This window comes from Schistocerca cancellata, chromosome 5 (genome assembly GCF_023864275.1).
Source record: "Schistocerca cancellata isolate TAMUIC-IGC-003103 chromosome 5, iqSchCanc2.1, whole genome shotgun sequence".
Lineage (NCBI taxonomy): Eukaryota > Metazoa > Arthropoda > Insecta > Orthoptera > Acrididae > Schistocerca > Schistocerca cancellata.
Window position 1 is genome coordinate 41,677,927 of NC_064630.1, and position 1,153,433 is coordinate 42,831,359.

General features: G+C 43.9%; 4 protein-coding genes and 1 pseudogene across 4 annotated transcripts in view; 4 read left to right on the forward strand and 1 right to left on the reverse strand.

The window, feature by feature from the left end:
* The first annotated feature begins 68,100 nt into the window (after positions 1-68,100).
* Positions 68,101-152,973, forward strand: LOC126188284 (leucine-rich repeat and WD repeat-containing protein 1-like). Its single transcript, XM_049929868.1, has 6 exons — positions 68,101-68,505; positions 85,016-85,158; positions 93,239-93,453; positions 120,681-120,882; positions 120,958-121,217; positions 152,559-152,973. Exons 1-6 carry the CDS (start codon positions 68,344-68,346, stop codon positions 152,837-152,839), a joined length of 1,263 nt encoding a protein of 420 aa, XP_049785825.1. The 5' UTR covers positions 68,101-68,343; the 3' UTR covers positions 152,840-152,973.
* Positions 152,974-207,134: 54,161 nt separating this feature from the next.
* On the forward strand, positions 207,135-756,243 carry LOC126188090 (leishmanolysin-like peptidase). The gene is made up of 14 exons (XM_049929549.1): positions 207,135-207,267; positions 437,978-438,078; positions 700,160-700,190; positions 710,534-710,616; positions 713,326-713,443; positions 713,620-713,810; positions 714,119-714,319; positions 715,152-715,377; positions 718,015-718,202; positions 725,142-725,274; positions 737,135-737,294; positions 740,504-740,670; positions 742,050-742,169; positions 753,934-756,243. Exons 1-14 carry the CDS (start codon positions 207,148-207,150, stop codon positions 754,099-754,101), a joined length of 2,007 nt encoding a protein of 668 aa, XP_049785506.1. The 5' UTR covers positions 207,135-207,147; the 3' UTR covers positions 754,102-756,243.
* Positions 756,244-810,485: 54,242 nt separating this feature from the next.
* The window catches only part of LOC126188357 (uncharacterized), a 526,233-nt gene continuing 183,285 nt past the window's right edge, over positions 810,486-1,153,433 (forward strand). The window contains exons 1-3 of the mRNA XM_049929956.1: positions 810,486-810,600; positions 962,953-963,127; positions 1,132,870-1,132,985. The gene's annotated coding sequence lies outside the window, so the exon portion shown is untranslated. The remainder of the gene's footprint in view (positions 810,601-962,952; positions 963,128-1,132,869; positions 1,132,986-1,153,433) is intronic.
* On the forward strand, positions 1,020,141-1,022,728 carry LOC126188356 (uncharacterized). Its single transcript, XM_049929955.1, has 2 exons — positions 1,020,141-1,020,318; positions 1,021,827-1,022,728. Exons 1-2 carry the CDS (start codon positions 1,020,141-1,020,143, stop codon positions 1,022,726-1,022,728), a joined length of 1,080 nt encoding a protein of 359 aa, XP_049785912.1.
* LOC126189962 (5S ribosomal RNA) lies at positions 1,045,079-1,045,196 on the reverse strand (annotated as a pseudogene).

Consider the following 1,153,433-nt stretch of genomic DNA (forward strand, 5'->3'; position numbering starts at 1 on the left):
ATCATTGTAACATTCCAGGTTCTTTATTTTCAAATTATGTTTCTACATAACACTATACCCAGAATATCTTTTGAGATACTAAAGATTCATTTCAGTCATATTATAACATGATCTGTAGCATTTTGTAGCTTCTATGATATTACTTCTACTGCACTTGTTATTTTAAGTCTAGTTCCATGTATAAGAAAATCAAATATTACCCTGTTTGCCTGTAATGTAATGAAGTGTTGGGTGACCCTTCTGTATCATTTGGAGTTGTTCCAACCATGCAGTCGCTCATACCTAGGTATTTGAATATTTACTTTACATCACAAATATGATGAATCTGACCAACCTGTGCACATTCACATCTTCTTTGATAAATTCATAGGCCCAAGTTCAATGACACTAATTATTAAGTGATTTTATTGAGCAAAGTGGTGCAGTGATTAAGGCATTTCTCCCTTCCTTCCTGCTCCTTCTTCTTCTTTTAAAGTGATTTTGAAGTCTCTCATAAGCACCTGAAGCTAAACTCACTAAATTATGTTCTCCAAATGACCATAAAGAAAAGTAGTGCCCACACGTACCTGAGTAAGTTTCATATTTACATTTGGTACAAAAAAATTATTTACTTTTATTTTACATTCTTGAAATGTAGCTGCACATACCACCCTATTAAAAGCCTTGTCATAAGCATAACATTTTATTTAAAAAAGGAAACCTTAATTAACTTGCTAGTTTAGAATTTATCAGATGAATCATCAACAATGATTTCTATATTGTAAACCTTTTTGCAGAGAATGATTCTTCTTCCTGGAGATAAATCTAAAAAAATCTCATTGTCTTGCAATGTTGTTATTTCCAATCCATTGCTCCTTCTGTCCTTATGTGTGTCTGAATTCCTAAGGGACCAAACTGCTGAGGTCATCAGTCTCTAGACTTACACACTACTTAAACTAGCTTATGCTAAGAACAACGCACGCACCCATGCCCGAGGGAGGATTCGAACCTCCAGTGGGAGGGGCTGTGCAATCCATAACATGGCACCTCAAACTACACGGCCACTCTGCATGTCCTTCCTTCCTTCCTTCCTTCATTCATTCATTCAGTTATTTATTGTGTTCTGTAGATATGATCAAGAAGTAGAAACTTCAAGGACATGGAATGAGTCACATATTTTGGATAGTTTCGTTTTGTATGCTAAATACTTTTCCTTGTACACTATAGCTGAAATCGCCTGATAATGCAAATAAAGAAGCAATATAATTCTGCATTCACACAGTGCTGTGTAGGAAAAATTGATGTCATAGAACACTAACTGTTTCAAAATACAAATGATCGTAATTTATGAGTAGCAAAAAAGCATGTAAACAGAGGCAGGAACTACTGAAAGTATTTTGATATGATTTTCTTTAATACATAGATTGAAGGTTAGTGTATGTGATTTATTACTGCAATGTCAGACAAGTCATCTGGCTGCAGATACTTTGTGCTACCCGTGCAAGACCAGGGCGGGTTTCTAATTAAATAATAGGTACAAGGATCATACCAAAAATGCTTCACCCTGTCTAAAAGAAAACCCAACAGAAGTAGCGTTATTAGAATTTGAAGTGTTGATGGAAAGTACAGATTTCACACTGATAATGACTTGCCAACCACACAAATCCTGGGCCTTACTCTTGTTGGATTGCATGTATGTTGCAGCGATAAAAGTAACTATACTCTAAGTGCAACCACTTCGAAGGAGTATCTGTGGAGGGGAGCAGCAGCCTTGTCGGTAGTTGCAGGGGTAAGTCTGGATGACTGACTGTTTTGACCTTGTAACATTAGCCAAAACTACAACGGTTACGTTTCCACATTTACTGTATGATTTAATAATGATGGCCTCCTCATGAACCAAAGATTCTTTAAGTAAAATAGTCACCCATTTGGATCTCCAGTTGGGGATTACTCATCAGAAAAAATAACAAATAGGGCATATATATGTCAAAGGATGGAACATTACGTGCAGGTGCAGAAGGCAACCTGGCCAGGATAGTCAAGGATGTGGGCATTTGAAGGAAGTTTTTTTTGTAATGAAAGAGTTAGTTAAAAATTAACTCATATATTCAGTAGACAGTGTGTGTGTGTGTGTGTGTGTGTGTGTGTGTGTGTGTGTGTGTGTGTGTGTGTATTTTACACCCAAGTCAACCTGTAAGACCATTAGCAAGTCATAGAGATCATGAGAAGATGTGATTTCTGTGTCAGAACAAAGTCTGAGGAAACGGGGGGAGCATGTGAGTGATAATGTCGCCACTAGCTGAAAGCCAGTGCCAGAGCGAGCTCATGCTTGAAGCCATTGTAATTCAGCAGTGGCTAACAGTCAACATATGGTTGCTCTCTCATCATTCCTATTGGCTACTGAAAGCAGGAGGTGAACATGAGCATGTTGCATGGGAACACACAACCTTTGCTGAAGTGGTGATCCTACTCAGCTCATAGGCTACGACAAATTGTTCTTGAACATTGCAGGAGAATATTAAGAAATAAAATAACAATTTTAAATACCAAGCAGACTTGCACACTTCCTGCCCTACTGAAAGACCCATGTACACTTGGGAGATGGGAGCAGAAGTGGGTGGTGCATTTGGGGGTCTATAGTTAAGGGTAACAAAAGCCTGGTCGGCTAAGCTCACCATACAAATTTGACTAGCCTGAAGGATGGCTAGATGGTGCTGTAGTTGTAGCTGGATGTGAGAGGCGATGTTACTGGCCATCCACCCTCCACAGCAGTTGAGTAATATGAGCAGTAGGTATTGTTAGCCATTTACAACACTCACATGATTAATATTAAAATTAATATGGCATTTAGATACTGTCTACATCTGCATCTACATGACTACTCTGCAATTCACATGTAAGTGCTTGGCAGAGGGTTCATCGAACCACAATCATACTATCTCTCTACCATTCCACTCCCGAACAGCGCGCGGGAAAAATGAACACCTAAACCTTTCTGTTCGAACTCTGATTTCTCTTATTTTATTTTGATGATCATTCCTACCTATGAGGGTTGGGCTCAACAAAATATTTTCGCATTCGGAAGAGAAAGTTGGTGATTGAAATTTCGTAAATAGATCTCGCTGCAACTTCCATCCCAACTCACATATCATATCTGCCACACTCTCTCCCCTATTACGTGATAATACAAAACGAGCTGCCCTTTTTTGCACCCTCTCGATGTCCTCCGTCAATCCACCTGGTAAGGATCCCACACTGCGCAGCAATATTCTAACAGAGGATGAACGAGTGTAGTGTAAGCGTCTCTTTAGTGGACTTGTTGCATCTTCTAAGTGTCCTGCCAATGAAACACAACCTTTGGCTCGCCTTCCCCACAATATTATCTATGTGGTCTTTCCAATTGAATTTGTTCGTAATTTTAACACCCAGGTACTTAGTTGAATTGACAGCCTTGAGAATTGTACTATTTATCGAGTAATCGAATTCCAATGGATTTCTTTTGGAACTCATGTGGATCACCTGACACTTTTCATTATTTAGCGTCAACTGCCACCTGCCACACCACACAGCAGTCTTTTCTAAATCGCTTTGCAACTGATACTGGTCTTCCGATGACCTTACTAGACGGTAAATTACAGCATCATCTGCGAACTACCTAAGAGAACTGCTCAGATTGTCACCCAGGTCATTTATATAGATCAGGAACAGCAGAGGTCCCAGGACGCTTCCCTGGGGAACACCTGATATCACTTCAGTTTTACTCGATGATTTGCCGTCTATTACTACGAACTGCGAACTTCCTGACAGGAAATCACGAATCCAGTCTCACAACTGAGACGATACCCCATAGGCCCGCAGCTTGATTAGAAGTTGCTTGTGAGGAACGGTGTCAAAAGCTTTCCGGAAATCTAGAAACACGGAATCAACTTGAGATCCCCTGTCGATAGCGGCCATTACTTCGTGCGAATAAAGAGCTAGCTGCGTTGCACAAGAACGATGTTTTCTGAAACCATGCTGATTATGTATCAATAGGTCGTTCCCTTCGAGGTGATTCATAATGTTTGAATACAGTATATGCTCCAAAACCCTACTGCAAACCAATGTCAATGATATAAGTCTGTAGTTCGATGGATTACTCCTAATACCCTTCTTAAACACTGGTGCAACCTGCGCAATTTTCCAATCTCTAGGTACAGATCTATCGGTGAGCGAGCAGTTGTATATGTTTGCTAAGTAGGGAGCTATTGTATCAGCGTAATCTGAAAGGAACCTAATCGGTATACAATCTGGACCTGAAGACTTAACTGTATCAAGCGATTTGAGTTGTTTCGCAACCCCTAAGGTATCTACTTCTAAGAAACTCATGCCAGCAGCTATTCGTGTTTCAAATTCTGGAATATTCCATTCGTCTTCCCTGGTGAAGGAATTTCGGAAAACTGCATTCAATAACTCCGCTTTAGCGGCACGGTCGTCGGTAACAGTACCATCGGCACTGCGCAGCGAAGGTATTGACTGCGTCTTGCCGCTTGTGTACTTTACATACGACCAGAATTTCTTCGGATTTTCTACCAAATTTCGAGACAATGTTTCGTTGTGGAACCTATTAAAGGCATCTCGCATTGAAGTCCGTGCCAAATTTCGCGCGTCTGTAAATTTTAGCCAATCTTCGGGATTTCGTGTTCTTCTGAACTTAGCATGCTTTTTCCATTGCCTCTGCAACAGCGTTCGGACCTGTTTTGTGTACCGCGGGGGATCAGTTCCATCTCTTACCAATTTATGAGGTATGAATCTTTCAATTGCTGTTGCTACTATATCTTTGAATTTGAGCCATATCTCGTCTACATTTGCATAGTCAGTCAGGAAGGAATGGAGATTGTCTCTTAGGAAGGCTTCTACTGACACTTTATCCGCTTTTTTAAATAAAATTATTTTGCGTTTGTTTCTGGTGGATTTGGAAGAAATGGTATTGAGCCTAGCTACGACGACCTTGTGATCACTAATCCCTGTATCAGTCATGCTGCTCTCTATCAGCTCTGGATTGTTTGTGGCTAAGAACATTATAAGTAATATTATGTTTAATTTTATTAGTTAGTGTTAATCAAAATTCTAGTTATAAATAGTCACAAAAAAACACTATAAAAATGGGTGTCCATGCATTCAGCATTAACAGATCCAAAATTATATTGTTAGATATAGAAGGAATTTTAAGATTAGTTTGCTGGTTTCAAATCCATAGAACTGTTGCATATAGAACCATGTTCCTGAAACAGTTCACAGAAGATGAACTGAGGAAAACTACTAAATCTGAAGTCCAAGAAATCTATGGGTAATATTATACAGTCCTTAGATAAAAAACAAGTTATATATGTAATGTTTCTTTGTCTCTTTAAAATCATTGGACACTATTGACCATGAAACACTGATAAGAAAATTGGAAAACTATGGTATTTGAGGGCAAGCAGGCAAGTGGATAGAACCATACTTACGCAACAGGAAACAATATCTATCAATAGGGAATGCATATCAGTCAGAAACCAAAGCCATCAAATATGGAGTGCCACAGGGATCCGCAATGGGGCCATTGCTGTTTAACCTGTTTGTTAATGACACAGGTGTTAAAGAGAAGAACAAGAAAGTAATGTATGCAGATGACATGACAATACTGAAGAATGACCAAAATGTGGTACAGCTTGAGAGAAGAGCTTACTTACATATCTGTGAACACCGCAGCTCAGTGGCTCCTGGAAAATGAACTTGTTACAAACCGAAAAAAAGACTGTGTGTGCTGTGCACATGGTTTTAGAGGTGGATGAAACAAGACTGGGAGACGTAGAATCCCCCTAGATTCTTAGGTATCACTGTGATTAAGAAGCTGAAATGGAAACGACAGAAATGGAAATGACATATTAATTCTGTTTGTAAGAAACTCAGCTCCATCATATTCATACTGAGGCAAGTATCACTGTGTGCAGACAAACAGTCCATGTGCACAGTATACAATGGACTCTTCAAACCACATCTGCAGTATGGAGTGATAATGTGGGGAAACAAACATTCACGAATAAAAAGGATGTTCACATTAAAAATAAAAATAAACAGTCAGGGCTATATTAACAAGAAAGACTTCTGAAAAACACGGAAAAATGATTCAAAAGACTAGGTGTCTTAACTTTTACATCCTTGTACATATATAAAACAATAACATATGTCACAAAAGATAGTGCATACTAGACTACAAATGCTAGTGTACACATCCACAACACACAGAGGAAGAATGACATAAGAAGCATAGCTCACTGACTGACAATGCTTCTAAAAGGACCCCATTATTCAGGTATCAAATTACTTAGAAGTCTGCCTAAAAACTGCATGACAATGTACTTGACATTAAGTTTTCAAAGAACCTCAAAGACTATCTGACAGAAAAGGAATTTTAAAGTGTTGAAGAGAGCTTATCACATTAAATTTGTATGTGTTGTTACTTATAATCAATGATGTTAGAATGTAAGAAAAGTGGATGGGAAGTATGTGATACAGAATGTTTTCTATATTTGACATGTCCTATATTACATGTACATTCACTATATACCATGTAATCCTACAGGATCAAATTCAATTCGTCTGCGGTTCGTCGTCCAGCCTCTGGATCACAGGATCCTGGGTTGGATTCCCGGCCGGGTCGGGGATTTTCTCCACGCGGGGACTGGGTGTTTGTGTTGTCCTCATCATTTCATCATCATGCAGGAAAATGGCAAGAATGGACAGAGTAAAGATTGAGAATTTGTACAGGTGCTAATAACTGCGTCGTTGAGCACCGTACAAGCCTAACATCATCACCATCAAATTCAATTCAATTCAATTTGTCTACATCATTAATATTCCAGCTTGCAATGCCCCATCCTGTTCTATCCTTATATGGATCAATTTTCGCCTGCAAATGACCGTGGTTGGCGATCGGACTTGTAATTATAATGGGTGGACACTCGCATGCAGTAAGACCTCAGTGTTGATTTCATTAATTGCTCTAAGCACTGTAGAGCTAAGCCCTTACCACACAATTTTTAATTTTTGAATAATTCGAACTGATATATTAACTTGACAAGCAAACAAGGGGGAGGAGAGCATACAAAATAAGTCATAACGACTTTGAAATAGCGACATACACTGCATATGGACGATATGCATCCTACATATGTATTACTTTCATTGCCACAGAAAAAGACACTTTCATCAGTACAGAATAAATCTATTTTTGAACTTGAGACACTTTTATGTAAAATAACACTTGAATGTTGAGTGAAAATATCCTGCGTAGTAAAGATGCATGGCTGTGGTGGTGGTGTTATTTGTAATTTTTGTACCTGATAAATATCTTTCTTTAACAATATCTTTACACAGAATTGACCACTGACTGAAAATGAGTTTTTAACTGATATTACTTGATAATTTTCAATGTGAAGAATTTTTGAACAGATAACTTCAATGCAATGTAACAAAAACAATTTTCTACACTTTTGTCGAAACATCTGTTTATTTTGTCACATGCCATGAATCGGTAAAACCATGTGTTCTGAACACCATAGTAATATTCTTTCTTGCAGTAATGAAAATTTGCACAATACCTTTTGTTGTTTTCTTCTGCAACAGTCTGTATTATGCTTGTCAGTTTAATACAATAGCTGGTACTTTGGACACTATCTATGCTTTGCTTAATATGGCAATAATAACTTGACGCACTTTGTATAGGCTTATGTATATTCATCTTATGATCTGAAAATGTTGCTGATTAAATATCACAGAATGTGATCTACTGAAATACCAATGCTGTGATAAAGCTTGTTGCTTTTAAACTCTTATCTCGTATTAACTTGTATGAGAGGACAACGAATCACGACTTTTACAATATGTCTGTTACTATGGGAAACAGAATATACTAAACTTCACTATAGAAATAAATACTTCAGTCTTTTTTGGTATTGAGCAACATGTTGCAGAACTCTGACAAGATTTTGCTACCGATGGCTGGTTTAGCAGCTTTTACGCAGTGACTTCCAAGTCATAATGCCCATCACAGCAAATGACTTCACACTGGTCCTCATAATAACATTGCTACTTCTGATTGGTTGACTAATGCCTGCTGAATACTGTAGAATTGTGTGTAGTAATAATTCCCCGTCCATTCAAGGCTGTTTAATAGTGATTGTGCTCACTTTAATCACCACACAGTACAATATGTGGGCATTGCACCACACACTACTTTACAACCTTTCCGACTCACAAAGAGAACTGTTCTGGAACTACTGTTCTGGAACTACTCTTCTTCTTCTTCTTCTTCTTCTTCTTCTTCTTCTTTTTTTGGGCAATGTTTCACCCGCCTTATCCTTCCGCAGGGGAGTCCCTTTAGATTTTAACTTAAGTCTAAAGCCATGACTCATTACAGCTTTAATTACAAAGATTCATATTACTTTTAAAACTAAGACCTACTTAACAATATATAGAGATTAATGTGCTGGTGTAAGCTGTCGTCAGCACAGTGGTCGGCAAAGAGGTTGCAAGAAGACTGATAATAGGCACTAAATCAAGCGCACCTATTGCGAGAGAGGCCACAGACAGACTTGCAAGCAACGCACCACTAACACCCTCTCAACTGCAAGTATTTAGATCACTGCTGCGGACTGACCAATAAATATGTAAAATGAATACCATGAATTGCAGCAGAAATCAAGCATTTGTTTACCTTGCAGAAATGACCAAAAGGTTGAGCTCCCACTATTTCTTATTCCAAACAACAGTCAGTGAAAGCTAAACCATACAAAAAATATTCAGAAATAGCAATATAACATTATATAGAGGAAAGTGAAAACTTATCCTGTTTACAGGCAGTTTACAAAATATTAGAGTGCTACAATCAAAAGATGACATGCTACATTGCAGAAATTACAAATTACATGTGAAACTTCACAGTGTCTATGACTCCGTGCTAATTAATAATGATTGGAAATAAAACATCAAAATCTGGAAACAAGTTGTTATGCTTCAGCTGTGTCAGTTGCACAACCCAGGACCTAATGAGTTGGCTTAAAACTACTATGCTGACACTATTTGCAAGTTAAGTAAATAATTAATAATATGTGTGAAGGTACCTCTCTTGAACTTCGTGTACATACATTGCATATGAAGTGGTTTACATTTGGAAAGACTGCTGTTTAAAATTAATATTGCCACATTGAAATTTAAGGGAGGATCTTTACGAAACAAAAAAAAAAAAAAAAAAAAAAAAAAAAAAAAAAAAAAAAAAAAAAAAAAAAAAAAAAAAAAAAAATTACTATCCAAGCTTTTGAAACTGTTATATACTCGCACAGGGAGTAAAGAGGGACAGGTTGGGGAAAGTTAGAAAGGAAGGTCAAATTACCCAGAGGTAGTGGGTGTTAGTGTTTAACGTCCCGTCGAGAACGAGGTCATTAGAGACGTAGCGCAAGCTCGGGTTAGGGAAGGATTGGCAAGGAAATCAGCCGTGCCCTTTCAAAGGAACCATCCCGGCATTTGCCTGAAACGATTTAGGGAAATCACGGAAAACCTAAATCAGGATGGCCGGAGACGGGATTGAACCATCGTCCTCCCGAATGCGAGTCCAGTGTGCTAACCACTGCGCCACCTCGCTCGGTTCAAATTACCCAGACCCCAGATTGAGAGGTACCCTTGTCCACCTGTTGTGAGGACAAGAGGTGGCAAAAATCAAAAGAGGAACATCAGGAAGAGTAGAAGGTCTAATGTAGTAGATTGATAAGCAGTGCAGAAATGATGGACTGGGATGTAAAAATGGAGTAAAACAGAAGTGAACTTATCTGAAGAAAAACTTCAATAAGAAATCTAGCAGATATAGAGAAAATGGCAGATGAAGAGACATCTGCCATCATGACCTCATACTTAGAAAACTGTCCAATCACCAGGAAGTTCACAAACAAGAATGTTCCTTGGCAGAAAAATAATCTAGAATTGGAAAGAAACCAGGTAAGAGGACTGTCTAACTCTGAGAACAATAGGACAATGGCCAAAATATCAAAAGGCCCTTGCCAGATACAATCTTGCTGTTAACCAAGCAGAACAGTCATCCTGGAAATTATTCTGAGAGGAGTTAGAAGGTATAACTGCCAGAGCCAGACTTCACAAAACCCTCACAAGAATAATCTAGGACGTATACCAAGGAGAGAGGTTGATGAATATAGCAGGTCAGCACAGACACTCGAAGTACACCAGAACACTCATTTGTCCCAATGCACCCTGGCAGATGATTCAGTCCCTGTGAGGCACTGACTTAGAGATAACTAATAGGAGAACTGTGAATCGCTCAAGAAATGTTGGAGTGCAAGAAAATCCACTGGGTGTTAGAAATATTGGAACCATTCAGGTCAGTGGGTCCAGATGGTACCTCTCCAGCTCTGCTGCAACAAGCAGGACAGGGATTAATCAGACTCCTAGGTGGACTGTTTAGAGTCAGTTTAGCTACAGCAGTTATCCCTAACACTTGGACGATCATGAAGGCTGTTTTCATTCTGAAGCCAGGGAGAACTGATCATACCAAGGCTAAGGACATGAGACCAATCAGCCTGTCCTCCTTTCTACTGAAGATATTAGAAAAATTGATTGCCATGCCCATTAGAGAAAGAGAGTTAACTCAGGTTCCTCTACACAAAAACCAAAATCCATAACAAGTAGGAAAATCATGTGAAACAACCCTTCAACTTGTTTGCAAGGTAGGAAAACAAATACACTTTCAGAAAATGGCACTGTGTATCTTCCTGGATATTGAGACGGCTTTCAGCAACATGACCTTCAAAGCCATAGTTAAAGCTGCAGATGTGCAAGACATATGTAGGCAGATTAAGACCAAGCTAAATAAATGAAAGTTAGAAGCTAGCAAGATGGATAAGGAAATGATTATCAACACCATCAGAGGGGGTCCCACAAGGTACGGGTTTGTCCCTGCTGTAGTGTAATGAACTCATTAAAGAGTTAAATGCTAGAGGTAACTTTTGCCAAGGATACACAGATGATTTAGTCATAATAATACTTGGCAAAGTTGTGGGGACTGTTAGAACAATGGTGCAATGTGCTGTGAATATTCTGCAAAACTGGTGTAAGAACAGTACATAAGGTTAATTACCAAGAAAATTGTTGCAGTAATGTTCACAAGGAAGCATATTGAGGACAAGAACTGGAAGCTTAAGCTCTTTGATTAAATTCTACCAGCAGAGGTGGTAATGAACTATCTAGGCATAACCCTAGATGCAAAATTAATGTGGACCCTTCGATAAGTTCCGAGGCAAAAGGTGAAGGCAAAAGGTGTTCTCATTTGCACTGGAAGGGACTGAGGTAAAAACTGGGGTCTAAGTGTCAGGAGCATGGTCTGGATATACACCTATATAATAAAACCTCTAACATCTTACTGGGCTACATTATGATGGAATAAAGTAAAACAGAAGGTGACAGCTAAGGAGCTCAAGAAGGTGCAGAGATTGGCCTGTCTAGCCATAACAGGCAGAATTAGCAGCACACCCACACATACCACACTGAACATGTCCCCATCACATCTTTGGGTTACAATGGAGGCAGTGGCATACAGGTTCAAAACTGGAAATATTTAGAATATCCAGAATCCCACAAGAAATAACATATGTAGTAAATACAGGAATGATCAGGTAAGTACTAGCTGACTGTACAATAGTTTTCAGCTGCTTCAACAAACCTTCAAGTGTAACAAATGGAAGAAGGAAGTAGTGGAAGAATGAACCACAATACCATTCACATGACAGTATGGTTTACTGATTGGTCAAATACAGGCAAAGGCTGCTGGTGTCAGGGTATACGGGGTACAGTCTAGACTAGAGAGCACAATCTCTCTAGGGAAGCTGGCAATAATATTCCAGACTGAGACATTTTCAATCAGAGTATGTGCAGAAGAGAGTCTCCATAGGTGCTACAAGGATCATCTACATTAATTCAGTCAGCCAAACAGTTCTGAAATCTCTGTCAACTCCTGCAATGAAGTCCAAGATTATTGCAGAATGCCAGAAGTTACTTTTGAGTTAGAGGAAAGAAAGAGGATAAAGCATCTGAGGGTTGCTGGTTTCTCAGGTATTACTGATAATGAACAAGCTGGCTAACCAGGACAGGGGCAGTGGGCCAAAACCTATCCCATATATCACTGGGATGATGATAAACTCAGCCGGCCAGTGTGGTCGAGCAGTTCTAGGCGCTTCAGTCTGGAACCGCTATGGTTGCAGGTTCGAATCCTGCCTCGGGCATGGATGTGTGTGATGTCCTTAGGTTGGTTAGGTTTAAGTAGTTCTAGGTTCTAGGGGACTGATGACCTCAGATGTTAAGTCCCATAGTGCTCAGAGCCATTTGATGATAAACTCAAAACTACATAGCTTTATCATAAGCAGCACATAGATCTTCAGACTAAGACATAAAAACAGAAACATGGTAAGCTAATGATGCCAAAACAGTGGTTATAAAGAAGTTCTGCAGTCCTGGGCTTGAACAAAAGGCAAATAAATCTCAAGGTAAGTTTAATGACTGACTTTATTGTAAGTTAGTTGGCGCATTTTTTTTTGTAGCTTACAATAAAAAAGTGCAACTTCTTCAAGAAACCCATCAGTGGAGCTGAAAAACTCACAGTGAAGCTAATTTTCTTCCCTAATTGACAAATTTTTGCCTAAAATTTTTCTTTTTGTCACAGTTATAATGGTTTAACAACTCATAATATTTTTACACATCATGGAACATTAAGTAATTCCTCATTTCTTATTAAGAGCAAAATTTTTCAGATGGTAATTGAACTCCTTCCTGTTACATACTGTCCTATTTCTCCTTTAAGATGAAGACAGTGAAATGTTTGGGAGACAGCTGTTTATTGACTCTATTGCCTTTGGGTAATAACTTATCTGACTCACTGTGATAAAAGTCATTTACTCACCCATTATTGAAAGATTTACAGCAACAGAGAGAAAGAGAGAGAGAGTACTTGATAAAATAGTATTCATTAAAATGGCCAGCTACTGCTAAGGAACTTACTAAATTAGTAAAAAATTAAACAACACTTTAATTTTACATTAAAAGGAAAAATTATCAATGCTCGTAAGATCACTGGGCTCAAAAAATATCAGTCTGCTCTGACATACACAAACTTCTCATTTTTGAGTTGTATATCCTTCACTTCATTCCTAAATTACAATTGCTTTTTTGAATCAACTAAAATAGTGGGGTGGAGGCTTCTCATAGCCATACCCATGCTCAGTAGAAATAAATTTACATATTTTTTTCTTCAAAGCAGGAGAGCCATCTTTTCATCAACACTCACCTTCTTCCTTTTTCATAAATCAGTGTGACTGAGATCAGGGCCTTTATTTATATGCACGGGAGTTGTATGTTCATCTCAGTCATTTGATGGAACTTGCACCTCTGGATCATCGTAGCCTCTTCCAGGTTAAGTGATATGGATTCAACTTCTGTATTGTCTCTGGAATCAGTCACAATGTCTGAAACAATACTGTTGGTGTAATCATATGACAGAAACAGTCATATTTTGGAGACAATCTGCAATAAAATATTTATTTTTGTAGTTCACCAAATGTATATATATATATATATATATATATATATATATAGTGCTCACAGAAATTTTAAGGACACATCTAAATTTTGTTGAATCCCCATGTAGACCTTTAAGTATGAATATTTCAGTCAATGTTATTAGAGGTCTGAATTATGAGTCTGTAGTTAAAAATCACTGCTCTGTCTCAAATACTTTTGGAGATTTAATGTTTTTCTCTTCTGTGGGACCAAATTAAGGAGAAGTCTCCATGGTCATGGAACGAGTCAATACATGAAATTATTACGCGATATTAGAAACAGATAAAATGAAATATAAAAAAAACATATTCAGGTGACAAGTCGTAAGTTTAAATGAAGAAAATCAACAATGTAACACTGGAATTTGCTTAATTTTTTAGCTCTTCCAGGAGCTCCTCGACAGAATAGAAGGAGTGAGCCATGAGGAAACTCTTCAGTTTAGACTTAAAAGAGTTTAGGCTACTGCTAAGATTTTTGAGTTCTTGTGGTAGCTTATTGAAAATGGATGCAGCAGAATACTCCACTCCTTTCTGCACAAGAGTCAAGGAAGTGCATTCTACATGCAGATTTGATTTCTGCCTAGTATTAACTGAGTGAAAGCTGCTAACTCTTGGGAATAGGCTAATATTGCTAACAACAAATGACATTAAAGAAAATATATACTGTGAGGGCAATGTCAGAATTCCCAGATTTTTGAATAGGGGTCGACAAGAGGTTCTCGAACTTACACCACATATAGCTCGAACAGCCCGTTTTTGAGCCAAAAATACCCTTTTTGAATCAGAAGAATTACCCCAAAAAATAATACCATACGACATAAGCGTATGAAAATATGCGAAGTAGACTACTTTTCGTGTTGAAGTGTCACTTATTTCAGATACTGTTCTAATGGTAAATAAAGCAGCATTTAGCTTCTGAACAAGATCCTGGACATGGGCTTTCCACAACAGCTTACTATCTATCCGAACGCCTAGGAATTTGAACTGTTCCGTCTCGCTTATAATATGCCTATTCTGTCTGATCAAAATATCGGTTCTTGTTGAATTGTGAGTTAGAAACTGTAAAAACTGAGTCTTACTGTGATTTAGCATCAAATTATTTTCCACAAGCCACGAACTTATTTCATGAACTACATTATTTGTTACTGTTTCAATATTACACACAAGATCCTTCACTATCAAGCTGGTGTCATCAGCAAACAGAAATATTTTTGAATCACCTGTAATACTAGAAGGCATATCATTTATATAAATAAGAAACAGCAGTGGCCCCAGCACCGACCCTTGGGGAACGCCCCACTTAACAGTGCCCCATTGGGACTGAACATCACTACCACTCTCAATATTGCGGAGAATTACCCTCTGCTTTCTGTTCTTAAAGTAAGAGGCGAACCAATTGTAAGCTACTCCCCTTACTCCATAATGGTCCAACTTCTGCAGTAATATTTTGTGGTCAACACAGTCAAAAGCCTTCGTTAAATCAAAGAAAACACCTAGCGTTCTGAACCTTCTTTTTAATCCGTCCAAAACCTCACAGAGAAAAGAGAATATAGCATTTTCAGTTGTTAAACCATTTCTAAAACCAAACTGAACATTTGACAGCAAATTATGTGAATTTAAATGCTCCAGTAACCTTGTATATACAACCTTCTCCATAACTTTAGCAAACACCGATGGCATGGAAATAGGTCTAAAATTGTCAACATTATCAATGTCTCCCTTTTAATAAAGTGGCTTCACTACCGAGTACTTTAATCGGTCAGGAAACCGACCACTCCTAAAGGAAAAGTTACAGATATGGCTGAGAACTGGGCTAACATACATAGAACAATACTTCAGTATTCTGCTAGATACCCCGTCATATCCATGAGAGTTCTTGGTCTTTAGTGATTTAATTATTAACTCAATCTCCCTCTTGTCAGTATCATGGAGGAGCATTTCAGGTAACAGTCTCGGAAAACTTTTTTCTAAGAGCGCTATATGATTCCCTGTTGGGACTAGGTTTCTGTTCAGTTCACCTGCTATATTCAGAAAGTGATTATTAAATACTGTACATATATGCGACTTATCAGTAACACGGACATTCCCACTACGCACTGATTCTATATCCTCGACCTGTCTCTGCAGACCAGCAACTTCCTTTACGACTGACCATATGGTTTTAATTTTATCCTGAGACTTAGCTATTCTATCTGCATACCACATACTTTTTTCCTTCCTAATAACATTTTTAAGCACCTTACAATACTGTTTGTAATGGGCTGCTGCATTTAGAGTTTGACTGTTTCTAACGTTTTGATATAATTGCCATTTTGTTCTACAAGATATTCTTATCCCTCTAGTCAGCCACCCAGGCTGCCTGTTTGTGCTAGTACCCTGTTTTAAACGTTCTAACGGAAAGCAACTTTCAAAGAGCATGAGAAAAGTCTTGAGAAAAGCATTATATTTATCGTCTACTGTATCAGCGCTATAAACATCTTGCCACTCTTGTTCCTTTATAAGGTTTACAAAGATCTCTACACCAACTGGATCAGCTTTCCTGAACAGATGATGACTATATTGAACACGTGTTGCAGCACAAAAATCTTTTAAAGTTAAAATTTGTACATCATGATCTGAAAGGCCATTCACCTTTTTGCTAACAGAATGCCCTTCTAGTAATGAGGAATGAACAAAAATGTTGTCTATGGTTGTTCTACTGTTCCCTTGCACTCTCGTTGGAAAGAATACGGTTTGCATAAGATTATATGAATTAAAGAGGTCTACCAGCATCCGCTTCCTTGCACAATCACTTATACAATTAATATTGAAGTCACCACATACAACTAACTTTTTGTATTTCCTATAAAGTGAACCAAGAACCTCCTCTAGCTTTAGCAAAAATGTTGTGAAATCGGAGTCTGGGGATCTATAAATAACAACAGTTAGAAGTTTAGCTCCGTTAAATTTAACCACACCTGCACAACATTCAAACACCTTTTCAGTGCAGTACTTTGAAACATCAATTGACTCAAATGGGATGCCGTTTTTCACATACATGGCTACTCCCCCACACCGCAAAGAGCTCCTCGAAAAGCTGCCAGCCAACCTGTATCCTGGTAAAGGAAGCCTCTGAATTATCTCCTTATTTAAGAAGTGTTCAGATATACCAATAATTTCAGAGTCTACATCTATAAGCAGTTCACTAACTTTATCTCTAATACCTTGTATATTTTGATGAAATATACTAATTCCCTCATTACTCGGATACCTAAGCTTTGTCAAAAGTGATTCCCTTGTTAGAGAGACTTCCCTTAAGCAGGAATACCTATCAGCTGACTTCAATCTAAAAAAGGTGCAGCTCTAACACCCACTACTGCAGGAATTTTCCCATGAGTGATCCCACCAACCCCACCTATGCTGTCACCTATAAGCTTTGCCAACCTCCCCTTCCCATACCTGTTGAGGTGTAGGCCATGTCTAGTGAAACCCGTCCTGCTGATAGACTCCACCGACACCACTGAAATGTGACCCATACTTTCTGTCATCAGCGCACCCCCAAGTCTCATGTTATTACGCCTGACGGCTGTATTAAGATGAGGCCGATCGTGACGCTGAAACAATTCCACGAAATGCACATTCGTGTTGCCAGTCTGAGTGGCTATCTTTTCCAGGTCACCATCTATGTTATACTCCCCATCCCTATCAATACTATTACCAGCCCCACCCACAATCACTACCTGATCCTCTTTAGTAAAATCCCTACATAACCCCCCTATGTTAACAGTCACCTGAGCCAACCCTGCATTAGGCTTCACAATGCTGGTGACCTGGTACTCACTCCCCAGCACTTCCTGCAACTGCTGGCCTACACCTCTGCCATGAGAATTACCTAACAGCAGAACCTTCTTCTTCCTCTTCGACTTTGCAACTGTTCTAGGCACAGTAACTACTGAGGTCTGCTGCATACTTCCTACATCTACAGCTACTAGAGATTCCTCTCCACTATACTCTGACAGTTGGTCATATCTATTGTAAACACCAATGGTAAAACTATCTGAAAATCTTCTCCTCCTAGCAGATCTCTTGCCAACAGCCAGCTCCCATTCCCCAACCCCCTTCTCCCTCCTCATCCTATCTAGCTCCTCCTGTGCGTTTTTCAACTGCACCTGAAGGGCACAGATCTTACTCTCCTGCTCCTCTATCAACTTACTCTTGCTACATAACCTGCAGTTCCAGGAGAGGATCTCACCAGAATGCCACTGGCTTCCCCACCGCATTCCCCCCAGTGAAAATACTTCGAACAAGTCTCACACCGCAATCCACTACTCACGAACCTACGGCAAAGCCCACACTTCTCACTCATGGTAAAATTTTACTTTTTCTAAGTTCCGCTACTACAATAAGAAGATGTTAAAAACCTGACTACAATAATCACAAACTTACTCTACAAGGGAAGTAACTACTATTATTAACAGTATTAATAAACAACAAACGTGAATATAACAAAAGACTAATACAGAAAGAGAATCAAACGTCTAATGACACAGTAACGAAGCTGAAAATAGTTCCCAAAAGGTTCTTCTGAAATTATTTCACCAGAAAACACCAAGAACACCGGTTGAAGACTACTTAAGTTCCTAAATAAACCACTATACACAAACAATTAATTAGTACTTCGCTTTCGATGCGCCGCTACAGCTGCAACTGGTCAGCGCGGAATGTAAACACAAAACTTTTATAAACAGGGCCAGAGAATCCTGTATTTGTGACTAAAATGTTTTCTTTCTCTAAAACTGTAAGTTCTACAGCTATGAAGTTTTTAATGACATAGCAATCACTAAAAATTACTACTAATTTGGTCATCTCTCAAACAAACTTATTTATCTCTTGTAAATTCAGTTGTAAAATTCGTTAGTTTTGTTCCATGATAACTACTGATTGGTAACAATTGCTCAAATTCCAACTGCGTGGTTGTTTTCTCCATGTCTTGTTTGTGATGGATCCTCAGTCAAAAAAGGTCTAAATGTTGCTAGTCAGGATTTATGATGAAATGAAACTGACCAACTCTACTACTGAATTTACTGCGGTAAATTTTTGTCTGAGACATGACTAAATGAGTAGGAACTTATTCCCCCACATTGTATTAGAATTTGTGTGATTCGTAGCAGCAAAAATTTTATAGCTGTAGGAGTATCAGTTTTTGAGAACGGAAACATTGTAGTCAGAAAAAAAGGACTTTTTAGCTCCGTTTACAAAACGGAAAAAGTTCCATCTCTCAAAATATTGGAGCTACAGCAAATTTTAACTGAATATCCATAATTAAGATTTGTAATAACATCATGTACTGACTGAAATGCTGTTACCTGGGGACACATGCGGATTCAATGAAATCTAGACCTGTCCTTAAACTTTCTGCAAGCACTGTAACAGGCCAAATTTATTATTCCAAAAGGCAAAGAAGCAGAAACTATAGCTAGCTGAAAAGCCTTATGCTTAAAATCAACAAATTTACTTATTGTATTTCATGATGAACTGTGTCCAGGAAAACATAGTGATCATACAGAACCCATTTCTTTGGTTTTGCTGAGACACTGTATCCTGTTCAAGCATTCTTTCTCTTGTATTTCCCCATCTTGAGTCCCTAATATTTCTCCATATATTCTAGAAAACATCACTTAAAATTCCATGAAATACAGGTTTATTTTTTTTAAAAAAAGTGTACTAGCTTAACTGTCTTTTTTTCAGGTTTTTGTCAGCAGGAGAATCTTACTGATCTCTAGTATTTTCCTTCCAGATCTCTATAGAATACATAACCAAAATTGTGGAAAAAGTACTGTCTGCATTTATCTACAAACAGTCTCCAGTTTATTCCCCAGTTCCTCGAACAGAATATTCGCCAGTCATTCTGTCTCCCTGCAACTTTATAGTTTTCTTAAGTAAATTGTACATCTGTTACAAATACATTGCATCAGTCATATGCCATGGATCCTGTGGAGAGAGGCCTCTGACAAGGGAACCTCCCCATCGCACCCCCCTCAGATTTAGTTATAAGTTGGCACAGTGGATAGGCGTTGAAAAACTGAACACAGATCAATTGAGAAAACAGGAAGAAGTTGTGTGGGACTATGAAAAAAATTAGTAAAGTATACAAACAGAGTAGTCCATGCAAAGATAGGCAACATCAAGGACAATGGGAGTCAAGGAGCGCCATGGTCCCGTGGTTAGCGTGAGCAGCTGCGGAATGAGAGGTCCTAGGTTCAAGTCTTCCCTCGAGTGAAAAGTTTAATTTTCTATTTTCAGTTTATGTGACAAACTCTTATGTTTTCATCACTTTTTTGGGAGTGATTATCACATCCACAAGAAAACCTAAATCTGGTCATGATACGAACATGCCGTCACCAGTGTCATATAGAATATATCATATATGTTTTCCTGTGGAGGAATCGGTTGACCTATGACCTTGCGATCAAATGTTTTCGGTTCCCATTGGAGAGGCACGTCCTTTCGTCTACTAATCGCGCAGTTTTGTGGTGCGGTCGCAAAACACAGACACTAAACTTATTACAGTGAACAGAGACGTCAATGAACGAACGGACAGATCATAACTTTGCGAAAATAAAGAAAGTAAAATTTTCAGTCGAGGGAAGACTTGAACCAAGGACCTCTCGTTCCGCAGCTACTCTCGCTAACCACGGGACCAGGGAGCTCATGAGTTCACAGTTTACTTGATGTTGCCTATCTTGCGCATGGACTACTCAGTTTGTATATTTTACTAATTTTTTTCATAGTTCCACACAACTTCTTCCTGTTTTCTTGATTGATCTGTGTTCAGTTTATCAAGGCCTATCCACTGTGCCAACTTATAACTAAATCTGAGGGGAGTGCGATGGGGAGGTTCCCTTGTGAGACATGAACAGGAGTCAAAGGTGTACGTTTTATTTAAGTGCAACACACTTTTGTGTCATTTGAATGATAACAATCTGTTGCACTGCCTGTTGTTGGCTGGATTAAAATATTCTTTCACTGTGTGATCTCTGCTATGTGCAGTCTCCTTTGTTGTTGTATGTGTGTGCCAATTAATCAAGCAAGTTATTTCTTAGGTGAGAAAGCTCTTTTTCAGTTCTTTAAATGAATTTGTCACTGTAAGGTATTTGACAGAGCAAACATTCCATCAGAGCTACAGATAGCCTTTGGAGAGCCAGCCATGACAAAACTCTTCCATCTGGTGAGAAAGATGTATGAGACAGGCAAAGACCCTCAGACTTCAAGAAGAATAAAATAATCCCAATTATAAAGAAAGCAGGTGCTGACAGGTGTGAAAATTACCGAACTATCAGTTTAATACATCACAGCTGCAAAATACTAGCACATATCCATTACAGAAGAATTGAGACACTGGCAGAGGCCAACCTCGGGGAGGATCAGTTTGGATTCTGGAGAAATGTAGGAACACGAGACAATACTGACACTACGGAATCTCATAAAAGATAGGTTAAGAAGAGACAAACCTACATTTAGAGCATTTGTAGAGTTAGAGAAAGCTTTTGACAACACTGATTGGAATACTCTCTTCCAAATTCTAAATGTGGGAGGGGTAAAATACAGGGAGCAAAAGACTATTTACAAATTGTACAGAAGCCACATGGTAGTTACAAGAGTCGAGGGGCATGAAAGGGAAGCAGTGGTTGGGAAGCGAGCGAGGCAGGGTTGTAGCAAATCCCCAATATTATTCAATATGTACAGAGACAGGGTTGTAGCAAATCCCCAATGTTATTCAATATGTACACTGAACAAGCAGTTAAAGAAACTAAGAAAAATTTGGAGTAGGAATTAAAGTCCAGGAAGAAGAAATAAAAACTTTGAGGTTTGCTGATGACATTGTAATTCTGTCACAGACAGCAAAGGGCTTGGACGAGCAGTTGAACGGAATGGACAGTATCTTGAAAGAAGGACATAAGATCAACATCAACAAAAGCAAAATGAGGCATACCGACAATCCTTCTTTCCACGAACAATACGAGACTGGAATAGAAGGGAGAACCGATAGAGGTGCTCAAGGTACCCTCCGCCACACACCGTCAGGTGGCTTGCGGAGTATGGATGTAGATGTAGATTGAATGTAGTCAATTTTAACCAGACACTTAAAGTAGTAAATGGGGTTTGCTATTTGGGAAGCAAAATAACTGATAATGGTCGAAGTAGGGAGGATATAAAATGTAGATGCAATAGCAAGAAAAGCACTTCTGAAGAAGAGACATTTGGTAACATCAAGTATAGATCTAAGTGTCAGGAAGTCCTTTCTGAAAGTATTTGTATGGAGTGTAGTAATGTATGGAAGTGAAACATGGATGGTAACAGTTTAGACAAGAAGTGAATAGAAGCTTTTGAAATGTCATGTTGTAAAGTATGCTCTGCAACAGGATATTGCGAGTTGCCAGTATATACGTTCTGCATATGTCCATTCATCCTCATTGATAATTTGGTGGTAGTCATGCTGATGTAGAAGGCTGAACAGTGTTTATCTAATAGCTGGTATATGATACACTATGTAACTATGTAATCAAAAGTATCCAGACACCTGGCTGAAAATGACTAACAAGTTTGTGATACCCTCCATCGGTAATGCTGGAATTCAATATGGTGTTGGCCCACCCTTAGCCTTGATGACAGCTTCCACTCTCGCAGGCATACGTTCAGTCAGGTGCTAGAAGGTTTCTTGGGGAATGGCAGCCCATTCTTCATGGAGTGCTGCACTGAGGAGAGGTATCAATGTCGGTCAGTGAGGCCTGATGCAGTTCGGAATTCCTGTGTGATGGTCTGGATAGATGTCTGTGTATTACACATTATGACCCTCTTCAACTGTCGGTGGTCTCTGTCAGTCAACAGACAAAGTCGGCCTGTACGCTTCTGTGATCTAAGTGTTCCTTCACATTTCCACTTCACTATCACATTGGAAAACGTGGACCTAGAGATGTTTAGAAGTGTGGAAATCTCACATACAGACATATGACACAGGTCACAGCCAATCACGTGACCATGTTCAAAGTCCATGAGTTCTGTGGTGCACCCCATTCTGCTCTCTCACGATGTCTAATGACCACTGAGGTCACTGATATGGAGTACCTGGCAGTAGGTGGCAGCACAATGCACCTCATATGAAAAAGTATGTTTCTGGGAGTGTCCAGATACTTTTATCACATAGTGTATGTGTCGTTTTGCAGGTGGCTCTCCCTTTGATATTATATGTTTCGCCATTTACAGGGCTGGAATAGGTGGTGGCAGGAGGGTGCATAGGGCAAGTCTTGCAGGGGGATGGTCACAGGGATAGGAGCCATATGATAGGGGGCATAGGTCTGACAAGAATATTGCAGAGATTGAGAGGGCGACTGAAAGCTGTTCTAGCTGTGGTGGGCAAAATTTTAGACAGAATGGATCTCATTTCAGGGTACAATTTTAGGAAGTCATGGCCGTGTCGAAGTAGCTGATTAACACATTCCAGACCAGGATAATACTGAGTCACTAATGGTGCTCCGAAGCTGTTTTGTGGAGGGATCAGCAGTACCAGCAGTGGATGTGATGGCCCGGGAAATCTGCTTTTTAATTAGGCTGGTGAGGTAATTAGGTGCAGTGAAAGCTGAGCTGAGAATGGTGCATACTGCACCTGAACAAATACATTTACCTCAGATGCCAAGGTTGTATGGAAGGGAATTATTTGACATGGAAAGGATGGTAACTGTCAAAATGTAAGTACTGTTTTTTGTTGGTAGGTTTAATGTGGACAGGATGGTGTAGCTGGCCTTCGGTGAGGACGAGATCAACATCAAGGAAAGTGGCATGGGATTCGGAATAGGACCATACGAATTTTAATTGGGAAAACGTATTCAGAGTGTCCAGGAATTTTAGCAGGTCAACCTCACCATGAGTCCATATGGTAAAAATATCTTCAATGTATCTAAACCAAACCAGGGGCTGAAGACTTATGGATCACAGGAAAACCCCTTCCAAGCGACCCATGAAAAGGTTGGCACAGGAAGGAGCCATCATGGTTACAATGGCCATACCCCTGATCTGCTTGTATGTCTGCCCCTCAATGGTGAAGTAGTTGTTAGTAAGTATAAAGTTGATTAAAGGTGAATAGGAAAAATGTGATAGGTTTGGAATCAGGTGGGCACTGACTGAGGAGATGTTCAGCAGCAGACAGACCATGTACATGGGGGATGTTGGTATAGAGGGAGGTGGCCTTGATGATGACAAGCAAGGTGTGTGGTGGGACTGGGATCGGCATGGATTTCAGATGATCTAGGAAATGGTTGGTATCTTTGATGTAGGAGAGGAGTTTTTGTATTATGAGTTGCAGGTGCTGATCTCATCCGATGCAGTCCCCAACAATCAGTCTTTCCTTCTCATCCCATATGGTAAGTCTCCCCTGGCCCGCAGTTCTGGGTGACTTTCCCAAAATCTACCCCTATTCCTAGACCTCTCCACTCCTTTTCCTCTACCCTTCTCCCTTCCCCTTCAACACTTCTGCCTGAAGAAGGAGCCACTGGCTCCGAAAGCTTGCCAATCACAACAGTCTTTTATGTGTGTGTTCTGCCACCACTTGGTGAGTAGATTTTTTATCCGCCCAAATAAATATTTGTAAAATATTATGTCCTTATGTTCTCTAATCACTGAGAGTCTTAGCACCACATCTTCCATTAACTACAAGAGTTGTTACAGCTAATGTAGTGTTTTAGTTGTGCAGAACTTTTGGAATTAACTTTGAAAAACATGTCAGTTGTAAATTAGTTAAAATAAATTCAACAACTGATACAGATGATTCTGTTTTGGAGGATATAAATGAGCTAATGGCAAACATACAAATATGCCAGAAATGCAATGCCGATGATATGAAAGAGTGGCTTACCTGTGACAGTAATGATCAAGGTTTTCAGATCATGTCGGATGTCAATATTGTTGAAGTCATATTGCAGGCAAATGAACAATACGAAATGGAAGAAGATGAAGCAGGAGATGATACTGAAAAGTCTCATGCAGAAGCATTTCAAGCCCTGGAAAGGGCTTTCAAATAGTTTGAAAAACAAACACAGTGTAATACCATGAATGTATTACAGTTAAAACAAATTTGTGATGTAGCAGCAATGAAGAGAAAAAAATTGTTTACATCATGACAATTACCAAATATTTCAAACAAAATTAAACTACAGTGCCTGTTCTATGTGACTTTTTTTAGGTATTTCATGATTAAGGTTGCATGATTTTAGTCATTTTAAGAAAATATGTACGTGCAAATGAAAATGTGTCTCTAATCTCTTAATAAACATTGATTTTTGTTGATGTTAATAATTTTAACTTGTTTTTGTTGTTTTGAAGAAATACCTAACTATGTATTAATTTCAGAAAGATAGCCATATGACAACGTACCTAAAAGACAACTAAACAGAAGCAACATTGCTTATCTTTCTAGAGTTAATAATACAAAAATCTCTTTTCTTCATAGATTCAATTGCCTGGATTTTTAATTATCTGAATGACTCATAACAAGAATTAGTCTTGTTATTTGAGTTTCCACTGTATTTGTAAAATGGTATTGCATACTAGGGGTAAACCAAATGATAGCACAGTTGTAAACAGAGTGGCCTTGTATTCAGGAGAGTGAAAGCTCCAGTCTTCATCCACCTTTCCTGATTGCAGTTTTCCATCATATACCTAAATTACTGCAGGCAAATGACAGGATGATTCCTACTATAAGGCTGTGGCCAACTACCTATCCCATCCTTGTCATACTAGACCTCTAAGTCTATAAGTGTCTGCATAAGTGAATTACTTTATTTTTATTGCCAGGAATGCAATGCCGATGATATGAAAGAGTGGCTTACCTGTGACAGTAATGATCAAGGTTTTCAGATCATGTCGGATGTCAATATTGTTGAAGTCATATTGCAGGCAAATGAACAATATGAAATGGAAGAAGATGAAGCAGAAGATGATACCGAACTGTCTCATGCAGAAGCATTTCAAGCCCTGGAAAGGGCTTTCAAATAGTTTGAAAAACAAACACAGTGTAATACCATGAATGTATTACAGTTAAAACAAATTTGTGATGTAGCAGTAATGAAGAGAAAAAAATTGTTTACATCATGACAATTACCAAATATTTCAAACAAAATTAAACTACAGTGCCTGTTCTATGTGACTTTTTTTAGGTATTACATGATTAAGGTTGCATGATTTTAGTCATTTTAAGAAAATATGTATGTGCAAATGAAAATGTGTCTCTAATCTCTTAATAAACATTGATTTTTGTTGATGTTAATAATTTTAACTTGTTTTTGTTGTTTTGAAGAAATACCTAACTATGTATTAATTTCAGAAAGATAGCCATATGACAACATACCTAAAAGACAACTAAATGGAAGCAACATTGCTTATCTTTCTAGAGTTAATAATACAAAAATCTCTTTTCTTCATAGATTCAATTGCCTGGATTTTTAACTATCTGAATGACTTACAACAAGAATTAGTCTTGTTATTTGAGTTTCCACTGTATTTGTAAAATGGTATTGCATACTAGGGGTAAACCAAATGATAGCACAGTTGTAAACAGAGTGGCCTTGTATTCAGGAGAGTGAAGGCTCCAGTCTTCATCCACCTTTCCTGATTGCAGTTTTCCATCATATACCTAAATTATTGCAGGCAAATGACAGGATGATTCCTACTATAAGGCTGTGGCCAACTACCTATCCCATCCTTGTCATACTAGACCTCTAAGTCTATAAGTGTCTGCATAAGTGAATTACTTTATTTTTATTGTTCTTAAATTATTATACTATCAAGACATGTTCAGGATAAAAAAAATGATTCAAATGGCTTTGAGCACTATCGGACTTAACTTCTGAGGTCATCAGTCCCCTAGAACTTGGAACTACTTAAACCTAACTAACCTAAGGACATCACACACACCCATGCCCGAGGCAGGATTCGAACCTGTGACCATAGTAGTCACGCGGTTCCAGACTGTAGCGCCTAGAACCGCTCGGCCACCCCGGCCAGCTGTCCAGGATCCTTGTAAAGATATCTGCAGATGAATAAAATTACTACTACCACTGCTGCTGCTGCTGCTGCTGCTGCTGCTACTACAACTACTACTACTTCTTCTTCTTCTTCTTCTTCTAAAGATACTCTTCAATGGTACAGGAGTTTCCAAACACAAAAACTTCACCATATTACCCTTAACATTTAGTACACTGTCACCGCACACCTGGCTGAAAATGACTTACAAGTTCGTGGTGCCTTCCATCGGTAATGCTGGAATTTAATAACGTGTTGGCCCACCCATAGCCTTGATGATGGCTTCCACTCTCATAGGCATACATTCAATCAGGCACTAGAAGGTTTCTTGGAGAATGGCAGCCCATTCTTCAGGGAGTGTTGCGCTGAGGAGAGGTATCGATGTCTCTTGGTAAGGCCTGGCATGAAGTCGACATTCCAAAACATCCCAAAGGTGTTCTATAGGTTTCTGATCAGGCCTCTGTGCAAGCAAGTCAATTACATGGATGTTATTGTCGTGTAACCACTCTTCCACAGGCTGTGCATTATGAACAGGTTCTCGATCTTGTTGAAAGATGCAGTCACTGTCCTCGAATTGCTCTTCAACAGCGGGAAGCAAGAAGGTGCTTAAAACATCAATGTAAGCTTGTGCTGTGATAGTTCCATGCAAAACAATAAGGGGTGCAAGTCCCTCCATGAAAAACACGACCACACCGTAACATCACTGCCTCCGAATTGTACTGTTGGCACTACACATGATGGCAGATGACGTTCACCAGGAGGGCATTCGCCATTCCCACACACTGCCATCAGATCGCCACATTGTGTACTACACACAACGTTTTTCCACTGTTCCATTGTCCAATGTTTACACTCCTTACACCAAGCGAGGCGTCGTTTGGCATTTACTGACGTGATTTGTGGGCTATGAGCAGCTGCTCAACCAAGAAATCCAAGTTTTCTCACCTCCTGCCTAACTGTCATAGTACTTGCAGTGGATCCTGATGCAATTTGGAATGCCTGTGTGATGGTCTGGATAGATGTCCGCCTATTACACAATACGACCCTCTTCAACTGTCAGCGGTCTCTGTCAGTCAACAGACAAGGTTGGCCTGTGCGCTTTTGTGTTGTACATGTTTCTTCACATTCCCACTTCACTGTCTCATCAGAAACAGTGGACCTAGGGATGTTTAGGAGTGTGGAAATCTCCCGTACAGATGTAAATCTCCCTTACAGATGTATGACACAAGTGACACCCTATCACCTGACCATGTTTAAAGTCCATGAGATCCACGGAGCACCCCATTCTGCTCTCTCATGATGTCTAATGACTACTGAGGTCGCTGATCTACATCTACATCTACATACATACTTTGCAAGCCACCTGACGGTGTGTGGCGGAAGGTACCTTGAATACCTCTATTGGTTCTCCCTTCTATTCCAGTCTCATATTGTTCGTAGAAAGAAAGATTGTCGGTATGCCTCTGTGTGGGCTCTAATCTCCCTGATTTTATCCTCATGGTCTCTTCACGAGATATACTTAGGAGGGAGCAATATACTACTAGACTCCTCAGTGAAGGTATGTTCTCGAAACTTCAACAAAAGCCCGTACCGAGCTACTGAGTGTCTCTCTTGCAGAGTCTTCCACTGGAGTTTTTCTATCATCTCTGTAATGCTTTCGCGATTACTAAATGATCCTGTAATGCAGCGCACTGTTCTCTGTTGGATCTTCTCTATCTCTTCTATCAGCCCTTTCTGGTACGGATCCCACATTGGTGAGCAGTATTCAAGCAGTGGACGAACAAGTGCACTGTAACTTACTTCCTTTGTTTTCGGACTGCATTTCTTTAGGATTCATCCAATGAATCTCAGTCTGGCATCTGCCTTACTGACGATTAATTTTATATGGTCATTCCATTTTAAATAACTCCTAATGCATACTCCCAGATAATTCGTGGAATTAACTGCTTCCAGTTGCTGACCTGCTAATATTGTAGCAAAATGATAAAGGATCTTTCTTTCTATGTATTCGCAGCACATTACACTTGTCTACATTGAGATTCAATAGCCATTCCCTGCACCATGTGCCAATTCATTGCAGATCTTCCTGCATTTCAGTACAATTTTCCATTGTTACAACCTCTCGGTATACTACAGCATCATCCGCAAAAAGCCTCAGTGGACTTCTGATGTTATCCACAAGGTCATTTATATATTGTGAATAGCAACAGTCCTACAACACCCGCCTGTGGCACACCTGAAGTCACTCTTACTTAGGAAGACTTCTCTCCATTGAGAATGTCATGGAAATCTTCAATCCAATCACACAATTGGTCTGATAGTCCATATGCTCTTACTTTGTTCATTAAATGACTGTGGGGAACTGTATCAAATGCCTTTTGGAAGTCAAGAAACACTGCATCTACCTAGGAACCCATGTCAATGGCCCTCTGAGTCTCGTGGACGAATAGCGCAAGCTGGGTTTCACATGATCATCTTTTTTGAAACCCATGCTGATTCCTACAGAGTAGATTTCTAGTCTCCAGAAAAGTCATTATACTCTAAGATAATACGCGTTCCAAAATTCTACAACTGATCAATGTTAGAGATATAGGTCTATAGTTCTGCAGATCTGTTTGACATCCCTTCTTGAAAACGGGGATGACCTTTTCCAATCTTTCGGAACACTACGCTCTTCTAGAGACCTACGCTACACTGCTGCAAGAAGGGGGGCAAGTTCCTTCGCGTACTTTGTGTAAAATTGAAATGGTGTCCCATCAAGTCCAGTGGCCTTTCCTCTTTTGAGTGACTTTAATGGTTTTTCTATCCCTCTGTCATCTATTTCATTATCTACCATTTTGTCATCTGTGCGACAATCTAGAGAAGGAACTACACTGCAGCCACAGAATGTCTGGATATTTTGTTTTGATCCACCTACCGCTTTGACATAAGACCAAAATTTCTTAGGATTTTCTGCCGAGTCTGTACATAGAACTTTACTTTCGAATTCGTTGAACGCCTCTCGAATAGCCCTCCTCACACTACATTTTGCTTTGTGTAATTTTTGTTTGTCTGCAAGGCTTTGGCTATGTTTATGTTTGCTGTGAAGTTTCCTTTGCTTCTGTAGCAGTTTTCTAACTCAGTTGTTGTACCACGGTGGCTCTTTTCCATCTCTTACGATCTTGCTTGCACATACTCATGTAATGCATATTGTACGATGGTTTTGAACTTTGTCCACTGATCCTCAACGCTATCTGTACTTGAGATAAAACTTTTGTGTTGAGCTGTCAAGTACTCTGAAATCCGCTTTTTGTTACTTTTGCTAAACAGAAAAATCTTCCTACCTTTTTTTAATATTTCTATTTACGGCTGAAATCACCAATGCTGTAACCGCTTTATGATTGCTGATTCCCTGTTCTGCCTTAACTGTTTCAAATAGTTCGGGTCTGTTTGTCACCAGAAGGTCTAATATGTTATCGCCACAAGTCGGTTCTCTGTTTAACTGCTCAAGGTAGTTTTCAGATAATGCACTTTAAAAAATTTCACTGGATTCTTTGGCCCTGCCACCCATTTTAAACGTTTGAGTCTCCGAATCTATATCTGGCAAATTAAAATCTCCACCCAAAACTATAACATGGTCAGGAAATCTATTCGAAATATTTTCCAAATTTTCCTTCAGGTGTTCTGAAACAACAGCTGCTGAGCCGGGGGGCCTATATAGACATCCAATTATCATGTCTGAGCCTGCTTTAACCGTGACCTTCACCCAAATTATTTCACATTTAGGATCTCCATCAATTTCCTTTGATACTATTGCACTTTTTATCACTATAAACACGCCTCGCCCTTCACTGCCCAGCCTGTCTCTGCAGTATACATTCCAATCTGAGTTTAGAATTTCATTACTGTTTATATCTGAATTCAGCCAACTTTTCGTCCCTAGTACTATGGGGGCATTGTGACCGTTTATTAATGACAGCAATTCTGGGGCCTTTCTATAGACGCTCCTGCAGTTTACTATTACCATATTAATATTGTCATTCCCTGTTGTGTTTTGCCTACTGCTACCTTGTCGCGTCTCAGGAGGCATTTTGTCGGGTCTAGGAAGGGGATTCTCTAACCTAAAAACCCACATGTTCACTTCACACGTACTCCACTACACTTGTAGCCACTTCCTGCATGTAGTGCATGCCTGACCTATTTGGGGGACCCTACATTTCTCCACCCGACAGCTGAGGTCGAGAAATTTGCATCCCAGATCTCCGCAGAATCGTCTGAACTTCTGGTTTAAGGCTTCCACTTGACTCCAAACCAGAGGCCTGCTTTTGGTTCTGGGAATGATACTACAAATAGTTAGCTCAGATTCCACCCCACAAGCGAGGCTTTCTGCCTTCACCAGCTCTGCCAACCGCCTGTGTGAACAGAGGATGACCTCTGAACCCAGATGGCAGGAGTCATTGGTGCCAATATGAGAAACAATTTGCAGTCGTGTGCACCCAGTGCTCTCTATTGCTGCTGGCAGGGCCTCCTCCACATCTCGGATGAGACCCCCCCCCCCTCCTCAACAAGCATACAGAGTGAACACTGGCCCTCTTCCCCGACCTTTCTGCTATTTCCCTAAGGGGCTCCATCACCCGCCTAACATTGGAGCTCTCAATCACTAATAAACCCCTCCCATCGTGTGCCTGCTTGGACCTTGCTGAAGGAGCGACCACATGTCCACTCACAGGCAGAGCAGGCAATGCCACACGGCCAGCCTCCACGTTGACCATCCGCCTTCTGCGATGCTAACGCCGTTGTACCCACCGCTCCCCTTGGGGAGAGGGTGGCCCAACCGCGCCTGATACCTGCGAAGATGCCTCAACAGCAGGGACCTTGGGTAAAGCATGTAACATCTGGGGTGTACCATGCGATGCACCAGCCTCCCCACTGCCGTTACACTCTGAGGCAGCAGCCTGAAGACAGATGACTGCGGCCAGTGGCCAGCTCCTCCTGCGTCCATACACAGAAGTCATTCATGCTATCCATCCTAAGAAATCAACAATTTACTGTAGAGAGTTAAGTAATCAACTTTTAACTATACTCCATTCACCGAAACAAGAGACGTACTGTAAACACGGCAAGGCACATGACCACAGCGCTGCCATCGAGGGGTGTACAAGGCAGGGGCGTCAGAAATTAAAAAATGAAAGTCGTGTTTTTTATAATTTGGCACCTGAACATGATAAAGAGATCCGAGAACTACCTTCCGACAGCTTTATTTACATTACATTAAAATTTATTGTCACTCAAAAAGAGAAATATTTAAGCTTTCAGGAAAAGTTGTTTTTTCGCGTTACTCTATATTTATCACGCCATATCTCCTAAACTGTGTGTCACATAGCAAAATAATTTTATAATTGCCTTCAGTACTATATGCTGATGACGTCTGCAAATTTTCTGCTCAATAGAGTCAGTAATAGTGAATCAATTAATTAAAATCTCACGTCTGATATAGAACTGTTACCAAATCATCGTCCGAAATATAGTAAGCGACAAACTTTTTCCCTTTACATTCTTTTGTGGGGATGTAAGCGAGAAAAGTTTCAGAAAGGTTTGAATTTAATTTTGTAGTTTGTTCGAATGCGATGGGTGCAACCATTTGTCCTTTATGAGTGATGCATTGTGCGGTTCGCAGGCGCGGCGCTCAGTCAGTGTGGCCGTCTCAGTTGCAGGTGTGAGCTCGTTCGTTAGTGGGTGTTGTACAGCGGCGATTCCAGGATATCTTAAGTTCATCTGTAAAGACGCTTGAAAGACTCGTTGTTGATTATTAGAGTAAGTATATATGTTTGTAGTCACGCTGAGCATTCACTATTTATGTGCACATCCAATAGCATCGCATGGTTTCTTATTTTATATATTCACTTATTTCATTAGCGTCACATACGGCTGTCCTCATTATGTCATCCACGGATTCAGCGAGCGAGGTCGATGTGTCAGTTCTAAGTCTACCAAAGAAGCGAGCAAAGAAGAAATCATTAAGCTCTTCTGAGAAGCACGTGGTACTTAATGTGTATAAAACGGAACTTTTACATCCAGAGCAGTCGATGAGTGACATTGTTTCGAAAACAGCTGCAGCTACAGGTGTTGGACATTCTTCAGTGCATCGTGTGATAAGTGAGTACAAGGTCACACACTCTTTGAAGTCTCCCAAAAACGGAAAATTACGACAAACTTTCTGAAAATGTTGATGACTTCGATAGAAATGCGATACGAAGGAAAGTACACGAATTTCTTTTTTCGTAACGAATTGCCATCAATTGACAAAGTGCTTAGAGTCGTGAACGAAGATGCAGATCTGGGCAATTTTTGGAGAACTACATTTTATAAGTTATTGAGAGAAATGAATTTCAAATATGTCCGGCGTGGGCGCGATAGCATGCTAATAGACAGGGATCACATCTTTTTATGGAGGCGGCGTTATCTTCGAACCATTAAGTGGTTGAGAGATGAAGGCAGACCCATTTACTATTTGGACGAGACGTGGATGAACGCAGGACATACCCGAAGTTACGTCTGGGTAGATGACACTATAAATTCCTCAAAACAAGTGTTTCTGTCCGGGTTATACACCGGAAGCAAGAGCCCATCAGGTAAAGGGAAACGTCTGATTATCGCACACATTGGCAGCAAAGCAGGGTTCGTTGAAGGATGTTTGTGGACTTTCGAATCCAAGAAAAGTGGAGATTATCATGAGGAGACGTGCGCCGAAACCTTCGAGAAGTGGTTTCAAGATGTTCTTCCTCGGCTTCAGGAAAATGCAGTTATTGTTCTTGATAACGTGCCGTACCATTCTCGGAGAAAAGAGAAAGTTCCCAATGCGAATTCCAATAAGCATGAAATATCAGAGTGGCTAAAATCTAAAAACATCGATTTTGAAGACGGTATGTTGAAGAAAGAACTTTTAGTTATAGTTAAAAATCACAGAACAGCGCACAACGAATACGCAATAGATGAAATGGCGAAGAATGCAGGGAAAACTGTTCTCAGAATTTCTCCATACCACTGTGAATTAAACGCCATCGAGTTAGTTACAAAATGCCGGAAGTTAAAGGACTGCTAGAAGAAGCAGTAAGAACAGTGACTGCAGAGGATTGGAACAAGTGCGTCCTCCATGTCGTAGAAAAAGTGGAAACTCAAATGTGGAAATTAGATTGCATTATAGAGGAGAGAGAGGAGCGGTTTATTATAAACTTCAATGAGAACAGCTCAAGTTCGACAGAGTGAACCTTGTTTCGTCATTTCTCATTATTATTACTGGTATTGTTATTAAAATTAACAATTAATTGTGTTTTAATGGAGCGTTTTGTTAGAAACCTGAATGAAAATAAATCTGCTTCGACAGAATGAACTCAGTTTAACATTATTTTAACATTGTTGTTAAATTTATTTCGTACATAGTTGCCCAGGTTTCTCACAGTCCGCTGTGACAGCTCGGCAGCCAGCCGAACGCCGCCAGCTGCAAAGCGTGCGCCAAGGATTTTCCACACCCCTACGTATCACGTGAACACCGAATGCTTTCTCTGGAAACGAGCGTAGTCGCTCACGTGACACTGTTTATGTTTCGTCCCAGCTCTCGGTGAATAGACTTTAGACTGCTAATTCACTAAAGGCGGCTGATAGCTGATAAAACTGTGGTTACTAGACACTTCTTGTTGGAAACAATGAAAATAAGCACTAACTGTCTTTGGACTGTATTCAAAACAAACACAAAATCTATGGAACACTATTACTAGTACTCGAAAATTAAAGCTTCATAAAAGCAAAAACACACGAAAGAAGTGACAAGTAAGAAAAACACAGTTAATACTTAAATTTATGTAGCTTGCTGCACAGGAGATGTGAAGCAGACGGCAGTTACGACGATATGGAGTACCTGGCAGTCGGTGTGAGCATAATGCACCTAATATGAAAAACATATGTTTTTGTGGGTGTCCGGATACTTTTGATCACATAGTCTATGCGCTAAGAGGTTGATGAATGTATGTGTACCCATGTATCTGAATCCTCTGTGCCCATCTTAAGACCTTGAATTCATTGTAGAGGTTGGTTTTGACCCTGACACTGTATTTATACTTAGTATGTAAAAAAGGATGAATCCTGATAACAACAACTGGCACCATTGAAGATATGTATTGGTTAAAGTTCTCAAATCAAAAAGTTTCTTGAAGAGTATGCTCGAGAAGTAAAACCAGACACAATTCTTACAATATGCTTTTGTATTGTGGAAATACTACCTCTACAAGTTTCTCAAAAAAATGATTCCAAACTTATTAGCACATGAAATATGCAGAATAAATTAGCTTCTTCATTCTTAAATCAGCTATAACAGAAACCACTTAACTGATATACAGGGTGAATATAATTAAAGTTAAACTTTCAAATTGCTGTAGAAATAACACCACTGGCCAGAATGATGTCAAATTGCAGCAGAATATTATCGAAGAAGGGGGAAAATGTATGGCAGGGGGGGGGAAAAAAAAAGGTTACAAAGTGTAGTGATAGATGGCACTGTAAGCATCATAATTTAATAGTGGTTGACTACAGATGACATATGAATCATCCAACAATGTCTGATATGTACGTTTGATGTTAAGCAAACTGTACTACTCAGTGTGCATGGATGCACTGGTGGGATACTGTTAGTTACATAAGCCCAATCACCACAGCACGGTCATGGATGGGAAAAATCTGTTTTAATCATCCTGAGGCCAAAAAGCATCAATCACATCGATTTTTAATTATCCTGGGGCCAAAAACTACATAAAAAGCATCAGTCAAAATCAATTCGGATCTGGTGCAGAAATGTTCAGTATGCTGTCCACCGTTTTCTGCAACAAGTTGAAATTGAGAAACAGTATGTTCCACAACTGATCGAAATGTTTCCGGGGTCTCGTTCAGAATGTGTTGTGCAATGTGTACCTTCAATCCAGCTACGGTAAGTTTGCAATAAAAACACTGAACACAACAACATCTTTCAGATAGCCCTACAGCCAGAAGTCTCACAGATGACTGGGACGGCCAGGCTGTAGAGAAAAGGTGGCCAATAATTCTAGCATTTCTGAAATGGTGCTTCAGCAGCTGCTTAGCTGGATTTGCAATGTTTGGAGGCATGCCATCTTGCATAAAAATGATCCCATCCACACATCCATGCTGTTGGGCAGCTGGAATGATGTGGTTGAGCAAAAGACACTCATACTGCTTACAAGTGATGGTAAAGGTAACAGGACCAAAAACCAATGTCTCTTCAAAAAAATTTGGCCCTATGATAAATGATGCTGTAAACCCGCACCACACAGTGACGTTTTCAGGATGAAGTGGTACCGGTTGATTTGCATGTGGATTTTCTGTTGCCAGTATTCAACAGTGCTGTGTATTGACGTATCCTGTCAGATGGAAGCGAGCTTCGTCTGTCCACAGAATCTTTCAAGGCCAACAATTGTCCACTTCTATGCAAGCAAGAAACCGAAAGTAAAGGTCTGTCTTGTTGGCAGGTCAACAGGAAGCAACTCGTGCCCATTGGTAATTTTGAATGGATAACAAAGAAAGATGTTTCGTAGGGTTTTATGCACCATGCTCACGGGTATGTCCAATGTTCAGGCAATTCTTCATGTACTACACATTTGCACACCACCACTCGTCTCCTCCTGTGTTGCAGTGGCCACTGCTTCCACTGACATTGAATCAATTCGTTTCCTCCCTCTACCGGCTGCACACCAAAAGAATCTGTCTTTCCGAATTTCTGAATCATTTTCTCCAGACCCATGGCTGTCATCGGACTAACACCTTTTTTCAAACCCTTCAGTGTCCAGAACTGCTGTAGATCGATGAGTACACAGTTATCATTCTAGTAATACAGCTTTACAATCAAAGAGTGAACCTGCATTGAGACAGTCATGGCGAACGTCACAGACACGAAAGGAGGAAAAGTCGTGTACCTGGTAAGTTTATACCAACTTCAATGGGCCATGCATATGACAGGTGTTTTCATTTACATGTTCTGACACATACACACAGCACCATCAATTGATCAATTTTCATACTAGTTTTTTTCTTCTGCCATACATTTTCTCCCTTCTCCGATAATATTCCATTGCAATTTGACATCATTCTGATCAGTGGTGTTACTTTTACAGCATTTTGGAAGTTTAACTTTATTTATAATCACCCTGGTTTTCCAGATTCATCGGATGGAGGAAAGTGTAGTCTGTAATCGATCATATATGTTCTATGAATAATCAACATCAGCAAAGGACATCATTAGGAAGTTTATAATTTGTCACATAATAAAAGTTGTGATCCTTATGATGTCCCAAAAATGTAATCCTATGTACTTATTGTAATTCCTCTTTTGAGTACATTACTCGTAGCTTGAAGAGCTCTATGACAAGTACTGAACTGTATGTAGTGGGCCTTGTCAAAATTTAGTGACAATCATTTTACTTCAACCATTTGTTGATGTTTCCAAATATTTCATTAGTTGTCTTTTCAGTAGAAAGTTTTTAGTATTACCTTTCATTTCTGTACTTGTATTATCTGTGAAGGGGACAAAATTTGCACCTTCTGATAATACAAGTAGAAAATCAGGTATGTATATTAAAAACAACAGAGGACACAGAAAGAATGCCTGCACAGCATGTTTGATTGCTTAAAATTCTGAGTATAATTTTCAGCATTGACCACAGAACTAACCGTGGCCCTTTGGTTCTGAGTCAAGTGGAAGGGCTGAACCAAGGACTTTCAAGGGTCTGTGACAAAATAAGCTGTGATTCCTGTTGCTGGCTGGCTGTATTGAGTTGAGAACTGTACGGTCCCCCAAAAGCACTACACATCGAGGCTGCTGCTCAGGTAGCAGATTGCCTATGGGGAGCACACAAGGGTATTTAGATTAGGTAACTCTCCATTCAATTCAGATAACATTAGCTATAGGAAACTCAGAAGTATCAGCATGAGGTCAAAAGAAATGCCTCCCACTGGTGAGAGTATTAAAAACCTAATGGTTAACTACTGAAGCATTTGCAACAAAGTACCAGAGTTTGAAGCACTCCTGGAAATCAGTGAAGCTCACAGAAATCTGGCTGAAACTTGAAATTGATAGCAGTGAGATTTTTGGGGAAAGTTTAAGTGTGTATGGAAAGAATAGGCAAATGGAAAATGGAGGTGGTGTATTTGTTAGAGTAGACAAGAAACTCAAATTCATCAAGATAGAAATTGATGCTGCATGTGAGATTGTTTGGGCAAGACTCAGTATCATGGGTGGCCATAAAATGATAATTGGAGCCTTCTACCACCCATCAGACTCATCTCCAATGTAACCAAAAATTTTAGAGGAAACCTCAGTTCACTTGTACGTAAGTTGCCCAACCATACTGTAATCATCAGTGGACACTTTAATCTTCCAAAAATCATCATCATCATCATCATCATCATTTAAGACTGATTATGCCTTTCAGCGTTCAGTCTGGAGCATAGCCCCCCTTATACAGTTCCTCCATGATCCCCTATTCAGTGCTAACATTGGTGCCTCTTCTGATGTTAAACCTATTACTTCAAAATCATTCTTAACCGAATCCAGGTACCTTCTCCTCAGTCTGCCCCGACTCCTCCTACCCTCTACTGCTGAATCCATGAGACTCTTGGGTAACCTTGCTTCTCCCATGCGTGTAACATGACCCCACCATCTAAGCCTGTTCGCCCTGACTGCTACATCTATAGAGTTCATTCCCAGTTTTTCTTTGATTTCCTCATTGTGGACACCCTCCTGCCATTGTTCCCATCTACTAGTACCTGCAATCATCCTAGCTACTTTCATATCCGTAACTTCAACCTTGTTGATAAGGTAACCTGAATCCACCCAGCTTTCGCTCCCATACAACAAAGTTGGTCGAAAGATTGAACGGTGCACAGATAACTTAGTCTTGGTACTGACTTCCTTCTTGCAGAAGAGAGCAGATTGTAGCTGAGCGCTCACTGCATTAGCTTTGCTACACCTCGCTTCCAGTTCTTTCACTATGTTGCCATCCTGTGAGAATATGCATCCTAAGTACTTGAAACCGTCCACCTGTTCTAACTTTGTTCCTCCTAATTGGCACTCAATCCGTTTATATTTCTTTCCCACTGACATTACTTTCGTTTTGGAGATGCTAATCTTCATACCATAGTCCTTACATTTCTGATCTAGCTCTGAAATATTACTTTGCAAACTTTCAATCGAATCTGCCATCACACCTAAGTCATCCGCATATGCAAGACTGCTTATTTTGTGTTCACATATCTTAATCTCACCCAGCCAGTCTATTGTTTTCAACATATGATCCATAAATAATATGAACAACAGTGGAGACATGTTGCAGCCTTGTCTTACCCCTGAAACTACTCTGAACCATGAACTCAATTTACCGTCAACTCTAACTGCTGCCTGACTATCCATGTAAAGACCTTTAATTGCTTGCAAAAGTTTGCCTCCTATTCCATAATCTTGTAGAACAGACAATAACTTCCTCCTAGGAACCCGGTCATATGCCTTTTCTAGATCTATAAAGCATAGATACAATTCCCTGTTCCACTCATAACACTTCTCCATTATCTGGTCCTGACAACCTCTAAGAGGCCTAAACCCACACTGATTTTCATCCAATTGGTCCTCAACTAATACTCGCACTTTCCTTTCAACAATACCTGAAAAGATTTTACCCACAACGCTGATTAAAGAGATACCTCTGTAGTTGTTACAATCTTTTCTGTTTCCATGTTTAAAGATTGGTGTGATTACTGCTTTTGTCCAGTCTGATGGAACCTGTCCCGACTCCCAGGCCATTTCAGTTATCCTGTATAGCCATTTAAGACCTGACATTCCACTGTATTTGATGAGTTCTGACTTAATTTCATCCACCCCAGCCGCTTTATTGCACTGCAATCTATTGACCATTTTTTCCACTTCCTCAAATGTGATCCTATTTCCATCATCATTCCTATCCCATTCTACTTCGAAATCTGAAACATTACTGATCGCATTTTCACCTACATTGAGCAACTCTTCAAAATATTCCCTCCATCTGCCCAAGGCATCCACAGGATTCACCAGCAGTTTTCCTGACCTGTCCAAAATACTTGTCATTTCCTTCTTACCTCCTTTCGAAGATTGCTAATTACACTCCAGAATGATTTTCCAGCAGCTTGACCCATAGTCTCCAACCTGTTTCCAAAGTCTTCCCACGATTTCTTCTTGGATGCTGCAATTATCTGTTTGGCTTTGTTTCTTTCTTCAACATAACTTTCTCTGTCTACCTGGGTTCTGGTATGTAGCCATTTTTTATATGCCTTCTTTTTCCTTTTACAGGCTGCCTTGACTGTATCATTCCACCAAGCTGTTTGCTTCATCCTCCTTTTACACACTACTGTTCCAAGACATTCTTTAGCCACTTCTAGTACTGTGTCCCTGTACCTTGTCCATTCCTTTTCCAATGACTGTAATTGACTACATTCAATTAACTGGTACCTTTCTGAGATCGCTGTTATGTACTTGTGCCTGATTTCCTTATCCTGAAGTTTCTCCACTCTTATCCTCCTACATATGGACCTGACCTCCTGCACTTTTGGCCTCACAATCCCAATTTCACTGCAGATTAAATAATGATCAGTGTCATCAAAGAATCCCCTGAATACACGTGTGTCCCTCACAGCCTTCCTGAATTCCTGATCTGTTATTATATAGTCAATGACAGATCTGGTTCCCCTGTCTTCCCAAGTATACCGGTGAATGTTCTTATGTTTAAAAAAGGAGTTTGTGATTACTAAGCCCATACTGGCACAGAAATCCAAGAGTTGTTTTCCGTTCCTGTTGGCCTCCATATCCTCTCCAAATTTACCCATAACCTTTTCATACCCTTCTGTTCGATTTCCAATCCTGGCGTTAAAATCACCCATGAGCAGAACACTGTCCTTGTCCTTTACTCTAACAACTACATCACTGAATGCCTCATAAAAACTATCCATCTTATCTTGATCTGTCCCTTCACAATGCGAATATACTGACACAATCCTAATTTTCTTGCTAGACACTGTCAAATCTATCCACATCAGTCGTTCGTTTACATACCTTATTGCAACTACGCTGGGTTCCATTTCTTTCCTGATGTAAAGCCCTACACCCCATTGTGCTGTTCCTGCTTTGACTCCTGACAGGTAGACCTTGTATTCTCCCACTTCCTCTTCTTTCTCACCCCTTACCCGAATGTCACTAACAGCTAAAACGTCCAGCCCCATCTTACTTGCAGCCTCTGCCAGCTCTACCTTCTTCCCAGAGTAGCCCCCATTGATATTAATAGCTCCCCATCTCATAACCATTTGTTTGCCAAGTCGTATCTTAGGAGTCCCTGGTTTGTCAGTTAGAGGTGGGAGTCCGTCACCTCCAAAGGTCCGAGGCATTTTGCTCTGATTGTTGCCAGCATCATATTTAAAGTACCAGGGAAGCAGGTTGCTAGCCTTACTTGCCCCGAGTCCCATTGGGTTTTACCCCTAACGGCTGAGGGACTAACCGGTGGATTTGGTAGTCTTTGCCGTATGAGCACAAAGGTAACCACGACTCAGAATATGCCCGAGATGCCCAGCCTTATTCCAAAGTAACTGGTATCCCGACTGTCGGGACCACTTACTTGGCCACTCATACGTTGCCTGTGGTTCATGAACTAGGACATGACTACAGGAACCCACACCATGAACCAAAATCAATTAGGGAAATTACAATTTAGTTAGTGGTGGTTGTGATAAGACATTCTGTGAAACATTACTAATTGCTTTCTCTGAAAACTACCTAGAACAGATAGTTAGGAATACTACTCACAATGGAAATATATTGGATATAGTGGCAAAAAATAGACCTGACCTCTTTGATAATGTCCACATAGCAACTGGTATCAGTGACCGTGATGTGGCTATGGCACCAATGATTACCAAAGCACAAAGGACAACTAAAACAAGCAGAAACATATACATTTTCAGTAAATTGGATAAAAAAGCAGTAGTGTCATATCTCAATGAGGAACTTGAAACCTTCAGCACAGGACAGAAGCATGTACAGGAACTATGGCTCAAGTTTAAAAGAATGCATTGGATAGAAATGTACCCAGTAGAACAGTTCATAATGGGAGGGAACCTCCATAGTACACAGTCACTGTAAAGAAACTCCTAAAGAAACAGAGATTACTGCATAACGTGTGAAAAACAAAGTGTAGATCTATAGATAGAGAGATGCTGAATAAAATACATTTGGCTGTCCAAAGAGCAATGTGTGAAGCCTTCAGTGACTACCATAGCAGAATAGATATTTCACAAAACCCAGAGAAATTCTGGTTGTATCAAAGGCTATTAGTGGCATCAAAGTTAGTGTCTCGTTCCTAGCAAATGAGACTGGAACTGAAACTGAGTGTAACAAAGCAAAAGCCAAAAGCTTAACTCCGTCTTCAAATGTTCCTTTACAAAGGAAAACCAAGGAGACTGGTCCCAATTTTGTCCTTGTATCAGTGAAAAGAATAGTGAAATATGTTTTAGTGTCAGTGGTGTTGAGAAACAGCTGAAATGGTTAAAACTGAACAAAGTTGCAGAGCCCGATGGAATCCCTATCAGATTCTATACTGAATTTACCCCTCTTCTAACTCTAATCTATCATATACCCCCTGAACAAAACACCATGCCCAGTTCTTGAAAAAAGCACAGGTCACACCCATCTACAACAAGGGTAGTAGAAGTGATCCACAAAACAACTGTCCAATATCCTTGACATCAATTTGTTGGGAATCTTAGAAAATATTCTGAGCTCAAACATCATGAAGTATCTTGAACAGAATGAATTCCTCATCTCAGCCAGCATGGATTCCAAAAACATCAATCATGTGATACCCAGCTCACATTTTTCTCATGACGTACTGAAAGATTTGGATCAAGGCAGGTAGGTAGATGCAGTATTTCTTGATTTGCAAAAAGCAGTTGACTCAGTACCTCATGTATACTTGTGGTCAAAAGTATGATCATATGGGGTACCAAGTGAATGGACTGAGAACTTTTTGCTAGGGAGGACACAGAATATTGTGTTGGATGGAGAGTCATCATCAGATGTATAAATAACTTTGAGTGTGCCCCATAAAAGTGTGTTAGGACCCTTGCTGTTCACAGTGTATATTAATGACGATGTAGACAATATTAACAGTAATCCCAGACTTTTTGCAGATGGTGGAGTTATCTATAATGAAATCCTATCTAACAATATTATGAAAAGGATGGTTGTTAGTTACCATATAGCTGAGAACCTGAATCGCAAATAGGCACAGCAAAAAGACTGCCCGGAAGTGAGCTGCCAACAAGGCCCACAGACACATGACCACAGTCTCTGGCAGCTGAAGCCAGACAGCTAGCAACAGTGCATGATGAGAGAGGCAACCAGTTGCGGAGGTAAGGAGGAGGCCAAAGGGGGAAACGTGAGGGATAGCAGGGTAGGGGTGGGGGGACAGAAAAGTGCTGCTTGTGGGAGCATACAGGGATGAGGTGGAGAGAGGGTAGGGCATCTGGGTGCAATTGGGACGTTAGACAATGGGCAGGGGGACGGGGGGAATAGCTGAAAAGGAGAAAGTAAAAAGAATGAGGGTGCGTTGGTGGAATAGAGGGCTGTGTAACACTGGGATGGGAAGATGGAAGGGGCTAGATGGGTAACAAAACTTGAAGCCAGGAGGGTTACAGGGAAACAGGATATGTTGCACAGAGAGCTCCCACCTGCACAGTTCATAGAAGCTGGTGTTGGCGGGACAGATCCAGATGGCACAGACTGTGACGGGGGCAGCATCCTCAGCCATGGAATGGTCCAGCTGTTTATTGCCCACAGTTTGTTGGTGGCCATTCATGCAGACAGACAGCTTGTTGGTTGTCATGCCCACATAGACTGCAGCACAGTGGTTGCAGCTTTGCTTGTAGATTACAGGACTGGTTTCTCAGGTAGCCCTGCCTTTGAAGGGATTGGTGACGTTTGTGACCAGACGGGAGTAGGTGGTGATGGGGGAAGCATGGGACAGGTCTTGCATTTAGGCCTATTACAGGGATATGAGCCACAAGGCAAAGTGTTGAGAGCACTGTTTGTGTAGGGATAAATGTGGATGTTGTGTAGTTTCAGTGGGCAGCAGAAGACCACTGTGGGAGGAGTGAGAAGAATAGTGGACAGGACATTTCTCATTTCAGGGCATGACTGGGGGTAGTCAAAACCATGGTGGGGAATGTGATTCAGTTGCTCCAGTTCTGGTGGCACCAAGTCACAAGGGGAATGCTCCTCTGTGGTTGGTCAGTGGGACTTTGGGAAGAGGTGTGTGGGTGGAAAGATTAGGCATGAAAGATCTGTCTTTCTACAAGGTCGGGAGGGTAATTACGGCCTGTAAAGGCCTCAGTAAGACATCCGGTACATGTTGAGAAGGACTACTCATCACTATAGATCTGACAGCCATGGGCAGTTAGGCTCTATGAAAGGGATTTCTTGGTATGGAATGGGTGGCAGCTGTTGAAGTGGAAGTATTGCTGGTGGTTGGTATGTTTGATATGGACATAGGTACTGATGTAGCCATCTTTGAGTGGAGGTTAACATCAAGGAAGGTGGCTTGTTGAATTGGATAGGACGAGGTGAAGCAAACTGGGAGAAGGTGCTGAGGTTTTGGAGGAATGTGGATAGGGTGTATTTGCTCTCAATCCAGATCACGAAGCTTCACCAGTGAATCTGTGCCAGGTTGGCATAGTATGGTGCCATGCAGGTGCCCATAGTTGTACCCCAGATTTGTTTGTAGGTAATGCCTTAAAGGAGAAGTAATTGTGGGTGAGGATACCGTTGGTCAGGGCGACTAGGAAGGAGGTTGTTGCGCATTGGAAAAGTTAGTGTTCAATATCAGTAAGGACATGGGCATTGAGCATGTTAGTGTAAAGGGAGCATCCATAGTAATGAATGGGGCACCATGTGGTAAAGGAGTAGGAACTGTGGAGAGTCAGTGGAGAAAATGGTTGGTATCTTTTGTATAAGAGGGTAGGTTGTGGGTAATGGGCTGAAGGTGTTTGTCTATGAGATTAGAGATTCTCTCAGTGGAGGCACAGAAACTGGCCACAATGGGGTGTGCTGGATGGTTGAGTTGATGGTCTTTAGGAAGCATGTGAAAGGCAGGTGAAGAGAGAAATTGGCTCCAGGGATAGGTTATGGGATGAGTCTAAGGATTTGAGGAGAGACTGGAGATGGTGCTGCATTAAGGACTGGCAGAATCTGAACAGTTGGAGGTAATTGTGGTAGGAAGGGTGGCAGCCAGAGATGGGTAATTTGATGGTAAGGCCATTTGGGGGAATTCCAAGAGCCAAGCAACAATGCAAGAACAGTATGTGGGACTAGATTCTGGCTAGAGATAAGGAAGCTTTTCTATATTGATGCAAGTGGGAGGAGCAAGGATCCATGGTGGTGGACAAAAATGCATAAAAATACATAATTAATGTAGAATTATGCCCGAAAAAATCGCTAAAACACACCCAAAAATGTGGGAAAAATCATGAAAAGGATGAAACAGATGAAATATGGGGAAATAAGACGAATCTGAGGAAGCAGGCCGACAGTGAAAGGCGAAAACCAACTGAAATTCACACGAAGACACAATGACATCAAATAAAAATAAATAAAATAATTGTAAAGTGGGTTGCTGGTCTGTTCACTTCGTGCTCCTACCTTGGACTACCAATGTCCACCACTTCTACAACAACCTCCAAACCTCCCCCACATGTCCTCATAGCTGAAAAACCCTGTTTTGCAGACCTCCCACATTTACCCCACCCTCAAAAACTCCCTCCCACTACACAGAATCCAGAACCTAAACAGACCCAAAATACAGCCACGAACCTTTTCTTCAAAAGCCGTAGCCCCACGGAGGTATCAGTCCGTTCCAAAGGCCTCACCTTTTTCCCCATTCCAAAATTCAAACATGCAGGACTTTACAGTGAAAACACTTTTCCGCCACCAACCCTACCAATCAGAGATTAATGTTGAACCCTGCCTGACACAGTTTACTCCTCCCACCCTCACTATTCCCAAACCGCTCCCCGTTAACTTTTAAAATAAGCAAAGTATAGTGGGCTTTTGACTATCTGGCTCATGACATCTGGTCTGAGGACTACCTGACCTATTTCATCAATCTCATAATAATACTTCTATATACTAAAATGATGATTAATTTATTGTATTACTGTACTTTTTTGAAGTTTCAGCAAGTAGGTGCCAGCTTTAATGCTGAGTGGCCTTTCAAACTGTTTTTTTTTAAACATCTTTTGTGCTTATAACACACCTGGAGTCACAACTATAATATTGAATAAATTACAGGAACCATTCTTCAAAAAATGATACGTATAAGTGCTCACAAGCAACAGTGAAAACATGTAAAGAGCAGCTCCCTTTGCAGCCCTGTGTTCTCCATCTCTTCAGCTGCATATCAGATGGCCAAAGTGCATTTGTTGTTAGATAGTTATTTTGTGCAGTCCTTTGTGTTTCAATTAAAGATTCCAAAATGGGTGATAAACAAGATAACTTGTAGTGATTATGGAAGTCAGAAGATGTTAATAAAATTGGGTTTTAGAATTTAAAAAAGGGAGTTTTTGATGGTGCTGCTAGGGTCGGAAGAGAAAATTTATAAAACTTCAGCCTATCCAGTTTTTTTGTTGTCCAACTTTACCTTCTGCCACATTAGGTTGGATAGTCAGGAGTCTACTGTATGTTCAGTTTCCAACACTCACACTTTTTTTTCCTTCAGTTCATGATGGCAGAGAGGATGGATGATCTATGTTAGGTGGTGCACCATAATGAAAAAGAGCTGAAGAATGAAAAAGAGCTGAAGGAAAAAGACAGAGGGATAACAAAATTTTTACAGAAAGTACCACATTGGACACATATTTTAGTGGTAAAAGTGAAAGTCAACCATGTGGCTCTGAACATTCAGATGAAGTTGCAGTTCAAAACAGGAATGAACAATGTGGCTCTGTAAGTGCAGTTGAAATTAGAGTTGTAAACAGTAAACAGAATGCAGGTGTACTAACTTTTGAAGTTGTGGATGGATGTCAAGAATCTGCACAGTCTAAAGCAGAGGATTTTCCCATTTCTAGTAATGATCCACTTTATTGGGAAAACATGACCAGACACTAGATTATTTGGTTTAAAATGATATTAATCAAAACAAAAATACTGATTTTGCTATGTCTTCGTGGCAATACACTGACAGATCTCAGTGATTTTGCATCAACAAGACACATTGGTGTTGGGCTTGTATCTATTCTGAGGCACCAGACCAGCCTTATTTAAACTCTTTTGTTAGGAGAGTTAATTTAAAGGTGAAATGGCTGCTTGGATCAGGTATGGGGTCTCACATCAGTATGGTTCCTGTTGACTCTGTCAGTAGTTGGCACTATACTAGGCATGGCCTTCACCTCAACTGGAAAAGGAAGTGAAAACTGTCTGGGCTAACAGCAAATAACTTAAAAATTTAAGGGTGGAGGGCAATATCACATGTGGTAAAGTACCAGTAGTTATAAATGACAGAACAGCAATTCTTTTGGGTAGAGAGGGCAGAAACAAGACGTTCGGAGACAGGTTGACAATGACTTTCATGTTGAAAATAAGATAATGGAAACTGATCAATAATTGCTGACTGAAAAATTAAAAAAAAAAATTGGAAAGATTAATTGAAAGAAAGTGGAAGGTACATATATCATGGGTGAATTTTAACTGGCACTGATATAAACAGACCTACAATGTCAATACATTTAAGATCAACATTCATTATTTAAATTTACATACTACTTCTTGTTATCTCCATTGTGCATAGAGCTAGTTATGACAATGCTGTTACTGGATAGCCCCTCCACTGCTCACGCAAATTTCTCTTGTCTGCTTTGATCCTCTTGATGCAGGATTCTCGGCGTGGGTGAAATGATGAACAGATGGAGTTATTTATATAAATATCTATATATACACTTGGTCTCCCTAATAACTTTTTAAATATATGGTTGGAATACACATTTTTGAACAATACTAGCATGGTGGAATTCGTTCTGCATCCACCCGCTACCACTTCTAGAGACAAACAAGTAAAGATACCAAAATTGATCAACTGAAGAGCGTGTAAAGAACGAGAGAAAAAATAATATGATCCATTACAACTGCCCCCCACTGTGCACTGACATCGTATGGAGGTGCACAGTGTATGAGCTTATTTCCCTTTTGAGGGTTGATAATCCTGGCCGGTATGCACATAGCCTTTTTTTTCAGCCATTGGAGTTATCCTATACGATTATCAATTTATGCGTGTCAGCTTACTTTAACACATACATACATAAGTTTTCTTTCATAACAACGTGCTTACTGTAACCGCATAGTCCCATTGTTGTCAGTCAGTATCTGCACAGTGTTTAGCTTGCGAAGCATGCACGCGCAGCTTGACGTCTGTTACCATCCCAGCTCACTCTCACATGTTTAATACAAGGCGCAGAGTGCCCATGTCAGGTGTTTACAGTACCTATCACTGCACACATTTGTGAAGCTCGTGTTCAGCGGCGTGATCCTTTGTGAAATCTACAATGCGGTGACAACTGGTTTCCATATCAGCGGCCCGAGGAATTTATTTCACCTTGTTGCTCTCACTTATTCAGTGGGGACACCAGCCATACATCCAACATCCACCAACAAGGTAAATTTCTTGCCGCTTTTACAACATTCTCGAGCACAGAAAATTCATGTTTTTATGACTTTGTCGAGCACAGAAACTTCATGTAACATGAAATATTGCCATCTTTAGTTTATCACACGCACACCCTCGTATATCATACTTAACACTTTGCAGCCAGGTTTTGGATGTTTTTGCACTTTGTTTTTGAGCGTCTTTCATAGTTGAATTACAAAAGCTTCTGTAGTGTCCTTTCCACACACTATACACATAACATAAAAAAATACAGATACAATTACAAAATACACTTCTCCCATTCATTTGCTGACATGCCATTATCGTGGCTTCTATACATTATGACCTTCGTGTTGTTTTGTTTTAGTACATTTTGTTAAATTACAATTTTGTTACAATGTTCAGTTCCAGTTATATGGGTACACTTTTTAATCTCGTTTGGTTTTACATCCTTTACATAACATTCATACAATAATGGATTCTGTTTTCCTTTATGGCATAAATTGACATACATTTCATTTCAATTCACACTGACTTCTTGTCAGAGCATATTTATCAATCCCAAGGAATTAAAGACGTAAACAATAGTTGCTACAATAGATACTATGCACCGCTCAGATAACTACGCATGGCCTCGCCTCTCCAGCATTCCCCAGGAATGATCTACAAACTACAGGGTTAAGAAAATTTCATGGAAAAGCATTTATGTGCTCAGTTACATCTTGTTACTGGTCTTAACTGAGTTCCCAAGAACAAAAGATTTTGTTGTTTATAAACAAAACTCAAATTTGATGATACCAATCGTATAAAATACTTATTCAGTGTTTAAAACTGCAGCTCAGTATTTACTTGTGATGTTCATTGTAAAAGATAGCCATGACATGTGCTGAGGTATACAGACTTGTATCATCAATACAATATGTTATGTACAATGAGCATAAAACAGTGTTTAAATTAGTAACAAACGTGCATAAAAATTTCAGTGTAAATCAGGTGTTTGACATTTTCGTGGATATTCAGCGCCCATACTAGTTAGGTTTTGACCCCTTGATTATTTGGTAGTGCTCAACCTTATTTCAGCATCATGATATGTCATGTACTGCAACTGTTTTTCTCTTCACATACTTTCACACTATCACATTCATACGTATCATAAACTCACAACTATATTTACTTGCGATACGGTCCTTTCTTATGTTTACATGGTACCTAACACACTACAAGCATTTATCCTTCTTCACTCTTGGACGTGTCAATACATCGTTCCCTGGAAGAAGAGAAATACTAACTTAAAACTAAATCTTCATAGATAACTGCATAGTGGCTCAATGGCTACTAATACCTTTTTCATATATTCAACCATGTATTCATTCACTTATTTAATGTCATGTGTGTGTCTCTACTTACCTTATAAATCTGAAAGATAAAATGTATTATAGACATGATCCGATCTCTTATTCAGTTTACCACTTACTGTATATTATACTGGCTTCTTTATTCGCAGCAAGATTTTTCTGGTCTCTCAAATATGATTAGTGCATGTACTTTTAATATCTAAATTTTTAAATATATAGTTATACTATATACAGTAGCGTAACTTCAGTAAATATCTTGTAGTTTAGCATCTCTTTTCTGTCTATAGGGTCAGTCCATGTCAAGTGGCCTAAATTTAGACAAGCTCCCCACTCAACCCACTCCAATTTTGATGAAACTTTTACAGGATGTACATATAGACGCTACATGAAGCACTGCCAAATTACAGCTTCAGAAGTAGTATGGTGGGACCACTAGCCACCTTTTTGTAAAGGCTCGTTTTTTGACACTGTGACTGAAATGAATAAACGATCAACTTTGTTTTACCATTTTTCAGGATCTAAGAGGCCTGTCCTGCTGAAACTTTGTGATCCTATTCAACTTTTTGGGTACAATAGCTTAGTTGTAGTACAAAAGGTCAAAATATGGTAAATTCATCATAGTGTGCTATCAAAGTGGCTCATAAATCATGTCGTACCAAATTTTGGCTATAATTTATTGCCTTGTATCTACTGAAAAGAGTAACTTTCTGGAGCGAATACTTTATTTATCTGCAGCCTGCCAGCATGTCATAAAGCTCTACAAGTAGCACCCAGATTGCTCAAATAATAACTGAGTTATTGAAGTTCAAAGTGTGCTAAAAAATTTAATCAGCCAATTTTGGCTCACTTTCAATAGGTCTTATCTCAAACGTGATCACTCAAATTTGATTTTTCTTGGCACCATTGAAAAGAGCTCACCTTGTTTGATCAGAAAAAGTTGTTTTTATTTTGGAGACTGCATTTAAGAACAAATAAACTTATATTTTCATTACATTACATTTCTCAACATTGTGATGTAAATGAATAAATGATCAACTTTGATTTACCATTACTCAGGATCTAAGAGACCAGTCATGCTGAAACTTTGATCCTTTTCAACATTTTGGGTACAATATCCTACTTGTAAAACAAAAGGTCAAACTATGGCATATTCATCATAGTGTGCTATCAAAGTGGCCCATAAATCCTTTCATACCAAATAAACTTACATTTATATTACATTAAAAATTACGTGTACCAGTCATACTCTTTATGGTTCCCAAGCCAAATATTTCAGTTCTTATTAATTCATTTGCTGAAATTTGTTACTAACAGCAATTCCAGTTTATTCTAACAACCTATAATGTCGGCCCATTCTTGTTGCTGAAGGAGCTGGAATGACAGAAATAATGTGTTGGTTTGGAATCCAACAAACATCTGCTTAGCTGGCCAATAGAATGAATGTGAAGGTCTATTGGGGTGCATGAAACTGACTAAAACATCATTTTCTTCTTCTGAAACTTCAGACATGTTACCAATCCACCATTTTCCATCATATGTACAGGCAATGTATTAGCCCAGTTGTAAGGCTGTAATATTTCTCAATGAAACTGTTGCTTGACTTTGGTCAACATTTGCCACAAAAAAATTTATATCATTGGATACTCTTCTAATACAAACTTGCTTTTCATTTAATGGCACATAATGGTGATTCTCTCTTGTTCCTGATACTGTGCAGCCATTTTTGAACCTTGCTTCCTGCTCAGTTTTTAATGTTTCAATTTCTTCTTTTGAAACAAAAATGAATTGGATTCCTCCGATATTCTTTGTACAGTATCTAAACAAATCAGTTGCTGTCAAAATCTGGTCCTCAGTTAGTCTTTGAAGGCTTGCTTGCTGTCAGGTGCTTTACAGTTCCTCCAATTCCATGACATGAAGATTTTCCATGGCTTGTAGCAAAAAAGTTCCAATCAGCTGAGATTCCAAAGTCATTTTGATGGTGGCAGAGATACAGAAAAAATTTTAAGTTTTTGTACTGCACTGCTGATCCATCACTGAAGTAGTAAATGTGTGTGATTTTTGCAAGGAGACACTTAAGATCTTCTATTAATTTCACTACAAAAGCATGTACAGCGATTGCATCATGTTTCAGGCTGTCACTTATTATACAGTAGCTGCTGCTGCTGATGTCCAAGTTATTTCTGAAGTACACAACAAATGGGTGTAAGTTGCTTGGCTGTTATTCCAGTGAAAACCCTGAGCTGCATCCTGGACAATGAAGGAATATTTTCAGCAAAGTCCATTAATATGATCAGTTCAGTTGGCTTACAGCTTTCTTTTATGCAAATTGTCATATGATGACATGATGGACACCGTGGCTGTTGTTTGAAGACAAATGTTTCCCACTGAATGGTTTTCTTCAGCATTATGGGCTGCAAATGCTGATTTGTTCAAGTTACCAGGTCTTAGAGCATCAATATGTTCTTTGTATCTAATTTCAAAACTTCTGCCTGTCTGTCCAATGTAGAATTTTGGGCATGTATCACATTTGAGTTGGTATATTCCTGACATGTGGAATAATCGGGTCTACTGCCGGATGTTTGTGTCGCTCCGGCACAATATTTCGGCCACGTAACTCGTTGCCTTCTTCAGGTGCTACCTGAGACTGCTGTGTTGGAGGATCTTGTCCAGTATTTATGCCCAGAGTTCGCTGTGTGCTCTCTTTGCCGTCGGTGCCCACCTGGCGCTGCTTGTAATGTGTTGTCTCTTCCCCGGTGTTCCCTCGGACGTCCGCGCCCGACTTGGGCACCATCTGTGGCAGCTCTCTGAGGCCTGTCCTGTGTCGGGCATTCTGTTCGCAGTCCGCGCCCGCCAGGTGCTGCTACTGCGGTGTTGGCACTTCCCTGGTGCTCCCACGGACGTCTGCGCCCGGCTCGTCCATCATCTACAGTCGTGGCGGCTGTCAGAGGCCCGTCCTGCGTCGGGAGTTGCGTTCACGGTCCGCACCCGCCTGGCGCTGCTCCTGCAGTGTTACGACTTCTTGAGGAGTTTGTTGATTCATTTCATTGAGCCCTGATAAGCTCCAGAGCTGGACTCCACGCCAAGCTGAGCTGGTAACCGCTGTCTCAGTTTATTAGGTTGTCTGTGACCTTGATCTCGATGGCCTCCTTTATGACACTGTCCCAAAATCTTGGTGTCTGTGTCACAGTTTTGGTGTTGTTATAGTCCATTGAGTGGCCGAGCTCCAGACAGTGCTCCGCTATGGCAGATTTTGTTGCCTGTCCGAGTCTGATGTGCCTCTGGTGTTCTTTGCACCTGACGTCCACTGCCCTGGTAGTCTGGCCAATGTATGACTTTCCACACTGGCACAGGATGTTGTAAATGCCTGGTTTACGTAGCCCCAGGTCGTCCTTCACACTCCCTAGCATCGTCCCAATTTTGGAGGGTGGACAGAAGATACTCTTTATATCATATTTTGAAAGAATTCTGCTGATCTTTGCAGAAATAGGTCCAGCATATGGCAGATATGCCACCTTCTTCGCCTCCTCTGGCTCCTCTTGTGTACCCTGTGGTTGACTGGTAGTACAAAGTGCCCTTTGGATGTCCATGGAGGAGTATCCATTTCTGCTAAACACCAGCTGTAGATGTGCTATCTCTGTGGCCAGACTTTCCGTATCTGACAGAGCTCGAGCCTTGTGAACTAATGTTTTCAAGACTCCATTCTTCTGTGCCGGGTGGTGGCAGCTACTGGCTTGAAGGTATAAGTCAGTGTGGGTGGGCTTACGATACACACTGTGCCCCAAAGTGCCATCTGCCTTCCTCTTGACCAGGACATCCAGGGATGGGAGTTGTCCGTCCTTCTCTAGCTCCATAGTAAATTTTGTACTTGGGTGGTGTGAATTTAGATGTTTCAAAAAGCCATCTAGCTTCTCCCTACTATGGGGCCAAATGACAAAAGTGTCATCAACATACCTAAGAAAGCACTTGGGTTGGTAAGTGGCTGATGCAAGTGCCTCCTCTGCACCTGAAGAAGGTAACGAGTTACGTGGCCGAAATATTGTGCCAGAGCGACACAAACATCCGGCAGTAGACCCGATTATTCCACATGTCAAGATCTTGCCAGAAAAGCCTGAAGAGTTGTATATTCCTGATTTACGATAGGGACTCTTGGAGGTATTTACATCATGGATTACTTTTTGTTGTAATTTATTATTTGTGGAAAAGCTGATTGTGATATTTTTCTTCTTTTTAAATAAGTTTGCTATTTGGTATGAAAGTGGACCTATGTATGGGAGAGTAGCATATTTAGGTTTGACTTCAGTGGCACACTGATTTGGCGTTAAGTGACTGCTGTGAATTGGATCTGTGGTTTTTGTCTGCATTTTGTTGTGGAGTTTTTCTATTATTGTGGGTTTATATCCATTATTATGAGCAACTGTTTTAATTATATTGATTTCATTTTGTTGGTCTGCGTCACTCATTGGTACTTTTTTAATTCGGTGTAGCATCGTTCTGAAATATGCCATTTTTTGTTGGCGGGGGTGGCAAGATGAGTTGCTGATACTGACATCTGTGGTAGTAGGTTTTCTGTAAATACTAAATTGATGTTTATTGTTACTATTGCAAATTTTCAGGTCAAGAAAGTTAATGCTTTTATTAGTTTCATGTTCAACTATGACTTTTGAATTTTTTGTGCATTTTGCTTAGATCTGCTGCTAATGTATCTATTTCATTGCTTGTACCATCAAAAAGCAGGATTGTATCATCAACATATCTTCTGTAGTATATTATTTTGTTTGAGATGTGCTGGATGGCAGAGAAGAATTTTTGTTGTATGTGGTTGATGTAAATGTCAGCCAATATCCCAGCTAAGCTACTTCCCATTGCCAAACCATCATGTTGTTGGTATAGTTTGTTGCTGAAGCTAAAGTAATTATGCTCTAGAATGAGTGAAAGTATTTCTATGAGTTCACAGATTTCTGCAACACTAATTTTCTTATATTTAAGCAGATTGTTTCTTATAATGTTAATAGTCTCATTGACAGGGATGTTCGTGTACAGGTTGACTATGTCTAGTGATGCTAATTTAGCTGTTGGTGGGATGTGGATGTCTTTAATTAAGCTTATAAGTTCATGTGTATTATGTATGGTGTAGTTATTTTCAAATATATAGTATTTGGTAATGAGGTCTTTTAATTTACGGCTTATGAAGTATGCAGGGCTGTTTCTTGAGTTAGCAATCGGGACAATTTTCTTTATGAACCTTTGGCTGTGCACGCGGATTTGGTGCCGAGGGATTCATTGTTATGCAGTTACGTATTTCATATTTGTTCAGTAAAAAGTTACAGTTTTGTAGTAGCTTTCGGTGTTTAGTTTGGAATTTTACTGTAGGATCTGCCTTTATTTCAGTAATATTGTTGCTATGGAAAAATTGCAAGGTTTTCTCTACATATTCTCTTTCATGCATTACAATGAAAGAATTTCCTATGTCAGCTTTTACTATGAGTGCTTTACTTTCAGACAGTTTGCTGTTAATATTTTTCAAATCTTTAAGTTCAGTGTTTTTGAGGGTATTATTTGTTTGAAGTTGTTTCATTATCAGTTTATTTGTCTTGTGTGCAACTGCATTTTTCTCACATGTGTCTAGTTTTGCTGTGTCACAAGCAAGTTTTGTGCAGGCTATGAGGTTTTTAACACTGTGATTATTAAGATTTGTTCCAATAGTATGTGTCAGGTCCAGCTAAACTGGTGGCTGTCCGACCTTTGCTTAACGTGATTCAGAAGAATAAAGACCAGTTCAGCAACAATAACTTTATTGCGAGCGCGTATCTGACGACGCCCGGCATGCATGGACTGATTGGAGTTACAAAATTTATTTCCAGCCTCTACAGAAGGATCCTTAATCCTCGGATAACTTCCGTAGTTATTGGAGAGAAAACAGTACTTGTCCACACAAGCCAGGAGGCACGGACTACCAATTAACTCAAAAAACAAGGAATAATAATAATAATAATAATAATAATAATAATAAACAGAATGTATATAAAAGCTAGAAAACACAGCGCCTCACACACACACACACACACACACACACACACAGGCGATCTTGTATTAGCGCGCGGCAGCATCTCTACATCAGCCCCCGGGCGGAAGCGGAGCGTCGGCGCCGAGATACCCCGTCGGATAGTGCACCCGACGTCCAGAACAGGTCGTCCTCGTCGGAGGAACAGCATCAGGAGGCGGATGTTGTGCTGCGTTGGGTGGCGGATGTTGAAGAGCCGGCGCCGGAGATGTAGCGTCAGTGTCTGGAACAGCGGTAGGTGGATGCCTACGACGAGGTGCCGCTAGTGGGGTGTCAGGGAAAACATACGTAGGTTTAACCCGATTCAACGCAACAGTCGTGGTTTAGCCGTTCAGTAGGATATCCATTGTGTGGGCACTGTGCCGTAGCGCTTCATATGGACCAGAATAAGGAGCTTGTAGAGGCGGTTTAACGCCCTCAGTGCGGAGCAATGATCGTGATGACATTGTTCCAGGTCCTGGTGCATGAAAGTTGGCGGCTTGCCATGACGTGTGGCTTTCGGAGGGAGAATCTTTGATACATGGTCCCTCAAGCATCGCAAGAAATCCGGCTGGCCAGTAGCAACTGTCTCTATGGCATCAGCATCTACAAAGTCACCAGGAAGGCGCAGTGTTTCTCCATAAACCAGTTCTGCCACTGACGACCCCAGGTCTGGTTTGGAAGTCGTCCATAAGCCTAACAAGACCACTGGTAGAGCGGTTGTCCAGGTTTCTTCATGGCACATCAGCGCGGCCTTCAAACAACGGTGCCACCGTTCGATCATTCCATTGCTTGCTGAGTGATAACTTGTGGTCTTATGGTGGGTGTAACCACAGAACTCGGCCAGCTGTGAGAACAGGTCTGATTCAAATTGCCGTCTGCGGTCAGTGGTAATATGTAGTGGGCACCCAAATCTTGCCAACCAAGTCATTGCAAAAGCGGAAGCTAATGTGTGTGCTGTGATATTATCCACCGGCATTGCCTCCGGCCAACGTGTAAAATGGTCGATCATTGTGAACAGATATCTTTGTCCATTCGAAGGTGGAAGTGGTCCGACTACATCCAAATGAACGTGGGCAGAGCGGGCGGTGGTATCAGGAAAATCGCCGATTGGTGTGTGTACATGGCGGTTAATCTTGCAGCGTTGGCACTGAAGACAAGATCGGACCCACTCATGGAAGTCTTTTTGCATGCCCGGCCACATGAAACATTGCAATACTAGGCGGAATGTCAGGCATACCCCTGGATGGCACAATCCATGTACTGTATCAAAGGCTCGTTTTCTAAAAGCCGGCGTCAGAAAGGGACGAGGTCGGCCGCGAGAAACGTCGCAGTATAGCTGTGTATCTTCCCACAGAACATCAAAGAGTTTCAGTTGCAATGCGGAAGCCTTATCTTTAACATAGGCAAGGAGTTCTTCGTCGTCTCTCTGTGCCTTTGCCAGTGCAGGAAAGTCTATGGTACTGGAAACACTACTGATCCGTGATAAGCAATCCACAACAATGTTGTTGATCCCAGAAATATGTCTAATGTCGGTAGTAAACTGGGCCATGAACTCAAGGTGATGAAATTGACGGGGGGAGCAGTTGACACTATTCCGACGGAAGGCGAACGTGAGTGGCTTGTGGTTTGCATATATTGTGAAAGTTCGCGCCTCCACTTAAGGGCGGAAATATTTCACTGCTTGGTATACAGCGAGGAGCTCACGGTCATATGTGCTCCATTTTCTCTGTGCAGGCGAAAGCTTGTGGGAATAATACGGCAGTGGCTGCCATGCGTTGTTCGACCATTGTTGTAACGCAGCTCCGATCACCGTCTGGCTCGTGTCTATGACAATTGCTAATGGCGCGTCGATCTGTGGGTGTGCGAGGGCGCCGCGTCGGTCGTGCTCTTCTTTGATGCCTCGAACGCAGTACACATCTCCTCTGTCCACTGTATCAGAGACTTGCTATATACTTTAGGGCCTGATAATGCCGCCGTCAAAGGTTCCTGCAGCTCCGCAGCGTGGGGAAGGTGTCATCGATAAAAATTGAGCATCCCCAAAAAACGATGTAATTCTTTGATCGTAGTTGGTTGGGGTAGCTGCAAGATAGCGTCCACCTTCTCAGACAGAGGAAGAGAGCCTTCAGCAGAAATCTTATGGCCAAGAAATGTCACCTCTGACTGCCCAAAAACACACTTGTCCACGTTCAAGACGACACCGTAACGCTCCAATCACTCAAAAATCTCTAGCAAATGTTGTCGGTGTTGTTCATGGTCAGCAGAGAACACTAACACATCGTCCAGGTAGGCGAAACAAAACGGCAGCCCCTGGAGAACCGAGTCTATAAACCTTTGCAGGTCTGAGCGGCATTGTGTAAACCGAAAGTCATAAATTTGCTTTCAAATAAACCAAAAGGCGTTATTATTGACGTCTTTGGAATGACGTCATTGGCCACCGGAATCTGTGTATACGCTTTAGCACAGTCCAGAACTGTGAACACCATGGCACTATGTAAAGTGTTATTAAAATCCCTCAGTAACGGAATGGGATATCTGTCCAGCACTGTTCGCGCGTTAAGCGTATGGTAGTCACCGCATGGGCGCCAAGCTTCACCCTTCTTCGGAACAAGATGTAATGCAGAGGACCACGGGCTCTTAGATGGCTGCATTATGCCCTCGCGAATCATGGCGTCAAATTCTGCCTTCACTATTGACAATCGGTCCGGAGCGAGACGCCTAGGTTGGCATGCTACTGGGGGACCATCAGTCGTTTGAATGTGATGCACCATGTCATGTGGTATGAACCTGGGTGCGCCAGGCGGCCTGGTCAAGCTTGAATAGTTAAGCAGTAATTCAGTGTACTCACCCTCTGTAGCATGGACCAACTTGGCACTGTGTGTTGCGACGGAAACCCGTGACTGCTAAGCCAATGACACTGTCTACCAAGCGTGCGTTCGCGACGTCCGGCAGCAGGTGGTAGTACGCCAGGAGGTCAGCCCAGACGATCGCCTCCGTGATGTCAGCCACTGTAAAATTCCACTCGTACCAGCGACGTAGGCCGAGATTAAGCTCCATCCTGTGTGTGCCATATGTTGCGATGGAAGAACTGTTGGCAGCCGTCAGACGGAAGGCAGTTGACGGCCGGCAACAATGTATGGCTGTTCGTGGTATGATGCTCAGGTCCGACCCAGTGTCAATTAAAAACTTTATGCTGGAACTCCTATCGGTAACGAACAGGCGCTTGGAGGATAACTGGCAGTCGGTTGCGCCTATTGTCGACCGCCAGTGGTGTTTGGGGTGCGAGCATGGCGATGTGCACTTCCTTGCCTGATCGCCAAATCGTCGGTGGTACCAGCACAACAGTACCTCGCCTTACAGAGTGGTAGTACCTCCATAAGATCTGCTTCTCAAGCGCTGCCATCTGTAATGGCTTCTTCAATTGTTGTCGTCGTCACGTGCCAGCAGCGCACTGACCTGGGCGCACAAAAGCTCAACCTTGGCCGCGAGTGAATCATGGTTGGCCCATGCTACAGATGCGTTACTGTTTGCACTGTTGTCCAATGCTGCAACTGCGCTGACCTGAGCCGGTGTTATCGCGTCCTGAATCCGGTCTGCTAGCTGCGGCATGTCCGTTTGTGAGGCGATTATGGCTTTTATTTGCGGCGGCAACCTACTACTCCATAGCATTCTGAGCAGACTGTCTGGCACAGTAACGGTGTCAACTTTGCTGCGTAGATGTCTTAGGTATTGAGAAGGCTTCCTTTCGCCAATTTCTTCCTGTGTCAGAACCTGACATATCCGGTCCTCTTGTGATGTGGCCTCCCGTCAAATCAACTCTGATTTTAGCCTGGCATAAGCTCCAGTCTGGGGCGGTGCTGTGATTATGTCCTGCACCTCAGCTGCGTGACATTGGTCGAGCTGGCTCACAAGCAGCGCAGATTTAGTTGCTTCGGCAGTTATTCCAGTGGAGACAAAACTTGCCTCTGCTTGCGAAAACCAGGTTGTTGGGCCAGAACGGGGGCAAGCGGACTGCAATCCTGCAGATGGCCTGCTGTTCAGTCATTACATGCTCGTTGCTTATGTAGCTCATGCCTGCTTCTTCATAATCACGTCAGTTTCTGCTTGGATCACGTCGGGGTCACCACTTGTCGGGTCCAACTAAACTGGTGGCTGTCCCGACTTTTGCTTAACGTGATTCAGAAGAATAAAGACCAGTTCAGCAACAATAACTTTATTGCGAGCGCGCATCTGATGACGCCCGGCATGCATTGACTGATCAGAGTTACAAAATTTGCTTCAGGCCTCTACAGAAGGATCCTTAATCCTTGGAAAACTTCCATAGTTATTGGAGAGAAAACAGTACTCATCCACACAAGCCAGGAGGCACGGAACTACCAATTAACTCATAAAACAAGGAATAATAATGATAAACAGAACGTATATAAAAGCTAGAAAACACAGCGCATCTAGAGGTTGGGCGCGGAACTACACAGACGTCGTGTACAGTAATTACGACCGCACAGCACTGCACTGACACACACACACACACACACACACACACACACACACACACACACACACTGGGGAGCTTGAATTATGTCTTGTATGCAACTGCATTTTTTATCACATGTGTCTAGTTTTGCTGTGTCACAAGCAAGTTTTGTGCAGGCTATGAGGTTTTTAACACTGTGATTATTGAGATTTGTTCCAATATTATGTTTCAGACCTTTATTTAATAAAGTGAGTTCACTGCTGCTAAATTGCATGTCAATTGTATTAATGACTCTATCAAAAAATTTGTGTTGGCTTAGCTGTTTGTTTTTATGAAACTCTGAATGTTCATAGATTTTAAGGCTTCAATTTTCTTTTTGTGTTTGGATAAGATAATCTTTTGTTCTTTATCTACTTTATTGTCTATGTGCTGTAGGATGTGTGAGAATTGTAAAGGTGAGAGGCTGTGTCCTAGCTGCAGATGCAAGCTGTACATGACATTGTTTAAGTGTTTTTTTTTCGTGTATTGCATTTTAATCTCTGTTTTTAGCCATATATTTTCACATTTTTGCTTAGCAAATCTGGCAGCTTTAGTTTTGCAGTTAATTTTGACTTTGACATATTGTCGAACTATTTTAAGTGACATACACTCTTTGTTGAATTTAATGTTAAGAGACGTTTTCATTAGGTTAATTTTATGTTTCTTGAAAGCATGTATATTTCTCATTACCTGGCGAGGTAAGTTTAATGCAATTTTGTCATATGATGACATGATGGAAACCGTGGCTATTGTTTGAAGACAAATGTTGATGGTGTTAGGACAGCAATCAGCCACAAATTTACTTTCAGTTCCTTTATTCAAAGGAAACCGTTACCGGTTTCAAACCATTGTGATCCATTCTCAGACAGTTTACACGCTTTCTTTATGACATTTGGTGTGTTTTTACAGATTAATTGTCCTAAAACATAAATAAAACATAATTATAAACATGCCACACACAGATGGTTGCGTTACAGATTTTCGTTGCATGTGACTTAGGTGAAACGTCGGTTTCGTTTGTTTGTTTTCATAACATTCGTCCAACAGATGTAAATGCATTCCCACTGCATCCTCGTTGTTGCACATGTAAATAGTTCTCACTGTACACTTTAGATAAGTCACTGATATCATTTCAACCACGCACCACATGTTTTGATACATACAAAGAGCTTACAAACGTATGAGTATCACAGATGCTATGATATATCGTAACATTTGATGATGATGTCCTATGTTTGGAAAGGATCATATATTCATTTACACAACTGTAATGCCTTTTACATTAGTACAGAGACACTGAATTTTTGAGTTGATATTGCTAAATTAATTATACAGTTTTTTATATATATTTAGAACTGTATAGGTAAAATAGTATATTATTTTATTACATTTGGCATCATGAGAATTATAGTAACATATAAATTTGCTACTTGATCTGCAGATACGTGTATTAATATTATTTGCTTTGGAGGCTGGAAAGTAATTTTTGGAAATTTTTCAGGAAAGGGGTGTTAGCTAACTCTGTTTGTTTGTTAAAGATATAGTTTGGGGTGCTGTTTGTGTGTGTGTATTTCTAATTCTTCTAATATACTCATAGTGGCTCCTTTTTCTGGTAGATGCAAAATTTTTAAGTTGTCCTCAAAGTTTCCCACTGAATGGTTTTCCTCAGCATTATGGGCTGCAAATGCTGATTTGTTCAAGTTACCAAGTCTTAGAGCATCAATATGTTCTTTGTATCTGATTTCAAAACTTCTACCTGTCTGTCCAATGTACAATTTTGGGCATGTATCACATTTGAGTTCGTATATTCCTGATTTACAATAGGGACTCTTGGAGGTATTTACATCATGGATTACTTTTTGTTGTAATTTATTATTTGTGGAAAAGCTGATTGTGATATTTTTCTTCTTTTTAAATAAGTTTGCTATTTGGTATGAAAGTGGACCTATGTATGGGAGAGTAGCATATTTAGGTTTGGCTTCAGTGGCACACTGATTTGGCTTGAAGTGACTGCTGTGAAGTGGATCTGTGGTTTTTGTCTGCATTTTGTTTGTTTGTGTGCATTTTGTTGTGGAGTTTTTCTAGTATTGTGGGCTTATATCCATTATTATGAGCAACAGGGGGGATGTACCATTTGGTAGCCTCACACGTGGAATGTTTCCCTCTGTTATATAAAGAAAGATGATGAGACTTACCAAACAAAAGCGCTGGCAGGTCGATAGACACACAAACAAACACAAACATACACACAAAATCTAGCTTTCGCAACCAACGGTTGCCTCGTCAGGAAAGAGGGAAGGAGAAGGAAAGACAAAAGGATATGGGTTTTAAGGGAGAGGGTAAGGAGTCATTCCAATCCCGGGAGTGGAAAGACTTACCTTAGGGGGAAAAAAGGACAGGTATACACTCGCGCACACACACACACACATCCATCCACACATACAAGACACAAGGTTCTTGTGTCTTGTATGTGTGGATGGATGTGTGTGTGTGCGCGAGTGTATACCTGTCCTTTTTTCCCCCTAAGGTAAGTCTTTCCACTCCCGGGATTGGAATGACTCCTTACCCTCTCCCTTAAAACCCATATCCTTTTGTCTTTCCTTCTCCTTCCCTCTTTCCTGACGAGGCAACCGTTGGTTGCGAAAGCTAGATTTTGTGTGTATGTTTGTGTTTGTTTGTGTGTCTATCGACCTGCCAGCGCTTTTGTTTGGTAAGTCTCATCATCTTTCTTTTTAAATATATTTTTCCCACGTGGAATGTTTCCCTCTATTATATATATATATATATATATATATATATATATATATATATATATATATATATATATATATAATAGAACCCAGAACCTCTCACAGAAGAACCACAAAAGTGCCCCACTTGTGACAGGATACTTTCCGGGACTGGATCAGATTCTGAATGTGGCTCTCCAGCAGGGATACGACTTCCTCAAATCCTGCCCTGAAATGAGATCCATCCTTCATGAAATCCTCCCCACTCCACCAAGAGTGTCTTTCCGCCGTCCACCTAACCTTCGTAACCTCTTAGTTCATCCCTATGAAATCCCCAAACCACCTTCCCTACCCTCTGGCTCCTACCCTTGTAACCGCCCCCGGTGTAAAACCTGTCCCATGCACCCTCCCATCACCACCTACTCCAGTCCTGTAACCCGGAAGGTGTACACAATCAAAGGCAGAGCCACGTGTGAAAGCACCCACGCAATCTACCAACTGACCTGCCTACACTGTGATGCATTCTATGTGGGAATGACCAGCAACAAACTGTCCATTCGCATGAATGGACACAGGCAGACAGTGTTTGTTGGTAATGAGGATCACCCTGTGGCTAAACATGCCTTGGTGCACGACCAGCACATCTTGGCGCAGTGTTACACCGTCCGGGTTATCTGGATACTTCCTACTAACACCAACCTATCCGAACTCCGGAGATGGGAACTTGCTCTTCAATATATCCTCTCTTCCCGTTATCCACCAGGCCTCAATCTCCGCCACTCATACCTCACCTGTCATTCATCAACATCTTTGCCTCTGCACTTCTGCCTCGACTGACATCTCTGCCCAAACTCTTTGTCTTTAAATATGTCTGCTTGTGTCTGTATATGTGTGGATGGATATGTGTGTGTGTGCGAGTGTATACCCGTCCTTTTTTCCCCCTAAGGTAAGTCTTTCCGCTCCCGGGACTGGAATGACTCCTTACCCTCTCCCTTAAAACCCACATCCTTTCGTCTTTCCCTCTTTCCTGATGAGGCAACAGTTTGTTGCAAAAGCTTGAATTTTGTGTGTATGTTTGTGTTCGTTTGTGTGTCTGTCGACCTGCCAGCACTTTCATTTGGTAAGTCACATCATCTTTATTTTTATATATATATATATATATATATATATATATATATATATATATATATATATATATATATATATATATATATTCGCTTATGAAATTTTGTAATAGCACTCCGAACAAATGCAAAAGTAATAGCAGTGTATATGGCTACAACACTAGGAGAAAGGATGATCTTCACTACTCAAGGTTAAATCTAACTTTGGCTCAGAAGGGGGTAACTTATGCTGCCACAAAAGTCTTCGGTCACTTACCTAATAGCATCAAAAGTCTGCCAGATAGCCATATAGCATTTAAAAGCAAATTAAAAGAATTTCTTAATGGCAACTCCTTCTATTCATTAGATGAATTTTTGGATATAGTAAGTGGGTAATTTCCCTAACACCCCCCCCTCCCCCCCCCCCAAAAAAAAAATTTTTGCGTAATGTAATATTTTGCGTAATGTAATATCTTGTATAGACACCTTTTATTAACCTGACACGTTCCACATCATTATGAAGTGTCGTATTCATGATCTATGGAACAATCAAATCCAATTCTTACGTGTCTGTTCCATTTCACATTGCTTTGCTTCATATGCCTAGATATTTGAACAACATAACTGTAATGCTGTATTTTGAATAAAGCACAACTGTTTTCCCTACTCATCTGCATTACATACATTTTTCTACATTAGAGCTACCTGCCACTCATCACACAAACTAGCAAGTTTCTCTAAGTCGTATTGTATCCTCCTAAGTTCACTCAACAAAGACACCTTCCCATGCAGCACAGCATCGTCAACAAACAGCTGCAGATTGCTGCTCATGTCTGCTAGATCATTTACATATACAGAGAATAATAGCAGTCCTATCACACATCCGTTGGGCACTCCTGATGATACCCTTGTGTCTGATGAATGCTCGCCATCATGGACAATGTACTGGGTTCTATTACTTAAGAAGTCCTCAGCCACTCATATCTGGGTACCTATTCTGTATGATATTCATGACCCGGTATGAGTGATGGTGCTGCAAGCTATGCTGGATAGCAACACAAATGTAGCCTATGAATGCAGAGAACGTCACCTTAGCATATGTAATCTCCATGAGGTCATCATGATGTAATTTAGCCAATCAAGTGCCATCAACTGGGCATAAAAGTACGAGCCTCACCAGTTTTAAGCCAGACTTAGTCCCTACTGATGGTGATGGGGGTTGGTGTGAAAAGCTTGGGATTTTATACAAATTTGATGTGGCAAGTTAACAGAATTTTTTATACTTGCAAGAACAATTATTGTGTAAAACTGATAATTCAGCATCTTACAGAAATCTCTTCAGGGTCCATGGAAGTCTTACACTTACATGTCAATATATTTACTCCCTAATAGTATTTGTTGTTAATAACAGGTGTAATTTTACTATGCCCAGTGGAAGGAACTTCCAAAATACTAGAAGTAAAAATAATGTCCATGTAGACTATGCATCCCTGCCTATAATTTAGAATGGGAATTTACATTCTGATATAAAAGTCTTTAACAGGTTGCTGCTAGACATGAAGTAGAAAACCGGAAATCTCAAGATATTTTTAAAAAAATACAAAGTAAAATACTATTTTATTTGTCTCTATTTCTATAATTAATTATATTTAAGCACAATGTTTCGACTCAAGGATTCATCTGCTAGCTGACACTAAGGTTTGTATTAAACAGAATTTTAATATTACTGTCATATGTAAGGCTGACAGTAGGCTACTCTCTGTAAAATTATGAAATGCACTGCATGAAATATGAGAGAAAAACAAAACTTGAATAAAAAACTATTTCTAGCTTTCAGGAACATTTTTTCCTTCCTCTGGGAAGATGGATATGATTTGGAAGATTGGGAATGAGGGAAGATCACTTACACCACCTGTACAACACCTATGTGATCCATTCATGATGGATACTCAAGTGTTTGAAATCTGCACCAAGTCCCCTGATTAAACCAACACAATGCATCAACTCAGGGGTGGGCTGCTATATAGGTTACCAGTAGGCTCAAACAATATGTGAGTATTATAAAGATGATTGGCAAACTCTTATGAGGATCCCCGGAGGGAAGATAATGCTCTTTTTGTTGAAGACTATTGTGGCAAATTAGAAGATACGTGAAATCGGGGTTTGTATGGAGGTATCTCTTCCCTCACTCTGTCTGCGAGCGGAACACAAAAGGAAATGATTTGTAAGTGGTACAAGGGTACCCTCCGCCACGCACAATTTGGTTGCTTATTAAAATACGGAAGAAAGTTATGACTGCCCACTACATTAAAAAAAATATTAGTTGAAACTAACCTAAAACTTTGCGATTTATTTCAAATGTTTTGTTGCACATTCAACTGTACCTGATACACTCTGATAATGAGTGTCTTGCATTGATAACAGTCATGCAATTTGGAGATCCCAGTATCGCTTAGATCTATTAATAATCACCCATTCGGCTCTTTTTTTATCAAGAAATCACATAAAAATAAACTGGATTTTATGAAACTACATATAGGAGGATATGATTGCCGTATAATTGTTTCTTTACAGCATATTGGTAACCCAGACTGGCAAGAACACATATCTGGGTTGGAGTACTATTTTGGATTTCGCCCCCATGGTGTCAGCTGAAATTACGAGCGGGTACGAATGTTATACGGCAGGTTATGACATTGGAGCTGTAATAAGAGTCAAAGGTATGGAAGACAAAACCCAAATATTGGATCCGAAAATGGATCCAAAAATAGATAAAATTTTGTTGAATTCGAATTCGCACAGGGGTAAATCAGGGGGCTACAAACACATTTATAGAAGAAATAACACTCGGGAACGAAAATGGCAAACGAACCAAAAGCTAACATGTAGCCTAAATATCATCTGCAGGAACATCACTCCTCCAAGATTTTATTGTTTTCGTCGATATTTTCGAATAACTAGTTTTTATAGTTTAACAGCTGCCACGTCACACTCTGGAGCTATTTCCTGCATGTAATCCACAATTTATACGATGCACAAATCACGAAGTTTATACAACTCGCTTTTTTGGTTGCATGTATTAACTTTCGTGCACAATATCGTGTGTAATTTAGGTAATGGGCACCATTCCAACAGAACACTAGGAAGTTTTCTGTATCATTCAAACGGGGAATCAACTGCTTCTACGTAACAGAACTGGACATAGGCAGTGCATCAGATTCACTCACGACTTCTATTCTCATCTGATGTTCCGTTGTCAAAATAGAAAACAATATCCATATTTCCCGTTTGGAGATTCGAGCGTTCGATATATATACCTCCAAGTGATGCCCGAACTTCAATTGGCACAGTTTCTTGGAAATTGCCGTTTACTTATGTATTCATAAAAAAAAAAAATTCTTTAGATTGTGCAAACTAATGACGTATTCCACATATTGCCTCCTTCCCACTAACTGCTGTATAAAATCAAATGTAGGTTGCTGTTCTTGTCGTTCCAGAAGCTGCGAAAGTGTACCTAACGACACCTGTTCAGTGGCGCAATGTTTTGTTGCTTGACGAAAGTTTCGTCTCTTACGTTGTGCCACTAAGAACTAAGAGCTCACATATGCTACTGCAGGCTGCCACTAGACGTTGCGACATAATTGGTGCGTATGTAAATCAACTGTTGACATAGAGCTCCCAAAACCGGATTTCGTAAACATATTTCACAGTACCGTTTCTGGTTGGTCCAAAATCGATTCTGAAAATTCATTTCTACCTGCCAGTTTTCCACTTCCATACTCGATTTTCGCTCCCAGGTATAAACGTACTTGGATTTGGTAGGTTACATCCTTGTTGCCAAAATATTTGACTAATACTGGCGAGGCGAAGGAGAACCTGAAATATTGGACTGAGCGTGAAACGGTGTATCTCTAATACTGAAATGAAGAGAAATTGCGATTGCGCAGACTAAATATGAATCTGGAACAGCTATTTTCCAGACGTCGTATTTAACTGAGCTAGCAAATTCACTTCAGACCTTAACATGTGAACACGACAGCGAAAAACGGTTTCCGAAATTTGGTTTTCGTCTTTCAGATGTGTGTCTGCATGTGACTCATGTCCGTTGAAACCTGATTGAACCTCTTTGGGTTTACCAATGTATTTCATCTTACGCAGTTTGTATTGTGATCACTGATCTTCATCGCGGGAATCATGAAGAGAGCGCAGATCAGGGGGCTGGAAAGTGAAGTGTTAGATTGCAACGGTGATGCTAGAGAGAAAGCTGATGTATTAACAGGACCTTGTTTTGAACCTAGCGTTTTCTTTAGGTGCCATTCTTGGAGAAAAGCTGGTTTGGCAGATGTACGGACACAGGTTAGTGAAAATGTAACGTTATAAGGTAAGAAATTTAATGATACAATTTTTGGAGAAAAGCTGTTTTGGCCGATTTACGGACACGGGTCGGGTCAGTGAAAATGTAACGTGTTAAGGTAAGAAATTGAGTGATTACTATTGTGCAGTACAATAGCAACGGGCACAAAGAACTCCATGTCATTATTGTCTTCGGAGAGAAAGAGTGCAGACTGCAACAAATGTTACTGACATAATTTTCAAGCTGCTCTAAAAATCTCATAGATGGGACTAATTTCTCAGTTCACTGATGCCAGGAGGCTTTGTGTCATTTCATGAGGAACAGTCGCGAACTTTGCTTTCAGCCCTTGCATGTAACGTCATCCGTGCAATCGCGTATTAAACGAAGTAACGGCAATCGTGATTTTTCTTGTGCATTTATCCGCCATATCGTCGATATTGTAAGTTCTTTCTTCTCTAACAATACGGTGAAAGGTTTGTCTACACTCTCCCCACCTCCAGCAGCCCAGGCTACTGCTGTCAATAACAGATAAACAAAAACTAGTCTCTTGGCAGTAATGGAGGTGTGCAGTCCGGTGTCTGTGTGGTTTTTTTTTATGCAAATGTGCGTACTTTTTAGTAGAAAAAGTGCAAGTGCTCAAAAGCTAGTGTGACTACTCATTTCTGTTAGAAATTTCTATCGTTCACGCATCAGTCTGCTATAGACGAGTGCTGCCTCCGTAATTTTACATATTTAACCCTTGTTTATAGCATTTGTGGAGCTAGAGAAAGATAGTGTTAATTTTCACCAGACTACAGCCTTTGAAATTCTGAAGGTAGCAGGATATATACATTTTGTATTGTAACCAAATGACAGTTAAGTTCACACATATGAAACGGAAGCAGTGGTTGAAAAGGAAGTGAGAGATTGTAGCCTATCCCCAACTTCATTCAGTCAGTACACTGAGTAAGCAGTAAAGGAAATCAAAGAAAAACTGGAGAAGAAATAAAAACTTTGATGTTTGCCAGTGACCTTGCAATATTGTCAGACAGAAAAGGTCGTTGAAGAACAATTGCAGCAACTTAGATCCTTCAGAATCTGCCTAGTTTATTCCTCTCATCTCACACTCTGATTTTTAACCCCACACTTCCCTCCATTACTAAATTGGTGATCCTTTGATGTTGCAGAGTGTGTCCTCTGAATTGATCTCAACTTCTAGTCAGGTTGTGCCACAAATATTTCTTTCCACTTCACTCTGTACCTCCTGATTAGTTACAACATCTGCCAATGTAATCTTTAGCATTCTTCTATAGCACCACATTTCAGAACCTTCTATTCTCAAGTCTAAACTGTTTATCATTCATGTTTTACTACTATACTGGGAAAACTGTCTGGGCTAATAGCAAATAACTTAAAGGGGGGGGGGGGGGGGCACTGCCACAAGTGGTAAAGTACCAGTGGTTACAAGTTACAGATCAACAGTTTTTTTTAGGGAGGCTAGAAACAAAAGATAATCAGAGACAAGCTGAAAATGACATTCATATTGATAAAACAGCCAGCCAGAAATCAAATTTTAATGTGAACAACAATTCATGCAGACAGCCTCTGATTGAAACTAAAGATACTCAATAGTTGACAGGAAAATTAAGCTCACCCAGTTGTCCTTATTGCATCAGAATATCTGAGGACTAAGGGGTAAGTTAAATGAGTTGCGTATTTGTGTTGAAGAATTAGTTGAGCAAAGCAGTTGATATAATCTACCTCACTGATCATCATATGACCACTGGAATAGATGATGCTAAATGTTACAGGATTCAGATTAGCTGTTCAAGGCACTTCAGTCCAGAATGAAGTGTGATGTCCTTAGGTTAGTTAAGGTTAAGTAGCTTCTAAGTCTATGGGACTGATGACCTCAGATGTTAAGTCCCATAGTGCTTAGAGCCATTTTTGATTCAGGTTAGCTTCTTTCTCCTGTAGGGGGGAAAAAATTGGAGAAAGGGGGAGTTGCTACGTTTGTCAGAAACTGTTTTGATTTGAAGAATATTGATATTAATAAATTTTGCTCAGAGCAGCATTTAGAAGCTTGTGCAACAGTGGTAGTATTTCATAATAAGTCCTTTATAATAGTAGGTATATTCAGAGGTACTGACAGGTTTCAGATAGATTATATAATTGTAAGACAGAGATTTAGGAACCAGGTTTTAAATTGTAAGACATTTCCAGGGGCAGATGTGGACTCTGATCACAATCTATTGGTTATGAACTGCAGATTAAAACTGCAAAAAGGCGGGAATCTGAGGACATGGGCCCTGGATAAACTGACTAAACCAGAGGTTGTACAGAGTTTGAGGGAGAGCATAAGGGAACAATTGACAAGAAGGGGGGAAAGAAATACAGTAGAAGAAGAATAGGTAGCTGTGAGGGATGAAGTAGTGAAGGCAGTAGAGGATCAAGTAGGTAAAAAGACGAGGGCTAGTAGAAATCCTTGGGTGACAGAAGAAATATTGAATTTAATTGACGTAAGGAGAAAATATAAAAATGGAGTAAATGTAATAGGCAAAAAGGAATACAAACATCTCAAAAATGAGATCGACAGGAAGTGCAAAATGGCTAAGCAGGCATGGCTAGAGGACAAATGTAAGGATGTAGAGGCTTATCTCACTAGGAGTAAGATAGATACTGCCTACAGGAAAATTAGAGACCTTTGGAGAAAAGAGAACCACTTGTATGAATATCAAGAGCTCAGATGGAAACCCAGTTCTAAGCAAAGAAGGGAAAGCAGAAAGGTGGAAGGAGTATATAGAGGGACTATACATGGGCGATGTACTTGAAGGCAATGTTATAGAAATGGAAGAGGATGTAGATGAAGATGAAATGGGAGATATCATACTACATGAAGAGTTTGATAGAGCACTGAAAGACCTATGTCGAAGCAAGGCCCCGGGAGTAGACAACATTCCATTAGAACTACTGACAGCCTTAGGAGAGCCAGTCCTGACAAAACTCTACCATCTGGTGAGCAAGGTGTATGAAATAGGTGGAATACACTCATACTTCAAGAAGAATATAATAATTCCAATCCCAAAGAAAGCAGGCATTGACAGATGTGAAAATTACCGAACTATCAGTTTAATAAGTCAGAGCTGCAAAATACTAACACAAATTCTTTACAGATGAATGGAAAAACTGGTAGAAGCCGACCTCGGGGAAGATCAGTTTGAATTCCGTAGAAATATGGGAACACGTGAGGCAATACTGACCCTAAGACTTATTTTAGAAGCTAGATTAAGAAAAGGCAAACCTAAGTTTCTAGCTTTTGTAGACTTAGAGAAAGCTTTTGACAATGTTGACTGGAATACTCTCTTTCAAATTCTAAAGGTGGCAAGTGTAAAATACAGGGAGCGAAAGGCTATTTACAATTTGTACAGAAACCAGATGGCAGTTATAAGAGTCGAGGGACATGAAAGGGAAGCAGTGGTTGGGAAGGGAGTGAGACAGGATTGTAGCCTCTCCCCGCCGTTGTTCAATCTGTATATTGAGCAAGCAGTAAAAGAAACAAAAGAAAAATTTGGAGTAGGTATTAAAATCCATGGAGAAGAAATAAAAACTTTGAGGTTCGTCGATGACATTGTAATTGTCAGAGACAGCAAAAGACTTGGAAGAGCAGTTGAACGGAATGGACAGTGTCTTGAAAGGAGGATATAAGATGAACATCAACAATAGCAAAACAAGGATAATGGAATGTAGTCGAATTAGGTCGGTTGATGCTGAGGGAATTAATTAGGAAATGAGACACTTAAAGTAGTAAAGGAGTTTTGCTATTTGGGGAGCAAAATAACTGATGATGGTCGAAGTAGAGAGAATATAAAATGTAGACTGGCAATGGCAAGGAAAGCGTTTCTGAAGAACAACAACAACATATTTAGATCACTTTCAGAAAATTTTAACCTCTTCATAAAAAATATGGAAGCTCTGTTCTCCCATCCCACGGTAAAAAAATTAAAAAAAAGGAAATAGAGATTGCTGGTGATTTTAATGTGGATTTATTGAAAAGCTCAGTCAGTGAACAATTATTGCAGTCAGTAACACTATCATTCAATTTAGTTCCTATTGTGAACTTTGCAACTAGGATATGTAAATGCTCTGAGACTGCTATTGATGATATCTTTGTAGACAAATCTAAGGAAAAAGTTATATCACAAAACCAATAGTAAATGGGCTATCTGATTATGACATGTAGCATCTTGTATTAAATGTTAGCCCGCATCTCGTGGTCGTGCGGTAGCGTTCTCGCTTCCCATGCCCGGGTTCCCGGGTTCGATTCCCGGTGGGATCAGGGATTTTCTCTGCCTTGTGATGGCTGGGTGTTGTGTGCTGTCCTTAGGTTAGTTAGGTTTAAGTAGTTCTAAGTTCTAGGGGACTGATGACCATAGCTGTTAAGTCCCATAGTGCTCAGAGCCATTTGAACCATTTGTTAAATGTTAAACTTGTCAGGATAAAAATGTATTAAATCTTAGTACAGGAAGGTAATACATAAGACAAAAATTGAGACATTCAGGAAATTGCTCAAAGACATGATCTGGATTGATGTTTACAATACTTCTGACCCAAATAGAAAATACAAAGCATTCATTAAGCAATTTCTTTTGAAAATTGCTTTTCCCTAAAGGTAACTCAAATCACACAGTGGTCAAAAAGTAATACAGTCTCCTTTAGTCCCACATGATATCTGTATTCCTTGAGTAAACAATGGATTACACAGGGAATAAAGATATCATGTGGGACAAAAAGGAGACTGTATCTACTACCTAGGAACAGATCTGATGTCAGAATTGTAATGCATAACAAAGAATACTGTAAAATATTGAAGCAAGTAATCCAGAGATTGAAGCGGCTCTCTTACGAGAAAAGAATAATTACGTTGGGCAACAAAATAAAAACTGATGGGATATAGGCCTAGTGAAGACAGAGACAGGTGGGGCCAAAAAGGAAGAGGGACAGATAGCTCTAAAAATAAATGAGACTTTGGTAACAAATGCATGTAGTGTTGCAAACCTCTTAAACAAGTACTTCATTTCTGTTACTGAAAGCCTGGGGTTATCAGGTTCCATGAACAGTGCGATGGAATTTCTGAGACCAGTCTCTAAAAATGTCAGTAAAATTGAAATGACTCATGTCTCCCAAAGAAGTAGCATCCATAATAAAATCCTTAAAATCTAACTATTCCAGTGGGTATGATAACATATCAATGGAGTTAATCAGAGTGCTCATATGAGTTTAGTTCTATCTTAATTTATTTGTGTAATCAATTTCTTATCAGTGGAACATTTCCAGACTGGCTAAAATATGCTGAAGTCGCGTCTCTTTACAAGAAGGGGGATAAAGAGGCACCATCAAACTATCGACCAATTTCATTTTTGCCGGTTTTCTCAAAAGTATTTGAAAAAGTTGTGTTCAAGTGTCTCCTTAAGCATCTGACTGATAATAATATATTGTCCAAGTCACGGTTTGGATTTCTTAGGGGTTCTGATGTAGAGAAAGCTATTTACACTTACATTGAGAATGTTCTTAATTCATTAGATAATAAATTAGAGGCTACTGGAATTTTCTGTGAGCTGTCAAAAGCCTTTGACTATGTGAACCACAACATTCTCTTAAGTAAATTAGAATATTACGGTGTTGTCGGCAATGTTGCAAAATGGTTTGAGTCTTATCAATCCTGCAGGAAACAAAGGGTGTTGCAGCATAATGGCTGTGCAGTAAGCAGTCAGTCTTCATCTGATTGGGAATTAATTACATGTGGTGTTCCTCAATGTCCCATCTTGGGTCTGTTGGGTCTGTTGCATTTTCTTATTTACATTAATGACCTCTCATCTGTCTGTAGCTCATGGTCTATTTGCTAGCATTGTTGCGTCTGGATCACGGGGTCCCGGGTTCGATTCCTGGATGGGTTGGAGATTTTCTCTGCCCGGGGACTGGGTGTTTGTGTTGTCCTCATCGTTTCATCATCATTATCATTCGTAATGTAGCTAGATTGGATTGTGTAAAAATTGCCCTGTGTCAAAATTGGGACTTTGTACAGGTGCTGAAGACCAAGCTGTTGAGTGCCCCACAAACCAAACATCACCACCACCTCTCGTCTGTTACATTGCCAGATGCTAAGTTTGTTTTGTTTGCATATGATGCAACAGTTGCAATAAGTAGCGAGTCAAGTAGAGATTTAGAAATAGCTGCTAATCAAATTTTCACTGACGTTAATAAATGGTTTAAAGCTAAACTTTGAGAAGACCCACTATATGCAGTTCAGAATCTGTAAGAGATTTCCTTCGAGCATGTGTATAACATATGAAGGCATGCAGATCGAAGAGGTTGACAGTGTTAAATTTCTGGGATTATGACTTGATAATGAAATTCAGTTGGGCGGGGCAAACTACAGAATTGCTTAATCACCTAAATAAGTCCATATTTGCAGTGAGAATAATGTCGGATGTAGGAGACATAAATGTAAAAAAAAAAAAAAACCTTGCATATCTTGGTTACTTCCATTCTGTTGTCATATGGGATCATATTCTGGGGCAACTCGTCGAACAGAGCAAAAGTTTATAGGGTGCAAAAGCATGTGATAAGAATCATTTGTGGTGTAAATTCAAGAACATCATGTAGAAACCTGTTCAAAGAACTTCGTATTCCAGCCACTGCTTCTCAGTATATTTATTCTTTAATGAAATTTGTTGCAAGTAATATATCTCTATTTCCAACCAATAGTTCAATACATAGTATAAATATTACAAAAAAGAACAATTTACATAAATACCTAAAATCACTTGCCTTGGTCCAGAAAGGTGTCCAATATTCAGGATCACATATTTTCAGTAAATTGGCGGCAACCATTAAAAACTTGGTTTCAGATAAAGCTCGGTTTAAACAGTGTGTGAAAGAGTTTTTGATAGCCAATTTCTTCTGCTCTATAGATCAGTATCTTAACAGAGACTGTTAAGCCAGCATAAGTAAAAATGCCTGTTATACTTAAGTTCTGACAATACTTGATCACACCAGTCAGGATTAGGTGTTTTGTTTATGGTAAATTTATTAACAGTGCATAACAGTGTTTCATTTTGACAGCGTGTTAATTCTGCAAATATTAGCTGTTTTAGTTTACCGCATTGTAATCGCCTATTTTGACAATCTTCTGACAAATGATCTGGTTAGTAAGTATTATATTCAAATGTTTTATGTTTTTATGTATTTTCTGACGTGTTCCTCAACCAAGAGAATCATCTCACTTTTTTGGGTCTATGGAACGAAAACTAAATCTAATCTAATGTAAACATATGTGGTTACAGAATGAGATTTTCACTCTGCAGCAGAGTGTGTGCTGATATGAAACTTCGTGGCAGATTAAAACTGTGTGTCGGACCGAGACTCGAACTGGTTACCTCAGCCTTTCGCAGGAAAGTGCTCTGCTGGCAGAATTGAAGCTGTGTGTACAGGTCGTGAGTCCTGCTTGGGTAGCTCATTTCGTAGAGCACTTGCCCGCAAAAGGCAAAGGTCCCAAGTTCGAGTCTCAGTCCAGCACACAGTTTTAGTCTGCCAGGAAGTTTCGTATGTGGTTACACTTCGTACAAATACTTTCAGGAAAGACTTCCCAGCACTGAAACGTATATTCGATGTTAACATGTTTCTCTTCTTCAGAAACGCTTTTCTTGCCATAACATGTGCTTTTGATATGTTCTACTTCACCTGCCGTCAGTTACTTTGCTACCCAAATAGCAAAATTCATCTACTACTTTTAGGGTCTTGTTTCCTAATCTAATTCTCTCAGCATGCCCTGATCTGATGTGACTGCATTCTGTTATCCTTATTTTGCTTTTGTTGATCTTTATCTTGTATCCTCCTCTCAAGACACTGTCCATTCCATTCATCTGCTCCTCCAAGTCCTTTACAGTCTGACATAATTGCCATTTCATCAGGAAACCTCAGTTTTTATTTGTTTTCCCTGAACTTCAGTTCCTACTCCAAATTTTTCTTTGGTTTTCTTTACTGCTTGCTCAGTGTACAGACTGAACATTATCTGGGATAGGCTACAACCCTGTCTCACTCCCTTCTCAGTCACTGCTTCCCTTTTTTCCCCTAACTGTCTGGTTTCTGCACATTTGCATATAACCGTTTGCTCCCTGTATTTCATCACTGCTACCTCCAGAATTTTGAAGAGTGTAGTCCAGTTGCCATTGTCAAAAGCTTTCTCCAAATCTACAAAAGCTATAAATGTAGGCATGTCTTTTATTAATCTATCTTCTAAGATAAGTCATAGGGTCAATATTGCCTCGCATGTTCCTACATTTCTCCAGAATCCAAAGTGATCTTCCATGATGTAAGTTTTTACCAGTTTCTCTGTTCTTTTGTAAAAAATTTTAGTATTTTGCAACCATGACTTACTAAACTGGTAGTTCGTAGTAGTCACACTTGTCAGCACCTGTTCTCTTTGGAATTTTGTGAAGAAGAGAAGTTTGTTGACTCAGAATATGGATCTAAGTGTTAGGAAGTTTTTTATGAATGTATTTGTATGGGGTGTAGCCATCCATGTGTGGAACTGAAACATGGATGACAAACATTTCAGACAAGAGAATAGAGGCTTTTGAAATGTGATGCTACAGATTACTGCTAAAGATTAGATGAGTAGATCACATAGCTAGTGGATTATGAGAGAAAAGAAATTGGTGGCATAACTTGATTGAAACAAAGGATCAGAATCATCATTGTGGTAATGAAGTAAAGTTTGTGTTTTTGGCTGGAGAAGCAGGGGGGGGGGGGGGGGCGCTTAAAATTGTAAAAGGGAGACCAAGAGATGAATATAGTAAACAAGTTCAGGTGTAGGTAGTTAGCATTAGTTATTCAGAGATGAGGAGTTTTGTACAGGACAGAGTTGCATGGAAAGTTGGATCAAACCAGTCTTCAGATTGAAGACCGCAGTGACAGCCTACAACCTGAGATGTCTTCACATGCCACCAGGATTATGGGGTACCCTCTGGGGGTATCAGTACACCAGTATATATCCACATTAGTTCACCCAATGAAAGTCCTGTAGGCTAGTTTCATTCAGAAGAATGAATGGACAGCTCAGTTATCTGAAACTCAGGAGAGTGGTTTCAGCTGAAAAAGAGTATGTGGTTTAACCAACATGAAAACTGCAGAATTTTTCTATGTAAAAAGAGAGAATGAATAATTGTCAATGTACAAAACTATAGATAGTTTTTATTCATTTGTTTCCACACACTGGTTTTAATAAAGAGAATGGATAAATAAACCAACAAATATGTAAAACTACAACCAAATAGGTTGATTGTTACCCAGTAACCAACTAAATGGATCGTTTTCATTTGGTTATTTCCATCGCTATCCTTGTTCTAATACTTCACTGAGGTACTTAAACTTCATTACTTTTCCAATCTTCTCATAGGCAGTTATTGTCCCTCACTGATGTTGATATTGTCTTCACAGGCACTGACTCCATGGGGCCTGAGGGGGCTTGAGCCCCTTCAGAAATTCATTTGGTGGGGGGAGGTGGAGCCCCCCCCTCCCCCCCCCCCCCCCCCCGTAATTTAAGAAAATTATCATCTAGTAATGAGTTAAAACAAATAATTATTATGGTACTAAGCAGGTTAACTGAAAAAGAGTCGTGTGAATCATGATAGTGTTACGGTGCTGTGGGCACACTTATAATTTGTCCTGTTGCGTGAATCTTCAGGTAAAGTCTGGTGCCGGTGGGCCAGCGCTGTGGCCGCAGCAACATCAAAAGGACTGGAGCAGAAGCACCTGGAACCCTCCGCCTTGCGTTGCCTTGATGATGCTTTGAGACATTAAAATGCCGCGGCTATAGAAAGCCACCCTGCTGTCACAGTCACTCAGTGTGGATAGTTTTGTTCAGTGCTTGCTGCAGACATGTTTAGTGTTCTGACTTTAGTGTCTAGTGGACTATTTTATATGACTATATTTTATTCGTTTACTTTCGTCTGTTAGTGTGTTACAAATTAAGTTGGCAGTGGATAAATTTGCTACCAAAAAGGCGTGCTTTGAAGTTGATGATACTGCAAGTTGACCTCCAACAATTATTGTGTCGTCAATTGCTTCGTCGTCTTCAGGTGAGAACCGTTCAGTTGAAGCCTGGACAATCCGGTAAGGAAGATCATTTCAGAAGGCTTGGTTGACCAAATATACATGGCTAGAATATGAAGCATCTACAAAAAAAGTTTTTTGCAAAACCTGTAAAGAGGCAGATGCTGAAAATCTATTACAATGTTCTTAAAACTTAGATGCATTATTTCCATAGGGTTTTCTAACTGGAAAAAGACTTTGGAAAAATTCCAACTTCGTGAAAACACGTTTACATGTAAAGAAGGTGTTCTGAAACTAAATTCTATCACTAACCGAAGTGTGGCCTCCCAATTGAATAAACAGTTAAATAGTGATATGAAGAAAGGCCGTTTAGCTCTTGAGACAATTTTTATGCTGACAAGGACTAGCAATTGGAGGGAATGAAGATGTAAACTCGAATTTTGTTGGAACTCGGAAAGAATGACGTACCTGGGTTTAATGATTGGTTAGGGCGTTAGGAGTATAAGTGGATGTCCCACGATATTCAAAATGAGATCATTGATCTACAAGGAAAGTCTGTTGGGAAAGTTATTGACTTCAATCAAGAAGACTGAACATTTTTCTATTATGGTTGATGAAACATGATTCTTCGATTCACAAACAGTGTCATTTTGCACTCTTACTGTTGATGATTAAGGAATCATCAACAAAGACTTTATAGGCTTCTATGAGACCCCCAACACTGAATCACAAACTCTGTTTAGTATTTTAAGACGTTTTTGCTTGTCTTGATTTGTCAGTGGATAACTTAAGAGGACAGTGCTATGATGGTGCCTCGAATATGAGAGGTAAGTTCAAAGAACTAAAAAAGTTAGTTTTGTATATACAACCAAAAGCACGATATGTGCACTGCACTGCTCACAGTTTAGACTTGGCAGTTGTAGACAGTCTCCGCCATCTTAAATCTGCGAGGGATATTATGGCTTTAGCCAAGGACTTGATAAACACTGTAAGGGAATCCAACAAAAGGATGAGACTTTCCAGAAGCATACGCTGTGAGAGTGCCAACGACCCCTTCGCCTGACTCGGTGGACTGTGCGAGTTTCTAGTATCTTGAGAATATTGAAAAACTTTAAGGAACTTTCTAGAGTTTTTTGAAACATTTTCTGCAGAGGACAAAACAGAGGCAGGTTACAAATGTGCCGGCTACCTTGAGTCAACGTTACAATTTGTCTTATTTCTTGTTACGTCTTTATTGCCATGCAATGAACCCAGTGGAGGATGTCAATGTAAAGATTAAATTCCCTCATCTAAGTGTTGCTGATCTGGAAAAAAATGTGAGAGCTTGATTTGTATATTGAATGAAGGCATGATAATTTTGAACACTTTTGGGAATTGTGTTTAAAAGAAAAACCTTCACAAGTTGATGATCCTTCGCTTCCTCGGAATCGGAGTGTACCAAAGAAGTATGAAAACAACAAAGCCAGCTCACCGCACACTTTCAAAACCCCAAAGGAATACTACAAAGCTATTTATGTTGAAGTTTGTGAAACAGTGCAATCTTGCATTACTGAGCTGTTTGCTTCAACTGGACTCGCACAGATCGTTGCAGTTGAACAAGAGTGCTTGCTTTTAGTAAACAGAGGTGAAACAAATTTGGAAAAATCAACTGAGTTTTTCAGAAATGACCTAGACATTGAGATACTGTGCATACACTGGACTGTTAGCTGATATCACTAATAAAAACAACTGTCTTAAAAACATGTGTGATGTCAGAAAGTACATTACACAAGAGCTTGCAGTTGGAGAAATATTATGTGAAATAGTGAAATGCATTAAGCTTCTCCAATTTAGCGCCCGTAGATGTCTGAAGTCGTATCTCCGATCAACAATGGGACGGAAGCAATTGAACGACTTGGCTGTTCTTCATGTCCGAGATGTTTTGGATGAATTGGATATCCTACCAGTCATCAATGACTTCGTATTCAGTAATACAGTCAGAAGGTTGACATTTGCACCTTCCTAAAGACACTCTAGTCCTAATAATGGCATTTAGAGCAATATTAAAAATCTTTATAAAACAGATAATAAAATACGTACGTAATGTTAAATTTTATGTTTCGAAAAATTGGTACTAGTTTAGTACTGTATTAGTTATTTTCAAATACTTAAATAATTTTAGGGTGTAAGACTCAATTAAAACCCACTATTTACATACAGGGCTATTACAAATGATTGAAGCGATTTCATAAATTCACTGTAGCTCCATTCATTGACATATGGTCACGACACACTACAGATACGTAGAAAAACTCATAAAGTTTTGTTCGGCTGAAGCCGCACTTCAGGTTTTTGCCGCCAGAGCGCTCAAGGGCGCAGTGAGACAAAATGGCGACAGGAGCCGAGAAAGCGTATGTCGTGCTTGAAATGCACTCACATTAGTCAGTCATAACAGTGCAACAACGCTTCAGGACGAAGTTCAACAAAGATCCACCAACTGCTAACTCCATTCGGCGATGGTATGCGCAGTTTAAAGCTTCTGGATGCCTCTGTAAGGAGAAATCAACGGGTCGGCCTGCAGTGAGCGAAGAAACGGTTGAACGCGTGCGGGCAAGTTTCACGCGTAGCCCGCGGAAGTCGACGAATAAAGCAAGCAGGGAGCTAAACGTACCACAGCCGACGGTTTGGAAAATCTTTCGGAAAAGGCTAAAGCAGAAGCCTTACCGTTTACAATCGCTACAAGCCCTGACACCCGATGACAAAGTCAAATGCTTTGAATTTTTGGCGCGGTTGCAACAGCTCATGGAAGAGGATGCGTTCAGTGCGAAACTTGTTTTCAGTGATGAAGCAACATTTTTTCTTAATGGTGAAGTGAACAGACACAATGTGCGAATCTGGGCGGTAGAGAATCCTCACGCATTCGTGCAGCAAATTCGCAATTCACCAAAAGTTAACGTGTTTTGTGCAATCTCACGGTTTAACGTTTACGGCCCCTTTTTCTTCTGCGAAAAAAACGTTACAGGGCATGTGTATCTGGACATGCTGGAGAATTGGCTCATGCCACAACTGGAGACCGACAGCGCCGACTTCATCTTTCAACAGGATGGTGCTCCACTGCACTTCCATCATGATGTTCTGCATTTCTTAAACAGGAGATTGGAAAACCGATGGATCGGTCGTGGTGGAGATCATGATCAGCAATTCATGTTGTGGCCGCCACGCTCTCCCGACTTAACCCCATGCGATTTCTTTCTGTGCGGTTATGCGAAAGATTCAGTGTTTAAACCTCCTCTACCAAGAAACGTGCCAGAACTGCGAGCTCGCACCAACGATGCTTTCGAACTCATTGATGGGGACATGCTGCGCCGAGTGTGGGAGGAACTTGATTATCGGCTTGATGTCTGCCGAATCACTAAAGGGGCACATATCGAACATTTGTGAATGCCTAAAAAAACTTTTTGAGTTTTTGTATGTGTGTGCAATGCATTGTGAAAATATCTCAAATAATAAAGTTATTGTAGAGCTGTGAAATCGCTTCAATCATTTGTAATAACCCTGTACTTTTTGACTGAAAATATTAGGCATACTGTGTTAACTTTATTAACTATATTAAAGCATTAATTTTGAGATATTGTTTTTATTTAATGAACCCTGAGCTTTGTTCAGAGTAAGCTCAAATAAGCTATTTCACATACCGAGCGAGGTGGCGCAGTGGTTAGACACTGGACTCGCATTTGGGAGGACGACGGTTCAATCCCGCGTCCGGCCATCCTGATTTAGGTTTTCCGTGATTTCCCTAAATTGCTCCAGGCAAATGCCGGGATGGTTCCTTTCAAAGGGCACGGCTGACTTCCTTCTCCATCCTTCCCTAATCCGATGAGGCCGATGACCTCGCTGTCTGGTCTCCTTCCCCAAAACCAACCAACCAACCAAGCTATTTCACTTATTGATCAAAGTGCTATTACTGTGCGACAGCAATATTTTAAGAATGAAATTTTTACTCTGCAGAGGAGTGTGCGCTGATATGAAACTTTCTGGCAGATTAAAACTCGGGTACCGAGCTAGTCTCGGTCCAGCACACAGTTTTAATCTGCCAGGAAGTTTCATATCGGCGCAACTCCCCTGCAGAGTGAAAATCTCATTCTGGAAACATCCCCCAGTCTGTGGCTAAGCCATGTCTCCGCAATATCATTTCTTCCAGGAGTGCTAGTTCTGCAAGGTTTGCAGAAGAGCTTCTGTGAAGTTTGGAAGGTAGGATACGAGGTACTGGCAGAACTGAAGCTTTTTCAAGATTTTAAACATGGCTGCAACAGTAACTGTTGAAATTCTTCACAATAAAGGATTACAGCCAAAAACAGTTGCAGGATAAAAATTTATTAAAATTCTTGACCAAGGATTTGGTACATATAAATATACCTTCATCAGAAGTAAAAAATCCTGAACAGCAAGACACTTTCATTAGAAAAGCCTTAGCATCGGAAGTGAGAAACACAAAAGCTTAAGTAATAGTGAAATTACCAGAGTAATACAGGCATAAAGTCTTTAGTTACTTACTAAAATTACATCATGCAATGGAGATTAATAAAACAATTGTGCCAAAGGCGTCGTCAATAATTAAGACATCATCTCCATTTGTACAACATGACTATAGGCACAGGGTCAAAGCGAACAGTTTAGCATCATTACTTCGCCTATGAACTATCGAGACAAGAGTGTGAAAGCACTAGGGCAGATGGTTCCGCCGAGAGAGGACACTTGTATCTGCCAGACACTCGCGCATATTAAAATCATGAATACATACATAAGCGCATAAAAAATTATTGAAAGTTGTGTTAATTCAAACTTTCTGTCTTAATAAATAAAACATATCAGACCATTTAAAAACATTTATGTAAAATATAGAAACAATTTTCCTGTGTCCTAGTGTCAAACAGATAAAGCTTGCACTATGGAACATCTAACGAGAGAGGGCACTAGTGTAATGCGCGAGAATCTCGCATAAAGTAGGCGGTGAAATACATACTAGCGAAAACAACCAAAATGTTATAATAAAACGAAACCATCTGTCGTTGTGAATAAAAACATACTTGTCAATTAACCACACATACACATTGAAAATCACAAACAACAAACATTAAAAATAGATACGTAAAATCCCAACAAGACAGGAAAAGCGCATTTCACCAGCATCAACAAGCAAGAAAACTAACTTCTAGTCAGCCAGACTATATTATATTAAGGCAAGGAGGGGTTTGAAACTGTCTAAAAAATTTTTGTTTCTAAGCTGCACCTGTTCATTAAGAACAAAACCATCTTTTAGAGACAGATGCTTGAAAATCTGTAATTCTTCGAGCAAGTCCAGTTTGTAACCTTTATTAGCTTCATGAAGCAACTCTACGTCGCCCAGTTCACGTGGTGTATGCTGTAAGAGCCATAGATGTTTGGCAAACGTGGAATTACGTACGTTTTCCCCATTTTTACCTAACATGTGTTCTTTATACCTAACCTTAATGGGTCTACCTGTCTGTCCAATGTAATAGTTTGGGCAGTCGTTACAAGTAATTTTGTATACACCGGACTTAGTGCCGAGTTCTTCCCGTGCTCCAATGGTATGAATTACTCTTTGTTTCAAGCTATTATTTACAGAAAATGCAACTCTGTAACCGTATTGTTTCTGTAAAAGTCTTCTTATCTTATATGAAACGTTTCCCAAAAATGGACTAGAAATAAAGTTATTACCCTCATTCTTTTTCGCCCTGTTCAGGATTTTTTACTTCTGATGAAGGTATATTTGTATGTACCGAAACCTTGGTCAAGTATTTTAATAAATTTTTATCCTGCAACTGTTTTTGGCTGTCATCCTTTATTGTGAAGAACTGAAGCTGTGAGGATGGGTTGAGAGTCATGCTTGGATAGCTCAGTTAGTAGAGCACTTGCCAGTGAAAGGCAAAGGTCCCGAGTTCGAGTCTCAGTCCGGCACAGTTCAAAGCCAAAAAATGTCAGGCTTGTTGAGTTTCCTGAAGTGTCGAGTTATTGTGAGTCCAGTTTTCAGCGTTATAATGTTGATCATATGACTCTAAAATGTTTAAAAAACTTGTCATCTAAAATTTAGAAAATTTCCCGGAGCAAGACCCACAGTACGGGCTCCCCAATATTTTTATAAGTCAGCACCCCTGATTGTATTTCACTTCCAATTAGAAGTTTGGTAGCTCTTTTCTGGGGTTGACCTTCTTCTTCTTCTTCTTCTTCTTCTTCTTCTCCTCCTCCTCCTCCTCCTCCTCCTCCTCCTCCTCCTATCTCTGTCTCTGTCTGATTGCTGAACTATAGTTGTTCGCAAAAAGTCCTCTGTGAATACCGAAGACACAGTTGACATAAAAAGAAGTCAGTCTCCTTGTCTGACCTGTCCTTATCTCTAAAAATTGATTATTTTCTTTGTTTTAGGTATGGCATTGTGCATTTGAATCAGATGTAAGACATCCTGAACAGACAACAGATGTGATTGCAACTTGTGGAGGAAATAGCATATGTTTTATAGATGTTAATAGCGGTTTTGTCAAAAGTAAATACTATGCTGAAGATCCAAGGTAAGCACTACTGTATACATTTTTCTAGAGGATATTGGTGGGGCACATAGCTGGAAGGTATATTAATTGATATTGTAAGCGCTTAGTGATTACTGTATTATCACGGATAATGTTAGATTTATTTTCGCTCTTACTCTTTTGATGAGTGAAATGTATTTGGAAATAACCAGCAAATTGTTTTTGTCTTTATTTAATTCTTTTTGTAATTATTTACTCTTTTCTTTATGAGAATGACTACACAGGAGACTACACAGCAATTGGATTTTTGTAATTTTTTTTTATCTTTATTATATGTGAAGTCCAGAACTCAACTATGGAGAGCAGCACTTCCCCTGCTTACTTGACTGCACAGTACTCCAAAAAGAGCAGAAAATCATGGCATACATGACCCAGCACCAGTTGACTTACCAAGAGGCTAAACGTAAAATTGAAAGATTACACCCTGTTCGGTTGACGTCCACATAAGCTGGAGCTACATTACCATCGCCATCCGGGCCTCCGGAATACATCTGCCCCCTGGGTGGTAGGGGGAAAATCTCCTTCCATTGCTCCCAAAGTACGTACTTCGGAAGCAAGGCCCCCCCAAATGCAGGGACATCGGTCCCCTTCCCCCAGCTGAAGAAGCAACAGCCTCCTCCGGCTTCTCTCGTGTGGAAGAGGTCCCTTCGGACCCTCTCTCCCAATGTCTCCACTAATGCCACAGCTGCCACTTGCCAGTGGCTAAAGGAGCCAAAAGCTGCTGGACAGAGAGCTTCATGGTCTTCCTCTGTACCTGAAGCTTCAGGTACAGGTACAGAAGTCCTCCCAGCAAGCCCCTAAAGAGAAGCGAGAGGGCAAGCAAACGAAGAAGTCTGCTAAGAAAAAGGAGCCTCCAGTGGCCCCAACACCACCACTCCGTACCAATTCTGCACCTGTAGATAAACTCCCCTCCTCCCGGGGGGCTCACCGCTCTTTGGTGAGTACGTGCTTGGTGACCACAGGGCCCCAGGCCTCACAGCACCGCTTCTCTTTCTGTTCAAAACATCTGCTCTTCTCCTGTCCTTTTCCCCTCTCTTGGGGAGATGTCCCGGGCCTCCGTGGGCTCTTGAAGCTCATTTGTGTTGGTTTGCTTGTAGCAATATTATCTCTTGTACTGCTCTTTCCCTGCCCTGTACTGCTATCTTTTTCCTCTGCTGCGGCATTTAAGGCCATTCTTTCTTTCCTCCTTTCCTTATTATCTTTTCTTCTCCTTGTGTGTGCTTGATGGCCACCCACGTGTTTGATGCGTAGCAGGAGACTGGGTAACGGGTAATTCTCAGCCTCGAGTTGGCATGTAGGGCCCGCACGTACCCCCTGGTACAGGCCAGGCACAGGGAGGGGTGATTACCTGAGCTGTTACCTTCCTCCTGTGCCGATTGGTACCTCTGTCTGTTGTTCAGGAGGTGTGACCTAAGGCGAGGACAATCACCTAAGGCGAGGGGCTCCCCTTTGGAGGGCCACTGGCTGGAAGGAGTGTGCAATCGGAGACGCTGCCAATCATGGGGGATTTCTTCCCAATGACTGACTTCACTTCTCTTTCTCCCAATGTTCCCCATACAAGAAAGTGGATTGAGGCTCCTGCCTCTTCCTGTTGCGCTTCGATATCTAGTAGTCTCACGTTTAGACAAAAACCAGACTTTTGCTACTGTTAACCCCTTTGTTATACAGAAAGGCCTGGATGGCAGCGCCTGCCCTGTGAAGTCATGCTTTCGTCTCCGAAATGGTACTCTGCTTTTGGAAGTTGATAGTGCTCTGCAGGCCCAGAAACTACTCGAGGCCCAAATCCTCCACGAATATCCTATAAAAGTGGAGGCTCACAGGACATGTAACTCATCCCACAGTGTTATCTACACTGGCTGTTGGGTGGTTTGATGGAGGATGAAATAACTAATTATCTATCGGATCAGGGAGTTACTGCTGTTCATAGTTAAGAAGGAAGCTGCCGATTTGGTGCCCACTCGCACATCGTTCCTGAATTTTGATCGGTTAATGCTTCCTCCTAAGTTACAGGCAGGCTATGAAGTCATCTCTGTGTGCCCTCACATTGCCAATCTGTTGCAGTGTTATAAATGCCACCAGTTCAATCCCAACAGCACATCGTGTAACAATGCAGCCAAATGTGTCAATTGTAGCAGGGATGCACACGAGGGTGCCCGTCCACATCCTTCCCCCCTGCTGTGTTAATTGTCGTGGAGAACATGCTGCTACTTCTCGTTCTTGTCCCGTCTATCAAGACGAGCGGGCTGTTCAGGAGATAAGGATGAAGGAGAAGGTACCTTTTCCTGGTGCCCGGAAACCGTTGGCGAGCCATAAACCGAGTGTCCCTTTGTCTGGAAGCTACATCACCGTGTTAGCCTCTCCCCGTCCCACGAAAAAGATGGCTATGCAAACTTGTGACTTACAGTTCAGTTCGATGGTGGCAAAGTCACCTTGCCTTCAAGCTGACACTCCGTCTCCCGCTTCCCTGGCTGTAGATTCTGCTACCCATTCTTCGCCCTCACCAGCGAAGACGGTTGCAACGCAGCCAGCGACTCGTCAGTTCAAAAAGGATTATTCCCGGGAAGATTTCTTGCGTACCTAGAGTTCGCAGCCATCTGGCTCTTCTGCCAATCACCAAAAGCCAAAATAATCATCCAAAGGCAAATAGTCTTCCCCCTCTCGGACTCGTCGGCCCTGTTCGACTCGTCGGTCCTTTTCAACTGACTGACAACAGGGAAGCTCCGTTGATCCTGCTGAGTTGATGGACGGAGATCCTCCACCTGTAGATTCCAGTGGCCGTCCTCCATTGACGGCCCGCCGTAAGCGGCTGTCGAGGTGAGTGTTTCTTCTTCATTCTCCAGTGTTCCTAAATTTTATGGCCCTTTTACTATGGAATATCTCCAGTTTGCTCTTTCCCATTTTACTTCACTATGGATGGACCTTCCCCTTACGGCGGGGATTCCTGCTCATGGTGGGGTCATGCTGCTTCTATGAGATGATGTTTGTCATCATCCTAGCCCCTTGCACACCCACCTACAAGCAGTTACTGTCCATGTTGTCCTTCCCGAATTTACCTTTTCCCTCTGCACCATTTATATCCCTTCGTCTTCTGTTGTCACTAGGGCGGACCTGATGCAGCTTGTTGCTCAGTTTCCTCCACCCTTTCTGCTCCTTGGTGACACCAATGCCCATCATCCTCTTTGGGGTTCACCTGTCGCCTGCCCAAGAGGTTCCCTTTTGGTTGGCGGACCTTCTTTATCATCTTAATCTTGTGTGCTTTAACACTGGCGAAGCCACGTCTCTGTGATTCTACGCACACATATTCCCACTCAGACCTCTCAGTCTGCTCTGCCGAGCTCACTCGACGTTTCGAGTGGTGTGCTCTTTTCGATACTTACTCGAGTGACCACTTCCCTTGTGTGACTCGCCCGTACAATCATACCCCGCCACAGTGGCCCACTCATTGTAAATTCTCTCTTTATGACAGGGAGGGTATATTCCTCCTCGGCAGTCTTTGACGAACGACCGTTTTCCAGCTGTGATGATCAGGTCGAGCACCTTGTGGACGTTATTTTCTTGGCTGCCGAATCCTCTATCCCTCGTACTACTACTACTACTACTACTACTACTACTACTACTTCTCCCTGTCGGGTCCTGGTCCCTTGGTGGACTGTGAAGTGCAGAAGTGCAATTCATGCCTGACGACGTGCGCTTCATGTCTTTCACCGTCATCTTACGTTAAAGAACTGCATTCGCTACATGACGTGCGCAGTGCTGTCGCACTGTTAAGGAAAGTAAGAAAGCATGCTGGCCTTCCTTCACCAGCTCATTCAACAGGTTTACACAGTCCTCTCTTGTTTGGGTGGCCAGTGCCAGCTTTCCAGGACTACCGCCCACTCCCCGATTCCTGGTCTGACTGTGGCAGGAAACGTCATAGTCGACCCTGTCAATGTTTCCAATGCTTTGGGCCGGTACTTCGCAGGGGATTCAAGCTCCACCCACTACCATCCTGCCTTCCTTCCTCGGAAACAGGCAGAGGTGGCTCGTGCAGTCTCCTTTCTCTCTTTGAATCAAGAATGCTACAATACTCCTTTTCCTATGAGGGAGCTCGAGCATGCTCTCTCCTCATCCAGGTCTTCTGCTCCTGGGCCAAATACAATCCACGTCCTCATGCTGCAGAATCTTCCTCCTGCGAAAAAAAACGCTTTCTCCTCGATACCTACAACTGCATTTGGACTGACGGTGTATTTCCCACACTTTGATGTGAAGCCACTATTGTTCCCCTACCTAAGCCTGGTAAAGATGAATCTCTTCCTTCCAGCTATCGTCCAATTTCCCTTACCAGCAGCGTTTGTAAGGTGATGGAACGCATGATCATTGGTCAATTGGTGTGGTGGCTGGAGTCATACCATCTTCTCACTAATGTTCAGTGGGGGTTCCGAAAGCACCGCTCAGCGGTTGATCATCTCGTCACCCTGTCGACATTCATCATGAATAATTTTCTGCAGAAGCAACAAACAGTGGCTGTTTTCTTTGAATTGGAGAAAGCCTATGATACTTGTTGGCGGACAGACATTCTACGTATTATGCACACATGGGGCCTTTGCGGTCGTCTTCCCATTTACATCTGGGAATTTTTAACAGAGTTTTCTGAGCACGTAAGGGTTCCTCCTTATCCCACACCTTTTCACAGGAGAACGGCGTGCCTCAGGGCTCCGTACTGAGTGTCGTCCTCTTCGCCATAGCCATCAACCCAATTATGGGCTGCCTTACAGCTGGCATTTCCGGCTCTCTTTTCATTGACGACTTTGCTATTTATTGCAGCTCCCAGTAGACGTGTCTCCTGCAACGCTGTCTTCAGCGTTGTCTGGACCGTCTCTGTTCGTGGAGTGTTACAAATGGTTTCTGCTTTTCTGCTACCAAATCCATTTGCGTCAACTTCTGGCGGTACAAGGCGTTTCTTCCGCCGTCCTTGCAACTGGGCCAAAATGCTCTCCCGTTTGTGGATGCAACGAAGTTCTTAGGGCTTATGTTCAATAGGAAACTCAGTTAGTCTCCCTACGTGTCCTACATGGCTGCACGCGGTCCCTCAGTGTCCTTCGTGTATTGGGTGGTACCTCTTGGGGAGCTGACTGGACTGTCCTCCTCCGCCACCTCTATCTCTTGTCCGCTCCAAGTTGGATTATGGATGCATTGTCTACTCCTTTGCACAGCCGTCTACCTTACACCGTCTAAATACAATACGCCATTTGGGGATCCGTCTTGCCACTGGTGCCTTCCGTACTAGCCCAGTTGAGTGTGTCTACGCAGAAGCCGGTGAACTAGTACTGTCATACCGGCGCGACATCCTACTCAGCAGGTATGTGTGTCGGCTTTCTTCCATGCCAGGCCACCCAACCTATGGCCCTTTTTTTTTTTGAAGACATTCTTGACCACCAATACGAGATGTACGTTTCTTCTCTATGGCCTCCCGGCATCCGCTTTCGTCACCTGCTTCAGCAGCTGCAGTTCACACTTCCTACCACTTTCCGAATGGGGGAGAGTCCTTCACCACCTTGGCTTCAGGCACAGGCGTGTGTTTGTTTTGACCTTGGCTCGTTCCCGAAGTATTTGTCTCCTGAGCTGACCTATCGCAGCAAATTTCTCGAACTTCGCTCACAACTTGCTGATAGCATATTTTTGTACACTGATGGTTCCAAGTCTGCCCACGGTGTTGGCTGTGCTTTTGTCATTGGAGCTGATAAGTTTCAATACTGGCTTCTCGACCAGTGCACAATTTTTACAGCAGAGCTTTTTGCCCTCTATCAGGCTGTTCACTACGTCCGGAGGCACCGGCTCACTTGCTGTGTGATCTGCTCTGACTCCCTCAGTGCCCTTCAGAGTCTGGATGATCCTGATCGAGTCCACCCCATCGTTCGACGGATCCAGGACTGCCTCCATTTGTTACCAGATGGGGGAGCCTAAGTGTTGTTCATGTGGGTTCCTGGGCATGTTGGTGTGCCTGGGAATGATGCTGCTGATGCTGCAGCCAAGGCTGCAGTCCATCTCGATCAGCCCGCCTGTTACTCTGTTTCCATGCAAGATATTTGTACTTACCTCTATCAGCGTATCACGTCACTTCGGCATGACCATTGGTGCTCCCTTCATGGGAACAAACTCAGAAGTCAAACCCCTCCCAACAGCCTGGTCGACTTCCTCCCGGCCATCTCACTGTTAGGAAGTAATGTTAGCTCGGTTGCAAATAGGGCACTGCCGCTTTAGTCATCACCACTTGTTGAGTGGCGACCCTACACTCAGCTGCCCTTTCTGTAGCCAGCCATTAACACTCAGACATTTCCTGATCCTCTGCCCGTATTTTAGTCACTTACATCTCATGCATCTGACTCCATCCGTTATTTTAAATCTTTTGACATAGGTTCTCTGTTGTGGACGATGATCTGCTTTGACAGAGATCACGCAGCCCCTCGGATAGTGATCCGTCAGTGCTTCATTTGGATGTTCTGTGTTTATTTCATGCAGATCATTGGGGTATATCGTGCAAAAAAGCACTGGTCTGTCAACACTTGTTTTGCCTGGGTTGGACAGTAATGTTACCTGCCTGGTTGCCTCCTGCTCAGTGTGGGACACACCAAGCAGCTCCCCAAGCATCGTTGCTTCTTTGGCCAAAGCTGTTGCGTGGATGGGACTGTATACATGTGAATTTCGATGACCCCTTTCTCAGTGGTTATTGGCTGTTGCTCATTGAAGCATATTCTCATTTTCCATGTCATTTGTTGTGTTTCCACATCCACAACTGCCACTATCACAGCCTTGTGCAAAATTTTTTCACTCGAAGGCTTGCCCGCAACATTAGTGTCAGATTATGTTTCACAATTTTCATTGCAAGAGTTGTGGCACTTTGCGATTCTCTTGGTATCCATCACATCTTCGCCCCACCATTCTATTGACAACCTAATGGTGAGACGGAACGCCTAGTGCAGACATTCAAAACTCAGATGAAAAACTGTGTTCCCAACTCTTAATCCAAAGTTGCCATAGACCAGTTTCTCTCCTCGTACTGTTTGATGTTGTTCAGCAAGAAGAGGCTGGCAGAGCCACCCCACAGGTACCAGCTGAGGACACTGCTACACCCCTGTGTCCTCCATCTGGATGTCAGTTCATGCAGATGCTGTGCTTCTTCCGGCCGGGTGTGGCTATCTGTTTCAGACCTTGTCCTAAATAGATAGCAACTGTCAGCACCAGATGCCAGGGGTGGTATCTCTGTGATATCCACACAGAGGACAGCCTCTGCTTGAGGCACCATGATCTAAGCTTTGCCTTCACATGGACGGCTGGGCACCCCCCAATGTCACACCATCACCGAGCCAGTCTACATCGGTATCACATTACCTGCTGCTCCTGGTTCTCCACTCCTGCGCAGGCAAAGGCATCTTTCCTCAGTGCCCGAACCAGCAGTTCCTCTATTGCTTCCGAGACCATTATCAGGGGTTCTGTCACCCATTCCTGAGCAACTCCTGATAACAGTATCATCAGCACCACGAGCACCATCACCAGTCGATGCCTGAGGTCAAACAGCCGCTGCATTGCAGGTGTTGCTCTTTGACTTGACACGGGAAAGTGGTTACAGAATGCATTTGTGTCTGAAGCATTTCAGACTGTATGCTTCCATTTTAGCATGCCACCTTAGCCAGAGTCCAGCAGTCGGGGACAGCATGGACACTCGCGCGCACACACATATATCCATCCGCACATACACAGACACAAGCAGACATTTCAATGTCTGCTTGTGTCTGTGTATGTGCGGATCGATATATGTGTGTGTGCGCGCGAGTGTATACCTGTCCTTTTTTCCCCCTAAGGTAAGTCTTTTCGCTCCTGGGATTGGAATGACTCCTTACCCTCTCCCTTAAAACCCACATCCTTTCGTCTTTCCCTCTCCTTCCCTCTTTCCTGATGAAGCAACTGTTTGTTGCGAAAGCTTGAATTTTGTGTGTATGTTTGTGTGTCTATCGACCTGCCAGCGCTTTTGTTTGGTAAGTCTCATGATTTTAATTTTAGTTTTAATAAAATGTTTCTATTACAGGGAAATTTTTTATACACTCTCATGGTCTTGGATTGCACCTGAATGCTCAGGGAGTGGGAAAATTAGCATTGTGGCTGCAGGAGGTACTAGATGTATCATTCATCTGCTACATCCACAAAATGGTGCACTTTTTTATACTCACAGGCTCAAATGCCCTTCCAGTGTTGCCATAACAAGTTTGCTTTTCCACAAAGAACATCGTGAGATCCTATTCGGTAAGGATAATGTATGTTTTACTTCTAGCCTGTTACTTAATTAATTCAGTTTTCAAAGAGTTGGATGTCTCTCATATTTCATCAGAGGCCACATAAAGTTAACCCCTTTTTGATAGAGAAAGTATCAAGTAGAGAGAGATGAGACTTTGTAATCCAGCAGTAACTTCTTTTTATAATTCTTAACTCATAACTTTGTTTACTTCAGTTTGTATATGTCTGACCATCCTTCATCCAGTTTCTTAAAATTCTGCAATGGAGGATTTGTTATGTATTAGATAAGAGATTTTTGGTGACACATTTTTAAGTTCATAATATTGGCAAGGAATAACAGCGTACCAGTGGAGAAATGCTCGTTTCAGAGCTAAAAAAAAAGGTGAATGTCCTTATTAAAAGACTCTGACTGACAAGTGGGGTACCAGCTTCCTCACTCTATCTTTCTCAAACCTTTAAAAAATTTTGCAATAACATTGACATGTGAACATATTAGGGACTGGTGATAGCACACTACTGTCAGTGCAGGAGGATAAACAGCAATGCTGAAAGAAATAACTATCCCCATGCTTAAACACTAATACTTGTCTGTTTCTTCACTGACACAAAAGCTACTAGAGTTCCTTTTGTGCGAGTGGAGGAGGCTAGTGACAGGCTCTTCTGCTGACTTTTCCTATTTTGGGAAAGCATTTTCACCCCTGAAATTTTCATTGATGCTGCTTCATCATTTTTCTGATAACTGTTCAGAGTATCTACTTCTAAATAAATATTCCGCAGTCTACCTTCTGGTGTGTTGCAGAGGGTACCCCATACCGCTGCTAGTAATTTCCTTTCCTGGTCCAGTTACAAATAGAAAAAGATAAAAAAGACTGTCTATATGGCTCTGTATGAGCCCTAAGTTCTCAAATCTTACCTTTGTGGCCCTTACACATTGTATTGGAGACTACAGACTTCTTCTGCAGTCAGCTTCAAATGCCGGTTCTCTAAATTTTGTAAATAGTGTTCCTCAAAAAGAACATTGCCTTCCCTCCAGGGATGAGGTGGTGAGGGTAGGGCAGCTAGGTTCAGTTGGGAGCTTAGACAGAGGGCTGGGGTGGGGGTGGGGGGTGGGGGGGGGCGATGTTTGCTTTGTTGATGCTGCCCTTTTTAGCAATTTTGATGTAGATAAACTCAGGTTACAATGTTGGTCTTCAGCATGCCAGTGTAAATGTTGGCACAGAAACAGATAAGTGAAAAATCTGTGCAATTCGCATGTTTTTATATATAAAATCAGACACAGAAATTTTCCTTTGAGATCACATGTACAAGATCTGTGCAGATTTGAAATTCTAGATTCGCATATTTTGTATTGTGGTATGTTGTGAAATTTTGAACATTCAAGAGTGCCGCAATAAACTCATACTGTTATTGTCAGTTGTAGGCTTAAACCTATTTGTGCTCATTTAAAATTTTTGAGAAAAGTTGGCCTATCCTCATTCAAAACAATCCTGCAATTTCATTGTATAATTACATGAGAAGTAGGTTATTTTTGAGAATTTTCGGATGCTTACAAACCTATATTTTTGTAAGTTACTGGTACAAGTGTTTTGGATATGAAGCTTATTTCGTAGCAAATGACTCCTGAATTTCATTGTATATCAACGCAAATAAATGTGCAGTTTTTAGAGGTTTTGGAAGCTATCATTGTCCTGTGCATAATCTAATTTGTAGTAAATTGGTGTTAGTGATTTAGCAACTGTAGCAGCTGTTCTAACCAACGTACTGTGTTTAATCTAGTTTTCCCTTAAAGAGGAGTAGGCCTATAGTCGCATTTATCATAAATTAACTCTGTTTTTGAGTTTGTTAACAACTGTAATAAAACTCAAGAAGTTTTAGGAATGTAGTAATTTTTACCACAGGTTTTTCTGATGCCTTAATAGAAATCTTGTTTTCTGCATCACTTCAATTCTTGTAGGGAACTAGCAACTTCTTAGCTTAACAGACTAAAAGATAATCGGTGGGCTTAATTTATGAGTTGATCACTGCCCTGTAACACATCACAAAACCTAAAATGCAGCCTCACTGTGAATGCTGTTCTCGAACATGGGGCAAATTGGTTGACATTCTTAAGCAGCTGGAAGTCATTCTGACTACTATCAAACGATTGGCAGCTGCTGCAAGTCATCATGTTCGAAGAGCTCCCAAGAGTCGTGTACCTCTGATATTGGTACCGGAGGTTCCTGGAATACTATCCATTCCTGTGGATCCTGTGTCCTGAGTAGAAAGTATGGGACTTGTCGTTACTCGTCCACCTGACTGCAAGTGACGTTTCAATGGTAGAGCTAGGCATCATATACACGGTGGACAGGGACCAAGGAGGACTTTGTGTTCTATCGGTCCCCCTAACCAACAAGTTTGAGGTTCTGTCTTCGACTGAAACTGAACCAGTGGGACTCATTTACGGCGAATGATGGTACCCTTTAGGGAAGTGGCAGCAAGGGACATGCCTCATTCACCACGCTGAAGAGGCTATTTCAGCAGTCGTTGAGGGAATAGGGTGCAACCAAATGATGACTGTGGTGCACGTTTAAACAAATGATGATTGTCATCTAGGCTCTGAGGTCACACTTGGGTCATTACAACGACTGGCAGAGAAGGTTGAGAACAGCCTTACGCGTGGAGTTTCAACAAAGCTCACAATTTGCAGCTTTGTCCCCAGAACTAATCGCAGCCCTTCGGTTCTGAATCGAGTAGAAGAACTGAACCAAAGACTTTTAAGGTTCTGTGACAAGATAGGCTGTGAATTCCAAAACTTGTGCAATACGGTTGAGAACTGTAGTGTCCCTTACATGGACCAGGTGTGTACTACACATCAGAGGCCGCTAATCAGATAGCTGACTGTGTGTAGGTTGTACACAAGGGTTGTTTTATGATCAGTGACTCTCCATCCAATATAAATAACAATAGCTGTAGGAAATCCAGAAGTATTAGTGTAAGATCAAAAGAAATGCCTCCCCCAGGTGAGAGTATTAAAATCCTAATGGTTAATTGCTGAAGACCTTGCAACAAAGTGCTAGAGTTTGAAGCGCTACTGAAAAGCAATGACGCTCATGTAATACTGGGTACAGAAAGCTGGTTGAAACCTGAAATTACCAGGGGAAAATGTGTGTGTATATCAAAAGGATAGGCAAATAGAAAATGGAGGTGGTGTATTTGTCACAGTAGACAAGAAACTCAAATCCACCGAGATAGGAATTCAAGCAGTGTAAGAGACTTTTTGGGCAGCACTCAGTATCAGGGGTGGGCATAAAATAATTGGATCCTTCTGTCACCCACCAGACTTGTCTCCTGATGTAATCGAAAACGTCAGAGAAAACCTCAATTCACTTTTACATAGTTCCCCAATCATACTATAATCATTGGTGGAGACTTCAATCATTCAACACTCAATTGGGAAAATTACAGTTTTGTTGGGGTTCGGAGTGATAAGACATCATGTGAAACATCACTAAATGCCTTCTTTGAGAACTACCTAAAACAGTTAGTTTGGAACCCCACTCATGATGGAAATACATTGGATCTGATGGCAACAAATAGACCTGACTTCTTTGAGGCTGTCCACATCGAAACTAGAATCGGTGACCATGACATGGTTGTGGCAACAATGACTAACAAAGAACAACTAAACAAGCAGAAAGATACATATGTTCAGGAAACTAAAAAATCAGTAGTGTCGTATCTCAGTGAGGAACTTGAAACTTTCAGCACAGGGCAGGAGCAGTAGAGGAACTATGGCTCAAGTTTAAAAGAATAATTGACCATGTACTGGATAGATATGTATCCAGTAGAACAGTGCATGAAGCCTTTAATGACTACCATAGCAGAATATCGTCAAATGATAGTTCACAAAACCCAAAGAAATTCTGCTTATGTGTGAAGACTGTTAGTGGCACTGAAGTCCCTAGTAAGACAGGAACTGAAATTGAGGGTAGCAGAGCAAAAGCTGAAATGCCTAACTCCGTTTTCAGGTGTTCCATTACAAAGAAAAACACAGGAGAACTGTCCCAATTTAATCGTTGTACCACTGAAAATAGGAGCAAACTAAATATTTGTGTCAGTGGTGTTGAGAAACAGGCACAATTTAGACACTTACATACACTCATTCAGACACAGCTTTGTCGGAAAAAAAGAAACTCTCACCATTAGTTCAACCAAGCAAGTACATCTCACGCACACATGACCACCAACTCTTGACGTCTTGGGCCAGAATGTAGCTATCATGTGGGATGGAAGTGGCAGTGTGGAGGGGGCAGGGAAGGGGAAGGGGATGGGATAGCAGTGTACAAGGGGGGGGGGGGGGGAAGAGAGGAGTGCTGTCTGGTAGTGTGTGCAGGAACTAGAATGCCAGTAGGCACAGTGACAGGAGGTTGTGGGGCAGGGACGTGGGGAAAACGGAACAAAAAAGGAGTGGGGAAAGATGGGCAGGTGTGCTGGCAGAGGGTGGTAAACTGAGGATTGGGGGGGGGGGGGGAGGGGGTAAGAAACTGTCAGGTTGATGGTGTGGGAACATTGTTAACATGGTTTGTGACCAGGATAATTATGGGAGTGGAGAATGTGTTGTAAGGTTAACTCCCATTTGTGCAGTTCATAATTGCTGGTTATGGAGGAGAGGATCCAGATTGCTCGGGTAGTGAAGCAACCATTGAAATAAAGTGTGTTAGCTGTACGTTGCTCTTGCCCACAGCTATGCGGTGGCCGTTCATCCTGGTGGGCAGCTGGTTAGCAGTCATACCAATATAAAAAGCTGTGCACTGATTGTAGCAAGGCTGCTTTCACAGGTGGCCCAGCCCCTGATGCAGTAGGATAAAATTATAATAGGATTGGAATAGGAATTTCTGGATGGGTGGACTGGGCAGGTCTTGCCTGGGGTCTTCCACAAGGACATGATCGTTGTGGCAAGGGGATGGGATTGGAAGTGACATATGGATGAACTGGGATGGGCGGATGGTGGACCACCACTTCAGGAGGGGAGGGAGGGATTTCGGGTAGGATGTCAGTCTTTTCGGGGCATGATAGGCAATCAAAGCCCTGGTGAAGCATGTGGTTCAGCTGTTCCAGTCTAGATTGACATTGGGTAACAAATGGGGCAGTTCTTTGTGGCTGGTTCTTGAGGGTGGTGTGAGGAATGTAGATGTGAGGGGAATTGCATGGGAGATTTGTTTGTGGACTAGGTCTGGGGGACAGTGTCTCTCCGTCAAGGTCTCAGTGAAACCCCCAGCATCCTAGGCAAGGGAGTTATTGTAATCGCAGATATGCCATCACCGGGTGGCCAGGCTGTATTGAAGGAATTTTTTGTTGTGAAAGGTATGACAGATGTCAAAATGCAGGTACTGTTAGTGGTTGGTTGGTTTAATGTGGACAGAGGGGTGAATCGAGCCATCAGAGAGAAGGGGTCAACATCTCGGAAGGTGGTATGCTGGGTTGAGGAGGACCAAGTGAAGCGGATGGGAGAAAGTGTTGAGGTTGTGAAGGAATGAAGACAGGATATCTTGACCCTCAGTCCAGATAATTGAGATATCAGTGGAGCTGAACCAGGCTGTGAGTTTGGAATTTGGGAGGCTAGGAAGATCTTCCCCAGATGGCCCATAAGCAGGTTGGGAGGGCACCATGTGGGCCTAATGGCTGTGCCACAGATTTTTTTGTATACATTCCCTTCAAAGGAGAAGTAATTATGTGTTAGGATAAAGTTAGTAAAGTGTGTGAAGAATGAGGTAGTGGTTTCGGACTAAAGACATTGGGAAAGGTAGTGTTGAATAGTGATAAGACCACAGGCATGTGGGATGTTGGTGTATAGGGAGATTGTAATGTCTCTTGCAGCAGTCTCTCCACGATATTTTCAGAAATTTTATAAATTATATAACTCAGTACATATCTCGAAATATCTCTTCTTATTATCTTCTTATTATCTGTTCTTATCTTACCGATTATCAATGCAAAGTAGTTTCAAGCCCAATTATTCCTTGGAGCGTCCATTTACTCCATGGAATAGCTTCTCTGCTATCTATGTTTTCTCTTATGAAAAGAATAGGAGACTTCTTGCCGATTAGTCGTGAAAGAAGGATGTATATGTATGTATTGTTGAGCTAGTTGCCATCTTGATGAGATTCTGTATGAGAAGGAATTTAATACATGAACTAAACTAAAGTAAGTGTGTTCGCGTATTATTTAACGGATTATTATTATTGACAGTGTCTGCTTACTACGCTGTGTTGCACGGGATCAGTGGGGAACGTCTTATTTACACTGGACGAACCTGCCGTTTTGTATGCTCAAGATATCCAGTTACTTCGAATAAATAGGCTAACACGGTCTTACCAGCAGATGTCCGGTCTTCCCCATGTGATCACCGAAAGTTAATAATTATTACAAATGTTTCCAGGAGATTGACTGACAATTTTCGTCGCACCGAGACTTCGAAATTGCTTCACTGCCTTATGGAATTTAAGTTAAGCTCAATTTAATCAGGATAGAACAGTATTGAACTGTGTGAATGTGATAAGCCTGCTTTGTCAATGAAAATTCCCTTAATATACGCATGTTTTTACTATCCTGATCAGTGAAGCTAAATAAGGCCGGTGTGAGAGGGGTTTTTAAATTTTAGATCCCACACAAAAGATATTAAAAGATGATGCCAACAGTGAAGAGTAGGGATCCAGGAGGTAAAGGAGTGAGGATGGTGGAGAGTCAGTGAAGTGGTAGGTACCTTTGACATGGGAGGCTAGATTACAGGCAGTTGGCTGGAAATGTTGGTCAATGAAGGTCGAAATTCTTTCAGTGGGGGTACAATAACCAACCACAATGGGACAACTAGGATTGTTGGGTTTGTGGATTTTGGGGAGCTTGTAGAAGGTGGGTGCATGTGGTATCATAGGGGAGAGGAGAGAAGTGGATTCAAGGGAAAGATTCTGGAAAGGGCCTAAGACATTAAGCAGGAATTGGTGACTGTGTTGGACTTCTGGGATGGGATCACTGTGGCAGAGTTTATGGGTGGAGGGGGGCAGATAACTGGCAGAGGCTTTCTGCTAGGTAATCACTGCAATTTATAACAACTGTGGGGGAACGTTTGTCTGCAGGTATGATGATTTCAGGATTAGTTTTGAGTTTCTGTATGGCTGCCTTTCTTCTGCTGAAAGGTTGGTATTCTGAGGAAGGGACGTGAGGAAGGATGGTGAGGCTGAGTTGGAGGTAAGTAATTCCTGGAAGGTGGCCAGCGGGTGGTTGGATGCGCCGTAATCTTGGGCAGCAAAGAGTGGAGCTTAGTGGAACATTGTTTCAATTTGGTGACACAGCTACCAAGGACCAAGGACGCTCTGGCACAAGATCCCTCTCCCCGGAAAGATGAATCAACTAAACTGTGAGCAATGTGCTTGAAGGTAGATTTGCGGGACAAAATGCCATCCGGAAACAGCTAAGCTACTTTTGGTGGACTTTACTGCTGCTTTACCTGCAAACACACTATATAGACAATGGAACTGCTTGAGGAAAATGATGAATTAGACACAGTATATTGTTTTGTGCACTGGAGTATAGTTCATACTGCAATGATTGATGTAGTACAGAAGATACCAGTGCATGTAGATAATTTTGGGACAGAAGGCAAAGAATTATGAAAGGAATGTTAGGAGCAAACATAAGTGCCTTAGAGGAAGATGATTTTTATTGGTCAGATGTAGAAAACAGCGACAAACCAGCCATCTACAAAACTGCATTGCACCAGAAGATATCTCGCTTAAAAGGTACAGGATATGATAGAAGCAGTGTTGAATGACTTTCAGGATATGTTTACTTCACGGCGACTGCTACCACTGCCAGTTTATAGGAGACCATACAGAGTTCCTCACCAGTTACAACTGTGACTTGATGAATTCATAGATCAGCAATTAATGGATGCTATAATAGAGTAGTCTGATTCACCATACAGTGCAAATGTCTTAATTGTGCCAAAGAAATCTGCTGGTGGTGCAAAATCTTATATATTCTGTTGTGATTATAGGCTTTTAAATAGCAAAACAATTTCAAACGAGAATCCATTGCCAAACATCGTAAATAACATTGACCATCTTGCTAACAGTAGGTTGGGAATGGGTACCATTAAATGTAAGTTGCACCAGAGTACAGACATAAAACTGCTTTCTCCACCTCTTCAGGCCATTGGCAATTCTTAGGGATGCCTTTTGGATTAAAGAATGTCGCCGCAACATTCCAAAGATTGGTAGATGGTGCGTTACATGGGTTAAAACCTCGACAATGCGTGTGCACCTCAATGACATAATCGTATTTTCAAATGACGTCAAGGAGCACGCGATTCACTTATGAGAAATTTTCAATGAGTCGGAGATGCTAAATTATCATTGAATTTGGAAAAGTGTCACTTCACACTAAATGACGTAAAATATTTAGGCCATGTTGTGAGCGAACATGGAATAAAAACTGATTCATAGCTAATAACCTCAGTTAAAGATTTTCCAACACTGCAATCTACCAGGGAAGTACACCAATTTCTAGGCCTCTCAAATTATTGTCGAAAATTTGTAAAAGACTATGCCGAAATAGCATGACCTCTCATGCAGTTATTGAAAAAAGGTACTAAATTTCCCTGTACAACCGAATGCGACATAGCATTTGAAACATTGAAATAAAAATTCACACACAGTCCTGTATTAATCCAATCAAGATTTCAACAAAGAATTCATCCTGTCCTGTGATGCATCTGGACATGCTGTCGGATCAGGTTTGGGTCCAAACACTGATGGTGCAGAACCCCAGTAGCCTACACATCCAGACAATTAAATATGGCAGAAAAGAATTACTCAACAACAGAAAAGGAGTTATTGAGTGTCATCTATGGTATCAAATATTTCAGGTGCTATCTGTGTGGAAATAAATTCAAGATAATCATGGACCATGGCACCCTAAAGAAGTTACTTGGGCTAAACAATCCATCAAACCATTTGACATGTTGGTCTGTACACCTCTCTGAAATGGACATTGAAGTCCTTTATAGACTGGGGAAGAAACATTCCAACACAGATTGTCTAGTAATTATACTATACAGTGTAATAGCAGAAAAAATATTAAAGCTGAGAAATTAATCTTTCTTTGGAAAACTACTGTTCAAAAATTGAGATTTTTTAAATTTGCAGCTGATAACTTTGAACTATTAAAAAATATTAAAGAATACATTCAGCTAAGTGATAATGATGTTACTTTGTTGCCCAGAGTGCGTTTAATTAAATGCATTTTATTTGAAAGGCTTAGGACAATCCACTACTGAAGAATTGCAAAAAGATGTAGGTACTTGGAAATACGAAAAAACACATGCGGCCTGGAGCAAAGATGGCTGCCATTTCAAAAAAATAAACAATAAATTTAAAAAAAAAATATTTTTGTGACTCCTAAACATTGGGGAATTCACCGAGCAAATGTAAAATTTTTCCGAGACGGTCCAGCAACTTTTTAAACTTGGTATAGATTGACCCATGTATAATAATTATGTGTTATTTACGGTTGTTCAAAGTATAAAAATATATAGACTTATTATAGGTTAAGTGAACATTTCAGATGCTTTGACATGTTAAGCCACAATATTCAGAAGCAATAGCAGTTGAACAAGGGAAGCTGGCATGTATATTGACATTGGTCACGTTTCTGCCCAACATGAGGAGGCCAATGACAAGCAGAGTTTGCGCAGCAGCAGTCAGCCCTTCAGCAGATCAACAACCGAGCAGACGGGCAATGCTTTCAAGGGGAACGATGACGAGCACATGTCAAACATCAGCGGTCAATGCTCCAGGAACTGCCAGCATACTGAACTAAAGTGTGTGACGTATCTGGCAATAGGGAGGAGGACAACAGGGCAATGCCCTACCATGCCATCGTAGAGGCAAAACAGTGGAAAGCCAGCACATGTGTCAACATTGGTCACGTTTCTGCCCAATGTGAGAAGCATAGATCAACAACCGAAGTGTCACTCGCCACCCTAGAAACTTCATGACATTGGCAAAACCACCGAATAAATACCTCCGAAAAACGGACATGAGGTTGTCCTTTGAGGAGGTGCGTCGAGGGGAGAAAGAAGAGATGAAGAAATGCCTCCTGAACAGACTGACTGATGGTTAGTCAGCGGACGTCTTACTTTGTTACAACAACTTAGCTACTTTGCTACTCATCAGAGGACGATGTCGGTTCTGCGCCAATATGTCAACACAGAAGATGCCATCCCAGATGTTACCAGAAAGTAGTTCATGTGGTACTTACCCAGGTGGCTGGTGAGGACGAAAGGACTGCAGCCTCACCCAGTGGGTCGCCTGGGAACCTAGAGGTTGATGAACTTTGCCAGAAGAAGCCGAACCTGAGGGTCGCTTGTTCAATTCCGGGACAGAGGACTCCACGCCATGCCGTAGTCACTTGTGAATTCACTCGTTGTATTATTAACAAGGAGAAGACCTTGCCACCACCGCAGCGGGTCACCAGGATGGAACTGAACAGAACAACATGCCGCTGCCGCACCACTGCAGGTCACGGGTATAATACTGAACAGAACAGCATGCCGCCGGCGCACTGCTGAAGGTCACGGGTACAGTACTGAATGGAAGATTATGCCACCGGAACGTTACTGCAACAAGAGCCCGCCACGTCAGCGACCACCGGAACCTGCTTGCTGTGATTCCACTGCTCTGCTTCCATGAGGAATTGATCAGATTGAAACACACTGTATTACTCTGTTTGATTAAAGGGTCGTATATCTCAATAAATAATAAATGACTGTTAGGGGAACCACCAATGTTTCACTCACACCTCACCCTCTGAGCCATCCCACAAAGTGTCGCTTTTCGTCCCATCATCCCTGACAAAATAATGACCTTTGCTCCCCTCTGTCACTGACACTGTCTTATGTCACTAAAACCCAATCTGCTACATAGTAAAGACTAATTTTTTATTAGATAAGTAGGATCTTACCTCTACCCTCATGGTTCAGTCTATCACCAAGATGGCATTTTCACACACATCTTGAATTAAAAGGCAGCCTTGTGTAAACTTTATATACCCAAGAGAACGTGAAAAGTATCTATTTCTTCACTATGTTACTATGCACGCCAGTGTCTTCCCTTATTTTTACACCTACAAAAAGCATTTGAACAAAATCTGAACTGTTTGGTGTTTTCTCTTATTTTTCGGAAATCCCGTAGATTGTACTATCAGTTTCGAGTAAACAATAATTGCCTTCCCAAACTTTCTGGCAGATTAAAACTGTGTTGGACTGAAACACGAACTCTGGACATTTGTCTTTCATGTGCAAGTGCTTTACTGACCCAAACATAGCTCACAGCTTTACTTCCACCAGTACCCCATCTCCTACCTTGCAAACTTCACAGAAATTCTCCTTAGAAACTTGAACTTGCTCGATTAGCACTCCTGGAAGAAAGAATATTGTGGAGATGTTTATTCTGGAAACACCCCCCTAGCTGTGGGTAAGTTATGTGTCTGCAATATTCTTTCCTCCAGAAATGCTAGTCCAGAAAGTTTCGTAGGAAAACTTCTGTGAAGTTTGGAAGGTAGGAGATGTACTGGTGGAAGTAAAGCTAGGAGGACGAGTCATGATTGGTTAGCGCAAGCACACGCCCACAAAAGGCAAATGTCCCAAGTCTGAGTCTCGATGCGGCACACAAGTTTCAGATGGGCGGGCACTCTGCGACAGAGTGAAAATTTCGTTGTGAATTACCTTTCCAATTTTTAGATTTTATGTAAATGTATGGACTCCCACATAAATCGTATTCTTTTCCCTCGTCTTCTTCATACAAGTCATCTACAATCTCTTCTAAGTCCATTTATTTTACTTCCTTCTTCGTTATTAATTTTCTCTTTGTAAGTTACTGAGAGTAACACCAGATCCCCCTTCACTTACACAATTCCCATTAACATGCTGACTGACTTCTACAGATTTTCCCTCATCACCTGACCTGTGGTTTGATTCGTACCACCAGTCAGGATGAAGTTTTTCACAAAACTTTTATATTTTAGCCTTAATTCCCTTGTTCTCATTAAGGTCTTTGTAATTAACCATACTGCCCACAAAGCATCAGCTAAATCATTATTTTTGCTTCTATTTCACTAGTATTTATTGACAAGATCTGACTTTAACAAGTTATACTGCCAATGTTGTTGCTGTCACAACTTGTATCATCTTCACTATCCATTTCTGCTAATTTCATAATCATCCTCATTGATAGAATCCTCATTCCGTACACTAAAATTAAACATCTAAATCGTCATTGCTGTTTGATGTCAAAACTTCTTCCTGCCTCTCTGCACAGTTATCAGTCCTGTCAGTATTTAAATTAGAATCAGCAACTTTGCCTCTCCACGATCCTCCCCATTAGCCTATGTAGTCCAAATTCATCACAATTGCTACCTGGCATGACCTCTCACCTAACATTTTTTGATTGCTTATAAAAATTTGTGTAATCTAATTGCAGCTCCACAATACATATTTGATTACTGTTTCTTGTGTTCTACCCTAACATTCTTAACACCCCCCCCCCCCCAAAAAAAAAAAAAATAAAAAAAATTAAAGAAAAATTCTTGTCAAAATGAATTCTATTTATCTGGTGTCTTACAAATATTTTGTTTCTACAACTCTGAGTATCTCCTCCCAGTGTGTCTCCTTCAATAGTTATTAACCTGATTTTCGATACCAGTTACTCAACTCACTGACTTGCCCCCAATGGGATGGCCCTCAGTTTCCCCGTCCATTTCGCTTATTATCTGATCTTCTGTTACCCTGGAGTCTGTTATTCCCTTCCTATGGCCTTCTCCTGTGTTCAGACTGTGTTCCCGCAGCAGCACCAGGGCGTGATGGGAGTGGTGACTCAGGTGGGAGTAAGGAGGAGGCTGGGACGGGAAGGGGGAGAGATGGTAGGTTAGGTGTGGGGGACAGTTAGGTGCTGGCGGGGAGCGCGCAGGGACAGGAATCCTTCCCACCAACACCAGCTTTTCTGAACTGCAGAGGTGGGAATTTTCCCTGCAATATATCCTACATTCTCATAACCATCCTGTCCTCAACCTTCGTTACTTGTGACAGTCTTTTAGTTGTGCCTATCTGTGATTCAGCACCTCTGCTGTATGGTGAGTAGCAACTTTCCTTTTCGTAACATTTTTCAATAATTAAGTTCGTGTGTTATTGGAAAATATTAGTGATAGAATATTTTAGTGTAAGTAGTAGTGGTTCAGAAAGTGACAGTGATCATCTTGTTGGTTGTTGTTGTTGTTGTTGTGGTCTTCAGTTGGTATACTGATTGAATGTGAAGACAGAATGGGAAATACGCAGTACACTGCAGTGATTGCAGCTGAAACACTACTCCATCCATTTCATGAGATGCCTGGACCAAAGCACACACCACAAATGGAATCTTCTGCAGCTGAATATTTCAATTCATTTCTCACTGCAATGTTGCTTTAACTAATTGCCACCTAAATAAATCACTCTAAGCAATTTATATCTAAACATGGTGCTACTATGTCTAGCACATATAAAAAATGGAAGAATGCACAGTAGCTGTGGTAGATTTTATTGCATGCTCTAACATTTTTAATGCCGATTTAAAGCGTGAAGTAGATGTACAAACTTCCCACTTCTTTTATACGAGGTGACTTACTTGAGATTCAAAGCCGATGTTCTTGGCTGGCTGGCAGTCAGTCAGGCCTGACTGACTGACTTCTTCTCAGTAGAATGATGCTAGGTACGGGAATATTTAAGTCTCTCTCTCTCTACTTGTGAAATCAACCAACGGTATATTTGAACTCCATACAGAATAAATTTTCACTTTCCACATACATATACGACTTCCAGTAAGTCACTTGCTGTGTCCAATGTCAGAAACAAATTTAATTACATTTATAATAGAGTTGGCTTAAAACCATGACTCTACTCCACATGAATCGTAAAAAAGGTCTTGCCTCTAACAAGGCTGGATTAAGAGTTTTCAAGATTACTTTTTTAACTGTTCTCCTTTCACACAATAGTCAGTGACACAATAGACACAGAGCTGCAGCTGGTTCTATCTATGGATTGCCCGACAAGTACTTGTCATTGCCATTAAACTGCCGTGTCTACTGATTTTAAACTTGCGCACGCACACACACGCACACGCACACACGCGCACGCGCACGCGCACGCGCACGCGCACGCACACGCACACGCACACGCGTGACACGCAGTAGGTAGGATTTTACCATCTCGGACTCGTATCCAGAATATCGTCTGTTCGAGACAGTAGAAGGCTGAGTGTTTCTAGAATTTACACAGAAATTCTTGAATCACTACATATCCTCCCCCCTCGCCGTCAGATCGAACACGCGATATTTTATACATAATCTTTATGCAAGTAATATCACTTAACAATACCATTTCATATATTAACAGCGTACATTCCGTACTTAAGTTTATATACATATCTCTTCTTTCAGTTACAATTCTTCATTCTTTCTTTTGTTTCGCTATTCATTCTTATTTTACTTTGACATTAAGACACAATCATTCGCTCGAGGTTTTAGTCAGCATTACTAATATTTAGGAATTGTGAGGACTTTTTCTCTTGTCTTTATTTTCTTTTTCAATCAAAAACTTCAGGTGTTTGACACATGAGTAATCTATTTTCTGTTTTTATCTTTCGTACTACCTTTTCCTTAGTTTTTACTATTTTCACTAGTTGTAGCTTGGAGGAACTTGGGGTGAAATAAAAGTTTTCTTTTGACACTCATTTATTTCTACAAAACATAATAGTGCTAGTCGTTCATAGAATTTACACTTTCCAGAATAATTTTTATAAAATTTGTGACTTCTGTCAAGATACTGTCACCTTCTCCCATGATCAGTACCTATACCTTGCTTGTGGGTTGACCTCATGAGAGCACTTCCTCTTTCCATTCTGGTAGGTACGTCCCTTACAAAACATCTCTATTTTTTAGGCCACAGGTCGTCCTATCTTCACATAGATACACTTGCCCTTTATACTTAGTGATTGCCAGGTACGCCCCCCTTATCCTTTCTGAGTAGGCCTCATGGTTCATTATCGTAATATACATTTTAGTGTATACCGTAATTAAGTATGTTCTGGTAAAGATATAAATCTAACTGAAAACTTCGCATTCATTCTTTAATATAGCATTCACTCCCTAGAGTCCTCCTCTGCTTATCAACTTCTATACTATAAATAGATACTATTCATGTCCCACTATCCTTCAATTCATTAGAGTATTTATTATACTGACATTTCTTATTGATCAGCATGATTAACGTTCTCTCCTGCTTTTGTTTTCTCTCTTTGCTCGTGCCTCTTTCTTAATTTATATACACCTTTTCTTATGTATATTTGATGTAGAACTGTAAGAGAGCATCTTATAGTTGTGTGCATGTTTCTAGATGCACCCACATTTTCTCCTACAACACTTGGCGGTTCTCACATCTTGACAGTCTAATAGTCTGTAATTGTATGTTTATGTCTAAGTGTATACTTGTGTATATATGTGTGTGCATTTGTGTAGTCTGATTTTTCGACCTTCTTATCTAAAGATAAGATGTAGGTTATTATAAACCATGGAAATAAGGAAGGACTTCAGCAATAGCAGTTTACGAATGTGGAAAAAGGGAAAAAATAAACATGTCCTCAAGATGAGAAGTAAGCAAGGAAAAAATAGATGTGGTTGCTAGGATCGAAGATGAGAAAGAAGGGAGCCCCAAAGACAGGAAACCCTGCCCACCCCATTCCCCAGGATCCCTACCTCTCAGGTACTTCAGTGAGACGCCGGAGGAGGTTGGTTGTTAAATCGTCTGCTACAGAACGGACTTGTCCCACCTTCACTGTCGAGGTCACCCGAAGGAAATCCTAGGAACTCTTATGGAAACGGCAAATGATGAAGAATCAGGCACACTTGTTTGTGAAGGTTGTTTGGAAGGTGTGATGTGTGTTTTGTGTTAGTCATGATTTATCTGTTCTTGTAAATCAAGCTTTTAGCTACGATGCCCACTCCTTTCAAAATTTATACAAACCCTCCCATCTATATCACATGTTATAAAAGGTATAAAATACTCTATACAAAATAGAAAAGCTATACATTTCGGTATAACAACTGTTCAGTTAGTCACACCATAGTAAATTTTCCACAAATATAATACTCTATTTTTGAAAGCAATATATGAAGACTTTCCTACTGGCTTGCTAGGCCTAACGCAAGAAAGGATTTTCTGATGGAATTGTCTCCCTTAGTCTTTGGAGTTTCCCCTCCACCGCAAGGCAGAGGTTCCCTTCTCATTTACTCCCCAGGAAGGAGGGTTGCCTCATCTGCCAGCTACGCCGTTCCGAAGTCTTCCTTCTATGCCGTCACTGCCATTAAGGTCTTCACCCATAACCCTGGGCATGGGTTCCGTGTTATACCCCACGGGTTTTGGTCCCTGCCTGAACTCAGCCATCCTAGCACTCTGGCCTACTGAAGAGTAGGATGCTCACCCCCGCGACGTGGACGCGCCAGACAGGAATTACCCAAGTGGAGGAATAGGGAAGCGGACCCTACTTGCCTGGAGCCGGGTTAATGATTGTGTATAGTGCCACAATCAAAGGACGGAAAGAAGATGGGAGTATAACAAAATGGTGATAATGGTTTTTATAGACATAGAAAAGGCATATACTCAGTTAACAGGGAAAGACTCTGGGAAGAAATGAAGAAGATAGATATAGAAGATGGATACATTAACGTAATAAAGACAATGTGCAGAGGACACAATTGTAGAATTAGAACACAATTGGGGAACTATGAATACTTCAAAATAAGACAAGGACTTAAACAAAGAAGTATTCTATCTCCTGCATTTTTTAATGTTGTGATAGAGGGAATGAATAGAGCAGTTAAAGATATAGTAAAAGAAAAAGACAAGAAAAAAGGATTTTTGCAGACGATATGGTAAAATAGGGTGATAAAGAGATCGATGTACAGTTATAACTTGATGTGTGGAAGGAAATAATGAAAAGGTATGGATTAAAAATAAATAAAGATAGGAGTGAAGTATTGGGATTTGGAAGAGAAAGGGATCAATGGAAATATTACCTTGAATGGAGAACCCCTCAAAGTGGTAAAATGTTGCACTTATTTAGGGAGTGAAATATCTAGGGATGGAAGAATAACTAATGACATTAATAGGAGGTTACAGAAGGGAGGCAATTTCTACCAAATAATAAAACACCTGATTTGGAATAAGAAAGTTTCAGGAAAAGCAAAACTCCTTATGTATAAGAGTTATTACTTCCCTATTGTCACATATGGCAGAGAAACGTGGACAGTGACAGAAAGGGACTGGAGCAGACTGCAAGCAGGGGAAATGAAATTTCTCTGAGCGGGGAAAAACAAGAATAGGCAGAGTAAGGAATGTAGATATTAGAAAGGACCTTTAACAAGAAAGTATGAGAGAAGAAATTGAAAAAAGAGATTAAGATGGTATGGGCATGTTAAGAGGATGCATGGCAGACACTCCCCAAAATTATGGAAGAACTAAAGATGGATGGAAAAAGATCTAGAGGGAACCCAAGAATACGGTGGAAAATGGGAGTGAGAATATCTGTGGAAAGGAGAGGTGTGACTTGGCAGAAAGTGGAGGAAGAAAATTGGTGGGAGGACCGAGCCAAGTGGAAAGGACTCGTCAGCACCCAGACCCGGCAGTAGCTGGAGCAGGCTTTGGATATAGATAGATAATACTACTGTCAGTTTATTTTATCTAGATATCACTTTATTTCCATGATTCTGTTTAAGTTGTTCTGTTCTCTATTTTATAGTCATGTTCGGTTTTCTAAGCAATAAGACTCCAGGATAGTTCTAGATTTTAAAGAGTAGATGACAGAATAGTTCAAGATTTTAAAGGTATTGGGCAGAGGAAACTATTTGGAAAAAACACCGAAAACAACTCTTGATCTGATGGTTGTCAGCCGGCTGGTGTGGCCGAGCGGTTCTAGGCACTTCAGTCCAGAACCGCGTGACTGTTACGGTCGCAGGTTCGAATCCTGCCTTGGGCATGGATGTGTGTGATGTCCTTAGGTTAGTGATGTTTAAGTTCTAAGTTCTAGGGGACTGATGACCTCAAATGTTAAGTCCCATAGTGCACAGAGCAACTTTTCTGACGGTCGTCACTGTGCCCGTTAACTCGGAATGTTAACGTCCCTGGGGGATAGATGACTCCACCCGGATCCCATGGATCTGATATTAACTTTTCTTGAGCCCTGGAAGATCAGTATTTATGTTTAAATTTATTTTGAAAGTCTTCCAAAGATGAAAAATTCTCAATATTTACTGTACCCCACAGCAAATTCGATTTTCTTAGAATCTTCCCAATTTTTTGGTAATGCTTGGTTAAACCTTTGTAAGAAATCAGTACATCTGTCTTGCTTAAATTTAGGTAACTGTCTAGATAACCCGGAATTAGCCCCCATTGTAAATCAGTTACAGCTTCACTAATTAATACCACATTAGGTGATGTTACCCTTTTTACTACTTTATCCGGTATAAGCTTGAATTCTCTCCACAAGTCGTCTATACCCTTCCTGGTATCACTAAGTTCAGAAGACAGAATAAGCAATACGTTAGGCAATACGTTTCCAGAGGTTATTCTCTCGGTAACTTTTCGATCTATAACTTCATCAAATTGTCCCTCCAAACTACTTACATTTATAATATCAGAGTACATTATTTTCTCTTTGAACTTTCTTTCTGCATTATCTACTTGTGTACTGACACCTGTAATTTGCGACTGAACTATCGGTATTAATTCATTATTCTTATCTACACGCTCTTTCAAAGTAGTCAATCCCTGCTTTACAGCACTAAACTTAACATTGCACACATTTTCAAAAGATCCTAATTTTTCATTAATTTTGGATTCCACATTATTACATCTCTCCTCAATGTTAAATTTTAAACTTTTTGATAAGTCTTGGAAGTTATCATTCTGTTTCTGACTAAGGTCAGTAAACATTTGATTTACATGAATGGTCAAGGAATTAGTCAATTCATTCTTTAATTCTATTTTCAAATTCTCTACTCTACTATTTAAGGCGTCAAATTCAGTCTTAAGAGCACCCATGCCTGCTTTCTCATAGATTACTAACTTCTGTGCTTTGCGAGTCGACTTTGGCATTTAGCAAACCTAGATTTGTCAGTTGATTATTCAGAGTTTCACTCTGGGCATTTAGAATGTTCCACTGAGCACTCAAAACTTCACTCTGTGCATTTAATTGTGAATCTAATGAGTTTAACTTAAGACTCTGAGCAATTAAAACTTAAATCTGGGTATTTAATTGAGAATTTACCAAACTTAGTCGCACTCTGAGCTTTGATTAAATTTACCAAGTCAGCTCAGTCAGGTGTTTCTTTGCTAACTCTCATAGCGATAGCTTGTTCTTGAGTGTCTTCAGTTTGTTGTATATTGTCCATGCTTTTATATGCCTTAGCCCTAGTAAGCAATTAAAACTAACTTTAAATACTATAATTACACAATGAAAGTTCACTCAATAGTATGTACCACTTCATACTAAAGTAATGAAGTTTTGTTTCACGCTCACCTGGCGTAGAAGTCTTGTTGCATAGGTGGGCAGATGTAGAGGCAGGACAGCGCTGGTGAAAAGCAGCTGGTGTCAGCAGCATCGGATGTAGGTTGGTTTCCATGTCTGCATCCCCATGATGTGTATGAGGGCTGTATACTCCCCGCACTGGATCTTTTTGGTCGAAGTGTACTACGCATATTTCTTCTTCGACAGATGCATTGAAATCTTCTTTGCTGTTTTATAGTTGTGAATTTTCCATGTCTTCACCATTTTTCATTCAAATTTTGCTTCATTGGATACTTGAACATATTCCTATGTCTCAGAGTAAATCCCGTGTCGTATTATGTTTGGTTGCTAGGACAACACGTAACAACTTCTTCTCTAGTTTTTGATTTAGAGTCCTTTCACACAGGTCTCCACATTCTAACATTTTTTATGCTGATTTAAAGCGGGAAGTAGACGTACAAACTTCCCACTTCTTTTATACGAGGTGACTTACTTGAGATTCATAGCCGATCTTCTTGGCTAGCTGGCTGCTGGAGAACACTCTTGACTTCTTCTCCGTAGAGTGATGCTAGGTACGGGAATATTTACGCCTCTCTCTCTACTTGTGAAATAAGTAGATAGGCGAACGTTACTTTTCGTCAACCAACAGTATATTTGAACTCCATACAACATAAATTCTTACTTTCCACTTATATGTACTAATTCCAGTAAGTCACTTGCTGTGTCCAATGTCAGAAACAAATTTAATTACATTTATAAATTGAGTTGACTTAATGACCGTGACACTACTTCACATGAATAATAGAAAAGGTCTTGCCTCTAACAAGGCTGGATTAAGAGTTTTCCAGATTACTTTTTCAATTGTTCTTTCACATAACAATAGTCAATGACACAATAGAAACAGAGCTGCATAAAAACTCCTTGGTTCTTCCTATAGAACATCTATGGATTGCCTGACAAGTACTTGTCGGTGCCGTTCGACTGCCACATCTTCTTTCTTCTCGCGCTTGATTTTAAACCTGCATACACAAACATTCTGAAGCAGAATTTTGTGGTCCACACAAAGGTTTTGGCAAGGTTGCAAAGTTGAACAGGATACTTACCATCATAAACGTTCTGCAGTGGCACGGAAAACAGCCCAGATCCATAAACAGGCCGTAACCACAAATCTGCTATCTGGTCTACACCCCTTCGTATATAGCAGTGTCAGTGGAAACCACCATTTCCATGTCATCCACTACTGCAAACTGCTGACAGTCTGAGACAGTGACCAGCTACTGCATGACAACAGCCAGACTCCAGTCATTGGCCTCTGTTCCAGATGTTTCCAAGCGACATGGAAACGCGATCTTTTCCACAAAGTCATCCCTGGGCAGCAGTATTTAAACCACCAGGCCCAGTCTGTCATTATGAGTACAGCTGGGCCAGTCATCACCGTACTTAAGACATAGCTAGGCCTAACGTTTGACTCCAAGTTGTCATGGTTGCCACACCTACGTGACTTGAAAGCCAGAACCCTGAAGGCACTGAACATCCTCAAGTGCCTCAGCCACAGGTCTTGGGGAGCGGACAGGGCGCGTCTCCTTCAGTTTTATCGGGCTTTTGTGCGTTCACGGCTGGACTATGGGTGCACAGTATATGGGTCAGCAAGGCAGTCTTATTTGCAGATCCTTGACGCTGTCCACCATGCTGGGATCCGACTGGCCACGGGTGCTTATCGGACCAGTCCCATACCCAGCCTCTGTGCTGAGGCTGGCGAACCGCCACTTACCATCCGGCGGCAGCTCCTGCTGGTGCGCCAGGCTTGTAAGTTTCTTGCAGCTCCCAGTTCGCCTGCTCACTGCCTTGTTGCCCATCCACCTCTGGACCGCCTTTTTTCCCACCGTCCCCGGGCTACGTTGCCATTTGGGATCCGTATGCAACGTGTGCTAGAGTCGCTCGGTGTGGAGTCTGTACAACCCCAAATCCAGGGTTTTAACCGCCTGCCACCCTGGTTACTGAAGAGGCCCGGAGTGATTTTAGATTTATTGCAGTACAAGAGGGATTGTACTCCTGCCACAGTTTTTAATGCAGCATTTTCTGCTATTTTATCTGGGCACCACGACTATGTAGCTGTTTTTACGGATGGGTCGAAACGAGGGGATTCCGTTGGCTGCTCAGTTGTTTTTCCGGATCGTGTCCTCAAGGTCCGACTGCCTCAGACTTTTACTGTCTTTGACGCAGAATTGTCTGCGATCTTGCGGGCGCTGGAGCAGATGAGACATTCTTCCTCTCCTAAATTTCTTGTCTGTTCCGATTCACTCAGTGCCCTTCACTCATTGCACCATTTGTATCCGGCAGATAAAGTAGTCCAGACCATCCAGGATGTCCTCCTCCGACTACAGCGACTGGGGAAGGTTGTCGCTTTCTGCTGGGTTCCGGGGCATGTCGGCATTGCTGGGAATGAAAGGGCAGATCTCGCAGCCAAGGAAGCGTGTCTCGATCCACACGTATCTCAGTGTGCTATCCCCTTGCACGCACTCACCTCACTGTTGAGCTCACGAGTGCGTCGTTGGGAGGATGAGTGGCTGGAAGTGACTGACAATAAGCTCTGTCTAGTCAAGACCACAATGCGTGTGTGGTGTACTTCCTTTCAGCCCCATCGACGGGACGAGGTTCTCCTCACTCGGCTTCGAATAGGCCACAGCCCTATGACGCATGGCTTCCTGCTACGGCGAGAAGACCCTCCAATGTGTGGTGCTTGCGGCGTCCAGGTCACTGTGCGCCACGTTTTATTGGATTGCGTTTTATTTTCTGACCAGCGGGCCGCGGCTGACTTGCCAGCGGACCTGCCAACTCTTTTAAGCAACGCTCGGACGAATGTGGTTAAAGTTTTAAAGTTCTGTGCCATGTCAAATGTTTTTACAAAGATTTTAGGGAGAGGATTTTAATTTGCTCACTGTGTGACAAGCTCACCCATATTTTATGTAAGTAACCAGCCAGTGACAATTTCAGTGGCATTCTTGTTGCTATGTTTTCCCTTTCCTTCGGTTTTACTTTCTTAAATAGCATTTTCTTTCTTTTCCTGCTTTCTTTCCATGTGTGCTTCAGTTTTCTTCGGTATGTCCACATTCGTTCCTTTTAATGTGTGTCAGGGCGCTGATGACCTCGATGTTGAGCGCCCATAAACCCCAACACACACACACACACACACACACACACACACACACACACACACACACACACACATACACACGACATAGCTATGACCGTCATCCCCTGGTAACAAACCGATGATCAGTGTCTGTCTGCCTGCACCCAGGCAGCCAGCACTGTGCCACCATTTCATGGTTGGGGCCACACAGTGATTTCCACCCTACTTCACTACTCTGTGGTCTTCAGTTTTATATTCCCACTGAATGTGCCTGCCTAACCCTAGCTACTCCCTGTCTCACTACTAGCCTGCCGTCCTGTCCCGTCCTCTCGGGATGTCTGGGCTGACTTGCTTGGGTCCGAGGAACATCACCTGCTGCCTTGTGTCTGCCTGCTGCAGATGCACTGCTGTGCATTCATGAATAATTGTTAGTAGAGAGTTTTTGCAACAGATTGGTCTAAATTGTCTGCACCTCCAGTAGGAGCCCCTCTCCCACATCCTTCCACTATAATGTATTAAGTGCTATCTGCAGAAAAGGGTGTATATTAAATATAAATCCAGAAAGTACCACTGTTCGAGACTGGAGTAGAGTAGAACTGGTAGAAAAATGAATCAGGATATGACATTTAACAACAAAATAATTAATTATTGACAATATAATGTAAGTGCACAGATAAAAAACCTACTCATCTAGTGGCAGTAGGAGAATACACACACAAAAGGGTTTAACTTTTACAAATTTTTGGAGCCAGTAGCTCCTCCTTCTGGCAGAAGAGTTGAAGGGGAAAGAAGAGGTGTGAATTAAAAGGATTGGAGAGATTTAGGGAAAGGGGTACAGTTCAGAAAAGTCACCCAGAACCTCAGATCAGGGGAGACTTATTGGAAGGATGAGAAGGAAAGACTGATTGCTGGGCACTGCACCGGACGAGACTTGAAAACCTGAAAACTTAAGGTGGGCAGCAGGGTAATATGCAACACAGAGATTACTACTAAAACACCGTGCATGAGTTAATAAGAGTGATTGTATGTAACAGAGGTGGGAGGGGTGACGAAAAATAGACAGATCAGAAAATGAAAGATGAAGATAACAAAATGGAGTGAAGAAAGTAATAGTTCTGTGAATACATGCTGAGACAGAAGGAATTAACATAAATTAAGGTCAGGTGGATGGCGGGAACCGAGACATGTTGTAGCACTAGTTCCCACCTGCGGAGTTTTGAGAATCTGGTGTCTGGGGGAAGAATCCTGATGGCACATGTGGTGAAGGTACCGAGGTCATGACTGTCATGCTGTAGAGCATGCCCTTCAACAGAATATGCCGGCCGGAGTGGCCGAGCAGTTCTAGGCGCTACAGTCTGGAACCGCGTGACTGCTACAGTCGCAGGTTCGAATCCTGCCTCTGGCATGGATGTGTGTGATGTCCTTAGGTTAGCAAGGTTTAAGTAGTTCTAAGTTCTAGGGGACTGACGACCTCAGAAGTTAAGTCCCATAGTGCTCAGAGCCATTTGAACCATTTTTGAACAGAACATTGTGTGCTGCCACTATACACCCTCTGCCTATGCCCATTCATCCTAATTAATAACTGCCCTTTCACATCAGCCTGACTACCTCCCAGACAGTGTGTACATAACAGCCGGTATATGACGTGTCATTTCACATGTGGCTCTCCCTTTGGTAGTATGTTTTTCCAGTTACAGGGCTGGAATAGATTGTGGCAGAGGGTGCATAGGGCAAGTCTTGCTGCGGGAACGGTTACAGGAGTAGGAATCATAGGGTAGAGAGATGGGCACAGAAGGAGCATAGAACCTGACAAGGATATTGCAGAGACTGGGAGGGCAATGAAAATCTATTCTGGGTGTGGGAGGCAAAATTTCAGGCAGAGTGGATCTCATTTCAGGGCATGATTTTAGGAAGTCATTGCCTTGTCGAAGTAGTTGATTAATACATTGAAGACCAGGATAATATTGGTTGACAGGAGTTTTTTTTTTTTTTTTTTTTTTTTTTTTTTTTTTTTTTTTTTTTTTTTTTTTTTTTTTTTTTTTGTAGGATTGGATGTGATGGCCTGAGAAATCTGCTTTTGAACTAGGCACGACAGTCATGACCTTGGTGCCTGTTTCACCACACATGCCATCTGGATTCTTTCCCCAGACACCAGTTTCTCGAAACTCCGCAGGTGGGAACCAGCGCTACATGTCCTTGGTTCTCACCACCCACCTGGCCTTAATTTACGTCTGTGCCTTCCACCTCAGCATCTCTTCATAGTAACTACTCCTTTCTTCACTCTTTCAGTTATCTACATCTTTCATTTTCTGACCTTTCTTTTTCACCCTCCTCCTACTTCAGTTATGTACAATGCACTTAGTGTTTCAATCTTATTAACACGTGCGTGATGCTCTGGGTGACTTTTCTTAACTGTACCCCTTTCCCTAAGCCTCACCAGTCCTTTTCCTTCACCCTCTTCCTTCCCCCTTCTATTCTTCTACCAGGAGGAGAAGCTACTGGCTCCGAAAATTTGTAAAAGTTAGACCCTCTTGTGTGTGTATTCTTCTACTGCCACTAGCTGAGTAGATTTTTTATCTTTTCATTCACAGAATATGACATTTGATTTTTATCATTTGGAACTTGAGGCAGGAGACAGGGAAATAGAAAACAGGAAAAATAAAAGGTTTGATATATTAATGCTGAGCAGTAACTTGAAAGATGGATCAAGCAGAAGATAAGAGAGTAGATAGAAAAATAGTGCTAAAAGAGCAGTCTGTAATTAAGAAAGAGAATGAACAATTGTTGGAAGTGAGTGAAGAAGGAAAAGAGCACGGAATCAATCTAAATGAAGACTGAGGAGGTACTGAGAGCAAAGTTTGTGTTTGTTAGTTTTAATCTCTGGAATTCTAAAGCATTTGTTCACACAGGGATACACATGACATGAGCAGTAAGGAAAGTGCAACACCACCTCCCAACTCAACAAAATGTGAGTAATTTTATCAGTCGCATCTGTGCTCTTAGATTGTTCTCTACTTCTGCCCAATGATGACAATGTCTACTTGATATTTAAGTTGCATAAAACAGTTTTTCCTGTAGAGTCACTCCCTTCAGCAGGAATCATGTGTAAGGACATATGTCACAGGATGTTACACAGCCTAATAAGTACAGAAGTAGGATGGACAGTAGTAGATACTCTCAAAATTGTGAGATGAATTTCAGCAAATCTTATTCGGGGGTTGAAAGCAGAAGAGTATTATAGTAGATGTGGGGTTGATTGTTTTGGAAGTGTTTCTTAAATCTGGGCATTACAAAGTCATATGCTTAACATAATGTTATTTTCTAAATATTTTGCTCAGATTGATTTTAGCCCAGTGCGACCGTGGTAGGCCAAGGTGTTCTCTTCACACAGGTCCAGTTAAATTGTTTCAGCATTCTTCGATATGCCTAGCTGTTATGTGATCATGTGCTTGCATAATGTAAACATATTTTTCCTGTAGATACATAGAGGTATATAAGTGTATTATCTCTTTGCTTACAAGTTCTTTCTGCAAATGTTTATTAGTAACATCCAGATACTGTGACAATTTTGCATGGCAACATAGGATATCAGTTCTTGATTAGTTATCAGTCATGTTGCTACAGTGTTAACTGGAATTGATCCCACATTGGTCTTCCCTCTAGACTTGAACAGCATTGCAGCACCTCTCCAACTGTATTGAAATAGAACCTCAGCATTGAACGAAACAGGAGCCTGCCTGAAATCCAGGTATAGGTGCTTTAATCAAGAGAAACTACATGGTACCAGAGACTTTTTCATATCTCGAACATCTATGATGTATATATGCAGATTGAAGTGACAAATGAAAATTTGTACCAAGGGCGGTGTTCGAACCCGGGTCTCCAGCTCACTAGGCAGATGTGCTAATCACTACACCACCCTGGCACAGTGGTTCGAGAGAGAGATTTGACACTTCAAAAGATCTCTGGTAGTTTCATTTGGGTAAAACTAATTAAATATGTTTTATAAAAAATATTTACTTTGCATCACACAGGTGGCAAAGACAGCAGATTAATTGAAAAGTCTGTAACAGTGTGAGTACTCAAGATAATTAGTAAATTTATCAAGAAGGTTAATTCATTTTAGCAGAATAACTATTAAAAGTTAAATCAAGAGATTTTGGAAGGTTATATAATTTTGCTTGTGTTGTATGTACTCCAGTTTCCACAAGAAACATCTTGTTTCTTGTGAATCTGTTCATAGTGTCAATTATTAAGATAAACAAACAGAGGAATCTCATTCATAGATGGATTTTGAAACAATTGGTGTATATTTATGTAGGATTTATAGTTTCAGTGAGTGTTCCAGTCATCTAATGATTTTTGTTTAGTGCCTAACAAATATGAGTGAGTAATAAGTTTTTCAGTTGAAATATTTCTTACATTTTAATAAATATTCTGTTATTTCATGTATTTTGAGGTAGTCTTCATTACAGGAGCAAAGAGCGATGGCACTATCCTAGTGTGGGACATTGGATACCCAGTACCTCCAAAGTATGCAGTGAAATTTACTACACTCCATCAGTTATCATCAAAGCATGAAGTATTTCAACTTGCGTACTGTTTGGAAACTAAATCTCTCCTGGTATCATGTGCAGATGGTGTTTGTGTATGGTCCGGAGATGTCAGAGATACTAGGTACTTTAGTGCTGATTAATGATGACAGATATGTAAGTGTAAAATATAAGTGATATTATATATAATCTCTCTTAGTCTCCAGGAGAAGGAACTGAAAATGCCACCAATGCCTGGCAGTATTAATGCCAATAGTCCACAGCTGGTTGACTCAATTGAAGTTCTAGGCTGTGGAAGAATTGCTGCAAAATGCGCATTGCATGGCGCCATTTATATATGGAGCTTAGCAGAAGCCTTAAAAAGTTGTAAAAGTAGACGCATTGTGAAAATACTTCCAGCGTATACATTAAAATGGAGCAACACAGATAATTACTTCATGAACATGGGATTTAGCAAAGGTAAATATTGTTTTCCTTCCACAATCACAAATTTTTGTGAATTTATTAATGCATGGTAGATCTAACTTATTGTTCATTGTATTGTTTCTTATATCATTTTCCCTACAATGCCTTTTCACTGCTTGAACTAGATCTATAAACCCCTCTGTGGGTGCAGTCAGTAGGAAGTGAATATCTCAAAATTTTAAACATGGCTGAAGCAGTAACTGTTGAAAATCTTCACAGTAAATAACAGCGAAACAGTTGCAGGATAAAGATCTATTGAAATCCTTGACCACGGTTTCAGTATATCTAAATATACCTTCATCAAAAACAAAAATACACGAAAATCACATCCTACAATGGAGATACATAAAAAAATCATGCCAAAGGCATTGTCAGTAGTTAAAATTAAAATATCACCTCCATCTGTACAGCATAATTATGAAGGTATATTTATATAATAGAGGGAAACATTCCACGTGGGAAAAATATATTTAAAAAGAAAGATGATGAGACTTACCAAACAAAAGCGCTGGCAGGTCGATAGACACACAAACAAACACAAACATACACACAAAATCTAGCTTTCGCAACCAACGGTTGCCTCGTCAGGAAAGAGGGAAGGAGAAGGAAAGACAAAAGGATATGGGTTTTAAGGGAGAGGGTAAGGAGTCATTCCAATCCCGGGAGCGGAAAGACTTACCTTAGGGGGAAAAAAGGACAGGTGTACACTCGCACACACACACACATCCATCCATACATACAAGACACAAGCAGACATTTGTAAAGGCAAAGAGTTTGAGCAGAGATGTCAGTCGGGACGGAAGTATAGAGGCAAAGATGATGTTGAAAGACAGGTGAGGTATGAGCGGCGGCAGATTGAAATTAGGAATTAGCGGAGATTGAGGCCTGGCGGATAGCGAGAAGAGAGGATATGCTGAAGGGCAAGTTCCCATCTCCGGAGTTCTGACAGGTTGGTGTTAGTGGGAAGTATCCAGATAACCCGGACGGTGTAACACTGTGCCAAGATGTGCTGGCCGTGCACCAAGGCATGTTTAGCCACAGGGTGATCCTCATTACCAACAAACACTGTCTGCCTGTGTCCATTCATGCGAATGGACAGTTTGTTGCTGGTCATTCCCACATAGAACGCTTCACAGTGTAGGCAGGTCAGTTGGTAAATCACGTGGGTGCTTTCACACGTGGCTCTGCCTTTGATCGTGTACACCTTCCGGGTTACAGGACTGGAATAGGTGGTGGTGGGAGGGTGCATGGGACAGGTTTTACACCGGGGACGGTTACAGGGGTAGGAGCCAGAGGGTAGGGAAGGTGGTTTGGGGATTTCATAGGGATGAACTAAGAGGTTACGAAGGTTGGGTGGACGGCGGAAAGACACTCTTGGTGGAGTGGGGAGGATTTCATGAAGGATGGATCTCATTTCAGGGCAGGATTTGAGGAAGTCGTATCCCTGCTGGAGAGCCACATTCAGAATCTGATCCAGTCCCGGAAAGTATCCTGTCACAAGTGGGGCACTTTTGGGGTTCTTCTGTGGAGGGTTCCGGGTTTGAGGAGATGAGGAAGTGGCTCTGGTTATTTGCTTCTGTACAAGGTCGGGAGGGTAGTTACGGGATGCAAAAGCTGTTTTCAGGTTGTTGGTGTAATGGTTCAAGGATTCCGGACTGGAGCAGATTCGTTTGCCACGAAGACCTAGGCTGTAGGGAAGGGACCGTTTGATGTGGAATGGGTGGCAGCTGTCATACCTTTACCTTTATCTCTCCCCATATATTTTTATATTTATTTTCATTTTCATTTCAGCCTCGTGTTCCACTTTCCACCTTCTAGTACCATGTCACCCTCACAACACCTCCACAACGACCCCATTAAGTTTTATTTACATTCCCTCCGCAAACATGCCTTCGCCCTAGCCAGATTACACTCCCATATTTTATTTTCTCAGGCTTGTCTGACATTTGGCATCACCCCCAAAGGCCTCACACTTAAAGTTCCCATCTCTGGCTGCAACCCTTCTTTCCATCAATCCCTATACCAGTTCCAAACCGAACAATCCATTGCCCTCACCCATCTAATCCTTCACCTACACATCCACTCAGCCAATCAACACACCCATCAACTCCTGTCCCTAATAAAAGTCCTCAATCTTTCCTCTCCCACATCCACACCGGTTGTTCAGAGCATCCTCCTACAGGCCAACCGCAAATTAGAAAAGCTTGCCACCCTCCACCTTAAAAAACTATCCAATCTCCTGGTTTCCCACCTCCGGAAAGGCAACTCACTCACCCTTCACAACCTTTCCAGCAAACCTCAACCTCCTCTCATTGCACACAAACCCAGTCTCTCCCATCTACTCAATCTCCCACTTCCAGCTCCACTCCCTCCAAAACCTCAAAATTCCAATCAACACACTCTGGAACCACAACACCCCAATTCAGTAGTTAACCTCTCCTCCAAACCTCTCTCCCAATCCGAAACCTCTGTCCTATCCAAAGGCCTCACCTTCAGCCCCACTCCCAGATTTAACCAAACAGCCCTTGTCAAAGATTTACTGTCCTACACCCGTACTCTCTGCTGGAAATATCACTTTGCCACGAAGAAAAATGATCCTAATCCTACTCCTAATGATCCAACTCCCCAAGATACTATCCAAATTGAACCATGCCTGGAACAGTTCCGTCCTCCGTCACAGCGGGACCCACCTCCTCTTCCTCAAAATCACCCTCTCCAAACCTTCCAGGAATTTCTGACTTCCAGCCTTGCCTCTCAATCCTTCTTAAAAAAACCTCAATCCTACTCCCAACATCACCACTGCTGAAGCCCAAGCTATGCGTGATCTGAAGGGTGACCAATCCGTCATTCTTCCGGCGGACAAGGGTTCCACGACTGTGGTACTTGATCGTCGGGAGTATGTGGCTGAGGGACTGCGTCAGCTTTCAGACAACACCACTTACAAAGTTTGCCATGGTAATCCCATTCCTGATGTCCAGGCGGAGCTTCAAGGAATCCTCAGAACCTTAGGCCCCCTACAAAACCTTTCACCTGACTCCATCAACCTCCTGACCCCACCAACACCCCGCACCCCTACCTTCTACCTTCTTCCCAAAATTCACAAACCCAATCATCCCGGCCGTCCCATTGTAGCTGGTTACCAAGCCCCCACAGAGCGCATCTCTGCCTACGTAGATCAACACCTTCAACCCATTACATGCAGTCTCCCATCCTTCATCAAAGACACCAACCACTTTCTCGAACGCCTGGAATCCCTACCCAGTCTGTTACCCCCGGAAACCATCCTTGTAACCATTGATGCCACTTCCTTATACACAAATATTCCGCATGTCCAGGGCCTCGCTGCGATGGAGCACTTCCTTTCACGCTGATCACCTGCCGCCCTACCTAAAACCTCTTTCCTCATTACCTTAGCCAGCTTCATCCTGACCCACAACTTCTTCACTTTTGAAGGCCAGACATACCAACAATTAAAGGGAACAGCCATGGGTACCAGGATGGCCCCCTCGTACGCCAACCTATTCATGGGTCGCTTAGAGGAAGCCTTCTTGGTTACCCAGGCCTGCCAACCCAAAGTTTGGTACAGATTTATTGATGACATTTTCATGATCTGGTCTCACAGTGAAGAAGAACTCCAGCATTTCCTCTCCAACCTCAACTCCTTTGGTTCCATCGGATTCACCTGGTCCTACTCTAAATCCCATGCCACTTTCCTTGACGTTGACCTCCACCTGTCCAATGGCCAGCTTCACACGTCCGTCCACATCAAACCCACCAACAAGCAACAGTACCTCCATTATGACAGCTGCCACCCATTCCACATCAAACGGTCCCTTCCCTACAGCCTAGGTCTTCGTGGCAAACGAATCTGCTCCAGTCCGGAATCCTTGAACCATTACACCAACAACCTGAAAACAGCTTTTGCATCCCGTAACTACCCTCCCGACCTTGTACAGAAGCAAATAACCAGAGCCACTTCCTCATCTCCTCAAACCCGGAACCCTCCACAGAAGAACCCCAAAAGTGCCCCACTTGTGACAGGATATTTTCCGGGACTGGATCAGATTCTGAATGTGGCTCTCCAGCAGGGATACGACTTCCTCAAATCCTGCCCTGAAATGAGATCCATCCTTCATGAAATCCTCCCCACTCCACCAAGAGTGTCTTTCCGCCGTCCACCCAACCTTCGTAACCTCTTAGTTCATCCCTATGAAATCCCCAAACCACCTTCCCTACCCTCTGGCTCCTACCCCTGTAACCGTCCCCGGTGTAAAACCTGTCCCATGCACCCTCCCACCACCACCTATTCCAGTCCTGTAACCCGGAAGGTGTACACGATCAAAGGCAGAGCCACGTGTGAAAGCACCCACGTGATTTACCAACTGACCTGCCTACACTGTGAAGCGTTCTATGTGGGAATGACCAGCAACAAACTGTCCATTCGCATGAATGGACACAGGCAGACAGTGTTTGTTGGTAATGAGGATCACCCTGTGGCTAAACATGCCTTGGTGCACGGCCAGCACATCTTGGCACAGTGTTACACCGTCCGGGTTATCTGGATACTTCCCACTAACACCAACCTGTCAGAACTCCGGAGATGGGAACTTGCCCTTCAGCATATCCTCTCTTCTCGCTATCCGCCAGGCCTCAATCTCCGCTAATTCCTAATTTCAATCTGCCGCCGCTCATACCTCACCTGTCTTTCAACATCATCTTTGCATCTATACTTCCGTCCCGACTGACATCTCTGCTCAAACTCTTTGCCTTTACAAATGTCTGCTTGTGTCTTGTATGTATGGATGGATATGTGTGTGTGTGTGCGAGTGTACACCTGTCCTTTTTTCCCCCTAAGGTAAGTCTTTCCGCTCCCGGGATTGGAATGACTCCTTACCCTCTCCCTTAAAACCCATATCCTTTTGTCTTTCCTTCTCCTTCCCTCTTTCCTGACGAGGCAACCGTTGGTTGCGAAAGCTAGATTTTGTGTGTATGTTTGTGTTTGTTTGTGTGTCTATCGACCTGCCAGCACTTTTGTTTGGTAAGTCTCATCATCTTTCTTTTTAAATATATGAAGGTATATTTAGATATACCAAAACCATGGACAAGGATTTCAATAAATCTTTATCCTGCAACTGTTTGGCTGTTATCATTTGCCGTCAACTGAATATCTGCTTCAGCACCCACTAATGGTTGTGACTATGGAACATTATGCATTGAAACAAGTGAGGATATTTCGTTGCTTAACTGGATTGTAAGGAAAGTATAAACTCCTGTTAAAAAGCAACAACAGTTCAGGTAAGGGCTCTAATGTAGTAGTTGAGGCAATAGTCAGGAACGGCTAATCTTTAGGGGACCTGCTGCACCTTAGTTGTGCCATTGAAAACTCGTATCTTATAACATTAAGATCTTAAGGCATGAAACCCCATACCTCAGAAGAGTGTTTCTGTTTGGAAATTTACCACACTTTCTTCACTGTTGTGCCAATGTAATAATTATTTTGTTTGTTGTCAATATTTATAACATTATTTCTGAAATTTAACAAAATTATCATTAAACTATAAAACTGGTTTTCTAGTGTAGTGATAATATAATAAGTAGTTAATTGTTAAAGTGATTAACTAATGTGTGTAGAAGATTAAATGAACTATGCAAAAATGGTGGGGTCCACAAACAATAAAGTATCCTGTTTTCAGTACGAAAATAATCGGGTGTAGACCTATATAAAAACAAAATTCACCAATACAATTAAGGCTAGCTTAGCTTTGTATTGCGATTCTTTCTCCTGTCTTATTATATGTTAATGTGACAAATCTGTGGACATAGATGGTAATATGCTTTGGTCAACTACAGCTTCTCCCCGTCTGCTGAAGAGATACAACGTAGTAGTCAAGCAATAACTTTTTTATTTACTAAAGCTCAAACACCAATCAACTGAAAAACATAAGTCAATACAAAGAATACTTATAAAAATCAAAGAGCAAAGCAGATTGTCTGTGCACTCGTCGCCACAGAATAGTGTGTGTCATTGTACATTCACAGATGTTCTTCTGGTGACTCCCACAATGCTATAGACCTATAATAATTATACAGAGTGGCACATAGTGTATAAATTTTACATCCAAGCAGCAAATTTTCTGGAGATTTCTATTAATATTGCAGGAAATGCAAATACAAGCAAATAACTGCATAACAAGAGGAAGTAAAATATTGAAGCTGCCCAACAATTATGACATTGCCTGCTCAAAAATTTAAATTGTACCGCCAGCAAAATTCTCACTCGCAAATGAACCATCAGTATCTCGTAATTTAAATGTATGTAATTCAGAAGACAGTGATTTTTGTTGATCTGAGAACAAGTTATGAACCTGTTACAGCAGAGGCATGAGAAGGCTCAGTAGTAGATGATCTGAACCCAACAAGGAAATGGGGAAAGAAAGTTGGTACCAAAATGTCAGTGTAAGAGACCAGAAAACAAGGGAAAATAGTTTAACTTCAGTTTAAAATGAAGTGGTGTCAGACAATCAGAACAGAGTAGAAGACAAGCTGAACGTGTGAACATTTTGAATAATGCTGTGAAGCTAGAACCTATGACTGAAGTTAATGTAATAACAGTACATGCAAAAAAGTGAGGTAGACCCAACTATATCACAAAGAAAGTAAGCTAAAATTTCTAGAATTAAAGTCAAAGAATACAGAAGTTCTATGAGTAAAAGACACAGACAGACAGACAGACAGAGAGAGAGAGAGAGAGAGAGAGAGAGAGAGAGAGAGAGAGAGAGAATGAAATAACAAAAAAAAAGGTCAGTGATGCTCATAGAAATTACATTGCAAAATGAAGAACAAGATAATGTATTCTTCAGTATCTGAGGAGAACTGTAGTCAAATATTTCATATATTCTTGTCAATTATGAATTGGAAACATTATAAAATACGGTGCTACCCTACCAGTTCAGAGCACCAGATTAGGTGGTAGCGCGCGCGTGTGTGTGATTTGCTTGCAAGTATAAATAGTGTGTGTTTTTCTCTTTCTCTTTTGATGATGAAGGCAGTGGCGGAAAACTTTGTGTAAGTGTCTTTTAATTGTGCCTGTTTGCAACTTAGCGTGTCTTCTTTACTGTAGTAGCAATTTATCTTTTCCTAAGTTGTTGACATTCCTACATGGAGTTTCCATTGTTTCATTATTAGCTTGTGATAAATTACAGTGATCCAGTAAACTCGGTTTTGTTACAAATTAAAATGCGTTGAGTACTGAACATTATTTTTGTTGCTAACTCCTACCTGCATTTATTTGAAGTTTGTGACTGGATTTTTGGTTTTAGTGCGTTGGTTGGCCCCTAGACTGTAGCGTAGCCAACACTTACAGATCCAGCCACTTATTCAGAGACCCTGTAGATACTGACTTTCAAATTTACAATTTATTATTCATGCAGCTGCACATGGGGGCTTAGTAGCTATAAGTTTAAAAAACAATTATTTTATGGAATCAACAAGATAGCCTCAAGTTAAGCTTCACCATTTATTATCCATTAAGTTGCAGCTATCTGCTTATTAGCTTGTTGGTCCACCTTTTGAATGCAACACTGCAGCTATTCTACGTGGGATGGATTCGACGTGTCCTTGGTAGATTTCCAGAAGTATATGGCACCAGATGTTTGTACACAGGCCACTAAGTTCCCTTGAATTAAGGGCCAGTGGTGTGTCAGTGCGGAGCTGGTACCCAGTAGCATTCCAGATTCCAACATGTTCAGATTGGCAAATATAGTGGCCAAGACATTGTGAGTTCACTATCATGCTCCTCAAACCACTGTAGCAGAATTTTGGTCTTGTGGCATGGACAGTTATTCTTCTGGAAGATGCCCATATTGTTGTTGGGGAAGACATCAAGCATGAAAGGCAGCAATTGGTCTGCAGTAATATTCATGTAGTCTGCAGCTGCGGTGGTGCTGCCTTAGATTGGTGCTACAAGTCTCACAGATGTCAATGTCCTCCATGGCACAATACTGTCATCACCAACCTGTGTCTTTCATGCGAAGCTTATTTCGAGCAGCTATTCATTTGGATGATAGCATATCTAGACATGAGCATCAACTTGGTGTAACAAAAAATGAGATTCATCCAACCATGTAACATGTCTCCATTGATCCACATTCTGATCTCGAGATGGTGTAACTGATGGTGATGTTCAGTCAACTTGGGAGCACTTACGAGTCATCTGCTGGGAGCCTTATGTTACACAGTGTACACAGAATGGAATGCTTTGAAACACTTGTTGCTGCATCTGCATTTTACTCTGTCATCACATTGCCACAGGTCGTCACCTGTCCTGCTGTGCATCCAATGAGCAGTCTAGATGCTAAATGACATCCATACTGAGGAATGTCCATTCAGTCAGCTAACTGGTGATGGCTAACTGTTTTGAAGGCGTTATGGAACTTAGTCAAAAAATATATGAACAAAGACAAAATGCTTCAACAAAAACTGCCTTTAATGCTCGTCTGAGCACAAAAGTATTTCTTTCTGTACAGACAGTAAAGTTCCACTGAAGGAAGATATGCATTTAACTACTGAATATGGTAGAGCCAAGGCAAATTCTCCAAGTTGAGGCCCCGAGCCTGACCTATAGGGAGGTCCCTCTAGGACAAATGTGAACTTGTAACGGCCCCTGTCAGGGGCCGTCTCTTCTTCCTTTATACTGTGAGGCAGGCTACATCACCCCTTCCGTGTCAGCTTTTCTGGCTATTGCCCTGCAAGACCTCCTGTGACCATATATGGTCAGCTTTCTACACTTCCAGTGTCTTGCTGCTGGCTTCACATGAGCTCCACATTGGTATCTGGATATGCCTAAGTGAACATCTTCCTGGTGGAATTTTCTTTGTGCTCTCTCCACCAAAATTATTCATTTTTGGGTTTTGCTCTTTGCCTTCCAAGCTTCGTATTATCCTAATATGTGACACCACTATACCCTACCACCACTCTATGACTAAAAAAACTTGTAACTGCTATCCTGAGCAACTACAAATTTTTAGTTGTATTCAGTTCTTGAGGGTATTTTCGTTCTGTTGTTGCAACTGCAAAAAATGTGAACAGTATGTTGGTTTTTCCTTGTGGTGATTTCCTCTTGATTTCTCGCCAACAACAGGAAATGCAGTCTACTGGCAGATCGTTTGTGTTTTCCTTCTTTAGACACTGATAGTTGTAGTCTAATTTTAATTGCTCTGCAGAACTGGACTTTTCTCGTGTTTTACACAGCATGCTGTTTCACACATCACTGTTTTCTGTTTGTTTTTATACTTCTAAATATATATTGTGATTTGTGTTTTGTAGTGTTGCCAACATGACATTACCACTAGTTTATCTTTTACGTATTCTGTTTCTAGTTTACTGTGTGTGTGTAATTCAGTTTCATTATGTTGCTGTGTATTCATATACTGTGTAAGTGCAGTGAAGGAGGGTTTTTGTGTTGGGGAGGCAGAAGCAATGATGAGTGGACAAAAGTGTGATGGAGTGTGACTTGGGTGAGAAGGTGAGGAGCAAGAAGTGAAATGAAATTGGGAGGGGTGGGGGTTGAGTGGGAGAGGGTGAAGGATGGAAAAGGATCTTTTCTTTTTCATCAGCTTGGTTTCCAATATTTATTTGGTCATTACTGTTTATTTTACATTAATGCTTTGTGTATATGGAAATGTTCTCAGAAAGGGAGGTGGTGTCTGTCTTGACTGATTCTTATGATGATGATCATAGCTTTTCAATATTGCTTCATCCACGATGATCTTGTTTTAGATGATCAGCAGATGTTGAAAGATTTCTACTGTATTTAAATGCTCTGATGTATTCTTTATATCTTGTGTCAAATGTTCTCCCAGTCATTCCAGTGTATATCTTTTCACAATCTCTGGAGCTGATAGATACCAGATTGTTGGTACCTGTCTGGTTTTGATTTCAGTTTTGGGACATGCTTTTGTATTGAGTTGCTTGTTTTGTATGCAATGTTTATGCCGTTTTTTAAATATGTTACTTATTTTATGTATGAATTTGTTGTTAGGTCAGTGTATGCCATTTTTTATAGTAGTGCATGTTTTGTGTGTTGGTGTGGTTTGGTTAGTTTCTTCATTATTTGTGTCTTTATTTTTCTTTTTAGTTTGTCTATCATTGTTTCTTTGTGTCCATGTTCAATGCCATTTGTGTTGTAATGGCTAGATCTTTCTGGTAATCAGAAGTGGAGGGGAATCGTGTTCAGTCTGATTAACATGTATGTGATTAAAGCCTTTTCATGATTCTGTGGGTGGCTTGAGGTTGCATTTAAGATAATGTTATTTGTTTTGTGGGTTTTCTGTATATGTTAAATATGTGTTTGTTATTGTCTTTTCTTATGGTTATGTCTAGAAAGTTGAGTGAGTTTCTTGTTCTTCTTCTGTTGTGAACTTTGTTTTTGTGTACAGTATTTTATGTCTTTGTGTAGTTGCTGTATTCTGTTTTTAGGTTCACTTCATGCTCCTCACCTTCTCCTCCAACTTACACTACTATACACTTTTGTCCACTTATCATGGCTCCCCCCCCCCCCCCCCCCCCCCCACACACACACACGCGCGCGCGCGCACACACACACACACACACACACACACACACACACACACACACACACACACACACACACACACACACACAAACCTCCATCACTATTTGTTTACTATCCTTACACAGTATATAAATACAGAGCAACATAATTAAATAGAATTACACACATACAATAAACCAAAAAGGAGTATAGATCAAAGGCAAACTATTGTGTTGGCAACACTACAAAATAAGCCACAATACATATGTAGAAGTAGAAACAAACAGAAACCAGTGGTGTGTGAAAAAGTGTGCTGTGTAAAACAAAACAAAAAATGCATAGTTCTGTAGAGCAACTAAAAATTAGACTAAAACTATCAGAAAAAAGCATCAGTGATGTGCTAGCAGACTATGTATCCTGATTTAGGTGAGAAATCAAGCGGAAATCAGTGTAAGTAAAATCCAACATGTTGTTACCAAACTGTTTTTTTGATCTTAAAGCAAATCAAAATGAAAATAACTTAGACAACTGATGATGTTTTACCTCAATAAAGCAAAATGCATCTGATGAAAAAACACATTTTTTGTAGCTGCAACGACAGAACGAAAATACCCTCAGGAATTGTAAAGCAATTATGGACAATATGCCCACACAAATGAAGAACGTTTGCAGTTATTTGAAAGTAGAACATATTTGCTTTACAAAAGAATTGCATTATTGGTTTGCACTTAAGTCTGCTGGAAGAAACACACGTTTACTTTACAATAAATCGACACTTTTTGTGATTATTACAACTTGTTTTCTGGAAAGGAGGGGTATGCTCTTTATGTACAGTTGACTTAACAAAGATTTCACTTCTTAATAAATAAGTAAAATTTTAATACCTGAAAAAAGACACATTTATTTCACACTTCTTATTATGCCTACAATTTGCTTTAAGCATTTGTCCAGTCTTACAACACTTAAGTATGGTATTACGCCTTCATTCCTCAAGTATCTAGTGGCAGTGTCGTCGTAACTGCCGTCTGCTTCACATCTGCTGTGCAGCGAGCTACGTTAATTTAAGTACTAACTGTATTTTTGTTACTTGTCACTTCTTTTTCCATGTGTTTTTGCCTTTAGGAAGCTTTAATTTTCGATTACTAGTAATAGTATTCCATATATTTCGTGTTTGTTTCGAATACAGTCAGAGAGAGTCCCTTTAGTCAGCTGTAGTGCCAGTAATGCTAGTTTCTGTTTTGAATACAGTCCAGAGACAGGTAGTGCTTATTTTCATTGTTTTCAACAAGAAGTGTCTAGTAACCTCAGATCAGTCAGCTATCAGACGCCTTTAGTGAATGAGCAGTCTAGTTAAAAGTTGATTAACACTCTACAGTAAATTGATTTCTTAGGATGGATAGGATGTGTGACTGCTGTGTATGGACGCAGGAGCAGCTGGCCACTGTTCGCGAACAGCTGAACGCATTGATGGCCATGGTCAGCTGTCTTCAGGCTGCTGCCTCGGAGTGCAGCAGCAGTGGGGAGTCTGGTGCGTCGCATGGTACACCCCAGGTATTACATGCTTCACCCACGGTCCCTGCTGTCGAGACATCTTTGTGGGTACCGGGCGCGGCAGGGCAGCCCTTTCCCCATGGTGAGTGGCGGGTTCAACGGCGTTCGCGTCGCACGTGGCGGAGGGTCGATGTGGAGGCTAGCCATGTGGTATCGCCTGCTCTGCTTTTGAGTGGACATGTGGCTGCTCCTTCAGCAGGTCCGAGCAGGCACACAGGGGGAGGGGCTTATTAATGATTGGCAGCTCCAACATTAGGTGAGTGATGGAGCCCACTATGTCTGCTTGCCAGGGGGTCTCATCCGAGATGTACCGAGCGAGGTGGCGCAGTGGTTAGCACACTGGACTCGCATTCGGGAGGACGACGGTTCAATCCCGTCTCCAGCCATCCTGATTTAGGTTTTCCGTGATTTCCCTAAATCGTTTCAGGCAAATGCCGGGATGGTTCCTTTGAAAGGGCACGGCCGATTTCCTTCCCCATCCTTCCCTAACCCGAGCTTGCGCTCCGTCTCTAATGACCTCGTTGTCGACGGGACGTTAAACAACACTAACCTAACCTCTCATCCGAGATGTGGAGGAGGACCTGCCGGTGGCGATAGAGAGCACTGGGTGCACCCGACTGCAAATTGTTGTTCATGTCGGCACCAATGACTCCTGCTGTCTGGGTTCAGAGGTCATCCTCAGTTCATACAGGCGGATGGAGGAGTTGGTGAAAGCGGAAAGCCTCGCTCGTGGGGTGGAAGCTGAGCTAACTATTTGTAGTATCATTCCCAGAACCGATCGCGGTCCTCTGGTTTGGAGCCGAGTGGAAGGCTTAAACCAGAGACTCAGACGATTCTGCAGAGATCTGGGGTGCAAATTTCTGTGTGAAGTGCACATGTGGGTTTTTTAGGTTAGAGAATTCCCTCCCTAGGCCCGACAGGACGCCTCCTGTGACGCGACAAGGTGGTAGTAGGCAAAACGCAACAAGGAATAACAATATTAATGTGGTAATAGTAAACTGCAGGAGCGTCTATAGAAAGGTCCCAAAACTGCTCTCATTAATAAACGGTCACAATGCTCATGTAGTACTAGTGACAGAAAGTTGGCTGAAACCAGATGTAAACAGCAATGAAATTGTAAACTCAGATTGGAATGTATACTGCAGACACAGGCTGGACAGTGAAGGGGGAGGCATGTTTATAGCGATAAGAAGTGCAACAGTATCCAAGGAAATTGACGGAGATCCAAAATGTGAAATAATTTGAGTGAAGGTCACGGTTAAAGGAGGCTCAAACATGGTAATTGGACGTCTCTATAGGCCCCCAGGCTCAGCAGCCGTTGTGGCAGGCACCTGAAGGAAAATTTGGAAAATATTTCGAGTAGATTTCCCGACCATGTTATAGTTCTGAATGGGGATTTTAATTTGCCGGATATAGACTGGGAGACTCAAACGTTTATCATGGGCGGCAGGGACAAAGAATCCCGTGAAATTTTTTTAAGATCTGAAAACTACCTTGAGCAGTTAAATAGAGAACCGACTCGTGGCGATAACATATTAGACCTTCTGGTGACAGACAGACCCGAACTATTTGAAACAGTTAACGCAGAACAGGGAATCAGCGATCATAAAATGGTTACTGCATCGATGATTTCAGCCGTAAATAGAAATATTAAAAAAAGTAGGAAGATTCTTCTGATTTGGAAAAGTGCCAAAAGCAGGTTTCAGAGTACTTGATGGCTCAACACAAAAGTTTTGTCTCGACTACAGATAGTGTTGAGGATCAGTGTCATCATCATCAGTTATCTGCTATATTAGCAGGTCCTTTGCCTCTCCATTTTCTCCGATCCATTGCTTCCTACTTAAGGCTGCTGTATGTTGTACCGTCCATCATGTCATCCAGTATCTGGAATGTCTTCCTTCCTTGCTTCCTTTTCCTTTTCCCTTCTACATAACCTTCTAAAACTGTTTTTATCAGTCCGTCATTCTTTCTTAATATATGCCCAATCCAATTTCAGGATCAGTGTACAAAGTTCAAAACCATCGTACAATATGCGTTAGATGAGTATGTGCCAAGCAGGATCATAAGAGATGGAAAAGAGCCACCGTGGTACAACAACCGAGTTAGAAAACTGCTGCGGAAGCAAAGGCAACTTCACAGCAAACACAAACATAGCGAAAGCCTTGCAGGACAAACAAAAATTACGCGAAGCGAAATGTAGCGTAAGGAGGGCTATGCGGGAGGCGTTCAATGAATTCGAAAGTAAAGTTCTACGTACTGACTTGGCAGAAAATCCTAGGAAATTTTGGTCTTATGTCAAAGCGGTAGGTGGATAAAAACAAAATGTCCAGACACTCTGTGACCAAAATGGTACTGAAACAGAGGATGACAGACTAAAGGCCAAAATACTAAATGTCTTTTTCCAAGGCTGTTTCACAGAGGAAGACTACACTGTAGTTCCTTCTCTAGATTGTCGCACAGATGACAAAATGGTAGATATCGAAATAGACGACAGAGGGATAGAGAAACAATTAAAATCGCTCCAAAGAGGAAAGGCCGCTGGACCTGATGGGATACCAGTTTGATTTTACACAGAGTACGCGAAGGAACTTGCCCCCTTCTTGCAACGGTGTACCGTAGGTCTCTAGAAGAGCGTAGCGTTCCAAAGGATTGGAAAAGGGCACAGGTCATCCCCGTTTTCAAGAAGGGACATCGAACAGATGAGCAGAACTGTAGACCTATATCTCTAACGTCGATCAGTTGTAGAATTTTGGAACGTGTTATGTTCCAGTATAATGACTTTTCTGGAGACTAGAAATCTACTTTGCAGGAATCAGCATGGGTTTTGAAAAAGACGATCGTGTGAAACCCATCTTGCACTATTCATCCAAGAGTCTCAGAGGGCCCAGGTAGATGCCATGTTTCTTGACTTCCACAAGGCATTTGATACAGTTCCCCAGTCGTGTAATGAAGAAAGTAAGAGCATATGGACTATCAGACCAATTTTGTGATTGGATTGAAGAGTTCCTAGATAACAGAATGCAGCATGTCATGCTCAGTGGAGAGAAGTCTTCCGAAGTAAGAGTGATTTCAGCTGTGCCGCAGGGGAGTGCCGTAGGACCGTTGCTATTCACAATATACATAAACAACCTTGTGGATAACATCGGAAGTTCACTGAGGGTTTTTGCGGATGATGCTGTGGTATATCGAGAGGTTGTAACAATGGAAAATTGTACTGAAATGCAGGAGGATCTGCAACGAATTGATGCATGGTGCTGGGAATGGCAATTGAATCTCAATACAGACAAGTGTAATGTGCTGCGAATACATAGAAAGAAAGATCCTTTATCATTTAGCTACAATATAGCAGGGCAGCAACTGGAAACAGTGAATTCCATAAATTATCTGGGAGAAGGCATTAGAAGTGATTTAAAATGGAATGCTCGTATAAAGTTGATCGTCGGTAAAGCAGATGCCAGACTGAGATTCGTTGGAAGAATCCTAAGGAAATGCAATCCAAAAACAAAGGAAGTAGGTTACAGTACACGTGCTCGCCCACTGCTTGAATACTGCTCACTGGTGTGGGATCCGTACCAGATAGGGTTGATAGAAGAGATAGAGAAGATCCAACGGAGAGCTGCGTGCTTCGTTACAGGATCATTCAGTAATCATGAAAGCATTACGGAGATGATAGATAAACTCCAGTGGAAGACACTGCAGGAGAGACGCTCAGTAGCTCGGTACGGGCTTTTGTTGAAGTTTCGAGAACATACCTTCACTGAGAGGAGTCGAGCAGTATATTGCTCCCTCCTACGTATATCTCGTGAAGAGACCATGAGGATAAAATCAGAGAGATTAGAGCCCACACAGAAGCATAGAATATAATAAGACATTGGACAAGAAACATTCAAGCAGGCATACCAAACACAGGTTTCTGCATCGTCATAGCTGTGCATGCGCACTAATGCTGGCTTTTTAGTGCTTGAAAGTAGCAGTCAGGCAACTGCCTAAACAAACCCATTGTTACAACTCTTCTGAGACTAGCACCATCTGCATCGTTCTGACATGCAAGAACACGATGGAGACACTTGGGCAAGCTCATAACATTTTCAGAGTGCAGTGTTTTTCAGTCATGCCTAAGAGTATAACTCGATACCAAAGTACATAAGAGTCAATTTACTCATGGGTTATGCGTGACACCAAATTACTAATGAATGCATTATGCTCTTGGTGCAATGCAATGATAAATATTTCAACAATGGGGAAAAGTGGTTTGGACAGCCATACAGCCAAAAACATAAACTTTCCTCAGGCAAATGGAAGTCTTATACAATGAATGTTTTTAAGCAACCTGACACAATGAAAATTGAGTTCCACATCACCAAACAAGGTAAGATTTTTTTTTTAACACTTGGATGTTGCCATGCTGTCGCCATCTTAGATAAACAATCAAAATGTAGGTGTGTTTGTTGAACTGTTCCTTGATACTCTGAGTCGATAAGAATTATCTTTGCACTAAAAATGATACAATCTTTTATGGCCAATTGCGTCAAATTTCTTAAATATCAGCCATTACGAAACAGCAAATTTTCCTTAGAGCCTGTGATATAATTCATTTTTATCGTCTTTGCAACAGTGCAAACTATATTTGGAGTCCTTTTTTTAAACTAAGTTAATCTGTTCTTTTTTTTATCTTTGAATTATCTGTGTTTATTTTGTAAATCATTGCATTCAGTCTGCCATGATGGTTTCTGCTGTATTTCACAGCTTTTACAGAAAATAATTGCAGGAATGCACATCAAATAGCCTTGATGTATGACTTGTTTGATGTGCAGTTCAGATTTTTAGAATAATGGAGGAATTCTTTCCAAGATTTTTGTGCCCTACATAGACTCACAGTGACCCAAAGAGCATAATTTACCAAAGAAATCCAGGAATAGTATAAGTTAGGCACTACAGTCTGGAACCGCTAGGCTCGCAGGTTCGAATCCTGCCTTGGGCATAGATATGTCTGATGTCCTTAGGTTAGTTAGGTTTAAGTAGTTCTAAATTCTAGGGGACTGATGACCTCAGATGTATAGTTCCATAGTGTGCAGAGCAAATAGTATCAGTTAAACACTACTTCAATTTTACAGGAATTTCAGCATCTAGCAATTCTGCCAAGGTAACTGGTACTACAGAAGCAGGTCTGACACCTTCAACTTCAAAAAACTGGCAATCTAAACAATTTTCAGTGCAGCCATTTTTATTATCACAAAAGTCACAAAAGCTGAAATCTTATGGTGCTTACGTGCAATTTATAATCATTTGTCAATCCAAAGTTCTGCTGCTTATGTATCATTATTTCTGGAAATGTTTCCTGCGGCAAAAATGCAATAGCAAATAACAAGAATTACTTACAGTATTGTTTAGGGTATTGCTGTGTATGTTCATGGCAAACTTATTGACATGATTAGATAATGTGACAATGTTGTTCTTAAATATGACAAGAGTTTAAACACTGTTTCTTGAAAAACACAAATGGACATTCATGTTAGATTTTGGAAGCAAAATAAGTCTCAGGTTTCAACCCAATATTTTGATTCTTTTATTCAGTGCACAAGGGCAAGTGACTTACTAAATCTTTTGAAAGGATCTTTTGGTTTACAGAATCTTCCAAAAATTTTGCCGTTGTTGATGGATGGACCAAACATGATTTTAAAATGTGGAAGGACTTGAATAATGGGCTAAAAGAAATTTCTGAGAACATGGAATTCTTCCAGCTATGTAGTTGCAGCCTACATGTAGCTCATGGAGCTTTCAAAATTGGCATGTCACAAACAAATTGGGAACGTGGACAGTTTTTAGGAGCCTTATATTATTTGTTCCATGATTCACCCACGCAAAGAAGTCAATATACAGAATATACAGTATCCTCTGATTTTGCTTTGCAGTTCTGTGGCACAAGATGGATCAAAAATCCAAATATGGCTGAACGAGCTCAAAAAATTCTTCCACATCTAAGAAATTGTGTTTCTCAGTTGGCTCAAAATAAAACTCTAATTCAGCAAGTTTTTAAACCGTAGCTGAAGCAGTTGAAGACAAATTATTAGGTCCAAAATTGGTATTTTTTGCTGCAACTACACGTGCATTCGAAGTTTTTTATGTGTATTTTGTCTTATACCAGATATCCTCTTGCAAGAGGTACTTCCATGTATTCCTTTTGTAATAATTCTGACCTGTTCTACATCCATACGAATGCCTCGCAGTATTGGATTTATGGGATATAAATAACAAAAAAGTCTTATAGTCCAGACTGTATAGCAATTAGGTTCCTTTCGGAGTATGCTGATGCATTAGCTCCATACTTAACAATCATATACATCTCTCAGGATACTTACCATCACAGGTCAGTATATATATATATATACACTCACTGATGGTATTTGTAGCCAACAACAGGGAATTGTTTCAGAAAAATTGTGACATCCACAACCATGACACAAGACAGGTGGAAAAATTTTCACCAAGGCTGTGCAACTCTCACTAAAGTACATAGGGGAGTTACTGAGTCAGGTATAAAGGTCTTCAATAAGCTCCCCATCAATATAAAAAACGATATAAATAATGTACACGTTTTCAAAAGGAAACTAAACTTATTCCTCACCAAACAAACCTTCTATAAAATGAATAAATACTTAGAGTTATAAGGTATAAGAGTGGGAGAAACTGCCTAAGAAAACCACTCCCTTACGGATAAAGTGTGATGCTGTTATTTGTAGTTTAACTGAAATTGTGGTAATAAAATGTAAATTTATCTGTTTCATTATGAGAAAATGTGAACTCAGATGTATCCCACTCTCTTGAGCATTCACTTAAACCTCTTCTTAAGGAATGCAGTTATAATTTGTATTCAATTCAAACCATGACCATGCAGAAAATTTACTTGCTTATATATGTCAGTCTCATAAAAATATGCACTGTCACTTACTCTACTATTTTAAACAGTCACTTAAACTGTTTTTGGCATAATGCAGGCTTTAATACTGCATACAAGTAATTGTTCTTGTTAAATAAACAATGTCTGTGCAATGTGATGTATAAATGTTCATGTATTACTGTAATTGCATCAATTGACTTGTCCTATATTACTTGTACACTGGCTGTATAATATGAAATCAACAGGACCAAATAAATAAATAAATAAACCACTCGCTCAACAAAAGATCCTTACCCAAAGACTGGAAGGTTGCACAGGTCACACCAATATTCAAGAAAGGTAGTAGGAGTAATCCATTAAATTACAGGCCCATATCATTAACGTCGATATGCAGCAGGATTTTGTAACAAATATTGTGTTCAAACATTATGAATTACCTCGAAGAAAACGGTCTATTGACAGTGTCAACATGGGTTTAGAAAACGTCGTTCCTGTGAAACACAACTAGCTCTTTATTCACATGAAGTGTTGAGTGCTATTGAGAAGGCATTTCAGATTGATTCAGTGTTTCTGGATTTCCGGAAGGCTTTTGACACGGTACCACTCAAGCGGCTTTAGTGATTATGGAATATCATCTCCATTTTGTGACTGGATTTGTGATTTCCTGTCAGAGAGGTCACAGTTCGTAGTAATTAACGGAAAGTCATCGAGTAAAACAGAAGTGATTTCTGGCGTTCCCCAAGGTAGTGTTATAGGCCCTTTACTGTTCCTGATCTATATAAACGATTTGGGAGACAATTTGAGTAGCTGTCTTCGGTTGTTTACAGATGACGCTGTTGTTTATCGATTAATAAAGTCATCAGAAGATCAAAACAAACTGCAAAACGATTTAGAAAAGATACCTGAATGGTGCGAAAAGTGGCAGTTGACCCTAAATAACGAAAAGTGTGAGGTCATTCACATGAGTGCTAAAAGGAGCTCCTTAAACTTCGGTTACACGATAAATCCGTATAATCTAAAAGCCGTAAATGCAACTAAATACCTTGGTATTACAATTACGAACAACTGACATTGGAAGGAACACATAGCAAATGCTGCGAGGAAGGCTAACCGAAGACTGCGTTTTATTGGCAGGACACTTAGAAAATATAACAGACCTACTAAGGAGACTGCGTATACTATACTTGTCCGTGCTCTTTTAGAATACCGCTGCATGGCGCGGGATCCTTACCAGATATGACCGACGGGGTACATCGAAAAAGTTCAAAGAAAGGCAGTACGTTTTGTATTATCGCGAAATGTGGGAGAGAGTCACAGAAATGATACAGGATTTGGGCTGGAAAGCCTTAAAAGAAAGGCATTTTTCATTGCGACGGAATCTTCTCACGAATTTCCAATCACCAACTTTCTCCTCTGAATACGAAAATATTTTGTTGACAGTGACCTACATAGGGAGGAACGATCACCATGATAAAATAAGGGAAATCAGAGCTCGTATGGAAAGATATAGGTGTTCATTCTTTCCGCGTGCTATAAGAGATTGGAATAATAAAAAATTGTGAAGGTGTTTAATGAACCCTCTACCAGGCACTTATATGTGATTTGCAGAGTATCCATGTAGGTGTAGAAAGAAATACGTATTATTGCTCTAATACAAAAGCTACTTGAAAGATCACCACTAAAACATAAACTTGCACATGCTTTCATGTTTGGACCCTTCTGGGATATGTTTTATTAGATTCACCAAACCAATAACAACAAAATAACTGGAAATTGTGCTTTACTTTAACCTTGTACAGTTTTGGATGTCTTCATGTTAGCAAAGTTGCTAAATTTCAGGCAGAATCTTTTATTAGCAGTAACTCCGTAACTAAACATTTGCAGACTTAAGTTTATATGAACGTTTTCTATAGTTTTGCTTGTAGAATAACATATTAAAATATATGCATATCTTTGTGAATCACCCTGTATATGCTAAGTGATTTCATAAAATTGATAAAAAGAAAATAATAAAAATAAAGTTAAACAAATATAGCAAACTCACAATTATGTGGTTTGCAGATCATCTGTGTATATTTCAGTGTCGTTTTAGAACTCTAAGAACAAAAAAAATGAAGCATGTTAATTAAAACAAAATAATGTTTCCATTTAAAATGCCCTACTGAGTGTGTACTAGTAACGCATGTGTTACTGCCGGGCTGTCTGTGGGACTGAATCCTACACATCCGTTGTTCCTGAATTATCCCCCCCCCCATTTCCCCTCTCTCTCTCTCTCTCTCTCTCTCTCTCTCCTCTCTCTCTCTCTCTCTCTCTCTCTCTCTCTCTCTCTCTCTCTCTCTCTCTCTGTCTGTGTCTGTGTGTGTGTGTGTGTGTGTGTGTGTGTGTGTGTGTGTGTGTGTGTGTGTGTGTGTGTGTGTGTGTCAAAAGTGCAGTGTATGCATCAGACATCACTTGATTACTGATCTTGACAGATTTGAAGGAGTGAGAATTTTTTTGCCCTAATGAATACTCAGACTGCTATATCTCACATAATAATTGATGGCTCGCCACAATGTTTCCTCAAAAATAGCTCTTGCGCTGATTTGTCACTTTATACGGTAGGCATGTAGACAAGCTGAGAAAAACAGTATGTGTAACATAAAATTTGTATTGGTTATGGAGTCATACAATGACATTTTTTTCTTTTTTGTTAAAGAAACCAGTTGCAGGTTGCTGTTGCCTCAAAAAAACTTCAAGGAGAAAGTTGTAGATGAAACTTCAGGTATTCTCTCAGAATGAAATGCAACACTCTGCAGCCATTAGTTCATGAGGAAGACTTTGTATTTTAGTGTGTCCGTTCAGTTTGTATGACACATTTTAAAAATATGTGACAATTTGGAAAAATATTATTTTAACCTGGAAAAAAAACTTGAATTTGAAAATAAAGATTTGGTTGCCACCCTTTATCGATCACAGTGCTGCCAAAACAAGTGACCCATGAAAAGGTTGATGTAGGAAACAGCCATCCTGGTTCTCATGGCTGTGCCCCTGATTGGTCTGTATGTACGGCTCTCCAAGGTGAAATCATTACACATAAGTATAATGCTGATTGAGATGAGTAGGAAGGAGGTCACAAGTTTGGAATTGAGTGGGTGCTTATTGAGGCATAGTTCTGCAGCAAACAATTATGTACATGGGGAGTGTTGGTATAGAGGGAGGAGGCATCAGTGGTGACAAGTAAGGTGTGTGGTGGGAATGGGACTGGCAGGGGCACAGATTTCAGACGATGAACTTCCTGCTCTTATTAACTCTTGTGTGAGTCTTTGTAGTAATCTCTGTGTCACATTTTATTCTGTCTTTGAACTTTAAGCTGTCAGGTTTTTAAATCTCGTCCAGTACATTCATGACAGTCAGTCTGCTTTCCTCTCATCCAGTAAGTCTCCCCTGAACCAGAGTTCCGGCTGACATTGTCCAACTCTCCTCATTTCCTAAACCACACCAATCTTTTTCCTACATCCCTCTTCCTTCCCCTTCATCCCTGCTGCCAGGAGGCGACGGCTCCAGTTTGGAAAGCTGATGCACGGGCACACACACAGATATATATCTCCATCCTTGTTGCATCATTGAAGCTTAATATCAGTGCAACTAGGTCTTACTTTGAGGGACCTGTCACACCTGATGTCTTACAATTTTTCACTTACTGTAACAATATAAGACTGTTGACATTTCACTGTAGTGTATATGTCATCTCTCTTACGGACATCATTTCAGTAATTATTCGTTTCAAAATAAAATTCAGAAATATGAAGGAAAAGGACTGGAGGGTCAGGGAAGACTTACCAGATGGGGTGAGAAGGAAACACTGATAGTTGGGCACTGCACCGGATGAAATTTGGAAACCAGATAGTTTAAATGTGGAAGGCAGGGTAAAAATGCAAGACAGAGATTACTACTAAATCTTTGTGCATGAGTTAATAAGATTGAAAAACCAAGTGCATTGTACATAACAGAGGTGGGAGAGGGGACGGCAAAAAATATACAAGTCAGGAAATGAAAGACGTAGAAACTGAAATGGAGTGAAAAAAGGAGTAGGTACTGTGAAGAAATGCTGAGACAGAAGGAATTAATGTAAATGAAGGTCAGGTGGGCGGCGAGAACCAAGAACATGTTGTAGTGCTAGTTCCCACCTATGGAGTTCTGAGAGACTGGAGCTGGGGGAAGAATCCCGATGGCACGTTTGGTGAAAGAGGCACCTAGGTTGTGACTATCACATTGTACAGCATACTGTGCAACAGGATAGTGAGTGTTGCTTGTATACACTCTCTGCCTATGCCAATGTAAAAGGCAGATAATTGTTTACCTAACAGATGGCTTAAAATTTTTAGGTATACCAAAATAATAATAAATTTGACTATTTATGTTATATAAGGTAATTGTCTTCACATAAGTTCCTAACCACATCCTTTAACCATCTTCAGAAAATTATTAAAGTTCAATCATTTAATCATTCAGTGACTTCAGAATAGTTCAATTTCGTTTGTATAAAAACCTATGCTATTTATCATAACCAGCTAGTAGAAAACTGTGCAACTCCCACCAAATTTCGTTATTAAATAAATTAAACCTAAAATTGGTAAAGAATGCTACAACTTCTCATGAGTCTGCCCATTTTAAAATCTATTAAGATTTTCTAGTAAATGTTGCCCCCCCATGGCTAGAGCACAAAAGGTTCTCAGACCACTACACATTATCTATAATTCCATATAAGTATTACTTCCATTTCATTTACTGCTAGTTCGCATTTGCATTCTTCACACTATCATTATCTAATCACCTCTTCGTGTTCCGTAAAAAAAAAAAAGAAAAAGAAAAAACCTACAGTTATTAAAAAATATAAGTATGATAATGATATGAAAGATTCTCAAAAATATTTTCTTTAATTGTTGCATTGCTAAATGTTTATTTCCCTTAATGATCAACCATAGTTTTAAGATCCTAGAGATACTTCAATATGAAAAATTCAGCCGTGAGCACATTGGCTACTTGGTCAACCTTTCTTGATAGCTGTGACACTCTATAATATGAATTCTTATTATCTCTGTGTCATATTTGGTATTGTTTCATGTCACTGCGTGTCAGCTACACACAGTACAATACTAATGGGAGTGTGCAATTTTTCTCCCTGACCACGAGGGAGTGGACCAACTTGATTCACAGACACACAATCTCAAAGTGCCTCTGGTATTATTAAATATGAAATATTATGCACATCTGCAGTATCTCTCACTTTCTGCATCCTCACTGTCTTTGTAACGCTAAACATAATCTTAAAGTAATAATGGTTCTTCTGATGTACACACTTCTTTGGACCAAAATATAAATCATGTAATTGTTCACTCATATTTAACAAATTCAAAGTACAAGTAATTACTAATATGTTGTTTATTTACAGTTGATCTGTTCTAAACTTGTACAGCAGTAACATATTATTAATAGCAGCAGGCAGTAAATTTTCAGTAGGACTTCTCAATACTAACCTAAGACTGCATTTTCCCATTATAAACTCTCGAGTGGGTGCTCCTGCGTATAAAGTGCACCACCCACAAATAACAGTCATGCACAGTTCCATTGTTGTTTTATAATAGCAAGCCCCTACCTATTCCTGCAATTCAGCTAGCACAGTGAGAAGTTGTGTTGTCATAGGTTCACTTGCCCGGTCATGTAAGTAATTTTTCCGTCACTTTTATTTCATTCCTTTTTAATCAAATCAAAAGATAACATGTAAAAAGTGGGTATATAACTGTGCAGGGTGAGATCAAAGCTGACAGACCACAAACTTGATTGGTTACTCATCGAGGATCCAGAGTTCAATTCTGTACCAGACAATGAAAACGATGATGACTCTGAAAAGAAGAGGAATTTATCACACGAAGTGACTACAATTCAGATTCTGATCAAGTCCATGATTCAGATGATGACTGTGAAGAGCCAGTCTCCATTGGTGGTATTTTTATTGGGAGGGACAAAATGTGTAAATGGAATAAAATATGTCCTATTGTGACTTCGAAAAGAAAAAGAAACAGAGGCTTTATGGACAATACTCAGCCTGGAAGTGATTGATGAAACTGTAAAATAAACGAACATACACATTCAATCTAAGAAAGAATGTGTACAATATTCCAGAGAAAGGGACGCTAAGGAAACTACAAGACATGAAATAATGGCATTGTTGGAATTGCTGTATCTCATCGGGTCTAAGAGAGCAAACCACAAAAATGTCATTGAACTGTGGACAATAGATGGTGCTGTTTGGAGATTACGTGAGCTGTGATGAGCTACAGAAGATTTCTGTACCTTTTACAATGTATCCTTTTTGGTAACAAGAGTAACTGATAAACTTGCTGCTATAAGGCAAATATCGAATGCCTTTGTGGTGAACAGCAAGAAACAAGCTTTTCGGGGTTGCTGTTCTTTTGTTAAGTACATCCCGAACAAACTAGCGAAGTACGGGATAAAGATTTTTGTTTTAGCAGATGCTAAAATATTCTTCACTAGTAATATTGAAGTATATTGTGGAAAACAACCTAGAAGACCAAACGATGTTTCTAATTTTCCCTATGATATTGTAGGAAGGCTAGTTACTCACACTGAAGGCTCAGGAAGAAACGTTACAATGAATAATTGGTACACTTGCTATTCCTTAGCCAACTCCCTTTTGAAAAAGTGACTAACATGCATCAGCACATTGAGAAAAAACAAACGTAAGATCCCAAAAGAACTTTTACCTGGAAAATGTTAGGGCTATCCACTCCTCTTTATTTGGTTTTCAGAATGATATGATGCTAGTTTTGTATGTGCTGAAACAAGACATGGCAGTTATATTACTTTCAGCTACGCATAATTTTGGAACCATTAACAAAGTTACAGGTAGACCAGAGATAGTTTTGGATTACAATATAACAAAGCAATGAGTCGACACAGTTGATCGACTGGAAGGTTCGTATACCGTCGCACAGGTGACAAGAAGATAGCCATTGGTTGTGTTCTATGCTGTGATGGATATAGCAAGAATCAATGCTCAAATAATTTTTCATGCAAATGAGGCAAATCCAGAAAAGAAGAGAAGAATTTTCTTGGAATGTTTACCTCCGCCCCTTATGAAGCCTCAACTTGTGGATGAGCTAATATTCCTTCACTTCCTGCCAACATTGCAACTTTCCTCGTGAAATACTAAGATCAACGTGTTGAAAGAACTGAGGAGCTACTAACTAGAAAGGAGGTTGCTGTGTGACATGTGGATGAGCAAGAAACGCATCTGTTACCGTAAGGTGTAACTCGTGCCATAGCGTTGTTTGCAAAGGACATGTAAAAACAGTGCATACATGTGAGAAAAGTATAGCATTTCCCGAAAATGTGCAAGACAGTTAACTGTGTAGATGGAAGGAACTTTGTGATAACTGATTTTTCTTCAGTATATAAAGCCTTTGTTCTTTTATATCTCAATGAGTTTTTTGTATTTTTGTTTAAATAAACTAAGACTGAACTGTGATATAGCTCATACATGTTTCTCTTGGTAGCACAATGACAGTTTTTGGCTACGTGTGTACAAAGTGCACAGTGTTCCTGCTCGTGTTACTGCTTGAGGATTAATAAAAGTAGTAATTTATAAGTAGTAACAGAAGATGATAAATTCTCAGTATTAATACAGCAACTTTTCTGTATAACAGAAAGTTGGAATTTCTCTTTAGTATCTGAAGTTTTAACTTATTGGTATTAAGAGAAGGAAATTTCTGTCATTATGACCAGTTTCACCATGACAAATTTCTGCATGTTTAACACAGTCAGTCTTTTCTCCCCTGTATCTAAATGATCATCGAAATCTTCTACCTTGTTTTTTCGTATATATGTTGTTTTTTCTTCACTGCCTATCTGTATTGAAGTGAGAACCAAAATCCAAAAGTTTATCTGTGAAATTAGATAATCCTTTACCTATTTGATAAAATTCTTTGTTCATTTGAGAAAACATTGCCTTTATTGGTGTACTTTTTCTGTTTTTGTTGACTGCATAATTGCTTCTTGAGTTACCTTCCCTGTGTGAAAGCCATTTTGTCAACCTCTGAACAAATATTAACGTAAATAGTTTCAAAATTGCTATGGAAATTGATCAATGTACTACTAATAATAACTCGTATATTTTTCCCTTTATCAGTATCATTTAATAATTAACTAAATTCTCCGAACAAACTTTCTATTACAATCGAATATTGTTTGAAGTGACACTTCAGCCGTATACTGACAAGTCTAAACATTATGACCACCTGCTTAATAGCTTATTTGTCTGTCTTTGGAACGTAATACACAACTGATTTTGCATATTAGGGATCCTACAGTTTGTTGGTAGGTATGTAGCATTAGATGTCTACACACAGGTCGAGTAATTCACATAAATAACGGGCTGCTGATTTGCATAGGTGGTGACGGCGCCCATTAGCGACAAAGATGAGTTCCGTAGAATTTACATCAAGTGAATTTGGTCGCCAAGACATAAACATAGTTCACTATAATGCTGTTCAGACCACTGTAGCTTTATTCTTGCTTCAAGACATGGACAATTATCCTGCTGCTGAAAAGTGATACCACATGAAGAGATGCAGATGGTTCGCTGCTGTAAGCGTATCTTCGATTACTACCACAGGTGCCATGCAAGTCCAGGAGAATGTCTCCCACAGTATAATACTGCTCACACCAGCCTACATACATGGCGCACTGCACACTTTGAGCTGCTGTTCACCTCGATGATGGCGTTTGTGGAGATGACCTTCAACCTAGTGTAGCAATAATGTTATTCACCCAAATGGCTAACGTGTTTCCATTGATCAGTAGTTAAATCCCAATAGTCCCATGCCCACTGCAACTGTAATTGACATTGTCATTGGGTCAACATGTGAACACACTTGTGCATGCATGAGTGTTGCTCTCTCTTGGCAGAGATGTCACAGATCACCCTCTATCCTGCTTTACAGAGCAATAATAATCAGCCCTTTGTCAAAGTCGCCAATCTCAAAGCATTTCCCCACCTGCAGCTTATAGCTTTGCTAGAGTGATGTGCTGTCCATGCTCCGCTTACATACTTTTGTTACTGCGTCACATACCCACAATGCCACCAGGTGGCATCCAGTGTGGTCATACTGTTTTGGCTGATTCAGTGTATATCTTGGTATTTAACTAACACATTTGCTCTGTTGACTGTCAAAACAACTGTAGGATTTGGAATTGAGAGATCACTCTACAACAAAATATATGTTAAAGAAACAGAACCTACGAGATTTTGATAGTGTACTTTGCTAAATGATCATATATCAGACATAGTGTGCATCTCACCATCTGCTGTTGTCATGCGCCCCGATTGAGGGTTGGTGACTGCCGACTTCTTTGATTTGTAGCTCGTAGATGCTCTGTGTTGCTTGCCAATTGTGCTGCCTGGCTCTGTTGTATAGGAACTGTTGATTGAACTGCAGGCTGCTAATCGCTGTTAAGTTGGTGGAGCAAGTCTGCTGCACACTCTGTTGCTGCTTTCTTGAATTAGCCTTCCAACAGACTGAGCTGACATCCAATAATGTTATAGTGCATGTGAATCTTCTATATTTGCTTGTCATATGCAACTTTTGATTAACTTTCATTTTAGAACAATTTAAATTTGCCTCTATTTACGGAAAATGCACTTGATAATAGATATTTGTTACTAAAAGTGGTATAATGTTTAATGATGTATTTCTCATCTTTGCAATTTAGCACCCCAACCTGTTGTTTATTAACGTTGTCAAGGAAAAATTCACTACTATTTCTTCTTTGCAAATGACGATAACTGTTTTAAAAAGGTTTTCAGTTCCAACATGCAGCTCTTAATAACTTCTCAATAAGTAAACATTTATGTCACTTCCAGTTCACATTGCTGCTTCTATGATGTAGATCTTATCTACATGTAAATTACACCACATAATCAGAGTTATTCAATATTAGTTTCAGATAATTTGTTAATTCACTTTCAGTGGAACATGAAGTACAATATTTAATTTTATTTTTCACCTGAAGTAATCATAAAGTCTTTAATTTCTTTTATTTTGTATAGTTGCCTTGTCTTGCACATTGTACAACAGTGCACACAAACATAATGAAATTATCCGCATTTGTAAATTCTGTGTCACTGTCCTGTTGAAAGTAGCAAACTATTCTTGGATCTTGAGTAACCAAGTCATAATTAACGTATTCTTCAGTAACTCATGTTCTTTCTTTTTTTGAATGTTGTAGGATTCTTCTTAGTAAGTTTCATCTTCTTCAATTTTCAATTAAAACTTGTTTCTTGCAGATTTGTTTTACATTCTAGGGTCATCAAATGGAGGGTTCATGGTGGCAAAATCCTAAAACAGTCTTGATTTCAGTGTATTACTTATTCTTCTATATTTTTCAATTAGTTTCAGCTGATTTATATAGCCCTGAACATTTATCACATAAGTTCGAAGTGGAGACCTCATTAACATTGAAACAAACTGAAGGCATTTTTTACCCATGCAGAGTCGGAAAGTCAGTCATATTTGCTGCCATACAAAGGTGTCTGCTGGTGACATCCAACCACTGAATGCTACCCAAGGAGCCCTCAAACAAATAATACAATTCAAAATACATATTTGCACTACCACATAATATCATATGTATAAAAATACACATCTGGGCAATATTTAAGAAAGACATAACTTTCAACATAAAATTAAATAACATATATTCATTTATAGACAATGAGAGTACTGAAAATTGTACATCTGACTCTTACGGGGGAAATCCCAGATTTAATTCCACAAAAATTCAGTATCTCCACAACAGCTGAAAAGTTTTACCATCAATGCTCAGTCCCAGGCATATTATGACCAAAGCCCATTACCCAGCTGTGTGCCACCTGTTGATGGTGTGAGCAAACAGAGCTGTAAGAGAAGTGTACAATTGGAGCAAAGACAAATGGGGAAATCTCTCTAATGACAATATGGGCTGCACATCGGAAACTCCATTGATGTAAGCACTTTGACAAAGGTACATTATGTACCAGCACCTCAGAACAAGCATCTCTGAAACTGCAAAGCTGGTTGTCTGTTCATTTGCTATTGTCATGAGATTGATGGAAAGTGGTTAAATGATGGTGACAGTGTTGAATGCCACACTGCTGGTGCAGGCATAAGTGTTTCAAAGCATACTGTTCAACACAAATTGTTGAACATAAAGAGTCCACAGCAGTTGATCCCTACATGTTCCCATGTTGACCCAAGAGCAGCATCGTCAAGATTGTGATGGACACGAGATCGTAGAGATTGGAACGTGGAACAATGGAAATGTCGCCTTATGAGATTAATCAATTTCTTTTGGTTACATCACATTGATAGTCATATCTGGATACACCTACATCAAGACAAACAGCTGCTCAAAACAAAACTGCACCACAGATGCCAGCTGGTGGGGGCAATTTTGTACTGTGATGGACATGAGATCTTAGAGACTGGAACGTGGAACAATGGAAATGTTGCCTTATGAGATTAATCAATTTCTTTTGGTTACATCACATTGATAGTCATATCTGAAAACACCTACATCAAGACAAACAGCTGCTCAAAACAAAACTGTACCACAGATGCCAGCTGGTGGGGGCAATTTTGTACTGTGGGTGACATTATCTGGGCTTCCATGGGCACCATGACAGCTGACAACTGCACAAACATTGTGGACCACTTGCTGCTCATCATGCTCAAAGTCTTCCCCAACAGCAATTGCACCTTCTAGGAAGGTGGGTGGCTGTGTTACAAGGTCAGAATCGCAGTGATTTGAGGAGCATGAAAGGGAACTCATGTCTTGGCTAACAAATTCTCTCAATCTGAACCCAATGCAGCGCAAATGGGACACTGTCGGGTGACATATCCGTGACGATAAACCGCTGGACCAGAATTCATAAAAATGGTGTGACCTGTACATATACATCTGGTGCCACATACTGCTGGTAACCTCCTGAGGCCTTGATAGATCCATGTCATTCAGAATAACTACTGTATTACACTTCAAAGGTAGACCAACACACTCTTAAGCATTGGAATTTGAAATCAAACACGGTTGGTAGAACACAATACAGCTGGTCAAACATTAAAAACAATTTATTCTCTTTCTTTTGTGTCCTAACTCCATAAAAAGTGCTAGTGTAGTAAGTTTGTGTCCTGAACATGGACTTCGTCTCTCTGCATTTAAGTTGTATTTAGTGGCTGATTCTGTAGTTCATGAACATTTGTGTTAATTTGTATTTTTCTCTTGTTTTTTCTCATAGGATCAGGTGTGCTAGCATGTGGAGATGACGAAGGGAGACTGTGGTTGTATGACACAAAAAACTTATTTGATAATAGTGAAATAACGAACCACTCAGAAGTTAATCCAGTGTGTGTTCTCCAGTGGCCTGATGTTGTAGATAACAATGTGATAAAAAGACATAAATGTAATTTGGATTCATATGACACTACTGTAATAAACAAAGTTGCCATTAATTATGCTGGAAACTGTATGGTAGGTGTAACCAGCAACAATTTGGTGTGTATTTGGAAGAGAAAATGACACTGTTATTGTGGATTTAAAATTATATCAAATAACCAACATTTTGTAAGTTTTTAATTAAGTCATGGGACAGAATGGAATTAATAAAGGAGAGCTGGACTTTCTCATTGACAAAGTAGTAGTGTGGTTTCAGAGGAATACAAACAAACAACTTACAAATTACTTTCATCCTCAAAAATATATTGTATTATGTTCTAGACATATCATTCACAAATCAACTCCTCACTATTGAAAGATAGATATGAAAACAATGCAACTGTATTGGATTTAGTGTTTTTATTTTATGTAAAAGACTGAAGGAACTGTGTAAAATATCTTGCACCTGCTGAGAATCTCAAGAACAATAATGTATGAAGAAGTAATTGAAGAGGTCAACAGAAGGAAGTGCTAACCCAGAAAGCCCTATTTTACATACTGCATGTTATTTAATCACTTAAATTAAAAAACAACAACATAAATAAAGTGAGACAAAACAGTTTATAAAGTAGATAGCATTTCTTATCAGTGTGTATGGAATTAGTTACTACCAGCATTTTGTGCACCACACAAACTTACTCCTTTTAGATCCATGAGACACAGGTTGAACAAATTACGGTTGTCTCTAGCAGGTTCAGAAAAAAGAAATAAACATTATTAAAGAGTGGATACATGTAACAGGAGTCAGACCTAATACAAAATTGCAATATGAAATGACAGTTCATACTTCACATACTCTGGCAGTAACAGGAAAATATAGCTTAGTCTAGAATGTACTAACTACCTCTTAAAATAACTAATGTTTGTAGGTGCTTAATGAAAAGACATTCACGGAATATACCACAGTTCGTATTACTTTAAAGAGATTTGGGCTTGAAGAATTGTACCCATTACAGTGTGCTGTGGTATGGATTTCTTATCTGCTTCCATTCATTATATAAAAACAATTTGACACTAATTTTTGAAAGTACTTGCCTAAGAAATCTTGATTTCCTCATTTTACTTGACAGCAGTCCTACTTCCCCAATGTAGTATATTTATAAAATAGACTATTTTAGTGAATGCTTTAAAAGTAAGCAGCCTATGTGACCAGTGCACGCACACACACATCAGTGTGTCATGCGAGATAAAATTCAAATAAAATAGTGTAACTTCATCATCCATGAATGGTGAAGCAACTTTTAGCATTACAACCTCCTACAAGTGTGGCTGCTTCACCAGCTTATAACTGCCATCTGGTTTCTGTACAAATTGTACATAGTCTTTCGCTCCCTGTATTTTACCCCTGCCACCTTTAGAATTTGAAAGAGAGTATTCCAGTCAACATTGTCAAAAGCTTTCTCTAAGTCTACAAATGCTATAAACGTAGGTTTGCCTTTCCTTATTCTTTCTTCTAAGATAAGTCGTAAGGTCAGTATTGCCTCACGCGTTCCAGTATTTCTACGGAATCCAAACTGATCTTCCCCGTGGTCGGCTTCTACTAGTTTTTCCATTCGTCTGTAAAGAATTCGTGTTAGTATTTTGCAGCTGTGGCTTATTAAACTGATTGTTTGGTAATTTTCACGTGTCAACACCTGCTTTCTTTGGGATTGGAATTATTATATTCTTCTTGAAGTCTGAGGGTATTTCGCCTGTTTCATACATCTTGCTCGCCAGATGGTAGAGTTTTGTCAGGACTGGCTCTCCCAAGGCCGTCAGTAGTTCCAATGGAATGTTGTCTACTCCGGGGGCCTTGTTTCGACTCAGGTCTTTCAGTGCTCTGTCAAACTCTTCACGCAGTATCGCATCTCCCATTTCATCTTCCTCTACATCCTCTTCCATTTCCATAATATTGTCCTCAAGTACATCGCCCTTGTATAGACCCTCTATATACTCCTTCCACCTTTCTGCTTTCCCTTCTTTGCTTAGAACTGGTTTTCCATCTGAGCTCTTGATGTTCATACAAGTGGTTCTCTTATCTCCAAAGGTCTCTTTAATTTTCCTGTAGGCAGTATCTATCTTACCCCTAGTGAGATAAGCCTCTACATCCTTACATTTGTCCTCTAGCCATCCCTGCTTAGCCATTTTGCACTTCCTATCGATCTCAGTTTTGAGACGTTTGTATTCCTTTTTGCCTGCTTCATTTACTGCATTTTTATATTTTCTCCTTTCATCAATTAAATTCAATATTTCTTCTGTTACCCCAGGATTTCTACTAGCCCTTGTCTTTTTACCTAGTTGATCCTCTGCTGCCTTCACTACTTCACAAGGTAAAGCAACATTTTTCTCCTCAGTTCTTGTGCTACAATCCATTTCCCACCCTCCTCCAACTCTTAGGTTCTGAATGTGATTGCTCAGGTTGCATTCTTTTATCATCTTTAGGCATATTCAAGATTTTTTCCCACTTTTGGGTTTGGCTCACTTTTATTTTTTCCAGATTTTTATCATAGTGTTTAGCACCTTTGGAGAATGACATTTCAGATGAGACCCCCTCCCCCATCCATGGCATACAGTGGCCACCTACACAACCTCAGTGCATGAACAATTGCTCCTGTCAACTGTGTGGTAGCCAATCTGAGGTGATGGGGTCATCATACTTCGTCAAAACTGCAGACCTTGCTTAGTTGATTGGACCTTGATGTGATGATGGCATGATGGTAGACACTTTGCAAATGAAAAGAATTAAATTTACACTAGATGATGATTGTGTAATACCATCTGTCTCTGACTGGAAGAAAGTTTAATGTGGAAATTTACAATCCGTCAACCTACCTCCTTCCATAGCCATGCCTTGGGACGAGGGACAGGCAAGAAAACAAAAAAAAAGGACAGTCAATACAAAGCCTTAATATGATCCATGACAATATCTGTGACAATGTATAATGCTCCAATTTGACAAAGACCTCAGTGTGCTCCCTGCCGCCGTTGGATAAGCAGCTGCAGCAGCAAGTCGTATACTCCTAGCTCACTCATTTGTTACATAGTTTAATTCTTAATTTCTTTGCGTGTTTTTGGTACTTGCATTGTTTAATTCATAAATTTCGGGCGTATTATAGTATTTGAGAGTTGTAGCATCGCGTTTTAGTACCTGAATAGTGTAAATTCGCGTAGTCGTCTGTCATCTGTTTTTGTTTTGAACGGCCAGTGTCGGTTGGTCACAGTCAGTGTGCTCCCTGCCGCCGTTGGATAAGCAGCTGCAGCAGCAAGTCGTATACTCCTAGCTCACTCATTTGTTACATAGTTTAATTCTTAATTTCTTTGCGTGTTTTTGGTACTTGCATTGTTTAATTCATAAATTTCGGGCGTATTATAGTATTTGAGAGTTGTAGCATCACGTTTTAGTACTCGAATAGTGTTAAATCGCGTAGTCTCCTTCCGCCGCCGAGCAGTGTGTCAGCAGTGCACAAGTGGCAGCATTACTGCATTTACTAGGCAATCTTGTATTTTAATAACCGCTTCAATTTTGTGTCGTTTTGTTTGCGCTCTCTGTAGATTAGTTCAGACGTTCTTTGCACAAGTTTTTAGCATGGATAGGGACTGCAACTGCTGTGTTCGGATGCAGGCTGAGTTGGCATCCCTTCGCTCCCAGCTTCAGGCAGTGTTGGCTTCGGTCACACAGCTTGAGGCTGTTGCCAATGGGCATCACTGTGGGGGTCCGGATGGGGGTTTGTCGGGGACGGCCAGCTCGTCCCACGCATCCCCCGATCGGACTACGACTGTGGTTGCCCGGGATACTGCCCGCATTGAGGCTGCTCCCTCACCTGTGGTAGAGTGGGAGGTCGTCTCAAGGTGTGGCAGGGGGCGAAAGACATTCCGGAGGGCTGAACGGAAGGCCTCTCCAGTTTGTCTGACGAACCGGTTTCGGGCTCTGTCTCAGGCTGATACTGATCTTCAGCCTGACATGGCTGCTTGTCCTGTTCCAGAGGTTGCCCCTCAGTCTGCAAGATCCGGGCAGTCGCAGAGGGTGGGCTTACTGGTAGTTGGGAGCTCCAACGTCAGGCGCGTAATGGGGCCCCTTAGGGATATGGCAGCAAGGGAGGGGAAGAAAACCAAAGTGCACTCCGTGTGCATACCGGGGGGAGTCATTCCAGATGTGGAAAGGGTCCTTCCGGATGCCATGAAGGGTACAGGGTGCACCCATCTGCAGGTGGTCGCTCATGTCGGCACCAATGACGTGTGTCGCTATGGATCGGAGGAAATCCTCTCTGGCTTCCGGCGGCTATCTGATTTGGTGAAGACTGCCAGTCTCGCTAGCGGGATGAAAGCAGAGCTCACCATCTGCAGCATCGTCGACAGGACTGACTGCGGACCTTTGGTACAGAGCCGAGTAGAGGGTCTGAATCAGAGGTTGAGACGGTTCTGCGACCATGTGGGCTGCAGATTCCTCGACTTGCGCCATAGGGTGGTGGGGTTTCGGGTTCCGCTGGATAGGTCAGGAGTCCACTACACGCAACAAGCGGCTACACGGGTAGCAGGGGTTGTGTGGCGTGGGCTGGGCGGTTTTTTAGGTTAGATGGCCTCGGGCAAGTGCAGAAAGGGCAACAGCCTCAACGGGTGCGGGGCAAAGTCAGGACATGCGGGGACCAAGCAGCAATCGGTATTGTAATTGTAAACTGTCGAAGCTGCGTTGGTAAAGTACCGGAACTTCAAGCGCTGATAGAAAGCACCGAAGCTGAAATCGTTATAGGTACAGAAAGCTGGCTGAAGCCAGAGATAAATTCTGCCGAAATTTTTACAAAGGCACAGACGGTGTTTAGAAAGGATAGATTGCATGCAACCGGTGGTGGAGTGTTCGTCGCTGTTAGTAGTAGTTTATCCTGTAGTGAAGTAGAAGTGGATAGTTCCTGTGAATTATTATGGGTGGAGGTTACACTCAACAACCGAGCTAGGTTAATAATTGGCTCCTTTTACCGACCCCCCGACTCAGCAGCATTAGTGGCAGAACAACTGAGAGAAAATTTGGAATACATTTCACATAAATTTTCTCAGCATGTTATGGTCTTAGGTGGAGATTTCAATTTACCAGATATAGACTGGGACACTCAGATGTTTAGGACGGGTGGTAGGGACAGAGCATCGAGTGACATTATACTGAGTGCACTATCCGAAAATTACCTCGAGCAATTAAACAGAGAACCGACTCGTGGAGATAACATCTTGGACCTACTGATAACAAACAGTCCCGAACTTTTCGACTCTGTAAGTGCAGAACAGGGAATCAGTGATCATAAGGCCGTTGCAGCATCCCTGAATATGGAAGTTAATAGGAATATAAAAAAAGGGAGGAATGTTTATCTGTTTAGCAAGAGTAATAGAAGGCAGATTTCAGACTACCTAACAGATCAAAACGAAAATTTCTGTTCCGACACTGACAATGTTGAGTGTTTATGGAAAAAGTTCAAGGCAATCGTAAAATGCGTTTTAGACAGGTACGTGCCGAGCAAAACTGTGAGGGACGGGAAAAACCCACCGTGGTACAACAACTAAGTTAGGAAACTACTGCGAAAGCAGAGAGAGCTTCACTCCAAGTTTAAACGCAGCCAAAACCTCTCAGACAAACAGAAGCTAAACGATGTCAAAGTTAGCGTAAGGAGGGCTATGCGTGAAGCGTTCAGTGAATTCGAAAGTAAAATACTAGGTACCGACTTGACAGAAAATCCTAGGAAGTTCTGGTCTTACGTTAAATCAGTAAGTGGCTCGAAACATCATGTCCAGACACTCCGGGATGATGATGGCATTGAAACAGAGGATGACAAGCGTAAAACTGAAATACTAAACACCTTTTTCCAAAGCTGTTTCACAGAGGAAGACCGCACTGCAGTTCCTTCTCTAAATCCTCGCACCAACGAAAAAATGGCTGACATTGAAATAAGTGTCCAAGGAATAGAAAAGCAACTGGAATCACTCAACAGAGGAAAGTCCACTGGACCTGACGGGATACCAATTCGATTCTACACAGAGTACGCGAAAGAACTTGCCCCCCTTCTAACAGCCGTGTACCGCAAGTCTCTAGAGGAACAGAAGGTTCCAAATGATTGGAAAAGAGCACAGGTAGTCCCAGTCTTCAAGAAGGGTCGTCGAGCAGATGCGCAAAACTATAGACCTATCTCTCTGACGTCGATCTGTTGTAGAATTTTAGAACATGTCTTTTGCTCGAGTATCATGTCGTTTTTGGAAACTCAGAATCTACTATGTAGGAATCAACATGGATTCCGGAAACAGCAATCGTGTGAAACCCAACTCGCTTTATTTGTTCATGAGACCCAGAAAATATTAGATACGGGCTCCCAGGTAGATGCCATTTTCCTTGACTTCCGGAAGGCGTTCGATACAGTTCCGCACTGTCGCCTGATAAACAAAGTAAGAGCCTACGGAATATCAGACCAGCTGTGTGGCTGGATTGAAGAGTTTTTAGCAAACAGAACACAGCATGTTGTTCTCAATGGAGAGACATCTACAGACGTTAAAGTAACCTCTGGTGTGCCACAGGGGAGTGTTATGGGACCATTGCTTTTCACAATATATATAAATGACCTAGTAGATAGTGTCGGAAGTTCCATGCGGCTTTTCGCGGATGATGCTGTAGTATACAGAGAAGTTGCAGCATTAGAAAATTGTAGCGAAATGCAGGAAGATCTGCAGCGGATAGGCACTTGGTGCAGGGAGTGGCAACTGACCCTTAACATAGACAAATGTAATGTATTGCGAATACATAGAAAGAAGGATCCTTTATTGTATGATTATATGATAGCGGAACAAACACTGGTAGCAGTTACTTCTGTAAAATATCTGGGAGTATGCGTGCGGAACGATTTGAAGTGGAATGATCATATAAAATTAATTGTTGGTAAGGCGGGTACCAGGTTGAGATTCATTGGGAGAGTCCTTAGAAAATGTAGTCCATCAACAAAGGAGGTGGCTTACAAAACACTCGTTCGACCTATACTTGAGTATTGCTCATCAGTGTGGGATCCGTACCAGATCGGGTTGACGGAGGAGATAGAGAAGATCCAAAGAAGAGCGGCGCGTTTCGTCACAGGGTTACTTGGTAACCGTGATAGCGTTACGGAGATGTTTAACAAACTCAAGTGGCAGACCCTGCAAGAGAGGCGCTCTGCATCGCGGTGTAGCTTGCTCGCCAGGTTTCGAGAGGGTGCGTTTCTGGATGAGGTATCGAATATATTGCTTCCCCCTACTTATACCTCCCGAGGAGATCACGAATGTAAAATTAGAGAGATTAGAGCGCGCACAGAGGCTTTCAGACAGTCGTTCTTCCCGCGAACCATACGCGACTGGAACAGGAAAGGGAGATAATGACAGTGGCACGTAAAGTGCCCTCCGCCACACACCGTTGGGTGGCTTGCGGAGTATAAATGTAGATGTAGATGTAGATGTAGATGTAAAACTGGAACATTATACCAAGGCAAAGGATATGAGACCAATCAGTCTGTCCTCCTCCATTCTTAAAACATTGGAAAAACTGGTGAATGTACACGTTGGGGAGAGGAGGCTAATTATGTCTCCTCTAAATTCAAACCAACATGCATATAAACCATGTAAATCATGTGAGACAGCTCCCCATCAACTCGCTGGGAGGTTGGAGGAAGCACTCCACTTTTAAGAAATAGCCCTCTGCAACTTCCTGGACATCAAGGGTGCCTTTAGTAACACAACCTTCGATTCCCTGGTTAGGGCAGCAGAGGGGCATGACCTAGGGACCGCTATATGTAGGTGGACTAGGGCCATGTTTAGTGGAAGGAAGGCAGAGGCTACCATTATGAAAGAAAATATAGTAATTAATGCCACTAAAGGTTGTCCACAAGGGGAGTTTTGCCCCTTTATTGTGGAATCTAGTGGTGAATGAACTCATTGAGCAACTAAATTCCAGACAGTGCTTTTGCCAAGGATACACAGATGACCTTGTCATAGTAATATTTGGCAAATTTACTAACGAGTTAGGAATATGGCACAAGGTGCATTGGACACTGTGCAAGATTGGTGCATTAAACAGGATCTAAGGGTTAGTCCTAAAAAGACTGTTGTGGTACCATTCATGAAGAAGCATATCCAACACTCAAGTTGGAATCTAAAGCTCTTTGATGAAATTTTACCTGTGAAGGTATAGTGAAATATCTAGGGATAACCTTAGATTAGAAACTTAACATGGACCCTCACATTAAGAGCATCTGCTCCAAGGTGAAAGGTACTCTAGTGAGTACCAGAAGGGCTTGTGGCAAAAACTGGAGCCTTAGCCCCAGAGGTATGCACTGGATATACACCACAGTGGTTAGACATAGTATCTCCTACAGGTCTGTAGTGCGGTGGAAGAAGGTAGAACAGCAGGTTGCAGCTAAGGAGCTTGCTAAGGTGCAGAGACTGGCCTGCTTAGCCATAACAGGCAGAATTAGCAGCACACCAACCCCTGGGATGGAAGCCATGCTGGACATGACTCCACTACACCTTTCGTTCAAGATGAAGGCAGCAGCTGGTGCATACAGACTCAAAACTGGTAAAAATGGGACCTCATTGGGATATCCAGAATCACACACTAAAATAGTGAGTGGACATTGTCTGGTTCACTGATAGGTCAGTCCAATGTGTGGGGGCTAGGGTGTACAGGGCTTACCCAAGACTGGAGGGCATCACCTCTCTAGGAAAACTGGCCTCGGTATTCCAAGCCGAAATCATTGTAATCAGGGCATGTGTGTGGAGGAGAATATGCATAGGTGCTACAAGGACCATAGCATCTACATCTATTCAGGCAGCCCTGAAATCATTGGCAGCTCCTGCAACAAGATCTAAGATTGTTGCAGAATGTCACAGGGCTCTGATGGAGCTAGGGTCAACCAATAGGGTAAACCTAGTGTGGGTCCCTGGCTACTCAGGGATTGGTGACAATGAACAAGTTGATAGATTGGCCAGGATGGGGGCAAAGACTCCATTCATTGGACCGGAACCTGTCCTTACAATCACCAAGGCTATGATCAAACTAGAACTATGGAACGGGCTTAGAAGACAACACATAGAATACTGGACCAAGGTCTATAAATAGAAACTTGGTAAGGTTATGATGCCAAAGCCATGTTTTAAAAGAAGCTCTGTAATGCTAGGCTTGAACAGGAAAGAGATTAAACTCATGGTTGGACTGATGACCGACCATGGGAATTTCAAAAAACACCTACATACAAAGGGTATAACAGAAGAAGACCCTAAATGTAGGATCTGTGATGAAAGTGAACAAAATGCATCACACTTAATCTTCAAATGCATGGCATTGGAGAGCAAGAGAGACAGAATTTTCAGGACAACTAGACCTGAAGAAATTGTGTCTAACAAAAAACTGGTAAAGGGACTCCTTGCACTATTTAAGGGCATTGGTTGGCTTTGCTAGATATACATGGAGTGATAACCTAGAATAAATTCAGTTTCAGTGCGGGCAGTGGTGGTTTAGACCAAAACTGTGTTAGCTTCCCTGCCAAAATCAAATCAAATCTGGAACACTGCAGCAGTCATTTCGTATAGTGCAAGTAGAGGATGCCAAAGGAAAACAGGTACCTTCATATCAGCATCTGAAGGACAAGTATTCTCAATCAAATTAAATCATGGTACATAGTTGTGTTGTTAAGCTTTACTTCCTACCGCACATAACGTCCTTTCAGTGTTTCAGTTTTGGTCGCATATTGCCTTACTGTAGTTCAGAACTGTGTGTTGAAATGGTGGCAGAACTCTTCAGGGTGACCACGAATATGAATAACCACCACTGTCTATAAACTGCTAGAGCCAACACCATCCCAAGTTTCAAGTTTGCCCCCTCACCTCTTTTTTTTTCTTTCTTTTTTTAAGCAGTAGAAAGTTTGGCCATACAAGACCTTCAATCACCTGTCATACTTCGAAGACTGAAAAAAAAAAAAAAAGAAAGAAAGAAAGAAAAAAAAAACTGGCTTCATTCAGTTGGCATGAAAACAAATTCTGTGAAAGTTACAGATAGCACCTCCTCTGTTCTAAGTTGTGGACCCCTTCCTAAATCAACAAACCATTTGAGAGGGAGAAGTGGTATCTCCTTTGAACATCACCCAAACTGCGTCAATGAATACCCCCAGCTAATGCTGCCAGATGTCCCACCATCCTCCTCAGGTCTTGCTGCGGAGAAGGTTACCTCCCCCCTTTACACGTTGCAATTCCAGAAGACTGACATCTGTATTATTATAAATCATTTGAAAACAGAGTGAATAACAGTGGTTAGCCTAAGAGACATTCATTGGGAGTTCTTTTTCCCCCAAAACTTGTCTGCTTACCGCACAGATGGAGCTGACCCTTGGTGTGTTCCTCAATCTGTAGTACAAATGGCACTGCAGTGTGACACCAAGGATTATACAGACCCTAATATTCATTGCTATAAACTCTGTTTGGTCCCCCACAATTACCAACCTTAAGTCGGATATACTAATGGCTCCTAGGATGGAGAAAGTTGGTTACCCAATTATCAATGAAAATGTTTATGGAAAATGCTCCCTTCCCATTGTATAAAGCATTACACACACACAAACACAAACTCCCCCAGAAATATTCTCATATTTAGTCATTATCTCATTAGTTCGAAGGCAATTGAAAATTACTAACCAACTCAACCTTTGGTTTCTGTCATTCACGAACTTTTATACCCTCCCTCCCCAGGAGGCTAATATTTCTTTCATTAATTCGTGCATGGCGCACACGAGGCCCTGAGCTATTGCAGCCCATTCTTCCTTCCCTGGCTGCATTTCCTTCACCAGGCCCTTCCCTCCCCCATCCATGCTCCTAACCCCACTGCTCCCTCCTTTCACTCTCACAGTGTTCTGATTCATGTTGACCTGGCTATCCACATGGTTCCCTGTAGTCCTTGCAATATTGTTCCTCTTGCCTGTTCTCTTTCACCATTTTTGGCATTTGGTCCCCCTTAGGGTTTGACCTCCACTTCTAAATTTTCTTTAGTGTGAGCCATGTGGGGAAGGACTCCCACTGTAGCATCTGCGGCTGGATTCCGCCTCCCCCCTGCCCCCCTCCCTCTTCTGTCCCCTCTTTATTCCCCGCCGCAGTCCCTCTTCACCCCCCTAGGTCACCAGCAGTTGTAGCTAGTCTGTGTGATGGGGCTGTTATGTACCCATCTGACAACCCGTTGGCAACACAGGGATCACACTACTGATAAGTGAGCTGTTGCCTTCATATGTATGCCAAGAAGTGGTTGCTTGTCAGCTCTTTCTTTGGCTGGCTAGCACCCACGAGGAGAGCCCCTGATCTGAGTGGGTGGTGTCAAGGTGGGTGCTTGCCGCATGAAGCGTGTAAAGCTGCAAAACTCTGGCCATTCTCAAATGGTCATCTCTCCGAGTAGTAATTGTTCATTGAACGCTGCTTCGTATGACCCTGTAGCCTGTCCTTCCCTGGCTGCACCATAGGAGGAATGGCAGGCTCGCCATCTTGGGATGGATGAAACACTTTCCCTGCTACTTGGTCTGTACTAGGATGGATGGGAACACATCCACTGCCACAAAGCCGTTGTTTTTTGTGGAGAATATCGAGGACAAGTTTGGTGAAATGGAGTCCCTCAGTAACATGCATTCGGGCTCCCTGCTGATCAAAGCTGCTGCTTCCGCACAGTCCATAGCCCTTCTCGTGCTTGTGATCGTCTTGGCGACATCCTGGTGTTTATTATGCCGCACCAGTCACTGAATATGGTCCATGGATTTAGTGATTTTTCATCAGAACCTCATCCTTCAAACTGATGAACTCCAGGCTAATCTGGAGTAATGCAACATTCACTTTGTTTTACGTGTGCAGGAAGGGTCATAAAGACAACTGCACCGATACCAGCACCTTTATTCGGCTTTTGAGGGTGAATCCCTCCCAGAGTAAGTAAAGGCCATGTGTTACCAATGTGACTTGAAGCTGTATGTCCCGCCACCGATGAGGTACTCTTGGTGCTTGCTTTTTGGGCACATGTCTTCCCACAGGTGGACCCTCTGTATGGTGGCTGTGGACACCCACTCCATGAGGAAAACCCCTGTGTTCCACCACCTGTGTTTATAAATTGTCATGACCGCCACTCTCCACACTCACCAGATTGCCCAGCTTATGAGAGAGAAAAGAAAACCCTGAGTACATATACCTGGATTGCCTATCTTATGCTGAGGCTCGCTAAAAATATGACCAACTCCACCCAGTGCCGATTTCTTCAACTTTTGCCTCTGTTACATCCTTTCCCCCTCCTCCCTCTACCTTACCCCAGCCCCATCACCCCCTCCCTTGTGGTTCCCACCCCCGTCCCTCCAGCTGCCACTCACCCTCCCTAACCGAAGAAGTGCCCCATCCTTCTTCAGCACCCACTAGTGATGGAGCTCCTGCCCCCCCCCCCCCCCCCCCTCCCCGATGTCTCTCTGGCTGGAAGCCTGCTACCACAACTCGGTCACAAGGCACATCTGTGCGACCCAAGGTCACTCGCTCTCTTTCTGTCCCAGACCTGGCAGAAGCCTGCTGTCCAAGAGGAGGAGGAGGAGACGAAGAAGAAATATAAGTCCAAGGAAAAGGTATCTCACATGTTTCTGTGTTAAGTGTCACACTCTTCCTCATTACCGTCAATGGGCTTGTGTACCTTTATTGGGCCCCTGGTTACCCCAGTGTTGCATGTCAACAACTTTTGCATCTGGTGCAGCTCCCACTCAGTAGCAACTGATGAACGCCAGCTCCAAGGCACCATCCAATAGGTCTCTGTGTGGGTCCTTTCCCATGGCTTCCAGTTTTCTCCCTCCAAAATGCGAGTTATGTGTTTATTGCTGTAAACCTGTACTACACCCCAATCCAAAACTTTATTTAGGCAACCAGCATCTAAATGTGTAGCACAGTCCATTACTTGGGCCTTCATCTGACGTGGCTGCCCCATGTTTGCCACCTGAAGACTGCATGCATGCTACACCCTGCCGTAATCAAAGGTTACAGATACAAAATGGAGATGTACCCCACACAAAACCTTCTGCTTTTCGTATTATCCCATTCCATGGGCCAAGAAGCAGGCTGTGAGGAAAGAGATCAATAGATTGCTAAACTTGATTTACTGATTGCGCCTCCTATGTGGTCAGAACACATAAGGCACTTAGCTGAAATCTTGTATAGGTTTTCATAATATGGAGTCGCAGCCAACTTAATGAGGTCACATTTTGGTAAGGAAAGGATTAAATTCCTTGGACACATAATATCACCTCAAGACATACTACCAGACCCTAAGAAGCTTGATGGTGTCAGACACTGCCCTGTATCTCAAAACAAGAAACAGGTGAAGGGATATCTTGGATTAGTATCTTTCTTCAGAAAATTTATACCACAGCAGCTTTTAAACAGTGATGCTCTATTGAATCCTTTACAGAAGAACCATCCCTGCATGCCAAACTGATTTTGACAATCAAGAAGCTCCTTTGAATGCCAGCATCTTACATTATCCCGACATGACCAGGATTTTTGTCTGTGTACAGACGCATCGTCCTTAGATTTGGCACTTCTTTATTCCAAATCACTGACACAAATAGGGAGTTACCACCAAGGTAATTAATTTCGATAGTACAACTCCATCTGAAGCAGAACAAGCATATTCCATGAGTGAATTGGAAGCTCTCGCATTAATATGAGTGTTCCCCACCTGTGGGGAAAGCACACCAAGATGTTTTGCAACCATCAGTCTTTTTCCTTCCTTCTAACTTGTAAACTCACACGGAAGGATTCCTAGATGTAGTTTTTATTTACAGGAATTTAATTTTGAAATTGTAACAATACTGTGAAATAGAAAGTTGTTACTCACCATATAGTGAAGATGCTGAGTTGCAGATAGGGAAAACAAAAAGACTGTCACAAATAAGCTTTCGACCAGCAAGGCCTTCGTCAAAAATAGACAGACACACACATGCACGCGCATGTGCAACTCACACACACGACTGCAGTCTCTGGCAACTGAAGCCACACTGCAAGTAGCAGCACCAGTGCATGATGGGAGGCAACTGGGTGGGGTTAAGGAGGGGGCTGGAGCAGGGAGGGGAAGGAATAGTAGAGTAGGGATGGGGGACAGTAAAGTGCTGCTGGAGGACAAGGTGGCACGAGGGTATGGTCGGTATGTGCAGTCTGGAGGTTAGACAGTGGGCAGGGGACAGGTGGGGGGTAGCGGAAAAGGAGAGAAGTGAAAAGACTGGGTGGAATGAGGGCCGTGTAGTGCTGGAATAGGAACAGAGAACGGGCTGGATGGGTGAGGACAATAACTAACGAAGGTTGAGGCCAGGAGGGTTACAAGAATGTTAAGTTCCCACCTGTGCAATGCAGAAAAGCTGGTATTGATGGGAAGGATCCATATGGCACAGGCTGTGAAGCAGTCATTAAAATGAAGGATGCCATGTTGGGCAGCATGCTCAGCAACAAGGGAGTCCTCTCGTTTCTTGACCACAGTTTGTCGGAGGAGATTCATGCAGACAGACAGCTTGTTGGTTGTCATGCCCACATAGAATACAGCAGAATGGTTGCAGCTTAGCTTGTAGATCACATGACTGGTTTCACAGGTAGCCCTCCCTTTGATGGGATAAGTGATGTTGTGACCAGACTGGAGTAGGTGGTGGGAGGATGTATGGGACAGGTCTTTAATCTATGTCTATTACAGGGATATGAGCCTTGAGGTAAGGAGTTTGGAAGCAGGGGTTGTGTTGGAATGGACAAGTATATTGTGTAGGTTTGCTGGATGGTGGAATACCACTGTGGGAGGGGTGGGAAGGATAGTGGGCAGTGCATTTCTTATTTCAGGGGGTGGCGAGAGGTAGTCGAAACCCTGGAAGAGAATGTAATTCAGTTGCTCCAGTGCTGGGTGGTACTGATTATGAGGGGAATGCTCGTCTGTGGCCAGATGGTGAGACTTTGTGATGTAGTGGGAGACTGAAAAGATAAGGCATGGGAGATTTGTTTTTGTACAAATTTGGGAGGATAATTACGGTCAGTGAAGGCCTCAGTGTGGTCCCTCTTGAAATGTACTGAAGGTCTGCAACCACTCTGCTGCACTTAATATGGGCATGACAACTAACGAGCTTTCTGTCTGGATGGATGTCCACTGACAAACTGTGGCCAAGAAATAAGTGGACCAGCCTGTTGCTGAGCACACTGCCCAATACGACTTCCTTCATTTCAATGACTGCTTTACAGCCTGTGCCATATGGATCCATCCCACCAACACCAGCTTTTTTGAATTGTACAGGTGGGAAATTTCACTGCAATATATGCTATGTTCCAGGAAACCTCTGACCTCAACCTTCATTAGTCATTGTCCTCACCCACCCAGCCTCTTCCCTGTTCCCATTCCAGCACTACACAGCCCTCATTCCACCATCACACCCAGTCATTTTACTTCCCTCCTTTTCCGCTACCCCCTCCCCCCCACACACACACCTCTCCCCCGTTTAACCTCCCGACTACACATAGCTGCTCTACAATCTCTCCACCTCGTCCCCGTGCCCTCCAGCAGCACTTCACTGTCCCCCACACACCTACCCTACTATCCCTCCCCCTCTCCACCCCAGCCTTCTTACTTGCTCACAGTTGCCACTTCCATCATGCACTGGTGCTGCTGCTTGCAGAGTGGCGCTTCAGTTGCCAGAGACTGCAAGGGAAACATTCCACGTGGGAAAAATATATCTAAAAAGAAAGATGATGAGACTTACCAAACAAAAGCGCTGGCAGGTCGATAGACACACAAACAAACACAAACATACACACAAAATTCTAGCTTTCGCAACCAACGGTTGCCTCGTCAGGAAAGAGGGAAGGAGAAGGAAAGACAAAAGGATATGGGTTTTAAGGGAGAGGGTAAGGAGTCATTCCAATCCTGGGAGCGGAAAGACTTACCTTAGGGGGAAAAAAGGACAGGTGTACACTCGCACACACACACATATCCATCCACACATACACAGACACAAGCAGACATTTGTAAAGGCAAAGAGTTTGGGCAGAGATGTCAGTCGGGATGGAAGTACAGAGGCAAAGATGATGTTGAAAGACAGGCGAGGTATGAGCGGCGGCAGATTGAAATTAGAAATTAGCGGAGATTGAGACCTGGCGGATAGCGAGAAGAGAGGATATGCTGAGGGGCAAGTTCCCATCTCCGGAGTTCTGACAGGTTGGTGTTAGTGGGAAGTATCCAGATAACCCGGACGGTGTAACACTGTGCCAAGATGTGCTGGCCGTGCACCAAGGCATGTTTAGCCACAGGGTGATCCTCATTACCAACAAACACTGTCTGTCTGTGTCCATTCATGCGAATGGACAGTTTGTTGCTGGTCATTCCCACATAGAATGCTTCACAGTGTAGGCAGGTCAGTTGGTAAATCACGTGGGTGCTTTCACACGTGGCTCTGCCTTTGATCGTGTACACCTTCCGGGTTACAGGACTGGAATAGGTGGTGGTGGGAGGGTGCATGGGACAGGTTTTACACCGGGGGCGGTTACAGGGGTAGGAGCCAGAGGGTAGGGAAGGTGGTTTGGGGATTTCATAGGAATGAACTAAGAGGTTACGAAGGTTAAGTGGACGGCGGAAAGACACTCTTGGTGGAGTGGGGAGGATTTCATGAAGGATGGATCTCATTTCAGGGCAGGATTTGAGGAAGTCGTATCCCTGCTGGAGAGCCACATTCAGAATCTGATCCAGTCCCGGAAAGTATCCTGTCACAAGTGGGGCACTTTTGGGGTTCTTCTGTGGAAGGTTCCGGGTTTGAGGAGATGAGGAAGTGGCTCTGGTTATTTGCTTCTGTACCAGGTCGGGAGGGTAGTTACGGGATGCAAAAGCTGTTTTCAGGTTGTTGGTGTAATGGTTCAAGGATTCCGGACTGGAGCAGATTCGTTTGCCACGAAGACCTAGGCTGTAGGGAAGGGACCGTTTGATGTGGAATGGGTGGCAGCTGTCATAATGGAGGTACTGTTGCTTGTTGGTGGGTTTGATGTGGACGGACGTGTGAAGCTGGCCATTGGACAGGTGGAGGTCAACGTCAAGGAAAGTGGCATGGGATTTAGAGTAGGACCAGGTGAATCTGATGGAACCAAAGGAGTTGAGGTTGGAGAGGAAATTCTGGAGTTCTTCTTCACTGTGAGTCCAGATCATGAAAATGTCATCAATAAATCTGTACCAAACTTTGGGTTGGCGGGCCTGGGTAACCAAGAAGGCTTCCTCTAAGCGACCCATGAATAGGTTGGCGTACGAGGGGGCCCATCCTGGTAACCATGGCTGTTCCCTTTAATTGTTGGTATGTCTGGCCTTCAAAAGTGAAGAAGTTGTGGGTCGGGATGAAGCTGGCTAAGGTAATGAGGAAAGAGGTTTTAGGTAGGGCGGCAGGTGATCGGTGTGAAAGGAAGTGCTACATCGCAGCGAGGCCCTGGACATGCGGAATATTTGTGTATAAGGAAGTGGCATCAATGGTTACAAGGATGGTTTCCGGGGGTAACAGACTGGGTAGGGATTCCAGGCGTTCGAGAAAGTGGTTGGTGTCTTTGATGAAGGATGGGAGACTGCATGTAATGGGTTGAAGGTGTTGATCTACGTAGGCAGATATGCGTTCTGTGGGGACTTGGTAACCAGCTACAATGGGACGGCCGAGATGATTGGGTTTGTGAATTTTGGGAAGAAGGTAGAAGGTAGGGGTGCGGGGTGTTGGTGGGGTCAGGTGAAAGGTTTTGTAGGGGGCCTAAGGTTCTGAGGATTCCTTGAAGCTCCGCCTGGACATCAGGAATGGGATTACCATGGCAAACTTTGTAAGTAGTGTTGTCTGAAAGCTGACGCAGTCCCTCAGCCACATACTCCCGACGATCAAGTACCACAGTCGTGGAACCCTTGTCCGCCGGAAGAATGACGATGGATTGCTCAGCCTTCAGATCACGGATCCCTACCCAGTCTGTTACCCCCAGAAACCATCCTTGTAACCATTGATGCCACTTCCTTATACACAAATATTCCGCATGTCCAGGGCCTCGCTGCGATGTAGCACTTCCTTTCACACCGATCACCTGCCGCCCTACCTAAAACCTCTTTCCTCATTACCTTAGCCAGCTTCATCCCGACCCACAACTTCTTCACTTTTGAAGGCCAGACATACCAACAATTAAAGGGAACAGCCATGGGTACCAGGATGGGCCCCCTCGTACGCCAACCTATTCATGGGTCGCTTAGAGGAAGCCTTCTTGGTTACCCAGGCCTGCCAACCCAAAGTTTGGTACAGATTTATTGATGACATTTTCATGATCTGGACTCACAGTGAAGAAGAACTCCAGAATTTCCTCTCCAACCTCAACTCCTTTGGTTCCATCAGATTCACCTGGTCCTACTCTAAATCCCATGCCACTTTCCTTGACGTTGACCTCCACCTGTCCAATGGCCAGCTTCACACGTCCGTCCACATCAAACCCACCAACAAGCATCAGTACCTCCATTATGACAGCTGCCACCCATTCCACATCAAACGGTCCCTTCCCTACAGCCTAGGTCTTCGTGGCAAACGAATCTGCTCCAGTCCGGAATCCTTGAACCATTACACCAACAACCTGAAAACAGCTTTTGCATCCCGTAACTACCCTCCCGACCTGGTACAGAAGCAAATAACCAGAGCCACTTCCTCATCTCCTCAAACCCGGAACCTTCCACAGAAGAACCCCAAAAGTGCCCCACTTGTGACAGGATACTTTCCGGGACTGGATCAGATTCTGAATGTGGCTCTCCAGCAGGGATACGACTTCCTCAAATCCTGCCCTGAAATGAGATCCATCCTTCATGAAATCCTCCCCACTCCACCAAGAGTGTCTTTCCGCCGTCCACCTAACCTTCGTAACCTCTTAGTTCATCCCTATGAAATCCCCAAACCACCTTCCCTACCCTCTGGCTCCTACCCCTGTAACCGCCCCCGGTGTAAAACCTGTCCCATGCACCCTCCCACCACCACCTATTCCAGTCCTGTAACCCGGAAGGTGTACACGATCAAAGGCAGAGCCACGTGTGAAAGCACCCACGTGATTTACCAACTGACCTGCCTACACTGTGAAGCATTCTATGTGGGAATGACCAGCAACAAACTGTCCATTCGCATGAATGGACACAGGCAGACAGTGTTTGTTGGTAATGAGGATCACCCTGTGGCTAAACATGCCTTGGTGCACGGCCAGCACATCTTGGCACAGTGTTACACCGTCCGGGTTATCTGGATACTTCCCACTAACACCAACCTGTCAGAACTCCGGAGATGGGAACTTGCCCTTCAGCATATCCTCTCTTCTCGCTATCCGCCAGGCCTCAATCTCCGCTAATTTCTAATTTCAATCTGCCGCCGCTCATACCTCACCTGTCTTTCAACATCATCTTTGCCTCTGTACTTCCGTCCCGACTGACATCTCTGCCCAAACTCTTTGCCTTTACAAATGTCTGCTTGTGTCTGTGTATGTGTGGATGGATATGTGTGTGTGTGCGAGTGTATACCTGTCCTTTTTTCCCCCTAAGGTAAGTCTTTCCGCGAATGACTCCTTACCCTCTCCCTTAAAACCCATATCCTTTTGTCTTTCCTTCTCCTTCCCTCTTTCCTGACGAGGCAACCGTTGGTTGCAAAAGCTAGAATTTTGTGTGTATGTTTGTGTGTCTATCGACCTGCCAGCGCTTTTGTTTGGTAAGTCTCATCATCTTTCTTTTTAAATATATTTTTCCCACGTGGAATGTTTCCCTATATATATATATATATATATATATATATATATATATATATAGAGAGAGAGAGAGAGAGAGAGAGAGAGAGAGAGAGAGAGTCACCTAACGTTACCGCTGGATATATTTCGTAAACCACATCAAATACTGACGAACCGATTCCACAGACCGAACGTGAGGAGAGGGGCTAGTGTAATTGTTTAATACAAACCATACAAAAATGCACGTAAGTATGTTTTTTAAACAAACCTACGTTTTTTTCAAATGGAACCACGTTAGTTTTTTTAGCACACCTGAACATATAAACAAATACGTAATCAGTGCCGTTTGTTGCATTGTAAATTGTAATTACATCTGGAGATATTGTAACCTATAGTTGACGCTTGAAACCTCCGACGTTCAGTTGCGTGTTGTAACAAACACGGGCCACGGTCGGCGAGCAGCATCTGCAGGGACATGGTTACGATGACAATCGTGTTTATGAGTGTGGCTGTAGTGCACTGTTGTGGTTTGGTCTAGCTGTCGCAGTGTCTGCATGTAGCGCTTGCTGCTATTTTTATTCTGCATTTTCGTCTCCGCACGCAGACCAATTATAGTACACCGTGTTACCTGACGTCTGTGATAGTGTAGTGTTGTAGGAACTGTGACCATGGTGTATTCGAACTCTGAAAAGGCGGAGATGATACTTATCTATGGCGAGTGTCGACGAAATGCAGCTGAAGCCTACAGGGTGTATGCAGAACGGTACCTGGACAGAGAGCATCCAACGGGCCGCACATTGCAGAACATCTACCGCCAACTGTATGCAACAGGTATGGTCGTAACACGCAAACGGGTCCGTAACAGGCCCGTCACAGGAGAAGCGGGTGCAGTTGGTGTGTTAGCTGCTGTTGCCATGAGTACACGGGACATTGCGAGAGCCGGTGGACTGAGTCAAAGTAGTGTCATGCGCATACTGCATCGTCACCGCTTTCACCCGTTTCATGTGTCGCTACATCAGCAATTACATGGTGATGACTTTAATCATCGAGTGCAATTCTGTCAATGGGCATTAACAGAGAATGTGTTGCAGTTCTATGTGTTTATCGATGAAGCCGGTTTCACAAACCACGGGGCAGTGAATCTATGGAACATGCATTACTGGTCCGTGGACAATCCTCGCTGGCTCAGACAGGTAGAGCGACAGCAATCGTGGACTGTAAATGTATGGTGCGGAATCATTGGCGACCACCTCATTGGTCCTCACTTCATTGCAGGGGCCCAAACAGCTGCAACATACATCGCGTTTCTACAGAATGATCTGCCAACGTTGCTCGAAAATGTCCCACTGGAAACGCGCCGACGTATGTGGTATCAGCATGATGGTGCACCTGCACATTCCGCAATTAACACTAGGCTGACCCTTGACAGGATGTTCAAATGGCGTTTCATAGGACATGGAGGACGCATAAATTGGCCAGCCCGTTCTCCTGATCTTACACCACTGGACTTCTTTCTGTGGGGTACGTTAAAGGAGAATGTGTACCGTGATGTGCCTACAACCCCAGAGGATATGAAACAACGTATTGTGGCAGCCTGCAGTGGCATTACACCAGATGTACTGCGGCGTGTACGACATTCATTACGCCAGAGATTTGCAATTGTGTGCAGCAAATGATGGCCACCACATTGAACATCTATTGGCCTGACATGTCGAGACACACTCTATTCCACTTTGTAATTGAAAACAGAAACCACGTGTGTATGTGTACCTCACCCCTTATGGTAATGTACATGTGCGTCAGTGAAAAAGACCAATAAAAAGGTGTTAGCATGTGGACGTAATGTGCTGTTCCAGTCTCTTCTGTACTAAAGGTCCATCACCGTTCCCTTTGGATCCCTACGAAATTCGGTGCTCTCCGATACACACGATCGAACAGCGGAGGAGTGGTACTCAAGCGTCAACTTTAGGTTACAATATCTCCGGATGTAATTAACATTTTGCAATGCAACAAATGGCACTGATTACATATTTATTTATATGTTCAGATGTGCTAACAAAAGTAATGGGGTTCCATTTAAAAAAATGTAGGTTTGTGTTAAAAAACATAATTAAATTGCGTGTATCAAACATAATTGCCAATGCCTTACCGAGGGTTCCACAAGGTCTAGATGAATTCTTGGAATTCTTGGAGAACAGTTCAGAAATCAGGCTTCTGTTGATGAAAGATAAAAACACAACAGCCATGCTATGTTAAGATGTGTAAAAAGCAAGGAGCAGCTACAACAGAAGGATCCCACATGACAAAAGGTGAGGCTAAAACTGTTGTAGAATATAGATGACAGATTGAACAAATTTTTTCATTATTTACTAAGGTGTATTGTTTCACCCAGAGCAGAGCCAGTGCTGTATTTGTTTACCAGAGGATCACGTTAACGACTTTGTTACAGACACACAATATTTGGGGAGCCTACAGTATCTCCAAATGCCTTAGTAAGATAAGCACTTATTGTTACTATCCAAATTTAAGATATAAGTTCTGCAGGTTATACGGAAATGTGTTGTCTGTCAAATAAGTCAAAACTACTAATTGAACTACCTCCGATATTTTGTAAAAGACCCTTGGAGATAGTTTCCTTGGACACAGCTAGACAATATCCACAAGGTAAAGGAGGTGAAAGATACGTTGTTGCTCTATATGATGTTTTCTCCAAGTATGTCAAATTGTATGCAGTGCAGTCAGTGACTGCGAGTACCATCAACAGAAGGGTTACAACGGATTATCTACCCAGAGTAGGCAAGCCGGAAATACTGATGATGGACAAAATGTCATATTTTACAGGCAAGCATTGGAAAGAGTTCCTGAACGAAGCAAGTCCCATAGAGAGGATATTTAAGGATTTTAACAGATTTATCTGACCCCTCACGAACACACAAGGTGAATGGGATATGTTACCCCATTTCAGCAAGTTATTAACAATCTCCCCCATAGCTTAACTGGCTTTACACTTACAGAACTGCTGTTTGACAAAAGACAATCGGGAAGAACCTCCACCCAGGGTCCCTTGGAAGGGAATATTGCATGAGGAGAAAATATATTGGGCACTGGTTAGCAATGAATAAAAGGCAAAATACAGAAAACAACTGCATGATAAGAAATTAAGAGGCACTGCAGAGTACCATGTAGGACAACAAGTTCTTCGGAGGACTCATCCAAAATCGACAAAGTATGGTAAGTTAAATCGCAAGTGGCAACTGCTCTACATAGGGCCATTTGTTATATCAAAAACTCTACTTAAATAGCGGTAAGGGAAAATGGCTCTACCGAACAAAGATATACGTGAATTTGTGCACTAAACAGAATTTGATACTGACGGCTTGGAGCAATGTGTATAAGAGATGACATACTGTCCACTTGAATAGAATTATTACCATTGATGTTTAGTAGTAAGGAAATATTTGATTTGGCCTATTTCATGTCTGTTGCCTTATTAGGATGTAAGTTTTATTTATGTAAGATTTTCATAGTATGTGTACAAGCCAGAAAGCTCAGGAAACATTACCCTCACTGAGTGTGAGAAATTATTTAATTTGACACTGTATTGTTTAAACACACAGTAGGCATGCAATTGAGACACAGCATGTGTAAATGGTGAAGTGGAATGTGCCAGAACTGCATCCAACACAGTGTAAGCCGCAAATTGTGCCAGACAATGATCGTAGCTTAGCAAAGAAATGTCAGACAATCTACACTTAGAGAAAACTTTGTAATATGAGCTGACTACCAGGGAAATAAAATGTCTGCACTACAGAACTAAACTAAGATTAAGAAATTAGGAAGAACAAAGCTAAGGAATATATACACAGAGGATGAAGTAAACACTATTTGCAGAAAACTAGCTACACACTATGATACTATGTACAAACTGTTCAAATTTACACGAGTGGCTATTTGCTCACTACATGGAAGGAAATATCTACATGAATAATGAAGGAATATAAACTAAGTCTTGAATATACTATGAGAGAAGGGACTGTGCCCTACCTACGACATCACCTTTCTTTCCAGGTGCGAAAAGGCAAATCAAAATGACAACCACAGTACGAACATGTTTTCTCTTACAGCTCATTAAAAATTGATAATGAATGAACTACACACTGATAGAAATTGAAAATATGAATAATGAAAGTGTGATGAATTAGTAGCCAGTGAGCAATTGCGTACTTAGTTTTAAGTTAGTTTTTAAGTGTTCTTACTGCGAATGATGCAGAGTCACGTCTTGGGTAGGTTAGGCAAGACAATAGTCAGGCATTTGGTACCAAAGCATAAGGGCCGCACCAAAAATAAATAATTATATGTACAAAAAGATGTGGGTGTGAATGTGTGTGTAAAAAGCTACAGTGCACCAAATGTATAAAAAATTTGAACTTAGGTCTCATGCTACCAAATGAAAACCTGTGTAATATTAAAGTAAGATGAGACTATGAATACAGATTGTTCACGAATGAACATTCAGAAGGGTAATACCCAAGAGCAAAATGTAATGAGAATGACAATGTTAACACTGAAAGACGTTACATGACATAAAAACACAAGAAATGTACTAATATTAACTGACTAGTATGTATAATTTCTGTGCAGAGTTTATGTAAATTTTTGTACAATATTTATGTAAGGAAATGTAAACGATACATGAAAAGGTATATGTACGGAGTAAGAAATACGCAAACCTTGTGTGTCAATACATTTTAAAATGTACACACTTAGGTGATTGTAACAATGATGAAATGTAAAAAGTATGACGCAGTGTAAAGCTGAATATGTTTTTAATTCTCTACATTTCTGTTGAAGAAAAAAAAAAGTAAAGTGTGTCAGTGCTGGGCAATAGCAAACATTTATATCCTTGATGGACTCTGTTATTGACAAGACATTCTACCACAGATAGGATATGGAAACAAATAAAGACATTGGAGGCTTACCTTGAACCCATTCAAGTGTCATTGGGATGTTGATAGCTTGAGCCTGGTTCAACCACTGAAACATGTGGATTACGACAGGAACAAATGCCTGGGCCGTAAATGATGAACCTCCTCACCACAGCATCAATGGTTCTGCAACACACAAGCCTCAGCACACCACATTGGGATGAGCACTTTTATTGACTTTGAGTAAATAAAGGAAATTGTAGCACACTCATGGACAGCTCAACTTAACTGCAATGTTAACAAAATCAAGTACACGCACAGAATACGTCATGAGGTGCACGCGCTGACAATACCGCAATAGCAGCGGTTAGATTCTGAAAAACAAACTACAGACTCTCAACTCAAATGCGTCTGTTGACACAACCTTAAAAAATTTTGTACATAGTAGGAGCAATAATTTTTAAAGTGTACATTAAACAAAATTAGATAAACATGTTATGTAATGACATGTTCGGGAGCAAACAAGGTAAACTTGACCACGAATAAACGTCTCAGTACCCTGACAGGCCAAGAGTTTAAAGTAAAAGAAAGGTGCAGATAATGTAATGCACCACCAGTGTATGTACTGATGTACAGTGATACGGATCACTGTAGTATGTGGGAGGGAGGGTCAGTTGCGTAGGTTATTTGCCGTCCCTGAGCAGCAAAGATGTTGTAGGGAGGTATAATTATATCCCAATAAGATGACAGAAGATTGAAAGTTAAACTACCAATTGTTTTATGTACCTATTTTTCTTCACAAATCTCGGTGTCTGTCAGCATTTTGAGTTGGGAGCAATAAAGATGTATGTAATTGCGTTCTCCCAGTATTGAGTTAATTAAAAGTTAAAATATGCGGAAGCCACAAGTTGTCATTATCCTACCAAGCTACATCCTAACCTCCACCTCCCAATGCAACGAGGACTTGCATTTTTAAATGGACCTTTTTGGAAAAGAAGTGAACACAAAGAGAGAGAAGCTGCTGCAGCGATGCTGGCATTGTTGTATGTAGTTTGGGAGACAAAGTAAATTTCAAGCCACACACCAGAACTCAAAGGAACTGATCTTCAATCAACGTTCCTTAACCCGCACACATCCATACCAATGTGCATTTCTGGGCATACTGTTTCTGGTGTGGCTAAACATGCATTAACATAATTATTTCAGCTCCGAACAATTCACATCATCTCTCTCCCCAACCATTATAATGACCAAAGGAAATATTTTTCCCCATTTTAAAATGGTTAACTGTCATATTTGATTATAACCTTATCCAAATTTTTTAAACAGAATCTCAAAACAGAACATATGCCAAGTGCAATTACATAAACAGGAAAAAGAAAACCTATCAAATAAGTAGGCACCAACAATAAAACATATGCTGGCTATACTCTGTTGTTATTTCAGTTTAGTGTGTTGTGTAAGAATATATGACTGTTTCCTCACTTTTATATTGGTTGTTGTTGTTGTTGTTGTTGTGGTCTTCAGTCCTGAGACTGGTTTGATGCAGCTCTCCATGCTACTCTATCCTGTGCAAGCTTCTTCATCTCCCAGTACTTACTGCAACCTACATCCTTCTGAATATGCTTAGTGTATTCATCTCTTGGTCTCCCTCTACGATTTTTACCCTCCATGCTGCCCTCCAATGCTAAATTGGTGATCCTTTGATGACTCAGAAGATGTTCTACCAACTGGTCCCTTCTTCTTGTCAAGTTGGGCGACAAACTCCTCTTCTCCCCAATTCTATTCAATACTTCCTCATTAGTTATGTGATCTACCCATCTAATCTTCAGCATTCTTCTGTAGCACCACATTTCGAAAGCTTCTATTCTCTTCTTGTCCAAACTATTTATCATCCATGTTTCACTTCCATACATGGCTACACCCCATACAAATACTTTCAGAAACGACTTCCTGACACTTAAATCTATACTCGATGTTAACAAATTTCTCTTCTTCAGAAATGCTTTCCTTGCCATTGCCAGTCTACACTTTATATCCTCTCTACTTCGACCATCATCAGTTATTTTGCTCCCCAAATAGCAAAACTCCTTTACTACTTTAAGTGTCTCATTACCTAATCCAATTCCCTCACCATCACCCGACTTAAATCGACTACATTCCATTATCCTCGTTTTGCCTTTGTTGATGTCCATCTTATATCCTCCTTTCAAGACACTGTCCATTCCATTCAACTGCTCTTCCAAGTCCTTTCCTGTCTCTGACAGAATTACAATGTGATCGGCGAACCTCCAAGTTTTTATTTCTTCTCCATGGATTATAATTCCAACTCCGAATTTTTCTTTTGTTTCCTTTACTGCTTGCTCAATGTACAGATTGAATAACATCGGGGAGAGGCTACAACCCTGTCTCACTCCCTTCCCAACCACTACTTCCCTTTCATGCCCATCGACTCTTATAACTGCCATCTGGTTTCTGTACAAATTGTAAATAGCCTTTCACTTCCTGTATTTTACCCCTGCCACCTTTAGAATTTGAAAGAGAGTAGTCCAGTCAACATTGTCAAAATCTTTCTCTAAGTCTACAAATGCTAGAAACGTAGGTTTGCCTTTCCTTATTCTTTCTTCTAAGATAAGTCGTAAGGTCAGTATTGCCTCACATGTTCCAACATTTCTACGGAATCCAAACTGATCTTTCCCGAGGTCGGCTTCTACCAGTTTTTCCATTCATCTGTAAAGAATTCGCGTTTGTATTTTGCAGCTGTGACTTATTAAACTGATAGTTTGGCCATTTTTACATTTGTCAACACCTGCTTTCTTTAGGATTGGAAGTCTGAGGGTAGTTCGCCTGTCTCATACATCTTGGGCACCAAATGGTAGAGATTTTTGAGTGGCTCTACCAAGGCCGTCAGCAGTTCTAATGGAATGTTGTCTACTCCCGGGGCCTTGTTTTGATTCAGGTCTGTCAGTGCTCTATTTAGATTTTTAGATTTAGATTTACTTTCATTCCAATTGATCCGTAGTGAGGAGGTCCTCCAGGATGTGGAACATGTCAGAAGAACAACAATACATGACAAATATTTACAACTAAAACAAATAAGCTAATGTACCATTCCACAGGTCCCAAGTGGAATGATCATCATTTTTTAATGAACGCTATATAAAAGAGTCATTTTACAAATACTAATGCACTGAATTTAAAATAAAAAAGTTTTTTATTTATTTATAAGGCAATAAACATGTAATACAACTATTATAATACTTATTTACAATGAACACATTACTGCATTGAAATGGTGCAGAAGTTATATTGTATTATATACAAATCAGTTGGTTTTACTGAGAAGTTCATCAATGGAGTAGAAGGAGTTGGCCACCAATAAATCCTTTAGGCTTCTCTTAAACTGAATTTCATTGGTTGTTAAGCTTTTTATGGCTGCTGGCAAGTTATTGAAAATGCGTGTTCCTGAATAATGCACACCTTTTTGTACAAGACTAAGTGACTTTAAATCCTTGTGAAGATTATTCTTATTTCGAGTATTGATTCCATGAATTGAGCTGTTGGTTTGAAAAAGTGATATATTTTTAATGACAAATTTCATTAAGGAATAAATAAATATATTGGGAAGCAGTAGTTAGTATCCCTAGTTCCCTAAACAGGCTTCTGCAGGATGATCTTGAGTTCACACCACATATAACTCTTACTGCACGTTTTTGTGCCCGGAAAATTTTAGCTTGGCTTGATGAATTACCCCAAAAAATAATTCCATATGACATTATGGAATGAAAGTAAGCATAGTACGCCAGCTTTTTCATTTTTATATCCCATATGTCTGACAAAATTCGCATTGCAAACAGAGATTTGTTAAGACGCTTCAGCAGTTCTGTGGTGTGCTCCTCCCAGTTGAATTTATTATCAAGCTGTAATCCCAAGAATTTAACACTGTCCACTTCTTCTATCTTCTTGTCATCGTATGTTAGACATATACTCGTGGGACACCCCTTACAAGTACTGAACTGCATGTAGTGTGTTTTTTCAAAGTTTAGTGACAAAGAATTGGCTAGGAACCAGTGGTTAATGTCCACAAATATTTTTTGGCTGATCTTTCTAAGACTACACTTGATTTGCTATTTATTGCAATGTTTGTATCATTGGCAAACAAAACGAACTTGGCATCTGGTAATGTTACTGATGAAAGGTCATTGATATACACAAGAAAAAGTAGGGGCCCTAAAATGGAACCTTGTGGGAACCCACATGTAATTAGTTACCAGTTGGATGATGCCTGATAGCTTGATACATGTCTCTTTCCTAATAACACCCTTTGTTTCCTGCCAGAGATATAAGATTTGAACCATTTTGCAGCATTTCCTGTCACACTATAATATTCTAATTTACTTAAAAGGATATTGTGATTTACAGAGTCAAATGCCTTTGACAGGTCACAAAATATACCAGTTGCCTGCAATTTTTTGTCTAATGAATTAAGCACATTTTCACTGTAAGTGTAGATAGCCTTCTCAATATCAGAACCTTTTAGAAATCCAAACTGTGACTTTGACAGTATGTTATTTGAGATAAGATGGTTATAAAGCCGACTGTACATTACTTTTTCGAAAATTTTTGAGAATGCTGGCAACAGTGAAATTGGACGGAAATTTGATGCTATTTCTTTATCTCCTTTCTTAAACAGTAGCTTAACTTCAGCATATTTCAGCCATTCAGGAAATATTCCACTGATAAATGACTGGTTACACAGATAGCTTAATATGTTACTTAGCTCAGAATCACATTCTTTAATTAACTTTGTTGATATTTCATCATACCCACTAGATGTTTTTGATTTTAAAGATTTTATGATGGACATTATTTCTGTTGGGGTAGTGAGGGTCAAATTCATATTACGGAAGTTACTTGAAATGTCTGGTCTGAGGTATTCCGTAGCAGCATCTACCGAACCTGACAACCCCATCTTTTCAGTAAAGTTATAAAATGTTTGTTAAAAAGTTCTGCAACACTATACACATCTGTCATCAATGTATCATATACTCTTAATGCCATTTGTTCCTCTTCATGTCTGGTTCTACCGGTCTCCTCCTTCACTATATCCCATATTGTCTTTATTTTGTTATCTGATATGACTATCTTTTCCTTGTAATATATTTGCTTTGACATCTGTATTACAGTCTTTAATATTCTGCAGTATTTCTTATAATGTGCTATAGCATCAACATTGGAAATGTTTCGGATTGACAGATACAGTTTTCTTTTTGTTTTACAAGATACCCCTATTCCTCGAGTAATCCATGGCTTCTTTGTAGACTTTGCTCTAACCTTGGTAAGTTTTGGGGGAAAGCAGTGTTCGAATAAGGTAAGCACTTTGATAGCAAAAGTGTTATATTTTTCATTCATGCCACGAGCACTGTAAACATCAGTTCAGTGAATGTCTCTGAGGAGTGTCCTAACATAATCAATTTTTGGCTACTCTCTTGAGCTCAGATTTTATATCCTGTTCAGTATTAACATTTAACAGAAGGAACTGCATGTCACGGTCTGAGAGGCCATAATATAATTTTGTTCATTGGACTTTTCTATAAAGATATTATCAATGGCTGTTTGTGAGCAAGTGGCTATCCTAGTGGGGAACTTTACAGTGGGAATTAAATTGAATGATGGTGTTACTAACTCAAATAAGTTCTTATTGGGAGAGTCTTTAAGGAAATCTACATTGAAATCACCTGTACAGGATGCGGGTGTGGCCAGGCGGTGGGCGTTATGGAATAATAGTGTAATTTTTAGAGAAAGGCCATTTATTGGCTAAAGCATGTTGAAAGGGGATAGGGAGGTGAGGGTGAGCCAGAGCTTATAATTTGGCAAACATTGTTCGCGAAGCTACCGAAAGTTGTTGTCTGCCAAAAGTAAGTCCACAGTGCCGCAGCACCGGGAGAAGCGGGAGATGTTCACTGCTACAGGGCGCGCATCCGACTCGCGGGTGAGCAAGAATACAAGAGAGCGGGCCCGGCGACGGGCGGCCGGGTATATTCGACGCACCACGCGGCTTCCTCCGCCCTGATTGGTCAGGGCCGAGCAAACCGTGCGGGCGGCATGGAACTTTCCAGAGCGTTGCCTGCTAAGCGACGCCTGGGACGGCGTTACCTCGTAAGCACATGAGAGAGGCGCGTGATCGAGGTGCCCTTCCTCGGTGCTGACTTCCTGTTACTTGACCATGGGATGAAAGAATTTACAGGCAGCTAATACTGCCGGCCATGGCTTGGCTGCAATAGAAAAATGTAGTTACCGGTTGGAGGCTCATATAATAAAGTAAAATCCCTTATTGTCTGGCCCATCCTTTACACTCCTCCCCCTTCCGTGGGAGCAGAGAACGTATGTGAATTCGCTCAATGCAATTAGCATTTAAATATAAACAAATTTAGCTTGCAAAACAAAGTAAACATTACTTGATTAAGAATGGCCCTCACAGAAGACGGCAGGGGTCTTAACCTATGGGAGGATATAGAGACTCTAAAGACCTTCTAGGGGTCGCAAAGGAACTTACACATGTCAACAATATTGTGTGTATACAAGAATCATCATAAAACATCATAGAATATCAAAACATCATAAAATATCAAAACAAAATTAGAACAAAAAATAGCAGTGTGAATTAGATAAACACGTCAAGTGTTCTTGTTGCTAAGTTGAAGTAAAAATGTCTTTTTTTTTTTGCTTTTGTTGAAATAAGTTGAAAATGTAAAGATATCACCACTGGTGAGTCACTGCGGGGGCGCCTGGCACGAGGCGGCGTGGTGTGTTGTCCTCAGCGAGCAGCGCGCAGGCTGCAAGCGGGAAGGGGGCGTGGCCGTGGCCAGGTCCGTGCACTGGAACTCAGCGCAGGGTAGGGGGGTATGAGGGGAGATTCACACGTTTCAAACACTTTAAAAAGGGGAGTTATCACTAAGGGAACACTTCACTACACTACACTAGTTTTTCCACATTAGGTGATATTAGAAATGCACTCTTAAAACTAAGGGAGGGCACATGCCTGATAGGTTCTTGTTTTCTATTTTTTGTTTAGTTCGTGGCTGTTTGCCATTAATTTAAGTGTGCCAACAGGCGAACGTAAGAAATTTGTCCTTTTTTCATTTTTTAGCATGTCATCAATTGGCGATAGGAGGTGATCATTTGATATGTTAGACAAGACCGGTAAGTTAGCTGACAAGGTAATCATGAATGGGCTTTCAGGTATAAAAAACATAATTAAAGGGGCGCGAATACTGAGTAAGCCATAGTGGCATGAAAGGTTATAAGTGGTGTTCCAACAGGAACTGTTTGCTAAAGATCTGCGCGGAGGCTAGGTCAGAGTGGCAGCTGACTGCAAGGCCGAATCTCGCGCTACGTCAGAAAGGCACGGGAGATAACTTCAGTGCGACGTTACGTCAGAGCAGCATGTGGTAGCTGAGAAGCGGAGCCAACGCTGCTACGACTGTCAAACGCCGCACGCAGGGAGCACGTGCGCGGTGCAGGAAGCAAGCCTCAGGTTTAAGAGCGAGAGAGAGATGAAGCATACCGACGCTGTTCACTGCGCCGTCTGTATTTTACACTCTCTCCAAAGGGAAATAGATGTGCGTAATCGATATGGTTTATTCACAGATGACCAACAAAATAGAAGTGGGGTTACGCATGACATGAAGCTAGATGATTTGTTACAGTGGGTTCTGTTTAAAATTACATTATGCCACAGTAAATTGGTTCATAAGTGACAGATACGTCACAATCCCATAACAAAGTTCCTATGAAATCCATTTTAGCTCAAACATAATTTTTACATAAACATGAAAATATAAAAATGAAGTACACAAATATCATATTAAATTTACTGCATATTCCATATCACTAAGCAAAGAAAGTTAAATGCCTGTTTGGGCTAAAACTCTATGTGTAATAACATTCACATTATGAAAAGTTTCTCATGCATCAATATATTTGCTGAACATATGAAGTGAAATTGACAAAGAAAAGTGACACCAATTTGGTGCAGGTGGGGTGTAGATTGTGTCGTTGGATGTCAACGCTGTTGTTAACGAGAGGAGAGAAACAAAATTCGACGATGTCCATAGTGGACACAGAGAGTGTAAGGAATTGGATTAGAAGAGACTAAGTTGAGCATAACTTCTGAAGGACTTTCCCTTTATGAAGGTATAGTGCATGGCGCATCATTGACACGACGTTATCGCCAACTTAACTGTGTAAATGACAATTCTGCGACTCCAAGATAGTTCCTACGTATTTCTTCCAAAAACTCGACATTTCTCACAAAAAAAACTTCGTTGTGCGACCAAATTCGACGTCTTTATCCTCTCAACATCTTGCGACTAAACTCGCCGTCTCTATAACTCCATGGTGCTGGCCTCCTCGGGCCCAGCTGGTTGCTTAAAACTCCATCTATCCTTGGTTATATCGCAGTGTCCTAGGACACATCATACAGTTAAATGCTACTACTTCAATAGTCGGTATTCCTTCGGAAAATACAATGGGAAGACAAAGAAGGCTCAAGGTTTTGAACAGAGATTTCCGCTTACTGGCGTTTAGCTGCGGGCTAGACGCGGTTCGCGTCTGACGTTGCCTGAACAGCTGTCGTCAGAGAGCGCGGAACACTGTTCTCGTGAACTCTTCTTCGAAATGGAAGATCAAAGTCTGGGCTGAATAGTTTTGTGTTAGGATACACCCAGGTAATAGACTGCAAAAGACGTTGTTCGGTTGAAAGTTGTCAGATGAAAATGGATAGGACGGACTATGTCGCGAAATGGAAAAGTGAAGAAACGACACGGACAGCTAAGGGTCCGCGCGGGTGCCAACCGGGTCACGTAAGGTACGTGCCCATGCGGGTGGAGCATGACTCTTTAAGGGTTGTTCTGTTGATAGTTGAAAGATGAAAGTGGTTAAAATGGACTATGTCGCGAAACGGAAAAGTGAAGAAACGACACAGACAGCTAAGGGTCCGCACGGGAGCCAACCGCGTCACGTAAGGTATGTGCCCTTGCGGGTGGTGCAGTGGCTGCGGCGGGCGGTGGTCGGCGGGCGGCGGCGTCCGGACCCTCAGGCGGCGGCAAATGTGTTGGCGGCAGACGGCGCTGGCTCGGCCGGTCAGCGATGGCGGCAGACCCCTGGCGCGTCGGTGGCAGCGGTTGGCGGCGCAGCGGCGGCGGCTGGCACGGCGGCGGATGACGGCGGCCCGGCCAGCCGCGCAGCGCAGGCCCTCGAACTCAGGCAGCGCGGCGGCGTCCGGCTCACGTGGCTGACTAGAGTGGGCTGCCTCGCTGCAGCGCGTGCCCTGTGCATGTTTAGTGGAACAGCCATGGCCCACGTGGAGCAAACGTGGCGCCCGGTTGGCGCATTCCATGCGCAAAGTTCACGGCGTCTCGCCAGGAACATTTTGTGTAGCGACAAAGTCACTACAGGAATGGATCCCACTTCTGACACCAATTGTACAGGATGGGGGTGTAGGCAGGCGGTGGGCGTTATGGAATAATAGTGTAATTTTTAGAGAAAGGCCATTTATTGGCTAAAGCATGTTGAAAGGGGATAGGGAGGTGAGGGTGAGCCAGAGCTTATAATTTGGCAAACATTGTTCGCGAAGCTACCGAAAGTTGTTGTCTGCCAAAACTAAGTCCACAGTGCCGCAGCACCGGGAGAAGCGGGAGATGTTCAATGCTACAGGGCGCGCATCCGACTCACGGGTGAGCAAGAATACAAGAGAGCGAGCCCGGCGACGGGCGGCCGGGTATATTCGACACACCATGCGGCTTCCTCCGCCCTGATTGGTCAGGACCGTGAAAACCGTGCGGGCGGCATGGAACTTTCCAGAGCGTTGCCTGCTAAGCGACGCCTGTGATGGCGTTACCTCGTAAGCACATGAGAGAGGCGCGTGATCAAGGTGCCCTTCCTCGGTGCTGACTTCCTGTTACTAGACCATGGGATTTCTGTCAATACTGTTACCTGCCCCACCCACTATAAGCAAGGTGTCTTCCTGAGTGAAATTTTTGCAAAGTGATCCTAAATCCTCTGTCAGCTGCTCCAGACCAGCACTAGGATTAAGAAAATTGGTGACCTGGTATTCTGATCCTAGTTCATCCTGCAAAAGTTGGCCAACACCTCTTCCATGGGAACTACCTAACAACAACACTTTCTTTCTCTTTACTGATTTCCCTACATTCTTACTTCTCAATTTGCTGCTGAAAGTTTGTTGTGCCCTGTCTACACCTGCAACTGCTTGAGGCTCACCAGCTTCTAACTGAAGCAACAGGTCAAATCTATTTTCCACATTCACCATGAAGCTGTCAGACAAAGTTCTAGGCCTGTTCCTCCTGTTGCCTGTTGCCACTTCCCACCTCTCTTTACCCTTCTCCCTCCTTAACCTGTCAAGATCTCCCCTGGCCTTGTCTAACTCAGCCTGAAGGGTGGCAATTTTCCACTCCTGTTCTAATATCTTCCCATCTCTACTACAAATCCTACAAAACCACTGATGAGTCTCATTTACTTCCCCTATTCCCACGCCACTACAGTCACCCACATGGAAAAAACTACAGCACCCATCACACCAAAGCCCCGACCTAACAATTCTACGGCAAGTTAAGCACTGTCAAACTCTTCACGCAGTATCGTATCTCACATTTCATCTTCATTTACATCCTCTTCCATTTCCATAATATTGTCCTCAAGTACATCGCCCTTGTATAGGCCCTCTATATACTCCTTCCACCCATCTGCTTTCCCTTCTTTCCTTAGAACTGGGTTTCCATCTGAGCTCTTGGTATTCATACAAGTGGCTCTCTTCTCTCCAAAGGTCTCTTTAATTTTCCTGTAGGCAGTATCTATCTTACCCCTAGTGAGGTAAGCCTCTACATCCTTACATTTGTCCTCTAGCCATCCCTGCTTAGCCATTTTGCACTTCCTGTCGATCTCATTTTTGAGACGTTTGTATTCCTTTTTGCCTGCTTCATTTACTGCATTTTTATATTTTCTCCTTTCATCAATTAAATTCAATATTTCTTCTGTTACCCAAGGATTTCTACCAGCCATCTTTTTACATACTTGATCCTCTGCTGCCTTCACTACTTCACCCCTCAGAGGTACCCATTCTTCTTCTACTGTATTTCTTTTCCCCATTCCTGTCAGTTGTTCCCTTATGCTCTCCCTGAAACTCTGTACAACCTCTGGTTTAGTCAGTTTATCCAGGTCCCATCTCCTTAAATTGCCACCTTTTAGCAGTTTCTTCAGTTTTAATCTACAGTTCATAACCAATAGATTGTGGTCAGAGTCCACATCTGCCCCTGGAAATGTCTTACAATTTAAAACCTGGTTCGTAAATCTCTGTCTTACCATTATATATTACATATTGGTACAAAACACAATTTACCAGCACACAACATGCAAATAGTGCAAAAAATGAAAAAAAAATGTGCAGATTGTGCTAAATGCCATAACATATGTACTATGGGCTATGCCCATCACTGCTTCACCATCAGAAGAAATTGCTTCACAGAATATGATAATTAGCACATCATTTTATATGGTATTTGTATTTCATAATTTTGTATTACTCTTAATATTTTATTGCAATAAACCAATAAATAAAAGAAATTGCATAATAAGTCAGACTATAATTTGAATTAACAATGTAGGAAAATATAGATGGCTACTTACAGTGAAAATGCAATGCTGGTCTGAGTTGCCAGAGTTGGCTGTCATGTGTGTGTGAGGTGTCCTTTCTTGCATGGATGAATGGTGTGTGTTTCTCTTTCTTTTTCTGAAGAAGGCTGTGGCCAAAAGCTTATGTGCAACTTAATATGTCATCTTTATGGCAAGTACCAGTCTATCTTTTCCTGCATGGTTGATATTCCAACCTGGAGTTTCCATTGTATAATATGTGTTACCTTTATAGTCCATCAAGAAAAATATTTCCCTTAAAGTTCCAAAAAACTGCACATAATTATGTATTTTTCTTGTGATTTTTATTTCTTTTACACCCAAACTAACTAAAAATAAATAGTTACATACTAATATTTACTCTCAGCAACCATCATGGAGAGCATTATTGCTTTGAGTGACGTCAGTAGTGACAGCACACAATTAGTAATTCTGCTTAGTCAGTAGGGTGAACAGGGGAAAACATGGAACCGATCAGTGATATCGTAATCCTCTCACCCATAGCCAATAAATAAGAGCCTACCATAACACCACTCCTCTGCCACCTTTTCCATGACCCGGAAGAACAATTATACCATGTTATCTGATGAATATTTCAAGGACGGGACTCTGTTGCAACTATGATGTGGGTTACACACTCGAATTTACACCTCATTCCTGACCGCACATTATGGTCATCAAGCTTCCACCACTAATTCAACTGGCCACAGTTGCCATAGTTTCCGTCATTCAACATTGCAGACAACAGTGGCAGTGGCATTGAATATCATTTACAACCGTACCAGGAGCATAACCAATGTCTTACCTACTACAAACCAAGCAAATCTCACCCAACCTCTGCAGACTGTGACGTCACTGCCATTGATGTGAGGCACTGTCGCAACAAACCCTCCACCCACACACATTCCACATCAGTGCCTGCACAGAACCGCTTTCGCTGGTACCAAAAATGATTCAGTGGTTCTGGTCACAACTGTTGTCCGCTGTGCAACTACCCAAACTTGATGCATGGTTCCCAGGATGCCCACTGAACCATGCAGGATATCTAAGCCACCTAGACTCTCAGAACAATGATGTCAGCTTTCTCCTGACTCTCTCTCAATGTGATGACAGGCTTTTCATTCTCAGCCACATCAGAAGCCAACACTTCCTTGTCGACTCTGTCACAGAAATCAGTACTTTACCATCCCCTTCTCCATCCCCAATGCCTAATACTCAGCCACCCAACTTTGTGCAGCAAACTCAGTCTGAGGACATCAGACCTGTACATTGGACATGAATTTTGAGGTCCTTTTCATTTAGACATTCATTGTTGCAGATGTTAGTGAGCCAGTACTCAGCACAGACTTCCTTCGGTACTTCCATTTGGTTCTCTATCTGCATGGCAGCGTTTTGACTCACACTGCTACTGGTCACTCTGTCACAGGTGTCAATGACCACGTCCCTTTGGCAGCCTGGCACAACAGAGTTGCCTACTTTACGCAATAGTGTCCACTGCTTACCTGATGGCTCAATGGTCACCGTTACCTACAGTACTGCCTTCTCATCATTGATCGCATTCACAAAATACAGCAGCTGTATTTTGACTCACACAGGATAAATATCCAATTGCAATACAAAGTTGAGGAGGAACTCCACATGGCACGCTCCCATCTGGACCAGCTTTGTTGACTGTATCCACCAGATTCCAACATCTGAGACTTCACTCATTATCTGGCAGATGCGTCTGTGTTATTGATTGCTAGGAAGCATACATGCGAACCCCTATGTGCCCATACAATATTCACATAATGGCTACTAGTACACCTTCTGGCTTCTTTATGCCATATGGACTCAAGAATACCACTCAAACCTAGCAACACCTTATCGAATGTGTGCTATTCAAATTCCCATTCTGTTGCACTTACATCAACAATACTGTTATATTTTCACCGATGAAGACCCTCTTAACGTGCATCTCAAACAAGTCTGCAATGAGCTCTCTGACAGTGGACTTGTGATCCACGAACAAAAGTGGCAGCTCCAAACAAGGAAGTAGTTTTCCTCAGCCACACAGTAAATGCCTATGGCATCTGCCCTATGTCACAGCGCTTAGAGATCTTCAACAACTGACGCTACTACAGGACTACCATGAACTGTGCCGGTTATAAGCATGGTTAATTTTTACCCGGGCACATTCCATAGACAACTTCTCTTCAGGCAGCACTCACTCAAGCCCTATGAAGGCAAGAACAATAATACCAGCAGACATAAATTCACATGGACTGCAATCTACTTTTGAACGTATTAAAGACTGTCTTGTTCAAACCATTACTTTGGTGCACCTCCTTCCTGACACACAGTTCATCGAAACATTGGATGAAAGTGACTCAGCTATTGGCACTATCTTGCAATGAGAGATGAAGCAGTTCAATAGCGACTCCATTTTTTCTCATGCAAGCTCCCACCTTTGCAATGCAAGAGATCAGTGTGTGATTGAGAGCTACTAGCAGCTTTCAAAGTAGCATGTTACTTCTGACAAGACATTGAGGGACGCCCCTACCAACCCCCCCCCCTCCCCCCCCCCCCCCCCCAACAGTTTCAGTACTTAGAATACATCGCACACACCACCACCACCATTTGTCATATGAAAATTGTGGAAAACATCTTGACAGGTGATCTGTCACACATCTACGCTGTGTCAATCCACTATGACCAGTTCACAGTAGTGACAGGCTTTTCTTTGCAACACCTTCACGAGTCTCTAGATCAAACTTTGGGCTATTCTTGGAGTGATCTGTTTAATCCTCTCTGATATCTTATAAAAACAGTCTTGATGCCTTGTTCCTCAAACGTTTCGCAGTGTCAGCTTTGACCACTTACACTCACACCTCCGTGTACGTGTGGATACCCACCTGGTGATGGACCACTTTGTGTGGCCTAATGTGAGGTAGGATTGTAAGCTTTTGACTTGTGTGTGCATTCTGTGCCAAAAGAGCAAGGTATCACATCATGCTCAACCACCTCTGGGTGACTCTGAAGTCCCAAAAGTATGTTTTCAACATGTTCACATAGATCTCAGGGGCCCACTACCCATGTCTGACACTCATTGATACATCCTGTTGGTGATCGACTGCTTTGCTCGATGGGTAAGAGCAGTACCGCTTAAGTATGTTATGGCTGACTCCGCTACCAAAGCCTTTATCGACGTGGATTTCACACTTCGGTTGTCTCACGTCCATAACTGCTGCCCAAGTTCGGCAGTTTGAATCGAACCTTTTCCTCGAATTGTACAACATTGTGGAGTGGTTGATAGCACATGAGGAGGAAAACATATCCAAAGCAGAATTAAACAACTCCAAAAAAAAGAGTAACTTACTGAAATATAACTGAATATAGCCCTGAAACTGAAATTTAAAGAAAACGTTCCCAATGTTTTTTGGGGCCAAAACAAAAGTGAATATCTGGATAACACAAATAAACCAAAATCTCTATTACTTCCCTTCTCAACATCCTACCTCTGTGAATCTGGGTTCTCTACATTGAAGAATATAAAATGTGACTCCAGGTCTCACCTGCTTGATGTGGATAGCAAAATGAGTGTGTATGCGTCAAGACTTCGTCCACGTATAGGATCTACTTTACAAAAATTGTAAGGAACAAATTTCTCTCTAGTTATTAAGTTTTATGTCTTCTTATATTTCAGATGTTAATGTTTAATCAAACAATGGAAAATCCAGCATGGACTGTAACAAGATTATAAAAATGAAAGTTGCCACTCACCATATAGCGAATCATCAAAAACAGATCTCTCTCTCTCTCTCTCTCTCTCTCTCTCTCTCTCTCACACACACACACACACACACACACACACACAAACACACACACACACACAAATACAACTCACACACATATGACTGCAATTTCAGGGAACCCTAGCCACACTGCAAGCCCAGGACTATGTGGAGAGAGGGTAGGGCAGCTAAGTGCACTCGGGAGGTTAGACGGTGGGCAGGGGTGGGGTAGGGGGGGGGGGGGGGGATGGAAAAGGAGAGAAGTAAAAAGACTGGGTATGATGGTGGAATGAGGGCTGTATAGTGCTGGTATGGGACCAGGAAGTCTGGATGGTTGAGGACAATGACTATCGAAGGTTGAGACCAAGAGGGTTACGGAAACGTAGGACATGTAGCAGGGAAAGTTCCCACCTGCGCAATTCAGAATAGCCTGTGTTGGTGGGAAAGAATCGTATGGCACAGGCTGTGAAGCAGTCATGTTTGGTAGTAGCGTGCTCAGCAACTGGGTAGTCCACTTGTTTCTTGACCACAGTTTCTTGGCGACCATTCATGTGTATAGACAGCTTGTTAGTTGTCATGCCCACATAGAATGCAACACAGTGATTGCAGCTTAACTTGGAGATCACAAGACTGGTTTCGTAGGTAGTCCTGCCTTTGATGGATGGGTGATGTTTGTGACCAGACTGGAGCTGGTGGTGGTGGGACAATGTATGGGACAGGTCTTGCATCTATGTCTATTACAGGGACATGAGTCACGAGGTAAGGGGTTGGGAGCAGGGGTTGTGTAGGGATGGATGAGTATATTGTATAGTAGCAGTGAACGGTGGAATACCTCTGTGGGAGGGTTTGGAAGGATAGTGGGCAGGACATTTATCATTTCAGGACACAACGAGAAGTAGTCAAAACCCTGGTGGAGAATGTAATTCAGTTTCTCAGTCCTCGGTGGTACTGAGTTACAACAGGAATGCTCCTCTGTGGCTGGACAGTGGTGGGAGACTGGAAAGATAAGGCACAGCAGCTTTAATGTTGAATTTTTAAGTTCCCGCTTAAGAGTAATAAGTTTCATTTATCGCGTGCCTTATGCTTATGTTCCTATTCAAAAATCTTACACAATAGATTTGTAATTTGTAATCATTCCATAACAAGAAATGTATGTATTATAGATATTAGCTTTTTGCATCTAGGAAAAAATCACTTGTAGGACTCTTACGAAAGTTGGAAATGTACTTTGGTGTGCCGAGAAGGAAAAAAATGTTGTAAAATGCAGGGGTAAAATACAAAGAAATGTCCCATACATGTGGGAGTTTTAAATTCCTAATGGTTAACTGCCGAAGCATTCGCAACAAAATGCCAAAATGCTCTTAAAAAGCAGTGGAGCTCACATAATAATAGGTACAGAAAGCCGGTTAAAACCCAAAATTGAAAGCACAGAGATTTCTGGGGAAATTTTAAGTATGTATTGAAAACATAGGCTAAAGGGAAATGGAGATGATATATTTGTCACAGTCGACAAGAAATTCAAATCCACCAAAATTGAAATTGAAATTGCATGCAAGATTATTTGGCAATACTCAATGACAGTGGTAGGCACAAACTTGCTGAATCCTTCTAGCAACCAACAGATGTAACTGGAAGTTTGAGAGAAAACCTCAGTTCAATAGTACATTGTGTCACTAGCAGAAACTATTTATCCAACAACCAACTGACATAATAACAATTTTACACTGAAGAGCCGAAGAAACTGGTACACCTGCCTAATATCATGTAGAGCCCTCACGAGCATGCAGAAGTGCCACAACATGACATAGCATGGACTCAACTAATGTCTGAAGTAGTTCTGGAGGAAACTGACTCCATGAATCCTGCAGGGCTGTCCATAAATCCGTAAGAGTAAGAGGTCTTGAGATCTCTTCTGAACAGCATGTAGCAAAGGCATCCCAGATATGCTCAATAATGTTCCTGCCTGGGGAATTTGGTGGCCAATGGAAGTGTTTAAACTCGTAACAGTGTTCCTGGAACCACTCTGTAGCAATTCTGAACATGTGGGGTGTTTCATTGTCCTGCTGGAATTGCCCAAGCCTGTCGGAATGTACAGTGAACATGAATGGATGCAGGTGATCAGTCTGGATGCTTATGTATGCGTCACCTGTCAGAGTCGTATCTAGACATATCAGGGGTCCCATATCACTCCAAATGCACTTACCACACACTATTACAGAGCCTCCATCACCTTGAACAGTCCACTGCTGACATGCAGAGTCCACGTATTCGTGAGGTTGTCTCCTCACCTGTACACGGCATCCATCCGCTCGATACAATTTCAGACGAGACTTGTCCAACCAGGCAACATGTTTCCAGACATCAACAGTCCTGTGTTGATGTTGGCAGATCCAGGTGAGACATAAAGCTTTCTGTCATGCAGTCATCAAGGGTACACAAGTGGGCCTTCAGCTCCGAAAGCCCATACTGATGATGTTTCGTCGAATGGTTTGCACACTGACACTTGTTGATGTCACACATTGAAATATGCTGCAATCTGCAGTAGGATTGCACTGTTATCACGTTGAAGGATGCTCTTCAGTTGTCATTGGTCCCATTCGTGCAGGATCTTTTTCCAGCTGTAGCGATGTCAGAGATTTGATGTTTCACTGGATTCCTGATATTCATGGTACATCCGTGAAATGGTCATACAGGAAAATCCCCACTTTATCACTGCCTCGGAGATGCTGTGTCCCATCACTTGTGCACAGACTATAACACTACATTCGAATTCACTTAAATATTGACAGCCTGCCATTGTTGCAACTTGACTGATCTAACAACTGCCCCAGACACTTGTTGTCTTATATAGGCTTTGCCGACTGCAATGCCTTATTCTTCCTTTATTTGAATACACATGCCAATACCAGTTTCTTTGGTGCTTCAGTCTGTAAGTGGGGGGCATGACTAGTGATCCTGCAAAAAGACGTTAAACAGCTTCTCTGAAAACTACTTAGGACAGTTAACTCAGGCTCCCAATCAATACAGGAATAAATTGTATCTAATAACAACAAATGACATAAAAAGGGTTGAAGGGGAAGGAAGAGAAATGATGGAAAAGTACAGCGGGTCAGGAACTTACAGATACAATGAGATGCAGATGCAGACTGATTTTTGGGAACTGTACAAGATGAGATTTGACAATTTGAGAGCTTAAATGTGGAAGATAGAGTAATAAGCAAGTCAGAGATTACTGACAAAATATTGTGTAGCAGAAAGCTAAATGCGTTAAATTTGGTAGAGGTGGAGGGCGGGGTAAAAACAGACAGTTCAGAAAGTAAAAGATATTAACATAAATTAAGGTCAGGTGGGCGATGAGAACTGGGGACATGTTGTAACATCAGTTCCCACCTGTGGAGTTCTGAGAAACTGATGTCTGGGGGAAAAATTCAGATGGCACGTGTGGTGAAACAGGACCCTGGTCACAACTGTTATATTGTAGAGCATGCTCTGCAACAGGATATTGTGTGTTGCCAGTATACACCCTGTGCCTATAACTATTCATCCTCACTGAGGACTTGATGATAGTCATGCCGATGTAAAAAGGCTGAATAGTGTTTACATAACAGCTGGTACACAGCCTGTGTTGTTTCACAGGTGGCTTTCCCTTTGATAGTAATATGTTTTGCCAGTTACAGGGCTGTTATAGGAGTTGGTAGGAGGGTGCATAGGGCAAGTGTTACAACAGGGACGGTCACAGAGTAGGAGACACAGGATAGGGAAATGGGTTCAGAAGGAGCATAGGGTGTACCTGATTTCAGAGCATGATTTGTGGAAGTCATAGCCATGTTGAAGTAGCTGATTAATACTTCCTGGCAGATCAAAACTGTGTGCCAGACTGAGACTCGAGCCCGGGACCTTTGCCTTTTACCATCTGAGCTACCCAAGCACGATTCATGACCTGTCCTCACTTCCTCCAGTACCTCATCTCCTGCCTTCCAAACTTCACAGAAACTCTCCTGTGGGGATGGGTTGTGAGTTGTGCTTGGCTAGCTCAGATGGTAGAGCACTTTTCCACAAAAGGCAACTTATCCACAAAAGGCAAAGGTCGCGAGTTCGAGACTCGGTCTGGCACACAGTTTTGATCTACCAGGAAGTTTCATACCAGCTCACGCTCTGAAGCAAAGTGGAAATTTTCATTCTAACTGATTAATACTCATAGCCATGTTGAAGTAGTTGATTAATATGTTTGTAAAATCATGCCAGGAAATGAGGCCCGTTATGTCCGACATTTTGCCCCCGTCCTCCCCAATCTGTGCAATATCCTCATCAGAAGACCCCATGCTCCTTCTGCTCCTGTTTCCCTACCCTGTGAACATCCCTGGGGTAAGATTTGCTCTATGCACACTCCTACAACCACATGTGTCAATTCCCCATGAAGGAATTATGGGAATCAGACAGAAATCACATCTGATGTGATGTACATGTACAGACAAAAAATGGTTACTGTTTCAGAAAAATTGGAAGAGCTGTTATTCGGGAGAAAGGACTTCACAAATTGAGCAAGTGAATAATGAGTTGGTGCACTTCTGTCCCTTATGTAAACAGTCATTTGGCTTGGTATTGATAGAGTTGTTGGGTGTCTTCCTAAGGAATACCATGCAAAATTCTGTCCAACTAGTGTGTTAGATTGTTAAATTCCCACGATGGTTGGAGGACTCTACTCACAATGCTCCAAACGTTCTCAGTTGTAGAGGGATCTGGTGCCCTTGCTGGCCTAGTTAGGGTTTGGAGGCACGTAGACAAGCAGTAGACAAGCCCAAGATGGCTTACCATGAAGAGCAATGAAACAGGGCATAGAATACTGCCGATACCCCACTTTGTTGTAAGGGCGCTGCAGATGACAGTCAAAAGAGTCCTGCTATGAAAATAAATGTTACAACAGACCATTATTCCTGGTTGTCTGGCCATATGGTGAGCGACAGTCAGGTTGGCATCCCACCGCTGCCCCTAGCATCTCCAGACACATCATCATTGGTCATCGGGGCGCAGTTCAAAGTGAGACTCATCACTGAACATAATTATACTAAAGTCTATGAGATTTGAGGCTTAATATGTGTATGGAAATGCCCCAGACAATGGTCTGACATCAGTCCGACTGTCGCTCACCATATAGCCCCACGGTTGTGGGGCTATGATGATCTCTGTTATTTTCATAGCAGGACTCTCTGATTGTCATGTGCAGTACCCTTACAGCAAAGACGTGCATCGACCACATTCTATACCCTACCAGGAAGTTCCATCGGTTATTTTTCTGGCCAAATAGCAAAACTCATCTACTACTTTAGTGTATCATTTCCCAATCTGATTCCCTCAGTGTCGCCTTATTTAATTCGAGTACATCTTTATCCTTGTTTTGCATTTTTTTATGTTCACCTTATATCCTTCTTTCAAGATGCTGTCCATTCCGTTCAGCAGCTCCTCCTAGTCCTTTACTGTCTCTGACGTAATTACAATGTCACTGACAAAATTCAGTTTTTATTTCATCTCCCTCAGCTTCAGTTCCAACTCAAATTTTTTCTTTGGTTTCCTTTACTGCTTGCTCAGTGTACAGACTGAATAACATCGGGGATAGGCTACAATCCCATCTCACTCCCTCCTCAACCACAGCTTCCCTTTCACACCCCTCAACTCTTTATAACTCTGGTTTCTGTACAAGTTGTGTATAGCCTTCTGCTGCCTGTATTTTACCCCTGCTATCTGCAGAATTTCAAAGAGTGTATTCTATTCATCATTGTCAAAAGCTTTCTCCAAATCTACAAAAGCTATAAATATAGGTGTGCCTTTTGTTAACCTATCTTCTAAGATAAGTCATAGGGTCAGTATTGTCTCAAGTGTTACTACATTTCTCTGAAATCCAAACTGATCTTTCCCGAGGTCAGCTTTACCAGTTTTTTCCATTTTTCTGTAAAGAATACGTGTTAGTATTTTGCAAGCATGGCTTATTAAACTGATAGTTCAGTAATATTCACACCTGTCAGCATCTGCTTTCTCTGGAATAGGAATTATTATATTCTTCTTGATGTCTGAGGGTATTTTGCCTGTTTCATACATCTTGCACAGCAGATGGAAGAGTTTTGACTTGGCTGGCTCTCCTGAGGATATTAGTGTGGTGAGTGAATATCATCTACTCCAAGCACCTTGTTTCGACTTCCGTCTTTCAGATTTCTGTCAAATTCTTCTCGCAGTATCACATCTCCCATCTCATCTTCATCTATGTCCTCTTCCATTTCTGTAATATTGCCCTCAGGTTCAGCTCCCTTGTACAGAGCCTCTATATATTCCTTCCACTTTTCGGATTTCCATTCTTTGTTTATGACTGATTTTCCATTTGAGCTCTAGATATTCATACAACTGCTCCTCTTTTCTCGAAAAGCCCCTTTAATTTTCCTGTAGGTGGTATCTACCTTTCCCGTAGTGATAGATGCTTCTAAACCCTTACATTTAACATGTAGCCTTTCCTGCTTAGCCATTTTGAACTTCCTGTCAATCTAATTTTTTAGGCATTTATATTCCTTTTTACTTGCTTCATTTACTGCATTTTTATGGTTTTCTCCTTTCATCAATTAAATTCAGTATCTCCTGTGTCACCCAAGGATTTCTATCAGGCCTTTGTTTTTTACCTATCTGATCCTCTGCTGCTTTCACTGTTTCATCTCTCAAAGCAACCCATTCATCTTCTACAGTATTCCTTTCTCCTGTTCTACTCAGTCATTGCCTAATGCTCCCTTCGAACACTCAGTGACCTGTGATTCTTTCAACATACTTTCGATATCGTAAGTGCATTTATTAGATATGAAACAAGAAGAATGAAGCAAGGCAGTAGACAAGTTGCATGTCGAAAGAGACATAGAACAAAGCAGTTCAAAGAGGTCAGAGTCAAAGATAGGATGCTCTGCGCCAGAGATGCCACAGAGCCCCCCCCCCCCCCCACCCCCACCCCCCAGCAGTGCGGAGCACAGCAGAGGGAAGCCTCGTCACTCAAAATCATAATCCTCAAGCGAGTGTGGTGGTTGTAGGCGGTGGCTGGTGCGGGAAGTAGGCCCATCAGAAACTGTGCTGCAAGAGTCCTGCAGGGCCAGCAGCTGTGTATGTGGAGAGGCGTCAGTCGAGGACAGGCCGGCGGCGTCAGGAGGTGGGGCTGCAGCAACGGAAGGCAGATCGAAAGCACCAGAAGGCAGGTCGGAGAGTGACCACACCAGTTTCAGGCGATTAACAGACACGGTCTGTGGTCGTCCGTGTAGTCGAATTACAAATTCACACCTTGACACAACACTCGGTGAGGCCCTGTATAAAGTGGTTGGAAGGCCACTCACACGGAGTCATCACACAGCATCACAAATTCACAAGATGCAAGGTCCTCGTGAATGAACACAACGGTTTGGAATGAGGGTGAGGCACGGAGGTGCAGAGGCGTGTGATGTGCACACAAACTCGTTCAACCAGAATAAGAAGGTCCTTAGTATCAGCCGACAGTGAGTCCTCCACGAACTCTGCTGGAAGGAGGAGGGGCTCACCGTATAGTATCTCAGCAAGTGATGCATTCAAGTCTTGTTTACGTGCTGAGTGGATGCCCAGCAGGACCCAAGGGAGGGCCTCGGACCATAAGCTGCCGAGGCACGTAAGTGCGGACTTGAGAGTGCAGTGCCACCATTTGACCAGGCCGTTTGCCTGTGGGTGGTAGGCCACGGTGTGGAATTTAGCAACACTGCAGAGTTTGCACAGCCGTGCAAAGAGGACAGACTCGAACTGTCATCCCTCGTTAGTTGCCGGGGAAAGAGGACAACCGAATCGCGTGACCCGTGCGGATACGAAGGAACGCGCAATGGTCTCGGTCGTGATGTCAACGAGAGGGACCACCTTCACCCAGCGGGTTACGTGGTCGACGATTGATAGGATGTATCTGTACTCCTGGGAAGGGGGCAGGGGGCCAACGATGTCAATGTGGATGTGCCGAAGGCATCCTCTTGGAATGTCAATCTTTCCTGATGGAGGTGTAGCGTGCCTGCCGACCTTGCTTTGCTGGCAAGGTACACACACGCAGGTCCGAGTGCAGCAGTTGTGCTTCACGCCAGGCCAGCATCGTTGTGGCCCGCGTTCCCATGCGAGCCAAACCGTGCAAAATAGTAAAGACCCCGTGTCGAAGAGCAGTAGCGACCAGGGGGCAGGGAGTGCCCGTAGAGATGTCGTGAAGGACTGGGGTCGGCAACCTGTGTAGGATGGGTTTGACAGAGAGCGATGACTCGTTGTCTGAAATTAATTGCTGTATATCACCGTCATCAGCCTGAAGTCGGGCGAGTTCTTCCAAGTTCAACAGTGTGGTTAGCACGCAGATGTGGGATAGGTAGTCTGCCACAAAATTCTCCATATCGCGGATATAGCACGTGTCAGAAGAGTACTGACAGATGCAGTCCATATGATGGAAACGCCTCGGCGGTAGGTCCTTAGCCGGATTAAGAATAGCGTCCACGAGAGACTTGTGATCTGAGTAGATTGTGAAAGGTCACCCCTTGAGGTCACTACAGAAGTGTTTACTCTCCTCCTACGCAGTGAGAAGCTCACGATTGAAAGCCGACCACTTACACTGGCTCTTAGTCAGTTTCTTGGAAAAGATGTGGAGTAGTTGAGTTGAGTCGGCGGTGTACTGTTGTAAGACAGCGTCCATATCTGAGTCATTGGAATCAGTTGTGATCGAAACACAGGCCTCAGGGTAAGGGTGGGCGAGTGTAACGGCTTTGGCGAGGGCAGTTTTAAGGTTACCAAATGTATCAAGCATGGGTTTGGTCCAGTCCAGCTTCCATTCCCTGTGGTGCTTTTGCTGGAGAGGGGACCAGTGAAGGCCAATTGGATGGAGGCAGACCGAGGAATATGGCGGCAGTAAAAGTTTGCCACATCCAGAAAACGATGGAGCTGAGCATAATCTTCAGGAAGAGGCAGATACAGTATGGTTTCAACACAAGAACTCGTCAGTTGAAGGCCGTTGACAGAGACAGTATGGCCTAGGAACGTAACAGATGTGGAACAGAGTTGAGATTTATCACGGTTGATCACCATGCAGTTTGGCAGCGAGGGCTGAGCGGACTGCATTGAGGTGAACTTAATGTTCCTCAGCAGAGGAGGAAAAGATCAGTATATCATCTAAGTAAGTGTAAGCAAATGGTAGAGATAGCAAAATGGAATCAATGAACCACTGCCACGTCTGTGCAGCATTTTGCAATCTGTAAGGTATGTCGCAGTATTCAAATAGGCCAAAGGGTGTGATGAAAGCTGTCTTCGGAATATCCGGAGGATGCATAGGAATTTGATGCTACACCTTCAAACAATGTAAAACAGAGAAAAACTTTGAACCATGTAGCAATTGCGTGAAATTCTGAATATGAGGAACGGGGTAGTTATCAATGACTGTGTGAGCATTAAGAGACCTGTAGTCTCCTCACATGCGTATGGAGCCGTCATTTTTAGGAACAAGGTGGATAGGTGAAGACCAGTTGCTATTGGAAGGGCAGAGCATGCCCGAAGTCAACAAATCTTGAATGATTTCTTTTGCGTGCAGAAGTTTAGAAGTGTTACGGCACATGGCCTTATGACATATAGGTGGGCTGTCTGTGTTGCGAATTCTATGACAAGTGCCATTACTGATGGCTGACACTCACGAAGGGAGGCCGGCAAGAGGCGTTGAGAGAGGGTACGGAAGCAACATCAGTTCACTGACCTTGCCAGATCGGGGCAAGAGTAGGTACGGTGTCGGCTGTAGTCGACGAAGGAAGGCATGGTGCAGCAGCCATGCAGTGCCAGGAATCAGAAGTAGCGCAAACAGGTGCGTCCTGGAGATTTGTCCACAGCAATGCAAAAATGGCAGCAGGTGGCGGAATGCAGAGAACATGCAGTAGAGGCTTGTAATGGGTCGCCTCGTTGCAGTTCTGCAGATAGGCAACGTATTTTACGCCATGCATGTGACAGTTCATCACAGGTAGTGGCAATGTAGGCACATAATGCACTGTCCTGGGTGCGGAGTTTGTCGATGTGTGTGTGCATGTCTGACAAATCAGAGTGCTGTGCAGTAATATGCTCAAGCAGAGATGCACACTTGGAAAGCATAGCCAAGGAGGTGGAGAGTGAAGTCATGCTGAACTCGTTTGAGCACGGAACAGTAGAACTAGACATGTGGTGGGCTGCAGGTCCAGTGAAAGTTCGTAATGGTGTAGAAAGTTCAACCTGATCACAGGTTCATCCACATCGGTGACATGGAAAGTTCAAGGGAAGGTGTGGACTGGTGATAGGCGAAGCGACATCTTGATGGAGCCAAGGACCGCAATAGGAGAATGATTTGCAGCGATCAAGGTGAGGTTAACAGGTGAAATTATGTTGCCTGCGTGCTTGGCTGGAATAACACTGACATCGGCACTGAAGACAAGTCCATGGCGTAGAGGTGTCGCACTGCTAAAGCGAGTGGAGCTGTATCAAACGGAAGGAACCATGAAGAAATGTGGTGCCTAAACGTGCCCGCTGGAATTGTTTGGGTAAGTACAAGGCGCACGACAGTTGGGTGCGACATCCCCGTAAGTAGCATGGTACCAGCACAGTGGGTAGGCTGAGTGGCGAGGTGGTGTGGAGAGGGAGGGGGCCGCATCTAGCTGCATCGTTGCTGGTAGCAGCTCGGGTTGGCAGCTGAGGTGCTGAGGTGAGCATGCTGACCTCTGCCGGCAGGGTGCGGAACCAAAGGTGCAGGCATGCCAACTGACGGTGATGGAGGCATCATCTGTGACAGACAGTGTTGGTGACAAATGATAGTGTAAGCTCAATCAGCCTTGCGTAAGCAAACCTCAAGTGGGTCGGCGATGTGAGACAGCAGGTGAAGTTGTAGATTTGAAGGCATTTTGACCATCCACAATGTCCAAAGCGCGACATCAGGTAATGCTCAATCATCAATTAATACCAGGAGGCGCTGCCATAGCTGTGAAGGTGTGCGGCTGTCGAGGTGCTCGTCATGAATGATGTGGTGGGTAGCCTCCGACGGGGGTGAGAAAGATGCTTGATGAGCAGTGATTTTGCCATTGAATACTTGTGTGAGACAGGTGGTGAGAGAAGCAGATCGCTGATGAGGTCCAGATGAGCACGGAGGTGACTAACCAGGCAGACAAAACATGCGTCATCGTCCAAAATACCGTGGATATCCAGTAGGTGATCCACTAACACAAACCAAGTCTTTGGGTTATCTTTTTGCAAAGCAGGCAGCTTAGGAAACCTGCTGGGCAACACATGTTGATGCAGTAGCAGCAGATGGAGGTCCATGTGAGCAGAGCAGAAAGCTCTCGACACCGGGAGTGCAGTGGTAGTGGATGGTGTGTCACCCGAGGCCTGCGTGGGGTTGCTACTAATTTAGAAGAAAACTGAAAACCTACTTCATTATTCATTCTTTCTACAAATTATCTGAAAGTCTTTATTCAAAGATTGAAAAGTTCTGTTAACTGTGTGGCAAGTAGCAGTGTTCATTGTTAAGCTGAATGACATATTAATATACTGTAAGCTGAACTCCGTATTTCCAGATGTGGGTAAATATCTCTGATAGATGTCAGTGTAATCAAGTAAATATTAAGTGGCCATTAGGAGATAAACGGCAGCTATAATTGAAGAGACAGCTTTTTTTCCTTTCAAAATATTGGCTTTCTTTCTAATTTACAGAATTAAATTTAGCTGGTACAAATATGAAGAGCACTAAGCAGTATTGTGATATTTTGTTGTTAGTATAAATATATAGATGAAGTTTCTATTATGCACTTGTGTTGTTAATGTATACCTTGACCATTCCACATCCATAATATTGTCCTTTGTGAAGGAATACACAGAATCTGATGACTGAATGAAAGAAGTCAGTCTTGTCATCCATCTGTCCAATATTTTGTGAGTATCTTGTCATTCTAGTCAGTATAATTTTAGTTTTTCTTTTCCTGTTTTTCAGAATAAGTCTCTGGTTTTAGAAGCATGAATCTGTTCTAAGCAACAGTATTTGTTAGTCTGATTATGATTTGTTTGCATGTGATTTATACAGATTTAATTTTTGACCATTTCCATGTCTCCTCTTGATTTTTTTCTGTGAGTTATAGCAACATTTTTAAAATGTCCTATTCTATAATTTCAAAATACTACTGTAAGTCTTTCTTGCTATATGTTTCCTTATATATTTATTTATTTATTTTACAGTCTACATCTACACCCCATACTCTGCAAACCTCTGTGAAGTGCATGATGGAGGGTTCTTAAAATTGTACCACATGTTAGGATTTATTCCTGTTCCAGTTACGTGTGGAATGTTAAAATGTCTTTGTGCATGCTGTGATTAGTCTAATCTTGTTATTACGTCTGAAGTACAGTTCTACATTCTTCACTTAATAGTAGTTCCTGAAACTTCGTAAGAAGGTTTTCGCATAATACTGATTTATTTTACTAGTTATTTCTATCTGTAACAGCACTGAGTGCTATGGACATTGGACATGTCTAATACATTGAAATTGTGCACAGCTTTTCATAGGTAATTCTTTAAATTGCTACATGAATTAAACATCTAGTACAATTCTAAATCTAATATTAGCACTTAGCATACATATTTCAATGAAATGTACTGGGTGCTTGTAATTAAAGTGCAACTACTTAGAGCTGCAGTGTGGGCTGTAACTATTGTATGGCAGTGAACCTTGGTAGATATTCTAATGCATTAATTTGGAACTGATTTACATTGGGAAAAAAATTAGTTCCAGTTTTGGCCACCATGTACAAATCAGGAACTGTGAATTCAGGAAAGGCATAGAGATCTGTTTTCATACATTATGAATTAGAGACGGGATATGTGCAGAAAAGGTAACACAAGTGAGAAAGGCATAATGTTGATTTTTATTGTTAACTGCTAATTACACTATTTGTTGAATATGAGTACTGAATATGTCAAAGATATGCTGTAAAGTGCCAAATTTGCAGCTGGTGGTTAACATTGGAACTAATTTTTTCCGGTGTAATTTGGTTCCATATGAGCATATCTACAAAGTTTCATTGCCATACCATTGGACTTCCGTGGATAGCTGCACTTTAATTATAACCCCATGATACATTGGTAGCAAATGGCCTACAATTCAGTACTTTACAAATCCATTATACTCAGTCACTGAGCAATAGCAGTGGCACTGTAAATATGACTCAGAATTTTTAAAAGACCTTAATTTCTCCAGCGTGTTTTTATATCATCAAGGAGTTTGTTAAAAAGCTTGAAACCTATGTGAACTGTACCTCCCTGGGTTTTACTAGAAGGAGTATATTAAATGCTGTGAAAGCACATTTGCATGATTCTGTTGTTTTACTTCAGTTCACTATTCTAATCACTCTCTTCTGCATTCTACGTGTACTGAGTGGTACTGGACAGCTTCCTCATAATATTATAGGCTGCCGTAATTTAACTGAGACAGAGCAGCTGTGTCATATCCAAACGTCTGCCATTTAGTGTTTTTCACCCTTTCTGTACCCTCTTTCGTGAGTCAAACAAACCAATGGCCAATCATACTGTCCTTTGAATATGTACAGCACTCCCTGTTACTCCTCTTTGGTATGGGCCCCACACATTTGAGCAATATGGGATGCACAAGTATTTTGTAAGCAGTCTCCATAGTAGACTATTTTCCCATTAACCTGCCAACTGAATGAAGTCACCTGTCTTACCTAAGACTCAGCCTACGTGAGAATTCCATTTCGTTTCCATATAAACTGTAAACAGGTATTTGTATGTGTTGACTGATTCCAGCTCGGTCTCGTTGATCTTGCAGTCAGACACACCACCTTTCTGCATTTCTTTAGGTGCACAATTTTATATTTGAAGCAAGTTGCTAATCTTTGCATAACTTTGAAATCGTCCAGATTTTTACTGGGTATTCGTGCTGCTTTTTCCACATAGTACATAATTATGGATAACCATCCCAATTACCTGCGAATCATTTACTTAATGCCGCATTATATATCATAGAGAGATGAACGAACGTACGAACAGACGGTGACGGTACACTGCACCCTGCGCGGTAACGAGTAACCAGATGTTCCACAAGTTTGTAATTCCCGCGCTGCCGCGCCGATTACGCTGCCATCTTTAGCAGAGAACGGCGCGAGAGCAGCTGCCAGCGGCCTCATGCGGTTGTTTCAGTCAGAGAGCGTCAGTCGGTTCGTGAATATGGCAGGTGGAGGATGTCTGTGTAGAGTATTCTCACTGTTCGTTTTAGTGTGGATGTTTTCTGTCAATGGAATGTTTATTCGTCGTCAGTGCAGTCACGTACACCCAAAGGAAGATGACGTGAGTACTATGTTTCACTTTCATTTCTGCTCCGTTAACGTTGTATGTGATCAAAACAATGGATCTGACAGCTCATGTACACAACTAACGCCGGGCCTGAATCCGTTATCAGTACGTATTTGCTGAAGCAACGTAAACATTGTGGAAGCTGTGTTCATCACACGTCATTTAAATGTTGTGAAAGTAATGTGGCTATCGAAAAAGCAGTTTTAACGTCCCGCGCCGGTTGCCAGTATGTAAACACTAAGAATTATTGCAGTTCTCACTTACCTGTCAATAGCTCTCGGGAATAACCCCAAGACAATCATTGTGAAAGGTACCGGAGAGAGCTATTGGAAACCACTTTTGATACAAACCGACAAGAATAATGTATTCTCTTCACCGCAATTCTCGGTCTACGTCTAAATGAAACTGTGATGAACTATAGCTCAAACTGAGACAAGACAGTGTTAAATTCACAGAAACTAGGCCTTTTATATAAATATAAAACATCTGACAGCAAAAGCGGCTTTTCAACATTCAGTAAATAACTTAATGCTGAGAAAGCTGAAGTAACATGTAAATATTACACACATATTTTGTTCATTGTCGCGTTTCTCTAGCAAAGTATCAACTTATGAAGGTCTGAATTAATTAATAAGTCCAACCAGTGCCTCGAGCAATTTGGTTCTCACAATTTGATAGCATTAGGTTATTCCGTATAGGTGATTTGGTTAGAAAATACCTTCGAAGAATTACGCTCGTTGCCAAACACCAATATGTAGCAGTTCTTTGAATATTGTGGTTAAGCTAATTTCGTTTTGCCCTGCACTATTGTATTTGGAAATCAAGATTTCCCGCTCTACTACTTTCAATTGTTCACGTCGACGGCGTTCTGATCCAGCGGTTTCCCTCCCTGCTCAGTGATTCATTTGCTGTACAGCCATAGAGTACTACTTTCTGTGCAACATGAATGATCGCGTTGCCGCTTTGCTTCGCTAACACGGAGGTAGCTAAAGATTGAGATTTTTGTGCAAAAAAAAACTCACTGTCAATATATATATATAACTTACAACCTAACAGTTTTGTTGCTGTCGAAATGGGCGCGCAGTCTATGCTGCTTTAATTTTACCATTATTGGACAATTGAATACGTTCTTAATAGGCCTTTTTTACCCTCATAGAACGAAATTGAGAACAGTCTAAAATAACCAACTAAGACTTCTGGTGAAAGCTGCATGTATAATGCTGTTTTGCACCGTCGCCTGTTGCAGCATTTTGAATACTTGAAGTAACCCAGCTGATGGGTGTTTGCGCGTGTTACTGAATATTGCGCAGACAAATTTCATAGCTGCTAGTTGCAAGAGATGGAATATTTCGCTGCCTTGACTTATGGTGATGGCTGAAATATATACTACTGCGTTCTTGCGTGTCGTAATTAATAGCAGTTGAATTTTTTCCCCTTAATATCAAGGCTCATTTTCTAACGTAACTAAGAAAAATATTGATTTATTGGGGGCAAGATCTCTACGAGCCCTAATGTACATATGCATCTGACATCTGCGTGTGATGGAGCGTATATAGTGTCCCAATATTATCGTTCCTACGTTGTTTAAGGTGGGTGGAAAATACGGCTGCTTGGACATTTCAGTATGAACTTAAATTTTTCCAGTCGTCTTCTTCAATGATAGCTGTTTCAGACCTTTATTCGTTATACTTAATACCTTTCTTATAGAGATTCCACAACGGTTTAACAACTGACTCTGTAGTGCTAACTGGAACGATAGTCTGATCGAACAGATTTTGTTTGAGCGCCATCAGGCAAAACTATTTTCTTGAACCTCACCGGAACTGATCATGTACGAAAATTTTTGAAGTTGCCTTCTTAACTTGATTTCACCTTTCCATAATTCTACCACTGAAGGCACTTTCCTGTACTAGATTTAACCCTAGAAGTGTACATCGATGTCGTCCTGACCCTGGAGTTTGTTTGTTAATACACAGTCCGCCACCGATGTAAATTCTGCATTGAGTGAGACCAAGTAAAATGACGGGCGATCGAAATTGTGAGACATTATCTAATTAGACTAACATTTTACGAAGGGTCACTGTGCGCTGGAGTACACGTCGTAATAACTATTCTGTCGCCGAGTGTAAATGAAAATGACACGTTGGACTGGCACTTCACTAACGGAAGATGTTACACGGGAAACAGTGTTAGAACAACAGAATCATGAAAGTTACTTTCGTGATGATTGTCATCCTTAAGCTGATGCTCCTGCAACAGTTATGGACAGTGTCGAAACTGATCAATCTGCCAAATTTGCCAGCAATGAAGAAAGCATGGTCATTGTTGGAACACAGCTGTCCCTAACGGAAGAGGCCTACCAGTTGCCTACATCATAATAGTTCATATTCCAAGAGTGTGGCAATAATGGATGAATAAGTGAGAACACATCAAAATATTCGTCTAATATGTGCGTTTTATTAAATGAACATTAGCAGCCTTATCTGTTTTAACCCTCAAACGAAACCGTGACATCTTTATACCATGTATAGTGTTATGAGGTCCAAAAGTATACCACTTTGTTTTAGCTATGAAAAGTAATTTATTTTACTTTCATCAGAGCTATTTATTGATAAATTTCATATCTGCATATGTTAAAATACAAAAACGCCAGTTGAACAAATAACTCAAAATAAATCACAAAAGGAAAAAAGTTTATTTAACCCTGCAAAACACTGAAGTGAAATGAAACATAAAAATTCAAACTAGTTTACTGTATTAGAAATAACGTATTTAACAAGAGGTTTGGTAAACCGAACGACTGCAGCAAGTACAGTCCTGTTTTTTTTTTTTTTAAGTTTCCTCCTTGAATCCAGAGTGGGTCTTCGTGATTTTGGGAGAGGTTTCTTCGAAAATCATTGATCAGTCTCTCGCTGAAATGGGGTTCAGCAAGTTGCGTGGCTAGTGTTGCGACGAAGTCAAATCGGAAAATAGGTGTGTACTTGAGTTAATCCCGTTTAAACCAGAATTGGAAAGAATAGCAAGAGGCTGTCCGCATGTTCATGTGCTTGTGCTTTAGCTAGCACACTTCTGCTCAAGAGGGTCTACTCAAGTTCTGTGTTAGTAAATTAATGCTGATGTTCCTTTTTCGGAACCTCTGTTATTTGAATAACGCGTACTTAAGATCGCAGTTACAAGTTTTCCTTTTTTAAGGACATAAGAAATCAATGTTCTGTGATTTGAAAAGCCACACAGTGTTGAACTTTCTTCGCCGATCTTAGATTGCTGGAATTCAGGCGAATGAGAGCATGAGGCCATAGTAACAATGAAATGAAAACATCAACTAAGCGTTACAATAAAATTTTTACTGATGTAAATTTTAACCACATGGAAAACGAAAACTTACGGTGTCGTGGCATCAATAATGACATCTCCCAAACTTTACAGCTAAGCACTGAGCAAACGAATTGACAATACTGCTAGTTTGTCTGCAGGTTAGTTATCAGCTAGTGCTTCGACCATAGATACTAGTAGACTGGCCTTGCTGTGCAGAAGCTATGGGGCTAGTGTGGCTCCAACATAAACCACGTGACTGTTGGCAAAACGTGGCGGGATTTCAAATCAGCGGTCTGCCATCCTATGTTTGTATCGGATTTTCCCCACATTTCTCAATTGACTGCCAAACGCTTCCAACAAAAACTACTTTCTTATTTGTGAAAAATTATGCCAGAACTACATTTGACCTGGATTTGTTCGAAGTACCATTTATAAAATCTAACAAATACATCGAACGCCACTCTGGTGGGCAGCGGGACGAAATTACTATAAACTATCAATTATAGTAAAATGTCGTTAAAATTCTTTTAAACAGTAAGAGTGGGCTCGTGTCAAGACTTTAAACATTGTATTTGCCACTTTTCGAGCTTTAGTCACTTATAAAATAAAATGGGCTATGGGAATGGGCTATGTCAACTATAGGTGTCAAAATTGTTTACTTTAGGAGCAGGTCTATTTTAGAGTATCAATTTTAGGTGCACTTCAAAGGTTCAGTTCCCACTATTTTTACAAAAGTTTAAACTATCAGTTTAAAAAAATGATATTTTAGATGAAAGGTGAGACTTTGCAGTTTCAGAAAATAATTTTGGAGCCTAGGTTTAAAAATGACGGGCACTGTAAATACAAATTATAGATATACATTGTAAATAATAACTAACCTATCAAAACACTTCTCCTCGAAGTGCTTCGAGCAAAGGCGCGTATGTGCAAACGGCTTAAAGTTTTTCCGTTTCAAGGCCTGTATCCAAAGCTGCCTTCGGTTTTCATCCTTACAGAACCTATGAGTAGGAACGAGAAACTATTATACTTACTTCTGTAACCGAATTATCACAGATACTTTCCAAAATGTAATATGAGTCTGACTTTACAGGCATCACTTTCAACACTTTAATTTACGTGATACTCTATTTCAAGTGTAAAAAACATATAAAAGTCACTTCAGCAGATTTCAATAAACGCATCTGCACTATCTTAGACACACTTACACGTGAAATGTAATGCCATTTCCCCGACAAAACGCTGAGTACAGCCATAAGCGCAACACGAAACAACCATGTTTTGCCAACATTCACGTGACTTCAGCCCAGAGATGATGGAGCCACGAAAATGACGTCAGGGCCAGTCTATTATATTTATGGTCGAAGAGCTGGTGTCAAGTTACAGTGTTGCCAACAGTGCATAACTTTTTCCAACTAGATTGAGAGTAAAAAAGACAAAAAATGCCTTAAAAGAGCTAGATTCTAAATTTTTATTCAGACATATAGAAATGCTGAAATAGGTCAAGAGTCCACTACACGCAGATTGCGGCTACACGGGTAGCAGGTGCTATGTGGCGTGAAATGGGCAATTTTTTTGGTTAGAGGGTCTCGGTAAAGCACAAAAAGGGTGCAGGCCGAACATAAGAACAACTTAGATACAGGAACCATCGGTGCAAAATGTCGTAGCTGTGTTGGGAAAGTACAAGAGGTCCAAGCGCTAATAGAAAGCTTTGATGCTCAAATCGTTATAGGCACTGAGAACTGGCCAAAGCCGGAGACAAGTTCAGCCGAAATTTTTGCGAAAGGGTAGGCTACATACAGTTATGTTCTCGCCCGTAATGGCGTCTTTGAAACAAAATCAGCTCAGTAAATGAAAACTGCAAATTATTCAGTAATAATTACGGGATGCCTTTCCCTACACTACTGGATGGAAAACACAAGTTTACACATTTGTAGAATTAATTATCATCATAGGAATGTTTTTACTTACAGTATTAGTAACAAACACATACCAGTCTCTCACGAATGGTCAACGGTGTCCTTCTACAATCAAGAACAAAACGAAGAGTAGTTAGTTTTTTCTCTTTCTTCCTCGTTAGAGGACTGTGTATTCATTTTTATCTTTGTCCACAGATTATCCTTGAAATACATAGTTTTCGTATTAATAGTAATTTTCATTGTTCTTTTTCTACATTTTACAATATTTCATTGTTCTTTTTCTACATTTTACAATATTTCACTGAAATAATCACAACACGTCGTCTTATGACTTTTAGCAATATTTTCGTTATTACGGTTGTTTTTATTTCGTCGCACTAGTTTCGTGAATTTTCACAATAACGTCTTGAGGATGGCACAAGCAGATGTGATTTCTGGCGTTCCCCAATGTAGTGTTATAGGCTCTTTGCTTTTCCTTTATATATAAACGATTTAAGACACAATCTGAGCAGCCGTGTTACGTTTTTTGCAGATGATGCTGTCGTTCATCGACTCATAAAGTCATCAGAAGGTCAAAACAAACTGCAAAAAGATTTCGGAAAGATATCTGTATGGTGCTAAAAGTGGCAATTGACCCTAAATAACGAAAAGTGAGGTCATCCACATGAGTGCTAAAAGGAACCCACATGGGGAAGGTTAGCCAAAGACTGCATTTTATTGGAAGGACACTTAGAAAAGGCAACAGAGCTACTAGACACTGCGCTTGTCCGTCCTCGTTTGGAGTGTTGCTACACGGTGTGAGATCCTCACCAGATAGGATTGACAGAGTACATCGAGAAAGTTCAAAGGAGGGCAGCACGTTTTGTATAATTGTGAAATAGGGAAAGAGTGTCACTGCAGTGACTCAGGATTTGGGGTGGACATCGTTAAAACAAAGGCGTTTTTCGTTACGGCAGCATCTTCTCACGAAATTTCAATCACCAGTTTTCTCCTTCGAAAGCGAAAATATTTTGTTGACACTAAGTTACATAGGGAGAAACTATCATCATAATAAAATATGGGCAATCAGAGTTCTCATGGAAAGATATGGGTGTTCCTATTTTCCGCGCGCTGTACGTGATTGGCACAATAGAGAATTATTGTGAAGGTGGTTGGGTGAACCCTCTGCTAGGCACTTAAAAGTGAATTTGAGTATCCATGTGGATGTAGATCCGGGTCACTTTTAAGATACCTCACTGAAAAGCTTCCGTTTCAGTTTTTACGTAGTCTCGAATTTTGGAGGTATTAATACTGATCGAAGCAGTACATGACAGAGGTGAAATAAAACGCGTTCAGTATATGAGAGTCCAATCATCATCATCATCATCTTGGACAGTTTCCAGCCACTGGCTGGGTCTGTCGGGAACACAAGCCTGTCCATCGTGTTCTGTCTTTCCACCATTCCCCCTCTTCCACCTTCGTCCAGTTCTCTCCTCTTCTCATAACACTTTCCTTCGCTCCCTTCACCCATCTATCCCTTGGTCTTCCTCTGGGCCTCTTCCCCTCCAGTTGCAGATCAAACATCCTCTTTGGAATTTTTCCCTCATCCATTCTCTTCATGTGTCCATACCACTGCAGTCTTGATTTTTCTATCCTGTCCTGTACTGGTTCCTCCTTTAGTCTTATCCTCACATACACATTTCGCAATCTACCTCGTCTTGTTACACCCAACCTGCTCCTCTGGAATTTCATTTCACTAGCCTGTATTCTACTTTTGTCGCTTTTGTGCATTACCCATGTCTCACTTCCGTATGCAAATATGGGGACAAAGTAGGTTCGGTATATAATTCCCTTGGATTTCTGTGGCACCTCCTTGCTCCAAATAAGCCCCCTAATACATTTGTAGAACTGCCCTGCTTTTCTGCACCTTTCATTTATTTCCATTGCGTTTCCCCCCTTACTTTCATTACAAAATGTCCTATATTCAGGCAACTTCTCCAGCAAATAATTGAGGGTTACTGCGACCCTGGAATACAGTTCATGGGACAGTTTCAGAGGTGTACACCATGAGAGTGCCGTCGCGCGGCTGTAATTTCCGATTCCCGCCCTCTCGCGCGGCCGCCTGTTTTACATCCTTCTCCGTTGTTTATTATGCAATTCGCTTTCTTTCTACAATTTTGTGTTAAGCGTTTTCGTTGGTTTGCTGACTCGTTTAAAAGCTATGTCAACGCCTATTAACAATAGTGGAACGATTTTTTAATTCCATTCTTGGCTGTCATTCTAGTTTAAAACTTTGTTCATTGTTTTGCAAAACTGCTGTGTTACACGTGTTAAGCTTGTGAATTATTTCTAAACGTTTATCCAAAACGAGCGGTTTAAGTGACAGTGACATAGATACTTCGTCTAGAAGTGGTGGAATACCTTCTAAGAAAGCCAAAAGGCTTACTAAATACAATCCGAACTAGAAATATGGTTATGCAATACATATTTCTCTTGAGCTTATGGTACGTTGCTGATGTAAAGCAACGCACATTTACTAAATCTCACGTGACTTGTTAAAGACAGAGCGTCAAGTACCTTATCCAAATATTTCTCGAAGCCTGAACCATATGCCTCGGAGTCATACAAGATTACTGCTGGACAACTCTTCGTCTTATCACACGGTAAAGCATTCTCGTAGTTACAACAGTATAGTTTGTTCACACGAATTATTACCATATATCTGCAGTGATTTAGAAATCGCTCAAAATGTTAGCTGCGCAAGAAAAAAGCGGAAGCTATTGTATGCGAAGTAATGGTCGAAGAATATTTTAAAGACCATCCAAAAAACTCTATACTTTTCTGTAGCGACAGATGCCACTAATAAAAAAATAGAAGAATGTTTCCCCAATTTGCTTATTATTGTTTGATAATGATCCTGGGGTTGTAAACCGTCTACTGGAATATGCAGAATGTATCGATGAATGTGCTTATCAAGTTTTGAAGATACATTGAAGAAGAACAGATTGTTCTGCAAAGTTTCGGCATTCGCCACCGACAACACAAATGTAAATTTCAGCCGAAACCATTCCATTTATACACTTCTTTTGGCTGAAAAAGATAGATTGTCAAAGGCCGATTGCCCCGTCCATATTCCCAACAGTGCTGCAAAATACAGTAATGATACACTGGAAGAGGATGTAGAAAGCTTGATACCAAAAATATGGCGTCTTTTCAGTAGATCTGCGAAACTTAAGAGTGGACTTGCAACTCCAGTTTGGAACGAATGAAATGCAATGGGAAGAAATAATAGAAGAAGATGCCACGAGATTTTTATCTCTTGGGCCTGCTGTCAAAATGACATTAACAATTTGGCCTGCGCGAAAATTTCATTTTTTCTGGAATACCGCGATGAATGTTCTCGTCTGTCAAGAAAGGTAATCACATGTTGTTAAGAAGAAGAAGAAGAAGAAGAAGAAGAAGAAGAAGAAGAAGAAGAAGGAGGAGGAGGAGGAGAGAAAAAACTTAGGCGTCTTTGTCGTTTCTGCCTAACGGTATGTAATAGGTACAAACGAAAAGGAAGAAGATTGGATCATATTCTCTATCAGTTGCTGAAATGCACGGGATTCGCAAAACGATTAAGCAAAGAATAAAAGTAAGACAAGAGAAATAATGGGTGAATTAAGCACTAACGCAAGGACCGAGCAACTGAAGATGGACTCCTTATACGAAGACTTTTAAATAATTAAGAGGCCTGGACGTGGCAGTCTTTTGATGACAAAAAAAGGGTACGATTGAGAAATTGAAGGAAATGATGGGTTTTCCAAGAATGGAAATGGAACCCCTAATATTTTTCACGTCTTATCGTTCATCTTTAGTATCCCTAGCTCCAACTGCTTCGTGGAAAGCGGTTTTTTTTTTTTTTTTTTTTTTTTTTTTTTTTTTTTTTTTTTTTAAGATGGGATTAAAATGGACTGATGTACGAAATAAATGTTACCCGAATTTGATAAAAAGTGAATTAACGATCATTTTCAACTACGTTTAAAACTGCATTGATTGTTTTAATATGTAAAATCAAACGAAAGCATTTTAAGCCTTACAAATTCATCATTAAAATATAGTGAAGACCAATAAATCACAGAAAAATGTACTTTTCATTTTTCGAGAGTAAAAGAATGAAACGCCTTTTTCTGTTGCCCAACTGAACATTTGTCTCTTGAAGGTTAAAAATCTGGCAACACTTGTGTTAAAGCTCCCGGGTATGTTATTTAGTCATAGAGTGAATGAATTCTGTTTGTCGCTAAATCCTCAGTCCCCCTCCCATAGCCGACCGGGTATTCCGAAAGTAACTGACCGCTGTTTCAACTTTTAACACCGATGTAAAGCCTCCAGTGATTGTTGGACGAATAAAGCAAGCTGACCTTCGGTGTTCGTGATTTGGAACTCTTGCTGTGTCCTCCAGAGGAAGTTGTTTGCTCGTAAAGAAAACTCGTCAGTTCTATGTCTAGTGAAAGCAGACGACAATTTTTTTAAAACTGGAATATGGAATGAAGTGACAGGAGAGCAGGCCTATAAAACCCGATTCCGCCTCACAACAATCGACATTAACGCCACTGCACTACAGATTGACGACAAACACAAGTTTCCTTTCCTGCTGCAAGAGAGGCGAGAATTTATTCCACTAGCAGTATTCGGCTACCGCCTTTTATGCAAAAATTACATTTTGTTGCTGCTTTGGCCATAACTCTAATGAGTCGTCACAACGGAGGACACGTTTTCCTTCATCTACGGTGTGACCCAGAAATATTGCGACAAACATGGAGGGTGTCTAGAGGAAAACACTGAGAATAGAAAGCCGTGTGCGGAAACGTCATCCAACGACGCTACAGAATTCGCAGGTCTCCTTAAAGACTGTTTTCCGTTGTAGAGAACTAAGTGAAAACTGGACAAACTTAAGAGAAATGGAGTTATCCGAAATAAACTGCAAAAAGTTTATATATTAAGCCAGTGTAAGGCGCAAAAACAGTGCTAAAATATTCGAAGGACATATTTTTTTCTGAAGAGTTCCTGTAGGTGAGAGGGAGGGATGGCGATTCATCGCATGCACAAAAATGTAGTCTGACGCAGGATAGCAAGAAATGATGGTCGTTTAGGATGATGATTGAGTGGGCAGAAAAAATAAGCAGCAAGGAATAACTGTGCAGATTTTTTCGTAGTCTAAGAACTACAAAACTACTAGTTTTTAATAAAAGAAAACATGGTTCGCAGTAGGCTGTGGTGCAAACGATGTTTATTTAAAACGTGCAATTAGCAAATTTCGACTGTAAGTTATTTTTAGGCAGATGTGTGATATTGCGTGTCACATATTGTAATATCAAATAATTTAACATTACAGATAGAAAGGCTTCATGTTCCATCATTGCATTGGTCATAGATCGACATCACAAACGTTACAACCTCTCATGCCATATATGTACCAGTCAGGGAAATCAGAGCTCATAACGAATTTTTACCGACCATCACTCCTCTCACGCACAACGCGCGAATGGAACAGAGAAGAAGGAGGAAGGGGGGGGGGGGGGGAGAGAGAGAGAGAGAGAGAGAGAGAGAGAGAGAGAGAGAGAGAGAGAGAGAGAGGTGGTGGTGTCAGAAGTACCCTGCGCCACGCACCATCAGATTGCGTGAGGAGTACAAATGTAGATCCTCAAATCTTTTGCAGTTTAAAATCCGGTTTCGAAATCTCTCTTACCATTATACGACCTGAAACCTTCCGGTACAATAGCTGTTCCTAAACGAGCGTTACAATTTAAAATCACGCCGAATGTGAAATCGAATCTGCAATACCGTTTATAGGGGTAAAAAAATCTTAAAGCTACTGACATTCGTCGCGAAATTTGTGCCGTTTACGGACCGAATGAGAGGACTGAAGGTGTCGTGCGACAGTGGCGTCACTTAAAAGCGTTTGAGACCGAACGGTCTCTGCAATGACGGAAGTGACCGCCCGTCTCTAGTCTGCGACGAGAAGATCGTGAAAGCTGGCCTTTCGTCTACCTCAGCTGTCTCACAACCTCGTCTTGCACGGGGTAAACTATACTGGCTACTAACGCTTCGACGCTGATGAGGAGCTTCAAATGTTGCACGAGCTGGTCACAATCTCAGACAGCATAATTTTATGCAGAGGGAATTTTTCAACTCATCTAAACATGTTGTTGTTGTTGCTGTTGTGGTGGTGGTGGTGGTCTTCAGTCCTGAGACTGGTTTGATGCAGCTCTCCATGCTACTCTATCCTGTGCAAGCTTCTTCATCTCCCAGTACCTACTGCAACCTACATCCTTCTGAATCTGCTTAGTGTATTCATCTCTTGGTCTCCCTCTACGATTTTTACCCTCCACGCTGCCCTCCAATGCTAAATTTGTGATCCCTCGATGCCTCAGAACATGTCCTACCAACCGATCCCTTCTTCTAGTCAAGTTGTGGCACAAACTTCTCCCCAATCCTATTCAATACCTCCTCATTAGTTACGTGATCTACCCACCTTATCTTTAGCATTCTTCTGTAGCACCACATTTCGAAAGCTTCTATTCTCTTCTTGTCCAAACTAGTTATCGTCCATGTCTCACTTCCATACATGGCTACACTCCATACAAATACTTTCAGAAACGACTTCCTGACACCTAAATCTATATTCGATGTTAACAAATTTCTCTTCTTGAGAAACGCTTTCCTTGCCATTGCCAGTCTACATTTTATATCCTCTCTACTTCGACCATCATCGGTTATTTTACTCCCTAAATAGCAAAACTCCTTTACTACTTTAAGTGTCTCATTTCCTAATATAATTCCCTCAGCATCACCCGACTTAATTTGACTACATTCCATTATCCTCGTTTTGCTTTTGTTGATGTTCATCTCATATCCTCCTTTCAAGACACTGTCCATTCCGTTCAACTGCTCTTCCAAGTCCTTTGCTGTCTCTGACAGAATTACAATGTCATCGGCGAACCTCAAAGTTTTTACTTCTTCTCCTTGAATTTTAATACCTACTCCGAATTTTTCTTTTGTTTTCTTTACTGCTTGCTCAATATACAGATTGAATAACATCGGGGAGAGGCTACAACCCTGTCTCACTCCTTTCCCAGCCACTGCTTCCCTTTCATGCCCCTCGACTCTTATAACTGCCATCTGGTTTCTGTACAAATTGTAAATAGCCTTTCGCTCCCTGTATTTTACCCCTGCCACCTTCAGAATTTGAAAGAGAGTATTCCAGTCAACATTGTCAAAAGAAACATAAGGACGAGATAAATGAAGTACAGAAAGCAATGCTAGTAGAGAAAACTACACAAAATCCAGAGATATAATTTACAGTGGTGTCCTTGCGACCTTTAGATATGTTAACTACTCGGTGGAAATGAATGACTGTGTGGGATTGTGTTGCTGATGTCTCGCAGTCATGCACAGAAGGCGTGACTATAGAGCCAAATGGGGCTGGCCTCGCAACGCGAGGCAGTTGAAGGAAAGGGAAAAGACAGTGTCTGTGGGTCGGGGTGCACTGCACAGTGGTGGCGGTCTTCGCTACAACGTGGCCCCGGAGACAAGATCTGGGTGACTTCACACGGGGAAGAATCATCTGGAAAGTGGAAGGAGGACTGAGCGTGGCGAGTGTAGCCCTGGAGTTTGGTATTGCTCGCAGCATTGTTTCACGTGCGTGATCAGCGTTCCGAATCACAGGCACTGCTGGCAGGAGAAGAGGAAGTCGTCGACCACGGTCAACTACAGCTGCAGATGACCGCTGCGTTACGCAACAGGCTAGGAGGGACCTATTTGGACAGCGGGTCCAGTTGCAACCGGAAGGCACGTTATCTTACGCTCCGCATTGCACGCGGGTGGTCTCTCTGCCCGACGACTTCAGGACGTTGTATGCCATTGACACACAGACACCGGCGGCAGCGTTTGCGATAGTGCCAGGGGCATAGCGACTGTATAACGAGGAAGTGTGGTCTCGTGCTCTTCTCGGGTGAAAGGCAGATACAGTCTGAACAGTGATTCTGGACGTACCCTGATATGGCGATAGGTGGGAGCACATAACGCACCCAGGAACATTGTTGAAGATGATCGTTTTGATGGTCCTGCTGTTATGGTGTGGGGAGGCATAATGTTACGTGGACGTACTGACCCCCAGATCTTTAAACACGTTACACTCACTGATCAGTGCTATTGTGAAACTTTACTACTTCTATATGAGCTTCTTTTCAGGGGTGCATCTCTACCCGACATCGCTTCATGGATGACAGTGCGCGACCGCATCGAACTGCGCGGGTAGAGGCGCTCTTGGACTTACGGCGAATGGACCGGCTTGCCCGTTCTCTCCGCTTTCCCTACCTATCGATCACGTGTGAGATCGTTGGAGGGACGTAATGCAGCACATCCACCAGTACCAAAGACCGCGCTGGTGGAGGAGTGGAACGCCTTACCGCAAGAACTCGATACCAGCTTTGTGGCTAGCATGGCAGGACGTTGCAGAGCATACACTGCCGTCCGTGGTCTATTAACAACCATGTCCCGCCTTTTGTAATATCCATGGGACCATCAAAAATCGCTGTGACATCAGTGTAATTACTGAAACTTCCTGGCAGATTAAAACTGTGTGCCGGGCCGAGACTCGAACTCGGGACCTTTGCCTTTCGCAAGCAAGTGCTCTACCAACTCACGCCCCGTCCTCACAGCTTTACTCCTGCCAGTACCCCGTCTCCTACCTTCCAAACTTTACAGAAGCTGTCCTGCGAAACTTGCAGAACTAGCACTTCTGAAAGAAAGGATATTGCGGGGACATGGCTTAGCCACAACCTGGGGGATGTTTCCAGAATGAGATTTTCACTCTGCAGCGGAGTGTGCGCTGATATGAAACTTCTTGGCAGATTAAAACTGTGTGCCGGGCCGAGACTCGAATTCGGGACCTTTGCCTTTCGCAGGCAAGTGCTCTACCAACTGAGCTATCCAAGCACGACTCACGCCCCGTCCTCACAGCTTTACTTACTGTTTTTAAATAAAAACGTTATTCCTGTTAGTCTCCTGTCAACGGCCTTGCCGCAGTGGCTACACCGGTTCCCGTGAGATCACCGAAGTTAAACGCTGTCGGGCGTGGTCGGCCCTTGGATGGGTGTTGCCATTTTTCGGGGTGCACTCAGCTTCGTGATGCCAATTGAGGAACTAGACCGATTAGTAGCGGCTTCGGTCAAGAATACCATCATAACGACCGGGAGAGCGGAGTGCTGGCCCCACGCCCCTCCTATCCGCATCCTCCACGAGGGTGACACGGCGATGGGATGGTCCCGGTAGGCCACTCGTGGCCTGAAGACGGAGTGCTTTTATTCCTGTTAGTCTCCTTGCGTAGCAATTTCTTTCGGTCACCTTTCTGTACTGTACTGTAGCAGTTCTATGTATGGCCCAAGTTTCATCGAGTTGTTACCAGGTAGTTACACATCATGCGAAAGTTACTTTGGTCCTTGGGTTTTGCCCACCGTTCGATTTAGTGAACGTATTGCAGCGCGGCGGTGGCGATAAGTTGGCGAGATTCACGTAAGAGCTGTGGAAGTTTGCACATTCGTAACAAAATGTTCTCATCTCCCATCGACGAGACGTTACACGTTGCGTAGTAGGTCGAAAACAGGGGCACTTACCAGCGGTGTTGACAAATCGTATGTGAATGCTGATTTAGATTTCATTATCGACGTCTAAACACTGGTGGCTGATGATAATCTACCCCAAAAAATCGATGTTAGATGATGAATATATAGAATGCCTCATACAAATACGTATATCATCACATTTATTAATCCATAAATACAGCAACACTTTATATTACGTATCCCACAACTTTTTGTCTACAGACTGAGAAAACTTTTCAGAGAGAAGTATCCTGTTAGTCTGTTTCGTAGTTGCACATGCTGCTTTTTAGGAACAATGTTTCAGCAGCTGGCTATGTGACTATACAGCTGAAATACTTTAGTTCAGCTTTTTGTAGCTTTCGATTGTACCGATGACGTGATTCCAGGCTTGTAATGGATCTTGTTTAAGGTGTAAAATGCTGTTTTTTTCAGATAGTAACTGAGCTTCGATATTGGAGCCGTTTCTGTTCGAGTTTGCAAATTACTCTTTTTTTGTTGTATTTTGTCCGCCCAGATAGCTGAGTGGTCAGCGCGGCGATCTGTCACGCAAGGAGCCCGGGTTCGATTCCCGGCTGGGTCGGAGATTTTTCTCCGTTCAGGGACTGGGTGTTGTGTTGTCATTATTATTATTATCAGTGGAAGGCTACGGAAAACCACCACTGAAATCACATCCCTAGAAGCTCATGCGGTGGACACCTCTAACGAGGGTTCCCCCATGACAAGGCCTGCCGTAAGGCAGAACACAAAGAAGTTTTATTTTATAATGATCACTCTATAAATTAAATTTTCTTTGTCTGTCTGACCCTAACATATCAACTTGTTGCCACACTGTCACTGCGAAAGCATGAACTGGATGAACAATGAAAGGCATTAGTTCACACTTTTCTACTAAAATAGAAGCTAGTGTTCCTCCTCCATCACCCCATGGTCTCATGTGACAAGTAGCAAATGGGTTGCAATGTTGTCGCTACGAGACATATTCATAATCAGATTTGTTTAAATGGCGAAAAAATTATTGGTTGTAGTAACTAAGTACGTTCCATCTCTGGCCAACATCGTAGGTCGATATTTTGTCTTTAATATCGATGGCTCTAAGGTTTCAATATCGATATTGAAATACGGATGTTTATACTTCCAACAGCATAATTGAACATCTTTCATTCTTAGTCATCAGGTGTGTGACAATTGTCGATTCGTTTAAACAGCGCGGCGGTTTTTCTGTTGGCATCGATCTTGTTATTATTTGCGAATAAGCCCATTAGGACGAGGCCTAGGCAGAGTTCTTAGAAGTAAGACTTTGCTTTCCTTTCTACCCCTATTTCATTGCCTCCCTGTGCGCTTCTGACCATGTTGTTGCAGTCTTTTTCTAAGGTTTTCCTCTTGTTCAAAATACCATTTGCTAATTTTGGACATGAAGATTTTTACGGTTTTGGACATCGGTTGATGTAGTTACGGCCAATTTCAGGTCAGTTTTGATCTCGCCAATCAATTTCATCGTGTCCGTTTTGGCTTTACTCCTTCTGTCAAACAATTCGACTATTTTTTGTGAGCATGTCTGGCTTAATTCTTTTAATGTTTATATATAATCGTAACCTGTTTTTTCTATCGCCATGGACGCATGTGTACTGTTTAATTTCTTGTTTGCCTCTGAGTCGATTATTCGTCTATAAGTTTTGGGCCTGTAATTTTTCTTAAGATTTTGCGTTCTTTTTTTTTCAGTAGGTCGTTTCTTTTTTGCGGTTAAAATAATTGTTTCTGGCGCGTAGACGCATTCCAGTTTGAAGCTCTGTTGTAATATCTCGGGTCTGCGTGCATGGAGGTACACTTCCTGTTGTGGAAGTTTTTTGTAAATCGGCATGCAGTTTCCATCTTCTGAGATTTAATTTCGTTTGCTTTTGTTGATATTCAGTTTTCCTGAATGGTTTCTCCCAGATGTTTAACCTGTGCGAAGTATTGATTGAGTCATGTATCGTCTCCATGAATTCTGATACTTGTTTGTTGCAGGTCATGTAGTCTGTCTTTTCAAAATATATTTATTTATTTGCAATTTCGTTCAAGAGTTCTGTCAGATTTGGGGTTGATGAAACGTCGCTAGTTAAGATTACAAAATGATTTATTATTATTATTTAAGAACTCTGTTGACGGCGATGAAACGGAGCGAGTGCTGGGAACGCTCCGCTGCGCCTTCACCTGTTGTGGTGGCGGTCGCGTGCCCGCCTCACGTGACCGCCGCCCACGCCTGTGACATTTGCCGGCCGACAGACCGGCTCAGCTAGCTGGTGCTGCCCGCTTCCGTTGGATCCTTCCGCGCCGCGAAATGCGCCGGCTTCTCTGTGCTGTTCTGCGCTGACGCAGCGCTGGAACCGTTCTGACCTGTGCAGCAGAGCACGGCGTTCAGCTGATAACAGCCGAGTTACCCTTGCCAAATATCCCGCGGAGCCCTTGTAGCCTGTCTGCCCAGACTCCTCCGCGCAAATGTTTACATACCAACCCGTACAGAATTCGTGCTGTCGCCCGAAGACAGTGAAACCATATACACTAATGGCCATTAAAATTGCTACACCAAGAAGAAATGCGGTTGATAAATGGGTATTCATTGGACAAATATATTATACTAAAACTGACATGTGATTATATTTTCACGCAATTTGGGTGCATAGATCCTGAGAAATCAGTACCCAGAACAACCACCTCTGGCCATAATAACGGCCTTGATACGCCTGGGCATTGAGTCAAACAGAGCTTGGATGGCGTGTACAGGTACAGCTGCCCATGCATCTTCAACACGGTACCACAGTTCATCAAAAGTAGTGACTGGCGTATTGTGACGAGCCAGTTGCTCGGCCACCATTGACCAGACGTTTTCAATTGGTGAGAGATCTGGAGAATGTGCTGGCCAGGGCAGCAGTTGAACATTTTCTGTACCCAGAAAGGCCAGTACAGGACCTGCAATATGTGGTCGTGCATTATCCTGGTGAAATTTAAGGTTTCGCAGGATCGAATGAAGGGTAGAGGCACGGGTCGTAACACATCTGAAATGTAACGTCCACTGTTCAAAGTGCCGTCAACGCTAACAAGAGGTGACCGAGACGTGTAACCAGTGACACCCCACACCATCACGCTGGGTGACACGCCAGTATGGCGATGACGAATACACGCTTCCAATGTGCGTTCACCGCGATGTCGCCAAACACGGATGAGACCATCACGGTGCTGTAAACAGAACCTGTATTCATCCGAAAAAATGACGTTTTGCCATTCGTGCACCCAGGTTCGTCGTTGAGTACACCATCGCAGGCGCTCCTGTCTGTAAAGCAGCGTCAAGGGTAACCGCAGCCATGGTCTCCGAACTGATAGTCCATGCTGCTGCAAACGTCGTCGAACTGTTCGTGCACATGGTTGTTGTCTTGCAAACGTCCCCATCTGTTGACTCAGGGATCCGTTACATCCATGCGGATAAGATGCCTCTCATCTCGACTGCTAGTGATACGAGGCCGTTGGGATCCAGCACGGCGTTTCGTATTACCCTCCTGAACCGACCGATTCCATATTCTGCTAACAGTCATTGGATCTCTACCAACGCGAGCAGCAATGTCGCGATACGATAAACCGCAATCGCGATAGGCTACAATCCGACCTTTATCAAAGTCGGAAACGTGATGGTATGCATTTCTCCTCCTTACACGATGCATCATAACAATGTTTCACCAGGCAACGCTGGTCAACTGCTGTTTGTGTATGAGAAATCGGTTGGAAACTTTCCTCATGTCAGCACGTTGTAGGTGTCGCCACCGGCGCCAACCTTGTCTGAATGCTCTGAAAAGCTAATCATTTGCATATCACAGCATCTTCTTCCTGTCGGTTAAATTTCGCGTCTGTAGCACGTGATATTCGTGGTGTAGCAATTTTAATGGCCAGTAGTGTAGCTTTCTGCCAGCATGGCTTGTCCACCGTAACGCCAGATCGGAGAAATGGTGCGACGAAGCGTGGTTCCACCTTGCTGGGTATGTGAATGCACAGAATTCTCACGTTTTGTTGGGCTACGAAAAATTCCCATCAGTGCATCCGCCTCTGCACGCAGAACTAACCGATGTTCGGTGTGCAGTATCACGTTGGCGAGTCTCCCTAGCCTTCTTTCAAGGCACAGCGAGCAGTGACTGCCTCGTACAAGCGTTTCAACTACTTGCAAACACCTATTCCTGATCATCAGTTAGAGTTGACTGAGATCCAGCAGTAGTGTGCGACGCCTCCCACAACCTGCCATGACTTTCTTACGTCAGTGTTCGCATGGAGAAATAATTCCCAAGAATTCAGTGACCCCCAGTCTCCTTTTCTTGTTGGGACGCCTTAAGTTCGCTGCTTCCAAGACTCATCCTCGCGCTTTTACCGAACTGCAGAAAGAAATTGAACGACGTGTTGCTTCAAATTTACAACCAACGTTGCAAGATATGTTTAAAAATATGCAACGCCGCATTCAGTTATGTGATTCGCATAATCGAGGCCACTTTCAACAATATTTGTAAGCCACTTTCAACAGTGTTCGTAACTTAAGTCGTTAACACACAAATTTGCCGTACTTTCTGACTCCCTGTAGGAGGAGTAGAGGTATCAAATTCGTACTTTTTCTAATTTTTGGAAGAGATTGTTCGCAGTACGACCCCACAAATTTGTCCCTGGTTTTCATGTATTCGCGCTATATTTCCCCCCCCTCCCCCCCCCCCAAGCTCATATTGCCCATGAACTCCGTCAAATGTATTTGAACTGTTCAGACGAAAACGCTACCACTGACCATGCTTTAAATGAATAAAAAACACGCATAGTAAGATAAAAACGCATTTTTAATAGATGCAAAGCCGAATATTAAGTACTTTTAATAATTGGAAAGCAGCTAAGGACACTTTGTGGGCACACAAATGAAGAACCCACAGCCAATAAATTATGGTCAAAGTCCACGTATGCTTCTGTAAATGGTTTAAAATCTGGTTTCGAAATCTATCTTACCATTACACAGTGTGTTAGGGATATAAGTGGAGATATTTTTATTGGTGACCGGTGTACTTCAGAATATTACACGAGTATTTACTTCATTTGCACACTAATAGTTATAGTTATTAGGAGCAGTATGTTTTTAGGTTAGTTAGTACTTCCAAGTAGGTGTGGGAAGAGCATAGCATTAATGCTTATTTTCCACTGGGGGTAGGGCTGCCATCCCTCCCGATACATTGGGACCGTCACCATTGTCCCTCTGCGGGTCTGGGGGTTACAATAGGCCGGAGGTATTTCTGCTTGTCATAAGAGGCGACTAAAAGGATTCTCACACGTTTCGGCCTTTGTGATGGTCCCCTGTAGTGTTTGGCCTCCATCCTTCTAAATTTTCCCAAAGAGCGAGCCAATTTGGGAATGGCGCCTTACATGGTGCATCGTGTCCATCATGCACTGAGATCTCTCGCATCCTTCGTCGATGTGGATCTGCACATCCGCTCATTCTCCAGCTGTTGGGCGAGGTCACCGTCCTGGGTGCGTTTTCCTCCATTTACTGTGCAGTATCGCCTTCTATGCTGACGACGATAATGGCCTTCTTAGCTCATTTGCACCTGATATCCAGCACGGTAGCCAGTCTGTTGTGGTGGGGCCACCATGTACCCTGTTGGTTGTAGCCCCCTGACCACACAGGGATCGCTCTGCTGATGCCTGTGCCGTTAACTGCCCACACATACCAAGGAGAAAATGCCCGTCAGCCTGGGGAATCGGGACTCCCGGTAATGGTCATCCTGGCAGGTGGCTTTTGCTCCAGATGGGTGGCGCGCATGGGGAGGGCCCCCGGTCAGAGTGGGTGGCATCAGGGCGGATGACACGCCATGAAGCGTAGTATATCATCTCTTGCTGGTGATCAAACACCAGCAGTCTCTAAGCGACTAAGGGCTAACTTCAATGCTAAGAAATACAAACCCAAATCCTCCCTCCCCTCCCCCCTGGCCACACCATGGGAGTAACGCCAGGCTAAGGATGGCAGCGAAGTTTATTCACCCCAGTACCTCGTACGTACGAGAGTTGATGGGGAATCTTTCCTGTCAGTGAAGCCTCAGTTTTTTGTGAAGCATTTAGAGGACGTTTGGGGAGGAGGAGGGCTAGTCCAAAATGTGGTCAGGGTCAGTCTTCATAAAAACAGCATCCTCTGCCCAGTCACGGACTTTACTCGCTTTTCATCAGCTGGGGGATGTTTCTGTCACCATCACTCCCCATAAGAGCTTGAATACAGTCCAGGGTATTATTTTCCACAGGGACCTTCTTTTACAGTCAAATGACAAGCTGCGTGCCAACTTAGAGCGACGAGGTGTCCATTTCGTCCAGCGCGTCCGCCGGGGTCCGAGGGATAATCAGGTTGCCACCGGTGCCTTCATCTTGGCCTTCAAGCGTGACCCGAGAAGGTCAAGGTGATGGTCTGCAACTGTGATGTCAAACCATATATCCCTCCCTCGATGCGGTGCTAGTAGTTCGGGCATATGTCTTCCCCCTGTACTTTCAGTGTCACATGTCGAGATTGTGGACGTCCATCACATCCCAATACTCCGTGTGCCCGGCTCCCATCTTTGTCAGTTGTGGAGAGCCCCATTCCCCATGCTCGCCGGACTGTAGCATTCTACAGAAGGAAAGGAAAATAATGGAATACAAGACTCTGGACCAACTAACCTACACTCAGGCTAAGAGGAAATTTGAAAGGCTCCACCCGGTGCGCATGACAACTTATGCTGCTGCTATAACTACTGTTCCAGCCCCATCCGTTGCAACAATTCCAGTCGTCTCTCAGCACAGTAAGACCACACAAGCCCCCTTGATGGTGGGTGGCACCCTGTTGCTCCCACACCACCTACTTCGGGAGCAGCACCCCAAAACCATCGGAGATATCAGTCCCCACATTTCAGCCGGAGAAGCATAAGCCTTCTCCGGTTTCTCTCGCTAGGAAGGGGTCCCTTGGGTCACATCCTTCCCAGGTTTCTGCTAGTGGGCAAGACGACACCCGCCAGTGGCCGAAGTGCCCAAAAGCAGCTGGATGTAGGGATTCACGCTCATCCTCAGTCCCGGAGACTAAATCGGTGAATGCCTTCCAGGCAGGGAAACCCAAGGAGCAACGAGACCCCCAAAACCAAGGGAATTGCGGTGGCACCCACACCACCGCTACCTACAATCTGCATCTGAGGACGAGGTGGCGATTCTGGCGTCCGCTGAGGACCTAGATCTCGCTGGATCATCAGACACAAGACAAGACTGCTCAGGCAATAAGTCGGTAGCAGGAGGTGACTAAGCCTCATGATCACATCATCCTCCAGTGGGACTGTGGCAGTTTTTTTTTTTCACCGCCTGGTGGAGCTACGTCAACTGTTCAGCTTTAGACCTGCTTTCTGCATTGCCCTCCAGGAAACCTGGTTCCCGCCAATACGAACCCCTGCCCTCCGTGCCTATAAGGGATATTACAGGAACCGTAGCGACTATAACAGTGTGTCAGCTGGAGTTTGCGTCTGTCCTGAAATCGGTATGTAGTGCCCCTTCAATTTAATCTTGAAGCTGTAGCTGTCAGGATATGGACGATGCAGGAAATAACTGTCTGCAACAGATATCTCTCTGCAGATGGTGCAGTACCCCTGAACGTATTGGCTGCACTGATTGATCAACTCCCTAAACCCTTCCTACTTTCGGGACATTTTAATGGGGTGGCACCATGCATACTGGCCGAGGCTTTACTGTCACAACTCGACCTCAGCCTCTTAAATACAGGTGCCCCCACACATTTCAGTGTGGCACATGGCACATATTCGGCGATTGACCAGTGAGCTTGAGCAAGACCAACTGGGGTGCAGATCGCTCTGTGCTGCTGCAGCTCGACAGAGCCCTTGTTCAAACCCGCCTTGACTATGGGAGTCTGGTTTATGTTTCGGCGTCGCCCTCAGCGTTGAGTTTACTCGATCCAGTGCACCACTGTGGCGTTCGACTAGCGACGGGTGCTTTTAGGACGACTCCGGTGACAAGTGTACTGGTGGAGGCTGGAGTCCCTCCATTGAAGATCAGACGTGCACAACTGCTCGCCAGCTACACTGAACACATTCGTAGCTCTCGTGAACATCCTAATTATCGTCTCCTTTCCCCAATGAAGTAAGTCACCTCCTGCATAGGCGGCCTAGGTCAGGGCTAACGATTGCAGTTCGCATGCGATCGCTTCTGTCTGAACTGGAGCCCTTCTCTTCACCACCTCTCGTCGAGGTCCATTCACATACGTCTCCATGTTGTAGCTGTAACCCAAAGCTTTGCCTGGACCTTTCGCACGGCCCTAAGGACTCCGTTAACCCTACGGCTCTCCGCTGTTACTTCCTCCTGATTCTTGAAGTTTTCCAGGGCTCTGAAGTGGTTTACACCAATGGCTCGATGACTGATGGTAATGTTGGCTTTGTCCTCAGAGGCCATATTGAACAGCATTCCTTGCCCAGTGGTTGCAGTGTATTCACTGCGGAGCTGGTGGCCTTACCTTCTGCACTTCAGTATATCCGTTCATGCCCTGAGGAATCGTTTCTTCTGTGTACTGACTCCTTGAGCAGCGTACAAGCTATCGACCAGTGCTACCCCCGCCATCCTTTGGTAGCGACCATCCAGGAGTCCACCTATGCCCTGGAATGGTCCAGTCGTTCTGTGGTGTTTGTGTGAACCCCAGGCCACGTAGGAATCCCAGGAAACTTGGCGATAGGCTGGACAAACAGGCTATACAGGAACCGCTTCTGGAGATCGGCACTTCTGTAACTGACCTGCGATCATTATTACGCCGCAAGGTTTTTCAGCTTTGGGAGACAGACTGGCATAATCTCAGTACGCGCAACAAACTGTGTGCCCTTAATGTGTGGAGGACCTCCATGCGGCCCTCTCGCAGGGACTCCGTGGTTCTCTGCTGGCTCCGCATTGGCCACGCTCGGCTGACACACGGCTCTCTCCTGCGCCACGATAACCCACCTCAGTCTTAGTGCGGCGCCCAGATGACAGTGGCATGTGTCTTGTTGAGCTGTGCTCCTTTGGCAGCCCTGTGATGGACTCTTCAGTTACCGGACTCGTTACCATTAATTTTAACTGACAATGTCTCAACCACTTAAAGTAGTAAACGAGTTTTGCTATTTGGGGAGCAAAATAACTGATGATGGTCGAAGTAGAAAGGATATAAAATGTAGACTGGCAATGGCAAGGAAAGCATTTCTGAAGAAGAGAAATTTGTTAACATCGAGTATAGATTTGTGTCAGGAAGTCATTTCTGAAAGTATTTGTATGGAGTGTAGCCATGTATGGAAGTGAAACATGGACGGTAAATAGTTTGGACAAGAAGAGAATAGAAGCTTTCGAAATGTGGTGCTACAGAAGAATGCTGAAGATTAGATGGGTAGATCACATAACTAATGAGGAGGTATTGAATAGAATTGGGGAGAAGAGGAGTTTGTGGCCCAACTTGACAAGAAGAAGGGACCGGTTGGTAGGACATGTTCTGAGGCATCAAGGGATCACCAATTTAGCATTGGAGGGCAGCATGGAGGGTAAAAATCGTAGAGGGAGAATACACTAAGCAGATTCTGAAGGATGTAGGTTGCAGTAGGTACTGGGAGATGAAGAAGCTTGCACAGGATAGAGTAGCATGGAGAGCTGCATCAAACCAGTCTCAGGACTGAAGACCACAACAACAACAATGTCTCAACGGCTAATTTAGTTTTACGTTTTATACGTGAGGGTGGGTGTTGTCATTCGATCTAACTCTTAGTGCATGTCCTTTGTCCCTTTGCGTTCTCCACCCTAGTGCTTTTAGGCTGAATGTTTTAATGTGTCGCCGGCCGCGGTGGTCTAGCGGTTCTAGACGCGCAGTCCGGAACCACGCGACTGCTACGGTCGCAGGTTCGAATCCTGCCTCGGGCATGGATGTGTGTGATGTCCTTAGGTTAGTTAGATTTAAGTAGTTTAAGTTCTAGGGGACTGATGACCACAGATGTTAAGTCCCATAGTGCTCAGAGCCATTTTTTAATGTGTCGCAGAGTGGCTGGCCTATCCTTTTTATTCTCGTGGTTGGCCAGCCACGTTTCTTTTTATCCCTTCTACCTGTTTCTTGCGTCTCTCTCTGGTTTTCTTGTCCACTTTTGTCTATTTTAGTGTTCGTTCCCATTCTGTCGTTCCTGTGGTTTTTCCATTCTTCCAGCTTTGTTTTGTGTTGTCTCGTTTGTTGTACTTCCACCCTTGTGGAATTATTTTAATCAGAACGAGGGACCGGTGACTTAGCAGTTTGGTCCCCCCCCCCCTCCCTTTAAACAAAGCAACCGTCATCGTTGTGCACCTTCTTGTCCCAACATCCTGACAAGATCCAATATTTGTTCCGATTTTGCAAAATACTGTTATGATCTTGGCTCAGGTACTGAAGTAACGCTATCTGTTAGCGCAACATGTAAATGCAGCCTCAGTTCGTTTTATTTATGTCAACAAGTTCATATTAACAAGATCACCTCACAGATGGCGTCGCATGTTGTGCATCCTGTATCGATGATGCAAACACTTTCTAGATCTAGCGCCATCATCCGAGAAAATACCAGACTCTTCCAGCAGTATGGGGCTGGAACTATTTAAGCAGCGCCCTCGCAAAAGAATCGCAGTTCCCATTTGAATAGCGATCTGAGAAGACGATTCTGTCTGAACATAATGCAAACAACGAGACCAAGTTCGTAATGTCTGAAGAGTTCATTGCAGGTATATAGAGCGTGAAGTGTACTTACATAACTATAGTGTTACTGTCGGCTGTTTACCGTCTAATAAACTTATCATATAAGAGGCGTTCAAAAAGAAACGAGCCGGAGACATAATTACAGAAACCAGTACCTGTATGTTAGAAGTATTGACCCTGGCTGTTGAGACACTTGTCCCACTGTGACATGAGGTGGTGAATGGCTGTCTCATAAAATTCCCGGGGCTGCGATGTTAACCATTTCTGCACATAAGCTGGACGTCGTCGTTCGAGGTGAATCGTTTGCCCCCTCAGAGTCTTTTTAGGGGACCAAAAATAGCGTAATCACAGGGGGAGAGAGGTCTGGACTGTATGGAGGGTGACAGAGAACTTCCCATTTGAATTTCCGAAGAAGTGCCCCAATGTGTTGGCCGTACGAGGCTTTGCATTGTCGTGGAGCAGAACGACCCCACGGGTGAGATTGCCTGGTCGTTTTGATTTGATCGCTTTGCGAAACGTGGTCATGGTTTGTGAGTAACGTTGGGCGTTCACTGTTGTCTCGTGCTGCAGGAAGTGATTCAGAAGTGGGGCCATCTTGGTCAAAGAAGTTTTTTGCTTCCACTGGAGACTGTCGTTTTGATTCTGGTTCGAAGCGATGACATGATGACTCATCTCCAGCCACCATTCGTGCCAGTAACGCATTCCCTTCCCGAGCATAGCGCTACAGATGAGCAAGACAGTGGGCCATTCGACATGCTTCCTGGTGTGGATGAAGGCTTTGGGGCACCTATTGGGCACACACTTTGCGCCTGTGCAGTCGTTCCTTCATGATGATGTTAAACACTTCCGTCGCTTAGTCCGTGGCTGGGCCTTCACTGTCATTCGGTGGTCCTCGGTAATGAGTGCAGTCACCAGGTGGGCGATGTCATCGGTAATGCAGTGTGGTGCTCCAGACCGTGCATCATCGGCTAACGACACCCGTCCTTCCCTGAAGCGCTTATGCCACGCCTTGACCCTTGCAAGGGACATGCAGTGTACGCCGTATGCTTGTGACATTCGTAGATGAATGTCCGTTCCTCACACTCCTTCCGCTGTCAGAAAACGAACACCATCTCTTTGCTCTTCTTCTGACGCCTCCGTGTCACTGTTTGCAATGCCACTGGCAGCCTTCGATAATTGCTGCTAGTTCTGAGTAGTCACGTGACGTGCACGCGTGCCCTCTAGCGAAGGTCTGTGAACTTCCACGCTCTGGTCGGAACCACAGCTCTTGTACACACGCCACGACATTACCCTCCTGTCACCGGTTTGCGCGTTCCAGATTCCGGCTCGTTTCTTTTTTAACGCTCCTTATATCTTGCGAAAATGCCTAGAGATGGAAAGAGGAAGTGTCACTTTTCGGATGATAACACAAAAGAGTGGTGTTCTGTCAAGAAAGGACGTACGGATTCTACATCTACATCGATACTCTGCAAATCACATTTAAGTGCGTGGCACAGGGTTCATCGAACCACCTTCACAATTCTCTATTCCAGTCTCGTATAGCGCGCGGAAAGAATGAACACCTATATCTTTCCGTACGAGCTCTGATTTCCCATATTTTATCGTGGTGATCGTTCCTCCCTTATGTAGGTCGGTGTCAGCTAAATATTTTCGCATTTGGAGGAGAAAGCTGGTGATCGGAATTTCGTGAGAAGATTCCGTCGCAACGAAAAACGCCTTTCTTTTAACGATTTCCAGCCCAAATCCTGTATCGTTTCAGTGACACTCTCTCCAATATTTCGCGGTAATACAAAACGTGCTGCCTTTCTTTGCACTTTTTCGATGTACTCCGTCAGTCCTATCTGGTAAGGATCGCGCACCGCGCAGCAGTATTCTAAAAGAGGACGGACAAGCGTAGTGTAGGCAGTCTCCTTAGTAGGTTGGGAAGCGTTGTGAGAGATTTGTAGCTGTTTAGTAACTCACGGCGGTAAGGCAGATGTGAGGCATCATATTTCTACGAAGAATCATACGGAATAGATTCGCGGTAGCATCGACATCTAAGTCTACTTCTACATTAATAATTAAAGACGATACCCAGGAAGAATTGGTCGTCGCTGCTGCAGAACTAACAGCAGCTTATAAAGTTTTCAGGCATTATCAGTCCTTCAGTTGTGCTGACTGTACCGTGAAACTGAATGCCGCAATGTATCCTGACCCCAAAGTCGCCACAAAGCAATGTCTAGTCAGGACCAAAGACACAGCGATTGTTAAAAATATTCTCGCACCATGTAACATGAACGAATGCCTAAAACAATTGCAAGATGTTTCATTTTACGGCATAAGCAATTCCATTCGATAAATTAATCGCTTTTTGTGGAGTCTGTACCAATACCAACTTCGGAGCTTTCATCGACGCGACTAACGCGATGCGTTTCACCAAATTAAAGAACTACGAAAAAATGCAGAGTGAATTGGATGCCCTGCTCATATTCTCCACAATACCAGATCAAGTGCTGCCGAAGTCTTAACTGTCGACATTGAAATAATCGTCATGAAAATATTTTTCGGTATACACAGTAAAAACAGAGAAGCTAAGACAGTTGTAGTTCTACGTTGATGTCAGTCATCAAGACAATTCTACCTCACTCAAAAACAAGATGGCTGTCTTTAATTCCCGCAGTTCCGAGCGTTCTTAAGCTTTGGATTTGATTAAAACAAATTTTGACGCCGAAGACAGGCCACCTAAAATAATTTCAGAGTTTCTGTACTCAGATCAGTGAAATTTGTGTCTTGTTTCTGCAGTGAAACTTGACTCTGAAAAAAATATGGAAAGCATGGAGAGGAATAAAGTCTCGATAACTGATGTCTGACTGAAAGGAAGACTGCCAGTTTTATTGGAATGCAAACAAAGATGAATTTGAGCAAATTAAAGAACGAGATCCCTAACCTGATTTCGTAATTTGAGGAAGAGAACACAAAAACACACTACCAGAGAGCACCACCGATCACATCAAAACGACACCTACAAACACACCAGTCCCACAAACTAAAATCCGCGCCGTCGGGAGGTCACATACCACAACAGTCTTACGTCACGGGTCAAACCCGACGGGTGGAATCGGACGCTTCCGTTGACCCATGGTTTTCTATACCATGGCATTTGATTATGTAGAGAAATGGGCGATTTCTTTTAATAAATATCAAGTATTTGATTGGCTGACGCTTTCTGAAACCCCAGATTGGATGATGATTGAAAACGGTATTATATACCTGACTAAAAATGGTGTGAAAGTATCATGCGACAATTGTTTTCAGGAATATATGTAACTGAAGAAACTAAGCGTCACCCGGAAGAATGGAAGTCTAAACATTCCGTAGAAGACAAGTGGATTTACTTTCTTAAGGTGAAATCTTCCGAAAAAATTATGCTTATCCGTTTAGATATTTTAGATATTTTAGAACCGTGACTGTATATTGAATGTAAATAAGTTATACAAAACTGCAACCAGTCCCTTTTTTGAATAATTGTTTTATTCCATGAACCGGTTTTCGAACCTTTTCAGGCTGATCTTCAGATGGTCTCAGGAAGTTACATCATTATTGCTAGCATAATGCATGGTGCTAGCTCTATGACAAAAAGACGGAATACATTTTAATGCATCGCCATGATAATAGCTTATCTGTCGATATGGATGTAAATTTAGTTTTTACTTACTGCGAAAGTATAGGCGGCTTTTTTCTGTTAGTGTCCATCTGTCTGCCTCCGTTTTGATGTCCAGTTGTTACATAACTACACACACTTCCACACAAACTATATTAATTTACACTCTGACAGCGAGACTTTTCCAGCATCCAGCGTGCGCTTTACAACTGCTGCTTGTAACAAAGATCTTGACAGAAAGATATGGAATAGGCCTACTTTGCACAGAGATATAATTTGTTCTTCTTTAAACGTATTAAATTCGATATAAGGGCAAACATTTTAATCAGACTGGCGATAACATGAGAGCACAAAATAAAATAAATTAATTACTACAAGAACAAACTTCAGGTGACCTGATATCTTGTTTCTATTTGTATATTACATATAATACAGGCAGTTTATAGCATTTTTAAAAAATCATGATTGGCATTAACATGAGGCGTCAGCTGACAAGCTTCTGTTGTGCCATTGAGGTACAGGTACAACTGCCATAGAAGGTTTTTTTGGTGTTCTAAGTTTTGAGCTGATGATAATGATCAGAACGTTGTAATACACGTAAATACATTAAGCCGTCTATAAGGAATTATTCTTAATAAATTGCGGGTTTTTCTTACGTGAACAGGGTGGTCGGTTAGTGCGAACGACTGTGTTTCTCTAGGTACATTTTCACTGCTAACTCGCGTAACCTCGGAATGAAGTCGTTCACAATTAGATTTGTTTCTGGAACTGGTCCGCCTTTAGTTGAGCGAAACACAATTTTATCTTTTCTTTTATTTCCCAGAAATGTGTCACTGAGGTTCCAGCATCATCAGTGGGCTTTTATCATCCTCCTGTCGAACAGGAAAAATGCTCTCACTACTTGCAGACATATAAATTTGACATTTCAAGACAGTATTTACAAATCTGAAAACATACTGGGCTCTTCCTGGATTTCTTTTTTTCTCCCCCCCCCTCTCTCTCTCTCTCTCTCTCTCTCTCTCTCTCTCTCTCTCTCTCTCTCTCTCTGTGTGTGTGTGTGTGTGTGTGTGTGTGTGTGTGTGTGTGTGTGTCTTTGAGGACAGAGAACTGTGTATTCATTTATTATTTGTTTTTTCCTTCAGCTATAGCTTTTTGTGCTTGATAGTTTTCTTCAGTTATTTGTTTTTGTGGGGGCTGTTGCTGCATTTGAGAATTTTCAAGTCAGTGTTGACGTTTGCTGGGCTGCGTTTCATGTACATAAGGTGTTCAGCAATGGCGGAATGAGGGGTGTTACTTTCTAACGCTCTTCTACGTTCTATGTATCTGGTATTAAGGTTCCTTTTCGTCTGCCCTGTATAAATTGATTAGCAGTCCTCGCATGTCAGTTGGAAACTAAACTCCACCCGAACAGGCCGTGGAAGGCCCAACGGTACCGACCGGCCGCCGTGTCATCCACAGCCCACAGGCGTCACTGGATGCGGATGTGAAGGGGCACGTGGTCAGCGCACCACTCTCCCGGCCGTATGTCAGTTTGCGAGACCGAAGCCGCTACTTCTCCTCAATGAAGTAGGTCCTCAGTTTGCCTCACAAGGGCTGAGTGCACACCCTCCGCCAACAGCGCTCGGCGGACCTGGTGGTCACCCATCCAAGTGCTAGCCCAGCACGACAGCGCTTGACTTGGGTGATCTGACGGGAACCGGTGCTACGTCTGCGGCGAGGCCGCTGGCGGTCTGTTAGTTGGCTGCCAACTGTGTTGTGTTAGTCCGTGCTTGTATTGGTTGCCTGTCCGCCGCTCGTGGTCTCGCGGTAGCGTTCTCGCTTCCCGAGCACGGGGTCCCGGGTTCGATTCCCGGCGGGGTCAGGGATTTTCACCTGCCTCGAGATGACTGGGTGTTTGTGTTGTCCTCATCATTTCATCATCATCCAGGAAAGTGGCGAAATTGGACTGAGCAAAGATTGGGTAATTGTACGGGCGCTGATAACCACGCAGTTGAGCGCCCCACAAACCAAACATCATCATCATCATCATCATATTGGTTGCCCTTATTTTTCTTTGTACTGAGTTGTCTGTCGTGTAGGCTATTTGTTTGTTGCCATTGCCTTTTTAGCATGTTGCTTTGTTGTGTGTACCATTTGCTTGTTATGGTTGTTTGTTGTTCGTGTTTATTCTGTGTGTCTGTGCTCGTTGTTACTGGTGTTTGTTGTTCATATGCGCCTGTGTGTGTGCGCTTGTGTATGTGTTTGTATTTTTTTCTTTGTGTGTGTGTGTGTGTGTGTGTGTGTGTGTGTGTGTGTGTGTGTGTTTGTATTTGTAAGTTGGTGACGAGCTGTTTGTTGTGTGTCCGCATACAAAAAGCTGCATTTGAACGAAAACAAATAATAAATGAATATACAGTTGTCTGCAACGGATCACTGTTCTCTGTCCTGTCACCAACCCGTAAACGGCCCAACCCCTTTACCTCCCTCTCCCTGCAGCTCTCCCTCTCCCTCCACAGACAGACACACACACCTTTCACATACAATTAGTTCATGTTAGCAAACCATAACATTCTCAGTCGTAAAAATTTCGAAGTAAATAACTGTTCGACATGGAATTCTATGTGGTTGCAGATGACAAACTGTGAAAGAAAACAAATGTAATAAAAGACCATTAAAATCCAGGAAAACACCAGCATTCAGTAACAAGGTATATGTAGAAAACCATCTTCAAATTCGTAAATACTGTCTTAAGATGTCAAATTTGTATGTTTACAAGTAGTAAAGAGCATTTTTTTTCTGTTTAAAAGAGAGATGATAAAAGCCCAGTGATGATGCTGAAACTGCAGCGAAACATGTCTGGGAAATAAAAGATGAAATGGTGTTTTGTTCAAGACTCACCTCCTCGAAAACAGTTCCGTTTGTAAGCAAACATGGGCACAAGGTCTTCAACCTCAAAATGATTCTTCGCAATTGATTATTGTGTATAAAGGCTTCTACTGCTTTTTTTTGCACTCAGGTTGTTGACAATAGAGAAAGGACGTAGGTGGTGACACGCAGAATCACCGTACAAAAATCTCGTGGTCGTGCGGTAGCGTTCTCGCTTCCCACGCCCGGGTTCCCGGGTTCGATTCCCGGCGGGGTCAGGGATTTTCTCTGCCTCGTGATGGCTGGGTGTTGTGTGCTGTCCTTAGGTTAGTCAGGTTTAAGTACAGGGTGGCGCAGATGGATCGGGTGGTTTTGAAGTGGACTGTACGTCTGGAGGGGGGGAGCCAGGTGTTCGGCGACTTCGTCCTGTGGTGGGGGGGGGACGGGAAGTTTCAGTTGCAGGCTGGCAGTCAGTCGCGATGGCTACGTGGTCCGTTGAGCATCGTGTTTTCGCAGTGGAAGAGTTCATACGCAATAACGAGTCAATTGTTGCTGTGACGCGTGCCTTTTGCCGGCGTTTCAACATCCCACCTCGCGGTAGTGTTCCTAAGCGAGATACGATATTGAGTTGGGTGCATAATTTCCGCACTACTGGTTCATGTGCTCCAAAATGGACGCCTAGACCGCCAACAATAACAACGCCTGAGAACGTGGAGCGTGTGAGACGCGATGTCACTGCGAGCCCACGTCGATCAACGAGACGTCGTGCTCAAGCTCTTGGAATGTCACGTCGGAGCCTTCAAAGGATTCTTAACGAAGAACTGAAATTCCACCCCTATAAAATCCTGTTGGTACAGAAGATTCTCCCAACAGACCATCTTCAAAGGCTTCAGTTTAGCCAACAGATGTTGGAGTTATTGGAAGATGTAAACCTGATTATCATGATGTCTGACGAGGCTCACTTTCACATTAACGGATACGTAAACAAGCAAAATTGCCGTTACTGGGCCGACACTAACCCAAGAGATCTACACCAACGGCCTCTCCATAGTGACAAAGTGACGGTTTGGTGTGGGGTTTCTAAGGTAGGGATAATTGGTCCTTACTTTTTTGAAAATGAAAGGGAGCAGGCGGTTACTGTTAATTCGCAGCGTTATGTGAACATGATTGAAGATTTTCTTCTCCCACAACTTGAAGAGAACAATTACGACATGGGCAATATGTGGTTCCAACAAGACGGGGCAACTGCACATACCGCTAGGATATCAATGCAAGCTGTACGCGCTCTGTTCCCTGGCCGTTTGATTTCCCGTAATGGAGATGTCCATTGGCCCCCTCGCTCACCGGACCTCACGGTATGTGACTTTTTCTTATGGGGCTATTTAAAAGCAAGGGTCTACATGAACAAACCCCGGACCATTCAGGAGTTGAAGGCAGCAATTCACACCGAAATCACATCAATTCCTGGTGATGTGCTTGAGCGGGCAATGCGGAACGTTAAGGACCGACTCCAAGAATGCGTCGCTCGAGAAGGAGGGCATTTGATGGATGTAATTTTTAAAAACTAACATTACTATTTTTTTGTTAATAAACTTCCATTGTAACTACACGTTTTGCACTTTATTTCAATCCAATACCTTTACAATTGACAGTTTGACAAGTATTTTAAAACCACCCAATCCATCTGCGCCACCCTGTAGTTCTAAGTTCTAGGGGACTGATGACCACAGATGTTAAATCCCATAGTGTTCACAGCCATTTGAACCAGCCACCGTACAAAAGCTGCCGCCGAGGGAATTCTTAGGAATGGCGAGGTGACGGCAATGCTGGCGCGTGGAAGCGTATCGGGCCGCGCCGGCGGGGCTTCCGCGCCAGTGCGGGTTGTGAGGTGACGGGCGAGCTGCGGCGCCCTGAAAATGTTCCGAGTTGGGAGCTCGCGTGGCCGGGGCTGGTCGCAACCGCGTGGTGCCGTACGTCAGCCGGAGCAAGAGGGGCAGCCCCGGCGCGTGGCCCAGGCCGACCGCGTGGCTGGAGATTCCGTGTCGACGCTGTGTCGAGGACTGTGCTTCGTGTCGATGAAGGCGATTTGTATGCCGGGAGTGCCAAAGATGGCGGACTTTGTGAAACCGTAATGTCAGACAAAGGGTTCAGATGGTTCTGAGTACTATGGGACTTAACATCTCAGGTCATCAGTCCCGTAGAACTTAGAACTACTTAAACATAACTAACCTAAGGACATCACACACACCCATGCCCGAGATAGGATTCGAACCTGCGACCGTAGCGGTCGCGCGGTGCCAGACTGATGCGCCTGGAACCGCTCGGCCACCGCGGCCGGAAATGTCATTAATTTCACAGTCATGTAGAAATTAATAACGGCCGGAGGAATCGTGATACCTCAAAAAGAAACATGTACTTTACCATTATTTGCATGACGATTCTGATGGTGTAATCAGATTTTCAATATCTCTATTACTTTAAAGTTTAGTATCTGATTGTAAATTATGCAAGTAACACCCAGCGACGAATTTCCAAAATCTAAGCAGTTCATCCGATTTTGTCGATCGACATGTCTTTAGAAAGCTATTAGTGTAAACCTCAATTGGTATGAATTACAGGCATGTGACTTGAATAGTACATGAGTTATTGGAGGTCAAAGTGGCAGAATACTATTGATCGCGTCAGGCCATAACTACTCCACAGTTACACGAAAAAGCGGTAGCAGCATGCTTATAAATGTATTTATTGCTCTATGTCTTTGTTTATATCCAATATATACTACTCATGAAGAAATTGGTGAAATACTTACTGCGTTGTAGAAAGCACAGACACATCAGGCTACTGGCCTACTTTTGTTTCTACTCCTTTGATATATGTATATTTGATTTGTTTGTGTATTTAGTAATGTGTGTTAGAGCGTGTGTATGGTCCAGCTGCAGGAATATTTATTTAATTTCAAGTTATTTTAATGTAAATCCAGTATTTCGTATATGTTTCAAAATGTTTGAGTGTGTGCGTTGGCTTGGAGACAAGGCGGGAGCGCTCTAGCCAGTCACAGCGCTCGTTACTACGGTAGGCGACTACCGAAGTCAGTGGAGGGACAGTACGGAACAAGGCGGCGCGTCGGACGGCCGCCCAGGACACTGGGGAGCGCTGGACAGGGTGGCGGCACGGACCGTCGCAGCAAATACTTGGAGAGCGTTGAGCAGTTTGCGCTTGGTCGTGGGAGAATATTACCTAGTGCCGACTTGCGCACTTGTCAGCTTTCCGTGGCTTCTGCAGTGGAAACGTAGTATGCGTTTAGAAGTGAATATCTCGCGAGCTATGTTGTTCTTCATAACTAATGACGTGAAGTAGGAATCTATTGCTTCCCTGTTATTCAACTTACATTTTATTTGAAACTCCCTGGCAGATTAAAACTGTGTGCCGGACCGAGACTCGAACTCGGGACCTTTGCCTTTCGCGGGAAAGTGCTGTACCAACTTTGGAAGGTAGGAGACTGGGTACTGGCAGAAGTAAGGCTGTGAGGACGGGGTGTGAGTCGTGCTTGGGTAGCTCAGTTGGTAGAGCACTTGCCCGCTGAAGGCAAAGGTCCAAAGTTCCAGTCTCGGTCCGGCATACGGTTTTAATCTGCCAGGAAGTTTCATATCAGCGCACACTCCGCTGCAGAGTGAAAATCTCATTCTGGTTACATTTTATTTATTTGCTGGACCATCGACACCAGTAGGTGTTTTGCAGTAATAAACGGCATTCTTAAACGTACTTCTGCTACCGTACTCATCGTTTAAAGTCGTTAAAAATAGTACCTGCAGATTTTATTTAACTGCAATCATTTATTTATAAATTTTTATGCTACATTCAAAATTCGCAGTTGCCGAGTGATAGGAACCTTCGACCATTCGATTCATGTGTATATTCATATTGTTTACTGTAGACTCAGCAGAATGTGGCTTGTAACGCGGCAACTACGTATCCCAGCCCCTAGACAACGAAACCAGCCAAAACTTTTTATATTTCAACTCAGAGTCGGAGGGTACGTAGTTGAGGATCACACATTTTTATGAAAGCCCTCAGGGTGGGGGGTTCTGGGCTAGCAGCAGATGGCAACACTTAACTTTAAGCTTTTACAGTTGAGAGTTAGCCCGTTATCACGCGCACCTTTTCATTTGTGTATATCGCAAATTTTATTCACCCCGCGATATCTGAACTGAGCACTTGCCAGCCATCCTCAGGTGAGACGTTCACGTGAGGATTTCTGGCAGATGCCCGGTTCAGATATCATCGAGTGTAGGTGACGACGACCGGCTGCAAGCCCGAAACTTCTGTGTCCTAAAGTTCCCAGAATTTGAGTTAACGTGTAGCGTTTCGAGTATTTTCCACACGGATGTAATCAGTGACCGTCAATTGTTTTGTAACTGTTGTTATCGAGTGACGTTTTTCAAAAAGGTAAGTGAATAGCTGGTCCCAAGTTTTCCGTGAAATGCGTTTCAGCCCCGCGTAACTGTCTACAGAGAATAATTCGCGACACGAATCTGACGACTGTGACATAATCTGGAGCAGAAAAGTACGCACCATTCTAAACATGTTTCCATGAATGCAACTTTGTAAGAGAAAACTGTCGCACCTCTTCAGCGCGCTGATACTTCACGGACAGCATTGGTCAAATTCTCCATTAGCGGGCGCATGGTATCTGTAACTACCGTATAAATATTTTTTTTTAAGTAGTGGTAGTGAGTAGCGTCTCTGTCCAGTAACGAGATTTTGATGGGGGGCAGTAGTTCGCGTCGTTAACACTTCCAAATTTTTTTCGTAACATTGGCGTTTTTATTAAGTTCTGATACTTTATTATTAGTTTAATATAAGCATATACTATAATATTTGATGTTATGTAAATAGAAGTTCAACTTTTTTTGAGGGGTGACTGTTCGATTGGCTTAATCTACAGGACAGCTTGCGCTACTTGTATAAAGATATTTAACTCTTTTTTTTCTTTTAAGCTTCGTAATTCACATGTTGCAAAGATTCTGCTACTGGGTAGGAACAGTGATCAAGTAAGACTGACCTTGGTGATTTACTAAAATGTGGGAATGATGAAATTCCAAATTTGTACCTCACTGCTTGTAATGGAACTTTTATAAGCCTGTGTCCTTATTGATTAGACGTGATACTTTCCTTTTCGTGGACGATGAAGGAAATGTGCGTTTTAATAGAGCTAACGTGGGAATTTTACGCGCGCCCGTTGAGTAAACAGTCTGATTTACGAACTAGAAACATCCCTCAACTGCCGCTGGAGTGCGTTGCGATCGCGTATACCACGTTGGGGCCCACGTACCGTATGCACAAGCCGCATCGTTCCTGAGCGTTCAGCAGCACGTTGAACTCGGCACGCTCACTGTTAATGTTCGACAGCACGGTCCGTGTGCCGACGTCTTAATGTAGAGCTCTGGTGGGCTTTTATAAGGCTTAACTGTCTGAGCCAAAGAGGGTCGCACCAGCCTCCACGTGGTTCCCTTGATCTGTAACTGTCTACACGGCCCAGTCACGCGACTGAGGCCACTGCCTCTGTTACGCGTCAACCACTTACAGACGGCTGGTAGTTGGCTTCGTGCCGAGGAATAACAGACCGCGCGCAGGAATGGACGTTGTTCTCGAGGATAGAAACATAGTTTTGTTTATCCATTGTGCCTTCCAGAATGACTAGATCATCAAGGAAATACCACGACAACGGTCCCCCAGATCGTAACGGTCCCTCCTCCGGTCTGGAACCTCCCCACTATTGTTGCAGAGCCACACACACAAACAGCGATCTGTCCAGTGGAGCGCAAAACGTGATTCATCTGCAAAGGCCACCTGCCGCCACCCAGAGGACGTCCAGTTGCGGTAGTCGCTTGCAGATCCCAACCTTCGTCGCCGATAAACGGCAGTCAGCGCGGTTGCGTGAACCAGGCGCTTGCCGTGGAGTCCCAAACGCAGCGACGTTTGCTGAACGTTCGTTGAGGAGACAACAGTGTGTTGGTGGCCCCGTGGTTCTATGACCTGTGGTGGACCAGAGCTGCCTCGACGCCAGTTTTCACTAGCGCCATTTTACCATGCGCGGTATGCTTCAGCGGTGCTCGGTATGCTTCAACGGTGCTCGGTATGCTTCAACGGTGCTCGGTATGCTTCAACGGTGCTCGGTATGCTTCAACGGTGCTCGGTATGCTTCAACGGTGCTCGGTATGCTTCAACGGTGCTCGGTATGCTTCAACGGTGCTCGGTATGCTTCAACGGTGCTCGGTATGCTTCAACGGTGCTCGGTATGCTTCAACGGTGCTCGGTATGCTTCAACGGTGCTCGGTATGCTTCAACGGTGCTCGGTATGCTTCAACGGTGCTCGGTATGCTTCAACGGTGCTCGGTATGCTTCAACGGTGCTCGGTATGCTTCAACGGTGCTCGGTATGCTTCAACGGTGCTCGGTATGCTTCAACGGTGCTCGGTATGCTTCAACGGTGCTCGGTATGCTTCAACGGTGCTCGGTATGCTTCAACGGTGCTCGGTATGCTTCAACGGTGCGCGGGTATGCTTCAACGGTGCGCGGGTATGCTTCAACGGTGCGCGGGTATGCTTCAACGGTGCGCGGGTATGCTTCAACGGTGCGCGGGTATGCTTCAACGGTGCGCGGGTATGCTTCAACGGTGCGCGGGTATGCTTCAACGGTGCGCGGGTATGCTTCAACGGTGCGCGGGTATGCTTCAACGGTGCGCGGGTACGCTTCAACGGTGCGCGGGTACGCTTCAACGGTGCCAGGTACGCTTCACCGGTGCCAGGTACGCTTCACCGGTGCCAGGTACGCTTCACCGGTGCCAGGTACGCTTCACCGGTGCCAGGTACGCTTCACCGGTGCCAGGTATGCTTAAACCACGGTGGTACCGGAACAGTTTACAAAGTTAACTGTTTCGGAAAGCTCCCAATGTTGGCGCGAAAGCAAATGTTCTTTGGACGTCAGACAAGTCGCTCCGTTTGCCTGTTTTCGACAACGAATGTACTAGAATGAGATTCTCACCCTGCAGCGGAGTGTGCGTTGATATGAAACTTCCTGTCAGATTAAAACTGTGTGCCGGACCGAGACTCGAACTAGGGACCTTCCTGCAGGGTGAAAATCTCGTTCTGGAAACATCCCCCAGGCTGTGGCTAAGTCATGTGTCCGCAATATTCTTTCTTTCAGGAGTGCTAGTTCTGCAAGGTTCGCAGTAGAGCTTCTGTAAAGTTTGGAAGGTAGGAGACGAGGTAAAGCTGTGAGGACGCGGCGTGAGTCGTGCTTGGGTAGCTCAGTTGGTTGAGCACTAGCCCACGAAAGGCAAAGGTCCCGAGTTCGATTCTCGGTCGGGCAAACAGTGTTAATCTGCCTCGAAGTTTCACCGAATGCACTGTTTATCCTCGTCCCTCTGACAAACTTCATATACCCTCCACTGCTAGTGCTGCCACTTCACACTGATGACGAACATAGGTGGTGTTCACATTAATTTGACTGGACAGTGTGGACTGATAACAGAGACAAGAATTCAAGAGTGTCTGCAAAATGTATTACAGTTTGATGCTTCGTTAACCGACTTTTAGTGCTCAAGACGGTTTATTGGTTCTAGCTATGGCGGCATCTGAGTGTCGTTTATTACCTACACGAGTTACTTTCAAATATCAGCGTCGTTTCGTCGGTAGAGTCTGTTGATGGATATTCAGAAATTCTTGGGAAAGGCTGTAGCAACAAAGCTGATTAGTCTGATATAAAAAAATGTGAACAGTAAATAAACCATCAATAGCACTTTTGAAATAACCTGTGTGATAGCTGCTAAAGCAACCTAGTGTTTTGGCGAACCTAAAGATAAGAGATGGTTGCAATGTTTTTCAGTGGAATATCTGTTACGGTGATTGGTGTATTACTGGCTACTGCCAGGTGCATAAAGTCCGAGATAACGGATTACAGAAATCAAAGCAGTATATCATTGGCACGGAAATATGGTAGTGACAAAGCTTCACGGTAAATGATAACAGCCAAACAGTTGCAGGATAAAGATTTATTAAAATCCTTGACCACGGTTTCGGTATATCTAAATATACCTTCATCAGAAGTAAAATACACTAAAATCACATCCTGCAGTGGAGATACGTAAAATATTCAGTGTAATAAAAAGACATGGGACAGCGTCTTACTAATAAAGAAGGGCCCATAAGTTACTTTCCACTTCTGTATCTTGTGCTGTAAGAAACCAACTCTATTCGTCATCGGGAGCTGCGCTTAGTAGGCGAACAAAGCCGTGCGCGCTAGGCAGCTAGTCAGATGACGTGAGATGAAATCAACACGAACCCGCTGTACGAGAGTCTCTGACGGACAAATGCGTGACGTCTCACTTTCGGGGGATGAACATGTAAGGACCCTGGTGGCGTAATAGTGTTCCCCATTCGAGTTGGCATAGTGATTATGCTGCACTAGATTTAGGTGCTCCCGTGGTTTTCCCTACATTGGTTCAGACAAATACCGAATTGTTCCGTTGAAGAGCACACGACCAAATTCCTTCGCTGTCCTTTCCTAAACTGTGCTTGTGATCCATCCCAAGTGACGTCGTCGTCAGCATGACGTTAAGCTGGGATCTTTTCCAAAGCGACACGGATAACCACGAGTGATTGGTGTATCTTTATAGTTCGTCGGTCGCGCAGGTATTGTTGTTCAAGTTTCTCTGTCGGCTAGTAAGGAACTGTCATAGTATTAATTTTATTGTAAGTAACTTCCGACCATGTGCCATACAACTAAATAGAAAAATGACAAAATGTGGGGACTCGATAAAATTGATATTTTTTCATATGAGATACAAACATATTGAAATTTTAAAATTAATAATAATAAAATTAATATATTATTAATTTAAAATTAATTATCATGAATGTAGGACATTCAACGCTGACCACTCAAACTTTTATCATTAACTAATTAAATAGAACCAAGCAGGTAACAAGTAAAAGATTGATTTATGGCTCCCTTCGAAATACATTTACAGACTTGATCAGTCCAAGAACTTAAAACTTATCAGAGTCAAAACTCGTCTTCAGTTTTGGTTCTTCGTGTTGTGTTTTCGCCCGTTGTTATATTTTGCACGCTCGACCAAAAAATGCACAATATCTTCTTCAATTATACACTGCCGTTTGTGATAAGTGCAACACCGAGAAGGAATTATCCGAATCGCGCCACACTTGGTGGAAGTGGCGACGGGTGTGCAAGCAATACGTGATACGCTTTGCAGAGCCCTCTCGTGTCTGTCCGACAGGGTAGGTGTAGCGCTTAGTGTAGTCGGTGCAGAGGTGTCACACACGGTGGAAACAATACAATGACTGCCAGTATGCCTCGTCGACGTCAAAGGGAGCCATATCGGCGTGTGAGCGAGTTCGAAGAGGGCAGAATGATCGGTCTCCGGGAAACGGGGTTGTCATACGTGACATTTCGGCTCGCAAAGGGCATGCTGCTACGACAGTGATGCGTGCGTGGAAGCAGTGGATAGAGGAAGGCCGTACGCACTGACGAGCGGGAACTGGACCACGGAACACATGACCACAGCACGGGGTGACCGTCATCTTGTCTGCATGGCCATTGCGGACCGTACAGCGTCATCCACGGTGTTGGCTCGTCGCTGGAACACTGCAACAGGTGTGAACTCGTCTGCATCAACGGTTCGTCGCCATCTGCTGCAGGTTGCACTCAGGCCATTACGTCGGCTTCCGTTGTCTGGAAACCACAAGCTCCTGCGACTGCAGTGGGCACGTGAACACCGTCGCTGAGGTGCTGAGTGGCAACATGTCATCTTTTCGGATGAGTCCGGCTTCAACACGTTCTACAGTGATGGCGGCATACGTGTCCGGCGGTACCGTGGTGAGCGCAACCTAGAGGGCTGCATTGTGGAGCGGCGTAGCGGACAAACAGGTGTGATGGTTTGGGGCGCCATTGGCTACAACAACCAGTCTCTCCTCGTACGTATTGCTGTCACTTTTAAAAGCAACAGGTACCTAGCGAGGGCTGTGGAGCCTGAGGTACTGCCCCTGCTTCAGGCATCGCCACAGGCCCCATTTCAACAGGACAGTGCCCGGCCACATATTGCGAGGAATGTACAGGCCTCCTTCGAAGATCGACCGGTACCATTGGTTCCCTGTCCTGCACATTCGCCAGACATGTCGCCCATTGAACATGTCTGGGATATGGTTGGTCGGCGCCTAGTGCGTCGCGGTCCTCCAGTAACTGGTGTCACGAATTTGTGGGCTCGGATACAAACAGCGTGGAGGGAAATCCCTCAGGAACGTATTCAGAACCAAATTGATTCAGTGCCACGGCGCATAGCAGCTCTAATTGCAGCGCGATGGTGGCCACGCGACATACTGAATAGTAGTGCTTAAAGGATATGTACAGTTTTGAAAAGGTAATCATTTGTTACTTGTCATGTACCTAACCTTTGGTATTAAATTAATTGATTTCAGGCGTTTCCTTCTTGGTGTTGCAGTTTCCAAAAACGGTAGTGTATAACAGAAATCGCAATTCGGAGAGGACTTGAACAGGTGGTTAGTTCCGTCGGTTGCGACGTTGGCCTGCTCTTAACAGGTTAATGGTGACACTCTCCTTCCGCTTGAGACCAGGATTAAGAATGCGTGGGTTACGAGGTACGTTCTCCTGATCCGCATCAGGTGGGACTGACGGATGACACCGAAAAAGTACAAAGAAGGGCAGCTCGTTTTGTATTATCGCGAAATAGGGGAGATAATGTCACAGACATGATACGTGAATTGGAGTGGCAATCGCTAAAACAAGGGCGTTTTTCGCCGCGACGGGATCTTCTCATTAAGTTTGAATCGCGAATTCTCTCCTCCGATTGTGAAAACATTGTGTTGGCACCCACCTACATAGAGAGCAATCCAGAATGAGATTTTCACTCTGCAGCGGAGTGTGCGCTGATATGAAACTTCCTGGCAGATTAAAACTGTGTGCCCGACCGCAGTATTCTTTCTTTCAGGGCTGCTAGTTCTGCAAGGTTCGCAGGAGAGCTTCTGTAAAGTTTGGAAGGTATGAGACGAGGTACTGGCAGAAGTAAAGCTGTGAGTACCGGGAGTGAGTCGTGCTTCGGTAGCTCAGATGGTAGAGCACTTGCCCGCGAAAGGCGAAGGTCCCGAGTTCGAGTCTCGGTCGGGCACACAGTTTTAATCTGCCAGGAAGTTTCATAGAGAGCAATGATCATAACGATAAAATGAGAGAAATCAGGGCTCGCACGGAAAAATTTATATGCTCGCTTTTCCCGCGTGCCATTTGAGAGTGGAACGGTAGAGAGACAGCTTGAAGGTGGTTCATTGAACTCTGTGCCAGGCACTTTATTGTGAATAGCAGAGTAATCACGTAGATGCAGAGCTCGAACGAAAAGATTTAGGTGTTCCTTTTTCCCACGCGCCATTCGAGAGTGAAATGGTAGAGTAGTAGTATGACAATGGTTCGATGAACCCTCTGCCAGGCACTTAAGTGTGAATTGCAGAGTAGCTGTAGGTGCGTGACGCGCTACTTGTGCCGCGAACCACCGAGCGAGGTGGCGCAGTGGTTAGCACACTGGACTCGCATTCGGGAGGACGACGGTTCAATCCCGTCTCCGGCCATCCTGATTTAGGTTTTCCGTGATTTCCCTAAATCGTTTCAGGCAAATGCCGGGATGGTTCCTTTCAAAGGGCACGGCCGATTTCCTTCCCAGTCCTTCCCTAACCCGAGCTTGCGCTCCGTCTCTAATGACCTCGTTGTCGACGGGACGTTAAACACTACCCACCACCATGTGCCGCGAACCGGAGGAATTGCCGGAGATCGATCGCCCTCCACTGTGGAACCAGCTGGGCTGCGATGTGCACCGCGGCAGCAGGCGCTCTGAAGGCGGCGACAGGTTGGGCGCGCTCGCGAACTGGTTGGAGGAGCGAGTGAAAGTGGCGGCCAGGGTCGCGCGCCGAGCCGAGCCAAGGGCAGCCCCGCTGGCGCTCTTTGTGTGTCTGCTGCTGCTGCTGCGCTCTGCCGCCAGCTGGCCGCAACCCGTCACCAGGCACTTCCCACACTGGCTGCGGCCGGAGGCTCACGTAGCAGTGATCTCGAAGCCCCAGCGTGTCCCTGCCGAGGGCCGTACACAACTGACGAGTGAATTAGTAGCTCTTCACCACAATCTGCCTTACGTCACTAGATCAGAGAAATGTCCCCCGTCATTGGATTTTGCACGTGGCACCTGAGCTTAAGGTAAAGCTATCGTCAATCCAAAAGTTTGTACACTCCACCCACTGCTTTACGGGACGAGTTGCTACTGGAGGTGTTATGCTTTGGCCTTCCTACAACCTTCGAACAGACTTGACACAGCCAGTTTCAGGGGAACTACAATTTAAAGTGGACTCAGAAGCACAGTGCAATTCGGTATTTCTCACATTCTCAAACGTTGCCAGAGGTAAAGGAATGATAAGTGAGTGATCAGAGGTCTCGGGTTAACTCAAGTATTTTTATCTGCCCCTTATTATTTCTTTCATCTACATCTACATTTATACTCTGCAAGCCACCCAATGGTGTGTGGCGGAGGGCACTTTACGTGCCACTGTCATTACCTCCCTTTCCTGTTTCAGTCGCGTATGGTTCGCGGGAAGAACGACTGTCTGAAAGCCTCTGTGCGCGCTCTAATCTCTCTAATTTTACATTCGTGATCTCCTCGGGAGGTATAAGTAGGGGGAAGCAATATATTCGATACCTCATCCAGAAACGCACCCTCTCGAAACCTGGCGAGCAAGCTACACCGCGATGCATAGCGCCTCTCTTGCAGAGTCTGCCACTTGAGTTTGCTAAACATCTCCGTAACGCTATCACAGTTACCAAATAACCCTGTGACGAAACGCGCCGCTCTTCTTTGGATCTTCTCTATCTCCTCTGTCAACCCGACCTGGTACGGATCCCACACTGATGAGCAATACTCAAGTATAGGTCGAACGAGTGTTTTGTAAGCCACCTCCTTCGTTGATGGACTACATTTTCTAAGGACTCTCCCAATGAATGTCAACCTGGCACCCACCTTACCAACAATTAATTTTATACGATCATTCCACTTCAAATCATTCCGTACTCATACTCCCAGATATTTTACAGAAGTAACTGCTACCAGTGTTGTTTCCGCTATCATATAATCCTACAATAAAGGATCCTTCTTTCTATGTATTTGCAATACATTACACTGTCTCTACGTTAAGGGTCAGTTGCCACTCCCTGCACCAAGTGCCTATCCGCTGCAGATCTTCCTGAATTAATTTTCTAATGCTGCAACTTCTCTGTATATTAACAGCATCATCCGCGAAAAGCAGCTTGGAACTTCCGACACTATCTACTTGGTCATATATATATATATATATATATATATATATATATATATATATATAGTGAAAAGCAATCGTCCCATAACATTCCCCTGCCACACCTACAGCAGTGTCAACAATGCCGAGTTGCACGGTGGTTCGGAGCCCACGTTAAGCTGTTCGTCCTTCTAGACAACTGCCTAGGCGAGTCAGTTTAAAGGCCAGAGGAAGGCAAAGGCGTTCCACCGCCGGTGAGGCCGTGCCTAGTCCTACACTGTTGTGTTCCAACCAGCCCAGTGTATGTTGACAAATTTACCTTTTTTGTAGCGGAACTTAGCTTTGTGTCTTCTCTCCTCCAATACCTCAAATAGTACAAGTCAACGAAGCGTAATCCTTAGCATACAAAGTCAACGATTCTTTAGGGATGCTCTGAAGTATTAAATACTAGTATTAAGTGACAACGTCCCGGTTCCAAGCAAATAATAGGTTCCAGAATCCTACTAATTGAGAAGTTTCACGTAGACTGTGAAACACGCCGAAGCTTGTAAAATACGAAGTGAGAATATAAGTGCTTGAGAAAGCTAAATGAGGCTCAAAGATACGTGTACGTATAAAAAATAATAAAAGTTCTGTTGTGGCAACACCTTTCACAACAGATTTTACACATGTTTTGAACCATAATGGTTGATCACTACTGTCGCATTGTGCACCTGCTAGCTTCGTCTCTTACAGAAAAAAATGGTCTCAATAAATTAGTTTTCTCTCTTATATTCATTTTTGACGACCCCCCACAGAATTATACACAAAACTGAATGTAAACTAATACACTTTGGTTTTCTTATAGTTCATGAAATTTGCATAATCTGGGGCTACAGGACTGTTGTCAAGAATGCACGTGACTTATTTATTGACAAAAAATTACGATTATTCCAAGTATTAAACAAAAAAATTGATCGGACAGAGGAGTTATTGACAGGGAGAACGCAGCATGTTAGTAATTGACAGACGTAGAAGTAAATTTAAGCGTGCTCCGGGGACGTGTGTGGACTCTTGCTCTTCCTGTTGTATGTTAATGACATGAGATGCAGTATTAATAGCGACGTCTGAATGAAGGACTCCTGATTTACCGCCAAGAGCTGCTGATAACATTTCATGAGTGAACAACCACTTCCGGTCCACAGACCGCCACCAGGTTACTAAACATTTTTTCGTGATATTAGGTAATAAAATCGACGGCGCCAAATAATAAAATGAACCTGGTGGTCTGTTGACCGAAAATAATTGTAGCATAAAGAAATTTTATCAGTAGCTCTTGGCAAAGTTTCATGACGTTGTTCAAATATTTGCGAGCTTTGTGGCACCATCTTCTTAAAATAACCTCTGACTAGTGGTGTGCTTTCGGAAGTACACCATTAATCAGTCACGCAGAGAAAAACTTGATCAGTAGCCTCTGACTTTCTTTAGATTATGCGTGTAACTATAATGGAGTACTATCTCAAGAAACTGCGTGTATATCTAGTCAGAGCATAAGGTCTCAAAGTGGTGGAAAGCTAATGTCATGCTTTAAATGTTCAGAATTCTATAATTGTAATCTTCACAAAATGAAAGAAACCAAGTAACCCGTGACTAGAAAGACTATCGATGGATCACAGTTGGACTTAGTCAACTTATACAAGTGTAACAGTTTACTAGGATATGAAATGAAAATGTCACACAGGGCCAATCGTTGGTAAAGCATGTTGCAGACTTAGGTTCATTGGTGAGAAACTGGGAAAATGCAGTCAATTTACAGAGCACAGTGGTTATCAAACTCCCTTGCGACCCAACCTAGAATATTGCTGAAGTGTGTTAGACCCATAGCAAATTAATATTAAGAGAGGGCAGCGCGAATGTACACAGGCTTGTACGACTTGAAGGGCAACGTAACGGAAATACTGGAAAATACGAATTTGCACGTGCTCGAATATAGACGCCAGTTTCATCACGAAAGCCTACTCGGTTTGGTGTATTAAGAATTAAGTGAAGAATGTGAGTTATTCTTCAGCACGTAGGTGCTGCTGCTGTATGGACAGCGAAGACGAAATTAGACAATTACAGCGTGCATGTAGGCATCCAAGCATTCTTTCTTATCGGTCTCGAAACGCTACGGAAATGGGGAGAAAGACTAACAAATGTACAGTGCTAAGTAGCCTGTGCGATGCACTTTGGTGTTCTGCGGGTTATGTAGATGTAGAGCTGTAAAGGCGTAACGGCGTCCGCTTTGGAACGTCGGCGCAGCTCGCCAGATGGCTCTGCTGTCGAAAGTCTGCCCCTGTCACGACCGCTACCGGGGGAACGGATGCCTCGCCGCCGCGAGCTGCAGCCTGCCGCGCCCTGCCCGAATGCGAATGGAGCCAACCCACCGGTGAGTGGCAGCTGCCGCAGACCGCAGTGGGGCATCCGGTGCAGGCGTGCGAGTAGCACCGTGGCCGCACAGAGCAATCTGCACCGCGACTCCGAGGCCGCCCACCACACGAATGGTGTTGACTTGTTTAAAATTACTGAAATTTTAACATCAAAAGGAAAATCGTGGTAGTAAAAATACCTCTCCTTGCTGTCCAAAATAAAGGTGAATCAGGTAAACTCGCTTACCTGTTGCTGGATCCTACCCTGCTAAAATTTTAATATCATCGAGCTTGGAATGCGTTATTTGCCTAATACATACAACTCAGAGCGTTAACTGCTACAAATTCGTCGGGCAATAGACCGCGCCGCTCGAACTGTCAATACAACTGGCCACTGCTAAGAGTATCCTACGACTTCCACATAGCTGGCAACTGATTATACGCAATGGTTGGTTGGTTGGTTTAGGGAAGGAGACCAGACAGCGTGGTCATCGGTCTCATCGGATTAGGGAAGGATTGGCAAGGAAGTCGGCCGTGCCCTTTCAGAGGAACCATCCCGGCATTTGCCTGGAGTGATTTAGGGAAATCACGGAAAACCTAAATCAGGATGGCCGGACGCGGGATTGAACCGTCGTCCTCCCGAATGCGAGTCCAGTGTCTAACCACTGCGCCACCCCGCTCGGTATATACGCAATGCTGGTGACTATTTTGAAGGTCAGTAAAACTTTGAAACTCGCATCTATTTTGTACGAACTGTAAATAAATAGTTGCCGCCATTAAAGTTCAACTCCCGTACTAGCGGAAATCCAAACGGCATTTGGATCGTACTTCCTTGACTCCTGTGCAGAAAAGTGTGCAGTATACTGCTGCATCCATTTTCAGTTAGCTACCACAAGAATTCAAAAATCTTAGCAGTAAACCACGCGCTTTGAAATCGAAATTGAAGAGTTGCCTCATGGGCCACTCTTCTATTCTTTCGAGAAGTTCTTTGGAGAAAAGTAAGCTGATTCCTATGTTACATTGTTGATTGCGTTTACTTAAACTTATGGCTTGCCTTTTTTTGGTTCATAAACATTTTGTTTTATCTGTTACTATTTTGTGTTGTAATTTCACGTTCCATGACATTCCAGATTTCCTCCTCAATTTATTCCTACGGAACTAGACGTGCAAAATAAATATAAAATAAAAAAATAAGTGCGATAAGCGGCTAAGGTGGTTGCCTGGATTGGTCTGACACAAGTGTAATATTTCAGCTGCTGCATCGGTTGGAAGGTTCTTAATATGGAAATCGCGAAACACAGCAGGTGGTGGCTCTGTCACGTTCAAAATGTCGTGTAGGATGTTGAAAAATGCGGAGCTCTTCTCTCGCAACTCCCTGTTGTTCACAGAGAAGTGCGGTTAGTCTGCCAGCCCTTTGCTCGTGATTCAGACCTGTTGAACCACAATGAAAGCGTCTGCGCCGCGTGACTGAGTCATAGGGGCCGATTTCCACATGATGGGGTCCGTGTTCTGACTGTGCTGCCACTGTGTCATGACGCAGCGGATCGCGACTGTACGCGTCCGGTTCCCTTCGCGCAGGCGTCACACACCTCGTTTTCACGTGTCCAGCGTCGCTGCTGTGTCCATGCGTTGCGCCTGTAGGGCTGTAGGCTGGCTGTCTGGCTGTCGGGCGAGCGAGTCCACGACCGCTACACAGCGCAAACGCAGTACGTTCCTGTGGAAAGTACATCAAGGCGCCGGTACGTCGCCTCTTGGCGGTAGCTCGGTGTTCGGCTCTTTCCGGCTTTGCCCGAACTGCTACGAATTTCCCTGGAACGCACGTGTCCTGTCTGACGTCACACTAGACTTTGCCTGTTTTTCGTAAACACGGACGCGGAGCTTGTAATACTTGTTCTTCAGCGTCCAGAACTCTGCGATTTGTCGCATAATTACGACAATACTCTTGTCAAAGAAAATACGTGGAGGGACATCGGTAAGAAGTTTAACAAATCCAGTAAGTATACGTTTTGTTTCCCTCTTCGTGTTACGTTTTATTGTACTTCCTGAAGGTAACAGTGACAACATTTTTCACACTCAGCTGTAACTTTGGTTACTTGTAAGTGATGAATGCTGAACCAAATGGGCTCTAGTGAGATCGTATTATATTCGAGCTTGTACTAGACGCAGAACCACTTCTGACCGGGCTGCAAAGTAGGTAAAGAAACGGAGACTGGAAGATTAAATTCGGCTTTTAATGCCGTTTCTTCAAAAATCGTGAGTCTTTTACCAACGTTCAAAGTTTTCTAGATGCTGGTGTAAATGGAGAAGAAAACGATGGTGTTGAAATTGATCCATCCTCGGTGGATCGCAGGACTTTCCTTCCTGCCAGTCGTACGACATCAAAGTATGCTGGCCAGATAAACAGAAGGAAACGGTCTTCGTCCTCGCATGGAAGCGCCGATAACAAGTTGCAAACTGCAATGACTGAGTTTGTAGGACCCAAGAGTGAGGCCCGGTTGCCGCCCCAAGTGCCAGTGGAGAAAAGAAAACTGATGACATTTTCTGGCAGGTACAGCGGATGCAGTTATGCTTTTTACTGATGTCGACACTGCGGAAACAAAGTAAGAGTCATATTAAGCATTGTTACTACAAAAGAAATTGTAATGTTGAAGAACCGGACAGAGAAAAAGGAAAATGGCGATTTGTCCGAGAGTTTTCTAATGTTTTTTATTGCAGTCTTTGATCACAATATGAATTCTTTAGACGATGACCGGTTTCAGTCCGTATGACCATCCTCAGATCTATAATATACAAATATATACACATAGTGAGCAGTGTGTCTTTCAACATAATACAGCATTACGTATCACAATATACTATCATACAACCAGGGAAACGTACAGAAAATACTGTAAAACGTACCTTTTTTCACCATGTCCTAAAGTGATAATGGCATCGTCAAAACATATAATCAGCATAGCATCGTCATATAGATCTAACATAAGGTGTAGAATAGGCCGCATCGTCCACATAGTCATTGTTGCAACTGGCTGCTGAAGTACAGTAGGTACAAAAAATCTTGGAGGAGTTGGAGATTTACAAAGCGAAAAAGCATGAGCCCACTAGGGTGCTCAATGGACAAAGCGATATTGTGCCCAACGCGTACTTTGCTTTGTTTGATAACGTACTACGATAACCAAATAATGCCTCGCATGTTTATACCTAGCCTTACTCGACGATTTATGTCGAGAACAGTAGGCATTTGCCTTACTTACTTCCATACATTAATCGCACTAATCCTGTGACTGATTATGTCCTACCTACTCATTGATTGTATAACCAGACTATATAATTTTATTTGTTGACTGTTAATATGTTGTTTAAAAGTTTTCTGTGGCAGACATATTATTGTGCATTGGCAGGAGCCAATTCACGGAGTTGGGAGGAAGCCGAAAGGCACGCGATTAAGCTCACGCAGGCTGGCGTGAGGTCTGGAACAGGTCAGAGAAATAAGACTAGCAAAACAGGAGGTAACTGGTAGAATACTTAACTTTAATCCATAATTGAATATCTCTCGTACTGTACAACTGGCTTCACAATAATAATTATCAAATGCTATGGCGCCTTGCTAGGTCGTAGCAATTGACGTAGCTGAAGGCTATGCTAACTATCGTCTCGGCAAATGAGAGCGTAGTTGTCAATGTAGCATCGCTAGCTATGTCTGCTGTACAACTGGGGCGCGTGCTAGTACGTCTCTCTAGACCTGCCGTGTGGCGGCGCTCGGTCTGCCATCACTGACAGTGGCGACACGCGGGTCCGTCGTATACTAGCGGACCGCGGCCGATTTAAAAGCTACCACCTAGCAAGTGTGGTGTCTGGCGGTGACACCACACATATCACGTTGTATGTAAAGCCATCTAGTGGTTAAGTTCTTACGATCGGTGCACGCCTAAATAACATCCTGGCGGCCGACCCAACAGAGGGCGCTGATCATTGATCTGTCCTTTTTTCAGCTGTCATGTAGACGTTTTATCTTTCATAGACAATTTATAGGTTGCTACAGGCTATGTAATACGTATATTAATTGTTGAACGTAAATTGATCATAAAAAGGATCGGTCCTATTCTATTCATGTATTTCCTTTTAATAATTTTGTGGGTAGCTGTATTCGTCTTTTAATGTATCACAATTGGTTTCTATGAGTATCAATTTTAAAAGTCTGCTATATGTATTTTACATAATGTTTTTATCAGATAATGTTTTTTGCGTAAATGATGACTACATCTAAGCCGACAGTAGCGGCATATAGGGAGGATGTAGGCAAACAGATTTCTAGTAGCTACTGTACTTCAGTAGCCAGTTGCAATAATGACTGTGTGGACGATGTGGCCTATTCTACAACTTATTTTAGATCTCTGTGACGATGCTATGATGATTATATTTATATGTTTTGACGATACCATTATCACTTTAGAACATGGTCAGAGAAAGGTACGTTTTACCGCATTTTCTGTACATTTCCCTGGTTATATGGTAGTACATTAGAAGAAATAAAAACTTTGAGGTTCGCCGATGACATTGTAATTCTGTCAGAGACAGCAAAGGACTTGGAAGAGCAGTTGAACGGAATGGACAGTGTCTTGAAAGGAGCGTATAAGATGAACATCAACAAAAGCAAAACGAGGATAATGGAATGTAGTCGAATTAAGTCGGGTGATGCTGAGGGTATTAGATTAGGAATTGAGACACTTAAAGTAGTAAAGGGGTTTTGCTATTTGGGGAGCAAAATAACTGATGATGGTCAAAGTAGAGAGGATATTAAATGTAAACTGGCAATGGCAAGGAAAGCGTTTCTGAAGAAGATAAATTTGTTAACATCGGGTGTAGATTTAAGTGTGAGGAAGTCGTTTCTGAAAGTATTTGTATGGAGTTTAGCCATGTATGGAAGTGAAACATGGACGATAAATAGTTTGGAGAAGAAGAGAATAGAAGCTTTCGAAATGTGGTGCTACAGAAGAATGCTGAAGATTAGATGGATAGATCACATAACTAATGAGGAAGTATTATAGGATTGGGGAGAAGAGAAGTTTGTGGCACAACTTGACCAGAAGAAGGGATCGGTTGGTAGGACTTGTTTTGAGGCATCAAGGGATCACCAATTTAGTATTAGAGGGCAGCGTGGAGGGTAAAAATCGTACAGGGAGACCAATAGATGAATACACCAAGCAGATTCAGAAGGATGTAGGCTGCAGTAGGTACTGGGAGATGAAGAAGCTTGCACAGGATAGAGTGGGATGGAGAGCTGCATCAAACCAGTCTCAGGACTGAAGACCACAACAACAACAACAACAACAACAACAACATGGTAGTATAGTGTAGTATAGTGTGATACGTATTGCTGTATTATGTTGAAAGACACACTGCTCGCTAGGTTGTATGTTATAGAGTGAGGATGGTCATTACGCACTGAAACCGGTCATCGTCTAAAGAATTCATATTGTGATCAAAGACTGGATTAAAAAACATTTGACAGTAATGGATCACTGTTTGTATACGCAACCATGTCGCAGTTGGTGAAACCAGAGTTTTCTGTTTCCTTTCAACTATTCATTCGAAGGTGGTCTATTGGCATGTGAACACAGCTCGCGCAGAACACCGTACTACTGTCGGCGCTATCAGTGGGCTGTCGGCGCGGCTCTCTCTCGGGTCTGATCGGCGTTCGCGTCGCGTCTGTGGCGTGCGTGAGTCAGCCAGCGTAGCGCGTGAGCCGCCGGCCGCAGAGTGGACCCACGAGGGAGGCCTGCCTGCCTGCCTAGACAGCCCGCCCGGCTCCTAGCGGCCCGCTGCTTTGTATTCGGCGCGCCGCGCCCGCCGCCACCTGCCGCTTCGCCGCGCCCCTTGCGAAACGCGGCGCGCGACACTCACTGCGGAGAGCTCCGGCAGACGGAGGCCGCGAATATGGTCCCTGTAATCATCCTGCCGCGCCTGCGAACCTCTGATGCCACTTTGCTGTATTTCCGAATTAGATTCGGGTTTTTCAAAATACCGCCTTCTGCAAAGGCGATATTTCCCGTTCTTTGTATGCCTTACACTGTGTTCTGGTGTAGTGAAAAATTGTTTTACTACGTTATCTGTGGAAAATACTTGCTGTAGTTACGTATGTATCACAACATCTCAGCATGATGTGGAGAACAGAAGTGCTTGCCACACGAAAACGTAAGTAAATACGAAAATAGCCGCGAAAACATCGCGAAAAACTGAATTACATTCTAGAAGGTAGGTTAACTCCCGGCAGAAAACTTTCTCGTCAACATCGTTTGGTTGCAGATGACAAGCTACCGGTAGTAATTAACACAAAAGTGATCCACAAAAGTCATGCACACCAAATGTAAAGGTATTTAAAAAAGAAATGATCTGTTGTTTGAACTAAAAATACACACAATTTTATAATCATTTAACAAAAATGTTCACATTGCAGAATAAGTCAAAACGAAAACCCACTGATGATGGTACAGTGGTGCCGAAACATGTTTGGGTACTGAGAAAAGCAGTGTTTTGCATAACTGACGGACCTCACATCCAAAAATTTTCAACTGCAAACACGGCCAATACAAGGAGCTGTAAATCAAAAAGATGGATCTTACGAAGTAGTTTTTAACACCTTACAACGGTTCCCCTACGACGAACTTTAGTGCTCTAATTTTATTCCTCGTAGAAATACTCTGGCGTAAAAAAAAAGAAAAAAAACGGTACATCTTTTTCGCGCCACTATGAGGATGCAAATCGGGTTTGCTTTAAATAAACACAGTAACGGTCATGAGCGTTAGTTACCTTCGAAACTGAGCGCGGTGAGTTGATGTTAGTCAAGAATGCCTTCAAGGCGACAAAGATGCCATTATCAACGCCTCAATGAGTTTAAACGAGGTCGTGTAACAGGGCTGCTAGAGGATGAATGCTCCTTCTGCGATACTGCAGAAAGACTTGGTAGAAATATAATGATTACTGGCAGCGGCGGTCACGAGAATGTACGGTCGCAAGAAGACCGGGTTTCGGATGGCCACATGCCTCTACCGAGAGAGAAGACCATCGTGTTAGGCGTATTGCTCTGGTGCAAACGTTCTCCATCTGTAGCAGCAGGTGCCTCCACAGTCATAGAACGATCTGTTACAAATAGATTACTTCAAGGACAGCTCCGAGCCAGACGCCACGTAATGCGCATTCCACTGACCCCAAAGTACGGCCATCTCAGACTCAAGTAGTGTCAGGCTAGAGCTCATCGGAGGGCAGGGTGGAGGTCTGTTGTGTCTTCTGATGAAAGCTGGTTCTGCCTCGGTGCCAGTGACGGCCGTGTGTTGGTTAGGAGCAGGCCAGTTGAGGACCAGCAACCAACCTGTCTGCGTGCTAGACACGCTGGACCTACACCTGGAGCTGAGACCTGGGGTGCAATTTCCTGTGACAGCAGGAGCACTTTCCTTGTCATCCCATGCACCCCGACCGCAAATTTGTACGTCGATCCGTTGTGAACAGCATTCAGAGGGGTGTTTCCCAACAGGATAACTCTCCCCCACATACCGCTGTTGTATTCCAATGTGCTCTACATAGCGTCTACATGCAGCCGTGGCCTACTCGATAACCGTACCTGTCTCCAGTCGGGCACATACGGGACATCATCGGGCGACAACTCCAGCGTCATCCATAAACATCATTAATTGTCCGTGTGTCGACTGACCAAGTGCAACTGGCATGGAACTCCGTCCCACAAACTGGCATCTGACACCTGTACAACGCAACACATTCACGTTCTGCATGCTTGCATTCCACAACCTAGCGGTTACGTCCATTGCCAATGTACTAGCATTTTGTACTTGCAATAACTTTTCTCGCGCTTACATTAACCAGTGATCTTGCAATTTTAATCATTACAGTTCATTTATTTTACCAACCGTTGTGCCGGCCGCAGTGGCCGTGCGGTTCTAGGCGCTACAGTCTGGAGCCGAGCGACCGCTACGGTCGCAGGTTCGAATCCTGCCTCGGGCATGGATGTGTGTGATGTCCTTAGGTTAGTTAGGTTTACGTAGTACTAAGTTCTAGGGGACTGATGACCTCAGCAGTTAAGTCGCATAGTGCTCAGAGCCATTTGAACCATTTTTGAACCAACCATTGTATAGACTTAGTTTTCCCTGCCTTCTGCTTTATTCTTAGCTCTTCGTTTGTCGTTGAATTAAGAACTGTTCAGTAGTTTTTGTCAGCGAATGTAATTGGGAAAGGGGGAGGGCGGAATGGTGTTGATAGCTTATTTAAATTGGGACACGCTGAACAGTGCCTTCCGGAGTTCCCTTAAATGTTTTTTTTATTTTTTCATATACATCTACAATCTCTCCTTTCCGTACTAGAATCATTTTTATAGATTTTCATTAATGTCATTTTTCCAGTTTTCTGACCAAGATTACCACCTATTTTTAAACTAGTATTAACGATCAGTGCGTCGCGTGGAAGACCATTACTTCATAGTGCTGTCGTCTCGAATGGCGTGGATCCTGATATTAACAATACCGTAGCTTAGGTGATAATGCAAAAATAATAAAATCCGACGTTCAAAAACAATTTGGTCTGGTAGGTTGTTTGTAGTTAAGTAATTTGTTAGGTGGTTGTGGACTATGTGTTCTACGGCCTTGGACAGTGCAGAAAGAATGCAGATAAGTTGATAATCAAAGGATGCTGTAGCAACGTTCTTTCTAGATGGTTGCTTAGCTAGCCCACGTTTCCAGGCCTCAGGGAAAACAGTTGTGGTTGAGGAGTGTTTGAAAATATCTGTTATAGTGGGCAGTAGTGAGTCAATAATAATGTTCATCATTTGGACTGTGGTGCCATGGTGTCCAATAGTTATTGATCTGATACGCATTGTGCCTTGTTTTTTTTAAGGTGTTGCAAGTAACATGTTTCAGATAGAATTTTTTGTGGCTGCTGTCATCTATCCTCATGAGGTATTCAATGCGTCTGTGGTTCGTTTGCGGTTCAACTGTGGTTGTAGCTAATGTAAAGTACCGTTTCAGTTCACCGACTGGGGCAGTGGGATCAGGCGCAACTTTTACTTTGCCTATACCTAGAACACGCAGGTTTTCCGCAGGACAGCTGGTCTATATCTGTTGTCAGTTCATGTACGGCCGCGCCTGAATTCAGAATTGCTCACAGCTTGAAAGTCACTCTTCCGCTGCTGCAAGGTGATTTTCAGTTATATGGCTTAGTTTGTGCGCCCACTTTGTACAGCCGTCTCTGAGATTCATGAGCTGTTTTAGTTCATCAGTTAGCCAAAGTGCAGGTTTCCATTTTACTTTTCCGGTCTCTAGGCGAGCATATTTGCCATATAGTTAAGTAAGTTTGTTGGTAAATCGATGAAGTTTTTTTGTTTCTGTCGGAGAAGGGAAGAGATGTCGTCCCCGAAACTAGTTCTTGCGCCTCAGCTGCAAGATCAGATAAATTAATGTATTTGAAGTGCCGGTACATAGCCAATTGTGGCTTCTTTCTGGGAAATTCTCGGTAGTGTGTCATGAAAATTGTATCATGGGCAGACATGCTGCCAGTTGCAGATATTTGGGAGGTGAAGTGAGGTCTGCTTAGTTGTCACGCTGCTCGCATACCATTGTGCTGTTGCCATGGTGCAGTGGGCAAGTTGTAGTCAAGACAGGAAAACATACTCCGTAATCTTTCGACTGCCGCTTTCTAATACAGCTCTCGTCGAGCTGCAGAAATCGACCGATCTAGCAGACTGCTGTGTGGAATACGCCACAAGGTACCCTAGACATCCCCTCATCTCTCGACATTCCAGAATTCACGTGGCAGTATTGTACGAGGCCGCTACATCTGTCCCCATTGACAACAAGAAGTAGGGACATCGATCGACAGATAACTCGCAACAGCAGTTTACATTTTATATGTAAAGGTTTTTTTTTAATTTACCGCTACCAGTCATAAATTTGTGAACTATTGTATTATTTATTTAGCCATATGTTTCGTTGGTTAAACCTAATCTTCAGGGTAAATGGCATTACAAAAACAACTTTACAATAATGTCATACTGATATTACATAGTCTTTACCACAGGATGACCACAGCATTTACGAAAGAACTATGTAATATCAGTATGACCTTATTGTAAAGTTGTTTGTGTAATGCCATTTAGCCTGAAGATGAGGTTTAACCATCGAAACATGTCGCTAAATAAATAAGTAATACAATAGTTCACAAATTTGTGACTGGTAGCGGTAAATTAAAAAAACCTTTACATATTTCTTGAGACTGTCACGGTCGAAAACTAGGCAAAATGGCTTCAAACTAGTTTACATTTTGTCCGTGGACAGACCACGCGGCTTGACCAAATTACCTTCAGTTTTACACGGCAGAGATTATAGTAGGCTGTGAAGGATGAGACAACGCTCTACTGTAGACACTTTCCTGTGTGGTCAAAAAAATCATCAGGCGAACAGAGACATCATCATTTCCTGGTCTAGCCTAGAAGAAAGCGTAAACTTTGATGCCGTAAATATGTGTTATACGTGTTGGCACCTTCCCGATCTCCTTGGTGTTGCAACACAGCGGAACCTGCTGTGATAAAAGTTCAGGCTTCCTGCGTTTCAGCTGGCATTTCTGCGCGATACGTTTTCAAATTGGGCAGACGAAGGCGGTCTCCATTTCGTCCTAGGCTGTTAGTGTAGCCATGAGACTAGCCAAACTGAGTGTAACTTTCGGACGTTTCCTACTTTCGTCTACACCTGATACAAACAACTAAAAAATGTGGCTCTCAAAACATTTGTTCAACCCTAAGTTATGCCAGTCGACATAAAAAATTGAACATGTGAAAATAATTTTAAACTGTCCATGTTGCGCGATTGTGTAACGCAATTCATAAAAACACTTTTTCAGGAAAATTTGATGAATTTGTATTTTATCCGTTTCAGTTGCATGAATACACAAGTTAACGCTGCAGCGGTTACCGGCTTCGGACTGACTCGCTCATTCTCAAACCACACACTTTCTTGTTAAACGTATCTAGTTACATAACATGGTGCCAAAAGGAACGAGCTGCTTCATACAAGATAGTCGAACTGTGAGCAACAGATACGCCCGTTGATACGACAGCCTGCGTGTCAGTTTGACCGTGTCATTCAGGCTCCCACATCAATGAGCGCATCTGGTGCTCACCGTTTTGACTATGTTGCATGAAGCAGGTCGTGCCTTTTGGCACCACATTGCGTAATTAGTTACGGTTAATAAGAAGGTGTGTGGTTTGTGAATGGCCAAGTCAGCTCGTAACACGTAACCACTGCAGCAGTATATTCATGCAACTTAGACGGACAAAATAAAGATTTATCAAATTTTCCTCATTATTGCGCAGTTGCGCACCAAGCATTCCTAAGCAGCATGCCTCGAATCAGAAACGGTTTTTCAACTTCATTCACGATCATTTCGCAATATTTACTGGCACAACGCGTTCCAGAAAAATGCACCTACGTGAGGTGGCTGTTTCTTACTCATCGGTTGTTAAATTACAGTCTCACGTGATGTGTGAAAAGATTTTTTTGAGATTACTTCTCGAATGTTGTTCCCTTGCCCCCTAATAGACTAATCTTTATGGACAGAAGCTGTGAAAGTATTAACGCTATAAATATGAAAATAATATAATGTAGCCGTTAACGTGATCAAATAAATGGAATCAGAGTTCATAAGCGTTTTTGAAGTTCATTTCCTGCTTTCGTACTTCTACTCGTTATGTTTATGGGTAAAGAATACGATTTTCTCAACCTTGCTGATTCTTCTGTATTTCAGATTTCTGATTTCCTTTGTGAACCGACACAGAAGGTGTACGAATAAAAATATCTTTTTTATTATAATATATAATTTCACACTCTAATTCAGAGAGGTGTCATCCATAACCGTATTAATGACATAGAAAGATGTAATTGGCAAATATAAATGAAATGACTCTTGCGTGTCAAGGTAATGTAGTCTACGTACCTACCTTCAAAACATATTCGGTGGAGGAAGAGCAGTTCTGAGATACAAGACCTTTTGAGTAGTTCTTCTGAAATGTAGTTGTGGGGGCACGACATGTTATCAAACTCATCAAATCAGTTATATAAAAAAATAGCAATTTCGAAGTCTTGCCGGCTCTTGTTAAAAGAATTTCGCCCACGCCTTTCCCGTCCGCGCTCTCGTGAGTAAAGATATTTACTCGATTTCCACTTTAAACCATAGAACCGCTTGGTGCACGTTGCAGAAATGAACTAGCAACGTCACTGTTGTTAATTACAGGGACGCTCCTGTGCTAAAGATTACTCTGTAATGACGAGCAGAAATAACTCTCCCCCCACCTCTCTGTTTTCCAGGCATAATGTGTACAGAATGACACACTGTGTACGTATGGAAATTACAGTATACAGGTTATTTGATGCGTAAATAAAAAAATTAAAAGTTCTAGCTCATTTGCTGGACAAGCGTTCTATATTATTTTCTTCTTTAGTTTTGCTGCAAACATGCGGAGTGTATCTGAAAATCTGTTACGTCTTCATTGGAAACAGACGCGAAACCTAATAGAATGCGAGAGTAAAAAAGGTCATTCGGTACCGAGTGTTCCCTCTGAACGCTGGGGGAGTTGCCGTTATTTCAGTGGAACAGTAATTTCCCTTTGAAATAGAATTCTCTGTGTAATTTAGTGTAACGAAAGCAACGTGAACGAAGACGTTGTGCAGCAGGGCGCAGAGAAAACTCTGCCGGCGTGATGATAAATATCCAGAGATCATAAAGGCAAGTAAGAAGGTGGAAGTGGAGGCAGTGATAACATTCTCAGTATTGAAAACTCTCGCGACAGTCAAAAATGTTTGCACAATATTTGAAAACGCAGTCTATTAGATTGAAATTGGATTCGGAAATTCGACTTTGCGGTGTCATTTGACGAGGGTCGCCGAAAAACTGTCGTTTCCATTTCCTCCCGAGCTACATACGCATCTGGCAGGTCATATAAATTACGTTCCTGGAGAAGGTGAATGCAGGGATTCATCGTTCGAAAAGGACTGTACCGTTTTTCTTTGCTACCCTTGTCCAATTTAGTCTCTGATGAAATCGTCGACGGGCCTGTAAGCTGTAACTTCCTCCCGTTGTTCCATTTCGTTCGACCACTCGATTGTGATTTTCGTTTAATGAGCGCCGACGTTGTCGTTCTGGACAGGAGGAGGAAGAACAACAACAATCCCAACGCATGCGGCAGAGGATTTTCCAGTGTCGCCGACAGTGGTACTTCAAAGAAAGGTAACCTGTAGACAAAGGATCTGGCCACGGGAGATGATCATCTGTGCCAAATCTCGTGCTGATTCTGTGCAGTTATGTAAATAACATTCAAAGGCTTCACGAGGTCCTTACACGTGCAAAAGACTGGAAAAACGCATGTGAAGGTAGACAACGCTGTTCTGTCAATGTGGGGGTTTCATTTGCGAACCATTCCACTTTATTGTTACCGACAGCTACCATTAGGTTTTGTGACGCTGGGTATAAAGTGCATCCGCCGCTACTTAAAAGTATCGGTATCATTATCAGAAGCCACTTACAAATGTCTCTACTTAGTGAGCTGGCGTAACTGTAAAACATTTGATTGTTGTAGGCACTGTCTTCAGGTCCTTGTCCACCCATCCTGATTTATGTTTTACGTGATTTCCCGAATCAGTTCTGGCGAAAACTAGGACGATTTCATCAATAAGCCGGCTACCGTTTCAGTCTCCGAATCACGCACAGTTCTCATGCAGTCGGTTCTGCAAACTTTCTCAGCCGTGTTCCTCGAAATGAATGCGTTCTTCGCTCCAGGGATTCCCACTTCAGTTCCCGAAGCATATCCGTAACACTTGCATGCTGATCGAACCTACCGGTAACAAATCTGGCAGCTCGCCTCTGAATTGCTTCGATGTCTTCTTTCAGTCCGGCGTGGTGCGGATCCCACACACACGAGCAGTACTCAAGAATAGGTCGTTCTAGCGTCCTACATGCGGTCTCCTTTACAGATGAACCACACTTTCCTAAAACTCTCCCAGTAAACCGAAGTCGACCTTTCGCCTTCCCTACCACAGTTCTCTCACGCTCGTTCCATTTCATATCGCTTCGCAACGTTACGCCCAGATGTTTAAACGACATGACTGTCAAACAGGACACTAATAATACTGTACCCGAACATTACGGGCTTATTTTTCCTACTCGTCCGCATTAACTTACATTTTTCTACATTTAGAGCCGGCTGCCATTCATCTTACCAACTAGAAATTTTGTCTAGGTAATATTGTATCAATCTAAAGCTACTTTTCTTCGACACTTTCCTGTACACCACAGCATCATCAGCGAACAACTACAGATTTTTTGCCCACCCTGTTTGCCAGATCATTTATGTACACAGAAAATAGCAACGGTCCTATGAGACTTCCGTCGCGCATCTCTGATGTTACCTCCGTCTCTGATGAACACTCGCCATCGAGAACAACGTACTGGGTTCTATTACAAGGTGTACAACTTCGCTACCCCGGTTTTCCCCCAACATTTTAGGCTTTAATTAAGCTAATTGGTTACACACGTATCATTCAAAGTATTTTTCGTCGCTGGCCACTACTTTCTCCCATCTTTTGGGCAGTGTGCGAATCCCGCATCGAAAAAATTGTTCATCTTCTGCACCGATCCACGAATCGATCCAGTTTGTGACTCTTCATGAGATCGGAAGTGTTCGTCAGCCAGGCCATGCGCCACTGATATAAACAGATGATAGTCAGAGGCAGCAATGTCTGGAGAATACGGTGGGTGGGGAAGGAATCCCATTTTAACGTTTCCAAGTACTTTTTGACCTCTTTTTCGACGTGGGGTCGAGCGTTGTCGTGCTGCAAAATCACTTTCTCGTGCCTCTCGCTGTTTTGCGGCCGTTTGTCTTTTAATTTTCTGCTCAAACGCATTAACTGCGTTCGATAACGAGCACCTGTGATTGTTTCACTTGGTTTCAACACCTCATAGTACACGACGCCGAGCTGGTCCCACCAAATGCAGAGCATGATCTTGGAGCCGTGAATATTCGGTTTGGCCGCGGACGTGGAAGCATGGCCGCGATATCCCCATGATTTTTTGCGTTTAGGGTTATGGTAATGAACACATTTATCGTCCCCGGTGACAATGCGATGCAGAAATCCCTTCCGTTTTTGCCTCTGAAGCAACTGTTCACAAACACACAAACGCCGTTCAACATCTCTTGGTTCCAGCTCTCACGGGACCGAAGTTCCTTCTTTCTGAATCATGCCCATAGCCATGAGTCGTTTTGAAATGGCTTGCTTTGTGACTCCCACTAATCGTGCCAATTCTTCTTGAGTTTGACGCGAGTCTTCACTCAGCAATGTCTCCAATTCTGCATCTTTGAAAACATTCTCTCTTCCACCACTATGCCGGTCTACGACGTTAAAATCACCGTTCTTGAAGCGCTAAAACCACTCACGACACATCCTTCCACTAATAGCGTCCTTACCATAGGTACTTCAGAGCATTCGATGAGACTCAGCCGGTGTTTTCTTCATACTGAAACAAAACAGTAACACCTTCCGCAAAATGACGAGAATTAGACTAACTGACATTTTCAATCAAGAACAACTTTATGATGCAGACACAAATCGACTGATGTTTGAATGAGGTTATGCTGACCGAGGTTCAAGCTAACTGCCTGACGCCTGCAATCAGTTTCTTTCGACCGCTACTTACCGGTGTCGCCACCTATCGGCAAAGGGCGGAAGCAAAGTTTTACACCTTGTAGAAGTCTTCGAACCAGTCACATAAATATCTGCAAGCCTATTCTTTATGAATGTACCTCCGTTAACAGCCTGCAGTGGGGTTCCGAGTCGAACGCTTTCCGGAAATCTAGAAATGTGGAATCTGCCTGTTGCCGTTCATCCATAGTTCGCAGTATATCATGTTAGAAAAGATCAACCTGGTTGTCGCAGGAGCTATACTTTCTAAAGCTGCGCTGATTCGTGGACAGGAGCATTTCGGTCTCCAGAAAATTTATTATATTCGAATTCAGAATATGCTCTAGAATTCTGCAGCAAACCGATGTTAAGGATATAGGTATGTAATTTTCTCGACCCGTTCTTTCACCCTTCTTATTTATGACATCGACTACTCTTCATAAAACCGAACTGGGATTCCATCCGGACCTGGCGACTTGTTTATTTTCAACTGAGAGTTGTTTCCTTGCGACAGTGCTGCTTATTACTATGTTGCCCATAAGGGAGTCTGTTCGATGATCAAACGGCGGTACGTTTGTACGATTCTCCTGCGTGAAAGATTTCTTAAACGAGGAATTTAAAACATGCGCTTGTTTCGTTTCTGTATAAAATACACTGATGTGTAATAGACGCTTGACTCTTGTCTTGTCTTCCTTTCCACATTTTCTCAAGAGACTGTGCCCTCGATATCTGGCGAAACTTGCCAGTTGTAAAGATCCGTCGATATTTTTGTTTTGTCCCACGACTGTATGAGTTGTTCGAGAATGAGTTTCTCAGGAAATAACTGTTGAAGCTTACTTCGAAGCGGGTCCGTTGTCGGTGATCTCGTCGATATTACTCTCGAGCCATATTTAGTGTCTAAAGCGTTTTGCCTATGAATTGATAAACAAGTCAACGATACGAATATTGCGGTTGACTAATGTATTGGCGGCCGCTGTGGCCGAGCTGTTCTAGGCGCTTCAGTCCGGAACCACGCTGCTGCTACGGTCGCAGGTTGGAATCCTGACTCCGGCATGGATGTGTGTGATGTCGTTACATTTAAGTACTTCTAAGTCTAGGGGACTGATGTTAAGTCCCATAGTGCTTAGAGCCATTTGAGCTATTTCGACTAATGTATTCTTTGTTGATAATGAGCCTACAAGGGTAGTCGCAGAAATTCCCACGTGTTCTCACTTTAAATTATTCTGACGATCTTTTAAATTTATCTTGTGACATTTCAAAGAAATAGAAGTACATCTCTTTAATGGATGATAGCTAATTTCAACTTCATTCCACTAATTTCCTAATAAGAATTTCCTTCGATGACAAACAATTCACATACATACACTACTTAGATTGACGCTTAGTAACCTAGTTGTTTTCTGTCATACCATTAAGACGTAAAGCAGTAACAGATAACAATTTTTTCAACAAAAATAATATCATCATAGAAAGTATCTCAAATGAAAATAGCGGTTGATGTCACAATCTTTCAGTGAATTGATGAATATTTCAGCTTCTGGTACTTAGTACTCTTGTCATGTGCATGTGCTCAGCTCACACGCTGCATACTTGAGTTTATTAGAATATGCCCAGTTGCTTGGTCTTCACAGTCTGACTCGTCACAGCAGAACTTCTATTTCTCATTTTTATGTTCCTGGCGCCCAGAGTTTGATTCCCACTGATCCAGTGTCAGTTGGTGAACCAGTTGAGAATGGTTGTGTTGTTAAGTATACAACTATTCAAATACACGAAAATAGTCGACATAAAAGTTTTCTGGGTTTGGTACAGCGTCATAATGTAAAAACTACTGCTGCTATAGAAAAACCAACGTTTCGGCCACGATTGCAGTGGCCTTCTTTTGGGTCTTTAGAAAAACCAACGTTTCGGCCACGATTGCAGCGGCCTTCTTCTGGGTCTTTAGAAAAACCAACGTTTCGGCCACGATTGCAGCGGCCTTCTTCTGGGTCTAAGAAGGCCGCTGCAATCGTGGCCGAAACGTTGGCTTTTCTCCAGCAGCAGTAGTTTTTACATTATGACGCGGTACCAAACCCAGAAAACTTTTATGTCGACTGACTCTGGCCGCGGGAGCCCGCGCAATTATACACGAAAATAATATAAACGACAATGACATTGCAGTAGCAAAGCACTTCTATAATAATTACTCTCAGAAAAACTGACGTTTCTATGTGTATTTCAGTTAATTCTCGCTGTTTGTTGGACAGAATACACATGTGAATTTGTAAGATAATTTACTGAAATTAGTATCGTTCGGCAGCTACAATCTTTCCCCACCTTTCGGGTAACAAGTGGATACCGCGATAAAAAAAATAGATTATGGTTCTTTTGAGGTGATCCTCTCATGGAGCCAGTTTTCGAGATCGTTCAAAGATGTGAAGTGTGGTTCAGAAAGCCCATGCTACATGGAGCGAAACAAGTGGTGTCATGTGCAATTCGGCAGAGAGAGAGAGAGAGAGAGAGAGAGAGAGAGAGAGAGAGAGAGAGAGAGAGTGTGTGTGTGTGTGTGTGTGTGTGTGTGTGTGTGTGTGATGTCCTTAGGTTAGTCAGGTTTAAGTAGTTCTAGGTTCTAGGGGACTGATGGCCTCAGATGTTAAGTCCCATAGTGCTCAGAGCCATTTGAACCTGAAAATTCATTTACGTTATACACTGAAGAGCCAAAGAAACTGGTACACTTGCCTAATACCGTTTAGGGGCCCCGCGAGCACGCAGAAGTGCCACAGCACGACGTGGAACGGACTCGAGTAATTTCTGAAGTAGCGCTGGAGGGAACTGACAACATGAATCCTGGAGCACGGTCCATAAATCCGTGAGAGTACGAGGCGGAGGAGATCTCTTCTGAACAGCACGTTGCAAAACATCCCAGATATGCTCAATAATGTTCATGTCTGGGGAGTATGGTGACCAGCGGAAGTGTTAAAACTCAGAAGAGTGTTCCTGGAGCCACTCTGCAGCAATTCTGGACGTGTGCGGTGTCGCATTGTCCTGCTGGAAGTGCCCAAGTTCGTCGGAATGCACAAACGTAGCGAATGGATGCAGGTGATCAGACAGGATGCTTACGTACGTGTCACCTGTCAGAGTCGTATCTAGACGTATCAGGGGTCCCATATCACTCCAACTGCACACGCCTCACACCATTAGAGCTTCCACCAGCTGGAAGAGTCCCCTGTAGACATGCAGTGTCCGTGGACTGATGAGGTTGTCTCCATACCCGTGCACACCCATCCCGTCCACTCTATACAATTTGAAACGAGACTCGTCCGACCAGGCAACACGTTTCCAGCCATCAACAGTCCAATGTCGGAGTTGATTGACCCAGGAGAGGCGTAAAGCTTTGTATCTTGTAGTCATAAAGGGTACACGAGTGGGCCTTCGGCTCCGAAATCCGATATCGATGATGTTTCGTTGAAGGTTCGCACGCTGACACTTGTTGATTGCCCAGGATTGAAATCTGCAGCAATTTGCGGAAGGGTTGCACTTTTGTCACATTGAACGATTCTCTTCAGCCGTAGTTGATCCCGCTCTTTAAATATCTTTTTCCGGCGGCAGCGATGTCGGAGATTTCATCTTTTACCGGATTCCTGATATTCACCGTGTACTAGTGAAATGGTCGCACGGGAAAATCTCCACTTCATCCCTACCTGCCACCGCTCGTGCGCCTACTATAACGCCACGTCCCAACTCGGTTAAATCTTGATAGCCTGTCACTGTAGCAGCAGTAACCTGTCTAACTACGCCAGTGGCTTGTTGTCTTACATAGGCGTTGCCGACCGCAGCACAGTATTCTGCCTGTTTGCATATCTCTGTATGTGAAGACGCATGCCTATACCAGTTTCTTTGACACTTCCGTTTATTTTAGTATAATATTATCCAATGATATTTCTTAACCGGTAGGGACATTTTCAGTGACACTGCGTGTTTACAAACATTATCATTTAAAATTATCAAGAATGGTTCAAATGGCTCTGAGCACTATGGGACTTAAATGCTGAGGTCATCAGTCCACTAGAACTTAGAACTACTTACACCTAACTAACCTAAGGACATCACACACATCCATGCCCGAGGCAGGATTCGAACCTGCGACCGTAGCGGTCGTGCGGTTCCAAACTGTAGCGCATAGAACCGCTCGGCCGGCTAAAATTATCAAATCGTTACTAATGAGTTGAAAATACGCTCCTTTTCCTAATGTTAATGCTATAGTGCCCTACTGTAAGAGACGTTGCTTGCTTTTGTAACTATCAATCTCTACTTACGATTCACTGTTCAACTGCATTCATAGATGTATGTCCCTGCAGGATAAAGCGTTCTGGGCGTAGTAATCTAGGTAGTATAGATTTAGCTGGAAAATGGGGCTATTCATCCAGTGATTCATGTAAAACGGCGTGTCTGTGGCTTTGTTTTTATCTGTAGTTTTATTCCAAGCTTGATAAGACGCTGCATCCACAAACATGTTGACACGATATGAAGTGTAACTCAGATGGTGTTTAGGTTAGAGACGTGAGCACGGCACTTACATAGAACATTAGCTACTCTTTGTAGTTGTTCAGAGATTTTGCGTCTCTGGTGGAGAAAACACTAGGAGAAGAGGGACATTGGTTTGCAGACTGGTGAGGTGGAGTTGCTGAGCAGCATGACAAGTAGACAGTACAGCTAGACCGCATACTCATCGTTGAAAATGACGCGTCTTCCTTGCATAAGCCGGCGTTACGTCGCTATCGTGTCCTTAATGTTCAGTTTCGAAATGCGACGTGCCTGCCAGTATGGTAGTGTTGCCAACGAACCGCTGTTTTCTCCTTCCATACGAGGCGCTAAGCTACGAATTCTCGTCACGCCTGGGCGCCGTGTGGATAGGATTCCATTCTGGTACGCCGTGGAAGCGGCCCTCCCCCGATGTACAGTACTTGAGACGCAATCGTCGTCACAATCATAAGGTAGTGTGTGCATCGGCAGGTTCCTGGCACCGTTGTTGCCACAGTCGGATCCGCCTCCGGGACAACCGCTTCGTGGATTGGTATCTTCCAGTTTTCACTTCAACCAGTATTTTTATTCTCTTCCTTCCTATTTTCTTCTGTCCGTACACTGAACCTCTTCTTCCTCGCAGTAATGCCCCGCCCATTCTTTCGTTAACTACACTGGTGTCAAAAATTAAAGCAACAAACGGGAATTTTGCAAACTTGATTTTATTTTGCCACGAAACAGTATAAACAAGTGGTAGTAAAGTAGAAACAATGCAAAGAATTCAGAACGTAAACAACTACCGAGCGAGGTGGCGCAGTGGTTAGCACACTGGACTCGTATTCGGGAGGACGACGGTTCAATCCCGCGTCCGGCCAGCCTGATTTAGGTTTTCCGTGATTTCTCAAAAATCGCTCCAGGCAAATGCTGGGATGGTTCCTTTGTAAGGGCACGGCCGACTTCCTTCACCGTCCTTCCCTAATCCGATGAGACCGGTGACCTCACTGTTTGCTCTCTTCCCCCAAAACAACGCAACAACAAGGACGTAAACAACTGCAACATGCATAACAGTATACAAAAATGTTCTTCGTTTGTTTCCAGCTTAACGGATTTGCACATCCTGGTTATTGTGCTGACGATGATGTGTCACTATGTATGGCAGCAATACACGCCTCACAACTACTGGACATACTGTGAATGATGTCACCAGTCTCATATCGAGGCAATAACCTCCATACTTCCTGCAGAGCTGCTCGTAATCTTGGAGAGTGGTTGGTGGAGGCTGACGTGATTCAAGCCATTTCCTTAGTGCATCCCAGACATACTCTATGGGGTTCAAATCGGGAGAGCGAGCAGGCCACTCCATGCGTGCAGTATCTTCCGTTTCCAAGAAAATATCATCCACCCGTGCTGCCGTGCAGTCTAGGGCGCCTTGCCACGGTTCGCGCGGCTCCCCAAGTCTGAGGTTAGAGTCCTCCCTGGGGCATGGGTGTGTGTCTTGTCCTTAGCGTAAGTTAGTTAAAGTTAGATTATGTAGAGTGTCAGCCTAGAGACCGATGACCTCAGCAGTTTGGTCCCATACGAACTTACCACAAAATCAGTCAAATCAAACCACCCGTGCTCCATAAGGTGGAGCATTATCGTCCATCAGTACGTAGTTTGGGTCCACAGCACCTAGAAACAACCGCAAATGAGGTTCCAAGATCCCGTCACAATACCTGACAGCCGTAAACCTTGCCGATTCATCCGTACAATTTCATGAACAGGGGTTCGAGCGGTAAACATAATCTCTTTCCACTCCATTAGGGATCCACCGAGCGAGGTGGCGCAGTGGTTAGCACACTGGACTCGCATTCGGGAGGACGACGGTTCAATCCCGTCTGCGGCCAGCCTGATTTAGGTTTTCCGTGATTTCCCTAAATCGCTTCAGGCAAATGCCGGGATGGTTCCTTTGAAAGGGCACGGCCGATTTCCTTCCCCATCCTTTCCTCACCCGAGCTTGCGCTCCGTCTCTAATGACCTCGTTGTCGACGGGACGTTAAACACTAATCTCCTCCTCCTCCATTAGGGATCCTCCTCGATGTTGGTCTCTTTCCACGATGTTTCGGTCCCAAAATTGTGTTCCACGTTCCCTCCAGACGAGAAACACACCCCAGGCTAAATCGCGACTCATCTGTGAAAACATTGGCCCACTGTTCGACCGCTCAGGTGGCATGTCGATGACTCGACTCTAGTAGACATTCCCGTCGTAGGCACGTTGCAGCGGCAGATCTCCGACAATAAAGGCCACTCTGCTGAAGCCACCTGCACACCGTTTGCCTCCACGTCCTGCGAATGCTACGAGCTCACATGCCAGTTGCCGTGCAGTACAAAGGCGGTACTGTCACGCACATACATCACATTATCGTTTTCAGTGGATCCCTTGGAGAGGAGTTTCTGGGATGTGGAAAGAGTCAGTTTTTTTTTCTTTTTCTTTTTTTTTTTTTACTCAGATACATGGATATTGTACAAGTCTAATGCAGACAGTTGTTGTGGTGGTGGTGGTGGTGGTGGTGGTGGTGGTGGTGGTGGTGGTGGGGGCCGGGCGTGGTGGCCGTGCGGTTCTAGGCGCTCCAGTCCGGAGCCGCGCTGTTGCTACGGTCGCAGGTTCGAATCCTGCCTCGGGCATGGGTGTATGTGATGTCCTTAGGTTAGTTAGGTTTAAGTAGTTCTAAGTTCTAGGGGACTGATGACCACAGCAGTTGAGTCCCATAGTGCTCCGAGCCATTTGAACCATTTTTGGTGGTGGTGGTGGTGGTGGTGGTGGTGGTGGTGGTGGTGGTGGTCGTCTTCAGTCCTGAGACTGGTTTGATGCAGCTCTCCATGCTAGTGTATAAACCTACAGACCGATGACCTCAGAGTTATGAGGTATAATTCTTGTGAAGATATTCACACAGCCAAATGACGGTCCTCTACTCTGAAGTCACACGCGGCCGGCCCTGCCCTGGTCTTTGGGATACGGTTTCTGTCTCTCTAAACTGTCGCCACATCCGAGAAACAACAGAACGATTCACACTAATGCTTCTGGCCAAATCAGATTGCGACTGTCCTGCTTCCGTTCTTTCTATAGCTCTCCTCCGCGCAGTGTCTGGTAGGCACTTTGTCTGTGACTGTGCAAACAGCGAGTGTGGATGTGGGGCCACCCGGCAAACACTAACTCGTTTCATAGGTGCCTTGACGTCATCGTTGGCGTGGTCGTCCGTTGACCGGAATGCCATATTCCGTGCAGATCAAGTTCATACGGACATCTAGTTGACAGTTTGTATGATAATATAGTGAGTCAGACACAGAAAGGGAAACTAACGATTTGTTGCTTTAATTTTTATCACCAGTGTATATTTACGAGAGTTCTTCGTTTGTTCACTCTTTGAAACACTTCATTGTTCTTCACTTTACCTACCCATTGTATTTTCACCATTCTCCTGCAAATCCACATCTCCAATGCTTCAACTTTCTTTCTTTCTATCTTTCTCTCTGTTCTGCAGTAACCAGTTCACACAGCCGTAAAGAATAGCATCTCACACGATGCATTTAACTAACCTTTTTATTAACTCCAAACTCCAATTTTCTGCATAATAAACGTTTGTTTTTCTGGAAAGCTTGCTTTGCCATCGCAGTTGATTTTACTTCTTATTCATTTCTTGAGTTACCAGTTAACATGTTCCCTAAATATCTTACTGTCCCACATGTTCAAATTCACCTTCTGTTCTTTTCACTTTAATATCATCTTTGTCATCTGCTCTCATCACCTTAGTTTCTCTGTGTTTATTTTCATTCCGTAAATTTGCAGTAATCTGGATAATGTTCTTGAAGACATACTGTTTTATGTGCTAGCAGTACTATGTCATCAAAAAATATGATGCAGCTAATCTTCCGGCCGGCCGGTGTGGCCGAGCGGTTGTAGGCTCTTTAGCCTGGAACCGTGCGACCGCGACGGTCGCAGGTTCGGAACCTGCCTCGGGCATAAATGTGTGTGATGTCCTTAGGTTAGTTAGGTTTAAGTAGTTCGAAGGTCTAGGGGACTGATGACCTCAGATGTTGAGTCCCATAGTGCTCAAAGCCATTTGAGCTAATCTTCCGGTCTCCTATGCTTACCACTTTCTTATATGTTTGTAGCGTCTCCATCATCAAGTCTTCGATATATATGTTTCTTAAACAGAGTTGGTAAAAGACAACCACCCTGCCTTATTCCTCTTCCAGTTTCAAACCAATCTGTCGTATCGTAGCTCCAAGAATGCTAGCTGGCTTGAGTATTAGTCTCCTATCATTAGTTTTAATAAGTCTCCTGTCCTTCCAGTTCACTTTCTTGAATTTTAGAACTTCAGTCATCTTTCCCAATTTGACTCGGTCAAAGGCATTTCTAGATCAAATGGTTCAAATGGCTCTGAGCACTATGGGACTCAACTGCTGAGGTCATTAGTCCCCTAGAACTTAGAACTAGTTAAACCTAACTAACCTAAGGACATCACACACATCCATGCCCGAGGCAGGATTCGAACCTGCGACCGTAGCGGTCTCGCGGTTCCAGACTGCAGCGCCAGAACCGCGCGGCCACTTCGGCCGGCATTTCTAGATCAATGAATTACAGTCTCATTCCTTTTCCCCTTTCTACATACCAATCATTCTCATTTGCCCAGTAGAATCTCTTGTACCTGTCTGTTTTCTGAAACGAAATTACCCTCTTCCGACGTATTCTTCCATTATACGTACCAATCTGCTGTTCAATAATCTCCGCATAATTCTGAGAGCATAAAATGGTACACTCATTTTTCTCTATTCTGTGCATTTCTTGATACCCGAGTTTTTGTGGATTGCATCCATCACTCTCTTCGCAGTCTTCTGACAACGTACCACTTTCCTGTATCGCATTTACACAAAGCTGTCATTCCTGCTGTGCCCTTTTCATCCTTACGCTGAAGTTATTCTCTAGGAATACGATCCAGTCCACCAGAATTACCTCTCTTCATTTCGTTTATCGTGTTTTCTAGTTCAGAGGTCAAAACTGAAGCTACTTATTCTCGTGTTCCGTCATCGATTCTCCTTTGCTGCAGATAAGTGTCCTATATGCTCTTTTCACCTCTTTCTTACTTGTTTTTCCTTCTACTGTTTTCAATTCTCTTCGCCTACAGTTCATTGTCCATTTATTCAAAGCAACTCTCGTCTGTGTCTTATAAACAATTTGTCGTTTACCCTCCAGGTCTTCGATGTCATCACATTCTTCTTTCAACCACTGTCCCCTACCTTTTTCTCCCTTCTCAGGTGATTATTCATTCTTTCCTGCGTTGTCTTGACTATTCTCGTCTCGTTTATTTTCATATTTTCTCCTTTATTTCATTTTCATTATCGTCTGTGTTGTTACCCATGGTTTCTTTGCTCTGTATCCATGGAAGCATCCTATTTCTTCTTTAGTGTTTGGGCTACAGCACTTTCGAATTTTGTCCAGCTTTCCTCTACGTCTTCCTTTTCTTCGTTTTTCATTCATAGTTTAAGTAATCGCCTCTCCCAGAGTTGTCAGTCCTTCTTATATTCTTTGTAAGTTCTATGTCTTTATTGTGTAGGATTTGCATCATGACCAACACGTTATCGCTGTTAATGTCAGCTCGTATTGGTCTGTGCGAGCTTCTCACTGCGTTCCTGCATGATCCACCATTTTTTTCTCTACGATGACTGAATCTTCGACTACCTCCCGTACTTCGGGACAAATGTGCTTCGGACATTTACATATAAAGTGCTAGGAGATACACTCTTTTCGTTAGATTTGTCACTATGTACGGTGGTAAAACGTAGGAAAAATTGCAGTGAGCTGAAGTGAGTCTACGTCTAAAAGTACATTCAGAACGTGGAACGTGGAAACGCAGACTTCCGCTGCCAGCTGGTGCACTGTCCCCTTTGCCTGTTGTGAGCGCCGTATGTTGGTCCTCTTGTGGCAGGCTGCGGCCTCATATCTCCTGCCTTGTATGCGGCTCTTCTTGCTGCTCGGACGCGGTATGCAGCCACGCAGGCAGGAAATGCCACTTGACAGTTGGCAGGAAAGCGACCTGCTTTACGTGGTAGCTGTCACAGGCCTCGAAAGTTACCGCTGGAGAGTAGAAAATATCCGGGAAGGGGATTCAAGGAATAGCGAAATGCTCGGATGGCATTATCATTTTGGCGAAAAGACAGACAAATGAGAACCGTTAAATTGACTGAAGCAATTATTTTAAAGCTGGCGTAAAATAAAACAGAAAGCAAACATCAGTTACAACTTGTTAACTCATACACACAAGGTAAATTTGTGTTAAATGGTGAAACTGACATCGGCAGAGAAGAGGTAATTAACAGACTGCTACAGGCAAATAAACTATTCTTTGGTGTAAGAAACCTGCTGTTGTCAAAAATTGACATAAAATCAAAGATGACGTTTAAAACAGACTGAAAAAAGATATCGCATTGGACTCTGGCCTCTATGATTCCCCTGTTACAGAATATCTTATTCTCTGCCTGATCTTAAGAATTATTGTTTCTGAAACTATAACACAAAATTCATTCTCTACTGCACCCTTTAATAGTTCTCACCAATCGCTCTCATTAACTGTAATCAGCGCCATATAGCGATTCAGTTTACAGTTCGGTGTTATTTAGTGCAAGTCACAGTTAAGTGTTAAAAAATATGCTGTCATAACAGTTGCAGCGTGGGAGGGGGGGGAGATAGACCGCAGAAATTGCCATTACTCAATACTGCCTTGCGAGAGGTCCGTGGCGGAGAGTTTCCCCGCTTTTCCATAATATTTACCACAAGTGAGAGCTTCGCGGACGCGCCAGTTAGCTGGAGAGGCGCTCCGAGTGAAACCTGATTTCCCGCGTAACCACAAAACCAGCACGCCTAAAGGCCCTGCTTTAAATATATGCAGTCGCGTCCGTGTTGCCACAACAAGTCACAACATTTGTTTCAATCCGCAAAAGCCACAAGTTTCACAGGTTTTTGGTGTAACTGCTCCAGCCTGTAGCAGCGTGTTTCTCCGATCAGCTTAGCGCCTTGAAATATCTCTCTTCCCCCCTCTCCTACTGGTTCCATCTTCTGAAATCTGGTGTACAACAAGGAAGCCTTCATGTAACCGCTGTGAACAGAAAATCGCCCATATGTGCATTTCATTGCCTCTGATGCTGTTCCGTTTTTTATGTCTGTTTCACAAGATTCGTCAGGTAGCTGACAAGAAAACGCTTTAGACGAAGAAACGGTTGAAGCGAAATAATGCTGCGCTCGTGACAGAGTGTTATGAAGTCTCGTACCTTTTTCCCCGTTTGACACGAAACAGAAATTTGCGAGGTGCCGGGGCTAGCAGTGTATTTAACACTAAATTCTTCTAGAATCTACATATGTAAATGATACTCTAAGGGCCCCCCCCCCCCTATTCTAACTCCGACTTTTGCTGTTGTACATGGATAAAAAGAAACGCGAACTGACTGTAATCGACCCTGCAAGTGGAGTAGAAAAGAGTTTGGCACCTGCAATAATTTCATTTGATAAATAAGTTAAATAAAGGAAAGTTTCATTAACATAGTGAGAAATGATAGGGTTGCTCTACCGATTAACAGAATGAAAGTTCTGTCCAAAATAACAATATGATTTTTTATAACTCAAAATAATAAACAAAAACACATTAAACATTTACAATACATCAAATTGGCTCAAATTGGATACTCAAATAAATGCTGTGAAGGTGAAGTTGTCCCTAGACTAAATTGTGACATTTATGACGAAGTGGTATGTGGAGCCAATTCCTTGCAACTCAAGTCTTAAGAGAGACACACAGCCAGCCCAGCATTAATTGCTGCTACATTAGTGAGAACTCAGACAACACCCAAGACAGATCAAAGTTAGAAAAGACAAACAGGCGCGCTCTGCTGAGCTCGGATTATCACCTAGCAAAATTGCCTGCTTTGCTGGTGCTGCAGACGTACATTACCAAGCTGTCTTCTTAACTGCACGGACACGATCTGGCATACCGGAGGCGATGGCTGGTCGCTTCGACGTCCCGTCATGGTGGTGATAATGTCACGAATATAGCCCGAAACAAATTATCCTAGCAATACAAATGCACCTCTGAGGGAAACGAAGAAGGCTCGCCACACAATCACTGACGGTACAGTGATTGATTTTCACAAGCGAAGTCACACAGTAACTTCGATACAGTCAACTTTAGCCAAAACTGCCCAAGACAGACAACATAGGCCGCTTGTACGCAGAACGCCCAATTGCCAACTGTACTCGGAAAGTTACGTTGAAGTCGAAACTTCAGCAACTTCGTTAAACAGTTTCAATCAAATAAAAGTATATTAGACAGCCAACGGAAGGCAGGCTGTCCAGAGCAGCGAGAGATCAGTCTTGTAACCTACTCCGACCGAAAGGCGAGAGCCGATTCCCCACAAGAGCACCCGTACAAACCGAACACAGAACATTCCCGCCCCCACGACAGTGGCCGTGGTTAACCGTTCCAATCAGCAACTCGAAAACCGGCGGAAAATTCCACTCTATTGCCGGAGAACTACCATTCCACCAATGGAGACTCTTGGCGCTAATTTCTGCGCCGATTTTGCTACGTCACGGAGCTATGCCCTGAGCAAGCCAATCACAGTTACGATTTTGCAGAAAGCGCGGGAATTTGCCAACCACAACTGGCTGGGTACACAAGTCATTCCCACGCCTCGCTGGTAGCCCGCCAGAAAGTGTTTTCGCTAAGTTCCTGCGAAGTAACGGAACCCGCTACTTCAGGCCCCTGCGAGCGTGTCTCCGCCGCTATTCTACAATGTCTGCGTCTGCAAAGCATTCACTCGACTTCCTCACACCCGTCGGCTTACCCTTTCAAGATCAGCAGTGCCCGCCTGTCACCGGACCACCCGGGTGACGAGAGACGCTGCGTGGGAAGTCCGCATGTGAAGGAATAGCAACTTTTCACCGCATGCAATTAGAGAGGAAAATCGTAAGATAGAAATATGAGAGAGGGCTCATGCCACCTCTCAAATTGTTGAATCGAAAAGTTTTATTTTTGGCATAACGAAGTTAACAGTAGTTGCTACTAATGCTGTGCAACTCCACGTCTTCGGGTACTGCCATTGTCAGAACATCGAGTTTTCGAACTCTGTTATACGTGCCTCATTATGGTTCAGCACTGCTACAGGGTGTTCGAAAATATCCGCTACAAACGTCTAGGAGATGTCGAGGGGAGTGGGTACACAATATTTTGAATAGGATCCCATATCTATAAACGTACCGTTTCCGTTCTACGACGGTTTTATTTCATATGTGTAACGCGTCCACGTCTGCTGAGGGGAAAGAGAGGTGTCTCAGAGTTGCTTGTCCCGGTATGCAGTAGTGTGGACAGGATGACGCGTACTACGTCAGACGGTCACCTTGTAAGGTGGCTATAATTTTGCACCCTGCAAGCACTCATCTACATACTTTGCTATAATCTACAACCACAATTAGGTATCATTCGATAGGTTGTACATTGTATATATGAATATTTAAAGGAGACTGACATTGTAACCTATGCCTTGTAAATAATCGTTAACTCTTATTGCATGAAAGGTGACAGAGTATCTTTATAATAAAAACAGAGTAATGAAAGATTGCCTATACTAATAGAGGTTGGAACGCCAGTGGAGACGAAATAGCACGCGGAACCCAAGCCCTGGGTGGAAAAAGCGCGCGCGGGTGTGCTGGTCCTGCTTGACACAGGAAGTAGCGAGACGGACAGTCTGGACACCCGGGCGCGGAAACACAATAGAGTTGCAGCCGGCCGGTTTTGTAGCGGGACCGGAAGGGTAACCGGGAACTATGCAAATCTTGGACACAGCTGATAGGAATGAGGAATTGTCACCTCAGAAATCACGCAGGCTGGGTTTATTTCCAAGGATTTTTACTCACAAGGGAACCTCCCCATCGCACTCCCCTCAGATTTAGTTATAAGTTGGCACAGTGGATAGGCCTTGAAAAACTGAACACAGATCAATCGAGAAAACAGGAAGAAGTTGTGTGGAACTATGAAAAAAATAAGCAAAACATACACTGAGAGTAGTCCATGCGCAAGATAGGCAACATAAAGGATGCTGTGAGCTCAGGAGCGCCGTGGTCCCGTGGTTAGCGTGAGCAGCTGCGAAACGAGAGGTCCTCGGTTCAAGTCTTCCCTCGAGTGAAAAGTTTACTTTTTTATTTGGGATCTGTCCGTTCGTTCATTGACGTCCCTATTCACTGTAATAAGTTTGGTGTCTGTGTTTTGCGACCGCACCGCAAAACCGTGCGATTAGTAGACGAAAGGACGTGCCTCTCCAATGGGAACCGAAAACATTTGATCGCAAGATCATAGGCCTACCGATTCCTCCACAGGAAAACACGTCTCACATATTCTATACGACACTGGTGACGGCATGTGCGTCACATGGCAGGAATATGTTGTCGACCCACCTAACTTGTACACTTGGCGAGTGGGTAAAAAGATTCTTCTGCCTTGCCCGATTTAGGTTTTCTTGTGGATGTGATAATCACTACCAAAAAAGTGATGAAAACATAAGAGTTTGTCGCATAAACTGCAACAAATGAATGCAACAGTTTCACAGTCGCACAGTTTTCCCCGTGCTCTGTCAAAACATATGTTTTTAACGTTTTCAAATTTTTCCGTGTGTTTACCATCAAATCCTGTATATGTCGAAGCAAATCTAAATATGTCCTGGAATTTTGGAGAAGGATTATGTGTGAGCGCCTGAACTTTGATAATTGTCTGAAAATAAAAAAGAAAAATTGAACTCTTCACTCGAGGGAAGACTTGAACCGAGGACCTCTCGTTCCGCAGCTGCTCACGCTAACCACGGGACCACGGCGCTGCTTAGCTCACCCTATCCTTCATGTTGCCTATCTTGTACATGGACTACTCAGTTTGTATATTTTGCTTATTTTTTTCATAGTTCCACACAAGTTCTTCCTGTTTTCTCGATTGATCTGTGTTCAGTTTTTCAAGGCCTATCCACTGTGCCAACTTATAACTAAATCTGAGGGGGTTGCGATGGGGAGGTTCCCTTGTCAGAAGCGTACCATTGTACGAATATAGATATTTTCTCGCAAACTTTCCGCGCTGGACGACAAAAGACTGAAATATGGTTCGTCGGCGTTCGGAAGAATCTGTAGAGCGGAAGACCATTCCGTGGTTTCATGAAGATGATTCGACTTCTGAGTTACGAGGGTGGGGAGCCGAGTCTCGCTGACAAGCCAGCAGTGGAGAGACGAGGTCTTCCGTTTTCAGTGCCCGTGTGCGACACTCGCTTTGTTCTATTCATAATTGTTTTTTAGTATGCTGCGGATGATCTCCGGGTACGTAATTACGTTTAGTGTCTGCCCCGTGAACATACACTCCTGGAAATGGAAAAAAGAACACATTGACACCGGTGTGTCAGACCCACCATACTTGCTCCGGACACTGCGAGAGGGCTGTACAAGCAATGATCACACGCACGGCACAGCGGACACACCAGGAACCGCGGTGTTGGCCGTCGAATGGCGCTAGCTGCGCAGCATTTGTGCACCGCCGCCGTCAGTGTCAGCCAGTTTGCCGTGGCATACGGAGCTCCATCGCAGTCTTTAACATTGGTAGCATGCCGCGACAGCGTGGACGTGAACCGTATGTGCAGTTGACGGACTTTGAGCGAGGGCGTATAGTGGGCATGCGGGAGGCCGGGTGGACGTACCGCCGAATTGCTCAACACGTGGGGCGTGAGGTCTCCACAGTACATCGATGCTGTCGCCAGTGGTCGGCGGAAGGTGCACGTGCCCGTCGACCTGGGACCGGACCGCAGCGACGCACGGATGCACGCCAAGACCGTAGGATCCTACGCAGTGCCGTAGGGGACCGCACCGCCACTTCCCAGCAAATTAGGGACACTGTTGCTCCTGGGGTATCGGCGAGGACCATTCGCAACCGTCTCCATGAAGCTGGGCTACGGTCCCGCACACCGTTAGGCCGTCTTCCGCTCACGCCCCAACATCGTGCAGCCCGCCTCCAGTGGTGTCGCGACAGGCGTGAATGGAGGGACGAATGGAGACGTGTCGTCTTCAGCGATGAGAGTCGCTTCTGCCTTGGTGCCAATGATGGTCGTATGCGTGTTTGGCGCCGTGCAGGTGAGCGCCACAATCAGGACTGCATACGACCGAGGCACACAGGGCCAACACCCGGCATCACGGTGTGGGGAGCGATCTCCTACACTGGCCGTACACCACTGGTGATCGTCGAGGGGACACTGAATAGTGCACGGTACATCCAAACCGTCATCGAACCCATCGTTCTACCATTCCTAGACCGGCAAGGGAACTTGCTGTTCCAACAGGACAATGCACGTCCGCATGTATCCCGTGCCACCCAACGTGCTCTAGAAGGTGTAAGTCAACTACCCTGGCCAGCAAGATCTCCGGATCTGTCCCCCATTGAGCATGTTTGGGACTGGATGAAGCGTCGTCTCACGCGGTCTGCACGTCCAGCACGAACGCTGGTCCAACTGAGGCGCCAGGTGGAAATGGCATGGCAAGCCGTTCCACAGGACTACATCCAGCATCTCTACGATCGACTCCATGGGAGAATAGCAGCCTGCATTGCTGCGAAAGGTGGATATACACTGTACTAGTGCCGACATTGTGCATGCTCTGTTGCCTGTGTCTATGTGCCTGTGGTTCTGTCAGTGTGATCATGTGATGTATCTGACCCCAGGAATGTGTCAATAAAGTTTCCCCTTCGTGGGACAATGAATTCACGGTGTTCTTATTTCAATTTCCAGGAGTGTAGATTGTTCTTTACTACTTTTCACTGGAGACGAGGTTTATGCATCTCTCTGTCCGACAAGGACGATGAACTACGTAACTTGATAGTTGTTCCCATATTAATTTCGCCGGCCGCGGTGGTCTAGCGGTTCTGGCGCTGCAGTCCGGAACCGCGGGACTGCTACGGTCGCAGGTTCGAATCCTGCCTCGGGCATGGGTGTGTGTGATGTCCTTAGGTTAGTTAGGTTTAAGTAGTTCTAAGTTCTAGGGGACTTCTGACCTAAGATGTTGAGTCCCATAGTGCTCAGAGCCATTTGAACCATATTAATTTCACTTGTTAATCTCGTGTAGTCATCACTGCATTCCTCATGTATATTGTCCGTACAGTCAAGCCTATTTGACACCACACTTTCCACTGACGCGCTTTCCATAAATGCTACTATTTCATGTGCCACTCCTTTCTCAGTCTGCAAAAGTCCTTGGGTTCCTTTCTGACGAAATGTCAGCTTCGGCAACTGTCGTTGTTAGTATACTACAATGTTTGCTTTGTTTATGGTTGCTATTGCTCAGATTTGTATCAACACCACTAGCACTGCAGCAGTGTCGTGAGTTAATCGTTGACTAAGTGCGCTCCGTAGCCTCCCGCCCCCTGCTGCAATTAGCAGTCAATATTGCGGCTGCACGGTAGACAGAATGTGGAGCGTCGAATGCCATTGGCCTTTTGGGACCTCGCACTGAAGAGGTCCTTTGTGAGTGCGAAGGAGGAGCGGCAAAACGGCGCTATTTCGGTCTGTTCCAGAAGCTACGGCAGTCACGTCACGGAACTATTGCATCGCTCTGTTTTCGGCTGCACGTTGTGGTGATAGTGTATCATACACTGTTCGCCTGTTTCCAAGGTGACGAATAACGAGCTCAATACACAATTATTGTGTTGTTATAGTTGGAGTCACGAACGATGGCAGTCGAGTTTACGCTTGTTCTGCGCACCTACGTCACGCATACTCCGACAGCCAGAGAGCGTTCAGCAGTGTTCTGAGCGCTCTGCTCTGAATGTCGTAGCAGAGGCCAGCACCAAACTGGATCGTAGCGAATTGTTTGGTGAGTTTCTATTTCGTTGTTGCGAGTTTTTATCGCTGATGGCGATAAGTGATAAATTCTCCATAAGCAAGTGAGAGGCATAAATTTCAGGATATGCGCTTCGTTCAAGGGGAGAAAGCACGTACCGCAACTGTCGCTAGGAATCGCCAACAATGCCATCCCCATCCGTATGCCTCGACATGCGCGAACCGCCATCGTTCGTGGATCGGACTATAGGCTGTAAAGAACCAAAAGAGAGCAAGAGTCCCTTATACCAGAATAACCCAGAAACTGTAACTGAACAACCTCCGAAGATTCGTCGCTGGCATTCGGGCTCATCCGGTAGATTTGAAACCTACAACCGTACTTGCAGAGAGTCGAACCCGTGGGTCCACTTTGCGATGGTGGGGGAATACGTTGCGTGAGAATGCCTCCCAAAAGTCGAGAAACGGGTGATTTACTTGACGCCGTTAATCTGTAGCGTTCCAGATCTCGGGAGTGGGAAAATGACAGGCATCTGGCTTCCCAAAGTGGTCGTGGTCCAGAGTAGAGTTAAGGACAATGATTTTTTTATAGTGCGAAAAGAGTTTATACAAAAAACTGTTCGACAATGAGAACCTGAAGTCGTCCATATTCCCTGGTTTCTGGGAGGCATCCGATACAGTTCCGCAGCGTCGCTTAATGGACAACTTGCGGAATATCAAATGGTTCAAATGGCTCTGAGCACTATGGGACTTAACTTCTGAGGTTATCAATCCCCTAGACTTAGAACTACTTAAACCTAACTAACCTAAGGACATCACACACATCCGTGCCCGAGACAGGATTCTGCGGAATATCGGACCAGTTTTGTGCTACTGAACTGAAGAATTCCTAGCATACAGAACTCGACCATCAATTCTTAAAGAAGAGAAATCTTCACACGTAAATGTAGATTTGGGTCTACTCCAAGGGAGTGTTACAGGCCCATTACTTACTCAGAATATAAGCGACGTAGTGGATAACGTCCGGAGCTCCATGATTATGTCGTCATAAAATTCAGGTAGGTGCAACGCTGGAGAATTGTAGCCAGATGCAGTAAGACCTGCAGGACATCGACGCTTTGTGCAGGAATGGGGAGTTGGCCCCGAACGTAGACAAATCAACGTACTGGACATAAATATCTGGAAAGATTCGTTACTGAACGATAACACAATTGACGATCGATCACTGGAAATTTCCATGTCATCTGACTGTTTTGTTTTAGTTACGCGTTGAAAGCGTTTCCTTGCCCTCAAGTTATAGTGTCCTTCAATTTAGTTTGTCGACTTTCAAAAATTCCAACTTCTGTAATAATCGCTACTTTTTCTCTACGCCAATTAGGAAGCACGGTTTATTGGATCACAAGTACCTTTATTCGTTCTAATTTTATTGATCGATTGGCGTGGTGTTGAGTCAAAAGAATCTAAGTATCCCAATACTTTTTTACTATTTCTACATTAAACTTAATCATCATAAACATGAGACAAATATTTCTAGTCCTACTTGGCACCGCCACTTCCTGTTCTATAAAAACAAAAAAATAATCAAGCACTTCCCTCTATGAGTTGCCACTAACTAAAACATCTGCCAGTACGATATCAAAGATTCCGTTAATGGTAGTCACACACTACGCCTAAGCTGAGAATTAAAATACGGTCCCTATAATATCTCCTCGCGTATTTACGCAGTTTTTGGGCGCTTTAACTTTGGCGTGCCGTCAGCGTCTGTGGTTCAGGTTCTCGCTGGTAGGTGGCTCTGCTGTCGCCACATCTGGTTCAGGCATCGTACTGTACACGTAACAGAATACTTAGAGCGACCATTAAAATGCAAAATCTTCCTTTTCTTCATTCTTAAAAAAAATACATAGCGGTTTGACATTCTGAGCGTTGTGAAATGTTGTACAACACCCACTGAGAGTCTTACAAAGTGGTATCATACGTTCGCCGTCAGCAGTGGAGGGTGAATTTTTGACAGTGACAGTGCCAGTCTCTACTATTGCCGAAACGTCAAGAAAAACCATTAGGATGTCGTCGGCGAAAGATCCCAATTAAGAAAGCCAACCGGCAGTACTCCAACAAGTGGGCACAAAAGACTCAACAATTTAGTATTCAGCCAATACTTTGCTACCTTCTGGGTGTTCTCGAGAAAAAACGGAGGAGGTTAAAATTAGAAAAATTCGGTCCCGTACGGATCCGACAGGTGTTCTGTCCACTGGCACAGGAAATAGGTGAGGTGCCCTCCGCCAGACACCTCATTGTAGTCTGCGAGGTATAGACTGAGATGAGGGGTTGTCGGCCGCAGAGCTGGCGCCCCACTGCGCGTGCGCGTGGTCCGCGTGGTGTCTGCGTCGCCTTCAGCTGTTCGCAGCGCACGCGGCCGGTTGGAGGAGGCTGGAAGCTATCCCGTCCCCCTTCCGTTAGCGCGCACTCGCCTCCGGCCGGCCGGCCTCGCTTCAGGTGACGCCAAAGCGACCAGCTGCCGCACCGCTTTGTCACAAAGCAGGCTGCGACGACGGCGACGGCCGTTACGTAATCGCCTCGTTAACGAAACCTTGCGTAACGAGGCTCGCCGGCAGCGGCGACTGACACCGCGATTATGGGCAGGAGGCGCTGCTGTTACGGCGCGCGCAGCCAGTGAAGCGTCCTTCGCACCGGAACGTCGCGGCAATAAGACAATGAGTCACAGTGAGTGAACATCAGCAATAGCTAGATGATTCAGCTAAAGCATCTGGGATCTGTAGCGGTTTCGTCCTGAGAAGGAAGGGTCTTACGGCAGGAAGAGACTGCACCTTACCCCCCCTCACCCCCCCCCCCCCCCGCACATACTGCATCGGCAGAGGACATTGTAGTATAGTAACTATAAAACATCAGATTCCACAGGAAGTTTGACACTTCCCCTGAAGCACAACAGCCGTAAACACCTTGACATGGTTCAAATGGCTCTGAGCAGTATGGCACTCAACTGCTGTGGTCATAAGTCCCCTAGAACTTAGAACTACTTAAACCTAACTAACCTAAGGACGTCACACACATCCATGCCCGAGGCAGGATTCGAACCTGCGACCGCAGCGGTCGTGCGGTTCCAGACTGTAGCGCCTTTAACCGCTCGGCCACTCCTGCCGGCCACCTTGACATGTTGGTGTCATTCGGCTGGTGATCCTCGATTATTTCTCTCTCTGTGTGGTAGAAAACGCTGGAATATGTATCATGAGATACTTCGTTGCTAACCCAATTTCTAGTTGACTTTATATCCGTTTTCCATTGTTACATATGTTACTTAATTTGACTGCTTTTCACCACGTGAAGCAGCGAGGAAATTATTTCGTAATAGTCTTGCTGCCTGCAGTAGTCCTGTTGGGGAGCATCCGCAGTTGAGTATCGTAATAGACATGGAAATAGTCGCTCCAGTCGTAGGGCTTTTATTTTTAAACTCACGACCGGCGTCGGGCTTAGGAATGCCCATAGTTAGTTGCAATAACTGAAAACAAAAGTGCGGTAAAAAATAATCTTTACTTCCACCTGTATGCATGAAATAAAGCAAATGAGGACTACTATTTAGGGAGGATATAAGATGAACATTAACAAAAACAAAACGAGGATAATGGAATGTAGTCGAATTACGTCGGGTGATGTTGAGGGTATTAGATTAGGAAATGAGACACTTAAAGTAGTAAAGGAGTTCTGCTATTTGGGGAGCAAAATAACTGATGATGGTCGAAGTAGAGAGGATATTAAATGTAGAATGGCAATGGCAAGGAAAGCGTTTCTGAAGAAGAGAAATTTGTTAACATCGAGTATAGATTTAGGTGTAAGGAAGTCATTTCTGAAAGTATTTGTATGGAGTGTAGCCATGTATGGAAGTGAAACATGGACGGTAAATAGTTTGGACGAGAAGAGAATAGAAGCTTTCGAAATGTGATGCTACAGAAGAATGCTGAAGATTAGATGGGTAGATCACATAACTAATGAGGAAGTATTGAATAGGATTGGGGACAAGAGAAGTTTGTGGCACAACTTGACCAGAAGAAGGGATCGGTTGGTAGGACATGTTTTGAGGCATCAAGGGATCACAAATTTAGCATTGGAGGGCAGCGTGGAGGGTAAAAATCGTAGAGGGAGACCAAGAGATGAATACACTAAGCAGATTCAGAAGGATGTAGGTTGCAGTAGGTACTGGAAGATGAAGAAGCTTGCACAGGATAGGGTAGCATGGAGAGCTGCATCAAACCAGTCTCAGGACTGAAGACCACAACAACAACAACATTTATCAATACGGGCTAGATATGGCGGAAGTGTTTAAACTCAGAACAGTGTTCCCGGAGCCACTCTGCAGGAATTCTGGACGTGTCGGGAGTCGCGTTGTCCTGCTGGAATTGGCCAAGTCCGTAGGACTGCACAACGCACATGAATGGATGCAGGTGATCAGACAGGATGTTTACCTACGTGTCGCCTTATCTAGACGTAGCAAGTGCCGCGTATCACTCCAACTGCACACGCCCCACACCATTACAGAGCATCCATCAGCCTGAACAGTTCCCTGCTGACATGCAGGGTTCATGGATTCATGCGGTTGTCTCAATACCCGTACATCAGTCCGCTCTAGACAATTCGAAAGCAAATTATTCCGACGAGGCAACACGTATCCAGTCATCAACAGTCAAGTGTCGTTGTTGACGGGCGCAGGCGAGGCGTAAAGTCGTGCAATCGTCAAGGGTATTCGGGTGGGTCTTCGGCTCCGAAAGCCCATATCGCTGATGTTTCGTTGAATAGTTTGCACGTTGACACTTGTTGATGGCACAGAATTGAAATCTGCAGCAATTTGCGTAAGAGTTGCACTTCTGTTACGTTGAACGATTCTCGCCAGTCGTCGTCGGCCCCGTTCTTGCAGGATCTTTCTCCGACCGCAGCGGTGTCGAAGATTTGATGTTCTACCGGATTTCTGATATTCACGGTACACTTGTGAAATGGTCGTACGGGAAAATGCCCACTTCATCGCTACCTCGGATGTGCTGCGTCCCATCGCTCGTGTGCCGACTATAACGCCACGTTCAAACTCACTTAAACCTTGATAACCCGCCATTGTAGCAGCAGTAACCGATGTGCCTGTTCACATCTCTCTGTATTTGAGTACACAACCCTATACCTGTTTCTTTGGCGCTTCAGTGTATTATTAAGTGATGTAAAGAAAGGGAAAGGCGCGTAAAAAATTATAATAAGCCAAACTTCAAAAGATTAATGAACACATTAAAATGAGGAAAATACGAATAGGTGACAAAAAGCACTAAATAAAAAGCTAGTAGCTTAAAGAGACCTGTCCATAATAAAACGATATACGTAAAATAGGTTCCAGGCATAACGAAACAAATGCGCTGACTTTTTTATTGTTCAGTATAATCACTTTGTCAATGGAAACATTTAATCCAATAACTTGCAAGCATATTAAAGCCCGAAGTAAAATAGATATCTCCAACTGCGCAAAACAAGCACCAAGAGCACCTTCAATTGTCGATGTGAATTTTGGTTCACCCAGGCTCTTTTTTAGTTATGGAAAATAAGTTTACTAGCTCGGAGCCGAAGCACTTCAAATAAAAGATCACGGTATTTAGCAGCAATGACGTAAGACTTTGCGAGATTTGGTCGTTTGGTCAGAAAAGCATCCTTTACTTTGTGTAGTACTAATCGTTATATTTCCATGTTCGTTCTATAAAACACTATCCATGATTTTTCTTACAGAAGAAATCTTTTTTCTTTCTTTTTCTATTTCGGTTATTGTTACGCACTGTCAGCATAGGCTTGGGTGGTGACACGCAACTAGTTCGCAAAAATATCTTTCACTGAAAGCCATAGTCTGCTCATGAACCTGCAGTGGTTGGAATGTACCTTATGCGAACATACGTATTTGAAGAAAGTAAACCATGAATGACTGTTACTGATGACCAGTCAACGTCCTCTTACACGGTACTCCCATAGTTACACAACGCTCAAAATGGGGGAAATAAATATGCTTGGGTGATGGCTGCTGCAAGATATCAGCCCATGTTCCTATTCATGCTTGTCTAACTCAGGTTATATACCTTCCTTCCTTCCCCTCTATTTTAAATCTCTACTGACCTTTTTCCGGACAGGAATTAGATCAATAACAGCACTGGTATGAGACATGGCTGGGATCTGCTGTCTCACTGACCACGCTCGTTCCTATTGCTCGAGTTAAGTAATACAAACATACAGTAACACGAGAAATCACTGTGGAATATATTGTCTATTGTACTCTGTTTGGTTTAATAGTGATTGGCATTAACTACATTTTAATCCTACCTTTAGATCGGTAGATATTTGAAGTTTAACTGAGCGCACACTTCGGAGTTCGCTGAAATGCGCGGCGGCCGCCTCTGAGCTCTGTAACACCGAGGGCGGCCGAACGCCCGTTAAAAATGCCAGTCACCCAGAGAGAGGCGAAGCGTTAGGAGGGTTCTGGAGTCTTGGCGCAGGGGCATTTCTGGAAAAAGCCAAAAATAACGAGCAGTACTGGAGCAGATACCCCTTGTATTGTATTGAACTGGGGACCTAGAAACAACGGAGAGGCTTCGTCCCCGCTGTAGACCTCAGTGGTGCTCAACCCCACAACAGGCTACTGCAGTCCACCCACCCCACCGCCGCCCCACGCCGAACCCAGGGTTATTGTGCGGTTTGGCCCTCAGTGGACCCCCCACCCCCGGGAACGTCTCACCCCAAATGTTTGCGTGGGGGTAGAGTAATTATGGTGTACGCGTACGTGGAGACAGTGTCTGTGCAGCAGTCGTCGACATAGTGTAACTGAGGCGGAATAGGGGAAACCAGCCGACATTGGCCGAGGCAGGTGGAAAACCACCTTAAAAACCATCCACAGGCTGCTCGGCACACCGGACCTCGACACTAATCCTGTCCGGAAAGCAGTGCGTTAGACCGAACGGCTAACCGGGCGGGCCCAGATACCCCTTAGCAACAGGTGCATGGACTTGTTACGAGCCCTGAAGGGTGATAGAAGCAAAAGTAATTCACCCAGAAAAGTACGTTTGTGAGGGCATAGCGCGACTGTAAAATGACTTCAAACCGTGTTACTAGAGAGTTGGTACTGTAGGATCCAGTGTATAGCATTATCGTATTAGGGAGAGTGGCGTGTCTAACATCACAAGCAACTAAGAAATGGTCAAAAGGAGTTGCAGGCCCTTTTTAGAGATAGAATGAGACAGGTGAGACCGAGGGCAGACCTGTAGCTGATCAGTGGCAGACCCACCTCAGTGGCGCCATAAGCTTTCTGATCGTTATGTTGGCCGACTCAGCGTAGGAAGTAACGTTAATTGTCATTTTGAAGTTATATTTTTGACTGTGAGAATACCTACAGCTTTAGACTTCGGCAGCTTAGATGAAAAACGTACATTTCACATTGCTATGACATCCCTTACCTTGCTAATGGTTCTCATTATGTTGTGAACTTTCCCAGTGTTGTGTTAAATAGTCGCTGATCTTTGGGTCGCAATTGCGGGTGTCAGTTTTTGTCGTCCTTGAGAATACTGCGCATAGTTACCAATCGGATTCAGAACTATCCTGGTGTGTCATTTTCAAAGCGCTGTGTGGCAGCAGTATTATTGTGATCTCAGATGGCAGTTATAATTAAGTTAAATTTAAATCGAAATCAGGTGTTGTGGTGCATGGTAATTATATCTTTGTTATTGGCTTATTACAACTGTATATCAAACTGATCAGAGGACCTAGGACATCAACAATATAGCATGCTTTTATCAGGGTACCACGTTATTTATTTTATGCTGTATGACCTCCTTCCTGAGTTTCTGGGTTAATGCAAAGAGTAACTGTGCCCCACCTGTTGGAGTGCAGCGTAAGAACTACTGCAGACCAAGTAGGGTCAGGTAGCTCGTTATGGTTAGAGGCAGGCAGATGGACTAAGAGTACACAGAATTAGAAGGTAGGTCACTTTGGGACACACTCCTTTTATTACTGCACATATGGGTGCAGACAGGTCATTCTAACTTAATGTAAAAGTCTGCTCTGAGATGCTTACTGTTGCAGGATGACGAAGTGTGGAGTACGATGGTAATAGCCTGTTGCCACTCTGTGCGCTAATGAAATCACATTCGAGGGGTAGATCTATTCGATTTAAGTGCTACAACTGAACCTTCCCTGTGGCGGTGGAGAGGGCAGTAGATGCAGCACTAAGCCTTGGAATGTGCTGACCCGTCCCCAGCTCAGCAGATTCTCAAGGCCGCTTCTCCATCTCAGCTGCTTATACAGGGTGATTCAAAAAGAATACCACAACTTTAGGAATTTAAAACTCTGCAACGACAAAAGGCAGAGCTAAGCACTATCTGTCGGCGAATTAAGGGAGCTATAAAGTTTCATTTAGTTGTACATTTGTTCGCTTGAGGCGCTGTTGACTAGGCGTCAGCGTCAGTTGATGCTAAGGTGGCGACCGCTCAACAGAAAGCTTTTTGTGTTATTGAGTACGACAGAAGTGAATCGACGACAGTTGTTCAGCGTGCATTTCGAACGAACTATGGTGTTAAACCTCCTGATAGGTGGTGTATTAAACGTTGGTATAAACAGTTTACAGAGAATTGGTGTTTGTGCAAAGGGAAAAGTTCTGGACGGCCGAGAACGAGTGATGAAAATGTAGCACGCATCCAGCAAGCATTTGTTCGCAGCCCAGGAAAATCGACTCGCAGAGCTAGCAGAGAGCTGCAAATTCCACAATCAACTGTATGGAGAGTCCTGCGAAAACTACCCGAGGCGATGGATCGGCCGCCAGGCAGCCCGTGACAGAGCACTTCATGACTGGCCTCCAAGAAGCCCTGATCTTACCCCCTGCGATTTTTTCTTATGGGGGTATGTTAAGGATATGGTGTTTCGGCCACCTCTCCCAGCCACCATTGATGATTTGAAACGAGAAATAACAGCAGCTATCCAAACTGTTACGCCTGATATGCTACAGAGAGTGTGGAACGAGTTGGAGTATTGGGTTGATATTGCTCGAGTGTTTGGAGGGGGCCATATTGAACATCTCTGAACTTGTTTTTGAGTGAAAAAAAAAACCTTTTTAAATACTCTTTGTAATGATGTATAACAGAAGGTTATATTATGTTTCTTTCATTAAATACACATTTTTAAAGTTGTGGTATTCTTTTTGAATCACCCTGTATAATACCACGTTGGCGCCTAGGGCAATGATACCAGGTGCAGCTTGTAGAGAGGCGGTGACCACCAGGTCGTTGACTGCTCTCGTGGACATCAAACGGGTGTGGCAGAGTAAAATTCAGCAGCTGTGCTCAGGATGTAGATGGTAGTGCGTAGTTACGTTATGGCCTCTCTAGAAGTGGCTGGCTGTTGATGCTGGTGTCTGCTCAGAGATGCAAGTTGGGGGCAGCAGACTTTAGCGCCCTCCTGGATAAGACGGAGGGTTGACAGTATGCCAAACACCATCAGTTTGGCTTCCAGCAAGTCTGAGTCAGAAGTCTCGAAGACTTCACATCAGCGGACGACATGTTCACAGCGACCAGGTTCGGCAGACCAGGTGCACAGCAATCTCAAAGGTGAAAGTCATCTGGCGAACGGTAGGCAGCATTTCACGGGGTGTGCATCGTAGCTGACTAACTGTAACTGAATAGCATATGGGTGGAAGCCTGAGTATTTATTGCTGTCTGTCTGAGGCAAAACGTTGTGTCTTGCTGAGGATGACTGCATATGTTCTCGTTTTCTGAGCACACCAGCTTTCTTTGCCACACCTCAGTGTCGCAATAGTGGCTTTCAGTGCTTCACTGCGGTGCTTTACTGCCGTGTCAGTGGGCCGACGGGTGTTCTTGTGGAATGTTTAGTCGTTCTTGCCGCACCATGATATGCTGTCGGATATGACGGTACGATCCCTCCTCAGTGACATAGTGTTGCTGAATTAAAGCTTCAGACTTATCCAAGAGCAAGGTGAAGCAATATTTTTCTGGGGTGTACTACACTATTTGCAGTATTGGCTCTCTGCCTGTTTGTCATTGTGATTGCCACACAGCACGCTGGCATGGTCTGACTTGTCTTAGCGCATGCCAGGAAGAACTTTTAAGAAAATTTTTTGCAGTTGCTCATGATATCTCTCTCTGGCACAATAATACATTGCCATACTGATTTTTGGCTTATTCCTCTGTTCTAAATCGATGTACTCATTATTCGTGGGTATACAGTCGGAGACATTTCGAAGTAGTGGAGTTCTAAATCAATGCAGTAAACATGTAGTGGGTAAGGGGGCTTGTCGCTACAAGTATACTGTTTTCCGAAGATTGAGAGCAACTAGGTTGCTCTTAGAGCTCTTCAGATTTGATGTTACATTGTCACAAAAATCACCACCGTTACCATATATTCCTTCTACGGCAGACATCAGTAAGTGCTCAGACTTTCAAGCAGTTAATGCTCACAATTTTGTTGTAATACTGCAGCTGATGATGCCACTCCTCGGAATATGAGGATATATCCTTGCACGTCATAATGTATCTTTTTTGGCATATCTTTTATTGAGCCAATTCCTTTCTGTGGCTGCTTGTATTGTTACGGCATTACAGCTGGTGAAGCTAGTGTCCAAAACCGTTGCTGAGCTGAAAACAGCCATTCAGGTGGTCATCAACAGCGACAGTTCAGCGAATCGGGCAGAATTTCGCTCTTTGTCTGCACCACATCATCGCAAACGATGGCAGGCGTATCGAACATGTCATAACCTAAACCCGATTATCTGTACTGATGTTTACATGTTGATTCAAGTATGTGCACTTATATCGATTAGGAGCAGGTTTATTTTAAGTAACTGTGTATCTGCTATTTATGAAGTGTTCATTCTGTGTTGTTAACTCCTTGATGTATGGCGAGAAAATTAGTTTTGTAATGTATATATGAAAAAAACAAAAGGATACGTTGAAATTTTAAATTATTGCAATATTAATATGTTTATGAAAGAAGTATGTTTGTTAAAACCTGATTCATGCTTAGGGCACTTGTATTTATAACATGTAAAAGCTGTAGGGAAGTCCCCTCGCAATGGCGCTATGTAAAAGGTGGGCTTGGCGGTCGAGCCGAGCGGCTCATTTGTTTGAACGGCACGCAGTGTGTGGCTAGCCGTAGCACGGTACACCTCGACGGTGCTTGGAGAGGCAATTGGAAGCTGCTTTATAAAGGATTTGCCTCGGATGTGGATCTGGCTATTATTTGGTACTCACGGAACAATGGAGTGGCTCTGATATGTTGAAAATCCGATGCCAAGAAGAGATTTTACAGAGAGTTCGCACATCGAGTCGTGAGTACAGCTAGCCGGCATTTCGCCTGCCACTAATATTCGCCACTGCTTCATAGACTTCATACATTCAGTTACGTAATGTATATTGCCATGGACCAGTTAATTTGTGTGTTGTTTCAATAATAATGACATAAAACTTCAATTCATGTTCGAAACCATAACCTCAATCCTGATCACGAACCTACGCAGGGTCCTCGCCTAAGTGCTACTAAAACCGAGTATACTGATTTAAATGAACAGTTCTGGCATTCATGTGTTTAAAAGTGATTTTTTTGTCTAAAGTAAAAGGAGTAGGAAAAGTTAGAGTAAAATTTGGATGCTTTCTTTATAGACTACTCCAAATGAAATTGTTAATGTAAGAAGTTTAAGTACAAAAATTTAAAGACCGATCAATAGGAAAATGAAAACCTTAATTATTTAAAGGCTGAAACCATAAAAGTGAAGTTTGATAGGCTTTTGCTAAAGCATCGTTAGTTTATTATAAAATAGTTTTGTAGGATTATAGTGCAAGATTGTGTAAATATTACTGCCAAGAAGACCTGCTTCACAGGTGATTAAAGTAAAAGTACGTATAAATCTTTAATGAACCGATTTGCAGTAGTACTGTTACAAGTGAAGTTATGCACATTTTCAAAGATAGTGTGGTTTTGGTACCCATCATGAATGGTTCCTTTTGAAGTTAATTAAGCCCAGTGTTGTATTTTATTACCTTGCAAAGTAATTTAAGTGAATGACTAGCTTCTAGAGATAGTTTTTACTTTTGTAATAGTCAGAGACCCTTGGCTAGTGAAACTATAACTGTTTATGGGTCCCCGTCACATTGCCCTCCTATTTTTTAAAAAAAGAACTATTACTGTTAGTAAGGAAAACTGCTATATGCAGAGGAGTTTAAACAGTGTATTTAAGATGTTACTGATCTTCATTCGTGTTATTCATTTCAGTCAAGATAGAAGCCCCTCATCCCCAATGTCCATCATGCAGCGATGTTTCAGTATTTTGATTAAGTAATTGCTAATGTTTGTGGCCAGTATGAGCTGGTTGTAATTTTGTCCCCCATAATTTACTGGTGTGTGTGTGTGTGTGTGTGTGTGTGTGTGTGTGTGTGTGTGTGTGTGTGGGTGTGTGTTTTAGTTACTGGTAGTTGCTGCTACACGCAGTACAGAGTGCTCTGTGACAGTTCGCATCCCGTTTGCTTGTCAAAGGGAAATCTCTATAAAATTAATGTGCGTAGTTAGGCTGGCGACCGTTCATTTCTTTTTCATCCACTTATAATTTTACCACTTCTGTTGAATCCCAAAGTTAAGGTCCGTTTGGTTCTATTGTCAGCTTTACAAAGTTCGAAATTCTCTTCGTACATCCATATTTAAACTGGATGAAGGTGGGACACAGCTGGTATAATTTTTATTAAAATGAAGTTCCTGCAGCTGTACTTAAAATTTTATATTTACTTCTATACTAGGTTCGACGTTGCGTCAACGCCATTTTCAGGCCCGTACACTTCGATGAAATCAGTTGTGTGTGGCTCAGTCTAGAAGTCCGCGGTGAGACCAACACGTGCTCCACATGGATCCATGTGTAGCACCTGTTGCACTTCTAGACTGAGCCACTCACAACTGATTTCATCAAAGTGTACGGGCCTGAAGATGACGTTGACGCAACGTCGAAACTAATAGCGAAGTAAATATAAAATCTTAAGTACAGCTGGAAGAATTCAATTTTTAATAAAAATTCGAAATTATAGACCGATACCCTTTTCCACTAAACACACGCACGGTCGAACTTTGAAATCCTTTGAGGATAACATTGGCGTGTTTGACGGCACGATAGTGTTATACGAGGTTTGTAACTAATTTAGGTTTTTTTCATATTGCTCACTAATTGTCATATTGTACACTCCTGGAAATTGAAAGAAGAACACCGTGAATTCATTGTCCCACGAAGGGGAAACTTTATTGACACATTCCTGGGGTCAGATACATCACATGATCACACTGACAGAACCACAGGCACATAGACACAGGCAACAGAGCATACACAATGTCGGCACTAGTACAGTGTATATCCACCTTTCGCAGCAATGCAGGCTGCTATTCTCCCATGGAGACGATCGTAGAGATGCTGGATGTAGTCCTGTGGAACGGCTTGCCATGCCATTTCCACCTGGCGCCTCAGTTGGACCAGCGTTCGTGCTGGACGTGCAGACCGCGTGAGACGACGCTTCATCCAGTCCCAAACATGCTCAATGGGGGACAGATCCGGAGATCTTGCTGGCCAGGGTAGTTGACTTACACCTTCTAGAGCACGTTGGGTGGCACGGGATACATGCGGACGTGCATTGTCCTGTTGGAACAGCAAGTTCCCTTGCCGGTCTAGGAATGGTAGAACGATGGGTTCGATGACGGTTTGGATGTACCGTGCACTATTCAGTGTCCCCTCGACGATCACCAGTGGTGTACGGCCAGTGTAGGAGATCGCTCCCCACACCATGATGCCGGGTGTTGGCCCTGTGTGCCTCGGTCGTATGCAGTCCTGATTGTGGCGCTCACCTGCACGGCGCCAAACACGCATACGACCATCATTGGCACCAAGGCAGAAGAGACTCTCATCGCTGAAGACGACACGTCTCCATTCGTCCCTCCATTCACGCCTGTCGCGACACCACTGGAGGCGGGCTGCACGATGTTGGGGCGTGAGCGGAAGACGGCCTAACGGTGTGCGGGACCGTAGCCCAGCTTCATGGAGACGGTTGCGAATGGTCCTCGCCGATACCCCAGGAGCAACAGTGTCCCTAATTTGCTGGGAAGTGGCGGTGCGGTCCCCTACGGCACTGCGTAGGATCCTACGGTCTTGGCGTGCATCCGTGCGTCGCTGCGGTCCGGTCCCAGGTCGACGGGCACGTGCACCTTCCGCCGACCACTGGCGACAACATCGATGTACTGTGGAGACCTCACGCCCCACGTGTTGAGCAATTCGGCGGTACGTCCACCCGGCCTCCCGCATGCCCACTATACGCCCTCGCTCAAAGTCCGTCAACTGCACATACGGTTCACGTCCACGCTGTCGCGGCATGCTACCAGTGTTAAAGACTGCGATGGAGCTCCGTATGCCACGGCAAACTGGCTGACACTGACGGCGGCGGTGCACAAATGCTGCGCAGCTAGCGCCATTCGACGGCCAACACCGCGGTTCCTGGTGTGTCCGCTGTGCCGTGCGTGTGATCATTGCTTGTACAGCCCTCTCGCAGTGTCCGGAGCAAGTATGGTGGGTCTGACACACCGGTGTCAATGTGTTCTTTTTTCCATTTCCAGGAGTGTATATCAAAATAGTGTTGGACTTACTGTTTGCGAAAGGATTAGTTTGGAAGAGGAGAAGAGCATTGCTGTTACGGTGGGAGTGTTACAAAACGTTTTTCCAGTAGAGTACTTGTCGATATTTTACGAGGTACGGTTACGTCGGTGACATTTCGTTTCGATTTAGAATTTTTTTCTTTTTTTGTGAAGGTGTAGATGGTGTTGGCATGTTCCGAGCGTCGGACGAAGAGCTCGGTGAAAGGTGTATCCTGGCGCCGGAGATGAAAGGAAACTGCTTCGCCCGTTTACGTGGAATGAGCTGGCGGGCTCGTGGGAAGCGGCGGAATATCCCACGGCGAGCTGGAGCCACGGGCGCGGGAAAAATGCGGCGCGGCCCCACGCTGCACTGTGCGAGAGGCAGTCGCCGCGTTGCGCGCCCCCGCCTAGTCGCAAACTCCCAAGCGACTGGCGAAGAGTGCGGGCGCCAGCCCCGTATCTGACGAGGCTGACGGAACGCCGCGCACAACTACGGGCGAACGTCTTCGCTGCAAAACTCTTGCGCATATTCCATGTTCGAATACATAAGGGACTGTCAACACCCGCCACACATTCAGAAGCAGTTACCACACACATTAAGATATTTATCCCATTGGCAGACGAGACGATCGGTCCCTGTTTCGCTTAACGCAGTCGGCCGCTGGCGAATGCACAACCCAACCCACTGCTGCACTTCGCCCACCGACTGAAACCGACGTCCGCTCAGAACGACTACCTCCTGTATGGCGAATGCCGATGACATCGTGTAATGTAGCAGTCTCCACCGAGCAAGGCGTCGCGTATTCTCTAGTAGTTGACAGCGGTCGCAGGCGCCTAATTAAATAAGTCGAAGACTACCTTACAGCAGATAGAAAATGTTATAAGGTGAAAAGGTGTAAGGTAACGGGGGATAATATGGAGCTCTTCCAAGTAGTTCATAATTTAAAGCACAGCAGCAGAAATATGTTGGGCTGGTGTACTTCAATCAAAATGTTTCATAGTAGAATTAAGTTACAAAGATGTTTAGAACAGCTGCAAAGTAAGTCGTTATTTTATTATGAAGACACCATTCCGTTTCGATCTTTGTAGTGCCAGACAAGTATTTGTATGGCTCATATTTCGTGCAAAGACGTCATTAAATGAAGGGAGAGGGTGAAACTGTACCAAAACATCCAGTTATTCCTAATTATGTAAATCTGGTAGCATGTCATAAATTAGTTCTGACTTTAATTTTCTGTGTTTAAGAATAAAATTGTGTATTAAATGCAGAGTGAAAATAGTGTACTGCAAAATGGACATGAAAATACTTGTTTTGAGTTTTGATGAGCATCGTAGTTCCGTTGCATAGTATTTTTTTTAATTGTAACGAATTATAAAATTATGTGGTGATAAATGTGTGTAAAATTATATAATGTATTTTGATTTAAGTAAATCTTACAAAAATTGTAAACGAATTGTGGTCATGTTTAGGAATTATTTTGATTAATGTAGTGTCACGTTACCCGACTCAGGACTGGGGATATGAGCGGGAAAACTAGGTCTTTGGTCGTTGTCCGTTGTGGTCGTAAGTTCAGAGCGGAAAAGCGCCGCGAGTGCAAGTATGGACGCCAGTGTATGTGAATAAACTGTGAAGGAACGACGTGAAAGTGTGTAGGTGCGAGACAATAAACAATGTGTACGAATTGCACCGATTATTATTTAGCCAGATCGGATTTGTGAACTTTAATGTGCATGGCCACAAAGCTAGAAGTTTTTTTTTTAAATAAATAAGTTTCGATATGAACTTGTATAGTGTACCTCATTTTGCGCACGGGTGTGGTATGGACAATTGCGTATTCAGTTGATTGCTGTTCAAAGGCAAGCCAATATATGACTCAGTATTAGGGGCGTAAATGCAACCGTTCACTACCAACCCCCTTTCCAGATGAGCCACGTGAAAAAAGGGTAGTGAACGAGCCCGAGTACAGTTGCAAAGAAACCTTGATGGAATATGTCTAAGATTGTACATAGCGTATAAGAAACAACTAGCTCCTTTTCTAACAGCAGTCTGCTGTAGGTCGTTGGGGGACCTAAGGATTCTTAGTAATGGGGAAAAATGAATCTGCCTTTCAGTAGGGATTGTTGTACAGACGCGTACATCTACAGAACTACATCGGTGAGGTCAATATGTAGTAGAATTTACTAAAATGTATTCTGCTCGCGTATCTGTACATGGAAAATCTCCTGGGTAGGAATTAGCACGGATTCAATAATCAAAGATCTTGGGAAAGCGAGCTCACACTTTTCGTCCATGAGGCCCAGGACGCAGTAGTTACCGCTGGGCAGACTAGTGTAGTCTTTGACTTTTGAAAGTGGCTCGATTAAGTTCCGCACTGTCGCCTGCTGTGGAGAATATGAGTGTGAACCTGACCAGCTTTGAGATAAGACTGAATTCTTACTGGGAAATAGCACGTAATTATCATCGGAGAGGTATCGTCAGACATGAAAGTAACTGCTGGCGTATTTCTAGGGAGTGTTGTAGGAAAATTACTGTTCACAGTATATATATATATATATATATATATATATATATATATATATATATGTGTGTGTGTGTGTGTGTGTGTGTGTGTGACTTAGTAACACCGAAAGTTCCATGAGGCTTTTCGCGGCAGATTTTGTTCTGTCAGAGAAGTCACAACACCACAACACTGTAGCAAAACATGCAGAGGACCGACGATCGGTGCAGGGGTTGGCGGTTGACAGTCGACGTAAACAAGTGTGTCGTATTGCGCATGAATAGGCGAAGATGACGTTGTTTCATGATTATACGGTTGTCGAACAACCACTGGAAGCAGTGACATGCAGTAAATAGTTGGCAATACTCACACGGAGCGATTTAATGTGGGACAACTGCAAAAGTCAGTCGTTAAGGAGAGCAGTCTTCCGACGGAGGAGGTAGCTTGCAAAAGCCTGGTCCGACAGATACTCGAGTGTCGCCCCTCGGCCTGGGACGTTGACGAGGAAGCTCTGAGGGAGTAAATACCCGCAGCGCCCTCCACCACACGCCGTAAGGTTGCTGGCTGGGCCTAGCGTATGTGCAGTTGGTGCGAAAGGAAAGCTTGACACAAGTGTCTCGGCCTATATTTTGAGGCTATGCCAGACAGGATGTACTTTCGCAACTGAAAATAGATGCTAAATAAAGTCCGCACTAAGAGTGATACGTCTCGAAGGGGAATTAAGTCATTTAAATTTGCAGTAGAGGCCAGGTTGTGTTACATGCGCAGACTCTGTCAACCTCAAATCACACCACTGACAGTGTATAACGCTTGCTGATTTGTGATGAAAGGGAGCATATTCAAAATGAATCTCGGCTGCGGTGAAAGAAGATATGAACATCACCAAAGCGTGTCCGTGATGTAAAACTGTTACCAAATGCCATTAGTAAACAGAAACCGAGCTTCACTGCCAACTTGATGGAGGGAAGGATTGACACCAGAAAATAGTTTGGTTCTGTTAGCATAGCACCGACGAGGTTGTAAAAAACAGTGAGGTGAACATCCTCATTCACAGAACCTTATGCGACAACACATGGACAGTATTTGGGTCATGAGTGGAGTCCACGAAAGCCATCGGTGGGAAAGGGAGGCTTTGATCTACATGGAGAACAAGTGTTGAAGTGACATGGATTATCGGTCACGCAGTAACATACAAAACACAGAATAGCTACACCACATTAAACTATTGTCAATCGTATATCGAATATTAAAACCGATTAACAAGAGGACAAGCCATTACACAGAAAATCTCGGCAACATATTGTGGACTGTGATTAATCTCTGAGCCTAAGAGTATGTCCGGGAGATGTCATGAGCAACATACAAGATAGCGACTTGCATTTACTCCGTCGGAGATTCGGGAAGACGCCAGAGTCGCGGTTTCCCTAAATCGTGGAAGACAAATGCCAGGATGGTTCCTTTGAAAACTATCTGGTCAGCTTCTTACCCAATCCTTCTCCAATGATTTCTTTGTCGACGGGACGTTAAACACTAACTTCCCTTGCTTCCTTTAGTCAATTTTAAACAACAAACTCAGACATTTGCATATATTTATCATATATTAAAGTTTTCTTCATGTAATAGAGGGTGTCTTAAAAAGGTTTCTGTGATTTCACAAGACTATCTTGTACATCATTGGAATTAGGAACCTGGTGTAAATTTTAACTAAGGCATGGGACTAAAAGGTTTTTATTTTCAAAACAACCACCCGGTTTCCAAAGGCGTATCTTTCACCTGCTTGTACAGGCAACCTTAAGGTACTTTCTACAATTACGTTCAGGATCAGACTTTTCACTTACTCTTCGCAAACTTGCAGTGTGCCCGCCACCGGACAGACGACAAACATCCAGATGATACTCAAACTCGGCCAATACTTTTGCGATTATGTCCGAAGTGAACTGCGTTTACAGCTGTTGCTGTACGCCGTCGGAGCCCACCCAAAGTTATTGGGAGGGGAGGCAGGTGGACGGAGTCTTTCACAAACTCCTATAAACCAGAAATTTCGCGTACCATCAGAGCAGGTGACCTTGTAATGCGAGGTATGTACTCCCCTTACGGCCGATTCGTCGTTGAGGCAACTCGTTAAGGAATGCACTTACATGCAGGTACCATTGCGTTGATGTTCTATTCTATTGAGCAAGGAAATTTCCGCCATGTACTCGCAGTTGTGTAAAACATCTGGTCTCTCAACAGATCTAGGTACGTGATTCCTGTAACTGTCTTTTTAGCAAAAGAGGCCGTAAATCTTTTTGCGGGAAAGAACCCAACATATATCAACCTTTGGACAGTATGTCTCGTGTCCAAGAACAATATGTGGCTTTTGTATTCCCCATACTGTTAAGTCGTGGTGATTCACTTCTCGTCTTAAATGGAACATAGTCCGATCACTGAACGCTAAACGTGAAAGGACATTATCTTCCATCTCTGCACCCAGAACGATTTAATAAAGCTCTACAAGTTGTTGATTATCACAATCAATTCACTGCTGAATTACTTGTAGAATTAATGCAACCATTCACTTTGGTGTACCTTTTTTATGCCAAGATGAGTTCCAGCTTTTTTTTCATCTTCCTTGTCGTAGTACGTTTGCATCTCCGTCAGTGTGAAGGCCGGCCGGAGTGGCCGTGCGGTTCTACGCGCTACAGTCTGGAACCGAGCGACCGCTACGGTCGCAGGTTCGAATCCTGCCTCGGGCATGGATGTGTGTGATGTCCTTACGTTAGTTAGGTTTAAGTAGTTCTGGGCGACTGATGACCTCAGAAGTTTAGCCGCATAGTGCTCAGAGGCATTTTCAGTGTGAAGTTTTTATAGACTGCATTTCGAACGCTGCGCCTAGCTTGTGTTCTGTAATTTGTTGCATATTTTTCTGCCTTTGTTGCATATTTTTCTGCCTTTGTTGCATATTTTTCTGCCTTTGTACGCTTAGCGCAAATATTTTAGTTTAACTGCAGCACTGATGTAGCGCAGCGTTCGTTATTTAGCCGACTAATCCTATATTGTTTGAAACACAAATACAGCCGCAAAACACTGGCTCTCTGTCGGCTGGAACGAGAGAACTTTTTTGGACTTTGTGCAAAACTTTGTTGAGTGCTCTCTATCTTGGACGAGTACGCTGGGATCCTGTGGAGTTCACCATACGTAAACACGCAGTATCGTGAAACTACCGGAGCCACTTTCGTATACGTTGTGAGCTGCGCGAGGTGCAGTTTCTTACTTCTGGCACAGATCACTCCGTACTATTGTAACTGAATTGCAGCTGTTGAAAAGGAGAACGAAGTACCCCTTCTTGTGCTGTGTTATCTCCACTTCCAGTCGACGCACATCGTGTAATGAACGAGCGAGGGAGCTGCTACTTGATGAGAACCAAACGAACCGGCAACTTAACAACGGGTGCAAAGGTAAACTTATAATGTCGATGTTGTTGTTGTTGTTGTTGTTGTTGTGGTCTTCAGTCCTGAGACTGGTTTGATGCAGCTCTCCATGCTACTCTATCCTGTGCAAGCTTCTTCATCTCCCAGTACCTACTGCAACCTACATCCTTCTGAATCTGCTTAGTGTATTCATCTCTTGGTCTCCCCCTACGATTTTTACCCTCCACGCTGCCCTCCAATACTAAATGGGTGATCCCTTGATGCCTCAGAACATGTCCTACCAACCGATCCCTTCTTCTGGTCAAGTTGTGCCACAAACTTCTCTTCTCCCCAATCCTATTCAATACTTCCTCATTAGTTATGTGATCTACCCATCTAATCTTCAGCATTCTTCTGTAGCACCACATTTCGAAAGCTTCTATTCTCTTGTTGTCCAAACTATTTATCGTCCATGTTTCACTTCCATACATGGCTACACTCCATACAAATACTTTCAGAAATGACTGCCTGACACTTAAATCTATACTCGATGTTAACAAATTCCTCTTCTTGAGAAACGCTTTCCTTGCCATTGCCAGTCTACATTTTATATCCTCTCTACATCGACCATCATCAGTTATTTTGCTCCCCAAATAGCAAAACTCCTTTACTACTTTAAGTGTCTCATTTCCTAATCTAATACCCTCAACATCACCCGACTTAATTCGACTACATTCCATTATTCTCGTTTTGTTTTTGTTAATGTTCATCTTATATCCTCCCTTCAAGACACCATCCATTCCGTTCAACTGCTCTTCCAAGTCCTTTGCTGTCTCTGAAAGAATTACAATGTCGATGCAGAAATTAAAATTGATCCCAAGGTTCTATGTTCAGCCATGTACAAGATGCGGTCCTTCGAAATCGTATCTTTTTGAAATACCTTGTACTATCCAAATGATGGAAACATTTTAACCACAGCAGGCTATCAGTTTTATAATTTTAATGAACTAGGCATGTTATTTACGTAAATGAATGAAACTGACAGCCTACGGTGGTAAAAATTGTTCCATCACTTAGAAATACATTGAGACTATAGACCCGTACATGAAGAAATTACAGCCCTGTATCAGTGAATGCTTTGGCACTCGTAATAAAAGTCTTAAATATTTGCGGTATTGTTACGAAAAAGTTGCATCACTTACAGTAACCCTGCATAATGCATTTTTTCCCATGTATAGGTAAAACAGCCGTGACGTGCGTGCGCTTGTCTAAAGCCGTCGGCACACGGACCGTGCATCCGAACGTTGAGCGTGCCGAGTTTATGACGTCATGGCGTGGAATAGCACGTTCGGGAGTCTTTACGAACGTGCAGAGCAGTATCTGGCATGTCAGATATTCTGAGCGTGCGTCTGAGCGTTGACCAATGAGATGGCGCAACGCCACCTACGTCACACGCACGCCGTCTCCTTTAGTACAGAGTTGTGAGGCGCCATATTGGCATTCATTTCAAGCCTATACGTATATATACCGTTCCGAGCACCAGAAAATTGAGAATCACTGCAAAACCCGTTGTTAACTGTGTGATTCGTTCCAATAAAATAATGAAAAACATCATATTCGTGGCAAAAGAATTATTGTAACTTGCTTATAATGACAGTAGGCTATTTCATAGCAGCAACACACTGAAGATCCACTCAAAACGCATTGTTCTTGGTACAATTTGTTATAAGTAAATGTCAGTAACATATCTACGATTAAGGTTTTTAGCAAGTGGTAAGACACTATGAATTGCACCATAAAGACGCGACGTCGGTTTAGCGTAATGAATAGCGTCACTGTCCTGTAGAAAGTTTATTTGTTGGGGCGGTGGTTCGCGTCCCGACATAACCAATTTTTTTTTTTCTGAACAATCGCGTTTTAATTAGGATCTGATAGTTTATTATTAGTTTAATATAAGTATAGACTATAATATGTGATGTTATGTAAATACAAGTTCACCTTTTTTTGAGGGGTGACTTTGTTCGATTGGCTTGATCTACTGGACACCTTGCGCTACTTGTGTAGAGCTATTTTGCTCCTTTTTTCTTTTACGCTTCGTAATTCACGCGTTGCAAAGATTCTGCTACTGGGTAGGAACAGTGATCGAGTGAGACTGACCTTGGGGTTGTACTAAAATGTGGGAATGACGAAATAATGTTTATCTTATGCGGAGAAGTATTCCAAATTTGTACCGCACTGTTTGTAATGGAACTATTATATGTCTCTGTCCTTACTGATTGGACGTGGTACTTTCCTTTTCGTAGACGATGGAGGAAATGTGCGTTTTAATAGAGCTAACGTGGGAATTTTACGCGCGCCCGTTGAGTAAACAGTGTGGTTTACGAACTAGAAACATCCCTCAACTGCCGCTGGAGTGCGTTACGATCGCGTATACCACGTTGGGGCCCACGTACCGTAGGCACAAGTCGCATCATTCTTGAGCGTTCAGCAGTACGTTGAACTTGGCACGCTCAATGTTAACGTTTGACAGCACGGTCCGTGTGCCGATGGCTTAAGGCGCACTGCGCGAGACGAGCGGAGGGACCTCGGTAGGTGCGTGCGCAGCTGTACAGAGTGGCAGGCTGTCGGCCATTAAGCGCGAATGGCGACGGCTGCTCACTTCGCGAACTCGCTGCCAGCCCCAGTGTGCTCACTGGGCGTGCAAATTCACGTGAACCGTGCGCAACTGGGCATCACGTTTGCGGCGTGGTTAAGAGCGCCAGACGGTGGAGTGGCTTTTGCGTTACAGGGCTGCATACCTCCCAGGGGTCTGCTCTACGGTTAACGGTTGGCCGCGTTTCAAGAGCGTGCTCCGTAAAACATGCTTCCACTCGGTTAGATGACTGACTAGTTCGGGCTACCAAGTTAGTCATAGCTAGTTCGAAAAGTGGTCATGTTTCGATTGATCTAGTCACAGAAATAAATGAGATCGCAAGCAATGTCACTCGCTTCACGAACACGTTAGGTTAGTACACCCCTTCAACCAAGACTAGGGTTTACGGTCGTCCGTTTCAAGGAGCTTACTATCAAGATTTCAAATATTTCGTCCTGAAGTGTCGTTGCGTCTTATGACTGACTGATGTGAGTGCATTTCAAGCACGACATACGCTTTCTCGGCTCCTGTCGCCATTTTGTCTCACTGCGCTCTCGAGCGCTCTGGAGGCAGAAACCTGAAGTGCGGCTTCAGCCAAACAAAACTTTATGAGTTTTTCTACGTATCTGTAGTGTGTCGTGACCATATGTCAATGAATGGAGCTACAGTCAATTTATGAAATCGCTTCAATCATTTGTAATAGCCCTGTAGCTGAGAGGCGGCGTGCGTGCAGACACGGCAGCGTTTAGAGCCAGCAGGTTAAAGGGCTTCAGACTGAGTTGGAACCTCACAGCAGGTGACAGTATACTTCGCCAGCGTCAACGGAAACCTTGTGGGTTCGGACGGAGCATTATAAGCGAAGTTCGTAACAGTATTAGTCACATCATGACGTTTCAATTGTTCGTAAGTCACGAAGGTATCTATAACGAACGCATGGACGGTGTTGCTAAAGTGAAGAGTGTGGGATATGTAGTGTTTTACGACAAGTCGTCCTCCTACTTGGACTCCAGCGATGACCTCGTACGACGCACCCAAAATCTAAAAACGCACCTTGTTGAACAGCAGAGCGCACAGTCACCAGGTGTAACACTTCGGTGCACCTGTGGTTACAGCAGGCGCATGTACATCCAGTTGCTGATTACAGTGATATTACCATGCTACGATAGTAGTGGAAGTTTGCGGCGCTCGGAGCTGGTGATGAAAGCTTCGTACGATATATTTTTGATATTAGACTTTCTGATCTTATTTCACCGTCTGACATCTGGCCATCAGCAGACAAGCGCACGTATCCAGACAAACAATTCTTCGTCTTATTTTTAACGTATACATCACCCATATCTCTCCTCGACCTTCAAGGTCTTGTATGAAAGAGAAGCAGAAATACTCGTCCGCGAGACAGCTGAATACTTCTCCCCCGCATCATCACGCAGTCGTTTTCTCCAGCTCCTTCCTGGTAGCAGCAACTAAGCTTTGGAATTATATCCCTCACTATGTTATAGAATTAATATCTCCAGCTTCAAAAGGTACCTAAGATTTACCTACTAAAACAATAATGTCTGCTTCTGTTCTGTACGCACCCTTCACCCCATTACCATCAAGTCCCCTTCATAACTACGAGACCTTCATCGTTTTTCAAAGTTCCTGACAGCGGAATTTGTCTGAATTTCTCTCCCATGGAACCCGCTGTGCCCACGCCCGAGTTCCCGGGTTCGATTCCCGGAGGGGTCAGGGATTTTCTCTGCCTCGTGATGGCTGGGTGTTGTGTGCTGTCCTTAGGTTAGTTAGGTTTAAGTAGTTCTAAGTTCTAGGGGACTGATGACCACAGCAGTTGAGTCCCATAGTGCTCAGAGCCATTTGAACCATTTGGAACCCGCTGTGTCATAAGATTTCAGTTTTGCAGTTTGTATCTCCAACTGTTGCTATTATTATTGGCAACAGCAGTTGTGGTAGCGAAACTTCCTTGCCCGCGAAAGGCAAAGCTCCCAGGTTCCAGTCTCGGCCAAGCCCACGGTTTTAATCTGCTGGAAGTTTGAAGTCAATGCTCACATCGCTACAGAGTGAAAAGTAGCGCCGATGGTACTACTGCTGTTAATTGTTAGTTAATGCTGTTGTACCAAATGGGATTATATAAATTATATCTTATTTCAGATCAGTTTTTCACTTCTATTACTGTTGTTTTATTGCTATTTATAATGACATAACTATGACCACCCTATAAGTTGCTGTCATGTAAAAGTTACTTTGTGTGTAAAACCTTGGTACGATGTAACAGCGTGCGTATTCATTGCAGTCTCAAAAATTTCTTTGGCACAGGTGCTGCACGTTCTAAGTGTTATTTTTCAGTAAGACAATGTCTGGCGACTTGCGGCGAAGAATGTGCAGTTGTTCGGATAACGGTATCTGCCATCGCTTCTTTGTTCCACAGATTCGATGACATGAAGCAACTTGTCCAAAACGGTCCTTCAGCGAACACCGTTGTTGCTTGCTTGTAAGTCTTACACTTGCCTTTCTCTACAGGAATCAGAGCTCTTTGTGACACTGAAGCAACGATCGATACAGGCTGCTCACAGAATCGTGTTTGCATTACAACTACAGTCATTTGTTACGTTCCACATTTACATTCAGCCTCGTGTGAAAATGCCTTTATTTTTGTTCTTTTTCGTTCTGGACTGTGGCATTAGAAACGTGAACATCTGCGTTGTGTTTGAGTCGTAGAAACTCTGTAGCACTTGATAGAAATACGACGTGAGAGAAGATAAACATGTCATCTGGTTAAAAAATGTGGTTACTTTATGCAACGGTTCTTCACAATGTTCTGTCTTTTAGCTACCAATTATTATCGGTAATACCCAGTGTCATACCCCCAGACGACGCTGCTCGTGTAACTGTCGTCTTTTGTTTCGTCTCTGTCCTGCGCGTTCTTACAGACGTCCGCTCCACGCGGCTTTTGTACGGAGCCAATGGAAGGACCCGCGAGGCTTGGGCGGCGCACATTTCGTGATAAGCCAGTCGCTATTATAGTTTCTGAAGCATTACTGCCAACATTAAGCCGTTTACACAGCTCGCTGGGCATAATCCGCCGATCCACACGGCCGATGCTACCGAAGAGCTCCCAATCGCGGTGGCGGTTGCAATTGGGCCAGTGCGGTTGACCTGGCTTATTCGTGTCGATTTTGCCGCTGTGGAAACGCAGAACCCATTGTGTCACGGTACGCTCTTATGCTGCAACGCCTGTATAAAAGTTGGTTAGTGGGCGCCGTTTTGCCGTTATGAGAGGTGGCTCCGATGCCGCGAAACATGACAGTGTCAGTGTAAATCAGGACCTTTCTGACAGCAACTGCGTCCAATGCGTCTGTTGTAAGCCGTGGAACAATACAGAAGCAGCTGTAGCTATAGGAGCGACCCTCCTATACCCGTGCGCAAGTAAGAAATTTTAGAGAGACCACATCGACTGTTGACTTCCTACCGTCTCGATAATCTAATAATCTTTTACATATTATAGATATCTTTCAGTCTGTTCCTGGGAAGGAAAACAGATAATTCTCCGTTTAATTCAATTAATATATTTTTCATTTAGCCGTCAGTGTTCTAGCCCTTCAAATGTAACCTTCAAAGTTTATTCCTTTTTTCAAAATTGTGCTGTAAAAAATTTTTGTGACATGAGTGACAACTGTGGAAGTTCCGATAAATTCTAATCTATATATAAATAGAAATAGTAATTTAACAATTCAAAATGGATTGATAAACTATCATGGAAAATGAGGTAATTATACTGCTATGTTTATCGTGCATAACACTAGCTGTATTTTGTACTGATGGTGTCGCGTGAAACATAGTTTTGAAACCTTATGTGCTAACGACAAAGTTTTCTAGTTTTTATTTAATTTAGATTACAGAATCGCTGTATTATTTCGGCTTTTTCTTTAAGCGTGTTACAGTTTCTGATGCGAAGTAATGTACATGAAATGCTCAAACATGACAGGGAAAGAAAAGAAATATGCCTTACAGAAGGCGGAATTTACCGTCACATTTTGTTGTTGCCTGTTGGTAGGCCATAATACTCCTGCGCTGGCTTGCAGATGACAGCTGCAGTAGAGGTGAAGCACAACTTCATTTGGACAAAAATGGAGGAGAATGTTAGCAGTGTGATGAACGTACTCGTAAATCAGAAATTTTAACTACCAACTTAGCTCGAAAATATATATCACAAAAGGATATTTATCGTTGACTTTCACTAGAGTGACGAGTTGCGCCGCGTTTCAGAGTTCATGGTTAACTGGAAGTCATTCTGTATAACTGGCTCGGTCGATCAGTTCAGAGACAGAGGACGGCGACGTTATAGCGTCTCCAACAGGACCGTGCCGGAGCGATTTCCTGCTTTTCGCGAACAGAGTTATCCACGGTCCTCCGGTGTCGCGTCGTCGCAGTAGTGGTGTTTCAAAGTACTCTGTGGCAGATTCTCTGATGTTCGGAAACCATAACAGAGGGCTAGTCATAAATGTTTAATTAACACCTCGAGAAACTGAAATAATTTACTCTTTTTTATATTTGTAGGCAACATCTCTGAACTCCTGGTACACATTTTAATCCCGGCATTACAGTACGCTATGTACGAGGTGCATTAAAGTTAAAACACGTCTACTTGTTTTCCTCAAGGCTGGAAACAGAAACATGCGACTTGTTTTAAAATACGCGTAAACTCGTTGTGAAGGCGTGACAGAGATGGCAGCACTGTACTGAACACAACTGTAGTGGCAGCGGCGAAAGTGAGGATTGTTTTTTTTTTATACCCAAATGGCGGCGTATTCGTTACAAGAACAGCGACTGATGATTCGTTTTCTCCATTTGCTTAGTGTGACACGGGCTGAAAGTCGTCAGTAGAGTGAGATACGTGGTGCTACGGCCACAGATGTGTTTTTACGTCCGTTCGTGGGTGCGACAGTTCAAAGAAGGTAGAACGTCGTGTGACAACAAACGGAAACAATATCGGCCTCTCACTAGTCGGGCTGACGATGTGATCGACCATGTGGAGGTTATTTTGGAGGATTTCCGAATGAGTGTGGAAAACTTTGCCTCAAAAGATAGCATTTCTGGGGGAACAGTGCACACAACCCTGCATGAAGTCCCGAAAATGCGAAACGTGTCCGGCGTGTGGGTGCCACGAATGCTGACGCACGAGCACAAGGCTACGAGCATGGCGTGTTGCCGGGCAGTGTGTGTGTGTGTGTGTGTGTGTGTGTGTGTGTGTGTGTGTGTGTGCTGAGGCCAGCAGGCAGCAGCTCAGCGGAAGCACATAGACTGAACGCAACCAAAAAAATTAGGGTTAGCGCCAGTGCTGAGAAAAAAAAATGTTGACCATCTTCTGAACGGCGATAGCGCAGTCCATACTGATCGTGTTCCAAAGGGCGCTACCGTGACAGGTGCTCACTACCAAGGTGAACAAACTCCTTCCCGGAAAGGGCTGCACGTGTGCTATTTCAGCAAGTCAACGCACCAGCGCATCGGACTAACGTGTCGCTGCAGTTTCTTCGTCAACTTCTTTGAAGTTATTCCTCAAGTTCCCTACTCACCCTACCCGTTTCCTAGCGACTTCCGACGGCATCAGGCGATGAAAGACACTCCCGTGGTCGCTCACACACACTTGCGGTGCTGCTATTGCATTAGCGACGGTCCAGTGGTCAAACCAGACTCTTAAAGAAATGTTGGCAGCTGCAGAACAAAGTGGCGCAACCCACTGATGAGGTGGAGATGGGTTGTGCCGGTTTGTTTTGGGCCCTCTAGCTTCGTGCTACGGTACTGTGGTAGCGATATTTCAGAGTGTACCAGGTCTGGAGATGTGTACTTGCAAACAAACAAAAAAATAGTATCTTGGACTCCCAAGCTGATTCTTGTTAATACAAATAAGGAACCACCACAGCTGCTCTAATACACATTTATTATGTCTAGACTGGTTTCATTCGGAAAAAAAAACATCAGGTAACACTACCAACAATCTTCATAAAAACCCGCACAGAATTGTGGCTGTATTATGACTTAAAAAGTCTAGAATCTTACGTAACGTTAAAGGCTCCTGGAAAAGGAGGCTCATTTAATCTCCGTCGGCCGCTTGGTAGAATCACAGAATGCCGTGACTGCAGGCAACTTGGCATTAGAGTAGTTTAGTGGCACGATTAACTAGAAACTGAGCTGACATCTCGAATCGCCACGCATTGTCTACCGTTATCAGAGACATCATAAACCTGCACGGTTTAGGACCAGAGTCGGCCGGATTACTGAGTGACATTCTGTGGTGTTCGGCAATGAGTGTTGCTTATGTCTATACCGGTCGGAGCGACGATAACGTTTCCATAGAAGTAGTGGTGAAAGATCACAAGACACCAATAGACGTCTATCTCCTGGGATCATGGTGCGAGGAGCTGTTGGCTATGACAGTAGCACTGTTTTGCTAGTTGGTGAAGAGAGGATGAATGCTATCTAGTATGTCGCAAGAATAGTAAGCATTGTTCTCAGTCTCTTCATGACGAGGCTACCAAACGGCTCATTCCAGCAGGACAATGCAAGACCCCACTGTGCACTTCACACGACAAATGCCTTCAAGAATGGACACGTCCTAGACTGGCTGCCGATCCCCATGATTTTTCACCAATGGAGTGTGTGTTTGTGATCTGATGCGAAGGCGTGTACTTTCATACCAGCCTCTGGCTGGCAATCTTCATGTCTTTCACGCATGGCAAGAATTTGCTCAAGATGACATTTGAAGGTTGTTTGCTCTATTTCACAACGATTACTAAAATCTGTTCGTGGCACACCACATACCGATGTTGATGATGGACATCAGTCCAGAATGGAATGGAAGTTGATCATTAAATTCAGCCTACGCGACGAAAGTCTCATTAATGTTTGATTACTATCGGACAGTTGCTCCATGGTGTAAGCTTTCAATTTCCGTCAATGTACTCGTAATTACCAGTCTCCAGGACACGATTAAACACAAAGAATAATATATCTAGCGCGCCATATTGTTATAATATAACACTCTTATGAAAATTCCAGCGCCCTGGAGAAATTGGTATGTATCAGTGCAAAACCTGAGGATGTGCACGATAGTGCAACTACAATGAGGTGACACAACACTTGGACTACTTCCTAATATCGTATCGGACCTCTTTTGCCTGGTGTATTCCAGCAACTCGATGTGGCGTAGTCTCTATACGTTGTTTCAAGTCCCCTGCAGAAATATTGAGCCGTGCTGCCTCTAAAAACATGGTAAAGTGTTGCTGGTGCAGGATGTTGTGTACAAACTGACCTCTCGATTAGGTCCCATAAATGTTCGGCGGGATTCACGTTGGGGCGGCCAGATCATTTGCTCAAACTGTCTCAAAACCAGTCGCAAAAAATTGTGGCCATATGACACGGTGCACTGTCATCATTAAAAATTCCATCGTCGTTTGGGAACATGAAGCCCCTGAATGGCTGCAAATGGGCTCCAAGTAGCTGAACATAACCATTTAAAGTCAATGATCGGCTCAGTTGGATCAGAAGACCCAGTCCGTTCCATGTGAACACAGCCCACACCATTAAGTGCACAGTGCCTTGTTGACAACTTGGGTCCATTGTTTCGCGGGGTCTACGCCGCCCTAGAACACTACCATCAGCTCTTACCAGCTGAAATCGGAACGTTTCTGACCAGGCCGCGGTATCCAGCCGTCTAGGGTCCAGCCGATATGGTCACGAGCACGGAAGAGGAGCTGCAGGCGATGCCGTGCTGTTGACAAAGGCACTCGCGTCGCTAGTCTGCTGCCATACCCCATTAACGCCCAATTTCGCCGCAGTGAATGCTTTCATCGCACGTCCCACATTGATTTCTGCGGTTATTTCACTATGTGTTGCGTGTCTGTTAGCACTGGCACCTCTATCCAAACGCCGCTGCTCTGTCATTAAGGAAAAGCCGTCGGCCAATGCATCGTACGTGGTGAGAGGTAATGCCTGAAATTTAGTATTCTCGACACAGTCTTGACACTGTGAATCTCGGAGTGTTGAATTTCCTAACGATTTCCGAAATGGAATGTCCCTTGCTTCTAGCTGTAACTACCATTCGGCATTCAGAGTCTGCTAATTTCCGTTGTGCTGCCATAATTACATCGGAAAACTTTTCACGTGTATCACCTGAGTAAAAATGATAGTTCCACCAATGCATTGCCCTTTGATACCGTGTGTACGCGATGTTATCACCATTTATATACGCGCATATCTCTAACCCATGACTTTGATACCCTCAGTGGATCGAGAGAGATGCCGTTCGCGTAACCCCAGCTGCTCAGTTTTGTGCCGCTGGCCAGGTCGGTGTTTCGACACGCTCAGTCGGTGTAGAGCCGTCAAACGAAGTGGAAACGTGCAAGTAACTGCCGGCATGTCTCGTCTAAGTCAAAGGGGCAATAGCACCATGCGAGTCATTTCGAACGGTGCAGAATGGCTGGTGTCTGGGAAACGTGTTTGTCGCACCGTGACACCGCGGCTGGCTCCCTTCCGTGACCGTGGTGCACGTGTGGAGCCAGTACATAGCAGAGGGTCTGGCTGGTACGGGACCACACAGTGTCACCACAGCTCGGGGTGACCGCCTTTGTATCGACACGCACGTAACCGAGAGAGAGAGAGAGAGAGAGAGAGAGAGAGAGAGAGAGAGAGCTCCGTGCGCAGTGGCGGCTGGACGCTGGAGCACTGCAGCAGGTGTGGATGCTCCAGCGTCGACGTACTGTAACCTCCCCCTCACTTATCGACCGTAATGGCAGCGAAAAATTAAACCGCGTGTACCTAATGGAAATTTGGGAAAAGCAATCGTCACCGAAGTTAATCTGTCGGTAAAGAGGGAGGAAAGGGTTACATCTAAATGAAAGGAAAAATGCTAATGAAACTGGTGGAAATTAATTTTGAATAAGGGGTAAAGTTAATAAAGAAACTAAGTGTGCGGCCGTTACGTTAACAATCAACTAGCGGTAATTAGATATTTGAGATTTGGGGGAAATTACGGTCGCCAGTATTAGGACAATTACTATAGTAACTGAAAAAGAAAGATTATTACACATATAATTAGCACTAGAAGCGTGGCAACTGAAGATTGACAAGTGTAGTGTGAAAACTGAAAGTTTGTCAGAAGTAATAAATTTCGCTACACTCTGACTTAATTTAGCAAAGGAATTAATAAAACCGGAAAATTGAAAGTTAATTTAGTGACTGAAATTAATAGTGAGCTTTCTTTCTAACGCACTACGAAATTCAATAAAATAAGGTTACTCTTGGGCTACTCAACAATCATTTCAAAAGCTACTTGAATCTACGCAATTTAGAAATAAGAGATTTAACTTTCAACTTGAATTAAATGATTCTGAACAATTAACAATAGTAAAATTTAGTACGTACCAAGCTGAGCTGCAGTCACAGGTAAGCTAAAATATGGTAACAAAAGTCGCACTCTTAATTTGTGCTTGTGTAATCTAAATATTGTAGCCAGCTATGAATACCTTAACTGAACTTTGAAATTAAAGCAGTGAAATCGAATGATGCTGGCGTTTGAATTTCAACGACACTCGGGTTCATTTCGGAAAAGGAAGGGACCATGCTTGGCAATGCAATTGGGACAATGAGCAACAAAGGTTCATGCTAAGTTGCTGTAATTTTGTGATGCAACAATTTTAAAAGCTGAGGTCTGCCATACAGTTCTGAAACTTTACGTGCTTCCAGTCTTCCTTGTTGGTTGATTGAAGGTTTGAAGCCGTCGATCGAGGAGGTGGCGACAGTCACTCATTGTCGCTGTTGCAGAAGCTGGATGTTGGCGCGCCTCCTTCTCGATACGGTCCCCAGGCCAAACGGGCTCTTGATGTGCGCCAGATAATGCTTCCCGTCCGCGACACCATGTCAGAAACTATCATCGCAAGTCGAGCGCAATTACATGCTGCCAAACCCAGAAAGCGCGGCAACTCGCGGGAGCTTCACACAACACACCTGCTCCACTCGCTACTCCAGCCAGACTCTCTCTGCCCGCGCTCCACGCAGCAGAGTTAACACTACCAAAGATCCTACACACTTAGATTCTTCACACGACCTATCGATGTAATCGTTCGATAGCAGTCTTCCCTAGGCAAGACCCAGCGTAAAAATACAAATAATATTTACGAAACAAACCAATTATACATCGACATAAATGCATAAATATATATATATATATATATATATATATATATATATATATATATATATATACACAAATAGTAAAACAATTACAATATACGAAGACACAGAAATGTTATATATTCAGGTAACAAAAATAAGGAAAACAAATTTATAGTACAGTAGATGGAAATAGGAGGATACGCATTTCCGGCGTTACAGTAAGACGCCGTCTCCTGAGGGCTGCACTGGCGGCACGCATGCCGCTGCAGTCAGCACTAATCAGGCAGATACTCGCATAGAATCAGGTAATGGAAGCGTGAGTCGTGGATGTACAACTCAGCAACACGGGCTTGCTGCAGAATGTGTCTTCCTTAATCGTAATGTTACCCCGTGGTTAAGATTGGGAATTCCGTTAAGGGGAGGTTTACTATCTTTTGGTTCAAAAAATCGATTTTTTAAATTGCAATTTTGAATCCATAAAAGTGTTTAGAATTCACTCTTGAAACGGTTTTTCTAAATACGGAACGGAAATGTTTGTTATTCGCGGTTGAACAAAAAATGCACCTGTCTGAAATTAGCCTTTTTCACGCACCAATTTTTTTTTTTTCGGGGGACGTCAATTGTACCGGTGCTTAGGAGGAAACACACAAAATTCAAATGAGAGTTTGAACCCGTGTGTTTTTAAGTTAGCCCCTCAAGCATTTGCATTCTGGTGCGAAGACTGTGGAGATTGTGAACAGCTTCAACGAAGGGTATTTAACAATTCTGAAGACCATGACAACGATGGACGTCACCCTGGGACGCAGTTCGCCAAGCATTCGGACGACCACCGGATTCAAGCGGCCAAAAACCGCTTGTCACCGGCCGTACGAGCGGCTCTGGAGCAGCGCAGGATGGCCAAGATCGAGCAGAACGCCCTCTGAGGAAGAGGAAGGAATAGTTTATGGAGCCGGAATAGCACAATGAACATAAGTTGCATAATATTGCATTTATATGTAGTCAAAACTTCAAACGCGTTTTTCTCGAAATGACGTTTTTTTTTTTTTTTTGTCGTGCGGTATGGTAACTTCAAATCTACTGGACCGATTGGCATGATTCTTTGTTTCCGACGAAGCTAACTACATTGTCTAGGAGTTGTATCACTTTTACTCTGATCAATCAACTATAAATATTTTTACTTGGTCGACGAAGTCGAAAAATCGATGAAAAAGACCCTATTTTTTTTCAAATGCCCGCCATTTTGTTTCCTAAGGTCCAAATAACTTAAACTAGGTACAACTCCTAAAGAATCTTATATAATTCGCTAACATCAACTCAATTTCGATTTCAGACGAGCAGGCGGACCTGTGATATACCGCTCATGGAGGTCTAAATCGAAATTTTGTTTCGTTCCGACGGCACTTCCGCCTTTGCTCTTCGACATTTCCGGTCGAAAAAATTCCAGTTTGTAGAGAGAAAAATTCTCAAAGAACATGCTTTTTTTTTCGGGCCAAAGATAGTAAACCTCCCCTTCAGCTATCTGCTGCGACGGTAGTGTAGATGGTTAACAAATGTAGTACAATAGTTTAAGGGTTGTAGGTTGTTTTTCATACATTTTCTATCGCCTTTATAATTAATTGTACTAGTTAAATTACGAATCTTTGAAGTGAATATAATATCAGTTGTAGATGAACTTCGGATATTATGAAATACTCGGCCAAAATGGAATATCGTGATTTCTCATCCGTCGAGTGGTGAGACGCATGAATAAGTCAAAATGGTCCTGTGATGCTCCGTAGCGAGTCTAGAACGTCTCCAGACATTGTGTGTGTGTGTGTGTGTGTGTGTGTGTGTGTGTGTTTGTCATGGTGCAGAAAAATTGTTTTCGTGGTTTGACAAAATTGTTGCAGGTAAATTTTCTAAACTGTGCAGTAATTATCGAAAGTGTAGACTACCGATTAAAACTATGCAATTTGTTAAGTAAAAGAATAGTAGGTCGTTCTGTGTTGTTCGATTTTGTGGTATGGATGTAGCTGGTACTGTTTTCGTGCTGTGATGTCCAAGATGGCATGTCGGGCACTATGGAATACATGGTAAAATTAAGTCGACCCCCCCCCTCCCCTTGACTGTGCACTTGCTGAGAGTGAAGATTGCATTTATGATTTCTGCAGATACTTGATAGTGAAATGACTCACCTCTACTACATGAAGAAGTAGTCTTTTTCCAAGTTAATAAACTTAACAGATTTGCTATCGAATTGGGTTATTTTTTCTGTTACTGATAATTTATCAAGAGTTTAAATGGAGAGCAGTCTGAGAATTGCATTTCTTATAAAATAAATGTTTATTTCCCAAATTTACATGATTATCTGCATTTTCAGCAAGTAGTTCCACATTTCAAGTCTATTCCGTATAACCTCCAAGTGCAATTTTCTAATTTTTTTTTCGGTGGTAAGCTTTTACAACTCTATCTGAAAATTTCAACTATATACCAGCAAGTGTTCGTATTTCTCTTAATAAAGTGCGTTTTGTGAGCTAAGAATGAGTTCAGTTTGGAGATACAACCACAAAAGTATGTGGTATTCAATAATACCCGAACTTTCCCTATACAACTTTCTCTAATTCTGTGAAAATACGACCTGCATTGGATTCCAGGTAGTTGGTATCGAAATTGAGGAACGCCGGAACAAAACCCGATATATCCACTTTTGCTGTACTCGCGTGTTTGCGCTGTAGGGGGGAGATACGGGAGTAATAATACATGCTGCCACAAAATACACTCCTGGAAATGGAAAAAAGAACACATTGACACCGGTGTGTCAGACCCACCATACTTGCTCCGGACACTGCGAGAGGGCTGTACAAGCAATGATCACACGCACGGCACAGCGGACACACCAGGAACCGCGGTGTTGGCCGTCGAATGGCGCTAGCTGCGCAGCATTTGTGCACCGCCGCCGTCAGTGTCAGCCAGTTTGCCGTGGCATACGGAGCTCCATCGCAGTCTTTAACACTGGTAGCATGCCGCGACAGCGTGGACGTGAACCGTATGTGCAGTTGACGGACTTTGAGCGAGGGCGTATAGTGGGCATGCGGGAGGCCGGGTGGACGTACCGCCGAATTGCTCAACACGTGGGGCGTGAGGTCTCCACAGTACATCGATGTTGTCGCCAGTGGTCGGCGGAAGGTGCACGTGCCCGTCGACCTGGGACCGGACCGCAGCGACGCACGGATGCACGCCAAGACCGTAGGATCCTACGCAGTGCCGTAGGGGACCGCACCGCCACTTCCCAGCAAATTAGGGACACTGTTGCTCCTGGGGTATCGGCGAGGACCATTCGCAACCGTCTCCATGAAGCTGGGCTACGGTCCCGCACACCGTTAGGCCGTCTTCCGCTCACGCCCCAACATCGTGCAGCCCGCCTCCAGTGGTGTCGCGACAGGCGTGAATGGAGGGACGAATGGAGACGTGTCGTCTTCAGCGATGAGAGTCGCTTCTGCCTTGGTGCCAATGATGGTCGTATGCGTGTTTGGCGCCGTGCAGGTGAGCGCCACAATCAGGACTGCATACGACCGAGGCACACAGGGCCAACACCCGGCATCATGGTGTGGGGAGCGATCTCCTACACTGGCCGTACACCACTGGTGATCGTCGAGGGGACACTGAATAGTGCACGGTACATCCAAACCGTCATCGAACCCATCGTTCTACCATTCCTAGACCGGCAAGGGAACTTGCTGTTCCAACAGGACAATGCACGTCCGCATGTATCCCGTGCCACCCAACGTGCTCTAGAAGGTGTAAGTCAACTACCCTGGCCAGCAAGATCTCCGGATCTGTCCCCCATTGAGCATGTTTGGGACTGGATGAAGCGTCGTCTCACGCGGTCTGCACGTCCAGCACGAACGCTGGTCCAACTGAGGCGCCAGGTGGAAATGGCATGGCAAGCCGTTCCACAGGACTACATCCAGCATCTCTACGATCGTCTCCATGGGAGAATAGCAGCCTGCATTGCTGCGAAAGGTGGATATACACTGTACTAGTGCCGACATTGTGCATGCTCTGTTGCCTGTGTCTATGTGCCTGTGGTTCTGTCAGTGTGATCATGTGATGTATCTGACCCCAGGAATGTGTCAATAACGTTTCCCCTTCCTGGGACAATGAATTCACGGTGTTCTTATTTCAATTTCCAGGAGTGTAATTTTCAGCACAACGCGACATCAAGTGTTTTATGGTGTGTTTCTTCGTTTTATAGCTTGTGGAGCCATTTAGAGAGTACTATTTGTTACTTTCTGTATTAACAGCAAATGCGGATTTATCGGTTTTTGTTCCGGCGCTCCTCAATTGCAAGCATTGCCGCTGCGCTGGCCACCATTGGCCAGACACCACCGCCCTCCCAGAGTGCAGTGCTCTCTTGAACGCCGCCACTGGCGTGCTGGGTGGTAGAGTGCTCTGCCTGCGGACGAGTCACCGCTTCAGCCCGGTCTGCAGTGGTGAACGCAGTCGGGCAGACTGCACTGCTGGGCGGCGCAGCGGACAAGCGGCGGGGGAGATGGTTTCGGGCGCCGTTGCCCACGACATGCGATCTCGCCTCCTGCGGCAGTCCGGACAGCACCCGCTAAACTAGGGAGGTTTCACAGCCCGAGGCTCTGTCGCACCTGCTGGCTACTCCGCTAGCCACATTTCAGCAGGACAATGCCCGGTCACATACGAACCGCTTACTACAGTATGGCAACATGTCCACATTGTCTACTTTTACATTGGACAAAAAACTGTAAAAAACGAACATTGTTGGATGTGAGGTCCGCCAGTTATGCAAAACACCGTTTTTCTCAGTACCCAAACATGTTTCGGCACCACTGTGCCATCATCACTGGGTTTTCGTTTTTATTTATTCTGCAATGTGAACATTTTCGTTAAATGATTATAAAATTGTTTGCATCTTTAGTTCAAACAACAGCTCATTTCTTTTAGTAAATACCTTTACATTTGGTGTGCATGAATTTTCTGGATCACTTCTGTGTTAATTACTACAGGTAGCTTGTCATCTGCAACCAAACGATGTTGTTGAGAAAGTTTTTTGGCTGGGAGTCAACCTATCTACTAGAATGTCATTTAGTTTTTCGCGATGTTTTCGCGCCTATTTTCGTATTTACTTAAGTTTTCGTGTGGCAAGCACTTCCATTCTCCGCATCATGCTGAGATGTTATGATGCACACGTAACTATAACAAATACACAACGATCTGTTGTTTAAACTAAAAATGCACATAATTTTATAATCACTTAACAAAAATGTTCACATTGCAGAATAAATAAAAACGAAAAGCCACTGATGATCGTGCAGTGGTGCCGAAACATATTTGGGTACTGACAAAAACGGTGTTTCGCGTAACTGGCGGACCTCACATCCAACAATTTTAACTGCAAACACGGCCAATATAAGGAGCTGCAAATCAAAAGATGTATAAAACCAATTTAACACAATCTCTCTCCTGAGTTGTATTATTTCTGCTTGCTTGGTGTACATATAATTGCTTATATAAATTTAAGTCAGGTATGACATAAAGAGAAAGAGGAGGGAGACATTGTTGGTGCTGGACATGTTCCATTTCTGCAGTATACCGGATTTTCACATCAATGTTAAGGTCATGTTACTTTTTAAAAAATGGAAAACGTCTTTTATTACAATTAATCAAATATTCCGGGCTATTATGCCGTGGTGTAAGGGATTTCACTTCAATACCCGGCGTTTGGTCCCCATCTGCGGAGGACATTTTCAACGGGGATCGCAGCTTTGTTGAACGTCCGATTCGCACCCTGGCTCGCTACTGACTACCGCTGAGGACGAGCCAGGGTGTGAATCGGACGTTCAACAAAGCTGCGATCCCCGTTGAAAACGTCCTCCGCAGATGGGGACGAAACATCGGGTTTCGAAGTGAAAACTCTTAGACCATGACATACTATTCAGGAATATTTTGTTAATTGTGACAATTCCGGTCGTGAAAATTTACATTTTTCAAACGTCTTTTATTGTAACGAACATTGCTTGTTGCATATTTCTGTATAATATATCATGTTTCCCATCTTTGTGTTACTCAGCTATCCTCATCTATGCAGTCATTTACCGTCTTGTAAATTCATCAGATGACCAAAACCAACTGAAAATGATATCTGAATTGGGAATGGACACTGAATAATCAAAAGTGTGAAGTTATCCACATGAGTACTAAAACAAATCCTCTAAATTCCGGTTACGCTATAACTCACATAAATCTAAACACTAAATTCGACTAAATACTTAGGCATTGCAATTTCGAATAAATTCAGTTGGAACGATCACATAGATAATGGTGTGAGTGAAGCAAACCAGAAACTGCGATTTATTGGTGGAACACTTAGAAAATGCAACATATCAGCTAAAGAGATTGCGCACACCACGCTTTCAGCCATCTTCTGGAATATTGCAGTGCGATGTGGAGTCCGCACCAGATGTGACTGACGGAGGACAATGAAAAAGTTCAAAGAAGGGCAGCTCGTTTTTTATTAGCGCGAAATAGAGGAGAGAGTGCAACGGACCTCATGCATGACGTAGGGTGGCGGTCATTAAAACAAAGGCGTGTTCCGTTGCGGCAGAATCGTCCTGCGAAATTTCGAGCACCAACTTTCTCCTCCGGATGCGAAAATATTCTGTTGGCTCCACCTACATAGCGAGAAATGATCATCATGATAAAATAAGAACAATCAGAGCTCGCACGGAAGGATTTGAGTGTCCGTTTTTCCCGCGCGCTGTTCGGGAGTGGAATGGTAGAGAGATAGTATGATTGTGGTTCGATGAACCTCTGCTAAGCACTTACATGTGGATTGCAGAGTAGTCATGTAGATGTAGATGTAGAATTGTGGAGCACTATTAAGCTGGACAAGAGGTTCTTTCATCAGCTTAATTATTGGAAAATACTGTCGTCGAAATGTTTGTTAGGTAAGTATGTCTCTGTTTGTACTGGTATTTGTATTGTCAAGGAGCCTTCACTTCCCTACTCTATTTAGCTCGTATGGATCATGTGGTACTTGGGTCTTGTATAGTTTGAACAGTTGTAGGGAGTTGTTTTAGTACACAAATGTTAGATAGCTGGCAAGTGCACTTCATAGTGCTGTAATTATCATATGTAATTTAAATCCGGCTCAACAATTAGGAAGGAGACCCAGAAACTAATCTGTCAGTGGACTCAATGAAGGCTGAAAATTTAGGCATGGCACAATATCAGAACTCTTAACTATACACACATGCGTACAAACCTGTGCAATAATTGCCCTTTTGCTGGACTTTAAAAGGCTACTAGCCAGCAACTGTTATGAATTATCACGGTTTTTGCAGATAATTGTAACACCGTTCTGAGATTTCAAAAGAGCGATCTTTAAACTGAATACCTCACATCTTTTCTTCACAACTGTATTTTGTTGACGCATTAATTATCCGTTTATGAAAATCACGTGAGATACTTCAAAACTTTGGCTTCTTGATTATTTATGAAATTGACTACTGCACGAAGTTTGTTAATTGTAGTGAAAGTTTACTGAAATGAGTTGCCAGTTCAATAAAATAGGATACTCTGAAATATCGTAGCACTTGGGATTGGACACTGTCTAGGTAAACGATTAAGGATAAAATGCGGCGGCACAACACAAAGTTTACAGAACACAACTTATTATTGAAAAAGAGACCACATAACTGGTCCATGCAGTTATACAGTACTCGGCTGATAATTTGAGATGAAGGTGGAGGCTGTGTCGATCTCTTGTGCTATTCAAAAAACGCGGCAAAACCATCCACGGCTCTTGCTGCGTAACAAGCCCAGAAAACTTTCTTCTTAGCGTCGGACTTTTGTAGTAGAGGGCTAACCAAAGATGCCTTGAATAACGAGCCAAATTACGTCTACATCCGAGGCTATATTGTATGATCTTACAGTTCTTCTTTCCTCGTTCAGTTCACAAGATGCGAATATTTCGCCTGTTAGTCACCGAATAACTCGTGCCACAGAGGAACTTTCCAATTCGACCGCCAAGATCCACATTTTCTATTCCCACCAAGCCAGTTTCGTTGCAGAGGGGCCTCCCTCCATATTTTACATGATTACAAACCTACATGCCCTACGCATGAACTAGTATTACAAATAAACTTTTTAGCAATTCCATTCTCTTACAGTATATACGTTCTGAAATAACATCCGGAGATTAATTACAATTACATAAATGACGATAAATAATTAATAAAACATTTACATAGCTGTTACATCAAAGAGCATGGTTATACAGTAGTGAAATTATGTAAAAATAGACGAAGCAGTTAGATAATTGTTTTACAACGGGCAGTACTGTTTCGCTGGCCTGGAAGTTCACCTGACACGTTGCCTGGGTAACGTGTACGGGATGTAACCGGTCGACGGGCTGTTGACTCCGGTTCTCTTGCAACAGCTGTCGGTGATTGGCGGATGCGCCTACGAACCACGTGACAGTGCGTCCCCCAGCAGGATATCCGGACATTCACCGACTCCGTGCCTCACCCTGCTCCCTAGAATGCCCTGACTGCAGCACGTGGCTCGTCACACCATACTGTGCTGAATTCTCACAGTTCTGTAATTGTAGTCATTTATGAATTGAATTGTTGCGTACCTAATCTTTATTATAAACTTCTTGTAATGACACCTCTACTTTTGGGCGCTGCAATTTTCACGAACAGTAGTAGTGTACTTTCTGCAGTGAATAGGACGCTGGCCCCTGGCCTGGAGCGCCCCCATCCCCCACTCCCACCACAGGGCAGGAACTTCTTGCGCTGCTGGTGGCAGGTTCGGAAGTCAGTATAGTCTGTCTGTAAACTCAAGAGCGAGCAGTGCTTTTGGTGGGGGAAGCGGCCTTTCCCAGAAGAACCCTGCCACTGGCCTACAGGGGCAGCCAAAATCAGTTGCCCGTTACCTGCCTAGCGGTGTAGATCAGCGAGCAGTGATACACGCCGTTCTGTTCGTGGGATCTTAATTGCCAGTGTCAGACAGTTAATTTTGTATGCTTACTGATATACTTCGGTATCCGGAAGTGATGGATAATCGCCCTGCATTGCAAGAAAATGTGCAGAATACGGAGAAGAGGAGGTATTTATGGAGTACCGAGCGTTCGATTGTCTGTAATGTTACAACATCATGTGTTAAAGAGGCTGCACAAAAGAACTATGGGCTAATATTACCAGTCCCAATGAGAGGGCTGCAATTTATGCAAACGTCAGCCTCGCCACAATAGGTCGCATAAGGAAGAAACGCAAAAATAAACCGCATGGTTTACTGGAACCGCCACGAAGGAAAACTGATAATTTTTGGAGGAAACTCTTCGTTATAGGCAGTTTCACAAAATCGGTCATTCGACAAACGATGGAGGACTTTCACATAAATCAAAAAATAATGACGACATTATGGACATTACTTACTGCCGTAAAAAAAAATCTGTTTTCTTTGGCTGAAAGATCTTTTACGTAAGACACAGCGTAAAATGGGATTTACCTGGAAATTTCTAGCTTTTAATAGAAACATAAAGTAAGAACAAGGCTTAAATTCTACAGACTGATTGCACCATACGGGGTTCGTTTTACGAATAGCAGTAGAGGGTACATACATTCACATGAACAGGCATTCGGTTCTGTATTTGTAGCAGAATCCTGACTTCCGTTCCTGCGTTAATATTACTTACTCTATAAAGTTGTGTTTCGGAAGAAGATATCGTCTTTTGGATTCATTATGGTCTTACCGCATTTGTCTAAAAATAAACGCTGCCAGGACGTATCTGTACACGGCGTCGACAAAGATTTAAAACGCGCGCCGCGGCAGGACCGGTATTAAGTTGTGAAATAGCCTGTAGAAGCGCCTCGTGACGTAACTGGGTAGGCAAAGTGGGGACTCGCTCGCTCGCTCGCTCTTCAGTTTACCGACAGACTATAGCTGCAGCGGCTGTCCGCCTGTCTGAGCGGAGAGGCCGAGCGGGATTAGCCGCGCGGTCTACGCGCTGCTGTCACGGACTGTGAGGCTGGTCCCGGGGGAGGTTCGAGTCCTTCCTCGGGCATGGGTGTGTGTGTTTATCCTCAGGATAATTTAGGTTAAGTAGTGTGTAAGCTTAGGGACTGATGACCTTAGCAGTTAAGTCCCATAAGATTTCACACACATCTGAATATTTGAGCGGAGCGCACCAGCAGACGGGCTGTCGATCGTGCCACGCAGGGGTGGCGGTTGTCGACGAAACAACCGGTTTACGACTATGTCGTTGTTTTTTTTCCAACGCAAGTTTAATGCCTGTGTGCGTTACACCTGCAACATACGCCGATATGGTCATGTTAGTGCTTCATACTCCGAGCTAGGGTGGCTGCGGCAGGACAAATTGCGGAACTACCACACTCTAAGTCTACTTCACCGACTCCTCGTCGCGCAAGCACCCCAGTACCTTGCTTCAGAGATTAAAAACCTGTCATGCCATCATAATCGAAACACGAGGTCACTCTTATTTGGTATCCTAACTGTGCCCACTCACAAAACAAAAACTTTTGCAAACTCCTTCTCAGTTGCCGCTGTCCGCCTCTGGAACAAACTGCCCCTTACCTTGCACAAAATTCAATCTCCTGCTGCTTTTAAGAAGAAGTTGAAGCATTTCCTACTATCATCCTCATAAAGCTCTCCACAAAATTAATGTACAAGGCCAATCCTCTCATCTGTCAAATAGCAAAGCTAGCGTCTCCTATCTTGCTCCTGAGATGCCTTCCTCTTCATCTATCTCTATTATCCACGCAATCTTCTTTTCCTTTATATTTCCTTAATTATGTTTCATCATGTCTCTCTATTCTTCTCCTCCCTTCACCATGAGTCTCCCTCATACTCCCTGCTGCCAGCACTCCTATCTAAAATCTGTCTCTTCAGTAATGTTTAATTATAACAGTACTTATGATCTACGAATATAAACTCTATATGTATGTATTTTTCCAGGTGTACCTTTCTAATTGTTTATTTCACTTTTTGTACTACATTTAGTTTAACATGCCTACTAAAACATATGAATGTAAAATAAGTATAATGCCTGGTTAGATGTAAGAGAGGGCCTGATGGCCCTAATCTTGCCAGGTTAAATAAATAATTAAACTGACTCTTAAAACCGAAAAAAATCTGATGTCTGAAATAACCTATTTTCGGTATTTTATGCCTATTATTTCCTGTAATAAACGTAGAAATCGAACAAAATTGAAAATAAATTGATTCCCTCAGTTCCAAGATACAAAGAGTCAAAATGTTAAATTAAATTTGCAAATAAGAGAACAGTTACTGTGTGCGCCATTCGCTGCTTTTCTCGAAAAGTGATAAGTGGTGGATGGCTACAAAAAATCTGTTGATGGTAATTTTTTTAAAACTCTGCTCAAAAGTGTTATAATCGGGTATCATAGCACTATTTGGGCATTACGAATAGTGAGTGCTAAAGGTCGAAAGCTGAAGTTGAAGAACTCTTATTTTTCGTGTTAATTTGTCAGTTTTCAAGCGCTACTGGCAGATAAAGGCATATCGAGTAGATACACACAAAAGATCAGCTGCGGTATATTATTAAACTGTGAATAAGCTGCTAAGTTCTACGTTTTTTCCCTTATCTTACGTCACAAGTTGGTTGTGGTTCCTTTCGTTTGTAATCAAAAATGGTTCAAATGGCTCTGAGCACTATGGGACTTAATATCTGAGGTCATCACTCCCCTACAACTTAGAACTACTTAAACCTAACTAACTTAAGGACATCACACACTTCCATGCCCTAGGCAGGATTCGAACCTGCGATCCGAGCAGTCGCGCGGTTCCGGGCTGAAGCGCCTAGAACCGCTCGGTCACCGCGGCCGGCCCGTTTGTCATCGTGTAAAGCAAATGAAGAATAGTACTTCATTGATACCACACTTTGTAAAGTACTTCCAGACTAGGGATGGTGTCATTCTATTATACAACTGATATTTGACGACGACAACAACGAGAAAGTATCATAAAGACCAGACGGCGCAAGTCTTGCACAATGCATGTACACACGTGTATCATCTAACAGGCCACGCCACGTGGTGTCAGATAATTGTTGGCTCAGTAATGCTGCACCCGTTCTTACTCAATGTATTTGTTATTCGTTTCTGACGACATTGTTATTAAAACAGCGCTGACAACTTTTCACGTGTTCGATAATAACGCAGTATTCAAAGTAACGCAAGTTCTGCGATTAAGAATTACTCGTTTATTAAAAAAGCTTTATTTAAAAATGAAAAATTTTAACGCTGCTGCTATGGCTAATTGATATTTCGGTACTTTACGCGGTTATGAGTAAAAAATAACACCAATTATAACTGACAGCAAACACCGAAAAATACCGGCTATTCAGAACTAAACTACTTGTATAGATTTTAACCGATCAGTTTCTCCGTCCCTAGTAGGACTGTTGATACTTTTAAAAATATCGTGACTGCAATGTACTGATATTTAAAAATGTCACTATCGCCCTTCCGTATATCCAGAAAACGTATCGATACATCTACGAAAGAAATATCTAGGTACTGGCCAATAAAAGTATTGGCTGTACACTAAATTTCTACCGGTTTTAGAGCTGTATATTTAAGTATTGATTTATTATTATATATTATGTTCATCAACAAGCTAGCAGCCTGTTTATCCCCCTTCGAGCAAGAATTCAAAGGAAAACGATGCACGTTAACGCTTGGAGGTAACCGCTTTGCTAGCAGCGGTAACGGCGTGTGAGTGGCACAGTGAAACGTGTTCGGTGGGTCCGTCGTTCGGTTTCGTCACACGTGTCAGATTTGTCCGCAACACCTCACATGGACTTCCCCGATTGTTCGGATCTGCAGACGCCAGCGACCCAGCAGTTGTAGTGTCAAACTTGGCTGACGCCGTATTTTCTGTTAATAGCGCCGAGCGCCGATTACGTCAGCATTTCCCTTCGCCCATTGCAAATACCAGTCCTGTCATTTAGATTTTTGTTCATAATTTTCAGCGACTGTTTTTGAAGAATGCCGGTGTGAAGAAATAGCACTGGTGTGCTATTTATTCACATCGGAAATCTTTTTATTTGATTCGCACAGTCACGCTCCATTGCAATCGGACTACTACTTTGTGCTGTACTACCTTCACACACACACACACACACACACACACACACACACACACACACACACACACACACACATATATATATATATATATATATATATATATATATATATATATATATATATATATATTAGAGAGAGAGAGAGAGAGAGAGAGAGAGAGAGAGAGAGAGAGAGAGGACGTGATGAAAGCTCAAAAAGTACTAAGATCCCTTCACACAGTGAAAGTAAAATTATGTTCTACTATACTTTCAAGAGAACAGTTTCAAATATTTACGAAAAGTTGTGAAAGAAATATAATATAAAAGAGAAACAGAGATGAAGAGACGTCTACAGACGTTAAAGTAACCTCTGGCGTGCCACAGGGGAGTGTTATGGGACCATTGCTTTTCACAATATATATAAATGACCTAGTAGATAGTGTCGGAAGTTCCATGCGGCTTTTCGCGGATGATGCTGTAATATACAGAGAAGTTGCAACATTAGAAAATTGTAGCGAAATGCAGGAAGATCTGCAGCGGATAGGCACTTGGTGCAGGGAGTGGCAACTGACCCTTAACATAGACAAATGTAATGTATTGCGAATACATACAAAGAAGGATCCTTTATTGTATGATTATATGATAGCGGAACAAACACTGGCAGCAGTTACTTCTGTAAAATATCTGGGAGTATGCGTGCGGATCGATATGAAGTGGAATGATCATATAAAATTAATTGTTGGTAAGGCGGGTACCAGGTTGAGATTCACTCGGAGAGTCCTTAGAAAATGTAGTCCATCAACAAAGGAGGTGGCTTACAAAACACTCGTTCGACCTAGAGTATTGCTCTTCAGTGTGGGATCCGTACCAGATCGGGCTGACGGAGGAGACAGACAAGGTCCAAAGTAGAGCGGCGCGTTTTGTCACAGGGTTATTTGGTAAAGGTGATAGCGTTACGGAGATGTTTAACAAACTCAAGTGGCAGACTCTGCAAGAGAGGCGCTCTGCATCGCGGTGTAGCTTGCTCGCCAGGTTTCGAGAGGGTGCGTTTCTGGATGAGGTATCGAATATATTGCTTCCCCCTACTTATACCTCCCGAGGAGATCACGAATGTAAAATTAGAGAGATTCGAGGGCGCACGGAGGCTTTCAGACAGTCGTTCTTCCCGCGAACCATACGCGACTGGAACAGGAAAGGGAGGTAATGACAGTGGCACGTAAAGTGCCCTCCGCCACACACCGTTGGGTGGCTTGCGGAGTATAAATGTAGATGTAGAACAGATTTGGACATGGCTGTTACTTAGCAAACGTATACTACTTACGGCATAGGATTATACAGTCAACAAGTTGCACATAACATTGACATAGGTTTCGAGACCTACTCTGGATGTCTTAATCGGAATGAAATTTTGCTAAATCGTACAATTACATTGCTAAAAAGCAGTGGTCAGAATTTAGAGCAGCTATACTCAATTCAAAGGTGAAAGAAAACGTTCTAGCCTTTGCCACGTCTGGCCATTGCTTTTTAGCAAGGTCAATGTACCTATCGGTCATGTGCAACCGGTTGGCTGTCTAATCCTATGGGGAAAAAGATAAGCCGGCCGCGGTGGTCTAGCGGTTCTGGCGCTGCAGTCCGGAACCGCGGGACTGCTACGGTCGCAGTTTCGGATCCTGCCTCGGGCATGGGTGTGTGTGATGTCCTTAGGTTAATTAGGTTTAAGTAGTTCTAAGTTCTAGGGGACTTATGACCTAAGATGTTGAGTCCCATAGTGCTCAGAGCCATTTTTTTTTTAAAAGATAAAATAACAATATCGGCACTCGTCATTTGGATATCGATGTATCGGGAAAGGAAGTGTGCCGTTTTTTATGGATACTTGTTATAAAAATATCGACGAATGGAGTTTCATCAGCGGCTCCAGTCCCTGGCCTCCGCACAGACGAATTGCTGTGTGGCTGCGGCCGCGAGCGCTGCCGCCTCGGCGCACTTTCACTGGGGGGTCGCGCGGCCGTGGGAGCCGACCCCGCCGCCACCTGCGCAGGGAGGCAGGAAACACCTCGCCGGAACTCCGCTGCCGCTGCCGGCTTCGTCCGTAAACTGAAGAGCAAGCAGCCCGGACCCCGCTCTTGTCTAGCGAGCCGCGTCACGAGCAGCCTTCCTCTAATGCCTTTTACGCGTCTCCCCATTCAACCGCCTAAATACAATTCTTAATACAAAATTGCTTTGGCTGGCATCGTCAAAGCTTCACCTCCCCCATTGCTAGTGGTGGACTGGAGCCGAGCTCGCAGCCGCACATTACGTGTACCTGGCGCTCCAACGTCCGAGGGCTTCCCCGCCGTCATTTCCGGAGCGGTTCTCCTCTTCATACCTGCGACAGTCTTTCGCTGCAGCACCGGAATCCAGGATCCGTTTACCTTGAGGCTTTCTTCTTTCTTCTTGAAGGTATTCTCTTGTCTGTGTATTTCTATCATCATCATCAGTTATCTGCTATATTAGCAGGTCCTTTGCCTCTCCATTTTCTGCGATCCGTTGCTTCCTTCTTAAGGCTGCTGTATGTTGTACCGTCCATCATGTCATCCAGTATCTGGAATCTCTTCCTTCCTCGCTTCCTTTTCCCTTCTACATAACCTTCTAAAACTGTTTTTATCAGTCCATCATTCTTTCTTAATATATGCCCAATCCAATTTCTTTTTCTTCTCTTTATTACATGTAGTAACTGTCTTTTCTCTCCCACTCTTCTCAGTACCTCTTCATTTTTTACTCTGTCCATCCAACTTATTCTTTCCATCTTCCGCCATGTCCAGATCTCAAAAGCCTCCAGCCTTTCTCTGTATTTTTTCCTCATAGTCCATGTTTCAGCGCCATATAGAAGAACACTCCATACAAGACATTTTATGAGTCTCTTTCTGAGTTCTCTGTCCAGACCGCTGCAGAAGATTCTCCTTTTCTTATAAAACGCCTCTTTTGCCATTTCTATCCTTGTTTTAATTTCTGTGGTGCACTTCCAGAAGTATTTCTATAGCTTCTCTCAACGAGAGGGTGTGATCTCTCTTCTCTACAGCCAGAACTTCCGTGTCGGCGAATTTTACTATGTGGTCGGCCTGCTCCGCCACGGCCGATTTCTCCACGTACTCCAAAAGCTCGCTTACATTCTGTGAGCCTTTTGTGGATTGATCGTCCAGTTATTTCAACAAACTTTTTCGCATGTGCATGGTATGCAGTATATTCCCGGCATTGCAAGTAAATCCCATTTCTCCTCTGCCGATCTGACACACTTTGATCTGCTTCGACGGTTTGTAAATTGTCCGTACGTCGTGTTTGCGTAATATACGGCCGATTCTGTCACTCTAGGAATGTATGGCGTTTCTTTTTCCGATGCGTTACTTCGCCGAGTGTTTGACTCTGTTTTACTTGTAATATAACCACTGCTCCTCAGAACAGTTTCCGGGTGTTGCATTTCGCATCTCAGCTGCTGCGGTTCACATATTCGTGTTGCTCACTTTACAAGCGTGTTAATCGTGCATCTTTTCTGTCTCAGGTGGTGATTTGACAGTTTGTGCAGGTATCGGTCAGTGTGTGTCGGTTTTCACACGCGCTGTGTCCCAGGTTTTCACCATCCCTTGTGACCAGCACATCTAGAATTGGTAGCTGTTTGTCCTTTTCTACCTGCATGGTAAACTTTATGTCGGCATGGAGGCCGTTCGAGAGCTTTACGAAGTCAGCGAGCTGTTTCCAAACATGGCTCCACAGAACGAAAGTATCATCGACATCGGAAAAAGAAATGTCGAGAAGGTATGTACACTATCGAAAAGTTTATGTTGGAATGACTGGTCGATCAGTCGACACCAGGACCTCAGAACATAAGCGATCTCTTGGAGTACGTGGAGAAATCGGCCGTGGCGGAGCACGCGCTGTGTGAGGCCGACCACGTAGCAAAATTCGCCGACACGGAAGTTCTGGCTGTAGAGAAACACTATCACACCCGCACGTTCAGGGAAGCTATGGAAATACACAGACAAGAGAACAGCTTCCACAAGAAAGAAGAAAGCCTCAAGGCGAACGGATCCTGGATTCCGGAAATGACGGCGGGAAAGCCCTCGGACGTTGGCGCGTCAGGTACACGTAATGTGCGGCCGCGAGCTCGGCTCCAGTCCACCACCAGCAGTGGAGCGGGAAACTTTGACAATGCCAGCCACTCGTGCTGGCGAAACGTCAGTGAAATCAGCAGACGAGCGTCGGCCGAAGAACCCGAGACAGAGGCCAACTGCCAGTTTGTCAACAATTCTTAGTCTTTAGTGCTTAATTCTTACAATTCCTTAGCGCTTTTGTAACAGGTTTAGGTAAGTCACGATATTTTTGCTCAAGTACGTGGAAACATACGCGGTCCAGTCGCATTAATATGACCACTGCCTATGTTCGACGTCAACATGCAATAACCACTCACAGACGGCATGTGGCAGCACCAACAGTAGAGGGTATATGATAGGGGGGAGGGGGGTGGGGCAGAATACACTGCCGTCGTTGTAACGCCGAAAAGTCGCCAGGGCAGCCGAGAGCGTTAGCGCGCTGCTTCCTGGACTCTGGTAGGCGCGCCGGTCACGGATCGAATCCGCCCAGCGGATTAACGACGACGGCCGGTGTGCCGGCCAGCCTGGATGTGGTTTTTAGGCGGTTTTCCACATCCTACTAGGTGAATACCGGGGCTGGTCCCCACGTCCCGCCTCAGTTACACGACTCGCAGACATTTGAAACACATTCACACTATTTCGCCATTTACACTAGACGCCGACAGCTGGGGTCTACTACTTCCGTCCGGGGGGTATGGGGTGGCGGTAGGAAGGGCATCCGGCCACCCCTTAAAATTAACCATGCCAGTTCCGTTCTTAACCCTGCCGTCCCTGCGAACAATGCAGGATAAAGGCAATAGCGAATGAAAGAAAGAAAGAAAGAAAGTTGGCGTAATGCCGAAACGGAAGGATTTATCTGACTCCTGAAGTGCACGATCATTGTCTTCCGCGCCAATGGTGGAAACACTTCCGAACGGCTAAGTTTGTAAACTATGTGCGTGGCGCATGTATGTCAAAACGGCGCTATCCAAAACCGGTTCCGAGAGACAGCTTTGGTGCACCACGGGCCATAGATGACGGGGTTGAAAGACGGCCGCGGAGACATGCCTGCGTGAATAGACGTGCAACTGACCGTCCAGATGAACCAAGGGGCTACCAGTAGCAACTGCTCAACGAACGCTGCTGCATGTGGCCCTCCTCAGCAGGTGCCTAGTTCTTGCACCCATGCCGACTGCTGTCGGCGAGTAGGGCTTGAATTTGGCTCCAGTAAAGCAATTGAACGTCCACTGAGTGGCGACATGTGACATTTGTTGTTGTTGTTGCTGTTGTTGCTAACATGACGTGCCATCCTCGGGCGCGTGTGGGTGCAGTATTAGCATTTATGGTGCTTTCCCTGCTATCCTGACTGATACGAGAGTGGAGGAAACTTACGAATAGGAATGTCCTGATAGACGATATTCGTCTAGGTCTTTTAAGATAGGTGAGTGACGGAGGAATACACGCATACCGTCGTTGAGTCGACCCGAGAGGGATGCCCCCGCCGACCCGCCCCTGGCTGACCTCAAAGATGTGTTCCCAGTCGGATGGCGTGAAGACGGGGTGTTTATTGACGCGATTCAAGTCCTTCCTATAGACCAGAGCACGTAGGGCCGAATTATACCTGACTGGGCCGTAGGGCTGGTGAGGAAGGGGCGGTTTTGGCCTGTCTGGTGGGGTGAAGGGATAGGGATTTCCGTGGTGCGGGTACGTCTCGTCACGAAGGGACGCGGCGACCTTTTGCAACACTGGCTGCATGCTGGGCCCCATGGGGAGCGGCAAACATGCAGCCGTCGCTTGTCAGATAATCCCGTTGTATGCCCCATCGGCCAGATGGCCGTTGACTTGTACTGCCGTACAACAATCGTCCGAAGGCTCCTAGCCGGAGGAGGGAATATTACGATTTGGGGAACGTTTTTCGTGGCATTCCCTGTGTTATCTCGTCATTCTGGAAGGCAGAATGGATCAGCACAAGTATGCCCTACAGGCAGTTCGGTTTTCGTCGGCAACCTGTCACACAGCTGGCGTGTACGCGCGCTGGTAGAAGAGCACCAGACTCAGTTTACCGGACTCCCTTGTCAACCAAACTCCCGGGATTTAAACCCAATGAAGAATCTGTGGGACCCCACCGATCGACCTGTTCGCACCATGGGTCCTCAACCAGAAGACCTAGTGCGGCTGGATACGGCACTGGAGCCGCCATGACTCCACATCGCTACCTTCCAGAACTTCAGTGGATTTGTCCTGCACGTCTGCGCTGCAGAAAATGGTTGTCCGGGCTTGTAGATGGTTACATTAATTTGAATGACTGTGTTTAACTATTTAGAACGACAACTCTGGTTCAAACAGAATTTTGGATTGACAGAAAACCATACTGGGAGGCACACACTACATAACTAGATAATTAAAAGCTTTACATTACTCACGTAAGTACTACTAATATACTTGCTACACAGATGATAGAAGAGTCATTTGTAGTTAATACAGCTACCCCCTGTGTAAATTACCAGGCAAATTATAATTTACAGATTTCTTGACTTCAGTTTAACAGCCATTCTCCTGATTACATATATCTGTATTATATACTTTACTTTTCTGCACGCAGGAAGAGAGTGAGTTCGCTGTATACCATGTAATCTATCGTCCCCAGGTCTTTCAGCAAGTATGTTGGAAAACATTTTACCGCCACCAGAGGTCGGATCAATGTTGCGGATTGTCGTCTTCCGATTATCACATCGAAAGAACAAGTGGTTCACCATCTTCGCGATTCTGCATTCATAAAGCAGTGGCTCAGCAGCGTGACTGCGGTGCAGATGCTGTCGGAGGAAGTCGCGCCATAGCGAATACAAAATTTCTCCTACAACAGCCTTTCGTGTACCAAGGTTTGCTTGATAGTAATGCTGAAATACGGGCATAGTGTCGACCTCTTCATTTCGACGAGTGTCCTCATTCTTCATTACATTCATATTTCGTTAATCTTCTATATTTTTGCACAGACTTGCTCTCTGATACTTTCGGACATTTTCCTTCGCCTGTTGACCAAACTATCCACAATTTCGTTTCCTTTTATCTTACAGTGGCGTTTGATCCAATAAATTTTGACACCTGTTTTGTTTTGGATTCCTCTCAAAATGGCCGGCCGTGGTGGCCAAGCGATTAAAGGCGCTACAGTCTGGAACCGCGCGGCCGCTACGGTCGCAGGTTCGAATCCTGCCTCGGGCATGGATGTGTGTGATGTCCTTAGGTTAGTTATGTTTAAGTAGTTCTAAGATAAGGGGGACTGATGACCTTAGAAGTTAAGTCCCATAGTGCTCAGAGCCATTTTGAACCTCTCAAAATGTCTATTATTCTGTGGTTATGCAGGTCACTCATTTTTCCGACCTTTTTTTTCTATGCAGAGCAAAGGAAGATTTGGAGTCTGAAAGAATAGTGTTATTTATAATGTTCGTGATTAAAAAATCCGCTACAGATGTGTACTTCGTTATTGACTGAAGTCTTCATACACGTTTTACATGGACGCTTCGACCTACTATTTATAGACATACCTGAAGACGGGGCTGAGTCACTCAAACGTGTTAGTGCAAAGACTTCAGTCAATAAATGACAGTACAACTGTAGCGGATGTTTCAATCATGAACATTACATATAACAGTTGTGGATGTCGCACCAGGAAAAATTAATGTTATTTCTTTCGGTAGTGAATTGAATAGAAAGAAAAACATCCAGGTTGTGAACAGTTCCGTTGTCATGACTGTGTTATCCCTTTCTAGTTGAAATTTTCTACCGCTTCATCTTGTCTTATCTCAATATGCACTGCCTGTGCCATCTTAATTCTTGATTCCACCTGTATAAATAGTGGCCGCACTGTGAAAACCGGATGCAAGTTCTTGTAAGTCGAAAGTGTTTGTTACCGCTAGGGCCTCTGATACGTCTGCATCTCTAAACGCTGTTCTGCAAGCTTACACCGACCTTTCCTCGACCCGGCTTTGGAATCGATGGCGATACAGTACGCAGACATGGTCTGGTAGGGTTTATTTTCCACGAAATGTGTAAACACAATACGGAATACAGACATCATTAACTAATGTACGGACCGAGCGAGGTGGCGCAGTGGTTAGACACTGGACTCGCATTCGGAAGGACGACGGTTCAATCCCACGTCCGGCCATCCTGATTTAGGTTTTCCGTGATTTCCATAAATCGCCCCGGGCAATTGCCGGGATGGTTCCTTTCAAAGGGCACGGCCGACTTCCTTCCCCGTCCTTCCCTAATCCGATGAGACCAATGACCCCGCTGTCTGGTCTCCTTCCCCAACCAACCAACTAACTAATGTAGGTAATGCGAGAAACGCACACGGCAAAATTTACATAACACAAAGAAAGCCGCACTGCACTGGCTGGCGAGCGATTACTCCTTAGTCATCCTGCAGCGCTCAGCGCTCTTCTGGGAAAGGCCACTTCCACCCCCCCCTCTCCCCCCTCCCCTCCCTCTCCCCGCCACGAGCGCAGGCCGCTCTCCAGTATGCAGACAGATTTTATACCTTCTGTATCGGAAGTAGTGAACGGAACGAGCCGGGAAGAAAAAAAGAAAGATCAAAGTTTAACGGCATGTCGAGGAACGAAGTCGATATAAATGGCGCAGTCTCGTACTGTGGACGGGTGGCGAGGGAACCGGCTGTGTCGTTCTCAGAGGAACCATAGCGACGCGATTTAGTGAACGCGAAGAGAACCTGAAACCTGATGGCCGGGGGGTGATGTGAATCGCGGAGCTCCGTAATGTCCTTCCAGTGCATAAATTAGCCCGTCGCCTCACTCAGTTCCTTATTACAATAGCGTGTGCAGTTCTGACGTGCCGTTGAGGACTCGAAGAAAGATTAAAAAGGGCTGTGTCTGAATCGACTTTAAAGAGTCAGCTAACTGATTCACAAATTATCTGATTTCGGGCAAGTAATACAAGTGTTGTCAAACTACTGAATGGTTTCGTATCGTCGCGTTTATAGTTTCGCTAAGACTGAATACGCCATCTTTTCTCATAAATTTGAACATGTTGCCTACATGTGTCCTACCTGTCTACCCCTTCTTTTAGTCACTTTCTACCATCAAGCATTTTGCCCCACGTACTATTCATCTCATCTTAAGAATTCCTTCTGTAGCACCGCATTTTAAAAGCTTCTGTTTTCTTCTTGTCTGCAACTGTTGTCGTCCATACTTCTACATCGATACTCTGCAAATCACTCTGGCACAGGGTTCATCGAACCACCTTAACAATAATTCTCTATTTTTCCAATCTCCGACAGCGCGAGGAAAAAACAAACACCCCCTATCTTTCCGTGTGAAAAACTGTGATTTACATTACTTTATTATCATCATCTTTTTTCTCTGTGTAAGTCGGCATCAATAAAATATTTTCGCATTCGGAGGAGAAACTTGGTGATAGAAATTTCTTTAGATTCGACCACAACGAAAATCGCCTTTGTTTTAAAGATGTCCTCCCCAAATCCTGTATCACGTCAATGACACTCTCCCCTGTTTAACGATAATACAAAACGTGCTGCCCTCCCTTGGACTTTCTCGATGTACTCCGTCAATACTACCTGGTAAGGATCCCAAACCTCACAGCAGTACTACAAAAGAGGATGGACAAGCGTAGTGTAGGCAGTCTCTTTAGTAGATCTTTTACATTTTCTATCTGTCCTGCCAATAAAATGCGGTCTTTTGTTTGCCTTCCCCGCTATATTTTCTGTATATTCTTTCCAGTTTAAATTGTCCGTAAAGTTAATTCCTAGGTATTTAGTTGAATTTAAGGCCTTAATTGGCTTATTTATAGTGTAACCGTAGATTAACAAATTCCTTTTAGCAATCATTGGATGACCTCATTCTTGTCGGTATTTAGGGTGAATCGCTAATTTTTGCACTATAGAGACATCTTTTCTTAATCGTTTTGCAATTTGTTTTGATCTTCTGATGACTTTACTAGGCGATAAACGACAGCATCATCTGCAAACAAGACGGCTTCTGAGATTGTCTCCCAAATCGTTTATATAGATAAGGAAGGGCAGAGGGCCTATTACACTACCTCGAGGAACGCCAGAAATCACTTCACACCCTTATAAGGCTATACTCCAATAGATACTTACAGAAGACTTTTAATTTGTGTTCCATGTTAATGTCTCTTCCAGTGCGATTTTCGCAGTCTAGCGAATACGTGCGTATGCGTATCACTTAATAGGCAGCGAGTAAACACAAGAAGCTCCAATAATCTCAGTATTTCGGATACCTAAGCTCTCTTCACAGATACTCAGTCTATGAGATGAGCAGCACTATCGCGTTACTTCTGTTAGTAAAAACACAGTAGCTAAACGAACACGGTTTGCCATCGGTTGAGCGATGACCGTGTATTAACTGCACCACCTCCCTCCGCCTCGCCGCATGGAATGCGGATCGCATCATTTCGATGCTCGACATCGATCTGAATGCCGCAGTGCCACCACAGTTGGCGCGCTGCCCCCACACTGAGACTCAGCACCTTGTGGCAATTCCCGTGTCAGTCGGTCTCGCGTAAGCTTCAGGAGTAGTCGTTCCGTCTACCAATTCGACCTGCTTGAAACAGAGGGCTTTCTAGTCGTAATTGCCGCCTCAGGGGACCGCGCGCGCTCACACACACACACACACACACACACACACACACACACACACACACACCAGGGGTTTAATTACAAAATTGTAATCTCCTACACATTAGCGATTTTTTTTGTTATTTGTGAACAGGCCCTTACTAATTCCGGTTTATGGGAAGAAGTCGAGTGTAATACCTTACTATTCTAACCACACGTCAGGAAAAATTTACAAAAGTCAACAGATAATTCACTTTCTCAGAATAAATCAAACGTAACTTGTAAATTAACTCGAGATTTAATAAGGGGAGTTGTCATAACGTGACAAACTTTAAGTCGACGTCTACCATTTTGGTAGGGCCCAGCACGAGTGGTTCAGCGTCACCGCCCGTTATCTGGGATTTAATTATTTTATTTGCAACTAATATGGAGGGAAATTTTGGGTTGTGAAAAATTTTTATATTCAAATGAAAAGCAACGGCGGCAACGTAAAAAAAAAAACTGAGGCCTGTTTCATTAAATGACTTACTTAATTCTGAGCTTTTACGAAAGTTAATGCAATTTCTTCTGAAAGTAGCAACGACTCACAGTTTTGGCTTGTAGAGCAAATCTCTTGGTAAAATTTGTTACTGACCGTAGATCTAAGTAGAATGTGCTATTTGTTCAAAAATGGCTCTGAGCGCTATGGGACTTAACTTCTGAGGTCATCAGTCCCCTAGAACTTAGAACTGCTGAAACCTAACTAACCTAAGGACATTACACACACCCATGCCAAAGGCAGGATTCGAACCTGCGACCGTAGCGGTCGCGCGGTTCCAGACTGATGCGACAAGAACCGCTCGGCCAGTCCGGTCGGCGTGCCATTTGCCGTTGATAACAAGTGTGTTCGTTCATTTGAGTGTTCTTAGTAAAATTAAAGTCTGCTTTAAACGTGTATACAGGGTGTTACAAAAAGGTACGGCCTAACTTTCAGGAAACATTCCTCACACACAAATAAAGAAAAGATGTTATGTGGACATGTGTCCGGAAACGCTTAATGTCCATGTTAGAGCTCATTTTAGTTTCGTCAGTATGTACTGTACTTCTTCGATTCACCGCCAGTTGGCCCAGTTGAAGGAAGGTAATGTTGAATTCTGTGCTTGTGTTTACATGCAACTCATTGCTCTACAGTACTAGCATCAAGCACATCAGTACGTAGCATCAACAGGTTAGTGTTTACAAATGCGGAGTTGGCAGATGCCCATTTGATGTGTGGATTAGCACGGGGCAATAGCCGTGGCGAGGTACGTTTGTATCGAGACAGATTTCCAGAACGCAGGTGTCCCGACAGGAAGACGTTCGATGCAATTGATCGGCGTCTTGGGGAGCACGGAACATTCGAGCCTATGACTCGCGACTGGGGAAGACCTAGAACGACGAGGACACCTGCAATGGACGAGGCAATTCTTCGTGCAGTTGACGATAACCCTGATGTCAGCGTCAGAGAAGTTGCTGCTGTACGAGGTAATGTCGTCCACGTCACTGCATGGAGAGTGCTACGGGAGAACCAGTTGTTTCCGTACCATGTACAGCGTGTGCAGTCACTATCAGCAGCTGATTGGCCTCCACGGGTACACTTCTGCGAATGGTTCATCCAACAATGTGTCAATCCTCATTTCAGTGCAAATGTTCTCTTTACGGACGAGGCTTCATTCCAATGTGATCAAATTGTAAATTTTCGCAATCAACATGTGTGGGCTGACGAGAATCCGCACGCAATTGTGCAATCACGTCATCAACACAGATTTTCTGTGAACGTTTGGGCAGGTATTGATGGTGATGTCTTGATTGGGCCCCATGTTGTTCCATCTACGCTCAATGGAGCACTTATCATGATTTCATACGGTATACTCTACCTGTGCTGCTAGAACATGTGCCTTTACAAGTACGACTCAACATGTGGTTCATGCACGATGGAACTCCTGCACATTTTAGTCTAAGTGTTCGTACGCTTCTCAACAACAGATTCGGTGACTGATGGATTGGTAGAGGCGGACCAATTCCGTGGCCTCGACGCTCTCCTGACCTCAACCCTCCTGACTTTCATTTATGGGGGCATTTGAAAGCTCTTGTCTACGCAACCCCGGTACCAAATGTAGAGACTCTTCGTGCTCTTATTGTGGACGGCTGTGATACAATACGCCATTCTCCAGGGCTGCATCAGCGCATCAGAGATTCCATGCGACGGAGGGTGGATGCACGTATCCTCGCTAACGGAGGACATTTTGAACATTTCCTGTAACAAAGTGTTTGAAGTCACGCTGGTACGTTCTGTTGCTGTGTGTTTCCATTCCATGATTAATGTGATTTGAAGAGAAGTAATAAAATGAGCTATAACATGGAAACTAAGCGTTTCCGGACACATGACCACATAACATATTTTCTTTCTTTGTGTGTGAGGAATGTTTCCTGAAAGTTTGGCCGTCCCTTTTTGTAACACCCTGTATATGTAACTTGATGCTCATCTCAAACGCGATTCTACGTTGAAGGTGTTAAAATCAGCTTGGACGCCAATATGTGCTCAACTGCAGAAATTCTATAAACAATCTCGCGAGGCTTACAACGCCATTTCGTTTCAGAAAATCGTGATTGTACCATACACAAACTTTTAGACGCCACCATCTTACCTCGGCAAACGTCAGGCTTCAGTAAAAGCTACGTCTTTGACATTCTAGTAATGTATGTCCACCGTGTGTGTTAGCCTGCGGGATTTCTGTGAACGGCGGACGTCGATCATCCTCGAGGGGCCCTCGGTTATTCGCCGGCAGTGGCCAGGTGCTCAGTCCCGTGGTCGTGACCGACAGCTGTGTCGTCCAGTATCCCACCACACCGTAACTTAGTTGATAACGTTAATACAAGCTTTGCAACTTCGGACACTTGAGGCAGTGAGCCGCTTAGTTCATAAGTGGAGAGGGGGTGGTCGGAGGGGGCGGGTGGGGGATAAGGGGGGGGGGGGTGACGACATGTCTCGGCTACCGTTGCTACTAAACTGATACCAGCTACTAAGTGCTTGTTGTTATTCACGTGACATACTTGAACATGTGATGGAAGTGGCTGTCGCCATATTAACTGTCTACACAACTAAGGCAGCAACTAACGTTGCGGTCCGTAAAGTAATTCCTGCGAACCGAACTCAGTTGTAAAAGAGAAGTTTAATTAAACTTAAAAAATTCTATGTCGTTATACGTTTCTTTCCCTTTTGTTCTCCTTTCTTTGCAGGAAGTTTTGGGGGCTACTGCTACTGTTTGCTAACGGAAGTAAAATTTGCGTCATCGGTATTGTAAATGACATACGCAATGCAAATATTATGAAACTCGCCATACATTCTTGAAATCACAGAACCAAACAAAAGTGCACTTCTAGATTTGCGCCTGCACTTAAAGACTGTCGGTGAAAAATTGCTGCAGCAGACATAAGTTTTGCTTATGTCAGTGCCAAATCGAGTAAAAATCTTCGAAACGAAAACACAAAAGCCTAGAACTACTTCAAACCACAAAACTAAACGTATTGCGTCGCAGGCGCGGGAGGTATGCGATGTGTCGCGCCTTAGTTCATTGTCCGAGTACCCAGTACTGTCAAGTTTGCTGTCACGATAATGTCGAAAATTTGTGCTGTGAATACCATTTATTTGTATAGCTGTCTGGAAGGGTGGTTCTAAAATTCGTAAGTGACCGCACCTTCAATCTCACAACTCTTACGAGATATACGTATAGTGTAAATAGGTAAAACTGCAACCAGTCACTTTTTTGTAATAGTTACTTATTCATGAATAACGAATAAACAATTGTTTCATAAAAGTGAGTGGTTGCATTTTTATGTATTTACGGTGAATAAACGGTCACGGGTTCTAAAGCATCCGTAACGGTTAAGTTTACTCTCTCGAGATATTTGTACAAATCGTTAAATCGCGAGGATCCGATAAAATATCAGTAATATGTCTCTATATAGAGATCATTCGATGTTAATGGAGGTACCGCCATGCTGTTTATTAGGCTGGAAAGCCCTTTCAGGAACTGAACTCTACGTCACACGATTACCCTCCATCGTCGTATTGCTCGTGAAGCGGCATTTGTGGCAGACTGCAGAAGGAACTCGCTGTCTCCAGCGTTCACCTCACAACAACAAAATAGTGAAGATTATCGCCCATAAAGGGCGTTACTGAAAGGAGGTAACTGAAAGATTTTTACCGCACAGGAATAAGCCATCAGCACTATGGCCATCAAAGCCAGAATGGAGAGATAGATAGGTCCAAAGTACAAACTATGCAAAGAAGCTAAGGAAAGGATCGACCACATCTTCAGCTGTTGCAAGAAGATCGCTCAGATGGCTGCAAGAAGAGGCAAAAAGCTGTGGCATAAACAGTCCACTGGATATTGTGCCGCAGTTATCATCATTCCAGTGGTTCTTAGCACACTGGAAGCGGTACCGAAATATCTTTGTGGGTACTAAGAAACCAGTGGCATTGATAAAACACCCATCTGCCAACTACAGAAAGGTACTTTACTAGGATGTGCACAAATCATCCGCTGGTACACCACGCAGTCGTAGATACTAGGAAGTATCCGACTGGTGATGAAATACGAAATTTGGCATAATGATCTCATATGCTGCGTGTACTGTCAATAATAACAATAATTAACAATAATAATAATCTGTTAGCACAAGCACTGACGCATTATATGTTCACTGACAAATAAGTGTCAGGATAACAACACACTGATACCACTAATAATCATGGTTTCTGCACGTAGCTCCTGAATTTATTATGGAGGAGGAGGAGATTTAGTGTTGAACGTCCCGTCGACAACGAGGTCATTAGAGACGGAGCGCAAGCTCGGGTTAGGGAAGGATGGGGAAGGAAATCGGCCGTGCCCTTTCAAAGGATCCATCCCGGCATTTGCCTGAAGCGATTTAGGGAAATCACGGAAAACCTAAATCAGGATGGCCGGAGACGGGATTGAACCGTCGTCCTCCCGAATGCGAGTCCAGTGTGCTAACCACTGCGCCACCTCGCTCGGTCTGAATTTATTATGCTAACGACGAAATCCGCCTTGGAAACTGCACATGGTTCGGTGGGGAGAATGCCACATTGATTCGGTCAGGCTTCCCGTAGGTGCGTACTAGATCGTGGTGTCGCCGTTCCACAAAGTTTTTCAACGTCAGCACGTTGACTGCCTGAGATGCAGAGGGTCTCTTTTTAGAACGCAGCTGATGGAAGGTCGCGGATCAGTCTCTTATGTATCCCGATTGCGAAATATTTTTGGTGTGCTGTGAACACGATTTTTATTCCAGTAATGGACCTGCCTGGAGCTTCATAACTCTGTAGGCCGTGCGCAGGTGGCGCCAGCGCGGAGTAATAATGCTTGCCGCGTATGCGTGACATACACACACCATTACGTAAAGCTACGCTAGGCTTGCAGTCTACAGCAATCGAAGCGAACGCCGTGCAGGGACAGAGCCGCAGGAAGTGAGTTACAACGGCGAGCGACAACTGTCTGAAAATACCGCTAAAGAGGGAAGTCGTATTCAATATCTCGACAGTCGCTCTACTAAGTAAGTATCGCCCTAGGGAAGATTGGAACCATACATTGTACAAATAATGTCGTGTCCTGCAGAAGGAAAGTGAAACTTCCTGACAGATTAAAACTGTGTGCCGGACCGAGACTCGAACTCGGGACCTTTGCCTTTCGCGGGCAAGTGCTCTACCAACAGAGCTACCCAAGCACGACTCACGACCCGTCCTCACAGCTTCAATTCTGCCAGTACCTCGTCTCCTACCTTCCAAACAGAAGCTCTTTTGCGAACCTTGCAGAACTAGCACTCCTGGAAGAAAGGAAAGTGTTTTTGGATGATGTAAAGAGTTTCAGAAAAACTTGGTCTGAAATTTCGACTTGGTGTAATTAATGGCAATTCTCTCCAAATGTGAATAACTAACTGTCTGCAAGAAAGAGAACGAGCTTGATTGCGAGTTGCGCAGTCTAGGCGTCTTGCACGGTTCGCGCGGCTACTGCCACCGTCGGAGGTTCGAGTCCTCACTCAGGGGTGTGTGTGTGTGTGTGTGTGTGTGTGTGTGTGTGTGTGTGTGTTGTCCTTAGCGTAAGTTGGCTGAAGATAAAGTAGTGTGTAAGCTTAGGGACCGATGACCTCAGCAGTTTGGTCTCGTAAGATCTTACCACAAATTTCCAATTTCCATTTCATTAGTCTCTTACGTAGATGTAAACTGTGAAGTTCCAGCTTTATTCCTTGATTAGTTTACGAGAAAAGGTACATTATAGAAACAATGGAAATTAAAAATTCAAATTCTTATAAAATGTATAGGCAACGACCTTGCCGCAGTGGATGCACCGGTTCCCGTCAGATCACCGAAGTTAAGCGCTGTCTTGCGTGGACGGCACTTGGATGGGGGACCCTCCGGGCTGCCATGCGCTGTTGCCATTTTTCGGGGTGCACTCAGCCCCGTGATGCCAATTGAGGAGCTACTCGACCGAATAGTAGAGGCTCCGGTCAGAGAATACCGTCACGACGACTGGGAGACCGGTGTGCTGACCACACGCCCCTCCTATCCACATCCTCAGCTGAGGATGACACGGAGGTCGGATGGTCTCGATGGGCCAGTTGTGGCCTGACGACGGAATGCTTTTTATAAAATGTATGTCGATGCGCATTTTCAGACAAAAATTGGACAGAGTAGCAAGCATTATGTTGTACATAATAATTTTAGTATTTTAGCTGTAATATTTTTGATGATAACTATGTGTAAGTACAAGAATGCATTTTGCCCTACGTCTGTCTTTAAGTGATTGAGGAAGACTTGAATCAGGGTGACTGATCGTAGTCCTGTCGCTTCACAACACTAGACGTCAACATCATCCCTGTAACTGCTGTACGTCCCTCCCCCTCCTGCTAAATCGCAAGTTGAGGATCCACACGGACAGTGGCGCGACGCTGCAGCAGCAGCACGGACTGTGAACTCTGCGACCATTTTTGCAACTAGAGGCACGCAATGGTGCGCCCAACGGCGACACTGGATCGAGGAGTTGCAGCTCGTCATCTTTTGGAATAGTCCTGGTTCTGCCTGAACGATAACTCCCCCCTGCTTCCCGGGATTTGCGAAATTACAAGTTAACAATGACCGTGAATTATTAATTTTGACCCGTGTCTGGATAAGGCATCCGAATCCGAAGTAAATAATGATTATTCCGCGGGAAACAGGAGACGTTATAACTTGATCGTTATTGAATGAGTAATTTCATTCAATAACGATCGGTAAATGAAATAATGGAAATAATTTGGAAATAAATTTTGCCAGTGGAAATTTTGCCGAAAGAAATGATTAAGTTGTAAAAGCAATTAAAAAAATAGGTCGCCAGCTCAACTGATGAGCGACAGTACTGTTAAGTACGTGAATAACTGTGTCAAAAATAAAGCTTACCTGTTTGTAGCGCAGCGGGTGGAACGGGAACTTCTACTAAGTGCTGTGTTAGGCTCAGTAGTCATATAAAACAATGTCATAACAATCTAACTACACTTAAACATTAATGGTTAACTTTCAATAAGTATTTTGAAGCCGGCCACGGTGGCCGTGCGGTTCTAGGCGCTTCAGTTCGGAACCGCGCTACTGCTACGGTCGCAGGTTCGAATCGTGCCTCGGGTATGGATGTGTGTGATGTCCTTAGGTTAGTTAGGTTTAACTAGTTCTAAGTTCTAGGGAACTGATGACCTCAGATGTTAAGTCCAATAGTGCCCAGAGCCAAGGATTTTGATACTTATTTTGTTCATAATTTGTCAGCTAAGTGCAATGCTGACGACACAGATAATTATCTATCAAGGTTTTGATTAATGGACTGCCATTCTGTCTTTAAAATTACGTACTATGCACAGTTTAATCTACTGATTATGAAATATATTGCTAATAATTGATTAACTATTTTTGAATGATAATAATCCATTAATTGGGTGATTGTCAGGTGGAATAAGCTTCATAGTTTCATGAAATATCGTTTTACTAACTTCAGCTGAATATGCATTGAAATAAATCTTAATAATCAAATTTATTACTTGAGTCTATTGTTAAGTTACTACGGTTGGTGTAAGCTTACTAAGTGCAACAATTAACTACGATAACCAATCGTTCAAAACAGTCTGAAATTTACTCTTCACCGTCTATGCAAATAATTTGATAATAAACATATTTTCTCTTGATAATGGCGTGACACACTCGGTTCAGTAAGGTAAGGATCTGAAGGAACCTTCTTGGTGTTATTGTCGGGTGGAATGTAACTGCAACACTTCGATTATAAAGTGCTTTTTATTAATTGTTAAACTTCAGAGAAAAGCACAGTCACTGACGAGCCTTCTACAATTTTATCCTACGAAAATTACGTAGATCTTACTTCCGTCGTTGTCGGTGGATCGACGGAAGTCCACGGCTGCGACACAAAGTGGCAGCGGGCTTTTACTGTTGCGACTTGGGCCCACAGTGTGCTTCAAATTTAAATCCTCGTTTCTTCGGCACTACGCCCATTAATCCATAATAACTTGCCGGCCATGCTTCCAGATATACCGACCATTACTTTCCCGCCATACCCAGATCCGCACACTTGCCGTGATATGTAACACAGCTAGGACTGGCAGCACTCGACTGTACGTCTTACTGCGAGCACGGCGTCACTGCTACGAGTACTACCACCCGCCGGCCGGAGTGGCCGAGCGGTTCTAGGCGCTACAGTCTGGAGCCGAGCGACCGCTACGGTCGCGGGTTCGAATCCTGCCTCCGGCATGGATGTGTGTGATGTCCTTAGGTTAGTTAGGTTTGATTAGTTCTAAGTTTTAGGCGACTGATGACCTCAGAAGTTAAGTCGCATACTGCTCAGAGCCATTTCCACTACCACCCGCTGGCGCTCTCCCGCGCCCAGCGGCACGACAAAACATTCTCTCCGACTTCAACGTTAACTAAATATGCCGTGACTTGCCAGTGTCAAATATTACATAATTTAAACATAGTATTTACAATACATATTTACACTAAACAATACATCGTATACAAACAGTTTCATGTGTTAAGTAAGCGAAAAAATTCATAGCAAGGACTGCGTTGTAGCGTCACAGTATCACTAAGCTGGGCATATCCGAGGATACCGGACGTTGCAAGACTACATTCGTCATCGTCATACGGAGCTAGACCTTGGCGTGACGGTATGGGGTGTCGGTGGGTCACACGGCAATCACCTCTGGTTCGCACAGCCAGTAATTTTGACAGCAGCCGCTACATTTCTGACCTGCCAAGGCTGCTGGCCGTCCCCTGTCTTCAGTGTTTTCGTGGCGTTCTTTTTCAGCAAGATAACGCTAACCCCCTTATTACATTGTCCTGATCCGCTTAGATACAATGTGTATTTGACTGTTGCCTCCACGTTTCTCACCCACTAAAAACCTGTGGTCACGCTTAGCCTAGAGACTGACCCGCCACTGTGCCTCATCAGCTCTAGCACAAAGCGGAAACGGCGTGGAATGACGTATCCGTATCCGTTATCCAGTCCTAAGTTTTTCAGTGCAGGTGGCAGCTTTGCGTTTTAGATTTCATACCCTGTTACTCCCTAATTACCTACACATTTAATCATATATTCTTCCTGGCATACTGTAGGCACAAAGTAAGTTATGTTCATTTCCTTCGTATTCTTCCCGATGTTGCGGTTTGTATCGCCAGCAATATAAATGACAAAATCAAACCGGTTACCAAAGCAAAGCGCTACTTTCTCCATGCTCCTAACAGCAATAGTAGTTTTAGCCACAGTGCATGTTACGGCTATGTTTTCGTGACATTTTAACGAGTCCGTTCAGTTCGCGTGACCCGTCTGTTGTAATCGCAGGTCTGAGTTGCGTATCAGCTAGATATAGCTCGTTGGGTCCCATGCGACGCAACCACTTCTATGAAGCGAATTCTACTTACTGCAGCACACGTGTGGGACTAGGACTCACACGTTTCAGATTTCCTTGTCCACATTTTTCGCGCGACTCCCCTTCGTTTGTGTGGCATTCTTACGATAATCACGGTTTTTCAGTCGCCTAAAAGCACAGCTGCGTCCTTAACTGATAATACAGGTGTAGATAAAAATTCCTTGCACGTAGTGGAAAACAAAGGTAAACGAGCAGGGAGGGGGCCCGTCCCAAGTGCTTGTCTCGCGAACCTCACGCCTGAAGACAATATGACTACGAAGAGTGCGTTTTCAAGGATTTTCCTCGCATGCAGTTACGTATGCAGAAACATTACGTCATAGCCTTATGTACTCGCCGAAGGTTTCACCTCCGTCTCCTTTTGTTTGTGAGCGACTCTAGAATATTCGAATGAACACGACGACTCAGTAAGTCTTCAAGGCCTTCCTAGGATGTTATTACTCGTACGTAAACGTTACATCATCAGCATCGGTGACTTGTCGAGGCATCCTTGCTATCTTCCGTATTACACTCCTTCTGGGTGCCGGCCGCGGTGGTCTAGCGGTTCTGGCGCTGCAGTCCGGAACCGCGGCACTGCTACGGTCGCAGGTTCGAATCCTGCCTCGGGCATGGGTGTGTGTGGTGTCCTTAGGTTAGTTAGGTTTAAGTAGTTCTAAGTTCTAGGGGACTTATGACCTAAGATGTTGAGTCCCATAGTGGTCAGAGCCATTTGAACCATTTTTTCCTTCTGGGTGCACGGCCGTGTCATCTTATAAAATACTGACGTGATAAAATGGCATGCGACGTCGTAGTAGCCTTCCTCAGGGTGTGCTCGTAAACTAGTTTTGACAGGTTCTGTGTGCTGCAGTATATTGCGTTTCTTACGCTCTCACAAGATCCTCTCCAGCCAGATTCGCCCACAACCTAAGGAAGGCCTTAGCTACACACCCGAAACTGCGGCATTTTAGTATATAATAAGGCTGCAACGGTCCCAGAAGGTCTTTGACGCCGGCACGGAACTTTACGTATTTATCTTCGTTTGCAGTCGATCAGAAGCATTCCGCTACTGCTGTTCATTCCGAATAAATTCCTTTGTTCAGTTAAACCGTGCCCGCATATTCTGCCTCGTGGCTCACATTTCGTCAGTTTTGCGGTGCTCCGGTAACGTGTTAGGTTGGCACGACGGAAACACGCTTGCAGACTTTTTGCCCTCGGACGGAGTGCCAGTTAAATTAGATTGCGTCAATATTGTAATTAGGCTACGTAGATATAATTAGGCTATGTAATCACGTGAGCTGTTGTGACTGGCACGCCTGCCATATCTTTCTTTTGTCTTGTTACAAAACCAGTTTAATTTTCTGGGCGGTTCCACGTTGCCTACTATTGAAGTGTTACTTAAGCGTAAAGGAGCAAAAGGGTAGCACTCACAGCACAATTTGATGGACTGATCAAATTCCACATTGCAGCCCAACAACTAATACTGCCCCACTGCTGGTGCAGAACACCGTCTTCAAACTGTTGTTCTGCTCTTCGCAATTTCCCGCGACCAGTTGCGCGATACCTGATACATGGTCAACTTGGCGAACCTCGTAGCAATTACTTCTGAAGTATATACGTAGTAAATGGCGCATATTTAAAATTGTATATTTTACTTAAAACGTAAATATATTTCTTTTTCCTTCGTCGGAAATCTACGCTTTCTTTTTCGCTGTCCTCAAAGTGCTGTTTGTGGTTCTGAATCTTGCTCAGTGTCGTCTTCCTCGGGTTACTGCTTCTCCGCTACCTTTTAACTCAGGCGCCACAGTTCCAGGAGGCATCACAAATTCAATAGTACAATGCGCTCCTTCCTCTATGTATAAGACCAAGTGAACAGAGTAATAAATTTGAGATGGCGGCCTCAAATTTGTAGTGAATCAAGTCATTTACTTTATTCACTCGTTCATGTGTAGGTGACACTACAGCCCTTTCCTGAAAAAAATTAAATGTCAAGTAAGACATGTTGGGAACACCCAGATGTTTTTCAATTATTTCCGAGATATTTGCTACCGAAACAAACACATTATTAAGGTTTTATCCGTTTGTTGCTTGAAATTGGCCATTTGTTATTTTGAGCATTTAATGTATGTTATCTTCTCTGGAAGACAGAACTCCCATATTAGTTTTAAGTTCCAGCTTCATTATATGCGTCCGTAGGTATGATATTTCAAAGATAACTCCGCTGCAGATGTACGCCTTCTTTGTCGCTACCCTCAAAGCGCTGTTTGTGGTTCTGAATACAGCTCAATGTCGTCTTCCTCAGATTACTGCTTCTCCACCATTTAACTATCTGATCCCTAAACCAAATAGTGGCAAGAAGACTGTCGTCAAGAAAAGCAATAGAACATCCAGGTCGGTACTGATACAATCTGATTTACGCTTTGGTACTAGCTGAATCAAACTGTTACAAAAACGGAAACATGAATTTTGACTTTTGTGTGAACGGCTAAGTTCAAATGGTTCAAATGGCTCTGAGCACTATGGGACTTAACAGCTGAGGTGATCAGTCCCTAGAACTTAGAACTAACCTAAGGACATCACACACATCCATGCCCGAGGCAGGATTCGAACCTGCGAAGCGCCTAGAACCGCTCGGCCACCCCGACCGACGAACGGCTAAGTGGTTCGCAGTATGGCGCAGTTCTAAAGAATACGCTACAAAATTTTTTTGCACGCACTCTCCTTTGCAGGTAGCACTTTCCTTCACTCCAAATAAATCTAAATTGTTCGTTTGTTTGTCGAACAAGTAGTCTTGCACTTTAGTTCTCCTTCATCCCGTTACGTATTACCGCATTAAATATTTAAACTAATCAGTGTGATCGTGTGTAGGGGCCTGCTACTACGATTCCTGCGCATTATGTTCCATTTGCACGTACCTGTCCGCAGCTCGTGGTCGTGCGGGGTCAGGGATTTTCTCTGCCTCGTGATGACTGGGTGTTGTGTGATGTCCTTAGGTTAGTTAGGTTTAAGTAGTTCTAAGTTCTAGGGGACTGATGTCCATAGATGTTAAGTCCCATAGTGCTCAGAGCTATTTGAACGTTTTTTTTTTTTTCACGTACCTGTGAAGTAGGAGTTTCACGAGAAGTCAGTATTATGGAAGGCGAAAGGAAGACTCGGATTTGATGGAAGAGTTCTGGGAAAATGCGTAGCCTCTGTAAAGGAAGCTGCATGTACGGCGTTACTGCTCCACTGCTTCTGGTTCTCATGAAATTAGCGTGACAGCAGATAATTAACGGATTCAGAGGCGTGGTGCAAGTTGTAACAGATCGGTCTAGTCGATACGAAAGTGTAACGGACGTGCTTGGGAAACTTAAATGCAAATCATTTGAAGAAAGATGTTGTTTCCCGCGTAACCCTGTTGCGTTAGAGCAGAGAACTTAATCGAAGAAGTCTGCGGGACCACAATACTGTCACCAGCGCCCATCTCGCCCAGAGATCGCGAGAATAAGGGGCGCGCAGACCCATTAAGACAGCAGGGGTCAGAAACGGAGCGCGAGAACGAGACAAATGCTGCGGCTTGCATACTTGGCAGATCAAGGCGCCGCTGTTACGTCAGTGCTAACGGGCTTCCTCCGTTGCCTCTGTAGTTGCGCGAGTACAGCGACGAGGCGCTCTGAGAACTGGGGCGCTGCGGTCGCTTCATACTCTTACAAGGGGAAGGCCTCGGACACGGCCAACCGATTCGGCTCAAAGTTGGCAGGTCACTTGTGTACAACCTAAAACGAAGGAATCTAAGTTATTTTGGGTCAACACCCCCGTGTTTTTGAGAAAATCACCCCTAGAGGTTATGACGAGGACTCAAAATTGGCGGGATCGATAGATATAGAACATTTTTCATCATCAGGCATGGGGTCCGCAAACGCAAACTTTTCCAGAAATCGAGGAAATAAACTTTTATAACTGCCGCTTCTGTACCCACATGGTAAACGCTATTCTCCGGCAGCACCGATAGCGCAACGGGCAAGGTAACTGGCTGGGAATCGGAAAACCTGGGTTCGAATCTCGAAGAAACGTAGTGGATGTTCTTTTCGTTTGTATTTTTCCATATCTCAATTGATAGGGATGGGAGGGTTAATCAGGTAAGTAAATCAATAAGGTATGATAATAAGGTAGGCAAATAAATTTCTCAAACCTCTTGGGATAGTAGACAACTAAAATGTTACTCCAGTCTCTGTTACGTGTGCTCACTTTTCTTCGAACAACTAGATGGATGGTACTTGTCATATAAACATTCGAAACAAATATACTCACGGCACCAAGAACATCTAATGGATGCAATCTTTCGACAGCTACACTGTTCCTTCTGAAGAGTCGGCGGAAAACAAACTTGGTTTACATTTCAAAATATGTCTTTTTCGGGAATTAATTTTGATGCGTACCACGCATACGATATCATTGCCTGAAAAATCAGTGCTGAAAGTTGGTTATGAATTATGCTGTGAATAGTTATTGCATCCGTGCGGTTGTGCAATTCCCACTGGGTTTCCAGAAGCACACTGCTATTCTGAAGCCTGGAAATAAAGTTTTTAACCTGACGATAGAAATAAACATCACACGGCTGGCACACAGGTGTGTAGTTTGGCAGTACTACTTTTACGGTGCACGTTGGCTGACCCTCGCCATCTATAAACATTGTGTCATATATTGTAGTATTAATTTGTCCACTCCAGGAATCCAATACATAGTAGACAAAACTTGTCATTAGAAACATATTGTTTTAAAAAATTCTCAGGAAATGTTCTGCAAATCGCATTCGTCAGTTTCCCGGATTTGGAGCAGGCAATGTAAACATTTTTCAAAGAGTCGGTTAAACGATTGACTACTTCTATAACCCGAGGACCAAATGTAACATTCGTTTCTTGTAAACACAGGAAAACCTTAGGACAACACCTTTCCAGAGGGTGTGATGGCATATTGCGCCGTGAACGAATGTGTTAGTTTGTTTTTACTACCAACTGCGACAAAGGTTCGTTTTTTCTCCCTCATGCGCTAACGTGCGTCGAATGTTCACCCGATACTCACATCCTGTTCGATCGGTGCTGATCACTATTAAAACCGGTCATAAGTGACACTATTTGCGTGATGATACGAGCCGCCACTTCCTGCATATCTTCTATATTTTGTACCTCCTTGTGGGAGACGTATTTAGTGACGTGCCACTGACGAATTTTATATTCCGGTTTGAAATTTCTTGCCCAAGGTAATGATGCAGCAAACGTAAAATCCTTGCTGGCCGTATACTGAAGCGCTGCACCTGCAGCCCACTCCTGAAGTATTCTCGTTGTTACGTTCTCGTTATGACAACGAGATTCGACAAATCGGTCGTATGTCCACTTATTTATCGCCTGCTATTTGTCGTATCTTGTCCCTCCTTTAAGGATATCACTTTCCCACAATTTCAAGTCGTCCCTTCTTTTCAGGGCTGTTGTTGCTGCATTCTTTCGCAGTGTTTGTAAGTTCCAATTTGGATGATTCCCGGCTAGCGCCACCGCCTTTACTCTTTTACTTCAAGGGGTATAGCGCCGTAGTTCAATAGGTTAGTAACTGGTTCGTAATACTCATCGGGAACAAATGAAGCACATATTCCCAGTGACGTGGAGATTTCCAAAGTGTTACGGCCATTTTGCGATTCACTAGTCGGGATATCTTCCACTGAATCACCTTCTGCTTCGTCTTCATGGTATAGTACTTGAGTATCAACAAGTCATTTCGTTCGCAGCTCCAAAAATCGCTCGACGATAGCCGCTACTATCAATCTGGAACGCCGAGGAACAGAACTGCTTGCTTCCGGTAGTGCACTGATAATGCATCTGTCTTGCAAAACCTTTACAAACCAAAACACAGCGTCGGTAACTTCCAGCTTGCCATCGTCTGTGACAGGCTCCCAACTATATATTACAGAACTATATATTACAGCGCTAGTCGAAGGGTGTACATCCTCCATTATTCAGATTATGCACCTGAAAGATATGACACAGCAAACAATAACTAGTTACTACGGCATAAACAGACGAGCTAATTACTACAAACTATACACAGTACTCGTCATATGTTACTTACGAAAGAACACTATTCATTCACAAAACGTATCTCATCCGGCGCATTAACGATGGAAAAATGACCACATGTATCCGCGAGGTTCGCGGCAGCCTAATGACGGAAAACAACTCTTTCCGATTGACTTCTATAAGGCTCGTGCTGGACACCTTCACTCTTCCAGGATATGACGAAGAGGCAACCGGGACAACATAACTCCCCCCGCCTGCATTCTGTCCGCGCCTCGCTGTAAACAAGCGTCGCGCTGTTGGCTATCTGTGATCCCTCGTGAGGAATTCGCAGCACTCTTACTCGGAGTTGTTTTCATGTGACAAGGTTTAAAAGTTTAATAATGGTTCAAATGGCTCTGAGCACTATGGGACTCAACTGCTGTGGTCATAAGTCCCCTAGAACTTAGAACTACTTAAACCTAACTAACCTAAGGACATCACACACATCCATGCCTGAGGCAGGATTCGAACCTGCGACCGTAGCGGTCTTGCGGTTCCAGACTGTAGCGCCTTTAACCGCTCGGCCACTCCGGCCGGCTAAAAGTTTAATACTTTAGTAACTCACGGGGTTGGGGAAATTAGTTTGCCTACCTTATTATTATCATCATTCCTTATTGATTTACTTACCTTACTAACCGTCCTATCCCTATCAATTGAGATATGGAAAAATATGAACGAAAAGAATATGACCTACTAGGTTTCTTCGAGATTCGGACCTGGGTTTTCCGATTCGAAGCCAGTTACCGTGGCCGTTGCGCTATCGGTGCTGTCGGCGAAAAGCGTTTTAACATGTGGGTACAGAAGCGGCAGTTGCAAAAGTTTCTTTCCTCGATTTCTGGAAAAGTTTGCGTTTGCGGACCCCATACGTGATGTAGAAAAGTACTCTATTTACAATTATCTATCGATCCCTTCAATTTTGAGTCGATTGCTCGTCATAACGTTTAGGGGTGATTTTCTCAAAAACGTGGGGTTGTTGACCCAAAATATCTTAGATTCCTTCGTTTTAGGTTGTACACAAGCGACCTGCCAAATTTGAGCCGAATCGGTTGGCCGTGCCTGAGGCCTTCCCCTTGTTAGACTCGTTCCCTCTTAATGGTCGGCACACGGGACGAGGCAGCTGACGCTGACGGGATGTCCAACGTCACGGGACACAGCGCCGCCGCGCCGGCACACGACACGAGCTGGTTGACGCGATTTTGCGCTCTCCATTGGTTGTTGTCGCATTTATTTGGCTCGCAAACCATAGTGTTCGTACACAAAAATGGATGCGCGTAGAATCCTAACTTAGCTCTATCAAAAGGTACATTTCCGTTCCTCGCCGTATGCTAGTCATGTTCTCTCTGTGGTATACATAAATAAAAATTTGAATTTCCGTGAACCTGTAATAAGACAAAAATGTGAAAATAAATGTCCACTTCGGAAAGACATCAGTTTATGAAAGTTTACCAAATCATACTCACTTATGGCAGAAACCACACTCATATTTTCGTAGCATTAAGTAATAGAGTAATTATTTCTATCAATTTCATATTAAACTCCCACATTCTCCTGGAAAACACGAAGGTGAAAAAAAATCTAGATGAAGCGGGACGCGATTTCTTGTTCAATCCATATTAGGTTCTCTGACACAGGGCCTTAACCAACTACGCTAAATTAATATTCGCCTATGAAGCTGCCTTTTTTATGTTATTCTCCAAAATGTTGTTGATTCTTAATTACTTAATAAATCATAATAAGAACGACATGTTTTCAAGAACCTTGAATGGGTCGTTCCTTTAAAACGACTTACGCGCATTACACACGAGGTGTAACACGAAAATACAAGGGTTGGAGCCTTAATAGTGGCAACTATTTATTTACAGTTCGTACAAAATAGATACGTGTTTCAAAGTTTTACTGACCTTCAAAGTAGTGACCAGCATTGTGTATAACCAGTAGCCAGCGATGTGGAAGTCGTAGGATACTCTTAGCGGTGCCAGTTGTGTTGACAGTTCGAGCGGCGTGGTCTATAACCCGATGAATTTATAGCAGTTCTGAAGCCAGTGCCGTGAAGTGTTTCATTCGGTTTGGAAATCGAGTTGAACTCACGAGGGCTTAAGTCAGGAAAGTGCAGTAGCCGTTCACAAAAAACTCAAAATTCGTGTTCCCAGATTTGTAACGGTTTGGTTCAGCTAGTACCAAAGCGTAAATCAGATTGTACCACTACCGACCTGGATGTACTTAGCAGCCGAATCAGTCAAGCAAATCAGCAACAGCTTGCACTGTACGTGCTTTAGCATTGTCCTGCAAAATGATGGCCAGGTAGTGCGGAAAGTGTCATCACTTCTGTCTCTAAGCTGGTCGTAGGTTGTGTTCCAAAAATGAACAGCATATGTGGGGTGCCTTGCAACGTACTGTTCAGAAGAGATTTGCACCCTCTCGTGTTCTTACGGATTCATGGACAGCCTTACAGGATTCATATTTACTATTCCCTCCACCACTACTTCAAACATTACTCGAGTCCATGCCATGCTATTTCGCGTTACGGCGAAGTGTTCCAGTTTCATGGAGTGCACCAGAGGAGTATCATTTACAAGTATACACAAATGACGTAGTTTAGCATTTATTATGGAACCACATTCAGCTGTATTGCCACAATGAGTTCTCGTAGAAGCATTTTCGCAGACCGACCCAGAGTGACAATTGTGTCTCGAGGGGCTTGATGGAGTCGACGTTACATCCAATCGGTTTTTAGAGGTGCTTAGACGGTGTCTGCTTCCTGGCAAAATAAACCGATTGCTGTATAACTAGTTTTCGAGTTCCAAAACACTTCTTTAGAGCCATAACTTTCGAGAATGAGAAAATAGCAACAACTCAAACTACAGAAAAGTTTATCAGCCAAACAACGCTCTAAAACGAAACATACAGAAAGGAAAACATAATAGCATCGCAAAGCGTATCTTCGAACAGGGTTGCCAACTGCAAAAGTAGCTGTATACCTTTCTCGAACGGAAGTCTAATTACAATATTGGACTGAAACATGTGTGTGTCTGCACAGCGAGAGATCTTTAAGTTGGTTTCTAAACAACTTCCCGATGTCCATTTCAGTTCTTTTAACTACTATTTCGTTGAAAAAACTCTAAACCTGTCTTTAGGATCAAAAATTTAAAAAAAAAAAAATGATTTAGTGAAGCAGATTAACAAGCAAGGGACAGTAATGCGTTCTTTTTGCAGATAGAGTTTTTGTGATTTGTCAGAATAAGTTTATAAAAGGAATTGCTCTGGAGGTCTGAACGAGTTGTGTGCCTGCTATCGTGTTAGCCATAGCCGTTTCAAGTTCGTCATGAAATGAGCTGCAGTAGACGTATTGTGACCGCGAAGGCTGAAAATCTCACCGTGCTGAAGATGCTGCTTCGTCGTCAAAGGTTCGCTTTGCTCTCTCGTCTCAATGTAGCTGTAGAGGCGCCGCACCCGTCCCATTGGGGCGAGGCGGTGAAACTGGGCGCACAACTCTACCCTCGCTTGTTTTCCGGCTATTTTTGATTCGGAATGTGTGTTCTGTTAATAAAAATATGGCAGCCTTAGAAGGCTAAGAAATTATAGCCGTTCCACTGTTTCTTCAAGAAATTTTGTTGTGGAACGAATCCCGATGAAGTACTAAATCTACATCTATACTCCGTACTCAACGGTGTGTGGCGGAAGGTACGTCGCCTTTCCAGTTCCGTTCGCGAATAGTGCGCGGCAAAAAGGGCTACCGGTTAGCCAACGTTGTCGCATGTTGGCGCCTGCGTGTCCAGGTTGGAAACGTGCCTCGTGCGTGAACAACACTGCGACACACCCTGTTCGTGTCCAGGTGCACGCCACTTGTCATCACACGTACACGAAGATGCACTTCTGGATATAAATATATGGCATAGCCACTATGAAGAGCCACAGTGATATAATGTAGATACTTTCGGCGGTTGGCATCCCTTCGACCTTGACGGCCTGGAGAATCAGCTCGATACATCTTCTAAATGAACGGAAGGCGGAACTTGTAAATTATAGCTTAGATATCGGAACTAAAAATTTACCTTGACGCCAGTTGTAAACTGCCGCATAGCAACAGCAGTGTACGCAGTAACTCGCAGAAGTATGGAACGAGTCTTAAGCCGTCGGCACACGGACCGTGCATCCGAACGTTGAGCGTTGAGCGTTGAGCGTGCCGAGTTTCTGACGTCATAGCGTGGAATAATCTTTCCGAACGTGCAGAGCAATATTTGGCATGTCAGATATTCTGAGCGTGTGTCTGAGCGTTGACCAATGAGATGGCACAACGCCACCTACGTCACACATACGCCGTCTCCCTTCAGTACAGAGTTGTGAGGCTCCATATTGGCATTCATTTCAAGCCTGTATGTATATATGCCGTTTCTGAGCAACAGCAAATTGAGAATCACTAAAAAAAACCGTTGTTAACTGTGTGATTCGTTCCAATAAAATAATGAGAAACATCATATTCGTGGCAAAAGAATTGTTGTAACTTGCGTATTATGAGAGTAGGCTATTTGAAGCCAGCGTCACACTGAATATCTACCCAAAAGGCATTGTTCTTGGTACAATTTGTTATAATTAAACTTCAATTAGTAACGTATCTACGATTAAGGTTTTCCTCACGTGAAGATACTATGATTAGACATCTGAAGCACGTTATTGCTGTAGCGTAGTGACTAGCGTCACTGCCTTGAAGAATATTTTGATGGGGCGGAGGTTCGTGTCTTGCCACTTCCAAATTTTTTTCCTAACATTCGCCTTTTTATTGGGTTCTGATACTTTATTATTAGTTTAATATAAGTATATACTATAATATTTGATGTTATGTAAATATAAGTTCACCTTTTTTTGAGGGGTGACTTTGTTCGATTGGCTTAATCTACAAGCCAGCTTGCGCTACTTGTATAAAGATATTTTGCTCCTTTTTCTTTTTCGCTTCGTAATTCACGTGTTGCAAAGATTCTGCTACTGGGTAGGAACACTGATCAAGTAAGACTGACCTTGGGGTCTTACTAAAATGTGGGAATGATGAAATAATGTTTGTTATGCGCAGAAGTATTCCAAATTTATACCGCACTGTTTGTAATGGAACTTTTATAAACCGGTGTCCTTATTGATTGGACATAGAACTTTCCTTTTCGTGGACGATGGAGCAAATGTGCGTTTTAACAGCGCTAATGTGGGAATTTTACGCGCGCCCGTTGAGTAAACAGTGTGATTTACGAACTAGAAACATCCCTCAACTGCCGCTGGAGTGCGTTGCGATCGCGTATACCACGTTGGGGCCCACGTACCGTATGCACGAGTCGCATCGTTCCTGAGCGTTTTGCAGCACGTTGAACTTGTCACGCTCAACGTTAACGTTCGACAGCACGGTCCGTGTGCCGACGGCTTTAGCATCGCAAGGATCTTTGTCGAGTGTACGGCGGAGGACACATCGAGCAGTTGTGAAAGGTGAAAGAGAATTGGTCCTAAACGTACAAAATACCTCACAGTTGTGCGAACATGCGTGCTTGTAAAAATAAAACTTTGTGCTCTTACGCGTAAGGTACAGTTCCCCCAAGTTTCTATCTTCCTTCATGTGGGAAGAATTAGCCTCGTGAAATCTGATGAATTTTTTCCGCGTAGAATTGCTATGTAAACGATCTTTGAGACCTGGTGTTATAAGTTTCAGCATGAGCCTTAAATTTATCCATCCTCAAAGTGGCCAACACTTTACCACCGGCAGCTAATGAATTTTCCGCTCAGACGAGACACGTAAATTATATCCGGGGTGCATCCGCGTACCTCTTTTCGATGTGCATCGGTACTAAACAACGTAACAGCTTCGTGTACAAACAGACTCACTGCTCTCGCTAGCTTACGGACAAGAATCAAGCTCTTCCCACTCACTCTGTTTTCCGACAGTATTCCTGAATAGCTTCGAAGTCTCGTCTACGAGCCTGGAGACCGCCATGAGTTTGTCAGCAAGTACTTTGACACTGGAGTCCGCTTGTAAAGCACAGTGGCCATCGCATCCGAGCAGGCACGTAACTGCCGGCAACACACTTGCCAAACTTTAGGGGGCTCACCATTCGGCGCACAGTCTGGCGCATGGATCCAAGCGTCAGACGTTATAGTAATTGTTATAATAATGAACGTTTATATTTTTATCTGGCATTTAAATAACACCTTTCAATCTTTCTCAATGGTGCTGCCAATTAGTGCCTAACAAATCCGTGGGAGGATTATTTTGTTGTGGCTCCATAAATTAAATGGAGCAACGCAATTTGTGGGCGCCACGGAGCTAATCAAATTGTGTTTTGTCAAGCAGAGCGTGAAAACACCACACACGCGGGCAGTTAATGAGCAGGCCATACAGCGTGGCTAAATTAAACTCTCTCACGTCAGGCGGTCACTAATTTTATTAGTTCGTTATTATTCAGTGCCTATTGAATAGTTACTCTGTCGAAGTGTGGGTTGTGACTGTATTTCCAAAACAGTTGCTCTTTTTGTGGGAGGCTATAAATGGTGAGACTACTAATTTTCCGAAATGCGTTACTGTGTCAACCTCTGGAGTTGAATAACCGTCCATCCACGCCGATTTTCCTCAAGTTGTGTCCAATGTTGGAGCGGTTCTTTGAACAGCCACAGCCTTGTCTTTGCCGTTGTCCTCCAGCTAAATCGACGCTCCACGTCTAATACCGCAGTCGGTGCACAGTGTCTGTATACATCTACTAGCTGACAACCCAGGCGTTGCCCAGGTATTAATTTTGACAATTTTCTGTTACAAACAAAGAGATGAATATTGTTAGCATGTATTATCGGAAATTTCGTTTTCATGTATTCGTGACGACAACTTTGAAATTATGACACCATTTCTTGTACGCTGGGCGCAGCAGCTTCGCTTGTCTGCAGTGCGTATGGCAACACCTGCTGATAGTTGTATAGAGGACCGTTGTTTCCGCCTACGGCCATTTACTCTTCGCAGTTCAAAGCTGTCAAAAGCGCTGCCGGGTGTCAGGGATTTCTTTAAGTTGACTCGACTGTAGGAGTGTCTTAGCAGTAAATGATAAATGTATTAAAACTTCATGTATGATGCGGAAGTTTTTCACCCATCGCAGTGTTTATGACGTCATATCTCCTGAACTATGATAGGTAGCTAGTTCTTACCCCCCCCCCCCAACCATACGAGTTAACGAGAATTTCGCTCTCATTTAAATATATGGCCGAAAGAGTCAGCCTTCAGGAATTGTGAAATGAACCCTGTCGTCCAGGACCGTGTGCCTCAAAGAGCGCAGATTCGCCACGAGACGCAAAAATTCACAGGCGTCTCTTCCGCTGAATGTGGCCCAAGCACTGTATTGTGCGAGTGAGACAGATGAGAGAACCTACGTCATAAAGAAATCCCGTAGAAGCCGTTTGTGGCCAGGGAGACGTAGCAGTGTTAAATATGGCAGACCTAAGATCGGCCATAAAGGGAAACATTTATGAAAACTATTTAATTCTGTAGTAATTCAGGGAATGAAGCCACAGTAATTTTAATCTACCATCCTTCATAAATTTCCATGGTGATTATAATAAAACTTGAATATTGATCATATCTATTTACTGTTAAAGTGAAATTAACAAGTTTTGTAAAGAAAACCCTGAATGCTGAAATGTGAACGCTTTGGTCGATCGTAACGATCGACATTTCATGTAGAAGCGCATCATGAAAATGACAAATGTTGTAAATATCATCTCTGTAACTTCATTTGTTTAAAAGATATAGTAAATTTAAATTATCAGTATTTTCAATTAAACATCAGATCATCATTTTCTCCACAGAAAACACATTTAACGATGACAGCATGACACCTTATTGAATCATTAGGTAAGAGAATATTTGTTGTAAAGCGTAGTGCATAATAGTTACTTTTGTTCTTCATTTATTTACCAGAAAGCACATTGGTGCAAGGCTACTGGCTGTGACATTTCCTAAACTACTAGGTTCCACAAACTGGTGGAAACATAATTATATCAAATTATTTTTTTTCTTTTTTCGCCGTCCTGCCAGAAGTCTTCTAAACTGTAACAAGTAAGTTAAACTCTGAAATAAAAAGAGATTTTAAAGGATGTTAAAAGTGCGATACACAGATAATGTGGAAAATTAAATTCGCATAGAACTCCTTTTACGGGGAGGAGGTACAGATTAGCCGTAACATATGCCTATAGAAAACAGACCTACGTTCTTCAAGGGAGCCGGCCGGTGTGGCCGTGCGGTTCTAGGCGCTTCAGTCTGGAACCGCGTGACCGCTACGGTCGCAGGTTCGAATCCTGCCTCGGGCATGGATGTGTGTGATGTCCGTAGGTTAGTTAGGTTTAAGTAGTTCTAAGTTCTAGGGGACTGATGACCTCAGATGTCAAGTCCTATAGTGCTCAGTGCCATTTCAACCATTTTTTTCTTCAAGGGATATAAAGCGGAAATATTGCTGCCGAAGATCGTCAAGGAGATACTTGGTGATAAGTACACAAGAAAGGAAATAAGGAGAACTTCATCGAACTGTTTTACATACAGATAACCAAGTACACTGCGCAACAGAATTAAAGGATCACTTTTTCGAAACTCCACATTTGTCTTTCATTGCGACGCAGACAGTAGAAATTTGGCTCAAAGGTGCCTACACTCTTCCTCTGTAATGTTAGGAAGGCCTCGAGATCTACGACGCTTCAAACAACGTGTCGACACACAAGGAAACAAGGCCAGACCTCGGGTTAATGACTCGCATTGGCACCCAAATCACACTACAGTTCTGCTCAGCGCCGCCTTGGACGAGCCGCTCGGCGGGAATGCCGTCACAGCCCCTCTCAGCCACATTTCATCCCTTCTCTTGACGCCTTTGCGATGGAGGTCTGAACGGCGTATTCCAGCGTTGAAATCGCGCGGTTTTCCTACGAACAACCGAGGAAGTATTTCAGACACACCGCCGGTCAGAATCGACAAAAAAATGCCTCAGGCTGTGGTATAAATGACGCCAATCAAACCACCACTTTCCTTGGGGCGTTGAATCGCGCACACTTCGCTGTTCAAAGCGACAGTTCTCAGTGCGATGAGCAACAGAACGGCGCTCTTGACAGTCTTTGACGCCGCTGACACCCCGGGACGTTTCAACATGTCTTCAAGGACATTGCACGACTGCAGTCCTATTATTTGTGATCGCGCCCCTTTGGAGCACAACGCGACCGCAGTTTTTGCTCTCGCGTGCAGGTCGGTACCACTACGGATCGTCAAAAATCATTGGACGAAGTTTCAGCGTGATCTGAAGCAGCAAATGGTGCTACAGCTTTTCCCACCCTCCGTTTCACTCCTCACGGAAGCGTGTGACATTCACACATGCGTGAACACAGCAGAGGGCCCCTCAGTTCAGCAACACTCTTCGTTGCACCTGCCCACCTTTATTGCACTGTAGTCTGGTATTCTGCCTTACGGCAGGTCGTGTCAGGGTTGAAGCCTCTTCCACTTTTGTCTGTCCATAGCCTCCTTTGATATTGTCCAGAATTTGATATCTTCTTTTTCTTCTTCCCCTTTTTCCCTCCACCATTCCTTCTATTCCTTCCTTCAGTAAACAGTCCCTCCTCGAACAATGTCCAATCCAGTTCCGTTTTCTCTTTCTGATGACTTTCAGCATGTTTCTTTCTTCTCGAACTCTTCTTAATACTTCTTCATTCCTTACTCGGTCTACCCATTTCACTTTTTCCATCCTTCTCCGTATCCACATCTCTAGTGCCTCCAATCTTCTTTCACCTTCCTCCCTCAATGTCCAGGTCTCCGCACCATATAGTGTAACGCTCCAGATGTAACATTTGGCTAGTCTTTTCCTCAGATCTTTGTTTAGTGGTCCGCAAAGTAATTTCTGTTTCCTCTTGAATCCTTTTGCCGTTGCAATTATTTTCTTAATTTCTGTTGAGCAATACATATCATCCATTATTAGACTTCACAAGTAACTGAAGCTATTCACTTACTGTATTTCCTGGGGTCCCCCGATTTTCATACGGCATGTCCTCCCATTTCGTGCAGTTACCATGCTTTTCTTTTTCTTTTTGTTAACCTTCATTCCATATTCTTCTAATTTTGCGTTTAGATCATTTAACTTTTGTTCCATCTCTCTTGCACACTCTGCCATCACAACCATGTCGTCTGCAAGTCTTATGCACTCCACTCTCCGATTTTTATTGAGCATTTACAAAATGTGCCTCTGCAGAGAACGTCCCTCTGATGCCAGTTGCCTGCAGGTTTTCTCTATAAAGTCACATTTTTAAAATTGTCAAGGAAAGAGGAGAGGCCCAGCTAAGAGTATTGTTAAAGTGGGGGTCTTAGAGAGGCGTTCTGCCATTGTGTTTCAGATGACGTTCAAATTTAGCCCAATCGTTCTGGACGATCCTAAGTGTCTCCAACCTGTACACGAGGGCAAAAATTTCAGTCTTGCGACAATTCAGAGGGCTGCGATCACGTTCATTAGGGATGCAACTCTACAGGGATATCAACAGCGTACTCATCATGCAGATGTTGACTGAATGGCGATACATGATCATCCTGAATGTATAAATAAACATGCTACTTCATGTTAACGGTCACCTCAAGGAGTGGGACCAAGCAATGATAAGAGACGCACCTCAAAACACCAAAATGGTTCAAATGGCTCTGAGCACTATGGGACTTAACTGTTGTGGTCATCAGTCCCCTAGAACTTACAACTACTTAAACCTAACTAACCTAAGGACATCACACACATCCATGCCCGAGGCGGGATTCGAACCTGCGACGTAGCAGTCGCGCGGTTCCGGACTGAGCGCCTAGAACCGCTAGACCACCGCGGCCGGCTTCAAAACACCAGACACCCTGCTCCGGCTTACACCTGAGCTAGCGCAGATGCGGGATGAAATGCTTCGTTTCGCCTTCGGTGCAATCGGCGACGTGCGTCATTTGACTCCAGGCACAAACTTAATCCCTCAGACCACTTAACGTTTCGCCAGAAAGCTTCTGTCCACGTTCGAACATTTGTAGCCCATCGAAGACGCCCAGCTTGTTGTGTATGTGTCAACAATGGTCTCATGCTAGGTGACCGACTCTACATATTCATCACATACAGTTCCCGTCGCAATATTCTCTCGCTAACAAGTTCATTCACTGCCTGCAGAATTTCCCGTCGATGTTTGGAAGCGATTTTGATTCACAACGGTGAAAAGCGTCTCCGGTTCCTCGCCGTCGGGATGTTTTTCGGCCACAGTTCTGGCGTTCGTGTTTCGTGGCCACGTGTGTTCCACCATTGCTTAGGCCGGTATTCACTATCAAATTTCTTTGTCAAAGATTTGATCAAAGATGTGATCAAATATTCGTCAAATATATTCGACAAAGATCTTTGACGTGGCGCTAAAAACGGGTATTACACTGTCATATTTTTCGTCGAAGTTCAAACTGGCTGACAACAACAACTTATTAACCGCAGCAGTTGCATGTACCACAGTTGCACTGTGTGCACATGCGGAAGAGAAGCGGGGGAAAAAAAGGAAACGTACCTGGGTGAAGCCGTGGGTTTTACGATGACACGATAAAAGCATTTAACAAAACTTGTTACGTGAGCTTATAGTGGAGGACGTCAACTCGTACATCAGTTACTTAAGAATGGATGAGCATACATTTCTGTATTTGCTCAGTGAAGTGTATCCTCATATCACAAAGCACAATACTCATTTAAGAACTGCTGTATCTACAGAAGACAGGCTCACTGTAACACTCCGATTCCTTGCTATAGGAGGAAGTTGGATTGGGTTAGGTTAGGTTAGGTTAGGTTAGGTCTCCAATCTTCTTAATTTATTTTTGTATTCAGGGTGCCTCACGTTGTAAAGCGCCTTATCAGCTTCATACATCTCTATTACTTTTGTAGTTGTCGGTACACACGAATTGTATTTACCGGCAATGTTTATAAAAACAGTACAGATGACAGAACGCTGAAGCGATGCTAGCGCTCCATGTGGTAACATGTCACATTGCAGTGAACAGAAGACAAGCGACTTCTTTGATGAAATCTACAGCGAGGCCCTAGATTTGATCAAATATTTGACGACATTTGACAAGGTTCCCTATTACACCATCAAATTTCTTTGACAAAGATTTTGGACAAAGAAATTTGATATTGTAATACCGGCCTTATGTACTGTTGGGCAGTGCGACGCGAAGCACCGACGTGTCCAACTACTTCACGCACCGTATGGCCACGGGCACGGCCAAACACGATTGCCCCGTTTTGCCAGTCTGTCATGCTCTTACTGTTATCAGCATTTACGTGCGGTGCCCACCTGAAATATAAATGTGTAATCGCTAGTTCCTTATGCTCGAGCAGAGCCAGTGCGCGCACGGTTGAGTACGTGGCTCGATCACTGCGCCATCTGCAAGGGCTTAACGAGTCATGTGTGCCTGGGCAATGGGGTGACTAATTTTTTGGCCGCTGGGCTTACGTCGTGTGGCAGCACTGGTGGATCCCCTTGTTCTGCCCACGTTGTCACGTTTCCACAATCATTGTGATGTTCGTAAGGCGCCTATTCGCTTCTGACTCCTCGGTATGGGTTCATTATCCGCCACTTCATTGGTAACGTCTGGTAAATGATGTAGGAATTGCCTGAGAATAGAGAAGAAAGAAAACAGAAGCAAACGAGGAAGAAAAATCAATGTCTTTAACCGTTATACCTGAATACCCGACCATAAGAATTAATATCACGATTGATGGCAAGTGCACTTTTTACTTCCTACTTACATGTGCGCAAAGCATTTGCGTAAACGGCAGGAGCGCGCTGCTTGCAGGCCGTGTAACCCGGAGGAAAACAGTGGCCTTCAGAGTCTCCACACAGTAAAGGCCTTCCGCACAGAGCGGCGACAGTAATGAAACGCAAAATTTTGTGCTATAGCTTCCCGGGAAACCTCCACCTCGTCCCCTTCACCAGGCGATCTTAGGCACCACGCACCACAAATCGTCGTCGTAACACTCAAGGGCAGAAAGTCGCGTCAGTGGTTCAAATGGCTCTGAGCACTATGGGACTTAACATCTGAGGTCATCAGTCCCCTAGAACTTAGAACTACTTAAACATGACTAACCTAAGGACATCACACACATCCATGCCCGAGGCAGGATTCGAACCTGCGACCATAGCGGTCGCGCGGTTCCAGACTGAAGAGCCTAGAACCGCTCGGCCACCCAAGCTGGCGGTCGCGTCGGTCGCCGTTCAGAGTTCGAACGTTGATGTCTCAAAAGTACATTCTTTTCATCAGTGGTGCATATGGCTGACAGAATTTCTTTCTGTGCTTTGATATCTAAATATAGGGTAAAGGGACACCCCTGTTGATCACGAATGTGAACGAGAGGTTTTCTGCTATACACCACGTACCATTACAATATTTGGATCCGGCAGCTCTCAGACGGATGATTTTCTCGATGTTCGTCTCGTGCAGCAGTCCGATTTTCGCCTAATGCGTTGCGAGAATGAAAGAGAAAATAGTGGCTGGAATCCACCCCACTCTAGGCTCTGTATAGACACCATAAATTCGTTCTTTAGCGTAACTCAACGGTGTGGATTGAGGTGAGCGGCGCATTATTGGTTGGGTCAACTCGTTGCATCATTCAGTGGGAGAGATCAATCGGAAGAATCCTAAGGAAATGTAATTCAGCTACGTAATAGGTACCTTACAAAACCTTCTTGCAACGTATTATGGAATGTTGCTCGCCACTCTGAGATATTTCCAGGTAGAATTAATAAAAGTGATGTAGACCATTCAAAGAATAGTTACGTACTTATGTGCGAATTTGTTAATTAATGCGAGAGCAGCAGGGAGGTGCCCAATAAACTCCATTGTAGACGCTACAGGTGCACGCTGCATCACGGAGTGGCGTACTGTTAAAGTGCCGAGATCGGACGTTCCACTCGGCTAGGCAACGTATTGGTTCCTGTTACATGCGTATCCCAAAATGACCGTGACTGGAAAATGGGGACATTCGAACTCACACTGGAAAGGGGGCGGAGGGGGGAGATAGTGTTGCTCAAAATACTCTCCGCCGCACACCGTAAGACAGCATGCTGAATATAGATACAGACATGGATTCAGTTGTGAATACTATGGATGCAACTACCGTCTCTCTATGTATCACTAAACGAAACTGAATTCCTGTGAGAGGAGTGGCGTTGAAATCCAGGTTTAAGTTCCCATAGTTTCACTAAATGACTTCAGGCTATGCCTTGAAAGACATTTTCATCATTGCTGTTGTTGTGGTCTTCAGTCCTGAGACTGGTTTGATGCAGCTCTCCATGCTACTCTATCCTGTGCAAGCTTCTTCATCTCCCAGAACCTACTGCAACCTACATCCTTCTGAATCTGCTTAGTGTATTCATCTCTTGGTCTCCCCCTATGATTTTTACCCTCCACGCTGCCCTCCAATACTAAATTGGTGATCCCTTGATGCCTCAGAACATGTCCTACCAACCGATCCCTTCTTCTGGTCAAGTGTTGCGACAAACTTCTCTTCTGCCCAATCCTATTCAATACTTCCTCATTAGTTATGTGATCTACCCATCTAATCTTCAGCATTCTTCTGTAGCACCACATTTCGAAAGCTTCTATTCTCTTCTTGTCCAAACTATTAACCGTCCATGTTTCACCTCCATACATGGCTACACTCCATACAAATACTTTCAGAAATGGCCTCCTGACACTTAAATCTATGCTCGATGTTAACAAATTTCTCTTCTTCTTTCATCATAGGAACATTAAATTCCAATCTTCCTCCAATAAATATATGTACAACAACGCAAACGAACTGATTTAGCCACGTTGTTGTCAGTTAAAAACCATGCCTGCATGACATGGCTTAAGGATCAACCATTGTCCACGTATTCTACTGCCTAATTTAATACGTTGAAATATTTCTGGTTTTAGGTTTTCTTTTATATTTACGAATTGACCCAGACAGACGCACTTTCGACAAATATATTTCCCTCCGGTGTCCATTAATTCATCATGATATTGGTTTTATCGTAATTCTTGTTTAGAACAACTTCAGAGCTTACAGAAGCCCGCTAACCAGTGTTTCAAGTTCCTCTACACTATTTGCAAATAGAACAATATCAACCGCAAACGTCAGGTTACTTAATCTCTTTCCCAGAATTCGGATTCCCTTTGTTTTACACACCAATTTAAACACTTATTTTTCTAGGACTGCTGAAAATAGTTTTGGAGATATAATCACCTTCTTGTACACTATGTTCAGTAGTAAATTCGTTGGTTGCTGCAACTACATTCACATATGTTTTCTATTTCCTGTCCTGTTAAAGCCTCAAACACAGCTGGGTGACTTATCGAATGGAATGCAGTTTCAAAATCTATGAAGGCAACGCTAATAGGTAGATGGTACTCATTTGTCCTACTAATTAATTTGCATAGAGTAAAGGTACGATCTGTTGTACAATGTGGTCAAGAGGCTGGTCGGGCGATAGTTCTTTATATATCTGTAGTACTACGTTTCTTATGTCGTAGGATTATTGTGGCTTTATTCAAATCCCTTGGCAATTTTCCAGTGTACAACCAGCTTGAAAATATTTGAGGTAAATACTTTATAGATTGCTCATCCATTGTCTTAAAAATATCGACTGAGAAGTCATCACTACATGGAGCAGTTCATTTTTTCATCTTGTCTGTGACATTTTTGACTTCCAAGGTGAGTGTTTTAGAAACTGAAGCAACCAACTTATCTTAGGTATCTTCACAGACTTTACTGTGCAGGTTACTGTAAAACCTCTCAATATATTCGAGTATTTCGTTTTTATTTGTAATTCGGCCTTGGTCTTTGTCTAACGCTATTAGCTGATTCCTTCCTGTCATACGCTTCCGATTGGGCATCTTTAAACTTCAGACTTGCTTTAGCATATCTTCTTCATATTTCTTGATGTGTTTTTTTTTTTCATGTTCTTTGTCAGAGACTTGAACAGTTCTGTATATTATATCTTATTTTTGGCTATTTCTACTTTCATTTTTCTTCTCTTGTGCATCAAACTTATCGTTTTATTGTCAGCTTCTTCTTTGGTTGGTTTTGAGATTTGCACAAGCCACCCACTTACTCCCCCCATGAACCATGGACCTTGCCGTTGGTGGGGAGGCTTGCGTGCCTCAGCGATACAGATGGCCGTACCGTAGGTACAACCACAACGGAGGGGTATCTGTTGAGAGACCAGACAAACGTGTGGTTACTGAAGAGGGGCAGCAGCCTTTTCAGTAGTTGCAAGGGCAACAGTCTGGATGATTGACTGATCTGGCCTTGTAACAATAACCAAAACGGCATTGCTGTGCTGGTACTGCGAACGGCTGAAAGCAAGGGGAAACTACGGCCGTAATTTTTCCCGAGGGCATGCAGCTTTACTGTATGATTAAATGATGATGGCGTCCTCTTGGGTAAAATATTCCGGAGGTAAAATAGTCCCCCATTCGGATCTCCGGGCGGGGACTACTCAAGAGGATGTCGTTATCAGAAGAAAGAAAACTGGCGTCCTACGGATCGGAGCGTGGAATGTCAGATCCCTTAATCGGGCAGGTAGGTTAGAAAATTTAAAAAGGGAAATGGATAGATTAAAGTTAGATATAGTGGGAATTAGTGAAGTTCGGTGGCAGGAGGAACAAGACTTCTGGTCAGGTGACTACAGGGTTATAAACACAGTCAAATAGGGGTAATGCAGGAGTAGGTTTAATAATGAATAGGAAAATAGGAATGCTGGTAAGCTACTACAAACAGCATAGTGAACGCATTATTGTGGCCAAGATAGACACGAAGCCCACGCCTACTACAGTAGTACAAATTTATATGCCAACTAGCTCTGCAGATGACGAAGAAATTGAAGAAATGTATGATGATATAAAAGAAATTATTCAGATAGTGAAGGGAGACGAAAATTTAATAGTCATGGGTGACTGGAATTCGAGTGTAGGAAAAGGGAGAGAAGGAAACGTAGTAGGTGAATATGGATTGGGGCTAAGAAATGAAAGAGGAAGCCGCCTGGTAGAATTTTGCACAGAGCACAACTTAAATATAGCTAACACTTGGTTTAAGAATCATGATAGAAGGTTGTATACATGGAATAACCCTGGAGATACTAAAAGGTATCAGATAGATCATATAATGGTAAGACAGAGATTTAGGAACCAGGTTCTAAATTGCAAGACATTTCCAGGGGCAGATGTGGACTCTGACCACAATCTATTGGTTATGGCCTGTAGATTAAAACTGAAGAAACTGCAAAAAGGTGGGAATTTAAGGAGATGGGACCTGGATAAACTGAAAGAACCAGAGGTTGTACAGAGTTTCAGGGAGAGCATAAGGGAACAATTGACAGGAATGGGGGAAAGAAATACAGTAGAAGAAGAATGGGTGGCTTTGAGGGATGAAGTAGTGAAGGCAGCAGAGGACCAAGTAGGTAAAAAGACGAGGGCTATTAGAAATTCTTGGGTAACAGAAGAAATATTGAATTTAATTGATGAAAGGAGAAAATATAAAAATGCAGTAAATGAAGCAGGCAAAAAGGAATACAAACGTCTCAAAAATGAGATCGACAGGAAGTGCAAAATGGCTAAGCAGGGAAACCCAGTTCTAAGCAAAGAAGGGAAAGCAGAAAGGTGGAAAGAGTATATAGAGGGTCTATACAAGGGCGATGTACTTGAGGACAATTTTATGGAAATGGAAGAGGATGTAGATGAAGATGAAATGGGAGATACGATACTGCGTGAAGAGTTTGACAGAGCACTGAAAGACCTGAGTCGAAACAAGGCCCCGGAGTAGACAACATTCCATTGGAACTACTGACGGCTTTGGGAGAGCCAGTCCTGACAAAACTCTACCATCTGGTGAGCAAGATGTATGAAACAGGCGAAATACCCTCAGACTTCAAGAAGAATATAATCATTCCAATCCCAAAGAAAGCAGGTGTTGACAGATGTGAAAATTACCAAACAATCAGTTTAATAAGCCACAGCCGCAAAATACTAACACGAATTCTTTACAGACGAATGGAAAAACTAGTAGAAGCCGACCTCGGGGAAGATCAGTTTGGATTCCGTAGAAATACTGGAACACGTGAGGCAATACTGACCTTACGACTTATCTTAGAAGAAAGATTAAGGAAAGGCAAACCTACATTTCTAGCAGTTGTAGACTTAGAGAAAGCTTTTGACAATGTTGATTGGAATACTCTCTTTCAAATTCTAAAGGTGGCAGGGGTAAAATACAGGGAGCGAAAGGGTATTTACAATTTGTACAGAAACCAGATGGCAGTTACAAGAGTCGAGGGACATGAAAGGGAAGCAGTGGTTGGGAAGGGAGTGAGACAGGGTTGTAGCCTCTCCCCGATGTTATTCAATCTGTATATTGAGCAAGCAGTAAAGGAAACAAAAGAAAAATTCGGAGTAGGTATTAAAATCCATGGAGAAGAAATAAAAACCTTGAGGTTTGCCGATGACATTGTAATTATGTCAGAGACAGCAAAGGACCTGGAAGAGCAGTTGAACGGAATGGACAGTGTATTGAAAGGAGGATATAAGATGAACATCAACAAAAGCAAAACGAGGATAATGGAATGTAGTAGAATTAAGTCGGGTGATGCTGAGGGAATTAGATTAGGAAATGAGACACTTAAAGTAGTAAAGGAGTTTTGCTATTTGGGGAGCAAAATAACTGATGATGGTCGAAGTAGAGAGGATATAAAATGTAGACTGGCAATGGCAAGGAAAGCGTTTCTGCAGAAGAGAAATTTGTTAACATCGAGTATAGATTTAAGTGTCAGGAAGTCATTTCTGAAAGTATTTGTCTGGAGTGTAGCCATGTATGGAAGCGAAACATGGACGGTAAATAGTTTGGACAAGAAGAGAATAGAATCTTTCGAAATGTGGTGCTACAGAAGAATGCTGAAGATTAGATGGGTAGATCACATAACTAATGAGGAGGTATTGAATAGAATTGGGGAGAAGAGGAGCTTGTGGCACAACTTGACTAAATGAAGGGATCGGTTGGTAGGACATGTTCTGAGGCATCAAGGGATCACCAATTTAGTATTGGAGGGCAGCGTGGAGGGTAAAAATTGTAGAGGGAGACCAAGAGATGAATACACTAAGCAGATTCAGAAGGATGTAGGTTGCAGTAGGTACTGGGAGATGAAGAAGCTTGCACAGGATAGAGTAGCATGGAGAGCTGCATCAAACCAGTCTCAGGACTGAAGACCACAACAACAACAACCCACTTATTCAGCTTTTGTGATTAGTACCTTTGCTACTTCTTATGTTTCACATACCTTTCGAGGTCTCTTCATTCCTTCTTGAAAGTGCTCTTACTATGTATAAATATTTTTGAAATTTAAAATTTTTCATTTTCATATAGGTAGTGTGTCTTCTTTTGGATTCAGTTCAGATCTTGCTCTTATTGACTGATGATCACTATCTGTACTGAACTTGTTCGCACAGCACTGAAATATGTACGGGAATGGACTCACTATGCTTTTACAACAAAACTTTTTTTTTCTTTGCCCAAATATATTTAAACACTTACGTGACGCTATCAGTGAGCAGTTATTCTTTTGTACGATTCTAGTACAGCTTCTACATCTAACCCAGTCAGTAAGTAAGCTACCATATAAAGTAGGTATTGCTGAAAATGGTTCAAATGGCTCTGAGCACTATGGGACTTAACATCTGAGGTCATGAGTCCACTAGAACTTAGAACTACTTAAACCTAACTAACCTAAGGACATCACACACACACACACACACACACACACACACACACACACACACACACACTCGCGAAGCAGGATTCGAACCTGCGACCGTAGCAGGAGCGCTGTTACGGACTGAAGCGCCTAGAACCGCTCGGCCACAACGGCCGGCGCATAGGTATTGCTGTAATTAATATTAGTTCTGTACACAAGTAACTTCCTATACATCAGCGGAGCAAATATTGAGACTGCTAAAATAACGCGGCCTGCTGGAGTGAGGTCGGCCTCGTTCGTGAGACGCGAGTGTGAACAGAGATTTCGCCGCGCGCTTGTTTGCGGGGGAAACGCCGCAATTAGGAGGCGGACTGCCGGACCAGAAGAGGCGCGCGCTGCGGTGTGGGTGTGGGAGCAGTGTTTGCGCTGCCGCCCGCTGGGAGCGCTGGCTGTTAATTGCGGGAACCGCGCACTTAAGAGCTGTTGACACTGGTAGCTCTCACTCCTTACAGCGCCAATTAAACAGGTCTCAGACAGGCGGGCAGTCCCGCACACGCACTTACTAGAGTGCGTCGCGTTAAGAGCGCGCAGGTGAGTACTCTGGCACGCACCGCAGTTATGCGTGTCCTGCTTGTTAGTGGACCAGCGCTTTCGGGCATTTACGCCAGTCTGTGCTAGGTGTGTTGTTCATTCCCTCACTCTTAGCGAGAAAGGCTATGTTTGCATACTGTCCTAATGGAATCTACTCCCCGGAGCGCTTTCACTTTAGTGCTGAAACTTTTCTTCTTCTTCTTCTTCTTCTTCTACTGCTTGCTCCATATGAAATGCAAAGAAATGTGGCAATAACCAGCAACCTTCCCTTGCACTGTGCTAAGCAACGAACTACTTGACTTATTATTTTGGGTTTATAGTTATTGTAGATTTTTCGCCAATTCTGACGTTATTCCTTTTCTTTGCTACATTTAAGGTTTCATGTTCCAAATTACATTGTCAGAGACTCTCGCTAGGTCTTCAAGGTGTTTCGTGACTCTCTCTCTTCAGTTTCCAAGCGCATGGTAATTATTGCTATTCCAATAACAAACTGATTTTAAACTAGTACCTCTTCAATTTTTCTGTTCATTCTCGTGCACGTTATAGTAGGGAGACGTCAAACTCATCATGCAATACTTACCGAATCGTACTTGATTCGGTAGTATGGTGACAGTTCTTTCCTTGAAATCTTAGGGAATGTCTTCTAGTGTGAAAAATATACGAAGCAGATCACACAGCTTTGCGGTTCCTTTTCCTTCTACTCTCACCTGTTCGGGTAGCCCCGCGCGTTAACGCAAGCGCTTCCCTGACGGGAAGATATGCTGGAACCGAATCTAGTCGGCCCGGCGGATTAGCAACGAGGGGTCGGTGTACCGGCCAGTAAGGATGTGATTTTTAGGCGGTTTCCCACCTCCCACTAGATGAATACCGGGCTGGTTCCCATGTGTTGCGCTTCCCGAGCACGGGGGCCCGGGTTCGATTCCCGGCGGGGTCAGGGATTTTCACCTGCCTCGAGATGACTGGGTGTTTGTGTTGTCCTCATCATTTCATCATCATCCAGGAAAGTGGCGAAATTGGACTGAGCAAAGATTGGGTAATTGTACGGGCGCTGATAACCACGCAGTTGAGCGCCCCACAAACCAAACATCATCATCATCATCCCATGTGTTGCCTCGTATACACTACGCCAACAATTAGTACACTTTCTCACACTTGCACACGGAATTTACTCTATATCCTTCTGTCCGTTGTGGGGGGGGGGGGGGGGGGGGGGGGGGGGGGTTTGAATAAGAGCTTGGTGACCTTCGCTGTTTGGTCTCCTTAAACATTTGCTCGGCTCCAATATCAGCCCTCTGCTCGCCACTGCACTAAGAGGGGTATTCATCAAATTTTAACTGTCATGTCGATCCCAGTATAATACAGGCTGTATCAAAACGAATCGTCCGATTTGGCACCTCTATTTTTCTGAAACTAATAAACGTGTACAGTGGATTTTCTTTTTTGATGAACGGGAAACTCAAAAGTTATTTTTTTCATAACTTTTCATAAGTGTTCATTATGTGCCCCCCCCCCCCCCCGCCCCCTCCCCCCGTGAGATGCTAGGCATATGTCAATGCTGTATTCAAATTGTTCCCACACTGCAGCGAACATGTGAGTTAAAGCTTCCACAGCTGCTGTTATTCTATGTCTTGGTCCATTCATTGTTGTTGGTAACGGAGGCACATAAACAGTCTTTTATAAACCCCCCACAAGAAATAATCATATTTACTCAAGTCCGGTGACCTTGGAGGCCTGTAATGTAAGCCTGAATCATTTGGTCCAATGCGACCGATCCATCGTTCAAATGGCTCTGAGCACTATGCGACTTAACTTCTGAGGTCATCAGTCGCCTAGAACTTAGAACTAATTAAACCTAATTAATCTAAGGACATCACACACATCCATGCCCGAGGCAGGATTCGAACCTGCGACCGTAGCGGTCGTTCGCGCCTAGAACCGGACGGCCACTCCGGCCGGCGTTCAGTAATCCTTTGATTTAAAAATTGCCGCACTTCCAGATGCCGGTGCAGCGGTGTCCTATCCTGTTGGTAAATCAAGTCGTTCGAATCAGTCTCCAACTGTGGGAAAAGTAAGTTTTCAAGCATATCGAGGTATGTGCTTTCTGTAACAGTGTTTTCGCCCAAGAAAACTGGGCCGTACAACATTTCCCGTGAAACTGCACAATGTTGGAGAGTCCCTTTCACGTTGTACAACTTTATGTGGTTGTTCTGTTGGAAAAAACTATCATTCTCCATCTTGCCAAGAACGAAATTACAGCACTCCACACGTTGTTGTACCGAGCGAGGTGGCGCAGTGGTTAGCACACTGGACTCCCATTCGGGAGGACGACAGTTCAATCCCGCGTCCGGCCATCCTGATTTAGGTTTTCCGTGATTTCCCTAAATCGTTCCAGGCAAATGTCGGGATGGTTCCTTTGAAAGGGCACGGCCGACTTCCTTCCCCGTCCTTCCCTAATCGATGAGACCGATGACCTCGCTGTTTCGTCTCTTCCCCCAAACAACCCAAAAACAAAACACGTTGTTGTTTGTCACCTTCACGCAGAGCTTGCAGTAGCTGAATTTTGTATGGTTTCATGTGTAAACGTCGACGCAGCGCACGCCAGACGGACATCGGGGGCATGTTGAGCTGCACGGCGAACGGATTGGATGCGTTCGAAGTCTGTGTCAGACACTCGGGGACGGCCCGGCGGTTTGCCTTTCCACAAACAGCCCTTTTCTCGGAATTGTTCATGCCATTGTCCAATGTTGTGTGCTGTACGTGGATCCACACCGTACCTAGCACGCACTGAACAGTTACACACTGCGCGAAACGTAGAACAAATAGTTTTGAAGATATATAGTCACCTACTTGTACACCCTTCTCAATGGTAAATTCGTTGGTTGCTGCAACTACATCCACAACGGCTCGGAGGTGTTGTAAAGACTTTCATATAGGCTTGTTCTATTTCTTGTCCTGTTAAAGCCTCAAACACAGCCGGGTGAATCATCGAATCGAATGTGGTTTCAAAATCTGTGAAGGCAACGCTAAACGTAGATGGTACTCATTTGTTCTACTTATGCTAAGATCAATCTCTCTCTCTCTCCTCTCTCTCTCTCTCCTCTCTCTCTCTCACACACACACACACACACACACACACACACACACACACGGGCAGGACTCGAACCTCCGGTGGAAGGGGCCGCGCAATCCGTGACACAGCGCCTCAGACCGCGGAGCCATTCCGCGCATCTGAGAATTTAATTACAGGAAACACAGCATCAGCTTAATAACATGTATAATGGGGCGATCAAAAAGTTTCGTATGAGGCCGTTGCTGAAGCGTATAGGCCAACGTAGCGCGGACTCTGATGCCGGTATATAAGCGCCGACATTGTAATTCTGTCAGACAGCAAAGGACTTGGAAGAGCAGTTGAACGGAATGGATGGTGTCTTGAACATCAACAAAAGCAAAACGAGGATAATGGAATGTAGTCGAATTACGTCGGGTGATGTTGAGGGTATTAGATTAGGAAATGAGACAAAGAAGGAGTTTTGCTATTTGGGGAGCAAAATAACTGATGATGGTCGAAGAAGTAGAGAGGATATAAAATGTAGACTGGCAACGGCAAGGAAAGCGTTTCTGAAGAAGAGAAATTTGTTAACATCGAGTATGGATTTTAGTGTCAGGAAGTCGTTGATGAAAGTATTTGTATGGAAGTGAAACACGGACGATAAATAGTTTGGACAAGAAGAGAATAGAAGCTTTCGAAATGTGGTGCTACGGAAGAATGCTGAAGATTAGATGGGTAGATCACATAACTAATGTGGAGGTACAGAATAGAATTGGGGAGAAGATAAGTTTGTGGCACAACTTGACAAGAAGAAGGGATCAGTTGGTAGGACATGTTCTGAAGCATCAAGGGATTACAAATTCAGCATTGGAGGGCAGAATGGAGGGTAAAAATCGTAGAGGGAGACCAAGAGATGAATACACTAAGCAGATTCAGAAGGATGTAGGTTGCAGTAGGTACTGGGAGATGAAGCAGCTTGCACAGGATAGAGTAGCATGGAGAGCTGCATCAAACTTCTCTCTGGACTGAAGACCACAACGACAATAACATGTAAGCAAGGTATTAGTGTGGCATTCGTGTCTTTCCGACGGATGTGCAGTAAATGCGAAAACGTGAATATGGCGACATATTGCCAAATGTGTCCAAAACAGGACCGACATCCTGTTATTCCTTTGGTGTCTGCCGAAGGACAGACACCGGTAGACTTCCACCGGGGAATATAGCGTGTGTAAGAGTATGGAGCAACGTATCTGTCGAAACCAGTGATGTGGGAAGTTGCGCCAAGTTCCGTGTTGGTTGCGATTTGACACAAGACACGGGTCGATATGGGACGTAACGCAGAAGTTACGCCAACTCAAGTGGGACCATCCGCCCTATTATCCTAATCCTTCCGCATGGGATTATCGCGCCCTCGGTCGCTTAAAAAAGTCCTTCAAGGGTCGACGATTCCTGTCTGCCGAGGATGTCCGGTGATTTTGGTTGATTGGCAAACCGATCCTGTACAGTACAGCGTTCGAACGGAAACTTTCTGATCGTCCGTTACATGTTTCGTATCGTTGCAGCTTGTAACGTACCCTCTCTCTGTTATTGTTTTTTTATTGTAGTTGTAGAGATATGAAATTATTGTAGCGGTTTGCTTAGTCAGCCGTACTTCGGAATTTTTTTTTTTTTTACATTAAATGGAGCCTGAAACTTGAGTAATAAATACTACGCGTGAAGTGCGATTTGCGGCATAAACAAAAATTAATTGCGGAGATGCAATCCACAGAATATTAACAGAAAAGCTTTAGAGCAATGCGCACGACTGACTACACACATTCGGAGGGTACGTACTTTCGGGCACGAGTGGTTGCGATCTAATGAGTGAGATCTATCTTAATTTTTTTGTGTAAAATAATTACGTCGTAACACACTCGGAGATTGCGAACGTACAATCAGGGTAGAGGCACGTACTTTCTATCATTCCCCGTGGCCTGGGTAAAAGAATTGCAATTATTTAAATTTAAAATATTTATTTTTCAATCGGACTCCTATTTTTATACGAAAAGGAAGATTGCAGGTTCTGAATGCCTCGGCAAAAACACATCGGAATTAATCTTAGCGGCCACCAAAGGAAAGTAGTGAGCACAATCACGTACCTCTACTGTTGAGCAGCGCCGTCGTAAAGATGGCCGCCTCCATCTAAAATTCGCCTTCTCGAATTAACAGAATAATTTGTACTCCATTGGTATGGGATTTAGGCTTGATCTTGACAGAAATTATAAAACACATTTTTTCATCATTTAACACACACATATACATGAAACTATGCCGGCCGGATTGGCCGAGCGGTTCTAGGCGCTAGAGTATGGAACCGCGCGACTGCTACGGTCGCAGGTTCGAATCCTGCCTTGGGCATGGATGTGTGTGATGCCCCTCAAGTTAGTTAGATTTAAGTAGTTCTAAGTTCTAGGGGACTGATGACCTCAGAAGTCAAGTCCCATAGTACTTAGAGCCATTTGAACCATTTGAACATGAAACTATACAGTACGTCTTTACGCCAGCACATCAGAACAAAAAAGGTAGTTCATACTAGAAGTAATAAAAGAATCTCGAAATTAGTCCTTTGTCTCTCAATGATAAAAAAGTTTTTTTAGAGTATTCCTCTGGTATGACAGTCGAACAAATTTTCTTCTTGTATTTTTGAGATTAAGTTACAACATTTTTTAGTTCCTTTTCAAGCTGTCTGAGAACACACAATACAATACTTTTGTGTTCCTTACTTCTTCACAGTAAAAGTCGTAAAGAATCGACTAGCGGTCACATGCAATAATATTTGTCAATAACTTAACCGGTATAGGGTATTTTGTTCACAATCTGCGGTTTCGCCGATTTTTGGAATTCGTGCTACAGCAGGTTGCAATCAACCTCTTAATTATAAAATGAAATTAGCACAAAATTCTGTTGTGAAAAGAGACAATGGCGATTTAAAATTGACAACGAACGCAGTGACAGTCTTATCAAGGTCTCACAATCCACATTCATATGAAACTCTTCTGCTAATAACAGAAATTACTAATTTGGAAATTCTGTATTTGACATTATCAAAATCGCCACTACGTCCTAACTCCATACAAAACGGCAGTCAGTGCAAGCCACACAAATGCCAAATTTTTTAAATGTTCCATTAATTCTAGCAACTGTAACAACTACGTTACTTGTTTTAAAGTCATACTGACAGTTTCGTAATTCATAAAGCTGACAGTTCAGCTGAAGCGAAGCGTAAAGACGAAACAACGCTGGAGAGCGGAAAAATGGACATCTTGCATAAAATGAAAATATTCATCCCTGTCCTAAAGCGAGAAACGAGACCCAGAACGAAATTACAGGTTTCAAGAACACACATATCTTCACCAACTTAAACTCAATATTGTTAAAACGAGATACTTACCGTAACAAGTAAGTATATATATGAATCAGGGTTGCAATAGCAATATGTTTGTAATTCTTCAGAATAAATTTTAAACTATCATTTTTAAACTTCAAATTGTCACAGTCTCTCTTACTGAAATGTATTTCGTCGGTCAACATCAAACACACGACTTCAGGATGTACAGAAGACATTGCAAGTAACTGATAACGCCAGGATTGCCACATCGATAGTTACAAGATTGCGCAGTAGAGATGACTGTGGAATGTTCTTTCCAAATTTATAGACAGGCGTTAATAAGACCCACGGAGCGATAGCAATTGAAACAACTGAACACACCACAAGAAAACAGCCAACTCACGTTGACAGCCGGCTGCTTTCCCCGAGCGGTTCTAGGCGCTTCAGTCCGGAACCGCGCTGCTGCTACGGTCGCAGGTTCGAATCCTGCCTCGGGCATAGATATGTGTGTGATGTCCTTAGATTAGTTAGGTTTAACTAGTTCTAAGTTCTAGGGAACTAATGACCTCAGATGTTACGTCCCATAGTGCTCAGAACCATTTGATCCATCATGTGGACAGAATGAGTGGTTATTTAAAATTATTTACGCGAACAGCAACCAACAAGCGAATGGAATATTCCCTCGTATTTTCTTCTCTGCAGAATGACCACATCACATGCTAAGACTACAGTAGTCTTACCTGTGAGTAATTTTCCTAAATGTTTTTGTATTGCCTTTGTAGCCTGAAGATGACGCTTATATCTCGAAACATGGTGCTTCTTGAAATAATTTACGCAAGTCAACAAAATTTAGTGACTGGTGACGGCTACCGCTAATAGTCTTCTCATAACATGCTTGCGATGTGATTAAAATGTCGTTGGGACAATGGTTGGTTCTGTTCCAAAAGTCGTATGAGCTTACTCTATGGAAGATGACTTGAACGACTAAGTTAAAAAAATACGACAGTAGCTTAATGAATGGATTGAGAACAGGATGCCGTGTCCGGAAGCGCCATCCAGCACCACCTGGAAGCGTCGCAGTCAGCGACTGCCACCGCATAGATAGTAGACGTGGGTTTCCACGCTCTGTACGCAACACTACACTGCAGAGCTACTGCTGTTGCTGCTGCGCACACACCGCCATCTGCATAATTAACGTCTTGACAGCCTCCATGTCCACTGCGGGGTGGTCCGCTTGCGTTCTGTCACCGCACTCACTCATTTCGCTGCCCACGGCCTGGCCTAATGACGGGCGGGCGTTGACCCCTGTGGCTTGGACGCTTCGCAGTATCACTAGATGAAGTTTCCGGAGGTGGGATGCTATACTAAATTTGTTCCTGAAGCCCACCTCTAACCCTGACGGCATTTGACGCTATTGTAACTTGAAAGGGAAATACCCATGGCATCTGTTTCCTCCAGAGCCACACGGCAAATGGCCAGCAATTCTGATAGTTAAAAACACGAATGTGCTTTGTACATCACAAGAGATTGACACGGGGAACTCCGGGGTGCTTTTCAAGCAATTGTAAAGTACAAAATATGCGATTGATAAAAGAAGAAAATCCATGTGGCTAACAGGCTTTAAATGCTGGTGAACTTTCTGTAATTAAGCTCAGTGTCTGATATGACGATTTGCTAAACGGGAAAAATGGTTTTCGTTCTAATTACCTCGGTTCTTTTCGATGCCGTATTTTCACCATTCGTATGTGATAGTTTCTGTGTTGTACACCGGACACCAGTGTAGCTGTCACCGAAACTTGCGTGGAGAACCGCCTAAAAGCCACACTGGAGCTGCCCGTTGTAGCAGGCCAACACAGAAGACTAACGTTCCAGGCTGAAGTGAAAACTTACGAAATTTATTCGCAACTGCGAACTGTTTGTGACATTAGCTACCTTACAGTATGAAGACGTTACCTGATTATGACATGAAAATTTGTGCCAGGTGGGGACTCTAAGCCCGAATTTAGGTTTCCGGTCCGGCACAAATCTTCATCTGTCTCTGTCAGGTAGTATATTTTCATACCTGATGCAGCTAATGTCAAAGTGCGCAGTTGCGAGCCGGCCGCGGTGGCAGAGCGCTTCTAGGCGCTTCAGTCTGGAACCACGAGGCTGCTACGGTCGCAGGTTCGAATCCTGCGTCGGGCAGGGATGTGTGTGATGTCCTTAGGTTAGTTAGGTTTAAGTAGTTTTAAGTCTAGGGGACAGATGACCTCAGATGTCCCATAGTGCTTAGAGCCATTTTTCGCAGTTGCCAATATCTCTCTCTCTCTCTCTCTCCCTCCCTCCCTCCCCCCCCGCCCTCCCTCCCTCTCTCTCCATCCCTCCCTCCCTCCCTCTCTCTCCTCTCACCTCCCTTGAAACACCCCCGTTATGTCCTTTATTAGGTTTTGTGTTATTACCGAAGCCTTCAAACAATTAATTTAATAATTATATGACCGTGTGCTTAATGGATGAAAGGCCATCGGTTTTTGTGCTGTGGTTTCGGGGGTATTTCAACCGAGTGCGGCTGTTCTGAGACGGAATAGTTGATGATTGAAAGTTTTTCTATTATTATAGACCACGAAGGTTGCAATATACAAACTCATATGTATTTTCTATAATAACACACAAATTCTGATGCAGTTGCTACCTACGCCTTACACGTTTAATTACGGCTATATCTTTATGGTTGCTGATTTTTAAGCACTTCGTCACAAGCAATGATGATGGTTAACATTCACAACAATCCTCACTGCAATCCATTGTTGTTGCTGGCCGACACAGTTGACGCGAAGCACGTAATTCGGCACTTGTCACTTTTGGTTTTCTATCACTCGCGAATCGGTATTGATGAGGGTAAACCCCACGACGATCTGGGGGAGGCGCTCATTTGTCACACTCGGATGAATTTACCATTTACTACTCACTCGGCACATCCGCCACTGACACCGTACTCAGCTCGACCACCATTCATTTTTTCTTTGAGAGTCTTCCCATCACTGCTGCTCACTCGACACTAGTCTCACTGCCTCCTGCAGCGCTCGACAATCGACTCCTATCTGATGTCGACCTGGGTGTCGGATACTGGCATCTATGTTTGTGGAATCACAGATCCCTTACACCCGCCCTCCCTCCTAATCAAGGCATTTGCCAAATTTTAATTATAACTTCGTGGCTCGATGCCTTCCGTGTCGCCACATTCGTACGTTAATTTAAGGTAGGAAGGCCGTGTGTGACACTAGTCTGTGAACTTTCGTGCCGTATTTTCACCATTTGTATGTAATAATTTCTGCGGTAAATACCCGACACCAGTGTAGCTGAAACTTCCTGGCAGATTAAAACTGTGTGCCCGACCGAGACTCGAACTCGGGACCTTTGCCTTTCGCGGGCAAGTGCTCTACCATCTGAGCTACCGAAGCACGACTCACGCCCGGTACTCACAGCTTTACTTCTGCCAGTATCTCGTCTCCAACCTTCCAAACTTTACAGAAGCTCTCCTGCGAACCTTGCAGAACTAGCACTCCTGAAAGAAAGGATATAGCGGAGACATGGCTTAGCCACAGCCTGGGGGATGTTTCCAGAATGAGATTTTCACTCTGTGAGTACCGGGCGTGAGTCGTGCTTCGGTAGCTCAGATGGTAGAGCACTTGCCCGCGAAAGGCAAAGGTCCCGAGTTCGAGTCTCGGTCGGGCACACAGTTTTAATCTGCCAGGAAGTTTCATATCAGCGCACACTCCGCTGCAGAGTGAAAATCTCATTCTGGAACCAGTGTAGCTGTCATTTAAACTAGCGTGGAAAACCGCCTAATAGCTACACCGGGACTGCCCGGTGTAGCAGACCGATAGTTGCCGACCCGCAGCGCGGATCCGACTCGGGTCTGCCTTTACCCCATGTCTCGCAAGGTGGCGCCTCAGCGTTTCAGCTATACGAAGGCGTTTTTACTGTCCCTTCATTTAGCTATTAACTCTTAACAAAATAATCAGCACTACTCTGTTGTGTAACAAGTATTCGTGATGTACATGTTGTCGTGTTCCTGCTGACTCCCTTGACATTTTTTCTCCCTTTATATATTTATATGGAGAAAGAATATCGCTTTCCGAAGTTTCTAGATCGTTTACGTAACGGACTTCTCAGATTTCTCTCGCGAGAAAGCGCATTTCAACATGAATCTTCTCTTGCATTATTTGCCTCGAATGTTTTGTAAGATATTTTCGTCTTGCAGGTAATTTTGCTTTACTGCATGCAGAAAATATGAGGGGCGTTTAATACGTAATGCAGCACTTTTTTTTTCTCAACCATTTCCGGTTGAGAAAATGTGTTATTTGTCGTGGAACATCGTGGAATATTTTCGCTTGAGCCCCTGTAGTTTCATGGAGTTCCGATAGGTGGCGCCGCAATACGTAGCCTTCAAAGCGGCTTCTGTCACGCCGGTGCGTTCCAGTCAGAGAGCTGACATTGAGTTCCTTTTGGCGGGAAACCAGAGCATCACAGATATTCATAGGCGCTTGCAGAACGTCTAGAGACCTGGCAGTGAACAAAAGCACGGTGAGTCGATGGGCGAGGCGTCTTGTCATCATCGCGACAGGGGCTCGCAAACCTGTCTCATCTCCCGCGTGACAGCCAGCCGCACACAGCTCTAACTCGTGCTACGTTGGAACATGTTGACACTCCCTTTCGAAGTGATCAATGGATTACGAACAAACACCTTGCTGCTCATCTGGGTGTCTGTATTGGTAGTGCTGAAATGCTCGCCCACCAGTTGGGATACCCAGTGGTATCTGCCCACTGGAGTCTTCGTCGCCTAAGAGAAGACCATAAAGAGCAGCGAAGGACCATCTGTGCGGAACTGCACTTCGCGTATGTGGATGAAGGAAGACGTCAACCGGTAGAGTGGTATCATGCAGATACATGGGCCCTCCCAGTAAGGTGGCAGAAGGCTGTAGCATTGAACAGAGTTTGCGTTGAAAAATTGCGTTTTGTAGCCAAAAGAATGGCGAATAATATGGTCTACTAGAATCCTGAATGAAACCAACCTGCTTTCAGAAAAATAGTGTTATATTATTTACTGAACACGTCTCGTAGATGGTTCAAATGGTTCAAATGGCTCTGAGCACTATGGGACTTAACATCTGTGGTCATCAGTCCCCTAGAACTTAGAACTACTTAAACCTAACTAACCTAAGGACATCACACAACACCCAGCCATCACGAGGCAGAGAAAATCCCTGACCCCGCCGGGAATCGAACCGGGGAACCCGGGCGTGGGAAGCGAGAACGCTACCGCACGACCACGAGCTGCGGGCGTCTCGTAGAAGAGTTCTCAGAAAGACGAATTAGTAACGAATTTTATTTAAAAAATTTTAGAATCAAAATAGATGGCACTCTTTTCGACGAAAAATTGCTTGTATTGCACTGTTCATTTCAGCTTCGTCTCAGACCTCAGCTATAGTTGGAGTCACGAACGATCGCGGTGGAGTTCATGCTTGTTCTGCGCACCTGCGTCACGCATTCTCGGACAGCCGGTGAGCGTCCAGCATGTTCCGAGCGCTCTGCTGTGAATGCCGCAGCCAATGCAAGCATCAGACGCGATCGTAGCGAGTTGTTGTTTAGTGAATTTCGATTCCATTTGTTGCGAGTTGTCATCGCTGATTGTGGTGGTAAGCGATAAATTCTGCGTAAGCAAGCCAGACACATAATTTGCGGGATATACGCTAAGCGGAAAGCACGCCCATGCGCACACCGCAGCTGTCGCTTGGAATGGTCGACAATGAAATCCGCGTCCGTGCCTCGGCATGCGCGAACCGCCATCGTTCGTGGATCGGACTGTAGTAAGTTTTGAGTTTTGTACAATAAATAAATTTCTACATAAAATAACAACACGCTGTTCCAGAATATTTCCTTTTAAAATTATTCGTATTGAATCACAGTTTGTTCGCTTTCTCATTATAGCCGGCCGCGGTGGTCTAGCGGTTCTGGCGCTGCAGTCCGGAACCGCGGGACTGCTACGGTCGCAGGTTCGAATCCTGCCTCGGGCATGGGTGTGTGTGATGTTCTTAGGTTAGTTAGGTTTAAGTAGTTATAAGTTCTAGGGGACTTATGACCTAAGATGTTGAGTCCCATAGTGCTCAGAGCCATTTGAACCATTTTTTTTCTCATTATAAATAATTTGTGTCACCAATCGATCAGTATAAATGCAACGAATTCATGAGCTGCAGCTCTGCACAGATTTCTTTTTCATCATATTACAATAACCAGATATTGTTTAATTTTTTTATTTCGACAGTGACACTCACGACAGAACTCGACAGTACGACTTTCGTGTTCTCGCGGTCGCGGGTCGCCGCACGCATGATGAGCAGATGAGCTGCCTGGCACTGCTAAGTGAAAGTGACAGGACAACAGCGCGCTGTCACGACTCCCATTAAGGGGAGCCGGAGGTGCCTATGCTGCCCATGCTAAAATCACTAAGTTTGAGGAACATTTATGAATAAACTACCAAATAGAAAAATTTGAATTTTTTTTTACATATAGAGTGGTTTAGTATTGCAGTTATGACAGAGGGATTTTGGAGTATCTTTTCTAGTTTCCTTCCAATTATTTTTTTTTATTAATGACCCAAATTTTTTTACAAATAATTGCTTTATAATTAAACTGAAATGAAACTACTGAACATATTGCCAAATGGCTGTGTTACAATGTAAGTTTGACCACTAGGAGTGCTGTATAAAAATTTCATCTCTCTAGCTTGAGTGGATTTTGAGAAAATGTTCCTTATATTCGAAAAATTCTAATTTACGGGAAATGGCTATCAAAGTTTCTCAATACATTCCTGCACTATAGGATGGATTATCAGGGTCTTCTTCTTCATCCTCCAAAAGCTTCCTCTTCTGTCTTCTTTTCTGGCCTGTTGTTCCATCATACTTCATATGCCTTTCTCTTCTTTCTGCTCCTCTTATCCTTTCTCTGTCAATATTTCTTAATGCTCGTACAGCGCTCACCCCAGCTGTAAATCCTAATGCCTTCAGAACTTCACACTGTTCCCTTGGTTGTAGGTTGTTATTGCATCATAAATGCCAAAGTTCAGTGTTTTTATGCTTACAAACACCCTTTTAGGAATCACTTTCCAAATCAAATTGTTCACGTTCTCATTAGGATTCTGCCTCTTTCCGTGTAGACATTTGTGTAACAATTCTGGCTGTGCTAAGTCATGAAAAATTGGTTTTATTGCATATATTTCATAGTGCTCGTACAGTGTCACTAACATATTCACGAAATCTTTCACTTCCACCAGCCAGCTTCTTGCTAGAAGATGTCACAGGGCTATGGCCGCCCATGTGTTGCTTAGCAGAACAACTCACTGTTTCAGTAATTGTAGTATCGCAACTTTGTATTACTGTTAATTTTCTTTTCCCTACGTTCTTCCTCTTCTTATATAAACGGTTACTAAAACGTGGCATCGTAACCAGAACAACGCTTTACACAAGAAGTATAATACTACCAACAACAGGCGCAACACTGAACTAATTCGAAACGGTAAACAGCAAAGAGACGATGTTCCGCGCTCTTAGCGCTTCATTTGTCACAGAAAACAATGTAGCCAACCCTTGCACACTCGCTGTATGCGTAACAGGCCGAGAAAATCCCAAGCAGTTCGCCAGGAAGTCACGAGAGGGTGTTAGATGCATTCAGCGGCCGCCCATTTCCTCTGCAGACGTGGGTGAAAATGGTAATAACTCCACTTCTAGTGTGAGTAGAACAATAATTCAAAGTTTACATTAAAGAGGAATGTTCCAATTAATTTTCGGTAGCAAAAAAAATCGTAATTTTTTGGATTTGACCACCTCCGGCTCCCCTTAACTCCACATGCAATAAACACATTTGCACGAATACATTCGGACCGTAAGTTTGGTTTGATGCAGCTATCGGCGCTCTTCTGTCCCGTGGAAGCCTTTTCTGTTCGCATAACTACTGCGACCTACACCCTACATCCTGCATACTATATTTATGTCTTGGTCTCCACCAACAACTTTTACCGCATAAACTTCCCGTTATTAGAAGGTTGACCATTCCTAGGTGCCACAGGAAGCCTCCATCCAACTGATCCCTTCTTTTAATCAAGCTGTGCCACAACCGCACCCCCCTAATTGTGTTCACTACCACCTCATTACGTATCCGGTATACCCATCTAATCCTCAGCATACTCCTGACGCACTAAATTTCTGAAGGTTCCATTCTCATTTGGCTGAGCTACTGATTATTCACTTCAGATGCGTGAAACGCTACACTCAAGACAGATGCCTTCAGCAAAGACTTCCGAACATTAAATTTACACTTGACATTAAGAAATTTATCTTCTTCGGGGAAACTTTTATTGCTATTGCCAGGCTGAATTTTATATCCTGTCTACATAGCCAAATATCAAAACTCATCTAGTACTTTTAGTGTGTTATTTCATAATCTTATTCCCTCAGCATCGCCTGATTTACTTCGACTAAATTCCATTACACTTGTTTAACTTCTGTTCGGGTTCATCTTATGGCCTCTTACCAAGACGCTATCTATTCCGCTCAACTGCCACTCCACATCCTCTGCTGTCTTTCACAAAATTAGCAAACCTCAGCGTTGTTATTTCTTCTCCGTGAACTCCAGTCCTTTTTCAGAATTTCTCCTTGGTAATCTTCACCGCTTATTCAATGTAAAGATCGAGTGTCGGAGACAGGCGACAGACCAGTGTCGCTCACTTCTCAGCGCCCTTTCGTGCACACTCAGATGACAAGTCATGGGATTCTCCTAATATTGTGTCGGACCTCCATTTGCCCCGTACAGTGCACCGACTGGACTTGTCATGGACTCAATAAATCGTTGTAAGTCCCCTGCAGAAATATTGATCCATGCTGCGTCTTGGCGACCCTAATTGCTAAAGTGTTAACAGTGGAGGATTTTGTGCACGAATTGACCTCACGATTGTGTCCCATAAATGTTCGATGGGATTCACGTAGGGTGATCTGGGTGGCTAAATCATTGCTCCAGTTGTCCAGAATGTTTTTCAAACCACTGGTGAACAATTGTGGCCCATTGACTTGACATCGTTGTTTGGGAACATGAAGTCCATAAATGGCTGCAAATGGCCTCCAAGTAGCCGAACGTAACCATTTCCAGTCAACGATCGGCTCAGATGGAATAGTGGACCCAGTCCATTCCATGTAAACACAGCCCACACCATTTTGGAGCCACCACAAGTTTGCACAGTGCCTTGTTACCAATTTGGGTCCGTGGCTTCGTGGGGTCTGCGCCACACTCGAAACCTACCATCACCCCTTACCAACTGAGGTCGGGCTTCATCTGACCATGCCACGGTCTTCCAGTCGTGTCAGTCCAACCGGTATGGTCACGAGCCAAGGAGAGGCGCTACAGACGATGTCGTGCTGTGACCAAAGGTAATCGCATCGGTCGTTTGCTGTCATCGGCCATTAACGCCAAATTTCGCCGTACCGTCCTAACGGATACGTTCGTCGTACGTACCATATTGATTTCTGAGCTTATTGCACGCAGTGTTGCTTGTCTGTTAGCACTGACAACTCTGTACAAACGACGCTTCTCTCGGTCGTTAAGTGAAGCCTCTCGGCCACTGCATTGTTCGTCATGAGAGGTAATGTCCGAGATTTGGTACTGTCTGCACACTCTTGAGGCATTGGATGTCGGAATATCGAATTCCCTAACAACGTCTCATGGGTCTAGACGCAATTACCGTCCCGCGTCCAATGTCTGTTAATTCCCGCCGTGCGCCCATAATCAGGTCGGAAACCTGTTAACTTGAATCACTCGAATTCAGATGACAGCTCCGCCAATACACTGCCCTTGTATACCATGAGTGCGCGACGTTGTCGCAATCTGTATACGTGCATATCGCTATCCCAGGCATTTGTCACGTCAGTGTATTTGAACTACACCCTGGGTTGTGTGGAAGTTGTAGATAACATCTCGCTCCCTGTATTTTCCCTCCTGCTACTTCGAAAACTTCAGAGTATTGCAGTCGACGCTGTCAAAAGCCAGCAATAAATCTGTCAATGCTATAAACATAGCTTTTACTTTGTTGAGTCTGTCTCGTGGGACAAGTCTTTGTGTCGTTATTGCAGCGCGTGTTTCGTCATTTCTCCGAAATCCAAACTGATTTTCACCGAGGTTGCTTCTACCGGTTTTTTCATCCTTGTGTGACTTACGGTTCAACGACGCATGCGAAACAGCGGTAGAAGCCAGGAAGGCAGGTGTACATGACAGGAAAAATGGAGGATTAGAACAGGACTCCGTGGAGACACGAAAGGAAAAAAAGTTCGTATCAGTAGTTTGCAATTATGACTTTTCGAAGTGATGTTTCTGTACTATTCTCGCCCTTCAGCAGCTGTCGTCTTTGAAATTGGAATTATTACGTTCTTCGTGAAAAGTGGCGGCATTTCGTCTGTCTTATATATCTTTCTTACCAGGTAGAAACAATGGACCTTGTTCCAACATAGGTATTACATAACTAAATCAAAATCTTCTCGCAGTATCCTAACTCCCATCTCCATGCAAGTGTTCTGTCATTTCTATAAACTGCCTTCACTGCCGTTACCCCTGCGTAGCTGTTCGATGTATTCGTTTCATTTTTGAGCATTTTTTTCCCATCTATCCTTCCTTCCTTTCTTTTTTCTTTGTTTACTCGGCACTGACTCGTCATCTGGGCTGGAAATATAATACAGGTGTTCCTTTTTTCTCTAAAGGACTTTTTAATTTTCCTATACGTGCCATTTGTATGTTTTTCATACTCATGCATCCTTCTACAGTTTTCGATTTATCCTCAAGCCATTCCTGCTTCGTGATTTTACACTCCAGTCAGCCTTTTTTACGTCTGTTCTCTTCTGTTTGCTTCATTTGCTACTTCATAATATTTTCTCCTTTCGTCACTTCAGTTCAGCTTCTACTGTGCCCTGTATTTTTGCCTATTTGATTCGATCCTGCCGTCACTTCTTCAAGCTATCCATTCATCTTCTATTCTGTTCCTCTGCCCTGCGTCAGTGTTTGATTCTCCCTTCGCATGAATATACAGAAACGTAATTGTCGTAAATACATTGAAGTACACAGCGGAAGTAGGCAGTACTACCACGAACAGTGCACTTTGTGAATATAGAATTAATGCGTCGGCATGATCACTGATGGTGAGTTTCGCAAAAGCGAACGGTGTGCGGCGTGTCATCGATTCGAGGTGAGGGGCCTCGGGAGACGCTGATCAAAGCTTCCGGGCCGCCTCCCACTCACCCAGGCGACCCGCCTGCCTACACCTTCTATTAGCTGGCGTTAATTACTTTCTTCTGTGCCTAAAAGTCAAAAAGAAGCTCGCGTGCAGCTGCTGTTGACTAAACTTGGTGTAGCCGGAGTTCAGCGGGCACCATCTGTTATAAGAAACACCTGCCTCGTTTTACGTTAGGTTGCAAAATACTAAAGCGAATTCTTTACAGACGAATGGAAAAACTGGTAGAAGCCGACCTCGGGGAAGATCAGTTTGGATTCCGTAGAAATGTTGGAACACGTGAGGCAATACTGACCTTACGACTTATCTTAGAAGAAAGATTAAGAAAAGGCAAACCTACGTTTCTAGCATTTGTAGACTTAGAGAAAGCTTTTGACAATGTTAACTAGAATACTCTCTTTCAAATTCTAAAGGTGGCAGGGGTAAACTACAGGGAGCGAAAGGCTATTTACAGTTTGTACAGAAACCAGATGGCAGTTATAAGACTCGAGGGGCATGAAATGGAAGCAGTGGTTGGGAAGGGAGTAAGACAGGGTTGTAGCCTCTCCCCGATGTGATGTTATTGAATCTGTATATTGAGCAAGCAGTAAAGGAAACAAAAGAAAAATTCCGAGTAGGTATTAAAATTCATGGAGAAGAAGTAAAAACTTTGAGGTTCGCCGATGACATTGTCATTCTGTCAGAGACAGCAAAGGACTTGGAAGAGCAGTTGAACGGAATGGACAGTGTCTTGAAAGGAGGATATAAGATGAACATCAACAAAAGCAAAACGAGGATAATGGAATGTAGTCAAATTAAGTCGGGTGATGCTGAGGGAATTAGATTAGGAAATGAGACACTTAAAGTAGTAAAGGAGTTTTGCTATTTAGGGAGTAAAATAACCGATGATGGTCGAAGTAGAGATGATATAAAATGTAGACTGGCAATGGCAAGGAAAGCGTTTCTCAAGAACAGGAATTTGTTAACATCGAGTATAGATTTAAGTGTCAGGAAGTCATTTCTGAAAGTATTTGTATGGAGTGTAGCCATGTATGGAAGTGAAACATGGACGATAACTAGTTTGGACAAGAAGAGAATAGAAGCTTTCGAAATGTGGTGCTACAGAAGAATGCTGAAGATAAAGTGGGTAGATCACGTAACTAATGAGGAGGTATTGAATAGGATTGGGGAGAAGAGAAGTTTGTGGCACAACTTGACTAGAAGAAGGGATCGGTTGGTAGGACATGTTTTGAGGCATCAAGGGATCACAAATTTAGCATTGGAGGGCAGTGTGGAGGGTAAAAATCGTAGAGGGAGACCAAGAGATGAATACACTAAGCAGATTCAGAAGGATGTAGGTTGCAGTAGATACTGGGAGATGAAGAAGCTTGCACAGGATAGAGTAGCATGGAGAGCTGCATCAAACCAGTCTCAGGTCTGAAGACCACAACAACAACAATACTGCAAATCTCTCCTCCAAAGCGGTCGATTTTGTTGTCAGCCTGCGAATGGGTAGTAGTTCAGATTATGAACCTCCGACAGTGACCCAAGTTGTGAAGTGGCACCGAGCAGGTAAATTGAAGTCCCGATCTGAAGAATGAATGAAAGTGAGACTAAAGCTACAGGTGAACTGCGGTCGGACTTCAAGAAAATGATTCAACCCTCAGCCAGAAACATTGCCAGAAATAGAACGAAAGAAGAAGAAATGGTTCAACGACGCATGCGAAACAGCGGTAGAAGCCAGGAATGCCGGCGTACATGACAGGTTTCTGTGTTACTGTTCCCCCGCTACGTTGTGGCGGTGATTATCGGCAGGAGTGGCTGTTTTAACTGTTGGCGGTGAACACATTCCAGTCCGGACGTCAGAATCTACCGTTGAAGAGCTACACTGCTTTGAGTATTGACTTTGGAGCAGTGAGACATTTAACCGTGCCTCGCGGGTCAAAGCGAGTCTGGCGACCTTTATTTAGACTGATTTCGTAGTAGAGCAGAGAATTTGTCTGGGTCCGCCAGAAAACGTTCCCGATTTAATATATGGAGCAGTGCATCGCGTGATAATCACACACCGGACATCACCAAGAGTGCGTCGATTCGAGCCATCGCTGCGAGAGCGTGAGTTTGCGCCGCACCACGGAGCTTTGATGTGCGGAAGGAGGGAGCGTTTTTTTTTTCTTTAATCAGGGTCTGAAAGAAGGGTCGGGGGCAAAGAGGGTAGGGGTCGCCCTCCGAGGCCTGCCCTCAATGTCCCGTTCCCGCCCTCCCAGCGCCAAGCAAGGGAAAAGGGTTCGATAGGATCTAGGGAACTTTATTGGATCAGTTTCACTTATTTATAAGTACAGGGCTATTACAAATGATTGAACCGATTTCACAGCTCTACAATAACTTTATTATTAGAGATATTTTCACAATGCTTTCCACACATACAAAAACTCAAAAAGTTTCTTTAGGCTATCACAAATGTTCGATATGTGCCCCTGTAGCGATTCGGCAGACATCAAGCCGATAATCAAGTTCCTCCCACACTCGGCGCAGCATGTCCCCATCAATGAGTTCGAAAGCATCGTTGATGCGAGCTCGCAGTTCTGGCACGTTTCTTGGTAGAGGAGGTTTAAACACTGAATCTTTCACATAACCCCACAGAAAGAAATCGCATGGGGTTAAGTCGGGAGAGCGTGGAGACCATGACATGAATTGCTGATCATGATCTCCACCACGACCGATCCATCGGTTTACCAATCTCCTGTTTAAGAAATGCCGAACATCATGATGGAAGTGCGGTGGGGCGCCATCCTGTTGAAAGATGAAGTCGGCGCTGTCGGTCTCCAGTTGTGGCATGAGCCAATTTTCCGCGGGCTACGCGTGAAACTTGCCCGCACGCGTTCAACCGTTTCTTCGCTCACTGCAGGCCGACCCGTTGATTTCCCCTTACAGAGGCATACAGAAGCTTAAAATTGCGCATACCATCGCCGAATGGAGTTAGCAGTTGGTGGATCTTTGTTGAACTTCGTCCTGAAGTGTCGTTGCACTGTTATGACTGACTGATGTGAGTGCATTTCAAGCTCGACATACGTTTTCTCGGCTCCTGTCGCCATTTTGTCTCACTGCGCTCTCGAGCGCTCTGGCGGCAGAAACCTGAAGTGCGGCTTCAGCCGAAGAAAACTTTATGAGTTTTTCTACGTATCTGTAGTGTGTCGTGACCATATGTCAATGAATGGAGCTACAGTGAATTTATAAAATCGCTTCAGTCATTTGTAATAGCCCTGTATACATCTATACATATGCTTCCCATGTATTTATTTAGTTCCCTATATATTCCTGCTACCGCCACCAGAAGCTTCCGTCTTCGCGTAATGAATGTCAGGGGGACTGCGTCTAAACCGTTTGCTGTGAGGATCAGTCTTGAGCCGTGAATCGTTTTTAAGTGTGCCTTCTAGTACTCGGAACTCCCCGATGGGCAGGAGGATCCTGGAACAATGGCCCTAAATAGTTCGATAGTCGCGTGCGGCACAGTGCATGGTTGCGGAACGCCTCATGAGTCGTTGTCAGGTGGACCCACAAGTCCAGAGCGTTTTCGGGAGCTGCTTGCAAAATGTAATACAGGACCATGCCCTTCAGCCAGTTGGCAGCGTTCGTTCTTGTAGTGGGAAAGTAAGTGGTATCTGGGTGTAAGAGTTCGTCCGGCGTGACAGACAGACTGCCTGTCGTGGCAACAGGAGCGCCAGCATACGTTGTACAAGATCCCAGCATATGCCTGTCACAGCACATGCTAGGCGGTGCGCGTCCGAATCGACGACGGCACAGTGCGGGCACAAATGGTCGAGATGGATGGAATGGGGGCGCTGGCGTGTGGCTGATTTGCCGTTCACCATTATATACCACGGGGACGAGCGTACGTGGGCAGGTATGGGGCGTGGACTGCTCACCACACTCTGGTCCAGCGGATGGTTGGGTGTTGTTGTTCGACGTTGTTACGGGGTTGTCGTGCCTGATACATGCGGTAGTACTCTCTCGTGCTCGGCGTCCTCGTCGCCGGTAGATCCTCGGGCATGTAACTCAGTTCGGCCAGAAAATCGCGGATGCGGACAAGAGACGGGGCTATGTGGCCCACGGCGACCGATGGACAAAGATCTCGCTGCGTGACGATCTGTAGCAGCGTCCCCGTCAAACTGTTGTTGGTCGCGGTCCATGCGAGCAGCATTGTCCGTAGGTACAATGACCGCGCGCGGTTGTGGACGTGAGTCAACCCCAGGCCCACTGCCAGTGGAGGCCTCGTTAAAGTAATGTAGCGAACTTCGGATATATGACCTGCAGTCACAAATTGTCCGTACGCCGCCTGGAAAGTTCAGGCCATGGCGAATGTTAGCGGTAATATGTGCGCAAAATAAGTTTGGACGCTAGGTAAGTGCTGACGTAACACGTTCGGAGAATCATATCCGTATTGCGGTGTCTGCTGTCATTGAGCAGCGCCCGTGTCCTTTGTAGTAGCTGGCAATATGTGGCTGTCGCAGTTCGACGAATGCGTTCAGTGAGGGAACCTTTTGGAAGGGGATCGCTCTCGGGTGTAGAAGGCCTCTCCCGACATCCATGTATGTCGTCTTGCGCGTGTTGACGACACTGGCAGATACCGCACCGTAGCGGCACTACCACTGAAGCGTCGCTTGGAATTCGCCGCTCGACCGCACCGAGAGCACCACGTCGTCTGCGAAGGCGGCAGACGGGAAGGTCACGTCTCGACTGCTGATGCCTTCCAGTCGCTGGCGAAGACCGTGCAGTGCAGGTTCGAGGGTCGCCGCGAATTAGACTCCTGATAAAGGACATCCCTATTGCATCGACCATCCAAGAGTGATGCGTTCAGTCTGGTGTCCGTTGATCGTAATCCGGGAGCGCGCCCCGTTGATTAAGCGTAAGATCACCCTTGCTGACGCCTGCGAGAGTCCCATGCGTTCGAGTACGGCGCGAAGGAAACTGTGGTCGATATGATCGACGGCGTGATCAAAATCGACGGCGACAAGAGCGCCTCGGAGGCGGAAGGCCGCCGCCAGCGCCGTGACGTCACGGTAGGCGCCAAGTGCCCTGCGGATGTTGTTGTCTCCACCTAAACATGTCTGGTCAGGGTGGATCATGTGTCCGGTGGTGGTCTGAGGACGAGTGCGTCTAAATACGCGCAAGCAGGTGAGCATCGTTAGGCAGGGACTGCAGCCGCTGCGGTATGCGGCGTGCAGTGGGCAGCCCACGCCTCCGGCGCATCCTCGCCGCAGAGGCGGGCGTCGCCGTACTGCCAGCACGGCACGGCACAGCACACGCCTCCTCTGCAAGGTCCGCCGGCCGCCATCACGCCCCGCAGACCTTTCGGCGAAGCGAGGTCGCTTCTGCCTGCAACGCAGCCAGCTACTCCGCAGGTCTCGTAGAAACGGCGGCGCTGCGCGGCGCATCTCGCCACCAACTGTCGCATTTCCACACGAAGAGCGTAGCGTTCCAAAGGATTGGAAAAGGGCACAGGTCATCCCTGTTCTCAACAAGGGACGTCGAACAGATGTGCAGAACTATAGGTCTATATCTCTAACGTCGATCAGTTGTAGAATTTTGGAACACGTATTTTGTTCGAGTATAATGACTTTTCTGGAGACTAGAAATCTACTCTGTAGGAATCAGTATCGGTTTCGAAAAACAGTGTCGTGTGAAACCCAACTCGCGCTATTCGTCCACGAGACTCAGAGGGCCATAGACACGGGTTCACAGGTAGATGCCGTCTTTCTTCACTTCCGCAAGGCGTTCGATACAGTTCCCCACAGTCGTTTAATGAACAAAGTAAGAGCATATGGACTATCAGACCAATTGTGTGATTGGATTGAAGAGTTCCTAGATAACAGAACGCAGCATGTCGTTCTCAATGGAGGGAAGTTTTCCGAAGTTTTCCAAGAGTGATTTCAGGTGTGCCGCAGGGGAGTGTCGTAGGACCGTTGCTATTCACAATATACATAAATGACCTTGTGGATGACATCGGAAGTTCACTGAGGCTTTTTGCAAGTGATGCTTGGTGTATCGAGAGGTTGTAACAATGGAAAATTGTACTGAGATGCAGTAGGATCTGCAGTGAATTAACGCATGGTGCAGGGAATGGCAATTGAATCTCAATGTAGACAAGTGTAACGTGCTGCGAATACGTAGGATAGTTCCCTTATCATTTAGCTACAAAATAGGTCAGCAACTGGAAGCAGTTACTTCCATAAATTATCTGGGAATACGCATTAGGAGTGATTTAATATGGAATGATCATATAATGTTGATTGTCGGTAAAGCAGATGCCAGACTGAGATTCATTGGAAGAATCCTAAGGAAATGCAATCCGAAAACAAAGGAAGTAGCTTACAGTACGCTTGTTCGGCCACTGCTTGAATACTGCTCAGCAGTGTGGGATCCGTACCAGATAGGGTTGATAGAAGAGAGAGAGAATATCCAACGGAGAGCAGCGCGCTTCGTTACAGGATCATTTAGTAATCGCGAAAGCGTTACTCCAGTCGAAGACTCTGCAGGAGAGACGCTCAGTACCTCGGTACGGGCTTTTGTTAAAGTTTCGAGAACATACCTTCACCAAAGATGTCACCTGGCCTTTTTCAAACACCGCCGTACCGGTAGCTGCATCCCAAAGAAAGATCCACACATCCGAGCACGTTGGCGAAGAGTAAATAGGCTCGCAGGCGTATGCCACAGGCTGCTCTCCATAATTAAAGGATCTGAAGCTCACAAGGGGAGGCCACAACGTTTGGGACGCGGATTTACTGCAAACTTCGTACACTCGTAGTACTCCATGAGGACAACAAAATGTGTAAGCAGTAGCGCGTACTTCTCAAGCGTTACTGAGAAAATCGCAAGATAGTTTCGGTCGTCAAATATATATATCTGTGCGTGGCCATTTTTACATGAAGCGGGGCCAGCCGAGTGGTTAGCTCAGCGTGTTCGGTCAGAGGCTTAGCTGCCCTCCGTAAAAAAAAAATCTGAGTTCACCGATCAACAACGAACTAAGACGGGTGTCTTACCACGTCCGCCCCGAGCAGATACAACGAACGAACGAAGGGAACAAAATGAGATTTTAAAAAAAAAGGGGTTAGCGTTCAAGCTCCGTAATTGCTAGATAACTGGATCGAGTCCCTTTCGTCAGTGCTTTTTTTATTTTCAACGCAGTCATTTTCTTTACTACTTATATTGCAATTGATATAATGGGAAAAATACGTGTAATCGCATGTACTTTTATTAGATTTACAATGTTATTTGGCAGTCTACAAATTTTCATTATCGCAAGTAATATAATATTCATAACTGTCGACTAGTAAACGACCAAAAGCATAAAGTGATACCGAAAATGTATGCTTGTCCGTGTCTTCAAAATTTTCGTATTTAATCGAAAGAGAACGAGAAATTGCTTCTCGTGAAGACGCTATTAAAATATACTCGATACTGCGTGACCAATTATCAACGCCGATATTTAATGAAATACTGCGATATGCATGTTTGCTTCCAGATTATCGGCTGAAAGAGAGGTTTTTGAAAATGTTAACGAGGTTTGTTTTTCCACGGAAAACCTCGAAGGACCTTGCGTATGCGGAAACATAGCATTTATTCGATGCAGCTGGTGCCGTTTAACATTGTTTTCCATGTTTTTTAGGAAAACATCATCCTGCAACTTGTACTCGTGATTTCGATAGCGACGATTAATTGTGTATCTTTCGAAAGCCGTCTCTGCCGGTCAAAACTTGGAGGTAACAAGTCGTTCCGGGCTCCTTTCAGGTATAAGGGATTTCTCAAATAACGGACAAGCATATATTTTCACTATCACTTTATGCGTTTGATCGTTTACTAGTCGATAGTTATGAATCTTATATTATTTGTGATAGTAAAAATTTGTAGTCTGCCAAGTAACATTGTAAATTTATTAAAAGTTCATCCGATTACACGTATTTTTCCCATTATATCAATAGTAATATAAATAGTAAAGAAAATGGCTGTGTGGAGAATAAAAAAAAGAACTGACGAACGGGACTTGATCCAGCGATTACCGAGCTTTGAACGCTAACCACTCGGCTGGCGCCGCTTCATGTAAAAATGGCCACGCACAGGCATATATTCGACGACCGAAATTACCTTGCGATTTTCTCAGTAACGCTTGAGAAGTACGCGCTACTGCTTACACATTTTGTTGTCCTCATGGGGCACTACGAGTGTACGAAGTTTGCAGTAAATCCGCGTTCCCAATGTCGCCGCCTCCCCTTGTCAGTGCCCGGACATCAATTTTCCAAACAGAACACGATGCAGTTCTCAAGAAATTTGATCTGCAGTAGGATTTTGGAACATGTACTGTGTTCGAACATAATTAGTTCTGGAAGAATACGATTTATTGACAAATAGCCAACACGAATTCAGAAAATATTGTTCTTGCGAAACACAACTAGTTCTATTCTCACGAAGTAATGAGTATTACTGACGGGGGACTTCAAATTGATTCCATATTTTTACGATTTGCAGAAGGCTTTTGATACCGTACCTCCCAAGCGACTTCTAATGAAATTCCGTGCTTATAGACTATCTTCTCAGTTGTGGGACTGTATTCTTGATTTCCTGTCCGAAATGTCACATTTCCTAGTAATTGACGAAAAATCATCGAATAAAACACAGCTAATATCTGGCATTCGACCTTCGATATTTATGATCTGCAATCTGAACAGCCCTCTTGCATTGTTTGCAGATGATGCTGTCATTTACCGTCTTATAATCAGACGATCAAAAATTGCAAAAATAAAGAAAATTGTGAAGTCATCCACATGGGTCATCCACATGGGTCATCCACATGGGTCATCCACATGGGTCTTCCACATGGGTCTTCCACATGGGTCTTCCACATGGGTCTTCCACATGGGTCTTCCACATGGGTCTTCCACATGGGTCTTCCACATGGGTCTTCCACATGGGTCTTCCACATGGGTCTTCCACATGGGTCTTCCACATGGGTCTTCCACATGGGTCTTCCACATGGGTCTTCCACATGGGTCTTCCACATGGGTCTTCCACATGGGTCTTCCACATGGGTCTTCCACATGGGGAATCCGCTAAATTTCAGTTTTACGATAAATCACACAAATCTAAAGGCAGTAAATTCAACTAAATATGTTGGGATTACAGTTACGAATAGGCTGGTTTAATTGGGGGAGGGGACTAAACAGTGAGGTCACCAGTCACATCGGATTAGTGAAGGATGGGGAAGGAAGTCGACTGCCCTTTCCAAAGGAACCATTCCGGCACTCACCTGAAGAGAATTAGGGAAATTACGGAAAACCTAAATCAGGGTGGCCGGACGCGGGTTTTGAACCGTCGTCCTCCCGAATGCGAGTCTAGTGTGCTGACCACAGCGCCACCTTGCCCGGTAGTTACGAATGACTTAAATTGAAATGATCACATAGATAATATTGTGGGTGAAGCAAATCAAAGAGCACGATTTATTGACAAAACACTGAGAAAATGCGACAAGTCTCCTAAAGGGACTGCTTAACTACGCTTGTCCGCCCTCTTCATGAATATTGGGGTGCGGTGTCGGATCAGCATCAGATAGGACTGACGAAGGACATCAAAAGGTCCAGAGAAGGGCAGCTCGGTTTGTACGAGTACTATCGCGAAAAAGGGGAGAGAGCGCCACAGCTATGATACGCGAATTGGGGTGACAGTCATTAAAACAAAGGCGTCTTTTGTTGCGGCACGATATTCTCATGAAATTTCAATCACCAATTTTGTCTTCTTTTGTTGGCGCCCATCTATATAGGGAGGAAAGATCACCATAATAAAATAAGAGAATTCAGAGCTCGCAAGGAAAGATTTAAATGTTAGTTTTCCCCGCGCGCTGTTCGAGAGTGCTCGAGAGTGGAACGGTAGAGCTTGAAGGTGGTTCGATGAACCCTTTGCCAGGCACGTAATTGTGAATTGCAGAATAATCATGTTGATGTAAGTGTAGATGTACATGAAAACGCGAAAAAATTGCCTTTGAAGATTACAACATTTCCGAGCGCTGGTATGTGTAAAGTACTGTTGTATTGTTAACATATTCGTCGGTTGGTTGGGCTCTGTCTGAAATAATCCACATGGACGTCAAAGCGTTTCCAACGTGTAACAGTAAGACCATACGGCAATTATATATATATAATTTTTTTTTTACGTTTATGGTACATGAGGTTCAGAAGTCAAATATCAATTTCCTAAAGCATTTCGATACAACTCTAAAAAATTTTCGAGAAAATCGACTTCAAAGTTGTTCGACCATCTTTAATGCGCTAAAGCAGGGTCGTGTTTCCCCGACAAGCAGTGTCGCTGTGTGGTCGATTGCTCACCTGAAGTGTGGGGAGAGGGGGGGACTTGAGTTCAATTCCTAGTGGAATCGAATTTTTAAACAAAGGTACATGTCGTGAAGCTTAAAATACATAAAACCGGAAAAATTTAATTTGTAACAATTTTTGTAAATGGCGTGTACAGGTTCAGCTGCCCATGCAGCTTCAACACGATACCACTGTTCATCAGAGTAGTGACTGGCGCATTGTGACGAGCCAGTTGCTCGGCCACCATTGACCAGACGTTTTCAGTTGGTGAGAGATCTGGAGAATGTGCTGGCCAGGGCAGCAGTCGAACATTTTCTGTATCCAGAAAGACACTTACAGGACCTGCAACATGCGGTCGTGCATTATCCTGCTGAAATGTAGGGTTTCGCAGGGATCCAATTAAGGGTAGAGCCACGGGTCGTAACACATCTGAAATGTAACGTCCACTGTTCAAAGTGCCGTCAATGCGAACAAGGGGTGACCGAGACGTGTAACCAACGGCACCCCATACCATCACGCCGGGTGATACGCCAGTATGGCGATGACGAATACACACTTCCAATGTGTGTTCACCACGATGTCGGCAAACACGGATGCGACCATCATGATGCTGTAAACAGAACCTGGATTCATCTGAAAAAATGGCGTTTTGCCATTCGTGCACCCAGGTTCGTCGTTGAATACACAGTCGCAGGCGCTCCTGTCTGTGATGCAGCGTCAAGGTAACCGCAGCCATGGTCTCCGAGTTGATAGTCCATGCTGCTGCAAACGTCGTCGAACTGTTCGTGCAGATGGTTGTTGTCTTGCAAACGTCCGCATCTGTTGACTCAGGGATCGAGACGTGGCTGCACGATCCATTACAGCCATGCGGATAAGATGCCTGTCATGTCGAGTGCTAATGATACGAGGCCGTTGGGATCGAGCACGGCGTTCCGTATTACCCTCCTGAACACACCGATTCCATATTTTGCTAACAGTCATTGGATCTCGACCAACGCAAGCAGCAATGTCGCGATACGATAAACCGCAACCGCGATAGGCTACGATCCGACCTTTATCGAAGTCGGAAACGTGATGGTACGCATTTCTCCTCCTCACACGAGGCATCAGAACAACGTTTGACCAGGCAACGCCGGTTAACTGCTGTTTGTGTATGAGAAATCGGTTGGAAACTTTCCTCATGTCAGCACGTTGTAGGTGTCGCCACCGGCGCCAACCTTGTGTGAATGCTCTGAAACGCTAATTATTTGCATATCACATCATCATCTTCCAGTCGGTTAAATTTCGCGCCTGTAGCACGTCATCTTCGTGGTGTAGCAATTTTAATGGCCAGTAGTGTAGGATGACATGCATCTTGCATAAACAATGACAAATGTATTAATTAGCAGATATTAGACGCATTATATACGCAAATGTCGTAGGTATTCGGACTGAATGAATGAAAGAAAAAGAGAGAGAGAGAGAGAGGGGGGGGGAGAGAGAGAGAGAGAGAGAGAGAGAGAGAGAGAGAGAGAGAGAGAGAGGGGGGGGGGGGGGAGGCAATATTCTAGCTGTCGTGAAGTGTAGAGAGCAAAGCTGTTATGGCCGTGTTAATTAGTACGTGGAGGCAGTTACTGCCCGCATCCAGCTGGTAGAGGAACGTGGCAGGTTTGGTTGATACCTAAGACGCCTAATGCCGGAGAAGAGTAATGAATTCAGTGGGCGGGATGGAACGTGGGGTCATATGCGGCGGGTGAAACCCGAAGGACGCGAGCAGAGCACGTGGGCGCTCTCCGTGGTACAGCCCTGCCGAGCAGCGACAAATCACTCTGGACTCAACGCCGTCCCTGAACTTGACAGGAAAAGTGCGGGGCGTCTCTTAACGGTAGTACTGCTGCCCAGAAGGCTTAATGGACCAAACGGAATAAGTGCACACACAATACCTGCTTTTAGTACACATGATTACTGCCCATCAGACAACCAAGAGCCATAAGACAGTATGTGAAATAATTAAAATAGCACTATATAGAGCTTCTGCAGACTATTTGACTATTACAGGTACAAAAGAAAGGCGCAAGTAAAAGACAAGCAAACAAGCAAATAACGCTAATAGACGTAGGTCCGGCAACCAATGGTTTGCCTGATACGACGTTTTAGGCTGTGTAAATGAACGCCTCATAACAGAGCCCTCGAGGGACCAAACTGCAGATATGCACTTGAGGACAAATACATTACACCACATATACACTCCTGGAAATTGAAATAAGAACACCGTGAATTCATTGTCCCAGGAAGGGGAAACTTTATTGACACATTCCTGGAGTCAGATACATCACATGATCACACTGACAGAACCACAGGCACATAGACACAGGCAACAGAGCATGCACAATGTCGGCACTAGTACAGTATATATCCACCTTTCGCAGCAATGCAGGCTGCTATTCTCCCATGGAGACGATCGTAGAGATGCTGGATGTAGTCCTGTGGAACGGCTTGCCATGCCATTTCCACCTGGCGCCTCAGTTGGACCAGCGTTCGTGCTGCACTTGCAGACCGCCTGAGACGACGCTTCATCCAGTCCCAAACATGCTCAATGGGGGACAGATCCGGAGATCTTTCTGGCCAGGGTAGTTGACTTACACCTTCTAGAGCACGTTGGGTGGCACGGGATACATGCGGACGTGCATTGTCCTGTTGGAACAGCAAGTTCCCTTGCCGGTCTAGGAATGGTAGAACGATGGGTTCGATGACGGTTTGGATGTACCGTGCACTATTCAGTGTCCCCTCGACGATCACCAGTGGTGTACGGCCAGTGTAGGAGATCGCTCCCCACACCATGATGCCGGGTGTTGGCCCTGTGTGCCTCGGTCGTACGCAGTCCTGATTGTGGCGCTCACCTGCACGGCGCCAAACACGCATACGACCATCATTGGCACCAAGGCAGAAGCGACTCTCATCGCTGAAGACGACACGTCTCCATTCGTCCCTCCATTCACGCCTGTCGCGACACCACTGGAGGCGGGCTGCACGATGTTGGGGCGTGAGCGGAAGACGGCCTAACGGTGTGCGGGACCGTAGCCCAGCTTCATGGAGACGGTTGCGAATGGTCCTCGCCGATACCCCAGGAGCAACAGTGTCCCTAATTTGCTGGGAAGTGGCGGTGCGGTCCCCTACGGCACTGCGTAGGATCCTACGGTCTTGGCGTGCATCCGTGCGTCGCTGCGGTCCGGTCCCAGGTCGACGGGCACGTGCACCTTCCGCCGACCACTGGCGACAACATCGATGTACTGTGGAGATCTCACGCCCCACGTGTTGAGCAATTCGGCGGTACGTCCACCCGGCCTCCCGCATGCCCACTATACGCCCTCGCTCAAAGTCCGTCAACTGCACATACGGTTCACGTCCACGCTGTCGCGGCATGCTACCAGTGTTAAAGACTGCGATGGAGCTCCGTATGCCACGGCAAACTGGCTGACACTGACGGCGGCGGTGCACAAATGCTGCGCAGCTAGCGCCATTCGACGGCCAACAAGGTTCCTGGTGTGTCCGCTGTGCCGTGCGTGTGATCATTGCTTGTACAGCCCTCTCGCAGTGTCCGGAGCAAGTATGGTGGGTCTGACACACCGGTGTCAATGTGTTCTTTTTTCCATTTCCAGGAGTGTAGCTACCGTTCACATGAAGGCAGATTTCAGGAAGTCCCCTCATAAATGCCCGTAACAGCTAAAAAAATCCCACACGTGCACGAAATCCATTGACAACCAACCACCATGCGTTCCTATTTAAATGAATCCAGTTCAAGATTTCCCGGCGAATATGTTTAAATAGTCTTCACGGATTTGCCGCCGGATGACGTGAAAATTCATCGGAAGTCCTGTGTCTCCTGTGGTGGCCAATTATTTCGTGGAGTATTTTGAAGAAAAAGCACTACAGTGAGCCAGTCTCAAACCATCTTGTATACTGCGGTATGTGAACGATACATTCGTGGTGTGGCCACATGGACTTGATACTCTACCTACGTTCCTTCAGCACATAAATTCGCTCCATCCGAATATAAACTTCGCAATAGAAGTGGAAAAAGAATGGTACTTTACCTTTTCTTGATGTTTGGTACAAAGGAAAGCAGATGGAACCTTGGAACACAGCGTCTACCGCAAGCCAACGCATACAGATCTATATCTGCAGGCCACAAGCTGCCATCACCTTGCACAGTGCGGTAGTGCATTACGTACGTTAGTTCATAGAGCACATGTGGTATCTGATCCTGAGAGCCTGTCGAGTGAGATGCAACTTTTGAATACAGTGTTCCGACAATGAGACAGATGCCCAATGCATTCAGGCCCAAGCGAGTTCAATCCATGGAGCAGAATGAAGATACTAACAGTAAGACACAAACCACTTTAGCCTTCCTGCCGTATTTATGTACCATGTCGTCAAGAATCGGAAGAGTCATCGGAAGATACGACATTCAGTGTGTTTTTCGACCATCTGCAAAACTGTGGGAGCTATTGGATGATATTGGCCTGGGGAAACATAGTGTGTGTAACATTCCATGTCAGTAATGGGGCGGCATATATAGGCCAGACATGTCGCACAGTGCAAGAACACTGCGATGAACATCAGCGTCATACACGCTAACGCCAACCGGAGAAGTCGGCAATTGCAGAACACTTTCTGAATATCGGACGTTGCATGATTTATGAAAAGACGGAAGTTTTATCCCTGGCATCATCTTTCTGAGAGTGCGTCATTAACCCATTAAGTACCAGTGTCCTATTTTGAGGACAGAGCACATATTTATTTATAAATACACAATAAATTATTAATTTGCAACTATTACTGCTCTACGTCATTTGTTGTTGCTTTTTATAACAAATTTATGCTTACAGGAAATTAAAAGCAATAAATCCTACCATTAATTGATTATTGAATACTAAGGCTCACTTTTCGTTATTACAGGTATTTACTTTATCGACAATTTAGTAATATTTGAAATATGTGGCAAAGATCTTTTTGCGATTATTTATAGTCAACAATGTGTCTTTTAAAGTACTTGCATTGTTAGCTCAATTGGAGCTATATTCATTGTTTTCCATTGTTATAAAATTTGGTGTACTCGAAATAGGACACTGGGACTTGGTGTTATCATTTCAGTTATTTGTATTGCTGCACGTTCGAATATGAAACTCTGCTACTGCTGATGTATTTTCTTTTTAGAACGTGGTAATTTTACCAGGTTTTGTTGCTGAGGCAAGTAACGACCCCTCTTTTATGTATATTACAGGATATGAAGTTATTTTGAAATTTACAGTGTATTATGTAAGTATATTTATGAATATGTTACCCTTTAGTAAATAATACTGTTCCAGATGGACAGTTTATCCGAGGCAAGCCTATTAGATTTGGCTATAAGTTGTGGTCTCTTTGTTGAGGAAGTGGCTACTGTTTCAAATTTGACTTATACTGTGGAAAGGATCCAGAAGATACTGCAAGGGATGACCTACTATTGGGATCAAGAGTAGTCCTAAACATGTTGGACTGCATTGAAAAACCCGAGAATCATTGTGTGTACTTCGACAATTTCTTCATTAGTAGAGATCTTCTGATTCATCCGAGAAATTTGGGTTTTTGAGCAACTGGGACTGTCAGAGAGAATCGAGTTGGTGACTGTCCACTACTGAGCAGCAACGAACTGAAAAAGACAGTTCGAGGAAACTATGACTACCAGTTCGAGAGGAATGGTGAAGTCTTATTTGTTCGATGGCACGACAACAGATGCGTTACAATTGGCACAAATTTTGACAAAGTTGAACCTTCGGGAACAGCTACGCGGTACAGTAGACAAGTAAGAACACACAAGTGCAACAACCTGCCGTTTTGAAGTCGTATAACGCGTACATGTGAGGTGTTGACCACCATTACTGGTTAATTGGAAAATATGCGACGGTAATTAGAGGGAAAAAATGGTACTGGGTCCTATTACACGTTTGCTGGAAATGGCCCTCGTAAATGCCTGACTCTTCTACAGACTAGTACATGGGAAAAATGCACAGGATTTACTGGATTTCAGACGTGCTGTTACAGTTACATACCTGAAATTGGACACTGGAAGACCGAATATTGGACGTCCAATGTAATACCCATCAAGTTAGTTGAGTGATACCAGACATCAGGTTTGATGGAATTGGTCATATGATTGACAAAAGAAGCACGCAAAGATGACGTGTAAGAGCTAAATGCAACGGGAAACCAAAAACATATTGTGTTAAATGCCGTGTAACGCTGTGTGTGAAGTGTTTTGTACCATTTCACAAGAAATAAATAGTTAAGACTTGAATACAGTTTAGTATAGTATACAATACTGTTAGATCCCAGTGTCCTATTTTGAGGACGGCCATTATATCTGCATGTATAAATATTCTTTGGCTATTTTTGTACTTATTGTGGTTCATACACTATGTACATTATAATTAAGGAATAAAAAATTCAATTTTAAAAAAATTAATTTGGGTCTTAATGGGTTAAAGAAGCAATACATACCCGTACAGCTGATAATCTCATCAACAAGTATTTCAACTGAGCACAGCCTGGAAACCTGCATCGGCTGCTGCCATTAAATCGCGACGAGAGAGTAAAGATTTTTCGATAACAGACCCGTCATAACATTGTTCTGTAGTGAGTAACGTCTGGCCGCACTGTCAGTAAACACAGCGTACAACGCACGTGCAGGAGGGCCGCTCTGCGATTTTAGTTAGAGGACAATTGACTATGGCGCCATCTGTCTGCACCTTTCCCGGTGGGTGTGAACCCTTCACCACCTTGGCTTCGTAAAGCAGCCCATGTTAACCTTGGCCTTCATTTGCTTCCTAAGGACACTACTCCAGCCTCGGTCTATCGCCTTCAGTTTCACGACCCTCGCTTGGAACTTCGTGATAGTACCTGTGTATACACTGATAACTCTCGAACTGACCGTAGGGTTGGGTGTCCTTTCGTCATTGGCACCCGTGTCTTTCGATATCGGCATCCGGCACACTGCTCCGTATTTACAGCCGATCTCTTCGCCCTGTATCAGGCCACGGTGTACATACTGCGCCACAGCCTTTTCGATTGTGTCCTCTGGACTCACTCAGCGCCCTTCAAAGTCCATGTGCGCTGTACACCGCCCATCCCTTAGTGCAGCGGGTCCAGGAAAACGGTCCCTTGCTCACTCTTGGTGGAGCCAGTGTCATGTTTCTGCTGGTCCCTGGTCACGTCGGTCTGCCAGGAAACGAGGCTGCTGATGCTGCTGCCAAGGCTGCAGTCCTCGTACGTCAGCCCCCTAGTTCCTATATTCCCTCCAGTTATCTCTGTGTTGGCGTCTCTCAGGAGGTGGTGTCCCTAGGCATCGCCAATGGTCCTCCCTTCTCGCGAATAAGCTCCGGCTCATTGAGCCTCTCCCAGCGCCTTGGACTATCTCCTGTTGGCCCTTCCGCCAGGAGGAGGTCATTTTAACTAGGCTGCATATCGAGCACAGCCTTTTTAGCCATCGTCATTTGATAAGTGGCGCTACACCACAACCTTGTACAAATTGCGCCCAAGTATTAATTGTCCGCCACTTCCTGACCGGCTGCCCATCTTTAACCCTTTACCTTCCCGCCTGGGTTTGCCGTCTGAGTTACCGGCCGTTTTAGCAAATGACGCGCGGACTGTCGACAGCGTTTTACTTTTTACCCGCCAAAGCAATACGGTGAAGGCCATTTAATTTTTAGTTTTGGACCTTCGTTTCTGTATGATTTTATTTTTTTAATTTTTTTTTTATTTTTTTAGAGCCCGTTTTCGACGTGTCTGTTTTTAGCCGTCTTCTGTTGTGTCTATTGGGACTGACGTATAGTCTTTTTTTTTTAACCCCTCTCTGTCTTGTTCTGTAGACTCCTCTCTATCTTGTTCTGTAGTTTTGATTTGGGCGCGAATAAGCCACAGCTGCAAAATATTAACACGAATTCTTTACAGACGAATGGAAAAACTAGTAGAAGCCGACCTCGGGGAAGATCAGTTTGGATTCCGTAGAAATATTGGAACACGTGAGGCAATACTGACCCTACGACTTATCTTAGAAGAAAGATTAAGGAAAGGCAAACCTACGTTTCTAGCATTTGTAGACTTAGAGAAAGATTTTGACAATGTTGACTGGAATACTATCTTTCAAATTCTAAAGGTGGCAGGGGTAAAATACAGGGAACGAAAGGCTATTTACAATTTGTACAGAAAGCAGATGTCAGTTATAAGAGTCGAGGGACGTGAAAGGGAAGCAGTGGTTGGGAAGGGAGTAAGACAGGGTTGTAGCCTCTCCCCGATGTTATTCAATCTGTATATTGAGCAAGCAGTAAAGGAAACAAAAGAAAAATTCGGAGTAGGTATTAAAATCCATGGAGAAGAAATAAAAACTTTGAGGTTCGCCGATGACATTGTAATTCTGTCAGAGACAGCAGAGGACTTGGAAGAGCAGTTGAACGGAATGGATGGTGTCTTGAAAGGAGGATATAAGATGAACATCAACAAAAGCAAAACGAGGATAATGGAATGTTGTCGAATTAAGTCTGGTGATGCTGAGGGAATTAGATTAGGAAATGAGACACTTAAAGAAGTAAAGGAGTTTTGCTATTTGGGGAGCAAAATAACTGATGATGGTCGAAGTAGAGAGGATATAAAGTGTAGACTGGCAATGGCAAGGAAAGCGTTTCTGAAGAAGAGAAATTTGTTAACATCGAGTAGAGATTTAAATGTCAGGCAGTCATTTCTGAAAATATTTGTATGGAGTGTAGCCATGTATGGAAGTGAAACATGGACGATAAATAGTTTGGACAAGAAGAGAATAGAAGCTTTAGAAATGTGGTGCTACAGAAGAATGCTGAAGATTAGATGGGTAGATCACATAACTAATGAGGAAGTATTGAATAGGATTGGGGAGAAGAGAAGTTTGTGGCACAACTTGACCAGAAGAAGGGATCAGTTGGTAGGACATGTTCTGAGGCATCAAGGGATCATCAATTTAGTATTGGAGGGCAGCGTGGAGGGTAAAAATCGTATATGGAGACCAAGAGATGAATACACTAAGCAGATTCAGAAGGATGTAGGTTGCAGTAGGTACTGGGAGATGAAGAAGCTTGCACAGGATAGAGTAGCGTGGAGAGCTGCATCAAACCAGTCTCAGGACTGAAGACCACAACAACAAGAACAATAACAACAACCTCAGTTGTTTTTTGCGCCCTAAAGCAAAACGAAACCAAACCAAACCTCCCTGGTACCTCTGGCCAACCACATTCAGTTCGCTCCCCCCTCCTCCTCCCCCTCCCCCTTCTACTCTGTAGGTAGCGATGTTCCCAACTTGTACATTAACAAACTCCAACTTTGATAGCAACAGCGTTCACTACCCTTCCTATTAAGGCTAGCAACTACAGTGTTCTACGTAGCTTTGCCTCGCCTCTCGTGAATGGGGACCGCTGTTCCAGCACTCTAACCTATGTAAACGCACTGCCGTTGCTGTTTTCGAGGTCATGTGTCAAGCTTGCTGCGCCTGCTAAGGCGTGCCTGTTTGCGTCCGTCTTCTAATGTGACGCTTTACAGCAGCGAGTTCACGTTGTCTGGAGTTACCAATTAATTCTCTGCGTGAAGCTTCCGTCGTGGGAGTCTCACCTAGAGCGTCTGCAGTGTCAGGGCTCTACCGTTACACTGTTCATCTCTTGTAAGCCTAAACGCTGGTAAATTTGCCTTCTCTCTGCACTGTGTCTCTGGCTTCCTATCTCGGAGTGCCCTCGCTGCCCACAAGCAGAAATTACTTCTACAATTCCATTTAAACTTGTCCCGTACAACCACATTAATGTCGCAGAAAACCAGAGAAACAAAACGTTCTAATTGTTGATTTCACGCTGATGAACTGAGAAAATTTTGATATAAAATTTACACGAACGTTAATTTTATATCTTTTATGTGCAAGAACAAGGTGTGTTTGATATTCGAAGACTATTTTAAGGAGAAAAAAATTGTCTTCAGACGGTTAAGATTGACTGGACCGATGCCGCCAGAGGTCGAGAGGTTACTGAAAATGTCGCGCTGCGCGCATGCGCTGTGGCTTGCTGGATTTTGTAGGAAAATTTGGGAATGTTTCCCGGCTTGGTAGACCACGATGTCATACATCAAATTGTTCGTTTCGACTTTCCCTACACCACCGGGGTACGTTGGAAAGAGTTTTCCTGAACAATCTGTATACATTACGAAGCTTTGTTAAAAGCTGTGTGTGTGTGTGTGTGTGTGTGTGTGTGTGTGTGTGTGTGTGTATGTGTGTATCATAACGGGTTCTGCACGAAATCTACAGCAGCGTCTACCTGCGGTCTTTGTCAGTGGTGAATTAGTTTTCAGTTTCCCGCGACTCAGGTGAACACCACTTAAAACATAGAGACACTGAATTAATCGCATCGTCAGGGCCATTACGAAATTATAAAGAATTGCTCCTGTCTGCTGTTTTGCTTTGGTATAAATGTCGGAACCGCATTGTGTTGTGCGGTATTTGTAAGTTCTCGTTCCCGAGGTGAAATTATTTTTTGTCCTTTTCGGGAAGAGCGGTGATATTTTTTTGCATCCGGCCCTCCGACAGCGAATGAATACCAATGGCTTCTCCTCGGGATACATTGCGACTCGGTCACAGAATATTAATGCAAGAAACTTGTAACGGGAATTAGAGCTCTAAAAGCTTTTCCGGATAGAACGCCCTCCGCTTGAATGAATACGCGAGAGACTCGCAGGCTCATGGGAAAAGATGTGTACTGTTCCGGTTATCCAGGGCAATGCGCGACACGTGGCTAGCGAGAGCGGAGTAACGTCGTGCGTGTCGACAAGGAAGCGCGCTACAGTTGGGTTAGCAGACGAACGGACAACGAACGGCGTGTTCTCGACGCAGCAAATATATCTCCTCGCATTCCCACGTGTCTACTCTCACTCACTCACTCACACACTCACACACACACACACACACACACACACACACACACACACACACACACGACTGATTTTAGAAACTGTGATATCCACTCGTGTTTCATAATTAAGAGTGCTTCAGCATAAATTTGTTTTTGGATGGGATTCGCGTTGAGCAAGCAGAACTTTCTTGTTTTAACCAACCATGTTTCGCTGTAGTTCCAGCATCAGTGATTTTTTAATCTTATTTCTATTGAATAAAAGGAAAATTTCTCTTTAACTAACCGTACACACATAAATTTGTGTTTGTAAGAAAGTATTTACGAATTCGATAAAAGATAACGTGTATGTGTGTATACAGGGTGTTACAAAAAGGTACGGCCAAACTTTCAGGAAACATTCCTCACACACAAAGAAAGAAAATATGTTATGTGGACATGTGTCCGGAAACGCTTACTTTCCTTATTAGAGCTCATTTTATTACTTCTCTTCAAATCACATTAATCATGGAATGAAAACACACAGCAACAGAACGTACCAGCGTGACTTCAAACACTTTGTTACAGGAAATGTTCAAAATGTCCTCCGTTAGCGAGGATACATGCATCCACCCTCCGTCGCATGGAATCCCTGATGCGCTGATGCAGCCCTGGAGAATGGCGTATTGTATCACAGCCGTCCACAATACGAGCACGAAGAGTCTCTACATTTGGTACCGGGGTTGCGTAGACAAGAGCTTGCTTTCAAATGCCATCATAAATGAAACTCAAGAGGGTTGAGGTCAGGAGAGCGTGGAGGCCATGGAATTGGTCCGCCTCTACCAATCCGTCGGTCACCGATTCTGTTGTTGAGAAGCGTACGAACACTTCGACTGAAATGTGCAGGAGCTCCATCGTGCATGAACCACATGTTGTGTCGTACTTGTAAAGGCACATGTTCTAGCAGCACAGGTAGAGTATCCCGTATGAAATCATGGCGGTGAATCGAGGAAGTACAGTACATACTGACGAAACTAAAATGAGCTCTAACATGGAAATTAAGCGTTTCCGGACACATGTCCACATAACATATTTTCTTTATTTGTGTGTGAGGAATGTTTCCTGAAAGTTTTTGCCGTACCTTTTTGTAACACCCTGTATACAGTACATACATATTCGTGGATATTTGCTTAAAATTCAAATTTATATGTGCAGATACGAGAAATTTTCCTGTTACTCAATAGGAGGTAAATTAAACAAAACTCTAGTTGCTCAGTGCCAATCGCATTTATTTGTCAACAAACATGGGCAAAAGAGTATTCGTCATACTGTATATAATAAGGTTGTCGTTTGGAGGATAGTAAACGATGCGGATCACAGTTCTTACAAGAATCGATAGTGACGACGTTGTAGGAAAAGTACCGGCATTCTTAGGCCGTAATAGAATCGATAGTGATGATTTTGTAGAAAACATACAAGCATTCTTCCAATATTGTTGAATTTACCGGATCAAAAAGTCAGTATAAATTTGAAAACATAATAAACCACGGAATAATGTAGATAGAGAGGTAAAAATTGACACACATGCTTGGAATGACATGGGGTTTTATTAGAACAAACAAAAAACCAAGTTCACAAAATGTCCGACAGATGGCGCTGGACAGCAAAACGTCAGTGACTGCGCATGACAATCGTGTATAAAAGGAGATGTAATGAGAGAGAGAATCACATGCGCCAGCAGTCGCAGCATGTTGACGTTACCTGAAAAGGCGCTTTTAGTGAAGCTGTATTATGAGAATGGGGAATATGCTAGTTCAGCGTTACGATCCTATCGCCATAGGAAGATGATTCGAATGGGAAAAGGTCCGTTGAGAAATGCAGCTGTGGCGAGAATGATTTCGAAGTTCGAAGCCACGGGATGTTTAGACGATAGACCCCGTAGTGGCCGACCGAGCACAAGGCGTAATGCTGCTGAGACAGTTCAGGAAGAAATGGAGAGTGTAGCGGGTTCGTCTATCCACGGGGAAGTCAGCGCTCGTGCAGTCGCACGTCGCACCGGCATTCCATACACTACTGTTTGGTTGGCACTTAGGCGTACCCTCCGATGCTATCCGTACAAAATCCATCGGCATCATCAACTGTTACCCGGCGATTTAGTGAAGCGGAGGGCATTTGCGGTGTGGGCGTTTCAAAAGATGGCGGAAGGTGACGATTGGTTGAGTAACGTTGTGGACCGACGAAGCCCATTTCACGCTCCGAGGGTCTGTCAACGCCCACAACTGCTGAATTTGGGCTACCGAAAATCCTAGAACTGTCGTGGAAACTCCATTGCACGACGAGAAAGTCACGGTATGGGTTGGATTTACCACGTCTACCGTTATCGGGTCTTTTTTCTTCGAGGAAATGCGTGATTCTGGTTTTGTAACTGCTACCGTGACGAGTGAGAGGTACGTCGATATGTTACAGAATCGCATTATCCCCAGCCTGGCTGATAAACACCTGCTGGAACGTACGATGTTTATGCAGGATGGCGCTCCACCCCATATTGCTAGACGCGTGAAAGATCTCTTGCGCGCGTCGTTTGGTGATGATCGTGTGCTCAGCCGCCACTTTAGTCATGCTTGGCCTCCCAGGTCCCCAGACCTTAGTCCGTGCGATTATTGGCTTTGGTGTTACCTGAAGTCGCAAGTGTATCGTGATCGACCGACGTCTCTAGGGATGCTGAAAGACAACATCCGACGCCAATGCCTCACCATAACTCCGGATATGCTTTACAGTGCTGTTCACAACATTATTCCTCGACTACAGCTATTGTTGAGGAATTATGGTGGACATACTGAGCATTTCCTGTAAAGATCATCATCTTTGCTTTGTCTTACTTTGTTATGCCAATTATTGCTATTCTGATCAGATGAAGGGCCATCTGTCGGACATTTCTTGAACTTTTGTATTGTTTTGATTCTAATAAAACCCCATGTCATTCCAAGCATGTGTATCAATTTGTACCTCTCTATCTACATTATTCCGTGATTTATTCAGTTTTCAAATTTATACTGATTTTTTGATCACCCGGTATAATGGAACTAAGACGAACGTGAGAAAAAGTAGAACAAGGCTAATGTGATGCAGTCGAATTAAATCAGACGGTGCTGAGGGAATTAAATTAGACAATGAGATTCTAAAAGCAGTAGATCAGTTTTGCTATTTGGGCAGCAAAATAACTGGTGATGGCCGAAGCAGAGAGAAGATAAAATGTGGACTGGCAATGGCAAGAGAAGCAGTACTGAAAAAACGAAATTTGTCGTCATCTGCTATAAATTTAACTCACAGGAAGACCTTTCTCAGTCTGTTTGTCTGGAGCGTAGCCTTGTACGGTAGTGAAACGTGGACGATGAGCAATTCAGGCAAGAAGAGAATAGAAGATTTTGAAATGTGGCGCTACAGAAAAATGTGAAGCATCGTACAATTAATGAAACTGTAACTTCAAATCAAACGGCTCTGAGCAGTATGGGACTTACCATCTGAGGTCATCAGTCCCCTAGACTTAGAATTACTTAACTAACCTAAGGACATCACACGCATCCATGCCCGAGGCAGGATTCGAACCTGCGACCGTAGCAGCAGCGCGGTTTCGGACTGAAACGCCTAGAACCGCTCGATCAGAGCGGCCGGCGAAACTGTAACTGGGCAGGAAAGAAAGTCATGGGAGAACTTGACTAAATGAAGAGACCGGTTGAAAGGAAACACCCAGAGTCATCAAGAAATTGTCTTTCGGATGATGATAGGTAGGGGGGGGGGAGGAATAGAGGGAACCGAATGGCCGAGGTTGCTGTGTCTGTGCCGAGATAGAGAGGCATGGTCGGGATAGAGTAGTATGGAGCGCTGTGTCAGATCAGTCGTGGAATTGATGACAACAAAAATAACAATCGATAATAACCTCCATCTTGGATTTTTCACCATTCACTGCCAATTTTTGTAACTTCTTTAGTATTGTTAAGGAAGCCGATAGCACTGGGTATATGGTCTCAATTTCTCTCTTAAAGTCACGCGGTGCTCATTCGAAGTAGTCTGAAGCCCCTTGTCTCAACAATGCTGATAACTCAAGTATCACATCGGGGTGTATTAGGCATTACAGTTTTTGTAAGTTCATTATATCTTCTGCCACATTTTCACCTTCATCTTACTGGTTACGTGTTAGCCTATCCCGTGAGACGTAGGCATCACTTTTTCTTTCTTCCAGCAAACTATACAGTCCGCGAAGGTCTGGGGTTTGAGTCCCGTTCCGGGGCCTGATACACACACACACACACACACACACACACACACACACACACACACACACACACATTCACACATTTTCAGTCTACCAGGAAGCTTAAAACAGTCTTTGCGTCAACGATTGCTACTGTGTCAATCACGTACCAGCAAGTACAATCGTTTAAGTCCACGGTGCCAACGTATACGAAAAGAGGAAAATGAAAACAAATTTCGCGTTTGTTTAGACAGCGTTCATGCATCTAGGGATCTGTAGATGACACAAGTCAGCTGGTGCAGACAGACCCGTGAAATCACCTATCCAATAGTTTTGTTGCAGCATATATGTACTCTACAGCTCGGCGCATAATTAAAAATAAAATTTCCGATCATTAATGCCTGAATGTCCGTGCATAGTGGACTCATCCAAAAGCGGGTCAAATACTGAAGGAAAAGAAGACAATAAGATTTACGTTAAGAGGCCGCAGTGGTACTGTTCTTAATGAGTTCAGTGTGGACTGCAAATATTTTAATTTTTTATAATTCACAGTTTCGGCCGCTGCTAATAGTCGGACCATCAGGACGTCCAACATCTAATAAAATGTGTCCCGTCACAGTACAGTAACCTAGGCTCTGTACTATTACGACATAGTTGGCACCAGATTTGGTCTTCTTCGTTTTTCAACCTCCTTTTTTCCGCTGTCGCAGTTGTACAAGCTACGTAGATCACAAAAGACAGTATTTAAACGGTGTAACTTGTTTTTTGCTTCAAATGTTTGATGTTACCATGATCTAATGATGCGATTCTAAGTCATGTGTGAAATATGGAATAAAAGTATTTGTGATTATGACTTAATTCGTTAGTACAAGGGAACCTCGCAATGCTTCGCAATTGCTAAATTTGTGTAGGAATTAGATATGTCAATGTCATATCTCTCTCTCTCTCTCTCTCTCTCTCCCCCCCCTCTCTCTCCCTCCCCTTCCCCCCTCTCCTTCCGCTCACTATATCCATTTTCTGCCCCCCTTCTCTGTCCACCTATTCCTCCCCCCCCCCTGTCACAGCAAATTCAGATTCCGAAGTAGTAAGTCATGCCATTCCTGCTTCGAATGAGTACGAATAGTGTCGTTTATACTGTTCTGCGACGTAGTTTTTATAAGAGGGGCGCATATAGTACCGTAAAAGTACACACTAACTAAAGAATTATACTCCATTTATCTTCCTTTAGTTTCCTAAGGACCCTGGGCGATATGAAACGGTACATTAAAGGTCAACTCATTTACGGTTCTCTTTTAACGTACTGATGTTTACTGAAGAATGTCATTCCCTTTTAAGAAGGAAAAAAGGGCTAGTATGGTGAACATCAGAAGACTCATCTTCTTCAGAAAGAGTTTTGTCTCTACTCAAAGACGTGAAGTTTTGCTCAGTAATTTCCAGTCAAATAACTGTATGCATAGAATGTAATACGTACATTATTTAACGTCCCAAATTGGTCACCACAGCTGTACATGAATGGAAAATCACACAGACGGCAAGAATCTTCAATATGCTCGCTTTTGAAACAAAAATAATTGCATTTTCAAAAATATACGTGTATTAGAAAGTGAAGTGTGAGAATATGCGAATCATTAGACTCCATACAAAATTGTTACATGTCAGAGTACCTATCATAATAAGAACAGATAAAACCAGAAATATATGCTCCTCAAGAACGAAATATGAGTTTATATTATCTTCCTTTCGGTAGAGTAAGATGCAATTATACACATTTCGAAAGAATTTCTTCACGAATGAGTTTCAGCTTAAGTCACTGAATCTGCGAGATTCGCCCTTTCTTACATTTATTTCACGTTTGTTCATATCTCTCGATAATTTACTAAGGCTCAGAACGCAAAAATCTAATAAGTAGTTTGTTAATTAAGTTGAAAAGAAAGTAAAAAAAAAAAAACACTTACAGCTGGCTTTCTCGCTGCTAGGGGCGCTAGTGTCGTTCCAACTGTCAGATGATAACAATTTCCGCAGAAGTGAGAATCGCGACTGAGTATGTCAGACTGTGGTAGTATTCTTAACCGTAAGTTGATATGTAGTAAGCCGTAAGTACGACACTTACGTTTTCTATGAAGAAGGAAAGAAAACAGCATACTGTTGGTTGTACAGTTTTGCTCGAAAATTATATACTAGAAGAATATGTATGGGAGAAACAATTTTTCCAATTGCTTAAGTTCCCTGCGATCATAGTTAAAAGTGATTGGAAGAAAGAAAAAAAACGACACAATCACAGCAGAGCAGAGAAAATCACAGCATTTCCTGGAGCTTATGGACACTCAACGGCGTGGTTTGTCTCGCAGTCGGTGTTAACAGAAAACCTGTACATTGTTGTTCAGTAAAAACTATAAAGCCTGTGTCTAGATCAAGGTTTATTAGTGCGTAATATATACATTTATAAGGTATATGGTTTTTAAAAAATGTATAGACTATGTCCATCCCAACGTTTATTAGAGTAACGTGTAAAAATTTTAACTAAATCCGTCAATAATTTTTCAAAATTTTCGATAACGTTTCCCTTTTATATTTTAAATATGTACTGTATTTATACAAGTTAAGATGGCGCTCTAGAAGGCATATAAAAAGAGACTCTTATTGGAGTGGAACGTTGTTTCAAAATTTCAAAGCAACCGGTGAAGAGCTTTCAGAGATATAAGATTCTGAAGAAACTAACATTCACGTTTTTATTTATATAATTTTTTTTCTTGTGAGTATAAATTACCTGGTGTTATAATTTCAAACCAACAAAAAGCGCACCATTAAATTAGTTCTTCTAAGTAGGACATTGGAATGACTGAAATGATTTTGAAAGAAGCAGAAGCTTGCAGTTGCAATGTAAAGTTTCTGAAATACAGACTTTTCAGCTGTTCATCTCCTTCCTCCATGTAATTTCTGTCTCTTTCCAAAAGCCACGGAGTTGCCTTTGTCTGGGTATAAGGTATTATCATGAAATTTTAAACATCACCCCGAAAAAAGTAAAGTTACCCATTCATATACCTGCAAACAGACGAAAAATTATATACGTAACTTTTTTTCCAGAACAAAATTAAAATTATAAATACTTGACATTGTCGGCTGGAGAGCGGTGAATTAATTCAATGTTAAAGAACGTTTCTGAACTGAAGTTTTTTTGTTGCCTTCATCGCATATATGTACAGTGGATTACTAGTTTCGACAGGACTGAGTTGCCATCTTCACATCCACAAAGTACAGGTTGTGGGTCGGAAGAGATTTCGTAACATGTGCTCTGTAGATATGATGGTGACAACTTAGTCTTGTCAAAACTAGTAATCCAATGTACATACACGCAGTTAAGGCAATGATAACATATTAGAAGCTTTCTTAATTATGTCTCTCCTGCGTACAAAAGTCCTGAACAATCTTCCCAGGAAGGCAAACAGTGGCGTCTTTAACAGATCAGATACACGTTCTATGGCATCAACTTTTACCGTTCCTTGTTTCCTATTGATAGTAACATGCTTTGTTTTAACGAACACTTTTGCGAGCGGAATACATCCGTAATCTTTGCGAAAGTACCCAGAGTAAGTGATTTTTCTTCCTGTCTCTTTTAGGTGACGATTACTGTTTATTCCCCAAAGTCTGCCTGGATCATCCACAGAACGGGTGGACCATACGTTGCAAAGGCGATTACAGTGAACAGTTGGTGCAAATGTGAAACAGCAGAAAACCAGAGCGAGAATCGTTCCTAGATCTGGAAGCTTGTCCTTCGTCGCTCTAGTTGAGTCCACAACTAGAGCATAGCATCGGTCTGCCTCCCAGCCACTGAGTTACGCCACTCAAGCCAATTAGACTCCTGAAGATTTCGTGCTCCTGACGTCCACCCTACGCTGGAAAACAGGATGCACATTTCAAGAATCCAGTTCTCTGTAGCATCCTCATAGCGTTCTCAGCTGATAATGCTTCACTGTAGTTTATATCGCCTCCAGCACCTCGTATCAGTATCTAGATATCACTCCCCGGTGGCCCTTAGATTCCTTTAAGAGTTGGCGACTGCTAATCAACAAGTGAGTCGTTTTCCATTTCCTTTTTTCAGGCCGCTGTAGGATATCTCAGAGTCGCAAATGTGTTAAAATATTGCTATCTGCATGTAGTCCGTGAGAAGAAAGATAGATTACTAACGAGACGATATCATAACTATGATGACCCGATGTTTGATTTATTTCAGTTCCTTTTTACGGCTGTGGCCGATCTTCTAAAGACGCTAAAATAACTCTGTCCAAAGAGAATATTAAAATGCAGAATGACTTCGGTTTTTCCGTTAATCTTTCGAAAATTACGGAAGCCATACTCCTAACACACAAAACAGTAGTCGTACCGATAATCCATCGAGCATCAAGGCTATAAATTGGCTCTTATTAAGGCCACTTAAGTATCGAATAGAAGAAACACTTTAGGAACAGATTATTTTACCATTTATAGTCAGTGAAATTACAGCATGTCGGAAAATTTTATGGTCAGAACTAACCACTTTTCTGAGGATCCTAAACTGAATAGTCTGATGCCATTTAGTTTCCCCCCTCCTTCGGCCTACGCACCCCGTTTTAAGAAAACTTAGTTTTTCACGCATCTCACCCTTTATGAAGTAATACCTCCTAAACCTTGTGTCGTGCAACAATATTGTGGAGGTACGTACAGTGGTATAAGTGGATAGATACCCTCTGTAAAATTTGTTGCGAATGGAGTTAGTAGTAAAGAAGTAGTAAATTAATATGTGAGTTCTTACGCTGAAGTTTCACTGAATGAAAAGCGAAAATATAGTAAGCGAGGGAGCGTGGGTGGGTTGTCAGAGATAAAAAAATTTCATTAGGTTTGAAATAATGTATGAAGTTTGTTTGGAAATCGCTGTGTGCTCTTCTCTTCAAATACTGTATGAGTATAGTGTGTAATTTTCGCGTCGTGTGTTAACGCTGCATCAAGACTACACACAAAGTTTCTCACTGTAGTACTTTCCTTCGTTTGCTAAACCTTTGTCATAAAATTATGCCTCGTAATGAGTAGATTCTGACAGCATATCTGAATTTTTAAATTCATCAGTAATTGCACGAAACCTTGTAAATGAAATTTATGTTGCCCCTGGAAACTGTTAGTTAAGAAACGTGCAATTAGGATTGTACGCCGTTTCAACCGTTCATTCATATAGGTGAGGAACCGTGGTCTGCAATGAGCATTTAGTTCTTTGTTGACGTGATAAACGTTCGCTTGTGTGACCTGTGCAACGTGAACAACGCAGTCCGCAGTACCGCGCTGGATAATTGGTTGGCAGAACTGACTCTGGGTTTACGTGCTGTCAACAAGGGTGTAATTGCCCCTTCAGTACTGCCCACACCGTATTTTTCGAAGTGTGCGTCTCGCGGGCAAGTTCACGGGTGCTTATCGGGGAACCTTCTCCCACGCTGCCCAACACAGTTACCTCGTGTGCAAGAAGTTCCGTCTCTGGAACCACCGCCAACTCTTCCAGTTAGGAAGACGCCTAATGCGATACTCAAAACGTTGTTCGTATTTCCAGGCGCAACATCCCGCAGCGCCCTCCAATAAAACATGGCTAAGTTTTTGTAAGTATTATTTCCCCATCTACGACAATAAATCATTACCTGCAACTGTCAGTTTGAGAGGACGCCAGTTGATGCTGTAAGAGCGAGGAAAAAAAAGAGACGAAGATTAACATGTCATGAACATCGATTTCAGATGGTACAACGTATCGGCTGTGGTTTTATCAAAGGAAACGTCCTTACTTTTTTTTTTAATAATGAATGGTGTTGGTGGTTGAAGACTATGATAGTGGATTAACTTACTTGACGAAATATTGATGGAATGTGTTAAGCCACTTGAAAACAGACTAAGGGCTGAAATGAATATTCCTATAAATTACGAAAGTGGCTGGTTTTATTTCTTCGAACAACCCCTGCACATTTAAGTGAAGAAAAAATGGCTCTGAGCACTATGGGACTCAACATCTTAGGTCATAAGTCCCCTAGAACTTAGAACTACTTAAACCTAACTAACCTAAGGACATCACACACACCCATGCCCGAGGCAGGATTCGAACCTGCGACCGTAGCAGTCCCGCGGTTCCGGACTGCAGCGCCAGAACCGCTAGACCACCGCGGCCGGCTAAGTGAAGAAAGAAAGGAAGGATATATAATAATAATAATAATAATACTAATAAGAATCGATAATAATTAAATAAATAAATAATTAAAAGGAAATGTACTAAATGAAAAGTAAAATGAACCTAAATATTTCTCTTTCACACACACACACACACACACACACACACACACACACTGTTTCTTAGTCTCGATAATGAAATTTTTTTTGTCAGAAAATGTACACGGTATTATCAATTACGTTAAAAAATCACTCCTTAGTTAATTCTACTCTTTTTTACCTTTTTTATTGTTTGAAGTGAAGGTCGGTAATCTCGTGGCGTACTGAAAAACGTTTAGTTTGGGTTTCTACAATCTCGGGGAAATTACTGTCTTGTCGCTCCGCGAGAAGATTCAGAATAGATTAGTTTAATTTCGTGGGTATAGCGTAGGCAACGTAACAAAAAAAAGTAGTAAAGCAAAATCTGTAACATTTATAAATTGGGGATTGATGATCGTTACTATGAAATGAAAGCATAAATTCCAAATTAAACAATTATTGAAACTTCCTGGCAGATTAAAACTGTGTGCCCGACCGAGACTCGAACTCGGGACCTTTGCCTTTCGCGGGCAAGTGCTCTACCATCTGAGCTTTCAGGAGTGCTAGTTCTGCAGGTTCGCAGGAGAGCTTCTGTAAAGTTTTGAAGGTAGGAGACGAGATACTGGCAGAAGTAAAGCTGTGAGGACCGGGCGTGAGTCGTGCTTCGGTAGCTCAGATGGTAGAGCACTTGCCCGCGAAAGGCAAAGATCCCGAGTTCGAGTCTCGGTCTGGCACACAGTTTTAATCTGCCAGGAACATTCATATCAGAGCACACTCCGCTGCAGAGTGAAAATCTCATTCTGTAAACAATTATTATTTAACGAAAGAAGCCTTTTATACAGACATCGGACATCTCGTGCATTAATCTTAACAGTTTTGAACATAACAAAGAGTTTTTGCAGTATTCCAGCGAAATACGTAGAAATTACAATAATCTTAGCCCTACTCTGGAGCGAAAGAAAAAAGTATTCATAGTAAAGTCATATCAGTAATCGCAGTTGGGGATAATAATGGCACAATTAAACAAATTCCTAACAGGAATACAATTTCAGTTCATTTGAACAAAATGGCAGAAAGTAAGTGTCTCATAGCGTAAGATGCTGTCGGAAAGGCGCGCGATTAAAGAAGAGAAGAGAAGACGAGCGCGCATTCTTACGTAGAACAAAATACAGATGATAATGCTACGCCGCTCTCATTATCCTGGTCGTACATATGCGCTGACTTCCTGCGCAGTTCATTGACTCAGTGGTTAAATTGGATCTTTGACACTCGATACTTCGATAAGAAAGGAAATTAGTATGTTAATACGTCGCGGGCAGGGCACAATATTACAGAGATTGGGTTTAACGTTCCGTCGACAAGCTCGAATTATGTCAAGGATGAGGAAGGAAATCGGCCGTGCCTTTTGTGTGGAGCGATTTAAGGAAATCGTGGAAAACCTAAATCTGGATGGCCGGACGCAGGTTTGAACAGTCGTCCTCCCGAATACGAGTCCAGTGCGCCAACCACTGCGCCACCTCGCTCGGTTTCACCTGAAGGGAAATAGCGTAAAAACTAAATATGGCTGGGCGGACGCGGATTTGATGCCCGCACCCTCTGCTCAACGAATACGAGTTCATTGTCTTAACCATTGCTTCACTTGGCCCGTTCCTTCCGCTCGTTCGTGTATTGGAGTGGGCGCGGAAAACACACTGCTTGCTCGCTTCCCTCCTGCGCTGCTTGATGGCGCTACTTGTGCTATACCAGAATACCATGTCTGTTTTGTAGCTAATCAGTCGCGTTCTAAGTTCCACCAGGAATTGTTTATCTGGAACTTTATTCACGTTTGTTATTTATATGCAAAAAAATGGCTCTGAGCACTATGGGACTTAACATCTTTGGTCATCAGTCCCCTAGAACTTAGAAGTACTTAAAACTAACTAACCTAAGGACATCACAGAACACCCAGTCATCCCGAGGCAGAGAAAATCCCTGACCCCGCCGGGAATCGAACGCGGGCGCGGGAAGCGAGAACGCTACCGCACGACCACGAGTTGCGGGCATTTATATGCATGTTATGTTTTTCTTCACTGTGACTAATATGAATTCCGCACCTTTGAGTTGCGTTATTTTGATGTCTCTTATTGATACAAATTGTTTACAGATTCTGAAATCCGTCTTTGCAACTAAAAAAAGAAAGAAAAAAGCTTCTTCCTTAATTACAACGGAACTACGGACACTGGCCACACAAACAACGTGTTTAAGGTACTGAAAATAAAGGTATCGATCTTCTGGATTTTGCCACCATTTCGTAAAGAGCTGTAATGTATTACTTACACTGTCGTTCGTTGGTTCAGAATATTAAAAGTTAAAATGCGTCTTAACAGGAGGGTAAATGGGCTTCGTTGTTTCACTAGTGGTTATGAAAAAGGCAATCCATTTATTGCGATTTACTAACTTTACGTGCCGAGAGAAGCCTGTTATGTACGCAGATGTTCAGTCTGAGAAAATACCGCCAAAATAACAGCAGAGAACGTCTGATGTTTATTATGTACATATTTCTTTTCGGCGGAGGACAGCACCCGATTTGCTGTGCTTTCACGTTCCGGTTACTATTCGTATTTCTATTTTTTCATTTTCTTTTTCCTTTTTCGTTTCTATCAGTGGTCTGGGGCTAGGTCGTCGTTCGATTTAAATTATGATCTCGGCACGGCGCACAGCGGGCTGTTTCTCCAGCGTAGGGGAGGGGACAGGAGGGGAGTGGAAGGGAACCTGCTGGCTGTGTGTGTATGGGTGGGGGGGAAGCAGCTGGTCGACGTGTGTAAGCGGAGCCGTTTGGCGGCAGGACTACAGAAACCAGTAGCGACACCGCCTCTAATGGCAACTCGCGTGCTCGACTTGGGCGGCATTGTCGTTCCCAGAGACATAGCCGAAAACAGTTCCATCAACGGCCCAAGTACAAAAGTAGACCGGCAGTTGCATTTCTGAGAAACAGGGAATTGTTAACGCTAAATATAATTTAAGTGTTAGCAAGTGCTTTCTGAGACGATTTTCGTGGAGCGTGGGCTTGCACCGAAGTGAAACGTGGGCGATAAACAGTTCAGACAAGAAGACAATAGAAGCTTTAGGAATTTGAAGTTTCTCACACTGAAGAACTGGAAGGAGCGATCTATATTTAACGTGAAAAGGCTCTTTATAGTCACGGTCGCATTAATTAGTATTTATTATTGACGACCGGTTTCGGTAGTTGAAACTGACATCTTCTGACCTTCAAAAACGAGTTTAACACTCGTGCAATGCCGGCATTATGATGGAGAATATACAGCAGATTATAGATAGGTTTGCCAAAAGTAAGACAGTATGCGGAGAAAAACCAGCTTGTGCAGGCTATCTTCACGCACGTAGCGCTCTACTGAAGGTTGTTGCTTCTTACAGTGCGTCAAGTATCAGCGGAATGCTCGCTGTGTGAACAGGCCAATTTCCACAAGCTGCTTTTTTTCTGTATATGATTTTACTTTTGACAGACCTAAAAGCTGCCAGTGGGCACTGATGTATACCAACGGGGCAAGTTCAAAATTTGTGTCGTACAGAGATTCGAACCCGCGTCCCCTGCTTACTAGACTGATGCTCTGACTATTACGCCGTCTACACACAGTGGTCACCACAACCGCTGAGGCTACCCTGGCGTACCTCCAGCCAGAACCAAATTCTCAGCTTACACCCCACCCCCCTGTTCATCAGCCTCAGCACTCGCGGCATCCACCGATGCCCGTGAGAGTTCCAGCTTGGTGTGCACCTGCACTGAGGGGATCATTGGCAGTCATCAAATGGTTCAAATGGCTCTGAGCACTATGGGACTTAATTTCTAAGGTGATCAGTCCCCTAGAACTTAGAACTACTTAAACCTAACTAACCTAAGGATATCACACACATCCATGTCCGAGGCAGGATTCGAACTTGCGACCGTAGCGGTTGCGCGGTTCCGGACTGAAGCGCCTAGAACCGCTCGGCCACCCCGGCCGGCGGCCGTCATCGTCGTAACCATATATAATTCGAGGGTTGGAACTTAAATAGTGCCAACTGTTTCTTCACAACCGATTCAAAAGTGTTTCATGTTTGCACCTGTTACTGTTCTTCAAAGTAGAGCCTGTTTTGTTGATGGTGCGAACGGAGCGGTCTAAAGTTAAGGTGATTCTCGTGTACGACTCTGATGGTGTTACCCCTACGCCTTACGTTCCTCCACGGCAAACAGTCAATGCACAGTATTATTGTTCGTTTTTGGAGCATCACCTGCGACCAGCTTTGCGAAAGAAGCGGCTACACTTTCTGCGCAACCCACCCATCATTTTGCACGACAGCGCGCGGGCGCATACAGCGCAAGCTGTGGCTGCTCTGTTCGGTCGACGGGACTGGGAAGTACTGTACCATCCACCATACTCCCAGGACGTAAGTCGTTGTGACTTTAATTTGATTCCGAAGATGAAGGAACCACTTCCTGGCATTCGCTTCAGAATTGTTCCAGAGATTCGACAGACAGTAGACCGCTCCGTTCGTACCATCAACAGAACAGGCTCTGCTAACGGTATACTATGCCTTCCACATCGCTGGCAACGGGTTCTACACAACGCTGGTGACTACTTTGAGCCGGCCGGAGTGGCCGTGCGGTTCTAGGCGCTACAGTCTGGAACCGCGTGACCGCTACGGTCGCAGGTTCGAATCCTGCCTCGGGCATGGATGTGTGTGATGTCCTTACGTTAGTTAGGTTTAAGTAGTTCTAAGTTCTAGGGGATTGATGACCATAGATGTTAAGTCCCATAGTGCTCAGAGCCATTTGAACCATTTGACTACTTTGAAGGTCAGTAACAGGTGCAAACATATAACTCTTTTTTATCGGTTGTCGATAAATAGTTGCCATTATTTAAGTTCCAACCCTCGTATAATGTACTGTGTATTCTTCACCATGATGGCGACATGGCACGAGTGAAAAACTCACAGTGGAACATGCTTTCTAACCAAAATTTTCTGAAGGTCAGAAGGCAGTTTCAGCTTCGGTCGATAGGACTCATCCTGAAGCATCAAGAAATCGTCAGTTTGGTGCTTCAAGGAAGTGTGTGCCGGAGGGGTGGGGTTAAAAATTGTGTAGTGCGTGACCAAAGCGTGAATACAATAAACAGGTTCGAATGGGTTGCGAATGCAATAGTTATACGAAGATGAAGAAGCTCGGACGGTATACTCTTGCGTGGAGAGCTGAATGAAATCATTGTTTTAACCTAAGACCACAACAACAACAATCTAAAGAAGAACAGCGCCAACACCATCATCTTGTAGAAAAGATTCCGAGATCCCATACTTTTCCTCCATCCTCTCAAATGATTTGAAGGGTTTTTCTTTTACCGAGCCACTCTGTGTGAATATTGGTCTGATATCCTCAACAATTCTTGTCAGAAGCGAGGTAGAACATCCTTCAGTATTAGCCTCCCCCCCCCCCCCTGTCAGAAACCTACACAATAACGCAAGGCAAACGAATAATTTAACGGAAAAAGTAACTATAGCTCACATAGCCGCCGGAAGCGGTAGTTGTACATAAGTAGTATGTTCGAGTGGGGCTATCAGTAGGTTGGTTGGTTCTGTAACAGCGTGGTAACGGTGGAGAGGGCGGAAGGAGGCGGACAGGCCGCTGTCGATCGCACGTGGTGGGCACGTGGGCCGGCTGTTGACGGCGTTCCTCTTTCTTTTGCAGATCCTGAATCCGATTCACTTGGAGCCGGCGCACGTGTTGCGCAAGCGCAGCATCGACCAGCCGCTGCGCATCGTCCTCCACTACGACGACAGCGTCTTCAGGTGAGTGCAGGGTGGCGGTCTGAGGATGGGGCTGCGGGTAACCAGTAGACACCAGTAGACTTCATAGGGCGAGGCTTGCGCCATAGAAGACTTGTTGTTGTGTATCTCCAGTTCTCTGTCTCTCTCTCACTCTCTTTTTCTCTCTCTCTCTCTCTCTCTCTCTCTCTCTCTCTCTCACACACACACACACACACACACACACACACACACACACACACACACACGGGTTAACGTATGTAGTCAGAAGTTGTCGTTGCACAATGAGGGCTGCAACCAGCTCATCCGCTCTCTATTGTAGGAGATGATCGATGTAATGTGGTCCGTGTTTTAAGATTCTGTGTTGTGTCCGATCTTCTCAGAAGTACCTCAGGTAAAAGATTGTAATGTGTTAACAGGGTGACTGCTTCGTCTATTATTTTCCCATTCTTGAACCACGCACCGTCTCCTGCTACACTATTCTAGATATTCTGCAGATACAGTCTGTGCACTTTAATCACAAAGTTCCTAGAGATATACGTCTTTTGGTATTGTGTCTGAGTGTGAAAGAGAGAGAGAGAGAGAGAGAGAGAGAGAGAGAGAGAGAGAGGAGTCCGGATGGCTGAGGAATACATTTTATTTTTTTCCTTTTTGGTGCATATTTTTCACAAAACAAATCCACTTTCGTCTACAATCAGTTGACTACAGGCGCTGATGACCTCGATGCTGAGTGCCCTGTACGTTTCTGTTTCTGTCTCCTGACGCCCTGACGTTTAACTTCGTGTTTAACATTGAATGATTGAAGCTGAACCTGCACTAGCGTAACCAAACTATATAGGATACATCACCAAAGCTTTTGGTTTTTCTCGTGGAGATGGAGGAGGGGGTACAGTTAATCGATACTACATCAGGGACGTAGCTGGACGTGTGCACGAATGTGCAGATTTAAACGCCATCAGCGCTACCCTATCGAACGAATCTTTCCGTGACTTGAGCAGTTATCGCCCAATTCATGCAACAGCATTGTTGCTGGTCTCAAGAAATACGCAAAATACATTCACTTCAGGTACTAATTTTCTGCAAAATTGTGGAATAGCGTTAACAGAGAATGGACTTACCTACGCTGTATTTGCTTGAGACGGGGTACGGGATGGGATAAAGTGTGGCCAATCTTTGTAAATAGTCGACAGCGAGTCAATAACCTCTATCGGAGAACGAACGTAACTTAGAAAGTGGAAATAAAAGATCACATCGAAATGCGTCCTGAAGCTGTGGTGAGTTTCAACAAAAACAATATCTTTGGTAGTAGTAGACGAGCAGCTCAACACTGGTGACTTCTTAAGCACAGTGCGAAAATGTCGTGTGTGTTATGTGGCAAAAATTTCAGAATGATACTGCAAGTGTGTGTACTCATTAAGCTAAGTCTGTGGTCACCGCATTCTAACTTGGAACAACTGGACTCCATACAGCCCTGCAACACTTCCTTCTCAAGCTGAAAACATTTCTGGGCCTCACTTTCCAAAGGGATATGCAGAGACTCCGCCTTCCTGCTGGACACAGGAACACACTTACAGTGTATCTTTATTCCGGTGCCACTGGAATGATCAATTTTGAAGAAACTTGGCACTGCGGTAGGACACAGTTGAGGTCCGCAAATCAGTCGCACACTAATACTCTTACAAATAAATACACTACGTCAACAGTTAGTCATCTCCAGGAGAAGAACACTGATACCACCTCTGCAGTGTCAATTCAGCGAGAGATAGAGTGAGTCCAAAAACTTCTTTAGGTATGTCATATCTAGCTGAAGCTACTTGGTTAGATCTCTTGGAGCTACTAAGTAGCAGGTATGTTTACTATTAAGTTGCACCTGCAGTTCGAGTCCCTGACACTGTCAGAGGGGTTTAAATCGGGCGCTTTAGGGAGCCAGTAGAGGTGCAATAGTAGCGTACCTCACTGTTCAATCCTTGTGGCTGTTGCGAACTGGGAAGACGGGAGAGTGCGCAGCATATTAAAGGCGTGCTGGGTAATTCATAAATACCTCTGGGCTTTCAGTAGATGACAGTGTGAAAACTAAAAAGCATAAAAAATATATCGGTGGATTGAGCATCTCCCAGAGTTATGAACCCACATTGCAGGTGCTCAGTATGGGCGCTGTTAATGACGCAGCAAACGTCAGTACTTGCGTGCGATTCACGGTAGTCGCTGCTGCTGCTGCTGCTGCCGCTGCTGCTGCCGCCCCGGAAGGCGCAACGGCAGCAGCCCGCTTCACAAATCTGTTTGTTGGGTTGCCTACTTGCAGACACGACCATACAGAGCGAGTCTACATCTACACTCATACTCCACAAGCCACCGCAGGTGCGTGGCGGAGAGTACCCTTTACCACAACTATTCGTTTCCTTTCGTGTTCCACTCGCAGATAGAGCGAGGGAAAAACGACTATCTATATGGCTCCGTATGAGCCCCAATTTCTCGTCTCCGTACACGCAATTTATGTCGGTGGCAGTAGGGTGTTCTGCAGTCAGGTTCAAACGCCGGTTCTGTCAACTTTTTCAGTAGTGTTCTTCGAAACGAATGTCTTCTTCCCTCCAGGGATTACCACTTGAGCTCCCGAAGCATACGTTTGACACTTGCGGTCATGGCCTCTGCGGCTGGTCCCGGCGGAGGTTCGAGTCCTCCGTTGGCCATGGGCTTGTGTGTTTGTCCTTAGGATAATTTAGGTTATGTCGTGTGTAAGGGACTGATGACCTTAGCATTTAAGTCCCATAAGATTTCACACACATTTGAACATTTTGTAACACTTGGATGCTGATAGAAACTACCGGCAATAAATGTAGCAACTCGCCTCCGAATTGCTTCGATGTCTAATTTCAATCCGACCTGGTGCGGAACTCAAACACTTCAGCAGTACTCAAGAATATGTCGCACTAGCATCCTATATGCGGTGTCCTTCACAGGTAAGCCTCACTTTCCTAAAATTCTCCCAAGAAACCGAAGTCGACCTTTCGCCTTCCCTACCACAATCCTCACATGCGCGTGTGAGAGACCCAGAAAATATTAGATACAGGCTCCCAGGTAGATGCTATTTTTCTTGACTTCCGGAAGGCGTTCGATACAGCTCCGCACTGTCGCCTGATAAAGTAAGAGCCTACGGAATATCAGACCAGATGTGTGGCTGGATTGAAGAGTTTTTAGCAAACAGAACACAGCATGTTGTTATCAATGGAGAGACGTCTACAGACGTTAAAGTAACGTCTGGCGTGCCACAGGGGAGTGTTATGGGACCATTGCTTTTCACAATATATATAAATGACCTAGTACATAGTGTCGGCTTTTCGCGGATCGGATGATGCTGTAGTATACAGAGAAGTTGCAGCATTGGAAAATTGTAGCGAAATGCAGGAAGATCTGCAGCGGATAGGCACTTGGTGCAGGGAGTGGCATAGACAAATGTAATGTATTGCGAATACATAGAAAGAAGGATCCTTTATTGTATGATTATATTATAGCGGAACAAACACTGCTAGCAGTTACTTCTGTAAAATATCTGGGAGTATGCGTGCGGAACGATTTGAAGTGGAATGATCATATAAATTAATTGTTGGTAAGGCGGGTACCAGGTTGAGATTCATTGGGAGAGTCCTTAGAAAATGTAGTCCATCAACAAAGGAGGTGGCTTACAAAACACTCGTTCGACCTATACTTGAGTATTGCTCATCAGTGTGGGATCCGTACCAGATCGGGTTGACGGAGGAGATAGAGAAGATCCAAAGAAGAGCAGCGCGTTTCGTCACAGGGTTATTTGGTAACCGTGATAGCGTTACGGAGATGTTTAACAAACTCAAGTGGCAGACTCTGCAAGAGAGGCGCTCTGCATCGCGGTGTAGCTTGCTGTCCAGGTTTCGAGAGGGTGCGTTTCTGGATGAGGTATCGAGTATATTGCTTCCCCCTACTTATACCTCCCGAGGAGATCACGAGTGTGAAATTAGAGAGATTAGATCACGGAGGCTTTCAGACAGTCGTTCTTCCCGCGAACCATACGCGACTGGAACAGGAAAGGGAGGTAATGACAGTGGCACGTAAAGTGTCCTCCGCCACATACCGTTGGGTGGCTTGCGGAGTATAAATGTAGATGTATATGTAGATGTTACTATTATTTTTTCCCGCTGTGACGAAGCCAGGAGCAGAGATCGCTATAGGAGAGAGATAAGTTGAGTGATGGTTGACCGTGTTGAAGTGCAGCATAGTGCGATAAAATGTGTCAACAGTTATCGGACTTCGAACCACGAACAATTTAGACCGCAGGTTCTGAGAAGAAGGATGCAAATAAGCATATGGTTGCACGCCGATGGCGCCTAATTGTCACATCACGAACTTTTGCTTCCCAGCGGAATTAAGGAGCTGAAATATGTAACAAGCTTGTACAGACAGTTAACTGATATGGCTTTCTTACGTGAGGAGGAGTGGGAAGTAAGTAGGATTCTTCTGAACTTTCCTATGCTTCTTATAAGAGAAGAACGAAATTAATCCTCCAATACATTGAGATCAACGACATACATATACGTTTGCATAGTAATTTACTGCAATTCGTTGGACAGTCCGCATTGATAGCCCAACAAATCGGACAACTTCATTCACACCCTGGTCACGGGCTCTTCCAAACACAAGAGCTTCTCTCTACCATTCTGTCAGGTTTCCAAGTCGGGTCTCTTAACTGCTTCGGTTCCACACCACCATCTGGGACGTATAAATCACTGTGCTGTCATCACTTCATTCAGCGGTGGAGGAGCACTTTGCCGGCTGGTACCACTACTGCGTCAATTACATCACTCCGAAACAACTGTAGTAGTCGCTTCTTTCAAGAGGGATGGCTAATGCTCTGTCCGGCGACCTGAGTTTCTTAGGATAGCGACCACTCTAGCATCTTTCCTGACGAGCTTCAACTATCGGTGTCCGTAAGCTTCTTTGCGATAAGGTCTGGAGCTCCGATGAATGTCTCGAATGATTTCGTGATGCCTTCAACTACTATTCTCTTTAATTGCATGTAATTGTCACAGAACATATTAGAATCAGTTTTTCACTATTTTAGGAGCATGTACATACAATCATTGGACGTACATGGCATAATATATAATTAAACAATCGTACCTAAAATACTTGAAAATGGACTAAGGCCGAAATTGTACACTTATACATCAAATAAAGAGAATGGCACCTGAAGGTAGCAAGAAATCATTCAAATAATTATCGGTATCTGGTTTTAGAGTCCTTACAGTTTTAATGCTCAGTTGCAGAATTGGTACAAGGACGACAAACTAATTGTAGCTGTTGATAAAACCACATACGTACTCCTGAAGGGAATACTCTCTCTGGCCAGAAATCCTTCACTGAAGCTTGACGAAGTCCCTGTAAAACGCAGCGCTGTTTGTAGATATTTAGGCATTCTTCCGCACGAGAAAAGTTTCTAGAACACGTAAAATCTGTTTCTCAGAAAGCGGCTAAACTTATGCATGAGATTGCCCGTGCTGGCACTGCCGACTATAAATTACCGTTGCATGTGGTGCGGCCATATCACGAAGCTGTCTTCAACGTCACAGTGCGCTTCGCTGCCAGCGTCTGGGCGCAGCGCTTTCGACCAGGCAGCCACAAAACAATACTGCGGCGAATTCAGCGGAACGCACGTCGCAGGCTCACCGGTGCCTTTCGCACTAAACCTGTAGAGGGTTTACTGGCAATCCTCAGGATACATACGATGGATATCGCGGTAGGTTACAGGGCAGCGCCGTATTGGTTGTGGCTGAGCAATATGATCATGTGTACGAGATCACAGGAACGGGATTGATAGACGACATTTACGAGCTTGGAAGTTGGATGAATGGCAGTCTGACTGGGACACTAGGAGCATTGCGGGGCGTGTTCACTGCATGTTCCCAGGCACGAGGTATGGTGCACCTACTAACAAGTCATGTCCTTATCCCAAACATCTGCATCGACTGAGATTTAATAACACACTAATCTGTGAATGTCGACAGGAAGGTTTCGCTGATCACGCCGTCTTCAGTTAGAAAGACATTGCAGCTTATTAGACTTGCGATCGACAAACAGTTGTAAGCGACCGAAACATGTGGATTACAATTAATATGACTGCACATCGAACGTGTAAGAAGCAACTGCCAAATATTGCCTATAGTATCAAGTAGTCGGTCTGAGTATCGAGACAACGTCAACACACCACAGGAAGAGATTCTTCCGTTACAGATAATGATAGCCACATACAGGGTGACAATCATTTAAATATACGAAAATAAACGTAAATTAGTTACAAACTACGGCGTCATTCGGATTTAGGTTACGACATGTTCGATATGTCTGCCATCATTGGCGACGATGTGGCGCAGACGAATAGCGATATTCTGCATGACCCGCTGAAGTGAAGTGTTCGAACATTAATGCTGTCGGTGACCTTCTGAATGGCTGTTTTCAGCTCAGCAATGGTTTTGGGGTTACTGCTGTACACCATGTCTTTCATAAAGCCCTACAAAAAGGAGTCGCGTGTGTTCAGATCCGGAGAATATGGCGGCCAGTCGAGGCCCATGCCAGTGACCTGGGTACCCCAGAACCAGATTGCGGTCCCCAAAGTGCTCCTCCAGGACATCAAACACTCTCCTGCTTTGATGAGGTCGAGAAAGAACTACATCGTGTCGAAATCAGGGTCACTTTGGATAATGGGGATGTAATCATCTTCCAAAACCTTCACGTACCGTTCGGTAGTCACCGTGCCATCAAGGGATATCACAGCGATTATTCCGTGTCTGGATATTGCACATCACACAGTCACCCGTTGAGAGTGAAGGGACTTCTCGATCGCGAAATTCGGATTCTCGATCTCCCAAATTTGCCAATTTTGCTTATTGACGGACGCGTCCAAATGAAAGTGCGCTTCGTCGCTAAACCAAACAATACTGTGCATGCTAATTCCCATCATGTCCTGCGGCCAACCGTCTAGTTTGAACGTCCTAACGCAAACCGTTCAGAAGTTATGAAAATTTTATTTCGTCTAGTTCAATAATTATCGCCCTGTATAATAAAAATCGAGTGTTAACAGTGGTATGTGGAATAAAAACATTGATTGAATATGGCTCTGAGGACGAGCTGTCAGTGTGACCACATGTATTCGTATGCAGTACCACTGAAAGGAGTGAATACTGCACAGATTTCGCTATCCCTAGTTATCAAATGCAGATGACGCATGCTAAATAAACTGTAGTCCTGTTCCCGAAACACAGCCGACCATGATTTTAGGCAAGTTTCCATTGATTATGACGCTAATGCTGGAGAAGGGAACGAAATATGAAAAGTGACCAAGGATGTTCCCACTGGTCGTGTAAGCCTGCCTTGAGAGATCTTCTTTATACTTGCTTTTATTGCAAAACACACGCTGGATCTGCTATCCAGTGAGTGCTGCAGTACGCGAACGCTCTTCCAAAGTGTTGACTAGACTCGGGAGATGTGGTGAAGTGAAATGCCGACGACTAGATCAGAGACACCGGAAGATAGGCGCATGGTTCAGGTTCGCATCGTTGTTGTCACCCTGATGCAACTGGCAATGAGTCTGGTGGGGAGACGCTACGGTCGCAGGTTCGAATCCTGCCTCGGGCATGGATGTTTGTGGTGTCCTTAGATTAGATAGGTTTAACTATTTCTAAGTTCTAGGGGACTAATGACCTCAGCAGTTGAGTCCCATAGTGCTCAGAACCATTTTGAACCGGTGGGGAGAGGGAAAAATTCTGTTTCCTAACTACATGTCAGGGAGTTCGGCCGTCCTTTCTTACCCGTCATGAAACGGTAGTTCCTGACCTCTTCGACTAACGTTTGTGTATTACGAACATTCCAATTAAAAGTCCCGACGTTTCACAGTTAGAGTAAGTTGCGCCTCTTCCTTCCCCGAAACCCCTGCCACTTAATGTTGGGGAACCCGCCAAGCATAAGAGTTATCTCCTGCGGTTGCAACTCACTAATACTGCGGGTGTTCTTTTATTGTGAAGAAGGAACTGTACAAGCAGATGCAAGACGGGGATGGGTGCCCCGGTGAGTGGTATCTGTGACAGCTGTAACCACAGCGTTACTCTCTGTACCAAAGCCGTCCACAACCCGCCCATCGATTTGAACACCGATGTAAGAGAGCAAGCTGGTATTGCCCTACTTGTTCTATCCTAAATACTATTTCTTTTTCTTTTGTTTTCGTCTTTTCATTCCTAATGGATAAACCATGAATGCTTGAAATAGCTAAATTCTTATCCGTGCTGTATTTCACTAAACTTATTCAGTGTATAGTTCTTAGGTCACCGGTGTTAACGGCGTAAACCGTGTGGCAAAACCTTTTATTTTAAGAAGTAATCAAGAATTAACGTACACCACAAGCCGCTCAAAATTGGACTCCACCAATTTTTTTTAGGATTTACTTATCTTGTTTAAAAGCCCTCATTCCCGTTTTCTGAAGAACGTTGTATCTTTTTTGAAAATCATGAGAGTCAAAAGTTGTTCCTATTCAAATACTTCGTATGTCAGAATGTTCGAATCGTAAAATGTAATCCTGTCAAAATTCCACTTTTTTGTAGGCCCAATTTTTCTACTTTCGAAAGTGTATAAATTTCGTAGAATAACATGATTACTTGTGAAGTATTCCCATTACAAAATCAGGATTTTCGGAAAATTCTTGCCCAGCTTTGGAAATCTCAGTGCGCATTAAAACCTTCTTTCAGGAACTAATACCTACCATTTTTTTTCATTTTTACGTTATACAGCTTATAGTTAAATCAAATTACTTCTTTGTCTAGTGCGTAATCGTACTACCTATTTTTCCTGTCTTGTGATTACTGAAAATCTAGTTATTGTGTATTTTGCCTTTTTATCATGTATCTACTGCGCACGTCTTTATATACACTCCTGGATATGGAAAAAAGAACACATTGACACCGGTGTGTCAGACCCACCATACTTGCTCCGGACACTGCGAGAGGGCTGTACAAGCAATGATCACACGCACGGCACAGCGGACACACCAGGAATCGCGGTGTTGGCCGTCAAATGGCGCTAGCTGCGCAGCATTTGTGCACCGCCGCCTTCAGTGTCAGCCAGTTTGCCGTGGCATACGGAGCTCCATCGCAGTCTTTAACACTGGTAGCATGCCGCGACAGCGTGGACGTGAACCGTATGTACAGTTGACGGACTTTGAGCGAGGGCGTATAGTGGGCATGCGGGAGGCCGGGTGGACGTACCGCCGAATTGCTCAACACGTGGGGCGTGAGGTCTCCACAGTACATCGATGTTGTCGCCAGTGGTCGGTGGAAGGTGCACGTGCCCGTCGACCTGGGACCGGACCGCAGCGACGCACGGATGCACGCCAAGACCGTAGGATACTACGCAGTGCCGTAGGAGACCGCACCGCCACTTCCCAGCAAATTAGGGACACTGTTGCTCCTGGGGTATCGGCGAGGACCATTCGCAACCGTCTCCATGTAGCTGGGCTACGGTCCCGCACACCGTTAGGCCGTCTTCCCCTCACGCCCCAACATCATGCAGCCCGCCTCCAGTGGTGTCGCGACAGGCGTGAATGGAGGGACGAATGGAGACGTGTCGTCTTCAGCGATGAGAGTCGCTTCTGCCTTGGTGCCAATGATGGTCGTATGCGTGTTTGGCGCCGTGCAGGTGAGCGCCACAATCAGGACTGCATACGACCGAGGCACACAGGGCCAACACCCGGCATCATGGTGTGGGGAGCGATCTCCTACACTGGCCGTACACCACTGGTGATCGTCGAGGGGACACTGAATAGTGCACGGTACATCCAAACCGTCATCGAACCCATCGTTCTACCATTGCTAGACCGGCAAGGGAACTTGCTGTTCCAACAGGACAATGCACGTCCGCATGTATCCCGTGCCACCCAACGTGCTCTAGAAGGTGTAAGTCAACTATCCTGGCCAGCAAGATCTCCGGATCTGTCCCCCGTTGAGCATGTTTGGGACTGGATGAAGCGTCGTCTCACGCGGTCTGCACGTCCAGCACGAACGCTGTTCCAACTGAGGCGCCAGGTGGAAATGGCATGGCAAGCCGTTCCACAGGACTACATCCAGCATCTCTACGATCGTCTCCATGGGAGAATAGCAGCCTGCATTGCTGCGAAAGGTGGATATACACTGTACTAGTGCCGACATTGTGCATGCTCTGTTGCCTGTGTCTATGTGCCTGTGGTTCTGTCAGTGTGATCATGTGATGTATCTGACCCCAGGAATGTGTCAATAAAGTTTCCCCTTCCTGGGACAATGAATTCACGGTGTTCTTATTTCAATTTCCAGGAGTGTAGAAGTCGCTCGTCGTTCAGTACGCGAACGTGTATGCCACTCAATCGCGTGGCATTCGAGCAGCGAAGTTACTGCTTTAATCTGCTCAGAGTGCCTTGATAAATTTCCGTTGCAGTCAGAATATGTGTTCACTATGTTTATTTACAATGAATATTGCAGCCAAAAGTACGTATGTTACTCAACCACTTGGTTATTTGTAAATAGCCACTTGTCAAATGTTGCTAGGCCACTTACAGCCCATGTGAGTTTTGACCTGTGAGATTATATCTGTCGAAGTTGCTACTTAGAAGCTGGCCATGAACGAAATGAAAATTAAACTCGACAGTGTTGTGGCGAACTATTTAAAGACTGTTTAAAGCACCTAATAACCACTAGTAGGGTAGAGGAAGACGAGTAAGAGCTAAGAGACTTGGGTGTCATAACAGGTCGGTAAGGTTTTAACTACAGTACTTTACCAGTCAGTGGTTCTACTGGAGGCGGTGTGCTGTTTCCTTCACTAACCAGCCAGGGGCTTCGGTTTAAACTGGACGCTGAACCACGGTGGCGCTTGCGTTTTGCGATATACAAATAATTGCTAGAGGTGTAGGAAAACCTACAGGCGACTGGGTACTGAACCTTTGTAGTTGCTCGTGTAACCACCACGCCACAAATTAGAGTTCATGAGTTATCGTATTATACTACTCACTTTTTACAATATAAAGTTATCGGACGTAATATGTTTGGTGTTAGCGCAGATGGGGAAATAGTATCGGGTAAAACTAATTGCAGTACATTTGAAAATAAAATGTAAAAATTAATAAAGGTTTTCTTTGTTCTAAAAACTAAAGTAAAACCATGATTTACTGGTTAGGTACGCTATTGTAACAGTTTAAAATCAAGGGAAAGAAACCATAGTTTCACTTTGTTTTCATCGATCCGAACTTTCTTGACATAGCGATTTCCATTATGAATAAAATGGCTTCATTTTATTCCACCTTTGTTGGGTATGAAGACTAAGACAGATTTGGAATTTTATTCGAAAGCTGTGTGAAGTCAACTTTTGTATATCAGCTATAAATACTTGCAGTTTTCTCAAAGGAAATTTAGTTAAAAACGTAAGTTTAACAAAACAATTGTCTGCAAATTGTTGTGTTTATTTACAAAAAGCCGTCATACTGAGTATGAGAAGTAGGGCATTTTAAATTCGGCATTTTATCCGTGAAGCAGGAACTGATGCTTACTTTCTGGAGTTGTCCTCGCACGGAACAGTGAATGAATGTTAAAGAAGCTGCAGCCGTCTATTTCTGTGTAAAGGTGTGCAAGTATGCTGTAAAATTCACATTTTGTTGTAACCTTTGTGAAATAAGTTTCTTCGTGTAGAATTTTTATGGGACTGGTGGCAGTGGGTGGATGCCGGAGTCGGTTTGTGACCATAAAACTCTAAAAACTCGTACTTTATTTCGGTGTTTTAGCATAGAAAGGTCCTCATTTCCCCTACGAGGCCCACTTGCTCGTCAGGCACCGCCACTTCATATTCGTCACGGTCTGTCCACCGTTGGGCTTATCATTGCTTCCGTTGTTGGATGTTAGGTGAAATTATTCTTTTACAGCGCTGTACCGATTTATTGGGTACAGTTAAATGTTTCCCCCGAAAAGCGTCCGGAATGCCGATTGCACTGCATAATGTAGACGGAATCCAAACGACGTCCTAAGGATCATCCGCCAGTTTGACTGGCGTTCTTTGGGTGGTTTTCCCCAGTTTTGTTGGAAAATATCCGGCTAGATCCGCGTCTTCACCCTGTAGAGATACTGTTAGGCTATAAACAGGCACAGAACACTTGTTCCATTTGGATCACTAACATTTATGACGTAAGGAAGAGCATCCGATCAAGAATAAACAAAGTCAGTCCCTGCTGAGAATAGAGCTCTTTGTATCTGTCTAGGACTTGTACGTTGGACATGAGTTATTTGTACGTCACCCTTCGTTATTACAGCCTAGACTATTTACTAGGTGATAACTGCACAGGAACACTGAAGATAAATGATGGTGGACTTCGTTATGTATTATTTTTTGTGTCAGAAAGAAAAGTTACTTGGTAGTAGACAAACCATTTTCCAACATATACATACTGATTGCCTTCGTGTGTGGAAAATTCAGGTCTGTAGGCGATCATTCTCGTTTCTGATACTTTTCAGACATGCGATGAACTCTACTGCTGTCTAAAGCACAATGCTTTGCGACGGCTAACGTTACTACGAGCGGTAGTCAAAATGTTATAATTATTACCCAGAAAAAATCCAGCTGGGACCATGAAACGTGGTCACGGTGTTGGTTCTTCTCTGCATATTCACCCCTCAATGCGACGACTTGGGAGAAACCTTATTTGTAGACGTCTGCAATGATTTGGAAATTAGACACACGCCCGGACCGTGACAAGACGACTCAGACCGCGCGGCTGCAATGATTTTTTCAGCCGAGGAAAGAGGAAGAAGTAGGTGAGCGCCAAGCGAGGAGGGTTTGGGGGGGGGGGGGGGGGGAGGGGTGACAGACAATTCCATAGTCCCAACAAAGAGCATGTGTGGCAGTGAGCTGAGCACAATTAGCTGAGGTGTCGGCGTGCAGCCGAAACATCACCTCCAACAACTTCCCGCGACGTTTCTTTTTTTAATGGAGGTCCTTCGCACTCGCATTAGCATGTTGCCGAACACAGTAAGTTCTACCGTCGCCTCTGCGAAAGCGATAGTATGCTGAAGGAGCCACAAGATGCGTGCCTGTGACGATGTCCGTGCTGTGGGTGCGATCACTCACTAATACGGTCCCACCGAGGAGACAGTAACACACGAAGCGGACGAAGGGTAGCGAATTTAAGGGCAGAAAGCAGCAATCAGTGCGGGTAGTAGGGCTGCCGGCAGATTTCTGCCGATAGCGACGGCTCTTGCGTCAGTATTAGCAAATGCTAGTACAGAGGTGTTGACATTGTAGTTGGTCTCCTGGTCCTCTTGTAACGTCAGTGCACCTATAAAATGTCAAAGTCGTCATCAGTGAGGTCACTCGTTGTGTAGGAGTCGTGAGGACGAGAGGGGGGGCTGTTTGTGTTTCGCGTGTTCGGCTTCCTTGTTTGTACCGGTTACTTGCCCGTATGGCCGCAACTGGTGATGCCAGTCAGGTTTGCTGTAAAAGTTTACCGATAAGTGGTTCAAAAATGGCTCTGAGCACTATGGGACTTAACTGCTACGGTCATCAGTCCCCTAGAACTTAGAACTACTTAAATCTAACTAACCTAAGGACAGCACACAACACCCAGCCATCACGAGGCAGAGAAAATCCCTGACCCCGCCGGGAATCGAACCCGGGAACCCGGGCGTGGGAAGCGAGAACGCTACCGCACGACCACGAGATGCGGGCGATAAGTGGTTCATTTTCCCTAAGGACAGCCTACCGTAACCTCGCCAGGTAGTATACTTCTGTTATCGTTTGCCCCGTTGCGAACGTTAATCTGATAGCACCACATCCTGGCAGGCCCAAAAGACACTCTTCGCCTTTTTCGCCGGCAGTGGAGACACATGTTTCCACTGCTTGCTTTGCTCCTTTGGTTGGGGTTCGTAGTGGTACACCTATTTCTCGTCAGTGGCGATAAGGCGCTTGAAGAAGACGTCTGCGTTAGACTGACGCGGCTGCAACATTTTCAGTGCTGTGGCCGTCCGTCGGTCTTTTTGAAGTGGAACTCGGCGGGCGGTAAACTTTCTCAACTTCAGGGTGGGGAGCAGATTGTTGAAACCTAATTTTCGCTTTCCTCACTATCGCGTCGATTGCGATGCGGCGGTCTTTGAGAACTAGGGCTTTCATCCGTCTTGTGATATATCTTCACAGAGAGATGGTCTGCCGCTTCGTCCGCCGTCATTTAGACCTATTTGACGCCGCTGGAACCATTGCACCACTTAATCATTGCATCATGTAATGGTGCATTGTTGCCATTTTCTCACACCAACTCAACATCGGCCTGTTGCGCCGTTGTCCGCCTTCAAATGCTGAAAACGAAATGCCGCACGATACTGCTTTTTATCAATGAGCTGGGCTCCACTAGCGGCCTGCTGAATTACTGTGGCTTGCGAATTTCAGTGTGCACGACGACGGCATACATGTAACTGCGAGCAAAAAAGCAAAAGAAAAAAAAACCGTAGCTTGATGAATGTTTTTCGGGTCTGCAGCCGGGTGGTAGCGTTGATATCTCGCGACGTTTCGGGAACTGTCATACTACCCCTCTTCTGGCGAAGATAATGTTAATTCGCTATAGTAATGAGCTAATTCAGATCATAACATTAAGATCCACACATTCCCACATGTAAACGTTAACCTTTTACAAAATTTAGTATTAAAATTTTGCTCTTATGGCGAAGATGGGTAGTATGACACTTCCCGAAACGTCGCGAGGTATCAATGCTACCGCCCGGCTGGAGACCGGAGAAACCTTCATCAATAGTTTACGCCGGGAAAGCCTACAGTCACAAATACGTAGCTTTACTTATGTATTGAGACGATAATTAAAACTCTGTATTACCCTTCGCTTTCGACGGCAGTGCCAGAGCAGTAAGCATTAAGGCTATAACAACAGTTTTGCAGGTTACTCTCATAGGAAACGTTGCCGGCTCTGCGTAAATTTGCTTTCGTGTTTTTTATTTCACCCTGCTGCTTCTAAATGTTTCATAACTGCGCTCGATATTTCGCAGTTTTCATAAGAGAACTTCGTACAATGAGGACCAGCATGCGGCAAAAGATTACTTTCCGTAGGCCCTCTCGGTTCCAAATTCTGTACCTTCAATTGTACAAAATGTACAGCGTGAAAGCAAACCTGTCGGCTTTCCAAATGTTGAGGCTGTCAGATAGTTTTAAAAAGATTCCAACTAAAAGTTACGAAAGAGCCCGTATAGACGGGACAATAGATAAAAGATCAACGAAACTGTACTCGCTGAAATGAGTACGCCCGTGAATTTAACCGGATTACGACAAGAAGGGAACGGAGAACTTTGTTATTAGTCGCGCGCTCGCTTTAACTGGATTCACGCAGAGACAGGCGTGAATACAACACGGAGAGATTGTGTTTGCATTCATAACTGCAGCAATGAATGAAAACAGAGTGTGTTGACATTCACAATTAGTTCCCCTGTGTTTGGACTTTCAGCGCCATACCTAATTACGATAGCTCGCGCCGTCCGGCCTCGGCGAGAGACGACGAAATTCGCAGCTGTGGCACGAAAACTCCTGCTTCAAATCATTTACAGTTAAAGAAATGAATTTTTCTTTCCCTTTCATTTGTCAGAAGTCTGACAAGGACTGAACCGTGATTTTTAAAGCTGTTTCCGATAAACGAATCAATGTTTCTGTAGTCAGCAGTATATACTATCCCAAATTAATCTTAAAAATAACTGTGATGATTTTGCTACAGTTCCCACGTTCTGAACCGAAGGTTTCCCCTCTACCACTCGTCACACGTGGAATATGTTTGATGGCGTGTCGCATCGGCACGGATCTAATGAGGAATGATACAGCCCATACTGCTTGTTAATTTCAGCAGTTGAAGCAATAGCTGAGTTAAGGAAGGTATCTCCATTAAATTTGGAATCAGGATGAGGTGCTGTCTGCAGATGAGCAACTATACTGTTAATTCGCTATAGTAATGAGCTAATCCAGATCATAACATTAAGACCCAGACATACCCGCAAGTAAACGTTACCTTTTACAAAATTTAGTATTAAAATTTTGCTCTGTTGGTTCACGTGTGGATAAAGCAATAACAGATTCGTTGCATTTTTAAATCTTCTCATTCAAGCACTATTACAGTGGTTAGAGTTGCTGCTGTCAGTTTCGCCTGGAGTTGCTGGTCTGTTACACTCAAGAGATATCGCAGAGCAAGAACCACAAGTGGTGAACAGTTTTGCTGTACCATTTTTGTGCGTCCGAGTATTTAATGAACATACGGCTGAAGATTTTGGTCGACTATCAGGTCTCCCGTAGCAGCTACCTAAGCTCACAATGATCTTGTTCGTGTCATTATCGAACATCGCTACTTTTTCGTATTTTTGTGGAAACTACTATTTTCGTAACAACAGTATTTACCATTATGCTCATGTCAAAAAAAAATGGTTCAAATGGCTCTGAGCACTATCGGACTTAACTTCTGAGGTCATCAGTCCCCTAGAACTTAGAACTACGTAAACCTAACTAACCTAAGGACATCACACACATCCATGCCCGAGGCAGGATTCGAACCTGCGACCGTAGCGGTCGCGCAGCTCCAGACGGTAGCGCCTAGAACCGCTCGGCCACTCCGGTGGGCTCTCATGTCATTTCACAATTTTAGCTTCAAATTCATGAAACATTTAAATGTCTCTCGCGAAAGCCCCAACTCTGGTGCATTAAACACTGAACCAAGTAAGACTATCGGGCAAGAACTTAGACAGCCCCAGGAGTCGTCACATCAGTACTGTCTGAGACCACCTTTAGGCTTGCTGCTAGCCTCCATTCGGCACCGAGGAGACAACAGGTTTCTTTAGGTACTACGTCACAGTCATCTGACGGCAGTCATCGGTGGTTAGTTCCCTTAGAGCAGGGGCAGCCAAGAATTTCGCACGTGTGCCGTGCACTGGCACGAGTGCAATGGCGCACAGCCTCGCTGCACACTTCCCCCGTCGCCACGCCGTACTGTCTGACCACCTGGAGGGGGAAGAGAGGAAATTGCGAACGCACCGCATTTAAATGGCAGTCCAGTTGCACTGCATATAACTTTGTTTCATATTTCAAATTTCTCAAGAATCTAGGCCACAAACAAACATTTTCAGTGTAATTTAATTATTATTGGCGAACTGAAGACATAACATAATTTATAGCTGGTACAAACTGCCGGCATACAGACAGACGCAGACACTTTCAGAGATTTTCGCTCTTAGGCTGCCGTGTAATAGTGAGTTATTTAGTTTCATAATCGAAAAAATTTTACACAAATATGTCGATCGATATAGTAACCTCATTATGAAGACGTGCAAAGTGAGACGGAAGAAGACGCAAAGACACAACTCGACAGCTTAAGAAGGTAGCCAGAAAGGTGGGACTGAGGATCGCCTATAAAAAGACAAAGACATTAAATACGACTGCAGACTCGGAAACACCGGAAGGCAGTGTACAAATGGTGGACAAATGTAGATACCTGGAAGAATTTATAAAAGGAAGGAACAGGAGCAAGGAGGGAATAACAGAGAGCATAAAGAAGATGTCAGCCTCCTGCATGACGAGAGAGATACAAAATAAAAAGAATATATCCACAGAGGCAAAGACAAGCCACTACAAGGCAACGGTGAGGAATGCAGTATTATATGCTGCTGAGACGATGACACTAGGAAGAAATGGGACAGAACAACTAGAGAAAGAAGACCAATATGCCGGAAATCAATGACAGAGAAGAATACAGGAAAAGATTAGCGTGTCACCAGTGGAACCGACAGCAGAAACGGACACTGAAGATATCGGAAGAAGAGCGGAAGAGAAGAAGAGAAAGAATGAAGAGGGTCTGGGAGAAGAGGAGGAAAATGCAGTCCACGAAGGGGCTACCCGTGGTCCTACAGAGGCCGTAACGCAAGAAGAAGAAGAAGAAGAAGAAGAAGATGTGCAAACTTTACCTGAGGAAAGCAGTGTAGATGTTGTAAACAGTCTTAACGTAAAAGGGTTTGTTATTAAACGCGAATTACCTTGCAGGTCAATCAGTTACATCTACACAGGCGCAGGGGCATTTAAAACTGAAACGACCAATGGCCTTGATTACAGCTCAAAAACAGATGTAAGATTGGCAGTGTTCTCAAAAGGTGTAGAAAAATATCGTTGTAATTCACTCAAGGGCACAATGAATTCTTCAAACTTCGCGTTTTCTTTAACGCCAGTGTGCTTAGGGAACTGGACTGTGTTTGGCTGAGTTTTTCCCTTGTACAAGGCGATTTTCTTTTTAAATGTATCCCTGCGAAATCAGAAATGTTTCTCTCCTTACAATGTCTTACCCTGTGAGCAGTGTGCAGTCAAGTGCACTTAAAATGCGACGTCTGAAATCCATTCTGGATGCTCTTCCTTTTCCTTCATAAATTCAACAATAGCGATCTTTAGATACCCCTTCACTTTGCCAACGTATTTACAGTAGGCCTAATATATAAAGTCTCCATACTCCAAATTTCGGTGGGCACATGCCCTCTATTTTAGCTGATGACGAGACGAGTCTTCTCAAACTTTTAAAATATTGTGAAGAGTCTGGTCTCTGGAGTAAGCTTTTAGGCTGGTGATTTTACTGTGTTGCAGAGTCGCTGGCTCATCCCTTTCAGTTCCATCGAAAACTGTTGCAGCTGAAAGTGAAGTAATGCGTGCAGCTTCGGGAACTTTACTGTTCGTGTCACTAATCCTTTCACGTGCTGCATGCCTGCATATTTAGCGTACAGAGAAATGAATATCGTTTGTCGATCGTTGTAATTTTTTGTTGTTTCATTGTCAGCTACATCTTTAAATTCCTTCTGCGAGGTATTGTAATATCATTTCATAGCAAATTTGCAGCATCCATCACTTACGCGACAGTTTAATAGATGCTGAGTATTCTCGTCTGTCTGTCATTCCCGTTCATTTATAAGGCTTGTAACGATAGATCACTAGGCTGCCTATTTTTGTTCAGACATCCATTGGACTTGTCAACATTCTTCACAGGACGAACCAATATCGAAGGGTAAACAGTGCTGGCATCAGAATTCTGCTGAGCTGAACAGAACTCTGCCGTCCATAAACTGCGACGCCGCAGTGCTAAATGCTGCGCTTTACCGAGTACTCAGCTGCCGCACTGCAGAGAAGTACAGGGCTATTACAAATGATTGAAGCGATTTCATAAATTGACTGTGGCTTCATTCATTGACATATGGTCACGACACACTACAGATACGTAGAAAAACTCATAAAGTTTTGTTCGGCTGAAGCCGCACTTCAGGTTTCTGCCGTCAGAGCGCTCGAGAGCGCAGTGAGACAAAATGGCGACAGGAGCCGAGAAAGCGTATGTCGTGCTTGAAATGCACTCACATCAGTCATAACAGTGCAAAGACACTTCAGGACGAAGTTCAACAAAGATCCAGCAACTGCTAACTCCATTCGGCGATGGTATGCGCAGTTTAAACCTTGTGGATGCCTCTGTAAGGGGAAATCAACGGGTCGGCCTGCAGTGAGCGAAGAAACGATTGGATGCGTGCCGGCAAGTTTCACGCGTAGCCCGCGGAAAATTGGCTAATGCCGCAACTGGAGACCGACAGCGCCGACTTCATCTTTCAACAGGATGATGCTCGTGCTCCACCGCACTTCCATCATGATGTTCGGCATTTCTTAAACAGGAGATTGGAAAACCGATGGATCGGTCGTGGTGGAGATCATGATCAGCACTTCATGTCATGGCCTCCACGCTCTCCCGACTTAACCCCATGCGATTTCTTTCTGTGGGGTTACGTGAAAGATTCAGTGTTTAAACCTCCTCTACCAAGAAACGTGCCAGAACTGCGAGCTCGCATCAACGATGCTTTCGAACTCATTGATGGGGACATGCTGCGCCGAGTGTGGGAGGAACTTGATTATCGGCTTGATGTCTGCCGAATCACTAAAGGGGCACATATCGAACATTTGTGAATGCCTAAGAAAACTTTTTGAGTTTTTGTACTTGTGTGCAAAGCATTTTGAAAATATCTCAAATAGTAAAGTTATTGTAGAGCTGTGAAATCGCTTCAATCATTTGTAATAACCCTGTAGATTGGTACGTTTCACCCGCTGTGACAAATGGCCCGCAGCATTTTCTATGGGATTAACGTCGCGCGATTTAACGGACCATTCGATGTGCGATAGTGTGTCGGAGTGTTTGTCAAACCAGGAACGTTTGCGTGCAGCCGTTCGAACACGACTGTTGGCTTGAAAGACGGAATGGCCACAGCATTCTCAACGTGGAGACATGTAGAAGAAAGAGCAACACTTGGTCATTAATGATGATCAAATAAATATGCTAGTTCATATTGACGGTAACCGGAATGAGCGAGCCCAATTTGTAGTATGAACAACATCCCCAAAAAACATCACAGAATCGTCTCCAGTGAACTAAAACTTCCGTTCACTGTGGGTTAATGCCCCATTGGGCTATCGATGCACCCCACGCTGTACATAAAGTCAAAAAGAGGCGAAATCGCGACTTGTCGAAGCACGCTACTGGTTCCCAATTATTGTCCATTTTGTGTGTTTTTGGCCCATTGGAGAGTTGCAGGTTTATGTGCCGGTGCGAGCAATGGCGCCCGCATCTCGTGGTCGTGCGGTAGCGTTCTCGCTTCCCACGCCCGGGTTCCCGGGTTCGATTCCCGGCGGGGTCAGGGATTTTCTCTGCCTCGTGTTGTCTGGGTGTTGTGTGATGTCCTTAGGTTAGTTAGGTTTAAGTAGTTCTAAGTTCTAGGGGACTGATGACCTAAGATGTTAAGTCCCATAGTGCTGAGAGCCGCGAGCAATGCCTTTCTGCGGAGTAAGCCGATTCTAAAGGCAGGTCGTTTCTAAATGTTGGCAGGACAGTCAGCTGCAGACTACCCACCCGGTACCGGCGTTCCTCCTGCCGGTTACTCCGGCAGGATGAAGTGGCCCTGACCCGCCTTCGCACTGGGCACCGTGCCCTAAGGCGTGACATTTTAGTCCGGTGAGAGGGCTTCCGTGGCTGCGATAACTGTGGCGTAGGCGTCACCGACATGTACAAGGGACACTCCCCGTGGCACCGCTCTCAGATTTAGTGGTAAGATGGCTCAGTGGATTGCCCGTCAAGAAATGAACGCTGATCAAGCGTGAACACGGGAAGAAGGTGTACTGAACTGCGAAAAAAGAAGCAAAATATAAACAGTGAACTGCCCAAGCTCAAGACGTGCAACATCGAGTGAAACTGAATAGCCTCAGCGTCGTGGTTATGTGGTCACGGTATTGGACTGCGAAGGGCGAGATTCGTTTTTAAATCTCCCTCGTGTCACATTTTTTTCCACAAAATTATGAACTGTCCGTCCGGTCATTGACGTATTTGTTCGCTGTATTCAAATTTGTGTGTGTGGTGGTGTAGTCTAACTCCCGTTTGCAATAGCGAGGTGGAAGGAAGGGAGCTCCAGGCGTTCGAACCTCCTATTAGTTCTACAGAAGTACCACAGTTACGACTCCTGCGTTCCGTATTGAAAGTCTTGACTGTTGAATTCATTTGTTGTTATATAGTTCACATCCGTTTATTTGTTCTTTCATTTGTATGAGAAGTCGATGCAGCGTGTCGCCTGCTTATTCATCACATTTACTTGCGACAGTAATATATTCTTACCACATGACTCATATTCTACGAGGGTGAGTCAAATGAAAACCTTAAAATTGTAATAACAAATCGAAATTTCGAGCCGTTCTCCTGTAAGTTGGTAAGCGTGTTACAAACAGCGTACAGAATTGCCTGTAGGTGGCAGCATAGTGCAGATGCACACATACCGTCGCAGTATCAGTATAAAGATGGCCGCCCCACTTGCGTCTTGCGTTCGGTTTTAGCGTGGTGAAGGTGTGAAACCTATTGAAATTCATCGACGAATGAAGCTTCATTACGGTGACGAATGTTTGTCACAGCAGCAAGTCTACGAATGGAGTAAGAAGTCAGCAAATGTTGTGACTTCAGTGGAAGATGCTCCTCGTCCAGGTCAGGCACGACTTGTGACTCCACAGAACATTGCAGCAGTTAAAACCGTAGTGAAGGAAAACCGCCGAGTGACACTGAATGACATTGCAGCATCTGTACAGATTAGTCATGGGTCAGCACACCACATTGTGCATGATGTGCTCCAGTTTCACAAAGTGTCTGCAAGATGGGTGCCACGGCAGCTGACTCCTGAAATGAAAGAACGACGTGTTCATGCTTATGAAGAACTTGTTCGGCGCTTTGAACGAGAAGGTGATGGCTTCCTTGCAAGAATCGTTACTGGTGACGAAACCCTGGGTTCACTTCCACCAACCGGAAACGAAGAGAGCGAGCAAGGAATAGCGCCATTCCTCATCACCAAAACCAAAGAAGTTGCGAACAGAACCATGAGCAGGGAAGGTTATGCTGACTCTCTTTTGGGACGAAAAAGGCTTCATTTTGAAGCATTGCATGCCTAGAGGGACCACTGTCACCAGTGCATCACACACAGATCTCCTAAAAAATCATCTGCGGCCTGCAGTCAAATCAAAGCGACGTGGATTGCTGTCAGCAGGTGTCCTTTTGCAACATGACAATGCGAGGCCCCCCACTGCCCGTACAACAGTTGCAACAATCAGAGACCTGCATTTTGAGTGTCTTCCTCATCCACCATACTCACCAGACCTTGCCCCAAGTGATTTCCATATGTCTGGACCACTCAAAGACGCAATGGGAGGAAAGAAGTTCCGTTCTGATGAAGAGGTACGACACGCGGTGCATGAGTGGTTGCGCGGACTTCCAAAAGAATTTTTTTCTAAAGGAATTTATGCACTTTGTAAGCGCTGGAGGACTTGCATTGAGCGTGGGGAAGATTATGTTGAAAAGTGATACAGCTTTGTACCACTTCTGCACAATACATAATATTTAAAAAATTAAGGTTTTCATTTGACTCACCCTCGCATAACCAATGTATCGTATGAAAATTGCCAAGACTACAGAAAGAGAAGAGACGGGTCAATGACCGGACGGAGAGTTCATAATTTCGTGAAAAAACTGGGGGGTACGCGGGAGATTTGTACGTGGATCTTCTGCTTTGCAGTCCAACACCATGACTAGACAACCACGACGCCGTGATTCTTGCAGTTCGTTTGATATTGCACATCTCGAGCTTGGACCTTTACTTTTTATCTTCCTATTCGCAATTCAGTACACCACCTTGCTTTCATGCTTGATCTGTGTTCAGTTTTTGACGAACTATCCACTGGACCATTTTACCACTAAATCTGAGGGGGGGGGGGGGGGTCACGATGGGTGTTTCCATTGTGAATGCATTTTATATTCTGATAAGCAGGAGAAGCAAATTTAGGTGGACACGTGCCCTCCGTTGTAGCTGGATGAGATCAGTCTTGTCAAGCGGTTAAGACTCTCGACTCTGGCCTAAGCTTGTAGGCTGGAGATTTTACTGTGTAGCAAAGTCGTTGGTTCATCCTTTTTATTCCAGCGATCAGATATGCGCAGCCATTTGTTGTATTATTTTAATTCTTTCCCCTGCCCTTTCTTGTTTCACGAGAGCGAATCAGAAAGCCATTGCCGCATTTTATTTATTTATTTTTTTTTTTTTTTTTTGCCCGAATCACTGCTATAAATGCGAAGTCAACATACCCACTCCCAGCGTTGAACCTTCCTTGGTTCGTACCGGCCTTACCTGCGGAGCTACCTGCTGGTAGCTCCGGCGCACGGCGCTGCTATCGGTTGTTAAAGACAGCGGCTCCACTTCACGCGTCCACGGCTTTAGAGCAGCGAACTGTCACTCGTTTCCTACGGAGCAAGGGACGAGCGCCGATCAAGATCTACAGGGAAATGCAACCCATATGTAGGGAAAAATGTCTCGCTTTGAGAACTGTGAGGTGGTAGTGTTGTGAATTCGACGTAGACCGTGAAGTCTTGCGTTGACAACGAGCGGTTGGCGAGGCCGCGTTCGTTCCTGGTTGACGACATTTCCCGACGTGGATGCAATGGTGAAAGAGGATCAGCGTGTGCACCTCACGGCCATTTCCCGAGACCTTGGCGTATCGTATGGGAGTGCTTACGACGTCCACGGTTCTTTAGGGTGCCGGAAAGTTTCATGTCGATGGGTGTCTTAGGAGTCGGGTGACATGATGACAGGCAAGCGAATGATGTCTTCACTGATTTATCTGAAACGGTACTCAAACGAGGGTGAACGTTTCCTGGACCGCATTGTTACTGGCGATGGAACGTCACGTCTGAGGGCTGCCACCAGGCGAAGGCGGCGAGGGATTCTCGTTGTGGACAACGTGATTCTGCTCCACGACAATGCGAGACCACATGCGGCAATCAGAACTGCCGAAAAGCTGTGGGCATTTCACTGGAGATTCTCTGGACCTCGCACTATACAGTCCAGACCTCGCCCCTAGTGGTTTCCATGTTTCCGGACTGCTGAAGAAGTTCCTGGCAGGAGAGCGATTCACAAGTAACAATGAGGCCAAGGCAAGCAGTCAGACAGTCGTTCCATAGTCAGCCGGACGAATTCTACCGCAGGGGCATCTCAAATTTAGTGCTTTGACGGGACAGGTGTGTGAACTAGTGTGGGGACTACGTGGAAAACTCGGCCGCTGTGGCAGAGCGGTTCTAAGCGCTTCAGTCCGTAACCGCGCTGCTGCTACGGTTGTAGGTTCGAATCCTGCCTCGGGCATGGATGTGTGTGATGTCCTTAGGTTGGTTAGGTTTAAGTAGTTCTAAGTTCTAGGGGACTGATTGTGGATAAAGGTCACAAAATTATTAAAATGTTAAAATTTAAAGATTAAAAACAGTCTTGATCGCAACTTTTTATTTTTATTGGAGTGACCGGTTTCGATTCTGTTTAAGAACCATCTTCAGACTCCAGAACGGTGGGTGGACTCCGTGGAGCAAGTTGCACCGACCTTCGACGCTGGAATAACTGAGTCGAAGGTCGGTGCAACTTGCTCCACGGAGTCCACCCACCGTTCTGGAGTCTGAAGATGGTTCTTAAATAGAATCGAAACCGGTCACTCCAATAAAAATAAAAAGTTGCGATCAAGACTGTTTTTAATCTTTAAATTTTAACATTTTAATAATTTTGTGACCTTTATCCCCACTCATCTCTCAAAATTTCATTACGGTCGCCAAAGACCTTGCTGCCGTGCGCCTGTATCGTTGTATCACCAACACCACCATGTACCATCGAAATGTTGCTGCGAGCGGCTCTGAGACGGACCAGAATTCGCCGACAAAAGCGATTTCTCTCGGGTTTTAAAGCGGTTGTGATCGACAAAGTGTGACACTCCTTTTCGGCCCCTGTAGGCTCGGATATATTTAGCAACCCTGTTCTTACGCCTTGTTACATGGCTGAGAGTGGTACAGTGTGCCTTGAAGACGCGCTGGACTGTCCGCGTTGACACACCGACAAATCGGGCAACTTCGTCCACAGTGCGGTCTTGCGCACGTCCAGACACGACAGCTCCTTCTGCGACTGTCTGACGTCTCCATGTAGACCCATGTTAAAGTCGCAGTTTCCGTACAATCGGCTCGACACAAGCACAACTTCCCTCCCATGACTTAGGACAGCGTTGGAGTGTCCAAAACCACCTAGTACCATTTCTACATCACTTATAGTGTTCCAAATCGACTGGTGTTCTGCTTGAATGGCGTGACTAATACTGTCTCCACTGAAATTACTTCTGTCCTCGGCAATACACGAACGAGCTGAAGTTTTTTCCCAGCACATCTCAGCGTGACGTTCTTGCTGTTCCTCCGCCTCATTTTCGCTGAGAAATACAGCGCATTCTTCACGGGCTGAGAGGCGCTCCCGAGGGATAGAAGTGACCTCCAATCGGTCTTCTCGCTGAAATCACGGCCCTCTAGTTTTGGATCGTGACGCAGTGCCGTTATAAGCTCCTCCTCGGTGATCTTAAACAGTTTGTGATTTGCGTGACTCGTTAACTAGGGCAGGTTTCCCCAAAACGTGTTCCACGAGAAGTGAGTAAGTGCTCCGCGAAAAACTATTAATGACATGGCGTTTTTGGCATTTTAACGATACCAATCGTTTCATAAAATTTTATTACGACTTCCGTGTTATTAGTTTTTATTTGAAACTGATGTAATCACTGAATAAAACAAGTTTCTTTCATTTTTTTAAAAATTTATTAACCTTCTTAATAAACAAGGTATTCCATCAAAGTACCCGGATTTTCAAAGTGTTCCATCAGAGGAGACGTTTGGCAAACCCTAAACTAGAGTGTTCCGTATGAATTTTCATTGGGATTTTTGTTTGTAAAAAGACTGAAAATTAACTCGAGAAACTGTCAGTAATTACCACGGTAACGGCGTAAGTATCTGTAGGCAAAGTTGCCCTGTAAACATCGTGATAGTGATCTTATTCGTACCTTGTTTCCTCAAAATGTGATGTTGCAAAGTGTTAAGCCTCCCGAAAGTTTGGTGCACGTATGCACACATCGGCCGAAGTGACAATTTTCACGGGGAAACAAACTGACAGATCCTGCGCTGCAATGGCGGTATCGCGATGTTTGAAACGTCCTGCGTGAATCGCTCTGCGAAGCGTTATCTGAACGTCCTCGAAACGTTAACGGTAACTACAGCCCTAGTTCGCCGGTGTGAATAGTTTTTTTTTTCCCTCGAGTCAGCCTTGTTTGTTGACATATCCTGTCACAAGCACTTTAGCGACTCCGTGTGAATACCGCGCTACTTCTGAGACCGACAGCATGAATGCGGCCTTCAATATCGCTGCGAGCTCTGCAGCTTCTCAGTTGAAGCTGCGCTAGTAGCCCGTCTGAGTGTTTCCCCGTGTTCTGTTGTAAATAGTTTTTAATTACGCGCAGTCCCCAATAATCTGAGAAAATTGGCAGTCTGTGATGACCTCGATCTGTAGTCGGTGACCGTTACTGCCGATACTTTGATTCCTCACACAATGCACTTCGCAACATGTTAGAGTTTAAGTGAACCGCTCGAACTTGCATAGTCATTTGTTCGTGCATGGCATGTAAAATAAGTTATTTTGTAACAGTCCGAATATGTAGACAAGCTGATTGGCGCAGACAGCGCTACAAAACGAATCGGTGAGACTGAATTTGGTAGTCTATCAACAGTCACCTCGCTTAATAGCACAGTAACAGTCTCAACATTAAGTTAACGTCTTTTTATTAATAATCACTAGTATATTAAAGTTGGCTTTTCTTACAATAGCCTTAAAACTAATTTTCTGTTTGAGATCAGTCTCACCATTATTTTGCGTCAACATTGCATTACTATTTGCTATGCAGTGCGCTATTTCACGGTCGATATTCAGGGATTATAAAAACAAAATTACGAGTATTTTTGACATATTCCTAAGATATGACTTTATTTCGCCATTTCTTAAGTTCCCTTCGACACTGAGGAACACGTGACTTTTAGTTGAATAAGTAGATGTAGAACACGGTACTATTTCTGAGGATATATGAGCAAAGTGTGGATCTCGCTAGTTGGGACCTAAAAGTGGGAAGAATTTAATAACAAAATAGTAACACGGCGTTGGCCCCGAAACTTCGTTTCACGGAATCGCCGTACATTGCCATCCATGTTAATCCTTATTTAAACCCTTCTTCTGTGAGTGCGCCTTAAGATCCGTAGGATATAAGGATATATGCGGAGATTAATGAGAGACTAAGTAAGAATCGCATCCTGTTTACAACGAGAATACGCGAGATCAGTCAGAGATAGCGAACTATATTTGACAGCTGGAACCTTAATACGAGAAAATTCTCCGTCATAATTGTGCAACTTACATGCTTCGATGATGTTATTCAGTAAGATGATTGGGATATTCTGACACCGTTCTTTACACTTACCTACGAAATGTAAGTATTTATGACAATTTTCCAAGATTTCGCGTACTGTATGCTCGCCGTCGCTGTTTCTATATTGTACCGCTTTAGCACCCCTGCGTCTTCCTCTCTTTTCACTCATATTGTTCGCCTCCGTATCTAAAAGGCCTACTTGAAACTGATTCTCTAACAATTTTCCAGAAGTGCAACATGTAGAGCCAAAACAAATTTATCGGAGAAAATTTGTAATTTTCTTCATTTTCCGCAATTAGAGACGAGTACCACGAGTCAGGAACTTCTCCGCCGCAGTTGACCGCGCGAGCAGGAAGTGTGGGGGCTGAGATAAGCGACGTGGCCCCATTTGCCGCAGCCCACAATGCACGCGTGTCACGAAGTGCTCTCTATGGCGGAAACATTTTTTCCCTGAAGTTCTTCGTTTGTTACAGTGATGCCTGACGTTTCGATATTTCTCAGCCTTTAACAATCCGCAACCATGTTGTAAAATGATGACACGAAAACTTAGGTAAGAAAATGCTGACGTTGACGACCGCCAGTTGTTTGTTGTACTTCCTGTTACAGACGACATCTTTCTCGAGAAATAAGTTGGCGAGATGCCTCTCGAAATGCCGCAGACTGCTTCGAAGTCACATAGTATGAATCCCGAGAACCCTTTCCACAGTAAGGACGTGCCGTGAAAACCTTCATTTACAATTCTACGTCATCTGTTGAAAGTTATCGGCAATTTATGTCTTAGGAATTTTGAACACGCAGCCCAGTTACTTGAATCGGAAAACCCTCTAGCAGTGTGTTATAGCAATACTTAAAGTTCGACTCAGTGGTGTACAGACCAAGAACAGTGATATTTGTTGTAGTTTTCTTTTTACGTAAAGGAAAAATGGGACAGGAAGCGGGTGAGACGCGAGCTCTTCAGTGTTCCGTACAAACTTACCTGCGTACGTAAATAGCTGATCTATAGGTTTTGTTGAGTGGGTTTGCGATTGACTTAGAAGCTTGTACATTTTATACTGCCAAGGGCCCACAGATCTTTGTATTTGATATAAATTTCAACTTGACACTTAAATCCGTTCCTGAGACAAAGGGGTCGTAACAGACGGACCAGAGAATGATCGTATAATGGTTCAGATTTTAACGATCGAGGAACGCCGGCCGGAGTGGCCGTGCGGTTCTAGGCGCTTCAGTCTGGAACCGCGCGACCGCTATGGTCGCAGGTTCGAATCCTGCCTCGGGCATGGATGTGTTGATGTCCTTAGGTTAGTTAGGTTTAAGTAGTTCTAAGTTCTAAGGGACTGGTGACCTTAGAAGTTGAGTCCCATAGTGCTCAGAGCCATTTGAACCAGTTGAGTCTGTGTGCAGAGGCTGGCGAACTACCACTCTGGATTGGGCGACCGCCTGCTTCTCGTTCGACAGGCCCTGAAAATTTCTCTGTTGCCTCAGTCCACCCCAACTTTGGGCGCCTGTTCGAGGCTCACCCCCGTGCGACCAGGCCACTCGGGATGCGTGCTACCGACTTTCTCACGGATCTGGATTAAGTCAGACCTCCCGAAAACACAGCCAGGGATGGAACATACTACCACCTTGGTGTCTTCAGAGGCCCAAAGTGATGAGAAGCCTGACGCAATGTAAGAAAACTCCAGATTACATTTTTACAACATTTTCAAGTACGTACCACATTTTTATCGTTGTTTGTACAGATATATCCCGGCAAGTGAATGAACTTGATTGTTCAGCCGTTTTCCCCTGATACGGTTTTCCCCTGATACGGTTTTCCCCTGATACGGTTTTCCCCTGATACGGTTTTCCCCTGATACGGTTTTCCCCTGATACGGTTTTCCCCTGATACGGTTTTCCCCTGATACGGTTTTCCCCTGATACGGTTTTCCCCTGATACGGTTTTCCCCTGATACGGTTTTACCCTGATACGGTTTTACCCTGATACGGTTTTACCCTGATACGGTTTCCCAAGTGTGCCTCTCACTTGTTGCGTCGACTCGGAGGAATATGTATATGGATGTAGCCTGTTGCATAAGGCGCTTTGTTTTTTAAATATTTTAGCGATGACAAACGTTTAATAATTTGATATTTTTTTCCATTTGACATGTCGCGTGTGAGGTCATTGTAAAATGAACATGTTTTACAACGAAAGATTGTAAGACCTGAAAATGACAGCACAGTCTGTTGAAACCGGTTGTCTTAAAGAAAAAAATATTTTATGCGATCTTGACTACTGAATGGTTTTTAACAATCAAACCTGTCACGTGATGTTCGGAAAAACGGTGTAACGCTGTTTGTATTTTGCGCTAAGACCGAAGCTTTTTAGCATCAGAAAATGTTCACAATTTTTGCGCATTTGTATATTGGTAACCGCAAGAGGTGAATAATTGTAGCTTTTACGGATGCAAATGAAATAATGAAAGGAGGAACAGTTGCGTTTAACTGGTACACACTACAAATCCATGTGACTCTTGGTGGCATTGTGAGTTGGCGCCAATAATTATATTCTGTGCATCTGAAGGCTCACCCGCTAATTCCTGCTGCTTGATCTGTGACACATTTCTGAAGTTTCTGCCACTACATGCTGTGCGACGTGGAAGTGACAGCTGCAGCTATTCTCATTTTTAGCGGAAATTAAGCATTGATTTCAACAGCTGTGCAGCATGTTGTATTAATATCACACAAGAAGCACTACAGTTGACCCCAGATTGTTAAATCCTCAAAAAATTTAGGATTGCAGTTGGCAGTCTACCAATTCGTGTTTCCCGCCAGTCTGGTATTGCCAGTATAGGGTGTAAAACAGGACATTTTGTACTTTATAACTGTAATTAACTGGTACTTGAACTATAAATTATAATTTCCTTTAAATAAACTACAGAATAGTAAAATTATGATGGTTTAGTAACAATGTTACATATACCCCCTCTAGAGTTGTAGGGTTAACATAATTTTGCAAAATTCCCAGCGGTTATCTATTTAGCGACGTGCCAAGTGAAAGTTTAACGAGCGAAATTGGAAACATTCTGCACGTACTTTTGACAAGTGACAGAATTACGTTTTCGTCAGTGAAATCCACCTTTTGGCTACTCCGTGCATCAGTTAGATCAGCATTGTAAAAAATCAGCTTGGCGTGAAGTATTCAGTTTTCACACTGTTCATCAAAAATACGTGTGAAATCTTTCCCAGGCAGTTATAAAAAAATGACGTTAAATTTTGTCAACCAAACCCAGTTTTTATACAAAATAAGGACTTACTTGTTACCAAAGTAATGATTGTAAGCAGCTTCACGGGAACCATAAGATTGCGTTTTTCGGAAGAAGATGTTATTTCTCTGCATGTATAACAAAAATTATTCACAGAGTTTACACATCTTTGTGGCATTATAACAAATTGTACGCTTCGAAATCATTCGAAAACCAGAACTTCCGCTGTAGTTACAACACACACCATACAGTGTTTATATCCTACAAACAGCTGGAGGATGTTTTGTCATTTAACAGGTGTGACAACTCCAAAAGCAAAATTGTACTCAAACTAACAATGAAGGCTGGGAAAAAATGACATGCGATTGTACTTCCAAAGCATCAGCTAATCAGTCATATTATGGAGATTTTTAGCTTCAGAAGGTGGAAATGCATGAGGATGTATTTTTGAGCCCGAAACATTTTCATTGTTGGACTGTGGTGTTCATGCTCTTGGAGGTGCTGTATTAGTGCTTCACTGCAAATTTTACGAAATAATGAAGTAACAGATCATTAACTTGATATGAAAACTACAAACGCCTGCACTATTGACGGGCTTTGCTGGGCTAATGGCCATTGGAAATTGTGCTCTGTCAACGGAACATTAAACTGTCATTTTTTCCCTCTTCCAAGCTAGCCAATGTAGAAGCAATTATGCTTCGTCGTGAAAGTCTTCCTCTGTTTTATGTAAATAATTCGTATATATCTTTGCCAGTTGTTTATTATTGTCCACAAAATGTCTTTTATGAACTCAATTATACTTAGATAAATCAGTGTGTTAAGGGCAGACGATAAATAAATGTATGATCCATGCCAAAAAAACAGCAAGGACAGTTAGCATAATAGACGCCGTTGTTTCTTTCGTAATTAAAGGGGCTGTATTGAGCTAAACAGATAAGTGGTGTGCTGGAAATAATAAAAAAGAGCCTAATATTCCATTATGTTAATAAAAAAATTGTAAGTTGACACATGACAAGCTAATAACAGTGATGTTACACCTTTACTCATTAATTCATTAGACCTGATTAGACGTCATCGCTAAAACAAGTGGACTGTAACTGAACCTCCAAAGTTCCGCCATGGTATTTTGCTGTGGCCGTTGTCAACGGTATGGTCTACTTTTTCTCGTGCCCGCGGGTACGCTTAAGGCTGACTACATGGTCATACCGATCTCTCGTCAGGCTATTGCCCAAGGCGACGCAGACCAGGTGTGTGTGTGTGTGTGTGTGTGTGAGAGAGAGAGAGAGAGAGAGAGAGAGAGAGAGAGAGAGAGAGAGAGAGATCAATTGCGAATTGCGCTATATTCTGTGTCAGTCCTATGGAAGAGTTTGGGGTTCGGAAAACATTACCCGCTGTCATATGCAGTGCCAGCAGTGGTGTTAGGGTATGCGGGCGTTCTTCGTAATGAGAGTGTGGTTCCCTTATTGCGATTAAATCTGTAAGGTTCAACGACTTCGTGATTTCTCTGTCCGTGCAGTCGTTAACATTCTCCAATAGCGCCTCATTTAAATGCTCAAAGTTTTTGTGCTTCTCTGGATTCCCGACGCGCCGCGTTCACGTCAGCACAGTGCTGTGCTCCAGATCCTCTCACAGGAGGGTTCTGCTTCAGTATATGATACTGGCTGGTAGAACTCATTTACTAAATACAGCCATATTCGCATGTGTTCGTTATTCTGATATCGTCGTTGCCCTCAGCCATCCTGTCTGATGTTCGTATAACAGTACTTTCAGTACTCTCTCTACAGTGTCCTTCTCAGTATTGATGTTACGCAAGTGGTTATTCTCCTTTCAACGAATAATCAACTTCGTCGCCGTTTCATTTATCTTAAATTCATATCTATGTTACCAATCGGCTAACACGGTGCACGGTACCCTCTGCAAAAACCCTTACAGATTGGCTAGCTAAGTACATGTCTACATCTACATCTGCATCCATACTCCGCAAGCCACCTGACGGTGTGTGGCGGAGGGTACCTTGAGTACCTCTATCGGTTCTCCCTTCTATTCCAGTCCCGTGTTGTTCGTGGAAAGAAGGATTGTCGGTATGCCTCTGTGTGTGCTCTAATCTCTCTGATTTTATCCTCATGGTCTCTTCGCGAGATATACGTAGGAGGGAGCAATATACTGCTTGACTCTTCGGTGAAGGTATGTTCTCGAAACTTTGACAAAAGCCCGTACCGAGCTACTGAGCGTCTCTCCTGCAGAGTCTTCCACTGGAGTTTATCTATCATCTCCGTAACGCTTTCGCGATTACTAAATGATCCTGTAACGAAGCGCGCTGCTCTCCGTTGGATCTTCTCTATGTCTTGTATCAACCCTATCTGGTACGGATCCCACACTGCTGAGCAGTATTCAAGCAGTGGGCGAACAAGCGTACTGTACCCTACTTCCTTTGTTTTCAGATTGCATTTCCTTAGGATTCTTCCAATGAATCTCAGTCTGGCATCTGCTTTACCGACGATCAACATTATATGATCATTCCATTTTAAATCACTCCTAATGCGTACTCCCAGATAATTTATGGTATTAACTGCTTCCAGTTGCTGACCTGCTATTTTGTAGCTAAATGATAAAGGATCTATCTTTCTGTGTATTCGCAGCGCATTACATTAGTCTACATTGAGATTCAATTGCCATTCCCTACACCATGCGTCAATTCGCTGCAGATCCTCCTGCATTTCAGTACAATGTCTTGAGGCAAATTACGTGTAACATCAGCCACTTCAGTTTGTTGAGCAGCCATGTAATGCTTTTGCACCGACTAAATGATCGCATGACTAAACGCGCCGCTCTGCGTTGAATTCTGGGAAGCGAAATTCACCAGCGATAAAAAAAAATGTCTGTCACAAAATTTCGTCTGGCGAGTACAACCGGCAGAAAAAGGACGTTAAAGAGTGGCAATCTGGCAACATTGTAACTACATGTACGTCAGCATTTATTAGTCACGCTGTACAGTTGGTACAGTGGATAGAGTTTTGGGTTAGCATGCAGGAGGTTGATGGTTCGATCCTGGGTTGAAGCATGTGTTTTTTGTTTGGTAAGTGTAGTCCAGATGGTCCGGTATCTGGCATCTTACTCGCCAACAGCGATTGCAGCGGGTCCTCTGGAAAACATTTGCACTTACATAGAATCTTGTCAGATTTGAAAGAAGCCCTTTCCACGTCGTGGGCATGAATTTATTCACATCATATCATCCACTAGATGCGAAAACTATTTTCTTTGTACCCCCCTCCAATGGTCCCATAGATTAGTACCAGTTATTATTCTTGGCTCGTTCAGGTCCATTACATTTCGTTGTGGTCTACGTTACCAGAAGGACTAGCAACGTGCATTGCGAATAATGCCCTAACTCGGTTTCTGTTTATGTGTATTTTCACCTTGGTCCCGCTAATTATTAATTTCAAGTTTAAGTCTGGTAACCGCATGCTGTTTAGTACTTATCTCAGTGCCTTATTATTATTATTGTTGTTGTTGCATCGATGGGATTGTGGAAACATCACATCTCTTAGTGTTAGGGAAACAGTGTAATTCAAAACCGAACATTTTGCAATTAATGATGTCGGGATGAACCATGCAGAACAGTATCTGTTACAGCCGGCCACTGTGGCCGAACGGTTCTCGGCGCTTCAGTCTGGAACCGCACGACCGCTACGGTCGCGGGTTCGAATCCTGCCTCGGGCATGGATGTGAGTGATAGGTTAGTTAGGTTTAAGTAGTTCTAAGTTCTAGGGGACTGATGACCTCAGATGTTAAGACCCATAGTGCTCAGAGCCTTTGAAGTATTTGTTACAGGGGTAATGCGCGTTAGGTGGAACAGCACGCGGGACTGTTGGCGTGTTTATTCTGTTTGCGCTGCCCACCACACAGGGACTATTTGCGAGCGGAGTAACACACCCGACGGACTCCGATGTACACGCGTACACGTATCGAATTTCAAACTTCTAAGCCAGTGTGGAAGACGTATGGCATACACAAATGATGAATATGTGGATTTGCTTCTGGTCCTTGGTGCATTTAACAATCGGGCTGGTGTCGCCGCTCGTGAGTATGCTGCTAGATATCCTCGTCGACGCCATCCAGATAAAAATGTTTCGTCGTCTGGAGTCAGGTCCTGTCCGTCCACCATTGCGTGGCAGGGGTCCACGGACTCTTCGTACTCCAGATATTGAAGAAGCTATTCTGGAGGTCATACACCAAGAACCTCAGCGAAGTACACATGGCGTAGCAAGGCAGCTGCGTGTCTCGCAATGCAGGGTCGTTAGCCTGCTGCATGAGCGTGGGCTGCACCCCCTAGCATTATGCTTTCATGCAACATCTTTATCCTGCAGCCCGCCATCAGTGGATGCAATTCTGTAAATGGTTCCAACAACAACAGGAAGCCAACGATGACTTCTTGAGCTCCGTAATATGGTCGGATGAAGTAGCATTCAAAAAATGGTTCAAATGGCTCTGAGCACTATGGGACTTAACTTCTGTGGTCATCAGTCCCCTAGAACTTAGAACTACTTAAACCTAACTAACCTAAGGACATCACACACATCCATGCCCGAGGCAGGATTCGAACCTGCGACCGTAGCAGTCCCGCGGTTCCGGACTGCGCGCCTAGAACCACTAGACCACCGCGGCCGGCAAGTAGCATTCACTCGAGGGGGTGTCTCCAACATGCACAGTGCCCACCATTGGCGTGAGGCTAACCCGCACGTCACCCGCGACCGTGAATATAAAGTTCGCTTTGGTAAGAACACCAGGGCCGTAATATTGAGCGACAGCTGTTTGGAGCCCTACATGCTGCCTGAACGGTTGACTGCACGAAGGTATCATGCATTCCTCTACGTGATGCGCTGGAAGATGTTCCACTACATGTTCGTCAGAGGATATGGTTCCAACATGATGGTGCGCTTCCACACTCTGGAATTAATGAGCGACAGTATTTGCAGAGAACGTTTCCATGGAACTGGCTCAGACGTGGATGTCCAGTTGTACGGCCACCGCATTCGCCTGACCTAAATCCCCTGGATTTCTTCCTGTGGGGACACATGAAGGAGCACGTGTACTCTACTCTGCCGACGAACGTGGAAGACTTGGTAGCGCGTGTTCATACTGCTCTTGTTACTTACTGTGGACGCAGCTTGCTGTGAAGGGTCCAGAGTTTTATGATCCGAAGGATTGTTCGATGTTTGGACGTGCAGGCAGGTCGCTTTGAGCATCTGAGGACAACGGATTTGTTGTGAAGATCATGCTGTCATTAATATGACATAATTATTGACACTGATTGCTAATGTGGGACATCTGAGCGCTCACATTATATTTAGTATAAATGACAAGCAGATGTTGTGTTATTGTACTGTAGCATCTCGAAACTGATATTGTTTTTGTAGTTATTATGGCAGGTCATTTGTTTCAACTGTCTATTTCTTATTTGTCTAACTACGTATTTGTTATGTTCAGTGTTACAAAATGTTGTAAATTTAGGAGACACATGACCTGAGAAACGGTGTTTATTACAATATGAAATATCAGAATGACATTAGCATATGAAGAAAATGCACCCCAACCCAGGATCGAACCCTAGACCTTCTGCATGCTAACCCAGAACTCTGTCCACTGCACCAACTGTACAGCACAACTAATACATCTCCATGTACATATATACTCCACTAGCCACCAAGCGTTGTGTGGCGGAGGGCACAATTCGCAGCAAAGTCATGTTTGCCCACCCCCCCCCCCCCCCCAACCCCCTCTATTCCACTCGCGGATCGCGCGAGGGAAAAATGACTGTATGAACGCCTCAGTACGAGCTCTAATTCCCTTTATCTTTGAATGGTGATCATTGCGCAAGTTGAAAGTTGGTGGTAATAAAATATGCTCTACATCCTCGGCGAAGATCATATTTCGGAATTTAGTGAGCAGCCTCTTCCGTTTAGCGCGCCGTCTATCTGCAAGTGTGTCCCACTTCAAACGTGCTAACAGATTTATGCTAACAGAGGTAGTTACTATACATGTGGTTACAGTGTTGCCAGATTGCCACTCTTTAACGTCCTTTTTCTGCCGGATGTACTCGCTGGGCGAAATTTTGTGATAGAGATTTTTTTGTCGCTGGAATGTGAGGAGTCTCGCTGCAAAGCCCGAGTGCGCGAATTTCGCTTCACCCTGTATACACACACACACACACACACACACACACACACACACACACACACACACACACTTCTATCGGTCCTACCTATTAAGGACACTATATTTATGAGCAGTACTCAAGAATCGGTCGAACAAGCGCCTTATAAGCCACTTGCTTCGTGGATGAGTTACATTAGATTATTTCTATGAATCTGTCTCTCATCTACTTTTCCTACTATTTGTTGTATGTGGTCAGTTCACTTAAGGTCGCCCTGGATACTTGATCGTAGATGTTTCACAGTAGATACTGTTTCCAGCAGTCTGTCATCAATAGTCTAATTCTACATTAGTGGATTTCTTTTCCTCTGTATGCGCGCTATGTTACATTAATTTACATTCGCGGTCAACTGCCACGTCCTCGACAGTTCCACAATATTGTGCAGGTCATTCTGCAAATTGAGACTGTCTTCGGGCGGCGCTACTTTCTTATAGACAACCGCATCACTTGCGAACAGTGTTAAAGAGCGTCCTACGCTTTCTGCTATATCTTTTATGTAAATTGTAAACAGTATGATCCTATCGCACTTTCTGGAGTAGTCCGGAAAATATGTTTAGCGCTGTCGATTTTGTTGAGTTTCATGTGCAGGCGAGTCGTTAATCCGGTCGCAGATGTGTTGCGATATTCGGTAAGCCCCCCAATGTTCTAAGGATTGTGAACGTCTTATTCCACCGGCTTTTTATTGATCCACAAATTTTGGGAAGCTATGATATTTTTTTCAAATTGCCTTTCATTTCGAGGTGCAATATGACATAGGCTTCTCTTGTACCTTTGCATATCCCGAAACGAAATTGATCTTGGTCTTCACTTTTTCTATCTACTATTTTGGGTATTACTCCGGTGAGAAGTTTGCAAGCGAGACCTCTAGAGACTAATTATCCAACAGTTTTTCACATCAAGCACACGTGCCTTCTTAGGTTACCTCAATTTGTAAAACCTAACATAACGGTACAGTAAAAGGTACTCTCGGGCGAACCGAGCGAGGTGGCGCAGTGGTTAGCACACTGGACTCGCATTCGGGAGGACGACGGTTCAGTCCCGCGTCCGGCCTTCTTGAGTCAGGTTTTCCGTGATTTCCCTAAATCGCTGCAGGCAAATGCCGGGATGGTTCCTTTGAAAGGGCACGGCCGACTTCCTTCCCCATCCTTCCCTAATCCCATGAAACCGATGACCTCGCTGTCTGGTCTCCTTCCCTAAAACAACCCAACCCAACTCTGGGGCGCGCACTTAAATCTGATTTAGAAACTACACTGACGCACAAAAAATCGCGACACCAAGAACGAATTGTTCAACATAAACAAAGGTTTGTAGGCATGTTTCAACACGTGGAAGATGAGGTCTATTAAAATTTCGCATCAGTCGCGAAGGGTGGGACTAGTAGCGCGACTATGAGGATGCAAATCGCGTTTGGGTTGAATAAACTTTGTAACGGTCTTGAGCGTTAGTTACCTTTGAAACTGGACGCTATAGGTTAGTCAAGAATGGCTTTAAGCCGACAAAGAGGCAAGTATTAACACCTCAGTTAGTTTGAACGACGTCGTGTAATAGAGGCACGTGACGCTGGGCGTTCCTTCTGCGATATTCAGAAAGACTTGGCAAGAATGTCGCCGCTCTACGTGATAGCTGGCAGCGGTGGTCACGAAAATGTACGGTCGCAAGAAGACCGGGCGCTGGACAGCGACGTGCGCTACCGAGGCAGAAGACCACCGTGTTGGGGGCAGAGATCTGTCTGAGTACGGCTCGTACTGCACCTGCAGCAGCAATCTGAGCAGCAGTCGGCACCACGCTTGCGCAAGAAACTGTTACAAATCTGTTACTTCAAGGAGAGCTCTGAGCCAGACGCCCTGTAGGGTGGATTCCACTGGCGTCGAGCGACAGCCATTTGCGGCTTCAGCAGTGTCAGGCGATAGCTCACTGGAGGACAGCGTAGAGGTGTGTTGTTTCTTTCTGACGAAAGCTGGTTCTGCTTCGGTGCCAGTGATGGCCGTGTGTCGGTTAAGAAGAGGCCAGGTAAGAGCCTGCAACCAACCAGTCTGCATACTAGACACAATAGACCTACACGTAAAGATCTGGGGTGCGATTTCGTATAACAGCAAATGCAATCTCGTGGTTATCCCACGGACCCTAACTGCAAATTTGTACGTCAGTCTGGTGATTCGACCTGTTATGCTGCCATTCATGAATAACATTCCAGGACGCGATTTCCAACAGGATAGCGCTCGTTCAGATACCGCTATTGTAACTGAGCCTGCTCCTCTGTCGACATGTTGTCTTGACCTGTTCGATTACCAGGTCTGTCTTCAATCGACAGCTTACGGCACGATACCTCCAGCGTCATCAACGAACAGCATTAAATAACTGCGATATCAGCCACAGCCAAAGTACCTGGGGGTCTCACTAGATAGGACATTATCCTTCAAAAGACACCTGGAAAATGTGTCCAATAAAATTAAGCTCACGGAGCAGCCTCATTGAGAGGCTCTGCAGCACTAACTGGGGAGCAGCAGCAGACACACTACGAACCTCTGCACTCGCCTTAGTGTACTCTGCAGCCGAGTACTGTGCACCAGCGTGGTTAACCAGCAAGCACGTAAACAAGGTGGACACCCAGCTCAACGCTGCTACGAGAACCATAACTGGGTGCATTAAGACTGCCCCACTATATTGGCTTCCAACACTTAGTCATATACACTCCTGGAAATGGAAAAAAGAACACATTGACACCGGTGTGTCAGACCCACCACACTTGCTCCGGACACTGCGAGAGGGCTGTACAAGCAATGATCACACGCACGGCACAGCGGACACACCAGGAACCGCAGTGTTGGCCGTCGAATGGCGCTAGCCGCGCAGCATTTGTGCACCGCCGCCGTCAGTGTCAGCCAGTTTGCCGTGGCATACGGAGCTCCATCGCAGTCTTTAACACTGGTAGCATGCCGCGACAGCGTGGACGTGAACCGTATGTGCAGCTGACGGACTTTGAGCGAGGGCGTATAGTGGGCATGCGGGAGGCCGGGTGGACGTACCGCCGAATTGCTCAACACGTGGGGCGTGAGGTCTCCACAACTCATCGATGTTGTCGCCAGTGGTCGGCGGAAGGTGCACGTGCCCGTCGACCTGGGACCGGACCGCAGCGACGCACGGATGCACGCCAAGACCGTAGGATCCTACGCAGTGCCGTAGGGGACCGCACCGCCACTTCCCAGCAAATTAGGGACACTGTTGCTCCTGGGGTATCGGCGAGGACCATTCGCAACCGTCTCCATGAAGCTGGGCTACGGTCCCGCACACCGTTAGGCCGTCTTCCGCTCACGCCCCAACATCGTGCAGCCCGCCTCCAGTGGTGTCGCGACAGGCGTGAATGGAGGGACGAATGGAGACGTGTCGTCTTCAGCGATGAGAGTCGCTTCTGCCTTGGTGCCAATGATGGTCGTATGCGTGTTTGGCGCCGTGCAGGTGAGCGCCACAATCAGGACTGCATACGACCGAGGCACACAGGGCCAACACCCGGCATCGTGGTGTGGGGAGCGATCTCCTACACTGGCCGTACACCAATGGTGATCGTCGAGGGGACACTGAATAGTGCACGGTACATCCAAACCGTCATCGAACCCATCGTTCTACCATTCCTAGACCGGCAAGGGAGCTTGCTGTTCCAACAGGACAATGCACGTCCGCATGTATCCCGTGCCACACAACGTGCTCTAGAAGGTGTAAGTCAACTACCCTGGCCAGCAAGATCTCCGGATCTGTCCCCCATTGAGCATGTTTGGGACTGGATGAAGCGTCGTCTCACGCGGTCTGCACGTCCAGCACGAACGCTGGTCCAACTGAGGCGCCAGGTGGAAATGGCATGGCAAGCCGTTCCACAGGACTACATCCAGCATCTCTACGATCGTCTCCATGGGAGAATAGCAGCCTGCATTGCTGCGAAAGGTGGATATACACTGTACTAGTGCCGACATTGTGCATGCTCTGTTGCCTGTGTCTATGTGCCTGTGGTTCTGTCGGTGTGATCATGTGATGCATCTGACCCCAGGAATGTGTCAATAAAGTTTCCCCTTCCTGGGACAATGAATTCACGGTGTTCTTATTTCAATTTCCAGGAGTATAGCTCCACCCTCCCTGCGAAAACAGGAAGCTCTGATGAAGGAATACACAAAAATAATGAATAACCCCCTACTTCCTATCCATGAAGATGTCCCAACTTTGGAAAGAACACGACTCCGCTCCAGAAATCCCCCTTTAAGACTGGCCCAACAACTGTCATCTGCCAACTTCAGCATGGATACTAAGTGGCACGAGAGCTGGAGTGGTAGTGCCTCCCCTGACAACCGTGAACTTATCTGTCCATCAGAGAAACCTAAGGGCTTTGAACTTCCACGACAGCTATGGAAAAGCCTAAACAGAATCCGTACAGGATATGGACTATGTGCACACAATCTACACAAGTGGGGAAAACTTGCCAGGCCTAGCTGTGACTGTGGGGCAGCTAATCAAACAATACAGCACATCGCCCAGGACTGTGAATTAGGAGCCTACCAGGGGAGTCTGGCTGACTTCTTCAACGCTACACCGCCCTGCCTCGAATGGATCGCCAATTTGCCCGTCAGAATTTGAAGACTTGGGTAACGCAAAATATCTGCTGTGACGTTACTTTTTATTGTTTGTGTATTATATTTTATCTGAATATGTATCCTTCACTTATGTATTTTATAGTGTATTTTATGATATAAGTTCATAATGTAATAAGTGTAAACCATGTGTGTAGAGCCATACGCTAAATACATATAGCATTAAACATCCCTGTATTGAGCGACCAAGTGCAACAGGCATCGAACTCGATACCACAAACTGACATGTGGCACCTGAACAACACTACGCGTGCACGTTTGCGTGCTGACATTCAACAATCTGACAAACTGCCTCCTGGGTTCTGTCTCGGGTTCTTCGGCCAACGTTCATCTGATGATTTTACTGACGTTTCGCCAGCACGAGTGTCTGGCATTGTCAAAGCTTCACCCTCCATTGCCGGTGGTGAACTGGGTGAAGCTTTGACAATGGCAGACACTCGTGCTGGCGAAACGTCAGTAAAATCATCAGATGAACGTCGGCCGAAGAACCCGAGATAGAAGCCAATAGGCAGTTTGTCAAGGAGTGGCCACGGAAACCTTAATGATGATGATGATGATGATGATGAGGCCCCATACTCCGAGTAGCGTAGGGGACGATGCGGGAGACCCGCACCGCTGTGCTAGGCAAGGTCCTAGTGGAGGTGGTTTGTCATTGCCTTCCTCCCACCGTAATGGGGATGGATGATGATGATGATGATGATGATGATGATGATGATGATGTGATGATGATGATGATGATGAAGAAGAAGGATACAACGACACCCAGTCATCTCGAGGCAGGAAAAATCCGGGACCCCGTGCGCGGAAAGCGAGAACGCTACCGCAAGATCACGAGCTGCGAACACGGAAGCCTTATCAATTTTGTATTCAACACTCTGACTATAAGACAGTTTATTAATGTACCAGCATTTCACTTTTGTAATGGCTTATCTCGCGCTTGCATTAACCTGTGATCTTGCAACGTTAATCACTTAAATAACGTATCTAGACAAATGTATTCCCGAAATTTCATTACTCTACATTACTTACTTTATGGTGTTGCTGTTTTTCTCGTCAGTGTGTATATGCTGGTGTGCAGATTCTACCCCTCGTTTCTGGAGGCAAGTCGAAGTGCCGCCGGTGGAGCGCGGCAGCCGTGTCTCTGCTACGTGATCGGCGCGGCGCCTCTATTGTGACTCGCAATGGGTTTGTGTAGGGGGGGGGGGGGGCGGTATGCGGCAGCTTTCTGGAGCGGTGAAGTCAGAAAAACTCGCTTTGTTCGGGGGGCGCACGACGGCCGCTGCTCAAGTTCCCCGGCACCGGCATTAATTGTGCGGGAAGCCACACACGCCGCTTTTGTCCGAGACTGAGCGACCTGCGTCCACGCGATGCTTAGCGAAGCCCGGAGCGGCATTCCGGGTCTGTGGACCGCGGGACACACAATGCAGTCAGCTGCTGGCGAGCGCCTGGGAAGCTTCCCGAGGCAACGCGGCGCTGGGGCGGCAGCCGTAAAGTAGCTTTTCTCCGCGTGCATTGTGAACGAAGATTTCCCGAGCTGGCGGCAGCTCGTGCACTGCAGTAGCCGCTGAAGCCGCAGTTGAGCGCTTAAATAATGTGAAGTAGGCAACTGCTGTCGAGGAAGAGAGAGTATCTGAGGAAGTGGTAAATGTATGCGTAGAGCCGTGCACTGCTGCAACACTGCGTAATTGCCTTTATCACAACTAACTACAAATGATATTAAAGGGCGTTGTAGAGTGTGGCCATCATTTCTTTGACAGCGGTTTTCCTTTTTTTACGACTTCGTACACAGTGGTAAGGAGAAATGGGCTGCGCGCTGGTGGAGCAACTGTTGTCGTAGAAAATCTGTACGGGAGCAGAAATGATAAGCGAACAAGTTAACGCGGTAAACACAAGACTTACTCAACTTGTATTTCTCCAAGCGAAATTACTTAGAAAGTTTGCAGCAAGAAGTGCAGCTATCATTATCAACACGGATGAGAGTCCCCAAACCAAGCACGAAGGATGGTGTCGGGGCTGCAAGTGGGAGTGTGGTGGCGGGCTGCGCCCTCCCGCCGTGTGTTGCGGCGGCAGAGGGCTCTCGTAGTGCCGAGCCGTAGGAGGCGTGGCCCAGCGGGCGCGCTCCATTGGGACCGGGCGGATCCCGCACGGCCGCTGTCAGTGTCTGACGGAAACTTGCAGTTCTGTTGCCAACTGTCTGACGCCCATCGGGTCGTATCGATGCATGATACCAGAATTTCCACACCTCCTTCCAGGCGTTTTCAAACTACATCACAACAGCACCCAATCACGTCCCCTGTTCAGTGGTTGTGCATAGACCAGAGAAGTGGCCCCATCCACCATATTGGATTGCAATCCATGCCCCAGCTGTTTTACCCAATGACATACCACCTTTTAGTAGTCTTTCTTTTCTGGATAACGAATGCTGTGTAGCGAGCTTTTTACCTCTAAATAAAAAAAATTGTGGACTGTTTTAGGCAATCACTCTGATATATAACATGTTACGTAGGTCAGACTGGACGAAAAATTGAAACTAGATTTGCTGAACATGTTGCCGTTGACAGAAATGACGCGGCTGATAGGTCGAATTTTGTAGCCCACATTATAAATAGTGGACATGAACCTCCTCGAATTGAGACGCATGTGAGGTTATTACATATAGCGGAAAAGGGAAATTATCTTGATTTACTTGTCGTCATAGATCAGCTAGCGTGTGCCTTCTCAGTGAGCAGGTGACGGTGAGGGAGTTCATTTTTGGGAGCTCTTCGCCGAGCATTTGCTTGATGGGAATGGAAATGATAGGACAAGGAAAGACGAGCCGGGGATGGAGAAGGGAAGAGTGAAAGGGGGGGGGGGATAAATAAATTCGTAATATGAATGATGATATTGTGGCTACGTTTGCGTTGACGCCCTTTAGTTGGGCTTTTGCCGTATTATCGGCTGCAGCAACGGACGTATGGTGTGGATTTGCGTCTCATGATATACGGGCACACCGTAAGAGCCCCTACGAATTCTCATTTCATCCTATCGAGCCTGTGTTAATTATCCCTTCTATGAATCGTGCTTGCAGTTTATTTTTGCGTTTGGTGTTGTTTCTTTAATACGTTTTTTTCGTTCGTGTCCGTAACTTTCTTATCTCAACTTAGTTTACTTTACATGTGCATTCAGCAAAGTGGCGCCATCTGCCGAAAAAAATCCGATTTCCTGAATATCAGTAACTGTACGCTAGATGGATGCCAACACCGCTTTACGTTTTGCCATTATGATTAACTTTTGCTCTTCGATAATATGATAAATAATTTTAAACTTTAAAAAAAAATTTCTATGGTGTGCTTCTCATCTATGTTTGTTCCTTTTTACTAATTTGTACAATCGCTTTTTGGCATATATAACTGTATATATAACTGTACTATGTAGCTGACAAAATCTTTGTCAATATATCCATTTTATGTAAATATTTTAGTATTATATCATATTTTACCTGACTTCGTATGTCATTTCTTCATCTCATTTTTATTTTAGCTGTATCTTTTCGCATAGAGGGCGGGTTTGCTTTGCAGCGCCCCCTTATGATTTCTCGTTGTCATAGTGAATTCTTGATGTATCACTTTATGTTTGACCTCTGCTTAAGATAGTATTTCTACTCAGGGCACATATTCCTTGAAAGATAAATTTGTATGTGCATTTTAAATGGTTTAATGCGTCTATATACATTTAATTGGTTTTACGTTGCTTTATGTATATTTATTCGTTTGGTCACTGTTATTAATTATTTTTATTTTTGTATTTGTAGCACCGATGATGGCTGTTAATCAGTTGAAATCGATTTGCAAAAGTGAATAAATAAAACATCATTTTGCGACTGGTTGCTGCTTATTTGGTAATATTATAAGATTATATGTCATGATCAGTAATATATTGCTGATTGCTCTTTGATGTTCGTATGTATTAGTATTATCTCTGCCCAGCGTCATCCAGTGTGAAAAAATATTGTAAGCACATGAATGTTAAGAAATTGTTAAGTCTCATATTACGTTAATATGTTGCATTAATGCTTTGTAGATGCTCGAAAATGGCACAAATGCCGAAATTGAAGAAGTAAAACAAAAGCTGTAAGAGCTGAAAGCAAACATGAGGTCATTCAAAAAATTTATAAAAGGTTACAAGAAAGTAATCCCATAGGGCATTATCGGAAAGCGTTCGCTACATTGCTATCAATCAGTCAGAATGAAACAGTGTAAGAGGTGCTGTGAAGCATGCTGTGGGTTCGACCCTCCTAGGTAACTTAAGTAAAACAGTCGATAAGCAGTTCTGTGGTTTTGTAATTCCGTTTTACTATTTATCGTCCCTTTTGGTGCCTAGCTTCCATATAATGATGAACTCGTTTTCTGTTGTGGGAGGGTTGTTGGAAAACAGCAACTTACAAGGGGAAGGCCTCAGACACGGCCAACCGATTCGGCTCAAATTTGGCAGGTCGCTTGTATACAACCTAAAACGGAGGAATCTAAGATATTTTGGGCCAACACCCCCGCGTTTTTGAGAAAATCACGCATAAAAATTATGACGAGCAATCGACTCAAAATTGGCGGGATCGATAGATAATTGTAAATAGAGCATTTTTCATCATCAGGTATGGGGTCCGAAAACGCATACTTTTCGAGAAATTGAGGTAAGAAACTTTTACAACTGCCGCGTCTGTACCCACATTGTAAACGACTTTCGCCGACAGCACCGGTAGCGCAACGGCCAAGGTAACTGACTGGGAATCGCAGAACCCGGGTTCGGATCTCGAAGAAACCCAGCGGCTGTTCTTTTCGTTTGTATTTTTCCATATCTCAATTGATAAGGATAGGGCTAATAAGGTAAGTAAATAAATAAGGAATGATAATAATAAGGTAGGCAAATAAATTTCTCAAACCTCTTGGGATAGTAAACAACTAAAATCTTACTCCAGGTCACTTTACAATGGCTCTTCCAGTCACTGTTACGTGTCCTCACTTTTCTTCGAACAACTGGATGGATGGTACTTGTCATATAAGCATTCGAAACAAATATACTCACGGCACCAAGAACATCTAATGAATGCAATTTTTTCGACAGCTACACTGTTCCTTCCGAAGAATCGGCGGAAAACAAACTTGGTCTACATTTAAAAATATATATTTCTTGGGAATTAATTTTGATGGGTACCAAGCATACGATATCATTGTCTGAAAAATCGGTGCTGAAAGTTGGTTATGAATTATGCTGTGAATAGTTATTGCATCCTTGCGGTTTTGCAATTCCCGCTGTGTTTCCAGAAGCACACTGCAATTCTGAAGCCTGGAAATAAAGTTTTTAACCTGACGATAGAAATAAACATCACACGGCTGGCACACAGGTGTGCAGTTTGGCGGTATTACTTTTACGTCGGCTGACCCTAGCTATCTATAAACATTGTGTCATATATTGTAGTATTAAATTGCCCACTCCAGGAATCCAATATTAGGCCAAACATATTAACAGAAACTTGTGGTTTTAAAACATTCTCAAGAAATGTTCTGTAAATCGCATTCGTCAGTTTCCCGCATTTGGTGCAGGTAATGTAAACATTTTTCAACGAGTCGGTTAAACAATTGACCTCTTCCATAACCCGAGGACCAAATGTAACATTCGTTTCTTGAAAACACATGAAAGCCTTAGGCAACACTTTTCCAGTGTCTGTGGTGGCATATTGCGCCGTGTACGAATGTGTTAGTTTGTTTTTACTACCAACTGTGACAAGGGTTCGTTTTTCTCCCTTATGCGATAACGTGCGTCGAATGTTCACCCGATACTCGCATCATGTTTAATCGGTATTGATCACGTAATCACGATTAAAACCGGTCATACATGACGCCGTTTGCGTGCTGAAAAGTGCCGCCACTTTCTCTATATCTTCTTTATGTTGTACCTCCTCATGAGAGACGTATTTAGTGACGTGCCGTTGACGAATTTTATACACCGATTTGAAATTTCTTGCCCAAGGTAATGATGCAGCAAACGTAAAATCCTTGCTGGCCGTATACTGAAGCGCTGCACTTGCAGCCCACTCCTGAAGTATTCTCGTTGTTACGTTCTCGTTACGACAGCGAGATTCGACAAATCGGTCGTATGTCCACTTATTTATCGCCTGGTATTTGTCGTATCTTGTCCCTCCTTTAAGTATATCACTTTCCCACAATTTCAAGTCCTTTTTCCTTTTCAGGGCTGTTGTTGCTCCATTCTTTTGCAGTGTTTATAAGTTCCAATTTGGATGATTCCTGGCTAGCGCTACCGCCTTTACTTTTACTTCAAGGCGTATAGCGCCGTAGTTCAGTCGTTTAGTAACCGGTTCGTAATACTCATCGGGAACAGATGAAGCACATATTCCCAGTGACGTGGAGATTTCCAAAGGGTTATGACCATTTTTTGATTCACTAGTCGGGATATCTTCCACTGAATCACCTTCTGCTTCGTCTTCATGGTATAGTACTTCAGTATAAACAAAAGTCATTTCGTTTGTCAGCTCCAAAAATCGCTCGACGATAGCCACTCCTATCAAACTGGAATGCCGAGAAACAGAACTACCTGCTTCCGGTAGTGCATTGATAATGCATCTGTCTTGCAACACTTTTACAAACCAAAACACAGCGTCGGTAACTTCCCGCTTGCCATCGTCTGTGACAGGCTCCCAACTATATATTACAGAACTATATATTACAGCGCTAGTCGAAGGGTGTACATCCTCCATTATTCAGATTATGCACGTGAAAGATACGACACAACAAATAGTAACTACTTACTACGGCATAAACAAACGAGCTAATTACTACAAAGTACATACAGTACTCTTCATATGTTACTTACGGAAGAAAACTGTATTCATTCACAAAACGTATTTCATTCGGCTCATTAACGATGGAAAAATCACTACATGTATCTGCGAGGTTCGCGGCAGCCTAATAACGGAAAACAACTCTTTCCGATTGATTTCTATAAGGCTCGTGCTGGACACCTTCACTATTCTAGGTTCACTATCATGATGTGACGAAGACGCAACCGGGATAACATAACTCTCCCAGCGTGCATTCTGTCCCGTGCCTCGCTATAAACAAGCTTCGCGCGATTGGCTGTCTGTGATCCCTCGTGAGGAATTCGCAGCACCCTTATTTGGAGTTGTTTTCATGTGACAATGCTTACAAGTTTAATAGTTTACTAACTCACGGCGTTGGGGAAATCAGTTTGCCTGCCTTATTATCATCATTCCATATTGATTTACTTACCTTACTAACCGTGATTTCCCTAAATCACTCCAGGCAAATGCCGGGATGGTTCCTCTGAAAGGGCACGGCCGACTTCCTTCCCAATCCTTCCCTAATCTGATGAGACCGATGACCACGCTGTCTGGTCTCCTTCCCCAAACCAACCAGCCCTATCAACTGAGATATGGAAAAATACAAACGAAAAGAAGTACATCCGCTAGGTTTCTTCGAGTTTCGAACCCGGGTTCTCCGATTCCCAGCCCGTTAGCTTAGCCGTTGCGCTATCGGCGCTGTCGGCTAGAAGGGTTTACCATGTGGGTACTGAAGTGGCTGTTGTAAAAGTTTCTTTCCTCGATTTCTGGAAAAGTTTGCGTTTGCGGATAATGAAAAATGCTCTATTTGCAATTATCTATCAATCCCTCCAATTTTCAGTCGATTGCTCGTCATAACTTTTAGGGGTGATTTTCTCAAAATTGCGGGGGTGTTGACCCAAAATATCTTAGAGTCCTTCGTTTTAGGATGTGCACAAGTGACCTGTCAAATATGAGCCGAATCGGTTGGCCGTGTCTGAGGCCTTCCCTTTGTTAGATCCCCTTTCCTCTCTCTGATCATCTTCGATGGCGTTGACGACGACGACGACGACGATGATGATGATGATGATGATGATGATGATGATGATGATGATGATGATGATGATGATGATGATGATCATCATCATCATCATCATCAACAGCACTCAGCACAGTCACATACTTTCAAGCTACACGAAGACACAGTATGCGTAATCTGTCGAATTGACTCCAACAGGAAATGTTTTTACTAGACCGTGAGCCACGCGAATAAATATCTTCAAAAATATTTTATAATGCTCTCTCTGTTGGTCAGCCGCAGACTTGCATAATGCGCTTCCTATTGGCCAGGAGCAAACGTCGAACAGCAGAAAAATGCTACCCGTGGCTACAGGGTCGACGGGTTATGTCATAATGACGTCAGGGAGTGGTGCGGAATTTAGTTACCATGTGGCGCAGCCCTGCTACCGCAGACTTCGCTGGCGCCTGCGATACGCGGTCGCTTGCGCAGCCAACGCGCTTGCCGGAACGTAAACTGATTAGTGTAAACCGCTGCGGTCGGCCTGCATCGAGCTACCTGTTCTGATGCACACCTGAAAATGTGCCCGCTAGCCCTGTCGCAACTGTTGGTATACACCACAATTTCGGTGTACTGTTTGGCCGTGGCAGCCGTTCTATATCCCGTATAAAGTCCAAGTCCGTGCCCACAGTAACATGCTATAGGCAAAAGCGCGGTCGAAAGCTTTGTTTGTTCCCAAATTTGATGCTTTAAGGGAAACTACACTGTTTTTATCCCTGGAAGTCTTCTCGAAAGCGTTCGAGGTAAAGTTGAATTATAGAATGCACAGAACCAAATCATGGAAAAAAGTTATGTGGAGCAGGAACAGTGATCAAAAATCAGTACATCTACATGATTGCTCTACAATTCATAATTAAGTGCCTGGCAGAGCATTCATCGAACCATCTGGAAGCTATTTCCACTCTAGAACAGCCAGCGGGAAAAATTAACTCGAAGATCCTCATTATCGTAGAATATTAGCTCTCTCCGTTGACATAATTGTCAGTATTTTCGGGTCACTGTCACCTCTCCACTACCTTAGTTTTCTCTCTGGGGGTACAGTAGCGAACCCACGTGTCGTATAGAGTCACACGACGACGCCATAATTATTTCGGATTATCCTTCAGCATTTTGGTACAAAATTCTGAAAGATTTTTCAAAGCAAAAAAAAAAAAAAAAGAAAGAAAGAAGAAAAAGGCAATCAGCCCCGTTTTCGCGTTTTCACATACAACAGTTGATTCAAGAAAACACGCATTTGTTCATATGAGACGTGTGCACCATTTCAACAATTTTATGATGCTTCATGAGACAGTATTCTATCACTATACCAGTAATGTAGATTTTTTTTTTCGTAAGGAAAAAAAAACCGAGTTTGGCATCAGGGACGTACTAAGTTCATTTGCACAGTAGTAAACGACGGTTAATGACTGTACTGCGTCCCCACCAAGTTCTCTCAAAACACTTTGTATCTGAAGCGCAGTTCACATTTTTAAAGCTGAAAATGTAGTATCAATGCAGAAAATTCCGCGTTCATCCATTTCTACAAGAAATGCGACATAGGTCACCGGATATTGGTGCAGTCAAAGGACTGTGCTTTGCTTCTGTTTGACTGTAAACCTTACTGACATGACAAGCGCAGAGATTTTAGAGGCGGCAGCTGAAACAATCAAAGCCTTCGTTATTTTTATCATTCCCTCACGTCCTCCTTGACTCAGAAGTGAATGTAGCTCATGCATACTACTATACTTCCGTAGGACACAGGTGAGGTTGCTTTTAATTCTGACGAACATGTTATTTCCAACAATTTGTTCTCAAGTAGTAAATACTTTGAAGGATTCTTCAAATTTTAACCTCTTTGTTGTGTGGGGATTGTCGTATAGTGTTCTTGTTTTTTGGGGAAGGAGACCAGACAGCGAGGTCATCGGTGTCATCGGATTAGGGAAGGAAGTCGGCCGTGCCCTTTGAAAGGAACCATCCCGGCATTTGCCTGGAGCGATTTAGGGAAATCACGGAAAACATAAATCAGGATGGCCGGACGCGGGATTGAAGCGTCGTCCTCCCAAATGCGAGTCCAGTATTTAACCACTGCGCCGCCTCGCTCGGTGTGTCATACAGTGTCGAAGTCCTTTTGGGACTGTAGGAAGACCTGTTCAGAGTGTTCATTTGTGTTTGTGATGTACACTATTTCTTACATACAGAGCTAACGGAGAGTCGGGGATGTTCGTTCTCGCGTGTGGACTTCAGAAGGACGCTGAAAATGCAAACGTGCTGATACCTTCCGAGCAACTTGAGCTGTTTTGTAATGTTTTTGTCGTCGATGGTTGAGGCAAGTGCATTCTGCATTCCGGTGCTGGTAAACCCGATCAGGTAGCGAAGGCCGCAGCAGAGATAATCGTGGGCTGAAACAGCTGCCGGCTGAGTCACGGAGCGGTCGGTACCTCAGCGTTACGCTCGCCGTTACGGGACATTAGCATCGGCGCGCTGGATTTGTGCCAGGGTCTCTTCGTCGAATAAATTGCTGGCGCCTCGCTATCGTCATCGCAATTCTCGAACCAGCTGATTACTACAAACTGTTCCAAAAACGAACGAAATGAATTTATTGCTCCGAGGAAGGAGCTGTTCATTGTTCTCGGCGAGTAGATCTCTCACGGCACGGCAGCGCCCTTGACCTATTGCAAAACTCTCCGATTTTCCAAGAGCTTTCGAGCCCGCTGTGATCCATTTTTTTCCCCAGATTGCGTAGCTAATACTAAATTGTTGTGAAGATATTTGCGACTAGTTTTGGTATGTACCGGGTGGTTACAATTAAACTGACGATGTTCCCAGTGGTCTTGTGCGGGCTGTATAAATTTCAAAATGCTGAAACATCGTAGGTGTGTTCATTAATCGGTGTGGTCGCTGAGTACGCCGAAAGATAATAGTTCCACTTTCTGCCACCAGATGAAATTACGGCGCTGTAAGCAGTCGGAATGTTGTGTGTACGCAAGAAAAGGGGAGGAACTATCTAACGCATGATAACAGTGGTTCTTACACTTTTGTACATTCTAAATCTTGTAGGGATAGCGGTGGAAAAATGCGTTGCAAAATCTTTTGAATTGTTGACCAGGGGGTAGAGACAATTCTCATGACACAACTCGAGCACTGGTTGCAGCTTTTGAGGCATGTCATGCACGGTTGGGTATAGCTACAGAGACTTCACAGACAACTGCCGTGGGAATGGGCTGTCTCCCCCTCCTTGGTGCGCCACCTGATACAACTCTTTTGTAAAATTTATTGATAATATTCTTTAGACCATTTATTGGCATGGGCATTTTGCGCGCTGTTTCTGTCGGCGATATTCCCGCAGTGTAGCGCTGCTATAACTACTGTTCTGATAAAACAACTTTACCAGTAGTGCACAGTGTTTCTTCTCAGTAGCCATTGCAGCAATATTAATCCTTTACAGCGACAGTCACATCCACAAAGGAAATTAACAAGCGTCGCCAGCATACTGACGTGAAAACAGGAAACATGTCACATTTGTGTGGTTACAGCGCCAATTTCACCAAGTGGCAGAAAGTGGAACTATTATTTCTTCAGCATACTGCGCAAGCGCACCAGTTGATGAACATACCTACTATGTTGCAGCGTCCTGTGATTCTACAGCCCGCACTACAGCACTCTATGGTGGTTGTTGTTGTGGTCTTCAGTCCTGAGACTGGTTTGATGCAGCTCTCCATGCTACTCTATCCTGTGCAAGCTTCTTCATCTCCCAGTACCTACTGCAACCTACATCCTTCTGAATCTGCTTAGTGTATTGATCTCTTGGTCTCCCTCTACGATTTTTACCCTCCACGCTGCCCTCCAATGCTAAAATTGTGATCCCTCGATGCCTCAGAACATGTCCTACCAACCGATCCCTTCTTCTAGTCAAGTTGTGCCACAAACTTCTCTTCTCCCCAATCCTATTCAATACCTCCTCATTAGTTACGTGATCTACCCATCTAATCTTCAGCATTCTTCTGTAGCACCACATTTCGAAAGCTTCTATTCTCTTCTTGTCCAAACTAGTTATCGTCCATGTCTCACTTCCATACATGGCTACACTCCATACAAATACTTTCAGAAACGACTTCCTGACACCTAAATCTATATTAGATGTTAACAAATTTCTCTTCTTGAGAAACGCTTTCCTTGCCATTGCCAGTCTACATTTTATATCCTCTCTACTTCGACCATCATCGGTTATTTTACTCCCTAAATAGCAAAACTCCTTTACCACCTTAAGTGTCTCATTTCCTAATCTAATTCCCTCAGCATCACCTGACTTAATTTGACTACATTCCATTATCCTCGTTTTGCTTTTGTTGATGTTCATCTTATATCCTCCTTTCAAGACACTGTCCATTCCGTTCAACTGCTCTTCCAAGTCCTTTGCTGTCTCTGACAGAATTACAATGTCATCGGCGAACCTCAAAGTTTTTACTTCTTCTCCATGAATTTTAATACCTACTCCGAATTTTTCTTTTGTTTCCTTTACTGCTTGCTCAATATACAGATTGAATAACATCGGGGAGAGGCTACAACCCTGTCTCACTCCTTTCCCAACCACTGCTTCCCTTTCATGCCCCTCGACTCTTATAACTGCCATCTGGTTTCTGTACAAATTGTAAATAGCCTTTCGCTCCCTGTATTTTACCCCTGCCACCTTCAGAATTTGAAAGAGAGTATTCCAGTCAACATTGTCAAAAGCTTTCTCTAAGTCTACAAATGCTAGAAACGTAGGTTTGCCTTTTCTTAATCTTTCTTCCAAGATAAGTCGTAAGGTCAGTATTGCCTCACGTGTTCCAACATTTCTACGGAATCCAAACTGATCTTCCCCGAGGTCGGCTTCTACCAGTTTTTCCATTCGTCTGTAAAGAATTCGCGTTAGTATTTTGCAGCTGTGACTTATTAAACTGATTGTTCGGTAATTTTCACATCTGTCAACACCTGCTTTCTTTGGGATTGGAATTATTATATTCTTCTTGAAGTCTGAGGGTATTTCGCCTGTCTCATACATCGTGCTCACCAGATGGTAGAGTTTTGTCATGACTGGCTCTCCCGAGGCCATCAGTAGTTCTAATGGAATGTTGTCTACTCCCGGGGCCTTGTTTCGACTCAGGTCTTTCAGTGCTCTATCAAACTCTTCACGCAGTATCTTTCTCCCATTTCATCTTCATCTACATCCTCTTCCATTTCCATAATATTGTCCTCAAGTACATCGCCCTTGTATAGACCCTCTATATACTCCTTCCACCTTTCTGCTTTCCCTTCTTTGCTTAGAACTGGGTTGCCATCTGAGCTCTTGATATTCATACAAGTGGTTCTCTTCTCTCCAAAGGTCTCTTTAATTTTCCTGTAGGCAGTATCTATCTTACCCCTAGTGAGACAAGCCTCTACATCCTTACATTTGTCCTCTAGCCATCCCTGCTTAGCCATTTTGCACTTCCTGTCGATTTCATTTTTGAGACGTTTGTATTCCTTTTCGCCTGCTTCATTTACTGCATTTTTATATTTTCTCCTTTCATCAATTAAATTCAATATTTCTTCTGTTACCCAAGGATTTCTATTAGCCCGCGTCTTTTTACCTACTTGATCCTCTGCTGCCTTCACTACTTCATCCCTCAGAGTTACCCATTCTTCTTCTACTGTATTTCTTTCCCCCATTCCTGTCGATTGTTCCCTAATGCTCTCCCTGAAACTCTCTACAACCTCTGGTTCTTTCAGTTTATCCAGGTCCCATCTCCTTAAATTCCCACCTTTTTGCAGTTTCTTCAGTTTCAATCTGCAGTTCATAACCAATAGATTGTGGTCTGAATCTACATCTGCCCCAGGAAATGTCTTACAATTTAAAACCTGGTTCCTAAATCTCTGTCTTACCATTATATAATCTATCTGAAACCTGTCAGTATCTCCAGGCTTCTTCCATGTATACAGCCTCCTTTCATGATTCTTGATACCACTCTGTGGTATCGTCACCTTAATTGTAACATCCAGTAGCATAGTTCTCTGGAAATGCATCGTTCCCAGAGTTGCACTGTTGAACTGTAGGTTCCCCTTACAACGGGCTGGTTTAAATAGTTGATAGTTTGGAGGAAGGCACGGACGTAGCTCTTCCAGTACGACCATACCAAGTGAAGCATATGTTGTTCAAATGGTTCAAATGGCTCTGAGCAGTATGGGACTCAACTGCTGTGGTCATCAGTCCCCTAGAACTTAGAACTACTTAAACCTAACTAACCTAAGGACGTCACACACATCCATGCCCGAGGCAGGATTCGAACCTGCGACCGTAGCAGTCGCGCGGTTCCGGACTGAAGCGCCTAGAAGCGCTCGGTCACCGCGGCCGGCCGCATATGTTGTCCGAAACAATTTTCGGATTGATGACTGCATTAATTTAACACTCATAGTAGCATGTTTATCTTTTTTTTAGTGCTGCATATACTTTACATGTAAATTGTTAGAGAAAATACGTGACGTTTGTTATTTGCGGGAACATCCTTATAGAATCGATATTGTGAATAATGGTGACAGGTTAAAGCATGAAGACTGCATTCAGGAAGCGACGTGCGTGTCACGAACTTGTGCTGCTGTCGACATGACATCGCCTCAGTGTGGTTCGTAACCACCGACGTACGGCGCTCGTCTCGCATTTCGGGAGGACGACGGTTATGTCATCCTCGGGCCATCTAGTTTTAGATTTTACTTGGTTTCACTAAATCGCATAAACGTCGCCATTTTTTCCTTTAAAAACATCGAATTTGAAACTTCCTGGCAGATTAAAACTGTGTGCCGGACCGAGACTCGAACTCGGGACCTTTACCTTTCGCGGGCAAGTGCTCTACCAACTGAGCTACCCAATCGCTACTCACGCCCCGTCTTCACAGCTTTACTTCCGCCAAGTACCTCGTCTCCTACCTTCCAAACTTCACACACACTCTCATGTGATGGTTAGGTTCGCAGCAGAGCTTCTGTAAAGTTTGGAAAGTAGGAGTCGAGGTACTGGCAGATTTAAAGCTGTGAGGATGGGGCGTGAGTCGAGCTTGGGTAGTTGAGATGGTAGAGCACTTGCCCGCGAAAGGCAAAGGTCCCGAGTTCGAGTCTCGGTCCGTCACACATTTTAATCTGCCAGGAAGTTCCATATCAGCACACATCCCGCTGGAGAGTGAAAATATCAGTCTGGAAACGGGGAATCTGGTTTCCTTCTCCACTCTTCCCCTACCCGAGTGTGTGCTGCAATAACCTTGTCGTCAACTGAGTAGTTACCCTTAATGTTCCTTTCCTTTGCTCTGTAGCCAGGCGATGCGCCCCTGAGACGATCAGCCGCTCATCCGTGCTGGTAGGCGCTCAGTTCGTTGTAGGCACCCAAGTGATGCTACGTCAGTCGTAATCAAGTCGCTGAGCAACTGGCCACCTCGCGCAGTTAGTGACGCCGTCATTGCAAGATTTCTCTTAGAACAGGACCACCAGAGTCTCAGACACGTTGCAGAGACACTCGTGCCGAGTACTTTGCTCGCGGACTTTCATACGACAGGCCATAGTTTCCGGGAAAATGGATTTTGACGTTTTATGAGTATCTCCCACAGCCGTAACGTTCGTCCAGTTGCCGGCCAAGTGGGCGTGGCGCAGCGGCCGAGATTCGTGGCTAGAATGTTGGCCGTACTGATTTGCCCTCTGCAGTGTTCACTTTCAGAGACAGGTTAAAATTTTCATGAAAAAATTCAAAATGCTCCCGACTTGCTAAGGACTAATAGTGGAATGGGTTCGAGGAAAGATTCCACAGAAACAACGACGTACTGCTTAATTTTGCCTCCAATTAATGCAGCAGCTCTCAGAAGAATGTTCAAATACGCATGGTTTGCACCAAAATTAATCGAAGAAAGAACGATCTTTTCGAATTTAAACGAACTGCGTTTCTCCGAAATCGCTTCTAAAAAATCCGTTGCCGGCGTGGCACTTGTTTTCACTAAATGGGGTGGTGCTCTGCGAATTTGTGTTTCGGTTGTTTCCAGGACAAGTTGTTGTTGTTGTTGTTGTGGTCTTCAGTCTTGAGACTGGTTTGATGCAGCTCTCCATGCTACTCTAGCCTGTACAAGCTTCATCATCTCCCAGTACCTACTGCAGCCTACATCCTTCTGAATCTGCTTAGTGTATTCATCTCTTGGTCTCCCTCTACGATTTTTACCCTCCACGCTGCCCTCCAATACTAAATTGGTGATCCCTCGATGTCTCAGAACACGTCCTACCAACCGATCCCTTCTTCTAGTCAAGTTGTGCCACAAGCTCCTCTTCTCCCCAATTCTATTCAATACCTCCTCATTAGTTATGTGATCTACCCATCTAATCTTCAGCATTCTTCTGTAGCATCACATTTCGAAAGCTTCTATTCTCTTCTTGTCCAAACTATTTATCGTCCACGTTTCACTTCCATACATGGCTACACTCCATACAAATACTTTCAGAAATGACTTCCCGACATTTAAATCTATACTCGATGTTAACAAATTTTTCTTCTTCAGAAACTCTTTCCTTGCCATTGCCAGTCTACATTTTATATCCTCTCTACTTCGACCATCATCAGTTATTTTGCTCCCCAAATAGCAAAACTCCTTTACTACTTTAAGTGTCTCATTTCCTAATCTAATTCCCTCAGCATCACCCGACTTAATTCGACTACATTCCATTATCCTCGTTTTGATTTTGTTGATGTTCATCTTATACCCTCCTTTCAAGACACTGTCCATTCCGTTCAACTGCTCTTCCAAGTCCTTTGCTGTCTCTGACAAAATTACAATGTCATGGACGAACCTCAAAAGTTTTTATTTCTCCTCCATGGATTTTAATACCTACTCCAAACTTTTCTTTTGTTTCCTTTATTGCTTGCTCAATATACAGATTGAATAGCAGCGGGGATAGGCTACAACCCTGTCTTACTCCCTTCCCAACCACTGCTTCCCTTTCATACCCCTCGACTCTTATAACTGCCATCTGGTTTCTGTACAAATTGTAAATAGCCTTTCGCTCCCTGTATTTTACCCCTGCCACCTTGAGAATTTGAAAGAGAGTATTCCAATCAATATTGGCAAAAGCTTTATCTAAGTCTACAAATGCTAGAAACGTAGGTTTGCCTTGCCTTAATCTTTCTTCTAAGATAAGTCGTAGAGACAGTATTGCCTCACGTGTTCCAACATTTATACGGAATCCAAACTGATCTTCCCCGAGGACGGCTTCTATCAGTTTTTCCATTCGTCTGTAAAGAATTCGCGTTAGTATTTTGCAAATGTGACTTATTAAACAACCAATAGATTGTGGTCAGAGTCCACATCTGCCCCTGGAAATGTCTTACAATTTAAAACCTGGTTCCTAAATCTCTGTCTTACCATTATATAATCTATCTGATACCTTTTAGTATCTCCAGGGTTCTTCCATGTATACAACCTTCTTTCATAATTCTTGAACCAAGCATTAGCTATGATTAAGTTATGCTCTGCGCAAAATTCTACCAGGCGGCTTCCTCTTTCATTTCTTAGCCCCAATCCGTATTCACCTACTATGTTTCCTTCTCTCCCTTTTCCTACTCTCGAATTCCAGTCATCCATGACTATTAAATTTTCATCTCCCTTCACTACCTGAATAATTTCTTTTATTTCATCATACATTTCTTCAATTTCATCATCATCTGCAGTGCTAGTTGGCGTATGAACTTGTACTACTGTAGTAGGTGTGGGCTTAGTGTCTATCTTGGCCACAATAATGCGTTCACTATGCTGTTTGTAGTAACTTACCCGCACTCCTATTTTTTATTCATTATTAAACCTACTCCTGCATTACCCCTATTTGATTTTGTATTTATAACCCTGTATTCACCTGACCAAAAGTCTTGTTCCTCCTGCCACCGAACTTCACTAATTCCCACTATATCTAACTTCAACCTATGCATTTCCCTTTTTAAATTTTCTAACTTACCTGCCCGATTAAGGGATCTGACATTCCACGCTCCGATCCGTAGAACGCCAGTTTTCTTCCTCCTGATAACGACATCCTCTTGAGTAGTCCCCGCCCAGAGATCCGAATGGGGGACTATTTTACCTCCGGAATATTTTACCCAAGAGGACGCCATCATCATTTAATCATACAGTAAAGCTGCATGTCCTCGGGAAAAATTACGGCTGTAGTTTCCCCTTGCTTCCAGCCGTTCGAAGTACCAGAACAGCAAGGCCATTTTGGTTAGTGTTACAAGGCCAGATCAGTGAATCATCCAGACTGTTGCCCCTGCAACTACTGAAAAGGCTGCTGCCCCTCTTCAGGAACCACACGTTTGTCTGGCCTCTCAACAAATACCCCTCCGTTGTGGCTGCACCTACGGTACGGCTATCTGTATCGCTGAGGCACGGGAGCCTCCCCACCAACGGCAAGGTCCATGGTTCCGTGGGGGGGGGGGGGGTTCAGGACAAGTACCTTCCAGGATTCTATTAGAGCACACAAATGCGTAGAGCACTACGCACATTTAATGAAAGCTACTGCCATGCAAGCGATAGCGAGTAAGGCAATTCTGTAACAAACGGAATACATACTTAAAGACAGTTTACTGTAATAACTGATTTATTAAAGTAATTACTAAGGGGAAAATGAATTGTGCTCAATAATTTTGCATGGCGTATACTACTTGACGGTATTCTGTACAACGAAATTGAAAAACGGGGTGCATAGGCAGGATTTGAACCCCAACCGCCAGCGTTGTACCCACGAACCTGAGTCACTGTGCTGCTCTCGCTTCCCCGAAACTTAACGAATGTTATGGGTAGAGGAAATACATGAGAAACTTAAAGTCGATTTTCTCGGAAATTAGGGGCCGCCGCATGGAAGGCCGCTAGCCAAGTACGACATTTCCATCTACAGTATACTTAAGCTTCATCGTAATCCGTGGTTAACAGGTCTGATAGTCCCCGTGTTAGTCGGAAAATGAGGCTACTGTGGTGTCCTGAATAACCTCGTTTGATTATAAATGACGTGAACGTTTGAACGAGAATATTTCAATATCCTTCGCTGGAGGAAAAAAAAAAAAAAAAAAACGGCTATCGGGCCCAGAGGAGGAGGATGCTAAGTTCACCGGACTTGGATACGATGTGACGTCATTATGACGTATACACGCTACATCGAAAACGATGGAAACCGTATATCGACTATTCGACTTTTGTGAACTTTCGAGAGGTTGTGATAGGGTAGCGCTGTGCTCTGCGCCATTCGTTTAAATGTGTTTTGCGTTGCTTGCGTTTAAATCGTGTATTGTACTGTGTTTGTGTACTGCGCGTAGTTTTTCGTTTGCTCGTCTCTAATTATGTGTTCAGCATTCGGGAGACTAATGAGAGAAAAGCTGAAAGAGTTCAGCATCGATGACGACGGGCAATTGCGTGGTTATTGTGAATCTCGAGCAGAAATTGATGTACTTCTGACCCAGCTGAAGTGCGTCGGTTATTCGTACTCGGAGAGAAGAAGCACTCAGCAGCCAAAATCTTTAGATGCGTCAAGACACTAACCTTTGGTTAAGATTACAGTGAGGAATCCACTTCCCTTCGTATTGCATCTCCGGTCGACGATTTTTCTTCAACAATGCCTCATATTTTTCTTTTTAAGTTCGAAATTCAATCATTCTACACAGCAGTCATTACTGGACACTAAGATACCTGTCTCTGCAGTCCGAGTGTAAAATTACTTGCAATTATGGTTGATAAAAGACTATCTTGGGATGGACATATAAATTACTTAGCTAACAAACTTGCACGAGTTCTGTTTCAGCTATATAAATTAAGAAAAAAAAAAGTCAGGAAGAGTATGCGGCTACAATCTAATATGTACTGACAAGACCAGTTGTATGAAACCATACTAAAATGTTGATAATAAATAAATATTATTTTCGGCGTAAGCATTCAGTACAACAATCACACAATCTAATCTGGTCTGGACATAAGAAGACTTCACTTTTTTACGAAACGTGTTGTCCGTGGCGTTTTCAAGGCCACGGTCAGGAATATTTCTATTAATATCCAGCTCTTTTACTTTTATTTTGGCGAAATACATACACGCTGCCACACTGAGCTGTTTTCAGAATCGCACGTGTCAAAACAAACCACTAGCTGACGACAGTTTAGAATCTTGAACGATCGTAAAAGTCGATAGGTGTGTTAATCGACTAAAGCGTATATACGTCATAATGACGTCACATCATATCCAGGTTGGGTGAACTTAGGATCCTCCCCCAGAGGATGGCTCAGTGCTGCCGGGCCTGGCCGCCTTGTCACCCTCTGCCGTGTGGGCATCCAGGGGTGAGTCAGCACACCGCCGTCCGAGTCGCCGCCGTCGTTCCAGGCAGAGCAGCCGCTGCTTGTTGTTCGGGTCGCTCCTCAACTGGCATCACGAAGCTGTGTGCACCTTAACCCAGTCTGCTGACCAAACAAGAATCTCAGGCAGTATCCGGACTCGAACCCGCCTAATGGTACCTCTGCATGGCAGTCAGGCACACTGACCACTTTTTTTCCCTTCTGTTCTTCTTTCTTCTCCTTCGTCGTTTCTCTTCTGCAGCTCTGTGTGGCCGTCGCATGCCATCTGTCACATTCCAACGGTGAAAGTTCAATTTTTTAGGCTCCCGTCCCTCAGTCGCTATAAACGGAACTGTTGTACGATCACTTTGTCTGTCTGTCCGACAAAAAACCCCTTTTTTTCAGAAACGGGTAGACGTAACAAGTCCAAAATTATGTCACGTACTATGGTCTATTGTCACTTGGCTGTGTAAAAAATGTTAGCTGGTAATCCAAGAGCCCTACCGCGGATGTAACACCGGTTCCCGTCACATCACCGAAGTTAAGCGCCGTTGGGCAGGGCTAGCACTTGGATGGGTGACCTTCCTGGTCATCTGAGCGCTGTTGGCAAACGAGGCGCACTCAGCCCTTGTGAGAGCAATTCATCAGGAACTTAACTGAGAAGTAGTGGCTCCGGTCACGAAAACTGACATACGGCCGGGAGAGCGGTGTGCAGCCACATGCCGCGGAGATGCCTCTCGCTGAGGATAACACGGCGGTCGGTCGGTACTGCGGGGCCTATAGACGCTTGTTGGGATGGAGTTTAGTTTAGCTTAAGTCAATGCAATCAAAAGATACGGACATTTATGTAGTATATTTTGATGCAAACTCATCAAAACCTGTAGGGTACTTCACGTTGACTAGAATCATGAAATTTGGCAAGAAGAGAGGATTCGCAGTACAAGTAAACAAAAAAATGGACTAACTGCGAGGGGACACGCGCACTGAGGGTTGCGTACAAACATTATTATGCATATAACAGTTTATCCGGCCCGGAAATCGAGAATCCAGATGATTTTTTTGCCTGTTATCGATACCAGTACTGGCAAGATACAGGTTCTGGGAATTCCAAGACCGTATCAGAAACTCTATAGTAGATCCTGAGAGTAGCCAGGGCATACAAAAGGTATCGAGCAGGTAACTGAAGTTTGTGAGAAGATTTAATAAAATACCTGTTGCTTACTTACTAAAATATGACTACAGCATACATTATATGTTTGCATGCAGTAATATTTTTCTATTATGCTTTTGACGGATGATGGTTGCAATGAAGGCATAAGCAAAAGATATTTCATGATTCTATCTCAACGGGAAGTGCCCTGAAGTTTCGGATGAGTAGTTTGTGACTGTCACAGTATTTAACATCACATACATGGCCATGTCTTTCAATAGGATTTGCTTAGAAGCTTAAATTGTTTTACGCTGCCATGGAACCACAGACCTTAATATGTGGCATAAATCTTAAGTTCACACGTGTTCCCGTTCTTGAGACAGAGGTTTCTTAACAGTGTGAAAGACACAGACAATAAAGCGATCCTACAAGGGTTCCGTTTTTACCGATTAAGCTACAAAACCCAGAAAATCAGAAAAATTGTTGATTTGTAATTATATCACACGAAAAAAATATTTCTTCTGTCATTCGTTATTCAACTTCGAACTTGAAATTAAAGCAGTCTCGAAAGCCTTGGAATTCCCGTGACCAATATCTTGCCAGTATTAGTTTTGGTATCGAGCACAAACCGTATATACCCTCTATACGCGGAATGGACGTTCTGTGTGTATACGAGGGCTATTCGGAAAGTGAGGAACTATCGGTCGCGAAATGGAAACGACTGTGAAAATCCACGAGGCTTTTCACAGGTGTGTTGGATAGTGTCTCTAAGTATGCCCGCCAATCGCATCAAGACGCTCTTTTCAGTTGTGAGCGCACTGTGAGCGAGTGAAGGTGCCTAGAACAACGATGTCTCCCGCCAAGTAGGAGGGCCCGCTGAGAGGCTTCGCCTTAATGAATGCAGCCCGCCTAACACAACTGCCACGCACTTCCTTCTTCGTGGCAATTCTCAGCCGCACTCTGCAGGGGCAGTGAAGACGCTCCTGCAGCCTTTTCGATGGGAGGTGTTCGGTCACCCACAACACAGCCCTAATTGGCTCGTCCTATCATCTCTGTTCACATGAAACGCTGGATACGAAGACAACACTGGGGCGCAGGCTACGCGCTGTAGACCAGCGTGGGGAATTATCAGAAAGCAGAGGCGGCTGCGTTATATGACGATGGTGTTGGAAATTTGGTACAACGCTCTGACAAATGTCGTAAGTCGGAGCGGCGACTATGTAGAGAAGTACCTGGAAGGTGTAGCTAAATGTGCAAAGAAAACAGTTTTCATTTTGAATGTGATTTTCATTTCGCGACCGATTTTTCCTTACTTTCCGAACAACCCTCGTACATAATTTGGTTTGTACGGAACCTGCTCGCACCTGGCCAGTTTTTTTATTACATGGAGTGGCCAGCCTCCTGGTATCTACATGCAGGTACTTGTGGATAGAGAGACCTGGCTGGCGGTACACCCAGCAACGTGGGAGAATGCCCTGCAGCAGCGAGCGAGTAAGCCTCGACACGCTGAGGCGTCAAAGGCGGTTGCAAACGTCCGTAGCGCGGCAGTGTTAGGTGCAAGTCATTATTCTCTTAGACAACGAACGGAGCGTTTTACGCGAGTGTTTATGGCGGTGAAACCACACCTACACGCTTTAGCTCAGCCACTTATTACCGTCGTTACGAGTGAAAAGGAAGTGCGAGGAGTGTGTCCTCGCTTCTGAAGAAACCCGCTGTTCCCAGACGAGCAGCTGCGTCTTTGCATCGTGGAGGTCGCGTATGATGTAAAATGTGCAGAACACAGTACGCGGACTAACTGGCCAAAAACAGCAAGTCTATTACTTCCTGAAACATTATTCGAGATCTAGATGGCGCCACGTGCATCTGCATACCCCCAGAACCACTACTGCACAACACCAGTCGTAATATTTACGGAGGTGCAGGGGGTAGGCCGGCCGCTGTGACCGAGCGGTTCTAGGCGCTTCAGTCCGGAATCGCGCGACTGCTGTGGTCGCAGGTTCGAATCATGCCTCGGGCAAGGATGTGTGTCATGTCCTTAGGCTAGTTCGGTTTAAGTAGTTCTAAGTCTAGGGGACTCATGACCTCGGATGCTAAGTGCCTTAGTGACCAGAGCCATTTGAATTTTTTTCCATGGGATAGACAAGAATACGGGAACACAACAAACACAAAAATCCGCTGGCATTTAAAAAAGCTTCCAGTCATTCTAAATGGATAAATAGAGGTTGTGTATGGCTTTCAAGGCAGTCTTACACTGTTCTCCCTGCAAAACAGTGGCAAGTTCAGCTGACGCTGATGGAGGTGGTTAACGATCTCGCACACTTCTCTCCAAAGTACATCACGAAGGCTCGATAATATCCAGGTCTGCTCAATGGAGAGGTGCCACACTTCATCATTATCCTCACAAAATCAGTCCTGACAATTGCGACGTGTGTGACAGGGACTCGTCGTCGACCTTGCAGATTAACCGTGGGGTCATGCAACACCACGAACGGCTGCGCAGATCATCACCGAAGCCCCGCCATGCTTCCTTCTTTGGACGTAAACTCGACCTACTACTACTACGTGATCAGGCCCAGTGGACCGCACGCATCTACAAGTTTCCTCCTCCACTGTATTCTGTCCATTGCTGCTATCTGCCATCCGTCAATATCTATTGACCATCTTCATGGAGTCCATCCCTCTAACGCTTCTTGGGTCTCCCTGGCGGTCTCTTTCCTGTAGGTGTAAAATCCAGGAGCTTCCGAGGCGATCTGTGATCCTCCATCCGGGCCACATGGCCGGCCCACTGCATTCGTTTGGCTTTTACAGTTCCTGCTATGTTGGGCAGCAGGTAAAGTTCCTCAAGCTCTCGGTTGTATCTGATCCTCCATTCCCCTGTATCTGCGTCCATCTGATCCTCCATTCCCCTGTATCTGCGTCCAGAACCGGACCGGAGATCTTCCGAAGCACTTTCCTCTCAAAAACAAGGAGCTTATGGAATCCTGTTTCTGGATACCCGATGTCTCACAGCCATATAGAACAACAGGCAGGATCAGGGTTTTGTACAGTCGAATCTTGAACTGTCTGGAGAGATATCTGGACCGACACAATTCATCCACGACTGCACAGGACATGGTTATGACCACGTTTAACACATGCGAAGTGCTCGACCAGAAGTTGGAAACAGTGCGAAACAACAATCATCCCGCCAAATGACGTTCTTTCATTGGTCCACAGTCCATGTTTTATGACTTCGGCACCACGTTTTCCCGGTACAGGCATCCGCATCACTGATGAATGAATGCTGTTGGAATTGCGGCTCACCCTGCAGTTCCCTGTTAGTGCAGCTCCCCTTGTGTTGTATCACTACTGAAAGGCGAGTATGGCATTCAGTTCTGAAGCGAGTTTTGCAGTTCTCGTTCCTTAACTTTTCCTTCACAGTCCTTCTCATCGCCGTGCGTCACGATCACTCCACACGCTCTTCCGTCCGCGTTCTGACACTGCAGATCTTTTTCCCCGCTTTTCGTGCGTGCTGTACCTACATCTGCATCTACATTTATACTCTGCAAGCCACCCAACGTTGTGTGGCGGAGAGCGCTTTACGTGCCACTGTCATTACATCTACATCTACATCTACATCCATACTCCGCAAGCCACCTGACGGTGTGTGGCGGAGGGTACCTTAAGTACCTCTATCGGTTCTCCCTTCTATTCCAGTCTCGTATTGTTCGTGGAAAGAAGGATTGTCGGTATGCCTCTGTGTGGGCTCTAATCTCTCTGATTTTATCCTCATGGTCTCTTCGCGAGATATACGTAGGAGGGAGCAATATACTGCTTGACTCTTCGGTGAAGGTATGTTCTCGAAACTTTGACAAAAGCCCGTACCGAGGTACTGAGCGTCTCTCCTGCAGAGTCTTCCACTGGAGTTTATCTATCATCTCCGTAACTAAATGATCCTGTAACGAAGCGCGCTGCTCTCCGTTGGATCTTCTCTATGTCTTGTATCAACCCTATCTGGTACGGATCCCACACTGCTGAGCAGTATTCAAGCAGTGGGCGAACAAGCGTACTGTAACCTACTTCCTTTGTTTTCGGATTGCATTTCCTTAGGATTCTTCCAACGAATCTCAGTCTGGCATCTGCTTTACCGACAATCAACATTATATGATCATTCCATTTTAAATCACTCCTAATGCGTACTCCCAGATAATTTATGGTATTAACTGCTTCCAGTTGCTGACCTGCTATTTTGTAGCTAAATGATAAAGGATCTATCTTTCTGTGTATTCGCAGCACATTACACTTGTCTACATTGAGATTCAGTTGCCATTCCCTGCACCATGCGTCAATTCGCTGCAGATCCTCCTGCATTTCAGTACAATTTTCCATTGTTACAACCTCTCGATACACCACAGCATCATCTGCAAAAAGCCTCAGTGAACTTCCGATGTCATTCACCAGGTCATTTATGTATATTGTGAATAGCAACGGTCCTATGACACTCCCCTGCGGCACACCTGAAATTACTCTTACTTCGGAAGACTTCTCTCCATTGAGAATAACATGCTGCGTCCTGTTATCTAGGAACTCCTCAATCCAATCACACAATTGGTCTGATAGTCCATATGCTCTTACTTTGTTCAATAAACGACTGTGGGGAACTGTATCGAACGCCTTGCGGAAGTCAAGAAACACGGCATCTACCTGTGAACCCGTGTCTATGGCCCTCTGAGTCTCGTGGACGAATAGCGCGAGCTGGGTTTCACATGACCGTCGTTTTCGAAACCCATGCTGATTCCTACAGAGTAGATTTCTAGTCTCCAGAAAAGTCATTATACTCGAACACAATACGTGTTCCAAAATTCTACAACTGATCGACGTTAGAGATATAGGTCTATAGTTCTGCACATCTGTTCGACGTCCCTTCTTGAAAACGGGGATGACCTATGCCCTTTTACAATCCTTTGGAACGCTACGCTCTTCTAGAGACCTACGGTACACCGCTGCAAGAAGGGGGGCAAGTTCCTTCGCGTACTCTGTGTAAAATTGAACTGGTATCCCATCAGGTCCAGAGGCCTTTCCTCTTTTGAGCGATTTTAATTGTTTCTCTATCCCTCTGTCGTCTATTTCGATATCTACCATTTCGTCATCTGTGCGACAATCTAGAGAAGGAACTACAGTGCAATCTTCCTCTGTGAAACAACTTTGGAAAAAGACATTTAGTATTTCGGCCTTTAGTCTGTCATCCTCTGTTTCAGTACCATTTTGGTCACAGAGTGTCTAGACATTTTGTTTTGATCCACCTACCGCTTTGACATAAGACCAAAATTTCTTAGGATTTTCTGCCAAGTCAGTACATAGAACTTTACTTTCGAATTCATTACCTCCCTTTCCTATTCCAGTCGCTTATGGTTCGAGGGAAGAACGACTGTCTGAAAGCCTCCGTGCGCCCTCGAATCTCTCTAATTCTACATTCGTGATCTCCTCGGGAGGCATAAATAGGGGGAAACAATATATTCGATACCTCATCCAGAAACTCACCCTCTCGAAACCTGGCGAGCAAGCTACACCGCGATGCAGAGCGCCTCTCTCGCAGAGTCTGCCACTCTCCGTAACGCTATCACGCTTACCAAATAACGCTGTGACGAAATGCGTCGCTCTTCTTTGGATCTTCTCTATCTCCTCTGTCAACCCGATCTGGTACCGATCCCACACTGATGACCAATACTCAAATATAGGTCGAACGAGTGTTTTGTAAGCCACCTCCTTTGTTGATGGCCTACATTTTCTAAGGACTCTCCCAATGAATCTCAACCTGGCACCCGCCTTACCAACAGTTAATTTTATATGATCATTCCACTTCAAATCGTTCCGCACGCATACTCCCAGATATTTTACAGAAGTAACTGCTACCAGTGTTTGTTCCACTATCATATAATCGTACAATAAAGGATCCTTCTTTCTATGTATTCGCAATACATTACATTTGTCTACGTTAAGGGTCAGTTGCCACTGCCTGCACCAAGTGCCTATCCGCTGCAGATCTTCCTGCATTTCGCTACAATTTTCTAATGTTGCAACTTCTCTGTATACTACAGCATCATCCGCGAAAAGCCGCATGGAGCTTCCGACACTATCTACTAGGTCATTTATATATATTGTGAAAAGCAATGGTCCCATAACACTCCCCTGTGGCACGCCAAAGGTTACTTTAACGTCTGTAGACGTCTCTCCGTTGATAACAACATGCTGTGTTCTGTTTGCTAAAAACTCTTCAGTCCAGCCACACAGCTGATCTGATATCCGGTAGGCTCTTACTTTATCAGGCGACAGTGCGGAACTGTATCGAACGCCTTCCGGAAGTCAAGGAAAATAGCATCTACCTGGGAGCCTGTATCTAATATTTTCTGGGTCTCATGAACAAATAAAGCGAGTTGGGTCTCACACGATCGCTGTTTCTGGAATCCATGTTGATTCCTGCAGAGTAGATTCTGGGTTTCCAAAAACGACAGGATACGCGAGCAAAAAACATGTTCTAAAATTCTACAACAGATCGACGTCAGAGATATAGGTCTATAGTTTTGCGCATCTGCTCGACGACCCTTCTTGAAGACTGGGCTACCTGTGCTCTTTTCCAATCATTTGGAACCTTCCGTTCCTCTAGAGACTTGCGGTACACGCTATGTTTACAGCTAGCTAATGATAAGGCCATGTGTGTAACTGGTTATTGGGCAAAAAAATTTAATCTTTGAGTTTTATTACAGTTGACTTACACTAGATTTTAATGTATGGTGTTGGGTTGTTTGGGGGAGGAGACCAGACAGCGAGGTCATCGGTCTCATCGGATTAGGGACGGACGGGGAAGGAAATCAGCCGGGCCCTTCCAAAGGAACCATCCCAGCATTTGGCTGGAGCGATTTAGGGAAATCACGGAAAACCTAAATTAGGATGGCCGGACCTGGGATTGAACCGCCGTCCTCCCGAATGAGAGTCCAATGTGCTAGCCACTGCGCCACCTGGCTCGGTATATGGTGTTCTGTACACGTAAAATAAATGAAGAAATAAACATAAACAAAGTTTCGATAAGCGACAACATTTTGGAACTGGCGCCTACCAGTATGATGGTGATACTTCTTTTCGCGTAACTCCACGTAGATATGGAGCGAAACTTGGCACCAATATTGTGAGTCGCACCGCCAGGTGCGGCACTGTGACTCGACACTGGAACTCGCAATCGAGAGAACGCTGGTTCAAATCTCGGTCCGGATATCAATTTTTAGCTTTTCCTTGGTGTCCCTAAATCGCTAAATGTAAATGCCGCGATGGTTCATTTGGAAAGGATACAGCCGATTTTCTTTGCCACCCTTCGCCCATCAGACTTTGTAATCCGTATCTAATTACCTCGTCGTCCATGGAACGTTGAGCCCCGCTGAGTTACGAAATACATACCGAAATTCACAACCACACGATATTCGCATTCTTTAGAAATTAGCACAGGAATCACGTTCTTCTAAAAATCAGTTCAGGTAACGTCCTCTTCGCCTATGGACCAGCGATAAAATTTGAAATAGTTACTTTACGTTCGAATTGTATTCTACACACGGAGAAAGTCTGATTTCGCCGCGCGGAGTGGCCGCGTGGTTTAGGTCACCATGTCACGGATTGCGCGACCCATCCCGCCGGAGGTTCGAGTCCCTCCCTCGTTGATGGGTGTGTGTGTGTGTGTGTGTGTGTGTGTGTGTGTGTGTGTGTGTGTGGTGTTCTTAGCATAAGTTAGTTTAAGCTACTGTATAAGTCTAGGGACCGATGACCTCAGCAGTTTTGTCCCTTAGGAATACACACACACACACACACACACACACACACACACACACATATATATATATATATATATATTATTTTTGTGATTTCTGTTAATCCATATTTTGAGAAATATTTATTGCTATGTTTCTCTCATCTTGAAGTTAGAGAAAGGAGCTAACCACGATAACTGTACAAAATAGTAGTTCTGTACCGAGTTTGGTTCCTTTTCCTATGCCGATCATTCCTGTCAAAGTGATCATCCACCTTTGAGACACACAGAACCCCAGCTGTCCTTGACAGTTAGCTGGAGTTGCTTGACACCTGATACCCGTGCGTTGGCCCCGCAATTTCTTTGCAGCGCGGAGAGGTGGCTTTCGAGCTCGGAGGCTCCACAGCATGACGTCCCCCGACGTGATCGATAGCGTTCATATCCGGCGAATTTGGAGGGCAGGAAATCAACTGGAAATGGGCGTCACTCGCTGCCATCTTTAACAGAGAGAGATGCGGACTGGTCCGGGTGGAAGACGCCGTCTTCAGTGGGGAACACGACAACTGTGAGGCGGTGGAAGCGTCAGCAGTGATTTCCCTGTGTCGCCACTGAGACATTAATTCTACAGTCGCCCTGTGTCGTTGCGTCCCGCTCAGCTGCTGATTTAAGCGGTCCTATTTGGACACGACTACATGCGCGATGGAACAGGCATCGTGCTTCTGCTGGACTGTACAACACATTTTAGTTGTTGTTTGGTCCAGTCACGATGTTACGTGTTCGCTCCTGTAATAACTAACATCTGTGGGGTCAGTGGCAGCACACCGACTGCCATTCGTAAAAATCTGTGATGATGACCTGAGCGCAAGGCAATCCATCCACTTTTTTTTTAATTATTGGCCTTTGGCGTCAACCATTTAGCCAGAGACGTTAGTAATTACAGAGTTGGTATTCAATATCATATGTACAGCATAGGCATGAGTAATTACATTAATACCAGGTAAACTTCACGGTACACTTTGTATATTCACACACTCAACACAGACTCTATATCACGACTTCTCACGCTGGATCCTTTGTGGCTGACGTATAACTGGATATCTGCTTCTTGCAGAAACCGGGCAATAATGACTTAGACCGATGTGGACAGCTGTCGAAACAGGTCCGTCACAGATGTAGGTTGGGGAATTCCTGCTCTGATAAAGGCCGTAAGAAACTTGCGCCGTTCTTTCATAGCGTGAACACCCTAGTACCATATGCGTGAAGTCTGCAATGTCAGCTGGGTGGACTTTGCTGCACAGAGGTGGCTGAACTTTCATTCTATAAAGATGTGAAGGTAACATCTGCGACCCAGCCGGATGCGCCTAGTGCTATGGCGTCAGGGGAACCAGGTATGTCGCGGAATACTCCGCTTTAATGCGGCGTGATGTCTTCCTTTGTACCGTTGTGAGACCTCCCACCTCTGTGACCATTCTCGATGGACCTTTTTCTTTGCACCAGCAGCAAAATCTGCATGTGAAAGGCAAGCGTAGTGAGATTCGCCATTTGTCACACTTTGTTTCGCCAGGTGATCCGCCATGTCGTTACATGAGACACAAGTGTCCCTTGATCGACAATAACTGTACACGTTTATGTTGACTTTCATACTGACAGAGTAACTTAATTACATCGAGACATGACGATTAGTGTTGGGGTACCAGTGCTGCTTTTGCAGGCTTTCCAGTGCGCTGCTCGAATCTGTGAAAATAAGGATGTCGTCGAACCGATTCGCCGCATATCGAAGGGCTTCCTTAATTGCGAGAGCTTCAGCAGTGAAGATGCTGGCTTCCGTCGCAAGCTTAAACATAGACCAAGAGAATGGATCGCCGCAAAAATAATCAAAGCCGGTTCCGCCTCTTATCCATACACCCGCCCGCCATCATATTCATACTAACTCATTTACCTTCTACTGCTACTAACAGCTACTACATCAACATTCTCGATGGTAGGTGAAAATGTGTTTTTTACCCGAAATAGTTAAAACAGCATCTTCCCCCATTCGTTTTATCTGAAGTCAGCAATGGATTTCTCTGCATGTGTTGCACCTGCTTTATGTCCCACAGGAATTTTTTCGTCACTATCGCTTCTCCTTGTAACAGTCAACATTCGTGTTAAAAGTAGTAGTTCACTGCCACGTCTGCTACAAGTTGAGAACAATCATTGAGTAAGTAGCTATTAAAGAAGGATATTCTGTCTCCTTTGTGGATAAACTGTGTGTCTCCATGTTGTTCAACTATTTGAAAATAAGATACACTCCTGGAAATTGAAATAAGAACACCGTGAATTCATTGTCCCAGGAAGGGGAAACTTTATTGACACATTCCTGGGGTCAGATGCATCACATGATCACACCGACAGAACCACAGGCACATAGACACAGGCAACAGAGCATGCACAATGTCGGCACTAGTACAGTGTATATCCACCTTTCGCAGCAATGCAGGCTGCTATTCTCCCATGGAGACGATCGTAGAGATGCTGGATGTAGTCCTGTGGAACGGCTTGCCATGCCATTTCCACCTGGCGCCTCAGTTGGACCAGCGTTCGTGCTGGACGTGCAGACCGCGTGAGACGACGCTTCATCCAGTCCCAAACATGCTCAATGGGGGACAGATCCGGAGATCTTGCTGGCCAGGGTAGTTGACTTACACCTTCTAGAGCACGTTGTGTGGCACGGGATACATGCGGACGTGCATTGTCCTGTTGGAACAGCAAGTTCCCTTGCCGGTCTAGGAATGGTAGAACGATGGGTTCGATGACGGTTTGGATGTACCGTGCACTATTCAGTGTCCCCTCGACGATCACCAGTGGTGTACGGCCAGTGTAGGAGATCGCTCCCCACACCATGATGCCGGGTGTTGGCCCTGTGTGCCTCGGTCGTATGCAGTCCTGATTGTGGCGCTCACCTGCACGGCGCCAAACACGCATACGACCATCATTGGCACCAAGGCAGAAGCGACTCTCATCGCTGAAGACGACACGTCTCCATTCGTCCCTCCATTCACGCCTGTCGCGACACCACTGGAGGCGGGCTGCACGATGTTGGGGCGTGAGCGGAAGACGGCCTAACGGTGTGCGGGACCGTAGCCCAGCTTCATGGAGACGGTTGCGAATGGTCCTCGCCGATACCCCAGGAGCAACAGTGTCCCTAATTTGCTGGGAAGTGGCGGTGCGGTCCCCTACGGCACTGCGTAGGATCCTACGGTCTTGGCGTGCATCCGTGCGTCGCTGCGGTCCGGTCCCAGGTCGACGGGCACGTGCACCTTCCGCCGACCACTGGCGACAACATCGATGTACTGTGGAGACCTCACGCCCCACGTGTTGAGCAATTCGGCGGTACGTCCACCCGGCCTCCCGCATGCCCACTATACGCCCTCGCTCAAAGTCCGTCAACTGCACATACGGTTCACGTCCACGCTGTCGCGGCATGCTACCAGTGTTAAAGACTGCGATGGAGCTCCGTATGCCACGGCAAACTGGCTGACACTGACGGCGGCGGTGCACAAATGCTGCGCAGCTAGCGCCATTCGACGGCCAACACCGCGGTTCCTGGTGTGTCCGCTGTGCCGTGCGTGTGATCATTGCTTGTACAGCCCTCTCGCAGTGTCCGGAGCAAGTATGGTGGGTCTGACACACCGGTGTCAATGTGTTCTTTTTTCCATTTCCAGGAGTGTATTTTTGTATATCTAATTTTTTGTATTAATCCTTTCGAATACATCAAGAAATATGTCATAGATTCCAGAGACGAACCAAGTGTAGACATTTATACGAGGGTTATTCGGAAAGTAAGGAACGATCGGTCGCGAAATAGAAAATACAGTGAAAATCTGATGAAGCTTTGCACAGATGCGTTGGGCACTGAATTTAGTACGCCAGTCGATCACATCACGCCGCTCTTCTGAGTTCTGAGCTCACAGTGAGAACGTAAGGATGGCTAGAAATCAGCGTCTCGCGCCAAGTGTGAGGGCCTGGAGATGAAGCTATGCCACCCACATAACATAACTGCCTTGCGGTTCGTTCTACACGACAATTCTCGACCGCACTCTGCAGGGGTAATGAAGATGTTCCTGCAGCGTTTTCGATGAGAAGTGTGTGATCACCCACAATACAGCCCGTAATTGGCTACCCCTGAGGTTCATCTCTGCTCAAATGAACTGTTGGCTATGAAGACAATATTTTGACACAGAAAACTAGCTGCAGTCCAGAGTAGAGAACTGTCGAAAAGCACTGGCGGCTCTCTTCTATAACGAGGGAATTGAAAAGTTGGTACAACGCTACGACAGATGTCTAAGTCTGAGCGGCGACTGAGAAGTAGCTAGAAGGTGTAGCTAACCTTTGCAAATAAAACAGTTTTGATTTTCACTGTGGTTTCCATTTCGCGACCTATCGTTCCTTACTCTCCGAATAGCCCTCGCATTTGTGGCTGATAATCCAGCTAAAGCCTGAAAATCACTTGCTTCCAGTTTTCTCTAACACGCAACCACGCTTCTTTATTTGGACATCCGCACTGAAAGAGTTCTGAATAGTTTTCAGCGTTAACGTTCACTTACGAAAAACTGCATTTCTTTTCGTGAATTAAAGAGTCCATCATGCCGTTTGCCATCGCCTATCATATAAATACAAGTAAACGGAATTGGTTATTAAGTCCCTGAAGTGAAAGTATTAGTATCGTTATGATCCGATAGTGGCTACATAAGTAAAGATTTGTGCAACACAAACCTGTCCACGAAGTCCATAGGGTCAGAATATATGACTGTGGACGTTGTTGCAAGCGTCAGATGTCAGATGGAGACTGGTCCCGTTCCTGCAATTCCACAACATTCGCGTCTGTGCAACCACAAGATTTACCGTTTCCCTTGCCTTCGAGTGCATTATCAACCATTAGCACACACAGGCCTATTTCACACGACGCGACGTTACGCGAGGCTACCGTTACACTGTTGGGCGCCAGACTACACTAAACTAGTACTTTATTCTTCTATTGATCACCGTTTAGCCCGTCTAACATGAACTGCGCTGTACCCAAGTTTTAGGAAAATTGTTTTATTTCATTTTGCGACCCTGTGGCTTTCCTGTTGCTGGATTCGCCAAGTAACCAAAGATAGGGAAGTCATGTGCACCACCAGTCCGTGAATAGTGTTTGCTGAGACGGAAAGTGGGGACCAGCCCAGCATTTGCCTCAACGAGCGTGGGAAACCGCCCCAAATCACACTGATGCTGGCCGGTGCACCACCCCACGGTCATTAATTGGGCGTGGGGAGCGATCACAGTCTGGATGCCTATCCACCTGTCTCTCACAATAGCGCGGTCGTCGTTACGCTATGCGTACAGGTTACACTACACTATGCTACACAAATTCTTATCACAGTTCTTCACACGAGATGGGTAAACGCACGGCACCCTTCTTACAGGGAAGCAGACTTCAGAGTTTATACAACGAAAACGCATACTAATGGGTTAAAGGTCGGTTGTGAAGTAATGAGTAGTTAGCACATCGTATCTCCTCACGATTCATCGATACGAGAAGTTAGTTTCCGTTATACTGAGACGACAAAAGTCATATGGTTCAAATGGCTCTGAGCACTATGGGACTTAACATTTCAGGTCATCATTCCCCCAGAACTTAGAACTACTTAAACCTAACTAAGCTAAGGACATCACACACACCCATGCCCGAGGCAGGATTCGAACCTGCGACCGTAGCGGTCGCGCGGTTCCAGACTGAAACGCCTAGAACCGCTCGGCCACCAGCGGGCGGCGACAAAAATCATGGGATAGCGAAATACACATCTACAGATGGAGGGCGTATCCTGTACGCAATGTAGAAAAGGGCAATGCATCGGCGAAGATGTCATTTGCACTCAGGTGAGTCATGTGAAAAGCTTTCCAATGTGATTATAGCCGCACGACGGGAATTAACAGAGTTTGAACGCAGAATGGTAGTTGGAGCTAGACGCATGCAACAATCCATTTCGGAAGTCGTTACGGAATTCAGTATTCAGAGATCCTCTGTATCAAGAGTGTGCCGAGAGTAGCAAATTTCAGGTGTATCTTCTCACGATGGACAACGCAGTGGCCGACGGCCTTCACTTAACCACCGAGAGCAACGGCGTTTGCTATTTGTCGGCGCATTTTATCGCTGTGGCATGCCGATTGGGCTGCCCTTACAGCCAACAAACTTCGGGCCTTAAAACCTCTTCCCGTGGCTTGGACGTCCTCATCACGTCCTTCTCGGCGGGAGGAGGTAGTTTTGGCCCGGTTAAGAATTGGACACTGCCGGTTCAGCATCGCCATCTGCTGACGGCTGCGCCGGCGCCGTTCTGCCCATGTGGGCAATTGCTGACGGTCCGCCACATTTTAATGTCGTGTCCGGATTTTAACGCACTGCGTCTCGATCTTAACCTGCCATGTACTTTAGATGCCGTTTTAGCGGATGACCCACGAGCAGCTGCTCGTGTTCTTCGTTTTATCAATTTGACAAACCTCACTAAGGACATTTGATGATGCTGTTTTTAATCTTATGCCTGTCAGTCTGTCTTTTATCGTGTTTTCCCTTTTAGTTGTTCTTTTAAACTTGTGCCTCGCGGTGCATTCTTAACGTCGTCAGGGCGCTAATGACCATTGAAGTTGTGCGCCCTAAAACCACAAAAAAAAAAAACGGCGTTTGCGTAGAGCTGTGAGTGCTATGAGACGAGCAACACAGCGTGAAATAACCGCAGAAATCAATGTGGGACCTACGACGAACGTATCCGTCAGGACAGAACGGTGAAATGTGGCGCTAATGGGCTGTGGCAGCAGACGATCGACGTGACTGCCTTCGTGAACAGCCCACGACATTGCCTGCAGCGCCTCTCCTGAGCTTGTGACCATCTCGGTTGCATTCTAGAAAACTGTGGCCTGCTCAGATGAGTCCCGATTTCAGTTGGTAAGAGCTGATATAGGGTTCCAGTGCGTCTTAAACCCCCATGAAGCGGAACAAACACTGGTAGCAGTTACTTCTGTAAAATATCTGGGAGTATGCGTACGGAACGATTTGAAGTGGTATGATCATATAAAATTAATTGTTCGTAAGGCGGGTGCCAGGTTGAGATTCATTGGCAGAGTCCTTGGATAATGTAGTCGATCAACGAAGGAGGTGGCTTACAAAACACTCGTTCGACCTATACTTGAGTATTGCTTATCAGTGTGGGATCCGTACCAGGTCGGGTTGACAGAGAGAAGATCCAAAGAAGAGCGGCGCGATTCGTCACAGGGTTATTTGGTAAGCGTGATAGTGTTACGGAGATGTTTAGCAAACTCGAGTGGAAGACTCTGCAAGAGAGGCATGCTGCATCGCGGTGTAGCTTCCTGTCCAGGTTTCGAGAGGGTGCGTTTCTGGATGAGGTATCGAATATATTGCTTCCACCTACTTATACCTCCCGAGGAGATCACGAATGTAAAATTAGAGAGATTTGAGCGCGCACGGAGGCTTTCCGGCAGTCGTTCTTCCCGCGAACCATACGCGACTGGAACAGCAAAGGGAGGTAATGACAGTGTCACGTAAAGTGCCCTCCGCCACACTCCGTTGGGTGGCTTGCGGAGTATATATGTAGATGTAGATGCCGGGTCGTCAGCAAGGCACTTTGCAAGCTGGTGGTGGTGGCGGCGGCAGCGGCTACATACTGGTGTGGGATGTGCTTGCATGGAATGTGCTGGATCCTCTGGTCCAACTGAACCGATCGTTGTCTGAAAATAGTTGTGCTCAGCTACTTGGAGACCATTTGCATCCATTCATAGCTTTCATGTTCCCAAAAAACCATGGAATTCTTATGGATGATAATGCACCATGTCACCAGACCACAGTTGTTCGCGATTGGTTCGGAGAACATTCTCGACAGTTCCAGTGAATGGTTTGGCCACCTAGATGGCCATCGAACATGTATGGGACGTAATCGAGAGGACGGTTTGTGCAGAAAATCCTACACTGGCAATACTTCCCCAATTATGGACGTCCATAGGTGGCTCAATATTTCTACAGGGAACTTTGAACGACTTTCTGAGACCATGCCACGTCGGTTTGCTGCTCTACGCCGTGAAAAAGAATGTCCGACACGATATTAGGAGGTATTCCACGGCTTTTGTCTCCTCGGTGTGAATCACAAGGAGTGTAAAGAGCAAAGTGTTCCGTATGTAGTTTCATCTTATTGAAAACATGCCTTGGCGGTAGTGGAAATACTTGAGTTTAAAAATGGTCTGTACGTCACCGGAGAACATAATCCACGGCTTGTGGTTTCCAACCACACAATGGGGGGGGGGGGGGTTCTCAGCTCGTATAAAAGCGGAAGCCGACCTGACGCAACGACAGTGGTAAGCAGGGAGCGCGGTTAGTTTCTCTCGCGGCTGAATTCTGCACTCAGCAGACTACTGCCCTTTCCCTTCCGCCTTTTGTTTCTTCACCTGGTGGTCTATCACTTTTTGTTTTGGCTTACTGTGCGTGTTCCGCTTCTCTCATTAGTATAGGAAATGATTATTTTGCACCCACTCTACATCTACATCTACATCCATACTCCGCAAGCCACCTGACGGTGTGTGGCGGAGGGTACCTTCAGTACCTCTATCGGTTCTCCCTTCTATTCCAGTCTCGTATTGTTCGTGGAAAGAAGGATTGTCGGTATGCCTCTGTGTGGGCTCTAATCTCTCTGATTTTATCCTCATGGTCTCTTCGCGAGATATACGTAGGAGGGAGCAATATACTGCTTGACTCTTCGGTGAAGGTATGTTCTCGAAACTTTGACAAAAGCCCGTACCGAGGTACTGAGCGTCTCTCCTGCAGAGTCTTCCACTGGAGTTTATCTATCATCTCCGTAACTAAATGATCCTGTAACGAAGCGCGCTGCTCTCCGTTGGATCTTCTCTATGTCTTGTATCAACCCTATCTGGTACGGATCCCACACTGCTGAGCAGTATTCAAGCAGTGGGCGAACAAGCGTACTGTAACCTACTTCCTTTGTTTTCGGATTGCATTTCCTTAGGATTCTTCCAATGAATCTCAGTCTGGCATCTGCTTTACCGACAATCAACATTATATGATCATTCCATTTTAAATAACTCCTAATGCGTACTCCATCTGGCCCGCTAGTACAGCTACAGTACAAAGATTATTTTTGAATAAAACATAGTTGCGAAAATATTGCTCTAACGACGCGTTTCGCCTTTGTAAGGCTTCCTCGATGATCGTGCATTGAGACCTTCGTACAACTACTAAGCTGTTGAATGAGCACACGTCGTCTCTGATACAGTCATGACAATCACCCCTCCTTGCAAATTAACAGTGTCAGTGTAAACCTCATGTGGCTTGAATTCAAAGAAATAGTATCTACAGCAGTTGAGAGATTTATACCAAATAAATTACCAAACTACGGAGCCGATCCCCCTTCGTACACAAAACTCGTGAGAACACTGTTGCAGAAACCACGCAAAAAGCGTGCCAGATTTAAGTGAGCGCAAAATCTCAAAGATTGGCGATCTTTTACAGAAGCTCGAAATTTAGCGCGGACATCAACGCGAGATGCTTATAATAGTTTCCACAACGATACTTTGTCTCGAAACCTGGCAGAAAATCCAAAGAGATTCTGGTCGTATGTGAAGTATGCTAGCGGCAAGACAGAGCCAATGCCTCCTCTGCGGGATAACAATGGAAATACTATCGACAGCAGTGCTGCTAAAGTAGAGCTACTAAACACATCCTTTCTGAATTCCTTCGCCAAAGACGACGAAGTAAACATCCTAGAATTTGCATGAAGAACAGCTGCCAGCATAAGTAGCTTAGAAGTAGATATCCTCGAAGTCGTAAAGCAACCTAAATCACTTAATAAAAACGCGTCTTCCGGTCCAGACCGCATAACAATTAGGTTCCTTTCGGAGTATGCTGATGCAATAGCTCCATACTTAACAATAATATACAACCGTTCGCTCGACGAAAGATTCGTACGCAAAGTTGCACAGGTCACACCAATATTCAAGAAAGGCAGTAGGAGTAATCCACTAAATTACAGGCCCATATCACTATCGTTGATATGCAACAGGATTTTGGAATATATATTGTTTTCGAACGTTGTGAATTACCTCGAAGAGAACGTTCTATTGACACACAATGAGCACGGGTTTAGACATCGTTCTTGTGAAACATAACTAGCTCTTTAATGGCATGAAGTGTTGAATGCTACTGACAAGGGATTTCAAATTGATTACATATTTCTTGATTTCCAGAATCAACACAAACGGCTTCCAACCAAATTGCATGCTTATGGAATATCATCTCAGTTACGTGCCTGTATTCGTGATTTCCTATCAGAGAAGTCGCAGTTCGTAGTAATTGACGGAAAGTCATTCAGTAAAACAGGAGTGATTTCTGGCGTTCCCCTATGTAGTGTTATAGGCCCTCTGCTGTTCTTTATCTATATAAACGGTGTAGGAAACAATCTGAGCAGGCGTCTTCGGTTGTTCACAGATGATGCTATTCTTTGTCGTCTATTAAACTCATCAGAACACGAAAACAAATTGCAAAATGATTTAGAAAAATATGTGATCGGTGCGAAAAGTGGCAGTTAACCCAAAATAATGAAAACTGTGAAGTCATCCTCATGAATGCTATAAGGAAACCGTTAAACTTCTGTTGCACGATCAATCAGTCTAATCTAAAGGCCGTAAATCCTAGTAAATATCTAAAAATTACAATTACTAACAACTTAAATTGGAAAGAACACACAGAAAAGTTCTGTGGAAGGCGCGCCAAAGACTGCGTTAAATTGGCAGAACAGTTAGAAAATGTAACAGACGTACTAAGGAGACTGCCTACACTTCGCTTGTTCGTCCTCTTTTTGGAGTACTGTTGCGCTTTGTGGGATCCTTACCAGATACGATTAACGGAGTACAGCGAGAAAGTTCAGAGAGTAGCAGCACGTTTTGTATTATTGAGAAATAGGGGAGAGAATGTTAGGTACATGATACAGGATTTGCGGTGGACATCATTGAAACAAAGGCGTTTTCGTTGCGGCGGAATCTTCTCACGAAATTTCAGTCACCAACTTTCTCGTCCGAATGCGAAAATATTTTGTTGACGCCAGCCTACATAGGGAGCAAGCGTGATTTGCAGAACATCGATGTAGATGACGGCAGTTAGAGTGGTGCAGCTACAGGACCGCACTTACTTAGTTCCATGGTCGACGTCTTCTCTTTCATTACAGTATGTTTAGAGTAGCAAAATGTGTGCAGTTCTGTAAGTGTGGTTCTATCGCTGCACCATCGCGCCTGGCGTCATGACTGTATCGGAGGCACGTGCCCCGGTTAGCTCGATCTGGATGTACGAGGCCAGTTCAATAAGTAATGCAACACTTTTTTTTTTCTCGGCCAATTTTGGTTGAAAAAACCGGAAATTTCTTGTGGAATATTTTCAAACATTCCCGCTTCGTCTCGTATAGTTTCATTGACTTCCGACAGGTGGCAGCGCTGTACGGAGCTGTTAAAATGGCGTCTGTAACGGATGTGCGTTGCAAACGACGGGCAGTGATCGAGTTTCTTTTGGCGGAAAACCAGGGCATCTCAGATATTCATAGGCGCTTGCAGAATGTCTACGGTGATCTGGCAGTGGACAAAAGCACGGTGAGTCGTTGGGCAAAGCGTGTGTCATCATCGCCGCAAGGTCAAGCAAGACTGTCTGATCTCCCGCGTGCGGGCTGGCCGTGCACAGCTGTGACTCCTGCAATGGCGGAGCGTGCGAACACACTCGTTCGAGACGATCGACGGATCACCATCAAACAACTCAGTGCTCAACTTGACTGTTGGTAGTGCTGTCACAATTGTTCACCAGTTGGGATATTCAAAGGTTTGTTCTCGCTGGGTCCCTCGTTGTCTAACCGAACACCATAAAGAGCAAAGGAGAACCATCTGTGCGGAATTGCTTGCTCGTCATGTGGCTGAGGGTGACAATTTCTTGTCAAAGATTGTTACAGGCGATGAAACATGGGTTCATCACTTCGAACCTGAAACAAAACGGCAATCAATGGAGTGGCGCCACACCCACTCCCCTACCAAGAAAAAGTTTAAAGCCATACCCTCAGCCGGTAAAGTCATGGTTACAGTCTTCTGGGACGCTGAAGGTGTTATTCTGTTCGATGTCCTTCCCCATGGTCAAACGATCAACTCTGAAGTGTATTGTGCTACTCTTCGGAAATTGAAGAAACGGCTTCAGCGTGTTCGTAGGCACAAAAATCTGAACGAACTTCTCCTTCTTCATGACAACGCAAGACCTCACACAAGTCTTCGCACCCGAGAGGAGCTCACAAAAGTTCAGTGGACTGTTCTTCCTCATGCACCCTACAGCCCCGATCTCGCACCGTCGGATTTCCATATGTTTGGCCCAATGAAGGATGCAATCCGTGGGAGGCACTACGCGGATGATGAAGAAGTTATTGATGCAGTACGACGTTGGCTCCGACATCGACCAGTGGAATGGTACCGTGCAGGCATACAGGCCCTCATTTCAAGGTGGCGTAAGGCCGTAGCATTGAATGGAGATTACGTTGAAAAATAGTGTTGTGTAGCTAAAAGATTGGGGAATAACCGGGTGTATTTCAATGCTGAATAAAACAACCCCTGTTTCAGAAAAAAAATGTGTTGCATTACTTATTGAACTGCCCTCGTATGTTTGTTCCACAGCACAATAGCTCTACTATTGTCTCCCAGTCTGTGATGGTCTGAGGATGCCCTACAAAGGCGAAATGCGTCATTAAAACAATATTTTTGCAACCAAGACTGCTTTAGTTTTAAAAAAAATGTTTTGAATGATTATATTTTATGCGATTCTTCAGCGACATAATTACCAGTGTTTGATCTGAGACGACTCTATCGGCTGAAGACAAGCTTCCTTACAGAATGGAATATTTTTTGGAAACGGCAGGGCCCGACAGTCACACTTAACAGCGCATTGTGAGCGCTTAGAATACAATTGCGGTTTTGGATGGTAAGAAACGGTGGCAGGTAAGTAACGTTTCCAGTGTGCTGTTAGCAACGGCCCGATACACGACAGTGAGAATTCTTTTGCGAAGTGACACTTAACAACCCTGTTGCGGACATCAGATCTCGCATAGTTTTTCGGAAATTGTTCATTAATCAAGAGTCGGTATTCTCTCTCTCTCTCTCTCTCTCTCTCTCTCTCTCTCTCTCTCTCTAATATACCTGTCAAGGCCACAACCACCAGTTCCCACGACGAAAGTCACGCTCAACCAGCTTCCAGTACGTCATTTTCGCCTGTATCAGAGAGGGCTCTTACAATATAAAGCTTGAAATTATCTGCACAAGACACAGAGTTGATTAAAAGAAGCGGAGACCGTTGCTTTGAGCATCATCCTATTTTTCTCTCAAGTTACAATACCCACGTTGTGTCTGAGGACACTACTCGGGTTGCGCCCATGAGATACACTGAAACACTCCCTTAGTCAATCAGTTTATATTCTTCTTTTTATTGTATTTTATGGTTTTATAGAGTAGAGTAGGTTGCATGCGCGCGTCTCTCTCTCTCTCTCTCTGTGTGTGTGTGTGTGTGTGTGTGTGTGTGTGTGTGTGTGTGTGTGTGTGTGAGCTGTGGCAGATTTCTTGCTGCGTGCTCTCGAGTCTGCAGAAAGTCGCCTTGTTTATTTGCAACTTCGTTCCCCAATCGCCCCAGCGTCTCTCAAACTCCACGACGACGTAGTGTTGCCGAAACTTCCAGTAATAATAATTAGAATGACTTGAAAGAGTTATATTTATATTCGAGTCTCTCGTAATTGTTTACCAGAGTTAAACACTCGTTTATATCTTCATTGAATACAACTTTTACTATCGAGTTGTAATATCTAATATTCACAGTTATAAATTCTCTTCGTCTATATTTGAGCAAGAACAAAACAAAATCGGAGTCATTAATCTTACATTGAGCAACAGAGTTAAAAAATCATCGATAATGCAATGTTGGTGATAGCTTTTCTTATGCAGGGAGTAACGTCTTTGCTTCGTACACACAGCAAAATATCTGCCACAATTATTTGCGCAATAAAATGTGATATTGCAGGTCACCGGCACACTGGTGAGCTCTCGCGTCGCGGGAACAACGTCAGTTCAGTGGCTGTCAGGAAAGAAAACAACTAGTGGCCGATGAGTCACAAAACGTCTGCAATGTCACTGAATAGCAGCTATTTAACAAACTATGATGGAAGCGACCGCCGTGTAAAAAATCTACGGATACCAGTCACTGCATGCTGCCCCTATTTTGACTGGACTAGAGGTGGTAATCTTCATACCTACAGGGGGCCTGAAGATGGCGTAATATATCGCCGAAACTGGTTGCCCCATAAAATAACAATTTAGAAATTTAGACGGATGAAAGGTGTTTTGATTCGACATTCTGTACTTAACATCCGAGGTCCGTCAACCATCTGTATAAAGATGGACATACAGAGACATTTACTGTCAGTATGAAAATTATTATTCAATAAAGGACGTAAATCACAAAGCTCACTCACACATAGCTCTAAGAAACATCTGAAGCGTATTACAAGAAGAGGAAGGTCTCGCTTCCGAATCTTTAGTTTTACAAAAAAGATTGAATGGGGTTTGAAAATGTTTTTAATATTTGTCGTACACACATTCTTTGAATCGCAGCCAATACTCATTATACAGTCATTGACGTTATACACATATTATATGACACGGTTCTCTTTCAGTTTAATTATTTCATCGTGAGAATTAAAAAAAAAGATAATACATATTTTACAAGAGACGTTTCAGTATAGAAGTACTAGCACTGTTCATGAGGACTGAGTTGAGCTGGGCAGTCAGTCTAGAGACAGCTGGACGAGGATACTTTGACAATACGTCTTAATCACTGCGGCAAACTATTGCAGCCTGTAAGAGTAATGATACTTGCTGACTGATTAATATCGTCACCGCCGGCCGGAGTGGCCGAGCGGTTAAAGGCGCTACAGTCTGGAACCGCACGACCGCTCTGAGCACTATGGGACTTAACTTCTGAGGTCATCAGTCCCCTAGAACTTATAACTACTTAAACCTAACTAACTTAAGGACATCACACACATCCATGGGCGAGGAAGGATTCGAACCTGCGTCCGTAGCGGTCGCGCGGTTCCAGACTGTAGCGTCTAGAACCGCTCGGCCACTCCGGCTGGCGCTAATAACTGCAGCGATCTAGTTGTTTATGCATCCCTTATTCTGCTTAAAGCGAAATGCCAGCATGTTTCGTCAGAAAAAGAAACAGCTTAATTGCTTCCCTATACTTATCCTAATCCCCGATGTGTTTCACCTCTAATGATGCCTTCTTTCACTTACCTTCATATCCCGCGGGATCGTCGATCGTCAGAGGTTCCGTCAACAAGATCTAAACTTTTGCCACGACCCCTGGTGTTGTTTATGACATAGGTCCAGCTGACATTAGGTCTATTCACCTTGTGGTCAGCTTATTTCTGCCATATAAACCGGTCCGTTGGTTACGCAAATGCTGGATTAACAACGGCATATGCCGAGGTAGTTTACTGACCATATGTGCAGCACATATGTTCACGCTGTCACGGTCTTGAACAGATTAATGAACTCATGATGCCATATGTTATCGTGAATGATGTCAGTCTTAGCTCAGCAGGAACTCTCGCGTCAACAACAGCACATACAAGGTGCTTCGTAGCAGGCTCTATTAAAATTAACTTTTCATCTTCCGTTATGTAACTTCGAGGACCACGGTAATGGCTCCCTCCCCCTGCGAAACTCGGCTGTAGTACCGTTTTGCTTTCTACATCCATAAGTGTCGCCCCCTTCAGGATTTTTACCGCCCGCCGTCTGTTGCGAGAAGCCGCAGTAATAGTCGGACGAATGTGAAAGTCCGGCATTTGAAGCAGGAAGTGCCAGACGGATGTTTGTATCCACTTTCTTCGCCAGGCTTCCGAATACAGCACCGTCACTGTCTGGCTGCGCCGCGCCGCCCCTGCAAAGCAGGCGCTTCGTGTGAGCTCACGCCCAGTCAGTCTGCCTTGTACACTGAAGCGCCGAAGAAACTGGTATAGGCTTGCGTATTCAAATACAGAGATATGTAAACAGGCACAATAAGGAGCTGCGGTCGGCAACGCCTATACAACACAAGAAGCGAATGGCAGGTTACCAAGATTTAAGTGAGTCTGAACGTGGTGTTATAGTCGGCGCACGAGCGATGCGACACAACATCTGCGAGGAAACGATGAAGTGGGAGTTTCCCCGTACCACCATTTCACGAGTGTACCGTGAATATCAGGAATCCGGTAAAACATCAAATCTGCGACATCACTGCAAGAACGGGACCTACGACGGCTGAAGAGAATCTGTCAACGTGACCGAAGTGCATCCCGTCCGCAAATTGCTGATCCTGACGTCTCAGGAGCTGTGCAGCCTCAACACAGACACTCGTACTCACCTCTGTGCTGCTACTTGATCATTCTCAACCGTCGACCTTTCTTTCTGCTCTCCATCCCTGACGGACTCTGTTTAGTGGGATGTCATTGACGACTTCCATTCCAGTGACCACTTCCCACTCTACATTTACCTGCACATGGAGCATGCCATGAAGAATGGCCACCAAAAAGTTTGGTCATCAGGGCTAACTGGACGCTATTCAGCGAGCTGACCGCGCTTGCACAGCATGACAGTGTCCAGGAATGGGTGGATTCAGTGCGGGGCCATCAACAAGTGTCAGCGTTCGAACCATTCAACATATCATCAACAACATGGGTTTTCGGGGCCGAATGCCCACTCGTGTACTCTTGCTGACTCCACGACACAAAGCTTTACGCCTCACTTTGGACCGTCAACACTGACATTGGACTGTTGATGGCTGGAAACGTATTGCCTGGTCGGACGAGTCTCGTTTAAAATTGTATCGAGCGGATGGATGTGTACGGGTATGGAGACAACCTCATGAATTCGTGGACCCTGCATGTCAGCAGGAGACTGTTCAAGCTGTTGGAGGCTCTGTAATGGTGTGGGGTGTGTACAGTCGGAGTAACATGCGACCTCTGATACGTCTAGATCCGCCTCTGACAGGTGACCTGTACGTAAGCATCTTGTGTGATCACTTGCATCCATTCATGTCCATTGTGCATTCCGATGGACTTGGGCAGTTCCAGGAGGACAATGCGACACCCCACACGTCCAACAGTGTTACACAGTAGCTCCAGGACACTCTTCTGAGTTTAAACACTTCTTCTGGCCTCCATGCCCCCTATACATGAACATTATTGAGCGTATCTGGGATGCCCTGCAACGTGCTGTTCAAGAGAGATCTCGACCCCGTCGTATTCTTACGGATTTATGGACAGCCCTGCAGGATTCATGGTGTCAGTTCTCTCCAGCACTACAGACATAGTCGAGACCATGCCTCGTGCTGCGGCACTTCTGCGTGCCCGCAGGCAGGTGTACCAGTTTCTTCGGCTCTGCTGTGTATGTACACTAACAGAAAAAAATCGCATCAGCAAGAAGTTGTGCGGAAATCTACTCAAGCTTCACGCCAGTCGCATAAGAGTGGTGGTATGTACCGCCCGGGGGGGGGGGGGGGGGGGCAAACAAATTAGATTTTGCTTTAAATACACGCCGTAAGGGGCGTGAGTGCTAGTTACCTTTGAGACTGGAGGTGGTGAGTTGATGTTAGTTAAGAATGCCTTTAAGAAGACAATCTCAGAGAGTTTGAACGAGGTCGTGCAATAGGGTTACGAGAAGCTGGATGTTCCTTCGGCGATATTGCAGAGAAGCTTTGCAGGAATGTGGGCACTGTTCATGATTGCTGGTAGCGGTGACCTCGAGAATGTGCGGTCGCAAGGAGACCGGGAACTGGAGTGTCACGTGGCAGTACCGACAGGGAAGACCACCGTGTTCGATGTATGTCTCTGGCGCATCGTACTGCATTTGAAACAGCAACTGGCATCACGATGACAGAATGAACTGTTACAAATCGATTAATTCAAGGACAGCTCCGAGCCAGACGCCCTGTAGCGTGCATTCCACTGTCCCGCAAACCACCGCCATTTGCCACTTTAGTGGCGTCAAGCGAGAGCTCTTTGGAGGACAGAATGGACTTTTGTTCTGTTTCTTGATGAGAGCTCGTTCTACCTTGGTGCCAGTCATGGCCGTGTGTTGGTTAGGAGGAGGTCAGTTGATGGCCTACAATCAGCCTGGCTGCGAGCTACACGCATTTGGACCTACACCTTGAGTTAGAACTGTGGTGCAATTTCGTATGACAGCAGCAGCACTGTCGTGGTTGTCCCATGCACGCTAACTGCAGAACTGTACGCCAGTCTGGTGATTGGACATCTTGTGCTGCCATTCATGAACATCATCCCAGGGCATGTTTTCAGACAGGATAACGCACGCACACAGCCGCAGTTGTAATCCATCGTGCCCTACAGTGTGTCGACATGTTGCCTTGGCCTGTTCGATCACCAGATCTGTCTCCAGTCGGGCACATATGGGACATCATCGGACGGCAACTCCAGCGTCACCCGCAAACAGCATTATCGGTCCCTGCCTTGACCGAACAAGTGCAACAGGCGTGGAACTCCATCCCACAGACAGACATTCGGTACCTGTACAGCACAAAGCATGCACATTTGCATGCTTGCATTCAGCATTCTGGCGGTTGCACCGGTGACGGATGTAGCTTCCAATGACTTACCCGCGCTTACGTTAATCTATGATCTTGTAATGTTAATAACTTAAATATGTTACCTATACAAATGTATTTTCTAAATTTAATTACTCTACATTAATTATTTTTTGGTGTTGTAACTTTCTTCCGACAGTGTATTTGAGAACACATTTGCGTGTACGAAAGCGCTACAATTTGTAGCGCCCGAGCTGTGATTAATGATTGTGAATCCCAATAATGTAGTCAGTTTACGTGTTGACAGTTTTGTCTTTCAGAGAAGAGGAGAGAGTAGCGTAAATTTTCTGTCCACAAGGACGAAAGGCAGCGTTGAATTTCTAATTTTTTTGTGCTGTCTTCAGAAATGTAATCAGTGCGCGTTCCTCCAATTTTTAGAGAAGTGGCGACAATATGGTTGCCGCTATTGTTCTCTCTCTTCCCTCCATAGCTACATGTATCGACTCCTACTTACGCGTCTGGAGCATCATATCTCGTAGCTTATTTCTCTCGTATAGTGAACCCACCAGAAATTCGTGTTGTTACAGTTCCCAGTAACTAGTACAGAGATAAAACTGTCACCAAACCGAAAGTTAGCTGAACACCGCAATGTTGTACTGATGGTAGGCACAGTCGTGTTGGAGGTGGTGTGCCGTCATCTTCTTACGGCCTCTGAACTGACTTCCCCAGCCAGTTACAGTATGTGGGGGGACTACAGTGTGACGTGGACTCGGAACCACGGTGCAACTTCCATATTTCACATTCTTCATATTAAAATCATTGCCATCAATAGAAGAGAATCCGAACTGAAAATCGAACTCTGGATCTTTCGGATTTGTAATATGGTACTTAGCCACTAAAGCATCGAGCGACAACCTGCTAGTTAACTCCTGATCAAATGGCAGAACTTTTCCTACGATAAGAGAGCCAGTTCCTAACAGTCAATTTGCAGTAAGGTTAGTTATCAGTGTCAGACTTTACGGCCTACCGCGGAGAAAATTAGTCAATACAGTGGAACGCAAGTAATCACCATGTTACTGTTCGTATAGATGGTCAATATAAGCAGTCAGTTTCGAGCTCATCTTCACCGCCGATCCATACACTTAACGCAAGCAAGTTTCGATGCATATACTCCTGTTTTCCATTTTCATATTTGTGCCCAGAATGAATTTTCACTCTGCAGTGGAGTGTGCGCTGATATGAATTTTCCTGGCAGGTCTAAGCTGTGTACGGGGTCGGGACTTGAAACTGGGACCTTTCTTGCAGGAATGCTAGTCCGCAAGGTAGGGTGGAGAGCTTCTATCAAGTTTGGACGGTAGATGAGGAACTGGCGGAAATAAAGCTGTGAGAATTGGTCGCCGAGTCCTGCTTGGGTTACACAGTCGATACAGCATTCGCCTGCAACAGAGAAAGGTCCCAGGTTCAAGTTCCAGCACACAATTTTAATCTGCCAAGCAGTGACATATTTCTTTGTCCATTCCTCGTTTTCACATGAGACAAATGAAAGCATGAGATTATGAAAGTTAATTGGCCACAGTAAATCGCTATGAATGCGAAGATGCTGGCGGCAGTGCTAATACTTACGTCTTACTTCAGTGCAATAACATGTGGAAACATCACGGCATATCGTTCTCGCTCGATCGTTTTAAGTCAGTGAACCTATTAACGTCTGTATGGTGCAGTCATAAAGACACTGGACTCGCATTTGGGAGGATGGTGTGAGATTTAACTATGTTTATGTTGTAATATATTCCCCATAATATTATATAACCAAATCCGCATCTTCCTTGGATATGCTTGACGAATTTCGTAGAGAATTAAAAGTATTCAGCTTCATTGGACGTCAGAGACGATAGTGAAATTTGAATAACAGACGAAGACGTTACACAATGAATCTTTCACTCTGCACCGGAGTGTGCGCTGGTTTAGAGATAGGACAGAGGACTGGCGTGAGCAGTACTCTGAGGGCGGGTCGTGAGTCGCGCCTGGCTAGCTCAGCCGGTAAGAGCAAGTACCACGAGAGGCGAGGTACCGGGTTCGAGTCCCGGCCCCGCACGCAGTCGTAATCTGCAGAAAGTTTCACATACAATCTTTACATAGTGCTTGTCTATTATCAACATCCAGCTCAAATCGGAACGTATCTGATGGACTCCAGTATTTTGCCCATCTGTGTTACTACTGTACCATTTCTCAAAAACGAAAATACATTGACGTCTGAAGAGATGCTGTAGCTGTCAGACAAGGCCTCGCGACTCTCTGCTACGTGCGAGTAACCGTAGCTCAGCCACCCTTCTCCTATTATGACGACTTGTGATTTCACTCTTATAGAATCAAAAATGTCATGCGTCAGAGTTATAAAATATGTTTTGATTCAAACTAAGACAAAGAAAATTACGCACCACGAAGGAATTATCCAAATGGGACGGAAATCGGTAGATGTGATGCGGATGTACAGACGAACAAATGATAACAATTTCAGAAAAATTGGATGACTTATTCAACTGAAAGAGCCTCACAAATTGAGCAGGTCAACAGGCGTTTGTCCACCTGTGGCCATTATGCAAGCAGTCTCGAGGGATATCGTGCTAAACAGAACCTATAATAGTTTCCACAACGAAACTTTGTCTCGAAACCTGGCAGAAAATCCAAAGAGATTCTGATCGTATGTGAAGTATGTTAGCGCCAAGAAACGATCAATGCCTTCTCTGCGCTGTAGCAATGGAGATACTAACGAAGACAGTGCTGCCAAAGCAGAATTGCTAAACACAGCCTTCCGAAATGCCTCCTTCACAAAAGAAGGCGAAGTAAATATTCCAGAATTCGAATCGAGAACAGCTGCCAACATGAGTAACGTGGAAGTAAATATCCGCGGAGTAGTGAAGCAACTCAAATCAATTAATAAAAGCAAGTCTTCTGGTCCAGACTGTTTACCAATTAGGTTCCTTTCGGAGTACGCTGATGCATTAGTTCCATACTTAACAATCATATACAACCGTTCGCTCGACGAAAGATCCGTACCCAAAGACTGGAAAGTTGCACAGGTCACACCAATATTCAAGAAAGGTAGTAGGAGTAATCCACTAAATTACAGGCTCATATCGTTAACGTCGATATGCAGCAGGATTTTAGGACATATATTGTGTCCGAACATTTTGAATTACCTCGAAGAAAACGGTCTATTGACACACAGTCAACATGGGTTTAGAAAACATCGTTCCTGTGAAACACAACTAGCTCTTTATTGAGATGAAGCTCTGAGTGCTATTGACAAAGGATTTCAGATCGATTCCGTATTTCTGGATTTCCGGAAGGCTTTGACACTGTACCACACATGCGGCTAGTAGAAAAATTGCGTGCTTATGGAATACCGTCTCAGTTATGTGACTGAATTTACGATTTGCTGTCAGAGGGGTCACAGTTCGTAGTAATTAACGGAAAGTCATCGAGTAAAACCGAAGTGATTTCTGGCGTTCCACAAGGTAGTGTTATAGGCCCTTTGGTGTTCCTTATCTATATCAACAATTTGGGAGACAATCTGAGCAGCCGTCTTCGGTTGTTTGCAGATGACCCTGTCGTTTATCGACTAATAAAGTCATTAGAAGATCAAAACAAACTGCAAAACGATTTAGAAAAGATATCTAAATGGTGCGAAAAGTGACAGCTGACCCTAAATAACGAAAAGTGTGAGGTCGTCCACATGAGTGCTAAAAGGAACTCGATAAACTTCGGTTACACGATAAATCAGTCAAATCTAAAAGCCGTAAATTTCAAATAAATACCTAGGTATTTCAATTACGAACAATTTAAATTGGAAGGAACACATAGCAAATGCTGTGGGGAAGGCTAACCAAAGACTGTGATTTATTCGCAGGCCACTTAGAAAATGTAACAGACCTACTAAAGAGACTGCCTACATTACGCTTGTCCGTCCTGTTTTAGAATACTGCTGCGCGGTGTGGGATCCTTACCAGATAGGACTGACGGAATACATCGAATTAGTTCAAAGAAAGACAGTACGTTTTGTATTATCGCGATATATGGGAGAGAGTGTCACTGAAATGATACAGGATTTGGGCTGGAAATCATTAAAGAAAAGGCGTTTTTGGTAGCGACGGGGTGTTCTCACGAAATTCCAATCACCAACTTTCTCCTCTGAATGAGAAAATATTTTTTTGACACCGACTTACATAGGGAGGAACGATCGCCACGATAAAGAAAGGGAAATCAGAGCTCGTACGGAAAGATATAGGTGTTCATTCTTCCAGCGCGCAATACGAGACTGGAATAATAGAGAATTGTGAAGGTGGTTCGATGAACCCTCTGCCAGGCACATATATGTTATTCGCAGAGTATCCATGTAGATGTAGTGCTTAGAGCCGTTTGAACCATTTGAAAAGCGTTTTTTTTTTTTTTTTTTTTTTTTTCTCCCACACGTAAATCCGAACGGCGCACATACAAATGGTGCCATTAGCTGAGCATTAACTTCAGCCCAGTTAAAATCTTTTGCAAAGTGATTAATCAATTCGCACAATTTGCCTGGGTGCCAGCTCCGGTTTCTCTTTAAAAGCTTGCTTAATATATTGTAACATAGCTAGAGTGAGAGACATTTTCGAATGGCTATACAAATGGCCGGTGGTCCACAAGTTTTACCATATGTTGCCAGCTGAAATAGGAACAGAGCACCAAACCCTCCACCCCCAAACCGACATTCTGCGCAGGGTCGTTTGAGAGTGGCGGTAACGATAGTTGTTTCGAAAGTCTCTTTTTTTAGTCCTACAGAGAACAGCTCGCATCACTAAAGGCGCTAAGACCCAGCCCGCTAGACAGAGAGGCGAGCCATATATACCAGGCCTGAATGCGTGAGCCAGATTAACGGCGGCTGCTCTGCTCAGCCACAGACAAAGATCTGTTACTCTGTGGCTCAGGCCAGTCCAGCCGCAGTGTGGTGAGCGCGCGGGTCGGCTCGGCTCGGCTCCCGATCTCCGCTCCTGAAATACGACACACACACACACACACACACACACACACACACACACACACACACACTGTAATGCCACTTCCTCGGACGAGAAATGAAAATCGAAAATTAGCTCCAAAATTCCAAAAGATTTCCCCAAAACAAGTTCCAAATTCCAAGAAAAATGAACAAGCAACCAAATTTCCAGTTAACACTATTATTTGGATATTAACCAGTATTTGAATCAGGAATCTAATACTTAGTAATTTATGAACATACGAAAGAAAGATAGGATTCCAGTAAATTCCAACTCAAAATTCAGAATCATAGTAAATCGCAAAATCATTATAATCAAAATTCGCAATGTAGAACCAACGTTCCCAAACAATACTCCGTGTGAGTACTCTTTTGGCTAAGGATAATTCAATCCATTGTCACTACATTACGAGAGTTAGCCGAAGCAGGTCATACTTTTGAATGCTCGTATATATAGGCGCAATTAGATTGTTTGTGGTTTTCTTCTTTTTTTTTTCAGAATTGAATATTGCGATCTACCATGACGCAGTGAAACGATACTTTGACTTTGAATATTACGTTATTTAGAATTCAGATAGAGGACTTGCATATATTAGACAGAAGTGACTTTTAATTACATAACCTGAAGTTAACACTATTCAGGAAATGAACACAGATAGACAATTTCATTTGTAATAACTAATGGACTATGGAACTTTGCGATAGTTAGGAAGCATATAATTTATAATTCCACCCAACATTTGAGAAAGCTTCTTCCTCACGGTTCTGTTAGGAAGTGACTAATATTGTGTAATAAACTAGCATATCGTGTCAATTCACGCATTTATCATTCAAGTTTTACAATATCATTTATAGAGATAACGAGCTGCGATATTATTTGACTGAAGCGTTCGGCGCTTATATAGAAACTCCTTGACGTTAGGAATTAATAACACTGTTACGATTGATTACAAATTTGAGATTACAACCAGTCTATAGGGAACTAGGTTTCGCTGGAACTAATTTGAACTTATCATTAATATTTAAATAGCAACTGATAAACCATCGATTATAAACCATTTAATTACGACATCTGGTGAAGTAAATATCTCGCACATGTCGCGAGTTCACTTCATCAATGTTCTGATACCGATACATAAGAAAGAACAACCTCATTGCTCTACCGCTGAGCGTTAGCCAAGACTGAAGATCCGAAGGACGTTACAAAACACACACACACACACACACACACACACACACACACACACACACACACATTCAGAGCACATTCGTGGTCCTTTATAAGTACGCGTATTTATAGACGCTGACGGAAATAGTAAAAACACAAAAAAAATGATTAATGTACATTAATGAAATTCCGGGAATACGTATGTCTGCGTAACGTATTTAAGTGCCGGCCGCGGTGGTCTAGCGGTTCTAGGCGCTCAGTCCGGAGCCGCGCGACTGCTACGGTCGCAGGTTCGAATCCTGCCTCGGGCATGGATGTGTGTGATGTCCTTAGGTTAGCTAGGTTTAAGTAGTTCTAAGTTCTAGGGGACTGATGACCATAGATGTTGAGTCCCATAGTGCTCAGAGCCATTTTGAACCAACGTATTTGACTAACTTTGCAGTGCAACTGTAAGATGCTGGTACGTTAGTAACCAGTGTAACCGCCAGGCTGTTGAATGCAAGCACACAGACGTGCATGCATTGGATTGTACAGGTGCCGGATGTTACTTTGTGAGATGGAGTTCAGTGCCTGTTGCACTTGGTCGGTCAATACAGGGACGGTTAATGACGGTTGTGCATGACGTTTGAGTTGTCGTCCGATGGCGTCACATATGCGGTCGACTGAAGACATCTGGTCGTCGAGCTGGCCAAGGTAACGTGTCGTCACTATCTATAGTATGTTGGGTTACAACAGCGATTGTGGGCGAGCGTTATCCTGCTGGAAAACGCCCCCTGGAGTGCTGTTCATGAATGGCAGCACAGCAGCTCGGATCGCGAGACTGATGTACAAATTTGCAGTCAGGGTGCGTGTGATAACCAGGAGAGTGCTTCTGCTGTGATACGAAACCGCACACCAGATCGTAACTCCAGGTGTAGGTCCACGCGCACACGTCGAATGCGCTCTCGCTTTAAATACTAAAAGTCGCAAATGGTGGTGGTTTGGTGAAGTGAATTGCACGTTATACAGCGTCTCGCTCGGAACTGTCCTTGAAGTAACCGATTTGTAACAGTTCGTTGTATCACAGTGGTGCAAGCTGCCGCTCGGATTGCTGCTGCAGATGCTGTACGATGCGCCAGAGGCATACGCCGGACACGACGATCTCGGTAGTGCTACATGGCCTTCCGGAGTGCGGTATCTGAGCTCTGTCCAAAACTGGGAAGGAGAGGTTCATGTTCCAGTGGTAAAGACGTATTGTTCGCAACACTCATGCTTCCATCGTTTGACGAATAGATCGACGTGGGCAGAGAACTACACTCCTGGAAATGGAAAAAAGAACACATTGACACCGGTGTGTCAGACCCACCATACTTGCTCCGGACACTGCGAGAGGGCTGTACAAGCAATGATCACACGCACGGCACAGCGGACACACCAGGAACCTCGGTGTTGGCCGTCGAATGGCGCTAGGTGCGCAGCGTTTGTGCACCGCCGCCGTCAGTGTCAGCCAGTTTGCCGTGGCATACGGAGCTCCATCGCAGTCTTTAACACTGGTAGCATGCCGCGACAGCGTGGACGTGAACCGTATGTGCAGTTGACGGACTTTGAGCGAGGGCGTGTAGTGGACATGCGGGAGGCCGGGTGGACGTACCGCCGAATTGCTCAACACGTGGGGCGTGAGGTCTCCACAGTACATCGATGTTGTCGCCAGTGGTCGGCGGAAGGTGCACGTGCCCGTCGACCTGGGACCGGACCGCAGCGACGCACGGATGCACGCCAAGACCGTAGGATCCTACGCAGTGCCGTAGGGGACCGCACCGCCACTTCCCAGCAAATTAGGGACACTGTTGCTCCTGGGGTATCGGCGAGGACCATTCGCAACCGTCTCCATGAAGCTGGGCTACGGTCCCGCACACCGTTAGGCCGTCTTCCGCTCACGCCCCAACATCGTGCAGCCCGCCTCCAGTGGTGTCGCGACAGGCGTGAATGGAGGGACGAATGGAGACGTGTCGTCTTCAGCGATGAGAGTCGCTTCTGCCTTGGTGCCAATGATGGTCGTATGCGTGTTTGGCGCCGTGCAGGTGAGCGCCACAATCAGGACTGCATACGACCGAGGCACACAGGGCCAACACCCGGCATCATGGTGTTGGGAGCGATCTCCTACACTGGCCGTACACCACTGGTGATCGTCGAGGGGACACTGAATAGTGCACGGTACATCCAAACCGTCATCGAACCCATCGTTCTACCATTCCTAGACCGGCAAGGGAACTTGCTGTTCCAACAGGACAATGCACGTCCGCATGTATCCCGTGCCACCCAACGTGCTGTAGAAGGTGTAAGTCAACTACCCTGGTCAGCAAGATCTCCGGATCTGTCCCCCATTGAGCATGTTTGGGACTGGATGAAGCGTCGTCTCACGCGGTCTGCACGTCCAGCACGAACGCTGGTCCAACTGAGGCGCCAGGTGGAAATGGCATGGCAAGCCGTTCCACAGGACTACATCCAGCATCTCTACGATCGTCTCCATGGGAGAATAGCAGCCTGCATTGCTGCGAAAGGTGGATATACACTGTACTAGTGCCGACATTGTGCATGCTCTGTTGCCTGTCTATGTGCCTGTGGTACTGTCAGTGTGATCATGTGATGTATATGACCCCAGGAATGTGTCAATAAAGTTTCCCCTTCCTGGGACAATGAATTCACGGTGTTCTTATTTCAATTTCCAGGAGTGTATTTGAAGGCGGTGATGTGCTCCATGGACGCGTGGTACTTATGACGTTTGAGGGACCACCTACGGTCTCTAATGGCCACAATGATTTCCGGCGACCACAAAGATACTTACTTCTCAGGGAGCAACTTGAGGAACAAGGGACTGCCTGTTCAGCTGCGGCAACAATGATAGTAGTGACGGTCTGGATCGACTCATTGATGTTGCCATGCAACAGAGATTCAGTAGTGGTACCGGAGGTGGAAGCATCCCAGTCACCCTCGCTAAGAGCCGATCTGGGCAAGCACCCATGTGAATGATGCTGGTGGAGAGACAGGAAGAGCGGCAGGTAGTCACTACCACACAAGTCAGCATGAGCTTTCCAGTGATAGGCACAGAGAGAGATAACCGGTTATGTAACGACCAAAGCCAACGCTCACACAGAGTATCTCCCATGTAGCTGATGCAATATCTTTGTAAATTATTTTTTTACTTGATATTTTCTTTTTGATGGGAGTAAGGGAAAGGAAAGACTTTATTTAATTTATATAATAATGGGTAAGGTCACTGACGAGTTTAATTTATTTTACACTTGTCAGCACCTTTAACCCACACTGACTCAGATTCGGATTCATTTATTTTACGATGATTCCTGGTCCTCAGAACGAAAGGCATTGTCGACAGGTAATATGGTTTACCCATATTTCTATTGTAGACCTCTGCGATGTGAAATGTCCGATAAGCGATGACGTGACGGCTGTTGAAACTTTCTAACCCCGGAACTTTATCGACTTTAGGTCCACGGAGGAGGGCTACGGTTACCCATCCGTTACCTTGGTGCAGGGTATCATTGTTGGTAATAATTAAGTTCAGAACTCTACCATAGAAAACTGTTGGACCATGCAGGACGACTTGTGCACCTACATAGTTAGAGGTATTAACAGCAACATTGTCTACTGCTTTATGGACTGTATGACGCGTACGCCTTCTTCTCCTGTAAAATCGTGGCATCTTCTGTGTGAGCGGTCCAATGCTGTTGCTCTAGAGGCTGCACGAAGATCAACGCCTTCTTCCCAGATTCATTACTTACATAAACAAAACTGTTGCCTCCTTGAGCCCCCGGTTCTCGATGTACGCTTAGCGGTTCTCGGCTGACGCTGTGAGTCAGAAACTTTTTAAGTCCGAAAAGTGGATATCCCGGACACGTGCTGTAATCGCTTCAGCAGCACGCGTTTTTTTTGGATTGTCATGTTTGTAAAAAGAAAGAGAGAGAGAGAGAGAGAGAGAGAGAGAGAGAGAGAGAGAGAGAGAGAGAGATAACAGCCGTGACCACCGCTTCCACAATTATGTACATTGGCTACATTCTTGCCAAGTCTGTCTGCAGTATCGCAGAAAGAACATGCAGCTTCTCGTAGCCCTATTGCACGACCTAGTTCAATGTCAGTGAGGCGTTCGTAGTATCGTCTTTGTCGCCTTAAAGACGTTCTTGACTAACATCAACTAACCTCGCCCAACTAACCCCGTTCAATATGAAAGCCAACTAACGCTCACTAGCGTTGCAGCGCGTGTTGAAAACGAACCTGATTTTCATCCTCGCACTGGCGCTACTAGCGCCCCTCTTATGCATCTGGCGCGAAATTGGAGCAGGCATCATCTTTCAGATGTAGTAAAACGTCTAACAACTGCAGTGTGTGTCGCATAAGCTTTTCTTGGTGTTTCTATTTTTGTACAGAGTCACTCAAACTGATGTCCAGTTGCACATAAGCGGTCCCAGAATTTAATCATCATCATACAAAACCTACCGGGCTACTAAGTAGATCGAAAAAAATCGCGACGTACTATTCTCAGGTGACTGGGAGAAGCAGATGAACCATTGATTTGTGTCGTGGGGGCGCTCATTCAGAATATTCATGAAAGGTCGAAATTATAGAGCTTTAACAAATAGGCACCCGAAGTCTTAATTATCGTATATTCGTAATCATGAAATTATGATACACAGTACAGGGTTATTACAAATGATTGAAGCGATTTCACAGCTCTACAATAACTTTATTATTTGAGATATTTTCACAATGCTTTGCACACACATACAAAAACTCAAAAAGTTTTTTTAGGCATTCACAAATGTTCGATATGTGCCCATTTCGTGATTCGGCAAACATCAAGCCGACAATCAAGTTCCTCCCACACTCGGCGCAGCATGTCCCCATCAATGAGTTCGAAACGCTAAGGCTACTGCTTTAGCCTTTTCCGTAAGATTTTCCAAACCGTCGGCTGTGGTACGTTTAGCTCCCTGCTTGATTTATTCGTCGACTTCCGCGGGCTACGCGTGAAACTAGCCCGCACGCGTTCAACCGTTTCTTCGCTCACTGCAGGCCGACCCGTTGATTTCCCCTTACAGAGGCATCCAGAAGCTTTAAACTGCGCATACCATCGCCGAATGGAGTTAGCAGTTGGTGGATCTTTGTTGAACTTCGTCCTGAAGTTTCGTTGCACTGTTATGACTGACTGATGTGAGCGCATTTCAAGCACGACATACGCTTTCTCGGCTCCTGTCGCCATTTTGTCTCACTGCGCTCTCGAGCGCTCTGGCGGCAGAAACCTGAAGTGCGGCTTCAGCCGAACAAAACTTCGAGTTTTTCTACGCATCTGTAGTGTGTCGTGATCATATGTCAATGAATGGAGCTACAGTGAATTTATGAAATCGCTTCAATCATTTGTAATAGCCCTGTAAACGTGTTGTTTTAAATGCCATGAAGATAATCGATGTTGATCAAATCTGGTTGTAATAATACGACGGTCACTCCAAAAGAAACGCACACTATTTTCGTAAAAATACAGTTTTCATTCTGCATGTGTGAAAGGTTTGCAGTGTGTAGATACATCCTTCCGGCTTGTTCTCAAACGTAGTTCTACCTTGTCCCGTGAGTGGCGCCGTCACAGCATGTCTTCAAGATGGCTGCTACACTTGACGTTCGTCAGAAGCAACGTGGTGTCAGAATTCCTGTGCTCTGAAAACGAGACAGTGGGAAACATCCACAAGATGTTGAAAAACATCCACAAGATGTTGAAAAACGTGTATGGAGATGCTGCTGTCGATCGCAGTACAGTTAGTCGGTGGGCAAGCAGGTTACGTGATGAAAGCGGGCACGGCAATATTGAGGATTGTCCTCGCAGCGGCAGGCCTCGTACTGCACACACTCCAGACAATGTGCAGAGAGTTAACGAATTGGCGACTGCTGACAGATGCATCACAGTGAACGAATCGTTGGGATACGGGAAGGAAGTGTTTGCAGAATACTGAAAGTGTTGGCGTTATAAAAAGTTTGTGCCAGGTGGGTTCCCAGGATGTTGACAGTGGCTCACAAAGAAACAAGAAAAACGGTATGCAGCGAACTTTTGGAACAGTACGAGAATGGGGATGAATTTCTTGGAAGAATTGTGACACGTGATGAAACATGGCTCCATCAGTTTTCACCAGAGACGAAGAGGCAATCAATGGAGTGGCATCACGCAAATTCACCCAAGAAAAAAAAAAAAAATCAAAACCACACCTTCTGCTGGAAAAGTTTTGGCTACGGTGTTTTTCGATTCCGAAGGACTCTTGCTTGTGGACATCATGCCAAGTGGAACCACCATAAATTCTTATGCATATGTGACGACACTCAAGAAACTGTAAGCTCGACTGAGTCGTGTTCGACCACATCGGCAAAAGCAGGATGTTTTGCTGTTGCACGACAATGCAGGGCCACATATCAGTCAAAAAACCATGGAAGCGATCACAAAACTCGGATGGACAACACTGTAACACCCGCCTTACAGTCTTGACCTGGCTCCATGTGACTATCATCTCTTTGGGAAACTGAAAGACTCTCTTCGTGGAACAAGGTTTGAAGATGATGACTCCCGTGCTCGCTGCCAAACAATGGATCCAACAGGTTGGTCCAGAATTTTACCGTGCGGGTATACAGGCGCTGTTTCCAAGATGACGTAAGGCAGTTGAGAGGTATGGAAATTATGTGTAGAAATGAAAATATTGTTCCTAAAGGATGTGTCTACATGTTGTAAAACTTTGAAACATGTAGAATAAAAGATGGATTTTTAAAAAATAGTGTGCATTTCTTTTGGTGTGACCCTCTTATAAGCACATTGAGCCGTGTGCTCAAAATGACTTTCTAAATAAATCGCAGCTTTTCTCGCTGAGAATTTTATCGTGAACACATTTTCATTAGATCTGCTGAAGGTGGTCCTTAACTGCTGAGACCCTTTTCAGCAAGAAAACTGGTCCCGAAACGTGAAACACAGTACCATTAAATTGTAAATCTCGCCTTACAATGATCTAAAATTATAAATACAGAAAAAAAACATTTACCCTGTTTCTGGACAGAAACAGTTCGTTCTTCCATTGTCATCTATAATCACACGGAGACGAAATGTGTGACAGAATAATATACACTGACGAAAAAAAAAGCAACACCAAGCAGGGGTTTTGCGGCGTAAACGAAATTTGGTAGGCGTCTTTCTACATATGAAAGATGATGTCTATTCACTTTTCGCGCCAGTCGTATTAGTAGCGCCTCTATGAGGATGCAAATTAGGTTTGCCTTAAACACACGCTGTAACGATGGTGAGCGTTAGTTACCTTTAGGACTGGGCGTTGTGAGCCGATGTTACTCAGGAACGGCATTAATTCGATAAAGACGCTAGTATCGAAACCTCGCTGAGTTTCAACTAGGCCGTGTGATAGGCTGCGAGAAACTGGATGTCTTTCTGCGATGGGTCAGAAAAACTTGACAGGCATGTACGAGGTGCATTCAAGTTCTAAGGCCTCCGATTTTTTTCCTAATTAACTACTCACCCGAAATCGATGAAACTGGTGTTACTTCTCGACGTAATCGCCCTGCAGACGTACACATTTTTCACAACGCTGACGCCATGATTCCATGGCAGCGGCGAAGGCTTCTTTAGGAGTCTGTTTTGACCACTGGAAAATCGCTGAGGCAATAGCAGCACAGCTGGTGAATGTGCGGCCACGGAGAGTGTCTTTCATTGTTGGAAAAAGCCAAAAGTCACTAGGAGCCAGGTCAGGTGAGTAGGGAGCGTGAGGAATCACTTCAGTTGTTATCACGAAGAAACTGTTGCGTAATGTTAGCTCAATGTGCGGGTGCGTTGTCTTGGTGAAACAGCACGCGCGCAGCCCTTCCCGGACGTTTTTGTTGCAGTGCAGGAAGAAATTTGTTCTTCAAAACATTTTCGTAGGATGCACCTGTTACCGTAGTGCCCTTTGGAACGCAATGGGTAAGGATTACGCCCTCGCTGTCCCAGAACATGGACGACATCATTTTTTCAGCACTGGCGTTTACCCGAAATTTTTTTGGTGGCGGTGAATCTGTGTGCTTCCATTGAGCTGACTGGCGCTTTGTTTCTGGATTGAAAAATGGCATCCACGTCTCATCCATTGTCACAACCGACGAAAAGAAAGTCCCATTCCTGCTGTCGTTGCGCGTCAACATTGCTTGGCAGCATGCAACACGGGCAGCCATGTGGTCGTCCGTCAGCATTCGTGAAACCCACCTGGATGACACTTTTCGCATTTTCAGGTCGTCATGTAGGATTGTGTGCACAGAACCCACAGAAATGCCAACTCTGGAGGCGATCTGTTCAACAGTCATTCGGAGATCCCCCAAAACAATTCTCTCCACTTTCTCGATCATGTCGTCAGACCGGCTTGTGCGAGCCCGAGGTTGTTTCGGTTTGTTGTCACACGATGTTCTGCCTTCATTAAACTGTCGCACCCACGAACGCACTTTCGACACATCCATAACTCCATCACCACATGTCTCCTTCAACTGTCGATGAATTTCAATTGGTTTCACACCACGCAAATTCAGAAAACGAATGATTGCACTCTGTTCAAGTAAGGAAAACCTCGCCATTTTAAGTATTTAAAACAGTTCTCATTCTCGCCGCTGGCGGTAAAATTGCATCTGCCGTACGGTGCTGCCATCTCTGGGACGTATTGACAATGAACGCGGCCTCATTTTAAAACAATGCGCATGTTTCTATCTCTTTCCAGTGCGGAGAAAAGAAATTGGAGGCCTTAAAACTTGAATGCACCTCGTAGCCACTGTACATGATTGCTGCCAGCGGTGGTCTCGGGAATGTACGGTGGCAGGAAGACCGGGAACCGGAGTGTCACGTGGCACTGCAGAGAGGGAAGACCACCGTGTTCGGCGCATGACTGGCGCTTCGCACTGCGTCTGCAGCAGCAATTTCAGCAGCAGTTGGCGTGGCAGAACGAACTGTTACAAGTGGGTTACTTCAAGGACAGCCCCGAGCCAGACGTCTTGTAGCGTGCATTCCAACGATCCCAAACCACTCCCATTTGCGACTTCAGTGGTCTCAAGCGAGAGCTCATCGGAAGGCAGGATGGAGGTCAGTTGTTCTTTCTGATGAAAGCTGGTTCTGCCTCGGTGCCAGTGGTGGCCGTGTGTGTTGGTTAGGAGGAGGCCATTCGAGGGACTGCAACCAGCTTGCTACAGCGTGCTACATTCACTCGACCTCCACGTGGAGTTACTGGTTGGGTGCGATTTCGTATGACAACAGGGTCATTCTCGTGGTTATCCCACGCACCCTCACTGCAAATTTGTACGCTAATCTGTTACTTTAACCTCTCGTGCTGCCATTCATGAACAGCAGTACAGAGGCTGTTTTCCAACAGGATCACGCTCGCCCACAAACTGCTGTAACCCAACATGCTCTACAAAGTGTCGACATGTTGTCTTGACCTCTTCTATCACCAGATATGTCTCCAATCGTTCACATATGGGACACAATCGGAGGACATCCACAACCAGCATTAACTGCCCCTGTCTTGACCGACCAATGGCAACAGGCACTGAACTCCATCCCACAAACTGACATACAGCACCCGTTCAACAAAATGAATGCACGTTAGAGTTAATCACTTCAATATATTACCCAGACAATTGTGTTCCCGAAATTTCATCACTCCACATTAATTATTTTTTTGGTGTTGCGATTTTTTTTCCGACAGTGTACATACAATATTATTATTATTATTATTATTATTACTTAGTTGCATTTTCAAAGCAATACAACGTTTATAAAACAATAGTGACAGGAATTTAGTATTCTTTGAAAGCCTTTTGCCGGCCGCGCTGGTCTCGCGGTTCTAGGCGCTAAGTCCGGAACCGCGCGACTGTTACGGTCGCAGGTTCGAATCCTGCCTCGGGCATGGATGTGTGTGATGTCCTTAGGTTAGTTAGGTTTAAGTAGTTCTAAGTTCTAGGGGACTGATGACCACAGATGTTAAGTCCCATAGTGCTCAGAGCCATTTGAACCATTTTGAAAGCCTTTTGCGACTGTTACAACGATTTTCCGGTTTCCAGTATTACCTACCTTCTACTGACTTTTTTTCCCTTCATGGTAAGTTCTCTACATGTTTCTGTTAACCGGGACACCTATATCAAAGTGATTTGCGTTTCTCTGATTTTCGTTCACAAAAGTGATATCTGGTCTATTGTGTTCTACAAACCTCAAAATAGAACTGGTTGTGAAAATACTTACAAAACTGACTCGGATTTGACGTTTTCTGGTGAACAGGAGAAATGTCCATCGCAGAAAATGCCGCAAACGGTGATCTCGATGCTCCACCGATTACCGTTACCTGTCTGCGCACGCGCGTCTCCTGCGTGCTGTGTTTCAAGTTCTTCACTGTGTCGTTACGTTTGAGTCAGTCAGAGAGGCTGACATATTTAGTGGCTAGCTGAATGCAAAATAAAATGATGCTCACTATAAAACAGCACAAAACATCCAGCAATGTGTGCAGTTCAAACCTTAACGTCAAAGTTGCACGAAACGGGCTCTGGGCGAATAAAGACCCGTAACTATTCGGAAAGAGTTCCAACATCGCTAGGCATTGATCGAGAGAAGAAAAGGCTAGAACAAATTTCGACGAAAATTCAACGCTGCAAGTGGAAGTTAAGGGATTGTCGTGTGGAAACATTATCAGAAAGAACACGCATTTGTATCCTAATAAATTTACTGTTGTGCACGAGTTAAGGCGTCAAGACGAAGTTGAGCGTGTTCACCTCTCTCGGTGCTTTCTCAGTGAAGTGAAAGCAGAATCAGACCTCTTAGATCCTCAGTTTTTCATTTCTTCACATGAGGCTTGGTGCAGCATTTTGGCATATGTGAACCACAGAAGATGTCTTTTGCATTTAAAAAAATCCCAATCAATACTTTCAAGAGCCGTTGCATAATTTGAAGATTGATTTGGTTTGGTTTTGTTTTGCTCTAGGGCACAAAAACAACTGGGTTCGCACGCGCCCATTGAAGATTGGTGTTGCATAATTTGAAGGCTGGTGTTGAGGTGCGCAATTTCTGGTGTCGGCGCTGTATAACGATTGTTCTTAATGCAATGTTCAGAAACTGTTTAGTCCATTTGTTCATCTGCTCATCGATGTGTTCAGCAAGTCGGACAACAGCGCACAGTGTCTTGAGAACGTCGCGGCGAGTGGACGGGGTGTTCGGTGAGGGGAGGACAATCTGCAGTGTGCACCGTCTGACCCGCTTCCCTGTGACTTTTACCTGTGGGGCAAACTGGAGGATCAGGTGTACTCAAACAATCCTGACACACTGGAAGAGGATCAACAGAACGTCAAGAGCGCTACTGCTGTCATCCCCCGTGTCTCGCAGTTTGATATATCGATGAGAGCGCTGCATCGACCTGAACGGTGGCCATTTCCTGCGTCTGTAGTGATTTTCATTGACGACGGTGAACTCCGCACCAGTCTTACTGGAATCACTTCCCGGACCAATTTTCTTTAGCGCACCTTGTGTTACAAGATATGGCCACTCAGGCTCCGGGCATGGATGTAACACGGCATTGTAATTTTCCCTAGCGTGGAACTCTCAAATATCTTTTGATGGAGTGTGTTGATAATGTTCGATCACGTCTGTTGAGATAGTCTTAGTGGGCAAGCGATGTGATCATTTCAAATAGAGCGCCTCATCTTCTGAAGTTGTTAATATCGAGCTTCTGGTTAAGTTATTGGTGATTTGTTGCGTGGAACATCTCGTTCCAAACAACGAATATGAAATCGCGAGTTTGTGGGTCTAAACGTCCTTTCGAGGAACGGCTCTCTGCCCATTCGCTCTCCACTTGTGGTTGACCGAGAGCATGCAGAAAAAATTGCTTTTCTGTAGTTTCTTCTTCTGTATCAGCTCGATCGGTTGACAAACTTCAGTACGAGTGGCTGGCTCGAGCAAGCTGTAGATCTTGTTGACAGTTACAGTCATTTGCATTATGTTTCAGATTTGAGCCTTAATAGTGGCACTTTCGAAGTGATTCAGTCCACTTTCAATAATGAGAACTAGTCCACTGATGCCTTTGTTCTTTGACAGAACCAGTCCCTGTATGCAGGAGTTGGGGTGGTGACGACTCCGTTTGTCGTGGTGGCTGTTACGAAATGTTTGTTTGCTGCTGAGTTCTACGTTTATCCAACGGATGTTTTCCAACCTGTACCACAAAGCTGAGACGGCAGTAAGTTAATGGATGTCATGACGTTTCATACCTCGCGGTTGTAACCCGCTCACGGTTACAGAATCAGTATTCCTCTTCGGTTTTTGAAATGCAATAGCACGGGTTTTCTAGAGGATGTGGATGGTGACTGAAAGATAATTTTGAGGTCCTATTTCACAATCAGCATGTTTATTGTAACAATTTTCGTGAAAACATGATTTTCATAAAAGAATACAATTCTGTTTCAATGTCATGTTCCAATGAAAGACTTGATCCTAACTGGGCTCATCATTGTCTGGGAGCCAAAGTTATTGAATACGCCCAAATGCGAGCCGGTCTGCTCGACAGCCAGTTAAGGTTGGTGCGCTCAGTTGTTGTTGTTGTGGTCTTCAGTCCTGAGACTGGTTTGATGCAGCTCTCCATGCTACTCTATCCTGTGCAAGCTTCTTCATCTCCCAGTATCTACTGCAACCTACATCCTTCTGAATCTGCTTAGTGTATTCATCTCTTGGTCTTCCTCTACGATTTTTACCCTCCACACTGCCCTCCAATGCTAAATTTGTGATCCCTTGATGCCTCAAAACATGTCCTACCAACCGATCCCTTCTTCTAGTCAAGTTGTGCCACAAACTTCTCTTCACCCCAATCCTATTCAATACCTCCTCATTAGTTACGTGATCTACCCACCTTATCTTCAGCATTCTTCTGTAGCACCACATTTCGAAAGCTTCAGTACAGTCCAATATTGTGCCTGTTTAAAATATTGTTTGCGCCAGGGGGAGACTTTTGCGTACCCTACCGATATGCGGATGGTCTTTAACAGTTCACAGGCCTCCGAAATACTGAAATTACACTAAAGTAACCCTTCGGCATAGTACGCTCACAAGGATTGACTTCAGAGGTAGGTAAGCCAGTAATTCTTTCTGCATTCTGTTCATCGCCTTTTGGTTAGCGCTAGATGCCTTTCTCGTTCCTAGCTTCTTGTATAGTTCAATTTTATTACTATTGTTACTGATATGACGGCCAAATCCAGTACGTGCGAATTCGTAGTACGAGAATAGCCAGAGAAAACAGAGGGGCCAGACCTATAGCTGAGCCGGCCACGTCTCGAGGCATTCCTCGCGAGTCGAGCCGTCCCCCCCATGCACCTGGCTGCTGCGCCACGCAGCACACGCTTCTGCTGCGGTTTGCAACACTCTTTTCTCTGGCGCAACTCGCCGCCTGCACGCTTCTCCCAGCGCGACAAGTTCTTCTCTTGTCCCGCGTATGGCTGCTTGCCCATATACGACAGGCGAAGGCTATCGAAACGTGATTTGCACGTGTAGCTCGTTCTCTGACAACGCAGTCAGCTCCGACAACAGCATTTGTCAAAAACAAAAGAAAAGAAAGGCGAGAGCTGATTGCTCCTCGGTTCCGAAAAAAGTAGACGGCACCTATGTTTGTTTACTCCCTAGACAGAAAGTTCAAATAACGAGCGTGACGCGTACTAGTAGAATGATAACCTTCCTATTCTTCTTGTTTTCATCTTCTGGTACTTTATTCTTTGTTATACGAGAGGCGGTCAATAAGTAATGCAACACTTTTTTCTCATCCAATTCCGGTAGAAATAAATGCGGAATTTGTTGCGGGACATTGTGGAATATTCCCGCTTCACCTCTTGTACTCTTATGAAGTTGCGATAGCAGGTGCCACTATACGTGGCCTTGAAAATGGCGCCTGTAACAGTCGTGGGTCCCAAGAAGAGAACTGTTTCTGAGTTTAGTTGGCAGAAAACCAGAACATCGCAGATATTCATACGCGCTACAGTCTGGAACCGCGAAACCGCTACGGTCGCAGGTTCGAATCCTGTTTACAGTTACCTCGCAGTAAACAAAAGCACGGTGACTCGCTGTGCATGGCGTCTGTCATTGTCGCAACAAGGACGCGCAAACGTGTCCGACATGCGGTTGCACACAGCTCTGACTCCTGCAATTTTGGAAAGTGCAGACACAATCATTCCATGTGATCGACGTATCACAAAAACACACCTCGCTGCACAAGGGGGCCGTAAGGCCCTCGCATTGAACGGAGATTATGTTCAAAAATAATGTTTTGTAACGGAAAGAGGGGGGAATAATACGGTGTATTGGAACCCTGAATAAAACCAACCCGCTTTCAGACAAAAAAAGTGTTGCATTACTTGAAGGCCATTCGTATTTATGGCGATTTCAATGTACAGTGAAATCTGTGTGTCAAACTCTTCAACAAAAAAAATATACGGATATTACTATGAGAGTAGAGCAGAACATTCACTTTTGCTTCGCTGCAGCCGATTCATCTATACCGCCTCGTTTGTCTTTCACGTTTTTGCAGAGAATGAAAATGAGGAAGTTTGCTCCTTGCCAAAATATACCAACTTTCAGGTATTTCCAGAGATTTATTTTACGTCTGTTCCGATGTTCGTGGAAAGTCGAAAATTATAGAATAAAGCAATTGTAGAACTTTGCTCGTCGCCAAGGTTGGTTTGGACCACCGCAGTGCTTCTCTAGGTTTGGTTGCCTTACCTACCTGGCAAGGCACAGGTTGTTCCAGTAAGGGGGCTCGCAAGACCGACACCAGGAGCTAGACATCTTCGTTCCCTTTAATGTGTGTCAGGGCGCTGATGACCTCGACGTTGAGCGCCCATAATCCCCAACAAACAAACAAACACACACACACACACACACACACACACACACACACACACACACACACCTGTTTGAACGACGCCAATTCTTTGTCGTCTTGTGGACTTACATTGTGCTCTCGTATCACGATTTCGCTGGAGACCGAAAAACTCCTATGTAGGAACGAATGTGGTTTTCGTAAAGACTAATTGTACGAAACGCAGATTTGTCTGCTCGTTCATGAGATGCAGAAGGCAGTAGATAGGGGAGCTCAGCTTAAAGCCACTGAAATATTGCATTTAGACAGTTTATCCTATTATGATTTTGAAACAGACAATCTCATTTGCTTCTCTTTTTCCCATTTAGTTATTGTTGGCTGGTATATAACTGCACGTAATACAGTGCGTGCAGAGTTACTTGGCTAATGGTTGGCGTTGGTATTTCGAAATAGTAGCAGTTAATGAATTTAAATTGTTGCAAAAGCAGCAGGCTCTAGGACGCCTCACCAGTAAACACCACACCAGGCTATAATTCTCTTTAAAGATAAAAGGATTAATATCCAGGATAATTAATATGAATACAAATCATTATGTATTTCTGTTCTCACCTTGTGATGCTATTTATTATTTAGCTGGAATAATTAAATCCGTGACGACATGAAATACTTATACAGGGTGTTACAAAAAGGTACGGCCAAACTTTCAGGAAACATTCCTCACACACAAAGAAAGAAAATATGTTATGTGGACATGTGTCCGGAAACGCTTACTTTCCATGTTAGAGCTCATTTTATTACTTCTCTTCAAATATCATGGAATGGAAACACACAGCAACCTAACGTACCAGCGTGACTTCAAACACTTTGTTACAGGAAATCTTCAAAATGTCCTCCGTTAGCGAGGATACATGCATCCACCCACCGTCGCATGGAATCTCTGATGCGCTGATGCAGCCCTGGAGAATGGCGTATTGTAATGAATACAGCCGTCCACAATACGAGCACGAAGAGTCTCTACATTTGGTACCGGTGTTGCGTAGACAAGAGCTTTCAAATGCCACCATAAATGAAAGTCAGGAGGGTTGAAGTCAGGAGAGCGTGGAGGCCACGGAATTGGTCCGCCTCTACCAATCCATCGGTCACCGAATCTGTTGTTGAGAAGCGTACGAACACTTCGACTGAAATGTGCAGGAGCTCCATCGTGCATGAACCACATGTTGTGTCGTACTTGTAAAGGCACATGTTCTAGCAGCACAGGTAGAGTATCCCATACGAAATCATGATAACGTGCTCCATTGAGCGTAGGTGGAAGAACATGGGGTCCAATCAAGACATCACCAACAATGCCTGCCCAAACGTTCACAGAAAATCTGTGTTGATGACGTGATTGCACAATTGCGTGCGGATTCTCGTCAGCCCACACATGTTGATTGTGAAAATTTACAATTTGATCTCGTTGCAATGAAGCCTCATCCGTAAAGAGAACATTTGCACTGAAATGTGGATTGACACATTGTTGGATGAACCATTCGCAGAAGTGTACCCGTGGAGGCCAATCAGCTGCTGATAGTGCCTGCACACGCTGTACATGGTACGGAAACAACTGGTTCTCCCGTAGCACTCTCCATACAGTGACGTGGTCAACGTTACCTTGTACAGCAGCAACTTCTCTGACGCTGCCATTAGGGTTATCGTCAACTGCACGAAGAATTGCCTCGTCCATTGCAGGTGTCCTCGTCGTTCTAGGTCTTCCCCAGTCGCGAGTCATAGGCTGGAATGTTCCGTGCTCCCTATGACGGCGATCAATTGCTTCGAACGTCTTCCTGTCGGGACACCTTCGTTCTGGAAATCTGTTTCGATACAAACGTACCGCGCCACGGCTATTGCCCCGTGCTAATCCATACATCAAATGGGCATCTGCCAACTCCGCATTTGTGAACATTGCACTGACTGCAAAACCACGTTCGTGATGAACACTAACCTGTTGATGCTACGTAGTGATGTGCTTGATGCTAGTACTGTAGAGCAATAAGTCGCATGTCAACACAAGCACAGAAATCAACATTACCTTCCTTCAATTGGGGCAACTGGCGGTGAATCGAGGAAGTACAGTACATACTGACGAAACTAAAATGAGCTCTAACATGGAAATTAAGCGTTTCCGGACACATGTCCACATAACATCTTTTCTTTGTTTGTGTGTGAGGAATGTTTCCTGAACGTTTGGCCGTACCTTTTTGTAGTACCCTGTATATACAATGGCGTTTCTCGTGGCTAATAAAAGCTTTACTACAACGATCTACGCGACCAGAGTGAGTATTTTAGAATCCTCTGAATTTTGATGGGAACGGCGGAACAAATGGATTATAGCGCAGAGAACAATACTCGACCGCTGCTTAGTGGCTCTGAGCACTATGGGACTTAACATCTACGGTCATCAGTCTCCTAGAACTTAGAACCACTTAAACCTAACTAACCTAAGGACATCACACAACACCCAGTCGTCACGATGCAGAGAAAATCCCTGACCCCGCCGGGAATCGAACCCGGGAACCCGGGCGCGGGAAGCGAGAACGCTACCGCACGACCACGAGCTGCGGACGCTGCTTAATACCGCCACCTCTGCCACAATAGCTTCGCGACACACACAAAAACTCGTAACATTTTCGTGATATGAGTAGCGCGCAATAAGTAATGCAACACATTTTTGTCTGAAAGCCTGTTGGTTTTATTCAGGGTTCCAATACACAATATTATTCCCCACTCTTTTGGCTACAAAACCATGTTTTCCAACATAACCTCCGTTTAATGCGACGACCTTACGCCACCTTACTAGCAGGGCCCGTGTGCCCGCACGGTGCCACTCTACTGGTCGACGTCGGAGCGAACGTCTTGCTGCATCCACCACCTCACCATCATCAACGTACTGCTTCCTGCGGAGTGCGTCATTCATTGGGCCAAATAGACGCAAGTCGGAAGGTACGAGATCCGGGCTGTAGGGTGGATGAAGAAGAACAGTGCAGTGGCGGTTTGTGAGCTCCTCTCGCGTGCGCAAATACACTCCTGGAAATGGAAAAAAGAACACATTGACACCGGTGTGTCAGACCCACCATACTTGCTCCGGACACTGCGAGAGGGCTGTACAAGCAATGATCACACGCACGGCACAGCGGACACACCAGGAACCGCGGTGTTGGCCGTCGAATGGCGCTAGCTGCGCAGCATTTGTGCACCGCCGCCGTCAGTGTCAGCCAGTTTGCCGTGGCATACGGAGCTTCATCGCAGTCTTTAACACTGGTAGCATGCCGCGACAGCGTGGACGTGAACCGTATGTGCAGTTGACGGACTTTGAGCGAGGGCGTATAGTGGGCATGCGGGAGGCCGGGTGGACGTACCGCCGAATTGCTCAACACGTGGGGCGTGAGGTCTCCACAGTACATCGATGTTGTCGCCAGTGGTCGGCGGAAGGTGCACGTGCCCGTCGACCTGGGACCGCACCGCAGCGACGCACGGATGCACGCCGAGACCGTAGGATCCTACGCAGTGCCGTAGGGGACCGCACCGCCACTTCCCAGCAAATTAGGGACACTGTTGCTCCTGGGGTATCGGCGAGGACCATTCGCAACCGTCTCCATGAAGCTGGGCTACGGTCCCGCACACCGTTAGGCCGTCTTCCGCTCACGCCCCAACATCGTGCAGCCCGCCTCCAGTGGTGTCGCGACAGGCGTGAATGGAGGGACGAATGGAGACGTGTCGTCTTCAGCGATGAGAGTCGCTTCTGCCTTGGTGCCAATGATGGTCGTATGCGTGTTTGGCGCCGTGCAGGTGAGCGCCACAATCAGGACTGCATACGACCGAGGCACACAGGGCCAACACCCGGCATCATGGTGTGGGGAGCGATCTCCTACACTAGCCGTACACCACTGGTGATCGTCGAGGGGACACTGAATAGTGCACGGTACATCCAAACCGTCATCGAACCCATCGTTCTACCATTCCTAGACCGGCAAGGGAACTTGCTGTTCCAACAGGACAATGCACGTCCGCATGTATCCCGTGCCACCCAACGTGCTCTAGAAGGTGTAAGTCAACTACCCTGGCCAGCAAGATCTCCGGATCTGTCCCCCATTGAGCACGTTTGGGACTGCATGAAGCGTCGTCTCACGCGGTCTGCACGTCCAGCGCGAACGCTGGTCGAACTGAGGCGCCAGGTGGAAATGGCATGGCAAGCCGTTCCACAGGACTAGATCCAGCATCTCTACGATCGTCTCCATGGGAGAATAGCAGCCTGCATTGCTGCGAAAGGTGGATATACACTGTACTAGTGCCGACATTGTGCATGCTCTGTTGCCTGTGTCTATGTGCCTGTGGTTCTGTGAGTGTGATCATGTGATGTATCTGACCCCGGGAATGTGTCAATAAAGTTTCCCCTTCCTGGGACAATGAATTCACGGTGTTCTTATTTCAATTTCCAGGAGTGTATGTGTGAGGCCTTGCGTTGTCGCGGAGAAGTAGCAGTTTTTTTTTTTTTTTTTTTTTTTTTTTGCGTCGTTGTGGGGCGACGACCACGCTGAAGTTTCCTGAGGGTGGGGCAGTACGCTTCAGAGTTGATCGTTGCACCATGAGGGAGGACATCAAACAGAATAACACATTCAGCGTCCCGGAAGACCGATGTCACGACTTCAACGGCTGAGAGTGCAGCTTTGAACTTTCTTTTCGTAGGTGAGGTAAAAAATTCTCATGACATCCTCGTAACGCGGAAGCAATTCCGCAAAGACGGTCCTGTTTTGCTCCTTATGATCTACTGTTAGGCGGCGAGGAACGCAGCGGGCAAACACCTTTGAGTGCTGTAAGTAGGCTGTTTAGGTTTTCATGTTGTTAACGCCACGTAGCGCTCTGTATGAAAATCACTGACTGTGCTGTGTGCAGTCTGTGGTTGGTTTGCATTGTTGGAATATTTGCTATTGTAGTGTTGGACAGTTGGATGTGAATGTGAACAGTGAACAGCGCGTAACGTTGCGCAGTTGGAGATGAGCCGCCAGCAGTGGATGTGGGGAGAGAGATGGAAGAGTTTCGAGAGCGGACGATCTGGACGTGTGTCCATCAGAAAAAGGAAATTTGTAAGACTGGATATCGTATATATATTACGACTTTTGAACACTATTAAGGTAAATACATTGTTTGTTCTCCATCAAAACCTTTCATTTGCTAACTATGGCTATCAGTAGTTAGTCCCTTCAGTAGTTAGAATCTTTTATTTAGCTGGCAGTAGTGGCGTTCGCTGTATTGTAGTAGTTCGAGTAACGAACATTTTTGTGAGGTAAGTGATTCACGAAAGGTATAGGTTATTGTAAGTCAGATTGCGTTGCGCTAAAAAAAAAAAAAAATTGTGTGTTAGTTTATTGATGATCAGAAGCAGTAAAGAGAGAAATGTACGTTCAGATTTGCTCAGCTGTTTGAAAATCAAATAACGTAGAGGTTTTCCTGCACTGTCATTTATAAATTTTTCTAAGGGGATGTTTCAGTACCCCAATTGATGGACGACTGTGTCAGCACTACCAACAGAGACGTCCATTTATGCAGCGAGTTGTTTGATTATGATCCATCCGTCACCGGATGCTTCCGGAAAGTATCCGCATGTTGCAACTCTCCAGTAGTGACAGGTGTGTGCGGCCGGCCGACACGCCGAAGATCGTACAGGCTTGCGCGACCTTGTTGCGATGTAGACTGACGTTTCGCCCAACGACTCGCCGTGCTTTTGTTCACTGCCAGCTCTCCGTAGACATTCAGCAAGCGCCTATGAATATCTGCGCTGCCCTGGCTTTACACCAAAATGAACTGAGTGACAGCTCTCTGCTTGGAACGCACCTCCGCTACAGACACCATTTTGGAGGCTACGTGTAGCGCCGGCACCTATCTGTCGTCATAAACTATAGGAGCTGAAGCGGCAATATTCCACTAAGTCCCACTAAACTTGCGCAATTTTTAAACCCAAATTGACTGAAAAATAAAATGTTTTGCATTACTTACTGAACTCCCCTCCGTGACTTCCAGGAATCGACGGAAACCCGCTCTCTCACATGGTAAACAAAATACACGCTTCCCTAATAACCGCACAAATATGCAGTTGGATTCTGGACGTGCTAACAAAGGCGTCGTCAGGAGGTGTGCTAGCGTCAATTGTAGGTTGTCGGTAAATTCCGCTGTCACTTTAGGAAATCATAACTTGGAAACCATTAAAGTATCGTAGTTAGTTGTAAAACGTTTAGCAGCTCTCAAAATGTTTTTCTGTTACGCCGGAATTTGTGCGTCGCTCGTAGAACATCAAGACATGATTCGAGTTCTGTCCATATACTGGTCAGGTTTGCAACATTAACAGTCTTCTTTGCGTCACTGATTCGTGCACGAAGGCTAACAATATGGTTTACCGGTGTTGACGATGACGACGATCGTCACGCGATCCACGATGTCGGGAGAGCGCGGGTGCCGTGTGGCGCGACCACCGGGACCCGCCACCCACCTCTCAGGAAACGCGCCATCCAGCACATCACGCACATTCAGACTCCAATGTGGCCCTGCATCATCATCCTGGAAGCTCTCCGATCTGTCGTAGCACCAACTGTTACTGCATGCCCAGGTAAACATTTTCCGTTATAGGTTCCTCTACGAAAAGAATGGGCCTACGACCCTATCGTGCCTTATACCGCACCGACTATTAAGTTACGGGCTTGTGAGCTCTGCAACATCCATGTACTAATTTACATTTACGTGACAAACCCTATTTTCAGGGCTATATTTTAATTTGGACAAATGGATCTATGCAGATATTTGTAAAAACGACGATGATACATCAGTCCATACTAATGTAAAATTGTAAGTACCAGGCATCCTTCTCATATTTTTGTAATACAAGAGCTCTCTAATATGTGTTAAACTCTATTCTTGACTTAAGTTTCATACCTTTTAATGTAAGCTGTGATGTTCATTGTCCTTAGACCACCTTCTGAAGAAGACAAATTTAAATTTGTTGAAACCTAGGTAAAGATTTCTTTATCCATTGCAACTGGTCGGCTGTTTATAATTTTATTACGTGGAACCGTTGCTGTTGTGCAGCTATCTTTAAAATACTAAAAAATATTATAAATTTGTTCACGTGTGTGGTGTGGTATTCGGACCCCCAAATTCAAATGTTGTGGCGATTCACATGTTCGGAAATGTGGAACGTTGCTTCATCTGAAAACAGGCACTTTACCAGGCAATCATTGTAAGCATCTTGGAGGCCAGCATCGAACACTCGAATGCGTACCTCAGATGGTGATCATTTTGACTGCAATGCTTGGATTATTTGTACGTTGTACGTGAAAATCCGTAACCCCTTCTGTAACACTTCGTGGACAGTTTATCTTGCTCCTTGCAATTCCCTTGATATATGACCAATAGACTTCTGGGGGCTGCGTTCTAATGCAGCTTGCAGTGTTAACACGTGCTTGAGCTACAGGAGGTCCGAAGAAAGTCTTTGACATTGCCCGTCTCTTTAAAGCTTTTGAACCACATCATTACGCTTGTTCTTGCCGGTGAGGCTCTCGCATACTGGCGTCGATAATTCAGCAGTGCTGTTGTCACAGATTTGCATTCTGCACCCCAGTTGACACGTTGCGTCTTCTTCTAATCTGTCGCCATTCAGATTCACTAAAAGTCAGATCTGCAAAAAAAGGGTAAAGGAAGAAGAAATTGTGAGTGCTGCTAACATTTTTGACAACAAACCAGGGGTCTATATGTTTAATAATTTCCAAATTAAGAATATTTGAACTCATAGCTGGACTTTATGGACGCCCTGTAATGTGGTAAGGGCGCTGCAGTCGACCACAAAGATAAATGATCTCCAACACACGACGCAGTTGTTGCTCAGAGAAGAGATGTGATCAGCAAATTGTAGGAAATGTAGATACACTTGCGCCTGGTCCCAGAATTATCAGGTGATACTGGCATAATTAAATGTAATGCAATGCTAGCAAGAGCCGAAAAGCATATAATGTTTGATTAGTGATTACACGTTTGGCGATCAATCGTAGCCTGGAAGTATTCAGGGGTGCGATTTGTCGAGAAACGACGACGTGGGGAAGGCAGGTAACGAACTCGGATTCACTGCAAGAATCATGAGCAGGTGTAATTCACACACGAAATATATCGCTTGCAAGACAGTCGATCGTTCGACAGTTTCTTGAGTATTGTTTGTCGATCTGGGACCATTACCAAGTTGGATTAGCGGGAGAGATAAGAAAGATTCAAAGAAAAGCTGCACGATTTCAGTACGTGAGAGTGTCAGGGAGATTCTCAGAATCTAAGCACGGCGTTTTAATAAGAGCACCAAGGACTTCAGCGTAGGGGCACGGACTGCCTTCCAACCCTTACATCATCCAGGCACGGAAAAGGAAGGGTAAAATGAGACGACTTTAGTATGTACCCTCTGCCACGCACTCTACGAAGAATACAAATTTAGATGGTGTAGCTGAACATCGGATAGAGGCACAGAGACAAGACTTCTTAATGTTACTGAGTTCTGGTGAATGGCAGAACCTCGCAAGTAGGCGCGTTCCTACAGGGTGTTTCAAAAATGACCGGCATATTTGAAACGGCAATAAAAACTAAACGAGCAGCGATAGAAATACACCGTTTGTTGCAATATGCTTGGGACAACAGTACATTTTCAGGCGGACAAACTTTCGAAATTACAGTAGTTACAATTTTCAACAACAGATGGCGCTGCAAGTGATGTGAAAGATATAGAAGACAACGCAGTCTGTGGGTGCGCCATTCTGTACGTCGTCTTTCTGCTGTAAACGTGTGCTGTTCACAACGTGCAAGTGTGCTGTAGACAACATGGTTTATTCCTTAGAACAGAGGATTTTTCTGGTGTTGGAATTCCACTGCCTAGAACACAGTGTTGTTGCAACAAGACGAAGTTTTCAACGGAGGTTTAATGTAACCAAAGGACCGAAAAGCGATACAATAAAGGATCTGTTTGAAAAATTTCAACGGACTGGGAACGTGACGGATGAACGTGCTGGAAAGGTAGGGCGACCGCGTACGGCAACCACAGAGGGCAACGCGCAGCTAGTGCAGCAGGTGATCCGACAGCGGCCTCGGGTTCCCGTTCGCCCTGTTGCAGCTGCGGTCCAAATGACGCCAACGTCCACGTATCGTCTCATGCGCCAGAGTTTACACCTCTATCCATACAAAATTCAAACGCGGCAACCCCTCGGCGCCGCTACCATTGCTGCACGAGAGACATTCGCTAACGATATAGTGCACAGGATTGATGACGGCGATATGCATGTGGGCAGCATTTGGTTTACTGACGAAGCTTATTTTTACCTGGACGGCTTCGTCAATAAACAGAACTGGCGCATATGGGGAACCGAAAAGCCCCATGTTGCAGTCCCATCGTCCCTGCATCCTCAAAAAGTACTGGTCTGGGCCGCCATTTCTTCCAAAGGAATCATTGGCCCATTTTTCAGATCCGAAACGATTACTGCATCACGCTATCTGGACATTCTTCGTGAATTTGTGGCGGTACAAACTGCCTTAGACGACACTGCGAACACCTCGTGGTTTATGCAAGATGGTGCCCGGCCACATCGCACGGCCGACGTCTTTAATTTCCTGAATGAATATTTCGATGATCGTGTGATTGCTTTGGGCTATCCGAAACATACAGGAGGCGGCGTGGATTGGCCTCCCTATTCGCCAGACATGAACCCCTGTGACTTCTTTCTGTGGGGACACTTGAAAGACCAGGTGTACCGCCAGAATCCAGAAACAATTGAACAGCTGAAGCAGTACATCTCATCTGCGTGTGAAGCCATTCCGCCAGACACGTTGTCAAAGGTTTCGGGTAATTTCATTCAGAGACTACGCCATATTATTGCTACGCATGGTGGATATGTGGAAAATATCGTACTATAGAGTTTCCCAGACCGCAGCGCCATCTGTTGTTGCAAATTGTAACTACTGTAATTTCGAAAGTTTGTCTGCCTGAAAATGTACTGTTGTCCCAAGCATATTGCAACAAACGGTGTATTTCTATCGCTGCTCGTTTAGTTTTTATTGCCGTTTCAAATATACCGGTCATTTTTAAACACCCTGTATGTTACTGTTATGAACAGGTATTGACACAAAGTATTCGATAGTTTCGTAGTTTCGTAAGAAAGGTAAGTTTTCTGCTGTTGGAAATACTGATTGTTGGTGGAGGAAATAGTACCTTTCAGTGGTAGTTAAATGATATTAGTATGTGCACAGAATGCAAGAAACACAAGAACAGTAGTAAAATTTGCGTTCGATTTACACTCTTCACTGAGGCGACAGAAGTCACGGAATACCTCCTAATATCGTGTCGGAGCTCCTTTTGCCCGGTATATGTGCAGCAACTCGACGTGAGACAGTCAACAAGTCGGTGGCAGTCACCTTCAGAAATGGTGCCTTTATAGCCGGCGGCTACAAATGAGGAGGTGGTGCCGGTGTAGGGTTTTGAGCACGAACTGACCTCTCGATGGTGTCCCATAAATGTTCGATGGGATTCATATCAGGCGATCTTAGTGGCCAAACCATTCGCTCGAATTGTCCAGAATGTTCTTCACACCAAACGCGAACAATTGTGGCCCGGTGATTTGGCGCATTGTCATCCATAAAAATTCCATCGTTGTTTGGGAAGTTAAAGTCCATGTATGGCTGCAAATAGTCTCCAAATAGCCGAACATAACCGTAACCATTTCCAGTCAATGATCGGTTCAGTTGGACCGGAGGACCCAGTCCATTCCATGTAAACACGGACCACACCATTACGGAGCACCACCATCTTGCGCAGTGCCGTGGCTTGATGGGATCTGCGTCACACTCGAAGCCTGCCACCAGCTGTCATCAACTGGAATCGTGAGTCATCTGACCAGGCCGTGTTTTCCAGTCATCTAGAGTGCAACCGGTATCGTCACGTGGCCAGGAGAGGCGCTGCAGGCGATGTCGATGTCGTGTCGTCAGCAAAGGCACTCGCGTCGGTCGTGTGTTGCCATAGCCCATTAGCACCATATTTCGCCGCACTGTCTGACCGATAAGTTGGTCTCACGTCCCACACGGATTTGCGCTGTTACTTCATGCAGTGTTGCTCGTCTGTTGTCACTGACAACTCAGCGCAAACGTCGCTTCTCTTAATCGTTAAGTGAAAGCCATCGACCACTGCGTTGACCGTGGTGAGAGTTTGATATTTGATATTCTCGACACACTCTTCACGCTGTGGATCTCGAAATACTGAATTCCGAAACGATTCCCAAATTGAAATGTCCCATGCGTCTAGCTCCGACTACTATTCCGCGTTCAAAGTCTATTAAGGGGCTCCGGAAAGGCTCAAAATCATGAAAAGTTCAATTTTTACTTTTTTGTGTTTTCTGAATCTGCAGACTATTACCTTTTAATAGATATATAATTTATTCAATTCCGAAGACTACAACTATTTTTAAATTTTTTTTGAAATGTGTTCTAGGTGGGCGTGACCCACTGTGGCGCTGTTAAACTGCTGTCAAATGGTGTTATTATTAACGTCCGTGTTCATCAGGTACATTTTAGTGATGTGAGATAAAGTACGTATTGTGGCTAAACCTATTTTCAGAGACTTAGCAGCACCTGAACTGTTGAAAAAGTGTGTTCACGGAAAAACTCAAAACCCCAATGACAGTGTAAATAGTGTTATATGGTCGAGAATCCCCAAGACTGTATTTGTTGGAATGGAAACACTTCACTTTGGTGTGTATGATGCTGTTGCGACTTTCAATGATGGCAACATTGTAAGGTGCAAGGTATTTAGAAATATGGGAATGAAGATAGGTTCTAACATGGTACGAGCGATGCTTGCTTTAGACAAGGAACGCCTTCGGGCTGCAGACAGGGCTGTAAAGAGTCTAGAAATACGAGCAAGAGTAAACAGGAGGAGGAACAAGAGGAAGCTGGAGGAGGACTTTGCAGAGGATGAAGATAATCCATCCTATGGAGCTGGAATGCACTAAAAAGTTAATCCAATCTTTGTCGCTCGATTCCCAAAATTTTTATTTTCTCATACTAATTACATGTTTTCTAAGGATCTTCCAAACATATTTGTTTCAAACTTTCAGTAAATGTTACACAGTACCTTCTGCATAATTTAACACAGCCTTTTTCCAAAAAACTGTATATTTTTGAATATATAAATAAAAATTGCAAAAAAATGTTGTGAATTTTCATTACAATTGAAACAAAATCATAAATCCCTGTGTTAAGTTGTAGCCCATATTCCAATAAATAATCTGTAAAAAGTTCAACTTCCTACCTCAAATACTTTGTGAGGAAAGATGTAATTTATAAGCGTTATTTTAACATTGCAAGTATAGGGCGTTCCGGAGCCCCTTAATTCCCGTCGTGCGGCCGTAATCACGTCGGAAACCTTTTCACATGAATCACAAATGAGCACAAATGATAGCTCTGCCAATGCACAACCGTTTTATACCTCTGTGTGTGTGTGTGTGTGTGTGTGTGTGTGTGTGTGTGTGTGTGTGTGTGTGTGATACTACCGCCATCTGTATGTGTCCACGCCGGCGTCGGATGACTTTGTTGACCTCAGCATATAATGAACGTGTAAGATTGTAGCGGGATACAAGCGTAATTTTAAATATATGTTACTACCTTTCTCAAGTATTCAAGAGTACTGATTTAAAACCCTCGTTACATATTCAAACATACCGAAATTCCTGTTTTAGCCACGTTCTTAAAATCTGTGCATTTACCTATTTTTCAGTAATCGTTCGGAATATTTCCCCAAACTGGTTCGTGAAAATATAGCATAATTCCCACATTACTGTCTTCTGTTCTTTTTGAGTCCAAGAGCCGGCCGCGGTGGTCTCGCGGTTCTAGGCGCTCAGTCCGGAATCGCGCGACTGCTACGGTCGCAGTATCGAATCCTGCCTCGGGCATGCATGTGTGTGATGTCCTTCTGTTAGTTAGGTGTACGTAGTTCTAAGTTCTAGGGGACTGATGACCACAGATGTTCAGTCCCATAGTGCTCAGAGCCATTTGAACCATTTTGAGTCCAAGAAAAAATTTCAAATATGTAAGCAGTCAATATCTTAAGATACGGTCGCGTTTGATGCTTTGGTTCCTATATTACTGAAATGTTAATACAGTTTTAGATTTTGTTGCCCATATTATATTTCTCGCTGCATCCCAAAATTTTTAGCATAAAACATGGAAATTCTGATCGCAACCTCTTGCTGACGGAATCTGTTTGGAGTACGTTGTAGTGTCAAGTTCGAAGTCGGATAACAAATGAAAAAATATCGTGTGATGTAATTACACATTAACAATTTCGGATTTTGTACCTGTACTGCGAAACCTTACTCCTTACCAAATTTCGTGATTATGGGTCAACTTTGTAGGTTTTGACGAGTGAGTTGTGAGTATCGAAATATGTGACGTATACGGTCGTAGTCCGTCTGCTTAGTGTGAGTGGTAACGTGCCTGCCTACCATGCAGCGGGCCCAGGTTCGATTGCCGGCCCGGTCGGAGATTTTCTCCGCTTGTGGACTGCGTGTTGTGTTGTCCTCATCGTCATTTCATCGACACCGACGCGCAAGCTGCCCAGTGTGGCGTCCACCTGAAACAAGACCTGCAACCCGGCGCCCGAACTTCCCCGGATGGGGCCTGCCGGTCATCAGTGCCACGAGGTGATTTTCATATGTTTCTTGTTAATGTGTTCTGAAAAGAACTGTTTCTGCAGTTTAGTTGATATGCCATTGCCAGGAGATCCTACGGATAGTCTGGCTGCCTGTAATCACTGTTGCTCAAGTAGCACCACCCAGGGGGCACATTTAGAGAGAATGGAAAGGTCGGTGGAAAACAGTGACAGGTGCTAAACTTCCAAGTGGATTCGACCTACCACGCAAGACATGGACTACTCTCGACAGAATCCGTACCGGCCATGGCCGATGCATGGATGCTCTCTGTAAGTGGAAGAAGCTGCCTAATCCAGCCTGTGACTGCGGGGCTCCGTACCACACTGTTCATTGTCAGTGAATGCAGGACTCGAGCCTATCACGCCGCCAAAGAGGACTTGCTGCTAGCAACTCCAGATGCAGTGCGCTGGATTGAAGGACTGGATATTCAGTTGTAAAGAGAAAGTTTCTTGTGTGTCAATATGTACATATGTATATGTAATTTAATTTCATGATATGTCCGTATTAGCCATACGCTAAATACGAGGGCAGTTCAATAAGTAATGCAACACATTTTTTTTCTGAAACAGGGGTTGTTTTATTCAGCATTGAAATACACCAGGTTATTCCCCAATCTTTTAGCTACGCAACACTATTTTTCAACGTAATCTCCATTCAATGCTACGGCCTTACGCCACCTTGAAATGAGGGCCTGTATGCCTGCACGGTACCATTCCACTGGTCGATGTCGGAGCCAACGTCGTACTGCATCAATAACTTCTTCATCATCCGCGTAGTGCCTCCCACGGATTGCGTCCTTCATTGGGCCAAACATATGGAAATCCGACGGTGCGAGATCGGGGCTGTAGGGTGCATGAGGAAGAACAGTCCACTGAAGTTTTGTGAGCTCCTCTCGGGTGCGAAGACTTGTGCGAGGTCTTGCGTTGTCATGAAGAAGGAGAAGTTCGTTCAGACTTTTGTGCCTACGAACACGCTGAAGTCGTTTCTTCAATTTCTGAAGAGTAGCACAATACACTTCAGAACACATCTCGAACGAGTGTGTTCGCACGCTCCGCCATTGCAGGAGTCACAGCTGTGCACGGCCGGCCCGCACGCGGGAGATCAGACAGTCTTGCTTGACCTTGCGGCGATGATGACACACGCTTTGCCCAACGACTCACCGTGCTTTTGTCCACTGCCAGATCACCGTAGACATGCTGCAAGCGCCTATGAATATCTGAGATGCCCTGGTTTTCCGCCAAAAGAAACTCGATCACTGCCCGTTGTTTGCAACGCACGTCCGTTACAGACGCCATTTTAACAGCTCCGTACAGCGCTGCCACCTGTCGGAAGTCAATGAAACTATACGAGACGAAGCGGGAATGTTTGAAAATATTCCACAAGAAATTTCCGGTCTTTTCAACCAAAATTGGCCGGGAAAAAAAATGTGTTGCATTACTTATTGAACTGCCCTCGTAAATAATAAATAATTTTCATATGGTCGTATCTTTTGATAGCGTTAGAAACGTTGCGTTTTTACATTTCCAAAGGACGGTGACAAAATTTCAGCTTGATACCCCTGTCTGCTCCTGAGAGAAAAAGTTTTGAACAGTCGGACAGACAGACAGACAACAAAGCTCTGCTATAACGGTTCCGCTTTTACCGACTGAGCTACGAAACCCTAAAAAGTATACCACATAGCCTACGCGACAGTGTGCGCGGCACGCTAAAGGACTTTTATTTCAGTTTCGAGGCTTGGTACTGCTGCAGTTGGTACCGTGTGCGCTGCTGCAGTGGTGCTCCTCGGCTGCGGGGTACACTCGGCGGAGAATAGCGGCAGATGTCTGACGCAGATAGCGGGCCCCGGGCCCGCTTATGAGGGCGTGTGCGCACGCGCGACCTGGAACATCGGCGGAGAAAGCGCCGCGCCGCGCCGCCCGTGGGCGGGAATTCCCTCAGCCACGCGCCCGCGCGCGTGCACCTGCGCCGGCGCCGCTGGAACCCTCTCTACCAGGGGCGGGCAAACGTTGCACTCCGCTCATGAGCGCACAGCGCTGCACTTGTGCTGCTCGCGTGCAGGCGTCGACCGGGGCTGTGGCGACAGCCGGCAGGTTGCGGCAGTGTAGTACCAGGCTAAGCTGCGGACGTTGACGCGAAGCGAGCACTATGTAGTGAACGTTGTATTTCAAGAAACGGAGAAGTGGAGATTTGCTATCTTTTAAAAAGTAGTGGGAGAATAATTTTTTCTTTGTGCAAAAACGTGACAATTCGAAATGTTTAATATGTGGCAGTATTCTCGCTGATCAACGGAAGTTTAGTATTGAAGGCCATTATAATAAATTTCACAAGGACGAGTACAGTTTATTGTCGGATTCTGAGCGGATGGGGAATTGACTGAGCTTAAGAAGAGCGATCTGACGATACCAGATGAATCTGTCGTAGTTGGCCGGCCGGAGTGGCCGAGCGGTTCTAGGCACTACAGTCTGGAACCGCGCGACCGCTATGGTCGCAGGTTCGAATCCTGCCTCGGGCATGGATGTGTGTGATTTCCTTAGGTTAGTTAGGTTTAAGTAGTTCTAAGTTCTAGGGGACTGATGACCACAGCAGTTAAGTCCCATAGTGCTCAGAGCCATTTGAATTTGTCGTAGTTGCTGTTGTCACGAGAGATCTGCGACTTCCTCTCGTCATGTCTCTCATCTAAATGATTTAACATTTTATGGAGCACTGTTTTCAAGTTTGCAGGACGACAACAATAATAGCCCAGCGGTATGTGCAAGTTATAAGACTGCGCTTAATATAGCGAGAGCTGGAAAACCATTTGCTGAATTAATAAGTCTCGGTTAAGAGCAAACATCAGTGATGAAAATTTACGTAACTGTTTGTGTTTGTCTGTATGTAGAAATTTTGTTCCAGATATTAAACGTATCGTAAACTCCACCTGTGATAATTAAATAAAACGTATCGTAGGTAATAGGTACTCTTTCAAACCATGATTTCTTTCAAGCACTCCTACTAACCTTATTCATTCACTCAATAAAGCAAGCTAGGAAACAAAACGCTTTACAGAGGAAGGAGCGGACAGAAGGTACGGTGGGGATGGGAGATAAGCGGGTGGCCAGCTTGCCCCTGTGTGCACGCGGAACACCTGTTAACTGCACGCGTGCAAGTGCACCGCACAAGTGCAGGATTCCTGCCCGCCCCTGCTCTCTGCCCTCCAGTGCACAGTGGCCGGCGGCTGGAACGCCGCTTGTCTGCACCCGCGTGTTGTTTCTGTCTGGCGCCAGGCGGTCCTTAAGCTGTCCGCACTCGCCGGTTGCTCCTCACAACACAAATAGACACCGCCCAAAAGAAGGCTCTCGCCGTCCGTCTGCTGTTTCTCTCTTCACACGCGGAAGTCAGGTAGTCAGCAGCACTGTCAGATTCTTTGCTGAAGATGCTGTTCTTTGCAGAAAAGTATTGCCGCCGAATGATAAGGAAATGATGAACGCTCGGGCCCTATTTACGTGTCACGGTAGCAACTACTTCTAAACGTCGTAAAGTGGTCTATAGGAAAGAGAGAACCGATTAGGATCTAATTAAAAAATTATTCTTAAGCTTCGAGAAACAAATGGTTCAGATGGCTCTGAGCACTATGGGCCTCGACATCTGAGGTCATCAGTCCCTTAGAGCTTGGAACTACTTCAACCTAACTAACCTAAGGACATCACACACATCCATGCCCGAGACAGGATTCGAACCTGCGACCGTAGCAGTCGCACGGTTGCGGACTGAAGTGTCTAGAACCGCACGGCCACCGCGGTCGGCTTCGAGAGACAGTTACATCGTTAAAATACCGGATGGTTATACACTACTGGCCATTAAAATTGGTACACCAAGAAGAAATGGAGATTATTAACGGGTATTCATTGGACAAATTTGTTATACTAGAACTGACGTGTGATTACATTTTCACGCAATTTGGGTGCATAGATCCTCAGAAAACAGTACCCAGAACAACCACCTCTGGCCGTAATAACGCCCTTGATACGCCTGGGCATTGAGTCAAACAGAGCTTGGATGGCGTGTACAGCTACAGCTGCCCATGCAGCTTCAACACGATACCACAGTTCATCAAGAGTAGCGACTGGCGAATTGTGACGAGCCAGTTGTTCAAAATGTTCTGTTGAGTGGTACTTAAGTAAATAAATTAGTGAAATCAAGGTGAAGTAGAAATTAGAATATAAATGAAAAACTTGGTAGAAGATTCTTCGAGAAGCTTTTCAACGTGACAGAAGAGGCAATGGCCGTGAAGTCGTTCACCTCCAGTGAACTGAAGTGAATAAATACGCGAGACGCGGTGGGCCCGACAGACGGAGACGAGAGACGAAGAAGGGAAGAAGCGTAGCAGCAGTTTTCAGTCAGTTTCGGTGCTGAAGACCGTCATGCAAGAAGAGACTACATCATGCACAGACGCACCAAGTCCGCCGCTGTAATGGATAGCAAGCAGCAGCCTCAGCGCCAGAAGACAGAAGTTAAAAGGTGTTTGAAGTCTGATTTTACGCACCCGGGTGACTCGTGAGGACGGGAAGGAGACGGCCTCACATCAGCAGTCACCTGTGAGCTGGGATGAAGATCTGACAGCCGAAGACTGGCAAGCGGGAGTCCGTTGTTCGAGTCCGGGACACTGGCCTTCCCCCGCCGCGCCGCTCCGCTGGCCGACGCACAACACACGCGGCCGCTTAGAGAAGAGAAACACTGGGACGCCACATCCAAGGTATCACCATCCGATGCACGACTTCGCTCTCAGTAATTAAACGGGCCACAGCGCGATGCGCGTCTCCAGTCAGCTGGGCGAGACGACGACACGAGATACACACCGCTACGCGTAATCAGACGCCGCCGCTGCCGCAGCAGAAGGCTACGCAAACGACACAGCTGCCGTTCTCCGAACCAGAACATCCAGTAAGATACAGTTGTACGAAACTTTCAATAAAAGTTATCTTATGTAAAAATGCTGTTTCATTCTACCTCATACCCGAGCCAAGGAAGAACCCACCCTGCCCACATGTTGTTAAGAGAGAAAAGTTAATTTATATAATATTTTCACCCTGACAGAATGCTTTAGAATGCTCATCCTGACAATTGACTAGCATCAAAAGAGAAAACCCAGTTACATTTAGTGACTGAAGTGTTACATTTAGTATCAGAACTGTTACAGTTCAAATGTGTGTGAAAGCTTATGGGGCTTAACTGCTAAGGTCACCAGTCCCTAAGCTTACACACTATTCAACCTCAATTATCCTAAGGACAAACACACACACCCATGCCCGAGGGAGGACTCGAATCTCCGCAGGGACCAGCCGCACAATCCATGACTGCAGCGCCTTACATCGCTCGGCTAAACAAGACCCAGTTGCTCGGCCACCATTGACCAGACGTTTTCAATTGGTTATAGATCTGGAGAATGTGCTGGCCAGGGCAGCAGTCGGAACATTTTCTGTATCCAGAAAGACCCGTACAGGGCCTACAACATGCGGTCGTGCATTATCCTGCTGAAATGTAGGGTTTCGCAGGGATCGAATGAAGGGTACAGGCACGGGTCGTAACACATCTGAAATGTAACGTCCACTGTTCAAAGTGCCGTCAATGCGAACAAGAGGTGGCCGAGACGTGTAACCAATGGCACCCCATACCATCACGCCGAGAGATACGCCAGTATCGCGATGACGAATACACGCTTCCAATGTGCGTTCACCGCGATGTCGCCAAACACGGATGCGACCATCGTGATGCTGTAAACAGAACCTGGATTCATCGGAAAAAATGACGTTTTGCCATTCGTGCACCCAGGTTCGTCATTGAGTACACCATCGTAGGGGCTCCTGTCTGTGATGCAGCGTCAAGGGTAACCGCAGCCATGGTCTCCGAGTTGATAGTCCATGCTGCTGGAAACGTCGTCGAACTGTTCGTACAGATGGTGGTTGTCTTGCAGACGTCCCCATCTGTTGACTCAGGGATCGAGACGTGGCTCCACGATCCGTTACAGCCATGCGGATAAGATGCCTGGCATCTCGACTGCTAGTGATACGAGGCCGTTGGGATCCAGCACGGCGTTCCGTTTAACCCTCCTGAACCCACCGATTCCATATTCTGCTAACAGTCACTGGATCTCGACCAACGCGAGCAGCAATGTCGTGATACGATAAACCGCAATCGCGATAGGCTACAATCCGACCTTTATCAAAGTCGGAAACGTGATGGTACGTATTTCTCCTCCTTACACGAGGCATCACAACGACGTTTCACCAGGCAACGCAGGTCAACTGCTGTTTGTGTATGAGGAATCGGTTGGAAACTTTCCTCATGTCAGCACGTTGTAGATGTCGCCACCGGCGCCAACCTTGTGTGAATGCTCTGAAAAGCTAATCATTTGCATATGACAGCATCTTCTTCCTGTCGGTTAAATTTCGCGTCTGTAGTACGTCATCTTCGTGGTGTAGCAATTTTAATGGCCAGTAGTGTAATTAGACTGTTGGTGTTCAGTGTGTTGCATTGCGGGTTGTATACACCGCAGCATGCTGAAACATCGTCTGTACGCTCAATAATCGACGCGCTAGCGGAATATGTTGAAAAAACAATAGTTCCACTTTCTGTCAAGAGGTGGAAATATGGCTCTATAGGCAGTCAGAATGTGAAGTGTTCCCTGTTTTGACGTCAGTATGCTGTTTGTCGCTTGGTGACGCGTGTTGATTTCTTTTGTAAAGTTACTGATAGTGTAAAGGATTAAGAAAGTTGAAGTTTTCCGTACCAAACACAATGGTTATTGAGAGGAGAGACCGTGCACTGCTGGTAAAGTTGTTTTTATCAGAACGGCAGCAATAGCAGCGCTGCATTGCGGGGAAATAGACACAGCTGCGAAGAGGCCCCGTGTCAAAATGGGCTAAAGAATATGATGAGGAAATTTGAAGAAACAGCTGAATTGGGTGGTGCAGCTGGGAGATAGAGATACGGCCCATTCCCATGGCAGCTGTTGATGAAGTTGCTGTAGCCGACCGTGCAGCACATGCCTTAAACTCTGCAGCCAATGTTTGAGCTGTGCCACAGGAATTCTCTCTCCCTTGGTCAACAGTTCATGAGGCTCTACCCCGCCACATGTTGTTCAGGAACATCCATTCAGACAGCTTATGTCACTGTGTGGCGTGGTCTCTCAACCTCCTTCGTTTTCTGTCTGTTTCTCTTCGAGGAGATGACGCCTCGCAGACCTGTTAGGTGTACACTGATATCCGGGAGTTACAAGGACGTCCTTGGGCAACACGTGAGTCCACCTTTGCAGCAACCCAACTGTGTCCACACCACTATTTTCATGGAGGATGTGGTGGCACCACATGTTGCTTGTCATCTGAAAGATTTGCTTCAAGAAACCTTCAGTAACGATGGCATCATCTCTAGGCAATTTCAAGATGTTCACCTTTCCCGGTCCCCCGACCTGACCTCTAGTTCAGGGCGTATTTGAAAGATCGTGTCTATCAGGAATGTACCCGCATTCTTACGGATCTGGAGGAGAACATATGATATATCGCTGTGATTACACTGTATATGCTACGAGCAACTGGCGACCACACATATTATAGATACAGCATGTTGCTGAGTCGGGAGGCCATGTTGAACGCGTGTTGTACCTTGCGACAATATCCTAATAAACGTGCCAGGACCGCCGTTATCGTGTGTTCGATCGTTCCTCACCTTTTCATGCACCCAAACCACATTCTGGTCGCTTACAGCGCCGTATTTCCACATGGTGGCGGAAAGTGGAACTATTATTTTTTTTAGGATACTGCACCAGAGCGCCGATTACGAACACGAACCTACCTACGATGTTTCAGAGTCTTGTGATGTATGCAGCCTGCACTGCAGCACTCAGAACACCGTCAGTTTAATTATAACTACCCGTGATGAGCAAATTAAAACTGGCCCGGAAAATGTTTATAAAACGGAGGCGGAATTGAGTCGTGTTAATGGTTAAAATGGCTCTGAGCACTATGGGGCTTAATATCTTAGGTCATCAGTCCCCTAGAACGTAGAACTACTTAAACCTAACTAACCTAAGGACATCACACACATCCATGCCCGGAGCAGGATTCGAACCTGCGACCGTAGCGGTCGCGCGGTTCCGGACTGAAGCGCCTAGAACCGCTCGGTCACTCCGGCCGGCCAGTCGTGTTAATGAACAGGAGAATTGCCCATCACAGAAAATGCCGGAAACTGATTTCTCTGCACCAGTCGGACTACGCATGCACGCGCACCGCGATCGCTATCCGAGTACTTCGCTATGTTGTTACGTTTGAGTGGGAGAGGTACGGGCCGTGTGGTGTACGTCACAGCACGTGACGCTACAGGTTTTAAGAGTTGAAACAACCATATGCAGCGGGTAGCGAGTTACTGTTTGAGACCACTTTAATACTTCTTAGCTGCACGTTTAAATAGGCTTACACTCTCGATAACCTACTATAAAATTAAGGACTTTATTGGGTGCATTTTTATTGACGTGCTGATTCTCCTGCCCGCATCTCTTGGTCGTGCGGTAGCGTTCTCGCTTCCCACGCCCGGGTTCCCGGGTTCGATTCCCGGCGGGGTCAGGGATTTTCTCTGCCTCGTGATGGCTGGGTGTTGTGTGCTGTCCTTAGGTTAGTTAGGTTTAAGTAGTTCTAAGTTCTAGGGGACTTACGACCACAGCAGTTGAGTCCCATAGTGCTCAGAGCCATTTGAACCATTTTTGCTGATTCTCCGCCTGGCCCCGGACGTAGCAGAGCGCATCTCGAGAAACTAATGCGACGTCACATGTTCGTTTCAGGGCCCGTAATTCCCTTAGACCCCTGTGAGAAGAGCAGACGTGTTTAGTGACCTTTTGCACGCAATACGAAATATTACTCACGATAAAATAGCACATGTTCATCTTCGTGTGTTAGACAAAGCACAGTTCGTGGAGAACGTGTTCGGACCTGTTAGTGCAAGGGCTGAGGACTGAAAGTGTTTCAGCAAAACCTCCAGCTAAGTCTGCGATGCAACTTAATGGCAGAACGACACGAAACGGGCTCTGTGGCGAATGACAATCGAAACCGTCCGAAAAGAGTTCAAACACCAGAAAACATTGCTAGAGTGAAGGAAAGCTTGTAACGAAGTTCGACGAAATTCCAACGCGTTTTGTCTTTGGAAATTGAAATTAAGAGACTGTCGTGTCCAAACATTATTAGAAATGACCTGCATCTGCGTCCTTACAAATTTACTGTTATCCGTGTGATGAAGCGTCCAGACCAACTTCCTCGCGTTCATTTGTGCCGATGGTTTCTTAGTATAATGGACTCCTGGGTCTTCAGCGTGTTTCAGGCCTTGTCCTCACATTTTGATCCTATTTCCATACTTGATTTGCATCGACATTCTTCTTACTTTATTTTCTTTCTGATTTGGTTTTTATCTGCTGACATGTCACGTGTTATTGCATACCGATTACGTGAGTGGTTAAGGTATAGCCTGTAGCAATGTAGGTAACTCATCTCTCTGTACGGAACATTTGGTACTTACAGTAGCTATTTTCTTTAATTTATGTAGCTCTGGGGCTGTGGTGACTCCCTTTGCTTCGGCCGAGCTACGGGTGTAGCTTTCGCACGTTCCTGAAGATCTCCAGCCGTCACTGAAAGTGCGATTTTCGCGGTAGCGGACCGCACAGACAGCCGAGCGAGCTTTCAGCGCTGATGCTGCTGGTACTGTGGGCAGTGGGGTGGAAGGGCGGTAGAAGCAGCAGCACCGCGGGAGACCGGTAGTGGTAGCGGTGAAAATTCCGCCTGTTAGTAAACTTTTGATGGAGTCTTCAGCTGAACTCTTGCCGGTACCTCGCTGAGTTCGCTCTTCAGACTCTGCTGTACTAGATAAACATATGGCCCCACACGCGTGTGTAAAATTTTCTGTCTCCGCCTTTACGTGAGGTTGCAGCGCAAATTCATACGCAGATTACCAGAATTTCCTACAAGCGAACCTGGCCGTGGGAACATGGCTACACACTGTCCTCGTTTTTGAAAATAGGAACGTTATTGGCGGATACATAGTTAACTTGCTGGTGGGAGCTTGTGAACTGACTGACAGCTCCCTCATTGGGAGAGCACTTGAATCCTTTCTGGGATTGGCTGGAAAGATTGTGTCGGCTACATTTCGGGGTCTGAAGGAAGGATATCGACAGTTACAGAGGCATTTTCGTTTGCTACTCTTTGCTCTGGACAGGACTGACGGTTCCGCGCTCGTCCGTGCTTTCTTGCCTTCCACGTTATGTGGAGTCATCGAAGTTCGACACTGAATTTACTCGGGACTTGGAATTCTTTTCCGCATCCGCGATATCAGTAATCGTCAAGATGATGATGTCTGCAGCTCGCGGTGACAACATTCCGGCACGCACAAGCACAAGCACGTACTGCTGTACGACGTATCCAGGAGAAGGCTGTCATTACACTGTGCTCATCAAACTTCAGAAATCTCGACAGACTGAGGAGAGAGGGAGGGAGGGGGGAGGTTCATTTCCACCCTCTCTTTTCATTTAGCGCATCATACACTCTGTGCGCCTAACGCACTTCCATGCAGTGTGTCCTACAGTTCACTCCTTGTTGTAAGGCGGTCTTTTTCCGTGTTCAGATACCCATTCATGTTTAGTTTCGTTGTTGAGCTGATTCACAGCAGTTCATTCGTCTTATGATAAGCTTTCTAAACTTCTCATTATTTCTTAATTCGTGCACTCTGTTCTCATTCATAGAGCTTCTTGCAATTTTTCATTGTTGTTATTAATTTTTATATCAAGGTTTGAATTCGCAGCTTGTGTGTTTTGTGTCTGGGCACCTGTTTAACCGTAATTCGACATTATGCTGGTTGCGACCGCAATAAATATTTTATTTCCGGTTTTAATATGTTAAAATACGGTCATTGTAAATTCTTGTTCAATTTACCTTTAATGTATTTAGCCTTATTCTTACCTTTATGAATGACTCATATGTATACCAGATGAAACTCTGTGATTCCGTAACTAATAAAGTAACTTATCAACTGAGTGCCCAGGTCCTACAACCATAAGCAGTACACGAGGCCCCTGATAAGTTCAGGGAGTTATTTTATGGCGTTTCCAGTATGCGTGGCAGTTGATTTTCCAAGTAGCATGTTTACTTCATGTTATCATTTTACCTGGTCAAGGGTGATAGAACTCCCATTAAATCTAATTTGCTATACCCAAGGACGATCTTTTGAGATATAGATTGTGTTCATAGCACACGTGGTTTCTGACAAGATTTTCGTTTCTTCACTCGAGGCCTGGTTCAGCCGGTCGAAGTATGTGAACACATAAAACAAGCACCAGTATGCATCAAAAAATCCCCAACAGTAGTTTGAAGAGCTGTTGATAAGCTCAAGATTGGGGTTTGGAGCCCAATGTCTAGTGCCCAAATCATTAAGCGATTCATTCATCGAACTTTAAATCGTAACCAGTATTTCCAGAACCTGTTTGATCCATATGTGGATAAACTCCTAGTAGATAAACGACTGTATGGATATTTCCAACAAGACGGAGCAATAGCACACACTGCCTTAAGAACCTTCTCGCGAATGGAAGACGTTGGTTGGGAAGGTTCTGTGATGATCTAGCGTTTGTCATGGTTGTCCAGTCGGCATGACATCAGGCGTCAGATGTTCTTTTCTTCGCCAATTTTGCGGAAAACCACCTCATTTCAACACTCCCCTTGCGTTAGCAGGACCGGTCACAGCAGCTGTGATAGATCGTCTCAACTCGGCTATGTTGCTGGTGTACACATACATATCCGTCGTATCCCGCTGCAGGCACATGAAACACACTGACCTGCGTCTTTCAGACGGTAATGTGCCCTGCGTACGGTGGAAGAACTGTTCGTGGATTCACCGGACTCAGGATCTGGATGAATGGGTTTCAACAGTGTAGAATGATGCGAAGACTGACAGCAGGTAGTGGTCGAATAATAACGCTCACGTATTTTTGAAGGGATGCCATTTTTAATTCTACTAATTTCCTTTGTGGTGGTTTACAAAACGCATGTACACAGTCTCTTATCCATCTGTGCCGTGTGCAGATTACAACGGCCCTACTCTGGCGTATCGATCCCAAACAATCACAGTTACATTTAAAAAACTGTAAACAGCGCCACAATTAACTGACAAGGCGTATTCTACGCCCGACACGCAACCGCTGACCCCTATCGTCCTTCCTGACTGCCGCTTTGTTGCCTTGACACAAGGCAGGAAAGTACTTCCGTGTGTTTTGGGCCAATCAGAGCCCTCCATTTTGTTGCCTATGTATATGTTCAGCGCCGGCTTTAGGGTGGGGCGACCCGGGCGGTCGCCCAGGGCGCCGGGGCCCAAGGGGCGCCACGTACTAAACGCACGTAAAAAAAAAAAAAAAAAAAAAAAAAATTACAATTTACAATCACCCATTTCGCGAAACTAAAATATTATTCAGTCTCATTCAACATACGTCACTAATCTCTCGCCTGACCCCTTTCAGTTCCAAATTTCTCGTTCATATTACGTCTTACAAAAGCTGTAGCAGTGATGTATCTGTATTCATTACACTAAAATAGGTTGAAACAGTGATTCATAGTTCCAAGGGTTGTAAGTACAGATCTCGCTGAAAATGAGCCAAAAGCTTCTTAAAAATCTGTGAATTCCAGAGTAAATGATGATTGATTCTGATCCTCTAATTTCTTTCAAGATTTGCAGATGGTCGACACTGTTATATTCATTTCAAAAGCCCACTGTTTTTGTTTGCCTGATTACAATTCAATGTTTTCCTGTGAGTATCTCGACGGTTTTAGTTAATGACGTTTACGGTAGAGAGACGAGGCTGTGATATCGAGAGTGCCCCCCTACTGGCTCCGCTTATAACGAACATCGCGCCGTCCCAGTTCGCCGTCCTGGCCGTTGCGCGACTAAAATAAGGACAGGAGGGGGGGGGGGGGGCATATAACCACTCTACCTTAATAAAGAGTCGACTGCGGTCTCAGTTACTCAGATACATTGTTACATACAGACCCCTAAACAGATTTACGGCATAGTACCTTTCATCTACTCTCGCGTTAATTATAAAAATTAAGTACTCATTAATAAATTCAAATTCCTGTGTTATTTCTTGCCTCAAAAGCTTTTTATCCTTTAATTACCCTTAATAATTAAATTCCGCCATCCCTAGAGTGGGCGGCATCTCAAGGCTAATGAGTCTGCAGCTTTTTATGCCCTATATTTGTTCCGTATCATTTCTCGTTAAAGAGGAAAATTATAGCGTTGCTCCAGTTTCCGAGAAGGATCTTTGTCTGAGGACATTCTATAGATACAATCTCGCGTTCATTGTGTATCTCTTGGGGCCCCAAGCTTTAATAATTAATATTGCAACATCAACTGCTCCCTGTTACATCCTTTTCTTCATGCATCTCATACGGCTTCACTTCATCGAGTGTCACTTTATTTTTAACTACATCTCCATCTATATTCTGCGAACCACTGTGAAGTGCGTGGCAGAGGGTACGTCCCAGTGTACTAGTTTTTACGGTTTTTTTTCCAGTTCCATTCACCTATGGAGGCGAGAAAAATGATCGTCTGAATGCCTCTGTGCATGCTGTAATTACTCTAATCTTGTCCTCGCGACCCCAATGTGAGCGATACCTAGGATGTTGGTGTATACTCCTAGTCATCATTTGAAACCGGTTCCTGAAACTTTGTCACTAGAGTTTCTCGGGATAGTTTCCGTCTATCTTCAAGATTCTCCCGGTTCAGTTCTTTCAACATCTCTGTGACGCTCTCTCGGATCAAACAAACCTGCCACTATTCGTGCTGCCCTTCGCTGTATACGTTCAATATCCCCTGCTAGTCCTACGACTATTTGGTACGGATTCCACATACTTGAGCAATACTGTAGGATGGGTCGCACGAGTAATTTGTAAGCACTCACTTAGTATTCTAACGGTAAACCGAAGTCTGCTACCTGTTTTACCCACGACTTAACCTGTTTGATCATTTTGGAACAAACGACATTTTGTCTATGGAGTGCGTGATTGATTCTTTTGTAAAAAAATTTTTTTTGTTTATTTATAGACACAATCACATGTTTATGGCACAGTTGTAACCGGTTTCGACCATACAATGATCATCTTCAGATGCTAAAGGCGGCATACACTGAACACAGGTTCATGCGTTGTCAGTTTGACAATCTGACATCTGAAGATGGTCATTGTATGACCGAAACCGGTTACTGTGTCATAAGCATGTGATTGTGTCTATAAATAAACAAAAAAAACCTGTTTGATCATTCCATTCCATATCCCTACAAAGTGTTACATCCAAGTATTTGTTTGAGCTAAATTTAGATTCCAGCTGAGACTCAGTGATATTTTGGACATAGGATATTATGTTTCTTTTCGTTTTGTAAAGTAGACAATTTATCAAAAATGGTTCAAATGGCTCTGAGCACCATGGGACTCAACATCTTAGGTCATCAGTCCCCTAGAACTTAGAACCACTTAAACCTAACTAACCTAAGGACATCACACACACCCATGCCCGAGGCAGGATTCGAACCTGCGACCGTAGCAGTCCCGCGGTTCCGGACTGCAGCGCCAGAACCGCACGGCCACCGCGGCCGGCAGACAATTTAACATTTTTGAACATTTAAAGCATGTTGTCAAACATTGCGCCACTTTGAAATCTTATCAAGAGCTGACTGGATACCTGTACAGCTTCTTTCAGAAAGTACTTCATTGTAGATAACTGCATCATCTGCGAAAAGTTTGAGGTCACAATTAACATTGTCCTCAAGGTGATCAATATACAACACGAACGGCAAGGGCCCAACACACTTCCCTCGGGTACACCCGAAGTTACTTCTACATCTGACGATGACTCTCAATCCAAGATAACATGCTGAGTCCTCCCTACCAAGAAGTCCGCAATCCAGTAACATATTTCGTGTGATACGTAATATGGTTGCACTTTTGATAATAAGCGTAGGTGTGGATCTGAGTCAACCGCTTTTAGGAAATCGAGAAATACTGCATCTTCCTGACTGCATTGGTCCATGGCCTTCAGAAAATCCATGCTCTTTGAAATGGAGGAGGTCGTTCTCAATATATCTGAGCTCGGAATATGTTATAAGACTCTGCAACTAGTGAATGCTAAGATATTGGACGGTAGTTTAGTGGATCATTTCTACTACCCTTCTTGTAAACAGGTGTGACCTGTGCTTTCTTCCAGTTTTTTTTTTCAGGTATTGTTTTCTTAGTCAGATTATTCCAAAATCTGTTTTGTGAACGGCTGACTTCTTGTGGATTATTTTTAAAAAATGTCTTACCATACTGTTATGATAGTCATTAACCAGTATACTGTTGTATTGTACATATTGTGGCCATTAAAGCCAAAGAATCAAATATCTTCAATTACACGCAGAATTGTGTATGTAAGGTTTTTGCATGAATTTCCTGAATCGCCTAGGTGTCACTGAAAGGGCTGAGCCGACATCTGCTCCCGTCGTTCCCCAATGCGAGCATGAACCCCACCTCGAATAACATCGTCGTAGGCGCCACGTTAAACTCTAACTTTCCTTCTCCCTTTCCCAAAGTCAGATAAAATAAATGAACAATTCACCACAACTGTTAACACACTCACGGGAAAAAATCGCAACGACAACAACAACAAATAGTTAATGTAGAGTAATGGAATTTCGGGAATACATTTGTCTAGGTAACACATTTACATTGAAAGATTACAGGATAATGTAAGTGCGAGAGAAGACATTGCAAACATGAAATGTTGGTACATTAATAACCGGTGTAACCGCCAATGTATTGAATGGAAGCATCCAAACGAGGATGCACTGTACTGTATAGGGGCCAGTTGTTGGTTTGTGAGATGGTGTTCCACGCCCGTCGCACTTGCTTGGGCTACAGAGGGCCGCTTAATGCCGCTTGTGAATGACGCCGGAGATGTCGTTCGATGATGTGCTATACTTGCCCGATTGGAGACATATCTGGTGATCGCTGGCCAAGGCTGGGTTACAATAGCGGTATGCGAGTTAGCGTTATCAAATGGTGGTTTAAATAGCTCTGAGCACTATGGGACTTAACATCTGTGGGCATTAGCCCCCTGCACTTGGAACAACTTGAACCTAACTAACATAAGAACATCACACACATCCATGCCGGAGGCAGCATTTGAACCTGCGACCGTAGCAGCAGCGCGGTTCCGGACTGAAGCGCACAGAACCGCTCGCCCACAGAGGCCGGCTGAGCGTTATCATGTTGGAAAACACCCCCTGGAATACTGTTCATTAATGGCAGCACAAAAGTTCGAATCACCAAATCGACATAGAAGTTTGCAGAGAGAATGCTCCTGCTGTCATGTGGAATCGCGCCCCGGACCATAACGCTGGGTGTAGGTCCAGTGTGCCAGGCACCGAGGCAGAAGCAGCTCTCATCAGGAAACACAGCGGACTTCCACCCTGGCCTCCACTGAGCCCCCACTTGACATCACGTCCATTTTCAATAAGCTATGACAAAAATTAGAAAATCTTATTAGTAATCCGAGCGCTTTCAAATCCAAACTGAAGAGCTTCCTCGCGGCTCACTCCTTCTATTCTGTCGAGGAATTACATGAAAAATTAAACTGATTCCTGTGATTTATTGTTGATTGAGTTTATATAAACTAACAGCTTCACATCTTTTTAGGATACATAAACATTTTTTGTATAAAATGCAGATTTGAATCATCAGCTGTGTTTTCTTTTACACCCAAACATATACTGGTTTCGCTCTTGCACCATCTTCACGGATGAAGGGTTAAAATGGTTTAACGCGCCATATTGAATTAGTCATTAGTTAAAATGTGTAGTGCCTGCCATGAATGTAAATATATGACACAGGACTTTGAAAAGTAAACATATGAATACTAAATGCATACAGAGCAGTACTGCTCTGCGTACATTAGTATGCATGCACTACACATTTTAAGCAATGACTAATGCAATATAGTGCCTTAAACCATTTTAACCCTTCATCCGTGAAGATAGTTCAAATGACTCTGAGCACTATGGGATTCAACTTCTGAGGTCATCAGTCCCCTAGAACTTAGAACTACTTAAAACTAACCTAAGGACATCCCACACATCCATGCCCGAGGCAGGATTCGAATCTGCGACCGTAGCAGTCGCGCTGTTCCGGACTGAGCGCCTAGAACCGCTCGGTCACCACGGCCGGCCGTGAGGATGGTCCAAGACCGAAACAGATAGATATTTGAGTGTAAAATAAAAACAGCTAATCATTGAGATAGGCATTTTATACATTAAATATTTTCAACATTTCGCGGCCCTGTCAGCAATTGTATAAACATTAATTTTAAAAATCAACAGCCTCAGTTGCACAGATTACCTAGATTATCTAGATCAATTTAGGTAATCTGTGCAACTGAGGCTGTTGATTTTTAAAATTAAAATTAATTTTATACATTACTAAAAAGTAACCTTCCAAAAATGTTTTAAAAAATTTCATCTGATATTACTGTACTGTTGTATGTTTATGTAGTGATACGTTCCATGTCCATGGAGATTTGCTCCTCAGTTTGGTCCTACGGAAACAGATGTGTAAAATGAAATAACTAAGCCAGTGAAGTCGCAAATGGCGGTGGTGTGGGGTCAGTGGAATGCAAGGTACGGGGGTCTGGCTCGGAGCTGTCCTTGAAGTGATCGAGTTGTTAACAGTTCGTTGGTCGCTGTGTTGGCAAGTGCTCCTCAAATTGCTGCGGCAGATGCAGTAGGATGCGCCAGAGCCATACGCCGAACATAGTGGTCTTCCGTTGCGATAGTGCCACGTGGTCGTCCGGAACCCAGTCTTCTTGTGGCCGTACATTCTAGTGACCACCGCTGCCAGCAGTGATGGCTACATCTCTATAAAGTCTCTATAAAGGAACATCCGGCTTCTCGTAGCCTTATTACACGACCTCATTCAAACTCAGTGAGGTGTTGATAACGTCTTGTTTTTCGTCTTAAAGGCATTCTTGCCCAACATGAGCTCACCACGTCGAATCTCAAAGCTAACTAACGCCCACGACCGTTACAGCGCGTGTTTAAAACAAACCTGATGTGCATCCTCATAGTGGCGCAAATGGCACCACTCTTATGCGTCTGGCGCGAAATCGGAATGGACATAATGCATGGGGGCTTCATTAAATTTTTATGAAAATAATTTTACTGGCTGTATGTCCGATTACGCAAGTCTCGTAAACGGCTGGCCCTGACTAGTTTTAGTACGCAATCTGACTGCATAGAATAACAACAAACAATGAAACTAAATTTTCGTTAACACAGTTAATTAATTAAGTCCCCAGCAACTATAAAACCTACGAAACCAAAGCACAAGTATAACTGTTCTGTATGTGGAAGTATGACTCAACGCACATCTGGCACGGTTCTTCTTCAACAAGACAAGAATTTTTAAATACCAATTATACTGACGTGATAAAAAAAATTAGAAATACTATAATTGCGCAAGAAAACCAAAATTACACTCTAATACAAGAACACAAGCCAGATGCTTTGTTGACTGAACCTGTAATGATGCATTATTTGAGACACACAAATAATAAAAGAACATAGTGTTTTATTACCTTCATATATATTGACGAAAAGCACTCAGATCATTACAATATCTCCATTGGAATAACATCTGCTATCTCTCCCATCAAATAAATGCATAAACATGGAACAACACTCTCCACTATCACATCTCACTCCAACTTCACGGGCCCGCATCTCGTGGTCGTGCGGTAGCATTCTCGCTTCCCACGCCCGGGTTCCCGGGTTCGATTCCCGGCGGGGTCAGGGATTTTCTCTGCCTCGTGATGGCTGGGTGTTGTGTGCTGTCCTTAGGTTAGTTAGGTTTAAGTAGTTCTAAGTTCTAGGGGACTTATGACCACAGCAGTTGAGTCCCATAGTGCTCAGAGCCATTTGAACCATTTTTTCCAACTTCACGACAAGCAGTGTCCACCACAACTTCTCGGCAAGAACTCCTGCTGCTACTTCTCAATAATCACTGCCAGTGGAGGCGGCGGAACAATACTCTCTGGCGCGATCTCTGGCGCTGTGGCTCAGTGTAGCCATCTTTCAATAATCGTTCAAATGTAGAAACGAGCCTACCGACTTCTACTCTGTCGTGGAACTACGTGTTGCAATTTTTGCGTCAGTGTACGCTGCTTCTGTGGGGGTGGGGGTGGGGGGAGGAAGACAACCGCGTGCACAGGTAGAGGCTACGTGGCTGACGGTAGAGAATGTTTTGTTACGTCGGACTTTCGAGCGATCCCCGCTTGCATTTAAAGTCAGACTCCATTAGGCTGCGAGACGAGTTGCTGCCTGCTGAGGAGGCAGAGCCGTATTTTACGTGTAGAGCGGCAGCTGCGTCCCGCCCGGGGCGTAGCACTGCGCCTGCCCGGCTTACTGGCTAGGCTGGAGCACGCCGGGCCGGGATACTGCCACCTGCCGAGGCCGGGACAACAGCGGCAGCAGGCAGCAGGCAGGCTCCGCTAGTCACCGGGGGCCGGCGGCCGTTCACTCCCACCCTCCCGCCGGCCAGCGGAGACTCCATTCTGTCGCCGTCGAGCTCCTTCGCCGCTGCCGCTCCGCTCCTGGAAAATTGTGCTGAAATCTATATCTACATCTACATTTATACTCCGCAAGCCACCCAACGGTGTGTGGCGGAGGGCACTTTACGTGCCACTGTCATTACCTCCCTTTCCTGTTCCAGTCGCGTATGGTTCGCGGGAAGAACGACTGTCTGAAAGACTCCGTGCGCGCTCTAATCTCTCTAATTTTACATTCGTGATCTCCTCGGGAGGTATAAGTAGGGGGAAGCAATATATTCGATACCTCGTCCAGAAACGCACCCTCTCGAAACCTGGCGAGCAAGCTACACCGCGATGCAGAGCGCCTCTCTTGCAGAGTCTGCCACTTGAGTTTTCTAAACATCTCCGTAATGCTATCACGGTTACCAAATAACCCTGTGACGAAACGCGCCGCTCTTCTTTGGATCTTCTCTGTCTCCTCCGTCAACCCGACCTGGTACGGGTCCCACACTGATGAGCAATACTCAAGTATAGGTCGAACGAGTGTTTTGTAAGCCACCTCCTTTGTTGATGGACTACATTTTCTAACGACTCTCCCAATGAATCTCAACCTGGTACCCGCCTTACCAACAATTAATTTTATATGATCATTCCACTTCAAATCGTTCCGCACGCATACTCCCAGATATTTTACAGAAGTAACTGCTACCAGTGTTTGTTCCGCTATCATATAATCATACAATAAAGGATCCTTCTTTCTATGTATTCGCAATACATTACATTTGTCTATGTTAAGGGTCAGTTGCCACTCCCTGCACCAAGTGCCTATCCGCTGAAGATCTTCCTGCATTTCGCTACAATTTTCTAATGCTGCAACTTCTCTGTATACTACAGCATCATCCGCGAAAAGCCGCATGGAACTTCCGACACTATCTACCAGGTCATTTATATATATTGTGAAAAGCAATGGTCCCATAACACTACCCTGTGGCACGCCAGAGGTTACTTTAACGTATGTAGACGTCTCTCCATGCGGGAGGATCTGCAACGAATTGACACATGATGCAGGGAATGCCAATTGAATCTCGATGTAGACAATTGTAATGTGCTTCGAATACATAGAAACAAAATCCTTTATCATTTAGCTACAATATAGCAGGTCAGGAACTGGAAGCAGTTAATTCCATAAATTATCTGGCAGTAGGCTTTAGGAGTGATTTAAAATGGAATGACCATATAAAATTAATCGTGGGTAAAGCAGATGCCAGACTGAGATTCATTGGAAGAATCCTAAGGAAATGCAGTCCGAAAACAAAGGAAGTAGGTTACAGTACACTTGTTCGCCAACTGCTTGAATACTGCTCACCGGTGTGGGATCCGTACCAGACAGGGTTGATAGAAGAGATAGAGAAGATCCACCGGAGAGCAGCGCGCTTCGTTACAGTATCATTTAGTAATCGCGAAAGTGTTACGGAGATGATAAACTGCAGTGGAAGACTCTGCAGGAGAGACGCTCAGTAGCTCGGTACGGGATTTTGCTGAAGTTTCGAGAACATACCTTCACCGAGAAGTCAAGCAGTCTATTGCTCTCTCCTACGTATATCTCGCGAAGATACCATGAGGATAAAATCGGGGAGATTAGAGCCCACACAGAGGCATACCGACAATCCTTATTTCCACGAACAATACGTGACTGGAATAGAACGGAGAACCGATAGGTACTCAAGGTACCCTCCGCTACACACCGTCAGGTGGCTTGCGGAGTATGGGTGTAGATGTAGATTCGCAGCTTCGTGGAGCAGTGTGGTAATATTCAATATCCGCATGGGCTATCCTGTCTGAAGCAGAAAGCTCTCTTAGGAACTCGATGAAGCGTTACGTCGCCCTCCTCCAGAACAAGCCAATGCATGCAAGGGAAGTGAACGACTTAGGGAGGTCCCGGATCACGAGCACATAAAACGGTCGCCATCTCTAATTATTGATAAGTCATCTGTTTGGACCGTCGCCCAGCGTTACTGTGTGAGGACGTGCAGACCCCATGTTCTGTTCGTGGTGTCCGCCTCGGACTGTGAAGTAGTTAAAGCACAAAAGGTGAAAAACATACATTTGTCGAGTCCTACTCATAAGCTACGAACATTAACCTGTATAACTGAAATTACACATTTACAATCAAAATGCACTGTTCTTCAAAGCTGTAAACCAAAAGAAAATTTCAAATACACTATAAAGAATTCTGCAGGCGTAGCTTCTGGGAAGACTGTGTGGTAACATTTTCAGCCGAATGACACACCTTATTTATGAAAATGGTAAAAAATTGCAGCAGTTGCGTAAAAATTTCACGTTTTAGATAATTTATTGCTTTACCAGTTAAATTCAGTATTTTTACTCGTCAAAACTACCGAACCACTTTGAGCCCAGAACACGCTGTCGCTTCCGCTTATATCATCGTCATAATCATCATCACTGTCCACAGGTTCGTTGTGAGTATTGATGATATCTTCCTCCCTCATTTTTATGAATTGTAGTACCATAAATCCAAAATATTGCGCCGGCCGCGGTGGCCGTGCGGTTCTCGGCGCTCCAGTCCGGAGCCGCGCTGCTGCTACGGTCGCAGGTTCGAATCCTGCCTCGGGCATGGATGTGTGTGATGTCCTTAGGTTAGTTAGGTTTAAGTAGTTCTAAGTTCTAGGGGACTGATGACCACAGCAGTTGAGTCCCATACTGCTCGGAGCCATTTGATCCATTTGAACCAAAATATTGCAAGTGCTGTTAAAGGAAAAAACTTTCGCTGCAGGTACAACCGGGTCCTTGGGACCCGAGTGCTTTTATAGATGCAAAACTAGCAAAGACATACCTGCGACAATGCTGTGGGCTGGTAGCCAACTGAATTCTGGGAGAGTACACAGGAGTGCAGGTCACTGCTGCCGCACTCATTGCAGTGGTGGAAAAAATAAATTTCTCTCTAGTCCCTCGGACCCAGGTGTACCAGTTACGGGTTAATTATAGATATGACGTATTTTGCAAATATTCAATACTGAAACGTAATGGCTCTTGCTCCGTTCGTATATAAGAACGTCTAAATGGAATTGTGAGGGAGTATATAAGTCCATTGTGGTTTTTTTTTTTCTTATTTACCTAGAGCCTGCTGATAACTTCAGATAACACGTGACTCGTAAAACAAAACAAACTTTGGTGGAGTGTTACGTTAAGTGCTTTTTACGCGACTTCAGAATAATTTTATGTAACGAAGTCAGCGGCTCAGAGACTTAGCATTTGTGCGGTACTATCATGATAAGTAAAGAGAGCTTTCCTTAAAAGAAAAAGAAAAAAATACCTTCACGTCGAACATCAATGGGGATGCTTAATTTTCCGTACTCTCCAAGACTCAAGTTAGTTGCAATAACTATCGGTCAAAACCAAACGTGTTTACATTTCTTCAGAGTTAGCGTTGTTTGAAATTTCTGTACCATGTGCGGCGATGCTCGTTAATGTTCAGTATTGACTACTGGGAACCACTAAAACGTAATGGATCTTGCTTCGTTGGTGTAGCGGTCGTCGAAATGTTTACCTAGTAGCTAGCGTGTTACTGTTTACCTCGAGCGTGTACACACACCAGCGTTTGTTTGTACTGCACTTGCGCGGTAATGCATTTCGTCTGTGAATTCGCAGACTTCAGTCCTGCAACCAACAAAGGCATGCTCTCTCATCGATAACAACAAAATTCCAATGTATCTATTTGTCTCACTCACACAAATTAAACTCCTTCGTTGTGGATAGGAATCTAATTGCGTACAGTATCAGCATTCATTAACCGCAACTGAAGTTGTTTTAAATTTAGCTCGTAACTGCACTTTGCTTTGGTGGACCCAGAGTGAAGGTGGGGAAAAGCGACCGGTTAAAACCGATACCGGTAGTTCAGCTCGGAATAACTGTTATTTTTCGGTATGTGTTTGGTCTCGATTGAACCGGTGCTTTTATTTTTTAACTGATAGCCATATAAAAAAACCGAAATATCAATTAGTCACAGCAGCAGTGTTACGGTATTGCGTCTTTAAATAAACCTTAGTTATAGAACGGGTAATTTGTAAAATTTGCATTCCTTTGGAATATTGCATTATTATAGAAAATGGGGAAAAAACGGTCACTGCTGTTTTAATAACAATGCCGACAAAAACCAACAACAAGCATATCGCGTAATAATTCATAAGGGTTGGTGAGATAATAATGTACGAGGGGGGGACCCAAAAGAAACCGGATTGTTGTCATACAAAATTTATTGATGAACCTATTTACAAAAAAACTTCAGTCACCTTCAAAATACTCTCCATTACATGCGATGCACTTGTCAAGTCTCTTTTTCCCACTGTTGGAAGCATGTTTGGAACTCTTCAAGTTTGATATTGTCCAGTGCCCTTTGCGAAGCTGTTTTACCGCCTCCACATCGTCATAACGCTCCCCTTTTAGCGTTTTTTTTTTTCATTCGTTGAAACAGGAAAAAGTCGCACGGGGCTAGGTCCGGCGAATACGGAGCGTGGGGAACGACAGACTACCTCTGAGATGCCAAATAGTGGGTCACTCGTAACGCCGTGTGTGCTGGAGCGTTGTCGTGATGCAGAAACCACTCACCTGATCGCCAAAGTTCCGGGCGTTTCCTCCTCACATCCTCTCGCAGACGCCTTAAAACATCCAAGTAAAAGTGCTGATTAACAGTCTGGCCAGGGGGCACGAATTCCCGATGCACAATTGCACGAACATCAAAAAAGACAATGATCATCGTCTTCACATTTGACCTGACTTGCCTTGCTTTTTTTGGTCTGGGAGAGTTGGGAGTCCTCCACTGGCTTGCCGCTTGCTCGGTTTCTGGGTCATACCCGTAACACCAGCTCTCACCCCCTGTAATGACTTTGTTCAAGAAGTTTGGAACAAATGCAATCTCTGTTTTCAAGTCCTGACACACATTCATGCGGATGGTTTTTTGCTCCTGTGTGAGAAGGCGCGGAACAAATTTAGCAGCAACACGTCTCGTGTGCAAATCCTCACTCAGAATCCGCTGGCACGAGCTCCGCCTGATTCCTGTCTCTGCTGAAATTTGGTCGATCGTTTGGCGACGATCCTCGTTGATCTTTTGGCGGACCTTTTCAATGTTCTCCTCATTTCGCGATGATGAAGGGCGTCCAGAACGAGCTTGGTGTTCAACACACATCTCACCACGTTTAAAGCGCCCAAACCACTCGAAAACCTGTGTGCGGCTCATAGCGTCGTCCTGGAAAGCTTCCTGAAGCATTTGGCGTGTCTCCGTTGCAGTTTTTTTTAAGCAGGAAACAAAATTTCACACACACTCTTTGTTCTTTTAAAGTTGCCATAACGACTTCGCAGAGGTAACCCGCCAACAGTCAGAGAAACACAATACCACACTTGCACGTTCAGCTCCACACTGACGCCGTCTGCACAGCTGTTTCATGAAGGTCTCTACTAACACCATCTAGTGTGAGAACCCTGCACTACGTCTACGAGTGGCAGCGCCCTCGGAGTCCGGTTTCTTTTGGGTCCCCCCTCGTAAAACTGTTACCACCTGCCGTGTACGTCCCGTGTGCAAGACTTGCCCTGTCTGGTCTCCAAATGATGGTGTCTCACTGTCGTCGGAGATTAGTTGTAGTACAGAATGGCACCATCCATAGTGTCGTGTGACTAGGCCCTCCCGTCGGGTAGACCGTTCGCCGGGTGCAAGTCTTTCGATTTGAGGCCACTTCGGCGACTTGCGCATCGATGGGGATGAAATGATGATGATTAGGACAACACAACATCCAGTCCCTGAGCGGAGAAAATCTCCGACCCACCCGGGAATCGAACCCGGGCCCTTAGGATTGACATTCTGTCGCACTGACCACTCAACTATCGGGTGCCGACACCATCCCTAGTGTGGAAGTATTTTACGAAGTGCGGTATCAGTGAAGTACATTGCTCCATTTGTTTTAAGAGATTAAGAACGGGGGAGCCACAACAAACTTGTGACGTAATATAAGAACAAAAGGTAAATCCTAGCAGTTCATTCATGGTTAACTATAATAATAGGAAGTTGTCGACCTGCTGTGTATCTGCATAATATGCCTTTATCTGCTTGTAGTCGTTGAAGACGTTCAAAATAACGCGAAAAATATAATACTTCAACCTCAATTGTTAACTTTTAGCACTGATTGTTCGTGATGTCCAAATTCTGGTATGATCCTCAATTACAACACGATTTTTTAGCAAAAAATTAGAATCAGTAGAATACTGATGATTCTTGTGTAGTATTCAACCCTTTCTCACTTTTCGAGATAGGCCAGCGAACGGCGGACGGACTAAGATTCTTTACATTTGCCTGTTTAATTTATTACTTAGATTCTATTTATCTTGAAACTGGGACTGAGTCCAATTTTATTCAATCTTTGTTCGATTTCTATGTTTAGGAACAAATAACGGTGAAAAAAACTAGAAAATCGGTTATTTCAGTAACCGCTTATTTTGAACTGTTTTTACAGTCTGGTTAAACTGGCGTTGGAAAAAGCCGATATAACCGGAGACCGGTTGTTTCATCGATAACCGCCAGCCTAGTGCAGAGGCGGTGCGAGCGGCGGAGGACAAGGGAATGTGGCGCCGAGTCCCCCAGTAGTGCCGCCGACAAAGGCTACGTCAGATCCCGCCAGTTCTGCCTCCTGCTAAGCACTCAGCTGGTAACGCTGTAGAATTTCATGCAGTGCATGCTGAAACTGTTTTGTCGCTTTGCACAGGTCAGTGGTAACGTATCGGCACCTTTTGCACCTCGTCATTATCTTGTAAACCACGTCGAGTTACCCGTATCTTGTGAACAGAAGCAAGACGAGCTTAGGTACGTCAAGAACAATGGCGGACGTAGGTTTTGTGCCGTGATTTGCATCGTCCACACTCAGAATAGTTTTTATGCGCCATTAAAAGATGACTACTCACACGAGAAATAATTTGTCTGTTGCATTAAGAAATTATTGAACGAGACAAACAGTAAAAGTTAGAAAAGACAGGAACACCTTTACCACTGCCTCGTATTATTCAGGAATGTTTTATAGTTGACGTATTTAATTTAACCATTTTGAGGTTGTCTGAAATTTTTAGAGACTGTGAAAAAATATTTTGCAAAAAAAATGTAAAAATGTAAAAAAATGCGCAACACCCTTCCGATAGATCTGAGTTGCAAAATGAACTTCTCCACGTACGGTACGCAAAGCCTCTTCCTTGATAACGGTTGTCACCAAATTGAAGGAGGAATGGAGGAATAGCCGATTGTGAGGACTAAGAAATAAGTGCTGGTAAAGGCAGAAAAAGAAGAAAAAAAAAGCTTGAGCAAAACTTACCCAAAACCTTGTGGTGTATGCTGAAATAGACAAGAACGTAAATTTCTTCTTAAAAATAGATTATTGGTTCCTTGTATCTGTTCGTCTGAAATGTCCCGCTTCTACTTCCAATTATTTGCGGCGTGATCGCAGATTATCTCTGTCATTATACGCCGGGCTCTAAGAAAATAGTCGAATACGTTGAGAGGTGGTAATATTCACGCAACAAGTCCTGTAAACATGGGTCTTTCGATCTGAACACTGCATATTTGAAAGCGCTCAACGTGAGGTCCCTCCATAGCTTTTTGTGATACACGTAAATGTACGGGTTGAAAATTATTGAACTGTGTCAAAAAGAACGCAAATTAGTTACAAACTATGGCGTGTGCATGCACTTTATTCTACGTGTGAACGTCACCACAGATACACGGATTCAGGTTATGACATGTTCGATAAGCCTGCCGTCCTTTGGGATGTTTTGCGACAGACGAATAGCGAAACTATGCATGACCCGCTGAAGAGTCGGATCATCGATGCCGTCGATGACCTCCTGAATGGCTGTTTTCAGCTCAGCAACGGTTTTCAGATTGTTGCTTTACACAGAGCATCCTGTGAAACATCACTAAATGTAGAAGTAATTCAAAAGCCAAGATCGCTTAAATACTGATTACTGGATAACCGGTTTCTGCACACTAAAGGTGCCATCATCGGATCTGTGAAGATACAACATTACAGGTGTGAGGGAGGGCTTACACGAGTTACACTATATACATTACTATTAGTACAGTGCCACATACCTGAATGTAGATTAACATTTGTGAACCATTTGGATATAACGATACATGAGGCAGACCAGCTGATATAAAATCATTGCCACAAAAAAAAAAAAAAAAAAAAAAAAAAAGACTGGTCTCATGGTCATTCTTTTTCATAAGATGCGTAAAACCGAAGTCACAAGATAAAAACTATTTGGTACATGACCACTGCTCGACTAACAACGGTCGGCATGTGTGATGCCGGATGTGACTTCGGTTTTACATATCTGATGGAATAGAATGACGATAAGACCAGCTGTTTTTTATTTTTGTGACAATGATTTTATATCAGCTGGCCTGCCTCATGTATCGTTATATCCAAATGGTTTACAAATGTTAATCTGCACTCAAATCTGATGATGGCACCTTTAGTGTGTTGAAACCGGTTATCCAGTAAACAGTATTTAAGCGATCTTGGCTTTTGAATTATTTATACAACAGTGTGATCGCACCACTACGCACTATGTGTTCACTGCGAAATCACTAAATACGTTCTCTGAAAACTACTTAGGAAAGATAGTTAGGAAACCCATTCGTGAACGATAGATATTCGACCTAATGGCAACAAATAGACCTGACTTCTTTGAGGACGTCCATATTGAAACTATTATCAGTGACAATGACGCAGTTCTATCAACACTGGTCACTAAAATACAAAACTCAGTTAAACCAAGTAGGATAATTCGTGTATGGAGTAAGTCACATCTCAAAGAGAAACTCAAAACATTTACCACTGGACAGGAGCATGTATAAGAACTGTGGCTCAAGTTTAAAAGATAATTGACTGTAAATTTGTACATACGTACCCAGTAGAGCCGTCAGTGGTGCCAGAGACCCTCGATGGTACACAGCCACTATAGACAAACTTCTAAGGAAGACGCTGACTTTTGAAAAATTGGTGTAAGAACAAAACACAGGTCCATAGATAGAGGGCAGTGCGTGAAGCCTTCAATGACTACAGTAGCGCATTCTTATCGAAAGATTTCTCACAGGACCCAAAGCAGTTCTGGTCAAGTCGAAGGCCTTCAGTGGCGCCAAAGTTAGTGTCTAAACGGATGTTACAGGAATTGAAATTTAAGTGAGAAAAGCAAAAGCAGAAATGCTAATCCCTATTTTCAAATGTTCCTTTACAGAGGAAGACACAGAAATACTCCCCCAGTTTAACTCGCACACCACTGCAAAGGTGAGTCGTATAGATATTAGTATCGGTGGCTTTAAGAAAAGAACTGAAATTACTAAAATGAAAGAGGGTTCCAGGGCCCCATCGTATCCCTGTCAGATCCTGCATAGAATTAATATACAGTACATCACTTGAACAGAAACTGTGCCTAGTGACTGGAAAGAAACTCAGGTCATACCTGTCTATAAGGAGGATAGCAGAACATACACACACACACACACACACACACACACACACACACAGACACACAGACACACAGACACAGACGCGCGCGCCAACCTGCATTGATTGGAAAACATCTGTCATGCGAAACCCAACTTGTGTCTTTTCACCTGAAATCCTGAAAGCTATTGGGCAAGGCTGTCAGATAGGTGCAAGAATTCGTGATTTTTGAAAAGCGTTTGACTCGGTTCGACACAAACAAGATAACGATCAATGGCGTCTCAAACAACATTTGTGAATAGTGAATGCGAGAGTCTCTTGGTAGGAAGAATGTAGCGCATTATCTGAGCTGGAAAGTCGCCGGCCAAATTGGAATTAAGTTCAAGCGTGCACCAGGAAAGCGTATGAGACCCTTATTGTATATGGTGTACGTATGTTAATGACTTGTCAGACAATATTAACAGGAACCTCAGACTTTCCGCAGATGAAGCGGTATCTATAATGCAGTTCTATCTGCGGAAAGCTGCAGAAATATTAAATGAGATGTTGACAATTTGGAAGTGGTGCAACGATTGACGAGTTGCTTTAATTGTACATAAATGTAGAACTGTGCACTTCACAAAACGAAAAACACTATGACTACAATCTCAATTATTATTTATCGTATGGTTTTACAAGGACACAAAAGTATCTGCCATCAAATAAAATTGTCCAAATGTGACAAGCACTCTAGAGCACTCTGAGTCAAATTGTGTAGATCCTTAGATCACCGAATTTAACAATGCTCGAAACGGGCACTCTTTAACAATTTGTTCTATTGTTTGCTCGTTCACTCCGCAGTCAGCAGATGAACGGAAACCCCACTTCTTCAAAGAGTAATCGTACCTCCCTTGGCTCTTTCTAATGCGTTCAGCCTCGACCACATTTGGCACGGCAGTTGGGATCGCTCAACCTTCGTTTATGGAACTTGTACCAGCTGCACGTTGTTTGCGTGAATGATCTTTACAGCGTTGTCAACACTAGTAGGTCACTTGGAAAGAACTAATATGTACTTTCTCATTCAGCCTCCCCCTCCCACTACCCACACCTTGCCGGGCTGCCCGCATTGCCACCCGCGCCGCCCCCGCCAGTCAGTCCGCACGCTATCCGTTCGTTTCTTTTGTCAATCGACTCGACTGAATCGAGTTATCGAGTAGTTGTAGTTTCCTATGTGGCACGCGCTTCCGGTTCATCATGTTTTTTACACTACTGGCCATTAAAATTGCTACACCAGGGAGATGACGTGCTACAGACGCGAAATTTAACCGACAGGAAGAAGATGCTGTGATATGCAAAGGATTAGCTTTTTCAGAGCATCCACACGAGGTTGGCGCCGATGGCGACACCTACAATGTGCTGACATGAGGAAAGTTTCCAACCGATTTCTCATACACAAACAGCAGTTGACCGGCGTTGCCTGGTCAAACGTTGTTGTGATGCCTCGTGTAAGGAGGAGAAATGCGTACCATCACCTTTCCGACTTTGATAAAGGTCGGATTGTAGCCTATCGCGATTGCGGTTTATAGTATCGCGACATTGCTGCTCTCGTTGGTCGAGATCCAATGACTGTTAGCAGAATATGGAATCTGTGGGTTCAGGAGGGTAATACGGATCGCCGTGCTGGATCCCAACGGCCTCGTATCATTAGCAGTCGAGATGACAGGCATCTTATCCGCATGGCTGTAACGGATCGTGGAGCCACGTCTCGATCCCTGAGTCAACAGATGGGAACGTTTGCAAGACAACAACCATCTGCACGAACAGTTCGACGACGTTTGCAGCAGCACGGACTATCAGCTCGGAGACCATGGCTGCGGTTACCCTTGACGCTGCATCACAGACAGGAGCGCCTGCGATGATGTGCTCAACAACGAACCTGGGTCCACGAATGGCGAAACGTCATTTTTTTTGGATGAATCCAGGTTCTGTTTACAGCATCATGATGGTCGCATCCGCGTTTGGCGACATCGGGACGTCAGAAGAAGACAAACTGCAGCAGGCAAGTGACACTGAAGCAGCCATTCCTCGCGCGCGCCATGCGCCACTGGAGTGGGAAGAAACTCTCTCGTGTGCTACCTTCTGCGGAGCTCTTCAGAGTGGTTTGCAGAATATGTGTGCAGATGTAGATAGCCAAAATTCTTAGGGATTTGGGTTTTTCAGATATTTGGCCACTTTTCCCCTAGAACACTCAAAGGATAAATATCGAAATCCTCGAGCAAATTCCTGAGTGTCAGGAAAACGAAGTAAACAACAAAATAAAGGCTAACAAGGCACGAAAGCACAAAAAGCACCACTGAGTGTATCAGTTGGAGCGACAACATTAGGTCAACGTCTGTTTTTTGTGAGAGACGCCACGATACCGCCAGCAGCGTCAACATCAAACCTTTCTCCCCGAGAGTCTTCGACGGTTACGTTCCATTTCCTCTCGCTGCATTCCGTTGTCGGTAAGTGTGAGTGCCGCTATTTGAAAGCGCTGTGGAATGTCTTCCACTCGGTTACTTGTGCCTCGACCTTTAAAGGCACGTTAAAGAACAAGGAGAAAACAAGAGACGTCATTGCAATACGAGTAAATCAGATATACATTGACGTGACAAAGGTCTTGGGGTTGTTGTTGTTGTTGTTGTTGTTGTTGTGGTCTTCAGTCCTGAGACTGGTTTGATGCAGCTCTCCATGCTACTCCTGGGGTACCCCCTAATATCCTGCCGGACGTCCTTTTTCCCGGTGAAGTGCATCAACTCTGCGAGGCATGGACTCAGTAAGTCGTTGGAAGCCCCCTCCAGAAATATTCAGCCTTGCTGTCTTTATATAGCTGTCCATAATAATTACGAATCTGTTGCCAGTGTAGGATTTTGTGCACCAACTGACCTCTCGGTCTAGGCGCTCAGTCCGGAACCGCGCGACTGCTACGGTCGCAGGTTCGAATCCTGCCTCGGGCATGGATGTGTGTGATGTCCTTAGGTTAGTTAGGTTTAAGTAGTTCTAAGTTCTAAGGGACCACAGATGTTAAGTCCCATAGTGCTCAGAGCCATTTGAACCATTTGACCCCTCGATTATGTTCCATAAATGTTCGACGGCATTCATGTCGGGTGATTCTGGGTGGCCAAACCATTCGCTCGATTTGTCCAGAATGTTCTGCAACCCAGTCGCGAAAATTGTGGTCCTGTGGCATTAAGCTGTCATCCATAAAACTTTGGTTCTTTTTCGGGAACGTGAAGTCCACGAATGGCCGCAAATGGTCTCGAGGTACCCATTTACAGTCAGCGATCGGTCCCGTCGGACCAGAGCACCCAGTGCATCCATGTAAACACTGCCCACACCATTATGGAGCCGCCACCATGCTGTACAGTGCCGTGCTGAGAGCCTGCGTCCGTGCCTTCGTGGGGCTGCGTGACGCTCGAACCCCACCGTCAGCTCTTACCAACTGAAATCAGGGCTCATCTGACCAGGCCACGCTTTTCCAGTAGTGTAGGGTCCAACCGATACGGTCCCGAGCCCAGGAGAGGCGCTGCAGGCGATGTCGTGCTGTTAGCAAAGGCACTGGCGTCGGTCGTCTGCTGTCACAGCCCATAAACACCATATTTCACCGTGCTATACTAGATTATATTAGATTAGATTTACTTTCATTCCAATTGATCCGTAGTGAGGAGGTCCTCCAGGATGGGGAACATGTCAGAAAAACAACAATACATGACAAATATTTACAACTAAAACAAATAAGCTAATGTACCATTCCACAGGTCCCAAGTGGAATGATCGTCATTTTTTAATGAACACTAAGAGTCATTTTACAAATACTAATGCACTGAATTTAAAATAAAAAAGTTTTTTATTTATTTATAAGGTAATAAACGTGTAATACAACTACTGAAATACTTATTTACAATGAACACATTACTGCACTGAAATGATGCAGAAGTTAGATTATACTTACACACACACACACACACACACACACACACACACACACACACACACAGGCACACAAATTTTCAGTGAACACATTACTGCACTGAAATTGTGCAGAGGTTATGTTGTACTTATATACAAATCAGTTGGTTTTACTAAGAAATTCATCAATGGAGTTGAAGCAGTTGGCCACCAATAAATCCTTTAGGGTTCTCTTAAACTGAATTTCATTGGTTGTTAAGCTTTTTATGGCTGCTGGCAAGTTATTGAAAATGTGTGTTCCTGAATAATGCACACCTTTTTGTACAAGACTAAGTGACTTTAAATCCTTGTGAAGATTATTCTTATTTCTAGTATTGATTCCATGAATTGAGCTGTTGGTTTGAAAAAGCGATATATTTTTAATGACAATACTAACGGATACGTTCGTCGTAGGTCCCACATTGATTTCAGCGGTTACTTCACTGTGTTGCTTGTCTGTTAGCAGTGACAATTCTACAGAAACGTCGCTGCATCGGTCGTCATGTGAAGCCGTCGGCCACTGCGATGTCCGTGTTGACATTATCTCAGTACCCTAAGTGTGGTATTCTTTGCACACTCTTGCCACCGTGGATATCGGAATATAGAATGTCCCATGCGTCTTGCTCCAACTACCATTTCGCGTTGAAAGTCTGTGGATGCCCGTCGTATGCCCCTAATCACGTGGGAAAGCTTTCCACACGAATCACCCGTGCAAATGACAGTTCTGCAATTCTGTACCATTGCATTGGCCTCTAACACATTGTTGATGCGATACTGCTGGTCGCTATGCCATGACTTCTGCCACCTCAGTGTAAGGTATTTGTAAAAGTGTGCTACATTATATTGCTTCATCCCTAGAATAATCCCACGCCCGGGTTCCCGGGTTCGATTCCCGGCGGGGTCACTGATTTCTGTGCCTCGTCATAGCTGGGTGTTGTGTGATGTCCTTAGGTTACTTAGGTTTAAGTAGTTCTAAGTTCTAGGGGCTGATGACCATAGATGTTAAGTCCCATAGTGCTCAGAGCCATTTGAACCTAGAATAAGTTTAAAGTTTCTGACACTGCAGTAAAAGCACTAGATACGTAATTTTTTTTATTGCAGTCTTTGATCACAATATCAATTCCTCTGACGATGACCGGTTTTAGTCAGTAATGACCATCTTCAGATCTGTTCTACACCATCTCCTAATGTGATAAGGCCGCAATGGCATCGTCACATAGATATAAAATAGGCCACACCGTCCACACACACCTTTTTCAGCTGACCACTAAAGTTGAAAAATGACTCTGTGGACGATGTGGCCTATTTTAGACCTATGTGACGATGCTGTGCTGAGTATATTTAGATGTTTTGACGATGCCATTACGGCCTTACCACATTACGAGATGGTGTAGAACAGATCCGAAGATGGTCATTACTGACCAAAAACCGGCCATCGTCAAAGGAATTGATATTGTGATCAAAGACTGGAATAAAAAACATTTGACAGTACGGGATCACTGCTCATATTCGCGACTATGTCGCAGCTGGTGACACTAGATATTTGGTTATATGCGTCACGGTTAGCTGAAAATCCGATTAAAGTTCCAGACTGCGGAAGATGCAATTGGCACATCGCTGTGGACCTTTTTTCCCTTATTTTTAATATACTAGAGGCTGTCACACGTGGTGGGAAAAGCCGTTCGCCGCTGAAGCAGTTTCTTTTCCCGTTCCGGTGAAAGCCCCCTTGCGCGCAGAACGTGACATTCTTTGTCGCGTCGACTGGAAATTAATTAAAGCGTGTGCCCGTGGTATCGGATGGCCTGGTTGATAAGAAGGCGGCTTCCCCGGCGCTTCCAGCGCTCCGCTCCGGCTCTTCAAAGCACTTGTTACATGTCCGCATTCTGCGGCCGCGTTCCACAAATTAGCGCGGACGCGGCGGCGTGGGCGGAACCTCGGCTCCGGCGAATACCGGCTCTGCACGAGGCTGCGTCCCGTGACCCTGCAGGGGCAATTACACTGAGCTAACACGGGCACCGAGCCATTGCAACTCACGCTTTGTTTCCTCGCAAAAACCATTCCCGGACGAGCGGAATGTTGGTGTTTGCCATTGAGCGTCTCTCAGACCAAGCAGCTTGTTACTGGGAACTCAAACCGAAACCCTAGAGGCATCCAAGCCGCCATCTGTGGCGTTCCATCTTCCACTATTCCACAGATTCTAATAAACTTAGGCAAAACCACAGAAAACGCAGTTTCGCATTGTCGCCAGATGAGGGAGATATTAGAGTACGTTTAACAGACCATACGCGTAATTTTATTCAAGAATTCCTAAAGAGTAGAAAACAGTACGTCAGCCTTAACGGTGAGAGATCACCAGACATGAAAGCAAACAGTTTCGTGCGTTCCTCAGGGGATTGTTCTAGCACCATCTGTGTCCACAATATATAGTATATAAATGAGTGGATAATTTAGGAAACCCCATGAGGTTAAAAGTTCCTGGCAGTTTAAAACTGTGTGCCTGACCGAGACTCGAACTCGCGCCTTTCGCGGGCAAGTGCTCTACCAACTGAGCTACCCAAACACGACTCACGCACCGTTCTCACAGCTTTACTTCCGCCAGTACCTCGTCTCCTGCCTTCCGAACTTTACAGAAGCTCTCCTGCGAACCTTGCAGAACTAGCACCCCAGGAAGAAAGGATATTGCGGAGACATGGCTTAGCCACAGCCTGGGGGATGTTTCCATAATGAGATTTTTCACCCTGCAGTGGAGTCTGCGCTGATGTGAAACTTCCTGGCAGATTAAAACTGTGTGCCGGACCGAGACTCGAACTCGCACCTTTCGCGGGCAAGTGCTCTACCAATTGAGCTACCCAAACACGACTCACGCACTGTCCTCACAGCTTTACTTCCGCCAGTACCTCGTCTCCTACCTTCCGAAGCTCTCCTGCGAACCTTGCAGAACTAGCAGCTTTGGAAGAAAGGATACTGCGGAGACATGGCTTAGCCACGGCCTGGGGGATGTTTCCAGAATGAGATTTTCACTCTGCAGCGGAGTGTGCGCTGATATGAAACTTCCTGGCAGATTTTTGAACTTTATCGATTTGCAGAAATGCTCTTATTGGTTGATATGTGTTATGTGATATGGTTCAGTGCAAAGTAATAAATACCATGGTGATACAGTGTTCAACGTGTTTAATCCACACTTCTACGCTACTTGTTGCATAATATCGTATGATGTACAGCTACTTGAGTAGCAAGATGCGTAGATGCTCGCTCCTGCCCACGCCCCCCTCTGTACGCACTGTTCGGCTGCGTCGCCGCGCATGCCGACGCATCGGGAGCTGTGGCAGCGTGGGAGGCGGGGCGCACATCACGAGCCGTGCTTATCCTGACGGGCAAACGCGTCAGGGCAGCTGACGCTGTTGCACTTACAACAGCTTACTTATTCGCCATCATTCATCATGACAAAAGTGCTGCTATGCGAGCACTGCTGCGAGTAACAGCTAGTGTTACCATAAAAACATTCAAAGCAATCATGAGCAATGTGCTAAGGCTCATGTGCCACAGACAGAGTTTTTGCTGTGGATGTAAACAGGGAAAGCGACCTCATTAACACTACTAAGAACCTCGCATCTGGCGATAATTTCGCGGCACACCGCTCATATCGATCCGTTTTCTCGAAAGTTGCAGCCTGCAATTAATTGTGGACCAAGGCGTGTGCTTCTATCTCTGACTTGCGTTTAGTACGTTATGAGAATAGGACATTGGTGTAGTCGGCTAGTGAAATTCTTCACCTGTTTGTAACAGTATTCATCGCAGGACTGACAGAACGGAGTTTCCTTTGATGGGGTTACTTTTAAGGAACACTTCGGTATTCTGATTTCGTCGATAAGCGGCGCATCGTATAAGGAGGGATCGCTTTGCCCACCCCAAGAGTCAGTAATGTACAGAAACGGCTCCATTCTTACTATAATGCCGCAAAACTTTGTCCAAAAAAGTGATGACAGTTCTTCAGTCCAGAACCGCGCTGCTGCTACGGTCGCAGGTTCGAATCCTGCCTCGGGCATGGATGTGTGTGATGGCCTTAGGTTAGTTAGATTTAAGTAGTTCTAAATTCTAGGGGACTGATGACCTCGGATGTAAAGTCCGATAGTGCTTAGAGCCATTTTTGATAACAGTTTTTCTCTGTGAGCTTTCCAGATTTTGTGGCTGTTCCATTAACAGTTTTATGTATTTTGCCACTAACTTCTTGGAGAGGAAACAGTTTCCAGGAATTCGTCCCATTATTTTCACCCTTCTCTCACCGTGGGAAGTTTAGAACGTATTGGAGAGCGACCTATGGTAGATTCCCCTTGCAAGTCAGTTAGTTACTTGCGTCAGTCAAACGTAAACTGAAGACAGTATTGATACTGAGTTGAAGACCGACTTCCACTCACACACATCAAAGATGGTAGGCATATGGCCAATTCACGCCATTTGGTAAGTCAGTTGCTCCAGGACGTGCCCTGACATAAACCAGCATTCTTGTTAATGTTACTAAATTTGCATGCACAAGACAAAATGCACCATACTAAGTTATTAAAAATTTTACAGCGTTCACGTAAGTATATGAAAACAGAAAAATAGTGTCAGGAGATGCGTCAAAAGTTAAATCCTCGAATGCAGCTGGAAACTGCTGAATATGTACAGTTTTTGAGAAGGTTAATGTATCCTTAAGAATCCATCCCCTTTAAAGTTTTTCACGCAAATCTCTCCGTCGAGTTACAGAAGAGGAAGCTGTTTTCAATTGGGTAATTTTGTGATGTGTTATCGTCGCAAGGCAATAATCGAAGCTTATATACGGGCCAGTCAAAAATAACTCCGAACCTATTGTAGTTAGGTAATAGTAAGCCCAAAAGAAATCAAATTCTCGTCCGTTACCGCGTTCAGTGCAACTAAGTTTTGTTTTCTGTTGTTTCAGGTAAGCAACTGTTGAAGATCGATCTGGCAACCTACTACATCGACATCCAGAAACCTAATTCCTCTCCGAATGTCTGAATAACTCGGAGCATAATTCACGGTAAGCTGTGGGTAGTGTATGGAGACAATACAACTGATCGAGATAGTAGGTTTTGATGACTTAAGAAATTTTAAACTGCACTTGTTAGCACATCACTTTCGACATTCTGAGGACGACCGGATTAACGACGAGGGCCAGCCGGTCAGCCGGTGTGTGTTTTGTAGGCGATTTCTACATCCGACTATGTGAATAGTGAGCTGTACATCCGACTACGTGAACAGTGAACTGGTACCCACGTCCTGTCTCAGTTACGCACTGCGCAAACTTTTCGAAAAAATTCTCTCACACGTTCGCGTTGGACAACATTAGGTTCAGATAGATGGGATACACGAATTCCGTCCTGGAGAGGGAAGGGAGGGAAGAGGTGGTGACAAGGAGGCTAATCTGGCCGCCCTCTACCACTAACCTTGCGAAACCCTAAGGGCAGGGAAAAGAAGATGAAAGATGGCAGCATCCACGAGCAGCCACGTCTCGGCAGACCGTCGACAGTCACAACACATGAATATGGCTCATTTATTGACTTCATCGAACATAACGTCTCGTGAAATTGGATAGGAGGAGAAAAACTGGTTGTTGTTTGCACGCACCATTCTCAGTTGTACACAGGGAACAGGGCTACGAGGGACATCACAACATAACTTGACTTGCAGCGTGTAACTGTAGACGTGGATGTAAAGTTGTCTGTTCTACAAGATAATCGATGGGTTCTTTTGAGATCGTCTTTTATCCTATCCTCTCAGCGTTTGTACCAGACATGAAATCTTCTTTACAACTAAGCTGCAATATAACTGCATTTTTCATATCACTTGTTGAGAGAGAGAGAGAGAGAGAGAGAGAGAGAGAGAGAGAGAGAGAGAGAGGCGGCTGGTTATAATGTGCTAACGTGCTACAGCACACTGTAAATACCACACTAAAATTATACCATTGCCCTTCGAATGCGAGCCGAAATTGCGCCATTTCTCTTTGAATGCGTGTTGGTGCGCAAATAAAATGAACGAGAACGTGTTTCAAAACGCTGTTTCCGCGACAAGAAGAAGCCAGTGTCGAGCGCCGAAGCGATGGTCAGCCGCGCTGCCATCAGCTCAGAGAAGGAACGCAGCCGTCCGTTTTTGACTGTGCCTGCTCTGATGTGACGCCGTCCTTTCCGGCACCAGAAGTGCTGCGTTGCTCGCAGGAGCACGTCAGTGTCCTCCTTTGACCTTGAATATAATGTGTTGTGCAAGTGCAGAGTATGAGTGACTTATTAGGAGCAGCTCTGTCGGCGAGTAGTTAGCATTACTCACTGGTAGTTTGGTGGCCTGGGCTGGATTCCCGCCGCTACTAATGTATTTTTAAACTTTCATTTAATTCTTCGCAGTATTAAACAATTATGAAATTTATTTAATCTGTATATTGAGCAAGCAGTAAAGGAAACAAAAGAAAACTTCTGTGTTGGTATTAAAGTCCACGGAGAAGAAATAAAAACGTTGAGGTTCGCCGATGACATTGTAATTCTGTCAGAGACAGCGAAGGACTTCGAAGAGCAGTTGAACGGAATGGACAGTGTCTTGAAAGGAGGGTATAAGATGAACATCAACAAAAGCAAAACGAGGATAATGGAATGTAGTCGAATTAAGTCGGGTGATGCTGAGGGTATTAGATTAGGAAATGAGACACTTAAAGTAGTAAAGGAGTTTTGCTATTTGGGGAGCAAAATAACTGATGATGGTCGAAGTAGAGAGGATATAAAATGTAGACTGGCAATGGCAAGGAAAGCGTTTCTGAAGAAGAGAAATTTGTTAACATCGAGTATAGATTTAAGTGTCAGGAAGTCGTTTCTGAAAGTATTTGTATGGAGTGCAGCCATGTATGGAAGTGAAACATGGACGATAAATAGTTTGGACAAGAAGAGAATAGAAGCTTTCGAAATGTGGTGCTACAGAAAAATGCTGAAGATTAGATGGGTAGATCACATAACTAATGAGGAGGTATTGAATAGAATTGGGGAGAAGAGGAGTTTGTGGCACAACTTGACTAGAAGAAGGGATCGGTTGGTAGGACATGTTATGAGGCATCAAGGGATCACAAATTTAGCATTGGAGGGCAGCGTGGAGGGTAAAAATCGTAGAGAGAGACCAAGAGATGAATAGACTAAGCAGATTCAGAAGGATGTAGGTTACAGTAAGGACTGGGAGATGAAGAAGCTTGCACAGGATAGAGTAGCATGGAGAGCTGCATCAAACCAGTCTCAGGACTGAAGACCACAACAACAACATTCGGAAAGTAGGGAACGTTTCCGTCTGATGCCGCCAGGCGCGCGCCGATCCCGTGTATTTTGGGATGTGCCTGCTCGGCAGCTCAGTCGATATCCATCCGTGACAGCGGGAAAGTCTCTGCGCGTCTTGTTCTTTCGATATTCGAATTTGAAATGTGCACTCCAATCGAAAATCCCGCCATTTGTGAGATGCGGTCTGTGATACGGTTTTTGTTATCAAAAAACCTAAAACCTATAGAAATTTATCGTGAACTGTGCGAAGTGTACGGAAACAGCGTAATAAGTGAATTTTTTCCGGAAATGGAGCATTCGGTTTAAAAACGGCCGAACCAGCGTTCATGATGAAGAGAAGAGTGGACGCCCGAGCATTCTGACTGACGATCTGGTCGCTGAAGTTGATTGAAACTATTCGTGAAAACCGTCGCTTCACAATAACCCAGCTTCCGCTTTCTTTTCCACAAGTTTCACGGACTTTGCTGTTTGAAATTGTCACTCAAAAGGTAGGCTACCACAAATTTTCTGCACGATGGGTGCCCAAAATGCTTCCAGAGCACCGTAAAGAACAGCAAATGGGGGCGATGTTGACATTTGTGGAGGCCTACCACAAACACGGTGATTCATTACTGGATCGAATTGTAACCGATGACGAGACTTGAGTGAAACAAGTCAACTGCGAGACAAAATTAGTCAATGGAGTGAGGACATGCAAGGCCCCCCCAAAAACCAAGAAAATGTTTGCTAACCTTGTCAGCAAGGAAGTTGATGGCGACAGTGTTTTGCGATAGGCAAGGTGTGCTTCTTATTGATTTTATAGAACGTGGAGCCGCCATAAATTCTACCCGGTAATTTCAAACTTTGCACAGCCTTAGAAGAGCAGTTCAAAACAAACGCCGAGGAAAGCTGACATACAAAAATTTTGTTTTTGCACGATAATGCGCGACCTCACACGGCAAACCCGCGCTAAAGAACTCCTTAATTCATCCCAATGGGAAATTTTTCCTCATCCGCCCTACAGCCCCGATCCTGCATCAAGCGACTTCCTCTTGTTTCCCAATGAGGAACTGGCTTGCAACGCAGCGCTCTGATGACGATGCGAAACTGCAGGCGGGCGTGACACACGGCTGAAGTCTCAGGCGGCAGAATTTTACAACGAAGGTCTTTCAAAGCTTGTCCACCGCTATGATAAGTGCCTCAATGTGTTTGGTGACTATGTGGAAAAGTGGTATGTCTGTCGCTCTTTCAGATGCACCGGGTGATCAAAAAGTCAGTATAAATTTGAAAACGGAATATATCACGCAATAATGTAGATACAGAGGTACAAATTGACACACATGCTTGGAATGACATGGTGTTTTATTAGAACCAAAAAAATACAAAAGTTCAAAAAATGTCCGACAGATGGCCCTTCGTCTGATCAGAATAGCAGTAATTAGCATAACAAAGTAAGACAAAGCAAAGATGATGTTCTTTACAGGAAATGCTCAATATGTCCACCATCATTCCTCAACAATAGCTGTAGTCGAGGAATAATGTTGTGAACAGCACTGTAAAGCATGTCCGCAGTTACGGTGAGGCATTGGCGTCGGATGTTGTCTTTCGGCATCCCTAGAGATGTCGGTCGATCACGATAGACTTGCGAATTCAGGTAACCCCAAAGCCAATAATCGCACGGACTGGGGTCTGGGGGCCTGGGAGGCCAAGCATGACGAAAGTGGCGGCTGAGCACACGATCATCACGAAACGACGCGCGCAAGAGATCTTTAACGCGTCTAGCAGTATGGGGTGGTTCTAATAAAACCGCATGTCATTCCAAGCATGTGTGTCAATTTTTACGTCTCTATCTACATTATTCCGTGGTTTATTAAGTTTTCAAATTTATACTGACTTTTTGATCACGCGGTATACAGGGTGTTACAAAAAGGTACGGCCAAACTTTCAGGAAACATTCCTCACACACAAATAAAGAAAATATGTTATGTGGACATGTGTCCGGAAACGCTTAATTTCCATGTTAGAGCTCATTTTAGTTTCGTCAGTATGTATTGTACTTCCTCGATTCACCACCATGATTTCATACGGGATACTCTACCTGTGTAGCCGGCCGAAGTGGCCGTGCGGTTAAAGGCGCTGCAGTCTGGAACCGCGAGACCGCTACGGTCGCAGGTTCGAATCCTGCCTCGGGCATGGATGTTTGTGATGTCCTTAGGTTAGTTAGGTTTAACTAGTTCTAAGTTCTAGGGGACTAATGACCTCAGAAGTTGAGTCCCATAGTGCTCAGAACCATTTGAACTCTACCTGTGCTGCTACAACATGTTACTTTACAAGTACGACACAACATGTGGTTCATGCACGATGGAGCTCTTGCACATTCCTGTCGAAGTGTTCGTACGCTTCTCAACAACAGATTCGGTGACCGATGGACTGGTAGAGGCGGACCAATTCCATGGCCTCCACGCTCTCCTGATATCATCCCTCTTGACTTTCATTTATGGGGGCATTTGAAAGCAAGCTCTTGTCTACGCAACCCCGGTACCAAATGTAGAGACTCTTTGTGCTCGTATTGTGGACGGCTGTGATACAATACGCCATTCTCCAGGGCTGCATCAGCGCATCAGGGATTCCATGCGACGGAGGGTGGATGCATGTATCCTCGCTAACGGAGGACATTTTGAACATTTCCTGTAACAAAGTGTTTGAAGTCACGGTGGTACGTTCTGTTGCTGTGTGTTTCCATTCCATGATTAATGTGATTTGTAGAGAAGTAATAAAATGAGCTCTAACATGGAAAGTAAGCGTTTCGAGACGCATGTCTACATAACACATTTTCTTTCTTTGTGTGTGAGGAATGTTTCCTGAAAGTTTGGCCGTACCTTTTTGTAAAACACTGTTTAATAAAATGTGTTTCTTGTAATTAGTTTTTTCTAATGATGCCATAACGTTCCCTACTTTCTGAATAGCCCTCGTACTTCAACAGTTCAATTTATATTCGTAAAATTAATGCATTCAATTAACACTGCTGGAAAAGAATTAGTACAGCCTTTTAGAGGTCTCCATTTCACTGAAGATTTATTGTTGCAACAGTGCTTATGGAGTACATGAAATGATTACACTTACAAATGAATAGGACAAGAAGATCTGAGGCATCAGTTGTCGACCCATGCTGAAACAGCCATATCAGTACGTGGTGAGCCTCCTCGGGCGGCGACGCTGGCGCTCACTCTGGCATCCAGTCGATCGTACAGATGGAGAATACTGTCCTGAGATATGTTACGACACGGCTGCTCGATCTGTTCACGTAGCTGTGTAAGAGTTGTTGGTTGATGAGTCGCACGAGTCTTTTCTTATCCCATCACATTCCACACGCGCTCGATTGGAGACGAGTCCGGAGATGGCGCTGGCCGGGGAAGAACCGCACGTCTTGCAGAGCACGTTGAGTTTCGCGGTCAGTGTGCAGGCGAGCATTGTCCTGTTGGAACAACGTCACCTTCCTGTTGCAAGAACAGCTGAAGAACGGGTCTGACGTCATTCTGCACGCATCGAGGGCCGGGTAGCGTCCCCTCCACAAACAGCAAAGGTGAACGAGAGTTGTGGCTTAACGCAGACCAGACCATAAGGCCCGGGATTCACTATACGAGACAGCGCACACCTGACGCGCAAATGAACATCACTTGCGTGCAGGCGGAATTTCCTATCATCGTCAAAGACGATGGGTGCCATTTCATCTTCCAAGTGATCGTCTGATGCTGATGGCACCACTCGAGCCGCGCACGTCGGTGCTGTCTCGTGAATGGAAGCTGCGAATCTACATCTACATCCATACTCCGCAAGCCACCTGACGCTGTGTGGCGGAGGGTAACTTGAGTACCTCTATCGGTTCTCCCTTCTATTCCAGTCTCGTATTGTTCGTGGAAAGGCCGCATCTCGTGGTCGTGCGGTAGCGTTCTCGCTTCCCACGCCCGGGTTCCCGGGTTCGATTCCCGGCGGGGTCAGGGATTTTCTCTGCCTCGTGATGGCTGGGTGTTGTGTGCTGTCCTTAGCTTAGTTAGGTTTAAGTAGTTCTAAGTTCTAGGGGACTGATGACCACAGCAGTTGAGTCCCATAGTGCTCAGAGCCATTTGAACCATTTTGTTCGTGGAAAGAAAGACTGTCGGTATGTCTCTGTGTGGGCTCTAATCTCTCTGATTTTATCCTCATGGTCTCTTCGCGAGATATACGTAGGAGGGAGCAATATACTGCTTGACTCCTCGGTAAAGATATGTTCTCGAAACTTCAACAGAAGCCCGTACCGAGCTACTGAGCGTCTCTCCTGCAGAGTCTTCCACTGGAGTTTATCTATCGTCTCCGTAACGCTTTCGCGATTACTAAATGATCCTGTAACGAAGGGCGCTGCTCTCCGCTGGCTCTGATCTCTCTCTCTCTCTCTCTCTCTCTCTCTCTCTCTCTCTCTCTCTCTGTCTCTCTCTCTCCCCTATCAACCCTATCTGGTACGGATCCCACACTGGTGAGCATTATTCAAGCAGTGGGCGAACAAGTGTACTGTAACCTACTTGCTTTGTTTTCAGATTGCATTTCCTTAGGATTCTTCCAAAGAAGCCCGCTGATAACTGGTTTGCTACAGTTCCGGTTCACAAATCTGGCCTCACAGCCCTCTTATAGCCGCACGATCTGCCTCTGCTGCCCTCACAATGCGACGATCCTGGCGGGCGCCTGTTTTTCGTGGTCGTCCAGAACCTCGTCTACGAGTCTCACAATGTTCACGTGTCCGCTGATAGCAGCATCGTTGCACTCGTGTGGCAGTTCTCCAGAAAATTCATCCTGCCATTCAGAGAGCCACAACTTGGTCCTTTCAAACTCGCACGGGTGGCTGTGGAAATCGTGAGTGCGTCTTCACGGCATGGTTGCCTTCTTGCTTCACACGTTTGTACCACATTGAACTTCCTGGCTGTAAACAATCCCTATTAAACGGTAGGCATAGATGGCACACTGGTAGCTATGCCACTACGCCACCTGTTAGCGAAAGAGTCGAAACCATTATCAGTACGTCCACTATACCCCAGGTGGCATATGGCGTCATCGAATCAAAATCGACATCGTTTTTCCAGGTGTACTAATTTTTTCCGAGCAGTTTAATTGCGATTATTATCCCCTTATGTCGAAATGCTATAGGTGGCCGCCACTGTAGAAAGAAAATCTGAAGTATCTTTACAGAGCGCGGTGTTAAACGTCTATGGTTGGTGGTGGAACAGAGTAGTTGGAGTTCAGGATGGCGATATTCCACCACCCTGGTTGGGGTGGTCAGGCGATGCCTGGTAGTCGTCCGACATGTTGTGATAGAAAGCTCGCTGCTAAAACATTTATTGTTCATCACCTACAACGATCGTGATGATACTTGGAGAAGCCGACGCTCCCAGGACGTAAAGCTGTGTGCGACCTGCAAGGTGGTACAGCTGGCAGTCCGACAAAAAATGTTTCAAATTGCTCTGAGCACTATGGGACTTAACTTCTAAGGTCATCAGTCCCCTAGAACTTAGAACTACTTAAACCTAACTAACCTAAGGACAGCACACACATCCATGCCCGAGGCAGGAATCGAGCCTGCGACCGTAGCAGTCCCGCGGTTCCGGACTGAAGCGCCTAGAACCGCTCGGCCACCAGCGGCCGGCGGCAGTCCGACAACCTGCACTGCCCGGCCGCTGCGGCACGTGTTGGCTTGTACTGCGGACTGGACATTGCCCGGCAGCCGAGGATGCAGGGCACAGAATCGTGTCGTGGCTGCAGGGTGGATCAAGGGGTTCCCAACAGCAGCAGCAGCGGCTGCCCTCACGAGCAGAGGCAGGAAGCAAGGAGTTTGCCTGCGCGGCTCCGGGCTGTAGCCGTGGGCCCCCAGGGTAACCGGTTGGCAGCAGCTGAAGTAGGCCCCAGGTGGCCCGCTAAGGCCACAGCAGCGGGGCCGCGTCTACCAGGGGAAAAGTCCAGAGGGGGTGACCGGTTCAGACACGTAGACTCGTAGACCGACGTAGGTGCGCCCTCGGAGCTGGCGGTTGGTAGAAAACGATAACTCTGGCAGAAATGACGAGTGTATGTGCGGTCCTGGCCTGTCCTTGTTTTGCTACAGCATAGATTTCGATCTCATAAACCACAAGAAGTCCCTACTTCGATGTGAAGTAACACGACTATCAACACTGCTTGGTGAGTTGGTGATATTTCAACTCTGGTCCCTTGGCTGTACCTAGCGATGTGATAAGTGCCCAGCAACGGCAGTTGCTGTTGGTCGAAGGTTCAAAGATTTTAATGAGTTAGCTGTATTTGGGTATTGAAATGTATGAATGGTAACAGGTGAAAATTTGTGCCGCTCTGAGATTTGAATCCGGATTTTCCTCTTTACACAAGATGTCGACTTAACTGCCTCGGTCATCAAGGCACGCTTGCATTCCGACCCAAATTCCCAGCTTGTTACCTACTACTGGCGTAGTGACATCTGCCCGCGAAATCCTTACTCGCAATCCCTGATTCTGCCAAGAGATCGGGCATGGTGTGCATCGACACTAAAAGAAAGTATCGTTGGTCGTCGTCGTCTCACCTTTGTATAATTTGAGGAGCTGTCGCGGGAGTCGTGAGGAATAAATTGAGGATAGGAACCCGTCTCCGGAAAAGTAGTCGAACGACGGTACTGACACACACAGTGGTTGCGGTTACTACAAGCCACACCCCAAGTTGGGAAACGGGCCAAATTTCTAGTAGTTTACTGTCGAGTTGAGATTTTCACATATGTTGTATTCGTATCTTACAGAAACTAGCAGTACGGCAATAAACAACCTTTTAAAACACGCCGCTAACGGCAATCAAGTAATTTATAGCAATACAACAATTTAAAAAAATTTAAAGAACGTTAGTAATCAGGCTACTAAAGTAAATACAGAACTTTATTAACAAAGTACGGTGAGGTAGTGAAGCTACCAACACAGTCATTAAAAAAAAAAAAAAATTTGGACAAGTCTCAGCAAACACACGATTAATGGCAATAAGAGCAATTTACAAACTTGGAGGAATTTTAAAAAAATTTAAACAAAAGTGTCCTGAAATATCATTAGAACATAACAGATATGACGGACCCGTGTAAGGCGGCCACAAATCACCCACTCAGGGATGTGCAGGCTAGACAGAATACTGACCAATTTAAATAGGCCCGTAAACACAATTGCCACTTCTCAGGCTGGTCACTGCACCGACGTTTAGCCAGCGAAAACTTGTAATAAGATGGCTTAACTTGCTGACAGAATTAGAGCTAATCTCGAGCAAGGAAACATTACACCACACAGTCCTGAATGAGCGACCACATGATCAACCAACAAGAAGCATGAATTGACTCATAACCCACGACAGAATAGCGAAACAATTAAACTGCCAAAACTACACCTCCCATCGGACAGTAACGAGAGGAGGAGGAAGCAAGATCACTGTCTTCAATTACACCGGTGCCAGAGACAGGAAACCCGGTCGCCGGAGGCCACAAGGCACAAGAGACGCTGGTTACACAAAATTATTACTTAATGATGAAACCTTCCACGAACTTAACTTGCAGTTATGCTCGAACAGGCAGTAGACGACCTCCGATGGCAAGGATCCACACATCCGACCGCGCACGCGTCGCCAGCGTACCCAACACGCCACGGTCACGCGACAACACGCTCTGTCACCGGAGTTCACGTCTTCTCTGCAACGTTGACGGGTAGTGACCGCTCCTTCATGTGAGGTGTCTCCTTTTAAACTCCAGTATTGAAACGGAGGATTTAAAAAAGCTCGTTAACGTCCAACCAAGGCGAAATGAACAGCAAGTACTCGTGGGGCGATTCTGCATACAACCAACACGTGGGGCGCTCTTCCGACAACTCGACCCGCTCGTTACACACAACCGACATACATCACGTGGCGACTCGGTACAACCGACCACGCCTGCTTCGCGCTGGAGAGCCACACTGCCCTCCCCTGTCCACCACACTCTCTGCGCGCAACGCCCCTACTTCCGCGCCACCACACGAGTTTACAACCGGTCAAAGATCTCACTTCCTCCATAGCAGTTTCCCGGAAGCAAAAACGCAGATATCGATAGCAGAGGGAAAAGGCAACCAAGCAGCCACTTAATGACAGACAACATATCAAACAAATATGTCAGGGAAGAAAAGGAAAACCAATGCAATCTAAACACAAGGTGTAGCAGAAGTCGATACACGGCTCAGGTACATAGAGTCGAAGTTGTAGGCGGCAGCACCTGCCGCTGACGGAACCTGTCCCAGTGTCGTTTGTTATTCAGCAATCGCGACTGACTGCCACGATCGCCAGTGTAGAAGGTGGAGCTAGCTGCTGCATAGACATGCCTTGTCTACTACGAATGCGATGCTCTGTTGCCCCGACAGATGACGGGTTTCTATCCGCAGTTTATTTTTCTCCGGTACACCGAAAAGCAAGGGAGACTTCAGATGCTTCCAGTTTATTTTACTCCGGATGGAAACCTGTGTCCGAAACTGCCATCCACAGAGGCAACAAGCAGTCGCATCCATAGGAGACAAGGCATGTCTACGCAGCACGTAGCGGCTATCAGTCGCGATCACTGAAAACAAACAGCACTGCGAATCGTTCCGCCTATGGTCCGTCAGCGTACAAAGTCGCTTCTGCTGCCGAAATTTTCCCTCGTACCCCCTTAACAAACACACAAACAATTTCTAACTCGAACTGTGCTTCGTGGAGAGTGGACTTTCCTTCTCCACGTAACGATCATCAAGCAATGCAGGCGTAAAGCAGGGAAAGGCAGTCATAGAACCGTGGCAAAAGATACGCAATTCTGCCGCACACACACGACAGTAAAAACGGCACGTTTTTAAGCATCAGTTTTCGATGATTGGCGATCCAGTATGTAGAAGCGGTAAAGTTAATTTTGAATCAATGGCAATTATCCCGTTTTGGCTCTACCGTGGCACTTAAATGCAGCAGTAGCTCTCTACTTCATTGGCGTCTTTGTCCGTAATATTCTTATGTAAGTTCAGCCCGAAGCGATGCTCTCGCGGTACCTAATTAAGCTGGCACAGGCGTGACTGCTAGTACCAAAAAGTGGTTCAAATGGCTCTGAGCACTATGGGACTTAACATCTATGGTCATCAGTCCCCTACAACTGAGAACTACTTAAACCTAACTAACCTAAGGACTTCACACAACACCCAGTCATCACGAGGCAGAGAAAATCCCTGACCCCGCCGGGAATCGAACCCGTGAACCCGGGCGTGGGAAGCGAGAACGCTACCGCACGACCACGAGCTGCGGACATGCTAGTACCGATCAAGAGTCTTCACCACATGTTTCGAATGGAATGATGAAGTCTCTCTCTCTCCCTCCCTCCCTCCCCTTCACTCAACCTGTCTAGACCTTTGGTTTCAAAACGAAAAAAAGAGAGAGACACAGTGAAAACTTCAAGAACGTTCTAATTTCCGCTCAGGCCCAAATTCGATAAATTTTTCTCTTTCTGTTCCGATAGGGAAGGCCGCATGAGGCTATTAAAGCAGACCACCATATAAATAGGTTCTTTTCATGACGAAATGTGTTATATTGAAAGACAGACTCCTCCTTCCACTCGGACACACAGAAATGAAAGCTGAATGAGATGTCACTCGAAAAGCAAAATTTGTGTTAAGGTTGCTCGTGTTTTAGAAACAACACTACAAATGTTGGACGTCAATTATTCCTTAAAACAAGACTACAAATGTTGGACGTCAATTATTCATTAGTGATATCAGGTTGAAAGTTCTAAAACAAATTAATTTTTTTACGTTTAGTAAGTTGCTAATGTAACCATCTTGTAAGCTTACATTTCCCAGCTGAGTTTTTCACGTAACGGTCAATCCAGAATGGTTGGATACGAGCGAAGGTAACTCCAGTTACCCTTAACCGGGCAAAAAATACTATCGGGACATGCAGCAAGAATACCCAGTTGCCTCTGTGTCCGCTAGACGTTTAGGAACCTAATTCCACACAATGCGAAACGTAAACTTGGGAAGTCACTTGTTCTACGAAACATCCACTATTGCGATGTAATCGAAAACTGGGAACAGTGAAAAGCCGGTCGCGGTGGTCTAGCGGTTCTAGGCGCGCAGTCCGGAACCGCGCGACTGCTACGGTCGCAGGTTCGAATCCTGCCTCGGGCATGGATGTGTGTGATGTCCTTAGGTTAGTTAGGTTTAATTAGTTCTAAGTTCTAGGCGACTGATGACCTCAGCAGTTAAGTCGCATAGTGCTCAGAGCCATTTGAACCATTTTTGAAAAGTGAAAAGACTAGGCGTTTAGAACGTAATAAGAATAGTCGCGTGCTTTACATCCGTACACTTGACCATGTCAGCTGTCCATACGCCCAATTACGACTTCCAGCCAGACAAGTTGCGTGGCTACCACACGCTATGTCCACTTCATCGACTTCTCAGTGTCTACCCATCCCAGTAACAGAGGTCACGTAGCTCTCGTGTCATTATAATCCCAATATAAGGCTTCATTTATCTAGTACAATAGCTGTGCCCCTCCATGAAACGAAAACATTCGCAAACTCCTTCCCTGTTAACCGTGAGGTTGAAGCTGACCCTTCTGTTCATGTTCGCGTACAGATTAGTTTTAGGATGGGTTCCGCCTTAAGTAACACAGGAGATCACTAAAAAGTAACAGCTGCCGTTCCACTTTCGCAGAACGCCTTATGGTTATGGACCACAGACAAGCAGACAGCAACACCGACCTAAAGTTCTCAGCAACAGCCACCCGTCCTTCCTGTCCTCCTCACACACAAACACTTCCACATACAATGTATGAGTGTTAATTATGATGCAAATAACTTTCTAGGTTAACTTCTCTATGGCTGCAGACGATATGAAAGAAAAACAGCTATAACGCAAAATACGGAGAATCATACCATTTCGTAACATGGTATGTATGTTTTCAGAATGAGATTTTCACTCTGCAGCGGAGTGTGCGCTGATATGAAACTTCCTGGCAGATTAAAACTGTGTGCCCGACCGAGACTCGAACTCGGGACCTTTGCCTTTCGCGGGCAAGTGCTTTACCATCTGAGCTACCCAAGCACGGCTCACGCCCCGTCCTCACAGCTTTACTTCTGCCAGTATCTCGTCTCCTGCCTTCCAAACTTTACAGATGCTCTCCTACGAACCTTGTCTGTTTTCAAATTTACTTCTCTTAACTGATATAGAAATATCACCTTTCTGATTATTTAATAGAAAGAAAATAAAAGCCCATTGCTATAACTTCAGCGAAACATTTCTGGGTAAAAAGAACAAAACTGTTAGCTCAAGGCGGAACTTATCCTTGTCAGTATCTGGAGTAAACTATCCTGTACTCTGCGCACACTTAAATGCCCTGTTGTTTTTGAGAAAAAGCTGAAGCATTACCTGCTGTGAAACGTAATTGTGCCCCAAAAATTAACTTGTACTGTCATTTTCCATACCTTGTCAAACAGTAAAGCAGATGGTCCCCCCTTCTGCGTCTTTATCTTTTTCGTTTCACCTGCATCTACATGGATACTCTGCATATCAAAAGTAAGTGCCTGGCAGAGGGTTCATCGAACCACCTTCACAGTAATTCTCTCTTATTCCAGTCTCGAACAGCGCGCGGAACAATCGAACAGATATATCTTTCCGTGCGAGCTGTGGTTTCCCTTATTTTACTGCGATGATCATTTCACAAGCAGCCAAGCCACTTTCATTCCCCATGTCTTTATCACCTGTGTTTTATCACGTTCCACTTTCTCTCCCTTTTTCATCCCTGGTCTCATCTCCGTAGCTGCCAGCGCTTACAGTTCATCTCCGTCTGCTTTTAATCGTGTCTTTATTGTTCTTCTTTTATGTACTAACATAAACTGCATTTTTTGGGCTGTAGCTACTACTTCGTTCAAAGATTTTTAATAAGCGTGGCCGCATTTGGGCATTGAAATGAATCAGTTGTAGCAGGTGAGGATTTGTGCCGGACTGGGATTCGCGTTTAACGCGAACACTCGCCTTAACCGCGCCGGCTATCTCCATCTACATCTAATCTACATCTACATCCATACTCCGCAAGCCACCCGACGTTGTGTGGCGGAGGGTACTTTGAGTACCTCTATCGGTTCTCCCTTCTATTCCAGTCTCGTATTGTTCGTGGAAAGAAAGATCGACGGTATGCCTCTGCGTGGGCTCTAATCTCTCTGATGGTCTCTTCGCGGGATATACTGCCTGACTCCTCGGTGAAGGTATGTATTCGAAACTTCAACAAAAGCCCGTACCGAGCTACTGAGCGTCTCTCCTGCAGAGTCTTCTACTGGAGTTTACCTAACATCTCCGTAACGCTTTCGCGATTACTCAAAAAATGGCTCTGAGCACTATGGGACTTAACATCTATGGTCATCAGTCCCCTAGAACTTAGAACGACTTAAACCTAACTAACCTAAGGACAGCACACAACACCCAGCCATCACGAGGCAGAGAAAATCCCTGACCCCGCCGGGAATCGAACCCGGGAACCCGGGCGTGGGAATTTCGCGATTACTAAATAATCCTGTAACGAAGCGCGCTGCTCTCCGTTGGATCTTCTCTATCTCTTCTATCAACCCTATCTGGTACGGATCCCACACTGCTGAGCAGTATTCAAGCAGTGGGCGAACAAGTGTACTGTAACGTACTTCCTTTGTTTTCGGACTGCATTTCCTTAGGATTCTTCCAATGAATCTCAGTCTGGCATCTGCTTTACCGACGATCAACATTATATGATCATTCCATTTTAAATCACTTCTAATGCGTACTCCCAGATAATTTATGGAATTAACTGCTTCCAGTTGCTGACCTGCTACATTGTAGCTAAATGATAAAGGATCTTTGTTTCTATGTATTTGCAGCACATTGCACTTGTCTACATTGAGATTCAATTGCCATTTCCCGCACGACGAGTCAGTTCGTTGCAGATCCTCCTGCATTTCAGTACAATTTTCCATTGTTACAACCTCTCGATATACCACAGCATCATCCGCAAAAAGCCTCAGTGAACTTCCGATGTTATCCACAAGGTCATTTATGTGTATTGTGAATAGCAACGGTCCTACGACACTCCCCTGCGGCACACCTAGGAACTCTTCAATCGAATCACACAATTGGTCTGATAGTCCATACGCTCTTACTTTGTTCATTAAACGAGTGTGGGGAACTGTATCGAACGCCATGCGGAAGTCAAGAAACACGGCATCTACCTGGGAAGCCGTGTCTATGGCCCTCTGAGTCTCGCGGACGAATAGCGCGAGCTGGCTTTCACACGACCGTCTTTTTCGAAACCCATGCTGATTCCTACAGAGTAGATTTCTAGTCTCCAGAAAAGTCATTGTACTCGAACATAATACGTGTTCCAAAATTCTACAACTGATCGACGTTAGAGATATAGGTCTATAGTTCTGCACATCTGTTCGACGTCCCTTCTTGAAAACGGAGATGACCTGTGCCCTTTTCGAATCCTTTGGATTTACCACACTTCTCATCCGATCCAAATCTCCAGCCTGTTACCTGCTTGCTACTGAAGTAGCGACGCCTGCCCGTGAACCCCTTACTCGCAGTCCCTGGTTCCCGTAAGAGATCAGGCATGGGAGGAGGCTTGTCGTAATGAGTGTTATGCCAAATATATAAAATTCTGGTTCTACATCTACATGGATACTCTGCAAATCACATTTAAGTGCCTGGCAGAGGGTTCACGGAACCACCTTCACAGTTACCAATTATTCCAACCTCGTATAGCGCGCGGAAAGAATGAACACCTATTTCTTTCCGTACGAGCTCTGATTTCCCTTACTTTATCTTTGTGTTCGTTCCTCCCTATGTAAGTCGGTGTCAACAAAATATTTTTCGCATTCGGAGGACAAAGTTGGTGATTGGAATTTCGTGAGAAGATTCCGTCGCAACGAAAAACGCCTTTCTTTTAATGATGTCCATCCCAAATCCTGTATCATTTCTGTGACTCTCTCTCTCTCTCTCTCCCATATTTCGCGATAATACAAAACGTGCTGCCTTTCTTTGAACTTTTTCTATATACTCAGTCAGTCGTATCTGGTAAGGATCCCACACCGCGCAACAGTATTCTAAAAGAGGACGGACAAGCGTAGTGTAGTCAGTCTCCTTAGTAGGTCTGTTACATTTTCTAAGTGTCCTGCCAGTGAAACGTAGTCTTTGGTTAGCCTTCCCCACAACATTTTCTGTGTGTTCCTTCCAATTTAAATTTTTAGTAATTGTAATACCTAGGTATTTAGTTGAATTTACGGCTTTTAGATCAGACTGATTTATCGTGTAACTGAAGTTTAACGCGTTCCTTTTAGCACTCAAGTGGATGAGCTCACACTTTTCGTTACTTAAGGTCAACTGCCACTTTTCGTACCATTCTGATATTTCTTCTAAATCGTTTCGCAGCTTGTTTTAATCTTCTGATGACTTTATTAGTCGATAAACGACTGCGTCATCTGCAAACAACCGAAGACGGCTGCTCAGATTGTCTCCCAAATTGTTGATATAGATAAGGAACAGCAAAGGTCCTATAACACTACCTTGGGGAACGCCAGAAACCACTTCTGTTTTACTCGATTACTTTCCATCAATTACTACGAACTGTGACCTCTCTGACGGGAAATCGCAAATCCAGTCACATAACTGAGACGAGATTCCATAAGCACGCAATTTAACTACGAGCCGCTTGAGTGGTACCGTGTCAAAAGCCTTCCGGAAATCCAGAAATACGGAATCGATCTGAAATCCCTTGCCAATAGCACTCAACACTTCATGTGAATAAAGAGCTAGTTGTGTTTCACAGGAACGATGTTTTCTAAACCCATGTTGACTGTGTGTTAATAGACCGTTTTCTTCGAGGTAATTTATTATGTTCGAAAGCAGTATATGTTCTAAAATCGTGCTACATATCGACGTTAATGATATGGGCCTGTAATTTAGTGGATTACTCCTACTACCTTTCTTGAATATTGGTGTGACATGTGCAACTTCTTTGGGTACGGATCTTTCGTCGAGCGAACGGTTGTATATGGTTGTTAAGTATGGAGCTAATGCATCAGCATACTGCTTACATATGATTGAGAGACTGATGTCCCAAATAATGGCAGGGTAAGTAAATCATTTAATTAATGAGGCGAATTCTAATTTTCCGCGCTATGTTAAACGCCAGAATAATGCTGAGGGCTGTAGCGGAGTACACAACTCGTATTTTGCGAAGTGGTGCGGCTGTGGACCTGCAGTGCAGAGGACCTGGTTCAGTTCCCCCGTCCGGCCGTATACATACCCTTAGGCTTTCTTTGGTTTTACTGAATCGCTTAAGGAAAATGCCAAAATGGTTCATTAGTTTAGGACACAATTTATTTTCTTCCCAATCCGTAATCAATCCAACGTTTTGAGGTCCGTCTCTAATTTTCCGTCTTATCTTCTTTCCGGCATCCTAGTCAACGCGTACTGTGATTTATTTAACTAATAATCTTGAGTGTTTGGTGCATTTAGATGATGTACTTTGACAGATAGGTATTTAAGTTATTTCAGGCGGATGGCCTGCGCGTTTGTTTCAGTATTCCATGGCCCATCGTCATCCCAGTCTTCGTTGCTTATAACGCGAGCTTGAGGACAACCTCTTCTTGCGTTTCGTGACAGAAATATAGAATCGTCTCCGAAAACCAGCACGGAATTGCAACGCGTAGCTCATCTGAAGCGTAGCTCATTCTAAGTCATCATTAATAAATATTGACCATCCAGAAAAGGAGATATCTACCTGTGTAGATTCAGATTGCTTCGTAACGGCTTTCAAGCAGTAAGTTTTATTTCCTGAACGGTACGTGTCCATGAGAAGCAAAGGCAATTGTACTTGCGGTTGTGCCTCAAGAAATTGTAATGGGACGCGTTATTGTATTGTAGGAACACGTTCTTTTCATGGAGAGAGGAGTTATAGTGAAGCACAAACTTAGAACGAAGGCTTTCACGTTTCCGGACGACATAGCTGCTGGTAAACCTTTCGGGATGTGATGTCGTGGTCGAAGAAACTCTTCTGTTCCTGACGTTTCGTCCAGGACTGCGTTGGACTTCCTCAGAGGCGCTCCTGTCGGCAAGACTCAACGGAGGAGCGCCTCTGAGGAAGTCCAACGCAGTCCTGGACGAAACGTCAGGAACGGAAGAGTTTCTTCGACCACGACATCACATCCCGAAAGATTTGTCAGCGGCTAAACGCTAACTTCTCCATTTATCCATGTCGACGGATACAGGCATCGTGATTTAGAAGGACGCTGCAGACGCAATTGTTCCGAAACATTTGAGTTAGCAGTACATCTGTTTCCGTAAGTATCTCCCGTGGTGCGCCACGTTCGGCTTGACTCTCAACAACCGCATCAAATGCGACATATTCTGGCGGAAATGAGCGGCTGTCTCCGAGACTCTTATAGCTAGAAATAGAGATTAGCAAAAGTCGTCATCATTAGGTCGATAATACTACGAGGGAACAATGAAAGCATATGTTACTGTTGGGAAATTGCAAAGTAATAGAATTAAAGCCGGTGTATCGTATTGTGTCCTAACGCATGATAGAGGGAAGACAGGCGCTTACTGGCCAGTCTGCAATTTCCGAGAGGTCAGAAGAACGCAGGAAGACCATCTTCCAGTGAGGGCAGGCTGGCTGCAAGGAATGAACGCTAAGGACAGAGGGCACCTACTAGAGACGCGGATTTCAAGTCCCGATAGGATGATCGCAGCAGGAGATCAGACTATACTCAGGGATCTGATTAATACTATTTATTTGCAGTCGGAAAAATTACTACACTGAAGGCTAATCATAAACATTAGAAAAAACAAAGGGTGCAACTGGTTGCACAGCAGAAGTCTGTGCCTGAGCCTAAGCGGTGGAAACTAACAGGAAGAGCAGTCGCTAGCAGCACTGTATTGTACGAACCTTGAGAGAAGCACTCTGTGTGAGAAAAACAAGAGTCGTCAGAGCGTATCTGAGGCTGCCGAGGAGAGGCACAGAAGCTGCGGTTTTCAGGCACATAGGCTAAACCTTGATAATTTCGTGAGGATTTCTGTATTAATTTAAAGTACATAAAAATACACTCCTGGAAATTGAAATAAGAACACCGTGAATTCATTGTCCCAGGAAGGGGAAACTTTATTGACACATTCCTGGGGTCAGATACATCACATGATCACACTGACAGAACCACAGGCACATAGACACAGGCAACAGAGCATGCACAATGTCGGCACTAGTACAGTGTATATCCACCTTTCGCAGCAATGCAGGCTGCTATTTTCCCATGGAGACGATCGTAGAGATGCTGGATGTAGTCCTGTGGAACGGCTTGCCATGCCATTTCCACCTGGCGCCTCAGTTGGACCAGCGTTCGTGCTGGACGTGCAGACCGCGTGAGACGACGCTTCATCCAGTCCCAAACATGCTCAATGGGGGACAGATCCGGAGATCTTGCTGGCCAGGGTAGTTGACTTACACCTTCTAGAGCACGTTGGGTGGCACGGGATACATGCGGACGTGCATTGTCCTATTGGAACAGCAAGTTCCCTTGCCGGTCTAGGAATGGTAGAACGATGGGTTCGATGACGGTTTGGATGTACCGTGCACTATTCAGTGTCCCCTCGACGATCACCAGTGGAGTACGGCCAGTGTAGGAGATCGCTCCCCACACCATGATGCCGGGTGTTGGCCCTGTGTGCCTCGGTCGTATGCAGTCCTGATTGTGGCGCTCACCTGCACGGCGCCAAACACGCATACGACCATCATTGGCACCAAGGCAGAAGCGACTCTCATCGCTGAAGACGACACGTCTCCATTCGTCCCTCCATTCACGCCTGTCGCGACACCACTGGAGGCGGGCTGCACGATGTTGGGGCGTGAGCGGAAGACGGCCTAACGGTGTGCGGGACCGTAGCCCAGCTTCATGGAGACGGTTGCGAATGGTCCTCGCCGATACCCCAGGAGCAACAGTGTCCCTAATTTGCTGGGAAGTGGCGGTGCGGTCCCCTACGGCACTGCGTAGGATCCTACGGTCTTGGCGTGCATCCGTGCGTCGCTGCGGTCCGGTCCCAGGTCGACGGGCACGTGCACCTTCCGCCGACCACTGGCGACAACATCGATGTACTGTGGAGACCTCACGCCCCACGTGTTGAGCAATTCGGCGGTACGTCCACCCGGCCTCCCGCATGCCCACTATACGCCCTCGCTCAAAGTCCGTCAACTGCACATACGGTTCACGTCCACGCTGTCGCGGCATGCTACCAGTGTTAAAGACTGCGATGGAGCTCCGTATGCCACGGCAAACTGGCTGACACTGACGGCGGCGGTGCACAAATGCTGCGCAGCTAGCGCCATTCGACGGCCAACACCGCGGTTCCTGGTGTGTCCGCTGTGCCGTGCGTGTGATCATTGCTTGTACAGCCCTCTCGCAGTGTCCGGAGCAAGTATGGTGGGTCTGACACACCGGTGTCAATGTGTTCTTTTTTCCATTTCCAGGAGTGTATTTTGAAAGTCTGCTGAATTACATATGTAAGCCTGTCCTTAAATGCATTACTCAATATGCACAATGTTTTGATTAGTTTATTCTACATTCTCTTCCTTATGATTTCATCAACTAAGAATTTTGTAGGCTATTTCGTGATACCCCCTGGTAGGTTCGTGACATTACTTGGCTAATTGCGTGATAAAGCATTAATTAAATAATGAAAGCATTGTATTTCTATAAAAGATTTTATTTTGACATTTTACGACATCGAGGCTTATTTATGATAATAATGATAAAGTACTGACGAAGTAATGAGCAAAAACACCGAATTTAATTTACTGATTAAATGAAAGCCCTATTTTAGTCTTCATCAGAAAGGTTTTGACACTTGTACATAAAAACGTCCTCACTCTCTTCAAAAGTATGTTGAGACTTCGAATGGTACCACATTAAACAAAAACTACACTGAATCCACAGCGCCCCTGATTTTTTCCTCACGTCGTCTAAATACACTCCTGGAAATGGAAAAAAGAACACATTGACACCGGTGTGTCAGACCCACCATACTTGCTCCGGACACTGCGAGAGGGCTGTACAAGCAATGATCACACGCACGGCACAGCGGACACACCAGGAACCGCGGTGTTGGCCGTCGAATGGCGCTAGCTGCGCAGCATTTGTGCACCGCCGCCGTCAGTGTCAGCCAGTTTGCCGTGGCATACGGAGCTCCATCGCAGTCTTTAACACTGGTAGCATGCCGCGACAGCGTGGACGTGAACCGTATGTGCAGTTGACGGACTTTGAGCGAGGGCGTATAGTGGGCATGCGGGAGGCCGGGTGGACGTACCGCCGAATTGCTCAACACGTGGGGCGTGAGGTCTCCACAGTACATCGATGTTGTCGCCAGTGGTCGGCGGAAGGTGCACGTGCCCGTCGACCTGGGACCGGACCGCAGCGACGCACGGATGCACGCCAAGACCGTAGGATCCTACGCAGTGCCGTAGGGGACCGCACCGCCACTTCCCAGCAAATTAGGGACACTGTTGCTCCTGGGGTATCGGCGAGGACCATTCGCAACCGTTTCCATGAAGCTGGGCTACGGTCCCGCACACCGTTAGGCCGTCTTCCGCTCACGCCCCAACATCGTGCAGCCCGCCTCCAGTGGTGTCGCGACAGGCGTGAATGGAGGGACGAATGGAGACGTGTCGTCTTCAGCGATGAGAGTCGCTTCTGCCTTGGTGCCAATGATGGTCGTATGCGTGTTTGGCGCCGTGCAGGTGAGCGCCACAGTCAGGACTGCATACGACCGAGGCACACAGGGCCAACACCCGGCATCATGGTGTGGGGAGCGATCTCCTACACTGGCCGTACACCACTGGTGATCGTCGAGGGGACACTGAATAGTGCACGGTACATCCAAACCGTCATCGAACCCATCGTTCTACCATTCCTAGACCGGCAAGGGAACTTGCTGTTCCAACAGGACAATGCACGTCCGCATGTATCCCGTGCCACCCAACGTGCTCTAGAAGGTGTAAGTCAACTACCCTGGCCAGCAAGATCTCCGGATCTGTCCCCCATTGAGCATGTTTGGGACTGGATGAAGCGTCGTCTCACGCGGTCTGCACGTCCAGCACGAACGCTGGTCCAACTGAGGCGCCAGGTGGAAATGGCATGGCAAGCCGTTCCACAGGACTACATCCAGCATCTCTACGATCGTCTCCATGGGAGAATAGCAGCCTGCATTGCTGCGAAAGGTGGATATATAATGTACTAGTGCCGACATTGTGCATGCTCTGTTGCCTGTGTCTATGTGCCTGTGGTTCTGTCAGTGTGATCATGTGATGTATCTGACCCCAGGAATGTGTCAATAAAGTTTCCCCTTCCTGGGACAATGAATTCACGGTGTTCTTATTTCAATTTCCAGGAGTGTAACTGTGCCCACAGGATCCACATTTATCGTCATCCTTCGTCCTCTTCTTTGTCACTCCAGAGGTGCTGGCTTGGGGATTTAATGTATCTTCCTTTCGTGGCCTACCTATAAATTAATAAATTTCATTAAAATAAATAAACAACTCAAAGGAACAACTGTCAACTCTGTTAATGAAGCACGTGAGTTAATATTTTAGAAAATGCATAGGCCTACCTCTGGTTCTTTTGGGGGCTGCTTCTTGAATTCGAGTCAGACATTTTGCCTTCCTATCTGTCTTTCTCCTCCGCCGGCATCTGTTCCCATCATCTGTTAAGACAGGCAGAGCAATAAGTTAATTCACCTCTGAATGACGTTCTGAATCATCTAATGCTGGTTCCAGATTTTCTTCTGCAGGTTTGTCTGTCAGCTTTGATGTTGCTATAGCCACATCAGTCACAGCGGCAGGATTACATGGATATATCCCAATCTTCGTAAAATTCTCAGGACTGGAAGCACTGTAGTAACCAGGTTTCAAAAATTTGTGGAAATCAGATCTGTTGGGTCTGAAACCTGGATTCTTGACCATGTAGCTTTTTACAGATTTTTTCCCCCGGTCTTTTAAGTTGCCTATATACCCCTAAATCCAATGGTTGTAGAATGTGAGTAGTGTGAGAAGGAAATATCAGAAAAAGATCTGGTTCTTTCCTGGCCACATCAATGACCTCCTGAAATATGGAATTCATGGGAATTCATTACTAATACTATAGGTCTTGCAGGAGGTATACATTGTATGAAATGATTGAACCATTCCAGAAAAAGTTTTCCAATTATCCACCCTATTTCAGAAGATCTTCTGACATTCGAAGGCCCTTAAAAATCAGCGTAGGTGGTATCCAGTGACCACTAGAATTGACACAGGGTGATTTTCACCTCTATCAGCAAACGTTCTGCTATATACATACTTTTTTTCCAATTGCTGTAACGATCTTGGATGCTTTCACCACATATGAGAGCCCTGCGTCATCGCAATTCCATACTAGATCTGGGCGATCTTGAACTCCTCTCCTGGATCTGTGACTAATGCTTCTAATTTTTGATAAAAGTCAGTAATTATTGACCCATTTCCCATTGAAGACCTATAAGCAGCTATATTTTCAGGCACTCTTAAGGTAAGCCCATAACGTGTTTTAAAATATTTCCACCACCAGTCCCCTGCAGCTTGTTCTTCTTCATTGAAGGGATGTTTCCTACCAGTTGCTGTAGCTAGCTTATATGCCAGTTTTCGAATCTGAATTACAGTCAATCCGAATCCTAATTCCTGCTTGGAAAGTATGTAATTGCATATTCTTTGTTCCATTTGTACAGGTAAAGCAAACAGTTTCCCTAATTAGGTAGGCCTACACATTCACCTTCAGTCCTACGAAGGAAGTCTTTCAGGGTAGACCAGGGCACTTTACATTGCTTTGATGCCTTGTAAATTGAGTACTTCTCCTCTTTTACCAATCTTACTGCTGTAATAATATTTTGGTTGGCGATATGTTGGAGGAATCTAACATGCAGAAGGAAAAAAAAACTGGTTAAGTTCGTGATAGCTTGGTTAATTCGTGATATGTAAATTTAATATATTATCTGGTTTAAAATCAAGTGCTCTATCTATACCACGGGCAAGCTACTACAAATAATTAAATATCCGCTTTTAAATACGTTTGTTAGCCAGTATTTGCGAAGACTGCCTAGGGTGGCGCAAAGTGGCAGTTAAAATGCTAAGATTTTCACTAGCGCAGCTAAGGTTATTACGTCTAAGCTAACGAACGCAAAAACACAAACCTTAATCAGAAAAATTTATTTATATCACATAAACAACCGTGCAAAATCAAAAAAATGTTGTCTTGTTAATCTGAGGAGTAATCAGCACTTTGAAAATACATGGGATTCTGCAGCGCGAAAGCGAAAGACAACTACCCCCAACGGAAGAAAACAACTCGCTGTGCTGCCAAGGCCGCTGCTAGCGCGGCGTGAAATGCCGCTGCAGGTAGGGGGGTCAGCGACTGCACTTCTAGCGTGGTTGATAAATCCGTGAAGAGGAATCAACAAAGTATCACGAAATAAGTAATGCCGCCAACTTACCAAGGTTTACCCTATATCAAGCTTGCTGTCTCTGCCAAGGCGCTCCTTTTTGTGACCATCCTGTACAGTGACGCCTTACGACAGCGTCTGAGGCGGAGGATAGAGTTACCCATTAATTCTCTCAAGTGAAGCTTGCCCACAGCGTCTGCAGTTCGCAGGGCTCTAGCGTTACTGTTTATCTCCTGTGACCTAGACGCTAACATTTTGCATCCTCTTTGCATTGTGTCTCTGATTTCCTATTTCTAAGTGCCTCTCCTGTCTTCCAATAGCCTTAAGCTTAGAAATACTCAAGTCAATACGCCGTCAACATATGGCAGCATTAATGGTAACCTTGTGAAGGGGTGCATACGTAAACGGCAACGTATGTTAAAAGTGCACGTGTACTCAGGATGCATGCTGGGAGGCATTATACAGGGTTCGACACGCCAAACTAAAGCAGATTAGGGTACCACTGTCAGTCGGACATGGAGAAGGTAAAGACCATAATTAAGTGAAGTAACGCATAAGTATCGAGTGTCGTTGCAAAGTGCGAACAAGATTAAATTATATTAGATTCAGTTTTCGTTCCATAGAACCAAAATGAGAGTATTCTCGTGGATGTGGAACGTGTCAGAAAGTATAACATAAAGAAACATAAAACATTTGAATATAATACTTACTACCCAGATCATTTGTCAAGGGATTGTCAAAATAGGTGAATACATTACAGTGAACTGGAACTGCTAAGATTTACAGAATTAATACATTGTCAAAATGAAACATTTTTATGCACTTTTATTAAATTTCTCATACCCAAAATACCTAATCTTGACTGTTGTAACGACGTCTTATCAAAACTGAAATCTAACACTCATGGTGCACTGTGTCCATTGTGCATTGAGATCTTTAGCCCACTTTCTCGTCTTCGCGTAGGTCCCACCCATTCTCCATCTCTTGGTCGAGGACACCTTCGTGGGTGGGGTTTGCACCATGCACTAAGCAGTGTCGCTTTCTGTGTCGACGATGACCATGGAATTCTTTGCACCTGATATACAGCACGGTAGCCAGTCCGTTGTGGTTGGGCCGCCATCGTGTGGCTGAAGAACTCAGAAGCATCTGGTCGTTGGGTTTCACGCTCATCCTCAGTCCCAGAGACTGTCAGTAAAGTCCTCCCATCCTGGGAAAACCAACGAGCAGCGAGAGAAATCCAAAAAGAAGAGCCCTAAGACCAAGGAAATTGAGGTGGCACCCATACCACAGCTACCTACAAGCTCTGCGTCTGAGGATGGGATGGAGATCCTGGCGTCCACTGAGGACCTAGATCTCGCCAAACCCTCAAGCACAATGGATATAGACTGCTCAGGCAATAAGTCGCTGGCAGCATGTGACTCTGAGGTGTAAACTGCCTCATTGAATGTTCCATGCCTTCCCAGTCTCAAGATGACGTCATCCTCCAATGGAATTGCGGCGCCTTTTTCCACCGCCTGGCTGAGCTACAGCAAGTGTTAAGTTTTACACCTGCTATCTGCATTGCCCTCCAGGAAACCTGGTTCCCAGCAATGTGGACCCCTGCCCTCCGTGGCTATAAGGGATATTACAGGAACCGTAGCAACTACAATCGAGTGTCAGGTGGAGTTTGCGTGTATGTCATAAACCCAGTCTGTAGTGACACTGTGCTCCTTGAAACCCCTCTTGAAACTGTCGCTGTCAGAATAAGGACGACGCAGGAAATAACTGTCTGCAATGTATATCTACATCCAGGTGGTATAGTACCCCTGGATGTATTAACTGCACTGAATGATCAACTCCCTAAACCTTTCCTACTTCTGGGAGATTTTAACGCCCATAACCCCTTGTGGGGTGGCACCATGCTTACTGGCCGAGGCAGAGATGTCGAAACTTTACTGTCTCATTTCGACCTTTCCCCCTTTAATACTGAGGGCGCCACGCATTTCAATGTGGCTTATGGTAGTTATTCGGCCATTGATTTATCAGTTTGCGGCCCAGGACTTCTCCCATCTATCCACTGGAGAGCACAAGTCAACCTGTATGGTAGTGACCACTTCCCCATCTTCCTGTCACTGCCCCAGCGTCAGGTCCACGGACGCCTGCCTACATGGGCTTTAAACAAGGCGGACTGGGAAACTTTCACCTCAGTTGTCACTGTTGAATCTCGCCCACACGGTAACATCGATATGATGGTTGAGCAGGTGACAACTACAATTGTTTCTGCGGCAGAAACTGCGATCGCTCGCTCTACAGGGTGTCCTCGGCGTAAGGCAGTCCCTTGGTGGTCGCCAAAAGTCGCTGAAGCAATTAAGGAGCGTCGACGAGCTCTACAGCGGCATAAGCAGCACCATTCGCTGGAGCACCTCATAGCCTTTAAATGGCTACGTGCCCGCGATCGGCAACTTATCTGACAATTGAAACAGGAATGTTGGGAGAGATACGTTTCGACCATTGGATGCTATACGTCACCTTCCCAAGTCTGGGCAAAGATGAAACGTTTTTTTCGGGTATCAGACCCCAACAGGTGTTCCGGTGTTACCATAAATGACGCGTTATCTACCGATGCAAACGCGATTGCTGAGCACTTTTCTCGAACCTCTGCATCGGAGAATTACCCCCCAGCCTTTCGCACTCTCAAACCGCGGCTGGAAGGTAACGTCCTCTCATTCACTATGCGCCACATTGAATTCTGTAACGCCCCATTTACAGAGTGGGAGCTCTTCAGTGTCCTTGCACATTGCCTCGACACAGCTCCTGGGCCTGATGGGATCCATAGCCAGATGGTTAAACATCTCTTATCTGACTAGAAGCCACTTGTCTTCGTCATCTTCAACCGGATCTGGTGCCATGGCGTCTTTCCAACGCAATGGCGGGAGAGCACCATCATTCCGGTGCTCAAAGCCGGTAAAAACCCGCGTGATGTAGATATCTATCGGCACATCAATCTCACCAACGTTGTTTGTAAGCTGCTGCAACGTATGGTGTGTCAGTGGTTAGGTTGAGTCTCCTGGAGTCACGTGGTCTACTGGCTCCATGTCACGGCGGCTTCCGCCAGGTTGGCTCTACGACTGAAATTCTTGTGTCCCTCGAGTCTGCCATCCGAACGGCCTTTTCCAGACGTCAACACCAGGTTGCCGTCTTTTTCGATTCGCATAAAGCATAAGACACGATCTGGCGGCATCATATCCTTGAGTGTCTCTCTATTTTTAATGGCCATTAACGGTCTAGCAGCAGCTGTCTGGCACTCTGTCTCACCTTCTCTGTGTGCAGACGACTTGTGCATTTCGTACTGCTGCTCCAGTACTGGTGTTTCTGAGCGTCGCCTACAGGGAGCCATCCACAAGGAACAGTGATGGACTCTAGCCCATGGCTTCCAGTTTTCCGCCATGATGACGTGTGTCATGCATTTCTTTCCGCGTCGTACCGTTCATCCGGAACCAGCACTTTATCTCAATGACGGTCCACTCACTGTAATGGAGACATATCGATTCTTAGGTCTGCTTTTCGACGCTTGTTTGACTTGGCTTCCTCATCTTCGTCAGCTTAAACGTAAGTGTTGGCAGCACCTCAGTGCCCTCTGCTGCCTGAGCAACACCAGCTGGGGTGCAGATCGCTCCACGCTGCTGCAGCTCTACAGAGCCCCTGTTCAATCCCACCTTGACTATGGGAGTGTGATTTATGGCTCGGCGGCGCCCTGAGCATTGCGTTTGTTTGGACCATTGCGGAGTTAGAGAAGCGACAGGAGCTTTTTGAACGAGTCCGGTGACAAGCGTGCTGGTGGAGGCTGGAGTCCCTTCATTGATGATCAGACGTCCACGACTGCTCGCCAGTTACGTTGCACACATTCCTAGCTCTCCTGGACGTCCGAGTTACCGTCTCCTTTTCCCGCCCGCGGCAGTCCATCTCCTGTATCGGCGGCCCAGGTGGGGGCTAACGATTGCGTTTCGCATGCGTCCCTTCTGTCCGAACTGGAGCCTTCCCTTTACCACCTCTACTTGCGGTCCGTTCACGTACGCTTCCATGGTGTACGCCTCGGCCGCAGCTTCGTCTGGCCCTTTTACATGGCCCTAAGGACTCCGTTAACGCCGTTGCTCTCCGCTGTAACTTCCACTCGATTCTTGACGTGTTCCGGAGCTCTGACGTGGTTTACACCGACGGCACGATGGCTAATGGTCACGTACGCTTTGCGTATGTTCATGGAGGACCTACTGAACAGCACTACTTGCCAGATGGCTGCAGTGTTTTCACTGCAGAGCTGGCGGACATATCTCGTGCTCTGGAGCACATCCGTCCATGCCCTGGCGCGTCATTTCTCCTGTGTGCTGACTCACTGAGCAGCCCACAAGCTATCGACCAGTGTTAACCTCGCCATCCTCTGGTAGCGTCCATCCAGGAGTCCATCTATGCCCTGGAACGGTCCCGCCGTTCAGTGGTGTTTTTGTGAACCCCAGGACACGTCGGAATCCCCGACAACGAACTTGCCGACAGGCTGGCCAAACAGGCGACGTGGAAACCTCTTCTGGAGATGGGCATCTCCGAAGCTGACCTGCATTCTGTCTTACGCCGCAGAGTTTTCCGGCTTTGGGATACGGAATGGCATAACAGTACCCACAACAAACTGCGTGTCATTAAGGAGACTACGAATGTGTGGAAGTCTTACATGTGGCCCTCTCGTAGGGAATCAGTTGTCCTCTGCCGGTTCCGCATTGGCCATGCATGTCGCGAGGACCCACCTCTGTGTCGCTGTGGCTTCCAAATGACAGTCGTCCACCTGTTGCTGGACTGCCCACGTTTATTCGCTGTGCGGCGGACTTTTAACTTCCCAGCACCCTGCCTTCGGTGTTGGGCGACAATGCCTCCACAGCAACTTAAGTTTTACGTTTTATGTGTGAGTGGGTTTTATACTTCTATGTAGGTTTTAGCGCATGTCCCTTGTCCCTCTGTGTCCTCCACACTAGTGCTTTTAGGGTGAAGGTTTTAATGTGTTGCAGAGTGGCTGGCTTTTCCTTTTTACGCTCGTGGTCGGCAGCCACTGTAATCTTTCTTGTTTTACTTTCTGTTTCTAGCGTCTCTGTTGTTTTCTTGTCCTTTTGTTCCTTTTAGTGTTCGTCGCCTTTCCTTCGTTCTTGTGGTTTTTCCTTTCTTTCCGTTTTGTGCTATATGTCTCGTCCGTTTTATTCTCACACTTACGGCGTTGTTTTATTAGGAACAAGGACCGATGACCTCGTAGTTTGGTCCCTTCCCCACCTCTTTTAAACAAACAAACCAACCAACCAGCGTTACCATCACGCTGTCAGTAACTGATCCTCACTGGGCACGTGAAACAGTGTGTTGTGTTTGCAGGTGCACTCCAAAACGAGCACCAGCTCTAAACTGGCGAGTGAAGGTTGATAAATTGATCGTTAAAACTGACAGCTTGGCGGAAATGATGTCTTTCTTTGATAATTATCGCGTCTGTGACGCCAGGAGGAGTCATTGCGGTGTGCGTTTGCATTTTAACGTATCTAATCTTTCCAGCTGAGTCCGCAGCGTTTAGGGGCGGATATTAAGCTGCGTCGCTCTATTGTCACGCGTGGAGAGATAAGCGCAGAAGATAAAAGCAGGAGTGGTGTCGCGCGACGCAGAAACGGCTGCCCGTCATGTCCGCGCGCTGCGCCATTCCTGCGCGAAGACTGCCGCCGAGGTGTGCGGCAGTGCAGGCGCATCGCAGGTCTAGAAGCAAACGAGAGCTGTGGGGTGCTCCCCCCACCCAGGGACACAGCCTGCTGTTTTTCTCGTCTCGTCCCGCAGGGAGAAACAGCTGACGGCCGAGTCCTACAACTGGGTCAGCAGCGTAATGAAGCCACTTCCGCGCGCTTTTTGTTTCTGCCTTCGGCATGCAGAGCGGCCCGCTGTGAACTTGGGCGCCACGCTGCAGGCGCGCCGCTGTGTGAAGTGAGTCACAAAATGGTCCCAGCGTTCTCGGAAAACGGCGAGCCTTCTCGCTCTCATGTTACGGTGAGGAAGTTCCTGGACGCCAGGCGAAGGCCATTGCTAAGTTTCTACACCTTAGATGATGTATTCGGTGACACCACGTCACACATTACCTAATAACAAATGCTGTCTCTGGTCACGATGAGCAGTTAGGTACGATAAATCACATACTGCCTTACGGTCAGCGGAAATCAGTTACAATAACTAATGACTCCAGGACAAATATTTTTAAGATTAGTTTACAAAAGCTGACCTGTGAAGAAATTTATACTGACCCATATGCTACCATAAAATTTAACCTATTCCATGATAAACTCACACGATTATTTGAAACTGGCTTTCTACATAAGCTAATCAGAAAGGTCATTAACATGCTACGTAAAAAAACCACGTATCACTAGAAGGATTAAAGTATCTTGTGAAGGAAAAGGGAAACATATCTGTTGGCAAGTACAATGGAGAACATGCTACAGCTGCCAACTTCCAGAACTACTCAGAATTACTCAGGAAGATAATTAAAAAGTCAAGGAACATGTTCATAATGTCTGAAATCAGTAATTTTGACAACAGACTTTAGGCTATATGTAATGTAGTGAAACTAGAGACATCACTATTGAACTGAATGGAGGGGCTATAGATGATAAGTCAGAGGTAGCAAATATATATTTAATGGTCATTTCTTAAACATAGCAGAAAGTATTGGGACAAACAGTTCAAGAAAAAAAAAATCACACCAGTATGTTGAAAAAGTAACTCTCATAAAACGCAGTCATACGAATGTATCTGAAGTTAAAATTGCGTTTCAACGCACTTGGTCCAACGTTATACAAGCTTCCTGATGCCTTCATAAAAGAGGGTTCTCGGTTGAGCCAGGAATGCACGGCTTCTTTCACTGCTTCGTCCGAAGTAAATCGACGACCCCTTAATGCCTGTCTGAGTGGACCAAACAAGTGATAGAAGGGGAAAGATCGGGACTATATGGAGGACGATCCAGTACTTAAATTTGAGGTTCTGGAGCGTTTCAGCAGTGTGGGCAGCAGTACGCGGATGGGCATTGTCGTGCAACAACACAACACCTTTTGACAGCAATCTTCGGCGTTTGCTTCGAATTGCAGGCTTTAGTCTGGCAATAAGCATCTCACTTTAACATACACTGTTTATTGTTGTGCCCCTTTCCCCATAATGTTCCAGTACTGGACATTGTGCGTCTCAAAAAACCTTAAGCATCAGTTCTCCTGCGGACTGTTGGGTCTTGAACTTTTTCTTACACGGCGAATTTCGCTGTTTCCATTCCATACTCTGCCGTTTACTCTCCGGCTCGTAATGGTGGATCCATGTTTCGTCACCAGTAATGATCCTGTGTAAGAAGTTGTCCCCTTCGTTACCATAGCGATCCAAATGTTTTTGCACATGTCCAAGCGCAACTGTGTGGGTTGTTTTGGGACCCATCTTGCACAAACTTTATGAAACCCAAGTCTGTTGTGGACGATTTCGTAGGCAGTACCGTGACTAATTTGCAGACGATGTGCCACTTCGTCAGTAGTTAATCGTCTGCCTAAGAGAATCATTTCACGTGAACGCTCAGTGGTTTCTTCATTTGTGGCGGTAAACGGTCGTCTGGTTCCTTCATCGTGTGTAACACTTCTGCGATCATTTCGAAATTTTTAAGCGCATTCGTAGACTCTCCGTTGTGGCAAAACATTCTTTCCCTACTGTAACGATAGTCTTTGATGAATTTCGGCCCCTGATACGCCTTCCGACCACAAAAAACGGATCACTGAACGTTGCTCTTCTTTGGTGCAAATAGACAGCGGAGCAGCCATGATTAACAGCACGGCAGCGATAACGAAACTAACCTAGCAACTTAAAAATTCCAAAGATATAACAAGCAAACAAAGCATGCGTCATGAACGTAAAACAACAGTACTACCAAAATAAACTAAAATATAATTAAATTTCTTATTGTAATTGACTTACCGTCGTATAAAAAAGACCTGATCATTCTCGAAGGTGAGGAGGCGTGCCTATAAAGCCGTTATTACTTCCCGTCCAACAAACTGAAGTATGTAGCAAGTTTTATCGAGTAGCCCCTGTGACATGTCGGATATGAGTATTACCTTGGTTTTAATTTTACTTTATTAACATCTTACCTATACGTGCTTTAATAATATCTTTTATACCTTTGCATATGCCACTGAAGACATTAGCAACTATGAGGTTGTTGTTAGCATAGGACACGAGTTTAAATTCAGGGTTACAGAACGCGTCGTGTACTGCAGTTCAGCCACTGTTGACTTAAAATGAGCTGTCGACAGAGCATCTCGCGTTAGCAACATACGTTGCTCCGGCTGCTTCCAACACTGCTCCGCATTAGACGTTAACAGCATGTGTTACGCGTCCCAGTGTGTTTGTATATCACCGATAACACTGTTCGACATGGGTTCTATTTCTGATATGAAAGTATGTGCTTCTAGACCATTTTACCGTGGGAAAGTCAAATATGTAAACAAAATATCGTTGTCAGGGATACTTTTTATGTAATATGTATATATATGTATATTCACAATTCATGGCATAGAGTTTACAACAGTGGTGTTAGCCGCAATTTGTGTCAGTCTTAACGAGTGGCTGTTTTGGCTGACAAGTAACTGTCTGCCATATTTCCGAGCACGGTTGAATTTCACTTATATTTCACAGGAGTGGAGACTTTTCATAGGTGCTTCGAAAACAAGTCTGAAGGGTATTTTGCTCCATAACGGAAATAAAATACCCTCTGTTCCAGTAGCTTACGCTAGTTTGACAAAAGAGAATTACGAATTCGTACAAAGGATGCTAAATTCATTAAAATACAATGAACACAAATGGAAAATATGTGCATATTTCAAGGTAATTGCTATGGTACTAGGAATGCAACAAGGCTACACAAAGTATGCCTGTTTTCTTTGCGAGTGGGGTAGTCAAGACCGAAATTCTCACTACGTGAAAAAGAAATGGCCTACGCGAAGATACAAAGTTGGCGAAAAGAATGTACAACGTGAAAGTCTGGTAGCTTCTGAATATATACTACTTGCACCGCTTCACCTCAAACTTGCCCTGATGAAACAATTCGTGAAGGCCATGGATCCAACAGGTTGTGGGTTTGCATATCTAGCTACCAAATTCCCCCGTCTTTCAGCTGCAAAAATAAAGGAAGGTGTATTTGTGTGCCCACAAATCAGGGAACTCCAAAAAGATGCAAATTTTGAAGCATGTTTAACTGATAAAGAAAAAACCGTATGGGACTGTTTCAAGGTGGTGTCGGAAAACTTCCTGAAGAAGAAGAGCTACTAACTACAAAGCAATGGTGAAGGATATGATCAAAGCATATCAGGATTTGGGGTGCAATATGTCTCTGAAGGTACATATGATGGACTCTCATCTGGACTACTTTACAGAGAGTTGTAGTGACGTATCGGATGAACATGGGGAAAGATTCCATAAAGACATATCTACCATAAAAAGGCGCTATGAAGGGAAGTGGGTACCTTCTATGTTAGCAGATTATTGCTGGAATATCATTCGAGAGAAGAAAGATTCACAATACAAGAGAAAAGGTGATGTGCATTACAAAGCAGTGGCTCATTGTTTGTCAATTTTCTGTAATTTCTCATGTCAAATAAATGCTTCAAAGTGTATACACAAAGGTTACCGTGTTATATGTTAGATCCCACACTTCATTAATGTGATGAACTTATAATATCATAAAGATGTGCATTTGTTTGTCGAAATTCACCTCATGTTTGCTGCACTATATCAGAAACTGAAAAGAGAAATAAAACTGCGATTACTCATAAACTATCCCTGACAGAAAAAAACCAAAAACAATTTTCAATTCAGCACTCAAAATACAACTAGGATCACAATATTTTTTATCAGAAATAGAAAAAAAGGTTTTTTTTGTAGAACAGTGTAATCGAGCGGTGGCCGGGAGCCAAGTGACAACACTGCTGCACCAACTGACATCCATCAACTATCAAGTTATTTTAATCGGACCAGAGTTAGATCGCTGAAGTGTAATGCGTAAACATGGAATCAGTAATTCGGCCGAACACTCGAAAACACATCACTTACTAATCACGCCGAGGAAAACGTGAGAGATCCTATTATTGTCGCGACATAGCAGAAATGTTCCTAATTCCGTGGCGATGCCGGTGTATTCCGCATACATAGAATTTGGGGAAAATAACGGCTGAAACGAAAGTGCGGAAGTAAAGAGAAAATAAACTCGCAGGGAATGTAAGAGACAGTTAACCGCCGAGAATGGAAGGAATATTTTCTCTGGATAATACCGGCACGCCGTGGTGCACTGGTTAAAAACATGGAGTGTGTATTGTTGTACATAGCTGGCGCTGAGTGTACCGCTCAACCCTAGTGATAACGTATGGAATTCTGTCAACCTGGTACCTCCTTCGATCATAACCGTTATCAGTACGTCAAGTTTTGCAGTATTACTGTCAACTTTAGAGAAAAATGGAACAGTAGGGCTGTAATATCACGAGAAAGTCCTGTTTCCCCCACTGTACAATAGTTGCAATAATATTGATTTGAGTGACATATCTTTTTGACTGCCTTCGATGTTCAACAGGCAATTCCACCTTCAGCTGTTTACTTCCTCTACACTTCAACCGTCTTCAAAAAAAAATTCAGAAGTAGTTCTCATAACCAATTATATTTGTTCCTGCCCTTCAATATGGAGCTATGCGAAACGAACTGTGTATTGTCAAACAATGTTCTACTGTAACTGAGCTATACACAAATCTGCATTGTGATACCCGCTACTGTTTGTAGTAAAAAGTAGTGCCACTGGTTTAGTTTCTCTTTTCCTCCGCTGGTAAGGAATCTTGGACTATTTTTAGCAGCTCTGGTGACTGATCTGAGCGTTCACTATTCTCTCGCCTATTCTCCTGTGCATAGGAAGTGTCTTTCGGTGTAATTAAGATTCCTGGTGGAGATAGACCTCGCCTTACGTAATGTGGCCGCGTAATGGGACCTTACTGGGGTGCTTCATGAATATAATAGCTTCGTGAGTGCCTTCTGAATAGATTAGGTGGAAACACTTTGTCGCAGCGCTTACACGGTCCCGTAACCGTGCTCTACTTCTCAGGTAAGCCTCCATCACCCTAGTTGACGTCCATTAATCGATCCAGGTAGAAACAACATACTTCCGCGTTAGCTGCCAAGAGCCGGCCGGTGTGGCCGTGCGGTTCTAGGCGCTTCAGTTTGGAACCGCGTGATCGCTACGGTCGCAGGTTCGAATCCTGCCTCGGGGATGGATGTGTGTGATGTCCTTAGGTTAGTTACATTTAAGTAGTTCTAATTCTAGGGGACTGATGACCTCAGATGTTGAGTCCCATAGTGCTCAGAGCCATTTAGCTGCCAAGATCTGAGCAAATATGGGTTGAGTGTGTCTAGTGGTGTTTTCATCGAATTGTCAAGCGAAAAAAGACGTTGTTATTCACTTGAAAAACATCACTATACTGTTTTAGCGAGTATAGGTAAAAAATGGTAGTCCATCAACTTAATCAAAATGCAGTGAATGAAATTATTTATATATGTGAAACAAATTACAAAAATTAAGACCTTTTAAATATTGTACAAACCGTATGAAATATACTACTTGTCATGGTATAAGGTTAAATATAGTTTTACTAATAGGAAGATGGTTGGTTCGAACCCTGTCCTTCAGATACCTTCTGTAATCTCTACCCTTACGCCTTCGGTGGAACTTCCCACGAACAATACGAGACTGGAATAGAAGGGAGAACCGATAGAGGTACTCAGGGTACCCTCCGCCACTCACCGTCAGGTGGCTTGCGGAGTATGGATGTAGATGTAGATGTAGATAACTGGTTCAACTTTTACAGTAAAATTTAAAGTTAAAGTATTTACTTCAAAATTTCTACGAAGAATCTACCAGATTGTCAGTAGCTTCATGCAACATTCACAGGAATGCGTAGCAAAACATTGAACAACTTTTCACAGGGGAACAACAGTCCCAAAGTTGTTATAGGTTTCAGTTACAGGTAGCGGTGAAACAGTTCAATAGCTGACCCCATTGCTGTTTAAGCAGATCTACTGTCTGGCACAGATTAGAAATCCACGTGGGTGACGGAAGTCGTGCGATACCTCCTAACATCGTGTCGGACCTCCTCTTGCCCGGCGTAGTGCAGCGGTTCGACGGGGCTTCGACTCGACAAGTTGTTCGAAGTCACCTGTAGAAATTTCGAGCCATGCTGCCTGTATAGCCGTCCATAATTGCGAAAGCGTTGCCCAGTGTAGGACTTTGTGCACGAACTGACGTCTCGATTACGTCCCGTAAATGTTCGATGGGTGGCCGTATCATTCGCTCGAATTGTTCAGAGTGTTCTTCAAACCAGTCATGAACCATTGTGGCCCGGTGACATAGCGCAGTGTCATCCATAAAAATTCCATCGTTGTTCTGGAACATGAAGCCCATGAAGGGCTGCAAATAGCCCAACACGACTCATTTCTAATGAGTGATCGGTTGCTTGTAAAGTAAACGCAGTCGACACCATTATTGAGCGACCACCAGCTTGTACAGTGCCTTGTTGGGAGGGGGGGGGGGGGGGAGAGCTACACAACGACATTCATAGGCACCTGACGGTAGAGCAAAGGGTCCCTCTAAGACAGTGCTTCCCAACCTTTCTTAGACCATTACCCTTGAGTGGAATCAGACATTAGCTAGTACCCCTGCCTTTCCCCTCCCTCCTCCCTTCCCCACACCCCCCCCTCTCCCGGCCACCTCGGCATTGTCAGCAACTTTGGCACTTAACTAAAGTGTAGAATGTAAGATTTTTCAAGAAACACTTTTATTTTTAAAGTGATGAAATATGAATCATATTTAGTCAGTCTCTCTCTCTCTCTCTCTCTCTCTCTCTCTCTCTCTCTCTCTCTCTCTCTCTCTCTCTCTCTGTGTGTGTGTGTGTGTGTGTGTGTGTGTGTGTGTGTGTGTGTGTGCGTGCGCGCGCGTTAGAAACTGTGTGCCCGACCGAGACTCGAACTCAGGACCTTTGCCTTTCGCGGGCAAGTGCTCTACCATCTGAGCTACCGAAGCACGACTCACGCCCGGTCTCACAGCTTCACTTCTGCCAGTATCTCGTCACCTACCTTCCAGACTTTACAGAAGCTCTCCTGCGAACCTAGCAGAACTAGCACTCCTGAAAGAAAGGATACTGCGGAGACAGGAGAGCTTCTGTAAAGTTTGGAAGGTAGGAGACGAGATACTGGCAGAAGTGAAGCTGTGAGACCGGGCGTGAGTCGTGCTTCGGTAGCTCAGATGGTAGAGCACTTGCCCGCGAAAGGCAAAGGTCTCGAGTTCGAGTCTCGGTCGGGCACACAGTTTTAATCTGCCAGGAAGTTTCATATCAGCGCACACTCCGCTGCAGAGTGAAAATCTCATTATGCTCAATAATGTTCATGTCTGGGGACGTTTGCGGCCAGCGGAAAGTTCCTGTGGAGCCAGCCACTCTGTAGCAATTCTAGATGTCTGGGGCGTCGCATTGTCCTGCTGGAATTGCCCAAGTCCGTCGGAATGCTCAATGGACATGAATGGATGCAGGTGATCAGATAGGATGCTGAAGCACGTGTCACCTGTCAGAGTGGTATCTAGACTATCAGGGATTCCATATCACTCCAACTGCACACGCCCCACACCATTACACAACCTCCACCAGCTTCAACAGTCCCCTACTGACATGCAGGGTCCATGGATTCATGAGGCACGCGCCCATCCGCTCGATACAATTTGAAACGAGACTCGCACGACCAGACGCCATGTTTCCAGTCATCAACAGTCCAGTGTCAGTGTTGATGGGCCCAGGCGAGGCCGAAAGCTTCGTCTCGTGCGGCCGTCAAGGGCACACGAGTGGGCCTTCGGATCCCGAAGCCCATATCGATGACATTTCGTTGAATGGTTCGCACGCTGACATTTGTTGATGGGCCAGCATTGATATCTGCAACAATTTGCGGGAGAGTTGCAGTTCTGTCACGTTGAACGATTGTCTTCAGTCGTCGTTGGTTCCGTTCCTGCAGGATCTTTTTCCGGCTGCAGTGATGTCGGAGATTTGATGTTTTACCGCATTAATGATATTCACGGTTCACTCGAGAAGTGGTCGTAGAGGAAAATCCCCACTTTATCGCTACCTCGAAGACACTTGTTAGAAAAGATACCTCCCTTGCCTTACTCCTCTCCATTTCGAACTTCTGCGTAAGAATGGGAGACAATTACGGCGTTTCGGAAATGTGACCGTTAATTGTGTTTAGCTGTGTATAATAAACTTTGGTACTTCTTGTCAAATTCAGTTGTTGGGCGCGGCGCGTCCTCAAACTCATCGAATAGGTTACGTATGGAAAGGAAGTAACAATTTACCCGCTGTCGGATATATTTATGCGGGCGCCCGCGATTACGCGTGAGCAGCTGTGTTGAAGGCGGCCGTTTCAGCAGCAGTGAGCTGTGGATTTTCAGAAGCTGCGCAACGGATCCGATAACTGCAGCTGTTGCTCCCGACTCTGGTATTACTCCGCTAACCGTACTTGCATAACCATTCAGTGAACGGCGTCCTCGTCCCAGCTAGAGCCAGTGCGAAACAGGAGCTGGCAATTGTCTGTAATGAGCTCTCCGTCTAAGGAGGGTAGAGGCGAGAAGAAATTCAAGCAGCCGACGCTGCTGCTCCTGCTGCTATCAGAAACAAGAGTACCTTTTACTGTCCTTGTCAGAGAGTCGGGTCTCTTTTTGAGGTAAGAAACTGCCATTCCTTACACAGACTGTCGTGGATACTTCTCTGCGTACGAGCAGTGCGAGGAAATATGAAGAGAACGACGTCTTTTAACAGCAGACACGCAGCTTCTGCCACACGAAAGCGGCTGGGAAACACACACACGTGTATTGTTCGTGTAGCATTCCAGCAGCAGGTACGCTTAAGTTCCGAGTTGCTTCGCGACCTTACTAACGGTATGCAACGTAATTTTCGAGACACTTTTCTTATACATAGGGTGAACGTACTTTTTACACTGAATAGCCAAAGAAACTGCTACACCAGCGTAATACCGTGCAGGGCCCCCGCGAGCAAGCGCAACTGCCGCAACACGACGTGGCAAGGACTCGATTATTGTCTGAAGTAGTGCTGGAGGGGACTGACACCGTGAATCCTGCAGGGCTGTCCACAACCGTAATAGTACGAGGGGGTGGAGAACTCTTCTGAACAGCACGTTGCATGACATCCCAGATACGTTCAATATGTTCATGTTTGGGGAGTTTGGTGGCCAGCGGATGTGTTTAAACTCAGGAGAGTGTTCCTGGAGCCACTCTGTAGCAATTCTGGACGTGTGGGGTGCAGGTGATCAGACAGGATGCTTACGTCCGTGTCACCTGTCAGAGCCATATCTAGACATATTAGCGGTCCCATATCACTCCAACTGCACACGTCCCATACCATTACAGAGCCTCCACCAGGTTCAACAGTCCTCTGCTGACATGCAGGGTCGATGGATTCACGAGGTTGTATCCATGCCCGTACACCTCCATCCGCTCGATACAATTTGAAACGAGACTCGTCCGACCAGGTAACATGTTTCCAGTCTTCAACAGTCCACGTTGGTGTTGACAGGTCAAGGCGAGGCGTAAAGCTTAATGTCGTGCAGTAATCAGGGGTACACGAGTGGGCCTTCGGCTCCGAAAACCCGTATCGATGATGTTTTGTTGAATGGTTCGCGCGCTGGCACTTGTTGATGGCCCAGCACTGAAATTTGCGGAAGGGTTGCACTTCTGTCACGCTGAATGATTCTCTTCAGTCGTCTTTAGTCCAGTTCTCGACGGGTCTTTTCCGGCCACAGCGATGTCGGAGAGTCTCGGATTCCTGATATTCGCGGCACACTCGTGAAATGGTCATACAGGAAAATCCTCACTTCATCGCTACCTCGGAGATGCTGTGTCCCATCGCCGACTATAACACTACGTTCACACTCACTTAAATCTTGATAACCTGCCGTTGTAGCAGCAGTAACCGATCTACCAATCGCGCCGGATACTTACCCTATATACGCGTTGGCGACAGCAGTGCCGTATTCCGCGTATTTACATAACTCTGTATTTGAATAAGCATGCGTATACCAGATTCTTTGGCGCTTCAGTGTACTAGCTCTTGATTGCAGCGTTTTATCTTCTACTTTGTTGGGCCTGACGGTCTAGGAGAAAAACACGTGTCCGGAAAACGAGGGGTCCCGCGATCCACTCTCGGTCGGACTGTGGAACTTTTTAGTCCGCCTTTAATCTACCCTTCACTTCTCAACGATAGGAAGATTCGCCAGGACTGACACGTGGTTAGATTTCTACGTTAAACTGTAAGTCCGCTTTCCCCCGCTGTATAACGAGGGTAGCTTTACAGTAGAGAAGTGGTTCCCAACAGATGGTCCGCGGACCCTCAGGGGTCCTCAAGATGCTATTAGAATAAAAAATATATTAAATATATTTCGTATAGTAAGAGATTTTTTGGTTTTGGCCGCTTCTGATGGAGTACTCTGTTGTAACTGTATTTTTTCAAATAAATAATACCTTGTATGAAATTAATGTTTTCTTATTTTCACACATGTCTACTCAATGCAATCTCAAGTCCAGTACACTTGAAAGACCAATACACTCACTTTTAATTTTTTCCTTTCATTTTCAGTTCATACTCAATTTATATTTTTTTTAAGGAGTTTGTTATACTAAACACCCACATTTGAAGACAAAGATTTTGAGCAATAATCAAAAATTTAACAATATCAATGGTGGCTAAATTGAAACAGTTTTAAACTCAATATTTTTTCAATAAGGAATACGTCAATGTTTTTTCTAAGTACCAAAAATAGAAAACGTATCAAAAGACTCTCAATTAGTCTTTTTTAGGTACTTGATACTGTGATATGACAAGGTACCAATCAAGCTCGATGACGGGGTCCTCGAGAAAATTGTGTTGGGAACCCCTGCCCTAGACAATTGAAGAGACTCGCACCAGACGATTGAGCCACTCGCAATAATAATCACCTTCTCAATTTCTTTTCTTAATAATGAACACTCCATAGCGGGTGGATACAACACTTCATGAAAAGAATTTGGTTTTAATATGCGCGCTTTAAATGGTTACTGTTGTTTCAGTAATAAGTTAACCATATACACAATCTTTTTAAAGTGTAGTTCTGCTTCCCATTTTACAATATTTCTGGTTTTACAGCCATCATATGCAGCTACGAGGTCTTCGTAGAACAGGTGAGAAGGCATCAGTGGGAAGATGACGCAATGTGGTGTGAGGTGACGGTGACAGATGGTTTTTATTCAGTACCTGTATCGCGAGAAAGACCGCCCAAATTTTGGTCCTTCTCCGAGATTGTCCGCTGTTTTCGGAAGTAGAGCACCACAATCATAAACTTCTGTTATTAATATTAGAAAAAAGTAAAGAGCGAATTTACTTGCATTTCTTATAAAAGAATCTCTCAGTAGCAGGCTAAACAATTGCGAATCGTAAAGGCAGACGACGCACTTCGGAAATATTGAGGTCGCGCCCAACTTGGACGGCGGACGAAGCGGTTCTGCCGTCGGGTCAGACAGCTCGATCGCCAGTCTCGGAGGGCAAAGATATTGTCTGCTGCGGTCGGTATCCGTTAAGAACTTAATTAGCGATCTCTGGTTTTTGAACACGTAATTTAAGAACTTAATTAGCGATCTCTGGTTTTTGAACACGTAATTGAGAACTAGTTTGATAGTAATTACGCAGTTCATTATTTCGTTTATTCTCTGTCAAAATGTGAAGAACGGAAATTATTTGTGATTCATAAAGTGGACTATAACCGTGCATCCTTTTTTTTGTATTCAGCTAACAAAAAGCGAGCGATATCCTGTTTAAACAACACAATTCGAAATTAAATTATTTATACAATGCCAGTTCCTCGCTAAGAATTTATTACAGCCTCAAGATACCGAATTCTGCGCAAGGCACAACCAATATAGAAGACTCCATGTTGGTGAACATTATCCAGAACTTAGGCATTCCACTCAGGACGGTGGAAGCAACTAGGCACCACGCATGTACTGCAGTCTTAGTACAAATGAGATCAGTGACGCGTCATGTGTGGTAACACAGAGGAGGTATGAAGGAAGGAAATTTTTGAAGGAAGGGATTTATCATACACACGTGAATATATATATATATATATATATATATATATATATATCTGCAACTTGTGTTTTGTAAGGACAAATTCAGCTGCAGTCTCGTGTATAGGAAGCCACTTGTGTTCTTACATTGATGCTAAAGAAGTCTTTAGCTGTGTCCTCGTAAAAATTCATTTTGTCTTGCTTTTTCGGACCTCCGTTTTACGGCAGGTGTAAACGTTATACAATACAACTGGCTAACAGTGTCACTTAACAGAAACTTTGACATGCAACTGCAAAGCAGGTTGCATCAGTCTCTTTATGACGTGTTATGGCGGTTATTTATTTTCAGACAGCTTCCAAACGGCCGAATAGGGAGATTTCAGTAAACGCGAAGACGTGTCTCGTGACTCGTACACATTTCAGCTGAAATGAGTCTCCCATTTGAAGCACAGTAAAAAGTAAATCGTGCGAGGAAGGAATAAATTTACTTAAAAGTGCAGTTTTCAGTTCACTTTAAAAAATAACTTCAGACATTAATAGCTCATGAGATAATGCGAAAGCCCTCCGCGGGAGCTGTCCGGGCTTCCACGGGTCACCGTGAAGGTAGACGTTGCCGCCGCCCTTTCGTGTTGGTTCCTTTAATTGTTCAGTAGCCGAGAGTGACGTGCCTTATAGTTTATGTATTGCCTGAACTAAAACCTCGCAGGGCCAAATACAGTGACCATGTGACCCGACCGTGCAACGAGGATACCTCGAGACCTTTCATCTAAAAGTCGGTCGAACGAACCGTACTTCTTTGACCGCGTTGATTTGACAGGGAATTTTTCCAGGTGTCCTGATGCAGAATTCTTGTCAAAAAGTGAGGGCAGATCAGCGACGTTATTGGCAACAAATCACTTGCAACAATAACAGTCTTAAAATATCTTGTAGTAACCACTCGGAGCGACATAAGTCGGACGAGCTCGTAAAACAACTCTCCGGAAAAGCAGATGCCACATATATATTGCCAATGTGGAAGAAACTTGAGGAAATTTAATTCATCCACGGAATAAGTACCTTACAAAACACCTGTTCTTTGGGTCTGGTAGTCTTACCGCGTAGCATTAATAGAGGAAATATAATTACAAGATGCTAAAAAGATCGGCGCATTACGTCTCCGGTAGTCTGAATGAACAAGAGGGCGTAATGTGAATCAGAAATGATAGCTTACAATGTGGTAGGGTGCCTGCAGTGGGTGTGAGACTACAAACCTTGTGGTCTGGAGTTCAGTTCATTAACTGGTCCTACAATTGTTTCTGCCGCGCATTACTTCTTTCACCTCTGAGAATGATGTGAATATTTGAAGAACGCCAAGACCACGTCGAAATGTAGCTCCCTCTATAGCAGGCAGGGTAAGTCAGTTGGAAAGTTGGGGGAGGGGGGGGGGAGGTAAGGGAACAGTAGGGCCACGCCTAGTGAAGCAGCGTAGCGTACAAGCCGATCTTCAGCCGCCTGTTAGCAAGTTCTTTCAGCTGGAAGCCTCTTCCGCCACTTGAGCGTCCTTAACCTACCCCGACAATCCTGCCGTAGAAAGGGCACCTACAGTTCAACGTGGCATCCGGTCCATATGTCCTAAACACTACAACATATTGAGTGTTACAGACAATTCTTTGTTTTCATCATTCGATTCACGTGTTTCGGAATAAAACACTTAGTATCCGCCTTTCATTGCGGTAATAATTCTGACAGTTTTGTAATCTCTCCACACTGCTCATTTATAATCGCTGTGTATCCACTCTAGGATAATTCACTTAATAAATACGCTCTGAATTTTTGATAATTTACAATTCCTGAATTTATTGTTCTGGCCAACGTTTAACTTTATGATGTTACATGGATTAATAACATAAAGTTCCGTTTTCCAATTTCGCGCGTCACCCAATAATCGTAATTTCACTTTAGTTAATTCCACTTTAGACTCACTCGCCACTGTAGCCCTGAACTCCATTCACATTTCCATTATAAACGTCGATACCCTTGGAGGTTTACACATTCACACCGCGCCGATAAAACTCAAATTACGTCCACTATCATAGACACGACGAGATTTCTAAAACTGCTGAGCTGCAAATTAAAATGTTACTTTATCGAGGATTAGCCGAGCCAAAGCAGCACGCAAACCAAACTACAAATTTTAAATAGAAACATTATCTCAAGTAAGAGTCCTTTCAGTAAAGAGCGTAAGTCATGGCACTCAGCAACTTTTTTCGAAATTACCGGCAATCACGAAAAATAAAATATGAATGCTTCCGCAAATTACTGCAAACAAAAAAAAAATCCCCATCAAAAATGAAATCAATTCTTTACCCGTACTTTCATGCACACCATTAAAAAATTTTGTATAACACATAATATCCATCCATCGCTATATGTCTGTGTATACCATTTCTTTTTTACAAACGAAGAGCGTTCGTTTCAATACTCAGTCTCAATATAAGGAAACTACTGTGAAGTAAACACTTCAACGTCTTTAGCGATAAAGCTTTAATAACACAGGAATGAAACAAAGCGAATCTAGCAAATCACGCGAAAGATAATATGGATTTCGAAAACTATAAAATTTGTCGAAAATCTTGATTTGTCACAAAAAGAAAACATAGTGCACAAGATAACATTCAGACGTTGCTCATGCAACAATATTGATTTTAAATCAATGCTAATTGATGGAGTATCAAGAATAGGCCGACGTTCGTCTGATGATTTTACTGACGTCAGTAAAATCATCAGACGAACGTTGGCCGACGTACCCGAGACAGAAGCAAATAGGCAGTTTGTCAACAAGTGACCACGAAGGCCTTAACAATTTTATATTAAGAACAGGCTAATCCTCAAATAAGAATAAGCTTAAACAAGAATTTTATCGTTTTAAAAATGTATCCCAAAAAGATCGAAAGTGCATCGCATCATACCAAGAAAATACAGGAAGATATGTGAAAATAGTACAAAAATATTGTTATAATTTTTTTCACACACAAAGTATTTTAATTTTTTTTAACTGAAAGTTTCTGACCTCTCTCTCTCTCTCTCTCTCTCTCTCTCTCTCTCTCTCTCTCTCTCTCTCTTTCTCTGTTTATGAAGGGATTTTTCGAAATTACACTCCTAAGAGGCTGAAATAGGGGATGAAACTCTTTTTGGGAAATGTCGCTATTAAGACCATTTTGAACCTAGAACTACGGAAATTGGTGTTTGGTTTCTCAGTCAGAAATGAAATGATACCAGTCTTAGTATTTTTGCAAATTCAACCACTAAGGGGAAAAATAGTGGGCGAATGTTTTTTGAAAGTAAGTCGCTATTAAAGAACTTCAAAACACTTTTAAAGCTACATCTATGAAAATTGGTATTTGACTTTTCGGTTAGAAAGGAAAAAGGTGCGTTTTTGAGTTCTTTGGAAATTCAACTATCTAAGGGAATGAAATACGGCATGAAAAGTTTTATGAAATTATTTCAATATGAAAGCATTTTCAAAACAAAATCTTTGAAAATTTGTATTTGGCTTCTCTGTTAGAAATTTTTTTAAAAAATACATCTTTCACTGCTTTTGGAAACTGAACCCCTAAGGGGATGAAATAGCAGAATAAATTCTTAAGAAAATATTGCATTATGTTCAAAAAATTTGAAGCTGAATCTATGAAAATTCGCGTTCCACTTCTCGGTTCGGTGTAAAAAAAAATCTGTCCTAGGGGATGAAAGTTTCTATAGAAACAACAACTTAAGAATGCAAAAGGGATGCTTAATAACAATCTTGGACAGCAGCTACCATAATCGCTTTTTGGGAAGAAGTACATTCGGGAGAAAAAAAACCATGCTTCTATGGCCTCAATTAGCGTGAAAAGTTTAGAATGTGTTGCAGTTCGTGAAAACATGAAAAAAAAACTATTAGAGAAAATCGAAAACCTCTGTGCAGACTATACAGTCTGCGCGAGCGAAACTGTGGGCGCGAAGCCAGTTGATTATATTGGAAAAGATCTTAATTGTATATGTATTTTTCATTGTAAAGTTTTGCAGTAAAACGAAACTGTGCACTGTACTTATTTCACTTCAACACTGGGTGGTGTGGTGTTAGCAGCTGTAGTCGTTTCTCGCCGCCTCTGCGGTGACAACGTTCGCTCAGCTGTTTCACGGGGAGGAGGAAACTGCCCCCGGCGCTATCGCTGAGTCACACAGGCTGGCAATGTTGTGGTGGTGTGTGCTGTGCCGGTCGCGCCAACTGCGTCATCTTTGGCTGCGTTCCTCCGCTGTCTGGAAGCTCGTGTCGAAAGACAGCTCACACTTCTCGTTCAGCTTCGCGATGTGGTACATAACAAAGCCGCTACGCCGACCAAGGCATACTCTAATAGCACCGCACTGTCCGTGCTACACAGTTCAAACACTCTACCTGGCACATACTTTTTTTTTTAAAGCATCACCTAACATACTGTTGCACGATGACTTTCGTCATAAGGCTTTTTTAGCTGTCCATTCAGCTATATGAGCAAATCACTATCATTACCATTTTCTTGCTCTTCATTGTTATTATTATTATTATTATTATTATTATTACTATTGTCATAAATGCGAATGAAAAATGTTTTTCACCTTTTGCGTTCCATGAATGGATCTTGCACACCTCATTTTTACAATTGTCAGTTTTTCTTTGCTAATGATACGGTATCGTCGTAAGCACACCTGCTTAACGTGTCACTCACCATCCACATTTCGAGACCACTAATGTGTTTTGGTATTTACGGAATCCCAACATTGTACCATAGGATAGTACATAGATCCTATGCTACCTGTGTAGATTCATCGTTCTTGGATCAGTGCCATCCCCTTAACTTCTTCTTCCCATGTTAGAGATAGCGATGGTAGGGTCCCTAATACCTCCTCAAATAATGCTGTTAGTGCTGTTAAGGTTTCCACTAGCACAGATCTCGTCCATTTCCGCCAGCAAGGGCCACGTCACGATTTAGGTTCCTCCTCAATTGCTCTTTTTTTCCTCTTTTAGCTTTTCGTCCTATCTCATCTTTCTTTTTCTTTCTTCAGGCCACTTCACACCCTTTCTCACGTCGCTTAAGCTTTGTAATTCTTATAAATTTAATACTTTCCTTCCGAAAATCTCTCTTCCTGCTGCTGCTTCTTCTGTTTTTATATTGTGTTTCTCCTAATCACTTGTAACATTTGGTCTTCAGCGTGATCTAAATTTCTTTTCCCAGAGATGCCTGACGATATGTTTTGTCAAGCCTGCTGTCATTTATACTGTATATAAGTTGAAGAAATGTCGGTGTTCTCTTCTTTACTTCTGTTTTTTTTTTTTTAGTATAGTATTAATAAATTCCCCAAGTTTGCAGAAAACTACCACCATGGACAATGCATCCCATTGCACTAGCCTCTGCACAATAGACCCCTCTCTTTCAGAGCCCTTTGTACCGATTTATGGCAAGTCCATACTGAAGCATAAATATCTGCTTTATTCTGTTCTCTTCACGTACCTCTGTCAAATTTTCACTGAGTATCCGCTTTCGTAGGCACTTGTTTTTGAAGTAATCCTTCATCATCTCTGCTATGATTTCACTGTTCACTTTATATGGAGGCTAGAATTGTAAATATTTGGCAGACAGTTTGATAACTACTAATATTTCAGTAGCTGTTTATAACCACTTTTATTAACGTATATTTACAGTATACAATTGAGCACCACATCATGATTCCTCTTTGTGTCTTCTTCAATTTATGGCCCATATTTTTCTTCGTTCGGGGTCACTTTGAAATCTAAAAATGCGAAAACCATTTTTGCAATAGTTAGTGCAGTTCGCAGCTGAGCGATCACCCGATTTACGACGAATACTTCAATACATTTAATTAGAAATTTCCAACCACATCGTGATTCATATGTAACAGATATGAATATCCTATACTTTGGGGACAAAACGGCGGATAGTTCGACTCAGGTTATAGAAATCTTAGGCCCGGACGTTACGTCATGTCCACCCCGGGAGCACGCACAAAGGAATATCTCTCTCTATCTACATTTGCGCGCGTGCAGCGCAAGCCATAGTATTTATAGTGAAGGACGATGCACCATTTTAATGAGGAGAAAGAGATGACCCAGCTGGTGTGTAGATAGACTATGAAAGTGTTCTGTGTAATTAGGTATAGGACCAAAAAGGTTTCTGTGAAGTATTTTCACTGGATATTTAATAACACTAATTGCAATTATAAATCCAACAAAAGAGACTGACCGATCAAAGTGCTCATCAGTACGTACCGGTTGAGCTACATACATGTTTTATTACGTTCTTAATTACCTTCCGAGAGGCAGTTTAATCAGACATTTAAATGAAGGTAGCTTAATTAATGAACGAAAACAGATTCACTATCGGGCTGGCAGTACATGTTGGCAAACGCGTACACACTTCACCTTCAACATTTAAATTATAAGTTTTATATATTTAATTGACAATTTCAATTAATTATCCAGAATTTTGCTCAAGTTTGCCCATAGTTTTGATGTCGTTAAAGACACCTGAATTTAGATTGTGGCAGTGAAAAGAACATGTCCGTTCCTGCAACACAGATTGCGATACGTGTATGTACTACAATTATTCGAGACACGGTGAGAATGAAATGAACAGTCACTACTATTGAAATACGTAATTATTCAACTTAGATTTGTAGGCCAACTACTTAAAGTATTATTAAGTGTAATATTTCATTGGAATCAACTTTTAGCGTGCTTCTAATGACACGGCTAGTTTATGGATTGGATATTTGTATAGAAGGGCGTAAAAAAGACACGTTTTTCAAGCACGTTGAGTGACATGAATTCTTGAAATTTCCGGAAGTAGGGGGGAGAGAACTTATGAAAGGCAGTGGCCATTTTGCCTCTTTCGCAGTTCGTTGGACACAGTTGCACGGACAGCATCTGAGGTGGTCTGGGCAGCCATCTAGCTGCACGTGTTTCAGAACTTTGATATATATATTCCGAGCTGACCGTCGCGGCGCTTAGAAACATTTCACATGGTGGTTCAGTGGGAACTCTAATTTCTTTCAAAGTGTCGAACATGTAAAATTATTTTACCTGTGGTTTCGTGGGACTTCTATTTTTCGTGTCTGCGGGTACTTCTTACTTAGATTAATCTCGTACCGAGTGGAACTTTAACTCTGTCTGTTTAGTGGGAAATCTGATTATTTTAGCAGTGGTCGACACTTAGACTCCTTTTATCGGGTGTTTGGCGGGCTTAGATTTACTGTATTTGAACTTGGAACAGTGTTGGGCTGCGAAGACCTGCAGTGTTGTTGGTTATTTCAAATTTACGAGGCGATTCAGCTGCCCCTGTGTATATTGTTTGAAGCAGCCCGCAGTAATTCTATATCGACCCTTCATAAACCGTGCGGGAGATTTTCATATCCTCTCGCTCCCTCCAGACGAACTGTTAGTCCTACAGAAAGCAGAAACAATGAACAGGACCTTTTTGTAGGAAATTTAATATCGTTAAATTTTGTGCAGCGATGCGTTTCCGCTGGAGGCCGCGGTTTTTGTGTTATTCAAGGGAAACTTGCAAAAGCGACTTTCAAACGCACCTTCACCCCCAACACCTCTCAGGATTTGTACCATGTTGTTCGTGCCACTCCCTCCAACCACTATGCAAAACGTTCGGACCACGAACTATACCAGATATTCGAACTTTTTTGATCTCCGTTGGTTGGGCTCTTACGTCACGAGCATAGTAGGCTACTTCGTTAACATTATTACTTTAAACCTGTCTGCGAGGATTTTTGTGAACGTTACACTAAAATAAATTATGTTGGCAATTAGAGCGAAACTTGAACCTTACAAGCGCAGCAGTTTCGTTGTCAGAAGGCCTCACTAATTCAAGGATGTAATTATTTACTTTATACTGCTAAAATTCAACAACATTGTTAGGTAAAATTTACGCAAATGTCAGCCGGCGGCATAAGGCCAGTCAATGAAGAACCAAATGAGGTCGAATGTGGGAAATAAGCCATGCAAGTTTTTGTATGGTGGTAGTAGGGAATGCTATGAAGAACATACTAGAAATCCTGGCCGTGGTGGGGGGGGGGGGGAGGGAGGAGGGATTCGGGGGGGGGGGCTGACTGTGGGAGTAGGGGTGCGTCTGAGGGTCACTTTTCTACGTTTTCCTTGAATAACTCGAAAACTACAGCCTCCAGAGAAAATGTACCCCAGTACAAAATGTAACTAAATTAAATTTTCTATATAAAGGTCCTGCAAATTTTTTTCTGTAGAATTAACAAATTGGTTCAAATGGCTCTGAGCACTATGGGACTCAACTGCTGTGGTCATAAGTCCCCTAGAACTTAGAACTACTTAAACCTAACTAACCTAAGGACAGCACACAACACCCAGCCATCACGAGGCAGAGAAAATCCCTGACCCCCGCCGGGAATCGAACCCGGGAACCCGGGCGTGGGAAGCGAGAACGCTACCGCACGACCACGAGATGCGGGCTAGGATTAACAGTTTGCGCGTAGCGAGCGAGAGAATATGGAAGTCTCGCGTGTGGTTTTTGAAGGCCAGATGCAATATTGCGGACTGTGTATTACGACCTCGCTAGAGGCAGCCGACTCGCCCTGCATCAGAGAGTTCACAAGCCACTTTATTGGGGGCTCGAGCTGTTTTAGTTCCGCGTACCAACAGTGAAGAGATTAATCACCAGTCTGCGGTTTATTCTGTGAAGAAGTTAAACAGTTAATTCTGAACTACAAAATTTAGCTGGCGAAAATCATTCTGCATGTTTCACCTATCTGCAACCTATCGTTTATTTATTCTGATGTATGCTTGAGGTACGATTAATTATTATTGCTTGAGAAAGCGTCGAGTAATGTTAAAACATCCCCTATGACTCCGACGGCAGAGCCAGTGAGTTAACAAATCCAGTACCCGCTGCAACCAACTGTAGTATCTCGTCCTTCCACAGTCGCTAAACATTCTCCACTTTCTTCCCTCTGATTTCCATGCCGGTTATTGCTGCATCTTTTGAACTTATTTTCAGTTCTCTCTCTCCAGTCTATTTGACTAAATTAATTGATTGGCACTTAATGTTCAGCGTCCGTGGTTGCCTAGTGTGCTTTCACTTTCTCTGGTAATCTTTTAGTCTTCCTTGATTGACCAATCCAATATTGAGTCTTTGGGAAGCAATACTTGAAAGATTGTGATTCCTGCCCTGATGGAGCTTGCTCATCGATGAAGTCTGAGTCTCGTTTTGATTGTTCTTTGATCTATATTCAGTTAAAACGGCAGCTCCAAATTCCTCGTAGCAGATTTTCTCCTTGCATACTCCATCTTACAGTCTTTCCTTTCCAGTAGCCGACCAGAAAAAAGAACTTTTCTGCTTCTACCCGTGGGCCTTGTCATTCAAACCTCTTAGAGAGGCTACGACGTGCAAGTGAATTTGTTACATTCGCGTACGGTTACAAAGTCAGTACTCTTAACATCCCGAACTAAACGCAGAGTTGCTTTCATTAGTGATCTGTTTCTACATTCACCTTTTCTTTTTGGACATATTAACACTATATGTTTGTCTCGTCGTGGGTAGTCATTTGTTTGCTTTTTGCAGCGGCTACTCTGACAAACGAATCTTTCCGAAGAAATTTATGGTGGCTTCGCTGCTCCTTTAGTTAACTTCAGACTCACTTACCTTTGTGTGAACATTCTGCACTCTGTTAGTGATTTTGCATTGTTTTTTTCTCTTAATTCTGCTTTCCTACGGTGCGTTGCTACCATTTGTTCCTTTATTGATAAATTGTTTCTTTCTTTGTTTGCCTGTCTGTGTGTTCACAATAGCTTATATGTCTGGCCTGGTTATGTATCGCTTTGCTCCCGGGTACTAACTGGAGGAACAACCAGTGCATTAAAGCTCCATCACATGCAGGAGAGCCGGCCGGAGTGGCCGTGCGGTTCTAGGCGCTACAGTCTGGAGCCGAGCAGGTTCGAATGGTGCCTCGGGCAGGGATGTGTGTGATGTCCTTAGGTTAGTTAGGTTTAATTAGTTCTAAGTTCTAGGCGACTGATGACCTCAGAAGTTGAGTCGCATAGTGCTCAGAGCCATTTGAACAGCAGGAGATGAAACAATACACACAGGAGAATCTCCTCCTGCTCCTCGCTCCCCCTCCTCCGCGGCAGCTGTCTGTAGAAAATAATGACATGTGGCGTAAACATCACAAAAATACGTTCATAGTGGAGATATCGTATCAGTATGGGCAACTAGAAGTTATTTTTTTCTCTTCACTCTTTGTTATTATCGTTACAGTGCTAAGAACTGGTTCTGTGAGTGTAGATGCTAGTGCACGGAATGGATTTAAAAGCAGTGCTGTAGACATGTTCAGTTATTGTTATGGAAGTTGTCTCATAGTTAGTTTTGCTGAACGGACACTGCAGAACATCATTTGATATAAACCTCAGTTTCCTTTCGACAGCATAGAAAATCATGTTTCGTCCAAATGTGTCCAAATGTGTGACTTTAGGTCGTAAATTTTTTGCTTTGATGGCAGTCTAGAACAGTTATCAGAGGTTGTGCTGAAACTTCTGGCTAACATTCACGATAATAACAGATTCTGTACTAGCCATACAGAGTGTGATCAAAAGTATCTGGTCACCCGTTAGTTGACAGTAATATCTGGTGCGTCCATCTTCTGCCTGTGTGACGGCTTGAACCCTGCTGGAGACTGTTTCATGGAAGTGTTTGTGTGTCTGGAGGAACAGCAGCCTATTCTTCCTGAACAGCGGAAACGGTAGAAGGCAGTGGTGTTGGACGCTGGGGGTCTGCAATGAAGACAGTGTTGTAACAGAGCCCCAAAGGTGTTCCGTTGAATTCTGGACAGACCAGTCCGTTTCAGGAACGTTACTGTCTGGAAACCACTGCCTCGCAGCTGTTGCTTTACGAAAGTGTGCGTTGTCATGTTGGTACAGTCATCCTCTCCACTACTGTACGAAGTACACTACGACTGTACTGTACTGTGCACTAGACATTGAAGTTTGAGTAGTTTGGCTCGAGCCCCCGCATGCTATGACACACACACACACACACACACACACACACATATATATATATATATATATATATATATATGTGTGTGTGTGTGTGTGTGTGTGTGTGTGTGTGTGTGTGTGTGTGTGTGTGTGTGTGTGTTTTACACTCAGCTTAATTGAGTGGCCCAGAGATGTAACTGGTCTCAGTGTGTGGCTACGTTTTCGTCATAAGGTGCCAGCTCACACCTGTCGTAAACTCAATTTTTAAGCTGAAATAAAATGTAACAAAACAATGCAGGCAGGTATTGCTGAGAAATTTGAACAGGTAGTTTATTTTTCTTCAATATATTCACTGACAGCTTAAAATGCAGTCTGAGGGGCTTTTACGTAAGGGCAGCCGTTAACAACTGATGCTACAACACTTTCCAGAATGAGATTTCACTCTGCAGCGGAGTGTGCGCTGATATGAAACATCCTGACAGATTAAAACTGTGTGCCGGACCTAGACTCGAACTCGCGACCTTTGCCTTTCGCGGGCAAGTGCTCTACCATCTGAGCTACCGTAGCACGACTCACGCCCGGTACTCACAGCTTTACTTCTGCCAGTATCTCGTCTCCTACCTTCCAAATTTTACAGAAGCTCTCCTGCGAACCTTGCAGAACTAGCACTCCTGAAAGAAAGTCTTAGCCACAGCCTGGGGGAGGTTTCCAGAATGAGATTTTCACTCTGCAGCGGAGTGCGCTGATATGAAAGTTTGGAAGGTAGGAGACGAGATACTGGCAGAAGTAAAGCTGTGAGTACCGGGCGAGATGGTAGAGTACTTGCCCGCGAAAGGCAAAGGTCCCGAGTTCGAGTCTCGGTCGGGCACACAGTTTTAATCTCCCAGGAAGTTTCTACAACACTTTACTATAATTCATATGTCGCGATCGCAATCACGACACTCGACAGTCTGTTCACAAGTCACAAAATACACTCTCGTCTGCTGTCCTAAACCACTATATTGCGATCCACTTGATCGCTTTCGAACGTGGCTACCTGCCCACTGCTACCCCCAGATGGGCGGCTCCTAGCGCCGCTCAGAACCCACTACCCTCAAAGATGGCTGCGCTATCCGACCTCGAAACGACTGCCTAACTCAAAACAATGTTTGACAAAATACGAATGTTCTAAAACTAGACACAAAAACACACATGATATATTGATAAATATGGAAATTTTCCGGGCAGTGGGGTGATTTTGCTTCTCCTGGATTTTTTTATACTGTTGTTGTTGTGGTCTTCAGTCCTGAGACTGGTTTGATGCAGCTCTCCATGCTACTCTATCCTGTGCAAGTTTCTTCATCTCCCAGTACCTACTGCAACCTACATCCTTCTGAATCTCCTTAGTGTATTCATCTCTTGGTCTCCCTCTACGATTTTTACCCCCCACGCTGCCCTCCAATACTAAATTGGTGATTCCTTGATGCCTCCGAACATGTCCTACCAACCGATCCCTTCTTCTGGTCAAGTTGTGCCACAAACTTCTCTTCTCCCCAATCCTATTCAATACTTCCTCATTAGTTATGTGATGTTATGTGATCTACCCATCTAATCTTCAGCATTCTTCTGTAGCACCACATTTCGAAAGCTTCTATTCTCTTCTTGTCCAAACTATTTACCGTCCATGTTTCACTTCCATACATGGCTACACTCCATACAAATACTTTCAGAAATGACTTCCTGACACTTAAATCTATACTCGATGTTAACAAATTTCTCTTCTTCAGAAACGCTTTCCTTGCCATTGCCAGTCTACATTTTATATCCTCTCTACTTCGACCATCATCAGTTATTTTGCTCCCCAAATAGCAAAACTCCTTTACTCCTTTAAGTGTCTCATTTCCTAATCTAATACCCTCTACATCACCCGACTTAATTCGACTACATTCCATTATCCTCGTTTTGCTTTTGTTGATGTTCATCTTATATCCTCCCTTCAAGACACTATCCATTCCGTTCAACTGCTCTTCCAAGTACTTTGCTGTCTCTGACAGAATTACAATGTCATCGGCAAACCTCAACGTTTTTATTTCTTCTCCATGGATTTTAATACCTACTCCGAATTTTTCTTTTGTTTCATTTACTGCTTGCTCAATATACAGATTGAATAGCATCGGGGAGAGGCTACAACCCTGTCTTACTCCCTTCCCAACCACTACTTCTCTTTCATGCCCCTCGACTCTTATAACTGCCATCTGGTTTCTATACAAATTGTAAACAGCCTTTCGCTCCCTGTATTTTACCCCTGCCACCTTCAGAATATGAAAGAGAGTATTCCAGTCAACATTGTCAAAAGCTTTCTCTAAGTCTACAAATGCTAGGAATGTAGGTTTGCCTTTCCTTAATCTTTCTTCTAAGATAAGTCGTAAGGTCAGTATTGCCTCACCTGTTCCAGTATTTCTACGGAATCCAAACTGATCTTCCCCGAGGTCGGCTTCTACTAGTTTTTCCATTCGTCTGTAAAGAATTCGTGTTAGTATTTTGCAGCTGTGGCTTATTAAACTGATTGTTCGGTAATTTTCACATCTGTCCACACCAGCTTTCTTTGGGATTGGAATTATTATATTCTTCTTGAAGTCTGAGGGTATATCGCCTGTCTCATACATCTTGCTCACCAGATGGTAGAGTTTTGTCAGGACTGTCTCTCCCAAGGCCGTCAGTAGTTCCAATGGAATGTTGTCTACTCCCGGGGCCTTGTTTCGACTCAGGTCTTTCAGTGCTCTGTCAAACTCTTCACGCAGTATCGTATCTCCCATTTCATCTTCATCTACATCCTCTTCCATTTCCATAATATTGTCCTCAAGTGCATCGCCCTTGTATAGACCCTCTATATACTCCTTCCACCTTTCTGCTTTCCCTTCTTTGCTTAGAACTGGGTTTCCATCTGAGCTCTTGATGTTCATACAAGTGGTTCTCTTATCTCCAAAGGTCTCTTTAATTTTCCTATAAGCAGTATCTATCTTACCCCTAGTGAGATAAGCCTCCACATCCTTACATTTGTCCTCTAGCCATGCCTGCTTAGCCATTTTGCACTTCCTGTCGATCTCATTTTTGAGACGTTTGTATTCCTTTTTGCCTGCTTCACTTACTGCTTTTTTATATTCTCTCCTTTCATCAATTAAACTCAATATTTCTTCTGTTACCCAAGGATTTCTACTAGCCCTCTTCTTTTTACCTACTTGATCCTCTGCTGCCTTCACTACTTCATCCCTCAAAGCTACCCATTCTTCTTCTACTGTATTTCTTTCCCCCATTCCTGTCAATTGTTCCCTTATGCTCTCCCTGAAACTCTCTACAACCTCTGGTTCTTTCAGTTTATCCAGGTCCCATCTCCATAAATTCCCACCTTTTTGGAATTTCTTCAGTTTTAATCTACAGGTCATAGCCAATAGATTGTGGTCAGAGTCCACATCTGCCCCTGGAAATGTCTTACAATTTAAAACCTGGTTCCTAAATCTCTGTCTTACCATTATATAATCTATCTGATACCTTTTAGTATCTCCAGGGTTCTTCCATGTATACAACCTTCTATAATGATTCTTAAACCAAGTGTTAGCTATGATTAAGTTGTGCTCTGTGCAAAATTCTACCAGGCGGCTTCCTCTTTCATTTCTTAGCCCCAATCCATATTCACCTACTACGTTTCCTTCTCTCCCTTTTCCTACACTCGAATTCCAGTCACCCATGACTATTAAATTTTCGTCTCCCTTCACTATCTGAATAATTTCTTTTATTTCATCATACATTTCTTCAATTTCTTCGTCATCTGCATAGCTAGTAGGCATATAAACTTGTACTACGGTGGTAGGCGTGGGCTTCGTACCTATCTTGGCCACAATAATGCGTTCACTATGCTGTTTGTAGTAGCTTACCCGCATTCCTATTTTCCTATTCATTATTAAAGCTACTCCTGCATTACCCCTATTTGACTTTGTGTTTATAACCCTGTAGTCACCTGACCAGAAGTCTTGTTCCTCCTGCCACCGAACTTCACTAATTCCCACTATATCTAACTTTAACCTATCCATTTCCCTTTTTAAATTTTCTGACCTACCTGCCCGATTAAGGGATCTGACATTCCACGCTCCGATCCGTAGAACGCCAGTTTTCTTTCTCCTGATAACGACATCCTCTTGAGTAGTCCCCGCCCGGAGATCCGAATGGGGGACTATTTTACCTCCGGAATATTTTACCCAAGAGGACGGCATCATCATTTAATCATACAGTAAAGCTGCATGCCTTCGGGAAAAATTACGGCCGTAGTTTCCCCTTGCTTTCAGCCGTTCGCAGTACCAGCACAGCAAGGCCGTTTTGGTTATTGTTACAAGGCCAGATCAGTCAATCATCCAGACTGTTGCCCTTGCAACTACTGAAAAGGCTGCTGCCCCTCTTCAGGAACCACACGTTTATCTGGCCTCTCAACAGATACCCCTCCGTTGTGGTTGTACCTACGGTACGGCTATCTGTATCGCTGAGGCACACAAGCCTCCCCACCAACGACAAGGTCCATGGTTCATGGGGGGGTTTTTGATACTAAACATAAATAAACAAATAAAAATACATACTTAATTACTCATTTACGTCTTTAAACTTTATAATGCTGTTGCTACTTTCGTCTCTTTAAATTTATTTACTATCAGAAACAGAGTTTTTCGCAGTCAAATCCCATATTCCGACCTCTCATTCAAATATGGTACATGTTCAGCCAAATCGGCTATGACTGCTCGATGCAGCTCTACCTGTCGCATCCGTAGACACTTTGTTCATATTAATCGGCCAAAGCGGTGCCGAGATATTAGCTTCTGAACTTTCACAAATTTACAATTTTTAAGACAACAATAACTTTTAAACTACTGTATGCTTTTGTGGCGCGTGTAGATAATTTAGTTTTACACATTTTTCTGTCCATGAGTGCCAAGTCGCACCTCCGTGTCAGTCTTAGTTTTGTTTTTATCAATTTTTCTCCGGCATATAAATTTCTCAAAGTGCGCAAACATGGTCATACGCGCCCCTGCCAAGCGCTCGGGTTTTTCCAGGGCCGCGTAGACGCTAGCCGCTCGCGTGCTCTGCGGCGAGAAACTGCCGCTCTTTAAGCTGCCGCCACAGCTTGTATGCTCACAACACAATGTTGTAAAATGCGTTCGTATCTCCTCTGCATATAGCCTTTTCGTAAGTGAGATAAGAGGACCACCCTTAACTACGAAAAACACGACCATACCGCAACATCATCTCCTCCATAGTTCTGTGTTGTTACTATACATGACAAGCAACGTTCTCCAGGAATTCGCCAAACTCAGAGCTTTTCAGACATTCTCATCGGATTGCCACAAGGTGTAGCACTATTCATCACTCCAGATCACCACTGTCCAGTGGTGCCGCCCTCTACACCACATCAAGAATCGCTTAGAACTGAGTGCTTGAATAAGTGGCTTATCAGGAACTGTTCGGCCATTGTACCCAGTTCTTTTTAGCTCTCAATGCACAGCCATTGTACTAGATGGGCTGGTGGTAACACTTGCGAACTCACGACTGATTCGATCCGCTGACATCATCTATCTTACTGAAGTACATCAGGCGATAAGAGTTCTGCATGCGTCTTCGCTACCAGGTGAGCCGTTCCGCAAACGCCACTTCGACTTCCCAGTCACGGCAGTAAACAGTGAGGCAACCTGCCTCGAGCCGCACGCCACGAGCATGTAATCTGCCCCTGCTCATAGGCGATGCACCAGTGAAGTGGGAGCCCTATAGAGTAGAAGTGCAAAGAATCAGGCCTTTTTGTCCTCCGAAAATTAGGAAATCCACGACCTAAAGAACAGAGCAATTTCGTATCATAAATAAGGCGTCCTCTTCTGGTCGGTATATTTTATTTCGCAACAACTCAAAACGTTTATGCTGAGAAACGAAAATGCCAATACTAGCAGAGAATGAGAATAAATTGAAGTGCCTCTCCGGTTAGGCCGTCCCTCCACATTTTATGTAGTCATCCGCAGGATAGAATAATTTTAACCCATGGACGCTACGGAAATAATAAACACTACAAATCGACGATTACATCACTAATAGTAATGGGGTGCTTGTTCTTTACTTGTTTTTGATACTGCATTTGGAGAATCTGTACATTCAGCGTTATAATTAAAAACAAATGAACTGGCTTTACTTTATATTTTCACGAAGTGCAATTTAATAAACCTCCAACATCGATGTTTCCCTTGTGTCTATTCAGTTCCTTGTCCAGGAATGAATCGAAACATTTATATTCTGCCTCAAACAGTTAGCAAAAAAAAGGTAACAGCTTGTGGAAGTGAGAAGCACATATTATTTATCGATGTGAGGAAGGCTTATGAGTCATCATCATAAACTAAAGGCTGTGCCTCGTCGATTTATCCACGTCCCTCTCTCCATTGTCATCCTGTTCAATTCTTCATATGATTTATCCCCAAATCTTATTTGATGTTATTAAAATACGTTGCTCTTGGCTTGGATCTTGGTTTTTTTCCCTATAACCTTTCCTTCAAATACATTCTTTAGGAACTGGTTGTATCTCATTATGTGCCCTATCATTTTTTATTTTCTTCTTCCTATATAATTCAGCAGCGTTCTGTTCTCATTCACTTCTCTTAAGACATGTTCATTACTTTTTCTATCTACCCAGCTTGTTTTCCGCATTCTTCTCCATATCAACATTTCCATTGCTTCCAGTCTCTTTTTCTCTGCCTTTCCCAGAGTGCACGCTTCACATCCGTATGTTATGAGTGTGCCATTAAAAAAGTATGTGTAGCATTGGAATACAGAAAAGTTTCTGAAAGTTATGTCCCTTCGTGAATCAGCTTTATAATCATCATACAAGTAGTGTTAAAATAGGTAATCGTCGGCAGAACAGATTACAGTTAACAAGGCTCGTACAAGGTTGTTTCTTATCTCTGACGTTCTTAAAGATATATGTAGGTAACGCTCTTAAAAAAAAAAAAACGTCCGCGAGTGGGAGAGAGAATTGTATGCATTGGGCAGAGTGAAACTGGACCTTACTATGAGCAACCCTACTTACACTACTGGCCATTAAAATTGCTACACCACGAATATGACGTGCTACAGAAGCGAAATTTAACCGACAGGAAGATGATGCTGTGATATACAAATGATTAGCTTTTCAGAGCATATTCACACAAGGTTGGCGCCGGTGGCGACACCTACAACGTGCTTACACGAGGAAAGTTTCCAACCAATTTGTCATACACAAGCAGCAGTTGACCGGCGTTGCCTGGTGAAACGTTGTTGTATTGCCTCGTGTAAGGAGGAGAAATGCGTACCATCACGTTACCGACTTTGATAATGGTCGGATTGTTGCCTATCGCGATTGCGGTTTGTCGTATCGCGACATTGCTGCTCGCGTTGGTCGAGATCCAATGACTGTTAGCAGAATATGGAATCAGTGGGTTCAGGAGGGTAATACGGAACGCCGTGCTGGATCCCAACGGCCTCGTATCACTAGCAGTCGAGATGACAGGCATCTTATCCGCATGGCCGTAACGGATCGTGCAGCCACGTCTGGATCCCTGAGTCAACAGATTGGGACGTTTGCCAGACAACAACTATCTACACGAACAGTACGACGACGTTTGCAGCAGCGTGGACTATCAGCTCTGAGACCATGGCTGCAGTTACGCTTGACGCTGCATCACAGGCAGGAGCGCATGCGATTGTGTGCTCAACGACGAACCTGGGTGCACGAATGGTAAAACGTCATTTTTTTTCGGATGAATCCAGGTTCTGCTTACAGTATCATGATGGTCGCATCCGTGTTTGGCGACATCGCGGTGAACGCACATTGGAAGCGTGTATCCGTCATCGCCACACTGACGTATCACCCGGCGTGATGGTATGGGGTGCCATTGGTTACACGTGTCGGCCACCTCTTGTTCGCATTGACGGCACTTTGAACAGTGGACGTTACGTTTCAGACGTGTTACGACCCGTGACCCCTTCATTCGATCCCCGCGAAACCCTACATTTCAGCAGGATAATGCACGACCGCATGTTGCAGGTCCTGTACGGGATACAGAAAATGTTCGACTGCTGCCCTGGCCAGCACATTCTCCAGATCTCTCACCAATTGAAAACGTCTGGTCAATGGTGGCCGAGCAACTGGTTCGTGACAATACGCCAGTCACTACTCTTGATGAACTGTGGTATCGTGTTGAAGCTGCATGGGCAGCTGTACCTGTACGCGCCATCCAAGCTCTGACTCAATTCCCAGGAGTATCGAGGCCGTTATTACGGCTAGAGGTGGTTGTTCGGGGTACTGATTATTTCTCAGGATCTGTGCACGCAAATTGCGTGAACATGTAATCACATGTCAATTGGTAGTATATTATATTTGTCCAATGAATACCCGTTTATCATCTGCATTTCTTCTTGGTGTAGCAATTTTAATGGCCAGTAGTATACATAATTTAGTTTGTACGGAACCTCCTGTGCGGGAGTTGTACTCGCACCTGGCCCATTTTTGAACACAGTGTCCGTCCAACGCGACGGCCTCACGCCCCTCTACTGGCCGACGTCGGCGCCAGTGTCTCGCTGCACCAATGACCTCCCCACCACCCACCTACTGCTTCCCGCGGAGTGCGTCCTTCGTTGCGCCACGCAGATGGAAATCGGAAGGCGCGAGATCCGGGCTGTAGGATGGGTGAGGGAGAACAGTCCAACCAAGTTTTGTGAATTCCTCTCGCGGTGCGCTCACATGTGCAGGGGGCTTGCATTGTCACGGAGAAGTAGTTTGTTTGCATTTTTGTGGCGACGGACACGTTGAAATAGTTTCCTGAGGGTAGCAAAATACACTTGAGGGACGATCGTTGCACCATAAGCGAGGACATCAAACAGCAGAACAACCCTTACAGAGTCCCTCAAGACAGTCGCCTGAGGATGCGGCTTGGAACTTTTTCTTAGGGTGAGAGGTGGTGTGACGCCACTCCGTGGATTGCCGTTTTGTTTCTGATTGGAAGTGATGAATCCCTGTTTCATCGCCTATGACGATGTTCTACCAAAAATTGTCACGCGTAAGCGATTCCACACAGATGGTCCTTCTTTGGTCTCTGTGGTCTTCTGTTAGGAGGCGAAGAACCCAGCGGGCGCACACCTATGAGTACCCCAAATGGTGGACGAGTGTGTCGGCGGTACCGATAGAGCCGCCCACCTGTGCAGCGAGGTGTTCGATTGTGATGAGTCGACCACCTCGAATGAGAGTGTCCGCACGTTCCAGCACTGCAGGAGTGACAGCGGCGCGTGGGAGGCGGGACGAGTCTGCGTGACCTCGTCGCGATGACGACGGACGCTTCGTCCAACGACTGATCGTGCTTTTGTTCACTGCTAGATATCCGCAGACATTCTCAAGCGCTTATGAGTATCTGGTTTTCCGTCAAAAGAAACTCAGTGACAGCTCTCTGCTTGGCGCTCACCTTCGTTACAGACGCCGGTTTGAAGGGTACGTATAGCGCCACGGCGTATCGGAACTTGGCGAAACTCTAGAGGCTGGACCGGGAATGTTGCATGATGCCATGCAACGAGTTCCAAATTTTTTGAACCGAAATTGGCCGAGAAAAAATATGTTGCATTACTTATTGAACTTCCCACTTATATTATGAGGCAAAAAGACACTTCAGCTGCTGTTTCAACCAAATACTTCAAACAGAGCATTTAAGTATCTTGTGCAGCACATCCATCTGTCTGTATACTGCTTAATGCAAACATTGGAAATGTGGGGAATGGACAACCCTGAGTCAAAGTATTGTAATAAATTTTAGGGTTGCCTAATGACGTACTCTTCTACTTTGTTTTTGAATACTGTATTTGGGGATTTCCATTTCCCTGTCTGATGTCTAATGGTAACTTGTTTCAGATTTATGCATCAGAATGTACAGCTCCATTCTGCTCCCTGTACACAGCGATGCATCGTCTGAGAGTATTCACAGCGATGGCACACCCTTCAGTCCAATGCAGACCACGGAGGCTCAATAATATTGAGACCTGGTGCATGTGATGCCCAGGGGCGATGCGCTGCTATTCATCCTCGTGCTCACAAAATCTGTCCTGCACGATGCGTAACTCCCTGTTTATGGAGTTACCTTCGTGTTGTTTTGGTGCTGGCAGTGTCCGCGAGTCCGACATTCAGCTCCGCCGTGACTTTTGCAGCTGTCGTGTTCTTATTTTACGTCACATTCGTCTTCAGTGACTGCCTACCATGGTCGCTTAACGCACACTTCCGTCTGCTTCGTGGCTTAGCGGATGATGATTCTCGGAGTTTCTCGGCTTTCGCTGTACGCGGTATAAATCTTCGATTGGTGCCTCTTGAAACAGCAAACACCTCGGCTTCATTGGTTACGGAAGGATCCACCACACGTGCACCAACAATCCACCCACGTTCTAGTTCACTCTGCTCCGACATAATCTACTCGAAACCATGCTGAATAATATTGTTCTGACCACGACTGAAGTTCCAACATACTGAGGACTCGCACGGCTACCCCGTTCGCTGCCAAATACTACAGCACAACCTGCGTCTGCATTTATACCGAGCATGCCCTTCCCGCTGTGTTCCACATTTTTTTCCAACCCCCTGTAAATGTAACACACCGTTAATCCGTGAAACAGCTACTACAAGGTATTCCGTTATCAACTTTACGCAACACCCCCGCTGCATTTTTCCGTAGTAAAAATACTTTTTCACCTTTACGCTTTGCTCCAGAAGGCTCCTCATATTAGGAATATTGCAAAAGTTGGGCGACACAGTATTCGTATTGGAAATAAAACATAGAATTAAATAGTTAATATTGTGTCACTGGGGTAAACACGTAACAGTTTTATTCTTCAGTGACCACTCTTTTATTTATAATAGGTTTAACATGTGTCATGCTGATAATTGACATATCGGCCATGGCATTTTTACAGAAACCATCCCGCAATTTGGCTACCCAAGTGCTCTCTACCTCCATCACTGTGCCATTATTGTGCGATCCTACGAACAGAGGTTTGCATAACATTCCAAATATCGCCTTGCAAGGAAAGAGCCATTTATTGATAATCACGAAAACTGTTCTATGCCGATGTTAATTACAAATCATCATATTGTGGAGAGAGCCATGAATTTGAATTCCTCACTTTTAACACCGGTCGGGCAGCTAATGGAGGAGTAGGGTTAAAAGCAAGTATTGCTGAACAGACTTCATGAACATTGTGTAGATAATCAGTTTTAAGAGATACCAATTTCTTAGCACAAGTTAAAGTCACTTCACATGGCAAAAAAGTGTTATACTACAACATGAATCTAATCCAAAACATTTGATTTTGTTCCACACCACTGAGCAAATAGCGAAAGAAAGTCTTACTTAGAAGCGTAGGACTGCTGATACTACACCTCTCTCTCTCTCTCTCTCTCTCTCTCTCTCTCTCTCTCTCTCTCTCTCTTTTGCCCCCTCCACCTTTTCTCTAAAATGGTATACGCAGCCAGCATGGAGTGCAGGGTTCTAAGCTCCCGTGTTGAAAGATGCGACACAACTAATTACGGATTCTTTTCGTACGCGAAGGATTTACAAAGGCGACAATTTCATTCAGCCAGAGAGAAATATGACAGCGAGCTGCATAAACAGCTCGTATATTTTCTGTGGTCTTACAATCTGGATCTTCTGAATTTCTGAAATTTTGGAATGTTTGCATTCAGCAAGCCTTACCTGAGTCACAGATGTTTCAGTTGGGGCTGTTAGTGAAAACCCGTATCCAGTTGTCTGCCTATCGCCCTAATAACCGCACTTCTACAGTTACTGTTTCGATAAAGTATCGCCGTTTGTCTGATTGTAACTCCCAGGTCTCATGATGAACTACTGACCACACTCCTGTCGTATGGTCCTCCATTTGATTTGTAAACCAGCGCACGTCGTAAGTTTGACAAACATGCCCTACACTCCATCCAGCGAGAGGCGGTCCCTGCTGCAGACTTTCAATCGCTAAGTGCAGAGGTCTGCTCGCAACACTTAGGGAAAACCACAACCGCCTAGAACTGTGGCTACACTTCACTGTTGCCGTGGAAACGTAAACAGAATTACGTTAAGTGATTGGCCATGGTAGCCGCGCGGATCTGCCGCATGAAGTGTACTTCTTGCAGTAGTGGACCTTCTGCGGGAGAACGGAAGTCCACACAATTCACATTGTTCGTATTGCAATCTGCTTGCAGTCTATCCTGCAGCTGTTTTGACGTATAACGATAATACTGGAAAATTTAGTAGGATCAAAACGGTATCAGTTCAAAATACTTTGCATTTTTTGTCTGCTACTGAAAAAAAACGGTAGTAGGAATTTTTCTTTCTCCTTTCCGTTACTGGAAAATACAGATGTTGATCTTCACTAGAGTTTGAACTGTATAAGTATGTTCGTCGGTAACTACATATCTCCTTTTTGGAAACAGATTTTGTGAATCAGTGGCGGTTGCCGTGCACCATCGCTTCCGTGATGCTGGCTGCGATCCGAAAGACGTTAATACGTGTATGGACGTTGTCCTTACTCGTTTGCTCTCCCGATGAAGTCTTTACCCCAGTGACTGAAACTCCAGGCTTTCTGTACGATTCGCATACAGTCTGCGCAGACAAGAACCGAGTCCCCACTGCACCGTCCAGATGAAGTGGTCAGTCCTTGTTGCCAGCAGTTCCCTATGTTCTCGACACGGTTCTCTGCATCCTTTGGTGGTACTGGTTCTCACTGGGGGTGAGGGCGTAGCGGTAGTTATAATATCGCCAGCAAATGACTTTGTATCGGCATTTACCCCCTTAGGAGTGAGCTTCATATTCTGCCTGGAAGTAAAACTATTTAGATCTCTTCTGGTGTCATCACGGTGAGACAGGCCCCATTGCAGTGTTGTGATGTCACACGCGATGAGCGTATGTGGCATTCTTACCCGAGTGCCCCTAGTTTACTCCGTTACGCGGCTGTCTACAGCTGTCGCCTGATACACACTCCTGGAAATTGAAATAAGAACACCGTGAATTCATTGTCCCAGGAAGGGGAAACTTTATTGACACATTCCTGGGGTCAGATACATCACATGATCACACTGACAGAACCACAGGCACATAGACACAGGCAACAGAGCATGCACAATGTCGGCACTAGTACAGTGTATATCCACCTTTCGCAGCAATGCAGGCTGCTATTCTCCCATGGAGACGATCGTAGAGATGCTGGATGTAGTCCTGTGGAACGGCTTGCCATGCCATTTCCACCTGGCGCCTCAGTTGGACCAGCGTTCGTGCTGGACGTGCAGACCGCGTGAGACGACGCTTCATCCAGTCCCAAACATGCTCAATGGGGGACAGATCCGGAGATCTTGCTGGCCAGGGTAGTTGACTTACACCTTCTAGAGCACGTTGGGTGGCACGGGATACATGCGGACGTGCATTGTTCTGTTGGAACAGCAAGTTCCCTTGCCGGTCTAGGAATGGTAGAACGATGGGTTCGATGACGGTTTGGATGTACCGTGCACTATTCAGTGTCCCCTCGACGATCACCAGTGGTGTACGACCAGTGTAGGAGATCGCTCCCCACACCATGATGCCGGGTGTTGGCCCTGTGTGCCTCGGTCGTATGCAGTCCTGATTGTGGCGCTCACCTGCACGGCGCCAAACACGCATACGACCATCATTGGCACCAAGGCAGAAGCGACTCTCATCGCTGAAGACGACACATCTCCATTCGTCCCTCCATTCACGCCTGTCGCGACACCACTGGAGGCGGGCTGCACGATGTTGGGGCGTGAGCGGAAGACGGCCTAACGGTGTGCGGGACCGTAGCCCAGCTTCATGGAGACGGTTGCGAATGGTCCTCGCCGATACCCCAGGAGCAACAGTGTCCCTAATTTGCTGGGAAGTGGCGGTGCGGTCCCCTACGGCACTGCGTAGGATCCTACGGTCTTGGCGTTCATCCGTGCGTCGCTGCGGTCCGGTCCCAGGTCGACGGGCACGTGCACCTTCCGCCGACCACTGGCGACAACATCGATGTACTGTGGAGACCTCACGCCCCACGTGTTGAGCAATTCGGCGGTACGTCCACCCGGCCTCCCGCATGCCCACTATACGCCCTCGCTCCAAGTCCGTCAACTGCACATACGGTTCACGTCCACGCTGTCGCGGCATGCTACCAGTGTTAAAGACTGCGATGGAGCTCCGTATGCCACGGCAAACTGGCTGACACTGACGGCGGCGGTGCACAAATGCTGCGCAGCTAGCGCCATTCGACGGCCAACACCGCGGTTCCTGGTGTGTCCGCTGTGCCATGCGTGTGATCATTGCTTGTACAGCCCTCTCGCAGTGTCCGGAGCAAGTACGGTGGGTCTGACACTCCGGTGTCAATGTGTTCTTTTTTCCATTTCCAGGAGTGTATCTTCCATTTTAGTAGATGACACGCGATCAGCCGATAGCGTTCTCGAGTTCATTAGTGCCAGTGAGATGACGTCAGTAATTTGAAGCTCTTTTTGGGGACAAACAACCCGCGTTCTATAAAGGTTTTTTATGCTTTCCTTCTGTTTTTGGTTTCCCCACTTTTTTGAATTTTGCTCCCGTTGCTGCTTGTTTTCCAGTTTCGTTTTTTTTAGCTTTTCCTAAGTCACAGACCGGGCGCTAATGACCGTAGCAGTTTTGCGCCCTAAAACCTTAACAAAGAAGAAAATTCTTACCCTAAAACTCGTTATAATTCTGGCATCTGGAGAGACATGTAAGTCGGCCGAATCACCGCTGTCGATGAATGGGCAACTACGAAAGTCCAGATTCAGTGCTTCGTCAATAAGGATTGTAGACAAGACCCACAACATACTGCACTACTCCTCATAGCGCCTGACGTCCTCTTACGCCGTAACACTTGGGTCGTAAGCGTTGCACTGGAAAATTGCGTCCAGCCGTTTGTAACACAATGCAAGCGTGTTTGTGACACGGCTTGTTTACTGCGTGTAGGTACTGCCAGTATGGAATATGATCGTGGACAAGTCCAGAGCTCTTCAATAAGTACTCGAGATGAACATGTCAATCCCACGCTTTTGTGTACTCTTGTTAGTGCACTCGAGAACTTGATATCCTCATATGAATGTCGTTGAGATGATGTCAGGTTGACGTCAGCAGATACAACAGCGGAAGAAGGAAGGTTGGCAGCTGTTTTGAGATACCGATATCTTGTTCTCGTTAACACAGTGTGGATTTGCGGTACAATGAAATGCTTACGCTGCAGTCCATATTGTTCTAGCACGAAGCGCATAATTTTAGAATGGGCTTCCCGCCTAGATCTACCTTGCTGGTAGATCACTGAAGAGAGAGTACTTGCATTATGAAAAGGGATGGCAGTTAGGAATGAGTTTTACCATATGGTGCAGGAATCCTTGGATCTGAAAGCGTCTGAAAATCGCATTTGAATGGGAAAGCATTTTTTTGCGAACAGCTCACTCTATAATAGAGGAACAGTTGATACATCGTGGCTCGCGTTGCAACGTAGTATTCAAAATGTCTGAACGTGGGCGCCTCACGCTTTGTAAATAGCATCTTCCAGGTAATGAAATCGGCTGTATCCTTACGTACACACACACACGCACACAAACGCGCGCGCGCGTGCCTACAATTAGCTACTGGGAGCGCAGTTACGTAGAACAGTGAAGACTGACATGTCGGTAACACGCATAATCACAGCAGCGCTCTAGCATGTGGATCGTGATCTCTGTACTGCCTGTACACTTCCTGTACCCAAGGGCAATCAGATATTGGCTATTCCCGTGCGCTAAATCCTCCGATTCCTCACCATCATCAACATTAGCTCCTAATAAAACTTTAGAATACAAAAGAAGTTTCTTTGAACCTTTTCAATATTCAGTACATGATATTTCGCTTCTCTCTTTCTCTCTCTCTCTCTCTCTCTCTCTCTCTCTCTCTCTCTCTGTGTGTGTGTGTGTGTGTGTGTGTGTGTGTGTGTGTGTGTGTGTGTGTGTGTGTTTCAAAATGGTTCAAATGGCTCTGAGCACTATGCGACTTAACTTCTGAGGTCATCAGTCGCCTAGAACTTACAACTAATTAAACCTGACTAACCTAAGGACATCACACACATCCATGCCCGAGGCAGGATTCGAACCTGCGACCGTAGCGGTCGCTCGGCTCCAGAGTGTAGCGCCTAGAACCGCACGGCCACTCCGGCCGGCTGTGTGTGTTTATTAAAGCGTGAACTAATGAGTAAAACAGACAATTGGTACTGTTTGCTTGTAACAACGTGTCTTTATAGAGTGATGAAGTAATTTTCTGTGCATTACGACCGGTGCTTACAACTCTTGAGAAATAAATGTTAACTATCCAAATTGAGAGTAGCCGTTTGTTACAAAACATGTTGCTTCTGCAACGCTCATATGAAAAAGAAGCGTAAATTAGTTACAAACAACCGCGTGCACACAGTTTATTCAACTTGTAAACGTCACCATATATATTCGGATGTTGGTTATGACATGTTTGATATGCCTGCCATCGTTGTCGATGATGTGGCGGAGACGAATAACAAAATTCTGCATGGCCCGCCGAAATGTCGGAACATCGATGCTGTCGATGACCTCCTGAATGGGTGTTTCCAGCTCAGCCATGGTTTTTGGGTTACTGCTGTACACCTTGTCTTTAATACAGCCCCACAAAAAGGAGTCGCATGTGTTCAGATCCGGAGAATATGGCGGCCAATCAAGGCCCATGCCAGTGACCCCTGGGTACCCAGAGCCATAATGCGGTCCCCAAAGTGCTCCGCCAGGACATCGATGGGGTCAAGCCCCGTCTTGCATGAAATATATCTTGTCGAAACCAGGGTCACTTTGGATAATGGGGAAGAAATCATCTTCCTAAACTTCACGTACCGTTCGGTAGGCACCGTGCCATCAAGGAATATTGCACCGATTGTTCCGTGACTGGAAATGGCACACCACACCACACCTCATCCGTTGAGAGCGAAGAGACTTCTAGATCGTGAAATCGGATTCTCAGTCCCCCAAATGCGCCAATTATGCTTATTGATGAACCCATCCAAATAAAGGTGGGCTAAACCAAACCATGCGCATACTAATTCCCATCAAGCACCGCGACCAACCGTGCATTTTGAACGTTCTTACGCAAACCGTTCAGAAGTTATGACGATTTTACTTCATGTAGTTCAATAATTGTCAGCCTGTACTTCATCCACACCATTTAAAATCAATTTAAAATGTGTGCACTACACTTAGGTCTGCTGCGTATGAATCACTTGACTACTGGAGTCCTTATTTATGAACTGAAACAAATTACTACTGCCATTAATAATTATAGTAATAACTATTAGTGTGTAGGCTCTACAGCAGTGTAGTAGCCGTCATATACTGACTGCTGTGTTGCGAAGTGAATAAGGAAGCAATTTGTAGACTGTTGCGGGAACTACCTAAAACTCACAGGGGGCTTTATATGGGATAGTTAAGCGTTTGTTATATGTATGTCTCTCTCTCTCTCTTTTTCTGTCATAGATACACGTTGCACAAGTGCAAAGAACGTGTGCAGTGGGTAGACTACGTGAGGAACATGTTCATAGATTCATTTCACTGCCTGTAATCTCAGCAACATTGTGCCACACATTGACAAAAAATTGCAATTATTCGTAACTTATGGAATCAGTCTTTCAGTCTTACGAAATAATGATGATACGCTGATGGAAGAAAATCATCATCATCATCATCATTTAAGACTGATTATGCCTTTCAGCGTTCAGTCTGGAGCATAGCCCCCCTTATACAGTTCCTCCATGATCCCCTATTCAGTGCTAACATTGGTGCCTCTTCTGATGTTAAACCTATTACTTCAAAATCATTCTTAACCGAATCCAGGTACCTTCTCCTCGGTCTGCCCCGACTCCTCCTACCCTCTACTGCTGAATCCATGAGTCCCTTCGGTAACCTTGCTTCTCCCATGCGTGTAACATGACCCCACCATCTAAGCCTGTTCGCCCTGACAGCTACGTCTATAGAGTTCATTCCCAGTTTTTCTTTGATTTTCTCATTGTGGACACCCTCCTGCCATTGTTCCCATCTACTAGTACACGCAATCATCCTGGCTACTTTCATATCCGTAACATCAACCTTGTTGATAAGGTAACCTGAATCAACCCAGCTTTCGCTTCCATACAACAAAGTTGGTCGAAAGATTGAACGGTGCACAGATAACTTAGTCTTGGTACTGACTTCCTTCTTGCAGAAGAGAGTAGCTCGTAGCTGAGCGCTCACTGCATTAGCTTTGCTACACCTCGCTTCCAGTTCTTTCACTATGTTGCCATCCTGTGAGAATATGCATCCTAAGTACTTGAAACCGTCCACCTGTTCTAACTTTGTTCCTCCTATTTGGCACTCAATCCGTTTATATTTCATTCCCACTGACATTACTTTCGTTTTGGAGATGCTAATCTTCATACCATAGTCCTTACATTTCTGATCTAGCTCTGAAATATTACTTTGCAAACTTTCAATCGAATCTGCCATCACAACTAAGTCATCCGCATATGCAAGACTGCTTATTTTGTGTTCACATATCTTAATCTCACCCAGCCAGTGTATTGTTTTCAACATATGATCCATAAATAATATGAACAACAGTGGAGACAGGTTGCAGCCTTGTTTTATCCCTGAAACTACTCTGAACCATGAACTCAATTTACCGTCAACTCTAACTGCTGCCTGACTATCCATGTAAAGACCTTTCATTGCTTGCAAAAGTTTACCTCCTATTCCATAATCTCGTAGAACAGACAATAATTTCCTCCTAGGAACCCGGTCATATGCCTTTTCTAGATCTATAAAGCATAGATACAATTCCCTGTTCCACTCATAACACTTCTCCATTATTTGCCGTAAGCTAAAGATCTGGTCCTGACAACGTCTAAGAGGCCTAAACCCACACTGATTTTCATCCAATTGGTCCTCAACTAATACTCGCACTTTCCTTTCAACAATACCTGAGAAGATTTTACCCACAACGCTGATTAAAGAGATACCTCTGTAGTTGTTACAATCTTTTCTGTTTCCATGTTTAAAGATTGGTGTGATTACTGCTTTTGTCCAGTCTGATGGAACCTGTCCCGACTCCCAGGCCATTTCAATTATCCTGTGTAGCCATTTAAGACCTGACATTCCACTGTATTTGATGAGTTCCGACTTAATTTCATCCACCCCAGCCGCTTTATTGCACTGCAATCTATTGACCATTTTTTCCACTTCCTCAAATGTGATCCTGTTTCCATCATCATTCCTATCCCATTCTACCTCGAAATCTGAAACATTACTGATCGCATTTTCACCTACATTCAGCAACTCTTCAAAATATTCCCTCCATCTGCCCAAGGCATCCACAGGAAGAAAATCTCAACATAAAAAAAATTAATGTAGAGTAATGAAATTTCGGTAATACATTTGTCTAGGTAACGTATTTAAGTGGTTAACATTGCAAGATCACACATTAATGTAAGCGCGAGTCAAATCAGTGTGTTGTACAGATGTCAGATGTTAGTTCGTGGGATGGAGTTCCATGCCTGATCCACTTAGTCCGTCGACAAAGCGACGGTTAATGTTGTTAGTGGAGGACAGTGGGGCGGCCGGTGTGGCCGAGCGGTTGTAGGCGCTTCAGTCCGGAACCGCGCCGCTACTACTGTCGCAGGTTCGAATCCTGCCTCGGACATGGATGTGTGTGATGTCCTTATGTTAGTTAGGTTTAAGTAGTTCTAAGTCAAGGGACTGATGACCGACCTCAGATGTTAACTCCCATAGTGCTTAGAGCCATTTGGGATGCCTTGGAACTTGCTGCTCAGAAGACCACCCCCTGGTACTCTTACGGATTTACGGACAGCCCTGCAGGACTGTTGTTGTCAGTTCCCTCCAGCTCTACTCCAGACATTAATCAAGTCGATGCCACGTCGTGGTGCGGCACTTCTGCGTGCTCGTGGGGCCCCACACGATATTAGGTTGGTTTACCGGTTTCTTTGGCTCTTCAGTGTAGTAATGATCTGTTAAAAATTTAGTTTCGCGACCGAAACGAAACTGAATCTGTTTGTTTATCCCTCAGAAAATTCTATTTTGCCCCTCAAGGGGTAGTTAGCTCCCGGTTGAGAACCGCTGTAGTAGAGGTGCTCGTGGGGGATGAGAGGTGTGGGACGCGACCGGCATAAAAACTGTAGGGGCAGAAACAGATTGTTGTATACCCAACAAATTTTAGAGGTTCGTTGGTTGGTTTGGGGAAGGAGACCAGACAGCGTGGTCATCGGTCTCATCGGATTAGGGAAGGATGGGGAAGGAAGTCGGCCGTGCCCTTTCAGAGGAACCATCCCGGCATTGGCCTGGAGTGATTTAGGGAAATCACGGAAAACCTAAATCAGGATGGCCGGACGCGGGATTGAACCGTCGTCCTCCCGAATGCGAGTCCAGTGTCTAACCACTGCGCCACCTCGCTCGGTAAATTTTAGAGGTGTGGGCTAGGTGTTGGTGTCAGATGGAGACGTGCGCACAGGAAAAGGAGTTGTGGTGGCCTGCTGCAAACTAATCACAAGACTGGTGAGAGAGAAAAAAAAGGGAAAAGGAACTGCTCACAATTTGCCAAAAGAGAAAAAGAACTAGCTGTTTATAGCTGGAATACCGCGTATATCGGGGAGCCACGGCAACGAGGTGCAATGAGGACATCCTACGCATAAAACTGATGCGGAACGTGGCTGGCTGCGCAGAATAAAAAACGGTCGCGTGACCGGCCCCGCAGTGTGCACCACGCTCACCCACTGTGCGGCATATAACGTGCGGAACTGGAATACGGCCAAGGGGTCGCCGCACCGACACCGGCAGCGGCAGCGACACGGCGCGGCGCGGCACGCTGGCGTTTCGCTGGAAAACTCTCGCCGGGGTCGGTAACAACGGAACGCGCTGTCAGACACGCAACCTGTCAGAAATTCCCGGCGCTGTTTCACCTCTGCTTCTTGCTCCAAACGCAGTCCAGTTAATGTAAGCAGCAGTAACAAGTACTCAGCTGCTGATAATTGTCTTGGCTTCACATGTGGTGCATAAAGATCACAGACAGCCAATCAGTTGTCAGACCGTCCGCCCCTGGTAGCTGAGTGGTCAGCGCGACGGGATGTCGTACCTAACGGCCCGCCTTCGATTCCCGGCTGGGTCGGAGATTTTCTCCGCTCGGAGACTGGGTGTTGTCCTTATCATCATCATTCATCCCCATCGACGCTCAAGACGCCAAAGTGGCATCAACTCGAAAGACTTGCACCAGGCGAACGGTCTACCCGACGGGAGGCCCTAGCCACACGGCATTTGAATTCTCAGAGGAAAGGCTGCTCTGGACAGCACTGCGCTTTGGTGGTCTTGGCCGTATGGAAGGCAGTATGCTCCGGCCTTCCTCACCGAGCGAGGTGGCGCAGTGGTTAGCACACTAGACTCGCATTCGGGAGGACGACGGTTCAAACCCGCGTACGACCGTTCTGATTTAGGTTTCCCGTGATTTCCCTAAATCGCTTCAGGTAAATGCCGGGATGGTTCCTTTCAAATGGCACGGCCGACTTTCTTCCCCATTCTTTCCTAATCCGATGAGACCGATGACCTCGGTGTTTGGTCTCTTTGACCAAATCGACCAACCCAGTTCAGCCTGCCTCTGAACTGAGAACCAGGCTCCCTCGCCGGTCGCAGAGAGACGTGCAGCTTAACGCGGTGTGCGAGTCACGGAGCGGCACGATTTGGACGTTCTAGAGGTGGAAGTCACGTCAACAGGTGGAGGCAATCCCTGGAACAACACTTGTCTAATCCAGACTTTCTGCTTTGTAAACTAACGACTTTGCGTGTGCCAAAAGGTGGGGTTGGAATATATCAGAGCTAGAGGAATGTGTTAGTCCTTGGATAGATGTGACGCGTGAAGCTGAGGTGGCGAAAGTCACGGGATAGTGATACACACATATACAGATGGCGATAGTATCGCATATGCAAAGTACAAAACAGCAGTGCATTGGCGGAGTGTCTCCTGTACTCAGGCGATTCGTGTGTAAAGGTTCTCGGCGTGATTATGGGCGCACGACGGGAATTAATAGACTTTGAACGCGGAATGGTAGTTGGAGCTAGAAGCAAGGGCGGACATTCCATTTCGAAAATTGTTAGGGCATTCAGTATACCGAGGTCCACAGTGTCGAGTGTGTGCCGCAAGTACAAAATTACAGGCATTACTTCTCACCACGGGCAACGCGGTGGCCGACGGCCTTCACTTAACGACCGACAGCAGCGCCGTTTCTGTAGAGCTGTCAGTGATAACAGACGAAACAACACTGAGTGAAATAACGGCAGAAATCAATGTGGGAAGTACAACGAACGTATCCGTTTGGACAGTGCGACGAAATCTGGCGTTAATGCATTGTGGCAGCAGACGACCGACGCGAGTACCTTTGCTGACTGCATGGCAGTACCTACAGCGCCGCTCCTGGGCTCGTGCCCACATCGGTTGAACCCTATGCGACCGTGGCCTGGTCAGATGACTGCCGATTTCAGCTGGTAAGAGAACGGCCTTGCCGCAGTGGATACACCGGTTCCCGTGAGACCACCGAAGTTAAGCGCTGTCGGGCCTGGTCGGAACTTGGATGGATGACCATCCAGCCGCCATGCCTCGTGATGCCAATTGAGGAGCTACTCGACCGAATAGTAGCGGCTTCGGTCAAGAATGCCATCTTACGATCGGGAGAGCGGTGTGCTGACCCCACGCCCCTCCTATCCGCATCCTCCACTGAGGATGACACGGCGGTTGGATGGTCCCGGTAGGCCACTCGTGGCCTGAAGACGGAGTGCATTTTTTTTTTTTTCTAAGAGCTGATGTTAGGGTCCGTGTGTGGCGCAGACCCCACGAAGCCATGGACCAGAGTTGTCAACAAGACACTGTGCAGGCTCCATAATCGTGTTGGCTGTGATTACATGGAATGTACTGGGTCGTCTGATCCAGCCGAACCGTATATTGACTGGAAATGGTTATGTCAGGCTACTTGCAGACCATTTGCAGCGATTCATGGACTTCATGTTCCCAAACAACTATGGAATCTTTGTGGATGACAATGCCCCATGTCACTGAGCCTCAATTGTTCGCCACTGGTTTGAAGAACATTGTAGACAGTTGGAGCGAATGATATGGCCACCTATCGAACACTTACGGGACGTAATCGAGAGGTCAGTTCGTGTATAAACTCCTACACCGGCGACGCTTTCGCAACTGTGGACGGCTGTTGAGGCCGCATGGCTTAGTATTTCTGCAGGGGACTTTCAACGAGTTGTTGAGTACATGCCACGTGGAGCTGCTACAGTACGTCTGGGCAAATGAGGTCCGACATGATATTAGGAGATAATATAGGGCTTCTGGCACCTCAATATAGTTGCTTGTGGGAGTAAGTGCAATTTAGAATATGTAGCCTTTCTCGAAACGGCAGTCGATAATGAGCCAGAAGAACTCGTGACTCAGGAATGAACAAAGGAAACCAATAATTTTTCCCGTTTTAGAGGCGAAACTGCCTTCCATTGTGCGTGTTATAATGGGTGAGATACTGCATAATTTATGAATGATTATTCCCACCGTCATGTTGTCATCATTATGTAACTTTGACTTTTGTAGTCTCTGGAGTATCTATATCAATTTTGCTTAAATTTATGGAATTTTTATAGAAATTGTTTTCGTTTGTTAACAAAGTTTCATATCTCCGTATACGATTCTTGATCGTGTCCCGGCGCCTGGTTTAGGACTTACTCTATCTTCCGTCATTCCTCTCCTCGTTCGGAGGAGCTAGAGACCGGTGCTAATTCTGGCTGCTTATGTGATTACACCTACTGTAGGAAGTGACTGGATTGTGGACGCGTGGTTACACTCTGTTCGTATTCTACGCTCATTACATTGTGAATTCTCTTCGACACGTCGGGTAATTCTTCCGTACTTTCCCCGAGGTTAGCAGTGGCAACAGGAAAGCGTACCACTGATATGTAGTCACGTGGATTTTAATCCGGCACCTGAACCTTCCTCTCTGTGCATGTTGAACAGTAGTGGAGAAAAACCACATCCTTGCCTTACGCTTTTGTTATTCGACTACTTCTCTCTTAGTCTTCCGTTGTAACTGCTCACGCTTGGTTCTTATACATCTTGTATATTTCCCTACTTCCGTTATAGCTTTCACGTACTTTCCAGAAAATTTAAAACATTCTGCACATTTTATCGAACGCTTTTTATAGTTTGGCAAGTACTTTGGAGGTGTGGTGATTTCTCTTAACGTCATAGCTACGTCTCTGGTACAGTTTCTTTTTCTAAAGCCAAACTGCTCACAATCAAAAATATCCTCAGTTTTGGATGATTTCGTCTTGTTATTGTTGTTTAAAAACAGAATTCCCTCATGTTATGGTTACGAGATGCATTCAAGTATAAAGCCATGTCGGGTGAGAAGTCACTAAACTGTTAAAATGCAATGTCGCTGGGAGCGCGGTAGAACGCTCTTACGACAGCTCTGGGGGGGGGGGGGGGGGGGGGTTGCAATGACCGAAATCTGTTTGGTGAGGGGAGGGAGGCTGGCAATGCTCATTCCCTGGCCGACGGACCGTGCACCGGTGTGCAGGTGGAACTTCATCTCTCCGAAAACCTCTGTGAAGAATACCACGAAATATTGGCCTGTTGCGTCCGTGTGATGGTCACGTGGAGCTCGGTGATTCTTTGGGCGTATCTGAGAGTACAGGCCAGGGCCAGCTTTCAGTCTGCTTCTGTTTCAGCCCGTATTCATACACAGGGTAACCATAAGCTAAACGGAATATTTTGAAATAAGAGTCTGAATGACTATATAATTTTTTACTGAAACGAACAATATACCTTACGACAACTACTTAAGCTCAAACCGTCTTTCAACATTGGCGACCGCTAGACTAACACTTTGATTACAACGGCGCACAGAATTTTGTCCCACTCTCTTAAATTTTCCGATTGTATATCGTACAATGAGAGCCTACCAACCACGTTTTAATTTCATAACCAACGACTTCGTTGAACGTCACCAGAAAAATAAGTATCGAAACGAGATCCGGCGACCACGATGGCCCAATTTAATGATGTCGGTAATGGTTGTTCAGATGCGCACGCATGTTAATATCGAAGTTGAAGGTGTACCATCGTGTTAAAATCTAATCCTCTCGCGTTTAACAAGAGGTACAGTTTCCAAAACAGGTGACGCCACATGTCAGGTGAACTATTCAAACGCAATAACTTGACATACGGTGTGTTAGTTTATATTATACAATTAAAACACACAAATTAATAGAGAATTCGTTAGAGGTCTGACGTGAAACGAGCGCGGTACATGAGTTTTGCTGTTGCAGCAGTTTATAACGACTGAAAGAGTCCTCATCCGTAAACAGTACAAAATGAAGGGTGTTCGACAGTGCATTACTGCGCTGAATAATCCTTTGAGACCTCCCCTGTAAAGATGATTCCGTGTGCTTTTCCGCTAGAGAATCACAGCCCTTTTACGATATCCTGTATATGAACTCGCTTATTTTCGTTTTTGTTTCTGTGAGCAGACGCAATTCCTGATCTTACGTCATCTTAATGTGCAGATATGAGCAAGTTCTATCAACACTCTCATACGTATTTTAAGAATTTATAGGTGGATTCTTCGAGTCGAACCAATTGTTGTTAGTCTGGGATCATTGTCACTGTACGTTCTGCGAAAAAAGGGTTACTACGCACGTGTTGTGTGTGTTGGTAAAACTACCCAATTATATGAACACATGGTGTCTGTTCTTTCGCACATGTCCGAAAGAACATACGCCACGCATTCATATAACTGATTCGCCTAGATGGGCAATGCACCCACCTTCTTCACTGCGAATGCACACATACGTCCGACCTCCTATGGCAGTCTCAGAATAGCGTGCTTGGAGGAAATGGAGAGGGACCGCGGCTAGGTTGCGATCGGTGGGAGTGTCGGTCGGCCTTGAAGCGTGCCCAGGTAGTCCGCGCAGTTGCGATAACTCTGTGCTCCGGATGAAATTCTGTTATTACAATGCTTGCAATTCGTACATTAAAATGAATCCAAATAGAAAAATTTCCAGACTAGTGTTCGGAGGACTTGCTTACAAACGAATGGGTACAAGCAGCTACCACAGAGAATGCAATATCGGGGTTCAGAAGCGCAGGAATCATCCTGTTTAATCCTGATGTCATCCCCGAATACGCGTTTTTAACATCAGTTTCAGATCAATATCAGGAAAACAACGAACGACACGAAAACAGACCTACTTCACCTCGACCAAGTTGTTCGCACTGGCAGGAGAGACCTAATCCCTCGGAAGAAGCAACTGCAGATGTAGATAACGATCAGCGATTTGAACACGTACAAGCTTCACCACAACTGGGCTGTTCGCAACGGGCGGAAAATCCACAGGAAAACATGCAGTCTTCATCAGAAGCAACAGATTTGACCTCGACAGTGGCAACAGAAGAATCTCAAATAACCCCTTCAAACTCTTGGACCATATTTCGACGATACCTATTCTAGATAAAGTTGCATCTGCAAGGAAGAAGTCCAGAGCTTTAGCTGAGGTTTTGACTTCTCCAGAAAACATCGACAACCTGCGCAACAGAAAACGACAAAATGAGTCAGTGAAGAGTAGAGCAAATGCTTTTAGCAAGGAGAAGCCGTAACCAAAGGAAAAACCGTAACCAAAGAGACTAACAAAGGAATTATCAAAAAGAAGCAGCCCAAGAAACGAAAAGCGTCTACCGCTGACACCGGATCCGACTCGTCGCTGGATATCCAATTGCAAGACGATGACGACGACGCGGGTGATGAAGAGTCTTGTTGTGTAGGGTGCGGTGAAATGCACAGTTGCACTAAAAAGGATGTGGATTGGATCAAATTTATTAGCTGCCAGTATTGGCTGCATGAAGACTGTTCAAAATATGAATCACCCATATATATGGGTGCAATGGTGAAATTGGTAAAAATAAGTATTGTTTCTTTTTAACTTTCGTAGTGCCTTAAAGAGGATGTGGTACTGTCAATGTGTTACTTATGTATTTAGTGAAAGGAGAGTGTTTCTCTTCACTTATAACTTCCGGGCTGATAGGCTGTGGTCGAAGTATAAAAGTGTCTCCTGACGTTTCGTCTCCGACTGCGGGAGACATCCTCGGAGGTAAAACGGCTAACTGCGAAGAGAAGTCGAGGAAGCGCTGATTATATAAGCAGTACAGAGGGCGCCACAGTCGATCACGTGGCGTCGGCTATGAGATTGTCTCTGGTGATGCCAACATTCTCGATTGAAAGTAATCGATCGTCACGCTTGCGGTGCAACGCTGACATCCAAATTTTATCCAGTTTAACACCTTCGTCTTTCCTGTTAAAATTATTACGATGTTTATCAATCTCGATAGCCTCTCTATACAAGCGTGCATAATAATGCGAGGTTTTTGATATGACGCTTGTATCGCTGAATTTTATTTCATGATCACCTTCCTGATAAACATGTTCCGCTACGGCCGATTTATCCGTGTGACCCAGGCAGCAATTCCTCTTATGTTCAACAAGACGGCCTATCTATCAGCCCGGAAGTTTTAAGTGAAGACAATACCGGCCGTGAAAGCTTACATTGTATGATCACGAGAGTGTTTTTGTTTTGTTTAAATAAACAATTTCTTGTCTTCTACGAGGCCCAAATTTTGTGTTCACCATATCACCCTGATTTACCCTAAAACTACCCATTTTTGAAGATATTATTATAGTACATTAAGAACTGCCGTTTACAGCGCGGATCTGCTACTACTGTAATAGCAGTATTTGTTGAGATGTGCATTGGTTCCAAGGTGCGTTTCCGCTAGGCAATCCTCGCTTAGTGTAAATGTGGCCCCAGCGCGAAGCATCACAAACTAATGGGTTTCGTACTCTTTGCCACTTTGAACAGATACTTTAAACTTGTGTGTGAGTGTAAACGCCTTCGCAACGAAACACCGTGTCACCGGCAGCCTTGCTCAAACAGTTAGTTGCTTCTCTGAGCTTCGCATCAATTTTCCGACTGATCAGTGATACATGATATTGAATATCATCTGCTGCCATGCCAACAAAGTTGCTGATGGTATTTTAAGGAGGCTGCAGTGCCTTTTCCACCGTAAGCTGGCTCCCACATCGTCGCCGCCGAACGGAATACCCCTCGATACAGATCAGGACCGTCGCGGGGGTGGAGGTGGAGGTGGAGGCGCGGCAGAGCACGTCGGCGTGCTTGCCTTGCGCAAACTTAGCGCTCAGCCCTTCCTTGCCTACGCACCAAGTTCCGCTTCGTGTAAACGAAAGCACGAAGCGGTCCTCTGCCTAAACAGGGGCGCGCAGCTGCTTTAGAACGCAAGTATCTTATCGTATAAACGGGCATTTACACCCGCCTAACTTCCTTATTAAAACTAATTTAATATTCCGCCCAGAAGACAGCCGCTTTCGAAGGACATAAGGTCTTGAATTCGAAGTCGATCAGAAATGAAGAAAATGTGACAGAAGAGCGAAAACGATGTATCTTGAAGATGGCGAGGACGAAGCAAAATTTGACCGGACAAGAAATTATCGTAGGAGGGTAACGCACTGAAACAGCCACAACCACACATCAAATGGCAGCGTACACAATTGCACAGCGCACTCCAGCGAGAATAGCAACAGAAAAACACGCACAGTCACTCACCACGTACTAACGCAACTTCCCAGTTCGCCACGTTTAGTGGTTGAGGAACACAACCACATTATTCATCGGCCATCGAGGGACACGCCAAAATATCTGTTCACATCTTTTGTATTTTGATTGCAGATGACGCGTTACAAGGGAGTGACGGGCGCTTTTAAAATTCCGTTTCCAACTTGTAGTTCCTTCTTTATAGCTCCTTGAGCATTAAAGCTATAAGCAAATGATTTATGTGCAAGCAGTACAACTGACGGGAATAATTATTCTGGGAGCGATAATACAACAGCAGTTCTCAGCTTTTTGCCGTCAGACTCAATGGACACTCCGAACTGTTTCGTTGGTCGCTGAGGTCAAAGGTGAAGTTATTCTATGCATTAAAAGTGTTGATATTGAATTTTTTTTATGATTCCCGTTGAGTGTGCCCCGAAACAAAATTTCTAGATCCAGTCCTGCTCCAGTAATTCCATAAGTCAGTTTACGGTGGCACCTCTATGCTGCTGAGTTAAGCCGTGGTCTCGTTACAATGACGCACCTTCGCCAATATGATAACGTATGTATTGTCGAAAATATTTCCACCTGCTACGTGGATACTTTTTTGAGGAGTCTTTGCGAGTTACATTTTTGTGCCAAATGACGGAACCCGCTGTGAATATGGCGGAAGGGAGATTAAAGTTTAATGTCCTGCTAGTGACGAGATCTTTAGAAATGGAGCCCAAGGTAATTTGTTGTGTCATTTTCGTAGAAACTGTCCCAGTGTTCGTTTTAAACTATTTATCGAAACAGTGGACAACTAAAGACTTGGTCGCACTTGGATCTGAACCCCATTCCTCCTGAAAACGAATCCAATACCATATAGACTGCACCATGACATGACTGTAAATTACATTTTATTTCTTTGTGAGTTCAATCTCACTTACTGGAAAATTCCCTTTTACGGTTTTCTGTTTGTGCCATGCTCTTGAAGAACGTCAGAGATACGTTTCTCAGAGACTAAAAGTAATATCTCTCTGATAAGCTGGGTGGGCTTTCTCGACATTTTCTCGTTCACTGCTGCTGAATATGCTACTGGTTTCCTGTTCTCGGACAACTTTCTTCAGTCACGACGATGTGGCACGTTATACAGTGCAACACATTTATCCAATCTCACCTTTTGACAGGTGGATAGCATCTGTTTCCTTCTACAAAATTTCGGGAACGCGATTTCAACCAGGTACGTGACACAAGACTTGAAATAAGATTATAATGTCCACGCATTTTCTTTAATATTAATTCTACGAAAACCAATCACATGAAGCTTTAATCACACGACTTTTATATATTTTTGTGTTCCAATGAATCATTTCTCAGAGCCTTTTTGTTTTATTACTAGTTTCACTGTGCGTATGAGAACAACTTCAAATATTCATTGCGCTGGTGGCAACACGTTAAAGGTTCAAAGTTGCATCCATCGCCGTAAATTATTCAATAAGGGTAGCACAGTAAATGATATCTCATTTAGGCGTACAGTCGAGGTTCTTGCTTCCCGGTACTTGATATCGTCAGGTTGACAAAGTGGAGCACATGGAGTTTGAATAGATAATGTAGCAATGTACGACTTAATTTATAATTAATGTGTAGTGCGCATAAGGCAGGACTCATTTTTCTCTGTACTTCCTATTCACTGCAGAGTATAAATCGTAAACCAGTTCTGGCCAGTGGTTATGTTACTATTCCACTCTCGAGAGAATATATCTAAAAGGAAATGTCCCGTTCCTCATATACCACTAAGAGAAGAAAATTATAGAACGAAGAAATGAAAAGTAGAGAATGAAACGATACTAATAATTCCTAAGAAGTGTATAAATGACAGATCTTAGTAAAGGCTTCCAAGCTAAAGTACCGAGCTGGATGGCGCAGTCGTTAAAACTCTTGACTCACATTGGGGAGGAATGGGATTTAAATTCCGCTGTGGTCATACATTTTCTTATTTTCAGTAGGTTCTCTAAATTACTTCAGGCACATGATGTGAGGGTTTCCTCTAATAGGTTATGGACGGTTGAGTTCTCCATCCTGCTCGTCTTAGTGTGTGATACGCCTGTAATTACCATAGTATCGACGGTGTTTTAAACTCCAACATTACTCCCTTCCTTCCTTTCTTTCGTAACTATAGTATCAGATTTGAAACAGGGACTTAGAATCTGAAAAATTTCGTAAATTTCTGGGGTATTGGTCGGTGGGCAGCCTCAATTTAGGTTGACAGATTCACCGTTCGCAGCTGTAGGAGACTAACAGCTTACTTTGAGTGACCATAGCTGTGTTGTTCGTTCTGGAAAGATCTCTACATGTCTCAGGATAGAACAATAAATAAACTGCACCGGTAGTTAAACGCCGTTTCAGATGGGAGACGCGCAACGCCGCAGTTAGACACTATTGGAAGGTACTCTCAGGCGAAAGTGCCTGTGATTGCACGGAGGCCATTCGTCTACATGATTCGCAAGCGCGGATGCATAGAGGAACAAGCGCTTATTGGCCCCCGCGAACAAAAGCTGGACATTCTGAGCGTTGTGAGGTTGGGGCCCAGGTGTGTGCCGAAGGAAGGATGTAACTTCTCCTTTGCAACGTCTGTGGCGCGGAGTAACGTACGACATTCCGCATCACACGCTGGAATATACCCCTGAACCTGCACAGCTCTAGCAACGATGGACACATGAATACAGGGTGGTCCTTTGACCGTGACCGCGACAATATCTCACGAAATAAGCATCAAACGAAAAAACTACAAAGAACGAAACTTGTCTAGCTTGAAGGGGGAAACCAGAGGGCGCTATGGTTGGCCCGCTAGATGGCGCTGCCATTGGTCAAACGGATATCAACTGCGTTTTTTAAAATAAGAACCCCCATTTTTATTACATATTCGTGTAGTACGTAAAGAAAAATGAATGTTTTAGCTGGACCACTATTTTCGCTTTGTGATAGATGGCGCTGTAATACTCACAAACATATGGCTCACAATTTTAGACGAACAGTTGGTAACAGGTAGGTTTTTTAAATTAAAATACAGAACGTAGGTACGTTCGAACATCATGTTGGAAGTACATCGCCATTCTGTCATGCAGTGAAATATCTTGTAGTAACATCGGTAGAACATTACGTAGGAAATCAGCATACATTGCACCATTTAGATTGCCATCGACAAAATGGGGGCCAATTATACTTCTCCCATAATGCCGCACCATATATTAACCCGCCAAGGTCGCTGATGTTCCACTTGTCGCAGCCATCGTGGATTTTCCGTTGCCCAATAGTGCACATTATGCAGGTTTCGTTACTGCTGTTGGTGAATGACGCTTCGTCGCTAAATAGAACGCGTGTAAAAAATCTGTCATCGTCCCGTAATTTCTCTTGTGCCCAGTGGCAAAACTGTACACGACGTTCAAAGTCGTCGCCATGCAATTCCTGGTGCATAGAAATATGGTACGGGTGCAATCGACGTTGATGTAGCATTCTCAACACCGACGTTTTTGAGATTCCCGATTCTCGCGCAATTTGTGTGCTACTGATGTGCGGATCAGCCGCGACAGCAGCTAAAACACCTACTTGGGCATCATCATTTGTTGCAGGTCGTGTTTGACGTTTCGCATGTGGTTGAACACTTCCTGTTTCCTTAAATAACGTAACTATCCTGCGAACTGTTCGGACACTTGGATGATGATGTCCAGGATACCGGGCAGCACACATAGCACACGCTCGTTGGGCATTTTGATCACAATAGCCATACATCAACACGATATCGACCTTTTCCGCAATTGGTAAACGGTCCATTTCAACACGGGTAATGTATCACGAAGCAAATACCGTCCGCACTGGCGGAATGTTACGTGATACCACGTACTTATACGTTTGTGACTATTACAGTGCCATCTATCACAAAGCAAAAAATGTGGTCCAACTAAAACATTCACATTTCTTTATGTACTACACGAATATGTAATAAAAAATGGGCGTTCCTATTTTTAAAATAACGCAGTTGATATGCGTTTAACCTATGGCAGCGCCGTCTAGCGGGCCAACCATAGCGCCATCTGGTTTCCCCCATCAAGCTAGACGACTTTCGTTCTTTGTAGTTTTTTCGTTTGATGCTTATTTCGTGAGATATTTGGCCCAGTCGCTATCAATGGACCACCCTGTATATAAGTAAGTTTGGTGGTCGAAGAATTTCTCGTTCATCTTCGCTTACAAAAATGGCCGCAAGAGCTTGAGCATTTAATCTATAACACCGGACGAAAGGTTTTCGGGAAATTTTACAGTGTCCTTGCCAACATTACTGCACACACTATCAGATGAAAGTGACCCGGACACCTGTTAAAAAACTAAACTCTGCCCGAACAGACCACAAAGGCCCAACGGTCCCGACCGGTCGCCGTGTCCCGACCGGTCGCCGTGTCATCCTCAGCCCACAGACGTCACTGGATGCACATGTGGAGCGTCATGTGGTGAGCACACCGCTCTCCCGGCCTCATGTCAGTTTAAGAGACCAGAGCCGCTACCTTGCCAATCAAGTAGCTCCTCATTTTGCCTTACAAGGGCTGAGATCGGACACCTGTTAGTGGACATTAATATGCATGTGCCCATCTTCGGCCTTTATGGCGGCTTGATATCTGCTGAGGACGCTTTCAGTGAGGTGAGGTGAGGTGTTTAACTGTCTTCTTCTTCCTCAAGAGCCGAAATGAGTTGGTGATGTTGGACGCTGGGGTCTGAAGTGAAGTCGAACGTTCTAACTTCACCCCAAACGTGGTCTCTTGTCCTCACGTCGGGACTCAGGACAGGCCAGTCCATTTCAGGAATGTTACTGCCCATAAACAATTGCCTCGTAGGTGTTTCTTTGTGACAGGGTGCATTATCGTCCTGACACAAATTCTGATAGACTCCAGACTCTATTGTACGCAATACACAATGCTGCAAAATTTGTTAATTTTAGCGTTTTCTTAAGCGCAATAAGCGGACCACACCCTACCCACGAAAATTACCTCCATACAGTGGCACCGCCTTCTCTGTAGTCCACTGTTGGCACTACACTTGACGGTAGATACCGTTCCCCCCGAATTCTCCGCACCCAAACCCTTCCGTCGGATTGCCACAGTGTATAGCGCGATTCACCACTCCAAATCTCTCGCTTCTGCCTAGTGGTGTCGTGCCTTAAGCAACCCCAAGCGTTGAAAATGGGAATGCGTGGCCCGCGAGAAGCCGCTCGACCGTTTTACCGCATCCTCTTTAACTCCCTACGCACGGCCATTGTGGTACGTGGACCGCTGGTAACACTCTGGAGGCCGAGAGTGATTTCGTTCCTCTGATTTCGTGCGATGTTACACTCATCCTGTGCAATGATCGACCGTCCCTATCTGTCACTAAATGACGTCTACCTGGCCCAGCTGTGGTTGTTGCTTCATGTTTCCGCATCACAGCCACTTCACCAACAGTCGATATGGGAAGCTTTAGGAGCGGCGAAATCTTCCTGATGCATTTTTCCCCGCAGGTAGCATCCAATGACTGGAGTCACTGAAGTCTCCTGTGACCTTCCCATTCTGCTCCTTCTGTTATACTGGCGGACGCGCCTCCTGTGGCATCCAGTGGTCGATACCGTCTTACACAGCGGTATCAGGATACTTTTCCTGAGATGGGCTATTACGGTCTGTTCTGTTAACCACTGGTAGCTGCTGTGTCTTTGATATTGGCAGATCGCTGACATTATGCGTTCTTTAGCTCACATTAGGGCCTGTACTTCAAAGCGTCTCTTCGCTTCTTGTTCAGAAAGTGAAAAGTTTCTTCACTGACTGTCTTGTGACGTGGCAGAGCGGTTCTAGGCGCTTCAGTCCGGAACCGCGCTGCTGCTACGGTCGCAGGTTCTAGTCCTGCCTCGGGCATGGATGTTTGTGATGTTCTTAGGTTGGTTAGGTTTAAGTAGTTCTAAGTCTAGGGGACTCATGACCTCAGTTAACTCCCATAGTGCTCAGAGCCATTTGATTTTTTGGTCTTGTGACTCGGTAAATGAAGTAAGCTGTCTCGTACAAGTCAATGCCAATAAAGTAAGGACTTAAATCGAGCGAGCGACGCACGTAATGACTCATAAATACGCCACACATAACTCTCACTTAATGCCTTCAGTAAAAACGTTGCATCGAAGTTCGACATACCTTTTCTAAGTACTGATTCCTTGTCAGTAGCAGTTTTATAATCCCAAACTGCACCCGTTAGTCTGGCATAATAATAAACATGTACGAGGGTCGTTCAACAAATAATGCCCCACGTTTTTTTAAAGAGCCATTAACGTCCTTGTTGGTGCTTCACATTTGACGTTTATTCTGTGCGCCGGTGAAGTTTCGAACCGTTCTGGCAGTTGGCAAACCGTAGTACAGCATCAAAATGGCGTCTACATACGACTCACGTTAGAAGCAGAGTGCTGTTACTGAATTCATGTCTGCAGAAAAAGAAACCGGGGTGAACAACCACACGTTTGTGTGCAGTGTATGGCGATCCTGCTATTGATACGAGTACTGTCGGACGATGGATAGAGAGAATTAAAGCCTCAGAAAATGCCAAAACAGAGCTCCAGGATCAGCCAGGCTCGGGGCGTCCTGTCACAGCCACTGCTCCAGACATGCTGAATCGTGCGGATGCCATTATTCGTGCCGAACGGCGCATCACAACTCGACAACTGGCTCTACAGTTGTCAGTCAGCATCGGAAGTGCGTCCGCAATGATCGAGACTCCCGGATATTCAAAGAGATGCTCACGATGGGTTCCACGAATGCTCACAGCGGACCACATGATTCAAAGAAAGGCCATTTCATCTGAATTGTTGGAGCGTTTTGAGACCGACGGAGAGGCCTTTGTGTCACAGACCGTTACGGGGGGCGAAAGCTGGGTGCACCACTTTGCGCCTGAAACAGAGGCAGTCCATGAAGTGGCATCATCCTTATTCACCACAAAAGAAGAAATTCAAGACAACCCCCTCTGCCGGAAGAGTCATGGTGACAGTCTTCTGAGATTGCGATGGCTTCATTCTCGTGGATGTGATGCCAAGAGGATCAACCATCAGTTGAAAGGCATACGTGAAGACTCTGAATAAACTCAAGAACCGTTTCCGACGTGTTCGATCGGACAAGAACCCAGCAAAAATCTTGCTCCAACACTATAATGCAGGCCCACACACATATCTGAGAACCCGGGAACACATCGCCAAATTGGGTGGGACATCATTGCCTCATCCGCCCTACAGTCCAGACCTGGCACCCTCGGATTTCCTTCTCCTTGGGCCGCTTAAAGGTTCTCTACGGGCAACACGCTTCGAAGATGATGAGAGAGTCAGTCATGCAGTGAAAACATGGCTACGCCTACAGGACAAGTGCTTTTACCAGCATGGAATACATGCTCTTCCACAACTTTGGCTTGTGTTCATAGAATGTGATTTATTTATTTATTTATTGTTCCGTGGGACCAATTTAAGGAGAAGTCTCCATGGTCATGGAACGAGTCAGTACATGAAATTATAACACGATATTAGAAACAGATAAAATGAAATGTAAAAAAACATATTCAAGTGACAAGTCGTAAATTTAAATAAAGAAAATCAACAATGTAACACTGGAATTTGCTTAATTTTTTAGCTCTTCCAGGAGCTCCTCGACAGAATAGAAGGAGTGAGCCATGAGGAAACTCTTCAGTTTAGACTTTGCGTTTGGGCTACTGCTAAGATTTTTGAATTCTTGTGGTAGCTTATTGAAAATGGATGCAGCAGTATACTGCACTCCTTTCTGCACAAGAGTGAAGGAAGTGCATTCCACACGCAGATTGGATTTCTGCCTAATATTAACTGAGTGAAAGCTGCTAACTCTTGGGAATAGGCTAATATTGCTAACAACAAACGACATTAAAGAAAATATATACTGTGAGGGCAATGTCAGAATTCCCAGACTATTGAATAGGGGTCGACAAGAGGTTCTCGAACTTACACCACATATAGCTCGAACACCCCGTTTTTGAGCCAAAAATACCCTTTTTGAATCAGAAGAATTACCCCAAAAAATAATACCATACGACATAAGCGTATAGAAATATGCGAAGTAGATTGCTTTTCGTGTTGAAGTGTCACTTATTTCAGATACTGTTCTAATGGTAAATAAAGCAGTATTTAGTTTCTGAACAAGATCCTGAACATGGGCTTTCCACAACAGCTTACTATCTATCCGAAGTCCTAGGAACTTGAACTGTTCCGTCTCGCTTATAATATGCCCATTCTGTCTGATCAAAATATCGGTTCTTATTGAATTGTGTGTTAGAAACTGTAAAAACTGAGTCTTACTGTGATTTAGCATCAAATTATTTTCCACAAGCCACGAACTTATTTCATGAACTACGTTATTTGATACTGTTCCAATATTACACACAAGATCCTTCACTATCAAGCTGGTGTCATCAGCAAACAGAAATATTTTTGAATCACCTGTAATACTAGAAGGCATATCATTTATATAAATAAGAAACAGCAGTGGCCCCAGCACCGACCCTCGGGGAACGCCCCACTTAACAGTGCCCAATTGGGACTGAACATCACTACCACTCTCAATATTGCGGAGAATTACCTTCTGCTTTCTGTTCTTAAGGTAAGAGGCGAACCAATTGTAAGCTACTCCCCTTACTCCATAATGGTCCAACTTCTGCAGTAATATTTTGTGGTCGACACAGTCAAAAGCCTTCGTTAAATCAAAGAAAACACCTAGCGTTCGCAACCTTTTATTTAATCCGTCCAAAACCTCACAGAGAAAAGAGAATATAGCATTTTCAGTTGTTAAACCATTTCTAAAACCAAACTGAACATTTGACAGCAAATTATGTGAATTTAAATGCTCCAGTGTGATGGAGACTACATAAAAAAATTAGATATGGACATGACATGTTGATGTATGCTTTCACCAAATTCTGACTCTTAACAATAAATATGTTCTGAGAAAAATAAGTGGGTCATTACTTACTGAACGACCCTCTCAGCATCAATTTTATTACACAGTCATACTGTCTTGTGGAAACAAAGCGACCGTCTTCTACATTTTTTATTATATATTCCACATTCAGGACAGCCAGATGGTATCATGACCAGTTTGGACTTATTACCAAGTCATCATCAGATGATTTTTATCACTTCAAACTACAGCTTCAGTAAACTGTGTGCGGTATTCCATGCCTGCTCTTAGTTTGTATGTAGCCACACAGTTGGGGATAATGCACACAGTTCCTTGAAGCTCAACCGATGGAGATCAGCTGATGATGACGACGAGTTGATAATAAGTCCAAACATGTAATGACAACATTTTAGGGACACGAGGCTGGAGTACACTCGTGTAGCAAAAAAGCAATTGTATTCCCTTTATCCCGTCATGGTGTTTGAACCTACGCCTGTCAGTGCATGCAGAAGCGTTCCAAAGCTCGATGTAGGTGACTAGTAACCCGTAGCTGGTACGTATGCGCGTCTGCCGTTGCGCGGCGGCTTTCCCGAGCTCCTCGTCTGACGCAGAAAGTGCGTGTACGTGCGCACGCGTATACTTTCCCTCTCTCAGTTTTGCAACGGAGAGATGACAGTTGTGACTACCAATGTGAGAGCCGAGTATTGTTTACGACAGTCGAGCGGCTACTGCGCATGCCAGTCATGTCGTCTTCGTTTCGCAATGCATTGCTGTCTCTAGCACTGGAAAACAGAGGGGGGCGTAGTGCTTGTTGAAAGGAAGTGCTGGATTCTCAGGGTATCTAGGAATGTGGCTTGCATTTTTTTCGTGCACTGGAATTCTGCATAAGTAGGCCAACGTGTGGAATTTTGTAGTAATATTAATGAAGGAGTTATAATGGATTTCGGGCGCTCAACAATTGGTCATTAGCGTCCTTACTAGATGTCAATACATCCACAGTATCTCGTGGTTTAAGCAATGTCTGTTTTCATTTCTCACAAGCCTGAATGCGGCGACGATTCCCCAAGGGCATATATTAGCAGTCGTCACAGTTGCCCTGTCATGTATTAAAATCCACCAGTTGTTTGATAAAATGTCCTTATGACCACCAAACTGTGAAGAAGCATTCAGTTCATTGCTTCGACTGTGGGCGGTTAATTAATGTCCCCACGCACACCTCTTTGTAGTTGAACAAATCTCTGCAGATCCTGATTAGATACGCGACTTACTGCACCGAGAGTCAGATGAATAACAATGTTAAAACTGCCCGGTCCATGTTGATGGATGATCGCATAGTCCTAATAAAAAAAGAAGAGTCCTAGTCATCCACTCATAGCTCAATGACATCCTCTATCCAGCAATTCAGGTAAGGGGTCGGAAATTTCACAAAATACTAAAATCCGTGTGCGTTACACTGTTGCCGTTTTCGGGTAGGATGCTGGACATTGGCCATTTACGTCATGAGACAGTGTAACACGTCGCAAGATGGAACACATGGACCTTGAAATAGAGATCACTGTGAAAACGTTGTGACTATGTTGCGTTCACAACAGATGAGTCAGTATCGTGACAGGTTCATTACGTGCCCTCGTTCAGCCTCTAAACTGTCAATATTTAATAAGTGGCTAAGATATGTACGTGGTATCTAGAAAGTCTCTTCTTGATTGCAGTTGTTTCCTTACTTTTGGCGTAAAAGAGACACTATAATATCCCAGTTTAGTGGAAGAAGGAAAATGCAACAGTGTCAACGTGATCACCTTTGACAGGGCGGTACGTTCAGTCGATGTTCAGTCGCAGTTCGTGTCTTACCCATCAGTACAGGAGGGACCAATGCAATGATTATGGATATAAGTATATTTTATTTCATCGTCTCAGTATATAGTGCAGGAGTTTTTCGTTGCCATTGCATTGTATTGTATTTTATTGAACTGGGCACCTAGAAACGACGTCGAGGCTCCGTCCCCGACGTAGCTCTCAGTGGTTCACAACCCCATAACAGACTACAGCAGTCGGCAGGGTGTATACGGCCCGGGACATCCGGGAATTCCAGGAAAAACCCGGCAATTTTTTCATCCGGGACAAACCCGGGAAAAACCCGGGAATTTTTTAGAATTCCGGGATTTTTCGTTGTTTTAGATTGCAGTTACAGTTTTGTAGGTGTGACGTGTAAGATCTGATATGCTGACAAAGAACTTTAGTCCACTACTGCTAAATAATATTGCACCAATGAAACACAAATCACAGAATAACACCAAAATAAAAGTTTAGTTGCATAGAAAATGGGTAAATAGTGTCAAAGGATTTAGGTCGAAGATTATGCAGTACGTCCGTAACAACTAACATGCATTCGATGTGTGTGACGTCACAATTGTTTACATTTCTAACAGATCACCAGAAATTATTATGAATAGTGGCTTGAGATGCGTTACTTTCGAAGTAAATTTCCACGCAAGATGATTTATGTTACGTCTGAGAATGTGCAGTGCATTTCTTAAATCACAGGGCGTTATAACTCTCATTCAAAACGTAACACTTTGAGGATCAGCCATTTGAAAAATGTCGGGCCCAGAAGATAAGTCATTTATGCCACTATTTAAAATTTTACCGGCACATTTGTATTTGATATGACTTAACGTGTAACACACGCTAAAAAAAGACCGAGCTTCAAGTTAGTTTTCATATTTAATGTTGTTCTTTCATAGATAAAAAATTATGCAATCGATGGCAAAAAGTTCCATTGACCTTCACAAAAATGTGCATAATGTGTTACTGAGCAATGTCACAAGTCCCTTCATGCCAGAACACTTCGACTTTTCTAAGCAACTGATAATCATTTTGGCACGATTTTAATTGCCAAATTAGAGCCTGTTAGTAGGCCTACGGACTTCGTATCATTGTAGGACTAATAACAGTGGATGCCAATAGAGGATGAAATTCTCGTTCGTACATACACATCTGCGTACGAGTTAACCGGTGTAGAAACGCACTTTGCAGAATTGAGCGAGCTCGGCCTACCTTCGTAACGTACGCTCCGCGGCCTGTCTTTCTCGCAGGCCTCGTGCTCTGAATAACTGCCGTCATTCGCTAGCGAGGTCACGTGACATGAGCTATGACTGGCTGACAAAAGTGCATCGCTCAACGCAATCTCTGTTTTAGAGTTTCGGAAGCTACCGTGCTGTAATTTGTGGAATTTGTGTATATACTTCAGCAATACGAAAATAAACTCTGTGCATATTGTCTCGCATCAAACAACTTTCCAAACGCATTGTTTTTCCTGGATTTCGTTTCCTAAAGTGCTGGGACGTCCTCCGCCGGTATAAGACCTTTAAGATTCAAAGGACTGATAGGTTTTACAGCTCCGAGGGAAAGTATACTGTTACTTAACACGGATGTATTTTCACCCGCTTTATACGTAATTTCATCCGGGAGAAATTGTGTTTTTAACCGGGAAATCCGGGAAAAATCCGGGAATTTTTTTTTCTTGTCCACGTAGACACCCTGAGTCCACGTCACCCCCCACCGCCGCCCCCACACCGAACCCAGGGTTATTGTGCGGTTCGGCCCCCCCAGTAAACGCCCCCCGTCCTCCCCCGGGAACGTCTCACACCAGACGAGTGTAACTCCAATGTTTGCGTGGGAGAGTAATTATAGTGTACGCGTACGTGGAGATAGCGTTTGCTCAGCAATCGCCGACATAGTGTAACTGAGACGGAATAAGGGGAACCAGTCCGCATTCGCCGAGGCAGATGGGAAACCGCCTTAAAAGCCACCCACAGACTGGCCGGCACACCGGACCTCGACATTAATCCGCCGCGCGGATTCGTGCCGGGGACCGGCACGCCTTCCCGCCCGGAAAGCAGTGCGTTAGGTCGCACGGTTAACCGGGCGGGCTTTCGTTCCCCTTAAAAGTCCCATTGAAAATAATTACAAATGCTTGTCGGTCGATTCCCAGAGAGCAAGGGAGCGAAGCCACCCAGCATTCACGAAGTGTGCACCACCGTTTAGAAAAACTCGCATCAATAAAGCAAACTTCGAATTCCCTGTGGTGTGTTCTGCGTGGAGGGGTCGTTCCCCATCCGAAACCCCGCGCTTCGCGAATGTCAGTCCGTCGGGCTAAAAGGCGTACAGCCTCACTCGGTGGTATACCAGAAATACTGTTTCGGGAACACCAACTGAAACTTTATGTTTATCAGTTTATAAATAAGGTGAAGGTAAAGGCGCTGATGATAAAGGGCTAATAAGATGCATAAATCGACAGTACAGAATCGACAATAATTTTCAGATCGAAATTACTCATTAATCGAGATATTGCAACCTATCCAAATGCCTGTCACTTCTGTTGTATTTGCAAATGAGTCAGCTCCAGTGGAGTGGAGTTTTTCGAAGCAGGCTGTTATCAGAGACGGTGATCAGCTAAAACAGAGCGTTTTTCAATTAAAAAATTGTACGTTATGTGTTGTACAATCTCCAATTTCGTTTGCTGTTGATCAGTTTCAGCTTTTCAGTCGTTATCAAGAAACGTAGAAACAAACCAAAGCACAGATAGAATAAACATGTAACGCACATAAAAAACCTGTATAAAAAAACACCAAGTCGCAGTGCTGTCAATTTAACGTAGGCACAGCCCAATAATTAAAAGGAAACATTTCCAGGTGTAAATAAACGATCTTGTCGAAACTTGGTGGGCACGTAGAGGGATCAAAATAATGAAATCCGTATTTTTTCGTTTTTTCCCAATATCACTTAAGGGATAAAACACAGTCCAAAAAGTAATTTGGCGTGTTACATTTAGAGGCAATATCCCGGAAACGGTGATACATAAAAATGTCTTTCATATAAAAGCTAAAGTGTAATTAAGACTAAACTAAACTCCGTCCGAACAGGCCTCGGACGGCCCAACGGCACCGACCGAGCGCCATATCATCCTCAGACGATGGGCGTCACAGGATGCAGATATGAAGGGGCATGTGGTCAGCACACAGCTCTCCCGGCCATTCTGTTTTCGTGACCGAAGCCACTTTTCAATTAAGTAGCTTCTCAATTGGCCTCATAAGAGATGAATAAACCCCGCTTTGCAAACAGCTCTCGCCAGACCCGGACGGTGATCCATCCAAGTGTTAGCCAAGCTCGACAGCGCTTAAGAAGTTGACTTGTTGTCAAGTCTTCGGAGGCAGCACTTGAAATAGGACAGCCAGATACTGATGAGTGCAAAACGCTAATATTGATATGTTTGAATGTCTACATGAGGTGCATATGGGGCCTGAAGATCGCATATTGAATTGCCGAAACTGGTTATGAAAACAAAAAAAAAAAAATACTTCTCAAATAGCACGATTGTTTGGCGATTTTCCGGGTTAAATATTTACCAGCGGCTGTCCTGCATCCGTAGTGGATTAGTTCGGAAGTGGCAGCTTGTTCTTTTGTGTGAGTAATTCATTAAGGTGTCTTCACAGTGATACTAAAATGACACGGACATCAGGAGAAAAAAAAAAATTAAACTGGCATTACTCGGAAGGAATAAAGTTGTGGTACAAATAAAAACGTAAACGCTCGTTTGTTCAAAATCATGTATCTCCGTAGGTTCTTCACCAATTGTTTTGAAATGTTGACACAATGTTACATTTGAATACGTGCATGTTTTTATATATCTGTTTTTAAATATATATAAAGAAATATGTAATACATAAAGGCGTAATGTTATTTCCAAAACATCACGAAAATTTCTTAACTGAATTACTTCAAATTTTTGCATAATACTCTAATGACTATTCGGACAGACATAGGATATATGTTTGTAATAAATATTTAATAATAGAGAAACGTTGTTAGCAAACAGGAAAGTTGTCTTAAGGCTTATGATTACAATACTACTTCAGAACCTGATTTTGCAATAACAATAAACAAGGCTCAAGGTAAAAGACATGGGAAGGGGTGGTGGACAGAGAAGAGGGAGGAAATTGAGATAGGAAGCGGAAAGCAGGAGATGGACAGAGCTTGCCTCCCCGAAAAGTAATTCAAAGATACTTCCACTATAGTTTCTTAGACACAGCCATCTTTGTATCATCTGAGGTATCGTTAATGACATGGTATGAATAAAAAGTATGCCTTCAGAAATAGGAAGAATAGAATATTGTTCATTGTTGTCGTTATATATTGTCGTTTTTACTTTTAACTTAGATTTTGTGGTCTTTGCCTGTGCTGTTGATTATTTGTTTGTTGTTGTTGTGGTCTTCAGTCTTGAGACTGGTTTGATGCAGCTCTCCATGCTCCTCTATCCTGTGCAAGCTTCTTCATCTCCCAGTACCTACTGCAGCCTACATCCTTCTGAATCTGCTTAGTGCATTCATCTCTTGGTCTCCCTCTTCGATTTTTACCCTCCACGCTGCCCTCCAATACTAAATTGGTAATCCCTCGATGTCTCAGAACATGTCCTGCCAACCGATCCCTTCTTCTAGTCAAGTTGTGACACAAGATCCTCTTTTCCCCAATTCTATTCAATACCTCCTCATTAGTTATGTGATCTACCCATCTAATCTTCAGCATTCTTCTGTAGCACCACATTTCGAAAGCTTCTATTCTCTTCTTGTCCAAACTATTTATCGTCCACGTTTCACTTCCATACATGGCTACACTCCATACAAATACTTTCAGAAATGAATTCCTCACATTTAAATCTATACTCGATGTTAACAAATTTTTCTTCTTCAGAAATGCTTTCCTTGCCATTGCCAGTCTACATTTTATATCTTCTCTACTTCGACCATCATCAGTTATTTTGCTCCCCAAATAGCAAAACTCCTTTACTACTTTAAGTGTCTCATTTCCTAATCTAATTCCCTCAGCACCACCCGACTTAATTCGACTACATTCCATTATCCTCGTTTTGCTTTTGTTGATGTTCATCTTATATCCTTCTTTCAAGACACTGCCCATTCCATTGAACTGCTCTTCCAAGTCCTTTGCTGTCTCTGACAGAATTGCAATGTCATCGGCGAACCTCAAAGTTTTTATTTCTTCTCCATGGATTTTAATACCTACTCCGAACGTTTCTTTTGTTTCCTTTACTGCTTGCTCAATATACAGATTGAATAACATCGGGGATAGGCTACAATCCTGTCTCACTGCCTTCCGAACCACTGCTTCCCTTTCATACCCCTCGGCTCTTATAACTGCCATCTGCTTTCTGTATTTGTTTTTGTTTATATTTTGGATATTTAAAAATTTTCTTTTACTATTATATTATGTTCAACATTTTTATGCAGTCAGCACTTAAGATGAGGTATGAATGTTGATATATACTATGTCAAATTTTCAGCTGTTCTTTGTTGTTGTGTTATTAGCTCCAAAGATGGTTAACATATTTTAGGTGGCATTACAATAATTTTGGGGAAACTCAGAAGAGTTTCTCCCTTATCTTATTCGTCGGATTTATGCAACATTGCCTTACTCCTGATATAACTGACAGTGGACTAAATAAATAGTGAAATTAAAATTAGAAATGGATTACAGTTTTCTAACAAAAATATTAAAACTGTGTTTATTTTCTTTTTCAGGCTTGACAAGGAAAAATTTGAGTTAATAAATGTGAGTATTTGAGTCAAATAGTAATCCGTAGTTGTTGTTTTTATTCGTCAGTAGATTGCATTTCTTAACATTACAATTTAAGAACTATAAAAATAAAGTAATCCACTTACACAGACAAGACTGGTAAGATAAGGATGGGACAGGGAGTTGGTCATGGCTTTATACACCGAAGAGCCAAAGAATCTGGTATAGGCATGCGTATTCAAATTCAGAGATATCTAAATAGGCAGAATACGGCGCTGCGGTCGACAAGGCCTGTATAACAAGTATCTGGCGCAGTTGTTAGATCGGTTACTGATGCTACAATGCCAGGTTATCAAGATTTTAGCGAGTTTGAACGTGGTGTTACAGTCGGCGCACGAGCGATGGGTCACATCATCTCCGAGGCAGCAATGAAGTGGTGATTTTCCCTAAGACAATATCGCAAGTGTACCGCGAATATCAGAAATAAGGTAAAACACAAATTCTCCGACATCGTTGCAGTCGGAAAAAGATTCTGAAAGAACGGGACCGACGATGACTGAAGAGAATCGTTCAACGTGACAGAAGTGCAACGCTTCCGCAGATTGCTCCAGATTTCAGTGCTGGGCCATCAACAAGTGTCAGTGTGCGAATCATTCAAGAAACATAATCGATATTGGCTTTAGGAGCCGAAGGCCCACTCGTGTACCCTTGATTACTGCACGACACAATGCTTACTCCTCGCCGATGCCAGTCAACACCGACTTTCGACTGTTGATGACTGGAAATATGTTGCCTGATCGGACGAGTCTCGTTTCAAATAGTATCGAGCGAATGGACGTGTACGGAAATGGGGACTGCCTCATGAATCCATGAACTTGCATTTCAGGAGGAGACTATTCAAGCTAGTGTAGGCCCTGTAATGGTGTTGGCGCGTGCAGTTAGTGATATGGGAACCATGATAGGTCTAGATACGACTCTGACAGGTGACACGTACGTAAGCATCCTGTCTGATCACCTGCATCCTTTCATGTTCATTGTGAAATCCGACGGACTTGGGCAGTTCCAGCAAGACAGTGCTACACACCACACGTCCAGAATTGCTGCAGAGTGGCTCCAGTAACACTCTTCTGAGTTTAATCGCTTCTGCTGGCCACCAAACTCCCCAGACATGAACATTATTGAATATATGTGTGATACCTTGTAATGTGCTGTTCGGAAGAGATCTCCACCCCCTCGTACTCTTACGGATTTATGGACAGTCCTGCAGGATTCGCGGTGTCAGTTCCCTCCAGCACTACTTCAGACGTTAGTCGAGTCCATGCCACGTCGTGTTGCGGCAATTCTGCATGCTCGCGGGGTCCTACACGATATTAGGTTGGTGTGCCAGTTTCTTTGGCTCCTCGGCGTAGTTGGCACCGTCCCAGCAATTGCCTGGCATAATTTAGGGAAACCATGGGAAACCTAAATCAGGATGGTCGGATGATGGTAGCAGCCTCCACACTCTCGAACAAAAGGCCACTCTTTTTTAAAACCTAGCTGCCTCATTCGGTTGCCTGTAGTGTACAATACTGTTATACAAATAAGTTATTTAATAATGAAAGAGGCTAATGCTACTCTGCTAATTCATTTCTCACTCCCAGTCGCTGTACACACTATCAGCTGATGTGGGAACCATTTTATGCACCACAACTTCCCATTTGCTAGCCAGAAAACAATCAGCATCCCTTTATAATGAGTAAGATGTTGAACTCAGGAAGGGGCTAAAGTATTAGTGTTATACATTGCATAGCTTTTGAGAGAAAGTTTCTCAAGAAAAGGAAAAAGAGAGGAAAAAATATAGTGTGAAATTGTAGTGTGGAGCGGTATGCATTATTGCCGTTATTACTATTTCTGTTAAGATTTCTTACCAAACCCTCACTTTGTGTCGTCTAGGTAATCCTTCAGTTTATAGATTGCATTGCTTAATAGGTACTTCTTAACTGCCTTATTTAATAAGTTTGTTTTAGCAGCATATTTAATCTCTTCTGGTAATCAATTGTACAGTTTTACTCATTATAGAAAACGCTGCTTTGACTTTTATGTTTATCCTTTCTTGGTAAATAAGTTCGGTGTATATGTTGTTCCATTGTCGCGAATAGAGCTGCTTGTTTAGTGATTATCAATGTTGTTTTTAATGTGTATAACTGATTGGTAAATATGATGTGTATTTTAGTACGCTCTATCTTACCTTTGTTTTAAAATTTCTTCTAACTATTTGTGCCTTGTTCTATAGTATGACTCCAACGCTTATGATCAAAACTATATAGCAGAAAATCCTAGGTTAAATACGTTTTGGAGAAGGAACTAATATTTAGTTTCTTATTGACATAACCTACCCCTCAAAGTAATAAATTAAGCACATAGTATATGTCCAAAGTGGTGAACGCGTCTCGGTGCATGCATTACAGTGTTGCGTAAATTATTCACTCTATCTCAACTATTCTTGTTGTCTAGAGTGCAGTAAGACAGACGATCTGCGCGGCACCAACTACTTTGTCCTTCAATTTTTGCTGGAATTGAATAAACAGACTTAATCTAACACCCAGGAAAAATACCATAGAACTGAGACTTTGTGATCTCGCTGACCATGGAATTGGACCTCTCCTTCCACCCAATCGACTGATGAGATCATCTGTGCTTCCAGTGGTCAGAGACATGCTTATGCAAGTGGGATGGTGCTCTGTTATACTGAAACCACTTCCTCTGGAGTTAACTAAAGGTAAAGTCCTCAGAAACTGTGGCAACACGCCTTCAATGAATATGAAGCATCGTGAACAATTCATGTGATGTGGCGGTGAATGAGAACCTGTTACATGAACAAAGCATAGGATTTGTCGATCGGGAAAAATCATTCGACAATGTAAAATAGTGAGAGCTGTTTGAAATTCTCCGGAAAATAGGCAGTAGCTATGGGTAAAGTCAGCTAAGTACAAGAAGAGGGAACAGTAAGAATGGATCAGCAGATCAGAAGCACTCAGATGAAGAGCGGCGTTAGGCAGAAGTGCCGTCTTGTCCGACTAGTGTTCAAACTGCACACCGAAGAAGCAATGATGGAAGTAAAGACCTGTAGTAGCGAACGAAGTGAAGGAATTCTGCTACCTCGGAAGCAAAGAAATAGACCACTGATGGAGCAAGAAGATCGTAAGAAGCACACCATCTACGGCGAAGAGAGCTAAAACATGTGTACTGATATCACACATAGCCCTTAATTTGAGCAAGATATTCGTGACAATCTGTCTGCAGCACTGCACTGAATGGGAATGAATCAAGAACAGTGGGAAAACAGGAAACTAAGAGAAAGGAAGTGTTTGGGATGTGGTGCTACAGTTTGCTGAAAATTACGTTCTCTCATAAAAAACGAGATGGATCTATGCAGAGTCAGCGAGGAAAGCTATATGTGGAAAACACTGAGGAGAAGGAGGGACAGACAGGTTGATAGGACTTGTGTTACGACACTAGCGAATAACTACCACGGTACTGAAGGAAGTCGTAGAGGGCAGAAACGTTAGGAAAAGACAGAGGTCGAAAAACAACCAACAAATAACGGGAGTCGTAGGGTGAGGGTGTTATTCTGACATAACAGGTGGTCACAGTAGAGGAAGTCGTGGCAGGCCAGTTCCAATCAGTCAGAAGACTACTGACAAAAAAATGAGACTAGGATAATCAGCGTACAACAACGCGAGTGTAGCAGCTTAATGTTCTCGCAACGGCGGGGCTGGCTTCGTAAGGCAGGCGATTATTCGAAGCTTAGTTCGGGCATAATGAGCCTGGTTTGTCGCGTTACACTGAGGTGACAAAAGTCGTGGGGTGGCGGTACGCACATGTGCAGGTGGCCGTAGCGTCGCGTACGCGAGGTAGAAAAGGGCAGTGCTCTGGTGGAGCTGCCATTTCTACGCAGGAGGTTCACGCGAAAAGGTTTCCGACGTGGTTATTGTCACACGACGAGAATTAACAAACTCTGAACGCGGAATGGTAGTTGTGAAAGGTCCCCTTAGAAAAATTATACATGACTGTGCTTAAACTGACACACAATATTTTTAGCGCAACGCAATCTGACTTTCAGTAATCGCTACAAAGAATGGCCCTGACTAACAATAGCCTATACCCATCACAAATCACTTACCTCACAAAAATCTTCGTTACTCGAACTACTGCAATACAGCGAGCGCCAATACTGCTAGCTAAATAAAAGATTCGAACTACTGAAGGCACTAACTACTGATAGGAATAGTTAGCAAATGAAAGATTTTGATAGAGAACAAACAATGTATTCACCTTAATAGTGTTAAAAAGTCATAATACACTCCTGGAAATGGAAAAAAGAACACATTGACACCGGTGTGTCAGACCCACCATACTTGCTCCGGACACTGCGAGAGGGCTGTACAAGCAATGATCACACGCACGGCACAGCGGACACACCAGGAACCGCGGTGTTGGCCGTCGAATGGCGCTAGCTGCGCAGCATTTGTGCACCGCCGCCGTCAGTGTCAGCCAGTTTGCCGTGGCATACGGAGCTCCATCGCAGTCTTTAACACTGGTAGCATGCCGCGACAGCGTGGACGTGAACCGTATGTGCAGTTGACGGACTTTGAGCGAGGGCGTATAGTGGGCATGCGGGAGGCCGGGTGGACGTACCGCCGAATTGCTCAACACGTGGGGCGTGAGGTCTCCACAGTACATCGATGTTGTCGCCAGTGGTCGGCGGAAGGTGCACGTGCCCGTCGACCTGGGACCGGACCGCAGCGACGCACGGATGCACGCCAAGACCGTAGGATCCTACGCAGTGCCGTAGGGGACCGCACCGCCACTTCCCAGCAAATTAGGGACACTGTTGCTCCTGGGGTATCGGCGAGGACCATTCGCAACCGTCTCCATGAAGCTGGGCTACGGTCCCGCACACCGTTAGGCCGTCTTCCGCTCACGCCCCAACATCGTGCAGCCCGCCTCCAGTGGTGTCGCGACATGCGTGAATGGAGGGACGAATGGAGACGTGTCGTCTTCAGCGATGAGAGTCGCTTCTGCCTTGGTGCCAATGATGGTCGTATGCGTGTTTGGCGCCGTGCAGGTGAGCGCCACAATCAGGACTGCATACGACCGAGGCACACAGGGCCAACACCCGGCATCATGGTGTGGGGAGCGATCTCCTACACTGGCCGTACACCACTGGTGATCGTCGAGGGGACACTGAATAGTGCACGGTACATCCAAACCGTCATCGAACCCATCGTTCTACCATTCCTAGACCAGCAAGGGAACTTGCTGTTCCAACAGGACAATGCACGTCCGCATGTATCCCGTGCCACCCAACGTGCTCTAGAAGGTGTAAGTCAACTACCCTGGCCAGCAAGATCTCCGGATCTGTCCCCCATTGAGCATGTTTGGGACTGGATGAAGCGTCGTCTCACGCGGTCTGCACGTCCAGCACGAACGCTGGTCCAACTGAGGCGCCAGGTGGAAATGGCATGGTAAGCCGTTCCACAGGACTACATCCAGCATCTCTACGATCGTCTCCATGGGAGAATAGCAGCCTGCATTGCTGCGAAAGGTGGATATACACTGTACTAGTGCCGACATTGTGCATGCTCTGTTGCCTGTGTCTATGTGCCTGTGGTTCTGTCAGTGTGATCATGTGATGTATCTGACCCCAGGAATGTGCCAATAAAGTTTCCCCTTCGTGGGACAATGAATTCACGGTGTTCTTATTTCAATTTCCAGGAGAGTATATTGTTCGCGCAATGGGGCGTATAAGACACCACGCATTCCACTGGTTCATCTTGCAGAAACGCTAATATTTCATCTGCCGCTTCTTTGTCACTCTGCGAAATTCCTTCGCGTCCTATCTGACGAAATGTCAGCTTCGGCAACTGTTGTATATATAATGCAATGTCTGCTTTGTTTATCGTTGCGATTGTTCTATTTTCTATCAACACCACTAGCACTGTTGTGAGTAACTCGTCGACTAAGCAGTCCAACTACACTCTGTAGCCTCGTACTGTGCTCACCTCTGGATAGTCCAGTCCCGCCCCTTTTTGACATTGAGAGTCAACGTTGTGGTTGCATGGTAGACAATATGTGGGCCGTCGAATGCTGTAAACATCACTGGCCTTTTGCACGCTTTCACATCTTCAGCTTGGCACATTTCTGCAGTGTCAGCGGGATGAAAGGTGTTATTCACTAAGATTTGTGTGTTGGAGCAGCACGTTGCAGAGCTGTAAGAGTGACATTGTGTTTCTTCCACTGTGAGGTGATCTTACTGAATTGGCAATTCGGATATCTCGTTCAAACGATGTGTGGCTACGGCCTCTGTTGTACACCAGAATATTTCAGTACCGGCTCCCCTGCCTGTTTCTTATACCGGTTGCGCATGGCACTCTAGTCTGTCTTGGTGCGGCTCAGCACTGGCTGCGGAAAACTTTAAAAATTTTTACAGTCACCCAGTTCATCTCTGTGCCACAAAATTGTACAGTCTTACACTGACACATGACTAGGCATTCTGGGTGCCTCACTTTGTCAGGAAATGTGGTAATGTGTACTTATGCTCTAAGAACACTAGTTATTTGAAACCTTTATTTTGCTTCAAATTCATCACAGTTGTAATAATAGTCATTTCTTCATAGTGATTAGTGTCAGACAGTCATGTCTGTTTTCAAACTATGCCTTAGACATAAGCATAATCACACAGTTCCCACCAATGTACATTTGAGTAAGCAAATATGCGTTATGCCTCACCATCAACCATTACACAGATAACCTCGTATGAGCATACAATGTGAATTCTTTCCAATCGAACACAGCAAATTTTGGTTCTGGAGGCAGAGTTTGCTGCATTCAATTGGAAAGAATTCACAGTGTTTGCTCATATGAGGTTTACCATTTTCTGTCTGTGTATTGGTTAATAGTGAGGAATAATGCATATGTCATTACCACATACATTGATGGGACCTGTATGGTTACTAAAATGGATGTGATCGTCCAAAATTAGTCACCACAAAGAAATGACTACTATTGCAACTGTGATGGATACTGAAGGAAAATAAATATTTTAATAACCCAAGGTGCCCCATCAGTATGATGGAAATTCATAAACTTTTATTTGGTTTTGTTTCTACCATTTAATGTTTGATAATCCTTGGAAAATACTAACGTGAATTCTTTACAGACGAATGGATAAACTGGTAGAAGCCGACCTCGGGGAAGATCAGTTTGGATTCCGTAGAAATGTTGGAACACATGAGGCAATACTGACCTTACGACTTATCTTAGAAGAAAGATTAAGGAAAGGCAAACGTACGTTTCTAGCATTTGTAGACTTAGAGAAAGCTTTTGACAATGTTAACTGGAATACTCTCTTTCAAATTCTGAAGGTGGCAGGGGTAAAATACAGGGAGCGAAAGGCTATTTACAGTTTGTACAGAAACCAGATGGCAGTTATAAAAGTCGAGGGGCATGAAAGGGAAGCAGTGGTTGGGAAAGGAGTAAGACAGGGTTGTAGCCTCTCCCCGATGTTATTCAATCTGTATATTGAGCAAGCAGTAAAGGAAACAAAAGAAAAATTCGGAATAGGTATTAAAATTCATGGAGAAGAAGTAAAAACTTTGAGGTTCGCCGATGACATTGTAATTATGTCAGAGACAGCAAAGGACTTGGAAGAGCAGTTGAACGGAATGGACAGTGTCTTGAAAGGAGGATATAAGATGAACATCAACAAAAGCAAAACGAGGATAATGGAATGTAGTCAAATTAAGTCGGGTGATGCTGAGGGAATTAGATTAGGAAATGAGACACTTAAAGTAGTAAAGGTGTTTTGCTATTTAGGGAGTAAAATAACCGATGATGGTCGAAGTAGAGAGGATATAAAATGTAGACTGGCAATGGCAAGGAAAGCGTTTCTCAAGAAGAGGACTTTGTTAACATCGAGTATAGATTTAAGTGTCAGGAAGTCGTTTCTGAAAGTATTTGTATGGAGTGTAGCCATGTATGGAAGTGAAACATGGACGATAACTAGTTTGGACAAGAAGAGAATAGAAGCTTTCGAAATGTGGTGCTACAGAAGAATGCTGAAGATAAGGTGGGTAGATCACGTAACTAATGAGGAGGTATTGAATAGGATTGGGGAGAAGAGATGTTTGTGGCACAACTTGACTAGAAGAAGGGATCGGTTGGTAGGACATGTCCTGAGGCATCAAGGGATCACAAATTTAGCATTGCAGTGTGGAGGGTAAAAATCGTAGAGGGAGACCAAGAGATGAATACACTAAGCAGATTCAGAAGGATGTAGGTTGCAGTAGATACTGGGAGATGAAGAAGCTTGCACAGGATAGAGTAGCATGGAGAGCTGCATCAAACCAGTCTCAGGACTGAAGACCACAACAACAACAACAATCCTTGGAAGAGAATTTTTCCAACAGTCATGATACACAGAGCAGAAAAGGTCCAATGTTTGTTGAAGGAGGGAAAAGGAAGGAAGATTAGTGTTCATTGTCTGTCAGTAACAAAATCATTAGACACAGAGCGCAAGCTAAGATTAGGGAAGGCCATGTCCTTTTGAAGGGAACCATCCAACATTTATCTTAAGCAATTTAGGGAAACTATCAAAAACCTTCACGTGGATGACCAGACAGATATTTGAACTGCTGTCCATCTGAAGGAGAGTCCAGCATTTTAATCACTCTGCCACATCACTTGGTAAGGAAAGGAAAATAACACAGCTAAATGTCACCAAATGTATATTGTTGTTAGAGAACATTATCCCTTCACTCTAAGGCATCATAGGGACAAGTTTTTATCTTTTGTCTCGTGTGTGAATCTCCCAGAGACTTGTTTTCATCCTGCCAAAACTGACAGTTTTATGTACATACCATATTTGTCACTTAACAAAGCACTCAAGAGCGAGGAATTTCAAGACTTTATATCACGTATTTGCCCCTGCTGTTCCTCGTTGTAAGAGACTTCAGTGCACTCACTGTGCAATGGGTCTCATACTCCATGGGTTGACTAACTGAAATCATCTAATTAACAATGGACTTAACATATTTGGAGTTACATCTGCATATGTACTTGACAGGTAAGTGTACTGTACATGGTGGATGGTACATTGTCTACTAGAATTATCTCCATGCTACGTATTCCACTCATTGACATTATGTGAAAAGATCTACTGTCTGCATCCGTCTGTATAAGACCAAATTCAGATGTTCCTATTTTTTGTCTTGATGGTCATTACATTAGCTGTGCATGGACTTCTCCTATGGAACTTAGTTGAGCATTTCTGTAATGCTTTCATTCTGACTAAATAAACCTGTGACAAAGTGCCTCTCTCTTCCCTGAACCTTCACTACTTTATCCCATAATCTAACTTGGTGTGGATTACATACTAATGAGCAATACTCAAGGGTGGATTGAAGGAGGTTGTTGCAAATGATGCCTTTCTCAGCTGATTTATTCTTTGTTATGATTCATGTGAAAAATCAAAGTCTCGCATGTGTCTTCCCAACACTTAGATTTATACGTTATTCCACATTAAATATCTTGTGACCCGTCTTTCTTGTTATGTGATTGTTGTTTATGATTCTAGACATTATAAGAAATATTCCAGTTATTGACAATGTTATTAGGTAGTAAAATGTGTTCCATGTAATTGCGAGTGGAACGGGAAAAGAAATGACTAGTAGAGTGATACACGGTACCCTTTGCCATGCACCATATGGTGGCTTGTGGAGTATTTATGTAGATGTAGGTGACTGCACAATAAGGGCATTTTTTTTTTTGAGATTGCTCAGCAGGCAGCTGTTTTACCTCCATGAGCTTAGACAAGCAAACTTTTATGGATGATAGATAATCTGTTTATAAGTCAAAGAATCGGAAACAATCAGTCATAGCCCTAAGGGAAAATGAAGATTTTCCCATTCCAAAATCAGATCCGTAAACAGCAGGTCAGCTTTGCCACATGATAAAGTCTGCATTTCGTTATTTAAGCAGTTTGTATTTTCTTTCTCAAAATTCTCTAAATACTTCATCTTTTTTACATTTTTTTAAACTATACTAAGAAGCAGCCTAAATATGCAAAGGCAGAATAATTTTGTATACTTCTTAGTTCTAAATATAGTTCTGAATAGTGTACCTACATCTGTTTTTAATTAATTAATTTATTTTGAAATGTTTCTGCAACTATATTCATACACCATAACTGTTAAGGGTGTTTGGAATAGAATAAGTATGAGCTTGGTTGTAATCAAACATCATGGTCTTGGGTTTTGGTGACAAATTGTAGGTCACTGTGAAGTTGTTCTGCCTGCCTCTGATTTTCGTTTTCTTAAACACATTTTATGTTTTTATAGGACACTGTGTTACCTGAGGCCATCCATTTTTGGGAGACAGCCCTAATGGTCCGAAAGACTGAAAATGTAATAAGACTAAACAGGTGAGTGTTTCACAGTATTTAGAGTGTAAAACAAATATTTAGACTTGTCATTTGCTGCAGTTTCCAAAACAATAACAAAAAGTTAATATTTTAACAGTAATTTATGTTTCCACTGTTCCTATTGTGTTCCCCAGTCTGGCAGGGAATAAATAATGTAGCAGGTAAAGATTGTGGGGTGTCAGAGTAGTTTCCTTACCATAATCCCACTGTGATAGCCAACCAAAAAAGATTTGGTGAAAACAATGTTCTGCCATTTCCTCAGAAAGAGTATGTGGATTCAAAATGCTCTGCATGTAGCTTTGTTTCTCAATAGGAGAAAAATAAGTCACATGAGAAAATAATGCACACATGCAGAGTGTATGACATGCGCGTTGAGTGTTCTCAAGATAGATAACATCAGAGCATATCATGTCGTTTGCATGAAGCAGACAGTTGGCACTGTATTGCACATTGTATGTTTTGAAACAAGATACTCAAAATATAAGTTCACTAATGTTTGTAGAAATTGCAACTCATAGAAAGCCACTCTCAAATGAATCCCAATTTGGAGGATGTGTAGAATAGTACACCAGTAATAAGTGAATAAGATTACAGAAAGATGGCCTGCATTTCAATTTAGCAGCACTGCCTCTTTTTGTGACCAGAGAGGTCAGTGTTACATGAAGTTCATAGAGTGAATATGGGCAAATGAGTGCATGAAAGCAAGTCCAAGTATTACATCTCACAGTCAAAGGTTGACAGTGACACACAAGCTGTTGGGTTGGTTTCTGAATGCCTTAAGCCGCAATGAATGGAGTAAAAGTTTAGAACATGGGGCACTATACCCTTCAGGCAATTTCACTTGTCATGCTTGAACGGGAAAAGTACCAGCCACATGTAGTAAAATAAGTATAAGCCTTGTGGTATTCAGAGAAGTAAATTCCTTGCACATTCCATCTGAAACAGGCCCATTCAAGGGGCAACATGGAGATTCAAAAGCACACATCACCATACACTTCTTACCATACTTCTAGGGCGATTCTTACAGCTCTGAAGAGTATGTAACAGAGAACAGTAAATTTGTCTTTTGTACCCCAGTGAAACTGAATAACTTGATGCATCCTGTCAAAGATGATCTTAGTCTCAGGAAAAAGGCATTTATGAAAATTAGTGCCAGTGAGAGACATTATGTATTCCCCATGGGTGCCTCATGGCTCAAAACTATTTTGATTATCACTTGTCACACGCTGGGTAAATGAATAAATATGTTTACCGAGTGAGGTGGCACAGTGGTTAGCACACTGGACTTGCATTCAGGAATTCAGAAGGACGATGGTTCAATCCCACATCCGGCCATCCTGATTTAGATTTTCCGTGATTTCCCTAAATTGTTCCAGGCTAATGCCAGGATGATTTCTTTGAAAGGGCATGGCTGACTTCTTTCCCTGTCCTTCCCTAATCCAATGAGACCAATGACCCCACTGTTTGGTCTCCTCCCCCAACAACCACCCAACCAACAACCCAATAAATATACATTAGTCATACATTGCCTTAGTATATAGTATTATATTACATGTCAAAAGATTTTGGACATAATTACTTACTTCTGGTATTGATCTATAAAGGAAATGGTATGTATTTGCGTAATGGACAATCTTGTCAATGGTTTTTTGGATTCTAGTCTGGAACCCTTGCATTCTACCACCAAAAATTATAAACTGTGTCAATCTAACAGCAAAGTGAAGCAATTTTTGCCTTGGATACTGGCTGCAGGTGTATGTGGCAGCAGGGTAAATGATTCTGCACTCTCTTGGAAACCCTCCTTCAGTGCTCTCAAAGCTCTACCTGACATCTGGCTGAGAATAACACTCACATTTATGACTTTCAGAAGTAATTCTGTAAGAAAAATATCACAGAATAGATATTGGCAATTAGGCTTGGCAGCAGTCTTACACCACCGAGGCTGGAGTCCTGATGAAACATTGTGGAAATGTTGTAATGCAGTCTGGTAGCAGACCTGAGAGCTATATTTTAAATGTTATATTTTCTCGTGTCCTGTTCTCTGTGGGGAGAATGGGGAGGAAATGTTAGCATCAGCATTTTGAGGCACTTCCATTGTTTTTGTATTCTTCACTCTGTGTTAAAATCAAGTGAACTGAGAGGAAAGTTTCATTATTGAGAAACTATAACATTTACAAATAGTGGTCTTTCCAGTGAATTATGTATTTTTCAAACTATATCTTGCTCTGTTTAGAGCGTGTAGAGGGGGAACAAAAAAAAAAAAAAAAAAAATATATATCAGCATCCTCTTATATTCTCTTGCAATTAGAGATTCAATGTAGGCTGCTTTCCAGATATCCCTATGCACATACTGATGAATGTAGATTTTGGTGGAATAGTGTCAATCTCTAAGGCTACATTACATACATAAAGAAACGTCACTAGAAGTGCTATTGTAGTTGGTGTGGTTATTTAGAAATAGCTCATGTACTGTTCGTAAGAAAATTCTCACAGACTGTAGGAGTAAAGACCTAGCAAAGTCTTCATTTGTGTCCTCCTCGATGACTCGGTGCTCTTCCCCCTACTTTATTATTTAAATAGGAAGGCTTTACTTATTATTACATATTAATTAATGGCTTATTACAATTTGTTCCTGCAATATTAAACTCTTATTTTTAAATTTAATTAATGACCATTTTAAATTTTCTATAGAAACATATTTTTTAACAGGAAATGTGAAAATAATCAAGTTTTTTATCGTAAGAGAGACCCACATCCATACTGCAAAAACTCGTGTGAAGCCAAAACAATGTGTGGAGAAGTTGTTGTACCTGAAGAACATCTTGAAGTAAGTGTTCCTAGTAAGAGCATTTGGTTAATGACGTGTAACTTGTAATTTACAGTATATGCATTGTGTTTTCATTGAGATAGCAGCACTTAAAATCATAAACTTGTGAAAGATAGAGTACATCTGCATCATTGCATGCTATCATCATCAAAATCATTATTTTCTTTCCCCATCAGGCTTGTCGTACATGCAATGCTACAGGACAAGATTGTAAAGTGACTGGCAACGGCACAGCTGCTGTCCCAGGCCCGGGCATATCAGGGGCAGACTTTGTGTTTTATGTGTCTGCGATGGAGACGACGAGGTGCCACAAGGGTATGACTGTTGCATATGCTGCTCACTGCCAGCAGGAAGCTGCACTTGACAGGTGACACACTCACCATCAGTTGGTTTATTTTTTGTAGATTCATTGGAATACGTCCGTTATTTAACAGACTTTTAAAGTGATGACTATCACTTGACTATTCTAACGATCTTTTCTCTAAGTCATATTTAAATGACACTTTGATTCAACTTTGCTAAGTGCCAACTACAGTTCACGGAAGAAAGGAAACAAAAAAGATAACTTGTTCATTGTAATTACTTGAGGTGGTGTAAGCAATGTTTTCCCACCAACATCGTAGTCTAATATCAACAGCATATATTTTCAATGAAAATTACTGTTTCTTTTTTCAGACCAATTGCAGGCCATGCAAATCTGTGTCCCAGTAGCATCAGCACAAAACCACAAGAACTAGAAATTCTTCTGTCTACAGTGAAGCACGAAATCCTTCACGCGCTGGGTTTCTCTGTCAGTTTGTATGCATTTTACCGCGACGATGATGGCAACCCGCTAACTCCGAGACTGGAATCCGGCAAACCACTGCTCAACGAGAAGTGAGTGAGTCACATTATGTTATTAAAAATTGTTATATCTTGATGTTAGCAGTGCTCAGCTTTTCTGCTCATGGTTTACCTTTACTGCATGAAAGTTTGACATACTTCTTCATAATTTGTGAGTCTTGATAATATGAGTATTACAGTACATTTAGTATTTGATTTGAACTGGTTCACTCTGAAGGAACAATGACACTAACGTGCAGTTACAGTTTGTTTTCTATCTCTTTTGATGGCCTTCATTGGTTTTCTTCTTGTAAAATTTTTGTTAATAATTTTTACAGCTTGTAGGTCTTAAAAGTATCAGCTACTTAGCAGTTTCTCATGCCGATGTTGCTTGTAATTGTAGTAGTTCCAATCCTACAGGCAGCATTTGCAGTAGCCTTTAGACATTTAGGAAAATGAGTTCGTCCAGACAGATCAAATTCTGCTGTGGATTGGTATTGCCCCAGAAACTCATTAGGAAAGGGAGAGGAGGACATTCATTCTTGACAGTATATTTTTGATAAACAAGAGGGTTTGTGTATCATGTGGTACAGTTTTTTCATTTTGTCTACGGAATGTGTCAGAAAAAAAAACTGCATAACTCCCCAGTGAATTACTGCAATGATAAAGTGTGAAAATGGTTTGTAGTTAACAAGTAACTGTAGATATTAAGTTTTATGAATTTAAAGAAATGCAGAAATTTAATAGAAAGTGACATTTTGACTTTAATTTCGAAAATTCCATTTTGTAGATCTTGATGTGTTGAAACTACAATTTTAATGCTTGCAGTGGTATTCAAGTAAGCTACTGCATTGAAATTCCATTGAAACTGTTTTTGTACTTTCAGGTTACAGGCAAGACAATGGAGTGACAGAGTAATTCGCAATATCACCCGAGAGGATTGGCTTGTCCATGGTGGTAGAGTGAAGCGCGAGTTGCAGGTTATGGTAACACCCAGAGTTGCCAAAGAAGTTCGGATGCATTTTGGCTGTGATGATTTAGAAGGTGCAGAACTTGAGGACCAAGGTGAAGAAGGTACTGCACTCACACACTGGGAGAAGAGACTGTTTGAGGTATATGATTTACAATAATTCCACTGGAGGATTCTTATGTGTGCTGTTGTTACAAAGCTGCTTTTGTAATAGATATGTGGAAAATTCCCCTCCCCCCTCCATGTTTTTCTGGCATTTTTTGGTCACATTTGGGGTGTGTCCTCCCCTTCTAAATTTTCTCTCTGTAGTGTGAGCTAATTGGGGAAGAACATCTCACTTAACATCTTTGGCACAAGGCCTTACTGCCTCTTCCATCTTTTCCTTTAATGCTAGATAGCATGGGAGCCAGTCTGTATGGTGGGGTCAGTATACCCTCTTGGTTGAGCCCCCTAAAAACACAAGGATCACACTTCTGATACCTGAGAAAATACTTTCCTTGTATGTATTCAGGAGTGGTTGCTTGTCATTCTGGAGCATTGGAACTCCTGACAATGGCCACCGAACCAGAAAGCTCTTGCTTTTGCTGGGTGCCACTCATGGATAGAGTCCCTAACTGGAGTGGGTGATGTCAGGGCTGATGTTTTGCACATAAAGCATATGAAGCTTCAAAAAAACTGGCCCTTTCTCTAAGGCCATCTCTTTAGTTGGTAATGGATCATTTAATGGTGCTTCATATGACCTTGTGGCATCCCCTACTCTGGCTGTACCCTGGGAGGAGCACAAATTCCTTTCCCCATTACCTGGTCTACCCCAGGATTGATATGGACACATTGATTGCCCCAAGCCGTTATTTTTCATGGAAACCATTTAAGACAAATTTGGTGAAGTGTAATATGTGGTTGGGATCACTACTGATTAAAACTAGTTTTGCCATCCAGTCTGCAGTCATTCGTGCCTGTGACCATCATGGCGACATCCCAGTGTCCATTACTCCACATCAGTATTTGAATATGGTTCAGGGAGTCATTTTTCATAGAGACCTCATCATTCAAACTGATGAGGAACTCTGGGCCAATCTTGAAGGACGGGGCATTCATTTTGATCGACATGTTGAGAAAGGCTGTAAGGATAATTGCATTGATACCGGCACCTTTATTCTGGCAATTGAGGGCAATATCCTCCTGGAAAAGGTCAAAGTTATGAGTTATCAGTGTGATCTGAAGCTGTACATACTGATGCCCATGAGATGTTTTTGATGTGTGTGTTCCGACACGTCTTTCCACTGTACAATGGACCCTCTAGGCGGTGAATGTGGACACAGAATACATGGTGAGAGTCCCTGCATTCTGTCTCCCATGTGTGCTAATTGTCGTGAGTAACTTACCCCTCTTTTTTGCATCCTTAATAACTTTGTGATAGATTTTACTGTACTTTGTGTTTTTTTGTATGAGTAGAGAAATATTTCTTTGTTATGAATATTTTTATACCAGCTGTAATCCAACTTTTGTTTCCAGTTGGTTTTAATCTGCAGTGCTTAAGTGGGAAGGCCATTTCAAAATAATAATTACATGTTCCATGAAAGTTATTGAACATTCTGTTTACATCTGTTTCAATAAACACTTCGTCTTGTATTTCCCACCATAACAAGAAGCAGAAGCTTGTTACATTACTATCACTGGGATGCCTGCACTCCGTCATTTTGATGAGTGGCCCTTCTTCTGAACATTATTTCAAGGTTACCATCAGAACCTCATGATATCTGTACCCCTTATTTAGTATTTCACTGTTTCCACAAGGCATTTTATTATTGCATGGAAGTAGGTTCCTCGAGTAAAAAAAATTGGCCTCTTGCAGTTTTACTGTTCATAGAGATTTCTGTTATTGTATTTACTGTGAGGATTAAATTGGAACTCCCTGTCATATACTAATTCATCTCTGCAACTTGATTTCAAAAAATCAATGTTAAAGACAGCAAAAGTGGTTTTCTTTCCCTTCAAAGTCTCTACCAGAGGTCTGTATACAGTGCAGTAACCAACTAAACGTTAACTCCATTCACAGACCCCAGTAGGTTCATCAGTATTGACCGACCACTGTGTCATCCTTTACCAATGGTGTAATTGCATGTGGCAGGGAGGGGATTGGCACACTGCTTTCTTGGCCAGTGCCTGTTTTCGTGACATAGATCAGCTTCTGCTCTGTCAAGTAGCTCCTCAGTTGGCATCGTGAAGCTGAGTGCACCCTGTACCAATCCTCCCACCAAGGAAACATCCATGGCAGTACCAGAAATCAAACCCGGGTCTTCTGCATGGAAGTCAACTGAAATGACTATACAGCTACTGACAATAATTGAGTGTATGTCTATAAGAAGCAGTATGCAAACTGAACTACGTAGGAGAAAACTGGGGATTTTTTCTGTTTCTATTGACTTTTTTTTCTAGTCAGTGCTCTGTTATGCAGATAACATCAGCATTTAGGTCAGAACCTAGTATTATTTCTAATTCTTGTCATTTGTTTGGCAGAGACTGCACATTACGAAGCATTATTTGAAACAGAAGAAAGTTAGTTTAGTTTTGGGTACTGTTGCTACTACTTTGTTATTTCTGATGAACAACTCGCCTCAAAAAGGGTCCTGCCTCCGATGATTAGTTTTGGTAGATTTTAGTAATTGAGGATTTAGTAATTGCTCACTTCTTCTCTTAAGTATGTCTTCCCTTTTACTCCTCTACTTTTGTTCGCCTGATTATCCTTTTAAGTTATTTTTCTGTAATATTTCAACAGAATGAAGCAATGACTGGTACACATACACAGAATCCTGTGTATTCTCGCATCACTCTGGCACTGATGGAAGATACAGGTTGGTACCGAGCCAACTACAGTGTGGCGCAGCTATTAAACTGGGGTCGAGGATTCGGCTGTGAATTTGCTCTCGAGAGCTGCAAGGAATGGATGGACAAGAGGTCTGCAAGGTTAGTCTGAATTATACAACAGCTTGTACTCCTGTGTCCCATTCTAAACAATTTCAGTTGGCTTATGATTCATATGTTTATAACCATAGTCTTCATCGTCATAATTCTAATTGCTTTGCATCTCATTCAGATCCACCAAATAATGTCAGTTCATATTCCTGTTTAAATCCTTCTTTGCTTCCAGCCCATTGCTTTTGTCATAAATATGTAGCCCCTGTGAAAAATCTATAAGATCAATTTCTTCCTAGGAACATTTACCTCAATTTTAAATTCTTACTCGACATCTTGCTTGGCTTTCTTCTGTTTTCTTCCTGTGGTCATTTGATGTGACTGAACAAATTATAATTGGCTCAAAAGACAAGTGGTTCACACCACGGGTGGTGGTGGAATTAAGGGAATATTTTAAGTCATTGTGGAGAGGGAAGGCGTGAGAGAGGATTGCTTGCCAACACAACTTGCAACATTTAGCTTCACTGTGCACTTATGATACAACTACTGCTAGGTTGCAGCGGTAATGGAAAAACAAGACAGTTGAAGCAAAATGTTCTGGACCGAGCCAATACATGACGAAGAGGCCCAGCCACCACCTTTTGTTGTGCCAGTCTCATCTTTGTGCATGTATTTCCAATGTACCGTATTCAGCAACAATATCAACTGTCAACCTTTTAAATTCGAACACTTAGTCTCGAAGAATATGCTCGGTCATGATCAAGGAAACATCACCCATTTCTGGCTAGTGAACTGCTATTAGCTGGCGACTTGTTAAAGTCACCCAATAGCCAGCGCAGCCACCACACCACACTAACACTCACAAAGTGAGTTCGCCTACTGGATGTGTGAAGAGGGGGAGTGGCCCATCTGTGAAGGAAATGCAGGTACAGGTGAAAGCATTCTGTGAAATGCTGGAAATATACTTCTTGTGCAGATGATGTTCTACGACAGAGATGTCACATGAAAATAGAACAAGGATTTTGCGATTGCACATTTTAGAGACTTTTGTGTTCAAATGATGATACAGTTTCAACAAATACGTAAACTACTCATGTATGTACTTTTCACCACACACTGTAGATTGTAAAGATAGCAGCAATGATAGAGGACATGAAGCGAAACTGTAGCACCTGAGCTTTCTTTCAAATTTACATTTTACACTGTGTACAAAAAATCACTGAGCTGACTTCTAATAAGCTGGTAACATCGACTGGGGAAGTAAACTCATTTTTTCACACCTCTGTTTCTCTCATCAAGACTAAAATACACTTTAACAGTGGTGAGCATGTGAAGTGCAGCTCATAAGAAAAGCATTAAATAATAACAGCAGCGGTGATAAAGTATGTCATTAAGCAGATGTCTGCATTTATGCTTATGGTTTAACCACTTAGCTGCTATGATGTTTTTGGTTTAATTCAACATGTTCATCAATATTTAATTTTTTTCTGGGTGAGCACAAAGGATGATTTCTCAAAACGTGTGTTTTGAACATATAATTTGTAGTTGTAGCACGCCAGAAAACAGCTTGATTACCGTGTACCTAGATGCCAATTTCAATTTTCTGATAAATTTGTACTTGCTCTTGCACATCTGTGATTTTTTAAGAACTGATGAAATTCATTACCACAAATTATTGTATGAACGTTGTATTGTACATTTAGTTTCCTTCACTTGGACAGATTTTGTACAAAGTAGTGGAAAGGATTGCAATTTTTTTTTGTCAGATAAGCCAACTACACGTTTTTTTGCTCGTATTTTGGGGGATTTTAACATTTTCCTCAATTTTGCATTTAGTCTGGACTGCACGGAAATGTAAGATAGTGGTTTCATCATCATAGTTTTGTTATTGTAACATCTGGATCCTTGTATTTAATAAATCACCTTCCGCTATCTATAGTTTCAATAATTCCTGTTTGTTCCATAACATTTGTGAGTGTAAAACAACAATTTAAGTGTTTGAAACTTTTAAACTTCATTTTAAGTCCTTGTACAGTTTCCACAAGTGAGGCGAAAGGCCTCAGACATGGTCAACCAATTTTGGCTCATATTTGGCAAGTTGCTTGTGTACAACCTGAAATAAAGACTGTGAGGGATTTTGGTTCAAAATACCATGCCCCCCCCCCCCTCCCCTCCCCTCCTCCCATTTTTGAGAAAACAAGCACTAAAGTTCAAGACACACAGTCAACTCAGAATTAATGGGATCAGTAGATAATTGAAAACTGAGCATTTTTCATCATCAAATATGAGGTCTGAAAATGCATATTTTTTTAGGAATTGAGGAAAGAAACTTTTTCAACTGCCGCTAATGTATTTGTAAGGTGTGTGCTGTTAAAGAAAAGTGCCACTGGTGTAATCGCCAAATCATCTTGCTGGGAAACAGAAAACCGATATATGATTCCCATTTACATTCTACATTTTTTTCTGCATTGAAACCAGTTGGAACATGTGGGTGAATAATGTATGTAAATACATACAAAAAAAGAAGGCAAATAAGTTTATTGAACAACTTGGATTAGTGAAGAATTAAAATTTCCAGCCTTCTTGTATGGAAACAATTCCAAGTAAGATTGGTGTGAAGATGAGCACATTATTGCATAAGGTAGAAAAACTAACCCATGTTGCAGATGGTAATGTACATAAAATAATGCATTCATACACAGTGCAGAATTCCATCACAGCATCTGGAAAACTGTTGCTTAAAGTTTTCCCATGCTTGCAAGAAACTAATGATTAATTTGGTCCTCAGCATGTAGAAGAGGTCAATTGTTTATCTGACTTATTAAAAAAACTTAACTTGCTCCAAATTTGAGAAATAGAATAATGGGATTTACAAAATATATCTTGAGAACATGTTAAAACCATTCATTGCTGATAGCAAGTTTTGTCTCCAGTAATGGATTCTTGAGGTGGACAAACTAAAACCATAATGTGTGATACCATGTTTATAGATGACTAGGGTCAACTGACTAGCACACTAGAAGTAATACTGCCAAACTAACACACCTGTGTGCTAGCCATATGATGATTATTTTTATCGCCAAATTAAAAGCCTTATTTCAAGGCTTCAAACTTACAGTCTGCTTCTGGGAACGCAGCACGAATTGTGCAACAGAGTGGATGCAATAACGATTCACAGCTTGATTCATGATCAACTTTCAGCACCTATTTTTCAGATTTTTTTTTATATGCGTGGTGTGCATCAAATTTAATTTCTATAAAATAAATATTTTTAAATGTAAACAAAGTTTGTTTTCCTTCAAATCTTTGGAAGGAATGATGTAGGTATGGGAAGATTGCCTTCATAAAACGTTCTTGGTACTATGAGTATACTTGATTCAAATGTTTATATTACAACTACTGTAGAGAGTGAGGGAAAGTGACATTGTCAATTGACCTGGGTAAATTTTAATTCTTTAGTAATCCTGGTTCTAGGAAAAATTTATTTGCTTACCTTGTTATTATTCCCTATTGATTTACTTAATTTATTGACCCTCCTATGCCTTCCAATGTTGAAACAGAAAAAAATACAAATAAAAGAAAAATCTGCAGAATGCAACTGGGGACCGAACACAGGTGTTCCGTTCTGCAGCCAAACACCTTGGTCTGTACACCAGTGGTGCCTTTGTTGAACAGCTCTTACCTTGTGGGTACATAAGTGGCTGTTGGAAAAGTTTCTGTCTTCAATTTCAAGGAAAATAAGAATTTGCAGACCCTACACATGTTGATAAAAATGTTCAATTTTCAATTATCTAGTGATCCTGTTGATTGGGCATCATGAACTTCAGGGGTAGGTTTTGTCAAAAACAGAAGGGGATGGTGGGAGGATGTTGAGTGAAAATATCTTAGTCTTTCATCTTAGGTTGTGTGCAAGCAACCTGCCAAAACTGAGCAGCTCCGAATAACTGCTGCAACCTAAATCCTTCTGAATCTGCTTCTGTATTCATGTCTTGGTCTCCCTCTATAATGTTTACCGGCCACACTTCCATCCAATACTAAATTTGTGATCCCCTGATTATCTGACCTTCATGACTCATTGTTTGAAGATTTTCCTACAGCTATCTCACATAGTAGTCTGTTACACACATTTGGTCAACTTCTTGCTCCAAATCTCTTGCTCTCCATGAGCATACTTGTGATCAGATGACAAAAAGTTTTCAAGTGTATGGTAGTCCATTCTTTATAGAGACCTATAACAAGAAGGGATGTCATTGTGATCTGGTGATAGGTTTGAGTCGTAAAACTGTTGTAAGCACACTGTTGCATTAAACCGAGTGCTCTGAGCAGGCCAATGATTCTCTGATGTTACAGAAAAATTCTCCCAGAGACTACCAAGTATCAATGGATGCTGTATCATATTGCTACCAATACTGCAGAAAGTAAGCTGTAAAAGTTTTCTTGTAGCTTCTACCAGAGGGCAGAGTTTGCTTTCCATGGAACATAATCACATTGAATTTCCCTCAATGTCAAGTCTTATGATTTTGCAAAGCCGCTTCTTTCAGTATTATGATCCTCACAGATTGATCCTTCCCACTTCCCTGTGATGTTTCATTATGATGGTAAAATTGCCCCTGTATTCCATATTACAGATCCAATAATTGCATTCTGATATTTTTAGCGAAATAAATATATTTGATGCCAGGATGAAGGATTCATAAAACGGAAGGCTAAGTGAGATATTTCAAAGAAAGAAATGCGTCAAATTATGGAAATCAGCAAATGGATAGGAAACAGTGATCAACGGTAAAGAAGAAGATGACAGTGAATGTAATCAGAAAATAATCAAGTGGCATTGTTTGTTGGGAAAAAGCTCAGTGGTCGTTAAGTCAGCTAACTGCTTGAGCTTTAAGCTCGGCTCCTTCACACACATTGACCCCTTTTTCTTCATAGTATGCGACCTTGTCAAACAAATACAATGCTGAAAAAAAGATCAACACACTCGAGAACTGTGCTCTGTGGCACCAGGTTATAATATGTGCATACTGAGAGGTTTAAGTGTTTGTGATTCATTTGTCACAGTCATCACTGTTCAGATAGCTCTTAGGAGGCTTGTCTGTGCACCCTTTGTTTTGACTCTGCAGATAGTAAATGTGCTGAGTTTAAATGTGAAGAGTTTAGCAACATTCATTCTACAGGACAACCGTGCACCACAGACAAGTACATACTCCTGTCGAACAGCTTCAGCCATTTGAACAGGGTTGCATTTTGGGCCTGCAGTAATTTGGATGTATGTATTGATAAATTGGTGCACACGCTGGTCACAGTGTATCACTGATGTGTTTCTGCTTTCAACAGCAGTCTGTGGAACATTTATACACCTGTAGTCAACGTTCTGGATGACTGCGTAATACAGATGCATGTCAGGATTGTTGCACTGAGCGAGCACCATTGACTGTCATCCAGGGATGAAACCCAGGCATATGTCACATCTGCTGTGTCATTGGGAACCGTTGGGAACGGTTTGCTTGCAGCATGATTAAGATCAAGTGTACCTTCTGCCAGGCTACCACTGGCAACACAACACCACCAAGCATGATTATTCTGCTGTCATGAAAGAGTTAACTGGAAAGTGGAAATGTCACTCTGTTGTCTTCAGTAATGAATGTAGGTTCTTTCTGTATGTGAGTGATGGGCGTAGAGTTTTAGGCATTCACTTGGTGATCTGCCTATTCCAAGTTGAGCACAGATCCATTCCCAGGCTTCATGGTGTGGAGGGCCATTAGTTACAACCCATGGTGTGTCTGCAGAGTAAAGTAATCAGTGCTCACTACATTTCACAGACTATTATCCCCATACTAATGCCATTCCTTCGACAGGAAGGTATGTATCTTTTCAGCAGGACAGTGCATGTGCACATATTGCTGGTGCGACATAATGGGCTGTTCGTGGCGCACAACTGCCCTTGCCAGCAACATCACCAGACCTCCCTCCAAGTCAACATGCATAGGACATCATGAAGTGGGAACTTCTCCAGGATGTGCAAGAAGCATTGCCGAATTGCAAGAAAAGGCACAAGATACTTGGGACTGTCTATCACAGGATGCCATTTGGCACCTTTATGATTGTTTGCATGTGAGGGCACACACCTGCGTTGAAACTTCCTGGCTGATTAAAACTGTGTGCCGGACCGAGACTCGAACTCGGGACCTTTGCCTTTGCGGGCAAAGGAAGGCAAAGGTCCCGAGTTCGAGTCTTGGTCCAGCACACAGTTTTAATCTGCCAGGAAGCTTCATATATGTCCTTTCTTCCAGGAGTGCTAGTTCTGCAAGTTTTGCAGAAGAGCTTCTGTGAAGTTTGGAAGATAGGAGACGAGATACTGGCAGAATTGAAGCTGTGAGGACAGGTCGCTAGTTGTGCTTGGGGTATCTTGGTTGGTAGAGCATTTTGCCCGCGGAAGGCAAAGGTCCTGAGTTTGAGTCTCGGTCCAGCACACAGTTTTAATCTGCCAGGAAGTTTCATATCAGTGCACACTCCGTGAAAATCTCATTCTGGACAAACCTGCATTGCTGCCAGAGGGAGAGGTGGGGGGGGGGGGGAGGTGTTACATTGTGTATTGATTTGATTGTCTGGGCAGCCTTTACTGACCTGTGTGTTTTATTTTATATGCATTTGTCGTCATATACTCTTACAGTGATGAACTACCTGTCTTGCTTGCCTGTCAAATGGCCTTGTCCTTGATGGTGTTATATATATGGAAGAACTGGAAGCAAGTCTGATGAAGGAAATGAGTTGTTCAAAAAAGAAGGAGAGGCAATAAAGAGTAATAAAAATTAAATCTTTTATTTAAGAACTTATTTTAATACCAGCACACATTAAATGTAGTACCCTGTTTAAATGGTATTTCATTTTCTGGCTACATATCATATGCCTTATTGTAGCTTAGCATATTAGATAAACATATTTGTTTTTGACACACCCAGATGCATAGCAACATTAATTTTTCTTTTGCAGAGGGGAATCAATACATCCTTTCTGTAACAAAGTAAAGAGAGATCCCTTGGAAACAGAATGTACTGAGGATCGTAGCTCTGTAGCATTGTGCAACCTTGTGGAACATCAGGACACACTCCCTAAACTCTATCAGGTAACAACTATTTAATCAACAGAGTTGTAATTTATGTATGTATCTTCTAATTATATTGTTATGCCTTTCTGATCCAAGTGAATTCTGTTGCATATATGGTCAGAAATTTAAAAAGCTGTCTTCCATCACAGGCAACAGTTTTCACGTACAGGTAGTAAGAAACGAATCTTATTTGACCCCTCAGCAGACAGAGACTGTGGTCATGTGTGTGTGAGTTGTATTTGTGTGGGTACATGTGTGTATGTTGTCTATTTCCAACGAAAGCCTTGTTGGCCGAAAGCTTACTTTCTGGAAGTCTTTTTATTGTACCTACCTGTGATTCAGCATCTCCGCTGTATGGTGAGTAGTAAGTATTCTTTTCATATTACATGTCATGTTTCTTACCCCTCTCTATGAAGTGTCGAACAAGTACACCAAAGGACATAAGTTTCTTTCCATTATAGACACTGAAGCAGCAACTAATTTATTCTTGCTGTACTTTATGTAAGTCTTTGTAAAAGAAGCTAAGGGATGTGACTGGGGAAAAACTTTTGTTGTGAATGACAAAATACTTAATAAGAAGTAATCACATCTGAGATTTAGGGAGTTCTTGGAGTAATTGATTTTGAATTCTAATGAGTAAGGATTGACCTACATTTGTATTTGTGTTTGCTGCACACTAACAAAATGCACATTCTCTGAATATAGTGACTGGTGTGACAGTCTTTCACAGACAGCAGTTTTATTTCAAAGTAAAATAAATTTTTGAATTAATGATGGTAGCTGGAGGGATTGGAAAGAGTGATAGGTTGGGTTTGTAAAGAGGGGAAGAAAGAGCACAATACATGGAAAAGTTCACAATAACACCACGTTATAATAGGTAAAGAGTGCTATGCAATTAGCTTGTTCTTGTTTCTGTATTTATATTTTCTGTATGAAACATTTGCATCTTCCATTTGATAATGTTGATAATATTTGCTAAATAATACTTGGCACACCCACAATAAACTTCAAAAATAAACTATAATCTAGATTGCAAATGTTGCATAATGTATTTACCAACCTTTGATTACATGTTTTAGTTTTTAGGGTATTAATTATTCCAAAAAATGGGTCTAGAATTTTTATTTACCCACCATTTCTTTCACCACTGGCAGTGAGTTGTGTATGTGAAAAATGCTAAGTTGTACCATGACTCAGATTCCATATTAAAGAGGCTGAGTTTGCCTGTTCAAAGAGTTTGCCTGTTCAAAGGTCAGAGGAAGGCAAAAGCACATCCCTTTCAATAGGATCATGTCTGTCAAGCAGTGTGGTGTTCAAACCAAACTTCAGGCTGAGGACAAGCTTTGTTTTATTTAAGCAAACACAATACACAAATATCATGTTACAGAAAAGCCACTTGTGTGGTGGAGGTAGAATAGGAAGAAGGTGTAACCAATTCACTTTACCTATTTTGCTGCTCTTGATAGCTGGTCTCTCTTCTCTCAATCATGTAGCCATGTATTGAAGTGAAATGTGGATAATAACAGTTTAGACAAAAAGAGAATAAAAGCTTTTGAAATCTTATGCTACAGAATAATATTGAAGGGTAGATGGGTAGATCACGGATCATGTAACTAATGATGAGGGATTTAGGTTGCAGCAGTTACTCGGAGAGCCTGTGGCTTGCACGGGCATGGATAGCTGCATCAAATGAGTCTCTGGACTGAAGACCACAACAGCAATAACAACAGGAACATTCCATACTGCAGTTGTCTACAGTTTTTTCTATACAGTTTTAGTGCAGTAGACATTCTCAACAAAATAATTAGCAATAGCCTAGTGTGGCAAAAGGGCAATCAACATAAGTCACAATATTAGTGGTAGAATAATTTCACCAAATAATGCGCTGTTTTTCAGATTGAGCAAAAACATTACACTTATGTGAGATACACAGTAACAGTATGTTCACACTAATCAGCACTGTCTATTGCTGTATTGGATTGTTATCTTAGCAGTACATCATTATCAAATTTAATCACTGTTGTCCATCTTGAATGCAAATTCACAATGCGATGTAATTGAAACACATTGTCATTAAGTTAGTAAATAACATGACCCTTGTGATCCAACTCAAATGCAGTACAGTTTGTGAGCTGCTAGAGTGAAGTATTTCCAAACAACCTGACCAAAAAACTCTAAGAGGTTGTGGTCTTATATAAAATCAGTAAGCGGATCAAAAGTAACTATTCAGTCAAGGACCATACTGGCACCAAAATGGAAGATGATAAGAGTGAAGGCTGAATTTGGTCTTCTGAAATTGTTTCATCGCAGAAGAATCATAATTTGGTCCCTACTTTCAATCATCATATGAACACCGAAATGGTAGATATTGAGACGAGCAATCATGGAATAGGAAAGCAGCTACATTCACTCAGTAATGGAAAGGCATCAGGACCAGATGAGATACCTGTGAAAATGTACACAGCTGATGTGAAACAACTTGCCTCCATATTAGCAGCAGTACAGTGTAGGTCACTGAGTAATGAAGGGCACCTAGTGACTGCAAAAAAGTGCAGGTCATTGCCATTTGCAAGATGGGTTCTAGACCAGTTCCATGTAATTATAGGCCTATGTCACTGACATCAGTATGTTGTAAAATTGTGAAACACATGTTGTGCCCATGTATTATGATATTTTTGGAGAATGAAAATCTCCTCCATAAAAATCAACATGGATTCTGCAAATGGGGATCTTGCAATATTCAGCTCACTCTGTTCCTGCATGAGACCCACAGTGCTCAGAGTGATGCCATTTTCCTTAACTTCAGGAAGGCACTTGACACTGTTCTACACTGCTGTTTAGTAAAAAAACATGAGCTTACTGGGTATTAGGACAGATTTGCAACTGTATTAAAGACTTCCGCACAGAGAGTACTCGACATGTTATTTTTAAAGGAACAAAATCAACAGATCCAATGTTAGTTGCAGGAGTACCTCAATAAAGTGTGATCAGACTGCTACTATTTACAATGTATGTAAATGATATAATAGAAGTTGTTGGAAACACCTTAAGGCTCTTGACAAATGCTGCAGTTGTTTGCAAGAAGTTAACCACCTCAGAAGACTGTAGTAATCTGCAAAGGACTTGCCGTTGATCCTGAACATATTTCACACACATAGGAGAAGAACTCCAATACTGAGCAACTGCACCATGAATGACAAATTGCTGGAAACAGTACCTACCATAAAATATCTAGGAGTAACCATCCAGAGTGACCTTAAGTGGAATGGTCACACACAACTAATAGTAGAAAAGCAGATACTAGGCTGAGATCCTTAGGAAGAGTCCTAAGGAAATGTAACTCAGCCATGAAAGAAGTGGCTTATCAAACAGTTGTTCAACTAATTCTTGAGTATTGCTTATCTTTTCGGGACCTTTACCAGGTAAGACTAATAGAAGAGATAGAGAAGGTCCATTGAAGAACAGAGACATTTAGTTGGCATGAGAGCATTGCAGAGATGTTCAACAAACTCCAGTGGCAGACACTACAAGAGAGGTGTTGTGATCAAAGAGTGGATCACTATTGAAATTCTGAGGGATTACATTCTGGGAAGAGTCAGATTTCCTCACACACGTCTTGTGAAATTACCACAATGAGAAGATTCAAAAAATTGGAGCTAATATAGGGGCTCACTGACAGCCATTTTTCGCACGCACCATTCTTCATTGAAACGGGGAACAGGGAATCAGATAGTGGTACTAGACGTACCCTCTGCCACGCACCATACGTGGCTTGCAGAGTACTGATATAGATGTAGACTATGACAGAACTTCCCTCGTACCAGTCCACATAGTTATTACTTTTATTTCTGGATCACAGCCTCTTTTGACATAGGTGTTACTCATTTTGGAACTGAAGCCAGGCTGTCACGGAGGTGTTAACCATTATTAGGTCACCCAAGACTCTCAGATGAGTAGATGTTACTTGTTCAAGAGCATGTCGAGACTGGAGATTTTGGGGTGGTGTGTGCTGTTTAAATATTGGCATACAGATATTTGTTGATCTTAGAAATTACATAATGTTTTGAAAAGTGGCTAGGTTAAATTCTGCTTCTTTGAATGGCCTATGAATCTGGACAGTTGTTTGGTTTATGGACAATGTTGAAAGTAAGTAAATTATAAAAGCATATGGAACTTTGCTATGATTCCCTGTTGGCAATATCCATCTTGAAAATAATTTTACATTATGATAAACAATTCAGAATCTTAGAGGACTGATCAATTAATAATGGGTATTATCTGATTTGGAAAAAATACAGTAGCAAAAGTACACTGATCAAGTCCAGAATCAAGCAAGCACTGTGGCAAAATAGGCAGTTGAAATTGTGAGGGCCCATACTTACACTCCTGGAAATTGAAATAAGAACACCGTGAATTCATTGTCCCAGGAAGGGGAAACTTTATTGACACATTCCTGGGGTCAGATACATCACATGATCACACTGACGGAACCACAGGCACATAGACACAGGCAACAGAGCATGCACAATGTCGGCACTAGTACAGTGTATATCCACCTTTCGCAGCAATGCAGGCTGCTATTCTCCCATGGAGACGATCGTAGAGATGCTGGATGTAGTCCTGTGGAACGGCTTGCCATGCCATTTCCACCTGGCGCCTCAGTTGGACCAGCGTTCGTGCTGGACGTGCAGACCGCGTGAGACGACGCTTCATCCAGTCCCAAACATGCTCAATGGGGGACAGATCCGGAGATCTTGCTGGCCAGGGTAGTTGACTTACACCTTCTAGAGCACGTTGGGTGGCACGGGATACATGCGGACGTGCATTGTCCTGTTGGAACAGCAAGTTCCCTTGCCGGTCTAGGAATGGTAGAACGATGGGTTCGATGACGGTTTGGATGTACCGTGCACTATTCAGTGTCCCCTCGACGATCACCAGTGGTGTACGGCCAGTGTAGGAGATCGCTCCCCACACCATGATGCCGGGTGTTGGCCCTGTGTGCCTCGGTCGTATGCAGTCCTGATTGTGGCGCTCACCTGCACGGCGCCAAACACGCATACGACCATCATTGGCACCAAGCCAGAAGCGACTCTCATCACTGAAGACGACACGTCTCCATTCGTCCCTCCATTCACGCCCGTCGCGACACCACTGGAGGCGGGCTGCACGATGTTGGGGCGGGAGCGGAAGACGGCCTGACGGTGTGCGGGACCGTAGCCCAGCTTCATGGAGACGGTTGCGAATGGTCCTCGCCGATACCCCAGGAGCAACAGTGTCCCTAATTTGCTGGGAAGTGGCGGTGCGGTCCCCTACGGCACTGCGTAGGATCCTACGGTCTTGGCGTGCATCCGTGCGTCGCTGCGGTCCGGTCCCAGGTCGACGGGCACGTGCACCTTCCGCCGACCACTGGCGACAACATCGATGTATTGTGGAGACCTCACGCCCCACGTGTTGAGCAATTCGGCGGTACGTCCACCCGGCCTCCCGCATGCCCACTATACGCCCTCGCTCAAAGTCCGTCAACTGCACATACGGTTCACGTCCACGCTGTCGCGGCATGCTACCAGTGTTAAAGACTGCGATGGAGCTCCGTATGCCATGGCAAACTGGCTGACACTGATGGCGGCGGTGCACAAATGCTGCGCAGCTAGCGCCATTCGACGGCCAACACCGCGGTTCCTGGTGTGTCCGCTGTGCCGTGCGTGTGATCATTGCTTGTACAGCCCTCTCGCAGTGTCCGGAGCAAGTATGGTTGGTCTGACACACCGGTGTCAATGTGTTCTTTTTTCCATTTCCAGGAGTGTATTTTGTAAGTTAATTAGTTTCAAGTAATTTAAAGTACATTTTCAGAAAGAGTGAAATTTTTCCTTTGGAATGAATGGTAACAGCACTTCGTATTCTGCCTATTGACTCAAAATGTCTTTCCATTAGGTACTGTAGTATAATTTTCAGTTAGTTATAACTTTTAACTGAACTTCATGTACAACAGTATTATTGCATTAAAGCCAGAAAAAAATTTAGTTATTCATGGGTGTAGAAAATATAACAAATGGAAGCATTCCAACATGTTATGTCTCAAAGATAGCAGTTATTGCATCAGGATAATTAAAAGGGGATGACAAAAACAAAAGGAGGTGAAAGTATGATTATTAGAAAACTATAACCTGAGATCAGACAGCAGTTAATAGTTAATCTAGAAATTTTCTCTTGTACTGATTTTACCCTTCTTTTGTGCAGTAGAGACTTTTTTAACTATTGAAATCCTTTATGTTCCATAGTCTAGGTAGGACTGGATTCAGATTTTATTCATTTTTATGTGACAAATTGTGTTGCACATCACATTACAGTATTTTGATTAAAATATTATTTTAATGTGTGTAATCCATGTGGTCCTCACTTTGTTACAAAAGTTTATTCATACTAAAAGAGAAAAAAAGTATAATGTAGTAGTTTCTACTTCAAACTAATCCTGAGGATGCTTCTACTAATGCAAAAAGTAACACAAAATAGGTATTGAAAGATAGGCTGAATGTATCTCTAGAGCCAAGAAATGCCATGATTTTTTAAACTCCTGGAATCCAGATTACATCTAAAGGAGAGTCGGGGAGACACAAGGAATTAACAGGCTATAATAAATAAATAAATAATGTTAAAAAATCTTTTGACTGCACCATATTTTTATTTTGTTTAGTACATCCATCCTTTCTTCCATTGCGCAACCAAGAAACACAGTTTCTCTCAAGCAAATAACACAAATACAAAAACTGTGCCTAGAAGACAATTGTTCATTTTTAACTGTTTGAGATGCAGTTTCTTCAGACTTTGTTTGCTCCTTATTCGTGATTGTTCCTTCTACTCTTCCTCGTACATTTCAGCTACTCAAAAAAAAAAAAAAAAAAAAAAAAATTACAAATTTTCATGCACTCCCTAGCAGTGTGGTTATGCTGACATTTCATGAGATCCTTTCATAACATTTACACCCACATTAACTTCATAGTCTGATTCTGTTTTTTCCAATGATGACCACTAGACTTCAGTCTCATCTTTTGCATTTTTTTTCTGTGTTAAAATACAAATAATAGCACAGCCACAATGAACCAAAGTTTATTCTTCTTCTGCAAACAACAGTTGAGAACACAGACTCAAACAGAAGCATTGTAGTTACTGATAAAAGCAGTTTCTGACAATAAGTATGAACAGAATATATGGGCAAGTGTGTGCTGCACTCCACTTATAAAGATGAGACCTCTGGTAGATGGCGCAGTGGATGCCGTGCCCTGTGCACAAATCATTGCCATCACAAGCGACCTCTAGTAGCCGGCCCGCGCAGATCCTCTTGGCAGAAATTCTAAGTATAGTGCACCATTGGTCTGGTGCCATGGTGCATATCCTCGTATTATGTACAGGGTTATACTATCCTTCCCCACTTGGGAAAAGCGAACTCTACCAATGCAGATGTCAGGGCACTGTTGAAACATCCGTGGCTGATGTTGCAGTCGATGACGGTGGTGGCAGGAGATTCCGGGCCTGAATCAATGAGTAGGGGCAGAAGTTACATACGCAGCGGCCATTCCCACACAAAGTAGTATAAGAGGGTATCGGTGACAAGGGCTCTGGTAGCATCTCGATTTCCGCTTCCTTCTTGTGGTAGAACTGCATTGATGGTGACGGCAGCGGTCACTTGGTCAGGGGTGCCGGTGTTGAAGGGCCCAGAGTCACTGAGCCAGCCGACGACAGAATGTCTGGTGTCAATGAAGCATTGTGGAAAAGTGCGGCAGTAAGTGCTATGGTTCAGAAGCCTACATTGATGAAAATATATTAGATCTAATTTCACCAAATAGATCGGGTATCCAAGTAGAGAAGGAATTAGCATATTTCATCAAAATATAAGAGATATTAGAGATCAATTTAGTGAACTGCTTATAGATATTGGACACTGACATTATTGATATATTGGAGAATCATTTAAATAATTTGACAATTCAGAGGATTCCTTTGCCAGGATATAGATTAGCTGGATGTTTTTCAAGGAGAGGCCATGTACATAAAAAAAACATTATTCCATTTGAGTGTGTAGCTATATCACAACATTTCAATGAACAGGTATTTGAATGTGGTACAGGGGCAGTTGAATTTAATGAAACTAAACTTCTAATTGTTGTTATTTATAGGTCCCCTAACTCTGACTTCAGAGCATTTGCTCAAGCTATAGAGCCTTCGTGGTTCACTTTATAGGAAGCACCAAAAATTAGTTACATTTGGTGACTTCAATATTAATTTTGTACATGTCAGTGCAAGGAAAAGGATGTTGGTAGATCTATTAAACTCATATGATTTTAGCAGGCTGTGTTTTTCCCAACAAGGGCGCAAGGGAACAGTAGCACAGCCATAGACAATATTTTTATTAATTCTTCATTACAAGATTTGTATTCTGTTAGTAAAAGGGTAATTGCCTTTCAGATCATGATGCACAAATTTTAACTCTAACAGGTTTATGTATTCAATTAAATGTTATATACACAAACTATGTAGAAAAGCTAATACAGTGGCAATAGAAAATTTTTTAAGCCTCATTAAGGAACAAGAGTGGCAAGATGTTTATAGTGCCGATAACATAAATGGCAAATATAAATCTTTCCGTAACACATTTCTCATGCTCTTTGAAAGTTAGTTTCCATTAGAACGTTCTAAACAGGGTGCTACCAGTAAAAGGCAGCTTGGGTGGCTGACTTCTAAGCTAAGGATATCAGTTAGACCAAATGGGAATTATATCAAGATTTTAGTAGTCACAATCAAGCTGCAGTAGCCCATTACAAACAGTATTGTAAGGTTCTTAAAAATATTAATAGGAAGGCAAAGAGTATGTGGCACACAAATAAAATAGCTGATTCACAGGATAAAATTAAAAACAAATAGTCAGTAGCACAAGATTGACGATATAAAGTCAGTTCATAGTAAAAATATTTCTGTTAGTGATATGTCAGATATATGTACAGTATTTAACCATCATTTTCTGAGCATTGCTGGTGAAAATAAAAACTTAGTTTCCACAGAGAATCATAAATTCTCTTGGAAAATGCCTTTCCGAGATAAATATCTGAAATTCTGATACCGACAAGGGGGCGATTGAGTCAATAATTAAATCACTTAATGCACTTTCAAATTGAAACTGAGGAGTTTCCTCATGGGTCACTCCTTGTATTCTGTTGAGAAGTTCCTGGAAAAATTAAGCTGATTCCTGTGTTATGTTGTTGATTGCGTTGACATAAACTTATGGCTTGTCTGTTTTGGGGTTCATAAACATTTTATTTTTATCTGTTATTACTTCTGTGTTGTAATTTCATGTACTGACACATTCCATGACCTTGGAGATTTGCTCCTCCATTTAGTCCTACGGAACTATATGTGTAAAATAAAATAAATAAGGACCTGATTTCTTTGAGGTTGTCCATGTTGAAAGCGGTATCAGTGATAATGAGGCAGCTGTATTAACAATGATTGCCAAAGTAAACAGGGCAACTAAATAACAGAAAAAATGTGTGTGTTCTAAAAAACTAGAAAAGAGGAGGTAGTGTCATATCTCACTGAGAAACTCAACATACAGGGTGTCCATAAATAATGTTCCAGTTTCAAAGTATTGTAGAAAGAGAACCACTGCTCATAATGATGTCAAATTTGAACAGCATGTTGCTGACAGAGGGTGAAATGTCATGGAACTAAGAAGTTTAAAGAAAAATTTACCACTCGATTGCACTATAAGCCTCCGAATTCCAACAGACGCGCAGAACACAACTACCCCTCAGTTTGCGTCCGAAATACCCAATGTGACTGTCTCCACGAAGGATCACATGAAGCTATTTTACAAGAACAGTGACTGGGCACCAGTAGCTCTGCAGAAGTTCCGGATACTCAAATACTCAAAGTATGAAAAGAGTATTGGTCTGTTGTCTGCTAAGGTCTGGGAGAAAATTACCAAAAAATTTGAAAAGACAGATTCTTTTGAAGTGCGGTGAGGTAGGGGGAGGAAAGTAGGCGATCCAGCATGGGTCAACAATGTGGTCACAGTGTTGTGGGGGGGGGGGGGGGGTGTTGAGTGGTGTTATGCAAACCTGCAGGCATGGGGAACTGCCAAAACATTGGACATGACACCATTAGGTTAAGATGCTTACAGTACCACACTGAGCCTGTGTGATGATCCATTTCATGTCCTTACAAAGTATTATAGCCAGGTATTTGTACAAGTTGACAGATTCCAGCTGTGGTTCATGGGCATTATGTATAATCACACAGAGGTAACATTAGGCATGCTGCAGGCAAGTCTGTTGGGGGCCTCACTGTTGATGCCGTATATTAATGATCTGGCAGATAATATAAGTAGTTACCTCAAATTATGCAGTTATAGACAATGAAGTACAATCTGAAAAAAGGTACACAAGTATTCTGTCAAATCTCCATAAGATTTCAAAGAGCTGCAAAGACTTACAACTTGTTTGAAGTGTTCAGATATGTAAAATAGTGCACTTCACAAAATCCAAAAACTAGTATACTACGACTGTAATGAGTCACAGCTGGAATCAGTCAACTCGCACAACCAACTACGTGTGACAATTTTTGGAAATACAAAATGGATCAGTTGGCTGTAAGCTTCATTTGATCCATGGGAGAGCATCATTGAAATGCTGGATAATTTGAACTGACAGAAGTTATCCCACAAAATAGTGAGAAATCTAGGAATATACTGTAACCACACTACTTATCATTCCTGTAGAAGCTGCAAACATAAAATTTGACTAATTACACACTGAGGTGTTTAAGCAGTCAGTTTTCCCACACTCCATACACAAATGGGACAGGAAGAAACCATAATAGGTGGTAGAATGGGAAGCACTTCACAGTTGTTTGTAGCATGTAGATGTAGATACAGAACAGTGCAGCACTGAATGCAAAATATAAAGGTACCTTCATCCATTCAGTGACACAGTCAGTGTGGCAGAACTGTATCATGTTAGATGGTTGTAATATGGAAATTACTGGAGGATAAGAAACTTGTATTTTGAGGTACTAGTTCACATAGTTACAGATTTAAAACATCACTGCTGCATAACAGAATAAGATAAAAAAGAGAACTGTCAACAGCCATAAGATAGATAAAAAGGCCACGTATGTTGAAAGCAATAACACTGATGTTGTTGACAACAATATAGGTGAAGGGCAAAACAGTTCTCCAACTCTGAGACCAAAGTTTATATATAAGGGAAAATGGAGGACACTGAGGAATGAAATAATAGGGGAAATACCTTCATTGCAGTTCTGTCTTCAGCTTCAGTTTTTGACACTCCTGATCCTGGTCTCATAGTGACTTCACTTCTCACTGTTGGTACCATGTTGCAGCATCTTCTTCTAGTATTTTTTGTGTCAGTTTCTAAAACAGGGGCATTTAGGGTAAACCTCATATGTACTCTATTTACTTAGAGGCATAATTGATATTCATGGCAAAATTTACACATTTGGTGTATTTTTCCTTTCTCTCTTAATTGAGTAACCTGTTATTTTTGTACTAGCCATTTCAATAGCAGTCTCTAAACTGACAAAAACAATTTTAAGTTAAACTCTTGTTCCTGGAATGAAAAATTTCATCTCCCTATTTCATAAAAATTATAGTATTTTCAGTTATTTATATAAGCTGATTGTACATCATAATGCTTACAGAAAGCTTAATTTTTGCTATTAGAAGGTGAACTGCATCACTGCAAAATAACGTGAGAATATAAGTTTAATTTTAAATGTAAACTAGTATCGAAGGAATCATAATCTTCAGCACCCAACAATAAAATTGTTGATCAGGTGGAGAAAAGCTACAAAATCTCTTTTCTTTCAGAACTTTGACACCATACCACATGTAGACAAGGAGAGAGTATCCTACTATGGTGGATCTGTATCATTAGCAGACTACTGTCCATACATACAAGAATTTACCTGGAGATCTAAAAATGTGGTAGTCAGAGGTTCACATTGCCAGTATATAGAGAACAATCCACGTAAGTAAATTTTTCTGTGCCATTCGATCTGAAATAAAATATGACAGGTACTTGAGCATATCATTTTTAATGTAATGATTGTTGTATTACATCTTTTATGTTGTACATCAACAAATATAACCAATTTTTAAAAGTAGAATGTAATTGGACAGATAAAAAATGTATTCATTAAGCAGCAGCAGTGGAAAACATATGTAAAGATTAACAAAATTTGCAAGCTTTCAGAGTCAGTAACTCCTTCTGGCAAAAGGGTTGAAGGGGAAGGAAGAGGAATGAAGGAAAAGGACTGCCGAGGTGTAGGAAATGGGGAGAGTTCTGAAAAGTTGCTCAGAAACCCGGGTCTGTGGAAATTTACTGGACAGAATGAGAATGTTGTGGACTGCACCAGATGATATTTGAAAACCTGAGAACTTAAAAGGTGGAAGATAGGAAATAAGGGAGACAAAGATTAATGTAAAAAAATCATCAAGAGTTAGTAAGAGTGGGAAGCTAATGGCATTGTATGTGGTAGAGTTGGAGGGCTGGGGAAAATAGACAGATCAGAAAATAAAAGATGTAGCTAACCAAAAAAGCCTAGGTGAGTGGTGAGAACCAAGTATATTTTGTGACACCAGTTATCTGTGGAGTTCTGAGAAACTGGTGTCTGAGGGAAGAATTCAGATGGCAAGTGTTGTGAAACAGTCACTAATGTCATGACTGTCATATTGTAAAGTGTGATCTGCAGCAGAATACTGTGTGTTCCCAGTATACACCCTCAGTCTACGTCTATTCATCCTAACTGATCACTTGGTCATAGTTGTACCATTGTTGAGGCCGAACATTGTTTACATAACAGCTGGCACAAGACGTGTGTTGTTTCACAGGTGGCTCTCCATTTAATAGTATATATTTTGCAAGTTACAGGGCTGGTATAGGCGTCAGAGGTGCATGGAGCAAGTCTTAACAGTGCAGCTGGTCACAGGGGTAGAAGCCTTAGGGTAGAGAAATGGATGCAGGGAGAACATAGGGTCTGACCAGGATATTGTGGATACAGGTGTGGTAGGCAAAAGTCAGACAAACCAAGGCTGTATGCAAGGGAACATTTGATTTGGAAATACTGGCAGCTGTCAAAATATAAGTAGTGTTGTTTGTTAGTAGGTTTACTGTGAACAGAAATGTGTAGGTGAGGAACAGGTCAACATGAAGGAAAGTCTTGTGGGATACAGAATAGGACCATGTGAAATTTAATGGGGAGAATGTATTTAGAGATTCCAAAAATTTAATAGCTCTGAGGCCATATGGCAAAGGTGTCATCAGTGTATCTAAACCAAACCATGATTCTAACCTGCTGTCTGCAAAACTCTATGCTCTTCATTCCCTAAAAAATGATGATTCCATCCTTATCCTCCCAGTGGACAAGGGATCTACCATGCCAGCTATCTGACGCCTCTTTGTACAGCATCTGCTCACAAGATCCCATCTCTGTGATGCAGACTGACCTCCAGTCTCTGCTTAGAACCTCCGGCCCCTCACAAAGACTAACTTGTCAATCTACAGAACTTCCTACTCGACCAAACCATGCACCCTCAGCTTTTACCTTTTTCCAAAGATCCACAAATCCAATTAACATAGCCATCACATAGTATCTGGCGTAGTTGATCTACACCTGCAACCTGTAGTACAAAGACTTTACTCCTATATTAAAGACACCAACCATTTCCTAGATCATCTGAAATCTGTGCCCATCCCACCCCATCATACACCTTTCTTGTCACTATTGATGCCGCCTCCCTTATAGCAACGTCCCCCATTGACGTGGTCTGCCTGCTGCTGAACATTATTTTGACCATTGGCCACCCGGTTCGAAAACTATACTGTCATTCCTGCTCACCTTCATCAGCCTTAATGCTTACAAACAAAGATCTTACCATTGAGGGCCAGACTTGCAAATATATCGGGCACAGCTGTGTGAAGCAGGATTGTTCCTTCCTATGCCAACCCTTTCCATGGGTCACTTGGAGAGAGCCTTTCTGGAATCCATGAGCCTTCAGCTATTGGTTTTGTTTGGATACATTGAAAATGTCTTTGCCACATAGACTCAAGTTGAAGCTGACCTATTAATATTTTTTGAATATCTAAATACATTCTCCCAGTTGAATTTCATACTGTTCTGTTCCGAATCCCTGGCCACTTTCCTTTACGTTGACCTCATCCTCACCGAAGGTCAGCTACAGCTGCAGCTGTTCACATTAAACCTATTAACAAACAAAATTATTTACATTTTGACAGTTGCCATCCTTTCTATGTCAAATGTTCCCTCCCATAGAGCCTTGGCACTTGGGGCAAGGTATTTGTTCAGACGCAGACTCTTTACAGCAGCACACCACCATTTTCACCTCACCCTTCACTGGGCATAATTACCCCACCACCCTATTTTAGAAGGAGGTTTCCGGGGACATCACATCCAATCCTGGTACTGCTAAACCCATTCAGTATTATCCTGGTCTTGAGTATATTACTCAGCTACTTCAACAAGGGTATGACTTCCTAAAATCGTGCCCTGAAATGAGGTCCATTCTGTCGGGCATTTTGCCCATCACACCTAGAATAGCTTTTTGCCCCCCCCCCCCCCCCCCCCCCGAATTCTGCAGATTCCAGCAATATTTTGGTCAGACCTATGCTCCTTCTGTACCCATTTCTTTCCTATGGCTCCTACCCCTGTGATCAGACCCACTGTAAGACTTGCCCCATGCACTCTAGTAACAGCATCTATACCAGCCCTGTAACTTGCAAAACGTATACTATCAAATGGAGGGTCACCTGTGAAATGACACGTGCCATGTTCCAGCTGTTAAGTAAACACTGATCGGTTTTTTACACTGGTATGATTACCACCAAGTTATCAATTAGGATGAATGGACATACACATAGGATATATCAGTCTTCCCTTATCAACCTGGAGGTTCTGGACAACTTGTCCGAGCTCAACCCTTTTCCTAAAAACCTTGCCAGTCCATTTCCTTTATCCCTCTTCCTTCCCTTTTAACCCATCTGCATGAGCCACTGGTTCCAAAAGCTTACTCATTTACCTAACCTTTACAGGTTTTCTCCTGCCACCATTTAGTGAGTAAATCTTTTTATCTATATTGTTTTTATGTTTGATATAAGAAAGGGTATTTTGTTTCCATTTGCTTGAGCTTTCTTTTGATAGGCTTGCTCACTATTTGCAGAGCCCGAGAAGAACTTTGCCTTAGAGAGTTATGGACCTGATTCAAAATGCTTTGAACACACAGACCAGATGTGGGAAGAGCGATCATGTAAACAGGTCCGTCAGTGGCAACATTGGGGATCCGGTTGTTATCAGTATCTTTGTCGTGGTGGTCGACTGCATATATTGGTGAGTAATTGTGAACATATGAAAAATTATTGTGTGTAATCTATACACTGAACGAGTTTAAATAACGTCAATATCTATCTTCTCATAAAATGAAATACTGCAACAAGGCTAAAGCCATAGATATTAAAGAACACGCATTTAATATCTCTCATCAAAACATTAGGAGCCCCAAAATGGGTGAGCCCCTAACATCCACGTAAGATAACAGAAGGTGGATAGAATGTCAGTAGGTATAGTGCACTTATCAGAAATCACATTGAAGTCACTGACATCAAACATATATGTCTTGAAGGGTGCAAGCCAATAACGTACTCCTGTAAAACCATTAAGACCCAACAGTGGAGTGTTGTCCTAGGTTAATGAATATTGTGTTGAATAGTTCTTTGAATGCTGTACTACAGTGGTGAATTAGAATACATACAAGCTATGAGTATAGACAGTTTACAAGCCATCAAAGGAAACATCTTAAGCTTCTTAAAGCAAGTAGTTACAGTTAATTGGTGAAGCGTTTCTTGTGGAGATTTTAATGTAGATCTTGTTACATAGTACTAATCTATACCACCTATAGTTTTAGGCACTTATACTAATTCAGAGGTAAGAGTGACTACAGTGGAAATGTTAAGAATAAAATATTTTGACCAGTAGGTTCAGATCATAAAACAGAAGTTTGTATCACAGAATTATGAACAATGACATAGTCACAGTGTTTCGAGAGGAATTATGGGAAGGATGCTGGGGGAAAATGTATAAATCAGTTTAGTTGGAAAAAAATTAATGCTTTCTGAAACATATTAATTCAGCATGTTGAGTCTTATTTTCCACTGAAGCAGACAAGGATAAAATTGGACAGAAGCAAGGGTGAGGGGTGTATAACCCCAAGGATTTAAGTATCCAGTGCTAGGAAAAGAGCACTCTACCTAGTGATGAGGTCAAACTCTAGTCAAATGTAAAAACTCAGTTACTACCAGTGTTGTAAAAACCTCTTATTAAGAAAGCAAGACATGTGCACTATGCTAAAAAAAGGGGGAGTACTCCAAAAATAAAGCAAAAATAGTAATGTAAATGAAAATACTATGAAAAGGACAGTTGCTATTCTCCACATGGCAGAGATGCTGGGTTGCAAGTAGGTACAAGAGGTTATTCTGTCCTGGATTTTCCATTGTTTAACGTAAATGAAAGTGAGTCAGTAGAAAATAGATTGCGCCCACTAAAAAACAACCAAATAGTTACATTATATTTACTTGTGCAGACACTGCATAACAATATTATTATATTCAGAGGGCTCAAATCAACATTGAATGTTGTAATACCTATTACGTATTTACATTGAATCAAGTTGAACCATATATGTTTCACTGACCATACTGTTTTTTATGCAGGTGTCTAATTACACATATACTTGTTATCATGAAAAACAAGAATTGCCCATTCAAATAAATGTAGATGGCTGGTTGCATAGAGGGGCCCTTGTGTGCCCTTCTTGTAAAGAACTCTGTGAGGTAAGCATAAAGAAATTTCATATTACACATACATTTTGTTCCTCATTTGCTTGTAATAATATGGGATCCCACAACTGTATAATTACATTAATAGTGAACAAGAAGTGTCCACTGTATAAATAGTTCATTGTCATCACTGGATTTGATTAATGTAAAATTATCTTCAGATATGTATCATTGAATGTTGTGCATATACGCAAGATTTGTACATCAAAACGTGGTTCAATTTGCAGTGACATGAATATTTTATATACGTAAACTTTGTATTTAGGTTATGATACTCTATCATGCACACTGAAGAGGTTTAAACATCAGAACTGGTCATGATGATAAACCACTTGTCCATTGGAACTGTTGTTTTACTTTTCACTTGTATTTGGTGATGTGTGACTGGAATGTACAAAACTGTGAGCTCTGCTCAAATAAGATTTACCTCTTTTATAAAAATGTATTTATTTTCTTTGTGAGAGAAAATGTAATTAAATAATTTAATCTTTCTAATGGGATCTGACGGCTGAAAGCAAGGGGAAACTACAGCCGTAATTTTTCTCGAGGGCATGCAGCTTTACTGTATGGTTAAATGATGATGGCGTCCTCTTGGGTAAAATATTCCGAAGGTAAAATAGTCCCCCATTCGGACCTCCGGACAGGGAGTACTCAAGAGGACATCATTATCAGGAGAAAGAAAACTGGCATTCTACGGATCGGAGTGTGGAACGTCAGATCCCTTAATCGGGCAGGTAGGTTAGAAAATTTAAAAAGGGAAATGGATAGGTTAAAGTTAGATATAGTAGGAATTAGTGAAGTTCGGTGGCAGGAGGAACAAGACTTTTGGTCAGGCGAATACAGAGTTATAAATACAAAATCAAATAGGGGTAATGCAGGAGTAGGTTTACTAATGAATAGGAAATTAGGAATGTGGGTAAGCTACTACAAACAGCATAGTGAACGCATTACTGTGGCCAAGATAGACACGAAGCCCACGCCTACTACAGTAGTACAAGTTTATATGCCAACTAGCTCTGCAGATGATGAAGAAATTGATGAAATGTATGATGAGATAAAAGAACTTGTTCAGATAGTGAAGGGGGATGAAAATTTAATAGTCACGAGTGACTGGAAATCGACAGTAGGAAAAGGAAGAGAAGGAAACGTAGTAGGTGAATATGGATTGGGGCTAAGAAATGAAAGAGGAAGCCGCCTGATAGAATTTTGCACAGAGCATAACTTAATCATAGCTAACACTTGGTTCAAGAATCATGAAAGAAGGTTGCATACATGGAAGAACCCTGGAGACACTAAAAGGTTTCAGATAGATTATATAATGGTAAGACAGAGATTTAGGAACCAGATTTTAAATTGTAAGATGTTTCCAGTGGCAGATGTGGACTCTGGCCACAATCTATTGGTTATGAACTGTAAATTAAAACTGAAGAAACTGCAAAAAGGTGGGAGTTTAAGGAGATGGGACCTGGATGAACTGAAACAACCAGAGGTTGTAAAGAGTTTCAGGGAGAGCATAATGGAACAATTGACAGGGATGGGGGAAAGAAATACAGTAGAAGAAGAATGGGTAGCTTTGAGGAATGAAATAGTGAAGGCAGCAGAGGATCAAGTAGGTAAAAATACGAGGGCTAGTAGAAATCCTTGGGTAACAGTAGAAATATTGAATTTAATTGATGAAAGGAGAAAATATAAAAATGCAGTAAATGAAGCAGGCAAAAAGGAATACAAACGTCTAAAAAATGAGATCGACAGGAAGTGCAAAATGGCTAAGCAGGGATGGCTAGAGGACAAATGTAAGGATGTAGAGGCTTATCTCACTAGGGGTAAGATAGCTACTGCCTACAGGAAAATTAAAGAGACATTTGGAGCAAAGAGAACCACTTGCATCAATATCAAGAGCTCAGATGGAAACCCAGTTCTAAGCAAAGAAGGGAAAGCAGAAAGGTGGAAGGAGTATATAGAGGGTCTATACAGGGGCGATGTTCTTGAGGACAATATTATGGAAATGGAAGAGGAGGTAGATGAAGATGAAATGGGAGATATGATACTGCGTGAAGAGTTTGACAGAGCACTGAAAGACCTGAGTCGAAACAAGGCTCCCAGAGTAGACAGCATTCCATTAGAACTACTGACAGCCTTGGGAGAGCCAGTCCTGACAAAACTCTACCATCTGGTGAGCAAGATGTATGAAACAGGCGAAATACCCTCAGACTTCAAGAAGAATATAATAATTCCAATCCCAAAGAAAGCAGGTGTTGATAGATGTGAAAATTACCGAACAATCAGTTTAATAAGTCACGGATGCAAAATACTAACTCGAATTCTTTACAGACGAATGGAAAAACTGGTAGAAGCCAACCTCAGGGAAGATCAGTTTGGATTCCGTAGAAATGTTGGAACACTTGAGTTAATACTGACTCTAAGACTTATCTTAGAAGAAAGATTAAGGAAAGGCAAATCTACATTTCTAGCATTTGTAGACATAGAGAAACCTTTTGACAATGTTGACTGGAATACTCTCTTTCAAATTCTGAAGGTAGCAGGGGTAAAATACAGGGAGCAAAAGGCTATTTACAATTTGTACAGAAACCAGATGGCAGGTTTTAAGAGTCTAGGGGCATGAAAGGGAAGCAGTGGTTGGGAAGGGAGTGAGACAGGGTTGTAGCCTATCCCCGATGTTATTCAATCTGTATATAGAGCAAGCAGTGAAAGAAACAAAAGAAAAATTCGGAGTAGGTTTTAAAATCCATGGAGAAGAAATAAAAACTTTGAGGTTCGCCGATGACATTGTAATTCTGTCAGAAACAGCAAAGGACTTGGAAGAGCAGTTGAACGGAATGGACAGTGTCTTGAAAGGAGGGTATAAGATGAACATCAACAAAAGCAAAACGAGGCAAATGGAATGTAGTCGAATTAAGTTGGGTGATGCTGTGGGAATTAGATTAGGAAATGAGACACATAAAGGAGTTTTGCTGTTTGGGGAGCAAAATAACTGATGATGGTCGAAGTAGAGAGGATATAAAATGTAGACTGGCAATGGCAAGGAAAGCGTTTCTGAAGAAGAGAAATTTGTTAACATCGAGTATTGCTTTACGTGTCAGGAAGTCGTTTCTGAAAGTATTTGTATCGAGTGTAGCCATGTATGGAAGTGAAACGTGGACGATAAATAGTTTAGACAAGAAGAGAATAGAAGCGTTCGAAATGTGGTGCTACAGAAGAATGCAGAAGGTTAGATGGGTAGATCACATAACTAATGAGGAGGTATTGAATAGAATTGGGGAGAAGAGGAGTTTGTGGCACAACTTGACTAGAAGAAGGGATCGGTTGGTAGGACATGTTCTGCGGCATCAAGGGATCACCAATTTGGTACTGGAGGGCAGTGTGGAGAGTAAAAATCATAGTGGGAGATGAAGAGATGAATACAGTAAGCAGATTCAGAAGGATGTAGGCAGCAGTAGGTACTGGGAGATGAAGAGGCTTGCACAGGATTGAGTAGCATGGAGAGCTGCATCAAACCAGTCTCAGGACTGAAAACCACAACAACAACAACAATGGGTTCTGAAAGAAATGTCATTTGTTCGGATGTTTTGTGATTCATATCCCATTAATGGCCTGCCTTGTTGTCCCAAATATTACTGTTAAGATATGTTTACATTTGGTGTTTATACAGGATGTTCAGATAAAGTATCGAATACTTTAAGAGGTGGTAGTTCTCATTGAAACAAGAAAAGTAAGTCCAACAGACATGGTTCCGGTACCATATACTTTCTGAGAAGTGTTTACAGGAAGGAATGCGAAACACTTGGTTGCGGATATTGGCACAATCGTTTCATTGGAGCTCTGTCATACATGTTGGCAGAGGATTATGGTGTCTTACTCCCAGTACCCTGCCTATCATTAGGTGGTCTGCAGTCCGTTTTGTGGTTCAAACATGTTGTAGACAACATTTTTTGTCATGTTTGTGTGCCTTACTGTACAGTACTTTCAACCCTGTTTACATATCATGGTACTTTGCCTTCTTCCAAATGTGGATTCACATAGGTGTTTAGTGTTATTGCGCTGTTTGTTTGTACCAATGGTGTAGTACATTTACATTTTCATTTCCACCACTTGTTACTAATGGAAGCCTGCTATTCGACAAGTGAAACGGTGGATATGATATTCTGCTACGGTTTACTAAATGGGGATAACCTGCGAGCCCATTCCCTCTACGCTGAAAAATATCCACAGTGCAGATTGTCCTCTGATAAGCTGATCAGTAGACTTTTCCAGCATCTGAGGGACACAGATACCCTTGCACCATGGCCTGCTCATTCTCCAGATCTCAATCCCCTAGACTTCCGCTGATAGGGATACTTGAAGGAATTGGTCTACACCATGCTAATCAACTGTGTGTGAACACTACAGGGTCGCGTCTTCAATGTGAGCCAGCAGGTACAACAACTGGGTATATGTCAAAGGATGCATCATTCCTTGTGCCAGAGGGCAGAGCGGTGCATTGTCATGAATGGATGCCACATTGAATACCTCCTGTAAATTTGTGTTTATCACAGAAAGTATGCATTTCTGGACCCATGTCTATAGGATTTATTTTTCTTGTTCCAATGAGTACTATCATCTCAAAGTATTTTACATTTTTTAACACCCTGTATACATTTTAAGTTAGTCTGTCTTGAACATTTCATATGTGTATGACAGGCAGATCATTTTGTGAGCAGGCAGATATCATTCTTATGTATGACTGCATTAATGGAAATGGATGCAATGCAGCATGGATGCATTAAAATGCATATCCAGAGAGCAGACAGACAAGTCATCGAACCTTTGGTAGACCGAGATTTACTCATATGCCTGACTATGAAGAATGCATCTTGTAGCCTGTAGAAAAGGAGCTAGGTGTCAATAAGCAGCTGGCACATCAGCACTGCGTGCGATACATCTCTTAGCACCTCATTTCACAGGAAATACGTGTATTTGTAAAATCTTACTGTGTACAGGATCTTGTCCTATCTGTCACTTATCACAGGAAAATTTCTGATGATGATTTGCTTCAAAAACTGAAAAATCTGTGTCTGTCTCTTCAGTCTTGGGAACAGATGAGAGAAAATACAGAAGATATGGAACAGCATATTTTCACAGATAACATTTGTGGACTGATGAAAATCCCCGTTCCTGCCAGACATCAGCAGTTGAAACTATAGATGATGACAGGTAGGTCACTATGACCCTAGTTTCCCATTTCACTTCCAACAGTCTACACCTTCTCGTTAATCAGTACGTGGTCCCCATTGTTGGGTTTGACCTGCCACCAGTTTTCAAATTTTCCAGTAGTGTGAATTGTGCAGGGGAGGTCACCCAATGTTGTGTATGTTGCACCAATGTGCCTTTCCACCTTATCACCCTCCCTTTCTAATAAGGTAGTATGCCCAAAACCCAGAATGGTAGCCATCCTCCTGTGGGGAGAAGGTCGTCAAGTACCTGTATGGTGGTAGCCCCCTTACCATGCAGAGACTGCAGTATTGGTGCCTGAGATGGGGACTCCAAGTGGCAGATTACTAGCCAGGTAGCTGTTGCTGAGGCTGGGTGGCGCGTATGGGAAGAGCCCCCATTTGGATTGGGTGGCATCATGGCAGATGGCTTGCATGTGAAGCAGATGATGCTTTCTCCCACTGGTAGGCATATTGCCCCACCAGTCTCTTCAGAAGGAAAGAACTCATTCAACGCAGAGAGATACGACCACCTAACGTTTCCTTCCCTGGCTATGTGGTTGGGAGTACATAGGGTTAAGCGACAAGCAGAGGAATACTCCCAATACCTGGTTTGTGCAAGGACATGTGGGGATGTACAAGGACTCATGGCAATTCTTTTCCGGCCACAAAGTATTTATTCTTTGTAAGAGTATAAAGGACAAATTGGGGGAAGTTGCAGCATCTCCAAAATGAAGAGTGGGTCAGTTTTGATTGAAACATCATCAACTGGCCAGTCACTGGCATTGCTTGCTTGTGACTAGCTGGACAACATTCCAGTAACTATCACTCCCCATAATAGTCTTAATATGGTTCAGGACCTCATTTTCCATTGTGACCTTATCTTGCAGTCTGATGACGAGGTATGCGTCAACTTGGAGCAACAGGGTTTTCACTTTGTTCATTGTATCCATAGAGGACAGTAGGGTTGCTACCGGGGCCTTCATATTGGCCTTTGAGGGCAATTCGTTGCCTGAAGAGGGGAAGGTGATGGTACACTGATGTGATGTGAAACTATGTTCCCTCTACCCCTCCCTATGAGGTGCTTCAGATGCACGAAAATATCAATGTGATGTGAAACCATATACCCTCATCCCCTCCTCCCTGTGAGGTGCTTCAAATACAGGAAATTTAGGCTCATGTCTTCACAATGTAACACCAGCCCAATCTGTAGGGATTATGGATGACCATTGCATGCAAAAGTTCCGTGTGCCCCACTCCTCTTGTCTGTGTCAACTGTGGAAAGCACCATTCTCCCTGTTCACCAAACTGCACACTCTTCCAGAGAAAGAAGAAAATACAGGAATATAAGACTCTGGACAGACTAACAGACCAAGAGGCCAAGAAAAAGTATGAATTTATACATCCTGCATGCATGAAAATGATGTATGCTATAGCTATGATGACATTGCCCCCTCTGACAACAGTACTGTCACTAATTATGCCTCTAACAATAGCAGGCCCTTGGGACCACTCGATCATGTGTGTCTCATAGATGGTTGGTGGCTCTCCTCCTACTGCTTGTCCCAGACTTACTTTGGGAGCAATGGCTTTTGTCCCAGACTTACTTTGGGAGCAGTGGCTCCCCACCTGCTGTGGATGTTGATCCCAGCCCCACCAGCTGGAGATGTGTCGCTCTTCTCCAGTTTCTGATGCCAGAAAGGCGTCCCTTGAGACATTCCCCTCCAAGGTTTCTCCCAGTCTGCAATCAGGTACCAGCCAGTGGCTGAAGGAGCCACAGGCTGCTGTTCATATGGCTTCGCAATCTTCCTCGGTTCCTGACATTACTTCAGAGAAGCCCTCCCAATCATCTATATTCCCCAAGGAGAAGAAAGATAAAAACATGTCTTCCATTGGCCCCAATGCCACCATATCCCTCCTTTTCCACTTCCACTTCCGTAGCCGAGCCGAATGGCCAATGGCCTTGCAACAGTGGTAACACTGGTTCCTGTCAGATCACCAAAGTTAAGCGCTGTCTGGCTAAGCCAGCACTTGAATGACTGACCATCCAATCTGCCAAGAGCTGTTGGCAAACAGGGTGCACACAGCCCTTTTGAGGCAAACTGAGGAGCTACTTGACTGAGAAGTAGTGGCTCTGGTCTTGTAAACTGACATACAGCCAGGAGAGCAGTGTGCTGACCACATGCCCCTCCATATCTGCATCCAGTGATGCCTGTAGGCTGAGGATGACACGGCGGCCAGTCGGTACCGTTGGGCCTTTCGAGGCCTGTTCGGATGGAGTTTAGTTTTTGGTTTTAGTTTAGTATCAGAGCTGGAGATCCTGGTGGCTGCTGATGCTCCAAATCACATCTGATAATGTTTCTCAGGACCCTGTGTGTTGATATCATAACCTCTCAGCCTTGGGGCTTAACCTGTCTCCTTGTTCCCTTCACACCCTCACAGTATACTGACAGCATGATTCTTCAGTGGAATTGTAATGGGTTTTTGCACTACCTGGCTGAACTACAACATCTCTGAAGTCCTCTCCTTTCTGCATTGCCATTCAGGAAACTTGGTTTCCAGCAACACAGCTACTGGGAATATTTTAAGAATCATACAAACTCTGGTGGAGTTTGCACATACATTATGGACTCTGTTTACAAAGAATTGATGCCTCTTGAAGCTGTGTCTTTTCAGGTAGGGGCCTCTCAGGATTTTACCATCTGTAATAATTATCTCCCTCCCAATGGTGGAGTGTCTCATAACATATTGTCTGAATTGGTTTCTCAGCTCCCTGACCTTTCATAATCTTTGGTGATTTCAGTGCCTATAACCCTTTGTGACATGGAACCATGATCATAGGCCACAGTAAAGACATCAAAACTTACTGACAGATCTCGGCCTCTGTCTCTTCAATACTGGTGCCCAATACACTTCATTGTGGCATATGGAACTTACTCAACCATTGAGCTTTCCATTTGCAGCCCTGGTCTTGTCTCAGCCATCCACTGTAGAGTCCACGATGACTTGTGTGGTAGTGATCACTTCTGGATCTCCCTATCCCTCCCCCAGTGTCACTCCCTTGGGTGCCAGCCCAGATGGGCTCTCAACAATGCTGACTGGGATGCTTTCACCTCCACAGTCATCCTTAACTCCCTATTACAAGGAGGTACTGACATGGCTGTCCAGAGTACAACAGCAGCCAGTCTATCAGCAGGTAACTTAGCGATCTCCTGTTCTTTGGGATCATCCCGTCGGAAGACAGTACCTCGGAGGACCTCAGAAATTGCCGAGGCTGTTAGAGGTTGCAGGCAGGCTCCCCAATGCCATAAGCAGCATCTGTCAATGGAGCACTGCAACGCCTTTAAACGGCACCGTGCCTGGGTCCCCCACCTAACAAAATGACAGAAGCAAGGATGCTGGGAACGGTACATTTCAGCCATTGGACCAAGTACCCCTACTTCACACGTCTCGACAAAGATGTGTATGGAGCCAGTTATCAATATACACACATCTGACAACAGTGAATTTTGTGTCCTGTGTGATGTATTTGACACCTCTATGCCTTGCTGATAGAGTTATGGCTTTTATTTTAGTATAATAAGTGTTGCATGGAAGTGTCTCTTCTGTGAGTTTACCTCAATGTGTTCAGTGGCCAGGTGCCAATGTGCCACACGTAGGGGCTTTATAATTCATGCACATGGTAACAGCAATATAACTTTGCTGAAACTAGTGTCAGGATATGTGTGAACTGCAATCTGGGCAATAAAACTTCTATTTTGGAAGCTTTTTTACATTTGAATTATATTTGCTAGCTTGTATATATCTCCAGGTAAAGAAATAGTTCTTTTAATTATCTACTCACTAGGAAAATTCTAAAATCTCAAACTAAAGTCGTTTTCTGTAATATTTCCACACAGAAATGACGAACGCTGAACTACACACATTAAAAAAAGTTTTCCATCACCTCGGTTATGAGAGTTCCAGAACCTGTACAGAAAATTAAAATAGAGATCAACATAAACATCATTTCTACCCTTTTTATTGCTCATGAAATACACACATTGCATTTTGTACCACCATACAGCAAGACCTTCGGAGGTGGTAGTCCAGATTGCTGTACATACCAGTACCTCTAATACCCAGTAACACGTCGTCTTGCACTGATGCATGCCTGTATTCGACATGGCATACTATCCACAAGTTCATCAAGGCACTATTGGTCCAGATTCACCCACTCCTCAATGGCGATTCAGCATAGATCCCTCAGAGTGGTTGGTAGGTCCGTCGTCCATAAACAGCCCTTCTCAATCTATCTCGGGCACGATCAATAGGTTTCATGTCTGGAGAACATGCTGGTCACTCTAGTTGAGTGATGTCGTTATCCTGAAGGAAGTCATTCACAAGATTTGCACGATGGGGGTGCGAATTGTCATCCATGAAGACGAATGCCTCACCAATATGCTGCTGATATGGTCACACTATTGGTCGGAGGATGGCATTCACGTATCATACAGCCATTATGACGCCTTACATGACCACCAGCAGCGTACGTTGGCGCCACATAATGCAACCCAAAAACAGCAGGGACCCTCCACCTTGCTGCACTTGCTGGACAATGTATCTAAGGCATTCATCTCGTTTGGGTTGCCTCCAAACATGTCTCCGACTAGTGTCTGGTTGAAGGCATATGCGACACTCATCGGTGAAGAGAACATGATGCCAGTCCTGAGCGGTACATTTGGCATGTTGTTGGGCCCTCTGTACTGTGCTGCATGGTGTCTTGGTTGCAAAGATGGACCTTGGCATGGACATCGGGAGTGAAGTTGCGGATCATGCAGACTTTTGCGCACAGTTTGAGTCGCAACACAATGTCCTGTGGCTGCATGAAAAGCATTATTCAACATGGTGGTGCTGCTGTCAGGGTTCCTTTGAGCCATAATCCATAGGTATCTGTCATCCACTGCAGTAGTAGCCTTCGGGTGGCCTGAGCAAGGCACGTCATAGACAGTTCCTGTCTCTCTGTATCTCCTCCATGTCCAAACAACATTGCTTTGGTTCACTCAGTTACACCTGGACACTTCCTTTGTTGAGAGCCCTTCCTGGCACAAAGTAACAATGCAGATGCAATCAAACCACGGTATTGACTGTCTAGGCATGGTTGAACTACAGACAACACAAGCCATGTACCTCCTTTCTGGTGGAATGACGGGAACTGATCGACTGGCAGACCCCCTCCATCTAATAGGTGCTGCTCATGCATGGTTGCTTACAGCTTTGGGTGGGTTTAGCGCCATCTCTGAAGAGTCAAAGGGACTGTGTCTGTGATACAGTATCCACAGCCAACCTCTATCTTCAGGAGTTCTGGGAACCAGGATAATGCAAAAAGTTTTTTGATGTGTGTGTGTATGTTCCCGGAACATTTTTTTGAACCTCTTGAAAAGAGTTGAAAAACAAATCATCTATGCACAGACGACACAACTCTGCTTAACAAATGGTTCAAATGGCTCTGAGCACTATGGGACTTAACTTCTGAAGCCATCAGTCCCCTAGAACTTAGAACTACTTAAATCTAACTAACTTAAGGACATCACACACATGCATGCCCGAGGCAGGATTCGAACCTGCGACCGTAGCGGTCGCGCGGTTCCAGACTGTAGCGCCTAGATCCGCTCGGCCACACCAGTGGGCCTCTGCTTAACACATACCATCAAACCACAGAAATAAATCAGGAAACTCGTGAAAAGTTAGAACTAGTTATGAACTGATTTTCTTGTAATCAACTCTGAATAAAACACAGGCATTAATTGTCGGATTAAAATAAAGAAGTACAAAACAAATAAGTAAAATTGTTAGGCTTTTGTTATTATTCCAAATTAAACTGAGAGGAACGTGGTAGCTATTCGCCAAGAGAATAAGTCATCTGTGTTATCTCTTGTGAAAGCTGACAGATTCAGTCATTAATGAGTATCTGAAGATGGAAGATGTCTCTTTCAGTAACATATATTATATTGCCTATCAGTATGGGTACATTCCTGTTGCATCTGTGAAATTCAGAAAACTTAAATAAAGCGTAATTGTAAGAATTAACCTATTTAATCCCAAGAAACATACTGCCTTCCCTTTATCAACCAAAAAATACTGATTGCTGTAAACCTATGTCTATACAGCATTACTTTATTAAAAATGCAGCTTAATTGAATTTTTGACACAAGTGATAGTATCTACCAACACAACAGCAGAAGAAGCAGCAGACTGGTCCATTATATCCTGAAATAAACACTTGAAAGATTAGAAATTCACACAAAATACATGTTTAATTATTTTAATAAACTTCCAAAATGTGCTTTGTTGTAGCCCTATACTATTTTTATAACTAAAGTGTATGCTTGGTTACTGGAATATGCATTTTAAAAGGTAATGGAACGTTTTGAAATAAACGATTTTGGTAATAGGTCTTAAGACTATTGATAAATAAAATCAGAATTTATTTTTTAGTTACCTGGAGGTCATATTGCTTCACCATTTTGTTATGGCATATGATGTAGTAATATAAAACCATATCATTACAGGAACAGCTAAAAGATATCGGAGAATACTGCAAATCTGAATCACAACCTCCCCAGTGGCTTACATATCACAAGGAAGAACTGACCTGTGGAGGTGTTAAATTGCATGCATTCCAGAGTAGAAGTATGCAACTGTTCTTGCTAGTGCTGATAGCAGCTGTCAGATGGTAGAGTTGCTGATTTGTTGGTCTGACGATGCACGGAGATTGAATTCTAAATACGTATTGTCAGTGTTTGACTCACATTGTGCCTCTTTTCTGTGGACAGTCACACAGAGGCCAAGAATGTTGTCATTGAATGTCAGAGGTGCTATGAATTAACTGTCTTCTTAGCTGCATCCTTCTTGGCATTTGTAATGTGACAATACAGTTAGCTCCTCTGGTGTTTTTACTGTGATTGTATTCCATACATGGTGTGGAAATGATATTTTTATTGAAAATATGGTCAGATGTTACCTGTAAAAATTAAAATGTTTCCTGTTCTATTTACATAAGACACTTTGAACCTGTGGCACTTTGAACTGAAATGGACCATTTCTATAAAAATTACTTATTATAAACTGTATGAAGAACAGCAAAAAACCCACAGTAGTGCCATTATAAGTGTGTGCTATCAAATCACAACCCTCCCGTCCATGTAATTACTTTATGTTTGATATTCTGTAAAATTTAATGGCTGTGACTATACAAGAATGGATGAAGGAATGACTGCAGTTAACAAACAAACATGCCTAAGGGAAACATGTTCTTTTATAGCCTGAATTTTTCTTTTGAAGATGTTTCATGAAAATACCAAGATTAAGGTATACAGTGTTACGCATTAGCCCATCAACAGAATACTGCAGTGTAATTGTAGAAAAATAAGTTGTCTTACAAGAGGTACTAATGGCTGTGTTTTGCATTCCAGAGAGAATGAGTAAGTGTTAGTAACTTTTCCAAATATGTAGTTAAATTTCATACTTGCTTGATAGGAACTGTAGTATAATTTATTTTTTATTTGTACTCAGCAGCAATAAAAATAATACTTTTGAGCATATGCTCTGCTCTGGGAGCAGTCATGTATCTGTACATGTAATGTTTTTCATGCTTATTACATTTAGCAGTATGAAGACATCATTGAACAGATATCTTACATACTATTATGTCGATAACCAAGAAAATAGTCAGAAATTGAGTTTCAAAGCTTTTGTGATTATTGTCCACATTCATCACTTAGTTCTAAACTGTACTTAATATTCAAAATATTTGTTATTTGTTACACAGCATGTAAATAGATGCTCAGTTGTCAGATCTCTCTCTCTCTCTCTCTCTCTCTCTCTCTCTCTCTGTGTGTGTGTGTGTGTGTGTGTGTGTGTGTGTGTGTGTGTTTTGTACATGTTCATTTATCAACAGATTTTTTTTTATTTGTATAAATAAATATCAGTTTGATGTGGGACCACTGGCTATGTCTGTTGGACAAAATAGATTTTGGCAAGTGTTTCGTTTATTTCCAGAGTTTTGTATTTATTTAAAAAGGAATCCAATTATGATTACAGATTCCTGAAAAAATTTGAAACTGAACACAAAATGCCTTCATTACAGCTTTACGTTCTTTTGTGAGTGAGAGACTAAGTTCAGCTCATGTATAATAAAAGTAACGCAGTTGTATCCTTAGTATATATTTTTTTTCCTGAGGGAGTGAATAGTACACACTACTGCAGGCTTCAGGTATAAAAAATTATACTGAAAAACTGCCAACAAACTGTTTGTTATTGGATTCAAAATGTCCAAATTGTGAAATTCATGTAAAGCAATTCTTGTTCACATAATGTCCAACTGACAAAATTACTAAAATTACAGTGAAGACTCCTGTCCAAAATTATTTTTATAGCCACACACATATTGTGTGTAGTTAACTTGGAAAAATTCTCTTTTGGCCAGGTGGCAGCACTGTATTATAACTGAATTGTATATGCATAAAGATTAATTCCAGTTTTACATACAAATATAACATTCCATCAACTACTGCCAATGTATTGGTTTAAAGACATCTTGTGACTCAGGTTTACCTATGTATTTGGAATATTACAGAATTATTATGTTATGTGTTTTCCTTTTATATTCTACTGAATATAATTATTATATTCTTATAATTTTAAGTAAGAAATTGCTTCTGAAGAACTTTAATTTTACTAGTTATTCCAACTATATCTTATTTCTGTTGTACTGAAACTTGTTTTACAATTACCAAAGATTACTATTTAAGTGCACTTAGTACAAGACTTTTAAATTATATGTGAAAAATAATGCCTTTTGTATAAAATCAGCTCTCCATGCATAGAAAATTGTATCAGTTTTTATGAATAAATATTCTTTTTATCTAAGAGAAAATATATTAGATAAACAAATAATGAAACTGGATATTATTTATTGGTTCATTAACCCTAGAGTACAAAACACTCGTAAAATTTATGACTGCAGTTGGTACCAAATCATGGTTCCCACCCATCTTATTATTGTCACTATAGGGTGTAAAACAGGATATTTTGTACTTATTTTGTATGTGACACACCATTGGAGACCTCATAATTGTGATTAACTGGCGCATAAACTATAAATTAAGACTTCCTTTGAATAAAAATTTACATTGGTCTGGTAACAATATAATATTCCCCCCTTTAGTGTTCTAGGGTTAACAGTTTTGCAATTCGTTATTTATATGGAAATAACAATTTATAGGGATATTCAGCTGCAAAAACTAAAAAGTTCCGGTTTTTTATTTTTATTTTATTTTATTTTATTTTTTTTTTTTTTAGCTGTCAGTTAATTTTGCACAACAAAATTGACTCCTGACTCGTTCCATTCAAGGTTCCCAACTTAACTATCATTACAGCACCTTTTCTTATATTTTTTTGAAGAATTAATTGATTGTACTTCTGCAGTTATCTCCATGCATTGGAGATTATCTGCATAACTCATTTTCTGCAGTGATATACCTAAATATTTCAGAAGGTTATTCTTTTTTGGATAAACTATACAAGAACTTCCTCAAATTTCTGTGTGAATTATGTTTCGTGTATAATATGATTAATAAGTATTAACGTGATGTTTTTAAATGGAAAATTAGTGTGTAATTGGGATTGATTTTTATAATGCAACATGCTGGAGTCATATCTCTCTCCATAATTCAGTGGCTCCTTAAATGCCTTGTACTATAGTTTTTCATGCATCTTATTCTGTCTACTCACCACCACAGGAAAACCCACACTGATGACACACAATAACTGAACAGTTCCTGTGGACTCAGAAAACACACACAGTATTACTTTACAACAATGAGCAGTAATATACTAACTAAGATTAATGGGATCTTTCGCCCATACTGATTGTGTTTGTAGTGGCTAGTGGAATGTAATGAACAATACGAAAGAGTGTACATATGTAGCTATACATATGTACTCATGCACAAGGACATGTAGATTACCTTTATTACCAATTCTATGTCATTCACCAGCCACAGCTGGACAGACAGCGTCAAGATACATATCACAACCCTGTTACCTTCTTCAGGTCTTATGGATTTCTTTATGGAAGATGAACAAAAGAGACCAATACAAACAGGCTTTCCTGGACTGGTGTCAGATTTTTGTGCACAGTTACATCATTGTGACCACACCTCTTACAATTCCAATCACCCTTCCATGCTGGTTATTGAGGTGGCGAAACTGTTCCTACCCCCTTATGGAATCCAGCTGACTGGGTCACACATGAAGATTTCCAGGTTATGTTCCATGTTGCAGTTGATCAGTTGGGTTTTGTTGGACAACACCCCCAGATTAAAGTGCTTGGTGCAATAAGTACACATTTACAGCAATGTTCAAACAGTACAGCATGTTACCTAAATTTCCACAATTTGTGCTGTAACTATCAGAAACTAGGTTCACCATTACACAATCCGCGCTTTCAACTTTCAGTGTCATCAATGACACAGAAAAATATTCTACATTACTATGTAACATTGGAGATCACACATCTATCATTGGTGCCACAGTACTGTCACCATCCACATTATGCAAATCACCTGAACAATAATTTTTCATACAAATTACTCATAATAATTAAGTGGAAGGATCCCTTAACAGTTCTGGTGTGACTTACTGAACTTAATGGATCTGAAGTTAATGCCGCATAATACAAATGGACAGTGTGGGAGAGCAAAGGGCCTCATGTTATTTAAGTGTCCTCAATTATGAATACAGGGCTCATGCATGATGTCAAACTACAGATTCCCAACACTGTTTTCACAGTACAATGTGAACACTCACTGGTCAGAAGCCATCAGTGAGAAAATTTGACATGCTTACAGGCAGATTACAATACGTCCATTGGGACCCAGTTGGTCCACTAGCTGTGTTGAATGGGTTCTGATATTCACAAATGACAGAACATTGCAGTGGTCAGTTAGTATATGTGGGGGAGAGGACCAAACAGCAAGGTAATCAGTCCCATTGGATTAGGGAAGGATGGGGAAAGGAGGTCGGCCGTGACCTTTCAAAGGAACCATCCCAGCATTTGCCTGAAGCGATTTAGGGAAATCATCGAAAACCTAAATCAGGAGTGCCGGACGCGGGTTTGAACCATCGTCTCCTGAATTCGAGTCCAGTGCACTAACCGCTGTGCCACCTCGCTCGGTCAATGTGGTGGATTCGAGCAGTACTTTTAAATGATGACAGCTGAATATACTGCTTTGGCCTTCATTCACACGTTTATTGCTTATTTCAGTTGCCTGTCATGGATTACTATTGACTAGGGGCATCAGTTTGAGTTGTATCTTTTCAAAGAATAGTGTAAAGTGCATGGTGTGCAACACTTTCACACTACAGCATACTACCCTTAGACCATCAGTTTAGTGAATGCTGGTGTTGTACACTCAAGGTGGCACTGATGTTCCATGATTCGTTTTGGACTGAAGTGCTACTGTGGGTTTTTTTGGGAGTTTGCACTGCATATAAGAAAGATTTGAAATTGTCTTTAGCTGAAATACTGTATGGTGAATGCTTCCTGCAGGCCGCCTCCTAGCATCAGGGTCGAACAACATATAGCTCATGTCTGTTTGCTGCCTCCCCAAGCTCATGGCATACAGCACATTTTTGTACATATGAGCTTGGTAAAATACGAGCAGCTCTTCAACACCCATATTCAGGTCACAAGGTGCTACAGTGTGGTGACCAAATGTTCTCTATCCTGGTAAAGGCAGACAAACAACTGTCTCCATTCAGCATGTTAAGCAGCTTGGATACTGCAGGAACAGAAAGATAACTGATGTAACAACAATGGCACATCTTCCCGTTCTCACTATGGCTGACCACTACAGCCTGCAGTATGTTTGGGATTAGTGATGTCTCCACCTACTCTATCTCCTGTGCTTCACACTGGAGGGTGGTCTCTGTGATGGCACTGACCTTCAGAGGTCAATTTGAGCATGCAAAATCGAGTCCTAAGAATATTATTTGTTTCAGGTAGGTAGGTAAGTAGGCAGTTTCATATTCCATGGATTATTTTACATTCACATTGAAAATTAAAATGTAAATATGGCTACATGCGTTTTTTTTTTGAGAGAGATATGAGTTAGTTAGTCCTACTTGCCACCTTTTACACATCACACAGCCTTATTTTATGGTCTATAAGATGCACCTTAAATTTTAAGCAATTTTTTTTTAAATTACATTTTTACAATTTTTTTTTATTATACTGCAGAGCCAGACCAAAAAAAAAATTCCTAGTTTATAAAACCGAACTGACCTTTAAAATCCCTGAAAATCACCATCTGAATTTTCTTCTTCTTCTTCTTCTTCTTCTTCTTCTTCTTCATCATCATCGCCCTCTTCACATATAAGATGGTTTTCACTGCCATCGAGAGTGTTGCTTATGCCGCACTTCGTGGAAGATTTATCAATAACGTTTCTCAGTTTTATCCACTGATGCACTTGTTTGATTGTAGGTCATTTTACAGCTCCCTTTGGTGTGAATTCATGTTGGGTGTCATGCATCGCCCTTTGTTGCATTCCTCTCTCATATACACTTTAATGGTTTATTTATCGAGACATCAAGAGGTTGTTATTTTGAAGTAAGTCCTCCAAGAATAACAGCAAGCACTGTCACAATTTCTCTTTCACAGAATTTTTCAAATGAATGTAGAATGGCCAAAACTAGAAGATGATTTATTGAAATGGATTCAAGGACATTGTAAAAATGGCATTGGAACTAATACAGAAATGATTCAAATACATGCTCATAAGCTAGCACTGCAGTTGGTTGACGCTACATGTTTATGAAGCATTGTGGACTTAGCATGCAAAATCAAAAACAAAATATCTCAGGAAATTCCACAAGATTTGAAGATAAAATATTATCTTTGATCTAGCATAAGAAGAGAACTTTTCTTCAATAAAGGACCTTTCCTTCTCTCCTACACTCTGTTAATTCATAATTTCATACCAGCCTCACCTATTGCACCCTTGTCATGTACATGAACAACAACACCTGGTGGTATTTCAGAAGGTTTTGGCATTATCTTGCACTTAAAAATGATGATTCAACAGTGTAGTGCATTTTTTCGTGTTCACTTGCTTTTACAGTTACGGTTTTAGCACCTTTCATGGCAAAAGTTCTGTTACTGTGCACGTCAAATATCAGAGGAGTTTTATCTATATTCACTCTTTGTCTTATTTCCACACTGGTTTCCTTTCAGTGTTGAATAATAAAATGATGGGAAGATAATATTTTATCTTCAAATCTTGTGGAATTTCCTGACAGATTTTGTTTTTGGTTTGCATGCTAAATCCACAATGCTTCATAAACATGTAGCGTCAACCAACCGCAATGTTAGCTTATGAGCATGTATTTAAATCATTTCTGTATTAGTTGCAATGCCATTTTTACAGTGTCCTTGAATCCATTTCAATAAATCACCTTCTAGTTTTGGCCATTCTATATTCAGTCCTCTATTGCATATTTAGTACTTTCATTTTTTTTTTCACTTCCTCTCTACCAGCCCACCAATCATGAACGGTTTTTTCTGTTGGTGGAGGGTCGAGAAGCCACTCAGCTGTTTTGTTTCCATGTTCTTCCGAATATGCTGTTACATTCAATTTATAGCCCGCATCATATGAATACTTTCACTTTTTCCGTTATGATACTAGCTACTAACAAAAATATCATACTGTTACTGATAACACGAATCACTTTCAGTTTAAGTTCACTGGCACCATAGACTGCAATGATATATCATAGGTCAGACAGTGTTCTGTATATGTGATGGCAGGGTGGGAAGGAAACAGTGTTAGCAAACGTGTGAATCCACACAACTCAAGTTTGTCACATTGGTGCAATGCTGCTGTCAATTGAATCCCTTGTTGCCAGATAGAGAGAGGTTTCCCATGGTACCAAATATATTGCCATTTTTAAAACTGCCAGGAATTTTAAATCAAACACTGGACATTTTTATATTAATTTTGAGTATAAGATGTATCTGAATTCTGAAGGCAATTTTTCGAACAAAAAAAGTGCGCCTCACAGTCCACAAAATATGGTAATAGGTATTTTCTATGGAACAGAAGGACTTGTCAAGGAGAAACTTTTTTTCTGATTTTATTTTGCTGAATGTGTCATGACTTTTGTATTATTCTTGGTCTTTGTCTAGTTTGTTTTGGACTGTTTGTGCTAACACTCATCTTATGTCATGATACCATTCATGTGTAATAAAGTGTTTGTATTTTGTGAAATCAGTATGTGCAACTTATTCCATCTACTCAACACCATAGAAAACGCATACATATATAAAACTGAAGAAATTGCAAAAAGGTAGGAAATTAAGGAAATAGGACCTGGATAATTTGAAAGAACCAAAGGTGGTTGAGAGTTTCAAAGGGAGCATTACACAATGCTTGATTGAAACAGCGGAAAGGAATACAGTAGAAGATGAAATAGGCAGCTTTAAGAGATGAAATAGTGAAGGTAGCAGAGAATCAAAGAGGTGAAAAGACAAAGCCTATTAGAAATCCTGGGATATTACAGGAGATACTGAATTTAACTGATGAAAGGGGGAAATATAAAAATACAATATATGAAGCAGATGAAAGAGTATAGAGACGTCTAAAAAATGAGACAGGAAATTCAAAATGGCTAACCAGGAATGGCTAGAGAACAAATGCAAGCCTATAAAAGCATGTACAACTAGAGAAAAGGAAAATTAAAGGGACTTTTGGAGAAAAGAGAAGCAGCTGTATTGAATATCAAGAGCTCAGATGGAAAACTAGCACCAAGCAAAGAAGGGAAAATTGAAAAGTGGAAGGAGTATATAGAGGGTCTATACGAGTGAGGTGAACTTGAAGGCAATATTATAGAAAGGGAAGAGGAAGTAGATGAAGATGAAACGAGAAATATGATATACGAGAACAATTTGACAGAGCACTCAGACCTAAGTCAAAATAATGCCCCTGGAATACACCACATTCTCTCAAAAATAACTGATGGCCTTTGGAGAGCCATCATGACAAAACTATTTTACCTGCTGCACAAGATGTGAGAGACAGCCAAAATACCCTCAGACTTCAAGTTGAAAGTAATAATTTCATTTTCAAAGAAGGAATCAGTGATAGGTATGAATATTACCAAACTACCAGTTTAACAAGTCATAGTTGCAAAACACTGACACAAATTATTCATGTAAGAATGGGAAAACAGGTAGAAGCTGACTTAGGAAAGATCAGTTTGGGTTCTAGAGAAATGTAGGAACACATGAGGCAATTCTTTCCTCTGGCTTATCTCAGAAGATAGGTTAAGGAAAGGAAACCTATGTTTACAATATTTGTAGATACAGAAAACTTTTGGCAATATTGAGTGGAATACAATCTTTTAAATTCTGGAGGTATCAGGCATAAAATATAGGGACAGAAAGGTTACAAACAACTTGTACAGAAACCAGACAACAGGAAATGAGAAGGAAGCAGTGTTTGAGAAGGGAATGCAACAAGGTTGTAGTCTATCCATATTCATTCAATCTGTACATTGAGCAAGCAGCAAAGGATACCAAAGAAAAACCTGATGAAGAAATTAAAGTTTAAAGAGAAGAAATAAAAACTTTGATGTTTGCCAAAGACATTGTAATTCTGTCAGAGACAGCAAAGGACTTGGAAGAGTAGTTGAATGGAATAGGCAGTGTCGTGAAAGGAGGATGTGAGGTTAACATCAACAAAAGCAAAACAAAGTTAACAGAGTACCTGAGCTGAATCAGGTGATGATGAGAAATTAGGTTAGGAAACAAGAAACAAATAGTAGTAAATGAGGTTTAATACAAAATTGTTAAGGCTTTTGTGGTCACTTGTTGACAAACCGCCTATTGGCTTCTGTCTTGGGTTCTTCAGCATACATTCATCTAATGATTTTACTGACATTTCGCCAGCACGAGTTGCTGGCATTTTCAAAGCTGCACCCTCCATTACCAGTGGTGAACTGGAGCTGAGCTCGCGGCCGCAGACTATATGTACCTTTCAAACTTTTTCTTCTGTCGCTCAGTGCAGCGCTCGAGTTATTTCTGCATGTTCCTGTGAGCCATGCTGTCGATCTTGTCCCAGTCGTCTCGATGTATTTTGCTATTTAGTCAATAGAAAATGTCCAGAAGTTCTTGATACATTGTTGCCAAGCCTCTCCATGTTGTATGAATTCGCTCACGAAGAAAAGCACTATCACACGCGCTTGTTCAGAGAAGCTGTAGAATATAAAAACACGCAAACAGTTTCAACAAGAAAGAGGAAAGCCTTAAGGTAAACGGATCCTGGCTTCCCATACTGCAGCAAATGACCGTCGCAAGTAGAACGGGAGAACCGCACCGGAAATGACCGCAGAGAAGCCCTCGGACGTTGGCGCGCCAGGTACATATAGTCTTTAGCCGCAAGCTCGGCTCCAGTTCACCACCGGAAATGGAGGGTGAAGCTTTGACACAATGCCAGCCACTCGTGCTGGTGTAACGTCAGTAAAATCAGATGAACGTCGGCCGAAGAACCCGAGACAGAAGCCAATAGGCAGTTAGTCAACAAATGGCCATGAAAGCCTTAACAATTTTGTATTATTCCTCTACCGGGAGGAGATTTGCAAATTGTACTGACGACTTGACCAACGACGGAAGAAGAAAGCGCAATTGATGTCCACTCTCGCCTTTCTGTCACGGTGCCAAGATGAATGTGCTACACCAAAGTTTTTGAGATGTAAGCACCTATTCACCACCGCCCAAGCACATTGTATCAACGACAGAATGGAATGAGCTTTTCTTCGTGAGCGAATTCATACAACTTGGAGAGACTTAGCAAGAATGGATCAGGAACTTCTGGACATTTTCTATCAACTAAGTAGCAGAATGCATCGAGACAACTGGGACAAGATCGACAGCATCAGTCACAGGAGCATGCAGAATGGACTCGAGTGCTGCACAGAGCGACAGAAGAAAAAAGTTTGAAAGATGCCGGAATAAGACCGACAAGGTGATTGCCAACATGTCACACACAGTGGCCAACCTCACTGAACGACAATTGACCGAAGAGGAAGTGTCTGTTCTTCAAAAAGGAGGGAATTTCGCTATCATCCCAAGAACTATACCTATGGAGGACACCATTGCCAACACCGAAGCAGCCATTCAGACCCTTCCTTGTGAAAGGGCAGAGGAAATACGCACTGAAACAGCCAGGATACTGCGCCGAGCAAAACCACCAGCTTGCAACCTGAAGAAAGAAGAGGTACAAGCCATTAAGAATCTCAATACCGACAAGAGTATATTGGTACTGTCTGCCGATAAGGGGAATGTGACCGTCGTAATGAAGACCGAAGATTATGAGCAAAAGATCTGAGACCTATTAGATGCGACGACATACCTAAAACTAAGCACAGATCCGACGCAGCGTATCAGACGGAATATGAATCGATTAATCAAGGCGTCTTCTCTGCCGGTTGACATACAGAGAAACTTGCACAACACAGAAGCCCTACCGCCTCGGCTGTATGGATTACCCAAGATCCACAAGAACAACATTCCACTGAGACTGATTGTTAGTGCTCCTGGCTCACCGACGTATAAACTGGCAAAACATTTGGCCTCTCTGCTCCAGCCACACATGGGGAAGACCGAAACATACACAAAGGACTCAGGACATTTCATTGAGAAACTGAAACTTGCACCAAACGACTTCCTGGGCAGCTTTGAAGTTGTTTCATTGTTTACGAAAGTGCCACTCAGTGACTCTCTGGAGCACATCGATTCCAGTTTCCCATAAGACATCAAAAAGCTCTTCCATGCACATCTCACCACCAGCTATTTCACGTGGAATGGCGATTTCTACGAACAGCTGGAAGGCGCTGCCATGGGTAGTCTTCTTAGTCCAGTGGTGGCCAACTTCTTCATGGAACAATTCAAAGCACAGGCACTGGACTCGGCGACTTGCAAATCTAAGGTATGGTACAGGTACGTTGATGATACTTTTGTGGTGTGAAGCCATGATGAAGAACAGCTCGGTGACTTCCTAAGATGCTTGAACAGCCTCCATACCAACATAAAATTTGCCATAGAAGTAGAAAAGGACAAGAAACTGCCATTTCTAGATGTGCTGGTCACAAGGGACTGCGAAAACCTGGGACACAGCGTGTATCGAAAACCAACACACACGGACCGAAAGCTGAACAAACAGAAAAAGCGGCATGATTAATACGCTCGTAACGAGAGCAGGACAAATATGTGAGCTGCATAACCTCAGATGAGAAATACAACACCTGGGAAGTGTTCTGAGGAGCAATGGGTACTCCACAAGTTATATTAGAAGTGTAACAGAGCCAAACACTTGGCGAAGTAAGGAATCAGAAAAAGACATGTCAGGTACAGCCTTTCTGCCATACATTCCCAGAGTGACGGACAGAATCGGCGTATATTGCGCAAACATGGCGTAAAGACAATTTTCAAACTGACAAGGAAGATCAAAGAGTGTCTTAGATCAGCAAAGGAGAAAAGGGACCCATTTGCAATGTCTGGAATATACCGTGTTCCATGCACATGCGGAAAAGTTTATGTCTGAATGACTGGACAATCAATTAACACCAGGATCAAAGACCATAAGAAACATTGCAGGTTGGGGCAGGTGGAGAAATCGGCTGTGGCAGAGCACACACTGAGTGAGACCGACCATGTAATAAAATTCGCTGACACAGAAGTTCTGACTGTAGAGAAGCACTATCACACGCGCTTGTTCAGAGAAGCTGTAGAAATACAAAAACACATGAACAGTTTCAACAAGAAAGAGGAAAGCCTTAAGGTAAACGGATTCTGGCTTCCCATACTGCAGCGAACAACCATCGCAGGTAGCAAGAGGAGAACAGCACCGGAAATGACCGCGGAGAAGCCCTCGGACGTTGGCACGCCAGGTACATATAGTCTGCGGCCACGAGCTCGGCTCCTGTTCACCACCGGCAATGGAGGGTGAAGCTTTGACAATGCCAGCCACTCGTGTTGGTGAAACGTCAGTAAAATCATTAGATGAACGTCGGCCGAAGAACCCGAGACAGAAGCCAATAGGCAGTTTATTGAATGAGGTTTGCTATTTGAGCAATAAAATAACTGATTATGGACAGGGTAAGAGGTTATAAAATGCAGACTGGTTACAGCAATGAAAGCATTTCCGAAAAAAAGAGGAATTTGTTAACATCTAATACCAATTTAAGTATTAGGAAGTTTTTTCTGAAGGTTTTTCCTGGAGTGTAGCCTTGTACAAAAGTGAAATATAGATGATAAGCAGTTCAGACAAGAAGAGAATGGAAACCTTTGAAATGTGGTGGCACAGAAGAATGCTGGAGATTTGGTAGACCATGTGACTGGGAGAGGTAATGAGGAAGTACTCAACAGAACTAGGGAGAAAAGAATTAGATCATTCATTATACAAGCATAAAAAAAGGCTCCTTAACAGATGGAAGAACATGCATGTCAGAATTGCTCTGGCCTCATTTTCTTATTATTCACTCCCATTTTCACCCCTATTTCTCAGTGGGAATTGATGAAGCATTTACACTCTAGTGACCACTTCCCCATCTGGATACACTTAGCAGATTCAGCGGTGCTTGAAAGATGGTAACCAAAATTCGATGTTTAGTTGGAATAACTGGACATTGTAAACCCAACTGACTGTGTGTGAACTACATGAAAGCCCTAGGAACATGTGGACTTATACCACAAATGTGCTCAATTGAGCCCACTGACACACCCATTTCTAAGTCTTCAGCTCACCTAAACAGACTGCCTGTCACCCAATACACTGCTTAGTGTAGCTCCATGCCAACCAGATGCTGAGAATATGTGGTGTTGGATATGTTCACTGTTGAATGGCCACCAACTATTTGCTCCAAAAACAAGTGGATTGAAATTGAAGTTACCAATCTTCTGAAACCTATTCGCATTGACTTCCAAGGATGATGCTCTCAAATACAATCTGACTATAAATGTTCCAATATCAATATTTATAGAAAATCAGGGTTTGGAAAGGGTGAATTTTCGTCCATGAGTGCATCTCCATAAACACAACTTTTTCATCAGAATTATGAAAACCACATCCAAGGGCTCTAACTAATGCAAAATGTAGGGTGTGAGGCATATAAAAATTACTCTTCTTTTCCATGACATTAGAATCACCTGCTATGCATGTTTCTTTTATATGAGCAATATCCATTCAGTATTAAAACTATGGTTTTGTCTTTGGTTGGTTTCACTTTTGACATAAAATTTTAGTCTTTGCAGAAATAAGTGATGTTGGGTCCAACCAGAAATGACACACAACTATTGCCACAGGAGACATTCATCAAGTAATTCTTGTTTCGTGTCTTTTCTGAGAAATAATATATGTGGAAGTGTGTAATTCCCAGCAGCAATCATACAATAATCTATAAACTGCCTGTTTACCTCTCACATTAGTGACTGTTGACTTGTTCTGTACACCACTGGCCCTGACTCACTCAGTTTAAATATTCTGATTGAATCAAAATTAATTTGGTGTTGTTCTGTTTTGAGGATGACAATAAAAGACTCTACATTTTCTCTGTATAAAGCCTTTGGCACGCGTTGCTGAAATTAACTGGGGTTTATGAAATCACTTATTAACTACAAAAAGGTGCTTGGAAGTGCCTTGGACAGCTAACTGATATGCAATCACTAGAATGTCTGTTGATCATAAACCAAGAAAATCTCTTGTCCGCTATTTTACAGTATTTCATCTTCCAAGTTTTCATCTAAATCACCCTTTCTCCCTATCCTTGCACTAAGAAGTTCTCAGTGGTTTCATTTGTGTGGTTCAATGACTCAGTCAATGATGATGTTTTCACATTTTCTGATCATACTGATGAGGGTAACAACAGAAATGAAAGGATCGTCACTCTCTCAGATCTGCACTACATAAAACTGTGTCTCTGTTCATTAATTCATTCATTCATTCATACATACATATGTACATATGTACATGGTGTTCCATTAATTGCGTCATTAAGGAAGGTCTTCAAGTATGTGGAATGAGTAAAATTTTTAAAATCATGGAGCATTAAAAGCCATAGACAGCCATTGCAGACTACTACTTTGAACTGTGCTAACAACAAATTATGAATAGTGCTTATATGCTCACACTAATAATTACGGGAATTAGTTTTAGATTACTTATATTAGTAGAAAAACAGTTACTTTGAAGAAAGGCATAGTTATTCACCTTAAACTACTATGTTGCTGTTTTTTCTGCTACTTTAACCAAAACATTTATGTCGCTTTACAAATAACACTAACAGTTACTTATATGCTGGCAAAGTTAAAACATGTTTAATACAAACGTTAGAGTTCAATGGAATTTACATCACTGAGTTCTAATATTATCATAAATTACAGGAAGATTGGCTAATAAGGTATTCTTCCATGTCATTTCTGCACACAAGGAGATTTTCAATTTCTGCTTGATGTCTACCAGCAACCTGTTACAGATTATTGCACCAGAGTATAAGACTCCAATCTGAAGCTTAGATATGATGCACAATCTATAGGGAAATTATTTTTACTTCTGGTAGTGTGGTTGTGAATCTACATCTGCATCTACATCTACATAGATACTCTGCAAGCCACCATATAGTGCATGGTGGAGGGTACCCTATACCATTACTAATCACTTCCTTTCATGTTCCACTGGCAAATAGAGTGAGGGAAAAAGGGCTATCTATATGCCTCCATATGAGCCCTAATTTCTCATATCTTATCTTCGTGGCCCTTATGCACAATATATGTTGGTGTCAATAGAGTCATTTGGCAGTCAGCTTCAAATGCTGGTTCTCTAAATTTTCTCAATAATGTTCCTCGAAAAGAACATCACATTTCCTCTACGGATTCCCATTTGAGTTCCTGAAACATCACCTAGCACTTACATGTTGTTCAAACCTACCGGTAACAAACCTAGCAGCTGGTCTCCAATAGCACTTGCAACCTACATCCTCAATTATTTGCTTGACGTATTCCAATCTCTGTCTTCCTCTACAGTTTTTGCTCTCTACTGCTCCCTCTAGTACCATGGAAGTCATTCCCTCATGTCTTAGCAGATGTCCTATCATCCTGTCCCTTCTCCTTATCAGTGTTTTCCACATATTCCTTTCCTCTCCGATTCTGCGTAGAACCTCCTCATTCCTTACCTTATCAGTCCACCTAATTTTCAACATTCGTCTATAGCACCACATCTCAAATGCTTCGATTCTCTTCTGTTCCAGTTTTCCCACAGTCCATGTTTCACTACCATACAGTGCTATACTCCCGACGTATATCCTCAGAAATTTCTTCCTCAAATTAAGGCCGGTATTTGATTTTAGTAGACTTCTCTTGGCCAGAAATGCCTTTTTTGCCATAGCGAGTCTGCTTTTGATGTCCTCCTTGCTCCGTCCGTCATTTACTGCCTAGGTAGCAGAATTCCTTAACTTCATTCACTTCATGACCATCAATCCTGATGTTAAGTTTCTCGCTGTTCTCATTTCTACTACTTCTAATTACTTTCGTCTTTCTCCGATTTACTTTCAAACCATACTGTGTACTCATTAGACTGTTCATTCCGTTCAGCAGATCATTTAATTCTTCTTCACTTTCACTCAGGATAGCAATGTCATCAGCGAATCATATCATTGATATCCTTTCACCTTGTATTTTAATTCCACTCCTGAACCTTTCTTTAATTTCCATCATTGCTTCCTCGATGTACAGATTGAAGAGTAGGGGCGAAAGGCTACAGCCTTGTCTTACACCCTTCTTAATACGAGCACTTCGTTCTTGATCGTCCACTCTTATTATTTGCTCTTGGTTGTTGTACATATTGTATATGACCCGTCTCTCCCTATAGCTTACCCCTACTTTTTTCAGAATCTCGAACAGCTTGCACCATTTTATATTGTCGAACGCTTTTTCCAGGTCGACAAATCCTATGAAAGTGTCTTGATTTTTCTCTAGCCTTGCTTCCATTATTAGCTGTAACGTCAGAATTGCCTCTCTCGTCCCTTTACTTTTCCTAAAGCCAAACTGATCGTCACCTAGCGCATTCTCAATTTTCTTTTCCATTCTTCTGTATATCATTCTTGTAAGCAGCTTCGATGCATGAGCTGTTAAGCTGATACAGATTGCAACCACTCAATCAATACTCAAGAATAGATTGCACCAACATTCTACATGTGGTCTCCTTTACAGATGAACCACACTTTTCCAAAACTCTCCCAATAAACTGAAGTTGACGATTTGCCTTCCCTACGACAATCCTCATACGCTCTTCCCATTCCCTATCACTTTACAACATTATGTCCAGATATTTAAACAATGTGACTGTGTCGTGCAGTATACTACTAATACTGTATCGGAACATCAAAGGTGTGTTTTTCCTACTTATCCATATTAACCTACATTTTCACACATTTAGAGCTAGCTGCCATTCATCACACCAGCTAGAATTTTTTTTAAGTCATCTTGTATCCTCGACTTTGACACCTTACTGTACACCACAGCATCATCAGCAAACAACCATAGACTGCTGCCCACTCTGTTCACCAAGTCATTTATGCATATACAAAACAACATCAGTCCTACCACACTTCCACGGGACACTCCTGTTGACATCCTTGTCTCTGACAAACACTCCACTTCGAGGACAGTATACTGGGTTGTGTTACTTAAGAAGTCTTCGAGCCACTCACATTATCTGTGAACTAATTCCATATGCTCATACCTTCTCTAACAGCCTGCAATGAGGCACTGTGTGAAATGCTTTCTGTAAATCTAGAAATGTGGCATTTGCCTGTTGCCCTTCATCCATGGTTCATAACATATCATGTGAGAAAAGGGAAAGCTGAGTTTCACATGAGTCATGCTTTTTGAAACCTTGCTGAATTGGGGACATGAGCTTCTCAGTCTCAAGATAATTTATTATTTTCAAACTGAGAAAATGTTCAAGGATTCTGTAGAAAACCAAAGTTAGGGATACTGGTCTATAATTTTGTGATCCATTCTTTTACCGTTCTTATACACAGGAGTCACCTGTGCTTTTTTCCAGTTGCTTGGGACTTTGTGCTGGATGAGAGAGTTGCAATAAATGCAAGCTAGGTAAGGGGCAAGTGCCACAGAGTACTCTTTGTAAAACTAAACTGGGATTTCATCCAGACCTGGTGACTTATGTGCTTTCAAATCTTTCAGTTGTTTGTCTATGCCAGGAATACTTATTACTGTATTGTCTGTACGGGAGTCTTTCCACTGGCCAAATGACAGTATGTTTGCACGAGTCGCCTGATTAAATGATGGCATCATTCATCCTAAATTCAGTCCTGTTATTAATAACAGATTGTCATTAGGGAGTACATATATTGGCACATAAGTGAAATAATACCTAGGTGCCCAAAGATGCTTCTGCAAGATGTTCAGTTATGAACTTAACCCAATATTTGTATTGCAGGCTTCTGTAAACACTTTGAACTCAGCTAATTGCTACATGTGAGCAATATGTGTACAATAAATAAACGCCACTGTTTCTGTACAGTCCTTGAATGTCCTGGACGAATCATTTATCTACCTCAAGAACAGGAACGAGCCACGCTCTAAACCTTGTGCAACACCATATTTGATGGTTTCCTCACTCTGAATTTAACCTTGTTCATGTCGTATCATCTATTAATGTGACCATTCATTTTCTATTGTTAAGATATCAGTGTGAGGGGAATACCTTTATTACCACAGAATTTTAGGTTCCGTTGTAGAATTTTACGATCCACCCAATACAAGGCCTTGGAAAAATCACTGAAAATGCATAATGGGTAAATTTTCTCATTTAATTTAACCATAGCTGAGGTTGTGAGATGATACTGTTATGGCGTGGTTGATTCTGGCTGCAGAGTTACATGTGCAGAAAGTTATGGTACAGGTTTCCGGTAGAGCTTGGAATCAAGAATGGTTACTGAAAAGGAACATTCTGAATTACTTGATGATGTCTTCCAGACAGTAGTTAGATGGTAGTGGCCAAGACATCGGACCTGACCATTAGGCAGTGGGTGATGTCCCGAATGGTATGCCGAGACAGCAGTGGCTGGTGGCGGGCAGTGACTTTGCTGATTTAAATCACTTTGCCACTTTGGCGACCTAAGCCAAATCCAGGCAGTGGTCAGGTACCGCCAGCACTCTGAGACGCACAGGCCCCGTGTCAAACCCAGGATCCTCGGAGACTACTAGAATGTCAAGTGACGCCACCCACCGGGCAGCCTCACCTCAGCAGATCCAGTTCGAAGTTCGGAACTGTCAGGGCTAGTGATGGCTTGTAGATAAGCAGCTTCATCTAGTCAGTGATGCTGCTTGTTGAGGCTGGAGTAGCCCAGCCGCACAGCCAACTGATGACTGCGTTGTTCAACCGCACGATTCTGAAGGAACGATGCTATCAGCTGTGTTGCGATTATTTGTACACCTTCTGGCCAGGTGTTTTATGACAGGTGGGAGGTTCCCTTACTCAGCTGTGGAAATACATGTACTACACAATGCTGTAACACAGTTTTGTTAGATACAGCCTCCTTAAGCATGTAATTAATATCTACAACTTCTTAAATGGATGCATACAGTAAAAATATTAATAATTTCAGTCATAGAACGGTATATTGATAATTTTTACTTATGGACCGTCTGACAGCAACTGAATAAAACACAATTTTAGTGCCATACGCGTTTCACCTTTATTTTCTGCAAGGCATCATCAGTGGCAGGTTGCGTGGTCAATTTCTTACTTATTATAGGAGCGTAATATGTAAGAAATTGCCCACGCAAGTTGCGTGGACAATTTCTTACATCTTACAGGAGCGTAATATGTAAGAAATTGCCCACGCAACCTGCCACTGATGATGCCTTGCAGAAAATAAAGGCACAACGCGTATGGCACTAAAATTGTGTTTTATTCAGTTGCTGTCAGATGGTCCATAAGTAAAAATTATCGATATACTGTAATATTACACACAACTGAGGAAGACAGGACTACAAAAGTTGAAGATGTCAGCCATAGAACTCCAGTGCTACATTATATTGATGACATTCTCTTTGTTAGGGTATTTTGCTTGTTCACACAACTGTAGCTGGCTGCCAATATTCATAGAGGAGAATCTTGCGCTTTTTAAGTAATATGCAGGGTTATGTTTGTGCTTGGTTTGAGTATCATTGCCCTTGTCTAACTGAAATTCATGTTGTCAGTTAGCATTATCTGCAGAGTTGCTTTAGTGCATTTTGATCAACGGAAATCATTCCTGAGAGTTTTGTTAGCTTTCTCTGTTATGAGTTTTAGTGTTTTATATGTTACAACACTGTTACAGTCAGCGGTATAAAGAGGAACAAAGAAACAAAATGTAAAACAAAATAACTGATGAGCCAGGCATTAGGCTAACCATTTGTCAAGTGACAGAGATTAGTTACGTACCTCTAGGGGAATGTAGGAACAAACGTGAAAGTTAACCCAGGCCTACTGCACGGACGTAAGACCAGAGCTCATTTCAAAGTCCTCTACATCTGTTGCTTTTGATACAGGGTCAACAGTAATCTAATGTAGGGGCCAGTGATAAAGAGCAGCTTAAAATATAAATTCAAAGAATGCACTGAGCAGTGTGGTAAAATGTAAGACACTACACTCAGATTCAGAAGGACAGTGCTTCAGATTCCCAACTGGCACACCAAATTTAGGTTTTCATAATTTTCCTAATGCACTTAGCATGAATGCCATGATGGTTCCTTTGAAAGTAACCTTTTTTCCTTGCTTTTGTTCAAAGGATGCACCTTATTGGGCCTTGATATACAGAAATATAAGAACCTCTTTTTCATTAAACATAGCAGTCTAAATACAAATTACCAGTCGCAATTATCAGTAGACAATGGAAACACTATGTGGTTGTAATTTAAGGGCTAATAATGAGTAGTGGCATTAAGTGTAATAGACAAATAGCACAAATTAAAAATGAAATTATAGCAGCAATTCATGAGTTTTCTATTCAGATAAGGATCTAATGTACAGGAGAATTAAAGTGATAGGGAGTGCTTTTGGTAAGAGAACAAGTGTTTCCAAAACTAAACTTTCAACACAAGTGGAAAGGAGACTTTGTAATTGCTATGTATTAGTAATTTTGACTTTTGGCAGTGAGACACAGGGGGCAGAGGGGGCCAGGCGGCAAACTAATATTATTTTTGTTGTGTATGAAGAAATAGTTTTGAGATTCCATGACAAATGGCCCTGGGTTGACTTGGTACTAGACAGTATTCATTACATGCTCTGGTTTCTTCATATTGATATTGTCTTGTTGATAAGGTCAAATGCAAGTTCACTTTGCAAATATTTTTTTATAAGGGCATAACCTCACTGGGTACATCCTTAAACAGGAACTTCTAGGGAAGACAGGAAGATAGGAAAATGGACTTACAAATCAGGGAACATACTAGAGTGTAAGATATAGCCTTGACTGTAATTAAAATTAATTGGTGGTGCTCAGGAATGGTGCTAGATGGCCCAAGGAAGTTGGACTCCAAGAGGTAAGAAAAATCTGAGACTACACCGTAATGTAAGGTGGATGGATAACATTACAACACTTGCAGGAGCAACATGAACGGGTATAGCTGAGGACCATAATGCATGTAAAAGTTTGGAATACACCTTTATTTGGCAGTGGATGTGAAGTGGCTGAAGCTGATGATAAAAAATTGCAATGATAGTCAGTCTTGCCATAGCCACGGAAATGAGCATTTGGGTGTCTGTGTGGTTGTGCATGTGTGTACTTTCGCTAGAGAAACAGCAATAGGACAAAATCATATGTAAATACAATATTGTATTGAGTGTTTCTATGTGCCACACATCAGTCAGCAATGGGTGAGTGGTTGCCTTTCCTTGATTGTACATTCATTTAAATTTAATACACTTCTGGGAAATTGCATCTTGTCTCCCAAATGAAATGCTTATAAAGACCGATCAGGCAGATCGTTGAATATTTCATTCTACTTTTGCAGTCTGCAGAATCCTGTCAAATCAAATTAACAGAAGTATTGAATGGACACAGAAATGTATGGATGGCCACTGGATGTTTGTCTGAGCGTTCACCCTTTATGAGAACTGGTCAGTGGAGTACCATGGGGCTGCTGCCAACACCAAGACAAACCTACCTCTGCACCTCCTGGCAGGAGGTTTGTTTGGCTGTCCACCACATATAAATGCAACTTCTTGCTAAGTACACCGTGAAGCATCACTCATTGGGTTCTCTTGCTGTCTACTCTCACCAATATTGCATGATAAAGGCAACATTTATGTCTTGCCCATGCATTGACAGCAGTGCTCCCCCCCCCCCACCCCCCATTCCCCACCCCCTCCCCCTGTGAAATCTGGGGTACAGTGTTTTTATTCATTATAGAATTATACACTTCCAGATGTGAGTGGATAATCAGTTCTCTGTGATGCAACAAGTTTTTGTGTCACCTAAAAAATTCAGTTCTTGTAAAATAATAAATCTCGAAACTCACCAACTCATTTATACAGGGTGATTCCATGATGATGTTATTAACTTTCAGGGGTGATTAAGAAGGGTAACCGTATAATACCCCAGTCAGGAAATGACCGGGTCAAGAGTTATAAGCAATAAGCATTCTGATACCTTTGACAGTGGACCTCTTCTACTGCATGCTCTTTGCTTTCCATATTTTGGGAGGATGAAGTATGGATCAAAACAAGAAAAAAAGTCCAGTAAACAGGGGCTTTAAAGTGTCTCTCTGAAATGATTTTGATAATTCATCTGCTTGCTTTTTCCCATGATCCAAATGGTTCCCTGGGTGTTGTCTGGCCTGAAACATCTTACAGACGTAATAGTCTGTGGTGTGCTTATCTGAATAATTTTCTTCCAAGACTGCCTTCATCTGATTTTAATTATTAGCTCTATCCCAGAAATTTAATTTCGCCCATGGTTTTAGACTAGATATATTGAAGTAGCAATGGTTTATTGTCGATTTGGTTTACTTTGAATGTTATGTTCACTTTCTCAATGAACTATCTCAGTTCAGACTTAGCCCCACTAAATGACTTACTGGGTAATAGAAGAGCATCTTTTGTGCTAATTCCTCTAACATCTGAAGTACTATATAGTGTTATACAAAGAGTCTTAAAACTATTTCCCAAACTCTTTGTGTTTATGATGCTGTAGTTCTATTGGTTTCCTTGTAGTTCCTTCTACAAGTATTTCTTCCTCTGCTGGGTTCCCCCACAACTTGTCTGGCCCAGGCAAGTTCACCATGTATCTGCTGGACTCTCAGGATGGCTTCTGCTTCCTTTGAACTGTTTCACAGGCCTGGTCATCGCTCTTCCTACTGTACACAGTTCGAGGGACTGATTCCGATAGCCTTCCTACTTCTCCTACAATATTCTGTCACCTGATTTCCTACTTTGGAATGCCTCTACACAACATAGCCCACACACCTGACATCAAAAAGGTTATGTCACATCCCGGCACAGGTCCAATCACCTGCTTGGACAAAGGTGTGGCCTGCACAGTGCAACCAGAATGTTGATGACAATGTGGGCTGATGCCTACTGAGCTATCTTCAATAAAGTGAGAGGGAGAATGATTCCCAGGATGCTTAGCACAGGTGATTTTGGAATAGAGGGGAGAAGTTGTTAGCTATGTAGGAAGTGAATAAGGGTGCGGCCGCTTAAGGATTCAATTTAAGAACAACAATGGCTTTATGTCTTTGCAAAACAATGAGTACACTCTACCACTCTCCGTATCAGTGGTCATCAAACTGTGGCTCAAATCGAATATTTATGTGGGCCATGGATGTCAGCCATATTTTATGACATTATGTGTCAAGCAACTAACAGCCAAATCCAAAAACATCAACTAATGTTAATAGGTTCATAAGGGACTAGTTTTCCTGCTCTGTAACAAACGAAAATACTGACAGACAGTAATGTTTTAAGATACACCTCATTTTAATTAACATTGGTGAATTCAATCATGAGCTAAGTAAAGTTGGCCGCTTATCTCAGAGGGTAGAAAGGTAGGTAACACGGGCACTGTGGTATTGTGGGCTGTGTAATAGGGAATTTTTATCATCTGCCACTACTGACAATTCAGAGCAACTACATCTACATCTATACTCTGCAAATCAATGTGAGTAGCATGGCAGAAGGTACGTCCCATTGTACCAATTCTTAGGGTTTCTTTCTGTTCCATTCACCTAAGGAGCATGGGAAGAATGACTGTTTGAATGCCTCTGTGTGTGCAGTAATTATTCTAATCTTATTCTCATGAGCCCTATGTGAGCAATACGTAGGAGACTGTGGCATATTCCTAGAGTCAACACTGTAATATATTCCTAGAGTGAGCCAGTTCTTGAAACTTTGTTAATAGACTTCTGCAGGATAATTTACATCTATCTTCAAGTCTTCCAGTTCAGTCCCTTCAGTATCTCTATGATACTCTCCAATAAATTAAAGAAACCTATGATGATTTGCACTGCCCTTATTTGCATGTGTTGATTGCACTTCCCCAGTATTCTACCAACAAACTGAAGTCTTCCACCTGCTTTACCCACGACTGAGCCTATGTGATCATTCCATTTCATATCCCTATGGAGTGTTGCACCCAGATATTTACATGAGTTGGCCAATTCCAACAGTGACTCACCGATATTATAATTATAAATATTATGTTTTTTCATTTTGTGAAGTGCACAATTTTCGTTCCTGAACATTTAAAGCAAGTAGTCAATCTTTGCACCACTTTGAAATCTTGTCAAGATCTGACTGAATATTTATGCTACTTGTTTCAGGTAGTACTTCATTATAAATAACTGCATCATTGCAAAAATCCTCATGTTACTATTAATATTGTCTGCAAGGTCATTAATATAAACATTTCCCCGGGGCACAACCACAGATACTTCTACATCTGATGATGACTCTCCATCCAAGATAACACGCCGTGGCCTCCCTACCAAAAATACCTCAGTCCAGTCACAAATTTCATTTGGTATCCCAAATGGTCGATCTTTTGACAATAAGCGTAGATGTGGTACTGAGTCAAACGCTTTTCAGAAACCGAGAAATGCTGCATTTACCTGACTGCCTTGATCCAAAGCTTTCAGTATGTCATGTGAGAAAAGTGCAAGTTGGATTTCACATTATCGGTGTTTTCAGAATCCATGCTGGTATGTTTGAGCTCAGTATATATTCTAAGATTCTACAACAAATTGATGTCTACTACAGGTGCGACCTGAGTTTTTTTCCAGGAACTGGGCATGGTTTTCTGTTCAAGTGCTCTACAATAAATCATAGTTAGAAGAGGGGCTAACTCAGCTGCAAATTCAATACAGTATCTGACAGGGATTCCATGGGGGCCTGGAGGTTTGTTCAGTTTTAATGGTTTCAGCTGTTTTTCAACACTTATTTCACTCAACTTTTCAGTGGTCATCATCATCATCATCATCATCATTTAAGACTGATTATGCCTTTCAGCGTTCAGTCTGGAGCACAGCCCCCCTTATACAGTTCCTCCATGATCCCCTATTCAGTGCTAACATTGGTGCCTCTTCTGATGTTAAACCTATTACTTCAAAATCATTCTTAACCGAATCCAGGTACGTTCTCCTTGGTCTGCCCCGACTCCTCCTAACCTCTACTGCTGAATCCATGAGTCTCTTGGGTAACCTTGCTTCTCCCATGCGTGTAACATGACCCCACCATCTAAGCCTCTTCGCCCTGACTGCTACATCTATAGAGTTCATTCCCAGTTTTTCTTTGATTTCCTCATTGTGGACACCCTCCTGCCATTGTTCCCATCTACTAGTACCTGCAATCATCCTAGCTACTTTCATATCCGTAACCTCAACCTTGTTGATAAGGTAACCTGAATCCACCTAGCTTTCGCTCCCATACAACAAAGTTGGTCGAAAGATTGAACGGTGCACAGATAACTTAGTCTCGGTACTGACTTCCTTCTTGCAGAAGAGAGTAGATCGTAGCTGAGCGCTCACTGCATTAGCTTTGCTACACCTCGCTTCCAGTTCTTTCACTATGTTGCCATCCTGTGAGAATATGCATCCTAAGTACTTGAAACCGTCCACCTGTTCTAACTTTGTACCTCCTATTTGGCACTCAATTCGTTTATATTTCTTTCCCACTGACATTACTTTCTTTTGGAGATGCTAATCTTCATACCATAGTCCTTACATTTCTGATCTAGCTCTGAAATATTACTTTGCAAACTTTCAGTCGAATCTGCCATCACAACTAAGTCATCCGCATATGCAAGACTGCTTATTTTGTGTTCACATATATTAATCTCACCCAGCCAGTCTATTGTTTTCAACATATGATCCATAAATAATATGAACAACAGTGGAGACAGGTTGCAACCTTGTCTTACCCCTGAAACTACTCTGAACCATGAACTCAATTTACCGTCAACTCTAACTGCTGCCTGACTATCCATGTAAAGACCTTTAATTGCTTGCAAAAGTTTGCCTCCTATTCCATAATCTTGTAGAACAGACAATAACTTCCTCCTAGGAACCCGGTCATATGCCTTTTCTATATCTATAAAGCATAGATACAATTCCCTGCTCCACTCATAACACTTCTCCATTATTTGCCGTAAGCTAAAGATCTGGTCCTGACAACCTCTAAGAGGCCTAAACCCACACTGATTTTCATCCAATTGGTCCTCAACTAATACTCGCACTTTCCTTTCAACAATTCCTGCGAAGATTTTACCCACATCGCTGATTAAAGAGATACCTCTGTAGTTGTTACAATCTTTTCTGTTTCCATGTTTAAAGATTGGTGTGGTTACTGCTTTTGTCCAGTCTGATGGAACCTGTCCCGACTCCCAGGCCATTTCAATTATCCTGTGTAGCCATTTAAGACCTGACTTTCCACTGTATTTGATGAGTTCCGACTTAATTTCATCCACCCCAGCCGCTTTATTGCACTGCAATCTATTGACCATTTTTTCCATTTCCTCAAATGTGATCCTATTTCCATCATCATTCCTATCCCATTCTACCTCGAAATCTGAAACATTACTGATCGCATTTTCACCTACATTGAGCAACTCTTCAAAATATTCCCTCCATCTGCCCAAGGCATCCACAGGATTCACCAGCAGTTTTCCTGACCTGTCCAAAATACTTGTCATTTCCTTCTTACCTCCCTTTCGAAGACTGCTAATTACACTCCAGAATGGTTTTCCAGCAGCTTGACCCATAGTCTCCAACCTGTTTCCAAAGTCTTCCCACGATTTCTTCTTGGATGCTGCAATTATCTGTTTGGCTTTGTTTCTTTCTTCAACATAACTTTCTCTGTCTACCTGGGTTCTGGTATGTAGCCATTTTTGATACGCCTTCTTTTTCCTTTTACAGGCTGCCTTGACTGTATCATTCCACCAAGCTGTTTGCTTCATCTTACTTTTACACACTACTGTTCCAAGACATTCTTTAGCAACTTCTAGTACTGTGTCCCTGTACCTTGTCCATTCCTTTTCCAATGACTGTAATTGACTACATTCAACTAACTGGTACCTTTCTGAGATCGCTGTTATGTACTTGTGCCTGATTTCCTTATCCTGAAGTTTCTCCACTCTTATCCTCCTACATATGGACCTGACCTCCTGCACTTTCGGCCTCACAATCCCAATTTCACTGCACATTAAATAATGATCAGTGTCATCAAAGAATCCCCTGAATACACGTGTGTCCCTCACAGCCTTCCTGAATTCCTGATCTGTTATTATATAGTCAATGACAGATCTGGTTCCCCTGCCTTCCCAAGTATACCGGTGAATGTCCTTATGTTTAAAAAAGGAGTTTGTGATTACTAAGCCCATACTGGCACAGAAATCCAAGAGTTGTTTCCCATTCCTGTTGGCCTCCATATCCTCTCCAAATTTACCCATAACCTTTTCATAACTTTTCAGTGGTACGAGAATTAAATTGGGGCAATTATTCCGGGTTTTTCTTTGTAAAGGGTTAGCTCTACACTTTGTTTAACATCTATTATGCAGTAGTCTCTGTTTCTTTAGAAGTTTCTTTACAGTGACTGTATACCATGGAGGTTCCCTCCCATTATGGACTGGTCTGCTGGGTACCTATCTATCCAGTGTGTGACCAACTATTCTTTTAACCTTGAGCCATAGTTCCTGTCACGCTCCTGCCTTGCACTGAAACTTTCAAGTTCCTCATTGAGCTATGACACTACTGATTTTTTTATCTAGTTTACTGAACATGTATGTCTTTCTGCTTGGTTTAGTTGACCTTTGTACTTTGCTAATGATGGTTGCCACAACTGCATCATGGTCACTGATGCCAGTTTCTATGAGGACATCTTCAAAGATGTCAGGTCTGTTCATTGCTATTAGATCCAATATGTTTCCATCATGAGAGGGGTTCCTAACTATATGTTCTAGGTAGTTTTCAGAGAAGGCATTTAGTACTGTTTCACTGGATGTCTGATCATGTCCATCACTCACAAAACTGTAATTTTTCCCAATTAATTGTTGGGAGATTAAAGTCTCTACCAGTGGTTGCAGTATGCTTGGGGAACTTACGAGGGCATTTCGAAAAGTAAAGATACAATGGCTCGCAGTCCTTAAATAGAACATTTATTTAGAAAACGTCAGTTACATCTTATTAACAGGATTATTTGTTATTTTTTGACATAATCACCCCCGTTATCCAAACATTTGTTAAGTCGGTGCACAAGCTTTTGTATCCCACAGTCATAGAAAGTTGCCGCCTGTTGTCGGAACCACATTTTGACTTCATCCTTGATCTCTTCATTGTCATGGAATGATTTTCCACCAAGATGTGACTTCAGGTAATGGAAGACATGGAAGTCGGTGGGCGCAAGGTCCGGGCTGTATGGCGGATGGTCCAATACGTCCCGTTTGAATTGTTTGAGTAGTACTTCAGTTACGAGTGCTGTGTGAGGCCGAGCGTTGTCATGAAGCAAGCGGACTCCACTTGTCAGCATTCCCCTGTGTTTATTTTGAATTGCCCTTCAAAGACGTTTCAAAGTCTGGCAATATGCAGCAGCATTAATTGTCGCTCCAGGAGGCATAAATTCCAACAGAAGAATGCCTTGTCTGTCCCAAAAAACAGAAGCCATGATTTTCTTCACTAAAATCGACGTTTTGCATTTCTTGTAAACCCACATCTCGTCACCTGTCACAATGTGATCAAGGAACTCATCACCTGCTTCAGCATGGCGTGTGAGGAAGTCGAGTGCAAAGCCAATCCTTTTCTTTTTGTGTTCTTCCATTAACAGTTTTGGAACCCAGCACGCACACAATTTCCTGTACCCTAACTTGACAGTCACAATGTCATAAAGAGTTGTCATTAACACGTCCGGTATGATCTGATGCAATTCTTTTAATGTGAGACGTCTGTTTGCATGAATTGCTTCCTGCGTTCTGCGAAGAAGGGCATCAAAGATCCCAGATGGCCGACCTGTTCTTTGTTCGTCATGAACATCGGTCCTACTTTCAGAGAAATGATGACACCATTTTGTTACATTTTGTTGATTCATAATCTTCCCATAAACAGAAACAATTTCTTTGTGAATATCTGCTGGTCCCTCACCTTTTGCACGAAGAAAATGTATGATGGAGCACACTTCGCATTTGGCGGGATTCTGAACTGCCGCAGCCATTTTAAATAATAAATGCAACCAGAAGCAACGTTCAACTGCCGAACGACCGTGTGGAGAAAGCTAACGGTTCAAGGTTAACACCAGTGTTGCCAACTTGCTAGCCAAATCTCTTCTGTTCCTCTGGCGTACAATGTATCTTTACTTTCCGAAATACCCTCATACAAACAAGTGAACTGAGGTTTAGTTTCAGTTATATCAGGAGATGAGTCTAGTGGGCCATAGAAGGATCCAATTGCCATTTTATAACCACCCATGACACTGAGTCTTATCCAAACAGTCTCACACGAAGCTTCAGTTTCTATCTCAGTGGATTTGAGTTTCTTGTCTACTTCGATAAATACACCATCTCCATTTCACATCGATATACACTTAAATTCTTCCAAAAAATCTCACTGCTATCAATTTCAGGTTTCAATTAGCTTTCTGTACCTACTATTATGCGAGCTTCACCACTTTTCATGAACGCTACAAACTCTAGCACTTTATTGTGGATGCTTTGGCAGTTTACTATTGGGATTCTAATACTCTAACTTGTGGGAGGCATTTCTTTCAATCTTTCGCTGATACTTCTGGATTTCTTACTGCTATTGTTACACGGATTGGGTGGAGAGTCGCCTTATCTAAAAAAACCTTGTGTGCACCCCACACATAGTTATCTGAGTAGCAGCCTATGATGTGTAGTGCACACCTGACCCATTTAGGGTGACCCTACAGTTCTCAGCCCCATAGTACAAGTCCAGGAAGTCACAGCCTACCTTGTCACAGAACCTCCAGAGTCTCTGGTTCAGTCCTTCCACTTGACTCAGAACCAAAGGGCCATGATCAGGTCTGGGGACAATACTGTAAATTGTAAGTTCACTGAAGAAACTCCTTGTGCAGGGCTGGTCTTCTCAACCTGTTGCTGGAATGACCTAAGTACAACCTCAGAGCCCAGATGACAGTCATCATTTGTCCCAGTGTGCGCCACAATCTGCAGTTGGTTGCACACTGTTCCTTCAACAGCTGCTGGAATAGCCTCTCCAACATGCTGAATGAGGCCCCCAGGCATACACAGTGAGTGCACCTGTTGTCCTTTCCTGTCCCTTGCTGCCATTTCCCTAAAGGTACCATCATTTGCCATACATTTGAACTGTCAGTGATTAATAGACCCCTATCCTTTTGCATTTGCCTCCTCCTAACATCAGACAAAACAGGTTTCCCCAAAACAGGTGAAGTGAGTCCCAGTGGCTCAGTTTCAGTTCCAGTGAGACAGAGCACTTCAAACTAGTTGGTTAGAGGGATTGGCATAACACCCTGAGTCCTCCCTGGCTCACACTGTACAGGACGCCTAGACCTACCACTGACATGCCACTCACAGTCAAGTGGATGAATAATGACAGATCCTGTACTTTCTGCACAGGAGACAGGATCCACAAGAGAATGACTTGGACCAATCAGCTGCTATGGTATAAATTTTTATGTGGAAGTAACATGGATTTGTGAATGTGCATAATAGAGACAGTCATCCTCACATGCAGTAAATGTTTGTAGCAAGTAATATGATATTAAATTAAGGCTTTTGTAATAAAATGCAATAAATAAAAGAAAAATGACATTCAAAACACTTTGTAAACATTTTTGGTCATATCTCACATAATGCATAATGTATAATGCATTCAAAAATAAGTACAGTTAACGTCATTAACCAATTAATGGTCCACTCACACAGACAGGCAAACAACACTTTAGTTGAGCAATTACAGAGCCACAACTTTAGGTTGCTTTGGGTGTCAACAACCTGAGACAGAGAACAGTCGACAAGAAGCGTTCTGAATGATGCCAACTTTTAACGGTCAGTGCTTCGGGCTGGCACCCAACTTATCGCTCGCTTACTATAGCAAGTCTATTGTCATATTGTAACATACTAATTCACGTAGATTACCAAATAACAATAAGCTCAGTAGACACGCAGCCTGAGGTGCCACACCACAATGTCAGTATTGGCTCTTGACCAAAAAATTTTTGACGACCACTACTCTATATGTCAGTACTTTCTAGCAACTCCTGGTTCCTGAGTTCTACCTCTCACTATCAGAACACTGCTTACAACTCGCTTCAACAATACACAATCAAATACTTTAATTACAATGGGAGACAAGAGTGAGACAGTGCTTTTTCCTATTTATATTCTGACATACAAAAAATATCAACTACCGGTATTACTCGTTGCTATTACTAGAGACAAGGTCTACAGAGCTTGTCCTTTTCTAACCGGTGGAAATCTTCAGATAATAACTGTTGCTGGAGACTCACTGGAAATTCAGTTGTCCTTACTCAAATGTGTACAGACATGTAGTTATTACCGTGTCAGCATTGAGGTGATGCCAACTCCCTCCAGCGACCTATCAATGCCTCATTACTTCCTGCTACCTTTCAGTAACATGTCTATTGGGGCAAGGAGAACTCCTTCCCTGTACATATATAGCATGACTCCAGTTCCAGAGGAAAATTTGGTTATTGACAGTGATCTCATCTTTCCTATTCCAAAACCACCTCTTTATCTGATGCTTGTCAGTCTGTAGCAGAAGAAGGCTGATGAAAAATTAAAGCGAAAAAGTAAAAAGTAAATGTCCTTTTTCAGAGTCACTGAACAGCTGATGATGTACGGTACGTCGTTTACGTTGACTTATAAGCCTTTTATTCTTTCACGTTCCAGCCGTAAATAAAACAAAATACATGCGTATCACAGCAAGATCTTGTTGCCAAATATTTTACTGTGTAGAGTAATACATACAAGCAGCACAGAACGATAAATTTTTATCAAATCGAAGTTACAAAACACTCATTTACACACAGTTTCAGCGAATGTTTTATTTTTTATTGAAGGTATATTACATTTGTCTATATATTTGCTACTGTTGTTATACAAACGGAGTGACCTTAGAAGATGAAGCTCCTTCAAATGGTGGTTACGTCAAGTATGGCTCAGCCGTCCCTTTCGGTGCGCTTATTTTTGCTGCAATTTTTCCCGCCAACTTCATCACCAAACACCTCAAAAAATATATACGCTGATGTGATCAAAATGTGTTACAAATGAACCACTAAACTAAAAGGTCACAAAAGGAGAGCTTTCTAAACAAGACACGTAAAGAGATCAAACTACTCCAACTTGGAAGAAATTTTGACGCGACAAATTTATTGACGACTTTGAATGTCGCTCGGAACAAGAAATAACGATTCAAATAAATAAAACGATGATAATTTACACAGGACAACTTACTGAATTATCTTGCGAAGCTTTACAGATGTATCACACCAATTCTCTAAAATTCAGAACTTCAGACTTGGTCAAAAGATCTGAAATGTCATCGCGGCATTTTGTTGACCTTCACTTAAAAGCTCGTACTATCAATGTATAAAATTTGTGAGCGAGAAATATGTACACTCCTGGAAATGGAAAAAAGAACACATTGACACCGGTGTGTCAGACCCACCATACTTGCTCCGGACACTGCGAGAGGGCTGTACAAGCAATGATCACACGCACGGCACAGCGGACACACCAGGAACCGCGGTGTTGGCCGTCGAATGGCGCTAGCTGCGCAGCATTTGTGCACCGCCGCCGTCAGTGTCAGCCAGTTTGCCGTGGCATACGGAGCTCCATCGCAGTCTTTAACACTGGTAGCATGCCGCGACAGCGTGGACGTGAACCGTATGTGCAGTTGACGGACTTTGAGCGAGGGCGTATAGTGGGCATGCGGGAGGCCGGGTGGACGTACCGCCGAATTGTTCAACACGTGGGGCGTGAGGTCTCCACAGTACTCGATGTTGTCGCCAGTGGTCGGCGGAAGGTGCACGTGCCCGTCGACCTGGGACCGGACCACAGCAATGCACGGATGCACGCCAAGACCGTAGGATCCTACACAGTGCCGTAGGGGACCGCACCGCCACTTCCCAGCAAATTAGGGACACTGTTGCTCCTGGGGTATCGGCGAGGACCATTCGCAACCGTCTCCATGAAGCTGGGCTATGGTCCCGCACACCGTTAGGCCGTCTTCCGCTCACGCCCCAACATCGTGCAGCCCGCCTCCAGTGGTGTCGCGACAGGTGTGAATGGAGGGACGAATGGAGACGTGTCGTCTTCAGCGATGAGAGTCGTTTCTGCCTTGGTGCCAATAATGGTCGTATGCGTGTTTGGCGCCGTGCAGGTGAGCGCCACAATCAGGACTGCATACGACCGAGGCACACAGGGCCAACACCCGGCATCATGGTGTGGGGTGCGATCTCCTACACTGGCCGTACACCACTGGTGATCGTCGAGGGGACACTGAATAGTGCACGGTACATCCAAACCGTCATCGAACCCATCGTTCTACCATTCCTAGACAGGCAAGGGAACTTGCTGTTCCAACAGGACAATGCACGTCCGCATGTACCCCGTGCCACCTAACGTGCTCTAGAAGGTGTAAGTCAACTAGCCTGGCCAGCAAGATCTCCGGATCTGTCCCCCATTGAGCATGTTTGGGACTGGATGAAGCGTCGTCTCACGCAGTCTGCACGTCCAGCACGAACGCTGGTCCAACTGAGGCGCCAGGTGGAAATGGCATGGCAAGCCGTTCCACAGGACTACATCCAGCATCTCTACGATCATCTCCATGGGAGAATAGCAGCCTGCATTGCTACGAAAGGTGGATATACACTGTACTAGTGCCGACATTGTGCATGCTCTGTTGCCTGTGTCTATGTGCCAGTGGTTCTGTCAGTGTGATCATGTGATGTATCTGACCCCAGGAATGTGTCAATAAAGTTTCCCCTTACTGGGACAATGAATTCACGGTGTTCTTATTTCAATTTCCAGGAGTGTATTTCTTCCTTTCATAGTTCAGTGAACCTGCACGTAAAATTTGAACAGAAGCTGAGATGGTCGAGAGGGGAATATCTCTAAACCTAGACTAGTGGTATCCAACCTGGACTCTAACGCTCACTGGTGTGTGTACCGGCTTTCATGGTGGGCGGTAGGCGACAGAGCGTAGGGAAACGATACGGGAGACCCACACCGCCGTACTAGGCAAGGTCCTAGTGGAGGTGGTTTGCTATTGCCTACCTCCGACCGTAATGTGGATGAATGGTGATGATGAGGATGACACAACAACACTCAGTCATCTCGAGGCAGGGAAAATCCCTAACCCCGCCCGGAATCAAACCCGGGACCCCGTGCTCGGGAAGCGAGAACGCTACCGCGAGACCACGATCAGCAGACTGTCTAGTGTTATCTCATTTAAAAGTGAGTGAACGTTTTCTAAATGTTTGCGAATTGTGTAACTGAGGCGAGATGTGGGTACCAACCCAGTATTCACCTGGTCGCATATGGGAAACCGCCTAAAAACCACGTGCATGCGGGCCAGCCATCGTCGTAAATATGCTAGGTGGATTCGACCCTGGCGCGTCTCCCGTCTCGGAAACGTTGTGTTAACGCGCGTAGCTATCAGGGCGGGTCGCTGGATTTTTAAAAATCATTTTCACTGTATTTTCATAAAATTTTGACACATTCTTTGGTTCTCCAGCGTTTTGACCATGTAGCGATTATGAATACACGTGTTAGTTCGTAACATCTACATCTGTACCCTGCAAGCCAATTTACGGTGTGTGGTGGAGGATACTTCTAGCACTACTGCCTTCCCCTTCACTCCCTCCCCCCGAATCAGATCAAGTTGCCAACACTGCACTCGCGATACACGATTCTGAAAAAGAAAATCACAATTCAGATTGCGAGCTGATTGTCTGGTATGTGCGTTGGCATTTAAATTCATCTGTGCATTAATTTCAACAACAAAAATTAAAATACAAAACCACGCCCTCATAATAGTTTTACATTCTGTACGAAAGAACAAATTTACAAACATAATCCACGTAACAATTACCTGAAATCCGTTACAGCACCACTGAAATATTCGTGTTCTGTATTGATGAAGGCAACAAAAATGAGCTAGCCATTAAAGCAGTATCACTGTAATGACCATATGCTGTTTGTATCTGTGCTTTGGTGTTTTACAAGGGCAGCAGTCGGCTTGATTATGAAGACAATTATTTCATGGGTAAAATTTCGCTGTAGAGTGTCCAATTGTAGTGGCCTTGTTTCACAAACGGAACCGGCAGTAAGATTTTCCTGTGCCAAAAGAGAAAGATCACAGCCATGTTTAAAAATGCGTCTGGCAGCTTCCGTGGTGAACTGCCGTGAGCACACCTCATTGGCTGGTGCTATGTCCAGGCGCTAACATACGGAACCTATACCTCGTCACCTACACTGAGGAGCCAAACATTACGGCCAACTGCATATCAGTGTGTGTGCCCAACTTTGGAGAAACATACAGCAGCGGTTCTGCGTAGCATGGGCTCATCAAGTTCTTGGCAGGTTTCCAGAGATATATGGCACTACATATCTGCGCAAAGGTCATACAATCCCCTAAGTTGCGGGCCGGTGGTTTGTTGACGCGGAGCTTGTAAAACTACTACACGTATCAGCTAATTGTATGCTAGTAACTACATGAATCGGCTTTCCCTGTGAAGCGAACGACGTACTGTTTTAAATAAACTATATTGCAATCAACTATTTGGACGGCAGGGTACAAATGGCCAAAACACCTCTATCCGAAATAAAACAGTTTTGTTGGTGGAAAGTACAAATTCCACCCTGAAATGATCAGCGAAGCTCAGACTTTCACTGATGTGTGTTTCATGAACCATATCTTTCTTTCGTGTAGTATCTGTGTGGTGGCCGAAAAGAGAAGCAATCTACTCTCCATAAAGTTTTCGAAAATGCGTTAAAGTTGAAACGTGTCTGCACGTCCAGCGTCACACACGCTAAGAGGCAACCATTCCCTCAAACATCGAAAAGCACGCGATGTCTGGACAGAAAGCAACCAGCTAGTACACTCTTTCTTACTGAATACGATTATTGTACCACCAATGCGACAACAAAGGTTACTTTTACTAGTCAAATCTCGTGAAGTCGGTTTGTTCTTTACTTACTCGAAAATGACAAGCTTTGCTCTCGGCAGAAGAATGTCGCAGGCCCCACGGAGCTGCAATGTGACACTCCGACTCGAAATTAATTACATCGACTTTCACAGCAAATCCAAAATCTTATACTTATTTCTCCGTAAACGACTCTTTTTTTTTTTTTTCAAAATAACTTGCTGCAGTGTGTACGATGAAGAATAACTCCTTTCACTAACATACACTTGTTCCAGTCTAGATCAAATTACAAGACGCATCTCTACAACGTCGAACAACTTTTTTCAGTGTCCGTCCGCCTTTTTCAGACACAGAAATTCTATATTATTGTTAATACCTCACAATCAAGGAACACTGCACATCAAAGAACACTACACTGATGTCGCGTCATTAAGCTATCGTTAATTCTCTTCTGTCTCTTTCGAGTTTCCATCGTTCACTACCAGATGGCACTCGCCTCGTTTTCTCGGATTTAGGCCAACGCTTTCTCAGTACTGTTCAACAGCAGTTTATTCGCAATAGGGGAAAAAAGTCAGTAATTAATTTCTACTCTCTCAATTCTTTTATCTCTTGAGTAAAAAAACACATGCAGATGACGATTGAAAGTCGCTAATCCTCTCTATAGAGAAAAAAAAAGAAAAATTGGCGTCCCAGATCATATCAGGCGAATTTGATCGCTAGCTCATCAACATGAGTTTACTGTCATGCTCCTCAAACCTCTGTAGCACGATCCTGGGCTTTTGACACGGGTAGTTTGTAACCTCCCCCTCACTTATCGACCTTAATGACAGTTAAAAATTAAACCGCGTGTACCTAATGGAAATTTGGGAAAAGCAATCGTCACCGAAGTCAATTTGTCGGTAAAGAGGGAGGAAAGGGTTACATCTAAATGAAAGGAAAAATGCAAATCAAACTGGTGGAAATTAATTTTGAAATAGGGGTAAAGTTAATAAAGAATGTAAATGTGCGGCCGTTACGTTAACAATCAACTAGCGGTAATTAGATATTTGAGATTTGGGGGAAATTACGGTCGCCAGTCCTAAGGACAATTACTACAGTAACTGAAAAAGAAAGATTATTACACATATAATTAGCACTAGAAGCGTGGCAACTGAAGGTTGACAAGTATAGTGTGAAAACTGAAAGTTTGTCAGAAGTAATAAATTTCGCTACATTCTGACTTAATTTAGCAAAAGAATTAATAAAACCGGAAAATCGAAAGTTAATTTAGTGACTGAAGTTAATAGTGAGTTTTCTTTCTGAAGCACATCGAAATTCAGTAAAATACGGTTAGTCTTGGACTACCTCAACAATCATTTCAAAAGCTACTTGAATCTACGCAATTTAGAAACAAGAGATTTAACTTTGAACTTGAATTAAATGATTCTGAACAATTAACAATAGTAAAATTTAGTACGTACCAAGCTGAGCTGCAGTCACAGGTAAGCTAAAATACGGTAACAAAACTCGCACTCTTAATTTGTACTTGTGTAATCTAAGTATTGCAGCCAGCTACGAATACTTTAACTGAACTTTGAAATTAAAGTAGTGAAATGGAATGATTGTACTTTAATGCTGGCGTCTGAATTTGAACGACCCTGCTTGGTAATGCAATTGGGACAATGAGCAACAAAGGTTCATGCTAAGTAGCTGTAATTTTGTGATGCAACAATTTTAAAAGTTTGAAAATCTGAGGTCTGCCATACAGTTCTAAAACTTTACGTGCTTCCAGTCTTCCTTGTTGGTTGATTGAAGGTTTGAAGCCGTCGATCGAGGAGGTGGCGACAGTCACTCATTGTCGGCCGTCGCTGTCGCAGAAGCTGGATGTTGGCGCGCCTTCTTCTCGACACAGTCACCAGACGAAACGGGCTCTTGATGTGCGCCAGCTAATGCTTCCCGTCCGCGACACCATGTCAGAAACTATCATCGCAAGTCGAGCGCAATTACATGCTGCCAAACCCCGAAAGCGCGGCAACTCGCGGGAGCTTCACACAACACACCTGCTCCACTGCACTACTCCAGCCAGACTCTCTCTGCCCGCGCTCCACGCGGCAGAGTTAACACTCCCAAAGATGCTACACACTTTGATTCTTCACACGACCTATCGATGTAATCGTTCGATAGCAGTTTTCCCTAGGCAAGACCCAGCGTAAAAATACAAATAATATTTACGAAACAAACCAATTATTCATCGACATAAATGCATAAATATATATATATATATATACAAATAGTAAAACAATTACAATATGTGAAGACACAGAAATGTCATATATTCAGGTAACAAAAATAAGGAAAACAAATTTATAGTACAATAGATGGAAATAGGAGGATATGCATTTCCGGCGTTACAAGTCATTCTGTTGGAAAATGCCATCGCCGTCGGGACGTCAGGTGTTGCGCAATGATGTTCACGTAGTCCACAACTGTGATGGTGGCTTCGATTACTACCGCAGGTCCTATGGAGGCCCTGGTGAATGTCTCCCACAGCATAGCACTGCCGTCACCGACCCATGGCCATAGTGCGGTGCGTGTTTGAAGCAGCTGTTCTAGTTGGCGGCATATCCGCACAAGACCATCGACACACGATTTATCCGACCAGGCAACACGTTTCCACTGATTCGCCGTCTAATCTAGACGACCCATCGCCCACTGCAATAGTAACGGAAGACGTGAACACAGGACCACGTAGGAATCGCCTGCTGCAGAGCCCCATGTTCAACAAAGTTCCGAAACACTACCGCGTCACGTGGCTGCAACGTCATCAGGCGGCGATCAGTGACGTGGCCAAATACCTTGTAAAAAATAACTAGACTCACTGATGGCGCTGCAGTCGCGGGATAATTTGAACTTTCGGCTGGACGCCATTATAGTGGTTGTAGTCTGATGTGTTGTGTTGTATTGTTGCTTATGAAGACCCAGATTCAACGTTGTATATTCGTTGGGGCGTACATACAGTATTTGTTACTCGTAATTCTACTGTCTGTACATTCCAATCAAAAGAAGTACAATGGTGAAGTGTTGTGCAGCGATTAATTGTACAAATAAATTCGAGAAAATATTACATTTCACAGATATGTGAATATTTCAAGTTGTTTTGTATGTCAGTGCACTTGCTTAATAAATGTTTTTGTAACACGGTATTAGCATATTGTCTGTGCATCTATTTGCAGGTTTCCTTTCTCAAAACCGCAGCTGTTACAAAAATGGTTACACGCTGTCAGGAGGCAAGACAGAATACTATTTTATATGTTCTGATCATTTTGAAGAAAGTTGGCTGATCGGTAGTGTTTTTATGGTCTAGATTAGGTTGAAACTTGATAATTTGATCGTGAGTTGCCAAAGCACTATGCCATATAAAACGCACTTCTCGTCATAAAATCTACAGCATCTACATCTACATCCATACTCCGCAAGCCACCTGACGGTGTGTGGCGGAGGGTACCTTGAGTACCTCTATCGGTTCTCCCTTCTATTCCAGTCTCGTATTGTTCGTGGAAAGAAGGATTGTTGGTATGCCTCTGTGTGGGCTCTAATCTCTCTGATTTTATCCTCATGGTCTCTTCGCGAGATATACGTAGGAGGGAGCAATATACTGCTTGACTCTTCGGTGAACGTATGTTCTCGAAACTTTGACAAAAGCCCGTACCGAGCTACTGAGCATCTCTCCTGCAGAGTCTTCCACTGGAGTTTATCTATCATCTCCGTAACGCTTTCGCGATTACTGAATGATCCTGTAACGAAGCGCGCTGCTCTCCGTTGGATCTTCTCTATATCTTCTATCAACCCTATCTGGTACGGATCCCACACTGCTGAGCAGTATTCAAGCAGTGGGCGAACAAGCGTACTGTAACCTACTTCCTTTGTTTTCGGATTGCATTTCCTTAGGATTCTTCCAATGAATCAGAAAATATCTATTAATATACTGGGCAAATCTTCGAGTATTTTGATGCATTTTGCGTACATCTATCGTAAATGAACTACGAAAAATGCTAGGAGTCCAGTACATAACTTTTAGCTACGGCAGATTCCATGTAGTACGTAAGATAAATTCATAAACAGTGACTAGTTGCTGTTTGTTCATAAATTAAAAAGTATATTGTAGTAAAGCATTTAAATGAGGCATTATGTTTGTGATCTAACTCAAAGGAAGGTATTTTATAACCAAAAGCGATGTATAAACATTCGAACTCCACGCGTCAGTTTACCACTCTAATGGCCGCCGCCCAGCTATTCAATTTGTCCGCGCTTCACAGTCGACCACTCGAGCGGTTGTGGGGGCCTGGACGTAGCGGGCAGTGGTCAAAATGTTTTGGCTCATCAACCCCTAAGTGTCAAAATGGCCTAGCCAGCAAAGAAATGAAATACGTATCAATATGTACTCTATGGGAATAATAATCAGTAAAACTGCTCACTTTATTGGGCATTTCCAAGTCTACCATGAGTTATGTGGTGTTTAATATTCATATCAATGGCTCAGGGGCATAAAATGATAATGGTTGTTTCAATGGTAAGTTTGAAAAAGAAAATCTGGAGGGAATTATCAGTCTCTACTTCCTTTAGCAAACGTATGACCTCAAGAGCAAGACATATCCCAAAGGAAAGGGGCTCACAACCAACTTTAGACCATGCATATGAACCTACATTTGCAGCCACTTTAGTATCAGAGTCAGTTTCGCGACTTTCATGAAATACTTCTTCAAGCACAAGCAGTCTACGCTACCTGCTGAATCTGTACTAGACGTTTAGTAGGGTTGTTACGTTTTCCGTATTTTACGGGGTCTCCCGTATTTTACCCATATTTTCTCCTGTCTCCCGTACTTTATGAATTTTCCAAAATTTTACCCATCTCACAATCCTGACGGATTTGACAATGTTTGCTCTCGTGTTTCGTGAAGTTTTATTTATTTATGCTAACATTTCCGTATCATTTAAAGCACAGCTAATAAATGCAGTCACGACATTGTCTGGCACGAAAGCTGTTACTAGCATTCCAAGTGGTGAGAAAGCAGTCATATGCGTCGTAAGGATGTTTGCTTTTAATTTTTTTTACTTAATCAACGGAATAGTTCTTATATTTTAGAGTTCCATGCGTTAGTAAGTTACCACAAGACAGGAATTAAGGTGAAATACATGTAAAAACAGCCGAATCATACTGATTCATTGATATAAGCTACAACTCATTGATGAAGAATACTTTCGAATTACGTCCATATTTGTAGCTTATTCCGCCGAAAGCAAGAGAATATAAACACATTTCGTGCATGAGAAACATATATATTTCTGTTATTATCTGTTGTTATTATCATTTTCGTTGACACTTGGAGCCGGCCGTTGTGGCCGAGCGGTTCTAGGCGCTTCAGTCTGGAACCGCGCTGCTACTACGGTCGCAGGTTCGAATCCTGCCTCGGGCATGGATGTGTGTGATGTTCTTAGGTTAGTTAGGTTTAAGTAGTGGTAAGTCAAGGCGACTGCTGACTTCAGATATTAAGTCCCATATTGCTTAGAGCCATTTGAATTTGAATTTAAAAATGGAGTCCAATGATTCGCCCTTCATTACACTTCACTCGACATCTAATACACAAAAATTTTTGTAAATGTAATTGCTCTTGCTTCAAAAGCAAATTGAAGATTGAAACTTCCTGGCAGATTAAAACTGCGTGCCGGACCGAGACTCGAACTCGGGACCTTTGCCTTTTGCGGGCAAGTGCTCTACTTGTTGAAGATTGTTGCCATTTGTGGCTCAAATTTATCAACAGTTGTAGAATCGTGTGGTTTTCCCTTAAGCTGCAGTTGTGCTGGCTTATTTGATACGTAAATGTAGGTTTTGCACTTCATACAGGTTTCCTGAGTCACACATTCACTCATCTGGCTGAAAGTGTAGCTAATAAAACTCTGCTTTGTTAGATAGATATACGACATATTCCTGTAAAACGTCAAGTCTGGCGTTTACTAACAAATTTTTGTTATTAAAGGAAAACGATGATATTATTCAGTAAATGTCTGTACGTTACAAGAAAATCGTAAATTGTCCCACAATGTAACGTGTCGTATCTCCCAAGGCCTTTAGGAAACTAAGTAATCAGAAATGTGGTGTAATATTTTAGTTATTGTTGATTTTTATGGCACTAGATATACCTCCTATTGTAAAAACTGTTAAAAATAGATATGAACGTAAGTATTCACATTCATTCGATATCCTAAACAGAAGTCTCACTCGCTAGCCGCTTGGGGCGCTGCTACCGCTGGAGATGACAAAAACGAGACGGAGTGTCGCGACTGTTGTGTTAGACAGTGATTCAAAGTTTACCGTTCCCAAACCTACAATCGATACTTGCATTTATCTTCTTTGAAACCTCTCTTTTTCACGTTGACAGGCTTTTAAGCTTCCATGACGAAACTTTCGTCTTGTGCGTCGATAGCGCGTAGATATGTAGCTCCATTTTGGGTCAGTGTGCTGTCTGTATTGTAGAGGTGGGCCAAACGGTTATTCTGGAGTAACCATTATCACAGTTCCAGTTATTCTTTGATAACCGTTATCGTTAACCGTTATTAATAACTGCCAAGTTATTTTTCGCTAGCGAATACCGATAACTCCGACAGTTAAATAACGACATAGTTGGAATCCATCAGTTTAGTGATCAGTATAACTGCGAGTAGTGTGAAATAGCAGGAATGTCGTATGAATCGTGTCATAACCTTAGCTTATTAACTCCGGGTACATTTTAGTTGATGTTAGAACGATTATTAGTGTTTCATATTATATGTTTGTAGGTTATCGGTCGCTATTAGAAATATTATCTTCGCAGCTGCGACAGAAAGTACGCGGAACTTCGCCAAAGCACTGTTTAAGTAAAATGTTAACAACGTGCGTTTTTAAGTATAAAGTACTATGTAAACTGAGTACTGTAGGTTAAATTCGAAGCTTAATTTCTTGTGCTGCTCACATAATAGAATAAAGTGTACAGCCTTATAATACAACTAAAAATATACGTAATGTGACAGATTCGTTTACTCCTGTGCTGTAAAAGCTAGTCCTATTGGGGAAAGTGTGAGTACGCTAATCCAAGTTTTATGTCAGATTTGCAAACTGCTCGATTTCTCCAGCGACAGCATGTTTATAACATATGAAGACATGCAGATCGAAAAGGTTGACAGTGTTACATTTCTGGGACTACAACTCGATAATAAATTCAGTTGGGAAGGGCATACCAATTTTTTCATTCTGTTATTTCATAAGGGAGCATATTCTGTGGTAACTTATCAAACGTAGCAAAAGTTTTTCACAGCATGTAAAAGCGTGTAATAAAAATCGTTTGTGGTATCAACAAGAACATCATGTAGGAACCTGTTCAAGGAACTTTGTATTCTAACCACTGCTTCCTAGTATATTTATTCCTTTATGAAATTTGTTACAAGTATTTCCAACCAATAGCTTAATACATAATATCAGTACTAGAAATGGGAACAGCAATCTACATAAAGACCTAAAATTACTTACCTTGGTCCAAAAGGGATCCAATATTCAGGAACATGCATTTTCAATAAACTGCCAGCAAGTCAGCAACCATTAAAAACTTGGTTTCAGATAAGGCACGGTTTACAGTGTGTTTGAAAGACTATTTGATACAGAAGTGTCTGATTCCACCCGTCATCAATATGCCGGAAATGGCTATTTTAAGTGTGTCTATGACGTCACTACATACACATGGCAACAAACACGAAGATACATATAAATAATACAATAACATTTCCCACCAAAAATACAATCAAACCAATGGGACAACTGCGGGAAGTTGGGGGTTTTAGGGTGAGGACAAGCTAGTAAAAAAAACACACCATGATCCCAAAACACAAAATGAAGAACAAAAAGAAAAAAAAAAATTACAGCATTCTGCTACACCAACAAAAATCTGCAGGAATCGGACACTCCCCTTGAACAATATAGGTCAACTATAGATGACCATACCAAAACACCAATACCCACAACTAAAAGTACTAAAATTGGAATCAGACATTTCCCTTGACCTATATAGGTCAACCTCAGATGACAATACTAAAACATCAACACACAACTATGAAAATGGGAATCGGTAATTTCCGGTGACCTATATAGGTCCACCACAGCTACTGATGCCAAAAAACCAACACCTACAACTGCGAAAAATAAAACCACAATCCCAAAAGTCCACAAATCAATCATCCCTACATAAATTAAATCACATTCAATACATCATAAATACACAAAACATCACAGCTAGGAAAAAAAAAATTTAATTACCACCAGCAAATTCCGGCACTGCAACCTAGATCGACAGCCCCCTCCCCCCCCCCCCACACACACACACACAAACCAACTCATAAACACCGTGCCGTAATGACATTCACACACCACAACACCTTTACGTCGAAGCGGACGGGTGGAATCAGACGCTTCCATTGACCCCTCCTTCTACCTTGTAGATGAATATCGTAACAGAGACTGATAGACCAGCTTAGGTAAAAATTCTGCTATATTTCAGTTTTGACAGCACTTGGTTGCAACAGTCAAGATCGGGTATTCTGTGTACGATAAATTTATTAAAAGTACGTAACTGTGTTTTATTCCGTCAGTGTACCATTTCTGTAAATATTAGCAGTTACTGTGATATATTCACATATTTTGACAATCTCCTGACAAATGATGAGGATAACAATTATTATATTCCGCTGTATTATGTTATACTTTCTGACATGTTATTTGTCATTCGCGACGGCCAGCGGCTATTTCCGTAGCACTACGAAAATATTTGTTCGCTCCAGTTACTATCCTCTCTGGAAATATCACCTGGAACTACGACCTTTAAATGGAGTCACCGTGTCAGGAACGTCTAGACACACAGTTATTCCGTTACCAGCTTCCAGGTTATCTGTGGTGGTAGCCCGATAACTACCAGAGAACTAGAACTACGAGCCAATAACGATAACTGCCAGAGGAGAATACAGGTCTCTGACAGTTATTTCCATAGTCGCTCGAATTCCTAAGTAACTTTCCTTCTATTACCCGTCCAAGCTAAATTAACATGTAAGGCGGTGGCTTAAGGGAACGACCGTACTTGTTAATGCTTGCACTGCAGCTCCTATCAGCCACGGCTCGGACATTAACTTTATTTAATTGTTTATGCTAAAAGTAACGAAGGCCCACGAAATAGTACACAGTTCTTATCAACAGATGGCGCGCAGTCTCACAGTTATTCCCATGGTCTATAGAACGCCTTCCAAATGCGCAGTACGATCTTCGGTCAACAGATGGCGCGAGGCACTGTTGACACTAAACAGTTATTGAAATAACTGCCAAGATCAGAGGAACGGTTATCGCAGTAACCGTTACTTCTCAGTAACCGGTTATTTCTATCAGTTACGTTATTTTTTGCCACCTCTACTGTATTGCCAGCCAGTGTGGCCACGCAGTTAAAGGCGCTTCAGTCTGGAACCGCGCGAACGCTACGGTCGCAGGTTCGAATCCTGCCTCGGGCATGGATGTGTGTGATGTCCTTAGGTTAGTTAGCTTTAAGTAGTTCTAAGTTCTAGGGGACTGATGACCTCAGATGTTAAGTCCCATAGTGCTCAGAGCCATTTGAACCATTTTTTTGCTGTCTGTATTTATTCAGCACATCTGTTTAACTACGGCTAGGCAAAGTGACGACGAGGATCAGTAGAAGATACCACCAAAGAAGAAGGCTCGCTGTATATTCGTGTATCTGCCTCACTGGTAAAATACTTGTTTTTTCTGGGGGGGGGGGGAATCAATAAAAAATAGGAAGCACAAAGCATTTTATTCTTTATGTAGAAGGGCCTCTAGGTAAAAAAAAGCCGACAGTGCCACAAAACGACTACTTTGGTCATCATTTCCAAAACATCCCATATTTTTATTTATAAAACCGGGCAACACTGAAGGATGTCCACCACATTGAAGCTACCAGCTTCTGTCTGAAACTAATTGTTTTGAAATGGATTATCTTGTTCGAAAAACATAAAATCTTTGGTAATTTTAATATCTGTACCATGATCAAAACAAAGATGGCTTTGCCGGCTGCACCAACTTATTTCTGGGGGCCGTAAGGTAACACTTTATTCTATCGTGTTGCGTTTTGCAAAATTTGACCGCGACCTGCGTGTACTTTAAATCAGCGTAAACCCATATTTTCTCCCCATACAAAAATTATAATGAAAAAAACTATTGTTCAATTCTTTAGGTTAGGCGACCTGCTCGTAAAGCGCAGTGCACTGGCTTCCCTGTCGAGGAGATAAGCCAGACTTGCACTGAATCCCTGCGGCGGAGTAACGGACCTCAGGCTGGTAGTTTTTAGGTGGTTCCCCAACGCACATTTAGTCTAATGCTGAGCTGATCCCCAAATTCCACTTCAGAGAACACAAACAGTTAAAATATGATCACACACAGAACAAAGTTTATAGTTTCACAAAAAGATGGCGACATGACTTACTTCCCTCAAAAAGTGGATCCCATATTAAACGGGTTAAATGCTAGTGAAAAGAAAGATTCTTAAGGTTAGGTAGAAGTTAGGGGAAGAGAAACTAATATCCTTTTTTGTTCTTGTTCCATCATTTAAATTCATCATCGACATCTGTGTGGCTGAGCTACTCTCCAGAATTGCCCATAATGTTCTTCAAACCAATCACGAACAATTATGGCTCGGTGACACGGCGCAATGTCATCCATAAAAATTTCCCCGTTGTTTGGAAACACTAAGTCCGTAAATTGTTACAAATGGTCAATGGTCGGTTCAGTCCATTCCATGTAAACACAGCCCACACCATTGTGGAGCAACCACCAGCTTGCTTAGTGCCTTGTTGACAACTTGGGCCCACAGCGGAGTTATGACTTGCGCATGTGCGTTTGCTGTGTCGTCTGCTGTGTTTCTTGCTTTGTCTGCTGTGTTTGTTTCTTTGTCTGCTGTGTTTCCTTAGACAATGGCAGCTCACGATTCGTCAACAGATCCAACAATTCAGTTTTTGTTAGAAACTGAACTGAGGAAGCCTCTGTAGGATCCTTCTGATTTGGCATATAAAGGCAGATATAAAAGGAAATATTTGGTGAAAGGAGTTTCAGTAAAATTGGAGTATCGCTTGTGGAGTGTGAACGGAAATGGACAAGTATGAAAACACAGTACAATCGTGAGCACTGTAAAATGGTCAAAACTAAAAGTGGGTCTGGGACAACTGAGAGCTACGGTCCGAAATTGATATTTTAAAAGCATATGAAGTATTTGGAAGCCAGGGAGAAAAATATTTACAATAGTAAGTAAAATGTCATTCACTAGAGTAACTGAAGCTGTAAGACTTTCTGTCGGAAATTTTGTAATTACAACTTTTCACCAGAAATTTATTTATTTCTCTTGTCATATCATTTTGTCAAAATCTGATACAAAAGTAGTTCGCAAATTAATGGCTTACATTGTTAATAACTAAAGCTGTACGGGTTTTGTTTGGAAGTTTTTAATTACATTTGTCTTTTCAGTCGATCTTTATTTATTCACATTTTTCTTGCCATTTCACTTTACCAACACCTGATACAAAGTAGATTGCAAATTCATCCCTTATATTCTTTGCAGTTCTTCCTGCGTTGTCTCCTTTTCTCTGAAGACATTTATTTTACACAGACATCCTCCAACTGCCATCCGAAACCCTGCCTATTTCTGGATCTTCCACATCAAACCTTTCAGGTGGTGAGTTAACTGTGTCTTTATTTCTTCTAAGAAAACTGTGCAAAGACAATTGCAGAAGTCACTAATGTTGCTTTTTCAGGACTTAAGTGCGTAGTTATTATAAGACACCGAAAAACTGCTTACAATATTCCAAAAAAGTTCTTCAGAATTCTTCTAGCGTGAGATATTCGGTAATTAAATATTCTTTCCTAGTTGCCTTTCTCTTGTCATTTTGTGTATGGTTTCATCATGTACTCTGAAAGAGCAAACGCATCATCTCCCACCATAACAAATGGCAAATCTTCACAGTCAGAATCCATATCCGCTGCTCTTGTGTAACACAAAACAAAAACGCCGAATGCGTGTTTACAAGAGTTTGATACTGTTGTCAACATTTTTCAACAGGGGAAGAAGAATTCTGCCTAATGCAAGACACCTTTTTTCTCTTTTGTTCCACCCAAACATGTTTCAGCACATTTTGTGCTATCTTCAGTGGGTTATTTTTTTATTTTCTAACTGTAAGATTGTTGTTACATATTAACATTTAGCGCAACTTACAGTAGGCCTACATAATATTTATAATTATGAATGAATAATTGTTGTAAAATATTATACATCATTTGTTCGTAGCTCACAGTTGAGGTATGTATTAATGACCTGATGCACTATGTGTTGTGTATAACATTATGACAAAGTTCTGTATATAGCTAATTGGCAAAAAGACTGGATGTACGCATTAGTTTACATACCCTACATGATGCTACTGGACATTTATTTTTGTAGCTACACTCCTGGAAATGGAAAAAAGAACACATTGACACCGGTGTGTTAGACCCACCATACTTGCTCCGGACACTGCGAGAGGGCTGTACAAGCAATGATCACACGCACGGCACAGCGGACACACCAGGAACCGCGGTGTTGGCCGTCGAATGGCGCTAGCTGCGCAGCATTTGTGCCGTCAGTGTCAGCCAGTTTGCCGTGGCATACGGAGCTCCATCGCAGTCTTTAACACTGGTAGCATGCCGCGACAGCGTGGACGTGAACCGTATGTGCAGTTGACGGACTTTGAGCGAGGGCGTATAGTGGACATGCGGGAGGCCGGGTGGACGTACCGCCGAAGTGCTCAACACGTGGGGCGTGAGGTCTCCACAGTACATCGATGTTGTCGCCAGTGGTCGGCGAAGGTGCACGTGCCCGTCGACCTGGGACCGGACCGCAGCGACGCACGGATGCACGCCAAGACCGTAGGATCCTACGCAGTGCCGTAGGGGACCGCACCGCCACTTCCCAGCAAATTAGGGACACTGTTGCTCCTGGGTTATCGGCGAGGACCATTCGCAACCGTCTCCATGAAGCTGGGCTACGGTCCCGCACACCGTTAGGCCGTCTTCCGCTCACGCCCCAACATCGTGCAGCCCGCCTCCAGTGGTGTCGCGACAGGCGTGAATGGAGGAACAAATGGAGACGTGTCGTCTTCAGCGATGAGAGTCGCTTCTGCCTTGGTGCCAATGATGGTCGTATGCGTGTTTGGCGCCGTGCAGGTGAGCGCCACAATCAGGACTGCATACGACCGAGGCACACAGGGCCAACACCCGGCATCATGGTGTGGGGAGCGATCTCCTACACTGGCCGTACACCACTGGTGATCGTCGAGGGGACACTGAATAGTGCACGGTACATCCAAACCGTCATCGAACCCATCGTTGTACCATTCCTAGACCGGCAAGGGAACTTGCTGTTCCAACAGGACAATGCACGTCCGCATGTATCCCGTGCCACCCAACGTGCTCTAGAAGGTGTAAGTCAACTACCCTGGCCAGCAAGATCTCCGGATCTGTCCCCCATTGAGCATGTTTGGGACTGGATGAAGCGTCGTCTCACGCGGTCTGCACGTCCAGCACGAACGCTGGTCCAACTGAGGCGCCAGGTGGAAATGGAATGGCAAGCCGTTCCACAGGACTACATCCAGCATCTCTACGATCGTCTCCATGGGAGAATAGCTGCCTGCATTGCTGCGAAAGGTGGATATACACTGTACTAGTGCCGACATTGTGCATGCTCTGTTGCCTGTGTCTATGTGCCTGTGGTTCTGTCAGTGTGATCATGTGATGTATCTGACCCCAGGAATGTGTCAATAAAGTTTCCCCTTCCTGGGACAATGAATTCACGGTGTTCTTATTTCAATTTCCAGGAGTGTATTCTGCTATACAATCTACAACTACTCATCTGCAAACAGCGAAACGTAATTTTCATTCTCTGTTCACTATGCATTTACAAACGGAAATGAGTATGTATCACGTTTCTCGTGCGTAACTTACGGTTTTGATATTGTGGTGCTTTCTCATGTATTGTTGGCGAAGTGAATAGGCAGATTTCGTGACCTATGGTCGCTTGACGCTACACTTCTCCGATTTTTCAAAACATAGGCAGAGTTTTCGCCGCCATTACCTGTTGTTGTAGCTGTGTAGTATTCATTCGTTTCGTAGCGCGTTTGGCTGGGTGAGACGCGCGAGCTTGAAGTGTATTTGGCGTCTGTAGTGTTTGGTGCGCCTGTGTGTGTTTGTGTGTTTTCAGGACTGGGACAGAGAGAGAGAGAGAGAAAGGGGGGAGGGGAGCGAGAAAGATTTTTTTTTCTTCTCATGAGTAGTTTTAGTATGGGTGTTATTTGTAGCCGGCCGGAGTGGCCTTGCGGTTCTAGGCGCTACAATCTGAAGCCGAGCGACCGCTACGGTGGCAGGTTCCAATCCTGCCTCGGGCATGGATGTGTGTGATGTCCTTAGGTTAGTTAGCTTTAATTAGTTCTAAGTTCTAGGCGACTGATGACCTCAGAAGTTAAGTCGCATAGTGCTCAGAACCATTTGTTATTTGTGTAGTTCTTCTGTTGTGGCACAGAGGATTTTATTGCACAGTGATGTGTATTCATTGAGTACTTTCTTTCCTTCGGCTATTGATTTTTGGATGTCATAGTTTTCTTCTATAGTTAATTTTTTGTATAAGCTGCTACTGGTTTTAAGGATGTGTAAATCAGTTTCAATGTTTGTTGGGTGGTGGTTGTGTGCTATCAGGTGGTCTGCAAATGTTGAGTGTGAGCTATTGCTTTTCAGTGCTCTGAGGCGTTCTGTGTACCTGGTTCTGAAATTCCTGCATGTTTGACCCACATATACAGATTAAGTAAGTTGGTATATACCGGACTGACTGTATTTGTCAGTGTTGGTAGTATTTCTTCCAAGTCTGCTTTGCATTGGTTGTTGGTTCCGTATGCTATGTTGATTCCTTGTTTCTTTAGTATATTACCCACCCTTTGTGTGACTTTGTTCTTGTAAGTCATTATGTGCCATTTGTTGCTTACTGTCTGCTGATTTGTTGTGTGTTGTGTTTGTTTGTGTGCGGTCGCAGGTTCGAATCCTGCCTCGGGCATGGATGTGTGTGATGTACTTAGGTTAGTTAGGTTTAAGAAGTTCTAAGTTTTAGGGGACTGATGACCTCAGATGTTAAGTCCCATAGTGCTCAGAGCCATTTGAACCATTTGTTTGTGTGTGTGTGTGTGTGTGTGTGTGTGTGTGTGTTTCTTGGTTATGTGTTGTTTGTTTTTGTATTTTTGTGGTTTATTTTGTCTACTTTCTTTGCATCATATCAATTCTTACGTGCAATTTGTTTTATTGTGTTCAATTCTTGTGTGTAATCATCTTTGCTCATGGGTATTTTGTTCAGTCTTTGTAGTAAATATCTGAAGCAGGCTTCCTTATGATATATATATATTCCCCAGTCCTGAAAACACACACACATACACACACACATGCGCGCGCGCGCGCACACACACGCACACACACACACACACACACACACACACACACACACACACACACACACACACACACATATAAACCGTCTTGCTGATAGTAAGACATCCCACCTCGATCATCTTCATCGATCTGTGAAATTAAAAAGTTTTCAACCATATCCAGTACACAATACCAGTGAAAGTAGCCATTTTAATTGTGCACTACAGTGACGCTCCTGGTGGCAAAATGAAGTATGATGCACTACGTGAACCAAACTTGAGGTTGTTTGTTACAGCATGACAGCTCCGGTCGCAGGTTCGAATCCCGCCTCGGGCATGGATGTGTGTGATGTCCTTAGGTTAGTTAGGTTTAACTAGTTCTAAGTTCTGGGGGACTAATGACCACAGATGTTAAGTCCTATAGTGCTCAGAGCCATTTGAACCTTTTTTTTTTTTTTTGTTGGTTGCGAAATGACACATTTATCGATTCTGTAAGTTACGTCAATAAATTTCTACTTGTTCCAAAGTAGTAATTTTTTTTATTCACCCTGTATTGAAATGAAGACCCATGCTTCTTTACAGAGCGTAGGGGAACGATGCGGGAGACCCGCACCCCGCCGTTGCCTTCCTCCGATCGTAATGGGGGATGAATGATGATGATGAAGACGACACAACACCCAGTCATCTCGAGGCAGGAAAAATCTCTGACCCCGCCGGGAATCGAACCCGGGACCCCGTGTTCGGGAAGTGAGAACGCTACCGCGAGACCACGAGGGGCGGACATTCACCCTGTATTATTGATGAGTAAAGTCTGTTACTTTTATCTGTTGTGATTATTAAACTTATGGAGAAAAGCTACGAACTGAAGCCGGTATCACTGTCATATTTCTTTGACAATGAAATATGATCACATATTCGTCTAATTTCTTTGACGTGGAGCTAAAAAGGGGTATTACGCTGTCGACGTATTTGTCGTCAAATTTCAAGGCGGATAGTAACTTGTTTTTATGCGCTGCAGTTGCTATACTCTGTTCACCATAAGAATAAATCTCATGTAAACTTTATGCCATGTATTCTTCCGCGTTTGCTCGAATCAAATTGAATTTCGTTTCAAGTGGAGGAAGCCAAGCTGTGACCTGAATAGTCAGGTACGATCATAATGGTACGTTTTATGCTGTGTTACATGCACACAGACTGAGCGATAATGCGGTACAACTTTACCGGCACATTAAACTTGGACAGCACTGGCCAGCCAGTGCTGGCACTGATGTGAGCAGCTGCAGTTCAGACGTAAAAAGAGACGAACAAAGAAACAATATGGCTTCTAATGTTATTCAGTTTTTAAAGACAATGAAATAATATTCGGCAAAATTCCACCACTACAGCGCGCTTCTTAGCTGACCTGACGGAAAACGTAAAATGCTCTCGTTCTCACCTGACATAGTATTCTAATTACAAACAAGAGTGATGAAAACTTCTAACTTAAACACACGGTAATTTTTCTGAGCGAGCTATGTGTTATGCAAAAGCATACTGCAAGGATTTCACCGTACTATAGAATACTGAAGCCACCGAAGGTATTAATTACATTCAGTCATCAGTCGTAGCTCCTTCCTTATCCGAATCTGAGAAATACATTTTAGTGCTGGAACTGTCATCTGCTACATTGAAAACGAATCGATCAACAACAGAATCCACCAAGCCAACCAGGTGCAGCATTTTCTGCTCTTCGTTTATGACGTGTCGTTCTACGCCTCGCCAGCGTCCGGCAGTGACACGTGAAAAACTTGTGTACGTTAGTTCCAGTACGTCTGGCAGCCTTGTTATTTCTCGGACCGAATCCCTTAACGTGGCTCCAGATGAATTCTGTTGGGTTCATATTCTAATTGTACAGTGGCAAATGTAAAAAAAAATGCATATTTGTATGCCGGCCGGAGTGGCCGTGCGGTTAAAGGCGCTTCAGTCTGGAACCGCGTGACCGCTACGGTCGCAGGTTCGACTCCTGCCTCGGGCATGGATGTGTGTGATGTCCTTAGGTTAGTTAGGTTTAATTAGTTCCAAGTTCTAGGCGACTGATGACTTCAGAAGTTAAGTCGCATAGTGCTCAGAGCCATTAGAACCAAGCCAGATTTGTATGGTGTGCTCGATGTTGTGGAAATGTTTGTTTTTCATGTTTCTTCGACACTTATGTTCATCTGTGGTATAAAGCAATGGACATGTTTGGCTTAAAAAATTAAATTTTTATGTTTTCTTAATTTAAGCAACATTTATTAACAGTCTTTCATAAAATATCCATAACTAAGAACTTATATTTGAAAAGAAAACAGGTATTTCGCGTGCGATATGTAATTAGAAATAAGACATTATTCATAAAAAAATGATGATTAGTTTTACAATTACGAGATGCAGGATTTCAAATTGAACGAGGAAAAAAAACTACTCAGGCAAGATTTGAACGAGCTTACCAAATGCTTCAAATGGCTCTGAGCACTATGCGACTTAACTTCTGAGGTCATCAGTCGCCTAGAACTTAGAACTAATTAAACCTAACTAGCCTAAGGACATCGCATACATCCATGTCCGAGGCAGGATTCGAACCTGCGACCGCAGCGGTCGCTCGGTTCCAGACTGTGGCGTCTAGAATCGCACGGCCACTCCGGCCGGCACCAGCTTACCACCAACCGGTATGAGCACACCTATGTCTCAACTGTTTATTTTACAGTCCCTCGGATAATTTCAACGCCTATTGTTTCTGTAAATATACGAAAAACATTAAGAACAACCTAATTCTCGGCAATCTTTAGCCGTGTTCCACACGCGTGTTTAACTACGGAACAGGAAGCAGCCTTAGCCATTTTCATACTGCGTATTCACAGCGCGACAGTCAGAGCACAACAGTGCAGAGACGGTGACTGTACACGATTTTTGAAATAAAAAGTAGTCAGCTAAAGAGTGACTAAGAAAAACGTTGATGGCTGTTATTACATTTGAATATCTGAAAGTCTCATTTAAGGTAACTTACTAACAACATATCTAACACATAAGTAGGACGTACTTCCAAGAGCGTAAAAACGCCAGTATACATGAGCTACGGCTTCTGACCAACCATCGCGTTTGTGTTTGTTTACATCAGGTTTATTCTTATGACGAACAGAGTATAGTACCACAATTGCATTGTCTGTGTATCTGGAAGAAAAGCGGCGGAAAAAAAGGAAACATAATTGGCTGAAGCCATAGGTATTACATCGAGCTAATAAGAGCATTCAGCAAAATTTGCTACTAGAGCTGCAACTAGAGGAAGTCAAGTCTTACATAAAAAATAGTTAAGACTGGATGAGAGTGTATTTCAGTATTTGCTCTGTAAAGTGGCTTCTCATATTACAAGACAGAATACTCTCTTGAGAAAAGCTATACCTGAGGACAGGCAAAGTGTTACACTGGGATTTCTTGATAGAGGAGATAGTTACTACAGTTTACAACATAGCACACGAATATAACATTGCACATTACCCAAAATAATTTCAGAAACGTGTGAAGCGATTTATAAAGCTGTGAAGGGAGAATGTGTTAAGGTAAGGTCATGTTTAGTACACTATATGGGCAATAAGAACTATTTTTATTTTTTAATAATTTAATTAATGGAATTAGTGTTCCACAAACTAAAAAATTAAAAAAAAACAAAGTAGATGAAGCGTTTTTCAACTTGTGGCATCCACAGTTCAAAAATTGATGCCGACCGCGGTGGCCACGCGGTTTAGGCGCTGCAGTCCGGAACCGCGCGACTGCTACGGTCGCAGGTTCGAATCCTGCCTCGGGCATGGATGTGTGTGATGTCCTTAGGTTAGTTAGGTTTAAGTAGTTCTAAGTTCTAGGGGACTGATGACCTCAGATGTTCAGTCCCATAGTGCTCAGAGCCATTTGAACCAGCCAAAATTGACAAAGTAGAAGGGAAAGCTATGGTGGAATTTTTTTATATTAGAGTGTGACCACATCCTCTATTCCTGTTTGCTGAAAAGCTGCCTGGATGTTTCCTGACGTGGAGGTGGATGGCTGTAGCTGTGATGTGGACGTGTGTCGCTTGCAGCATATTCCACTTGCCTATCAACATACAATTAATAGCATGCACAGTGGCCCTTGCTCAACTCCCCCTCCCCCCTCCCCCAACACCACTATCCTAATCGAAGCAAGTTTATTAAAGAAAAGGAGTCGAAGGAACACACCAACTTTGAAGCTATGTTTACAAACACACTACAGAGATGTCAAATAGCTGTAGCGATGCCAGCGCTCCACGCGGTTACATTTCACACTGCGGCGGAAAGAAGAGAAACGACTCTTTATGATCAAATCTACGACGAGGCCCTAGATTTGATCATATTTATTTGACGACAGGTGAGATTTGACAAAGTTCCCTATTACACCATCAAATTTCTTTGACACAAATATTTGACATATCAACTTTGACAAAGAAATATGATAAATACCGGCTTTATGCGCCAAACCAACAAATTTTGCGCCGAGGAATTGCTCGTGTAAAACGGGCTTAGGTCCCGATTTTCTGCTAATCGGCTCTGGGAAGACTAGAGGTAGAACCCCGCGAGGCCCGCAGACTGCCGACATCGGTGTACGCAGAAGCGCTCGCGGCCCTTCCTACGCAGTCCCAACAATATGAAACAGGCGGACCGGGCGCTCCAGGAGCGGCGCTGGACCGCTCTGGTTGGAGGGTCGGCCGGCAGGTGGCCGCTGGGCTGTTGCGGCGTTGCCGAGCAACGGCCCGCCGGCAGCGCGGTCCCCCAGCCGCCAGTCGCCAGTAGCCAGTCCGTGTCACGGTGCCGCCGCGTAAGCTACGGTGGTCGCGATCCGCTCCACAGTCGCGCGCCGCGTGTGTTGCCAACGCTTCCACCGGTTCTTCGCCCACCGCATCGGATACCTAAGAGGTAAGTTCTTATTTCCTGCCACGTCCACGTCTGAGTTAATGGAATGAGAAGCTGTCTTCGTGCAACAGCTATCAGGTCTGTTGAGCTTTCCCGTGACGCTTGTACGTATTTTTGAAGGGTTTAAGGACACAGTGAAACATGGCTAAATAAACACGTTTTTCCTACGACGTCTGCTTACGGATGGAACAAAAACTGCAGGAAGGTTACCGTACTTACATACTGATAAACTCTGTTTTCCCCACATATGACCTGTTTCGCTATTGACACGCATTAGAGAAACGAACCTACATTTGCGTCTTACTTTGAATATCACTTATACCTCCCCTGTAGTTCAAATGTCAAACATCTGTCCCAACACGTAAAGAGTCCGTTTTCGCTACGGCATATAACGATAATGGGTGGACCTCTTATACTTGAAACCTAGTGTAGTGTCTTGCAGTGCTCTGTCAACAGGAACCCAGCAATCGCATAATTGACCCTAGGATTAGGAACGAACTGGTTGTCGAACAGCTGTTATCTACCTGGACCTGCCTAGAGAATTTCCATCTTTGACTTACGTGATTACGACCAATACACTCCCGGCTTTGTGATATAGTCGTATCCCACATTTACGTATCTACTCCGCAAGCCACTGCACCGTCCTTGTACAGGCACCAGAGGTTTCAGTCAGCGCACTGGCTTAGATGCCGTATCACATCTTGAAACAATGATGGTTGCCAAATGATTTAACGACGCGTAATATATTACAGCTTACAATTATTGAGACTTCAGGAGTCAAGGTCGTAAGGAGGAGAATAACTTATCGCTTTTGAGGACGCTCTTAATAACGTTATCCCGCGTCCGGCCATCCCGATTTAGGTTTTTCGTGATTTCCCTAAATCGCTTCAACCAAATGCTGGGATGGTTCCTCGGAAAGGGCACGGCCGACTTCTTTCCCCATCCTTCCCTAATCCGATGGGACCGATGACCTCGCTGTTTCGTCCCTTCCCCAAATCAACCAACCAAACAATAACGTTCTCAATACAGTGACGCATGATAAAGATGGAAGGCCAGAAATGTGACGTCTGTTGTACGGACCAGTGAACAGGAAGAATCAGGAACTAATTATTGCTTTCTAATCAGCTAGTATTCACGGATCACAGATTTACGGATTGTGACAACTGCGGTCATAAAATAGTTAATCGGTGCAGGTAGTTACAACCAGCACTGCTTCGCTGTTCGTGACATGTTGATTCCTTCCAGTTTAGCCATCATAGGCTTAGTAGAAAGCATAGCTATTCACTGACGTAACAAAATTTAGTAGTAAGTGTTTCGAAATCACATTTATTCTGTGCATTCCTTTTCAATGCAGATTGACCTGTATGGGTGCAGATATCTCCCGGAGTTTACAGGCTACAGAAGTTCAAGACTTTTCGGTAATGACCTGTCCTGTACGCCAACTACATACAGTCATGGTTATAAGGGATACAATTAACTGAATAAGTGTGATAAAAAGGACTTTGAAAATGTGCCTCCATACATGAGATACGAACATATACGCACACACACTCACTTACTTCATTTCCGTCCAGCAACAATAGGAATTACTATCCTTATCGTTTCCCACCTAGTAAAATATTAAGGTACTTGTATAACAGCACTTTCCGGCTGGGAAGCAAAATATTTCGCTCGTCTTCACAGTGCTGTGTTAAAAAGACTTGCAGACTGTCGTGATGTAGTGGGTTTAACAATGAATTACTTGCCCTCCGATGACATCGCTTCCTTGTTTGACACCTGCAGCATCACTGCACACCACAGCCCAGCGTGGGTGATGCACCGTTTGCGAACCTGTTGACAATTCTTGTTGGCAGCTGGGAAACTGCCACGCGCACGTGAGTCATGGACAGTTCTCATGACTTCTTACCGGACATTCTTCGACTTACTGAGAAATGTTACGCGTTCGATAGATCTCGAATGACTGCTGTGCCTAGCAGAGGTACATGAACGTTATTCAGCTTGTGCTAAATGATCTAAATTGAGCTTCCAATGCATCGCGTTACCGGATGACTGAGTAATAATTTATTATCTGAGTATGGATAGTGTTTGTTTTGCGTATTAATGCTGGGTTTTCTGCGCTATAAAATTGATATATTAACAAAAATTAATTTATACGACATTAAAGTGGATACGTTGCGTAAAATCTAAGACACGTGCATTATTGCTAGATGCTACTAGAAATACCTTCTTTATGGGTTGTCAGTACTAACAAAAAGATCAGGCTGAAGTATTTTGTTATCGTGTAACGTTTCGTGGTTGGTCGCTTCTGCCAGAGAGGTAAAGGGGACGTCATGTGTGCCGTCTGTCATCGAAAGTGAATAAGTTAATTATTTCCACAGATGAGAAAGATTTTTGGTCGGTATTAGTAATAAAGGTCATACCTGCGTGAAAACAAGAATAAGCTGATGTAGTGAAAGTGTGTGAAAATTAAACGAACACTTATGCGTGACATCGTAACGTACGCCCATCTCTTCTGCAGTTGTTCACACCGTCACACATCCGACGAGCAGTTGTGAAACAAATAACCTGTCCATTGAACAGATGGATTGAATACGAAACCACACGTCGAATTTCCCTTCCGTTTACTATCGGAACTCCTGAATTAGTATGTCTCATTATCAACCATAGCCTTCTACTATTAAGAAAAATCTCTCTCACACTATTTGATAAGGTGACACAAGATACATACTTATCACTTTTGGTTTAACTTCACATCTCATCAATTTTTTATATGAATATGTGTGTTGGTTGTTTCTAACAGAACCGCGTGACCGCTACGGTCGCAGGTTCGAATCCTGCCTCGGGCATGGATGTGTGTGATGTCATTAGGTTCGTTAGGTTTAAGTAGTTCTAAGTTCTAGGGGACTGATGACCTCAGAAGTTAAGTCCCATAGTGCTCAGAGCCATTTTTTTTTGTTTTGTTTTTTTTGTTTCTAACATCATTGTTGATAATTAGCGTTTGGAATGAAGAAGGTACCTTAGGATTTAACGCTCCGTCGACGTTAGCTTGTATAGAGCACCAGTGAGGAAGGAATCGAACTTGTCCTTTTCAAAAGAAGCAGGGGATTTAAGCGAGTTCAGTGTGTTAACCACTGCGTCACATCCTTCGGTAATTAGCTTTGGGATGCGGCAGTTTGGTTCCATTGCATCCTTTAATCTTACCTTAGAAATCAAGCAGAGACCTCTCCCCTCAAAATCCCCGATTCTTTGGAGCATCGAACTCCCGTGCATGAAAAGATTCAGTTGTCTCATTATTTTACGGATGAATTAATGTGACACGTATTTAACGTTAAGTGAGTAAATACCTTCACGGTTGAAGTCGCAAAACCCTAATTATGTTGCCAGAATGAGATTTTCATTCTGCAGCGGAGTGTGCACTGATATGAAACTTCCTGGCAGATTAAAACTGTGTGCCGAGCCGAGACTCGAACTCGGGACCTTTGCCTTTCGCGGGCAATTGCTCTACCAACTGAGCTGCCCAAGCACGACTCGAGTTCGAGTCTCGGCCCGGCACACAGTTTTAATCTGCCAGGAAGTTCCCTAGTTATGTTGGTTATTAAAAAATTTGAAATTATTTGAAAAATTTATTGGAAGTGCACTTCTTTTTCTTGTGCCTCTGTCCCGCTTCAACGGAGGGTCAGCATGGCTGTTAACAGATTTGTCATGGTTAGTTTAAATGTTGGCTAGATGCACTTCCTGTCGCCACCCGATGTGGAAATGTCCAACCCAACAGTCTGTATGTTGTGTTTTTTGCGTCAACGTGTGCGAAAGTTTCCTAAATGTTTGCGAGTAGTGTAACGTTGATACCAGACCAGTTTTTCACTTACTTGCATGTGGGAAACCACCTAAAAACGGTATCCATGTTGACCGGCACACCGACCATCGTCGTTAAACAGGGACTGGGTGTTGTGTTGTCCAAATCATCATTTCATCCCCATCGACGCACAAGTCGCCGAAGTGGCGTCAAATCGAAAGACTTGCACCCGGCGAACGGTCTACCCGACGGGAGACCCGAGTCAGACATTTACATTTTACCCGCCGAGCAGATTCGATCCGGGGTCAGCACACCTCCCCCTCCCGGAAGCAGCTTTTTAACACGCACAGCTATCCGGACGCTCATTCTCGAATACTGTATGAATGTAGTCGGGGTAATTTGCGCGCTGTGCGTTACGCTGTCTTAAAACATAAACATATTTTGAAACATCATGAGTTGAGTTATTGTGTCAAACCTTTAACGTAAGATTATACTTTTTAAAGAGCAAATTGCAACAGTATTTTAAATTTGGCCAAGCATTATACTAAATGCTGCAAATCAAGTTTTTGTTGCCCCTGGAACTCGTTAGATAGGCAGCCTGCAACTGAGACCGTGTGACCGTTTGAACCGTTTAGTAACGTAGATCATATGCACAATATAGACCACTGTCAATAAAATTCTCCTGAACTGTTGACCGTATTATCAATATTAAAATCGTCCGACGTTTCGGCCACTATTGGAGGTGGCCTAAACGTGAGACAATTTTAAATATCGACAATGCGGTTGACAGCCCAGGGGAATTTTATTCAGAGTGACAACGCCTACGCTTAGAATATACTGTAGATAACGTTCGACCAGAGTTTAAAATAACTAAACAACGAGGAAAACTCAGATGCATAAACTCTTCAATGTCTATTATAAAGCTTATCCATTATGGGTTTTTAGGACCCATTAAACGTAAATGCCTGAAACCTGCAACCAGTCACTTATTTTTTTATTGGTTGCAGTCTTATGTATTTACTTTTACTTCGGTGTCTTAGTTGTTCCTGACAAGTTGTACAAGCTTGCCAGTTTGGTTTTTTTAATTGAGCGACTTTATATTTACTACACGATGGTGCACAATACATTATGTGTTACTACACGACTTACTCGTTTTGACTGCTGTCTCTACATACCGAAGATGGGATAGCGATTGATATGCAAATATACAGATGATAGTAGGTACACAGGGTATGAAGCGGCAGTGCATTGGCAGAACTGTCGGTAATTTCCATGAATGATTGCCTATCGAAGTCGAGGGACCCAAACGATACATATCGAGCGCGCGATCGTAAATCGATCATGCGACTCCGCTGGCGGGCGTTCTGATCAATTATTTGTGTTCGTCATTTTTATCTGTTTTGCATCGTTCCGTTAGTTGCTCTAAATTACATACCTCCGCGAATTATTCGAGAGTTTCTAGGGAAACCAAGACGATTTATGTCGTCAGTGAGTTGGATGTCTGGTGTACTTGACGTTTCTTCGACGGATTCTCTCACATGGAAGAATCTAATTCCATGTTTATCCAGCGTAGAAAATTGTTCGACTTTTGATGCAAATATGGAGTACTACCAGACGAGGAAAGAAGGGCCTGTGTAGACTGTGGTGGTGCGCAGTGCGTAAAACTTCGAAAGAACAGTTTCGATGCTGAAATACCGTTACACTCTCACTGCGAACAGTGAGGAAAACGAACGAGTTCGACTCATCCAAATTATGCATCCAGACCACCGTAATGGACTTTCACATGACGACAACACCGTCGACGAGTAAGGTAAATCGTCTCCTTTACAGTGACAAGTATCCTTTCTCTTGTCGTTACAGTAGTTCCCAACGTGAACATACTCTTAACGCCCGCCACCAGAGTCGCATGATCGATTTACGGTCGCATGCTCGATATATATCGTTTGGACCCCTCGACTTCGATAGGCAATCATTCTTGGAAATTACTGAACTGTCATTTTACTCAGTTGATTCATGTGAAAGAGTTTCCGACGTGTTTATGGCCGCACCGCGTGAATTAAAAGACTTTGAACGCGGAATGGTTGTTGGAGCAAGACGTATGAGACACTCCATTTTGGAAATCGTTTCGTAGGGAATTAAATACGCAGATATTCACAGTGTCAAGAGCGTGCCGGGAGTATCACATATACAGGGCTATTACAAATGATTGAAGCGATTTCATAAATTCACTGTAGCTCCATTCATTGACATATGGTCACGACACACTACAGATACGTAGGGTCATAAAGTTTTGTTCGGCTGAAGCCGCACTTCAAGTTTCTGCCGCCAGAGCGCTCGAGAGTGCAGTGAGACAAAATGGCGACAGGAGCCGAGAAAGCGTATGTCGTGCTTGAAATGCACTCACATCACTCAGTCATAACAGTGCAACGACACTTCAGGACGAAGTTCAACAAAGATCCATCAACTGCTAACTCCATTCGGCGATGGTATGCGCAGTTTAAAGTTTCTGGATGCCTCTGTAAGGGGAAATCAACGGGTCGGCCTGCAGTGAGCGAAGAAACGGTTGAACGCGTGCGGGCAAGTTTCACGCGTAGCCCGCGGAAGTCGACGAATAAAGCAAGCAGGGAGCTAAACGTACCACAGCCGACGGTTTGGAAAATCTTACGGAAAAGGCTAAAGCAGAAGCCTTGCCGTTTACAATTGCTACAAGCCCTGACACCCGATGACAAAGTCAAACGCTCTGAATTTTCGGCGCGGTTGCAACAGCTCATGGAAGAGGATGCGTTCAGCGCGAAACTTGTTTTCAGTGATGAAGCAACATTTTTTCTTAATGGCAGACACAATGTGCGAATCTGGGCGGTAGAGAATCCTCACGCATTCATGCAGCAAATTCGCAATTCACCAAAAGTTAACGTGTTTTGTGCAATCTCACGGTTTAAAGTTTACGTCCCCTTTTTCTTCTGCGAAAAAAACGTTACAGGACACGTGTATCTGGACACGCTGGAAAATTGGCTCATGCCACAACTGGAGACCGACAGCGCCGTCTTCATCTTTCAACAGGATGGTGCTCCACCGCACTTCCATCATGATGTTCGGCATTTCTTAAACAGGAGATTGGAAAACCGATGGATCGGTCGTGGTGGAGATCACGATCAGCAATTCATGTCATGGCCTCCACGCTCTCCGGAATTAACCCCATGCGATTTCTTTCTGTGGGGTTATGTGAAAGATTCAGTGTTTAAACCTCCTCTACCAAGAAACGTGCCAGAACTGCGAGCTCGCATCAACGATGCTTTCGAACTCACTGATGGGGACATGCTGCGCCGAGCGTGGGAGGAACTTGATTATCGGCTTGATGTCTGCCGAATCACTAAAGGGGCACATATCGAACATTTGTGAATGCCTAAAAAAACTTTTTGAGTTTTTGTATGTGTGTGCAAAGCATTGTGAAAATATCTCAAATAATAAAGTTATTGTAGAGCTGTGAAATCGCTTCAATCATTTGTAATAACCCTGTAACATTACTTTCATGACCTCTCACTGAACGGCCGGGGCACCGGCGTTTGTGTACATTTTCAGTGGTAACACAACAGGCAAGCAGGACTGCGTGAAATAACCGCAGGAATCATTGTGGGACGTACGGCGAACTTATCCGTTAGGACAGAGCGGCGAAATTTAGTGTTAATGGGCTCTGACAGCAGACGAGCGACGCGAGTGCCTTGCTAACGACTCGACATACCCTGCAGCGCCTCTTCAGGGCTCGTCACCATATCGTTTGGATACAGACGACTGGAATACTGTGGCCTGGTCAGGTTGGTAAGAGGTGGTGGTGGGCTTGGAGTCTGGCGCAGATCCCCGAAGCCTTGGACCCAAGCTTTGCAAGGCACTGTGCATGGAATGGAATGGGTCCTCTGGTCCAACTGAACCGATCATTGACTGGAAATGGTTCTCTTCGGCTACTTAAGAACCATTTGCAACCAGTCATGGACTTCATGTTCCCAAACATCGATGCCGCATCACAACTATTGGCGACTGGTTTGAAGAACATTCTGAACAATTCGAGCGAATGATTGGGCCACCCAGATCGCCCGACATGAATCCCATCGAACATTTTTGGGACGTAATAGAGAGGTCAGTTCGTGCACAAAATCCTGCACCGGCAACAGTTTAGCAATTACGGGTGGCTATACAGGCACTGTGGCTCAAGGAGACTTCCAACAACTTGTTGAGTCCAGCCGGCCGCGGTGGCCGTGCGGTTCTAGGCGCTTCAGTCCGGAACCGCGGGACTGCTACGGTCGCAGGTTCGAATCCTGCCTCGGGCATGGATGTGTGTGATGTCCTCAAGTTAGTTAGGTTTAAGTAGTTCTAAGTTCTAGGGGCTGATGACCTAAGATGTCAAGTCCCATAGTGCTCAGAGCCATTTGAACCATTATGTTGAGTCCATGCCATGCCGACTTGCTGAACTAGGCCGGGTAAAAAGGAGGTCCGACACGATATTAGGATGTGTCTCATGACTTTTGTCCGCTGGTCGTGGTCTAGCGGTAGCGTTCTCGCTTCCCGAACACGGGGTCCTGGGTTCGATTCCCGGCGGGGTCAAGGATTTTTCCTGCCTCGAGATGACTGGGTGTTGTTGTGTCGTCTTCATCATCATCATTCATCCCCATTACGGTCGGAGGAAGGCAATGACAAACCACCTCCACTAGGACGTTGCCTAGTACGGCGGTGCGGGTCTCCCGCATCGTTCCCCTACACTCCGTCACGGAGTATGGGACTTCATCATCATCATCTCATGACTTTAGTTCAAAAATGGTTCAAATGGCTCTGAGCACTATGGGACTCAACATCTTAGGTCATAAGTCCCCTAGAACTTAGAACTACTTAAACCTAACTAACCTAAGGACATCACACACACCCATGCCCGAGACAGGATTCGAACCTGCGACCGTAGCAGTCCCGCGGTTCCGGACTGCAGCGCCAGAACCGCGAGACCACCGCGGCCGGCACTGACTTTAGTGTATACGCATATAATCATGTGTTAAAAATTAAAACCCAGTGAAAAATGAAACGCTTGTAAACAGTGACGCATTTACGTTACAGACCTCAAATAAATGATTGAGTCACCTGGAGACAGCATATGGATTCTTAGTAAGTGGAAATCATCACGCAGTTGCAATGGCGTCGAACGGCGCTTTGAAGATTAAATTTTAAAGAATGGAAGTTTTAAAATTTTCCATCAGTTCCATGATTAGCTATACTGGGCACCTCTGCTCTCGCAGTCCTAATTAGCGCAGCAAGTAGTGCGTCTAGCGGAAAACGGTGATGCAATCAGCGACTGCAGAGAGAAGAAATCGCCCTCTTCCAGACTGGAGGAGTCTCCGCAACACTTGCTTCCTGGACGATGGCTGCGCTCTCACCAGGCCCCTAAAAATCTTGTCCATCCCGGTTTCCGTTTTCTGCACTCGGTGTTATCCCCCTTCAGTGTACAGTAATACTCAAACATCACGATTTTGTACTAATACTTCGGACAAATCGGAACTACGGACCACACAAATCTCGGCGTGGTGAACGGAGATACCGGACTGAGATTTATCGCAAGATTCATGTTGTTGTTGTTGTGGTCTTCAGTCCTGAGACTGGTTTGATGCAGCTCTCCATGCTACCCTATCCTGTGCAAGCTTCTTCATCTCCCAGTACTTACTGCAACCTACATCCTTCTGAATCTGCTTACTGTATTCATCTCTTGGTCTCCCTCTACGATTTTTACCCTCCACGCTGGCCTCCAGTGCTAAATTTGTGATCCCTTGATGCCTCATAACATGTCCTACCAACCGATCCCTTCTTCTGGTCAAGTTGTGCCACAAACTCCTCCCCCACATTGATTCTATTCTCTTCTTGTCCAAACTATTTATCGTCCATGTCTCACTTCCATAATGGCTACACTCCATACAAATACTTTCAGAAATGACTTCCTGACACTTAAATCTATACTCGATGTTAACAAATTTCTCTTCTTCAGAAACGCTTTCCTTGCCATTGCCAGTCTACATTTTATATCCTCTCTACTTCGACCATCATCAGTTATTTTGCTCCCCAAATAGCAAAACTCTTTTACTACTTTAAGTGTCTCATTTCCTAATATAATTCCCTCAGCACCACCCGACTTAATTTGACTAAATTCCATTATCCTCGTTTTGCTTTTGTTGAAGTTCATCTTGTATCCTCCTTTCAAGACACTGTCCATTCCGTTCAACTGCTCTTCCAAGTCTTTTGCTGTCTCTGACAGAATTACAATGTCATCGGCGAACCTCAGAGTTTTTATTTCTTCTCCATGGATTTTAATACCTACTCCGAATTTTTCTTTTGTTTCCTTTACTGCTTGCTCAATATACAGATTGAATAACATCGGGGAGAGGCTACAACCCTGTCACACTCCCTTCCCAACAACTGCCTCCCTTGCGTAATTTCCCTGCGGAGGAGACACTTTCCACACACATTTGCCGTTCGCTTAATTCTTGACTAGTGTTCATCAAGCGGGACCGGTACCAAGTTGGCCAGTCCGAAAGTTGCGGAACTCTGCGGAGGTGTTCCACCGCATGATGGGTATTAAATTAGGAAAATTTCATTCCATTCGGAACTGACGTCCTTTCTCATCAGTATAAGATGTGGCCCTCCCTCCAACAGTTACCAAATCAGCCCTGTTGTGATACCCAACATCTCCCCACGCCGTGATTCCAGGGGTTGGAGAGGTACGGGTCTAGAGAATCGCTGCTTCCATCAGGTGGTCTACAGACACACCGGCGCTATTCTATCACGAATAGAAGTGAGATCTATTTCTCAACACCATAAAATGTCGCCCCATGTTGCAGATGACAGTGGACCTACGTCGTGGATGTCCCTGTTGTCTGTGGTACGGTGTCAGCGGTAGAAAATGCACGAGACACGAGACCAGAACCCAGCTACCAGCAGTCTGTTCCTGACGGCTCGCGTTCACTCCCGGCCTGCATCCTCTGTCCGGATTTCAGTTTTTGTCATCCACCTATTCATCAAAGATAGTGAAACAGTCTTCCGATCCTTTCGTGATGCAGTCGTTCTAGGAGGACCTGCCCCTGTTCTTCTCGCCATACAGCTGTCGTGAGTCCACCTCATGACCTACCATTCTCCAGTCGTTGCCCTGCAGCCAGCTGCGTGTCGGGGTGACGCTCCCATGCCCCTCTTGCGAATGCTTTCATCTCTCTCAAAATCTCAAGGAAGACGACAAAGTCCACGTGCACGTCCTGTGGGACATTTTGTGCTACATTTGTAAAGTTCCAGTGAAGTTAGGCACACCCAACAGCCTTCATGTCCTTCATTTGTAAGAATATTTTTATGTGTACCGAAAATAAACTCGCATACGGATGAAATTTTTGTACATCCCACAGCCACGGAAATGCTGAGTATCAGTTACATGCATTTCTGAAAGAACAGACGTGTTGACGATAGCGAGCTGTACGAAATTCTTCGAAATTAACTTGCTAACTGTGAATTACTTGACGTCCGCTATATTAGGTACAGAATTACTACCCATTAGTGGCACATGAAAATTTGTACCGGGCCGGGACTCGAACCCTGATTTCCCGCTTATCGCGATCAGTCGCGCCTTAATAAATTCGGCTATCCGTGAACGCTCCCCGGACCGACCCAAACTTCCATATGTCAAACTGTCTAAATCTTTATATCGCAGTCCACTAAACTCATCACCTAATGTTCGCAACATTGCTTGGATTCTCGCAATACGGAGAATGAGACAACGAGGCTCCTGTTACGGGAATCCAAGTAATGTTGCGAGCGTTAGCTGATGAATTTGGTGAACTGCTTGTTAGTTAATTAGTTAGTTAGTTGGTCGCGTGTTCCATTGATCAATCGCACGGTACGGTAGCCGTTATGATGTGGAACGCGTCAAGTGCACAAGAAATGCACATATGAAACAAGATTTTTTAAAAGATTAATATTTCTATTATTTACGCCATTCCCTTAAATGGCATAAAATGCATATACTATATTTATAGATTTATTTATTCCTGTTCAAGAATTCATCTATGGTATAGAAGGAGTTGTCAAGGAGATATGATTTCAATTTATTTTTGAAGCTATTGCTGCTGTCTGTCAGACATTTTATTTCATCTGGTAATTTGTCGAAAATTTTTATAGCAGCATATTTTACCCCTTTCTATGCCAAAGATAGGTTGAGTAAAGGATAGTGTAAGTCTTTATTTTTTCTGGTATTATAATCATGAATGTCACTGTTCCCAGAATGAGAAGATAGGAGACGAGGTACTGGCGGAATTGAAGCTGTGAGAACGGGTCGTGAGTCGTGCTTGGGTAGCTTAGTTGGTAGAGCACTTACCCGCGAAAGGCAAATGTCCCGAGTTCGAGTCTCGGTCCGGCACACAGTTTTAATCTGTCAGGAAGTTTCATGAATGTCACTGTTCTTTTTAAACTGGTCCATGTTGTTGAGAAAAAATTTCATTAGTGAGTAAATGTACTGTGAGGCTACTGTAAGAATTCCCAATTTTTAAAAAGATCTCTATAAGATGTGCGACTATGAACCCCACACATTAATCTAACCACTTTCTTTTGAGCAGTAAATACCTTTTGTCTAAATGTTGAGCTACCCCAAAATATTATTCCGTATGACATCAGAGAGTGAAAGTATGCAAAGTATATTAGCTTACTAATTTCTATATTCTCAAAATTGGCGATTATTCTGATTGCAAAAGTTACTGAACATAGTTGGATTAGAAGATCCAAAATATGAATTTTCCAATTAAGATTCTCATCTATATGTGCACCCAAAAACTTTGTATGCTCTACCCTGTCTACTGACTTCTGTCGATGTGTTATATTTATTGAAGGAACTGTACTTTTTGCAGCAGAAAATTGGCTGCACTGTGTTTTTTCAAACTTTATAGCAAGCCCATTTGCAGATAACCAATTAATGAATTTTCCAAAGACCTTATTTGTATCATTTTCAATTGGAGTTTCTTTAACTGCGATATAAAGACGTCGACATTGTGACATATGGAAGCTTGGGCTGGCCCGGGAGGTGTGCACTGATAGCCTAAACGTTAAGGCGACCGCTCGTAATAAGGGGGAAATACTGGTTAGAGTCCCGGTTCAGCTTAAATTGTCATGCGTCACTGTGTACGTATGCAGCTAATGTCAAGGGATTTGCAGAAGGAAATAAATTTTGGAATACTGGACTGCCGGTTCAGTGGCGTTCCATCAAGGTGTAAAACGTTTCATTTCCGTCACTGTAGGTTGAGAAGATTCAAACAAACACTGCGACATTAGGGTTTATTTGGTCAGCACGAGAGCGTCACAGAAAGGAAGGAACGCCGTCAAGAATTTAGTCCGGAGTGGTCTGTAACAGTGGTTAGGTGGGATACAATTTGAAATCAGTGTTAACCCTTCCGGAGGAAATGGTGTTTGCTGTGACTTAGCGAACTGGGAGAACGCTGCTTCTACCGCAGACTTTTGCCGGCGAAATTTTTTGTCCAACGAGTTAGGTAAGAGGTGACTGCTCACTTTCTGGGTTGCTCTTCGCTTTTCCTGCGAAGAATTAGCGCTGCATCACCACCAGCAAGAAGTGCTGTACCGCGTCATTGACCGCGTTTTGTGTTACCCGTTTCGCATGAAGCGTCCCTTCACGTGACCCGACCTTTTCTATCGACATCCTTCCAATGATCACAGTACTTTCATGTGTGAATAAATTTTCGATCTTTAGTAGAACAATTAAATGTTGATCAGTACCTGGAACATAAACCACATTACGTCTTGTCGACAGAACGTTTAATGCTAACCTTCCCTTCCTTCCGAATCACATAGTTAACGAGTTATTAACAGCGCCCGCTACGGTCGCAGGTTCGAATCCTGCCTCGGGCATGGATGTGTGTGATGTCCTTGGGTTAGTTAGGTTTAAGTAGTTCTAAGTTCTAGGGGACTGATGACCACAGATGTTAAGTCCCATAGTGCTCAGAGCCAGCCATTAACAGCGCTTTTGCCCTTACTTGTAGTTTCTGTCGTTATTCTCGTTGCATTACTGCCTTAGGCTATACTCAAGGCTGTTAGTCACTTCATATGTATCCTAAGTGTGCATTTACCCAATGTCAAAAACATTTCTGTCATTACTACATCCATTCAATAACTTTATCTTGGAATCCTTCATTTGGTCCGTGTATGCATAGAAAAACAACAAGATGCAAAACACCTTGTTATTTGTTTACTTATTTATAGTTCAGAGAAGGCTAAGGCCAGTCAGAAAAAACTCCGATGAGGACATCGACTGGCTCCTTCTCCAAACAATAGATTTCTGTCGACGAGGAATTGTAATTTCCGACCGTTGATTAGAGAGACTTGGTGATTATATTGAAAAATAATAGCGTCACCAATCTTTTCTACTTACAATTTTAGTGTAGCATTCGCTAAAAATTATTTGGCCTTCCATCATAATGTGTAACTTACTTTTCGATTGCCCTCGTTATGTACAATATATTGTCTTAGTTTCCAGGTAAAGGAGTAAGAAGTATACCTTTTCTTGCTATGAAAGAACATAACGTGACATATCGACCATGAACTGTGCGACAATTAGCGTCTTCGGCAATGACCGAAGGAAAAATGAGGGAACAGTGTCGTGCTGTTATAGAAGGCTATACAAATGTACTACTTCTTCTTCTTCGCGGATGGATCACTTACGACCACGCGTAATCAACATTTGTTGGCCTTCCTTTTCGCCCAGTATTCCTTCATAAACAACGAAAGGGCTAGCTTTCGTTGCGTAGACCATGTATGTCGGTTCGTTTGTCTCTCTTCTTCCTCAAAATCCCGTGTGTTTGTGATTTTTCTGATTTCATTTCTATCATGTAGATTTGGAGACCCTAATTCTCTCAGGTCTTTTTCCGTTTGTTTGTACCAGTTCGGTCTTGTAGTTTTGTTCATTAAAAATGTATGGATTTTGTGCGTTAACCTGTTTTGAGTCCATTCTTTCTAAACGCCCCAAGAATTGGATTCCTCTAATACGCATTGTGTCTGTTATTTTGGAGATATTTTTATATATTTCTGCATTGGGTTTTGGATAATGCACACCATCTTTAGTTCTTGGTCCTAGGATTTTCCTCATTATTTTACTTCTAATTCCTCTTTTAGTGTTCTGTGTACAAATGTACATAATTAGAAGAATAATGTCGAAAGGGGGGGGGGGGATGTGGAGGAGTAATGGCGTTCAGTCAGAAGGCAAGGTTGCGTACGCGAATGAAAAGTGCTGTAAAACCATCTATCGAATGAAAAACTGCTGTGAAACCATCTATCGCTGTTAGTACACTTAATTTGAAGTTTCCATTCGTATCCAGAAAAACACTGCATCAAATTGTTGCTAAGAAACTGCATATGTGGAAACTGAGTGCGAGGCAGGCATCAGCAAAGTTGATAAATGTTCACGAAACATCCGCGGATTAATTTTTGGGCTGAAATAACGGAGAGGTTTTTTTCTACCAATGTGACCACTGAAGGAATATTTTCTTTCTTTCTTTCCTTCTTTATGGCGATGTGAGGTCTAAGCATTCATCAATTCATCCAGCTGCATAATTCATATCTGTCAAAGCCGAAAAAGCTCAAACAACTACACTGAGCACGGAAAAACGTAACAACAGTGTTCTGAGATGAGTAAAATGTGCTCCCGGTGGACGCAATTATTGCGTCTGTCGGACCGTCGTTGGAGAGGGCAGCCGTGCCCTTCACTCGGACCGCACACACTTCCTATCTGCCGCCCATCGCGTCCACTGCTCGGTAAAAGACTAATGTGGCATTGACGCTGAAGTGCCGTTAACCGCGCTTAACGGCCAGCGTACGTGGTTTGCGGTCTGTGGCGGCTGTCTGCAGCTAACGGCCACAGCGCCTCTAGCGACGCAGCTACGGGAATCTGCCCATCTTTTTACTACCCGGTACGTTCCCAGTCCACATGCCAGAGACTGCAATTTTGTTGATGGTGTTCCACGATCCATTTCAGTTCACCATCTCATTTTCCTGGCGCCAGTTAAACGCCACTCAGCTCCTTCTGCCGAACGTCAAAACTGCAATGTAGTACTTCAACGTACAGTACGAGACACGTTACACACGCAGTGAACCTATGAGAATAGTTCGCGTAGTGGAAACTTAGTAAGCGATTTATCACAATTAGTCGTATTGTAAAGAAGGCCGCCACAAAGCCATTTAAATGCCGAATTTTGACCGTGAATGTATCTAAATATTTAACTCCGCAAACGTAATTTAGTAAACTTTAATGATTGTAGACTCGGAAGAAGGCGTTTCACTAGCAAAATCAGTGTAATGATCACACTAAAATTTGGTTAACAAATCCCTACAAGAAAGGTAAATTGCAAAATTCCCGAGAATACCTACATCTGTGGAGCAAATAGAGCCGCGCGGGGTTAGCCGAGCGGTGTAAGGCGCTGCAGTCATGGGCTGTACGGCTGGTGACGGCGGAGGTTCGACTCCTCCCTCGGGCATGGGTGTGTGTGTTTGTCCTTAGGATAATTTAGGTTAAGTAGTGTGTAAGCTTAGGGACTGGTGACCTTAGCAGTTAAGTCCCATAAGATTTCACACACATTTGAACATTTTTTTGGAGCAAACAGTAATATCGCTCTCTTGAATCTCCAGACGCAAGTAAGCTCACAGGTGCCTGAGAATGCTCCAATAATGACGAGTTCTAGAACGCTGACAAATTGGCCGGAGCCCAGAAACTAATGGCGGATGCCACAGATCCATATTTTAATGTATGTGAAATCTTATGGGACGTAACTGCTAAGGTCATCAGTCCCTAAGCTTACTCACTACTTAACCTAAATTATCCTAAGGACAAACACACACACCCATGCCCGAGGGAGGAGTCGAACCTCCGCCGGGACCAGCCGCACAGTCCATGACTGCAGGGCCTTATACCGCTCAGCTAATCCCGCGCGGCGATCCATATTTTAACAAGTGCGACATTTAAATACATTAAATTATCTAACATAAATACAACTAACACATAACTGTATGTTACAGCACATCCTCCAAAAAGATACATAAGGATACGTACATCAGCTACCAAAATAAAAATGAAATCGAGCCGAAGTTCGCAAATAGTAATGGCAAAGAAGTAATAATACGGCAAACAATGTCAACATGAAATGTTTTAATCCAGTCATAACACTACGTTTATTCAGAGAAAATGAATACTGAAAAATCTTAAAAAAAAAACAATGAAATTACTGTTGAAAGGACTGCTTCGCGAGTCGTTGCTGAGATAGAGAGAGATTTGTAGCGAAGTTTAACTGTGCATGGGGAATGGGGGGGAGGGGGGGCGATATGCGAAATTGTCGTTAGCTCGGCAGTGGTGGCGACGGAAACATAAATCTGTCGACGGTAAATAGCAACTGTTACGTTCACTTGTGTCCATGCTCGGTTTTCCGGTAATGCTATTGTCACCTTCCTTCGGATACAGACTGGTTGGAAACCACTGCTACCATTTGAATCGAAGCTGGTATGTTTATGACGATAACATTTCTGATACACACGATGGAGCTATTAACGCCAAGTCCGCAGCTTCGAAAAAAATTATCAACATTCATTTCAGCTCTGTGATCGCAAACTTAAAGAGTTCGCCCGGTTGCCACACGCGTTACATTCGCGAATTCACAGTCCAGTGAGTAAGTTTTACGCGTAGAACAATGCTTATTTGTTTTTATAGCGACTGTTAGTGGTAGAACGCAAGTGAAACCTCATTAAGTTGAAAATTTAAAAAAAATATCGTGCATTAGTTTTTGCAACTCACTCAACAGCAAACAATGTGGACCAGCAGACAACAATCACAGCTCAATGTTCTTTCACGTGCGCATTGTCATTTTCAGTTTGCTGCAACCCGCGAGGCTCATATTGTTCAAACCAGTCTAATAATTTCTTTCCGTTTAACGCCAAGTTCATGCCGTATTGGAAACGTAAGAGTTGTGCGACAGTAGTTTGCGTACGTTCTCAACCGACACGACACCGATCACTCCTTCACCTAATCACGCACAAACTCGTCCCCGCGTACTGTATCTCACTGTTCGATTTTCTCACTATCGATATAGCTATCGCTCTCACAGTTCGAGTGCAGTTATCTTTCACACATTCATATCCTAGACAGTTATTAAAAAAACTAACATAAGATTAAAATTATTGCATACTCACAAGTCAAAATAAACGTAATAGTAAGAACTTCATATCGTAAGATAGTTACAAATATTACTGATGTCAGCTTTTAACTGGAAGATGAGTACTTTCCACTGTTATGACTTGTACGTCGTCAGTCTTAAAAGACACAAGCTAACCTAGACCTTGGCCTGCGTCACAAATCAGTCTGTCAACACAACCAACATTTCAGGGCGGGAGGGGCGGACGAAAAAGTGTCACACTCTGGCAGTGCATGTCAGGAACTACATGGAAGAAAATATTGGGATGTGGGATAGCTTAAACAAGGGGAGAACGGAATTTTCATTGTTAGCTCACAGTTTATTTCACATTTATTTATCATCCCATTGAAGTCATGAATCACATAATGACTTCAATGACACACTGTTCCAATACTCACTTTGTACACTTACGTTACTAGTCGAAACAAGGCCCCGGGAGTAGACAACATTCCATAAGAACTACTGACGACCTTGGGAGAGCCAGTCCTGACAAAACTCTACCATCTGGTGAGCAAGATGTACGAGACAGGGGAAGTACCCTCAGACTTCAAGAAGAATATAATAATTCCAATCCCAAAGAAAGCAGGTGTTGACAGATGTGAAAATTACCGCCGGCCGCGGTGGCCGTGCGGTTCTAGGCGCTTCACTCCGGAACCGCGGGACTGCTACGGTCGCAGGTTGGAATCCTGCCTCGGGCGTGGATGTGTGTGATGTCCTTAGGTTAGTTAGGTTTAAGTAGTTCTAAGTTCTAGGGGACTGATGACCTAAGATGTTAAGTCCCATAGTGCTCAGAGCCATTTGAACTATTTTTTTGAAAATTACCGAACTATCAGTTTAATAAGTCACAGCTGCAAAATACTGAAACGAATTATTTACAGACGAATGGAAAAACTGGTAGAAGCCGACCTCGGGGAACATCAGTTTGGATTCCGTAGAAATGTTGGAACACGTGGGGCAATACTGACCTTACGACTTATCTTAGAAGAAAGACTAAGGAAATACAAACCTATGTTTCTAGCATTTGTAGACTTAGAGAAAGCTTTTGACAATGTTGATTGGAATACTCTCTTTCAAATTCTAAAGGTGGCAGGAGTAAAATACAGGGAGCGAAAGGTTACTTACAATTTGTACAGAAACCAGATGGCAGTTATAAGAGTCGAGGGACATGAAAGGGAAACAGTGGTTGGGAAGGGAGTGAGGCAGGGATGTAGCCCCTCCCCGATGTTATTCAATCTGTATATTGAACAAGCAATAAAGGAAACAAAAGAAAAATTTGGAATAGTTATTAAAATCCATGGAAAAGAAATAAAAACTTTGAGGTTCGCCGATGACATTGTAATTCTGTCAGAGACAGCAAAGGACTAGGAAGAGCAGTTGAATGGAATGGACAGTGTCTTGAAAGGAGGATATAAGATGAACATCAACAAAAGCAAAACAAAGATAATGGAATGTAGTCGAATTAAGTCGGGTGATGCTGAGGGAATTAGATTAGGAAATAAGACACATAAAGTAGTAAAGGAGTTTTGCTATTTGCGGAGCAAAATAACTGATGATTGTCGAAGTAGAGAGGATATAAAATGTAGACTGGCAATGGGAAGGAAAGCGTTTCTGAAGAAGAGAAATTTGTTAACATCGAGTATAGATTTAAGTGTCAGGAAGTCGTTTCTGAAAGTATTTGTATGGAGTGTAGCCATTATGGAAGTGAAACATGGACGATAAATAGTTTGGACAAGAAGAGAATAGAAGCTTCGAAATGTGGTGCTACAGAAGAATATTGAAGATTAGGTGGGTCGATCACGCAACTAATGAGGAGGTATTGAATAGAATTGGGGAGAAGAGAAGTTTGTGGCACAACTTGACAAGAAGAAGGGATCGGTTGGTAGGACATGTCCTGAGGCATCAAGGGATCACAAATTTAGCATTGGAGGGCAGCATGGAGGGTAAAAATCGTAGAGGGAGACCAAGAGATGAATACAGTAAGCAGATTCAGAAGGATGTTGGTTGCAGTAGGTACTGGGAAATGAAGGAACTTGCACAGGATAGATTAGCATGGAGAGCTGCATCAAACCAGTCTCAGGACTGAAGACCACAACAACAACAACAACACATGTTACTAGTTATCAATAACGCGTCATCAGTTATCAATTTAAGCCGCGATTTCTTGAAGAGTTGGCTTGAATCTTCACGATTATCACTTCTGAATGTGGATGGATACATAGAGCAGCCAGTAATCGAAGTGGTAATTCCATCTGGAAAATCACGAAGATTATGAAACTTTTTTACTGTTTCTAATTACCAGAGATATAATTGGCAATGCACAACTGTTAATATTGCCGGTAATGAAAGCAGTTGAGCTGGGGGGAGGTTTCACACTGTATGAACGATCTCACAACGTTCATTCACAGACTTAGAAACTAGCCTTGTTTATGACGAAGACGGGCTAAAGACTCTGTGGCAGCTCCTCCAGTGCTACTGCCAATGATATTTTTAATTCCGTTGTATCGAGTGACTGTAAATGTGGTTCAGATACTTGTGAACATAACAACGTGCTCAGAATCTGTATTCTACACAAGAACGTTATTAATATTCACACTTCTTCCATTAATACAAAATTATAGCCAGAGGAAGAACAAATGTAAAACATATTTCCTACTCACTGTTTTGATGAGACGTCTGTGGACAAGCGTAACTTTCGTATAGACTGAAGCGCCATAGAAACTGGTATAGGCGTGCGTATTCAAATACAGAGATATGTAAACAGGCAGAATACGGCGCTGCGGTAGGTAACGCCTATATAAGACAACAAGTGTCTGGCGCAATTGTTAGATCGGTTACTGCTGCTACAGTGGCAAGTTATCAAGATTTAAGTGAGTTTGAACGTGGTGCTATAGTCGGCGCACGAGCGATGGGGCACACTATCTCCGAGTTAGCGATGAAGTGGGGATTCTCCCGTAAGACCAATCAAGAGCGTACCGTGAATATCAGGTATCCGGTAAAAAAATCAGATCCGCAACACCGCTGCGGCCGGAAAAAGATGCTGCAAGAACGGGATCAACGACGACTGAAGAGAATCGTTCAACGTGACAGAAGTGCAACCCTTCCGCAAACGGCTGCAGATTTCAATGCTGGGCAATCAACAAGTGTCAGTGTGCGAAGCACTCAACGAAACGTCATCTACATGGGCTTTCGGAGCCGGAGGCCCACTCGTGTAGTCTTGATGATTGCACGACAAAAACCTGTACGCCACGCCTGTCAACACCGACAGTGGACTGTTGATGATTGGAAACGTGTTGCCTGGTCGGACGAGTCTCGTTTCAAATTGCATCGAGCGGATGGACGTGTACGGGTGTGGAGACAACCTCATGAATCCATGGACCCTGCATGTCAGCAGGGGACTGTTCAAGGTGATGGAGGCTCTGAAATGGTGTGGAGCGTGTGCAGTTGGAGTGATATCGGACATCTGATACGTCTACACTGGTGACACGTACGTGAGCATCCTGTCTGATCACCGGCATCCATTCAAATGGTTGAAATGGCTGTGAGCACTATGGGACTTCAACATCTGAGGTCATCAGTCCCCTAGACTTAGAACTACTTAAACCTAACTAACCTAAGGACATCACACACATCCATGCCCGAGGCAGGATTCGAACCTGCGACCGTAGCAGCAGCGCGGTTGCGGACTGAAGCGCCTAGAACCGCTCGGCCACAACGGCCGGCATGCATCCATTCATGTCCATTGTGCATTCCGATGGACTAGCGACGCCCCACATGTCCGGAATTGCCGGCCGGGGTGGCCGAGCGGTTCTAGGCGCTACAGTCTGGAACCGCGCGACCGCTACGATCGCAGGTTCGAATCCTGCCTCGGGCATGGGTGTGTGAGATGTCCTTAGGTTAGTTAGGTTTAAGTAGTTCTAAGTTCTAGGGGACTAATGACCTCAGAAATTAAGTCCCATAGTGCTCAGAGCCATTTGAACCATGTCCGGAATTGTTAGATAGTGGCTCCAGGAAGACTCTTCTAAGTATAAACACTTCCGCTGGCCACCAAACTCCCCAGACACGAACGTTATTGGGCATATCTGGGATACCTTGCAACGTGCTGTTGAGAATTCTTACGTGTTTATGGACAGTCCTGCAGCATTCATGGTGTCAATTCCCTCCAGCACTACTTCCGACATTAGTCGAGTCCATGCGACGTCGTATTGCGGCACTTCTGCGTTCTCGCGGGGACCCTACACGATATTCGGCATGTGTATGAGTTCCTTTGTCTCTTCAGTGTATTAACAACCCCAGGTAACATTCTGTGAGTTGGATTACTGAAACGCTAACCTTAGGTCTTGACCAGTAATCGTCTTTACAGATGAGAACATATAACTGGGTTGCATTGACGCAGTTCAGTTCTTATTTGCGACTAATGACACTGTAACATCTACGGTAATAAGTCACGTAAGTCACAGAAATAGCGTTAGTGGAGGGATACTAGTTGTATATTCGTTAACTGCGATTTCTTACTGCGACAAATGGCAGCTATGAATCGCAGTTACCCAAGAGCAGCACTCGCAGACGTCGCTGACGGGAGCTCCGGCAGCTGAGCCCAGCCGCGTCGCGCCCCTCCCCTGCCCTCCCCGCCGGCCGCTATCTGCGCTGACCCGGCTGGGCCCGGCCTGGCTCGCCAGCCGCGCTGCCCTTTGAAGTCCGCCTCTGCGGCAAAAACAGCGCCGCCGCCACACACCGCCGCCTGTCTGCCTCCAGCGCAGTCGCCGCTTAATCATGTTTTTTGGATTCTGATTTCTAATTTCCAGCTCACCATTAACAACTTCGTTATGAAAGATATCTGTTCTGTGTTCCGAAGCTTCTGGCTTGTATCGGCGATCGCTTAGATTTTTTTTTTTTTTTTTCATTCATCAACAAGATGGGCAGTAACAGATTAGTTTGCTCCTCTCAAGTATGATTTCATGTGGCTTCTTCTCCCTGTTGCCTCACAGTACCTTCCGTAGCGCTAGCGGGCGATTCAGTGCAGCATTCGATCACTGTCGGCACTAAGAGCAGTAGCCACGAATTTTTTACAGTTCGAGAAAAAATAAATAAACCGACGCAGATCATTTTTTACTTGTTTCTACATAAATGTCTACAGTCGTGGCCTCCTTCTCCTCCAGTCTCTCAATCCACTGCTAGATAGGCCTCTTCTATGTCTTCCTATTGTATTCGATTTTGAGCCCCCTGGTACCGTCGTGTTCCAGCCACCAGATCCACGTCATCAAGCCATCTCTTTTGGGGTTTTCCAGTGCCTCTCTTGTGGTCGCATGATCTGCACTGAACAATTCTACGGGTCCACTTGCTGTGATCTTGCCGACTTACATCTCTCTGGCCCATTGCCGCTTCACTCTGGCAGTTCTCTCTAGGACGTCTGTTACCATTGTCCTCCTCCTAATGTCCTGTACTCGAATCCTATCGCTGAGGCTGACTCTCAGCATACATCGCTGCATGGTTCATTGTGTGCGCTTTAGTTCACGCGCACTTGTCTTAGAATCAGTTTCTCGGCCGCAGGTTGTAACTGGTAGTATGCACGTACGAGGCGTGTTTTTTTAAGTAAGTACCGTTTTGAAAGTAAAAAAAGACGTGCTAAGAAATCTCAATAATTTTATTTTTGCATGAAAGCCTGTACCTTATCTACTTTTCTACATAATTTCCGTCAATATTGAGGCACTTGTCATAACGTTGTACCAGTTTTTGAATACCCTCCTCATAGAAGTCTGCCGCCTGACTTGTTAACCACTGCATCACCACTGTTTTGACTTCGTCATCGTCTTGAAGACGCTGACCGCCCAGGTATTTCTTCAAGTGCAGGAACAGATGGTAGTCACAGAGGGCAAGATCGGGGCTGTACGAAGGATGATCTAGTTTCCCATCGAAAAGATGTGATGAGATCTTTGGTCTGATTCGCCACATGCGGACGGGCATTGTCCTGGAGCAAAACGATGCCCTTGCTCAACTTCCGTGGACTGTTGCTTTGATTCTGGTGTAACGTAGGCCACCCATGTTTCATCGCCCGTAACAATTTGGTTTAAGAAATCATCACCGACCTTGTGGTACGGCTCAAGGAAAGTGAATGCACTGTCTAAACGTTTGGTTTTGTGTACATCCGTCAACATTTTCGGTACCCAACGTGCACACAATTTTCGGTAATTCAAGTGCTCGGTCACAATGCCATACAAAACACTACGAGAAACATTAGAAAAGTCATCCTGCAAGGAGAGAATCGTAAAGCGTCTGTTTTCTCTCACTTTATTGTCCACTTCCTGCACCAAACTTTCATTAACGACCGAAGGACGCCCACTCCGTTGTTCATCATGCACATTTGTGCGGCCATCTTTAAATGCTCTCACCAACTTTCGTACCATTCCATCACTCATGATGTTTTCTCCGTAAACTGCACAGACCTCACGATGAATATCTATCACTAAGAAATCTTATAACAGTCCGTACTTCACAGTCGGAAGCAGTCACGATTATCGGAGGCATCTTAAACACTCGCAACGCAACGCAGACAAGGAAGAATCAGACTGTAATGGCATCAGTGCGTAGATTAAGGTACCGGCTTTTGTGTAAAAATAAAATTATTGAGATATCTTAGCACGCCTTTTAATAATTTCAAAATGCTACTTACTTAAAAAATACGCCTCGTATTATAAACCTTAGTCATCAAGTTATTTCTGACACCTTTGTTGGTCAGAATAAATCTTTATTTCTGGAATGCTGTCCAGCTCAGTCCTATTCTGCGAGAAAATTATGCGTTTTTATTGTTTTTCCATAGTTTAATTTTGTGGCCAAGACAAATGTATTCATCAACAGTTTCTATAGTCCGGTTTCCGACCGTAAGTGGAGGGCTGTCTGTGCTTAATATTTTCTCTGTACTAATGTTCATTTCCAAGTCAGTCCTTGCAGAGGCAAGTTTTGATTCTTGGAAAATACTCTTTAGCTCTTCCAACTATCCAGTTATGAACACAACACCGTAGGCAGAGCACAGATAGTTTACATAGGAGCCATTGAGATAATGCAGATGAGCTGCGCCATTTTATGCTCCTCTGTGGCGCGGAATTTTCAGCATCTACCATGACTGCGGACACGTTAAACGCACACAAGCAAAGAGCTATTGGTGTCAGTTCATTTTTTCGAAGTGGTAATTAATTCGTGACTACTACTCGTCAAGTAGCACCTCCTTTCCTTGCGCAAAAATCCTTCTCGTTGTCTCTGCCCTTCGTCTACACGTCGCTGTTCAGGGAGACGAAACCGTCAGATATAAAAGTAATTTCGTAACTATCAGTACGTCAGGGAAGCGTTAAAAGGGCGTCACTGTTTACAATACAGGGTGAAAGGCCGTTACTGTTTACTGTCAATGAGGTGATAAGTCATGTGATAGCCATATGCACATAAACAGATGGCGGTACTATCGCCTGTACAGAATGTATAAAAGGGCAGTGCATTGGCGGAGCTGTCATTTGTATCCATCTGATTCGTGTGAAAAAGTTTCCGACATGGTTATGACCGCACGACGGGGATTAACAGACTCTGAATCCGGGATGGTAATTGGAGCTCGACACATGGGACATTCTATTTCGGAAATCGTTAGGGAAGTCAGTATTCCAAGATCCACAGTGTCGGGAGTCTGCCGAGAATACCAAATTTCAAGCTTTAGCTCTCACCACAGACAGCACTGTGACCGACGGCCTTCACTTAACGACCGAGAGCAGCGGCGTTAGCGTAGAGTTGTCAGTGCTAACAGACAAGCAACACTGCGTGAAATAACAGCAAAAAATCAGTGTGGGACATACGAAGAACGTATCCGTTAGGCCGGTATTACACTATAAAATATCTTTGTCCAATATCTTTGTCAAAAATCTTTTTCAAAGAAATTTGATGGTGTAATAGGGAACTTTGTCAAATGTCGTCAAATATTTGATCAAATCTAGGGCCTCGCTGTAGATTTGATCAAAGAAGTCGCTTGTCTTCTGTTCACTGCAATGTGACATGTTACCACGTGGAGCGCTAGCATCGCTGCAGCGTTCTGTCATCTGTAGTGTTTTTATAAACATTGCCAGTAAATACAATTGGTGTGTACTGACAACTACAAAATTAATAGCGAGGTATGAAGCTGATGAGGCGCTTTACAACGTGAGGCATCCTGAATACAAAAATATATTAAGAAGATTGGAGACCTAACCTAACCTAGCCTAACTCTCTCCTGTAGCAAGGAATCGGAGTATTACAGTGAGCTTGTCTTCTGCAGATATAGCAGTTCTTAAGTGAGTATTGTGCTTTGTGATATGAGGATACACTTCACTGAGCACATAAAGAAATGTATACTCATCCATTCTCAAGTAATTGATGTACGACTTGACGTCCTCCACTATAAGCTCACGTAACAAGTTTTGTTGATTGCTTTTATCGTGTCGTCGTAAAACCCACGGCTGCTTCCAGGTACGTTTCCTTTTTTTTCCCCGCTTCTCTTCCACATGTGCACACAGTGCAATTGTGGTACATGCAACTGCTGCGGTTAATAACAAGTTGTTCTTGTCAGCCATCTTGAACTTTGACGAAAAATATGATGACAGTGTAATACCCCTTTTTGGCGCCAACGTCAAAGATCTTTGTCAAATATATTTGACGAGTCACATCTTTGATCAAATCTTTGACAAAGAAATTTGATAGTGTAATACCGGCCTTAGGACAGTGCAGCGAAATTTGGTTCAAAATGGTTCAAATGGCTCTGAGCACTATGGGACTCAACTGCTGTGGTCATAAGTCCCCTAGAACTTAGAACTACTTAAACCTAACTAACCTAATACATCACACACATCCATGCGCGAGGCAGGATTAGAACCTGCGACCGTAGCAGTCGCGCGGTTCCGGACTGAAGCGCCTTGAACCGCTCGGCCACCGCGCGAAACTTGGTGTTAATGGGCTATGGCAGCAGACGACTGACGCGATTACCTTTGCTAACAGCAGGACATCACCAGCAGCGCCTCTCCAGGACTTGTGGCCATATTGGTTGGACCCTAAACGACGGAAAACCATGGCCTCGTCAGATGAGTCCCGATTTCAGTTTGTAAGAGCTGATTGTAGGGTTAGAGGGTGGTACAGACCCTACGAAGCCATGGAACCAAGTTGTCAACAAGTCACCGTGCAAGCTGGTTGTGGCCCCATAATGGTGTCGCCTGTCTTTACATGGAATGGAGCCGATCACTGACTGGAAACTACACTCCTGGAAATTGAAATAAGAACACCGTGAATTCATTGTCCCAGGAAGGGGAAACTTTATTGACACATTCCTGGGGTCAGATACATCACATGATCACACTGACAGAACCACAGGCACATAGACACAGGCAACAGAGCATGCACAATGTCGGCACTAGTACAGTGTATATCCACCTTTCGCAGCAATGCAGGCTGCTATTCTCCCATGGAGACGACCGTAGAGATGCTGGATGTAGTCCTGTGGAACGGCTTGCCATGCCATTTCCACCTGGCGCCTCAGTTGGACCAGCGTACGTGCTGGACGTGCAGACCGCGTGAGACGACGCTTCATCCAGTCCCAAACATGCTCAATGGGGGACAGATCCGGAGATCTTGCTGGCCAGGGTAGTTGACTTACACCTTCTAGAGCACGTTGGGTGGCACGGGATACATGCGGACGTGCATTGTCCTGTTGGAACAGCAAGTTCCCTTGCCGGTCTAGGAATGGTAGAACGATGGGTTCGATGACGGTTTGGATGTACCGTGCACTATTCAGTGTCCCCTCGACGATCGCCAGTGGTGTACCGCCAGTGTAGGAGATCGCTCCCCACACCATGATGCCGGGTGTTGGCCCTGTGTGCCTCGGTCGTATGCAGTCCTGATTGTGGCGCTCACCTGCACGGCGCCAAACACGCATACGACCATCATTGGCACCAAGGCAGAAGCGACTCTCATCGCTGAAGACGACACGTCTCCATTCGTCCCTCCATTCACGCCTGTCGCTACACCACTGCAGGCGGGCTGCACGATGTTGGGGCGTGAGCGGAAGACGGCCTAACGGTGTGCGGGACCGTAGCCCAGCTTCATGGAGACGGTTGCGAATGGTCCTCGCCGATACCCCAGGAGCAACAGTGTCCCTAATTTGCTGGGAAGTGGCGGTGCGGTCCCCTACGGCACTGCGTAGGATCCTACGGTCTTGGCGTGCATCCGTGCGTCGCTGCGGTCCGGTCCCAGGTCGACGGGCACGTGCACCTTCCGCCGACCACTGGCGACAACATCGATGTACTGTGGAGACCTCACGCCCCACGTGTTGAGCAATTCGGCGGTATGTCCACCCGGCCTCCCGCATGCCCACTATACGCCCTCGCTCAAAGTCCGTCAACTGCACATACGGTTCACGTCCACGCTGTCGCGGCATGCTACCAGTGTTAAAGACTGCGATGGAGCTCCGTATGCCACGGCAAACTGGCTGACACTGACGGCGGCGGTGCACAAATGCTGCGCAGCTAGCGCCATTCGACGGCCAACACCGCGGTTCCTGGTGTGTCCGCTGTGCCGTGCGTGTGATCATTGCTTGTACAGCCCTCTCGTAGTGTCCGGAGCAAGTATGGTGGGTCTGACACACCGGTGTCAATGTGTTCTTTTTTCCATTTCCAGGAGTGTATTATGTTCGGCTACTTGGAGACCATTTGCAGCCTTTCACAAACTTCATCACCCCAAGCGACTATGAAATGTTTATGTATGGCAATGTGCCGTGTCAACAGGCCACAATTGTTCGTAATTGGTTTGAAGATCAAACTGGTCAATTCGAGCGAACGATTTAGTCACCCAGTTCGCCCAACGTGAATCCCATCGAAAATATATTCGACATAATCGAGAGGTCAGTTCGGGCACAAAGTCCTGCACCGGCAAAACTTCCGCTATTATGGATCGGTACAGGGGCAACTTGGCACGGAGACTGACCAGTACTGCAGCAGCGACTGAGCAGCGCCGCGGCGTGGCCGTAGCAGTTAGCGCGGGTGTTTCAGGAGAGACTCCCGTAAGTCAATTATGTAGTGAATAACGTCGGAAGCTCGTTTAGACTGTCCGGACAGCTCTGTTGTGTGTAGTAACGCTGTTGTGTGCTGCAAACACGGCCCAGAAAAGGTCGACGTAGCGTCCACTAATCTCTCTGTCCGGTAGTAACAAACAAACAAAAATTAAGGTGACAATGGTTAAATTCTTTTCATATTAGGACAGAATGTACGCCACAATAGAAGGAAAATCAGGAGATAAACGTTAAACGAGTATAAGCATTGCAATGTGTGTCTGGTTCTGGGCATATGATATTTACGTTGCTCATCATTTGCACGACGGCTCGGACAGGGCGGCTCAGCACAGCGCCTCACTGTGGGCTTACAAAGCGTTTCCGGAGGACCAGAACTGTCAAGGTGCGGGTTAGGTGGTGTCGTAGTGAGCAGGTAGTTTCCAGGAAAACTGTGCGCAATTTTCACTCGGCGCAGTTTTGAAATCATCTATGCTTCGAAGCCAGAAGGCTGTGGCGAAATTCGGGGAGACTTGCAGATGATCGAAAATAGTTGCGGGGGAAGATAGTTGCGGGAACGTAACAATTGACTCTCGGCGTAAATAAACGTAACATATGGCGCATAAAGATGCGAAGATATCACTGTTCATTACAATATTGGCGATAAATCACTAGAAACAGAAACAACTGGAAAATACACTGAAGACCCAAACAAACTGGTACACCTACCTAATACCGTGTAGGGCCACCGCCAGCACGCGGACGTGCCACGTCATGACGAGGCATGGACTCGACTAATGTCTGAAGTAGTGCTGGAGGGAATTGATATCATGAATCCTGCAGGGCCATCCATAAATACTTAACAGCACGACGGGGTGGAACAGCGCGTTGCAAGGCATCCCAGATACGCTCAATAATGTTCATGTCTGGGGTGTCTGGTGGCCGCGAAAGTGTTTAAACTCAGGAGAGAGTTCCTGGAGCAACTCTGTAGACATTCTGAACGTATGGGATGTCTCATTGCCCTGCTGGAATTGCCGAAGTTGATCCAAATGTACAATGGACACGAATGGATATAAGTGATCAGACAGTATGCTTACGTGCGTGTCACCTGTCAGAGTCATATCTAGACGTATCAGGGGCCCCATATCACTCCAACTGCACACGCCCCAAACCATTACAGAGCCTCCACCAGCTTGAACAGTCCCCTGCTGAAAGCCAGGGTCCATGGATTCGTGAGGTTGTCTCCACACCCGTACACGTTCAGCCGCTCGATGCAATTTGAAACGAGACTCGTCCGACCAAGCAACATGTTTACAGTCAACATCCACTGTCGGTGTTGACAGCCGAGACGTAAAGCTTTGTGTCGTGCAGTCATCAAGGGTACACGAGTGGGCAGGCCTTCGGCTCCGAAAGCCCATATCGATGTTGTTTTGTCGAATGGTTCGCACACTGACACTTGTTGATCGCCCAGCATTGAAATCTTCAGCAGTTTGCGGAAGGGTTGCACTTGTGTCACGTTGAACGATTCTCTTCAGTCGTCGGTGGTCCCTTTCTTGCAGGAGCTTTCTCCGGCCGCGGCGATGTCGGAGATTTGATGTTTTACCGTATTCCTGATATTCATGGTACATTCGTGAAATAGTCGTACGGGAAAATCCTCTCTTCATCGCTACCTCGGAGGTGCTGTGTCCCATCGCTCGTGCGCCGACTATTACACCAGCTTCAAACTCACTTAAATCTTGATAACCTGCTACTGTAGCACTAACAACCCATCTAACAACTGAACCAGACGCTTGTCTCATATGTGCTATGCCCACTGCAGCGCTGTATCCTGCTGTTCACGTGTCTGTGTGTTTCAGTACGCATGCCTATACCAGTTTTTTTGTGCTTCAGTGTACCTAGCAGTGACCATGTGGAGCTCCCGAAAGTGATATTACAGCGTAAAGCAAACTGTAGGAATAGCTGAAGCAGGGGTGAGTTTTACTGGAAGAATCTTAAGGAGATGTACTCGTCAATAATAGACGAAACACTAACTTGTTTGCCGCGCGGTCTAGGGCGCCTTGTCACGGCCCATGCGGATGTTCGAGTCCTCCGTCGGGCATGGGTGTGTGTGTTGTCCTTAGCGTAAGTTAGTTTAAGTTGGATTAAGTAGTGTGTAAGCTTAGGGACCGATGACCTCAGCAGTTTGGCCCCATAGGAGATTACCACAAATTTCCAAACTAACGTGTTCGACCGATTCTTGAGTATTGCTCATCACTGTGGGACCCTTCCTAGGTTGGATGAATAGAGAAGATTCAGCGAAGAGCGGCGTATTTTGTCACGAATTTGTTAGTCGGTGCAAGAGCGTTACGGAGATGAGCTGAACACACTCCAGCGGCAGATTCTGCAACAGAGGCGTTGTCCATCACGGTGAGGTGTACTACTGAAATTGCGAAAGCGTACATTTCAGCAGGAGTACGGCAACATATTGCTTCGTCACACATTCGCCTCACGAAGTGACCATGGCGAAAGGATCAGAAAGACAGAGGTTACGGTTAAGTTGGTTGGTTGGTTGGTTTTGGGGAAAGAGACCAAACAGCGAGGTCATCGGTCTCATCGGATTAGGGAAGGACAGGGAAGGAAGTCGGCCGTGCCCTTTCAGAGGAACCATCCCGGCATTTGCCTGGAGCGATTTAGGGAAATCACGGAAAACCTAAGTCAGGATGGCCGGACGCGGGATTGAACCGTCGTCCTCCCGAATGCGAGTCCAGTGTGCTAACCACTGCGCCACCTCGCTCGGTACGGTTAAGTGTTAGTCACTTCATCCACCTCTGTCATTGAATGTAATGTGAAAAATGCTGAGTTGCACCCTGGTTTAGAGTCAACTTCAAACTGTAGCTCCCCATACTATAACTAGCTGGGTAAGTCAGTTATTTCAAAGGTCGGAATAAGACCAGGCCAGGCCATACCACTTCCAGTAGGACAGTGACTAGTAAAAAAGGTTGTGTGCCGCTCAAACAGCTTTCGGATTGATGTCAGCATTACTGAAGACAGTAGTTCTCCCACGCACCATTCGCGAATGGAACAGGAAAGGCAGGAAGGCACAGTGGCCCAAGAAGTACCCTCTGCCAGGCACGGAACCGTGGCTTGCAAGGTATAGATGTGGATGTAACGGATGATGTGGTATTTTGCTGGACACCAGGCACCGTGAGAATTCTGGACGAGCTGGCGGATGCTATATCTATGGAGACCCGCAAAATATCTACAGTGGCATGTTGTGACTTCCACCTTCTTAATCTCGCTGTTGGGATGTCGTGTGGAGGGGCAAGAAAATGGGGACAAAAGCTACGGTAGTCAAAGTCCAGTACCTGGCTGTGTTGTAGCTCCAGCGAACCGTCGAGCCGAAGTGAAGTGGTTCTACCTGGACTCCGAGTTGCAGACTGCCTCCTTCCGACTCACTGTTTCCTTGTTCTTCGAGAGGACCCAGCTGAGTCTACAGTTTGTAACGTGAGAGTATCAGTCGCCACATTTAGTGAGAGTACACCGGTCTGAAGACTGCAGCGTATTAATTTGGCCAGGTACTTGGCCTCCATTTTAGGTGATGACACACTGCTATACACCTACTATATTTTTGCTCACCTCTGCAGCTTTTAAGAAGTATTTCGAAAGATGAGTTAATTTGGTTACCTGATTTTGATCAATCAACCCATTTGGAAGCTGTAGAATGATGGCAAAGAAATCTAGTTCTATCTCTAATGACTTTGTTGTCGAGTATTTTTATTCCCAAAACCAAGAACAAAGGTCCTCCTTTATTTAGCGACCTACATAAAAGTATTGGCTTTCAGTTGCCTCTTTGTGCCCCCACTGACACCTCTGAACTGAAAGGAACTGGGTCGCCGTTCTCGCCATAAAAGATTTACCGCGTGAGACAACTGTAATTCTTTAAATTCGGTTCGTAGAATAGGTGAACTGGCTGTAATGGCTCTGAGCACTATGCGACTTAACTTCTGAGGTCATCAGTCGCCTAGAACTTAGAACTAATTAAACCTAACTAACCTAAGGACATCACACACATCCATGCCCGAGGCAGGATTCGAACCTGCGACCGTAGCGGTCACGCGGTTCCAGACTGAAGCGCCTTTAACCGCACGGCCACACCGGCCGGCTATAGGTGAACTGCAGGGGCACACAAGATTATGGCGAACAGTGAAAAAGATAAGAGAACACAAAATACCTAAAAACATTTAAAGAAGAAATTTCATTGTATCCATTGGTGATATAGTGTAAAAGACTGACTCTTAGAAAGGAGACGTCGATATAAATTAAAAGTGAATGTGTGTTATTAATCACTGCTGATTAACATGTCCATACTTTTACACACTTTGCAACGTGAGGCTCAACTTAGCCTCAGTAGCGACCTTAGCCAAAGTAATTCCAGAAACTTAGGTACCGCAAACCAAAACTACTTGTCCTCCATGTGCTTTTCTAACTTCTCGGGGCGTAATGAATAGTCCATTAAATTTCGGGCATGCAGCCGCCCAAATAAAACTTCCTCCACTGATATTTCGGCCGTGTATCGTCCGGCAATCCTCAGAGTGAGTCACAAGACTGACGACAAGATTTTTTCTTCTTTATTGTATTTCAATTCCCCATCGGGGCGGGCTGGCAGCAGCATATGCGCTGCTAAAACTGTGGTTTGACGACAAGATGCCAAGCGCGACCTTATATGCTCCACCGCGGCGGTACTGCGCATGCGGGTCACACATGCTGGTCGTCGGCGAAGAAACACGCTTACACAATTTAGAGATGGGTCGAACTCGTTCATTCCCGTGAAGTACTTCATTCATTTCACTCTTTGCCGTGAAGCGTTCAAATGAAGTAGTTCATTCATGAAGTACGGAAGCCGGGCGAAGTTGTCCAGTTCGCCGCTCAGCCGCGGCTACGCTCGCTTCGCCTCGCTCGTACAATAAGGCTTCGTAATACTTCATAATTTAACAACAGATGGCCGAACTATGAAGTAACGTCCACGCAACGTTTTGCGTCTTACAGCGTCTGAGTTCACTTAAATAATGCATGGTCGAAGAGGAGAAAGGAAAGATAAATAGAGAAGCCTGTCACTTATAAAGAAGGTATTACGTTTAACCTTGCTCGACATTTTCTCATGAAGCGCCAAAAAGAGTCTTCATCTGCCAAGTGAAACCTTATTTGTTGTATTTATGGACTGAAAACTAGGGTTACTAACGAAATTCAGTCCAATTTTATGTTCCTTTTAAAATTTAATCCAAAATAGAATGAGTATGTTTACCACTGTCACAAAGTCTATATACTTACGTTAAGTAATTATTCAGAAGTTTTCCTGTAGATTTTATTTTTGTTGAGAATAATAACCCTCTAAATTCAAAACGTAAACTGTCACCTGTAGTCATTGGTACAATTTCAGGTAAAATCCCTCTTTATTTTATTCGGAAAGCAATTTTTGTGTCTGTTCACGCTTATATAATGGCTAGCAACTCGCGATCGCGTAGAAGTAGTGAAATTTGGGGTTTCTTCGCTGATTTAGGTGATGGGAAAGCAAAGTGTAACTGTTGTCAGTGTATTTCACCGCGCGATTCGTCGACAGGCAGTAGAGGGAGGACTGAAGTGAAGGGAGAATGAGTGACGTAGCGCCAATGTAGTGGGAGAGGGAGAGGGGAAGAGAGTGAGTGAACGAACTAGAAAAAAAGTGTGGAGTGTGCTATCTGTGGAGAGTTTGAAGTACCAGTTCATTGAAATTGAATGGTTAGTTCACACTTCACTGGAGTGAAGCGTTCATTTGAACGACTCATTCACGAGCTCCCCATCACTATTACACATGCGCCGCCTGTGGCGAAGGCGTACAGACATTCGACTCGCTAATCGATGTATGATCGGCGGCGGTGACACCATGACGACTTCTCTGCAGTTTAATTACCCCAAGAGCCGGATTCTTTTGTCCAAATTATAACCATTATCTATATTTATTAAATTATTACCTAATTTAACCTCTATAGCTTCCTTGAAGACAGATTCCCAAAAGGAAGAGGTGGATGTTAAAATCTTCACATCACTGTAATTCATGGAATGACCTGTATCAATACAATGTTTGCAAACCACAAATGTCACATTATAAAAGCAATGCTAACCTTTGGAGCTGTAAAGCCACATCCGTCTGGCATTGTCCAACAGCCTCTGAGGTCACGAAGCCGCTGCGGTTCCATAACTGTTTCCGGTGTCGCTTAGACTTCGTAGCAAACATTACCGGGAACAGGCTTACGTTGCTGCGTCCTACTTCTGTAGGTAAGCCCGCCTCCCGGCTTCCCGTGTCGCTGCGCAGGACACACTTGTTTCACCTGCGGCCACTAGCCAGGAAGGTGTCAGCTCTCCCTGCGACCGACTTGTCGGCAGCAATCTGTAGCAGGCAAGTCGGCCGCAATCCGTAGCAGGTTTCTCCCATTGGAATTCAACCCGAGATTCAAGAAAGGCAGTACGAGTAATAGGCTAAATTACAGGCACATGTCATTAACGTCGATATGCAGCAGGATTTTGAAACATATGTTGTGTTCGACCATTATGAATCGCCTCGAAGAGAACTGTCTATTTACACACAGTCAACGCGGATTTCGAAAACATCGTTCTTGTGAAACACAACTAGCTCATTATTCACATGAAGTGTTGAGTACCATCGACAAGGAATTTCTAATTGATTCCGTATTTCTGGATTTCCAGAAGGCTTTTGACACCGTACCACACAAGCGGCTTGTAGTGAAGTTGCGTGCTTATGAAATATCGTCTCAGTTACGTGGCTGCATTCGTGATTTCCTGTCAGAGAAGTCACAGTTCGTAGTAATTGACGGAAAGTAGCCGGCCGCTGTGGTCAAGCGGTTCTAGGCGCTTCAGTCTGGAACCATGCAACCGCTACGGTCGCAGGTTCGAATCCTGCCTCGGGCATGGATGTGTGTGATGTCATTAGGTTAGTTAGGTTTTTTTAAGTAGTTCTAAGTCCTAGGGGACTGATGACCTCCTCAGATGTTAAGTCCTATAGTGCTCAGAGCCATTTGAACCATTTGACGGAAAGTCATCGAGTAAAACAGAAGTGATCTAGCGTTCCCCAGGGTAGTGTTATAGGCCCTTTGCTGTTCCTTACGTATATAAACGATTTGGGCGACAATCTGAGCAGCTGTCTTAGGTTACTTGCAGATCACGCTGTCGTTCGTCGACTAGTAAACTCATCAGAAGATCAAAACAAATTGCAAAACGATGGGGGAAGGTGAAGCAAAGACTGCGATTTATTGGCAGAACACTTAGAAGATGCCACATATGTACGCCGGCCGCGGTGGTCTAGCGGTTCTAGGCGCTCAGTCCGGAGCCGCGCTACTGCTACGGTCGCAGGTTCGAATCCTCCCTCGCGCATGGATGTGTGTGATGTCCTTTGGTTAGTTAGGTTTAAGTAGTTCTAAGTTCTAGGGGACTGATGACCATAGATGTTAAGTCCCATAGTGCTCAGAGCCATTTGAACCATTTGAGCCACATATGTACTAAAAAGACGGCCTACACTACGCTTGCCTGTCCTCTTTTGGACTACTGCTGGGCGGTGTGGGCTCCTTAGCAAAAAGGATTAACGGATTATATCGAGAAATTTCAAAGAAGAACAGCATGCTTTGTATTATCGAGAAGTAGGGGACTGAATGTCACGGACATGATACAGGATTCGGGGTGGACATCATGAAAACAAAGGCGTTTCTCGCGAAATTTCAATCATCAACTTTCTCCTCCGGATGCGAAAATGTATTGTTGACGCCGACCTACATGCGGAGTGCCCCAGGGAAGCGTGACAGGACTGCTGTCTTTTCTCTGTGTACATAAATGATTTGGCGGACAGTATGGGCAGCGGTCTTGCGGTTGTTTTCTGATGAGGCGAAGGTGTCGAAGTTGAGTGACTGTAGGAAGATATAAGACAACTTAGACAAAATTTCCAGTTGGTGTGATGAATGGCAGATACACTCCTGGAAATTGAAATAAGAACACCGTGAATTCATTGTCCCAGGAAGGGGAAACTTTATTGACACATTCCTGGGGTCAGATACATCACATGATCACACTGACAGAACCACAGGCACATAGACACAGGCTACAGAGCATGCACAATGTCGGCACTAGTACAGTGTATATCCACCTTTCGCAGCAATGCAGGCTGCTATTCTCCCATGGAGACGATCGTAGAGATGCTGGATGTAGTCCTGTGGAACGGCTTGCCATGCCATTTCCACCTGGCGCCTCAGTTGGACCAGCGTTCGTGCTGGACGTGCAGACCGCGTGAGACGACGCTTCATCCAGTCCCAAACATGCTCAATGGGGGACAGATCCGGAGATCTTGCTGGCCAGGGTAGTTGACTTACACCTTCTAGAGCACGTTGAGTGGCACGGGATACATGCGGACGTGCATTGTCCTGTTGGAACAGAAAGTTCCCTTGCCGGTCTAGGAATGGTAGAACGATGGGTTCGATGACGGTTTGGATGTACCGTGCACTATTCAGTGTCCCCTCGACGATCACCAGTGGTGTACGGCCAGTGTAGGAGATCGCTCCCCACACCATGATGCCGGGTGTTGGCTCTGTGTGCCTCGGTCGTATGCAGTCCTGAATGTGGCGCTCACCTGCACGGCGCCAAACACGCATACGACCATCATTGGCACCGAGGCAGAAGCGACTCTCATCGCTGAAGACGACACGTCTCCATTCGTCCCTCCATTCACGCCTGTCGCGACACCACTGGAGGCGGGCTGCACGATGTTGGGGCGTGAGCGGAAGACGGCCTAACGGTGTGCGGGACCGTAGCCCAGCTTCATGGAGACGGTTCCGAATGGTCCTCGCCGATACCCCAGGAGCAACAGTGTCCCTAATTTGCTGGGAAGTGGCGGTGCGGTCCCCTACGGCACTGCGTAGGATCCTACGGTCTTGGCGTGCATCCGTGCGTCGCTGCGGTCCGATCCCAGGTCGACGGGCACGTGCACCTTCCGCCGACCACTGGCGACATCATCGATGTACTGTGGAGACCTCACGCCCCACGTGTTGAGCAATTCGGCGGTACGTCCACCCGGCCTCCCGCATGCCCACTATACGCCCTCGCTCAAAGTCCGTCAACTGCACATACGGTTCACGTCCACGCTGTCGCGGCATGCTACCAGTGTTAAAGACTGCGATGGAGGATGGAGCTCCGTATGCCACGGCAAACTGGCTGACAGTGACGGCGGCGGTGCACAAATGCTGCGCAGCTAGCGCCATTCGACGGCCAACACCGCGGTTCCTGGTGTGTCCGCTGTGCCGTGCGTGTGATCATTGCTTGTACAGCCCTCTCGCAGTGTCCGGAGCAAGTATGGTGGGTCTGGCACACCGGTGTCAATGTGTTCTTTTTTCCATTTCCAGGAGTGTAGTTCTAAATGTGGAAGAACGAAGTTCATTCGGATGAGTAGGAAGAAGAAATCTGTAATGTTCGGATAAAGTATTACTAGTGTCCAGCTTGTCACACAGTCAAGTCAATTAGATATCAGGCCGCAACGTTGCGAAGCGATATGAGGTGGAACGAGCATGTGAAAACTGTGGTAGGGATGGCAAATGGTCGACTTCGGTTTATTGGGAGAATTTTAGGAGAGGAGACCGCATATAGGACGCTGGTGCGACCTATTCTTCAGTACTGCTCGAGTATTTGGGATCCGTACCAGGTCAGATTGCAGTAAGACATCGAAGCAATTCAGAGAAGGGCTGCTAGACTTGTTACCGGCAGGTTCGAGCAGAAGTTAAGTGTTACAGAGACGCTGCGGGAACTCAAATGGGAATCCCCGGAGGGAGGGCGCCGTTCTTTGCGAAAAACACTGCTGAGGGAATCTGGAGAACCGGCATTTGAAGCTGACTGGCGAACAGTTCTACTGCCGCCAACATGCATTGCGCGTAAGGAGCGCGGAGATGTGATAGGAGATATTAGGGCTCACACGGAGGCATATAGGCATACAGACAGTCGTTTTTCCCTCGCTCTGTTTGTGAGTGGAACAAGAGGGGAAATAACAAGTAACGGTACAGGGTACCCTACGCCACGCACCTTACGGTGGCTTTCCGTGTATCTATGTAGATGCAGATGTAGAAGCGATCATCATAATAAAATAAGCCAAATTGGAGCGCACACCGAAGTGTTCCTTTTTTCTGCGCGGTGTTCGAGAGTGGGCAGAGAATTATTGTGAAAGTGGCTCGATAAACCACTTAAACATGTCAGTTTTTAATTTAGTCGTATGGCTAGGAGCCCCCCGTCGGGCAGACCGTTCGCCGATGCCGATCTTTCGATTTGGCGCCACTTCGGAGACCTGCAGTCGATGAGGATGATAGGATGATGATGATGATGAGGACAGCACAACACCCAGTCCCTGGGCGGAGAAAATTCCCCGACCCAGCCGGGAATCGCACCCGAGCCCAGAGGATTGACAATCCGTCACGCTGGCCATTCAGGTATTGGAAACATGTCAGTAAAGGTCCCCCATAAATGTACCGTCACAAATACACTACTGGCCATTAAAATTGCTACACCACGAAGATGACGTGCTACAGACGCAAAATTTAACAGATAGGAAGAAGATGCTGTGATATGCAAATGATTAGCTTTTCAGAGCATGCACACAAGGTTGGCGCCGATGGCGACACCTACAACGTGCTGACATGAGGAAATTCCAACCGATTTCTCATACATAAACAGCAGTTGACCGGCGTTGCCTGGTGAAACGATGTCGTGATGCCTCGTGTAAGGAGAAGAAATGCGTACCATCACGGTTCCGACGTTGATAAAGGTCGGATTGTAGCCTATCGCGATTGCGGTTTATCGCATCGCGACATTGCTGCTCGCGTTGGTCGAGATCCAATGAGTGTTAGCAGAATATAGACTCGGTGGGTTCAGGAGGATAATACGGAACGCCGTGCTGGATCCCGACTGCCTCGTATCACTAGCAGTCGAGATGACAGGCATCTTATCCGCATGGCTGTAACGGATCGTGCAGCCACGTCTCGATCCCCGAGTCAACAGATGGGGACGTTTGCAAGACAACAACCATCTGCACGAACAATTCGACGACGTTTGCAGCAGCATGGACTATCAGCTCGGAGAGAATGGCTGCGGTTACCCTTGACGCTGCATCACAGACAGGAACGCCTGCGACGGTGTACTAAACGACGAACCTGGGTGCACGAATGGCAAAACGTCATTTTTTCGGATGAATCCAGGTTCTGTTTACAGCATCATGATGGTCGCATCGTTGTTTGGTGACATCGCAGTGAACGCACATTGGAAGCGTGTATTCGTCATCGCCATACTGGCGTATCACCTGGCGTGATGGTATGGTGTGCCATTGGTTACACGTCTGGGTCACCTCTTGTTCGCATTGACGGCACTTTGAACAGTGGACGTTACGTTTCAGATGTCTTACGACCCGTGGCTCTACCCTTCATTCGATCCCTGCGAAACCCTACATTTCAGCAGGATAATGCACGACCGCATGTTGCAGGTCCTCTACGGGCCTTTCTGGATACAGAAAATGTTCGACTGCTGCCCTGGCCAGCACATTCTCCAGATCTCTCACCAATTGCAAACGTCTGGTCAATGGTGGCCGAGCAACTGGCTCGTAAGAATACGCCAGTCACTACTCTTGATGAACTGTGGTATCGTGTTGAAGCTGCATGGGCAGCTGTACGTGTACACGCCATCCAAGCTCTGTTTGACTCAATGCCGAGGCATATCAAGGCCGTTATTACGGCCAGAGGAGGTTGTTCTGGGTACTGATTTGTCAGGATCTATGCACCCAAATTGCGTGAAAATGTAATCACATGTCAGTTCTACTATAATATATTTGTCCAATGAATACCCGTTTATCATCCACATTTTTTCTAGGTGTACCAATTTTAATGACCAGTAGTGTAGCAGCATCATACGCTTAATGTTGAGGTCATGATAAACGTCATTCTGGGTGGAAACGTGCGGTGCGCATTGACACTCGGTTCAATCTCCTGAGTGCATGGAACGGGATTTGTGTTGGTCTCGAAGAGAGCGGGAGAGACGCACAGGCATCGCACCAGCTGCGAGAGCGACGTTGTCGCAGTAATAAAAGAGCAGAGCACTTCAGCGCGGGAGCAGATAAGGCGTGTGCCTAGCGCCGCCCGGTGTGTGTAGCGCGCCTGCGCAGTCACGTGCGCGCCATCCGATACGACAGGCAGCTGCCACCTGGCCTACGGCGCGCCCATCGCTCGCTTCCCTGTGGGTGATGGGCGGGGGGGGGGGGGGGGGGGGGGGTTGAGGATCTGGCCTGCTACCGACATCACACGCTGGTGCAGACAATGGGAGGAAACCGCACCAGGCGGCCAAACGGAGGCGAGGTCGCTCTACGCGGAAACCCCACATCAGTCTGAAGTAGGCTTGCCGTAGGACATTACACTGAAGAGCCAAAGAAACTGGTACACTTTCTTAATATCATGTAGGGCCCCCGCGAGAACGCAGAAGTGCCGCAACACGACGTGGCATGGACTCGACTAATGTCTGAAGTAGTGCTGCAGGGAATTGGCACCATGAATCCTGGAGGGCTGTCCGTACATCCGTAACAGCACGAGGGGGTGGAGATCTCTTCCGAACAGCACGTTGCAATGCATCCCAGATGTGCTCAATAACGTTCATGTATGGGGTGTTCGGTGGCCAGCGGAAGCGTTTAAACTCGGAAGAGTGTTCCTGGAGCCACTCTGTAGCAATTCTGGACGTGCGAGGTGTCGCATTGTCCTGCTGGAATTTCCCAAGTCAGTCCGCATGTACAATGGACACGAATGGACGCAGGTGATCAGTCAGGATGCTTACGTTCGTGTGACCTGTCGGAGACGTATCTAGACGTGTCTGGGGTCCCATATACCTCCAACTGCACACGCCCCACACCATTACAAAGCCTCCACCAGCTTGGACAGTCCCCTGCTGACATGCAGGGTCCATGGATCCATGAGGTTGTCTCCATGCCAGTACACGTCCAGCCGCTCGATGCAATTTGAAACGAGACTCGTCCGACCAGGCAACATGTTTCCAGTCATCAACAGCCCACTGTCGGTGTTGATGGGCCCGAGGCGAGGCGTAAATCTTTGTGTCGTGCAGTCATCAAGGAAACACGAGTGGGCTGGGCATCATTAAAGGAAAGGCGTTTTTCGTTGCGACGGAATCTTCTCACGAAATTCTAATCACAAACTTTCTCCTTCGAATGCAAAAATATTTTGTTGACTTCGACATACATAGGGAGGAACGATCACCAAGATAAAATAAGGGAAATCAGAGCTCGTACGGAAGGATACAGCAATTTCCGCGCGCTATACGAGATTGGAATAATAGAGAATTGTGAACCTGGTTCGATGGACCCTCTGCCAGGCGCCCGCATCTCGTGGTCGTGTGGTAGCGTTCTCGCTTCTCACGCCCGGGTTCCCGGGTTCGATTCCCGGCGGGGTCAGGGATTTTCTCTGCCTCGTGATGGCTGGGTGTTGTGTGCTGTCCTTAGGTTAGTTAGGTTTAAGTTATTCTAAGTTCTAGGGGACTGATGACCATAGATGTTAAGTCCCATAGTGCTCAGAGCCATTTGAACCATTTGAACCTCTGCCAGGCACTTAAATGTGATTTGCAGAGTATCCATGTAGATGTAGATGTAGATCATCTGCTCCTAAAGCCCATATCGACGATTTTTCGTTGAATGTTTCGCACGCTGCACATGTTGATGGCCCAGCATTGAAATCTGCAGCAATTTTCGCAAGGGTTGCACTTCTGTCACGTTGAACGATTCTCTTCAGTTGTCGTTGCTCCCGTTCCTGCAGGGTCTTTTTCCAGCCGTAGCGATGTCGGAGATTTGATGTTTATCCGGCTTCCTGAATTTACGGTACACTCGTGAAGTGGTAGTACAGGAAAAGCCAGCTTCATCGCTACCTCGGGGACAAGCTGTGTCCCATCGCTCGTCCGCCGACGATAACAACACGTTCAAACTCACTTAAATCTTGACAACCTGCCATTGTACCAGCTGTAACCGATCTAACAACTGCGCCAGACACTTGTCTTACATAGGCGCTGACGACCGCAGCGCTGTATTCTGTCTGTTTACACATCTCCGTATTTGAATACGCATGACTATACCAGTTTCTTTGGCGCTTCAGTGTACGATATTAACCTACGTAAAAGATCAGAAAAGCGCGGTTCACACAAGTTGGAAAAGATCTAGGAGAACTGGAAATTTCTCCTAAAAATATCCACAAAGATTTCCAAGAAAAACCGGTTCTGAAGACAGGGAAGGCTTAGACCCGAGAAAGAACAAAATATTGCCGGAAACGAATAGACAGATGAACAACATTCAAGAATGGGTCGAACAAGCGTGTTCGTGGATGAGTTACATTTCCGTCAGATTCTTCCTATGAATCAGAGTCTGGCATCTGCTTTTCCCACTGTGTTTTATGTGGTCATTCCACTTGTGGTCTCTCTGGATACACTGTTTCCATCGGTTTGTCATCAACAGCGTACCCGTACACTAGTGGATTTTTTTCCCTATGTAGGAGCAATATGTTACATTTATTTACGTTCAGTGTCAACTGCCACATCCTGCACCATTCATCAATTCTCTGGAGGCCATTCTGCAAATCGATACCGTCTTCTGGCGTTGCTACTTTGTTACAGACAACCGCATCATCTGCGAAAAGCCTTAACGAGCTTCCGACACTTTCTACTAGTTCATTATTGTAAACAGTAACGGCGCTGTCGCATTTCCTTTGGGTACTCCAGGAATTCCTTTTACATCTGTCAATTTTGTTCCGTTAAGATCGACGTGTTGAGTACTATCCGCAAGGAAGTCTTAAATCCAGTCGCAAATCTGCTCCGGTACTCGATAAGCTCGTATTTTATCTATTTATTTATTTATTTTAATTTATTTATTTTTTTCCCCCTCCCACACTAGACGGCTGTGCGGGACGGTGTCGAATGCCTTCCTGAAGTCAAGGAACACGGCATCAACCATAGAGCCGTTGTCACTGGCGCTGTGGATCTCATGGAGGAACAGAGCGATCTGAGTTTCGCAGGCTCTGTTGATTTTTGTAGAGGAGGAATAAATCGTTTGAAAAGCATTGCGCCAGAAACTTGAGGAGTATTGTGATGCAGGTGATTGAAGAGCTATCATGCCATAAAACTTGAACAATTTTGACCACGTCATGGTTTTTGCAGTTCTCAGTACTTCACTTACAAGGGAACCTCCCCATCGCACCCTCTTCAGATTTAGTTATGAGTTCGCACAGTGGATAGACTTTGAAAAACTGAACACAGATCAATCGAGAAAACGGGAAGAAGTTGTGTGGAACTATGAAAAAAATAAGCAAAATATACAAACTGAGTATTCCATGTGCAATATAGGCAACATCAAGGACAATGTGAGCTCAGGAGCGCCGTGGTCCCGTGGTAAGCGTGAGCAGCTGCGGAACGAGAGGTCCTTGGTTCAAGTCTTCCCTCGGGTGAATGATTTACTTTCTTTATTTTCGCAAAGTTATGATCTGTCCGTTCGTTCATTGACGTCTCTGTTCACTGTAATAAGTTTAGTGTCTGTGTTTTGCGACCGCACCGCAAAACCGTGCGATTAGTAGACGAAAGGACGTGCCTCTCCAATGGGAACCGAAAACGTTTGATCGCAAGGTCATAGGTCAATCGATTCCTCCACAGGAAAACACGTCTGATATATTCTATACGACCCTGGTGACGACATGTGCGTCACATGACAGGAATATGTTGTCGACCCACCTAACTTGTACACTTAGCGAATGGGTAAAAAGATTCTTCTACCCTCTACCTTGCCCGATTTAGGTTTTCTTGTGAATGTGATAATCACTCCCAAAAAAGTGATGAAAACATAAGTGTTTGTCACATAAACTGCAACAAATTAATGCAACAATTTCACAGTCGCACAGTTTTCCCTGTGCTGTCAAAACATACGTTTTTAACGTTTTCAAATTTTTCCGTGTTTAGACCGTCAAATCCTGCATATGTCCAAGCAAATCTGAACATGTCCTGGAATTTTGGAGAGCGAAGTTGATTATGTCTGAGTGCTTGAACTGTGGTAATTGTCTGAAAATAAAAAATTAAAATTTTCACTCGACGGAAGACTTGAACCAAGGACCTCTCGTTCCGCAGCTGCTCACGCTAACCACGGGACCACGGCATTCCTGAGCTCAAATAATATTAGATGTTGCTTATCTTCAACATGGACTACTCAGTTGGTATATTTTGCTTATTTTTTTCATAGTTCCACACAGCTTCATCCTGTTTTCTCGATTGATCTGTTTTCAGTTTTTCAAGGCCTATCCACTGTGCCATCTTGTAACTAAATCTGAAGGGGGTGCGATGGGGAGGTTTCCTTGTTAGCACTACAATTGTAAACCCTGATCTATATGCTACAGCTATGCGAGCTTATAGGTGGCGGAATGCCGTTTCGGCGGAGAGTTTCTGCTTTACCATCTTGCTTTACTCGGCTTGTAGTTGTTTCCCGGTTCTTCCACCTGATTCAAGAACTGTTATTGCTCGTAGCAATTACGCTCACCTTGCGAATGGTACCTCAGCAGTGAGTAATTCGCCCCGTTCCGGACGACCAACGCCTGTTGGCAACCGGAAGCCCGTCGCCGCTATTCCTCAGCGTCAGATACGCTAGCGTTCCAGTTTTTTCACTGTATCTGCTGCCAGCCTGGCAGAAACAAGTGCTGTTACTAACAATGCGCTACCTTCAGACTTTCAAGGCAACATTAGTTTTCCACTCTGTGACCACGAAGGCCGTCCGTGGTAGGGTGGAAGACAATGTGGGCACTGAGCTTCGAAGGCTGTATTGACTCATACAACCTACATTCTGCGAGCACTAATTCTGAAGTCAGTGTGGCACGATGACCAGACATGTGTCACTGCTAAGATGCGTGTATATATTCAGAATAATAGGCTTAGGGGTTTTCGTCACACTACAGTTCAGAGAAAGTTTGCCTCCATACCTGTAAAGCAGACTTTTTCGCTTTTCCGTTTTGCTGCGGTTGCAGTGACTTTGCTGCTGTATAGCCCTTTCTTAGTCGATCCTTTGAGCCAAAAATATGCCTTGCCTTCATCACACCGAGAACCAGTTCGCCCAGCCAGTCGTAGGGATATGTACAGTACAAAGTGGTAACACATGCAGATCGTTTTCCAGGTACATATACGAAGGTAAGTCAATTATAGTCAATTATTATCCGCAATTTAGTTATATTTTTGTAGCACTGTCGTTTTACGTTGATGACGCATGCTTTGTTTATTGGTTGTTATATCTTTGCAATTTTCAAGCTGCGAGGTTAGTTTCGTTATCGCTGCCGTGCTGTTTATCATGGCTACTCCGCTGTCCATTTGCATCAAAGAAGAGTAACGTTCAGTTTCCGTCTTTTGCGGTCGGAAGGCGTATCAGGGGCCGAAATTCATTGAAGACTTTCGGTTCAGTACGGGAACAGTGTTTTGTCACAACGGAATGTCTACGAATGGATTGAAAAATTCCGAAATGGTACCACAAGTGTTACGCACGATGAAGGAGCCGGATGACGTTTACCTCCACAAGTGAAGAAACCATTGAGCGTTTACGTGAAATGATTCTCTTAGGCAGACGATTAACTATTGATGAAGTGGCACATCGTCTGCAAATTAGTCACGGTTCTGCCTACGAAATCATCCACAACAGACTCGGGTTTCATAAAGTTTGTGCAAGTTGGGCCCCAAAACAACTCACACAGTTGCATAGACAAACTTGCTTCGACATGTGCAAAAAACATTTGGGTCGATATGGTAACGAACGGGACAACTTCTTAGACAGGATCATTACTGGTGACGAAACATGGATCCATCATGACGAGCTGGAGAGTAAACGGCAGAGTATAGAATGGAAACATCCAAATTCGCCGTGAAAAAAAAAGTTCAAGACCCAACCGTCCGCAGGAAAACTGATGCTTACGGTTTTTTGGGACGCACAAGGTCCAGTACTGGAACATTATGGGGAAACGGGCACAAAAATAAACAGTGTACGTTACAGTGAGATGCTTACTGCCAGGCTAAAGCCTGCAATTCGAAGCAAACGCCGAGGATTGCTGTCAAAAGGTGGTGTGTTGTTGCACGACAATGCCCGTCCGCATACTGCTGCCCACACTGCTGAAACGCTCCAGAAACTCAAATTTGAAGTACTGGATCGTCCGCCATATAGTCCCGATCTTGACCCCTTCTGACTGTCACTTGTTTGATCCACTGAAACAGGCATTAAGGGGCCGTCGATTTGCCTCGGACGAAGCAGTGAAAGAAGCGGTGCATTCCTGGCTCGCAGCTCAACCGAGAACCTTCTTTTATGAAGGCATCAGGAAGCTTGTACAACGATGGACCAAGTGCGTTGAAACGCAAGGAGACTGTCGAAAAATGATGGTCTTGTAACTTTCCTATTTAATTACAATGAAGTTTTATAACTGCTTTGCGGATAATAATTGACTTACCCACGTAGCATTGGCACAACTGAAAAGGAAAGCAATTTACGGCTTAATGTTACTTGTGTAGAACAAGAGTGAAGGCTGATTTGAGACAATGTCGATAGCGTTAGTACAACAAGGTAGTGGTTGGGGGACATAATACAGGGTTATTACAAATGATTGAAGCGATTTCACAGCTCTACAATAACTTTATTATTTGAGATATTTTCACAATGCTTTGCACACACATACAAAAACTCAAAAAGTTTTTTTAGGCATTCACAAATGTTCGATATGTGCCCCTTTAGTGATTCGGCAGACATCAAGCCGATAATCAAGTTCCTCCCACACTCGGTGCAGCATGTCCCCATCAATGAGTTCGAAAGCATCGTTGATGCGAGTTCGCAGTTCTGGCACGTTTCTTGGTAGAGGAGGTTTAAACACTGAGTCTTTCACATAACCCCACAGAAAGAAATCGCATGGGGTTAAGCCGGGAGAGCGTGGAGGCCATGACATGAATTGCTGATCATGATCTCCACCACGACCGACATGACTTTGTCATCAGGTGTCAGGGCTTGTAGCAATTGTAAACGGTAAGGCTTCTGCTTTAGCCTTTTCCGTAAGATTTTCCAAACCGTCGGCTGTGGTATGTTTAGCTCCCTGCTTGCTTTATTCATCGACTTCCGCGGGCTACGCGTGAAACTTGCCCGCACGCGTTCAACCGTTTCTTCGCTCACTGCAGGCCGACCCGTTGATTTCCCCTTACAGAGGCATCCAGAAGCTTTAAACTGCGCATACCATCGCCGAATGGAGTTAGCAGTTGGTGGATCTTTGTTGAACTTCGTCCTGAAGTGTCGTTGCACTATTATGACTGACTGATGTGAGTGCATTTCAAGCACGACATACGCTTTCTCGGCTTCTGTCGCCATTTTGTCTCACTGCGCTCTCGAGCGCTCTGGCGGCAGAAACCTGAAGTTCGGCTTCAGCCGAACAAAACTTTGAGTTTTTCTACGTATCTGTAGTGTGTCGTGACCATATGTCAATGAATGGAGCTACAGTGAATTTATGAAATCGCTTCAATCATTTGTAATAGCCCTGTACATGCATTCTCGTCAGACTCGCTTGAGGCTGTGACTGCTATGAGATGCACCATGAGAACTGTGTGGTGTATCGGAAGTAGCGGTGGTTGCCTGCGTGGCCGACTGCCTCCACACGGCTTACACCCGATATCTGAAGTCGGCTACCCGTGTCCCGTACCGTACAGGGTAGTCGGGGGCAAAGGAGGGCACTTAAGGCTTTTCTGTTTTTCCCGTCTGCTTGTCTGGTTACATGACAACGAAAATTGTACACAGCCCACCTACGATCGTACTTTACTACGTGATACCGCAAGTTCAAGTTCGCTTGTACGATGTATTAAAGTTGTATTTAACAAAATGACACAATTGAAGAAAACGTGTCTTTGACCCAGGTCTGGGGTAAAGTTCCACACAAATTCATTATGATTACAACAATATTTGTCAGGTACCGCCATTGTTAACTTGGATAACCTTTCACTATATCAATATCATCACAATACGAGGTGCATTCAAGTTCTAAGGCCTCCGATTGTTTTTCTAATTAACTACTCACCCTAAATCGATGAAACTGGCGTTACTTCTCGACGTAATCGCCCTGCAGACGTACACATTTTTCACAACGCTGACGCCATGATTCCATGGCAGCGGCGAAGGCTTCTTTAGGAGTCTGTTTTGACCACTGGAAAATCGCTGAGGCAATAGCGGCACAGCTGGTGAATGTGCGGCCACGGAGAGTGTCTTTCCTTGTTGGAAAAAGCGAAAAGTCACTGGGAGCCAGGTCAGGTGAGTAGGGAGCATGAGGAATCACTTCAAAGTTGTTATCACGAAGAAACTGTTGCGTAACGTTAGCTCGATGTGCGGGTGCGTTGTCTTGGTGAAACAGCACACGCGCAGCCCTTCCCGGACGTTTTTGTTGCAGTGCAGGAAGGAATTTGTTCTTCAAAACATTTTCGTAGGATGCACCTGTTACCTTAGTGCCCTTTGGAACGCAATGGGTAAGGATTACGCCCTCGCTGTCCCAAAACATGGACACCATTTTTTCAGCACTGGCGGTTACCCGAATTTTTTTGGTGGCGGTGAATCTGTGTGCTTCCATTGAGCTGACTGCCGCTTTGTTTCTGGATTGAAAAATGGCATCCACGTCTCATCCATTGTCACAACCGACGAAAAGAAAGTCCCATTCGTGCTGTCATTGCGCGTCAACATTGCTTGGCAACATGCCACAAGGGCAGCTGTGTGGTCGTCCGTCAGCATTCGTGGCACCCATCTGGATGACACTTTTCGCATTTTCAGGTCGTCATGCAGGATTGTGTGCACAGAATCCACAGAAATGCCAACTCTGGAGGCGATCTGTTCAACAGTCATTCGGCGATCCCTCAAAACAATTCTCTCCACTTTCTCGATCATGTCGTCAGACCGTCTTGTGCAAGCCCGAGGTTGTTTCGGTTTGTTGTCACACGATGTTCTGCCTTCATTAAACTGTCGCACCCACGAACGCACTTTTCGACACATCCATAACTCCATCACCACATGTCTCCTTCAACTGTCGATGAATTTCAATTGGTTTCACACCACGCAAATTCAGAAAACTATTGATTGCACACTGTTCAAGTAAGGAAAACGTCGCAATTTTAAGTATTTAAAACAGTTCTCATTCTCGCCGCTGGCGGTAAAATTCCATCTGTCGTACGGTGCTGCCATCTCTGGGACGTATTGACAATGAACACGGCCTAATTTTAAAACAATGCGCATGTTTCTAGCTCTTTCCAGTCCGGAGAAAAAAAAATCGGAGGCCTTGGAACTTGAATGCACCTCGTATTCATCATTATTGTCTCCATCATCGCGATCGTATTAAACATCAAGACATGACACTACCACATTACTAATTTAAATACAAAATCTTTTAACATAAGAAACATATTGTGTTGTTATAATTTGGCCCTTTCTTGCAACACTTTGGTATAGTTTTTCCCGTACAATCTGTATTACTGTTTCGTCTTCATTATATACTCGATGTGCTGCAATATTGTATTTAGATTCCGAAGTTTACAAGCTGCTGAAAAAAATTGTTTGTACTTTACTGAACCCCATTATCCTCCCGATACTGATTTTCTCCGGCTGTCTCAAACTTAAATTATGACGAGCGATGAATGACCTGGCCCAGTCTTGCCCTGCCACTTGGGTTTACTTACCAAACGGGTGGTTTACGCCATTACTTTCGGCAAACTGATATCCTAAACGTCGGAAGTGTTTAAATGGAAGGCCATAGGACACAGAATCCAGATACATACAATGCTCCGCCAGTTCACTTTCCTCTGACCCAGAAAATACTGACTTGAAATGCATCAACGATGCCACTTCATAGCCTGCTTTAAGTCCTTTACGTAATGTGGGTTCATTACATGAAAGACCTTTAGCTGCATTTCTAATGGAGGATCCATTTTCAATTAGCATATTAGCCTCGTATAATGTTTCAGAAGACAACGGCGTGGAGAACGTTTCTCAATCGTAGTTCTTGTAACATGAACTTGAACTAGTTTTGTTAATGCTGAATCAGTCAATGCGAAACTGTGAACTGTGAAATAAGATCCATTCATCTTCATCTACATGGATACTCAGCAAATTACATTTAAGTGCCTGGCAGAGGGTTCATCGAACCACCTTCACAATTCTCTATTATTCCAATTTTGTATAGCGCGCGGGAAGAATGAGCACCTATATCTTTCCGTACGAGCTCTGATTTTCCCTTATTTTATCTTGGTGATCCTTCCTCCCTATGTAAGTCGGTGTCAACAAAATATTTTCGCATTCGGAGGAGGAAGTTGGTGGTTGGAATTTCGTCAGAAGATTCCGTCGCAACGAAAAACGCCTTTCTTTTAATGATGTCCATCCCAAATCCTGTATCATTTCTGTGACACTCTCTCTCATATTTCGCGATAATACAAAACGTGCTGCCTTTCTTTGAACTTTTTCGATGTACTCAGTCAGTCCTATCTGGTAAGGATCCCACACCGCGCAACAGTATTCAAAAAGTGGACGGACAAGCGTAGTGTAGGCAGTCTCCTTAGTAGGTCTGTTACATTTTCTAAGTGTCCTGCCAATAAAACGCAGTCTTTGGTTAGCCTTCCCCACAACATTTGCTGTGTGTTCCTTCCAATTTAAATTGTTCGTAATTGTAATACCTAGGTATTTAGTTGAATTTACGGCTTTTAGATTGGACTGATTTATCGTGTAACCGAAGTTAAACGTGTTCCTTTTAGCACTCATGTGGATGACCTCACACTTTTCGTTATTTAAGGTCAACTGCCACTTTTCGTACCATTCCGATATTTAAATACGTTATACACTCCTGGAAATTGAAATAAGAACACCGTGAATTCATTGTCCCAGGAAGGGGAAACTTTATTGACACATTCCTGGGGTCAGATACATCACATGATCACACTGACAGAACCACAGGCACATAGACACAGGCAACAGAGCATGCACAATGTCGGCACTAGTACAGTGTATATCCACCTTTCGCAGCAATGCAGGCTGCTATTCTCCCATGGAGACGATCGTAGAGATGCTGGATGTAGTCCTGTGGAACGGCTTGCCATGCCATTTCCACCTGGCGCCTCAGTTGGACCAGCGTTCGTGCTGGACGTGCAGACCGCGTGAGACGACGCTTCATCCAGTCCCAAACATGCTCAATGGGGGACAGATCCGGAGATCTTGCTGGCCAGGGTAGTTGACTTACACCTTCTAGAGCACGTTGGGTGGAACGGGATACATGCGGACGTGCATTGTCCTATTGGAACAGCAAGTTCCCTTGCCGGTCTAGGAATGGTAGAACGATGGGTTCGATGACGGTTTGGATGTACCGTGCACTATTCACTGTCCCCTCGACGATCAACAGTGGTGTACGGCCAGTGTAGGAGATCGCTCCCCACACCATGATGCCGGGTGTTGGCCCTGTGTGCCTCGGTCGTATGCAGTCCTGATTGTGGCGCTCACCTGCACGGCGCCAAACACGCATACGACCATCATTGGCACCAAGGCAGAAGCGACTCTCATCGCTGAAGACGACACGTCTCCATTCGTCCCTCCATTCACGCCTGTCGCGACACCACTGGAGGCGGGCTGCACGATGTTGGGGCGTGAGCGGAAGACGGCCTAACGGTGTGCGGGACCGTAGCCCAGCTTCATGGAGACGGTTGCGAATGGTCCTCGCCGATACCCCAGGAGCAACAGTGTCCCTAATTTGCTGGGAAGTGGCGGTGCGGTCCCCTACGGCACTGCGTAGGATCCTACGGTCTTGGCGTGCATCCGTGCGTCGCTGCGGTCCGGTCCCAGGTCGACGGGCACGTGCACCTTCCGCCGACCACTGGCGACAACATCGATGTACTGTGGAGACCTCACGCCCCACGTGTTGAGCAATTCGGCGGTACGTCCACCCGGCCTCCCGCATGCCCACTATACGCCCTCGCTCAAAGTCCGTCAACTGCTCTTACGGTTCACGTCCACGCTGTCGCGGCATGCTACCAGTGTTAAAGACTGCGATGGAGCTCCGTATGCCACGGCAAACTGGCTGACACTGACGGCGGCGGTGCACAAGTGCTGCGCAGCTAGCGCCATTCGACGGCCAACACCGCGGTTCCTGGTGTGTCCGCTGTGCCGTGCGTGTGATCATTGCTTGTACAGCCCTCTCGCAGTGTCCGGAGCAAGTATGGTGGGTCTGACACACCGGTGTCAATGTGTTCTTTTTTCCATTTCCAGGAGTGTATAAACCTACGTGCTCAGTCTTAAAAGACTGTTCTTAGGATCTTTACCCCATGGCGCTGATTTATGAACTTACGGTATCAGCTGCCATATATGCCAACTTGTTAAATTAACAACTAAGCCTATGGGAGTAACGTTGCGTAATTACTTACCAGGTACAGGTAATTCTTTGGAATTTTTTTCTTATAGCAGACAGATGGCCATCAGTTACATGGTAAATACTTAGATCGAAAGCTCCAAAAAACTAACTCACCTCGAATCTTGAAAGCTTCAAAGCGCAAACTACTAACACAACACACATTCTTTTAAAGCTTCAAAGCGCAAACCTCTAACACAACACACATGCTTTTGCACCATAAGAGCCCTCAACTGAAGAGACAGGGCTGCCACACTGCACTCACAAGTAGGAAAACACACTAGATTCGGATCTTTGCCCCACACCCGCCTTTGCCCCCACGTACCCTATATCTATAATACAGAAACGATCTCATTGTAAGCTTCAGGAGTTGTATTACGTATACATGTAATATCACCTACTTATAAAATCCATGTTGGACGAAATGCTGTTGTAAGTCACTGGGTGCCGCAGATGTTTCACCACGGTGTTGGAACAGTTATCATAATGCCCGTTTTCGTGTCATCGGGCACCTGAAGATTTTCACTGCTGGGAGCGCCAGTGCAGAAGACAAGAATGAGAGCGCTGGTGAACACGGCAGCCTTTGCTACGACTTCGTAGCAAACTCGAAATATTCGCTCGGATTACCGTGTCGACTGCTGTCAGACTGCTACTGGGAGCGGCGGGGGTCAAAGAACTCTCTTAATATCCCTTCTCCCATTCCGGCCGCGAAGTCGTTACAGAGACGCTCGCACCAGCAGACCTTTAACTCCAAGAGTGGTGCGGCGCACGTGACTTCGCTACGTGACGTAATCACGTCATCATCGATTAAGAAAACATTTTATTTGTGGATTCGAATCAACGACGTACATTTATAATGCTATTTTAATGAGGGTCGCTAGCTTAGCATTGACCAGCGCGACAAGTTTAAGTTGTCAGAACTCCTGCACCATTGCTGTAAGGCCTGTTGTTATTAAAGAAACTCGAAATATCGCTAATTGCTCCTCATGAACTGCAAAATGGACCACTGCAAGTACTGGGACCTCATAAAAGCCAAGTCTCGTAATAACAGTTCGCCGGCCGGAGTGGCCGAGCGGTTCTAGGCGCTACAGTCTGGAACCGCGCTACCGCTACGCTAGCAGGTTCGAATCCTGCCTAGGGCATGGATGTGTGTGATGTCCTTAGGTTAGTTAGGTTTAAGTAGTTCTAAGTCTAGGGGACTTATGACCTCAAAAGTTAAGTCCCATAGTGCTCAGAGCCATTTGAATAACAGTTCGTAAGTGCATGAGTCAAAACAGCCTTGGATTTCTACATCTCTCTCTCTCTCTCTGACACACACACACACACACACACACACACACACGAACTGTATTCCCATTTTATGTAAACTGAGGGCGGAGAGGGAGAAAGAAAAGAAAAGGGAAGAGAAGGAACTATTGATGTCAGCTGCACTGGGACTTTATGCGGAATCAGCGGCGAAGAGTGAGAATGTGTGCTGAAACGGGCCTCGAACCCGGGATCTACGACTTACAAGGCAGTTGCGTTAGTTGTTTCCCTTTCCTTTCCTTCTCCCCCTCCATCCTCAATTTACATAATACGTGTCACAGCTGCGTGGTGATTCCGCTAATTGCACTTCTTTGCAATCTCCCGCTAACTGTAATTTTCATACTAATGATCAGAAAAAGTTCCCTTGACGTCTTGGCAAACTCCCTGGCACTTAGGCTGAACAACAAAAGCAATATAAGGACACTATTAAGCGTCCTGGTACCAACTGTATTGTTGGTCCTTCCAATATTACATGGAAGTCATTCTTGGAGTTTGGTATCTACATATTGTAAGCTACTAGCATTTGTCACTGCTATTTCAGTACATCTTTGCCCTGCTAGGAAAGAGCCAATAAGTTAAAGTTCAGTATAACTAGATGGGCTCATCGTTTAAGCTGTCCATGATTCAGGCTCATCGTGTTCTGTAGCAGTTCATCGAAGATTCTGGGTCTTAAAATAACCAAGCGAAAACACATTTTCATCCTGTCACTGCCCCAAATTTATTCCATGCATTGATTTATAATTCAATAACAGAAAAATAACGTTATTCATTATTTAGAACTAAGGAGGTCTTTTACACATGCGGCTGTTCCACAGTAATAAAAACAAAGACTACACGCGCAGTATATTCGTAGTCTGACCGAGAATTCACCAAAAGTATCTGCACTGAAGTGAGGAACTGAAATGTTTGCTTTGGTGCGAATTTCAAATATGTATAAAACCTTGCTATTTTTTCAGAAGCGTCTATAAGTCAAACTAATAAATAGAGCAGTTGCCGCTTTTAAGAATACAGACAGATTTAAATTAATTATACTGTTTACTATTACTAAATACATTGTATAAAAATGTATTCATATAGCTGCGAAAATAAATTTAATAATTTGATATATGCCATTTGTAAAGAACAGTGTATGTTTAGTTTTTACGAAATGTACTATTAATAATGAAAGTGTTTTTAGAACATAGTAGAGGCTTTCTGTTTACTGAATACTAAATTTCATGAAATATTACGTAAATTACATTTCGAAAAATATTCGACTCTTGTGGCATGTGATATGAATTATATCAAGGAAAAATAAAGCCAGATTACATTTCGTACATGTGCGTATTCTATTTTGAACATGAGTCAGTATAATGTGAAATATGTAGGATAGCTAATTTTCGTAGCACAATATTATCTCACAGAAACATGCCAAAATATCATAGGGTTATGGACAAATTTGGAAAGATGTAAAATTTCGTAAATGCTCCAATTATTGCGTAATTATGTGAGGAAGTTCAGTCTTATACTTTGTAGCCGAAAATCGGAGTAAACATTAGTGAAAAAGCAGGTGGTATCGCAAACTTCCGTTAACTCAGGAAGTCGCCGCGTGTATACAACTCGTCTGAATTTAGAGAAAGTTCACCCAACATGACAATGGACAGTGATGATGCAGGTTTCCCTTGTTAGCGAGCACTGAAATGCGTTCTTCCTCACCACAGCATAAGCGACAAGAAAATTGCGTCGATAGTGTGGAACCGTCTTGCAGCGAAACAGATGTACAGTCATCAAACTACTCCACGAATTAAACCCTTTCCTGCAGGTTCGGAAATGGTAAGTTACAATTAGAATCACGAATTTTTGAGAAACTGATTGCGCCCTCACATTAGAATTTTTGCTCCAAATGTGATGAAGTTTTCCGTTGTTGGTGTGTAGCAGTCCCGAGGTGGGGCACTCTACCCTTCTGGTGCACTTCGCGGCCTCAGATTCAAGTATCAGCTGAGGCGACTTGGCGTTGTGATGATGATGATGATGATGATGATGATGTTTGGTTTATGGGCGCTCAACTGCGCGGTCATCAGCGCCCGTACAAATTCCCAGTGTGTACGCAGTCCAGTCTAGCCACTTTCAAGAACGATGGAGTGTTGAGGACAACACATACACCCAATCGCCGGGCAGAGAAAATCCCCAATCCGGCCGGGAATCGAACCCGGAGCCCCGTGATCCAGAGGTAGAAACACTAGCCGCTAGACCACGAGCTGCGGACAACTTGGCGTTGTGCGTATTGGAACTGTCGATCGCGCATCTGGCGTTTCGCTCGCCTTTCTAGAACGCTTCCATCAAACAGGTGGCAGTAGTCGTATAGAATTGTGCCAGAAGTACTTTCACTAGAAATATTTCACCTTGTACGGCTACTAATTATACACTTCCAGGGTAACTATCGCATGTTCACGGCTTGTGAGGTAGTGAAAAGCTGCCGTGGCGATTTGCCAATTACTGCACTTGCACTATTCCGTCGTTTTGGAGAGCGTTAAATAAGCGCTATACTAACAAGTTGCGAGACCACCACCGCTTCCGGAATCGAAAAAAAAAAGAAAAATTTGTCTGATCGCACTAGCTCTCGCTTGTAGTTTAGCCCTAGTATAGATAGTGGAATCACTGTTGTTCTAATAGTTACTAATGGTTGTTGTCTATAACTAGTGACGATAACATATGATTATGTTCATATGCTTTTCTTTGCCCACAAATTGATCAGTACCGTAAACGTTCTGTAAAACTGTACCATCTGTTAGGTTCAAGCTCTAAAACAAACACATTAAAAAAAGTTTAGCATCACCCCGGTTCCCAGAACTTCTGAAGATAGACGTTGACTGTGGATATTGTATCACAGACACAGTCCCTTTGACTGTTCAGAGATGTCACTAAACCCGCCCAAAGATGTAAACAACGATGCATGAGCAGAGCCTATTAGACGGAGGCGGTCCGACAGCCGATCAGTTCCAGTCATTCCACCAGGAAGGAGGAACACGGCTCGTGTTGACTGTAGTTCAACCATGCCTAGATGGTCAGTACCATGGTCCGATCGCATCCGCATTGTTACTTTGTGCCAGGAAGGGCTCTCAACAAGGGAAGTGTCCAAGCGTCTCGGAGTGAACCAAAGCGATGTTGTTCGGACATGGAGGAGATAGAGAGAGACAGGAACTGTCGATGACATGCCTCGCTCAGGCCGCCCAAGGGCTACAACTGCAGTCGATGACTGTTGCCTATGCATTGTGGCTTGGAGGAACCCTGACAGCAACGCCACCATGTTGAATAATGCTTTTCGTGCAGCCACAGGACGTCGTGTTACGACTCAAACTGTGCGCAATAGGCTGCATGATCCGCAACTTCACTCCCGACGTCCATGGCGAGGTCCATCTTTGCAACCACGACACGATGCGGCGCGGTACAGATGGGCCCAACAACATGCCGAATGGACCGCTCTCTGGATTGGCATCATGTTCTCTTCACCGATGAGTGTCCCATATGCCTTCAACCAGACAATCGTCGGAGACGTGTTTGGAGGCAACCCGGTCAGGCTGAACGCCTTAAGGTACGTTGTCCAAGACGCGACGCACACTAGCGACTGCGACGGGTCGCTACGTGACGTCAGAAGTTGCTTGCTGGCGCATGGGCAGTTCGAGTTTGGGATGCGACGCGCGACTGTTGCGGCAGCTGCCGCAGCACTGCACCAGTGAGCGGTGTTGCGACGGGAGTCGCACGACACAAAGACGTACGGCTGCCAGAAAGATGTCGAACCAGTCAAGGAAAACTGAAATGAGCCACCCACAGGATGTGATGCTCTGTGAGCTGGTCTCGCGACATCCTTGCCTTTACGATTTGAAGAACCCTAAATATAGAGACATTATGTTCAGAGACAGAATTTGCGAAGAAATTGGTGCACAGTTGAAACTGGCAGGTGAGTGAAATATATAATATTTTCCCATTAATGCAAATTTTTCAGGCCTGTTATGAAAATCAGTATAATCCATGCAGATGTAGAATTAGAATGATGAAAATGAACTTGAAGGTCAATTTTCGCATTACTCTTTTTTGTGACGATAAAAATTGAAAACGTCAAGTACATTATAAAATGAACAATCTAAAGAACAACGAGAAAGTTACATTTTACAATACCTTCACTTTGAAAGTAAACGGTAGATTGGTGTCTTGATGATACCTTCTAGTTGTGAAAAACCACCACCAGATTGTTGTACAGCTTTCTGTAATCAATAGATCCTCGTTTTTGAGGAAGGCGTTTCTCAACAGATTGCGCAAACAGCATGCTGCAATAAGTAATTTGTCACATTCGCTTCAATTCATTGGTAGAAGATGGTGCTCAAAAAAATTGTGCCAAAAGTGCACTACTGTTTTACAAGGCCCTTCTGGTCTGACACAGTTCACAATTGAAATTCGTCTTTTGTAAATCCTGGAGTCATCTTTTGAGTGCAGCTTGGCAAGATTAAATGTTCATGTCATCCATAACGATGTATGCTGTCAGAATATAAGAATATGGAAGTTCATTTGGATGGGAATAAACACTCAGTCGGCTATGAAAGTTGCCTTAGCTTGTTCCAAAAGTTTCTGCATGGGAGAAACTGACAAGTATAATTTGGGAAAATTTTGTGAACAAGCACGGACATTATTTCTTCCACATTTCTGCCAGTGTATACTGTAGACGTTCAGAATGAAAATTCTGGAGATGTTTAAGGTGTAACCCTATCTTGTTGTCAGGAACTTGAAACAATGCAATGACGCAAGCGTGCGGTTATTGTTAATAAACTTATCTTTCATTGGAATTTTAGTTGAAATGTGCAAAAACAGATGGAGGAATATTCGGGACTCGTATCAGAGAAATAAACGAGAAAGAAAGCTTGGAACAGGTTCAGATGCCTCAGCAAAACCACGAAAATGGGTTCTGCTTGATCACTTGGGTTTAAGAAACCTACATTTCGTGGCATTTTAAATGAAATTGTCAAGAGCATATGGAGAAATATTAGTAACTCATACCGGAGAAATATGACATAAAATGGTTTCATTAGGTCCAAATGTGTCAGCGATACAAAACAAATGCATTCTCTATCGTGTGATGACCACACGATTCTCGTTGCGCGTCGATAGAACTGGCGGCTAGTCGCGACGCTCCCGGAGATATATGAGCCCAAATCTCGGTAACGAAGTTCGATATCATTCTGATCTCAACTTTAAAAATAATTTCAATACGTTAGCTTCTTTTCATCGGCAACGATGTATGACCTAACGTAAACGATACGTAAAGTAGCCAGCGACCACATTTTTCACTGTACACAATTCAAATTTTATGCAGTAGGTTACTTGTAAATTAAGAATCGGGATAACTGTGACGAATATCGGAAAAATAGACACCTCATTATCAAGCTGTGATGTGAAACTGTAAGATACGCAAACATCAATTTTTTGTGCCTTTTACTTTCCTCACAATTGATAGAGAAGTAATATACAGCGAAAAAAAACACGCAAAACCGGAAGAGATACTTTTCAATTTTTTAAAGTAAAAGGAGAATCTGTATCGAAAAACTAACTCTGGGAGCCGATGTAACTTTGTTGCATTAACATACAGTATTTTTTACATCAAGAAAATCGGAATTCTTATTTTTCTTATGTATTTGAATCCGCCGCCGCCGGCCACAGCTTGGGAAACGGCGACGACTCCAGTCGTCTTGCGGCCGTGTCGCCGTCTGCCAGGGTGGGAAAAGAGGAGGGGGCAGCGTCGCAGTCGCAGCCAACTGTCGCGTCTTGCACAACGTAACTTTAGACACACTGTCCAGCGAGTGCAGCAAGGTGGAGGATCCCTGCTGTTTTGGGATGGCGTTATGTGGGGCCGACGTACGCCGCTGGTGGTCATGGAAGGCGCCGCAACTGCTGTACAATATGTGAATGTAATCCTGTGATCGATAGTGCAACCATATCGGCAGCATATTGGCGAGGCATTCGTCTTCATGGACGACAATTCGCGCCCTCATCGTGCACATCTTGTGAATGACTTCCTTCAGGATAACGGCATCGTTCGACTAGAGTGGCCAGCATGTTCTCCAGACATGGACCCTATCGAACATGCCTGGGATAGATTGAAAAGGGCTGTTTATGGACGACGTGACCCACCAACCAGACTCTGTCGTGCGAAACTCCAAATAGTCATAGGGAATGCGCAGCGAACAGGAGTTCTTGAAAGGAAAACGGTAGCCGCGCTTATTGATACGAAAACGAAAATGTACAGCTGCGTTAGGCTTCTGCCCTTGGCCTATTCCGTGACTTACTGCCTAATTGTGCAGAGATGGTGGTGACGAATGTGCCGCCTACGCCATACATTCTCGCGAAATCCCGCCTTTGTGCTGCGTAGCTCGTTATCGCGAGTCTCTTTGTCGGAGAGGCTCGGTCTGTGACTCGAAGCACGGTCACCGCGCCGTCATATCGACGTGCGATTAAACGTACCGCCCCTCAGCCTTCAGTGGACGCTGCGCCTGCGAACGAGAACATCCAGGAACGGTGAGCCTGCGTGCTACTTCACCATCGAAGCGAATGCGGTAACTGCTGGATGAAGCTAAGGTGACAACAGCCAGCGTATCTTTTCAGTGCGTATGGCCACACTACAAATCTATTGTCGATAAGTTTTATGTGAGTATCTCTTTAAATGAGAGATAGTCTGCTTGAGCTTCTAATTTTTTCAAGCAATTTCGTTTATTGTTGGAACATGTTCGGTTGAAAACAACTGTTTTTCACTCTCTGCTTTTTGTATGTCATTCTAGAAAACGTAATCTTGCACAGTTCGTAATTAGGAACATAAGAGACGCAGGTGCTTCAGAAGCACTTAACAACAGTGACTTTCTTGCTCCTTCTGCAAGATGATTGTAATACTGGATACTGAGAAAATGAGAATATGCTATTGATTTAGTCCGGAAGCCCGCATGCGGCCTAAAGCAAGTATTAATGCTGCCCAAGCAGTGGGCATCTATCACACGGTCGGTAAAAAAGAAAAAAAAAACAGTTTCCATAAAATTCTGTTTATATAAAGTTATGAAAGTAATGAAATTTCAGCCATAAAATATCAAAATAAAATCTCACCTTTTTAGAATTAAGGACCATAAATTTAAAAACTTCTGAATTACTTTTTTGCTATGCGATTGTTGTTGGCGTTAAGTGTATTATGTGCGGCCTAAAAATACTCGTCTTTTCCAGTGTAGCCCAGGTAAGCTAAAATGTTGGACTCACCTGATTATAGCCGTTTGTGGCCTTGCCGTCAGTTGGGCGTATGCCCAAAGTTAACGCAATATACATTCTAACTTCTTTTCGCAACTGTGCCGGCCGTTGTGGCCGAGCGGTTCTAGGCGCTTCAGTCTGGAACCGCGCGACCGCTACGGTCGCAGGTTCGAATCCTGCCCCGGGCATGGATGTGTGTGATGTCCTTAGGTTAGTTAGGTTTAAGTTGTTCTAGGGGACTGATGACCTCAGATGTTAAGTAGCATAGTGCTCAGAGCAATTTGAACATTTTTCGCAACTGTCACGAATAATTTTATCTCCGATTTATCTGTGAAGGATGTTAGGTGTTGAAGTAAAATAGTCCACAGTTAGACTCTCATTCTGCCGTACATGGAATTAAGAAATAATATGAAAGGAAGGAAAGCTAGAATACAATATGTCCCACCATCATCGAAGTCATTATAGCCATATTACAGGAAGCACTACAGCATTCACATAGTAAAAAAGTAAAAAAAGAAGAAAAAAGACATCAGAATGGGCTGGACTGACTGTAATTTGAAATTCACACCTCCTCGATACCAGTACAGCGCTCTAGCGTCTGCACCAGTAGCCTCGAACCTGTCGTATCAACACTTGTTCTCCTGTTGCAGCAGTTCTACGAAAGGAAATGTGACGCGGATACGAGTGATTTGTCGGCTTCCAGTGATGCTGATTTTTTTTATATTTGGCATTATATTACAAAGAAAAAATATCTGGTCTTATAGCGCAGTGGATCTAGAATATTTTCAACAGGCTACATAAAACGGAGTGTGTCTTATATTGTTTGTAAATCAGGTCGTCATATTATTATTGCTCGACTCTCAGCTTGCAGGTGCGTTGTGCTTCATCAGCTGTTTCCGTGAGCTGGCGTAATAAGGACGCAGTCGTCAGTGTGGTTAAGAATACGCACACCTCTCAATTAAATGCAGTTGAGCCGCTCACTCGTGCATCCGCAGATTTCGCTGCTTGCACCGGGCAGCTGCTTCTCGACCGTCCTGCGCACTCGGCCAGCTCTCTCTCTCTCTCTCTCTCTCTCTCCCTTCTATTTTATATATATATATATATATATATATATATATATATATATATATATATATAAAGCTGCGTTTGCTACGCTCATCGAGGCTGCTCGGTGTCGACTGATGCACCGAATGTTCTCCCACACGTTACTGCGTGATCGCTGCTTGATAATCTCATTTTACGGTGACTACCCTCGAAGCTATTGCCTTCCTTGTGTGGTCTGAAATAATATCAGCATCGTTTCCTTCGAGAACTAACGCTGCTCCACTCAAAAGACTCCAGAACAAGGTGTGCTGCTTCTTGGTCTCTGGCAGCTTTTGCACTACAATCTTCTTTTCTTTCTTCGTCACCAACTGTCAGAATTAACAAAATGCTGTGAGGAAAATATAAAAAAAAGCAATCAGTTAGTGACGTTAAGGATGGTTTGAAACCACGGTGCTGGTTAGTCATACCGCTCAGGCGGTATTCCTCCTACCTGAGAACCACCTCACTCCATCTAATCTTGCGGAACCTACAGTTTAATGGAAATTCGAACTACGGTTGAACCTGTTGCACGTAATGCAAAACATTGCCAGAGTTAGAAGCCACGCAGTCAGTAACAAAAATACTTTGCGAGAATGTGTGGTCGAATTGTGAATCTTTGTATTCGTTGATTAATGCCGTGGTTATGTCACATTTAGCAAATGTGATAAGTCTTTATCGGCCAAACGTACTTCAATTTATTTCAAAACATCATCAGTGGTGAAGTTGCTTCCTAACGACGCTCACACGTATTCTCTCACACAGTGGCATGCTTTTCCTGTCCTTGTAATGCCGAACTGTACAGTATGGTGGTTTCTGGTTTCGTTATTTCGATATATAAAACAAAGTATTGCGTTCAGCAGCGACTTCCCGTATTTATTATTACGATATGACAGATAGCCATGCCGCATCTCGTGGTCGTGCGGTAGCGTTCTCGCTTCCCACGCCCGGGTTCCCGGGTTCGATTCCCGGCGGGGTCAGGGATTTTCTCTGCCTCGTGATGGCTGGGTGTTGTGTGCTGTCCTTAGGTTAGTTAGGTTTAAGTAGTTCTAAGTTCTACGGGACTGATGACCATAGATGTTAAGTCCCATAGTGCTCAGAGCCATTTGAACATAGCCATGGAGCCGCTAAAAGCAAATCTACATATCGAGAAATGCGGACTCTCGCCGTCTTCGTAGTCGATGCTGCACGAATGGGGGTCTCGTTCACTTTTACAGCTGAATGTCGCCCACTGGGCAGGGCAGTCGCGAGAAACGGGTTTCAGAAACCGTTAGACGCCGGTCTTGCCTCTCTTTCAGCTTTCCATGCTTGAAGGATGTGACTAGACGGAAAAGTGTCCAGTAGCAGTTCCTGGAGGATGCTCAGAGTCTACAGTACTAGAGGGACAGACTGACAGCTGTACAGGCGGCGGCTACCCCAGGAGTAGGATTGTAGGTAGGCAGGCAGGAAGTTAGCGTTTAGCCTCCCACCGACGACTAGGTCAATAGCAAGGAAGCACCGATTGAGAAAGGAAATGGCGTCCTTTTGGAAGGAACCTCGCCAGCATTTGCCTTAGGCGAGTTTGGAAAACCACAGGGACCCTACATCTGGACGGTATGACTGAGATTTGAAGCACTTGCCTCGTGACTACGACTTCAGTGTGTTATCCGCTGCGTGACTTCGGCCGCTGGCACGAAAAATTTTTTATCATAAACGTAATAATTAGAACTACCAAAGGGTTGTTCAAAATGTTCAAATGTGTGTGAAATCTTATGCGACTTGACTGCTAAGGTCATCAGTCCCTAAGCTTACACACTACTTAACCTAAATTATCCTAAGGACAAATACACACACCCATGCCCGTGAGAGGACTCGAACCTCCGCCGGGACCAGCCGCACAGTCCTTGACTGCAGTGCCTCAGACCGCTCGGCTAACCCCGCGCGCCCCCCAAGGTTGTTTGTGCATGTATATGCCAGATATATCGTTCTAGAATCCTATGTAGTCCTGTGCTTACTTTAAAATGTGCACCAAGTCTCTGTGTTGAATCAGTGACTATGCAGCCTTGTGTCATTGGGCGAATCGTCTTGAAATTCCCTATATTCTTGAACAATAAAGTTCTTACTGAAAACAGAAATTCTTCTCAGAGACCACAAGTCTTCTTTAAAACTGGGAAACAAAACTTCTGGATCACCCTCTAAGTTTTTGGAAAGAAAAATCTTTACGTACACTGAAATCCTTTTGGGAAAGTACAGCCTTCCTTGATATTAATTGGCACCTAAAATCTTCTGAAAATAGAATTTGTTTCTGCGAACTTAAATCTTCTTGAATAGGTGAAATATTTGAATAAACTTGTATCAGGGATTCACAGCCATAAAATTTTTTTTTTACGGACATCACCTTTACGCCAGTGACTGTTATAAGTTTATTACACAATTACAATTTCGGCCTTAGGCCATAATATCACTTGATAATGGCCTAAGGCCGAAATTGCAATAGTGTAATTAAAAAATGGTTCAAATGGCTCTGAGCACTATGGGACTTAACTTCTGAGGTCATCAGTCCCCTAGAACTTAGAACTACTTAAACCTAACTAACGTAAGGACATCACACACGTCCATGTCCGAGGCAGGATTCGAACCTGCGACCGTAGCGGTCGCGCGGTTCCTGACTGTAGCGCCTAGAACTGCTCGGTCACTCAGGCCGGCAATAGTGTAATAACTTATAACAGTCACTGGCGTAAAGATGATGTCCTTCAGGTGAAATATTTGTAAAGAGGAGAATAGATACCAAGCATCAATTTTTTTTTTACATTTTTTGATAACTGAATGGATCTTCCTGGACGAAACTGAAACAAAATTAAAAACACAAATACAGTGAAGGAAAATAATCGTAACACCAACATGTAATTAATGTAGAGTGGTGAAATTTTGGGAATACATTTGTCTAGGTAAAGTATTTAGGTGATTAACATTGCAAGACTACAGTTTAATCTAAACGCAACGTAAGCCATTCTAAATGTGAAATGCTGATACATTAATAACCGTTGTAACAGCAAGGTTGTAGAATGCAAGCGTGCAAACGAGCATGCATTTTGTTCTACAGGTGCCGGATGTCAGTTTGTGGGATGGAGTTACTTGCCTGTTACACTAGGTCCGTCTGTTAATGCCGATTGTGGATGACGCTGAATTTGTTCGACTGGAGACAGATCTGGTGATCGAGCAGACCGAGGCAACGTACGAGGGCAGTTCAATAAGTAATGCAACACATTTTTTTTCTCGGCCAATTTTGGTTGAAAAAAACCGGAAATTTCTTGTGGAATATTTTCAAACATTCCCGCTTCGTCTCGTATAGTTTCATTGACTTCCGACAGGTGGCAGCGCTGTACGGAGCTGTTAAAATGGCGTCTGTAACGGATGTGCGTTGCAAACAACGGGCAGTGATCGAGTTTCTTTTGGCGGAAAACCAGGGCATCTCAGATATTCATAGGCGCTTGCAGAATGTCTACGGTGATCTGGCAGTGGACAAAAGCACGGTGAGTCGTTGGGTAAAGCGCGTGTCATCATCGCCGCAAGGTCAAGCAAGACTGTCTGATCTCCCGCGTGCGGGCCGGCCGTGCACAGCTGCGACTCCTGCAATGGCGGAGCGTGCGAACACACTCGTTCGAGATGATCGACGGATCACCATCAAACAACTCAGTGCTCAACTTGACATCTCTGTTGGTAGTGCTGTCACAACTGTTCACCAGTTGGGATATTCAAAGGTTTGTTCCCGCTGGGTCCCTCGTTATCTAACCGAACACCATAAAGAGCAAAGGAGAACCATCTGTGCGGAATTGCTTGCTCGTCATGTGGCTGAGGGTGACAATTTCTTGTCAAAGATTGTTACAGGCGATGAAACATGGGTTCATCACTTCGAACCTGAAACAAAACGGCAATCAATGGAGTGGCGCCACACCCACTCCCCTACCAAGAAAAAGTTTAAAGCCATACCCTCAGCCGGTAAAGTCACGGTTACAGTCTTCAGGGACGCTGAAGGGGTTATTCTGTTCGATGTCCTTCCCCATGGTCAAACGATCAACTCTGAAGTGTATTGTGCTACTCTTCAGAAATTGAAGAAACGACTTCAGCGTGTTCGTAGGGACAAAAATCTGAACAAACTTCTCCTTCTTCATGACAAAGCAAGACCTCACACAAGTCTTCGCACCCGAGAGGAGGTCACAAAACTTCAGTGGACTGTTCTTCCTCATGCACCCTACAGCCCCGATCTCGCACCGTCGGATTTCCATATGTTTGGCCCAATGAAGGACGCAATCCGTGGGAGGCACTATGCGGATGATGAAGAAGTTATTGATGCAGTACGACGTTGGCTCCGATATCGACCAGTGGAATGGTACCGTGCAGGTATACAGGCCCTCATTTCGAGGTGGCGTAAGGCCGTAGCATTGAATGGAGATTACGTTGAAAAATAGTGTTGTGTAGCTAAAAGATTGGGGAATAACCTGGTGTATTTCAATGCTGAATAAAACCACCCCTGTTTCAGAAAAAAAAGTGTTGCTTTACTTATTGAACTGCCCTCGTATATACATTTTGTAGAGGATGTTGGGTTACAACAGTGGTATGTGGCCGAGCATTATGCTATTGGAAAACACCTCCTGGAATCATGTTCATGAATGGCAGGGGAATAGGTCGAATTAACAGAGTGTTGTATAAATTTGTATAACCACGAGCGTGCTCCTTCCGTCATACAAAATCGCCCCCCAGAGCATGACTCCAGGTATAGGTCCTGTGTGTCTAGCACGCAGACAGGTTGGATATAGGCCCTCAACTGGCCTGCTCGTAACCACCATACGGCGATCACTGAAACCGAGGCAGAACCGGCTTTCATCAGAAAACAACAGGCTTGCACCTTGCACTGCAGTAAGTTCTCGCTTGACATCACTGAAGTCGCAAATAGCGATGGTTATGTGTCAGTGGAACGCACGCTACAGGTCTTCTGGCTCGCTGCTGTCCACGAAGCAGCCCCTTGTAACAGTTCGCTGTGTTGCCAACCGGTGCTCAGTTTGCTGCTGCAGATGCAGTACAATGCCCCAGAGCCATACGCCAAACACGATGGTGTTCCCTCTCCGTGGTGGCGCGTGGCCGTCCAGACTGCGGTCCTCTTGCGACCGTGCATTCTCTTGAGCACCGCTGCCAGCAATTGTGTACGTTGGCCACATCGCTGCCAGTCTTTCTGCAGTACTGGAGAAGGAACATCCAGCTTCTCGTAGCCCTATCACACGACGTCATTCAGACCCAGTGAGGTGTTGATAATGGCGTCTTTGTGGCGTTAAGGGCATTCTCGAGAAACGTCAACTCACCACGTCCAAAGGTAACCAACACTCATGACCGTTACAACGCGTATTTGAACCAAATCTGATTTTTATCCTCATAGTGGCTCTACTAGCGCCACTCTTTCGCGACTGGAGCGAAATTTGAACAGACATCATCTTTCAGATATACACTACTGGCCATTAAAATTGCTACACCAGCAAGAAATGCAGATGATAAACGGGTATTCATTGCACAAATGTATTATACTAGAACTGACATGTGATTACATTTTCACGCAATTTGGGTGCATAGATCCTAAGAAATGAGTACCCAGATCAACCACCTCTGGCCGTAATAACGGCCTTGATACGCTTGGGCATTGAGTCAAACAGAGCTTGGATGGCGTGGACAGGTACAGCTGCCCATGTAGCTTCAACACGATACCACAGTTCATCAAGAGTAGTGACCGGCGTTTGTGACGAGCCACTTGCTCGGCCACCATTGACCAGACGTTTGCAATTGGTGAGAGATCTATAGAATGTGCTCGCCAGGGGAGCAGTCGAACATTTTCTGCATCCAAAAAGGCCCGTACATGACCTGCAACATGCGGTCGGGCATTATCCTGCTGAAATGTAGAGTTTCGCAGGGATCGAATGAAGGGTAGAGCCACGGGTCGTAACACATCTGAAATGTAACGTCCACTGTTCAAAGTGCCGTCAACGCGAACAAGACGTGACCGAGACGTGTAACCAATGGCACCCCATACTATCACGCTGGGTGATACGCCAGTATGGCGATGACGAATGCACGCTTCCAATGTGCGTTCACCGCGATGTCGCCAAACACGGATGCGACCATCACGATGCTGTAAACAGAAGCTGGATTCATCCCAAAAAATGACGTTTTGCCATTCGTGCACTGAGATTCGTCGTTGAGTACACCATCGCAGGCGTTACTGTCTGATGCAACGTCATGGCTAACCGCAGTCACGGTCTCCGAGCTGATAGTCAATGCTGCTGCAAACGTCGTCGAACTGTTCGTGCAGACGGTTGTTGTCTTGCAAAGGTCCCCATCTGTTGACTCAGGGATCGAGAGGTGGCTGCACGATCCGTTACAGCCATGCGGATAAGATGCCTTTCATCTCGACTGCTAGTGATACGAGGCCGTTGGGGTCCAGCACGGCGTTCCGTATTACCCTTCCGAACCCAACGATTCCATATTCTGCTAACAGTCATTGGAACTCGACAGACGCGAGCAACAATGTCGCGATACGATAAACCGCAATCGCGATAGGCTACAATCCGACCTTTATCAAAGTCAGAAACGTGATGGTACGCATTTCTCCTCCGTACACGAGCTATCACAACAACGTTTCACCAGGCAACGCCGGTCAACTGCTGTTTGTGTATGAGAAATCAGTTGGAAAGTTTCCTCATGTCAGCACGTTGTGGGTGTCGCCACCGGCGCCAACCTTGTGTGAATGCTCTGAAAAGGTAATGATTTGCATATCACAGCATCTTCTTCCTGTCGGTTAAATGTCGCGTCTGTAGCACGCCATCTTCGTGGAGTAGCAATTTTAATGCCCAGTAGTGTAGATACATGGCTACCAACTACTTCTTCTCGTTGCGATTTTTTGTTCCATCAGTGTATTTTTGTCTGTGAGCTAACGTCAAAAGGACGAGGGAATGTAGAGGGTGGGAGGAAATGAGGAGCGGTTGTCAGGAATGAAGATGGCGGGGAAGGGCTATGGAGACGGGGAATAACGCTGGAGAAAGTTATCATAGGCTTGTTAGCTGTATTTGATGTCCACATCGAGGCCGGTAGATTTTTCTCGTTCAAGAAGCAGCTAGTAATACTGCAAGTACGAGGGTAACTCCAAAAGTAAAGTCTCCTGTTTTTTATAAGTACATAGACATGTTTAATTCTACAATGGTTTACATCGGTTTACAGCGTGAACATTTTGCTACTTTTCGACATAATCAGCTATCTGTCGATGCATTTTTGTAGACGCTGTGGCAGTTTTTGTATGCCCATGTCGTTACCAGCTTGCCGCCATGCTCCAGTTCAGAAAGTTATGAACCTCATCTTTCACTTCGTCGTCGGAGCTGAATCGCCTTCCGGCCAAATGTTCTTTTAACCTAGGTAACAGGTGATAGTCAGTGGACGCCAAGTCAGGATTATAGGGTGGGTGGACGATTATGTTCCACTGAAACTGTTGCAGGAGAGCAACGGTTTGCCGAGCGATGTGTGGGCGAGCGTTGTCATGGAGAATGTGTATGCCCTTGCTCAACATTCCTCTTCTCCAGTTCTGAATAGCCCGTTTGAGTTTTTTCAGTCTCACAGTACCTATCGGCGTTAACTGTGGTCCCAGCGATTCAGCTCCGACGACGAGGTGAAAGAAGAGGTTCATAACTTTCTAAACAGCATGGCGGCTAGCTGGTATGACACGGGCAGACAAAAACTGCCACAGCGTCTACAAAAATGCATCGACAGAAATGGTGATTATGTCGAAAGATAGCTTAATGTTCAAACTGTAAACCATTGCAGAAGTAAACAGGTGTATGCACGAGGGCAGTTCAATAAGTAATGCAACATATTTTTTTCTGAAACAGGGGTTGTTTTATTCAGCATTGAAATACACCAGGTTATTCCCCAATCTTTTAGCTACACAACACTATTTTTCAACGTAATCTCCATTCAATGCTACGGCCTTACGCCACCTTGAAATGAGGGCCTGTATGCCTGCACGGTAGCATTCCACTGGTCGATGTCGGAGCCAACGTCGTACTGCATCAATAACTTCTTCATCATCCGCGTAGTGCCTCCAACGGATTGCGTCCTTCATTGGGCCAAACATATGGAAATCCGACGGTGCGAGATCGGGGCTGTAGGGTGCATGAGGAAGAACAGTCCACTGAAGTTTTGTGAGCTCCTCTCGTGTGCGAAGACTTGTGTGAGGTCTTGCGTTGTCACGAAGAAGGAGAAGTTCGTTCAGATTTTTGTGCCTACGAACACGCTGAAGTCGTTTCTTCAATTTCTGAAGAGTAGCACAATACACTTCAGAGTTGATCGTTTGACCATGGGGAAGGACATCGAACAGAATAACCCCTTCAGCGTCCCAGAAGACTGTAACCGTGACTTTACCGGCTGAGGGTATGGCTTTAAACTTTTTCTTGGTAGGGGAGTGGGTGTGGCGCCACTCCATTGATTGCCGTTTTGTTTCAGGTTCGAAGTGATGAACCCATGTTTCATCGCCTGTAACAATCTTTGACAAGAAATTGTCACCCTCAGCCACATGACGAGCAAGCAATTCCGCACAGATGGTTCTCCTTTGCTCTTTATGGTGTTCGGTTAGACAACGAGGGACCCAGCGGGAACAAACCTTTGAATATCCCAACTGGTGAACAGTTGTGACAGCACTACCAACAGAGATGTCAAGTTGAGCACTGAGTTGTTTGATGGTGATCCGTCGATCATCTCGAACGAGTGTGTTCGCACGCTCCGCCATTGCAGGAGTCACAGCTGTGCACGGCCGGCCCGCACGCGGGAGATCAGACAGTCTTGCTTGACCTTGCGGCGATGATGACACACGCTTCGCCCAACGACTCACCGTGCTTTTGTCCACTGCCAGATCACCGTAGACATTCTGCAAGCGCCTATGAATATCTGAGATGCCCTGGTTTTCCGCCTAAAGAAACTCGATCACTGCCCGTTGTTTGCAACGCACATCCGTTACAGACGCCATTTTAACAGCTCCGTACAGCGCTGCCACCTGTCGGAAGTCATTGAAACTATACGAGACGAAGCGGGAATGTTTTAAAATATTCCACCAGAAATTTCCGGTTTTTTCAACCAAAATTGGCCGAGAAAAAAAATGTGTTGCATTACTTATTGAACTGCCCTCGTACTTATAAAAAAAAATAGGAGACCTTACTTTTGGGATTACCCTCGTACAAACAGAGACACAAGTGGCAGCAGAGCAGAGTGCGGACTGCCACGCACAGCGCCCACGCGGCAGCCAGTGGGTGCGCACTGCCCGCTGCCCGCTGGGCTATCGGCGGCCCTTAATTGCCCACTTCCTCGCCAGCGGCCGCCGCCAAAGCGCTGGCAGGAGGCGGTCGGCCCCTCCGGCAGTAGGCGCCACTCTGCCTCGACACTTGCTGGCCCACACCAGAGTCCAAAGCACGCTGCCAGGGGCCCTATTCTGTATCCTTCCTACAGCTCGGTGTAGTAGTTTTCTCTCGGTAGTGACGTCATTTTCGGTTCTTTATCGAAATAGAACTACTGACGGCCTTGGGAGAGCCAGTCCTGACAAAACTCTACCATCTGGTGAGCAAGATGTACGAGACAGGCGAACTACCCTCAGACTTCAAGAAGAATATAATAATTCCAATCCCAAAGAAAGCAGGTGTTGACAGATGTGAAAGTTACCGAACTATCAGTTTAATAAGTCACAGCTGCAAAATACTAACGCGAATTCTTTACAGACGAATGGAAAAACTGGTAGAAGCCGACCTCGGGGAAGATCAGTTTGGATTCCGTGGAAATATTGGAACACGTGAGGCAATACTGACCTTACAACTTATCTTAGAAGAAAGATTAAGGAAAGGCAAACCTACGTTCCTAGCATTTGCACACTTAGAGAAAGCTTTTGACAATGTTGACTGGAATACTCTCTTTCAAATTCTAAAGGTGGCAGGGGTAAAATACAGGGAGCGAAAGGCTATTTACAATTTGTACAGAAACCAGATGGCAGTTATAAGAGTCGAGGGGCATGAGAGGGAAGCAGCGGTTGGGAAGGGAGTGAGACAGGGTTGCAGCCTCTCCCCAATGTTATTCAATCTGTATATTGAGCAAGCAGTAAAGGAAACAAAAGAAAAGTTTGGAGTAGGTATTAAAATTCATGGAGAAGAAATAAAAACTTTGAGGTTCCGCCGATGACGTTGTAATTCTGTCAGAGACAGCAAAGGACTTGGAAGAGCAGTTGAACGGAATGGACAGTGTCTTGAAAGGAAGGTATAAGATGAACATCAACAAAAGCAAAACGAGGATAATGGAATGTAGTCGAATTAAGTCGGGTTATGCTGTGGGAATTAGATTAGGAAATGAGACACTTAAAGTAGTAAAGGAGTTTTGCTATTTGGGGAGCGAAATAACTGATGATGGTCGAAGTAGAGAGGATATAAAATGTAGACTGGCAAAGGCAAGGAAAGCATTTCGGAAGAAGAGAAATTTAACTTCGAGTATAGATTTAAGTGTCAGGAAGTCGTTTCTGAAAGTATTTGTATGGAGTGTAGCCATCCATGGAAGTGAAACGTGGACGATAAATCGTTTAGACAAGAAGAGAATAGAAGCTATCGAAATGTGGTGCTACAGAAGAATGCTGAAGATTGGATGGGTAGATCACATAACTAATGAGGAGGTATTGAATGGAATTGGGGAGAAGAGGAGTTTGTAGCACAACTTGACGAGAAGAAGGGACCGGTTGGTAGGACATGTTCTGAGGCATCAAGGGATCACAAATTTAACATTGGAGGGCAGCATGGAAAGTAAAAATCATAGAGGGAGACCAAGAGATGAATACACTAAGCAGATTCAGAAGGATGTAGGTTGCAGTAGGTACTGGGAGATGAAGAAGCTTGCACAGGATAGAGTAGCATGGAGAGCGTCATCAAACCAGTCTCAGGACTGAAGACCACAACAACAACAACAACATCGAAGTGTCCTTTTCAGTAAGCTTCTGAGACCTGTTACCGAACGGTCCTCCCACCGATTTTACGACAATTGTACCGAGAGGTTTTGGATTTCGATGTGGCCCTGTCGATCGGTGAGCTGTGGTTTATGTACACCCGTAATTTTTTTATTTTAAACATATTTAGCGGTTTCAGCTTTGGATTTAGTGATTGTGTTACTAAAGAATCACCAGAGGACGCATCCGGTTGGAAAGTGCGTCTATAATTGACTATTTTCCTTTGTTAGAAATATGATTACACCCCGAGGCCGCGTTGTAAGTACGCTGTTTAGATTTTTATGTTGGTAACGCCATGTAGCGCTCTATATGAAAATCACTGACTATGCTGTGTGGAGTCTGTGGCTTGTCTGCATTGTTGGAATAGTCGCTATTGTAGTGTTGGGCAGTTGGCTGTTAACAGCGCTTAGCGTTGCGCAGTTGGAGGTGAGCCGCCAGCAGTGGTGGATGTGGGGAGAGAGAGATGGTGGAGTTTTGAGAGCGGATGATCTGGACGGGTGTCCATCAGAGACAGTAAATTTGTCCGACTGGATGTCATGAACTGATATATATAATGACTTTTGAACGCTATTAAGGTAAGTACATTGTTCTTTATCAAAATCTTACATTTGCTAACTATGCCTATCAGTAGTGACTTCAGTAGTTAGAATCTTTTATTTAGCTGACAGTACTGGCGCTCGCTGTATTGCAGTAGTTAGAGTAACGAAGATTTTTGTGTGGTAAGTGATTCATGAAAGGTATAAGTTATTGTTAGTCAGGGCCATTCTTTTGTAGGGATTATTGAAAGTCAGATTGCGTTGCGCTAAAAATATTGTGTGTCAGTTTAGTAATGATCAGAATAAGAGAGAAATGCCTGAGTACGTTCAGTTTTGCTCAGCTGTTTGAAAATCAAATAATGTAAGGGGTTTACCAGCACAGTAATTCATTAATTTTTCTAAGGGGACGTTTCAGCGTTACTATCACCGAGTGCTACAGCTGACGTCAATAGCAAGTGCATTGCAATACACGAGGGTTAGTGGACAACAAATCGCGACGGAAAAATAAAGTCACACAATGAATTCTTTGTTTGGTTGCAGGTAAAACTCCGCTTTACTGGAACACCTTGAAATCCCTGAGCGATTCTACTGTCGTACTCTGCCGGAGGAACCAAAGCGGCACGGCCGATTAAGTGGAGTATACAGTGGTAATTCGTTTCCGGCAGCAGTTGAAGTGTGTCAAGCAAACCCAGATAACTTCTGCAGCCTTATGGATTGGCCTGATGCAGCTGCAATATTTCAACTGCTGCCAAAAACGAATTACCATTCGATGGGGTAAGGTAAGATGATTCCACAGTACTTTCAAACAAACGTAATGTTTTATTGGTGCAAAATAACAAAAAATATTGCTATTAGTTTCGCAAACTTTATGAAGTAAATACACATGTGAGCCACATTTTACAAACCTATTACACTCTTATTGTTATTGGTACTGTTGATAATTGTACGTAACCTTGAAGCATACACAGGAAGGTAATTTTGCAATAAGTAAGGTTATTCTACAGTCGGGACAAGATAACTTCGCAACACAAAATTGCATTTACCTTACTGCATCAGCCTCATCTTCAGATCTTGAATGTTCACAACAATTATCACACTTGTAGACAGCTCCTTTAATTGGTTGTTTTTGGCAGCTGTCATGGTAGGGTATGAAGCAAACTAGCATTCTGTCCATGATGTACCATTTTTTTTTTCACATCAGTTATGTGTGAGAAATATTTGCTATACATGTCTTGCAGAAAGGTGTAGAATTGATTTACGAGCATCGTTGCCAGTCGTCCTAGTGCGTAACCCAAGATGGAGTCGGATTGTCGCAGCGCTAAGCGTTGGCTTCCTAGGATCCCTGTCGCCACATAATTAGCAAAATAAATAAACCGAATTATTTATGAATCACTATGGGTCTGCTAGTGCCTTTAAGTGTGTAAGTAAAATGTGTACTGCTTGCTTATTGCAGATCTAAAATGGATTCACAACTACGAAGAACACAGCCACTTTTGCTCCCACCGTCAAATGTTCACTCGACAGTAGACTTGGCCACTGTTTCTATGTTTCGATACAGTGTATCGATACGTGGAACTGTTTCAGTGTTTCGGAACGGCTGTGGTTCACTGTTTCGAAACAGTGGTGTTTCATTCCGCCTCTGTCTCAGATAACCGGACCAGATTCGATCTCGAGCCAGACACAGAAACTGTATCGTTGTTTCAAAATAAGGCTGTTTCAGTCCACCTGTGCTTGGAACGGACTAATTGTATCGAAACAGTGATGTTTCATTCCGCTCTCTGTCGGACGAGATTCGGGCTCGGAACAGGTACTGAAACACAACATACCACTTCATGAAACACTTTCAAGAGTGTCGAAATCTTTTTGACAAGCAATAGCATGAAGCTTAAGACATCCGAAAATAAAGCTTCGTTTCTAGCTAACTGCCCTATTCCGAAATGGCGTAACATAAAACAACGCATACTATTCACATTCAAAGTAATAAATATGTGAAAATCATTCAGTTAAATTACACTTTTTTTATAACATACGCTTCTCTGTTCATGTACAGTAACCATATTAAGAAACGCAAGTAAGCCTACAACATTTTGAATAAAAAAAAGGCGTAGAGTGACAGTTATTAGACATATACATAAATTTCATGTAGGTATAATTGCAGGCAATCTGTTTGACATGTCGCTGATAGTGTAATGGTGAACAGGAGGGGCTGGGAAGCATGGTGAATTTATCGTAACGGTTCGAAACACCTAGAAATACAAAATTTTTTTCTGTTATCTTTTGTTGTTTATTCGAATTATTTGGCGTTATTTGTGAGTCTATAGTCACTGTGCCTATTATCCACAATGATTCCCTTTGTGCGCATGGAAATTAGCAGGATGGGTATAATACCCATACTAACGGAATGTGGGAATCCCAGTAGCATATCCGTTGTTTCTGCAGTTTGCTCCCACCTCCAGTTCCGTTCGTGGTGGTTCTTCTGTCTTCAGCTGTGGCTGTCCTCAGCCAAATGAAAAGTATGAAAGTCACACGACACGAAAGCAGAGCATTTGCTGCAGGAAATACGAAACTGCCAAGACGCCTAAGTGATAGTTTCATACTTTCTGCGACATGATTAGCGCTCTCGCACCTCATTTGAGTTTATATGGACATACTTATACAGTAGACATTCAAGATGATAAAATGTGTAGATTTATTAGATTACAAAACACAGACTGTTTCACTGTTTCGAGGCAGCGTATCGAAACATTACATCGTACTGTTTCATTTGTTTCGAAACAGTTACGTGTTTTAGTTTGCCCATCTCTACTCGACAGTAACTTGTTTTGTCTGCGCACGCTTTTGACCGCGGGAGAGCGCAGCCATAGCGCTGCGCGAGAATAAATTGTCATGCCATCTGTTGACAGAACGAGGAAACACTACAACGTATAACGAAATACTACAAAATTATCTATACTGCGCGAAATTAATGCGATCTTCAGGCAGTGCACGAACTGTCACGACAACTGAACATTCTATGCTACACCGTTCGAAAAGTGCTGCTAAGAACTGTGAAATCGTATCTGTTCAAAACTTTAAAGTACTCAGCAACTTTTGCCACGTGACGCACAGATGCCTTTGTAACCAGCTCAGGGAATATGCACACCTTGTGCTTGTGACGTTTGGTTTGGTCTCTGCTTCGGCTGTCGGACACGGTCCCGATGCACCATTTCTCTCCCCTGCCGGACTCGTGTTCGCTCCAGGGGTACACTTCGGCCTCCAGGCGGATGTGAGAGGCGCTGACTGCGGACTCGGCGTGGTCAGCTGGTTCGCACTTTCCGTCGCTCGCCGCTCCCTCGCGCTTCAGGCCAACGGACTCCCTGGTTAGACCGCAGCCGACTGTGAAAGTTTGGCGAAACATTTGCCACTTCTCCTAGCACCATTCACCGCTGGATTATTTGCAAAAGAAGAGGATCAAAACTGTCGTATTGTGCTGTTCAAACGAGAGCTATGTCCCCCATTTTTAGCTACTCCTGGACAAATTAGCAATATTTAGCGATCAGTCGTCCTTTTTAAAAAAATTTATTGTTCCGATCTAGATTTTGGCTAGAAGCTAGCCATTCTCAATGCATTATTATTTTCGCTCAATGCATGTAATTCCCTGCTGGTCAGGCTTCATCCAAAGTTCATTGGATACTGTGAGAATGGCTAGGTTCTAGCCGAAATCTAGATCTGCACAATATTTTTTTTTAAAAAAACGACGACTGATTGCTGCAATCTATAATTTACAAGTCGATATAACAGTCGCTGAGCGCAACAGCTTTCTGAATGGAAGGTAACCAGACGAACAATTAGGCCGGTATTACACTATCGAATTTCTTTGTCAAAGATTTGATCAAAGATGTGATCCAATATTCCGTCCAATATATTTGACAAAGATCTTTGACGTAGCGCTAGAGGGGGTATTACACTGTCATCAAATTTTTCGTCAAAGTTCAAGATGGCTGACAACAACTTGTTACTAACCGCAGCAGTTCTACGTACTCCAATTGCATTGTGTGCACATGCGGAAAAGAAGTGGGGGGAAAAATGGAACCATACATACGAGGTTGACAGTCTTAAAAGTCCTGGGATTACAACTTGATAATAAATTCAGTTGGGAGGAGCACACCACAGAACTGCAGAAAGGCCTTAACAAATCTGTATTTGCAATTCGAGTGTTAGCAGACATAGGAAACATAAAAATGAAAAAGCTTGCATACTTTCATTCCATAATGTCATATGGGATAATATTTTGGGGTAAATCTTGAAGTCAAACAAGTTTTCAAGGTCCAAAAGCGTGTAATACATATTATTTGTGGAGTAAATTCATGGACCTCCTGCAGAAACCTCTTCAAAGAACTGGGTATACTAACTACTGCCTCTCAGTATATTTACTTCTTAATGAAATTTGTCGTAAATAATATATCTCTTTTTCCAACAAACAACTCAGTTCATACATACAATACCAGGAACAAAAATGATGTACACAAGGACTTAAAAGCGTCTGTGATCTATTCTGTTACTCGTTTTTATTCTCTGTGGGTGTTTTTAGTATTTGGAAAAAGGGACCGATGACCATCGCAGTCTGGTCCCTTTAATCCCACAAACCAACCAACTTACTTTAGTTCAAAAAGGGGTCCACTACTCAGGAACACTCATCTTCAATAATTTGCCAGGAAACATAAAAAATTTAGTTAGAAATAAAGATCAGTTTAAAAGGAGCCTGAAAGACTTACTACTGGCCAACTCCTTCTACTCCAATGGCGAAATTTTTAATAGAAACAAATGATATATTGTATTTATTCATACTATTAGTATTGTTATTTCAGCTTAAAAAAATCGACATGTTCCACATCCACGAGGCTCTCCTCAGCACGGATCTATGGAACGAAAAACTAATCTAATCTGGGTGAAGCCGTGGGTTTTACGACGACACGATAAAAGCATTCAACAAAACTTGTTACGTGAGCTTACAGTGGAAGACGTCAAGTCGTACATCAATTACTTAAGAATGGATGAGCATACATTTCTGTATGTGCTCAATGAAGTGTATCCTCATATCACAAAGCACAATATTCACTTAAGAACTGCTACATCTTCAGAAGACAGGCTCACTATAACACTCCCATTCCTTGCTACAGGAGAGGGTTATGTTAGGTTAGGTTAGGTTAGATCAGGTTAGGTCTCCAATCTTCTTCATCTATTTTTGTATTCAGGGTGCCTCACGTTGTAAAGCGCCTCATCAGCTTCAGACATCTCTATTAATTTTGTAGTTGTCGGCACACACCAATTGTATTTACCGGCAATGGTTATAAAAACACTACAGACGACAGTACGCTGCAGCGATGCTAGCGCTCCATGTGGTAACATGTCACATTGCAGTGAACAGAAGACAAGCAGTTTCTTTGATCAAATATACAGCGAGGCCCTAGATTTGATCAAATATTGGACGACATTTGACAAAGTCCCTATTACACTATCAAATATCTTTGACAAAGATATTGGACAAAGAAATTTGATAGTGTAATACCGGCCTTAGCTAAGTGTCGCAGGGGTCTTTCGCGACGGCATGCCTGAATAAACCCTTCTCAGTTTTCAAACCGCGTCATTTCGATTAAAACAATCGAGCTTTCAATGGCTGTTTTCAGCATCGTCGTCAGGAGTACAAACCACCGAATGCGAACACCATGTTGGAAACTTGTAGTCGCTTGTTGAGACACTCAAGAAAGTGAAAATACGCCGTTGTGTAATTTTTTGCTCGACGGCGGCAGTACAAAACCCGCTGGATCTTTTCGTCCAACAGTTTGCACCTGGAATCGTCGAGTTGTTCCGCCGTGTTCTAACTACAACGTGCTTCGCGTACCGCAACGAATGTTATGAAACGAATAATGGCACAGTGATGGGATCATCATTTTCTCCAGCAGTCGCTAATTTCTTCACGGAGCACAGTGAAAAGCGGGCTCTGTACACCGCGACCTTGCGTCTCTCTTCATTCCTAAAGCCGTCGGCACACGGACCGCGCATCCCAACGTTGAGCGTTGAGCGTGCCGAGTTTCTGACGTCATAGCGTGGAATAGCACGTTCGGGAGTCTTCCCGAACGTGCAGAGCAATATCTGGCATGTCAGATATTCTGAGCGTGCGTCTGAGCGTTGACCAATGAGATGACACAACGCCATCTACGTCACAAGCACTCCGTCTCCCTTCAGTACAGAGTTGTGAGGCGCCATATTGGCATTCATTTCAAGCCTATTTGTATATATGCCGTTTCTGAGCACCAGCAAATTGAGAACCACAGGAAAACCCGTTGTTAACTGTGTAATTCGTTACAATAAAATAATGAGAAACAACATATTCGTGGCAAAAGAATTATTGTAACTTGCGTATTGTGAGAGTAGGCTATTTGAAGGCAGCGACACACTGAAGATCGACCCAAAACGTATTTTTCTTGGTACAATTTGTTATAATTAAATTTCAGTTAGTAACATATCTACGATTAAGGATTTCAGCAAGGGGTAACATAACCTGATTAGGTGACAAAGGTGTGATGTTAGCTTAGCGTAATGAACAGAGTCACTGACCGCTAAGGACTCTTTTGCGTCTTGACTCTTCCAAACATTTGTGTTTTTATTAGGTTCTGATACTTTATTATTAGTTTAATATAAGCATATATTATAATATTTGATGTTATGTAAATATAAGTTCACCTTTTTTTTAGGGGTGACTTCGTTGGATTGGCTTAATCTACAGGACAGCTTGCGCTACTTGTATGAAGATATTTTGTTCCTTTTTCTTTTACGCCTCGTAGTTCACATGTTGCAAAGTTTCTGCTACTGCGTAGGAACAGTGATCAAGTAAGACTGACCTTGGGGTTTTTACTAAAATGTGGGAATGATAAAATCTTATGCGGAGAAGTATTCCAAATTTGTAATGCACTGTTTGTAATGGAACTTCCATAAGCCTGTGTCCTTATTAATTGGACATGGTACTTTCCTTTTCGTGGACGATGGAGGAAATGTGCGTTTTAATAGAGCTAGCGTGGGAATTTTACGCGCTCCCGTTGAGTAAACAGTGTGATTACGAACTAGAAACATCCCTCAACTGCCGCTGGAGTGCGTTGCGATCGTGTATACCACGTTGGGGCCCACGTACCGTAGATCGTGTATACCACGTTGGGGCCCACGTACCGTATGCACAAGTCACATCGTTCCTGAGCGTTGAGCAGCACGTTGAACTTGCCACGCTCCACGTTAACGTTCAACAGCACGGTCCGTGTGCCGACGGCTTAACGTACGTGGATGACACCATCCTGATATGGCCTCACTGTGAGAATGCAGTGCAGCAGTTCGTCGATCACATGCACTCCAACATTAAATTTACTGTCGAGAAGGAGAACAATGACAAATTACATTTCTTGGACGTTTTAGTTGAGCGGAAGACAGGACGCCGGCGGCTTGGTGATTCACTCTACAGGAAAACGACGCGCACCGATCGATACCCGTACGCCAGTCGTTTTCACCATCCTGTATACAAGAGATCGGTCTCAAACACGTTAGTACACAGAGCAAAGGTTATTTCTGACGACGAGCACTTACAGTCGGGACTGCAGCACAAGAGACGGCTGCTCAGAGAGAATGGTCACAGCAAGGGAGACACTGCAAACGCTCTCAGGTTCCACCGACGAAGGACACTTTGTGATTCGGTAGAAGGATCCGAGCTATACTGTGGGGCAACGAGCAGAAAGTTAGGACGTGTGCGACAGAGACCAGTGTTCCGGCCCGCCCCCGAGATACGAGACATCCTGCGCCCTGCTAGAGACGACATAGCTCCCCGTGTGTGCGGTGTCCGTAGCGAATGCAGCACCATCTATATAGGTAAAACAATTAGTACAGTTGTGGAGCACTGCACCGAGCACAAACGACATGGTACAGTAAGTCAGCCGTAGCCGAACATTGTCTAGACAACACAAAAGACAATTTGAGAATACGAGAGTCTTGGCTCATGCGGTTGCGTGAACATATTGGATTCCTGCTATAAAGCAGGCGGGCGAGTTTAGAATAAACAGCAATAAATTTACAGGCGCCAGGGGTACACACTTACAGTACTGGCCATTAAAATTGCTGCACCACGAAGATGACGTGCTACAGACGCGAAATTTAACCGACAAGAAGAAGATGCTGTGATACGCAAATGATTAGCTTTTCAGAGCATTCACACAAGGTTGGCGCCGGTGGCGACACCTACAACATCCTGACATGAGGAAAGTTTCCAACCGATTTCTCATACACAAACAGCAGGGGACCGGCGTTGCCTGGTAAAACGTTGTTCTGATGCCTCGTGTAAGGAGGAGAAATGCGTACCATCAGGTTTCCGACTTTGATAATGGTCGGATTGTAGCCTATCGCAATTGCGGTTTATCGTATCGCGACATTGCTGCTCGCCTTGGACGAGATCCAATGACTGTTAGCACAATATGGAAGCGGTCGGTTCAGGAGGGTAATACGGAACGCCGTGCTGGATCCCAACGGCCTCGTATCACTAGCAGTCGAGATGAAAGGCATCTTATCCGCATGGCTGTAATGGATCGTGCAGCAACGTCTCGATCTCTGAATCAACAGATGGGGACGTTTGCAAGACAACAACCATCTGCACGAACAGTTCGACGACGTCTGCAGCAGCATGCACTATCAGCTCGGAGACCGTGGCTGCGGTTACCCTTGACGCTGCATCACAGACAGGAGCGCCTGCGATGGTGTACTCAACGACCAGTCTGAGTGCACGAATGGCAAAACGTCATTTTTTTCGGATGAATCCAGGTTCTGTTTACAGCATCATGATGGTCGCATCCGTGTTTGGCGACATCGCGGTGAACGCACATTGGAAGCGTGTATTCGTCATCGCCATACTGGCGTATCACCCGGCGTGATGGTATGGGGTGCCATTGGTTTCTCGTCTCGGTCATCTCTCGTATTGACTGCACTTTGAACAGTGGACGTTACGTTTCAGATGTGTTACGACCCGTGGCTCTACCCATCATTGGATTCCTGCGAAACCCTACATTTCAGCAGGATAATGCACGACCGCATGTTGCAGGTCCTGTACGGGCCTTTCTGGATACAGAAAATGTTCGATAGCTGCCCTGGCCAGCACATTCTCCAGATCTCTCACCAACTGAAAACGTCTGTTCAATGGTGGCCGAGCAACTGGCTCGTCACAATACGCCAGTCACTACTCTAGATGAACTGTGGTATGGTGTTGAAGGTGCATGGGCAGCTGTACCAATACACGCCATCCGAGCCCTGTTTGACTCAATGCCCAGGCGTATCAAGGCCGTTATTACGGCCAGAGGTGGTTGTTCTGGGTACTGATTTCGCAGGATCTATGCACCCAAATTGTGTGAAAATGTAACCACATGTCAGTTGTAGCATAATATATTTGTGCAATGAATACCCATTTATCATCTGCATTTCTTCTTGGTGTAGCAATTTTAATGGCCAGTAGTGTAGTAGTGTGTGGGGGCGGGCTTTCGATATCGGAAGCAGAGACGGATGTTTGGTGCTTGTAGATCGTCGGCAGCCGCAGTTTCAAACGTGGTGCCGGCCCCCAACGACGCCTGACGTCACAGGTTCCGAGGTTGGCCGTAGGAAGAGGAGATTAGTGTTTAAAGGCCCCTCGACATCGAGGTTATTAGAGACGGAGCACAAGCTCGGATTAGGGAAGGGTGGGGAAGGAAATTCGGACCTGATACGAGCTACCCAAGTCGCCTTCCGCGCAAACGTCGCTCCAGCCCTCTCTGATTGGTCGACAGGCTGCACTCGCGCATACGTAAGCGGGGAAACCATGCCACCCCCGACACTCACCTTCTGTTTATTATTCTTTCCTCTCATTTATATTTTCTTGTCAGTTGACTGAAGAGCGAGTTGACAGTATCGCTAACAGACCCTCCGCCCATATGAAGGCGATGGGGGATGAAATAACAATAAAGGGAAGAAAACAGCCCCTGCAGGCAGTGGTTTTTTCTCCAGACGACGATGGCGGAGATAGCTTCGAAAGCTCGAACGTTTTATTCGATGTGACTCGACTTGAAAACCGAGCTGATTTTATTCAATTTTTATCAAACACAGTCAATCCTGTGAAAGTCCGTGAATTCCATGTTTACCATGAGAAACTGTTCGTGTCTTCTCCTGGAGTAACGTAAGAGGAACGTACACATCCAGAAATACGGCGTACCGTTGTCAGACACGGAAACCTAGAGCAGTGAAGTAATAAAGTCAAGTGTATGTGAATAGCCGGCCGGAGTGGCCGAGCGGTTCTAGGCGCTGCAGTCTGGAACCGCGCGACCGCTACGGACGCAGGTTCGAAGCCTGCCTCGGGCATGGGTGTGTGTGATGTCCTTAGGTTAGTTAGGTTTAAGTAGTTCTAAGTTCTAGGGGACTGATGACCACAGCAGTTAAGTCCCATAGTGCTCAGAGCCATTTGAACCATTTTTTTTTTTTTTTGTATTTGAATATCTGATGTAATCAACAAATAACATCTGTGCACTCGGGAACAGACATAAGCGTCCCGTAATTTGCGTAAGATGTGGACACTCAGAGCTATACGATAGGGATTCATTCCCAGTGACAAACTGAACGCTGAGAGATTAGCGTTAGCACGCTTGTTCGTTAGTGGTGTAGATATTTGATCGTAGTAGCGCTGTATCTAGATAATGTACGAGTGTTTCTTTGCACGTAATGAAACCAGAAGTCTCCAGACATGCATTGCTGTTCGTTCCGTTTCAAAGACTACCTACGTGTACGCCCTACTTTCCCCGACGTTGTCATGTCCTGAGATACAGTGAAGCTCAGATTTGTTTACCGCATGGTGATCAGTTGCGGCCGAAGTTTTGGCAGAACTGATCTGCCACGTTTCCGACGATCTAGATCGTTCCAAAGTTGCTCTGTGCGAATCACGTTCAGGCTTAAAGAATATCAGTTCATCAAATCCATTACGGTATTCTCGGGACAGAGACTGCATCATATTGATACAGAAAAATACTTGATTCCAAATGGTTACCACGTTGTAGGAAGCATTTTGTCTTCAATGGTACCAAATATACATACGATAACTCTGTTATCGATTAAAACTCACGCTTCCCACGCCCGGGTTCCCGGGTTCGATTCCCGGCGGGGTCAGGGATTTTCTCTGCCTCGTGATGACTGGGTGTTGTGTGCTGTCCTTAGGTTAGTTAGGTTTAAGTAGTTCTAAGTTCTAGGGGACTGATGACCATACATGTTAAGTCCCATAGTGCTCAGAGCCATTTGAACCATTAAAACTCACGGTCTGAAAACAAATCAGCAAAAACAGCGCCAGACTATCGTAGCTCTCCCTCCAAATGTTGCTGCTTTTACAGCACATATAAGTAAGTACTGCTCGAAATGCTAATGCAGCTGCACGTTTAATAGTTGACTAGCGTGGCTGATGATTGGTTCGTACAGTAATCTTCAAAGCATAGAAAACCTTTTCGGCATTATCTACTACATAATTTTATATATTTTGGAAAGTAATGGTTCACTAACAGTCCCTTGAGGTACGCCAGAAGTTACTTTTAAGTCTCTCTGTTCAGAATTTCATATTGTATTGTGTTTGATACAAACTCTTCAGTCCAATCACACAACGTATTTTTTTCATGAGGCGGCAGAGCGTAACTGTATCGAATGCCTCCCGAAAGTCAAGGAACGCGGCATCTACCTGTGCACCTGTTTTCTACTCCTTTCTGGGGCCCTTGGATGAACAGAGCGAGCTGGGTTACACACGATCGTTGTTTTTGAAACCCTTGTTGTTCCCTACAGAGAAAATTTCCGGTCTTCAGAACTGCCATAGTACGCGATCATAGTTATCAGTGTAATAATTAAGACTGCCGCACGCTCTGAACGTGTTATTGGACTCACTTGTGTGGCTGTTAACTAAACAGTTTAGACATCCCGCCAAGCTGTCTCTGCCCGCCGTAACTTAGGCACAGACGGCGGTCCTGTTTACAGACAGCAGCCGGCATTAAACACGAGCCGCCGTAAACTCCACTTCTTGAATGGCGGACCGACGCCATTCGGCACTTTCGGTCGTAATTAAGGCGCTTCCTGTTTACTGGTCACAGAAAACAAACTGGCACTGTCTAGTGGCGTTCCCAGACAAAGCGCTCTCCTGCGATACCATAGCATCGGCGTGCAAAGCTCATTTTTCTTTAACATTTTTTGAAATGCGGCTTTTCGAGAATGTATAACCAAGACTACAATTCTGAAATCAGATCTTCGATTATTTCTATTTAGTGAGAACGCTCTCATCGACGCTGGTACGTAATTTACTTGTTTACAGAAAGGGAAGCTGTTCAGGGAACAGCCGGCCGGAGTGGCCGAGCGGTTAAAGGCGCTACAGTCTGGAACCGCACGACCGCTACGGTCGCAGGTTCGAATCCTGCCTCGGGCATGGATGTGTGTGATGTCCTTAGGTTAGTTAGGTTTAAGTAGTTCTAAGTTCTAGGGGACTTATGACCACAGCAGTTGAGTCCCATAGTGCTCAGAGCCATTTGAACCATTTTTTGTTCAGGGGACAGAGTAATCTCGTAATTGAGAACTTTTCACACCGCGTCAAGAAAATAAGTGGAAGGGGTTGCTCTGACCCTAAAGACTGCGCGCGCATGCAAACGTAAACTGCGAAGTTTCTTAAAATCACAATTGAGTCTGAGAATGCATCCAACTAAAAAGCCATAATTTTTCTGTTAAATTTCTATCTAAAATGATGGTTGTCGAATGTAGCGCTTAAGTTACTTACTGACATTATTCTGGTATTTCACTAAGAAGAAAGAATGAGAATGAGATTACTCCTCGTCGAGTTCAGTTTCGCCAGACCCTTGGGACGTGGTTGCTAATAACGCAGCATAAAATGTTTGATTTTTAGTCTTTTGAATTCGTGTTCTGCCCTGCCGCCTGACGTCTTGGAGAAGGTCGTGTAAGGAAAATGTTCATATGTCTTGTCCCAAGGGGGCTGTCACTCTTAACAATAGCGTTGTAAGTTTCACTGTCCCTGAGAACGTGGTGCCCCTTCGCCCATAGTTGGTGGTTTTCTTGTTACGACGCTGTAGTTCAGCAATCCAGTCTTTATTCTGGTACACCAAGTAATCACAAAATGGTTCAAATGGTTCTGAGCACTATGGGACTTAACTTCTGAGGTCATCAGTCCCCTAGAACTTAGAACTACTTAAACCCAACTAACCTAAGGACATCACACACATCCATGCCCAAGGCAGGATTCGAACCTGCGACCGTAGCGGTCGCGTGGTTCCAGACTGGAGCGCCTAGAACCGCTCGGCCATCCTGGCCGGTTGCACCAAGTAGTCGTTGATATGTTTCGATATGAGCAACAGCGCTGATCAGGTGCCTGCCAAAATAATGCACGTATCTTTATATAAGCTGTAATCATATTGATTGCAGTGAGTTCCGCCGTAAGTACTGATGCTCCCAGAGGAATCTGGAATTGGCTGTTCGTGGAAACACATAGTGCCAACAATATCTGAAGTGCGTGACCAGTCTTTATAGTGAGGGTGCGCATGTTTTCATCCACTTAAAAAGTCATTTAACAGATGCATGCTCTTAATAGATAGCATGCATTATGTACCAATGCATTCGCTGCAAGTTAGTAAACACTTTTTGAGATACGATAACTTTACACAGGAAGTATGCACAAAACGCCTTCAGCCACAATTTTGTAGTGTTTTATTCAATTTCACGATAAATTTCGGTTCCTGTAGATACTTCGTGGGCTACAGATCGTCTTAATATATCATTTACTTGTGCTGTTGAGTGAGGTGAGATGTGATAAGGTTAGATGTTAGGTTTTGCATGTCGAGGATCAACAGCGCAATAAAGATGAGAAATAGTGAAAAAAACAGTGAAAAACTTTCAGGACGAACCAGAAAGAACATTTTTAACCTTTTAACGCCAGCAGACGTTGGTTTATCCTTTCTGCCATCACACATCACGTCACCCATGTCACACTCTTGTCTATACATTTTTGCCAGCATCCCATACCTAGCTATGGGATGCCTGTTCAAAAAAACCAATGTAACAATTGTGTTGTCGACTGATAACAAGTTGGGACACTTACTGGTCCACAACATAAAAAGAGATACTAAAAAATTCAACAGCAGTGGAGTGTACAAAGTATAATGGCTACTACAGGGAAAACAGGCATACACAGACATAACAATAGGCAACTCATCACGCTATCCCACCTCAGACATGCTGAATTTAGGTCCATGCTGCATTGAGCACTCACTTGACTTAGAAGAAAGTATTTTTACCACAGAATTGGACACAATAAAAGGTATTGCGTTAAACGATGGCTACATAGCCAAAAGACGTGATAATTTAGACACAAACAAATTAACAACGGTACGAAAACAATTTGGTAGAATTCTCAGGTTATCAGCCGAGTCAAGGCATCGTTCTGCGGCAACGTTTCGACAACTGTCGTACTCTCATAGTCAGGTGAAGTGACTTCGCCTGAAGATGACGAGTATTAAACTTGTCGAAACGTTGTCCAAGAACAACGCCTTGACTCGGCCGATAACCCGAGAGAACTTCATAGAGATTCGCTGATTAAGCCTGCATTCTCACATATATTTGCTAGTACTTCACAACGAAGCCAAGGTTAGACCCTAAATGTCTTAGAACAACTGGAAATATACTCCATAAAACCAGAAAGCTTGAATCACTGTTACACGAACATACACATTTCGCTAGCCAGAGTTATTTTAGTAATTTTAAAGACTTATTTTATATTTATTCCTCGCATATGTTAATTTACTTAATGCTCAGATCTCTAACACTACACGGTAAACCTCATCCTTGATCAGACAACGTTAAACTCCATCTGTAAAGTGTTTTTAAAGTGTACAGACAGATGTGCGCCTTGAGTGCCACGGTGTACGATGACGAAAAGAATAAACCGACTTCTTCTGGCATTGATCATATTTTGCGTAGTTGATTCGGGAAGTACAATACCTAGTATCTAAGCTTCTCACAACAGGAAATTACATGTCACCCCACTCAAGAGCGGAAATAAATTGTGTACAGAAGGGTCCAAAAAAATGTATCCGCCGTTTAAAAGTCCATAACTTGCAAACTAATTGACGGAGTTGTCTCATTTTTTCGGTGAAAGTGTACCTTAAAGTCCAACTTAAAGATATCACTGTAGGTGTTCGAAATGGTCACCATTAACATCCACACACAAACGATGCCGCCGAACTGCAGCACGAACTACTGACTGCAACGTGTTCAGTTGGATATTTGCACATGAATGTACGATGGATTCTCGAAGTTTATCCAATGTGCGTGGCTTTTGTCGATAAACAACGTCCTTTAGTGTTCCCCACAGGTAAAAGTCCAGAGGAGTTAGGTCTGGGGAACGTGGTGGATACGCCACAGCACCTTTACGGCCTATCCATCTTCCTGGTAGATTTTCGTCGAGATACGCCCTAACACGATTTTGGTAGTGGGCTGGGACACCATCTTGTTGAAAGTAAACTCTTCCGTCTCTATACCAATCTCGGATGGCAGGTAAAATGGATGCCTGAAGCTTCTGAAGGTACACCTCACCGGTAACTGCCGTCAAAGAAGAATGGCCCAATCAAGCCCCGGTAAGACAACCCACACCACACATTTACTCCTGGCAAATTCACGGCTTTGTCTACATGGACGTTCGGATTTTCGGCGGCCCAATAGATGCAGTTGTGGCGATTTACTGTACCATTGAGTTTGAACTGTGCCTCATCAGACCATACAATCATCTCTGCAAACGTTTCGTCGTTGCGCACCATGTTAGCAAACCACTCGCAGTACTCCATTCTACGATCTGGGTCGTCCTCGTTCATTGCGTGTAGCAATCGTGGGATGTAGCAGTTCCACTTTGCTGTATTCAAAATTCGCCGAACACTTGAGCGACTCACTCCAGTTTGACGGGCACACTGTCTCACAGACTTCTGTGGCGAGCGAGTGAATTGTTGTAACACACGACGGGAGTTAGCTGGACTTGTTACTGTTACAGGTCGTCCAGATCGTTGTTTGTGTACGTCTTTAACACAGGCTTCGGCTTCAAATTTGTCTCGAATGCGACGAATCGTTAAACGTGTCGGTGGCTCTGTTTGATACTCACTTCGCCATTGCCGTTGAACCACATTAATGTTTTCGTACTTAAAATACCACTTGAAAACTGACTTCCCTTAATCTAATGTAAGCCTTGCGCCAGCCATGTTTACTCGAGTAAACAGGTGCAACTAAGAAATGGCTCTGAGCACTATGCAACTTAACTTCTGAGGTCATATGTCGCTTAGAACTTAGAACTACTTAAAGCTAACTAACCTAAGGACACCACAAATCCATGCCCGAGGCAGGATTCGAACCTGCGACCGGTCGCTCGGCTCCAGACTGTAGCGCCTAGAACCGCACGGCGACTCCGGCCGGCTGCAACTAAGAACAAAACACTGACTATCTGGCGACTGTCATCTGGCAAAACAAAACAACGCAATACAACGCTTGTGTGGCGCTTGCCGGAACTACAAACTATTACACTACCAAAGATGAGAAAACTCCGCCTAAACGAATAGAACACGAAAAAAAGTGACAAAGCCTTTTTAAGCGTACTTGCTGTGTACTGAGTACAGTCACGTTCACAGTTTCGCAGTGTGGATAAAAGTAAATCGATAGCTTTGGTCGTAACTGGAGAGGACCGTTGTCAAGTCTGGCACTGCGCTTCGACGTTTCGGCTGCGCCGCGCCGTGGCATCTTCAGGCAGTGGCAGAGGCGGACGCAGCGGCAGCCGCCTTGCGACACACATCGCCTCGCCGGCGCTTTCTCCGCTGGGAACGGGGCTGGCGGCAGTGGGCCCGCCCGGCCTCGCCTCGGCACTTGTTGCTCTTGCAGCACGCCGCGCCGCGCCGCGCCGGGGCCGGGAAGCTGGCTGGCTGTTGTGTAGCCGCGCGGCCACTTCCGGCCGGACGCGAGCGCCACCCTCGCCGCCTCCTCCTCACGCTCATTTCTGGCCCGCCAAGAACAAACATGCCTTTCTTACCGAGGGCCCTCCAGTACTCCTTCTGACTAAACAGGCCGGCTCCCCAACTCGTGCGCCGCGAAACGTGACCGAAGAGTGCGATACTATACATAATTTAAAAACATTATTTACGTCGGGTACATTTAAAGACAGTCAGCGCGTTTTTACCACGCCGTTTTCAGGAAAGAAAATGGTGGAAACAGGATACTGGACGGAGTTAAGTATAAAGGTGTTGGACAATACAGGGTGTTCCATTGATCGTGACCGGGCCAAATATCTCACGAAATAAGCGTCAAACGAAAAAACTACAAAGAACGAAACTTGTCTAGCTTGAAGGGGCAAAACCAGATGGCGCTATAGTTGGCCCGCTAGATGGCGCTGCCATAGCTCAAACGAATATCAAGTGCGTTTTTTTAAATAGGAACCGCCATTTTTATTACATATTCGTGTAGTGCATAAAGAAATATGAATGTTTTACATGGACCACTTTTTTCGCTTTGTGATAGATGGCGCTGTAACAGTCACAAACATATGGCTCACAATTTCAGATGAACTGTTGGTAACAGGTAGGTTTTCTAAATTAAAATACAGAACGTAGGTGCCGGCCGGGGTGGCCGAGCGGTTCTAGGCGCTACAGTCTGGAACCGCGCGACCTCTACGGTCGCAGGTTCGAATCCTGCCTCGGGCATGGTTATGTGTGATGTCCTTAGGTTAGTTAGGTTTAAGTAGTTCTAAGTTCTAGGGGACTGATGACCGCAGAAGTTAAGTCCCATAGTGCTCAGCGCCATTTTTGAACCAGAACGTAGGTACGTTTGAACATTTTATTTCGGTTGTTCCAACGTGATACATGTACCTTTGAGAACTTATCATTTCTGAGAACGCATGCTGTTACAGCGTGATTACCTGTAAACACCACATTAATGCAATAAATGCTCAAAATGGTGTCCGTCAACCTCAATGGATTTGTGCAATTTGTGTAACGACATTCCTCTCAACAGCGAGTAGTTCGCCTTCCGTAATGTTCACACATGCATTGACAATGCGCTGACGCATGTTGTCAGGCGTTGTCTGTGGATCACGATAGCAAATATCCTTCAACTTTCCCCACAGAAAGAAATCCGGGGACGTCAGATCTGGTGAATGTGCGAGCCATGGTAAGGCGCTTCTACGACCAATCCACCTGTCATGAAATATGCTATTCAATACCGCTTCAACCGCACGCGAGCTATGTGCCGGACATCCATCATGTTGGAAGTACATCGGCATTCTGTCATGCAGTGAAACATCTTGTAGTAACATCGGTAGAACATTACGTAGGAAATCAGCATGCATTGCACCATTTAGATTGCCATCGATAAAATGGGGGCCAATTATGCTTCCTCCTATAATGCCGCACCATACATTAACCCGCCAAGGTCGCTGATGTTCCACTTGTCGCAGCCATCGTGCATTTTCCGTTGCCCAATAGTGCATATTATGCCGGTTTACGTTATCGCTGTTGGTGAATGACGCTTCGTCGCTAAATAGAACGCGTGCAAAAAATCTGTCATCGTCCTGTAATTCCTCTTGTGCCCAGTGGCAGAACTGTACAGGACGTTCAAACTGGTCGCCATGCAATTCCTGGTGCATAGAAATATGGTACGGGTGCAGTCGATGCTGATGTAGCATTCTCATCACCGGCTTTTTTGAGATTCCCGATTCTCGCGCACAATTTGTCTGCTACTGATGTGCGGATTAGCCGCGACAGCAGCTAAAACACCTACTTGGGCATCATCATTTGTTGCAGGTCGTGGTTGACGTTTCACATGTGGTTGCGACACTTCCTGTTTCCTTAAATAACGTAACTATCCGTCGAACGGTCCGGATACTTGGATGATGTCGTCCAGGATACCGAGCAGCATACATAGGACACGCCCGTGGGGCATTTTGATCATAGTAGCCATACATCAACACGATATCGACCTTTTCCGCAATTGGTAAACAGTCCATTTTAACACGGGTAATGTGTCACGAAGCAAACACCGTCCGCACTGGCGGAATGTGAAACGTCCCCTTAGAACAATTGTACACACGACTGTGCTTAAACTGACACACAATATTTTTAGCGCAACGCAATCTGACTATCAAAAAGCCCTACAAAAGAATGGCCCTGACTAACATTAAACTATACCTTTCACAAATCACTTACCTCACAAAAATCTTCGTTACTCAAGCTACTGCAATACAGCGAGCGCCACTACTGCCAGCTAAATAAAAGATTCAAACTACTGAAGGCACTAACTACTGATAGGCATAGTTAGCAAATGAAAGATTTTAATAGAGAACAAACAATGTATTTACCTTAATAATCATAATATATACAGCAGTTCATGACGTCCAGTCTAACAAATTGCAAAACTCCGCCATCTCTCTCCCCACATCCACCACTGCTGGCGGCTCACCTCCAACTGCGCAACGCTACGCGCTGTTCACATCCAGCTGCCCAACACTACAATGGCAGACAACGATGCAAACTAGCCACAGACTGCACACAGCACAGCCAGTGATTTTCATACAGAGCGCTGCGTAACGTTGCCAATAGGAGAACATAAACAGCCTACTTACAAATGTTACGTGATACCACGTACTTACACGTTTGTGACTATTACAGCGCCATCTATCACAAAGCGAAAAAAGTGGTCCAACTGAAACTTTCATATTTCTTTACGTACTACACGAATATGTAATAAAAGATGGGGGTTCCTATTTTTAAAAAACTCAGTTGATATCCGTTTGACCTATGGCAGCGCCATGTAGCGGGTCTACCATACCGCCATCTGGTTTCCCCCTTCAAGCTAGACGAGTTTCGTTCTTTGTAGTTTTTTCGTTTGATGCTTACTTCGTGAGATATTTGTCCCGGTCACTATCATTGGACCATCTTGTATGTGGGAACGCAGCGAGAAACGCATACTCAAGCATAAACGCAGATGGTAGCCGAGCCTGCTGGTTGCGCGGTTGTATTTGACAACGAACGTCACCTGTGGAGTCTCACTCGTGCTCGGAACAGTATTCTCCGTACTTCTGAGAGAATTAGCCTTAGCTAAGTGTATCCAAACATAGGTAAATTGTTGTTGTGTGTATGGTAGCTGCTTCCGTAATCGCGGGAGCCTAAGTATTTGGTGTTTCAAGAGGCACCCTATCGAAGATTTACACCGCATACAGGAAAAGCGGAAATACAACATGCGCTAAGTCACTACGCGGACGAAGCTGTGTGCGGAGCCATCGTGACGAATGGCCATTGAAGAGGATAGTGACGAAAAATAAGAGGATGACTGGTGCAAAAGTCACTACAGTAACAGAACGTCCCATTAGAGAACATCAGCAGCATCAAAACAACACGAAGGGGGCTCCAGAAGCAGCGCGTTCCAGGTGGGCTGGATCTTGAAACTACAGGGTGTTTCAAAAATGACCGGTATATTTGAAACGGCAATAAAAACTAAACGAGCAGCGATAGAAATACACCGTTTGTTGCAATATGCTTGGGACAACAGTACATTTTCAGGCGGACAAACTTTCGAAATTACAGTAGTTACAATTTTCAACAACAGATGGCGCTGCAAGTGATGTGAAAGATATAGAAGACAACGCAGTCTGTGGGTGCGCCATTCTGTACGTCGTCTTTCTGCTGTAAGCGTGTGCTGTTCACAACGTGCAAGTGTGCTGTGGACAACATGGTTTATTCCTTAGAACAGAGGATTTTTCTGGTGTTGGAATTCCACCGCCTAGAACACAGTGTTGTTGCAACAAGACGAAGTTTTCAACGGAGGTTTAATGTAACCAAAGGACCGAAAAGCGATACAATAAAGGATCTGTTTGAAAAATTTCAACGGACTGGGAACGTGACGGATGAACGTGCTGGAAAGGTAGGGCGACCGCGTACGGCAACCACAGAGGGCAACGCGCAGCTAGTGCAGCAGGTGATCCGACAGCGGCCTCGGGTTTCCGTTCGCCGTGTTGCAGCTGCGGTCCAAATGACGCCAACGTCCACGTATCGTCTCATGCGCCAGAGTTTACACCTCTATCCGTACAAAATTCAAACGCGGCAACCCCTCAGCGCCGCTACCATTGCTGCACGAGAGACATTCGCTAACGATATAGTGCACAGGATTGATGACGGCGATATGCATGTGGGCAGCATTTGGCTTACTGACGAAGCTTATTTTTACCTGGACGGCTTCGTCAATAAACAGAACTGGCGCATATGGGGAACCGAAAAGCCCCATGTTGCAGTCTCATCGTCCCTGCATCCTCAAAAAGTACTGGTCTGGGCCGCCATTTCTTCCAAAGGAATCATTGGCCCATTTTTCAGATCCGAAACGATTACTGCATCACGCTATCTGGACATTCTTCGTGAATTTGTGGCGGTACAAACTGCCTTAGGCGACACTGCGAACACCTCGTGGTTTATGCAAGATGGTGCCCGGCCACATCGCACGGCCGACGTCTTTAATTTCCTGAATGAATATTTCGATGATCGTGTGATTGCTTTGGGCTATCCGAAACATACAGGAGGCGGCGTGGATTGGCCTCCCTATTCGCCAGACATGAACCCCTGTGACTTCTTTCTGTGGGGACACTTGAAAGACCAGGTGTACCGCCAGAATCCAGAAACAATTGAACAGCTGAAGCAGTACATCTCATCTGCATGTGAAGCCATTCCGCCAGACACGTTGTCAAAGGTTTGGGGTAATTTCATTGAGAGACAACGCCATATTATTGCTACGCATGGTGGATATGTGGAAAATATCGTACTATAGAGTTTCCCAGACCGCAGCGCCATCTGTTGTTGACAATTGTAACTACTGTAATTTCGAAAGTTTGTCTGCCTGAAAATGTACTATTGTCCCAAGCATATTGCAACAAACGGTGTATTTCTATCGCTGCTCGTTTAGTTTTTATTACCGTTTCAAATATACCGGTCATTTTTGAAACACCCTGTACTAACCAATGATACGAATGCATGTAACAGAAAATCATGGTGCGAAAGCCATAAAAGCTGGACTGTGGAACAATGAGAGACTTATTTGTTTGGATGGTTTTGTTTTACACTGTTGCCATCTTCTGACAGAGTTTGCGTCCCAAACGTGGCGGGGGTTCTGTGACGATTTCGGCAGCCTTATCGTGGTATTCCATGGGCCCCCTCGCTACTCTGGGTCGCATTACTCCGTAGATTATGTGCCGTTTTGGCTGAACACGTCCAACCCACGGTACGATGTTCTTTCCCAATGATGATCCTGTCTTCCACACAGCTCGTACTGTCCAGGACTGGTTTCCTGAACACTAGGATGAATTTCTTCATCTCCCCTGGTTACCACATCTCAATATAATTGAGTGTTTGGACAGAAGATTGGATGATCGCTATCCGTCTCCATCATCATTTGCTGCACTTGTCACTATTTTGCAGGAAGAGTGGTATCTGGTTCCCACAAAAACCGCATAGGACCTGTATTTATCCATGCTGATGTGGATGGAACTTGTTATCAATGCAACGGTTTTCCTACACCGTATTAGGCACGGTAATGTATTGTGTTTGGAGGGTTTCCATATTTTGTCCCCTCCCTCCCCCCTCCCCCCCCCCCTTCCCAGTATGTCAGTTCAAGGTTGGAGAAAGACAATGGTGTGAACAACAGTGCGCCTGTTTTAAATAGCTCACTATATTTCTTATCCGAGATTCCAATTGCTGTCTACAAGACGTCTTCAAAAAGTAACACGGAATTGACACTGAAAAGATTTTCAAATTTTCAAATACCGCTCACAAAATTTGACATGTTTGGTCACGCTGTAGTGGCATTACAAAGACATTTAACATAAGTGTATAAAGATATTAAAGTTTCCTTACATGACAGCTGTGATCATCCTGGAGAGAGAGAGAGAGAGAGAGAGAGAGAGAGAGAGAGAGAAGGATAATTTAGTAAGAGGCGATGTTACTTTGTAAATTGGTCTGTTGTTAACGTGAAAATTTTCATAAAAATATCACTCACTTTGTTCTTGTGGCGTGGCGGTCTGTTCCCATGCATCTTTTGGATTTCTTCACTGTTGTTCACAAACTCCACATGGGTGACTTTATAACACTTTAACATAAAACAAATCGGCAGTGCTGGAAACAGGATGGCATTCAAAACAAGATTAAGTTTCGATTTGACTGTCGCTATGTCCATCCCGGTGTTGTCAGTAGCAATATCGTCTGCATGTCTTGCTGTCGTGTCACTGATATTGTTTGCCTTAATATATTACAAAATGAGCGACTGTGACAATTTTGTAATACAAATGACTGTGTAAAATCTTTTTATTTTAAAAATTACGAAGTTATTTCTGGGATATATACGCAAATGTATCCTTAATGTCATCTACTTACGAGTACTGAACTGAATTTCGTAAAGAAGTGTAAATTTTTGGACTGTCATTTGACTTAGAATCTCGTTTTTCGACTTATGGCCATGGATGAATATTTCCATTTCTTCCAAGATGTCCACTCTCCAGCACTTTGGCTTCAAATAGACTCTGATTGTCCTGTACCAGAACATAGTGCAGGTACGTTGAGCAACATAATCCGTCCTCTTGCTGTCTTGGACAATATACAGATGGAAACACAAGGATAGTACACACCGCACACTCACTCAGCCGTCCTCAGATGAAGCTCTGTGTGGGCACAGTGTACACCAATGACGAGATGCCAGAAATGTCACTCACTTGTGGAGAATGTCAGTTACCCGAACAGCAATTTCAGTAATGCTTACTTACTTACAATACAGGCACATGTAACACAGTACTACAGAGTGAGCCGTGTTCAAAAGAAAAGGTGAAAAAGAGCTCTGTAGGTGTAACTGAAGTCTGTGTTCAGAGTAATCACCAGAGGTCAGAGCACAACTATCGCACTGTTTACGAGCCGAAGGATTACTTGTTTCCAGAATTCCAGAGCCCGCGACAGGAGCCACTGCTCCACTGCATCCTTCTGTTCGTTGTCTGAGTTGAAGTGCTTCCCTTTGAGGTGTTTTTTTAGAGAACCAAGCAGGTGGGGGTCGCAGGGCGACATGTCCGGGTTGTATGGTGCAAGCTGTAGCTTCTCGCACTTGAATTTGGCCATCACACTTTCGTGTGGCCTTAAAGACGTGTGTACGCGCGTTATCATGGAGCAAAATTACTTCCTCCGTGGGCAGCCCAGACCGGTTGCTCGTGATGGACTTGCGTAGGCAGCAGAGTGTGTCACAGTACACGTCACTCTTAATGTTTTTCCGTGCTTGAGGAATTCCATGAGTATCGGACCTCTGACGTCGAAAAAACACGGTGAGTGTCACCTCGCCTGCTGAGGGCACAGCTCTGAATTTTTTCGGGACACGCCAGACACCAGACGTCTGTAGACGTCACGCTACATTATCCCAAAGCGGAATACGCAAATTTCAACCGGTTTGGTCGTTACGTCGTTTCGTACCTTTCCGTTTGAACACTCCTTATACATCACCATTTCTTTTTTTTAAGGTTGAAGTTGGCATAATGCTACTCAGACGGTGACTTCTCAGAGAGCGATATCCTGACAAGAACCCATATTCCCAATGCATGTTTTCACGTCATCTACTGACGCTTCGGGAAATCGGAAGTTTCATCTCAAGGCAACGCAATAATCGTACAGTTCGTACAGACGAAGCCAGTCAAGTTACTGTTCTCGCTTCTATTGCAATGAATCCACATGTGAACACACAATAGCCTGAACGAGAAATAGGCTTTTCTGAGACGACTGTACATCGCATTCTAACACGTCGTCAATTCCTTTGTAATCATGTACAGTTACACCAAGAATTCCTGGGTATGTTCCCCAGAATCGTGTACGGTTCTATTAGGGGGCACAGCAAATATCTTCGCCAACCAGAACTTCTCCGATCTTCCTTTTACTGATGAATGTTTCTCCTGAATCAAATGTCATATAAATATAAAGAACACGCATTACTTGTCCAGCGAAAACTTGGTGGAGATGCATAAAAGACTAAGACTTCTTTCTACTGCTTTATGTTAGCAGAATATTTTCACTGGGGAGATAGTTATATTCGTAGCCTTCCCTTAACTGTATTCGCAACGACCTGCCAGTGTCCGTTTACGATATGAAAATAGTGTAAAAATCCATATTTTCTAACGTTGAAATAGGAGTCTAATGTTGAATTTAGTACATAGGGTACGTTAAGTACGTATTTTTTTCAATTATGCTATTTGCACGAGACAGTGGAGGTGAAACTACGCTGGACTGGCAGTCTGTTGGCGCACGTCCCATCTTTCGCTGCTGGAAGATTCTCTGCGAATAGGAACATACATTAAATCAGTTTATTCTTCCTTTCAACAGCTCTCGAGCACATAATAAAGGTACATTGATCCAATTTTAAAAATCTTAGTTCTGTAACTCGGGGAAGAAGGTAGAGCTGGCAGAGGCTGCAAGTAAGATGGGGCTGGACGTTTTAGCTGTTAGTGACATTCGGGTAAGGGGTGAGAAAGAAGAGGAAGTGGGAGAATACAAGGTCTACCTGTCAGGAGTCAAAGCAGGAATAGCACAACGGGGTGTAGGGCTTTACATCAGGAAAGAAATGGAACCCAGCGTAGTTGCAATAAGGTATGTAAACGAACGACTGATGTGGATAGATTTGACAGTGTCTAGCAAGAAAAGTAGGATTGTGTCAGTATATTCGCATTGTGAAGGGACAGATCAAGATAAGATGGATAGTTTTTATGAGGCACTCAGTGATGTAGTTGTTAGAGTAAAGGACAAGGACAGTGTTCTGCTCATGGGTGATTTTAACGCCAGGATTGGAAATCGAACAGAAGGGTATGAAAAGGTTATGGGTAAATTTGGAGAGGATATGGAGGCCAACAGGAACGGGAAACAACTCTTGGATTTCTGTGCCAGTATGGGCTTAGTATCACAAACTCCTTTTTTAAACATAAGAACATTCACCGGTATACTTGGGAAGGCAGGGGAACCAGATCTGTCATTGACTATATAATAACAGATCAGGAATTTAGGAAGGCTGTGTGATACACACGTGTATTCAGGGGATTCTTTAATGACACTGATCATTATTTAATCTGCAGTGAAATTGGGATTGTGAGGCCGAAAGTGCAGGAGGTCAGGTCCTTATGTAGGCGGATAAGAGTGGAGAAACTTCAGGATAAGGAAATCAGGCACAAGTATATAACAGCGATCTCAGAAAGGTACCAGTTAGTTGAATGTAGTCAATTACAGTCATTGGAAAAGGAATGGACAAGGTACAGGGACACAGTACTAGAAGTGGCTAAAGAATGTCTTGGAACAGTAGTGTGTAAAATTAGGATGAAGCAAACAGCTTGGTGGAATGATACAGTCAAGGCAGCCTGTAAAAGGAAAAAGAAGGCGTATCAAAAATGGCTACATACCAGAACCCAGGTAGACAGAGAAAGTTATGTTGAAGAAAGAAACAAAGCCAAACAGATAATTGCAGCATCCAAGAAGAAATCGTGGGAAGACTTTGGAAACAGGTTGGAGACTATGGGTCAAGCTGCTGGAAAACCATTCTGGAGTGTAATTAGCAGTCTTCGAAAGGGAGGTAAGAAGGAAATGACAAGTATTTTGGACAGGTCAGGAAAACTGCTGGTGAATCCTGTGGATGCCTTGGGCAGATGGAGGGAATATTTTGAAGAGTTGCTCAATGTAGGTGAAAATGCGATCAGTAATGTTTCAGATTTCGAGGTAGAATGGGATAAGAATGATGATGGAAGTGGAAAAAATGGTCAATAGATTGCAGTGCAATAAAGCAGCTGGGGTGGATGAAATTAAGTCGGAACTCATCAAATACAGTGGAATGTCAGGTCTTAAATGGCTACACAGGATAATTGAAATGGCCTGGGAGTTGGGACAGGTTCCATCAGACTGGACAAAAGCAGTAATCACACCTATCTTTAAACATGGAAACAGAAAAGATTGTAACAACTACAGAGGTATCTCTTTAATCAGCGTTGTGGGTAAAATCTTCTCAGGTATTGTTGAAAGGAAAGTGCGAGTATTAGTAGAGGACCAATTGGATGAAAATCAGTGTGGGTTTAGGCCTCTTAGAGGTTGTCAGGACCAGATCTTTAGCTTACGGCAAGTAATGGAGAAGTGTTATGAGTGGAACAGGGATTTGTATCTATGCTTTATAGATCTAGAAAAGGCATATGACCGGGTTCCTAGGAGGACGTTATTGTCTGTTCTACAAGATTATGGAATAGGAGGCAAACTTTTGCAAGCAATTAAAGGTCTTTACATGGATAGTCAGGCAGCAGTTAGAGTTGACGGTAAATTGAGTTCATGGTTCTGAGTAGTTTCAGGGGTAAGACAAGGCTGCAACCTGTCTCCACTGTTGTTCATATTATTTATGGATCATATGTTGAAAACAATAGACTGGCTGGGTGATATTAAGATATGTGAACACAAAATAAGCAGTCTTGCATATGCGGATGACTTAGTTGCGATGACAGATTCGATTGAAAGTTTGCAAAGTAATATTTCAGAGCTAGATCAGAAATGTAATGACTATGGTATGAAGATTAGCATCTCCAAAACGAAAGTAATGTCAGTGGGAAAGAAATATAAACGGATTGAGTGCCAAATAGGAGGAACAAAGTTAGAACAGGTGGACGGTTTCAAGTACTTAGGATGCATATTCTCACAGGATGGCAGCATAGTGAAAGAACTGGAAGCGAGGTGTAGCAAAGCTACTGCAGTGAGCGCTCAGCTACGATCTACTCTCTTCTGCAAGAAGGAAGTCAGTACCAAGACTAAGTTATCTGTGCACCGTTCAATCTTTCGACCAACTTTGTTGTATGGGAGCGAAAGCTGGGTGAATTCAGGTTACCTTATCTACAAGGTTGAGGTTACGGATATGAAAGTAGCTAGGATGATTGCAGGTACTAGTAGATGGGAACAACGGCAGGAGGGTGTCCACAATGAGGAAATCAAAGAAAAACTGGGAATGAACTCTATAGATGTAGCAGTCAGGGCGAACAGGCTTAGATGGTGGGGTCATGTTACACGCATGGGAGAAGCAAGTTTACCCAAGAGACTCATGGATTCAGCAGTAGAGGGTAGGAGGAGTCGGGGCAGACCGAGGAGAAGGTACCTGGATTCGGTTAAGAATGATTTTGAAGTAGTAGGTTTAACATCAGAAGAGGCACCAGTGTTAGCACTGAATAGGGATCATGGAGGAACTGTATAAGGGGGGCTATGTTCCAGACTGAACGCTGAAAGGCATAATCAGTCTTAAATGATGATGATGATGATGATGTAGTTCTGTAACCATCTCTGAAGACAAGCTAAAAAAATGTTAAGAGTGTGTCCACACAGGAAAACACGGACCCTTTCACTTATTAACTCTTTGCGATTAAATTGTTTCGCGATCGTCAGCCATTTATGAAATGGCAGATGCGTCGACCTTTCGTAGAAAATCCATTCTACCTTACGCATCGCGGTTCTCGTACATAAAACATTGGTCAGACAAGTGCAAGATTAATAATTCTATATTTTTCCCTCTCAATTAGGAGTAGGAAGTTGCGCTCGAACAAAATGTCAAGAAAAAATCACATTCTGTCCATAGAAATTTTTTTTCAAGTATTTAAAATTACTATCCATGTAAATGATGGATGCGCTCCGTGACTGTGGGTTAAATCACATGAAGAAATACACCAATCAGCCACTTTTTTTGTATAGTTTTATCTTACACAATATAAAAAAGTAAAGAAAAATCAAGAGACTATACCTTTGGGAACAGTCAAGACTTTTGATTATCCTCCCTTGCGCTGAGCTGTGCAGGCAGTTCTTGGAAATTTATAAAACAATAAAAGCAGAAAAGTAATAAACAGCGGAAAAACTGACGGTAAAAATATGTGCTTTTTCTGCTTAAACGCTAAACGAATGAAAGGTCGCCAGCCACGAGCGTTAGCTTTATGCCGTTCGTTCACCGCTGACGCCTCGTCCTGAATGATGACGCAACGGTGAACGGTGAGGGGAGGGGTGGGGAGGAGGAGGGGGGGGGGACTAGTTTCCAAGGAGAACGCCCTCCCACGCGGCGGCTGCCAGGGGGAGGCCTTTTAAGAGCCACTGGAGGCGGCCCGCCACCTTCCCGCTCCGAGTCACTTTACAATGGACTGTAAACTTGTTTTGTCCACCTGTCTGCTACCAGCCAAGGCAGCAGTTCGTACTACGGGAGCGAGAAGGGGAAAGACGGAGAGAAGAAAGAACACAACATGTCATTCTTAACGGTTCAAAATCTGCAGATGTAGAGGTAATTTCGGGAGTACCGCAAGGAAGCGTGATAGGACCTTTATTGTTTACAATATACATAAATGACTTAGTTGACAACATCGGTAGCTCCGTGAGGCTATTTGCAGATGACACGGTTGTCTACAAGAAAGTAGCAACATCAGAAGACTCGTACGTACTCCAGGAAGACCTGCAGAGGATTAATGCATGGTGCGACAGCTGGCAGCTTTCCCTAAACGTAGATAAATGTAATATAATGCGCATACATAGGGGCAGAAATCCATTCCAGTACGATTATGCCATAGGTGGTAAATCATTGGAAGCGGTAACGACCGTAAAATACTTAGGAGTTACTATCCGGAGCGATCTGAAGTGGAATGATCACATAAAACAAATAGTGGGAAAAGCAGGCGCCAGGTTGAGATTCATAGGAAGAATTCTAAGAAAATGTGACTCATCGACGAAAGAAGTAGCTTACAAAACGCTTGTTCGTCCGATTCTTGAGTATTGCTCATCGGTATGGGACCCTTACCAGGTTGGATTAATAGAAGAGATAGACATGATCCAGCGAAAAGCAGCGCGATTCGTCATGGGGACATTTAGTCAGCGCGAGAGCGTTACGGAGATGCTGAACAAGCTCCTGTGGCGGACACTTCAAGAAAGGCGTTACGCAATACGGAGAGGTTTATTATCGAAATTACGAGAGAGCACATTCCGGGAAGAGATGGGCAACATATTACTACCGCCCACATATATCTCGCGTAATGATCACAACGAAAAGACCCGAGAAATTAGAGCAAATACGGAGACTTACAAGCAGTCGTTCTTCCCACGCACAATTCGTGAATGGAACAGGGAAGGGGGGATCAGATAGTGGTACAATAAGTACCCTCCGCCACACACCGTAAGGTGCCTCGCGGAGTATAGATGTAGATGTAGATGTAGAAGCTAGTATACGCAGTGTTTCGCAGTTCCTATTACAGGCTTCTAGGGTTTGCAGAAGAGACTTAGTAGACAAAGTACTGGTGAGGACCCATGCCATGAAATGCAACTTTTGATTATAAAATAAGGGCCGCGCGGGATTAGCCGAGCGGTCTCAGGCGCTGCAGCCTTGGACTGTGCGGCTGGTCCCGGCGGAGGTTCGAGTCCTCCCTCGGGCATGGGTATGTGTGTTTGTCCTTAGGATAATTTAGGTTAAGTAGTGTGCAAGTTTAGGGACTGATGACCGTAGCAGTTAAGTCCCTTAAGATTTCACACACATTTCTATAAAATAAGTTTGAAGATAGAATCACTTTCGAATCTATCAATTCACGGTACGCACACACCCGGAGACAATGATCTCTGGCCTATCTGGTCTACAGGAGCCCACGGCATGGACAGTGTTTGCTGTTCTCGTCGCCGGGTTCACTTCCACGTGACCTCAAAGTCAAAACTGAGGCGCGACCGTGGAGCACAGCAGCCAGCCCTTCTTACTGCGAACCTACCATTGTCTCGCAGCCGTTGTTGTAGTCGGACGAAAATGGTGTGTGACGTCATAATGACAACAGGGACCGACGACGGTATCCTCTTCTCAGATTGTGTGCGTACCGTGAGGCAAGATATTTGCAAGTGATCCGACCTTCAAACTTCATTTACATCCAAACAGTACTTTTCCGAACACGGGTACCTTATTAAAACTGTATCTAATAAGTCCCCTCTACAACCCCTAGAAGTTGTAATAGGAACTTCAAAAGCCGGCCGGTGTGGCCGAGCGGTTCTAGGCGCTACAATCTGGAACCGCGCGACCGCTTAGGTCGCAGGTTCGAATCCTGCCTCGGTCATGGATGTGTGTGATCTCCTTAGGTTGAGATCCATAGTGCTCAGACCCATTTGAACTTCAAAACATCTTGTATAAATAGTTTACGCGCCACGATGTCTACAACATAGACCAAACAAAATTTCCAAAATAAAATTTTGAGTAAAATAATATTTCTCGGAAAAAAGTACGCTATGTATTCACATCAGACTGGGCCATTACTTCATCTTCCTAATCCGCAAGAAGAAAGGATGATTAGGGTTTTCAAAGTCCTGTCGACCGTGAAGTCATTAGAGACGGAACATAAACTCGAGTTGAGGGAAGACTATACGGCCCGTGCCCTTTCGAAGAAGGCATGCCGACGCTCACCGTAAGCAATTTAGGGAAAGCGTGGAAAACTTATATCTATATGCTATGAGGGGAATCTGAACCGACATCCTCCCAAAGTCCAGTTCCTTACGTGTTTCATTTTTCTATTTTTTTTATTTCTCTTAGAAGATCCCCAGGCAGAGCTGCCGCTGGGTAGGAGGGTCTGGCGCAGGCATCGTGTCGGACCTGCCAGATTTTCTCTGTCACGTCGGCGTCAAGTTAACGCAAATGTTTAGTAATGGTCGAGAGACTGTTTAGTAACGGTCCGTCCATTCCGTGCATAGTTGTGAATTTTGTGGGCATTCTCTACAAGCTTTAACACGTGGCTAAATTGAATGTCCCGATGCACTGCTTACCGCCAATTCGCCTGCAAGTATTAGTGTATGATAAGCGGATTCTTCAACTACCAGCGGCGCTTTTATGCATCGGCGCGTTGAGGGCTTCATGTAACGCTCGTGGTCACACATTGCCGCGTGACCCTTTATTAACCTGTTGTCCCACTAAATTCAACTGTGAGATCATCGTGTGATTCCCGACAACGTCACGAAACACGGTTTATTTTGCTGTTCTACAGCTGTTAGCCTAAGTTACGCAAGTGGTTTTGCTATTTTATAGCAACTAACAGTCTGAGGTGCGGTCGCTCACATCTTCATTGACAGCCAGAGTGCTTGCAAATCACGTTTCCTGAATGCGGTAAAAAGTTTTTTTTTTTTCCCCTCCCCTTCTTCATATTCACGATCACTCGCCATGATGTGGAAACGTATCAGTAAGGTCAGAACTGAGATAAATTTTCTCTGTGGAAACCTGACTACACATGTAGGTTAATAAGTCAATTTTTCGTTTTAATCGTAATGTACAACAAAATTTTATAAATGTATCCCCACCACATACGTACTACCTACTCCGAAATTCGGCTGTGGAGTGGAAAAAAGTGTCAAGCAGAAATGATTTCAGTTTGTTTTCTAAATTTTCATTATCTTTCAGGACCTTTAACTCACAAGAGACGTGCTCACAGATTTTTGTTCCTCCCTGTAGAAGAGTGGATCTGCGTTTCGAATAGTGGAGGAGTATTCTCGTTCCTAGTGTCATATTTATGAATGCTGCTATTATTTGCAAATTGCGTCCGATTCTGCACACAAAACTTCAAAACAGGGTAAATATATTGAGAGGATGTTGTTAGTATACCTAATTTTTTTAAAACAGTTATCGACATAGAGTTTGAGGTGGTCGTCAGACATTATTCTTATGGAATATTTCTGTGTAATGAATTCTTTGCGTCTGTGTGTGGAATTGTCCCAGAAAATTGTGCCATATCATACTAAAGAATGGAAGTACGCGAAGGAAGCTTCAGATACTTTGATTAGCGAAGTCAGCAATTACGTGGAGAAAATTTTGTTGAACTTAAGCATTTGAGGAGATTTTTAAAATGTGTTTTCCAAATCAAGTTCTTATCAGTGTTGTCACATCTTAACCACAGTCAAGTTCAAATCCTAAATCAGTGTCATCAATGAAGTACAGGCACCTTCACTGCAGACAGCAATGTGCAGGCATAACAGAACTGAACTCCGTTGCCACTATTTACACAAACAAAGAGTATACGCAAACATTACAAGCATAGTAAGTTTCGAGAACCGTCCGAAAATGATAAATACAGTGAAGCAGGCATGCATATTCAAATGCAGAGATCTGTAAACGGGCAAAGCCGGCCGGGGTGGCCGAGCGGTTCTAGGCGCTACAGTCTGGAACCGCGAGACCGCTACGGTCGCAGGTTCGAATCCTGCCTCGGGCATGGATGTGTGTGATGTCCTTAGGTTAGTTAGGTTTAAGTAGTTCTAAGTTCTAGGGGACTGATGACCTCAGAAGTTAAGTCCCATAGTGCTCAGAGCCATTTGAACCATTTTTTAAACAGGTAAAACACGGTGCTGCGGTCGGCAATGCTTATACAGGGTTATTACAAATGATTGAAGCGATTTCACAGCTCTACAATAACTTTATTATTTGAGATATTTTCACAATGCTTTGCACACACATACAAAAACTCAAAGTTTTTTTAGGCATTCACAAATGTTCGATATGTGCCCCTTTAGTGATTCGGCAGACATCAAGCCCATAATCAAGTTCCTCCCACACTCGGCGCAGCATGTCCCCATCAGTGAGTTCGAAACCATCGTGGATGCGAGCTCGCAGTTCTGGCACGTTTCTTGGTAGAGGAGGTTTAAACACTGAATCTTTCACATAACCCCACAGAAAGAAATCGCATAGGGTAAAGTCGGGAGAGCCATGACACGAATTGCTGATCATGATCTCCACCACGACCGATCCATCGGTGGTGGAGCACCATCCTGTTGAAAGATGAAGTCGGCGCTGTCGGTCTCCAGTTGTGGCATGAGCCAATTTTCCAGCATGTCCAGATACACGTGTTCAACCGTTTCTTCGCTCACTGCAGGACGACCCGTTGATTTCCCCTTACAGAGGCATCGAGAAGCTTTAAACTGCGCATACAATAGCCGAATGGAGTTAGCAGTTGGTGGATCTTTGTTGAACTTCGTCCTGAAGTGTCGTTGCACTGTTATGACTGACTGATGTCAGTGCATTTCAAGCACGACATACGCTTTCTCGGCTCCTGTCGCCATTTTGTCTCACTGCGCTCTCGAGCGCTCTGGCGAAAGAAACCTGAAGTGCGGCTTCAGCCGAACAAAACTTTATGAGGTTTTCTACGTATCTGTAGTGTGTCGTGACCATACGTCAATAAATGGAGCTACAGTGAATTTATGAAATCGCTTCAATCATTTGTAATAGCCCTGTATAAGACAATTAGTGCCAGGTGCAGCTGGTAGATCGGTTGCTGCTGCTACAATGGTAGGTTATCAAGATTTAAGTGAGTTTGATCGTGGTGTTACAGTCGGCGCACAAGCGATGGGACACAGCATCTCCAAGGTAACGATGAAGTGAGGATTTTCCCGTACGATCATTTCACGAGTGTACCGTTAATATCAGGAATCCGGTAAAACATCAAATCTGCGACATCGCTGCGGCTGGGATAAAAATTCTGCAAGAACAGGGCCAATGACGACTGAAGAGAATCGTTCAGCGTGACAGAAGTGCAACCCTTCTGTAAATTGCTACAGATTTCAGTGCTGGGCTGTCAAAAAGTGTCAGCGTGTTAACCATTTAATGAGACACCGTCGATGTAGGCTTTTGGAGCCGAAGACCCACTCATGTACCCTTCATGACTGCGCGACACAGAGCTTTACGCCTCGCCTGGGCCCGTCAACACAGACATTGGACTTTTGATGACTGGAAATATGTTGCCTGGTCTGACAAGTGTCGTTGCAAATTGTATCGAGTGGATGGACGTGTACGGGCAAGGAGACAAATTTTTTTGGAAATTTGTGGTAAGGTCTTACGGGACCAAACTGCTGAGGTCATCGGTCCCTAGACGTACACACTATTTAATCTAACGTAAACTAAGTTACTCTAAGGACGACACACACACACACACACACACACACATGCCCGAGGGAGGACTCGAACCTCCGACGGGGGGGGGGGGGGGGGGGGGGGGGAGCCGCACAGTCCATGACTGCAGCGCCTTTTTTTAAATTTCATTTTGTTCGTTTTCTTTCGTTGTATATGATCGGGCCGGACGTCGTAAGACACCCTTTTAAATTCGTTGTTGATCTATTAACTCAGTTTTTTTTTTTATTACAGAGGGCGGCTAACCCTCTGACAGAGGACGCTGAGCTACCGTGCCCGCGTACCTTAGACCGGCTCTGCTAATCACACAGCATTCTTCTATCGCACGTCACTGTATTTCGTTCTGCGGACTTGAAACGTGTATATTTTGTAATGGATGCCATCAAACTATATTCAGAACAGTGGAAAGTAAAATGACCTATGGTGCCTCTCCTGCTTCCAGTCGGCCGGTTTGACATCCTGCCCCACCCCCTTTTTTTAAACTCTCTGTTAATACTGTATGGGGTTATTTGTAAACAAAAAAAAAACGAGAACTCTTCAGAAAATTTGCACCCTTTATTCCCTATTAGCTAACAACTTGCTGCTTTGTGTGACAAGACGCCTCACACCGCACGGCTACTCCGCGCGGCCAGGGAGACAACCTCATGAATCCATGGACCCTGCGTGTCAGCAGGGGAGTTTTCAAGCTGGTGGAGACTCTGTAATGGTGTGGGGCCTCTGCAGTTGGAGTGATATGGGAACCCTGATACATCTACTCCGACAGGTGAAACGTACGTAAGCATCCTGTCTGATCACCTTCATCCATTCATGTGCACTGCGCATTTTGACGGACTCGGGCAATTCCAGCAGGACACTGCGACACCCCATACATCCAGAATTGCTACAGAGTGGCTCCAGGAACTTTCTTCTCAGTTTAAACATTTCCGCTTGCCACCAAACTCCCCAGACATGAACATTATTGAACATATCTGGGATGCCTTGCAACGTGCTGTTCAGAAGAGATCTCCACCCCCTATTACTCTTACGGATGTAAGGACAGCCCTGCAGAATTCACGGTGTCAGCTCCCCCCAGCACTACTTCAGACGTTAGTCGCGTGTATGCCATCTCGTGCTGCCGCACTTCCTCGTGCTCACGGGGGTCATACACAATGTTAGGCAAGTTTACCAGTTTCTGCAGTGTATTTGCTGGTGATGGTGTTTCACATGGCCACCAGCCAATGGCGCAAACCGCTACCTCGTAAGCTATGCAGCCTAGCTCGCGCCAGTATGCACGCTCATTGTTGTCTCGTTTGAATTATTGTGTAGATTCCTGAGGATGTAAGTGCTTTTCGAAACAACGCAAAAGGGTCCTACAGAAAATCTCATTTTGAAATGTATTTATTGTTACACCTATTTCCATTATGATGATGTTGATGGTGATGATCTGTATACTATCGGTCTAGGACTCATGCGTGCTGAATCCCTGTATTGATTGCTGATCTCTGTGACAGTGTGCTGGCTCTCTCGCCTCTCTTTATGAGAGGGTGTTGTAGAGATGACTTGTTATTAGCTGCCTCCGATACTGTGCACGCAAGATACACGGTACGTTCCGTGTGCGATGCTCGGAGTGGAGGTACCAGAACACATCGACCGTTATGACTTGGTTCCGCTCAGCGCTAACTTTAATTAGCAAATACACTCCTGGAAATGGAAAAAAGAACACATTGACACCGGTGTGTCAGACCCACCATACTTGCTCCGGACACTGCGAGAGGGCTGTACAAGCAATGATCACACGCACGGCACAGCGGACACACCAGGAACCGCGGTGTTGGCCGTCGAATGGCGCTAGCTGCGCAGCATTTGTGCACCGCCGCCGTCAGTGTCAGCCAGTTTGCCGTGGCATACGGAGCTCCATCGCAGTCTTTAACACTGGTAGCATGCCGCGACAGCGTGGACGTGAACCGTATGTGCAGTTTACGGACTTTGAGCGAGGGCGTATAGTGGGCATGCGGGAGGCCGGGTGGACGTACCGCCGAATTGCTCAACACGTGGGGCGTGAGGTCTCCACAGTACATCGATGTTGTCGCCAGTGGTCGGCGGAAGGTGCACGTGCCCGTCGACCTGGGACCGGACAGCAGCGACGCACGGATGCACGCCAAGACCGTAGGATCCTACGCAGTGCCGTAGGGGACCGCACCGCCACTTCCCAGCAAATTAGGGACACTGTTGCTCCTGGGGTATCGGCGAGGACCATTCGCAACCGTCTCCATGAAGCTGGACTACGGTCCCGCACACCGTTAGGCCGTCTTCCGCTCACGCCCCAACATCGTGCACCCCGCCTCCAGTGGTGTCGCGACAGGCGTGAATGGAGGGACGAATGGAGACGTGTCGTCTTCAGCGATGAGAGTCGCTTCTGCCTTGGTGCCAATGATGGTCGTACGCGTGTTTGGCGCCGTGCAGGTTAGCGCCACAATCAGGACTGCATACGACCGAGGCACACAGGGCCAACACCCGGCATCATGGTGTGGGGAGCGATCTCCTACACTGGCCGTACACCACTGGTGATCGTCGAGGGGACACTGAATAGTGCACGGTACATCCAAACCGTCATCGAACCCATCGTTCTACCATTCCTAGACCGGCAAGGGAACTTGTTGTTCCAACAGGACAATGCACGTCCGCATGTATCCCGTGCCACCCAACGTGCTCTAGAAGGTGTAAGTCAACTACCCTGGCCAGCAAGATCTCCGGATCTGCCCCCCATTGAGCATGTTTGGGACTGGATGAAGCGTCGTCTCACGCGGTCTGCACGTCCAGCACGAACGCTGGTCCAACTGAGGCGCCAGGTGGAAATGGCATGGCAAGCCGTTCCACAGGACTACATCCAGCATCTCTACGATCGTCTCCATGGGAGAATAGCAGCCTGCATTGTTGCGAAAGGTGGATATACACTGTACTAGTGCCGACATTGTGCATGCTCTGTTGCCTGTGTCTATGTGCCTGTGGTTCTGTCAGTGTGATCATGTGATGTATCTGACCCCAGGAATGTGTCAATAAAGTTTGCCCTTCCTGGGACAATGAATTCACGGTGTTCTTATTTCAATTTCCAGGAGTGTACTTCTGTTCACTGTAGCACTGTGTAGTAGCGCTTCATAATCTCTCGCAGCAAATTTTCAGTTTCGATTATATACAGTAATTTAAAGCTTTATTCTCTCCGTGTGTTAGTTCTGCTTTCGTCGAAGCTCGGGCGCATGTTTGTTTTACACGCTGCCTGCCTTCCTGCCCGGTGAGGTAAGTGGTTGTGGGAGGCAGTTATCGCTTACATTTCTCCCAGCGCAGCGCCAAGTTATATTGCGCGTATGGGATGTAGATAACTGCCAGATACGTAACCCAATCGGCAGAATGATTGTTATGACCGCTCGTGCAATTAAGTGGTGTCTTTATCCGGAGGGAAAGGAGAAGGAAGGTCAGGATTTAACGTCCTGTCGGCGAAGACGGAATCACGCCAAAGTCCAAGCCCTGATTCTATAAGAATTAGGAAAGAAATCGTCAACGGCTCTATAAATGGCATCATCCCAACGTTCACCCACACTGATTTACATTCACAAAACGGGCAAAATCTAGTTTAGCTATCCCACATTTTAACTGATTAAGTGATAATAGGTTGTTATTTCGGTGTTGTGGGCAGGTGACGAAGGTAGAGGGCGAAACACGATACTGGCAAATAACCTACTCTCACTCTGATTAACCGTTAAGGCGGCAGAAAAGTTGAACGTCAAAATCCGAGGGAAGGATCATAGTCAAAAATGTCACATGTCATCTCCTTGTAAGGCAATGCGCAGCCGTTTGCGATTTGAAAACAAAATGACGTGTTGGATTTTGACGTCCCATCAACTTCGAGATCTTTGAAGACGTAAAACCCGTATGTGGCTCACGTACGGGGAACTGCACTGCAAACCTTCCTTACTCTGGGCCGCTCCGCCCACTCTTACGTTTTGGAAAAAAAAACTGGCGGTTTCTGATCTAAAAAATAGTTATATTAAACGTTAAACATAGTAGGAAACCCACTCGCAGCTGATTTTTTTGCCTTCGAAGTGAACGCTGTTCTTGTGTGCTGTTGACAGTATCTCAAAAAGTCATCAGGAGGTCGAACGCAGATCGTGCTCCAGAGCGCCATATCGGCTGGCCATACGTTCGCACATTGCATAAAATGTGAAACTGTTTGGGGCAGACAAAAAAAAAAAAAAAAAAAAAAAAACACTGGAGTAACACTGACGTGGGCGGAGCTTGTGTAGTACGCATTTCTGCCGCAAGGGGTGTATAGCGCGAGTCATTGAGGAATCGTTAGCGCGCCAGGATTTCACCCGGAACAAGTCCCGCCCACTCACCCCCGGTCTTCCCGGCCTTTGTTCGGCACCTGGACATCGTTACAGTTGACCCACGTGGTTTGCCGCGTTTGGCTGCACTCGCTCGGAGTGAACTGCATCCGTGGCTTTACTACCGACATTACAGATTCAAGACCATTGTTTTCGCATTGTATGTTTGCTCTGCTGTTTCCCTCAAATAAACGTACTACAATAAGTGAATTAGTTAATGAAAACTTGTCCTTATTGCCCTTAAATAACATCACGTTATTTTTTGTTTTCTATTGCTGGCGATGCTTTCAATTCTCTATAAATATTTTTATTTCTTTAATAATGGAAATTCATGTTATATTACTGTCCAGAAAAACTTAAATTTCTTATCTTTACTGAATATCATCACAGTGTAACAGCCGGCCGCGGTGGCCGTGTGGTTCTGGCGCTGCAGTCCGGAACCGCGGGACTGCTACGGTCGCAGGTTCGAATCCTGCCTCGGGCATGGGTGTGTGTGATGTCCTTAGGTTAGTTAGGTTTAAGTAGTTCTAAGTTCTAGGGGACTTATGACCTAAGATGTTGAGTCCCATAGTGCTCAGAGCCATTTGAACCATTTGAACAGTGTAACATGTGTTGGACTGTGACGATAACAATTTTGTTGTAGCTTCCAGTTTGCGGAACTGGCGGCTGTTTAGGGGAGGGCCTTACACCATGGATAGGCGTGGAGGGGGGTGAATGGGCGGGACTTATTCCGGGTGAAATCCTAGCGCTAAGGGCACGTGAGTCGTTGCCAGTTGAGTGCCGCCCTGTTGTCGACCTGGGTTGTTCTGTTCGTCTGCAGTGATAGTTTTTGCTAGCCCTGTTTTACTCTAGTTTCTTTTTTTATGACGTCAAGTTAAGTGAACAACGTGCAGCTGTGGAATTTTGTTTTCTACTCTGTAAAAACGCCGCTGCAACTGTTTCAATGTTGAAAACAGATTACCAGGATGACGCTGTGGTTGGTAGGTTGGTTGTTTTTGAGGGGATGACCAAACAGCGAGGTTGTCGGTCCCATCGGATTAGGGATGAACGGGAAAGGAAGTCGGCCGTGATCTTTTCAAAGGAACCATCCCAGCATTTGCCTGAAGTGACTAGGGAAAAACTCAAGTGTACGAATGGTTTGCTCGATTTAAAAATGGCGGCGTGTCGATCGATGACAAACCTCGTTCTGGACGTTCATCAGCTTTGGTGGCTCTGAGCACTATGCGACTTAACTTCGGAGGTCATCAGTCGCCTAGAACTTAGAACTAATTAAACCTACCTAACCTAAGGACATCACACACATCCATGCCCGAGGCAGGATTCGAACCTGCGACCGTAGCGGTCACGCGGTTCCAGACTGAAGCGCCTTTAACCGCACGGCCACACCGGCCGGCTTCATCAGCTGTCCGAATCGACTAAATCAGTGAAAAAATTCGAGAGCTTGTGCTCACAGACGTCGACAGACAATTGATCAACTGTCAGAGATTAGAGGCTTATCTTGGAGCTCGGTTAAACAAACTTTAATGGAACATTTGGGAATGAAAAGGGTGTCTGCCAAGTTTGTTCCTCGCACCTGCACACGCTGTGAGACAGTTTTTGGTTAAAAATGGTATGGTTCCGCAGCCCCACACACTTTACTGGCCTGACCTAGCTCCGTGCGACTTATTTCCACGCATGAAAAGGGGAACATTGAAGTAGTCAAGAAAAAAAAAAGAGGGAGGAGCTGCACCACTTCTAAAGATAATTACAAAAAATGTTTTCAACTGTGGAAGGACTGGTGGTACAAATGTACTGGCTGTAACGGAGAGTGTTTTGAAGGGGATAAGGTTGTTTAGTAAACAATTTGAAAATATAAAGCTTTTAAAAAATAATTCCGGTTTTTGTGGGTACCTCGTCGTCTTACCTGACTAGCACCCTTTGCGGTCGAGGTGGTCCAATAACGAAGGCTATAACAGTGTTTCTTATGGTAAATTGCAGAGTCCCGTTTTTATGTAACCTCTTTATTTTGACTTTTGGTTCTGAATGTACATTAAAGATAAACTGATATAGTGCTGTATGTTACGTCGCTTCTCACCGTAAGAATTTGCGACATTGCTGTCTCATTGATTCATGCCCTCTTAACAACTGTCCTGGTAACATAGTATGTGCGACATAGCAAATACTTAAAAGCTGCAAAATTTCGGCCTGCTTATTCACTAAGCAAGCTGTGGACAAGCGCAGCAGATGCACGGAATGCAGAGAGTAGTGCTTATCTGCTCGCCTTCACCTTTGCATCTGTGCCAACATTAGCTGTGCAGTGGGTCAAGTAACACCGGAGCACGCTTATTTGCACGCGGCACCAATCGCTGATATTCCACGGTCCCGTTTCGTTCATTTGAGAGTCAGTGTGGTTCTTTTTAGTTCTCAGTCTAACAGATTAAAGCCATTAAAATTACTTTTCCTTCTGACGACGATGATGGTCCGCAGAATTATTTGCAATACTTCAAACAATAATTTAGAATTTGCTTTCAGCTGCATGAGACGCAGAAGTAAGGGAAAACTGTTTTTTCTTCAAATGGCTCTGAGCACTATGGGACTTAGCATCTGAGGTCATCAGTCCCCTAGACTTAGAGCTACTGAAACCTAACTAAACTAAGGACATCACACACATCCATGCCCCAGGCAGGATTCGAACCTGCGACCGTAGCGGTCGCGCGGTTTCAGACTCAATCGCCTAGAACCACTCGGCCACACTGGCTGGCGGTTTCGCAGCAGAAACAGTTTCAAATGTGGACTGGTAGATTTAGACCCTGGATGGGAAGCCCAGTTCGGGATCAACCTACAGGAGTAGCCATATCAGCAAATTATGACTGCAATTTCACATGGATGTTCGGGTGCTTTTAATGACGCAGGTTATACCTACAGTGAAAACTGTTGAGCAAATAGTTCTGAAATATTTCTAGCCGTAAACTTCCAACAAGGGCTGAATCAAACCACATATTCAGCGTCCTTGGAGGAAGACCAAAGCCTAGATTGGGTTTATGTGCCTCCTCAAGTGGAAAACTAAAAAGGAATGAAGAGTTTATCAGCGATAGTGGATTTTTATGAAATGTCTTCGTCTGTCTGTCTTGTCATACATGTGACGTGTATGTCGGATCTTCTTAAAAGTCGACTGGCTAATCAGAAAAGAACGCAATCATACTGTTACAGTGCCGGCCGGTGTGGCCGTGCGGTTAAAGGCGCTTCAGTCTGGAACCGCGTGACCGCTACGGTCGCAGGTTCGAATCCTGCCTCGGGCATGGATGTGTGTGATGTCCTTAGGTTAGTTAGGTTTAATTAGTTCTAAGTTATAGGCGACTGATGACCTCAGAAGCTAAGTCGCATAGTGCTCAGAGCCATTTACTGTTACAGTGGGTCAGCGGACCACCTATTATGTAGAAAATTTAGGGTTTTATAAAGCAAGTTCGTACTGTGTGGTTGATCGGCAGTGCCGGAAGGAGGAGCCTACACACTGGTATGTCCGCCGTGGCGTGTACGAAACGAGTTAGGGTAAATGCGCGTAAGATGTACTTAAGGAAAAAAGTGTCTCTTGCGCAGTCTTGCGGAACAGTCTCGCATGTAGTCATTGAAGATTCCCAGGAGTAGTAACACGAAGCAATGACGTGACGGACTGAACAGCGAGCGACGCCTACAAAATACCTACTGCACCATAGTGTCAACCGGCTTATCACACTGTGACGTCGCATTTGAAGCACAGGATCAGTTCTCTAGGGAGGGAGAATGGTTAGAAGGGGACACTTTTATTATAATAATTATTTTTATTGTTTACCCGCCATCTAAAAAGCTATTTACAGCCACTGACGCGGAATAAAGTTCTTTTAATAGTCTACCGATTGCACACCTTTTTAGTCTTGCAGATTTCACTAAGCTATATTTTATTCTACTATATTATACATTCACACAAATGACGAAATCTACACTGGTATCCAGAATTAGAGCAACAAACAACTATTTCCCTGTCCTGTGACTAGTTCACGATATAATCGCACAAACTGTCATCAGATGTCCGTACGATCGTCTTCTGCACGGAAGATAACATTCCGCTCAACAAAGAACCACGCCAACGATGACGACATGGCACCTATCAAACCGGGTAGTGTTTGGCGAATACTGCAAATCCACAATCGCGCTGTGCACAGGCGTAGTCGGCGCTGTATGGCGCAGTGAAGCCGCCTACCAGACTCACTGCGGTGGAGCGACATAAGAAGAATTGAAGCAGGTCAGTCGCGATCTGATGTGGCCCCATGGCTTAACGTGAACCGTTCTGTTGTTTCTCGGATGTGACGACAGTTCACAGAGACCGGAACTGTATCCCAAAGACCAGAGCAGGGCCGACCACGTGTGACATCAGAAAGAGAGGACCGTTATTTGGCTGTAAGGGGATGCCGTTACAGCCTTCGTACTGCACGGCAATTGGCATCTGACCTCGCCGCACCCACTGGACGGGTTGTATCGAGGCAGACAGTCTACAGAAGGGTCCTCCATAGTGGCCTTTATTGCCGGAGACTTGATGTATGTGTAACTCTGACGCGTCTTCACAGAAGAGAACGTCTAGAGCGGAGCCGTCAACACGCCACCTGGACGTTCCAACAGAGGGCCAATGTTCTTTCGAGTCCCGATTTGGTCTGAAGAGTGACTCTCGACCTATTCGCATCTGAAGGGACGTGGAACACAAATTCAGGACCCAAACATTGTGAAAAAGGGATCGATATCGAGGAGGGTCCCTAATGGTGTGAGCAGGGATTATGTTGACCACTCGAACACCTCGTCATGAACTTTTACGGTTTAATTGGCAAGGTTTAACTGCTGTCAGGTATCGTGGCGAGATTTTGGGCTCCACGTGGGGTTGTTCCGAAGTGCTGTGGGCCCAACTTCGTACTGATGGACGACGATGCTAGACCCCATATAGCTCGGGTGGTTGATGTTTTCTTGGAAACGGAAGAATTTCTACGCATGGCGTGGCCTTCTCGCTTTCCCGATTTGAACAGAGTAAGTCTGCGACGCACTAGGGACATGGATTGCATCACATTATCATCCACCAACCACTCTCCAAGAGTCGAGAGCAGCTCTGCAGAAGAATGGACATTGTTGCCTCAACAAGAGATTGATGATATCATTTACAGCATACCTCATCGTTTTCAGCCCTGTACTGCTGCCAGAGATGGCCACAATCCATACTGGGGACATTAACCATCCGCCGGAATGTACGTCTAAATCCGTTAAGTTGGAAAAAACGAAGAACATACTTGTGTCCCGTTATGCATGTTGCAGTTGCTTACTTTCTGTATTCTTTGCATTGTTTCTACTTTACTATCACCTGTTTACACTGTTTTGTGGCAAACAAACGCAAATTTGCAAAATTTGTGTTTGTTGCTTTAATTTTGGAGACCAGCGTAGCTTAACTCTCCTATATTTTAACTGAAGTGATTAATTAGAGTGACGAATGTGGTACAACTTTTCCGACCATGTGTTAGTCCAGTCTGCTTCTAAATTATTAGGGAGCAGATTTTAAAATGTGCCAGACTCATTCAGTTTTGTCACCCAGTCAGACTTTCGTGAGTTAAGAGTCTAAACTCTGTGCGTTTTCCAGGGCTTAAAGCACATTTTAGATCACAGAGTGTGTCAACACTACAATTCTGCGTGATAAAATATGGTCAGGCAAGAGAGCGAATATGGGGTGAATGAGTGGAAGTTTAGCTACTCTTTTATTTTACGCAAGTTTTAATTATTTTAAACACTGTAACACACTAGGTACTACATATCAGCACTACCTCGATTTGAAATGAGCAGGTCCGATAGGATACATTTCTACGATCCACTTGGTCATTAAATATGTCCATTTTTCACCGAAGCTCCGATAGCCGACAAGTTGTCTCCACCTCCTGAGAATGAACTACAAACGCCACCAACACTCACGAACATTTCCACATTGGAACGACTAAGGCAGTTTCACACCTCTCCCCGCCACTGCTTGTTACATGTGACTTCCACGGCAAGGCGTCTTCCACATCGGAACCAAAACACCTCTGTACTCGCTTGTTGCCTGATATCCTTATCTTGTACTTAATTCAGCAAGTGGAATGTATAAAAGGAAAGGAGGTGATAAACGCGGTTTGCCTACTAGGTAGCGGCGATGAGTCGTGGAAGCGCCCGCCGTGCTAGGTAGCTGGTGTGCGTCGTGGCAGAGACGAACGGGCACGGCAGAGGAAAGTGCATCGTACGTCCTTGGGGAGCGGAGGCAACGGTGGGCGGGGAAGACCACGGTGACCCGCTCTCGCCTGCGCGTCCTGCAGGTCGCTTCCATCGCTCTGCGCGGCAGGTCAGCTACACTGCTGGGCAACCAGTCTGCATCGCCGTGAAGGCCTTACGCGACAAACGTCAAATCGGCATGCTCGGATATGACAAATGGTTAACATTTCAGCGCAGTCGCACAAAGCAGGTAGGAGTGACGACATCTACACTCATGCTCACAAATTAAAGATAATGCTGATACATGGTGAAACAACGCTCTGATGGGCGGTTTGCGGGTTTAAATCACCTCACGGTATGACCATGCGGTGCATTTGACCTGCGGTCGTCGCACGGTGGAGCTGGCAGCGGTCCACATACACAAAGGTGTGTCGGTGCATGTCAGAGTACGGTGCAGCGAGTAAGTGTTCAGACGTCTTCAGACGTGCTAATGGTAACTGTGTGTTGAAAATGGCTCAAAGAACACATATTGATGACGCTTTGAGGAGTAGAATCCTAGGGCGACTGGAGACTGGTCAAACACGCTAGCAGGTCGTAGCACGGGCCTTCTGTGTGCCACAAAGTGTGATCTCAAGATTATGGCAACGATTCCTGCAGAGAGGAAACTTGTCCAGGCGCGCTACAGTACGGAACGTCCACAGTGTACAAAGGCCACAAGAAGAGCGATATCTCACCATCGGTACGCGCAGACGGCCACGGAGTACTGCACGTAGCCTTGCTCTGGAAATTACCGCAGCTGTAACAGTTGTCTCCAGACACACAGTCTACAGACGACTGAACAGACATGGTTTATTCGCCCGAAGACCTGCAAGGTGCATTCCACTGACCCCTGGTGACAGAAGAGCCCGTAAAGCCTGGTGCCAAGAACGCAGTACATGGACATTGGAACAGTGGTCCCAGGTTATGTTCACGGACGAGTCCAGGTATAGTCTGAACAGTGATTCTCGCTGGGTTTTCATCTGGCGTGAACCAGGAACCAGATACCAACCCCTTAATGTCCTTGAAAGGGACCTGTATGGAGGTCGTCGTTTCATGGTGTGAGGTGGTATTATGATTGGTGCACGTGCACCCCAGTATGTCTTTGACAGAGGAACTGTAACAGGTCAGGTGTGTCGGGATGTCATTTTGTACCAGTATGTCCGCCTTTTCAGGGGTGCAGTAGGTCCTACCTTCATCCTGATGGATAATAGCGCACGGCCCCGCCGAGCTGCCATCGTGGAGGAGTACCTTGAAACAGAATATATCAGGCGAATGGAGTGGCTTGCCTGTTCTCCAGACCTAAACCCCATCGAGCACGTCTGGGATGCTCTTGGTCGACGTATCGCTGCACGTCTTCAAACCCCTAGGACACTTCAGGAGCTCCGACAGGCACTAGTGAAAGAATGGGAGGCTATACCCCAGCAGCTGCTCGACCACCTGATCCAGGGTATGCCAACCCGTTGTGCGGCCTGTGTACGTGTGCATGGTGATCATATCCCATATTGATGTCGGGGTATATGCGCAGGAAACTGTGGCGTTTTGTAGCACAAGTGTTTCGGGACGGTTTTCTCAACTTATCACCGTTAACGTGGACTTACAGATCTGTGTCGTGCGTGTTCCCTATGTGCCTATGCTATTAGCGCCAGTTTTGTGTAGTGCCACGTTGTGAGGCACCACATTCTGCAATTATTCTTAATTTATGAGCATGAGTGTACATTCTGTGTGCAAGGAAAGGCGAAGCAGAGGTTTTCGTAGCAAGAAATCATATTTGAATGTTTACTTGTTGTGTCATGACTGTTATAACGATGTACGTCAGTACTCCGCAAGGCACCTGACGGTGTGTGGCGGAGGTTACTTTTCGTACCACTAACTGATGCCCCTTTCCCTGTACCATTCGCGAATGGCGCGTGGGAACGACTGTCGGTAAGCCTCTGTACTGTCTCTAATTTCTCGAATTTTCTAGTTGTGGTCATTTCGCGAGACACATGTGGGCGGAAGTAATATATTGTCCGACTCTCTCGGAATTTCAGTGGTAAACCAACCTCTGATTTACAACGCCTCTCATGTAGCGTCTGCGACTGAAATTTGTTGAGCATTTCTGTGACGTTTCCGCGTCGACTACACGCCTCTGTGACGAAATACACCGATCTTCGTTGGTCTTCTCCGTCTCTTCTACATCTACATGTCTACATCTACATCGATACCTTCCTCACAACAACAACATTTTCTATGTGATCGTTCAAATTTAAGTTGTTCGTAATTGTAATACTTAGGTATTTAGTTGAATTTGTGGTTTTTAGATTAGACGGATTTATCGTGTAACCGAAGTTTGAGTTACTTTTAGCACTCATGTGGATTACCTCACACTTTTCGTTATTTAGGGTCAACTGTAACTTTTCGCACCATTCAGATATCTTTTCTAAATCGTTTTTCAGTTTGTTTTGATCTTCAGATGACTTTATTAGTCGATAAACGACAGCGTCATCTGCAAACAACCGAAGACGGCTGCTCAGATTGTCTCCAAAATCGTTTATATAGATAAGGAACAGCAAAGGGCCTATAAAACTATCTTGGGGAACGCCAGAAACCACTTCTGTTTTAGTGAACGACTTTCCGTCAGTTACTACGAACTGTGACCTCTCTGACAGGAAATCACAAATCCAGTCACATAACTGACACGATATTCCATAAGCACGAAATTTCACTACGAGCCACTTGTGTGGTACAGTGTCAAAAGCCTTCCGGAAATACAAAAATACGGAATCGATCTGAAATCCCTTGTCAATAGCACTCAACACTTCATGTGAATAAAGAGCTAGCTGTGTTTCACAGGAACGATGTTTTCTAAACCATGTTGACTGTGTGTCAATAGACCATTTTCTTCGAGGTAATTCATAATGTTCGAGCACAATATATGTTCCAGAATCCTGCTGCATATCGACGTTAACGTTATGGGCCTGTGATTTAGTAGATTACGGCTACTGCCTCTCTTGAGTATTGGTGTGACCTGTGCAACTTTCCAGTCTTTGGGTACGGGTCTTTCGTCGAGCGAACGGTTGTATATTATTGTTAAGTATGGAGCTAATGCAGCAGCATACGCCGAAAGGAACCTAATTGGTATACAGTCTGTACCAGAAGACTTAATTCTGGAATATTTACTTCGTCATCTTTTGTGAAGGCATTTCGGAAGGCTGTGTTTAGTAACTCTGCTTTGGCAGCACTGTATTCGATAGTATCTCCTTTGCTATCTCGCAGAGAAGGCATTGATTGTTTCTTACCGCTAACATTCTTCACATACGACCAGAATTTCTTTGAATTTTCTGCCAGGTTTCGAGACAGAGTTTCGTTGTGGAAACTGTTATAGGCATCTCGCATTGAAGTCCGCGCTAAATTTAGAACTTATTTAAAAAATCGCTAGTTTTGAGGATTTTGCGTTTGTTTAAATTTGGCATGTTTGTTTCGTTGTTTCTGCAACACTGTTCTAATGCATTGTGTGTCCCAGTGAGGATCAGCTCCTTCTTTTGTTAATTTATTTGGTATAAATCTCTTAATTGCTGCCGATACTATTTCTTTGAATTTAAGACACATCTGGTCAACACTTATATTATTAATTTGGAATGAGTGGAGATTGTCTCTTAGGAAGGTGTCAAGTGAATTTTATCTGCTTTTTTGAATAGGTATATTTTTCGCTTATTTTTCGAGGATTTGGGGATTACAGTATTCAATCTGGCTACGACAACCCAGTGTTCACTAATCCCTGAATCGGTTTTGATGCTCGTTATGAACTCTGGATTTTTTGTTGGTAAGAGGTCAAGTGTGTTTCCACGGTCCTACCTGGTAATGAGTCCAGAGAGATGAACGGTACTCAAGACTCAGTCGAACAAGTGTTCTGTAAGCCACTTCTTTCGTGGTTGAGTTACATTTCTTTAAGATTCTTCCTCTAAATCTCACGAGCAGAGCACGGCAAGTGCCATAGCAGGATTTCCCACAGACTTCCCTCAGTGGGAGCGGACTCAAAGTTAAGAGGATACGTGTCTATGCTTATCTGTAGATAGCCGACCGTTACTGAGAAAACGCAGTCAAACTTTTCGAGGTACTTGCTGTGCCTTTTAGTGCGCGGTGAGGTCAGCGCCGCGACCTCTCACTTCTGCGCCCCGGGTTTCTTATTAATTTAGGCGACACAAGGGCGTTACAAAATGTTCAAATGTGTGTAAATTCCTAAGGGACCAAACTGCTGAGGTAATCGGTCCCTAGACTTAAACACTACTTAAACTAAACTAACGCTTAGGACAAGACTCACACCCATCCCCGAGGGAGGACTCGAACCTCCGGCGGGAGGGGCCGCACGATTAGTGACATGGCGCCTCAATCCGCGCGGCCAATCCGCGCCGCCAAGGGCGGAATATGTTTCATAGAACTATTATATAATGTTTGAGTGTATGACATTTTCATAGCTTACAGTCTCTTTAAATTCTCATACGAGGGTAATCCCGAAAGTGAGGTCTCCTATTTTTTATAAGTACATAGACCTGTTTATTTCTACAATGGTTTACATCAGTTTACAGCTTCAACGTTTAGCTATTTCTCGACAGAATCACCATTTCTGTCGATGCATTTTTGTAGATGCTGTGGCAGTTTTTGTATGCCCATGTCGTACCAGCTCGCCGCCATGCTCTTCAGAAAGTTGTAAACCTCTTCTTTCACTCCGTCGTCGCAGCTGAATCGCTGGGACCACGATTAACGCGGACAGGTACTGTGAGACTCTGAAAAAACTCAAACGGGCAATTCAGAACCGGAGAAAAGGAATATTGAGCAAGGGCGTACACGTTCTCCATAACAACGCTCGCCCACACTTCGGCAAACCGTTGCTGTCCAGCAACGGTTTCAGTGGATCGTAATGACATCACCCACCCTATAGTCCTGATTTGGCGCCCAGTGACTATCACCTGTTCCCTAGGTTAAAAGAACATTTGGCCGGAAAGCGTTTCAGCTCCGACGACGAGGTGAAAGAAGAGGTTCATAACTTTCTGAACAGCATGGCGGCGAGCTGGTATGACATGGGCATACAAAAACTGCCACAGCATCTACAAACATGCCTCAACAGAAACGGTGATTATGTCGAAAAATAGCTAAATGTTCAAGCTGTAAATTGATGTAAAGCATTGTAGAAATAAACAGGTCTATGTAATTATAAAAAATAGGAGACCTTACTTTTGGAATTATCCTCGTATCGTTGTATTTAATTCTTATATAATTTCTTATATCTATTTTTATATTTTTTTCTTACGTATATTCTTCAGGAAGATTAGGTGCATCCCCTTGTATGATACCGATCGCAGAAACATCCGAAACATAGAGATTGCTAGAAACACTCGAAACATAGAAATTGCGGACACAACGAGGATCGTGCGAAGGCAAGGTTGCCGCAGTGACATTTCGTATGGATCTCTCTCGTGAAAAAAAAAAGAGAGTCGTTAACACTGATGAAGATTTCACGCATTCGCAGGAATTTCGCGGCAGACAACGCACCACTTTACCGAAAACTGGCGCTTTCAGTTGGTTATGAATCAAGATACACCACAGATATTTCACCGAAAACATTTTCCAGTAATTTTTCCATCCATTTATTGTCTTTTCTTCTTTTTAATTCGTTCGCCACACAGTCAGTAGACGAATAAGGACAGTGTTATTTCAGTATATACAGACATGGGTAGTTAAGCGATAAACAGAAATAAAAAGTCTGAACCCGCGACGCTGGCCACTGTGCCACCACTGCTGTTGGACCTTTTTCTCGCTAAAAGGCTCACAAAGCACATCGGAAGTTTTCCAGAAACGGTCGAGTATCTACGGATAAGCCGAGACACGTGTACTTGCCGCTTATCGTCGTGTGACGTTGCTGCTCGCGTTGGTCGGGATCCACACGAATACGGGATCGATCCGTGCAGGAGGGCCACCCGCATCGCCAAGCAGAATCTACACGTCCACGAGCTACTACCGCCCTACGCGACACGCATCTCATACGCTGGGCTGTGCAGGACCGTACAGTGGTGCCGCGTACCTCGAGTCAGAAAATGGACCCGTCTTCAGCAGAGCAAGGAACCACACGGCCAGTGCGATGACGTGAGGAGCAGCACGGGCTGCCCACACAGTGAGCGTTGTTGCGGGTTCCCTTTGCCGCGACAGCAGACACGAGCTACGCCGACGGCGGTAACGGCCAACAGCAACTCTGGACAACGGAACGTCATCGTGTTGTGTGCGCAGACTTTACGAACCCATTGATCCAGGTTGTCAACAGGGTATTGTGCAAGTTGTGGCGGCCCCATAACGGTGTGGGCTGTGTTTACGTGGAACGGAGTAGCTTCTGGTTATATTCGTCTACTGTGAGACCATTTGAAGCCATTCATGGACTTCATGTTCCCAAACAACGATGGAATATTTATGGATGACAATGTGGCATGTCATCGTTCCACAATTGTTCCGATTGATCTGAAGAAAATTCTGGACAATTCGAGCTCGGTCACCTAGATCAGCCGACATGAATCCTATCGATGCCTCGAGCATGGATGTGTGTGCTGTCCCTAGATTAGTTAGGTTTAAGTAGTTCTACGTTCTAGGGGACTTATGACCTCAGAAGTTAAGTCTCATATTGCTCAAAGCCATTTGAACCAATCCCATCGAACATTTATGGGCGTTGATCGAGAGATCAGTTCGTTCACAAAATCCTCCAACGGCAACACTTTCGCAATTGTGGGCGCCTACAGAGGCAGGGTGGCTCAGTATTTCCGCTGGGGATTTCTAACGAATCGCTGAGTCCACACCATGTCGAGTTGCCGCAATGCATCGGGCAAAAGAACATCCTACATGATATTATGAGGTGTCCCGTGATCTTGTCACCCCAGTGCGTATTTCTCCGTCACCTTCTTCAGTTTCTCTGCATCCTTACGACAGAGTTCAATTTCCTGTTGATCGTTGGACAACAAAGCAGGGACATATTGTTGTAGCCCTACCTAAGAAATTGGTTCAAATGGCTCTAAGCACTATGGGACTTAACATCTGAGGTCATCAGTCCCCTAGAACTTAGAACTACTTAAACCTAACTAATCTAGGGACATTACACACATCCATGCCCGAGGCAGGATTCGAACCTGCGACCGTAGCAACAGCAGCGCGGTTCCGGACTGAAGCGCCTAGAACCGCTCGGCCACACCGGCCGGCACCTAAGAAATTATGAAGACGTTTTGATAAGTAGTTCCTGTTTGTGTACTGCTTGGGAAAAGAGAATTACAGCAACGTTTACCGTACACCAACACGTAGTTCGGGTCAGCACGCTTTCGGTAGCCGTAAAGGGACCTTGAAGCTCTTTGTTTAACGATCTTGGAATGACCGCTCCGATCGCAAACTACGTCACGTGTCAAATGCACGCACAGATTCTTCTGCTCTCAGTGGCGCAAAGCCCGTGAAATTTTCCTTTGTGTGGCTAAGTAGTAAGTGTGTGTCAGACTACCGATCGACACGATCGAGATTCCATCCGCAGTCTATCGTGTTAAGTATTTTTATCACTTATATCTTCTCCCATCGGTGGTCATGTTGCATAGCGATTGGTAGTTTACGGTACAGTTCTGCCCAGCTGTTTCGGAGATTTTCTGTTGCCTGCAACGTCTCCTTAAATCAGGACCGGCTGGTTGCGGAATATGTGCATGTTCGCGTTGTTGGTACTGAAACGTCCCCTTAGAAAAATTTATGAATGACTGTGCTGATAAACCTCTTACATTATTTGATTTTCAAACAGCTGAGCAAAACTGATCGTTCGCAGACATTTCGCTCTTTACCTATTCTGATCATCACTAAACTGACACACAATATTTTTAGCGCAATGCAATCTGACTTTCAAAAATCCCTACAAAAGAATGGCCCTGACTAACAACAACCTATACCTTTCATGAATCACTTAACTCACAAAAATCTTCGTTACACGAACTACTGCAATACAGCGAGCGCCAATGCTGCCAGCTAGATAAAAGATTCTAACTACTGAAGGCACTAACTACTGATAGGCATAGTTAGCAAATGAAAGATTTTGATAGAGAACAAACAATGTATTTACCTTAATGGTGTTCAAAAGTCATAATATATATATAACAATTCATGATATCCAGTCTTACAAATTTACTCTCTCTGATGGACACACGTCCAGATCATCCGCTCTCAAAACTTCACCATCTCACTCCCCACATCCACCACTGCTGGCGGCTCACCTCCAACTGCGCAACGCTACGCGCTGTTCACATCCAGCTGCCCAACACTACAATAGAGACTATTGCAACAATGCCAACCAGCCCCAGACTTCACACAGCACAGTCAGTGATTTTGATATAAAGCGGTACGTGGCGTTACCAACATAAAAACCTAAACAGCCTACTTACAGTACTAGGAAAACATGTCCTGTTCCCTGTCGCTTTAACTTGAAGTGTGGGAGCGACGCTTGGGAAAGCATATATTAGAACGTTTAGTGGTGAAGCGGCAGCTGTGGTGGTCCAGATCTTTCTTTCTGCACACGCACGCTCGCGTGGCGGCGGGCTTTAAATGGCGGTGGAGGGGACTCCAAAACACGCCGGCAGGTCAGCGGCTCCGTTCACTTGGGCGGTAACTCCGCTCAAGGCCGCAACAGCAATTGGCTGCCGGCCGACGTGGAGGAGGCCTCGCGATGGCTTCCAGAGTGCGCTGCCCAGGCTCGCGCAGAGCACACACCATGAGCACCCTAGCCACCTTTACAGTTAGTTACCCTGACAGCCAGATGCTATGGGCTGCTCACAGGTATGTAGAGTCCGCGCGCGATACGGTGACCCAAGCGCAATGACCGACCAGTTTTCGTTCAAAGCGCTGGGGGAGTTCATTCATTTATTGGGAAGGAGAGGCCGGAAGTGTTTGGACCCGCTCGGCCGGTCGGTGATGACAGAATCGAGGCGCATGCCCTACAATCTTTTTTACAGAAACTATAATTCCAGAATTTAGCGTAAAGTCTAATCCATGAAACACTTACAGGGTTGGGTTGTTTGGGGAAGAGACCAAACAGCGAAGTCATCGGTCTTATCGGATTAGGGAAGGATGGGGAAGGAAGTCGGCCGTGCCGTTTCAAAGGAACGATTTAGGGAAATCACGGAAAGCCTAAATCAGGATAACCGGACGCGGGATTGAACCGTCGTCCTCCCGAATGCGAGTCCAGTGTGCTATCCACTGCGCCACCTCGCTCGGTGAAACACTTACAGATACAATCTGTAAAGTAAATTTTGTGGGTGTTTACAGCCTTTAAAACTAAAAACGGGTATACGACAAGGTGACGGCGTATCCCCAATTCTTTTTAATAGTGTGTTAGAGGAAACAGTGAGAATCTGGAACGAAAAAGTTATTGAAGGCAACATTTCGCCGAGTAAGTTTGGAAGAGGAAGCGAAAAGATCGCAATTAACTGTGTCGCATATTCAGTTTACTTTGCTACACTTTCCGAATATGTGGTATCTGCTACAACACAAATAAATCTCTTGGAAGAAATATCCAGCAGAACTGGCTTAAGAAGTTCTGCAGGAAAAATAAAGTTTTTAACAAACGTTATGGTGCTCCAGAATTATTGAAAACAGATATTGGCCAAATACAGAGGATAAAAAAATCAAATATCTTCGGGAGATGATCCAAGAAGACGCTTTGTAAAAATCTGCAATAGAGGACAGATTGGATAAAATGGAGAGAGCATATGGTACCACCGAAAAGCTCTACAATAAAAAATCCCTATCGAACAATGCAGCCGGCCGCGCTGGCCGACCGGTTCTAGGCGCTACAGTCAGGAACCGGGCGACCGCTACGGTCGCAGGTTCGAATCCTGCCTCGGGCATGGATGTGTGTGATGTCCCTAGGTTAGTTAGGTTTAAGTAGTTCTAAGTTCTAGGGGACTGATGACCTCAGATGTTAAGTCCCATAGTGCTCAGAGCCAATCTGAGCCAACAATTTCAAAAGTAACGCATTACAACACAGTAGTGAAGTCTAGGATTAAACTACACTTGGAAGTACTAGGAGCTGCGCGGGATTAGGCGAGCGGTCTAAGGCGCTGCAGTCATGGACTGTGCGGCTGATCCCGGCGGAGGTTCGAGTCCTCCCTCGAGCATGTGTGTGTGTGTGTGTGTGTGTGTGTGTGTGTGTGTGTTTGTGTGTCCTTAGGGTAATTTAGGTTAAGTAGTGTGTAAGCTTAGGGACTGATGACCTTAGCAGTAAAGTCCCATAAGATTTCACACATTTGGGAGTAGTAGGAAGCTGAATTATAAGGAAAATATTAGGACCACAAAACACAGCAGGAGGGTGGAAATTACGAAGTAATGCTGAACTATACCAAAATATAGAAAACATTTCAAACGTAATGAGAAAAAGAAGACTGATGTTTATTGGAACTTTATTTCGAATGCAAGACAGTAGATTAACTAATAAGATTTTCAAATATTTGCGGGGTAAGAAGCCCAACAACAACTTGTGTCAACAAAGTAGAAAAGGATTTAGAAAGAAAAAACGTAAAAACACAAGATACAAACAAAAGAGAAGCCCTTCGGGAAAAGGTATTGAAAGTGGAAAGACTCCAAGGCAGAGTAGCTAAAACGACTGGTTAGAAATGGTCTGAAGACAGAAGAAAGAAATATAGTCAACAGATGAAAGCATAATGGAAGAAAAGAAAAGAACGAAGAATGAAGAACTGAAATTAGAACGTGGTCCTCAGATGGATTAATCGCAGGAAAAAAAAGAAACTCAATTCACGTTGGCTACGCTCATCACCAGTAAACAACCACGCGAGCTAATGATCAATGAAGATGGGTACGTGATACTGGAAAGCGCAACTGAATAAATACAAGGGGTACCAGCTGGCCGAGTCGTCAAACACTGTGTGAAAACGTGTTCCGCTCTGGGCCAGAGATAACGCGGCCGGCCCAGTGGCCCGCTTCGCCCGCTCGCTAGCGTGACGTCACGCCGTAGGCCTGCGTAATCTGGCAGAGGCCGCGCCTGGACCACGGGCGGCGCGGGCCGCTTATCAGGCGGCTGCGAGGCGGCGGGAGGGGCCGACCGCGAGCTGTGACGTCACGCCGTAGGCCTGCGTAATCTGGCAGAGGCCGCGCCTGGACCACGGGCGGCGCGGGCCGCTTATCAGGGGGCTGTGAGGCGGCGGGAGGGGCTGACCGCGAGCTGGGACGTCACGCCGGCCGTCTGCCGAAGCGCGAAGCGTGCAAGCAACACCGACTCAAAGGGAGGCGTCGGCGCTTGTTGGTTGACGTCACGTCAGCTAGGCACGGCGAACGCCGGGTCTGTTGCAGGCAGACACGCCTGGGCGTGTTTATCAGTATAAATCTCTTATTTTTGGACAAAATGCTCGGTATTGTTTTGGATTCTGCAGTTTTATTTAGATGAAAGATTTTCTTACTACCGTAAAGCTACAAATGAAGATCATAGTTCTGTATTACTGAATGCTGTCGAAACAAAAAATGGTTCAAATGGCTCTGAGCACTATGCGACTTAACATCTGTGGTCATCAGTCCCCTAGAACTTAGAACTACTTAAACCTAACTAACCTAAGGACATCACACACATCCATGCCCGAGGCAGGATTCGAACCTGCGACCGTAGCGGTCACGCGGTTCCAGACTGAAGCGCCTAGAACCGCACGGCCACACTGGTCGGCTGCTGTCGAAACAAACGTAGATCAATATGAGAAGATGCTTTGCCCCATTGCAAGCTTCGGAAATTTTATATTCAAGTAACTATATTTACTTGATCCATTTTGCTATCGAAACTTACCCCAACCCCCTTACAATGAGCCCGTTTCTTTTATTTATTTATTTATTTTCGTTTGACATCGTCACTGGAAATGTGAACTAATTTACATGTGTAAATGTCCAACAGTTGGCAGTCATTAGACTACAGTCGTTTTCAACGAAAGGAATTCTAAACAGGAACAAAATAGCTTCATACATCGAAAATACTGCTGAGCTTGAACTTTTTTAAACATGCACATTAGAAAAGATAAATATTCCCTCTTGCAACTAGTCGGAGAAACATTATAAGATAAAAAAATTTTATTTGATAAAACCAGTATCTCTCTTTTGCCTCTTCTTCTGTCCCCTACCCCTCCCCAAAAGTGTACAATCGCAAGCTATTTCATTAACATTCAGTGCCCCTCACCCGATAGTCAACCATGATACCTAAAGAAGAGTGCCAATATGTTCACCGTTTCTTGTAAAAGAAACCCAGTACAAACGTAACTTCCTCAGATTTACAAATAAGGTAAAGAAGCACGAATTCTGTTGCGCTGGACCATGAAGTTCCTTTTGTATGTCAGTCCTTAAAACAGTTGGAAATTTAAGTTCAGGAGTACACTATTTGTTAACAAGTGTAATGAATTGCACAATTAATTGACTACAGAAACCTCTCAGAACAATGTGTGTTTGTCAACTACCGCCAATAGTTTCACATTTTCCTGTCTCAGGGAAGGAGACACCACCATTATGAGTATGCCTGCAACAGACCTGGCGTTCGCCGTGCCTAGCTGACGTGACGTCACGAACAAGCGCCGAGGCCTTCCTTTGAGTCGGTGTTGGTGCCAGCCGCCCTGTAGGGCAGGTTTGTGTCTCCCCACTGGCACACTCTGGAAAGATCGCTCAACTAGGAAGACGCGGCTGCGCCGAAACGCCACACTGTCTACCGGAGACCAGGCTACACCCCATAGGCAAATCGTTGAATTGAGCCTACCGTACTGGGAGTTGTTCTCGGTTGAGAAACACAAACTACACTACTGGCCATTACAATTGCTACACCAAGAAGAAATGCAGATGATAAACGGGTATTCATTGGGCAAATATATTATACTACAAATGACATGTGATTACATTTTCACGCAATTTGGGTGCATAGATCCTGAGAAATCAGTACCGAGAACAACCACCTCTGGCCGTAATGACGGTCTTGATACGCCTGGGCATTGAATCAAACAGAGCTTGGATGGCGTGTACAGGTACAGCTGCCCATGCAGCTTCAACACGATACCACAGTTCATCAAGAGTAGTGACTGGCGTATTGTGACGAGTCAGTTGCCCGGCCACCATTGACCAGACGTTTTCTGTTGGTTAGAGATCTGGAGAATGTGCTGGCCAGGGGAGCAGTCGAACATTTTCTGTATCCAGAAAGACCCGTACAGGACCTGCAACATACCGCCGTCCATTATCCTGCTGAAATCTAGGGTTTCGCAGGGATCGAATGAAGGGTAGAGCCACGGGTCGTAACACATCTGAAATATAAAGTCCACTGTTCAAAGTGGCGTCAATGCGAACAAGAGGTGACCGAGACGTGTAACCAATAGCACCCCATGCCATCACGCCGGGTGATACGCCAGTATGGTGATTTGCCATTCGTGCACCCAGGTTCGTCGTTAAGTACACCATCGCAGGCGCTCCTGTCTGTGATGCAACGTCAAGGGTAACCGCGGCCACGGTCTCCGAGCTGATAGTCCAAGCTGCTGCAAACGTCGTCGAACTGTTCGTGTTGAAGGTTGTTGTCTTGTAAACGTCCCCATCTGTTGACTCAGGGATCGAGACGTGGCTGCACGATCCGTTACAGCCATGTGGATAAGATGCCTGTCATCTCGACTGCTAGTGATACGAGACCGTTGGGATGCAGCACGGCGTTCCGTATTACCCTCCTGAACCGACCGATTCCATATTCTGCTAACAGTCATTGGATCTCGTGCAAGGCGTGCAGCAATGTCGCGTTACGATAAACCGCAGTCGCGATAGGCTACAATCCTATCTTTATCAAAGTCGGAAACGTGATGGTACGGATTTTTCCTCCTTATACGAGGCATCACAATAACGTTTCACCAGGCAACGCCGGTCAACTGCTGTTTGTGTATGAGAAATCGGTTGGAAACTTTCCTCATGTCAGCACGTTGTAGGTGTCGCCACCGGCGCCAACCTTGTGTGAATGCTCTGAAAAGCTAGTCATTTGCATATCACTGCGTCTTGTTCCTGTCGGTTAAATTTTGCGTCTTTAGCACTCCATCTTCGTGGTGTAGCAATTTTAATCGCCAGTAGCGTACTTTATGTACGCGATACTGACTCCATCTGTGTATGTTCATATTGCTGGTCATGAATTTTGTCACGTTAGCGTATCGCTCCCCTAAGGACCGCGAAGAGAAGGACTAATGAGAAGGCGCGCTGAGGCATTCGGGCAATCACTGTTCCCGCGCCGCGGAATGGGGAGCAGCCCCAGTAATGAGGTACAGCACGAGCCGCAGCTGGCGGTGGAGGTGGAGGTGGAGGTGGATGTGGGTGGCCGCCGTGTTGTACCCGCTGTCGGGCGGCCTTGCGCGGCTTCCTGGGGAGCGGGCCGGCGCTGGCTGCTCACCTTGGCTGCCGCGCTCTGGAATCCGCGGCCCGCTTCACACGGCGCGAGTCGCACGGCGCGGCTCTGTACAGCTGCAGCATTGCAGGCTCGCTGTCCGCCACCGCCTCCACCTAATGCTAGGGCCGCTGCACTGCACTCACTCACCTCTCAACAACGGCTATTCTCGAGTCTCTCGAAAAATATCTGCTCGGTACTCTCAAACAATTTCGGTCTACCTCCACTGCTCCCCACATACGAGGGCAGTTCAATAAGTAATGCAACACATTTTTTTTTCTGAAACAGGGGTTGTTTTATTCAGCATTGAAATACACCAGGTTATTCCCAAATCTTTTAGGTACACAACACTATTTTTCAACGTAATCTCCATTCAATGCTACGGCCTTACGCCACCTTGAAATGAGGGCCTGTATGCCTGCACGGTACCATTCCACTGGTCGATGTCGGAGCCAACGTCGTACTGCATCAATAACTTCTTCATCATCCGCGTAGTGCCTCCCACGGATTGCGTCCTTCATTGGGCCAAACATATGGAAATCCGACGGTGCGAGATCGGGGCTGTAGGGTGCATGAGGAAGAACAGTCCACTGAAGTTTTGTGAGCTCCTCTCGGGTGCGAAGACTTGTGTGAGGTCTTGCGTTGTCATGAAGAAGGAGAAGTTCGTTCAGATTTTTGTGCCTACGAACACGCTGAAGTCGTTTCTTCAATTTCTGAAGAGTAGCACAATACACTTCAGAGTTGCTCGTTTGACCATGGGGAAGGACATCGAACAGAATAACCCCTTCAGCGTCCCAGAAGACTGTAACCGTGACTTTACCGGCTGAGGGTATGGCTTTAAACTTTTTCTTGGTAGGGGAGGGGGTGTGGCGCCACTCCATTGATCGCCGTTTTGTTTCAGGTTCGAAGTGATGAACCCATGTTTCATCGCCTGTAACAATCTTTGACAAGAAATTGTCACCCTCAGCCACATGACGAGCAAGCAATTCCGCACAGATGGTTCTCCTTTGCTCTTTATGGTGTTCGGTTAGACAACGAGGGACCCAGCGGGAACAAACCTTTGAATATCCCAACTGCTGAACAATTGTGACAGCACTATCAACAGAGATGTCAAGTTGAGCACTGAGTTGTTTGATGGTGATCCGTCGATCATCTCGAACGAGTGTGTTCGCACGCTCCGCCATTGCAGGAGTCACAGCTGTGCACGGCCGGCCCGCACGCGGGAGATCAGACAGTCTTGCTTGACCTTGCGGCGATGATGACACACGCTTTGCCCAACGACTCACCGTGCTTTTGTCCACTGCCAGATCACCGTAGACATTCTGCAAGCGCCTATGAATATCTGAGATGCCCTGGTTTTCCGCCAAAAGAAACTCGATCACTGCCCATTGTTTGCAACGCACATCCGTTACAGACGCCATTTTAACAGCTCCGTACAGCGCTGCCACCTGTCGGAAGTCAATGAAACTATACGAGACGAAGCGAGAATGTTTGAAAATATTCCACAAGAAATTTCCGGTTTTTTCAACCAAAATTGGCCGAGAAAAAAAATGTGTTGCATTACTTATTGAAATGCCTTCGTATTTATCTCCCCTACGGTAAGAATAGAACCGTTTAAAAAACTCCGTCATAGAAGTCCTGAGCCGTGGCGCTCGTTACTTGCGCGCCAGTCTCTTGGATGTCCATTATGGATCCTTCGATGATTCTTGTCTTTGCTTGCCTTGTTGTTTTCCGCATTCGCGGGGCGCGGGGCAGTTGACGTTTGCTCGGGCTACTGCTGAGACGCCGCGAGGTACGAGGTGTGGAAGCAACCACGTATATGTGGAGTTGGTTGTACGCGGTCTGCCGGTTCAGGATGAAGGATATGTGTCGACTGCCTGCCTGTCTGCTCTCCTGATTTTGCACGCCGTGCTTTGCGACCGCCTAGCTTGGGTTGCTGCCTGGTGTATCCTACACGAGCCATACCTGACGTCCAGCAGAAGTTAAGCAGCCTTGTGTTTCTTTTAAAGAAAAGGAGCAAATGTATAAGACTTTTTGTAACCAATTTTGGTGGCCTCTTACATGTGGCCTTAGCGTTTACACTGCCTTTTGGGAGAGCTAATTCTTTTAAATTTCAATAGTTGGGGTTCCCTGTCCTTTATAATCTTTTGGGGCTTTTATTTGAATTTTCTCTTTGGGGTTCCTTCCTTGTACTTGGTTAAATGTTTACTTGTATAGCGGGAAGTGACTCCTGGTTAAAACTCGGAGAAGGTGTTTGATGTTAATGCCGCCTCTGGCATTCGTCTTTTCAATTAAGTGTTGTCATCCCTTCGAGCGACCTCGTGTCACTCCTCGTTAATTAATGCTGGTTTATGTGTACTTAGTTTTGAATTGGCCATTTGAATTAACATTTTGGAGCGCAGTATAGCACTAAGGCAACCTCCTTGTATACCACCTTGTTTTACTGATGTGCTCCGTTCAAAATCTTGTCTTGTATAAGTTTTCGCCCCATGTGTGTCTGGGAACACAGAGATGAGCTTTAGTGTGAGTTCAGTGCTAGTCAGTTAACGGAATCTTCATTTTGGCGTGGCTTCCAGTGAAGAGTTTGAGTGGAGCGTAATGTGATTGATTTGTTATTCATTTAATTACTGTAAGTTTGTTTATTTAATGGGGAGCAAGACATTTAAAGACTGTTGGTACTAACTCCCCTACTTGCAGGGTGTTGCTAATTCGTTCCAAATGCCCTACTACTTATTCAGTGGCAAGGCTGTTGATTAGTTGGTTTCTGTGACTACAGATTCACGCTATTTATTTGTTACCGAAATTGTTAAAGTGTCTTTGTCGTGCTTCAATCACTAGCTACGTGTTTGAGCTAAATTGATGTAAACCTTACATTGCGTCCTTAAAATTTGTTGCCAGCAGAAACCCTTAAGAGAACTAAGTTTTGTCACTGCTTATGTTAACCTTGACTGGGAGCAATATTTCATGTGGTTAAATTTTGTCTTAAAATGTGTATTTCTCTCATGTGATAAACGAGTGATAAAAGAAAAAAGCAAAGGGGCCTGGTCCATCCTATTGTGTCCGATTTGTAACACGTATCAGGTCCCACGCCCGGTTTGGAAAAGAGAAGAGGGACCAGTAACACCTCGTTGGAAACACCATGGTTCACCCGGGCGAGGGTCACTATGAAGACCGCAACGATTGGACAAGGGGCCTCTTGCAAAGGCAGCGGAAGCAGCAACCCTGTCTGCTGGGTTTTCTCTTCTGATGTTTTGCAGTCCGCCAGATGGGTCTGTCAAAGACTAGCAGAAGAAAACTTCTGTCAAGTTACCTGGCGATGCACCTGCCCTCCGTTCCGTGGAAAAAGTGTCACGCTGCGAAAACCGACCAGTGTTGGACGACTGGAAGGAGGAAAAGTGAAAAAAGTCGGAGGAGAACAAAATTTGTTGCTACTTGAAGTATGTTGAAGATCAGAGGGGTGCGTCGGCTAACTGATGAACAGATACTGAATCAAATGGAGGAGAAGAGATCTTTATGGCACAGCACGAGTAAATGAAGGAATACGTTACAAGACACTTCCTGAGATATCAAGGAATGGGTAATTTGATAGAGGGACGAAGTACGGCGGATAAATTGCAGGGGGCCGTCACGCCTTCTCTACAAGGCTTCTCGGAAGTCACCGTACCACTAGGGCAAAACAGTACGTTGTTTGTTGGAATACTTGCATAAAAAAAACTGTGTCCCGCGGATCCGTGTCTGCAACATCAAACTTTAAGCAGCGACGTTTCCATGTCCTCCTTGACATCTTGCGAACATTTAGAAACGCTTCCTGAACACTTTTGCGAATTTTTTTTTTCGTTTTGTATTGTCGTTTGGTCAGTTGAGATTTAATTATTCCCCAAAACAAGTTGCCTGGCGTGGTACAGGCAGTGAGGGCTTCGCGGAGGCCATTCCGGTGGGGCTCGGGATGTTGTTGAACCACGTCCAATCCATCGGGCTCGAAATTGTTCATCGTGGCACTCACGCACCTGAGTAGCAAAGTCTGTTGGAACTTCGCCCTGCTGCAACTACAAACATTCCAGGTCCCCTTGTTTTCGAGCTCAGTTATTAACCACATTTCCAACGCGTTGTAACAACAATTTCCATTCACGTACCTTTAACGATATCGTCTGAACGGGTATCATTATGGCATCCCATCACAAAACGCGAGACCGATTCCTTTCCCACTCTTTGCACGTGACGAGGAGTTTCGTTGGATCAGAAATCCAGATTGTGAGCTGTGGTAAATGGCGCATTCTTCGGAAAATGACGCTCTTGAGACAGACCCGGCATTTGGATTTGCAGGCTGCAAATACCGTCTCCATGTTTTATAAACATCTGTATAAATCCTTTAAATTTAAAATATTTTCGTTTTATTGTAGTCATACTTTGCTGATTGTGGTACGCGTAGTTCAGCTGTTCTTTTGCGAATGGATTTCATTTGCTCACTCGATTGAACGGCGGTGCCACATTTCTTCTCGCGCTTTCTTACGTCCACTACTGCGACCTATCTTCAACACGGTCTGAAGTAAACGCAAGTTTATCCCAGTCAAGCAGGGTTTCATTACGAGGGCCGGCCGCGGTGGTCTAGCGGTTCTGGCGCTGCAGTCCGGAGCCGCGGGACTGCTACGGTCGCAGGTTCGAATCCTGCCTCGGGCATGGGTGTGTGTGATGTCCTTAGGTTAGTTAGGTTTAAGTAGTTCTAAGTTCTAGGGGACTTATGACCTAAGATGTTGAGTCTCATAGTACTCAGAGCCATTTGAACCATTTTTTTTTTTTTCATTACGAGGTGTAGCCTTGCCGCTTGTAAATCCACTCATTATCCCTAACATTTTCCTTTCTTTGGACGTTCATGTACTGACATACGCGCCACTAATCGCTTCTTAAACAGTGTAACGCTGTCCATTAGCGTCAAACGTGCTTCACAACTGAAACAACGCAATACTGGAACAAAACAATACAAAACTGACAACAATGCTTTTTGTCAGATTCAGAAAAGGATGCCAATAAGGCGACTATTTATTTCCCCAATTGTGCAGTCAGGAAGAGTACGAGGACTTCCTTGACACCCTAACAGCAAACAGGTTCAAGTTGTGGTAGGCTGCAGTAGTTACTCGGAGATGAGGCTTGCATGGAACAGAATAGCTCTGAGAACTGTATCGAACCAGACATTACATTGAAGGCCACAACATAGGAACTACTTCTATACTAGTGAGCGAAATGGCGCAGTGGTAATACTCGGGACCCTTATTCGGAAGGAGGATGACTGGAATCTCTTTCTAGCTGTACATGAAAGAAATTAGCTGGTAATGTTGCATAATTCCTAGGCCTCTACTTCCTATGTCAAGTACCAACCCACATAGCCATACAAGCCGGCCTCTGTGACCGAGAGGTTCTAGGCGCTTCAGTCTGGAACCGCGCGACCGCTACGGTCGCAGGTTCGAATCCTGTCTCGGGCATGGATGTGTGTGATGTCCTTAGGTTAGTTAGGTTTAAGTATTTCTAAGTTCTAGGGGACTGATGACCTCAGATGTTAAATCCCATACTCCTCAGAGCCATTTGAACCTTATTAATAAACAATTCCCAAGTAAGTACAGGTGTTTACATTATTCTGCCTCTCCCCTGTACTTGTCTTCCTCGCAAGAAGACGCCTCTGAGCAGGGCGCACGCCCATTAGCCCGCTGTAGGTGGTTGGTAAAAGTGACTGACTTGCTGTGGTTTAACAGAAGCCAATAAATTCCATTTGTGTTCGCGGGACTTTGAGTTTTGTGTTTTTTCCTGACTTTTTCCATACTGAATTTAAATTATTATCCTGTTAAATGTTCGTGGAGATCAAGACCGGAAGTTGCTAGGAGCCGTGTAGGAACTGTTCTGTAGATTTTCCACTGCTGTGGTCGCATTTCTGAACCTTGCTGAAAGCACTGAGATTGCTACACGGCACTAGTTACTGATACTGAACCACGGACAAGCTTAAGTCTGCCTCACGCGTCAATGCAGGGCTGGCGATGCGTATTTAAACTGATTTCGTAAGTGTAGCAGTGCAGAGATCTGATCTCGGTTCGCCAGTAGATGTTTCCGAGTAAATCTGCGCAGAAAACCCATATCGAAATTCAAGTCGCATAATTTATCTCTCACGCCCCACATCGCTAGGATTCTGGCCGCGAGTGCGACTTGGCGGGACGTCACAGAAACTCCGGGGGCGCAGGCGGCGGCTGTGGACAGAAGCGTTGTGTCGCTGAGAGCTCCCCTGCGTCCCGAATTCGATAAACACAGAGCAGTCCAGCGCGACACGTGCCTTACCTGCGTTGTTGACCGTCGAACACAACCATCTCATTACTACCACTGTTCACATTATTGTGCCTGTCCCCTGTAAGACACTCTAATCATAAGACGCATAATCCTTGTTACTTGATATTTTTCATTGCCAGGATCCTACAAACTACCCCTTTGAATAAACTTATCAGTTTCTAACAGCCCATGTTTTTGTCACGTCGGCCATCATGACGCAAAAAAAAAAACTGCTTTGAATTTCAGCGCTTACAGTCCGAAATCTGTACGTTAGGGCAATGAGATAGGCTATATTGTGACAGCGCACGCAGTGACGTACTTATTTCACAGGCCAACGAAAAAAGCTGATCTCTATAGTTTTTTATGAGCTGAATCCAAATCTAGCCTTAGTTTTTCGTATCGCCCATAGTTTTCGAGCAATGTGCTTTTTATTATATACACTCCTGGAAATTGAAATAAGAACACCGTGAATTCATTGTCCCAGGAAGGGGAAACTTTATTGACACATTCCTGGGGTCAGATACATCACATGATCACACTGACAGAACCACAGGCACATAGACACAGGCAACAGAGCATGCACAATGTCGGCACTAGTACAGTGTATATCCACCTTTCGCAGCAATGCAGGCTGCTATTCTCCCATGGAAACGATCGTAGAGATGCTGGATGTAGTCCTGTGGAACGGCTTGCCATGCCATTTCCACCTGGCGCCTCAGTTGGACCAGCGTTCGTGCTGGACGTGCAGACCGCGTGAGACGACGCTTCATCCAGTCCCAAACATGCTCAATGGGGAACAGATCCGGAGATCTTGCTGGCCAGGGTAGTTGACTTACACCTTCTAGAGCACGTTGGGTGGCACGGGATACATGCGGACGTGCATTGTCCTGTTGGAACAGCAAGTTCCCTTGCCGGTCTAGGAATGGTAGAACGATGGGTTCGATGACGGTTTGGATGTACCGTGCACTATTTAGTGTCCCCTCGACGATCACCAGTGGTGTACGGCCAGTGTAGGAGATCGCTCCCCACACCATGATGCCGGGTGTTGGCCCTGTGTGCCTCGGTCGTATGCAGTCCTGATTGTGGCGCTCACCTGCACGGCGCCAAACACGCATACGACCATCACTGGCACCAAGGCAGAAGCGACTCTCATCGCTGAAGACGACACGTCTCCATTCGTCCCTCCATTCACGCCTGTCGCGACACCACTGGAGGCGGGCTGCACGATGTTGGGGCGTGAGCGGAAGACGGCCTAACGGTGTGCGGGACCGTAGCCCAGCTTCATGGAGACGGTTGCGAATGGTCCTCGCCGATACCCCAGCAGCAACAGTGTCCCTAATTTGCTGGGAAGTGGCGGTGCGGTCCCCTACGGCACTGCGTAGGATCCTACGGCATTGGCGTGCATCCGTGCGTCGCTGCGGTCCGGTCCCAGGTCGACGGGCACGTGCACCTTCCGCCGACCACTGGCGACAACATCGATGTACTGTGGAGACCTCACGCCCCACGTGTTGAGCAATTCGGCGGTACGTCCACCCGGCCTCCCGCATGCCCACTATACGCCCTCGCTCAAAGTCCGTCAACTGCACATACGGTTCACGTCCACGCTGTCGCGGCATGCTACCAGTGTTAAAGACTGCGATGGAGTTCCGTATGCCACGGCAAACTGGCTGACACTGACGGCGGCGGCGCACAAATGCTACGCAGCTAGCGCCATTCGACGGCCAACACCGCGGTTCCTGGTGTGTCCACTGTGCCGTGCGTGTGATCATTGCTTGTACAGCCCTCTCGCAGTGTCCGGAGCAAGTATGGTGGGTCTGACACACCGGTGTCAATGTGTTCTTTTTTCCATTTCCAGGAGTGTAGTATAAAAAGCCTATGCTATACGGTAAACAGGGAAATTAATTAAACGCTTTGTTACAACATAAGCATGGTTTGTATTTACAGTAAGCTACTTAAAACAATGATATGTGTTAATAGAGGTATCACTTGTCAGATGGAACTGGTTTGTATTTTCTCTCTCTTTATTCTTTGAAGTTTTGTGTAGCTTTTTCTACGATGAGTAGCTTGCTGAACTTCTCGGTGAAGTGACCAACAGTAGTACCCCATCATGTGGGTGTTCCAGCGGCCTTGGTAGCGTTTTTCCATCACTTTAATGTCCTGGTGAAAACGGATGGCGGACGGAAGGTGCAAAATGGTTCAAATGGCTCTGAGCACTATGGGACTTAACTTCTGAGGTCATCAGTCCCCTAGAACTTAGAAGCACTTAAACCTAACTAACCTAAGGACATCACAGACATCCATGCCCGAGGCAGGATTCGAACCTGCGACCGTAGTGGTCGCGCAGTTCCAGACTGTAGTGCCTAGAACCGCTCGGCCACTCCGGCTGGCGCGGGCGGAAGGTTAGGGTAGCTTATTACCTTCTTGTTTTTCGAATTATTAACACTGCAAAGGTAGCAATCATCGGAATGATTTCTTGGCTCCTTCCATATCATAACAACAGCAAATCTAAAGGCTTTTTTCTCCTTTTTGGACCATTTTCTCAGATCTTCAACACACTCATAACATACCTTATGCGGCGCCCAAGATTGATATTGATCACCAAGTTTAGATCCAAAGTATGATAGATAAACATTTTTCACAAAGTCTGTAATGCTTCTTTGGTTTTCACAAATTCACAACAAATATAACAAAAACTGTCAGCAGAGTTTTTACAACCACGACTAGAGATTGTACAGAGCACATGTACGGTAACGTGAAAGTGAGGTTAGCTTGACAGTTAACAAAACAACATCTGTTAACACACAAATAGAACCGACCTTTCTTTTGCCAGCAAATGTTTTTCAGCAGTGCTACCAACGTCACCTACATTCGTTACACTGCCTTTCTAAATTATTTTAACTATATAAAAGCTGTTAAATTCTTCAAAAAATCGCTTAATTTAACTGTAAAATGTGAAGAAATGGTGGGTGATACATTTTGTAAGTACCATATTTGGATTTCCTGAGAGATGAAACTGTGTGCCGGACCGAGACTCGAACTCGGGACCTTTGCCTTTCGCGGGCCTATGTTTGAAAAGGGTGGTCGTCTTCGGACGATGTGGGTTGTCAACGGAATAGCGTGATAGCGTTACGGAGATGTTTAGCAAACTCATGTGGCAGATTCTGCAAGAGAGGCACTCTGCATCGTGGTGTAGCTTGCTGTCCAGGTTTCGAGAGGGTGCGTTTCTGGATGAGGTATAGAATATATTGCTTCCCCCTACTTATACCTCCCGAGGAGATCACGAATGTAAAATTAGAGAGATTCGAGCGCGCACGGACGCTTTCCGGCAGTCGTTCTTCCCGCGAACCATACGCGACTGGAACAGGAGAGGGAGGTAATGACAGTGGCACGTTAAGTGCCCTCCGCCACACACCGTTGGGTGGCTTGCGGAGTATGAATGTAGATAATGTAGATGTAGAATCGACCGATATCGGCGCCACAGTGACCGCGGCAGCAGCGCAGAGCCGCCGCCTCTTGGCAGCGGGCAGGTGTCACGGCGCGGCAGCTCACGTGCTGCTCGCAGCCAAGGCAGGGCAGGGCGAGGCGTGGCGCTGCATGCCTTTGCGCACCGGCCGCTCGCTGATTCACGAGGGAGCGGCCCGCCCCCAGCGCTGCGCCCCAGCTGCTGCCGCGTTCCGCACGCGCGCCCCGCTGCACCTCACCCACACCGCGGCGGGTGGCGCCGGCTGCCAGTGTGTGGTCGTCGTCTCCAGTCCGACAACGTTTTGGGCGCAGCTCTGCACGTCAGTCTGTCCGGTGCGAGCCTCTTCGTCTCTACATAACTGCTGCAAACATCCGTCTTATTTCGTTACCGTCAATTACGACTTCTTTTAAAAAAGTAGCGTATCTCGAAGAAATAAGAGGAGGAGCTAAATTATTTATGTTTTCAAACAGACGTAAATGTCGTGTGGCTATCTACGTCCATCCTCCGCAAGCCACCTGACGGTGTGTCTCGGAGGGTACCTTGAGTATATCTACCGGTTCTCCGTTCTATTCCAGTTTCGTATTCTTCGTGGAAAGAAAGATTCTCGGTATGCCTCTCTGTGGGCTCTAATTTCTCTGATTTTATCCTCATGGTCTGTTCGCGAGATATACGTAGGAGGGAGCAATATACTGCTTGACTCCTCGGTGAAGGTATATTCTCGAAACTTAAACAAAAGCCCGTAACGAGCTACTGAGCGTCTCTCTTGCAGAGTCTTCCACTGGAATTTATCTATCATCTCCGTAACGCCTTCGCGATTACTAAATGATCCTGTAACGAAGCGCGCTGCTCTTCTCTATCTCCTCTATCAACCCTATCTGGTACGGATCCCACACTGCTGAGCAGTATTCAAGCAGTGGACGAACCAGTGTACTAACCTACTTTCTTCGTTTTCGGACTGCATTTCCTTAGGATTCTTCCAATGAATCTCAGTCTGGCATCTGCTTTACCGTGGATTAATTTTATATGGTCATTCCATTTTAAATCACTCCTAATGCTTACTCCCAGATAATTTATGGAATTAAGTGCTTCCAGTTGCTGACCTGCTGTATTGTAGCTAAATGATAAAGAACCTTTCTTTCTATGTATTCGCATCACATTACACTTGTCTACATTGAGATTCAATTCCCATTCCCTGCACCAAGGTTCAATTCGTTGCAGATCCTCCCGTATTTCAGTACAATTTTCCATTGTTTCTACCTCTCGATATACTACAGCATCATCCGCAAAAAGCCTCAGTGAACTTCCGATGTTATCCACAAGGTCATTTATGTATATTGTGAATAGCAACGGTCCTACGACACTCCCCTACGGCACACGTGAAATCACTCTTACTTCGGAAGGGCTTCTCTCCATTCAGAATGACATGCTGGGTTCTGTTATCTAGGAGCTCCTCAATCCAATCACAGAATTGGCCTGATAGTCCATATGCTCTTACATTGTTCATTAAACGACTGTGGTGAACTGTAGCTATGTTGGCTGGCGCGTACTGGCTCCTTTCCTGGAGAGCCAAAGAAACTGGCACACCTGCCTAATATCGTGTAGGGCCCCCGCGAGCAGTCTGAAGTGCCGCAACACGACGTGGCGTGGACTCGACTAATGTCTGAAGTAGTGCTGGAGGGAACTGACACCGTGGATCCTGCAGGGCTGTCCATAAATCAGTAAGAGGAGGGGGTGGAAATTTCTTCTGAACAACACGTTGCAAGGCAACCCAGCTGTGCTCAATAATGTGCATCTCTGAGGAGTTTGGTGGCCACAGCGCAACCGCTTAAACTCGGAAGAGTGTTCCTGGAGCCACTGTCTAGCAATTCTGGACGTGTGGGGTGTAGCATTGTCCTGCTGGAATTGCCCAAGCCCGTTGGAATGCGCAATGGACATGTAAGGATCCAGGTGATCAGACAGGATGCTTACTTATGTGTCACCTGTCAGACACGGTTTCAGAAAATATTTTTCTTGAGAAACACAACTAGCTCTTTATACTCATGAAGTAATAAGTCCTATCGACAGGGGATGTCAAATTGATTCCATATTTTTAGATTTACAGAACGTTTTCGACACCGTTCCTCACAAGCGTCTTCTACCCAAACTGCGTGCCTACGGAGTATGGCCTTAGTTGTGCGACTGGATTCGTGATTTTCTGTCAGAAAGGTCACAGTTCGTAGTAATAGACTGAAAGTCATCGAGTACAACAGAAGTAATATTCGGCCCTCCGTTGTTCCCGATATATATTAACGACATAGGAGACAAGCTGAGTAGCCGTGCGGATGATGCTGTCATTTACCGTCTTGTTAAGTCATCAGATGATCAAAACGAGTTGCAAAATGATTTAGATAAGATGTCTGTATAATGCGAAAATTGGTAATTGACCCTGAATAAGGAAAAGTGTGAAGTTGTTCACATGAGTACTAAAAGAAATCAGCCAAATTTCGATTACGCGATAAGTCACACAAATCTGAAGGCTGTAAATTCAGCTTAATACTTAGGGATTACAATTACAAATAACCTAAATTGGAACGATCATATAGATAATATTGTGGTTAGAGCAAACCAAAGACTGCGATTAATTGGCAGAACACTTATAAGGTGCAACAGCCCTACTAAAGAGACTGCTTACACCACGCTTGTTCGCCCTATTCTGAAGTACTGCTGCGCGGTGTGGGATCCGCATCAGGTGGGACTGACGGATGACATAGAAAAAGTACAAAGAAGGGCAGCTCGTTTTGTACTATCGCGAAATAGGAGAGATAGTGTCACAGACATGATACGTGAATTGGAGTGGCAATCATTAAAACAAAGGCGTTTTTCGTTGCGACGGGACCTTCTCACGAAATTTCAATCACCAGTTTTCTCCTCCGATTGCGAAAACATTCTGTTGGCACCCACCTACATAAGGAGAAATGATCATTACGATAAAATAAGAGAAATCAGGGCTCGCACAGAAAAATTTAAGTGCTCGTTTTTGCCGCGTGCCGTTCGAGAGTGGAACGGTAGAGAGACAGCTTGAAGATGGTTCATTGAACCCTCTGCCAGGCACTTTATTGTGATTAGCAGAGTAATCACGTAGATGTAGATGTAGACGTATCAGCTGACCCATATCACTCCAACTGCACATGCCCCACACCATTACATAGCCTTCACCAGCTCGAACAGTCCACTGCTGCCATGCAGGGTCCATGATTCATGGCATTGTCTCCAGGCGAGGCGTAAACCTTTGTGTCGTGCAGTCATCAAGGATACACGAATGGCCCTGCGGCTCCGAAAGCCCATATCGATGACGTTTCGTTGAATAGTTCGCACACTGACACTTGCTGATGGCCCAGCACTGAAATCTGGAGCAGTTTGCGAAAGCGTTGCACTTCTCTCACGTTGAACGATTCTCTTCACTCGTCGTTGGTCCCGTTGTTGCAGGATCTTTTTCCGGCCGCAGCGGTGTCGGAGATTTGATGTTTTACCCGATTCCTGATATTCGCGGTACTCTCGTGAAATGGTCGTACGGGAAAATCCCAACTTCATCGCTACCTCGGCGATGCTGTGTCCCATCCCTCGTGCGCCGACTATAACGCCACGTTCAAACTCACTTAAGGGGCTCCGGAAAGGCTCAAAATCATGAAAAGTTCATTTTTTAATTTTTTGCGTTTTCTGAATCTGCAGACTGTTACCTTTTAATAGATATATAATTTATTCAATTCCGAAGACTACAACTATTTTTAAATTTTTTTTGAAATGTGTTCTACATGGGCGTGACCCACTGTGGCGCTGTTAAACTGCTGTCAAATGGTGTTATTATTAACGTCCGTGTTCATCAGGTACATTTTACTGATGTGGCTAACCTGTGATGGTTCAATATATATCGCTGGTGTGATTGTCGATTGTTTCATGTTTATTTACTCTGTCGTTATCTCGAAAATATTCGTAATTAATTCTGTTTCTTGAGTCTCTGTTTTGTTGAAGTATAATAATGAGTAAAAGTAAAGTTTCTGTTGCGGCTTTCAATGATGGCAACATTGTAAGGTGGAAGGTATTTAGAAATATGGGAATGAAGATAGGTTCTAACATGGTACGAGCGATGCTTGCTTTAGACAAGGAACGCCTTCGGGCTGCAGACAGGGCTGTAAAGAGTCTAGAAATACAAGCAAGAGTAAATAGGAGGAGGAACACGAGGAAGCTGGAGGAGGAGTTTGCAGAGGATGAAGATAATCCATCCTATGGACCTGGAATGCACTAAAAAGTTAATCCAATCTTTGTCGCTCGATTCGCAAAACTTTTGTTTTCTCATACTAATTACATGTTTTCTAAGGATCTTCCAAACATATTTGTTTCAAACTTTCAGTAAATGTTATACAGTACTCTCTGCATAATTTAACACAGCCTTTTTCCAAAAAACTGTATATTTTCGAATATATAAATAAAAAATTGCAAAAAAAGTTGTGAATTTTCATTACAACTGAAAAAAATCATCTTTAATAACTGAACTAAAATTTTGTAAAATCCCTGTGTTAAGTTGTAGCCCATATTCCAATAAATAATCTGTAAAAAGTTCAACTTCCTACCTCAAATACTTTGTGAGGAAAGATGTAATTTATAAGCGTTATTTTAACATTGCAAGTATAGGGCGTTCCGGAGCCCCTTAAATCTTGCTAACCTGCGCCGGACTCTTGTTGTCTTATACAGGCGTTGCCGGCCGTAGCCCCGTATTGTGCCTGTTTACCTATATCTGTATTTGAATACGCATGCTTGTACCAATTTCTTTGGCGCTTAAGTGTGTTAGAGTTCTGTTACCTGTGTGTATGTGCAGTATGGGTGAGTGTAAAGGACGTGTCTGTATAATGTAGTGTCTCGTTCGTGTTGGAGATGTTTAGAGAAGGGGGAGGGTGAAATCTGGTCCTGGCACATAGCCTACTGCACCAAGGGTGCAGCCGAGTTTAACGTCACCATCAACATTGTCACAGGCCCTCACTTCGTGCGAAGAAGTTTGGAATGTAATCCAGGAGATTCGCGCAAATACAGGTGATCAGGAGCTTGACGCTACCACCTCTCCTACACTTGTTGTCCAAATACTGGCGGTGAAAATTTCATTCACCACCAGGACTGCAACCGTCTTAACGTCGAGTCGAGCGCCAATGCACAGGCGAGCGGTAGCGACGGAGGCGGATTGAAATCGACGTTGAAATAAATGGACACGGTTTCTACTGATCTCGCGTTGATTGTCCGTCAGTAGCCATTTTCTTCCTTCGCACGTTGGACTGGATGATTCCCGGTTCCGAAAACGATTTAACGATTAATAGCATTGGCATTACTAAATGAAATGTCACATGAAGTCGGTCTGAATATTCCTCACTTTATTCATTCCTTTCAGATTCTTACAGTACTCCTTAAACATACCCAGACGACATGACGTCTGACTCTCAACCGACAGAATGCTCTACACGAACGAGCTTACATTAAAGTTGTTCCAATGTCTCCATCTCAACATTTCAGCATAACTAGAAGAATTTTACTTGCAACACATATTTGATTTAGCATTTTCAAACGTTTCAGTAACCAATACCATTAGTTACAAACGCATAACAATACAGAAAATTTCATAAAGAACAAAATACTTGAAGAACTTCCAAAGTATACGAAAAATTCTTGAAGTAACGTCACATAGGTGAAGACACAATTCACAAAAGCATTTCGTGTTTATATAGGTGTGTACTTATAAAAAAAACTTGATAATAATGAATAACAAAGAACAGATCCAACAACTCTTACATGAAATATTTATGTACGTATAGTTTACTAAAATGGTGTTTCTTGTCAAAACAAGTACAAATAAACCTGCAACATTGACCACTTTCATTACAAGTTACATCAACTCTAACGTGCTTACTGTTGTGAAGCCTTCGTCTTCCTCCACATTTTCACATTCACACATCTCCCTTTACTAAACTGGCGATTCCTTCGTGGCTCACAGTGTGTCGTATCAACCACTACCTACTTTCAGACAAGTGATCCCTTAAATGCCTATTCTGCCCAGTTTGATTCACCACCTGCCCGTTAATTATCCTATCTACCAGTCTAATGTTATACATTCTTCTCTATCACCAGTTTTCTAAAGCCAGTACGCTCTTCTGTTCTGTAATGTTTCACTTCCGTTATTCCGCACAAGGCTACAATCCAGACAAATACCTTCATACAATACTTTCTAAAGTTAAAATTTGTATTCCGTGTTAACAAATTTCTCTCTTTCATAGATACTGTTCTTGCCATTGAGAGTCTGCATCTTATATCGCCTCTGCTTCAGTCACAGGTAGTTAGTTTACTGCCAAACTAATAGAGCCCATGTACTACTTTTGGTGTCTCATTTCCCGGTCTAACTCCCTCGGCATCTCCTCATTTAATTCGACTTTCGACTACGTTCCATCATTCTTGTTTTACGTTTCTTGATATTTATCTTATAACCTCTTTTCAAGACACTATCCACTCTGTTTAAACTGGCCTTATAAGTGCTTTTGCTGCCTCTGCAGAATTAAAATGTCATCCGCAAACGCTATCCTTTGTATTTCTTCTCCCTGGACTACTCTTTTCAAATTTCTCCTTGTTTCCTTTCACAACTTGCTCTATATATCAATAGAATAACGTCTTTCTCGCTTTCCAACTACTACTTCCCTTTCAAGTCCTTAAAACTGCTGTATGGTTCTCTACAAGTTGTACATAACCTTTCGATTCCTGCATTTCATCCTGCTACATACAGAATTTCAATCAACTTTTCCAAAAGCTTTCTCTAAACCTACAAATGCTGTAAGTCTCTGTTTGCCTTTCTTCAGTCCTTAGAGCACTGCAAGGCACTGCAAAAACGCGGCCACTCGCAAACATACTCCCAAACCGAGTCAGCGATATGACAATACGCTTACGACATGTTAGCTTCGACATAGAATAATTCAGGTACTAAATGGAGAGGATATACAGAACTATCTGACCAGTTAAGATGGATTTGCAGCTAAAGTGCTCTACTGTTGTTATGGGAGAAGCGGGGTTCAGACCCCAGAGTTTTCATGAACACTTCTTAAGCACAGTGCTACTTTCATCGGGAGAGGCAGAGAAGTCTCGTGGGAGAGAGGCGTTAGCTGAGCAGGTTCTCCCTTTACCGAGGATTCCCGTCTGAAGTGAGATTCGTTTCTCCAGGGATTTCTTGTCGTTATGTTATAAAGCGGACGTACATTTCCTTTCTTTCTTCTATTGAGTTAATAGATTCAATATCTGTGGCCGTGATGTGCGCCTTGTCATTCACTCGAGAAAAGTTTCTTTTGTTTCCCGCAACACGTATTTTGTAACCATGACAGATTACGTGTGAGATAGTGGGTCTGGAAGAGGTTCATACCAAAATAATTTTTTTTTTTGTACTATTTAATTCATTTTCGCCGGCCGCGGTGGTCTAGCGGTTCTGGCGCTGCAGTCCGGAACCGCGGGACTGCTACGGTCGCAGGTTCGAATCCTGCCTCGGGCATGGGTGTGTGTGATGTCCTTAGGTTAGTTAGGTTTAAGTAGTTCTAAGTTCTAGGGGACTTATGACCTAAGATGTTGAGTCCTATAGTGCTCAGAGCCATTAGAACTTTTAATTCATTTTCCTATCCGTTTTCTGAAATACAAACAGCATAATGCTTATCGTCTGTTTTCTGTTTTTCCAGATCTAATACTCCACTCCTCGACGTCATGGGCCAGTTTCGTATTTGCTCGTCGTCAGCTTTAACTCAGTCTAAGATCGTTAACTCCTAAACGGAAGTGGATTCACTCGGCTAGGAGTGCTCCATTGTAAACAGTCTGAGAACGCTTGGCGGCTGCATTCTTCTGTACACGGCAAACGTAAGTACCCTCTTCGACTTTTGCTTATAGTCTGTAAACAGTTTTAAATCATTAGTTAGTTACTCCAGGTGTGGAACATGTTTGTGCCCATAAACGTGGAGCAGGAGAGAGAGCGAGAGAGAAAAAGAGAGAGACAGAGAGAGAGAGCTAGCAGGTCTGATCTCCAGGAGGCCTTAATGGTGACACCTGCAGAACCAGTTTTCCAGAGTTTCTCCGGCAACCGAACCCATGGCGAAAAAAATCGAAGGAGCGCACTGTGTTTCGCAAGCTGTGATCGAGATTTGAAAGCGATTCAATAAGTACTGTAATCTTAAATATTTTTACACAGCTGAAGAGGCATCCTACGGATGAAATCTTCGTGAAGAAATAATAATAATAATAAATAATATATTTGTTGTGACTTGGCAAGACAGCCAAGCCACTATGATTGGTAGCCGAAAGGCACGCGTTAAGCTCACGCAGGCTGGCGTGAGGTCTGGAACAGTTAAGGGAATTGAGTCTAGTAAATATAAGTACGTAACTTCTGGAATACTTAACTTTAATCCATAATTGGGGAACATCGGTCTGACGGTACATGCATCACAAGATAAATAGCAAATGATAATGGCGCCTTGCTAGGTCGTAGCAAATGACGTAGCTAAGGCTATGCTAACTATAGTCTCGGCAAATGAGAGCGTAATTTGTCAGTGAACCATCTCTAGCAAAGTCGGCTGTACAACTGGGGTCGAGTGCTAGGAAATGTCTCTAGACCTGCCGTGTGGCGGCGCTCGGTCTGCAATCACTGATAGTGGCGACACGCGGGTCCGTCGTATACTAGCGGACCGTGGACGATTTAAAGGCTACCACCTAGCAAGTGTGGTGTCTGGTGGTGACACCACAATATTAACATGCATTCACTGTTAACCTGTTACGTCGTCACTATTTTCCTTCCGAGGAATATACCGGGTGATCAAAAAGTCAGTATAAAATTGAAAACTTAATAAACCATGATATAATGTAGATAGAGAGGTAGAAATTGACACACGTGCTTGGAAAGACATGGGGTTTTATTAGAACAAAAAAAAAAAAATGCTAGACGCGTGAAAGATCTCTTGCGCGCGTCGTTTGGTCATAATCGTGTGCTCAGCCGCCACTTTCGTCATGCTTCGCCTCTCAGGTCCCCAGACTTAATCCGTGCGATTATTGGCTTTGGGGTTACCTGAAGTCGCAAGTGTATCGTGATCGACCGACATCTCTAGGGATGCTGAAAGACAACATCCGACGCCAATGTCTCACCATAACTCCGGACATGCTTTACAGTGCTGTTCACAACATTATTCCTCGACTACAGCTATTGTTGAGGAATGATGGTGGACATATTGAGCATTTCCTGTAAAGAATATCACCTTTGCTTTGCCATACTTTATTATGCTAATTATTGCTATTCTGATCAGATGAAGCGCCATCTGTCGGACATTTTTCGAACGTTTGTATTTTTTTGGTTCTAATAAAACTCCATGTCATTCCAAGCATGTGTGTCAATTTGTACCTCTCTATCCACATTATTCCGTGATTTATTGAGTTTTCAAATTTATACTGTCTTTTTGATCACCCAGTATTGATCGTGACCGGGCCAAATATCTCACGAAATAAGCATCAAACGAAAAAACTAGAAAGAACGAAACTTGTCTAGCTTGAAGGGGGAAACCAGATGGCGCTATGGTTGGCCCGCTAGATGGCGCTGCCATAGGTTAAACGGTTATCAACTGCGGTTTTTTTAAAAATAGGAACCCCATTTTTTATTACGTATTCGCGTAGTACGTAAAGAAATATGAATGTTTTAGTTGGACCACTTTTTTCGTTTTGTGATAGATGGCGCTGTAATAGTCACAAACGTATAAGTACGTGGTATCACGTAACATTCCGCCAGTGCGGACGGTATTTGCTTCGTGATACATTACCCGTGTTAAAATGGACCGTTTACCAATTGCGGAAAAGGTCGATATCGTGTTGATGTATGGCTACTATGATCAAAATGCCCAACGGGTGTGTCCTATGTATGCTGCTCGGTATCCTGGACGACATCATCCAAGTGTCCGGACCGTTCGGCGGATAGTTACGTTATTTAAGGAAACAGGAAGTGTTCAGCCACATGTGAAACGTCAACCACGACCTGCTACAAATGATGATGCCCAAGTAGGTGTTTTAGCTGCTGTCGCGGCTAATCCGCACATCAGTAGCAGACAGACTGCTTGAGAATCGAGAATCTCAAACACGTCGGTGTTGAGAATGCTATATAAACATTGATTGCACCCGTACCATATTTCTATACACCAGGAATGGTGACGACTTTGAACGTCGTGTACAGTTCTGCCACTGAGCACAAGAAAAATTACGGGACGATGACAGATTTTTTGCACGCTTTCTATTTAGCGACGAAACGTCATTCACCAACAGCGGTAACGTAAAACGGCATAATATGCATTATTGGGCAACGGAAAACCCATGGCTGCGACAAGTGGAACATCAGCGACCTTGGCGGGTTAATGTATGGTGCGGCATTATGGGAGGAAGGATAACTGGCCCCCATTTTATCGATGGCAATCTAAGTGGTGCAATGTATGCTGATTTCCTGCGTAATGTTCTACCGATGTTACTACAAGATGTTTCACTGCATGACAGAATGGCGATGTACTTACAACACGATGGATGTTCGGCACATAGCTCGCGTGCGGTTGAAGCGGTATTGAATAGCATATTTCATGACAGGTGGATTGGTCGTAGAAGCACCTTACCATGGCTCGCACGTTCACCAGATCTGACGTCCCCGGATTTCTTTCTGTGGGGAAAGTTGAAGGATATTTGCTATCGTGATCCACCGACAACGCCTGACAACATGCGTCAGTGCATTGTCAATGCATGTGCGAACATTCCGGAAGGCGAACTACTCGCTGTTGAGAGGAATGTCGTTACGCGTATGGCCAAATGCATTAAGGTTGACGGACATCATTTTGAGCATTTATTGCATTAATGTGGTGTTTACAGGTAATCACGCTGTAACAGCATGCGTTCTCAGAAATGTTAACTTCATAAAGGTACATGTATCACATTGGAAGAACCGAAATAAAATGTTCATAATTTAATAAACCTACCTGTTACCAACTGTTCGTCTAAAATTGTGAGCCATATGTTTGTGAGTAGTACAGCGCCATCTATCACAAAACGAAAAAAGTGGTTCAACTAAAACATTCATATTTCTTTACGTACTACACGAATCTGTAACAAAAAATGGGGGTTCCTACTCAAAAAAAAAGTTTCGTTCTTTGTAGGTTTTCCGTTTGACGCTTATTTCGTGAGATATTTGGCCCGGTCACGATCAATGGACCACAAAATTCATCTCCATATCATAAAAAATTCTACAACATGGTGGTCTACATTGAGTAGTACTTCACCAACGTACAGTTGATGCAGCAGCATCGCGTACTAACGCTTGGGCTGAGGAAAGCTCCTGGCGACAGAGCGCACATAGTATGCACAAGGACGGTCCGCAACAGTGTGACCACTATTATGCTGAACTAGCTAAAAAGGTCAAAAATAGCTTAACAGGTATTCACTGTTCAGCTATTTAGGCCGCTACTATTTTCCTTCTGAAGAAGACATTTTTATAGGCCATGGTCAAGGGGTTTAAATAAACCTTATATTTTGCAGCTGATTGGCTGTTTATTGTTTTCTCACAAAGTACTGTGATTGTTTTGTCAGGCAATGAATTTCAGCAGCTCTGTCGCTGCGAAACTTTTATGGTAGAAAGAAACGAAAGTATGAATTACCTACACTGAACTAATTCTGGACACGCAGTAACCAATTAAACCAGGCACATCACGTCCATTCAGTGTGCTTTATCAGCTTCCCTTCTGTACCCTCAGTACTAGCCAGAGCCCGTATTTTCTCTAATACCTTTAAGGATGAACAATCCTCAACCTTGTCATGTTTACCACATAGGGGTCTTCCTTTACTTTCATACGGGGAGTCCTTGGAAGAACGGTCAACTATCAGGGACATGACAGGAACGATCACTCGAAGTAACAACGCCCAGTACACTTGTGCTCTAAGATGCATACCTTAAGAGCTGTGAGCAGTTCTTCAGTGGAAGAGGTGTATTTCACTGTAGCGAAGATGAACAAGTGTTCTTAGCTCTTAAACGTATGCACTGTATAGAGCCGGTATTTACTGGACTTTGTTTTCTTGTTTTGATCCATGCTACCACCTCTCAGAATATGGAAAGCAAAGAGCGTACAGTAGAAGAGATACAGTAGAATAGATAACTAGACTTTTTTTTGCATCGAATGACAGTTCGTGTCAGATTCCTGAATACTGATATTCCCTCCAGGAACATCCTGTATATTTGTATGAACCACTTCAGTCCATTTTCTGCACCAAATGACCGTTCGTGTCGTATTCCTGAGTACTGACATTCCCTCCAGCAACACCCTGTGTATTTGTTTGAACCACTTCAGTACATGAACTGTATGATGTACACCATTAAGTCACTGCTTCATCGATAGTCGAATTCAAAAATCTTAGCAGTAATCCACGCGCTTTCAAATCGAAACTGAAGAGTTTCCTCATGCGTCACTCCTATTCTGTCGTTCAGCGTCCACGACCGGTAATTAAACTGTGTTTTATAATCACGTAAACTACATAAAAATTACGTGGTATGTAATACATACATCTTGAAAAATTAAGCTGATTCTTGTTGTATTGTTGATTGCGTTTACTTAAACTTTTGGACTGACTTTTTTCGGGTTCATAAACATTTTATTTTTATCTGTTATGACTTTTACGTTGTAATTTCATGGGCCGGCCGCTGTGACCGAGTGGTTCTAGGCGCTCCAGTCCGGAACTGCGCTGCTCCTACGGTCGCAGGTTCGAATCCTGCCTCGGGCATGGATGTGTGTGCTGTCCTTGGGTTCGTTGGGTGTACGTAGTTCTAAGTCTAGTGGACTGATGACCTCAGATGTTAAGTCCCATAGTGCTTAGAGCCATTTGATCTTTCAGTTTCCGCCAAAGTTTCTAACGTGTAAAACATTGTGTGGAAATGCTTTTGTCATATCAGCGGATAAGGTGACGAGTTCGTTCTGTCCGAAGAAGCGTATGCAGTATGCAAGGAAACAAGGTGGTGTTCAGCACTGAGTCTCTATGGCATACACGACGGTGATGTGATACTTGTACGTGCCTTTAGCAGGACGTGCTTGATGTCTGCGCTTGCAAAACAGTTGTAGACTTCTAATTGCTTTTGACGCCGAAAAAAAGAAAAAATATCAAAGAGCATTCTGCTGACAGTGTCAGGGTTTTGTGTGATCGCTGTTCGGACCCCCAACAGTTTCCTGATGGTCTTATGGAGTAATCTATATCTGACTGTTGTCTCTTGGTGCACACACCACACCACACCACACGTCCAGGATTTTGAAGGAAGGTCTACTAAACACTTTTGTCTAGTGTCCTTTCGTCTATACTTACTTCATCGTACCATTCGATTCGCGTTTACCGTTGTACCTTACGTTGGGCCTGGGCGACAGCAGCCGTGGTATAGAGACTGTGTCACCTGACGGACGCGTGAGAGCTCTCCCTGGTTCGCAACGATCTCGTAGGAAGAGGCGCGCACAACGAGGCAGCGGCCCGCCGTTGTACTACGCTCAGAGACAAGATGTTTGATGCAGCTCTCCAAAAAAAAAGTCTCGCTACTTCGCTTTATTTATCCAGTACTTTCGTCTCGACATCCATACTTTTTTATTCGAATCCTCTCAACTGATACACTTGCTCATACCAGTACTTTGTGGCAGTATCGTATGTAACGATGGTAGTACTGGTTTATCACTTTTTTTTTATTATTTACCCAGAATTTTGGCCGCATGACCCTGTTGCAACGTTTTCAACAACAGCCACAGGCCGACAAACGAAAGAGCGATGTACTTGCGACCGGGAGGGTGAGTGTATGAAAACATTTGCTACATTTAGCGGAAGATGGCAACGTTCCTTTCACAGTTCGCTCGCTTAGAATCCGCTTGTTTATTTTTTTTGTATTGTTTTTGAAACAGTGTAAGTGCAATAAGTACTGAATGAGCAGACAAAAAAAAATGGTTCAAATGGTTCTGAGCACTATGCGACTTAACTTCTGAGGTCATCAGTCGCCTAGAACTTAGAACTACTTAAACCTAACTAACCTAAGGACATCACACACATCCATGCCCGAGACAGGATTCGAACCTGCGACCGTAGCGGTCGCTCGGTTCCAGACTGTAGCGCCTAGAACCGCACGGCCACTCCGGCCGGCAATGAGCAGACAGAATGACACCTAGCAAAAGTGGTACTTGCCAGTATTTTGATAAATTGGATGGTAAAGAAGTGTAAGGTCCAAATTCTGTTCCAAAAATTTTTAACTCTTCGGGACATATTTCAGACCTGGAAAAGTATTTGTGGTATGTAAAACATATGAAAATAGATTATCTCTCTTCGTTGTACCTGCAGGTAGATTTTAATAACAAAGTTGGAAAGATAGGACCTGGTGGAAAGTATCACGGTGAGTTAAATTTGACGTCATCTTTTTCAGATCACGTAACTGCTCTGCAAGTTTCACAGTTCTGGATTGTCCGTACCGTGGATCACAAAGTTTGTCTTTGTGCGTCTTACTCATTCTGTTTTCATCCACTGTACTATCACAAAGCCCTTAAATCTTAGCTTGTAAAAAGCTGACGCTCTTCACATACGTGTCATCTTATGTTTCGTGTCGTCATCATCGAAGTATGATCTGTTTGTCGGCATGGCAGATGGAACAGAACCAGTAACTAACTTTAATTTTAGTTCGGTCTACATAATTTGTGTGGCGACTAGAGATGGGTCGTTCGTGAACTAACGGGTCCAAAGGAACGCTTCACAGAGATGAACGGAACGAGGGAGGAACGAATTCTAAGGAACGGTCTTTCATAGTTCACTTCGGTCGCGGCTTTCTACTTATAGTTCCCGGGAACGGGAAACGGTCGGTCTCGTTCACGAACGGCACGTCGGCCGGTCTCGTTCCAGCCTCGGTCCCGTTCCCGTCTGTCTCGGTCTTCGGTCTCGCTCGGCCGGACTCGTCCTTCTTCGTGTGGTCACTCGTCGCAGTTCCACTGCTGACTCATAGTTCAGCATCGAGTTGTTGATTGTTTCGTTCGCTTCGCACGCCCTTTCTGTTTCAAACATTTTTTTGAACTCTGAACTTTCGGTTCTTTTTGTATTCTATTCAGTGTCCACGACCGGTAGTTAAAATGTATTTTATAATCACGTAAACTACATAAAAATTACGACGTATGTAATAAACACATCTTTTCAGGTAACTAAACGGCGTATCACCTTACTTCACTATTTCGATAAACAGCAGAAGAAATACTTGTTAAAAGGCAAGATTTTTTGTTATTACACATGCAAAGAACGTCGGCACGGCACACACGAGTGGCCATTTTCCGTTCTTTTTTTGATACAAGGTTCAAATGGTTCAAATGGCTCTGAGCACTATGGGACTTAACATCAGTGGTCATCAGTCCCCTAGAACTAGGAACTACTTAAACCTAACTAACCTAAGGACATCACACACATCCATGCCCGAGGCAGGATTCGAACCTGCGACCGTAGCGGTCATGCTGTTCCAGACTGAAGCGCCTTTAACCGCACGGCCACACCGGCCGGCTTGATACAAGGGAAAAGAGCATGTTCATTGTTATGGAAGGCAGACCGACTTACAACCGAAAAACGCCCGCGCTTCGTAATCGAGTGTCTGGTGTCACATTTTGTAAAGAGAATATGATAACTCGTACAATATTATTTCAGTGGGACAGGATGGCGCACGAAAAATCGGCCCCGAGTACCAGACTGCTTATTATCGCTTACCATTCGTCATCTATTGTTTCGTAGTTCTTTGCATTAGCTTATTTGTTATTTGTTCACTGCCTAATTATTACGTGTTTATTCTGCTCGTAGTGGTCAACAAATCGTGCGTAATTGGCGAGCAGTCTGTACTCGGGGCCGGTTTTTCGTGCGCCACCTTATAGTATTTCACTGCGATCAGCCGCATAACGCTACAGTTGGCTAAACGAGATGTTTTGCAGAATCAGGAAAATTACAAGTGTGTGAGAATTGTGTTACGAAATAAAACTCTGTACTCCAGGGAGGCAAGTGCCTGCTATTGGCGCCTTCCATCTTCAGTCACCTATGCTACTAATTTTCAATTTTTCATAAGAACCACATACCAAGCACAATGAACGGTGGACGAGTAAAAATGAACGGTTCCCAAAAAGGAGAGATCAACAGTGAACTAGAATGAGATTTTCACTCTGCAGCGGAGTGTGCGCTGATATGAAACTTCCTGGCAGATTACAACTGTGTGCCCGACCGAGACTCGAACTCGGGACCTTTGCCTTTCGCGGGCAAGTGCTCTACCAACTGAGCTACCGAAGCACGACTCACGGGCGGTACTCACAGCTTTACTTCTGCCAGTACCTCGTCTCCTACCTTCCAAACTTTACAGAAGCTCTCCTGCGAAACTTGCAGAACTAGCACTCCTGAAAGAAAGGATATTGCGGAGACATGGCTTAGCCACAGCCTGGGGGTGTTTCCAGAATGAGATTTTCACTCTGTAGCGGAGTGTGCGCTGATATGAAACTTCCTGGCAGATTAAAACTGTGCGCCCGACCGAGACTCGAACTCGGGAAGGTAGGAGACGAGGTGCTGGCAGAAGTAAAGCTGTGAGTACCGGCCGTGAGTCGTGCTTCGGTAGCTCAGTTGGTAGAGCACTTGCCCGCGAAAGGCAAAGGTCCCGAGTTCGAGTCTCGGTCGGGCACACAGTTTTAATCTGCCAGGAAGTTTCATAACAGTGAACTAGTTCCCAAGGATGAACGACTTTGCCCATCCCTAGTGGCGACTGTACGTGTCTGCGGGTAGCCGCAGATTACCCAGAATTAGCGCGCGGTCAGCTGCAGTGTTGGCTTCACAGATCGCCGCCCACCGCGGAGAGAGGGCAGCCGAACGCCACAGACGCCTCCCGTACACAGGCAGACACACAGACAGGCAGGCAGAGGTTGTTGGTTGCCGCGAAAATTACGCTGTCGGCCGGGCGGAAAAAGCGAGCGCTTCCGCCATTCCCAGCGCCACCGCCGTCGTTGCTCTCTGCCCGCCGCCCTTGTTTTTCTGCTTCCGCCTGTCTGAAACGTGCCGCACAGTACGTAGACCTGCGCCGATGGCTTTCCCCGCAGTACTGCCACCACTGAGCATCGCCATTGAGAGACACCGGGTAACAGAACGCAGCATGTCATACTCAGTGGAGAAAAGTCTTCCGAAGTAAGAGTGATTTCAGGCGTGCCGCAGGGGAGTGTCGTGGGGCCGTTTTTATTCACAATATATACAGGGTTATTACAAATGATTGAAGCGATTTCACAGCTCTACAATAACTTTATTATTTGAGATATTTTCACAATGCTTTGCACACACATACAAAAACTCAAAAAGTTTTTTTAGGCATTCACAAATGTTCGATATGTGCCCCTTTAGTGATTCGGCAGAACATCAAGCCGATAATCAAGTTCCTCCCACACTCGGCACAGCATGTCCCCATCAATGAGTTCGAAAGCATCGTTGATGCGAGCTCGCAGTTCTGGCACGTTTCTTGGTAGAGAAGGTTTAAACACTGAATCTTTCACATAACCCCACAGAAAGAAATCGCATGGGGTTAAGTCGGGAGAGCGTGGAGGCCATGACATGAACTGCTGATCATGATCTCCACCACGACCGATCCATCGGTTTTCCAATCTCCTGTTTAAGAAACCGGAAGTGCGGCTTCAGCCGAACAAAACTTTAAGAGTTTTTCTACGTATCTGTAGTGTGTCGTGACCATATGTCAATGAATGGAGCTACAGTGAATTTATGAAATCGCTTCAATCATTTGTAATAGCCCTGTATAAATGACCTTGTGGATGACATCGGAAGTTCACTGAGGCTTTTTGCGGATGATGCTGTGGTATATGGAGAGGTTGTAACAATGGAAAATTGTACTGAAATGCAGGAGGATCTGCAACGAATTGACGCATGATGCAGGGAATGGCAATTGAATCTCAATGTAGACGAATGTAATGTGCTGCGAATACACAGAAAGAAAGATCCTTTATCATTTAGCTACAATATAGCAGGTCAGCAACTGGAAGCAGTTAATTTCACAAATTATCTGGGAGTAGGCATTAGGAGTAATTTAAAATGGAATGACCATATCAAATTAATCGTCGGTAAAGCAGATGCCCGACTGAGATTCATTGGAAGAATCCCAAGGAAATGCAATCCGAAAACAAAGGTTACAGCACGCTTGTTCGCCCACTGCTCGAATACTGTTCACCGGTGTGGGATCCGTACCAGATGGGGTTGATAGAAGAGATAGAGAAGATCCAACGGAGAGCAGAGCGCTTCGTTACAGGATCATTTATGTAATCGCTAAAGCGTTACGGAGATGATAGATAAACTCCAGTGGAAGACTCTGCAGGAGAGACTTTCAGTAGCTCGGTACGGGCTTTTGTTGAAGTTTCGAGAACATACCTTCACCGAGGAGTCAAGCAGTATGTTGATCCATCTTACGTATATTTCGCTAAGAGACCATGAGGATAAAATCAGAGAGATTAGAGCTCACACAGAGGCATACCGACAACCTTTCTTTCCACGAACAATACGAGACTGGAAGAGAAGGGAGAACCGATAGAGGTACTCAAAGTACCCTCCGCCACACACCGTCAGGTGGCTTGCGGAGTATGGATGTAGATGTTGATGTAGACCATCAAATCTGTTGCTGCACGCTCATGATGAAGTTAATTAATGTTGTATATACAGGGTCGTCATAATAAAACTTTCGCTACTTGAGAGTCCCCATAAAAAAGTGGTCTTAGGCCAATGAAATTTGAGTAAACATTTGTAAGGACATGCGGAAGAGAAATAACGAATATACCATTGCAAGAAACAAGTTTTGTATTCCATATGAGAGGGTAATATTTGTTAATTGCGTACCATGTATACGTTCCGGGTTAACAAAAGTTGCTCAATGTGACGACTATCTGCATAAACGACAAACTGGAAGTTTGTATGGATACCATTTCACAGCTGTTCGCAACACTTTTCGAACGGTAGACCATGGAATTTTCGGCTGTCGTGAAGAAATTCTTGCACTGCTTAAAGATAGCACTTTCAGTCCAGCATTATCAACTATGACAATCGTAACTTCAACAATTTGTGGCGCAATTGGACGTCGGCCTCTTCAGGAGCAATTCCCAAATCGCCCTACGAACTTCCGAATCATGCTTCTTCAATCCCAGTACGGAAAGAGGACCTCTCCGTATCTCTTTAATGCGTCGACACTTGCGAGGAGCACCGGCACTATTGCTGCTGTTTTCGTAAGACAGCTTTACGACTAAAGCCGTGCACACCTTATTCAGATCCATGTTCACTATCTGCGAGTGTAACGCACACTGATGCTCGTTTTTCAACATTACGTCGCCATACCAGCACCGCCGCCTAACGGCAGACCATGACACTAACACTGCTAACAATGCAAATCCTACAACTAGAGATGGGTCGAACTCGTTCATTCCCGTGAACTACTTCATTCATTTCACTCTTTGCCGTGAAGCGTTCAAATGAAGTAGTTCATTCATGAAGTACGGAAGCCTGGCGAAGTTGCCCAGTTCGCCGCTCAGCCGCGGCTACGCTCGGTTCGCCTCGCTCGTTCAATAAAGCTTCGTAATACTTCATAATTTTACCAACAGATGGCCGAACTATGCAGTAACGTACACGCAACGTTTTACGCTTTTACAGCGTCTGAGTTAAACAGAGCATGGTGGAAGGCGACAAAGGAAAGATAAACGGAGAAACCTGTCACATATAAAGAAGGTATTACATTTAATCTTGCTCGACATTTTCTCATGAAGCGTCCAAAAAAGTCTATCTGCCAAATGAAACATTATTTGTTGTATTCATGGACTGAAAACTAGGGCTACCAACGAAATGCAGTCCAATTTTATGTTCCTTTTAAAATTTAATCCAAAATAGAATGAGTATGTTTACCAATGTCACAAAGTCTATATACCTACGTTAAGTAATTATTCAGAAGTTTTCCTGTAGATTTTATTTTTGTTGGGAATAATAACCCTCCAGATTCAAAACGTAAACCTGTAGTCATTGGTACGATTTCAGGTAAAATCCCTCTTTCAGTGTTATTAACAAACCTTTTATTTTGTGTTGGCTGTGCGTGCTCACACAGCGAGCCTTTTCGTATGTATCTTTAATATTCATTTGTTTGCAAGCGCTGCCAAAGGTAGGCTACCCGTAGACGCGATAGTCACGGGTAATGATGGCAGCACTGCAGGAAGCAACTGACGCTGCTTTCCCCTCGCCCCTCACCACCCCAACCCCTCGTAAAACTATCGTTCCCCATAAACAGCGCGCGATTCGTCGACGGGCAGTATAGGGAGGACTGAAGTGACGGGAGGATGAGTGACGTAGCGCCGATGTAATGGGAGAGGGAGAGGGGGAGAGAGTGAGTGAACTAGAAAAAAGTGTGGAGTGTGCTATCTGTGAAGAGTTTGAAGTACCAGTTCAATGAAATTGAGTGGTTAGTTCACACTTCACTGGAGTGAAGCGTTCATTTGAACGACTCATTCACGAGCTCCCCATCACTACCTACAACGCATTGTCCGAACATTACTTCCATAAAGCTGAGCATCCATATGGTAAACACTTTTCCGTATACATGGGCTGAAGCAGTGAAAGTTTACTTATAACCACACTGCAAAAGTCTTACAATAACTTTAATGAAATTCTTCTCTGTCTCGCCTAGGACTGTGTTTTTTAACCTCATTTAATGCTGCACACTTTTCAATGTAATTTTGAACTGCCGACCCCCTTAAAGAAACTGCCCAAAAATGTCCGATATCACAAGTATAATGAGGAGGGAGGATGGGGCGGGGATGGCAGTCATAAAGTTTTAACTGTCACTAAGAAAAAGCGAAGCCAAGTAATTAATTTGTGTTCGCTTGCGGCACTCGTTTGCAGCCATACTATACATTGAAATCCGCGAGTTAGCTTAACACGCCAACACAAAAGGCGCTGCCCATTGATAAAGCGAAGTACTGTGCCGTGAATAATTCCATTTCGGGCGCAGCGGAAACGTTGCAGCCGTGTGGAATCCAGTCCAGGTGCCCTCTTTTCCAACTGCATTGGCCTGACACAGCTGCCATGTTGTCGGTGTCGTCGAAATCGAACGATCCGCCGCACAGTACTCCGGTTTATCAACGGGTCTCATATTGCAGCGCGGGGATTTCAGTGTGTGTCAGGACTGGCAGACATGTACGAACGAACAAAAACAAAAAACTAATTACGCAACCTTCCTTTTTTGAGGTGAAAACTGAAACATTACGACTACCTCTTCTAAACCGTTAATTTATTCATAACAATACCGAGGGTGATACACGACACCAAGATTAGCTTTCAGCCTACTCTAGATTTCGTGATGAAGCGTAAAGCAAAAATCTCAATCAACTTAATTTTTTTTATAAAAACATTAATTAACAAAGAGCTTTAGCAGGAACCAGTGAAATGTTAAACAAATTTTAAGAAAATTGTGGAAAGTCAGGGATATTATCAGGAAATGCTTAAACAGTTCTTGGATGTTTACAAATTGACAAGTGACGCTCTAAGCTGCATGCCACTCATCCAGCGGATGTGGCTCATCTCTCTACTGCGTCAAGAAATGATAAGTTCAGAATCTAAATCGATTCACAGCTGCATAAACAACGTGTTGAAGTCGATGTATATTTCATACCACGGTAAGACTTAAACTAACGTACACTCTGAATCGTCAAAACAAACTGTAATATAACATTTTCAATGCTGAGATGGCTGTATGAGCTTTTCCCGAAATCAAATAAATTTTAAGAAGGTCGATGTGAAACAGTGCTTAAATCGAAAGGAATAAAAGAAAACTGAGAGTATAGTTTACTTTTACATAGTTACTGAAACTCTATCCCGGTAGTGCATTTTGACATGAAAACATCTATTTGTGCATGTGACATGAAAACATCTATTCCCACGTTGGTCGAACTTTTAGGTCACTTACGTGACAAAATACCATCGGATTTGAATCCCTACTCAGTAGGAGACTGGCAATACGCAAAAAAAAAGGGTTGAGCCACCGAGGAATAGATTATGTCTTTACGTGTTTCTCGCGCAGTATTTGATTTCTCAGTGACGTCATCTTACCAGTATAGGCGCAAGCACGTGATAACGATTTAGCTTTGTTCAGAGTTAGGAATTTATGTAGCGTGTGGAAACATGTTTAACTAGGACATTCATTCGGGTGTCGTTGTGGAGAGCTTGCGGAGCACACACAATAAAAATATTATGCGCAATATAAGCGAAAACTGATATTAAATTGAAAGTTGCAAAATAATGAAATATGTCACCTCATACGACTCGTAAGCATGGTCGGAATTAGCGACTCGTAAATATGATTGGAATTATTGAAAACGTAATTCAGAAAGGAATCGAGAAAGCAGAAAGTCCAGTGCCGAGCGAATACGACAGCTACGACAACGTGGAAAAGGAAATTAAAAAACGGGGCACAGCGACTACGTAGCTGCCGCATCGAACATACAACGTCCAGCGACATTCCGAACTTGTGAGTTACTGCTCTGTGTAACCATTGCATTAAGGGGAGGTTTACTATCTTTCGCCCGAAAAAAGCATGTTCTTTGAGAATTTTTTTCTGAGTATGTGTTATAGATATCAATGTCAAATTTGTTCAAACTGTTTATTGATTTTTCCTCTACAAACTGGAATTTTTTCGACCGGAAATGTCGAAGAACAAAGGCGGAAGTGACGTCGGAACAAAACAAAATTTCGATGTAGACCTCCACGCGCGGTACGTCACAGGTCAGCCGGTTCGTCTGAAATCAAAATTCAGTCGACGTTAGCGAAGTATGTAAGAATCTTTAGGACTTGTACCTCGCTTAAGGGGCTCCAGAACGCCCTATACTTGCAATGTTAAAATAACGCTTATAAATTACATCTTTCCTCACAAAGTATTTGAGGTAGGAAGTTGAACTTTTTACAGATTATTTATTGGAATATGGGCTACAACTTAACACAGGGATTTTACAAAATTTTAGTTCAGTTATTAAAGATGATTTTTTTCAATTGTAATGAAAATTCACATTTTTTTTGCAATTTTTTATTTATATATTCAAAAATATACAGTTTTTTTGGAAAAAAGCTGTGTTAAATTATGCAGAAGGTACTGTGTAACATTTACTGAAAGTTTGGAACAAATATGTTTGGAAGATCCTTAGAAAACATGTAATTAGTATGAGAAAATAAAAGTTTTGGGAATCGAGCGACAAAGATTGGATTAACTTTTTAGTGCATTCCAGGTCCATAGGATGGATTATCTTCATCCTCTGCAAACTCCTCCTCCAGCTTCCTCTTGTTCCTCTTTCTGTTTACTCTTGCTTGTATTTCTAGACTCTTTACAGCCCTGTCTGCAGCCCGAAGGCGTTCCTTGTCTAAAGCAAGCATCGCTCGTACCATGTTAGAATGTTATTATTTACAGTAATAACACATACCTTTGGCTTTCCAACATTTCTCCTTTTCTTAAAAGCCTTCAGATTATTTCTAATAACTTTACTTTTACTCATTATTATACTTCAACAAAACAGAGACTCAAGAAACAGAATTAATTACGAATATTTTCGAGATAACGACAGAGTAAATAAACATGAAACAATCGACAATCACACCAGCGATATATATTGAACCATCACAGGTTAGCCACAACACATACTTTATCTCACATCACTAAAATGTACCTGATGAACACGGACGTTAATAATAACACCATTTGACAGCAGTTTAACAGCGCCACAGTGGGTCACGCCCATGTAGAACACATTTCAAAAAAAATTTAAAAATTGTTGTAGTCTTCGGAATTGAATAAATTACATATCTATTAAAAGGTAATAGTCTGCAGATTCAGAAAACGCAAAAAAGTAAAAATTGAACTTTTCGTGATTTTGAGCCTTTCCGGAGCCCCTTAAGTTATTCGGACCATAGGAAACAAAATGGCGGTGCATGAAGGAGGCCGATTTCAGGCAGGTGCATTTTTTTGTTCTACCACGAATAACAAACATTTCCGTTCCGTATTCGGAAAATCGGTTTCAGGGGTGGATTCTAAACACTTTTATGGATCCAAAAATACAATTTTTAAAAAAATCGGTTTTTTGAACCAAAAGATAGCAAAACCTCCCCTTAAAGAGATCGGTGATCACAATTACATACTTAAACGAAACACTTGTTATGATTTTATCGCGACACTTTCACAAAAAAATCTACGGCGCGGAACTGAACAGCGCACATAGATTTTTTTTTTAAATTGTCAACAGGTAATAAAACAGACTTCAATTCTTTTCGCCAGTGACAGAGAGAAAATAAAGCAAGATTAGTTGCACGCCCTGGCTATCCAAAAAAATGGCTCTGAGGACTATGGGACTCAACATCTTAGGTCATAAGTCCCCTAGAACTTAGAACTACGTAAACCTAACTAACCTAAGGACATCACACACACCCGTGCCCGAGGCAGGATTCGAACCTGCGACCGTAGCAGTCCCGCGGTTCCGGACTGCAGCGCCAGAACCGCTAGACCACCGCGGCCGGCCCTGGCTATCCGCCGGTGGCTTCAGCTTCAGCTCCTCGTCTGACTAGAGCTATTATGCGCGCCATCGACCTTTGAGGGGAAGTGGCGGCTAGAGGACAGACAGATACGGAACGCCCGCGGTGGCGCCACAGTCGGTGGCGGGCGGGGCTCTTGACCCGGAATTCCAGCAGCAGGCGATAACGAAGCAACGCGCTGCCACCGCGCGCCATCGGAGAGGCGTGGAACTCGAGGCTGTCCGGCCTGGACGCGCGGCCGACGCAGCCTCTCCGTGGGAGACGGGAGCGCTGGGCGCCTACCGTGTGAGGTGAGGGGCTGCACCATCTAGCGGAGTGGCCAAGCAGACCTCTGTCCGGGAACTGCAGTCCTGCTGTTTAAACGAAACTTCCACTGTGCTGCGTTGCGACTGCTGAAATGCACTTCCTGAAACGCTTCACCTACGAATATCAGGCATGATCTTTTGCTTTACCGCCGGCCAGATTAGGAAATGACACACTTAAAGTAGCAAAGGAGTTTTGCTATTTGGGGAGCAAAATAACTGATGATGGTCGAAGCAGTGAAGATGTAAAATGTACACTGGCAATGGAAAGGAAAGCGTTTCTGAAGAAGAGAAATTTGTTAACATCGAGTATAGATTTAAGTGTCAGGAAGTCGTTTCTGAAAGTATTTGTATGGAGTGTAGCCATGTATGGAAGTGAAACATGGACGATAAATAGCTTAGACAAGAAGAGAATAGAAGCTTTCGAAATGTGGTGCTACAGAAGAATGCTGAAGATTAGATGGGTTGATCACATAACTAATGAGGAGGTATTGAATAGAATTGGGGAGAAAAGGAGCTTGTGGCACAACTTCACTAGAAGAAGGGACCGGTTGGTAGGACATGTTCTGAGACATCGAGGGATCAATTTAGTACTGGAGGGCAGCGTGGAGGGTAAAAATCGTAGAGGGAGACCAAGAGATGAATACACTAAACACATTCAGAAGGATGTAGGTTGCAGTAGGTACTGGGAGATGAAGAAGGTTGCACAGAATAGAGTAGCACGGAGAGCTGCATCAAACCAGTCTCAGGACTGAAGACCACAACAACAACAACAACAGTGTGGCCGAGCTGATAAATGTAATATTCAATGGCTGGCACATTGCTCTGTTCTTTTTTGCACTATGATGTGTAAGTCAGTTTCGCAGTGAAAGACTGGTTATATAGATCTGATCACTTCAGATACTTAATATTCAAATAATGTCCAGAAAGTGTAGTTGGAAGGCTAGGCAACTTTATTATATATCTCCTTTCCGCCATTTTCAAGTATTTCAGAAATTGTCTAATATCATTATTAAATTGTTTTATATTTAAAATTATCCTACCAACTTGCTGATATCCATCATAAAGAACTAATTATGCTTCTGTAAAGATTGGAGCTCATGTAATTCAAAGTGCAAATTTTACTTCTTCAGTTTGAAGTTTGAATGTCTTTAAAAAAAAAAGTTTTCTTGATGTTTAACTTAATTCTTTCTGGTAATTTAGTCAGTAACACAATCTTCTGATGTCTTTCCTTAATGTCAGCGTAATTGAAATGATCAAACCGTTTTGTTTAAATAACTTCATTTATGTATAAGTTAGTATGTATTTGGAATGTGTAACAGTGTTTGTGTAATAAATGTTTTGTTTAAAAAAAAGCGGTTCTAGGTGCTTCAGTCCGGAACTGCGCGAAAACTACGGTCGCAGGTTCGAATCCTGCCTCGGGCATGGATGTGTGTGATGTCCTTAGGTTAGTTAGGTTTAAGTAGTTCTAAGTTCTAGGGGACTGATGACCGCAGATGTTAAGTCCCATAGTGCTCAGAGCCATTTGAACCATTTTTTGAAGCCGGATCATAAGCACAAGCGTCACAGGTGGACCAACGCGTTATTGACTTGCTCAATTTGTGAACCTCTTTCTCTTGAATAAATCCTTCAGTTTTTCTGGAACTGTAATCATTTGGCCGCGCGGGGTAGCCGCGATTTTCTCGCATTTGCGATATTGAAGCAGCTCTATAACGGTTATCTACTTTTTTGACAGAAATCGAGCGCTGCTGAAGTATCAGAGTCATCATAATATACAACGTAAAATTTTCAGTTGAAGGTTTGTAAGAAAGTCGGAAATGAAAAACAAAATTAAAGCCACGGCTACAGGAAGAACACACTGTTTTGTCTTTACTGCCACTTTAAAGAGCTGTGAAGCAGGGAACGGTGAGTTGCTGGCTGTTGTGGCCTTCAGCTTTACTACGCGTCTCCCCGCTTTCTCTCTCTCTCTCTCTCTCTCTCTCTCTCTCTCTCTCTCTCTTTTATCTCGACGTTCCGTTACTAACTTTGTCAAGTGTCGATAGCTTCATGCCTCAATTTAAGTACTTGCTAACCCTTTCACAAAAGACATTGTCGGTTTAAAAACACGTACTATACTCACTCCACTGCCTTGGTGCATGAAGTGTTATTTATGAGGCACGCACCAAATAACACGCCACACACCACTCTGTCATTTGTTGGAGAAATTAGTTTTCGATATCTCGAACCGCTTGTAATGTCATAGTGACCACATACGTTGGACAGACTATATCTTTACGTTCAGTTATAAAACTTCTAACCTGAAAACTTTTTGCATATGTCTGTGCGCGACTAATTGTACTCAGTGCTAAGCAACTTGATGACATAGTTTGAGCTTATGACGCATAAACGCTATTCATGTCTGGGTAAAAATTACCTCTACACTCTGCAGGTCAGTGTGAAGTGTCTAGAGGAACTCAAGTTTGGAAACTTGTGGTAAGGTCTTATGGGACCAAACTGCTGAGGTCATCGGTAACTAAGCTTACACACTACTTAATCTAACTTAAACTAACTTACTCTAAGGGCGACACACACACACACACACACACACACACACACACACACACACACACACACATGCCCGAGGGAGGACACGAACCCGTGGCGGAGGTGTGGGGGAGGGGGGGGGGGCGGACCGTGACAAGACAAGACGCTTGAAACGGCGCGGCGGGAGGAACTCAAGTGTAATGGTATCACAACAAGACTTTTCTGTACTAAAAGTAAGAGCAGAAAAGAAAGCTGATAACTGCGGAAATTCAGTATTAATATTTATGCTAAATTGCGTGATTAGCCTCCATTTCATGTGAATGGTGTATGAGGAAACGGTCGTTTTTGCGGGGCGTTCCCGTCTTACAACAGTAAGCAGTTGTTCCAAGAACCTTGGTTCTGATAGCTCTTAGTTTCCGAGACGGGGTCAGCATAAAGATAAGACGCAGCTAAGCTGGAGCGTCTGTTGTCCGGCTACCTCCTGACCGCCGCGCTTCCTCTCAACCGCTTCAGGCAAAAGCCGGGATGGTTCCGCTGAGTACGTCCTAACCGTTGTTCAGCCAAGCTGTTCCAACATCTCTAATGACCTCTTCGTTGGCTGGACATTAAACTGTAGCCTTCGTTCGTTTTTATCTCTCTCGCACCTCTTAGTCGGTCTGCTGTTTACAACTAGCGATGTGAAATTGGCGTCTTAAATACAGAAGCGCTGGCCGTCGTCGTATAAAAGTTACTCTCCAATTTAGCATTGTAGAGAAAAGATAATGTCACTTTGACTTCTTCATCTTACTTTAGAATATTACTATGATAATACTCTAAAGGAAGGAGATACAAGTAGTTCAGCGCGGAAAAGTCGATACACACATCAGTGTTTCATTCTGTGAAGAAATGACATAAAAATGAGCGTTATATGAAACTATAGTCAGATGCTCCGCTTGACTTTGATATCCACACTGAGTATAAGAAACAACACGAGTAATGGTTGCTATCAATTACTGTCCCACCATACTTGCAACGAATGGTATTCAAAACCTACTTTGTACGTTGGCTTCGATTGTCTTGCTTTTCTGAAAAGCATTTCAAAGACTGTGAGGATGACACGATCATCAAGGCCGCCACTGACTCTTGTCATCGTCACATTGGAAATCAGTTACAGCCCGTGTCTGTTGATATATCTCTCAAACAAAAATGAAGTGTCCCTGATTTCCCCCACAACTCATAAACGCATCATCCTGATAAGTCGTAAAACCGTGGCATACATAATTTTGTGCAGCGATTGATAGAAAGCGCGTGTTGATAAGAGCATCCGTCAACATGTGCTCGTGTTCGTCTGAAAATATTTCTGTGTTGATGACGGGTGACGGAATACGTGCGATTCGTCAGAGACTTTTTAGGGTATTAGCACTGCCGTGAAAAATATTTGTTGTGCGTGTGCCACGCCCTTAATCTGCTTTCTTAGCAATCTGCTGTTATCTTCGGCTCAATATGACGCGGAAAGGAGTTTATTCTTCCATAATGTTAGGACTCGAAACTTGATGGCTTTGTTTTTCTATATATTTTGCATAGCATAAGACTCAAATGAAAAAAAATAGGTTTTTTCCTCATGTTGTAGCTTAATTCGTCACACTAGTTGTCCTTTACGCCTATATCACCCGAGTGTTTTAAGTCTGACGTGTACAAAAATCGGTAGCAAATGACAAATTGTATCAAGAAAGTGGGTGGAAATACTTTCGAAACTACGTGTATAACCCCGCCACAAAGTTAATGTAACCGTAGCTGAACAACTCGTGGCTTCCAGGGGATGTTGTCCATTAAAGCAATATATTACTGAGTAAGTCCTCAAAATGTGCGATAAAAATATTGATACTGTGCGGTAGTGCTACTATTTATGGTTTCAAAACAAATCAATACAGTAAAGTTATCTGGTCTAGAACCTGAAAAAATCAAGGCGTGCAGTTTGCCAATGATCTAACACATGAGCTGCTTCACAGTCTAAGAACTGGGTCCAACATTTTCTTGATAAAGAGAGAATAATCATAGTCACTCCGTATACTGAAGCTAGAAAAAAAGCTACCACGAAATGAACAATCAGCGGTCGTTTTTAGAATAATACTAACAGGACATTCTTATATACGAAGTTCCACTGGTGATAAACAAAACCCCAAACGTGCCAGATGCAATTTCTGTCGAAGTTGTGACTACAAAACCCCTGTTAGGTGTTCAAACTGCAACAAACATGTTTGCAAAGATAACGTTACGTACCACGCCCAGATTGTGGAACGTAATAAGTTGTCTGTATTGATGTTTAGCTAAGGCCGCTAAGAATTAAGAAATAACAGCTACTGCAGTTTTCCTAGCTGTTAGAAATATCAGTTTTGTTCAATTTCAAAATAAGTGCACAAATTTTTTTTTTCATCTCTGCAGTGACAGTTACCTTGCAATACTGTAATATTTATTTTATGCCAAATAATGCCCTAATCATTTTTGGTACAAGAAGGGAGAACTGGCTCAGAGCACTATGGGACTTAACTTCTGAGGTCATCAGTCCGCTAGAACTTAGAACTACTTAAACCTAACTAACCTAAGGACAACACACAACACCCAGTCATCACGAGACAGAGAGAATCCCTGACCCCGCCGGGAATCGAACCCGGGAATCCGGGCGCGGGAAGCGAGAACGCTACCGCACGACCACGAGCTGCGGACAAGGGAGAATTCATGAGTTACTGTTACTGTAATTTTCGCTGTAAGTTAGTTGACAGTTTCCTGTTTTATTCATCTTCAAACTAAGTAAAAATCGAATTTGCTGTACATCCCGTTGTCCGCCCCGATAGCTCAGTGGCCAGCGCGACGGAATGCAGCGCAAAGGGGCCCGGGTTCGATTCCCTGAGGGTTGGGGATTTTTCTCCGCTCAGGGACTGGGTGTTGTGTTAGGCAACGGCCTTACCGCAGTCAATACCCCGGTTCCCTTCAGACCACTGAAGTTAATCGCTGGCGGGCGTGGCCGGCACTTTGATGGATGACCATCCCGGCTGCCATGCGCTGTTGCCATTTTTCGGGATGGGATCAGCCTCGTGATGCCAATTGAGGAGCTACTCGACCGAATAGTAGCGGCTTCGGTCAAAGAAAACCGTCGTAACGACCGGGAGAGCGGTGTGCTGACCACACGCCCCTCCTATCCTCATCCTCATCTGAGGATGACACGGCGGTCGGGTGGTCCCGATGGGCCACTTGTTGCCTGAGGAGGGAGTACTTTTCTACATCCCAGTGCGTTACAATTAAATGCACGTTAATATTTTTCTTCTTGTACATGCTTCTTTGATTCTAATAATGAAAAGTTATTTATTTTTTTCTAAATAGAATATAAAAATAAACTCATAATAACTTTAATGATTTATTAGTATTATGCCCTTAAAATCCAATCGAGTTATTGTGACGTGAAAGAACGTGTTTGTATAGCTTTTTTTAAGGAAAGGAGCTGGGCCACACCACGCTTAAAGGCCCTTTTGGGTGGAGCTACGTTTCAGTCATCACTTGGGAGTTTTCATACGTCATCTGCCAACGAGTAGTTACTTGGGACTTACGTTGTTATCACGAATGTTGTACAATGGTAGCCGCTCATGGGCATAAGCTGTTCTCGCCTGAATGTGTACTACACGAATGCTACGTCACTGAAACATTACCTGCAGGTTGTGTGGGGGGAAAGGTCTGGGATTAGTTGTGAAATGCGGCGGCTATCGGGAATGTTGAAAGCCGCCCGCCTGACGCAACGCAGAATTCGCGCCACGCCCATAAGGCCTTGCCGTGCGCGGGCACGGGCGCGGCGAGCGAGCGGCACCTGTTCCTTCCGCTCTGAAAAAGCCAGCCGCGTGGCGCAGCAGGTGTGTGGGGCGTCCTGCAGGCGGAGGAGGGGGGTTCAGATCCCCGTCTGGTCTCTGTTTCCGCGGTGACGGTACCAGCTCGTCCCTCATTCCAGTTCAGGCCGTGCCAGTGTCCCGTCTTCGTCTTCTTCTTTATCGTTGCCTTGTCCCACGTCACGTAGGGTCGGCGTTGCTCTTCTGGATCCTTCTCCTCCATAGTACTCTATCCATTGCCTATCCCTTCTTCCATCCTTTCTCCCTTAGGTCCCCGGATATCTTATCCTTCCACCTCATCTTCGGTCTTCCTCTCCTTCTCGCTCCTTCACTCTTTATATCTTCAACTCTGTTTCCGATATACTCTTCCCCTTTTCTCTGTAAGTGTCTGAACCACCTTAGTCTGCTCTCCTATATCTTTTTCCCCACGGGTCCCACTTTCACAGCTCCTCTAACAAATTCATTTTTAATCCTGTCCTTCCTTGTTACCCCACACATCCACCTCAGCATCCTCATTTCCGCCACTTCCGTCTTCCTTTCCTGGGCTACTGTGATTGGCCATGTCTCTGCCACGTATATCATAGCAGGCCTTACCACCGACTTGTACACTTTCCCTTTCAACCCAATGCTCACCTTCTTGTCACACAACACTCCACTCATTCTCCTCCAGTTGTTCCAACAGCAATTTATTCGGTGTTGTATCTCGCTTTCCAGTCCTCCGTCCCTCTGTATGTACGACCCCAGGTATTTAAATTTGCAGACCATTTCAGCTCATCATCCTGGATCTTGGAAGACCTCATCTGCACATCCTTCAGTGCTAAATATTCTGACTTTGTCCTTCCGAGTGCCAGTGTCCCGTCTCTGACGGAACATTGATCTTTGACCTTCCTTGCTTGTTTCAGCGGTCAACATTCATACAGCTATCTGATGCAGAAATCCGTAATGTCATTAAGCTGTTGCAGGAGTTATTTCTTAAAATGCAGTTTGACTGTGAGACACTGGACAATCGTACTCCATGGGTCTTACAGATTCTTAAAAGTAATATTTATAGGCTTCTTTCTTGCTCGTAATGGCTACATGTCTCTAGAGGCAGTAACAGTTTGAGAGAACAGGTTAATTCCCATGCAATGTTCTCACTTAACTGTCGAACAGCTACTGTGGTGTATTTTCGATATGCGTCCTGGCTGTAGTGTCTGAAAATGTGTGTGTCAACAGAGAATTCGCCCGATTATTTTGCAGCCGTTGCTGATGGTTCCAGCTACTGATACGTCCCCTTAGAAAAATTAATGAATTACTGTGCTGATAAACCTCTTACATTATTTGATTTTCAAACAGCTGAGCAAAACTGAACGTACTCAGACATTACTCTCCTTACTTATTCTGATCAACACTAAACTGACACACAATATTTTTAGCGCAATGCCATCTGACTTTCAAAAATCCCTACAAAAGAATGGCCCTCACTAACATTAACCTATACGTTTCACAAATCACTTACCTCACAAAAATCTTCGTTACACAAACTACTGCAATACAGCGAGCGCCACTACTGCCAGCTAAATAAAAGATTCAAACTATTGAATGCACTAACTACTGATAGGCATAGTTAGCAAATGAAAGATTTTAATAGAGAACAAACAATGTATTTACCTTAAAAGTGTTCAAAAGTCATAATATATACATATAGCAGTTCATGACATCCAGTCTTACAAATATACTGTCTCTGATGGACACACGTCCAGATCATTCGATCTCAAAAATCCGCCATCTCACTTCCCCACATCCACCACTGCCGGCGGCTCACCTCCAACTGCGCAACGCTACGCGCTGTTAACATCCAGCTGCCCAACACTACAATAGCGAATATTACAACAATGCCACCCAGCCACAGACTGCACACAGCACAGCCAGTGATTTTCATACAGTGCGCTACGTGGCGTTACCAATATAAAACCTAAACAGCCTACCTACACTACCAATTCATCTGCTATTCGTGGGAAGAAAGTAACTGACAGCTGCCTTTGCAACACCAGCAAGGAAGATATCACAATTGCCGAAATGTTCTGAAGCCTGTTTCCTGCACTTTTAACACCTCGTGCCCGCCAAGAATACTACATAGTAAACTCCGTTCTTCGTGCGACACAGTTTCAATGTGCCAGCAAATTTAAAAACAGTGAACTGTCAGCTGCACAGTAAGAGGTGCATTGTGAACATTCCCTATCTCTCCGTTCGAGCAGGCCTAGTAAGGCCCAACGCTACCGACCGACCGCCGTTCCATCCTCACCGACACGCGTCATTGGGTGCGGATATGGAGGGGTATGTAGTCAGCATACTGCTTTCCCGGCCGTTGTCAGTTTTGGTGACCGGTGCCACTGCTTCTCAGTAAAGCAGCACCTCAACTGGCCTAACAAGGGCTGAGTGCACCACGCTTGCCAACAACGCTCGCCAGACCCGTACGGTGACCCATGCGAGTGGTAGCAGCCTGACAGCGCTTAACTTCGGTAATTGACGGGAACCGGTGTTACCACTGCGGCAAGGCCATTTGCTGTTGTGGATATTAGCCCTACACACTGTTCTTTTGCTACCATATGATGTTTCGTAACACTTTCCAGACCCAGTGAAAACATGCCCGAATGGTCAGAAGTCGAGCTTGGGTTTGGGAGGCGCAGGTTGTAGTCCCCAATTTACGACTTCGAGGACTTTCAGACTTCGCTTCCATAATGCAAATTAGAATTTTCGTACACTTGTCGTTGTTGTTTATGTACTGGGAGGCGAAGAATGTGGATAATTACTACAAGAGAGAAATCGGAAAGGTGCGGTCAGAATCTGGGCAACAATGAACTGACAGGTTGCAGAATGAACGTTCACTGAACTCAGTCAGTAGTAGAGGACTTGCCCGCGAAAGGCGAAGGTCCCAGGTTCGAGCACGGATCCGGCACACAGTTTTAATCTGCCAGGAAGTTTCACATCAGCGCACTCTCCTGTAAAGAGTGAGAATTCATTCTGGAAACAAAACACCACATTATGAGTAGGCCATGTCTCCGCAATATCTTTTCTTCCAGGAGTGCTAATCCTGCGAGGTATGCGGGAGAACTTGTGAGCAGCTTGGAAGGTCGGAAATGAGGTACTGTCAGAAGTAAAGCCATGAGGACTCTCGTGAGTCGTGCTTGGGTTGATCAGTCAGTTGAACACTTGCCCGCTAAAATCAAATGTCGCAGGTTCGAGTTCCGCTGCGGCACACAATTGTAATCTGCCAGTACTTTTGAAATGACAGATTGTTTTTTATGGTACCCATTGGTGACCTTAAGCGAAAGTATGCATGAAGCTCTTCGATCGTGTGGTCAACGAGAAAAGAAAGCAATGTCCACCATCTGCAGTCGAGCTAAACTTACACCTTGCCGTACCCTTTTTTTTCTGATGGTTTCAACAGATCAGTAGGTCAACGCTAGAAATACCGCGCACCAATCAGAAACCAACTGACGAAGTATTATTAGTGGTCGTTGGGCATCAGTGTGTGATTTACTGTCGAAATTACGAAAGCATAACGTCCCTAGAAGAGCCAACTAATCTATTGACCCATCCTACAGATACCTTGCAGAAAGACCATGAATGTGAAAGTAGAGAGATTGGAGCTGACAGAAGGCTTGTCAACAAAGGTTCTTCCCGCGCATCATTCGGACTGGAACAGGAAAGTTTGGAAGTGACATAGATAGACAAAGTACCCTCCGCGACACATCATGAGCTGAATTGAGGACTACAGTTGTCGATGTAGTATCAGATTTGTTGCCGTTGGAGAAAAACTTTATTTGGCCGTTACTGATAAGCGAAGGGAAACTCTTACTAACAGAGAAACAGAGGTGGTGAACATAAGTGTGAACGTAATTTTGGTTGATGGAACTGATGGGACCCAAGTTCTTGATGAAAGATAGAAAATTTCTGCAAAATCTGAAAGTAACTGCAACAGGGTTTGCATTTGCCAACCATGTCTATTTTCCTTGTAGGCATGATTTCGTATTCTGAAGTAAGGCATTACAGAAGCTGCATGAGTAACGGTCACACTTTTTGCAGAATTTTGCAGTCGTATATAAAAGAATTATCACAAAGATCTGTGTATCAAATACTTTTTGAGACTGTTAAAAACGTTGGGTAACATTTGCGTTATCGCAATGTGAGTATATGACAATAAAGGAACTGGAATTTGTATTGCTCACTTCTTTTTGCTAATTATCATACAAATAATGAACTATTGGTAAGAAGTAATCAGTTTGAATAAGTAGCCGTTCCGTAGCTTCTATCTTCCAAACGACAGATATACCAGGTAATATTACTCTCCGAATACGAACGCACGCATTATGTGTACACTTTTTGAGTCACGATCTTTGTTAACAAGCACAGGTGTAAAGTTTTAACTTTCACGAGAATTTATGCACTAGTAAAACATTGCAACACTATTTCCCAAAACTTTTACATTTAACCAGATTGATGAACCAGTGGTAAATGAACCCAGCAATGAAACGAAATAAATTATCAAACAAGGTCAAGATTTCTGTGTATGCTTTGACATGTTTACATGCACTCGATACCTATCAGATAACCGCGAGGTAACTCACTTCTGTCAGATAGCGACATCGTTCTACTTTTCTAGCGACGACTGATGGGCGATGTAGAGCAGGTGGCGTTCATAATAGTCGCAAGACCCTGTGTAAGGATTCTGATTGGTCACTCTCTCTGTCTGCTTCTTTCTTTTCCTTCTGCATACAGGAACAATTCAAGCTAGCAAGCTACCTCTGATTCGTGATTTTCCTGTTGACGAAAAGCTTCCTTTCTTTAAAACGTACTTTACTTGCTTTTCACGGATTTGGCTCTGAGCACTATGGAACTTAACTTCTGAGGTCATCAGTCCCTTAGAACTTAGAACTACTTAAACCTAACTAACCTAAGGACATCACACACATCCATGCCCGAGGCAGGATTCGAACCTGCGACCGTAGCGGTCGCGTGGTTCCAGACTGTAGCGCCTAGAACCGCTCGGCCACTCCGGCCGCCTTCATGGATTTATTAGTAGCAGCACCGGAGAGTGGCTATTGCCGCTACGAATGTAAATCGAAATACGTCAAACGAGAGAAACATACCTTCCAAAAATTCTAATTACGGTTATCATACTACAGAGGGGCGCTTTGTGTGTTCAAAAATACCTAGGCTCAGTGTAGGAAAGAATTAATATCGTAGAATTAATTAACGTGACTGCGTTGCCATACACTTAGAGACGGGTCAGTCCGTTGAATGTGCTCACGTTTCGAGCGATGTGTAAGGTTCATGTATGATAGTCTGATTCATTTCCACAGGGTTATACAGATCTCCAAGTAATTATGCTTACCTTAAAATAGTCACATAGGCGACTCTACTAGTACCTAGGACGTGAAGAATGATTATGTGCGCCGGTCGGTGTGGCTGTGCGGTTCTAGGCGCTTCAGTCTGGAACCGCGTGACCGCTACGGTCGCAGGTTAGAATCCTGCGTCGGGCATGGATGTGTGTGATGTCCTTAGGTTAGTTAGGTTTAATTAGTTCTAAGTTCTAGGCGACTGATGACCTCAGAAGTTAAGTCGCATAGTGCTCAGAGCCATTTGAACCATTTGATTATGTGCTGTTAATTTTTTACTTTCCTTTGGAATGAACGAAGTTTTAAGAAAGGTTGTATCAAGACATAAAAATCGGAAGAATTTCATTCCTGAAGAAAAACACTTCAAAGTGTCATAAATCGCTAATTTGTTGCATGTCATCATCATCATCATCATCCTCACTTCAACCATTAGGTCCTTGTTTCTGTCCAGACTGTAACGGTACCCTTCTCCAACTGGCTTAAATATTCTCATCTGGAGAGGTTGTCTTTCTCCACTCTTTCTTTCGAGATGTTGCTTCCAATTTCTTCTGTTTTTCTTGTATTTCGTTGAGGATGTTTAATATGTTCAGCTCTTTCCTTAGTGCATGTCATACCTCAAAATTCGAATTTTTTCGGCACTCTTTCACGTTGACTTTCTAGGAAGCCATTTCGTAACGCCGCTTCATCATAGTGTATTAAAACAGAGATTCTGCAACCGATATAATGCAGTAAAGTACCAAAAAAGTAGCGTTGGATTCCCTTCTCTTGTGTTAACAAAACCAAAATCCATATATCGGATGCAAACTGTTGTGATAGCTACTGTCCGCGTATACAAAATCCACGGTACTTTTGAATCGGCCTATACAAGCGATGTAATGACATTCGAAATCTGCACGCCGCTTAGGGGGAAGTGTTAGGCCCTACCATAGTCACCTGAGTTTTGGAGTCGTCGTATGCTGGCCACAAAAATTCTGTGTTGAGCATCCGAATGCTCCTTCCACAGACTTTCCTAACGCATGGACTCTGCAAGAACATATAGTCTTACGTTGCTTGGTACATGTCTTTCGACTAACGGGAATTTCACGATCAGCAACCAGCGCAGTAATGCCCATGGGTCTCTTTTGAAGTGGTGCCCTCACAGACGAGAAGAAAAAAAATGGTTCAAATGAGTATGAGCACTATGTGACTCAACATCTGAGGTCATCAGTCCCCTAGAACGTAGAACTACTTAAACCTACCTAACCTAAGGACATCACACACATCCGTGCCCCAGGCAGGATTCGAACCTGCGACCGTAGTGGTCGCGCGGTTCCAGACTGAAGCGCCAGAACCACTCGGCCACACCGGCCGGCAGATAAGAAGACCCCGACTCTCCGCAAAACAATTACGGGCGCAGTAGGGATCGAATGCAAGACCTGATATGCGGACAGCCAGCCACTCTAAGTAGTGAGAGTTTGATAATTCCGGTGCAGGGGGAGAGGCAAGGGAACAGAACTTAACGTGCCGACGATATCCAGGTCAGTAGGGAGGGAACACTAGCTTAATCGGACGAGCAGAGGACTGTAGTAGCCTTCGGTCATCTTGAAGGAAGCCTTCGTCTAAAATGATTTACAGAAACTGCACGACCGAAACCGGGAAGGCTAGGGTGCGATTCCCGTAGGACTACCGGTCCTAACCCTGCACGCCTGACTCTAAAGAATCGAACATTGGCGCTCAGTTTTATGGAAGCCTAGCTTTTCACGCATCTCAACGTTGATGATCTCTTATCTCATGAAGTACCTTTAGTACAATGATATAATTTAGCTGGTGCATTCAGTGGTGTATCTAAATAGTGTCTGCAAAATCAGTTTCAAATACAGTTGGTATTAAAGAGTGATAAATTACAACGTCATGAGGTTGGACAACGAAAATGTACACTACTGGCCATTAAAATTGCTGCACCACGAAGATGACGTGCTACAGACGCGAAATTTAACCGACAGGAAGAAGATGCTGTGATATGCAAATGATTATCTTTTCAGAGCATTCACACAAGGTTGGCGCCGGTGGCGACATCTACAGCGTGCTCACACGAGGAAAGTTTCCAACCGATTTCTCATACACAAACAGCAGTTGACCGGCGTTGCCTGGTGAAACGTTGTTGTGATGCCCCGTGTAAGGAGGAGAAATGCGTACCATCACGTTTCCGACTTTGATAAAGGTTGGATCGTAGCCTATCGTGATTGCGTTTTATCGTATCGTGACATTGCTGCTCGCGTTGGTCGAGATCCAGTGACTGTTAGCAGAATATGGAATCGGTGGGTTCAGGAGGGTAATACGGAACGCCGTGCTGGATCGCAACGGCCTCGTATCACTAGCAGTCCAGATGACAGGCACCTTATCCGCATTGCTGTAACGGATCGTGCAGCCACGTCTCGTCCCCTGAGTCAACAGATGGGGACGTTTGCAAGACAACAACCATCTGCGCGAACATTTCGACGACGTTTGCAGCAACATGGACTGTCAGCTCGGAGACCATGGCTGCGGTTACCCTTGACCCTGCATCACAGACAGGAGCGCCTGCGATGGTATACTCAACGACGAGCCTGGGTGCACGAATGGCAAAACGTCATTTTTTCGGATGAATCCAGGTTCTGTTTACAGCATCGTGATGGACGCATCCGTGTTTGGCGACATCGCGGTGAACGCACATTGGAAGGGTGTATTCGTCATCGCCATACTGGCGTATCACCCTGCCTGATGGTACGGGGTGCCATTGGTTACACGCCTCGGTCACCTCTTGTTTGCATTGACGGCACTTTGAACAGTGGACGTTACATTTGAGATGTGTTACGATCCGTGGCTCTACCCTTCATTCGATCCCTGCGAAACCCTACATTTCAGCAGGATAATGCACGACCGCATGTTGCAGGTCCTGTACGGGCCTTTCTGGATCCAGAAAATGTTCGACTCCTTCCCTGGCCAGCACATTTTCCAGATCTCTCACCAATTGAAAACATCTGGTCAATGGTAGCAGAGCAACTGGCTCGTCACAATACGCCAGTCACTACTCTTGAAGCTGCATGGGCAGCTGTACCTGTACACGCCATCCAAGCTCTGTTTCACTCAATGCCCAGGCGTATCAAGGTCGTTATTACAGCCAGAGGTGGTTGTTCTGGGTACTGATTTCTCAGGATCTAAGCACCCAAATTGCGTGAAAATGTAATGACATGTCAGTTCTAGTATAATATATTTGTCCAATGAATACCCGTTTATCATCTGCATTTCTTCTTGGTGTGGCAATTTTAATGGCCAGTAGCGTAATAAGGAATATTTTTTTTTCATTTCATTATTTTCTGCGTGGTGAAATTACGTACAAAGTTCATTGTAGGTGGCTAAGTGCTATCGTTCTCAAGTACTGGGTGAGTATAATCTAGTGACGGTGCCGCCTGGGTTAGCCTGCCTCATGACACGTACACAGTTTCTGACTGCAACACTTGACTGATTAAAACTCTCTGGCTCTCGTTCTTAATCTAGAGAGGCGTTCCTCTCTGCCTTTGGTTGCGGAGGCGACATGCTTCAAACTGTTCCCTCATTTCTTAACCATTGCTTTTTTTGGACTAACATTTCGTTTGTGCCATCTCTTCCGTTACAACATGCTTTGTAAGGGTTTTTATCCTGTTTTTACTACGAGATTGGTCACTGTCTCGGCAGGTCGGTTCGTCGAGTGGTCCCCCTCCTGTGTATCTGGTAGCCCAGATGCGCGATAAGCCTGTCTTCTGGCTGCTGCGACGTTTCGTAAAACTGGCTAGCAGTCAGTTCAAACCGGTCTCGTATTAGTGGTGTCCCGGTAATTCTGCGCAACTCTCGAGTCGGGAAGTCGTGTGGGAGATGAACGGCGAGTCGCTACTCTGCCGTGCAGTCCTTGCAGCGGACTTAAGTGACCGTCTGCTGCGTCCTCCCACACCACGGCCGCGTTTCTAGCTCTGGCGTGGTGTGTCTAGGGTTGTAAAGTTTTGTGATGTGTCTGGACTCTGGCCTAAACTTTTAGGCTGGAAGTTTTAGTGTATTGCAAAGTGGCTGGCTCCTCCCTTTTTTCCTTTCGGTCAGTCAGCCACTTCCATCTGCTACATTGTTTTAGCTCCCTCTACCACTTTCTTCTTGTGTTGTCATGTTTTACTGCTGACGGCATGCTTCGTCCCACGTTTCGGTGTGGGTAGGCAGATATTTTTCCAACCTAGTTACCTGTGTTTTACGTTCTGTTTTATCTTGCTTTTCTGAGTCTTTTCTTGACACCCGTCTCAATCTGTTACTGAGCAGGCGCTGAAGACCTCTCCGTCGTGTGCGGCCATACATCCCTCTCCAACAACAAGCAACTCTAGCACTGGCGGGTCAGTACCAGATATAGCGTGATGCCGCAGTGCGAGGGTACAGTTGACCTGTTCATTGTGTTGTTGTTGTTGTGGTCTTCAGTCCTGAGACTGATTTGATGCAGCTCTCCATGCTACTCTATCCTGTGCAAGCTTCTTCATCTCCCAGTACCTACTGCAACCTACATCCTTCTGAGTCTGCTTAGTGTATTCATCTCTTGGTCTCCCTCTACGATTTTTACCCTCCACGCTGCCCTCCAATACTAAATTGGTGATCCCTTGATGCGTCAGAACATGTCCTACCAACCGATCTCTTCTTCTGGTCAAGTTGTGCCACAAACTTCTCTTCTCCCCAATCCTATTCAATACCTCCTCATTAGTTATGTGATCTACCCATCTAATCTTCAGCATTCTTCTGTAGCACCACATTTCGAAAGCTTCTATTCTCTTCTTGTCCAAACTAGTTATCGTCCATGTTTCACTTCCATACAAGGCTACAATCCATACAAATACTTTCATAAACGACTTCCTGACACTTAAATCTATACTCGATGTTAACAAATTCCTCTTCTTGAGAAACGCTTTCCTTGCCATTGCCAGTCTACATTTTATATCCTCTCTACTTCGACCATCATCTGTTACTTTGTTTCCCAAATAGCAAAACTCCTTTACTACTTTAAGTGTCTCATTTCCTAATCTAATACCCTCAGCATCACCCGACTTAATTCGACTACATTCCATTATCCTTGTTTTGCTTTTGTTGATGTTCATCTTATATGCTCCTTTCAAGACACTGTCCATTCCATTCAACTGCTCTTCGAAGTCCTTTGCTGTCTCTGACAGAATTACAATGTCATCGGCGAACCTCAAAGTTTTTATTTCTTCTCCTTGGATTTTAATACCTACTCCGAACGTTTCTTTTGTTTCCTTTACTGCTTGCTCAATATACAGATTGAATAACATCGGGATAGGCTACAACCCTGTCTTACTCCCTTCCCAACTATTGCTTCCCTTTCATGTCCCTCGACTCTTATAACTGCCATCTGGTTTCTGTACAAATTGTAAATAGCCTTCCGCTCCCTGTATTTTACGCCTGCCACCTGTAGAATTTAGGATTTAGTAAAGAAAAATGGTTCAAATGGCTCTGAGCACTATGGGACTTAACAGCTGCGGTCATCAGTCCCCTAGAACTTAGAACTACTTAAACCTAACTAACCTAAGGACATCACACACATCCATGCCCGAGGCAGGATCCGAATGTGCGACCGTAGCAGTCGCGCGGTTCCGGACTGAAGCGCCTAGAACCGCGAGACCACCGCGGCCGGCATTTTAGTAAAGGGTAAAGCGCACGTATACGGCCAAGTGCTTGACCTGTTACCTCTCTGATATGCGGCCTCTAGATGAGGTGTCTGTCTATGGTCACCCCAAGACGTTTCGCAGTGCGAGACTGGGATCGGGTTTCGCGTGATCCGCTCTGGATGAAGGTCCACAGGCACTCAACGCCGCGTGATAAATCACAGCGCGGCTGTAAGTGGCATTACGCTTCAGGCGCCATTCAGTCGCCCAGGCTGCTGCTACGTCGCGTGCCGTCTGCATAGGGCGATGCAAGATGCCTTGCTGAAAGCATCGTGCTTAGAGTGCGGTGTCGTCTGCGTAGAGTCGCAACGCCATTCTCTCTCTCTGACTTGCGTAAGGCATACAGGGAGTATAGAAGGGCACCAATGATAGCCACTGCAATGCTGCCGCTAGTGTAGGCCCTGCTGTCGACACGCAATCTCCGGCGCGGACATCGAGAGTGCGATTTCGCAGTGACGCGGTGAGCCCGTCGTGTGGCTTCAGTACCGTCAGCACAGTGAGTCTGTAAAGGAGGCCGTCGTGCCACTCGCAGGTAAAGGCCCTGCAGACGTCCAGGAGCACCCAATGCCCCTGAGCTCTATCAACGCTCCGAGGCGCAGTAGCTGTTGTTGCGTACTTACAAGGAGAAGCCACGTTTGGAACGTGGATTTACTGCAAACTTCGTACACTCGTAGTGCCCCATGAGGACAACAAAATGTGTAAGCAGTAGCGCGTACTTATCAAGCGTTATTGAGAAAATCGCAAGATAATTTCGGTCGTCAAATATATATATCTGTGTGTGGCCATTTTAACCATGTGCCGGCACGGTAGCTCAGCGTGTTCGGTCAGAGGGTTACGTGCCCTGTAATAAAAAAAAAAACTGAGTTAATCGATGAATAACTAACTTAAACGGTTGTCAGTATTTTAAACATAGCTGCGCAACAGCAACGGTTCCACGTAATAAGACTAAAAACAGCCGACCAGTTGCAATGAATAAGAAATCTTTACCTAGGTTTCAACAGATTTAAATCTGTCTTCTTCAGAAGGCGGCAATTTTACATTAATATGGATTGATGTATCATCGTCGTTTTTACAAATATCTGCATAGATCCATTTGTCCAAATTAAAATATATCAATCCATATTAATGTAAAATTGCCGCCTTCTGAAGAAGACAGATTTAAATCTGTTGAAACCTAGGTAAAGATTTCTTTATCCATTGCAACTGGTCGGCTGTTTTTAGTCTTATTAAACGGTTGTCTTACGACGTCCGCCCCGAGCAGATGCAACGAACAAAAGCGGAAAAAAAACTGAACGGGTGGCATCAGACGTCCGCCCTGAATAAATTCAACGAACAATATAGAACAAAATGTTTTTTTAATTTTTTTAAAAATGTGGTTGGTGTTCAAGCCGCTGGATCGCTGGATCGAGTTCCGTTCCTCTTTTTTTATATCAACACAATCATTTTCTTTATTATTATTTATTTATCGCGAATGGACCCAGAAGGATCACGCAAAGCTTTCTGACGTCGTTTCTTCCATACTTCTTTCATTCGTTCTCCATGTTTTCTTTTTCTTTCTTCTGTCCATTTTGTTCCTGGTCTCTTTAGTGCTTCCTTCTCCGACAATACAATCCACTTTTCCACCTTATTTCTAAAAGTTTTTCTATCTTTGACATCTTTAAGTTCAATATTTGCTTTTTGTAAATCTAATTTTACTTGGCTAATCCATGGTGTTGTTGATTTGACTTTTTCTATGTAAGTGAGAATTCTGTTGGTGAGTCGTGTGGGGGGAAGTCTAGTGACATGTCCATAAAATTTTAATCTTCGCCTTCTTATGTCTGCTGCCAGGTTTGATATAGTTTCTGTGGTTCTTCTTGATTGTATCCGGTATCCTTCTTCTGTTAATTTTGGACCTAAAATCTTTCTCATAATTTTGCGTTCTTCTTTTAGTATTTTTTCTAAGTCACATTTTGTGTGGAGTGTGAGCGTTTCACTAGCATATAGTGCTGCTGGCTTAATTACTGCGCAGTAGTGTCTGATTTTTGTGTTCGAGGAGATGCATTTTTTATTGTATATTTCATGTGTCATACCATATGCTCTCTTCATTTTCTGTTGTCTGATCTTCTGTGCAACTTTCTCTCCTCCGGTTGGCTCCAAAATTTCACCTAGGTATTTAAAATGTTTTACTCTATTTATTTTTACATATTTTGTGTTCAAACTGTGTATATGGAATTTCGTACAGAAAAATTCTGTCTTTTGAAACGAAATTTGTAAACCTACTTTATCCGCGCATTCCTTAAGGATCTCTATTTGTTTGGTGGCGATTTCTTCATCATCTGCAAGTATGGCCAAGTCGTCCGCGAATGCTAAACAAGATACCTCCACGTTGTCTTTGGTTCTACCAAGATGGATTGGTTTCCAGTAGGATTGATTTTTTAATTCTTTTTCCCATTCCTTAATGACTTTATCCACGACTATATTAAACAGAAGTGGAGATAGCCCGTCACCTTGACGTACTCCAGTTTTTATGAGAAAAGGTTCAGAGATTTCTCCCCTGAATTTAACTTTAGATACAGTGTCTGTCAGTGATTCTTTGATAAGCCTTAGTGTTTTGGAGTCAAGTCCAAGTTCCTCTAAAATGTTAAACAAAGATTGCCGGTCAATTGAGTCATAGGCTTTCTTAAAATCTACAAATGTACAAATTATGGGGGCATTTCTAATTGCTTTGTGTTTTAATATTGTCTTTAAATTAAATATTTGTTCTATGCATGAGCGACCGGGGCGGAAGCCTGCTTGATAATCACCAATTTGGCGTTCCAGCTGCTCTTGTGTTCATTTCAGCAGGCATGTTGAGAGAATTTTGTAGGTGACTTGTAAAAGTGAGATTCCCCTGTAGTTATTGACATTTGTTCTGTCTCCTTTTTTATGTAACGGGTGAATAAGGGCACATTTCCAATCCTCTGGTAATTTTTCTGTTTCCCATATTTTTGTTATTATTTTTGTGAGCTCTTGCAACGTCTTTGGTCCTAGGTTTTTTAATAGCTCTGCAACAATGCCATCTTCGCCAGATGTTCTATTATTTTTTAAGTTTTTAATGTGACATTTCATTTCTTCCTGTGTTGGTGGTAATGAATCCGGTTGAGCGTTGGCACTGATTTCTTTGGGAAACCTTAAACTAGGTTCTGGGCAATTTAGTAGGTTAGAAAAATATTGAGCCAATACTTGACAGTTTTCCTGGTTTGTTAGGGCTAATTTACCATCTGGTTTTCTGAAACATAAATTTTGGGGAATATATCCTCGTATTTTATCTGCGAAAGTTCTGTAGAAGTCTCTTGTATTATAGTTTTGGAAATTTTCTTCTATGGCATCCAGTTGTGCCTTTGTGTACTTCCTTTTTGCTTGCCTAATAGATTTTGAAACCTGTTTTCTAACCTCGTTAAATAAATGTAGACTTTCTTGTGATTTTTTACTGTTATATTCTTGAAATGCCTTTTTTCTCCTTTCCAATGCATTTTCACAGTCTGAATCCCACCAAGGGTGTTTGAATATCTTTTTCAAGGGAATAGTTTCCTTAGCTATTCGCGTGATTTTAGAATGAAATTCTTCCCATGTGTTTGCCTTTTCCTTCTCCCATTCTTCTTTTACTTTAGATTCTTTAATCTTCTTGGTGTCATATTTCTGTATTTCTGTTTTCTTCTGATGACTTCTTCGTGCTGTAAACTTGATTTTAATTCTAGTTAGGTAATGGTCTGAATCAATGTTTGCTCCTCTGCGTACTTGGACGTCGTAAATTTCTTTTTGTACTGGGTATGAAATCGCCACATGATCTATTTGAAACTCGCCAATTTGTTGTATAAGAGATCTCCATGTCTTTTGTTTTCTTGGACATTTTCTTAGAAATGTTGACATTATCTTCAGGTTATTCTGCTTACATAGTTCGACGAGCCTTGTACCATTTTTATTGGTAAATTTATGTGCAGGATATTTGCCTACGGTTTTTTGGTGGATTTTCTCTCTACCAATTTGGGCATTAAAATCGCCGAGTAGAACTTTTGTATCATCTTTTGGAATCTTGGCCATTATATTCTCCAAATTTTCCCAGAACTTTTCTGTTTCTGTGGGGTTTTTCTTGTTGTCTCCGTTTGTGGGAGCATGAACATTAACCATTGTGTATGTTTTGTTGGCACATTGTAAGCGCATCGTCATTATCCTATTATTTACGGGAGTAACTTCCTTGATGGAGCTGAGCACGCTCTTGTGTATGATAAACGCCATCCCGAGATGGGGGGCTCCTCTTCCGATTCGTTTATCCGTCTTGCTCTTAAAGATGCGATAGTTGCCATAATCTGATGTTTCTTCATCTGTAAAACGTGTCTCCTGTAAAGCTAGTATTACTATCTTTTGCTTTTCAAGTTCTGTTGTAAGGTTTAGAAGTTTTCCTGGTTGGATTAATGTATTTATGTTAAAGGTTCCAATGTATGTAGGTGTTTTAAGTGGAAGTTTGCCAGAGAGCTCCGACTTTCTCTGATGTAATCGTGTAAGTCCAGGTTCCCCAGAATCCGAATTCCTGGTTGCCATCTGTTGATGGGTGGATTGGTTACCACCTGGGGTAATGTTGTTATTACTTGCCCGAGTCATACTTGCTTGTAATCAAGTTGGTCCAGTGTTTCCACTGGGTGTTTAGAACCAAGGATTGTTAGTTCCTGGCGCATTATGACCAGCCGCACATTGTGTGAACAGACGCTGACCAGGATGCCGATGGTTCCCACTTCAGACGCGTCCTGGATTTGGGTGTTGACAGTGCTTATTGTAATGGCGGCACTTACTCGCCATGACACAGCAACGTCTTCGGGTTCTGTGGTTTTTGAATGAGTGTGACCCTTGCCAAAAGTCACCCTCCCACACCCTCGTGATGCTGCCGCCTCGGTCCGGGACTGCTTATTTGGGTTTCCCCTTATTCGCAGCTGTCCACCATATCTGATGGATCGTTCGCTATCCGCCACCTGCGACCCGCCCTGTACCTGATATTACAATTGATATAATGCGGAAAATACGTGTAATCGGATGAACTTTTATTAAATTTACAAAGTTATTTGGCAGTCTTAATTTTTACTATCACAAATAATGTAATATTCATAACTATCGACTAGTAAACGACCAAACGCATAAAGTGATTCTGAAAATGTGTGCTTGTCAATGATTTGAGGAATCCCTTATACCTGGAAGGAGCCCGAAACGACTTGTTACCTCCAAGTTTTGACAGGCACAGACGGCTTTCGAAAGATGTACAATTAATCGTCGCTTTCGACATTAAGAGTACAAGTTGCAGGATGGTATTTTTCGTAAAAACACGGAAAACGTGAAGTTAAACGGCACCAGCTGCATTGAATAAATGCTATGTTTCCGCATACGCAAGGTCTTTTGACGTTTTCCGTGGAGAAACACACCTCGTTAACATCTTCAACAAGTTCTCTTTCAGACGATAGTTTGGAAGAAAAACCATGCATAACGCAGTATTTTCTTAAAAATCGGCACTGATACTTGGTTATGCAGTATCGAGTGTATTTTAATAGTGTCTACCGAGAAGCAATTTTTCGTTCTCTTTCGATTAAATACGAACAGTTCTGAAGACACGGACAAGTATACATTTTAAGTATCACTGAATGCGTTTGGTCGTTTACTAGTCGATAGTTATGAATATTATATTATTTGTGATAATCAAAATTAGTAGACTGCCAAATAACATTGTAAATTTAATAAAAGTTCATCCAATTACACGTATTTTTCCCATTATATCAATTGTAATACAAATAGTAAAGAAAATGACTGTGTTGAAAATAAAAAAAACTGACGAACGGAACTCGATCCAGCGGTCCAGTGGCTTGAACGCCAACCACTTTTTTTTTTTTAAAAAAAACATTTTCGTTCAGTTTGTTCGTTCATCCGTTCGTTCACTTTTTTGTTAGAAAGGGAAGCCAACGCTCTGACCGAACACGCTGAACTACCGTGCCGGCACCACTCGGCTGCAGCCGCTTCATGGTTAAAATGGCCAAGAATAGAAATGTATTTGACGACCGAAACTATCTTGGGATTTTCTGAGTAACGCTTGAGAAGTACGCGCTACTGCTTACACGTTTTGTTGTCCTCATGGGGTACTACGAGTGTACGAAGTTTGCAGTAAATCCGCTTTCCAATCGTCGTGGCCTCCCCTTTGTTAGTCCGCGCCGGAAACCAAACTGTTCCGGTGATAATAAATCCTCATTGTTTACTTCTTCCAGAAGTTTTTTAACGCACAGCCGTTCGAAGACTTTCCTAGACGGGAGGGAGCGAACTGGTAGGCCTTTAGTTCCGCGGCAGTCCTGCGTCTTTCCCCTGTTCAGTGACTGCAGTTACCTCCGCATACTTCGAAGCAGTATTGCTAGTCCTTGGAATATGACATTAAGTCAGTGACGGATCGGAGAGCGCGAGGTAGTGCCTGTTTAAGGGGACGTTTGGCCCGAAAAAGCATGTTCTTTGAGAATTTTTTTCTCGGAATGTGTTACAGGTATCAATGTCAAATTTGGTCAAAATGTTTATTGATATTTCCTCTACTAACTGGAATTTTTTCGATCGGAAATGTCGAAGAGCAAAGGCGGAAGTGTCGTCGGAACGAAACAGAATTTCGATGTAGACCTCCACGCGCAGTATGTCACAGGTCAGCCGGCTCGTCTGAAATCGAAATTGAGTTGATGTTAGCGAAGTATATAAGATTCTTTAGGAGTTGTACCTCGCTTAAGTCATTTGGACCATAGGAAACAAAATTGCGGCCATTTGAAAAAAAAGGGGGTTTTTCATCGATTTTTCGACTTCATCGGCCAAGTAAAAATATTTATAGTTCAAGGACAGGAATAAAAGTGGTACAGCTCCTAGACAATTTAGTTAGCTTCGTCGGAAACAAAGAATCACGCCAATCGGTTCAGTAGAATTGAAGTTTCCATACCGCGCGATTTAAAAAAAAAAAAAAAGGAAGTCACGATAAAAAAAGTCATTTCGAGAAAAACGCGTTTGAAATTTTGACAACATATAAATACAATATTATGCAACTTACGTTCAATCTGCTATTCCATAAACTAGTTCTTCCTCTTCCTCATAGAGGGCGTTCAGCTCGATCTGGGCCATCCTGCGCTGCTCCAGAGCCGCTCGTACGGCCGGTGACAAGCGGTTTTCGGCCGCTCGAATCCGGTGGTCGTCCGAATGCTTGGCGAACCGCGTCGAATAGAGTCCCAGGGTGACGTCCAACGTTGTCATGGTCTTCAAGACTTGCTGAATACCCTTCGTTGAAGCTGATCACTGCCACGAAAGTCGCAAACTCCACAGTCTTCGCACCAGAATGCAAGTGCTTAGTGGCTAACTTCCAAACACACGCGTTCTAACTTTCATTGGAATTTTGTTTGTTTACTCCCAAGCACCGGTACAATAACTCGTCCTCCGAAAGAAAAAAAGTGGTGCGTGAAAAAGGCCGATTTCAGGCAGGCGCATTTTTTTGTTCTACCACGAATAACAAACATTTCCGTTCCGTTTTCGGAAAAACCGTTTCAGGGGTGGATTCTAAACACTTTTATGGATCCAAAAATGGAATTTTAAAAAATCGATTTTTTGAACCAAAAGATAGTAAACCTCCCCTTAAGCCCTGCGTACTCCACCTGGTCGCAACCTCGAGCCTTCCCGGGGCCCAGTCTGCAGAGCTGTTCTTCCACCTCCTCCTCAGCGACGGCTTCTGTGTCACCGTAATTTTCCGTCTCTGCCGCAAGAAAGGCAGGCAAATGTTGCTGCACAAGGCGAGCACGTTCCTCATCTAACACATTCTCTACTCGCGTGAAGTTGCCTGCGAATGTGTCAGCCAAGATAGTAGCCTTGGCGTCAGGCTCGCAGACAACTTCCCTGCCGATTTACTCGGCCTTTCCCAAAGAATTGTTTCGTTCTCCTCCAGGCAGTGCCATCAAGGCGAAGGGTGGCCACCACGCCTGTCCAATCCATATTTCTATGTGCGCCTTAGCTCATTGTGATTTCTGTGACCTTTGATGGCAGTGTGTCGCACCAAGTACCACTCTCGGAAGACTGTTTTTCTGTGAGACTGCTCCCAGTACCTCAGCGGGCAGCTGACGTGATCCATCCCTTCCCTGTTGCAGTTCCTGAAACCTCTGACATAGGATTACAGCTGTTAATGAGTAGATAATGACAGCATTAAATTTGGTCAGTAACTGTACGAAATATTGCAAATGACGTTTTTGTTGCCGCTGTAAGCCGTTAGAAAGGCACCAGGGACCTTGCCCCGCGGTTAGTATTCGCTAACAGGTAGCTCGCTCATTATGAAGGAACAAGACGGTGCCAGGGGCTCGGTACAAAACTACACCCACACTTCATAATCCACTTTTAAGGCGGCAAACAGAGGATTCTTTTCATTGTTTATCATAAATTAAGTTTTACTCGCTTTCCATTTACAGGTGGTGCCGTTTAAGAAACTATATCTACTTACAGACTCCAGAAGACGCCGTACTTAGCGATTTGCTGACCTATTTTCGCACTTGGTGAAACACTTTCTGGAAATAGTGTTAAATGGTTAACTATGTTATTTCATCCTCATAACATGTATTTCAGCATTTTTTTGAAGGAAATGAAATCCAAATAAAATGAAAGCCCTCTGAAACGCTCAATTTGAGTCATGTGATGCCTGCGACATCACTGGCTAGCACGCGACGCCCACGAGGAGGACACGCCGTGGCGCGTACGTCACATCACGTGACACTGCAGGTCTTACTAGTGCCAGCAGCCTTTTCCGACGAGGAGCGAGTAACTATTTCAGACGAGTTTCACAATTCTTGACTTCGCGTTATATCCATGCAAGTTCTCGATAGCTCACGACAAAGTTACGCCCTTTATCGGATACCTTTTTTATTGGCCCTGCAGGGAGCTAAGAGTTCACGAAGTATGGCGGGCAAACCGGCTAGAGTGACGTCACAAGTTCGTTGCTGGGTCAGTCTTTCTCTTGGTAAACTTGGTTACAAATGGCGTGTAGTATCACATTGTACTAATACTTCTATAAAAACTCTGGGAAATAGGTTTTGAGTGTTCCAAAGAATGAGAAGGTTTGTAAAATGCGGTTGCAACTGGCTTGTATGGATCTAAATGAGATGACGGTCACGTCTTTCTCCGTGGGCCGTTTTAATACACACAAACGCATTGTCACTTGAAGCGCAATACGTAGTGTGCTGGAAGATCGATCATTCGGAGCAATTATTTTTCTACAAAATTGTTAAGGCTTTCGTGGCCACTTGTTGACAAAACTACCTTTTGGCTTTTGTCTCGGGTTCTTCGGCCGACGTTCATTCAATGATTTTTCTGACGTCTGCGGCCGCGAGCTCGCCTCCAGTTCACCACCGGCAATGGAGGGTGAAGCTTTGACAATGCCAGCCACTCGTGCTGGCGAAACGTCAGAAAAATCATTAGATGAACGTCGGCCGAAGAACCCGAGACAGAAGCCAATAGGCAGTTTGTCAATTATTTTTCTTTTTCCTTCCTGTTCTCTTCGCCTAATACAACTGTCTTCTTAAGTTTACTTTATTCATAATCAGTTGTGTAAGAGCTTTAAATTCTATGTTATATTATATTTAAACGCCTATTTCAATTTATTTGCTTCGTTTTACACCTGATCAGTTTGAGATAAATCGCAAGTATGATGTTAAGAAACTGTATTTCATGCCTGATGTAACTCTATTCTGAAGAATCTGAGAAACCATTTAACAATTTCCGATCACATTATTTTTCCCAAGCAAATCGTTGAAGACAATAATTTTCCAATTCTAACTGCTTCCGTTGAGCCTGTTGTAATGCTGTATGATTTTGACGAAGAGATAAATTGAACGTTGCTTGGAATCTACGAGGAAATGTAATAGTTCCAGGGCATTACACTAGAATGAAAGTTGGTTCTGCTTAAACACTTTTAAATCTTAGTAGTGGTGCAGCTGTAAACAGCAGAACAGATACTTTGACTTTATGCTGCATCATTGCATATTTTGTAGACATAATTTTCCGTGGTTTAAATTACTGACCTGGAGCACAGAAAAACTGCAGTGTGTAAAGCTGTTGAGGGCAAACTCTGAAGACGTGCTCTGAAGTACCCCGCGAGTGTTATTACGCTGTCTGAAAATTTGAAAATTGAGAAAAGGGCTACCTGGAAAACAGCAGTAGTTCTGGTAACAACCACAGCAACAAATACCAGAATAATCCTCCGAATGAAAACCTTTCCACTGCGCTTTAGGTAGGATTTCACAAGTTTCCCAAGGAAACGTTTTTAGCATGGTCCGAGCAAATAATCCAGTTCCAGATACCCACATTTCAAGACATTTCTCCGACTTGGTGCTGTATCACAGTACTTCCGTCCCTGTCGCCATGCAATGCAGTTTTCACATTTCTTATGTCCGGAAGAGTCGAGGGGCATGAAAGGGAAGCAGCGGTTGGGAAGGGAGTGAGACAGGGTTGTAGCCTGTCCCCGATGTTATTCAATCTGTATATTGAGCAAGCAGTGAAGGAAACAAAAGAAAACTTCGGAGTAGGTATTAAAATCCATGGAGAAGAAATAAAAACATTGAGGTTCGCCGATGACATTGTAATTCTGTCAGAGACAGCAAAGGGCTTGGAAGAGCAGTTGAACGGAATGGACAGTGTTTTGAAAGGAGGATATAAGATGAACATCAACAAAAGCAAAACGAGGATAATGGAATGTATTCGAATTAAGTCGGGTGATGCTGAGGGAATTAGATTAGGAAATGAGACACTTAAAGTAGTAAAGGAGTTTTGCTGTTTGGGGAGCAAAATAACTGATGATGGTCGACGTAGAGAGGATACAAAATGTAGACTGGCAATGGCAATGAAAGAGTTTATGAAGAAGAGAAATTTGTTAACATCGAGTATAGATTTAAGTGTCAGGAAGTCGTTTCTGAAAGTATTTGTATGGAGTGTAGCCATGCATGGAAGTGAAACGTGGACGATAAATAGTTTAGACAAGAAGAGAATAGAAGCTTTCGAAATGTGGTGCTACAGAAGAATGCTGAAGGTTAGATGGGTGGATCACATAACTAATGAGGAGGTATTGAATAGAATTGGGAGAAGAGGAGTTTGTGGCACAACTTGACCAGAAGAAGGGACCGGTTGGTAGGACATGTTCTGAGACATCAAGGGATCACAAATTTAGCATTGGAGGGCAGCGTGGAGGGTAAAAATCGTAGAGGGAGACCAAGAGATGAATACACTAAGCAGATTCAGAAGGATGTAGGTTGCAGTAAGTACTGGGAGATGTAGAAGCTTGCACAGGATAGAGTAGCATGGAGAGCTGCATCAAACCAGTCTCAGGACTGAAGACAACAACAACAACAACAAATTTCCGGAACATGAAATTCTGGGTTGTTTTTGAAGGAGGAAGAGACAATAAACGCATAAAGTTTCGGAAGGCTTCTACCATATCCTTCACAAAATTCCTTTCCATTGTTACTCAAATTCGTAAATGCGTTTTTCATCACTAAATAATTGAACTACATGCAGAAAAAGTACGGAAAGACACTAGTAACTACGGCTAACGTCCTATAACACACATATGCTTCGTCTCACTCCTAGCTTGTGACGTCACCGGGGCTTCAGCCAATAACTGTTTCTTCGGTCACGTGACCAAATCTTGAAATTCAACTGTGTTTAAGCTTTACTTATGTAAAAATAACATATATTTGGTGAGAATATTGACGGAAAATGCTATTTGAATGTTTTAATCATTCAGAACAACAGTGCGAGCCATATTTTTAACATAGCTAAATAGCGTATTGCGCACACTTCCTGGAATAGCGGTTCCGTAAATTCATTAAACAAGGTGTCGCGACTACAGTGTCTCCCATCTTGCAAAGTTATCCGTTTGAGTTCCCCGACCATCTCTGTTACGCTTACCTTTGACCTAAACCGACTGTATAGGCTACAATACTACCGCGTCTCTGAATTCATTCCGATCTGACCGCCTATGCAGCCGAATAGTATAACAAAAACCGAGTGAAGTTCTCACCCGTCGAATATGTAAGACATTATGCGACACCCGCACAGAATCGAGAACAAACGAGCGGATTCATCTGGGCGTGCAGATCTCTTAGAAGAAACTTGTCACCTAAAAATAAAAATAAAGAGCTTAAATTCGATCATAAATGTGTGTATTAAAATAAGTTATAATATTATAAATATCACTGGTTTTCCTCAAACAATGTTCCAAAAACTTTTACACCAAGAAACAGATGTAAAGAACGAAGATGAAAAAATGGTTAGCATCGCTGCCATCGATGCAGAAGAATACGGTTTCGATTCCTGGTACCATCTCATTTTATTCGAGATACGGAGATCTGGAACGGCACAGCGTCCGGAGTCACCTACTGGAAATAACAGCTGAAGGTACTGGCGACGTGCTGATCATAGATCACTTCTCTTACTGCCTTGTAGGCAGCAGTTGACTAGTTTGAATTGGTCTACGGCCTAATCCACCAGTCGTGTTTACTTTTGCGAGTATTGTCGTCTGATTGGTAAGGACTGCAAGCGCTTAAGCAGTACTCCATAATTAATTATACTGGAGTGTTCCTAAATTACTTCCTTTGTAGATCCAACTTTACAACTGATCTACGTCTAGAATGTGCTTTACCTATTAGCGGTTTCATATTACGTGATGACAAACTGTAGTGCCCGGTAGTCCTTCGGTAGTGGGAATATAAACAAAGAGGAAGAGACAGATTACTCGTCTAGAACCGTCAGGAAAAATTTTATTCTCGAGCTTAGATAATTCTTCCTTTCTAAAACAAATTTAGCTTCCGAACGATTGTTGACAACAGTGTTCCAAGAGCTACAAATATTACCCGACAGGCAGCAACAACAGAGATGTGTAATCCAAGAAGAAGCGTGAATTTCGATGTTGGTGCTTGGAATTATCTGTGATGAGTATTGATTGTTCATCGAACTCGTGCAGAAAAACTTGCCAGACCAAAGTAAGAGAGCGTTTAAATACGCGTGCAATTCGGATATAAAATTAAACGCCCGGACTTTTTAAGTAACGGCGGCGAATATGCACCACTAGTGTTGATGTGCGTACGATATAAAAAACGTGTGAAATCCTGAATAAGCCGTTTCTGGCACTCTTTGACATAGTCCCAAAAACTAGGAAACCAAGTTTTCATGGAGACTACAAAGATACTCCAACCAAGAGTGAAGTGTGAAAAGAAGAAACTTCTTACGAGTTTTGCACTGGTCTTCTACAGAAAACGCTACATTCTGTGATTTCCTCGCACAGAGGCTTCCTTCTACGAAGCTGTAGTTGACTGTTTCCTTATGTGCAGCTGAATTAGCAAATTATCAATGAAGTGAAATGCCGAATACAAAGAAGAAAAAAAAAAGCAAGGGTAAGATCTTTCATATTGTCCAGTAATCTACGGGTGTAACATGAAATGCTGTATTGCAAATAATGCCTGTGCCACAAAGTGGCTGGATTTATATACTACATTTTCAAACCACTCATGCAATAAAGCAATGCGAAATACTCGTTGCATCTTTTTGTGCTGTCTTCATTACCTGCTATCGAAAGAAATAACTATTTTTTCTAGTGGAAATAATGACTGTTGGTAATTCTGAACGTCTTTCTATGACGCCCACTACAGTGTCTACGGAAGTATCGCCTTTCCCCATTCTACATTTCGGTCGGTTTAGAACCACAAGATCTCATTTTGTAGAGGGAATGAAGTAAGACATAATGGCTTCTATCTTTCTTTTTGTGCGGTCTGGCAGCCCCGTGAAGGAGGCCCATGCGAGTTTCCATTTCGGCCATTTAGGACTAGAATTAATTTAAACGACGAAGGGCTGTAGTTCGCCGCTACGTGGACGGGCCTGGAGACGGCGGCGAAAGCGTGTAGCGAGACAATGACGTCGCAGGCGGGCCTACCCCAGGTGTCATTGTGTATGCGGGACGGACCTCTCCCTTGTGTTGTTTGGTCCGCTGGTCGGGGCGACAACGCTCAGTGCAGCCTCGGCTCTGGCCGTGAACAGTGCACGGGCTTCACAGGGTCTGAGAGAAAGGCGGTGACAGATCAAATGAAACATTATCCGGGGATACTTTGAGAAGGAACAATTTTGGATAAGTAGTTTATCCCCTGGGAAAAATAAGACCAATGAATATTGTTAACAAATAATTTTATTGGTAGTGAGAAGAACCTAATGTAGCCAGTTAAAAGAGAGGACACACTCGCTGCGAATTTTGCAGAGCGCTGGTGAAGAGCGGTGACTTGGACACACACAAATAGCCACCTGCACCGACGTGACAAAAGTCATGGGATAGCTCCTAATACCGTGCCGGACCTCCTTTTGAAGTGACTGAACATGTCGTTTGTAGTCCCCTGCAGAAATACTGACAAGGGAACATCCCCATCGCACCCCCCTCAGATTTAGTTATAAGTTGGCACAGTGGATAGGCCTTGAAAAACTGAACACAGATCGATCGAGAAAACAGGAAGAAGTTGTGTGGAACTATGAAAAAATAAGCAAAATATACAAACTGGGTCGTCCATGCCTAAGATATGCAATATTATGAGCAATGTGAGGCGAGGAGCTCCGTGGTCCCGTGGTTAGCGTGCACAGCTGTGGAACGAGAGGTCCTTGGTTCAAATCTTCCCTCGACCGAAAATTTTAACTTTTTATTTTCAGTTTATGTGAAAAACTCTTATGTTTTCATCACTTTTTTTGGAGTGATTATTACATCCACAAGAAAACCTAAATCGGGCAAGGTAGAAGAAACTTTTCACCCATTCGCCAAGTGTACTAGTTAGGTGGGTCGACAACATATTCCTGTCATGTGACGCACATGGTGTCACCAGTGTCGTATACAAAATATCAGACGTGTTTTCCTGTGGAGGAATCGGTTGACCTATGACCTTGCGATCAAATGTTTTCGGTTCCCATTGGAGAGGCACGTCAACTAATCACACGGTTTTGCGGTGCGGTCGCAAAACACAGACACTGAACTTATTACAATGAACAGAGACGTCAATGAACGAACGGACAGATCAGAACTTTGCGAAAATAAAGAAAGCAAAATTTTCAGTGGAGGGCAGATTTGAACCAAGGACCTCTCGTTCCGCAGCTGTTCACGCTAACCATGGGACCACGTTTGCTCCACGCCTCAGATTTCCCTTAATTTTGCCTATCACACGCATGGACGACCCAGTTTGTATATTTTGCTTATTTTTTCATAGTTCCACACAACTTCTTCCTGTTTTCTCGATTGATCTGTGTTCAGTTTTTTTAAGGTCTATCCATTGTGCCAACTTATAACTAAATCTGAGGGGGGTGCGATGGGGATGTTCCCTTGTGAGCCATGTTACGTCAACTTCGTGAAATAACCGCAGAAATCGACGTGGGACGTACGACGAACAGACATCGATTCGGGACGTACGACGAACGCATCCGTTCGGACAGTGCAATTAGATTTGGCGTTAATGAGCTATGGCAGCAGACGACCGACTTCCAACGGCTCGTTGAGTCCATGGCACATCTAGGTGCGGCACTACGCCGGGTGCAGGAGATCCGACACAATATTGGCAGGTGTCCCGTGACTTTCGTCATCTCATTCTGTAACTTTACACAAAGCTAATTCTGAACAATCACGTGCATCCGCCTACACTTGTACGATGACAAAACAAATACTGCGGCCGTGCGGGGTAGCCACGCGGTCTGGGGCGTCTTGTCACGGTCCGGGCGTCTTGTCACTGTCCGAGCGGCTCCCCCGTCGGAGGTTCGAGTCCTCCCTCAGGCACAGGTGTGTATGTGTAGGTGTTGTCCTTTGCGTAAGTTAGTTTAACACATTCACAGTCACGTGAGTTAAATATAACTCACAGGAAGTGTTCTCTTCGGGCCGCGTGAAGTAAATACAACTCACGGCCATTTTTCCATTTAAAGCTCCGTGGTGCAGTTGTAACTCACAGGAGCGTGCTGTGACTCAGTGTTATAGTAGGTTATGGCCCCAGTAACACATAATGTTCGTGGCCTACGGTTTTCAAGTGCTCAAGAGTAGTTATTGGCATTTGAATTCGTGAATTATATATAACTCACATGGCTCAGTCGTATTGGACTTTTCTTCTTTTTATTATTTAGTTTGACATTACTTACACCGTAGATTGCAATTCACATACAGTTTAATTTACACTCTTCAACTCTAATTGCAACAACAATGAAACTGAAAAACTTGGGTCATTCCATTTTGTTTCTCTAACACCTGTACGCACTGTGCTTTATGAAAAAACACTCTACGCAAAAATATGAGTCACGAGTCTTCCATTTACATGCAGTTTGTTTGCATTTCTTGACAGCTTGCTCTCGTCCAAATTGATTCTTCATTTTTTCGTAGCACACTGTACCCCTACGTCTCCCTGCTCCCATGTACAAATTACATGTACAAATTAGTTTGTTGAGTTACATATTCTAAAATTTCATCAGTTACAAATTGTTTGAAGAAATCGTATGGTGTCTTACCTTTGAGAGCTAGTGCAACAGAAGCATTTACACCAGAACTGGAATGAGTAAATGTAAAGTTTTTCATATTTTTATACGTAACTTGCCCCCAGACAATCAGATTAGAATTTGTTCTAAGTGTGTCATCTTCATCTTCAGAACTTTCTGACATTACACTTACTTCAATTGAACCTGAATCAACTGCAGTAGTTGTGGCACTAACACGGTTAGAGGTGCTTTGTTGACTGGTTTTTACAGCTGTGAAGTCTGGTTCTTTGACTGAATGTGGACATGAAACCCTTCTTCCTACCTTCGCTGATGTGATTTCATCGTCAGAACTTCCGGTTTCGCTTCTCGTCTCCTCTGGTAAAATTTCGTCTGAGCTATCACCAAATAGAGACACAGAATCTCCATCACTTATGTCCATAACTTCATCTAAAAGCTGCTGTACATGCCTTTGTTCATCTTCATAACTCCTACGAGACATTTTCTTCTGCCACAATACCACTTCGTTACGGAGCAAACAACACTGAATAAAGACTGTAGCAACAATGCAGAAAATCAATAATGGAACTGCACATAAATAATGCTGTGGAATGAAAAACTGACAGGAGTACAAACTGTAACCTCCCCACAGTTAAATAATATAAATAATATTCACATTAGTGTAACTACCCAACAGTGAAAATACGTATAGCATTGGCATTTAGTGTAACCTAGCAACAGTTTATTACTCAGTAACCTCCCAACAGTAAAAATTCCGTAACCTATCAATAATAAAAATCTGTGACTAATCTCTCAATAAAATTGTGGCTCACTTATAACCTTTCAATAATTGACTGTGAATGTAAACTGGTAAATTTTGGAAGTCAACAGTGCTGCGTCATGGTCCTGAAAGATCATACTGAATAAATTGAAAATTCTTACCTCAATGAAGTCGCCGGATAACGCATATATATATATCTGCTCCTATAAGAAATTTTTCGGGCACAGCTCAGTGCAATGTTGGCCGATAGATTTGTCATGTATAAAAAGAAACAACTGATTTTTCTTCACAATAATCAGGATGACCATGGATTGGAGAAATTAGTAAAATCTTTAAATTGAGTTGAATGATTGTCAAAAGTTAATTTTTATAAGAAAGATTATTATTAAGAGATTTTTTTTAAAAACATTTACATGGGACTTGACATAACAATAATACATATGCGCGACGCTGCTTTTACCTTATACTACGACTCAGGCTCCGCCATGGCTCCCCCACGACCGGCCCAGCCAACTTCATACACATGTCTGCTAGCTACTACTACTACTACAAGTGCTACACAGTTCCTACTGCATACAACACTGCTCTCTGGTCTGAGATTCTCTTACAGCTTACATATCGAAGGCAGCGCGTGAGCAATCCATCGAAATTACATCTGCTCGAGTGCGCTAGCAACAAATTCCTTAGTCATGGACCTCTTACAAAACCTAAAATTATTAGTGACATAGGAAATGGCACACCCGGTACCTTTACTCAGGGGCCGTGTGAATCATATGTAACTCACACAAAAAGTTTTAAAAAAGGTACTAAAACGCCATATTTTCACTTTATTTGCACTTAACAAGTTCACTCGGAGCAAACTGGAGCAGGATATTGAAAAAAAGTAAATGGCCCCAAGGGGTCGGTAACCCAACTATACCATGGCAGTCAATGTGTTAAGTTAGGTTAAGTAATGTGTAGGCTTAGGGACCGAGGACCTCAGCAGTTTGGTCCCTTAAGAATACACACACACACACACACACACACACACACACACAAATATTGCGCGAAAAAAAAAAAAACGTACAGAAGTGATGTATCCGTTGAGGGGACACTGTATATGCGTTATGTCTCGTAGTGATCAGCACGCAAAGAAATTATCGACGTCGAAGGGATTAAGAGCGGGAATCGCGAACTCCTTGTCAGCGGACGGGTTAGGCGCGTGTTGTCGCAGGAGGTGTCTGGGTAAGTGAATTCCAGCGGAGAGAGAGGCCAGCCGAGCATCGCCGCCGGCAGCGGGCGCCCGTTTTGAGATCAGTGGAGCGGCCGGCGATTATTAAATTTCTCCCCGCGGGGGGAGAGTGAAAGGCCGGCGAGAGGCGTGTTGCAGCTGAACTGCCCAAGCCGCAAGAAGCTGCTGGCGGAGCCGCGGAAGGGCGCGTCCCGGCGACTGTGAGCCGCGGTGGAAAATACCACACACCTCACTCCAGTCTAATTTCCTTCACCGATCAATAGATCGTAAGCTGGCAGGGCAAAATACGAGGCGTGTATTTTAAGTAAGTACCGTTTTGAAATTAAAAAAAGCCGTGTCAAGATATCTCAATAATTTTATTTTTACATGAAGGCCTGTACCTTAATCTACGCACTGACGCCATTACAGTCTGATTCTTCCTTGTTTACGTTGTGTACTGAGTGTTTAAGATGCCTCCGATAATCGTGAGTCCCGCCGACTGTGAAGTACGGGCTGTTATAAGATTTCTTAGTGCTAAAGGCCTAAAAGCGATCGATATTGATCTTGAGATCTGTGCAGTTTACGGAGAAAACATTATTAGTGATGTGGGTGAGAACATTTGAAGATGGCCGCACAAATGTGCGTGATGAACAACGGAGTGGGCGTCCTTCGGTCGTTAATGAAAGTTTGTTGCAGGAAGTGGACAATAAGGTGAGAGAAAACAGACGCTTTACGATTTCCTCCTTCCAGGATGACTTTCCTAATGTTTCTCGTAGTGTTTTGTATGGCATTGCGACCGAGCACTTGAATTACCGAAAATTGTGTGCACATTGGGTACCGAAAATGTTGACGGATGTGCACAAAACCAAACGTTTAGACAGTGCATTGACTTCCCTTGAGCGGTACCACAACGACGGTGATGATTTCTTAAGCCAAATTGTTACGGGCGATGAAACAGTGCATGGAAGTGGAGCAAGGACATCGTTTTGCTGCAAGACAATGCCCGTCCGCATGTGGCGAATCAGACCAAAGATCTCATCACATCTTTTCGATGGGAAACTCTAGATCATCCTGCGTACAGCCCCGATCTTCCGCCCAGTGACTACCATCTGTTACTGCACGTGAAGAAACACCTGGGCGGTCAGAGTCTTCAAGACGATGACGAAGTCAAAACAGTGGTGATGCAGTGGTTAACAAGTCAGGCGGCAGACTTCTATGAGGAGGGCATTCAAAAACTGGTACAACGTTATGACCAGTGCCTCAATATTGACGGAAATTATGTAGAAAAGTAGATTAAGGTACAGGCTTTCATGTAAAAATAAAATTATTGAGATTTCTTAGCACGTCTTTTTTACTTTCAAAACGGTACTTACTTAAAAAACACGCCTCGTATTTGTCGCCCACCTTAAAAGATCACGCTGCTCGCTTAGAAGAGGGAGGTGTAGAGGTAACACCCGGCGCTCGCGTGTCCCTCCACGACTCGCAGCCTACAAGCATTTTGTGTGTCAGTCGGTTGTATCGAATCAGCACAGTGTGTTTATTAATTCCTTCGGCAATAGCTACACGAGACATAGTTATCTAATTGCTTAGTGCAATAACAATTCTTTGATAATTTACAGGCTGGTATGTAAATATCAGTGCAGTTCAGAAGTACTGGTAAGGGGAAGGGAGTTGGAGGGGGGGGGGGGGACAGGGAAATTACCTGTTCCGTAATAGGAAATCTTGGAAGTTTTTTCGCAAAAACTTGTATCACAGCTATGTCTGACCATCGAAGAGGTGATCTGGTGCTATAAGTGTGTTCATAAAAGTTTCAGTAGGTAAAGGAATTCGTTTTTAGACGCATCTTGCCAATAACAATCACACATAGCAACACATTAATGTTTCTTATCTATTATTTTCTCACAGGGCATCACGCTACGAAAATCAAGACGCAAATTGTGTGAGCCTCATCTAAAGATAAGCATGACAAGCCTTGAAAACCAGTTTATGCGAACAAATAAATGTTTCAAAAAGTGAGTGGTCGCAGTTTTCCGTACACACGGTGAATGCACAGTCACGTGGTCTAAAATAGAAGCGAAGCTTCATAATTACGTGACCGTCTCATCCTGGCATAACTGCAGCAGGGTACGTCCTATTGAACTACAGATGGGAAAAACCGATCAGATAAAACCGATACTGGTATTTTGGTTCTGAATTACCGGTATTTTTCGGTATTGTTTGATCTCAGTTATAACAGCCGTTTTTCTTTTCCATTGGTAACCTAATATAAGACCGATACGTCAATGTGCTGTAGCTGAGGTTGTAAAATTTTTGGTGTTAGATAAAACTTAAAAAAAAATGAGGGGTGTTGCACCAATCGTAATCCCACCCCACCCCACACCATCGAACCATGACCTCTATACAGGTCCCTTTCAAGGGCATTAAGGGGTTGGTATCTGGTTCCTGGATCACGCCAGATAAAAACCCGGCGAGAATCACTGTCCAGACTATACCTGGACTCGTCCGCGAACATAACCTGGGACCACTGTTCCAATGACCATGTACTGTGTTCTTGACACCAGGCTTTACGGGCTCTCCTGTGACCAGGGGTCAATGGAATGCACCTTTCAGGTATCTGGGCAAATAAACCATGTCTGTTCAGTCATCTGTAGACTGTGTGTCTGGAGACAACTCTTCCAGTGGCTGCGGTAAGGCCCCGAGCAAGGCTACCTGCAGTACTCTGTGGCCGTCTGCGGGCACTGATGGTGAGACATCGGTCTTCTTGTTGTGTAGTACACTGTGGACGTCCCGTACTGTAGCGCCTGGACACGTTTCCTGGCCGGCCGGTGTGGCCGTGCGGTTCTAGGCGCTTCAGTCTCGAACCGCGTGACCGCTACGGTCGCAGGTTCGAATCCTGCGTCCGGCATGGATGTGTGTGATGTCCTTAGGTTAGTTAGGTTTAAGTAGTTCTAAGTTCTAGTGGACTGATGACCACAGATCTTAAGTCCATAGTGTTCAGAGCCATTTTGAACCACGTTTCCTGTCTGCTGGAGTCGTTGCTATAATCTTGAGATCAGGCTTTGTGGCACACAGAGGGCCCGTGCTACGACCTGCTGTGTTTGACCAGCCTCCAGTCGCCCTAGTATTGTGCACCTCATAACGTAATCAATATGTGTTCTTTGAGCCATTTTCAACACACAGTCACCATTAGCACGTCTGAAGACGTCTGTACACTTACTCGCTGCACCGTACTCTGACATGCACCAACACACAACTGCGTGTGTGGACTGCTGTCAGCTCCACCGTGCGACGAGCGCAGGTCAAATGCACCGCATGGTCACACCCCGAGGTGATTGAAACCCACAGACCGCCAACCGGAGCGTTGTTTCACCATGTATCAGCGTTATCCTTAATTTATGAGCATGAGTGTAGATAAAGTGTGATTCCAGCGAGTATTCGTCACTAAAAATTATTTGTAAACATTTCCTATAATTTGGTTATTGTAATAATACCATATCTATTCCACACATGGTGTCATAATGGTTGTCAATGTGTACAATTTATTTGTATCGTACAAACAGTACAGTAGCAACTGCGAAATATTTTGGTTAGGGCAAGGATAATTTGTAGTTCGAACCCCGTAAATAAGAGATCCACGGACAGCCTGCGGACGCAGAGCTGTCTTCCGCGCTGCGTACCCTAACGCCGCTTTCACACTATACGGTTTTGACCGTACGGCAAAAAGCCGTACGGCTGTAGGTGTGAAGAAATGTATGGCGCCTTTCACATTATACGGCGACGGCAAAATGCCGCTGCCGTGCCGTGCTGCAGCCGTGTCTTGCCACTACAACAGACGGTCGCCGTACGGCAAGTTCGACAACAGTGGCCTACGTGACTAAGTGCATGCTTTCACACTGGACGGTTTTGAGCCGTACGGCGTCGACTAGTTCGTTGTAGTGTCGTTTTATTCATTTGTGTTTATTCTTGTTTACTGAAAAGTGTAGAAGAATGGATGAAATTGATACTGAACTTTTGATAACCTTGGTGGAAGTAAGACCTGTTCTGTGGGACAAAACTCTAGATGCGTATAGAGATCGTATTGCTACAAAGAATGCTTGGCGGGAAGTTTGCGTAGCACTGAAGCAAGATTTTGATGAGATGGAAGACAAAGATAAAAATGCGTTTGGTAAGTATTTATTTAATATATTAATATTACATTTAATACGTTTTAAACAGTTTTTATTTAACGTTATAAATTTTATTCTAAAAGTAAATCGTTTGTTTATAAGTAAATTACTGCTACCAGTCACGTTTTTTTTGTTTTGTTTATATTTTGCACGACGCGTTTCGGGAAATAATTCCCATCCTTAAGTGCGTTTTTCTCTAAGTTTTCATCATGTGTGGTGTCTTTTTATGTGTCAGGTCTTGCATTCTGTTTTCTTTACTGTAATTTATAAGAGAAACACGCACAAGACCTCACAAATAAAAAAACACTACACATAATGAAAACTTAGAGAAAAAAACGCACTTGAAGATCGGAATTATTTCCCGAAACGCGTCGTACAAAATATAAACAAAACGATTAAAAACGTGAGTGGTAGCAGTAATTTATTTATAAAGAAAACTATTTACTATACAGTCGCAGGCTTTCACAAACAATCTACAAAAAGGAAAAGGCTTGTTAATTTATATCTTTGACATCTGCCATGACACGCTTCCAGCATTTGTCATAAAATATTTACAAAGAGTGTTCCTTATGGCGTTGGCTGTCAGTCCTCCTCTTATGTTGGCATCTTGGGCTAAGTCTTCCAAACCAGTGAAGGATGTGGTGTCTTCAATTATAAATCCATCTCTCTGACGTACAAAATTGTGTAAAACAATGCAAGCTTTAACCATTTTTACTGCAAAATCTGGATGAACATTTAAAGGTCGGTGAAACAACCGCCACTTATTGGTGAGGATGCCAAAAGCACATTCCACATACCTCCTTGCTCTGCACAAACGGTAATTAAATACACGTTTCTCAACTGTCAAGTTTGTTCCCCCAAAAGGCCGGAGCAAATGCGTGTGTAGGCCAAATGCTGCGTCTCCCACGAAGAAGTAGGGTACTTTTGGACCTTCCGTACCAGGCAGACATTGGACGTCTGGAAATTCCAGGGAATTACTTTCTATTGACTTCCATAAACTGGACCGTCTGAACACTGAAGAGTCACAGTCTTTGCCATAACTTCCTACGTCGACATAAATGAACCTGTAGTTGGAATCCGCTACAGCCATCAGAACCACAGAAAAGTATTCTTTGTAATTGAAGTACATTGATCCGCTATTAAATGGGGCAGTAAGACGGATATGTTTTCCATCCACCGCTCCTAAGCAGTGGGGGAAATTAGCAGTACGTTCAAATCCAGCCGCTATTGATTCCCATACCTCTTTGGTCGGTCTTTGTATACATTCTTCCCGCAGTGATGACCAAATTGCTGTGCATACATCATTAACCACTTTACTTGCTGTAGAAATCCCAATTCTGTACTGGAAATGTAAGTCAGTGAAGGAACAACCGCTTGCCAGATACCTGAACAAAACGAAAAAAAATCAGTGACATTTAGTTTGCAGTGGACATTTTTTGTTACAGTTTTGCTTTTTTCTATACAAAATTAAAATGTTTTCATACAGTTTTGTTTCCTTTTGATGTAGGTATAGAAGTAATACGGAGGTGGACCAATCTACGAGACTCCTTTGTGAAGTCAAACATAAAAATTCAAGCTGCGAAAAAAAGTGGCTCAGCAGCAAAGAAAAAGAAAAAGTATGTATATTCTGATCAGCTGCAGTTTCTAAAAAAGCTGTATGATGCTCGAGAGACGGAGGACAGTTTTCAATCGGAACGCACCGCCAGACTGGAAGAAGATATAGAAACGCAGGGCTCCGTCGAAAATACTGAGAATGTTTCTGGGCCATTTGATACAGCACCCACACAACAAACATCCAAAAGCGAGTGCCATACAAACAGAAAACATAGAAAACCTGATGCAATCGAAATGAAAATATTACGAGCTCTGGAAGAAGACAAACCTTGCAGCAAAATGTCATTTTTACTTAGTCTGAAGCCTCATCTGGAAAAATTTGATGAACAGGATTATCTTCAGTTTCAGATGGGAGTCCTCAAAGTTATAGAAAATATATATGAAAGGAGAAATATATTGACAGCTCAACCTCCTCCATTTACCCATTACACACCTCCCATGCCCTATAATAATAGATTTCAAGCTTATTCTTATTCACCTATGGAAAATGCTGCTCCAATATCCTCTTACCATACGCATCAGATTCGTCCTCCTCCAGCTGCACCAAACCCAACTACTTTTCTCGAACAACCATTACAGACTTCTCAAGGTCGCAGTTCTTATCAACGAATTAATAAAGTGCCACCACCATACCCTTCGCCTTCCACAAGTAGCCATGAAGGCCCACCATCAACAACGCAGTTCTACAACGTTTTTGCAGAGAGCCTGTCGCCACAAAGTGACAGTACAGTCAGTCCTGCTACAAACTCTTTGGTTTCAACTGCTGATATTGATATTGACTTTTCTACTTCATAATCTGAGCGTAATAAAAATGTAAAACACAAATAAATAAGTAAATAAACAGAACTAGTTTTTATGTATTAAATTACCTTAACGTGATAGCCAGCATTTGAACAGGTTGGATGCAATTGCGGAATTGTGTGTTTTGTCGTTGTAACACATCCTTTAGTTTTCTATGTAATTCGTCAAACGAGGTAATAGACATTCGGAAATAGTTAAAGAATTTATTTCCGTCGTTCCTCAAATCTTCAAAGAGTGTATAAAATAAACCCACTTCGTCTCTTCTCTGGTTAATGGGGTGTACCCACAAAAGACGACCTTTTCTTTTGCGGCGACGATGAAGCAACCACAAAGCAACAACTCGTTTACGGTTCATCTTGATACACACATTAAGCAAACTGAATAGACACCAACAACTGGTCACGTCAAAAAGCCGTGTAATGTGAAAGCAACACAGGCACGGCTAAAACTCGTACGGCTTTTTGCCGTACGGTCAAAACCGTATAGTGTGAAAGCGGCGTAATAGAGGACGGCCGGCCAGCCACTGTACAAGTGGGCAGAGGCGGTCCCCGGCCGTCAAACGCGGCTGCCTGCTGCCGCCGCGGGCGGGATGACGTCAGCGGGCGTGTCTCTCTGCGTGCTGACCTGGCCGCTTCCAGCCGCGCCGTCCCGCTGCTGCACTCGCAGAGGACTCACGGCCGTGGCTGCAGGAGGAGGCGATTCACGTCCCTCCGTTTCACTCAGACACAGTTTCGTGCCTCGGGTATCAAGATACTGTGCTCGGATATCTACACTCCTGGAAGAACACCGTGAATTCATTGTCCCAGGAAGGGGAAACTTTATTGACACATTCCTGGGGTCAGATACATCACATGATCACACTGACAGAACCACAGGCACATAGACACAGGCAACAGAGCATGCACAATGTCGGCACTAGTACAGTGTATATCCACCTTTCGCAGCAATGCAGGCTGCTATTCTCCCATGGAGACGATCGTAGAGATGCTGGATGTAGTCCTGTGGAACGGCTTGCCATGCCATTTCCACCTGGCGCCTCAGTTGGACCAGCGTTCGTGCTGGACGTGCAGACCGCGTGAGACGACGCTTCATCCAGTCCCAAACATGCTCAATGGGGGACAGATCCGGAGATCTTGCTGGCCAGGGTAGTTGACTTACACCTTCTAGAGCACGTTGGGTGGCACGGGATACATGCGGACGTGCATTGTCCTGTTGGAACAGCAAGTTCCCTTGCCTGTCTAGGAATGGTAGAACGATGGGTTCGATGACGGTTTGGATGTACCGTGCACTATTCAGTGTCCCCTCGACGATCACCAGTGGTGTACGGCCAGTGTAGGAGATCGCTCCCCACACCATGATGCCGGGTGTTGGCCCTGTGTGCCTCGGTCGTATGCAGTCCTGATTGTGGCGCTCACCTGCACGGCGCCAAACACGCATACGACCATCATTGGCACCAAGGCAGAAGCGACTCTCAACGCTGAAGACGACACGTCTCCATTCGTCCCTCCATTCACGCCTGTCGCGACACCACTGGAGGCGGGCTGCACGATGTTGGGGCGTGAGCGGAAGACGGCCTAACGGTGTGCGGGACCGTAGCGCAGGTTCATGGAGACGGTTGCGAATGGTCCTCGCCGATACCCCAGGAGCAACAGTGTCCCTAATTTGCTGGGAAGTGGCGGTGCGGTCCCCTACGGCACTGCGTAGGATCCTACGGTCTTGGCGTGCATCCGTGCGTCGCTGCGGTCCGGTCCCAGGTCGACGGGCACGTGCACCTTCCGACGACCACTGGCGACAACATCGATGTACTGTGGAGACCTCACGCCCCACGTGTTGAGCAATTCGGCGGTACGTCCACCCGGCCTCCCGCATGCCCACTATACGCCCTCGCTCAAAGTCCGTCAACTGCACATACGGTTCACGTCCACGCTGTCGCGGCATGCTACCAGTGTTAAAGACTGCGATGGAGCTCCGTATGCCACGGCAAACTGGCTGACACTGACGGCGGCGGTGCACAAATGCTGCGCAGCTAGCGCCATTCGACGGCCAACACCGCGGTTCCTGGTGTGTCCGCTGTGTCGTGCGTGTGATCATTGCTTGTACAGCCCTCTCGCAGTGTCCGGAGCAAGTATGGTGGGTCTGACACACCGGTGTCAATGTGTTCTTTTTTCCATTTCCAGGAGTGTAATTCTGGAGTCTTACCTGCATTAGTGCTACTGCTCGTTAAGACGCTTGATGCCTGGCACGAACGTCGTCACTGGGAACGGCCAGGACCTACTGATATCACTGATTGCTGCGTTTGTCTCATCGTAGCCTTATTAGTAGTCTTGTCTGTGACTCTTCTGACTTATGGCGTAAGCGATCGGCGTGTTTAACAGTCACACTATAACGCTCCGATAATATATCTTATCTTCTAGCCATACACAGAAGTCATGGGATACCTCCTGCAAATGGACATGGCATGGACTCAACAAGTTGTTGGAACTCCCCTGCAGAAATACAGAGGGGCCCAAAAAAATGTATCCACTGTTTAAAAATCCATAACTTGCAAACTAATTGACGGAGTTGTCTCATTTTTTGTGAAAATGTAGCTTAAAGTCCAACTTAAAGATATAACTGTAGCTGTTCGAAATGGTCACCATTAACATCCACCCACAAACGATGCCGCCGAACTGCAGCACGAACTACTGACTGTAACGTGTTCAGTTGGATATTTGCACATGAATGTACGATGGATTCTCGAAGTTCATCGAATGTGCGTGGCTTTTGTCGATAAACGACGTCCTTTAGTGTTCCCCACAGGTAGGTCCACAGGAGTTAGGTCTGGGGAACGTGGTGGATACTCCACAGCACCTCTACGGCCTATCCATGTTCCTGGTGGATTTTCGTCGAGATACGCCCTAACACGATTTTGGTAGTGGGCTGGGGCACCATCTTGTTGAAGGTAAACTCTTCCCTCTCCATACAAGTCTCGGATGGCAGGTAGAATGGATGCCTGAAGCTTCTGAAGGTACACCTCACCGGTAACTGTGCCGTCAAAGAAGAATGGCCCAATCAAGCCCCGGTAAGACAACCCACACCTCACATTTAGTCCTGCCAAATTCACGGCTTTGTCTACATGGACGTTCGGATTTTCGGCGGTCCAGTAGATGCAGTTGTGGCGATTTACTGTACCACTGAGTTTCAGCAGTGCCTCATCAGACCACACAATCGTCTCTGCAAACTCTTCGTCGTTGCGCACCATGTTAGTAAACCACTCGCAGTACTCCATTCTACGATCTGGGTCGTCCTCGTTCATTGCGTGTAGCAATCGTGGGATGTAGCATTTCCACTTTGCTGTATCCAAAATTCGCCGAACACTTGAGCGACTCCAGTTTCACGGGCACATTGTTGTTTTTTTTTTTTCGTGTGTGTGTAATCTTATGGGACTTAACTGCTAAGGTCATCAGTCCCTAAAGCTTACACACTACGTAACCTAAATTATCCTAAGGACAAACACACACACCCATGCCCGAGGGAGGACTCGAACCTCCGCCGGGACCAGTCGCACAGTCCACTGCAGCGCCTTAGACCGCTCGCCTAATCCCTCGCGGCAGGCACATTGTCTCACAGAATTCTGTGGTGAACGAGTGAATTGTTGTAACACACGACGTGAGTTACCTGGACTTACTACTGTTACAGGTCGTCCAGATCGTTGTTTGTGTCCATCTTTAAACCGGACTTGTTACTGTTACAGCTCGTCCAGATCGTTGTTTGTGTACATGTTTAACATAGCCTTCGGCTTCAAATTTGTCTCGAATACGACGAATCGATAAACGTGTCGTGGCTCTGTTTCATACTCATTTCGCCATTGCCGTTGAACCTCATTAATGTTTTCCTATTTAAAATACCACTTCAAAACTGACTTCCTTGAATGTAAGCCTTGCGCCAGCCATGTTTACTCGAGTAACTAGGTGCAACAAAGAACAAAACACTGACAATCTGGCGACTGCCATCTGACAAAACAAAACAACCAAATACAACGCTTGCGTGGCGATTGCCGGAACTACGAACTATTACACTACCAAAGATGTGACAACTCCGACAATTAGTTTGCCAGTTATGGACTTTTAAACAGTTGACACATTTTTTTGGACCCCTCTGTATTAAGCAGTGCTGCCAATGTAGCCGCCGATTATTGCTGAAGTGTTGCTGGTGCAGGATTTTGTGCACGAACTGACCTCTCGATTATCTCCCATAAATGTTCCATGGGACTCATGTCGGGCGATCGGGATGGCCAAAGCGTTCGCTCGAATTGCCCACAGTGTTCTTCAAACCAGTCGCTAACAACTGTGGCCCGCTCACATGGCGCGTTGTCATGCGTAAAAATTTCATGGTTGTTTGGGAACATGAAGTCCGCGACTGGCTGCAAATTGTTTCCAGACACTGATCGGTTCCGTGGGAACAGAAGACCCAGTCCTTTCAATGTAAACACAGCCCACACCATTATGGAGTCACGACCGGCTTACACAGTGCCTCGTTGACAACCTGGTTCAAATGGCTCTGAGCACTATGGGACTTAACATCTGAGGTCATCAGTCCCCTAGACTTAGAACTACTTAAACCTAACTAACCTAAGGACATCACACACAGCCATGCCCGAGGCAGGATTCGAACCTGCGACCGTAGCAGCAGCGCGGTTCCGGACTGAAGCGCCTAGAACCGCTCGGCGCCTAGAATCGCCGGCTGACAATCAGTGTCCATGGCTTTGCGCGGCCTGCGTCACACTCCAACTCTACTATCATCTCTTACCGACTGAAATCAGGAGTCATCTGAGAAGGATGCTGTTTTTCAGTCGCGTAGGGTCAAACCGATACGGTCAGAAGTCCAGGAGAGGCATCAGGCGATGTTGTGCTGTTAGCAAAGACACTCGCGTCAGTCGTCTGCTGCCGTACCCCATTAACGCCAAATTTCGCTGCACTGTCCTAAAGGACACGTTCGGCGTGGGGACATTGATTTCTGCTGTTATGTTACGCACTGTGCCTGTCTGTTAGCTCTGAGAACCCTAAGCAAACGCCGCCGCCCTAGGTCGTTAAGTGAAGGCCGTCGGCCACTGCGTTGTCTGTGGTGAGAGGTAATGCCTGAAATGTGGTATTCCCGTCACACTCTTGACACTCTGGGTCTCGGAATATCGAACTGCCTTACGATTTCCGAAATGGAACGTCGCATTCCGCGTTTAGAGGTTGTTAATTCCCGTCGTTCGGCCATAATCACGTCTGAAACCTTTTCACACGCCGGCCAGAGGGGCCGAGCGGCTCTAGGCGCTACAGTCTGGAACCGCGTGACCGCTACGGTCGCAGGTTCGAGTCCTGCCTCGGGCATGGGTGTGTGTTATGTCCTTAGTTTAGTTAGGTTTAAGTAGTTCTAAGTTCTGGGGGACTGATGACCTCAGATGTTAAGTCCCATAGTGCTCAGAGCTATTTGAACCACTTCATCCTTTTCACACGAATAACATGAGTACAAATGACAGCTGCACCAGTGCACTGCCCTTTTATATCTTGTGCAGGCGATACCGCCGCCATCTGTTTATGTGCCTATTTCTACCGCATGCTTTCTGTGACCTTGGTGTGAAACAGGAATATCCACGGAGAGTGCATAGCGCACTGCCCATGTTGATTACCGCGCAGATGCGATTTATAGACGCCAGTTTGAATCGTTATTTTCAGGCTAGACAGATCTCCAAATCATCGTGCTTATTTTAAAGTAGTCTCTATAGGAATCCGCTGTACGAATATCTTTCGCCATGAAGATTGAAAATTTACAATTAATAAACATTTACCGCCAGCGGAGAAAAACAAAAGAACTTCGTCACTAAAAATATTTCTGTGTGTGATAAATCGCTAATTTGCTGCATGTCACAGCTCCAAATTTGATGTTTTTTTCGGGATGCCTTCACTTTGGGTTACTAGGAAGCCACTTTGCAATGCCGCTGTAGCATAAACAGCAACAACCACCACCACCACCACCACAAAGTAGGTGGTGGTGGTGGCCCTTCTTCTTCTAGAGGGAAGGAAGGAGAGTGCACTACATCTGACGTGTGACACCTGTCCAAATTAGCTAAATGCCAATGCATCTATTTGTTCAAAGCATTAGGCCAAGTTCATTTCAGATATCGAACGCAAATTAAGATGTCTATGGAACGAGTGTTTAAAATCCACAATACTTTTAAACGATACCTGATCGTAGTCCGTACTAGCGCTGATAGTCAGAACTGCAGAGTGGCTGTGGACAAACCTCAAGCAGCATCTCAGTCACGTGACTTTTCTAGGCAATGTGGTGACGGCAAAAAATTATGTTCTGCGCGTCTCAATAACATTCGATAGATAGTTTGGATGGATGATTTAGGGGAGGTGACCGGGCAACGGAGTCATCGGTCCCACCCGTTTAGCGAAGGATGGTGGAAGGAAGTCGGCCGTGTCCTTTCATAGGAACCATCCCGGCATTGAAGTGATTTATGGAAATCATGGAAAACCTAAATCAGGATGGGTGGACGCGGATTTGAACGGTCCTCGTCGTCCACGAAAATCCCTATCCCTTCACCCCTCCAGACAGGCCAAAACCACCCCTTCCTCGCCAGCCCTAGGGCCCAGTCAGGCATAATTCGGACCTACGTGCTCTGGTCTCGAGGAAGGACTTGAATCTCTCCAATAAACACCCCGTCTTCACGGGAAGACATCTTTGTGGTCTCAGCCGGGGGCGGGTCGGCGGGACCTCCCTCTCGGGTCGGTGCGAAACTCCTCCGCCCGACCCACCCACATTTCCTGGTTTCGATTTACTCAACGAGGGTATGTGTGTATTCCTCCGTCAGTCACCTGTCTTAAAAGACCTAGACGAATTACGTCTATCAGGACATTCCTATCCGTAAGGTTCTTCCACTATCATATCAATCAGGACTAGCAGGCAAAGCACAATAAATGCTAATACTGCAACGACACGTGCCTGAGGATGGCATGTCATGTTAGCGACAGCGACCTCCTGAATGCGAGTCCAGAGTGCTAATCACTGCGCCACCTCGCTCTGTACTCCATAGATATTCCTATTCTGTACTTCCAGGAGGCGACACCCCTAGAGACTCTGAAGATCTCAGCGATATTAGTTCCGCATGTCTGTAGTTCCTGCCGGAAGCATCGAGCTCTTGTATCTGTGAGCGTGGTTTTAACATGCACCACAGATTTTGGAGATTTTTCCCGTACGTGTAGAATAGAATCATTGTGTTTCATTAAGAAGAGCTAAATTTATTATTTTAGAATATTTGAGAATGCCAGAATATGTGAAAATTGTACATTTATTTTATTTGGTAGATAACTACTTCCTGTGCTGTAATTATGGCGTAAACAGCGGGAAACCAGGACATGTTGCCCGTGATCTTTCCGCTAGGAACAGACCTGTTTGCAGTAATGATAGTGACAAAGTGAAGCATTTGCTTTAACTGTGATTTCTTTCTGCCCAACTACCTATATTTATTTATTTATTTATTTATTTATTTAACCTGATCAGATTAGGGCCATCAGGCCCTCTCTTACATCGGACCAGTGTTTCACACATGCAGCATTTCACACATCAGAGTTACATCATGACAATACTTTAAATAAGAAAATTAGATTACTCTAGTCACAATATGAATAAAGAATAATGACTAAGACCTAATAAAGTAAGTACTGGCAGTATTTTTACGACAGGTGCTATACATACAAATTATGATAAAAGTAATAATAGTTACAGTAAAAAAAAATAAATAATAATGATAAACATGAGAAAAATTGGCAATAGTAATGAAGATTTGTGCAGATGTACATTAATATCTTGGTGTGTAAAGTAGATGTTTACTAGTATAGCGAGTTTTGGGGGAGGGAGACTTAAGGAGGGAGAAAGAGGGAAGTAATGAGGTGAAGTGCATTCGTGTACAAAGGAAATCATTACTGTTGCTTAAGTAGATACGTCATTAACTGTTTTTTGAAGCTCGACATGTTTTTAAGTTCTCTAACATACCGAGGGAGGTTATTCCAGAGTCGGGTTCCCGCTACTGTAAAGGACTTGGAGAAGGCGACTGAGCGATGCAGTGGAACAGAGAGGATTTTATTATGAAGGGAACGTGTGTTTCTGTCATGCTGTTCAGACATAAGCGTTAAGGACGAGGAGAGATATGAGGGACAGTGTACATTTATAAGGCAGTAGATGAGACAGAGTGTATGGAAATCTCTGCGTTTGTCTGCACGCAGCCAGGACAATTTTGCATATGCTGGTGAAATGTGATCAAAAAGTCGAATGTCACAGATATATCGGACACAGGCGTTCATGACCAGTTCCAGACGTCGCGAGTTTTCCTGAGAGAGGCCTTGTAGGATAATATCGCTGTAATCAATGATTGGGAATACAAGCGTTTGTACTAATTTCTTTTTCAGATCGAAAGGGAAGAGTTTTTAATATTTTTGTAGGACATGGAGGGATGCTGATGCTTTTTTGCACACTGCAGTTACGTGCTCTGTCCAATTTAGATTTTCATCTATTATTACTCCCAAACTCTTTGCTGAGGGAGAGAAGTTAATATTTGTTCCATTTAGGATAAGAGATGGTACGGATTCCCGATGTTTTGGGCTAATGAGCTTAGAGAGACCAACAAGTACCGCTTGGGTTTTAGATGGGTTTAGTTTTAGTCCTATGTCCTGTGCCCATTTTGATAGTGCATCGAGATCAGTATTGAAGTTTTCAATAGCTTTCTTCAGATTGTTTGGTTCCGCACTTAGATACAACTGAAGGTCATCAGCATACATATGATATTTGCAATAAGTCAGAACCGATGACACATCATTGACATACAGAGAGAAGAGTATGGGACCTAGTACTGAGCCTTGGGGAACGCCTGACACTACCTGCCGCCATTGTGATTTTATATTCCCGGACAGGACGCGTTGCTGACGAGATGTCATGTATGAGCGAAACCATTGCACTGCACTTGGTGCGAAATTTAGACCGCTAAGTTTGGCTAGTAAGATGTCGAAGTCGACAGTATCAAATGCTTTGCTGAAATCTAAGAAGCAAATGATAGTCGCTTCTTGTCTGTCCATGGCAAGTTTCAGGTCATCTGTCACCTTTATTAGTGCGGATGTTGTGCTTCGATGTTTACGGAAACCTGATTGGTATTCGTCTAGTAGGTTGTTAGTAGTTAGGTAGTTGGTGAGCTGGTCATGGACTATATATTCTAAGGCCTTTGATAGTGCAGGAAGTACTGAACATTAAATCATCTCCTAGACGACATGAATTTGAGCCAGTGGAAGCGATATTTGTTTTACGTGAATATTTTGTAGCTGGCTAGTAACAGGTAGCTGCTGCGGTTGTCTACTGGTGGTGCCGTGGTGTGCAGTGGGGTGTCGTGGTTGGGTGGCTGGGGGGGAGGGGGGGGGGGTGCAGGACGACTTGGGCAGGATTTCTGGTTGGTGTGATGCGTGGCGGATGGCCCTGGGTGTGCCAAAGTGCTGGGGGGTGCGGATGAGTGGGAGCAACAGACCCGTGATGTTCGGATGCGGTGTTGTTGGTGTCCTGCTTGACACAGTCAATTCGTTTAAATGTCTGGGCGCCACGTTTCTCAGCGATGTGATGTGGATCGAGCACGTGAAAACTGTTAGGGAAGGCAAATGGTCGACTTCGGTCGTCGGGACAATTTTATAAAAGAGTGGTCCACTTGTAAAGGACAGTATTCTTGAGTACTGCACGAGCGTTTGGGATCCGTACCAGGTCGGGCTGAAGGAAGACATCGAAGTAATTCAGAGGCGGACTGCTACATTTGTTACCGGTAGTTCCGAACAACACGTAAGTGTTACGGAGATTCTTCAGAAACTCAAATGGGAATCCCCGGAGGGGAAGCCACGTTCTTTTCGAGAAACACTATTGAGGAAATTTAAGAACAGGCACTTGAAGCTGACTGTCGAACGATTCTGTTACCGCCAACATACATCGCGAGTAAGGACCACGAACGTACGAGAAATTAGGACTCATACGGAGGCATACAGACAGTCGTTTTTCCTTCGCTCTATTTGTGAGTGGAACAGGAGGGGAAATAACAAGTACTGGTACTGGGTACTCTCCGCCACGCACCGTACGGTGGCTTGCGGAGTATCCATGTAGATTCAGATGTAGAATCCAGCTTCGATTTTATAACGTCCCACGTATTCCACAAATTATGAAATATAAATTAATGTAAGCTGTGAGAAATGTACTTTTAATATGCTGTAACGTTCTTTTATAAAAGGTTTTGTGTTTTTGTTTGCCAATGAATATGAAATGCGTAATGTTTCTGTCATGCAAATTTACTGTGTGATGTGTTGTTGAGCAAATGACTTAATCTCCAAAAGCGATACGCGATTTTCTAATGAAATCGACCCCTATTTAATTTACCAAGTCTCGTGAGCACCGAGATCTACGGCCCTGTGGAATAAACTGATAAAATTCCCTACGCAAATAAACAATGAAATACGTTTTCCGTAGTTCTAGAGTCGCAACGGATGCAATTTGGTATTCTGTTCTCTCCACAGTAGGCATATAATATATTCAATCTTGGCACAGCGAAGTGTAATGCCGGCCGTAAAATAGCTTCGTACAAATAATATCAGTAGATTGATTGCTAAATGAATAATCTTGCAAATGTTCAGTGAACATACTGGATATTGGCTCAGCGCTGTGCAGTGCTGCCCACATTGAAGCTGTCACAAACATTAATACTTTTCTGATTCTTGCACATTAATATTTTTCTGACTCCGGTTGAAAAATGATTTCTTTAAAAAAATATTCAATGGTTTCAAATAAGCACGACATGGAAGAGGATGAGGTACTGATAAGGGGATATCCTAAGACCAAATATTTCACCGGCCGGTGTGGCCGAGCGGTTCTAGGCGCTTCAGTCTGGAACCGCGCGACCGCTACGGTCGCAGGGTCGAATCCTGCCTCGGGCATGGATGTGTGTGATGTCCTTAGGTTAGTTAGGTTTAAGTAGTTCTATGTTCTAGGGGACTGATGAGCACAGATGTTAAGTCCCATAGTGCTCAGAGCCATTTGAATTTGAACCAAATGTTTCAGTTTGAAATTGTTTTCAAAATAAAGTTTCTCCTTCACAAAGTCTGATATGAAACATTTTCATTAACTTCAGAATCAGTGAACTTCTCAACTGCTCTACAATTCTCACTTACTGTCATAATTAAAAAACACTTGGATTGTTACATGAAAAAAAGTGTAACATCGTTTGACAAAATAGATTCCAAACTCTAGCGCCCCTGTATCAGAAGTACAAAACACACAAAATATTACAAATCGGGTACACCTAATCAACCTATACATTAAATCTGATGGAAAATACTTAGTTCCTACATTTAAGGGTCAGTTTAGCATTGTAAAAATTAGCGAAATCCACATTGCGTTGCAGCATACTTAAAACTAAGTATGCAAAATTTCATTTCCTTACAGATTTGTTATAGTTGCTTTCCCTTTGAGTTACAGTATCAGTTCATTACTCTTCTCTAATTGCCATGGACAGTGGTCAATATTTGTTAACGATCAGTATCACTTTAATTCTTGATCTTACAGCCTTACAAATTAATACTACACAGTTTACACTTTTATAGAAATAACTACGACCTAACATTTACTGGCTCTGTGTGAGCACAAATAATATCACTCATCATTTCATTTTGTAAAAATTGTTGTATGCTGCGTCCGTAGACCAACAACTAAATTCTCCCAGCTAGCCACTGGCTGTCTTACATCCTACCTGTAACAGAGGGCAACGACAACTGCTCCCCTACTTGCAGTCGATTCTGCCATTCAGGCAACATCTTTGGTTCAGTGGTGTCAAAAATACAATCTCTTCTACATATGACAATCGTTTCAGGTCATTTTTCATGAATTATGTTACTAAATCTGGCTCCACTTAAAAGTAGGACGTCTCACAATGTTAACGATATTTTTGAAGTTCTATTTAACGTTATGCTCTCGACTAACGAATAGGGATCCATGTGATAGGTTCTTCCAAGGCCACAGCAGCATTGCTTTAATGTTAAGCCGCTAAAAGGACAAAAGCCCAAAGTTTCGGCGTTCTAGGCTGCTGCCTAGTTGATATTTATAGTAGGCACATCTATGCCTAAATGTTGCGTTGTTTTATGCTTTAAATACACACGTTGTAGGCCTATGCAAAACTATTTGAACGTCAACAGTAATGATGTATGATGTGTAAGGAGTGTTTCATGAATGGCTGGATGACGACGTAGAGCTAGCGGCAGTTAGATTACGAGGTAGGAGTCTTTCAATGTGTATATTTAAAAGTATTTTCAGTATCTTATGCATTTTCACTTGCAACTGCGATTGTACGCAGTACCCATTATCTCCTCTGAGTCTAAGAAAATTAATAAATCAATACAACTTCCCTGTTCCTGCCGGACAGTGTGTTATGGCAGTCCGAACGCCTCAGGACGACCGACGAGGGCTGAAAGCATACATTCCTCTGAACTTGTTTCATCATTGTTTGCATTTATAATCACAGATAAATTTATTCCACCAGCGATTACTTTTCTCTGTGGTGTAACTAATATAATTTTATATTATGAATGAAAACATACGACACTGGTGTAATATTCGAGAACATTGTATAATATTGCACAAGTGCCGTGTGTGTTTTGATTCATAATGTTTAAAATATTCTACCAAGTACTCGCGGAGCAGTTAGTCAGTGCAATATAATATTAAATACGACTGATCGGCATAACTGACAAAATGGCAGCGAAACAAAAGGTAACGTGTGTTGTTGTTGTTGTCGTAGTTTCCAGTCCAGCGAGTGGTTTGCTGCAGCTTTCGAAGCTACTCCATCCCGTGCAAGTCTCTACTTTTCTGCATAAACTGCTGCTTGCCAAAACTTTAACATGCTTACTGTTTTCAACACACTTCCCTCAATTACCTCATTATCTGCGCTATGAACTTGTGGCGTAAAACTCCTTCTCTCTGTATCTACACGGATACTCTGCATATCACATTTAAGTGCCGGGCAGAGGGTTCATCGAACCATCTTTAACACTTCTCCATTATTATTCCAGTCTCGTATAGCGCGCGGAAAGAACGAACACCTATATGTTTCCGTGCGAGCTCTGATGTCCCTTATTTTATCATTGTGATCGTTTCTTCCTATGTAGGTAGGCGCCAACAAAATATTTTCGCATTCGGAGGAGAAAGCTAGTGATTGGAATTTCGTGAGAAGATAGCTCCGCAATGAAAAACGCATTCGTTTTAATTATGTCTATTCCAAATCCTGTATCATTTAAGTGACTCTCTCGCCCTTATTTCGCGATAATACAAAACCTGCTGACCTACTTTGAACTTTTTCGGTGTACTCCGTAAATCCTATCTGGTAAGGATCCCACACCGCGCAGCAGTATTCTAAAAGAGGACCGACAAGCGTATTGTAGGTAGTCTCTAAAAAATGGTTCAAATGGCTCTGAGCACTATGGGACTCAACTGCTGAGGTCATTAGTCCCCTAGAACTTAGAACTAGTTAAACCTAACTAACCTAAGGACATCACAAATATCCATGCCCGAGGCAGGATTCGAACCTGCGACCGTAGCGGTCTTGCGGTTCCAGACTGCAGCGCCTTTAACCGCACGGCCACTTCGGCCGGCGTAGGTAGTCTCTTTATTAGATCTGTTACATTTTCTAAGTGTCCTGCCAATAAAACGCAGTCTTTGGTTAGCCTTCCCCACAACATTTTCTGTGTCTTCCTTCCAATTTGAGTTGTTCGTAATTGTAATACCTAGGTATTTAGTTGAATTTACGGCCTTTAGATCTGACTGATGTATCGTGTAACCGAAGTTTGAGTTCCTTTTAGCACTGATGTGGATGACTTCACAGTTTTCGTTATTTAGGGTCAATTTCCAGTTTTTGCACCACACAGATATCTTTTCTAAATCGTTTTGCAATTTGTTTTGGTCTTCTGAAGACTTTATTAGTCGATAAACGACAGCGTCATCTCCAACATAAGACGGCTGCTCCGATTGTCTCCCAAATCGTTTATATAGATAAGGAACAGCAAAGAGCCTATAACTCTAACTTGGGGAATGCTAGAAATCACTTCATCTTCATCTACATCTACATTTATACTCTGCAAGCCACCCAACGGTGTGTGGTGGAGGTCACTTTACGTGCCACTGTCTTTACCTCCCTTTCCTGTTCCAGTCGCGTATGGTTCGCGGGAAGAACGACTGCCGGAAAGCCTCCGTGCGCGCTCGAATCTCTCTAATTTTACATTCGTGATCTCCTCGGGAGGTATAAGTAGGGGGAAGCAATATATTCGATACCTCATCCAGAAACGAACCCTCTCGAAACCTGGCGAGCAAGCTACACCGCGATGCAGGGCGCCTCTCTTGCAGAGTCTGCCACTTGTGTTTGCTAAACATCTCCGTAACGCTATCACGGTTACCAAATAACCCTGTGACGAAACGCGCCGCTCTTCTTTGGATCTTCTCTATCTCCTCCGTCAACCCGATCTGGTACGGATCCCACACTGATGAGCAATACTCAAGTATAGGTCGAACGAGTATTTTGTAAGCCACCTCCTTTGTTGATCGACTACATTTTCTAAGGACTCTCCCAATGAATCTCAACCTGGTACCCGCATTACCAACAATTAATTTTATATGATCATTCCACTTGAAATAGTTCCGCACGCATACTCCCAGATATTTTACAGAAGTAACTGCTACCAGTGTTTGTTCCGCTATCATATAATCATACAATGAAGGATCCTTCTTTCTATGTATTCTCAATACATTACATTTGTCTATGTTAAGGGTCAGTTGCCACTCCCTGCACCAAGTGCCTATCCGCTGCAGATCTTCCTGCATTTCGCTACAATTTTCTAATGCTGCAACTTCTCTGTATACTACAGCATCATCCGCGAAAATCCGCATGGAACTTCCGACACTATCTACTAGGTCATTTATATATATTGTGAAAAAGCAGTGGTCCCGTAACACTCCCCTGTGGCACGCCAGAGGTTACTTTAACGTCTGTAGACGTCTCTCCATTGAGAACAACATGCTGTGTTCTGTTTGCTAAAAACTCTTCAATCCAGCCACACAGCTGGACTGATATTCCGTAGGCTCTTACTTTGTTTATCAGGCGACAGTGCGGAACTGTATCGCACGCCTTCCGGAAGTCAAGGAAAATGACATCTACTACCTGGGAGCCTGTATCTAATATTTTCTGGGTCTCGTGAACAAATAAAGCGAGTCGGATCTCACACGATCGCTGTTTCCGGAATCCATGTTCATTCCTACAGAGTAGATTCTGGGTTTCCAGAAACGACATGATACGCGAGCAAAAAACATGTTCTAAAATTCTACAACAGATCGACATCAGAGATGTAGGTCTATAGTTTTAACGGAGGCTAAGAGCGCTGTGTGAGCCACTTCATCGCAGGCGCCGTCCTCTAGTGACACGATATTGCTGTACTCCACGCTCCGATGGTGGGGCGGCCCACACTGCCGCTACGCGCGAGACTGACTTGAAGGATTCAGTCACCACTTTACGTTCGAGCACGGGGCCGGATCAGCACTGTTTTGCAGTCGGTATGCGGTTCCTGCGGCCGTGCGGCTGGTGTAGTGTAACGACGTAAGTTCTTTATAAATGATTTTCTTTCGACATATGACCATGTGTAGACTTCGTCACCTACGTCAGTTACAACCCACTTCAAAATTATTTATATTCTTCTTAAATTGTCTCAGAATGGTTCTTGAACGAAACTGTAAAACATCATTTGAGTCGTATGTGCAGAATTACGTCACTCGGGTCAATTGGTTTGCGTAAACGTTTTTTCAATTTTAGATGTCGTTTGTTTCTCCTCAGAAATTATATTGATACACGTTATCTGATTTAATCGATATTAGAACCACATTGAATAAACTTTTGAGATTCAAAGTTGCGATGAACGCTGTCAAAATTTCAATAATTCTTGTTAAATATATTATTAATTCATTCACATAATTCTTCATAAATAAATCCTGAGAACACGTATTTCAACTTTAGTAGCATCCACTAGTTTATTATCTTCCTACATACAGACGTGAGCCTGAGCCTTGACGAGACAAAACTAACATTTTCAATAAGATTTAACTTCCTATGATATCATTGTTGTACAAAACATTACAAATTTTCATTTATTTTATTTTTTAGAAGCACGACGCAACAACTCGGTTCCAGGATCTTCTGTTGCTCTTTGTCTGTCGACCCGCGACGTATAGTGGCCAGCAATTTTCTCTCTGGTCCCGGCAGCGAAGATCCTGTCTCCGTTCGTTGCGCCGCCCTCTCCGTACATGAAACATAAAAAATAAATACAAAAACTTTAGACAATTCACAACCATTACAAATATTACAAAAAATACATAAACAAAACTAAATTAAACTTATATTCACCTGCAAACTGGGCTGACACTGGTGGATGGGTGACGCTCCAATTTCGCGTCCCACTACACTGGGTAAACACGGTTTGAGGGGCTGCGAAACGGCCGCCGGCCTCGATCCGCCGCAGAGCTCCAGATCCGTCCGTGCCGCGGCAGCCGCCGGTATTCACACGAAACGCGGACAGCCCCGGACGAGGACGGGATGCGGCTCGCCGCTAGGAAGAAGTGCGGAGCGGCGGGCCGCTTTCACATTCCGGGCGCAGCTCCCGCGGGAAGCTGGACTGGGCTGGACTAGCCGGGATGGGGAGCCGGCGGTTCTTGCCCGCCCTTCCCGGAAGGCGCACCACATGCGGCCGGAACTGCGTGACCCGCTTCCGCGGACGTCCCTCACTCAGCCGCCTCCAGTGTCCAGGAGAGATGCTGCATAGCCGCGGTAACACACAGTAACACCGTTGCTAGCCTTGAAACTGGCCTCAGTTGAGCAAGTCCGTAACTTGATCAGGTATGCTGTCGGAAATGTTCATCGGATGTGAGGGTATCATCTGGAGTGCCCCAGGGAAGTGTGCTAGGTCCGCTGTTGTTTTCTATCTACTTAAATTGTGGTGTCACCGCCAGACACCACACTTGCTAGGTGGTAGCTTTAAATCGGCCGCGGTCCATTAGTACAGGTCGGACCCGCGTGTCGCCACCGTCAGTAATTCCAGACCGAGCGCCACCACACGGCAGGTCTTGAGAGACGTACTAGCACTCGGCCCAGTTGTACGACGACTTTGCTAGCGACTACACTGACGAAGCCTTTCTCTCATTTGCCGAGACATAGTAAGAATAGCCTTCAGCTAAGTCCATGGCTACGACCTAGCAAGGCGCCATTAACCATTTCTGGAGAGAGTCTCACTTGTATCATCAAGAATGCTGTATACAAATGATGGATTAAAGTTAAGTATTAGAGAAGCTACGTACTTTTCTTTATAGCATTCATTACGTATCCTGTTTCAGACCTCACGCCCATCTGCGTGAGCTTAACGCGTGCATTTCGGCTACTTCCGAGTGGCGTGGCTGTCTTGATACGCCACAACATAAATGATGTTTTGGACAGGGTTGATAGGAACGTGCGGCTGTTTGCTGATGATGCTGTGGTGTACGGGAAGGTGTCGTCGTTGAGTGACTGTAGTAGGATACAAGATTGCTTGGACAGGATTTGTGATTGCTATAAAGAATGACAGCTAACTCTAAGTATACATAAATGTAAATTAATGCAGATGAATAGGAAAAAGAATCCTGTAATGTTTGAATACTCCATTAGTAGTGTAGCGCTTGGCACAGTCGCGTCGATTAAATATTTGGGCGTAACATTGGAGAGCGATATGAAGTGGGACAAGCATGTAACGGCAGTTGTGGGAAAGGCGGATAGTCGTCTTCGGTTCATTGGTAGAATTTTGGGAAGATGTGGTTAATCTGCAAAAGGAGACCGCTTGTAAAATACTAATACGACCTATTCTTGAGTACTGCTCGAGCGTTTTTGGATTCCTTTCAGGTCGGATTGAGGGAGGACATAGAAGCAATTCAGAGGCGGGCTGTTAGATTTGTTACTGGTAGGTTTGATCATCACGCGAGTGCTACGGAAATGCTTCAGGAACTCGTGTGGGAGTCTCTAGAGGAAAGGAGGCGTTCTTTCCGTGAATCGCTACTGAGGAAATTTAGAGAACCAACATTTGAGGCTGACTGCATTACAATTTTACTGCCACCAACTTATATTTTGCGGAAAGACCACCAAGATAAGATAAGAGAGATTAGGGCTCGTACAAAGGCGTATAGGCAGTCATTTTTCCCTCGTTCTCTTTCGGAGTGGAACAGGGAGATAAGATGCTAGTTGTGGTACGAGGTACCCTCCGCTACGCACCGTATGGTGGATTGCGGAGTATGGAGGATGTATGTAGATGTAGATGTAGGAAGCCGCTTATTCCTGAATAGATCCAGTAGCGCTGCCAAATTACGGGAATGTTGACTGCTGCGTTTCATCCGTAGTTCCAAATGGTCCCACGCGTGCAGTTAAGGTCGCACGATTAACCAGGTCAATCGAGCTGCCATAGGGTGCCTGAATGCTTGTCGCAATAGAAACGTACTTGTGCAATCCTAAGAATCTGGCTTTTGTCGTCTTTGGAGACGTATCAACAGCAGACTCGTCGTGAAGATGTAGAGAAAAGGCAACGCTCGGTCACCAGACTGTTCAGATAAAAATCCTGGCTCAAGTTCGCAGTGCGTTCAATGAGTGAACCCAAATCGTGGTAGGAAAAACGTGCCTAAAACTCCCCAGAAACACCTCCGCTCCGAACTAAAACCTCCACACACTGAGGGTTAAACGCTTTACTGGGACGTCGGTGCAATCGCGCCGCGATTCATTTGGAAAGAGGCGAGAGCGCGATTCGCCGGACCACACTAGACGCTTCCAGATAGCTACTGTCCAGTTTCTGTGTTGTTTGGGCTTTGGAAGGCGAGGAGTTTCATGTGCCACTGTTAGCAATCGCCTTTTGTGAGGTATCTGACTCCAAAGGTCCACTGTATGCAGTTCTGATCGAAATGTTCGCTCGGAAACTGGTTGAGATAGTGTTACATTCACCGGCAGCAGCAATTTCTGTCGTGTTTGAAAGCGAATGTCATTGACAAGGCGTGACAAACTTCTCTCGCTGCTGTCAGCGAAGACTTTCCTGCGACCTCTTTTTATTACGCCGTGTTACGTGACTTCGAGTGGTACACTATTCGCTGTTTACACACAGGACAGTCCGCGTTGAAAGACCAACAAATTGGGCAACTTCGTTCATGGTTTTGTCGTGGGCACGCCCAAATACGAGGGTCACTCCAAAAGATATGCACACTATTTTTTTTTTAAATCCATCTTTAATTCTACATGTCTGAAAGTTTTACAGCGTTTAGAGGCGCCTGTATACCCGTACGGTAAAATTCTGCACCAACCTGTTGGATCCACTGTTTGGCAGCGTCCACAAGGGATTCATCATCTTCAAACCTTGTTCCACGAAGAGAGTCTTTCAGTTTCCCAAAGAGATGATAGTCACATGGAGCCAGGTCATGACTGTATGGCGGGTGTTTCAGTGTTGCCCATCCGAGTTTTGTGTTCGCTTCACGGTTTTTTGACTCACATGTGGCCGTGCATTGTCGTGCAACAGCAAAACATCCTGCTTTTGCCGATGTGGGCGAAAACGATTCAGTCGAGCTTGAAGTTTCTTCAGTGTCGTCACATATCCATCAGAATTTATGGTGGTTCCACTTGGCATAATATCCACAAGCAAGAGGTCTTCGGAACCGAAAAACACTGTAGCCGTAAATTTTCCAGCAGAAGGTGTGGTTTTCATTTTTTTTTTTTTTCCTTGGGTGAATTTGCATGATGCCACTCCACTGATTGCCTCTTCACCTCTGGTGAAAGATGATGGAGCTATGGTTCATCACCTGTCACAATTCTTCCAAGAAATTCGTCTACACCATTCTCGTACTGTTCCAAAAGTTCGCTGTATACCGTTTTTCTTGTTTCTTTGTGAGCCACTGTCAAAATCCTGGGAACCCACCTGCCACAAACCTTTTTTAAGGCCAACACGTTCAGTATTCTCAAACACTTCCTTCCCCTATCCCGACGTATCGTGCCAATTCGTTCACTGTGATGCGTCTGTCAGCAGTTACCAATTCTTTAACACTCTGCACGTTGTCTGGAGTGTGTGCAGTACGAGACCTGCCGCTGCGAGGACAATCATCAATATTGCCGTGCCCTCTTTCATCACGTAACCTGCTTGCTCACCGACTAACTGTTCTGCGATCGACAGCAGCATCTCCATACACCTTTTTCAACCTCTTGTGGATGTTTCCCACTGTCTCATTTTCACAGCACAGGAATTCTATGACAACACGTTGTCTCCGACAAACGTCAAGTATAGCAGCCATCTTGAAGACATGCTGTGACGGCGCCACTCACGGGAACAGGTCGAACTAACTTTGAAAACAAGCAAGAAGGATGTACCTACATACTGTAAAACTTTCACACATGCAGAATGAAAACTGCATTTTTACAAAAATAGTGTGCATTTGTTTTGGAGTGACACTCGTACGTTGGCTCCTTTCCGCCTTTCTGTCAGATCTCCACACGCCGTCCCATGATACTGCGCTGATTCCACTCAGCTGAACGATTGCATGGTACCAGAGCTCCACCGTCGACAGCGCTCCAAAGCGGCATGTGTGCTCTTTTACTGACGTAACGTTATGTCCGCTAAGCTTATGATAATAAGCCATGAGCACGAGCCATTTGCATCTCATGTGGAGATAACAGAGGAAACACTACCCGTAAGCTTGGCAGCGGTGTGGATGTAGGCTACCGGCTGGAAGCACTTCCTCAGGGGACACCGGTGTGGGTAAGCAGCGCTTAGGCCGGTATTACACTATCAAATTTCTTTGTCAAAGATTTGATCAAAGACGTCATCAAATATTCGTCAAATATATTTGACAAAGATCTTTGATGTGGCGCTAAAAAGGGGTAGTACACTGTCATCATATTTTTCGTCAAAGTTCAAGATGGCTGACAACAACAACTTGTTATTAACCGAAGCAGTTGCATGTACCACAATTGCAATGTGTGCACATGTGGAAGAGAAGCGGGGGAAGAAAAGGAAACGTACCTGGGTGAAGCCGTGGGTTTTACGACAACATACAAGCATTCAACAAAACTTATTACGTGAGCTTATAGTGGAGGACGTCAAGTCGTACATCAATTACCTAAGAATGGATGAGCATACATATCTGTATGTGCTCAATGAAGTGTATCCTCATATCACAAAGCACAATACTCACTAAGGGACTGCTATATCTGCAGAAGACAGGCTCACTGTAACACTGCGATTCTTTGCTACAGGAGAGAGTTAGGTTAGGTTTAGGTCAGGTCATGTCTCCAATCTTCTTAATCTAAATTTGTATTCAGGGTGCCTCACGTTGTAAAGCGCCTCATCAGCTTCATACACCTCTATTAATTTTGTAGTTGTCGGCACACACCGATTGTATTTACCGGCAATGTTTATAAAAACACTACAGACGACAGAACGCTGCAGCGATGCTAGTGCTCCATGTGGTAAGATGTCACATTGCAGTGAACAGAAGACAAGCGACTTCTTTGATCAAATCTACAGCGAGGCCCTAGATTTGATCAAATATTTGACGACATTTGACAAAGTTCACTATTACACCACCAAATTTCTTTGACAAAGATATTGGAGAAAGAAATTTGACAGTGTAATGCCGGCCTTAGCGACAGGTGTTCGTTTGGCAGCGAGAGTTGTGCAGGCGAGGCCCACAGGCCTTGGCTATGCGACGCCGCCGCACCAGATGTGCTCGCCCCGTCGCTTGCAGCTGTTCGCCACAGGGGTTCTGGGAAGTGCCTGGCAAAACGTAGCCAAGACGGACGCCTATTATTTGGCGCTGTTCTGCCCGCGTGCTGAATACGTATTACTGACCTTCCTTAGCAACGTTGTCAGTTTCCTGTGCCAACTTTATGCTATGGAAACTAATTATAGGTATCCCAGTGTTTCCCCATGTAACGGACCTTCGCTTCCGGTTAATTAAGAATTTTGTAAGTGACACATGCAACTAATATTCCCTGTTGTTTGGGAAAGGCGTCTTTTCAAAGCACTCCGTCTTCAGGCCACGATTGGCCTACCGGAACCATCCGATCGCCGTGTCATCCTCAGTTGAGGATGCGGATAGGAGGGGCGTGGGGTCAGCACACCGCTCTCCCGGTCGTTATGATGGTATTCTTGACCGAAGCAGCTACTATTCGGTCGAGTAGCTCCTCAATTGGCATCGCGAGGCTGAGTGCACCCCGAAAAATGGCAACAGCGCAAGGCGGCCCGGATGGTCACCCATACAAGTGCCGACCACGCCCGACAGCGCTTAACTTCGATGATCTCACGGGAACCGGTGTATCCACTGCGGCATAGCCGTTGCCACCTTCTGTTCAGAAGAATAACAAATATCCGAATAATAGCAGATGCAGTTACAACCGAATCGTTATCGCGCGATTATTTTTGCAGGTTAACGACAGAAAGAAATTTTGACAATAAACGTAAAAATGACATTAGTGAAACCCGGAGTAAATAGACTGCATCCGTTATAATTTTAGATTGCAAATTTCTTAAGAACGGTCGCCACATCACTATGTCAGCAAAAATTACGGTATAATTATGAATTGTTTATAACCTGTAATTACCAACTAATCACTGAATTGTAACCTTGCGGGAACGGAAGCAAAAGCACTGACCCTAGCTCGGTTGTAAAAACACGCAGTTAATACGATGACTTAATCAGAAAACCAGTAAAATAATCTGTACGGAACATGTGCAAGTAAAAGTTAATTGTTGGCGAAACAGTTCGTTTAATGAATAGCTTTGCATTAGTCACTGTAATCCGAACTGTTACTGATTTTAGAAATTCAGTTCATAAATACTTGTTTTCTATAAAAGTAAGTTATTTGTGAAAAGTTAGTAATGTTCTTTTCGTGGAGGTAAAGTAATTTTACACTACACTGTTAATTTAATTTGCATGTGAGCACAGTTTGCGATGCACACAAACAGCATGAGATGTATTAGTCCGAGGTAATATTTGCTTTACTCTTATACTAGTAGTTATTACTATTTAACGAGTTGTTTTTCCAAGAAATAAAGCTTACTGCTGTTAAATGACAGTTTTGCTTAGCACTCAGTTTTATAAATTGCACTTTTTTTATCTTAGTTACCGAAATTAAATAAGCTCATTATTTTCAATATTTTACTATTCTTTCACTGGTGGTATTCTGAGAATAGTTAATGGTGATAGGATAACACCCTGTTAGGTAAATGATTGAGCTTAAGTTCATTTCCACTATAACAGTTGCTGCACGAAACACTCTGTTATCCAATTAAGAAAAAACTAGTACGCTGGCTAGTCTTGTACAGTCTAGAGATGAAATTGGTTCGATCTTACTTTGATGAGTTGTTGCCGGGATCGGTGTAAGTCATCATTCGTCGACAATGAATGGCAACAGGCTCTTTTATTATCCATATAAGAATTTTGAGCCCACAGTTGTCTGCTAGAATATTAACTACTATTGATGACGATTTACTGGGCCCATTTGCAACAGGGGGCCACAGAATACACCTGCCCATATACTAAAAACTCTTACAGTTTATTCGTTACATTTCCGCGCACCGCGTCTGCACTTGACCACTTGTCGCTAGCAACTCTCTCCGCCGACTATTTGTGCCCGACCCCGCGCTTACGCGCCAAGCGACATAACTCCTTTCTTCAAACATTCTTTGACTGTATACAATAGCAAACTTCCCTGACAGGGACCAGCTTTTTACTGCATCGTAATTACAGTATTCTTTTTAATTAGTCGCCCGCATCTCGTGGTCGTGCGGTAGCGTTCTCGCTTCCCACGCCCAAGTTCCCGGGTTAGATTCCCGGCGGGGTCAGGGATTTTCTCTGCCTCGTGATGGCTGGGTGTTGTGTGCTGCCCTTAGGTTAGTTAGGTTTAAGTAGTTCTAAGTTCTAGGGGACTGATGACCATAGATGTTAAGTCCCATAGTGCTCAGAGCCATTTGAACCATTTTTTTAATTAGTCGGAATTAATTATTTGGAGTTTAATTATAAGACCAAATTAATAAAATAACAGAAGGTACATATGACAGAAATTACGTCACACTTACATTATAGTTACAGAATTAACTATATGAAAAATTTATTAGACACTGTGTTCTTGTTTCCCCCTGAACTGGCACTGTTCTGATTAGTGCTTGGGAAAGCCGTTACAATTGTTCATACGAGGTGCATTCAAATTCTAAGGCCTCCGATTTTTTTTTCTAATTAACTACTCACTCGAAATCGATGAAACTGGCGTTACTTCTCGACGTAATCGCCCTGCAGACGTACACATTTTTCACAACGCTGACGCCATGATTCCATGGCAGCGGCGAAGGCTTCTTTAGGAGTCTGTTTTGACCACTGGAAAATCGCTGAGGCAATAGCAGCACGGCTGGTGAATGTGTGGCCACGGAGAGTGTCTTTCAGTGTTGGAAAAAGCCAAAAGTCACTGGGAGCCAGGTCAGGTGAGTAGGGAGCATGAGGAATCACTTCAAAGTTGTTATCACGAAGAAACTGTTGCGTAAAGTTAGCTCGATGTGCGGGTACGTTGTCTTGGTGAAACAGCACACGCGCAGCCCTTCCCGGACGTTTTTGTTGCAGTGCAGGAAGGAATTTGTTCTTCAAAAAATTTTTGTAGGATGCACCTGTTACCGTAGTGCCCTTTGGAACGCAATGGGTAAGGATTACGCCCTCGCTGTCCCAGAACATGGACACCATCATTTTTTCAGCACTGGCGGTTACCCGAGAGATTTTGGTGGCGGTGAATATGTGTGCTTCCATTGAGCTGACTGGCGCTTTGTTTCTGGATTGAAAAATGGCATCCACATGTCATTCATTGTCACAACCGACGAAAAGAAAGTCCCATTCATGCTGTCGTTGCGCGTCAACATTGCTTGGCAACATGCCACACGGGCAGCCATGTGGTCGTCCGTCAGCATTCGTGGCACCCACCTGGATGACACTTTTCGCATTTTCAGGTCGTCATGCAGGATTGTGTGCACAGAACCCACAGAAATGCCAACTCTGGAGACAATCTGTTCAACAGTCATTCGGCAATCCCCCAAAACAATTCTCTCCACTTTCTCGATCATGTCGTCAGACCGGCTTGTGCGAGCCCGAGGTTGTTTCGGTTTGTTGTCACACGATGTTCTGCACTCATTAAACTGTCGCACCCACGAACGCACTTTCGACACATCCATAACTCCATCGCCACATGTCTCTTTCAACTGTCGATGAATTTCAATTGGTTTCACACCACGCAAATTCAGAAAACAAATGATTGCACGCTGTTCAAGGAAGGAAAACGTCGCCATTTTAAGTGTTTAAAACAGTTCTCATTCTCGCCGCTGGCGGTAAAATTCCATCTGCCGTACGGTGCTGCCATCTCTGGGACATATTGACAATGAACGCGGCCTCATTTTAAAGCAATGCGCATTTTTCTCTCTCTTTCCAGTCCGGAGGAAAAAAATCGTACAATGCACTTGGAAGTCAGCTTGACGTTTTTATGCGTACGTCAAAATAACTTGCGGCTACGGCTACTGGTGATAACATTTTTCCGTCCTTAGAGATAAATGAACTCGTCTATGTATCTAGGTTAGTATGCTACTGCGATTCATTATGTTATGAAATTTGCAAAGCATAACGACCTAAATTATGTAAATACGGGTCATAACCTTTTTTTTTACATTCTCCCGGTTGAGCGGTCTGTCGAGTAACCTCTCACTATAAATCGAGGGGCCTTCCACACGAGCTGCCGGTACTTTGCCATAGAAGCCACTTTGGGGCAGAGTTGGAAGAGGGTTTCCAGTACCAGTTTTTGATTAGCAACGAAGGCAAACACCCCAAAAACCTTGGGAGGATGAATAGTATTATTCATTTAAGGGTGTGTGTGTGTGTGTGTGTGTGTGTATTTACAGCCATGTTGTTGATGTCGTTTTTGCGCACAATATTTTGACGACCAAACCAGTCGCCTTCTTCAGGTGCTTGTGAGATGTGTTGTTTACGCGTGCTCACCGCCTGGGCTGCTGTCAGTCCAAACTATTGTCGGTGTTGCGCCGCTATTTATAGAAGAGTTCGACTCCCGGCTACCGCCACACCCTTTCATGTTCATTTGCTACTCATTTGTCGTTCTTAACTAGTACTATTATTTCGTAAAACGCACATTGTCCAAGCTTTTTCAGGCCGACGAATTAAATTGAAGACCCGATCCCAAGCAATGCTTAAGTAACTGGAACATCCGTCCCGGATTGTTAGGTTTTCCAACATGTGCATTTCACGGATTACCACTACGTATTCCGAAAAACAAATGACCAACAAATGAGCATCAAAGGGCGTAGCGACCGCAGGGGGTCGCGACACCAACAATACCACATAGTCTGGTCGGAGTACACGAAGACAGCGAGTACATACGTGCTGTACGCAGAACCTGAAGAAGACGAACATATGAAAGCACTCCGTTAATCAATCACGTCGAGCCGGCACGTGTGGCCGAGCGATTCTAGGAGCTTCCATCTGGAACCGCGTGACTGCTACGGTCGCAGGTTCGAATCCTGCCTCGGGCATGGATGTGTGTGATGTCCTTAGGTTAGTTAGGTTTAAGTAGTTCTAAGTTCTAGGGGACTGATGACCTCAGAAGTTAAGTCCCATAGTGCTCAGAGCCATTTGAACCATTTTTGGAGCGTGGAGTTGTGAAATCTTGAGTATGCTACAAATTGCGGTTACGCTTCGTCTGCTTATATAGGAAGTTAAAGCATTCTTGTCGGCCTTACTCCTGTTATAGTAGTGGATTTTGTGTCTCTTTCGTCATTATTTTGTTATTTTCTTTGTGACACATTGTGAAGTTGCACGAGCGCTTGGTATGTTTCTTACTACTATTCTCCCACAAGACAGGAGAAATATCTAACAGCAAAAAGATATTTGCATTGCACAATACCTACCTGCGCAAAGAAAAAGTCTAGGCTATGCGTAAACAAGAACATAAATAGATAAAAAAAATGGCTCTGAGCACTATGGAAATTAACATCTATTGTCATCAGTCCCCTAGAACTTAGAACTACTTAAACCTAACTAACCTAAGGACATCACACACATCCATGCCCCTGTGAGGATTCGAACCTGCGACCGTAGCGGTCGCGCGGTTCCAGACTGTAGCGCCTAGAACCGCTCGGCCACTCCGGCCGGCTGTTTTGCTTTAGGCATTAGTAATATTTTTTTATCATTGTTCGTTTCTACATTCTGTTACTACATTTATAGTTTTTCCTAGAAAGGGAGCTACTTCATAATCTGACTTAAAGCGTTAATTTGCCAAACAGCACAGCAGCCAGTTTTCACAACACTAGCAGTTGTGGCGCTGACGTGTAAACGACAACGGCTACTTGCGCCAGGCGAGTCTCAGTACAGGAATAAAACACCTGCAGCGTTGCAACAGACTCACTTGCGACGAATAGTCGATTGAGACAAGAAAGTCGCGAGTGTTAAAGGGGCTTCTTAAGGACAACCATATGCCGATGCTGAAAGGGAAGCGCTAGATTGACGTATGACGAGAAAGGTAAAGTCTTAAAAGGGCCAGAAACAACTGTAAAGCACAACGAAAGGGAGAGAAAATTTACTGAACATAATGGATTCATTTGAAATCAAGAGCAACGCCAGATGTTTCGCGAGAGGAGTTGGCTTTACCAAGGAGGACAGGAATTATGATGATGAGTGTCGCAATTTGTATTGAGAGGAGATGAGATGAATGGAAGGATTTAGGGAAACTGCGTAAAAACCACATTCAGGCTGACCCTCATCGTCGATCCACGGTACGGATTCCATGCCAGAAGAGGGCACGTTACCGCGATGCAGGCTCTCTGTAGCTCCCGAACCTGCCGCAGCTGAATTCCGAAACCCGTTGCTAAACATCGCTTTTTCATAACGCGGTCTCCTCACAAACAAACACCTTCAAATGCGATTCCTGAATCAGGATCCCGCCGCTTAATCCTTCCTTGTCTGCAGGATGTAAATGGCGACACTGCTCCCTAGTTCGTCGGCTGTAGTGAAATGCTAATCATTATCTTTCCCAAGCACGAAGTACAGTTAGTTCGTGCCCTTTGTCGTGTCTTTCGGATGCAGCCTCCGTGCTGCTGCAGTTGTAATGGCGAGCAGTGTAATTTCGTACTGAATGCGAATAGCATGCGGCCGATCGGTGGCGCATAAGCGGATGGTGTCGGCAACGTGAAGAGGCGCCCGTAAGCAGGCAACGAGGTCGCCGTGTGTTGTGCCGCGGTGTGTCTGCAGAGCTGCAGAGGTGAAAACTCGCCGGGGCAGCCGGAAGCGGCCGTGATTGGAGGCTGTCAGGCCGGCACGTGCTCTCGCAGCTAATTAGGCCCGACTGGCGCACATCTCACAGCGGGTGTACGGCGTTTCTAACAGGTCCAGCTGCCCTTCCTGCTGCCTGGAAATCTGCTCTGCTAATCCAAGTACGGTAGCGAGCGACCTTGACCTCACGCAAAGTCGAAAGCAAATTCGCAGTTGAATGTTCTTGAGAGCAAATTCGCAGTCGTAACTTTACACCATGGGATAGGTCACCGACTGTGCCGAGGTGGATACCAGAGTCCCGTGAGATCACTGAGCTTAAGCAACGTTGGGCGTGGCCAGCACTCGGATGGGTGACCGTCGGGTACGCCGCGCACTGTTCACAAAGTTCCTTTTGTCTTTAAGGTAGAGCCGACAGGAAGGGAGGTGGCGTGAAGTCTTTCATCACTAATCTTTGTGCTGTTCTGAATTGAATTCCAAATCTCTCCGCAGCGTCTCGGGAGATCGTACGGCCATGCGACACTAATGATGGTGGTCTGCCCATCGCATGGGCTGCGTAAAAATTGGGACTTGTACGGGAGCTGCTGACGGCGCAGCTGAGCGCCCCGCAAAATCGCACGTCTTCCGTCGGATGGGGATGCTCTTGCAGGGTGGTGGGCCATGTGCCAGCAACGGGTCTCACGCTCTCCCTTCTCTCGTCGTCTCAAACACCAACATGACAATATATATATATATAGTGTAACTTACACTTAACAGATAGCCGGCCGGAGTGGCCGAGCGGTTCTAGGTGCTACAGTCTGGAACCGCGCGACCGTTACGGTCGCAGGTTCGAATCCTGCCTCAAGCATGGATGTGTTAATTAGGTTTAAGTAGTTCTAGGGGACTGACGACCTCAGATGTCACGTCCCATAGTGCTGAGAGCCATTTGAACCATTTTGTCACTCAGTCTTCTCTGCACTCGAGTGTCGTGGTCATAAAATCGGAGACAACTTACTAAGAAACTGAAACCGCTTCAGACAAGATTGCCCGAAATATTCCTATTCCAATGTTTGCGTCAAAAAGCTTTTTTGTAAAGACACCTGCTATTTTCATCACTCCAACACAGTAGATCAGCTTGGATTTCAGTATAATCAGTGTTTTCGATGCATTATTGTCTGTAAGTGCTGCATTACGGTAATTTTTATCATGCTTGTTTTTTTTTTTTTGTATTTAAATCTCTGAGCTTCTATTTCTTTGTCAGTGCACTCTGTAATCAAATCTAAATTTCTTTTGTAAAGCACAGCTGCAAAGCAACCAATACACTCTTTACATGTCTTGCTTCGTTTTTGTTTTGTGGTAACCGCACTGCAAAATTTCTTTTAGGAGTGTGATGAAGAACTCCTTTTTCGCCACTCCACTTTAATTTATTCTACATCTACATCTATACTCCGCGAGCCACCTTACGGTGTGTGGCGGAGGGTACTTATTGTACCACTATCTGATCCCCCCTTCCCTGTTCCATTCACGAATTGTGCGTGGGAAGAACGACTGCTTGTAAGTCTCAGTATTTGCTCTAATTTCTCGGATCTTTTCGTTGTGATCATTACGCGAGATATATGTGGGCGGTAGTAATATGTTGCCCATCTCTTCCCGGAATGTGCTCTCTCGTAATTTCGATAATAAACCTCTCCGTATTGCGTAACGCCTTTCTTGAAGTGTCCGCCACTGGAGCTTGTTCAGCATCTCCGTAACGCTCTCGCGCTGACTAAATGTCCCCATGACGAATCGCGCTGCTTTTCGCTGGATCATGTCTATCTCTTCTATTAATCCAACCTGGTAAGGGTCCCATACTGATGAGCAATACTCAAGAATCGGACGAACAAGTGTTTTGTAAGCTACTTCTTTCGTCGATGAGTCACATTTTCTTAGAATTCTTCCTATGAATCTCAACCTGGCGCCTGCTTTTCCCACTATTTGTTTTATGTGATCATTCCACTTCAGATCGCTCCGGATAGTAACTCCTAAGTATTTTACGGTCGTTACCGCTTCCAATGATTTACCACCTATGGCATAATCGTACTGGAATGGATTTCTGCCCCTATGTATGCGCATTATATTACATTTATCTACGTTTAGGGAAAGCTGCCAGCTGTCGCACCATGCATTAATCCTCTGCAGGTCTTCCTGGAGTACGTACGAGTCTTCTGATGTTGCTACTTTCTTGTAGACAACCGTGTCATCTGCAAATAGCCTCACGGAGCTACCGATGTTGTCAACTAAGTCATTTATGTATATTGTAAACAATAAAGGTCCTATCACGCTTCCTTGCGGTACTCCCGAAATGACCTCTACATCTGCAGATTTTGAACCGTTAAGAATGACATGTTGTGTTCTTTCTTCTAGGAAATCCTGAATCCAATCACAAACCTGGTCCGATATTCCGTAAGCTCGTATTTTTTTCACTAAACGTAAGTGCGGAACCGTATCAAATGCCTTCCTGAAGTCCAGGAATACGGCATCAATCTGCTCGCCAGTGTCTACGGCACTGTGAATTTCTTGGGCAAATAGGGCGAGCTGAGTTTCACATGATCTCTGTTTGCGGAATCCATGTTGGTTATGATGAAGGAGATTTGTATTATCTAAGAACGTCATAATACGAGAACACAAAACATGTTCCATTATTCTACAACAGATTGACGTAAGCGAAATAGGCCTATAATTATTCGCATCTGATTTATGACCCTTCTTGAAAATGGGAACGACCTGCGCTTTCTTCCAGTCGCTAGGTACTTTACGTTCTTCCAGCGATCTACGATAAATTGCTGATAGAAAGGGGGCAAGTTCTTTAGCATAATCACTGTAGAATCTTAAGGGTATCTCGTCTGGTCCGGATGCTTTTCCGCTACTAAGTGATAGCAGTTGTTTTTCAATTCCGATATCGTTTATTTCAATATTTTCCATTTTGGCGTCCGTGCGACGGCTGAAGTCAGGGACCGTGTTACGATTTTCCGCAGTGAAACAGTTTCGGAACACTGAATTCAGTATTTCTGCCTTTCTTCGGTCGTCCTCTGTTTCGATGCCATCGTGGTCAACGAGTGACTGAATAGGGGATTTAGATCCGCTTACCGATTTTACATATGACCAAAACTTTTTAGGGTTCTTGTTTAGATTGTTTGCCAATGTTTTACGTTCGAATTCGTTGAATGCTTCTCTCATTGCTCTCTTTACGCTCTTTTTCGCTTCGTTCAGCTTTTCCTTATCAGCTATGATTCGACTACTCTTAAACCTATGATGAAGCTTTCTTTGTTTCCGTAGTACCTTTCGTACATGATTGTTATACCACGGTGGATCTTTCCCCTCGCTTTGGACCTTAGTCGGTACGAACTTATCTAAGGCGTACTGGACGATGTTTCTGAATTTTTTCCATTTTTGTTCCACATCCTCTTCCTCAGAAATGAACGTTTGATGGTGGTCACTCAGATATTCTGCGATTTGTGCCCTATCACTCTTGTTAAGCAAATATATTTTCCTTCCTTTCTTGGCATTTCTTATTACACTTGTAGTCATTGATGCAACCACTGACTTATGATCACTGATACCCTCTTCTATATTCACGGAGTCGAAAAGTTCCGGTCTATTTGTTGCTATGAGGTCTAAAACGTTAGCTTCACGAGTTGGTTCTCTAACTATCTGCTCGAAGTAATTCTCGGACAAGGCAGTCAGGATAATGTCACAAGAGTCTCTGTCCCTGGCTCCAGTTCTGATTGTGTGACTATCCCATTCTATACCTGGTAGATTGAAGTCTCCCCCTATTACAATAGTATGATCACGAAACTTCTTCACGACGTTCTGCAGGTTCTCTCTGAGGCGCTCAACTACTACGGTTGCTGATGCAGGTGGTCTATAGAAGCATCCGACTATCATATCTGACCCACCTTTGATACTTAGCTTAACCCAGATTATTTCACATTCGCATTCGCTAATAACTTCACTGGATATTATTGAATTCTTTACTGCTATAAATACTCCTCCACCATTGGCGTTTATCCTATCCTTGCGGTATATATTCCATTCTGTGTCTAGGATTTCGTTACTGTTCACTTCCGGTTTTAACCAACTTTCCGTTCCTAATACTATATGCGCACTATTTCCTTCAATAAGAGATACTAATTCAGGAACCTTGCCCTGGATACTCCTGCATTTTACCAATATTACGTTAAATTTTCCTGTTTTTGGTCTCTGAGGACGGACGTTCTTTATCAACGATGATAATGTCCTCTCTGGTAAACCGTCAGGTATTTTATCGTTTCGCCCAGGGGGGGGGGGGGTCCCTCTAACCTAAAAAACCCCCGTGTGCACGCCACACGTACTCTGCTACCCTAGTAGCTGCTTCCGGTGTGTAGTGCACGCCTGACCTGTCTAGGGGGGCCCTACAGTTCTCCACCCAATAACGGAGGTCGATGAATTTGCAACCATTATAGTCGCAGAGTCGTCTGAGCCTGTGGTTTAGACCCTCCACACGGCTCCAAACCAGAGGACCGCGATCGACTCTGGGCACTATGCTGCAGATATTAAGCTCAGCTTGCACTCCGCGTGCGATGCTGGTTGTCTTCACCAAATCAGCCAGCCGCCGGAAGGAACCAAGGATGGCCTCATTTTTCTCATAGAGTTTATTTGGAGCCTTTACGATATTCAATTTCAAGTATGTAGCAGCAACACGCACGCATGAACTGTATAGTCTGAAGCTGGCTTATATGAGGCGAGAAGCTTCAAACCATGGGGCAACTGTCACACAATTATTCCGCCTGACTGGCTAAATCGTCGTAGGCACCGAACTCTCTTGCATCACACTGCCGGATTCCCATTCCCTCCATTACTCAGAAAGCAGGGAAATAATTAAGGCGACGTCTATGATGATCTTAACGGAGATCAAGCCAAAGTTCGGATCTGACGAGGCTGGAATGGGAAGGTTCCCTCGCGACAGTTGCCCTATGCGATTTAGGCAAACATAGATAAATCTAAAGATCTAGGTTGCCAAGCGAGGATTTGAAACCCGCTCTTCCACAATGCGGGTCTCGTGGCTTAAATCACTACGTTACCTCTTTCGATACATTTGTTTGGAGCATCGTCTCATGGACCAGTTTTCGGAAAGGTCAGGCGAGGTTAACCACGCACCAGGGAACTTATTCCGATTTTCACCGAAAACCGAAACTGCAACTGACTGGGATCAAATATTTTCGTTGTTTAAAGAGAGTTATCAACGTGAGTTTTGTTGGCAATACAGTCACTAAATCTGAATTTACAGCCAATTGAATCCAAAGCGACTCACAGTATCTACCTGTTTCACAGCGTCCACAGAGAAAAAAATCTTGATCAGGATAGTTTGAAATTCCTCAAAGAGATTGCATCTGAAGCATATTATATGTATAGTAGGTGAAAAAAAGGCTGTTTTACTCGATATATGCCAAGGAATCATGCAGAATTACATACATATCGATATTGATTACTTTCAAAGTTCTCGTCGCATTTAAATTAATTCCTGGCCTTTCTTCGGAGGAATTAGTGGTGTGGACAGGACGTCAGAGAAGATCTACCACAGAAGTTTTGCAAAGACACCTGGACATCCTAAATTAATGTCGCTTTGGTGATTTAATTCTGACCTCCGCCAAATAAAAGGTCAATATCACGATTACTGTTCGCGACGGCGAATACTTTGTGCGCTGAATGGTTCTGTCAGTTTTCTTTATACGACGCATTTCTTTGTAAACTGGCTGATGCAGAAACTTCGTGTCAGTCTGTTGCTGAAAAATCGAGTATAATCTGTTTCCTGCAACCTATTCTGATAACGAGAAGCAGAGTTAATAGGCTGGGCTATGTCAAGAAAATCGCTGTCAGTAAAAGCTTTGTACAACAAAAATTAAAGTGTTAATTAAAGAGAAAGTCCCTTGATCTTCGGATAACGCCCTGAGCATTTAATTGCCCGCAGTAGAATGAGACGCAGGTACTAAATTGCGACTGCTGGGAGTTGTCGGCGCTGATAGGTTCCCGCGCTTAGCTGCGCCGTCAGACGTAGCACTACTGACCCACAAAGCTGTCTGATAGCCTTCGCCGTGTCGCAGGACACACAGAGCTGTTTCCCACGGTGGAGACGTGCGATTATCTGCCTCCGGTTCGCAAACAATAGAACTGTTAAAAACAAGTAGCGGTACTTTATTTGCAAATGGTCCTCTTGCAACACACACAGCATCATTAAAAGCGCGTCTGGAAATCTCACCTTGAGTTAATGGGCAAGCCATGCGATTGCAGCGCTAACAATAGCCGCACTCCTCATCGGGAAACGAAGAAAAAAAAGGCCGTGCTGTGAACTACGGCACGAAACCGACAAACAGATTTAGCGAACACCAGTCGCGTAAAACTCACTTCTTTACACCCTGAAGGTTGTGGACGTGGCGCTCCAGTTGTCACCGTGTTTCTTCATCCGCTGAAAGAGTACGGTGCAGTTCCGATGTAGCACCCAGTAACAAAATACGTGCTTGCGGAGTACCAGAACAAGCGCGAGATTGGAATGTAAACTTCTTATCAAACTGTAATAAGGATGTTGTTCTTAATCAGGAGAAACCCTCATAAGCGAAAATAGCTTCCGGTGTACCGTTAGAAAGCGTGATAGGATCGTTACTATTGACTGCATGTATAAAAGACCTGGAAGATAACATCAGAAGGTCCCTGAGATAGTTCGCAGAGACGGCGGGAGTGTCCGTGCGGTTCTAAGCGCTAGAGTCTGGAACCGACCGACCGCTACGGTCGCAGCTTCGAATCCTGCCTCGGGCATGGATGTGTGTGTTGTCCTTAGGTTAGTTACGTTTAATTAGTTCTAATTTCTAGGCGACTGATGACCTCAGAAGTTAAGTCGCATAGTGCTCAGAGCCATTTGAACCAATAGTTCGCAACGACTCACAGGCATTCAGGTAAGTCGAGTAATTGCAAAACTAAGGAATTCTGGCAAACTTTAGAGGATCAACTTTGTTACGAAGTCTAGCATTTCATCTACAACATAAATAAACGTGGCGCAATGCGTGTGAACTGGCGGAAACGTTCCATATTGTTTGTTTATACTGTCATCTATCAGTCATTGATGTTAATCACAACCCTCAAATTTCTAGGGATATTCATCCGAGGCGATTTGAGCTGAAAGGCCACAATGACATCGACAGGGAATATACTGAAGAAGTGAAAATCATACACAGCTCCTCTAAAACGCTCGTAATGAAGTATGTGAAACCTTCGTGATGGTAACAGCCGATTCATTCGGTCGTTGGAAAACAGTCTACCCATTCGGTTGCAATTGTACGTATCGGTTAAATTATCCCTCCATTCCTTCTTGTGATACTGATCTGAGGGAGCAACTGGACGGAAACTGCCGATGCTGCCGCCTAATCCTCGACACAGTCAGTTCTGAGAGGAAACGTTCGATGGTTTTGGTGGCACACCTCTACCCCAGCGCTTCCAAAAAAGTGTAGTAATGGCCGACAGATGCACTGTAGCACTGCAGTTCTGCGCTTTTCAGAAGTTTCATGCCTTAACAAGTCAGTACGTGTGTTACCTTCGAAGAGTCAACAGTGTTTGTTACCTTCAAAGAGTCAACAGTGTTTCCTTTTTATGTTATTTAACCTCCGTGGTGCATGTGCAGCCCAGTGTTGCATAATCTGTCTAAGAAATTTCGGGACTAACATTCTTTGTATCTGTAAGTATGATGTCAAGTATAGTATATTTATACTGATTTTCAACAAAGAAATTATAACAATGTTACTTATGAAGCTTAAATTACCTGTTGTTTTCAAAAATTGCAGTGGATAATTGAAAATTATCAGTAAACTGACTTTTTATGGGTGAAAAAAAATGATATCTCGAAAACAGACTTTATAGAACCCAGTTCGTTGTCCTAGATGGTGAGTGTTCATCGGCGGTGAGGGTATCATCTAGAGTGCCCCAGGGAAGTGTGGTAGGTCCGCTGTTGTTTTCTATCTACATAAATGGTCTTTTGGATAGGGTGGATAGCAATGTGCGGCTGTTTGCTGATGATGCTGTGGTGTACGGGAAGGTGTCGTCGTTGAGTGCCTGTAGGAGGATACAAGATGACTTGGACAGGATTTGTGATTGGTGTAAAGAATGGCAGCTAACTCTGAATATAGATAAATGTAAATTAATGCAGATGAGTAGGAAAAAGAATCCCGTAATGTTTGAAGCGCTTGACACAGTCATGTCGATTAACTATTTGGGCGTAACATTGCAGAGCGATATGAAGTGGGACAAGCATGTAATAGCAGTTCTGGGGAAGGCGGATTGTCGTCTTTGGTTCATTGGTAGTGGGAAGATGTGGTTCATCTGTGAAGGAGACCGCTTATAAAACACTAATACGACCTAATCTTGAGTACTGTTCGAGCGTATGGGAACCCTATCAGGTCGGATTGAGGGAGGACATACAAGCAATTCAGAGGCGGGCTGCTAGATTATTACTGGTAGGTTTGATCATCACGCGAGTGTTACGGAAATGCTTCAGGAACTCGGGTGGGAGTCTCTAGAGGAAAGAAGGCGATCTTTTCGTGAATCGCTACTGAGGAAATTTAGAGAACCAGCATTTGAGGCTGACTGCAGTACAATTTTACTGCCGCCAACGTATATTTCGCGGAAAGACCACAAAGATAAGATAAGAGGCTCGTACAGAGGCATATAGGCAGTCATTTTTCCCTCGTTCTCTTTGGGAGTGGAACACGGAGAGAAGATGCTAGTTGTGGTACGAGGTACCATCCGCCACGCACCGTATGGTGGATTGCGGAGTATGTATGTAGATGTAGATGTAGACCTTACAAAAGGAGAGGATATTACCGAAATACATCGTATGCTCTTCATTTCAGATTCTGAAGGCCTTAATTCTAAAACCGATGAAGTCGATGATGAGGACTGTGTCATTAGAGATTTTAAAAGCAGAGAGGAAGCTGAAAATGAAGAAGAACAATCAGATGCTCTTGCACATCAAATTCAGTGTCCAGCTGTGTCAGTTTCCGATCCTGATAAAGACAATCCACCACGATGTGATTGACAGACCGTACACTCCTGCCCGCATCTCGTGGTCGTGCGGTAGCGTTCTCGCTTCCCACGCCCGGGTTCCCGGGTTCGATTCCCGGCGGGGTCAGGGATTTTCTCTGCCTCGTGATGGCTGGGTGTTATGTGCTGTCCTTAGGTTAGTTAAGTTTAAGTAGTTCTAAGTTCTAGGGGCCTTCTGACCACAGCAGTTGAGTCCCATAGTGCTCAGAGCCATTTGAACCTTTGAACAGTACACTCCACCAAACACAAAGCGGAAACTACATTGTGTCAGTTAGTTCCCGTACTCCCAGATCCAAACAGCGGATCTGTATTTGCACCTTCACGCCTTACGGAGAGATCTGTGCATCTCCATCTCCTGTTTTGAACCTTGCGGACCATCTCAGATGTTACGCGCAGCGGAAGACTTCCTCAACACGTCTGCGCGGTTATTCATGTTTTGCATCGACGTCGAGTCACACAGGCCGAGCGTATTCCCCACGACAAGCTGCCTGGCGTGGAATGGCTCGAGCTCTGTGGTGGGTTGGAAATGTTGCTTAACCGTCGCCAATCCAGCGGCCTCGAAACTGTTCATCAAGCAACTCACGCACCTCAGTAGCAAAGTGTGCTCGATGTCCATTCTGCTGTAACAGCATATGTTTTTCCTTTATCTTCAGCAGTGGTTATGACCATGTTTACAACTTCTCTAAATAAGATATGTTCCGAAGAGGTATCATGATGGCACTCTAGACCATATCATAAAATAAGTTGGGTTCCTTTCTTACCCAAGCACGTAAGGGGTATTTTCCTTTGACTAGAAAAGCACATTCCCCTTTTGTGAACTACGATATATCGCACATTCAACAGATATTTGCACTCGTGAGCGAGAGACGGCATTTGGGAATTGTGCCAGCTAAGTACTGCAGACTATAACTCGCTGCTCCACGTCGTCGTCAGATAATTCACTCACAGGCATCACTCTGAATCCTTCCATTTTCAAATGGTTTTTATGGTTCCGCACCTCACCGGATAAAGACGGTCTATTGACACACAGTCAGCATGGGTTTAGAAAACATCATTGCTGTGAAACACAACTAGCTCTTTATTCACATGAAGTGCTGAGTGGTGTTGACAAGAGATTTCAGATCGATTCAGGATTTCTGGATTTCCGGAAGGCTTTTGACACTGTACCACACAAGCGGCTTGTAGTGAAATTGCGTGCTTATGGAATATCGTCTAAGTTATGTGACTGGATTTGCGATTTCCTGTCACAGTTCGTAGTAATTGACGGAAAGTCATCGAGTAAAACAGAAGTGATTTCTGGCGTTCCCCAAGGTAGTGTTATAGGCCCTTTGTTGTTCCTTACCAATATAAACGATCTGAGCAGCCGTCTTCTGTTGTTTGCAGATGACGCTGTCGTTTATAGATTAATAAAGTCATCAGAAGATTAAAACAAGCTGCAAAACGATTTAGAAGAAATATCTGAATAGTGCGAAAAGTGGTAGTTGACCCCAGATAACGAAAAGTGTGAGGTCATCCACATGAGTGCTAAAAGGAACTCGTTAAACTTCGGTTACACGATAAATCAGTGTAATCTAAAAGCCGTAAATTCAACTAAATACCTAGGAATTAGAATTACGAACAACTAAAATTGGAAGGAACACATAGTAGTGTTGTGGGGGGAGGCTAATCAAAGACTACGTTTTATTCGCAGGACACTTAGAAAATGTAACAGATCTACTTAGGAGTCTGCCTACACTACGCTTGTCCGTCTCCTTTTAGAATGCTGTTGCGCGGTGTGGGTTCCTTACCAGATAGGACTGACGGAGTACACTGAAAAAGTTTAAAGGAGGTCAGCACGTTTTGTACTATCGCGAAATATGGGAAAGAGTGTCACATAAATGATACAGGCTGGAAATCATTAAAAGAAAGGCGTTTTTGGTTGCGACGGAATCTTCTCAAGAAATTCCAATCACCAACTTTCTCCTCCGAATGCGAAAAAATTTTGTTGACGCCGACCTACATAGAGAGGAACGATAACAAATATAAAATAAGGCAAATCAGAGCTCGTACGGAAAGATACAGGTGTTCATTCTTTCCGCGCGCTATACGAGATTGGAATAACAGAGAATTGTGAAGGTTGTTCGATGAACCCTCTGCGAGGCACCTGAGTGTGTTTTGCAGAGTATCGATGTAGATGTCGCTTCGGACGGCGCGCGGCCGTGTGACGGGTGTCAGCGCCTGAGACGCGGCTGGTGACGTGCCCGCCGCCTCGCGCGTGCCGCAGGAATGCGGAGACGTGGGCGCCGGCTGCTGCGGGCCGCGCTAAGCACTCCGCACTCCGCCGTGTCAACGGCCCGCCGGCCGCCGGCTTCCGCTTTCCAAGGACCACCAGTCGGCCTTCGACACTGCGGCGTCGCGCGGAAACTTTCAAGGATATAAACTGGTGGATGTACCGGGTGATCAAAAAGTCAGTATAAATTTGAAAACTGAATAAATCACGGAATAATGTAGAAATAGAGGTGCAAAGTCACACACATGCTTGGAATGACATGGGGTTTTATCAGAACCAAAAAAATACAAAAGTTCAAAAAATGTCCGACAGATGGCGCTTCATCTGATCAGATTAGCAATAATTAGCGTAACAAAGTAAGACAAAGCAAAGATGATGTTCTTTACAGGAAATGCTCAAAATGTCCACCATCATTCCTCAACAATAGCTGTAGTCGAGGAATAACGTTGTGAACAACACTGTAAAGCATGTCTGGAGTAATGGTGAGGCATTGGCGTCGGATGTTGTCTTTCAGCATCCCTAGAGATGTCGGTCGATCACGATACACTTGCGACTTCAGGTAACCCCAAAGCCAATAATCGCACGGAGTGAGGTCTGTGGACCTGAGAGGCCAAGCATGACGAAAGTGGCGGCTGAACACACGATCATCGCCAAACGACGCGCGCAGAGATCTTTCACGCGTCTAGCAATATGGGGTGGAGCGCCATCTTGCACAAACATCGTACGTTCCAGCAGGTATTTATCAGGGCGGCTGGGGATGATGCGATTCTGTAACATTTCGGGGCGTGCCTCTCACCCGTCACGGTAGCAGTTTTGCTGTCCAGAGCCATCTGTCGGACATTTTGTAAACTGTTTTTTTTTCCTAACAAAACCCCATGTCATTCCAAGCATGTGTGTCAATTTTTACCTCTCTATCTACATTATTCCGTGCTTTATTAAGTTTTCAAATTTATACTGAGTTTTTGATCACCCTGTATATCTACACCTACATCTACATACTCCGCAACTCACCGTGTGGTGCATGGCGGAGGGTGCCTTGTAACACTACTAGTCATTTTCTTTCCTGTTCCACTCGCAGCGCTACGGAAATACGACTGTCTATATGGCTCCGTACGAACCTTGATTTAGCTTAATTTAGTGGTTTCGTACGCGAAATGGACGTTGGCGGCAGTAGAATAATTCTGCAGTCAACTTCAAATGCCGAATCTCTAATTTTTTTCAAAAGTTTTGGGAAAAACGACATTTGTATGCACAGTCGGTGATTGCCTTATTGTAATTTTTATTTTTTTATTTTATTTTTATTTTTATTTATTTATTTTTTTTAAATTCTGACACAGCTCCCCTATGACACAACCGCTCCCGGCCCCCAAAGGCCATCCCCAGACGCCACGAGTGGCATTTGATGAAGAAGTCGTTGGAGATATCTCGAATCCCATAATTTCGAGTGAACGTGCTGTTCCGATTTTTCAAGATATACGACAAGAAACTCTTATGTGAAATTTTCCAATGGGAATACAGAAGAAAATGAAAGACTGGATATGACAGATCTGAATTTGAAAATTGTGAATAATTTGCAGTACGATACTTGTGACTGTTAAAAGATGTATAAATGTGTCCACCACAAATGTTATTTAACTTTTAACATTTCCAGTTAGTCAAAAATTCTGCGTACGTTGGCTTTTTGGTTAGGGATTACGAGAAGGCTCTAACTGCGCTACTTCATGGAAGTACATCAAATTTTTTATTTAATACAGCACACTGGACTTTAAAAAAATAAAAAGTCGTAATTAATAATCCAGTATGGCCTAAATAATACGTCCCGGGATTTATTTATTTTTGTACAAAATCAGTGAGTTCAGTCTAGTTAACGAACAGGAGAACTGCCCTTTCCAGAAAATGATGGTTATGGCCCTCGCTACCGTAACTGCAGCTCTTCCCGTGTGTGGGGGTTACGTGAGCACACGTGACCCCTCAAGCTGCCCCACAGATGAAAGCCCCAGCTAAGAAAACAGGCGACCCTGAAGAGCTCACTGACTGACCTCTCCTCGCCAAACACTTAATGAACTCGCGTTAAGGTTGCTCAAATGGTTCAAATGGCTCTGAGCGCTATGGGACTTAACATCTGAGGTCATCAGTCCCCTAGAACTTTAGAACTACTTAAACCTAATTAACCTAAGGACATCACACACATCCATGCTCGAGGCAGGATTCGAATCTGCGACAGCAGCAGAAGCGCGGTTCCGGACTGAAGCGCCTAGAACCGCTCGGCCACTGCGGCCGGCTCGTTAAGGTTGCATATGCGGTGGATAGAGTTTCTTTCATCCTCTGCCAGCTGATCTTTTCTGTTTGCATTACAAGGTCATGAAAGCGTGAAATCACTTCTCGGGCCAGATGTAATTTGCAACAGCGTATTTTGAATTACTTGTGAAAAGGATTTATTTATACCAGTTGTGACACTCTTTCCAATTTTCATCAAATTTTTTATACTTCAGTAGTTTATTTTACATGATACATCTGAAATCACAGCAATACTTTTTCATAAGCGAAATTAGTAAGCCAAAAACGGGACTGACTCATTTTTAACGAAACAATAGTTTCGTTTCGTATTGTACCGTATCGCACATTTTGCCCTTCTTCAGTGAACCACTAATGCAGATGAACTGTCCTGAGTTTAATAACTGTGTAATATGACTTTGTCATTATTACGACAGGCGGCGATAATATTAAAGCAGCGGTCAGCATCAAGGTTGTTTTCAACGTCGCACTGCCTTACCAGTGTATGCTCCGTTTGGAAGTCGTAAGTTCGGATTTTCTTTTGACTTAATAGCCATAGCAGTTTTCGCAATAATTGTTGCTGTTGCTCAAAGATTACAAGCGAGAATCTATCCTTAGTGTCAAAAAGCGATTGGAGCCTGAAATTGAGTTACGAGTTGTCATTACATAAACCCTATTGAAGAAGGGCGAAACTCGTAAACCTTCCATGGATAAAATAATGTTTGAATTAATTAGCAGCTACTTAACCAGTTAAAGAACGTATTCGCTTGAAGTCCTACAAGACAGTAAAAAATTCTGCTGATGGGCAGACCTGGGGGAAAAAACAAATGTCTGTTGTTAATGAGCGTTCACTTTTCAGAAAAACAGTGTACCGTGACCCAAGATTCGCTTAGATCAGGAATGCTGCGAACCGCTTCAGAAATAGCGTGTATCATTTTAAGTATCCATCGTGTAAAATCTAATTTAAGAAGTTTGATTCATAACATGAGTGATCGGCTGGATTTGTCATTTCTCACATAATGTCATGACCAAACATTCTGTGAGAGTTGGTAATATCTTTGTATCTAATTTTGCTTAGTTCACACTACTCAGCTGTTTCCTAACGGTGGTCCAGGAAGCCGAAAAGCGGTTCAAAATAAATATAGGTAGAAATAAATGCAATTTGCTTCTTTTCCAACCTTAAACTTCATTTCGTTTCCCTGTGTCACGTAGAAAAAGGACTCGGAGAGACACGTAGAAACACCGGTGCACTAATAAGACATATGTACCTGCCACGCTTTGCTACAGCAATCTAAAATTTCGAAGCTTTGCAGGAAGACAGATGAGCAGAGGCTGCAGAACTTACCAGATGTAGAATAGAGGAAATCGAGTAGATATTAGATGTGCAACATTCAAGAAATGGAAACTCTATTGTACATCTACGTTTAACTTCAATAACAAAAAGTTCGCATGCCTTTGTGTGTGAGTTCCCTCAACTAGAAAATGATTTTTTAATGCTATAAAAAGATATCCTTCATACACTTTACAGTTAAGCTGATAACATTTAACTCATTCTTATAATAGCATTTATTAAGTTAGGCTGGCGATGCACACATTAGAAAGGCTAAGAGGCACACTCACTTTTGTGTAATCTTATCTATCGTCTTTGTTCATTGTGGCGAGAGAGATAGCGCAGCGGTAAGGCACCGGCTACGTTACTCGCAAATATCTCGACGACTACATTTCTCCTTCCAGTGACGTGAGTCTAGACTAACCCGTTACATACTACATGTACATTTTCTGGTTCATTGTACAGAAATGTGTAGGAGGGAGTTAAGTCTGTTAGTTTCGGAAATTGGTCGAGTCGAAAATGCCACGACAGGAGAATCAGTGTTATTGCACGACAGTTTACACTGTACATGCCTCCCGGCGCCGTTACTACTCGCAACGGCGGGCTGTAGTGCAGGGCGAAACAGCACATGTGCTCTATTCATCGTAAGAATGATCCCGATGTAAAGAAACATATTCGCGGCGATTGGTCAGCGGTCGTAGTAGATGTTCCGGGTGTTGTTGCGCCATTGGTAGTAGACCCTCATTGTGTATTAGATACTTTTTGTTGTATTACCGCTAATGAAATTTTAAGACGTTCTAAAGCATTAACAGACAGCAATGGTTTTGGTGATCAGTAGAGCTATATGCTTACGCTTTTATTTCTTACTTTAAATCTCAGTGTACAGTCACTATCTCTGAACAAATTTGCGCACAACGTTATGATCGGTACACGTCAGCTGGGTTTGTAATTACTGTCTCTATTGCTCCTTTGAACATGAAATCCCGAAACTCGAGTTTTCACCCACTTTTTAATAAATTTGAGAAACATGGTATAGTATCATTTTAAAAATATTTCCAAATCTATCAAATTATGGTTGCGTAGTCGATATAGTAACTGATTTGTATTCACAAGGTTGTGAGTTCCATTCCACTCTTTTTTATGTTGATCGAAATGACATCATCTGTTGTATACTTCAGAGTAAATGGAGTGTGTGGAGGAAAATTAGCTTTCGTATATGACAGTGCACTGCTCACCATTTCTCAGTTTGTAAGTGGTGAGCTTCCTGTACAGAGGCGTTCAATTATATAAGTGATCCTTAAGAAACATCTGCTGGGTAGGAGGGTGCAGAAAACCCTCTCCGGTCGTGAGTATTGAAGAGTTTCCGTCCCCCTCCCCAACCGCTTCCGAACAATAACGCAGGCAATCATTGAAATGCTTCTCACTCGTTCGTGTTTCTCATGTGCACCGTGGAAATGGCTGAAACTGCGTCGTTTTCTTTTGTGAAGCACAGAAGAGGAATACCGTTAAAAAGCAGTGAAAAATTGATAGCTCCCAATGGTTTTGAGAAGTTACCGGAAAAAATAGTTTTTTGATGCTCTTTTACTAAGCTAAAATAGGGTTCCCGTTGGTTCCTTAAGAAGCATGTTGCCGACTATTACTGTATATTAATTTATCCCTTTTAAAATTTAAATGACTTTTCCAGCTGCATTATTTGTCTCCTGTTTGTCGATGTTATGTGTGGGTGTATTATTTAGTCTAATCCATTTCCGAATATATTATTTTAATGTTTTTGATACGAATGATTTCGGTGTTCCAGCATTTTCAGATGTGTTATAACGAAAAATTATTAACATTCAGTTGTGGAATGTCGAAGTGAAACAAATAAGCTTCCATGCGAGTATCGGCTGTTGTTCATATCACTGTGAGGTTGATGGGCCGTCTTTCCTGTTTAAATGTATCGGTAAAACGCTGTGCGTTGTATAATCTTCGCTTGAGTATTGCGGGCGAGCTAAGCTGCCGCATAATACACACAGTTACTACTGTACCTGTCTATATACAGCCGAAGCTCCGCGGGAAATAAAATCTAATGAGGTACTAGCAAACGGCGGAACAATACCCAGCGTAATGCTTACATCAGGGTTGTTCTAACGATGAACAGACTATAGATAAGGCGGCAGCACACTTAGCGGATTTGCGATATGGTGGGCTGTCACGCATTATGGCTCGCACGTCACACAACGCTCCTGCATGTCATATCACTGTGTCGCTTTCATGGGAATCCATAGATCCGGATTACATTTTAATGATTTTCCTTTCTTTCCAGAGATAGTATCATACTGCTCAGATATTGAGCCTTTTCCTGAAATGGATGCCAATTTAGACTCATCTAATCTGTATCTGTATTACTATACGAATAACCCTGGACGTCCACCCAGTCGCAGTTGCAGGTTGTGTATCTAACGGATTCCAGGGGAAACAAAGCTCTGATTTTCGGTATTTGATATAATTATTGAGCCAACGGCCTTGCCGCAGTGGTAACACCGGTTCCCGTCGAGTCACAGAAGTTAAGCGCTGTCGGTCTTGGCTAGCAGTTGGATGGGTGACCATCCGGTCTGCCGAGCGCTGTTGACAAGTGGGGTACACTCAGCCCTTGTGAGGCAAACTGAGGAGCTACTTGATTGAAAAGTAGCTGAAATAGCTGAGAGAGCGGTGTCCTGACCACATGCCCCTCGATATCCGCGTCCAGTGATGGTCTGTGGTTGAGGATGACACGGCGGCCGGTTGGTACCGTTGGGCCTTCCAAGACCTGTTCGGACGAAGTTTATATAATTATTGACCGAATTTCAAAGTTTAAAAATTCTGTCCGAATCTGCTCATTAAGATGTGTAATACTAAGTTAAAGTGTTAGTAAAGTTAGAAACTGTATGTCTTCAGGCAGCGTAACTCGGGCACGTAAATATACTGACTATATTCATCCAGTGTCAGAGGACGAGAGCAGTTAGCGACTTCCAACACAACTTTATACACAATTTCAAACCACTACGAAATTTATTCCAGCTGACTTCCCCCCCCCCACACACACACACAAAATGACGAAAGGAAAAATTTTATCGTTTATCACATTTTCGCTGTTCTTTCATTAAAATCTGAGCACCAGGCATGACGTTTTAATTTATATCTTATTTACTACTAACTCTATTCGTAACACACTCTCTAGACAGTTTCCACATAGATCACTGAATGTACCTGCACGTTGTTGTTATTGTAAGATTCGTGGTTCAGAAGATATGACGTCGTAAATATGGAGATACGTGGTAAACTAGCAGTTGCTAAAATGGAGCGCAAATTACCCAAACTATACTCATCCAGTGTTTGATAATGACAGCACCTAGCGACTTGCAAAAAACTTTACAAATAATTTCAAACCTTTGATAAACTCTTTCTTGGATGCTCAACGCTAATTAACACATTAACTCGTTTGTAAACAAATAACAAGTCTGAAGCTGCTTTATAAATGGGAGTTCGATGCTTTAAAGAATCAAGGCGTTACTGCTAAAATCGAAACGACATCACACGTCGAAAGCGCAAGATTTATTTTTGTCAAATTAACACGCGACGATGCCGACACTAATTTTTTTCGATAAAAATTGCATTAGCGTAATCGAAACTAAGAGTTTACCCTACTAACCTGAAGAAGAAGTGTAAACATGCAAGCAACTTAGAGGTTGACTGAAGGCGGGTACTTGCTACTATTGCTATTATTTCACTTTCAGAAGAGCCCTCCGAGGTGGCCGAGCGGTTCTAGGCGCTTCAGTCCGGAACCGCGCGACCGCTACGGTCGCAAGTTCGAATCCTGCGTCGGGCATGGATGTGTGTGATGTCCTTAGGTTACTTTGATTTAAGTAGTTCTAAGTTCTAGAGGACCGATGATCTGAGATGTTAAGTCCCATAGTGCTCAGAGCCTTTTGAACCATTTGAAGAGCCCTCCTCTGCCTGTAAGTTACGAGGGACCGCCAATGGTGGTCACAGTATACACTTAATTCAGGGGAGATGATTCAGTTCCATTCCATAAGTAACCACTCATTCATCTTTTTAATTAGACTGATGATAATGAGCCAGAAATAATGGTATTACGTATATCCAGCTGCATGAGCTACGTTTATCAGTTATGCTCCAATTAGTATTATTGAGACATTCATGTATGTTTATAAGATACTGTCTCCAACGAAATACATATACGCTAGGAGTAGGCAGGATTCGTGAGGCAGTAGCATTGTGAGAACAAGTAAATTATTAGCTAAGCCTTATCAAGCTTCTGCTTGATTCGTACGTCTATTATGAGTCAGATAGCACATAATTATAATTGTATGATTTGCTACGGCATAAGCTGTTTGAAAATAGTGGTACTTGTTTAGTGAAATACGTTTTCTCGATATTGTTTAATATCAGCCGCAGGAGCAGACGACCAATGTAGAGTTACGCAGTACGCATTCATAGCGGTCACTATTTAAGTAACACTCGCACAGTGAAACATTATTGGAGGGGAAATACCCATTTTATTGTATTGCAGTCGCCGCCATAGAATTGTGTTGGCATTGTAGAAGCAACGCGTGGTTTTTTCCTTGAAACGGGTAGTGCTATAAAACAGTGCTACGTAAGACATAACATCCCTTTTATTTTGAACGGTTACACATGTCGAAACGCGGTTTTTCGCAAATGTTAGAGCGTCATTGGGCACTTATTTTTTGTGTGGTTAATGTTTTTAGCGCCGGTATCAGCAGATATATTGAAGCAAGTACTTTTTTTTAAAATGAAACCGTATACTTTTTACAACTACAGTCTATAGCTCTTGAGAAGAGAATTGTAGTCATATAGCGGTTGTTAATATTGACGTTGAAACCTGTCGTAAAAGAATTCGAGAAGTGCTCTAGAATGTGGGAGCACGGCGGCCAGAACGGCATTAGCGGTACAAACACCACGAAGCAGAGCTCTCGTACTATTCTGTGTCCGGATGTCAACACATTTGTCTTTTTACTTGTCTGCACTGCTCATTTCTGCTTCAACATTCGTTACGTGCAAACGTGTGCACCAGTGAGAAGTTGTATATGGTCGATGTACAAGAAATGCCGTAAAACCAGTACAGTGGTATAGGGCTATCTATCCGGATCGCCAATGTTCGACACGCCAGGCAACTGCACTATTAAGATGCTAGTGCGGACAGGCTGCTTGAACGTCAGTAACAGGACAAGAAAGAAGACCGTAACCGACAGAGAACACGAAGAAGCTGTTGTGGCTACGACGCTAATGAATCCGCACAGTGGTAGAGGCATATTGCCAAGGAATTTGGAATCAGACAGACGAATGTCATTCACGTCCTGCAGCGACAGAATTTTCATCCCCCTCATCTGCCACTACATCGAGCACTCGACGCTGTGGTTCCGAACGTCGTACAGAATTTTGTCGGTGTTTACTTCAGCAACTGAGGGACGCCCCTGCGTTTCTTCAACGTGTGCTCTTTACCGAAGAGGCAACGTTTACTAACCACTCTAATGTAAATTTGCACAACATGCACTACTGAGCAGCCGAAAATGCACACTGGCTTCGTCAGGTGCAACATCAACGGCCGTGGAGAGTAAACGTATGGTGTGGCATCAGAGGAAATTACCTTGCGGGACCTTACTTCATCTACCAATGGACATTCGTAAGCACAGTTTCTGACGAACATTCTGCCGGTTGTTCTAGAAGAGGTGCCACTGGATATTCGCCAGTGTATGTGGCTGCAACACGACGGTTGTCCACCCACTCGTCCCCGTGTTGCGACGCAAATACTGAATGAGAATTTTCTTGTGCGCTGGATGGGACGAAATTCTGTTGTCAAATGGCCTTCGAGGTCCCCCGATTTGACTCCTCTTGATTTCTTTCTTTGGAGAGCATTGAAAGATGCTGTCTTCGACGAAGCCCCAACTACGCTAGACGATATGCGTCATCGAATCGCCAGGGCATGCTCTGCCATATCTCCCACTGTAATTACCAAGGTAATCCCAAAAGTAAGGTCTCCTATTTTTTTGTAAGTACATAGACCTGTTTATTTCTACAATGGTTTACATCAGTTTACAGCTTCAACATTTAGCTATTTTTCGACATAATCACCATTTCTGTCGATGCATTTTTGTAGACGATTTGGCAGTTTTTGTATGCCCATGTCATACCAGCTCGCCGCCATGCTGTTTAGAAAGTTATAGTTATGAACCTCTTCTTTCACCTCGTCGTCGGAGCTGAATCGCTGAGACCACAATTAACACGCTGACGGGTACCGTGAGACTGAAAAAACTCAAACGGGCAATCCAGAGCCGGAGAAGAGGAAGGGCGTACACATTCTCCATGACAACACTCGCCCACACGTCGTTCGGTAAACCGTTGCTGTCCTGCAACGGTTTCAGTGGAATATAATCACCAAACCACCCTATAGACAAGTGACTATCACCTGTTCCCTAGGTTAAAAGAACATTTGGCCAGAAAGCGATTCAGCTCCGACGACGAGGTGAAAGAAGAGGTTCATAACTTTCTGAACAGCATGGCGGCGAGCTGGTATGACATGGGCATACAAAAACTGCCACAGCGTCTACAAAAACGCATCGACAGAAATGGTGATAATGTCGAAAAATAGCTAAATGTTCTAGCTGTTAACTGATGTAAACCATTGTAGAAATAAACACGTCTATGTACTTATAAAAAATAGGAGACCTTACTTTTGGGATTACCCTCGTACATCCATTCATCGTTGTTGCGAACCGCGATTGCAAATGTGCCTTTCAGTCCATGGTCAACAGTTTGAACATATGCCTAAAATAAAGGGTAAAGTTATTTTTTTGAAAGATACATTTTGTCTTACGGTATGTTATGTGATGTGGGTGGTTACCACATCATTGTTAGTAAATTGTTTATTTCATTTGCCAGAGCACGAAAATTCACTGCAATGTCAAAAAGTAGACAGCGTGTACTGCACGTAGTTGGTAACCCTGCCATACCACCCTTACGTTCAGCGTGAAACGACGTTTCGTTAAGAAATATTTATTTTGCCGTGTACAGGTTGTCAGCAAAGTATTTTTAACAAAGTACGTAGTTCAACGAGTGTATCCCACATCATTTAGAGCAGTGTAGATAGAGACAGTTGTCCGACAGCATATATTTTACCGCAATAAACACACAGTCACCTACAGGAAAAGAGATGTCAAATCTTCCTTCTAACAGTTTGATATTTCATACAGTAGTTGCTTTTTGCAGGGCACAAAACCTCTTTATTTTTGAAGAATGAACAATTGATCCCTCAGTTTCAGCTCACGTAAATCTGGGAGGATACCCAAATGTGAACTAGTTTTTCTACGTCTTTTGTGATCCGCTAGATTCTGGTCTAGGTCGTATTTCCATATACAACATTCGTAGGTGAGCCTGCATCCAGGTCGTAAGTTGATTTAAGGGGAAATCAGTGTTTGCTAGCGCTTATGCCGATTCCGGCCACCGTGCTCTCACATTCTAGAACAGTCCTCGATTTTTTTACGGCAGGTTTCAACGTCAACGTTAACAAACTCTGTTCACTGTAATTGTCTTCTCAAGAACTATAGAGTGCAGCTATAAAAAGTATGCGGTTCCATTTACTGGGTCAATATCTCAGTTGATAACAGAGCTAAAAACATTAACCAAACAAAAACACACGTGCCCCTCGACGCTCTAACATTTGCTAAAACAAGCGTTTCGATATGTGTAACCGTTCACGAAATAAAAGGGGTGTTACGTTTTACAATTCACCCTGTACACTTCCATCGTTCTAACTGTATCCTAGTCTTGATAGGTATCAGGTTGTGAAAATCCAAGATATAGAAATGTCAATAGTGCTTGGAATCCACGGCGATTATGACGTGCCCCTTTAAACGATTGGCAACGGTGGAATAATTTAGAATTGTCTTTGAGCACTGTCCTGCAGGTTTTTGAGATACATCTGCGTCTCTCATTCTGCACAGATGAACATGTGATGAACTGTATCACAGAACCGGCGTAACGTGGTGCGTTGCCTGCTGGAAAGGAAACTAATATAGATATAGGTTTAATGTTCCGTCGACGACGAGGTCATATGGAACCCATCTAGGAGAACAAAGGATAATCCTGAACCGGGCGAGGCTTTGAACACCGCGCCCCACCAATGCGAATCCAGCGAACCGTTCATTGCACTATCCCCCCCCTCCTCCCCCCCTCCGGTGCGCTACGTGCGCCTTCATTTCCTGCCGCTGTTGCATCAGACGCATGACCGAATGCCCCTTCCCCCTTCTATACAAAAAGCAGGCTGCTCGACTGCTTTGCTTTCAAAACAAACTATTACGAAACGTGCAATACTTTCGCAGAATTTTCACAGTGGACCTGATTTCGAGATAGTCTATTTTCTGATAATCGCCTTACCACGAATCGTTCGATATCGCTACTCCCAGCTATCTGATCCATGTGGCGAGGAATCGTACACGTCTCAACGGATCATTATGTAACTTAAAATGTTTTCGCTATTTTAGTGTTAAGATTTTTTTTTTAAAACAGAAGACTCTCGATAGTAATTATTTGTTTCTAGATCGATCGTCGATACCTACTGTGGATGTATTGACATCGAATTTGATGCCTGAAAAATCCAAGGTACTCAAAAGTATTTTTGTCGCAAAATGTAGGACAGCACATGAGAGCAGGTCATTTAAAATTGTTGGAATCCAAAAATCAATTTTAAATGGAAAGATAAAGATAAAAAAGAGAAACTTTCTACAATGTGCTTCCAGTTAACAATGAATTAAAGTAGTGATTACAGTGCTTCAGTCGTGTGGTTCAAGCCACTTCGGAGTTTTGCGCGGCAGTTTCCCAGCTTATTTTATTCGAGCAACCTGTCATTTGATTTCACGAGCTCTCCACAGTCTATAAAAAACTGAAGTGCCCAGAACCTCTGAGTTAGCCCCAACGGCGCCAACGACAACACCACAGAGACAATGACAAGAAGTTTCTCTTTCCTGCAGAAATAAAACTATTCTCAAAAGAGTACAGGAAATTTCTAATAAATTTCTAATTAATGTAACGACAAACTATTCACAGCCAGCTAATTACAACACAGAAAAACTTGGAGAAATGTTTATGTCATGAGCAACTACTGACAGATGTAGTTTAAAATGAATACATGCACTGTATTTTAGATCTTCATAAAGTGTATCAAGGAGTCCAAGAATTTGTCGTAAAGTCAATTTATTATACCTTTTTGAAAACATTTTTCACTACAGTCGATATTTGCAGCATTAAGAAACCAGTCTCTGACAGCTGGGCACGTTGGTGATGTCATCTCAGCAGGATTTCTTTCTTTCAATCATTCCTTCGCTTTCTGGTTCAAGATGCGGGTTGTAGGGAGGATTTCCAAGGGTTTTATTCGTTACAGATTAGTAGTCGTTATAAAATGTTGACCTATGTGTGAGCGATGTGACGTAAGGGCCAGTTGTTGATGGTCTTTGCACGATAGTTTTAAGTTTTATATGACCTTTTATATGTGTAGATTCGAACATATCCACTTTTAACCATGTCTATTTCAATGACTAAAGAAATTACCTGTATCCTCGTGGCTGAACGATAATTTCAAATCCCGACACCTTTGAACACTCACTTATGGTTTTTCGACTAATTTAAGCTATTTAAGCCGCAATGTAAAAGCTATTTTAGCCTCTATGTCAGCCATTTCGTCACTTGTACGAATGCTATTCAAATGTGACACCGTTTCCGATTCAATTGCTTATAAGGTTTTTTCCCCTGTACAGACGCGATGTGCAGTTTGTTCCTCTTGTGAAAGCGGTGTGCTGTCTAGAAGATGCAAGACTGTCTGCATCTATGTGTAAGTGACTTAATTATAAAGTCTGGTTTTTGTTGAATGCGATCCACTTAAAGCGTTACATAACAAGTAAATTAAATACAGTAATTCGAGAACCAGGAATATTGACATTCAAGAGAAATGATGTAGATTTCGAATGTTGACATAGTGGCATACTGTGAGAGTGGCTATGAAAACCATGGAAAAGGTATACATTGGCAGCCAGCCAGAAAGCACATCTACACACGCCTGCTCGCAGTTTCAGTAATTTTTGTGACGTCATTTTTTGGTGCTTGGTTACTACCAGTAGAAACGAAGAGTCCTGACACATTCTAAAAAAATGGTTCAAATGGCTCTGAGCACTATGGGACTCAACTGCTGTGGTCATAAGTCCCCTAGAACTTAGAACTACTAAAACCTAACTAACCTAAGGACAGCACACAACACCTAGCCATCACGAGGCATAGAAAATCCCTGACCCCGCCGGGAATCGAACCCGGGAACCCGGGCGTGGGAAGCGAGAATGCTACCGCACGACCGCGAGATGCGGGCGTGACACATTCTACTAGAGGCTAGCAGGAAAGTGAAAACAAAATACCATTTACGAAATCCGAAATTTCACAGCTAGAAGAGCCCTCAGTGTCGACCGGAAAACAGATATTTCTGCTTGTTGTACATGCTTTTGGATTGTGATTAAATGTATCTTTCCTTCCGTACGCACGTCATCCCTCTTGGTCTTCAAACCTATTTCTTTTATTTAAAAATGTACACTTGGAAAACGTTTATCATCAACAGTTGGGAAATCGTGCCGTTAACACACATCAAATTCTGAAATGAGAAGCATACCGCCTTATTTTTCCCTAATGTTGATAGTTTGACCTTTTGTGATGGAGCAGGTTTCCCATAGAAACTTCTGTCCCTCGGCACGATCTCGGTCTATACTAGAACACATCTTGGAGGAATACACTCGTAACGTTGCAATGTAGACAGTATTGCGAAAACAACAGTGCAAATCTTGCACGTAGCCTTGAGACGAGTAACAGGTCAGGCAGGCCGTTACAGAACAGAGGTAAACGGGACTGCAGAATCATAAAACACTTTTTCACAGTACACTGTGCGCTGTAAAAAGCTGTGGCGTAAATGTGCTAAGCTTTTCAATACCACAAGCAAATGCCACTGCGACGAATGACAGCAAACCCTCAAGCACCAAATACGTATTGCCTTAGTTGTTTTTAACGCTTTTAAAGTATTTGTGCTGTCATAATTATCGTGCAAGACCTGAATGTTTGGTGTTTGAGAAAGGTTAGAGGAATTCATTGCTGTTTCCAATAGCCAATTTTCAGCCTCATTGTTTATTACTTATTACGTTGCAAACATAACACTTTGGAAATGTTCACAAAAAAACACGAAAAACAGAAATGAAACTAAAGTTATACTGTATTATACAGAGCATTGAGATACAGAATTGAGGGCGCCGGCCTTAATCTTGCTGTTTAATTGTAGCAAGAGTTGCAGACTACACGGTTTGAAACGTAACCGCCGTCGCAGAATCTTCCACACAGTTTGCTGCGGTATCCAAAATTCGTGGCTTGCGCCCCGTTGATTTTTTTTTTGACTGCGTGCGAAACTTCCGCTCACCCTCTTCCCGGTTGCCTCTGGCACTCTTTCTCGACCGGTACATTTCTGTTCACAGAGACAACCCGTGTCCTTAAATTCTTTATATCAACGCATAATGGTCTCTTTACATGGCGGTTCTTTACCATAATTCTTTTTGAATGCACGCCACGTTGTTGTAACAGATAAACACCTTGCATATTCCAACACACACAAACTCTGTTCTTGCTTTGTCGTCATTTTTACAAGGCCACTGTGATAACGCCATATGCAAGGCATAATGGAAACATGGTGTGTTTATGCTTCTATTCATGCATCCGTCGTGTTTCTGCATTGTACATGTAATTATTTGCAAAATAACAGAATTTTGAAAACGAATGACTCACTTATAGTAGCCTTGTATTGTTATATTGTATTAACTAACCTGTGTGTTGACAGTTGTGTTCACAATAGATGAACGAGTAGATACTTAGATTATACTACGTATCACGACTCTTTTTCAAAGCTGAAAGGCTGTCACAGTTTTCGCTGTTCTCCGTTTGGTCTGCAAATTTCGTCAACGCTTGTTATTTCCTGTGAAGAGGAAAAGACGGAATTTAAATGTTTTCAGCCACATTCTTAGAACCATTAGCGTGTCTTGTGTATGTGAGATAATGATCGAGCACGTTTTATCGATAGCTAATCGTAATTACGAAATCGATGTATACTCACTTGATTGCAGGGGCAATAGGCCTCTTTCCAGCGCTGAAAATTCATTTGCAAATTTAGAAGTGCAATTGACCGGACAAAGAAGTGCACTACACTGTCCCATTAGCTATGTTACCCACATTCATTGATATTCTTAGTAGAGTTTCCATGAAAGCAGAGTACCGATCAAGACTCAAAGGCTTTCGTTGCTGCCTAGGAAAACTACGATGTGCAGTAAACTGCAGCCATTGAGCCTTGAAAACATCAAACCAAAAAATCAAAAATTGAATCCATTGTTTTAAGAATATCGTAGCGATACATGTTTACATATGAATTATGTTTTGTTTCACGACACGATCAAAACCAGAGAAAAGTGCCCTAAGCCTACACCGACGACCCAAAAGATAATGAACAACCGCATAGCGGCGTTTTGGGTCACCTTTGAAACGTAAAGAACAGCGATTTTTCCGCCGAGCGGTTCTAGGCGCTTCAGTCTGGAACCGCGCGACAGCTACGGTCGCAGGTTCGAGTCCTGCCTCGGGCATGGATGTGTGTGATGTCCTTAGGTTGGTTAGGTTTAAGTAGTTCTAAGTTCTAGGGGACTGATGACCTCAGATGTTAAGTCCCATAGTGCTCAGAGCCATTTTTTGAACAGCTATTTTTCCACAAGATGTTGGTACGTTTCCAGAGATATGTGGCACCACACGTCACACAATTCTCGTACATTACGGACCGGTGGTTTGTGGTTGCGGAGTCGGTGCCCGACAGCGTCCCAGACATGTTCCATCGTGTACAGAACAAGCGAATTTGGTGGCCAATACGTTAACGTGAGTTCGCTATCGTGCTCCTCAAACCACTGTCGGAGGTTTCTGGCCTTGTGACACGGACAGTTATCGTGCTGGAAGATGACGTCGCCGTCGAAGAAGATATCGAGCATGAACGAATGCAGAGGGTTCGTATTTTCATGTAGTCCACAGCCGTCCGGTGTCTTCGATTACTACAAGTCTCACTTCAGTGAGGTTGAGAGCAGGTTGAGATACAGCTTAAGTGGTCGATTGTCGATTGCTGATTGTTGAAACAAATTCGATCGCAACACGCTGCAACAGACTCTTCGATTCTAACCTGATATTACGTAAATTCTGTTTTTGTTATACACAAGACAAATTTCTAACATCAATACAAGTTTGATGATTGTTTGCTGTTCGTAGATACTAAACAGATCTACCGAAATGTATTTTCAGATCTCTGTAAGAAACGTATATTTAGAATTTTGAAGCCAGATAAATCTATTACCTCGTATGTTGCTACCATAAATTGAGGGTCTTTTTCACTCAACTAATGTTAAGGATAAAGGATAAGGTATTACTCACAAAACTGGATTCCAGTCATGCGAGGAGAATTAATATTAACAAAATATTAATTACAATATTAAATAATCCATAGTCTTGGAAATATGTGTGTCTCGCAAAATGTAAGACCAGTTTTGGAATCATGATAACCGCTTCTTTAGGATAAGACACTTTACACATTATTTCATAGTCGTATTAAATTTCGTACAAATTACTTCTATTTTATTTCGCTAAGATAGCAGAAAGCTTTGTGGAAGGCACAGATGGGTCAAATGTTGTTGCTACCACATTAGTATACATTCGGACTGATTTAATATGCAAGTATAATTTCTTTTGTGCTAAAAGTATTCTAAATTAAAATATTTCTTTCCACGAAGCATCTTACTCCTGCTATGAAGTACATATTTGTAGTTTTGTTTTCGTGACCTCACAGCCCCTAAACTGGTAGGGAGAGGCGGGTCTACAGGTAGATTTTTGAGACATGCCAACAGTAGTTCAGGGTGAGATGGCATTGGGGTAAGGCGTGTGACCTACAAGTTGTGTATTTTTTTTTTTTTTTTAGATTTTCTTCCAAAATTAAGGTGGTAACAACTGTGAACTATGTATACTAACAAACCACGTACTGTGAATAAATGCTTCTACTCGTACAAGTGAATACAGGGGCCAGTCTCCTGGAATGGTCTGCAGCCAATATACACTCCTGGAAATTGAAATAAGAACACCGTGAATTCATTGTCCCAGGAAGGGGAAACTTTATTGACACATTCCTGGGGTCAGATACATCACATGATCACACTGACAGAACCACAGGCACATAGACACAGGCAACAGGGCATGCACAATGTCGGCACTAGTACAGTGTATATCCACCTTTCGCAGCAATGCAGGCTGCTATTCTCCCATGGAGACGATCGTAGAGATGCTGGATGTAGTCCTGTGGAACGGCTTGCCATGCCATTTCCACCTGGCGCCTCAGTTGGACCAGCGTTCGTGCTGGACGTGCAGACCGCGTGAGACGACGCTTCATCCAGTCCCAAACATGCTCAATTGGGGACAGATCCGGAGATCTTGCTGGCCAGGGTAGTTGACTTACACCTTCTAGAGCACGTTGGGTGGCACGGGATACATGCGGACGTGCATTGTCCTGTTGGAACAGCAAGTTCCCTTGCCGGTCATGGAATGGTAGAACGATGAGTTCGATGACGGTTTGGATGTACCGTGCACTATTCAGTGTCCCCTCGACGATCACCAGTGGTGTACGGCCAGTGTAGGAGATCGCTCCCCACACCATGATGCCGGGTGTTGGCCCTGTGTGCCTCGGTCGTATGCAGTCCTGATTGTGGCGCTCACCTGCACGGCGCCAAACACGCATACGACCATCATTGGCACCAAGGCAAAAGCGACTCTCATCGCTGAAGACGACACGTCTCCATTCGTCCCTCCATTCACGCCTGTCGCGACACCACTGGAGGCGGGCTGCACGATGTTGGGGCGTGAGCGGAAGACGGCCTAACGGTGTGCGGGACCGTAGCCCAGCTTCATGGAGACGGTTGCGAATGGTCCTCGCCGATACCCCAGGAGCAACAGTGTCCCTAATTTGCTGGGAAGTGGCGGTGCGGTCCCCTACGGCACTGCGTAGGATCCTACGGTCTTGGCGTGCACCCGTGCGTCGCTGCGGCCCGGTCCCAGGTCGACGGGCACGTGCACCTTCCGCCGACCACTGGCGACAACATCGATGTACTGTGGAGACCTCACGCCCCACGTGTTGAGCAATTCGGCGGTACGTCCACCCGGCCTCCCGCATGCCCACTATACGCCCTCGCTCAAAGTCCGTCAACTGCACATACGGTTCACGTCCACGCTGTCGCGGCATGCTACCAGTGTTAAAGACTGCGATGGAGCTCCGTATGGCACGGCAAACTGGCTGACACTGACGGCGGCGGTGCACAAATGCTGCGCAGCTAGCGCCATTCGACGGCCAACACCGCGGTTCCTGGTGTGTCCGCTGTGCCGTGCGTGTGATCATTGCTTGTACAGCCCTCTCGCAGTGTCCGGAGCAAGTATGGTGGGTCTGACACACCGGTGTCAATGTGTTCTTTTTTCCATTTCCAGGAGTGTAATTTATCGTTGTAATCGATGAGTTCCATTTTATAGATTTGTGGCCTCATTTAATTGATTTTAGACATCCAGCGTTAAGTGACGTCACAAGGTGAATACCCCTCACGGCATAATAGCCCTACTGCCCCCACCGGCCTGAGTTCGTGTTTCGCCTGGATGAGGGCTCATTCAGACACAACGATCGACCTGTTGCAACAAGAATCGTGTTTCACCCTGCCAGGCGACAACGTCTCCATTGATCTACATCCAGTCTTGATGATCACGTGCCCTCTGCAGACACAATTGACGATGTCGTTGGGCTGAAAGGCGTGTTCCGAGCAACACTTGTGACGTCAGATTTGCTTTACGTAACGGACGTCAACGTTCTGTGATGAGAAGTGGACGTCCGACACTTTGTGGCCTTCTCATGGTTTCACGGTCCCTCGGTTGCTTTCCATAGATGCTCACGAAAGTAGCACGCGAACAGCTGACTAGCTTCCCCGTTTCTAGGAGGCTCGCTCCTAGGTGCTGGACCATAGCTATCTGCCCTTTGTCAAAGTCGTGTGTTCTATGCGTGTCGCTGATCCTTGACAGCCATATGTTGTAACCTCCCAGGAAAAATATCTATGACAATTATTAAATATAAATCGAGCCACCGTGCTAAGTGTAACCTCCCCACAAAAAAATGTATGACAATTATTAAATATAAATGGAGCCAAGTGTTGACTTCCAACAAAATTAACACTAAAATGAACCTGATAAATTTTACAAGGGCAGCTGCGCTGTCCCTCGGCCCTGTGCGATTATAAAATGTGAACAAAAAAAAAAAATTCTTACATCAGTAAACTCCCTCAATATCTGCTCTTGTTTTGCGGCACAGCTCCGTGCAATGCTGGCGTATATTTAATTCTGATTCTTGGAGGAAATGCATAGGAAAAATTTTTTAAATGTGAATGATTGCCTTTCTTTAGAAGATTTACTTCATAAAAAAAATTATTATTGGGGCAATTCTTGAACAAATTAATTACAATTACAATACATTATTAGCTGAGCGCAATGCTGCTTCATTACCTTATTTAACAATATACCTCGTCCTGAATCGTGACCAGAGACCCATGTCGACCCCGGCCGACTCCTCACACACTACTGTACTGACTGACTACTACTCTCCAACTGCTAATTCGCAACTGAACTACATGCTTTCGCGATTCGCTACGTACCACAACTGCTCCTGCCGGCTCGCTACATGCAACTGAACTGCACACTCGCGCGCTTAAGCGCAGACTAGCAACGATAAATAACTCTCTGGTCAGAGATTCTGTCATGCCTCGCCATCGCTGTACTGAATACACTGAACACATACGTGTTTCAATGTGTTTGCGCTAGTTCCCCATTCTTAGAGAAATAAGGTCCGTACCGAACAACTAAGGTAAAACAGGTTGCTACCCTTGGATAAAACGGATCAAATTTCAGTAAACTTTCGCTTGAGGACTTAAGTATACAGGATCTCCTTTTATAGCTTTGGCCAATACTATTACCTTTGTTTACCTCTGTAAATAAGTGTCGAATGTGTGTGACTACCTTGCGGAGGACCCGTATTAAGTTCACGGCACTGCCAGTGATTTTTCTTCGGTGGGTGGACTGGAACAGAGTTGTGCTCAGCTTCGTGTTATCAGGTGAGGAGCTACCTGAATGAGAATTAACAACTCCACGGCCTAGGAAACTGTCAGTGACGGGAGAGTTCTGTGATGAGCACACCTCCTCCATACCGGTCGGCTTTGAGTGGTTCGCCAAGTCCAAAATGCCGAGCCAGAATATCACCTATAAGAAAATGGCATACAATCCATTAAAAAAAAATGGCCGGCCGGGGCGGCCGAGCTGTTCTAGGCGCTACAGTCTGGAACCGCGCGACCGCTACGGTCGCAGGTTCGAATCCTGCCTCGGACATGGATGTGTGTGATGTCCTTAGGTTAGTAAGGTTTGAGTACTAAGTTCTAGGGGACTGATGACCTTAGAAGTTAAGTCCCATAGTGCTCAGAGCCATTTGAACAATTTTTTTAACCTTAAAAAAAACCTGGACCTTTAAGTTAATAAACGTCCAACTGGATTAGCAGTAACTCAAACTGACACTGCTGGGAGAAAATGCAACACACTCCGGTCAAAGTCATTTTATTGGCAAGTCATGTGGCAAGTAGGTCATCATTGTAGGAGTATGTTGTTGCTGTTGTTGTTGTGGTCTTCAGTCCTGAGACTGGTTTGATGCAGCTCTCCATGTTACTCTATCATGAGGAAGCTTCATCTCCCAGTACCTACTGCAACCTACATCCTTCTGAATCTGCTTGGTGTATTCATCTCTTGGTCTCCCTCTACGATTTTTATCCTCCACGCTGCCCTCCAATACTAAATTGGTGATCCCTTGATGCCTCAAAACATGTCCTACCAACCGATCCCTTCTTCTAGTCAAGTTGTGCCACAAACTTCTCTTCTCCCCAATCCTATTCAACACCTCCTCATTAGTTATGTGATCTACCCATGTAATCTTCAGCATTCTTCTGTAGCACCACATTTCGAAAGCTTCTATTGTCTTCTTGTCTAAAATATTTATCGTCTACGTTTCACTTCCATACATGGCTACACTCCATACATATACTTTCAGAAAGGACTTCCTGACACTTAAATCTATTCTCGATGTTAACAAATTTCTCTTCTTCAGAAACGCTTTCCTTGCAATTGCCAGTCTACATTTTATATCCTCTCTACTTCAAACATCATCAGTTATTTTGCTCCCCAAATAGCAAAACTCCTTTACTGCTGTAAGTGTCCTAATCTAATTCCCTCAGCATCACCCGACTTAATTCGACTACATTCCATTATCCTCGTTTTGCTTTTGTTGATGTTCATCTTATATCCTCCATGATAACAAATTAACATGAAATGAAACATAGAGGTCTTAGTAAAGGGTGCCCAAACAGTTGTATCAGTACACACTGCACGCAGGCGTCCATTTTCGCATGCACACTATCGCACAGGAGCCGAATGACATCGTGCGATAGATTTTCCCAGGCGTCAAGCACCTTTGTTGCAGTTCGACAATGATTCTCGCAGGCTCTGAGCAACAAGTTCCCGCTTCATCATGTTCCACACGCGTTCAACTGGCGGGAGATCTGTCGATCTGGCTAGCAAGCGTAATAGTTGCACACCATGAAGAACACGTTGCGTCGCAACAGGCGTATGCGGACCTGCATTGTCCCGCTGAGAAAGCACATCGCTTTCCTGTCCAAGAAATGGCAGCAGCACGGATAACAACCTGTGCAGTATCGCGGGCACCGTTTACTGTACCCTGCAGAAAGACCAAATGTGGCCGCGCAGGATTTTTAATTACAGTATTGCAATTTCGGCCTTATGCCATTATCAAGTGATATTATGGCCTAAGGCCGAAATTGTAATTGTGTAATAAAAACTTATAAGAATCACTGGCGTAAAGGTGATGGCCGTAAAAAAAAATTATTACTGTGAATCCCTGATACAAGTTTATTCAAATATTTCACGTATTCAAGAAGATTTAAGTTCGCAGAAACAAATTCTATTTTCAGAAGATTTTAGGTGCCAATTAATGTCAAGGAAGACTGTACTTTCCCAAAAGGATTTCAGTGTACGTAAAGATTTTTCTTTCCAAAAACATAGAGGGTGATCCAGAAGTTTTGTTTCCCAGTTTTAAAGAAGACTTATGGTCTCTGAGAAGAATTTCTGTTTTCAGTAAGAACTTTATTGTTCAAGAATATAGGGAATTTCAAGAAGATTCGCCCAATGACACAAGGCTGCATAGTCACTGATTCAACACAGAGACTTGGTGCACATTTTAAAGTAAGCACAGGACTACAAATGTTTTTATTTCCTAAATAAACATAGGATTCTAGATTGATATATCTGGCATATACATGCACAAACAACCTTGGGGGCCGCGCGGGATTAGCCGAGCGGTCTAAGGCGCTGCAGTCACGAACTGTGCGACTGGTCCCGGCGGAGGTTCGAGTCCTCCCTCGGGCATGCGTGTGTGTGTTTGTCCTTAGGATAATTTAGGTTAAGTAGTGTGTAAGCTTAGGGACTGATGACCTCAGGAGTTAAGTCCCATCAGATTTCACACACACACCAAATGTGACCGCGAGTTGTAATCGATGGCTCCCCACACATTGAGGCCTGGGGTGACACCTGTGTGTCGTCGGCGCATGCATCTCGGAATAGGCAGCTGACACGCATACGGATAGAACCTACTTTCATCACTGGAGACGACAGAACGCTATTCCACTCTCCAGTCAACTGTTTCACACTAGTGTGTCTGTGCTTAGCGGTGTCGTATTATCAGCGTCAGCCTGGCCAGACGTACACGAGATCTTAGTACTGCTGCAAGCAGACGGGGACCAATTGTCCTCGGCGACACATCAGGTGCAACATTTGCGCGGATTTCTTCCCTGGTATATGTACTCTTGACCACTGTTCCTCTCGCAATATGTTGATTTTGATGTGCGTCTGTACTGCCTGGACATTCAGAAAGCGGTTTATGGGTGTGGGAATGCTCCACAGGCCACTGTTGAAAGTAGCGATACGTCATCGATATATTGTGCCAAACATACCTGTCGATACATCCATCCAACTTCCCGAAGGCCCGTAACGCGATCCTTTCCGAATGGCTAAAGTTGTTCCACAGGAGTACGTACCCGTCGGCGGGGCACGGTTGCACTCTAGAAAGAACGAATGTTACACACATTGATCACCTGTGAGCTCAGCACAGTGATTACCTGCAGAGTCAAAACAGATGACGCGTAGACATGCCTCCTCAGCGCGATCTGATCGCCGATGACCGTGACAAACACTAAAATCCCTCAGTACTGTGTGGTACCACTGGACGCAGTCCTTGAGCGTGCTGCGTTTTTTATTTCCGCAGTGTATAACCCTAACGGATCGGAAGAATACGCTCCTTGTGTTTACAATACAGGGTGATTCAAAAAGAATACCACAACTTTAAAATGTGTATTTAATGAAAGAAACATAATATAACCTTCTGTTATACATCATTACAAAGAGTATTTAAAAAGGTTTTTTTTCACTCAAAAACAAGTTCAGAGATGTTCAATATGGCCCCCTCCAGACACTCGAGCAATATCAACCCGATACTCCAACTCGTTCCACACTCTCTGTAGCATATCAGGCGTAACAGTTTGGATAGCTGCTGTTATTTCTCGTTTCAAATCATCAATGGTGGCTGGGAGAGGTGGCCGAAACACCATATCCTTAACATACCCCATAATAAAAAATCGCAGGGGGTAAGATCAGGGCTTCTTGGAGGCCAGTGATGAAGTGCTCTGTCACGGGCTGCCTGGTGGCCGATCCATCGCCTCGGGTAGTTGACGTTCAGGTAGTTACGGACAGATAAGTGCCAATGTGGTGGCGCTCCATCCTGCTGAAATATGAATTGTTGTGCTTCTTGTTCGAGCTGAGGGAACAGCCAATTCTCTAACATCTCCAGATACTGTAGTCCAGCGGTCGCCATCTCAGCATCAACTGACGCTGACGCCTAGTCAACAGCGCCTCAAGCGAACAAATGTACAACTAAATGAAACTTTATAGCTCCCTTAATTCGCCGACAGATAGTGCTTAGCTCTGCCTTTTGTCGTTGCAGAGTTTTAAATTCCTAAAGTTGTGGTATTCTTTTTGAATCACCCTGTATTAAGTAAGAGAAAGTGGTCGGAGTAAAGTATGTTGGCGGAACTTTGCATGGCTTCTTTACTCACAATCGAAACACAAAAACAGTTATCAAAGATGAATATTAAAACTCCGTCCGAAAAAGCCATGAAGGCCAAGCGGTACCGACCAGCCGCCGTGTCATCGTCAGCACACAGGCGTCGCCGGGTGCGGATGTGGAGGGGTATGTGGTCAGCACACCGCTCTCCCGGCCGTATCTCAGTTTACGAGACCGGAGCCGCTACTTCTCGATCAAGTAGCTCCTCAGTTTGCCTCACAAGGGCTGAGCGAACCCCGCTAGCCAACAGCGTTCGGAAGACCGGATGGTCTAGCTGCCCAGCAGCGCTAACTTTGTGATCTGACTGGAACCGTTGTTACCATGGGCGAAAAGGCCGTTGGCAAAGATGGATATTATTTTACAGAATTACCGACTGGTGTGACACCAGGCCCCCACAACCGCACGAGTGGTCGACTGCGAAGAGCGGACAAATTGAATAGCTGGCCGGCGGCCATTAGAGTGGTAAACTGACGCGCGGAGTTCGAATGTTTATACATCGCTTTTGGTTATAAAATGCCTTCCCTTGAGTTAGGTCACAAACATAATGCCTCATTTAAATACGTTACTACGATATACTTTTCAATTTATGAACAAACAGCAACTAGTCACTGTTTATGAATTTATCTTACGTACCACATGGAATCTGCCGTAGCTAAAAGTTATGTACTGGACCCCTAGCATTTTTCGCAGTTCATTTACGATAGATGTACGCAAAATGCATCAAAATACTCGAAGATTTGCCCACTATATTAATAGATATTTTCTGACTCTATCTTGCTTTAGATTTTATGACGAGAAGTTCAAAATGGTTCAAATGGCTCTGAGCACTATGGGACTCAACATTTTAGGTCATAAGTCCCCTAGAACTTAGAACTACTTAAACCTAACTAACCTAAGGACATCACACACACCCATGCCCGAGGCAGGATTTGAACCTGCGACCGTAGCAGTCCCGCGGTTCCGGACTGCAGCACCAGAACCGCACGGCCACCGCGGCCGGCTATGACGAGAAGTGCGTTATATATGGCATAGTGCTTTGGCAATTCACGACCAAATTATCAAGTTTCAACCTAACCTAGACCATGAAAACACTACCGATCAGCCAACTTTCTTCAAAATGATCAGAACATATAAAATGGTATTCTGTCGGTCGGAAATCTTGCCTCCTGACAGTGTGTAACTATTTTTGTAACAGCTGTGGTTTTGAGAAAGGAAACCTGCAAATAGATGCACATACATTATGCTAATACCGTGTTACAAAAACATTTATTAAGCAAGTGCATTGACATACAAAACAACTTAAAATATCCACATACCTGTGAAATGTAATATTCGTTCCTTTCTCGAATTTATTTGTACAATTAATCGCTGCACAACTCTTCACCATTGTACTTCTTTTGATTGGTACGTACAGACAGTAGAATTACGAGTAACAAATACTGTATGTACGCCCCAACAAATATACAACGTTGAATCAGGGTCTTCATTAACAACAATACTACACAACACATCAGACTACAACCACTATAATGGCGTCCAGGCGAAGGTTCAAATTATCCCGCGACTGCAGCGCCATCAGTGAGTCTAGTTATTTTTTACAAGATCTTTGTGTGACACCCTTGTGAACACATTGGTAGGTTGTAGTGACACCCCCTCCACCACCCCTTCCCCCCCCCCCCCCCTCCGCCCCCGCCGCTTCTTGGAAAGTTCAGTTTAACTTCTCCACAGCTTTTCTAAATCGCTTCAAGTGAATGCGGGTAGAATTCCTACAGGACGACTGCGACCATTTTTCTTTGTGATCCTTGACTAATCAGACATCTTCCGACTCTGTTGATCTCTGTCAGCTAGCACTGAAATACGACTCCACTTTTCTTCTTTCATGTTTTTCAGTCAGTGTCTAGTCTATTTGATCAGTGGTATAGAATACAGGGCCATGTTGCTAGTAATCCGTCGGGTTTTGTGTTGAATTGAGCATGCAACGAGTGCTTCGGGATTACAGCTTCTCTCGCTAAGCTCGTCGTCCGTTTATATTCGCACTATCCGCTTGACTGGCTCTTCTTTATCTTGGCAGACAGCTTTTGCCCTGGCCTTCCGTTGCTTACAGAATACTGAGAGAGACCCTATGAAAAGCCTCAGCAATGGTGAATAACCGCGGAGATTCAGGGGCTGATGGCCCTTTACAGCCATCATCAGCCGTCATCATCCGCCTAATCTTCCACATTTTACACTGAAATAATATTGTGATCTATTTTCGCTCCTAATGTCTAAGAATTGTACGGGCAAGATGGAACAATTTCAGATTCACGAAAAAGAACTCGATCGTTCGCAATGTCTGTTACACTTCATATTCCTTCAATAGTTTTACATAGTCCCGACCTGTCTTTTCGACCACTTCCAGCAAAACTCAGAAACGATCGTTCTCATCACGTCTCCTGTGAATCAACTACAGCGGATCTTTGATTCTTCAGGTACCTCCCTACGACCCGTTGCCGTTCATCCCTTTTCACCCTAGCCCGCATGATCGTCGGGGTTTGGTTTTTAATTTGCTCTGGCCCTACTGCATCACTTTTCTGCGTCAGTCCAGATGGCAACGATTATGTGATTTTCTGGCTTCTGTTAGGCAGCTGTTTTGTTTCATTTCGTGAACACCAGAGCTTAACAGATCATTTGAAACTTCAGTAAGAAGACAGACGCGTGTGTTCCCAAAGTAAATACTATATAATTTCCTACATTTTGTTAGTTTAAGTAAATTCCTGCATAATTTTAGAGTGGCATTGTTTCATTAATGTACATACACTACTGGCCATTAAAACTGCTACACCAAGAAGAAATGCAGATGATAAACGGGTATTTATTGGACAGAAATGTTATACTAGAACTGACATGTGATTACATTTTCACGCAATTTGGGTGCATAGGTCCTGAGAAATCAGTACCCAGAACAACCACCTCTGGCCGTAATAACGGCTTCGATACGCCTGGGCATTGAGTCAAACAGAGCTTGGATGGCGTGTACAGGTACAGCTGCCCATGCAGATTCAACACGATACCACAGTTCATCAAGATTAGTTACTGGTGTATTGTGACGAGCCAGTTGCTCGGCCACCATTGACCAGACGTTTTCAGTTGGTGAGAGATCTGGAGAATGTGCTGGCCAGGGCAGTAGTCTATATCCAGAAAGGCCCGTACAGGACCTGCCACATGTGATCCTGCATTATCCTGCTGAAATGTAAGGTTTCGCAGAGATCGAATGAAGGGTAGAGCCACAGATCATAACACATCTGAAATGTAATGTCCACTGTTCAAAGTGCCGTCAATGCGAACAAGAGGTGACCGACACGTGTAACCAATGGCAACCCTTACCACCACGCCGGGTGATACGCCAGTATGGCGATGACGAATACACGCTTCCAATGTCCGTTCACCGCGATGTCGCCAAACACGGATGCGACTATCATGATGCTGTAAACAGAACCTGGATTCATCCGAAAAAAATGACGTTTTGCCATTCGTGCACCCAGGTTCGTCGTTGAGTACACCATCGCAGGCGCTCCTGTCTGTGATGCAGCGTCAAGGGTAACTGTAGCCACGGTCTCCGAGCTGATAGTCCATGTTGCTGCAAACGTCATCGAACTGTTCGTGCAGATGGTTGTTGTCTTGCAAACGTCCCCATCTGTTGACTCAGGGATCGGGACGTGGCTGCACGATCTGTTACAGCCATGTGGATAAGATGCCTGTGATCTCGACTGCAAGTGATACGAGGCCGTTGGGATCCAGCACGGCGTTCCGTATTACCCTCCTGAACCCACCGATTCCATATTCTGCTAACAGTCATTGGATCTTGACCAACGCGAGCAGCAATGTCGCGATACGATAAACTTCAATCGCGATAGGCTGCAATCTGTCGGAAACGTGATGGTATGCATTTTTCCTCCTTACACGAGGCATTACAACAACGTTTCACCAGGCAACGCCGTTCAACTGGTGTTTGTGTATGAGACATTGGTTGGAAACGATTCTCATGTCAGCACGTTGTAGGTGTCGCCACCGGCGTCAGCCTTGTGTGAATGCTCTGAAAAGCTAATCATTTGCTTATCACAGCATCTTCTTCCTGTTGGTTAAATTTCGCGTCTGTAGCACGTCATCTTCGTGGTGTAGCAATTTTAATGGCCAGTAGTGTATGATGTCTAAAGAAATGCATTAATTGTCAGCTGATGTTATTCGTTTTCGTATCTTGAGTAGCGAGACCGTGCTAGAGACTTTTTGGACACACTATCATCGTGAGAATTTTTCACTATTTTTACCACATTTATGAAAATTAGCACATTTCAGATCAAAGTTAAAAATAGATAATATTTTTCTCGGGTATGCAGCCGGATCATAACGTCTTCATGACACAATATTTCCGCTGTCCAACTGGCCGCCATCTTCAGGTGAGAGTGCTGGTGCACGATCTCGCCGGAACTGACTTCCTAGCGCAAGCGGCGGCCCCTATATAGGCCGCAGAAGACCCACAACGCGTGCGCGAGAAGGTGCCGTAACTGCCCTCTAGCGCAGTAAACATACCGCGCCGCCAGTGGTGGAAATAGGCGAATCCGAGATATCGCTGTCAAAAATTAAAAATTTTTTATACCGACGATCGAAACACAGACCGTTGTTTTTTAATGTCAGATAACACCGGGTCCCAAGTCTTACTTAAAATATAACCCTTGTGTCTATTAATGAGATTGTCAGATAAACGAATCTCTATGGATTCTTTTAAAACACAGTCCCAATAGCGAGATGCAGGGGCAACCATTTGTGTCTCGTCTTAGAGCATTCTGTGTCCCTCGGTGAGACAGTGCTCCGCCACTGCAGATTTCTCAGGTTGAAGCAGCCGTGTGTGCCGCTGATGCTCAACACATCGGTCCTGAATGGTCCGGATTGGCTGACCAATATAAGCCTTCCTACAGTGGCAAGGGATCTTGTACACACCGGGCTTCCTCAAACCCAAGTCATCCTTTACATAGCCAAGGAGCGCTCTAATCTTGGCTGGCGAACGAAAAATACTTTTGATATGGTGTCTTTTCAGAATTCTTCCTATCTTCGAGGAAATGCTCCCAGCAAAAGGCAGAAAAGCCACCGATTTGCAGGTATCTTCTGGTGGTTCAGGTGAAGGTCCAAACTGGAAAGCACGACGGATCTGTTTATCTGTATAGCCATTCTGTTTGAACACAACCTTAAGATAGTCCAATTCTTGTGTCATTGTGTCAAGCTTTCTCCATCTGAAATGGCATAAGCTCTTCTCGCCAACATCCGCAGGACCCCCGTACGCTGGAACGATGGATGACAGCTAGAAGCACGCAGGTAACGGTCCGTGTGCGTAGGCTTTCGATAAACACTGTGTCCCAGTGTCCCATCATCCTTTCTGTACACCAGAACATCCAGAAACGGAAGCTTTCCATCACTTTCCACCTCCATGATAAACTTGATGCTAGGATGCAGGGAATTAAAATGATCTCTAGGAGGCGGTCAAGAGCTTCTCTCCCATGAGGCCACACCATAAACGTATCGTCGACGTACCTCCAGAAACAGGTTGGTTTTAAGGACGCCGTCTTCAGCGCCGTGTCCTCAAAATCTTCCATAAAAAGATTGGCGACTATTGGGGACAATGGGCTCCCCATAGCCACTCCGTCAGTCTGTCCAAAATATTTGGGTGCTCCTACCTACAATCTAGCCAAGTATTTAGCATCTGTTCTTGGCCCTCACGTCGGTAAATGCGAACATCACATTTCCAATTCTATGGTGTTTATTCAGAGATTTAAGTCCTTGTCTCTTAGTCCCTCGGATTTACTTGTGAGCTTTGATGTCGTGTCGCTTTTTACCCGGGTTCCTCTGGAAGAATCCTTGCAATTAATTGGTGAGAAACTGGATGAGGAAACAACCAGGCTTTGTCGCCACGTGCTGACGTCCACGTACTTTTTATTCAATGACAAATATTTTGAACAGACTGACGGAGTGGCTATGGGGAGCCCATTGTCCCCAATAGTCGCCAATCTTTTTATGGAAGATTTTGAGGACATGGCGCTGAAGACGGCGTCCTTAAAACCAATCTGTTTCTGGAGGTACGTCGACGATACCTTTATGGTGTGGCCTCATGGGAGAGAAGCTCTTGACCGCCTCCTAGATCATTTTAATTCCCTGCATCCTAGCATCAAGTTTACCATGGAGGTGGAAAGTGATGGAAAGCTTCCGTTTCTGGATGTTCTGGTGTACAGAAAGGATGATGGGACACTGGGACACAGTGTTTATCGAAAGCCTACGCACACGGACCGTTACCTGCATGCTTCTAGCTGTCATCTATCGTTCCAGCGTACGGGGTCCTGCGGACGTAGGCACAAAGTTAAAAATACAGGGCTATTACAAATGATTGAAGCGATTTCATAAATTCACTGTAGCTCCATTCATTGACATATGGTCACGACACACTACAGATACGTAGAAAAACTCATAAAGTTTTGTTCGGCTGAAGCCGCACTTCAGGTTTCTGCCGCCAGAGCGCTCGAGAGCGCAGTGAGACAAAATGGCGACAGGAGCCGAGAAAGCGTTATGTCGTGCTTGAAATGCACTCACATCAGTCAGTCATAACAGTGCAACGACACTTCAGGACGAAGTTCAACAAAGATCCACCAACTGCTAACTCCATTCGGCGATGGTATGCGCCGTTTAAAGCTTCTGGATGCGTCTGTAAGGGGAAATCAACGGGTCGGCCTGCAGTGAGCGAAGAAACGGTTGAACGCGTGCGGGCAAGTTTCATGCGTAGCCCGCGGAAAATTGGCTCATGCCACAACTGGAGACCGACAGCGCCGACTTCATCTTTCAACAGGATGGTGCTCCACCGCACTTCCATCACGATGTTCGGCATTTATTAAACAGGAGAATGGAAAACCGATGGATCTGTCGTGGTGGAGATCACGATCAGCAATTCATGTCATGGCCTCCACGCTCTCCCGACTTAACCCCATGCGATTTCTTTCTGTGGGGTTATGTGAAAGATTCAGTGTTTAAACCTCCTCTACCAAGAAACGTGCCAGAACTGCGAGCTCGCATCAACGATGCTTTCGAACTCATTGATGGGGACATGCTGCGCCGAGTGTGGGAGGAACTTGATTATTGGCTTGATGTCTGCCGAATCAGTAAAGGGGCACATATCGAACATTTGTGAATGCCTAAAAAAACTTTTTGAGTGTTTGTGTGTGTGTGCAAAGCATTGTGAAAATATCTCAAATAATAAAGATATTGTAGAGTTGTGAAATCGCTTCAATCATTTGTAATAACCCTGTACTTTCTCTCGGGGTGGAAAGGATAATATGACCATTTGTGGTGTGCTGTGAAATCGGATTTCTTCCCGCTTTTTAGAAAGGCAGCAGCGGCGGCGGCTCTGCAGGCCTCCGTCGCCGGCGACAGTGCGGTGAAATGCCGCCCGATTACCGGCCTCGCTTTGTCGAGCTACGCGTTTTCTTTCTTTTCCCACGCGGCTGACCGCAGTGCCGGGCAGCCGACCCCTGTTTCCCCCGGCAGGAGTAATTTCTGGTAGCCGCTTTTCTTACAAGCTGTTGCAGACATTCACTTTGCACTTGCTCTTGTACCGATAGCTTTGCAGCATTCATAATTTTATTACCTCCACTCAGTATGAGAGAGGTGGCTTTTTAAGAATAGAACTGCTCCCTCGATTGGAAAGATTACAGTTATTTGGTCTCAAATTCAGTTCTTCGAACGCTCATCTCTCCCCTCTACCGCCGTGTGGTTCACTTCACGGCTGTATCTCGCCAGCACAAGTGAATAAATGAATACTTTCATATTACTTTAAATGCTTTACAATCCAATATACACTGCCCGTCATCATCAAGTAGACTGGTGTCCAAAATTAAAGCAGCAAACGGAAATTTTACAAGGTAGCGTTTATTTTGCCACAAAACAGTATAAATAGGCATAGTGAAGTAGAAACAATGTAAGGAATACAGAACGTAAACAACTGTAACATGCATAACATTAGACAAAAATGTTCTTCGTTATTTTTCCAACTTTACGGATTTGCACACACATTCTGACAACTGGTTAATGTGCGTAGTATGGGGTGTGCCCACTTCTGGCAGCAATACAGGCCTGACTACGACGGGGCGTGCTGTGAATATGTCATAGTCCCATGTTGAGGCAATAACGCCCATTCTTCCCCCAGAGCTGCTCGCATGCTTCGTTAGTGGGTGGTGGATGCTGACGTGATGCAACCTGTCTCCCTAGCGCACCCCAGACATGATCTATGGGATTCAAATCGGGAGAGGAAGCAGGTCACGAGATGCAAGCAATACTTTCCGTTTCCAAGAAGACATAAACCATCTGTGCTCTTGCGAAGTCTGCGCCCGCAGCACCTCGCAATAGTCTCATATGAGGTCTCAAGATCTCGTCACGATTCCTCACAACAGTTACACCTTTCTGATTCATCTGTACAATTTAATGAAGAAGTGTTCGAGTGGTCAACATTAGGGATCGTCCTCAATATCTTTCCACAAGTATGGGTTCCGAAATCGTGCTCCACGCTCCCTCCAGATGCGAATCTATCGACAATCAGTCTCAAGACAAAATCAAAAGTCATCTGAAAACAACATTGGTCCACTATTCGACCGTCCAGGTGGGATGTTGATGACTCGACTTGTAACGCCGGAAATGCATATCCTCCTTTTTCCATCTATTGCACTATAAATTTTTTCCTTATTTTGTCACCTGAAGATATGACATTTCTGTCTCTTTACTGTAATTGTTTTACTATTTGTATATATATTAGTGCATTTATGTCGATGTATAATTGGTTTGTTTTGTAAATATTATTTGTATTTTTATGCTGGGTCTTGCCTTGGGAAAACTATGCTATCGAACGATTACATCGATAGGTCGTGTGGAGAACCAAAGTGTGTAGGATCTTTGGTAGTGTGAACTCGGCCGCGTGGAGCGCGGGCAGAGCAGAGTCTGGCTGGGGTGGGGCAGTGGAGCAGGTGTGTTGTGTGACGCTCCCGCGAGTTGCCGCGCTTTCGGGGTTTGGCAGCATGTAATTGCGCTCGACTTGCGATGATAGTTTCTGACACGGTGTCGCGGACGGGAAGCATTAGCTGGCGCACATCAAGAGCCCGTTTCGCCTGGTGACCGTGTCGAGAAGAAGGCGCGCCAACATCCAGCTTCTGCAACAGCGACGGCCGACAATGAGTGACTGTCGCCACCTCCTCGATCGACGGCTTCAAACCTTCAATCAACCAACAAGGAAGACTGGTAGTACGTAAAGTTTTAGAACTTTATCGCAGACCTCAGCTTTTAAAACTGTTCAAATCACAAAATTACAGCAACGTAGCATGAACCTTTGTTGCTCATTGTCCCAATTGCATTACCAAGCAGGGTCCCTTCCTTTTCCGGAATGAACCCGAGTGTCGTTGAAATTCAAACGCCAGCATCATTCGATTTCATTGCTTTAATTTCAAAGTTCAGTTAAGGTATTCATAGCTGGCTACAATATTCAGATTACACAAGCACAAATTAAGAGTGCGCGTTTTGTTACCGTATTTTAGCTTACCTGTGACTACAGCTCAGCTTGGTACGTACTAAATTTTACTATTGTTAATTGTTCAGAATCACTTAATTCAAGTTCAAAGTTAAATCTCTTATTTCTAAATTGCGTAGATTCAAGTAGCTTTTGAAATGATTGTTGAGGTAGTCCAAGACTAACCGTATTTTACTGAATTTCGATGTGCTTCAGAAAGAAAGCTCACTATTAACTTCAGTCACTAAATTATCTGATTACCGCTAGTTAATTGTTAACGTAACGGCCGCACATTTACTTTCTTTATTAACTTTACCCTTTTTCATAATTAATTTTCACCAATTTCATTTGCATTTGCATTTCGATTTTCCGGTTTAATTAATTCTTTTGCTAAATTAAGTCAGAGTGTAGCGAAGTTTATTACTTCTGACAAACTTTCAGTTTTCACACTACACGTGTCAACCTTCAGTTGCCGCGCTTCTAGTGCTAATTATATGTGCAATAACCTTTCTTTTTCAGTTACTATAGTAATTGTCCATAGGACTGGCGACCGTAATTTTCTCCAGATCTCAAATATCTGATTACCGCTAGTTAATTGTTAACGTAACGGCCGCACATTTACTTTCTTTATTAACTTTACCCTTTTTCATAATTAATTTTCACCAATTTCATTTGCATTTTTCCTTTCATTTAGATGTAACCATTTCCTCCCTCTTTACCGACAGATTAACTTCGGTGACGATTGCTTTTGTCAAATTTCCATTAGGTACACGCGGTTTAATTTTTCACTGTCATTAAGGTCGATAAGTGAGGGGGAGGTTACAGACTCTAGACGTTCCCTTCCGGGAAGGCGCGTCAGAGGTAGACATGCACCAGGTCTCCGACAATAAAAGCCACTCTGCCGAAGCCTTCTGCACACCGTTTGTCTCCATACAACACGTCCAGTGCATGCTGCGAGCTCGCACGCCAGTTGCCGTGCAGTACTAAGGCGGTACGGTCGTGCCCTTATAGTCAAATAACGGTCCCCTCTTCTGAACTCACACGTGGTCGGCCCTGCCCTGCTCTTCGGCATACAGTTTCGGTCTCTTTAAACTGTCGCCACATCCGAGAAACGACAGAACGATTCACATTAAGCCATCGGGGCCACATCAGTTTGCGACTGTCCTACTTCCTTTCTCTGGCCCTCCACCGTAGAGAGTATGTTAAGCGTCTTCTCTGTGCCATCTGCTCCGTCTGTCACTGTGTACACAGCGAATGTGGATGTGGAGCCACCCGGCAAACACTGCTTCGTCTCATAGGTGCCCTGACGTCATCTGTAGGAATCAGCATGGGTTTCGAAAAAGACGATCGTGTGAAACCCAGCTCGCGCTATTCGTCCTCGAGACTCAGAGGGCCATAGACACGGGTTCCCAGGTAGATGCCGTGTTTCTTGACTTCCGCAAGGCGTTCGATACAGTTCTCCACAGTCGTTTAATGAACAAAGCAAGAGCCTATGGACTATCAGACCAATTGTGTGATTGGATTGAAAAGTTCCTAGATAAGAGAACGCAGCATGTCATTCTCAATGGAGAGAAGGCTTCCGAAGTAAGAGTGATTTCAGGTGTGCCGCAGGGGAGTGTCGTAGGTTGGTTGTTTGGGGAAGGAGACCAGACAGCGTGGTCATCGGTCTCATCAAATTAGGGAAGGATGGGGAAGGAAGTCGGCCGTGCCCTTTCAGAGGAACCATCCCGGCATTTGCCTGGAGTGATTTAGGGAAATCACGGAAAACCTAAATCAGGATGGCCGGACGCGGGATTGAACCGTCGTCCTCCCGAATGCGAGTCCAGTGTCTAACCACTGCGCCACCTCGCTCGGTGCAGTGTCGTAGGACCGGTGCTATTCACGATATACATAAATGACCTTGTGGATAACATCGGAAGTTCACTGATGTTTTTTGCGGATGATGCTATGGTGTATCGAGAGGTTGTAACAATGGAAAATTGTACTGCAATGCAAGAGAATCTGCAACGAATTGACGCATGGTGCAGGGAATGGCAATTGAATCTCAAAGTAGACAAGTGTAATGTGCTGCGAACACATAGAAAGAAAGATCCCTTACCATTTAGCTACAATATAGCAGGTCAGCAACTGGAAGCACTTAATTCCATAAATTACCTGGGAGTGATTTAAAGTGGAATGATTATATAAAGTTAATCGTCGGTAAAGCAGATGCCAGACAGATTCATTGGAAGAATCCTAAGGAAATGCAATCCGAAAACAAAGGAAGTAGGTTACAGTACGCTTGTTCGCCCACTGCTTGAACACTGCTCAGCAGTGTGGGATCCGTACCAGATAGGGTTGATGGAAGAGATAGAGAAGATCCAACGGAGAGCAGCGCGCTTCGTTACAGGATCATTTAGTAATCGCGAAAGCGTTACGGAGATGATAGATAAACTCCAGTGGAAGACTCTGCAGGAGAGACGCTCAGTAGCTCGGTACGGGCTTTTGTAGAAGTTTCGAGAACACACCTTCACCGAGGAGTCAAGCAGTATATTGCTACCTCCTACGTATATCTCGCGAAGAGACCATGAGGATAAAATCAGAGAGATTAGAGCCCACACAGAGGCATACCGACAATCCTTCTTTCCACGAACAATACGAGACTGGAATAGAAGGGAGAACCGATAGAGGTACTCAAGGTACCCTCCGCCACACACCGTCAGGTGGCTTGCGGAGTATGGATGTAGATGTAGATCGTTGGTGTGGTTGTCTGTTGATTGGGATGCTGTCTTCCGTGCAGAACACGATCGTACGGACGTCTGCTTCACATTTTGTATGATTATACCGTGAATTACATACAGGACGGGGAAATAGCGGTTTGTTGCGTTAATTTTGGACACTAATGTATTTTACCTCCATTAAGACCTAAAGGTTTCTTTCAGACGTCTCCATATGTTGTGATATTAACCTTGAAGCATCTGAGCTCGTCCTGAGTGTTTCGAGGTATCAGCTGCCCATCTTCCATAAGATTTTATTATAGGTGATCTTCTTACCACGAGGGTGAAGCAAAGCACTTCCTTAATCCATCTTCAGACACTTCATTCGTCTGTATACACAGCGGAATGTGATTTGAAATTCATGATAAACTCTGTGATCTTCCCTATTAGTTTCTTCCTTGTTGCTCATTTGTTTCCCAACCCGCATCTTCTCAGTACATTTCGTGCAGCTTCTACCCCACAGCTGAATGTTATACATAAGAAAGCCATTTTTCAGAACCTTCAAGAGCTGTTGATGTAATAAATCTTTATTAACTACTGGTTTGTATCATTTGATCATCATAAAGCATCATTAAAATTATTTACAGCAGCCCGTATGGCAACGTTCGTACCTTGGGGTGAAATAAAATATAAACAATCTTGCAGTCCATAGCGGAGTGCAATGTACATTCGTTGTCGTAGGCTTACAGGGTGCTGAATCTTATGATACCTGATGATTCTGAGATTACTCAAACCAGTAGTTAATAAAGACGTATCTCGTTAATGGCTCTTGGTGACTCTGAAATATGACTCATCTTCCCATGGCCCGATGGGGGTACTCATCGCATGGGTTCCGCATGCAAGCTTAACGTCGCAGTTGCCTAGCGGTTTCAGACTTGCAGATAAAGCTCGTATCACGAGGGGGCATCAGTTAAATACTGCAGTTTCCTTTCTCCTGGCGCTGTGTTCTCGTTACATCAGCCATTAAGGAAAAAGTACAAACGTAGCAGCGTCAGTGGATACCCCCCTCACGCCATTAATCTTGATGTCAGCAGTGCCAGGGAGAAAGTCACAGTGTTTGATATAAGTGCTCAGGGTCACTTTCATCTCCTGCTTTCCCCATTCACAGCTGAATGGTCCCTGCAAAGCTGCCCGCGGCGTCAACCGCACTGGTTTTCTTTAATGTTTATGAATTACGACTAGAACCATATTCAGAAGCAGTCGGAGACAACTAACGCACAGGCTCACGTGATAGGACGACTTACTGGATACCGCTGTCAGTTTGGTTCTTTAAACAAAAATTCGGAAAAGCCATTAACACTATCAAACGATTCGTGTAAACTGTAAGTATTTTTCAACTAACTATATTAGCAGGTCTGAACTTGAGATAATGCTGCTTTCAAAACGTTTTTAAAATCTTCATATAACCAGTCCGTTGGATAACTACACTTTTCCCACTGGGTTGCTCCTGTTTGCATTGGAGATCTGAGGTTCGCGATTGAACAACGGTTCTCTTCAGTTTTAACTAGTAAATACATTATTTTAGAAACTAATTCATGATGGGCAAGAGATTCGAGTAAATATGATTAGCCCTCACCATAAAAGCTTCCGCGGTTCTTAAGATAGAGGTGTTTTACCTAGTAATACTATCGTCATTGACCACTTTACAGTTACTTTTGTTCTCCGCTTAAATATTTAACGTTCTGCATACTGCGAATGTTCTACACCATTATGTACTTTGTTAACGGGTTTTTTTGGCTTGCAACATCGGTTTACTTGTACCGCAGTTTTATACTACAATATAATTCATCTGACCTGTGCATTTTCTCACTCCCTCCCCCATTACTTTTGTTCTTTCTTACTTTTAGCATGTTTCTGCTGTTACGGTTGCGTTTCAAGGATGGTTCTACAAAGCTTTTGGATTGTAATGTCCTTCCTAAAGGTACTCATCGGTACTCGGTAGTCTTTGACGGCGAGAGTCCTTACCGTACGATGGACTAAGTTGAAAACTGGTGAAAAAGATAAAGAAAACTTTTACAGTTTGTCTTGACATTCGTAAGCGCGAAACCGGTCAAGCAGTGACCTCAAGAAAAGAAATACAAATTAATGTTGGGCTAAATAATTATTCCACAGTGAACTCACCAAGCAGTCCAAACAAAGGCGTATCTCTTCATTGTAAGATGTAGGCGCGACTGAAGCGGAGCATACACAAAGAGGGGAAAACCGCCGCTCTAGATTAATCTGCGTCCCGGAGCGGATGTCTTGAGATGCTTCTTGATTAACTGATGATGTGAGGCGGTGACTTGCATATTGCAGAGCCAGTCGTGAGCGTACTATGTCTCCAGTTAAGTAGGTCACTGTGTCGCAGATCCCGTAGGCTGAGGTGATAATGTGTGTTACACTCCACGAAGCATCCCGTTGAGTACATTAGCGCCTGCCGAATAACAGCAGAATGACGTGTACTGATGGGACGTGCAGAGTTCGTCCTCATTCGACATGTACTTTGTGTTCTGCGTTTTACTGCCGCGGTTTGTACTGACCCATCATTTGGTTACCGATAGTGGGCCACTGCGGGCCACATTTGGAAGCAGTATCAACTTAATAACACGTGGTCAGTAATCAGTACTCAATGCAAAGTATTGTACAGCTTGTAAAGTAACATTGAATAAACCCAAAAGCACAAAAATATATATGATGAACTAAATTGCTACTTAATAATAATATCTAGTATTTATTTTCTTCAGAAACCAAGAAATGTCACCACTCTTTACATTACAAATGTACCAACGTGGCTGACATTAAGCCAACTTGCTAAATAATTTTTCCAACGTACTGCAGCAACTGGCACACATCTTACGCCAGCTCGGCAAGAGGACTACGTGTTGAATTCACGATGAGGTTTCCGCACGGAGTACGTATACAGGGCTATTACAAATGATTGAAGCGATTTCATAAATTCACTGTAGCTCCATTCATTGACATATGGTCACGAGTCACGACACACTACAGATACGTAGAAAAACGCATAAAGTTTTGTTCGGCTGAAGCCGCACTTCAGGTTTCTGCCGCCAGAGCGCTCGAGAGCGCAGTGAGACAAAATAGCGACAGGAGCCGAGAAAGCGTATGTCGTGCTTGAAATGCACTCACATCAGTCAGTCATAACAGTGCAACGACACTTCAGGACGAAGTTCAACAAAGATCCACCAACTGCTAACTCCGTTCGGCGATGGTATGCGCAGTTTAAAGCTTCTGGATGCCTCTGTAAGGGGAAATCAACGGGTCGGCCTACAGTGAGCGAGGAAACGTTTGAACGCGTGCGGGCAAGTTTCACGCGTGTATCTGGACATGCTGGAAAATTGGCTCATACCCCAACTGGAGACCGACAGCGCCGACTTCATCTTTCAACAGGATGGTGCTCCACCGCACTTCCATCATGATGTTCGGCATTCCTTAAACAGGAGATTGGAAAACCGATGGATCGGTCGTGGTGGAGATCATGATAAGCAATTCATGTCATGGCATCCATGCTCTCCCGACTTAACCCCATGCGGTTTCTTTCTGTGGGGTTATGTGAAAGACTCAGTGTTTAAACTTCCTCTACCAAGAAACGTGCCAGAACTGCGAGCTCACATCAACGATGCTTTCGAACTCATTGATGGGGACATGCTGCGCCGAGTGTGGGAGGAACTTGATTATCGGCTTGATGTCTGCCGAATCACTAAAGGGGCACATATTGAACATTTGTGAATGCCTAAAAAAACTTTTTGAGTTTTTGTATGTGTGTGCAAAGCATTGTGAAAATATCTCAAATAATAAAGTTATTGTAGAGCTTTGAAATCGGTTCAATCATTTGTAATAACGCTGTATTTAATGCGTGTGGTGTAATATAACTCAGAAAAGTACGAACGAAATTACGATACTGTCTAAATTAAGTACTACGTAAACATCTTGACTGAAACTATGCGTGTCCGCAGCTCGTGGTAGTGCGGTAGCGTTCTCGCTTCCCACGCCGGGGTTCCCGGGTTCGATTCCCGGCAGGGTCAGGGATTTTCTCTGCCTCGTGATGACTGGGTGTTGTGTGATGTCCTTATGTTAGTTAGGTTTAAGTAGTTCTAAGTTCTAGGGGGCTGATGACCATAGATGTTAAGTCCCATAGTGCTCAGAGCCATTTGAACCTCTTGAAACTATGCGTAAATACTGCAAGAGTCAGTCGGTTATCGAAACTGAACATGCAGTCGATCTTTTATGTAAGACAGACAACGGATAACACGATCTCTTTCACAAGTCCTGCCTTACCATTGCAAACTATTGTTATTTTAATTATCTTCACTTATGAACCTGAGAGATGAGTGCGTAGAAATTATTTTGGTCTCTGTTTCTGCCCACAATGATACTTTGACAAAGGGACAACTCAGGAATTTGTTGTATGATTTTTTTTAACATAAGCTGCAATCCAGATTTAGTGTACCGTGGCTTTCGGTTATTTCCACAACTAAATAGCTTAGTGGTTGGAGAACGTTTTATATTCAATGAAGATGTGACGGCAGCTTTAGTTGGGCGATTTTCAGACCTTCCAGAGTCGTACTTCAAGGGTGGAAACTACAGTACTCACTGTTGAAACGTTGGACAAAGTCCCTTGACCTAAAAAGGATCTGCGTCAGTCCAAAGAGTGAAGGCGACGATGGAACAGTTTTTGCAGATAGTTTGTCCCGTGCAGGTCTCTTCATCTCTGCTTAATTACTGCAGTTTACATCCCCTGAAGCTGTTTTCCGTCCACACACCGATCCAAAGAACGCAGGATTTGTCCTTTTGATGAGTACTCCCCTCCCGAGATAACAATGGAAGACTGTATGATCTCCAGCATACTTTATCCAGGAAAATGCCATTTATCACTAAACAATAGAGCAGAGCTGCATATCATTGGAAAAATTTAACGGTTAGAGTTTCCTCTTGCTTTCAGCTGCCCGCAGTACCAAGGTAGCAAGGCCATGTTGGGTGATACTACAAGGGCAGATCAGTAAATCTTCCACGCTGTTTCCTTCGTAACCGATGAAAGGTTGCTGCCCCATTTCAGAAACTGCACTGGCTCTGAGCACTATGGGACTCAACATCTTAGGTCATAAGTCCCCTAGAACTTAGAACTACTTAAACCTAACTAACCTAAGGACATCACACACACCCATGCCCGAGGCAGGATTCGAACCTGCGACCGTAGCAGTCCCGTGGTTCCGGACTGCAGCGCCAGAACCGCTAGACCACCGCGGCCGGCAAACTGCACTGCTCAACAAAAATTTGAAATACTATCGTAAAATGTAGTCTACTGTAGTAGAGGTCTCATTGGCCTAGGGACCTTATGCACTATCCATACACTGGACGGTGTTCACTACTGGCATACTTTGTGACAGTTTCCCAGTCACGTAAACAAACCGCTGCCGCAGCGGCACACCGCTGTAAATGGGCTGCTTCTGTGTTGGCAGCGCTGTGTAGCGCTTTGCATTGGATCTCTGATTGCGCTTTCTTTGTACGAGACTCTGTGGCTGATGGACGCGTTGTTGGAAGTAAATCGCCAGTAGTGTTGGGCAGTCGGAAGTTAGTCACCAGCGGTGATGGAAGTACTGTTGGGCAGTTGGAAGTGAACAGCCAGCAGTGATGGATGTTAGAAGTGAGAAGTTAGCATTGATGGAGGGTAGAGGTATGAAGTGTTAGCGTAGGGTAACGACCTGTACATGTTCGACTTAGAGATTGAATATTATTCATGATTATATAACTTTGTACTAGATGCCAATGACGATTTATATATTTGTCTGAAATTGATGTCACATTATCAAGGTAAAAAAATACATTATTTGGTTTGCAACAAAATCTTTCCTTTGCTAACCACATGCGCATTAGTAGTCAGTGGCTTTAGTAGTTAGAATCTTTTATTTAGCTGCCAGTATTGACGCTCGCTGTATTGCAGTAGTTCGCGTAATGAAGATTTTTGTGACGTAAGTGCTTAACAAGATGTATAGGTTACTGCGATTTCATTTTACTCATGGCCATTCTTTTGAATTAATTATTTGAAGTCAGGTTGTAATTTTTTTTTTTATTTATTTATTTTTTTTTTTTTTTTTTTTTTTTTTTTTTTTTTTTTTTTGAGCAGTCAGATTGCGTTGCGCGCTAGAATATTGTGGGTCAATGTTGACATGATAAGAATAAATAAAGAGAAAGTAGGTTCACTTGTAATCAATTTCACTGAGCTGTATTAACAGCAGCTTCATTCAGTCTGTGTCCATCACTGCAGTAATATGCCACGTAGAGGCGTACAACGCTTTGATAGAGTCAGGATCGTGGCTTTACTTTCAGCAGGACATACAGAGCAAGATGTTGCCGATCGGTTACACGCCTCTCAAAGTCGTGTGTCTGATGTGGGTTAAGTGCAGAGAGACGGGAAATGTGAAAGACAGACCTCGCGGTGGTCGTCCTCGTATGGCACCAGTGTACGGTCGTTTCCTCCAACTGTCGGCTCGCAGGCGCCCAACATCAACTGCCACAAATATTGGAAATGACTTCTCCCGGGCAAAAAAAGGTTCTTATCTCAGCCCAAACAGTGCATAGAAGATTGCATCAGGGTGGTCTTCATTCCAGAAGACGAATGAGAAGTTTTGCATTGAACCAACGGAACCGAAGCAATGGAAGGACCTGGGCTGTTGCACAGCAGCATTGGACCATCACAGAATGGAGTAATGTCGTGTTTGCTGACGAGACCAGGATTGGTTTGCGAACGGACGCTAGACGTGCTGGGGTTTGGAAAAGAGCTAGGCGACATCACCGGAACGCCGGCACATTCAGGAAATCCATCCGTTTGCAGGTGGAAGTGTGCCGGCCGGTGTGGCAGTGCGGTTCTAGGAACTTCAGTTTGGAACCGCGTGACCGCTACGGTCGCAGGTTCGAATCCTGCCTCGGGCATGAACGTCTGTAATGTCCTTAGATTAGTATCAATGCCGTTATTACGGCCAGAGGTGGCTGTTGTGGGTACTGATTTCTCAGGATGTATGCACCCAAATTGCGTGAAAATGTAATCACATGTCAGTTCTAGTATAATATATTTGTCCAATGAATGCCCGTTTATCATCTGCATTTCTTCTTCGTGTATCAATTTTAATGGCCAATTTTAATGTATCACTCATCTTTCATCATTTTAAAAATAAAAGAGTTCCAAGAAAAATCTTGGCTGCTACGTAATGTCTGATTGCACACAGGGGTAATGGTGTAAGAAAGGTTCTTAGCCACCGATACAGACGGTACGCGCTGGTTGTGTGGAGTTTCGGTAGCTTCACCTGCTGGCGAATGCCGGCTGTCCGCGGGCCCACAGAGCGCTGTGGGCTGCCTGTGTGGGCGGCAGGTGCACAAAACACGGCGGGCCGGACCGCACCGGACGCTTGCGAGGAAGTGCGCCACTGCACATCCGCCGCTGACAAAGGGGGGCCGCCGCCACCGCGGGCACGCCTGCCCGACGCTCGCTGCCCCACATAGCACGACACGGGCTTACATTCCCTGTTTGTTTAGAATATCGTCAAGCCAGGGGCCGCAGCTGCTTAAGACACTGGACTCGCATGGACGTAGCGTGAAATGTTTTCGGCCTGAGACTGAAAGCCCGTTCTTTTTATGTAAAAGATGTGCTTATTATTTCACGTCCCACTAATCGAGCCAGAGATGTCCGCAGTCAATTAAGCGAGGGGCACGGTAAGAGAAAGTGTCCTGTGCTCATGCGGAATATGAGTAGCGACGACCTAGCGGCAAACATCTGCTGTCTCATTGTTACTGCGGTAGGTGGGCAATGTTGGTAGTTCAGTCTGTAGTGTCGGCACCAGTTGATACGCGCACAGCCTCCTGTGACTTATGGAGCACACTATCCACCACGAACCACAGACCTTGTAGCGGTGGCCTAGCTTGCGTGTATCAATGATGCAGACAGCCGTACCGTACGTCCGACCACTTCAGAGAGGTATCTCTGCAGACTAACGTACACATACCTCTACAAAAGTTGTTAATATCGTATAGTTTATTACGATGAATTTTTATAGAACACCCCTGAGGTTTGTACAATACCTTACTAACAAAATAAAAACAATTACTTCTGAAAAAAGTCTAATTTTATTATTTACAAAAAATAATTACAGAACAACGGTGACTCTCTCCTAAGTGTGCATTTTGAAAACAAAAACAATGAAAATCTTTATCTCATGATAATGATTTCAGTCTTTCAAAATGGTTCAAATGGCTCTGAGCACTATGGGACTTCACATCTCTGGTCATCAGTCCCCTAGAACTTAGAACTACTTAAACCTAACTAACCTAAGGACATCACACACATCCATGCCCGAGGCAGGATTCGAACCTGCGACCGTAGCGGTCACGCCGTTCCAGACTGAAGCGCCTAGAACCTCACGGCCACTCCGGCCGGCGCTGCACTGTTGTCCGCGCTGTCGCTGTCGCTAGAATAATGGGCCTTCCTTGACCCAAATCATAGGAGTTTGGGCTTGACTAAGCTGTTCCTCCTCAATTCCTCGCTGTTAGGGATGTTTTTGCCTGTGGTTTGGATGGGCCTCTGGTTAACTGTAAAAGAAAGAATTATCGGCCAAATGCCTCTGGCGGCTTCTTATGCTTCTTCTTCTTGCTGTTTCCAGACTGTCTGAACTCGATCTTGTTCAGACGGGAGATGTCCACAGGTGGCGTCTGCTGTTTGATGTACAGGACGGCTTGATCCGTCATGTACCTCCAATCGTCGTCGGTGAAGATCGGATGGCAGTTCATCAGCTCCAGACCTGCACGCCGGACGATTTCCCTCCCGTTGATCTTCTGGTTCTAGGGTTCACACCCCCAGTGGAAAGAATACGGCTTATGGGGTAGAGGGGAGGGGGATATTGGTTACCGCGAAGGGATAGGGATTGCCATGATGGGGGTAGCTGCCGTCGCGTAGGGAGTCTGCGATCTTGGTGAGTACCTCCTTCCCACAATTCTTGTTGGGGAGGGGCAGGCACTCCAACGGCTCGTCTTCTTCTCCCTCTGTGTGCATGGGCGTCTCTTCCGCCGTCTGCGTTTCTGCAGAAGCAGAAGTGACAGCTGCTTCCAGGGAGGCCGTGTTCTTGCTGTCGGCGGGTGTCCCATACTCCATCACCACCTCCCTAGCAACCCGCGTTGCCGCATGGGTCAGAGAGGCGGTCGTTTGTGTTGCCGCGTCTGCCCCCATACTGGTGGGGTTCGGCGCCTCATCAGGTGTCGTGCGAGATGCGAGGTACAGGGCGACTCTCAGTTGTGTCACCTCCCGACGCATCTCGTCCAGTTCCGCCCTCAGGGCCAGCTGGAGTGGCCGAGCGGTTCTAGGCGCTACAGTCTGGAACCGCGCCACCGCTACGGTCGCAGGTTCGAATCCTGCCTCGGGCATGGATGTGTGTGATGTCCTTAGGTGAATTAGGTTTAACTAGTTCTAAGTTCCAGGGGGCTGATGACCTCTGAAGTTAAGACCCATAGTGCTCAGAGCCGTTTGAACCATTTGAACCGTCCTCAGGGCCCCCCTCTCCTCCGTCATGGCGGATTTGAGCGTGGTGATGGCGTCCTCGTTGCCTTTGCGTAACGTTTCGCGGAACACGCCCTCGTCGTATTTGTGGCGCAGCCCGCTTCCCCTACTGGAGTAGTTGTCCGCGACCCCCCGACACGCTTTATGTAGCCTCCACGGCCAGTGCTGCCACCTGCCGTGTGTGTGTGGTCCCTGCACGCTGACGTAGCACGTAGGCGTGACTCGATCGTGTACACCCTTTCCTAACTGCGACATGTGGGAAGGCGGCATTCTGTCTCGCGGTGGGCAGTGGTCACGATGTGTGGTCCACCAGCGTATTACCTGTCCTCTACGTAATTTGGGCCCCACCATTTTCGTCACGACATCGGTCGTTAATATTTGTTCGGAAGCTACTTCTGTTACAGCCCTTTCCCCGTCATTCTCCGTCACATTTAAGTTGCCGCGAACCGTTCTTAAGTAAGCAGTTACGTCAGTCTCGAAGTGGCTACACCAGCATCGCGCCCCTTCTGTCGAGAAAGCCACGGCGGTGCCTTAAATGACGAAGCTGCACGGCGGGCGTCATAATTTCTCGGTCTGAGCGCTCGTTACCGCGGCGCTGTAACCGCCGCCGCTCTGCTCAAAGCGTGACGCCGCCCCATGTGGGTCACCAGCCCGCAGGTGGCTGAGTGGCTGGCTCTCTCACCCAGGTCCGTCTCTCTCCACGCCTCATCCTGTGCGGCCCTCAAAACTGTTCACCGCTGCTACTATCTCGTATCCAGCTCCAAGAGGATGATGCTGTGGTTTATCGAGAGGTTGTAACAATGCAAAATTATACTGAAATGCAGGAGGATCTGCAGCGAATTGACGCATGGTGCAGGGAATGGCAATTGAATCTCAATGTGGGCAAGTGTAATGTGCTGCGAATACATAGAAAGAAAGATCCCTTATCATTTAGCTACAATATAGCAGGTCAGCAACTGGGAGCAGTTAATTCCATAAATTATCTGGGAGTAGGCATTAGGAGCGATTTAAAATGGAATGATCATATAACGTTGATCGTCGGTAAAGCAGATGCCAGACTGATTCATTGGAAGAATCCTAAGGAAATGCAATCCGAAAACAAACGCAGTAGGTTACAGTACGCTTGTTCGCCCACTGCTTGAATACTGCTCAGCAGTGTGGGATCCGTACCAGATAGGGTCGATAGAAGAGATAGAGAAGATCCCACGGAGAGCAGCGTGCTTCGTTACAGGATCATTTAGTAATCGCGAAAGCGTTACGGAAATGGTAGATAAACTCCAGTGGAAGAATCTGCGGGAGAGACGCTCCGTAGCTCTGTACGGACTTTTGTTGAAGTTTCTGGAACATACCTTCACCGAGGAGTCAAGCAGTATATTGCTCCCTCCTACTCATATCTCGCGAAGAGACCACGAGGATAAAATCAGAGAGATTAGAGCCCACACAGGCATACTGACAATCCTTCTTTCCACGAACAATACGAGACTGGAATAGAAGGGAGAACCAATAGAGGTACTCAAGGTACCCTCCGCCACACACCGTCAGGTGGCTTGCGGAGTATGGATGTAGATGTAGAGGATACGTCTGATGTCAACAACATAACAGCAGTTCACATAATATGCAAAAAAACTGGTGATTTCTCAAACTGGGGAACAATCAACAATGGGGTGCCGCAAAGTTCGGTCCTGGGTCCTCTGCTGTTCTTAACATATACACTACTGGCCATTAAAATTGCTACACCACGAAGATGACGTGCTGATTTCTCATACACAAGCAGCAGTTGACCGGCGTTGCTTGGTGAAACGTTGTTGTGATGCCTCGTGTAAGGCGGAGAAATGCGTACCATCACGTTTCCGACTTTGATAAAGGTCGGATTGTAGCCTATCGCGATTACGGTTTATCGTATCGCGACATTGCTGCTCGCGTTGGTCGAGATCCAATGACTGTTAGCAGAATATGGAATCGGTGGGTACAGGAGGGTAATACGGAACGCCCTGCTGGATCCCAACGGCCTCGTATCACTAGCAGTCGAGATGACAAGCATCTTATCTGCATGGCTGCAACGGATCGTGCAGCCACGTCTTGATTCCTGAGTCAACAGACGGACACGTTTGCAAGACAACAACCATCTGCACGAATAGTTCGACTACGTTTGCAGCACCATGGACTATCAGCTCGGAGATCGTGCCTGCGGTTACCCTTGACGCTGCATCACAGACAGGAGCGCCTGCGATGGTGTACTCAACGACGAACCTGGGTGGACGAATGGCAAAACATCATTTTTTCGGACGAATCCAAGTCTTGTTTACACCATCATGATGGTCGCATCCGTGTTTGGCGACATCGCGGTGAACGCACATTGGAAGCGTATATTCATCATCGCCATACTGGCGTATCACCTGGCGTGATGGTATAGGATGGCATTGGTTACACGTCTCGGTCACCTCTTGTTCGCATTGATAGCACTTTGAACGATGCACGTTACATTTCAGATGTGTTACGACCTGGGGACTGATGACCACAGCTGTTAAGTCCCATAGTGCTCAGAGCCATTTTTTGTTACGACCCGTGGCTCTAGCCTTCATTCGATCCCCGCGAAACCCCACATTTCAGCAGGATAATGCACGACCGCATGTTGCAGGTCCTGTAGGGGCCTTTCTGGATACAGAAAATGTTCGACTGCCGCCCTGGCCAGCACATTCTCCAGATCTCTCTCCAATTGAAAACGTCTGGTCAATGGTGGCCGAGCAACTGGCTCGTCACAACACACTAGTCACTATTCTTGATGAACTGTGGTATCGTGTTGAATCTGCATGGGCAGTCGTACCTGTACACGCCATCCAAACTGTTTCATTCAATACCCAGGCGTATCAAGGCCGTTATTACGGCCAGAGGTGGTTGTTCTGGGTACTGATTTCTCAGGAACTATGCACCCAAATTTCGTGAAAATGTAATCTCATGTCAGTTCTAGTATAATATATTTGTCCAATGAATACACGTTTATCATCTGCATTTCTTCATGGTGTAGCAATTTTAATGGCCAGTAGTGTATTAATGACTTGCTGTTCTATATTCACGAAGATGCAACGCTGGTACTTTTTGCCGCTGATATACCCAACAGACAAGAATTAACTGATGAAATTGTTTTTCAGAAATGTTTTTCAGAAAATCATTAAGTGGTTCTCTGCAAATGGGCTCTCATTAAACTTTCACAAAACACAGTATATACAGTTCCACACAGTAAATGGAATGACTTCATTAATAAACATAGAGTTCGATCAGAAATCGGTAGCTAAGGCAGAATATTCAAAATTTCTAGGTGTATGCATTGATGAGCGGTTGAACTGGAAAAAAAAAACACACTGAGAATCTGCTGAAACGTTTGAGTTCAGCTGCTTATACTGTTAGTGTCATTGTAAATTTTGGCGATATACATCAGAGTAAATTAGCTTACCACGCCTATTTTCATTCTCTGCTTTCGTATGGCATCATATTCTGGGGTAACTCATCATTGAGTAAAAGAGTGTTCATTGCACAAAAGCGTGTAATCAGAATAATTGCTACCGAGCGAGGTGGCGCAGTGGTTAGCACACTGGACTCGCATTCGGGAGGAGGACGGTTCAATCCCGTCTCCAACCATCCTGATTTAGGTTTTCCGTGATTTCCCTAAATCGTTTCAGGCAAATGCCGGGATGGTTCCTTTGAGAGGGCACGGCCGATTTCCTTCCCAATCCTTCCCTAACTCGAGCTTGGGCTCCGTCTCTAATGACCTCGTTGTCGATGGGACGTTAAACACTCACCACCAGAATAATTGCTGAAGCTGATCCAAGATCATCCTGCAGACACTTATTTAAAGACCTAGAGATCTACACTGTAGCCTTACAATATATATATATTCACTTATGAAATTTGTTATTAACAATCCGAATGAATTCAAAAGTAATAGCAGTGTATATGGCTACAACACTAGGAGAAAGGATGATCTTCACTACTCAGGGTTAAATCTGACTTTAGCTCAGAAGGGGGTAAATTATGCTGCCACAAAAGTCTTTGGTCACTTACCTAATAGCATCAAAAGCCTGACATAACCATATAGCATTTAAAAGGAAATTAAAAGAATTTCTTAATGGCAACTCCTTCTACTTATTAGATGAATTTTTGGATATAGTAAGTGGGTAATTTCCCCAACCCCCCCAAAAAATTGTCATGTAATATTTTGTGTAATGTAATATCTTGTATACACACCTTTTATTAACCTGACATGTTCCGCATCATTACGAAGTGTCGTATTCATGATCTATGGAACAAGGACTAATCTAATGTAATCTGTATCTGGGCACCTGCTCCACCCAGCATACTTAAAATTGTGTAGTATATTTTCCAATACTCCCACTTTTAAGTCAACCAGTAATTATTTTCAAGACGTATACGCCCCGGGACAACAGGGAACTCCGGGAGGAACTCGGGGTTTTTTTCATCCGGGAGAAAACCAGGAAAAACCCGGGAATTTTTTTATAATTCCGGGAATTTAACAATGTTTTAGTTTTCAGTTAAACTTTTGTAATTTTGACTGGTAAGAACTGATACTCTAGTAAAGAATATTGCTGTTTCCCGCTACTGCATAATAGTATTGCAACAATACTACATAAAAGAGAGACAGAAAAAATATAAAAACTAAGCTGCAAAGAAAATGCGCCATTTACAACAACAAACTACGGTACACGCACAAGCGTCCGGCATCAGCAAATTGTGTCAAAGGCTTTAGGACGAACACTATGCAGTACTGCTTTCGATTTACGTGACGTCATAATTGTTTACGTTGGTCCGTTTGAGCAGTTGCCAGCGGGCAAATGCTCGTGCGCAGTTGAGTCACGTATGAGCAGTACCTTCTTCCGCTTGTGCCTACTTGAATCGTGGCTGTTTCCTCTTCGTTCCAACTCTCAAGCCAAATGAAAAGGAAACGGATTTCTGTGGCCAGGAGCTATCAAGTGAATTAAAATATATGCACAGAATTACGGAAGGCTAAAACGTGTTATTTGTTTCAGTTTTCTGATTTTATTTCATTTCCAAGTTTTTGGCTGTCAAGCGTTAAGCGCCTTGCAGAACGATGAAGTTACTTTTGTTGATTTGCTAAAGAAATTTGGTTCTTTTCCGCTGAGGCAGTCAATTTATTTGAAACGAGTTGTTTCATTCCACACTGTTGGCTAGTTTCAACTGTTCGCTGAGTTTCATGTGCACATTTTCATCTTCTAGCACGTGATAAAGAACCTAACATAAGATAATACAGTACTGGTACTCCATCAAAATATGCTGAAGACCACACTGGATAGCTTAATATCAGGATGGGGTCTACTTCATTGTAAACACGGACATACAAATGTGCACTTTAAACCGTATTATGCATTTTAATATGGTTTACGGAATTCCGATACTCTTGCAATGGCCTCTGATGTCCTTTTTTCTTTTATGGCGTAATGTAAGTTAATGCTTTATACGTACGAATATAAGGGCTTTCCACGTTATCATAGCTGCGCACGATTAGTAACGCCTGTTTAATGCCGCTATCTGACAACTGCTGAAACGAATATATTTCTAACAGCTCGCGGGAAAATATTGCGGATAGTGGTTTGAAAAGCGTTTCTATCAAAGCAATTTTCCTACTACGCAAGGGGAATTATGTTACGTGTGTGACAATGCTGGATGAATTTCTGAGATCACAGAGCGTTTGAATCTCATTTAAAAACCTAACACTTTGAGGACCAGCCACTTTGACGAATTTCGAGCCCAGGAGACTAGACATTTACATCATTATTTAAAATTTTACTGGCAGATTTGTGTAATATATCTTAAGTGTATCACACGCAAAAAAACGACCAATAACATTTGTGAAAGCCTAGCTTTTCTTGTAGCTACTACCTATTTACCTATTTGTGTGTTTGTGCTACTGAACAGTGATGTTGCTATTGGCTGACTACATTACGTGGCCTAATCTCTGAATATTTGCTGTCATCGGCTGCTGAGATCGCGTGAAATGATATACGATTGGCTTACAAAAGCGCATCGCAATCTGGATATCAATGCTTCGGAAACTAACATGCTATGTTTGGTGGAATTCGAATTTATGCTTCCATAATAAGGAAATATGCAGCTTATATATTTCTGCGCCTTAAAGATCTTTCCAAACCGTTTTCTAAAGTGCCGGGAAGTTCTAACGTGTGTATAAAACCTTAACCATTGAACCACTCAAAGGACTGATAAGTTTTCCAGTCCTGAGGGAAAGTATACTGTCACTTAACACGGAAAATGTGTATTTTCACCGTGGAAAAAGCATATTTTTATTTGGGAATGTTTTTTCCCTGTCTGCGTACGCACCCTGTGTGTTCCATCCCTGCAAATTTGGTTAGCCCAGAACCCCCTGGCGCAACTCGTATTAATGTGCGCCCCCTCTGTGTAATAGTTATTCATAGACGTTTCTCTTTTCACCTGTTTATCGAATATCTCGTCTTTTGCTACTTAAGACGTACACCCAAATTTTTCTTCTTACTGACTTATGAATCATGGATTGTAGGAAACCGGAAAAGAAACGAATCGAAGCGTTTAAGATGTGGTGCTATAGAAGAGTCTTGAAAATCTGATGGACTGATAAGAGAGGTTACCCACACAATCGGTGAACGACATCAAGGAATAACAAACACTCTACTCGAGAGAGCTGAATAGGGCAAAAACTACAGAGGGAGACAGAGAACGAAATTAACACAACAAATACAGTAACTCAGGAAGTTAGGTGCAAGTGCTAATCTGAGATAGATGAGGTTAGCGTAGCATAGGAGAGGACTCAGTGGCGCGCCGCACAGGACCAGTCAAAAGACGGGTGACACAATGAAGACATGGGGTCCGTTTCGTGCTTTCCAATTTTAGTTCTGTCCACGAGAAATTTTCCGCGCTTCCCTGCTCTTATCTCGTAAATACTTTGTCAGTTATAAGGCAACCTTTGATATGGTTCAAATGGCTCTGAGCACTATGGGACTTAACATCTGTGGTCATCAGTCCCCTAGAACTTAGAACTACTTAAACCTAACTAACCTAAGGACATCACACACATCCATGCCCAAGGCAGGAATCGAACCAGCGACCGGAGCAGTCTCGCGGCTCCGGACTGGGCGCCTAGAACCGCGAGACCACCGCGGCCGGCCCTTTCATATGAATGGAGTTTCTTTTCTGAAGAATGTCGTTAACAAGAAGCTAGCCTATTCTGTAGATTCCCTTCCATCGTCCATCTAGTATAAACTTCTTTCCTAAACAGTAGGCTGCGATCCTTTTATCTACTTTATAATCCGACGTTTTGACGTTTATTTAGCTATTAATTACGTCCATTTATTAGATGTATTTATTAGACACGTATTAAAATGCTATAGACTGCAATATAGCACAATTATCAAACGTGGAATTGGAACCATTTGTCATTTGGCATATTTATCAGAAGCAGATGTCAGATAAAGAGTAAGAGAAAAGCGAATAACCAGCAAGAACCCTAGCACAACCTTTACAGCAATTCAACTATTTCAACTACAAACTACGTATACTTACATTAAGCGACATAAATCACAATAAAACTTACTCTCATTCCTGTAGATTAGCGTTGCAGCTAAACTCCGACAGTTTTCGTGCGTTATAAACCATTCAATGGTTCAATAAAAAAACAAGACACAGTTTTTAGTTCTTCAGTGATTAGTGGTCGCTAATAACGTCCACACACACAAAAATATTTGTCTTGCTAGTGTTTAGCTGAAAGTGTAGAACGGGATCCTCACAATACACAGTTTTTGCGTTTACTTGTGATTTTTCGCTTGCGGCATGTTGTATTATACTTCCTGTGAGAGCATGTAAAAAAAAGTTATCATTGTCCACTGTAACAGCGTTTTTTCCTATGCAGTTTGATAAATATGAGTTAAACCATTTACAACGTGCAGTCCATTACTATTTTAAAAATGGTTCAAATGGCTCTGAGCACTATGGGACTTAACATCTGAAGTCATCAGTTTCCTAGAACTTAGAACTACTTAAACCTAACCAAGGACATCACACACATCCATGCCCGAGGCAGGATTCGAACCTGCGACCGTAGCAGTCGCGCGGTTCCGGACTGAAGCGCCTAGAACCGCTTGGCCACACCGGCCGGCTTTAAAAATATACGGTTGAAGCATTATCGTAGACACTGACTAACGACTCGTAACGGTATTAGGTAGTCTGTTGTTTCGATAGATTCAATATTCGCCTCTCGCTAGTTGTAAAAAAATGTTCTGTTATTGGTAACGATTCTGACTGCTCTTCCCGACACTGTCGTCTCCTGTGATTTCCGTGTATGGTCACCACTGACCTGGAAGCAAAGCGAGAGAAGCCGGTGTCCAGCAGATATGAAATGATTGTGTCTTGGTCACCATCAAACGTACACAATGGAAGATGGTCTGTGAAGCTGCAAAGACAAGCGAATATTGGCCAATGGAGTAACAGAGCCTGTAGCCTCCTGTCGCACACTGTTCGGAAGGTGTCATTGGAACGCAGTAAGGAGGGGGCAGATATGGAGGGGCATATACGTGTAGTCATCATACCGCTCTCCCCGCGTCTAAAGTCGATTTTAGAACCTGGGCAGCTTCTCCCATTTAGCTCATTCACCAGCACAAGAGTGCGTTCAACGTACTTGCAACTAACCAGTCAAGAAAGAGTTCAGAGCATTGCCAGAAGCTACAGATATTGGCAGTGGAGTAGCAGTAGTAGCGGTAGTAATAGTAGTAGTGGTTATAACATCAGTACTTCAGTTCAGTCTTCCTGAAAATATCGGAGGAAATTGTGGTCATCCTGAATATTGCAGCTCATTTACAGTATTTCAGCGGGCCGAATTGGGTCGTAGTTCCCTTTCCTACTGTCTGTGTGGGAAGAGATATTCATAAACTTGTCCCAGCGAGGGGCCCAACTGATGAGACACAGATTTAGATTCAAATGTACCGGGTGATCAAAAGTCAGTATAAATTTGAAAACTGAATAAATCACGGAATAATGTAGAAATAGAGGTACAAATTGACACACATGCTTGGAATGACATGGGCTTTTATCAGAACCAAAAAAATACAAAAGTTCAAAAAATGTCCGACAGATGGCGCTTCATCTGATCAGAATAGCAATAATTAGCATAATAAAGTAAGGCAAAGCAAAGATGATATTCTTTACAGGAAATGCTCAATATGTCCACCATCATTCCTCAACAATAGCTGTAGTCGAGGAATAATGTTGTGAACAGCACTGTAAAGCATGTCCGGAGTTATGGTGAGGCATTGGCGTCGAATGTTGTCTTTCAGCATCCCTAGAGATGTCGGTCGATCACGATACACTTGCGACTTCAGGTAACCCCAAAGCCAATAATCACACGGACTGAGGTCTGGTGACCTGGGAGGTCAAGCATGACGAAAGTGGCGGCTGAGCACACGATCATCACCAAACGACGCGCGCAAGAGATCTTTCACGCGTCTAGCAATAAGAGGTGGTTCTAACAAAACCCCATGTCATTCCAAGCATGTGTGTCAATTTTTACCTCTCTATCTACATTATTCCGTGGTTTATTAAGTTTTCAAATTTATACTTACTTTTTGATCTCCCGGTATAAGCGTTGTATGGCTCTGGGTGACCTCAGCGACTGTCTTACGAATTTTATGAAGAACACGATTTGCTGCTTCAGTCACGTGTAACAGGAATGCGAACTTAAGGGTGATGCGTTTCGGCAGCACGCAGTCATCAGGTGCACAGCCATTAATTATACACATTATTTTGTATGACTGCATACCTCATACGTACTACGTTTTTGTTCTTGTGTGTCACACGCTACTCCTGGTCTGCTATTTTTTTTCTTTTGCATTTGTTTTCTGAGTTGGAAAAGAGTGCAGATAGTCATTTCATCTGCATGCCATATAACTTATTCAAAATATACTGTTGTAAACTGCATTTGTGTCTCATGACAAATTCAGTAACTCGCAGTCACAACAGCTACCACCGCATAACCACTATAATGCACAACGGGGAAACCGAGGAGCATGCTGTCGAAACGTGTCGTGCTGGATATTGCTATTTAACGTGACTGAAGTACCTAATGATGAGGTTTATAAATACAGGGTTATTACAAATGATTGAAGCGATTTCACAGCTCTACAATAACTTTATTATTTGAGATATTTTCACAATGCTTTGCACACACATACAAAAACTCAAAAAGTTTTTTTAGGCATTCACAAATGTTCGATATGTGCCCCTTTAGTGATTCGGCAGACATCAAGCCGATAATCAAGTTCCTCCCACACTCGGCGCAGCAATGAGTTCGAAAGCATCCTTGATGCGAGCTCGCAGTTCTGGCACGTTTCTTGGTAGAGGAGGTTTAAACACTGAATCTTTCACATAACCCCACAGAAAGAAATCGCATGGGGTTAAGCCGGGAGAGCGTGGAGGCCATGACATGAATTGCTGATCATGATCTCCACCACGACGGATCCATCGGTTTTTCAATCTCCTGTTTAAGAAATGCCGAACATCATGATGGAAGTGCGATGGAGCACCATCCTGTTGAAAGATGAAGTCGGCGCTGTCGGTCTCCAGTTGTGGCATGAGCCAATTTTCCAGCATGTCCAGATACACGCGTGAAACTTGCCCGCACGCGTTCAACCGTTTCCTCGCTCACTGCAAGCCGACCCGTTGATTTCCCCTTACAGAGGCATCCAGAAGCTTTAAACTGCGCATACCATCGCCGAACGGAGTTAGCAGTTGCTGGATCTTTGTTGAACTTCGTCCTGAAGTGTCGTTGCACTGTTATGACTGACTGATGTGAGTGCATTTCAAGCAAGACATACGCTTTCTCGGCTCCTGTCGCCATTTTGTCTCACTGCGCTCTCGAGCGTTTTGGCGGCAGAAACCTGAAGTGCGGCTTCAGCCGAACAAAACTTTATGAGTTTTTCTACGTATCTGTAGTGTGTCGTGACCATATGTCAATGAATGGAGCTACAGTGAATTTATGAAATCGCTTCAATCATTTGTAATAGCCCTGTAGATTTAGGTTTTCTGTGATTCCCCTAAACCAGTTCAAGGAAGGCCATAAGAAGCGCCCCTTCCTTTTTCAACTGAGGCAGATTTCCGGCTACTGAAACTCCCGTCTTTCCCGTCCTCCAGTGCAGCCACGTGCTGCAGGGAGAGGCGCCCCGCCCCGCCCCGTTGTGTCCCGGAAGCGCAGCGAGCGGCCGCATCGTCTCAGGAACGCCGGCGCGTCGCGACGCGTGCTATTTAAGCGCCGCGACGCCCCTTCCGCTTCCCCGCGTCTCACTTCTTCCACACACGCTGCCGACGTGGCGGCGCGGCGCCTACATATCTTTGGCGGCAGTGTTGCCACACGCCGTCCACCTTTCTCTGTGCCACCCAGACAGACCTTCGATTTAAACCACCTGATCTGACCAACTCTTCAGTTCCTTACACGGTGCTCCCGCCGCAACTGTTCAAAGGGGTGTGAAGCTCGAAATCTAGGGCAATTGCAATGAACCTAGAAACGATACTCGGTCACGGCGTACTTTGCATGTCATAAACAAAGTATTCTTCGTACAATTTTATCTATAATGAATATTGCTGTCGAAAGTTTGTGTCTGTAAAAATAACGATTTTTCCTTATTTTAATAAAATAACATTTGCGGCTGCCAGTCACGGCGCTCCGGGAAACTATTCCCGTTATCGAGTGAGTTTTTCGTTTACTGTGCAGCATTGGACGAGGTGTTAGATAACGTTGTTGTCTTTCCACACCGTTGTTTAAAGCATACCTTGAAGAGATTATTGCGAAAGGCTTAAATGGCAAAGAGGAATATGTATTGGTGGAAAGAGAATGGAATGTATAAGTTTTGTTGATGAGATGATATTAGTGGCAGAAAGTCAGCGGACAGTGAATAACATGCTGAAAGATCTGAATGAAGCTTGTGCGGAATATGGGATGCAAATAAGCACAGCAAAAACAAACAGTATGGTCATGAGTACTAGACGCTGACTGCCCAGTATTAAAATAGGACACACCGAGCGAGGTGGCGCAGTGGTTAGCACGCTGGACTCGCATTCGGGAGGACGACGGTTCAATCCCGTCTCCAGCCATCCTGATTTAGGTTTTCCGTGATTTCCCTAAATCGTTTCAGGCAAATGCCGGGATGGTTCCTTTGAAAGGGCACGGCCGATTTCCTTCCCAATCCTTCCCTAACCCGAGCTTGCGCTCCGTCTCTAATGACCTCGTTGTCGACGGGACGTTAAACACTAACCACCACCACCACATAAAATAGGACAATCTACCATTAGCCAAGTGCGTTTAAATATCTTGGAAGCACAATAACTGAAGATTTGAGATGTCAGCAGGAGGTGAAAACTCGAATTACCATAGCGAAGGAGGCATTCAACAGAAAGAGGAGACTCTTATGTGGCAAAATAGATAAAGGACTAACGAAAAGGCTTGGCAAATGTTTTGTCTGGAGTTTGGCTCTGTATGGGGCAGAAACATGGAGGCTGACACGAGAGGATGAAAAAAGGTTAGAAGCATTTGAGATGTGGATGTGGAGGAGAATGCAGAGAATAAGCTGGATGGAAAGAGTGAGTAATGAAAGAGTATTGGAAAGGGTTGGTGAGAGAAGATGTCTGCTGAAGGTAGTAAGAGAAAGGAAAAAGAAGTGGTTGGGACATTCATTGAGAAGGGAGTGCTTGCTAGCAGATGCTTTGGAAGGATTGGTTTGTGGGAGGAGACTGATGGGAAGAAGGAGATACAAGGTGATAGACGACATAAAGGGAAGAGGAAATTATGCAGACCTGAAGAGGATGGCAGAGGACCGGACAGCCTGGAGAACTACCATGTGAAAACCTGCCTTTTGGCAGAACACTGATGATGACGATGTCCCTTTTTTAGGAGTTATGACCCAATGAGTGAGCTGCTGCGTTAATTCTGATAACTTTACTGTAATGTAAACATGCGCCATTTTCACTCTTTCGCCATGATAATAGTTATACGAGGTTTGACCTTCGAAACGCGTAAATGTTATTGTTTTTTTGCACTGTAAATAGGTTGCTCAGCCGATATTTTAACATTGACTACAACAAACACGACCTCGTATCCACTGCGGATAAAACCAAACGCGCAGTTTTGTAAATAATGATATATATTCCCCTTTAGATAGATCGGAATTTGGAAGTAACTTTTACTTACGAATTTTTTGTTGTCCTCAGATACATCACTTTATAGTTCACAGTACCCATTACAAAACAGAAACAAATATTCACAAAGATAGGGTGCATATTATCCACGGAAATGTGATATTACGCATGGTCAATGTAATCTAGTCCGCCTCCGGTAGCTGAGTGATCAACGAGACGGAATGTCATACCTAACGGCCCGGGTTTGGTTCCCGGCTGGGTCGGACATTTTCTCTGCTCAGGGACTGGGTGTTGTGTTGTCCTTGTCATCATCAATTCGTCCCCATCGAGACGCAAGTCGCCGAAGTGGCATCATCTCGAAAGACTTGCACCAGGCGAACGGTCTACCCGACGGGAGGCCCTAGCCACACGGCATTTACATTTACAATGTGATCTAAAGAGTGTCGCAGGAACAGTGGTTAATATTCGGTGGTATGACACGAAGGATCATTCGAAGCAAAAACGTGTAGTAAACGTGAACTCTAAAATGCCTGTCGTAGGAGCTGAGAGCACTACTTCATCTTCGATACTGTGAAACAAATGTTTTCTGCTGCATGCCCTTTGCTTTCCATATTTTTGGAGAAGCCACTATGGACCAAAACAGTGAAAAAAATCCGGTAAACACGGGCTCTAAAGAGCGCACGTTAAGAACGATGAGCATTTGTTCATTTTTTTCCTCGCTATTCTAAAAAAATGGCTATGAGCACTATGGGACTTAACATCTATGGTCATCAGTCCCCTAGAACTTAGAACTACTTAAACCTAACTAACCTAAGGACAGCACACAACACCCAGCCATCACGAGGCAGAGAAAATCCCTGACCCCGCCGAGAATCGAACCCGGGAACCCGGGCGTGGGAAGCGAGAACGCTACCGCACGACCATGAGATGCGGGCTCGCTATTCTAAAACAGATCCCTTGTACTCATAAAGTGCTCTTAGGTCTTAAAAAGAGCATTTTAGAGACCAAGATCACTAGACTCTGTTTCTTCGAATGATCCCTTAATGTTGACCATTCTTTCTGGGACGCCCTATATAAGTTGGTTGTAGTGCTCAGGGCGTTTTTCGTATCAATTCTGAACACCTCGGACCCTGATGGACTCAAATCGACAATGTAGCAGTGGAATATATATTTTGCTGTGTACTAACATAGATCGAATCACTGCCTTGTATCTCAAGGTCATCGGAACAGATTTGTAGGAAACTGAGTCAAAAACATTAATCAAATCTATGAATCCCAAACATAGAGATAATTCACACACTGCTCTGTTCTGTGAGTTCTTTCGCGACGCGCAAATGGCATATTTGTGCTGCGTCAAGTTCTTAAACTATCTTGTTCCTCTGCCTGAAATAATTTAATGAGCGCAGGCGGTGATAATTTTACTGAATATTCGACATATTGTGAACAGGAAGCTGATATGTTCATAGCTTTTATTTTCCGTCTTTCTCCTTTTTCGTGAAGGCAGATGACTGACCGTGTGATTTTATGTCGTATTCGGATATGACACGCTATGACTTTCTATAGAAAACGAGTGAGTGGGTCGAAGTAAGTGGAAACAGTGAAATACAATAAATATATTAGGGATAAAGTTCATCTTCTTCTACTTCAACATCGTCAGTGATGACGCTGGCCATTCTTTCCAGTACTACCTTCTTGTATGTCGATCAAACAACTTTATCAGAAACGCGGCAGTACACGGCTTGATCTCCCAATATCGTGAAACGCTAAACAGATAACCAAAAGCCTGCGTCAAAACAAACATGCGCCCAACTACAAAATGCATGACACTCAATATAAGCATAACTTGTCGTTACATAATATGAGGTATCAACATACTGGAAAAGCGGTTAGCGTGTTATCTCTACTTTTTCTACGCAGTGACTTAAATGAACACTATTGACACATATTACTATATACCCGTGAACATATGTGCAACATTATGTCGAAACATTATGTTAAATTTTCCAATACCCACAAACCACATTGTCGCTTTACCACTTCCGTAAGTCCTGTATTAGTTACTGCCGATTACCTTCATTAACACGTCTGTTTGATGACATTTTGTGTACTCCTGAACACCTCCTTGGAATTTTTGTTACGTTCTCATATATCCATAATATTCTGAAAACAACGAAGTCTGTAGGGCTTATTATACAGTAAATTACGACAAGAAATCAAGGAGCTAGCAAGCTGGAATACGTAGCTCCAACATAACTAATTATCTTACATGTGTTAATAATCTTATGGCTGTTTTTCAGATATAAATCAATTACCCGCGGCACGTATTGCTTCCAGATTCGCCACTCAATTTTATGACGAAAATTCCGTTTATCAGTACTCTGTGAAACAAACTACTTGTAACAGTGTTGCACAGTTATTGTCCTTGTATATCGGGTTAATATTTTGTACCATTCGTCTTTAATAACTTCAGTTCAAAGTTCTTAATTATCGACTGCATAACATAGAGCGATCTGCTACTGCTCCAGAGACACTCTTTCTGTCTTACTGCGCCAACGAGTCTACATATTATTACTTTTTCTTTGCCTTCGGTTCGTGGACCATGCATATTTCTTTTCACTGCCTTACGCCGTTCGATGAAAACTGCTAATATTTGATAATGACAAAATCTTACGCAATATTTCTTTTTAAACAATATTTTACTTCTGTTACTATGATGGTTACTATAGTATTGGGTTGGTCATAAGTTCGTAACGTTTTTCCGTAGTTAATAAACGCAACAGATATACATAACAGAGACGTAAGTCATCAATATTATATTCCTCTTCACTACTTACAACAGTCTGTCAACGCTGGGGTACCTTTTCGATTCCGCGACTTTAGAAATCGCGTGGTTTTGAGGCGAAGAATTCGTCGAACCATGTTCGGAGCGTATTTTCATCCAGAAAGGAAGTTCCTTGAAGATTGTTTGATAGATAGGGGAAAAGGTGAATATCTGGGGCGCAAGAACAGGTAAACAAGGTGGGTGCGGAATGACTTCCCAACCCATTTCCTGTGTTGCATTGTTTGCCAGTCTAGCAAAATGCGGGCAGGCGATATCTTGAAGTAGCATCTCTTCGCGCAGTCTTTCTGGCCGTTGTACTTGGATCGTGTACGCAAGACGTCCCAGTTGCTTACAGTAAATGTCAGCAGTGATGGTTACACCTCGGTTGATGCAATTCGTAGTACACCACAGCGTCGCTCTTCCATCAGATACGCAACATTACCTTCTGTGGATGCGCACAGATTGTTGTACGAGGAATTGCTCGTTTGTTTGGGCTCAGACATTCCTTTTTTCCGTATGTTACCATAAAGACACCATTTCTGCTCACCAGAAACGACACAGGATAGGGACAGCCGGTGTTATTCACGACCCAATTGATGACGAGTAAGCAAAGATGACCACCCGTGATTTCGGCTTGGAGCATGCGGTATCTGTTGTTGTTGTGGTCTTCAGTCCTGAGACTGGTTTGATGCAGCTCTCCATGCTACTCTATCCTGTGCAAGCTTCTTCATCTCCCAGTACCTACTTCAACCTACATCCTTCTGAATCTGCTTAGTGTATTCATCTCTTGGTCTCCCCCTATGATTTTTACCCTCCACGCTGCCCTCCAATACTAAATTTGTGATCCCTTGATGCCTCAGAACATGTCCTACCAACCGATCCCTTCTTCTGGTCAAGTTGTGCCACAAACTTCTCTTCTCCCCAATCCTATTCAGTACTTCCTCACTAGTTATGTGATCTACCCATCTAATCTTCAGCATTCTTCTGTAGCACCACATTTCAAAAGCTTCTATTCTCTTCTTGTCCAAACTAGTTATCATCCATGTTTCACTTCCATACATGGCTACACTCCATACAAATACTTTCAGAAATGACTTCCTGACACTTAAATCTATACTCGATGTTAACAAATTTCTCTTCTTCAGAAACACTTTCCTTGCCATTGCCAGTCTACATTTTATATCCTCTCTACTTCGACCATCATCAGTTATTTTGCTCCCCAAATAGCAAAACTCCTTTACTACTTTAAGTGTCTCATTTCCTAATCTAATACCCTCAACATCACCCGACTTAATTCGACTACATTCCATTATCCTCGTTTTACTTTTGTTGATGTTCATCTTATACCCTCCCTTCAAGACACCATCCATTCCGTTCAACTGCTCTTCCAAGTCCTTTGCTGTCTCTGACAGAATTACAATGTCATCGGCGAACCTCAAAGTTTTTATTTCTTCTCCATGGATTTTAATACCTACTCCGAATTTTTCTTTGTTTCCTTTACTGCTTGCTCAATATACAGATTGAATAACATCGGGGAGAGGCTACAACCCTGTCTTACTCCCTTCCCAACCACTGCTTCCCTTTCATGTCCCTCGACTCTTAGAACTGCCATCTGGTTTCTGTACAAATTGTAAATAGCCTTTCGCTCCCTGTATTTTACCCCTGCCACCTTTAGAATTTGAAATAGAGTATTCCAGTCAACATTATCAAAAGCTTTCTCTAAGTCTACAAATGCTAGAAACGTAGGTTTGCCTTTCCTTAATCTTTCTTCTAAGATAAGTCGTAAGGTCAGTATTGCCTCACGTGTTCCAGTATTTCTACGGAATCCAAACTGATCTTCCTCGAGGTCAGCTTCTACTAGTTTTTCCATTCCTCTGTAAAGAACTCGTGTTAGTACTTTGCAGCTGTGGCTTATTAAACTGATTGTTCGGTAATTTTCACATCTGTCAACACCTGCTTTCTTTGGGATTGGAATTATTATATTCTTCTTGAAGTCTGAGGGTATTTCACCTGTTTCATACATCTTGCTCACCAGGTGGTAGAGTTTTGTCAGGACTGGCTCTCCCAAGGCCGTCAGTAGTTCCAATGGAATGTTGTCTACTCCGGGGGCCTTGTTTCGACTCAGGTCTTTCAGTGCTCTGTCAAACTCTTCAGGCAGTATCGTATCTCCCATTTCATCTTCATCTACATCCTCTTCCATTTCCATAATATTGTCCTCAAGTGCATCGCCCTTGTATAGACTCTCTATATACTCCTTCCACCTTTCTGCTTTCCCTTCTTTGCTTAGAACTGGGTTTCCATCTGAGCTCTTGATGTTCATACAAGTGGTTCTCTTATCTCCAAAGGTCTCTTTAATTTTCCTGTAGGCAGTATCTATCTTACCCCTAGTGAGATAAGCCTCTACATCCTTACATTTGTCCTCTAGCCATCCCTGCTTAGCCATTTTGCACTTCCTGTCGATCTCATTTTTGAGACGTTTGTATTCCTTTTTGCCTGCTTCATTTACTGCATTTTTATATTTTCTCCTTTCATCAATTCAATATTTCTTCTGTTACCCAAGGATTTCTACTAGCCCTCGTCTTTTTACCTACTTGATCCTCTGCTGCCTGCGGTATCTTTGAACCTTCCCCACTGCATGCAATTGCCGCACGATGCTGGAATCATAACAATCGCATTTCATCACATTTGCCAGTTATCAAGTACACTACCGTGCATCATTGTGGATTAATGCGTATAAAAGATTTTCTTCAAATCCCGAACGTCTTCCTGGAGGTGGAGAGTCACTAATATCAAAACGATCTGCCTTAAAACGAGCATTTTGTTGGGGTGTTGTCTCCAATGGCATTATCTTCATACACGCTGCAAGTGTTTCTGGCTGCCTCACCTGCTGTCATCCCTCTCTTGAACAGAAGAATGTATCGAAAATTTTCCGATTTCTCCTTTTGGCATTCTGTTTTTTAGCGTCCGCAGATCCGCTCGTATCTCCAAATGACAAAATGGCAGACAGTAAAAGTGAACTACGAATAAAAATGACAGTCGATAAATAAACCCATTGAACAGGAATACTAAAGCGCAAAACAAAAACGCTACGAACTTAATGCACCGAGCTAATAGAATCGGAGAAAGAAGATCTCCGACAGCTAACACAGTGTTGCCAACTTTCAACTGCGAGCGCAACTGGCTGCAGGCAAAAACAATAGTCGTTACGCAGCTTCCCCAACAATGAGACGTTGCCATAGAGACGTAAGGAAACTCGCGTTAGTGATTGATTGGGGCAGACGCGAGACGCAGTCGCGCAAAGGCCACTGCAACTGTCACGGAGCTTTTTGTGCGGTCTCTTTCAATTACAAGGTGCATTCAAGTTCTAAAGCCTCCGATTTTTTTTCTAATTAACTACTCACCTGAAATCGATGAAACCGGCGTTACTTCTCGACGTAATCGCCCTGCAGACGTACACATTTTTCACAACGCTGACGCCATGATTCCGTGGCAGCGGCGAAGGCTTCTTTAGGAGTCTGTTTTGACCACTGGAAAATCGCTGAGGCAATAGCAGCACGGCTGGTGAATGTGCGGCCACGGAGAGTGTCTTTCATTGTTGGAAAAAAGCCAAAAGTCACTAGGAGCCAGGTCAGGTGAGTAGGGAGCACGAGGAATCACTTCAAAGTTGTTATCACGAAGAAACTGTTGCGTAACGTTAGCTCGATGTGCGGGTGCGTTGTCTTGGTGAAACAGCACACGCGCAGCCCTTCCCGGACGATTTTGTTGCAGTGCAGGAAGGAATTTGTTCTTCAAAACATTTTCGTAGGATGCACCTGTTACTGTAGTGCCCTTTGGAACGCAATGGGTAAGGATTACGCCCTCGCTGTCCCAGAACATGGACACCATCATTTTTTCAGCACTGGCGGTTACCCGAAATTTTTTTGGTGGCGGTGAATCTGTGCGCTTCCATTGAGCTGACTGGCGCTTTGTTTCTGGATTGAAAAATGGCATCCACGTCTCATCCATTGTCACAACCGACGAAAAGAATGTCCCATTCGTGCTGTCGTTCTGCGTCAACATTGCTTGGCAACATGCCACACGGCAGCCGTGTGGTCGTCCGTCAGCATTCGTGGCACCCACCTGGATGACACTTTTCGCATTTTCGGGTCGTCATGCAGGATTGTGTGCACAGAACCCACAGAAATGCCAACTCTGGAGGCGATCTGTTCAACAGTCATTCGGCGATCCCCCAAAACAATTCTCTCCACTTTCTCGATCATGACGTCAGACCGGCTTGTGCGAGCCCGAGGTTGTTTCGGTTTGTTGTCACACGATGTTCTGCCTTTGTTAAACTATCGCACCCATGAACGCACTTTCGACACATCCATAACTCCATCACCATATGTCTCCTTCAACTGTCGATGAATTTCAATTGGTTTCACACCACGCAAATTCAGAAAACGAATGATTGCACGCTGTTCAAGTAAGGAAAACGCCGCCATTTTAAGTATTTAAAACAGTTCTCATTCTTGCCGCTGGCGGTAAAATTCCATCTGCCGTACGGTGCTGCCATCTCTGGGACGTATTGACAATGAACGCGGCCTAATTTTAAAACAATGCGCATATTTCTATCTCTTTCCAGCCCGGAGAAAAAAAATCGGAGGCCTTAGAACTTGAATGCACCTCGTACTACAGGTGTTGAGATGTTGTTGAAAAAAAATTGAAAGTAGCCTATCTCACTGAGGAAAAAGATAAAGCCGTACAACCCTTGAGGAGTTGTATAGCCACCACATAGAAAGGGCTGTCTTTTTAGGGTCTATGGTTATGTGCGAGTTTTGAATCACAAGTGTTGGCATCCATTGTGCGGTGAATATGATGAGTGTGTGTAGATTTTTAATTTCAGATTTGCGTTGTCGTTGTCGTCGTCGTCGTCGGTCATGATGATGATGATGATGATGCTGATGACGACAATGTGACAGTGTACGAAAAAGATGAAGGAATGAAGATTGGAGTTTAACATTTTCTCGACGATGACTCCGTAGAAAGATAGTAAAAGTTGAGACTAGGGAAGACAATCGGTTGTGCCCGTCTTCAAGGTATTAGCCTTAAGCGATAAAAGAAACCACGGAAATTATAAATCTGCAGGGCCAGATGGGGATTTCAACCGCTGTTGTCCCGAACGTGAGTCAATTGTCTTGCCTCTGGCCACTTCGCTTGGAGGGGAAAAGTTAAACGAGGTTACGGTTCATCCTCTGCTCCTCTCGAATAGCACCATGGGGGCAGCCGAGTTTAAAGTCTCCATTCGACGGACGAATCACCATCACTAATGTCACGTATATTTACTCAGTGGGACAATACGGAAAAGTCTGGATTCTTACCCAGGACACCTGAGTGGTCTCACGATCAGAAACTGTACGCCTTCACCTCTTATTACTTCCCCGGTTAAATCTGGATCCATGAAAATTTATCCCACCTCCAGGATCCGTATCGGCTAACTCGGAATTGAGCGCAGCCGTACCGGATTCTATGGTTCAGATGGCTCTAAGCACTATGGGACTTAACATCTGAGGTGATCAGTCCCCTAGACTTAGAACTACTTAAACCTAACTAACCTAAGGTCATCACACACATCCATGCCCGAGGCAGGATTCGAACCTGCGACCGTAGCAGCAGCGCGGTTCCGGACTGAAGCGCCTAGAACCGCTCGGCTACAACGGCCGGCTGTCCCGGGTTGTACAAGCGGTCTCGACTACAAAGCTGGGTCAAAGTTCAAAGAATAGCATTTTATCAACTATGGCCGGCCATCCTGATTTAGGTTTTCCGTGATTTCCCTAAATCGCTTCAGGCAAATGCCGGGATGGTTCCTTTGAACGGGCACGGCCGATTTCCTTCCCCATCCTTCCCTCACCCGAGCTTGCGCTCCGTCTCTAATGACCTCGTCATCGACGGGACGTTAAACACTAATCTCCTCCTCCTCCTCCTTTTATCAACTATGACAGTTTATCCTTCTACTACGAGTTTGAGTACGAAAATTCCGGTGAGTAATGTGTTTTAGGCAATCTCTATGGTGCACAGAACAATGCCGACGTCACGTCCCAGAAATTCACAAAGCCATCTGTCGCAAGTTCGGCACCTGATTCTTTCAAGAAGAAGCGCTGTGCGACTTCGTTTGAAAAAGATAAAATCTGATATTAGGAAAACATCTTTCGTAGATTTGTGTCGAATGGATAGCCAAACGTAGAGTTGGCAGATTTTTTATGGACGTAATGAAAAATACTTTCTGCATTCCATTGATACATGAAGGGAAGACACAATACTGCTAGATGATAATAGCGGAACGTTGGGCTACAATCCATAGTTCCAAATGACCTAGTGTAACTGTGTGCTGCTCTTCATACGGTGCCAGGGGATTTACCTGAAACGGTGTTCCCTTCCGTTACTTTGTCCCAGTTGACAAGTGAGTAGCTGCTATGTTGGAGCATATCTCTACTTATTCTCGTGTAGACGTGACTCTGCATCCAGCCACAGCGGTGTCCACCCCTCGTCCCTGTCCTTGTCCGTCTTAGTTAAAGCTGCGTCTCTAACGACCTCACTGTCAACACGACGTTGTACTCTAACCCTGCCCATTGTTGTCTTATGTTCTGTAAATACAGTACAGCTGTGTTGTGTATTTATCAACTGTTTCCTTCCGTGCATGTTATATACACTTGGAGAAAAGTCTTTGTCTCTTGCAGTCATATTATTATGGCGCTTCAGATGTGAAATTGGAAATCATGATGAAGATGATGATTAATTGATGATGTGTAGATGGACATATTGCCTTAGAAACATACAGTAGCTGATACTAAATGTAACTGATTATTTCTGTCACAGTTGACTATCAGTGTTTCCTGACTAAGAGGCCACCTTTGGTTCTGAAGGTGGTCCTAACGATCGAAAACCCATCGTGATCACCTGTACCTTTTTGAATCATTAACTGAAATAAATAATTATGTAAATAAATTATACACAACTGCAACCAGTCACTTTTTCATTAATAATGCTTTATTACATTAACCGGTTTTCGAACCCTTTCAGGTTCATCTTCAGATGTTTTCGGGAGAATCCGGGAAGTTACATCATTACTGGTAGTAGCATAATGCTGGGTGCTGGTTTGCGACAGTATAGGCGGCTTTTTTCGTATCTGTCTGCCTCCATTTTGATGTCCAGAACACTTTCACACGAACTATATTAGTTCACACTTTAACAGTGACACTTTACCAGCATCCAGCATGCGCTTTACAACTGTTGCTTATAACAAAGATCTTATTAATGAAAAAGTGACTGGTTGCAGTTGTGTATAATTTATTTACATTAATATACAGTCACGGTTCTAAAATATCCGTAATGGATAAGCATAAATAATTATGTTTAGTATTATTGTTATTACTGTTATCGCTATTATAAATAGAGCTATACAGTAATTAACAACAAATATTTTTCTTTTTCTAGCAGAACGAATGAACGCAAGAAAGACTGTGATCTTCGAGAGGACAAATCTTCTCTGATAGCGGCTTGCTGTGTGGCGTCGTGGGTTTGCTGTAACATCTTAGAGGAGAAGAATCAAGGTAAACAATTTTTGAAAAAATACAACTCACAACTCTCGAGAACATAAACACTAATAGAGACAGGCTCAGAGTACAAAGAACGCGCAGGCCACATGGATACGAATGAGGAACATATCAACCATTAGATGGCCTTTGTAGGCCTATAAGCAACGGGTCCGAAATTGACGTGAAATGATTTTGGGAAAACCACGGGAAGACTGATTCAGAATGAGCGGACGGTGATTTGAATCCATCTTCTTCAGAATGCGATTTACGGAACTGTAGCGCATTCCCGCGAATACTACATCCTGATTACCTCCTTGCCGCTCTTTCAAAAGAGAAAAGAGACTTTACGTGCGCCCCCCCCCCCCCTCCCTTCCCTCTGCGTACCAGCTTTTCAGCTTACAACGCAGCTCATCGATCACCTGGGGTAAAAATGACATATCCTTCATCCCACACACAATAGGTCAGATTATCGTGAATGTTGTGTTATCAGGAGTAGTGTGACAACATAGAGATCAGCGGGCCTTTTATTTACTTTTGTGGAAAGCGTAATGCTTTCGGTTCACGCCGTAATGCCAGAATCAACAAATGTAAATCCGATAAATTGTTTTAGTATGACGTGGGCGTGAAACACAGTGGCTTATGTATTTATAGATGTCAAGTAACAACAGAGATTAGATATTACAGAAAGTAAGGAAATGAAGGAAAACGAAACTAATGGTGCGAACCAGTTCGTTGTACAATCTGAGGAAGTGGGGAAAGAGTGGTCCAGGCTGCCATTGATATGTCAGGCTCTGAGCACTATGAGACTTAACATCTATGGTCATCAGTCCTCTAGAACTTAGAACTACTTAAACCTAACTAACCTAAGGACAGCACACAACACCCAGCCATCACGAGGCAGAGAAAATCCCTGACCCCGCCGGGAATCGAACCCGGGAACCCGGGCGTGGGAAGCGAGAACGCTACCGCACGACCACGAGAAGCGGGCGATATGTCAGGGAAGACATGAAAAACTCCGAGTAAATACCCCAGTGAGATAAACTGTAAGGTGCTGCACACGAAGAAGTGAACAGAGAATAAGAAACGCCGATATATAGAGAGTAAAACAGTCGCAAAGGAGCTGAAAAGGCTAGGTAAGAAGGAAAGTAGCGAGGCCCAAGATAGGTGGAGCAAAAATTAAGCATTTCATTAACAATGCACGAAGCTGGCTAATACGAAATGGTGACTATCGGTTACAAAATATCTTCCTTAAAGTATTTATCTGGGAACGATGCTCTTTGCATCAACGTCTGTACAGGGTGGTCAGAACGTCTGTACAGGGGATCAGAAACGGTCTGAAAAGCTTGTAAGGCTGTTCTAGGGAATATTGTTCTGAGAAATAATTGTTAAGGAAAAACTTCGGTACGTTGCGCCGTTTCCTAGTTACTTAACATTGAGGTTAGCCAATCAGGTCGTTGCGCGCGTAGATTCAAGAACTTTGCACTCGTTAAAATGCGGTAATGGACAGACGTCCGTTGGTCCATGAGTTTCAGCTTGTTGAAATGCTCATTAGCAGTTAAAATGTGACTTTTTCGGAACTGTTAAATCTGACGTAGGTGACCAAAAGCGACGTTTCTTTTGTTTGAGGAAACCAAACGAAAAAATTTGGCACCTCTGTCTCTGGCAGGCTTCTTGAATTTGCGCTCGCTACGACCTGATTGGCTAAATTCAAAGCTACATAACTCTACATACGTTCTAGATGTACTTGGTAGCCCATAACTCTATCACACGAGAGAAATACAAAAAGAAAGAAAGAGAGCATTTGCAATTTTTTTTCAAGTACGAGTATCGCTAAGGAATGTGTCCACGAACCGTGTGTTAAACATGAGTTTTGTTGGACTCGCCACGCTATGTGACTCCGAAAATTGACCAAGTCTTGGTAAAAAAAAATCAGCTGAAGAGAAAAGTGGAAAGAGAGGTGGAGACCTAAATGTGGTACAAACTGTTCGGGAATTTGGAAATGCATATAAAAAGAGGTGAAGTGATTTGTGTAATACAGAAATGGATCTTTGCCTTGTATCGCTGTAAGAAGTGAAGAATATAGTCCAACAGTTTCTTCTGTACTAGTTTGCTACAGCCATGAAGTGGCTCCTGAGACGAAGCTAGATATTTAAAGTGTTCATTTGCCCGTCGGCGGCTAGCGAAATCTCTCGCTTAGCCTGAAACGTCTCGTCGAGGTCAGAAGATGTTAAATTTTCAAATAACGCGTTTCAATTCGCCTCGGGTGTGAAAAGTAGTTATTGGCACAACCGTCAGTTTTGATGATATTATTACCGCCTGTGAATAGTGTTCGTGTATTTTGCTGTAATGAGTGTAGAAAAAACAGCTAAAAAAAGACAGGAAAGATGAGACAGGGTGTTCCAAAAGGTACTTTACAAATTCAGTGTCATATAACTTGACTTGTAATTTAACTTGGAGAAAAAAAGTAAAGTTGTCTGATGCACCAACTCAAGAAGTTTTTTTTTCTGGTTCTTTAATCAAATTCTATATGCGCCCCTTTGTGCCACGTAGTCTCTGGTCGATATTCCAGCTCCGTATAGTTCACTTTTTTAACATGTCAACGTGAAACGTCTCAGTAGCCGCTGTTAGTCTTGTCTTTAAGTCAGCAACACCATATACTACCCAGGCATCCTGAGACAATACTCATATTTCAGTCCTTACGCAAATAGATGAAGACGCTTTCGAAGTGCTAGGTGCACTGTCGTATGTGGGATTCGCAGTTCTTTTGAAGCCTTAAGAACAAACTTCTGTGATGCTCGCTGGAAAACGTGTTGAATTCTTTCCTTATTTTGTAATTTTTCCTTGACTTGCCTACATGGTGCTTCAAATCCACTCTCCCTGTCCGCACGATGTTCCTGTGTCATTTTCTTATGGATGGGCGAGAGAATGGTGGTTTCCCATGTAGCGTTCGGAAATTTATGCAGATTTGGATGTCTGACTTCCTTTCAAAAAACAAAACCACACACTTTGCCTTTTCGTGTGTAGACATCATTCTTAGACTCATTTGTGGTACCGTTGTCACCTGGAAAGGCAAAACATTTATTCATTACCTTATTCAAAAAACTTTTAGATACTGCACCACAAAAACTTTACTTTTTTCAATAAGTTAATTAAAAGTTCAGTTATGACATTGAAGCTGTAAAGTACCTTTTGCGACACACTGTACTTAAACGTAGCATGAGACGTATTGACAGTAAACGCATTTGGATGCCGTTTACTCATAAAGCAGCGCATTGGACGTCATGCTGCTTAATGTACAACAGCCTGAGGAGGAATCCAATGAATAGCATATTTCGGTGTTCATTATTTGTGAATGCCTCGAATAAAAGGCATTAGCATTAAAAATACTATTTTTCTTCGTGTTTCCAGTAACTTGTCTTGCCTTAAAATCTGTTTTTATGGCAGTTAAAATCCGTGCTTTACAACAGGTGAAATCTGCTCGTTTCCAAAGACAGTTCACTGCCAATTCACTTGTCAGTTACACAAAATACATGAAGTGAGATATCAAGATAAACGCTACTGCTGAAATACTTTAGCGGATCTCGTGTACAAATCGAACGCAGTTTTTTCTTAAATGAGTGAAGCTAGTGCAATATATTGCAATCTATTGTCTGTTCCGTTGCAATGCGTGATACATTATTAATACTATTGTCTAATAATCCGTATGATTAAATCATTTTCTTAAACGTTTTTGCAATCCGACCGCTTAGTATAGTTATGCATTGTAGTTTCATTTCTGCTTGTTTTCCATTTTACAACTTCTTGCCAAATATTTTATTAGTAATTAATATAACTAGCTTTTGAGGTACAAGGAGAAACAGAACGTAGAAAACAAGATGCACGTTGGGTGGAGCTCCAACTGACGACATTTCAGTCAACCGTTGGTGTCACAGGCGATAAGCTTCATCACATGCATTGTTTCAGGTATAACAGGAGATTACAAATAAGTTTCAAATAACGCGTCACATCACTTGTCAAAAATAACGTGTCAGTGCGTTACAGTAGGAAACTAACGATGTTGAAACTCAGTGCAAGCAAGCGATCAGAAAATGTGTCTGATGGATTGTATACTTAGGGTCATTGTTAACCACCGTGATGATGTGGGAGGAAAACAGGAAAGTTGGGGTCCCACGTCCAGAAGTCATTAGAGACGCGGCACATATTCGGACGAACCAAGCACGACGGTGGCAGGATAATAGACCGTGATTCTGTTGCGGCACTTCCCTCAAATTATTTACAGCACAACGAATTACCTGGGCGGCTATACGGGGTAGGAACCCCGATTCTTCCAGACGAAGGTCCAGTGTGGTAACCACTGCTCCACATCTCCCTTTATAAAGTCTGACACCCCAGGTTCTCTTCTTGTCAAAATCTAGTACCTCTCCGTCCACTGGCTCTGGGGAGTCCACCAGTAGCGACCGACCGCCGTGTCATCCTTCCGCCAATGGTGTCACTGGATGCGATATGGAGGCCCGCCACTTGAAGTCGCTACTTCTCAGTCAGGTAACACCTCAGTTGGCGCCAACAGGCTGAGTGCACTCTGCAACAGTCCTCCCGCCAAGCAAAATCGCTGGGAGTCGAACCCAGTTCCTCGGCACGGCAGTCAGCCTAGCGGATCACTCAGCTGCTGAGGCGGCCAAGCTAGTCGTGTGGAGGGTGGGGGTGGGGGAGGGGGGGAGGAAACAACCCGATAAAATGAGAGCAGGACGTCAAGTCGAGCAAATTTTCTAAATAATCTTAGTCGGAACCGTAGCGTTTTGGTGCTGAGGCTACAAAAGACAGCCAATCAACGAGGAGCGTGGGGAAGTGTGTAGTACCTAAACAGAATTGCCCCAGCTAATACCCATTATGCTGAAGAGCGCATTTTCTAGTTAAATTAGTTGAAGATAATAATTTCAGTTGAACTATCAAAGCTAGGCAAACTTTTAATTCCTCTTCATGGCAGGTTACGTTGAACGCGAATTTTCTGTGATGTTTAACAGGTATGGCTTGACCATTACATCATCTACGCTGAAACTACCGTAATGAGATTAATTTTTAAGATAATAAGCTGAAATTCAAATACACGATTGTAGTCAAATAATCGGCTTGAGGTATTTATTCCCGGCCGCGGTGGCCGAGCGGTTCTAGGTGCTTCAGTCTGGAAGCGCGCGTCTGCTACGGTCGCAGGTTCGAATCCTGCCTCGGACATGGATGTGTGTTATGTCCTTAGGTTTGTTAGGTTCAAGTAGTTCTAAGTTCTAGGGGACTGATGACCTCAGATGTTCAGTCCCATAGTGCTCAGAGCCATTTGATCCATTTGACGTATTTATTTGATAAATAATGAATCTAAAGGCCACTTGTTCTAATTTTAGCTAATGTACAAGAGCACACGAATGATCTTAAATTCTAATATGAACGATATCTCAGTAAATGCGAACTGAAAGAATGGTGAAAAAGAAAGCAGAAATGAGATTTTAAGTACTTTTTAAAAAAGAACATTTTTTGCAGCAAATTATCGACATTCCTGCCTCCTACATCTCTAGAAGGTTGACATCGTCGAAGAAGAAGTTATTTCGCGCAACCTCTCGAAAAACCGCACTGCTGGGCACACCTGAAAACATTCCCTTACCGGACAGACTACCACTACCTGGCTATACAGGTTGCCACAAGTTCTGGAAATCGGGGAATTTCAAACGTGGAAAATGAGGGAAATGTCAGAGAAATTCGAAAAACACTGGAAGATTTCGTTTTTGGCTCAACGAATGAAACTATTTCTTTACGGAGACGTCATGCATCGTCGCTGGCACGCAACTTACCTGTTTTCTTACCTTCAAATCTCAAAATTTTTCAGGGAAAAATGGTGACACTATGTCTGGAAAATTGGAAATTCAATTTCACGCTGGGAAACTTGTGGTAACCCTGCTATAGTTATCTGGCAACACTTTGCACTATTTGGCGTTGCGTAGCCGGCTCTGACCTTGTTTTATCGCGTGCCTTGCTCTTCTGCTGACCTGCGAATGATGTGTCGTATGTTTACCGTAAACATCGCATAAGCGTGTGTCATGATCTTTTATGCAGTGAAGTATTTTGGTTCTGTAGCTGTAGATTATTATATTATGACATAGTAAAGCGAAAGGCCAAGGCGAAGTAATCGAAAGGAGCGTCGAGTATAATGTCCAGTGCCAACAGTGTCGGATCCCCTTAATTTATGATCCATTGTACATAGGCCTGGAAATTAATTCAGGACGATATTATTACAATTCGATGGTCAAGAGTTGTAAGTGAATACCTCTTATCCTCTTGGTGTCAAATACTGCTGATAAAATCTACTTGGGAGTCAGGCGCTAGTTCGGTAAATGGAAATGTCGTGTGGCTAGGGCCTCCCGTCGGGTAGACCGTTCGCCTGGTGCAGGTCTTTCGATTTGACGCCACTTCGGCGACCTGCGCGTCGATGGGGATGAAATGATGATGATTAGGACAAGACAACACCCAGTCCCTGAGCGGAGAAAATCTCCGACCCAACCGGGAATCGAACCCGGGCCCTTAGGATTGACAGCCTGTCTCTCTGACCACTCACCTACCGGGGCGGACGCTAGTTCGGTTAAGCAGGCGGATATAGTGGTCTAACAACTGAGCTACTCGAGCACGACAGACTACGCGTCCTCACAGCTGTACTTCCGCTAGTACCTTATCTCCTACCTTCCGTCCGCCTCCGTAGCGTAGGCAGAAATTGTCACGGTTCCACGGAGTGACTAAAGCCGTCGGCACACGGATCGTGCTGTCGAACGTTAACGTTGAGCGTGCCAAGTTCAACGCGCTGCTGAACGCTCAGGAACGATGCGACTTGTGCATACGGTACGTGGGCCCCGAACGTGGTATATGCGATCGCAACGCACTCCAGCGGCAGTCGAGGGATGTTTCTAGTTCGTAAATCACACTGTTTACTCAATGGGCGCGCGTAAAATCCCCACGTTAGCTCTATTAAAACGCACATTTCCTCCATCGTCCACGAAAAGGAAAGTACCATGTCCAATCAATAAGGACACAGGCTTACAAAAGTTCCATTACAAACAGTGCCGTACAAATTTGGAATCCTTCTCCGCATAAGATAAACATTCCCACATTTTAGTACAACCCCAAGGTCAGTCTTACTTAATCACTGTTCCTACCCAGTAGCAGAATCTTTCCAACATGTGAATTACGAAGCGTAAAAGAAAAAGAAGCAAAATATCTTTATACAAGTAGCGCAAGCTGTCTTGTAGATCAAGCCAATCGAACAAAGTCACCCCTCAAAAAAAAGGTGAACTTCTGTTTACATAACATCAAATATTATTCTATATACTTATATTAAACTAATAATAAAGTATCAGGACCTAATAAAAACGCGAATGTTAGGAGATAAAATTTAGTAATGTCAAGACGCGCCCCTACCAAGAAACAATACTAGACGATGACGCTGCTCGTTACGCTAAACCAACAACAGATCCATAGTAGGCAATCATAATATGTTAGCCCTTGCAGAAAACCTTATCGTAGATATGTTACTAATTAAAATTTAATTATAACAAATTTAACCAAGAATAATGCGTTTTGGGTGGATCTTCAGTGTGTCGCTGCCTTCAAATAGCCTACTCTCATAATACGCAAGTTACAATAATTCTTTTTCCATGAATATGATGTTTGTCATTATTCTATTGGAACGAACCACACAGTCAACAACGGTTTTTCCAGTGATTCTCAATTTTCTGGTACTCAGAAACGGCATATACAGGGTGTTACAAAAAGATACGGCCAAACTTTTAGGAAACATTCCTCACACACAAATAAAGAAAAGATGTTATGTGGACGTGTGTCCGGAAACGCTTAATTTCCATGTTAGAGCTCATTTTAGTTTCGTCAGTATGTACTGTACTTCCTCGATTCACCGCCATGATTTCATACGGGATACTGTACCTGTGCTGCTAGAACATGTGGTTCATGCACGATGGAGCTCTTGCACATTTCAGTCGAAGTGTTCGTACGCCTCTCAACAGATTCGGTGACCGACGGATTGGTAGAGGCAGAGCAATTCCATGGCCTCCACGCTCTCCTGACCTCAACCCTCTAGACTTTCATTTATGGGGGCATTTGAAAGCTCTTGTCCACGCAACCCCGGTACCAAATGTAGAGACCCTTCGTGCTCGTATTGTGGACGGCTGTGATACAATACGCCATTCTCCAGGGCTGCATCAGCGCATCAAGGATTCCATGCGACGGAGGGTGGATGCATGTATCCTCGCTAACGGAGGACATTTTGAACATTTCCTGTAACAAAGTGTTTGAAGTCATGCTGGTACGTTCTGTTGCTGTGTGTTTCCATTCCATGATTAATGTGATTTGAAGAGAAGTAATAAAATGAGCTCTAACATGGAAAGTAAGCGTTTCCGGACACATGTCCACATAACATATTTTCTTTCTTTGTGTGTGAGGAATGTTTCCTGAAAGTTTATCCGTACCTATTTGTAACACCCTGTATACGAGGGCAGTTCAATAAGTAATGCAACACATTTTTTTTCTGAAACAGGGGTTGTTTTATTCAGCATTGAAATACACCAGGTTATTCCCTAATCTTTTAGCTACACAACACTATTTTTCAACGTAATCTCCATTCAATGGTACGGCCTTACGCCACCTTGAAATGAGGGCCTGTATGCCTGCACGGTACCATTCCACTGGTCGATGTCGGAGCCAACGTCGTACTGCATCAATAACTTCTTCATCATCCGCGTAGTGCCTCCCACGGATTGCGTCCTTCATTGGGCCAAACATATGGAAATCCGACGGTGCGAGATCGGGGCTGTAGGGTGCATGAGGAAGAACAGTCCACTGAAGTTATGTGAGCTCCTCTCGGGTGCGAAGGCTTGTGTGAGGTCTTGCGTTGTCATGAAGAAGGAGAAGTTCGTTCTGATTTTTGTGCCTACGAACACGCTGAAGTCGTTTCTTCAATTTCTGAAGAGTAGCACAATACACTTCAGAGTTGATCGTTTGACCATGGGGAAGGACATCGAACAGAATAACCCCTTCAGCGTCCCAGAAAACTGTAACCATGACTTTACCGGCTGAGGGTATGGCTTTAAACTTTTTCTTGGTAGGGGAGTGGGTGTGGCGCCACTCCATTGATTGCCGTTTTGTTTCAGGTTCGAAGTGATGAACCCATGTTTCATCGCCTGTAACAATCTTTGACAAGAAATTGTCACCCTCAGCCACATGACGAGCAAGCAATTCCGCACAGATGGTTCTCCTTTGCTCTTTATGGTGTTCGGTTAGACAACGAGGGACCCAGCGGGAACAAACCTTTGAATATCCCAACTGGTGAACAATTGTGACAGCACTACCAACAGAGATGTCAAGTTGAGCACTGAGTTGTTTGATGGTGATCCGTCGATCATATCGAACGAGTGTGTTCGCACGCTCCGCCATTGCAGGAGTCTCCCGCACGCGGGAGATCAGACAGTCTTGCTTGACCTTGCGGCGATGATGACACACGCTTTGCCCAACGACTCACCGTGCTTTTGTCCACTGCCAGATCACCGTAGACATTCTGCAAGCGCTTATGAATATCTGAGATGCCCTGGTTTTCCGCCAAAAGAAACTCGATCACTGCCCGTTGTTTGCAACGCACATCCGTTACAGACGCCATTTTAACAGCTCCGTACAGCGCTGCCACCTGTCGGAAGTCAATGAAACTATACGAGACGAAGCGGGAATGTTTGAAAATATTCCACAAGAAATTTCCGGTTTTTTCAACCAAAATTGGCCGAGAAAAAAAATGTGTTGCATTACTTATTGAACTGCCCTCGTACATATAGGCTTGAAATGAATGCCAATATGGCGCCTCACAACTGTGTACCCAAGGGAGACGGCGTGCGTGTGACGTAGGTGGCGTTGTGCCATCTCATTGGTCAACGCTTAGACGCCCGCTCAGAATATCTGACATGCCAGATATTGCTCTGCACGTTCGGAAAGACTCCCGAACGTGCTATTCCGCGCTATGACGTCAGAAACTCGGCACGCTCAGCGCTCAACGTTCGGATGCACGGTCCGTGTGCCGACGGCTTAAGCCAGACGCAGGAGGGTCGCGGAGGTGTTGGCACTGGATGCGGGACAGCTAACGGAGTCCCGTGTCACTGGCAGCTGTGCGCCGCGTGCGCGGGAAATCTGTAATCGCGGCGGGACGCGGTTTCTCCGTGCACGAGCGGCGAGTCGCGCCACGCCGGCTGTGCACCGTTAAGGACGCCGCTGTCACACACACACACACACACACACACACACACACACACAGAACGGGACGCGCGACCGTTCTGCATACGGCGGTGAGTCTGCCGCATAACGGCCGCGTCTTCACGGCCGCCCGCGTGGCTGCGTGCCGACACACGCGGCGAGACCTCCCTCCTGCCCCACACCTGTGCGGCACTCGAACAGCAGCTGCATTCCAAAGCGCCCTGCAGACCACATACAGGGCTATTACAAATGATTGAAGCGATTTCATAAATTCACTGTAGCTCCATTCATTGACATATGGTCACGACACACTACAGATACGTAGAAAAACACATAAAGTTTTGTTCGGCTGAAGCCGCACCTCAGGTTTCTGCCGCCAGAGCGCTCGAGAGCGCAGTGTGACAAAATGGCGACAGGAGCCGAGAAAGCGTATGTCGTGCTTGAAATTCACTCACATCAGTCGGATGTTATGAAACAGTGCAACGACACTTCAGGACGAAGTTCTACAAAGATCCACCAACTGCTAACTCCATTCGGCGATGGTATCCGCAGTTTAAAGCTTCTGGATGCCTCTGTAAGGGGAAATCAACGGGTCGGCCTGCAGTGAGCGAAGAAACGGTTGATCGCGTGCGGGCAAGTTTCACGCGTAGCCCGCGGAAGTCGACGAATAAAGCAAGCAGGGAGCTAAACGTACCACAGCCGACGGCTTGGAAAATCTTACGGAAAAGGCTAAAGCAGAAGCCTTACCGTTTACAATTGCTACAAGCCCTGACACCCGATGACAAAGTCAAACGCTTTGAATTTTCGGCGCGGTTGCAACAGCTCGTGGAAGAGGATGCGTTCAGTGCGAAACTTGTTTTCAGTGATGAAGCAACATTTTTTCTTAATGGTGAAGTGAACAGACACAATGTGCGAATCTGGGCGGTAGAGAATCCTCACCCATTCGTGTAGCAAATTCGCAATTCACCAAAAGTTAACGTGTTTTGTTCACTCTCACGGTTTAAAGTTTACGGCCCCTTTTTCTTTTGAGAAAAAAACGTTACAGGACACGTGTATCTGGACATGCTGGAAAATTGGCTCATGCCACAACTGGAGACCGACAGCGCCGACTTCATCTTTCAATAGGATGGTGCTCCACCGCACTTCCATCATGATGTTCGGCATTTCTTAAACAAGAGATTGGAAAACCGATGGATCGGTCGTGGTGGAGATCATGATCAGCAATTCATGTCATGGCCTCCACGCTCTCCCGACTTAACCCCATGCGATTTCTCTCTGTGGGGTTATGTGAAAGATTCAGTGTTTAAACCTCCTCTACCAAGAAACGCGCCAGAACTGCGAGCTCGCATCAACGAACGATGCTTTCGAACTCAGTGATGGGGACATGCTGCGCCGAGTGTGGGAGGAACTTGATTATCCGCTTGATGTCTGCCGAATCACTAAAGGGGCACATATCGAAGATTTGTGAATGCCTAAAAAAACTTTTTGAGTTTTTGTATGTGTGTGCAAAGCATTGTGAAAATATCTCAAATAATAAAGTTATTGTAGAGCTGTGAAATCGCTTCCATCATTTGTAATAACCCTGTACAATGAGGTGACAGGAGTCATGGGGCACCTCCTAATATGGTGCCGGATCTCCTTTTGCCAGGCGTATTGCAGCAACAAGACGTCGCAGGGGCTCGAGAAGTCGTTGGAACTCCTTTGCAGAAATATTGAGGCATGCTGTCTCTATAGCCTCCAGTGACTGAGAAACTGTTACCGGTGCAGGATTTTGTTCATGAACTGACGTCTCGATTACGCCCCATCCATGTTCGATTGACAGAGCACTGAAAGACCTAAGTCGAAACAAGGCCCCGGGAGTAGACAACATTCCTTTAGAACTACTGACAGCCTTGGGAGAGCCAGGCCTAACAAAACTCCACCAACTAGTGGGCAAGATGTTTGAGACAGGCGAAATACCCTCAGACTTCAAGAAGAATATAATAATTCCAATCCCAAAGAAAGCAGGTGTTCACAGATGTGAAAATTACCGAACTATCATTTTAATAAGTCTCGGCTGAAAAATACTAACGCGAATTCTTTACAGACGAATCGAAAAACTGGTAGAAGCCGACCTCGGGGAAGATCAGTTTGGATTCCGTAGAAATATTGGAACACGTGAGGCACTACTGACTCTACGACTTATCTTAGAAGAAAGACTAAGGAAAGGCAAACCTACACTTCTAGCATTTGTAGACTTGGAGAAAGCATTTGGCAATGCTGACTGGAATACTCTCTTTCAAATTCTAAAGGTGGCAGGGGTAAAATACAGGGAGCGAAAGGCTATTTACAATTTGTACAGAAAGCAGATGTCAGTTATAAGAGTCGAGAGACACGAAAGGGAACAGTGGTTGGGAAGGGAGTGAGACAGGGTTGTCACCTTTCCCCGATGTTATTCAATCTGTGTATTGAGCAAGCAGTAAAGGAAACGAAAGAAAAGTTATGAGTAGGTATTAAAATCCATGGAGAAGAAATAAAAACTTAGAGGTTCGCCGATGACATTGTAATTCTGTCATAGACAGCAAAGGAATTGGAAGACCAGTTGAACGGAATGGACAGTGCCTTGAAAGCAGGATATACGATGAACATCAACAAAAGCAAAACGAGGAATGTAGTCGAATTAAATCTGGTGATGCCGCAGGAATTAGATTAGGAAAAGAGAGGCTTAAAGTAGTAAAGGAGTTGTGCTATATGGGGAGCAAAATAACTGATGATGGTCGAAGTAGAGAAGATACAAAATGTAGACTCGCAATGGCAAGGAAAGCATTTCTGAAGAAGAGAAATATGTTAACATCGAGTATAGATTTAAGTTTCTGTCTCGGGTTCTTCGGCCGACGTTCATCTAATGATTTTTCTGACGTTTCGCCAGCACGAGTGGATGGCATTGCCAAAGCTTCACCCTCCATTGCCGGCAATAGAGGGTGAAGCTTTGACAATGCCAGCCACTCGTGGTGGCGAAACGTCAGAAAAATCATTAGATGAACGTCGGCCGAAGAACCCGAGACAGAAGCCAATAGGCGGTTTGCCAACAAGTGGCCACGAAAGCCCTACCAATTTTGTGTAGATTTAAGTGTCAGGAAGTCGTTTCTGAAAGTATTTGTACGGAGTGTAGCCATGTATGGAAGTGAAACGTGGACGATAAATAGGTTGGACAAGAAGAGAAAGAAGCTTTCGAAATGTGGTGCTATAGAAGAATGCTGAAGATTAGATGGGTAGATCACATAAGTAATGATGAGGTATTGAATGGAATTGGAGAGAAGAGAATTTTGTGACACAACTTGACTAGAAGAAGGGATCGGTTGGTAGCGCATATTCTGAGGCATCAAGGGATCACCAATTTAGTATTGGAGGGCTGCGTCGAGGGAAAAAATCGTAGAGGGAGACCAAGTGATGAATACACTAAGCAGATTCAGAAGGATGTAGGTTGCAGTAGGTACTGGGAGATGAAGAATTTTGCATAGGATAGAGTAGCATGGAGAGCTGCATCAAACCAGTCTCAGGACTGAAGACCACAACAACAACACATGTTCGATGGGATTGATGTGGAGCGATCTGGATGGCCAAATCATTCGCTCTAATTGTGCAGAATGTTCTTCAAACCAATCGCGAACAATTGTGGTTCGGTGACGTGCCGTATTGTGATCGATAAAAATTCCATCGTTATTAGGGAACATGTAATCCATGAATGGCTGCCAATGGTATCCAAGTAGGCGAACATAAGAAGGAGCCAGCCAGTTAAACACAGCACACACCATTATGGAACCACCGCCAGCATGCGCAGCGCCTTCTTGACAACTTGGGTCCACGGCTTCGTGAAGTCTGCGCCACACTCGAACGCCACCACCAGCTCTTACCAACTGAAATCGGGTCTCATGTGTTGCTTGTCTGTTAGCAGTGACAACTCCACGGAAACGCCGCAGTTCTCGGCTGTTAACTGAAGACCCTTGGCCACTGCGTTGACCATGCTGGCCGGCCGGTTCTAGGCGCTACAGTTTGAAACCGCGCGACCGCTACGGTCGCATGTTCGAATCCTGGCTCGGCTATGGACGTGTCTGATGTCCTTCGATTAGTTAGGTTTAAGTAGTTCAAAGTTCTACGGGACTGATGGCATCAGCAGTTAAGTCCCATAATGCTCAGAGCCTTTTGAACCATTTTTTGACCATGCTGAGAGATAATGCCTGAATTTGGTATCCTCGGCACGCAATTGACACTGTGGATCTCGGTATATTGAATTCCGAAACGATTTCCGAAATGGAATGTCCCATGCTCCAACTACCATTCCGCGTTCGAAATCTGTTAATTCCCATCGCGCGGCCATAATCACAAAAATGGTTCAAATGGCTCTGAACACTATTGGACTTAACGTCTGAGGTCGTCAGTCCCCTAGACTTAGAACTACTTAAACCTAACTAACCTAAGGACATGACACACAGCCATGCCCGAGGCAGGATACGAACCTGTGACAGTAGCGGCAGCACGGTTCCTGACTGAAGCGCCTAGAACCGCTCGGCCACAGCGGCCGGCCCATAATCACAATGGAAACATTTTCACATGAATCATCTGAGTGCAAATGATACTTCCGCCAGTGCACTGCCCTTTTATACATTGTACACGCGGTACTATCGCAGTCTTTCTATGTGCGTAACGCTGTCCAATGATTTCTGTCACCTTACTCGTCGGTCCGACGGCCAGACCGACGAAGACAGCCTGATGTGACAAGTTTCGTTATTACTAGATCTATTGTTGTTGTTGTGGTCTTCAGTTCAGAGACTGGTTTGATGCAGTTCTCCATGCTGCTCTATCCTGTGCAAGCGTCTTCATCTCCCAGTACTTACTGCAACCTACATCCTTCTGAATCTGCTTAGTGTATTCATCTCTTGGTCTCCCTCTACGATTTTTACCCTCCACGCTGCCCTCCAATACTAAATTGGTGATCCCTCGATGTCTCAGAACATGTCCTACCAACCGATCCCTTCTTCTAGTCAAGTTGTGCCACAAGCTCCTCTTCTCCCCAATTCTATTCAATACCTCCTCATTAGTTATGTGATCTACCCATCTAATCTTCAGCATTCTTCTGTAGCACCACATTTCGAAAGCTTCTATTCTCTTCTTGTCCAAACTATTTATCGTCCATGTTTCACTTCTATACATGGCTACACTCCATACAAATACTTTCATAAATGACTTCCTGACACTTAAATCTATACTCGATGTTAACAAATTTCTCTTCTTCAGAAACGCTTTCCTTGCCATTGCCACTCTGCATTTTATATCCTCTGTACTTCGACCATCATCAGTTATTTTGTTCCCCAAATAGCAAAACTCCTTTACTACTTTAAGTGCCTCATTTCCTAACCTAATTCCCTCAGCATCATCTGACTCAATTCGACTACATCCCATTATCCTCGTTGTGCTTTTGTTGATGTTTATCTTATATCCTCCTTTCACGACACTGTCCATTCCGTTCAACTGGGTTGCCAGGTTCTTTACAATGTCATCGGCCAACCTCAAAGGTTTTATTTCTTCTCCATGGATTTTAATTCCTATTCCGATTTTTTGTTTTGTTTCCTTTACTGCTTGCTCAATATACAGATTGAATAACATCGGGGATAAGCTACAACCCTGTCTCACTCCCTTCCCAACCACTGCTTCCCTTTCCTGCCCCTCGACTCTTATAACTGCCATCTGGTTTCTGTACAAATTGTAAATAGCCTTTCGCTCCCTGTATTTTACCCCTACCACCTTCAGAATTTGAAACAGAGCATTCCAGTCAACATTGTCAAAAGCTTTCTCTATGTCTACAAATGCTAGAAACGTAGGTTTGCCTTTCCTTAATCTATCTTCTAAGATAAGTTGTAGGGTCAGTATTGCCTCACGTGTACAACATTGCTACGGAATCCAAACTGAACTTCGCCGAGGTTGGCTTCTACCAGTTTTATGCATGTCTGTAGAAGTGTCTGTATGTGTTCCACATCTCCCCCTAAACAAGTCGACCGATTTCAGTCAAACTTGGTACACTTACACTTTACTGTCAGGGAACAATTGCTGTGAGGATCACAACCGCATACCTGTCAAACGGGTGCGGTTACGGGTGAAAAAGAAGCTCAGCCCGCGACGCGTGAATTCCCAGACCTCATTGATCCAATATTTGAGAACGAGAGCACTCAGAGACTTGCAAAAAGCTTTACACATAATTTCAAACCTTTACTGCTACGTTTTCGCCGTTCACGCAGTGAAAATACCGAATGAGGCACGACATTATAATTTATTACTTCCTACTACTAACTGTACACCTTTTACAGATAGTATGCACGTATAGCATTGAACGTACGCGCAAAATTTTATCATAATACGACGGTTAGATGTGTGAAAAACTTTCGCATCCGGCATGACGTTTAAATTTATTACTTCGTTACTACTAACTCCAAGCGCAACAAATTTTTCATGTAGCTACAAAATTATATTATTCTACAACACATCGTTCAGGAGAGATGACGTCATAAACATTAAACACAGGAACAAACGTTGCATGGTAGCAAATGTACTTACAGTGAATACAGTGGCTCACATTTGCACTTACAAATGATCTCTTTCACCTTGACATTGCGTATTCTACATGCAGTGATAGCAAGCAAAGACAGTAGAGTGTAAAGATATATGCTGTTTATATCAGCCATCTGAAATGAGTTGAAACAGATGACTATGTTGTCGGCAATAACAGTTATACACTGCACTAAGTATTAGAAACTAATTAAACACATTTGAGAAAAAACTCATTGCGGTATATACAGTATTTATTGTCGACAGTATATCGGTATTACTGTCACCTCTTTCAACCCATCTCTGATGCCTAATGTAAACAATACATATCTTTACTTTATAACGTGTTTGGCTGTTATTACTACATGTCCGAAACGTGTTGTTAATGCAGAATCAGATAGTGCAGTGTATAGGTCGAAGTAGTGATACATTTTTAACTCTATCCATTCGAGTGTGTAACATAGTGGAACTGATATGTTTATATAACACAATATTTCGTGCTGAACGGAAAAAAATTCAAAGCAACTAGGACAGATTCACAGTGAGTACATTTTCTATACATTTATCGCACAGGTCATACACTAGATTTTCAGTTTGTTCTCTAAAATTGTTACTCTGGCATTCAAATCATTCAACCACATAATAACAGTTATTCCTGTATATGCAATGCAGCTATCCTGGGGTGAACACAGTGATCGAAACCGATAACTGCAAGAAGGAATAAAATGTGTTAAAGAATAGTGTCATCAAATTAGTGATTTTCGATAGCGTATTGTATAATACAACAACTCAACACTTATCGCCTTATACACTGCCAAAATAGCTCATACTTTTTTAAAATACACTCCTGGAAATTGAAATAAGAACACCGTGAATTCATTGTCCCAGGAAGGGGAAACTTTATTGACACATTCCTGGGGTCAGATACATCACATGATCACACTGACAGAACCACAGGCACATAGACACAGGCAACAGAGCATGCACAATGTCGGCACTAGTACAGTGTATATCCACCTTTCGCAGCAATGCAGGCTGCTATTCTCCCATGGAGACGATCGTAGAGATGCTGGATGTAGTCCTGTGGAACGGCTTGCCATGCCATTTCCACCTGGCGCCTCAGTTGGACCAGCGTTCGTGCTGGACGTGCAGACCGCGTGAGACGACGCTTCATCCAGTCCCAAACATGCTCAATGGGGGACAGATCCGGAGATCTTGCTGGCCAGGGTAGTTGACTTACACCTTCTAGAGCACGTTGGGTGGCACGGGATACATGCGGACGTGCATTGTCCTGTTGGAACAGCAAGTTCCCTTGCCGGTCTAGGAATGGTAGAACGATGGGTTCGATGACGGTTTGGATGTACCGTGCACTATTCAGTGTCCCCTCGACGATCACCAGTGGTGTACGGCCAGTGTAGGAGATCGCTCCCCACACCATGATGCCGGGTGTTGGCCCTGTGTGCCTCGGTCGTATGCAGTCCTGATTGTGGCGCTCACCTGCACGGCGCCAAACACGCATACGACCATCATTGGCACCAAGGCAGAAGCGACTCTCATCGCTGAAGACGACACGTCTCCATTCGTCCCTCCATTCACGCCTGTCGCGACACCACTGGAGGCGGGCTGCACGATGTTGGGGCGTGAGCGGAAGACGGCCTAACGGTGTGCGGGACCGTAGCCCAGCTTCATGCAGACGGTTGCGAATGGTCCTCGCCGATACCCCAGGAGCAACAGTGTCCCTAATTTGCTGGGAAGTGGCGGTGCGGTCCCCTACGGCACTGCGTAGGATCCTACGGTCTTGGCGTGCATCCGTGCGTCGCTGCGGTCCGGTCCCAGGTCGACGGGCACGTGCACCTTCCGCCGACCACTGGCGACAACATCGATGTACTGTGGAGACCTCACGCCCCACGTGTTGAGCAATTCGGCGGTACGTCCACCCGGCCTCCCGCATGCCCACTATACGCCCTCGCTCAAAGTCAAGTCCGTCAACTGCACATACGGTTCACGTCCACGCTGTCGCGGCATGCTACCAGTGTTAAAGACTGCGATGGAGCTCCGTATGCCACGGCAAACTGGCTGACACTGACGGCGGCGGTGCACAAATGCTGCGCAGCTAGCGCCATTCGACGGCCAACACCGCGGTTCCTGGTGTGTCCGCTGTGCCGTGCGTGTGATCATTGCTTGTACAGCCCTCTCGCAGTGTCCGGAGCAAGTATGGTGGGTCTGACACACCGGTGTCAATGTGTTCTTTTTTCCATTTCCAGGATTGTATATATATGAACGGTCACACCTTCTGTTTTACCAAGGCGCATTGGCTTCATGCGTACAGCATAGCTGGAAATGGAAATGAGCGTTTGGCGTCATTGGCCGGGAGGCCCCTCGCGGGGCAGGTCCGGCCGCCTTGGCGCAGGTCTTATTACATTCGGCGCCACATTGGGCGACCTGCACGCCGGATGGGGATGAAATGATGATGAACACAACACAACACCCAGTCCCTGAGCGGAGAAAATCTCCGACCCAGCCGGGAATCGAACCCGGGCCCGGAGGACGGCAATCCGTCACGCTGACCACTCAGCTACTGGGGCGGACACAGCATAGCTAAAAACGCCTAATTTAAGAAAACGGAAAGTTTTAGCCAAAAAATGTATAATGAAAGAAATAGTTTCACATACGACATTATTGAAACAGTTGGTGACGATTTTCTTTGTTAGCTGAGGATCGACCAACAAAGCTTCCAGTTATTGCAAACGTTGGTTGTAATCAGGAAAATATTTAGAAAGATGAGGCGACTGGTTGACGGTTTAAGATATTTGGTTAGTACAATAGTCTGCGCGTATCTAAAACACAGCACTGCAATTTCTCGACATTTACATTCAGATATTACGTTTTTAATGTATGTATTTATGAACATCGGTAATGTTCCAAGGAATAACAAATTCGGAAGAGAGAAGAGAAAGTGTGCTGTCCTTGAATATGACAATGTTATTCAATACACGTGGGCCTTGTCTGCCTTCTTTGAGCGTCCATTCACCGCAATGTGCTACTACTGTAAGAATGAGCAGCAGTACTGAGTTGTTGCTGCAACGTTTTTAACTAATTACGGGCACAGGAATTTCCTGAAAGCGAAGACGACTTAGGGAGAACAAGATCGGTGTCAGCTAGTTTCATTACTGATAATGTAACTTTCATTCTTCCTAGGTAACCATAAAATATCTCTTCAGGTGCAACCACCAATTCCTATTAAGGGGCTCCGGAAAGGCTCAAAATCATGAAAAGTTCAATTTTTACTTTTTTGCGTTTTCTGAATCTGCAGACTATTACCTTTTAATAGATATATAATTTATTCAATTCCGAAGACTACAACTATTTTTAAAAATTTTTAAAAATGTGTTCTACATGGGCGTGACCCACTGTGGCGCTGTTAAACTGCTGTCAAATGGTGCTATTATTAACGTCCGTGTTCATCAGGTACATTTTACTGATGTGAGATAAAGTATGTGTTGTGGCTAACCTGTGATGGTTCAATATATATCGCTGGTGTGATTGTCGATTGTTTCATGTTTATTTACTCTGTCGTTATATGGTCGAGAATCCCCAAGACTG

What these genes read in the sequence shown, in the direction of transcription:
- LOC126188284 (XM_049929868.1), top strand. Translation starts at nt 68,344, where the DNA reads ATGAAGAGAGCGCAGATCAGGGGGCTGGAAAGTGAAGTGTTAGATTGC. An exon ending in TACTATGCTGAAGATCCAAG is followed by an intron (nt 85,159 to 93,238) that starts GTAAGCACTACT and finishes TTTCTATTACAG; the next exon opens with GGAAATTTTTTATACACTCT. An exon ending in GAACATGGGATTTAGCAAAG is followed by an intron (nt 121,218 to 152,558) that starts GTAAATATTGTT and finishes TTTTTCTCATAG; the next exon opens with GATCAGGTGTGCTAGCATGT.
- LOC126188090 (XM_049929549.1), top strand. Translation starts at nt 207,148, where the DNA reads ATGGCAGGTGGAGGATGTCTGTGTAGAGTATTCTCACTGTTCGTTTTA. An exon ending in AATGTAATAAGACTAAACAG is followed by an intron (nt 710,617 to 713,325) that starts GTGAGTGTTTCA and finishes ATTTTTTAACAG; the next exon opens with GAAATGTGAAAATAATCAAG. An exon ending in AAACCACTGCTCAACGAGAA is followed by an intron (nt 714,320 to 715,151) that starts GTGAGTGAGTCA and finishes TTGTACTTTCAG; the next exon opens with GTTACAGGCAAGACAATGGA.
- LOC126188356 (XM_049929955.1), top strand. Translation starts at nt 1,020,141, where the DNA reads ATGGATGAAATTGATACTGAACTTTTGATAACCTTGGTGGAAGTAAGA. An exon ending in CAAAGATAAAAATGCGTTTG is followed by an intron (nt 1,020,319 to 1,021,826) that starts GTAAGTATTTAT and finishes CTTTTGATGTAG; the next exon opens with GTATAGAAGTAATACGGAGG.